The sequence below is a fragment of the Chenopodium album genome, chromosome 27 (assembly GCF_948465745.1).
Source record: "Chenopodium album chromosome 27, dcCheAlbu1.1, whole genome shotgun sequence".
NCBI classification, from domain to species: Eukaryota; Viridiplantae; Streptophyta; class Magnoliopsida; order Caryophyllales; family Amaranthaceae; genus Chenopodium; species Chenopodium album.
In genome coordinates, this window is record NC_137860.1 from 14313518 (window position 1) to 15466950 (window position 1153433).

The 1153433-nt window shown below is 32.4% G+C and overlaps 1 non-coding gene and 1 pseudogene across 1 annotated transcript; one reads left to right on the forward strand and one right to left on the reverse strand.

The window, feature by feature from the left end:
* The first annotated feature begins 53223 nt into the window (after nt 1-53223).
* LOC145621653 (small nucleolar RNA R71) lies at nt 53224-53329 on the forward strand. Its single transcript, XR_014108474.1, has one exon. It is a non-coding gene; the product is annotated as a small nucleolar RNA R71 (small nucleolar RNA).
* A 380367-nt stretch (nt 53330-433696) lies between these two features.
* On the reverse strand, nt 433697-433795 carry LOC145621669 (small nucleolar RNA R71; annotated as a pseudogene).
* Nucleotides 433796-1153433: the final 719638 nt, after the last annotated feature.

A 1153433-nucleotide genomic window follows, 5' to 3' on the forward strand; every position in this document is an offset into this window, starting at 1 on the left:
AACCTCAAAATTTCTCAAAAAGCGTGAATTATATAGCCTACAATTTTGAAAGTTTTTGACCTTTTTTCAGCCGAAAATTAAAATTTCCGAGAAGTTTACCATGGTTCCTAATACCCTCAGGGAGTCAAATTGAGTGGGAGGAATTATCCAATATGCCTTTAAACAGTCAATTTACCCGTTCCAAACTTGCACTGATATCGTGACCTCATGCCTACCATGGACATTTATGGAAACATATAAGGGTCATATATGGTTCCAACGTGATTATATTACCCTAAAATGTATCTCATAAGGTCTCAAGACTTTTCCCCACCGGGCCCCAGAACCTTAAAATTCATTAAAAATAGTGGATTATAGCCTTCAATTTTGGAATTTTTTGAACTTTATTCGCCCGGAAATAAAAATTGCCGAGATGTTTACCATGGTTCCTAATACCCACCGGGAGTCCAATGGAGTGGGTGGAACCATCCAATATGCCTTTAAACAGTCAATTTACCCGTTCCAAACTTGCACTTATATCATGACCTCAAGCCTACCACGAACATTTATGGCAACATGTAAGGGTCATATATGGTTCCAAACGTCATTATATGACCCTAATATGTATCCCCTAGGGTCTCAAGACTTTTCACCACCGGGCCCCGTAACCTCAAAATTCTCCAAAAAGCGTGGTATAGCCTTTAATTTTGGAATTTTTTGACCTTTTCTCACCCGGAAATAAAAATTGCCGAGATGTTTACCGTGGTTCCTAATACCCACCGGGAGTCCAATTGAGTGGGTGGAACCATCCAATATGCCTTTAAACAGTCAATTTACCCATTCCAAACTTGCACCGATATCGTCACCTCAAGCCTACCACGGACATTTATGGAAACATACAAGGGTCATATATGATGCCAAACGTCATTATATGACCCTAAATGTATCCCCTAGGGGTCTCAAGACTTTTCGCCACCGGGCCCCGTAACCTCAAAATTCCTCAAAAAGCGTGGATTATAGCCTTCAATTTTGAAATTTTTTTGCCTTTTTTTCGCCCGGAAATAAAAATTGCCGAGATTTTTACCATGGTTCTTAATATCCTCCGGGAGTCCAATTGAGTGGGTGGAACCATCCAATATGCCTTTAAACAGTCAATTTACCCATTCCAAACTTGCACCGATATCGTGACCTTAAGCCTACCACGGACTTTTATGTTAACATATAAGGGTCATATTTGGTTTCAAACGTCATTATATGACCCTAAGATGTATCCCCTAAAGTCTCAAGACTTTTTACCACCGGGCCCCGTAACCTTAAAATTTCTCAAAAAGCGTGGATTATAGTCTTCTATTTTGGAATTGTTTAACCTTTTTTCGCCCTGAAAAAAAATTTGCCGAGATGTTTACCATGGTTCCTAATACCCTCCGGGAGTCCAATTGAGTGGGTGGAACCATCCAAAATGCCTTTAAACAGTCAATTTACCCGTTCCAAACTTGCACCGATATCGTTACCTTAAGCCTACCGCGGACTTTTATGTTAACATACAAGGGACATATTTGGTTTCAAACGTCATTATATGACCCTAAGATGTATCCCCTAAAGTCTCAAGACTTTTTACCACCGGGCCCCGTAACCTCAAAATTTCTTAAAAAGCGTGGATTATAGTCTTCTATTTTGGAATTTTTTAGACCTTTTTTCGCCCGGAAATGAAAATTGCCGAAATGTTTACCATGGTTAATAATACCCTCCGGGTGTCCAATTGAGTGGGTGGAACCATCTAATATGCCTTTAAACAGTCAATTTATCCGTTCAAGACTTGCACCAATATCGTGACCTCAAGCCTACCACGGACACTTATGGCAACATATAAGGGTCATATATAGTTCCAAATGTCATAATATGACCCTAAGATGTATCCCCTAGGGTCTGAAGACTTTTCGCCACCAGGCCCCGTAACCTCAAAATTCCTCAAAAAGCGTGGATTATTGGAATTTTTTGACCTTTTTTCGCCCGATAATAAAAACTGCCGAGATGTTTACCATGGTTTCTAATACCCTCCGGGATTCCAATTGAGTGGGTGGAACCATCCAATATGCATTTAAACAGTCAATTTACCCATTCCAAACTTGCACCGATATCGTGACCTTAAGCCTACCACGGACTTTTATGGCAAAATACAAGGGTCATATTTGGTTTCAAACGTCATTATATGACCCTAAGATGTATCCCCTAAAGTCTCAAGACTTTTTACCTTCGGGCCCCGTAACCTTAAAATTTCTCAAAAAGCGTGGATTATAGTCTTCTATTTTGGAATTGTTTAACCTTTTTTCGCCCTGAAAAAAAATTTGCCGAGATGTTTACCATGGTTCCTAATACCCTCCGGGAGTCCAATTGAGTGGGTGGAACCATCCAAAATGCCTTTAAACAGTCAATTTACCCGTTCCAAACTTGCACCGATATCGTTACCTTAAGCCTACCGCGGACTTTTATGTTAACATACAAGGGACATATTTGGTTTCAAACGTCATTATATGACCCTAAGATGTATCCCCTAAAGTCTCAAGACTTTTTACCACCGGGCCCCGTAACCTCAAAATTTCTTAAAAAGCGTGGATTATAGTCTTCTATTTTGGAATTTTTTAGACCTTTTTTCGCCCGGAAATGAAAATTGCCGAAATGTTTACCATGGTAACTAATACCCTCCGGGTGTCCAATTGAGTGGGTGGAACCATCTAATATGCCTTTAAACAGTCAATTTACCCGTTCCAAACTTGCACTTATATCGTGACCTCAAGCCTACCACGAACATTTATGGCAACATATAAGGGGCATATATGGTTCCAAACGTCATTATATGACCTTAATATGTATCCCCTAGGGTCTCAAGACTTTTCACCACCGGGCCCTGTAACCTCAAAATTCTCCAAAAAGCGTGGTATAGCCTTCAATTTTGGAATTTTTTGACCTTTTTCACCCGGAAATAAAAATTGCCGAGATGTTTACCGTGGTTCCTAATACCCACCGGGAGTCCAATTTAGTGGGTGGAACCATCCAATATGCCTTTAAACAGTCAATTTACCCGTTCCAAACTTGCACCGATATCGTCACCTCAAGCCTACCACGGACATTTATGGAAACATACAAGGGTCATATATGGTGCCAAACGTCATTATATGACCCTAAATGTATCCCCTAGGGGTCTCAAGACTTTTCGCCACCGGGCCCCGTAACCTCAAAATTCCTCAAAAAGCGTGGATTATATAGCCTTCAATTTTGAAATTTTTTGACCTTTTTTCGCCCGGAAATAAAAATTGCCGAGATTTTTACCATGGTTCTTAATATCCTCCGGGAGTCCAATTGAGTGGGTGGAACCATCCAATATGCCTTTAAACAGTCAATTTACCCATTCCAAACTTGCACCGATATCGTGACCTTAAGCCTACCACGGACTTTTATGGCAAAATACAAGGGTCATATTTAGTTTCAAACGTCATTATATGACCCTAAGATGTATCCCCTAAAGTCTCTAGACTTTTTACCACCGAGCCCCGAAACCTCAAAATTTCTGAAAAAGCGTGGATTATTGTCTTCTATTTTAGAATTTTTTTGACCTTTTTTCGCCCGGAAATAAAAATTTCCGAGATGTTTTCCATGGTTACTAATACCCTCCAGGTGTACAATTGAGTGGGTGTAACCATCTAATATGCCTTTAAACAGTCAATTTACCCATTCCAAACTTGCATCGATATCGTGACCTCAAGACTATGGCAACATATAAAGGTTATATATGGTTCCAAACGTCGTTATATGACCCTTAGATGTATCCTCTAGGTTCTCAAGACTTTTCGCCACCGGGCCCCGTAACCTCAAAATTCTTCAAAAGGCGTGGATTATAGCCTTCAATTTTGGAATTTTTTTACCTTTTTTCGCTCAAAAATAAAAATTGCTGAGATGTTTACCATGTTTCCTAATACCCTCCGGGAGTCCAATTTATTGTGTGGAACCATCCAATATGCCTTTAAACAGTCAATTTACCCGTGCCAAACTTGCAACGATATCGTGACCTCATGCGTACCACGGACATTTATGGCAACATATAAGGGTCATATATGGTTTTAAACGTCTTTATATGAACCTAAGATGTATCCTCTAGGGTCTAAAGAATTTTCGCCACCAGGCCCCGTAACCTGAAAATTCCTCAAAAACCATGGATTATAAGCTTTCAATTTTGGAATTTTTTGATGTTTTTTCGCCCGGAAATAAAAATTGCCGAGATGTTTACAATGGTTCCTAATACCCTGCGGGAGTTCAATTGAGTGGGTGGAACCATCAATATGCCTTTAAACAGTCAATTTACCCGTTCCAAACTTGCACCGATATCGTGACCTCATGCCTACCCCGAGCCATTATGGAAATATATAAGGGTCATGTATGGTTCCAAACGTCATTATATGACACTAAGATGTATCCCCTAGGGTCTCAAGACTTTTCGCCACCAGGCCCCGTAACCTCAAAATTCCTCAAAAAGCGTGGATTATATAGCCTTCAATTTTGAAATTTTTTGACCTTTTTTCGGCGGGAAATTAAAATTGCCGAGAAGTTTACCATGGTTCCTAATACCCTGAAGGAGTCCAATTGAGTGGGTGGAACCATCCAATATACCTTTAAACAGTCAATTTACCTGTTCCAAACTTGCACTGATATCGTGACCTCATGCCTACCATGGACATTTATGGCAACATATAAGGGTGTTATATGGTTCCAACGTGATTATATAACCCTATGATGTATCCCATAAGGTCTCAAGACTTTTCGCCACCGGGCGCCGTAACCTCAAAATTCCGTAAAAATATTGGATTATAGCCTTCAATTTTGGAATTTTTTGACCTTTTTTCGCCCGGAAATAAAAAATGCCGAGATGTTTACCATGGTTCCACTACTACAAAAAGCGTGTTTTTTGGACGCTTTTTAGGCCTTTTTTCGACGCTAAAAAGCGTCGAAAAATTATTTCTCGACGCTGCAAAAAAGCGTCGCAAATCCATGAGTCGAAAATTTTTCGAGGACACTAAAAAGCGTCGAGATTCTCGACGCTTTTTATTGTCTAAACTAATATACGAAGCGTCGAAAATTACGTATTTCGCGCATTATCCCAAATGTATGTAGTTTTTTAGCGACGCTTTTTGCTGTCCACATAATCAAATTTAGCGACGCTTTTTGTTGTCTTGCGTTTATTCATGTCGGCCTATGGTATGGCGGGAAAGTCTTTGAAATTTGAAAATGTGCAATTATGTAGACATTAAAAAGCGTCTAGATTTATTTTTTAAGTTTTTTTTTTCTTTTATCAAATTATTATCATCATACATATATTATAATTATTTAAATTTATCATAAATTAAATTAATTAATAACATTAAAATAAAAATAAACAAAAATTCTATATAACTAGATTAAAAAAAACACTAACTAATCAACAATAAAAAGAGTACGTAGTTAATTACCAAATTTAGAAAAGAAAACATCAACACAGTACAATCATTAAAAAAAAATGGTCTCATATTATAGTATGAAGCTTGTCCCTAAATAAATACATCACTAATATAAGACTAAAAACCAAAATAGATAGATGATGGCCACATTGATCGATATAGTAGCTTGTTGATGCTCAAGTGTCCCGGCCTATTCTTTTGTTGCACCTACATTGCCTTTTCCAATCTTCAAAAAAAAAAAAAAAAATACAAAGTATAAATTAGTCTAAATCATTTTTTACCAAAGCAACCACCATTACACATATGAATAACTTGATCACAATCAGTTCATACTTCATATAGCTTAGATATATGTACATCAGCTTTGTTTGAATTAATTAATCTCACTTTCATTTTACTTTTCTTATTTATTCATCCATTTTTTATGAGAAATTTTGTATTTTTTTTTTGTAAAAATTAGAGCAAGTAAAATCATCAGACCTCAATAATCACATAACAAATTCAAAATGGGGGAGGTAACAACTCTAACAAACAGCAATAATAATAAAGCTCATTTTATCCCCAAACTTCAGCCATAATAAAGCTCAGAGTCAAATTTATGATAGCTAAAAGCAAACAGCAACAAAACTTAAGAACAACAAACATCAATGCATCATAGTTGAATGTAAGGTTATTTGTTAGGTTATTTGTGGGGTTGAATGTAAAGCATTATCAAAGGCAATAATGCAATAAGGCAATACTGCAACATATCGCTAATGTGAATATATAGCTGTGAGACAAAGCATCCCTTCTTCGAAAATAAACGAAGGTACACATTATAGGAGTCACCAACTTAGTCCACCTTTGTCTATGCATTTTTCATGAAATTTTCTGAGAAAAATCAAAGCTATAAGAAGCTCTACACAAGGGCAGAAAAGCAAGCAGAGATAAAAGGATTTTCTTACAACACCATGAAAACACTCAACAGTGAAGACATACAACACTACACACACACACGATAAATAAATTGATTTAACAAAGTCTGACCACGATGAATGTCCTTAAATCAACTTGTACCAAACCCGAGCACAATGGCCAAAGACAGAACACAATAACCAGAACAGAACAACACAGAAGATATCACAGCATGCTAAAAATTACAAACAACAAAACAATAACCAGAATTTGCAGCCATTCTAGCAGGTTGTGTTAGATCATTTTTCTGAATTCATTTTTTTTTTTTTTTGAAATGCAACTACTCTAATACATCCTCTGTTGCTGACTCAAACCCTGCGATTCTATGTGTTACATGGCTCAAATTAGTTGTTTGTATAGCTATTTTAGTGAATGTATGTGCTGCTATAAATATTAATCCGGTTTGTGTGGCTATTATAGTGAATGTACGTGTGGCTGTAGTTGCTCGTGGCTGGTGTTGCACTTTGCTGCTGCTGCTGCTGTTGTTGTTGTTGCTGCACTATGTTTTGGTTCCGCTGCTGCTGATGTCTGCTCTTGATACTCATTTTGCTCTGCTCCTGCTGATGTATCCTCCTGATGCTGATGTTGCTATGCCCCTACTATTGTGGTTATGCTCCCATTATAATTTTTTTTTTCCTTGCATGTTTTATTAAAGTGTAAAACATTATAGCTATTAATTAATGGAAATATCTGAGTTTTTATATGTGCAAGTCTTTGTATTAATTTAATGGAAAAAATGCAAAACTTATTTTATTTTTTGCCGTAAAAGGCACTAGTTTAGAGGCAAAACGGGTACCCTTTACTTCACTTCCATTACTCATCACCAAAGTTTGAGAATCTATTATCAATTGAACACCTTATTAATTCCATTACTCATCACCAAAGTTTGAGAATCAATATCCAATATCAGAAATTTGATATCCAATACATAACTCACAAGTCACACAACAACATATTGGTGCTATTATAAAAGCAGCAGGGGAGCAGGACAAGCAGTATAAAAGCAGCAGGGGAGCAGGACAAGCAGTAGCAGGGCACACACACACACACATCATAAGCAAGCAGGGGAGCAGGACAAGCAGTAGCAGGGGATCAGGGCACACACACACACACACACACATCACAAGCAAGCATTCACACAAGCTCTAAATGTATGTTACCTGATGTTTTGCCTTTCCTAAAAAAATTTAGAATTCCAGATTTGATGAATTCGAAGAGCATCTTTCAGTTTAACATAGATATTAAGGACAGAAACGAAAGATTAAGGGATGAAGAAGAACAATCAGATATATGGGTGTATGAGTGCTAAGCAATAAGAACCCTAAATTGAAGCAAACCACCCAAAATGTATTTCTCATAAAATCAAACTTAATACTAACTCCATTTTCGGCATTCGAATCTTGTAGTTGAGATAATCACAACCCTCCATTCATAAATTGTTACCCGTAATACATACTTACCTTAAGAATTATACCATTAAGTTATTATAGTATAAATGAAGCTAAAATCATCTTCCATTATCAATTAACCAAGACAAAAATAATTAAATTCAAGAAAACCTCCATTACCAATTCATCTAAACCGAAAATAAATAAAAGCAAGTAATCCTCCATTATAAATCAACCAAAACAGAAACAATTGTAAAATAAATTAGCAAGTAATTCTCCATTTTCACTTTTTTTTTAACAAACAACTCCATTTTCACTTAACCACGGTAGAAACTATTGATAGTAGGTAAGAGGACTTACGGCACATGTGGTGGCGATGATGTTGGTGCGGGTGCGAGTGCGAGTGCAGGAGGTGAGGGTGGCGGCAGTGCGGAACATAGAAAAATAAGCGACACCAACACAACAATTGAATTAATCAAGCAAGCCTTTGATTTGATACTAATAATGACCGAATATACACAATAACTAATAATTGAAGACAATTTCACCACAATAAATCAAAATAAAAACCTAATTTGAACAATAAATCTGCATAAAAGCAAGGAAATTTATGAGAACATTACCGGGAATTGAGAAAAATAACGAGGAATAATTTTCCACATTTTAAAGGCAAAATCTCTAAAATTCAAGGGCCATTAAGAGATGAGATTGTTTGAGAACTGAAGATTATGATGGATGATACGGAGCACATAAGTTAGGTTTTGGGATCTAGATCTATGGCGGCGAGTGGGAGCAAGAGGTTTTAATTTTTTATTGCGTATTTTTTTATAACCCTACTTTATTAAAATTACTCATAAACTTCTAATCTGATCTATCAGGCTGCTATTGAGTCACGTGCATATGATTTATCGACGCTTTTCACCGACCAGACACAATTTCGTCTTAGAAAAGCGTCACAAAAAAACGGAACCTTAAATTTTATGCTGACACCTTATGCTCAGCGTCGAGGCAAAAGCGTCGAGAAACTAAGGGATTTGTAGTAGTGTTCCTATTACCCTCCGGGAGTCCAATTGAGTAGGTGGAACCATCCAATATGCTTTTAAACAGTCAATTTACCCGCTCCAAACTTGCACCGATATCGTGACCTTTAGCATACCACGGACATTTATGGCAACATACAAGGGTCATATATGGTGCCAAACGTCATTATATGACCCTAAATGTATCCCCTAGGGGTCTCAAGACTTTTCTCCACCGGGCCCCGTAACCTCAAAATTTCTCAAAAAGCGTGGATTATAGTCTTCTATTTTGGAATTTTTTAACCTTTTTTCCCCCGGAAATAAAATTCTCCGAGATGTTTACCATGGTTCCTAATACCCTCCGGGAGTCTAATTGAGTGGGTGGAACCATCCAAAATGCCTTTAAACAGTCAATTTACCCGTTCCAAACTTGCACCGATATCGTGACCTCAAGCCTACCACGGACAATTATGGCAACATATAAGGGTCATATATGGTTCCAAACGTCATTATAGGACCCTAAGATTTATCCCCTAGGGTATCAAGACTTTTCGCCACCGGTCCCCGTAACCTCAAAATTTCTCAAAAAGCGTGGATTATAGCCTTCAATTTTGGAATTATTTGACCTTTTTTTTCGCTTGGAAATAAAACTTGCCGAGATGTTTACCATGGTTCCAAATACCCCCCGGGAGTCCAATTGAGTGGGTGGAACCATCCAATATGCCTTTAAACAGTCAATTTACCCGTTCCAGACTTGCACCGATATCGTGACCTCAAGCCTACCACGGACACTTATGGCAACATATAAGGGTCATATATGGTTCCAAATGTCATTATATGACCCTAAGATGTATCCCCTAGGGTCTGAAGACTTTTCGCCACCAGGCCCCTATAGGCGCCGTTCGAATTGCGCCTACGTTAAAGCATGGTGTGAATATGCTTGGCACTCATAGGAAATGGGAATTGACATAACGATTAGGGACACGATTAGGGACAAGAAAAGTAGGGAGCCGCCAACAAGTTTTTAAGGAACTTGTAAACCGTTCACGGATCATAAAAGGCAACCACGAAAAAAGGACAACGATAGGCAACAACGATTGACCCGTGAAGGTTACACCCCATTCATAATCCATGAGATTACTAACTCCATATGGTTCAGAACCACGAAAGGAGGATCGGGGATGATGGTACGAAGTGAGTCATGCAGTCATATTCGCCCGTATTGGCCTCTACTCGATTCTTATAGTGAAAAGTATTCCTGTGATCTCAAAGGCATACAAACAAAATATTCAATTCGCTCCAAACTATTATTATGCTAAATTGGTTGAATATTAATGCACATATAATGCTAAAATATTGGTGATCACTTGATTAATTAATAAGATTAAAGGAACCTAAACCGGTTGTCCAAATTATCTTGTTAAGCGTGATTTTCAATTACATATTCCCTTTAACATGAAATACGGTGATAAAAAATATAGAATAGACAAACATTAATATTGGTAGCAATATAGCAATAAATCCAACAATATAAAATCGTTAGAAAAATAATAGAAATAAAAGGAACATAATTTCTTACTTTGATTTTGTTTGCTTGCTACTATAAAAACAATAAACGTGTTAGTAACTTCAAGGAAAATAATTAAACAATAATTAAAATGGAATTAAATTAAATTAAATGAGAATTGATTTGGGGCCAAACCCTCAAACAGTTCTACCTTCCACACCGTGGCTTAAGGACAGAACCCCGGGTAAAGTATGGACTCCTTGGATTGCTTAAGGAAGGTATTTTGAAAGAGAGAAGGGTAGGCTAGTGTTTAGGCTAGAGCATAGAAGAGAAATGAGAGAATTATTTGATGCCCCCGTATATTAGAAATGAGGGGTTATTTATAGGAATAATGTGCTGAGGAAACACACGGAACCCTAAAATGATAGAAACCCTAAAACAGTATCCCGTGACACGGCAAAATGTACCGTGACACGGTAGACTCTACCGTCAGACGGGAGAATATCCCGTGACACGGTACTCTTTTGAGTGACGCGGGAGACTTTTAAACAAACGGGGGAAGAAAACGCGTTAGGGTTTACGCGGAAGGGACACAACCTGTACCGTGTCATATTAGGTCTCCCGTGACACGGGACACTTTGCCGTCAGACGGGAAAGTTTCCCGTGGCGCGGGATTCCTTGCCGTGACACGGGACAGTTTTGTCCTTTTTCCGTCTAAATTCACTTTTAACCCTAATTTTAATCAGCATTTTAGGTGCCGATTGATAATTTCGGGCCATTTTTCTGATTTATTAAAATCGGGCTAAAATAAGAAATAATTAAAAAGAGATAAATAAATGGTTTGGGCCAAAATAAATAATAGCACAATAAAAACGGTTTTGGGCTAAAAAACTATGCTTTTACCAAACATCAAGACTGACCCACGGGCTATTCAGGAATACGAATTTAATTAAATATGATTTTTAAGCACTCTCGGGATTAAATACTAAACTCGACCAAAAGTGGCGGTGAAAGGTTGTTCATCATCGGGTTTGGTTTTGGGGAGACATTTTTAGGTGTCTATAGCAGCCCCCACTTTGACTGAGTTTGTAGAAACGTAAGTTTCGAAAACGATAGTCAAAGTATTCGATAGGGACGGAGAATGATTTAAGACGTTCTGCGATCCTAAATCACTCTGTATACGCCGATACCTGCAGAAAAACATTAGTCTACAGATAAAAGTGTAAAGGGGTAGAATGCATATCTGACACCAGTGTATCGGTGAAAAATGATGCTTGGTATCTTCCTATGCTTGAAGGAATCTACCGGATGATATTTCGCTGAAATTCTTTCCATGCCTGAGGAAAGCCGAATGATGAATTTGGTAGCTTTCTATGCTTGAAGAAATCTACCGGATAACATTTTCCATGCTTGAGGAAAATCGACAGATGATTTTTGCGGTTTTCTATGCTTGAAGAAATCCACCGATAATGCTTTCCATGCTTGAGGAAAACCGACAGATAAATACTTTCCATGCTTGAGGAAAGTCGATGAATGAATACTTTCCATGCTTGAGGAAAGTCGATGAGTGAATACTTTCCATGCTTGTGGAAAGTTGATGTGATGAATGAAATAATCGTTGACTTCTTCGTGTTGAGAGGTGGCAACGACCGACAATTTTCCATGCTTGAGGAAAAATTTGTCTATTACAAGTCTCTATGTATCGAGAACCTTGTGCTGGAATAATAGTGGTTCGATTGTCCCCGAACGTGGGCCGTAGATGATTTACCTTCAAGCCGACTTTTCGGCCATATTAGGTGTTAGAAATATCGAAAAATAGATTTTGACACTTGCTAGGGGTAAAATAGTAATTTTGGTCCCCTTTAAATATCAGTTAGAACCTTCGGCGCTTTTTCCGTGAGAAAATAACTGTCCAAAAAAACTCGGAAAAACTGTTCAAACTGGTCAAAAATGCCAGGAATATTCGCTGATGGCATTGAAAAGTGTGCAGGACAGAAGCAGAGTCACCGTGTCACGTGGCGTCATGCCGTGACACGGTAACTAATCCCGTCAGACGGGAAAATACCCTGCGTCACGGGAAGATTCTGCTATTTTAAATTGGTCAACAGCGATTTTTGTGCTTTGACTGCTAGTGTTTACGTGCCATGTCAGCATATTACCGTTACACTGCAAAAATTACCGTGGCACGGTAAACGGGAAGTGTAACGGCTATTTTTTGCCTTTAAATTCGAACTTCTGATTAATCATTTTCGTCATTTCACCATTTTCCTTGTTCACCTCTTCTCTCTCTTTTCTCCATTTTCATTTTCATCTTCACAAAAAGTCCCGTACCTCGGTTTGTTTCACCGGCGCCACCGTGACACGGAAGTCAAAGACGTGACACGTCGGAGACCCAACTGCGTGTATAGCTGTTGCTACTGCTTGAGCTTCACTGCTGCTGCTGCCGGAGCTTCACCGCCGCCAGCATTTCTTCACCGTCACCTGTTCCTTATCACCGTGACACGGTTGTTAGCCACCGTGTCACGGTTTCGGTTTCCCGAGCCGCGGTGAGCAGGGGTTTTACCGGAGCTTTTTTCGAGTCTTTGCTGCTCCATTTTTCACCAAATTCACTCCATTTTTTTGCTATACTCCTTGTATTCGAACCTCCATCAAGGATCTATGTAAGTTCCTCTTACTTTGTCTCGAATTTGCCACTAATTTCAAGTGAAAACCTTGAAAAATCAAATTGAGGATTTTTAATTTTGAGGTTGTATGTTTCAAATATTGCCATGAATTTGCTTGTATATGTATGTATGTATGTGTGTTTGTGAGAAATTGGAGACAAAAATTGCATGATTTGGTGGAGAATTGAACAAAACACCATTTTTGGGTACTACTTCTTGTGAAATGACGTTCTTGTTGCTCATTTTGTTTCTTTGCACTTGAAATGATGAAATATTGGTGGTAGAATATGCCATGATATGTTGATCTATTGTTTTGTGCAATTTCGAAACATATTTTTGTGTATGTACTATATTGTCATGGAGAACATAGTATCATGCGGCTAGGAAAACTGTAGTATTAGTTTGTCATGGAGAAACTTAATACTAGGAATAATTCTATTATTTTGCTAATTTTTAGCCTTGAGGTAAAATTTAGCGTATAATAGAAAATGCAACCGGAGATAATTGATAAGCCATAAATAAATAAATAAATAACTTAGGAAATGATGCTAAGCCTTTAGATTTTTATTTTTGAAATAGCATGCCTAGACGGCGGGATTGCGATCTTTCCACACGTGGCCGACGTCAGGCTTTTCGGGAGGACACTCCCACAGTTCCTGAGGGTGCGGAGGACGACGCCCTAGATACCGAGCCGCGTGCTTCTTCAAGTAGGGGGAGATGGGTTCCACCTCCCTGGACACCCGATCAGTTGGTTTTCTGTCGTGAGAACCACGTTTCTCACCGTCCACTTGCCGGCATAGTCGATGGCACGCTTCGCCATCATGGATCCGAAGCTGGAGATTTGATTCCTTGTATGCACGAGATTATCACGGGGGATCTTGTTACGAATGCCTTGTGGATATCTGCTGGTTTAGTGGACTTCTATTCTGCGGTCGTAGGGTTTCGCAGCCCTCGGGGTTGCGGCCCGACAGTTGTTCGTGCATTGTTGGAGTATTTCTGGGATACTACCAACACTTTTCATTTTTCTTGGGGGGAGATGACAGTGAACCCTTTGGATTTCAGCATGATCACCGGTCTGCGCTTCACCGATCAGGCCGCACGACAGCTTCCTGACCTTAGTTGGGGGGCAGCTGAGGTAGCGGATTTGTTAGGTCCGGTCGTTCAATATATTAGGACTCGACCGTTATCTCGAGGTGGTCCGAGGAGCGGGCGATCGGAGCTGGCCTCCGGTCTGGCCCAGGGTTTTGACATTGAGGAGACGTCTTCTGAGCAGCGAGTGCGGATTTTCATTCTGATTCTGATTTCTATGACTCTTTCTCCTGATAAGAGTTCACGCGCGCTCGTCCGCTATCTTCCTTCTTTAGTTAGGATCAATGAGATAGGATCTCTTAACTGGGCTGGCATTGGATATGCGGATCTTCTCCTGTCATTGCGTCATGGCTCCAGGCAGCTGAATGACCAGTCCCCGGTGACTGTTTACGGCTTATGGAGAGTCGTGGAGGTAATGATCTTTCCTTTCCCTGTTTTGTTCGAATCTGTTTGATTCATGTGCTCAGAGATTACCTTTTTATTGCAGCTTTGGTTCTATGAGTATTTCCCAGGGTTGGCCCCTCGTCGACGTCGTGGAGCGGTTCACGACTTCCCTGTTGGTGATAGCTGGCGTGACCGAGGCGAGTCACGAGTGGAGTCTGTCTCCATGCTGCGCGGGTTGTTACGTCGAGGCACTACTTCTGTCGGTGTAAGAGTTAATTTTTGCAGCCTACCATTCTTTATCTTGACGTCATTTTCAGCATCTCACCGCGACTTTTTATGGTTTTCAGGTGGCTATTGACGTCCAGTATCGGCCTTGGGCTAGGATGACTGACCTTCCTGAGGCTCTGCATCTTTCAGCACGCCGTACTGTTTTTGTTGGTACTGGCCGCTTTGTTTGGTATCTTGGAGAGCGTGTCGTTCGCCAGCATAGTAATGATCGCTTCGTGGTGCCTTTGCCTCCACCAGAGTCGATGTTGGACTCACGTCTGCTCAGGGACTTGATAAACAGAGGAGAGCAGTTCACTTTCCCTTGGCAAGGTCTCGTGCACATGGGGGTGATTACTCGCGGGACGTGCTTCCCCTTTTGGCTCCTCCACCCCGTCTTCCCGAGGTATGATTTTCTTTTAAGAATTTTATCACTAGTCTCTGTTTAAATTGTCGAATAACCTGATTATTCGATCGTATTTTCAGACGACTGTTCGCCCTGTGGGGAGGATTGAGATACCACCTCAGTCTGTCCCTTACCCAGGGCCTATTGGTATTACTGAGGACCACATTGCTGACGCTCCAGAGGGTTACAGACAGGCGCAGGAGTCTTTGCCTGACGTGTTTGAGCCGGTAAGCTTTTGATATATTGTTCATCCTTTTTAAGACCTCTTGTTACTGATTTTCCTTTGCTTTGTTCTCAGCCTAACCACCCGGAGATGATGGGATTCATGAAGCTGATTGACGCCTTGAAGTATTGCATCATCAAGCTTCGGCGTGGCGCGAGTTGTCGAAGCGGTTCTAGTGATGTCCTTGAGGTATATTCACCTTTTTATTTTTGCCATTTGTTTTATCTTGCATCATTGACATCTTTGATTACATGTTTTTTCAAGAGCGACGGAGGTCCCGATCGCGCTCGAGGCACAGAGACTCGGACGAGGGGGAGCCTAGTCGTGGCAGACGATCTCCACAGGTTCGTCGGCATTCTCAGTCTCAGCGAGAGATGCCGCTTTCTCAGCCGTCTCGTGAGGCTCAGTGGCAGCAGCCTCAGCCTTCCCAGCCGTTTCAGCATTTCTAGGGTCAGTGGCAGCAGCATTCATTTTCACAGCCTTCACAGCCTAAGTTCACTCCAGTCATCACTCCTGTGGATCGGGGCTTATATTCAGCTCCGTTGTCAGGGGGGATACCTTCACCTATGCCTGGCTTGTTTTCAGTTCCACTGTCTAGGACGATGCCTTCACCGACGCTTCCTACTTCATGGAGTCACTCTTCGCCGTTTACCAGTTGGACGGGCCCTGCTCTGACCATGTCTTCTACTGGAGTTGTTGGGACTAGTAGGGACACTACTCCTCGTACTCGGATGATGGAGGGACTCTTTGGTTCTCAGCCCCCGTATACTCAGGATACTCAGGCTGGAGATGATACTGATAGTAGTTCTAGAGACTTTTGACCGAGGGTTTATATTTGTACTTTGCTTGATGACACTTGACACTATCTATGTACTATGACTTACTTTGTATATTTTATTCACACTCTATTTTTTATTTTATTTAATGTGTATGTTAGTGTGTGCTTGAGACTAATTGTGTGTGCTGTGTGTTTATTAACGACGCGAAAAAAATACCGTTATTTTTCGTAAGTGGAGGGTACCGACCTTCTCCCAAAAGAAAAAAACAAAAGAAACGAAAGAATACAAAGGCTAATTTTACAACTTTCCCAGAATAAAAATGGAGCGAGTTTAATAACTTTCCCAAAATAAAATGAAAAATAAAATGGAGCAAGTTTAGCAACATCCCCAAAAACAAGATAAAAAGAAAAGAGTAACTAAAATAAAACAAAGCAAATAAGAAAAGAAAAGATAAAAACCTCCCCAAAACAAACTAAAAAGGGGGGAAATTTTATTGGGAATAAAAACTCCCGAAATAAGAGCGGAAAATAAATGGTAAGCAAAGATATCGGAAAAATAGGTGAAGGATAAAAAAATGAAAAGCGTGTGCGCACCGTGACACGTAATATTGTACCGTGTCACGGTAAATTGTCCCGGGTCACGGTAGGGGTTTCCGTGTCACGGTGGAATCTCCCGTGTCACGGTGCACACTCCCGTGACACGGGGATAAAAGTACAGCCGCGTTTTATACGCGTGTAACTTGATAAGTTTTTACACGTTCCGTCCCTTTTTTGCCTATAAAATATGACTCATAATTCATGATATGCATAATTACAAAATACAAAATAATTAGAATTTTATATTTCAATAATAATGTCTCAGAATTTTGATAACATATTGCGTGATTGGTCGTATTCTTTGACTGCTGCTGACAAAAGAGAATTGGAGTTGTTTTATGTGAGAGGTTTATTAGCCCTGAGACATGTTGCGATTGAGCATGATTTTCTGAGGGCAGCCCTGGATTACTGGAGTCCAGAAACGCATTGCTTTAAGTTTGATTATGACGAACTCTGCCCTATGTCAGAGGAATTTGGTGCCATTTTTGGATTTCCTGCTAGGAATCTCGTTGCCATGCCTACTCTGCGCGAATACTATTATCAGGATTTTGAACGTCATCTGAATTTGAGAGATCCTGATTTGAATAGAATTGTGTGCGGCAATGAAGTAGATCTAGAAAAGCTTGCAAATTTATATTTTAATCGCCCTGTCTCTGAGTCATATCACGTATACCGTAGAAGGGCTTATATTTTTTGCATGTTTAGCAAGCTTTTATTTGCAAACGGTAGGGTAGGACATGCTTGTTTAGTGTCTGTGCTTGAACATGTTGAATATGGAAGATCCCCTATGCCTACTTGTCTTGGAGAAACTTTGCGCGGCCTTGACGAAGCAAAATCTGACCGGACATCCATCAGGAAGGGCTCTCTAGTACTGCTGCAGGTAAAGACGGCCTCTGATGAATTCCCGTGACACCTGGCAAGCACCGTGTCACGGTAAAGCTCTCCCGTGACGCGGTGCAATCTGCCGTGTCACGGTGGGAAATCTGCATTTTTTTTTTTTTTTTTTTACAGAACTGACTTCCCTTTTTTTTTTTTTTTTTTTTTTTTTGCAGATTTGGTTGATGGAGCGTTTAGAACTCTTTAAAGCCCCTGACGATATTGAAAAATATGGTCCCAATGATCTAATCCGAAGAAAGAAAAATTACTCTGCAAATATGTCGTATGATGATTGGAAGGTGTTCTTTGCAAAGAGAGAATTTTCCATTCGATGGGTGGTACCTTGGTGGAGACTTACTAGGATGGTTGGGACACATGATACACCGTATTGTCGTATTCCTAGTATATCAAAGCTGACTTTTTATTGTCCTTCTCGAGTGATGCGACAATATGGACTTGAACAAGTAATTCCGCGCTATAATGATAGTCCTCGTGAAGTATCATTGCATGAAAGTAATGTTCACAAGTACGAGCTCTATTGGATTGCAAGACCTATGTGGACCGTTTCTGCGAGTAATCAAGCTCCTCCCCCCTTATCTAGTGCATACAAGGCATGGTTGAATCCTCGAAGTACAAGGGAGAGGTTTGGATCACGCAAATTTGATATGAAGGAACGACTTGGAAATAAGAAAGCGCCCCCTAAGGATCGTCTCGGTCCGAGAACACAAGGAATTGAGTTTAAAACTCCTATAATGCCTAAGAAGAAGACTTATGTGAAAGGAAAGGGTAAAGAAAAGATGGTTTATAGGGAAAAGCAACCTAGGAACTATAAGAGGGATGAAAGGGAGGAGAGTTCGGCAAGGGGTGTGACGGTTCGGGCTACAAGGGACACACTAATGGTGAAGGCCGACTTGGTGGACAAGAAAGATGAAGCTTCGAAAGTGAAGAAGGATTAGATCAATATTGCTTTGCTGTTATGACTTTAATTTTTAAATAAGGCGTATGATGCCAATAATTGTAGTCACATTTATTTCAATAATGATAGCGTATTTATTTTCGCCTTAATTAAAAATTACAATGACTTTTTTTTTTATATATATATCCGAGTCTAGAAGTCGGACGCAATGGAAGAATAATAATAATTACCGAATATTCGAAAAAGTAACCTTGTCACAGTTTTAAATAATGTGTCCCGATGAAATGTGGTGTGTCGCGGGAGCAGTTTGAGAGGCGCAACATTAATAATCAAAGAACTGGTCTGCCGTGACGCGGCAGTTTCTGCCGTGACACGCTGACATCTGCCGTGTCGCGGTGGGTTCTGCCGTGTCACGGTGGATTTTACCGTGGCGCGGTGGCTTCTACCGTGTCACGGTTGATTTTCCTTCGTAATTTTGTTGCGTTTTTCTGCCTTATGTGCCATATTTAGTCAACGAAGAAGGGATTTTTGTTTTTAAAGTGGCCGGGCCCCCTTGAGGGGTTGCCTACGTATCCTTAAAAAGGAATCAGGCCAAACGTAGCTCTATTGGGTCATGAACCCGTGCAATTAGGCATAAAACTTCTTGAGTTGATCCAAATTGGTTAAGTTGTGGAACTCGTTACCATCCATGTCTACTAATTGTGCTGCTCCGCCAGACAAAATAGATTTAACGATGTATGGACCTGACCAGTTCGGTCTAAATTTTCCTCTTGGATCAAGCACGTTTTTGTGAAGCGCTTTTAGCACCAAATCACCTTTCTTGATATTCCTAGTCTTGACTTTTTTATTGAAATGTCGTGCCATACGTTGTTGGTAGGTTTGGACGTGATGCAAAGCTGCCAAGCGTTTTTCGTCAAGTAAGACTAGTTCGTCATATCTTGCTCTAATCCAGTCGACTTCATCTAATTGGCTTTCCAGTGCAATTCGTAGAGAGGGGATTTCAATCTCTATTGGTTGTACGGCTTCAACTCCGTAGACCAAAGAGAATGGGGTAGCCCCCGTTGATGTACGAACAGAAGTTCGATAACCCCAAAGGGCGAAATGTAGCTTGTTCGGCCAATCCTTATAATTTTCCGTCATCTTTTCGATGATAGTTTTCACGTTTTTGTTAGCCGATTCGACTGCACCATTTGTTTGTGGTCTGTAGGGTGATGATCTGTGATGTTTGATATGATATTTCTGTAGTAATTCTGCACACTCGGCTTGGAAGTGTGTCCCATTGTCACTGATCATTTCGTTAGGTACCCCATAGCGGCATATAATATTTTTCTCAATGAATTGAGCTACATGTTTTGCTGTTAACTTAGCATATGAGGCAGCTTCGACCCATTTAGTGAAATTATCGATTGCCACGAGGATGAATTCATGTCCTCCTTTCCCTGGTGGCGTTATTTTGCCAATGATGTCGATACCCCAAGTAGAGAAAGGCCATGGGGAAGTGTATGTGTAAAGAAGCGAAGGTGGAACGTGTTGTAGATTTGCGTAGACTTGACACTTCATACATTTCCTGACGTATTCGTGACAATCTCTCTCCATAGTAGTCCAATAATATCCTTGTCGTTGAATCTTTTGGACTAACATCTTAGCATTCATATGTGTTCCACATTCCAGCATGAAGGTTCTCCATGGCCTTATATGTTTCTTTCCCGGCTATGCACAAGAGATTTCTCCCTAGCGCAGTCTTTTTGTGGAGTTCTCCCCTGATGAGCACATACTGTGAGGCCAGGAGCCTCAAAGGACGGCGTGCCCTTTTATCAATATTAGGAGGATACTCACCCTTGGTCACATAGTTAAGGATATCCATATACCATGGTTCTTCATCTTCTTCTTGTGACTCTTGCTCATCATCAAGTGCATGAACATAGGCTGGCTCATATCTTCGCTCTATATCTAGCGGCATCCTAATTGTGTCCGTTGGAATGCGCACCATTGATGCTAACTTTGCCAGTGCGTCAGCAAATTGGTTTTCTTCTCTAGGCAAGTACGTATATTCCACTTCATCTAGTTGCTCCGTGAGAGTTTCCAGATGGGCTTGATACGTAGCGAGACTTTCACTTCTCACCTTCCATCTCTTAGAGATCTGGTTAATGATTAGTGATGAATCACCGTAAATTCTGAGCTTCTTAATTCCCAAGGCCACCGCTGTTTCTAATCCCAAAATGCATGCTTCATATTCTGCGGCATTGTTGGTGACATCAAAGTCGAGTTTCATGGAAATTGGGATGTGTTCTTCACTGGGTGATACCAACAAAACCCCTACACCACACCCTCTTTGGTTTGAAGCTCCATCGAAGTAGAGCGTCCATCTATCATCTTCAGTCATAAGTAGATCCTCGTCAGGGAAATCATACTCATCTTCTTCTTTCTCAACTTCTTCCAGTGGAAAGTCCGCTAGGAAGTCAGAAACCGCAGAACCTTTGATGGCCTTTTGTGGTACGAATTTTAAGTCAAACTGAGCAAGGTTGACTATCCATCTTGACAACCTACCATTGAGCGTTGCTTTTTCGAACAAATATTTGAGAGGATCCATCTTGGACACGACATGTACTGTATGAGTAAGCATATAATGTCTTAATTTCTGTGCAGCCCACATAAGTGCGAGGCACAACTTCTCAAGTAATGTGTATCGTGTCTCATATCCTTGAAGCTTCTTGCTCAAATAGTAGATTGCATTCTCCTTGCTTTCAATCTCTTGTGCTAGCATTGCCCCCATCGTTTCTCTTGTGACCGTAAGGTAGAGTCGAAGAGGAAAGTCAGGCATTGCTGGTGCTAGCACAGGTGGGTTTGACAGGTACTCTTTGATCTTGTCGAAAGCTTTTTGGCAATCATCATCCCATGTCACTGGAACATTCTTCTTGAGCTTTTTGAATATAGGTTCGCATATCGCTGTGAGTTTGGATATGAACCTACTTATGTATTGCAATCTTCCAATAAAGCCTCGAATCTCCTTCTCAGTCTTGGGTGGTGGCATGGCCATGATTGCTTTGATTTTCGTGGGATCTATTTCAATCCCTCGAGAACTGATCACATAGCCAAGCAATTTTCCTGATGTAACTCCGAATGCACACTTTGCTGGATTTAATCTCATATTGTACTTGCGAAGTCTTTCAAAGAACTTGCGAAGCGCAATGATGTGGCCTGGGCGATCTTTTGATTTGACGATCATATCATCAACATAGACTTCCACCACTTTATGCATCATATCATGTAACAATGTTGTGGCTGCTCTTTGGTAGATGGCACCCGCGTTTTTCAACCCGAATGGCATTACCGTATAGCAATATGTTCCCCACTGTGTGATGAATGTGGTTTTCTCCAAGTCTTCCTCGGCCATAAGTACTTGGTTATATCCAGCGTAACCATCCATGAAGGAAAGGAGTGCATGGTTTGCTGTGTTATCGACCAGAATGTCAATGTGAGGTAGAGGGAACCCATCTTTTGGACTTGCTTTGTTGAGATCCCTGTAATCAACACACATTCTGACCCTTCCATCCTTTTTTGGGACTGGAACCACGTTAGCTATCCATTCCGGATATTTGGACACTTTGATGAAACCTGCAGCTAGTTGCTTTCTGATTTCTTCTTTGATCTTGAGAGCTACGTCCGGATTTATACGACGCAACTTTTGCTTGACGGACTTCATACCTGGAATGAGTGGTATAGTATGTTGTGCAATATCCCTGTCAATACCTGGCATGTCTTGGTAAGACCAATCAAATACATCAACAAATTCACAAAGTAAGTTAATTAACTCTTTGCGTTCTTCTTGACTTAGTGTTAATCCAATTTTTACTTCTGTGGTAGTCGTATCATTGGAAATATTGATTGCTTCTGTATCTTCGATAATTGCTGTTTTATTATCATGTTCTTCCATTGCTTTTATTATTTCTTTGTCATTTTTATCATTAGCAAAGCAATATTGATCAGGGTTAGGGGAATGACACACATCGTAAGCAAAGGTACTCATTTAATTGAAATCATTGGTTATTACATCAAGGAGGGCAAGGTCAGCTGCGACCTCGCCAGACTCAACAAGAGGCTCAGCACTAGAGGGAACTACTGAAAAAGACTCGATAGCAGAAAGGGGGTCGGCCTTAGATCCTAAGGGTTCATTAACAGACTCAAACTCGAACTCGGACTCAGACGATTCAGGTTCATCAAACATGGGGCCTTCGCCAGCGGTTACTTCAAGTTTTTCTCCGTTTGGCATAGTGACCTTCACCGTCTTGCTCCATCCTTTCAGAGCACCATCAGCTGGGGCAATTAACTCCGAAGGATCAAAATCTTTGCTTGACATGAGCGCTTGAATGAGCGCAGAGTCGTCATTGTTGGTGGGCCTAGGTTCATTCTTTTCCAACCCGAAAAGAAGACTAATGCTCATATCATCGGAACCTGGGCTGGTTGGTTCTTCAGCTGTTGAGGAGACATCACCTTCGTCAATGAAGTCACAATCCATGAACACCTCAAAACCTGGTTCACGCTTCCCCTTGTAGACGAAAGGTTTAGGAAATTCATAGCACGGGAAGTTCTCTCCTTCCTTGACGAATTGACCATTGAGCGTAAGGGGATAGCGATTTATAGCCATCTCCTTATTCTCTTTTCGAGCTGCGTTCCGAGCAACCATCTTGATCACAGCTTGCTTTACATCTTCCTTTGTTGGTATGAATCCCAGGCCAAAGGTGTCCTTCTTTAACAAGCCTTGCTGGCCCCATAGTTCAGCTATCTTCTTCTTGATGCCAAGGGTCATTCCATGGAAGTGCCCTTGTTTCTTCATAATTGCATTGATATTATCTTTAGAATAGGGGTCAAACTCGAGGTGGCACTTCTCGTCTTCCTCGATCATAAGCACATCTTCTAAAGAAAATCCCCAGAGGTCCTCGTCTTCCTCATCATGCTCGACATGAACAATAGGGGTATCAATGACTTGGATACGCATGGGAGAAGCATCAATGGTGATTGGAACTCCTCCAACTATAGCCTTAACTTTCTGGTGCAGTGATGATGGGATCGCCTTCAACTCATGAAGCCAAGGGCGACCTAACAGTAAATTGAAGGAAGCCTTGATGTCCACCACCTGAAACTTGGTGCGACGTTCAATGGCTCCAGTAGTGATATTCAACATAATAGTACCCACGGCTTGACGGCGAGTATTATCATAAGCTCGGATTCCCTGAGTAGAGGGAATTCATTCTTCATCTTTTATGCCCAACTTCTTCGCAGTGCGCAACGGGCATACATTGATTGCTGAGCCATTATCAACTAGGCTCATGGGAATATTCATTTGCCTACACACCACAGTAAGGTGTAGGGCTTTATTATGTTGATCCCCTTCCGGGGGCAAATCCTTGTCAGAAAAGGAAATCAAGTTACTAGGACTTGGCAACTCAGTAGTGAGAAAGCTGACTAGTCCTTGAGGAGTCATGTCACTATCAACTCCTATCTTCACAAGAGCATTCATCACAGCCTTCCGATGCTCATGAGACGTAGCCAACAGCTTCCAAACATTCATTTCCACCTTGGTTTTCTGTAATTGTTTGATCACATCGTTGCTTACAGGGTCGATGGGATCAACTATTGGTTGTGATTGCGGTGGAGGTGTGGATGGGGTAGGTTGCTGTAACCTTCCAGTTCTAGTGAGAACCTTGACCTCAAGATCTCCCCAAACATCTTCGCTATCTTTCAGACTGACAACGCCAAGAGATGAACAAACTATGTCTTTGAGATAGACGTCCTCATCATCACTATCCCAAATTCCGTTAACTTCTTCACAGCTTGAAATATAAACAACTTTCGGTAAGGGTTCATCCACAAGTTGGAGGAGTGTTGACGGATCAAAGGAGACTTCATCTCCCATGATAGCCAAAGCATCAGAAAGAGGACCTGTTTGAATATTAGGCTTCTTGCCCCCTGGAGGGACAGGAAGTTGATTAGCATCAATCAAGTCCTAGATCGCATCCTTCAACTTCCAACACTTTTCAGTAGTATGACCTTTGCCTTGATGGAACTTGCAATGAGCATTGGGGTCATAGCTAGCGGTTCTGTTATCTTGTCGAGGTTCTGGAAAAGGTCCAATTGGCATAATCAATCCTTGACTATGCAAGCGATCAAAAGCCGCATCATAAGTCATTCCCAAAGGCGTGTAAACCCTCCTTGGCCTTTGGAATCTCTGAGGGGCAGCATTAAGAGCCAGCACATCATTGATGTTGACATTGTTGGTAGCATTATTGGGCTTGGAAGACGAAGAAGAAGGACTGTCGTTCTTCTTGTTTTTCCAAGTATTATTGTTGTTATTGTTGTTGCTACCAGCAGTCTTCATCAGTTCATCTTCGATATTGATTCCAATATCGTATACAGCTTCAAAAGTGTTCAGCGGCAGGAATTTCAAGTGTTGCTTATACTTATGAGTCAGATTTGCAATAAACAGGCGAACCATCTCTTTCACCTTGGGAGGATCTACCAAGAGTGCAGCTGTTTCCCTCCACCTACTTAAATAAGTAGTGAAGCCTTCATTCTCTTTCTGTTTGAGAATGGAAAGTTCACGTTCAGAAGTTTTGGTTTGGATGTTACGCTTGTAGCGGTTCATGAAACTTTCAGTAACGTCCTCCCAAGTTGCAACATGCTTGGATTCCAAAGAGTAGAACCATTGCTGACAGGCATGCTCCAGGGAGAGAGGGAACACAGTAGGGAAGAGTGTTACATCTAACCCCTTAAGAGCCATAGTTGCAGAAAAGGCCTTCAAGTGAAACATAGGGTTATCAGTAGGCTTGAACTTGGGAATGTCAGCAGTGGAAAACTTCTCAGGGAGCCTGTCCCTTATGTTCAGAGAAGTGGCAGGTTGTTCTACATAGGTGAACTCCTCAGAAATCTTACTCATTTGTTCTCTGATTTTGTCTATCGCAGCTGTAGCGGCATTGCATTGATTGTTCTGCTCTACCGTGTGAACCCTGGTAGTGAGTGCTTCCATCATAGCAGATAACCTGTCAATGGCATGGTTAAGGTTTTCCATATCTTCCTTAGTGGCCTTTGGTTGAAAGTAAATGGGAGATGGATTTCGTGGGGATGCTTGTGGTGGTTTTCTTGTACGCCTCTTAGGTTGTTGAGGTAGCGACTCAAACCGTAACAGTCTACCCCTGCTTCTTGACCAAGTGCTGTGACATTGAAATGAACGCACATTTAATGACTAGACTTATCCTTGACCCATCCGGAAAATAAAAAGGGAAAGAAAAAGAGTTTTAAAAACAAAGAAAGTATGTATGGGAGGATACCATCCGACTTACTCCTAAAAAAACGGAAAAAAGACGCAAGACTTTCCTAATCTACGGTCACGAACAAAATAGTGAAAGACTCGAGGAAAAAGTGTGTGAACTCGACACGACTTGTGAGTGATTATGTGAGGTTATGGACACGTGTTATGACCGTACAACTATACTTGATACCGAACTCGACACATACGTACGCACACAGAACCAAAAAAGGACAGACGAGACATTTTCCTGGGCACCGTGTCACGGTGCTGACTGTCGTGACACGGTACAACCCACCGTCAGACGGTAGAAAGTACCGTGTCACGGCACTGTTCACCGTGTCACGGCAGACTTGCTGTGACGCGGTGCTCAGTTCCAGGCCTTTTGTGACATTTTTCCAGATTTTAATTGATTTTATGGTCCGTTCTAATTACTAAGTGGAAATAAAAATCCTCGGTCATAGATTAGTCCAAAAACAAAATGAACAAACACATGTGGGTTAGTACCAAATAAACCACATAGCATTTAGTCACGATGATGCAAAAAACTTCTCAACCTAAAGTCAAGTTCTATGTTCGACTATGGTCAAGCTTTGGGTGTCAAAAGGGTACCATGGTTAAGAGTTTGGACGCGTTAGCAAGGCAGCCTCCCTTGAGGGTGTATGCCAACGGGCGGCTCCGCGAGTTCTTGATGAAATCGAACTCGACTCCATGGTTTGGGTGGATTTAATAACTCGGATGAACCCTTATTGCCATGAGCGTTTTTGGGTTGATAGAGCTGAAATCCCCCGGGGCTAAGACGTATGTAGAACACATACGGTTTTTCAGAAAAATCGAAGGAAGTCAACTGTGAGAAGAGAAAATAAGCCACCGGACTGATTTTAGGACTGCCGTGACGCGGCAGAAATTCCCGTGTCACGGTACAGTGCACCGTCAGACGGTACATTGTACCGTGACACGGCAGACTTTGTCGTGACACGGCAGTCAGAAAATCTGACTGGTGCCCTATTTTTCTTCGTACGCAATCAAGTTGTTCAATTTTTCCTACGGGACAGATCTATATTCGACGTTAAAACGTTGATGCTTATGCAAAAATGCCAAATTAATCACAGGAATATTTTTCAAGAATCTTTCAAGTCTCATCCACTCATCTCGATTAAATACCGATCACTCAAATCGATAAATAACCAAGAATCCTCCCCAGTGGAGTCGCCAAATTGTAGGCGTCGTTCGAAGTGCGCCTACGTTAAAGCATGGTGTGAATATGCTTGGCACTCATAGGAAGTGGGAATTGACATAACGATTAGGGACACGATTAGGGACAAGGAAAGTAGGGAGCCGCCAACAAGTTTTTAAGGAACTTGTAAACCGTTCACGGATCATAAAAGCAACCACGAAAAAGGGACAACGATAGGCAACAACGATTGACCCGTGAAGTTTACACCCCATTCATAATCCATGAGATTACTAACTCCATATGGTTCGGAACCACGAAAGGAGGATCGGGGATCATGGTACGAAGTGAGTCATGCAGTCACATTCGCCCGTATTGGCCTCTACTCGATTCTTATAGTGAAAAGTATTCCTGTGATCTCAAAGGCATACAAACAAAATATTCAATTCGCTTCAAACTATTATTATGCTAAATTGGTTGAATATTAATGCACATATAATTCTAAAATATTGGTGATCACTTGATTAAATAATAAGATTAAAGAAACCTAAACCGGTTGTCCAAATTATCTTATTAAGCGTGATTTTCAATTACATATTCCGTTTAACATGAAATATGGTGATCAAAATATAGAATAAACAAACATTAATATTGGAAGCAATATAGCAATAAATCCAACAATATAAAATCGTTAGAAAAATAATAGAAATAAAAGAAACATAATTCCTTACTTTGATTTTGTTTGCTTGCTACTACAAAAACAATAAACGTGTTAGTAACTTCAAGGAAAATAATTAAACAATAATTAAAATGGAATTAAATTAAATTAAATGAGAATTGATTTGGGGCCAAACCCTCAAACAGTTCTACCTTTCACACCGTGGCTTAAGGATAGAACCCCGGGTAAAGTATGGACTCCTTGGAGTGCTTAAGGAAGGTATTTTGAAAGAGAGAAGGGTAGGCTAGTGTTTAGGCTAGAGCATAGAAGAGAAATGAGAGAATTATTTGATGCCCCCGTATATCAGAAATGAGGTCTACCGTATATCAGAAATGAGGTATATCATTTTACGGAACCCTAAAATGATAGAAACCCTAAAACAGTATCCCGTGACACGGCAAAATGTACCGTGACACGATAGACTCTACCGTCAGACGGGAGAATATCCCGTGACACGGTACTCTTTTGAGTGACGCGGGAGACTTTTAAACAAACGGGGGAAGAAAACGCGTTAGGGTTTACGTGGAAGGGACACAACCTGTACCGTGTCACATCAGGTCTCCCGTGACACGGGACACTTTGCCGTCAGACGGGAAAGTTTCCTGTGGCTCGGGATTCCTTGTCGTGACACGGGACAGTTTTGTCCTTTTTTCCGTCTAAATTCACTTTTAACCCTAATTTTAATCAGCATTTTAGGTGCCGATTGATAATTTCGGGCCATTTTTCTGATTTATTAAAATCGGGCTAAAATAAGAAATAATTAAAAAGAGATAAATAAAAGGTTTGGGCCAAAATAAATAATAGCACAATAAAAACGATTTTGGGCTAAAAAACTATGCTTTTACCAAACATCAAGACTGGCCCACGGGCTATTCAGGAATACGAATTTAATTAGAAAAAATTAGTGAAAATAATCCCAACTTTAAGGCATTTACTTTTAATAATCCCAACTTTAGATTATTATTGAATAATCCCAACTTTAGGGGGTATTCACTTTTATTGGTCCCAACCGGTAAACCAACTTGTTATAACAGGTTATGGGACACGTGTCGCAACATAATTGGTAAAAAAATATATGATATATATTAAAAATTAAAAATTAAAAATAAAAAACCAAACAGCCTACACCGCCCACAATTCGCCTGCCCCCTTCCAACCGCCTACACTCCGGCAGCCCCCTCCCCACCGCCCACAATTCGACAGCCGCTTTCCCCAAGCCCCGCCAGTCGGAAACCCCCCTCCCCACCCCTTCCAACCACCAAAACAACCCCTCTTCCCTTGCACCGCCCTGATTCCCACCCCTACCCCCCAAAACCCTCCCAATAAACCATCCCCTCCCCTTTCCCCCACCCCAAAAACCACCCATTACCCTTTCCCCAACGCTAATAAACGTTGTTCGGGGCTAGGCAAGGGAGAAAGATGGTTTTCGGGGTGAAGGGAAGGGGATAGGTGGTTTTTTGGGATAGTTTTCGTGGGTGTGTTGTGGGAATCGGGGCAATTTAGGGGAAGGGGGGTTGTTTCGGTGGTTGGGAGGGGTGGGGAGGGGGTTTTTCGACAGGCTGGGTGTGGGGAGAAAGGTTGCCGGAGTGTGGGGGTTGGGGAGGGGGCTGCCGGAGCGGGGTTGGGGAGGGGTGGCGTGATGGTTTTTCTTTTTCAAAAAAAAAAAATCTTTTTTTTTTCTTCTTTTTTTTTAGCCTTTTTCAACCAATTAAGTGGTGCCATATTTATTTAAAACAAATAAATATATATATTACCTGTTTGACAGGTTACCGGTCACTTGGGACCAATAAAAGCGAATACCCACTAAAGTTGGGATTATTCAATAATAATCCAAAGTTGGGATTATTAAAAGTAAATGCCTCAAAGTTGGGATTATTTTTATCAATTTTTCCATTTAATTAAATATGATTTAAGCACTCTCGGGATTAAATACTAAACTCGACCAATAGTGGCGGTGAAAGGTTGTTCATCATCGGGTTTGGTTTTGGGGAGACATTTTTAGGTGTCTACAGCCCCGTAACCTCAAAATTCCTCAAAAAGCGTGGATTATTGGAATTTTTTGACCTTTTTTCGCCCGAAAATAAAAATTGCCGAGATGTTTACCATGGTTTCTAATACCCTCCGGGAGTCCAATTGAGTGGGTGGAACCATCCAATATGCCTTTAAACAGTCAATTTACCCGTTCTAAACTTGCACCGATATCGTGACCTCATGCCTACCACGGACATTTATGGCAACATATAAGGGTCATATATGGTTCCAAACGTCATTATATGACTCTAAGATGTATCCCCTAGGGTCTCAAGACTTTTCGCCACCTGGCTCCGTAACCTCAATTTTCCTCAAAAAGCGTGGATTATATAGCCTTCAATTTTGAAATTTTTTTACCTTTTTTTCGGCCGGAAATAAAAATTGCCGAGATGTTTACCATGGTTGCTAATACCCTCCGCTAGTCCAATTGAGTGGGTGGAACCATCCAATATGCCTTTAAACAGTCAATTTACCCGTTCCAAACTTGCATTGATATCGTGACCTCATGCCTAACACGGACATTTATGGCAACATATAAGGGTCACATATGGTTCTAAACGTGATTATATGACCCGAAGATGTATCCCCTAGGGTCTCAAGACTTTTCGCCACTGGGCACTGTAAACTCAAAATTCCTTAAAAAGTGTGGATTATAGCCTTCAATTTTTGAATTTTTTAACCTTTTTTCGCCCAGTAATACAAATTGCGGAGTTGTTTACCAGGGTTCCTAATACCCTCCGGGAGTCCAATTGAGTGGGTGGAACCATCCAATATGCCATTAAACAGTCAATTTACCCGCTCCAAATTTGCTCTGATATCTTGACCTCAAGCCTACCACGAACATTTATGGCAACATATAAGGGTCATATATGGTTCCAAACGTCATTATATGACCCTAATATGTATCCCCTAGGGTCTCAAGACTTTTCGCCACCGGGCCCCGTCACCTCAATATTCTTCAAAAAGCGTGGTATAGCCTTCAATTTTGGAATTTTTAAACCATTTTTCGCCCGGAAATAAAAATTGCCGAGATGTTTACCAGGGTTCCTAATACCCTCCGGGAGTCCAATTGAGTGGGTGGAACCATCCAATATGCCTTTAATTAGTCAATTTACCCGTTCCAAACTTGCACCGATATCGTGACCTCAAGCCTACCACGAACATTTATGGCAACATATAAGGGTCATATATGTTCCAAACGTCATTATATGCCCTAATATGTATCCCTTAGGGTCTCAAGACTTCGCCACCGGGCCCCATAACCTCAAAATTCTTCAAAAAGCGTGGTATAGCCTTCAATTTTGAAATTTTTTGACCTTTTTTCGCCCGGGAATAAAAATTGCCTAGATTTTTACCATGGTTCCTAATATCCTCCGGGAGTCCAATTGAGTGGGTGGAAACATCCAATATGCCTTTAAACAGTCAATTTACCCGTTCCAAACTTGCACCGATATCGTGACCTCAAGCCTACCACGGACATTTATGGCAACATACAAGGGTCATATATGGTTTCAAACGTCATTATATGACCCTAAGATGTATCCCCTAAAGTGTCAAGACTTTTTTCCACCGGGCCCCGTAACCTAAAAATTTCTCAAAAAGCGTGGATTATCGTCTTGTATTTTGGAATTTTTTAACCTTTTTTCGCCCGAAAATGAAAATTGCCGAGATGTTTACCATGGTTCCTAATACCTTCTGGGAGTCCAATTGAGTGGGTGGAACCATCCAATATTTCTTTAAACAGTCAATTTACCCGTTCTAAACTTGTACCGATATCGTGACCTCAAGTCTACCACGGACAGTTATGGCAAAATATAAGGGTCATATATGGTTCCAAACGTCATTATATGACTCTAAGATGTATCCCCTAGGGTCTGAAGACTTTTCGCCACCAGGCCCCGTAACCTCAAAATTCCTCAAAAAGTGTGGATTATTGGAATTTTTTGACCTTTTTTCGCCCGAAGATAAAAATTGCCGAGATGTTTACCATGGTTCCTAATACCTTCTGGGAGTCCAATTTAGTGGGTGGAACCATTCAATATGTCTTTAAACAGTCAATTTACCCGTTCCAAACTTGCACCGATATCGTGACCTCAAGCCCACCACGGACATTTATGGCAACATATAAGGGTCATATATGGTTCCAAATGTCATTATATGACTCTAAGATGTATCCCCTAGGGTCTCTAGACTTTTCGCCACCAGGCCCCTGTAGACACCCATTTGTGTCTCCCCAAAACCAAACCATGTGATGAATACCTTTCACGTCAAAACATAATCGAATGAGGTAAAAGTGTGAAAAGTCAAGTGTTGCGGTTAGTTTTTATTAAAATCCTTCTTTCTGTTTTCGAAAACCATTTCTATTTTATGAAAACGTCCAATTCAGTTTTTTTTGGTCCATGATAAGTGTCCAATAATGGTGTAGTTGGATGGGACTTTAAAAGACCTTTTCAACGATATATTATAAGCCCAATTCCGATGAATAATGAGGAAGTTATGGCCAAAATACTAAACAGGGCCCAAACCGGATTTTACCTACGACCCAATGATCATGAGGAGGGTCCAAAGGTTTAATCCTATTCCTAAACTAATTAGGATTGATTAGAATCTTTTATAAGTTTCTAAAATATCTTAATTATCCTTTTTTGAAAAGATAGGATCATGTAATTTGATTTAAATATAAACTTTCCTTTTTTAAAACTTTCCTAATTCTATTCAGATTTAAAGATGTTCAAAGATAGTCAGATATTATTTACGTCCCTCATATTTTTTATCCAATTTTATATGGTTGGATAGATCTTGAAATTATCTTTCCAATGATATATTATAATATTAAATCCGAGCTATAACGAAAAAGATATGAAAGAAATACGAAACTCTATCCAAAACTGACACCGTCCTACTATTTCGTCCATATATTTTTATCTACAAAATATTTTAATCTAATACTAATTGCATTAGAAATTAGACTTCAAGAGCTTTCCAACGACATATTATATGACTTTTTTGGACTTCTAGATCAAAAGATATGATAAAAACAAAATCCGCAAAAACTGTTTCTATCGCCAAACGACAGGTTTGTCGCCTCGCGACAGACTCTGTCGCCTGGCGACAAGATAAATCTTTGGTAACAAGGTCAGTTTGATTAGAGACAGAGTGGAGTTTTAATCCTTATCAAATTCTATGATTTTCCGGACTGTTTTCTTATAAATAGGGTCCGAACCTCTGTTTTTATTCATCAATTCTCTCAATCAACTATCAATTCTCTCTATTCTCTCTCTAAGCAATATAGCTTAATTCTTATTTTCTCTCTCTTTCTAAACCAACTAGCCTTTATAAATACAATTTCTCATTCACTTGACTTAGAATCTCTTAGCCAAGTTCGAAGTTGCCTTCGCCCTAGACGTGCAAGGTTTAATATTTTCTGAGGGTTTGGTCCAAAGCTAGTCAAAACTTTATTTAATTTGATTTCAATTTAATTCTTTAATTATTCTTTATTTATTTTCATTGAAGTTTACTAACTTGTGTATTTTGTTATTAGAAAGAGGTACGAGGCTTCAAAGTATGTAATCATATTAATCTCTTTCAATGTAGAAAGCATGCTTATTATTGATTAATTCCTAATATCATGTTAAGATGTTCAATTCTTAGTATCATGTTAGGATGTTATTTTATGCTTTCTAGAATCATGTTTAGAGTGCCTTTATTCTTTCTAATATCATGTTAGTACCATGTTGGGTTAAAGCTTTGATCTTTATTGTTTAGTGACATGCTAGGAATTGTTATTAATCTTGTTAGTATCATGCCTAGGATCTTGCTATTATTTTAAGCTTAATTATACCTTATCATAATTGTCATTATATTATGATTATTATTATCATGTTTATCATTATGCATATTATTTATTATCATGTTGCTTGATATTATATTGTTTTATTGTTATTGCTTGATCACACCTTTTATGATTGTTCATGGGAATTTGTACTTGAAATCACGAGATAATTAATAATTTTGTTTAGGCTAATGTGATTTTAACTCAAGTGATCGCCAATAATAGTATTATTTGTGCATTAATATTCAACCAACATAGATAAACAGGGTAGGTTTAATATAATGTTTGTATGTTATTCGAAAAGCGCACATGAATACGAGCAGAACAAAGTAGAGGCCTATTTTATAGGGCGGGTCCTTTCTTTTGTAGATTGGATTCGTACCCTCATCCCCGAACCCTGTTTGGTTCAAGACTTTATGGAGTAGTTGATGATCCTTTTGGATTGTCTTTTGGGTTTACAAGTTCCTAAAACTTGTTGGCGACTCTTTTTGCTCTTTTACTTTTCCTTTGGAACGCCACCGTACTTTAGTGTATGATCACTGTGGGGTTCAAGTTTGGGATCATAATGCTTGAAATATTCCCTACAGTTTTTGGCGACTCCACTGGGGAGGATTTCTATTTATATTCCTGAAATTTATTTAATTTTGGCAATTATTTAGAATGAGCGGATGACACTCGAAAAATTGTTAAGTATTTCATGTGCATGATTTGATTAACATTGTTGTCATATGCATTAAAAGGTCCTCATGGGAGCACCCCATGAGTCAATCCATAGGAATTTTACACGTAGGAAATTTGAGAAATATCTTTCATGACTAGAATCGAAAAGATGATGCGAAATCTGGAAAATTCGAAGAACACAGAAACTTGCCAAGGCATGTAGGAACTAGCGTCTAGAAAACAGGGCTTGTCGCCCGTAAAAAGTTTCTGTCGGCTGGAGACAGTTCTGTCGCTTGGCGACAGGAGCTTTTTTACGGCGACAGTCCCTGTAGTCTGGCGCCAAGTTCTTCCAATACCGAGCCAGGGGTCTGCCTTCTTGCTTTGACCATTTCTAGCATTGTTGGCTTGATTTTGCTTATTGATTGAGTCCTTTTCTCACTTTTCTGAACCCATATGTGTTTTACATATGGAAATAACCCTCTGGGGGTTCCTGCTTCATCTGCCCAATGGAATATCCCACTATCATGTGCAAAGTTCAGATTTGGGTACGTGCAAAGTTTGTGAATCCACCAAACCATGGAGTCGAGTTCGATTTCATCACGAACTCGCGGAATCCTGTCCATTCGCTCCAACCCTCACGGTAGGCTTGTGTGCAATGCATATGGATTCATAACTATGGACCTTTTTGACTTAACCCATATCCTTGAACTTTAGAGAACTAGAGCCATGGTTAGGTTGCAAACTCATCATATTGTGACTATGTGAACTACTTGTGCATTATTTGCTTGTGCATAGCTTATATGTGACTAAACAAACCGTTTGGTTTGACTTGTGTTTGTAAATAAGACTAAATAAACTAACCAATGACTAAAGGACTTTGTTTAATTAATTAATTTGAAATAATGAATAAGCCTTAAATCGAGTCAGACCCCTTTAAGTCAACCCGGTTTTTTTACTCCCGTATACTGCACATGCGTCAACTTGTTTTGGTCATATCCGGATTTCTAAGAGGAACTATGAGTCGTACAACCAATGGATCTGTAGCCCTGGGTTTTATCTTTAATATGGCGTTGGTTTCGTCCCAATCAGAGTCACAGATTAAAAGGTATGACTAAAATACCACAGCCTGTCCAGTTTAATGCATATACGTGAAATCTTAACTTAGTCTTTACTTGAATCTAGTCACATAGTCTAGCCACATGATCATGACACAAGTCTTAACGTGTCACCTTAACTCACTAGTCTTAGCACACACTTTGTACATGTCACTATGACCATGTCTTAGGTTCATGCATGAGTCGTTTTTCCGTCATTTGAGTTGGGGGTCCATTCTATTCCTAATTCTTCCATATTTCTTCGTCTACATCTTCTTCCTACTCTCCACATACTTTCTTCCATATTTCTTCATCAACATCATCTTCCCACTCTCCACATACTTTCTCTACACATATCATTCCCTTCATTCTTTCATGATCTTTTCCCCATCTATGCATGTTGAATCGAGTTTGAGTCTTGTGATTGACAATAAAAAAAGTAATGATGATATAAAATACAAGGCAAGCTTCTCACCAAGATTTCATGCTTTCTTCTTCTTTTTTCAAACCTTTCCCCAATAACTCTAGCATAGGCACCCTTTGTCTACCTTAGATTTATTGCATAGGTTTTTTTTTTTTTTATTATTTTGTTCCCCTTTAATAAAATGAGCATTTAATTTCTTGCATATGATCATTGCATTTCATTATTTAAAAATAAAAAAAAAAATAAAAAAAAATCGCCGAATTAAGCACAAGGTATACCAATGATTTGAGGCACCCCTTGTATCCATGTCATATCATCTTCACCCTTTAATTATATATAATCCTTTTTTTTGATAAACCACTTTGAGCCTCGTCTAACGATAGACCTTTCATTTTTCAACCCATATTTACCTAACCTTGGGATGGGATGGTGTGTAACTTATGCAAGTTCCAAATATGAAAGCTTGAGTGATCACAAAATAATAATATAAAAATAAATAAAAGTGTACAAAAGGGCAAGTGTTCCAATGTCTTGGATATAAAAATATCTTTGATAAGAACATGTCTTAGATTGCGTTTCTTATCGAGTGCTCGGTACCGTGCCTCAGAAACATGAATGCCAAGTGAGTGATAGACCGCATGATCGGGATTGCCCACACTTAAATGAAATAAAAAATGCAAAAGCAAAATAAATAGATCAGACAAAAATAAAAAAAATAAAACAGAGCTCAAAAATGAGAAAACTCAAGCATAAAAAAATAAAAAGATTCAAAAGCAAGGTTGCACACCTTGGGGGGCTTATTCAGGGTCTTGAGCCTTTATCCCCTTCTTCTCTAACCTTTAGCTTAACCATGTTACAACCCTTAAAAGACCTTTTTGAGGTATACATACACTTGTGCGAGGTTCGGCTAGAGCTACGTTTGGCCTGATTCCTAACAGATACGTAGGCAACCTCACAATGAGGTGCAGCCATAATAAAAATGCATTCATTTTCACATTCACACACTTACACCACGATCATATCAAGGGATCTCCAATGCTCATCCCTATTTACTTAGAGCTAGACTTGGGGGCTTGATCCTTACATCATTAGCTTACCAAGCCTAAGAGTCATCATTATTTGACTCTTATCAAATAATACTTTTCCACACCGTTAGCCTTTGCATCTTAACTTTAGTGTCACTTTCACACATATCACAGATACATGACCAAATAGACTTCCAATTAGGAACCCTTGGTCATGAAGTCTAAGCATAACGTTGAAGCATGCCTTGTCAAAATCACACATCACTCATCACTTATAATCATCATCGTATCAAAGTATGAAGTACTTAGCCTCCGTGCCTAAGTTACCTAAATACTTTCATCATCAAGTCAACTAAGATAGTTTAGGAGGAATTAATCCTTGCACCTTGAGGCACAGCATTGAACGCATATACTTGATTAAGCTCATTCAACATGCACCATCAAACACTTCGATTCTTTTTCGAGTCTTTCTTTTTCAGGAGAAAGTCGGTACCCTCCACAAAAATGACGGAAAATTTTTATTTTTGAGTCATGTACACATCAAGTCCAGTGCACACACGAGTCACACATAGTGAGTCATCATTAAGTCAAAGTTCACATCGAGTTGAGTCTAACACATGTGTCAAACGCTTTGAGTCGAGTCATGATAAGTCAATGAGTCAAGAAACACTAAGCCTTAGGTCAACCCTAAGATAATAAAAGATTAGCAAGGTCCTAAAAGTCCAAAATATAGATGCAGGTACATTCCAGCGAGCAAGAATATTCCCGGATTTTTTCGAAAAAAAACCGCGAATATAGATATATGAGATTCTTCCAAGATAAGAGAAGTTTGAGCAAAATTATGAAGAGCTTTAATTTCCAAAAGATTTGAGCAGATTTGGGATTTGGTCGTAAGGAAACGACTAAATTAAAAGTTTGGAGTGAAATCGAGCAATGAACAGCAGCAGCAGCGGTAGAAATGAAAAAGAAATTTTTCGCCAAACGACAAGGTTTGTCGCCTGGCGACAGAACGATATCGCGGCGACAGAAGGTTTTGGCTTGCGCTGGTGCGGCGACAGGTCACGTGGCTTCATGATGTGGTCAAATAGACCTGGCTCAGCAATTTTGGGTTCCTTGGTACGCCAATTGGCCCCTCTAAGCAATTTGAAATGATTAAATAGTCGGCTCGATTACAACTACAATAAGTGATCGACCTAACAAAAGATCCTCTCACTTAGCTTAAAGCGCCTAAGTATTGGCTCATCGCAAGCACCAAAGTAACGGTTCACAACGATTTCCTAGGATGGAAGAAGATTTGAAGATTCAAGATGACGAAGCCTTCAACAGGGGGCTTTAAGATTAAAAGGAGTCTATCACTTGGATTTGAGAAGGACGGTTCAAGATGAAGCGACCTTCAATAGCTTTCACTATGATTGGGGAGGTTATTATTTGAGAAGAACGATTCAAGATAAAGCGGTCTTTGATAGCTTTCGCTAAGATTGTGAAGGTTATCACTTGATTTGAGAAGATAGCACGAGATGAGCAATCTTCGACAACGCCCGCTAAGATTGTGGAAGTTGTCACCTAGATTTGAGAAGATAGCACAAGATGGGCAATCTTCGACAATGTCCGCTAAGATTGTGGAAGTTGTCACTTATATTTGAGAAGAGCGGTTCGTGATGAGGCGGTCTTCGACAACATTCGCTATGATTCTGGAGGTTGTCACCTAGATTTGAGAAGAGCGGTTTGTGATGAGGCAGTCTTCGACAATGCCCGCTAAAATTGTGGAAGTTGTCACCTATATTGGAGAGGAGCGGTTCGTGATGAGGCGGTCTTCGACGACATTCGCTATGATTGGGAAGGTTGTCACCATGATTCAAGGAAAAGCTCGAGATGTAGCAGCAATGATAGACAGCATTCCCTAGGATGTGGAGAGTTGTCACAAATTTTGAAGATGGCGAAGCAAGGTCACCTTCGACGGTCCCTCAAGGTAAAGAAGAGATTGTCTACAACAGCGATGCACTACCGTGGCGATGTACGGCCACAACCTAGAAGATGACGACATACAGTTATTTTCGACGATGTTCCCGAAATACTGTGGAGGATTGTCACCAAGAATATTAAAGACGACGACATATGGTTATCTTCAACGATGGCGTTCACGAGGCACTGTGGAGGTTTTCATAAACAACAAAAGAAGCAACAGCAAAATGGTTACGCTCAGAGACGTGTGCTCGACGGTGCAAGATACGCGTTTCTTAACTCTTTTATCTATTTTAACTAATGATTGGTTTGCAGGTATCGGCGTTATAAGAATGATTTGGAATCGCAGAACGTTTTGAATCATTCTCCGTCCCTATCGATACTTTGACTTTCGTTTTCGAAACATAAGTTTCTCTAAACTCAGTCAAAGTGGGGGCTTCTGTAGACACCCATTTGTGTCTCCCCAAAACCAAACCCAGTGATGAATACCTTTCACGTAAAAACATAATCGAATGAGGTAAAAGTGTGAAAAGTCAAGTGTTGCGGTTAGTTTTTATTAAAATCCTTCTTTCTGTTTTCGAAAACCATTTCTATTTTATAAAAACGTCCAATTCAGTTTATTTTGGTCCATGATAAGCGTCCAATAATGGTGTAGTTTGATGGGGCTTTAAAAGACCTTTCCAACGATATATTATAAGCCCAATTCTGATGAATAATGAGGAAGTTACGGCCAAAATACTAAACTGGGCCCAAACCGGATTTTACCTACGACCCAATGATCATGAAGAGGGTCCAAAGGTTTAATCCTATTCCTAAACTAATTAGGATTGATTAGAATATTTTATAAGTTTCTAAAATATATTAATTATCCTTTTTTGAAAAGATAAGATCATATAATTTGATTTAAATATAAACTTTCCTTTTTTAAAACTTTCCTAATTCTATTCGGATTTAAAGATGTTTAAAGATAGTCAGATATTATTTTTGTTCCTCATATTTTTTATCCAAATTTTATATGGTTGGATAGATCTTGAAATTATCTTTCCAATGATATATTATTATATTAAATCCGAGCTATAACGAAAAAGATATGAAAGAAATACGAAACTCTATCCAAAACTGACACCGTCCTACTATTTCGTCCATATATTTTTATCTACAAAATATTATATTCTAATTCTAATTGCTTTAGAAAGTAGACTTCAAGAGCTTTCCAACTACATATTATATGACTTATTTGGACTTCTAGATCAAAAGATATAATAAAAACAAAATCCGCAAAAACTGTTTCTGTCGCCAAACGACAGGTTTGTCGCCTCGCGACAGACTCTGTCGCCAAGCGACAAGATAAATCTTTGGCAACAAGTTCGGTTTGATTAGCGACAGAGTGGAGTTTTATTCCTTATCAAATTCTATGATTTTTCGGACTGTTTTCTTAAAAATAGGGTCCGAACCTCTGTTTTTATTCATCAATTCTCTCAATCAACTATCAATTCTCATCATCAACTCTCCTCATCAATTCTCTCTATTCTCTCTCTAAGCAATATAGCTTAATTCTTGTTTTCTCTCTCTTTATAAACCAACTAGCTTTTACAAATACAATTCCGCATTCACTAGACATAGAATCTCTTAGCCAAGTTCGAAGTTGCCTTCGCCCTAGACGTGCAAGGTTTAATATTTTCTGAGGGGTTGGTCCAAAGCTAGTCAAAACTTTATTTAATTTGATTTCATTTAATTCTTTAATTATTCTTTATTTATTTTCATTGAAGTTTACTAACTTGTGTATTTTGTTATTAGAAAGAGGTACGAGGCTTCAAAGTATGTAATCTTATTACTCTCTTTCAATGTAGAAAGCATACTTATTATTGATTAATTCCTAGTATCATGTTAGGATGTTCAATTCCTAGTATCATGTAAGGATGTTATTTTATGCTTTCTAGAATCATGTTTAGAGTGCCTTTATTCTTTCTAATATCATGTTAGTACCATGTTGGGTTAAAGCTTTGATCTTTATTGTTTAGTGACATGCTAGGAATTGTTATTAATCTTTTTAGTATCATGCCTAGGATCTTGCTATTATTTTAAGCTTAATTATACCTTATCATGATTGTCATTATATTATGATTATTATTATCATGTTTATGCTTATGCATATTATTTATTATCATGTTGCTTGATATTATATTGTTTTATTGTTATTGCTTGATCACACCTTTTATGATTGTTAAAGGGATTTTGTACTTGAAATCACGCTTAATAAGATAATTAATAATTTTGTTTAGGCTAATGTGATTTTAACTCAAGTGATCGTCAATAATAGTATTATTTGTTCATTAATATTCAACTAACATAGATAAACAGGGTAGGTTTGATATAATGTTTGTATGTTATTCGAAAAGCGCACATGAATACGAGCAGAACAAAGTAGAGGCCTATTTTATAGGGCGGGTCCTTTATTTTGAAGATTGGATTCGTACCCTCATCCCCGGACCCTGTTTTGTTCAAGACCTTATGGAGTAGTTGATGGTCCTTTTGGATTGTCTTTTGGGTTTACAAGTTCCTAAAACTTATTGGCGACTCTTTTTGCTCCTTTTCTTTTCCTTTAGAACGCCACCGTACTTTAGTGTATGATCACAGTGGGGTTCAAGCTTGGGATCATAATGCTTGAAATATTTCCTACAGCCCCGTAACCCCAAAGTTCCTCAAAAAGTGTGGATTATATAGCCTTCAATTTTGAAATTTTTGACCTTTTTTCGGCCGGAAATAAAAATTGCCGACATGTTTACCAGGGTTCCTAATACCCTCCGGGAGTCCAATTGAGTGGGTGGAACCATCCAATATGCTTTTAAACAGTCAATTTACCCGTTCCAAACTTGCACCGATATCGTGACCTCAAGCCTACCACGAACATTTATGGCAACATATAAGGGTCATATATGGTTCCAAATGTCATTATATGACCCTAATATGTATCCCCTAGGGTCTGAAGACTTTTCGCCACAGGGCCCCGTAATCTCAAAATTCTTCAAAAAGCGTGGTGTAGCCTTCAATTTTTGAATTTTTTGACCTTTTTTCTCCCAGAAATAAAAATTGCCGAGATTTTTACCATGGCTCCTAATATCCTCCGGGAGTCCAATTGAGTGAATGGAACCATCCAATATGCCTTTAAACAGTTAATTTACCCGTTCCAAACTTGCACCGATATCGTGACCTCAAGCCTACCACGGACATTTATGGCAACATACAAGGGTCATATATGGTTTCAAACGTCATTATATGACCCTAAGATGTATCCCCTAAAGTCTCAAGACTTTTTACCACCAGGCCCCGTAACCTCAAAATTTCTCAAAAAGCGTGGAATATAGTCTTCTATTTTGGAATATTTTGACCTTTTTTCGCCCGAAAATAAAAATTGCCGAGATATTTATGGTTCCTAATACCCTCCGGTAGTCCAATTGATTGGGTGGAACCATCCAATATGCCTTTAAACAGTCAATTTACCCGTTCCAAACTTGCACAGATATCGTGACCTCAAGCCCTCCACGGACATTTATCGCAACACATAAGGGTCATATATGGTTCCAAACGTCATTATATGACCTTAAGATGTATCCCTTAGGGTCTCAAGAATTTTCGCCACTGGGCCCAAAACCTCAACATTCCTCAAAAAGTGTGGATTATCGCCTTCAATTTTAGAATTTTTTGACTTTTTTTCGTCGGGAAAAAAAAATTTCTGAGGTTTTTACCATGGTTCCTAATACCCTCCGGAAGTCCAATTGAGTGGGTGGAACCATCCAATATGCCTATAAACAGTCAATTTACCCGTTCCAAACTTGCACCAATATCGTTACCGCAACATATAAGGGTCATATCGTTCCAAACTTGCACCAATATAATGACGTTCCAAACTTGCACCAATATCGTTACCGCACCAATATCGTTCCAAATTCAATTTTGGAATTTTTTGACCTTTTTTCGCCCGGAAATAAAACTTGCCGAGATGTTTACCACGGTTCCTAATACTCTCCGGGAGTCCAATTGAGTGGGTGGAACCATCCAATATGCCATTAAACAATCAATTTACCTGTTCCACACTTGCACCGATATCGTGACCTCAAGCCTACCAAGAACATTTATGGCAACATATAAGGGTCATATATGATTTTAAATGTCATTATATGACCCTAATATGTATCCCCTATGGTCTCAAGACTTTTTGCCACCGGGCCCCGTAATCTCAAAATTCTTCAAAAAGCGTGGTGTAGCCTTCAATTTTGGAATTTTTTGACCTTTTTTCACCCGGAAATAAAAATCGCCGAGTTTTTTTATCATGGCTCCTAATATCCTCTGGGAGTCCAATTGAGTGGGTGGAACCATCCAATATGCCTTTAAACAGTTAATTTACCCATTCCAAACTTGCACCGATATCGTGACCTCAAGCCTACCACGGACATTTATGGCAACATACAAGTGTCATATATGGTTTCAAACGTCATTATATGACCCTAAGATGTATCCCCTAAAGTCTCAAGACTTTTTATCACCAGGCCCCATAACCTCAAAATTGCACAAAATTGCCGAGATGTTTTGATGGGAAGGAGAACGGTAGGTCGTTGGGCTACCACCCCACCCAACCAAACAAAATTTGTAACTTAACAAACCCCTATTTAGTGTAGTGGTAAGTCAAGGTCAAACCCAAAGGAATGGAGGTCGAATGCACAATGCCTAAGTCAAGCTATTTCGAAGTCAAGTAAAAGGGGTTTATGAAGGAAATTAGAGCTAAAGCTAAATGATGCAAGGACATATATGAAATCAATCTAAAGACACTAGGGCAATGGATCCACATGTAATTGTAATGGAAAATGGTAATTTGGGAGGTCAAACCGACTAAGTCAAGTGATATGAAGGAAGATCAACATGTATCCAAAAGAGCATACTAAGATGGTTCACCTAGAGGTCTAACTAGCGTCAACTACGCTAAACACTACTTAGGGAACGTCACAAAGCACCTCAATCGTTAAATTGCAAGTTACTAATCAATGGTTCGTATCATAGCAAGCTCACAATGCAATCTAGTGCAATAATCAAAGATGGCCAAACCTCAATTAATCACACACATGCACATGAATTATCAACCAAATTTAATCATGTCATCAACTCCATCAATTATCCCCAAATTACTCTAATCCATTATTCAAACATGCTTCACCATTTCCCTAGCTAGGAAACTACTCACTAGCCATAGGAATCAAGATCAAAACTACAACAATCATCAATTTCATCATCAACATAATTGATATCAAAGATTAAACCAACAATCAATCAAAATCAATCAAAATTCAATTAAACTTCAATCAATCAACAATAACATGGAAAACAAATGAAATCAACCAAAATCAAACTTGTATTGAAATCAAGAAGAAGATCCTTACAAAACTTTGATCTAAAGATCAAATACAATGAGGAATTCTTGAGCAATCACCAAAAATCATGAGTTTCTCTCTCTAAAGTTCTTGAGTTTCTCTCTCTAAAATTCTCCCAAAACTAACTATCAAATTCAATCTAAAAACTTCTTTCTAAAAATAGGTAGAAATAAATATATATACAAAGAAGAGGTCGGTATTGACGCCCAAAAATAGACCCTCGTAGGTGCGGGCGCTCGGAGGAGGGAGAATGGTGCGCACGGGGCACACCCAGATTGGTGCGCCCGCACGCACCAGGTGTGCGGCCGCACCCGACCAATGTGCGACCGCACACCACCTTGGTGCGCCCGCACAAAACTGGGTCTTTCCCCTTTCTTCTCTTCGTCCTAGCTCAAGCGGTGCACACGTCCTAGATGATGATGATGGAGGACAAAGTAGGCAGAAACTTTCTTGAATTTCTTGAAAAGTAGAAGCCATGAAGAAGACATATACAAAGCCTTGAAGCTTGCCTCTTGGATCCACCCTTGACTTGAAGCTTCTTGCACCATCTCTAGGCATGAAAACAATGAAAGCTCATAGAGAGGAAAATCGGGAATTCTTGGACAATCAATTACCACCTACAAATAAATGATAAAAAGCAAGTAAAAGAGAAAAATAACAAGTAAACTAGAAAAAGCATGAAATAGAGAAACTAACTACAAAAAGCATAAAATGATGAAAACAAGAATAAAACTAAGGAAAACTAAAGAAAAGAGAGATAAAATGAAATAGAAATCATTCAAAAAGGAACCAAATGAGTGCCATGAATGTCACTCATCAAATTCCCCCAAGCTAAACTTTTGCTCGTCCTCGAGCAAAACAAAGCAAGAAAGAATGAGGATGAAAATTTTATTGAAAACGAAAAAGAAAGACTCAAGATAAGAATATACACTAAAACTCACTGTCGTAGGAATCACGGTTGTTTTTAGCTACAACAAGCCCTTTAAACCCCAAAGTCGCCTATGAGGACGAGTGAGGTCTCGTAAGGGTATCCTAAGAGTTTGACCCATAACTCTCCACCAAACATCAATGAGGCAAACCATAAAAAGGAAGGAAAATGAAATAAAAACAAACCTTTGCGAAATGAATCAACATAAAGACTATAATGCAAATGAATGACAATCTTTCTCAAGTAGTTAAGGTATGCACGTTTCAAGATATCCAAGGTTGATTGAAACATAGGGTATGCTAGGCATAGGAACTAGTTATCACAATTCACTTTCATCCCAAGCAATCTTACCGGGTTCTTCCCACTAGTCTCAAATCTCCCCTTAGTGAGTGTCCCAATGATTCCTCGAAGGAACCGGAAAAGAATTATTTTAAGGCTACTCGAAAATCTTGACTATGCATCCCCTTTCCTTTGGCAATGACCCATGATGCCCTCCCCCGAATAGTGACTCAACTATCTAGGTCGAAAGGTCTTTCCCCAAGGTTGTAACATAAGGCATAAAGGGTGAAGGTAGGCTAAAATTTAAAAATTTGGTGATTTTCCTAAAAAGTGAAGCAAAAGGGTGATCAATCCTTAACACCACAATCCAAAAATTACCAAACAAAAACAACACCCCCAAGCTTACTTGAAGCTATACTCACAAAAATATATACAAAAAGCGTACACGCTTCTCCCCCAATCTAAAATGAAGCATTGTCCTCAATGCTTAGAAGGAGAAAAGAATACATCAAAATATTTTTGAATTTTTTCACCTTTTTCAATTTTTTTTTTTTGTGTTTTTATATTGTATTTGCAAAGTCCTTGCCTTTTGCTTAATTCGGACGGCTTTTCCTAAATGCAAATTATTAGTCCATGCCTTTTGAGAAGTAGGACGGCTTTTCCACATATATTTGCCATTATTCACAAAGAAAATGAAATCACAAACTTGCTTACATAAAAACCAAAATTCCAACTTAACCACCACAAACTTCATCTCAAAAAATCATATTGCTTCACAAAAACCAAGAAAATATAGAAAATGAAACAAAAGGTCAAATAACTAAAGATGTGGCTTGAAAAGAAGGGATAAGGCTCAAATGGTTGCAAGAAGGCAAATGTAAGCCCAAAAATAAAGAAAATAACAAAATATAACAAAAATGAAAAATACCACCCCGAAAAATGTGCCTTTGTCCTTCCTAGATAGTTCGATCTCGTGTTTGAGAATCATACATCAAGCTTTATTAGATTAGGTTTGCATAGTCAAGGATCCACGCCGCTCATACAAGGAATGTTAAAGGCTAGAAAAACAAGTAACCTCACAAGGTTGTGGCAAAAACTCACTAGTGGTGTCAAATCAACTATAGGAAGCAACTACCAACATGCCACAAACAAGTAAAATCAGGCTTCATGATCCCCCTAGTTCAAACCAACTACCCTAGCATACACTATCCTATAGTCAACCGAACATAGTCTGAAACCGTGCATACCTTTACAACCTAGGAAGAAAATCATGCAAAAGACAAGTCCAATGTACAAGGCTCATTTCATAAGAAAAGAAATGAAAAACAATGCCTCAAAATCACATCAAAAATGAAAAGAAAAATAAAGGAAAGTTAGAGAAAAAGTAAAATAAAAGAGAGTAGAAGAAAAGAAACGGAGACATAGAAAAGGAAAACATAAGAGAAATAGCATGCAAAGGACTAGAAAGCAAGTTAAACACATAAAATTCCCAATCGACAAACAAGTGATCGATAGACAACAAAGTCACCGATCCCAAACACATTACGTGTTAACAAGCATCCATCCTCGAACCATTCAACTTCTCCTAAACTAATCCTATTCTATGCAACCAAGGAAAATAAAGAGAAAATAAGAAAGGTCTCACCGGGTTTCCAAGCTTAGCAAAAATAAAGAAGCGATTAGAAACCACTTCGTAGCATGCCATATCCATAAGCTCTTCAAGGAACCAAGTGAGAAAAAGAAATAAAAGAAACTATGAACAAAGAAAATGGTTAGTAACTTCAAAACAAATAAAAGAAAACAACAAATAAAAGGAAACTAAACGAAGCAAGAAGTATATACTACTAAAGGAAAGAAAAGCTAAACTAACCAAAGAATAGAAAGAATAGAAGAAATAAAGCTAAGTAAACAATAAAGTCTAAACTAACTAAAGAACTACTCTAAACTACAAGATTTGGATTTAAGGAATTTGGATCAAAGGGTTTTGGATTAAGGGATTTGGATATAAGGGATCATCAACAACAACATGCCAAGAAAAACATCACCACAAACAACAAGCATCCAAGCAAATCGGGCAAACAAGCTAGCTACAAGGAAAGTAGCCTAGAGATCAAGAAAATGAGGAAATCAAACAAGAGGAATGAAAATAAACATGCAAACAACTAAGGTATGTACACAACAACAAAATTGGTCACCGAGCAAGTTATTAGTTCCCCCAAGCTAGATAAAAATACATCTCAACATCCCAATCAAAACAAAACATGCATAAAAAATATAAGGGATGGAGGCAAAAAGCATGAGAAGCTAAAGGGAACTAATAACTACTACCATCACCACCATCACTCCCACTCGGCCCGGCCCCATCGGGGTCTCTGTTGCGCTCGGGGTCATCGAAGGGATGAGGGTAGGGCTCCCATCCTCCGGTGTACCCCTCGGGCCACCCATAATGCCCCTTGAAAAGATCTTGTTGCCAAGGAGCAAGAGGGGTGAAGTTATCGGGCAAAGTGAGTTCAAAGGAGTGGTTGGGATGGACATGTGGGTAGTTAGGATCACCCCTATAGTCACTACCACCCAAAGCCTTGTAATCATAGTTACCGTGCTCGTCCGGATAGTAGTGACGCTCGGTGTCGGGGTTAGAAGGCCCCGACCAATAAGGATGCCCAAACGAAGGTAGAGGACCTTGTTGGGGCGGAAAGTACGGATATTTAACCGGGGGAGTAATGTTCCCACGGTTAACCTCCGCCTCATAAATTTGTTGTTGTTGTATAAACATACCTTGTTGCATCTCTTGAATACCTCTTAGTTGCTCATAGATGGCCCCAAAGTCTTGATCATACATGCCATCCAAGTGGATTTTCAATCCACTCAATTGCTCACTAAGAGCCCTCAAATCCGCATTGGTGAAAGCATGTTGCCCTTGCTCTTGCTCTTGCTCTTGAGGAGCTTGTTGTTGTGGAGAATAATGTTGTTGTTGTTGATGTTGTTGTTCTTCTTCATCATCTTCTTCCTCATCCTCATCAGAGTCGAAGTTGGGATGCCGGAAGGACTTGGGAACATGCCACACATTGTTGGCGATCCGAGCCAAAGAAGTCAAGCTGGGGTTAGGCGAGTAGCACCAATGCTCGTTGCCCCTAAGCCACTCATATCTCCCTTCGCTATAGCCCTTGGAGATGAATTGGATTTGACCCAATTGTTGCATATTGAGGTAGATAGAAGTACTATCCCCGATCTCCTTACAAAATGGGAGATAAGCATCGAGGCGAAGGCGAGTCAATAGCCTAGTTACCATGCCCCCGCATGGGATCTCTCCCGTACTCCTCTTGCGAAGGTCCAAACAATATTGGGGAAAGATATACCCCAAGTTCAACCGGCCCACATACTCCGGGCGGGTAGACAACCAAAGGACCTTGAGCTCCAACTTACTCAACTTCCCCATTTCTTGTTTGGGGAACAAAACATAGCCCAAAAGACTAAGGCAAGGTTGGTACACCGCTGAGATCTTAGCCCGGTTGGTGATAAACTCAGTACCACCTGAGATGTCTTCCCACCATGAGTTTTGATCATACTCCGGGAAGATGTAATGTTCAATGTTGACAATATCCCCGTGGGGATCAAAATCTAGAGCGGCGTTGAACTCTTCCAATGATTGGTCGAAGATGTGGTTGAACAATTGGAGACGCACCCTATATACCCCTCCTACGGGTACAAGCTCTAAGGTAGCCAAGAACTCCAAAGTAGGCTCCTTATAGGTGCGGTAGGCATCGGTGATGAAATAACCCAATCGGAGATTTAGGAGCAACGACCGCACATCATTATCAATACCCAATTTCAGCATATCGGGTTGGAAGTAGTGGCGGGTTTGTTTTAGGATTCTTTATTCCTTTAAATTTTGGTAGAAGGTCTTTTGTTTGTCGGTGAAGTTTTTCTTTTTGGGAAGAGAGGTTGGGGGTCGTGTTTGAGTGGAGGAAGGGTTGGAAGTACTAGGCCTAGAGGAGGTACTTGGGCGAGGAGGTTCATCGATGCTAACATCGGTTTTCCGTTTCTTGGTGAACTTCTTGAGGTATTTAGACATGTTGAGAGGCTTAGAAAGATCACCAATATCCAACAAAGAGCAAAATCAATGAACCAAGAATACCACACCCAAATTCACCACTTACTACCAAAAATTGCCAAACTCCAAATTCACACTTCTTTTCAATCAAAACCAATTCCAAACCAATCAACAACACCAATAATCCAAGAAAAACTCCTTTTCAACAATCCAAGAACAACCACAAGACCAATACCACAATCACCACATACTACCCATATTCCAAAAATTCAACTCACAATATATCAACCGAAAATGAAGAGAATCACTACAAAATCAACAAACAATATAATGTTATGCAAAATCAATCAACAAACATCACCGAATCACAACCAATATCAAGATCAAGTATCAAAAATCACAAAATCAATACTACACTATTCATGCTCATACAAATTTTCAATCTATGCAAAATAATAATATAAATGGCAAAATTAAAGCAAGGATTAGTGATTATACCATAAAAGAAGCAAGATTAACCAACTTTGAGCAAACAATTTGAATCCACAAAGAAAGCCCCAATTTTCGGCCACCAAGAGTAGGAGAGAGAGTGAGTGAAATTTGGGTCAATTTGTGAGGAATTTGTAGTGTAGAAAGATTTGTGAGTGATTTTAATTGAAAATGGAGTGATTTTGGTGAGGATTTGAGTGATTTTTTATGATGAATGAAGGAGGAAATGGTGCGCACAAGAGGGTTTTGGAGAAGGGTTGTGCGTGAAGAAGGTAGAGGAAATGAGGAAATGAAGGGAAAAAGGAGGAAGAAGAGGAGTATATGCACGTTCAGCCAGCGTGCGGCCGCACAGAGCTGATGTGCGCCCGCACACGCAGGCTGTGCGCCCGCACATGCCTCGTGTGCGGCCGCACATCCCTGTGCGTGCTCAATTCTTCCTTTTTCTCAACAAATTGATACTTACTGCCTATTTTGGTGCGCACATGAATCATGATGGTGATGAGGAACAACATAGGCAGTACCTAAAATCATTTTCAAAGACCTCAAAGTTGAAAATTCATGTGCTCACCACAAAAATTCACTAAGTATCAATTTCCTCCATCTTTCAAAACATGAATTTCCTATCTTACCTCTCTAAAATTCTTACCCTTTTACCTCAAATTTCGATTAGAATCGAACAAAATGTGATTTGTGCCATGAACACCTTCCATTCATCATGCATACTTGTAGAATTCCAATCCCGCAAAAGGTCATCCTAAAAATCCAATCAAGTAGAAAAGTGAAAGAAAAGACAAAGTAATAAAAGAAACAAAAATAAGAAAATTCAAAAATCAAAGGGAAAAGTTAGAAACTCCGGGTTGCCTCCCGGGAAGCGCTTGCTTAAGGTTCTAAGCTCGACCCTTCCTCCAAATCATGGAGGGTCAAAGAACACCACCTTCTTCAAGGTAGTTGGTAGAGCAAAATTTTCTTCAATTTTGAGCAACTTCTCATCGTTGCTTAATGAAACCTTCACAAAATTCTTTTCAAATTCTTCCTTTCCTTTCTCAACTTCTTTCTTTTTCTTACTTTCTTCGAGTCACGGGCCTTTTTCTTTGGCTTGACTGCAACATCTTTAATCATGGAAGCTTTCTCTTCACCTTGAGAATTAAGCTTGAACCAATTTGGAATCTCAATTTCTTTCTCATCCCTTGGCTCTTGAATTACAAATTCTTCTTCACTAACATCATCAAGACTTGCACAAACATCATCAACAATCTCAAAAACATCGTTACTAGAAGAATCAATCATGCACATATCATCAATGGAACGAGAAAGACTAGCACATGTTATATCTTGCACACAAGATAAGGACTCATGCATTGGCTTCAACTTAAAACTCTCTTCCAATTTTCCACATCTCAAAGTGATTTGACCTCCCTTCACATCTATTATGGCTCCCGAGGTGGCTAAGAAAGGCCTCCCTAAAATGATTGGAATATGCTCATCCTCCTCAATCTCCAAAACAACAAAATCCACGGGAAAGACAAACTCTCCAATCTTTAAAGGAACATCATCAATTCTTCCCTTAGGAAGCTTAATAGAGCGATCGGCCAATTGAAGTGTTATATTAGATGGTTGAAGCTCACCTAGATCAAGCCTTTTGAAAACCGAAAAGGGCATAATACTCACACTGGCCCCTAGATCACACAAAGCATTCTCAAAAACCATTTTCTTGATTTGACAAGGGATTGAAAAATTCCCCGGATCTTCCATTTTCTCCGGAAGCTCACCATGGATAAAAGCACTAAAACACTTCCCTCCTTCCACCGAACTACCCTCATCAAAATCTTCCTTCTCCTCTAGTATCTTCTTAAGGAACTTGGAGTACTTAGGCATATCAGGAATTGGCTCGGTAGAGGGTGTGGAATCATGAACTTCCTTAAGAACTTCAAGGAACTTCCCAAATTGCTCATCCATTTTGAATATCAAATATTTTTGGGGATATGGTAGATCGGGAAATCTCTCTACCTCACTCATCTTTTCAACAACATATTCTTCTTTTTCCTCAACCTCACAATAAATTTCCTTGGACTCAACCCTCTCCACTTCATTTTCCATAGCACCACTCTCATCTCTTTCCTCTTTTGAACAAGAAACTCCCTCATTAAAATCATTTCCACCGCTTGTGGCAATAGAGTACACGGGTTTCTTTGGTTCAACACCTTGGGATGGCAAAGATGAAGGACTAGCAAAATCCTTAATAGTGCTTGCTAATTGGTTAATTTGAGTCTCAAGCATCTTATTGTGGGTCATCATCTCATTGAATTTCTTATCACTAACCGCCATATAGGTGTTAATGATCTTGGTTTGATTATCAATCAATTCCTCCAAAGTAGTCCTAGGAGAAGAAGGTTGTGAATAGGAATTTTCACCTTGAGTCTTTGGAACAAAACTGGGTGGGGGACCTCTTTGACCATTGTTTTGAAAATTTCCCCTTCCTTGATTATTCCAATTACCCCTATTTTGATTTGAACCATAACCTTGATTATGGTTACCACCACCATGATTATGGTTACCATTACCTTGGTTATGAATTACATAACCTTGGTTTTGATTACCATAATTTTGGTTTTGATTACCATAATTTTGGCTTTGATTTTGGCCACTATAACCTTGGTTATGGTTACCACGAGAACCTTGATTCCCTTGGTTCCTATAACCAACACTATGATTATAGTTGTCAAAATTGCCTTGGTTTTGGTAATTCCTATTCCATTGGCCTCTTTGATTATCAAACCTTTGAACATTGTTGTTTGACACAAAATTAACATGTTCACACTCATTGTTGTCAAACTCATCAACACATTCATTGTTGCAATTGCTAGAATCATGGTCATATGATCCACATACATCACAAAACAAACATCCCATAGGCATATTATGTGAAGTAGAAGGAGTTTGAGAGTTAGAAGAAGTACCTCTCCCCTTAATTTGGGAGGGAAGATTTGGAGCTTGGGAAGAGGAAGAAACACTCTCCAACTTGGCCTTGATCGCCGTCATCTCCTTTCCCAAGTTTGTCATTTGAGAGGAAAGATTGTTGATGGCATTAAGATGGTCCACCGAGTACAACGAAGATTGCTTGCTTGAAGAATCTCTTTCCCCATCTCGCCAATCTCTATAGTAAGTCACCACATCTTCTATTATGTCCACAACTTCTTCTTCGGTTTTGTTCATGATTGGACCACCGGCCCCTCCATCAAGGCATGCTTTGCCTTGAGGACTCAAACCACCGTAGAAGATTTGGATCAATTGATATGTTGGAATTCCGTGGTGAGGACATTCTCTTTGGTACTCCTTGAATCTCTCCCATGCCTCATAAAGACTCTCATTTGGCTTTTGCTTGAATCCTTGAATTAAAGCTCTTGCCTCCGCCGTTTTCTTTTGAGGATAGAAACGGGACAAGAAAGCTTTAGTGACATCGTCCCAAGTTCTCAATGAATTGGGCTTCACCTCTTTGTCTAGCCATTCCAAAGACCTTCCTATGAGGGAGAAAGGGAACAACTTAAGGCGGATGAATTCTTGAGACACTCCATTAACCTTGATCGTGTTGCAATATTTTTCGAACTCCTTAAGATGGTTCAATGGGCTCTCGTTCTTTGCCCCACTATATTGTCTCCTCTCAATTAGGGTGATCATTGCCGGCCGAATTTCAAAGTCGTTTGCCGGTGTTGTAGGTGGAGCTATGCCGCTATCGAACCTATATGCACTGGGTACTCCCAATTCTTTCAAGGCAACTCTTGGTTGTTCTCCCATGACTTGCTCTCGTTCAATCTCTTCTTCGCTTGAGGAACTATAATCCAAAGTCTTGTTTGCTACTCTCCTCCTTGAGAGAGTTCTTTCAATCTCCGGATCAAAGGGAACAAATGAGCGATCTCGGGACCTATGCATACAAAACTCTAAGAAATTATAAGTAGCACGGCTACAAGTGTAGCCTAAAGTGTAAAATCTTTTTGTATTTTGCAAATGAAATGAAATAGACTCAACAACAACATGCACTCAAAGCACCATTCCCCGGCAACGGCGTCATTTTGATGGGAAGGAGAATGGTAGGTCGTTGGGCTACCACCCCACCCAACCAAACAAAATTTGTAACTTAACAAACCCCTATTTAGTGTAGTGGTAAGTCAAGGTCGAACCCAAAGGAATGGAGTCGAATGCACAATGCCTAAGTCAAGCTATTTCGAAGTCAAGTAAAAGGGGTTTATGAAGGAAACTAGAGCTAGAGCTTAATGATGCAAGGACTTATATGAAATCAATCTAAAGACACTAGGGCAATGGTTCCACATGTAATTGTAATGGAAAATGGTAATTTGGGAGGTCAAACCGACTAAGTCAAGTGATATGAAGGAAGATCAACATGTATCCAAAAGAGCATAATAAGATGGTTCACCTAGAGGTCTAACTAGCGTATACTACGCTAAACACTACCTAGGGAACGTCACAAAGCACCTCAATCGTGAAATTGCAAGTTACTAATCAATGGTCCGTATCATAGCAAGCTCACAATGCAATCTAGTGCAATAATCAAAGATGGCCAAACCTCAATTAATCACACACATGCACATGAATTATCAACCAAATTTAATCATGTCATCAACTCCATCAATTATCCCCAAATTACTCTAATCCATTATTCAAACATGCTTCACCATTTCCCTAGCTAGGAAACTACTCACTAGCCATAGGAATCAAGATCAAAACTACAACAATCATCAATTTCATCATCAACATAATTGATATCAAAGATTAAACCAACAATCAATCAAAATCAATCAAAATTCAATTAAACTTCAATCAATCAACAATAACATGGAAAACAAATGAAATCAACCAAAATCAAACTTGTATTGAAATCAAGAAGAAGATCCTTACAAAACTTTGATCTAAAGATCAAATACAATGAGGAATTCTTGAGCAATCACCAAAAATCATGAGTTTCTCTCTCTAAAGTTCTTGAGTTTCTCTCTCTAAAATTCTCCCAAAACTAACTATCAAATTCAATCTAAAAACTTCTTTCTAAAAATAGGTAGAAATAAATATATATACAAAGAAGAGGTCGGTATTGACGCCCAAAAATAGACCCTCGTAGGTGCGGGCGCTCGGAGGAGGGAGAATGGTGCGCACGGGGCACACCCAGATTGGTGCGCCCGCACGCACCAGGTGTGCGGCCGCACCCGACCAATGTGCGACCGCACACCACCTTGGTGCGCCCGCACAAAACTGGGTCTTTCCCCTTTCTTCTCTTCGTCCTAGCTCAAGCGGTGCACACGTCCTAGATGATGATGATGGAGGACAAAGTAGGCAGAAACTTTCTTGAATTTCTTGAATAGTATAAGCCATGAAGAAGACATATACAAAGCCTTGAAGCTGGCCTCTTGGATCCACCCTTGACTTGAAGCTTCTTGCACCATCTCTAGGCATGAAAATAATGAAAGCTCATAGAGAGGAAACTCGGGAATTCTCGGACAATCAATTACCACCTACAAATAAATGATAAAAAGCAAGTAAAAGAGAAAAATAACAAGTAAACTAGAAAAAGCATGAAATAGAGAAACTAACTACAAAAAAGCATAAAATGAAGAAAACAAGAATAAAACTAAGGAAAACTAAAGAAAAGAGAGATAAAATGAAATAGAAATCATCCAAAAAGGAACCAAATGAGTTCCATAAATGTCACTCATCAAGGTCCAAAAATTCCAAAATTGAAGGCAATAATCCACGCTTTTTGAGGAATTTTTAGGTTACGGGGCCCAGTGGCGAAAAGTCTTGAGACCCTAGGGGATACATCTTAGGGTTATATAATGACGTTTGGAACCATATATGACCCTTATATGTTGCCATTAATGTCTGTGGTAGGGTTGAGGTCACGATATCGGTGAAAGTTTGGAACTGGTAAATTAACTGTTTAAAGGCATATTGGATGGTTCCACCCACTCAATTGGACTCCCGGAGGGTATTAGGATCAATGGTAAACATCTCGGCAATTTTAATTTTCGGGCGAAAAAAGGTCAAAAAATTCCAAAATTGAAGGCTATAATCCACGCTTTTAGAGGAATTTTGAGGTTACGGGGCCCGGTAGCGAAAAGACTTGAGACCTTAGGGGATACATCTTTGGGTCATATGATGACGTTTGGAACCATATATAACCCTTATATGTTGCCATTAATGTCCGTGGTAGGCTTGAGGTCACGATATCGGTGAAAGTTTGGAGCGAGTAAATTGACTGTTTAAAGGCATATTGGATGGTTCCACCCACTCAATTGGACTCCTAGAGGGTATTAGGAACCATGTTAAACATGTCGGCAATTTTTATTTCCGGGCAAAAAAAGGTGAAAAAATTCAAAAATTGAAGGATATAATCCACGCGTTTTGTGGAATTTTAAGGTTATGAGGCCCGGGGGCAAAAAGTCTTGAGACCCTAAGGGATACATCTTAGGGTCGTATAATGACGTTTGGAACCATATATGACCCTTATATATTGTCATAAATGTCTGTGGTAGGCTTGAGGTCTTGATATTAGTGAAAGTTTGGAACGGGTAAATTGACTATTTAAAGGTATATTGGATGGTTCCACCCACTCAATTGGACTCCCGGAGGGTATTAGGAACCATGGTAAATATCTCGGAAATTTTTATTTCCGGGCGAAAAAAAGGTCAAAAAATTCCAAAATTGAAAGCTATAATCCACTCTTTTTGAGGAATTTTGAGGTTACGAGGCCCAGTGGCGAAAATTCTTGAAACCCTAGGGGATACATCTTAGGGTCATATAATGACGTTTGGAACCATATATGACCCTTATATGTTATCATAAATGTCTGTGGTAGGCTTAAGGTCACGATATCGGTGCAAGTTTGGAACGGGTAAATTGACTGTTTAAAGGCATATTAGATGGTTCCACCCACTCAATTGGAGTCCTGGTGGGTATTAGGAACCATGGTAAACATCTCGGCAAATTTTATTTCGGGCGAAAAAAGGTCAAAAAATTCCAAAATTGAAGGCTATAATCCACGCTTTTAGAGGAATTTTGAGGTTACGAGTCCCGACGGCGAAAAGTCTTGAGACCCTAGGGGATACATCTTAGGGCATATAATGTCGTTTGGAACCTTATATGACCCTTATATGTTGCCATAAATGTCCGTGGTAGGCTTTAGGTCACGATATCGGCGAAAATTTGGAACGGGTAAATTGACTGTTTAAAGGCATATTGGATGGTTCTACCCACTCATTTAGACTCCCGGAGTGTAATAGGAACCATGGTAAACATCTCGATGAATTTTATTTTCGGGCAAAAAAAGGTCAAAAAATTCCAAAATTAAAGGCTATAATCCACGCTTTTTGAGGAATTTTGAGGTTATAGGGCCCGGTAGCGAAAAGTCTTGAGACCCTAGGAGATACATCTTAGGGTCATATAATGACGTTTGGAACCATATATGACCCTTATAGGTTGTCATAAATGTCCATGGTAGGCTTGAGGTCACGATATCGGTGAAAGTTTGGAACGGGTTAATTGACTGTTTAAAGGGATATTCGATGGTTCCATCCACTCAATTGGACTCCCGGAGGGTATTAGGAACCATGGTAAACATCTCGGCAATTTTTATTTCTGGGCGAAAAACGTCGAAAAATTCCCAAATTGAAGGCTATAATCCACGCTTTTAGAGGAATTTTGAGGTTACAGGGCCCGGTAGCAAAAAGTCTTGATACCGTAGGGGATATATCTTAGGGTCATATAATGACGTTTAGAACCATATATGACCCTTATATGATGTCATAAATGTCCATGGTAGGCTTGAGATCACGATATCGGTGAAAGTTTGGAACGGGTAAATTGACTGTTTAAAGGCATATTGGATGGTTCCATCCACTCAATTTGACTCCTGGAGGGTATAAGGAACCGTGGTAAACATCTCGGCAAATTTTATTTCCGGGCAAAAAAAGTTCAAAAAATTCCAAAATTGAAGGCGCTATAATCCACGCTTTTTGAGGAATTTTGAGGTTACGGGGCCCGGTGACGAAAAGTCTTGAGACGCTAGGGGATACATCTTAGGCTCATATAATGACGTTTGGAACTATATATGACCCTTATATGTTGCCATTAACGTCCATGGTAGGCTTGAGGTCACGATATTGGTGAAATTTTGGAACGGGTAAATTGACTGTTTAAAGGCATATTCGATGGTTCCATCCAGTCAATTGGACTCCCAGAGGGTAATTGGAACCATGGTAAACATCTCGGCAATTTTTATTTTCAAGCAAAAAAAGGTTAAAAAATTCCCAAATTGAAGGCTATAATCCATCCTTTTTTAGGAATTTTGAGGTTACTGGGCCCGGTAGTGTAGGGAATATTTCAAGCATTATGATCCCAAACTTAAACCCCACTGTGATCATACACTAAAGTACGGTGGCGTTCCAAAGGGAAAGACAAAGAGCAAAAAAAGTCGCCAACAAGTTTTTGGAACTTGTAAACCCAAAAGACAATCCAAAAGGACCATCAACTACTCCATAAGGTCTTGAACCAAACAGGGTCGGGGGATGAGGGTACGAATCCAATCTACAAAAGAAAGGACCCGCCGTATAAAATAGGCCTCTACTTTGTTCTTCTCGTATTCATGTGCGCTTTTCGAATAACATACAAACATTATATTAAACCTACCCTGTTTATCTATGTTGGTTGAAATTAATGCATAAATAATACTATTATTGGCGATCACTTGAGTTAAAATCACATTAGCCTAAACCAAATTAATAATTATCTTATTAAGCGTGATTTCAAGTACAAATTCCCTTTAAACCTGCATAAAAGGCGTGATCAAGCAATAACAATAAAATATATCAAGCAACATAATAATAAACAATAAATAATAATAACGATAATAGCATGATAAGGCATAATAAAGCTTAATAATAATAGCAAGATCCTAGGCATGATACTAACAATATTAATGACAACTCCTAGCATGTCACTAAACAGTAAAGATCGAAGCTTTAAACCTAACATGGTACTAACATGATATTAGAAAGAATAAAGGCACTCTAAACATGACACTAGAAAGCATAAAATAACATCCTAACATGATACTAGAAAGCATTAAAAGCATCCTAACATGATACTAGGAATTATAAACAATAATAAGCATGCAATCTACATTGTTAATAAAATAGGGAGAGTAAACTACTCTACTTACTTTGAAGGCTCGTACCTCTTTCTAATAACAAAATACACAAGTTAGTAAACTTCAATGAGAATAATAAAGAACAATTAAAGAATTAAATTGAAATCAAATTAAATAAAAATTAGACTAGTTTTGGACCAAACCCTTAGAAAATATCAACCTTTCACATCTAGGTCGAAGGCAACTTCGAACTTGGCTAAGAGATTCAAGATCTTGTGAATGCGGAATATTGTGTGTAAAAAGCTATTTTGGAAAAAGAGAGAGAAAGAAAGCAAATATTGCTCAAGAGGGAAAAGAGAGAATTAAGGAAGATTGATAGTGAATTGATAGAAAGATGATTGAGAGAATTGATTGTTGATTGATGAGAGTTGATGATTGATAGTTGAGAGAATTGATGAATAAAAACAGAGGTTCGGACCCTATTTATAAGAAAACAGTCCGGAAAATCATAGAATTTGATAAGGAATAAAACTCCACTCTGTCGCTAATCAAACCGACCTTGTCGCCAAAGATTTATCTTGTCGCCAGGCGACAGAGTCTCATTTTATTTTCGGAGTGTAATAGGAACCATGGTAAACATCTCGATGAATTTTATTTTCGGGCGAAAAAAGGTCAAAAAATTCCAAAATTGAAGGCTATAATCCACGCTTTTTAAGGAATTTTAAGGTTACGGGGCCCTGTGGCGAAAAGTCTTGAGACCCTAGGGGATACATCTTAGGGTCATATAATGACGTTTAGAACCATATATGACCCTTATATGTTGCCATAAATGTCCGTGGTAGGCTTGAGGTCACGATATCGGTGAGAGTTTGGAACGGGTAAATTGACTATTAAAAGGCATATTGGATTGTTCCACCCACTCAATTGGACTCCCGGAGGGTATTAGGAACCATGGTCAACATCTCGACAATTTTTATTTCCGGGAGAAAAAAGGTCAAAAAATTCCAAAAATAAAGGCTTTAATCCACGCTTTTTGAGGAATTTTGATGTTACGGGGCCCGGTGGCGAAAAGTCTTGCGACCCCTAGGGGATACATCTTAGGGTCATATAATGACGTTTGGAACCATATATGACCCTTATATGTTGCCATATATGTCTGTGGTAGGCTTGAGGTCACGATATCGGTGCAAGTATGGAACGGGTAAATGGACTGTTTAAAGGAATATTGGATGGTTCCACCCACTCAATTGGAATCCCGGAGGGTATTATGCACCATGGTAAACATCTCGACAATTTCTATTTCGGGGCGAAAAAAGGACAAAAAATTCCAAAATTGAAGACTATAATCCACGCTTTTTGAGGAATTTTGATGTTACAGGGCCCGGTGGCGAAAAGTCTTGCGACCCCTAGGGGATACATCTTAGGTTCACATAATGACGTTTGGAACGATATATGACCCTTATATGTTGCCATAAATGTCCGTGGTAAGCTTGAGGTCAAGATATTGGTGCAAGTTTGGAACGGGTTAATTGACTGTTTAAAGGCATATTGGATGGTTCCACCCACTCAATTAGACTCCCGGAGGGTATTAGGAACAATGGTAAACATCTCGGCAATTTTTATTTCCGGGCGAAAAAAGGTAAAAAAATTCCAAAATTGAAGGCTATATAATCCACGCTTTTTTAGGAATTTTGAGGTTACGGGGCCCGGTAGCGAAAAGTTTTGAGACCCTAGGGGATACATTTTAGGGTCATATAATGACGTTTTGAACCATATATGACCCTTATATGTTGCCATAAATGTCCATGGTAGGTTAGATGTCACGATATCGGTGCAAGTTTGGAACGGGTAAATTGACTGTTTAAAGGCATATTGGATGGTTCCACCCACTCAATTGGACTCCTGGACGGTATTAGGAACCATGGTAAACATCTCGGGAATTTTTATATCCGGGCGAAAAAAGGTAAAAAAATTCCAAAATTGAAGGCTATAATCAACGCTTTTTGAGGAATTTTGAGGTTACGGGTCCCGGTGCCGAAACGTCTTGAGACCCTAGGGGATACATCTTAGGGTCATATAATGACGTTTGGAACCATACATGACCCTTATATGTTGCCATAAATGTCCGTGGCATGCTTGAGATCACGATATCGGTACAAGTTTGGAACGAATAAATTGACTGTTAAAAGGCATATTGGATTGTTCCACCCACTCAATTGGACTCCCGGAGGGTATTAGGAACCATGGTAAAAATCTCGACAATTTTTATTTCGGGGCAAAAAAGGTCTAAAAATTCCAAAATTGAAGGCTTTAATCCACGCTTTTTGAGGAATTTTGATGTTATGGGGCCCGGTGGCGAAAAGTCTTGTGACCCCTAGGGGATACATCATAGGGTCATATAATGACGTTTGGAACCATATATGACCCTTATATGTTACCATAAATGTCCGTGGTAGGCTTGAGGTCACGATATCTGTGCAAGTATGGAACGGGTAAATGGACTGGTAATGGCATATTGGATGGTTCCACCCACTCAATTGGAATCCCGGAGGGTATTATGCACCATGGTAAACATCTCGACAATTTCTATTTCGGGGCGAAAAAAGGACAAAAAATTCCAAAATTGAAGACTATAATCCACGCTTTTTGAGGAATTTTGATGTTACAGGGCCCAGTGGCGAAAAGTCTTGCGACCCCTAGGGGATACATCTTAGGTTCACATAATGACGTTTGGAACGATATATGACCCTTATATGTTGCCATAAATGTCCGTGGTAAGCTTGAGGTCAAGATATTGGTGCAAGTTTGGAACGGGTTAATTGACTGTTTAAAGGCATATTGGATGGTTCCACCCACTCAATTAGACTCCCGGAGGGTATTAGGAACAATGGTAAACATCTCGGCAATTTTTATTTCCGGGCGAAAAAAGGTAAAAAAATTCCAAAATTGAAGGCTATATAATCCACGCTTTTTTAGGAATTTTGAGGTTACGGGGCCCGGTAGCGAAAAGTTTTGAGACCCTAGGGGATACATTTTAGGGTCATATAATGACGTTTTGAACCATATATGACCCTTATATGTTGCCATAAATGTCCGTGGTAGGTTAGATGTCACGATATCGGTGCAAGTTTGGAACGGGTAAATTGACTGTTTAAAGGCATATTGGATGGTTCCACCCACTCAATTGGACTCCTGGACGGTATTAGGAACCATGGTAAACATCTCGGGAATTTTTATATCCGGGCGAAAAAAGGTAAAAAAATTCCAAAATTGAAGGCTATAATCAACGCTTTTTGAGGAATTTTGAGGTTACGGGTCCCGGTGCCGAAACGTCTTGAGACCCTAGGGGATACATCTTAGGGTCATATAATGACGTTTGGAACCATACATGACCCTTATATGTTGCCATAAATGTCCGTGGCATGCTTGAGATCACGATATCGGTACAAGTTTGGAACGAATAAATTGACTGTTAAAAGGCATATTGGATTGTTCCACCCACTCAATTTGACTCCCGGAGGGTATTAGGAACCATGGTAAAAATCTCGACAATTTTTATTTCGGGGCAAAAAAGGTCTAAAAATTCCAAAATTGAAGGCTTTAATCCACGCTTTTTGAGGAATTTTGATGTTATGGGGCCCGGTGGCGAAAAGTCTTGTGACCCCTAGGGGATACATCTTAGGGTCATATAATGACGTATGGAACCATATATGACCCTTATATGTTACCATAAATGTCCGTGGTAGGCTTGAGGTCACGATATCTGTGCAAGTATGGAACGGGTAAATGGACTGGTAATGGCATATTGGATGGTTCCACCCACTCAATTGGACTCTTGGAGGGTATTAGGAACCATGGTAAACATCACGACAATTTTTATTTCCGGGCGAAAAAAGGTCAAAAAATTCCAAAATTGAAGGCTATAATCCACGCTTTTTAAGGAATTTTGAGGTTACGGGGCCCTGTGGCGAAAAGTCTTGAGACCCTAGGGGATTCATCTTAGGGTCATATAATGACGTTTGGAACCATATATGACCCTTATATGTTGCCATAAATGTCCGTGGTAGGCTTGAGGTCACGTTATCGGTGCAAGTTTGGAACGGGTAAATTGACTGTTAAAAGGCATATTGGATTGTTCCACCCACTCAATTGGACTCCCGGAGGGTATTAGGAACCATGGTAAAAATCTCGACAATTTTTATTTCGGGGCGAAAAAAGGACAAAAAATTCCATAATTGAAGGCTATAATCCACGCTTTTTGAGAAATTTTGATGTTACTGGGCCCGGTGGCGAAAATTCTTGCGACCTCTAGGGTATAAATCTTAGGTTCATATAATGACGTTTGGAACGATATATGACCCTTATATGTTGCCATAAATGTCCGTGGTAAGCTTGAGGTCACGATATTGGTGCAAGTTTGGAACGGGTTTATTGACTGTTTAAAGGCATATTGGATGGTTCCACCCACTCAATTGGACTCCCGGAGGGTATTTGGAACCATGGTAAAAATCTCGGCATTTTTTATTTCCGGGCGAAAAAAGGTCAAAAAATTCCAAAATAGAAGGCTATAATCCACGCTTTTTGAGGAATTTAGAGGTTACGGGGCCCGGTGGCGAAAAGTCTTGAGACCCCTAGGGGATACATCTTAGCGTCATATATTAACGTTTGGAACCATAAATGACCCTTATATGTTTCCATAAATGTCCGTGGTAAGCTTGAGGTCACGATATTGGTGCAAGTTTGGAACAGGTAAATTGTTTGTTTAAAGGCATATTGGATGGTTCCACCCACTCAATTGGACTCCCGGGGGGTATTTGGAACCATGGTAAACATCTCGACAATTTTTATTTCCGGGCGGCGTTTAAGGCTGGTCTACGCTTCCCCCTTCACTAGGCGGTGAAGGCAATCTTGAGAGGCTACGGCCTCGGAGTCTGGCAACTTACCCCCAATTCTTGGGAAAACATTCTAGGGTATATTGCCGCTTGTGAATTCCAAGGAATTCACCCCGGCTGGGAAGCTTTTGCTAAGATGCACTATCTTAAACGCAGCCAAGGCGGGTACAGAGGGTCATATACTTTGACAACGTTCCCTTAATACATAATGACCTTGGATAAGGTCACAAAATTTGATGGTGGAAGCACAGTTTCTACCTGCTGACGGCCTCGGCAAGGGGGGAGAACTGCGAGCTTCGCCAATACAATAAGAAGCCTGACCTTCTGGGTCGGAAATGCTGTCTTCCCCGGATCCCGGATGAGGACTTCGACAAAATAATTGAAGCTGACTTCTTCGGCCTCACAGACGCCACATTGTCAACCGGGGAGACAATAAAAGTCCTAGAAACTGGATCCCTAAGAGCGCCTTGCTCAGGGACAATAAATGTTCACCAGACGTAAGCACCTGAATACATTTCCGTCTGTAGTACTTTTGTATCGGAATCGCTTTTGATGATGGACTAATCAATTCCTTTTTTGTTTTTGCAGAAGAAGCTTTGAACATGCTGCCAGACGAGAACATCCCCAGACGGTCCTCAGCACAGATCCGCCGAGACTTGGCGGAAGCCCAGGCGAAAGAGCTCAGGGCCAAGGTAAAGTCTGACTCTTTTCTTGAGTTTGTTTTCAAAGTTTTCTTTCTTCGATTGCTGACATTAACTTGTTTATTTTCTCAGGGAGGAGAGGTGGACAAGACGTTTGAGAAAAAACCCAAACGGGCTAGGGAGGAGACCACCGCCTCTAACCCCAGCAAGTTCTCAAAAAAGGCTGCCTACACCGCAACTCCCAACGCCCCAGGCGGGAAGACTCAAATGCGGATAAGGGGAAGGACGGAGAGGGTGAGTGGCTCTCTAGACCTTGACCTGGCTAAACCCCTATCTGCAACCGGGGGGTTCACCATGCCTTCCACCGGCTCTCGCCTGGCTTGCTCTGCAGGTAAGAACCCTTTTGAATCCCCGCCTGAGCTAGGATGGCCGTTGCGAGTGAAATCACACTCCCAGCAGACGTTATCCTCAGACGGTCGGAACCAGATTGGTGCTGCTTTAGTTTCACACTCTAATGCTGATTGTGGTGCAGATCAATCACCCCAATGGCAAGACGTCTAGAAGCACGCCAAGGCCATGCTAGAGGCTGTCAGCAAACGGGATAAGGATGCTATCCCCGGGGCTTGAGACGTTCAATCTTGAACGTATCCTGTCCCTCCTAGCTGAGGTAAGACACTTGAATAATTTTGAATAACTTTTTCTCCAAGTTTTTCTCCGCCTGCAGTACTAACCCTGCTTGCTTTTGCAGGCTCTTCTGCAGGTAGACGGGCTCAGGAGTCCTTACACCCGCAAGCGGGATGAGGTAAGACGGGCCAAGTAGTCTGCCTCAAACGCCAATAATGTTGCTTTATACTCGTGTATCATTGACGATCTTGAAACTACAGTTACCCAAATTACACCGGCGGCCAAGATCCAAGAGCTGGAGGCGGACTTGCGGGCGGCCAAGCAGAGGGCTAATGATGCTGAGACGGCCCAGAAACAGGCGGAGGAGGACCTCCCCAAGCTCAGGGAGGACCTCAAGAAGGCTTAGGAGGATCTGGAGAAGCTTTAGTGTGTCTCGAAAGAGAACACTGATCTGACGGGGAAGGTTGCCAAATTGGAGAAGGAGGCGGCCAAAGCGACTCTGCAGGCGGATCAAAACCGCCTGGTAGTTGAGATGGCCGCTGATAGCGAGGTCATGATGAAGATCGCCTGGGCTGCCTTGTATCCAAACAAGGATTATGGCGTCTGGCCTCTGGCTCATAAATATGCTGAAGAGGTGATATACTTAAGAGAGAAAGGTGAGCCAGAGCCTGTGTCTTTCCTCGCCTGGGCCAACACTGAGAACCCCGACCCTGAAGCCCCCGAGATTGAAGAACAAGGGGAGAAGGGCCAGGAAGGACTATCTGTGGGGCAGTGAATTCAGCGGCTGTGTGCCAACTTCTTTTTTTTATTTTTTATTTTTTATTTTTTTTTAATTTTCATCTGTGGCAATATGCCAAACAACTTGCTTTTTCGGCCTGTGTGCCGAGTATACGTGTATCTTTACCTGCTACGGAGCCGTGTTTATCAAATAATTTCTCTTTCCCAGACGGGGTCCGGATAAAAATTAATCCATCACAGCCGTTTGGCTGGGTGGAAATTCAATGAATGCACCGACTGAGTCAGTTTTTATTACTTTGCGCTTGTGTTTGCACTTCAATTTTTGTATTTTCAATTTTTTCAATTTTTGCCTAACTTATCAAAAGCATGCGGCGATCTCTGCCTAACTTGTCAAAAGTATGCGGCTGTCATTGCCCCTGGACGGCTGTGTTGTTGGTTTCAAGTGGAGTTTGTTGATTGACTCGGGAACGTCTGATGCTACAAAGAGCATGATACGTTTGTAAGTCAATCAATCACAGTAGTGATTTCCCCAAACCAAGTACATAGCCGTACATTAACAGGCGTTCCAGTCACTAGCTAGACGGTGTTGACCGTCTAGGTAGAGATTACATAGCCATTGCACAACTATTTTGCCCCAAACGAGGATGTATGCAATTTAAAATGAAACTTCAATTGGTCGCCGACTGATGTCATTGGACATCCGGGTTCCGAAACTTGGTCGTTCCTTAGATGGTTCAGATCAGACGGCTATGGATGGCTGATTCAGCCATCCAATTGTGGCCGCCAGAATTGGTACGTAGAGTAAGCAGGTTGGCTTCTCTCTGCGACGATTGCACCCGGAGGGGTGTCGCCGGACGCCTTTGTCCATGTTTGGACAGACAAATTTAAGGGAAAAGCAGCCATCCGGCCATTGGCCTCTGGTCTTGTTTGAGACCGCTTGTATAGCCACTATGCGGTTTTGTGCTTAACTTAATAATTTGGCCATTGGCCTCTCGTCAGACAGACGTTAATTCAATTTCCTAGTGACAAACTTAGAGAAATAAACAAGTGACCCGTCTGAGCTTCAGACGGAGTACAAGACAAACAAAACAAAAGTGAAAACAAAAAGCAATTTCTCATTAATTTACTTCTTGTTTACAAAAATTACAAATCTCAGAAGTAGTACTTTTTCAAATTGTCTACATTCCAAGTTCTAGGCAGGCGCCTGCCGTCTGGAGTTTCCAGGCGATAAGTGCCGTCTCTTACTTCTTCATAAATCCGGTAGGGGCCTTCCCAATTTGGAGTTAGCTTTCCAAGTTCATTGGCCCTACCGGTTGCCTCCATTTTCCGTAACACTAGGTCGTCCACTTTCAAAGGACGCCTGTGTACCTTCTTGTTGTAGACTCTTGTCATTCTCAGACGGTAAATCTCATGACGCAAGGTGGCGTTGCTCCTGCATTCTGGGAGTGAGTCCAATGCTAGGCGCATGGCCTCCCAATTTGCCTCTTCATCATAAAGCATGACTCTGAGAGTCGGCTCATAGTGGTCAATGGGCAAGACGGCTTCAGCACCGTAAACAATGAGAAATGGGGTTTCACCGGTTGCCCCTTTTGCTGTTGTCCGGATGGCCCATAGGACATGGATTAATTCCTCAGCCCATAAGCCACCGGCTCTTTCAATTTTCTTCTTAATGCCGTCTGAGATCAGTTTGTTGAAGGCTTCAACTTGGCCGTTTGCTTGGGGTCGGCCGACTGATGCAAAACAACTTGAGATCCCTTGATCTCCCAACCAAGTTTTTAGCTGAGGCGTCTTAAACTGAGGACAATTATCAAACACCATGGACATAGGAACCCCATATCGGGTGATAACATTCTTCCAGATGAACGAGATGACGTCTGATGTCTTGATATTCTTTACCGCCTCAGCCTCTACCCACTTGGTAAAGTAATCCACAGCCACCAAGATGTAACGCTTTCCGCCTGGTGCAGGCGTGTAAGGTCCTAAGATGTCCATGCCCCATTATGCAAACGGGATTGGGCTGTGGATGGTCGTTAGATCAGTAGCCGAACGGTGAATAAGTTTGCCAAATTTCTGGCACTTGTCACATTTCTTCACCAACTCCTTAGCGTCTGCCTCTAGAGTGGGCCAAAAGTAATGTCGTCTGGCTTTGACGGCAAGGGATCTGTCACCTATGTGGGAGGCGCAGAATCCCGAGTGCAATTCTTTAAGAACTTATTTCCCCTTTTCTGGGTTTACACACTTCAAAAGAGGCTTAAGAAACGCCGCCTAGATGAGTTCTCCATTTCTCAATTCGAAGCTTGCGGCTCGCTTTTTCAGAACGGCTGTCTCCTGTGGCGAGTCAGGAAGTTTACCGTCTGAGAGGTATGCTCGGATGCCATCCATCCAGGTAGAGCTTCGGTCCAGGACTCCAATGGGATCTTCATAGATGCTTCTTTTTTCAAGAACTTCCCAAAAGACTGACCGAGGCGTATCAGGGCAGGCGGAGGATGCAAGTTTTGACAGTGCATCCGCCCGGTTGTTATCAGACCTGGGTACTTGATTCAAATGAAACTCCTCAAGTGACCCAGCCTCCTCTTTGACCGCCTGAAGATATTTGATCATAGCCGGGTGAGCTGCCTCAAATTTTCCCTCACATTAGCTAACGACCAACTGTGAATCAGAGTAGGCGTCAATTTTAGTTGCCCCTGCCGCCTTACACATGCGGATTCCGGCTAGCAGGGCTTCATATTCCGCCTCATTGTTTGAGGCCTGAAACTTGAACCGTAGTACATACTCATATCTGTCCCCCTCCTGAGACTCATAAATTACGCCTGCACCACAGACGTTCTTTGTAGAGCTCCCGTCTACAAACACTTTCCAAACCTGATCAAGATTATCTGGAGCCATCGGACGGGTCATTTCAACAATGAAGTCGGCAAACGCCTGATCTTTCACTGCCTTCATTGGTTCGTAAGTGATTTCAAGGCTTTGCATTTCCATAACCCATTTCAACATTCTGTCGGCTGACTCCAACGTAGACATTGGCCGCTTGAGTGGCTGGTCGGTGTAAATCACCACCGGATGAGCCAGGAAATAAGGCTTCAATTTTTTGAATGCCATGTACAAAGCGAGGCCAAAATTTTCAACCACGGGGTACCGGAGTTCAGCATTTTTTAGAACATGGCTAATGAAGTAAACCGGGAGCTGAACGTCGTCTCGCTCAGCAAGGAGAACGGCACTGAGAGCATGATCTAAGACGGCCAAATACATGTACAACGTCTCCCTAGGCAGAGGACTGACCAGCCTAGGCAGAGAATGCAAGTGCTCTTTTAGCTTCTGGAATGTCGTCTCAACATCGTCTCCCCATTCAAACCTGGTCTTCTTCTTGATTGCTTGTAAGAAGTAAAGGCATTTGTCGCCTGATCAGCTGAGGAACCTTCCCAAGGCGGCTAGGCAACCAGTTAGTCTCTGAACTTCCTTCACAGAACGGGGTGACTTCATGTCAATTACAGCCTGTATCTTTTCGGGGTTAGCCTCTATCCCCCTTTGATCAATCAGGAATCCGAGAAACTTCCCAGACTCAACACCAAAGACGCATATCTTGAGGTTTAACATGACCTTATGCCGCCTAAGGGTGGTGAATGATTCTCAGAGATTAGCAAGATGATCTGTCTGTTGTTTGGATTTGACTATCATGTCATCGATGTACACCTCCACATTCCTTCCAATTTGATTAATGAAGACCGTATTAATCATCCGTTGGAAGGTGGCGGGCGCATTCTTCAAGCCAAACAGCATCACAGTATAACAGAATAACCCCAAATCAGTGACGAAGGTCGTCTTCTCTTGATCTTTCTTCCAGAGGGGTATCTGATGGAAGCCGGAGTAGGCATCCATGATGCTCATCAAGGCGTGACCGGCTATTGAATCGACCAGACTGTCGATCTTTGGAAGCGGGTAACTATCCTTTAGACATGCCTTGTTGAGGTCTGTGTAATCAACACACATGCGCCAGGTCCCATTCGGTGTCTTAACCAGGAGCACATTGGCCACCCAGTCGGGGAAATTACAAGGCCGAATGAACCTGGCGTCTAGCAGCGTTTTGACTTCGGTAGCTGCCGCCTGACTTCTTTCCTCGCCATGGTTTCTTTTCTTTTGCCGGATGGGCTTCTTTTTAGGATCCACGGCGAGTTTGTGGAGAGCGAGATGCGGGCTGACGCCTGGCATCTCTTCCACTTCAAAGGCAAAGATGTCTTTGAATTCTTTCAGCAGAAGGTGCAAGCTTGCACCCAATGTAGCATAAGCAACCATCCCAACCTTTACAATACGCTCTGGACGGCTGTCGTCCAGAGCGAGATCAATGTTTTCATCAGCCGGTTAGGGACGGAGCTCGTCTGACCGTTCCCCGGTCAGTGATTGCTATTTTTTCTCTTTCTTCACCTCTACCAGCAGAGGTGCTTTTCTTTTCTTACCAACGGCTGGTGGGGCAAGATTGGCATCCTTGACATCGTCAAGGTCTATTTGTTCCTTCTCTTGGCCGTCTGAGGCCACAGTGTCTTTAACGGCTGAGAGGTAGCACTCCCGAGCCGTCTTCTGATCCCCGTTCAGGGAACCAACAGAGCCATAATCCCGCTCATACTTCTCAATGGACAGCCGGTCCTTTACCTTCATGAGGATGGAGTTGCAGCCTTTGTTAAACTTGTACTTGGGGACGTACGGTTTAAACTCTCTCTTTTTCTTCTAGGACGGCTGGTCAGAATCACTAACCGCCTGGACTTCTTTTCTCTTTTTTCTCTCTTCTTTTTTGTTACCCGGCTGAGCAGACCGGCTTTCTTTTTGTTTGTCAGACTTCTTAGAGTCTAACTGACTACTAGGCTTGCAGAGGTCGATAGCTTGAATGTAGCTCTCCGCTTCCCTCAGGGCCGCCGGTAGCGTAAATGCCCCCTTTCTGACAAGGTCGAAGTTAAAAGCCGACCCGTCTCTCAGACCCTTGAAAAAGTCTGTAAAAGCTACCTCGTTAGACAGTCCCTGGATCAGGATTCTGACCAGGTTGAACCACCTGACATATGAACGTAGCCCTTCCTTCTCACCCTACTTAACGGTGCTCAAATCGAGGCTCGTTTTCTTAGCAGGAATGTTCATTGAGAAGTTGGTGGAAAGCAAGAAGGCTAGCTTCTTGAAGCAATCAATTGAGCCGGCTGGCAAGTTGCCAAACCACTGTTATGCAATGCCCTTCAGTGTAGCCGGGAAACATCGACACCAGGTGGCATCGTCCCAACCCTGTAAGCACATGAGGTTGATGTATGCCATTAGGTGGTCTTCTGGGTTAGTGGTACCATCATAGGTGCCCACTAACACATTCTTAACCTTGGACGGCTGAGCCGCCTCGGTTATATTCTTGGCAAATGCAGAGGGTTGTTCACCAAGTTTGAGCAACCGGAGCTGCCAGTCCAGAGGCTGGACGGGGGTGTATGCCGCCTGTCCTCCAAAAGGAGGAGGCTGCATGAACTGTAGGCCATATTGCCCATACTGCGCTTGAGGCGCATATGGGACAGACCAAATCATCAGTTAAGGCTCGGTATTGACGGTTTTGCAGCCTGTCCGACTCTCAAGTAAGGACTGTGAGTTCCTTACAGAAGTTTCTTTGAAGCTGTCTAGAAAGCTCGAAGTAGAGACAGCTGCTGGTTTCTCCTCCGCTCGATGATGTGTCGAGCGTCGGAGGCTGTTTTCTTGCTGGTCCCCGGCTGTTCTTGCCGAGGCTGCCTCTAAGGATTAGTAGGCAGTAGAATTTTCGACCAGTCAAGTTTGGAGGCCATCCTCTCCTTCTCCCTTTCTTTGTCTTTGGGATGGGGAGTTGGACTCCTGTCCTTGACGGGCTTTTTCTTCCCAGGAGTGGGAGAGTTCTTAGCCGGCGGACTCTTGCTAGAGCCTGCCTTGTTTTTGTTGATCATGGCTTTGATTTCACCCTTGAAAGAGTTCATGAATTTCATGAGCTCATCCCGGGTGACTGGGGCTTGACCTCCGGCCTTTTGGGTTTCCCATTCTGGCCTCTTAGAGGGGCGCCTGCTTGGGCTCGCCTGGTCAAGGTTGCGCTCCAATTTATCTTTGGAACGCTTGTACTTGGACACGAAGGGCCCATCCTTTGTGATATAGGTTTCTACGTCATCATCATCTTCATCATAAGCTTCATCCTCAGTGACGACCTCAGGCGGAGGCTGAGGGAACGACTGAGGGATTCCCGAACCTCCCGGCTTAGATGCCGGTTGAGGGTTTTCTTGGTTCTCCGGTTGTATAACCGGTTGTAAGTTTGTAAGATCAGGAATGGGTACAGATTCTCCAACCATCTTCGAGGTACTCTCACCATAGACGGTGCCAAATGTTTTAGGTGTTTTTGTCCCTCGGGAGAGTTAAAGCTCGAAGACTGGTCCAGTGCGGCCTGTACCTGCAAGTCAAACGGAGACACTAGGTTGTAGGTGCTCCGCCTCCGACGGTCAAGTTAGTAACTTGAAAGGAGAGAAAAAAGGTGCGGAAATTTAGGTGGGTATCTGCTTGGATTCCAAGCTCGGTTGTCTCTATCAAAGGGACAGTTTGTAGTAAATGGAAAAACATGCCCTCCAAAAGAGGGGAATCTCCCTATTTATAGGGTCCTTGGGAATTGTGCCCCTGATTAGGTCATAGAACCCTAATCAGTGGTGGGCTGCGCCGTTTTATGGTTTTCTCGGGATTTGGGCCTGAAGGCCGTCATCCTCCAAATATCTAGGATGACACGTGTCAAGCAGGGAAAGGTCCACTTTAGACCACCCTGGGGGCTGCCACGTGTTACCCTCTGGTTGGTCCACATGGCGGGGTAAAATTACCCTAAACACCACCCACTCAATTGGACTCCCAGAGGGTATTAGGAACCATGGTAATCATCTCGGAAATTTTTATTTCCGGGCGAAAAAAGGTCAAAAAATTCCAAAATTGAAAGCTATAATACACGCTTTTTGTGGAATTTTGAGGTTTCGGGGCCTGGTGGCGAAAAGCGTTGAGACCCTACGGGATACATCCTAGGGTCATAAAATGACGTTTGGAACCATATATGACCCATATATGTTGTACAAAATAGCCGTCGTAGGCTTCAGGTTACAAAATCGGTGCAAATTTGGAACGGGTAAATTGACCGTTTTAAAGCATATTGGATGGTTCCAGCCACTCAATTGGACTCCCGGAGGGTATTAGGAACTATGATAAACATCTCAGCAATTTTTATTTCTGGGCGAAAAAAGGTCAAAAAATTCCAAAATTGAAGGCTATAATCCATGCCTTTTGAGGAATTTTGAGGTTACGGGGCCCAGTGGCGAAAAGGATTGAGACCCTAAGGGATCGTCTTGGCGTCATATAATGACGTTTGGAACCATATATGACCCTTATATGTTGTACAAAATAGCTGTGGTAGGGTTCAGTTTACGAAATCGTTGCAAATTTGGAACGGGTAAATTGATCATTTAAAGGTATATTGGATGGTTCCACCCGCTCAGGAGGGTATTAGATACCATGGTAAACATCTCTGCAATTTTTATTTCCGGGCGAAAAAAGGTCAAAAAATTCCAAAATTAAGGGCTATAATCCACGCTTTTTGAGGAATTTTGAGGTTACAGGGCCGGGTGGTGAAAAGTCTTGAGACCCTAGGTGATACATCTTAGAGTCATATAATGACGTTTGGAACTATATATGACCCTTATATGTAGCCATAAATGTCCGTGGTAGGCTTAAGGTCACGATATCGGTGCAAGTTTGGAATTGATAAATTGACAGTTTAAAGACATATTGGATGGTTCCACCCACTAAATTGTACTCCCGGAGGATATTAGGAACCATGGTAAACATCTTGGCAATTTTTATTTCCGGGCGAAAAAAGGTCAAAAAAATTCCAAAATTGAAGGCTATAATCCACGCTTTTTGAGGAATTTTGAGGTTACGGGGCCCGGTGGCGAAAAGTCTTGAGACCGTAGGGGATGCATCTTAGAGTCATATAATGACGTTTGGAACCATATATGACCCTTATATGTGGCCACAAATGTCCGTGGTAGGCTTTAGGTCACGATATCGGTGCAAGTTTGGAATTGGTAAATTGCCTGTTTAAAGGCACATTGGATGGTTCAACCCATTCAATTGTACTCCCGGAGGGTATTAGGAACCATGGTAAAATCTCGGCAATTTTTATTTCCGGGCGAAAAAAGGTCAAAATATTCCAAAATTGAAGGCTATAATCCACGCTTTTTGAGGAATTTTGAGGTTACGGGGCTCGGTGGCGAAAAGCGTTTAGACCCTAGGAGATACATCTTAGGGTCGTAAAATGACGTTTGGAACCATATATGACCCATATATGTTATACAAAATAGCCGTGGTAGGCTTAAGGTTACAAAATCGTTGCAAATTTGGAACGGGTAAATTGACTGTTTTAAGGTATATTGGATGGTTCCACCCACTTAATTGGACTCTCGGAGGGTATTTGGAACCATGGTAAACATCTCAGCAATTTTTATTTCTGGGCGAAAAAAGGTCAAAAAATTCCAAAATTGAAGGCTATAATCCACGCTTTTTGAGGAATTTTGAGGTTATGGGTCCCAGTGGCGAAAAGTCTTGAGACCCTAGGGGATACATCTTAGGGTCATATAATGACGTTTTGAACCATATATGACCCTTATGTGTTGCCATAAATGTCCGTGGTAGGCTAGAGGTCACGTTATCGGTGCAAGTTTGGAACGGGTAAATTGACTGTTTAAAGGCATATTTGATGGTTCCATCCACTCAATTGGACTCCCGGAGGGGTATTAGGAACCATTGTAAACATCTCGGAAATTTTTATTTCCGGGCGAAAAAAGGTCAAAAAATTTCAAAATTGAAGGATATAATCCACGCTTTTTTAGGAATTTTGAGGTTATGGGTCCCAGTGGCAAAAAGTCTTGAGACCATAGGGGATACATCTTAGGGTCATATAATGACGTTTGGAATCATATATGTTACTTATCTGTTGCCATAAATGTCCGTGGTGGGCTTGAGGTCACGATATCGGTGCAAGTTTGGAACGGGTAAATTGACTGTTTAAGGGCACATTGGATGGTTCCACCCACTCAATTGTACTCTCGAAGGGTATTAGGAACCATGGTAAATATCTCGGCAATTTTTATTTCCGGGCGAAAAAAGGTCAAAGTATTCCAAAATTGAAGGCTATAATCCACGCTTTTTAAGGAATTTTGAGATTACGGGGTTCGGTGGCGAAAAGCGTTTAGACCCTAGGGGATACATCTTAGGGTCATAAAATGACGTTTGGAACCATGTATGACCCATATATGTCGTACAAAATAGCCGTGGTAGGCTTCAGGTTACAAAATCGTTGCAAATTTGGAACGGGTAAATTGACCGTTTTAAGGCATATTGGATGGTTCCAGCCACTCAATTGGACTCCCAGAGGGTATTAGGAACTATGATAAACATCTAAGCAATTTTTATTTACGGGCGAAAAAAGGTCAAAAAATTCCAAAATTGAAGGCTATAATCCACGCCTTTTGAGGAATTTTGAGGTTACGAGGCCCGGTGGCGAAAAGTCTTGAGACCCTAGGGGATCGTCTTGGGGTCATATAATGACGTTTGGAACCATATATGACCCTTATATGTTGTACAAAATAGCTGTGGTAGGGTTCAGTTTACGAAATCGTTGCAAATTTGGAACAGGTAAATTGATTGTTTTAAGGTATATTGGATGGTTCCACCCGCTCAGGAGGGTATTAGGTACCATGGTAAACATCTCTGCAATTTTTATTTCCGGGCGAAAAAAGGTCAAAAAATTCCAAAATTGAAGGCTATAATCCACGCTTTTTGAGGAATTTTGAGGTTACAAGGCCCGGTGGTGAAAAGTCTTGAGACCCTAGGTGATACATCTTAGAGTCATATAATGACGTTTGGAACCATATACGACCCTTATATGTGGCCATAAATGTCCGTGGTAGGCTTGAAGTCACGATATCGGTGCAAGTTTGGAATGGGTAAATTGACTGTTTAAAGGCATATTGGATGGTTCCACCCACTCAATTGTACTCCCGGAGGGCATTAGGAACCATGGTAAACATCTCGGCAATTTTTATTTCCGGGCGAAAAAAGGTCAAAAAATTCCAAAATTGAAGGCTATAATCCACGCTTTTTGAGGAATTTTGAGGTTACGGGGCCCGGTGGCGAAAAGTCTTGAGACTGTAGGGGATACATCTTAGAGTCATATAATGACGTTTGAAACCATATATGACCCTTATATGTGGCCACAAATGTCCGTGGTAGGCTTGAGGTCACGATATCGGTGCAAGTTTGGAACGGGTAAATTGACTGTTTAAAGGCATATTGGATGGTTCCACCCACTCAATTGAACTCCCGAAGGGTATTAGGAACTATGGTAAACATCTCGGCAATTTTTATTTCCAGGCGAAAAAAGGTCAAAAAATTCCAAAATTGAAGGCTATAATCCACGCTTTTTGACGAATTTTGAGGATACGGGGACCGTTGGAGAAAAGTCTTGAGACCCTAGGGGATACATCTTAGGGTCATATAATAACGTTTGGAAGGATATATGACCATTATATGTTGCCATAAATGTCCGTCGAAGGCTTGAGGTCACGATATCGGTGCAAGTTTGGAACGGGTAAACTGACTGTTTAAAGGCATATTAGATGGTTCCGCCCACTCAATAGGACTCCCGGAGGGTATTGGGAACCATGGTAAACATATCAACAATTTTTATTTCCGGGCGCAAAAGGGTAAAAAAATTCCAAATTGAAAGCTATAATCCACGCTTTTTGAGGAATTTTGAGGTTGCGGGGCCCGGTGGCGAAAAGTCTTGAGACCCTAGGGGATACATCTTAGGGTCATATAATGACGTTTGGAATCATATATGACCCTTATATGTTGCCATAAATGTCCGTGGTAGGCTTGAGGTCAAGATATCGATGCAAGTTTGGAACGGGTAAATTGACTGTTTAAAGGCATATTGGATGGTTCCGCCCACTCAATAGGACTCCCGGAGGGTATTTGGAATCATGGTAAACATATCGGCAATTATTATTTCCGGGCGAAAAAAGGTAAAAAAATTCCAAATTGAAGGCTATAATCCACGCTTTTTGAGGAATTTTGAGGTTGCGGGGCCCGGTTTCGAAAATTCTTGAGACCCTAGGGGATACATCTTAGGGTCATATAATGACGTTTGGAACCATATATGACTCTTATATGTTGCCATAAACGTCCGTGGTAGGCTTGAGGTCACGATATCGGTGCAAGTTTGGAACGGGTAAATTGACTGTCTAAAGGCATATTGGATGGTTCCACCCACTCAATAGGACTCCCGGAGGGTATTAGGAACCATGGTAAACATATCGGCAATTTTTATTTCCGGGCGAAAAAAGGTCAAAAAATTCCAAAATTGAAAGCTATAATCCACGCTTTTTGAAGAATTTTGAGGTTATAGGGCCCGGTGGCAAAAAGTCATGAGACCCTTGGGGATACATCTTAGGGTCATATAATGACGTTTGGAACCATATATGACCCTTATATGTTGCCATAAATGTCCGTGGTAGGCTAGAAGTCACGTTATCGGTGCAAGTTTGGAACGGGTAAATTGACTGTTTAAAGGCATATTTGATGGTTCCATCCACTCAATTGGACTCCCGGAGGGGTATTAGGAACCATGGTAAACATCTCGGAAATTTTTATTTCCGGGCGAAAAAAGGTCAAAAAATTTCAAAATTGAAGGATATAATCCACGCTTTTTGAGGAATTTTGAGGTTACGGGGCCCAGTGGCAAAAAGTCTTGAGACCATAGGGGATACATCTTAGGGTCATATAATGACGTTTGGAACCATATATGTCCCTTATATGTTGCCATAAATGTCCGTGGTGGGCTTGAGGTCACGATATCGGTGCAAGTTTGGAACGGGTAAATTGACTGTTTAAGGGCACATTGGATGGTTCCACCCACTCAATTGTACTCTCGAAGGGTATTAGGAACCATGGTAAACATCTCGGAAATTTCATTTCAGGGCGAAAAAAGGTCAAAAAATTCCAAAATTGAAGGCCATAATCCACGCTTTTTGAGGAATTTTGAGGATACGGGGCCCGGTGGCGAAAAGTCTTGAGAGCCTAGGGGATCGTCATGAGGTCATATAATGACATTTGGAACCATATATGACCCTCATATGTTGTACAAAATAGTTGTGGTAGGCTTCAGTTTACGAAATCGTTGCAAATTTGGAAAGGGTAAATTGACCGTTTTAAGGTATATTAGATTGTTCCAGCCACTCAATTGGATCCCCGGAGGGTATTAGGAAGCATGGTAAACATCTCGGCAATTTTTATTTCCCGGATAAAAAAGGTCATAAAATTCCAAAATTGAAGGCTATAATCCACGCTTTTTGAAGAATTTTGAGGTTACGGGGCCCGGTGGCGAAAAGTCTTAAGACCCTAGGGGATACATCTTAGCGTCATATAATGAAGTTTGGAACTAGATCTAACCCTTATATGTTGTACAAAATATTTGTTGTAGGCTTCAGTTTACGAAATCAGTTCAAATTTGGAACGGGTAAATTGACCGTTTTATGGCATATTGGATGTTTTCAAGCACTCAATTGGACTCCCTGAGGGTATTAGTAACCATTGTAAACATCTCGGCAAATTGTATTTCCGGGCGAAAAAAGGTAAAAAAATTCCAAAATTGAAGGCTATAATCCACGCTTTTTGAGGAATTTTGAGGTTACGGGGCCCGGTGGCAAAAAGTCTTGAGACCCTAGGGGATACATCTTAGGGTCATATAATGACGTTTGGAATCATATATGACAATTATATGTTGCCATAAATGTACGTGGTAGGCTTGAGGTCACGATATCAGTGCAAGTTTGGAACGAGTAAATTGATAGTTTAAAGGCATATTGGATGGTTCCACCCACTCAATTGGACTACCGGACGGTATTAGGAACCATGGTAAACATCTCGACAATTTTTATTTCCAAGCGAAAAAAGGTCAAAAAATTCCAAAATTGAAGGCTATAATCCACGCTTTTTGTGGAATTTTGAGGTTACAAGGCCCGGTGGTGAAAAGTCTTGAGACCCTAGGTGATACATCTTAGAGTCATATAATGACGTTTGGAACCATATACGACCCTTATATGTGGCCATAAATGTCCGTGGTAGGCTTGAAGACCACGATATCGGTGTAAGTTTGGAATGGGTAAATTGACTGTTTAAAGGCATATTGGATGGTTCCACCCACTCAATTGTACTCCCGGAGGGCATTAGGAACCATGGTAAACATCTCGGCAATTTTTATTTCCGGGCGAAAAAAGGTCAAAAAATTCCAAAATTGAAGGCTATAATACACGCTTTTTGAGGAATTTTGAGGTTACGGGGCCCGGTGGCGAAAAGTCTTGAGACCGTAGGGGATACATCTTAGAGTCATATAATGACGTTTGAAACCATATATGACCCTTATATGTGGCCACAAATGTCCGTGGTAGGCTTGAGGTCACGATATCGGTGCAAGTTTGGAACGGGTAAATTGACTGTTTAAAGGCATATTGGATGGTTCCACCCACTTAATTGAACTCCCGGAGGGTATTAGGAACTATGGTAAACAACTCGGCAATTTTTATTTCCAGGCGAAAAAAGGTCAAAAAATTCCAAAATTGAAGGCTATAACCAACGCTTTTTGACGAATTCTCAAGATACGGGGACCGTTGGAGAAAAGTCTTGAGACCCTAGGGGATACATCTTAGGGTCATATAATAACGTTTGGAAGGATATATGACCATTATATGTTGCCATAAATGTCCGTCGAAGGCTTGAGGTCACGATATCGGTGCAAGTTTGGAACGGGTAAACTGACTGTTTAAAGGCATATTAGATGGTTCCGCCCACTCAATAGGACTCCTGGAGGGTATTGGGAACCATGGTAAACATATCAACAATTTTTATTTCCGGGCGCAAAAGGGTCAAAAAATTCCAAATTGAAAGCTATAATCCACGCTTTTTGAGGAATTTTGAGGTTGCGGGCCCGGTGGCGAAAAGTCTTGAGACCCTAGGGGATACATCTTAGGGTCATATAATGACGTTTGGAATCATATATGACCCTTATATGTTGCCATAAATGTCCGTGGTAGGCTTGAGGTCAAGATATCGATGCAAGTTTGGAACGGGTAAATTGACTGTTTAAAGGCATATTGGATGGTTCCGCCCACTCAATAGGACCCCCGGAGGGTATTTGGAATCATGGTAAACATATCGGCAATTATTATTTCCGGGCGAAAAAAGGTAAAAAAATTCCAAATTGAAGGCTATAATCCACGCTTTTTGTGGAATTTTGAGGTTGCGGGGCCCGGTTGCGAAAAGTCTTGAGACCCTAGGGGATACATCTTAGGGTCATATAATGACGTTTGGAACCATATATGACTCTTATATGTTGCCATAAACGTCCGTGGTAGGCTTGAGGTCACGATATCGGTGCAAGTTTGGAACGGGTAAATTGACTGTCTAAAGGCATATTGGATGGTTCCACCCACTCAATAGGACTCCCGGAGGGTATTAGGAACCATGGTAAACATATCGGCAATTTTTATTTCCGGGCGAAAAAAGGTCAAAAAATTCCAAAATTGAAGGCTATAATCCACGCTTTTTGAAGAATTTTGAGGTTATAGGGCCCGGTGGCAAAAAGTCATGAGACCCTTGGGGATACATCTTAGGGTCATATAATGACGTTTGGAACCATATATGACCCTTATATGTTGCCATAAATGTCCGTGGTAGGCTAGAGGTCACGTTATCGGTGTAAGTTTGGAACGGGTAAATTGACTGTTTAAAGGCATATTTGATGGTTCCATCCACTCAATTGGACTCCCGGAGGGGTATTAGGAACCATGGTAAACATCTCGGAAATTTTTATTTCCGGGCGAAAAAAGGTCAAAAAATTTCAAAATTGAAGGATATAATCCACGCTTTTTGAGGAATTTTGAGGTTACGGGGCCCAGTGGCAAAAAGTCTTGAGACCATAGGGGATACATCTTAGGGTCATATAATGACGTTTGGAACCATATATGTCCCTTATATGTTGCCATAAATGTCCGTGGTGGGCTTGAGGTCACGATATCGGTGCAAGTTTGGAACGGGTAAATTGACTGTTTAAGGGCACATTGGATGGTTCCACCCACTCAATTGTACTCTCGAAGGGTATTAGGAACCATGGTAAACATCTCGGAAATTTCATTTCAGGGCGAAAAAAGGTCAAAAAATTCCAAAATTGAAGGCCATAATCCACGCTTTTTGAGGAATTTTGAGGATACGGGGCCCGGTGGCGAAAAGTCTTGAGACCCTAGGGGATCGTCATGAGGTCATATAATGACGTTTGGAACCGTATATGACCCTCATATGTTGTACAAAATAGTTGTGGTAGGCTTCAGTTTACGAAATCGTTGCAAATTTGGAAAGGGTAAATTGACCGTTTTAAGGTATATTAGATTGTTCCAGCCACTCAATTGGATCCCCGGAGGGTATTAGGAAGCATGGTTAACATCTCGGCAATTTTTATTTCCCGGAGAAAAAAGGTCATAAAATTCCAAAATTGAAGGCTATAATCCACGCTTTCTGAAGAATTTTGAGGTTACGGGGCCCGGTGGCGAAAAGTCTTAAGACCCTAGGGGATACATCTTAGCGTCATATAATAAAGTTTGGAACTAGATCTAACCCTTATATGTTGTACAAAATATTTGTAGTAGGCTTCAGTTTACGAAATCAGTGCAAATTTGGAACGGGTAAATTGACCGTTTTATGGCATATTGGATGTTTTCAAGCACTCAATTGGACTCCCTGAGGGTATTAGTAACCATTGTAAACATCTCGGCAAATTGTATTTCCGGGCGAAAAAGGTAAAAAAATTCCAAAATTGAAGGCTATAATCCACGCTTTTTGAGGAATTTTGACGTTACGGGGCCCGGTGGCAAAAAGTCTTGAGACCCTAGGGGATACATCTTAGGGTCATATAATGACGTTTGGAATCATATATGACAATTATATGTTGCCATAAATATACGTGGTAGGCTTGAGGTCACGATATCAGTGCAAGTTTGGAACGGGTAAATTGACTGTTTCAAGGCATATTGGATGGTTCCACCCACTCAATTGGATTCCCGGAGGGTATCAGGAACCATGGTAAACATCTCAGCAGTTTTTATTTCCGGGCGAAACAACGTCAAAAAATTCCAAACTTGAAGGCTATAATCAACGCTTTTTGAGAAATTTTGAGGTTACGGGGCCCGGTGGCGAAAAGTCTTGAGACCCAAGCGGATACATCTTAGAGTCATATAATGACGTTTTGAACCATATATGACCCGTATATGTTGCCATAAATGTCCTTGGTAGGCTTGAGGTCACGATATCGGTGAAAGTTTGGAATGGGTAAATTGACTGTTTAAACCCATATTGGATGGTTCCACCCACTCAATTTGATTCCCGGAGGGTATTAGGTGCCATGGAAAACATCTCGGCGAATTTTATTTCCGGGCGAAAAAAGGTCAAAAAATTCCAAAATTGAAGGCTATAATCCACGCTTTTTGTGGAATTTTGAGGTTACAAGGCCCGGTGGTGATAAGTCTTGAGACCCTAGGTGATACATCTTAGAGTCATATAATGACGTTTGGAACCATATACGACCCTTATATGTGGCCATAAATGTCCGTGGTAGGCTTGAAGACCACGATATCGGTGCAAGTTTGGAATGGGTAAATTGACTGTTTAAAGGCATATTGGATGGTTCCACCCACTCAATTGTACTCCCGGAGGGCATTAGGAACCATGGTAAACATCTCGGCAATTTTTATTTCCGGGCGAAAAAAGGTCAAAAAATTCCAAAATTGAAGGCTATAATCCACGCTTTTTGAGGAATTTTGAGGTTACGGGGCCCGGTGGCAAAAAGTCTTGAGACCGTAGGGGATACATCTTAGAGTCATATAATGACGTTTGAAACCATATATGACCCTTATATGTGGCCACAAATGTCCGTGGTAGGCTTGAGGTCACGATATCGGTGCAAGTTTGGAACGTGTAAATTGACTTATTAAAGGCATATTGGATTGTTCTACCCACTCAATTGGACTCTCAATTCCAAAATTCCAAAATTGAAGGCTATATATAGTCAATTGAGTGGGTGGAACCATCCAATATGCCTTTAAACTGTCAATTTACCCGTTCCAAACTTGCACCGATATCGTGACCTCACGCCTACCACGGACATTTATGGAAACATATAAGAGTCATATATGGTTCCAAACGTCATTATATGACCTGTAAGATGTATCCCATAAGGTCTCAAGACTTTTCACCACCGGGCCCCGAAATCTCAAAATGGTTCCTAATACCCCTCCGGGAGTCCAATTGAGTGGATGGAACCATCAAATATGCCTTTAAACAGTCAATTTACCCGTTCCAAACTTGCACCGATAACGTGACCTCTAGCCTACCACGGACATTTATGGCAACATATAAGGGTCATATATGGTTCCAAACGTCATTATATGACCCTAAAATGTATCCCCTAGGGTCCAAAGACTTTTCGCCACTAGGCCCGTAACCTCAAAATTCCTCAAAAAGCGTGGATTATAGCCTTCAATTTTGCAATTTTTTGACCTATTTTTGCCCGGAAATAAAAATGGTCGTGATGTTTACCGTGGTTCCTAATACCCTCCGGAAATCCAATTGAGTGGGTGGAACCATCCATTATGCCATTACTAGTTAATTTACCCGTTCCAAACTTGCACCGATATCGTCACCTAAAGCCTACCACGGACATTTATGGCAACATATAAGGGTCATATATGGTTCCAAACGTCATTATATGACCCTAAGATGTATCCCTTAGGGGTCTCAAGACTTTTCGCCACCGAGCCCGGTAACCTCAAAATTGCTCAAAAAACGTGGATTATAGCCTTCAATTTTGGAATTTTTTAACTTTTTTCGCCCAGAAATAAAAATTTTCCAGATGTTTACCATGGTTCCTAATACCTTACGGGAATCGAATTGAGTGGATGGAACCATCCAATATGCCTTTAAACAGTCAATTTACCCTGTCCAAACTTGCACCGATATCGTGACTTCAAGCCTAACACGGACATTTATGGAAACATATAAGGGTCATATATGGTTCCAAACGTCATTATATGACCTAAGATGTATCCCTTAGGGTCTGAAGCCTTTTCGCCACCGGGCCCCGTATCCTCAAAATTCCTCCAAAAGTGTTGATTTTAGCCTTCAATTTTGGAATTTTTGACCTTTATTCGCCCGGAAATAAAATTCGCCGAGATGTTTTCCATGGCACCTAATACCCTCCGGGAATCAAATTGAGTGGGTGGAACCATCCAATATGGCTTTAAACAGTCAATTTACCCATTCCAAACTTTCACCGATATCGTGACCTCAAGCCTACCAAGGACATTTATGGCAACATATACGGGTCATATATGGTTCAAAACGTCATTATATGACTCTAAGATGTATCCCCTTGGGTCTCAAGACTTTTCGCCACCGGGCCCCGTAACCTCAAAATTTCTCAAAAAGCGTTGATTATAGCCTTCAAGTTTGGAATTTTTTGACCTTGTTTCGCCCGGAAATAAAAACTGCTGAGATGTTTACCATGGTTCCTGATACCCTCCGGGAATCCAATTGAGTGGGTGGAACCATCCAACATGCCTTGAAACAGTCAATTTACCCGTTCCAAACTTGAACCGATATCATGACCTCAAGCCTACCATGGACATTTATGACAACATATAAGGGTCATATATGGTTCCAAAGGTCATTATATGACCCCTAAGATTTATCCCCTAGGGTCTCAAGACTTTTCTTCACCGGGCCCCGTAACCTCAAAATTCCTCAAAAAGCGTGGATTATAGCCTTCAATTTTGGAATTTTTTGACCTTTTTCCGCCCGGAAATAAAAATTGCCGAGATGTTTACCACGGTTCCTAATACCCTCAGGGAGTCCAATTGAGTGGGTGGAACCATCTAATATGCCTTTAAACAGTCAATTTACCCGTTCCAACCTTTCACCGATATCGTGACCTCAAGCCTACCCTGGACATTTATGACAACATATAAGGGTCATATATGGTTCCAAACGTCATTATATGACCCTAAGATGTATCCCCTAGGGTCTCAAGACTTTTTGTCACTAGGCCCCGTAACCTCAAAATTCCTTAAAAAGCGTGGATTATAGCCTTCAATTTTTGAATTTTTTGACCTTTTTTCGCCTAGAAATAAAATTCGCCGAGATGTTTACCATGGTTCCTAATACCCTCCGGGAGTCCAATTGAGTGGGTGGAATCATCCAATATGCCTTTAAACAGTCAATTTACCCGTTCCAAACTTTCACCTATATCGTGACCTCAAGCCTACCACGGACATTTATGGCAACATATCAGGGTCCTATATGGTTCCAAACGTCATTATATGACTCTAAGATGTATCCCCTAGGGTCTTAAGACTTTTCGCCACCGGGCCCCGTAACCTTAAAATTCCTCAAAAAGCGTGGATTATAGCCTTCAATTTTGGAATTTTTTGACCTTTTTTCGCCCGGAAATAAAAATTGCCGAGATGTTTACCATGGTTCCTAATACCCTCCGGGAGTCCAATTGAGTGGGTGGAACCATCCAATATGCCTTTAAACAGTCAATTTATTCGTTCCAAACTGGCACCGATATCGTGACGTCAAGCCTACCACGGACATTTATGGCAACATACAGGGGTCATATATGGTTCCAAACGTCATTATATGTCCCTAAGATGTATCCCCTAGGGTTTCAAGACTTTTCGCCACCGGGCCCCATAACCACAAAATTCCTCAAAATGCGTGGATTATAGCCTTCAATTTTGGAATTTTTTTACCATTTTCCCCCGGAAATAAAATTTGCCGAGACGTTTACCGTGGTTCCTAATACCCTCCGGGATTCCAATTGAGTGTGTGGAACCATCTAACATGCCTTTAAACAGTCAATCTACCCGTTCCAAACTTGCACCGATATCGTGACCTCAAGCCTACCACGGACATTTATGGCAACATATAAGGGTCATATATAGTTCCAAACGTCATTATATGACCCTAAGATGTATCCCCTAGGGTCTAAAGACTTTTCTCCACCGCGCCTCGTAACCTCAAAATTCCTTAAAAAACGTGAATAATAGCCTTCAATTTTGGAGTTTTTGACCTTTTTTCGCCCGAAAATAAAAATTTCCGAGATGTTTAACATGATTCCTAATACCCTCCGGGAGTCGAATTGAGTGGGTGGAACCATCCAATATGCCTTTAAAGGGTCAATTTACCCGTTCCAAACTTGCACCTATATCGTTACCTCAAGCCTACCACGGACATTAATGGCAACATATAAGGGTCATATATAGTTCCAAACGTCATTATATGACCCTAAGATGTATCCCCTAGGTTAGCAAGACTTTTCGCTACCGGTCCCAGTAACCTCAAAATTCCTCAAAAAGCATGGATTATAGCCTTCAATTTGGGAATTTTTTAACCTTTTTTCGCCCGAAAATAAAAATTGCCAAGATGTTTACCATGATTCCTAATACCCTCCGGGAGTCCAATTCAGTGGATGGAACCATCGAATATGCCTTTAAACAGTCAATTTACCCGTTCCATACATTCACCAATATCGTGAGCTCAAGCCTACCATGGACCTTTATGACAACATATCAGGGTCATATATGGTTCCAAACGTCATTACATGACCCAAGGATGTATCCCCTAGGGTCTCAAGAATTTTCGTCACCGGGCCCCGTAACCTCAAAATTCCTCAAAAAGCGTGAATAATAGCCTTCAATTTTGTAATTTTTTGACCTGTTTTCGCCCGGAAATAAAAATTTCCAAGATGTTTAACATGGTTCCTAAAACCCTTCGGGAGTCAAATTGAGTGGGTGGAACCATCCAATATGCCTTTAAACAGTCAATTTACCAGTTCCAATCTTTCACCGATATCGTGACCTCAAGCCTACCACTGACATTTATTGCAACGTATAAGGGTCATATATGGTTCAAAACGTCATTATATGACTCTAAGATGTATCACCTAGAGTCTCAAGACTTTTCGCCACCAGGCCCCGTAACCTCAAAATTCCTCAAAAAGCGTTGATTATAGCCTTCAATTTGGGAATTTTTTGACCTTTTTTCGCCCGGAAATAAAATTTTCCGAGATGTTTACCATGGTTCCTAATACCCTCCGGGAGTCCAATTAAGTGGGTGGAACCATCCAATATGCCTTTAAACAGTCAATTTACCCGTTCCAAACTTGCACCGATATCATGACCTCAAGCCTACCATGGACATTTATGAAGACATATAAGGGTCATATAAGGTTCCAAACGTCATTATATGACCCTAAGATGTATCTCCTAGGGACTCTCAAGACTTTTCGTCACTGGGCCCCGTAACCTCAAAATTCCTCAAAAAGCGTGGATTATAGCTTTCAATTTTGGAATTTTTTGACCTTTTTTCGCTCGAAAATAAAAAATGCCGAGATGTTTACCGTGGTTCCTAATACCCTCTGGGAGTCCAATTGAGTGGGTGGAACCATCCAATATGCCTTTAAATAGTCAATTTACCCGTTCCAAACTTTCACTGATATCGTGACCTCAAGCGTACCATGGACATTTATGACAACATATAAGGGTCATATATGGTTCCAAACGTCATTATATGACCCTAAGATTTATCCCCTAGGGTCTCAAGACTTTTTATCACCGGGCCCCGTAACCTCAAAATTCCTCAAAAAGCGTGGATTATAGCCTTCAATTTTGGAATTTTTTGACCTTTTTTCGCCTGGAAATAAAATTTGCCGAAATGTTTACCATGGTTCCTAATACCCTCCGGGAGTCCAATTGAGTGTGTGGAACCATCCAATATTCCTTTAAATAGTCAATTTACCCGTTCCAAACTTTCACCGATATCGTGACCTCTAACCTACCACGGACATTTATGGCAATATATAAGGGTCCTATATGGTTCCAAACGTCATTATATGACTCTAAGATGTATCCCATAGGGTCTCAAGACTTTTCGCCACTAGGCCCCGTAACCTCAAAATTCTTGAAAAAGCGTTGATTATAGCCTTCAACTTTGGAATTTTTTTGGACCTTTTTTCGCCCGGAAATCAAAATTTTCCGAGATGTTTACTATGGTTCCTAATACCGTCCGGGAGTCCAATTGAGTGGGTGGAACCATCCAATATACCTTCAGACAGTCAATTTATTCGTTCCAAACTAGGACCGATATCGTGACGTCAAGCTTACCATGGACATTCATGGCAACATATAAGAGTCATATATGGTTCCGAACGTCATTATATGACCCTAAGATGTATCCCCTAGGGTCTCAAGACTTTTCTCCATCGGGCCCGTAACCTCAAAAATCCTCAAAATGCGTAGATTATAGCCTTCAATTTTGGAAACTTTTGAACTTTTTCCCTCGGAAATAAAATTTGCCGAGATGTTTACCATGGTTCCTAATACCCTCATGGATTCCAATTGAGTAGGTGGAACCATCTAATATGCCTTTAAACAGTCAATTTACCCGTTCCAAACTTGCACCGATATCGTGACCTCAAGCCTACCACGGACATATATGGCAACATATAAGGGTCATATATAGTTCCAAACGTCATTATATGACCCTAAGATGTATCCCCTAGGTTAGCAAGACTTTTCGCTACAGGGCCCAGTAACCTCAAAATTCCTCAAAAAGCATGGATTATAGCCTTCAATTTGGGAATTTTTTAACCTTTTTTCGCCCGAAAATAAAAATTGCCAAGATGTTTACCATGATTCCTAATACCCTCCGGGAGTCCAATTCAGTGGATGGAACCATCGAATATGCCTTTAAACAGTCAATTTACCCGTTCCATACATTCACCAATATCGTGACCTCAAGCCTACCATGGACCTTTATGACAACATATGAGGGTCATATATGGTTCCAAACGTCATTATATGACCCTAGGATGTATCCCCTAGGGTGTCAAGAATTTTCGTCACCGAGCCCCGTAACCTCAAAATTCCTCAAAAAGCGTGAATAAAAATTCCCCTAGGTTAGCAAGACTTTTCGCTACCGGGCCCAGTTCCAATCTTTCACCGATATCGTGACCTCAAGCCTACCACTGACATTTATTGCAACGTATAAGGGTCATATATGGTTCAAAACGTCATTATATGACTCTAAGATGTATCCCCTAGAGTCTCAAGACTTTTCGCCACCAGGCCCCGTAACCTCAAAATTCCTCAAAAAGCGTTGATTATAGCCTTCAATTTGGGAATTTTTTGACCTTTTTTCGCCCGGAAATAAAATTTTCCGAGATGTTTACCATGGTTCCTAATACCCTCCGGGAGTCCAATTAAGTGGGTGGAACCATCCAATATGCCTTTAAACAGTCAATTTACCCGTTCCAAACTTGCACCGATATCATGACCTCAAGCCTACCATGGACATTTATGACAACATATAAGGGTCATATAAGGTTCCAAACGTCATTATATGACCCTAAGATTTATCTCCTAGGGACTCTCAAGACTTTTCGTCACTGGGCCCCGTAACCTCAAAATTCCTCAAAAAGCGTGGATTATAACTTTCAATTTTGGAATTTTTTGACCTTTTTTCGCTCGAAAAAAAAAAATGCCGAGATGTTTACCGTGGTTCTCAATACCCTCTGGGAGTCCAATTGAGTGGGTGGAACCATCCAATATGCCTTTAAATAGTCAATTTACCCGTTCCAAACTTTCACTGATATCGTGACCTCAAGCGTACCATGGACATTTATGACAACATATAAGGGTAATATATGGTTCCAAACGTCATTATATGACCCTAAGATGTATCCCATAGGGTCTCAAGACTTTTCTCCACCGGGCCCGTAACCTCAAAATTCCTCAAAATGCGTAGATTATAGCCTTCAATTTTGGAAACTTTTGAACTTTTTCCGAAATAAAATTTGCCGAAATGTTTACCATGGTTCCTAATACCCTCCGGGAGTCCAATTGAGTGTGTGGAACCATCCAATATTCCTTTAAATAGTCAATTTGCCCGTTCCAAACTTTCACCGATATCGTGACCTCAAACCTACCACGGACATTTATGGCAATATATAAGGGTCCTATATGGTTCCAAACGTCATTATATGACTCTAAGATGTATCCCATAGGGTCTCAAGACTTTTCGCCACTAGGCCCCGTAACCTCAAAATTCCTCAAGAAGCGTTGATTATAGCCTTCAATTTTGGAATTTTTTTGGACCTTTTTTCGCCCGAAAATCAAAATTTTCCGAGATGTTTACTATGGTTCCTAATACCCTCCGGGAGTCCAATTGAGTGGGTGGAACCATCCAATATGCCTTTAGACAGTCAATTTATTCGTTCCAAACTAGGACCGATATCGTGACGTCAAGCTTACCATGGACATTCATGGCAACATATAAGAGTCATATATGGTTCCGAACGTCATTATATGACCCTAAGATGTATCCCCTAGGGTCTCAAGACTTTTCTCCACCGGGCCCGTAACCTCAAAATTCCTCAAAATGCGTAGATTATAGCCTTCAATTTTGGAAACTTTTGAACTTTTTCCCTCGGAAATAAAATTTGCCAAGATGTTTACCGTGGTTCCTAATACCCTCATGGATTCCAATTGAGTAGGTGGAACCATCTAATATGCCTTTAAACAGTAAATTTATCCGTTCCAAACTTTCACCGATATCGTGACCTCAAGCCTACCACGAACATTAATGGCAACATATCAGGGTCATATATGACTCCAAACGTCATTATATGACCCTAAGATGTATCCCCTTGGGTCTCAAGTCTTTTCGCCACCGGGCCCCGTAACCTCAAAATTCCTCTAAAAGCGTGGATTGTAGCATTCAATTTTGGAATTTTTTGACCTTTTTTTGCCCGGAAATTAAAATTGCCGAGCTGTTTACCATGGATCCTAATACCCTCAGGGAGTCCAATTGAGTGGGTGGAACCATCCAATATACCTTTAAATAGTCAATTTACCAGTTCCAAACTTTCACCGATATCGTGACCTCTAGCCTACCACAGATATTAATGCCAACATATAGGGTCATATATGGTTCCAACCGTCATTATATAACCCTAAGATGTATCCCTAGGGTCTCAACAGTTTTCGCCACCGGGCCTCGTAACCTCAAAATTCCTCAAAAAACGTGGATTATATAGCCTTCAATTTTGGAATTTTTTGACCTTTTTTCGCCCAGGAATAAAAATTGCTGAGATGTTTACCATGGTTCCTAATACCCTCTGGGATTCCAATTCAGTGGGTGGAACCATCTAATATGTATTTAAACAGTCAATTTACCCGTTCCAAACTTTCAACGATATCATGACCTCAAGCCTACCGCGGACATTTATGGCAACATATAAAGGTCATATATGGTTCCAAACGTAATTATATGACCTTAAGATGTATCCCATATGGTCTCAAGAATTATCGCCACCGGGCCCCATAACCTCAAAATACCTCAATATGCGTGGATTCTAGCCTTCAATTTTGGAATTTTTTGACCTTTTTTCGCCCGGAAATAAAATTTGCCGAGATGTTTACCATGTTTCCTAATACCCTTCGGGATTCCAATTGAGTGGGTGGAGCCATCTAATATGCCTTTAAATAGTCAATTTACCAGTTCCAAACTTGCACCGATATCGTGACCTCAAGCCTACCACGGACATTTATGGCAACATATAAGGGTCATATATAGTTCCAAACGTCATTATATGACCCTAAGATGTATCCCCTAGGGTCTCAAGACTTTTCGCCATCGGGTCCCGTAACCTCAAAATTCCTCTAAAAAGGTGGATTATAGCCTTCAATTTTGGAATTTTTGGACCTTGATTCGCCCGGAAATAAAAATTGACGAGATGTTTACCATGGTTCCTAATACCCTCAGGGAGTCCAATTGAGTGGGTGGAACCATCCAATATGCCTTTAAACAGTCAATTTACCAGTTCCAAACTTTCATCGATATCGTGACCTCAAGCCTACCACGGACATTAATGGCAACATATAAGGGTCATATATGGTTCCAAACGTCATTATATAACCCTAAGATGTATCCCCTACGGTTTCAAGACATTTCGCCACCGGGCCCCTTAACCTCAAAATTCCTCGAAAAAGCGTGGATTATAGCCTTCAATTTTGGAAGTTTTTGACCTTTTTTCGCCCTAGAATAAAAATTGCCGAGATGTTTGCCATGGTTCCTAATACCCACCGGGAGTCCAATTGAGTGGGTGGAACCATCTAATATGCCTTTAAACAGTCAATTTACCCGTTCAAAACTTTCACCGATATCGTGACCTCAAGCCTACCACGGACATTTAAGGCAACATATAAGGGTCATTTATGGTTCCAAACGTCATTATATGACCCTAAGATGTGTCCCCTATGGTCTCAAGAATTATTGCCACCGGGCCACATAACCTCAAAATTCCTCAAATAGCGTGGATTATGGCCTTCAATTTTGGAATTTTTTGACCTTTTTTCGCCCGGAAATAAAATTTGCCGAGTTGTGTACCATGTTTCCTAATACCCTTCGGGATTCCAATTGAGTGGGTTAAACCATCTAATATGCCTTTAAATAGTCAATTTACCAGTTCCAAACTTGCACCGATATCGTGACTTCAAGCCTACCACGGACATTTATGGCAACATATAAGGGTCATATATAGTTCCAAACGTCATTATATAGCCTTAAGATGTATCCCCAGGGTCTAAAGACTTTTCACCACTGGGCCCCGTTACCTCAAAATTCCACAAAAAGCGTGGATTACAGCCTTCAATTTTGGAATTTTTTGACCTTTTTTCGCCCGGAAATAAAATTTCTCGAGTTGTTTACCATGTTTCCTATTACCCTCCGGGATTCCAATTGAGTGGGTTAAACCATCTAATATGCCTTTAAATAGACAATTTACCCGTTCCAAACTAGCATCGATATCGTGACCTCAAGCCTACCACGGACATTTATGGCAACATATAAGGGTCATATATAGTTCCAAACGTCATTATATGACCCTAAGATGTATCCCATAGGGTCTCAAGACTTTTCGCCACCGTGCCCCGTAACCTCAAAATTCCTCTAAAAGCGTGGATTATAGCCTTCAATTTTGGAATATTTTGACCTTTTTTAGCCCGGAAATATAATTTGCCGAGATGTTACCATGTTTCTTAATACCCTTCGGGATTCCAATTGAGTGGGTGGAACCATCTAATATGCCTTTAAATAGTCAATTTACCAATTCCAAACTTGCACCGATACCATGACCTGAAGCCTACCACGGACATTTATGGCAACATATAAGGGTCATTTATGGTTCCAAACGTCATTATATGACCCTAAGATGTATCCCCTATGGTCTCAAGAATTATTGCCACCGGGCCACATAACCTCAAAATTCCTTAAATAGCGTGGATTATGGCCTTCAATTTTGGAATTTTTTGACCTTTTTTCGCCCGGAAATAAAATTTGCCGAGTTGTTTACCATGTTTCCTAATACCCTTCGGGATTCCAATTGAGTGGGTTAAACCATCTAATATGCCTTTAAATAGTCAATTTACCAGTTCCAAACTTGCACCGATATCGTGACTTCAAGCCTACCACGGACATTTATGGCAACATATAAGGGTCATATATAGTTCCAAACGTCATTATATAGCCTTAAGATGTATCCCCAGGGTCTAAAGACTTTTCGCCACTGGGCCCCGTTACCTCAAAATTCCACAAAAAGCGTGGATTAAAGCCTTCAATTTTGGAATTTTAGGACCTTGATTCGCCTGGAAATAAAAATAGCCGAGATGTTTACCATGGTTCCTAATACCCTCAGGGAGTCCAATTGAGTTGGTGGAACCATCCAATATGCTATTAAACAGTCAATTAACCCGCTCCAAACTTTCACCGATAGAGTGACCTCAACCCTACCACGGATATTTATGGAAACATATAAGGGTCATATATAGTTCCAAACGTCATTATATGACCCTAAGATGTATCCCCTAGGGTCATATATCCCCTAGGGTCTCAAGACTTTTAGCCACCGGGCCCCGTAACCTCAAAATTCCTCTAAAAGCGTAGATTATAGCCTTCAATTTTAGAATTTTTGGACCTTGATTCGCCCGGAAATAAAAATTGACGAGATATTTACCATGGTTCCTAAAACCCTAAGGGAGTCCAATTGAGTGGGTGGAACCATCTAATATGCCTTTAAATAGTCAATTTACCAGTTCCAAACTTGCACCGATATCACGACCTCAATCCTACCACGGACATTTATGGTAACATATAAGGGTCATATATAGTTCCAAAGGTCATTATATGACCCTAATATATATCTCCTAGGGTCTCAAGACTTTTCGCCACCAGGCCCCGTAACCTCAAAATTCCTCTAAAAGCGTGGATTATAGCCTTTAATTTTGGAATTTTTGGACCTTGATTCGCCCGGAAAAAAAAAATTGACGAGTTGTTTACCATGGTTCCTAATACCCTCAGGGAGTCCAATTGAGTAGGTGGAACCATCCAATATGCCTTTAAACAGTCAATTTACTGGTTCCAAAGTATCACCGATATCGTGACCACAAGCCTACCACGGACATTAATGGCAACATATAAGGGTCATATATGGTTCCAAACGTCATTATATAACCCTAAGATGTATCCCATATGGTCTCAAGAGTTTTCGCCACCGGGCCCCTTAACCTCAAAAATCCTCTATAAAGCGTGGATTATAGCCTTCAATTTAGGAATTTTTTGACCTTTTTCGCCTGGAAATAAAATTTGTCGACATGTTTACCATGGTTCCTAATACCCTCCGGAAGTCCAATTGAGTGGGTGGAACCATCCAATATGCCTTTAAACAGACAATTTACCCGTTCCAAACTTCCAACGATATCGTGACCTCAAGCCTATCGCGGACATTTATGGCAACATATAAGGGTCATATATGGGTCCAAATGTCATTATATGACCCTAAGATGTATCCCCTAGGGGTCACAAGACTTTTCGCCACCGGGCCCCGTAACATCAAAATTCCTCAAAAAGCGTGGATTAAAGCCTTCAATTTTAGAATTTTTTGACCCTTTTCGCCCCGAAATAAAAATTGTCGAGATGTTGACCATGGTTCCTAATACCCTCCGGGATTCCAATTGAGTGGGTGGAACCATCTAATATGCCTTTAAATAGTCAATTTACCAGTTCCAAACTTGCACGGATATCATGACCTCAAGCCTACCACGGACATTTATTGCAACATATAAGGGTCATATATAGTTCCAAACGTCATTATATGACCCTAAGATGTATCCCCAAGGGTCTCAAGACTTTTCGCCAAAGGGCCCCGTAACCTCAAAATTCCTCTAAAAGCGTGGATTATAGCCTTCAATTTTGGAATTTTTGGACCTTGATTCGCCCGGAAAAAAAAAATGACGAGATGTTTACCATGGTTCCTAATACCCTCAGGGAGTCCAATTGAGTGGGTGGAACCATCCACTTTGCCTTTAAACAGTCAATTTACCCGTTCCAAACTTGCACCTATATCGTGACCTCAAGCTTACCACAGACATTTATGGCAACATATAAGGGTCATATATGGTCATAAACGTCATTATATAACCCTAAGATGTATCCCCAAGTGTGTCAAGAATTTTCGCCACCGGGCCTTGTCACCTCGAAATTCCTCGAAAAGCGTGGATGATTGGAATTTTTTGACCTTTTTTCGCCCGGAAATAAAAATTGCCGAGATGTTAATCATGGTTCCTAATACCCTTCGGGAGTCCAATTGAGTGGGTGGAACCATCCAATATGCCTTTAAACAGTCAATTTACCCGTTCCAAATTTTCACCGATATCGTGACCTAAAGCCTACCACGGACATTTATGGCAACATATAAGGGTCATATATGGTTCCATACGTTATTATATGACCCTAAGATCTATCCCCTAGGGTCTCAAGGCTTTTCGCCACCGGGCCCCGTAACCTCAAAATTCCTCAAAAAGCGTGGATTAGCCTTCAATTTTGGAATTTTTCGACCTTTTTTTGCCTGGAAATAAAAATTGCCGAGATGTTAACCATGGTTCCTAATACCCCCCGACTGTCCAATTGAGTGGGTGGAACCATCCAATATGCCTTTAAACAATCAATTTACCCGTTCCAAACTTGCACCTATATCGTGACCTCAAGCCTACCATGGACATTTATGGCAACATATAAGGGTAATATATGGTCATAAATGTCATTATATGACCTTAAGACGTATCCCCTAGGGCCTCAAGACTTTTCGCCACCGGGCCCCGTAACCTCGAAATTCCTCAAAAAGCGTGGATTATTGGAATTTTTTGACCTTTTTTCGCTCGGAAATAAAAATTGCCGAGATGTTTACCATGGTTCCTAATACCCTTCGGGAGTCCAATTGAGTGGGTGGAACCATCAAATATGCGTTTAAACTGTCAATTTACCCGTTCCAAACTTGCACCGATATCGTGACCTCAAGCCTACCACGGACATTTATGGCAACATATAAGGGTCATATATGGTTCCAAACGTCATTATATGACCCTAAGATGTATCCCCTAGGGTCTCAAGACTTTTCGCCACCGGGCCCCGTAACCTCAAAATTTCTCAAAAAGTGTGGATGCCTTCATTTTTTGAATTTTTTGACCTTTTTTTGCCCGGAAATAAAAATTGCCGAGATGTTTACCATGGTTTCTAATACCCTTCTGGAGTCAAATTGAGTGGGTGGAACCATCCAATATGCCTTTAAACAGTCAATTTACCCGTTCCAAACTTGCAACGATATCGTGACCTCAAACCTACCACGGACATTTATGGCAACATATAAGGGTCATATATGGTTCCAAACGTCATTATATGACCCTATGATGTATCCCCTAGGGTCTCAAGACTTTTCACCACCGGGCTGGTAACCTCAAAATTCCTCAAAAAGCATGGATTATATTGAGTAAATCAACAAACATAGAAATCCTAGGTCCCTAATAATATTGAGTAAAACTTGCCGTTCCGAAACAACAATTACTAACCGGACGATGGTGATGGTAGGCTACGCCAAAGCGAGGTGCCATCACTTCTCTAAGGGGCATAAGGCACACCGGGTGTGCACGTTGGTTTTGGTTTAAGTCATCGGTATGAGTGAGGAGTTCTCACATACTGTGGCAAAAGAGATACATCGTCAAAGATGCATTAGATGCGACGATTGTCTAACCAAGAGTGGCTTAGAGCCATTAGCAAGGCATTGCTTACCCTAGAAGATTGAGTGTTTAAGACAAGCCAAATCATGCTTAACCACTCTTTGTTTCTTCGGATCTTGGAATCGCCTTATTTTCACAAAATAGGGACAATTTTTACGTGTAAATAAGACGTAAAATAAGTATTGAAAATTTGCATGAATAAAATTCAATCTTATTTAAGTATTTTTGAATGGTTTTTCATTAAAATTCTTTCAATTGTAGAATCATGTCTTCAACTAATGACAACAACCTTATGTACCCGGAACTTCCAAAGAAGTTACCATTTTTGCTCAATTTGGTGAACTTCAAGGAATGGGAAGATGAACTCCGAAAGACACTCAGAAATTGCTACCTAGAGCATATCTTGGACACTCCGTTCCCGAGTTTCTACTCAAAAGGAATCATGAGTGATGAAGCTCATGAAGAATGGAGTATAGATTGCAAGAGAGTTTCCAAACTCATGGCAAACTCCATCCCGGATCAATGGAGAGGGGTTTTATCCGGCTATTTTCCGGACATGATGCTCAAAGCTCTTGAGGATGTAGTCAATATGAGGGTCACCAAGAGTGCTAGGGGCAATTATAATGGTCATGTGGAGGATGTGACAAGGTCACTCTCCAAAATGAGGATCAAGCCACCACAAGAAGGTTGTCTCTCGAAAGAAATACAAGAGGTATGGGGAAAAGTCTATAATGCGAGACTTAGGCCCGGAATGCCACTTCATGTAATACCCCTAATTTTTAAACGAATTTAATTATTATTAATTATAATTATTAAGCATAAGTATGTCTTACTTCGGATCTTATAATCCCGTTTATAAAAATGGACGAATAATTTTCCTATACGCTTATAAAATATTTTCTTAAGATGTTTAGATTATTAAATTATTAATTTTTCCTATAAACATATTACAACTTTCAAGTGGATTTCTAATAAGAAATTGTACATAATTTCCTAAACTCTAATTATAAAATTATCATTTTAAATAGGAGCCTTATTTCATGAACATAGTTTGGGCAAGTAAGCCATTTATTCTAACCCATATGACTACTTACAAGCCCAATTGATATTTACAACCCAACTCATAATTTTAGCCAAAAAAAAAGGAAAAAGAAAATAAAATTTCATCCCCAATCACCATAAACTACGTTCATCTTCTCCATTCCTCCATGAAAGCTTCATCAAGTTAGCTTTTTCCAACTAACACCTCCCCCAACTATAATTTCTGACTACATTCACCCTCACCCTCCACATGTAACTCATCTACTCCATCACCATTATCAAACTTGCTCCAAACCATTAGATTTCACCTCCAAATTAACCAATTGATATTCAAAGTTTCACCTCCAAAAACAAACAATTGCAAATTAAAGTTACAATCTTTAATCTTATTTTAATCCCTAATTTTCCCTATAAATAGAGCAAGGATCTTGAACAAATTCATTAGCAAAGTATACTCCCAAATTTTCAGCAAATTGAAATACCCAAAACCCATTTTTTTCCCCTCTTTCTCTCTCCTCCGCGCCACCACCAAACGCACCACCACCCCTGGCCGCGCGCCACCAGCCGCGCCACCTCCACCTCGCCGGCGCACCGCTGCCACCTGCTGCCCAGCCAGCCGCACCACCCAACCCAACACCTCCTTAAAACCAACCTTCGTACTTCCTGTAAACACAAAAGAAAAAAAAAGTGTTAAGCTTTTGCTTTCTAATTTACTTGATATAAAACCCACCAAAAATAAATCTTAAAAGTAAGTGGGCTCCTAAACACTTCTATTTTGGGCTAATTGATTGAAAACAATTATTATTACTTATTATTATTACTTATATGCTACTATGTACTACTACTACTACTTCTTACTTATTACTACTACTACTACTATTATAATTATTATTATTATTATTATTATTACTATTATTATTATTGATTATTACTAAAGATTTATTTATAAAAGTATTAATTTTATAAAAAGGACGTAATTAATATTTAAGTTGTTCATGCACAACTAGATTAGAGTTTGTGTTCTATGTCTTTGGGTTTATTGTTGAAGAATTATTGAATAAGAGTTATTGGTTATTTTAGGGGGAATTTCAAGTTCGTAATTAGGAGTTTCGTACTTGTGTGAAAAGATCAAGGTACGTATTCGTGGCTAGATCTTTAACTAATGTGATTTTATTCATAAATGTGTTTTATGTTTTGAATGTTGAACAATGATTTATGAATGTTTATAAAATAAATCGTGTAAGCTTGTTTTAATAAAAATGATTGTTTGATATTTAAATGCTTTATAAGCTTGGTTGTAAGCTTACTTGGTTTACTAAATTGTTTAAAAAGGAAATGTTATCATTTTAATCATCCCATATATGGGAATTGGAAGATTGATTTATCAAAGATTTTTATTGGATTTTCTTGACTCCCACTATGCGGAGATAAATGATAAGACTATGAGCTTTGTATGATCTAGTCTTTCCTCGAGTATAGACTATGTAAATGAGTTACTAGCTTGAGGGGTGTGCACACTTAGGTTGGGAAAATTGTTTATGAAATGGTTGATTATCAAACCTTTATTGGAAAATACTTTAGAAAATTATAAATTTTGGATGTTTTCCAAAATATGAAATCTTGTCTATGGAAAGTTTGAATAACCATGTTTTCATGAGAATTATATATTTCGAAAGAAAATGTTAATCAACTAAATTAATTTACGTATTTAGCACTTATATGTACTTAGCATTTTGCTAACGCGTATTTCTCTTTTGTTTTGGCTTGGCCCTACTTATCATTTATGATGAGTAGATAGGTAATGACGACGAGTCAACGTGAGCTAAATGTTGCATCGGGGACGAAGGGCAAAATCACTTAGTCTAGATTCACTGTTATGAATTAGTATGAGTATCATGAAGATTTATGTTTCAAAAACTATTTCTATTTTCAATTAATTAATGAAAGCTAAGATGTATTTCTTCCGTTGCATGTCTCTGTTTTTAAAAGCCTTACGTTATCACGTGGCGGTAATGCTCCTAAACTACTCTCTTAATTATATTAGTATCATTATTATTGGAGAGTAATTTGGGGGTGTTACAAAGTGGTATCAGTTTTCGGGTCTTAAAAAGATTAAAATGGGAAAATAAAACTGATGGGTAGACCTAAGAAGGGCATATAGGATAGAGTTTCGCATTGTTTTATGTAAATACATACTAAGTATTTGAGTAAAAACTATTTTTTATTTTAATTTGAATAAAGATTAATAGTGGGGATTGTTGGATTGACAATGAGCTCTGTCTAGGCAGGATTTGGGCTGTGGGTGACGTTGACTCTAACCTCTCCCACCTGGGATCTCATTGGTCCAACTAATCCACATTATGAATCAATTATTCAACTTATAATTATATTATATTTTCGAAATTAAAAAGTTTGAAACGTATTCGAAAATGATTTCAATCCTTACGTGAATTATGTGCATATGGAGTCCAAACTATATAGATATATATATTTTAGACTAAAAGGATCAAAAAAAAAAAATTCAAAATATAGCAAGATTGATGGTTATTTGGGAATTTTTATATTCCAAGGTATATCGAAAGTTCATAAATTATACAAAAATTAAACCTAAATTGGAAATGGATTGAAAGGTGAATTATACTCTTATGTGAATTATGTGGTCAAGTATTTGTCGATTTGTGTCTCATAATTGTATGAAATTATGATGAAACTTGTGATAAATTTATTTCGAGATGTTACCTATATATTGATGCTTTTTAATGACAATTTTAGGCTTGAATAACGTTTAGTACTCAAGATATATTGTGAACAGTAAAGTTATCACAACTTTGAGTCTTTGTTGAACGGATGAATAATTTATTGTAAATTCATTATTCTTAATTACCACGTTATTCAGGACAATGTCGCTAAGGCAAGGAAACAAGAGAGGAAGTAGATCTAAAGTGAACTCGGTCATCAAAAGGCTAACTAAAATAACTGAAAACATATCCAATGTCGTTTCAAACCAAAGAAAAACCCACAACGATCTAGATAGTTTTGGGGAAGTTTTCAAAAGAGTTGCTGCAGCCAAACCACCCACCTACCTTGGCCAAGTAGACCCGGCTAGCCTAGAAAACTGGGTAAGAGAATTCGACAAACTTTTTGATGCTATCAATTGCCCCGAGGAATTAAGAGTTCACAATGCTGTCTATTACCTTAGAGAAGAAGCTGATTTATGGTGGAGTCAAAGGAAAAATGACTTGATGAGTAAACCCGACTTTGGGTGGATTGAACTTAAGGAAGCCTTGAGAGCAAAATTTTATCCTTCCTATTTAAGGAAACAAAAGTGTATGTAGTTTACTAACCTTAGAATGGGGAATATGACCATAAGTGAGTACTATAGTAAATTCATTGAATTAATGAGGTTTGCACCCGAAGTAGTACGAACTGAAGCCCTTAAAGCCCAAAGATTTGAACAGGGTTTGACTTTAACCCTTCAAGGGAAATTGGGGGGAGTAACCTTTGAAACCTTAGATGAAGTTTATGGGAGAGCAGCCCACCTTTATGGGATTAAGGGAAGAGAGTTGGAGGGGAACTATTCTGGTGAGAAAAGGAAGGTTAGTGGGAGCTTCCATGGGAATGAGAAAAAGCCTAAGACCAATGGGAATTTCAGTGGGGGTTTTAATGGAAGGAAGGATAATAGGGGTGACTTTGAAAGAGGAAATGGGAATCAAGGGATTGGAGACAAACCCAAAAGGTCCTATTTTTGTAAAAGGTGTAGGAAAGACCATCCCGGGAAAGATTGTGAAGGGAATCCAGTGAGTTGTCGTTATTGTCAAAAATTGGGTCATCGTGAGTATGAATGTTTCAAGAAAGCCTCTGATGTGCAGTCCGGTAAGACCCCTGATGTGAGGAACCAACCTAAGCCAACTCAAAACGCCGGTTTCACTCCTAAGCCTGGACCGAGTAACATTGGTGGATCTGCTTCTAAAGGTCGCGTGTTCGTGATGAATAGTCGTGAGGCCACAAACACTTCTGATGTGGTAATTGGCACTTTCTTTATCTGTTCTATATCTACTAAAGCCTTGTTTGATTCGGGGGCGTCTCATTCTTTTATTTCTAGAACTTTAGTAGATAAACTCATGTTAGAAAATTCGGTGTCTGTTTCCTTAGATATTGCTATCCCATCAGGGGAAGTAATGGGTTGCACTAAGATGCATCGGGGTGTACCACTTATCATTTCAAAGGTGGAATTCCCGTCAGACTTAATCGAGCTTGACTTACAATATCTCGATGTCATTTTGGGGATGGACTGGTTGGGAAAATACAAGGCCCAAATCGATTGCGAGGCCCAAAAGGTCACGTTGTTTGGCCTAAACAGAGTTAGGGTAACTTACCGAAGGGAAGGAAAGAAATCAGGGTTGAAGATCATATCTGCTTTGCAACTTAAGAAGTGTGTGGCAAAAGGGTATCCACTATATATGTGTAGTGTTCAGGAGATAGAAGATGGGGATAGAGGGGATGGAAAGAATATTCCAATAGTAAATGAATTTCTTGATATTTTTCCTGAGGAAATTCCAGGAATGCCACCTGTGAGGGATGTTGAATTTACCATAGATTTAGTACCAGGGACAGGACCTATTTCAAAGGCTCCATATAGAATGGCCACGGTAGAGATGAAAGAGTTGAAGACTCAATTAGATGAATTGTTGGAAAAGGGATACATTCGGCCCAGCTCATCACCATGGGGTGCACCTGTTTTGTTTGTAAAGAAGAAAGATGGAAGTTTGAGGTTATGTATAGATTATCGAGAATTAAACAACGTGACAGTCAAGAATAAGTATTCGCTGCCTAGGATCGATGACTTGTTCGACCAGTTGAAGGGAGCGGGAATATTTTCGAAGATTGATTTGAGGTCAGGATATCACCAGTTGAGGATAGCAGAGTCGGACATTGCAAAAAGTGCTTTTAGGACTCGTTATGGTCACTATGAATTCACTGTAATGCCATTTGGGTTAACCAATGCACCCGCAGTTTTCATGGATTTAATACACCGAATTTTTAGGCCATACTTGGACAAGTTTGTAGTGGTGTTTATCGATGATATTTTGGTGTATTCGAAGGATCGAGATGAGCATGAGGATCATTTGAGGGCGGTATTGTCAACCTTAAGAGAGCATCAATTGTAAGCTAAACTCTCAAAATGTGAGTTTTGGTTGGAGAAGGTAGCCTTCCTAGGTCATGTGATTTCCACGGAAGGGGTATCAGTTGACCCGGCAAAGGTAAAGGCGGTAAGCGAATGGCCAACCCCGAGGAGTGTGTCGGATGTTCGGAGTTTTCTTGGGTTAGCAGGTTATTATAGAAGATTTGTTAAAGATTTTTCAAGAATTGCAAGGCCTATGACGAATTTGATGAAGAAGGAATGTAAGTATGAGTGGACTCCAGAATGTGAGAAAGCCTTTCAGTTATTAAAAGAAAAGTTGACTACGGCTCCCGTGTTAGCCCTACCAGATGGAAGTGAACAATATGAAGTATATAGTGATGCATCAAAGTTTGGGCTAGGTTGTGTGTTGATGCAAAATCGGAAAGTAATTGCTTATGCCTCGAGACAACTAAAGCCCCATGAAGTGAATTACCCCACCCATGACTTAGAGTTAGCCGCAATTGTGTTTGCCTTGAAAATTTGGAGACACTATTTATATGGGGTGACATGTAAGATTTTTACCGACCATAAGAGTTTGAAGTACATATTCACTCAAAAGGAGCTGAACATGAGACAAAGACGATGGTTGGAGTTTATTAAGGATTTTGACTTCGATATCCAGTATCATGAAGGAAAGGCTAACGTGGTGGCCGATGCTTTAAGTAGGAAGTCAAGTCATGGAGTCAATGCAATGATTCTTCCGGATCAATTGTGTGTGGAGTTTCAAAAGATGAATTTGGAGGTAATGGAGCTAGGAGAAGTAAATAAATTGCTATGTGCTTTAACTGTCAAGCCATCAATTTATGATGAGATTCGAGATAGCCAACTAGGGGATGAGAAGTTGAAAAGGATTAGAGAAAAGATCAGGGAAGGGCAAATAATGGATTTTTCAATAGCTGACGATGGGAGTATGAGATTTAAAGGAAGATGGTGTGTACCACATATTCCAAGTGATTTGAAGCAAAGGTTAATGGAAGAGGCACATAATTCTCCTTATTCAATGCATCCCGGAGGGGATAAGTTGTATAAGGACATGAAGAAAACATTTTGGTGGCCTAATATGAAGAGAGAAGTAGCTGAATTTGTGGCTAGATGTTTGACTTGTCAAAAGTTCAAAATTGAGCATAAGAGACCGCAAGGGACGGTCCAATCCTTAGAAGTGCCTAGCTGGAAGTGGGATTCGATCTCTATGGATTTTGTAGGAGCGTTACCTAGAACAAGAGCAGGAAATGATACGATTTGGGTTATAGTAGATCGATTAACTAAGTCTGCAACATTCATTCCAATGAAGAGTACATGGACGATGGATCAATTGGGGAGAGCGTATGTGAAGTTTGTGGTTCGGTACCACGGGGTGCCAAAGGACATTATTTCAGATAGGGATTCGAGGTTTCTGTCTAACTTCTGGAAAGGTTTGCAAAAGGCGATGGGGACTAATTTGATGACCACCGCATTTCACCCTGCAACTGATGGTCAGACGGAGAGGACGATACAAACCTTGGAGGACATTTTGAGATCATGTGTAATGGAGTACCAAGGCTCTTGGGAAGATCATTTGGACTTAATAGAGTTCTCTTATAACAACAGTCATCATGCGAGTATTGGGATGGCACCATTTGAAGCATTGTATGGGCGAAAATGTAGGAGCCCCATATGTTGGAATGATATAAGTGAAACTGTTGTGCTTGGTCCAGAATTGATCGAGGAAACGATAAAACAAGTAAAAATGATCCGACAGAAAATCAAGGCTGCACAAGATCGCCAGAAGAGTTATGCAGACTTGAAAAGGAGAGATGTGGAATATGAAGTAGGTGAGAAAGTCTTGTTAAAGATATCTCCAATGAAGGGCGTAATGAGGTTCGGGAAAAAAGGGAAATTAAGCCCTAAATACATTGGCCCATACAAAATCATCCAAAAGATAGGAAGGGTAGCTTACAAGTTGGAATTGCCTAATGAGTTAGAAAGAGTCCACAATGTATTCCACGTAAGCCAAATCCGGAAGTACATACCAGATATTTCACACATCTTACAACCCGAAACCATTGAAATGGATGAAAACTTGCCCTACGAGGAAAGGCCTGTAAAGATTTTAGATAGCAAGGTGAGGAGCACAAGAAACAAAGATGTTAAGATAGTCAAGGTATTATGGTCAAACCATAAGTCGGAAGATGTTAAGATAGTCAAGGTATTATGGTCAAACCATAAGTCGGAAGAAGCTACTTGGGAAGAAGAAGCCGACATGAGGAAGAGGTACCCTGAGTTATTTCCCGAGGTTAGTAGTCGAGTTACGGGGGCGTAACTCCTATTAAGGGGGGTAGAATGCGATAGAGTTTCGCGCTTTTTGCTCTTTATGTAATTTTAAGTTGTTTATTAGCCCATTTTAGGTTGTGCATGAGTCAATTTAAATTAATTTAAGTCGTTATACAAATTTTTTTTAGTCAAGAGTTTCGAGGTCGAAACTTCTTTTAAGGGGGGTAGACTGTAATACCCCTAATTTTTAAACGAATTTAATTATTATTAATTATAATTATTAAGCATAAGTATGTCTTATTTCGGATCTTATAATCCCGTTTATAAAAATGGACGAATAATTTTCCTATACGCTTATAAAATATTTTCTTAAGATGCTTAGATTATTAAATTATTAATTTTTCCTATAAACATATTACAACTTTCAAGTGGATTTCTAATAAGAAATTGTACATAATTTCCTAATCTCTAATTATAAAATTATCATTTTAAATAGGAGCCTTATTTCATGAACATAGTTTGGGCAAGTAAGCCATAATTAATATTTACAACCCAACTCATAATTTTAGCCAAAAAAAAAAATGAAAAAGAAAATAAAATTTCATCCCCAATCACCACAAACTACGTTCATCTTCTCCATTCCTCCATGAAAGCTTCATCAAGTTAGCTTTTTCCAACTAACACCTCCCCCAACTATAATTTCTTACTACATTCACCCTCACCCTCCACATGTCACTCATCTACTCCATCACCATTATCAAACTTGCTCCTAACCATTAGATTTCACCTCCAAATTAACCAATTGATATTCAAAGTTTCACCTCCAAAAACAACCAATTGCAAATTAAAGTTACAATCTTTAATCTTATTTTAATCCCTAATTTTTCCTATAAATAGAGCAAGGATCTTGAACAAATTCATTAGCAAAGTATACTCCCAAATTTTCAGCAAATTGAAATACCCAAAACCCATTTTTTTCCCCTCTTTCTCTCTCCTCCGCGCCACCACCAAACGCACCACCACCCCTGGCCGCGCGCCACCAGCCGCGCCGCCTCCACCTCGCCGGCGCACCGCTGCCACCTGCTGCCCAGCCAGCCGCACCACCCAACCCAACACCTCCTTAAAACCAACCTTCGTACTTCCTGTAAACACAAAAGAAAAAAAAAGTGTTAAGCTTTTGCTTTCTAATTTTCTTGATATAAAACCCACCAAAAATAAATCTTAAAAGTAAGTGGGCTCCTAAACGCTTCTATTTTGGGCAAATTGATTGAAAACAATTATTATTACTTATTATTATTACTTATATGCTACTATGTACTACTACTACTACTTCTTACTTATTACTACTACTACTACTACTACTACTATTATTATTATTATTATTATTATTATTATTATTATTACTACTATTATTATTGATTATTACTAAAGATTTATTTATAAAAGTATTAATTTTATAAAATGGACGTAATTAATATTTAAGTTGTTCATGCACAACTAGATTAGAGTTTGTGTTCTATGTCTTTGGGTTTATTGTTGAAGAATTATTGAATAAGAGTTATTGGTTATTGTAGGGGGAATTTCAAGTTCGTAATTAGGAGTTTCGTACTTGGGTGAAAAGATCAAGGTACATATTCGTGGCTAGATCTTTAACTAATGTGATTTTATTCATAAATGTGTTTTATGTTTTGAATGTTGAACAATGATTTATGAATGTTTATAAAATAAATCGTGTAAGCTTGTTTTAATAAAAATGATTGTTTGATATTTAAATGCTTTATAAGCTTGGTTGTAAGCTTACTTGGTTTACTAAATTGTTTAAAAAGGAAATGTTATCATTTTAATCATCCCATATATGGGAATTGGAAGATTGATTTATCAAAGATTTTTATTGGATTTTCTTGACTCCCACTATGCGGAGATAAATGATAAGACTATGAGCTTTGTATGATCTAGTCTTTCCTCGAGTATAGACTATGTAAATGAGTTACTAGCTTGAGGGGTGTGCACACTTAGGTTGGGAAAATTGTTTATGAAATGGTTGATTATCAAACCTTTATTGGAAAATACTTTAGAGAATTATAAATTTTGGATGTTTTCCAAAATATGAAATCTTGTCTATGGAAAGTTTGAATAACCATGTTTTCATGAGAATTATATATTTCGAAAGAAAATGTTAATCAACTAAATTAATTTACGTATTTAGCACTTATATGTACTTAGCATTTTGCTAACGCGTATTTCTCTTTTGTTTTGGCTTGGCCTTACTTAAAATTTATGATGAGTAGATAGGTAATGACGACGAGTCAACGTGAGCTAAATGTTGCATCGGGGACGAAGGGCAAAATCACTTAGTCTAGATTCACTATTATGAATTAGTATGAGTATCATGAAGATTTATGTTTCAAAAACTATTTCTATTATCAATTAATTAATGAAAGTTAAGATGTATTTCTTCCGTTGCAAGTGTCTGTTTTTAAAAGCCTTACGTTATCACGTGGCGGTAATGCTCCTAAACTACTCTCTTAATTATATTAGTATCATTATTATTGGAGAGTAATTTGGGGGTGTTACACTTCAAGCTCATGTAATTAACATGACAAGGTTATTCAACCATCTGGAGCTAATTGGCAAACCAGTGGAAGACAAGCAAGCGGCTCACATGCTTCTTAGCTCTCTTCACTCAGGATAAGTGGGACTTAAGATGCGTCTCACCGCCAATAGGGATACCCTGTCCTTAAGGGAAGTCATCTAAGAGCTCCAAAAGACCTATTCTTGCTAGAAGGCTAACTTTGCCCTTCGACCAAGGAAGGAGTTCAAAGACAATAGGAAGATGCGCTGCTTCTATTGTGGTAATCCCGGACACTACAAAAGAGAATGTGGCATGTTTCTGGATGATGAGGCAAAAGGAAAAGTAACCTGAACTTCAGGTTTCATCTTATACACTTGAATATAAGCAATATTTGAAAGGTATTAGATACCGGAAAATTGACTCACAACGCACTCCTTTTTCAGGAACCAAGTGAGCGGTGCTTTTTCAAGAGGAATCGAGTTCACAAGTAGGATAGAAGTGATCTATCCAAGAGAAACTTGTAATCTCATGTTTTATCTAAAGAAGTAGAACTTATTTAGTTTTATCTACCATACTTTTGATGTATTTCCGACGTTGGACGTCATTTTCATCAAATCGAGACCTTTTGTTTTGATGTCTTGAACATATTTATGGAATGACACTTTCATGTGTTTTTAGACAAATGTTTGATACCAATACAAAGAAAGCTAAGACTACACAGTCTAGTCAAACTTACTTGTGGCATTGTCGCCTTGGCCACATTAACATCAAACGCATCAAGAAACTTCTACAAGAAGGTATTCTTGACTCATTTGATTTAGAATCCTTGGAGAATTGTGAAGGATGTTTATTAGGCAAGATGATAAAGCAACCGTTCTCCAAGTAAGGAGAAAGGGCCAGTGACTTGTTGGGATTTATACACACCGATGTACGTGGACCAATGAGTACACCCGCAAGAAGTGGTTATCGGTATTTCATAACCTTCACGGACGACTTTAGTAGATATGGTTATGTCTATCTAATGTCGCACAAATCTGAATCGGTTGATAAATTCAAAAAATTTCAGAAAGAAGTTGAAAACCAACTCGGCAAGAAAATCAAAGCATTTCGATCGGATCGAGGTGGCGAATATTTGAGCCAAGAGTCTGATGACCATTTGAAAGAACATGGAATACTTTAAGAGTTGACACCTCTGGGGACTCCTCAGTGGAATGGAGTATCTGAAAGGAGGAATCGAACCCTGTTAGACATGGTCCAATCGACAATGGGTCTTAGTGAACTTCCAATCTCTTTCTGGGGACATGCACTTTTAACTGTGGTACTCACACTGAATCGTGCTCCGTCAAAAGCAGTGGAAAAGACTCCATATGAATTATGGACTAATAAACCACCAAGGTTGTCTTTTCTCAAGATTTGGGGATGCGAAGCAGATGTCAAGAAACTCATTTCTGATAAACTTCATCCAAAATCTGATAAGGTTTACATTGTGGGTTATCCAAAAGAAACCAAAGGGTATTACTTCTACAACAAATCCGAGAACAAAGTGTTTGTTGCTCGTGATGGTGTCTTTTTGGAGAAGGAGCATCTCTCCAAAATGACAAGTGGGAGGAAAATCAAACTCGACGAAGTTCGAGAGGACGAGCAACAAGGACAAGTTGACAATCAAAGTGCTTACCAAGCAGCTGTTGACGTTGGTCAAAGTCAAAGTATGCAAAGTCAAACCGACAAAGCAAATGCTCAGTCCATTACCCTACGTAGGTCGACTAGGCCAAGATCTCAACCTGACATATATCTCGGTGTTGTATTAACCGAAGATCAGGACATCCTAGTAGTGGATGGATTTGAGCCAGCAACCTACAAGCAAGTTATGACGAGCCCTGACTCTGCAAAATGGCAAGAGGCCATGAAATCCGAAATGGACTCAATGTTTGAAAATCAAGTATGGGACTTGGTTGATTTACCCGCAGGTTACACACCTATCGGATGTAAATAGATTTTCAAGATGAAAACCGACAAAGATGGAAATGTATTTACAAAGCGAGGCTGGTAGCAAAAGGTTACAGGCAAATAACATTCCATTGCTAGAGTCTGTAAAGGCTTGGCTCGGGAAATGTTTTTCAATGAAAGACTTGGGAGAGGCTCAGTACATATTAGGCATCAAGATCTATAGGAATAGATCAAAAAGGATGATTGGAATAAGTCAAAGTACTTACATCGATAAGGTACTGGCTCAATTCCAAATGGAAGGAGCCAAGAGAGGGCACCTACCCATGTCACATGGCAAAACCTTAAGCAAGAAGCAGTGTCCAAAGACACCTGATGAGCGACAAAGGATGAGTCGAATTCCGTATGCTTCGCTTATTGGATCGATGATGTATGCCATGATATGTACTAGGTCGGATGTGTCGTGTGCCTTGAGTGCTACGAGCCGATACCAATCAGACCCAGGAGAGGCGCATTGGACTGTGGCAAGAATATTCTTAAGTACCTGAAAAGGAAGAAGGATAAATTCCTGGTCTATGGTGGTAAAGATGAATTAGTTGTTGAGGGATATACCGACGCAAGGTTCCAGACAGACAGAGACGACTTCAAGTCACAATCAAGATAGATATTCTGTCTCAATGGAGGAGCGTTTAGTTGGAAGAGTGCAAAGCAAAGCACAACCGCTGATTCTACAACTGAAGCCGAGTACTTGGCAGCATCTGAGGCAGCCAAGGAGGCAGTTTGGATTCGCAAGTTCATTGATGAACTTGGTGTTGTACCCTCGATCAAGGGTCTAATAGACCTCTATTGTGACAACAATGGAGCTATTGCTCAGGCTAGAGAGCCACGAGAACATCAGAAGGTCAAACATGTCCAGAGGCGATTTCATATGATTCGACAATGGAAGTTAGAAGGTGAAATCAGAATTTGCAAAGTTGGGATGGATGACAATGTAGCCGATCCACTAACTAAACCTCTGTCTCAAGTGAAGCACAACAAACACATTGAGGCAATAGTAATCAAGCATGTTGCGAACTGGCTTTGAATTCCATTTTATAGTGTTTTAATCAAATTTTGAACAATGTTAATGTAAAGCACCATGATGAACCATTCAGTTTTTGGAGTAATTAAAATTTTCATGCAATTCAAATCACTCTGTCTCTATTTGATTGTGGTTTAGAATTAAATAATGAGTCCATTCGATTTTAATAAATATTCAAAATAGGGTATCAAGTCAATGGCTTGGATAAAGAAACACCTATTAAGTGAACATTGAATATTTTAATTGAAAATTATCCCTAATCAAGGTCATATTTTATGGATGAATGATGACCATCAGAGATTAGTGTGTAGTATGATTTGTAGCACCATTTATTGTAGTATGAGGGAACAAATCATTTGCACAGGTATTAGGGATTATAAAGATAAATATCAGGCGGGTGAGTCCTCTTAGTAAGAGAAGCTACATTACAAGACTGGAATTGTCCCCGTACTAACAATAGGGAACATGTCTTGTTGTTTACAAGGCCTCTCAAAGAGCGAAACTGTGAAAAATGCATGGCCGTGCTCCGATGCATTTTAGAAATCATCTGCTTATTGACAGTCAAACTCGGATTTCGAGAAAAACTTCTGGACGTAACAGAGATGACTAGTAATCTTACTCTGTAGTTCATGAAGAGACATAGGATAAGGGCTATACACTAAATGCACACTTATCCGGAAGGACAAGTGGGAGATTGAAAGGAACGGTGTCCTTCGAACAAGTGTATTATTCTGATAGCGGGTTCAGAATTATTAGAAAGCTAAATATTCAGTAAGGTCAAGTGATCGGAATGCCTGGGTGGAGGCCGCTTCCGATTGGTAATATTAATATTATTAATATTACAGCTTAATCTTGACTAAACCCTTCGGTCACACCCAAGCAAATACATGCGAACCAACTCGACGAACTAATTCGACAGATATTAATTCGTCGCCTGAGTGTTAAATATTTAGACGTCGGTAATTCGACCTTAGAGCGTCAAAACCGAGCGTCGGAAATCAAGTCGAAAAATAGTGAAAGACGAGACGAGAAATACTAATAAATCAACAAAAGACCAAAATACCCCTAGCATCGGAATGCCCTAGCATGGTGGCTAGCATGCGCACCAAGCCGAGCCTAGGCTGGCTGGTGCGCGCTAGCACACCCATGCTAGCATCGCAAAGCTAGGCGCTGCCTAGTGCGTGCTAGCATGCTAGGCACGGCCTTGTGTGCACATTGGGTAGTAAGCCATGCCGCAACAAGCTGCAGTAGCTAGCACACTAGGCGCGCCAGCTAGCCACAGCTAGCAGCAGCATGGGGAGGGCCATTGCTTGCTAGCAGCGAGGCCAAGGCACAAAGCCACAGTAGCTCGCACGAGCATGCTGGGCGTGCTGGGCATCAGCGCCTAGCAGCCCGCATGCGAGTGCTGGGCCTACTGGGCTTGCGTGCTCGTGGGTGCCACGAACAGCAGCACATGGCAGCCCACCTAGGCTGCCTTGGTGCCCAAGGGTGGGTGCCATGTGGCTTGTGGTCCTTAAGTGTGTGTGGTGTGAGGTGGACGGCTAAGGGAGAGGGAGTGGGGAGCAAGTTTGGTCCCCCCCTCCTCCAAGTGGTCCTCACCTAACCACTCACATGAGCTTGCCACTTGTTGATTTATTACTAGCTTGATTATTTATTTTATTTTAGCTTTAAAATAAAATGGAAAAATCATACTATCCCACATTGATGGGAGAGTAAATGATACTCCCATCATTTCCTATAAATACCCAAGTATGGGCATTGGGAATGATGCTTGAGTAGGAGTTAAAAAGAGCATTCCATAATTTTTGGGAAAATTCTTAAACTCATATAAACCCCGGGTTTTGGTCGGACCTTGATAACCCTAAGGTAGTAGCCTTAAAGTTGTGTTCGCCCTTTTGTAGGTGGATACCGTCGGAGGCGCAGCGCTTGACGTGTCGTAGCTTTCAAGTAAGAGCCCCGGGTTTTGGGCGAAGCTAGCTTCGAGGATAAGATTCGTTATCTTTTCTTTGTGATTATTTATTTATGCTTTATGATTTTAATTATTGCGAGTGGTTCCTCGGGTGGGGCTGGTTCCGCGGTGAGTCGGAATCACCAAACCCCAACACATATATGGTTCCAAACGTAATTATATGACCCTAATATGTATCCCCTAGGGTCTCAAGACTTTTCGCCACCGGGCCCCGTAACCTCAAAATTCCTCAAAAAGCGTGGACTATAGCCTTCAATTTTGGTATTTTTTAACCTTTTTTCGCTCGGAAATCAAAATTGCCGAGATGTTTACCTTGGTTCCTAATACCCTACGGTAGTCCAATTGAGTGGGTGGAACCATCCAATATACCTTTAAACAGTCAATTTACTCGTTCCAAACTTGCACCGATACCGTGACCTCAAGCCTACCACGGACATTTATGGCAACATATAAGGGTCATATATGGTTCCAAACGTCATTATATGACCCTAAGATGTACACCCTAGGGTCTCAAGACTTTTTGTATTTTTCTACTAGAGGTAACCTCAAAATTCCTCAAAAAGCGTGGATTATAGCCATCAATTTTGGAATTTTTTGACATTTTTTCGCCCAGAAATAAAAATTGCCGAGATGTTTACCATGGTTCCAAATACCCTCTGAGAGTCCAATTGAGTGGGTGGAACTGTAGGCGTCGCTCGCAGTGGGCCTACGTTAAAGTATAGTGGTGAATATGCTTGGCACTCATAAGAAGTGGGAATTGACATATACGATTAGGGACACGATTAGGGACAAGGAAAGTAGGGAGCCGGCAACAAGTTTTTAAGGAACTTGTAAACCGTTCACGGATCATAAAAGACAACCACGATTAAGGGACAACGATAGGAAACAACGATTGACCCGTGAAGGTTACACCCCATTCATAATCCATGAGATTACTAACTCCATATGGTTCGGAACCACGAAAGGAGGATCGGGGATGATGGTACGAAGTGAGTCATGAAGTCACATTCGCCCGTATTGGCCTCTACTCGATTCTTATATTGAAAAGTATTCCTGTGATCTCAAAGGCATGCAAACAAAGATTCAATTTGCTCCAAACTATTATTATCCTAAATTGGTTGAATATTAATGCACACATAATTCTAAAATATTAGTGATCACTTGATTAAATAACAAGATTAAAAAGAAACCTAAACAAGTTGTCCAAATTATGTTATTAGTCGTGATTTTCAATTACATATTCCCTTTAAACATGCAATATGGTGATCATAAATAAAGAACAATAAACATTAATATTGGAAGCAATTCAACAATAATAGCGTTAGTCAAATCAAATAATAATCCTCATCATGATATTAGAAATAAGAAATAAAAATAAGAGTAATTAAGTGATTAATTACTCACTTTCCGCGTTTCCTTGAAATTGCTACATCATGAATAAATTGTTAGTAACTTCAATAAAAAATAAATCAAATGTAAATTAAATTAAATAAAAAGGTAGAGTTGATTTGGTCCAAACCCTCAGTTAATTCTACCTTTCACGCCTTGGTTTAAGTATAGAACTTCGGGTATTGTATGGACTCCTTGGAGTGCTTAAGGGATATAAAAAGAGAGAATAGGATGGCTAGAGTTTAGGATAGAGCAAGAGAATGATTTTTGGTGTAGAGAGAGAGGAGAGAATATTTTTGGTGTAGGGAGAGAGGATGATTTTTAGTGTAGAAGAGAGGAAGAGAGAATGATTAATTTGGTGATCAAGCTTGTTGATGATTGAAAAAGGGGAGATATGACCTTTATTTATAGGGAAAAAGGAGGGGGTCGAATCAAGAAAAGATAAGAATTCGAATCGGATAAAACTCTTGCGATAGACAACAGTTTTTGCGGTTTTTGTTTTTATCATATCTTTTGATCCAGAAATCGGAATAAGATGAATAAGATATCGTTGGAAATCTCTTGAAGTCTACTTTCTAACCCAATTAGAATCAGATTAAAATAGTTTTTAAAATAAAAGATATTGGCGAAATAGTGGGACGGTGTCAGTTTTGGATAGAGTTTCGTATTTCTTTCATATCTTTTTCGTTATAGCTCGGAATTAATATTATAATATATCATTGGAAAGATAATTTCAAGAGCTATCCAAAAATTTAAGAATCAGATAAAAACTATGAAGAACGAAAATAATATCTGTCAATCTTTGAACGTCTTTCAATTCGAATAGAATTAGGACTTTCAAAAAGAAAAGTTTTAATCAATTTCAAACTCTTTAATCTTATCTTTTCAAAAAGGATAATTAAGATCTTTAGAAACTTATAGAAGCTTCCAATTAATCCTAATTGGTTTAGGAATGAGATTAAATCCTTTGGACCCTCCACATGATCATTGGGTCGTAGGTAAGGTGGGCTTAAGTTCGGTTTAGACCCAGTTTAGTATTTTGGCCATAACTTATTCGTTATAACTCCGATTTGAGCTTATAATACATCGTTGGAAAGCTCTTTTCAAGCCCTATCCAAACATTTAACAATTGGACCCAGATTATGGACCAAAATAAATTGGATTAAATGTTTTTATAAAAAGGACACGAAATGAATGATTTTAATGGACACGAAATGAATTATTTGGGCTTAAAGGCACGAAAAGAGGAAAATAAGTTATGATTTGGGAAAATGGGCTATGAATTGGATTGGTTTATGAAATGTATTGAATGGAACATGGATTTAAGAACTCTAAAGATTAAATACTCAACCCGACCAATAATGGCGGTAAAAGGTTGTTCATCATCGGGTTTGGTTTTGGGGAGACATTTTTAGGTGTCTACAGGAACCATCACTTTGACTGAGTTTGTAGAAACGTCAGTTTCGAAAATGATAGTCAAAGTAGTCGATAGGGACGGAGAATGATTTAAGACGTTCTGCGATCCTAAATCACTCTGTATACACCGATACCTGCAGAAAAATGTTAGTTCCACAGATAAAAGAGTAAAGGGATAGAATGCGTATCTGACACCAGTGTATCGGTGACAAATGAGTTTGGTAGCTTCCTATACTTGAAGGAATCCACCGAATGATACTTTCCATGCTTGAGGAAAGTCGACAGATGATGTTGGCAGTTTTCTATGCTTGAAGAAACCCACCGGTTTAGATACCTTCCATGCTTGAAGAAAGTCGACAGATGACAATTTTCCATGCTTGAGGAAAAACTTGTCTGATGATAAAATTGCAAGTCTCTGTGTACCGAGAACCTTGCGCCGTAAAATGATGATGGTTCGATTGTCCCCGAACGTGGGCTGTAGTTGGTTCGCTAGTCCCCGAACGTGGGATGTAATTGGTTCGCTTGTCCCCGAATGTGGGCAGTAGATGGTCCGCTTGTCCCCGGACGTGGGCTGTAAATGGTTCGCTTGTCCCCGGACGTGGGCTGTAGTTGGTCCGCTTATCCCCGGACGTGGGTTGTAGATGGTCCGCTTGTCCCCGGACGTGGGCTGTAATTGAGACCTGTAAAATAAAAATTGCCAAGGGACTCGTATAGACCATAATTGACTCGACCAACTGACTTGACCAAGTTTGACTTGACACGACTTGACATGACATGTGTATGACTTGTGATTGTGTGTGTGTGTGTGTATATGTATGATTTGAGTGTGAGTGCAGACACAAGCAAACGAAGATGCAAAAGCAAAAAATTTCCGTCATTTTTGTCATGAGTGGAGGGTACCGACTTCCGATCAGTAATATTAATACAATTAATATTACAGCTTAATACATGCGAACCAACTCGACGAATTAATTCGAAAGGTATTAATTCGTCGACTGAGTGTTAAATATTTAGACGTCGGTAATTTGAGCTTAGAGCGTCAAAACCGAGCGTCGAAAATCGAGTCGAAAAATAGTGAAAGATGAGACGAGAAATAGTAATAAATCAACAAAAGACCAAAATACCCATACCATCGGAATGCCTTAGCATGGTGGCTAGCATGCGCACCAAGCCGAGCCTAGGCTGGTTGGTGCGTGCTAGCGCACCCATGCTAGCATCGCAAAGCTAGGCGCTGCCTAGTGCGTGCTAGCATGCTAGGCACGGCCTTGTGTGCACATTGGCTAGCAAGCCATGCCGCAACAAGCTGCAGTAGCTAGCACACTAGGCGCGCCAGCTAGCCATAGCTAGCAGCAGCATGGGGAGGGCCATTGCTTGCTAGCAGCGAGGCCAAGGCACAAAGCCACAGCAGCCCGCACAAGCATGCTGGGCGTGCTGGGCATCAGCGCCTAGCAGCCCGCATGCGAGTGCTGGGCCTGCTGGGCTTGCGTGCTCATGGGTGCCACGGACAGCATCACATGGCAGCCCACCTTGGCTGCCTTGGTGCCCAAGGGTGGGTGCCATGTGGCTTGTGGTCCTTAAGTGTGTGTGGTGTGAGGTGGACGGCTAAGGGAGAGGGAGTGGGGAGCAAGTTTGGTCCCCCCCCCCCCTCCAAGTGGTCCTCACCTAACCACTCACATGAGCTTGCCACTTGTTGATTTATTACTAGCTTGATTATTTATTTTATTTTAGCTTTAAAATAAAATGGAAAAATCATACTATCCCACATTGATGGGAGAGTAAATGATACTCCCATCATTTCCTATAAATACCCAAGTACGGGCATTGGGAACGATGCTTGAGTAGGAGTTAAAAAGAGCATTCCATAATTTTTGGGAAAACTCTTAAACTCAAATAACACTCGGATTTTGGTCGGACCTTGCTAACCCTAAGGTAGTAGACCTAAAAGTTATGTTCGCCCTTTTGTAGGTGGATACCGTCGGAGGCGCGGCGCTTGACGTGTCGTAGCTTTCAAGTAAGAGCCCCGGGTTTTGGGCGAAGCTCACTTCGAGGGTAAGATTCGTTATCTTTTCTTTGTGATTATTTATTTATGCTTTATAATTTTAATCATTGCGACTGGTTCCTTGGGTGGGGTTGGTTCCGCGGTGAGTCGGACTCACCAAACCCCAACACATATATGGTTCCAAACGTCATTATATGACCCTAATATGTATCCCCTAGCGTCTCAAGACTTTTCGCCACCGGGCCCCGTAACCTCAAAATTCCTCAAACAGCGTGGATTATAGCCTTCAATTTTGGTATTTTTTAACATTTTTTCGCTCGGAAATAAAAATTGCCGAGATGTTTACCGTGGTTCCTAATACCCTACGGTAGTCCAATTGAGTGGGTGGAACCATCCAATACACCTTTAAACAGTCAATTTACTCGTTCCAAACTTGCACCGATATCGTGACCTCAAGCCTACCACGTACATTTATGGCAACATATAAGGGTCATATATGGTTTCAAACGTCATTATATGACCCTAAGATGTATACCCTAGGGTCTCAAGACTTTTTGCCACCAGGCCCCGTAACCTCTAAATTCCTCAAAAAGCGTGGATATAGCCATCAATTTTGGAATTTTTTGACATTTTTTCGCCCAGAAATAAAAATTGCCGAGATGTTTACCATGGTTCCAAATACCCTCTGAGAGTCCAATTGATTGGGTGGAACCATCCAATATGCCTTTAAACAGTCAATTTACCCGTTACAAACTTGAACCGATATCATGACCTCAAGCATACCACGGACATTTATAGCAACATATAAGGGTCATATATGGTTCTAAACGTCATTATATGACCTTAAGATCTATCCCCTAGGGTCTCAAGAGTTTTTGCCTCCAGGCCCCGTAACCTGAAAATTCATAAAAAAACATGGATTATAGCCTTCAATTTTGGAATTTTTTGACCTTTTTTCGCTAGAAAATAAAAATTGCTGAGATGTTTACCATGGTACCTAATACCCTCCGGGAGTCCAATTAAGTGGGTGGAACCATCCAAAATGCCTTAGAACAGTCAATTTACCCGTTCCAAACTACACCGATATCGTGACCTCAAGCCTACCACGGAAAATTATGGCAACATATAAGGGTCATTTATGGTTCAAAACTTATTTATATCACCGGGCCCTGTAACCTCAAACTTCCTCAAAAAGCGTCGATTATAGCCTTCAATTTTGGTATTTTTTGACCTTTTTTCGCCCGGAAATAAAAATTGACGAGTTGTTTACCATGGTTACTAATACCCTCCGGGAGTCCAATTGAGTGGGTGGAACTATCCAATATGCCTTTAAACAGTCAATTTACCCGTTCCAAACTTGCGCCGATATCGTGACCTCAAGCCTACCACGTACATTTATGGCAACATATAAGGGTCATATACGGTTCCGAACGTCATTATATTACCTTAAGATGTATCCCCTAGGGTCTCAAGACTTTTTGCCACCGGGTCCCGGAACCTCAAAATTCCTAAACAAGCGTGGATTATAGCCTTCAATTTTGGAATTTTTTGACCTTTTTTCGCCCGGAAATAAAAATTGCCGATATGTTTACCATGGTTCCTAATACCCTACGGTAGTCCAATTGAGTGGGTGGAACCATCCAATACACCTTTAAACAGTCAATTTACTCGTTCCAAACTTGCACCGATATCGTGACCTCAAGCCTACCACGTACATTTATGGCAACATATAAGGGTCATATATTGTTTCAAACGTCATTATATGACCCTAAGATGTATACCCTAGGGTCTCAAGACTTTTTGCCACCAGGCCCCGTAACCTCTAAATTCCTCAAAAAGCGTGGATATAGCCATCAATTTTGGAATTTTTTGACATTTTTTCGCCCAGAAATAAAAATTGCCGAGATGTTTACCATGGTTCCAAATACCCTCTGAGAGTCCAATTGATTGGGTGGAACCATCCAATATGCCTTTAAACAGTCAATTCACCCGTTACAAACTTGAACCGATATCATGACCTCAAGCATACCACGGACATTTATAGCAACATATAAGGGTCATATATGGTTCTAAACGTCATTATATGACCTTAAGATCTATCCCCTAGGGTCTCAAGAGTTTTTGCCTCCAGGCCCCGTAACCTGAAAATTCATAAAAAAACATGGATTATAGCCTTCAATTTTGGAATTTTTTGACCTTTTTTTGCTAGAAAATAAAAATTGCTGAGATGTTTACCATGGTACCTAATACCCTCCGGGAGTCCAATTAAGTGGGTGGAACCATCCAAAATGCCTTAGAACAGTCAATTTACCCGTTCCAAACTACACCGATATCGTGACCTCAAGCCTACCACGGAAAATTATGGCAACATATAAGGGTCATTTATGGTTCAAAACTTCTTTATATCACCGGGCCCTGTAACCTCAAACTTCCTCAAAAAGCGTCGATTATAGCCTTCAATTTTGGTATTTTTTGACCTTTTTTCGCCCGGAAATAAAAATTGACGAGTTGTTTACCATGGTTACTAATACCCTCCGGGAGTCCAATTGAGTGGGTGGAACTATCCAATATGCCTTTAAACAGTCAATTTACCCGTTCCAAACTTGCGCCGATATCGTGACCTCAAGCCTACCACGGACATTTATGGCAACATATAAGGGTCATATACGGTTCCGAACGTCATTATATTACCTTAAGATGTATCCCCTAGGGTCTCAAGACTTTTTGCCACCGGGTCCCGGAACCTCAAAATTCCTAAACAAGCGTGGATTATAGCCTTCAATTTTGGAATTTTTAAACCTTTTTTCGCCCGGAAATAAAAATTGCCGAGATGTTTACCATGGTTCCTAATACCCTCCGGGCCTCCAATTGAGTGTGTGGAACCATCTGATATGCCTTTAAACAGTCAATTTACGCGTTCCAAACTTGCACCGATATCGTGACCTCAACCCTACCACGGATATTTATGCCAACATATAAGGGTCATATATGGTTCCAAACGTCATTATATGACCTTAAAATTTATCCCCTAGGGTCTCAAGACTTTTCACCACCGGGCCAGTAATCTCAAAATTCCTCAAAAAGCGTGGATTATAGCCTTCAATTATAGAATTTTTTGATCTTTTTTCGCTCGGAAATAATAATTGCCGAGATGTTTACCATGGTTCCTAATACCCTCCGGGTGTCAAATAAAGTGGGTGGAACCATCCAATATGCCTTTTAACGTTCAATTTAACCGTTCCAAACTTAAACCGATATCGTGACCTCAAGCATACCACGGACATTTATAGCAACATATAAGGGTCATATATGGTTCTAAACGTCATTATATGACCCTAAGATCTATCCCCTAGGGTCTCAAGAGTTTTTGCCTCCAGGCCCCGTAACCTGAAAATTCATAAAAAAACATGGATTATAGCCTTCAATTTTGGAATTTTTTGACCTTTTTTCGCGAGGAAATAAAAAATGCCGAAATGTTTACCATGGTACCTAATACCCTCCGGGAGTCCAATTAAGTGGGCGGAACCATCCAAAATGCCTTAGAACAGTCAATTTACCCGTTCCAAACTACACCGATATCGTGACCTCAAGCCTACCACGGAAAATTATGGCAACATATAAGGGTCATTTATGGTTCAAAACTTCTTTATATCACCGGGCCCTGTAACCTTAAACTTCCTCAAAAAGCGTCGATTATAGCCTTTAATTTTGGTATTTTTTGACCTTTTTTCGCCCGGAAATAAAAATTGACGAGTTGTTTACCATGGTGATGCAAGTCTAAGCATGGAGAACTTCGAAGATTTGCTTATCATGCATCAAGATAGTTTGTCCTTAAACATTGATTCAAGCCAAGCATTGCATGGACATTTTCTTGGATATCAAAGCAAAGCTACAGTTTGCTTAGTAGCGTTTCTTGGAGTCTAGTATACTTTCTTTACTTAGATTTTGCTTACAAGTTTTTACCTTTCACTTGAAAGGGTTTTTCTTGTTTTAAGCACATTAGGATTTATTTTTCTGTTATTTTAAGATTGGTTAGACGTCCTTAGTTATTAGGAAAGATATTAGTTTGTTAGAGTTTGTTTAGAACTAGGTTTTCTAGTAGTTTCGTAGCAGTTTTGAAGAGGTCCAAAGAACTGCAGAAACGGACTTGAAGCTCAAGGAAAACATATGTCGTATAATATGTTTTTGGAAACGCCAGGAAGTCAGCTAACCAATGAAGGTGGTTTCATGAGAATCGGAGTTCATTTGGTCAGTCAACGAAGACAAAAACTAAAACCGCGCAAAGCAGGTGGTAGGTCGGTTTGGTTAGTTTCCTTATCTAAGTCGGTTTAGTATTCCTATTCCACTTAGGTTACTTGGAGCTAAAGGCTAGGGATTTTTCCTAGTCCTATTAGGTTTCTAATACTTAGTTTAAGTCTATAAATAATCATGTAATTCGTGAGTTTTGGGACATAAAAATTAATATTCAGATTTACTTCTTAAGTTGCATACTTGAGTTTTTGTTGATTGCGATCAATTGCTGTTTTGCTTGTTTTAGTTAAAACATTCGTTTAGGGTTAATTAATTAGGTGGATTCTTAGTTAATTACTCTTAGTTTTTGTTTAATTCTTGGTGGATTTCCTGTATAGAATTAAGCTTAAACATATCTCATGTGTTTGTTGGTTTTCGGATCAATAATTCACATCATCTTGGTATCAGAGCCAGGTTCGGGGAAAAATTAAACTGGGAACAATTGGCTGGGAATTTTTACGTGATTCGTTTTGCATTGAACTCTAAAAACGTCCTTCTATCACCATATAAAATTTCATAATTTTTAGTTGAGTAACGCGTTCTACACAGCCTCAAACGTTTGGTGTTTGTGCACTGATTTGCGGTTGGGAGTCCGGTTTTTGTGTTGCCTAATTTTCCTTCAAGATTCGATCTTTTAATCAAGATTTTTGCATGAACTGACTTGTTTTGTGTAGGAATCATGAGTGACGTGGAGGTTCCACAGGTTCCAAGGGGATTAACCTTAGAACAGGCTCAAAATCTTAGAAGAGATAGGCGAATTGACGAGTTGGCAGCAAGGATGGATGAGATGTTAAAAAGGCTTGATACTCTTGCTGGAGATTCTTCAAGGAAAGGGAATTCTAACCCTAATTCTGGTTCAAGTGAGGAAGAACAACCAAGGAGGAACCCAAGGAGGCCACGAAATAATTATTCTTCAAGTGATGAATCACCAAGGCCTAGGAGAAGAGACCGACCAAAGGAAGATGATAGGAACCTTAGATTAGATCTTCCCGAATTCAATGGGAGTATGAATGAACCTGAAAAATACTTTGAGTGGATTAGAAGGGCCGAGACACTCTTTGATTACAAGGAGTATGATGAAAGGAAAAGATGCAAATTGGCTGAATTAAAACTGACCGGTTATGCTAGTCTTTGGTATGATAATCTAAAGAAGAAGAGGCATAAGGAGGGGCGTGAAAAGATCTCAACTTGGGAGCAACTCAAGAAGCACATGAAAAAAAGGTTCGTACCTAGTGATTATGTTCAAGATATTTACCTTAAGATGCAAACTTTTAAACAAAATTCTATGACTGTTGAGAATTACATTGTTGAATTTGAAAAGTTATGCATGCTATGTGGTTTAGAAGAGATTGTTGAGCATAAGATTGCTAGATTTATTTCGGGGTTGATTGATAATATTGCTGAAAAAGTTGAATTGCAACAATATTGGTCCTTTGAGGATGTTTGCAAGGTAGCTTTGAAAGTTGAAAAACAGATAAAGGGGAAGAAAGGGACGTACACTAAGTCCTTTGTAAAAGATTTCACTAAACCTTTTGAGAAGAATAGCTTGGAGAAAAGTGGTTCTAGTTCGAACTACAAGGAGACTAAATCAAAATTTGAAGCTCCTAAAAAGTTTGTTGAAGATAGGAAGTGCTTCAAGTGTGGTAGTGTTGGTCACATTGCAACTAATTGTCCATCAAAAAGAGTAATGACTGCTCAAGAGTGGGAACAAGAACAAGCTAAGTGTGAGCAAGGTAGTGACTATGAAGAAAAGAACGAAGAGGAAAACTTTGAAGAAGAGGAGGGGCATATTGACGAAATTGATCCCGAGACTCATGGTCAAAGTTTGGTTCTAAGAAGGGCACTACACTCTAAAACCGTACCTATGGAAAACAATCAAAGGGAGAAAATCTTTCTTACAAGGTGCAAGGTAGAAGATAGGTTGTGTGATATGATCATAGACACCGGGAGTTGCACTAATGTGGTATCTACTACTTTGGTAGACAAATTGAAGTGGCCAACTACTGAACATCCAAGCCCTTATAAGCTTCATTGGCTTAATAATTCGAGTGATGTTAAGGTAACTAAACAAGCCTTAATCTCCTTTTCAATTGGTAAATTTCATGATAAAGTTTTGTGTGATGTTTGTCCTATGGATGCTTGTCATATATTGTTAGGCCGTCCTTGGCAATATGATAGATTTGTGAAGTTTGATGGAAGGACTAATGTGTATGTTGTGAGAAAAGGAGAAAAAGAGAGACCGGTTGCTTTAAAACCTTTGATAAGCAACAAGCCTTCTAATGTTACCTCTAATTTGAAGAGTTCTTATTTGATTAGTGAGAGGGAATTAGAAAAAGAGATTTGCAGCAACAATGTGGTATATATACTTGTTTCTAATGAGATTCGAATTGATCAAAATAAGCAAGCAGAGAGGCCGTATGAATTGGAATCTGTTTTAGAAGAATTCAAGGATGTCTTTCCTAAGGAATTACCTCCGGGACTACCTCCTATTCGTGGGATAGAGCATCAAATTGACTTGATTCCGGGAGCACCATTACCTAATAAGGCAGCCTATAGAAGTAATCGAGATACAAAGTTCATGAGTTTCTTTTGGAAGTCTTTATGGAAGCTTGTGGGAACTAAATTGCTCTTTAGTACATCTTACCATCCACAAACTGATGGACAAACCGAGGTTACTAATCGTACTCTTGGTGCGCTTTTGCGTGGGTTAGTGAGTAAGACACAAAAGGATTGGGACATCAAGTTAGCTCATGCGGAGTTTGCTTATAATAGATCACCTACATATGCTACCAAACATAGTCCTTTTGAGGTAGTCTATGGAATCAATCCGAAACTTCCAATTGATCTTGTTCCATTGCCTAAAGGTGAGTTAATTCACAAAGATGCCGAGTCTAAGTTGAAAAGTATGCTGAAATTACATGCTCAAGTTCGAACAAGAATAGAGAAAGTAAATGACATGTACAAAGCTAGAGCAAACAAGCATAGAAAGCAACAAGGTTACAATGTTGGAGACCTGGTATGGTTACATTTAAGAAAGGAAAGATTTCCAGGAAAACGTAAGAATAAGTTGATGCCTAGAGGTGAAGGTCCTTTCAAGATTGTTGAGAAGATCAATGACAATGCTTATAAGTTGGAACTTCCGGGAGAGTATGGAGTTAGTGCTACATTCAATGTTGGTGATTTGGCTAAGTACATCCCTGATGAAGAACTTCGAGATTTGAGGACAAATTCTTTTGAAGAAGAGGAGGATGATGCAAGTCTAAGCATGGAGAACTTCGAAGATTTGCTTATCATGCATCAAGATAGTTTGTCCTTAAACATTGATTCAAGCCAAGCATTGCATGGACATTTTCTTGGATATCAAAGCAAAGCTACAGTTTGCTTAGTAGCGTTTCTTGGAGTCTAGTATACTTTCTTTACTTAGATTTTGCTTACAAGTTTTTACCTTTCACTTGAAAGGGTTTTTCTTGTTTTAAGAACATTAGGATTTATTTTTCTGTTATTTTAAGATTGGTTAGACGTCCTTAGTTATTAGGAAAGATATTAGTTTGTTAGAGTTTGTTTAGAACTAGGTTTTCTAGTAGTTTCGTAGCAGTTTTGAAGAGGTCCAAAGAACTGCAGAAACGGACTTGAAGCTCAAGGAAAACATATGTCGTATAATATGTTTTTGGAAACGCCAGGAAGTCAGCTAACCAATGAAGGTGGTTTCATGAGAATCGGAGTTCATTTGGTCAGTCAACGAAGACAAAAACTAAAACCGCGCAAAGCAGGTGGTAGGTCGGTTTGGTTAGTTTCCTTATCTAAGTCGGTTTAGTATTCCTATTCCACTTAGGTTACTTGGAGCTAAAGGCTAGGGATTTTTCCTAGTCCTATTAGGTTTCTAATACTTAGTTTAAGTCTATAAATAATCATGTAATTCGTGAGTTTTGGGACATAAAAATTAATATTCAGATTTACTTCTTAAGTTGCATACTTGAGTTTTTGTTGATTGCGATCAATTGCTGTTTTGCTTGTTTTAGTTAAAACATTCGTTTAGGGTTAATTAATTAGGTGGATTCTTAGTTAATTACTCTTAGTTTTTGTTTAATTCTTGGTGGATTTCCTGTATAGAATTAAGCTTAAACATATCTCATGTGTTTGTTGGTTTTCGGATCAATAATTCACATCACATGGTTCCTAATACCCTCCGGGAGTCCAATTGAGTGGGTGGAACTATCCAATATGCCTTTAAACAGTCAATTTACCCGTTCCAAACTTGCGCCGATATCGTGACCTCAAGCCTACCACGGACATTTATGGCAACATATAAGGGTCATATATGGTTCCGAATGTCATTATATTACCTTAAGATGTATCCCCTAGGGTCTCAAGACTTTTTGCCACCGGGTCCCGGAACCTCAAAATTCCTAAACAAGCGTGGATTATAGCCTTCAATTTTGGAATTTTTTGACCTTTTTTCGCCCGGAAATAAAAATTGCCGAGATGTTTACCATGGTTCCTAATACCCTCCGGGCCTCCAATTGAGTGTGTGGAACCATCTGATATGCCTTTAAACAGTCAATTTACCCGTTCCAAACTTGCACCGATATCGTGACCTCAAGCCTACCACGGACATTTATGGCAACATATAAGGGTCATATATGGTTCCAAATGTCATTATATGACCCTAAGATGTATCCCCTAGGGTCTCAAGACTGTTCGCCACCGGGCCCCGGAACCTCAAAATACCTAAAAAAGCGTGGATTATAGCCTTCAATTTTGGAATTTTTTGACCTTTTTCGCCCGAAAATAAAAATTGCCGAGATGTTTACCATGGTTCCTAATACCCTCCGCGAGTCCAATTGAGTGGGTGGAACCATCCAATATGTCTTTTAACAGTCAATTTACCCGTTCAAAACTTGCACCGATATCGTAACCTCAACCCTACCACGGATATTTATGCCAACATATAAGGGTCATATATGGTTCCAAACGTCATTATATGACCCTAAGATTTATCCCCTAGGGTCTCAAGACTTTTCACCACCGGGCCAGTAATCTCAAAATTCCTCAAAAAGCGTGGATTATAGCCTTCAATTATGGAATTTTTTGATCTTTTTTCGCTCGGAAATATTAATTGCCGAGATGTTTACCATGGTTCCTAATACCCTCCGGGAGTCAAATAGAGTAGGTGGAACCATCCAATATGCCTTTAAACGGTCAATTTAACCGTTCCAAACTTACACCGATATCGTGACCTCAAGCGTACCACGGACATTTATAGCAACATATAAGGGTCATATATGGTTCTAAACGTCATTATATGACCCTAAGATCTATCCCCTAGGGTCTCAAGAGTTTTTGCCTCCAGGCCCCGTAACCTCAAAATTCTTAAAAAAGCATGGATTATAGCCTTCAATTTTAGAATTTTTTGACCTTCTTTCTCCAGGAAATAAAAAATGCCGAGATGTTTACCATGGTACCTAATACCCTCCGGGAGTCCAATTAAGTGGGTGGAACCATCCAAAATGCCTTAGAACAGTCAATTTACCCGTTCCAAACTACACCGATATCGTGACCTCAAGCCTACCACGGAAAATTATGGCAACATATAAGGGTCATTTATGGTTCAAAACTTCTTTATATCACTGGGCCCTGTAACCTCAAACTTCCTCAAAAAGCGTGGATTATAGCCTTCAATTTTGGTATTTTTTGACCTTTTTTGCCCGGAAATAAAAATTGACGAGTTGTTTACCATGGTTCCTTATACCCTCCGGAAGTCCAATTGATTGGGTGGAACCATCCAATATGCCTTTAAACAGTCAATTTACCCGTTCCAAACTTGCGCCGATATCGTGACCTCAAGCCTACCACGGATATTTATGGCAACATATAAGGGTCATATACGGTTCCGAACGTCATTATATTACCTTAAGATGTATCCCCTAGGGTCTCAAGACTTTTTGCCACCAGGTCCCGGAACCTCAAAATTCCTAAAAAAGCGTGGATTATAGTCTTCAATTTTGGAATTTTTTGACCTTTTTTCGCCCGGAAATAAAAATTGCCGAGATGTTTACCATGGTTCCTAATACCCTCCGGGCCAACAATTGAGTGTGTGGAACCATCTGATATGCCTTTAAACAGTCAATTTACCCGTTCCAAACTTGCACCGATATCGTGACCTCAAGCCTACCACGGACATTTATGGCAACATATAATGGTCATATATGGTTCCAAATGTCATTATATGACCCTAAGATGTATCCCCTAGGGTCTCAAGACTTTTCGCCACCGGGCCCCGGAACCTCAAAATTCCTAAAAAAGCGTGGATTATAGCCTTTAATTTTGGAATTTTTTTGACCCTTTTTTCGCCCGAAAATAAAAATTGCCGGGATGTTTACCATGGTTCCTAATACCCTCCGCGAGTCCAATTGAGTGGGTGGAACCATCCAATATGCCATTTAACAGTCAATTTACCCGTTCAAAACTTGCACCGATATCATGACCTCAACCCTACCACGGATATTTATGCCAACATATAAGGGTCATATATGGTTCCAAACGTCATTATATGACCTTAAGATTTATCCCCTAGGGTCTCAAGACTTTTCACCACCGGGCCAGTAATCTCAAAATTCCTCAAAAAGCGTGGATTATAGCCTTCAATTATGGAATTTTTTGATCTTTTTTCGCTCGGAAATAATAATTGCCGAGATGTTTACCATGGTTCCTAATACCCTCCGGGAGTCAAATAGAGTAGGTGGAACCATCCAATATGCCTTTAAACGGTCAATTTAACCGTTCCAAACTTACACCGATATCGTGACCTCAAGCATACCACGGACATTTATAGCAGCATATAAGGGTCATATATGGTTCTAAACGTCATTATATGACCCTAAGATCTATCCCCTAGGGTCTCAAGAGTTTTTGCCTCCAGGCCCCGTAACCTCAAAATTCTTAAAAAAGCATGGATTATAGCCTTCAATTTTGGAATTTTTTGACCTTCTTTCTCCAGGAAATAAAAAATGCCGAGATGTTTACCATGGTACCTAATATCCTCCGGGAGTCCAATTAAGTGGGCGGAACCATCCAAAATGCCTTAGAACAGTCAATTTACCCGTTCCAAACTACACCGATATCGTGACCTCAAGCCTACCACGGAAAATTATGGCAACATATAAGGGTCATTTATGGTTCAAAACTTCTTTATATCACCGGGCCTTGTAACCTCAAACTTCCTCAAAAAGCGTCGATTATAGCCTTCAATTTTGGTATTTTTTGACCTTTTTTCGCCCGGAAATAAAAATTGACGAGTTGTTTACCATGGTTCCTTATACCCTCCGGAGTCCAATTGAGTGGGTGGAACCATCCAATATGCCTTTAAACAGTCAATTTACCCGTTCCAAACTTGCGCCGATATCGTGACCTCAAGCCTACCACGGACATTTATGGCAACATATCAGGGTCATATACGGTTCCGAACGTCATTATATTACCTTAAGATGTATCCCCTAGGGTCTCAAGACTTTTTGCCACCGGGTCGCGGAACCTCAAAATTCCTAAAAAAGCGTGGATTATAGCCTTCAATTTTGGAATTTTTTGACCTTTTTTCGCCCAGAAATAAAAATTGCCGAGATGTTTACCATGGTTCCTAATACCCCCCAGTCCTCCAATTGAGTGTGTGGAACCATCTGATATGCCTTTAAACAGTCAGTTTACCCGTTCCAAACTTGCACCGATATCGTGACCTCAAGCCTAACACGGACATTTATGGCAACATATAAGGGTCATATATGGTTCCAAATGTCATTATATGACCCTAAAATGTATCCCTAGGGTCTCAAGACTTTTCACCACCGGGCCCAGGAACCTCAAAATTCCTAAAAAAGCGTGGATTATAGCCTTCAATTTTGGAATTTTTTGACCTTTTTTCGCCCGTAAATAAAAATTGCCGAGTTGTTTACCATGGTTCCTAATAGCCTCCGCGAGTCCAATTGAGTGGGTGGAACCATCCAATATGTCTTTTAACAGTCAATTTACCCGTTCAAAACTTGCACCGATATCGTGACCTCAACCCTACCACGGATATTTATGCCAACATATAAGGGTCATATATGGTTCCAAACGTCATTATATGACCCTAAGATTTATCCCCTAGGGTCTCAAGACTTTTCACCACCGGGCTAGTAATCTCAAAATTCCTCAAAAAGCGTAGATTATAGCCTTCAATTATGGAATTTTTTGATCTTTTTTCGCTCGGAAATAATAATTGCCGAGATGTTTACCATGGTTCCTAATACCCTCCGGGAGTCAAATAGAGTGGGTGGAACCATCCAATATGCCTTTTAACGGTCAATTTAACCGTTCCAAACTTACACCGATATCGTGACCTCAAGCATACCACGGACATTTATAGCAACATATAAGGGTCATATATGGTTCTAAACGTCATTATATGACCCTAAGATCTATCCCCTAGGGTCTCAAGAGTTTTTACCTCCAGGCCCCGTAACCTCAAAATTCTTAAAAAAGCATGGATTATAGCCTTCAATTTTGGAATTTTTTGACCTTTTTTCGCCGGGAAATAAAAAATGCCGAGATGTTTTGATGTGTGTCATAAATGGCACACATTTGACGAGCATTTAGGTCCTTTCTATTCTCTTTGCATAGCGTTCATGCTTAATAAGTGCTTAGTTTTATGCTTTGTTGCTTAGTTTTACCTTTCTTCACTTATTTTGTAGCTTTTGTGCTTTTCGTTGGTTTTCTAGCCTTTTCTTCTTTATTTGCTCTGTTTTCGTGGTTGTAGGTATTGGACGAGGTTCGGGTCTTGATTTTGGTGATCCACTATGGTGGAAGAAGCTTTAGGATCAAGTTCATGGAGTTTGGGAAGCTCAAGATGCAAAGAAGTGGAAGTTCTGAGTCTTGGCTCTTCTCTTGTGTTTCCTTTCAAAGGAAGTGTGTGCCCTCAATATTAAGACTTAGCTACTGCCTACCTTGTCCTCCATCACCATCATAAATCATGTGTGCACCCCTTGAGCTTGAAGAGTTGAAGATTCGAAGAAACCCAGCTGAGTGCGGCCGCACGCGCAGAAGGTGCGGGCGCACACGAAGGATGTGCGGCCGCACACCATGGTGGTGCGGGCGCACATCATGGTGGTGCGGGCGCACATCCCCTGTTGTGTGGCCGCACCAACGTGGGTCTTTTCCGATCGGATTTCGACGATTTTCTCTCTCTTCTTATACCTATTTGAACCCATTTTTTGTAAGGAGTTTTTCATAATAGAATTAGATCATATTCTTAGCTTAGTTGAGAGCTTCTCTCTCTAGATTTAGGGGTTAGTTTTAGGAGTAGATTTTAGAGAGAGAAAGTGAAGAATTTCAATGGTGATTGAGAGATTGAAGATCCAATGGTGACAATTGTATTGGAGATCTACTCTATTATCAATGAGCATTTCTAAACTCTATCTCATTTATTGTTTTGTTTAGTATTCATGTTTAGATGGTTTGATTTTGATTGGAATTTTATGATTTGATGATTGATTTTGGATATTCATGTTTAAATTGGTAGAATTGATGATAATGTTCGAGTAGTTGTTTGGTTAGGGATTTGGTGAAGCTTATGATGTAATGAATTGATGTAAATTGGGGATAATTGATGGAGTTGATGATGTGATTAAACTTGGTTGATTGATCATGTGCATGTGTGTGATTAATTAGAGAGTAGCTAACTTTGATTATTGCACTAGATTGCATTGTAAGTTCACATTGATACGGACCATTGATTTGTGGCTTGCATTTACACGATTGAGGTGTCTTGTGATGTTTCCTAGCTAGAGTTTATCGTAGTTGACGCTAGTTAGACCTCTAGGAGAATAGCTTGACATGCTCTTTTGGTTGCATGACTGATTTTCCCTCACATTGCTTGACTTAGTCGACTTTCCATTCCAATTTGCATTGTTCATTGCTATTATAAGTGAATCCTAATCCCTAGCTCTTATATTTGTTTGGTTTCTTCGTTTTAGTAGTTGTTAGAGTAACCTTTTATCTCTTTTCTTCGACCTAGCTTAGGCATATAATTGGAAGCACTTAGGCATTACCGTTCCTTTGGGTTCGACCCTTGACTTACCTCTATACTTGTATTTAGGTTTGTTGAGTGTTTATAAATTTTGTTTGGCTTAGGGAGAATTAGCCCAACGACCTAGTTTTCCCCACGTCAAAATGGCGCCGTTGCCGGGGAACGGTGTCTATGTTTGAGTGTTTTTGATTGCTTGAGTCTAGGTCTTTGTGTATACTTTTCTTTTATTTGATTTTTGCTTGTTTTGTATAAAAATGGAAAATACCTCGTTTCCTCAATTTGAGAATGAGTCATTTTGGGTGTACTTTAATAGACTAGAGGACTTCGTTAGTTACCATGGTTATTATCTTTGGGAGGCTTGTGAGATTTGTTATCATAATTTGACTAAGCAAACTAGAGACATTGTTGAAAGCATGTTTAATGGTAGATTTCGGGCATTGTCAATTGATGATGCTTGGGATTTTTATGTATGGTTTGCTAGAGATAGTTATAATCGTGGTCATGGTTGTTCAAATGCTTCTATTGATGATTGTTATGGTCCATGTTCCATGAATAATGAATCTTGCATGCCTTCTTGTGCCCCCATCCCCCATGTTAATGATGCCACTCATAACTCTAGTGTTGATCCTCATCACATGCTTGCTCATAATTCTTTTCCTCATTATGCTCCTCAACTCTCTTCACCTTTGATAACCTTGGAGCCTAACATTGAGTCTTCTTATAATCAAATTGGTGGTTCTTTGAGAAAATTGGAGATGAATTCTAATTTGGAACCAAATGAGATGAGACATTTGGAGATTTTAAGAAGCCAAATGGAATTGTTGAAAAAGTTGGAAGAGAGCAATGAGGTTGTTTTTAGAAGGAATGAGGAGATGGAGAATCAATTGTCATCAATATTGAATGTAAATGAAGTTTCTAATACTTCGGTAGATGTGGAAGAAGATGATGATGATTGTTTTGAGAGGCCTAAGGTGTGTGAGGAGGACATTAGAGAGCCTATGAGTGAGGAAAAGGGTGTAGAGATGGATGTTCCAAAAGAGAGTTTGCATTTTGAACCTCCTTCCCAACTTGAATTTTGTTCCATTGACCCTTTAAATGGAGTTGAAGAGAAACTAAAATGGTTGACTTCTCTAAATTTTGAGGAAATATTAATTCAAGTTAAGAAGGATGGGACATTGCAATTTTTGAAGTGTGGAGAAGTTGTGAGGAGAGAGAGTGAGGATGAGAAGGATGAAGTAGTCTCCATGGGAGATTGGATGATTGAGGGTGATGAGGACCAAGAGGTTTTGAGTGTTGAAAAACCAATTGAAGAGTCCATTTCCCCACCCACCTCCCTTGATTGCAATTTCATCCCCCCATTCCTCAATTTTGAAGACCAACCTTCTTCCACCCCATCTCCTTTGCATGATGACCATGGTTTCTTTGAGGGTGAGGCCTTGAGCTTAGATGATTTTGACGAAGAAGAGGTTCCATGTGATAAGGTTGAGGAGGTAGAACCTACTTTAGATGATTGTGAAGATGAGAGTGAAGTGTTTGGTGAGGTTGAATCTCCAACTCCTATCTCAAATTTTCAACCATTGCCCTCCTCTTTCACCTTTGATGACCCTTTCTCTTCTACATTTTCCACCATTGAGATGGATGAGGCCTTTTTAGAGGGAGATTGTACTTCTCATGATTATTTTGAGCTACCTCCCAAGTTTAACCCTCAAACCTTTGATGAGCTTCCTTTGAACCTTGATCGTGATTTAAAGCTTTTGAGAGCTCTCTTAGGATGTGAAGTTTGTGAGGAGGATGTGATTGAGAATGAGCTTGATTTGAATGATGATGAATTGGAGGAGAGCCCTTTGGATGTGAGTTCATTGGATGAGAGAGCTTGTGTTTCAATGGATAGTGGTGTAAGTGAGCAACCAATTCCTATTCCTTCACCTTACACCTCATTTTCAAGAAAGCTCGATCTTTTTCCCTCCTATCCCATGTCATTACCTTCTTTTCTCGTGTTCCCACCTCTTGAAAAGCCTTTAGTCCCCCAAGTGCCTCATTTGATGACTTTTGAGGATGATGGGGGGATTTCCAACCAAAAATATTTTGTTGGGAAGAGTATGCCTTCTTCTTTTTCTTTAATTTCTCTTCCTTTTTCTTATATTCTTGTTTTTCCCTTCTCTCCTTCTTCTTCTTGGCATACTTCTTCTCAACCCCATAGGTGTGCACTATGCTTGTTGCATGCCTTATTTTTGTCATGTGCATACTTGCTCTCATATGAAATGTGTAGTAGTGCATTTGACAAGCTCTTGCGATCGTTGCAATATTATTTTACTATAGCGGTCAAGCTTGGACCTTAAGCAAGCCTTTCTCGGGAAGTAACCCGTGTATTAGATTAGATTTTCCTTTTCTTTTTAGAATAGATTTTCTCTCATGGAAATTTTTGTGTGCCTTTTGCTAGGTACATGACTTGATATACTTTGGTGCTTCGATTTGGATCAAGAATCAAGGAAGGTTGACTCCTATCTTTGCGAGCATATGGAGACAAGGTTTAATTCTTGAGAAATTAGCTTTGAAAGGTTTAAATTGGGTCATTTGCGGGTATTTACACCCACCTAATATCCGGTAATATCTTTCCTTGCTCTTTGTCTTGTGGATGATGACTTGTTGGACATATGTTGGTTTGTTGGATTAATCTCCTTGTTTTCCCCTCTCATGGATTATTTGATTTATGTTTGAGTGTATTGTCTCATTCAAGCTTGGGGGAGGGTATTCTATCATGTTTGGTGGAATGTTGATTCTTATGTGTTATGCACCTTTGTATATGCTTTTCCATGTTTCTTATATTTTAAAAAACTCCAAAAAGATTTTTGTTTCTATCAAGGCAAATTTGCAATGTGTTTTGTTTTGTTCTTGCTTTGGACATAATAACATTTGGACTTGTATAATTGAATGCTTTTCCTCCTAAATGGTAACGGTGTGCACGGTTTGAGAGTACGCTTGGTTGATTCTAGGATAAAGCATGCTAAGGTAGTTGGTTAGAACTAGTGGGAACATGAAGCCGGATTCTACTTGTTTGTGGCATGTTTGGTAGTTGCTTCCTATAGTCGATTTGACGTCAATAGTGAGTTTTTGCTACATCCGTGTGAGTTCTATGTTTTTCAAGCCTTCTACCTTATTTGTATGAGCGGCATGGATCCTTGACTTTTTGCAAACCTAATCTTGAAACTTGACTCATAGATCTTGAATCCGAGACCGAACCATTTAGGGAGGATAAAGGCACCTTTTTCGGGGTGGTATTTTTCATTTTTAGGATAGTTCGTTTCTTTCTTTATTTTTGGGTTTACATTTGCCTTCTTGCAACCATTTGAGCCTTATACCTTCTTTTCAAGCCACATCTTTAGATCTTTTTGCCTTTTGTTTCATTTTCTTTCTTTTCTTGGTTTTTGTGAAGCAATTGATCATTCTTGATGGAGTTTGTGGTGGAGATGTTGTAATGTTTGGTTCTTATGAAAGCAAGATTGTGTCTTTGTGAATAATGGCAAATGAGTATGAGTAAAAGACGTCCAATATTATAAAAGGCATGGACAAATAAGTGCAAAAGTTGTAAAAGCCGTCCAAAAGTTAAAAGAGGCGAGGACAAAGCACTATTAAAATAAAAAAAAAAGAAAAAAAGTGAAAAATAAAAAATTTAAAAAATATTTTGATGTGAGTTTTCTCCCTTTTTGAGCATTGAGGACAATGCTCCATTTAAGCTTGGGGGGAAGCGTTCTCACACTTTTTGTGTATATGTTTGTGGTTTATAGCTGTGAATAAGCTTGGGGGTGTGAGTATTTTTGTTTGGATTGGTGATTACTTGATTGTGTTTCTAAAGAAAGACGCCCTCTTTGCTTCACTTTTAGGAAAACCACCAAATTTCAAATTTTTAGCCTACCTTCACCCTTATTGCCTTACGTTACAACCTTGGGGAATGACCTTTTGACCTAAATGGTTGAGTCACTCATCGGTGGAGAGGAATGTGAGTTTTAGGAATAGGGAGAGGGGATGCAAAAGTCAAGATGTCGAGTAGCCTAAAAATTCTCTTTTTCCGGTTCCTTCGTGGAATCATTGGGATGCTCACTTGAGGTCGATTTGAAGCTATTAGGAAGAACGCGGTAAGATCGTTTGGGATGAAAGTGGATTGTGAAAGCTAGTTCCTATGCTTAGCATATTTATGTTTCAATCAACCTTGGGTATCTTGGAGCGTGCACTCCCTTACTTGTTTAGAAAGATTTGCATCCACTTGTGCTTGTACATTTGCAAAAGTCCTTTCATGAACATTTGTTTTCTTTTCTTGTATTTTGTTTTCTTTTTCATGCTTTGCCTTGTTTGTATTATTATGAGAGTTATGGGTAAACTCTTAGGATACCCTTACGAGAGCATCACTCATCCTCTAGGGCGATCTAGGGGTTTAAATGGCTTGTCATTAGTTGCTAAAATTGACCGTGATTCCTACGAAAGTGAGTTAGTGTATATTCTCATCTCGTCTCTTCTTTAGTTTGTTTTAATAAGTTCGTCATTTCCACTCACTTTGTTTTGTTTTGCCCGAGGACGAGCAAAAGGTAAGCTTGGGGGTATTTGATGTGTGTCATAAATGGCACACATTTGACGAGCATTTAGGTCCTTTCTATTCTCTTTTCATAACTTTCATGCTTGATAAGTGCTTAGTTTTATGCTTTGTTGCTTAGTTTTACCTTTCTTCTCTTATTTTGTAGCTTTTGTGCTTTTCGTTGGTTTTCTAGCCTTTTCTTCTTTATTTGCTCTATTTTCGTGGTTGTAGGTATTGGACGAGGTTCGGGTCTTGATTTTGGTGATCCACTATGGTGGAAGAAGCTTTAGGATCAAGTTCATGGAGTTTGGGAAGCTCAAGATGCAAAGAAGTGGAAGTTTTGAGTCTTGGCTCTTCTCTTGTGTTTCCTTTCAAAGGAAGTGTGTGCCCTAAATATTAAGCCTTAGCTACTGCCTACCTTGTCCTCCATCACCATCATAAATCATGTGTGCACCCCTTGAGCTTGAAGAGTTGAAGATTCGAAGAAACCCAGCTGAGTGCGGCCGCACGCGCAGAAGGTGCGGGCGCACACGAAGGATGTGCGGCCGCACACCATGGTGGTGCGGCCGCACATCATGGTGGTGCGGGCGCACATCCCCTGTTGTGTGGCCGCACCAACGTGGGTCTTTTCCGATCGGATTTCGACGATTTTCTCTCTCTTCTTATACCTATTTGAACCCATTTTTTGTAAGGAGTTTTTCATAATAGAATTAGATCATATTCTTAGCTTAGTTGAGAGCTTCTCTCTCTAGATTTAGGGGTTAGTTTTAGGAGTTGATTTTAGAGAGAGAAAGTGAAGAATTTCAATGGTGATTGAGAGATTGAAGATCCAATGGTGACAATTGTATTGGAGATCTACTCTATTATCAATGAGCATTTCTAAACTCCATCTCATTTATTGTTTTGTTTAGTATTCATGTTTAGATGGTTTGATTTTGATTGGAATTTTATGATTTGATGATTGATTTTGGATTTTCATGTTTAAATTGGTAGAATTGATGATAATGTTCGAGTAGTTGTTTGGTTAGGGATTTGGTGAAGCTTATGATGTAATGAATTGATGTAAATTGGGGATAATTGATGGAGTTGATGATGTGATTAAACTTGGTTGATTGATCATGTGCATGTGTGTGATTAATTAGAGAGTAGCTAACTTTGATTATTGCACTAGATTGCATTGTAAGTTCACATTGATACGGACCATTGATTTGTGGCTTGCATTTACACGATTGAGGTGTCTTGTGATGTTTCCTAGCTAGAGTTTATCGTAGTTGACGCTAGTTAGACCTCTAGGAGAATAGCTTGACATGCTCTTTTGGTTGCATGACTGATTTTCCCTCACATTGCTTGACTTAGTCGACTTTCCATTCCAATTTGCATTGTTCATTGCTATTATAAGTGAATCCTAATCCCTAGCTCTTATATTTGTTTGGTTTCTTCGTTTTAGTAGTTGTTAGAGTAACCTTTTATCTCTTTTCTTCGACCTAGCTTAGGCATATAATTGGAAGCACTTAGGCATTACCGTTCCTTTGGGTTCGACCCTTGACTTACCTCTATACTTGTATTTAGGTTTGTTGAGTGTTTATAAATTTTGTTTGGCTTAGGGAGAATTAGCCCAACGACCTAGTTTTCCCCACGTCATGTTTACCATGGTACCTAATACCCTCCGGGAGTCCAATTAAGTGGGTGGAACCATCCAAAATGCCTTAGAACAGTCAATTTACCCGTTCCAAACTACACCGATATCGTGACCTCAAGCTTACCACGGAAAATTATGGCAACATATAAGGGTCATTTATGGTTCCAAACTTCTTTATATCACCGGGCCCTGTAACCTCAAACTTCCTCAAAAAGCGTGGATTATAGCCTTCAATTTTGGTATTTTTTGACCTTTTTTCGCCCGGAAATAAAAATTGACGAGTTGTTTACCATAGTTCCTAATACCCTCCGGGAGTCCAATTGAGTGGGTGGAACCATCCAATATGCCTTTAAACAGTCAATTTACCCGTTCCAAACTTGCGCCGATATCGTGACCTCAAGCCTACCACGGACATTTATGGCAACATATAAGGGTCATATACGGTTTCGAACGTCATTATATTACCTTAAGATGTATCCCCTAGGGTCTCAAGACTTTTTGCCACCGGGTCCCGGAACCTCAAAATTCCTAAAAAAGCGTGGATTATAGCCTTCAATTTTGGAATTTTTTGACCTTTTTTCACCCGGAAATAAAAATTGCCGAGATGTTTACCATGGTTCCTAATACCCTCCGGGCCTCCAATTGAGTGTGTGGAACCATCTGATATGCCTTTAAACAGTCAATTTACCCGTTCCAAACTTGCACCGATATCGTGACCTCAAGCCTACCACGGACATTTATGGCAACATATAAGGGTCATATATGGTTCCAAATGTCATTATATGACCCTAAGATTTATCCCCTAGGGTCTCAAGACTTTTCACCACCGGACCAGTAATCTCAAAATTCCTCAAAAAGCGTGGATTATAGCCTTCAATTATGGAATTTTTTGATCTTTTTTCGCTCAGAAATAATAATTGCCGAGATGTTTACCATGGTTCCTAATCCCCTCCGGGAGTCAAATAGAGTGGGTGGAACCATCCAATTTGCCTTTTAACGGTCAATTTAACCGTTCCAAACTTACACCGATATCGTGACCTCAAGCCTACCACGGACATTTATGGAAACATATAAGGGTCATATATGGTTCCAAACGTCATTATATGATCCAAAGATATATGCCCTAGGGGCTCAAGACTTTTCATAACCGGGCCTCGTAACCTCAAAATTCCTCAAAAAGCGTGGATTATAACCTTCAATTTTGGAATTTTTTGACCTTTTTTCGCCCTGAAATAAAAATTGATGAGTTGTTTACCATGGTTCTTAATATCCTCCGGGAGTCCAATTGAGTGGGTGGAACCATTAAATATGCCTCTAAACAGTTAATTTATCCGTTTCAAATTTGCACCGATATCATGTCCTCATGCCTAACACGGATATTTATGGCAACATATTAGGGTCATATATTGTTCCAAACGTCATTATATGACCCTAAGATGTATCCCCTACGGTCTCAAGACTTTTTGCCACCGGGTCCCGGAACCTCAAAATTCCTAAAAAAGCGTGGATTATAGCCTTCAATTTTGGAATTTTTTGACCTTTTTTCGCCTGGAAATAAAAATTGCAGAGATTTTTACCATGGTTCCTAATACCCTCCGGGAGTCCAATTAAGTGGGTGGAACCATCCAATATTCCTTCAAACAGTTAATTTACCCGTTCCAAACTTGCACCGATATCGTGACCTTAAGCCTACCACGGACATTTATGGCAACATAAAAGGGTCATATATGGTTCCAAACGTCATTATATGACCCTAAGATTTATCCCGGCCCCTAGGGTCTCAAGACTTTTTGCCACCAGGCCCCATATCCTCAAAATTCCACAAAAAGTGTGGATTATAGCCTTCAATTTTTGAATTTTTTGACCTTTTTTCGCCTGGAAATAAAAATTGCCGACATGTTTACCATGATTCCTACTACCCTCCGGGAGTCTAATTAAGTGGGTGGAACCATCCAATATGCCTTTTAACAGCCAATTTACCCGTTCCAAACTTGCACCGATATCGTGACCTTAAGCCTACCACGGACATTTATGGCAACATATAAGTGTCATATATGGTTTCGAACATCATTATATGACCCTAAGATGTATCCCCTAGGGTCTTAAGACTTTTCGCCGCCGGGCCCCATAACCACAAAATTCCTTAAAAAGAGTGGATTAGTGGAATATTTTGACATTTTTTCGCCCGGAAATAAAAATTGCTGAGATGTTTACCATGGTTCTTAATACCCTCTGGGAGTCCAATTGAGTTGGTGGAACCATCCAATATGCCTTTTAACATTCAATTTACCCGTTCCAAACTTGCACCGTTATCGTGACCTCAACCATACCCTGGATATTTATGCCAACATATAAGGGTCATATATGGTTCCAAACGTCATTATATGACCCTAAGATGTATCCCCTAGGGTCTCAAGAATTTTCGCCACCTGGCCCCGTAACCTCAAAACTCCTCAAAAAGCGTGGATTATAGCCTTCAATTTTGGAATGTTTTGACATTTTTTCGCCCGGAAATAAAAATTGCTGAGATGTTTATCATGGTTCCAAATATCCTCTAGGAGACCAATTGAGTGGGTGGAACCATTCAATATGCCTTTTAACAGTCAATTTACCCGTTCCAAACTTGCACCGATATCGTGACCTCAAGCCTACCACGGTCATTTATGGCAACATATAAGGGCCATATATGGTTCCAAACGTCATTAAATTATCCTAAGATGTATCCCCTAGGGTCTCAAGACTTTTCGTAATCGGGCCCCGTAACCTCAAAATTCCTCAAAAAGCGTGGATTATAGCCTTCAATTTTGGAATTTTTTAACCTTTTTTCGCCCTGAAATAAAAATTGACGATTTGTTTACCATGGTTCCTAATACCCTCCGAGAGTCCAATTGAGTGGGTGGAACCATTAAATATGCCTCTAAACAGTCAATTTACCCGTTCGAAACTTGCACCGATATCATGACCTCATGCCTACCACGGATATTTATGGCAACATATAAGGGTCATATATTGTTCCAAACGTCATTATATGACCCTAAGATGTATCCCCTTGGGTCTCAAGACTTTTCGCCACCGGGCCCCATATCCTCAAAATTCCTCAAAGAGCGTGGATATAGCCTTCAACTGTGGAATTTTTAGACCTTTTTTCGCCTGGAAATAAAAATTGCCGAGATGTTTACCATGGTTCCTAATACCCTCCGGGAGTCCAATTAAGTGGGTGGAACCATCCAATATGCCTTTAAACAGTCAATTTACCCGTTCCAAACTTGCACCGATATCGTGACCTCAAGCCTACCACGGACATTTATGCTAACATATAAGGGTCATATATGGTTCCGAACGTCATTATATGACCCGAAGATGTATCCCCTAGGGTCTCAAGACTTTTCGCCACCTGGCCCCGTAACCTTAAAATTCCTCAAAAAGCTTGGATTATAGCCTTAATTTTTGTAATTTTTTGACCTTTTTTCGCCAGAAAATAAAAATTGCCGAGATATTTACTTTGGTTCCTAATACCCTCTGGGAGTCAAATTGACTGGGTGGAACCATCCAATATGCCTTTTAACAGTAAATTTACCCGTTCCAAACTTGCACCGATATCGTGACTTCAAGCCTACCACGGACATTTATGCCAATATATAAGGGTCATATATGGTACCAAACGTCATTATATGACCCTAAGATGTATCCCCTAGGGTCTCAAGACTTTTCGCCACCTGGCCATGTAACCTCAAAATTCCTCAAAAAGTGTGGATTATAGCCTTCAATTTTAGAATTTTTTGACCTTTTTTCGCCCGACAATAAAAATTGCCGAGATGTTTACCATGGTTTCTAATACCCTCTGGGAGTCCAATTGAGTGGGTTAAACCATCCAATATGCCTTTTAACAGTCAATTTACTCGTTCGAAACTTGCACCAACATCGTGACTTCAAGCCTACCACGAACATTTATGGCAACATAAAAGGGATATATACGGTTCCAAAAGTCATTATATGACCCTAACATGTATCCCCTAGGGTCTGAAGACTTTTCGCCACCGGGCCCGTAACATCAAAATTCCTCAAAAGCGTGGATTATAGCCTTCAATTTTTGAATTTTTTGACCTTTTTTCGCCAGGAAATAAAAATTGCCGAGATGTTTACCATATGTCCTAATACCCTCTGGGAGTCCAATTGAGTGGGTTGCACCATCCAACATGCCTTTAAACAGTCAATTTACCCGTTCCAAACTTGCACCGATATCGTGACCTCAAGCCTACCACGGACATTTATGACAACATATAAAGGTCATATATGGTTCCAAACGTCATTATATGACCCTAAGATGTATCTCCTAGGGTCTCAAGACTAATCGCCACCGGGCCCCGTAATCTCAAAATTCCTCAAAAAGCGTGGATATAGCATTTAATATTGTAATTTTTTAACCTTTTTTCCCCCGCAAATAAGAATTGCCGAGATGTTTACCATGATTCCTAATACCCTCCGGGGGTCAAATTGAGTGGGTGGAACCATCCAATATGCCATAAATTAATCAATTTACCCGTTCCAAACTTACACCGATATCGTTATCTCAAGCCTACCACGAACATTTATGGCAACATATAAGAGTCATATATGGTTCCAAACGTCATTATATGACCCTAAGATGTATCCACTAGGGTCTCAAGACTTTTCGCTACCGAACCCCGTAACCTAAAAATTCCTCAAAAAGCGTGGATTATACCTTCAATTTCGGAATTTTTTGACCTTTTTTCGTCCGGAAATAAAAATTGCCGAGATGTTTACCATGGTTCCTGATACCCTCCGGGAGTCCAATTGAGTGGGTGGAACCATTAAATATGCCTCTAAACAGTCAATTTACCCGTTCCAAACTTGCACCGATATCATGACCTCATGCCTACCACGGATATTTATGGCAACATATAACGGTCATATATTGTTCCAAACGTAATTATATGACTCTAAGATGTATCCCCTAGGGTCTCAAGACTTTTCTCCACCGGGCCCCAAAACCTCACCATTCCTCAAAAAGCGTGTCTTTTTTTCGTCCGGAAATGAAAATTACCGAGATGTTTACCATGGTTCCTAATACCCTCCGGGAGTCCAATTGAGTGGGTGGAACCATCTAATATGCCTTTAAACAGTCAATTTACCCTTTTCCAAACTTGCACCGATATCGTGACCTCAAGCCTACCACGGATTTTTATGGCAACATATAAGGGTCATATATGGTTCCAAACGTCATTATATGACCCTAAGATGTATCCCCTAGGGGTCTCAAGACTTTTTGCCACCGGGTCCCGTTACCTCAAAATTCCTCAAAAAGTGTGGATTATAGCCTTCAATTTTGGAATTTTTTGACCTTTTTTCGTCCGGAAATAAAAATTGCCGAGATGTTTATCATAGTTCCTAATACCCTTCGGGAGTCCAATTGTGTGGGAGGAACCATCCAATATGCCTTTAAACAGTCAATTTACCCGTCCCAAACTTGCACCGATATCGTGACCTCAAGCCTACCACGGATATTTATGGCAGCATAAAAGGGTCATATATGGTTCCAAACGTCATTATATGACCATAAGATGTATCTCCTTGGGGTCTCAATACTTTTCGCCACCGGGCCCCTAACATCAAAATTACTCAAAAAGCGTGGATTATAGCCTTCAATTTTGGAATTTTTTGACCTTTTTTCGTCCGGAAATAAAAATTGCCTAGATGTTTACCATGGATTCTAATATCCTCCGGGAGTCCATTTGAGTGGTGGAACCATCCAATATTCCTTTAAACAGTCAATTTACCTGTTCTAAACTTGCATCGATATCGTGCATCTATCCTACTATGGACATTTATGGCATCATATATGGGTCATATATGGTTCCAAACGTCATTATATGACCCTAAGATGTATTCCCTAAGGTCTCAAGACTTTTCGCCACCGGGCCCCGTAACCTCAAAGTTCCTCAAAAAGCGTGTATTATATAGCCTTCAATTTTGAAATTTTTTGACCTTTTTTCGGCCGGAAATAAATTATGCCGAGATGTTTACCATGGTTCCTAATACCCTCCGGGAGTCCAAATAAGTGGGTGGCACCATCCAATATGCCTTTAAACAGTCAATTTACCCGTTCCAAACTTGCACCGATATCATGACCTCAAGTCTACCACGGACATTTATGGCAACATATAAGGGTCATATATGGTTCCAACCGTCATTATATGACCGTAAGAGGTATCACCTAGGGTCTCAAGACTTTTCGCCACCAGGCCCCGTAACCTCAAAATTCCTAAAAAATCGTAAAATTATATAGCCTTCAATTTTGAAATTTTTTGACCTTTTTTTGGCCGAAAATTATAATTGCCGAGAAATTTACCATGGTTCCTAATAGCCTCAGGGAATCCAATTGAGTGGGTGGAACCATCCAATATGCCTTTAAATAGTCAATTTACCCGTTCCAAACTTGCAATGATATCGTGACCTCAAGCCTACCATGGACATTTATGGGAACATATAAGGGTCATATATGGTTCCAACGTGATATATGGCCCTAAGTTGTATCCCATAAGGTCTCAAGACTTTTCGCCACCGGGCCCCGTAAGCTCAAAATTCCTCAAATGTGTGGATTATAGCCTTTAATTTTGGAATTTTTTGAACTTTTTTCGCCCGGAAATAAAAATTGCCGAGATGTTTACCATGGTTCCTAATACCCTCTGGGATTCCAATTGAGTGGGTGGAACCATCAATATGCCTTTAAATAGTCAATTTACCCGTTCCAAACTTGCACCGATATCGTGACCTCATGCCTACCACGGACATTTATGGCAACATATAAGGGTCATATATGGTTCCAAACGTTATTATATGTTCCTAAGATGTATCCCCTAGGGTCTCAATAATTTTCGCCACCAGGCCCCGTAACCTCAAAATTCCTCAAAAAGCATGGATTATAGTCTTCAATTTTGGATTTATTCACCTTATTTCGCCCGGAAATAAAAATTGCCGAGATGTTTACCATGGTTCCTAATACCCACCGGGAACCCAATTGAGTGGGTGGAACCATCAATATGCCTTTTAACAGTCATTTTACCCGTTCGAAACTTGCACCGATATCGTGACCTCATGTCTACCACGGTCCTTTAAGGCAACATATAAGGGTCATATATGGTTCTAAACGTCATTATATGACCCTAAGATGTATTTCCTAGGGTCTCAAGACTTTTCTCCACCGGGCCCCAAAACCTCAAAATTCCTCAAAAAGCGTAGATTATATATAGCCTTCAATTTTGAAATTTTCTGACCTTTTTTCGGCCTTAAATTAAAATTGCCGAGAAGTTCACCATGGTTCCTAATAGCCTCAGGGAACCCAATTGAGTGGGTGGAACCATCCAATACGCCTTTAAATAGTCATTTTACATGTTCCAAACTTGCACTGATATCGTGACCTCAAGCCTACCATGGACATTTATGGGAACATATAAGGGTCATATATGGTTCCAACGTGATTATATGGCCCTAAGTTGTATCCCATAAGGTCTCAAGACTTTTCGCCACCGGGCCCCGTAAGCTCAAAATTCCTCAAATGCGTGGATTATAGCCTTCAATTTTGGAATTTTTTGAACTTTTTTCGCCTGGAAATAAAAATTGCCGAGATGTTTACCATGGTTCCTAATACCCTCTGGGAGTCCAATTGATTGGGGGAACCATCAATATGCCTTTAAACAGTCAATTTACCCGTTCCAAACTTGCACCGATATCGTGACCTCAAGCCTACCACGGACATTTATGGCAACATATAAGGGTCATATATGGTTCCAAACGTCATTATATGTTCCTAAGATATATCCCCTAGGGTCTCAAGACTTTTCGCCACCGGGCCCCGTAACCTCAAAATTACTCAAAAAGCGTGGATTATAGCCTTCAATTTTGGAATTTTTTAAACTTTTTTCGCCCGGAAATAAAAATTGCCGAGATTTTTACCATGATTCCTAATATCTTCCGAGAGTCCAATTGAGTAGGTGGAACCATCAATATGCCTTTAAACAGTCAATTTACCCGTTCCAAACTTGCACCGATATCGTGACCTCAATTCTACCACGGACATTTATGGCAACATATAAGGGTCATATATCGTTCCAAATGTCATTATATGACCCCAAGATGTATCCCCTAGGATGTCAAGACTTTTCGCCACCGAGCCCCGTATCCTCAAAATTCCTCAAAAAGTGTGGATTATAGCCTCAAAATTCCTCAAAAAGCGTGGATTATAGCCTCAAAATTCCTCAAAATAAAAATTTCCAAGATGTTTACCATGGTTCCTAATACCCTCCGGGACTCCAATTGAGTGGGTGGAACCATCCAATATTCCTTTAAACAGTCAATTTACCTGTTCTAAACTTGCACCGATATCGTGACCTCTATCCTACTATGGACATATATGGCAACATATAAGGGTCATATATAGTTCCAAGCGTCATTATATGACCCTAAGATGTATTCCCTAAGGTCTCAAGACTTTTCGCCACAGGGCCCCTTAACCTCAAAGTTCCTCAAAAAGCGTGTATTATATAGCCTTCAATTTTGAAATTTTTGACCTTTTTTCGGCCGGAAATAAAAATTTCCGAGATGTTTACCATGGTTCCTAATACCCTCCGGGAGTCCAAATAAGTGGGTGGCACCATCCAATATGCCTTTAAACAGTCAATTTACCCGTTCGAAACTTGCACCGATATCATGACCTCAAGTCTACCACGGACATTAATGGCAACATATAAGGGTCATATATGGTTCCAAACGTCATTATATGACCCTAAGAGGTATCTCCTAGGGTCTCAAGACTTTTCGCCACCAGGCCACGTAACCTCAAAATTCCTCAAAAAACGTGGATTATAGCCATCAATTTCGGAATTTTTTGACCTTTTTTTGCTTGGAAATAAAAATTGCCGGGATGTTTACCATGATTCTTAATACCCGCCGGGAGTCCAATTGAGTGGGTGGAACCATCCAATTTACCCGTTCCAAACTTGCATCGATATCGTGACCTCAAGCCTACCACGGACATTTTTGGCAACATATAAGGGTCATATATAGTTAGAAATGTCATTATATGACCCTAAGGTGTATCCCTTGGGGTCTCAAGACTTTTAGCCACCGTGCTCTGTAACCTCAAAATTCCTCAAAAAGCGTGGATTATAACCCTCAATTTTGGAATTTTTTTACCTTTTTTCGCCCTGAAATAAAACTTGCCGTGATGTTACCAGGGTTCCTAATACCCTTCGGGAGTCTTATTGAGTGGGTGGAACCATCCAATATGCTTTTAAACAGTCAATTTACCCGTTCTAAACTTACACCGATATCGTGACCTCAAGCCTACCACGGAAATTTATGGCAACATATATGGGTCATATATGGTTCCAAACGTCATTATATGTTCCTAAGATGTATCTCCTAGGGTCTCAAGACTTTTTGCCACCAAGCCCCGTAACCTCAAAATTCCTCAAAAATCATAGATTATATAGCCTTCAATTTTGAAAATTTTTGACCTTTTTTTGGCCGAAAATTAAAATTGCCGAGAAATTTACCATGGTTCCTAATAGCCTCAGGGAATCCAATTGAGTGGGTGGAACCATCCAATATGCCTTTAAATAGTCAATTTACCCGTTCCAAACTTGCACTGATATCGTGACCTCAAGCCTACCATGGACATTTATGGCAACGTATAAGGGTCATATATGGTTCCAACGTGATTATATGGCCCTAAGTTGTATCCCATAAGGTCTCAAGACATTTCGCCACCGGGCCCCGTAACCTCAAAATTCCTCAAAAGGCGTGGTTTATAGCCTTCAATTTTTGAATTTTTTGACCTTTTTTCGCCCGGAACTAAAAATTGCCGAGATGTTTACCATGGTTCGTAATATCCTCCGGGAGTCCAATTGAGTGGGTGGAACCATCCAATATGCCATTAAACAGTCATTTACCCGTTCCAAACTTGCACCGATATCGTGACCACAAGCCTACCACGGACATTTATGGCAACATACAAGGGTCATATATGGTGCCAAACGTCATTATACGACCCTAAATGTATCCCCTAGGGGTCTCAAGACTTTTCTCCACCAGGCCCCAAAACCTCAAAATTCCTCAAAAAGCGTGGATTATAGCCTTCAATTTTGGAATTTTTTGACCTTTTTTTGCCCGGAATAAAAATTGCCGAGATTTTCACCATGGTTCCTGATACCCTCCGGGAGTCCAATTGTGTGGGTGGAACCATCCAATATGCCTTTAAATAGTCAATTTACCCGTTCCAAACTTGCACCGATATAGTTACCTCAAGCCCACCACGGACATTTATGGCAACATATAAGGGTCATATATGGTTCCAAACGTCATTATATGACGCTAAGATGTATCTCCTAGGGTCTCAAGACTTTTCTCCACCGGGCCCCAAAACCTCACCATTCCTCAAAAAGCGTGTCTTTTTTCGTCCGGAAATGAAAATTGCCGAGGTTTTTACCATGGTTCCTAATACCCTCCGGGAGTCCAATTGAGTGGGTGGAACCATCGAATATGCCTTTAAATAGTCAATTTACCCATTCCAAATTTACACCGATATCGTGACCTCAAGCCTACCACGGACATTTATGGCAACATATAAGGGTCATATATGGTTCCAAACGTCATTATATGACCGTAAGATGTATCCCCTAGGGTCTCAAGACTTTTCGCGACCTGGCCCCGTAACCTCAAAATTCCTCAAAAAGCGTGGATTATAGCCTTCAATTTTGGAATTTTTTGACCTTTTTTCGCCAAGAAATAAAAAATGCCGAGATGGTTACCATGGACCCTAATACACCCTGCGATTCTATTTGGGTGGGTTCAACCATCCAATATGCCTTAAAACAGTCAGTTTACCCGTTCCAAACTTACACCGATATCGTGACCTCAAGCCTACCAGACATTTAAGGCAACATATAAGGGTCATATATAATTCCAAACGTCATTATATGACCTTTAGATGTATTCTCTAGGGTCTCAAGACTTTTCGACACCGGGCCCCGTAACCTCAAAATTCCTAAAAAAGCTAGCCTTAAATTTTGGAATATTTTGACCTTTTTTTGTCCGGAAATAAAAATTGCCGAGATGTTTACCATGGTTCCTAATACCCTCCGGGAGTCCAATTGAGTGGATGGAACCATCCAATATGCCTTTAAACAGTCAATTTACCCGTTCCAAACTTGCACCGATATCGTCACCACAACCATACCACAGACATTTATGGCAAAATATAAGGGTCATATATGGTTCTAAACGTCATTATATGACCCTAAGATATATCCCTTAGGGTCTCAAGACTATTCGCCACCGGGCTCCGTAATCTCAAAATTCCTCAAAAAGCGTGGATTATAGCTTTCAATTTTGGAATTTTTTGACCTTTTTTTACCCAGAAATAAAAATTGCCGAGATGTTTACCATGGCTCCTAATACCCTCCGGGAGTCCAAATGAATGGCTGGAACGATCCAATATGCCTTTAAATAGTCAATTTACCCCTTCCAAACTTCCACCGATATCGTGACCTCAAGCCTACCACGGACATTTATGGCAACATATAAAGGTCATATATGGATCCAAACGTCATTATATGACCCTAAGATGTATCCCCTAAGGTCTCAAGACTTTTCTCCACCGGGCCCCGTAACCTCAAAATTCCTCAAAAAGCGTGGATTATAACCTTCAATTTTGGAAGTTTTTGACCTTTTTTCGCCCGGAAATAAAAATTGTCGAGATGTTTACCATGGTTCCTAATACCCTACGAGAGTCCAATTGAGTGGGTGGAACCATCCAATATGCGTTTAAACATTCAATTTACCCGTCCAAAACTTGCACCGATTTCGTAACCTCAAGCCTACCACGGACATTTATGGCAACATATAAGGGTCATATACGGTTCTAAACGTCATTATATGACCCTAAGATGTATCCCCTAGGGTTTCAAGACAATTCGCCACCGGGCCCCGTAACCTCAAATTTTCTCAAAAAGCTTGGATTATTGGAATTTTTTTACCTTTTTTCGCCAGGAAATAAAAATTGCCGAGATGTTTACAGTGATTCCTAATATCCTCCGGGAGTCCAATTGTGTGGGTGGAACCATCCAATATGCCTTTAAACAGTCAATTACCCGTTCCAAACTTGTACCGATATCGTGACCTCAAGCCTATCACGGACATTTATGGAAACATATAAGGGTCATACATGGTTCCAAACGTCATTATATGACCCTAAGATGTATCCCCTAGGGTCTCAAGACTTTTCGCCACCAGGCCCCATAACCTCAAAATTCCTCAAAAAGCGTGGATTATAGCCTTCAATTTTGGAATATTTTGACCTTTTTTCGCCCAAAAATAAAATTACCGAGATGTTTACCATGGTTACTAATACCCTCCGGGAGACCAATTGAGTGGGTGGAACCATCCAATATGCCTTCAAACATTCAATTTACTCGTTCCAAACTTCTACCGATATCGTGACCTCAAGCCTACCATGGACATTTATGGAAACATATAAGGGTCATATATGGTTCCAAACGTCATTATATGACCTTAATATGTATCCCCTAGGATCTCAAGACTTTTCGCCACCGGGCCCCGTAATCTCAAAATTACTCAAAAAGCGTGGATTATATCCTTTAATTTTGGAATTTTTTGACCTTTTTTTGCCCGGAAATAAAAATTGCCGAGATGTTTACCATGGTTCCTAATACCCTCCGGGTGTCCAATTGAGTGGGTGGAACCATCTAATATGCCTTTAAATAGTCAATTTACCTGTTCTAAACTTGCACCGATATCGTGACCTCAAGCCTACCACGGACATTTATGGCAACATATAAGGGTCATATATGGTTCCAAATGTCATTATATGACCCTAAGAAGTATCCCCTTGGGTCTCAAGACTTTTCGCCAACGGGCCCCGTAACCTCAAAATTCCTCAAAAAGCGTGGATTATAGCCTTCAATTTTGGAATTTTTTGACCTTTTTTCGCCCGGAAATAAAAATTGCCGAGATGTTTACCATGGTTCTTAATACCCTCCGAGAGTCCAATTCTGTGGGTGGAACCATCCAATATGCCTTTAAACAGTTAATTTACCCGTTCCAAACTTGCACCGATGTCGTGACCTCAAGCCTGTAGGGTTTTAGGTACTTTAAGCGGAATTTCATTAATCTCATTCATACGCACAAATAAAGGATCACATAATAGTTTAGAATTAACTTTTGATGCGTGAATTCCCAAGCTTTCTTCTACCTTCTTGCGGAGATTAGAGCCCCAATTGTTGCTCCTCTAATATTGGTCCACAAGTGTAGATCGAACCTGCACCAATGCTAGTTGGACGGGAGAGATTAATCTCCTCTTCTATGGAGAACTTCTAACTGGTTGTAGAGAGAGAGGAAGGGAAAAATATTACGTTGTTTCTTTTTAAGAGATGAACGTCAGTTCAGTTTTTCCCCAAAGCCCTTTATTATATATAATCATATTATCTAATTAGGGCAAGACTTATTCCTATCATACTCCTTATGGCCAGTCATTCACTAAGCCCAACTTTTGGACTCAGTATTCATGTTCGACCTAAAACTGTAACGTGTGACCTCATAGGATCCATTTAGTTGGCATTGGTTTAATCCAATGATCAATATTGGTCTCTAGCAAGACATAAAGACGACCTAACTAAACGAACTTATTATCTCCATAATTCGATCCATATTATATTATCAATTGGGCGAGAGTCGAGGACACATTTCCTTTAATCTCCCACTTGTCTGAGACAAGCGTGCAATCTTCAAATTCCTTAAGTCTCTTAGTGTCTAATTTGATAGTATGATTACATCTCTATGTCATCCATACTAGCGTTCAAATAATTTCTTGAAATCCGAGTTCGAATTGCTAAACAAATGATTTTCTAGTAATCCATTTGAGCACGGCCATGCATTTCCAATTCATACTCTTCAAGAGGCCAAGACACCCATCCTATCTAACATAGGAGGACCTATTCAATCTTGTAGCAACCAAAACTCCCACTCAACTTTTAGTATAACCCGAATGTTGCCTTTATAGCCCCCTTTAACGAAATAGGGTTTGACAACATCAAAGTTACACTAATTGTTTTGGGTAAAAATACCCCAGGTACGTGGCCTAATCTCATAGTGACACGTGGCCCAGTAAAAAGGCGACACGTGGCCCTATGAGAGTGAGACACGTGTCCACCTGTCATGGTGACACCTGTCAGCTATCTCTAAATGCCCTAATGTAACAATCAGAGAGAGAAAAAGGCCCTGATGACCTCAGGCCCAAATCCCGAGAAATCCTTGAAAGCCCCTAAAACGGCGCCCCCCGCGACACGTGGCGACCTCTGATTGCGCAACCAATCATGTCACGAGATTCTAGGGCATAAACCCTAGGGGGCACATGTTCTCACCCCTATATGTACCCCAATCATTTATGATGGGATGGGTGGATTTTGATGTGACATTAATATAGAGCACTAAAAGCTCCAACTTCTCTCTACTTTCTCTCTGTAGCCTTTTCCGTTTCCGATCACTAACTTGATCGCCGGAGGCGAATATTCCGAAACATTTGGCGCCGTCTGTGGGGACACTCGTCCGTTATGGCAATAGATGGTCAGACACCTAATTCTGGTCCTCGTTCAGGCGAGGATGGATATGTAGAAGACATACGTACTACCATACACTCAAGCAATCCTTTGACTGCCTCATTTGAAGAGGCCGAACAACCTCCTGTTACCCCAGCTACTCTAATGGCCGAGCTGACCAAGCTCCGCAAGGAGTTGGCGGCTACCCAGCAAAAGGGGGGAAGAGGCACCTCCAAGAAAGCCAACAACAAGACCAATGCAACTGATGCTGGTAACATCCCCCTTCGTCGTCCGCACGGAAGGTCTCCCCGAGTCCCACGGACCAAATTCTCTAGCCTGCTGGTGAAAACACAGTCGGCTGGGGGGAGGGGCAGACAGCCAAAAAGGGTTGAGACTGAGCCGTCACAGCGTTTCAAGGATGCAAGGGACTACATTCGGCACAAGCAAAGGGAGAGGGTCGCCTACTCTGACCCGGCCTCTACCCCAACCATGCCGGATGAGGCCTCCAACCAATCTTTCTCCCAATACACCAACACGGCAGCTTCTAGCAAGAGTCATACTATCACTCCCCGTCCAATTCAGCCATTACAATATCAGCCCCCTCAAGTACTCAATGGGTTGATACAACCAACTCCCCAAGTCTTTGGGCAATATGGGCCGTATGGACAGATGTTCGGCCAGACTCCCTACCAGGCTGGAATGTCCGCTCAGCCTCAGACTATTGATTGGCAAATGCGTTTGTTGAATTTGGGAGATAAGCCGCCTCCGTTTTCGCAAGACATACTAGCGTCCCCTCAACCAGCAAAAGTGAAGAGTGTACTAGTGGGTGCCTATGATGGTACGGGCAACCCAGAGGAGCATGTTACCTCGTACAGAAACTTGATGTACTTGAAAAACGTAGATGATGCTACATGGTGTAGATGCTTCCCGGCCACTCTCAAAGGGGTGGCCCAGGATTGGTTTAACAGCCTTCCAGCCGGATGCATCAATTGCTTTACCACCCTCAGTTTGTTGTTTGTGGGAAACTTCTCATACAACATCCCACCAAGAAAGACAAGTCTCAACTTGGCTACAATTTTCCAAGGAAAGAATGAAGGATTACGCTCGTACGTCCAAAGGTTTAACCAAGAAAAAGCCCAAATTCAAAATCTTCCGGACGAAATGGCTTACTCAGAATTTCTCAGGGGATTAAGGCATAATGGTTTTAAGTTTGATTTGGTCAGAAAAAAGATTCGGTCATACGCAGGTGTATTGCGGGAAGCCGAAGCCTATATTGAGGCCGCGGAGTTTTGTTCGCTCACCAAATCAAAACAGCCAACCAAGGGGGCTGAGAAAAAGCAATCTTCTCAGCGCCGGTCGAAAGAAAGGAGGAAACAAAAGAAAAGAAATCTGGGTAGCTGATGACAAGCGAACCAAGTCAAAGAAAAATAAGACGTACGAGCCTCAATATGAGTTCAACAAGGATGGTTACTCCATTTTGATGGAGATAAAAGACAAGTTTGAGTTTGAGAAACCTCAGCCTTTGAGAGGCTCGGCTCAGTATAGAAACAAGAACAAGTATTGTCATTACCACAATGATGTGGGTCATGACACAAATGAGTGTATTAACCTGAAGAGGCTGTTGGATAAGTTGGCCGACAAGGGTCTGTTGAAACCCTATGTGACCAAGTCCAAATTCACCTTCAAGCGGACAGACAACACGTCCGAGAAAAAGCAACAAAGTGAAAAGAAGAATGACAAGGAAGATGATGGGAATAGCATTGATTCAGGTTTTGTGGCCGTGATATCAGGAGGCTTTGCTTCAGGAGGCCCTACCATGAAAGGAATCAAGCAAGACGCTCGAAATTTGTCAAATGTTATGCAAACGGACGTTGTTAAGGCTGAGCCATTTCCTGAAGTAATCATAAGTGAGGCTGACCGTGGAGAGGTCAGAGCTTTGCACACTAATCCCATGGTCTTTGTAATGAAGATAACAAATTTGAAGGTGGGACGGATATTGATTGATACGGGGAGTTCGGCCGATATCATCAGTCTCTCTGCCTTGAGGAATTTAAGCTTCCCACAAGATGCTCTCCAGGATATAACTCACCCCTTAGTAGGATTTGGGGGGAATATCATTCATCCAGTTGGACGGATCGACCTTCCCATCTGTTTCGGGCAGAAGGGTGAAGGAAGAGACATGGTCGTCCGTTTCCTTGTGGTAAAAGAGTTAACTGGATACAATGTCATCCTTGGCCGCCCAACTCTCAATGCAGCCAAGGCAGTCATAGTGCCCCACTTGATGTTGCTGAAGTTTGAAAGGTCGGACGGAAAAATTGAAACAATTCAAGGAAGTCAGAAAATGGCTAAGGAATGTAATCAGCTGGCCGTGAAGCCAACATCACGCGGCCCAAAATTGTCCGAGCCTAAGGAAGAAGGAACCTCACTCCCAGCATACCAGGTCGGCCAGAAGCGTAAGGCGACCAGGGCAGAAGAAGCCTAGCAATTAATGACTGTCGGCTGGCCAGATGAGTTGAGGCCCCAGCCGGCCGGCAGCCACCAGGATATAGTGCTTGACTCCAACCACCCAGAACGGACAGTTAGTGTCGGCACTATAGCCTTGGGATTGCTTGGGGATGAGTTGGTTAAGCTTTTAAGGGAATTCAAAGATGTGTTTGCATTTGAAGTTGGTGAAATGCCAGGAATAAGTCGTGATCTGGCCGTGCACAAGTTGGCCGTGAATCCTCTGATAAAGCCTGTCCGCCAGAAGAAGAGGAATCACGGAGAAGAGAGGAATCAGGCGGCCGCAGCAGAGGTAAAAAAGCTGTTGGACACCGGTTTCATTCGACAATGCTTTTACCTAGATTGGGTGGCCAATGTAGTTCTTGTGAAAAAGCCGAATGAGACTTGGAGGATGTGCGTGGATTACACGGACTTGAACAAGGCGTGTCCTAAGGATAGCTTCCCCTTGCCTAAGATTGACCGTTTGGTTGACTCTACGGCCGGACACGCCCTTATGAGTTTCATGGACGCATACTCAGGATTCCATCAAATTCCTTTGTGGGGAGAAGATCAAGAAAAAACAGCGTTTGTGACCGAGCAGGGGTTGTACTGTTACAAAGTTATGCCATTCGGCCTCAAGAATGCCCCTGCTACATTTCAGAGGTTTTTTAATACATTCTTTAGAGATCAGCTCGGCCGAAACATGGAGGCATACATTGATGACATGATTGTCAAGTCAAAAGAGCCGGCCGACCATCTCAAGGATCTACGAGAAACGTTCACTGAACTCAGGCGGCATAAGATGATGTTAAATCCAAAGAAGTGTGTATTTGGTGTTGAGTTCGGCAAGTTTCACGGATTTTTAATTGATCAACGTGAAATTCAGGCCAACCCTGAAAAAATTCAAGCCGTCCTTGACATGAAGTCTCCAAGAACAATCAAGGAGGTGCAAAGACTGACCGGCTGTTTAGCAGCCCTTGGAAGATTTTTGTCAAGATCAGGGGATAAGTGCCGTTACTTTTTTCAAACCATTAAGAAGAAAGCCATGTTTGAGTGGACAGAGGAGGCTGAGGAAGCATTCGTACAATTGAAAAGTCATTTGCATACATTGCCTCGCATCGTCAGTCCGCTCAGGAATGAGAAGCTATATATCTATCTTTCCATCTCCGAACATTCTCTAAGTGCCGTCCTTCTTGCTGAAAGGGACGGCCATCAGGTCCCGGTGTATTTTATCAGCCATGTACTTCACAATGCTGAGCTTAAGTACCCTCCAATTGAAAAATTTGGCCTGACCTTGTACATGGCATCAAAGAAGCTGCGGCCATACTTTTTAGCACATTCAATTGTGGTCTATACAGACCAACCCTTGAAGAAGCCGTTCTCAACATTAGAGGCAAGTGGCAGCATGCTCAAGTGGGCCTTGGAGCTCAGAGGTTTTGATCTTGTGTTTGAACCAAGGAAGGCAATCAAGGGGCAAGCCTTTGCGGATTTTTTGGCTGAAATGACACGACCTGATCTTCGGCCGGCCGGGGACCAAGTATGGAAAGTGTTTGTGGATGGTAGTGCAACATCTACCAAGTATGAGTACGCGTTGAGGTTTCAGTTCCAAGCGTTAAACAATGAAGCTGAGTACGAAGCATTGTTGGCCGGCCTAAGGATGTGTAAAGCGGCCGGGGCAACCAAAATAGAAGTATGCTCGGACTCCCGGCTAATAGTTCACCAAGTTAATGGTGGCTTCGAGGCCAGGGAGCCGGCCATGATGAAGTACATGCAGCTAGTTAAGGATGAGGCCGAGGGCCTAGAACATTTTTCTCTCAAGCAAGTTCCTCGTTTAGAGAATCATCAAGCGGACGCCCTCTCCAAATTGGCTTCCTCGGCATCGTGTGATACTCCAAGATCAGTATTTTGGGAAGTAAAGGAGAAAAGGAGCATTGATGCCGAGCCCGTTCAGATAATAGATAGAAGTTCGACCTGGATGGACGGAATTATTTCCTACTTAAGGGATGGAATACTTCAGGACGATCCAAAAGAGAGTTGGCTATTGAAGAGGAAGGCAGCCTGTTTCGAAATAAAGGATGGGGAGCTATTCAAAAGAGCCTTTGTGAAGCCTTACCTTAAGTGTATAACTCCTGAAAGAGGGCATGATGTGTTGGACGACCTTCATCAAGGGCATTGTGGCTCGCATATTGGAGGACGAGCCTTAGCTGAAAAAGCGACACATTTGGGATATTACTGGCCGAGCCTGAATTCGGACGCCATGAAAATGGTGAAAAAATGTGACAAGTGCCAGAGATTTTCCACCCTTATTCATCGTCTAGCAAATAGTCTATCAGCCATCAGTAGTCCGCTTCCCTTTGCCAAATAGGGCATGGATATTTTGGGGCCGTATACTCCTGCATCCGGCCAGAGACGATATGTACTAGTGGTAGTATACTACTTTACTAAATGGGTTGAAGCTGAGGTCGTCCGGGGCATTAAATGGACGGCTGTGTCAGCCTTCATTTGGAAGAGCATAATCACTCGGTATGGGGTACCTCAGTCAATGGTGTTCGACAATGGACCCCAGTTTGAGACGCGTCAACTCAAAGAATGGTTGGGAGACCAAGGCATTAGTCATTGCTTTGCCTCAGTCGGCCGACCACAAGCCAATGGTCAAGTTGAGGCCTATAACAAGTTGATTTCAAATGGGATCAAGCGCAAGCTTGAAAAAGCAGGCGGCCTATGGGCAGACGAGTTGGTCAATGTGCTATGGTCCATACGGACAACAGCAAAGAGTTCTACAGGGGAGACTCCATTCTTTTTGGTCTATGGAGTTGAGGCTGTACTCCCAATTGAAATGTATGAGCCCACTTTGCGAGTAATGCTTTATGATGAGTCGGCCAATTGGGAGGCCATGAAGATCGCCCTAAACTTCCTTCCAGAAGCTAGGGGCAATGCGGCGCTTAGGCATGAAATTTATCGCTTAAGGATGACAAGGGCATATAACTGCTGAGTGTCAAAGCGGCCGCTCAAAATGGGGATCTAGTGTTGAGAAAAATGGAAGCTGTTGGCCGTGCCAATGAGGACGGCAAGTTGACTCCAAACTGGGAGGGGCCGTACAGAATCAGGGAAGAAGTCCGAGACGGCACATATCGCCTTGAGGCAATTGATGGCCGTCAGATCCCACGGACATGGAACACTGATAACCTGAAGAAGTATCATGTTTAAGTTTTGTTTCTTTAAGTACTTAGCCAAAAAGCTGTTTATACAGCTAGGTCTATTGACCGAGCCTTGTAATTAAAGCCATACGGCCACAACAATGTACCTTTGACAAAAATTAATGAAAAGTCAGGCATTGTTGAACTATTTGTTGTTTTACTTGTATTTATTTGCTTGTTATTATTTATGATTAAAGGCCGAATGAAATGATTTACTAAGTTGCTTCCAATGTAGTAACACGGCTTATCATTCTTATCGAATGACCGAAGTAAAAAGGAAGCAAGGTTGCTCCCAATATAGCAATTCGGCCACACAAAAAAAAAAAAAAAAAAAAAAAAAAAAAAAAAAAAACACTGATTAAATTCAGAGAACAATGCGTCCGCCCAATTCTAGGCGGACGATTGAGGCAAGGTATTCCAAACTTGTGTGGAAAGCAAGTGTCCTTTACAAATAGGGCAAGGGCATACCTAGGCGTTTGGCCCAGCCGATCAAGGAATCTCTAAGTTGGGATAATACTTAGGATTTCTAGGGTGCGTCCGAGCGATAGATTCAACGGACTGCTCGTACAATGATAGCCGAACGACCAATTAAATTGATTCGGTGCTTCACCTAGTCCAAGGGCAATCATTACTATGATTTGATTAACTTGCTAGTCGTCATACCCTTTTAAGGTATAAAAACTACCAAGTTAATCAAACCACTTAGAGAATGGACTAGGCGAACACCGAATAAAGGGGCATATCCCTAGGAACGTACGAAAAGGCATAATCGTGAGACGTACGAAAATCATTCAAAAAACGCAAAATTGCAAAAAATTTCCAAGTATGAAACATAGGTGAAAGAACCGCGCAAAGGAGGACAAAATTTTCATTATTGAGACCGCACAAAGGCGGCCAAAATGTTTACAATACCGCTCTAACAGGCGGCTTCAAATTAGAAACAAAAAAAAAAGAGAAGTGGAAAATAAGCTAAGTACAAAATAAGCTGAAAAAGAAGGAAAGCTTGGAAGCCGAGCAGACGGCGGCTGGAGGACCTAAGCTCTACTTAGCCGTATTATCATTGGCAGGCTCCTCCGCACCTTTGGCGTCCGCAACCGGGGCAGCCTTGTCGTCCGCCTCCTCCTCCTCATCCCCGTCCTCTCCGGACTCGGGGGAAGTAACTACCAGCTCTGGAGGAGGCATGCCAGCCTTCTTTGCCTCTTCTCTAAGTCAGACGTACTGAAGCCGCTTCTTGAAGCGCTCCTCGTAATAGGCGGCTTCACCTTCGTCCACAATCAAGTCGAAGGCATCAAAGAAGTATGCCTTAAGTCTGTCTTCAGCATTTTGCTCAATGCGGACGACTTCTTCAACGCTGAGTGGCCGAGGAGTTTTAAGTTGCTCCTCATAGTCCGCAATGGACTTCTTTAAGGTCTCAACCTCGACCTTCAGCGCGTCCGCTTCATCTAGAGCAGACTTAAGGTTGGCTTGGGCCAACTTCAACTCACTCTTCAAGGCTTCAGACGCCTCGAAGCCCAACTTCCACTTCTCCTTCTCTAGGACGGCCTCGTCCCTCTCAACCCTCATGGCCTCCCTGGCCAAGGACTCCTGTTCAAGTGCCTTGCCCAGTTTGACCAGGTCCTCTGTTTGCCGCGCCGCTTTGTCGGACAGCGCGATTATTTGGGTCTCAAAGTGCACCCATTGGACGGCGGCCGTCCCAGTCACAGCATCCTCGGCCTTCCTAATCTCCAGCCAAGTGTTGGAAAGAAAAAGCACAATGAGAAAGAAATGTACCTCAGTGCTACAATTAAGCATAGGGCCGAGGAAGCCCTCATTGATCCCCCGCAGCTTGTCACGCTGCGCTTAGGGGACCGCGCGAACCATGGCCTCGCGGATGGCCTTCCTGTCCGCGCCAGTCAGTGACTGGCCGGGCATCCTCAATTGCATCTCCTCTGATATATCTGCGGACGACCGTGTAAGAAGAGTTAGCTAAAATTTACAAGTAAATAAAGGTGTACAAAAATTGAGAAAGAAGAAGGCTAACCAGTGGAGAAGCTTGGAGGAGAACGATTGGTGGGAGGAGGCGGCAAAGAGGCCTCCCTCTCGTTTTCTGGACGACTAGCATCAGAATTGCTTTGTGTTGACAATTTCGACCCCAGCAATCGTTCCGATTGTCCAGCGGCCGGTCATTTTTTCTAGGGTTGACTTATCCCCACCGTCCAAAGGGACGGACTCTTCATGGACCTGATCAGCTACAGGTTCCATGGGCTTGGAGGCCCCGCTTTGTGTCAGCCGGGGTTGTTCTCCTTTAGAATGCGTTGTAGCAGTCTGCGACTTTGCCGTGGCCGCGGTTTTTGAAGACGGCTTGGAAGCAACTGTCTTCCTCCTTTTGGATGCGTTCGCATCACGAGTGGACTTGGCCGGCTGCTTCCTCCTGGCCTTCGGAGTAGAGGAGGAGGTCTGCAAAAATACAACCAAAGATAGAAAAATTTTAAAAGTTAAAGTACATGATGGCGTCCATGTGATTTGGGAAAGGAGCTCCCTTCCAGCATGCCTGAACGGACGTAAAGCGTCCGTGCAAACTCAGGAAGTAGGTTCCTCCCAATATAGCAGAACGGACACAATGAGGAAGGAGAAATTCAAAAAATAAACTAAGTGTTTACCTCCTTGAGTTGCTCGTACATCTTAAAACGAGCCTTATATCTGGCCAAGTCCACCTCAGACATCTCCACCTCTCCTTTTTGGGCCGAGTCAAGTATCGCGTACTCCTCCGCTGCAAAGAGAAAAATCAAAAGTGTTAGAATATTTTTCTAAAAAACTCTACGTGCGTACAAAAAATTTATATATCTAAGTGTCCACCTTGGGGCATGTTTTGGTACAGGCCGTACGCAGACATGAAGATAGGGTCCCTAAGCCAATTGGCAAGAGGAACCCAATGGCTAGGGACCCGTTCAGTTTTGTTGCCCCGCTTGACTGGATTAACTTTTAAGTACTCGAGCTGGTGTTCGTGGCTTGGGTGGATGGGCGGCTTGTCAGGCTTATGGTCTCCGCGTCCAAGTTGAATAGGCTCTGGACGACACTTGTTCATGCGGAGGTTGAACTCCGCGTCCTGAGTTTTGACGCGGTAAAAGCGGTGCTTCCAGTCCCTCCATTTACTGACGCGGTCAACCATGACCATGTAATCCCTAGTTGCACTCAAGATGAGCCAACCATCCACATCTTTTTCCAGCCGAGTAAGTGAGTGCATCTCACAGAAGACCGTAAAGTCTGGCGTGAATTGTTTGGCGATGCACGTCACTAAGTACCCAAAAATGTTCATCCAACTGTTTGGCGTCAGTTGGAAGAGGCTGATGTCATACTCGTCCAGGACAGTCCGAACGAATGGATGAAGAGGGAAGCGGAGCTCCACGTCCAAGGCGGCCCTGTAAACGCAAAACGCCCGTTTGCGCGGCTTCTCCTCATCCCAGGTGGCCACAGCAATGGCCTTCCTCGGCACTTGTATTTCAAATCCCTCCCCCAAATGGAGGGACTCCTTGTACTTCTCGAAGTCTTTTTTCAAAAACTTGAGGGTTGTCTCCCCAACCGTACAGGCGTACGGGTCCCTGAAGTTATCTATGTTGGCGATAGTTTCTTCGGCCGCCACCTCACCTTCGGCCGTCTCACCCACGGCCTCTTTCTCAACTTCTTCTTCTTCCACTTGGTGAGAAGGGACACTCCCAAATTCTGAAGACAGCACTCTGTCCAAATCTGCTGCATCGGCCGAGCTTCGGCCCTTTGAGCTTGGAACGCCAATGGAAGAAGGAACGTCCTCCTCGACCATCGGACGCTTGCCCTTGTCTTTGGCAGCGTCCGCCTCATTTCCAGAAGGAGGGGCGTTGCGAATAGGCAGGACGGACGGTTCTCTGATTGAGATTCCTGTTAAGGGTCTGTCCGCCCCGCCCAATTGAGGCCAAGGTTGAGAAGAAGAGGGGACGGACAAACCAGAAGCGTCCGCCCCGGGATTGGAAGGGTTGTCTTTGCAGGCTACCAGCTCGGCCCCATCCATGACCGAGCTGGCGAATTGAGGGAATCTGAGTTCCGGAGCTAGAGCGGACGAGGCGCCTTCAGCTTGAAGGCGTTCCTCGAAGGAAGAAGTGACCTCCACGGCCAAGTGATGAGAGCCAGTGGAGGCGGTCGTTGTTTGAGTGGTGGAGTTAGTCGCCACCATAGTACTTGGGTTACTGGGTCAAAGGGGACCCTAGGATGAACCAGACTGTCGTCTGGGTTCCTGGCCGCATGACGCTCACGCGTTGGGGGTGAGTATGTTCACATCAGACATAGACTCACTCCAAGGAGGAGACAACTCTTCTCCGTCCACTCTAGATTCCTCAGTCCCAGGCGAACGGCCGGCCTCATGAGAAGAGTCGGACGAAGCCGAGTATGGATCCAGAATTGAAGTAAAAGAAAAAGAAAACAAGGAAAAATAAAAGAGGAAATGTAGACGGCCTACCTTTGTACGTTCTGAAAACTTTGAAGGTGGTGGTGAAGCTCTTGAACGTTGACCGGAAAACTCAAAAATGCCCGGAAAACTCAAAGAAAACTCAAACTCACGGCGGCGCTCTTGAAGATTAAGGGAAAAATAACTTTCTCTCACTAGAATGCTCTGCCTTCTCTCTAGAATTCACAATTGGGTAAAGTGTGAAAATGAGAATTCACTTCCCATATTTATAGAATGAATTTATGGGGGCAAAATGGTAAAATCATTTTTCCCGCCTAAACATTTAAACGGTAATTTCTTGAGAAATTACTCGAAGAAAGGGACAGGACGACGTTAGGGTTCTGTTAACTTGTGAAAAAGACCAGACGGACAATTAACGGCACGTTAAAGTGAATTGAAATGAGTTAAGTGACAAATTCAAAAATTTTACACCTTCAACACTTATTCTCGAAAACTCGAGAATATCTAAGAGGAAAAAACGTCCGCCCAGTTCTCAGACGTTTAGTCTAAAAGAAATTCAGACGTACGAAGCATGATTAAAAAGCCAGGAAGTACGTCTGAAATCATGGAAGCCCAGATTACCCTAAAGAAAATATGTGGCCGCTCTGGGTGGTTAGGAGATATGCTCCTCCCAGAATATCAGAACGTCCAGTCTCATTGCTGTGGCCGTTCTGGGTAGTTAGGAGATCAACTCCTCCTAGAGTATGAGGACGTCCAGCCTAAAGTAAGTGGACAACCACATGAATTCAGAGGTGAAGCCTCTCTCAGAGTACGAGAACGTCCAGTACAAAGTATGGACCTCTAGATAAGCAAGAAGCCAAGCTCATTCCAGACTACGAGGACGTCCAGAGCAGAATATATGGACGTCCACGTAGCAAAAAGAGACTTGAATCAAAAGTATATGGACGTCCAGGGCAGATGGGAGGCAAACCCAACCCAGAGTACCAGGACGTCCAGAATGTAAGATCAGAGGAGGCGGCTAGTAAGTGTACGAGCCACCCTCTCTGAGGGGCAAATGTTTAGGGTAAAAATACCCCAGGTACGTGGCCCAATCTCATAGTGACACGTGGCCCAGTAAAAAGGCGACACGTAGCCCTATGAGAGTGAGACACGTGTCCACCTGTCATGGTGACACCTGTCAGCCATCTCTAAATGCCCTAATGCAACAATCAGATAGAGAAAAAGGCCCTGATGACCTCAGGCTCAAATCCCGAGAAATCCTTGAAAGCCGTAAAACGGCGCCCCCCGCGACACGTGGCGACCTCTGATTGTGCAGCCAATCATGTCACGAGATTCTAGGGCATAAACCCTAGGGGGCATATTTTCTCACCCCTATATATACCCCAATCATTTATGATGGGAGGGGTGGATTTTGATGTGACATTAATATAGAGCACTAAAAGCTCCAACTTCTCTCTACTTTCTCTCTCTAGCCTTTTCCGTTTCCGATCACTAACTTGATCGTCGGAGGCGAATATTTAGATCACCGGAATATTCGTTATTTTGCAGGTGTCCGAGTCTCATTGTCAGCAAAGCGCGACCAGTGTCCGAGGGAATCACAAAAAACCCCGAAACACTAATCATTGAGCTAAGTAGTGCTCCACTCATGTCTTAGGAATCCACTAACATAATTGCAAAGTTTTTCAAAACTTCTAAGTAGGTCAGTTCGATCTATATCAACCATACAAATCCATATAATTGACTGAACATCTCTATGTTCCCATAGCCCATGAAACTGCGCTATCAACCAATCTTATATGCTAATCCTTTTCAATAAGTCGTTTATGTCCAGTTTAACGACTTGGATTAGGAACTTAAATATTCCATGAATTCAGTTCACTTATGGGGTTTCATTCATCAAATCACGCATTTGACAAACCCATTGAAATTCAAAAACTATATTGGACATTTTATTTAATACTAAACCATGATTAAATAAGTATGAAACTTTGTTTCACATTAATAAACATAGGGAGAACACAATTGATAGTTTTGCAACTGTGTCCAATACACAATCAAAGCCATCTAATATGTTCAATTTCTATTGAACCAAATATGACTTTCATATTTAGGCTTCTGAAATAGTTTAGCTAACAAATTTTGAGACATTCTCATCCATATGAACTTTGCGACCTTTTCTTTTATGATAGTTTATCTCAATATACTTAGACGTTGCCTTTTGTTCTTCTCCAAGTACTTCAGGAAACTCTTAATTCTATAATTTCCAATATCACATATCAGAATTCGATTGAAAATTGCATACATGCATCTAATGAGTATAATGCGTGGCTTTTATGACAAATCCCTTGCAAATGCACAAGGAATGTCACTCATTCGCTAAATCTCATCAGTCTTCGCTTTGCACTGAGTCTTGATAAGCAATGTGCTATGCCACATGGGAGTGAAACCTCCTTTGGAGTTTTCATGCTTGAACGTAGAGAGAACCTCATCTATATAAGTTTCTCAATCAAGTTCAATCCTCTTCAAGACCAATCTCAATAAATCTTGATTCCCAAGTTGTACTCATTTAACCCTTCAAGGTCTTTCTTACAATAACAATTCATTAGCCATTACTTGACATATTCAAGTATGGAAACATCGTATCTTGTAAGAAGTATGTCATCTACATACAAAACCAAGAAGACTACACAGCTCCCACTAAACTTCTTGTATGTACAGGCTTCTTCATTTATAAGACTATCAACCAATTTGATTAACTTAGTAAATCGAAGATTTTGCTCCATGATGCTTACTTCAATCCACTAATGGACTTATGAAACTCACATGCATTTCTAGGACTTCCTGGTTCTTCAAAACGTTAATGTGTGTATCTCATACACATTCCTTTTCATGAACAATTTCAGGAAAGTGTTTTGAACTCCATCAACCATATCACATAGAGTTGAAATCACTAGAAGAGTCTGAATAGATATAAGCAATATTAGCAACGAAAGATTTCATCATAGTCAATACTATGAATTCGTTAAATCCTTTAGTGACTAATCAATGCATGGAAAACATTTTTCCTTCCATGTCTACTCTTTGCATTCAATGGTTCTCTCCCAATTCATGCAAATCAGCCAAGTGTCTCACACTCAATTTTTCAGACATGGAAACCATTTCAGATTTTCATTAAACTAAGCTATTTTGTGACTCGTCAAATCTTACATTTAAAAATCAATTTTTTAGAATTTCTTAACCATCGAACTTATTTCTCTGGCTTAGATTTATTAGACTTAGCGGGTTTATGCGCAAGAAGTGAAAACTTATTTTCAATGAAGAACAACATAAGAAGGGTATACATGGAATGTGGCCCTTGACACATGGTTACGTATCTCATTACATTAATGAGATCACGTGTTGTTGTTTTTAACATGGTGTGAATCATGCTCATTTGTTGGTTCTGTCAAACACCTTCGAGACTTATACTCCCACTTGCCTTATCTCGAACACCTTCGAGACATATACTCCCACTTGCCTTATGAAAAAGGGCCAATTGGCATAGGTATGTTGCTCTTCTCGACCTTTTCGAGAATTAATCCCACTTGCCTTTTAGAAATGACACCTTTTTTCAAAAAGGCACCAATGTAGAGCAACAAACAATTTGTCCTCAAAACATTTTGTGGTTGTAGTACCCTCATACTAAGCTTTAGAATTCAACATTGCATTAAACAGTTTAATACAAGTTTCTTATTCTTAAATTTGTAGGAAAAAAAATAAGAACTTCTCTTATCCATATCTTATATGATGTCCTATCTACATTGTGATTTGACACAGTTTTAATTAGTGTAAAAAGCTCATTTTAAAAGTGTATCCTTAGAACTATTGTTTGGAAGATAGGTACAGTTCATCATGAATTATGCTATATCTTATATAGTTTAATTCCTCCATTTGAAAAACATTTTCTTTTAGTGGAGTAGGTTGTAAACTAATTTTACAATCCTTGGGATGATCATCAAGTTCTTGGCTCAAATGCTCATCACTACGATCACATCGTAAATGCTTTTGTATTCTTGCCAAGTTAACAATTTGACTCAAAAAGTAAACTGTTACGATCATATCGCAATGTTTGCCAAGTCTCTTTTATTCTTCTTTTGAACCTTATTGAACTCCTTCAAAATCTTCAGATTCATGCTTCATGTAAGCATGTGTGATCATATTCAAATGAAGTATCCATGTTCATCTCTAGCCTGTGATCCTTAGGTTTCTTAATTACATCGTTATGTATTCAACCATGGGTTCACGTCACCTTTTCTCCAAAAGATAAACTTTTCAATCATCAAACTACAATAGATTTGCATGCATCAATGGATTCATAATCTTATGATGTTAGAAGTCCATCCCTTCGGAGCTTCCGTATGCAATTCTATTCGTATTTTGATCAAATTGACATTTCTAGAAGTGATTCATACATAGAAATGGTTCATCTATATCTAACATATAGAACTCTTTAACCTATTTAGCATTTCAAAACATCCTTTGATTCAACTAAGCACAAAATAACATTTGTTCGATGCTTTGAATCTTTGACACTCAGTGATAACTGAAATGGAATGATGTTTTGATTATAGCAAGAATATAATAACGATTATTTATGTCAATGCTAAATTATATATAGTTAAGTGAAACGTAAAGTCAGACATGTGAAACAACATTTGTTTCTCATTGTAGATTTACGTTTCCCTTATCCAAGTTTCTACTCTTTAGCTCAACCTCATTCTTCAATAAGAGAGTTAATCTTGACATCACATGTCAAATAAGTAGATTTTTTTGCTAAATCAATTTCTATAAATACTTGATGTGGAAAATTTCCATTCTTTACCTTCCAACTGTACTTTATGGGGTAGTTTTCAATTTCTTGGAGCTAGTCCTCAATTTAAACATTTGCTATTCATAATAGCACTTGACATTTTAGTAGCCTTGTGATTAAGAATTGACAAATTATTTGTCTTTTCTTTATCCTTTAGCTTTTATTGTAGTCCCCATCCATCTTAACCCTTTCTCATTTGAACCATCTAGAACATTTCTGTCAAGCTCAAAATGATACTATGCTCAACTACTTTAAGCATCTTACATAATTTTGCCAAAACCATTCAACACAATTCATGTTGGAGTTTAATCTTGTATTTAACACCATATGCAATAAGTGATGAATGATGTCACTTAAATTAGTCAACATTTGACAGTATGAAAATCCAAGTCATTCACCATGTTCAATCATATTGATCAAAGAAAAATACTGGGTTCTTCATGTGAGTCGCACTCATGTTGTCTTTAGAGGTCTTGTACCTCTCCATCGAGTCCAATCACTTGAAACGTTTTTCAAAATGAGTCAATGGTGGAGCCATTCAATTATTCAAACTTTTCGAGTTCTTGGAAGCTATCATTAGACGTGACATTATTAAATAGGTTTTTAATACTCCTTTTAGTCTTTAAAACCCTTTTAGCAAAGCATGAATAATGGTTTACGGATACTCTTTTAGTCTTGAGAACGTTTCTCAATACTTCTTTCAATCGAGGAGATAACATATATAACACGAAAATTAATCAATAAAGACATTATTTGCAAACAAATACAAAATTCAACTATGTTTATCAAAGCAGTTTATGATTCAAACATTCTTTAAAATCATTTTAGCTACTTTACATTATATTCATTTTGTGTCCCTTTATGAATACTTGATTCCAAGATCCTATCCCTATGTAGCATCAAGCGGACGGAGGCCCTTCCTTAAGGCTACATTTTCAAGGTAAGTAAACTCCTTTACTAATTACATCTTCTTGTAATTCTTGGTTGGATAGATAACATCACATGTTCAACTATCCCCTTGCTTCAAAATCCAAAACGCTTTTGGTGATTTTGTTGAGGATGACCAAATTAAGTGTGCAAAATTCGCAATTTAACCTTACCTCCCAAGATTAACAATAATACCCTGCGGAGGCATGACCCATTACTATTAATCAAGGATTTAATAAGTACTTTATATTTGGAAAAGCGAGCCTCAATATTTGTGGGACTTAAGTTTATTATGTTGTTATAAATCAGTGAACTCTAGCGCATTGATAACATACATACAATAAACTTATAAGCATCTTAAGAATAATAATAAAATGCAAAATTAAATATGAGCTAGTATGGCCCCTAATCCTAAGAACTAAGCCTGAATGGGCACCTCCTTGGACTCTTCATGGATCTCCGTCCACCTTCATCATGGGCCTTCTCATCTGGGCTCTTCTTTGGATTAATTAATAATTTAAATAATTAAACTAATTCATAATTAAATAAAATTACAAAAATACTTAACGATACGCAGATCGTATTTAAATTACAAAAATACACAACGATACGCAGATCGTATTTTTTTTTAATTTAAACTTTGGGCCATACTAGTCATTTATAGCAATAATAATATATCGTACATAACATACAATTGCCACATAATAAATCACATAGCGTACTTTGCCCAAATTAAAATATCAGATATTCTTAATTAAGGCAACGTATATTACAAAATATCACATATTTTAGGACACGATTAGATAATATCTCCATATTATTCATTACCATAATCAAAATATCATATATTTAAATTAAGAATGAGATGAAATCAAATAAATATATAATCTAAGATTATAAATCACATTTATATTCTAGGATTATTTTAACCAATTTAAAATTTCATCCTAATCATTAGTCAACCATCTAATTTTAATTTGATTAAAAAATAAAATTGTGGATAATCACATAAACAAAGTCAAATAACCATAATTGGAATTGCTCATATATCTCCTTATAAAACAGATTTTTTAAACAATTATCCTTAATTAAATTTAAATCCATAATTTAAAATTAATTAAAATACTTTTTTTTTAATCTGAAACAGGGGACTGCGTGGCTGAACAAGCTGCCCAGCCACGTCACAGCCACCGCAGCAGCCAGGCCGGAGCCCAGTCACCGCAGCAGCCGCCCGCCGCAGCCAGGCAGCTGCGCAGCCACAACTGCACTGTCTGGCGCACCAGGCAGCAGTCCAGCACACCAACCAGCCCAAGCAGAGCTGAAACCGTGCAACAGTTGCACGTTCAGCTCTGCTCTGCCCAACACCGACTCCCCTGCTGCCCTTCCGCCATTTCCGACCACCGGAGCAGCCACCGTGGCCCACCATTAGGTGGTTCTGCCACCCAGCCGTGGCTGCTCCCCTTCAAGCTATTTAAATTTTTTTTTTGAGTTAAATTAATTTTACAACTTTTGCAAAATTAATTTTGGTGATCTAATTACAATTAAACACAAACTCCTTTATGCATAATTTCAGAAAAATTAATTAAAATCTCCATTTTAATTAATTTAGGGCTTTTCACATAAAATAATTCCCAATTCATATAAAACTAATTTTACATGAATTAATTAATCATATCTAAACAATTTTAAATATGAAAAATAGATTATAGTATATAAATTTAACAATTAAAATCGAAAATTAGGGTTCATAACCATCAAATTCGAAATTTTGGGGCTTTAGGGTTCTTAAAAAAATATATGGTTAGAGGCTATTTGAGCAATTAAATTCACAATTTAATCAATTCCAATCAATTAAAATCATATTTTAATCGGGTTATTTGATCCATAATTCAATTCCTCCCCTTAATCAAATTAAAATTAACATAAAATACATCAAAATAATCATATTATTGTGACCAATAAATTATATGCAAGGGGCTAACTGATACCACTGTAGGGTTTTAGGTACTCTAAGCGGAATTTCATGAATCTCATTCATACGCACCTAAACAGGATCTCATGCATATACAAATAAAGGATCACATAATAGTTTAGAATTAACCTTTGATGCATGAATTCCCAAGCTTTCTTCTACCTTCTTGCAGAGATTAGAGCCCCAATTGTTGCTCCTCTAATATTGGTCCATAAGTGTAGATCGAACCTCCACCAATGCTAGTTGGACGGGAGAGATTAATCTCCTCTTCTATGGAGAACTTCTAACCGGTTGTAGAGAGAGAGAGGAAGGGAAAAATATTACGTTGTTTCTTTTTGAGAGATGAACATCAATTCAGTTTTTCCCCAAAGCCCTTTATTATATATAATCATATTATCTAATTAGGGCAAGACTTATTCCTATCTTACTCCTTATGGCCAGTCATTCACTAAGCCCAACTTTTGGACTCAGTATTCATGTTCGACCTAACACTGTAACGTGTGACCTCATAGGATCCACTTAGTTGTCATTGGTTTAATCCAATGATCAATATTGGTCTCTAGCAAGACATAAAGACGACCCAACTAAACGAACTTATTATCTCCATAATTCGATCCATATTATATTAGTAATTGCACGAGAGTCGAGGACACATATCCTTCAAATCCTACCACGGACATTTATGGCAACAAATAATTAAGAATCATATATGGTTCCAAACGTCATTATATGACCCTAAGATGTATCCCCTAGGGTCTCAAGACTTTTCGCCACCGGGCCCCTGTAGGCGTCGTTTGATGTGCACCTACGTTAAAGCATGTGTGAATATGCTTGGCAGTCTTAGGAAGTGAGAATTTACATTACGATTAGGGACCACAATTAGGGACAAGGAAAGTAGGGAGCCGCCAACAAGTTTTAAAGGAACTTGTAAACCGTTCACGGATCATTATAAGGCAACCACGAAAAGGGACAACGAAAGGCAACAACGATTGACCCGTGAAGGTTACTTATTATGGTACGAAAGGAGGATCGGGGATGATGGTACGAAGTGAGTCATGGAGTCACATTCGCCCATATTGGCCTCTACTCGATACTTATTATGAAAAGTATTCCTGCGATCTCAAAGGCATGCAAACAAAGATTTCATTTGCTCCAAACTATTATTAAGCTAAATTGGTTAAATATTAATGCAACACGTTATTCTAAAATATTAGTGATCACTTGATTAAATAACAAGATTAAAGAAACCTGAACCAGTCGTCCAAATTATCTTATTAGGCATGATTTTAATTACATATTCCCTTTAAACATGCAATATGGTGATCATAATAAATATGAGAATAAACATTAATATTGGAAGCAATTTAACAATAATAGCGTTAGTCCAAATCAAATAAAAATAATCCTAATCATGCTACTAGAAATAAGAATATAAATTGTTAATTACTCACACTCCGCGTGCTCTTTTAAATTGCTACATCATGAATAAATTGTTAGTGACTTCAATAAAAATATAAATCAAATTGAAATAATTAAATTAAATTAAATAAAAGTAGAGTTGATTTGGTCCAAACCCTCAGTTAATTCTACCTTTCATGCCTTGGTTTAATTATAGAACTTCGGGTATTGTATGAACTCCTTAGAGTGATTAAGGGATATAAAATGAGAGAATAGGGTGGCTAGAGTTTAGGCTAGAGCAAGAGAGAGAGGAGAGAATATTTTTGGTGTAGGGAGAGAGGATGATTTTTAGTGTAGAAGAGAGGAAGAGAGAATGATTTGGTGATCAAGGTTGTTGTTGGTTGAAAAAGGGGTGATATGACCTCTATTTATAGGGAAATAAAAGGGTCGAATCAAGAAAAGATAAGAATTCGAATCGGATAAAATTCTTGCGATAGACAACAGTTTTTACGGTTTTTGTTTTTATCATATCTTTTGATCCACAAATGAAAATAAGATGAATAAGATATCATTAGAAAGCTCTTGAAGTCTACTTTTTAACCCAATTAGAATCCGATTAAAATATTTTGTATAATAAAAAATATGGCCGAAATAGGGAGACGGTGTCAGCTTTGGATAGAGTTTCGTATTTCTTTCATATCTTTTTCGTTATAGCTCGGAATTAATATTATAATATATCATTGCAAATAAAATTTCAAGAGCTATCCAACCATATAAGAATTAGATAAAAACAGTGAGGCACGAAAAAAATTTCTGACTATCTTTGAACGTCTTTCAATTCGAATCGAATTACTAGAGGAGTTTTATTCTATTTCAAACTCTTTAATCTTATCTTTTCAAAAAGGATAATCAAGATATTTTTGAAACTTATAGAAGCTTCTAATTAATCTTAATTGGATTAGGAAAGGGATTTAAGCCTTTGGATCCTCCACATGATCATTGGGTCGTAGGTAAGGTGGGCTTAGGTTCGATTTAGACTCAGTTTAGTATTTTGGCCATAACTTATTCGTTATAACTCGGATTTGGGCTTATGATATACCGTTGGAAAGCTCTTTTAAATCCCCATCCAAATATTTAATCATTGGACCTAGATTATGCATCAAAATAAACTGATCTAAACGTTTTTATAAAAAGAACACGAAATGAATGATTTTAAAGGACACGGAATGAATTATTTTTGGTTTAAAGGCACGAAAAGAGGAAAATAAGTTATGATTTGGAAAAATGGGTTAGGAATTGGGTTTGTTTATGAAATGTATTGGGAATATGGATTTAAGCACTCCAAGGTTAAATACTCAACCCGACCAATAATGGCGATGAAAGGTTGTTCATCATCGGGTTTGGTTTTGGGGAGACATTTTTAGGTGTCTACAGAAGCCCCCACTTTAACTAAGTTTGTAGAAACGATAGTTTTGAAAACGATAGTCAAATTAGTCGATTGGGACGGAGAATGATTTAATACGTACTGCGATCTCAAATCACTCTGTAGAATGCATATCTGACACCAGTGTATCGGTGACAAATGAGTTTGGTAGCTTCCTATGCTTGAAGGAATCCACCGAATGATACTTTCCATGCTTGAGGAAAGTTGACAGATGATGTTGGCAGTTTTTTATGCTTGAAGAAACCAACTGGTTGAGATACTTTCTGTTTAGGGTATTTTTACCCCGCCATGTGGCCTAATCGGAGGGCGACACGTGTCAGCCCAAGGATAGTCCAAAGTGGACCATTCCCCGCTTGACACGTGTCATCCCAGATATTTGGGAAAATGTCGGCCTTCAGGCCCAAATCCCGAGAAAGCCGTAGATCGGCGCAGCCCACCAATGATTAGGGTTTGATAACCTAATCAGGGGCACAATTCCCAATGACCCTATAAATAGGGAGATTCCCCTCTTTTGGAGGGTACGTTCACATTTTAAGGCATTCATTGAAAACCGTCCCTTTAATAGAGACAACTGAGCTTGGAATCCAGGCAGATCCCCACCTTAATTTCCGCACCTTTTACTCTACTTCAAGTTACTAACTTGAGCGTTGGAGGCGGAGCACCATCCAACCGGTGTCTCCGTTAATTTTGCAGGTACAGAGCCGGCAGGATCAGTCTTCGAGTTGTAACTCTCCCGAGGGACAAAAAACCCCAAAACATTTGGCGCCGTCTGTGGGGAGAGTACCTCAAGATGGTTCAAAACTCTGTACCGATTCTCAATTCTACCTCTCTACGTCCGGGTACCCAGACGGGTAACCTGGATGACTTGCAACCGGTTATTCAACCGGTCGGGTTCGAAATCCCCCAGCCTCCACCTCAGCCTCAGCCAGAGGTATTCACTGAGGAGGAGGATGAGGAGGAAGATAATGATGTTGAGACTTACATCTCTAGGGATGGATCTCTCATCTCTAAATCTATTCGTTCCAGGGATCAACTGGAGCGAAATGAAGACCAGGCGGGCCCAAGCAGGCGCCCACCTGGAAGGCCAGACGGGGAAACCTAGAAGGCCAAAGGTCAAGCCCCAGTCACCCGAGATGAGCTCATGAGATTCGTGACCTCTTTCAAAGGTGAAATAAAGGCTATGATCAACAAAAACAAGGCAGGCTCTAGCAAGAGTCAGCCGGCTAAAAAGACTCCCACTTCTGGAAAGAAGAAGAAGCCGGTCAAGGACAGGCAGCCAACTCCTCATCCAAAGGAGAAGGCAGCCGCAACACTTGACTGGTCTAAGATTCTGATGCCCCGGCGACCCCAGCCGGAGGCACAAAATGCGTCTACCTTCGATGCACGACAAGTCATCGATCGAAGGAGGCGGCAGCAGTCTGAGTCAGCTTCCACTTCGAGCTTTCCAGACAGCTTCAAGCAAGTTTCTGCAAGGAACTCTGTGTCCTTGCATGAGAGTCGGACAGGCGGTAAAACCGTCAACACCGAACCTCAGCTGATGATAGGGTCTATACCATACGCACCCCAGGCGCAGTATGGGCAATATGGCCTCCAGTTCATGCAGCCACCTCCTTTTGGAGGTCAGGCGGCATATCCTCCTGCCCAGCCTCTGGACTGGCAGCTTCGGCTAATGAGGCTAGGCGAACAGCCGTCTGCCTTTGCAGCCAATATAACCGAGGCGACTCAGCCGACCAAGGTTAAGAATGTTTTGGTGGGCACCTATGATGGTACCACCAACCCGGAAGACCACCTGATGGCATATACCAACCTCATGTGCTTACAGGGGTGGGACGATGCCACCTGGTGTCGTTGTTTCCCGGCTACACTGAAGGGCATTGCCCAGCAGTGGTTTGGCAACTTGCCAGCCGGTTCTGTTGATAGCTTCAAGAGGCTAGCCTTCTTGTTTGCCACCAACTTCTCAATGAACATTCCTGCCAAGAAAACGAGCCTTGATTTGAGCACCGTTAGGCAGGGTGAGAGAGAAGGGCTACGCGCCTATGTCAGGCGGTTCAACCTGGTTAGAATACAGATCCAGGGGCTGTCTGACGAGGTAGCATTCACAGATTTTTTCAAGGGTCTGAGAGACGGGTCGGCTTTTAAGTTCAACCTTGTTAGAAAAGGGGCATTTACGCTACAGGCGGCCCTGAGGGAGGCGGAAAGCTATATACAGGCTACCGACCTCTGCACGCCTGGTGGCCAGTCAGACTCCAAGAAGTCTGACAAACAGAGAGACAGCCGGCCAGCTCAGCCGGGTAATAAAAAAGAAAAGAGCGGAAAGAGAAAAGAAGTCTGGGCGGTCAGCGATACTGAGCAGCCGTCCCAAAAGAAAAAGAAAGAGGTTAAACCGTACTTCCCCAAGTACGAGTTTAACAAAGACCGCAACTCCATCCTCATGGAGGTAAAGGACCGGCTGTCCATTGAGAAGCCGAATCCAATGAAGAGCTCCGTCCAGTCACGGAACAAAAATAAATATTGCCAGTGTGGTGGCCCTACCATCCGGGGCACCAAGAGCCATCTTCGAAAGATGGACAAGGATGATGATGAGCAGGCGTCTGCCTCCTCCACCTTCCCAGACGTCCTCATAACTGAGAAGGACAGGGGCAGCGTCCGCCGTCCGCACGACGACCCGGTCGTCATTGAATGTAAGGTTGCCAACCAGCTGGTTGGACGGATCCTTATTGACACCGGCAGCTCGTCGGACATCATCAGCCTCCGGTGCCTGCAGAAGCTGAAGTACAACTCCAGCAGCATGCATCCGGTTTCCCACCCTTTGGTTGGTTTTGGGGGTGGGATAGTCTACCCAGCCGGCAGAATTGATCTGCCCATCCGGCTGGGAGAAAAAGGGCAGGGACGGCATGTTGTCGTCAGGTTCTTGGTCGTGGAGGAGTTGACCGCCTACAATATTATCCTTGGTAGGCCAACCCTCAACGAAACCAAGGCGGTGATCATCCCGTCTCTCATGCTTGTCAAGTATGAGCGGGATGATGGCTCTGTTGGTTCCCTGAATGGGGATCAGAAGACGGCTCGGGAGTGTTATCTCTCAGCCGTTAAAGATACTGTGGCCTCAGACGGCCAAGGGAAGGAACCAATAGACCTTGACGCTGTCAAGGATGCAAACCCTGCCCCACCAGCCGTTGGTAAGAAGAGAAAAGCGCCTCTGCTGGTGGAGGTGAAAAAAGAGAAAAAATAGCAATCACTGGCCGGCGAACGGTCAGACGAGCTCCGTCCCCAACCGGCTGGAGAACACATTGATCTCGTTCTGGACGACAGCCATCCAGAGCGGACGGTGAAGGTTGGGACGGCTGCTAATGCTGCTCTGGGTGCAGACTTGCACCTTCTGCTGAAAGAATTCAAAGACATCTTTGCCTTTGAAGTGGAAGAGATGCCAGGCGTCAGCCCGGATCTCGCTGTCCACAAACTCGCCGTGGATCCCAAAAAGAAGCCCATCCGGCAAAAGAAAAGAAACCACGGCGAGGAAAGAAGTCAGGCGGCAGCTGCCGAAATCAAAAAGCTGCTAGACGCCAGGTTCATTCGGCCCTGCAATTTCCCCGACTGGGTGGCCAATGTGGTCCTTGTTAAGAAACCGAATGGGACATGGCGCATGTGTGTTGATTACACAGACCTCAACAAGGCGTGTCCAAAGGACAGTTACCCGCTTCCAAAGATCGACAGTCTGGTCGACTCTACAGCCGGTCACGCCTTGATGAGCTTCATGGATGCCTACTCCGGCTTCCATCAGATACCCCTCTGGAAAAAAGATCAAGAGAAGACGGCCTTCGTCACTGATTTGGGGTTATTCTGTTATACTGTGATGCCGTTTGGCTTGAAGAATGCGCCTGCCACCTTCCAACGAATGATTAATACGGTCTTCATCAATCAACTTGGGAGGAATGTGGAGGCGTACATTGATGACATGATAGTCAAATCCAAGCAACAGGCGGATCACCTTGCTGATCTCCGAGAAACATTCACCACTCTCAGGCGGCATAAGGTCATGTTAAACCCCAAGAAATGCGTCTTTGGTGTTGAGTCTGGGAAGTTTCTCGGATTCCTGATTGATCAAAGGGGGATAGAGGCTAACCCCGAAAAGATACAGGCGGTAATTGACATGAAGTCACCCCGTTCTGTCAAGGAAGTTCAGAGACTAACTGGTTGCCTGGCCGCCTTGGGGAGGTTCCTCAGCCGGTCAGGTGACAAATGCCTTTACTTCTTCCAGGCAATCAGGAAGAAAACCAGGTTTGAATGGGGAGACGATGCTGAGACGGCATTCCAGAAGCTAAAAGAGCATTTGCACTCTCTGCCTAGGTTGGTCAGTCCTCTACCTAGGGAGACGTTGTATATGTATTTGGCCGTCTCAGACCATGCTCTCAGTGCCGTTCTCCTTGCTGAGCGAGACGGCGTTCAGCTCCCGGTTTACTTCATTAGCCATGTTCTTAAAAATGCTGAACTCCGGTACCTCCTGGTTGAAAAATTTGGCTTTGCTTTGTACATGGCATTCAAAAGATTGAAGCCTTACTTTCTGGCTCATCCGGTGGTAATTTACACCGACCAGCCACTCAAGCGGCCAATGTCTACCTTGGAGTCATCCGGAAGAATGCTAAAATGGGCTATTGAAATGCAAAGTCTTGAAATCATTTACGAACCAAGAAAGGCAGTGAAAGGTCAGGCGTTTGCCGACTTCATTGTGGAAATGACCCGTCCGGTGGCTCCGGATAATCTTGATCAGGTTTGGAAGGTGTATGTAGATGGGAGTTCTACGAAGAACGGCTGTGGTGCAGGTGTAATTTATGAGTCTCCTGAAGGGGACAGATATGAGTATGCACTACGGTTCAATTTTCAGTTCTCAAACAATGAGGCGGAATATGAAGCCCTGCTAGCCGGAATCCGTATGTGTAAGGCGGCAGGGGCAACAAAAATTGACGCCTATTCAGATTCGCAGTTGGTCGTTAGCCAGTATCAGGGAGCATATGAGGCAACTCACCCGGCTATGATCAAATATCTTCAGGCGGTCAAAGAAGAGGCTGGGTCACTTGAGGAGTTCCGGCTGAATCAAGTGCCCAGGTCTGACAATAACCAGGCGGATGCGCTATCGAAGCTTGCATCTTCCGCCTGCCATGATACGCCTCGGTCAGTCTTCTGGGAAGTACTTGAATAAAGAAGCATCTTTGAAGATCCTATTGGAGTCCTAGACCGAAGCTCCACCTGGATGGATGGCATCCGGGCGTACCTCTCAGACGGCATGCTCCCTGATTCGCCACAGGAGGCAGCCGTTCTGAAAAAGCGAGCTGCAAGCTTTGAGTTGAGAAATGGAGAACTCTTCAAGGCGGGGTTTCTTAAGCCTCTATTGAAGTGTGTAACCCCAGAGAAGGGGAAGGAAGTTCTCGAAGACTTGCACTCGGGGTTCTGCGCCTCCCACATAGGCGGCAGATCTCTAGCCGTCAGAGCCAGGCGGCAATACTTTTGGCCTACTCTAGAGGCAGACGCCAAGGAATTGGTGAGAAAATGTGACAAGTGCCAGAAATTTGGCAAACTTATTCACCGCCCGGCTACTGATCTGACGGTCATCCATAGCCCAATTCCGTTTGCAAAATGGGGCATGGACATTTTAGGTCCTTACACGCCTGCACCAGGCGGTAAGCGTTATATCTTGGTGGCTGTGGATTACTTCACCAAGTGGGTAGAGGCTGAGGCGGTAAAGAATATCAAGACATCAGACGTCATTTCCTTCATCTGGAAGAATGTCATCACCCGGTATGGGGTACCTATGTCCATGGTGTTTGATAATGGCCCTCAGTTTGAGACGCCTCAGCTAAAAACTTGGTTGGGAGATCAAGGGATCTCAACCTGTTTCGCATCAGTCGGCCGTCCCCAAGCAAATGGCCAAGTTGAAGCCTTCAACAAGCTGATCTCAGACGGCATAAAGAAGAAAATTGAAAGAGCCGGTGGCTTATGGGCTGAGGAATTAATCCATATCCTATGGGCCATCCGGACAACAGCAAAGGGGTCAACCGGAGAAACCCCATTTCTCATGGTTTACGGTGCTGAAGCCGTCTTGCCCATTGAACACTATGAGCAGACTCTCAGAGTCATGTTATATGATGAAGAGGCAAACTGGGAGGCAATGCGCCTGGCATTGGATTCACTTCCAGAACGTAGGGGCAACGCCGCCTTGCGTCATGAGATATACCGTCTGAGAATGACAAGAGCCTACAACAAGAGAGTACACAGGCGTCCCTTGAAAGTGGACGACCTAGTGTTACGGAAAATGGAGGCAACCGGTAGGGCTAATGAGCTTGGACAGCTAACTCCTAATTGGGAAGGCCCCTACCGGATTTATGAAGAAGTAAGAGACGGCACCTATCGCCTGGAAACTCCAGACGGCAGGCGCCTGCCTAGAACTTGGAATGTAGATAATTTGAAAAAATACTACTTCTGATATTTTGTAAATTTTGTAAACAAGAAGCACATTAATGAGAAGTTGCTTTCTGTTATCATATTTTGTTTCCCGTCTGAACCCAGACGGGTCACCTGTTTGTTTTTCTGAGTTTGACACTTGAAAATTGAATTAACGTCTGATTGGCGAAGAGGCCAATGGCCAGATAAGTAAGCTAAGCATAGAAACGCTTAGTGGCTATACAGCCGGTCTATAACAAGACCAGAGGCCAATGGCCGGATGGCTACTTCGACCTAAATTCGCCTGTCCCAACATGGGCAAAGGCGTCCGGCGACACCCCTCCGGGTGCAATCGTCGCAGAGAGAAGCCAACCTGCTTACTCTACGTACCTATGCAGGCGGCCACAATTGGATGGCTGAATCAGCCATCCATAGCCGTCTGACCAGAGCAATCTAAGGAACGATCAAGTTTCGACAACCGGATGTCCAATGGACATCAGCCGGTGACCGACTGAGGTTCCTACTTAGATTACTTTCGAAAATTATACAAGTCCTCCCAATGGGGCAAAAGGACATTGAATGTATAATTGGATTGCAAACACCCCAGGCGGGCATTTGCCTTCCTGCCCCATGAAGGGCCAGGCGGCCATTTGCCTTCCTGCTCCATGAAGGGCCAGGCGGCCATTTGCTTTCCTGCTCCATGAAGGACAGGCGGCATTTGCCTTCCTGCTCCATGAAGGGCAGGCCGCATTTGCCTTCCTGCCCCATGAAGGGTCAGGCGGCCATTTGCTTTCCTGCTCCATGAAGGACAGGCGGCATTTGCCTTCCTGCTCCATGAAGGGCAGGCGGCATTTGCCTTCCTGCCCCATGAAGGGTCAGGCGGCCTTTATGCCTCCTGGCCCCAGGTGGCTTTTGCCTTCCTGCTCTATCAATGCAGATGGCCACAATTGGACGGCTGAATCAGCCATCCATAGCCGTCTGACCTGAACTGTCTATGAAAAGAGCAAGTTCCGGAACCCGGATGTCTAAGGACATCAGGCGGGGACCGGCTGCATTTCTTACTTAGCGTTTTTATTTTTAAATTGTACACATCCTCATTTGGGGCAAAGGAGTTGTGCAACGGCTATTTAAATTCTGCTCAGACGGGCAACACCGTCTAGCTAGAAGCTGAAACGCCTGTGAATGTACGGCTGTGTACTTGGTTTGGGGCAATCACTACTGTGATTGATTGACTTACAAACGTATCATGCTCTTTGCAGCATCAGACGTTCCCAAGACAATCAACCAGCTTCACTTGAAACCAACCACACAGCCGTCCAGGGTCAAGACCAGCCGCATACTTTTGATAAGTTAGGCGGAGAAAATTGCAGCCGCATACTTTTGATAAGTTAGGCGGAGAAATTTGAAATGCAAAAATTTGAAAGCTCAAACACAAGCGTAAAGTAATAAAACCGACTCAGTCGGTGCATTCATAAAAGATTTCCGTCCAACCAAACGGCTGGATGGATCAATTGTTATCAAATATTGTTTGCAAGACCCGGCTCCTCAGCCGGTAAAAATACAAATATACTCGGCACGCAGGCCGGAAAAACAAAGTGTTTGGCATACTGCCGCGGAAAAACTAAGGCTTGGCGCACAGCCGCTGAAGCTACTGCCCTGCAGGCGGCCCTTCCTGGTTCCTCTCGCCCTCCTCAAGGATTTCAACGTCTGGAGCTTCTGGAGTTTCAGGCTCCGGTTGTTCCATCTCAGCCCAGGCGAGGAAGGACTCAGGCTCTGGCTCACCTCTCTCTCGCAAGTAGACGACTTCGTCAGCATACTTGTGAGCCAGGGCCCACACGCCGTAATCCTTTCCAGGATTCAAGGCATCCCAGGCGATCTTCATCATGGCCTCATTATCGGCGGCCATCTCAGCAACCAGACGGTCTTGCTCCGCCTGGAGGGTTGCTCGGAAGTTCTCCTGAGCTTTAGCTGCCGCCTCCTCCATCTGGGATATCTTCCTCTTCAGATCAGCATTCTCTGAAGAAGCTCCTTGAAGAGCCTGGAGGTTCTCTTGGGCCTTCTGGAGGTCCTCCTTCAGCTTAGGGAGATCCACCTCCGCCTGCTTCTGGGCCGCCTCTGCAGCCTCGGCCCTCTGGTTGGCCGTCTGCAGTGCCGCCTCCAGCTCTTGAATTTTGGCCGCCTGCGTCATTTCGGTTGCTTTAGTTTCAAGGTCGTTAATTATGGTTGAATGGAAAGCAACATCATTGGCAATGGAGGCGGACTCCTTGGCCCGTCTTACCTCATCCCGTTTGCGGGTGTAAGGGCGCTTGAGACCGTCTACCCGCAGCAAGGCCTACAAAAAATAAAGGTTAAGGATGCAGACGGGAAAGAGTGTAGAAATAGCCATTGAAAAAATTGGTTGTGTACTACCTCAGCCAGAAGGGTGACGATGCGTTCAAGATTGAACGTCTCAATCCCTGGGATAGCATCCTTATCCCGTTTGCCTACAGCGCCCAGCATGGCCCTGGCATGCTTCTGGACGTCTGGCCAGCGAGGCGATTGATCTGCATCACAATCAGCATCAGATTGGGTTACTAAAGCAGCGCCTATCTGGTTCCGACCGTCTGAGGATGACGTTTGCTGGGAGTGTGATTTCACTCGCAGCGGCCATCCCAACTCAGACGGGGATTCAAAGGGATTCTTACCTGCAGAGCCGGCCAGGCGGGAGCCGCTAGCAGCCGTTGAAAGCCCCCCGGTTGCAGGAAGAGGACGGGCCAAGTCTAGGCCAAGAGAGCCTGACACCTGCTCATTCCTTCCTCCTATTCTCATTTGCCTCCCAGGCGGGGCAGTAGGAGTAGCAGAGGAGGCGGCCTTTTTAGAGGACTTGCTTGGGTTAGAGACGGGGGTCTCCTCCCTAGCCCGTTTGAGATTCCTCTCAAACGTCTTGTCCACCTTGCCTCCCTGAAAATACAACAACTTAATGTCAGCAGACGACGTGAGGAAACTTTGAAAGTTAACTCAAAAAGCAGGTCAGGCGTTTACCTTGGCCCTGAGCTCACGCGCCTGGGCTTCCGCCAAATCTCGGCGGATCTGGGCAGAGGACCGTCTGGGCGTCTTCTCTTCGGGCAACATGTTTAATGCTTCTCCTGCAAGGTCAGACGGAAAACAGTTAGAACATTAACAAGAAATTCATTTCCGACACAAAAGTACCCCAGACGGAAATGATTCAGGCGCATACTTCTATCAAACATGTGCCCTAGCCCGCAGGCGGCTAGGAAGCACTCGTCCCTGAACCAGGCGCTCTTTGGGATCCAGTTCTTTGGAACCTTTATTACTTCCCCGGTTGACAGGGTTGCGTCTGTGAGGCCGAAGAGATCAGCCTCAATTATTTTGTCGAAGTCCTCATCCGGAATTCGAGGAAAACAGCACTTCCGACCCATAAGGTCAGGCTTCTTATTGTACAGACGGAGCTCGTAGTTCTCCCGTCTGGTGGGAGCCGTGCACAGGTAGAACCTGTGTTTCCAGCCGTCGAATTTGGAAACCTTATCCAAGGTCATCATGTATTGGGGGAGTGTGGACAGAGTATACCACGCTCTGAACCCGCCTGGGTTGCGGCTGAGATAGTGCATCTTGGCAAACGCTTCCCAGCCGGGGTGAACCCCTTGGAATTCACAGGCGGCAACGTACCCCAGAATGTTTGCCCAAGAATTGGGGGAAAGTTGCCAGACTCCGAGGCCGTAGCCTCTCAAAATTGCCTTCACCGCCTGGTGAAGGGGGAAGCGAAGACCTGCCCTGAACGCCGCCTCGTAACAGCCGAAGTAGCCGTTTGCGTTGCGTTCAGTGTCCTCCCAAGAAATGGTGCCGTCTAGGGGAGGCACCCTTATACTCCACCCGTCTCCCATTGGGTGGGCTTTCAGGAAATTTGGAAGATTTTTCTCCATCAGGTCAATGTCTTTTGAGGAGACGTGGATTTTGAAGGGATCATCTTTCTCCTTCCACGTCTTCCTCTCTTCTTCTTCACTATCCTCAAGCGGGGGAAGATCGTCACTGCTTTCAGAGGAAGAGACGTCAACAACCCTTCTCGTCTCCTCCCCTGATAAAGAAAGGGAAACTGAGGCGGCCTCTTCCCCGCCTTGGTCATTGTCCTCTTCCCCGCTTTGGTCGCATTCCTCCAAAAAGGAATCAGGAGGAGTTTGGGGGCCACGCGGAGGGGACCTTTCTGGAGCCGTCTGGTGTCCAGAGCCAGACGCCTCCCCCTCAGACGCTTGTGCGCCTGAGTCGTCGCTCCTATAATTTGGATCTCGTGCCGTCTGCATAGTCCGAGCCATTGTGTCCTGCACAGACGCGCAGATGGTCGGAATCCAAGCATGAGGGTGGTCCCAACACCCTGAGACGGCACTACCAGTCCTAGACTCAGCCGTCCCTGGTGAACGGCTGGATCCTACCCTAGGTTGTGCCGTGTGTGTTGGTGATGAATCCATTTATTGTAAGGAATATATACAAACGGAAAAATGAAAAAAGAGCTGAAAGAGTCAGAGACGGTACCTTTAGATTTGATATCTGAAGGTAGACGGTTCTGCCTGTGTTGGTGCGTCTGGGTTTCTTCAAATATGCGCCTGACTCAGACGGATGACTTCTGTTCTCTCTTTCAAGATTCTAAGTTTACTCTGAAATTTTTGTGAAGTGTGGCAAGATTCTGAGGGTAAACGGCTATATATAGAGGGTGAAAGGAGGGGCAACTCCGTAATTTACCCAAAAGTTAAACAGTAATTATTTGGCGGTAAATTTACCATTGTTCAGCGAGTGACATGTGTCACAGATGCCACGCGGATTGCCACGTCACATCTGTGAGGGGCAAATGTTTAGGGTATTTTTACCCCGCCATGTGGCCTAATCGGAGGGCGACACGTGTCAACCCAAGGATAGTCCAAAGTGGACCATTCCCCGCTTGACACGTGTCATCCCAGATATTTGGGAAAATGTCGGCCTTCAGGCCCAAATCCCGAGAAAGCCGTAGATCGGCGCAGCCCACCAATGATTAGGGTTTGATACCCTAATCAGGGGCATAATTCCCAATGACCCTATAAATAGGGAGATTCCCCTCTTTTGGAGGGTACGTTCACATTTTAAGGCATTCATTGAAAACCGTCCCTTTAATAGAGACAACTGAGCTTGGAATCCAGGCAGATCCCCACCTTAATTTCCGCACCTTTTACTCTACTTCAAGTTACTAACTTGAGCGTTGGAGGCGGAGCACCATCCAACCGGTGTCTCCGTTAATTTTGCAGGTACAGAGCCGGCAGGATCAGTCTTCGAGTTGTAACTCTCCCGAGGGACAAAAAACCCCAAAACACTTTCCATGCTTGAGGAAAGTCGAGAGAAGACAATTTTCCATGCTTGAGGAAAACCTTGTCTGATGATGAAATTGCAAGTCTCTGTGTATCGAGAACCTTGCGCCGTGAATCGTCTTCGCTTTGGAGATGATCAATAAAATGATGATGGTTTTATTGTCCCCGAACGTGGGCTGTAGTTGGTTTGCATGTCCCCGAACGTGGGCTGTAAAAGGTTCGCTTGTCCCCGATGTGGGCTGTAGATGATTCGCTTGTCCCCGGACGTGGGCTATAGATGATCCACTTGTCCCCGGACGTGGGCTGTAGTTGGTTCGCTTGTCCCCAAACGTGGGCTGGAGATGATCCGCTTGTCCCCGGACGTGGGCTGTAGTTGGTCCGCTTGTCCCCGGACGTGGGCTGTAAATGAGACCTGCAAAATAAAATTTGCTAAGAGACTCATCTAGAAGGGACTCGTATAGACTATGATTGACTCGACCAATGCACTTGACCAATGACTTGACCAAGCATAACATGACATGTGTATGACTTGTGATTTTGTGTATATGTGTATTGAGTGAGTGTCTGCACAGACACAAGCAACCGAAAATGCAAAAGAAAAAATTTTCCGTCATGAGATGAGTGGAGGGTACCGACTTTCTCCCGAAAAAGAAAGACGTGAAAAAAAAAGTTTATTTTCGAACTTCCCTTAAAAAAGAAATTTGAAAATGTTTTTGAATTTCCCGAAAAGAAAAGTTATGTAAAAAGGGAAAAAGTTTTGAACTTCTTCGTTGAGCAAGACGAAATGAATCGCATGAATTTTCTTCTTGTCAGATTTAACTGCTCGTCTTGAGCATATTGTATGCATGATGTATGTTCTTAGGCCAGAAGCCTACTAATAATTACATCATATGATACGATAGATGAATGAACTAGGTCATGGAGCTAAGCATCATGTATGGTGTAAAAAATGATCTTGAACGTTACTTAGGTCTGGAAGCTAAGCACGTATATACATGAAGTGATTATTGCATAATGAACGTTGCTTAGGTCAAGGAGCTAAATCATTGACATATAAATGTTGCTCAACGCATTATGCGATGTGTGAAACAATGAACATTGCTTAGGTCAGGAAGCTAGGCAAGTAAACAATGTTTCTTTTAAAGAATGTTGTCTCGAAAGATGATGACATGCATAGTGTTGAAACAAGATTTCATGATAAAGGGTTCTTAATCAAAGGGAAGGATGATATGGCTATGTATGTGTGAGTGAAGTGTGTGAAAGTGATACTAAGGTGAGGCTGCTGCAAAGGCTTTGGTGAGGGAAATAGAAGAGTCGAGATGGTGACTCTCGTTAGGTTGGGTAAGCTAAGTGATGTGGGTTCAAGCCCCCAAGTCTAGCTCTAAATTGGTAGGGGTAAGCATTGGATATTCTTTGACTCGATCATGCATGGATATGAATATGAATGCGGCCGCACCTCAATGTGAGGTTGCCTACGTATCCGTTAGGAATCAGGCCGAACGTAGCTCTAACCAAACTTTGCACAAGTGTATGTACACCTCAAAGAGGACTTTCAAGGATTGTAATGTGGTTAAGCTAATGGTTTAAGGAAGAAAGGGGTAAAAGGCTCAAGACCCGAGAGAAACCCCCCGAGATGTGTAATTGTGTATTTGAAAACTTTGCAAGTTTTATTTTTCACATATTTTTTTTTTTTGCTTTGAACTTCTTCTTTTTTTTTTGTTTTTTATTTTTTGTCATTTGAATCAATGTAGGCAATCCCGGATCATGCGGTCCTTCACTCACTTAGCATTCATGTTTCTCAGGCACGGTATCAAGCACTCGATGAGAAACGCAATTCGAGACGTGTTCATATCAAATACATTAGAACACTTACCTTTATACATTGTTTTTTTTTTATTTACTTACTCATTTTTTTTTAATTTGAACTTGCTTTTTGAATGTTACACAAATTGCACACCTTCCCATCCCAAGGTTATGTGAATGTGGGTTGTAGAAATAAAGGCCAAACGTTAGACGAAGCTCAAAGTGGTTGATGAAGAAATGGATATGTGATTGAAATGGTTTAAAGGGAATGACAGGGTTGCAAAGGTTCCTCTAATCATTGGTGTACCTTGTGTTTAGTTCGACAATTTTTTATTATTTTTTTTCCGAATGACATGATCAAGCAAAGGAAAGAAATGCTCATTGATGGAAAAGGTAAGAAACATGACAAATAGACAGTTCACATGGATAAGGGGAACCTATGCCAGACTCATTAGGGGAAAGGATTGAAACAAAACAAGAAAAAAAAAGTATGAAATCTTGTATGGGAAACTTGTCTTGTGCTTCGTCTTCATGGATGCTTATGAATTACTTGTTACCGCTAAGAGGGACAAGAAATTTGTTATTGTTGATGCTTTGATTATAAGAAAAGAAGGAAGGAATGACGTTCCCCTTATTCTTCCAACTCTTGCCTAGTGATTCTTGAACTCGAGTACTATATATGGAACAAAATGAGCTCACTTAATGCATTGAATCAATACTTAGATTGGAAAGGAAAAGTGTATGAAAGAATTTTCAAAACCAATGTGAAATACTCAACTCATTCCTATTACGGCGGAAAACGATGCATGCATGGTCCTTGTATACATTCACAAACAATATAGTGCATTACTCGAAGACAAAGTGTGTGTAACGACTCAACATGTATAATTAGGTGATTTTATTAAGACTTATGGTATGATCGCATGGCTAGACATGAGGACGTTACGAAGAACCTAAGGACCTAATAGCACGGAAGACTAAAAGACAAACTAACTTGATTAATTTTGTCCAATTTTAATGTTTATGCTATTTACTAGGTGAAAATGGTCCATTAGCAATCGTTAGTCATAAATAAGATCAACCACAATCAGCGACAAAGAACACATGTTAAGGTTAGCACAAAAAATCACAAGAAACTAGAAAGACGAGTGGAATTCTAGAAGAGTTAGGACTCATGGGTATAAATAAATAAAAATCTATAATACTATGTTATACGAGTTTACACCAATTAAAGGACTTGGCTAAGACTAGCTTGACACGAAAAGAAAAAATAAAAATAAAAGGTTGCACACTAAAAAGACACCTAAAGTGGACAGGCTGTAGTATATCGGTTTGAACTTTTGTTGTGTGACTCTAATTGTGGCGTAAAAAACGCCAAATAAAAGATAAAACTCGGGGCTACAGATCCATAGGTGGCACGACACGTAACTCTTTCTAGAATTCCGGCTATAACCAAAACAAGTTGACTCTTATGCAGGATACGGGAATAAAAATCCAGGTTGACTCAAAATAAATAAATAAAATCTATGACTTGACTCTAATAAAAAAAAAGGTTGATAAGAGGAAAAAAAAAGAGAAAAATAAAATAAAATAAAAATATGCACACATAAGCACATTGTCACGAATGATGCAATGAAGTTCGCAACCTAAAGTCAAGATCTATGTTCCTCTATGGTCAAGCTTATTTGGGTGTCAAAGGGTACCTTAGTTAAGAGTTTGGACGCGTTAGCAAGGCAGCCTCCCTTGAGGGTGTATGCCAACGGGCGGCTCCGCGAGTTTGTGATGAAATCGAACTCGACTCCATGGTTTGGATTTAAAAACTCGGATGAACCCTTATTGCCATGAGCGTTTTTGGGTTGATAGAGCTTAAATACCCCGGGCTAGCCACGTACGTAGAACACGTACTATTGTGGAAAAATAGGTAACCTAATATGCATATAAATATGTGACAATGCCAATTAAATTGCAGGAATACAATTCAAGAATCTTTCAAGTCTCATCCACTCATCTCAATTAAATACCGATCACTCAAATCGATAAATAACCAAGAATCCTTCCCAGTGGAGTCGCCAAATTGTAGGCGTCGCTTGAAGTGTGCCTACGTTAAAGCATGTGTGAATATGCTTGGCACTCTAAGGAAGTGAGAATTGACATTACGATTAAGGACAACGATTAGGGACAAGGAAAGTAGGGAGCCGCCAACAAGTTTTTAAGGAACTTGTAAGCCGTTCACGGATCATTATAAGGCAACCACGAAAAGGGACAACGAAAGGCAACAACGATTGACCCGTGAAGGTTACACCCAATTCATATTCCATGAGATTACTAACTCCATATGGTTCGGAACCACGAAAGGAGGATCGGTGATGATGGTACGAAGTGAGTCATGGAGTCACATTCGCCCATATTGGCCTCTACTCGATTCTTATTATGAAAAGTATTCATGCGATCTCAAAAGCATGCAAACAAAGATTTAATTTGCTGCAAACTATTATTAAGCTAAATTGGTTAAATATTAATGCAACACATTATTCTAAAATATTAGTGATCACTTGATTAATTAACAAGATTAAAGGAACCTGAACCAGTTGTCAAAATTATCTTATTAGGCGTGATTTTCAATTACATATTCCCTTTAAACATGCAATATGGTGATCATAATATCAAAATAAACATTAATATTGAAAGCAATTTAACAATAATAGCGTTAGTCCAAATCAAATAAAATTAATCCTAATCATGATACTAGAAATAAGAAAATAATATAAGTAATTAAATTAATTAATTACTCACACTCCGCGAACTCTTTTAAATTGCTACATCATGAATAAATTGTTAGTAACTTCAATAAAAATATAAATCAAATTGAAATAATTTAATTAAATAAAAGTAGAGTTGATTTGGTCCAAACCCTCAGTTAATTCTACCTTTTACGCCTTGGTTTAAGTATAGAACTTCGGGTATTGTATGGACTCCTTAGAGTGATTAAGGGATATAAAATGAGAGAATAGGGTGGCTAGAGTTTAGGCTAGAGCAAGAGAGAGAGGAGAGAATATTTTTGGTGTAGGGAAAGAGGATGATTTTTAGTGTAGAAGAGAGGAAGAGAGAATGATTTGGTGATCAAGCTTGTTGATGGTTGAAAAAGGGGTGATATGACCTCTATTTATAGGGAAAAAAAGCGATCGAATCAAGAAAAGATAAGAATTCGAATCTGATAAAACTCTTGCGATAGACAGCAGTTTCTACGGTTTTTGTTTTTATCATATCTTTTGATCTAGAAATCGAAATAAGATGAATAAGATATCATTAGAAATCTCTTGAAGTCTACTTTCTAACCCAATTAGAAACAGATAAAAATATTTTGAATAATAAAAGATATGTCCAAAATAGTGAGACGGTGTCAGTTTTGGATAGAGTTTCGTATTTCTTTCATATATTTTTCGTTATTGCTCGTTATTAATATTATAATATATAATTGGAAAGATAATTTCAAGAGCTATCCAACCATCTAAGAATTATATCCACCTATCTTTGAACGTCTTTCAATTCGAATCGAATTACTAGAGGAGTTTTATTCTATTTCAAACTCTTTAATCTTATCTTTACAAAAAGGATAATCAAGATATTTTAGAAACTTATAGAAGCTTCTAATTAATCTTAATTAGATTAGGAATGGGATTTATGCCTTTGGACCCTCCACATGATCATTGGGTCGTAGGTAAGGTGGGCTTAAGTTCGATTTAGACTCAGTTTAGTATTTTAGCCATAACTTATTCGTTATAACTCAAATTTGGGCTTATGATATACCGTTGGAAAACTCTTTTAAAACCCCATCCAAATATTAAATCATTGCACCCAGATTATGCATCAAAATAAACTGATCTAAACGTTTTTATAAAAAGAACACGAAATGAATGATTTTAAAGGACAAGAAATGAATTATTTTGGGTTTAAAGGCACGAAAAGAGGAAAATAAGTTATGATTTTGAAAGATGGGTTAGGAATTGGGTTGGTTTATGAAATGTATTGGGAATATGGGTTTAAGCACTCCAAGTTAAAATACTCAACCCTACCAACGATGGCGGTTAAAGGTTGTTCATCATCGGGTTTGGTTTTGGGGAGACATTTTTAGGTGTCTACACCCCCGTAATATCAAAATTCCTCAAAAAGCGTGGATTATAGCCTTCACTTTTGGAATTTTTTGACTTTTTTTCGCCCGGAAATAAAAATTGCTGAGATGTTTACCATGGTTCCTAATACCCTCCAGGAGTCCAATTGAGTGGGTGGAACCATCCAATATTCCTTTAAACAGTTAATTTACCCGTTCCAAACTTGCACCGATATCGTGACCTCAAGCCTACCACGGACATTTATGGCAACATATAAGGGACATATGTGGTTCCAAACGTCATTATATGACCCTAAAATGTATCCCCTAGGGTCTCAAGACTTTTCGCCACCGGGCTCAAAAACCTCAAAATTCCTAAAAAAGCGTGGATTATTGGAATTTTTTGACCTTTTTTCGCCGGGAAATAAAAATTGCCGAGATATTTACCATAATTCCTAATACCCTCCGAGAGTCCAATTGAGTGGGTGGAACCATCCAATATGCCTTTAAACAGTCAATTTACCCGTTCCAAACTTGGGCCGATATCGTGACCTCAAGCCTACCACGGACATTTATGGCAACTTATAAGGGTCATATATGGTTTCAAAAGTCATTTTATGACCCTATGATGTATCCCCTAGGGTCTCAATACTTTTCGCCACCGGGCCCCGTCACCTCAAAATTCCTCAAAAAGCGAGGATTATAGCCTTCAATTTTGGAATTTTTTTACCTTTTTTCGCCCGAAAATAAAAATTTCCGAGATGTTTACCATGGTTCCTAATACCCTCCGGGAGTCCAATTGAGTGGGTGGAACCAACCAATAATCCTATAAACAGTCAATTTACCCGTTCCAAACTTGCACCGATATCGTGACCTCAAGCCTACCACGGACATTAATGGCAACATATAAGGGTCATATATGGTTCCCAACGTTATTATATGACCCTAAGATGTATCCCCTGGGGTCTTAAGACTTTTCGCCACCGGGCCCCGTCACCTCAAAATTCCTCAAAAAGCGAGGATTATAGCCTTCAATTTTGGAATTTTTTGACCTTTTTTCGCCTGAAAATAAAAATTGCCGAGATGTTTACCATGGTTCCTAATACCCACCGGGAGTCCAATTGAGTGGGTGGAACCAACCAATATTCCTATAAAAAGTCAATTTACCCGTTCCAAACTTGCACCGATATCGTGACCTCAAGCCTACCACGGAAATTTATGGCAACATATAAGGGTCATATATGGTTCCCAACGTCATTATATGACCCTAAGATGTATCCCCTGGGGTCTTAACACTTTTCGCCACCGGCCCTGTAACCTCAAAATTCCTCAAAAAACGTGGATTATAGCCTTTAATTTTGGAATTTTTTGACCTTTTTTCACCCGGAAATAAAAATTGCCAAGATGATTACCATGGTTCCTAATACCATCCAATATTCCTATAAACAGTCAATTTACCCGTTCCAAACTTGCACCAATATCGTGACCTCAAGCCTACCATGAATATTTATGGCAACATATAAGGGTCATAAATGGTTCCAAGCGTCATTATATGACACTATGATGTATCCCCTAGGGTCTCAAGACTTTTCGCCACCAGGCCCCGTAACCTCAAAATTCCTCAAAAAGCGTGGATTATGGCCTTCAATTTTGGAATTTTTTGACCATTTTCGTCCGAAAATGAAAATTGCGGATATATATACCATGATTCCTAATACCCTCCGAGAGTCCAATTGAGTGGGTTGAACCATCCAAAATGCCTTTTAACAGTCAATTTACCCGTTGCAAACTTGCACCGATAACGTGACCTCAAGCCTACAACGGACATTTATAGCAACATATAGGGGTCATATATGGTTCTAAACGTCATTATCTGACCCTAAGATGTATCCCTAGGGTCTCAAGACTTTGCGACACATGGCCCGTAACCTCAAAATTCCTTAAAAAGCGTGGATATAGCCTTCAATTTTGGTACTTTTTGACATTTTTTCGCTCGGAAATAAAAATTGCCGAGATGTTTACCATGGTTTCTAATATCCTCCGGGAGTCCAAGTGAGTTGGTGGAACCATCCAATGCCTTTAAACAGTCAATTTACCCGTTCCAAACTTGCACCGATATCTTGACCTCAAGCCTACCACTAACATTTATGGAAACATATAAGGGTCGTATATGGTTCCAAACGTCATTATATGACCCTAAGATGTATCCCCTAGGGTCTAAAGACTTTTCTCCACCGGGCCCCGTAAAATCAAAATTCCTCAAAAAGCGTGGATTATAACCTTCAATTTTGGAATTTTTTGAACTTTTTTCGCCCGGAAATAAAAATTGTTGAGATGTTTACCATGGTTCCTAATACCCTCCGGTAGTCCAATTGAGTGGGTGGAACCATCCAATAATCCTTTAAACAGTCAATTTACCCGTTCCAAACTTGCACCGATATCGTGACCTCAAGCCTACCACGGACATTTATAGCAACATATCAGGGTCATATATGGTTCCAAACGTCATTATATGACCCTAAGATGTATCCCCTAGGGTCTCAAGACTTTTCGCCACCGGGCCCCGTCACCTCAAAATTCCTCAAAAAGCGAGGATTATAGCGTTCAATTTTGGAATTTTTTGACCTTTTTTCGCCAGAAAATAAAAATTGCAGAGACGTTTACCATGATTCCTAATACCCTCCGAGAGTCCAATTGAGTGGGTGGAACCATCCAATATGCCTTTAAACAGTCAATTTACCCGTTCCAAAGTTGCACTGATAACGTGACCTCATGCCAAACATGGACATTTATGGGAACATATAAGGGTCATATATGGTTCCTAACGTCATTATATGACCCTAAGATGTATCCCCTAGAGTCTAAAGACTTTTCGCCACCGGCCCCGTCACCTCAAAATTCCTCAAAAAGCGAGGATTATAGCCTCAAAAAGCCTTCAATTTTGGAATTTTTTGACCTTTTTTCGGCCGAAAATAAAAATTGCCGAGATGTTTACCATGGTTCCTAATACCCTCCGGGAGTCCAATCGAGTGGGTGGAACCATCCAATATTCCTTTAAACAGTCAATATACCCGTTCCAAACTTGCATCGATATCGTGTCCTCAAGCTGACCATGGACATTTATGGAAACATATAAGGGTCATATATGGTTCCTAACGTCATTATATGACCCTAAGATGTATCCCCTAGGGTCTAAAGACTTTTCGCCACCGGCCCCGTATCCTCAAAATTCCTTAAAAAGCGTGGATTATAGCCTTCAATTTTGGAATTTTTTTACCTTTCTTCGCCCGGAAATAAAAATTGCCGAGACGTTTACCATGGTTCCTAATACCCTCCGGTAGTCCAATTCAGTGGGTGGAACCATCCAATATATGATTAAACAGTCAATTTATCCGTTCCAAACTTGCACCGATATCGTTTCCTCGAGCCTACCACGGACATTTATGAAAACATATCATGGTCATATATGTTTCCAAACGTCATTATATGACCCTATGATGTATCCCCAAGGGTCTCAAGACTTTTTGCCACCGGGCCCCGTAACCTCAAAATTCCGCAAAAAGCATAGATAATAGCCTTCAATTTTGGACTTTTTTGACCTTTTTTGACCTTTTTTGACCTAAACCCCCTCCAGGAGTCCTATTGAGTGGGTGGAACCATCCAATATGCCTTTAAACAGTCAATTTACCCGTTCCACACTTGCAATGATATCGTGACCTCAAGCCTATTACAGTCATTTATGGCAGCATATAAGGGTCATACATGGTTCCAAACGTCATTATATCACCCTAAGATGTATCCCCTAGGGTCTCAAGACTTTTTTCCACCGGGCCCCGTAACCTCAAAATTCCTCAAAAAGCGTGGATTATAACCTTCAATTTTGGAATTATTTGAACTTTTTTTGCCCGGAAATAAAAATTGCCGAGATGTTTACCATGGTTCCTAATACCCTCCGGGATTCCAATTGAGTGGGTGGAACCATCCAATATTCCTTTAAACAGTCAGTTTACCCGTTCCAAACTTGCACCGATAACGTGACCTCAAGCCTACCACGGAAATTTATGGCAACATATAAGGGTCATATATGGTTCCAAAGGTCATTATTTGACCCTAAGATGTATCCCCTACAGTGTCAAGACTTTTCGCCACCGGGCCCGTAACCTCAAAATTCCTCAAACAGCGTGGATTATAGCCTTCAATTTTTGAATTTTTAGACCTTTTTTCGCTCGGAAATAAAAATTGCCGAGATGTTTACCATGGTTCCTAATACCCATCGGGAGTCCAATTGAGTGGGTGGAACCATCCAATATGCCTTTAAACAGTCAATTTACCCGTTCCAAACTTGCACCGATAACGTGACCTAAAGCCTACCACGGAAATTTATGGCAACATATAAGGGTCATATATGGTTCCAAAGGTCATTACTTGACCCTAAGATGTATACCCTACAGTCTCAAGACTTTTCGCCACCGGGCCCGTAACCTCAAAATTCCTCAAACAGCGTGGATTATAGCCTTCAATTTTTGAATTTTTAGACCTTTTTTCGCTCGGAAATGAAAATTGCCGAGATGTTTACCATGGTTCCTAATACCCATCGGGAGTCCAATTGAGTGGGTGGAACCATCCAATATGCCTTTAAACAGTCAATTTACCCGTTCCAAACTTGCACCGATAACGTGACCTAAAGCCTACCACGGAAATTTATGGCAACATATAAGGGTCATATATGGTTCCAAAGGTCATTATTTGACCCTAAGATGTATCCCCTACAGTCTCAAGACTTTTCGCCACCGGGCCCGTAACCTCAAAATTCCTCAAAAAGTGTGGATTATAGCCTTCAATTTTTGAATTTTTTGCCCTTTTTTCGCCCAGAAATAAAAATTGCCGAGATGTTTACCATGGTTCCTAATACCCTCCGGGAGTCCAATTGAGTGGGTGGAACCATCCAATGCCTTTAAACAGTCAATTTACCCGTTCCAAACTTGCACTAATATCTTGACCTCAAGCCTACCACTAACATTTATGCAAACGTATAAGGGTCATATATTGTTCCAAACGTCATTAAATGTATCTTCTAGGGTCTCAGGACTTTTCGCCACCGGGCCCCTGTAGACACCCATTTGTGTCTCCCCAAAACCAACCCCAGTGATGAATACCTTTTGCGTCGAACCATAATCGAATGAGGTAAAAGTGTGAAAAGTCAAGTATTACGGTTAGTTTTTATTAAAATGCTTCTTTTTGTTTTCGAAAACCATTTCTATTTTATGAAAACGTCCAATTCAGTTTATTTTTGTCCATGATCAGGGTCCAATAATGGTGTAGTTGGATGAATCTTGAAAAGACCTATCCAATGATATATTACAAGCCCAATTCCGATGAATAATGTGGAAGTTATGGCCAAAATACTAAACTGGGCCCAAACCAGATTTTACCTACGACCCAATGATCATGAGGAGGGTACAAAGGTTTAATCCTATTCAATTCCTAAACTAATTAGCATTTATTAGAATCTTCTATAAGTTTCTAAAATATCTAAATTATCCTTTTTTGAAAAGATAAGATCATGGAATTTGATTTAAATATAAACTTTCCTTTTTTAAAACTTTCCTAATTCTATTCGGATTTAAAGATGTACAAAGATAGTCAGATATTATTTTCGTGCCTCATATTTTTTATCCAAATTTTATATGGTTGGATAGATCTTGAAATTATCTTTCCAATGATATATTATAATAATAAATCCGAGCTATAACGAAAAAGATATTAAAGATATACGAAACTCTGTCCAAAACTGACACCCTTTCACTATTTTGTCCATATCTTTTTATCTACATAAGATTTTAATCTGATTCTAATTGCATTAGAAAGTAGACTTCAAGAGCTTTCCAACGACATATTGTATTACTTATTTGAATTCTAGATCAAAAGATATGATAAAAACAAAATTCGCAAAAACTGTCTCTGTCGCGAAACGATAGGCTTGTCGCCTGGCGATAGACTCTGTCGCCTGGCGACAAGATAAATTCCTGTCGACAAGGTCGGTTTGATTAGCGACAGAGTGGAGTTTTATTCCTTATCAAATTCTATGATTTTCCGGACTGTTTTCTTATAAATAGGGTCCGAACCTCTGTTTTTATTCATCAATTCTCTCAATCAATTCTAATCATCAACAATCATCAATTCCCATCAATTCTTCCTTAATTCTCTCTTTTCTCTCTTGAGAAATATAGCTTATTCTTTCTCTCTCTCTTTCTAAACTAGCTTTTTAAACACAATATTCCGCATTCGCAAGACTTAGAGTCTCTTAGCCAAGTTCGAAGTTGCCTTCGCCCTAGACGTGCAAGGTTGATATTTTCTGAGGGTTTTGTCCAAAACTAGTCAAAACTTTATTTCATTTGATTTCAATTTGATTCTTTAATTATTCTTTATTGATTTTCATTGAAGTTTACTAACTTGTGTATTTTGTTAGTAGAAATATATACGAGGCTTCAAAGTAAGTAGATTAGCTTACTCTCTATTTCTTTCACAATGTAGAAAGCATGCTTATCATTGTTTAATATTCCTAGTATCATGTTAGGATGTTATTTTATGCTTTCTAGAATCATGTTCAGGGTGCCTTTAATCTTTTCTAATATCATGTTAGTACCATGTTAGATTTAAAGCTTTGATCTTTAATGTTTAGTGACATGTTAGGATTTGTTATTAATGTTGTTGGTATCATGCCTAGGATCTTGCTATTATATTTGAGCTTTATTATGCAATATCATGCTATTATCATCATTATTATTATTCTTTATCCTTATGTTGCTTGATATATTTTATTGTTATTGCTTGATCACACCTTTTATGATTGTTAAAGGGAATTTGTACTTGAAATCACGCTTAATAAGATAATTAATAATTTGGTTTAGGTTAATGTGATTTTAACTCAAGTGATCGCCAATAATAGTTTTATTTGTGCATTAATATTCAACCAACATAGATAAACAGGGTAGGTTCAATATAATGTTTGTATGTTATTCGAAAAGCGCATGAATACGAGCAGAACAAAGTAGAGGCCTATTTTATAGGGCGGGTCCTTTCTTTTGTAGATTGGATTCGTACCCTCATCCCCGGACCCTGTTTGGTTCAAGACCTTATGGAGTAGTTGATGGTCCTTTTGGATTGTCTTTTGGGTTTACAAGTTCCTAAAACTTGTTGACGACTCTTTTTGCTCTTTGTCTTTCCCTTTGGAACGCCACCATACTTTAGTGTATGATCACAATGGGGTTCCAGTTTGGGATCATAATGCCTGAAATATTCCCTACAGCCCCGTAACCTCAAAATTCCTCAAAAAGCATGGATTATATTGAGTAAATCAATAAACATAGAAATCCTAGGTCCCTAATAATATTGAGTAAAACTTGCCTTTCCAAAACAACACTTACTAACCGGACGATGGTGATGGTAGGCTACGCCAAAGCGAGGTGCCATCACTTCTCTAAGGGGCATAAGGCACACCGGGTGTGCACGTTGGTTTTGATTTAACTCATCGGTATGAGTGAGGAGTCCTTACATACTGTGGCAAAAGAGATACATCGTCAAAGATGCATTAGATGCGACGATTGTCTAACCAAGAGTGGCTTAGAGCCATTAGCAAGGCATTGCTTACCCTAGAAGATTGAGTGTTTAAGACAAGCCAAAGCATGCTTAACCACTCTTTGTTTCTTCGGATCTTGGAATCGCCTTATTTTCACAAAATAGGGACAATTTTTACGTGTAAATAAGACGTAAAATAAGTATTGAAAATTTGCATGAATAAAATTCAATCTTATTTAAGTATTTTTGAATGGTTTTTCATTAAAATTCTTTCAATTGTAGAATCATGTCTTCAACTAATGACAACAACCTTATGTACCCGGAACTTCCCGAGAAGTTACCATTTTTGCTCAATTTGGTGAACTTCAAGGAATGGGAAGATGAACTCCGAAAGACACCTAGAAATTGCTACCTAGAGCATATCTTGGATCAATGGAGAGGGGTTTTCTCTGGCTATTTTCCGGACATGATGCTCGAAGCTCTTGAAGATGTAGTCAATATGAGGGTCGTCAAGAGTGCTAGGAGCAATTATGATGGTCATGTGGAGGATGTGACAAGGTCACTCTCCAAAATGAGGATCAAGCCACCGCAAGAGGGTGGTCTCTCGAAAGAAATACAAGAGGTATGGGGAAAAGTCTACAATGCGAGACTTAGGCCCGGAATGCCACTTCAAGCTCATGTAATTAACAGGACAAGGTTATTCAACCATCTAGAGCTAATTGGCAAACCAGTGGAAGACGAGCAAGCGGCTCACATGCTTCTTAGCTCTCTTCACTCAGGGTATGTGGGACTTAAGATGTGTCTCACCGCCAATAGGGATACACTGTCCTTAAGGGAAGTCATCCAAGAGCTCCAAAAGACCTATTCTTGCAAGAAGGATAACTTTGCCCTTAGACCAAGGAAGAAGGAGTTCAAAGACAAGAGGAAGATGCGATGCTTCTATTGTGGTAATCCCGGACACTACAAAAGAGAATGCGGCATGTATCTGGATGACGAGGCGAAAGGAAAAGTAACCTCAACCTCAGGTATCATCTTATACACTTGAATATAAGCAATTTTTGAAAGGTATTAGATACCGGAAAATTGACTCACAACACACTCCTTTTTCAGGAACCAAGTGAGCGGTGCTTTTTCAAGAGGAATCGAGTTTACAAGTAGGATGGAAGTGATCTATCCAAGAGAAACTTGTAATCTCATGTTTTGTCTAAAGAAGTAGAACTTATTTAGTTTTATCTACCATACTTTTGATGTATTTCCGACGTTGGACGTCATTTTCATCAAATCGAGACCTTTTGTTTTGATGTCTTGAACATATTATGGAATGACACTTTCATGTGTTTTTAGACAAATATTTGATACCAATACAAAGAAAGCTAAGACTACACAGTCTAGTCAAACTTACTTGTGGCATTGTCGCCTTGGCCACATTAACATCAAACGTATCAAGAAACTTCTACAAGAAGGTATTCTTGACTCGTTTGATTTAGAATCCTTTGAGAATTGCGAAGGAAGTTTATTAGGCAAGATGATAAAGCAACCGTTCTCCAAGTAAGGAGAAAGGGCTGGTGACTTGTTAGGACTTATACACACCGATGTATGTGGACCAATGAGTACACCCGCAAGAAGTGGTTATCGGTATTTCATAACCTTCACGGACGACTTTAGTAGATATGGTTATGTTGATCTAATGTCGCACAAATCCGAATCGGTTGATAAATTCAAAGAATTTCAGAAAGAAGTTGAAAACCAACTCGGCAAGAAAATCAAAGCACTTCGATCGGATCGAGGTGGCAAATATTTGAGCCAAGAGTCTGATGACCATCTGAAAGAACATGGAATACTTTCAGAGTTGACACCTCCGGGAACTCCTCAGTGGAATGGAGTATCTGAAAGGAGGAATCGAACCCTGTTAGACATGGTCCGATCGACAATGGGTCTTAGTGAACTTCCAATCTCTTTCTTGGGACATGCACTTTTAACTGCGGCACTCACACTGAATCGTGCTCCGTCAAAAGCAGTGGAAAAGACTCCATATGAATTATGGACTAATAAACCACCAAGGTTGTCTTTTCTCAAGATCTTTCGCCACCGGGTCCCGTAACCTCAAAATTCCTCAAAAAGCGTGGATTATAGCGCTTCAATTTTGGAATTTTTTGACCTTTCTTCGCCCGGAATTAAAAATTGCCGAGATATTTACCATGGTTCCTAATACTCTTCGGGAGTCCAATTGATTGGGTGGAACCATCCAATATGCCTTTAAACAGTTAATTTACCCGTTCCAAACTTGCACCGATATCGTGATCTCAAGCCTACCACGGACATTTATGGCAACATGTAAGGGTCATATATGGTTCCAAATGTCATAATATGACCCAAGATGTATCCCCTGGGGTCTCAAGACTTTTCGCCACCGGGTCCTGTAACCTCAAAAATCCTCAAAAAGCGTGGATTATAGCCTTTAATTTTGGAATTTTTTGACCTTTTTTCGCTCAGAAATAAATATTGCCGAGATGTTTACCATGGTTCCTAATACCCTCCGGGAGTCCAGATGAGTGGGTGGAACTATCCAATATGCCTTTAAACAATCAATTTAGCCGTTCCAAACTTGCACCGATATCGTGACCGTAAGCCTACCACGGACATTTATGGCAACATATAAGTATCATATATGGTTCCAAACATCATTATATGACCCCAAGAAGTATCCCCTAGGGACTCCATACTTTTCGCCACCGGGCCCCAAAACCTCAACATTCCTCAAAAAACGTGGATTTTAGCTTTCAATTTTGAAATTTTTTGACTTTTTTTCGTCCGGAAATAAAAATTGCCGAGGTTTTGACCATGGTTCCTAGTACCCTCCAGGATTCCAATTTATTGGGTGGAACCATCCAATATGCCTTTAAATACTCAATTTACCCGTTCCAAACATGCACCGATACCGTGACCTCAAGCCTACCACGAACATTTATGGAAACATAAAAGGGTCATATATGGCTCCTAACGTCATTATATGACCCTAAGATGTATCCCCTACGGTCTTAAGACTTTTCACCACCGGGCCCCGTAACCTCAAAATTCCTCAAAAAGCGTGGATTTATAGCCTTCAATTTTGGAATTTTTTGACATTTTTCGCCCGAAAATAAAAATTGCCGTGATGTTTACGATGGTTCCTAATACCCTCCAGGAGTCCAATTGAGTGGGTGGAACCATCCAATATGCCTTTAAATAGTCAATTTACCCGTTCCAAACTTGCACCGATATCCTAACCTCAAGCCTCCCACGGTCATTTATGGCAACATATAAGGGTCATATATGGTTCCAAACGTCATTATCTGACCCTGAGATGTATCCCCTTTGGTCTCAAGACTTTTCGCCACCAGACCCCGTAACCTCAAAATTCCTCAACGAGCGTGGATTATCGGAATTTTTGACCTATTTTCGCCCGGAAATAAAAATTGCCGAGATGTGTAACATGTTCCTAATACCCTCTGGGAGTCCAATTGAGTGGGTGGAATCATCCAATATGCCAATAAACAGTCAATTTTCCCTTTCCAAACTTGCACCGATATTGTGACCTCAAGCCTTCCACAGACATTTATGGCAACATATATGGATCATATACAGTTCCAAACGTCATTATATGATCCTAAGATGTATCCCCTAAAGTCTCAAGACTTTTCGCCACCGGGCCCCGTAACCTCAAAATTCCTCAAAAAGCGTGGATTATAGCCTTCAATTTTGGAATTTTTTGACTTTTTTTCGACCGGAAATAAAAATTGCCGATATTTTTACCATGGTCCCTAATACCCTCCGGGAGTCCAATTGAGTGGGTGGGACCATCCAATATGCCCTTAAACAGTCAATTTACCCGTTCCAAACTTGCAACGATATCGTGACTTCAAGCCTACTACGGACATTTATGGCAACATATAAGGGTCATATATGGTTCCAAACGTCAATATATGACCCTAAGATGTATCCCCTAGGGTCTCAAGACATTTCGACACCGGTCCCGTAACCTTAAAATTCCTCAAAAAGCGTGGATTATAGCCTTCAATTTTGGAATTTTTCGACCTTTTTACGCCCGGAAATAAAAATTGCCTTATGTTTACCATGGTTCCTAATACCCTCCGGAAGTCATATTGAGTGGGTGGAACCATCCAATATGCCTTTAAATAGTCAATTTACCCGTTCCAAACTTGCACCGATATCGTGACCCTATGGAAACATATAAGGGTCATATATGCTTCCAAACGTCCTTATATGACCCTAAGATGTATTCCTACCCTAAGGGTCTCAAGACTTTTTGCCACCGGTCCCCGTAATCTCAAAATTCCTCAAAAAGCGTGGATTATTGGAATTTTTTGATCTTTTTTCGCCCGAAAATAAAAATTGCAGAGATGTTTACGATGGTTCCTAATAGCCTTCGGGAGTCCAATTAAGTGGGTGGAAACATCCAATATGCCTTTAAATAGTCAATTTACCCGTTCCAAATTTGCACTGATATCCTGACCTCAATCCTCCCACATACATTTATGGCAACATATAAGGGTCATATATGGTTCCAAATGTCATTATCTGACCCTAAGATGTATCCCATAGGGTCTCAAGACTTTTCGCCACCAGACCCCGTAACCACAAAATTCCTCAAAAAGCGTGGATTATTGGAATATTTTGACCTTTTTTTGCCCGGAAATAAAAATTGCCGAGATGTGTGACATGGTTCCTAATACCCTCTGGGGTCCAATTGAGTGGGTGGAATCATCCAATATGCCTATAAACAGTCAATTTACCCTTCCAAACTTGCACCGATATCGTGACCTTAAGCCTTCTACGGACATTTATGGAAACATATATGGGTCGTATACGGTTCCAAACGTCATTATATGATCCTAAGATGTATCCCCTAAAGTCTCAAGACTTTTAGCCACCGGGCCCCGTAACCTCAAAATTCCTCAAAAAGCGTGGATTATAGCCTTCAATTTTGGAATTTTTTGACTTTTTTTCGCCCGGAAATAAAAATTGCCAATATGTTTACCATGGACCCTAATACCCTCCGGGAGTCCAATTGAGTGGGTGGAACCATCCAATATGCCTTTAAACAGTCAATTTACCCGTTCTAAACTTGCATCGATATCGTGACCTCAAGCCTACCACGGACATTTATGGCAACATATAAGGGTCTTATATGGTTCCAAACGTCATTATATGACCCTTAGATGTAACCCCTAGGGTCTCAATACTTTTCGCCACCCGGCCCCGTAACCTAAAAATTCCTCAAAAAGCGTGGATTAACAATTTTGGAATTTTTTGACCTTTTTTCGCACGAAAACAAAAATTGCTGAGATGTTTACCATGGTTCCTAATACCTTCCGGGTGTCCAATTGAGTGGGTGGAACCATCCAATATGGCATTGAACAGTCAATTTACACGTTCTAAACTTGCACCGATATCGTGACCTAAAGCCTACCACGGACGTTTATGGCAACATATAAGGGTCATATATAGTTCCAAACGTAATTATATGACCCGAAGATGTATCCCCTAGGGTCTCAAGACTTTTTGCCACCGAGGCCACGTAACCTAAAAATTCCTCAAAAAGTGTGGATTTATAGCCTTAAATTTTGGAATTTTTTGACCTTTTTTACCCCCCAAAATAAAAATTGTCAAGATGTTTGTCATGGTTCCTAATACCCTCCGGGAGTCCAATAGAGTGGGTGGAACCATCCAATATTCCTTTAAACAGTCAATTTACCCGTTCCAAACTTGAACCGATATCGTGACCTCAAGACTACCACGCACATTTATTGCAACATTTAATGGTCACATATGGTTCCAAACGTCATTATATGACCCTAACATGTATTCCCTAGGGTCTCAATACTTTTCGCCACCGGGCCCCGTAACCTCAAAATTCCTCAAAACGCGTGGATTATAGCCTTCAATTTTGAAATTTTTTGACCTTTTTTCTCCCGGAAATAAAAAATGCCTAGATGCTAACCATGGACCCTAATACACCCTGGGAGTCTATTTGGGTGGGTCCAACCATCCATTATGCCTTTAAACAGTCAATTTACCCGTTCCAAACTTGCACCGATATCGTGAACTCAAGCCTACTACGGACATTTATGGAAACATTTAATGGTCATATATGGTTCCAAACATCATTATATGACCCTAAGATGTATCCCCTAAGGTCTCAAGACTTTTCGCCACCGTCCCCGTAACCTCAAAATTCCTAAAAAGGCATGGATTATAGCCTTCAATTTTGGAATTTTTTGACCTTTTTTCGCCCGGAAATAAAAAATGCCGAGATGTTTAAAATAGTTCCTAATACCCTCGGGGATTCCAATTGAGTGGGTGGAACCATCCAATATGCCTTAAAACGGTCAAGCTACCCGTTCCAAATTTGCAACGATTTCGTAAACTGAAGCCTACCACGGCTATTTTGTACAACATATAAGGGTCATATATGGTTCCAAACATCATTATATTACCCTAAGATGTATCCCCTAAGGTCTCAAGACTTTTGTCCACCGGGCCCCGTAACCTCAAAATTCCCCAAAAAGCGTGGATTATAGCCTTCAATTTTGGAATTTTTTGACCTTTTTACGTCCGGAAATAATAAATGCCGAGATGCTTACTATGGACCCTAATACACCCTGGGAGTCTATTTTGGTAGGTTCAACCATCCAATATGCTTTTAAACAGTCAATTTACCCGTTCCAAACTTGCACCGATATCGTGACCTCAAGCCTTCCACGGACATTTATGGCAACATTTAATGGTCATATATGGTTCCAAACGTCATTATATGAACCTAAGATGTATCCCCTAGGGTCTCAAGACTTTTCTCCACCATGCCCCAAAACATCAAAATTCCTCAAAAAGCGTGGTTTATAGCCTTCAATTTTGGAATTGTTTGACCTTTTTTCGCCCGGATATAAAAATTTCCGAGATGTTTACCATGGTTCCTAATCAACTCCGGGAGTCCAATTGAATGGGTGGAACCATCCAATATGCCTTAGAACGGTAAATTTACGCGTTTCAAATTTGCACTGATTTCGTAAACTGAAGCCTACAACGGCTATTTTGTATAACGTATAAGGGTCATATATTGTTCCAAACGTCATTATATGACCCTAAGATGTATCCCCTAACGTCTCAAGACTTTTGGCCACCGGCCCCGTAACCTCAAAATTCCCTAAAAAGCATGGATTATAGCTAGGGGTGTTCAAATCCGGGTACCCGGGTTTTCGGGTACCCGAAAACCCGGGTACCCGAAGTTTCGGGTACTTGATAAGTTGTCCCATGTCCCGACCCGAATATCTCGGGTACCCGGATTACGGGTACCCGGATTATTCGGGTCGGGACATTAGGTACCCGGATCTCTTTTTTTATTAAATAATTTTTTACTTAATTTTATGTATTAATAGTTATATACCTGCTGTAATTTGATTTATTTTACTAAAAAAACTGATTTATATTAATAAAAAAAACTGATCTTATGCATTAATAGTTTAATACCTGTTGTAATTTTTGTAAAAATTCCATTAAAAACCTGCGTAAAATAGCATTACTCCAACTTGCGTAAAATAGCAAAAAAGCAAGACAAAGTAAATAAATCAACACGAAGCAAAATAGCAAGACCAAATAAATCAACTGCTAAACTTTCACAATTCATTATTTAAATTGATACAAACCGAAAACAATCGAATAATCAACTGCAAAAATTTAAAATCATACATTTTAAGATTTACATGAACCAAAATACAACCAATCAACAAAAAAAATCAAAAAAAATTAAAAAAAATTAGCTGAGAAGATCTGTGAGCTCAAGGAAGAAGGAAGGTAGATCTGTAGATGCGTGAAGAGAGAGCAGGAAGAGAGAGCATGAAGAAACTCGAGATAGAGGGAGGAAGAGTGAGAGCGGCGGAGAGAGAGGAGAGAGAGAGGAGAGAGAAAGATATTTCGTGAATGAGGAGTTGGGAACCCTAGTTTGGGGACTTTGGGCCTTTCTGAATTCTGACTTTGTGAATTGTGAGGGGCGAATTTTTTTTTTTAATATTTAATTTACTATCGGGTATTCGGGTACCCGATTATAAAAAAAAACGACCCATGTCCCGACCCGGATAGAAGGCAGTTTTTTCGGGTCGGGTACCCGACCCGGAAAAATAGTTTTTTCTCCAAAAATTCCCATCGGGTATTTACCGGGTCATCGGGAAATCGGGTCGGGACAATCGGGTCGGGTTTTTTTGAACACCCCTAATTATAGCCTTCAATTTTTGAATTTTTTGACCTCTTTTCGCTCGGAAATAAAAAATGCTGAGATGCTTACCATGGACCCTAATACACCCTGAGAGTCTATGTGCGTGGGTCCAACCATCCAATATGCCTTTAAACTGTCAATTTACCAGTTCCAAACTTGCACCGATATCGTGACCTAAAGCCTACCACGGACATTTATGGCAACATTTAATGGTCATATATGGTTCCAAACGTCATTATATGAACCTAAGATGTATCCCCTAGGTTCTCAAGACTTTTCTCAATCAAGCCCCAAAACATCAAAATTCCTCAAAAAGCGTGGTTTATAGCCTTCAATTTTGGAATTGTTTGACCTTTTTTCGCCCGGATATAAAAATTTCCGAGATGTTTACCATGGTTCCTAATCAACTCCGGGAGTCCAATTGAATGGGTGGAACCATCCAATATGCCTTAGAAAGGTCAATTTACGCGTTTCAAATTTGCACCGATTTCGTAAACTGAAGCCTACCACGGCTATTTTGTATAACGTATAAGGGTCATATATGGTTCCAAACGTCATTATATGACCCTAAGATGTATCCCCTAACGTCTCAAGACTTTTGGCCACCGGCCCCGTAACCTCAAAATTCCCTAAAAAGCATGGATTATAGACTTCAATTTTTGAATTTTTTGACCTCTTTTCGCTCGGAAATAAAAAATGCTGAGATGCTTACCATGGACCCTAATACACCCTGAGAGTCTATGTGCGTGGGTCCAACCATCCAATATGCCTTTAAACTGTCAATTTACCAGTTCCAAACTTGCACCGATATCGTGACCTAAAGCCTACCACGGACATTTATGGCAACATTTAATGGTCATATATGGTTCCAAACGTCATTATATGACCTTAAGATGTAACCCCTAGGGTCTCAAGACTTTTCGCCACCCGGCCCCATAACCTCAAAATTTCTCAAAAAGCGTGGATTATAGCCTTCAACTTTGGAATTTTTTGACCTTTTTTCGCTCGAATATAAAAATTGCCGAGATTTTTACCATGGTTCCTAATACCCTTCGGGAGTCCAATTGGGTAAGTGGAACCATCCAATATGCCTTAAAACAGTCAATTTACGCGTTTCAAATTTGCACTGATTTCGTAAACTGAAGCCTACCACGGCTATTTTGTACAACAAATAAGGGTCATATATGGTTCCAAACGTCATTATATGACCCCGAGATGTATCCCCTAAGGTCTCAAGACTTTTGGCCACCGGCCCCATAACCTCAAAATTCCCTAAAAAGCATGGATTATAGCCTTATATTTTGAAATTTTTTGATCTCTTTTCGCTCGAAAATAAAAAATGCCTAGATGCTTACCATGGACCCCAATACACCCTGGGAGTCTATTTGAGTGGGTCCAACCATGTAATATGCCTTTAAACAGTCAATTTACCCGTTCCAAACTTACACCGATATCGTGACCTCAAGCCTACTACGGACATTTATGGCAACATTTAATGGTCATATATGGTTCCAAACATCATTATATGACCCTAAGACGTATCCCCTAAGGTCTCAAGACTTTTCGCCACTGTCCCCGTAACCTCAAAATTCCTCAAAAAGCGTGGATTATAGCCTTCAATTTTGGAATTTTTTGACCTTTTTTCGCCCGGAAAATAAAAATGCCTAGATGCTAACCATGGACCCTAATAAACCCTGTGAGTATATTTGGGTGGGTCCAACCATCCAATATGCCTTTAAACAGTCAATTTACCTGTTCCAAACTTGCACCGATATCGTGATCTCAAGCCTACTACGGACATTTATGGCAACATTTAATGGTCATATATAGTTCCAAACATCATTATATGACCCTAAGATGTATCCCCTAAGGTCTCAAGACTTTTCGCCACCGTCCCCGTAACCTCAAAATTCCTCAAAAAGTGTGGATTATGGCCTTCAATTTTGGAATTTTTTAACCTTTTTTCGCCCAGAAAATAAAAATGCCTAGATGCTAACCATGGACCCTAATAAACCCTAGGAGTATATTTGGGTGGGTCCAACCATCCAATATACCATTAAACAGTCAATTTACCTGTTCCAAACTTGCACCGACATCGTGACCTCAAGTTTACCACGGACATTTATGGCAACATGTAATGGTCATATATGGTGCCGAACGTCATTGTATAACCCTAAGATGTATTCCATAGGGTCTCAATACTTTTTGCCACCGGGCCCCGTAACCTCAAAATTCCTCAAAAAGCGTGGATTATTGCCTTCAATTTTGGAATTTTTTTTACCATTTTTTGCCCGGAAATAAAAATTGCCGAGATATTTACCATGGTTCCTAATACCCTCCGGGAGTCCAATTGAAAGGGTGGAACCATCCAATATACCTTAAAACGTTCAATTTAAGCGTTTTAAATTTTCACTGATTTCGTAAACTAAAGCCTACCACGGCTATTTTGTACAACATATAAGGGTCATATATGGTTCCAAACGTCATTATATGACCCTAAGATGTATCCCCTAAAGTCTCAAAACTTTTGGCCACCGACCCCGTAACCACAAAATTCCCTAAAAAGCATGGATTATAGCCTTCAATTTTGGAATTTTTTGACCTTTTTTCGCCCGGAAATAAAAATTGCTGAGATGTTTATCATAGTTCCTAATACCCTCTGGGAGTCCAATTGAGTAAGTGGAAACATCCAATATGCCTTAAAACGGTCAATTTACCCGTTCCAAATTTGCACCGATTTTATAACCTGAACCCTACCACGGCTATTTTGTACAATATATATGGGTCATATATGGTTTCAAACGTCATTTTATGACCCTAAGATGTATCTCGTAGGGTCTCAACGCTTTTCGCCACCGAGCCTCGTAACCTCAAAATTCCTCAAAAAGCGTGGATTATAGCCTTCAATTTTGGAATTTTTTGACCTTTTTTCGCCCGGAAATAAAAATTTTCGAGATGTTTACTATGGTTCCTAATACCCTCCGGGAGCACAATTGAGTGGGTGGAACCATCCAATATGCCTTTAAACAGTCAATTTACCCGTTCCAAACTTGCACCGATATCGTGACCTCAAGTCTACCACGGACATTTATGGCCACATATAAGGGTCATATATGGTTCCAAACGTCATTATATGACTCTAAGATGTATCCCCTACGGTCTCAGTACTTTTCGCCACCTGGCCCGTAACCTCAAAATTCCTCAAAAAACGTGGATTACAGCCTTCAATTTTTGAATTTTTTGACCTTTTTTCGCTCGGAAAAAAAATTTGTTGAGATGTTTACCATGGTTCCTAATACCCTCCGGGAGTACAATCGAGTGGGTGGAACCATCCAATATGCCTTTAAACAGTCAATTTACCCGTTCTAAACTTGCACCGATATCTTGACCTCAAGCCTACCACGGACGTTTATGGCAACATATAAGGGTTATATATGGTTCCAAACGTCATTATATGACCCAAAGATGTATCCCCTAGGGTCTCTAGACTATTCGACACCAGGCTCTGTAACCACAAAATTCCTCAAAAAGCGTTGATTATAGCCTTCAATTTTGGAATTTTTTGATCTCTTTTCGCTCAGAAATAAAAAATGCTGAGATGCTTACCATAGACCCTAATACACCCTGAGAGTCTATGTGGGTGGGTCCAACCATCAAATATGCCTTTAAATAGTCAATTTACCAGTTCCAAACTTGCACCGATATCGTGACCTCAAGCCTATCACGGACATTTATGGCAACATTTAATGGTCATATATGGTTCCAAACGTCATTATATGACCCTAAGATGTATCCCCTAGGGTCTCAAGACTTTTCGCCACCGGGCCCCGTAACCTCAAAATTCCTCAAAAAGCGTGGATTATAGCCTTCAATTTTGGAATTTTTTGACCTTTTTTCGCCCGGAAATAAAAATTTCTGAGATGTTTATCATAGTTCCTAATACCCTCTGGGAGTCCAATTGAGTAAGTGGAAACATCCAATATGCCTTAAAACGGTCAATTTACCCGTTCCAAATTTGCACCGATTTTATAACCTGAACCCTACCACGGCTATTTTGTACAATATATATGGGTCATATATGGTTTCAAACGTCATTTTATGACCCTAAGATGTATCTCGTAGGGTCTCAACGCTTTTCGCCACCGAGCCTCGTAACCTCAAAATTCCTCAAAAAGCGTGGATTATAGCCTTCAATTTTGGAATTTTTTGACCTTTTTTCGCCCGGAAATAAAAATTTTCGAGATGTTTACTATGGTTCCTAATACCCTCCGGGAGCACAATTGAGTGGGTGGAACCATCCAATATGCCTTTAAACAGTCAATTTACCCGTTCCAAACTAGCACCGATATCGTGACCTCAAGTCTACCACGGACATTTATGGCCACATATAAGGGTCATATATGGTTCCAAACGTCATTATATGACTCTAAGATGTATCCCCTACGGTCTCAGTACTTTTCGCCACCTGGCCCGTAACCTCAAAATTCCTCAAAAAACGTGGATTACGGCCTTCAATTTTTGAATTTTTTGACCTTTTTTCGCTCGGAAAAAAAATTTGTTGAGATGTTTACCATGGTTCCTAATACCCTCCGGGAGTACAATCGAGTGGGTGGAACCATCCAATATGCCTTTAAACAGTCAATTTACCCGTTCTAAACTTGCACCGATATCTTGACCTCAAGCCTACCACGGACGTTTATGGCAACATATAAGGGTTATATATGGTTCCAAACGTCATTATATGACCCAAAGATGTATCCCCTAGGGTCTCTAGACTATTCGACACCAGGCTCTGTAACCACAAAATTCCTCAAAAAGCGTTTATTATAGCCTTCAATTTTGGAATTTTTTGACCTTTATTCGCCCGGAAATAAAAATAGCCGATATGTTTACCATGGTTCCTAAAACCCTCCGAAAGTCCTTTTGAACGGGTGGAACCATCCAATATGCCTTTAAACAGTCAATTTACCCGTTCCAAACTTGTACCGATATCGTGACCTCAAGCCTTCCACGTACATTTATGGCAACATATAATGGTCATATATCGTTCCAAACGTCATTATATGACCCTAAGATGCATCCCCTAGGGTCTCAAGACTTTTCGCCACCGAGCCCCATAACCTCAAAATTCCTCAAAATGCGTGGATTATAGCCTTCAATTTTGGAATTTTTTGACCTTTTTTCGCCCGGAAATAAAAATTGCTGAGACGTTTATCATAGTTCCTAATACCCTCCGGGAGTCCAGTTGAGTGGCAGGAACCATCCAATATGCCTTAAAACGGTCAATTTACCTGTTCCAAATTTGCACCGATTTTGTAACCTGATGCCTACCACGGCTATTTTGTACAACATATATGGGTCATATATGGTTCCAAACGTCATTTTATGACCCTAAGATCTATCCCCTAGGGTCTCAACGCTTTTCGCCACCGGCCCCGTAACCTCAAAATTCCTCAAAAAGCGTGGATTATTCAATTTTGGAATTTTTTGACCTTTTTTCGCCCGGAAATAAAAATTGCTGAGATGTTTACCATGGTTCCTAATACCCTCCGGGAGTCCAATTGAGTGGGTGGAACCATCCAATATGCCATTGAACAGTCAATTTACATGTTCCTAACTTGCACCGATATCGTGACTTCAAGCCTACCATGGACATTTATGAAACAAATAAGGGTCATATATGGTTCCAAACGTCATTAAATGACCCTATGATGTAACCCCTAGGGTCTCAAGACTTTTCGCCACCCGGCCCCTTAACCTCATAATTCTTCAAAAAGCGTGGATTATAGCCTTCAATTTTGGAATTTTTTGACCTTTTTTTTGCCCGCAAATAAAAATTTCCGAGATGTTTACCATAGTTCCTAATACCCTTCGGGAGTTTAATTGAGTGGGTGGAACCATCCAATATGCCTTAAAACGGTCAATTTACGCGTTCCAAATTTGCACCGATTTCGTAAACTGAAGCCTACCACGACTATTTAGTACAATATATAAGGGTCATATATGGTTCCAAACGTCATTATATTACCCTAAGATGTATCCCCTAAGGTCTCAAGACTTTTGGCCACCGGGCCCCGTAACCTCAAAATTTCCCAAAAAGCATGGATTTTAGCCTTCAATTTTGGAATTTTGTTGACCTTGTTTAGTCCGAAAATAAAAACTGCCGAGATGCTTATCATGGACCCTAATACACCCTGGGAATCTATTTGGGTGGGTCCAACCATCGATATCGTGACCTCAAGCTTACCACGGACATTTATGGCAACATGTAATGGTCATATATGGTTCCAAACGTCATTATATAACCCTAAGATGTATTCCATAGGGTCTCAAGACTTTTCGCCACCGGGCCCCGTAACCTCAAAATTCCTCAAAAAGCGTGAATTATAGCCTTCAATTTTGAAATTTCTTGACCTTTTTTCGCCAGGAAATAAGAAATGCCGAGATGTTTACCATGGTTCCAATAACCTTCAGGAGCCCAATTGAGTGGGTGGAACCATCCAATATGCCTTAAAACGATCAATTTACCCGTTCCAAATTTGCACTGATTTCGTAAACTGAAGCCTAACACGGCTATTTTGTACAACAAATAAGGGTCATATATGGTTCCAAACGTCATTATATGACCCTAAGATGTATTATCTAAGGTCTGCAAACTTTTGGCCACCGGTTCCTGTAACCTCAAAATTCCCCAAAAAGAATAGCATATAGCCTTCAATTTTGGAATTTTTTGACCTCTTTTCGCCCAGAAATGAAAAATTCCGAGATGCTTACCATGGACCCTAATAAACCCTTGGAATCTATTTGGGTTGGTCCAACCATCCAATTTGCCTTGAAACAGTCAATTTACCAGTTCCAAACTTGCATCGATATCGTGACCTCAAGCCTACCACGGACATTTATGGCAACATGTGATGGTCATATATGGTGCCAAACGTCATTGTATAACCCAAAGATGTATTCCATAGGGTCTCAAGACTTTTCTCCACCGGGGCCCGTAACCTCAAAATTCCTCAAAAAGCGTGGATTATAGCCTTCAATTTTGGAATTTTTTTACCATTTATTGCCCGGCAATAAAAATTGCCGAGATGTTTACCATGGTTCCTAATACCCTCCGCGAGTCCGATTGAATGGGTGGAACCATCCAATATGCCTTAAAACGGTCAATTTACGCGTTTCAAATTTGCACTGATTTCGTAAACTAAAGCCTACCACGACTATTTTGTACAACATATAAGGGTCATATATGGTTCCAAACGTCATTATATGGCCCTAAGATGTATCCCCTAAAGTCTCAAGACTTTTGGCCACCGGCCCCGTAACAACAAAATTCCCTAAAAAGCATGGATTATAGACTTCAATTTTCGAATTTTTTTACCTCTTTTAGCTCAGAAATAAAAAATGCTGAGATGCTTACCATGGACCCTAATACACCCTGAGAGTCTATGTGGGTGGGTCCAACCAACAAATATGCCTTTAAACAGTCAATTTACTAGTTCCAAACTTGCACCAATATCGTGACCTCAAGCCTATCACGGACATTTATGGCAACATTTAATGGTCTTATATGGTTCCAAACGTCATTATATGACCCTAAGATGTATCCGCTAGGGTCTCAAGACTTTTCGCCACCGGGCCCCGTAACCTTAAAATTCCTCAAAAAGCATGCATGCCTTCAATTTTGGAATTTTCGCCCGGAAATAAAAATTGCTGAGATGTTTATAATTGTTCCTAATACCCTCTGGGAGTCCAATTGAGTGAGTGGAACCATCCAATATGCCTTAAAACGGTCAATTTACCCGTTCCAAATTTGCAACGATTTTGTAACCTGAAGCCTACCACGACTATTTTGTACAACATATATGGGTCATATATGGTTCCAAACGTCATTTTATGACCCAAAGATGTATCCCCTAGGGTCTCAACGTTTTTCGCAACCGAGCCCCGTAACCTCAAAAATCCTCAAAAAGCGTGGATTATAGCATTCAATTTTGGAATGTTTTGACCTTTTTTCGCCCGGAAATAAACATTGTCGAGATGTTTATCATGGTTCCTAATACCCTCCGGGAGTACAATTGAGTGGGTTGAACCATCCAATATGCCTTTAAACAGTCAATTTACCCGTTCCAAACTTGCACCGATATCGTGACCTCAAGCCTACCACGGACATTTATGGCCACATATAAGGGTCATATATGGTTCCAAACGTCATTATATGACTCTAAGAGGTATCCCCTACGGTCTCAATACTTTTCGCCACCGGGCCCCGTAACCTCAAAATTCCTCAAAAAACGTGGATTATAGCCTTCAATTTTGGAATTTTTTGACCTTTTTTCGCCTGGAAAAAAAATTTGCCGAGATGTTTACCATGGTTCCTAATACCCTCCGGGAGTATAATCGAGTGGGTAGAACAATCCAATATGCCTTTAAACAGTCAATTTACCCGTTCCAAACTTGCACCGATATCTTGATCTCAAGCCTACCACGGATGTTTATGGCAACATATAAGGGTCATATATTGTTCCAAACGTCATTATATGACCCAAAAATGTATCCCCGAGGGTCTCTAGACTATTCGACACCGGGCTCCGTAACCACAAAATTCCTCAAAAAGCGTTGATTATAGCCTTCAATTTTGGAATTTTTTGACCTTTATTCGACCGGAAATAAAAATTGCCGATATGTTTACTATGGTTCCTAAAACCCTCCGAATGTCCTATTGAGTGGGTGGAACCATCCAATATGCCTTTAAACAGTCAATTTACCCGTTCCGAACTTGTACCGATATCGTGACCTTAAGCCTTCCACGGACATTTATGGCAACATATAATGGTCATATATCGTTCCAAACGTCATTATATGACCCTAAGATGCATCCCCTAGGGTCTCAATACTTTTCGCCACCTGGCCCCGTAACCTCAAAATTCCTCAAAAAGCGTGGATTAAAGCCTTCAATTTTGGAATTTTTTGACCTTTTTTCGCCCGAAATTAAAAATTGTCGAGATGTTTAACATGGATCCTAATACACTCCGGGAGTCCAATTGAGTGGGTGGAACCATCCAATATGCCTTTAAACAGTCAATTTACCCGTTCCAAACTTGCAACGATATCGTGACCTCAAGCCTACCATGGACATTTATGGCAACATATAAGGGACATATATGGTTTCAAACGTCATTATATGACCCTTAGATGTATCCCCTAGGGTCTCAAGACTTTTCGCCACCGGGCCCCGAAACCTCAAAATTCCACAAAAAGCGTGTATTATAGCCTTCAATTTTGGAATTTTTTGACCTTTTTTCGCCCGGAAATAAAAATTTCTGAGATGTTTACCATGGTTCCTAATACCCTCCGGGAGTCCAATTGAGTGGGTGGTGTTTAGGGTAATTTTACCCCGCCATGTGGACCAACTAGAGGGTAACACGTCTCAGCCCCAGGGTGGTCTAAAGTGGACCTATCCCTGCTTGACACGTGTCATCCTAGATATTTGGAGGATGACGGCCTTCAGGCCCAAATCCTGAGAAAACTATAAAACGACGCAGCCCACCACTGATTAGGGTTCTGTGACCTAATCAGGGGCACAATTCCCAAGGACCCTATAAATAGGGAGATTCCCCTCTTTTGGACGGCACGTTTTTCCATTTATTACAAACTGTCCCTTTGATAGAGACAACAGAGCTTGGAATCCGAGCAGATACCCACCTGTATTTCTTCACCTTTTTTTCTCTCCTTTAAAGTTACTAACTTGACCGTCGGAGGCGGAGCACCTACCAACTAGTGTCTCCGTTTGACTTGCAAGTACAGGCCGCACCGGATCAGTCTTCGAGCTTCAACTATCGCGAGGGACAAAAACACCCAAAACATTTGGCGCCGTCTATGGGGAGAGTACCTCGAAGATGGTTGGAGAGTCTGTACCCATTCCTGACCTTACACACTTACAACCGGTTATACAACCGGAGAACCAAGAAAACCCTCAACCGGCATCTCAGCCGGGAGGTTCTGGTATCCCTCAGTCGTTCCCTCGGCCTCTGCCTGAGGTCGTCACTGAGGATGAAGCTTATGATGAAGATGATGATGACGTAGAAACCTATATCACAAAGGATGGGTCCTTCGTGTCCAAGTACAAGCGTTCCAAAGATAAATTGGAGCGCAACCTTGACCAGGCGGGCCCAAGCAGGCACCCCTCTGAGAGGCCAGAGGGGAAACCCAAAAGGCCAGAGGTCAAACCCCAGTCACCCGGGATGAGCTCATGAAATTCATGAACTCTTTCAAGGGTGAAATTAAAGCCATGATCAACAAAAACAAGGCAGGCTCTAGCAAGAGTCCGCCGGCTAAGAAGTCTCCCACTCCTGGGAAGAAAAAGCCCGTCAAGGACAGGCGTCCAACACCCCATCCCAAAGACAAAGAAAGGGAGAAGGAGAGGATGGCCTCCAAACTTGACTGGTCGAAAATTCTACTGCCTACTGATCCTTAGAGGCAACCTCGGCAAGAACAGCCGGGGACCAGCAAGAAAACAGCCTCCGACGCTCGACATATCATCGAGCGGAGAAGAAACCAGCAGCTGTCTGAGTCAGCCTCTACTTCGAGCTTTCCAGACAGCTTCAAAGAAACTTCTATGAGGAACTCACAGTCCTTACTTGAGAGTCGGACAGGCGGCAAAACCGTCAATACCGAGCCTCAACTGATGATTTGGTCTGTCCCATATGCGCCTCAAGCGCAGTATGGGCAATATGACCTACAGTTCATGGAGCCTCCTCCTTTTGGAGGACAGGCGGCATACACCCCCGTCCAGCCTCTGGACTGGCAGCTCCGGCTGCACAAACTTGGTGAACAACCCTCTGCATTTGCCTAGAATATAACCGAGGCGGCTCAGCCGTCCAACGTTAAGAATGTGTTAGTGGGCACCTATGATAGTACCACCAACCCAGAAGACCACCTAATGGCATACACCAACCTCATGTGCTTACAGGGTGGGGACGATGCCACCTGGTGTCCATCTTTCCCGGCTACACTGAAGGGCATTGCCTAACAGTGGTTTGGCAACTTGCCAGCCGGCTCAATTGATTGCTTCAAGAAGCTAGCGTTCTTGTTTTCCACCAACTTCTCAATGAACATCCCTGCTAAGAAAACGAGCCTCGATTTGAGCTCCGTTAAGCAGGGTGAGAAGGAAGGGCTACGTTCATATGTTAGGTGGTTCAACCTGGTCAGAATCCTGATCCAGGGACTGTTTGACGAGGTAGCTTTTACAGACTTTTTCAAGGGTCTGAGAGACGGGTCGGCTTTTAAGTTCGACCTTGTCAGAAAGGGGGCATTTACGCTACCGGCGGCCCTGAGGGAGGCGAAGAGCTACATTCAAGCTACCGACCTCTGCACGCCTAGTAGTCAGTTAGACTCTAAGAAGTCTGACAAACAAAAACAAAGCCGCTCTGCTCAGCCGGGTAACAAAAAAGAAGAGAGCAAAAAGAGAAAAGAAGTCCAGGCAGTTAGTGATTCTGACCAGCCGTCCCAGAAGAAAAGAGAGAGTTTAAACCGTACGTCCTAAGTACAAGTTTAACAAAGGCTGCAACTCCATCCTCATGGAGGTAAAGGACCAACTGTCCATTGAGAAGCCGAATCCAATGAAGAGTTCCGTCCAGTCACGGAGCAAAAATAAATTTTGCCAGTTCCATGAGGAGGTTGGCCATGACACAAACGACTGCTTCAGTCTGCAATAGACGTTGGACCGTCTGGCTGACAAAGGGCTTCTAAAGTCCCCCAAGAATACCCAGCAGCCTACTAGTAGCTCGGATACCGACAAGGATCCGGTCTACACTATAGCAGGCGGATTTTCATGTGTTGGCCCTACTATCCGGGGCACCAAGAGCCATCTTCGAAAGATGGACAAGAATGATGATGAGCAGGCGTCTGCCAGGTCCACCTCCCCAGACGTCCTCACAACTGAGAAGGACAGGGGCAGCGTCCGCCGTCCGCATGACGACCCGGTCGTCATTGAATGTAAGGTTGCTAACCAGCAGGTTGGAAGGATCCTTATTGACACCGGCAGCTCGTCGGACATTATCAGCCTCCGGTGCCTGCAGAAGCAGAAATACAATGTCAGCTGCATGCATCCGGTCACCCACCCCTTGGTTGGTTTTGGGGGTGGAATGGTCTACCCAGCCGGAAGAATTGACTTGCCCATCCGGCTGGGAGAAAAAAGGCCAGGGACGACATATTGTCCTCAAATTCTTGGTCCTTGAGGAGTTGACCGCCTATAATATCATCCTTGGTAGGCCAACCCTTAACGAAGCCAAGGCGGTAATCATCCCGTCTCTCATGCTCATCAAGTATGAGCGGGATTATGGCTCTGTTGGTTCCCTGAACGGGGATCAGAAGACGGCTCGGGAGTGCTACCTTTCAGCCGTTAAAGACACTGTGGCCTCAGACGACCAAGAGAAGGAACAAATAGACCTTGACGATGTCAAGGATGCCAATCCTTTGGTAAGAAAATAAAAGCGCCTCTGCTGGTAGAGGTGAAGAAAGAGAAAAAATAGCAATCACTGACCGGGAAACGGTCAGACGAGCTCCGTCCCTAACTGGCTGGTGAAAACATTGATCTCGCTCTGGACGACAGCTGTCCAGAGCGTATTGTGAAGGTTTGGACGGTTGCTTATGCTACTTTAGGTGCAAGCTTGCACCTTCTGCTGAAAGAATTCAAAGATATCTTTGCCTTTGAAGTGGAAGAGATGTCAGGTGTCAGCCCAGATCTCGCTCTCCACAAACTCGCCGTGGATCCTAAAAAGAAGCCGATCCGGCAAAAGAAAAGAAACCATGGCGAGGAAAGAAGTCAGGCGGCAACTGCCGAAGTGAAAAACGCTGCTAGACGCCAGGTTCATTCGTCCTTGTAATTTCCCCGACTAGGTGGCCAATGTGCTCCTGGTTAAGACATCGAATGGGACCTGGCGCATGTGTGTTGATTACACAGACCTCAACAAGGCATGTCTAAAGGATAGTTACCCGCTTCCAAAGATCGAGAGTCTGGTCGATTCAACAGCCGGTCACGCCTTGATGAGCATCATGGATGCCTACTCCGGCTTCCATCAGATACCCCTCTGGAAGAAAGATCAAGAGAAGACGGCCTTCGTCACTGATTTGGGGTTATTCTGTTATACTGTGATGTCGTTTAGCTTGAAGAATGCGCCTGCCACATTCCAACGGATGATTAATACGGTCTTCATTAATCAAATTGGAAGAAATGTGGAGGTGTACATCGATGACATGATAGTTAAATCCAAGCAACAGACAGATCATCTTGCTAATCTCCGAGAAACATTCACCACCCTTAGGCGGCATAAGGTCATGTTAAACCCCAAGAAATGCGTCTTTGGTGTTGAGTCTGGGAAGTTTCTCGGATTCCTGATTGATCAAAGGGAGATAGAGGCTAACCCCGAAAAGATACAGGCTGTAATTGACATGAAGTCACCCCGTTCTGTGAAGGAAGTTCAGAGACTAACTGGTTGCCTAGCCGCCTTGGGAAGGTTCCTCAGCCGATCAGGCGACAAATGCCTTTACTTCTTACAAGCAATCAGGAAGAAGACCAGGTTTGAATGGGGAGACGATCCTGAGACGGCATTCCAGAAGCTAAAAGAGCACTTGCATTCTCTGCCTAGGCTGGTCAGTCCTCTGCCTAGGGAGACGTTGTACTTGTATTTGGCCGTCTTAGATCATGCTCTCAGTGCCGTTCTCCTAGCTGAGCGAGACGGCGTTCAGCTCTCGGTTTACTTCATTAGCCATGTTCTAAAAAATGCTGAACTCCGGTACCCCGTGGTTGAAAAATTTGGCCTCGCTTTGTACATGGCATTCAAAAAACTGAAGCCTTATTTTCTGGCTCATCCGGTGGTGATTTACACCGACCAGCCACTCAAGCGGCCAATGTCTACTTTGGAGTCAGCCGGCAGAATGTTGAAATGGGCTATGGAAATGCAAAGCCTTGAAATCACTTACGAACCAATGAAGGCAGTGAAAGATCAGGCGTTTGCCAACTTCATTGTTGAAATGACCCGTCCGGTGGCTTCGGATAATCTTGATCAGGTTTGGAAAGTGTTTGTAGACGGGAGCTCTACAAAGAACGTCTGTGGTGCAGGCGTAATTTATGAGTCTCATGAGGGGGACAGATATGAGTATGTACTACGGTTCAAGTTTCAGGCCTCAAACAATGAGGCGGAATATGAAGCTCTGCTAGCCGGAATCCGCATGTGTAAGGCGGCAGGGGCAATAAAAATTGACGCCTACTCTGATTCACAGTTAGTCGTTAGCTAATGTGAGGGAAAATTTGAGGCAGCTCACCCGGCTATGATCAAATATCTTCAGGCGGTCAAAGAGGAGGCTAGGTCACTTGAGGAGTTTCATTTGAATCAAGTACCCAGGTCTGATAACAACCGGGCGGATGCACTGTCAAAACTTGCATCCTCCGCCTGCCATGATACGCCTCGGTCAGTCTTTTGGGAAGTTCTTGAAAAAAAAACAATCTATGAAGATCCCATTGGAGTCCTGGACCGAAGCTCTACCTGGATGGATGGCATCCGGGCATACCTCTCAGACGGTAAACTTCCTGACTCGCCACAGGAGGTAGCCGTTCTGAAAAAGCGAGCCGCAAGCTTCGAATTGAGAAATGGAGAACTCTTCAAGGCGGGGTTTCTTAAGCCTCTTTTGAAGTGTGTAACCCCAGAAAAGTGGAAAGAAGTTCTTAAAGACTTGCACTCGGGATTCTGCGCCTCCCACATAGGCGGCATATCCCTTGCTGTCAGAGCCAGACGACATTACTTTTGGCCCACTCTAGAGGCAGACGCCAAGGAGTTGGTGAAGAAATGTGACAAGTGCCAGAAATTTTGCAAACTTATTCACCGTTCGGCTACTGATCTAACGACCATCCACAGCCCAATCCCGTTTGCAAAATGGGGCATGGACATCTTAGGACCTTACACGCCTGCACCAGGCGGAAAGCGTTACATCTTGGTGGCTGTGGATTACTTTACCAAGTGGGTAGAGGCTGAGGCGGTAAAGAATATCAAGACATCAGACGTCATCTCCTTCATCTGGAAGAATGTTATCACCCGATATGGGGTTCCTATGTCCATGGTGTTTGATAATGGTCCTCAGTTTGAGACGCCTCAGCTAAAAACTTGGTTGGGAGATCAAGGGATCTCAAGTTGTTTTGCATCAGTCAGCCGACCCCAAGCAAACGGCCAAGTTGAAGCCTTCAACAAACTGATCTCAGATGGCATTAAGAAGAAAATTGAAAGAGCCGGTGGCTTATGGGCTGAGGAATTAATCCATGTCCTATGGGCCATCCGGACAGCAGCAAAAGGGGCAACCGGTGAAACCCCATTTCTCATTGTTTACGGTGCTGAAGTCGTCTTGCCCATTGAGCACTATGAGCCGACTCTCAGAGTCATGCTTTATGATGAAGAGGCAAATTGGGAGGCCATGCACCTAGCATTGGACTAACTCTTAGAACGCAGGAGCAACGACACCTTGAGTCATGAGATTTACCGTCTGAGAATGACAAGAGCCTACAACAAGAAGGTACACAGGCGTCCTTTGAAAGTGGACGACCTAGTGTTACGGAAAATGGAGGCAACCGGTAGGGCCAATGAGCTTGGAAAGCTAACTCCAAATTGGGAAGGCCCCTACCGGATTTATGAAGAAGTAAGAGACGGCACTTACCGCCTGGAAACTCCAGACGGCAGGCGCCTACCTAGAACTTGGAATGTAGACAATTTGAAAAAGTACTACTTCTGAGATTTGTAATTTTTGTAAACAAGAAGTAAATTAATGAGAAATTGCTTTTTGTTTTCACTTTTGTTTTGTTTGTCTTGTACTCCGTCTAAAGCTCAGACAGGTCACTTGTTTATTTCTCTAAGTTTGTCACTTGGAAATTGAATTAACGTCTGTCTGACGAGAGGCCAATGGCCAGATTATTAAGTTAAGCACAAAACCGCTTAGTGGCTATACAAGCGGTCTCAAACAAGACCAGAGGCCAATGGCCGGATGGCTGCTTTTCCCTTAAACTTGCCTGTCCTAACATGGACCAAGGCGTCCGGCGACACCCCTCCGGGTGCAATCGTCGCAGAGAGAAGCCAACCTGCTTACTCTACGTACCAATTCAGGCGGCCACAATTGGACGGCTGAATCAGCCATCCATAGCCGTCTGACCTGAACCATCTAAGGAACGACCAAGTTTCGGAACCCGGATGTCCAATGACATCAGTCGGCGACCGACTGAAGTTCTTACTTAGCGATTTTTCGTTTTAAATTGCATACATCCTCGTTTGGGGCAAAATAGTTGTGCAATGGCTATGCAATCTCTACCTAGACGGTCAACACCGTCTAGCTAGTGATTGGAACGCCTGTTAATGTACGGCTATGTACTTGGTTTGGGGAAATCACTACTGTGATTGATTGACTTACAAACGTATCATGCTCTTTGCAGCATCAGACGTTCCCAAGTCAATCAACCAACTCCACTTGAAACCAACCACACAGCCGTCCAGGGGCAATGACAGCCGCATACTTTTGACAAATTAGGTAGAGATCGCCGCATGCTTTTGATAAGTTAGGCAAAAATTGAAAAAATTGAAAATACAAAAATTGAAGTGCAAACACAAGCGCAAAGTAATAAAAACTGACTCAGTCGGTGCATTCATTGAATTTCCACCCAGCCAAACGGCTGTGATGGATTAATTATTATCCGGACCCCGTCCGGGAAAGAGAAATTGTTTGATAAACACGGCTCCTTAGCCGGTAAAGATACACGTATACTCGGCACACAGGCCGAAAAAGCAAGTTGTTTGGCATACTGCCACAGATGAAAATAAAAAAAAAAATAAAAAAAAGAAGTTGGCACACAGCCGCTGAATTCACTGCCCCACAGACAGTCCTTCCTGGCCCTTCTCCCCTTGTTCTTCAATCTCGGGGGCTTCAGGCTCGGGGTGCTCAGTGTTGGCCCAGGCGAGGAAAGACACAGGCTCTGTGATAAGGGAATAATCGCGTCGTTAGACGACTACACCTAGATCAAATACAATTTATAACACTCTACTAACCTAATACAAGTATAGGGCAAATAGAGGGGTCGAACCACAAGGAACGATTAAACACCACCAAATGTTATCGACAATTAAGCTAGTCCGGAATAGGAGATAAATAAACTAAAGTCTAAATATGCTAAAACAAGAAATAAAACATTAAGGGAAATGGTTTAGGTATAGCATTCACTTGAACATAAACAAAGGCATAGATATTGAATTAATTATGAACTAAACATGCTCAAATATCGAAATAATAAAGAGTCCAATCTAGCCACCTTCCAGGGTCAATTGGCTTCTCCCAACATAGCCTCTATGTTTCCACATTAGAACCATATACTAGGAGGTACTATTAAACAACAATCGATAATAATGAACCTTAACTAAGTCAACTTCCGTTCCTTGTTAGCAAAGATTCACCTTTAATCAACCAACAATGTGCACTTGCAAGAAGATTAAAGAATATCAAGCATATAAAGACTTTAATCACAAATAAATCAACTCTAAACCTAGAACATGTTCAAGATCCAACTATACCACAACCATCCCCTCAATGGAGAAATTACTCACTAATCATGATAATAACAAGATTAATCAACAAATAATCAAGAATCAACATGATCAACAAGAAATACCAACAACAAAAATAATAATCAAAATAAAGCAATAAAAATAGAGGAGAGAGAGTTAGAGATTCTCATTGATTGAAAATGAAAGTCTACAAACAAGATGATCAATCTTCTTCTTCAAAATCCAAGCTCAACAATGGTGAAACCCTCACTTTCTCTCTCTAAACTACTCTAATCCTAAGCTAAACCTAGAGAGAGAAGCTCTCCTAAAACTAATTAGAGAATTAGAATAATAGCTAAAATGTTCTCTCCTCTAATTGCCCCCAAAAATGGGTATTTATTTACAAGTTTAAAAGGAAAATAAAAGAAAGTTAAAAGAAAAGGAAAAGAAAGTAAAATAAATAAGAAAGGAAAAGAAAGTAAAAGAAAAATAAAAATTAAAGGAAACTAAAAGAAATTAAAGGAAAGAAAAATTAAAAAAAAAACAAAACAAAAGTAAAAACAGGAAAACGAAGTTCAGACTTCGTATTTCGCTGCTCTTGTAAATGGGAAATAATCCCATGCTTCACACCATCACAAACATCAACCATCACCGTTAGATTGCCAAGATTAATCAACATCAACGACCCAATTTATACCCAGCTGTGCGCACGCACAAAGGGGTCTTCAAGCGCGCACCGAGAGTGAATTAGGCTGCTAGTCAGTGATGGCGGAAGTTGCTATTTGTGGGGCTGAACTGGAGGAATTGTTGCGGGACTGATGGCTGATTTGATGGTTGCTAGGTGTGGGTTGAGTGAGGGAGTGGCTGCGGTAGTGCTGGTGGCTGCGAACTAGTAGTTGGTGGTTGGTGATTGGTGCGGAGTGTGGGTTGGTTGTTGTTGCGGCTGGAGCAGGGGAAGGTGGTGTGAAGGTGGTGGTGAACGGTGATGGTTGATTGATTGGTGCGACAGTGATGGAAAATTGGTGGTTTCCGGTGACTAAGATTAATGCGGGCTGGTGGTGATTGGAGGTATATTGCGTGTTAATTGCAGGGGAAGTGCGTGTGGCTGCTGCCGAGTGTTTTGCTGCTGCTTTGTGTGAGCTGGTGGTATGAAGCGATGAGGCTTGTCTGCGCTCTCGAGCATCAAGCTCGTGTGGTGCCCACGAACAAGGCAGCCCAAATTTCTCAAATTTGCGTGTTTATCACCAAAATCAACGAGAGCGCAATCATGAGAGCGCAACACCTTGAACTTGAAATATGGACTTGAAATACATATCTTGACCTTGAACAAACACCTATACAAAACACCAAACAATCCGAGACAAATAAAATAAAATAAAATAAATAAAATAGAAATAAATAAAATAAAATAGAAAATAAGAAACATAAAACTAAACTAATAAAAATAAACAAAAACTATACAAGCAAAGAAAATAAAATTAAATAACAAAATAAACATAAAGCTAATAAAATAAAGGAAATAAACTAAAATGCTCCAAAATTACTAAAATAAACTAGAAACTTTATTAAAGACAAAACAAGAGAATAAAAGGAAAATAAGGGAAAATAAACACGGAAAAGACTCTAAAACTACTCCTTAGGAGTGACATAAATGTCACTCATCACTCTGGCTCACCTTTCTCTCTTAAGTATATCACCTCTTCAGCATATTTATGAGCCAGAGCTCAGACGCCATAATACTTGTTTGGATACAAGGCAGCCCAGGCGATCTTCATCATAGCCTCGCTGTCGGCGGCCATCTCAACTACCAGGCGGTTTTGATCCGCCTGCAGAGTCGCTCGGAAGTTATCATGAGCTTTGGCCGCCTCCTTCTCCAAGTTGGTAACCTTCCCCTTCAGATCAGTGTTCTGTTTCGAGACACACTGAAGCTTCTCCAGATCCTCCTGAGCCTTCTTGAGGTCCTCCCTAAGCTCGGGGAGGTCCTCCTCCGCCTGTTTCTGGGCCGTCTCAGCATCATCAGCCCTCTGCTTGGCCGCCCGCAAGTCCGCCTCCAGCTCTTGGATCTTGGCCGCCGGTGTCATTTGGGTTACTTTAGTTTCAAGATCGTCAATGATACACGAGTATAAAGCAACATTATTGGCGTTTGAGGCAGACTACTTGGCCCGTCTTACCTCATCCCGCTTGCGGGTGTAAGGACTCTTGAGCCCGTCTACCCGCAGAAGAGCCTGCAAAAGCAAGCAGGGTTAGTACTGTAGGCGGAGAAAAACTTGGAGAAAAAGTTATTCAAAATTATTCAAGTGTCTTACCTCAGCTAGGAGGGACAGGATACGTTCAAGATTGAACGTCTCAATCCCCGGGATAGCATCCTTATCCCGTTTGCTGACAGCCTCCAGCATGGCCTTGGCGTGCTTCTAGACGTCTGGCCAGCGGGGTGATTGATCTGCACCACAATCAGCATTAGAGTGTGAAACTAAAGCAGCACCAATCTAGTTCCGACCGTTTGAGGATGACGTCTGCTGGGAGTGTGATTTCACTCGCAACGGCCATCCCAGCTCAGGCGGGGATTCAAAAGGGTTCTTACCTGCAGAGCCGGCCAGGCAAGAGCCGCTGGAAGGCGTGGTGAACCCCCCGGTTGCAGATAGGGGGTTAGCCAGGTCAAGGCCTTGAGAGCCACTCACCCTCTCCGTCCTTCCCCCTATCCGCATTTGAGTCTTCCCGCCTGGGGCGTTGGGAGTTGCGGTGGTGGCAGCCTTTTTTGAGGACTTGCTGGGGTTAGAGGCGGTGGTCTCCTCCCTAGCCCGTTTGAGTTTTTTCTCAAACGTCTTGTCCACCTCTCCTCCCTGAGAAAATAAACAAGTTAATGTTAGCAGTCGAAGAAAGAAAACTTTGAAAACAAACTCAAGAAAGAGTCAGACGTTTACCTTGGCCCTGAGCTCTTTCGCCTGGGCTTCCGCCAAGTCTCGGCGGATCTGTGCTGAGGACCGTCTGGGGGTGTTCTCGTCTGGCAGCATGTTCAAAGCTTCTTCTGCAAAAACAAAAAAGGAATTGATTAGTCCATCATCAAAAACGATTCCGATACAGAAGTACTACAGACGGAAATGTATTCAGGTGCATACGTCTGGTGAACATGTGTCCTAGCCCGCAGGCGGCTAGGAAGCATTCGTCCCTGAGCCAGGCGCTCTTAAGGTTCCAGTTTCTAGGGACTTTTATTGTCTCCCCAGTTGACAATGTGGCGTCTGTGAGGCCGAAGAAGTCAGCCTCAATTATTTTGTCGAAGTCCTCATCCGGGATCCGGGGAAGACAATATTTCCGACCCAGAAGGTCAGGCTTCTTATTGTATTGGCGAAGCTCGCAGTTCTCCCGCCTGGTCGAGGCCGTCAGCGGGTAGAAACTATGCTTCCAGCCATCAAATTTTGTGACCTTATCCAAGGTCATTATGTATTGAGGGAACGTGGTCAAAGTATATGATGCTCTGTACCCACCTTGGCTGCGGCTAAGATAGTGCATCTTAGCAAAAGCTTCCCAGTCGGGGTGAATTCCTTGGAATTCACAAGCGGCAACATACCCTAGAATGCTTGCCCAAGAATTGGGGGTAAGCTGCCAGACTCCGAGGCCGTAGCCTCTCAAGATTGCCTTCACCGCCTGGTGAAGGGGGAAGCGCAGACCAGCCTTAAACGCCGCCTCGTAACAGCTTGGCGTTTTGTTCAGTATCTTCCCAAGAGATGGTGCCGTCTGGACTAGGAACTCTTATTTTCCAACCGTCTCCCATTGGGTGCACTTTCAAAAAAATTTCAAGGCCTCTTTCCATGAGGTCCCTGTCTTTGATGGAGACGTGGATCTTGTAGGGATCGTCCTTCTCGTTCCATTTCTTCCTCTCTTCTTCCTCGCTATCCTCAAGCGAGGGATGATCATCGCTGCTCTCAGAAGAGGAGACGGTAAATCCACTCCCCGTCACCTCTCCAGATTGGGAGACAGAAGCTGAGGCGGCCTCCTAACCGCCTTGGTCGCACTCGTCCAAAAACGAGTCTGGAGGAGTTGGGGGGCCACGCGGAGGGGATCTCAACGGAGCCGTCTAGTGTTCTGAGCCAAACGTCTCTCCCTCAGGCGTTTGGCCGCCTGAGCCTTCGCTCTTATAATTTGGATCCCGTGCCGTCTGCATAATCCGAGCCATTGTGTCCTGCACAGACGCGCAAATGGTCAAAATCCAAGCATGAGGGTGGTCCCAACACCCTGAGACGGCACTACCAGTCCTAGACTCTGTCGTCCCTGGTGAACGGCTGGATTCTAACCTAGGTTGTGCCATGTGTGTTGGTGATGAACCATTTATTACAAGAAATATGTACAAGCGGTAAAATGAAAGAGAGCTGAGAGAGTCAGAGACGGTACCTTTAGATTTGATATCTGAAGGTAGACAAGTCTGCCTGTGTTAAGAAGAAAGAGTTTTCTTAACTTGCGCTTGACTCAGACGGATGACTTCTGCTCTCTCTTTCAAGATTCTCTCTAAGTTTTCTCTGAAAATTTTTGTGAAACGTACAAAAATAATGAGGGTAAACCGCTATATAAAGAGGGTAAATTAAGGGGTATTCCTGTAATTTACTCATATGGTGAACTGTAAAGTTTTGGCGGTAAAATTACCACCAATCAGAGAGTGACGCGTGTCACAGATGCCACGTGGCGCGTGACGTCACATCTGTGAGGGGCAAATGTTTAAGGTAATTTTACCCCACCATGTGGACCAACCAGAGGGTAATGTGTCAGCCCCAGGGTGGTCCAAAGTGGACCTATCCCTGCTTGACACGTGTCATCCCAGATATTTGGAGGATGACGGCCTTCAGGCCCAAATCCCGAGAAAGCCATAAAACGGCGCAGCCCACCACTGATTAGGGATCTGTGACCTAATCAGGGGCACAATTCCCAAGGACCCTATAAATAGAGAGATTCCCCTCTTTTGGAGGGCACGTTTTTCCATTTAATACAAACTGTCCCTTTGATAGGGACAACAAAGCTTGGAATCCGAGCAGATCCCCACCTAAATTTCCGCCCCTTTTTTCTCTCCTTTCAAGTTACTAACTTGACCGTTGGAGGGGGAGCACCTACCAACTGGTGTCTCCGTTTGACTTGCAGGTACAGGCCGCACCGGACCATTCTTCAGGCTGTAACTCTCCCGAGGGAAAAAAACATCCAAAACAGGTGGAACCATCAAATATGCCTTTATACAGTCAATTATCCGTTCCAAACTTGCACCGATATCGTGACCTCAAGCCTACCACGGACATTTATGGCAACATATAAGTGTCATATATGGTTTCAAAAGTCATTATATGACCCTAAGATTTATCCCCTAGGGTCTCAAGACTTTTCGCCACCGGGCCCCGAAACCTCAAAATTCCTCAAAAAGCGTGTATTATAGCCTTCAATTTTGGAATTTTTTGACCTTTTTCGCCCAGAAATAAAAACTGCCGAGATGACGAGATGTTTACCATGGTTCCCAATACCCTCCGGGAGTCCAATTTAGTGGGTGGAACCATCCAATATGCCTTTAAACAGTCAATTTACCCGTTCCAAACTTGCACCGATATCGTGACATCTAGCCTACCACGGACATTTATGGCAACATATAAGGGTCATATATGGTTCCAAACGTCATTATATGACCCTAAGATGTATCCCCTAGGGTCTCAAGACATTTCGCCACCGGGCCCCGTAACCTCAAAATTTCTAAAAAAAGCGTGGATTATTATATAGCCTTCAATTTTGGAATTTTTTTACCTTTTTTCGCCCGGAAATAAAAATTGTCGAGATGTTTACCATGGTTCCTAATACCCTCCAGGAGTCTAATTGAGTGGATGGAACCATCCAATATGCCTTTAAAAAGTCAATTTACCCGTTCTAAACTTGCACCGATATCGTGTCCTCAAGCCTACCACGGATATTTATGACAACATATAAGGGTCATATATGGTTCCAAACATCATTATATGACCTTAAGATGTATCCTCTAGGGTCTACAGACTTTTCGGCACCGGGCCCCGAAACCTCAAAATTCCTCAAAAAGCGTGGATTATAGCCTTCGATTTTTTTATTTTTTGACCTTTTTTCGCCTGGAAATAAAAATTGCTGAGATGTTTACCATGGTTCCTAATACCCTCCGGGAGTCCAATTGAGTTGGTAGAACCATCTCATATGCCTTTAAACAGTCAATTTACCCGTTCCAAACTTGCACCGATATCGTGACCTCAATTCTACCACAGACATTTGTGGCAACATATAAGGGTCATATATAGTTTCAAATATCATTATATGACCCTAAGATGTAACCCCTAGGGTCTCAAGACTCTTCGAAACCGGGCCCCGTAACCTCAAAATTCCTCAAAAAGCGTGGATTATAGCCTTCAAAGATTGGAATTTTTTGACCTTTTTTCGCGCGGAAATAAAAATTGCCGAGATGTTTACCATGGTTCCAAATACCCTCAGGGAGTCAAATTAAGTGGGTGGAAACATCCAATATGCCTTTAAACAGTCAATTTACCCGTTCTAAACTTGCACCGATATCGTGACCTCAAGCCTACCACGGACATTTGTGGAAACATATAAGGGTCATTTATGGTTCCAAACGTTATTATATGACGCTAAGATGTATCCCCTAGGGGTCTCAAGACTTTTCGCCACCGGGCACCGCAACCTCTAAATTCCACAAAAAGCATGGATTATAGCCCTCTATTTTAGAATTTTTTGACCTTTTTTCGCCCGGAAATAAAAATTGCCGAGATGTTTACCATCATTCCAAATACCCTTCGGTAGTCCAATTGAGTGGGTGGAACCATCCAATATGCCTTTAAACATACAATTTACCTGTTCCAAACTTGCACTAATATCGTGACCTCAACCCTACCACGGACATTTATGGAAACATATAATGGTCATATATTCTTCTAAACGTCATTATATGACTCTAATATGTATCCCCTAAGGTCTCAAGACTTTTGGCCACCGGGCCCCGTAACCTCAAAATTCCTCAAAAAGTGTGGTTCCTCAAAAAGCCTTCAATTTTGGAATTTTTTGACCCGTTTTCGCCCGGAAATAAAAATTGCCGAGATGTTTACCATGGTTCCTAATACCCTCCGAGAGTATATTTGAGTGGGTGGAACAATCTAATATGCCTTTAAACAGTCAATTTACCCGTTCCAAACTTGCACCGGTAATGTGACCTTAGGCCTACCACGGACATTGTGGCAACATATAATGGTAATATACGAATCCAAACGTCATTATAAGACCCTAAGATGTATCCCTTACGGTCTCACGACTTTTAGCCTTGTGGCCCCGTAACCTCAAAATTTCTCAAAAAGCGTGGATTATAGCCTTCAATTTGGGAATTTTTGACCTTTTTTCGCCCAGAAATAAAAATTGCCGAGATATTTACCATGGTTCCTAATAACCTCCGGGAGTCCAATTGAGTGGATGCAACCATCGAATATGCCTTTAAACAGTCAATTAACCCGTTCCAAACTTTCATCGATATCGTGACCTCAAGCCTACCATGGACATTTATGACAACCTATAAGGGTCATATATAATTCCAAACGTCATTATATGACCCTAAGATGTATCCCCTAGGGTGTCAAGACTTTTCGTCACCGGGCCCCGTAACCTAAAAGTTCTTCAAAAAGCGTGGATTATAGCCTTCAATTTTGGAATTTTTTGACCTTTTTTCGCCCGGAAATAAAATTCGCCGAGATGTTTACCATGGTTCCTAATACCCTCTGGGAGTCCAGTTGATTGGGTGGAACCATCCAATATGCCTTTAAACAATCAATTTACCCGTTCCAAAATTCCACCGATATCGTGACCTCAAGCCTACCACGGACATTTATTTCAATATATAACGGTAATATATGGTTTCAAACGTCATTATATAACCCTAAGATGTATCCACTAGGGTCTCAAGACTTTTCGCCACCTGGCCCCGAAACCTCAAAATTCCTCAAAAATCGTGCATTATAGCCTCAATTGTGGAATTTTTTGACCTTTTTTCGCTCGGAAATAAAATTTGCCGAGATGTTTACCATGGTTCCTAATACCCTCCCGGATTCCAATTGAGTGGGTGGAACCATCTAATATGCCTTTCAACAGTCAATTTACCCGTTCCAAACTTGCACCGATTTCGTGACCTCAAGCCTACCACGGACATTTATGGCAACATACAAGGGTCATATATGGTTCCAAACGTCATTATATGAACTTAAGATGTATCCCTTAGGGTTTCAAGACTTTTCGCTACCGGGCCCCGTAACCTCAAAATACCTCAAAAAGCGTGGATTATAGCCTTCAATTTTGGAAATTTTTGACCTTTTTTCGCCCGAATATAATATTTGCCGAGATGTTTACCATGGGTCCTAATACCCTTCGGGACTCCAATTGAGTGGGTGGAACCATCCAATATGCCTTTAAACAGTCAATTTACCCGTTCCAAACTTGAACCGATATCGTGACCTCAAACCTACCACGGACATTTATGGAAACATATAAGGGTCATATTTGGTTCCAAACGTCATTACATGACCCTAAGATGTATCCCCTAGGGTCTCAAGACTTTTCACCACTGAGCCTCGTAACCCCAAAATTCCTCAAGAAGCGTGGATTATAGCCTTCAATTTTGGAATTTTTTGAAGTTTTTTCGCGCGGAAATAAAAATTGCCGATATGTTTACCATGGTTGCCAATACCCTTCGAGAGTGTAATTTAGTGGGTGGAACCCTGCAATATGCCTTTAAACAGTCAATTTACCCGTTTCTAAACTTGCACCGATATCGTGACCTCAAGCCTACCATGGACATGTATGACAACATATAATGGTCATTTATTGTTCTAAACATCATTATACGACCCTTATATGTATCCCCTAGGGTCTCAAGACTTTTCGCCATCGGGCCCGTAACCTCAAAATTCCTCAAAAAGCGTGGATTATAGCCTTCAATTTTGGAATTTTATAACCTTTTTTCGCCTGGAAATAAAAATTGGCGAAACGTTTACCATGGTTCCTAATACCCTTCGGGAGTCCAATTGAGTGGGTGGAACCATCCAATATGCTTTTAAATAGTCAATTTACCCGTTCTAAACTTACACCGATATCGTGACCTCAAGCCTACCACGGACATTTATTGCAACATATAAGGGTCATATATGGTTCCAAACGTCATTATATGACTAGGGATGGAAACGGGTCGGATCTGGACCGGGTCCGGATGGACCCGGATCCAGATCCGTTTTTGTATCTAAGATCTAGATCCGTTTTTGTATCTAAGGTTCGGATCCGGGTCCAATATATTTTGCCTAATTTTTTGCAATAAATGTAATGTTTGGGTCAAAAAATTTATTTTAAACTTCCGTTGGGGGTTATTAATTTCAACCTTAATTAATGTTATACACCTAATGTAAAAACACAAAATAACTAACTTATACACTTATATTTTGTAATAAAAATTATAAACAACGGAAAAAAGTACGATGCTACATATACGATGATATATTCAATATGAGCATCCCAAAATCATCTCTTGAAAGGGCTAATCTTTATCACTACTAACAACGTCAACATTTTAAATAATGACCCGTAACCTTAAAATTCCTCAAAAAGCGTGGATTATAGCCTTCAATTTTCAAATTTTTTGACCTTTTTTCGCCCAGAAATAAAAATTGCCGAGATGTTTACCATGGTTCCTAATACCCTCCAGGAGTCCAATTGAATGGGTGAAACCATCCACTTTGCCTTTAAACAGTCAATTTACCCGTTACAAACTTGCACCGATATCGTGACCTCAAGCCTACCACAAACATTTATGGCAACATATAATGCTCATATATGGTTCCAAACGTCATTATATGACCCTAAGATGTATCCCCTAGGGTCTCAAGACTTTTCGCCATCGGGCCCCGTAACCTCAAAATTCCTCAAAAAGCGTGGATTATAGGCTTCAATTTTGGAATTTTTTGACCTTTTTTCGCCCGGAAATATATATCGCCGAGACGTTTACCATGGTTCCTAATATTCTCCGGGAGTTCAATTGAGTGGGTGGAACCATCCAATATGCCTTTAAATAGTCAATTTACCCATTCCGAACTTGCACCGATATCGTGACCTCAAGCCGGCCACGGACATTTATTGCAACATATAAGGGTCATATATGGTTCCAAACGTCATTATATGACCCTATGATGTATCCCCTAGGGACACAAGACTTTTCGCCACCGGGCCCCGTAACCTCAAAATTCCTCAAAAAGCGTGGATTATAGGCTTCAATTTTGGAATTTTTTGACCTTTTTTCGCCCGGAAATATATATCGGCGAGACGTTTACCATGGTTCCTAATATTCTCCGGGAGTTCAATTGAGTGGGTGGAACCATCCAATATGACTTTAAATAGTCAATTTACCCATTCCGAACTTGCACCGATATCGTGACCTCAAGCCGGCCACAGACATTTATTGCAACATATAAGGGTCATATATGGTTCCAAACGTCATTATATGACCCTAAGATGTATCCCCTAGGGTCACAAGACTTTTCAACACCGGGCCCCGTAACCTCAAAATTCCTCAAATGCATGGATTATATATAGCCTTCGATTTTGGAATTTTTTGACCTTTTTTCGCCCGGTAATAAAAAATGCTGAGATGTTTACCATGGTTCCTAATACCCTCCGGGAGTTCAATTGAGTGGGTGGAACCATCCAATATGGCTTTAAATAGTCAATTTACCCGTTCCAAACTTGCACCGATATCGTGACCTCAAGCCTACCACGGACATTTATTTCAACATATCAGGGTCATATATGGTTCCAAATGTCATTATATGACCCTTAGATGTATCCCATAGGGTCTCAAGAATTTTCGCCACCAGGCCCCGTAACCTTAAAATTCCTCAAAAAGCGTGGATTATAGCCTTTAATTTTGGAATTTTTTGACCTTTTTTCGCCGAGATGTTTACCATGGTTCTTTATACCCTCCGGGAATTCAATTGAGTGGGCGGAACCATCCTATATGCCTTTAAACAGTCAATTTACCTGTTCCAACACTAGTGGAAAAAATCTCAATCGTAACAGGCTATTCGTAACGGGCAAAGCTATGCCCGTTACATTAAATATATTCGTAACAAACAAAATAGTGTCCGTTACGAATAATTAGTTATTCGTAACGGGCAAATTAGTGTCCATTACGAATACTTAATTATTCGTAACGGACACTATTTTGCCCGTTACGAATACTTATTTAGTTGTAACCGTCATCATTTGCCCGTTACGGATATTATATTACATGTAACGGGCATATTGAGCCCGATACAACTGGTTGAGCGTGGCCCAAATGATGAGAGGAGCCCATTTCTTGGCTTTGGCTTTTTATTAGGGCTTACCTAGCCGTCATACACCTCTTTTCTCTCATTTCACACTCAGTCACTCTCTCTCTCTCTCTCTCTCTCTCTCTTTCTCTCTCTCTCTCTCTCTTCCTCCTCATAGATCTGCTTCTTCAATGGCGAATTTTCTTTTACATCACTCTCCTTACCTCCATCTTCTCTCTCCTACAACCATTGTTGAAGCTCCCTTCATTTTCACCTCCAATTGCCGCTCTCTTGTGTACAGTTCTACGCCAAACTCCACGAAATTTTCATTAGAGAGCTTCGCTAATGGTGCTTAGCCGTATTTGGTAATTTCCCCTTTTTTGATTTTTGATTTGATTTAGTTCTTTTTTATTTTTTGAGCTTTTGCGATTTCATTTTAATTTTTTTTTATTTACTTATTTTTTATTGTTTGGAGTTGATTAAATCTTGTTGTGAGTATGCAATTTTGCCAAAATCTGGCAAATTGATACCAGAAATTCAAAGAAGTGCTGTAAATTATTTTCTGGGTTTTTGCCAAATGTTGTGTTTTTATGGGTTTTAATTAATTTTTCTAGGTTCATAATTTTGAGTACCTTTAATTAATTTTTCTTGGTTCATAATTGTTCCACTAGTATTGATTCATTTTTGGCATTTGGGGTGACTTTGGGTAGTTTTGATTTGCTTTATAGATCCAAGGGTTTATTAACGTGTTGTTGTGGGACGATGCCAGGAGATCGAACTTTCTGGTGGTCTTGTTAGGCAGAAGATGAAATCTTATGGCGTAATTAGCTTTAATTTTTGATTAATTTTGCTAGTATGATTGTAATTATTAAAAATTATGCTATGAATTACTTATGATTGTTGTTTCAGTATGTTACAGGAAGAGGGAATCAGCATTTTCTCTTCAGTACGTTATCTTCATGTGCTTCTGTAAGTTTATTCTTGTTCATATCATTAATTTCTTGGTATTATTGCTAATTTTTCTTAAGCAATTGAATTAAGGTTTAGTTGCAAATTTTGTGATTTAATTTGGGTAGTGATCAAAATGCCGATACTAGTAGCTGGTTGAATGTTTAGGTATTCTAGTTAAAATGCACCCAATTGAAAAGAGATAATGATTTGATAAGTGATTTAATCTCAAATATTTGTGTTTTTATGATTGAAACTGTGGCAATCAATCATACTCCCTTTGTTATTTTAAGTGCTTATTTACTACCAAGATATAAATTTGATGCTAAAGAGGGAATTTGGCTCGTCTTTCTTTTGAATTAACAATGAGTGTCTTAACTAGCAGAGGAAAATAAAAGAAAAAGATCAGAAGGGGGAAGACCTTTAAGGATCACCAAGCAATGTGAAAAATTGTTTTATTAAAGATTTTGTAAGCCTTGTGGATATTTTTAGTGATTTATGTAAATATATAGGGAATATCGAACCCTATTAACCAAAGTAAAAGATGATGTAGCTTCTAAGATCCACAAATGACATTCAAATCATAGAGCAAAAATTTCCATAAATAAAATCATTGCACCACAGTAGCTTTTTTCCCTAAACCCCCTCCCTGTCCCCAATGGCCAACATTGTATGAGATTTTCATTCCCCACTAATGCAGTTACTTTTCCTCTAATGTTGTTGTGACGGATATGATTGCTTGTTAGAGTAGATGGTTGAAACCTTATGTCGCCATGTATCTGATGACTCTGCAACTATAAGGCGGCTTTGTCTTAGAGGACTCGTTTAGATATCATAATAATTTTGATCCTCTTTGCTTATTTATATGTACATGTATTGTGTAGGAGAAGAATTACTGTCAAATGTCTGCCTTAGAGGACTTGACAAAACTGACATTGGTCTATTTTCACGCAAATATGATAATCAAACCTTATGAATAAACAATTCTTCCAAAAAAGAAAAAAAAAACCTTATGATTAAATAACTATCTGAGGGGAAATAAAACCTTGAGATGAAACTTGATCCTCACTGTATGCAACCAAAATGGATCTAAAATTCATTTTGAAGTTTCAATTCTATTACCTACTTTATATAGCTTCAGTTTTGATATTGCATTATTAATTTATTATCATCTGTCTGAGGATGGAAATAAAAATATTTAGGACTATTTTGAGTCTCGTGACAATTAAGCCAAATATTACTGATCTATTCTGAAAAAAAGGACAAAGCCTCAAACTTATCCTACATTAACCTGATAGTTTATTGCTCGATTCTGATTCAACTTGTATCTTATCCAACTTGCAAAATCTTAAACCTAAATTAAACATGAATGAGAATAAAATGTATTAAGTGTATAATATATACAATATCCCAACTTGGAACACCTAATGCCTAGGCTTCCTTGGTCCACGTGACTGTTACCAGAACTATTCTATTAAGTGTATAATATATACAATATCCCATGTCATAAAATAAGTAGCATGTAATTTAAGTAGGTCTTATTGCCAAGATTCTACCAACGAACATATAAACATGAATTAGCCAATAATCGGATCTTAGCATGAATTTTGGGTATCTGTTGGCTGAGTTTTAGATGCGGTTTTTGTGGATCTATTATAAAATTCATACATGATATTAGCAAGAAATGTGGATTAATTAATTGAATTATTGATTCAATTTGTTATATAGGACCATGCTGCTGCTGCTAATTGCTAGGGACAGTGCTGCAGTATTCGCTTGGAAGGTGGTGATTGATGTTTGGAGACAACCAGTAATCCATTGATGTTTGGAGACAACCAGTCACACAGATAATCCATTGATGTTTGGAGACAATCAGTCACTCAAATGAAAAACAAGGTGAAAACAAGGTGAAGATGAGTATACTGATACTTCTAAAGATGGAAACACTCGAGGAAGTTCAACTGCGCGATAATGTTTCAGAAGATGTGATATTGAGGCTTTCTTTGGTGATCATTATCACTTCTCGGAGCCTTTAATTGGGTGATAACACTTCAATTTTGTAGCTAAATTTCATGATATCTTTAATCAAATTCATGTTGTTCTAATGATGTCAAGTAGAACTTGCTGAGAATTTTAACAGGAAGTCATAAGTGTATATAGGAGAGTATAAAAAGCAAGTAGTAGTACAACGTGTAATACAGGATTTATCTAGCATTTACATGATATTTTACTGCAAATATGCAGGTGTTATTAGTATTGTTGTTTGTCAAAGAATAATAAGTCTTTTATAATATAATAATTTGGGTGGTAAATGGAAAGAAGAAAAGGGGTATTTGTAACTAGCACTTGAAATGCTAGTTACATATGCCCCTAATTTTTTGTCTTATTCAGAGATTATTCGTAACGGACGTTGTAATTACCCGTTACAAATAACCAGTTATTCGTAACGGGCACTTACAATGTCCGTTACGAATAACTACTTATTTGTAACGGGCACTTACAATGTCCATTACAAATAAGTACTTATTCGTAACGAGCACCTGAAACGCCCGTTACGAATAACTACTTATTCGTAACGGACATTGTAAGTGCCAACTACTTATTCGTAACGGACATTGTAAGTGCCCGTTACGAATAACTACTTATTCATAACGGACGGTGCCCGTTACGAATAATAATGGCCATCTGTAACGGCCTCATACGTAACGGACGTTGCCCGTTACGGATAGGCCCTTTTTGCTAGTTACGGATGGCCTTTTTTCCACTTGTGCAAACATGCACCGATATCGTGACCTGAAGACTACCACCGACATTTATGGCAAGATATAAGGGTCATATATGGTTTCAAACGTCATTATATAACCCTAAAATGTATCCCCTAGGGTCCCTATACTTTTCGCCACCGGGCCCCGTAATCTCAAAATTCCTAAAAAAGCGTGGATCTTCAATTTTGGAATTTTTTGACCTTTTTTCGCCCGGAAATAAAAATTGCCGAGATGTTGACCATGGTTCCTAATACCCTCCGGGAGTCCAATTGAGTGGGTGGAACCATCCAATATGCCTTTAAACAGTCAATTTACCCGTTCCAAACTTTCACCGATATCGTGACCGCAAGCCTACCGCAGACATTTATGGCAACATATAAGGGTCATATATGGTTCCAAACGTCATTATATAACCCTAAGATGTAGCCCCTAGGGGCTCTAGACTTTTCGCCACCGGGCCCCGTAACCTCAAAATTCCTCTAAAAGCGTGGATTATAGCCTTCAATTTTGGAATTTTTTGACCTTTTTTCGCCTGGAGATAAAAATTGCCGAGATGTTTACCATGGAACCTAATACCCTACGAGAGTCCAATCGAGTGGGTGCAATCATCCAATATGCCTTTAAACAGTCAATTTACCAGTTCCAAACTTTCACCAATATCGTGACCTCAAGCTTACAACAGACATTAATGGCAACATATAAGTGTCATATATGGTTCCAAACGTCATTATATAACCCTAAGATGTATCCCCTAGGGTCTCAAGACTTTTCGCCACTAGGCCCCGTAATCTCAAAATTCCTTAAAAAGCGTGGATTATAGCCTTCAATTTTGGAATTTTTGGACCTTGATTCGCCCGGAAATAAAAATTACCGAGACATTTACCATGGTTCCTAATACCCTCAGAGAGTCCAATTGAGTGGGTGGAACCATCCAATATGCCTTTAAACAGTCAATTTACCAGTTCCAAACTTTCACCGATATTGTGACCTCAAGCTTACCACAGACATTAATGGCAACATATAAGGGTCATATATGGTTCCAAACGTTATTATATAACCCTAAGATGTATCCCCTAGGGTCTCAAGACTTTTCGCCACTAGGCCCCGTAACCTCAAAATTCCTCAAAAAGCGTTGATTATAGTCTTCAATTTTTGAATTTTTGGACCTTGATTCGCCCGGAAATAAAAATTGACGAGATGTTAACCATGGTTCCTAATACCCTCAGGGAGTATAATTGAGTGGGTGGAACCATCCAATATGCCTTAAAACAGTCAATTTACCCGCTCCAAACTTTCACCGATATCGAGACCTCAAGCCTACCAAGGACATTTATGGCAACATATAAGGGTCATATAAAATTCCAAACGTCATTATGTGACCCTAAGATGTATCCCCTAGGGTCTCAAGACTTTTCGCCACCGGGACCTATAACCTCAAAATTCCTCAAAAAGCGTGGATTATAGCCTTCAATTTTGGAATTTTTTGACATTTTTTCGCCCGGAAATAAAAGTTGCCGAGATGTTTACCATGGTTCCTAATACCCTCCGGGGGTCCAATGGAGTGGGTGGAACCATCCAATATGCCTTTAAACAGTCAATTTACCCATTCCAAACTTTCACCGATATTGTGACCTCAAGCCTACCACGGACATTTATGGCAACATATAAGGGTCATATATGGTTCCAAACGTCATTATATGACCCTAAGATGTATCCCCTATGGTCTCAAGACATATCGCCACCGGGCCCCATAACCTTAAAATTCCTCAAAAAGCGTGGATTATGACCTTCAATTTTGGAATTTTTTGACCTTTTTTCGCCCGGAAATAAAATTTGCCTAGATGTTTACCATGTTTCCTAATACCCTCCGGGATTCCAATTGACTGGATAGAACCATCTAATTCGCCTTTAAATAGTCAATTTACCCACTCCAAACTTGCACCGATATCGAGACTTCAAGCCTACCACGGACATTTATGGCAACATATAAGGGTCATATATAGTTCCAAACGTCATTATATGACCCTAAGATGTATCCCCTAGGGTCTCAAGACTTTTCGCCACCGGGCCCCGTAACCTCAAAATTCCTCTAAAAGCGTGGATTATAGCCTTCAATTTTGGAATTTTTTGACCTTTTTTCGCCCGGAAATAAAAATTGCCGAGATGTTTACCATGGATCCTAATACCCTCCGGGAGTCCAATTGAGTGGGTGCAACCATCCAATATGCCTTTAAACAGTCAATTTACCAGTTCCAAACTTTCACCGATATCGTGACCTCAAGCCTACAACAGACATTAATGGCAACATATAAGGGTCATATATGGTTCCAAACGCCATTATATAACCCTAAGATGTATCCCCTAGGGTCTCAAGACTTTTCGCCACCGGGACTCGTAACCTCAAAATTCCTCAAAAAGCGTGGATTATAGCCTTCAATTTTGAAATTTTTTGACCTTTTTTCGCCCGGAAGCAAAATTAGCCGAGATGTTTACCATGGTTCCTAATACCCTCAAGGAATCCAATTGAGTGGATGGAACCATCCAACATTCTGTTAAGAAGTCAACTTACCCGTTCCAAAGTTACACCGATATCATGACCTTAAGCCTTCCACGGACATTTATGGCAACATATAAGGGTCATATATGGTTCCAAACGTCATTATATGACCTTAAGATGTATCCCCTAGGGTATCAAGACTTTTCGCCACCGGGCCCCATAACCTCAAAATTCCTCAAAAAGCGTGGATTATAGCCTTCAATTTGGGAATTATTTGACCTTTTTTTGCCCGGAAATAAAATTTTTCGAGACGTTTACCATGGTTCCTAATACCCTCCGGAAGTCCAATTAAGTGGGTGGAACCATCTAATATGCCTTTAAACAGTCAATTTACCCGTTCCAAACCTTCACCGATATCGTGACCTCAAGCCTACCACGGACATTTATGGCAACATATAAGGGTCATATATGGTTCCAAACGTCATTATATAACCCTATGATGTATCTCCTAGGGTCTCAAGACTTTTCACCACCGGGCCCCGTAACCTCAAAATTCCTCAAAAAGTGTGGATTATATCCTTCAATTTTGGAATTTTTTGACCTTTTTTCGCCCGGAAATAAAAATTGCCGAGCTTTTTACCGTGGTTCCTGATACCCTACGGGAGTCCAATTCAGTAGGTGGAACCATCCAATATGCCTTTAAACAGTCAATTTACCCGTTCCAAATTTGCACTGATATCTTGACCTGAAGCCTACCACGGCCATTTATGGCAACATATAAGGGTCATATATGGTTCCGATCGTCATTATATGACCCTAAGATGTATCCCCTAGGGTATCAAGACTTTTCTCCCCCGGCCTCTATACCCTAAAAATTCCTCAAAAAGCGTGGATTATAGCCTTCAATTTTGGAATTTCTTTACCTTTTTTCGCCCGGAAATGAAATTTTCTGAGATGTTTACCATGGTTCCTTATATCCTCCGGGAGTCCAATTGAGTGGGTGTAACCATCTAATATGCCGTTAAACAGTCAATTTACCCGTTACAAACTTTCACCGATATCGTGACCTCAAGCCTACCACGGAAATTTACGGCAACATATAAGGGTCATATATGGTTCCAAACGTCATTATATGACCCTAAGATGTATCCCCTAGGGTCTCAAGTCTTTTCGCCATCGGGCCCCGTAACCTCAAAATTCCTTAAAAAGCGTGGATTATAGCTTTAAATTTTGGAATTTTTTGACCTTTTTTCGTCCGAAAATAAAAATTGCCGAGATGTTTACCATGGTTCCTAATACCCTCTGGGAGTCCAATTGAGTGGGTGGAACCATCCAATATGCTTTAAAACAGTCAATTTACCCGTTCCAAACTTTCACCGATATCATGACCTCAAGCCTACCACGGACATTTATGGCAACATATAAGGGTCATATATGGTTCCAAAAGTCATTATATGACCCATAGATGTATCCCCTAGGGTATCAAGACTTTTCGCCCCAGGGCCCCATAACCTCAAAATTCCTCAAAAAGCGTGGATAGGCTTCAATTTTGGAATTTTTTGACCATTTTTGGCCCGGAAATAAAAATTGCCGAGATGTTTACCATGGTTCCTAATATCCTACGGGAGTCCATTTGAGTAGGTGGAACCATCTAATATGCCTTTAAACAGTCAATTTACCCGTTCCAAACTTGCACCGATATCATGACCTTAAGCCTACCACGGACAGTTATGGCAACATATAAGGGTCATATATGGTTCCAATCGTCATTATATGACCCTAAGATGTATCCCCTAGGGTATCAAGACTTTTCGCCACCGGGCCCCATAACCTCAAAATACCTCAAAAAGCGTGGATTATAGCCTTCAATTTTGGAATTTTTTTACCTTTTTTCGCCCGGAAATAAAATTTTTCGAGATGTTTACCATGGTTCCTAATACCCTCCGGGATTGCAATTGAGTGGGTGTAACCATCCAATATGCCGTTAAACAGTCAATTTACCCGTTATAAACTTTCACCGATATCGTGACCTCAAGACTACTACCGAAATTTATGGCATTATATATGGGTCATATATCGTTCCAAACGTCATTATATGACCCTAAGACGTATCCCCTAGGGTCTCAAGTCTTTTCGCCACCGGGCCCCGTAACCTCAAAATTCCTCAAAAAGCGTGGATTATAGCCTTCAATTTTGGAATTTTTTGAACTTTTTTCGTGCGGAAATAAAAATTGCCAAGATGTTTACCATGGTTCCCAATACCCTCCGGGAGTCCAATTGAGTAGGTTGAACCATCCAATATGCCTTTAAACAGTCACCGATATCGTGACCTCAAGCAGACCATGGACATTTATGGCAACATATATGGGTCATATATGGTTTAAAACGTCATTATATGACCCTAAGATGTATCTCCTAGGGTCTCAAAACTTTTTGTCACCGCGCTCCATAACCTCAAAATTCCAAAAAAAGCGTGGATTATTATAGCCTTCAATTTTGGAATATTTTGACCTTTTTTCGCCCGGAAATAAAATTTGCCGAGATGTTTACCATGGTTCCTAATACCCTCCGGGAGTCCTATTGAGTGGGTGGAATCATCCAATATGCCTTTAAACAATCAATTTACCCGTTCCAGACTTTCACCGATATCGTGACCTCAATCCTACTATGGACATTTATGGCAACATATAAGGGTCATATATGGTTCCAAACGTCATTATATGACTCTAAAATGTATCCCCTAGGGTCTCAAGACTTTTCGCCACCGGGCCCCGTAACCTCAAAATTCCTCAAAAAGCGTGGATGCCTTCAATTTTGGAATTTTATGACTATTTTTCGCCCGGAAATAAAAATTGCCGAGATGTTTACCATGGTTCCTAATGCCCTCCGGGATTCCAATGGAGTTGGTGGAACCATTCAATATGCGTTTAAATAGTCAATTTACCCGTTCTAATCTTACAACGATATCTTGACCTCAAGCCTACCACGGACATTTATGGCAACATATAAGTGTCATATATGGTTCCGAACATCATTATATGACCCTAAGATGTATCCACCTGGTCTCAAGACTTTTCGCCACCGGGCCCCGTAACCTCAAAATTCCTCTAAACCCGTGGATTTTAGCCTTCAATTTTGGAATTTTTTGACCTTTTTTGCCCGGAAATAAAAATTGCCGAGATTTTTACCATGGTTCCTAATACCCTCCGGGAGTCCGATTGAGTGGGTGGAACCATCCAATATGCCTTTAAACAGTAAATTTACCCGTTCCAAACTTTCACCAATATCGTGACCTCAAGCTTACCACGGACATTTATGGTAACATACAAGGGTCATATATAGTTCCAAACATCATTATATGACCCTAAGATGTATCCCTTGGGTCTCAAAACTTTTCACTACTGGGCCACGTAACCTCAAAATTCCTCAAAAAGCGTGGATTATAGCCTTCAATTTTGGAAATTTTTTGATCTTTTTTTGCCCGGAAATAAAAATTGCCGAGATGCTTATTATGGTTCCTAATACCCTCCGGGAGTCCAGTTGATTGGGTGGAACCATCCAATATGCCTTTATACAGTCAATTTACCCGTTCCAAGCTTGCACCGATATCGTGACCTCAAGCCTACCACGGACATTTATGGCAACATATAAGGGTGATATATGGTTCCAAACGTCATTATATGACCCTAAGATGTATCCCCTAGGGTCTCAAGAGTTTTAGCCACCGTGCCCCGTAACCTCAAAATTCCTCAAAAAGCGTGGATTAGCCTTCAATTTTGGAATATTTTGACCTTTTTTCGCCCGGAAATAAAATTTGCCGAGATTTATACCATGGTTCCTAATACTCTCCGGGAGTCCAATTGAGTGGGTGGAATCATCCAATATGCCTCTAAACACTCAATTTACCCGTTCTAGACTTTCACCGATATCGTGACCTCAAGCCTACCACGGAAATTAATGGCAATATATTAGGGTCATATATGGTTCCAAACGTCATTATATGACCCTAAGATGTATCCCCTATGGTCTCAAGACTTTTTCGCCACCGGGCCCCGTAACCTCAAAATTCCTCAAAAAGCGTGGATTATAGCCTTCAATTTTGAAATTTTACGGCCATTTTTCGCCCGAAAATAAAAATTGCCGAGATGTTTACCATGGTTCCTAATACCCTCCGAGATTCCAATTGAGTTGGTGGAACCATTCAATATGCCTTTAAATAGTCAATTTACCGGTTCTAAACTTACACCGATATCTTGACCTCAAGCCTACTTCGGACATTTATGACAACATATAAGGGTCATATATGGTTCCAAACGTCATTATACGACCCTAAGATGTATCCCCTAGGGTCTCAAGACTTTTCGCCACCAGGCCCCGTAATCTTAAAATTCCTCAAAAAGCGTGGATGTTACATTTTTTTTATTTATTTACTTATTCTTTTGTTTTTCTTTTCTTTTTTTTTAACTTACTTTTTGAATGTTACACAAATTGCACATCTTCCCATCCCATGGTTAGTTAAATGCGGGTTGAATAAATGAGGCGAAACGTTAGACGAGGCTCAAAGTGGTTGATGAATAAATGGATATGTGATCAAATGAAAGTGGTTTAAGGGGAATAATAGGGTTGCAAAGGTGCCTCAAATCATTGGTGTACCTTGTGTTTAGTTAGGAGGTTTTTTTTTTTTTTTTTTTTTTTTTTTTTTTTTTTTTTTGCGAATGACATTATCGAATGCAAAGGAAATAGATGCTTATTGATGGAACATGGCATAGAGACATAAGGATAAGGAGAACCTATGCTAGACTTATTAGGGAAAAAGGGTTGGAACAAAGAAAAAAAAGCATGAAATCTTGTATGGAAACTTGTCTTGTACTTCGTCTTCATGGATGCTTATGAATTACTTGTTACCGCCAGGAGGGACAAGAAATTTGCTATTGCTAATGCTTTGATTGGAAGAAAAGAAGGAAGGAATGACATTCCCCTTATTCTTCCAAATCTTGCCTAGTGAATCTTGAACTCGAGTACTATAGAACAAAATGAGCTCACTTAATGTATTGACTAAATAAATCGGATAGGAAAGGAAGAGTGTATGAAAAAAAATTTAAAACCAATATGAAATACTCTACTCATTCCTATTATGACGGAAAACGACGCATGCATGGTCCTAGTATACAATCATAAGCAATATAGTGCATTAATCGAAGAAACAGTGTGTGCAACGACTCAACATGTGTGATTAGGTGAGTTTAATAAGACTCGTGGTATGATCGCATGGCTAGACATGAAGACGTAGTGAAAAAACGAAGGACGCAAGGACCAAATAGCATGGAAGACTAAAAGACAAACTAATTTGATTAATTTTGTCCAATTTTAATGTTTATGCTATTTACTAGGTGAAAACGGTCCATTGGCAATCGTTAGTCATAAATAAAGATCAACAACAGTCAAAGACAAAGAACACATGTTAAGATTAGCACAATAATCACAAGAAACTAGGAAGACGAGTGGAATTCTAGAAGAGTTAAGACTCATGGATATAAATAAATAAATAAAAATCTATAATACCATGTTATACGAGTTGACACGGATAAAAGGACTTGGCTAAGACGATGCCGCGTCGTGGTAAACCACTGACCTAAAAGACGATTCCGCGCTACCCCGGTGCAGTAGACATCCAGGATAAGCATGGCGCCGGAATTTGTGTGCACTCACAAACCCGACTGGAACTCAGAATACTTGCCCAGAAAACAGAAATGATTAAACTCATGTTTAACAATTTTGAGAAGAGAGAAAGTGATGGTTATTATTTTTTTTTATGACTGATAATAGCAAGGGTATTTATAGGGAAAACAACTCATGGTAATCATATGAATGTGTCTAGGTTCATTCAGCCAGATGACTAGATACATCACAAACACAAAGGCGTCTAGGTTCATTTAGCCAAGTGACTGAATACGTTACAAACACAAAGGTGTCTACGTTCGTTCAACCAAGTGTCTAGGTTCTTTTAATGTGGGACATGTACCTCACCTCAATACCACTCTTTTCTTGTTTTTTCATCAAGAATTTCCAACAATCCCCCACAGATTCGAAGATAAGGAAAAATAAAAGAAGAAATTATGATTTCTGGGCAAAACAAAACAATTGCATAAGTGTCAATGTCTCGCGACTTGAATTAAATCATAGTGGACATCAAGCTATGATCCCTCACCTACCAAGTGACCTTCGTCTTGAACTTAATAGGGAGTTACGGACCCGTCACTTTGAGCCACACAATTAAACATGTATAATATTCTGAAATTCCGCGAATAAAGGTGACGCATTATACTGGCCATACGTCCAGCCTGGATGCTCATAGGTGCTCTAGAGTATTAGCCCACCTAATACTCATAGGAAGCGGCCACACTTCCACACCTAAGTAGGTGAATCCCATCAAGTGTGAGATACATCACACCACCAAAAATATGGATATGGGTTCATTAAGAGCCATTTTCTCATCCTCTTTCCATTTATAGCAAGCACACATCAAACATCTAGGGATGGACAAAAATAAAATTTTGTGCTTCCGAATTATTTCATAACGTTCCCCTTTGAACTCAAAATGAGTAGGAGTTGATTACTTATAATTCATACTTTGGGCTTTTAGTCCCATCCCTTCCGATGTTACCAAAACTAGTTTTGTACAAGGCCTTTAGTTAACGGATCCGTAACATTTCTTTTAGACTTTATGTAGTCTAGTGATATCACCCCATTCGACAAGTCATCTTTGACATCAACCATTATAGGAATGGTTCAATCAAAAGTAACCACGACTTGCAAATCACAAGGAATTCTCCTTCAATGGAACATTTGCAAGCACATGTGCTCATAAGAGCCATATACCCTTGACCATCTTGCCTCATAATCTGTCAATTCAAAAGCAATAAATTTAGATTATTCCAAAACAAACATAGCAAAACAAGGTTGGTTTGCACAATTTCCACAACATAACTCCACCACTTAGTGGAGTAGACATAACCGCTTGAGTTTGAACTCATCGTCGAACTCCAAGATACATGGAAACATGCATTTGTGCAAACTCTAATCTTGTGTACTTTTCAAGTATCTATGCAACCTCCTCACAACGATCTAATAATCATTGCTCGAGTTAAGAGTATACCTGCTTAATCCACTTACATAATAAGCAATCCCAGGAAAAAGATTGTAATATTCTACACATGGTTAGACATAATCTAACTAATATTCAATGACTTCTTCCATGGAAACAATCACTCATGATATTCCATTGATTTAAAGTAGATACTCTAAAGACATAGAGATACAAAAACAAATTTGTAAGGCAAACATCATCAAAAACCGTCTTTAGTACAATTAATCACTTTCAGGCTTTGCATTAAACAATAGAAAATTCCAACATTAATGCCTCTCATTCCTACTATATTCAAATATCCACCACTAACAAAAATAGAAAGAAAGACTTAATTAGTTTCCCATTGTGAATATCCAACCACTTGAAACATATTAGTAATTAACACTCAATTATACTCAAAGACAAATTATCCATATAAAGGATCAATCAGGCTCAGGATAAAATTACTCCAAGACTCGCATAAAAAGTTATGAACTAAAATGCAATTACCAAGCAAAAACTGAGCCTAGACTTTGAGTCCAACACTAATTCTTTATTACTTCCCCCACATTGGACAACAAAGTCCAATTCAGATCAAAGCCCTTAGCAGTGCGCCTAAAACCAACATTCTCAATGAATGAAACTCCCTCCAAAATTCATATGGGGTCTGTAATGACATAAACTCCTTATATAGAAATTTTATAAGTTCTAAAACTTATAACCCCCACATGGAAACACAAGGTCCAAATCCCAAAACAAAACATAGTCAAATACATGATTGAGGAAAAACTCATAACTATGTCATAGTACTTGGGTGTAATATATAAGGTGGACAGGGGAATAAATTAAAGATAGATCTTTGAAACATTAAATTAATCAAAGATATATAACAATTCAACAATACTTCAAAATATTAATTCTCATGCCAACATATGAAATTCAGTCATGCTTTATTCATAAAGAATTTATAACACAATAAAGAGTTATAGGCAATAACAATAAACCACCATAAAAAATTTGGAAAAAAAGTAGTCTAAATATATTCCCAAAATACTTTACTCGAAAATTCTCCAAAGAGAAAGTCATATAATATCCTTACAGAAAAATTATCACATAATTTCCCTTCACGAAACTCAACAAGTTTGAGAATTTATAAATTTCACACATGCATGTTAAACCGAGAATAATAAAGTAATGAAATCAATTATATTGAATTATGAACAAAGCTTCTCAATACGAGTATTGCATATCATGGATTCAAGAAATTGACATAATACATCTCAACTCCATACTCAACACATACATGAATCATGATAAAAGTAGTACTTTAATTGGAGTACATATATGCACTTCAAAAACATGTTAAAAAACATTGCTCAAAGCATCCTACTGAATAACTAGTTAATCCACAAAATGTAGATTCAACAAATTCAAGGTAACTGATTTTATGCAATATAATGTCATGCTCATAAAATATCGACATTATAACTTTTACTTTCTATTAATCATTCAACAAATAATTAATTGACAAAATCAACATTCAACATACTTTGTCAACAACTACAAAAGCATATTTCGCCAAGATGATTACTAGGAATGAATCCAAATGATAAACATAATATCATGAGACTTGGTTTAGAATGAACCTCCCTTAAATTAAATCAAGTAACATGTGTGAGACCTCTATGAGATGTCCAACCGTCTTCGTTGTAAATAAGGTCCTCAAGATGTCATCATAACTCACTAATTTGAGCAGCTAGTGAGAATCCAACCGTTGAAAAATAAGCCTCATGTGTCCCAAACATACTCCTAAAATTTCAGCCCAAACCGACCAAGGATGACCTTTGATCGGGGGTCATCTTTGGGACTGCTCCCGAAAATCCGCGAATAACAACAAGTCCTAAAAGCTCAAGAATATTTGCAAATGCATTAGAAAATATCAAGTTTATTGTTAAAACCTCTTGCATATCAAAACTTTGTTCACACTATAACCATATGTAAACAAAATCAATCCAACCACCAATCAATATGAAAAGATTAAGAAATATATGTAAAACATAGTTTGATAAATTGTACTACATATAATCAGTTCCTAGTTTATAGCATAGGATAACTCATTTCCTAGATCAAGTATCCAATAAGCAAAGGAAAGAATTCAAGTAAAAATTCTTTCAGAAAAGTGGAGACGGCAAAATCAAAACCAAACTTTTCATAACACATTCACATAATAGCCCTTCTCACAGTAAGGAACAACCATCAATTTAATGAATTAAAATACACATTATATAATAATCAAAATAATTACATTAGCCATTGGAAATTATATAATTAATCATACATAACATGAATATAACATAACTCATATATGCAATACTATCACAAACGTAATTGCTTAATAAACACTATTAATTACAAGAGCAATATACTCCATACATAATAAAACATTTGAAGATGGCATAAAAAACAACTCTCGGCTAGGAACACAAACGAATTGGACTATAAGCACTAACTGTACCACCAATTCCATAAAATTAATCATTCATTAAATTGGTAACAAGACCAATGACATACACAACATAAAAAAAAGCTCCAAGTATAAGAAAACATTCTAAATTCCACATGTTAATAATTAGATATTTAGAATCAATAAGTATCGTCTTTTAGATTGTTAGTAGATAAGCAAATTAAACGAAAATACTTATCTTAATGTTGTGTAGACCAATTGACAATTGCCGCGTCGTGGTAAACCACTGACCTAAAAGACGATTCCGCGCTACCCCGGTGCAGTAGACATCTAGCGGTCGCCCTCTAGGATAAGCACGACGCCGGAATTTGTGTGCACTCACAAACCCGACTGGAACTCAGAATACTTGCCCAGAAAGCAAAAATAATTAAACTCGTGTTTAACAATTTTGAGAAGAGAGAAAGTGATGGTTATTATTTTTTTTATGACTGATAAGAGCAAGGGTATTTATAGGGAAAACAACTCATGGTAATCATATAAATGTGTCTAGGTTCATTCAGCCAGATGACTAGATACATCACAAACACAAAGGCGTCTAGCTTCATTTAGCCAAGTGACTGAATACGTTACAAACACAAAGGTGTCTACGTTCATTCAACCAAGTGTCTAGGTTCTTTTAATGTGGGACATGTACCTCACATCAATACCACTCTTTTCTTATTTTTTCATCAAGAATTTTCAACACATATAAGGGTCATATATGGTTCCAAACGTCATTATATGACACCAAGATGTATCCCCTAGGGTCTCAAGACTTTTCGCCACTGGGCCCCGTAACCTCAAAATTCCTCAAAAAGCGTGGATTATAGCCTTCAATTTTGGAATTTTTTGACCATTTATCGCCCAGAAAGAAAAATTGCCGCGATGTTTACCATGGTTCCTAATACCCTCCGCGAGTCCAATTGAGTGGGTGGAACCATCCAATATGCCTAAAAACAGTCGATTTACCCGTTCTAAACTTACACCGATATCGTGACCTCAAGCCTACCATGGACATTTATGGCAACATATAAGGGGTCATATATGGTTCCACACGTCATTATATGACCCTAAGATGTATCCCCTAGGGTCTCAAGAGTTTTCGCCACCGGGCCCCGTAACCTCAAAATCCCTTAAAATGCGTGGATTATAGACTTCAATTTTGGAATTTTTTGACCTTTTTTTCGCCTGGAAATAAAAATTTTCGAGATGTTTACCATGGTTCCTAATACCCTCCGAGATTCCAATTGAGTGGATGGAACCATCCAATATGTCTTTAAACAGTCAATTTACCCGTTCCAAACTACCGATATCATGACCTCAAGCCTACCACGGACATTTGTGGCAACATATAAGGGTCATATATGGTTCCAAACGTCATTATATGACCGTAAGATATATCCCCTAGGGTCTCAAGACTTTTCGCCACCGGGCCCCGTAACCTAAAAATTCCTCAAAAAGCGTGGATTATGGCCTTCAATTTTGGAATTTTTTAACCTTTTTTCGCCCGGAAATAATAATTGCCAATATGTTTACCATGGTTCCTAGTACCCTCTGGGATTCCAATAGAGTGGGTGGAACCATCCAATATGCCTTTATACAGTCAATTTACCCGTTCCAAACTTGCACCGATATCGTGACCTCAAGCCTACCACGGACATTTATGGCAACATACAAGGGTCATATATAGTTCCAAACGTCATTATATGACCCTAAAATGTATCCCCTAGGTTCTCAAGACTTTTCGCCACCGGGCCCCGTAACCTCAAAATTCCTCAAAAAGCGTGGATTATGGCCTTCAATTTTGGAATTTTTTAACCTTTTTTCGCCCAAAAATAAAATTTGTCGAGATGTTTACCATGGTTCCTAATACCCTCCGGGTGTCCAATTGAGTGCGTGGAACCATCCAATATGTCTTTAAACAGTCAATTTACACGTTCCAAACTTGCACCGATATCGTGACCTCAAGCCTACTACGGATATTTTGTACAACATATAAGGGTCATATATTGTTTCAAACGTCATTATATGACCCTAAGATGTATCCCCTAGGGTCTCAAGACTTTTCGCCACTAGGCCCCGCAACCTCAAAATTCCTTAAAAAGCGTTGATTATAACTTGCAATTTTGAAATTTTTTGACCTTTTTTTGCCCGGAAATAAAAATTGCCGAGATGTTTACCATGGTTCCTAATACCCTTCGGGAGTCCAATTGAGTGGGTGGAGCCATCCAATATGCCTTTAAAAAGTCAATTTACCCGTTCTAAACTTGCACCGATATCGTGACCTCAAGCCTACCACGGACATTTTTGGCAACATGTGAGGGTCATATATGGTTCCAAACGTCATTATATGACCCTAAGATGTATCCCCTAGGGTCTTAAGACTTTTCGCCACCAGGCCCCATAACCTCAAAATTCCTCAAAAAGCGTGGATATTCAATTTTGGAATTTTTTGACCTTTTTTCGCCTGGAAATAAAAATTTCCGAGATGTTTACCATGGTTCCTAATACCCCTCCGGGATTCTAATTGAGTGGGTGGAACCATCCAATATGCCTTTTGACAGTCAATTTACCCGTTCTAAACTTGCACCGATATCGTGACCTCAAGCCTACCACGGACATTTATGGCAACATATCAAGGTCATATATGGTTCCAAACGTCATTATATGACCCTAAGATGTATCCCATAGGGTCTCAAGACTTTTCGCCACCGGGCCCCATAACCTCAAAATTCCTCAAAAAGCGTGGATGTTCAATTTTGGAATTTTTTGACCTTTTTTCGCTCGGAAATGAAAATTGCCGAGATGTTTACCATTGTTCCTAATACCCTCCGGGTGTCCAATTGGGTGGGTGGAACCATCAAATATGCCTTTAAACAATCAATTTACCCGTTCCAAACTTGCACCGATATAGTGACCTCAAGCGTACCTCGGACATTTATGGGAACATATAAGGGTCATATATGGTTCCAAACGTTATTATATGACCCTACGATGTATCCCCTAGGGTTTCAAGACTTTTCGCCACCGGGCCCTGTAACCTCAAAATTCCTCAAAAAGCGTGGATTATAGCCTTCAATTTGGGAATTTTTTGACCTTTTTTCGAACGGAAATAAAAATTACTATGATGTTTATCATGGTTCCGAATACCCTCTAGGAGTCCAATTGAGTTGGTGGAACCATCTAATATGCCTTTAAACAGTTAATTTACCCGTTCCAAACTTGCACCGATATCGTGACCTCAAGCCTACAACGGTTATTTATGGCAACATATAAGGGTCATATACGGTTCCAAACATCATTATATGAACCTAAGATGTATCCCCAAGGGTCTCTAGACTTTTCGCCACCAGGTCTCGTAACCTCAAAATTCCTCAAAAAGCGTGGATTATAGCCTTCAATTTTGGAATTTTTTGAATTTTTTTCGCCCGGAAAATAAAATTGCCGAGATGTTTACCAAGGCTCCTAATACCCTCCGGGATTCCAATTGAGTGGGTGGAACCATCCAATATGTCATAAAACGGTCAATTTACCCGTTCTAAATTTGCACTGATTTCGTAACATGAATCCTACCACGGCTTTTTTGTACAATATATAAGGATTATAAATGGTTTCAAACGTCATTATATGACCTTAAGATGTATCCCTAAGGTCTCAAGACTTTTCTCCACCAGGCCCCGTAACCTCCAAAATTCCTCTAAAAGCGTGGATTATAACCTTCAATTTTAGAATATTTTGACCTTTTTTCGTCCGAAAATAAAAAATACTAAATGTTTTTGACCCTATTACACGCTGGGAGTCTATTTGGGTGGGTCCAACCATCCAATATGCCTTTAAAAAGTCAATTTATCCGTTCCAAACTTGCACCGATATCGTGACTTCAAGTTTACCAAGGACATTTATGGCAACATATAATGTACATGTATTCTTCCAAACGTCATTATATGACCCTAATATGTATCCCCTAGGGTCTCAAGACTTTTCGCCACCGGGCCTCGTAACCTCAAAATTCCTCAAAAAGCGTGGATTATGGCCTTCAATTTTGGAATTTGACCTTTTTTGGCCTAGAAATAAAAATTGCCGAGATGTTTATCATGGACCCTAATACCCTTCGAGAATCCAATTGAGTGGGTGGATCCATCCAATATGCCTTAAAACGATCAACTTATCCGTTCCATATTTGCACCGATTTCGTAACCTGAAGCCTACCACGGCTATTTTGTACAACATATAAGGGTCATATATGGTTCCAAAAGTCATTATATGACCCTAAGATGTATCCCCTTGGGTCTCAAGACTTTTCGCCACCGGGCCCCGAAACCTCAAAATTTCTCAAAAAGCGTGGATTATAGCCTTCAATTTTGGAATTTTTTGACCTCTTTTCGCCCGGAAATAAAAATTGCCGAGATGTTTACCATGGTTCCTAATACACTCCGGGAGTCCACTTGATTGGGTGGAACCATCCAATATGCCTTAAAACACTCAATTTACCCGTTCCAAATTTGCACCGATTTCGTAAACTGAAGCCTACCACGGCTATTTTGTACATCATATAAGTATCGTATATGGTTCCAAACGTCATTCTATGACCCTAAGATATATCCCCTTGGGTTTCAAGACTTTTCGCCAACGGGCCCCGTAACCTCAAAATTCCTCAAAGCGTGGATTATAGTCTTCAATTTTGGAATTTTTTGAACTTTTTTCGCCCGAAAATAAAAATTTACAAGTTGTTTACCATGGTTCCTAATACCCTCCGGGAGTCCAATTGAGTGGTTGGCACCATCCAATATGCCTTTAAACAGTCAATTTACCCGTACCAAACTTTAACCAATATCGTGACCTCAAGCCTACCACGGACATTTATGGCAACATATAAGTGTCATATATGGTTCCAAAAAACATTATATGACACAAAGATGTATCCCCTAGGGTCTCAAGACTTTTCACAACCAGGTCCCGTAACCTCAAAATTCCTCAAAAAGCGTGGATTATAGCCTTTAATTTTGGAATTTTTTTACCTTTTTTCGCCCGGAAATAAAAATTGCCGAGATGTTTACCATGGTTCCTAATACCTTCGAGGAGTCTAATTGAGTGGGTGGAACCATCCAATGTGCCTTTAAACAGTCAATTTACCCGTTCCAAACTTGCACCGATATCGTGACCTCAAGCCTACCACGGACATTTATGGCCACATATAAGGGTCATATATGGTTCCAAACGTCATTGTATGACCCTAAGATGTATCCCTTAGGGTCTCAAGACTTTTCGCCACCAGGCCCCGTAACTTCAAAATTTCTCAAAAAGCGTGGATTATAGCCTTCAATTTTGGATTTTTTTGACCTTTTTTCGCCCGGAAATAAAAATTGCCGAGTTGTTTACCATGGTTCCTAATACCCTCCGGGAGTCCAATCGAGTGGGTGGATTCATCCAATATGCTTTTAAAATGTCAATTTACCCGTTCCAAAATTGCACCGTTATCCTGACCTCAAGCCTACCATGGACATTTATGGCAACATATAAGGGTCATATATGGTTCCAAACGTCATTATATGACCATAAGATGTATCCCCTAGGATCTCAAGACTTTTTGCCACCGGGCCCCAGTAACCTCAAAATTCCTCACAAAGCGTGGATTATAGACTTCAATTTTGTAATTTTTTATCTTTTTTCGCCCGGAAATAAAAATGGTCGAGATGTTTACCATGGGTCCTAATACCCTCCGGGAGTCCAATTGTGTGGGTGGAACCATCCAATATGCCTCTAAACAGTCAATTTAACCGTTCCAAATTTGCACCGATATCGTGACCTCAAGCCTACCACGGACATTTATGGCAACATATAAGGGTCATATATGGTTCCAAACGTTATTATATTACCCTAAGATGTATCCCCTAGGGTCTCAAGACTTTTCGCCACCGGGCCCCGTAACCTCAAAATTCCTCAAAAAGCGTGGATTAGCCTCCAATTTAAGAATTTTTCGACATTTTTTTGCCCGGAAATAAAAATTGCCGAGATGATTACCAAGGTCTCTAATACCCTCCGGGTGTCCAATTGAGTGCGTGGAACCATCCAATATGCCTTAAAACGGTCAATTTACCCGTTCTAAATTTGCATCGATTTCGTAAACTGAAGCCGACCACGGCTATTTTGTACAACATATAAGGGTCATATATGATTCCAAACGTCATTATATGACCCTAAGATGTATCCCCTAAGGTCTCAAGACTTTTCGCCACCGGGCCCCCGTAACCTCAAAATTCCTCATAAAGCGTGGATTATAGCCTTCAATTTCGGAATTTTTTGACCTTTTTTCGCCCGGAAATAACAATTGCCGAGTTGTTTACCATGGTTCCTAACACCTTCCGAGAGTCCAATTAAGTGGTTGGAACCATCCAATATGCTTAAACGGTCAATTTACCCGTTCCAAATTTGCACCGATATCGTAAACTAAAGCCTACCTTGGCTATTTTGTACAACATATAAGGGTCATATATGGTTCTAAACGTCATTATATGACCCTAAGATGTATCCCCTAGGGTCTCAAAACTTTTCGCCACCGAGCCCTGTAATCTCAAAATTCCTCAAAAAGAGTGGATTATAGCCTTCAATTTTGGAATTTTTTGACCTTTTTTCGCCCGGAAATAGAAATTTCCGAGTTGTTTACCATGGTTCCTAATACCCTGTGGGAGTCCAATTAAGTGGGTGGAACCATCCAGTATGCTATAACGGTCAATTTACCCGTTCCAAATTTGCACCGATTTCGTAAACTGAAGCCTACCACAGCTATTTTGTACAACATATAAGGGTCATATATGGTTCTAGACGTCATTATATGACCCTAAGATGTATCCCCTAAAGTCTCAAGACTATTCGCCTCCGGGCCCCGTAACCTCAAAATTTCTCAAAAAGCGTGGATTATAGCCTTCAATTTTTGAATTTTTTGACCATTTTACGCCCGAAAGTAAAAAATTCCTAGATGCTTACCATGGACCCTAATACACCCTGGGATTCTATTTGGTTGGGTCCAACCATCTAATATGCCTTTAAAAAGTCAATTTACCCGTTCCATACTTGCACCGATATCATGACCTTAAGCCTACCACGGACATTTATGGCAACATATAATGGTCATATATGGATCCAAACATCATTATATGACCCTAAGATGTATTCCCTAGGGTCTCATGAATTTTTCCACCAGGCCCCAAAACCTCAATATTTCTCAAAAAGCGTAAATTATAGCCTTTAATTTTGGAATTTTTTGACCTTTTTTCACCTAGAAATAAAAATTGCCGAGATGTTTACCATGGTTCCTTATACCCTCTGGAAGTCTAACTGAGTGGGTGGAACCATCCATTATGCCTTGAATTGGTCAATTTACCCGTTCCAAATTTGCACCAATTTCGTAAACTGAAGCCTGCCACGGCTATTTTGTAAAACATATAAGGGTCATATATGGTTCCAAATGTCATTATTATGACCCTAAGATGTATCCCCTAAGGTCTCAAGACTTTTTGCCAGCGGGCCCCGTAACCTCAAAATTCCTAAAAAATCGTGGATTATGGCCTTGAATTTTGGAATTTTTTTTACCTTTTTTCGCCCGGAAATAAAAATTGCCGAGATGTTTACCATGGTTCCTTATACCCTCTGAGAGTCCAATTGAGTGGGTGGAACCATCCAATATGCCTTAAAACGTTCAATTTACCCGTTCCTAATTTGCACTGATTTCGTAAACTGAATCCTACCACCACTTTTTTGTACAACATATAAGGGTCATATATGGTTCCAAACATCATTATATGACCCTAAGATGTATTCCCTAAGGTCTCAAGACTTTTCGCCACCGGGCCCCGTAACCTCAAAATTCCTCAAAAAGCGTGGATTATGGCCTTCAATTTTGGAATTTTTTGACCTTTTTTCGCCTGAAAATAAAAATTGCCGAGATGTTTACCATGGTTTCTAATACCCTCCGGGAGTTCAATTGAGTGGGTGGAACCATCCAATATGCCTTTAAACAGTCAATTTACCCGTTCCAAACTTGCACCGATATCGTGACCTCAAGCCTACCACGGACATTTATGGCAACATATAAGGGTCATATATGGTTCCAAACGTCATTATATGACCCTAAGATGTATCCCCTAGGGTCTCAAGACTTTTCGCCACCGGACCCCGTAACCTCAAAATTCCTCAAAAAGCGTGGATGTTACATTGTTTTTTATTTATCTACTTATTCTTTTGTTTTTCTTTTCGTTTTTTTTAACTTGCTTTTTGAATGTTACACAAATTGCACACTTTCCCATCCCATGGTTAGGTAAATTTGGGTTGAATAAATGAGGCTAAACGTTAGACGAGGCTCAAAGTGGTTGATGAATAAATGGTTATGTGATCGAATGAAAATGGTTTAAGGGGAATGATAGGGTTGCAAAGGTGCCTCAAATCATAGGTGTACCTTGTGTTTAAGGGGAATGATAGGGTTGCGAATGACATGATCGAATGCAAAGGAAATAGATGCTTATTGATGGAGGAACATGGCATAGAGACATAAGGATAAGGAGAACCTATGCTAGACTTATTAGGGAAAAAGGGTTGGAACAAAGAAAAAAAAGCATGAAATCTTGTATGGAAACTTGTCTTGTGCTTCGTCTTCATGGATGCTTATGAATTACTGATGCTTTGATTGGAAGAAAAGAAGGAAGGAATGACGTTCCCCTTATTCTTCCAACTCTTGCCTAGTGAATCTTGAACTCGAGTACTGTGGAGCAAAATGAGCTCACTTAATGCATTGACTCAATAATTCGGATTGGAAAGGAAGAGTGTATGAAAAAAAATTTAAAACCAATGTGAAATACTCTACTCATTCCTATTATGACGGAAAACGACGCATGCATGGTCCTAGTATACGATATTAAGCAATATAGTGCATTACTCGAAGAAAAAGTGTGTGCAACGAATCAACATGTGTGATTAGGTGAGTTTATTAAGTCTCGTGGTATGATCGCATGGCTAGACATGAAGACGTAGTGAAAAAATGAAGGACGAAAGGACCAAATAGCATGGAAGACTAAAAGACAAACTAAATTGATTAATTTTGTCCAATTTTAATGTTTATGCTGTTTACTAGGTGAAAACGGTCCATTGGCAATCGTTAGTCATAAATAAAGATCAACAACAATCAAAGACAAAGAACACATGTTAAGATTAGCACAATAATCACAAGAAACTAGGAAGACGAGTGGAATTCTAGAAGAGTTAAGACTCATGGGTATAAATAAATAAATAAAAATCTATAATACCATGTTATACGAGTTTACACGGATAAAAGGACTTGGCTAAGACTAGCTTGATACGAAAAAAAAATTAAAAAGAAAGAACGTTGACACTAAAAAGACACCTAAAACTGGACGAACTATAGTATATCGGTAATAACTTTTGTTTTGTGACTCTGATTGTGGCTAAACCAACGCCAAATAAAAGATAAAACTCGGGGCTACAGATCCATAGGTGGCACGACACGTAACTCTTTCTAGAACTCCGACTATGACCAAAACAAGTTGACTCGTATGTAGGATACGGGAATAAAAATCCGGGTTGACTTAAAATTAAAAATAAAAAAAAAAAAAAAAAACTATGACTCGACTCTAATAAAAAAAAAGGTTTGATAAGAGAAAAAAGAAGAGAAGAAAAAATAAAATAAAAAATATGCACACATAAGCACAATGTCATGAATGATGTAATGAAGTTCGCAACCTAAAGTTAAGATCTATGTTCTACTATGGTCAAGCTTATTGGGTGTCAAAGGGTACCATGGTTAAGAGTTTGGACGCGTTAGCAAGGCAACCTCCCTTAAGGGTGTATGCCAACGGGCGGCTCCGCGAGTTCGTGATGAAATTGAACTCGACTCCATGAGCGTTTTTGGGTTGATAGAGCTTAAATCTCCCGGGCTATCCACATACGTAAAACACGTACTATTGAGGAAAAATAGGTGACCTAAAATGCATATGCATATGTGACAATGCCAATTAAATCGCAGGAATACAATTCAAGAATCTTTCAAGTCTCATCCACTCATCTCAATTAAATAACGATCACTCAATTCGATAAATAACAAAGAATCCTCCCCAGCGGAGTCGCCAAATGTAGGCGTCGTTTGAAGTGCGCCCACGTAAAAGCATGTTGTGAATATGCTTGGTACTCTTAGGAAGTGGGAATTGACCTACGATTAGGGACAACGATTAGGGACAAAGCAAAGTAGGGAGCCGCCAACAAGTTATTAAGGAACTTGTAAACCATTCACGGATCATAAAAGGCAACCACGAAAAGGGACAACGAAAGGCAACAACGATTGACCCGTGAAAGTTACACCCCATTCATAATCCATGAGATTACTAACTCCATATGGTTCGGAACCACGAAAGGAGGATCGGGGATGATGGTGCGAAGTGAGTCATGGAGTCACATTCGCCCGTATTGGCCTCTACTCGATTCTTATTGTGAAAAAGTATTCCTATGATCTTAAAGGCATACAAACAAAATATTCAATTTGCTCCAAACTATTATTATGCTAAATTGGTTGAATATTAATGCAACATATAATTCTAAAATATTGTGATCAGTTGATTAAACAACAAGATTAAAAAGGAACCTAAACCGGTTGTTCAAATTATCTTATTGAGCATTATTTCAATTACATATTCCCTTTAAATAATAATAGAATCAACATTAATATTGGAAGCAATTCAACAATAATTGCGTTAGTCCAAATCAAATAATAATAAACCCTAATCATGATAACAGCAACAAGAAATAATAACAAGAGTAATTAAGTGATTAATTACTCACTTTCCGCATTTCCTTGTAATTACTACATCATGAATAAATTTTTAGTAACTTCAATAAAAATAGTAAATCAAATGTTAATTAAATTAAATAAAAAGTAGAGTTGATTTGGTCCAAACCCTCAGTTAATTCTACCTTTCACGCCTTGGTTTAAGTATAGAACTTCGGGTACTGTATGGACTCCTTAGAGTGCTTAAGGGATATAAAATGAGAGAATAGGGTGGCTATAATTTAGGCTAGAGCAAGAGAAAGAGGAGAGAATATTTTTGGTGTAGGGAGAGAGAATGACTTTTGGTGTAGAAGAGAGGAAGAGAGAACGATTTGATGATCAAGCTTGTTGATGATTGAAAAAGGGGAGATATGACCTCTATTTATAGGAAAAAAGAGGGGGTCGAATAAAAAAAAGATAAGAATTCGAATTCGAACTTTGGTTTTTGTTTTTATCATATCTTTTGATCCAGAAATTGGAATAAGATAAATAAGATGTCGTTGGAAAGCTATTGATGTCTACTTTCTAACCCAATTGGAATCAGATTAAAATAATTAGTAGAATAAAATATATAACCGAAATAGTGAGACGGTGTCAGTTTTGGATAGAGTTTCGTATTTCTTTTATATCTTTTTCATTATAGCTCGGAATTAATATTATAATATATCATTGGAAAGATAATTTCAAGAGCTATCAAAACATATAAAAATAAGATAAAAACTATGAAGCACAAAAATAATTTCTGACTATCTTTGAATGTCTTTCAATTCGAATCGAATTACTAGAGGAGTTTTATTCTATTTCAAACTCTTTAATCTTATCTTTTCAAAAAGAAAAATTAGGATCTTTTAGAAACTTATAGAAGCTTCCAATTAATCCTAATTGGATTAGGAATGAGATTAAATCCTTTGGACCCTCCACATGATCATTGGGTCGTAGGTAAGGTAGGCTTAGGTTCGGTTTAGATCCAGTTTAGTGTTTTGACCATAACTTATTCGTTACAACTCGGAGTTAGGCTTATGATATACCGTTGGAAAGCTCTTTTAAAGCCCCATCCAAATATTTAATCATTGGACCTAGATTATGGATAAAAATAAACTGATCTAAACGTTTTTATATAAAGAACACGAAATGAATGATTTTAAAAGACACGCACTAGGAGAAAATATGAATTGGCCACCGGTTCAAAACCCCCCTATGCCATCGGTTTTGAACCGGTGGCCATTTGGGGGGTGGCAATAATCTTTTTAAAAAGCCACCGGTTCAAAACCGGTGGCAAAAATAAATATTGCCACCGGTTAACCGATGGCAATAATGATTCCCGCGATTTTTTTTTATGATATTAACACCTATTGCCACCGGTTAACCGGTGGCAATAATGGCCATAAAAAACAAAAAAAAAAAAAAAATTTCCATTTATTTCACTTAAATTGTAGCAGAAACTATATATATATGTAAAATACATAAAAACACACATATTTTCACACTTTTTAAGAGTGAAAAAACTAAATTAATAACTACAACTCAATTACTTATACAACAATTCCAAGAACTAAATTAATCAAATTACACAAAACTAAAATTCCAACATTAAAATAAAAAAAAAATTACAACATTTAAATTAAAAAACAACCCATATAACACCTAAATCAATAATCCTGCATCTTTATTCTTCGATTTCACATCTACCTCTAAATCAATGTACCTACATAAAAAAAAATAGATTAAATAAAATAAAAGCTGCGAAAAAAAACACACAAAATAAACCCAGATCGGTTAATAAACCAAGAAAAACACACAACCCAGAAATCAAACAAAAAAACTCAGATGAATAACCCAGAAAAAAAAAAAAACAAACCTAGAAAAAAAAAAGACAAAATTCCGAGAAATAACCCAAAAAAATAAACTAGAAAAAAATAACCCAGAAAAAAAAATAATGAGATTTCCCAGAAATTAGTAAAAACCCAGAAAAACAAAAAAATAAAAAACAAACCCAGAAAAAAAAATAAACAATCAAACAATTAAATAAAAACCCAATCAAATTACCAGACCATACTCGATCGTGCAGTGATTAATAAACAAATAAATAAACAAAACTGCGTAAAATTATCTTATCATAACAAAAGAAAAAAATAGATCTAGAAAAAGGAAAACCCCAATTAAAATGAAGAAAAAATCAGAGAAAAAAGGGGGAAATTAAAAAGAGGGAAGATGAAATTACCTCATAAACAAGGCGTCGACAGATCGAAAGAAGTGAGCGAGTTTCTGAGTATTTTCGAAGCTGTGAAGAAGAGAGAGAAAGATGAAATCGAATAAAAAAAAACCTCAAAAAACTACAATAAAATCGAATAGAACCTAGAAGGAGATCGACTTAGAATCGATTAAAATCAATTAAAATCGATGAAAACACTCAAAAAATCCAAAATCGACTAATTAACAATTAATTAAACCCAACAAAATCCAAAAATCAATTAAAATCGATTAACTAAACACAAAATTAAACTTAACCTCTTGCATGTCTTCGTTGTTGTTGTTGCGGTGGTGGTTGAAATCACCGAGAAGGAGACGAGAAGGAGACGAGAAAGAGACGACCAGATCGAAGGAGAACGAAGATCGAAATGAAAGAAAGAGAAGGACGAGCAGATTAGACGGACGAGCAGGAAAGAAAGAGAACGACGATTGATGGTGGTTGAGACGGACGAGCAGGAAAGAGAAGAAAAGGAGATGAGATAAGATCGAATGAGGGAGATGAGCAGGAAAGAGGAAAGAGGAAAAAGGAAAGAGAGGAGGAGAGGAGAGAGAGAGAGTGAGGGAGGCTGATGAGTGTTTTGGGAGTAGGGTTTGGGGTATTTTATATGGTGCGTTTTTTTTTTATTTAATTGGATATTGCCACCGGTTCGAAATCAGTGGCCTTATAATTATTGCCACGGGTTTGGTTTGAACCGGTGGCAATACCGGTTTGGCTCATCCCGCCCATTAATTAAGCCACCGGTTTTCAAAAACCGGTGGCCAATTAGCGGTGCATTTTTCAATTTTTCTACTAGTGACGAAATGAATTATTTTGGGTTTAAAGGCACGAAATAAGGAAAATAAGTTATGGTTTGGTGAAATGGGTTAGGAATTGGGTAGGTTTATGAAATGTATTGGGAATGAACACGGATTTAAGCACTCTAAAGATTACATACTCAACCCGACCAATAATGGCAGTGAAAGGTTGTTCATCATCGGGTTTGGTTTTAGGGAGATATTTTTAGGTGTCTACAGCCACCAGGCCCCGTAACCTCAAAAATCCTCAAAAAGCGTGGATTATAGCCTTCAATTTTGGAATTTTTTGACCTTTTTTCACCTGGAAATAAAAATTGCGGAGATGTTTACCATGGTTCCTAATACCCTCCAGGAGTCCAATTGAGTCGGTGGAACAATCCAATATGCCATTAAACAGTCAATTTACCCGTTCCAAACTTGCACCGATATCGTGACCTCAAGCCTACCACGGACATTTATGGAAAAATATAAGGGTCATATATGGTTCCAAACATCATTATATGACCCTACGATGTATCCCCTAGGGTCTCAAGTCTTTTCGGCACTGGGCCCGGTAACCTTAAAATTCCTCAAAAAGCGTGGATTAAAGCCTTCAATTTTGGAATTTTTTAACCTTATTTCGCCCGGAAATAAAATTTGCCAAGATGTTTACCATGGTTCCTAATACCCTCCGGGAGTCCAATTGAGTGGGTGGAACCATCTAATATGCCTTTAAACAGTCAATTTACCCATTGCAAACTTGCACCGATATCGTGAGCTTAAGCCTACCACGGACATTTATGGCAACATATAAGGGTCATATATAGTTCCAAACGTCATTATATGACCCTAAGATGTATCCCCTAGGGTCTCAAGACTTTTGGCCACCGGGCCCCGTAACCTCAAAATTCCTCAAAAAGCATGGATTAAAGCCTTTAATTTTGGAATTTTTTGACCTTTTTCGCCTGGAAAAAAAAATTGCCGAGATATTTACCATGGTTGCTGATACCCTCCGGGATTCCATTTGATTGGGTGTAACCATCCAATATGCCTTTAAATAGTAAATTTACCCGTTCCAAACTTGCACTGATATCGTAACCTCAAGCCTACCACGGACATTTATGGCAACATATAAGGGTCATATATGGTTCCAAACATCGTTATATGACCCTAAGATGTAATCCCTAGGGTCTCAAGACTTTTCTCCACTGGGCCCCGTAACCTCAAAATTCCTCAAAAAGCGTGGATTATAGCCTTCAATATTGGAATTTTTTGACCTTTTTTCGCCCGGAAATAAAATTTCGCGAGATGTTTACCATTGTTCCTAATACCCTCCGGGAGTCCAATTGAGTGGGTGGAATCATCCAATATGCCTTTAAACAATCACTTTACCCGTTCCAAACTTTCACCGATATCATAACCTGAAGCCTACCACAGACATTTATGGCAACATATAAGGGTCATATATGGTTCTAAACGTCATTATATAACCCTAAGATGTATCCCCAAAGGTCTCAAGACTTTCCGCCACAGGGCCCCGTAACCTCAAAATTCCTCAAAACACGTGGATTATATTCTTCAATTTTGGAATTTTTTAACCTTATTTTCCTTGGAAATAAAAATTACCGAGATGTTTACCATGGTTCCTAATACCCTCCGGGAGTCCAATTGAGTGGGTGGAACCATCCAATATGCCTTTAAACAGTCAATTTACCCGTTGCAAACTTGCACCGATATCGTGAGCTTAAGCCTACCACAGACATTTATGGCAACAAATAAGGGTCATATATAGTTCCAAACGTCATTATATGACCATAAGATGTATCCCCTAGGGTCTCAAGAGTTTTCGCTACCGGGCCCCGTAACCTCAAAATTCCTCAAAAAGCGTGGATTAAAGCCTTCAACTTTGGAAATTTTTGACCTTTTTGCGCCAGGAAATAAAAATGGCCGAGATATTTACCATGGTTCCTAATACCCTCTGGGATTCCAATTGATTGGGTGGAACCATCCAATATGCATTTAAACAGTCAATTTAACCATTCCAAACTTGCACCGATATCGTGACCTCAAGCCTACCACGGACATTTATGGCAACATATAAGGGTCATAAATGGTTCATAACGTCGTTATATGACCCTAAGATGTATCCCCTAGGGTCTCAAGACTTTTCGCCACCGGGCCCCGTAACCTCAAAATTCCTCAAAAAGCGTGGATATAGCCATTAATTTTGGAATTTTTTTACCTTTTTTCGCCCGAAAATAAAAATTTCCGAGATGTTTACCATGGTTCCTAATACCCTCCGGGAGTCCAATTGAGTGGGCGGAACCAACCAATATTCCTATAAACAGTCAATTTACCCGTTCCAAACTTGCACCGATATCGCGACCTCAAGCCTACCACGGACATTTATGGCAACATATAAGGGTCATATATGGTTCCAAACATCGTTATATGACCCTAAGATTTATCCCCTAGGGTCTCAAGACTTTTCGCCACCGGGCCCCGTAACCACAAAATTCCTCAAAAAGCGTGGTTTAGCCTTCAATTTTGGAATTTTTTGAGCTTTTTTCGCCCGGAAATAAAATTTTCCGAGATATTTACCATGGTTCCTAATACCCTCCGGGAGTCCAATTAAGTGGGTAGAAACATCCAATATGCCTTTAAACAGTCATTTTACCCGTTCCAAACTTGCACCGATATCGTGACCTCAAGCCTACCACGAACATTTATGGCAACATATAAGGGTCATATATGGTTCCAAACGTCGTTATATGACCCTAAGATGTATCCCCCAAGGTCTCAAGACATTCCGGCACCGGGCCCCGTAACCTAATAATTCCTCAAAAAGCGTGGATTATAGCCTTCAATTTTAGAATTTTTTGACCTTTTTTCGCCCGAAAATAAAAATTTCCGAGATGTTTACCATGGTTCCTTATACCCTCCGGGAGTCCAATAGAGTGGGTGGAACCATCCAATATGCCTTTAAACAGTCAATTTACCCGTTCCAAACTTGCACCGATATCGTGACCTGAAGCTTACCATAGACATCTATAGCAACATATAAGGGTCATATATGGTTCCAAACGTCATTATATGACCCTAAGATGTATCCCCTAGGGTCTCAAGAGTTGTGGCCACCGGGCCCCGAAACCTAAAAATTCCTCAACAAGCGTGGATTAGTGCCTTCAATTTTGGAGATTTTTGACCTTTTTTCGCAGGAAATAAAAATTGCCGAGATGTTTACCGTGTTTCCTTATACCCTCCGGGAGTCCAATTGAGTGGGTGGAACCAACCAATATGCTTTTAAACAGTCAATTTACCCGTTCCAAACTTTCACCGATATCGTGACCTCAAGCCTACCACGGACATTTTAGGCGACATATAAGGGTCATATATGGTTCCAAACGTCATTATATGACCCTAAGATGTATCCCCTAGGGTCTCAAGACTTTTCGCCACTGAGCCCCGTAACCTCAAAATTTCTCAAAAAGCGTTGATTATAGCCTTCAATTTTGGAATTTTTCGACCTTTTTTCGCCCGGAAATAAAAATTGCCGAGATGTTTAACATGGTTCTTAATACCCTCCGGGAGTCCAATTGAGTCGGTGGATCCTTCTAATATACCTTTAAACAGTCAATTTACCCGTTTTAGACTTGCACATATATCGTGACCTGAAGCCTACCACGGACATTTATGGCAACATAAAAGGGTCATTTATGATTCCAAACGTCATTATATGACCATAAGATGTATCCCCTAGGGTCTCAACACTTTTCGCCACAAGGCCCCATAACCTCAAAATTCCTCAAAAAGCGTGGATTATAGCCTTCAATTTTAGAATTTTTTGACCTTTTTTTGCCCGAAAATAAAAATTTCCGAGATGTTTACCATGGTTCCTTATACCCTCCGGGAGTCCAATAGAGTGGGTGGAACCATCCAATATGCCTTTAAACAGTCAATTTACCCGTTCCAAACTTGCACCGATATCGTGACCTGAAGCTTACCATAGACATCTATAGCAACATATAAGGGTCATATATGGTTCCAAACGTCATTATATGACCCTAAGATGTATCCCCTAGGGTCTCAAGAGTTTTGGCCACCGGGCCCCGAAACCTCAAAATTCCTCAACAAGCGTGGATTAGTGCCTTCAATTTTGGAGATTATTGACCTTTTTTCGCAGGAAATAAAAATTGCCGAGATGTTTACCGTGTTTCCTTATACCCTCCGGGAGTCCAATTGAGTGGGTGGAACCAACCAATATGCTTTTAAACAGTCAATTTACCCGTTCCAAACTTTCACCGATATCGTGACCTCAAGCCTACCACGGACATTTTAGGCGACATATAAGGGTCATATATGGTTCCAAACGTCATTATATGACCCTAAGATGTATCCCCTAGGGTCTCAAGACTTTTCGCCACAAGGCCCCGTAACCTCAAAATTCCTCAAAAAGCGTGGATTATAGCCTTTAATTTTGGAATTTTTTGACCTTTTTTCGCCCGGAAATAAAATATGCCGAGATGTTTACCATGCTTCCTAATACCCTCCGGGAGTCCAATTTAGTGGGTGGAACCATCTAATATGCCTATAAACAGTCAATTTACCCGTTTCAAACTTTCACCGATATCGTGACCTCAAGCCTACCATGGACATTTGTGGCGACATATAAGGGTCATATATGGTTCCAAACGTCATTATATGACCCTAAGATGTATCCCCTAGGGTCTCAAGAGTTTTGGCCACCGGGCCCCGAAACCTCAAAATTCCTCAACAAGCGTGGATTAGTGCCTTCAATTTTAGAGATTTTTGACCTTTTTTCGCAGGAAATAAAAATTGCCGAGATGTTTACCGTGTTTCCTAATATCCTCCGGGAGTCCAATTGAGTGGGTGGAAACAACCAATATGCTTTTAAACAGTCAATTTACCCGTTCCAAACTTTCACCGATATCGTGACCTCAAGCCTACCACGGACATTTTAGGCGACATATAAGGGTCATATATGGTTCCAAACGTCATTATATGACCCTAAGATGTATCCCCTAGGGTCTCAAGACTTTTCGCCACTGAGCCCCGTAACCTCAAAATTTCTCAAAAAGCGTTGATTATAGCCTTCAATTTTGGAATTTTTCGACCTTTTTTCGCCCGGAAATAAAAATTGCCGAGATGTTTAACATGGTTCTTAATACCCTCCGGGAGTCCAATTGAGTCGGTGGATCCTTCTAATATACCTTTAAACAGTCAATTTACCCGTTTTAGACTTGCACATATATCGTGACCTGAAGCCTACCACGGACATTTATGGCAACATAAAAGGGTCATTTATGATTCCAAACGTCATTATATGACCATAAGATGTATCCCCTAGGGTCTCAACACTTTTCGCCACAAGGCCCCATAACCTCAAAATTCCTCAAAAAGCGTGGATTATAGCCTTCAATTTTAGAATTTTTTGACCTTTTTTCGCCCGAAAATAAAAATTTCCGAGATGTTTACCATGGTTCCTTATACCCTCCGGGAGTCCAATCGAGTGGGTGGAACCATCCAATATGCCTTTAAACAGTCAATTTACCCGTTCCAAACTTGCACCGATATCGTGACCTGAAGCTTACCATAGACATCTATAGCAACATATAAGGGTCATATATGGTTCCAAACGTCATTATATGACCCTAAGATGTATCCCCTAGCGTCTCAAGACTTTTGGCCACCGGGCCCCGTAACCTCAATATTCCTCAAAAAGCATGGATTATAGCCTTCAATTTTGGAGTTTTTTGACCTTTTTTCGCCGGAAATAAAAATTGCCGAGATGTCTACCATGGTTCCTAATACCCTCCGGGTGTCCAATTGAGTTGGTGGAACCATCCAATATGCCTTTAAAAAGTCAATTTATCAATTCCAAACTTACACCGATATCGTGACCCGAAGCCTACCACGGACATTTAAGGAAACATATAAGGGTCATATATGGTTCCAAACATCATTATATGACCCTAAGATGCATCCCCTAGGGTCTCGAGACTTTTCGCCACCGGGCCCCGTAACCTTAAAATTCTTCAAAAAGCGTGGATTATAGCGCCTTCAATTTTGGAATTTTCTGACCTTTTTTCGCCCGGAAATAAAAATTGCCGAGATGTTTACCATGGTTCCTAATACCCTTCGGGAGTCCAATTGTGTTGGTGGAAGCATCCAATATGACTTTCACAAGTCAATTTACCCGTTTCAAACTTGCACTGATATCGTGACCTGAAGCCTACCACGGACATTTATGGCAACATATAAGGGTCATATATGGTTCCAAACGTCATTATATGACCCTAAGATGTATCCCCTAGGGTCTCAAGACTTTTCGCCACAAGGCCCCGTAACCTCAAAATTCCTCAAAAAGCGTGGATTATAGCCTTCAATTTTGGAATTTTTTTACCTTTTTTCGCCCGGAATTAAAAATTTCCGAGATGTTTACCCTGGTTCCTTATACCCTCCGAGAGTCCAATTGAGTGGGTGGAACCATCTAATATGCCTTTAAACAGTCAATTTACCCGTTCCAAACTTGCACCGATATCGCGACCTGAAGCTTACCACAGACATCTATAGCAACATATAAGGGTCATATATGGTTCCAAACGTCATTATATGACCCTAAGATGTATCCCCTAGGGTCTCAAGACTTTTCGCCAACGGGCTACGTAACCTCTAAATTCCTCAAAAAGCGTGGATTATAGCCTTCAATTTTGGAATTTTTTGACCTTTTTTCGCCCGGAAATAAAAATTGCCGAGATGTTTACCATGGATCCTAATAGCCTCCGGGAGTCCAATTGAGTGGGTGGAACCATCAAATATGCCTTTAAACAGTCAATTTACCAGTTCCAAACTTTCACCGATCGATATCGTGACCTCAACCTACCACGGACATTTATGGCAACCTATAAGGGTCATATATAGTTCCAAACATCATTATATGACCCTAAGATTTATCCCCTAGGGTCTCAAGACATTTTCCCCACTTGGCCCCCTTAACCTCAAAATTCCTCAAAAAACGTGGATTATAGCCTTTAATTTTGGAATTTTTTGACCTTTTTTCGCCCGGAAATAAAAATTGCCGAGATGTTTACCATGGTTCCGAATACCCTCTGGGAGTCCAATTGGGTGAGTGGAACAATCCAATATGCCTTTAAAGAGTCAATTTCCCGTTCAAAACTTTCACTGATATCGTGACCTCAAGCCTACCATGGACATTTATGACAACATATAAGGGTCATATATGGTTCCAAACGTCATTATATGACCCTAAGATGTATCCCCTAGGGTCTCAAGACTATTCGCCACCGGGACCCGTAACCTCAAAATTCCTCAAAAAGCGTGGATTATAGCCTTCAATTTTGGAATTTTTTGACCTTTTTTCGCCCGGAAATAAAAATTGCCGAGATGTTTACCATGGATTCTAATACCCTCCGGGGGTCCAATTGAGTGGGTGGAACCATCCAATATGCCTTTAAACAGTCAATTTACCAGTTCCAAACTTTCACCGATATCGTGACCCCAAGCCTACCACGGATATTTATGGCAACATAAAAGGGTCATATATAGTTCCAAACGTCATTATATGACCCTAAGATGTAACCCTTGGGTCTCAAGACTTTTCGCTACCGGGCCCCGTAACCTCAAAATTAGAGCTGTCAATTCGGGTTTGAGTCGGGTTTGTGTGGGTCCGGTCATCTCGGGTCGGATCAATACGGGTTAATGTCAGGACCTATGTGGGTCGGGTTCGGGTTGGGTCATGCTTGAGTCGGGTCACGTCGGGTCATACATCTTTTCGGGTTCGGGTCGGGTTTAGGTCGGGTCAATAAAAGGTCGGGTTACATTCGGGTCGGGTGAAAAACAAGTCGGGTTTAATTCGGGTTTTTACGGGTTTAAATGAGTTAGGGTCGTGTTCGGGTTTGAGTCGGGTTTGGTTCAAGTCAATTATTTTTGGGTTATAATCAGGTCGGGTCATTATCGGGTTTGAGTCGGGTTCGGTTCAAGTCAATAATTTGCGGGTCATAATCAAGTCGGGTCATTATCGGGTTTGAGTCGGGTTTTATTCAAGTCAATAATTTGCGGGTTATAATTAAGTCGGGTCATTCTCGGGTTCGGTTCAAGTCAAGAACTTGTGGGATATAATCTGGTCATTTCCAAGTCGGGTCATTCTTGGGTTCAAGTCGGGTTTAGTTAATAATTTGCGGGTTACAATCAAGTCGGGTCATTTAAACTTGTCTGGTCATTCTCGAGTTCAAATTGGCAAGTCAATAATTTGCGGGTTATAATCATGTCAGGTCATTTCCAAGTCGGTCTCGGGTGTGGTTCAAGTCAAAAATTTTCGAGTTATAATTAGATTGGTCCTTTTCAAGTCTTTTTATCCCCGGGTTATAATAATCAAGTCGGGTCATGTTCGTATTCGGGTATCAAATATTGGATTAATAGCGTTTAAGTTTGATATCAGGTCGGGTCATATTGGGTCCTGTTACATTTTTTTTTAATTTATTTAAAACTCCAAATTAAATTACGTAATTTAAAACATTTTCTAAAAAAATAATATTAAATAGACATGTGAATAATATTTGAATTCCCTTTAAAAAAAAATAATAATAAAAAAGGCCACTTTTGTTTTTTTATTTTTTTTTTTTTTTTTTTTGGCTGCTGTCCAGTTTAGTTTTTCTTTGACGAGGATTATGTAAAAGATAAGTCAAGTAAGATGAGAAAGGCCACTTTTGTTTTATAATTAGAATCCATGTTAATAAATTGAAAAAAAGCCTGAAATTCAATAGTCAATACGGAGTACTCTTTTTATCCTAAAAATTCCCAAATCTTAAAATTCGGGTTAGTAATAGGTCGAGTTTAAATTCGGGTCGGGTCAATAACAAGTCGGGTTGAATTTTGGTCGGGTCAATAACAAGTCGGGTTGATTTTGGGTCGGGTTTGTAATAGGTCGGGTTTAAATTCGAGTCGGGTTAGGAATAGGTCGGGTTGAACTCGGGTCGGGTTAGTAACAAGTCGGGTTGAATTCGGGTTTTGACGAGTTAAATCGGGTTTGGGTCATTCTCGGGTTCGAGTCGGGTTCGGTTCAGGTCAATAATTTACGGGTCACATTCGGGTCGGGTCCTCTTTAGGTCGGTTCAAGGTCGGGTTCGGGTCTCAAATACTCGGGTCAACTCGGGTCTATGGTTGGTTTCAGGTCGGGTTAGGTCGGGTTCGGTTCACCATTTTTTTCGGGTTCAGACGGGTTAGGGTTAGGGTCGGGTTAGGGTCAGTATTTCGGGTCGGGTCAACTTTTGACAACTCTACTCAAAATTCCTCAAAAAGCTTGGATTATAGCCTTCAATTTTGGAATTTTTTGACCTTTTTTCGCCCGGAAATAAAAATTGCCGAGATGATTACCATGGTTCCTAATACCCTTCGGGAGTCCAATTGAGTAGGTGGAACCATCCAATATGCCTTTAAACAGCCAATTTACCCGTTCCAAACTTTCACCGATATCGTGACCTCAAGCCTACCACGGACATTTATGGCATCATATAAGGGTCATATATGGTTCCAAACTTCATTATATGACCCTAAGATGTATCCCTTAGGGTCTCAAGACTTCTCGCCACTAGGCCCCATAACCTCAAAATTCATCAAAAAGCGTGGATTATAGCCTTCAATTTTGAAATTTTTTGACCTTTTTTCGCCCGGAAATAAAAATTTCCGAGATGTTTACCATGATTCCTAATACCCTCCGGGAGTCCAATTGAGTGGGTAAGCTTTGTTTGAATTCGTTTAACCTTCATTTGACTCAATTAGCTTTATTGAATGTGTTTGACTTTCGTTTGACTCAATTAGCATTGTGGAATGAAGTTGACTTTCATTTGATTCAAAAAGCTTTGTTTGAATGTATTTGTCTTTCATTTGATTCTTAAAGCTTTGTTGAAAGTGTTTGACTACCATTTGACTCAACTAGCTTTGTTGAATGCATTTGACTTTCATTTGATTCAAAAAGCTTTGTTTGAATGTATTTGACTTTCATTTGATTGTTAAAGCTTTGTTGAAAGTCTTTGACTTTCATTTGACTCAACTAGCTTTGTTTAATGCATTTGACTTTTATTTGATTCAAAAAGCTTTGTTTGAATGTGTTTAACATTCATTTGACTCAATTAACTTTGTTGAATGTGTCTGGCTTTCATTTGACTCAATTACCATTGTGGAATGCAATTGACTTTCTTTTGATTCAAAAAGCTTTGTTTGAATGTATTTGACTTTCATTTGATTCTAAAAGCTTTGTTGAAAGTGTTTGACTTTCATTTGACTCAAATAGCTTTGTTGAATGCATTTGACTTTCATTTGATTCAATAAGCTTTGTTTGAATGTGTTTGACTTTCATTTGATTCAATTAGCTTTGTTGACTGTGTTTGACTTTCATTTGACTCAACTAGCTTTGTTGAATGCATTTGACTTTCATTTGATTCACAATGCTTTGTTTGAATGTGATTGACTTTCATTTGATTATAAAAGCTTGGTTAAAAGTGTTTGACTTTCATCTGACTCAATTAGCTTTGTTGAATGCATTTGACTTTCATTTGATTCAAAAAGCTTTGTTTGAATATGTTTGACTTTCATTTGACTCAATTAGCTTTGTTGAATGTGTTTGACTTTCATTTGACTCAATTATCATTGTTGAATGCAAATGAGTTTAAATGTGTTTGACTTTCATTTGACTTAATTAGCTTTGTTGCATGTGTTCGACTTTTATTTGACTCAATTCGCATTGTGGAATGCAATTGACTTTCATTTAATTCAAAAAGCTTTGTTTTAATGTATTTGACTTTCATTTAATTCTTAAAGCTTTGGTTGAAAGTGTTTGACTTTCATTTGACTCAATTAGCTTTGTTGAATGCATTTGACTTTCATTTGACTCAATTAGCATTGTTGAATGCAAATGACTTTCATTTGATTCAAAAAGCTTTGTTTGAATGTGTTTGATATTCAGTTGACTCAATTAGCTTTGTTGAATGTGTTTGACTTTCATTTGACTCAATTTGCATTGTGGAATGCAATTGACTTTCATTTGATTCAAAAAGCTTTGTTTGAATGTATTTCACTTTCATTTGATTCTTAAAGATTTGTTGAAAGTGTTTGACTTTTATTTGACTCAATTAGCTTTGTTTAATGCATTTGACTTTCATTTGAATCAAAAAGCTTTGTTTGAATGTGTTTGACATTCATTTGACTCAATTAGCTTAGTTGAATGTGTTTGACTTTCATTTGACTCAATTACCATTGTGGAATGCAATTGACTTTCATTTGATTTAAAAAGCTTTGTTTGAATGTATTTGCCTTTAATTTGATTCTAAAAGCTATGTTGAAAGTGTTTGACTTTCATTTGACTCAATTAGCTTTGTTGAATGCATTTGACTTTCATTTGATTCAAAAAGCTTTGTTTGAATGTGTTTGACTTTCATTTGACTCAATTAGCTTTGTCGAATGTGTTTGACTTTCATTTGACTTAATTAGCATTGTTGCATGGAAATGACTTTCATTTGATTTAAAAAACTTTGTTTGAATGTGTTTGACTTTCATTTGACTCAATTAGCTTTGTTGAATGTGTTTGACTTTCATTTGACTCAATTAGCATTGTGGAATGCAATTGACTTTCATTTGATTCAAAAAGCTTTGTTTGAATGTATTTGACTTTCATTTGATTCTTAAAGCTTTGGTTGAAAGTGTTTGACTTTCATTTGACTCAATTAGCTTTCTTGAATGCATTTGACTTTCATTTGATTCAAAAAGCTTTGTTTGAATGTGTTTGACTTTCATTTGACTTAATTAGCTTTGTTGAATGTGTTTGACTTTCATTTGATTCAATTAGCATTGTGGAATGCAATTGACTTTCATTTGATTCAAAAAGCTTTGTTTGAATGTATTTGACTTTCATTTGATTCTAAAAGCTTTGTTGAAAGTGTTTGACTTTCATTTGACTCAATTAGCTTTGTTGAATGCATTTGACTTTCATTTGATTCAAAAAGCTTTGTTTGAATGTGTTTGACTTTCATTTGACTCAATTAGCTATGTCGAATGTGTTTGACTTTCATTTGACTTAATTAGCATTGTTGCATGGAAATGACTTTCATTTGATTTAAAAAACTTTGTTTGAATGTGTTTGACTTTCATGTTACTCAATTAGCTTTGTTGAATGTGTTTGACTTTCATTTGACTCAATTAGCTTTGTTGAATGCATTTGACTTTCATTTGATTCAAAATGCTTTGTTTGAATGTGTTTGACTTTCATTTGATTCTAAAAGCTTTGTTTGAATGTGTTTGACATTCATTTGACTCACTTAGCTTTGTTGAATATGTTTGACTTTCATTTGACTCAATTACCATTATGGAATGCAATTGACTTTCATTTGATTCAAAAAGCTTTGTTTGAATATATTTGACTTTCATTTGATTCTAAAAGCTTTGTTGAAAGTGTTTTACTTTCATTTGACTCAATTAGCTTTGTTGAATGCATTTCACTTTCATTTGATTCAAAAAGCTTTGTTTGAATGTATTTGACTTTCATTTGATTCTTAAAGCTTTGGTTGAAAGTGTTTGACTTTCATTTGACTCAATTAGCTTTGTTGAATGCATTTGACTTTCATTTGATTCAAAAAGTTTTGGTTGAATGTGTTTGACTTTCATTTGACTCAATTAGCTTTGTTGAATGTGTTTGACTTTCATTTGACTCAATTAGCATTGTGGAATGCAATTGACTTCATTTGATTCAAAAACCTTTGTTTGAATGTATTTAACTTTCATTTGATTCTTAAATCTTTGTTGAAAGTGTTTGACTTTCTTTTGACTCACTTAGCTTTGTTGAATGCATTTGACTTTCATTTGATTCAAAAAGCTTTGTTTGAATGTGTTTGACTTTCATTTGCCTCAATTAGCTTTTTTGAATGTGTTTGACTTTCATTTGACTCATTTAGCATTGTGGAATGCAATTGACTATCATTTGATTAAAAAAGCTTTGTTTGAATGTATTTGACTTTCATTTGATTCTAAAAGCTTTGTTGAAAGTGTGTGACTTTCATTTGACTCAACTAGCTTTATTGAATGTATTTGACTTTCATTTGATTCAAAATGCTTTGTTTGAATGTGATTGACTTTGATTTGATTATAAAAGCTCGGTTAAAAGTGTTTGACTTTCCTCTGACTCAATTAGATTTGTTGAATGCATTTGACTTTCATTTGATTTAAAAAGCTTTATTTGAATATGTTTGACTTTCATTTGACTCAATTAGCTTTGTTGAATGTGTTTGACTTTCATTTGACTCAATTATCATTGTTGATTGCAAATGAGTTTGAATGTGTTTGACTTTCATTCGACTCAATTAGCTTTGTTGCATGTGTTTGACTTTTATTTGACTCAATTAGCATTGTGGAATGCAATTGACTTTCATTTAATTCAAAAAGCTTTGTTTTAATGTATTTGACTTTCATTTAATTCATAAAGCTTTGGTTGAAAGTGTTTGACTTTCATTTCACTCAATTAGCTTTGTTGAATGCATTTGACTTTCATTTGACTCAATTAGCATTGTTTTATGCAAATGACTTTCATTTGATTCAAAAAGCTTTGTTTGAATGTGTTTGATATTCAGTTGACTCAATTAGCTTTGTTAAATGTGTTTGACTTTCATTTGACTCAATTTGCATTGTGGAATGCAATTGACTTTCATTTGATTCAAAAAGCTTTGTTTGAATGTATTTCACTTTCATTTGTTTCTTAAAGCTTTGTTGAAAGTGTTTGACTTTTATTTGACTCAATTAGCTTTGTTTAATGCATTTGACTTTTATTTGAATGAAAAAGCTTTGTTTGAATGTGTTTGACATTCATTTGACTCAATTAGCTTTGTTGAATGTGTTTAACTTTCATTTGACTCAATTACCATTGTGGAATGCAATTGACTTTCATTTGATTTAAAAAGCTTTGTTTGAATGTATTTGACTTTAATTTGATTCTAAAAACTATGTTGAAATTATTTGACTTTCATTGGACTCAATTAGCTTTGTTGAATGCATTTTAATTTCATTTGATTCAAAAAGCTTTGTTTGAATGTGTTTGATTTTCATTTGACTCAATTAGCTTTGTTGAATGTGTTTGACTTTCATTTGATTCAATTAGTATTGTGGAATGCAATTGACTTTCATTTGATTCAAAAAGCTTTGTTTTAATGTATTTGACTTTCATTTGATTCTAAAAGCTTTGTTGAAAGTGTTTGACTTTCATTTGACTCAATTAGCTTTGTTGAATGCATTTGACTTTCATTTGATTCAAAAAGCTTTGCTTGAATGTTTTTGACTTTCATTTAAATCAATTAGCTTTGTTGAATGTGTTTAACTTTCTTTTGACTCAATTAGCATTGTGGAATGCAATTCACTTTCATTTGATTCAAAAAGCTTTGTTTGAATGTATTTGACTTTTATTTGATTCTAAAAGCTTTGTTGAAAGTGTTTGACTTTCATCTGACTCAGTTAGCTTTGTTGAATGCATTTGACTTTTATTTGATTCAAAAAGCTTTGTTTAAATGTGTTTGACTTTCTTTTGACTCAATTAGCTTTGTTGAATGTGTTTGACTTTCATTTGACTCAATTAGCATTGTTGAATGCAAATGACTTTCATTTGATTCAAAAAGCTTTGTTTGAATGTGTTTGATATTCAGTTGACTCAATTAGCTTTGTTGAATGTGTTTGACTTTCATTTGACTCAATTAGCATTGTGGAATGCAATTGACTTTCATTTAATTCAAAAAGCTTTGTTTGAATTGACGTGGGGAAAACTATGTCGTTGAACTAATCCTCTCTACGGTCAAACAAATTTATAATCACTCAACTACCTAAATACAAGTATAGAGGTAAGTCAAGGGTCGAACCAGTAGGAACGGTTATGTTCAAGTATTTATAATAAACGCCTAAGCTAGGTCGAAGTCTAAAGTGAAAGTTAACATTATTCTACTTCCTAAATCAAGAACCAAACAAATGAAACACTAGGGAGTGGGGATCAACATGCATTCATGATAATCAAGCTAATTAGGGAGTCAAGCAATCCAAGCAATGCAAAGACAAATAGTAGGAGCAATTAGGGGCATTAAACTAATCATCCTCACACTCTCTAACATAGATTTCTCTAGTGCTAAACAATATGAAGAAACATAATCAAATACTCAACTAATTATGATCAAACCGATATCAAGTGGTCATGTCAATCAATTCAATCATGCAATCAATGCTAGCAATCATGGTTAGCTACTGCAATCAAACTTATGCAACTTGCAAACCTCTATGAATTAATTTAATCACAACACAAGAACTACTCAAATTCCCAAATCAACCTCAATCCATCAACCACACATGTTTACCCACACCCTAGCAAGTAAACTACTCAAGAAACATCATCATCAAATCTACTATCAACTATAGAGAACAAGAATCAACAAAATATCAAGAACAATTACTCTAATCAAACATCAAATATCAAAATCAAACCAAACAAACATCAAATTAAACAAAGCAATTGAATAAGATAGAGTTTAGAAATGCTCACTGATAATTAGGAAGATCTCCAACACAATTGTCACACTTGCATCTTCAATCTCTCAATCACCATTGAAATTCTTCACTTTCTCTCTCTAAAACTACTCCTAAACTAGCCTAATCTAGAGAGAGAAGCTCTCAGCCTAAGAGAGAGAAAACTATTCTAAAACTAAAGAATTACATGAATGAAGAAAAAAGGAAACCAAAAACTATATAAACAAAAGGAGAAAAGAAGCTTAAAAATCGTAAAAGACCCGGAAACCCACGCCCGCGGAGGAAGACGGAAACACCGATAGCCGCGCCCGCGGCCCAAGCCCGCGCCCTCGGGGAGCCCTCGGGACAACCGCGGGTGCTTACTGCCCAAAAACGGCAATTTTGGAGCTGCAGCAACCCCGCGCCCGCGGGTACTGTAGCCCGCGCCCGCGGCAGAATTTCAGGGCTGACTTCAGAAGGCTGTAACTCTTAATCTGTGAATTTTATGAGGGCGTGCGACCTATAATTGGAAAGCTCTTTAAGTCTAGTTTCCAACCCAACTTGAATCACATCTATCCGAGTTGTAGAACTTGAGATATGGCCGAAACAATGAACAAAGGTCCTATTTGAAACTTTGCAATCCTTCGTTTTCCTTTGTTTCAAACTCAAATTCAATTCCGAAAAGTGCTTATTGATGCTAGTGGGTGCTATTTTCAATTTCCATGCATATAGCCCGCGACGTACCTACAAAACAACACAAAGAAACGGAGAAGCGAGAGAAATAGCCGAGAAATGAATAAAATGATAAGAAAACCATTAAAAGCATGCATTTCTCTAAACTAACACAAAATAACACAAATCGAGCATTATTCTCTATAAACACGACACAAACGAATAAAAACGAGCATAGAAATATAAAGAAAACATAGCCTAAAGGTGCCATAAATGGCACGGATCAAATTCCCCCAAGCTAAACTTTTGCTTGTCCTCGAGCAAAAAAAAATCCAACCCAAGGGAAAAATGATGACATTATTCAAGCAAAGAAAGAAACGAGAAAACTAGAGAAGATGGGAATATATACTAACTCACTTTCGTAGGAATCACAGTCCATTTTAGCAACTAAAGACAAGCCATTTATACCCCTAAATCGCCCTAGGGGACGAGTGATGCTCTCGTAAGGGTATCCTAAGAGTTTACCCATAACTCTCATAATAATACAAACAAGGCAAAGCATGAAAAAGAAAAAAAAATACAAGAAAAGCAAACAAATGTTCATGAGAGGACTTTTGCAAATGTACCACCACAAGTGAATGCAAATTTTTCTAAACAAGTAAGGGAGTGCACGCTATAAGATACCTAAGGTTGATTGAAACATAAATATGCTAAGCATATGAACTAGTTATCACACTCCACTTTCATCCCAAACGGTCTTACCGCGTTCCCCCTACTAATCTCATATCTCCCCTTAGTGAGCATCTCATAGATTCCGCGAAGGAACCGGAAAAAGATCAAAATTTTAGGCTACTCGACATCTTGACTTCGCATCCCCTTTCCTTAGGCAATGACCCATGATTCCCTCCCCCGAATAGTGACTCAACTTTCTAGGTCGAAAGGTCTTTCCCCAAGGTTGTAACGTAAGGCATAAAGAGTGAAGGTAGGCTAAAATTTTTAAAATTTGGCGGTTTTCCTAAAAAATGAAGCAAAAGGGTGATCAATCCTTAACAACACGATCAAGAAATCACCAAACAAAAGCAACACCCCCAAGCTTATTTGAAGCTATACTCACAAGAAATATATACAAAAAGCGTAAACGCTTCTCCCCCAAGCTTAAATGAAGCATTGTCCTCAATGCTTAGAAGGAGAAAAGATTACATCAAAATATTTTTGAATTTTAACTTTTTTCAATTTTTTTTACTTAAACTTGCAATGTCCTCGCCTTTTGCTAAATTTGGACGGCTTTTTCTATAATGCAATTTATTAGTCCATGCCTTTTATGATTAAGGACGACTTTTACTCAAACACTTGCCATTATTCACAAAGAAGACTTAATCACAAACTAGCACTCATAAAAACCAAATTTCCAACTTATCCACCACAAACTCCATCATACATGATCAATTTGCTTCACAAAAAACCAAGAATAGAAAGAAAATGAAACAAAAGGCCAAAGAACTAAAGATGTGGCTTGAAAAGACGGAAATAGGCTCAAATGGTTGCAAGAAGGCATATGGAAACTCAAAAACAAATATAAAACAAACTAACCTAAAAATGAATAATACCACCTCGAAAAAGGTGCCTTTGTCCTCCCTAGATAGCTCGGTCTCGGGTTTGAGAATCATACATCAAGCTTTATAGATTAGGCTTGCAAAGTCAAGGATCCATGCCGCTCATGCAAGAATATGATGAAAGCATGAACAAATATAAATCTCACATGGTTGTAGCAAAAACTCACTAAGGTTGTCAAATCAAAGATAGGGAGCAACTACCAAACATGCCACAAACAAGTAGAATCCGGCTTCATGATCCCCCTAGTTCTAAACAACTACCTTAGCATGCTTTATCCTAGAATCAACCAAATGTAATCTCAAACCGTGCACACCACTACCATTTAGGAAGAAAAGCATTCAATTATACAAGTCCAAATGTTATTATGTCCAAAGCAAGAACAAAACAAAACATATTGCAAATTTGCCTTGATAAAACAAAAATCTTGTTGGAGTTTTTTCAAAATATAAGAACATGGAAAAGCATATACAAAGGTGCATAGTATATATGAATCAACATCCCACCAAACATGATAGAATACCCTCCCCCAAGCTTGAATGAGACATTACATTCAAACATAAACCAAATAATCCAAGGGAGGGGAAAACAAGGAGATCAATCCAATCAAACCAACATATGTCCAACAAGTCATCATTCACTAGAGAGAGAGCAAGGAAGGATATTACCGGATATTAGGTGGGTGTAAATACCCGCAAATGACCCAATTTTACCCTTTCAAGGCTAACAACCTCTAGTATTGAATTTGCCTTTCTTATGCTAGCAAAAATAGGAGTCAACCTTCCTTGATTCTTGATCCATATTGAAGCACCAAAGTATATCAAGTCATGTACCTAGCAAAAGGCACACAAACATTTCCATGAGATAAAATCTATTCTAAAAAGAAAATAAAATGAAAGCAATAAACCACGGGTTACTTCCAGAGAAAGGCTTGCTTAAGGTCCAAGCTTGACCGCTCTAGAAAATAATAATTCAACGCGCGCAAGAGTTTGTCAAATGCACTACTACACATTTCATATGATATAAGGTAGGCAAATGACGGGATAAGGAAGTGCAACAAGATCGTTGCACGCAAGTGAGAAGGGAGATGCCAAAATAAAGAAGAAGAGGGATTAAAAGGAAAAACAAGAAAATAAGAAGAAGAAGAAGGGGGAATAAAAGAATGGAAAGAAAAAGAAAAAGGCAAATCCTCCTCACTAGAATATTTTTGGGTGACAATATCGCCCCTTTCCTCAATCGGGGACAAATGAGCCACATAAGAACCGTCATAGACAAGAGGGTCCCCAATAGGCTCATTAACAAAGGAAAGGAGGGACATAGGAGTGTAGGGGATATGGTTGAAATTCCTCGAAAAAGGGACATGTGAGGAGGGAATAGGAGCTATGGTCTCGCAAATGAACTCTTCCTCACCACCATGCCTCAAATCACCAATTAGAGCATAAAAATCCATCATAGAATCCTCAAAAGAAGAACACTCATGATCAACATCTCCCTCAAACATCCAACTTCCAAGGGGAACTACATAATCCCCTCCATCACAACCATGAACAACAACTCCCTCAACTTCCTTAAAGCCTAAAGTCTCAATGCCATGCATGAATGGATGTAAATTCATTTCAAACTCATCTCTCTCACATGAAGCATTCTTAATAAACTCACTCAAAAGGCTATGGGTTTTCATTTGACACTCAAAAAACATATTAGACATAACCTCAAGTGAATACAAATACTCATGGATAGAAGAATCACAATCATGCACTAGAGACTCGTCAAGATGGGAAAGAGGGGTAGGATTTTCAAAATCAACACTCTCCTCATTCTCAACTCCTTCACCACCACTCAAATGCTCACAAATGGGATCCTCACACTCTCTTGGTTGCTCAAAATCATCATCATCATCCTCAATACACACATTAAATTGGGATTTTTCACAAATAAGCATCAAGGATGACAATTGGCCTTCTAACTCTTCTTTTCTTCTCTTTCCCTCCTCAAGACGCTCCTCACTCTTTTTCATTATCTCTAATTGACCTCTCATAGAATTAAGAATCATCTCCTTACTAGGACCAAACTCATTATCAAGCTCAATGTGCCTAATTTGTGATTCAAATATATCAACAAGAGATTCAAAAGATGTAGAAGGTTGAGGCTCAACAAGAGGAGGAGAAATACAACCAAGATTGGAAGAATCAACATTAAGATCATGAGCATATACATCACATTGGGGAGTGGGGGCACAATCAAACACATGAGATTCATCATCAAGGGAACGAAGCACATCACGAGAAGGCGTGGTAAATAATGAAGAATATTGAAACACACCATTAGCATCAACTTGAGCATGTACTTCATCATTATGAACAAAAGGGGAAATAGAGTTGAAATCATGTGTTCTAGGTTCACTAATGGGATCATGTGACAAATCATGGGAAATCATGCTAATATTAGAAGAATCAACACATTGCATATCAATATTAGGATCATGATTACCCCTATTATAAACATCCCTAGCAAACCAAACATAGAAATCCCAAGCATCATCAATCGACAATGCTCTAAATTCAACATTATACATGCATTCAACTTCTTCCCTAGTTTGCTCATTCAAACCAAAATAACAAATCTCACAAGCTTCCCAAAGGCTACAACAATTACAGTCAAGAAATCCCTCTAGTCTATTAAAATATTCACAAAAGGGCTCATTGTCAAATTGAGGAAATGAGAGACATGCCATTTTTATAAAGCAAACAAAAAGAAATAAAAGAAAAGTATACACAAAGACCTAGACTCAAGCAATTAAAAACACTCAAACATAGACACCGTTCCCCGGCAACGGCGCCATTTTGACGTGGGCAAAACTATGTCGTTGAACTAATCCTCCCTACGGTCAAACAAATTTATAATCACTCAACTACCTAAATACAAGTATAGAGGTAAGTCAAGGGTCGAACCACTAGGAACGGTTATGTTCAAGTATTTCTAATTAACACCTAAGCTAGGTCGAAGTCTAAAGTGAAAGGTAACATTATTCTACTTCCTAAATCAAGAACCAAACAAATGAAACACTAGGGAGTGGGGATCAACATGCATTCATGATAATCAAGCTAATTAGGGAGTCAAGCAATCCAAGCAATGCAAAGACAAATAGTAGGAGCAATTAGGGGCATTAAACTAATCATCCTCACACTCTCTAACATTGATTTCTCTAGTGCTAAACAATATGAAGAAACATAATCAAATACTCAACTAATTATGATCAAACCGATATCAAGTGGTCATGTCAATCAATTCAATCATGCAATCAATGCTAGCAATCATGGTTAGCTACTCCAATCAAACTTATGCAACTTGCAAACCTCTATGAATTAATTTAATCACAACACAAGAACTACTCAAATTCCCAAATCAACCTCAATCCATCAACCACACATGTTTACCCACACCCTAGCAAGTAAACTACTCAAGAAACATCATCATCAAATCTACTATCAACTATAGAGAACAAGAATCAACAAAATATCAAGAACAATTACTCTAATCAAACATCAAATATCAAAATCAAACCAAACAAACATCAAATTAAACAAAGCAATTGAATAAGATAGAGTTTAGAAATGCTCACTGATAATTAGGAAGATCTCCAACACAATTGTCACACTTGCATCTTCAATCTCTCAATCACCATTGAAATTCTTCACTTTCTCTCTCTAAAACTACTCCTAAACTAGCCTAATCTAGAGAGAGAAGCTCTCAGCCTAAGAGAGAGAAAACTATTCTAAAACTAAAGAATTACATGAATGAAGAAAAAAGGAAACCAAAAACTATATAAACAAAAGGAGAAAAGAAGCTTAAAAATCGTAAAAGACCCGGAAACCCACGCCCGCGGAGGAAGACGGAAACACCGATAGCCGCGCCCGCGGCCCAAGCCCGCGCCCTCGGGGAGCCCTCGGGACAACCGCGGGTGCTTACTGCCCAAAAACGGCAATTTTGGAGCTGCAGCAACCCCGCGCCCGCGGGTACTGTAGCCCGCGCCCGCGGCAGAATTTCAGGGCTGACTTCAGAAGGCTGTAACTCTTAATCTGTGAATTTTATGAGGGCGTGCGACCTATCATTGGAAAGCTCTTTAAGTCTAGTTTCCAACCCAACTTGAATCACATCTATCCGAGTTGTAGAACTTGAGATATGGCCGAAACAATGAACAAAGGTCCTATTTGAAACTTTGCAATCCTTCGTTTTCCTTTGTTTCAAACTCAAATTCAATTCCGAAAAGTGCTTATTGATGCTAGTGGGTGCTATTTTCAATTTCCATGCATATAGCCCGCGACGTACCTACAAAACAACACAAAGAAACGGAGAAGCGAGAGAAATAGCCGAGAAATGAATAAAATGATAAGAAAACCATTAAAAGCATGCATTTCTCTAAACTAACACAAAATAACACAAATCGAGCATTATTCTCTATAAACACGACACAAACGAATAAAAACGAGCATAGAAATATAAAGAAAACATAGCCTAAAGGTGCCATAAATGGCACGGATCAAATTCCCCCAAGCTAAACTTTTGCTCGTCCTCGAGCAAAAAAAAATCCAACCCAAGGGAAAAATGATGACATTATTCAAGCAAAGAAAGAAACGAGAAAACTAGAGAAGATGGGAATATATACTAACTCACTTTCGTAGGAATCACGGTCCATTTTAGCAACTAAAGACAAGCCATTTATACCCCTAAATCGCCCTAGGGGACGAGTGATGCTCTCGTAAGGGTATCCTAAGAGTTTACCCATAACTCTCATAATAATACAAACAAGGCAAAGCATGAAAAAGAAAACAAAATACAAGAAAAGCAAACAAATGTTCATGAGAGGACTTTTGCAAATGTACCACCACAAGTGAATGCAAATTTTTCTAAACAAGTAAGGGAGTGCACGCTATAAGATACCTAAGGTTGATTGAAACATAAATATGCTAAGCATATGAACTAGTTATCACACTCCACTTTCATCCCAAACGGTCTTACCGCGTTCCCCCTACTAATCTCATATCTCCCCTTAGTGAGCATCTCATAGATTCCGCGAAGGAACCGGAAAAAGATCAAAATTTTAGGCTACTCGACATCTTGACTTCGCATCCCCTTTCCTTAGGCAATGACCCATGATTCCCTCCCCCGAATAGTGACTCAACTTTCTAGGTCGAAAGGTCTTTCCCCCAAGGTTGTAACGTAAGGCATAAAGAGTGAAGGTAGGCTAAAATTTTTAAAATTTGGCGGTTTTCCTAAAAAATGAAGCAAAAGGGTGATCAATCCTTAACAACACGATCAAGAAATCACCAAACAAAAGCAACACCCCCAAGCTTATTTGAAGCTATACTCACAAGAAATATATACAAAAAGCGTAAACGCTTCTCCCCCAAGCTTAAATGAAGCATTGTCCTCAATGCTTAGAAGGAGAAAAGATTACATCAAAATATTTTTGAATTTTAACTTTTTTCAATTTTTTTTACTTAAACTTGCAATGTCCTCGCCTTTTGCTAAATTTGGACGGCTTTTTCTATAATGCAATTTATTAGTCCATGCCTTTTATGATTAAGGACGACTTTTACTCAAACACTTGCCATTATTCACAAAGAAGACTTAATCACAAACTAGCACTCATAAAAACCAAATTTCCAACTTATCCACCACAAACTCCATCATACATGATCAATTTGCTTCACAAAAAACCAAGAATAGAAAGAAAATGAAACAAAAGGCCAAAGAACTAAAGATGTGGCTTGAAAAGACGGAAATAGGCTCAAATGGTTGCAAGAAGGCATATGGAAACTCAAAAACAAATATAAAACAAACTAACCTAAAAATGAATAATACCACCTCGAAAAAGGTGCCTTTTTCCTCCCTAGATAGCTCGGTCTCGGGTTTGAGAATCATACATCAAGCTTTATAGATTAGGCTTGCAAAGTCAAGGATCCATGCCGCTCATGCAAGAATATGATGAAAGCATGAACAAATATAAATCTCACATGGTTGTAGCAAAAACTCACTAAGGTTGTCAAATCAAAGATAGGGAGCAACTACCAAACATGCCACAAACAAGTAGAATCCGGCTTCATGATCCCCCTAGTTCTAGACAACTACCTTAGCATGCTTTATCCTAGAATCAACCAAATGTAATCTCAAACCGTGCACACCACTACCATTTAGGAAGAAAAGCATTCAATTATACAAGTCCAAATGTTATTATGTCCAAAGCAAGAACAAAACAAAACATATTGCAAATTTGCCTTGATAAAACAAAAATCTTTTTGGAGTTTTTTCAAAATATAAGAACATGGAAAAGCATATACAAAGGTGCATAGTATATATGAATCAACATCCCACCAAACATGATAGAATACCCTCCCCCAAGCTTGAATGAGACATTACACTCAAACATAAACCAAATAATCCAAGGGAGGGGAAAACAAGGAGATCAATCCAATCAAACCAACATATGTCCAACAAGTCATCATTCACTAGAGAGAGAGCAAGGAAGGATATTACCGGATATTAGGTGGGTGTAAATACCCGCAAATGACCCAATTTTACCCTTTCAAGGCTAACAACCTCTAGTATTGAATTTGCCTTTCTTATGCTAGCAAAAATAGTAGTCAACCTTCCTTGATTCTTGATCCATATTGAAGCACCAAAGTATATCAAGTCATGTACCTAGCAAAAGGCACACAAACATTTCCATGAGATAAAATCTATTCTAAAAAGAAAATAAAATGAAAGCAATAAACCACGGGTTACTTCCAGAGAAAGGCTTGCTTAAGGTCCAAGCTTGACCGCTCTAGAAAATAATAATTCAACGCACGCAAGAGCTTGTCAAATGCACTACTACACATTTCATATGATATAAGGTAGGCAAATGACAGGATAAGGAAGTGCAACAAGATCGTTGCACGCAAGTGAGAAGGGAGATGCCAAAAGAAAGAAGAAGAGGGATTAAAAGGAAAAATAAGAAAATAAGAAGAAGAAGAAGGGGGAATAAAAGAATGGAAAGAAAAAGAAAAAGGCAAATCCTCCTCACTAGAATATTTTTGGGTGACAATATCGCCCCTTTCCTCAATCGGGGACAAATGAGCCACATAAGAACCGTCATAGACAAGAGGGTCCCCAATAGGCTCATTAACAAAGGAAAGGAGGGACATAGGAGTGTAGGGGATATGGTTGAAATTCCTCGAAAAAGGGACATGTGAGGAGGGAATAGGAGCTATGGTCTCGCAAATGAACTCTTCCTCACCACCATGTCTCAAATCACCAATTAGAGCATAAAAATCAATAATAGAATCCTCAAAAGAAGAACACTCATGATCAACATCTCCCTCAAACATCCAACTTCCAAGGGGAACTACATAATCCCCTCCATCACAACCATGAACAACAACTCCCTCAACTTCCTTAAAGCCTAAAGTCTCAATGCCATGCATGAATGGATGTAAATTCATTTCAAACTCATCTCTCTCACATGAAGCATTCTTAATAAACTCACTCAAAAGGCTATGGGTTTTCATTTGACACTCAAAAAACATATTAGACATAACCTCAAGTGAATTCAAATACTCATGGATAGAAGAATCACAATCATGCACTAGAGACTCGTCAAGATGGGAAAGAGGGGTAGGATTTTCAAAATCAACACTCTCTTCATTCTCAACTCCTTCACCACCACTCAAATGCTCACAAATGGGATCCTCACACTCTCTTGGTTGCTCAAAATCATCATCGTCATCCTCAATACACGCATTAAATTGGGATTTTTCACAAATAAGCATCAAGGATGACAATTGGCCTTCTAACTCTTCTTTTCTTCTCTTTCCCTCCTCAAGACGCTCCTCACTCTTTTTCATTATCTCTAATTGACCTCTCATAGAATTAAGAATCATCTCCTTACTAGGACCAAACTCATTATCAAGCTCAATGTGCCTAATTTGAGATTCAAATATATCAACAAGAGATTCAAAAGATGTAGAAGGTTGAGGCTCAACAAGAGGAGGAGAAATACAACCAAGATTGGAAGAATCAACATTAAGATCATGAGCATATACATCACATTGGGGAGTGGGGGCACAATCAAACACATGAGATTCATCATCAAGGGAACGAAGCACATCACGAGAAGGCGTGGTAAATAATGAAGAATATTGAAACACACCATTAGCATCAACTTGAGCATGTACTTCATCATTATGAACAAAAGGGGAAATAGAGTTGAAATCATGTGTTCTAGGTTCACTAATGGGATCATGTGACAAATCATGGGAAATCATGCTAATATTAGAAGAATCAACACATTGCATATCAATATTAGGATCATGATTACCCCTATTATAAACATCCCTAGCAAACCAAACATAGAAATCCCAAGCATCATCAATCGACAATGCTCTAAATTCAACATTATACATGCATTCAACTTCTTCCCTAGTTTGCTCATTCAAACCAAAATAACAAATCTCACAAGCTTCCCAAAGGCTACAACAATTACAGTCAAGAAATCCCTCTAGTCTATTAAAATATTCACAAAAGGGCTCATTGTCAAATTGAGGAAATGAGAGACATGCCATTTTTATAAAGCAAACAAAAAGAAATAAAAGAAAAGTATACACAAAGACCTAGACTCAAGCAATTAAAAACACTCAAACATAGACACCGTTCCCCGGCAACGGCGCCATTTTGACGTGGGGAAAACTATGTCGTTGAACTAATCCTCCCTACGGTCAAACAAATTTATAATCACTCAACTACCTAAATACAAGTATAGAGGTAAGTCAAGGGTCGAACCACTAGGAACGGTTATGTTCAAGTATTTCTAATTAACACCTAAGCTAGGTCGAAGTCTAAAGTGAAAGGTAACATTATTCTATTTCCTAAATCAAGAACCAAACCAATGAAACACTAGGGAGTGGGGATCAACATGCATTCATGATAATCAAGCTAATTAGGGAGTCAAGCAATCCAAGCAATGCAAAGACAAATAGTAGGAGCAATTAGGGGCATTAAACTAATCATCCTCACACTCTCTAACATAGATTTCTCTAGTGCTAAACAATATGAAGAAACATAATCAAATACTCAACTAATTATGATCAAACCGATATCAAGTGGTCATGTCAATCAATTCAATCATGCAATCAATGCTAGCAATCATGGTTAGCTACTCCAATCAAACTTATGCAACTTGCAAACCTCTATGAATCAATTTAATCACAACACAAGAACTACTCAAATTCCCAAATCAACCTCAATCCATCAACCACACATGTTTACCCACACCCTAGCAAGTAAACTACTCAAGAAACATCATCATCAAATCTACTATCAACTATAGAGAACAAGAATCAACAAAATATCAAGAACAATTACTCTAATCAAACATCAAATATCAAAATCAAACCAAACAAACATCAAATTAAACAAAGCAATTGAATAAGATAGAGTTTAGAAATGCTCACTGATAATTAGGAAGATCTCCAACACAATTGTCACACTTGCATCTTCAATCTCTCAATCACCATTGAAATTCTTCACTTTCTCTCTCTAAAACTACTCCTAAACTAGCCTAATCTAGAGAGAGAAGCTCTGAACCTAAGAGAGAAAAAACTATTCTAAAACTAAAGAATTACATGAATGAAGAAAAAAGGAAACCAAAAACTATATAAACAAAAGGAGAAAAGAAGCTTAAAAATCGTAAAAGACCCGGAAACCCGCGCCCGCGGAGGAAGACGGAAACACCGATAGCCGCGCCCTCGGGGAGCCCTCGGGACAACCGCGGGTGCTTACTGCCCAAAAACGGCAATTTTGGAGCTGCAGCAACCCCGCGCCCGCGGGTACTGTAGCCCGCGCCCGCGGCAGAATTTCAGGGCTAACTTCGGAAGGCTGTAACTCTGAATCTATGAATTGTATGAGTGCGTGCGACCTATCATTGGAAAGATCTTTAAGTCTAGTTTCCAACCCAAGTTGAATCACATCAATCCAAGTTGTAAAATTTGAGATATGGCCGAAACAATGAACAAAGGTCCTATTTGAAACTTTGCAATCCTTCGTTTTCCTTTGTTTCAAACTCAAATTCAATTTCGAAAAGTGCTTATTGATGCTAGTGGGTGCTATTTTCAATTTCCATGCATATAGCCCGCGACGTACCTACAAAACAACACAAAGAAACGGAGAAGCGAGGGAAATAGCCGAGAAATGAATAAAATGATAAGAAAACCATTAAAAGCATGCATTTCTCAAAACTAACACAAAATAACACAAATCGAGCATTATTCTCTATAAACACGACAGAAACGAATAAAATCGAGCATAAAAATATAAAGAAAACATAGCCTAAAAGTGCCATAAATGGCACGGATCATGAATGTATTTGACTTTCATTTGATTCTTAAAGCTTTGTTGAAAGTGTTTGACTTTTATTTGACTCAATTAGCTTTGTTTAATGCATTTGACTTTCATTCGATTCAAAAAGCTTTGTTTGAATGTGTTTGACATTCATTTGACTCAATTAGCTTTATTGAATGTGTTTGACTTTCATTTGACTCAATTACCATTGTGGAATGCAATTGACTTTCATTTGATTCAAAAAGCTTTGTTTGAATGTATTGGACTTTAATTTGATTCTAAAAGCTATTTTGAAAGTGTTTGACTTTCATTTGACTCTATTAGCTTTGTTCAATGCATTTGACTTTCATGTGATTCAAAAAGCTTTGTTTGAATGTGTTTGACTTTCATTTGACTCAATTAGCTTTGTTGAATGTGTTTGACTTTCATTTGATTCAAAAAGCTTTCTTTGAATGTGTTTGACTTTCATTTGACTCAATTAGCTTTGTTGAATGTGAAGAGAAAGAGAAGAGAGAACAGAGAAGTGAGAACAGAGAACAGAGAAGTGAGAAGAGAGAAAGAGAAGAGAAGAGTAACAAGTTGGGTGACTTGTTCCTCAGGGTCTCAAGTTCATAGAGGAACTTGAGTTTGAGTCTTTAGCTTGTAATAGGATCATTTGCCCTATTCTAGTGAAGATTCTTTTCCCAAAATCCCAAGTGGTCGTGGTTTTTCTCCTTGTTAGGGCCAAGGAGTTTTCCACGTAAAATCTCTCTTGCATTCTTTAGTTCCTTCAGTTTATCTCTCAGTTCCTTTAGCTAACTTAATTTTAATTCCGCAAAAAGTTTGGCTAAACTCTTATACTACAATTCAACCCCCCCTTCTTGTAGTATTCATTGAAACAACAATTGGTATCAGAGCCTAACTTCTAAGAGAATCAGGAAACCCTGAAGAAGAAAGGTCTTGGAGAAAATGAATACTCACGAAAAGCTCGAGGAAGGATACTCAACTCAGAGACCTCCTATGTTCAACGGGAAGTTCTATACCTACTGGAAGAACCGTATGGAGATCTTTATCAAGGCGGAGAACTACCAAGTTTGGAGGGTCATTGAAGTTGGTGATTTCGAAGTCACCAAAACAAATGCTCAGAATGAGGTAATCCCTAAGCCTATGTCTGAATATGAAAAAGAGGATTTTGACAAAATGGAAATCAATGCTATGGCTGTGAAATTGCTCCATTGCGGGCTTGGACCTCATGAACACAATCGTGTTATGGGGTGCAAGAACGCAAAGGAAATCTGGGATTTGCTGCAGATTACTCATGAAGGAACTAATGAGGTTAAACGCTCAAAAATCGATCTACTTATGTCTAAGTATGAAAGATTCGAGATGCAACCTAAGGAAACCATCCAGGAGATGCTAACTCGTTTTACTAACATCATAAATGAGCTGGTTTCCCTTGGTAGACAGATTCCTACAGATGAGCAGGTTAGGAAGGTTCTCAGAAGTCTTCCACAGGACGAGAGATGGAGAGCTAAGGTGACAGCCCTACAGGAAACTAAGGACTTCACCAAGTTCAACATCGAGCAACTTGCTGGCTCTCTCATGACCCACGAGTTGCACCTTGGAGTCAACACTGAAACCATGAGGAACAAGGGGTTGGCTCTGAAAGCAGAGGAGGAGGAAGACTCAGAAGTGGACGAGGATGAAGCTGCCATGATCGTTCGAAGGTTCAAAAGGATATTCAAGAAAGGCCGCACCTCAAGGAACTTCGGGAAAAAGAACTCCAATGTCAAACCTGCCTACAGCTGCCACAGGTGTGGATCCCCAGATCACTTTATCAAGGACTGTCCCCTCTCGGAAAATGATAAAGGAAAAGGAAAGGGCAAGGAGCAAGGACAGGAAAAATTCAGCAAAGAAAACTTTCAAAAGTCGGACATGAGAAAAGCCATGATAGCAGCTTGGGGTGATTCTGACAGTGAAGAAGATGAGGATGACCAACCAGAAGAGGAGACAGCCAATTTGTGTCTGATGGCCAAATCAGATGATGAAAAGGCCTACCTTGAGGAACTCCACAAAGAGGTATTTCTTGATCCTAAACAGCTTAAAACTCTCTCTAAAGATGTCTTAATAGATTTGTGTCTAGAAGAAGAAGAATTCTTTAGAGAAACGTGTGTGAAACTGAATAAGTGTGAGAAGGCTCTTAAGGTTTGCAAGGAACATGGCACTTGGTTGGAAACAGCATATGCCAAGTCCCAAAGCAAATTGCAAGAGCTGAATATTAAGTATAAACACATAAAAGAGATAGCTGATAGAATCAAGAATGAAAGTATTCTTTTGAATGTTGAATTAACTCAGTATAAGCTCATAAATTCTGATATCAGTTCTAGCAGTTCCTCGAGTGATCAGTTGCTTAAATTCAATGTTGATTTTGAAAATCTGAAAAATGAACTTTCGACTTTAAGGAATAAAAAAGATCAACTTGAAAATGAAGTGAATGCTAGAAAGGATAGGAGTATTGACCCAAAAGTTGTACCCAAATGGATTGCTGAAGCTCAAGGAAAAAGAACAGAAGGACTTGGTTATATGACCAAGAGAAAAGGTAAACAAAAGAAATATGTTGAGCTTCCTAGCATGAAGATGTGTACCTTTTGTGGTAAGACTGGACATCTCTATGGTCAATGTTGGAATAGAGAAGAAGCTAATCAAAGGAATATGAAACAAGTGTGGGTCAAGAAAACTGATATTGCATCCACGTCAAAGGAACCCAAGGAAACCTGGGTTCCTGATTCTAATGCTTAGTTTTCTTGCAGGTTCTAGTGAGGGGGAACAACTCGTGGTATCTCGACAGCGGGTGTTCAAAGCATATGACAGGTGATAAATCAAAATTCCTCTCACTAGAAGACTACCCTGGAGGAACAGTAACCTTTGGGGATAACAAGAAGGGCGAGATCATTGGAAAAGGAAAAATTGGAAGATCAAAATCTCATTCCATTGATAATGTGTTCCTGGTCGAGGGCTTAATGCACAATTTGCTCAGTATATCACAATTTTGTGATAAGGGAAACTCTGTAAGTTTTACTTCTGATTCTTGCAACATCATCAACAACAAATCAGGAAAGGTTGTTCTAGAAGGAACAAGAAGAGGGAATACATATACTGTAGACCTCAACTTAATCCCAAGGAACAACCTTACATGTCTGAGTGTTGTTGAAGATGATCCACTGCTATGGTATAAACGTTTTGGACATGCTAGCTTTTCATTACTTAACAAACTAAGGTCAAGGGACTTGGTTGTGGGACTTCCTATTATCAAGTTCCTACAGAATAAAATTTGTGATGCATGTGTGAAAGGCAAGCATGTTCGTTCATCTTTTAAATTGAAGAAAATGGTGAGCACTACAAAGCCTTTGGAACTAATCCATATGGACTTGTGTGGTCCCATGAGAATTCAAAGCAGGAGTGGCAAGAAATATGTTTTGGTTATTGTTGATGATTATTCCAGATTCACTTGGGTTATTTTCCTTGCAAGTAAAGATGAAACTTTTGACGAGTTTGTTGCTTTTGCTAAGAAAATACAGAAAATCAGTGGTTACTCACTAGTCCATCTCAGATCAGATCACGGAACTGAATTTGAGAACTCAAGATTCGATGAGTTTTGCAGGGAAAATGGCATGAACCATAACTTCTCAGCTCCAAGAACCCCCCAACAGAATGGGGTCGTGGAAAGGAAGAATCGAACCCTTGAGGAAATGGCTAGAACCATGCTGATTGCAAGTGGATTGCCAAGGAACTTCTGGGCTGAAGCCGTGAATACAGCATGTTACATTCTTAACAGAGTAACAATCAGAAGCATCATCAACAAGACTCCCTATGAACTTTTCAGGGGAAGGAAACCAAACATATCTCATCTTAGGGCCTTTGGTTGTAAGTGCTTTGTGCATAATAATGGTAAGAAAAATCTAGGCAAATTTGATGAGAGAAGTGAAGAGGCTATATTTCTTGGATATGCCTCTGATAGCAAAGCTTATAGAGTTTACAATAAGAACTCAATGTGTGTTGAGGAAAGCATTCACATAATATTTGATGAAGTTAATCAGTTTGTGAGTGTACAGGAACAGGAAGAAGATAATGATTTTGAAATAGGATTGATCAGAGACAAAGATGAAGAAGAAGATCAAAAGCAAGCCAAAGAAAAGCATCCTGCAGCAGAAGAAGAACCTCAAGAGAATGAAGACGTTCCTCACCAAGATGAACAGGTGAATGAGGAACAAGCTGAAGAGGAACAAGCAGAGGGAACATGACAAGAAGCTCCTCAAATTGGAGTTCCAGCAAGGGAATTTCATCCCAAGCCATTTAGGTATAGAGGTTCCCATCCTACTGATCTCATAATCAGTGACATTGGGAAAGGAACTCAAACCAGATCACAAATGAGGAACTTCTGTGCGTTCCAAGCATTTCTATCCATCCTAGAGCCTCGAAATCATCAAGAAGCCTTGGGAGATGCTGACTGGATAGTAGCCATGCAAGAGGAACTAAATGAGTTCGAAAGGAACAAAGTCTGGCACCTTGAGCCAAAGCCTAAGGAAAAGAAGATCATTGGGCTCAAGTGGGTGTTCAGGAACAAACTGGATGAGCATGGTACCATTGTAAGAAACAAGGCAAGGTTGGTTGTGAAAGGCTATAATCAACAGGAAGGTATTGATTTCGATGAAACCTTTGCTCCAGTAGCTAGATTAGAAGCTATTAGAATTCTAGTAGCTTTTGCCTCTTTTATGGGCTTCAAACTCTATCAAATGGATGTGAAATGTGCTTTTCTAAATGGTTTCTTAAATGAGGAGGTGTTTGTAGAACAACCTCCAGGTTTCGAAAATCCTAAATTTCCAAATCATGTCTTCAAGCTTGATAAAGCTCTTTATGGGCTTAAGCAAGCACCAAGAGCCTGGTATGAAAGGCTCTCAAAGTTCCTCCTGAAAAATGATTTCAAAAGGGGAAAGGTTGATAAAACTCTTTTTCTTAAATCTAGAGGAACTGATTTGTTGGTAGTACAGATTTATGTTGATGATATTATATTTGGTGCTACTAACAATGGTTTGTGCAAGTACTTTGCTGAGCTAATGGGTGGTGAATTTGAGATGAGCATGATGGGTGAACTAAATTTCTTCCTTGGACTCCAAATAAAGCAAACAGCAGAAGGAATAATGATTCACCAGCAGAAGTACATCAAGGAACTTCTGAAGAAGTACAACATGGAGAATGCCAAGACAAATCACACACCTATGGGAACAGCAACGAGACTTGATGATGATCCACAAGGAACAAGTGTGGATCAAACGACCTATAGAGGTATGATTGGTTCATTGCTATATCTAACAGCCAGTAGGCCTGACATCTCTTTTAGTGTTGGATTGTGTGCTAGATTTCAGTCTAACCCTAAGGAATCTCATCTAACGGCTGTTAAGAGAATTTTGAGATACCTCAAAGGAACAGATAACCTGTGTCTGTTCTATCCTAGAAGTGATGACTTTATGCTTAGAGGATTTACTGATGCTGACTATGCTGGTGACTTAGTCAACAGGAAAAGCACCTCAGGTATGGTTCAGTTCCTTGGCTCTTGTCTAGTTTCTTGGGGTTCCAAGAAACAAAATACTGTTGCATTGTCTACTGCAGAGGCTGAGTATGTAGCAGCAGCTGCTTGTTGCTCTCAAGTCCTTTGGATCAAACAACAGTTGCGTGACTTTGGTATTAAATTCAATTGCATTACTATCTATTGTGATAACACTAGTGCAATTTGCATATCTAAAGATCCAGTCCATCATTCAAGAGTCAAGCATATTCATATAAGGCATCATTTCCTTAAGGATAATGTTGAAAAGGGTTTAATTAAGTTAGATTTCTGCCAAACTGACAATCAAATTGCAGATATATTAACTAAGCCCTTGAATAGAGAAAGGCATGAGAAGATGAGAATGGAACTTGGGATGATTAAGTTATACTAAGAGAAATGCATCAAGTTCCCTCAGTTATGAAACTCAAACTGACGTGCTTAAACTATTGTATACTGTGCACAAGTGTTATATGTTTAATTACATAGTTAAGGCAAGTTGTGAGCAGGAGTAACATTTACTAATGGGCATGTAAATTTGAAAGTCATAGATATTAGAAGTCCAAAATTGATTGCATGATCCTTATTGAATTGTTCCGTGTATCAAGTTGTATTTGCAAGCAATTTCATTGATTTCAAAAGATAAAATTGTTGTGTTTATCTGATCTTCAAAATTCCAAATTTTCTTATCTAAACACTAAATTCGGATGAATATATCAAAATTCATCATTATCTTTTGTTCAAAAGTTGCCCACATCCATTACTCTCTTGAAACACGGTTTACGTTTCCCTAAGCAATAAATAGGAGTGTCCAATCAACTAAATTCACCTCACCTCCCAAACGACACCTCACTCACTCAAGTTACCTCCACCATAAAAGATGTCAACCTCACACAAATTTACACCACACAAAAATTACCTTCTCTCTCATCACTCCGATCAAAACTATTCTCCAATGTCTACCTCTCCAAAAACCCAAATTGAAGCCGATCTCAACACTAACCAAATTCCAGAAATTACCATGGAAATCCCACCGGAAATTAACCCCATTGATAACCAAGAGCCTCCAAAAGTGGATTCAACCACCGAATCCCAATCTTCTCGAAAAAGAAAGTCCGGTGACATGCAAGAAGAAGAAGAAAGCGCTCCGGAACTAGGGGTCAATTACCGAGACAAGCCTGCAGCCATGAAACGGCAAGAGAAGATCAGTGATCACTTTGGCTATTAATCTTCCTTGGTGTAAGTCTGTTAAATTGTATGAACTGCTTGATTTGATTGAAGCTCAAAATTGGGTGAATTTGTTGAGTGAATGCTATAATCGGAGTATGTATGTTGATGCTATGAGGGATTTTTGTAAAAGTTTCAAATACTCTAAAGGTGTTATTCGCTGCTGTGTGTATGAAAAAGAAATTGAGTTTGATGCGATGTACTTGGCTGAGTTGTTTGATGTTCCTAATACTGGATATGACTTGTATTTTAAAAGCAATGTGATAAGGAACCCTCTTCCTGATGCAAACATTGATGAGATTGTGGAGTATCTAGGTGGAGACCCGGAGGAAACCTACATAAATCACAATGACCTAACCCCTCTTGACAAAATTCTGCTAAAATTTGTTTTCAATGACATTATTCCTCGAACCCAAAAGAGAGACAGTGCCAACAAGCTTGACTCTGTTCTCATCTATTGCCTTGCCAAAAGGATCCAAATTAACTTTCCCTCCATCATGATCCAACACCTTTCTCACTGTGTTCCAAAAGGATGGAAGGTGGGATATGGTAACCTACTTACCTATGTTTTCGAAAGCTTTGGCATCTCCTTTACTGATAAAGAACCTCTGCCCCTCAAAAATACCGAATACATGCAATCTATTTTCCTTGAAAATCATAAGATGAAGGTTGTGGATGGATGTTTTGAAGTTGTGCTGGAGGAAAAGGAGAAAAGGCCTAAGGAAGTAGGTGGACTAGCTGAGGGGGAAGAGGAGAGAGCTACTGGGATCATAGAGGGCGTAGTGCAGGATATTCAGGAGGAGGAAGAGGAAAAGGTGGTTGAGGAAGTGATTGAGACAGGGGGAAGGAAGAAAAGGAAGAGTTTGAGGTTGATGAAGAAAAAGGAGACCTCTGCCCCCATTTGCATTGATATCTCAGGGGTGCAAGAGGATTTGCAGAAAGTCACAAACTCTCCTACTTCGGGCAAGTATGCATCTACTTCAGGTTTTGCAGCATTCAGTTCCCCACCGAAAGTTCCCAGCGAAGATGTGAAGGAGATGAAGGAGATGCTCCAGAAGGTGCTGAAGGAACAAGAGCAGTCCACGGTGAAGATGGAGGAACTGAAGAAGAGTGTGCTCACTCTTGATGCTGAGCTGAAGAAACTGGTCAAGAGCTCAGAACAGGGGAGACTGTCCACAGTGAAGGACATTGTGTCTCAAATCAGCAAGAAGCTTGAGGATCTTGCTGTTGATGATGACCAGAGCACTGCTTCCTAACCTCTCTTTCCATGCAGCCTATCTATGTTGATTAAACTCTGTTTTTATTTGTTTTTGGGAAACAATTTTTATTTGGTCTGTAATATTTTGGGCACTTTATTTTCTTTTGGTAAACTTGCAAATTTGGTACATTGGCCGATGTTTTTAAATCGGTTTTGGATGATGAATGTCTATAATGCTTTTGCCTATATGCTTTGTGAATGTTTTCTCTATATATGCATGCTTCTTGTCTTAACACTAGACCACTTGATGGTGCTGTGTTATGGTATACTATGCTTGTATGTTGGTTTTTGATAATGCCAAAAGGGGGAAAAGATGCAAACTATCCAAGGAAACTTAATCATTCTATGGTCTCTGTTCGAAGTCCTCTCAGCAAGCCTACATCTCTACAGGCAGGTATATGTAAATACAAGTTTTTCCATTTTTGCAATTTTTCTTCTTTTTGTTTTCTGTCTTTATTTTTATTAAGTAGTTCCCTTTTTGCATTGCATTATATTTTTGCATTTTCCTTCTTTAGTTTAGGGTGGATTATCTTTGTTTCCTTGTAAGTAAGTTTGGATTGTTTGTCATCATCAAAAAGGGGGAATATTGTTGGACTTAATGATTTTGATGATGACACAACCTCACTTACTTACATACTAATAAAGGCTTGATTGTTTGAGTGTGTGATCAGTGCAAAGACTAGGAGAATTAAGTGTCGAGCAAAGATACCATGAGGAACAGGAAAGCCAGAAACGAAGCTATCCAAAAAGAAGAGTTCCCTCACAGGAACTGGCGCTTCAGAAATGAAGACCAGAGAAGAGAAGTTCCTTCCAAGGAACAGAAGCCTCGGAGTAGAAGCTTCATCAGAGAACATGAAGACTAAATATATTTTTATATTTTAGGATTTATGTAAGTATAAGATATTAAATGGCACTCGAAAAATCTGTGTGGAATTGGTCTAAGAAGATAAAATTGTGCATGCTAGTTTTTAGGAAAACGGTTGCAATCTAAAACGTTTATCTTTTGAAAGGGATTTTATTTCTTTCTGAATTTCGAAAATATCTTGTGCAAAAAGATTTTATTTTATTTTCTTATTTTCGAAATTATCTTCTGAAAAAATAAAATCACCTTGTTTTCCAAAACTTGCGGCCTACTCTCCCACGTTCTTCATCAAGTCGTGGTTCTGCAAAATTGAGGAGTTCATGGTTCCTTAAATTAAGGGACATGATCTTCTTAGTGGGCATGAGTAGTGGCGTAATGGGTTTGCAGCACAATGAAGTTTTTCCAAGGCGTTTTGTGATCTATAAATAGCTCTTGATTTCTGTTGGAAAAACTTGTCCTTGCTCACATAAGTTTTCAAGCTTTTAATTGAGTCAAGCGTCCAATTCCACATAAGTTGATTAGAGTGTTCTTAATGTTCTTATACTAGAGTTTGTTTTTCTTTCGAGTTGTAATTGGGGAATGGGGAAGTTCGAGTGAACATTTGTGTATGAGAAAGAGAAGAGAAAGAGAAAAGAGAAAGAGAAAAGAGAAAGAGAAGAGAAAGAGAAGAGAGAACAGAGAAGTGAGAAGAGAGAACAGAGAAGTGAGAAGAGAGAAAGAGAAGAGAAGAGTAACAAGTTGGGTGACTTGTTCCTCAGGGTCTCAAGTTCATAGAGGAACTTGAGTTTGAGTCTTTAGCTTGTAATAGGATCATTTGCCCTATTCTAGTGAAGATTCTTTTCCCAAAATCCCAAGTGGTCGTGGTTTTTCTCCTTGTTAGGGCCAAGGAGTTTTCCACGTAAAATCTCTCTTGCATTCTTTAGTTCCTTCAGTTTATCTCTCAGTTCCTTTAGCTAACTTAATTTTAATTCCGCAAAAAGTTTGGCTAAACTCTTATACTACAATTCAACCCCCCCCTTCTTGTAGTATTCATTGAAACAACAAAAGTGTTTGACTTTCATTTGACTCAATTAGCTTTGTTGAATGCATTTGACTTTCATTTGACTCAATTAGCTTTGTTGAATGCATTTGACTTTCATTTGACTCAATTAGCTTTGTTGAATGTGTTTGACTTTCATTTGACTCAATTAGCCTTGTTGAATGCATTTGACTTTCATTTAATTGAAAAAGCTTTGTTTGAATGTGTTTGATATTCAGTTGACTCAATTAGCTTTGTTGAATGTGTTTCACTTTCATTTGACTCAATTACCATTGTGGAATGCAATTGACTTTCATTTGATTCAAAAAGCTTTGTTTGAATGTATTTGACTTTCATTTGATTCTAAAAGCTTTGTTGAAAGTGTTTGACTTTCATTTGACTCAATTAGCTTTGTTGAATGCATTTGACTTTCATTTGATTCAAAAAGCTTTGTTTGAATGTGTTTGACTTTCATTTGACTCAATTAGCTTTGTTGAATGTGCTTGACTTTCATTTGACTTAATTAGCATTGTAGAATGCAATTGACTTTCATTTGATTCAAAAAGCTTTGTTTGAATGTATTTGACTTTCATTTGATTCTTAAAGCTTTGTTGAAGGTGTTTGACTTTCATTTGACTCAATTAGCTTTGTTGAATGCATTTGAATTTCATTTGATTCAAAATGCTTTGTTTGAATGTGTTTGACTTTCATTTGATTCTAAAAGCTTTGTTGAAAGTGTTTGACTTTCATTTTACTCAATTAGCTTTGTTGAATGCAATTGACATTAATTTGATTCAAAAAGCTTTGTTTAAATGTGTTTGACTTTCATTTCACTCAATTCACTTTGTTGAATATGTTTGATTTTGATTTGACTCAATTAGCATTGTTGAATGCAAATGACTTTCATTTGATTTAAAAAACTTTGTTTGAATGTGTTTGACTTTCATTTGACTCAATTAGCTTTTTTGAGTGTGTTTGACTTTAATTTGACTCAATTAGAATTGTGGAATGCAATTGACTTTCATTTTATTCAGAAAGCTTTGTTTGAATGTATTTGACTTTCATTTGATTCTTAAATCATTGTTGAAAGTGTTTGACTTTCATTTGACTCACTTAGCTTTGTTGAATGCATTTGACTTTCATTTGATTCAAAAAGCTTTGTTTGAATGTGTTTGATATTTAGTTGACTCAATTAGCTTTGTTGAATGTGTTTGACTTTCAATTGACTCAATTACCATTGTGGAATGCAATTGACTTTCATTTGATTCAAAAAGCTTTGTTTGAATGTGATTGACTTTCATTTTATTATAAAAGCTTTGTTGAAAGTGTTTGACTTTCATTTGACTCAATTAGCTTTGTTGAATGCATTTTACTTTCATTTAATTCAAAAAGCTTTGTTTGAATGTGTTTGACTTTCATTTGACTCAATTAGCATTGTTGAATGTAAATTACTTTAATTTGATTCAAAAAGCTTTGTTTGAATGTGTTTGATATTCAGTTGACTCAATTAGCTTTGTTGAATGTGTTTCACTTTCATTTGACACAATTACTATTGTGGAATGCAATTGACTTTCATTTGTTTTATAAAGCTTTGTTTGAATGTATTTGACTTTCATTTGATTTTAAAAGCTTTGTTTGAATGTGTTTGACTTTCATTTGACTCAATTAGCTTTGTTGAATGTGTTTGACTTTCATTTGACTCAATTAGCATTGTGGAATGCCATTGCCTTTCATTTGATTCAAAAAGCTTTGTTTGAATGTATTTGACTTTCATTTGATTCTAAATGCTTTGTTGAAAGTGTTTGACTTTCATTTAACTCAATTAGCTTTGTTGAATGCATTTGACTTTCATTTGATTCAAAATTCTATGTTTGAATGTGTTTGACTTTCATTTGGTTCTAAAGGCTTTGTTGAAAGTGTTTGACTTTCATTTGACTCAATTATCTTTGTTGAATGTATTTGAATTTCATTTGATTCAAAAAGCTTTGTTTAAATTTGTTTGACTATCATTTGACTCAATTACCTTTGTTGAATGTGTTTGACTTTCATTTGAGTCAATTAGCATTGTTGAATGCAAATGACTTTCATTTGATTTAAAAACACTTTGTTTGAATGTGTTTGACTTTAATTTGACTCAATTAGCTTTGTTGAATGTGTTTAACTTTAATTTGACTCAATTAGCATTGTGGAATCCAATTGACTTACATTTGATTCAAAAAGCTTTGCTTGAATGTATTTGAATTTCATTTGATTCTTAAATCTTTGATGAAAGTGTTTGCCTTTCATTTGACTCACTTAGCTTTGTTGAATGCATTTGACTTTCATTTGATTCAAAAAGCTTTGTTTGAATGTGTTTGACTTTCATTTGACTCAATTAGCTTTGTTGAATGTGTTTGACTTTCATTTGACTCAATTAGCATTTTTGAATGCAAATGACTTTCATTTGATTGAAAAAGCTTTGTTTGAATGTGTTTGATATTTAGTTGACTCAGTTAGATTTGTTGAATGTGTTTGACTTTCATTTGACTCAATTAGCATTGTGGAATGCAATTGTCTTTCATTTGATTCAAAAAGCTTTGTTTGAATGTATTTGACTTTCATTTGATTCTAACAGCTTTGTTGAAAGTGTTTGACTTTCATTTAACTTAATTAGCTTTGTTGAATGCATTTGAGTTTCATTTGATTCAAAATTCTATTTTTGAATGTGTTTGACTTTCATTTGGTTCTAAAAGCTTTGTTGAAAGTGTTTGACTTTCATTTGACTCAATTAGCTTTGTTGAATGCATTTGAATTTCATTTGATTTAAAAAGCTTTGTTTAAATTTGTTTAACTTTCATTTGTCTCAATTAGCTTTGTTGAATGTGTTTGACTTTCATTTGACTCAATTAGTATTGTTGAATGCAAATGACTTTCATTTGACTTAAAAAAACTTTGTTTGACTTTCATTTGACTTAATTAGCTTTGTTGAATGTGTTTGACTTTAACTTGACTCAATTAGCATTGTGGAATGCAATTGACTTACATTTGATTCAAAAAGCTTTGCTTGAATGTATTTGAATTTCATTTGATTCTTAAATCTTTGATGAAAGTGTTTGACTTTCATTTGACTCACTTAGCTTTGTTGAATGCATTTGACTTTCATTAGATTCAAAAAGCTTTGTTTGAATGTGTTTGACTTTCATTTGACTCAATTAGCTTTTTTGAATGTGTTTGACTTTCATTTGACTCAATTAGCATTGTGGAATGCAATTGACTTTCATTTGATTAAAAAAGCTTTGTTTGAATGTATCTGACTTTCAATTGATTCTAAAAGCTTTGTTGAAAGTGTTTGACTTTCATTTGACTCAATTAGTTTTGTTGAATGCATTTGACTTTCATTTGATTCAAAAAGCTTTGTTTGAATGTGTTTGACTTTCATTTGACTCAATTAGCTTTGTTGAATGTGTTTGACTTTCATTTGACTCAATTAGCATTTTTGAATGCAAATGACTTTCATTTGATTGAAAAAGCTTTGTTTGAATGTGTTTGATATTTAGTTGACTCAGTTAGATTTGTTGAATGTGTTTGACTTTCATTTGACTCAATTAGCATTGTGGAATGCAATTGACTTTCATTTGATTCAAAAAGCTTTGTTTGAATGTATTTGACTTTCATTTGATTATAACAGCTTTGTTGAAAGTGTTTGACTTTCATTTAACTCAATTAGCTTTGTTGAATGCATTTGATTTTCATTTTATTCAAAAAGCTTTGTTTGAATGTGTTTGACTTTCATTTGACTCAATTAGCTTTGTTGAATGTGTTTGACTTTCATTTGACTCAATTAACATAGTGGAATGCAATTGACTTTCATTTGATTCAAAAAGCTATGTTTGAATGTATTTGACTTTCATTTGATTCTAAAAGCTTTGTTAAAAGTGTTTGACTTTCATTTGACCCAATTAGCTTTGTTGAATGAATTTGACTTTCATTTGATTCAAAAAGCTTTCTTTGAATGTGTTTGACTTTCATTTGAATCAATTAGCTTTGTTGAATGTGTTTGACTTTCATTTGACTCAATTAGCATTGTTGAATGCAATTGACTTTCATTTGATTCAAAAGGCTTTGTTTGAATGTATTTGACTTTCATTGGATTCTTAAAGCTTTGTTGAAAGTGTTTAACTTTCATTTGACTTACTTAGCTTTGTTGAATGTGTTTGACTTTCATTTGACTCAATTTATATTGTGGAATGCAATTGACATTCATTTGATTCAAAAAGCTTTGTTTGAATGTGTTTGACTTTCATTTGATTCTAAAACCTTTGTTTAAAGCGTTTGACTTTCATATAACTCAATTAGCTTTGTTGAATGCATTTGACTTTCATTTTATTTAAAAAGCTTTGTTAAAATGGTTTTCGACTTTCTTTTGATTCTAAAAGCTTTGTTGAAAGTGTTTGACTTTCATTTGACTCAATTAGCTTTGTTGAATGAATTTGACTTTCATTTGCTTCAAAAAGCTTTGTCGAATGTATTTGACTTTCATTTGATTCTAAAAGCTTTGTTGAAAGTGTTTGACTTTCATTTGACTTAATTATCTTTGTTGAATGCATTTGACTTTCATTTGATTCAAAAAGCTTTGTTTGAATGTGTTTCACTTTCATTTGACTCAATTAGCTTTGTTGAATGTGTTTGACTTTCATTTGACTCAATTAGCATTGTGGAATGCAGTTGACTTTCATTTGATTCAAAAAGCTTTGTTTGAATGTATTTGACTTTCATTTGATTCTAAAAGCTTTGTTGAAAGTGCTTGATTTTCATTTAACTCAATTAGCTTTGTTGAATGCACTTGACTTTCATTTGATTCAAAATGCTATATTTGAATGTGTTTGACTTTCATTTGATTCTAAAAGCTTTGTTGAAAGTGTTTGACTTTCATTTGACTCAATTAGCTTTGTTGAATGCATTTGACTTTCATTTGCTTCAAAAAGCTTTGTCGAATGTATTTGACTTTCATTTGATTCTAAAAGCTTTGTTGAAAGTGTTTTACTTTCATTTGACTTAATTATCTTTGTTGAATGCATTTGACTTTCATTTGATTCAAAAAGCTTTGTTTGAATGTGTTTGACCTTCATTTGACTCAATTAGCTTTGTTTGAATGTGTTTGACTTTCATTTGACTCAATTAGCTTTGTTGAATGCATTTGACTTTCATTTGATTCAAAAAGCTTTGTTTGAATGTATTTGACTTTCATTTGACTCAATTAGCTTTGTTGAATGTGTTTAACATTCATTTGACTCAATTACCATTGTGGAATATAATTGACTTTCATTTGATTCAAAAAGCTTTGTTTGAATGTATTTGAGTTTCATTTGATTCTAAAAGTATTGTGGAAAGTGTTTGACTTTCATTTTACTCAATTAGCTTTGTTGAATCCATTTGACTTTGATTTGATTCAAAAAGCTTTGTTTGAATGTGCTTGACTTTCATTTGACTCAATTAGCTTTGTTGAATGTGTTTGACTTTCATTTGACTCAATTAGCATAGTGGAATGCAATTGACTTGAATTTGATTCAAAAAGCTTTGTTTGAATGTATTTGACTTTAATATGATTCTAAAAGCTTTGTTGAAAGTGTTTGACTTTATTTGTCAATTAGCTTTGTTGAATGCATTTGACTTTCATTTGATTCAAAAAGCTTTGCTTGAATGTGTTTGACTTTCATTTGACTCTATTAGCTTTGTTGAATGCATTTGACTTGCTTTTAATTCAAAAAGCTTTGTTTGAATGTGTTTGACTTTCATTTGATTCTAAAAACTATGTTGAAAGTGTTTGACTTTCATTTGTCTCAATTAGCTTTGTTGAATGCATTTGACTTTCATTTGATTCAAAAAGCTTTGTTTGAATGTGTTTGACTTTCATTTGACTCAATTAGCTTAGTTGAATGTGTTTGCCTTTCATTTAACTAAATTAGCATTGTTGAATGCAAATGACTTTCATTTTATTCACAAAGCTTTGTTTGAATGTGTTTGATTTTCATTTGACACAATTAGCTTTGTTAAATGTGTTTGACTTTCATTTGACTCAATTAGCATTGTGGAATGCAATCGACTTTCATTTGATTCAAAAAGCTTTGTTTGAATGTATTTGACTTTCATTTGATTCTAAAAGCTTTGTTGAAAGTGTTTGACCTTCATCTGACTCAATAAGCTTTGTTGAATGCATTTGACTTTCATTTGATTCAAAAAGCTTTGTTTGAATGTGTTTGACTTTCATTTGACTCAATTAGCTTTGTTGAATGTGTGTGACTTTCATTTGACTCAATTAGCATTGTAGAATGCAATTGACTCTCATTTGATTCAAAAAGCTTTGTTTGAATGTATTTGACTTTCATTTGATTCTAAAAGCTTTCTTGAAAGTGTTTGACCTTCATCTGACTCAATTAGCTTTGTTGAATGCATTTGACTTTCATTTGATTCAAAAAGCTTTGTTTGAATGTGTTTGACTTTCATTTGATTCTAAAACCTTTGTTGAAAGCGTTTGACTTTCATTAAACTGAATTAGCTTTGTTGAATGCAATTGACTTTCATTTGATTCAAAAAGCTTTGTTTAAATGTATTTAACTTTCATTTGACTCAATTAGCTTTGTTGAATTTGTTTAACATTCATTTGACTCAATTACCATTGTGGAATACAATTGACTTTCATTTGATTCAAAAAGCTTTGTTTGAATGTATTTGACTTTCATTTGATTCTAAAGGCTTTGTTGAAAGTGTTTGACTTTCATTTGACTCAATTAGCTTTGTTGAATCCATTTGACTTTCATTAGATTCAAAAATCTTTGTTTGAATGTATTTGACTTTCATTTGATTCTAAAAGCTTTGTTGAAAGTGTTTGACTTTCATTTGACTCAATTAGCTATGTTGAATGAATTTGACTTTCATTTGATTCAAAATGCTTTGTTTGAATGTGTTTGACTTTCATTTGATTCTAAAAGCTTTGTTGAAAGTGTTTGACTTTCATTTGAATCAATTAGCTTTGTTGAATGCACTTGACTTTCATTTGATTCAAAAAGCTTTGTTTGAATGTGTTTGACTTTCATTTGACTCAATTAGCTTAGTTGAATGTGTTTGCCTTTCATTTAACTCAATTAGCATTGTTGAATGCAAATGACTTTCATTTTATTCACAAAGCTTTGTTTGCATGTGTTTGATTTTCATTTGACTCAATTAGCTTTGTTGAATGTGTTTGACTTTCATTTGACTCAATTAGCATTGTGGAATGCAATCGACTTTCATTTGATTCAAAAAGCTTTGTTTGAATGTATTTGACTTTCATTTGATTCTAAAAGCTTTGTTGAAAGTGTTTGACCTTCATCTGACTCAATAAGCTTTGTTGAATGCATTTGACTTTCATTTGATTCAAAAAGCTTTGTTTGAATGTGTTTGACTTTTATTTGACTCAATTAGCTTTGTTGAATGTGTTTGACTTTCATTTGACTCAATTAGCATTGTAGAATGCAATTGACTTTCATTTGATTCAAAAAGCTTTTTTTGAATGTATTTGACATTCATTTGATTCGAAAAGCTTTGTTGAAAGTGTTTGACCTTCATCTGACTCAATTAGCTTTGTTGAATGCATTTGACTTTCATTTGATTCAAAAAGCTTTGTTTGAATGTGTTTGACTTTCATTTGATTCTAATACCTTTGTTGAAAGCGTTTGACTTTCATTTGACTCAATTAGCTTTGTTGAATGCAATTGACGTTCAATTGATTCAAAAAGCTTTGTTTGAATGTATTTGACTTTCATTTGATTCTTAAAGCTTTGTTAAAAGTGTTTGACTTGCATTTGACTCAATTAGCTTTGTTGAATGTGTTTGACTTTCATTTGAATCAATTTGTATTGTGGAATGCAATTGACTTTCATTTGATTCAAAAAGCTTTGTTTAAATGTGTTTGACTTTCATTTTAATCTAAAACCTTTGTTGAAAGCGTTTGCCTTTCATTTGACTCAATTAGCTTTGTTGAATGCATTTGACTTTCATTTTATTAAAAAAGCTTTGTTTGAATGTTTTTTACTTTCATTTGATTCTAAAAGCTTTGTTGAAAGTGTTTGACTTTCATTTGACTCAATTAGCTTTGTTGAATGAATTTGACTTTCATTTGATTCTAAAAGCTTTGTTGAAAGTGTTTGACTTTCATTTGACTCAATTAGCTTTGTTGAATGTGTTTGACTTTCATTTGACTCAATTAGCATTGTGGAATGCAATTAACTTTCATTTGATTCAAAAAGCTTTGTTTGAATGTATTTGAATTTCATTTGATTATAAAGGCTTTGTTGAAATTGTTTGACTTTCATTTGCACAATTAGATTTGTTTAATGCATTTGACTTTCATTTGATTCAAAAAGCTTTGTTTGAATGTGTTTGACATTCATTTGATTATAAAAGCTTTGTTGAAAGTGTTTGACCTTCATCTGACTCAATAAGCTTTGTTGAATGCATTTGACTTTCATTTGATTCAAAAAGCTTTGTTTGAATGTGTTTGACTTTCATTTGACTCAATTTGCTTTGTTGAATGTGTTTGACTTTCATTTGACTCAATTAGCATTGTAGAATGCAATTGACTTTCATTTGATTCAAAAAGCTTTGTTTGAATGTATTTGACTTTCATTTGATTCTAAAAGCTTTGTTGAAAGTGTTTGACCTTCATCTGACTCAATTAGCTTTGTTGAATGCATTTTACTTTCATTTGATTCAAAAAGCTTTGTTTGAATGTGTTTGACTTTCATTTGATTCTAAAACCTTTGTTGAAAGCGTTTGACTTTCATTTGACTCAATTAGCTTTGTTGAATGCAATTGACTTTCATTTGATTCAAAAAGCTTTGTTTGAATGTATTTGACTTTCATTTGATTCTTAAAGCTTTGTTGAAAGTGTTTAACTGGCATTTTACTCAATTAGCTTTGTTGATTGTGTTTGACTTTCATTTGAATCAATTTGTATTGTGGAAAGCAATTGACTTTCATTTGATTCAAAAATGCTTTGTTTGAATGTGTTTGACTTTCATTTTATTCTAAAACCTTTGTTGAAAGCGTTTGACTTTCATTTGACTCAATTAGCTTTGTTGAATGCATTTGAGTTTCATTTTATTAAAAAAGCTTTGTTTGAATGTTTTTTACTTTCATTTGATTCTAAAAGCTTTGTTGAAAGTGTTTGACTTTCATTTGACTCAATTAGCTTTGTTGAATGAATTTGACTTTCATTTGATTTAAAATGCTTTTTTTGAATATGTTTAACTTTCATTTGATTCTAAAAGCTTTGTTGAAATTGTTTGACTTTCATTTGACTCAATTAGCTTTGTTGAATGTGTTTGACTTTCATTTGACTCAATTAGCATTGTGGAATGCAATTAACTTTCATTTGATTCAAAAAGCATTGTTTGAATGTATTTGACTTTCATTTGATTCTAAAATCTTTGTTGAAATTGTTTGACTTTCATTTGACGCAATTAGATTTGTTTAATGCATTTGACTTTCATTTGATTCAAAAAGCTTTGTTTGAATGTGTTTGACATTCATTTGATTATAAAAGCTTTGTTGAAAGTGTTTGACCTTCAACTGACTTAATTAGCTTTGTTGAATGCATTTGACTTTCATTTGATTCAAAAAGCTTTAATTGAATGTATTTGAATTTCATTTGACTCAATTAGCTTTGTTTAATGTGTTTAACATTCATTTGACTCAATTACCATTGTGGAATACAATTGACTTTCATTTGATTCAAAAAGCTTTGTTTGAATGTATTTGACTTTCATTTGATTCTAAAAGCTTTGTTGAAAGTGTTTGACCTTCATCTGACTCAATAAGCTTTGTTGAATGCATTTGACTTTCATTTGATTCAAAAAGCTTTGTTTGAATGTGTTTGACTTTCATTTGACTCTATTAGCTTTGTTGAATGTGTTTGACTTTCATTTGACTCAATTAGCATTGTAGAATGCAATTGACTTTCATTTGATTCATAAAGCTTTGTTTGGATGTATTTGACTTTCATTTGATTCTAAAATCTTTGTTGAAATTGTTTGACTTTCATTTGACGCAATTAGATTTGTTGAATGTGTTTGACTTTCATTTGACTCAATTAGCATTGTGGAATGCAATTGACTTTCATTTGATTCAAAAAGCTTTGTTTGAATGTATTTGACTTTCATTTGATTCTAAAATCTTTGTTGAAATTGTTTGACTTTCATTTGACGCAATTAGATTTGTTTAATGCATTTGACTTTCATTTGATTCAAAAAGCTTTGTTTGAATGTGTTTGACATTCATTTGATTATAAAAGCTTTGTTGAAAGTGTTTGACCTTCAACTAACTTAATTAGCTTTGTTGAATGCATTTGACTTTCATTTGATTCAAAAAGCTTTAATTGAATGTATTTGAATTTCATTTGACTCAATTAGCTTTGTTTAATGTGTTTAACATTCATTTGACTCAATTACCATTGTGGAATACAATTGACTTTCATTTGATTCAAAAAGCTTTGTTTGAATGTATTTGACTTTCATTTGATTCTAAAAGCTTTGTTGAAAGTGTTTGACCTTCATCTGACTCAATAAGCTTTGTTGAATGCATTTGACTTTCATTTGATTCAAAAAGCTTTGTTTGAATGTGTTTGACTTTCATTTGACTCAATTAGCTTTGTTGAATGTGTTTGACTTTCATTTGACTCAATTAGCATTGTAGAATGCAATTGACTTTCATTTGATTCAAAAAGCTTTGTTTGGATGTATTTGACTTTCATTTGATTCTAAAAGCTTTGTTGAAAGTGTTTGACCTTCATCTGACTCAATTAGCTTTGTTGAATGCATTTGACTTTCATTTGATTCAAAAAGCTTTGTTTGAATGTGTTTGACTTTCATTTGATTCTAAAACCTTTGTTGAAAGCGTTTGACTTTCATTTGACTCAATTAGCTTTGTTGAATGCAATTGACTTTCATTTGATTCAAAAAGCTTTGTTTGAACGTATTTGACTTTCATTTGATTCTTAAAGCTTTGTTGAAAGTGTTTGACTTGCATTTGACTCAATTAGCTTTGTTGAATGTGTTTGACTTTCATTTGAATCAATTTGTATTGTGGAATGCAATTGACTTTCATTTGATTCAAAAAGCTTTGTTTGAATGTGTTTGACTTTCATTTTATTCTAAAACCTTTGTTGAAAGCGTTTGACTTTCATTTGACTCAATTAGCTTTGTTGAATGCATTTGACTTTCATTTTATTAAAAAAGCTTTGTTTGAATGTTTTTTACTTTCATTTGATTCTAAAAGCTTTGTTGAAAGTGTTTGACTTTCATTTCACTCAATTAGCTTTGTTGAATGAATTTGACTTTCATTTGATTTAAAATGCTTTGTTTAAATATGTTTGACTTTCATTTGATTCTAAAAGCTTTGTTGAAAGTGTTTGACTTTTATTTGAGTCAATTAGCTTTGTTGAATGTGTTTGACTTTCATTTGACTCAATTAGGATTGTGGACTGCAATTGACTTTCATTTGATTCAAAAAGCTTTGTTTGAATGTATTTGACTTTCATTTGATTCTAAAGGCTTTGTTGAAATTTTTTGACTTTCATTTGACGCAATTAGATTTGTTTAATGCATTTGACTTTCATTTGATTCAAAAAGCTTTGTTTGAATGTGATTGACATTCATTTGATTATAAAAGCTTTGTTGAAAGTGTTTGACCTTCATCTGACTCAATAAGCTTTGTTGAATGCATTTGACTTTCATTTGATTCAAAAAGCTTTGTTTGAATGTGTTTGACTTTCATTTGACTCAATTAGCTTTGTTGAATGTGTTTGACTTTCATTTGACTCAATTAGTATTGTAGAATGCAATTGACTTTCATTTGATTCTAAAACCTTTGTTGAAAGCGTTTGACTTTCATTTGACTCAATTAGCTTTGTTGAATGCAATTGACTTTCATTTGATTCAAAAAGGTTTGTTTGAATGTATTTGACTTTCATTTGATTCTTAAAGCTTTGTTGAAAGTGTTTAACTGGCATTTGACTCAATTAGCTTTGTTGAATGTGTTTGACTTTCATTTGAATCAATTTGTATTGTGGATTGCAATTGACTTTCATTTGATTCAAAAAGCTTTGTTTGAATGTGTTTGACTTTCATTTTATTCTAAAACCTTTGTTGAAAAAGTTTGACTTTCATTTGACTCAATTAGCTTTGTTGAATGCATTTGACTTTCATTTTATTAAAAAAGCTTTGTTTGAATGTTTTTTACTTTCATTTGATTCTAAAAGCTTTGTTGAAAGTGTTTGACTTTCATTTGACTCAATTAGCTTTGTTGAATGAATTTGACTTTCATTTGATTTAAAATGCTTTGTTTGAATATGTTTAACTTTCATTTGATTCTAAAAGCTTTGTTGAAAGTGTTTGACTTTCATTTGACTCAATTAGCTTTGTTGAATGTGTTTGACTTTCATTTGACTCAATTAGCATTGTAGAATGCAATTGACTCTCATTTGATTCAAAAAGCTTTGTTTGAATGTATTTGACTTTCATTTGATTCTAAAAGCTTTCTTGAAAGTGTTTGACCTTCATCTGACTCAATTAGCTTTGTTGAATGCATTTGACTTTCATTTGATTCAAAAAGCTTTGTTTGAATGTGTTTGACTTTCATTTGATTCTAAAACCTTTGTTGAAAGCGTTTGACTTTTATTAAACTGAATTAGCTTTGTTGAATGCAATTGACTTTCATTTGATTCAAAAAGCTTTGTTTAAATGTATTTAACTTCCATTTGACTCAATTAGCTTTGTTGAATTTGTTTAACATTCATTTGACTCAATTACCATTGTGGAATACAATTGACTTTCATTTGATTCAAAAAGCTTTGTTTGAATGTATTTGACTTTCATTTGATTCTAAAGGCTTTGTTGAAAGTGTTTGACTTTCATTTGACTCAATTAGCTTTGTTGAATCCATTTGACTTTCATTTGATTCAAAAAGCTTTGTTTGAATGTATTTGACTTTCATTTGATTCTAAAAGATTTGTTGAAAGTGTTTGACTTTCATTTGACTCAATTAGCTTTGTTGAATTAATTTGACTTTCATTTGATTCAAAATGCTTTGTTTGTATGTGTTTGACTTTCATTTGATTCAAAAAGCTTTGTTTGAATGTGTTCGACTTTCATATGATTCTTAAACCTTTGTTGAAAGCGTTTGATTTTCATTTGACTCGATTAGCTTTGTTGAATGCATTTGACTTTCATTTATTCAAATAGCTTTGTTAGAATGGTGTTTGACTTTCTTTTGATTCTAAAAGCTTTGTTGAAAGTGTTTGACTTTCATTTGACTCAATTAGCTTTGTTGAATGCATTTGACTTTCATTTGATTCAAAAAGATTTGTTTGAATGTGTTTGACTTTCATTTGACTCAATTAGCTTTGTTGAATGCAAATGACTTTATTTTGATTCAAAAAGATTTGTTTGAATGTGTTTGACTTTCATTTGAGTCAATTAGCTTTGTTGAATGTGTTTGACTTTTATTTAACTCAATTAGCATTGTGGAATGCAATTGACTTTCATTTGATTCAAAAAGCTTTATTTGAATGTATTTGACATTCATTTGATTTTTAAAGCTTTGGTTGAAAGTGTTTGAATTTCATTTGACTCAATTGGCTTTGTTGAATGCACTTGACTTTCATTTGATTCAAAAAGCTTTGTTTGAATGTGTTTGACTTTCATTTGACTCAATTAGCTTTGTTGAATGTGTTTGACTTTCATTTGACTCAATTAGCATTGTTGAATGCAAATTACTTTCATTTGATTGAAAAAGGTTTGTTTGAATGTGTTTGATATTCAGTTGACTCAATTAGCTTTGTTGAATGTCTTTCACTTTCATTTGACTCAATTACCATTGTGGAATGCAGTTGACTTTCATTTGATTCAAAAAGCTTTGTTTGAATGTATTTGACTTTCATTTGATTCTAAAAGCTTTGTTGAAAGTGTTTGACTTTCATTTGACTCAATTAGCTTTGTTGAATGCATTTGACTTTCATTTGATTCAAAAAGATTTGTTTGGATGTGTTTGACTTTCATTTGACTCAATTAGCTTTGTTGAATGTGTTTGACTTTCATTTGACTCAATTACCATTGTGGAATGCAATTGACTTTCATTTGATTCAAATAGCTTTGTTTGAATGTATTTGACTTTCATTTGATTCTAAAAGCTTTGTTGAAAGTGTTTGACTTTCATTTGACTCAATTAGCTTTGTTAAAAGCATTTGACTTCATTTGATTCAAAAAGATTTGTTTGAATGTGTTTGACTTTCATTTGACTCAATTAGCTTTGTTCAAGGTGTTTGACTATCATTTGACTCAAATAGCATTGTTGAATGCAATTGACTTTCATTTGATTCAAAAAGCTTTGTTTGAATGTATTTGACTTTCATTTGATTCTTAAAGCTTTGTCGAAAGTGTTTAACTTTCATTTGACTCAATTAGCTTTATCGAATGTGTTTGACTTTCATTTGGCTCAATTTGTATTGTGGAATGCAATTGACTTTCATTTGATTCAAAAAGCTTTGTTTGAATGTATTTGACTTTCATATGATTCTAAAAGCTTTGTTGAAAGTGTTTGACTTTATTTGTCAATTACCTTTGTTGAATGCATTTGACTTTCATTTGATTCAAAAAGCTTTGTTTGAATGTGTTTGACTTTCAACTGATTCTAGAAACTTTGTTGAAAGTGTTTGACTTTCATTTTACTTAATTAGCTTTGTTGAATGCATTTGACTTTCATTTGATTCAAAAAGCTTTGTTTGAATGTGTTTGACTTTCATTTGATTCTAAAAGCTTTGTTGAAAGTGTTTGACTTTCATTTGACTCAATTAGTTTTGTTGAATGCATTTGACTTTCATTTGATTCAAAAAGATTTGTTTGAATGTGTTTGACTTTCATTTGACTCAATTAACTTTGTTGAATGTGTTTGACTTTCATTTGACTCAATTACCATTCTGGAATGCAATTGACTTTCATTTGATTCAAATAGCTTTGTTTGAATGGATTTGACTTTCATTTGATTCTAAAATCTTTGTTGAAAGTGTTTGACTTTTGTTTGACTCAATTAGGTTTGTTGAATGCATTAGACTTTCATTTGATTCAAAAAGATTTGTTTGAATGTGTATGACTTTCATTTGACTCAATTAGCTTTGTTCAAGGTGTTTGACTTTCATTTAACTCAATTAGCATTGTTGAATGCAATTGACTTTCATTTGATTCAAAAAGATTTGTTTGAATGTATTTGACTTTCATTTGATTCTTATAGCTTTGTTGAAAGTGTTTAACTTTCATTTGACTCAATTAGCTTTGTCGAATGTGTTTGACTTTCATTTGACTCAATTTGTATTGTGGAATGCAATTGACTTTCATTTGATTCAAAAAGCTTTGTTTGAATGTATTTAACTTTCATATGATTCTAAAAGCCATGTTGAAAGTGTTTGACTTTATTTGTAAATTAGCTTTGTTGAATGCATTTGACTTTCATTTGATTCAAAAAGCTTTGTTTGAATGTGTTTGACTTTCAATTGATTCTAGAAACTTTGTTGAAAGTGTTTGACTTTCATTTGTCTCAATTAGCTTTGTTGAATGCATTTGACTTTCATTTGATTCAAAAAGCATTGTTTGAATGTGTTTGACTTTCATTTGATTCTAAAAGCTTTGTTGAAAGTGTTTGACCTTCATCTGGCTCAATAAGCTTTCTTGAATGCATTTGACTTTCATATGATTCAAAAAGCTTTGTTTAAATGTGTTTGACTTTCATTTGACTCAATTAGCTTTGTTGAATGTGTTTGACTTTCATTTGACTCAATTAGCTTTGTTGAATGCATTTGACTTTCATTTTATTAAAAAAGCTTTGTTTGAATGTTTTTTACTTTCATTTGATTCTAAAAGCTTTGTTGAAAGTGTTTGACTTTCATTTCACTCAATTAGCTTTGTTGAATGAATTTGACTTTCATTTGATTTAAAATGCTTTGTTTAAATATGTTTGACTTTCATTTGATTCTAAAAGCTTTGTTGAAAGTGTTTGACTTTTATTTGAGTCAATTAGCTTTGTTGAATGTGTTTGACTTTCATTTGACTCAATTAGGATTGTGGACTGCAATTGACTTTCATTTGATTCAAAAAGCTTTGTTTGAATGTATTTGACTTTCATTTGATTCTAAAGGCTTTGTTGAAATTTTTTGACTTTCATTTGACGCAATTAGATTTGTTTAATGCATTTGACTTTCATTTGATTCAAAAAGCTTTGTTTGAATGTGATTGACATTCATTTGATTATAAAAGCTTTGTTGAAAGTGTTTGACCTTCATCTGACTCAATAAGCTTTGTTGAATGCATTTGACTTTCATTTGATTCAAAAAGCTTTGTTTGAATGTGTTTGACTTTCATTTGACTCAATTAGCTTTGTTGAATGTGTTTGACTTTCATTTGACTCAATTAGTATTGTAGAATGCAATTGACTTTCATTTGATTCTAAAACCTTTGTTGAAAGCGTTTGACTTTCATTTGACTCAATTAGCTTTGTTGAATGCAATTGACTTTCATTTGATTCAAAAAGGTTTGTTTGAATGTATTTGACTTTCATTTGATTCTTAAAGCTTTGTTGAAAGTGTTTAACTGGCATTTGACTCAATTAGCTTTGTTGAATGTGTTTGACTTTCATTTGAATCAATTTGTATTGTGGATTGCAATTGACTTTCATTTGATTCAAAAAGCTTTGTTTGAATGTGTTTGACTTTCATTTTATTCTAAAACCTTTGTTGAAAAAGTTTGACTTTCATTTGACTCAATTAGCTTTGTTGAATGCATTTGACTTTCATTTTATTAAAAAAGCTTTGTTTGAATGTTTTTTACTTTCATTTGATTCTAAAAGCTTTGTTGAAAGTGTTTGACTTTCATTTGACTCAATTAGCTTTGTTGAATGAATTTGACTTTCATTTGATTTAAAATGCTTTGTTTGAATATGTTTAACTTTCATTTGATTCTAAAAGCTTTGTTGAAAGTGTTTGACTTTCATTTGACTCAATTAGCTTTGTTGAATGTGTTTGACTTTCATTTGACTCAATTAGCATTGTAGAATGCAATTGACTCTCATTTGATTCAAAAAGCTTTGTTTGAATGTATTTGACTTTCATTTGATTCTAAAAGCTTTCTTGAAAGTGTTTGACCTTCATCTGACTCAATTAGCTTTGTTGAATGCATTTGACTTTCATTTGATTCAAAAAGCTTTGTTTGAATGTGTTTGACTTTCATTTGATTCTAAAACCTTTGTTGAAAGCGTTTGACTTTTATTAAACTGAATTAGCTTTGTTGAATGCAATTGACTTTCATTTGATTCAAAAAGCTTTGTTTAAATGTATTTAACTTCCATTTGACTCAATTAGCTTTGTTGAATTTGTTTAACATTCATTTGACTCAATTACCATTGTGGAATACAATTGACTTTCATTTGATTCAAAAAGCTTTGTTTGAATGTATTTGACTTTCATTTGATTCTAAAGGCTTTGTTGAAAGTGTTTGACTTTCATTTGACTCAATTAGCTTTGTTGAATCCATTTGACTTTCATTTGATTCAAAAAGCTTTGTTTGAATGTATTTGACTTTCATTTGATTCTAAAAGATTTGTTGAAAGTGTTTGACTTTCATTTGACTCAATTAGCTTTGTTGAATTAATTTGACTTTCATTTGATTCAAAATGCTTTGTTTGTATGTGTTTGACTTTCATTTGATTCAAAAAGCTTTGTTTGAATGTGTTCGACTTTCATATGATTCTTAAACCTTTGTTGAAAGCGTTTGATTTTCATTTGACTCGATTAGCTTTGTTGAATGCATTTGACTTTCATTTATTCAAATAGCTTTGTTAGAATGGTGTTTGACTTTCTTTTGATTCTAAAAGCTTTGTTGAAAGTGTTTGACTTTCATTTGACTCAATTAGCTTTGTTGAATGCATTTGACTTTCATTTGATTCAAAAAGATTTGTTTGAATGTGTTTGACTTTCATTTGACTCAATTAGCTTTGTTGAATGCAAATGACTTTATTTTGATTCAAAAAGATTTGTTTGAATGTGTTTGACTTTCATTTGAGTCAATTAGCTTTGTTGAATGTGTTTGACTTTTATTTAACTCAATTAGCATTGTGGAATGCAATTGACTTTCATTTGATTCAAAAAGCTTTATTTGAATGTATTTGACATTCATTTGATTTTTAAAGCTTTGGTTGAAAGTGTTTGAATTTCATTTGACTCAATTGGCTTTGTTGAATGCACTTGACTTTCATTTGATTCAAAAAGCTTTGTTTGAATGTGTTTGACTTTCATTTGACTCAATTAGCTTTGTTGAATGTGTTTGACTTTCATTTGACTCAATTAGCATTGTTGAATGCAAATTACTTTCATTTGATTGAAAAAGGTTTGTTTGAATGTGTTTGATATTCAGTTGACTCAATTAGCTTTGTTGAATGTCTTTCACTTTCATTTGACTCAATTACCATTGTGGAATGCAGTTGACTTTCATTTGATTCAAAAAGCTTTGTTTGAATGTATTTGACTTTCATTTGATTCTAAAAGCTTTGTTGAAAGTGTTTGACTTTCATTTGACTCAATTAGCTTTGTTGAATGCATTTGACTTTCATTTGATTCAAAAAGATTTGTTTGGATGTGTTTGACTTTCATTTGACTCAATTAGCTTTGTTGAATGTGTTTGACTTTCATTTGACTCAATTACCATTGTGGAATGCAATTGACTTTCATTTGATTCAAATAGCTTTGTTTGAATGTATTTGACTTTCATTTGATTCTAAAAGCTTTGTTGAAAGTGTTTGACTTTCATTTGACTCAATTAGCTTTGTTAAAAGCATTTGACTTCATTTGATTCAAAAAGATTTGTTTGAATGTGTTTGACTTTCATTTGACTCAATTAGCTTTGTTCAAGGTGTTTGACTATCATTTGACTCAAATAGCATTGTTGAATGCAATTGACTTTCATTTGATTCAAAAAGCTTTGTTTGAATGTATTTGACTTTCATTTGATTCTTAAAGCTTTGTCGAAAGTGTTTAACTTTCATTTGACTCAATTAGCTTTATCGAATGTGTTTGACTTTCATTTGGCTCAATTTGTATTGTGGAATGCAATTGACTTTCATTTGATTCAAAAAGCTTTGTTTGAATGTATTTGACTTTCATATGATTCTAAAAGCTTTGTTGAAAGTGTTTGACTTTATTTGTCAATTACCTTTGTTGAATGCATTTGACTTTCATTTGATTCAAAAAGCTTTGTTTGAATGTGTTTGACTTTCAACTGATTCTAGAAACTTTGTTGAAAGTGTTTGACTTTCATTTTACTTAATTAGCTTTGTTGAATGCATTTGACTTTCATTTGATTCAAAAAGCTTTGTTTGAATGTGTTTGACTTTCATTTGATTCTAAAAGCTTTGTTGAAAGTGTTTGACTTTCATTTGACTCAATTAGTTTTGTTGAATGCATTTGACTTTCATTTGATTCAAAAAGATTTGTTTGAATGTGTTTGACTTTCATTTGACTCAATTAACTTTGTTGAATGTGTTTGACTTTCATTTGACTCAATTACCATTCTGGAATGCAATTGACTTTCATTTGATTCAAATAGCTTTGTTTGAATGGATTTGACTTTCATTTGATTCTAAAATCTTTGTTGAAAGTGTTTGACTTTTGTTTGACTCAATTAGGTTTGTTGAATGCATTAGACTTTCATTTGATTCAAAAAGATTTGTTTGAATGTGTATGACTTTCATTTGACTCAATTAGCTTTGTTCAAGGTGTTTGACTTTCATTTAACTCAATTAGCATTGTTGAATGCAATTGACTTTCATTTGATTCAAAAAGATTTGTTTGAATGTATTTGACTTTCATTTGATTCTTATAGCTTTGTTGAAAGTGTTTAACTTTCATTTGACTCAATTAGCTTTGTCGAATGTGTTTGACTTTCATTTGACTCAATTTGTATTGTGGAATGCAATTGACTTTCATTTGATTCAAAAAGCTTTGTTTGAATGTATTTAACTTTCATATGATTCTAAAAGCCATGTTGAAAGTGTTTGACTTTATTTGTAAATTAGCTTTGTTGAATGCATTTGACTTTCATTTGATTCAAAAAGCTTTGTTTGAATGTGTTTGACTTTCAATTGATTCTAGAAACTTTGTTGAAAGTGTTTGACTTTCATTTGTCTCAATTAGCTTTGTTGAATGCATTTGACTTTCATTTGATTCAAAAAGCATTGTTTGAATGTGTTTGACTTTCATTTGATTCTAAAAGCTTTGTTGAAAGTGTTTGACCTTCATCTGGCTCAATAAGCTTTCTTGAATGCATTTGACTTTCATATGATTCAAAAAGCTTTGTTTAAATGTGTTTGACTTTCATTTGACTCAATTAGCTTTGTTGAATGTGTTTGACTTTCATTTGACTCAATTAGCATTGTTGAATGCAATTGACTTTCATTTGATTCAAAAAGCTTTGTTTAAATGTATTTGACTTTCATTTGATTGTTAAAGCTTTGTTGAAAGTGTTTAACTTTCATTTGACTCAATAAGCTTTGTTGAATGTGTTTGACTTTCATGAAACTCAATTTGTATTGTGGAATGCAATTGACTTTCATTTGATTCAAAAAGCTTTGTTTGAATGTGTTTAACTTTCATATGATTCTTAAACCTTTGTTGAAAGCGTTTGACTTTCATTTGACTCGATTAGCTTTGTTGAATGCATTTGACTTTCATTTATTCAAATAGCTTTGTTAGAATGGTGTTTGACTTTCTTTTGATTCTAAAAGCTTTGTTGAAAGTGTTTGACTTTCATTTGACTCAATTAGCTTTGTTGAATGCATTTGACTTTCATTTGATTCAAAAAGATTTGTTTGAATGTGTTTGACTTTCATTTGACTCAATTAGCTTTGTTGAATGCAAATGACTTTATTTTGATTCAAAAAGATTTGTTTGAATGTGTTTGACTTTCATTTGAGTCAATTAGCTTTGTTGAATGTGTTTGACTTTTATTTGACTCAATTAGCATTGTGGAATGCAATTGACTTTCATTTGATTCAAAAAGCTTTATTAGAATGTATTTGACATTCATTTGATTTTTAAAGCTTTGGTTGAAAGTGTTTGACTTTCATTTGACTCAATTGGCTTTGTTGAATGCATTTGACTTTCATTTGATTCAAAAAGCTTTGTTTGAATGTGTTTGACTTTCATTTGACTCAATTAGCTTTGTTGAATGTGTTAGACTTTCATTTGACTCAATTAGCATTGTTGAATGCAAATTACTTTCATTTGATTGAAAAAGCTTTGTTTGAATGTGTTTGATATTCAGTTGACTCAATTAGCTTTGTTGAATGTGTTTCACATTCATTTGACTCAATTACCATTGTGTAATGCAATTGACTTTCATTTGATTCAAAAAGCTTTGTTTGAATGTATTTGAATTTCATTTGATTCTAAAAGCTTTGTTGAAAGTGTTTGACTTTCATTTGACTCAATTAGATTTGTTGAATGCATTTGACTTTCATTTGATTCAAAAAGATTTGTTTGGATGTGTTTGACTTTCATTTGACTCAATTATCTTTGTTGAATGTGTTTGACTTTCATTTGACTCAATTACCATTGTGGAATGCAATTGACTTTCATTTGATTCAAATAGCTTTGTTTGAATGTATTTGACTTTCATTTGATTCTAAAAGCTTTGTTGAAAGTGTTTGACTTTCATTTGACTCAATTAGCTTTGTTAAATGCTTTTGACTTCATTTGATTAAAAAAGATTTGTTTGAATGTGTTTGACTTTCATTTGACTCAAATAGCATTGTTGAATGCAATTGACTTTCATTTGATTCAAAAAGCTTTGTTTGAATGTATTTGACTTTCATTTGATTCTTAAAGCTTTGTCGAAAGTGTTTAACTTTCATTTGACTCAATTAGCTTTGTCGAATGTGTTTGACTTTCATTTGGCTCAATTTGTATTGTGGAATGCAATTGACTTTCATTTGATTCAAAAAGCTTTGTTTGAATGTATTTGACTTTCATATGATTCTAAGAGCTTTGTTGAAAGTGTTTGACTTTATTTGTCAATTACCTTTGTTGAATGCATTTGACTTTCATTTGATTCAAAAAGCTTTGTTTGAATGTGTTTGACTTTCAATTGATTCTAGAAACTTTGTTGAAAGTGTTTGACTTTCATTTTACTTAATTAGCTTTGTTGAATGCATTTGACTTTCATTTGATTCAAAAAGCTTTGTTTGAATGTGTTTAACTTTCATTTGATTCTAAAAGCTTTGTTGAAAGTGTTTGACTTTCATTTGACTCAATTAGCTTTGTTGAATGCATTTGACTTTCATTTGATTCAAAAAGCTTTGTTTGAATGGGTTTGACTTTCATTTGATTTTTAAAAGCTTTGTTGAAAGTGCTTGACTTTCATTTGACTCAATTAGCATTGTGGAATGCAATTGACTTTCATTTGATTCAAAAAGCTTTGTTTGAATGTATTTTACTTTCATTTGATTCTTAAAGCTTTGTTGAAAGTGTTTGACTTTCATTTGACTCAATTAGATTTGTTGAATGCATTTGACTTTCATTTGATTCAAAAAGCTTTGTTTGAATGTGTTTGACATTCATTTGATTATAAAAGCTTTGTTGAAAGTGTTTGACCTTCATCTGACTCAATTAGCTTTGTTGAATGTGTTTGAATTTCATTTGACTCAATTAGCATTGTTGAATGCAATTGACTTTCATTTGATTCAAAAAGCTTTGTTTGAATGTATTTGACTTTCATTTGATTCTTAAAGCTTTGTTAAAAGTGTTTAACTTTCATTTGACTCAATTAGCTTTGTTGAATGTGTTTGACTTTCATTAGACTCAATTTGTATTGTGGAATGAAATTGACTTTCATTTGATTCGAAAAGCTTTGTTTGAATGTGTTTGACTTTCATTTGATTCTAAAACCTTTGTTGAAAGTATTTGACTTTCATTGGACTCAATTGGCTTTGTTGAATGCATTTGACTTTCATTTTATTCAAAAGCTTTGTTAGAATGGTGTTTGGCTTTCATTTGATTCTAAAAGCTTTGTTGAAAGTGTTTGACTTTCATTAGACTCAATTAGCTTTGTTGAATGCATTTGACTTTAATTTGCTTCAAAAACCTTGTTTGAATGTGTTTAACTTTCATTTGACTCAATTAGCTTTGTTGAATGTGTTTGACTTTCATTTGACTCAATTAGCATTGTTGAATGTAATTGACTTTCATTTAATTCAAAAAGCTTTGTTTGAATGTATTTGACTTTCATTTGATTCTAAAAGCTTTGTTGAAAGTGTTTGACTTTCATTTGACTCAATTAGCTTTGTTGAAAGTGTTTGACTTTCATTTGACTCAATTAGCTTTGTTGAATGCATTTGACTTTTATTTGATTCAAAAAGCTTTGTTTGAATGTGTTTGACTTTCATTTGATTCTAAAAGCTTTGTTGAAAGTGTTTGACTTTCATTTGACTCAATTAGCTTTGTTGCATTCATTTGAATTTCATTTGATTCAATAAGCTTTGTTTGAATGTGTTTAATGTTCATTTGACTCAATTAGCTTTGTTGAATGTGTTTGACTTTCATTTGACTTAATTAGCATTGTGGAATGCAATGGACTTTCATTTGATTCAAAAAGCTTTGTTTCAATGTATTTGACTTTCATTTGACTCAATTAGCTTTGTTGAATGTGTTTGACTTTCATTTAACTTAATTAGCATTGTGGAATGCAATTGACTTTCATTTGATTGAAAAAGCTTTGTTTGAAAGTATTTGACTTTCATTTGATTCCTAAAGCTTTAATGAAAGTGTTTGACTTTCATTTGACTCAATTAACTTTGTTGATTGCATTTGACTTTATTTTGATCCAAAAAGCTTTGTTTGAATGTGTTTGACTTTCATTTGACTTAATTAGCTTTGTTAAATGTGTTTGACTTTGATTCTACTCAATAAGCATTGCGGAATACAATTGACTTTCATTTGATTCTAAAAGCTTTGTTGAAAGTGTTTGATTTTCATTTAACCCAATTAGCTTTGTTTAATACATTTGACTTTCATTTGATTCAAAAAGTTTGTTTGAATGTGTTTGACTTTCATTTTACTCAATTACCATCGAGGAATGCAATTGACTTTCATTTGATTCAAAAAGCTTTGTTATAATGTATTTGACTTTCATTTGATTCTAAAAACTTTGTTAAAAGTGTTTGACTTTCATTTAACTCAAATAACTTTGTTTAATTTATTTGACTTTCATTTGACTCAATTAGCTTTGTTGAATGTGTTGGACTTTTATTTGACTCAATTAGCATTGTGGAATGCAATTGACTTTCATTTGATTCAAAAAGATTTGTTTGAATGTATTTGACTTTCATTTGATTCTAAAAGCTTTGTTGAAAGTGTTTTACTTTCATTTTACTCAATTACCTTTGTTGAATGCATTTGACTTTCATTTGATTCAAAAACTTTGTTTGAATGTATTTGACTTTCATTTTATTCTAAAAGCTTTGTTGAAAGTGTTTGACTTTCATTTGACTCAATTAGAATTGTTGAATGTATTTGACTTTCATTTGATTCAAAAAGCTTTGTTTGAATGTGTTTGACTTTCCTTTGATTCTAAAAGCTTTGTTGAAAGTGTTTGACTTTCAATTGACTCAATTAGCATTGTTGAATGCGTTTGACTTTCATTTGATTCAAAAATCTTTGTTTGAATGTGTTTGACTTTCATTTGACTCAATTAGCTTTATTGAATGTGTTTGAATTTCATTTGACTCAATTAGCATAGTGGAATGCAATTGACATTCATTTGATTCAAAAAGCTTTGTTTGAATGTATTTGACTTTCATATGATTCTAAAAGCTTTGTTGAAAGTGTTTGACCTTAATTTGTCAATTAGCTTTGTTGAATGCTTTTGACTTTCATTTGATTTAAAAATCTTTGTTTGAATAAGTTTGACTTTCATTTCATTCTAGAAGCTTTGTTGAATGTGTTTGACTTTCATTTGACTCAATTAGCTTTGTTGAATGCAAATGACTTTCATTTGATTCAAAAAGCTTTGTTTGAATGTATTTGACTTTCATTTGATTATAAAAGCTTTGTTGAGAGTGTTTAACTTTCATTTGACTCAATTAGCTTTGTTGAATGCATTTGACATTAATTTGATTCAAAAAGCTTTGTTTGAATGTGTTTGATTTTCATTTGACTCAATTACCTTTGTTGAATGTGTTTGACTTTCTTTTGACTCAATTAGCATTGTGGAATGCAATTGACTTTCATTCGATTCAAAGAGCTTTTATTGAATGTATTTGACTTTCATTTGATTCTTAAAGCTTTGTTAACAGTGTTTGACTTTCATTTGACTCAATTAGCTTTGTTTAATGCATTTGACATTCATTTGATTCAAAAAGCTTTGTTTGAATGTGTTTGACTTTCATTTGACTCAATTAGCTTTGTTAAATGTGTTTCACTTTCATTTGACTCAATTAGCATTGTGGAATGCAATTGACTTTCATTTGATTCAAACATCTTTGTTTGAATGTATTTGACTTTCATTTGACTCAAATAGCTTTGTTGACTGTGTTTGACTTTCATTTAACTCAATTACCATTATGGAATACAATTGACTTTTATTTGATTCAAAAAGCTTTGTTTAAATGTATTTGACTTTCATTTGATTCTAAAATCTTTGTTTGAGTGTGTTTGACTTTCATTTGATTCTAGAAGCTTTGTTGAAAGTGTTTGACTTTCATTTGACTAAATTAGCTTTGTTGAATATATTTGACTTTCATTTTATTCAAAAAGCTTTGTTTGAATGTGTTTGACTTTCATTTGATTCTAAAAGCTTTGTTAAAAGTGTTTGACTTTCATTTGACTCAATTAGCTTTGTAGAATGCATTTGACTTTCATTGGAATCAAAAAGCTTTGTTTGAATGTGTTTGATTTTCATTTGACTCAATTAGCTTTGTTGAATGTGTTTGACTTTCATTTGACTCAATTAGCATTATGGAATGCAATTGACTTTCATTTGATTCAAAAAGCTTTGTTTGAATGTATTTGACTTTCATATGATGCTAAAAGCTTTGTTGAAAGTGTTTGACTTTAATTTGTCAATTAGCTTTGTTGAATGCTTTTGACTTTCATTTGATTTAAAAATCTTTGTTTGAATGTGTTTGACTTTCATTTCATTCTAAAAGCTTTGTTGAATGTGTTTGACTTTCATTTGACTCAATTAGCATTGTTGAATGCAAATGACTTTCATTTGATTCAAAAAGATTTGTTTGAATGTATTTGACTTTCATTTGATTCTAAAAGCTTTGTTGAAAGTGTTTGACTTTCATTTGACTCAATTAGCTTTGTTGAATGCATTTGACATTCATTTGATTCAAAAAGCTTTGTTTAAATGTGTTTGATTTTCATTTGACTCAATTACCTTTGTTGAATGTGTTTGACTTTCATTTGACTCAATTAGCATTGTGGAATGCAATTGACATTCATTTGATTCAAAAAGCTTTGTTTGAATGTATTTGACTTTCATTTGATTCTTAAAGCTTTGTTGACAGTGTTTGACTTTCATTTGACTCAATTAGCTTTATTTAATGCATTTGACATTCATTTGATTCATAAAGCTTTGTTTGAATGTGTTTGACTTTCATTTGACTCAATTAGCTTTGTTAAATGTGTTTGACTTTCATTTGACTCAATTAGCTTTGTTAAATGTGTTTCACTTTCATTTGACTCAATTAGCATTGTGGAATGCAATTGACTTTCATTTGATTCAAACAGCTTTGTTTAAATGTATTTGACTTTCATTTGACTCAATTAGCTTTGTTGAATATTTTAACTTTCATTTGACTCAATTACCATTGTGGAATACAATTGAAATTCATTTGATTCAAAAAGCTTTGTTTGAATGTATTTGACTTTCATTTGATTCTAAAAGCTTTGTTGAAAGTGTTTGAATTTCATTTGACTCAATTAGCTTTTTTGAATGTATTTGACTTTCATTTGATTCAAAAAGATTTGTTTAAATGTGTTTGACTTTCATTTGACTCAATTAGCTTTGTTGAATGTGTTTAACTTTCATTTGACTCAATTAGCATAGTGGAATGCAATTGACTTTCATATGATTCAAATAGCTTTGTTTGAATGTATTTGACTTTCATATGATTCTAAAAGCTTTGTTGAAAGTATTTAACTTTCATTTGACTCAATTAGCTTTGTTGAATGCATTTGACTTTCATTTGATTCAAAAAGCTTTGTTTGAATGTGTTTGACTTTCATTTGATTCTAAAAGCTTTGTTGAAACTGTTTGACTTTCATTTGACTCAATTAGCTTTGTTGAATGCATTTGACTTTCATTTGATTAAAAAAGCTTTGTTTGAATGTGTTTAACTTTCATTTGATTTTAAAAGCTTTGTGAAAAGTGTTTGACTTTCATTTGACTCAATTAGCTTTGTTTAATGCATTTGACTTTCATTTGAATCAAAAAGCTTGGTTTGAATGTGTTTGACTTTCATTTGACTCAATTAGCTTTGTTGAACGTGTTTGACTTTCATTTGACTCAATTAACATTGTGGAACGAACTTGACTTTCATTTGATTCGAAAAGCTTTGTTTGAATGTATTTGACTTTCATTTGATTCTAAAAGCTTGGTTGAAAGTGTTTGAATTTCATTTGACTCAATTAGCTTTGTTGAAAGCATTTGACTTTCATTTAATTCAAAAAGCTTTTTTTGAATGTGTTTGACTTTCATTTGATTTTAAAAGCTTTGTCGAAAGTGTTTGACTTTCCTTTGACTGATTTAGCTTTGTTGAATGCATTTGACTTTCATTTGATTAAAAAAACTTTGTTTGAATGTGTATGACTTTCATTTGATTCTAAAAGCTTTGTCAAAAGTGTTTGACTTTCATTTGACTCAATTCGCTTTGTTGAATGCATTTGTCTTTCATTTGAATCAAAAAGCTTTGTTTGAATGTGTTTGACTTTCATTTGATTCTAAAAGCTTTGTTGAAAGTGTTTGACTTTCATTTGACTCAATTAGCTTTGTTGAATGCATTTGACTTTCATTTGATTTAAAAAGCTTTGTTTGAATGTGTTTGACTTTCATTTGTCTCAATTAGCTTTGTTGAATGTATTTGACTTTCATTTAACTCAATTAGCATTGTGGAATGCAATTGACTTTCATTTTATTTGAAAAGCTTTGTTTGAATGTATTTGATTTTCATTTGATTCTAAAAGCTTTGTTGAAAGTGTTTGACTTTCATTTGACTCAATTAGCTTTGTTGAAAGCATTTGACTTTCATTTAATTCAAAAAGCTTTGTTTGAATGTGTTTGACTTTCATTTGATTTTAAAAGCTTTGTTGAAAGTGATTTACTTTCATTTGACTCAATTAGCTTTATTGAACGCATTTGACTTTCATTTGATTCAGAAAGCTTTGTTTGAATGTGTTTGACATTCATTTGACTCAATTAGCTTTGTTGAATGTGTTTAACTTTCATTTGACTCAATTAGCATTGTGGAATGCAATTGACTTTCTTTTGATTCAAAAAGCTTTGTTTCAATGTATTTAACTTTCATTTGACTCAATTAGCTTTGTTGAATGTGTTTGACTTTCATTTAACTTAATTAGCATTGTGGAATGCAATTGTCTTTCATTTGATTCGAAAAGATTTGTTTGAATGTATTTGACTTTCATTTGATTCCAAAAGCTTTAATGAAAGTGTTTGACTTTCATTTGACTCTATTAGCTTTGTTGATCGCATTTGACTTTATTTTAATCCAAAAAGCTTTGTTTGAATGTGTTTGACTTTCATTTGACTCAATTAGCTTTGTTAAATGTGTTTGACTTTGATTCGATTCAATTAGCATTGCGGAATACAATTGACTTTCGTTTGATTAAAAAAGCTTTGTTTGAATGTATTTGACTTTTATTTGATTCCAAAAGCTTTGTTGAAAGTGTTTGACTTTCATTTGACTCAATTAGCTTTGTTGAATGCATTTAACTTTCATTTGATTCAAAAAGCTTTGTTTGAATGTATTTGACTTTCATTTGATTCTAAAAGTTTTGTTGAAAGTGTTTGACTTTTACTTGACTCCATTAGCTTTGTTGAATGCATTTGACTTTAATTTAATTCAAAAAGATTTGTTTGAATGTATTAGACTTTCATTTGATTCTAAAAGCTTTGTTGAAAGTGTTTGACTTTCATTTGACTCAATTAGCATTGTTGAATGCATTTGACTTTCTTTTGATTCAAAAAGCTTTGTTTGAATGTATTTGACTTTCATTTGATTCAAAAAGCTTTGTTTGAATGTGTTTGACGTTCATTTGACTCAATTAGCTTTGTTGAATGAGTTTGACTTTCATTTCACTCCATTAGCATTGTGGAATGCGATTGACTTTCATTTGATTAAAAAAGCTTTTTTGAATTTTGTTTAGGGTATTTTTACCCCGCCATGTGGCCTAATCGGAGGGCGACACGTGTCAGCCCAAGGATAGTCCAAAGTGGACCATTCCCCGCTTGACACGTGTCATCCCAGATATTTGGGAAAATGTCGGCCTTCAGGCCCAAATCCCGAGAAAGCCGTAGATCGGCGCAGCCCACCGATGATTAGGGTTTGATACCCTAATCAGGGGCACAATTCCCAATGACCCTATAAATAGGGAGATTCCCCTCTTTTGGAGGGCACGTTCACATTTTAAGGTATTCATTGAAACCGTCCCTTTAATAGAGACAACTGAGCTTGGAATCCAAGCAGATCCCCACCTTAATTTCCGCACCTTTTACTCTACTTCAAGTTACTAACTTGAGCGTTGGAGGCGGAGCACCATCCAACCGGTGTCTCCATTAATTTTGCAGGTACAGAGCCGGCAGGATCAGTCTTCGAGTTGTAACTCTCCCGAGGGACAAAAAACCCCAAAACATTTGGCGCCGTCTGTGGGGAGAGTACCTCAAGATGGTTCAAAACTCTGTACCGATTCTCAATTCTACCTCTCTACGTCCGGGTACCCAGACGGGTAACTTGGATGACTTGCAACCGGTTATTCAACCGGTCGGGTTCGAAATCCCCCAGCCTCCACCTCAGCCTCAGCCAGAGGTATTCACTGAGGAGGAGGATGAGGAGGAAGATAATGATGTTGAGACTTACATCTCTAGGGATGGATCTCTCATCTCTAAATCTATTCGTTCCAGGGATCAACTGGAGCGAAATGAAGACCAGGCGGGCCCAAGCAGGCGCCCACCTGGAAGGCCAGACGGGGAAACCCAGAAGGCCAAAGGTCAAGCCCCAGTCACCCGAGATGAGCTCATGAGATTCATGACCTATTTCAAAGGTGAAATCAAGGCTATGATCAACAAAAACAAGGCAGGCTCTAGCAAGAGTCAGCCGGCTAAAAAGACTCCCACTTCTGGAAAGAAGAAGAAGCCGGTCAAGGACAGGCAGCCAACTCCTCATCCAAAGGAGAAGGCAGCCGCAACACTTGACTGGTCTAAGCCGCAACACTTGACTGGTCTAAGATTCTGATGCCCCGGCGACCCCAGCCGGAGGCACAAAATGCGTCTACCTTCGATGCACGACAAGTCATCGATCGAAGGAGGCGGCAGCAGTCTGAGTCAGCTTCCACTTCGAGCTTTCCAGACAGCTTCAAGCAAGTTTCTGCAAGGAACTCTGTGTCTTTGCATGAGAGTCGGACAGGCGGTAAAACCGTCAACACCAAACCTCAGCTGATGATAGGGTCTATACCATACGCACCCCAGGCGCAGTATGGGCAATATGGCCTCCAGTTCATGCAGCCACCTCCTTTTGGAGGTCAGGCGGCATATCCTCCTGCCCAGCCTCTGGACTGGCAGCTTCGGCTAATGAGGCTAGGCGAACAGCCGTCTGCCTTTGCAGCCAATATAACCGAGGCGACTCAGCCGACCAAGGTTAAGAATGTTTTGGTGGGCACCTATGATGGTACCACCAACCCGGAAGACCACCTGATGGCATATACCAACCTCATGTGCTTACAGGGGTGGGACGATGCCACCTGGTGTCGTTGTTTCCCGGCTACACTGAAGGGCATTGCCCAGCAGTGGTTTGGCAACTTGCCAGCCGGTTCTGTTGATAGCTTCAAGAGGCTAGCCTTCTTGTTTGCCACCAACTTCTCAATGAACATTCCTGCCAAGAAAACGAGCCTTGATTTGAGCACCGTTAGGCAGGGTGAGAGAGAAGGGCTACGCGCCTATGTCAGGCGGTTCAACCTGGTTAGAATACAGATCCAGGGGCTGTCTGACGAGGTAGCATTCACAGATTTTTTCAAGGGTCTGAGAGACGGGTCGGCTTTTAAGTTCGACCTTGTCAGAAAAGGGGCATTTACGCTACAAGCGGCCCTGAGGGAGGCGGAAAGCTATATACAGGCTACCGACCTCTGCACGCCTGGTGGCCAGTCAGACTCCAAGAAGTCTGACAAACAAAGAGACAGCCGGCCAGCTCAGCCGGGTAATAAAAAAGAAAAGAGCGGAAAGAGAAAAGAAGTCTGGGCGGTCAGCGATACTGAGCAGCCGTCCCAGAAGAAAAAGAAAGAGGTTAAACCGTACGTCCCCAAGTACGAGTTTAACAAAGACCGCAACTCCATCCTCATGGAGGTAAAGGACCGGCTGTCCATTGAGAAGCCGAATCCAATGAAGAGCTCCGTCCAGTCACGGAACAAAAATAAATATTGCCAGTTCCATGAGGAGGTTGGCCATGACACCAACGACTGCTTTAGTCTGCAGCGGACGTTGGACCGTCTGGCTGACAAAGGGCTTTTAAAGTCCTACATTTCTAAGTCCCCAGTCGGGGCAAAAAAGAAGAGCGAGGGTCAGTCCTCCAAGGCTACCCAGCCGGCTAGTAGTTCGGATACGGATAAGGATCCGGTCTACACTATAGCAGGCGGATTTTCATGTGGTGGCCCTACCATCCGGGGCACCAAGAGCCATCTTCGAAAGATGGACAAGGATGATGATGAGCAGGCGTCTGCCTCCTCCACCTTCCCAGACGTCCTCATAACTGAGAAGGACAGGGGCAGCGTCCGCCGTCCGCACGACGACCCGGTCGTCATTGAATGTAAGGTTGCCAACCAGCTGGTTGGACGGATCCTTATTGACACCGGCAGCTCGTCGGACATCATCAGCCTCCGGTGCCTGCAGAAGCTGAAGTACAACTCCAGCAGCATGCATCCGGTTTCCCACCCTTTGGTTGGTTTTGGGGGTGGGATAGTCTACCCAGCCGGCAGAATTGATCTGCCCATCCGGCTGGGAGAAAAAGGGCAGGGACGGCATGTTGTCGTCAGGTTCTTGGTCGTGGAGGAGTTGACCGCCTACAATATTATCCTTGGTAGGCCAACCCTCAACGAAACCAAGGCGGTGATCATCCCGTCTCTCATGCTTGTCAAGTATGAGCGGGATGATGGCTCTGTTGGTTCCCTGAATGGGGATCAGAAGACGGCTCGGGAGTGTTATCTCTCAGCCGTTAAAGATACTGTGGCCTCAGACGGCCAAGGGAAGGAACCAATAGACCTTGACGCTGTCAAGGATGCAAACCCTGCCCCACCAGCCGTTGGTAAGAAGAGAAAAGCGCCTCTGCTGGTGGAGGTGAAAAAAGAGAAAAAATAGCAATCACTGGCCGGCGAACGGTCAGACGAGCTCCGTCCCCAACCGGCTGGAGAACACATTGATCTCGTTCTGGACGACAGCCGTCCAGAGCGGACGGTGAAGGTTGGGACGGCTGCTAATGCTGCTCTGGGTGCAGACTTGCACCTTCTGCTGAAAGAATTCAAAGACATCTTTGCCTTTGAAGTGGAAGAGATGCCAGGCGTCAGCCCGGATCTCGCTGTCCACAAACTCGCCGTGGATCCCAAAAAGAAGCCCATCCGGCAAAAGAAAAGAAACCACGGCGAGGAAAGAAGTCAGGCGGCAGCTGCCGAAATCAAAAAGCTGCTAGACGCCAGGTTCATTCGGCCCTGCAATTTCCCCGACTGGGTGGCCAATGTGGTCCTTGTTAAGAAACCGAATGGGACATGGCGCATGTGTGTTGATTACACAGACCTCAATAAGGCGTGTCCAAAGGACAGTTACCCGCTTCCAAAGATCGATAGTCTGGTCGACTCTACAGCCGGTCACGCCTTGATGAGCTTCATGGATGCCTACTCCGGCTTCCATCAGATACCCCTCTGGAAAAAAGATCAAGAGAAGACGGCCTTCGTCACTGATTTGGGGTTATTCTGTTATACTGTGATGCCGTTTGGCTTGAAGAATGCGCCTGCCACCTTTCAACGAATGATTAATACGGTCTTCATCAATCAACTTGGGAGGAATGTGGAGGCGTACATTGATGACATGATAGTCAAATCCAAGCAACAGGCGGATCACCTTGCTGATCTCCGAGAAACATTCACCACTCTCAGGCGGCATAAGGTCATGTTAAACCCCAAGAAATGCGTCTTTGGTGTTGAGTCTGGGAAGTTTCTCGGATTCCTGATTGATCAAAGGGGGATAGAGGCTAACCCCGAAAAGATACAGGCGGTAATTGACATGAAGTCACCCCGTTCTGTCAAGGAAGTTCAGAGACTAACTGGTTGCCTGGCCGCCTTGGGGAGGTTCCTCAGCCGGTCAGGTGACAAATGCCTTTACTTCTTCCAGGCAATCAGGAAGAAAACCAGGTTTGAATGGGGAGACGATGCTGAGACGGCATTCCAGAAGCTAAAAGAGCATTTGCACTCTCTGCCTAGGTTGGTCAGTCCTCTACCTAGGGAGACGTTGTATATGTATTTGGCCGTCTCAGACCATGCTCTCAGTGCCGTTCTCCTTGCTGAGCGAGACGGCGTTCAGCTCCCGATTTACTTCATTAGCCATGTTCTTAAAAATGCTGAACTCCGGTACTCCCTGGTTGAAAAATTTGGCTTTGCTTTGTACATGGCATTCAAAAGATTGAAGCCTTACTTTCTGGCTCATCCGGTGGTAATTTACACCGACCAGCCACTCAAGCGGCCAATGTCTACCTTGGAGTCATCCGGAAGAATGCTAAAATGGGCTATTGAAATGCAAAGTCTTGAAATCATTTACGAACCAAGAAAGGCAGTGAAAGGTCAGGCGTTTGCCGACTTCATTGTGGAAATGACCCGTCCGGTGGCTCCGGATAATCTTGATCAGGTTTGGAAGGTGTATGTAGATGGGAGTTCTACGAAGAACGGCTGTGGTGCAGGTGTAATTTATGAGTCTCTTGAAGGGGACAGATATGAGTATGCACTACGGTTCAATTTTCAGGCCTCAAACAATGAGGCGGAATATGAAGCCCTGCTAGCCGGAATCCGTATGTGTAAGGCGGCAGGGGCAACAAAAATTGACGCCTACTCAGATTCGCAGTTGGTCGTTAGCCAGTATCAGGGAGCATATGAGGCAACTCACCCGGCTATGATCAAATATCTTCAGGCGGTCAAAGAAGAGGCTGGGTCACTTGAGGAGTTCCGGCTGAATCAAGTGCCCAGGTCTGACAATAACCAGGCGGATGCGCTATCGAAGCTTGCATCTTCCGCCTGCCATGATACGCCTCGGTCAGTCTTCTGGGAAGTACTTGAAAAAAGAAGCATCTTTGAAGATCCTATTGGAGTCCTAGACCGAAGCTCCACCTGGATGGATGGCATCCGGGCGTACCTCTCAGACGGCACGCTCCCTGATTCGCCACAGGAGGCAGCCGTTCTGAAAAAGAGAGCTGCAAGCTTTGAGTTGAGAAATGGAGAACTCTTCAAGGCGGGGTTTCTTAAGCCTCTATTGAAGTGTGTAACCCCAGAGAAGGGGAAGGAAGTTCTCGAAGACTTGCACTCGGGGTTCTGCGCCTCCCACATAGGCGGCAGATCTCTAGCCGTCAGAGCCAGGCGGCAATACTTTTGGCCTACTCTAGAGGCAGACGCCAAGGAATTGGTGAGAAAATGTGACAAGTGCCAGAAATTTGGCAAACTTATTCACCGCCCGGCTACTGATCTGACGGTCATCCATAGCCCAATTCCGTTTGCAAAATGGGGCATGGACATTTTAGGTCCTTACACGCCTGCACCAGGCGGTAAGCGTTATATCTTGGTGGCTGTGGATTACTTCACCAAGAATGTCATCACCCGGTATGGGGTACCTATGTCCATGGTGTTTGATAATGGCCCTCAGTTTGAGACGCCTCAGCTAAAAACTTGGTTGGGAGATCAAGGGATCTCAACCTGTTTCGCATCAGTCGGCCGTCCCCAAGCAAATGGCCAAGTTGAAGCCTTCAACAAGCTGATCTCAGACGGCATAAAGAAGAAAATTGAAAGAGCCGGTGGCTTATGGGCTGAGGAATTAATCCATGTCCTATGGGCCATCCGGACAACAGCAAAGGGGTCAACCGGAGAAACCCCATTTCTCATGGTTTACGGTGCTGAAGCCGTCTTGCCCATTGAACACTATGAGCAGACTCTCAGAGTCATGTTATATGATGAAGAGGCAAACTGGGAGGCAATGCGCCTGGCATTGGATTCACTTCCAGAACGTAGGGGCAACGCCGCCTTGCGTCATGAGATATACCGTCTGAGAATGACAAGAGCCTACAACAAGAGAGTACACAGGCGTCCCTTGAAAGTGGACGACCTAGTGTTACGGAAAATGGAGGCAACCGGTAGGGCTAATGAGCTTGGAAAGCTAACTCCTAATTGGGAAGGCCCCTACCGGATTTATGAAGAAGTAAGAGACGGCACCTATCGCCTGGAAACTCCAGACGGCAGGCGCCTGCCTAGAACTTGGAATGTAGATAATTTGAAAAAATACTACTTCTGAGATTTTGTAAATTTTGTAAACAAGAAGCACATTAATGAGAAGTTGCTTTCTGTTATCATATTTTGTTTCCCGTCTGAACCCAGACGGGTCACCTGTTTGTTTTTCTGAGTTTGACACTTGAAAATTGAATTAACGTCTGATTGGCGAAGAGGCCAATGGCCAGATAAGTAAGCTAAGCATAGAAACGCTTAGTGGCTATACAGCCGGTCTATAACAAGACCAGAGGCCAATGGCCGGATGGCTACTTCGACCTAAATTCGCCTGTCCCAACATGGACAAAGGCGTCCGGCAACACCCCTCCGGGTGCAATCGTCGCAGAGAGAAGCCAACCTGCTTACTCTACGTACCTATGCAGGCGGCCACAATTGGATGGCTGAATCAGCCATCCATAGCCGTCTGACCAGAGCAATCTAAGGAACGATCAAGTTTCGACAACCGGATGTCCAATGGACATCAGCCGGTGACCGACTGAGGTTCCTACTTAGATTACTTTCGAAAATTATACAAGTCCTCCCAATGGGGCAAAAGGACATTGAATGTATAATTGGATTGCAAACACCCCAGGCGGGCATTTGCCTTCCTGCCCCATGAAGGGCCAGGCGGCCATTTGCCTTCCTGCTCCATGAAGGGCCAGGCGGCCATTTGCTTTCCTGCTCCATGAAGGACAGGCGGCATTTGCCTTCCTGCTCCATGAAGGGCAGGCGGCATTTGCCTTCCTGCCCCATGAAGGGTCAGGCGGCCATTTGCTTTCCTGCTCCATGAAGGACAGGCGGCATTTGCCTTCCTGCTCCATGAAGGGCAGGCGGCATTTGCCTTCCTGCCCCATGAAGGGTCAGGCGGCCTTTATGCCTCCTGGCCCCAGGTGGCTTTTGCCTTCCTGCTCTATCAATGCAGATGGCCACAATTGGATGGCTGAATCAGCCATCCATAGCCGTCTGACCTGAACTGTCTATGGAAAGAGCAAGTTCCGGAACCCGGATGTCTAAGGACATCAGGCGGGGACCGGCTGCATTTCTTACTTAGCGTTTTTATTTTTAAATTGTACACATCCTCATTTGGGGCAAAGGAGTTGTGCAACGGCTATTTAAATTCTGCTCAGACGGGCAACACCGTCTAGCTAGAAGCTGAAACGCCTGTTAATGTACGGCTGTGTACTTGGTTTGGGGCAATCACTACTGTGATTGATTGACTTACAAACGTATCATGCTCTTTGCAGCATCAGACGTTCCCAAGACAATCAACCAGCTTCACTTGAAACCAACCACACAGCCGTCCAGGGTCAAGACCAGCCGCATACTTTTGATAAGTTAGGCGGAGAAAATTGCAGCCGCATACTTTTGATAAGTTAGGCAGAGAAAATTGCAGCCGCATACTTTTGATAAGTTAGGCGGAGAAATTTGAAATGCAAAAATTTGAAAGCTCAAACACAAGCGTAAAGTAATAAAACCGACTCAGTCGGTGCATTCATAAAAGATTTCCGTCCAACCAAACGGCTGGATGGATCAATTGTTATCAAATATTGTTTGCAAGACCCGGCTCCTCAGCCGGTAAAAATACAAATATACTCGGCACGCAGGCCGGAAAAACAAAGTGTTTGGCATACTGCCGCGGAAAAACTAAGGCTTGGCGCACAGCCGCTGAAGCTACTGCCCTGCAGGCGGCCCTTCCTGGTTCCTCTCGCCCTCCTCAAGGATTTCAACGTCTAGAGCTTCTGGAGTTTCAGGCTCCGGTTGTTCCGTCTCAGCCCAGGCGAGGAAGGACTCAGGCTCTGGCTCACCTCTCTCTCGCAAGTAGACGACTTCGTCAGCATACTTGTGAGCCAGGGCCCAGACGCCGTAATCCTTTCCAGGATTCAAGGCATCCCAGGCGATCTTCATCATGGCCTCATTATCGGCGGCCATCTCAGCAACCAGACGGTCTTGCTCCGCCTGGAGGGTTGCTCGGAAGTTCTCCTGAGCTTTAGCTGCCGCCTCCTCCATCTGGGATATCTTCCTCTTCAGATCAGCATTCTCTGAAGAAGCTCCTTGAAGAGCCTGGAGGTTCTCTTGGGCCTTCTGGAGGTCCTCCTTCAGCTTAGGGAGATCCACCTCCTCCTGCTTCTGGGCCGCCTCTGCAGCCTCGGCCCTCTGGTTGGCCGTCTGCAGTGCCGCCTCCAGCTCTTGAATTTTGGCCGCCTGCGTCATTTCGGTTGCTTTAGTTTCAAGGTCGTTAATTATGGTTGAATGGAAAGCAACATCATTGGCAATGGAGGCGGACTCCTTGGCCCGTCTTACCTCATCCCGTTTGCGGGTGTAAGGGCGCTTGAGACCGTCTACCCGCAGCAAGGCCTACAAAAAATAAAGGTTAAGGATGCAGACGGGAAAGAGTGTAGAAATAGCCATTGAAAAAATTGGTTGTGTACTACCTCAGCCAGAAGGGTGACGATGCGTTCAAGATTGAACGTCTCAATCCCTGGGATAGCATCCTTATCCCGTTTGCCTACAGCGCCCAGCATGGCCCTGGCATGCTTCTGGACGTCTGGCCAGCGAGGCGATTGATCTGCATCACAATCAGCATCAGATTGGGTTACTAAAGCAGCGCCTATCTGGTTCCGACCGTCTGAGGATGACGTTTGCTGGGAGTGTGATTTCACTCGCAGCGGCCATCCCAGCTCAGACGGGGATTCAAAGGGATTCTTACCTGCAGAGCCGGCCAGGCGGGAGCCGCTAGCAGCCGTTGAAAGCCCCCCGGTTGCAGGAAGAGGACGGGCCAAGTCTAGGCCAAGAGAGCCTGACACCTGCTCATTCCTCCCTCCTATTCTCATTTGCCTCCCAGGCGGGGCAGTAGGAGTAGCAGAGGAGGCGGCCTTTTTAGAGGACTTGCTTGGGTTAGAGACGGGGGTCTCCTCCCTAGCCCGTTTGAGATTCCTCTCAAACGTCTTGTCCACCTTGCCTCCCTGAAAATACAACAACTTAATGTCAGCAGACGACGTGAGGAAACTTTGAAAGTTAACTCAAAAAGCAGGTCAGGCGTTTACCTTGGCCCTGAGCTCACGCGCCTAGGCTTCCGCCAAATCTCGGCGGATCTGGGCAGAGGACCGTCTGGGTGTCTTCTCTTCGGGCAACATGTTTAATGCTTCTCCTGCAAGGTCAGACGGAAAACAGTTAGAACATTAACAAGAAATTCATTTCCGACACAAAAGTACCCCAGACGGAAATGATTCAGGCGCATACTTCTATCAAACATGTGCCCTAGCCCGCAGGCGGCTAGGAAGCACTCGTCCCTGAACCAGGCGCTCTTTGGGATCCAGTTCTTTGGAACCTTTATTACTTCCCCGGTTGACAGGGTTGCGTCTGTGAGGCCGAAGAGATCAGCCTCAATTATTTTGTCGAAGTCCTCATCCGGAATTCGAGGAAGACAGCACTTCCGACCCATAAGGTCAGGCTTCTTATTGTACAGACGGAGCTCGTAGTTCTCCCGTCTGGTGGGAGCCGTGCACAGGTAGAACCTGTGTTTCCAGCCGTCGAATTTGGAAACCTTATCCAAGGTCATCATGTATTGGGGGAGTGTGGACAGAGTATACCACGCTCTGAACCCGCCTGGGTTGCGGCTGAGATAGTGCATCTTGGCAAACGCTTCCCAGCCGGGGTGAACCCCTTGGAATTCACAGGCGGCAACGTACCCCAGAATGTTTGCCCAAGAATTGGGGGAAAGTTGCCAGACTCCGAGGCCGTAGCCTCTCAAAATTGCCTTCACCGCCTGGTGAAGGGGGAAGCGAAGACCTGCCCTGAACGCCGCCTCGTAACAGCCGAAGTAGCCGTTTGCGTTGCGTTCAGTGTCCTCCCAAGAAATGGTGCCGTCTGGGGGAGGCACCCTTATACTCCACCCGTCTCCCATTGGGTGGGCTTTCAGGAAATTTGGAAGATTTTTCTCCATCAGGTCAATGTCTTTTGAGGAGACGTGGATTTTGAAGGGATCATCTTTCTCCTTCCACGTCTTCCTCTCTTCTTCTTCACTATCCTCAAGTGGGGGAAGATCGTCACTGCTTTCAGAGGAAGAGACGTCAACAACCCTTCTCGTCTCCTCCCTTGATAAAGAAAGGGAAACTGAGGCGGCCTCTTCCCCGCCTTGGTCATTGTCCTCTTCCCCGCTTTGGTCGCATTCCTCCAAAAAGGAATCAGGAGGAGTTGGGGGGCCACGCGGAGGGGACCTTTCTGGAGCCGTCTGGTGTCCAGAGCCAGACGCCTCCCCCTCAGACGCTTGTGCGCCTGAGTCGTCGCTCCTATAATTTGGATCTCGTGCCGTCTGCATAGTCCGAGCCATTGTGTCCTGCACAGACGCGCAGATGGTCGGAATCCAAGCATGAGGGTGGTCCCAACACCCTGAGACGGCACTACCAGTCCTAGACTCAGCCGTCCCTGGTGAACGGCTGGATCCTACCCTAGGTTGTGCCGTGTGTGTTGGTGATGAATCCATTTATTGTAAGGAATATATACAAACGGAAAAATGAAAAAAGAGCTGAAAGAGTCAGAGACGGTACCTTTAGATTTGATATCTGAAGGTAGACGGTTCTGCCTGTGTTGGTGCGTCTGGGTTTCTTCAAATATGCGCCTGACTCAGACGGATGACTTCTGTTCTCTCTTTCAAGATTCTAAGTTTACTCTGAAATTTTTGTGAAGTGTGGCAAGATTCTGAGGGTAAACGGCTATATATAGAGGGTGAAAGGAGGGGCAACTCCGTAATTTACCCAAAAGTTAAACAGTAATTTTTTGGCGGTAAATTTACCATAGTTCAGCGAGTGACATGTGTCACAGATGCCACGCGGATTGCCACGTCACATCTGTGAGGGGCAAATGTTTAGGGTATTTTTACCCCGCCATGTGGCCTAATCGGAGGGCGACACGTGTCAGCCCAAGGATAGTCCAAAGTGGACCATTCCCCGCTTGACACGTGTCATCCCAGATATTTGGGAAAATGTCGGCCTTCAGGCCCAAATCCCGAGAAAGCCGTAGATCGGCGCAGCCCACCGATGATTAGGGTTTGATACCCTAATCAGGGGCACAATTCCCAATGACCCTATAAATAGGGAGATTCCCCTCTTTTGGAGGGCACGTTCACATTTTAAGGTATTCATTGAAAACCGTCCCTTTAATAGAGACAACTGAGCTTGGAATCCAAGCAGATCCCCACCTTAATTTCCGCACCTTTTACTCTACTTCAAGTTACTAACTTGAGCGTTGGAGGCGGAGCACCATCCAACCGGTGTCTCCGTTAATTTTGCAAGTACAGAGCCGGCAGGATCAGTCTTCGAGTTGTAACTCTCCCGAGGGACAAAAAACTCCAAAACAAATTTGTTTGACTTTCATTTGATTCTAAAAGCATTGTCAAAAGTGTTTGACTTTCATTTGACTCAATTAGCTTTGTTGAATGCATTTGACTTTCATTTGAATCAAAAAGCTTTGTTTAAATGTGTTTGACTTTCATTTGATTCTAAAAGCTTTGTTGAAAGTGTTTGACTTTCATTTGACTCAATTAGCTTTGTTGAATGCATTTGACTTTCATTTGAATAAAAAAAGCTTTGTTTTTATGTGTTTAACTTTCGTTTGATTCTAAAAGCTTTGTGAAAAGTGTATGACTTTCATTTGACTCAATTAGCTTTGTTGAATGCATTTGACTTTTATTTGAATCAAAAAGCTTGGTTTGAATGTTTTTGTCTTTCATTTGACTCAATTAGCTTTGTTGAATGTGTTTGACTTTCATTTTACTCTATTAGCATTGTGGAAAGAAATTGACTTTCATTTGATTCGAAAAGCTTTGTTTGAATGTATTTGACTTTCATTTGATTCTAAAAGCTTGGTTGAAATTGTTTGAATTTCATTTGACTCAATTAGCTTTGTAGAAAGCATTTGACTTTCATTAAATTCTAAAAGCTTTGTTTGAATGTGTTTGACTTTTAATTGATTTTAAAAGCTTTGTCGAAAGTGTTTGAGTTTCCTTTGACTCAATTAGCTTTGTTGAATGCATTTGACTTTCATTTGATTAAAAAAGCTTTGTTTGAATGTGTTTGACTTTCATTTGATTCTAAAAGCTTTGTCAAAAGTGTTTGACTTTCATTTGACTCAATTAGCTTTGTTGAATGCATTTGACTTTCATTTGAATCAAAAAGCTTTGTTTGAATGTGTTTAACTTTCGTTTGACTCAATTAGCTTTGTTGAATGTGTTTGACTTTCATTTGACTCAATTAGCATTGTGGAATGCAATTGACTTTCATTTTATTCGAAAAGCTTTGTTTGAATATATTTGACTTTCATTTGATTCTAAAAGCTTTGTTGAAAGTGTTTGACTTTCATTTGACTCAATTACCTTTGTTGAAAGCATTTGACTTTCATTTAATTCAAAAAGCTTTGTTTGAATGTGTTTGACTTTCATTTGATTTTAAAAGCTTTGTTGAAAGTGTTTTACTTTCATTTGACTCAATTAGCTTTGTTGAACGCATTTGACTTTCATTTAATTAAGAAAGCTTTGTTTGAATGTGTTTGACGTTCATTTGACTCAATTAGCTTTGTTGAATGTGTTTGACTTTCATTTGATTAAATTCGCATTGTGGAATGCAATTGACTTTCTTTTGATTCAAAAAGCTTTGTTTTAATGTATTTGACTTTCATTTGACTCAATTAGCTTTGTTGAATGTGTTTGACTTTCATTTAACTTAATTAGCATTTAGAATGCAATTGTCTTTCATTTGATTCGAAAAGATTTGTTTGAATGTATTTGACTTTCATTTGATTCCAAAAGCTTTGTTGAAAGTGTTTGACTTTCATTTGACTCAATTAGCTTTGTTGAATGCATTTGACTTTCATTTTATTCAAAAAGCTTTGTTTGAATGTATTTCACTTTCATTTGATTCAAAAAGCTTTGTTTGAATGTGTTTGACGTTCATTTGACTCAATTAGCTTTGTTAAATGTGTTTGACTTTCATTTCACTCTATTAGCATTGTGGAATGCGATTAAACTTCATTTGATTCAAAAAGCTTTGGTTGAATGTATTTGACTTTCATTTGATTATAAAAGCTTTGTTGGAAGAATTTGACTTTTATTTGACGCACTTAACTTTGTTGAATGCATTTGACTTCATTTGATTCAAAAAGCTTTGTTTGAATGTGATTGACTTTCATTTGATTCTAAAAGCTTTGATGAAAGTGTTTGACTTTCATTTGACTCAATTAGCTTTGTTGAATGCATTTGGCTTTCATTTGATTCAAAAAGCTTTGTTTGAACATGTTTAACTTTCATTTGATTCTAAAAGTTTTGTTGAAAGTGTCTGACTTTCATTTGACTCAATTAGCTTTGATGAATGCATTTGACTTTCATTTGATTCAAAAAGCTTTGTTTGAATGTGTTTGACTTTCATTTGACTCAATTAGCTTTGTTGAATGTGTTTGACTTTCATTTGACTCAATTTGCATAGTGGAATGCAATAGACGTTCATTTGATTCAAAAAGCTTTGTTTGAATGTGATTGACTTTCATTTGATTCTAAAAGCTTTGTTGAAAGTGTTTGACTTTAATTTGTCAATTAGCTTTGTTGAATGCTTTTGACTTTAATTTGATTCAAAAAGCTTTGTTTGAATGTGCTTGACTTTCATTTGATTCTAAAAGCTTTGTTGAAAGTGTTTGACTTTCATTTGACTAAATTAGCTTTGTTGAATGCAAACGACTTTCATTTGATTCAAAAAGCTTTGTTTGAATGTATTTGACTTTCATTTGATTCTAAAAGCTTTGTTGAAAGTGTTTTACTTTCATTTAACTCAATTAGCTTTGTTGAATGCATTTGACTTTCATTTGATTCAAAAAGCTTTGTTTCAATGTGTTTGATTTTCATTTGACTCAATTAGCTTTGTTGAATGTGTTTGACTTTCATTTGACTCAATTAGCATTGTGGAATGCAATTAACTTTCATTTGATTCAAAAAGCTTTGTTTGAATGTATTTGACTTTCATTTGATTCTTAAAGCTTTGTTGAAAGTGTTTGACTTTCATTTGACTCAATTAGCTTTGTCTAATGCATTTGACTTTCATTTGAAACAAAAAGCTTTGTTTGAATGTGTTTGACTTTCATTTGACTCAATTAGCTTTGTTGAATGTGTTTGATTTTCATTTGACTCAATTAGCATAGTGGAATGCAATTGACTTTTATTTGATTCAAAAAGCTTTGTTTGAATGTATTTGACTTTCATATGATTCTAAAAGCTTTGTTGAAAGTGTTTGACTTTAACTTGTCATTTAGCTTTGTTGAATGCTTTTGACTTTCACTTGATTCAAAAAGCTTTGTTTGAATGTGTTTGACTTTCATTTGACTTAATTAGCTTTGTTGAATGCAAATGACTTTCATTTGATTCAAAAAGCTTTGGTTGAATTTATTTGACTTTCATTTGATTTTAAAAGCTTTGTTGAAAGTGTTTGACTTTAATTTGTCAATTAGCTTTGTTGAATGCTTTTGACTTCAATTTGATTCAAAAAGCTTTGTTTGAATGTGATTGACTTTCATTTGATTCTAAAAGTTTTGTTGAAAGTGTTTAACTTTCATTTGACTCATTAGCTTTGTTGAATGTGTTGGACTTTTATTTGACTCAATTAGCTTTGTTGAATGCATTTGACTTTCATTTGATTCAAAAAGATTTGTTTGAATGTTTTGGACTTTCATTTGATTCTAAAAGCTTTGTTGAAAGTGTTTGACTTTCATTTGACTCAATTAGCTTTGTTGAATGCAAATGACTTTCATTTTATTCAAAAAGCTTTGTTTGAATGTTTTTGACTTTCATTTGATTCTAAAAGATTTGTTGCAAGTGTTTGACTTTCATTTGACTCAATTAGCTTTGTTGAATGCATTTGATTTCATTTGTTTCAAAAACCTTTGTTTGAATGCATTTGACTTTCATTTGATTCAAAAAGCTTTGTTTGAATGTGTTTGCCTTTTATTTGACACAATTAGCAATGTTTGAATGTGTTTGACTTTCATTTGACTCAATTAGCTTTGTTGAATGTGTTTGACTTTCATTTGACTCAATTAGCAATGTGGAATGCAATTGACTATCATTTGATTCTAAAAGCTTTGTTTGAATGTATTTGACTTTCATTTGATTCTAAAAGCTTTGTTGAATGTGTTTGACTTTCTTTTGACTCTATTAGCTTTGTTGAATGCATTCGACTTTAATTTGATTCAGAAAGCTTTGTTTGAATGTGTTTGACGTTCATTTACCTCAATTAGCTTTGTTGAATGTGTTTGACTTTCATTTCACTCTATTAGCATTGTGGAATGCGATTGACTTTCATTTGATTCAAAAAGCTTTGGTTGAATGTATTTGACTTTCATTTGATTATAAAAGCTTTGTTGAAAGAGTTTGACTTTTATTTGACGCACTTAACTTTGTTGAATGCATTTGACTTTCATTTGATTCAAAAAGCTTTGTTTGAATGTGTTTGACTTTCATTTGATTCTAAAAGCTTTGTTGAAAGTGTTTGACTTTCATTTGAATCAATTAGCTTTGTTGAATGCATTTGCCTTTCTTTTGATTCAAAAAGCTTTGTTTGAATGTGTTTAACTTTCATTTGATTCTAAAAGTTTTGTTGAAAGTGTTTGACTTTCATTTGACTCAATTAGCTTTGATGAATGCATTTGACTTTCATTTGATTCAAAAAGCTTTGTTTGAATGTGTTTGACTTTCATTTGACTCAATTAGCTTTGTTGAATGTGTTTGACTTTCATTTGACTCAATTAGCATAGTGGAATGCAATTGACTTTCATTTGATTCAAAAAGCTTTGCTTGAATGTATTTGACTTTCATATAATTCTAAAAGCTTTGTTGAAAGTGTTTGACTTTAATTTATCAATTAGTTTTGTTGAATGCTTTTGACTTTCATTTGATTCATAGAGCTTTGTTTGAATGTGTTTGACTTTCATTTGATTCAAAAAGCTTTGTTTGAATGTGTTTGATATTCATTTGATTATAAAAGCTTTGTTGAAAGTGTTTGACCTTCATCTGACTCAATAAGCTTTGTTGAATGCATTTGACTTTTATTTGATTCAAAAAGCTTTGTTTGAATGTGTTTGACTTTCATTTGACTCAATTAGCTTTGTTGAATGTGTTTGACTTTCATTTGACTCAATTAGCATAGTGGAATGCAATTGACTTTCATTTGATTCAAAAAGCTTTGCTTGAATGTATTTGACTTTCATATAATTCTAAAAGCTTTGTTGAAAGTGTTTGACTTTAATTTATCAATTAGTTTTGTTGAATGCTTTTGACTTTCATTTGATTCAAAGAGCTTTGTTTGAATGTGTTTGACTTTCATTTGATTCTAAAAGCTTTGTTGAAAGTGTTTGACTTTCATTTGACTCAATTAGCTTTGTTGAATGCAAATGACTTTCATTTGATTCAAAAAGCTTTGTTTGTATGTTTTTGACTTTCATTTGATTCTAAAAGATTTGTTGAAAGTGTTTGACTTTCATTTGACTCAATTAGCTTTGTTGAATGCATTTGATTTCATTTGATTCAAAAAGCTTTCTTTGAATGTGTTTGATTTTCATTTGACTCAATTAGCTTTGTTGAATGTGTTTGACTTTCATTTGACTCAATTAGCATTGTGGAATGCAATTAACTTCCATTTGATTCAAAAAGCATTGTTTGAATGTATTTTACTTTCATTTGATTCTTAAAGCTTTGTTGAAAGTGTTTGACTTTCATTTGACTCAATTAGCTTTGTTTAATGCATTTGAATATCATTTGATTCAAAAAGCTTTGTTTGAATGTGTTTGACTTTCATTTGACTCAATTAGCTTTGTTGAATGTGTTTGACTTTCATTTGACTCAATTATCTTTGTTGAATGCATTTGACTTTCATTTGATTCAAAAAGCTTTGTTTGATTGTGTTTGACTTTCATTTGACTCAATTAGCTTTGTTGAATGCATTTTACTTTCATTTGATTCAAAAAGCTTTGTTTGAATGTGTTTGACTTTCATTTGACTCAATTAGCTTTGTTGAATGTGTTTGACTTTCATTTGACTCAATTAGCTTTGTTGAATGTGTTTGACTTTCATTTGTCTCAATTAGCATAGTGGAATGCAATTGACTTTCATTTGATTCAAAAAGCTTTGTTTGAATGTATTTAACTTTCATATGATTCTAAAAGTTTTGCTGAAAGTGTTTGACTTTAATTTGTCAATTAGCTTTGTTGAATGCTTTTGACTTTCACTTGATTCAAAAAGCTTTGTTTGAATGTGTTTGACTTTCATTTGATTCTAAAAGCTTTGTTGAAAGTGTTTGACTTTCATTTGACTCAATTAGCTTTGTTGAATGCAAATGACTTTCATTTGATTCAAAAAGCTTTGTTTGAATGTGTTTGACTTTCATTTGATTCTAAAAGCTTTGTTGAAAGTGTTTGACTTTTATTTGACTCAATTAGCTTTGTTGAATGCAAATGACTTTCATTTGATTCAAAAAGCTTTGTTTGAATGTATTTGACTTTCATTTGATTCTAAAAGCTTTGTTGAAAGTGTTTGACTTTTATTTGACTCAATTAGCTTTGTTGAATGCAAATGACTTTCATTTGACTCAAAAAGCTTTGTTTGAATGTATTTGACTTTCATTTGATTCTAAAAGCTTTGTTGAAAGTGTTTGACTTTCATTTGACTCAATTAGCTTTGTTGAATGTATTTGACTTTCATTTCATTCTAAAAGCTTTGTTGAAAGTGTTTGACTTTCATTTGACTAAATTAGCTTTGTTGAATGTGTTTGACTTTCATTGGACTCAATTAGCATTGTGGAATGCAATTGACTATCATTTGATTCTAAAAGCTTTGTTTGAATGTATTTGACTTTCATTTGATTCTAAAAGCTTTGTTGAAAGTGTTTGACTTTCATTTGACTCTATTAGCTTTGTTGAATGCATATGACTTTAATTTGATTCAGAAAGCTTTGTTTGATTGTGTTTGACGTTCATTTGACTCAATTAGCTTTGTTGAATGTGTTTGACTTTCATTTCACTCTATTAGCATTGTGGAATGCGATTGACTTTCATTTGATTCAAAAAGCTTTGGTTGAATGTATTTGACTTTCATTTGATTATAAAAGCTTTGTTGAAAGAGTTTGACTTTTATTTGACGTACTTAACTTTGTTGAATGCATTTGACTTTCATTTGATTCAAAAAGCTTTATTTGAATGTGTTTGACTTTCATTTGATTATAAAAGCTTTGTTGAAAGAGTTTGACTTTTATTTGACGCACTTAACTTTGTTGAATGCATTTGACTTTCATTTGATTCAAAAAGCTTTGTTTGAATGTGTTTGACTTTCATTTGATTCTAAAAGCTTTGTTGAAAGTGTTTGACTTTCATTTGACTCAATTACCTTTGTTGAATGCATTTGGCTTTCTTTTGATTCAAAAAGCTTTGTTTGAATGTGTTTAACGTTCACTTGATTCTAAAAGTTTTGTTAAAAGTGTTTGACTTTCATTTGACTCAATGAGCTTTGATGAATGCATTTGACTTTCATTTGATTCAAAAAGCTTTGTTTGAATGTGTTTGATTTTCATTTGACTCAATTAGCTTTGTTGAATGTGTTTGACTTTCATTTGACTCAATTAACATTGTGGAATGCAATTAACTTTCATTTGATTCAAAAAGCTTTGTTTGAATGTATTTTACTTTCATTTGATTCTTAAAGCTTTGTTGAAAGTTTTTGACTTTCATTTGACTCAATTAGCTTTGTTTAATGCATTTGACTTTCATTTGATTCAAAAAGCTTTGTTTGAATGTGTTTGACTTTCATTTGACTCAATTTGCTTTGTTGAATGTGTTTGACTTTCATTTGTCTCAATTAGCATAGTGGAATGCAATTGACTTTCATTTGATTCAAAAAGCTTTGTTTGAATGTATTTAACTTTCATATGATTCTAAAAGCTTTGCTGAAAGTGTTTGACTTTAATTTGTCAATTAGCTTTGTTGAATGCTTTTGACTTTCACTTAATTCAAAAACCTTAGTTTGAATGTGTTTGACTTTCATTTGATTCTAAAAGCTTTGTATGAATGTGTTTGACTTTCATTTGACTCAATTAGCTTTGTTGAATGTGTTTGACTTTCATTGGACTCAATTAGCATTGTGGAATGCAATTGACTATCATTTGATTCTAAAAGCTTTGTTTGAATGTATTTGACTTTCATTTGATTCTAAAAGCTTTGTTGAAAGTGTTTGATTTCATTTGACTCTATTAGCTTTGTTGAATGCATATGACTTTAATTTGATTCAGAAAGCTTTGTTTGAATGTGTTTGACGTTCATTTGACTCAATTAGCTTTGTTGAATGTGTTTGACTTTCATTTCACTCTATTAGCATTGTGGAATGCGATTGACTTTCATTTGATTCAAAAAGCTTTGGTTGAATGTATTTGACTTTCATTTGATTATAAAAGCTTTGTTGAAAGAGTTTGACTTTTATTTGACGCACTTAACTTTGTTGAATGCATTTGACTTTCATTCGATTCAAAAAGCTTTGTTTGAATGTGTTTGACTTTCATTTGATTATAAAAGCTTTGTTGAAAGAGTTTGACTTTTATTTCACGCACTTAACTTTGTTGAATGCATTTGACTTTCATTTGATTCAAAAAGCTTTGTTTGAATGTGTTTGACTTTCATTTGATTCTAAAAGCTTTGTTGAAAGTGTTTGACTTTCATTTGACTCAATTAGCTTTGTTGAATGCATTTGGCTTTCTTTTGATTCAAAAAGCTTTGTTTGAATGTGTTTAACTTTCATTTGATTCTACAAGTTTTGTTGAAAGTGTTTGACTTTCATTTGACTTAATGAGCTTTGATGAATGCATTTGACTTTCATTTGATTCAAAAAGCTTTGTTTGAATGTGTTTGACTTTCATTTGACTCAATTAGCTTTGTTGAATGTGTTTGACTTTCATTTGACTCAATTAGCATAGTGGAATGCAATTGACTTTCATTTGATTCAAAAAGCTTTGCTTGAATGTATTTGACATTCATATGATTCTAAAAGCTTTGTTGAAAGTGTTTGACTTTAATTTGTCAATTAGCTTTGTTGAATGCTTTTGACTTTCATTTGATTCAAAAAGCTTTGTTTGAATGTGTTTGACTTTCATTTGATTCTAAAAGCTTTGTTGAAAGTGTTTGACTTTCGTTTGACTCAATTAGCTTTGTTGAATGCAAATGACTTTCATTTGATTCAAAAAGCTTTGTTTGAATGTTTTTGACTTTCATTTGATTCTAAAAGATTTGTTGAAAGTGTTTGACTTTCATTTGACTCAATTAGCTTTGTTGAATGTATTTGATTTCATTTGATTCAAAAAGCTTTGCTTGAATGTGTTTGATTTTCATTTGACTCAATTAGCTTTGTTGAATGTGTTTAATTTTCATTTGACTCAATTAGCATTGTGGAATGCAATTAACTTTCATTTGATTCAAAAAGCTTTGTTTGAATGTATTTTAATTTCATTTAATTCTTAAAGCTTTGTTTAAAGTGTTTGACTTTCATTCGACTCAATTAGCTTTGTTTAATGCATTTGACTTTTATTTGATTCAAAAAGCTTTTTTTGAATGTGTTTGACTTTCATTTGACTCAATTAGCTTTGTTGAATGTGTTTAACTTTCATTTGACTCAATTAGCATAGTGGAATGCAATTGACTTTCATTTGATTTAAAAAGCTTTGTTTGAATGTATTTAACTTTCATATGATTCTAAAAGCTTTGCTGAAAGTGTTTGACTTTAATTTGTCAATTATCTTTGTTGAATGCTTTTGACATTCACTTGATTCAAAAAGCTTTGTTTGAATGTGTTTGACTTTCATTTGATTCAAAAAGCTTTGTTTGATTGTGTTTGACTTTCATTTGACTCAATTTGCTTTGTTGAATGCATTTTACTTTCATTTAATTCAAAAAGCTTTGTTTGAATGTGTTTGATTTTCATTTGACTCGATTAGCTTTGTTGAATGTGTTTGACTTTCATTTGACTCAATTAGCATTGTGGAATGCAATTAACTTTCATTTGATTCAAAAAGCTTTGTTTGAATGTATTTTACTTTCATTTGATTCTTAAAGCTTTGTTGAAAGTGTTTGACTCTCATTTGACTCAATTAGCTTTGTTTAATGCATTTGACTTTCATTTGATTCAAAAAGATTTGTTTGAATGTGTTTGACTTTCATTTGACTCAATTAGCTTTGTTGAATGTGTTTAACTTTCATTTGACTCAATTAGCATAGTGGAACGCAATTGAATTTCATTTGATTCAAAAAGCTTTGTTTGAATGTATTTAACTTTCATATGATTCTAAAAGCTTTGCTTAAAGTGTTTGACTTTAATTTGTCAATTACCTTTGTTGAATGCTTTTGACTTTCACTTGATTCAAAAAGCTTTGTTTGAATGTGTTTGACTTTCATTAGATTCTAAAAGCTTTGTTGAAAGTGTTTGACTTTCATTTGATTCAAAAAGCTTTGTTTGAATGTATTTGACTTTCATTTGATTCAAAAAGCTTTTATTTGATTCAAAAAGCTTTGTTTGAATGTTTTTTGACTTTCATTTGACTCAATTAGCTTCGTTGAATGTGTTTAATTTTATTTGACTTCAATTAGCATAGTGGAATGCATTTGACTTTCATTTGATTCAAAAAGCTTTGGTTGAATGTATTTGACTTTCATATGATTCTAAAAGCTTTGTTGAAAGTGTTTGACTTTAATTAATCATTTAGGTTTGTTGAATGCTTTTGACTTTCACTTGATTCAAAAAGCTTTGTTTGAATTTGTTTGACTTTCATTTGATTCTAAAAGCTTTGTTGAAAGTGTTTGACTTTCATTTGACTCAATTAGATTTGTTGAATGCATTTGACTTTCATTTGATTCAAAAAGCTTTGTTTGAATGTGTTTGACTTTCATTTGACTCAATTAGCTTTGTTGAATGCATTTGACTTTCATTTGATTCAAAAAGCTTTGTTTGAATGTGTTTGATTTTCATTTGACTCAATTAGCTTTGTTGAATGTGTTTGACTTTCATTTGACTCAATTAGCATTGTGGAATGCAATTAATTTTCATTTGATTCAAAAAGCTTTGTTTGAATGTATTTTACTTTCATTTGATTCTTAAAGCTTTGTTGAAATTGTTTGACTTTCATTTGACTCAATTAGCTTTGTTTAATGCATTTGACTTTCATTTGATTCAAAAAGCTTTGTTTGAATGTGTTTGACTTTCATTTGACTCAATTAGCTTTGTTGAATGTGTTTGACTTTCATTTGACTAAAATTATCTTTGTTGAATGCATTTGACTTTCATTTGATTCAAAAAGCTTTGTTTGATTGTGTTTGACTTTCATTTGACTCAATTAGCTTTGTTGAATGCATTTGACTTTCATTTGATTCAAAAAGCTTTGTTTGAATGTGTTTGATTTTCATTTGACTCAATTAGCTTTGTTGAATGTGTTTGACTTTCATTTGACTCAATTAGCATTGTGGAATGCAATTAACTTTCATTTGATTCAAAAAGCTTTGTTTGAATGTATTTTACTTTCATTTGATTCTTAAAGCTTTGTTGAAAGTGTTTGACTTTCATTTGACTAAATTAGCTTTGTTTAATGCATTTGACTTTCATTTGATTCAAAAAGCTTTGTTTGAATGTGTTTGACTTTCATTTGACTCAATTAGCTTTGTTGAATGTGTTTGACTTTCATTTGTCTCAATTAGCATAGTGCAATGCAATTGACTTTCATTTGATTCAAAAAGCTTTGTTTGAATGTATTTAACTTTCATATGATTCTAAAAGCTTTGATGAAAGTGTTTGACTTTAATTTGTCAATTAGCTTTGTTGAATGTGTTTGACTTTCACTTGATTCAAAAAGCTTTGTTTGAATGTGTTTGACTTTCATTTGATTCTAAAAGCTTTGTTGAAAGTGTTTGACTTTTATTTGACTCAATTAGCTTTGTTGAATGCAAATGACTTTCATTTGATTCAAAAAGCTTTGTTTGAATGTATTTGACTTTCATTTGATTCTAAAAGCTTTGTTGAAAGTGTTTGACTTTCATTTGACTCAATTAGCTTTGTTGAATGTATTTGACTTTCATTTGATTCTAAAAGCTTTGTTGAAAGTGTTTGACTTTCATTTGACTCAATTAGCTTTGTTGAATGCATTTGACTTTCATTTGATTCAAAAAGCTTTGTTTGAATGTGTTTGACTTTCATTTGACTCAATTACCTTTGTTGGATGTGTTTGACTTTCATTTGACTCAATTAGCATTGTGGAATGCAATTGACTATCATTTGATTCTAAAAGCTTTGTTTGAATGTATTTGACTTTCATTTGATTCTAAAAGCTTTGTTGAAAGTGTTTGACTTTCATTTGACTCTATTAGCTTTGTTGAATGCATATGACTTTAATTTGATCCAGCTTTGTTTGAATGTGTTTGACGTTCATTTGACTCAATTAGCTTTGTTGAATGTGTTTGACTTTCATTTCACTCTATTAGCATTGTGGAATGCGATTGACTTTCATTTGATTCAAAAAGCTTTGGTTGAATGTATTTGACTTTCATTTGATTATAAAAGCTTTGTTGAAAGATTTAGACTTTTATTTGACGTACTTAACTTTGTTGAATGCTTTTGACTTTCATTTGATTCAAAAAGCTTTGTTTGAATGTGTTTGACTTTCATTTGATTATAAAAGCTTTGTTGAAAGAGTTTGACTTTTATTTGACGCACTTAACTTTGTTGAATGCATTTGACTTTCATTTGATTCAAAAAGCTTTGTTTGAATGTGTTTGACTTTCATTTGATTCTAAAAGCTTTGTTGAAAGTGTTTGACTTTCATTTGACTCAATTAGCTTTGTTGAATGCATTTGGCTTTCTTTTGATTCAAAAAGCTTTGTTTGAATTTGTTTAACTTTCATTTGAATCTACAAGTTTTGTTGAAAGTGTTTGACTTTCATTTGACTCAATGAGCTTTGATGAATGCATTTGACTTTCATTTGATTCAAAAAGCTTTGTTTGAATGTGTTTGACTTTCATTTGACTCAATTAGCTTTGTTGAATGTGTTTGACTTTCATTTGACTCAATTAGCAAAGTGGAATGCAATTGACTTTCATTTGATTCAAAAAGCTTTGCTTGAATGTATTTGACATTCATATGATTCTAAAAGCTTTGTTGAAAGTGTTTGACTTTAATTTGTCAATTAGCTTTGTTGAATGCTTTTGACTTTCATTTGATTCAAAGAGCTTTGTTTGAATGTGTTTGACTTTCATTTGATTCTAAAAGCTTTGTTGAAAGTGTTTGACTTTCATTTGACTCAATTAGCTTTGTTGAATGCAAATGACTTTCATTTGATTCAAAAAGCTTTGTTTGAATGTTTTTGACTTTCATTTGATTCTAAAAGATTTGTTGAAAGTGTTTGACTTTCATTTGACTCAATTAGCTTTGTTGAATGCATTTGATTTCATTTGATTCAAAAAGCTTTGTTTGAATGTGTTTGATTTTCATTTGACTCAATTAGCTTTGTTGAATGTGTTTAACTTTCATTTGACTCAATTAGCATTGTGGAATGCAATTAACTTTCATTTGATTCAAAAAGCTTTGTTTGAATGTATTTTACTTTCATTTGATTCTTAAAGCTTTGTTGAAAGTGTTTGACTTTAATTTGTCAATTACCTTTGTTGAATGCTTTTGACTTTCACTTGATTCAAAAAGCATTGTTTGAATGTGTTTGACTTTCATTTGATTCTAAAAGCTTTGTTGAAAGTGTTTGGCTTTTATTTGACTCAATTATCTTTGTTGAATGCAAATGACTTTCATTTGATTCAAAAAGCTTTGTTTGAATGTATTTGACTTTCATTTGATTCAAAAAGCTTTTATTTGATTCAAAAAGCTTTGTTTGAATGTGTTTGACTTTCATTTGACTCAATTAGCTTTGTTGAATGTGTTTAATTTTATTTGACTTCAATTAGCATAGTGGAATGCAATTGACTTTCATTTGATTCAAAAAGCTTTGTTTGAATGTATTTGACTTTCATATGATTCTAAAAGCTTTGTTAAAAGTGTTCGACTTTAATTTGTCATTTAGGTATGTTGAATGCTTTTGACTTTCACTTGATTCTAAAAGCATTGTTTGAATTTGTTTGACTTTCATTTGATTCTAAAAGCTTTGTTGAAAGTGTTTGACTTTCATTTGACTCAATTAGCTTTGTTGAATGCATTTGACTTTCATTTGATTCAAAAAGCTTTATTTGAATGTGTTTGACTTTCATTTGACTCAATTAGCTTTGTTGAATGCATTTGACTTTCATTTGATTCAAAAAGCTTTGTTTGAATGTGTTTGATTTTAATTTGACTCAATTAGCTTTGTTGAATGTGTTTGACTTTCATTTGACTCAATTAGCATTGTGGAATGCAATTAACTTTCATTTGATTCAAAAAGCTTTGTTTGAATGTATTTTACATTCATTTGATTCTTAAAGCTTTGTTGAAAGTGTTTGACTTTCATTTGACTCAATTAGCTTTGTTTAATGCATTTGACTTTCATTTGATTAAAAAAGCTTTGTTTGAATGTGTTTGACTTTCATTTGACTCAATTAGCTTTGTTTGAATGTGTTTGACTTTCATTTGACTCAATTAGCTTTGTTGAATGTGTTTAATTTTATTTGACTTCAATTAGCATAGTGGAATGCAATTGACTTTCATTTGATTCAAAAAGCTTTGTTTGAATGTATTTGACTTTCATATGATTCTAAAAGCTTTGTTAAAAGTGTTCGACTTTAATTTGTCATTTAGGTATGTTGAATGCTTTTGACTTTCACTTGATTCTAAAAGCATTGTTTGAATTTGTTTGACTTTCATTTGATTCTAAAAGCTTTGTTGAAAGTGTTTGACTTTCATTTGACTCAATTAGCTTTGTTGAATGCATTTGACTTTCATTTGATTCAAAAAGCTTTATTTGAATGTGTTTGACTTTCATTTGACTCAATTAGCTTTGTTGAATGCATTTGACTTTCGTTTGATTCAAAAAGCTTTGTTTGAATGTGTTTGATTTTAATTTGACTCAATTAGCTTTGTTGAATGTGTTTGACTTTCATTTGACTCAATTAGCATTGTGGAATGCAATTAACTTTCATTTGATTCAAAAAGCTTTGTTTGAATGTATTTTACTTTCATTTGATTCTTAAAGCTTTGTTGAAAGTGTTTGACTTTCATTTGACTCAATTAGCTTTGTTTAATGCATTTGACTTTCATTTGATTCAAAAAGCTTTGTTTGAATGTGTTTGACTTTCATTTGACTCAATTAGCTTTGTTGAATGTGTTTGACTTTCATTTGACTCAATTATCTTTGTTGAATGCATTTGACTTCCATTTGATTCAAAAAGCTTTGTTTGATTGTGTTTGACTTTCATTTGACTCAATTAGCTTTGTTGAATGCATTTGACTTTCATTTGATTCAAAAAGCTTTGTTTGAATGTGTTTGATTTTCATTTGACTCAATTAGCTTTGTTGAATGTGTTTGACTTTCATTTGACTCAATTAGCATTGTGGAATGCAAGTAACTTTCATTTGATTCAAAAAGCTTTGTTTGAATGTATTTTACTTTCATTTGATTCTTAAAGCTTTGTTGAAAGTGTTTGACTTTCATTTGACTCAATTAGCTTTGTTTAATGCATTTGACTTTCATTTGATTCAAAAAGCTTTGTTTGAATGTGTTTGACTTTCATTTGACACAATTAGCTTTGTTGAATGTGTTTGACTTTCATTTGTCTCAATTAGCATAGTGGAATGCAATTGACTTTCATTTGATTCAAAAAGCTTTGTTTGAATGTGTTTAACTTTCATATGATTCTAAAAGCTTTGCTGAAAGTGTTTGACTTTAATATGTCAATTAGCTTTGTTGAATGCTTTTGACTTTCACTTGATTCTAAAAGCTTTGTTTGAATGTGTTTGACTTTCATTTGATTCTAAAAGCTTTGTTGAATGTGTTTGACTTTTATTTGACTCAATTAGCTTTGTTGAATGCAAATGACTTTCATTTGATTCAAAAAGCTTTGTTTGAATGTATTTGACTTTCATTTGATTCTAAAAGATTTGTTGAAAGTGTTTGACTTTCATTTGACTCAATTAGCTTTGTTGAATGTATTTGACTTTCATTTGATTCTAAAAGCTTTGTTGAAAGTGTTTGACTTTCATTTGACTCAATTAGCTTTGTTGAATGCATTTGACTTTCATTTGATTCAAAAAGCTTTGTTTGAATGTGTTTGCCTTTTATTTGACACAATTAGCATTGTTTGAATGTGTTTGACTTTCATTTGACTCAATTACCTTTGTTGAATGTGTTTGACTTTCATTTGACTCAATTAGCATTGTGGAATGCATATGACTATCATTTGATTCTAAAAGCTTTGTTTGAATGTATTTGACTTTCATTTGATTCTAAAAGCTTTGTTGAAAGTGTTTGAATTTCATTTGACACTATTAGCTTTGTTGAATGCATATGACTTTAATTTGATTCAGAAAGCTTTGTTTGAATGTGTTTGACGTTCATTTGACTCAATTAGCTTTGTTGAATGTGTTTGACTTTCATTTCACTCTATTAGCATTGTGGAATGCAATTGACTTTCATTTGATTCAAAAAGCTTTGGTTGAATGTATTTGACTTTCATTTGATTATAAAAGCTTTGTTGAAAGAGTTTGACTTTTATTTGACGCACTTAACTCTGTTGAATGCATTTGACTTTCATTTGATTCAAAAAGCTTTGTTTGAATGTGTTTGACTTTCATTTGATTATAAAAGCTTTGTTGAAAGAGTTTGACTTTTATTTGACGCACTTAATTTTATTGAATGCATTTGACTTTCATTTGATTCAAAAAGCTTTGTTTGAATGTGTTTAACTTTCATTTGATTCTAAAAGTTTTGTTGAAAGTGTTTGACTTTCATTTGACTCAATGAGCTTTGATGAATGCATTTGACTTTCATTTGATTCAAAAAGCTTTGTTTGAATGTGTTTGACTTTCATTTGACTCAATTAGCTTTGTTGAATGTGTTTGACTTTCATTTGACTCAATTAGCATAGTGGAATGCAATTGACTTTCATTTGATTCAAAAAGCTTTGCTTGAATGTATTTGACTTTCATATGATTCAAAAAGCTTTGTTGAAAGTGTTTCACTTTAATTTGTCAATTAGCTTTGTTGAATGCTTTTGACTTTCATTTGATTCAAAGAGCTTTGTTTGAATGTGTTTGACTTTCATTTGATTCTAAAAGCTTTGTTGAAAGTGTTTGACTTTCATTTAACTCAATTAGCTTTGTTGAATGCAAATGACTTTCATTTGATTCAAAAAGCTTTGTTTGAATGTTTTTGACTTTCATTTGATTCTAAAAGATTTGTTGAAAGTGTTTGACTTTCATTTGAATCAATTAGCTTTGTTGAATGCATTTGATTTCATTTGATTCAAAAAGCTTTGTTTGAATGTGTTTGATTTTAATTTGACTCAATTAGCTTTGTTGAATGTGTTTGACTTTCATTTGACTCAATTAGCATTGTGGAATGCAATTAACTCTCATTTGATTCAAAAAGCTTTGTTTGAATGTATTTTACTTTCATTTGATTCTTAAAGCTTTGTTGAAAGTGTTTGACTTTCATTTGACTCAATTAGCTTTGTTTAATGCATTTGACTTTCATTTGATTCAAAAAGCTTTGTTTGAATGTGTTTGACTTTCATTTAACTCAATTAGCTTTGTTGAATGTGTTTGACTTTCATTTGACTCAATTATCTTTGTTGAATGCATTTGACTTTCATTTGATTCAAAAAGCTTTGTTTGAATGTATTTGACTTTCATTTAATTCTAAAAGCTTTGTTGAAAGTGTTTAACTTTCATTTGATTCAATTAGCTTTGTTGAATGCATTTGACTTTCATTTGATTTAAAAAGCTTTGTTTGAATGCATTTGACTTTCATTTGATTCAAAAAGCTTTGTTTGAATGTGTTTAAATTTCATTTGACTCAATTAGCTTTGTTGAATACATTTGATTTTCATTTCAATCAAAAAGCTTTGTTTGAATGTGTTTGACTTTTATTTAACTCAATTAGCTTTGTTGAATGCATTTGACTTTCATTTGATTCAAAAATCTTTGTTTAAATGTGTTTGACTTTCATTTGACTCAATTAGCTTTGTTTAATGTGTTTGATTTTCATTTGAGTCTTTTAGTATTGTGGAATGCAATTGACTTTCATTTGATTTAAAAAGCTTTGTTTGAATGTATTTGACATTCATTTAATTTTAAAAGCTTTGTTAAAAGTGTTTGACTTTCATTTGACTCAATTAGCTTTGTTGAATGCATTTGACTTTCATTTGATTCAAAAAGCTTTGTTTGAATGTGTTTGACTTTCATTTGACTCAATTAGCTTTGTTGAATGTGTTTGACTTTCATTTGACTCATTAAGCATTGTGGAATGCAATTGACTTTCATTTGATCAAAAAGCTTAGTGTGAATGTATTTGACTTTCATTTGATTCTAAAAGCTTTTTTTGAAAGTGTTTGACTTTCATTTGACTTAATTAGCATTGTGGAATGCAATTGACTTTCATTTGATTCAAAAAGCTTTTTTTGAATGTGTTTGACTTTCATTTAACTCAATAAGCTTTGTTAAATGTGTTTGACTTTTATTTGACTCAATTAGCATTTTAGAATGCAATTGACTTTCATTTTATTCAAAAAGCTTTGTTTGAATGTATTTGACTTTCATTAGATTCTAAAAGCTTTGTTGAAAGTGTTTAACTTTCATCTGGCTCAATTAGCTTTGTTGAATGCATTTGACTATCATTTGATTCAAAAAGCTTTGTTAGAATGTGTTTGACTTTCATTTAATTCTAAAAGCTTTCTTGAAAGTGTTTGACTTTCATTTGACTAAATTAGCTTTGTTGAATGCATTTGACTTTTATTGGAATCAAAAAGCTTTGTTTGAATCTGTTTAACTTTCATTTGACTCAATTAGCTTTGTTGAATGTGTTGGAATTTTATTTGACTCAATTAGCATTGTGGAATGCAATTGACTTTCATTTGATTCAAAAAGCTTTGTTGAAAGTGTTTAACTTTCATTTGACTCAATTAGCTTTTATTGTATGTGTTTGACTTTCATTCGATTCTAAAAGCTTTGTTGAAAGTGTTTGACTTTCATTTGACTGAATTAGCTTTGTTGAATGCATTTGACTTTCATTTGAATTAAAAAGCTTTGTTTGAATGTGTTTGACTTTTATTTGACTCAAATAGCTTTGTTGAATGTGTTGGACTTTTGTTTGACTCAATTAGCATTGTGGAATGCAATTGACTTTCATTTGATTCAAAAAGCTTTGTTTAAATGTATTTGACTTTCATTTGATTCTAAAAGCTTTGTTGAAAGTGTTTGACTTTCATTTGACTCCATTAGCTTTGTTGAATGCATTTGACTTTCATTTGATTCAAAAAGTTTTGTTTGAATGTGTTTGACTTTCATTTTATTCTAAAAGCTTTGTTGAAAGTGTTTGACTTTCATTTGACTCAATTAGCTTTGTTGAATGCATTTGACTTTCATTTGATTCAAAAAGCTTTTATTTTATGTGTTTGACTTTCATTTGATTCTAAAAGCTTTGTTGAAAGTGTTTGACTTTCATTTGACTCAATTAGCTTTGTTGAATGCATTTGACTTTCATTTGAATCAAAAAGCTTTGTTTGAATGTGTTTGACTTTCATTTCACTCAATTAGCTTTGTTGAATGTGTTGGACTTTTATTTGACTCAATTAGCATTGTGGAATGCAATTGACTTTCATTTGATTAAAAAAGCTTTGTTTGAATGTATTTGACTTTCATTTGTTTCTAAAAGCTTTGTTGAAAGTGTCTGACTTTCATTTTACTCAATTAGCTTTGTTGAATGCATTTGACTTTCATTTGATTCAAAAAGCTTTTTTTGAATGTGTTTAACTTTCATTTGACTCAATTAGCTTTGTTGAATGTGTTTGACTCTCATTTGACTCAATTAGCATTGTGGAATGCAATTGATTTTCATTTGATTCAAAAAGCTTTGTTTGAATGTATTTGACTTTCATTTGATTCTAAAAGCTTTGTTGAAAGTGTTTGACTTTCATTTAACTCAATTAGCTTTATTGAATGCATTTGACTTTCATTTGATTCTAAAAGCTTTGTTGAAAATGTTTGACTTTTATTTGTCTCAATTCGCTTTGTTGAATGCATTTGACTTGCATTTGATTCAAAAAGCTTTGTTTGAATGTGTTTGACTTTCATTTGACTCAATTAGCTTTGTTGAATGTGTTTAACTTTCATTTGACTCAATTAGCATTGTGGAATGCAATTGACTTTCATTTCATTCAAAAAGCTTTATTTGAATGTGTTTAACTTTTATTTGATTCTAAAAGCTTTGTTGAAAGTGTTTGACTTTCATTTGACTCAATTAGCTTTGTTGAATGCATTTGACTTTCATTTGATTTAGAAAGCTTTGTTTAAATGTGTTTGACGTTCATTTAACTCAATTAGCTTCGTTGAATGTGTTTGACTTACATTTGACTCAATTAGCTTTGTGGAATGCAATTAACTTTCATTTGATTCAAAAAGCTTTATTTGAATGTATTTGACTTTCATTTGAATCTAAAAGCTTTGTTGAAAGTGTTAGACTTTCATTTGACTCAATTAGCTTTGTTGAATGCATTTGACTTTCATTTGATTCAAATAGCTTTGTTTGAATGTGTTTGACTTTCATTTGACTCAATTAGCATTGTGGAATGCAATTGACTTTCATTTGATTCAAAAAGCTTTGTTTGAATGTGTTTGACTTTTATTTGACTCTATTAGCTTTTTTTAATGCATTTGACTTTCATTTGATTCAAATAGCTTTGTTTGTATATGTTTGACTTTCATTTGAACCGATTAGCTTTGTTGAATGTGTTTGACTTTTATTTGACTCAATTACCATTATGGAATGCAATTGACTTTTATTTGATCCAAAATGCTTTGTTTGAATGTATTTGACTTTCATTTGATTCTAAAAGCTTTGTTGAAAGTGTTTCTCTTTCATTTAACTCAATTAGCTTTATTGAATGCATTTGACTTTCATTTGCTTCAAAAACCTTTGTTTGAATGTATTTGACTTTCATTTGATTTTAAAAGCTTTGTTGAAAGTGTTTGACTTTCATTTGACTCAATTAGCTTTGTTGAATGCATTTCACTTTCATTTGATTCAAAAAGCTTTGTTTGAATATGTTTGATTTTCATTTGACTCAATTAGCTTTGTAGAATGTGTTTAACTTTCATTTGACTTATTAAGCATTGTGGAACGCAATTGACTTTCATTTGATCAAAAAGCTTAGTGTGAATGTATTTGACTTTCATTTGATTCTAAAAGCTTATTTTGAAAGTGTTTGATTTTCATTTGACTTAATTAGCATTGTGGATTGCATTTGACTTTCATTTGATTCAAAAAGCTTTTTTTGAATGTGTTTGACTTTCATTTGACTTAATTAGCTTTGTTGAATGTGTTTGACTTTCATTTGACTCAATTAGCATTCTGAAATGCAATTGACTTTCTTTTTATTCAAAAAGCTTTGTTTAAATGTATTTCACTTTCATTAGATTCTGAAAGCTTTGTTGAAAGAGTTTAACTTTCATCTGACTCAATTAGCTTTGTTGAATGCATTTGACTTTCATTTGATTCAAAAAGCTTTGTTTGAATGTATTTGACTTTCATTTGTTTCTAAAAGCTTTGTTGAAAGTGTTTGACTTTCATTTGACTCAATTAGCTTTGTTGAATGTGTTGGAATTTTATTTTAACGCAATTAGATTTTGGAATGCAATTGACTTTCATTTGATTCAAAAAGCTTTGTTTGAATGTATTTGACTTTCATTTGATTCTAAAAGTTTTGTTGAAAGTGTTTGACTTTCATTTGACTCAATTAGCTTTGTTGAATGCATTTGACTTTCATTTGATTCAAAAGCTTTGTTTGAATGTGTTTGACGTTCATTTGACTCAATTAGCTTTGTTGAATGTGTTTGACTTTCATTTGACTCAATTAGCTTTGTGAAATGCAATTGACTTTCATTTGATTTAAACAGCTTTGTTTGAATGTCTTTGACTTTAATTTGACTCAACTAGCTTTGTTGAATGTGTTTGACTTTCATTTGACTCAATTAGGATTCTGGAATGCAATTGACTTTCATTTGATTCAAATAGCTTTGTTTGAATGTATTTGACTTTCATTAGATTCTAAAAGCTTTGTTGAAAGTGTTTAAGTTTCATCTGACTCTATTAGCTTTGTTGAATGCATTTGACTTTCATTTGATTCAAAAAGCTTTGTTAGAATCTGTTTGACTTTCATTTGATTCTAAAAGCTTTCTTGAAAGTGTTTTACTTTCATTTGACTCAATTAGCTTCGTTGAATGCATTTGACTTTCATTTGACTCAAATAGCTTTGTTTGAATGTGTTTGACTTTGATTAGACTCAATTAGCATTGTGGAATGCATTTGACTTTCATTTGATTCAAAAAGCTTTGTTTGTATGCGTTTGACTTTCATTTGACTCGATTAGCTTTGTTGAATGTGTTTGACTTTTATTTGACTCAATTACCATTATGGAATGCAATTGACTTTTATTTGATCCAAAATGCTTTGTTTGAATGTATTTGACTTTCATTTGATTCTAAAAGCTTTGTTGAAAGTGTTTCTCTTTCATTTGACTCAATTAGCTTTATTGAATGCATTTGACTTTCATTTGCTTAAAAAACCTTTGTTTGAATGTATTTATCTTTCATTTGATTTTAAAAGCTTTGTTGAAACTGTTTGACTTTCATTTGACCCAATTAGCTTTGTTGAATGCATTTCACTTTCATTTGATTCAAAAAGCTTTTTTGAATGTGTTTGACTTTCATTTGATTCTAAAAGCTTTTTTTTAAAGTGTTTGACTTTCATTTGACTTAATTAGGATTGTGGAATGCAATTGACTTTCATTTGATTCAAAAAGCTTTTTTGAATGTGTTTGACTTTCATTTGACTCAATTAGCTTTGTTGAATGTGTTTGACTTTCATTTGACTCAATTAGCATTCTGGAATGTAATTGACTTTCATTTGATTCAAAAAGCTTTGTTTGAATGTATTTGACTTTCATTTGATTCTAAAAGCCTTGTTTAAAGTGTTTAACTTTCATTTGAGTCAATTAGCTTTGTTGAATGCATTTGACTTTCATTTGATTCAAAAAGCTTTTATTGTATGTGTTTGACTTTCATTTGATTTTAAAAGCTTTGTTGAAAGTGTTTGACTTTCATTTAACTCAATTAGCTTTGTTGAATGCATTTGACTATCATTTGATTCAAAAAGCTTTGTTTGAATGTGTTTGACTTTCATTTGACTCAATTAGCTTTGTTGAATGTGTTTGACTTTCATTTGACTCAATAAGCATTGTGGAATGCAATTCACTTTCATTTGATCAAAAAGCTTAGTGTGAATGTATTTGACTTTCATTTGATTCTAAAAGCTTTTTTTTAAAGTGTTTGACTTTCATTTGACTTAATTAGCATTGTGGAATGCAATTGACTTTCATTTGATTCTAAAAGCTTTGTTGAAAGTGTTTGACTTTCATTTGACTCAATTACCTTTATTGAATGCATTTGACTTTCATTTGATTCAAAAAGCTTTGTTTGAATGTGTTTGACTTTCATTTTATTCTAAAAGCTTTGTTGAAAGTGTTTGACTTTCATTTGACTCAATTAGCTTTGTTGAATGCATTTTACTTTCATTTGATTCAAAAACCTTTGTTTGAATGTGTTTGACTTTCATTTGACTGAATTAGCTTTGTTGAATGTGTTTTACTTTCATTTGATTCAATTAGCATTCTGGAATGCAATTGACTTTCATTTAATTCGAAAAGCTTTATTTGAATGTATTTGACTTTCATTTGATTCTAAAAGCTATGTTGAAAGTGTTTGACTTTCATTTGACTCTATTAGCTTTGTTGAATGCATTTGACTTTCATTTGATTCAAAAAGCTTTGTTTGAATGTGTTTGACTTACATTTGATTCAATTCGCTTTTTTGAATGTGTTTGACTTTCATTTGACTCAATTAGCTTTGCTGAATGTGTTTAAATTTCATTTGCCTCAATTAGCATTGTGGAATGCAATTGACTTTCATTTGATTCAAAAAGCTTTTTTTGAATGTATTTGACTTTCATTTGATTCTAAGAGCTTTGTTGAAAGTGTTTAACTTTCATTTGACTCAATTAGCTTTGTTGAATGCATTTGACTTTCATTTGATTCAAAAAGCTTTTATTGTACGTGTTTGACTTTCATTTGATTCTAAAAGCTTTGTTGAAAGTGTTTGACTTTCATTTGACTCAATTAGCTTTGTTGAATGTATTTGACTTTCATTTGAATTAAAAAGCTTTGTTTGAATGTGTTTGACTTTCATTTGACTCATTTAGCTTTGTTGAATGTGTTGGACTTTTATTTGACTCAATTAGCATTATGGAATACAATTGACTTTCATTTGATTCAAAAAGCTTTGTTTGAATGTATTTGACTTTCATTTGATTCTAAAAGCTTTGTTGAAAGTGTATGACTTTCATTTGACTTAATTAGCTTTGTTGAATGCATTTGACTTTCATTTGATTCAAGAACTTTGTTTAAATGTGTTTGACTTTCATTTGACTCAATTAGCTTTGTTGAATGTGTTTGACTTTCATTTGACTCAATTAGCATTGTGGAATGCAATTGACTTTCATTTGATTCAAAAAGCTTTATTTGAATGTGTTTGACTTTCATTTGATTCTAAAAGCTTTGTTGAATGTGTTTGACTTACATTTGACTCAATTAGCTTTCTAGAATGCAATTGACTTTCATTTAAATAAAAAAGCTTTGTTTGAATGTATTTGACTTTCATTTTATTCTAAAAGCTTTGTTGAAAGTGTTTGTCTTTCATTTGACTCAATTAGCTTTGTTGAATGCATTTGACTTTCATTTGATTCAAAAAGCTTTGTTTGAATGTGTTTGAGTTTCATTTTATTCTAAAAGCTTTGTTGAAAGTGTTTGACATTCATTTGATTCAATTAGCTTTGTTGAATACATTTGGCTTTCATTTGATTCAAAAATCTTTGTTTGAATGTGTTTGACTTTCATTTGACTCAATTACCTTTGTTGAATGTGTTTGACTTTCATTTGATTCAATTAGCTTTATGGAATGCAATTGACTTTCATTTGATTCAAAAAGCTTTGTTTGAATGTCTTTAATTTTCATTTGATTCTAAAAGCTTTGTTGAAAGTGTTTAACTTTCATTTGACTCAATTAGCTTTGTTGAATGCATTTGACTTTCATTTGATTTAAAAAGCTTTTATTGTATGTGTTTGACTTTCATTTGATTCTAAAAGCTTTGTTGAAAGTGTTTAACTTTCATTTGACTTAATTAGCTTTGTTGAATGCATTTGACTTTCATTTGAATTAAAAAGCTTTGTTAGAATGTGTTTGACTTTCATTTGACTCAATTAGCTTCGTTGAATGTGTTGGACTTTTATTTGACTCAATTAGTATTATGGAATACAATTGACTTTCATTTGATTCAAAAAGCTTTGTTTGAATGTATTTGACTTTCATTTGATTCTAAAAGCTTTTTTGAAAGTGTATGACTTTCATTTGACTCAATTAGCTTTGTTGAATGCATTTGACTTTCATTTGATTCAAAAAGCTTTGTTTGAATGTGTTTGACTTTCATTTGACTCAATTAGCTTTGTTGAATGTGGTTGACTTTCATTTGACTCAATTAGCATTGTGGAATGCAATTGACTTTCATTTGATTCAAAAAGCTTTTTTTGAATGTGTTTGACTTTCATTTGATTCTAAAAGCTTTGTTGAAAGTGTTTGACTTTCATTAGATTCTAAAAGCTTTGTTGAAAGTGTTTGACTTTCATTTGACTAAATTAGCTTTATTGAATGCATTTGACTTTCATTTGATTCAAAAACCTTTGTTTGACTGTGTTTGAATTTCATTTGATTCAATTAGCTTTGTTGAAAGTGTTTGACTTTCATTTAACTCAATTAGATTTATTGAATGCATTTGACTTTCATTTGAATCAAAAAGCTTTGTTTGAATGTGTTTGACTTTCATTTGACTCAATTAGCTTTGTTGAATGTGTTGGAATTTTATTTTGACTCAATTAGCATTTGGGAATGCAATTGACTTTCATTTGATTCAAAAAGCTTTGTTTGAATGTATTTGACTTTCATTTGATTCTAAAAGCTTTCTTGAAAGTGTTTGACTTTAGTTTGACTCAATTAGCTTTGTTGAATGCATTTGACTTTCATTTGATTCAAATAGCTTTGTTTGAATGTGTTTGACTTTCATTTGACTCAACTAGCTTTGTTGAAGGTGTTTGATTTTCATTTGACTCAATTAGCATTGTGGAATGCAATTGACTTTCATTTGATTCTAAAAGCTTTGTTGAAAGTATTTGACTTTCATTAGATTCTAAAAGCTTTGTTGAAAATGTTTGCCTTTTATTTGACTCAATTAGCTTTGTTGAATGCATTTGACTTTCATTTGATTCAAAAAGCTTTGTTTGAATGTGTTTGACTTTCATTTGACTCAATTAGCTTTGTTGAATGTGTTTGACTTTCATTTGACTCAATTAGCATTGTGGAATGGAATTGACTTTCATTTCATCCAAAAAGCTTTATTTGAATGTGTTTGACTTTCATTTGATTCTAAAAGCTTTGTTGAAAGTGTTTGACTTTCATTTGACTCAATTAGCTTTGTTGAATGCATTTGACTTTCACTTGATTTAGAAAGCTTTGTTTGAATGTATTTGACTTTCATTTGATTCCAAAAGCTTTGTTGAAACTTTTTTACTTTTATTTGACTCAATTAGCTTTGTTGAATGCATTTCACTTTCATTGATTCAAACACCTTTGTTAGAATGTGTTTGACTTTCATTTGACTCAATTAGCTTTGTTGAATGTGTTTGACTTTCATTTGATTCAAAAAGCTTTGTTTGAATGTATTTGATTTTCATTTGATTCTAAAAGCTTTGTTGAAAGTGTTTGACTTTCATTTGACTCTATTAGCTTTGTTGAATGCATTTGACTTTCATTTGATTTAAAAAGCTTTGTTTGAATGTAGTTGACTTTCATTAAACTCAATTACCATTGTTGAATGTGTTTGACTCTCATTTGACTCAATTACCTTTGTTGAATGTGTTTGACTTTCAATAAACTCAATTACCTTTGTTGAATGTGTTTGACTTTCATTTGACTCAATTAGACTTGTTGAATGCAATTGACTTTCATTTGATTCAAAAAGCTTTGTTTGAATGTATTTGACTTTCATTTGATTACAAAAGCTTTGTTAAAACTGTTTGACTTTCATTTGACTCAATTAGCTTTGTTGAATGCATTTGACTTTCATTTGATTCAAAAAGCTTTGTATGAATGTGTTTGACTTTCATTTGACTCAATTAGCTTTGTTGAATGTGTTTGACTTTTATTTGACTTAATTAGCATTGTGGAATGCAATTGACTTAAATTTTATTAAAAAAGCTTTGTTTGAATGTGTTTGACTTTCATTTGACTCAATTAGCTTTGTTGAATGTGAATGACTTTCATTTGACTCAATTAGCTTTATTAAATGCATTTGACTTTCATTTGATTCAAAAAGCTTTGTTGAATGTGTTTGACTTTCATTTTATTCTAAAAGCTTTGTTGAAAGTGTTTGATTTTCATTTGACTCAATTAGCTTTGTTGAATACACTTGGCTTTCATTTGATTCAAAAAGCTTTGTTTGAATGTGTTTGACTTTCATTTGACTCAAATAGCTTTGTTTACTGTGTTTGACTTTCATTTAACTTAATTAGCATTGTGGAATGCAATTGACTTTCATTTGATTTAAAAAGCTTTGTTTGAATGTGTTTGACTTTCATTTGACTCAATTAGGTTTGTTGAATGTGTTTGACTTTTTTTTGACTCAATTAGCATTGTGGAATGCAGTTGACTTTCATTTGATTCAAAAAGGTTTTTTTGAATGTATTTAACTTTCATTCGATTCTACAAGCTTTGTTGAAAGTGTTTGACTTTCATTTGACGCAATTAGCTTTGTTAAACGCATTTGACTTTCATTTGATTCAAAAAGCTTTGTTTCAATATGTTTTACTTTCATTTGATTCTAAAAGCTTTGTTGAAAGTGTTTGACTTTCATTTCATTCAATTAGCTTAGTTGAATGCATTTGGCTTTCATTTGATTCAAAAAGCTTTGTTTGAATGTGTTTGACTTTCATTTGACTCAATTAGCCTTGTTGAATGTGTTTCACTTTCATTTGACTCAATTAGCATTGTGGAATGCAATTGACTTTCATTTGATTTAAAAAGCTTTGTTTGAATGTATTTGACTTTCATTTGAATGTGTTTGACTTTCATTTAACTCAATTAGCTTTGTTTAATGCATTTGACTTTCATTTGATTCCAAAAGCTTTGTTTGAATGTGTTTGACTTTCATTTGACTCAATTAGCTTTGTTTACTGTGTTTGACTTTCATTTAACTTAATTAGCATTGTGGAATGCAATTGACTTTCATTTGATTTAAAAAGCTTTGTTTGAATGTGTTTGACTTTCATTTGACTCAATTAGGTTTGTTGAATGTGTTTGACTTTCATTTGACTCAATTAGCATTGTGGAATGCAGTTGACTTTCATTTGATTCAAAAAGGTTTCTTTGAATGTATTTAACTTTCATTCGATTCTACAAGCTTTGTTGAAAGTGTTTGACTTTCATTTGACTCAATTAGCTTTGTTAAACGCATTTGACTTCCATTAGATTCAAAAAGCTTTGTTTCAATATGTTTTAATTTCATTTGATTCTAAAAGCTTTGTTGAAAGTGTTTGACTTTCATTTGATTCAATTAGCTTTGTTGAATGCATTTGGCTTTCATTTGATTCAAAAAGCTTTGTTTGAATGTGTTTGACTTTCATTTGACTCAATTAGCCTTGTTGAATGTGTTTCACTTTCATTTGACTCAATTAGCATTGTGGAATGCAATTGACTTTCATTTGATTTAAAAAGCTTTGTTTGAATGTAATTGACTTTCATTTGAATGTGTTTGACTTTCATTTAACTCAATTAGCTTTGTTTAATGCATTTGACTTTCATTTGATTCCAAAAGCTTTGTTTGAATGTGTTTGACTTTGATTTGACTCAATTAGCTTTGTTGTATGTGTTTGACTTTCATTTGACTCAATTAGCTTTGTTGAATGCATTTGACTTTCATTGATTCAAAAGACTATGTTTAAATGTGTTTGACTTTCATTTGACTCAAGTAGCTTTGTTGAATGTGTTTGACTTTCATTTGATTCAAAAAGCTTTGTTTGAATATGTTTGATTTTCATTTGACTCGATTAGCTTTGTTGAATGTGTTTGACTTTCATTTGGACTCAATTACCATTGTGGAATGCAATTGACTTTCATTTGATTCAAAAAGCTTTGTTTGAATGTATTTGACTTTCATTTGATTCTAAAAGCTTTGTTGAAAGTGTTTCACATTCATTTGACTCAAATAGCTTTGTTGAATGCATTTGACTTTCATTTGATTTAAAAAGCTTTGTTTGAATGTATTTCACTTTCATTTGATTTTAAAAGCTTTGTTGAAAGTGTTTGACATTCATTTGACTCTATTAGCTTTATTGAATGCATTTGACTTTCATTTGATTCAAAAAGCTTTGTTTGAATGTAGTTGACTTTCATTAAACTCAATTACCATTATTGAATGTGTTTGACTCTCATTTGACTCAATTACCTTTGTTGAATGTGTTTGACTTTCATTAAACTCAATTACCTTTATTGAATGTGTTTGACTTTCATTTGACTCAATTAGACTTGTTGAATGCAATTGACTTTCATTTGATTCAAAAAGCTTTGTTTGAATGTATTTGACTTTCATTTGATTCCAAAAGCTTTGTTAAAACTGTTTGACTTTCATTGGACTCAATTAGCTTTGTTGAATGCATTTGACTTTCATTTGATTCAAAAAGCTTTGTATGAATGTGTTTGACTTTCATTTGACTCAATTAGCTTTGTTGAATGTGTTTGACTTTTATTTGACTTAATTAGCATTGTGGAATGCAATTGACTTAAATTTTATTAAAAAAGCTTTGTTTGAACGTGTTTGACTTTCATTTGACTCAATTAGCTTTGTTGAATGTGAATGACTTTCATTTGACTCAATTAGCTTTATTAAATGCATTTGACTTTCATTTGATTCAAAAAGCTTTGTTGAATGTGTTTGACTTTCATTTTATTCTAAAAGCTTTGTTGAAAGTGTTTGATTTTCATTTGACTCAATTAGCTTTGTTGAATACACTTGGCTTTCATTTGATTCAAAAAGCTTTGTTTGAATGTGTTTGACTTTCATTTGACTCAATTAGCTTTGTTTACTGTGTTTGACTTTCATTTAACTTAATTAGCATTGTGGAATGCAATTGACTTTCATTTGATTTAAAAAGCTTTGTTTGAATGTGTTTGACTTTCATTTGACTCAATTAGGTTTGTTGAATGTGTTTGACTTTCATTTGACTCAATTAGCATTGTGGAATGCAGTTGACTTTCATTTGATTTAAAAAGGTTTTTTTGAATGTATTTAACTTTCATTCGATTCTACAAGCTTTGTTGAAAGTGTTTGACTTTCATTTGACTCAATTAGCTTTGTTAAACGCATTTGACTTTCATTTGATTCAAAAAGCTTTGTTTCAATATGTTTTACTTTCATTTGATTCTAAAAGCTTTGTTGAAAGTGTTTGACTTTCATTTCATTCAATTAGCTTAGTTGAATGCATTTGGCTTTCATTTGATTCAAAAAGCTTTGTTTGAATGTGTTTGACTTTCATTTGACCCAATTAGCCTTGTTGAATGTGTTTCACTTTCATTTGACTCAATTAGCATTGTGGAATGCAATTGACTTTCATTTGATTTAAAAAGCTTTGTTTGAATGTATTTGACTTTCATTTGAATGTGTTTGACTTTCATTTAACTCAATTAGCTTTGTTTAATGCATTTGACTTTCATTTGATTCCAAAAGCTTTGTTTGAATGTGTTTGACTTTCATTTGACTCAATTAGCTTTGTTTACTGTGTTTGACTTTCATTTAACTTAATTAGCATTGTGGAATGCAATTGACTTTCATTTGATTTAAAAAGCTTTGTTTGAATGTGTTTGACTTTCATTTGACTCAATTAGGTTTGTTGAATGTGTTTGACTTTCATTTGACTCAATTAGCATTGTGGAATGCAGTTGACTTTCATTTGATTCAAAAAGGTTTGTTTGAATGTATTTAACTTTCATTCGATTCTACAAGCTTTGTTGAAAGTGTTTGACTTTCATTTGACTCAATTAGCTTTGTTAAACGCATTTGACTTTCATTAGATTCAAAAAGCTTTGTTTCAATATGTTTTACTTTCATTTGATTCTAAAAGCTTTGTTGAAAGTGTTTGACTTTCATTTGATTCAATTAGCTTTGTTGAATGCATTTGGCTTTCATTTGATTCAAAAAGCTTTGTTTGAATGTGTTTGACTTTCATTTGACTCAATTAGCCTTGTTGAATGTGTTTCACTTTCATTTGACTCAATTAGCATTGTGGAATGCAATTGATTTTCATTTGATTTAAAAAGCTTTGTTTGAATGTAATTGACTTTCATTTGAATGTGTTTGACTTTCATTTAACTCAATTAGCTTTGTTTAATGCATTTGACTTTCATTTGATTCCAAAAGCTTTGTTTGAATGTGTTTGACTTTCATTTGACTCAATTAGCTTTGTTGTATGTGTTTGACTTTCATTTGACTCAATTAACTTTGTTGAATGCATTTGACTTTCATTGATTCAAAAGGCTATGTTCAAATGTGTTTGACTTTCATTTGACTCAAGTAGCTTTGTTGAATGTGTTTGACTTTCATTTGATTCAAAAAGCTTTGTTTGAATATGTTTGATTTTCATTTGACTCGATTAGCTTTGTTGAATTTGTTTGATTTTCATTTGGACTCAATTACCATTGTGGAATGCAATTGACTTTCATTTGATTCAAAAAGCTTTGTTTGAATGTATTTGACTTTCATTTGATTCTAAAAGCTTTGTTGAAAGTGTTTCACATTCATTTGACTCAAATAGCTTTGTTGAATGCATTTGACTTTCATTTGATTCAAAAAGCTTTGTTTGAATGTATTTCACTTTCATTTGATTTTAAAACCTTTGTTGAAAGTGTTTAACTTTCATTTGACTCAATTAGCTTTGTTGAATGCATTTGACTTTCATTTGATTCAAAAAGCTTTGTTTGAATGTGTTTGACTTTCATTTGACTCAATTAGCTTTGTTGAATGTGCTTGACTTTATTTTAACTCAATTAGCATTGTGGAATGCAATTGACTTTCATTTGAATCAAAAAGCGTTGTTTGAATGAATTTGACTTTCATTTGATTCTAAAAGCTTTGTTGAAAGTGTTTGACTTTCATTTGACTCAATTAGCTTTGTTGAATGCATTGGACTTTCATTTGATTCAAAAAGCTTTGTTTGAATGTATTTAACTTTCATTTGACTCAATTAGCTTTGTTGAATGTGTTTGACTTTCATTTGACTCAATTAGTATTGTGGAATGCAATTGACTTTCATTTAATTCAAAAAGCTTTGTTTGAATGTATTTAACTTTCATTTGATTCTAAAAGCTTTGTTGAAAGTGTTTGACTTTCATTTTATTCAATCAGCTTTGTTTAATGCATTTAACTTTCATTTAATTAAAAAAGCTTTGTTTGAATGTGTTTGACTTTCATTGGACTCAATTAGCTTTGTTGAATGTGTTTGACTTTCATTTGACACAATTAGCTTTGTTGAATGCATTTGACTTTCATTTGATTCAAAAAGCTTTGTTTGAATGTATTTCACTTTCATTTGATTTTAAAAGCTTTGTTGAAAGTGTTTGACTTTCATTTGACTCAATTAGCTTTATTGAATACATTTGACTTTCATTTGATTCAAAAAGCTTTGTTTAAATGTTTTTGACTTTCATTTGACTCAATTAGCTTTGTTGAATGTGTTTGACTTTATTTTAACTCAATTAGCATTGTGGAATGCAATTGACTTTTATTTGATTCAAAACGCTTTGTTTGAATGAATTTGACTTTCATTTGATTCTAAAAGCTTTGTTGAAAGTGTTTGACTTTCATTTGCCTCGATTAGCTTTGTTGAATGCATTTGACTTTCATTTGATTCAAAAAGCTTTGTTTGAATGTATTTAACTTTCATTTGACTCAATTAGCTTTGTTGAATGTGTTTGACTTTCATTTGACTCAATTAGCATTGTGGAATGCAATTGACTTTCATTTAATTCTAAAAGCTTTGTTTGAATGTATTTGACTTTCATTTGATTCTAAAAGCTTTGTTGAAAGTGTTTGACTTTCATTTCATTCAATCAGCTTTGTTTAATGCATTTAACTTTCATTTAATTCAAAAAGCTTTGTTTGAATGTGTTTGACTTTCATTTGACTCAATAAGCTTTGTTGAATGTGTTTGACTTTCATTTGACTCAATTAGCTTTGTTGAATGCATTTCACTTTTATTGATTCAAAAACCTTTGTTAGAATGTGTTTGACTTTCATTTGACTCAATTAGCTTTGTTGAATGTGTTTGACTTTCATTTGATTCAAAAAGCATTGTTTGAATGTATTTGACTTTCATTTGATTCTAAAAGCTTTGTTGAATGTGTTTGAATTTCATTTGACTCAATTAGCTTTGTTTAATGCATTTTCATTTGATTCCAAAAGCTTTGTTTGAATGTGTTTGACTTTCATTTGACTCAATTAGCTTTGTTGTATGTGTTTGACTTTCATTTGACTCAATTAGCTTTGTTGAATGCATTTGACTTTCATTGATTCAAAAAGCTATGTTTAAATGTGTTTGACTTTCATTTGACTCAAGTAGCTTTGTTGAATGTGTTTGACTTTCATTTGATTCAAAAAGCTTTGTTTGAATATGTTTGATTTTCATTTGACTCGATTAGCTTTGTTGAATGTGTTTGACTTTCATTTGGAGTCAATTACCATTGTGGAATACAATTGACTTTCATTTGATTCAAAAAGCTTTGTTTGAATGTATTAGACTTTCATTTGATTCTAAAAGCTTTGTTGAAAGTGTTTCACATTCATTTGATTTAAAAACTTTGTTTAAATGTATTTGACTTTCATTTGATTCTAAAAGCTTTGTTGAAAGTGTTTGACTTTCATTTGGCTTAATTAGCTTTGTTTAATGCATTTGACTTTCATTTGATTCAAAAAGCTTTGTTTGAATGTGTTTGACTTTCATTTGACTCAATTAGCTTTGTTGAATGTGTTTGACTTTTATTTGACTCAATTAACTTTGTTGAATGCATTTGACTTTCATTTATTCAAAAAGCTTAGTTAGAATGTTTTTGACTTTCATTTGACTCAATTAGCTTTGTTGAATGTGTTTGACTTTCATTTGACTAAATTACCATTGTGGAATGCAATTGACTTTCAATTGATTCAAAAATTTTAGTTTGAATGTATTTGACTTTCATTCGATTCTAAATGCTTTGTTGAAAGTCTTTGACTTTCATATGACTAAATTAGCTTTGTAGAATGCATTTAACTTTCATTAGATTCAAAAAGCTTTGATTGAATGTGTTTGACTTTCATTTGATTCAATTAGCTTTGTTGAATGTGTTTGACTTTCATTTGACTTAAGTAGCATTGTGGAATGCAATGGACTTTCATTTAATTTAAAAAGCTTTGTTTGAATGTATTTGACTTCCATTTGATTCTAAAAGCTTTGTGGAAAGTGTTTGACTTTCATTTGACTCAATTAGCTTTGTTGACTGCATTTGACTTTCATTTAATTCAAAAAGCTTTTTTTGAATGTGTTTGACTTTCATTTGACTCAATAAGCTTTGTTCAATGTGTTTGACTTTTATTTGACTCAATTAGCATTGTGGAATGCATTGTGGAATGCAATTGACTTTCATTTGATTCAAAAAGCTTTGTTAGAATGTGTTTGACTTTCATTTGACTCAATTAGCTTCGTTGAATGTGTTTGACTTACATTTGACTTAAGTAGCATTGTGGAATGCAGTTGACTTTCATTTGATTCAAAAAGCTTTGTTTCAATGTATTTGACTTTCGTATGATTCTAAAAGCTTTGTTTCAATGTATTTGACTTTCATCTGATCCTAAAAGCTTTGTTGAAAGTGTTTGACTTTCATTTGGCTCAATTAGCTTTGTTTAATGCATTTGACTTTCATTTGATTCAAAAAGCTTTGTTTGAATGTGTTTGACTTTCATTTGACTCAATTAGCTTTGTTGAATGTGTTTGACTTTCATTTGACTCAATTAGCTTTGTTGAATGCATTTGACTTTCATTTATTCAAAAAGCTTAGTTAGAATGTGTTTGACTTTCATTTGACTCAATTAGCTTTGTTGAATGTGTTTGACTTTCATTTGACTAAATTACCATTGTGGAATGCAATTGACTTTCAATTGATTCAAAAATTTTTGTTTGAATGTATTTGACTTTCATTCGATTCTAAATGCTTTGTTGAAAGAGTTTGACTTTCATATGACTAAATTAGCTTTGTAGAATGCATTTAACTTTCATTAGATTCAAAAATCTTTGTTTGAATGTGTTTGACTTTCACTTGATTCATTTAGCTTTGTTGAATGTGTTTGACTTTCATTTGACTTAAGTAGCATTGTGGAATGCAATGGACTTTCATTTGATTTAAAAAGCTTTGTTTGAATGTCTTTGACTTCCATTTGATTTTAAAAGCTTTGTGGAAAGTGTTTGACTTTCATTTGACTCAATTAGCTTTGTTGACTGCATTTGACTTTCATTTGATTCAAAAAGCTTTTTTTGAATGTGTTTGACTTTCATTTGACTCAATAAGCTTTGTTGAATGTGTCTGACTTTTATTTGACTCAATTAGCATTGTGGAATGCATTGTGGAATGCAATTGACTTTCATTTGATTCAAAAAGCTTTGTTAGAATGTGTTTGACTTTCATTTCACTCAATTAGCTTTGTTGAATGTGTTTGACTTTCATTTGACTAAATTACCATTGTGGAATGCAATTGACTTTTATTTGATTAAAAAAGCTTTGTTTAATGTATTTGACTTTCATTTGATTCTAAAAGCTTTGTTGAAAGTGTTTGAATTTCATTTGACTCAATTAACTTTGTTGAATGCATTTGACTTTCATTTGATTCAATAAGCTTTGTTTGAATGTGTTTGACTTTCATTTGACTCAACTAGCTTTGTTGAATGTGTTTGACTTACATTTGACTTAAGTAGCATTGTGGAATGCAGTTGACTTTCATTTGATTCAAAAAGCTTTATTTCAATGTATTTGACTTTCGTTTGATTCTAAAAACTTTGTTTCAATGTATTTGACTTTCATCTGATTCTAAAAGCTTTGTTGAAAGTGTTTGACTTTCATTTAACTCAATTAGCTTTGTTGAAAGTGTTTGACTTTCATTTGATTCAAAAAGCTTTGTTTGAATGTGTTTGACTTTCATTTGATTCAATTAGCTTTGTTGAATGTGTTTGACTTTCATTTGACTCAATTAGAATTGCTGAATGCATTTGACTTTCATTGATTCAAAAAGCTTTTTTAGAATGTGTTTGACTTTCATTTGACTCAATTAGTTTTGTTGAATGTGTTTGACTTTCATTTGACTCAATTAGCATTATGGAATGCAATTGACTTTCATTTGATTCAAAAAGCTGTGTTCGAATGCATTTGACTTTTATTAGATTGTAAAAGCTTTGTTGAAAGTGTTTGACTTTCATTTCACTCAATTAGCTTTGTTAAATGCATTTGACTTTCATTTGATTCAAAAAGCATTGTTTGAATGTGTTTTAGTTTCATTTGATTCAAAAACTTTGTTGAAAGTGTTTGACTTTCATTTGACTCAATTAGCTTTGTTGAATGTGTTTGACTTTCATTTAACTCAATTAGCATTGTGGAATGCAATTGACTTTCATTTGATTCAAAAAGCTTTGTTTTAATGTATTTGACTTTCATTTGATTCTAAAAGCTTTGTTGAAAGTGTTTGACTTTCATTTGACTCAATTATCTTTGTTTAATGCATTTAACTTTTATTTGATTCAAAAAGCTTTGTTAAAATGTGTTTGACTTTAATTTGACTCAATTAGCTTTGTTAAATGTGTTTGACTTTCATTTGACTCAATTAGCTTTGTTGACTGCATTTGACTTTCATTTTATTCAAAAAGCTTTGTTTGAATGTGTTTGACTTTCATTTGACTCAATTAGCTTTGTTGAATGTGTTTGACTTTCATTTGACTCAATTAGCATTGTGGAATGCAATTGACTTTCATTTAATTCAAAAAGCTTTGTTTGAATGTATTTGACTTTCATTTGATTCTAAAAGCTTTGTTGAAAGTGTTTGACTTTCATTTTATTCAATCAGCTTTGTTTAATGCATTTAACTTTCATTTAATTAAAAAAGCTTTGTCTGAATGTGTTTGACTTTCATTGGACTCAATTAGCTTTGTTGAATGTGTTTGACTTTCATTTGATTCAAAAAGCTTTGTTTGAATGTATTTCACTTTCATTTGATTTTAAAAGCTTTGTTGAAAGTGTTTGACTTTCATTTGACTCCATTAGCTTTGTTGAGTACATTTGACTTTCATTTGATTCAAAAAGCTTTGTTTAAATGTGTTTGACTTTCATTTGACTCAAATAGCTTTGTTGAATGTGTTTGACTTTATTTTAACTCAATTAGCATTGTGGAATGCAATTGACTTTCATTTGATTCAAAACGCTTTGTTTGAATGAATTTGACTTTCATTTGATTCTAAAAGCTTTGTTGAAAGTGTTTGACTTTCATTTGACTCGATTAGCTTTGTTGAATGCATTTGACTTTCATTTGATTCAAAAAGCTTTGTTTGAATGTATTTAACTTTCATTTGACTCAATTAGCTTTGTTGAATGTGTTTGACTTTCATTTGACTCAATTAGCATTGTGGTATGCAATTGACTTTCATTTAATTCAATAAGCTTTGTTTGAATGTATTTGACTTTCATTTGATTCTAAAAGCTTTGTTGAAAGTGTTTGACTTTCATTTCATTCAATCAGCTTTGTTTAATGCATTTAACTTTCATTTAATTCAAAAAGCTTTGTTTGAATGTGTTTGACTTTCATTTGACTCAATTAGCTTTGTTGAATGTGTTTGACTTTCATTTGACTCAATTAGCTTTGTTGAATGCATTTCACTTTTATTGATTCAAAAACCTTTGTTAGAATGTGTTTGACTTTCATTTGACTCAATTAGCTTTGTTGAATGTGTTTGACTTTCATTTGATTCAAAAAGCTTTGTTTGAATGTATTTGACTTTCATTTGATTCTAAAAGCTTTGTTGAATGTGTTTGAATTTCATTTGACTCAATTAGCTTTGTTTAATGCATTTTCATTTGATTCCAAAAGCTTTGTTTGAATGTGTTTGACTTTCATTTGACTCAATTAGCTTTGTTGTATGTGTTTGACTTTCATTTGACTCAAGTAGCTTTGTTAAATGTGTTTGACTTTCATTTGATTCAAAAAGCTTTGTTTGAATATGTTTGATTTTCATTTGACTCGATTAGCTTTGTTGAATGTGTTTGACTTTCATTTGGAGTCAATTACCATTGTGGAATGCAATTGACTTTCATTTGATTCAAAAAGCTTTGTTTGAATGTATTAGACTTTCATTTGATTCTAAAAGCTTTGTTGAAAGTGTTTCACATTCATTTGATTTAAAAACTTTGTTTAAATGTATTTGACTTTCATTTGATTCTAAAAGCTTTGTTGAAAGTGTTTGACTTTCATTTGGCTTAATTAGCTTTGTTTAATGCATTTGACTTTCATTTGATTCAAAAAGCTTTGTTTGAATGTGTTTGACTTTCATTTGACTCAATTAGCTTTGTTGAATGTGTTTGACTTTTATTTGACTCAATTAACTTTGTTGAATGCATTTGACTTTCATTTATTCAAAAAGCTTAGTTAGAATGTTTTTGACTTTCATTTCACTTAATTAGCTTTGTTGAATGTGTTTGACTTTCATTTGACTAAATTACCATTGTGGAATGCAATTGACTTTCAATTGATTCAAAAATTTTAGTTTGAATGTATTTGACTTTCATTCGATTCTAAATGCTTTGTTGAAAGTCTTTGACTTTCATATGACTAAATTAGCTTTGTAGAATGCATTTAACTTTCATTAGATTCAAAAAGCTTTGATTGAATGTGTTTGACTTTCATTTGATTCAATTAGCTTTGTTGAATGTGTTTGACTTTCATTTGACTTAAGTAGCATTGTGGAATGCAATGGACTTTCATTTGATTTAAAAAGCTTTGTTTGAATGTATTTGACTTCCATTTGATTCTAAAAGCTTTGTGGAAAGTGTTTGACTTTCATTTGACTCAATTAGCTTTGTTGACTGCATTTGACTTTCATTTAATTCAAAAAGCTTTTTTTGAATGTGTTTGACTTTCATTTGACTCAATAAGCTTTGTTGAATGTGTTTGACTTTTATTTGACTCAATTAGCATTGTTGAATGTGTTTGACTTTCATTTGATTCAAAAAGCTGTGTTTGAATGTATTTGACTTTTATTAGATTGTAAAAGCTTTGTTGAAAGTGTTTGACTTTCATTTGACTCAATTAGCTTTGTTAAATGCATTTGACTTTCATTTGATTCAAAAAGCATTGTTTGAAAGTGTTTGAGTTTCATTTGATTCAAAAACTTTGTTGAAAGTGTTTGACTTTCATTTGACTCAATTAGCTTTGTTGAATGTGTTTGACTTTCATTTAACTCAATTAGCATTGTGGAATGCAATTGACTTTCATTTGATTCAAAAAGCTTTGTTTTAATTTATTTGACTTTCATTTGATTCTAAAAGCTTTGTTGAAAGTGTTTGACTTTCATTTGACTCAATTATCTTTGTTTAATGCATTTAACTTTTATTTTATTCAAAAAGCTTTGTTAAAATGTGTTTGACTTTAATTTGACTCAATTAGCTTTGTTAAATGTGTTTGACTTTCATTTGACTCAATTAGCTTTGTTGACTGCATTTGACTTTCATTTGATTCAAAAAGCTTTGTTTGAATGTGTTTGACTTTCATTTGACTCAATTAGCTTTGTTGAATGTGTTTGACTTTCATTTGACTCAATTAGCATTGTGGAATGCAATTGACTTTCATTTAATTCAAAAAGCTTTGTTTGAATGTATTTGACTTTCATTTGATTCTAAAAGCTTTGTTGAAAGTGTTTGACTTTCATTTTATTCAATCAGTTTTGTTTAATGCATTTAACTTTCATTTAATTAAAAAAGCTTTGTTTGAATGTGTTTGACTTTCATTGGACTCAATTAGCTTTGTTGAATGTGTTTGACTTTCATTTGACACAATTATCTTTGTTGAATGCATTTGACTTTCATTTGATTCAAAAAGCTTTGTTTGAATGTATTTAACTTTCATTTGACTCAATTAGCTTTGTTGAATGTGTTTGACTTTCATTTGACTCAATTAGCATTGTGGAATACAATTGGCTTTCATTTAATTCAAAAAGCTTTGTTTGAATGTATTTGACTTTCATTTGATTCTAAAAGCTTTGTTGAAAGTGTTTGACTTTCATTTCATTCAATCAGCTTTATTTAATGCATTTAACTTTCATTTAATTCAAAAAGCTTTGTTTGAATGTGTTTGACTTTCATTTGACTCAATTAGCTTTGTTGAATGTGTTTGACTTTCATTTGACTCAATTAGCTTTGTTGAATGCATTTCACTTTTATTGATTCAAAAACCTTTGTTAGAATGTGTTTGACTTTCATTTGACTCAATTAGCTTTGTTGAATGTGTTTGACTTTCATTTGATTCAAAAAGCTTTGTTTGAATGTATTTGACTTTCATTTGATTCTAAAAGCTTTGTTGAAAGTGTTTGACTTTCATTTGGCTCAATTAGCTTTGTTTAATGCATTTGACTTTCATTTGATTCAAAAAGCTTTGTTTAAATGTGTTTGACTTTCATTTGACTCAATTAGCTTTGTTGAATGTGTTTGACTTTCATTTGACTCAATTAGCTTTGTTGAATGCATTTGACTTTCATTTATTCAAAAAGCTTAGTTAGAATGTGTTTGACTTTCATTTGACTCAATTAGCTTTGTTGAATGTGTTTGACTTTCATTTGACTAAATTACCATTGTGGAATGCAATTGACTTTGAATTGATTCAAAAATTTTTGTTTGAATGTATTTGACTTTCATTCGATTCTAAATGCTTTGTTGAAAGAGTTTGACTTTCATTTAACTCAATTAGCTTTGTTGAAAGTGTTTGACTTTCATTTGATTCAAAAAGCTTTGTTTAAATGTGTTTGACTTTCATTTGATACAATTAGCTTTGTTGAATGTGTTTGACTTTCATTTAACTCAATTAGCATTGTGGAATGCAATTGACTTTCATTGATTCAAAAAGCTTTTTTAGAATGTGTTTGACTTTCATTTGACTCAATTAGTTTTGTTGAATGTGTTTGACTTTCATTTGACTCAATTAGCATTATGGAATGCAATTGACTTTCATTTGATTCAAAAAGCTGTGTTTGAATGTATTTCACTTTTATTAGATTGTAAAAGCTTTGTTGAAAGTGTTTGACTTTCATTTGACTCAATTAGCTTTGTTAAATGCATTTGACTTTCATTTGATTCAAAAAGCATTGTTTGAATGTGGTTGAGTTTCATTTGATTCAAAAACTTTGTTGAAAGTGTTTGGCTTTCATTTGACTCAATTAGCTTTGTTGAATGTGTTTGACTTTCATTTAACTCAATTAGCATTGTGGAATGCAATTGACTTTCATTTGATTCAAAAAGCTTTGTTTGAATGAATTTGACTTTCATTTGATTCTAAAAGCTTTGTTGAAAGTGTTTGACTTTCATTTGACTCGATTAGCTTTGTTGAATGCATTTGACTTTCATTTGATTCAAAAAGCTTTGTTTGAATGTATTTAACTTTCATTTGACTCAATTAGCTTTGTTGAATGTGTTTGACTTTCATTTGACTCAATTAGCATTGTGGAATGCAATTGACTTTCATTTAATTCAAAAAGCTTTGTTTGAATGTATTTGACTTTCATTTGATTCTAAAAGCTTTGTTGAAAGTGTTTGACTTTCATTTCATTCAATCAGCTTTGTTTAATGCATTTAACTTTCATTTAATTCAAAAAGCTTTGTTTGAATGTGTTTGACTTTCATTTGACTCAATTAGCTTTGTTGAATGTGTTTGACTTTCATTTGACTCAATTAGCTTTGTTGAATGCATTTCACTTTTATTGATTCAAAAACCTTTGTTAGAATGTGTTTGACTTTCATTTGACTCAATTAGCTTTGTTGAATGTGTTTGACTTTCATTTGATTCAAAAAGCTTTGTTTGAATGTATTTGACTTTCATTTGATTCTAAAAGCTTTGTTGAAAGTGTTTGACTTTCATTTGACTCGATTAGCTTTGTTGAATGCACTTGACTTTCATTTGATTCAAAAAGCTTTGTTTGAATGTATTTAACTTTCATTTGACTCAATTAGCTTTGTTGAATGTGTTTGACTTTCATTTGACTCAATTAGCATTGTGGAATGCAATTGACTTTCATTTAATTCAAAAAGCTTTGTTTGAATGTATTTGACTTTCATTTGATTCTAAAAGCTTTGTTGAAAGTGTTTGACTTTCATTTCATTCAATCAGCTTTGTTTAATGCATTTAACTTTCATTTAATTCAAAAAGCTTTGTTTGAATGTGTTTGACTTTCATTTGACTCAATTAGCTTTGTTGAATGTGTTTGACTTTCATTTGACTCAATTAGCTTTGTTGAATGCATTTCACTTTTATTGATTCAAAAACCTTTGTTAGAATGTGTTTGACTTTCATTTGACTCAATTAGCTTTGTTGAATGTGTTTGACTTTCATTTGATTCAAAAAGCTTTGTTTGAATGTATTTGACTTTCATTTGATTCTAAAAGCTTTGTTGAATGTGTTTGAATTTCATTTGACTCAATTAGCTTTGTTTAATGCATTTTCATTTGATTCCAAAAGCTTTGTTTGAATGTGTTTGACTTTCATTTGACTCAATTAGCTTTGTTGTATGTGTTTGACTTTCATTTGACTCAAGTAGCTTTGTTAAATGTGTTTGACTTTCATTTGATTCAAAAAGCTTTGTTTGAATATGTTTGATTTTCATTTGACTCGATTAGCTTTGTTGAATGTGTTTGACTTTCATTTGGAGTCAATTACCATTGTGGAATGCAATTGACTTTCATTTGATTCAAAAAGCTTTGTTTGAATGTATTAGACTTTCATTTGATTCTAAAAGCTTTGTTGAAAGTGTTTCACATTCATTTGATTTAAAAACTTTGTTTAAATGTATTTGACTTTCATTTGATTCTAAAAGCTTTGTTGAAAGTGTTTGACTTTCATTTGGCTTAATTAGCTTTGTTTAATGCATTTGACTTTCATTTGATTCAAAAAGCTTTGTTTGAATGTGTTTGACTTTCATTTGACTCAATTAGCTTTGTTGAATGTGTTTGACTTTTATTTGACTCAATTAACTTTGTTGAATGCATTTGACTTTCATTTATTCAAAAAGCTTAGTTAGAATGTTTTTGACTTTCATTTCACTTAATTAGCTTTGTTGAATGTGTTTGACTTTCATTTGACTAAATTACCATTGTGGAATGCAATTGACTTTCAATTGATTCAAAAATTTTAGTTTGAATGTATTTGACTTTCATTCGATTCTAAATGCTTTGTTGAAAGTCTTTGACTTTCATATGACTAAATTAGCTTTGTAGAATGCATTTAACTTTCATTAGATTCAAAAAGCTTTGATTGAATGTGTTTGACTTTCATTTGATTCAATTAGCTTTGTTGAATGTGTTTGACTTTCATTTGACTTAAGTAGCATTGTGGAATGCAATGGACTTTCATTTGATTTAAAAAGCTTTGTTTGAATGTATTTGACTTCCATTTGATTCTAAAAGCTTTGTGGAAAGTGTTTGACTTTCATTTGACTCAATTAGCTTTGTTGACTGCATTTGACTTTCATTTAATTCAAAAAGCTTTTTTTGAATGTGTTTGACTTTCATTTGACTCAATAAGCTTTGTTGAATGTGTTTGACTTTTATTTGACTCAATTAGCATTGTTGAATGTGTTTGACTTTCATTTGATTCAAAAAGCTGTGTTTGAATGTATTTGACTTTTATTAGATTGTAAAAGCTTTGTTGAAAGTGTTTGACTTTCATTTGACTCAATTAGCTTTGTTAAATGCATTTGACTTTCATTTGATTCAAAAAGCATTGTTTGAAAGTGTTTGAGTTTCATTTGATTCAAAAACTTTGTTGAAAGTGTTTGACTTTCATTTGACTCAATTAGCTTTGTTGAATGTGTTTGACTTTCATTTAACTCAATTAGCATTGTGGAATGCAATTGACTTTCATTTGATTCAAAAAGCTTTGTTTTAATTTATTTGACTTTCATTTGATTCTAAAAGCTTTGTTGAAAGTGTTTGACTTTCATTTGACTCAATTATCTTTGTTTAATGCATTTAACTTTTATTTTATTCAAAAAGCTTTGTTAAAATGTGTTTGACTTTAATTTGACTCAATTAGCTTTGTTAAATGTGTTTGACTTTCATTTGACTCAATTAGCTTTGTTGACTGCATTTGACTTTCATTTGATTCAAAAAGCTTTGTTTGAATGTGTTTGACTTTCATTTGACTCAATTAGCTTTGTTGAATGTGTTTGACTTTCATTTGACTCAATTAGCATTGTGGAATGCAATTGACTTTCATTTAATTCAAAAAGCTTTGTTTGAATGTATTTGACTTTCATTTGATTCTAAAAGCTTTGTTGAAAGTGTTTGACTTTCATTTTATTCAATCAGTTTTGTTTAATGCATTTAACTTTCATTTAATTAAAAAAGCTTTGTTTGAATGTGTTTGACTTTCATTGGACTCAATTAGCTTTGTTGAATGTGTTTGACTTTCATTTGACACAATTATCTTTGTTGAATGCATTTGACTTTCATTTGATTCAAAAAGCTTTGTTTGAATGTATTTAACTTTCATTTGACTCAATTAGCTTTGTTGAATGTGTTTGACTTTCATTTGACTCAATTAGCATTGTGGAATACAATTGGCTTTCATTTAATTCAAAAAGCTTTGTTTGAATGTATTTGACTTTCATTTGATTCTAAAAGCTTTGTTGAAAGTGTTTGACTTTCATTTCATTCAATCAGCTTTATTTAATGCATTTAACTTTCATTTAATTCAAAAAGCTTTGTTTGAATGTGTTTGACTTTCATTTGACTCAATTAGCTTTGTTGAATGTGTTTGACTTTCATTTGACTCAATTAGCTTTGTTGAATGCATTTCACTTTTATTGATTCAAAAACCTTTGTTAGAATGTGTTTGACTTTCATTTGACTCAATTAGCTTTGTTGAATGTGTTTGACTTTCATTTGATTCAAAAAGCTTTGTTTGAATGTATTTGACTTTCATTTGATTCTAAAAGCTTTGTTGAAAGTGTTTGACTTTCATTTGGCTCAATTAGCTTTGTTTAATGCATTTGACTTTCATTTGATTCAAAAAGCTTTGTTTAAATGTGTTTGACTTTCATTTGACTCAATTAGCTTTGTTGAATGTGTTTGACTTTCATTTGACTCAATTAGCTTTGTTGAATGCATTTGACTTTCATTTATTCAAAAAGCTTAGTTAGAATGTGTTTGACTTTCATTTGACTCAATTAGCTTTGTTGAATGTGTTTGACTTTCATTTGACTAAATTACCATTGTGGAATGCAATTGACTTTGAATTGATTCAAAAATTTTTGTTTGAATGTATTTGACTTTCATTCGATTCTAAATGCTTTGTTGAAAGAGTTTGACTTTCATTTAACTCAATTAGCTTTGTTGAAAGTGTTTGACTTTCATTTGATTCAAAAAGCTTTGTTTAAATGTGTTTGACTTTCATTTGATACAATTAGCTTTGTTGAATGTGTTTGACTTTCATTTAACTCAATTAGCATTGTGGAATGCAATTGACTTTCATTGATTCAAAAAGCTTTTTTAGAATGTGTTTGACTTTCATTTGACTCAATTAGTTTTGTTGAATGTGTTTGACTTTCATTTGACTCAATTAGCATTATGGAATGCAATTGACTTTCATTTGATTCAAAAAGCTGTGTTTGAATGTATTTCACTTTTATTAGATTGTAAAAGCTTTGTTGAAAGTGTTTGACTTTCATTTGACTCAATTAGCTTTGTTAAATGCATTTGACTTTCATTTGATTCAAAAAGCATTGTTTGAATGTGGTTGAGTTTCATTTGATTCAAAAACTTTGTTGAAAGTGTTTGGCTTTCATTTGACTCAATTAGCTTTGTTGAATGTGTTTGACTTTCATTTAACTCAATTAGCATTGTGGAATGCAATTGACTTTCATTTGATTCAAAAAGCTTTGTTTGAATGAATTTGACTTTCATTTGATTCTAAAAGCTTTGTTGAAAGTGTTTGACTTTCATTTGACTCGATTAGCTTTGTTGAATGCATTTGACTTTCATTTGATTCAAAAAGCTTTGTTTGAATGTATTTAACTTTCATTTGACTCAATTAGCTTTGTTGAATGTGTTTGACTTTCATTTGACTCAATTAGCATTGTGGAATGCAATTGACTTTCATTTAATTCAAAAAGCTTTGTTTGAATGTATTTGACTTTCATTTGATTCTAAAAGCTTTGTTGAAAGTGTTTGACTTTCATTTCATTCAATCAGCTTTGTTTAATGCATTTAACTTTCATTTAATTCAAAAAGCTTTGTTTGAATGTGTTTGACTTTCATTTGACTCAATTAGCTTTGTTGAATGTGTTTGACTTTCATTTGACTCAATTAGCTTTGTTGAATGCATTTCACTTTTATTGATTCAAAAACCTTTGTTAGAATGTGTTTGACTTTCATTTGACTCAATTAGCTTTGTTGAATGTGTTTGACTTTCATTTGATTCAAAAAGCTTTGTTTGAATGTATTTGACTTTCATTTGATTCTAAAAGCTTTGTTGAATGTGTTTGAATTTCATTTGACTCAATTAGCTTTGTTTAATGCATTTTCATTTGATTCCAAAAGCTTTGTTTGAATGTGTTTGACTTTCATTTGACTCAATTAGCTTTGTTGTATGTGTTTGACTTTCATTTGACTCAATTAGCTTTGTTGAATGCATTTGACTTTCATTGATTCAAAAAGCTATGTTTAAATGTGTTTGACTTTCATTTGACTCAAGTAGCTTTGTTGAATGTGTTTGACTTTCATTTGATTCAAAAAGCTTTGTTTGAATATGTTTGATTTTCATTTGACTCGATTAGCTTTGTTGAATGTGTTTGACTTTCATTTGGAGTCAATTACCATTGTGGAATGCAATTGACTTTCATTTGATTCAAAAAGCTTTGTTTGAATATATTAGACTTTCATTTGATTCTAAAAGCTTTGTTGAAAGTGTTTCACATTCATTTGATTTAAAAACTTTGTTTAAATGTATTTGACTTTCATTTGATTCTAAAAGCTTTGTTGAAAGTGTTTGACTTTCATTTGGCTTAATTAGCTTTGTTTAATGTATTTGACTTTCATTTGATTCAAAAAACTTTGTTTGAATGTGTTTGACTTTCATTTGACTCAATTAGCTTTGTTGAATGTGTTTGACTTTTATTTGACTCAATTAACTTTGTTGAATGCATTTGACTTTCATTTATTCATAAAGCTTAGTTAGAATGTTTTTGACTTTCATTTGACTCAATTAGCTTTGTTGAATGTGTTTGACTTTCATTTGACTAAATTACTATTGTGGAATGCAATTGACTTTCAATTGATTCAAAAATTTTAGTTTGAATGTATTTGACTTTCATTCGATTCTAAATGCTTTGTTGAAAGTCTTTGACTTTCATATGACTTAATTAGCTTTGTAGAATGCATTTAACTTTCATTAGATTCAAAAAGCTTTGATTGAATGTGTTTGACTTTCATTTGATTCAATTAGCTTTGTTGAATGTGTTTGACTTTCATTTGACTTAAGTAGCATTGTGGAATGCAATGGACTTTCATTTGATTTAAAAAGCTTTGTTTGAATGTATTTGACTTCCATTTGATTCTAAAAGCTTTGTGGAAAGTGTTTGACTTTCATTTGACTCAATTAGCTTTATTGACTGCATTTGACTTTCATTTAATTCAAAAAGCTTTTTTTGAATGTGTTTGACTTTCATTTGACTCAATAAGCTTTGTTGAATGTGTTTGACTTTTATTTGACTCAATTAGCATTGTGGAATGCAATTGACTTTCATTTGATTCAAAAAGCTTTGTTAGAATGTGTTTGACTTTCATTTGACTCAATTAGCTTTGTTGAATGTGTTTAACTTTCATTTGACTAAATTACCATTGTGGAATGCAATTGACTTTCATTTGATTAAAAAAGCTTTGTTTGAATGTATTTGACTTTCATTTGATTCTAAAAGCTTTGTTGAAAGTGTTTGATTTTCATTTGACTCAATTAGCTTTGTTGAATGTGTTTGACTTACATTTGACTTAAGTAGCATTATGGAATGCAGTTGACTTTCATTTGATTCAAAAAGCTTTGTTTCAATGTATTTGACTTTCGTATGATTCTAAAAGCTTTGTTTCAATGTATTTGACTTTCATCTGATTCTAAAAGCTTTGTTGAAAGTGTTTGACTTTCATTTGGCTCAATTAGCTTTGTTTAATGCATTTGACTTTCATTTGATTCAAAAAGCTTTGTTTGAATGTGTTTGACCTTCATTTGACTCAATTAGCTTTGTTGAATGTGTTTGACTTTCATTTGACTCAATTAGCTTTGTTGAATGCATTTGACTTTCATTTATTCAAAAAGCTTAGTTAGAATGTGTTTGACTTTCATTTGACTCAATTAGCTTTGTTGAATGTGTTTGACTTTCATTTGACTAAATTACCATTGTGGAATGCAATTGACTTTCAATTGATTCAAAAATTTTTGTTTGAATGTATTTGACTTTCATTCGATTCTAAATGCTTTGTTGAAAGAGTTTGACTTTCATATGACTAAATTAGCTTTGTAGAATGCATTTAACTTTCATTAGATTCAAAAAGCTTTGTTTGAATGTGTTTGACTTTCATTTGATTCAATTAGCTTTGTTGAATGTGTTTGACTTTCATTTGACTTAAGTAGCATTGTGGAATGCAATGGACTTTCATTTGATTTAAAAAGCTTTGTTTGAATGTCTTTGACTTCCATTTGATTCTAAAAGCTTTGTGGAAAGTGTTTGACTTTCATTTGACTCAATTAGCTTTGTTGACTGCATTTGACTTTCATTTGATTCAAAAAGCTTTTTTTGAATGTGTTTGACTTTCATTTGACTCAATAAGCTTTGTTGAATGTGTTTGACTTTTATTTGACTCAATTAGCATTGTGGAATGCAATTGACTTTCATTTGATTCAAAACGCTTTGTTTGAATGAATTTGACTTTCATTTGATTCTAAAAGCTTTGTTGAAAGTGTTTGACTTTCATTTGACTCGATTAGCTTTGTTGAATGCATTTGACTTTCATTTGATTCAAAAAGCTTTGTTTGAATGTATTTAACTTTCATTTGACTCAATTAGCTTTGTTGAATGTGTTTGACTTTCATTTGACTCAATTAGCATTGTGGAATGCAATTGACTTTCATTTAATTCAAAAAGCTTTGTTTGAATGTATTTGACTTTCATTTGATTCTAAAAGCTTTGTTGAAAGTGTTCGACTTTCATTTCATTCAATCAGCTTTGTTTAATGCATTTAACTTTCATTTAATTCAAAAAGCTTTGTTTGAATGTGTTTGACTTTCATTTGACTCAATTAGCTTTGTTGAATGTGTTTGACTTTCATTTGACTCAATTAGCTTTGTTGAATGCATTTCACTTTTATTGATTCAAAAACCTTTGTTAGAATGTGTTTGACTTTCATTTGACTCAATTAGCTTTGTTGAATGTGTTTGACTTTCATTTGACTCAATTAGCATTGTTGAATGCAATTGACTTTCATTTGATTCAAAAGGCTTTGTTTGAATGTATTTGACTTTCATTTGATTCTAAAAGCTTTGTTGAATGTGTTTGAATTTCATTTGACTCAATTATCTTTGTTTAATGCATTTTCATTTGATTCCAAAAGCTTTGTTTGAATGTGTTTGACTTTCATTTGACTCAATTAGCTTTGTTGTATGTGTTTGACTTTCATTTGACTCAATTAGCTTTGTTGAATGCATTTGACTTTCATTGATTCAAAAAGCTATGTTTAAATGTGTTTGACTTTCATTTGACTCAAGTAGCTTTGTTGAATGTGTTTGACTTTCATTTGATTCAAAAAGCTTTGTTTGAATATGTTTGATTTTCATTTGACTCGATTAGCTTTGTTGAATGTGTTTGACTTTCATTTGGAGTCAATTACCATTGTGGAATGCAATTGACTTTCATTTGATTCAAAAAGCTTTGTTTGAATGTATTAGACTTTCATTTGATTCTAAAAGCTTTGTTGAAAGTGTTTCACATTCATTTGATTTAAAAACTTTGTTTAAATGTATTTGACTTTCATTTGATTCTAAAAGCTTTGTTGAAAGTGTTTGACTTTCATTTGGCTTAATTAGCTTTGTTTAATGCATTTGACTTTCATTTGATTCAAAAAGCTTTGTTTGAATGTGTTTGACTTTCATTTGACTCAATTAGCTTTGTTGAATGTGTTTGACTTTTATTTGACTCAATTAACTTTGTTGAATGCATTTGACTTTCATTTATTCATAAAGCTTAGTTAGAATGTTTTTGACTTTCATTTGACTCAATTAGCTTTGTTGAATGTGTTTGACTTTCATTTGACTAAATTACCATTGTGGAATGCAATTGACTTTCAATTGATTCAAAAATTTTAGTTTGAATGTATTTGACTTTCATTCGATTCTAAATGCTTTGTTGAAAGTCTTTGACTTTCATATGACTAAATTAGCTTTGTAGAATGCATTTAACTTTCATTAGATTCAAAAAGCTTTGATTGAATGTGTTTGACTTTCATTTGATTCAATTAGCTTTGTTGAATGTGTTTGACTTTCATTTGACTTAAGTAGCATTGTGGAATGCAATGGACTTTCATTTGATTTAAAAAGCTTTGTTTGAATGTATTTGACTTCCATTTGATTCTAAAAGCTTTGTGGAAAGTGTTTGACTTTCATTTGACTCAATTAGCTTTGTTGACTGCATTTGACTTTCATTTAATTCAAAAAGCTTTTTTTGAATGTGTTTGACTTTCATTTGACTCAATAAGCTTTGTTGACTGTGTTTGACTTTTATTTGACTCAATTAGCATTGTGGAATGCAATTGACTTTCATTTGATTCAAAAAGCTTTGTTAGAATGTGTTTGACTTTCATTTGACTCAATTAGCTTTGTTGAATGTGTTTGACTTTCATTTGACTAAATTACCATTGTGGAATGCAATTGACTTTCATTTGATTAAAAAAGCTTTGTTTGAATGTATTTGACTTTCATTTGATTCTAAAAGCTTTGTTGAAAGTGTTTGAATTTCATTTGACTCAATTAACTTTGTTGAATGCATTTGACTTTCATTTGATTCAAAAAGCTTTGTTTGAATGTGTTTGACTTTCATTTGACTCAATTAGCTTTGTTGAATGTGTTTGACTTACATTTGACTTAAGTAGCATTGTGGAATGCAGTTGACTTTCATTTGATTCAAAAAGCTTTGTTTGAATGTATTTGACTTTCGTATGATTCAAAAAGCTTTGTTTCAATGTATTTGACTTTCATCTGATTCTAAAAGCTTTGTTGAAAGTGTTTGACTTTCATTTGGCTCAATTAGCTTTGTTTAATGCATTTGACTTTCATTTGATTCAAAAAGCTTTGTTTGAATGTGTTTGACTTTCATTTGACTCAATTAGCTTTGTTGAATGTGTTTGACTTTCATTTGACTCAATTAGCTTTGTTGAATGCATTTGACTTTCATTTATTCAAAAAGCTTAGTTAGAATGTGTTTGACTTTCATTTGACTCAATTAGCTTTGTTGAAATTGTTTGACTTTCATTTGACTAAATTACCATTGTGGAATGCAATTGACTTGCAATTGATTCAAAAATTTTTGTTTGAATGTATTTGACTTTCATTCGATTCTAAATGCTTTGTTGAAAGAGTTTGACTTTCATATGACTAAATTAGCTTTGTAGAATGCATTTAACTTTCATTAGATTCAAAAAGCTTTGTTTGAATGTGTTTGACTTTCATTTGATTCAATTAGCTTTGTTGAATGTGTTTGACTTTCATTTGACTTAAGTAGCATTGTGGAATGCAATGGACTTTCATTTGATTTAAAAAGCTTTGTTTGAATGCCTTTGACTTCCATTTGATTCTAAAAGCTTTGTGGAAAGTGTTTGACTTTCATTTGACTCAATTAGCTTTGTTGACTGCATTTGACTTTCATTTGCTTCAAAAAGCTTTTTTTGAATGTGTTTGACTTTCATTTGACTCAATAAGCTTTGTTGAATGTGTTTGACTTTTATTTGACTCAATTAGCATTGTGGAATGCATTGTGGAATGCAATTGACTTTCATTTGATTCAAAAAGCTTTGTTAGAATGTGTTTGACTTTCATTTGACTCAATTAGCTTTGTTGAATGTGTTTGACTTTCATTTGACTAAATTACCATTGTGGAATGCAATTGACTTTTATTTGATTAAAAAAGCTTTGTTTAATGTATTTGACTTTCATTTGATTCTAAAAGCTTTGTTGAAAGTGTTTGAATTTCATTTGACTCAATTAACTTTGTTGAATGCATTTGACTTTCATTTGATTCAATAAGCTTTGTTTGAATGTGTTTGACTTTCATTTGACTCAATTAGCTTTGTTGAATGTGTTTGACTTACATTTGACTTAAGTAGCATTGTGGAATGCAGTTGACTTTCATTTGATTCAAAAAGCTTTATTTCAATGTATTTGACTTTCGTTTGATTCTAAAAACTTTGTTGAAAGTGTTTGACTTTCATTTGACTCAATTATCTTTGTTTAATGCATTTAACTTTTATTTGATTCAAAAAGCATTGTTAAAATGTTTTTGACTTTAATTTGACTCAATTAGCTTTGTTAAATGTGTTTGACTTTCAAATGACTAAATTAGCTTTGTAGAATGCATTTCACTTTCATTAGATTCAAAAGGCTTTGTTTGAATGTATTTGACTTTCATTTGACTCAATTAGCTTTGTTGAATGCGTTTGACTTTCATTTGACTCAATTAGCATTGTGGAATGCAATTGACTTTCATTTCATTCAAAAAGCTTTGTTTGAATGTATTTGACTTTCATTTGATTCTAAAAGCTTTGTTGAAAGTGTTTGACTTTCATTTTATTCAATCAGCTTTGTTTAATACATTTAACTTTCATTTAATTAAAAAAGCTTTGTTTGAATGCGTTTGACTTTCATTGGACTCAATTAGCTTTGTTGAATGTGTTTGACTTTCATTTGACACAATTAGCTTTGTTGAATGCATTTGACTTTCATTTGATTCAAAAAGCTTTGTTTGAATGTATTTCACTTTCATTTGATTTTAAAAGCTTTGTTGAAAGTGTTTGACTTTCATTTGACTCCATTAGCTTTGTTGAATACATTTGACTTTCATTTGATTCAAAAAGCTTTGTTTAAATGTGTTTGACTTTCATTTGACTCAATTAGCTTTGTTGAATGTGTTTGACTTTATTTTAACTCAATTAGCATTGTGGAATGCAATTGACTTTCATTTGATTTAAAACGCTTTGTTTGAATGAATTTGACTTTCATTTGATTCTAAAAGCTTTGTTGAAAGTGTTTGACTTTCATTTGACTCGATTAGCTTTGTTGAATGCATTTGACTTTCATTTGATTCAAAAAGCTTTGTTTGAATGTATTTAACTTTCATTTGACTCAATTAGCTTTGTTGAATGTGTTTGACTTTCATTTGACTCAATTAGCATTGTGGAATGCAATTGACTTTCATTTAATTCAAAAAGCTTTGTTTGAATGTATTTGACTTTCATTTGATTCTAAAAGCTTTGTTGAAAGTGTTTGACTTTCATTTCATTCAATCAGCTTTGTTTAATGCATTTAACTTTCATTTAATTCAAAAAGCTTTGTTTGAATGTGTTTGACTTTCATTTGACTCAATTAGCTTTGTTGAATGTGTTTGACTTTCATTTGACTCAATTAGCTTTGTTGAATGCATTTCACTTTTATTGATTCAAAAACCTTTGTTAGAATGTGTTTGACTTTCATTTGACTCAATTAGCTTTGTTGAATGTGTTTGACTGTCATTTGATTCAAAAAGCTTTGTTTGAATGTATTTGACTTTCATTTGATTCTGAAAGCTTTGTTGAAAGTGTTTGACTTTCATTTGGCTCAATTAGCTTTGTTTAATGCATTTGACTTTCATTTGATTTAAAAAGCTTTGTTTGAATGTGTTTGACTTTCATTTGACTCAATTAGCTTTGTTGAATGTGTTTGACTTTCATTTGACTCAATTAGCTTTGTTGAATGCATTTGACTTTCATTTATTCAAAAAGCTTAGTTAGAATGTGTTTGACTTTCATTTGACTCAATTAGCTTTGTTGAATGTGTTTGACTTTCATTTGACTAAATTACCATTGTGGAATGCAATTGACTTTCAATTGATTCAAAATTTTTTGTTTGAATGTATTTGACTTTCATTCGATTCTAAATGCTTTGTTGAAAGAGTTTGACTTTCATATGACTAAATTAGCTTTGTAGAATGCATTTAACTTTCATTAGATTCAAAAAGCTTTGTTTGAATGTGTTTGACTTTCATTTGATTCAATTAGCTTTGTTGAATGTGTTTGACTTTCATTTGACTTAAGTAGCATTGTGGAATGCAATGGACTTTCATTTGATTTAAAAAGCTTTGTTTGAATGTATTTGACTTCCATTTGATTCTAAAAGCTTTGTGGAAAGTGTTTGACTTTCATTTGACTCAATTAGCTTTGTTGACTGCATTTGACTTTCATTTGATTCAAAAAGCTTTTTTTGAATGTGTTTGACTTTCATTTGACTCAATAAGCTTTGTTGAATGTGTTTGACTTTTATTTGACTCAACTAGCATTGTGGAATGCATTGTGGAATGCAATTGACTTTCATTTGATTCAAAAAGCTTTGTTAGAATGTGTTTGACTTTCATTTGACTCAATTAGCTTTGTTGAATGTGTTTGACTTTCATTTGACTAAATTACCATTGTGGAATGCAATTGACTTTTATTTGATTAAAAAAGCTTTGTTTAATGTATTTGACTTTCATTTGATTCTAAAAGCTTTGTTGAAAGTGTTTGAATTTCATTTGACTCAATTAAAATTGTTGAATGCATTTGACTTTCATTGATTCAAAAAGCTTTTTTAGAATGTGTTTGACTTTCATTTGACTCAATTAGTTTTGTTGAATGTGTTTGACTTTCATTTGACTCAATTAGCATTATGGAATGCAATTGACTTTAATTTGATTCAAAAAGCTGTGTTTAAATGTATTTGACTTTTATTAGATTGTAAAAGCTTTGTTGAAAGTGTTTGACTTTCATTTGACTCAATTAGCTTTGTTAAATGCATTTGACTTTCATTTGATTCAAAAAGCATTGTTTGAATGTGTTTGAGTTTCATTTGATTCAAAAACTTTGTTGAAAGTGTTTGACTTTCATTTGACTTAATAAGCTTTGTTGAATGTGTTTGACTTTCATTTGACTCAATTAGCATTGTGGAATGCAATTGACATTCATTTGATTCAAAAAGCTTTGTTTTAATGTTTTTGACTTTCATTTGATTCTAAAAGCTTTGTTGAAAGTGTTTGACTTTCATTTGACTCAATTATCTTTGTTTAATGCATTTAACTTTTATTTGATTCAAAAAGCTTTGTTAAAATGTGTTTGACTTTAATTTGACTCAATTAGCTTTGTTAAATGTGTTTGACTTTCATTTGACTCAATTAGCTTTGTTGAATGTGTTTGACTTTCATTTGACTCAATTACCATTGTGGAATGCAATTAACTTTCATTTGATTCAAAAAGCTTTATTTGAATGTGTTTGACTTTCATTTGACTCTATTAGCTTTGTTGAATGTGTTTGACTTACATTTGACTCCATTAGCATTGTGGAATGCAATTGACTTTCATTTGATTCAAAAAGCTTTGTTAGAATGTGTTTGACTTTCATTTGACTCAATTAGCTTTGTTGAATGTGTTTGACTTTCATTTGACTAAATTACCATTGTGGTATGCAATTGACTTTCATTTGATTAAAAAAGCTTTGTTTGAATGTATTTGACTTTCATTTGATTCTAAAAGCTTTGTTGAAATTGTTTGAATTTCATTTGACTCAATTAACTTTGTTTAATGCATTTAACTTTTACTTGATTCAAAAAGCTTTGTTAGAATGTGTTTGACTTTCATTTGACTCAATTAGCTTTGTTGAATGTGTTTGACTTTCATTTGACACAATTAGCTTTGTTGAATGCATTTGACTTTCATTGATTCAAAAAGCTTTGTTAGAATGTGTTTGACTTTCATTTGATTCTAAAAGCTTTGTAAAAAGTGTTTGACTTTCATTTGACTCAATTAGCTTTGTTGAATGCATTTGGCTTTCATTTGATTCAAAAAGCTTTGTTTGAATGTGTTTGACTTTCATTTGACTCAATTAGCTTTGTTGAATGTGTTTGACTTTCATTTGACTTAATAAGCATTGTGGAATGCAATTGACTTTCATTTGATTCAAAAAGCTTTGTTTGAATGTGTTTGACTTTCATTTGACTCAATTAGCTTTGTTGAATGTGTTTAACTTTCATTTGACTCAATTAGCATTGTGGAATGCCATTGACTTTCATTTGATTCAAAAACCTTTGTTTGAATGTATTTGACTTTCATTTGATTCTAAAAGCTTTGTTGAAAGTGTTTGACTTTCATTTGGCTCAATTAGCTTTGTTTAATGCATTTGACTTTCATTTGATTCAAAAAGCTCTGTTTGAATGTGTTTGACTTTCATTTGACTCAATTAGCTTTGTTGAATGTGTTTGACTTTCATTTGACTCAATTAGCTTTGTTGAATGTGTTTAACTTTCATTTGACTCAATTACCATTGTGGAATGCAATTAACTTTCATTTGATTCAAAAAGCTTTATTTGAATGTGTTTGACTTTCATTTGACTCTATTAGCTTTGTTGAATGTGTTTGACTTACATTTGACTCCATTAGCATTATGGAATGCAATTGACTTTCATTTGATTCAAAAAGCTTTGTTAGAATGTGTTTGACTTTCATTTGACTCAATTATCTTTGTTGAATGTGTTTGACTTTCATTTGACTAAATTACCATTGTGGTATGCAATTGACTTTCATTTGATTAAAAAAGCTTTGTTTGAATGTATTTGACTTTCATTTGATTCTAAAAGCTTTGTTGAAATTGTTTGAATTTCATTTGACTCAATTAACTTTGTTTAATGCATTTAACTTTTATTTGATTCAAAAAGCTTTGTTAGAATGTGTTTGACTTTCATTTGACTCAATTAGCTTTGTTGAATGTGTTTGACTTTCATTTGACACAATTAGCTTTGTTGAATGCATTTGACTTTCATTGATTCAAAAAGCTTTGTTAGAATGTGTTTGACTTTCATTTGATACTAAAAGCTTTGTAAAAAGTGTTTGACTTTCATTTGACTCAATTAGCTTTGTTGAATGCATTTGGCTTTCATTTGATTCAAAAAGCTTTGTTTGAATGTGTTTGACTTTCATTTGACTCAATTAGCTTTGTTGAATGTGTTTGACTTTCATTTGACTTAATAAGCATTGTGGAATGCAATTGACTTTCATTTGATTCAAAAAGCTTTGTTTGAATGTGTTTGACTTTCATTTGACTCAATTAGCTTTGTTGAATGTGTTTAACTTTCATTTGACTCAATTAGCATTGTGGAATGCCATTGACTTTCATTTGATTCAAAAACCTTTGTTTGAATGTATTTGACTTTCATTTGTTTCTAAAAGCTTTGTTGAAAGTGTTTGACTTTCATTAGGCTCAATTAGCTTTGTTTAATGCATTTGACTTTCATTTGATTCAAAAAGCTCTGTTTGAATGTGTTTGACTTTCATTTGACTCAATTAGCTTTGTTGAATGTGTTTGACTTTCATTTGACTCAATTAGCTTTGTTGAATGTGTTTAACTTTCATTTGACTCAATTACCATTGTGGAATGCAATTAACTTTCATTTGATTCAAAAAGCTTTATTTGAATGTGTTTGACTTTCATTTGACTCTATTAGCTTTGTTGAATGTGTTTGACTTACATTTGACTCCATTAGCATTATGGAATGCAATTGACTTTCATTTGATTCAAAAAGCTTTGTTAGAATGTGTTTGACTTTCATTTGACTCAATTAGCTTTGTTGAATGTGTTTGACTTTCATTTGACTAAATTACCATTGTGAAATGCAATTGACTTTCATTTGATTAAAAAAGCTTTGTTTGAATGTATTTGACTTTCTTTTGATTCTAATAGCTTTGTTGAAAGTGTTTGAATTTCATTTGACTCAATTAACTTTGTTGAATGCATTTGACTTTCATTTGATTCAAAAAGCTTTGTTTGAATGTGTTTGACTTTCATTTGACTCAATTAGCTTTGTTGAATGTGTTTGACTTACATTTGACTTAAGTAGCATTGTGGAATGCAGTTGACTTTCATTTGATTCAAAAAGCTATGTTTCAATGTATTTGACTTTCGTTTGATTCTAAAAGCTTTGTTTCATTGTATTTGACTTTCATCTGATTCTACAAGCTTTGTTGAAAGTGTTTGACTTTCATTTGACTCAATTAGCTTTGTTGAAAGTATTTGACTTTCATTTGATTCAAAAAGCTTTGTTTGAATGTGTTTGACTTTCATTTGATTCAATTAGCTTTGTTGAATGTGTTTGACTTTCATTTGATTCAATTAGCGTTGTTGAATGCATTTGACATTCATTGATTCAAAAAGCTTTGTTAGAATGTGTTTGACTTTCATTTGACTCAATTAGTTTTGTTGAATGTGTTTGACTTTTATTTGACTCAATTAGCATTATGGAATGCAATTGACTTTCATTTGATTCAAAAAGCTTTGTTTGAATGTATTTGACTTTTATTAGATTGTAAAAGCTTTGTTGAAAGTGTTTGACTTTCATTTGACTCAATTAGCTTTGTTAAATGCAATTGACTTTCATTTGATTTAAAAAGCATTGTTTGAATGTGTTTGAGTTTCATTTCATTCAAAAACTTTGTTGAAAGTGTTTAACTTTCATTTGACTCAATTAGCTTTGTTGTATGTGTTTGACTTTCATTTGACTCAATTAGCATTGTGGAATGCAATTGACTTTCATTTGATTCAAAAAGCTTTGTTTGAATGTATTTGACTTTCATTTGATTCTAAAAGCTTTGTTGAAAGTGTTTGACTTTCATTTGACTCAATTATCTTTGTTTAATGCATTTCACTTTTATTTGATTCAAAAAGCTTTGTTAGAATGTGTTTGACTTTCATTTGACTCAATTAGCTTTGTTGAATGTGTTTGACTTTCATTTGACTCAATTAGCTTTGTTGAATGCATTTGACTTTCATTGATTCAAAAAGCTTTGTTAGAATGTGTTTGACTTTCATTTGATTCTAAAAGCTTTGTAAAAAGTGTTTGACTTTCGTTTGACTCAATTAGCTTTATTGAATGCATTTGGCTTTCATTTGATTCAAAAAGCTTTGTTTGAATGTGTTTGACTTTCATTTGACTCAATTAGCTTTGTTGAATGTGTTTGACTTTCATTTGACTTAATAAGCATTGTGGAATGCAATTGACTTTCATTTGATTCAAAAAGCTTTGTTTGAATGTGTTTGACTTTCATTTGACTCAATTAGCTTTGTTGAATGTAAACTTTCATTTGACTCAATTAGCATTGTGGAATGCAATTGAATTTCATTTTATTCAAAAAGCTTTGTTTGAATATATTTGACTTTCATTTGATTCTAAAAGCTTTGTTGAAAGTGTTTGACTTTCATTTGGCTCAATTAGCTTTGTTTAATGCATTTGACTTTCATTTCATTCAAAAAGCTTTGTTTGAATGTGTTTGACTTTCATTTGACTCAATTAGCTTTGTTGAATGTGTTTGACTTTCATTTGACTCAATTAGCTTTGTTGAATGCATTTGACTTTCATTGATTCATAAAGCTTTGTTAGAATGTGTTTGACTTTCATTTGATTCTAAAAGCTTTGTAAAAAGTGTTTGACTTTCATTTGACTCAATTAGCTTTGTTGAATGCATTTGGCTTTCATTTGATTCAAAAAGCTTTGTTTGAATGAGTTTGACTTTCATTTGACTCAATTAGCTTTGTTGAATGTGTTTGACTTTCATTTGACTTAATAAGCATTGTGGAATGCAATTGACTTTCATTTGATTCAAAAAGCTTTGTTTGAATGTGTTTGACTTTCATTTGACTCAATTAGCTTTGTTGAATGTGTTTAACTTTCATTTAACTCAATTAGCATTGTGGAATGCAATTGAATTTCATTTGATTCAAAAAGCTTTGTTTGAATGTATTTGACTTTCATTTGATTCTAAAAGCTTTGTTGAAAGTGTTTGACTTTCATTTGGCTCAATTAGCTTTGTTTAATGCATTTGACTTTCATTTGATTCAAAAAGCTTTGTTTGAATGTGTTTGACTTTCATTTGACTCAATTAACTTTGTTGAATGTGTTTGACTTTCATTTGACTCAATTACCTTTGTTGAATGCATTTGACTTTCATTTATTCAAAAAGCTTTGTTAGAATGTGTTTGACTTTCATTTGACTCAATTAGCTTTGTTGAATGTATTTGACTTTCATTTGACTAAATTACCATTGTGGAATGCAATTGACTTTCATTTGATTCAAAAATTTTTGTTTGAATGTATTTGACTTTCATTCGATTCTAAATGTTTTGTTGAAAGTGTTTGACTTTTATATGACTCAATTAGCTTTGTTGAATGCATTTGACTTTCATTTGATTCAACAAGCTTTGTTTGAATGTGTTTGACTTTCATTTGATTCAATTAGCTTTGTTGAATGTGTTTGACTTTCATTTGACTTAAGTAGCATTGTGGAATGAAATTGACTTCCATTTGATTTAAAAAGCTTTGTTTGAATGTATTTGACTTTCATTTGATGCTAAAAGATTTGTTGAAACTGTTTGACTTTCATTTGACTAAATTAGCTTTGTTGACTGCATTTGACTTTTATTTGATTCAAAAAGCTTTTTTTGAATGTGTTTGACTTTTATTTGATTTAATTAGCTTTGTTGAATGTGTTTGACTTTCATTTGACTCAATTAGCATTGTTGAATGCAATTGACTTTCATTGGTTCAAAAAGCTTTGTTAGAATGTGTTTGACTTTCATTTGACTCAATTAGTTTTGTTGAATTTTTTTGACTTTCATTTGACTCAATTAGCATTATGGAATGCAATTGACTTTCATTTGATTAAAAAAAGCTTTGTTTGAATGTATTTGACTTTTATTAGATAATAAAAGCTTTGTTGAAAGTGTTTGACTTTCATTTGACTCAATTAGCTTTGTGAAATGCATTTGACTTTCATTTGATTCAAAAAGCATAGTTTGAATGTGTTTGAGTTTCATTTGATTCAAAAACTTAGTTAAAAGTGTTTGACTTTCATTTGACTCAATTAGCTTTGTTGAATGTGTTTGACTTTCATTTGAGTCAATTAGCATTGTGGAATGCAATTGACTTTCATTTGATTCAAAAAGCTTTGTTTGAATGTATTTAACTTTCATTTGATTCTAAAAGCTTTGTTGAAAGTGTTTGACTTTCATTTGACTCAAATATCTTTGTTTAATGCATTTAACTTTTATTTGATTCAAAAAGCTTTGTTAGAATGTTTTTGACTTTCATTTGACTCAATTAGCTTTGTTGAATGTGTTTGACTTTCATTTGACTCAATTAGCTTTGTTGAATGCATTTGACTTTCATTGATTCAAAAAGCTTTGTTAGAATGTGTTTGACTTTCATTTGACTTAATTAGCTTTGTTGAATGTGTTTAAATTTCATTTGACTAAATTACGATTATGGAATGCAATTGACTTTCATTTGATTAAAAAAGCTTTGTTTGAAAGTAGTTGAATTTCATTTGATTCAATTAGCTTTGTTGAATGTGTTTAACTTTCATTTGACTCAATTAGCATTGTGGAATGCAATTGACTTTCATTTGATTCAAAAAGCTTTGTTTGAATGTGTTTGACTTTCATTTGATTCTAAAAGCATTGTTGAAAGTGTTTGACTTTCATTTGACTCAATTAGCTTTGTTGAATGCATTTGGCTTTCATTTGATTCAAAAACCTTTGTTTGAATGTGTTTGACTTTCATTTGACTCAATTAGCTTTGTTGAATGTGTTTGACTTTCATTTGACTTAATTAGCATTGTGGAATGCAATTGACTTTCATTTGATTCAAAAAGCTTTGTTTGAATGTGTTTGACTTTCATTTGACTCAATTAGCTTTGTTGCATGTGTTTAACTTTCATTTGACTCAATTAGCATTGTGGAATGCAATTGACTTTTATTTGATTCAAAAAGCTTTGTTTGAATGTATTTGACTTTCATTTGATTCTAAAAGCTTTGTTGAAAGTGTTTGACTTTCATTTGAGTCAATTAGCTTTGTTGAAAGTGTTTGACTTTCATTTGACTCAATTAGCTTTGTTGAATGCATTTGACTTTCATTTGAATCAAAAAGCATTGTTTGAATGTGTTTGACTTTCATTTGACTCAATTAGCTTTGTTGATTGTGTTTAACTTTCATTTGACTCAATTAGCATTGTGGAATGCAATTGAGTTTCATTTGATTCAAAAAGCTTTGTTTGAATGTATTTAACTTTCATTTGATTCTAAAAGCTTTGTTGAAAGTTTTTCACTTTCATTTGACTCAATTAGCTTTGTTTAATGCATTTGACTTTCATTTGAATCAAAAAGCTTTGTTTGAATGTGTTTGACTTTCATTTGACTCAATTAGCTTTGTTGAATTTGTTTGACTTTCATTTGACTCAATTAGCATTGTGGAATGCAATTGACTTTCATTTGATTCAATAAGCTTTGTTTGAATGTATATGACTTTCATTTGACTCAATTAGCATTGTTGAATGTGTTTGACTTTCATTTGACTCAATTATCATTGTGGAATGCAATTGACTTTCATTTGATTCAAAAAGCTTTGTATGAATGTGTTTGACTTTCATTTGATTCTAAAAGCTTTGTTGAAAGTGTTTGACTTTCATTTGACTCAATTAGCTTTGTTGAATGCATTTGACTTTCATTGATTCAGAAAGCTATGCTAGAATGTGTATGACTTTCATTTGACTCAATTAGCTTTGTTGAATGTGTTTGACTTTCAATTGACTCAATTACCATTGTGGAATCCAATTAACTTTCATTTGATTCAAAAGGATTTGTTTGACTGTGTTTGACTTTCATTTGACTCAATTTGCTTTCTTGAATGCCTTTGACTTTTATTGATTCAAAAAGCTTTGTTAGAATGTGTTTGACTTTCATTCGACTCAATTAGCTTTGTTGAAAGTGTTTAACTTTCATTTGACTCAATTAGCATTGTGAAATGCAATTCACTTTCATTTAATTCAAAAAGCTTTGTTTGAATGTATTTGACTTTCATTTGATTCTAAAAGCTTTGTTGAAAGTGTTTGACTTTCATTTGGCTCAATTAGCTTTGTTGAATGCATTTGACTTTCATTTGAATCATAAAGCTTTGTTTGAATGTATTTGACTTTCATTTGACTCAATTAGCTTTGTTGAATGCGTTTGACATTCATTTGACTCAATTAGCATTGTGGACTGCAATTGACTTTCATTTGATTCAAAAAGCTTTGTTTGAATGTATTTGACTTTCATTTGATTGTAAAAGCTTTGTTGAAAGTGTTTGAATTTCATTTGACTCAATTAGCTTTGTTGAATGCATTTGGCTTTCATTTTATTCAAAAAGCTTTGTTTGAATGTGTTTGACTTACATTTGACTCAATAAGCTTTGTTGAATGAGTTAGACTTTTATTTGATTCAAAAAGCTTTGTTAGAATGTGTTTGACTTTCATTTGACTCAATTAGCTTTGTTGAATGTGTTTGACTTTCATTTGACTCAATTAGCTTTGTTGAATGCATTTGACTTTCATTGATTCAAAAAGCTTTGTTAGAATGTGTTTGACTTTCAATTGATTCTAAAAGCTTTGTAAAAAGTGTTTGACTTTCATTTGACTCAATTAGCTTTGTTGAATGCATTTAGCTTTCATTTGATTCAAAAACCTTTGTTTGAATGTGTTTGACTTTCATTTGACTCAATTAGCTTTGTTGAATGTGTTTGACTTTCATTTGACTTAATAAGCATTGTGGAATGCAATTGACTTTCATTTGATTCAAAAAGCTTTGTTTGAATGTGTTTGACTTTCATTTGACTCAATTAGCTTTGTTGAATGTGTTTAACTTTCATTTGACTCAATTAGCATTGTGGAATGCAATTGACTTTCATTTGATTCAAAAAGCTTTGTTTGAATGTATTTGACTTTCATTTGATTCTAAAAGCTTTGTTGAAAGTGTTTGACTTTCATTTGGCTCAATAAGCTTTGTTTAATGCATTTGACTTTCATTTGATTCAAAAAGCTTTGTTTGAATGTGTTTGACTTTCATTTGACTCAATTAGCTTTGTTGAATGTGTCTGACTTTCATTTGACTCAATTAGCTTTGTTGAATGTGTTTGACTTTCATTTGACTCAATTACCATTGTGGAATGCAATTAACTTTCATTTGATTCAAAAAGCTTTGATTGAATGTGTTTGACTTTCATTTGATTCTAAAAGCATTGTTGAAAGTGTTTGACATTCATTTGACTCAATTAGCTTTGTTGAATGCATTTCGCTTTCATTTGATTCAAAAACTTTTGTTTGAATTTGTTTGACTTTCATTTGACTCTATTAGCTTTGTTGAATGTGTTTGACTTACATTTGACTCCATTAGCATTATGGAATGCAATTGACTTTCATTTGATTCAAAAAGCTTTGTTTTAATGTATTTGACTTTCATTTGATTCTAAAAGCTTTGTTGAAAGTGTTTGACTTTCATTTGACTCAATTATCTTTGTTTAATGCATTTAACTTTTATTTGATTCAAAAAGCTTTGTTAAAATGTGTTTGACTTTAATTTGACTCAATTAGCTTTGTTAAATGTGTTTGACTTTCATTTGACTCAATTAGCTTTGTTGAATGTGTTTGACTTTCATTTGACTCAATTACCATTGTGGAATGTAATTAACTTTCATTTGATTCAAAAAGCTTTATTTGAATGTGTTTGACTTTCATTTGACTCTATTAGCTTTGTTGAATGTGTTTGACTTACATTTGACTCCATTAGCATTGTGGAATGCAATTGACTTTCATTTAATTCAAAAAGCTTTGTTAGAATGTGTTTGACTTTTATTTGACTCAATTAGCTTTGTTGAATGTGTTTGACTTTCATTTGACTAAATTACCATTGTGGAATGCAATTGACATTCATTTGATTAAAAAAGCTTTGTTTGAATGTATTTGACTTTCATTTGATTCTAAAAGCTTTGTTGAAATTGTTTGAATTTCATTTGACTCAATTAACTTTATTTAATGCATTTAACTTTTATTTGATTCAAAAAGCTTTGTTAGAATGTGTTTGACTTTCATTTGACTCAATTAGCTTTGTTGAATGTGTTTGACTTTCATTTGACTCAATTAGCTTTGTTGAATGCATTTGACTTTCATTGATTCAAAAAGCTTTGTTAGAATGTGTTTGACTTTCATTTGATTCTAAAAGCTTTATAAAAAGTGTTTGACTTTCATTTGACTCAATTAGCTTTGTTGAATGCATTTGGCTTTCATTTGATTCAAAAAGCTTTGTTTGAATGTGTTTGACTTTCATTTGACTCAATTAGCCTTGTTGAATGTGTTTGACTTTCATTTGACTTAATAAGCATTGTGGAATGCAATAGACTTTCATTTGATTCAAAAAGCTTTGTTTGAATGTGTTTGACTTTCATTTGACTCAATTAGCTTTGTTGAATGTGTTTAACTTTCATTTGACTCATTAAGCATTGTGGAATGCAATTGACTTTCATTTGATTCAAAAAGCTTTGTTTGAATGTATTTGACTTTCATTTGATTCTAAAAGATTTGTTGAAAGTGTTTGACTTTCATTAGACTCAATTAGCATTGTGGAATGCAATTGACTTTCATTTGATTCAAAAAGCTTTGTGTGAATGTGTTTGACTTTCATTTGATTCGAAAAGCATTGTTGAAAGTGTTTGACTTTCATTTGACTCAATTAGCTTTGTTGAATGCATTTGGCTTTCATTTGATTCAAAAACCTTTGTTTGAATGTGTTTGACTTTCATTTGACTCAATTAGCTTTGTTGAATGTGTTTGACTTTCATTTGACTTAATTAGCATTGTGGAATGCAATTGACTTTCATTTGATTCAAAAAGCTTTGTTTGAATGTGTTTGACTTTCATTTGACTCAATTAGCTTTGTTGAATGTGTTTAACTTTCATTTGACTCAATTAGCATTGTGGAATGCAATTGACTTTCATTTGATTCAAAAAGCTTTGTTTAAATGTATTTGACTTTCATTTGATTCTAAAAGCTTTGTTGAAAGTGTTTGACTTTCATTTGAGTCAATTAGCTTTGTTGAAAGTGTTTGACTTTCATTTGACTCAATTAGCTTTGTTGAATGCATTTGACTTTCATTTGAATCAAAAAGCATTGTTTGAATGTGTTTGACTTTCATTTGACTCAATTAGCTTTGTTGAATGTGTTTAACTTTCATTTGACTCAATTAGCATTGTGGAATGCAATTGAGTTTCATTTGATTCAAAAAGCTTTGTTTGAATGTATTTAACTTTCATTTGATTCTAAAAGCTTTGTTGAAAGTTTTTCACTTTCATTTGACTCAATTAGCTTTGTTTAATGCATTTGACTTTCATTTGAATCAAAAAGCTTTGTTTGAATGTGTTTGACTTTCATTTGACTCAATTAGCTTTGTTGAATGTGTTTGACTTTCATTTGACTCAATTAGCATTGTGGAATGCAATTGACTTTCATTTGATTCAATAAGCTTTGTTTGAATGTATATGACTTTCATTTGACTCAATTAGCATTGTTGAATGTGTTTGACTTTCATTTGACTCAATTATCATTGTGGAATGCAATTGACTTTCATTTGATTCAAAAAGCTTTGTTTGAATGTGTTTGACTTTCATTTGATTCTAAAAGCTTTGTTGAAAGTGTTTGACTTTCATTTGACTCAATTAGCTTTGTTGAATGCATTTGACTTTCATTGATTCAGAAAGCTATGCTAGAATGTGTATGACTTTCATTTGACTCAATTAGCTTTGTTGAATGTGTTTGACTTTCAATTGACTCAATTACCATTGTGGAATCCAATTGACTTTCATTTGATTCAAAAGGATTTGTTTGAATGTGTTTGACTTTCATTTGACTCAATTTGCTTTCTTGAATGCCTTTGACTTTTATTGATTCAAAAAGCTTTGTTAGAATGTGTTTGACTTTCATTCGACTCAATTAGCTTTGTTGAAAGTGTTTAACTTTCATTTGACTCAATTAGCATTGTGAAATGCAATTCACTTTCATTTAATTCAAAAAGCTTTGTTTGAATGTATTTGACTTTCATTTGATTCTAAAAGCTTTGTTGAAAGTGTTTGACTTTCATTTGGCTCAATTAGCTTTGTTGAATGCATTTGACTTTCATTTGAATCATAAAGCTTTGTTTGAATGTATTTGACTTTCATTTGACTGAAATAGCTTTGTTGAATGCGTTTGACTTTCATTTGACTCAATTAGCATTGTGGACTGCAATTGACTTTCATTTGATTCAAAAAGCTTTTTTGAATGTATTTGACTTTCATTTGATTGTAAAAGCTTTGTTGAAAGTGTTTGAATTTCATTTGACTCAATTAGCTTTGTTGAATGCATTTGGCTTTCATTTTATTCAAAAAGCTTTGTTTGAATGTGTTTGACTTACATTTGACTCAATAAGCTTTGTTAAATGTGTTTGACTTTCATTTGACTCAATTAGCATTCATTAATGTGTTTGACTTTCTTTTGACTCAATTAGCATTGTGGAATGCAATTGACTTTCATTTGATTCAAAAAGCTTTGTTTGAATGTATTTGACTTTCATTTGATTCTAAAACCTTTGTTGAAAGTGTTTGACTTTCATTTGGCTCAATTAGCTTTGTTTAATGCATTTGACTTTCATTTGATTCAAAAAGCTCTGTTTGAATGTGTTTGACTTTCATTTGACTCAATTAGCTTTGTTGAATGTGTTTGACTTTCATTTGACTCAATTAGCTTTGTTGAATGTGTTTGACTTTCATTTGACTCAATTACCATTGTGGAATGCAATTAACTTTCATTTGATTCAAAAAGATTTATTTGAATGTGTTTGACTTTCATTTGACTCTATTAGCTTTGTTGAATGTGTTTGACTTACATTTGACTCCATTAGCATTATGGAATGCAATTGACTTTCATTTGATTCAAAAAGCTTTGTTAGAATGTGTTTGACTTTCATTTGACTCAATTAGCTTTGTTGAATGTGTTTGACTTTCATTTGACTAAATTACCATTGTGGAATGCAATTGACTTTCATTTGATTAAAAAAGCTTTGTTTGAATGTATTTGACTTTCATTTGATTCTAAAAGCTTTGTTGAAAGTGTTTGAATTTCATTTGACTCAATTAACTTTGTTGAATGCATTTGACTTTCATTTGATTCAAAAAGCTTTGTTTGAATGTGTTTGACTTTCATTTGACTCAATTAGCTTTGTTGAATGTGTTTGACTTACATTTGACTTAAGTAGCATTGTGGAATGCAGTTGACTTTCATTTGATTCAAAAAGCTATGTTTCAATGTATTTGACTTTCGTTTGATTCTAAAAGCTTTGTTTCAATGTATTTGACTTTCATCTGATTCTACAAGCTTTGTTGAAAGTGTTTGACTTTCATTTGACTCAATTAGCTTTGTTGAAAGTATTTGACTTTCATTTGATTCAAAAAGCTTTGTTTGAATGTGTTTGACTTTCATTTGATTCAATTAGCTTTGTTGAATGTGTTTGACTTTCATTTGACTCAATTAGCATTGTTGAATGCATTTGACATTCATTGATTCAAAAAGCTTTGTTAGAATGTGTTTGACTTTCATTTGACTCAATTAGTTTTGTTGAATGTGTTTGACTTTCATTTGACTCAATTAGCATTATGGAATGCAATTGACTTTCATTTGATTCAAAAAGATTTGTTTTAATGTATTTGACTTTTATTAGATGGTAAAAGCTTTGTTGAAAGTGTTTGACTTTCATTTGACTCAATTAGCTTTGTTAAATGCAATTGACTTTCATTTGATTCAAAAAGCATTGTTTGAATGTGTTTGAGTTTCATTTGATTCAAAAACTTTGTTGAAAGTGTTTGACTTTAATTTGACTCAATTAGCTTTGTTGTATGTGTTTGACTTTCATTTGACACAATTAGCATTGTGGAATGCAATTGACTTTCATTTGATTTAAAAAGCTTTGTTTGAATGTATTTGACTTTCATTTGATTCTAAAAGCTTTGTTGAAAGTGTTTGACTTTCATTTGACTCAATTATCTTTGTTTAATGCATTTCACTTTTGTTTGATTCAAAAAGCTTTGTTAGAATGTGTTTGACTTTCATTTGACTCAATTAGCTTTGTTGAATGTGTTTGACTTTCATTTGACTCAATTAGCTTTGTTGAATGCATTTGACTTTCATTAATTCAAAAAGCTTTGTTAGAATGTGTTTGACTTTCATTTGATTCTAAAAGCTTTGTAAAAAGTGTTTGACTTTCATTTGACTCAATTAGCTTTGTTGAATGCATTTGGCTTTCATTTGATTCAAAAAGCATTGTTTGAATGTGTTTGACTTTCATTTGACTCAATTAGCTTTGTTGAATGTGTTTGACTTTCATTTGACTTAATAAGCATTGTGGAATGCAATTGACTTTCATTTGATTCAAAAAGCTTTGTTTGAATGTGTTTGACTTTCATTTGACTCAATTAGCTTTGTTGAATGTGTTTAACTTTCATTTGACTCAATTAGCATTGTGGAATGCAATTGAATTTCATTTGATTCAAAAAGCTTTGTTTGAATGTATTTGACTTTCATTTGATTCTAAAAGCTTTGTTGAAAGTGTTTGACTTTCATTTGGCTCAATTAGCTTTGTTTAATGCATTTGACTTTCATTTGATTCAAAAAGCTTTGTTTGAATGTGTTTGACTTTCATTTGACTCATTTAACTTTGTTGAATGTGTTTGACTTTCATTTGACTCAATTAGCTTTGTTGAATGCATTTGATTTTCATTTATTCAAAAAGCTTTGTTAGAATGTGTTTGACTTTCATTTGACTCAATTAGCTTTGTTGAATGTATTTGACTTTCATTTGACTAAATTACCATTGTGGAATGCAATTGACTTTCATTTGATTCAAAAATTTTTGTTTGAATGTATTTGACTTTCATTCGATTCTAAATGTTTTGTTGAAAGTGTTTGACTTTTATATGACTCAATTAGCTTTGTTAAATGCATTTGACTTTCATTTGATTCAACAAGCTTTGTTTGAATGTGTTTGACTTTCATTTGATTCAATTAGCTTTGTTGAATGTGTTTGACTTTCATTTGACTTAAGTAGCATTGTGGAATGAAATTGACTTCCATTTGATTTAAAAAGCTTTGTTTGAATGTATTTGACTTTCATTTGATGCTAAAAGCTTTGTTGAAAGTGTTTGACTTTCATTTGACTAAATTAGCTTTGTTGACTGCATTTGACTTTCATTTGATTCAAAAAGCTTTTTTTGAATGTGTTTGACTTTTATTTGATTTAATTAGCTTTGTTGAATGTGTTTGACTTTCATTTGACTCAATTAGCATTGTTGAATGCAATTGACTTTCATTGGTTCAAAAAGCTTTGTTAGAATGTGTTTGACTTTCATTTGACTCAATTAGTTTTGTTGAATTTGTTTGACTTTCATTTGACTCAATTAGCATTATGGAATACAATTGACTTTCATTTGATTAAAAAAAGCTTTGTTTGAATGTATTTGACTTTTATTAGATTCTAAAAGCTTTGTTGAAAGTGTTTGACTTTCATTTGACTCAATTAGCTTTGTGAAATGCATTTGACTTTCATTTGATTCAAAAAGCATTGTTTGAATGTGTTTGAGTTTCATTTGATTCAAAAACTTAGTTGAAAGTGTTTGACTTTCATTTGACTCAATTAGCTTTGTTTAATGTGTTTGACTTTCATTTGACTTAATTAGCATTGTGGAATGCAATTGACTTTCATTTGATTCAAAAAGCTTTGTTTGAATGTATTTAACTTTAATTTGATTCTAAAAGCTTTGTTGAAAGTGTTTGACTTTCATTTGACCCAAATATCTTTGTTTAATGCATTTAACTTTTATTTGATTCAAAAAGCTTTGTTAGAATGTTTTTGACTTTCATTTGACTCAATTAGCTTTGTTGAATGTGTTTGACTTTCATTTGACTCAATTAGCTTTGTTGAATGCATTTGACTTTCATTGATTAAAAAAGCTTTGTTAGAATGTGTTTGACTTTCATTTGACTTAATTAGTTTTGTTGAATGTGTTTAAATTTCATTTGACTAAATTACGATTATGGAATGCAATTGACTTTCATTTGATTTAAAAAGCTTTGTTTGAATGTAGTTGAATTTCATTTGATTCAATTAGCTTTGTTGAATGTGTTTAACTTTCATTTGACTCAATTAGCATTGTGGAATGCAATTGACTTTCATTTGATTCAAAAAGCTTTGTGTGAATGTGTTTGACTTTCATTTGATTCGAAAAGCATTGTTGAAAGTGTTTGACTTTCATTTGACTCAATTAGCTTTGTTGAATGCATTTGGCTTTCATTTGATTCAAAAACCTTTGTTTGAATGTGTTTGACTTTCATTTGACTCAATTAGCTTTGTTGAATGTGTTTGACTTTCATTTGACTTAATTAGCATTGTGGAATGCAATTGACTTTCATTTGATTCAAAAAGCTTTGTTTGAATGTGTTTGACTTTCATTTGACTCAATTAGCTTTGTTGAATGTGTTTGACTTTCATTTGACTCAATTAGCTTTGTTGAATGTGTTTGACTTTCATTTGACTCAATTACCATTGTGGAATGCAATTAACTTTCATTTGATTCAAAAAGATTTATTTGAATGTGTTTGACTTTCATTTGACTCTATTAGCTTTGTTGAATGTGTTTGACTTACATTTGACTCCATTAGCATTATGGAATGCAATTGACTTTCATTTGATTCAAAAAGCTTTGTTAGAATGTGTTTGACTTTCATTTGACTCAATTAGCTTTGTTGAATGTGTTTGACTTTCATTTGACTAAATTACCATTGTGGAATGCAATTGACTTTCATTTGATTAAAAAAGCTTTGTTTGAATGTATTTGACTTTCATTTGATTCTAAAAGCTTTGTTGAAAGTGTTTGAATTTCATTTGACTCAATTAACTTTGTTGAATGCATTTGACTTTCATTTGATTCAAAAAGCTTTGTTTGAATGTGTTTGACTTTCATTTGACTCAATTAGCTTTGTTGAATGTGTTTGACTTACATTTGACTTAAGTAGCATTGTGGAATGCAGTTGACTTTCATTTGATTCAAAAAGCTATGTTTCAATGTATTTGACTTTCGTTTGATTCTAAAAGCTTTGTTTCAATGTATTTGACTTTCATCTGATTCTACAAGCTTTGTTGAAAGTGTTTGACTTTCATTTGACTCAATTAGCTTTGTTGAAAGTATTTGACTTTCATTTGATTCAAAAAGCTTTGTTTGAATGTGTTTGACTTTCATTTGATTCAATTAGCTTTGTTGAATGTGTTTGACTTTCATTTGACTCAATTAGCATTGTTGAATGCATTTGACATTCATTGATTCAAAAAGCTTTGTTAGAATGTGTTTGACTTTCATTTGACTCAATTAGTTTTGTTGAATGTGTTTGACTTTCATTTGACTCAATTAGCATTATGGAATGCAATTGACTTTCATTTGATTCAAAAAGATTTGTTTTAATGTATTTGACTTTTATTAGATGGTAAAAGCTTTGTTGAAAGTGTTTGACTTTCATTTGACTCAATTAGCTTTGTTAAATGCAATTGACTTTCATTTGATTCAAAAAGCATTGTTTGAATGTGTTTGAGTTTCATTTGATTCAAAAACTTTGTTGAAAGTGTTTGACTTTAATTTGACTCAATTAGCTTTGTTGTATGTGTTTGACTTTCATTTGACACAATTAGCATTGTGGAATGCAATTGACTTTCATTTGATTTAAAAAGCTTTGTTTGAATGTATTTGACTTTCATTTGATTCTAAAAGCTTTGTTGAAAGTGTTTGACTTTCATTTGACTCAATTATCTTTGTTTAATGCATTTCACTTTTGTTTGATTCAAAAAGCTTTGTTAGAATGTGTTTGACTTTCATTTGACTCAATTAGCTTTGTTGAATGTGTTTGACTTTCATTTGACTCAATTAGCTTTGTTGAATGCATTTGACTTTCATTAATTCAAAAAGCTTTGTTAGAATGTGTTTGACTTTCATTTGATTCTAAAAGCTTTGTAAAAAGTGTTTGACTTTCATTTGACTCAATTAGCTTTGTTGAATGCATTTGGCTTTCATTTGATTCAAAAAGCATTGTTTGAATGTGTTTGACTTTCATTTGACTCAATTAGCTTTGTTGAATGTGTTTGACTTTCATTTGACTTAATAAGCATTGTGGAATGCAATTGACTTTCATTTGATTCAAAAAGCTTTGTTTGAATGTGTTTGACTTTCATTTGACTCAATTAGCTTTGTTGAATGTGTTTAACTTTCATTTGACTCAATTAGCATTGTGGAATGCAATTGAATTTCATTTGATTCAAAAAGCTTTGTTTGAATGTATTTGACTTTCATTTGATTCTAAAAGCTTTGTTGAAAGTGTTTGACTTTCATTTGGCTCAATTAGCTTTGTTTAATGCATTTGACTTTCATTTGATTCAAAAAGCTTTGTTTGAATGTGTTTGACTTTCATTTGACTCATTTAACTTTGTTGAATGTGTTTGACTTTCATTTGACTCAATTAGCTTTGTTGAATGCATTTGATTTTCATTTATTCAAAAAGCTTTGTTAGAATGTGTTTGACTTTCATTTGACTCAATTAGCTTTGTTGAATGTATTTGACTTTCATTTGACTAAATTACCATTGTGGAATGCAATTGACTTTCATTTGATTCAAAAATTTTTGTTTGAATGTATTTGACTTTCATTCGATTCTAAATGTTTTGTTGAAAGTGTTTGACTTTTATATGACTCAATTAGCTTTGTTAAATGCATTTGACTTTCATTTGATTCAACAAGCTTTGTTTGAATGTGTTTGACTTTCATTTGATTCAATTAGCTTTGTTGAATGTGTTTGACTTTCATTTGACTTAAGTAGCATTGTGGAATGAAATTGACTTCCATTTGATTTAAAAAGCTTTGTTTGAATGTATTTGACTTTCATTTGATGCTAAAAGCTTTGTTGAAAGTGTTTGACTTTCATTTGACTAAATTAGCTTTGTTGACTGCATTTGACTTTCATTTGATTCAAAAAGCTTTTTTTGAATGTGTTTGACTTTTATTTGATTTAATTAGCTTTGTTGAATGTGTTTGACTTTCATTTGACTCAATTAGCATTGTTGAATGCAATTGACTTTCATTGGTTCAAAAAGCTTTGTTAGAATGTGTTTGACTTTCATTTGACTCAATTAGTTTTGTTGAATTTGTTTGACTTTCATTTGACTCAATTAGCATTATGGAATACAATTGACTTTCATTTGATTAAAAAAAGCTTTGTTTGAATGTATTTGACTTTTATTAGATTCTAAAAGCTTTGTTGAAAGTGTTTGACTTTCATTTGACTCAATTAGCTTTGTGAAATGCATTTGACTTTCATTTGATTCAAAAAGCATTGTTTGAATGTGTTTGAGTTTCATTTGATTCAAAAACTTAGTTGAAAGTGTTTGACTTTCATTTGACTCAATTAGCTTTGTTTAATGTGTTTGACTTTCATTTGACTTAATTAGCATTGTGGAATGCAATTGACTTTCATTTGATTCAAAAAGCTTTGTTTGAATGTATTTAACTTTAATTTGATTCTAAAAGCTTTGTTGAAAGTGTTTGACTTTCATTTGACCCAAATATCTTTGTTTAATGCATTTAACTTTTATTTGATTCAAAAAGCTTTGTTAGAATGTTTTTGACTTTCATTTGACTCAATTAGCTTTGTTGAATGTGTTTGACTTTCATTTGACTCAATTAGCTTTGTTGAATGCATTTGACTTTCATTGATTAAAAAAGCTTTGTTAGAATGTGTTTGACTTTCATTTGACTTAATTAGTTTTGTTGAATGTGTTTAAATTTCATTTGACTAAATTACGATTATGGAATGCAATTGACTTTCATTTGATTTAAAAAGCTTTGTTTGAATGTAGTTGAATTTCATTTGATTCAATTAGCTTTGTTGAATGTGTTTAACTTTCATTTGACTCAATTAGCATTGTGGAATGCAATTGACTTTCATTTGATTCAAAAAGCTTTGTGTGAATGTGTTTGACTTTCATTTGATTCGAAAAGCATTGTTGAAAGTGTTTGACTTTCATTTGACTCAATTAGCTTTGTTGAATGCATTTGGCTTTCATTTGATTCAAAAACCTTTGTTTGAATGTGTTTGACTTTCATTTGACTCAATTAGCTTTGTTGAATGTGTTTGACTTTCATTTGACTTAATTAGCATTGTGGAATGCAATTGACTTTCATTTGATTCAAAAAGCTTTGTTTGAATGTGTTTGACTTTCATTTGACTCAATTAGCTTTGTTGAATGTGTTTAACTTTCATTTGACTCAATTAGCATTGTGGAATGCAATTGACTTTCATTTGATTCAAAAAGCTTTGTTTAAATGTATTTGACTTTCATTTGATTCTAAAAGCTTTGTTGAAAGTGTTTGACTTTCATTTGAGTCAATTAGCTTTGTTGAAAGTGTTTGACTTTCATTTGACTCAATTAGCTTTGTTGAATGCATTTGACTTTCATTTGAATCAAAAAGCATTGTTTGAATGTGTTTGACTTTCATTTGAATCAATTATCTTTGTTGAATGTGTTTAACTTTCATTTGACTCAATTAGCATTGTGGAATGCAATTGAGTTTCATTTGATTCAAAAAGCTTTGTTTGAATGTATTTAACTTTCATTTGATTCTAAAAGCTTTGTTGAAAGTTTTTCACTTTCATTTGACTCAATTAGCTTTGTTTAATGCATTTGACTTTCATTTGAATCAAAAAGCTTTGTTTGAATGTGTTTGACTTTCATTTGACTCAATTAGCTTTGTTGAATGTGTTTGACTTTCATTTGACTCAATTAGCATTGTGGAATGCAATTGACTTTCATTTGATTCAATAAGCTTTGTTTGAATGTATATGACTTTCATTTGACTCAATTAGCATTGTTGAATGTGTTTGACTTTCATTTGACTCAATTAGCATTGTTGAATGCATTTGACATTCATTGATTCAAAAAGCTTTGTTAGAATGTGTTTGACTTTCATTTGACTCAATTAGTTTTGTTGAATGTGTTTGACTTTCATTTGACTCAATTAGCATTATGGAATGCAATTGACTTTCATTTGATTCAAAAAGATTTGTTTTAATGTATTTGACTTTTATTAGATTGTAAAAGCTTTGTTGAAAGTGTTTGACTTTCATTTGACTCAATTAGCTTTGTTAAATGCAATTGACTTTCATTTGATTCAAAAAGCATTGTTTGAATGTGTTTGAGTTTCATTTGATTCAAAAACTTTGTTGAAAGTGTTTGACTTTAATTTGACTCAATTAGCTTTATTGTATGTGTTTGACTTTCATTTGACTCAATTAGCATTGTGGAATGCAATTGACTTTCATTTGATTTAAAAAGCTTTGTTTGAATGTATTTGACTTTCATTTGATTCTAAAAGCTTTGTTGAAAGTGTTTGACTTTCATTTGACTCAATTATCTTTGTTTAATGCATTTCACTTTTGTTTGATTCAAAAAGCTTTGTTAGAATGTGTTTGACTTTCATTTGACTCAATTAGCTTTGTTGAATGTGTTTGACTTTCATTTGACTCAATTAGCTTTGTTGAATGCATTTGACTTTCATTAATTCAAAAAGCTTTGTTAGAATGTGTTTGACTTTCATTTGAATCTAAAAGCTTTGTAAAAAGTGTTTGACTTTCATTTGACTCAATTAGCTTTGTTGAATGCATTTGGCTTTCATTTGATTCAAAAAGCTTTGTTTGAATGTGTTTGACTTTCATTTGACTCAATTAGCTTTGTTGAATGTGTTTGACTTTCATTTGACTTAATAAGCATTGTGGAATGCAATTGACTTTCATTTGATTCAAAAAGCTTTGTTTGAATGTGTTTGACTTTCATTTGACTCAATTAGCTTTGTTGAATGTGTTTAACTTTCATTTGACTCAATTAGCATTGTGGAATGCAATTGAATTTCATTTGATTCAAAAAGCTTTGTTTGAATGTATTTGACTTTCATTTGATTCTAAAAGCTTTGTTGAAAGTGTTTGACTTTCATTTGGCTCAATTAGCTTTGTTTAATGCATTTGACTTTCATTTGATTCAAAAAGCTTTGTTTGAATGTGTTTGACTTTCATTTGACTCATTTAACTTTGTTGAATGTGTTTGACTTTCATTTGACTCAATTAGCTTTGTTGAATGCATTTGACTTTCATTTATTCAAAAAGCTTTGTTAGAATGTGTTTGACTTTCATTTGACTCAATTAGCTTTGTTGAATGTATTTGACTTTCATTTGACTAAATTACCATTGTGGAATGCAATTGACTTTCATTTGATTCAAAAATTTTTGTTTGAATGTATTTGACTTTCATTCGATTCTAAATGTTTTGTTGAAAGTGTTTGACTTTTATATGACTTAATTAGCTTTGTTAAATGCATTTGACTTTCATTTGATTCAACAAGCTTTGTTTGAATGTGTTTGACTTTCATTTGATTCAATTAGCTTTGTTGAATGTGTTTGACTTTCATTTGACTTAAGTAGCATTGTGGAATGAAATTGACTTCCATTTGATTTAAAAAGCTTTGTTTGAATGTATTTGACTTTCATTTGATGCTAAAAGCTTTGTTGAAAGTGTTTGACTTTCATTTGACTAAATTAGCTTTGTTGACTGCATTTGACTTTCATTTGATTCAAAAAGCTTTTTTTGAATGTGTTTGACTTTTATTTGGTTTAATTAGCTTTGTTGAATGTGTTTGACTTTCATTTGACTCAATTAGCATTGTTGAATGCAATTGACTTTCATTGGTTCAAAAAGCTTTGTTAGAATGTGTTTGACTTTCATTTGACTCAATTAGTTTTGTTGAATTTGTTTGACTTTCATTTGACTCAATTAGCATTATGGAATGCAATTGACTTTCATTTGATTAAAAAAAGCTTTGTTTGAATGTATTTGACTTTTATTAGATTCTAAAAGCTTTGTTGAAAGTGTTTGACTTTCATTTGACTCAATTAGCTTTGTGAAATGCATTTGACTTTCATTTGATTCAAAAAGCATTGTTTGAATGTGTTTGAGTTTCATTTGATTCAAAAACTTAGTTGAAAGTGTTTGACTTTCATTTGACTCAATTAGCTTTGTTGAATGTGTTTGACTTTCATTTGACTCAATTAGCATTGTGGAATGCAATTGACTTTCATTTAATTCAAAAAGCTTTGTTTGAATGTATTTAACTTTAATTTGATTCTAAAAGCTTTGTTGAAAGTGTTTGACTTTCATTTGACCCAAATATCTTTGTTTAATGCATTTAACTTTTATTTGATTCAAAAAGCTTTGTTAGAATGTTTTTGACTTTCATTTGACTCAATTAGCTTTGTTGAATGTGTTTGACTTTCATTTGACTCAATTAGCTTTGTTGAATGCATTTGACTTTCATTGATTAAAAAAGCTTTGTTAGAATGTGTTTGACTTTCATTTGACTTAATTAGTTTTGTTGAATGTGTTTAAATTTCATTTGACTAAATTACGATTATGGAATGCAATTGACTTTCATTTGATTTAAAAAGCTTTGTTTGAATGTAGTTGAATTTCATTTGATTCAATTAGCTTTGTTGAATGTGTTTAACTTTCATTTGACTCAATTAGCATTGTGGAATGCAATTGACTTTCATTTGATTCAAAAAGCTTTGTGTGAATGTGTTTGACTTTCATTTGATTCGAAAAGCATTGTTGAAAGTGTTTGACTTTCATTTGACTCAATTAGCTTTGTTGAATGCATTTGGCTTTCATTTGATTCAAAAACCTTTGTTTGAATGTGTTTGACTTTCATTTGACTCAATTAGCTTTGTTGAATGTGTTTGACTTTCATTTGACTTAATTAGCATTGTGGAATGCAATTGACTTTCATTTGATTCAAAAAGCTTTGTTTGAATGTGTTTGACTTTCATTTGACTCAATTAGCTTTGTTGAATGTGTTTAACTTTCATTTGACTCAATTAGCATTGTGGAATGCAATTGACTTTCATTTGATTCAAAAAGCTTTGTTTAAATGTATTTGACTTTCATTTGATTCTAAAAGCTTTGTTGAAAGTGTTTGACTTTCATTTGAGTCAATTAGCTTTGTTGAAAGTGTTTGACTTTCATTTGACTCAATTAGCTTTGTTGAATGCATTTGACTTTCATTTGAATCAAAAAGCATTGTTTGAATGTGTTTGACTTTCATTTGAATCAATTATCTTTGTTGAATGTGTTTAACTTTCATTTGACTCAATTAGCATTGTGGAATGCAATTGAGTTTCATTTGATTCAAAAAGCTTTGTTTGAATGTATTTAACTTTCATTTGATTCTAAAAGCTTTGTTGAAAGTTTTTCACTTTCATTTGACTCAATTAGCTTTGTTTAATGCATTTGACTTTCATTTGAATCAAAAAGCTTTGTTTGAATGTGTTTGACTTTCATTTGACTCAATTAGCTTTGTTGAATGTGTTTGACTTTCATTTGACTCAATTAGCATTGTGGAATGCAATTGACTTTCATTTGATTCAATAAGCTTTGTTTGAATGTATATGACTTTCATTTGACTCAATTAGCATTGTTGAATGTGTTTGACTTTCATTTGACTCAATTATCATTGTGGAATGCAATTGACTTTCATTTGATTCAAAAAGCTTTGTTTGAATGTGTTTGACTTTCATTTGATTCTAAAAGCTTTGTTGAAAGTGTTTGACTTTCATTTGACTCAATTAGCTTTGTTGAATGCATTTGACTTTCATTGATTCAGAAAGCTATGCTAGAATGTGTATGACTTTCATTTGACTCAATTAGCTTTGTTGAATGTGTTTGACTTTCAATTGACTCAATTACCATTGTGGAATCCAATTGACTTTCATTTGATTCAAAAGGATTTGTTTGAATGTGTTTGACTTTCATTTGACTCAATTTGCTTTCTTGAATGCCTTTGACTTTTATTGATTCAAAAAGCTTTGTTAGAATGTGTTTGACTTTCATTCGACTCAATTAGCTTTGTTGAAAGTGTTTAACTTTCATTTGACTCAATTAGCATTGTGAAATGCAATTCACTTTCATTTAATTCAAAAAGCTTTGTTTGAATGTATTTGACTTTCATTTGATTCTAAAAGCTTTGTTGAAAGTGTTTGACTTTCATTTGGCTCAATTAGCTTTGTTGAATGCATTTGACTTTCATTTGAATCATAAAGCTTTGTTTGAATGTATTTGACTTTCATTTGACTCAAATAGCTTTGTTGAATGCGTTTGACTTTCATTTGACTCAATTAGCATTGTGGACTGCAATTGACTTTCATTTGATTCAAAAAGCTTTTTTGAATGTATTTGACTTTCATTTGATTGTAAAAGCTTTGTTGAAAGTGTTTGAATTTCATTTGACTCAATTAGCTTTGTTGAATGCATTTGGCTTTCATTTTATTCAAAAAGCTTTGTTTGAATGTGTTTGACTTACATTTGACTCAATAAGCTTTGTTAAATGTGTTTGACTTTCATTTGACTCAATTAGCATTCATTAATGTGTTTGACTTTCTTTTGACTCAATTAGCATTGTGGAATGCAATTGACTTTCATTTGATTCAAAAAGCTTTGTTTGAATGTATTTGACTTTCATTTGATTCTAAAACCTTTGTTGAAAGTGTTTGACTTTCATTTGAATCAATTAGCTTTGTAGAATGCATTTTACTTTCAATGGTTAAAAAGCTTTGTTGAATGTGTTTGACTTTCAATTGACTTAATTACCATTGTGGAATCCAATTGAGTTTCGTTTGATTCAAAAGGCTTTATTTGAATGTGTTTGACTTTCATTTGACTCAATTTGCTTTGTTGATGCCTTTGACTTTCATTGATTCAAAAAGCTTTGTTAGAATGTGTTTGACTTTCATTCGACTCAATTAGCTTTGTTGAAAGTGTTTAACTTTCGTTTGACTCAATTAGCATTGTGAAATGCAATTCACTTTCATTTAATTCAAAAAGCTTTGTTTGAATGTATTTGACTTTCATTTGATTCTAAAAGCTTTGTTGAAAGTGTTTGACTTTCATTTGGCTCAATTAGCTTTGTTGAATGCATTTGACTTTCATTTGAATCATAAAGCTTTGTTTGAATGTATTTGACTTTCATTTGACTCAATTAGCTTTGTTGAATGCGTTTGACTTTCATTTGACTCAATTAGCATTGTGGACTGCAATTGACTTTCGTTTGATTCAAAAAGCTTTGTTTGAATGTATTTGACTTTCATTTGATTGTAAAAGCTTTGTTGAAAGTGTTTGAATTTCATTTGACTCAATTAGCTTTGTTGAATGCATTTGGCTTTCATTTTATTCAAAAAGCTTTGTTTGAATGTGTTTGACTTTCATTTGACTTAAATAGCATTGTGGAATGCAATTGACTTTCATTTGATTCAAAAAGCTTTGTTTGAATGTGTTTGACTTTCATTTGACTCAATTCGCATTCATTAATGTGTTGACTTTCTTTTGACTCAATTAGCATTGTGGAATGCAATTGACTTTCATTTGATTCAAAAAGCTTTGTTTGAATGTATTTGACTTTCATTTGATTCTAAAACCTTTGTTGAAAGTGTTTGACTTTCATTTGAATCAATTAGCTTTGTAGAATGCATTTTACTTTCATTTGTTAAAAAGCTTTGTTTGAATGTGTTTGACTTTCATTTGACTCAATTAGCTTTGTTGAAAGTGTTTGACTTCCATCTGACTCAATTAGCTTTGTTGAATGCATTTTACTTTCATTTGAATCAAAAAGCATTGTTTGAATGTGTTTGACTTTCATTTGACTCAATTAGCTTTGTTGAATGTTTTTTCATTTGACTCAATTAGCATTGTGGAATGCAATTGACTTTCATTTTATTCAAAAAGCTTTGTTTGAATGTATTTGAGTTTCATTTGATTCTAAAAGCTTTGTTGAAAGTGTTTGACTTTCATTTGACTCAATTAGCTTTGTTGAATGCTTTTGACTTTCATTGATTCAGAAAGCTTTGTTAGAATGTGTTTCACTTTCATTTGACTCAATTAGCTTTGTTGAATGTGTTTGACTTTCATTTTATTCAAAAAGCTTTGTTTGAATGTGTTTGACTTACATTTGACTCAATAAAGCTTTGTTAAATGTGTTTGACTTTCATTTGACTCAACTAGCGTTGTGGACTGCAATTGACTTTCATTTGATTCAAAAAGCTTTGTTTGAATGTATTTGACTTTCATTTGATTGTAAAAGCTTTGTTGAAAGTGTTTGAATTTCATTTGACTCAATTAGCTTTGTTGAATGCATTTGGCTTTCATTTTATTCAAAAAGCTTTGTTTGAATGTGTTTGACTTACATTTGACTCAATAAGCTTTGTTGAATGAGTTTGACTTTCATTTGACTTAATTAGCATTGTGGAATGCAATTGACTTTCATTTGATTCAAAAAGCTTTGTTTGAATGTGTTTGACTTTCATTTGACTCAATTAGCATTCATTAATGTGTTTGACTTTCTTTTGACTCAATTAGCATTGTGTAATGCAATTGACTTTCATTTGATTCAAAAAGCTTTGTTTGAATGTATTTGACTTTTATTTGATTCTAAAACGTTTGTTGAAAGTGTTTGACTTTCATTTGAATCAATTAGCTTTTTAGAATGCATTTGACTTTCATTTGACTCAATTAGCTTTGTTGAAAGTGTTTGACTTTCATTTGACTCAATTAGCTTTGTTGAATGCATTTTACTTTCATTTGAATCAAAAAGCATTGTTTGAATGTGTTTGAATTTCATTTGACTCAATTAGCTTTGTTGAATGTGTTTGATTTTAATTTGACTCAATTAGCATTGTGGAATGCAATTGACTTTCATTTGATTCAAAAAGCTTTGTTTGAATGTATTTGAGTTTCATTTGATTCTAAATGCTTTGTTGAAAGTGTTTGACTTTCATTTGACTCAATTAGCTTTGTTGAATGCATTTGACTTTCATTGATTCAGAAAGCTTTGTTAGAATGTGTTTGACTTTCATTTGACTCAATTAGCTTTGTTGAATGTGTTTGACTTTCATTTGACTCAATTAGAATTGTGGAATGCAATTGACTTTCATTTGATTCAAAAAGCTTTGTGTGAATGTATTTGACTTTCAATTGATTGTAAAAGCTTTGTTGAATGTGTTTAAATTTCATTTGACTCAATTAGCTTTGTTGAATGCATTTAACTTTCATTGATTCAGAAAGCTTTGTTAGAATGTGTTTGACTTTCATTTGACTCAATTAGCTTTGTTGAATGTGTTTGACTTTCATTTGACTCAATTAGCATTGGGGAATGCAATTGACTTTCATTTGATTCAAAAAGCTTTGTTTGAATGTATTTGAGTTTCATTTGATTCTAAAAGCTTTGTTGAAAGTGTTTGACTTTCATTTAACTCAATTAGCTTTGTTGAATGCATTTGACTTTCATTGATTCAGAAAGCTTTGCTAGAATGTGTATGACTTTCATTTGACTCAATTAGCTTTGTTGAATGTGTTTGACTTTCAATTGACTCAATTACCATTGTGGAATCCAATTGACTTTCATTTGATTCAAAAGGATTTGTTTGAATGTGTTTGACTTTCATTTGACTCAATTTGCTTTCTTGAATGCCTTTGACTTTTATTGATTCAAAAAGCTTTGTTAGAATGTGTTTGACTTTCATTCGACTCAATTAGCTTTGTTGAAAGTGTTTAACTTTCATTTGACTCAATTAGCATTGTGAAATGCAATTCACTTTCATTTAATTCAAAAAGTTTTGTTTGAATTTATTTGACTTTCATTTGATTCTAAAAGCTTTGTTGAAAGTGTTTGACTTTCATTTGGCTCAATTAGCTTTGTTGAATGCATTTGACTTTCATTTGAATCATAAAGCTTTGTTTGAATGTATTTGACTTTCATTTGACTCAATTAGCTTTGTTGAATGCGTTTGACTTTCATTTGACTCAATTAGCATTGTGGACTGCAATTGACTTTCATTTGATTCAAAAAGCTTTGTTTGAATGTATTTGACTTTCATTTGATTGTAAAAGCTTTGTTGAAAGTGTTTGAATTTCATTTGACTCAATTAGCTTTGTTGAATGCATTTAGCTTTCATTTTATTCAAAAAGCTTTGTTTGAATGTGTTTGACTTTCATTTGACTTAAATAGCATTGTGGAATGCAATTGACTTTCATTTGATTCAAAAAGCTTTGTTTGAATGTGTTTGACTTTCATTTGACTCAATTCGCATTCATTAATGTGTTGACTTTCTTTTGACTCAATTAGCATTGTGGAATGCAATTGACTTTCATTTGATTCAAAAAGCTTTGTTAGAATGTATTTGACTTTCATTTGATTCTAAAACCTTTGTTGAAAGTGTTTGACTTTCATTTGAATCAATTAGCTTTGTAGAATGCATTTTACTTTCATTTGTTAAAAAGCTTTGTTTGAATGTGTTTGACTTTCATTTGACTCAATTAGCTTTGTTGAAAGTGTTTGACTTCCATCTGACTCAATTAGCTTTGTTGAATGCATTTTACTTTCATTTGAATCAAAAAGCATTGTTTGAATGTGTTTGACTTTCATTTGACTCAATTAGCTTTGTTGAATGTGTTTGACTTTCATTTGACTCAATTAGCATTGTGGAATGTAATTGACTTTCATTTGATTCAAAAAGCTTTGTTTGAATGTATATGACTTTCATTTGACTCAATTAGCTTTGTTGAATGTGTTTGACTTTCATTTGACTCAATTAGCATTGTGGAATGCAATTGACTTTCATTTGATTCAAAAAGCTTTGTTTGAATGTATTTGACTTTCATTTGATTTTAAAAGCTTTGTTGAAAGTGTTTGACTTTCATTTGACTCAATTAGCTTTGTTGAATGCATTTGACTTTCATTGATTCAGAAAGCTTTGCTAGAATGTGTATGACTTTCAATTGACTCAATTAGCTTTGTTGAAAGTGTTTGACTTTCAATTGACTCAATTACCATTGTGGAATCCAATTGACTTTCATTTGATTCAAAAGGCTTTGTTTGAATGTGTTTGACTTTCATTTGACTCAATTTGCTTTGTTGAATGCCTTTGACTTTCACTGATTCAAAAAGCTTTGTTAGAATGTGTTTGACTTTCATTCGACTCAATTAGCTTTGTTGAAAGTGTTTAACTTTCATTTGACTCAATTAGCATTGTGAAATGCAATTCACTTTCATTTAATTCAAAAGGCTTTGTTTGAATGTATTTGACTTTCATTTGATTCTAAAAGCTTTGTTGAAAGTGTTTGACTTTCATTTGGCTCAATTAGCTTTGTTGAATGCATTTGACTTTCATTTGAATCATAAAGCTTTGTTTGAATGTATTTGACTTTCATTTGACTCAATTAGCTTTGTTGAATGCGTTTGTGATGAGTGACATTTTTGGCACTCATTTGGTTCCTTTTTGGATGATTTTTATTTCATTTTATCTCTCTTTTCTTTAGTTTTCCTTAGTTTTATTCTTGTTTTCTTCATTTTATGCTTTTTGTAGTTATTTTCTCTTTTTCATGTCTTTTTCTAGTTTACTTGTTATTTTTCTCTTTTACTTGCTTTTTATCTTTTGTTTTTAGGTGGTAATTGATTGTCCAAGAATTCCCGAGCTTCCTCTCTACAAGTTTTTATTGCTTTTATGCCTAAAGAAGGTGCAAGAAGTTCCAAGTCAAAGGTGGATCCAAGGGGCAAGCTTCAAGGCTTTGTTTATGCCTTCCTCATGATGGTCTATACTCTTCAAGAAATTCAAGAAAGTTCCTGCCTACTTTGTCCTCCATCATCATCATCCTGGATGCGTGCACCACTTGAGCTAGGACGAAGAGAAGAAGGGGGAAAGACCCAGCAATGTGCGGGCGCACTAAGGGAGTGTGCGGCCGCACATTGGTCGTGTGCGGCCGCACACCAGGTGCGTGCGGGCGCACCAGTCTGGGTGTGTCCCGTGCGCGCCATTCTCTCTCCTCCGAGCGCCCGCACTTACGAGGGTCTATTTTTGGGCGTCATTACCGACCTCCTCTTTGTATATATAGTTATTTCTACCTATTTTTAGGAAGTAAGGTTTTAGATTGAATTGGATAGTTAGTTTTTTGGAGAATTTTAGAGAGAGAAACTCAAGAACTTAGAGAGAGAAACTAATGATTTTTGGTGATTGCTCAAGGATTCCTCATTGTATTTGATCTTTAGATCAAAGTTTTGTAAGGATCTTCTTCTTGATTTCAATACAAGTTTGATTTTAGTTGATTTCATTAGTTTTTCATGTTATTGATGATTGATTTGGTTATTGATTGAATTTTGATTGATTTTGATTGATTGTTGGTTTAATCTTTGATTTCAATTATGTTGATGATGAAATTGATGATTGTTGTAGTTTTGATCTTAATTCCTATGGCTAGTGAGTAGTTTCCTAGCTAGGGAAATGGTGAAGCATGTATGAATGATGGAATAGTGTAATTTGGGGATAATTGATGGAGTTGATGATATGATTAAATTTGGTTGATATTTCATGTGCATGTGTGTGATTAATTGAGGTTTGGCCATCTTTGATTAATACACTAGATTGCATTGTAAGCTTGCTATGATACGGACCATTGATTAGTAAACTTGCAATTTCACGATTGAGGTGCTTTGTGACGTTCCCTAGGTAGTGTTTAGCGTAGTTGACGCTAGTTAGACCTCTAGGTGAACCATCTTAGTATGCTCTTTTGGATACATGATGATTTTCCTTCATATCGCTTGACTTAGTCGGTTTAACCTCCCAAATTACCGTTTCCATTATGATTGCATGTGGATCCATTGCCCTAGTGTCTTAGATTGATTTCATATAAGTTTTGCATTACCTAGTTTAGCCTAAGTTCTACCTCAAACCCCTTCTTGACTTCGAAATAGCTTGATTTAGGCATCGTGCATTTGATCTCCATTCCCTTGGGTTCGACCTTGACTTACCACTACGCTAAATAGGGGTTAGTTAAGTTACAAATTTTGTTTGATAGGGTGGGGTGGTAGCCCAACGACCTATCGTTCTCCTTCCCATCAAAATGGCGCCGTTGCCGGGGAATCGTGCTTGAGTGCATGTTGTTGTTGAGTCTATTTCATTTTGATAAAATACAAAAAGATTTTGTTTCTTTAGGCTACACTTGTAGCCGTGCTACTAATATTTTTGTTTGAGTTTTGCATGCATAGAACCCGTGATCGTCCCCTTGTTCCCCTTGATCCGGAAATTGAGAGGACTCTTTCAAGAAGAAGAGTGGATAATAGATCCTTGGCTTATAGCTCTTCAAGTGAAGAAGAAATTCAAGAAGAGCAAGGAATGGGTGAAAATCCTAGAATAGCCTTGAAGGAGCTTGGAGTGCCCGGGGCATATAGGTTTGAGAGTGGAATAGCTCCACCTACTACCCCGGCAAATGACTTCGAAATCCGGCCGGCAATGATCACCTTGATTGAGAGAAGGCAATATAGTGGGGCTAAGAATGAGAGCCCATTGAACCATCTAAAAGAATTTGAAAAATATTGCAACACCATCAAAGTCAATGGGGTCTCTCAAGAATTCATCCGCCTCAAGTTGTTCCCTTTCTCTCTAATAGGAAGATCTTTGGAGTGGCTAGACAAAGAGGTGAAGCCCAACTCCTTGAGAACTTGGGATGATGTTACAAAGGCTTTCTTGTCCCGTTTCTATCCCCAAAAGAAGACGGCGGAGGCAAGAGCCTTGATTCAAGGGTTCAAGCAAAGGTCGAGTGAAAGCCTTTATGAAGCATGGGAGAGATTCAAGGAGTATCAAAGGGAGTGCCCTCACCACGGAATCCCCACATACCAAGTAATCCAAATCTTCAATGGCGGTTTAAGTCCCCAAGGCAAGTCATGCCTTGATGGAGGTGCCGGGGGCCCTATCATGAACAAAACCGAAGAAGAAGTTGTGGACATCATTGAGGACGTGGTGACATATTATAGGGATTGGCAAGATGGGGAGAGGGACTCTTCAAGCAAGCAATCTTCATTGTACTCGGTGGACCATCTAAATGCAATCAACAATCTTTCCTCCCAAATGACAAACTTAGGAAAGGAGGTCACCGCAATCAAAGCTAAGTTGGAGAGCACTTCTTCCTCTTCTCAAGCTTCTAATCTTCCCTCCCAATTTAAGGGGAGAGGTACTCCTTCTAACTCTCAACCCCCTCCCTCTTCACATAATATGCCTTTGGGTTGCTTGTTTTGTGATGCATGTGGATCGTATGATCATGACTCTAGTGTTTGTCCTAATGAATGTGTTGATGAATTTGACAACAATGAGTGTGAACATGTTAATTTTGTGTCAAACAACAATGTTCAAAGGTTTGATAATCAAAAAGGCCAATGGAATAGGAATTACCAAAACCAAGGCAATTTTGACAACTATAATCATAATGGTGGTTATAGGAACCAAGGGAATCAAGGTTCTCGTGGTAACCATAACCAAGGTTATAGTAGCCAAAATCAAAGCCAAAACTATGGTAATCGAAATCATAATTATGGTAATCAAAACCAAGGTTATGTAAATCATAACCAAGGTAATGGAAACCATAATCATGGTGGTGGTAACCATAATCAAGGTTATGGTTCAAATCAAAATAGGAGTAATTGGAACAATCAAGGAAGGGGAAATTTTCAAAACAATGCTCAAAGAGGTCCCCCACCCGGTTTTATTCCAAAGACTCAAGGTGAAAATTCCTATTCACAACCTTCTTCTCCTAGGACTACTTTGGAAGAGTTGATTGATAATCAAACCAAGATCATTAACACCTATATGGCGGTTAGTGATAAGAAATTTAATGAGATGATGACCCACAATAAGATGCTTGAGACTCAAATTACCCAATTAGCAAGCACTATTAAGGATTTTGCTAGTCCTTCATCTTTGCCTTCCCAAGGTGTTGAACCAAAGAAACCCGTGTACTCTATTGCCACAAGTGGTGGAAATGATTTTGATGAGGGAGTTTCTTGTTCAAAAGAGGGAAGAGATGAGAGTGGTGCTAAGGAGAATGAAGTGGAAAGGGTTGAGTCTAAGGAAATCTATTGTGAGGTTGACAAAAGAGAAGAGTGTGTTTGTGAAAAGATGAGTGAGATAGAGAGATTTCCCGATCTACCATATCCCCAAAAATATTTGAGATTCAAAATGGATGAGCAATTTGGGAAGTTCCTTGAAGTTCTTAAGGATGTTCATGATTCTACACCCCCTACTGAGCCAATTCCCGACATGCCTAAGTACTCCAAGTTTCTTAAGGAGATCTTAGAGGAGAAGGAGGATTTTAATGAGGGTAGTTCGGTGGAAGGAGGGAAGTGCTTTAGTGCTCTTATCCATGGTGAACTTCCGAAGAAGATGGAAGATCCGGGGAATTTTTCAATCCCTTGTCAAATTAAGAGAATGGTTTTTGAAAATGCTTTGTGTGATCTTGGGGCTAGTGTGAGTATTATGCCCTTTTCGGTCTTCAAAAGGCTTGATCTAGGTGAGCTTCAACCATCTAAGATAACACTTCAATTGGCCGATCGTTCTATTAAGCTTCCTAAGGGAAGAATTGATGATGTCCCTTTGAGGATTGGAGAATTTGTCTTTCCCGTGGATTTTGTTGTTTTAGAGATTGAGGAGGATGAACATATTCCAATCATTCTAGGGAGGCCTTTCTTAGCTACCTCGGGAGCTTAATAGATGTCAAAGGAGGTCAAATTACTTTGAGGTGTGGGAAATTAGAAGAGAGTTTTAAGTTGAAACCAATGCATGAGTTTTTATCTTGTGTGCAAGATATCGCATGTGCTAGTCTTTCTCGTTCCATTGATGGTATGTGCATGATTGATTCTTCTACTAACAATGTTTTTGAGATTGTTGATGATGTTTGTGCAAGTATTAATGATGTTAGTGAAGAGGAATTTGTGATTCAAAAGCCAAGGGATGAGAAAGATATTGGGTTTCCAAATTGGTTCAAGCTTAATTCTCATGAGGAAGAGAAAGCTTCCATGACTAAGGATGTTGAAGTCAAGCCGAAGAAAAAGGCCCGTGACTCGAAGAAAGCAAGGAAAAGGAAGAAGTTGAGAAGTGAAAAAGAAGAATTTGAAAAGAATTTTGTGAGAGTTTCATTAAGCAACGATGAGAAGTTGCCCAAGGTTGAAGAAGAATTTGCTCTATCAACCACCTTGAAGAAGGTGGTGTTCTTTGATCCTCCATGATTAGGAGGAAGGGTCGAGCTTAGGACCTTAAGCAAGCGCTTCCCGGGAGGCAACCCGGAGTTTCTAACCTTTCTCTTTGATTTTTGAATTTTCTCATTTTTGTTTCTTTTATTACTTTGTCTTTTCTTTTACTTTTCTACTTATTTGGATTTTTAGGATGTCCGTTTGCGGGATTGGAATTCAACAAGTATGCATGATGGATGGAAGGTGTTCATGGCACAAATCATATTTTGTTCGATTCTAGTCGAAATTTGAGGTAAAAGGGTAAGAATTTTAGAGAGGTAAGTTAGGAAATTCATATTTTGAAAGTTGGAGGAAATTGATAATTAGTGAATTTTTGTGGTGTGCACATGAATTTTCAACTTTGAGGACTTTGAAAATGATTTTAGCTACTGCCTATGTTGTTCCTCATCACCATCATGATTCATGTGCGCACCAAAATAGGCAGTAAGTATCAATTTTTCGAGAAAAAAAGAAGGAAGGGAGACGCACAGGGGTGTGCGGCCGCACACGAGGCTGGTGCGGGCGCACAGCCTGCGTGTGCGGGCGCACAGCCTGCGTGTGCGGGCGCACACCAGTTTTGTGCGGCCGCACATTGCTGGACGTGCACTATAACCTTCTTCCTCCTCTTTCCTCACTTCATTTCTACATTTCCCTCATCTTCAACCTCACGGCTTCCCCTTTCAAACCCTCTTGTGCGCACCTCTTCCTCCCTTATTCACCATCAAAAATCACTCAAATCCTCACTAAAATCACTCCATTTTCACTCAAAATCACTTACAAACCTTACTACACTACAAATTCCTTACAAATTGACCCAAATTTCACTCACTCTCTCTCCTACTCTTGGTGGCCGAAAATTGGGGCTTTTGTTAGGAGTTCAAATTGCTTGCTCGAAATTGGTTAATCTTGCTTCTTTTATGGTATAATCACTAATCCTTGCTTTATTTTTGCCAATTATATCATAAATTTGCATGAATTACAAATTTGTATGAGCATGAATAAGTGTAGTATTGATTTTGTGATTTTTGATGCTTGATCTTGATTTTGGTTGTGATTTGGTGATGTTTGTTGATTGATTTTGCATAACATTGTGTTGTTTGTTGATTTTGTAGTGTTTCTCATCAATTTTGGTTGAATTCTTGTGAGTTGAGTTTTTGGAACATTGGTAGTATATGGTGATTTTGGTATTGGTCTTGTGTTTGCTCTTGGATTGTTGAAAAGGAGTTTTTCTTGGATCATTGGTATTGTTGATTGGTTTGGAATTGGTTTGATTGAAAAGAATTGTGAATTTGGAGTTTGGTGATTTTGGTAGTAAGTGGTGAATTTGGGTGTGGTGCTCTTGGTTCATTGGTTTTGCTACTTGTTGGTTGTTGGTGATCTTCTTAGCCTCTCACAATGTCTAAATACCTCAAGAAACTCACCAAAAAGCGAAAAACCGATGTTAGCATCGATGAACCTCCTCGCCCAAGTACCTCCTCTAGGCCTAGTACATCTTCTAGGCCTAGTACTTCCAACCCTTCCTCCACTCAAACACGACCTCCAACCTCTCTTCCCAAAAAGAAAAATTTCACCGATAAACAAAAGACCTTTTACCAAAATCTGAAAGATGAAAGAACCCTAAAACAAACCCGCCACTACTTCCAACCCGATATGCTGAAGTTGGGTATTGATAATGATGTGCGGTCGTTGCTTTTAAATCTCAGATTGGGTTCTTTCATCGCCGATGCCTACCGCACCTATAAGGAGCCTACTTTGGAGTTCTTGGCTACCTTAGAGCTTGTACTCGTAGGAGGGGTATATAGGGTGCGTTTCCAGTTGTTCAACCACATCTTTGACCAATCTTTGGAAGAGTTCAACGCCGCTTTGGATTTTGATCCCCATGGGGATATTGTCAACGTTGAACACTTCATCTTCCCGGAGTATGATCAAAACACATGGTGGGAAGACATCTCCGGTGGTAATGAGTTTATCACCAACAGGGCTAAGATCTCAGACGTGTACCAACCTTGCCTTAGGGTTGTACACCGTCTTTTGGGCTATGTTTTGTTCCCCAAGCAAGAAATGGGGAAATTGAGTAAATTGGAGCTCAAGGTCCTTTGGTTATCTACTCGCCCGGAGTTTGTGGGCCGGTTGAACTTGGGTTATATCTTTGCCCAATATTGCTTGGAACTTCGCAAAAGGAGGACGGGAGAGATCCCATGTGGGGGTATGGTAACTAGGCTTTTGACTCGCCTTCGCCTCAATGATTATCTCCCATTTTGTAAGGAGATCGGGGATGCAGCTTCCATCTACCTCGATATGCAACAATTGGGTCAAATCCAATTTATCTCCAAGGGCTTTAGTGAAGGGAGATATGAGTGGCTTAGGGGCAACGAGCATTGGTGCTACTTGCCTAACCCTAGCTTGACTTCTTTGGCTAGGATTGTCGACAATGTGTGGCATGTTCCCAAGTCCTTCCGGCATCCCAACTTTGACTCCGAGGAGGATGAAGAAGAAGATGATGAAGAAGAACAACAAGATCAAGAACAACAACATCAACAACAACAACATTTTTCTCCACACCAACAAGCTCCTCATGAGCAAGAACAAGAGCAAGGGCAACATGCTTTCGCCAATGCAGATTTAAGGGCTCTTAGTGAGCAAATGAGTGGATTGAAAATCCACGTGGATGGCATGTACGATCAAGACTTTGGGGCCCTCTATGACCAAATAAGAGGTATTCAAGAGATGCAACAAGGTATGTTTATACAACAACAACAAATCTATGAGGCGGAAGTTAACCGTGGGAACATTACTCCCCCGGTTAACTATCCGTACTTCCCGCCCCAACAAGGTCCTCTACCTTTGTTTGGGCATCCTTATTGGTCGGGGCCTTCTAACCCCGACACCGAGCGTCACTATTACCCGGACGAGCATGGTAACTATGATTACAAGGCTCCGGGTGGTAGTGACTATAGGGGGGATCCTAACTACCCCCATGTCCATCCCAACCACCCCTTTGAACTCACTTTGCCCGATAACTTCACCCCTCTTGCTCCTTGGCAACAAGATCTTTTCAAGGGGCATTATAGGTGGCCCGAGGGGTACACCGGAGGATGGGAGCCTTACCCTCATCCCTTCGATGACCCCGAGCGCAACAAAGACCCCGATGGGGCCGGGCCAAGTGGGAGTGGTGGTGGTGATGGTAGTAGTTATTAGTTCCCTTTTAGCTTCTCATGCTTTTTACCTCCATCCCTTATATTTTTGATACTTGCTTTGTTTTGATCGGGATGTTGAGATGTATTTTCTATCTAGCTTGGGGGAACTAGTAACTTGCTCGGTGACCATGTTGTTGTTGTGTACATATCTTAGTTGCTTGCATGTTTATTTTCATTCCTCTTTTTGGTTTCCTCATTTTCTTGATCTCTAGGCTACTTTCCTTGTAGCTAGCTTGTTTGCCCGATTTGCTTGGATGTTTGTTGTTTGTGGCGATGTTTTGCTTGGCATGTTGTTGTTGATGATCCCTTATATCCAAATCCCTCAATCCAAATCCCTTAAATCCAAATCTTGTAATTTAGAGTAGTTCTTTAGTTAGTCTAGACTTTATTTCTTTTATTCTTTCTTTTCTTTGGTTCGTTTAGCTTTTCTTTCCTTTAGTTGTATATACTACTTGCTTTGTTTATTTTCTTTTATTTCTTGTTTTCTTTTATTTGTTTTGAAGTTACTAACCATTTTCTTTGTTCATAGTTTCTTTTATTTCTTTTTCTCACTTGGTTCCTTGAAGAGCTTATGGATATGGCATGCTACGAGGTGGTTTCTAATCGCCTTACTTATTTTTGCTAAGCTTGGAATCCCGGTGAGACCTTTCTTATTTTCTCTTTATTTTCCTTGGTTGCATAGGATAGGATTAGTTTAGGAGAAGTTGAATGGTTCGAGGATGGATGCTTGTTAACACGTAATGTGTTTGGGATCGGTGACTTTGTTGTCTATCGATCACTTGTTTGTCGATTGGGATTTTTATGTGTTTAACATGCTTTCTAGTCCTTTGCATGCTTTTCTCCTATGTTTTCCTTTTCTATGTCTCCGTTCCTTTTCTTTTATTCTCTTTTATTTTACCTTTTTCTCTTACTTTCCTTTATTTTTCTTTTTATTTTTGATGTGATTTTGAGGCATTGTTTTTCATTTCTTTTCTTTTGAGATGAACCTTGTACATTGGACTTGTTTTTTGCATGACTTTCTTCCTAGGTTGTAAAGGTATGCACGGTTTGAGATTATGTTCGGTTGACTCTAGGATAGTGTATGCTAGGGTAGTTGGTTTGAACTAGGAGGATCATGAAGCCGGATTCTACTTGTTTGTGGTATGTTGGTAGTTGCTTCCTATAGTTGATTTGGCACCATTGGTGAGTTTTTGCCACAACCTTGTGAGGTTACTTGTTTTTCTAGCCTTCAACATTCCGTGTATGAGCGGCGTGGATCCTTGACTATGCAAACCTAATCTAATAAAGCTTGATTTATGATTCTCAAACACGAGACCGAACTATCTAGGAAGGACAAAGGCACATTTTTCGGGGTGGTATTTTTCATTTTTGCTATATTTTGTTATTTTCTTTTATTTTGGGTTTACATTTGCCTTCTTGCAACCATTTGAGCCTTATCCCTTCTTTTCAAGCCACATCTTTAGTTATTTGACCTTTTGTTTCATTTTCTACCTTTCTTGATTTTTGTGAAGCAATATGATCATTTGAGACGAAGTTTGTGGTGGTTAAGTTGGAATTTTGGTTTTTATGAAAGCAAGTTTGTGATTTCATCCTTTTTGTGAATAATGGCAAATATATTTGGAAGAGCCGTCCTACTTCTCAAAAGGCATGGACTAATATATTGCATTTAGAAAAAGCCGTCCGAATTTAGCAAAAGGCAAGGACTTTGCAATTACAATATAAAAACACAAAAAAAAAAATGAAAAGTGAAAAATTCAAAAGTATTTTGATGTATTCTTTTCTCCTACTAAGCATTGAGGACAATGCTCCATTTTAGCTTGGGGGAGAAGCGTGTACGCTTTTTGTATATATTTTTGTGAGTATAGCTTCAAGTAAGCTTGGGGGTGTTGTTTTTGTTTGGTAATTTCTTGATTGTGGTGTTAAGGATTGATCACCCTTTTGCTTCACTTTTTAGGAAAATCACCAAATTTTTAATTTTAGCCTACCTTCACCCTTTATGCCTTACGTTACAACCTTGGGGAAAGACCTTTCGACCTAGATTGAGTCACTATTCGGGGGAGGGCATCATGGGTCATTGCCTAAGGAAAGGGGATGCATAGTCAAGATTGTCGAGTAGCCTTAAAATAATTCTTTTCCGGTTCCTTCGAGGAATCATTGGGACACTCACTAAGGGGAGATTTGAGACTAGTGGGAAGAACGCGGTAAGATTGTTTGGGATGAAAGTGAATTGTGATAACTAGTTCCTATGCCTAGCATACCCTATGTTTCAATCAACCTTAGATATCTTGAAACGTGCATACCTTAACTACTTGAGAAAGATTGTCATTCACTTGCATTATAGTCTTTATGTTGATTCATTTCGCAAAGGTTTGTTTTTATTTCATTTTCTTTCTTTTAATTTTATGGTTTGCCTCATTGATGTTTGGTGGAGAGTTATGGGTCAAGCTCTTAGGATACCCTTACGAGACCTCACTCGTCCTCATAGGCGACTTTGGGGTTTAAAGGGCTTGTTGTAGCTAAAAACAACCGTGATTCCTACGACAATGAGTTTTAGTGTATATTCTTATCTTGAGTCTTTCTTTTTTATTTTCAATAAAATTTTCATTCGACTCAATTAGCTTTGTTGAAAGTGTTTAACTTTCATTTGACTCAATTAGCATTGTGAAATGCAATTCACTTTCATTTAATTCAAAAGGCTTTGTTTGAATGTATTTGACTTTCATTTGATTCTAAAAGCTTTGTTGAAAGTGTTTGACTTTCATTTGGCTCAATTAGCTTTGTTGAATGCATTTGACTTTCATTTGAATCATAAAGCTTTGTTTGAATGTATTTGACTTTCATTTGACTCAATTAGCTTTGTTGAATGCGTTTGTGATGAGTGACATTTTTGGCACTCATTTGGTTCCTTTTTGGATGATTTTTATTTCATTTTATCTCTCTTTTCTTTAGTTTTCCTTAGTTTTATTCTTGTTTTCTTCATTTTATGCTTTTTGTAGTTATTTTCTCTTTTTCATGTCTTTTTCTAGTTTACTTGTTATTTTTCTCTTTTACTTGCTTTTTATCTTTTGTTTTTAGGTGGTAATTGATTGTCCAAGAATTCCCGAGCTTCCTCTCTACAAGTTTTTATTGCTTTTATGCCTAAAGAAGGTGCAAGAAGTTCCAAGTCAAAGGTGGATCCAAGGGGCAAGCTTCAAGGCTTTGTTTATGCCTTCCTCATGGTCTATACTCTTCAAGAAATTCAAGAAAGTTCCTGCCTACTTTGTCCTCCATCATCATCATCCTGGATGCGTGCACCACTTGAGCTAGGACGAAGAGAAGAAGGGGGAAAGACCCAGCAATGTGCGGGCGCACTAAGGGAGTGTGCGGCCGCACATTGGTCGTGTGCGGCCGCACACCAGGTGCGTGCGGGCGCACCAGTCTGGGTGTGTCCCGTGCGCGCCATTCTCTCTCCTCCGAGCGCCCGCACTTACGAGGGTCTATTTTTGGGCGTCATTACCGACCTCCTCTTTGTATATATAGTTATTTCTACCTATTTTTAGGAAGTAAGGTTTTAGATTGAATTGGATAGTTAGTTTTTTGGAGAATTTTAGAGAGAGAAACTCAAGAACTTAGAGAGAGAAACTAATGATTTTTGGTGATTGCTCAAGGATTCCTCATTGTATTTGATCTTTAGATCAAAGTTTTGTAAGGATCTTCTTCTTGATTTCAATACAAGTTTGATTTTAGTTGATTTCATTAGTTTTTCATGTTATTGATGATTGATTTGGTTATTGATTGAATTTTGATTGATTTTGATTGATTGTTGGTTTAATCTTTGATTTCAATTATGTTGATGATGAAATTGATGATTGTTGTAGTTTTGATCTTAATTCCTATGGCTAGTGAGTAGTTTCCTAGCTAGGGAAATGGTGAAGCATGTATGAATGATGGAATAGTGTAATTTGGGGATAATTGATGGAGTTGATGATATGATTAAATTTGGTTGATATTTCATGTGCATGTGTGTGATTAATTGAGGTTTGGCCATCTTTGATTAATACACTAGATTGCATTGTAAGCTTGCTATGATACGGACCATTGATTAGTAAACTTGCAATTTCACGATTGAGGTGCTTTGTGACGTTCCCTAGGTAGTGTTTAGCGTAGTTGACGCTAGTTAGACCTCTAGGTGAACCATCTTAGTATGCTCTTTTGGATACATGATGATTTTCCTTCATATCGCTTGACTTAGTCGGTTTAACCTCCCAAATTACCGTTTCCATTATGATTGCATGTGGATCCATTGCCCTAGTGTCTTAGATTGATTTCATATAAGTTTTGCATTACCTAGTTTAGCCTAAGTTCTACCTCAAACCCCTTCTTGACTTCGAAATAGCTTGATTTAGGCATCGTGCATTTGATCTCCATTCCCTTGGGTTCGACCTTGACTTACCACTACGCTAAATAGGGGTTAGTTAAGTTACAAATTTTGTTTGATAGGGTGGGGTGGTAGCCCAACGACCTACCGTTCTCCTTTCCATCAGTTTGACTTTCATTTGACTCAATTAGCATTGTGGACTGCAATTGACTTTCATTTGATTTAAAAAGCTTTGTTTGAATGTATTTGACTTTCATTTGATTGTAAAAGCTTTGTTGAAAGTTTTTGAATTTCATTTGATTCAATTAGCTTTGTTGAATGCATTTGGCTTTCATTTTATTCAAAAAGCTTTGTTTGAATGTGTTTGACTTACATTTGACTCAATAAGCTTTGTTAAATGTGTTTGACTTTCATTTGACTTAATTAGCATTGTGGAATGCAATTGACTTTCATTTGATTCAAAAAGCTTTGTTTGAATGTGTTTGACTTTCATTTGACTCAATTAGCATTCATTAATGTGTTTGACTTTCTTTTGACTCAATTAGCATTGTGGAATGCAATTGACTTTCATTTGATTCTAAAACCTTTGTTGAATGTGTTTGATTTTCATTTGACTCAATTAGCTTTGTTGAATCACATGAAAGTCAAACACATTGAAACAAAGCTAATTGAGTCACATGAAAGTCAAACACATTGAAACAAAGCTTTTTGAATCAAATGAAAGTCAATTGCATTTCCCAATGTTATTTGAGTTAAATGAAAGGCAAATACATTCCACAAAGCTAATTGAGTCAAATAAATGACAAATACATTCAAACAAAGCTTTATGAATGAAATTAAAGTCAAATGATAGTCAAAACACTTTTAACAAAGCTTTTAGAATCAAATGATAGTCAAAACACTTTTAACAAAGCTTTTAGAATCAAATGAAAGACAAATACATTCAAACAAAGCTTTTTGAAACAAATGAAAGTCCATTGCATTTCACACCGCTATTTGAGTCAAATGAAAGTCAAACACATTAAAACAATGCTTTTAGAATCAAATGAAAGTCAAATGCATTCAACAAAGCTAATTGATTCAAATGAAATTCAAACACTTTCAACAAAGTTTTTAGAATCAAATGAAAGTCAAATACATCCAAACAAAGATTTTTAAATCAAATGAAAGTCAGTTGCTTTCCACAATGCTAATTGAGTCAAATGAAAGTCAAACACATTCAACAAAGCTAATTGAGTCAACTAGAAGTAAAACACATTTTAACAAATCTTTTTGAATCAAATGAAAGTCAAATGCATTCAACAGAACTAATTGAGTAAAATGAAAGTCAAACACATTAAACGAAACTTTTAGAATCAAATGAAATTCAAATACATTCAAATAAAGCTTTTTTAATCAAATGAAAGTCAAACACATTCAAAGAAAGCTTTTTGAATCAAATGAAAGGCAATTGCATTTCACAATGTTAATTAAGTTTTATGAAAGTCAAACACATACCACAAAACTAATTGAGTCAAATGAAAGGCAAACACATTCAAACAAAGCTTTTTGAATCAAATGAAAGTCAAATGCATTCAACAAAGCTAATTGAGTCAAATGAAAGTCAAACACTTTTAACGAAGCTTTTAGAATCAAATAAAAGTCAAATACATTCAAAAAAAGCTTTTTGAATAAAATGAAAATCAATTGCATTCCACAATGCTATTTGACTCAAATGAATGTCAAACACATTCAACAAAGCTAATTGAGTCAAATGTAAGTCAAACACATTGAAACAAATCTCTTTGAATGAAATGACAATCAAATGCATTCAACAGAGTTAATTGATTTAGGCATCGTGCATTTGATCTCCATTCCCTTGGGTTCGACCTTGACTTACCACTACGCTAAATAGGGGTTAGTTAAGTTACAAATTTTTTTTGATAGGGTGGGGTGGTAGCCCAACGACCTACCGTTCTCCTTCCCATCAGTTTGACTTTCATTTGACTCAATTAGCATTGTGGACTACAATTGACTTTCATTTGATTTAAAAAGCTTTGTTTGAATGTATTTGACTTTCATTTGATTGTAAAAGCTTTGTTGAAAGTTTTTGAATTTCATTTGATTCAATTAGCTTTGTTGAATGCATTTGGCTTTCATTTTATTCAAAAAGCTTTGTTTGAATGTGTTTGACTTACATTTGACTCAATAAGCTTTGTTAAATGTGTTTGAATTTCATTTGACTTAATTAGCATTGTGGAATGCAATTGACTTTCATTTGATTCAAAAAGCTTTGTTTGAATGTGTTTGACTTTCATTTGACTCAATTAGCATTCATTAATGTGTTTGACTTTCTTTTGACTCAATTAGCATTGTGGAATGCAATTGACTTTCATTTGATTCTAAAACCTTTGTTGAATGTGTTTGATTTTCATTTGACTCAATTAGCTTTGTTGAATCACATGAAAGTCAAACACATTCAACAAAGCTAATTGAGTCACATGAAAGTCAAACACATTGAAACAAAGCTTTTTGAATCAAATGAAAGTCAATTGCATTTCCCAATGATATTTGAGTTAAATGAAAGGCAAATACATTCCACAAAGCTAATTGAGTCAAATAAATGACAAATACATTCAAACAAAGCTTTATGAATGAAATTAAAGTCAAATGATAGTCAAAACACTTTTAACAAAGCTTTTAGAATCAAATGATAGTCAAAACACTTTTAACAAAGCTTTTAGAATCAAATGAAAGACAAATACATTCAAACAAAGCTTTTTGAAACAAATGAAAGTCCATTGCATTCCACACCGCTATTTGAGTCAAATGAAAGTCAAACACATTAAAACAATGCTTTTAGAATCAAATGAAAGTCAAATGCATTTAACAAAGCTAATTGATTCAAATGAAATTCAAACACTTTCAACAAAGTTTTTAGAATCAAATGAAAGTCAAATACATCCAAACAAAGCTTTTTGAATCAAATGAAAGTCAGTTGCTTTCCACAATGCTAATTGAGTCAAATGAAAGTCAAACACATTCAACAAAGCTAATTGAGTCAACTAGAAGTAAAACACATTTTAACAAATCTTTTTGAATCAAATGAAAGTCAAATGCATTCAACAGAAGTAATTGAGTAAAATGAAAGTCAAACACATTCAACGAAACTTTTAGAATCAAATGAAATTCAAATACATTCAAATAAAGCTTTTTTAATCAAATGAAAGTCAAACACATTCAAAGAAAGCTTTATGAATCAAATGAAAGGCAATTGCATTTCACAATGTTAATTAAGTCATATGAAAGTCAAACACATACCACAAAACTAATTGAGTCAAATGAAAGTCAAACACATTCAAACAAAGCTTTTTGAATCTAATGAAAGTCAAATGCATTCAACAAAGCTAATCGAGTCAAATGAAAGTCAAACACTTTTAACGAAGCTTTTAGAATCAAATGAAAGTCATATACATTCAAACAAAGCTTTTTGAATCAAATGAAAGTCAATTGCATTCCACAATGCTATTTGACTCAAATGAAAGTCAAACACATTCAACAAAGCTAATTGAGTCAAATGTAAGTCAAACACATTGAAACAAATCTCTTTGAATGAAATGACAGTCAAATGCATTCAACAGAGTTAAATGAGAAAAATGAAAGTCAAACACATTCAACTAAGCTAATTGAGTCAAAGGAAAATCAAATTTATTCAAACAAAGATTTTTGAATCAAATGAAAATGAATTGCATTCCACAATGCTAATTGAGTCAAATGAAAGTCAAACACAAACAACAAAGCTAATTGAGTCAAATGAAAGTTAAACACATTCAAACAAAGCTTTTTAAATCAAAGGAAAGTCAAATGCATTCAACAAAGCTAATTGAGTTAAATGAAAGTCAAACACTTTCAACAAAGCTTTTAGAATCAAATGAAAGTCAAATACATTAAAAAACAAAGCTTTTTGAATCAAATGAAAGTCAATTACATTCCACAATGCTAATTGAGTCAAATAAAAGTCAAACACATTCAACAAAGCTAATTGAGTCAAACGAAAGTCAAACACATTCAAACAAAGCTTTTTGAATCAAATGAAAGTGAAATGCATTCAACAAAGCTAATTGAGTTGAATAAAAGTCAAACACTTTCAACAAAGCTTTTAGAATCAAATGAAAGTCAAATACATTCAAACAAAGCTTTTTGAATCAAAGGAAAGTCAATTGCATTCCACAATGCTAATTGAGTCAAATGAAAGTCAAATACATTTAAACAATGCTAATTGAGTCAAATGAAAGTCAAACACATTCAAAAAAGCTAATTGAGTCAAAGGAAAGTCAAAGAAATTCAAACAAAGCTTTTTGAATCAAATGAAAGTCAAATGCATTCAACAACGCTAATTGAGTCAAATGATAGTCAAAACACATTTAACAAAGCTTTTAGAATCAAATGAAAGTCAAATACATTCAAACAAAGCTTTTTGAAACAAATGAAAGTGAATTGCATTCCATAATGCTAATTGAGTAAAATGAAAGATAAACACATTCAACAAAGGTGATTGAGTCAAATGAAAGTCAAACACATTCAAACAAAACTTTTTGAATCAAATAAAAGTCAAATGCATTCAACAAAGCTAATTAAGTAAAATGAAAGTCAAACACTTTCAACAAAGCTTTAAGAATCAAATGAAAGTCAAAAACATTCAAACAAAGCTTTTTGAATAAAATGAAAGTCAATTGCATTCCATAATGCTAATTGAGTCAAATGAAAGTCAAATCCATTCAACAAAGCTAATTGAGTCAAATGAAAGTCAAACACATTCAACAAAGCTAATTGAGTCAACTAGAAGTAAAACACATTCAAACAAATCTTTTTGAATAAAATGAAAGTCAAATGCATTCAACAGAACTAATTGAGTAAAATGAAAGTCAAACACATTCAACGAAACTTTTAGAATCAAATGAAAGTCAAATACATTCAAACAAAGCTTTTTTAATCAAATGAAAGTCAAACACATTCAAACAAAGCTTTTTCAATCAAATGACAGACAATTGCATTTCACAATGTTAATTAAGTCATATGAAAGTCAAACACATTCCACAAAACTAATTGAGTCAAATGAAAGTCAAACACATTCAAACAAAACTTTTTGAATCTAATGAAAGTCAAATGCATTCAACAAAGCTAATTGAGTCAAATGAAAGTCAAACACTTTCAACGAAGCTTTTAGAATCAGATAAAAGTCAAATACATTCAAAAAAAGCTTTTTGAATAAAATGAAAATCAATTGCATTCCACAATGCTATTTGACTCAAATGAAAGTCAAACACATTCAACAAAGCTTATTGAGTCAAATGAAAGTCAAACACATTGAAACAAATCTCTTTGAATGAAATGACAGTCAAATGCATTCAACAGAGTTAATTGAGTAAAATGAAAATTAAACACATTCAACAAAGCTAATTTAGTCAAATGAAAGTCAAACACATTCAAACAAAGCTTTTTGAATCAAAGGAAAGTCAATTGCATTGCACAAAACTAATTGAGTCAAATGATAGTCAAACACATTCAACAAAGCTAATTGAGTCAAATGAAAGTCAAACACATTCAAACAAAGCTTTTTGAATCAAATGAAAGTCAAATGCATTCAACAAAGCTAATTGAGTCAAATGAAAGTTAAACACTGTCAACAAAGCTTTTTGAATCAAATGAAAGTCAATTGCATTCCACAATGCTAATTGAGTCAAATAAAAGTCAAACACATCCAACAAAGCTAATTGAGTCAAACGAAAGTCAAACACATTCAAACAAAGCTTTTTGAATCAAATGAAAGTCAAATGCATTCAACAAAGCAAATTTAATCGAATGAAAGACAAACACTTTCAACAAAGCTTTTAAATCAAATGAAAGTCAAGTACATTCAAACAAAGCTTTTTGAATCAAAGGAAAGTCAATTGCATTCCACAATGCTAATTGAGTCAAATGAAAGTCAAAAACATTTGAACAATGCTAATTGAGTCAAATGAAAGTCAAACACATTCAAAAAAGCTAATTGAGTCAAATGAAAAGTCAAACACATTCAATCAAAGCGTTTTGAATAAAATAAAAGTCAAATGTATTAAACAAAGCTAATTGAGTCAAATGAAAGTCAAACAGTTTCAATGAAGCTTTTAGAATCAAATGAAAGTCAAATACATTCAAATAAAGCTTTTTGAATCAAATGAAAGTCAAGTGCATTCCATAATGCTGATTGAGTCAAATGAAAGTCAAATGCATTAAACAAAGCTAATTGAGTAAAATGAAAGTCAAACACATTCAAACAAAGCTTTTTGAATCAAATGAAAGTCAAATGCATTCAACAAAGCTAATTGAGTCAAACGAAATTCAAACACTTTGAACAAAGCTTTTAGAATCAAATGAAAGTCAAATACATTAAAACAAAGCTTTTTGAATCAAAAGAAAGTCAATTGCATTGCACAATGCTAATTGAATCAAATGATAGTCAAACACATTCAACAAAGCTAATTGAGTCAAATGAAAGTCAAACACATTCAAACAAAGCTTTTTGAATCAAATGAAAGTCAAATGCATTCAACAAACCTAATTGAGTCAAATGAAAGTCAAACACTTTGAACAAAGCTAATTGAATCAAATGAAAGTCAAATACATTCAAACAAAGCTTTTTTAATCAAAGGAAAGTCAATTACATTCCACAATGCTAATTGAGTCAAATGAAAGTCAAATACATTTAAACAATGGTAATTGAGTCAAATGAAAGTCAAACACATTCAACAAAGCTAATTGAGTCAAATGAAAGTCAAACACATTCAAATAAATCTTTTTGAATCAAATGAAAGTCAATTGCATTCCACAATGCTAATTGAGTCAAATGAAAGTCAAACACATTAGCTTTTTGAATCAAATGAAAGTCAAAGGCATTCATCAAAGCTAAATGAGTCAAATGAAAGTAAAAGGCTTTCAACAAAGCTTTTATAATCAAATGAAAGTCAAATACCTTCAAACAATGCTTTTTGAATCATATGAAAGTCAATTGCATTCCACAATGCTAATTGAGTCAACTGAAAGTTAAACACATTCAATAAAGCTATTTGAGTCAAATGAAAGTCTAACACATTCAAACGAAGCTTTTTGAATCAAATGAAAGTCAAATGCATTCAACAAAGCTAATTGAGTCAAATGAAAGTCAAACACTTTCAACAAAGCTTTTAGAATCAAATGAAAGTCAAATACATTCAAACAAAGCTTTTTGAATCAAATGAAAGTCAAATACATTCAAACAAAGCTTTTTGAATCAAATAAATGTCAATTGCATTCCACAATGCTAATTGAGTCAAATGAAAGTCAAACACATTCAAAAAAGCTAATTGAGTCAAATGAAAGTCAAACACATTCAAACAAAGCTTTTTGAATCAAATGAAAGTCAAATACATTCAACAAAGCTAATTGAGTCAAATGATAGTCAAAACACTTTTAACAAAGCTTTTAGAATCAAATGAAAGTCAAATACATTCAAACAAAGCTTTTTGAATCAAATGAAAGTGAATTGCATTCCACAATGCTAATTGAGTAAAATGAAAGTCAAACACATTCAACAAAGGTGATTGAGTCAAATGAAAGTCAAACACATTCAAACAAAACTTTTTGAATCAAATAAAAGTCAAATGCATTCAACAAAGCTAATTAAGTAAAATGAATGTCAAACCCTTTCATCAAAGCTTTTATAATCTAATGAAAGTCAAATACATTCAAACAAAGCTTTTTAATCAAAGGAAAGTCAAATACATTCAACTAATGCTAATTGAGTCAAATGAAAGTCAAACGCATTAAACAAAGCTTTTTGAATCAAATGAAAGTCAAATGCAGTCAACAAAGCTAATTGAGTCAAATGATAGGCAAAACACTTTTAACAAAGCTTTTAGAATCAAATGAATGTCAAATATATTCAAACAAAGCTTTTTGACTGAAATGAGAATGAATTGCATTCCACAATGCTTAGTGAGACAAATGAAAGACAAACACATTAAACAAAGCTAATTGAGTCAAATGAAAGTCAAACACATTCAAACAAGCTTTTTGAATCAAATGAAAGTCAAATGCATTCAACAAAGCTAATCGAGTTAAATGAAAGTCAAACACTTTCAACAAAGCTTTTAGAATCAAATGAAAGTCAAATACATTCAAACAAAGCTTTTTGAATCAAATGAAAGTCAATTGCATTCCACAATGCTAATTGAGTCAAATGAAAGTCAAACACATTCAACAAAGCTAATTGAGTCAAATGAAAGTTAAACACATTCAAACAAAGCTTTTTGAATCAAATGAAAGTCAAATGCAGTCAAAAAAGCTAATTGAGTCAAATGATAGTCAAAACACTTTGAACAAAGATTTTAGAATCAAATGAATGTCAAATATATTCAAAAAAGCTTTTTAAATTAAATGAAAATGAATTGCATTCCACAATGCTAATTGAGTCAAATGAAAGTCAAACACATTAAACAAAGCTAATTGAGTCAAATGAAAGTCAAACACATTCAAACAATGCTTTTTGAATCAAATGAAAGTCAAATGCATTCAACAAAGCTAATTCAGTCAAATGAAAGTCAAACACTTTCAACAAGGCTTTTTGAATCAAATGAAAGTCAAATGCATTCAACAAAGCTAATTGAGTCAAATGAAAGTAAAAGACTTTCAACACAGCTTTTATATTCAAATGAAAGTCAAATACATGCAAACAAAGCTTTTTAATCAAATGAAAGTCAAATACATTCAAACAATGCTAATTGAGTCAAATGAAAGTCAAACACATTCAACAAAGCTAATTGAGTCAAATGAAAGTCAAACACATTCAAACAAAGCTTTTTGAATCAAATGAAAGTCAAATGCATTCAACAAAGGTAATTGAGTTAAATGAAAGTCAAATACTTTCAACAAAGCTTTTAGAATCAAATGAAAGTCAAATAAATTCAAACAAAGCTTTTTGAATCAAATGAAAGTCAATTGCATTCCACATTGCTAATTGAGTCAAATGAAAGTCAAACACATTCAACAAAGCTAATTGAGTCAAATGAAAGTCAAACACATTAAAACAAAGCTTTTTGAATCAAATGAAAGTCAAATGCATTCAACAAATGTAATTGAGTTAAATGAAAGTCAAATACTTTCAACAAAGCTTTTAGAATCAAATGAAAGTCAAATAAATTCAAACAAAGCTTTTTTAATCAAATGAAAGTCAATTGCATTCCACAATGCTAATTGAGTCAAATGAAAGTCAAACACATTCAACAAAGCTAATTGAGTCAAATGAAAGTCAAACACATTCAAACAAAGCTTTTTGAATCAAATGAAAGTCAAATGCATTCAACAAAGGTAATTGAGTTAAATGAAAGTCAAATACTTTCAACAAAGCTTTTAGAATCAAATGAAAGTCAAATAAATTCAAACAAAGCTTTTTGAATCAAATGAAAGTCAATTGCATTCCACATTGCTAATTGAGTCAAATGAAAGTCAAACACATTCAACAAAGCTAATTGAGTCAAATGAAAGTCAAACACATTCAAACAAAGCTTTATGACACAAATGAAAGTCAAATGCAGTCATCAAAGCTAATTGAGTCATATGATAGTCAAAACACTTTTAACAAAGCTTTTAGAATCAAATGAATGTCAAATATATTCAAAAAAGCTTTTTGAATCAAATGAAAATGAATTGCATTCCACAATGCTAATTGAGTCAAATCAAAGTCAAACACATTAAACAAAAGCTAATTGAGTCAAATGAAAGTCAAACACATTCAAACAAAGCTTTTTGAATCAAATGAAAGTCAAATGCATTCAACAAAGCTAATCGAGTCAAATTAAAGTCAAACACTTTCAACAAAGCTTTTAGAATTAAATGAAAGTCAAATACATTCAAACAAAGCTTTTTGAATCAAATGAAAGTCAATTGCATTCCACAATGCTAATTGAGTCAAATGAAAGTCATACACTTTCAACAAAGCTAATTGAGTCAAATTAAAGTCAAACACTTTCAACAAAGCTTTTAGAATCAAATGAAAGTCAAATACATTCAAACAAAAATTTTTGAATCAAATGAAAGTCAATTGCATTCCACAATGCTAATTGAGTCAAATGAAAGTCAAACACATTCAACAAATCTAATTGAGTCAAATGAAAGTCAAACACATTCAAACAAAGCTTTTTGAATCAAATGAAAGTCAAATGCAGTCAATAAAGCTAATTGAGTCAAATGATAGTCAAAACACTTTTAACAAAGCTTTTAGAATCAAATGAATGTCAAATATATTCAAAAAAGCTTTTTGAATCAAATGAAAATGAATTGCATTCCACAATGCTAATTGAGTCAAATGAAAGTCAAACACATTAAATAAAAGCTAATTGAGTCAAATGAAAGTCAAACACATTCAAACAAAGCTTTTTGAATCAAATGAAAGTCAAATGCATTCAAAAAAGCTAATCGAGTCAAATTAAAGTCAAACACTTTCAACAAAGCTTTTAGAATTAAATGAAAGTCAAATACATTCAAACAAAGCTTTTTGAATCAAATGAAAGTCAATTGCATTCCACAATGCTAATTGAGTCAAATGAAAGTCATACACTTTCAACAAAGCTAATTGAGTCAAATTAAAGTCAAACACTTTCAACAAAGCTTTTAGAATCAAATGAAAGTCAAATACATTCAAACAAAAATTTTTGAATCAAATGAAAGTCAATTGCATTCCACAATGCTAATTGAGTCAAATGAAAGTCAAACACATTCAACAAATCTAATTGAGTCAAATGAAAGTCAAACACATTCAAACAAAGCTTTTTGAATCAAATGAAAGTCAAATGCAGTCAACAAAGCTAATTGAGTCAAATGATAGTCAAAACACTTTTAACAAAGCTTTTAGAATCAAATGAATGTCAAATATATTCAAAAAAGCTTTTTGAATCAAATGAAAATGAATTGCATTCCACAATGCTAATTGAGTCAAATGAAAGTCAAACACATTAAATAAAAGCTAATTGAGTCAAATGAAAGTCAAACACATTCAAACAAAGCTTTTTGAATCAAATGAAAGTCAAATGCATTCAACAAAGCTAATCGAGTCAAATTAAAGTCAAACACTTTCAACAAAGCTTTTAGAATTAAATGAAAGTCAAATACATTCAAACAAAGCTTTTTGAATCAAATGAAAGTCAATTGCATTCCACAATGCTAATTGAGTAAAATGAAAGTCATACACTTTCAACAAAGCTAATTGAGTCAAATTAAAGTCAAACACTTTCAACAAAGCTTTTAGAATCAAATGAAAGTCAAATACATTCAAACAAAGCTTTTTGAATCAAATGAAAGTCAATTGCATTCCACAATGCTAATTGAGTCAAATGAAAGTCAAACACATTCAACAAATCTAATTGAGTCAAATGAAAGTCAAACACATTCAAACAAAGCTTTTTGAATCAAATGAAAGTCAAATGCAGTCAACAAAGCTAATTGAGTCAAATGATAGTCAAAACACTTTTAACAAAGCTTTTAGAATCAAATGAATGTCAAATATATTCAAAAAAGCTTTTTGAATCAAATGAAAATGAATTGCATTCCACAATGCTAATTGAGTCAAATGAAAGTCAAACACATTAAACAAAAGCTAATTGAGTCAAATGAAAGTCAAACACATTCAAACAAAGCTTTTTGAATCAAATGAAAGTCAAATGCATTAAACATAGCTAATCGAGTCAAATTAAAGTCAAACACTTTCAACAAAGCTTTTAGAATCAAATGAAAGTCATATACATTCAAACAAAGCTTTTTGAATCAAATGAAAGTCAATTGCATTCCACAATGCTAATTGAGTCAAATGAAAGTCATACACTTTCAACAAAGCTAATTGAGTCAAATAAAAGTCAAAAACTTTCAACAAAGCTTTTTGAATCAAATGAAAGTCAAATGCATTCAACAAAGCTAATTGAGTCAAATGAAAGTAAAAGACTTTCAACAAAGCTTTTAAAATCAAATGAAAGTCAAATACATTCAAACAAAGCTTTTTGAATCAAATGAAAGTCAATTGCATTCCACAATGCTAATTGACTCAAATGAAAGTAAAACACATTCAACAAAGCTAATTGAGTTAAATGAAAGTCAAACACATTCAATCAAAGCTTTTTGAATCAAATGAAAGTCAAATGCAGTCAACAAAGCTAATTACGTCAAATGATAGTCAAAACACTTTTAACAAAGCTTTTAGAATCAAATGAAAGTCAAATATATTCAAACAAAGATTTTTGAATCAAATGAAAATGAATTGCATTCCAAAATGCTAATTAAGTCAACTGAAAGTCAAACACATTCAACAAAGCTAATAGAGTCAAATGAAAGTCAAACACATTCAAACAAAGCTTTTTGAATCACATGAAAGTCAAATGCATTCAATAAAGCTAATTGAGTTAAATGAAAGTCAAACACTTTCAACAAAGCTTTTAGAATCAAATGAAAGTCAAATACATTCAAACAAAGCTTTTTGAATCAAATGAAAGTCTATTGCATTTCACAATGCTAATTGAGTCAAATGAAAGTCAAACACATTCAACAAACTATTTGAGTCAAATGAAAGTCAAACACATTCAAACAAAGCTTTTTGAATCAAATGAAAGTCAAATGCAGTCAAAAAAGCTAATTGAGTAAAATGATAGTCAAAACACTTTGAACAAAGCTTTTAGAATCAAATGAATGTCAAATATATTCAAAAAAGCTTTTTAAATTAAATGAAAATGAATTGCATTCCACAATGCTAATTGAGTCAAATGAAAGTCAAACACATTAAACAAAGCTAATTGAGTCAATGAAAGTCAAACACATTCAAACAAAGCTTTTTGAATCAAATGAAAGTCAAATGCATTCAACAAAGCTAATTCAGTCAAATGAAAGTCAAACACTTTCAACAAGGCTTTTTGAACAAATGAAAGTCAAATGCATTCAACAAAGCTAATTGAGTCAAATGAAAGTAAAAGACTTTCAACAAAGCTTTTATAATCAAATGAAAGTCAAATACATTTAAACAAAGCTTTTTAATCAAATGAAAGTCAAATACATTCAAACAATGCAAATTGAGTCAAATGAAAGTCAAACACATTCAACAAATCTAATTGAGTCAAATAAAAGTCAAACACATTCAAACAAAGCTTTTTGAATCAAATGAAAGTCAAATGCATTCAACAAAGCTAATTGAATTAAATGAAAGTCAAATACTTTCAACAAAGCTTTTAGAATCAAATGAAAGTCAAATACATTCAAACAAAGCTTTAAGAATCAAATGAAAGTCAAATAAATTCAAAGAAAGCTTTTTGAATCAAATAAAAGTCAATTGCATTCCACAATGCTAATTGAGTCAAATGAAAGTCAAACACATTCAACAAAGCTAATTGAGTCAAATGAAAGTCAAACACATTCAAACAAAGCTTTTTGAATCAAATGAAAGTCAAATGCAGTCAACAAAGCTAATTAAGTCAAATGATAGTCAAAACACTTTTAACAAAGCTTTTAGAAATCAAATGAATGTCAAATATATTCAAAAAAGCTTTTTGAATCAAATGAAAATGAATTGCATTCCACAATGCTAATTGAGTCAAATGAAAGTCAAACACATTAAACAAAAGCTAATTGATTCAAATAAAAGTCAAACACATTCAAACAAAGCTTTTTGAATCAAATGAAAGTCAAATGCATTCAACAAAGCTAATCGAGTCAAATTAAAGTCAAACACTTTCAACAAAGCATTTAGAATCAAATGAAAGTCATATATATTCAAACAAAGCTTTTTGAATCAAATGAAAGTCAATTGCATTCCACAATGCTAATTGAGTCAAATGAAAGTCATACACTTTCAACAAAGCTAATTGAGTCAAATTAAAGTCAAAAACTTTCAACAAAGCATTTTGAATCAAATGAAAGTCAAATGCATTCAACAAAGCTAATTGAGTCAAATGAAAGTAAAAGACTTTCAACAAAGCTTTTAAAATCAAATGAAAGTCAAATACATTCAAACAAAGCTTTTTGAATCAAATGAAAGTCAATTGCATTCCACAATGCTAATTGACTCAGATGAAAGTAAAACACATTCAACAAAGCAAATTGAGTTAAATGAAAGTCAAACACATTCAATCAAAGCTTTTTGAATCAAATGAAAGTCAAATGCAGTCAACAAAGCTAATTACGTCAAATGATAGTCAAAACACTTTTAACAAAGCTTTTAGAATCAAATGAAAGTCAAATATATTCAAACAAAGATTTTTGAATCAAATGAAAATGAATTGCATTCCAAAATGCTAATTAAGTCAACTGAAAGTCAAACACATTCAACAAAGCTAATAGAGTCAAATGAAAGTCAAACACATTCAAACAAAGCTTTTTGAATCAAATGAAAGTCAAATGCATTCAATAAAGCTAATTGAATTAAATGAAAGTCAAACACTTTCAACAAAGCTTTTAGAATCAAATGAAAGTCAAATACATTCAAACAAAGCTTTTTGAATCAAATGAAAGTCTATTGCATTTCACAATGCTAATTGAGTCAAATGAAAGTCAAACACATTCAACAAACTATTTGAGTCAAATGAAAGTCAAACACATTCAAACAAAGCTTTTTGAATCAAATGAAAGTCAAATGCAGTCAAAAAAGCTAATTGAGTAAAATGATAGTCAAAACACTTTGAACAAAGCTTTTAGAATCAAATGAATGTCAAATATATTCAAAAAAGCTTTTTAAATTAAATGAAAATGAATTGCATTCCACAATGCTAATTGAGTCAAATGAAAGTCAAACACATTAAACAAAGCTAATTGAGTCAATGAAAGTCAAACACATTCAAACAAAGCTTTTTGAATCAAATAAAAGTCAAATGCATTCAACAAAGCTAATTCAGTCAAATGAAAGTCAAACACTTTCAACAAGGCTTTTTAAACAAATGAAAGTCAAATGCATTCAACAAAGCTAATTGAGTCAAATGAAAGTAAAAGACTTTCAACAAAGCTTTTATAATCAAAAGAAAGTCAAATACATTTAAACAAAGCTTTTTAATCAAATGAAAGTCAAATACATTCAAACAATGCTAATTGAGTCAAATGAAAGTCAAACACATTCAACAAATCTAATTGAGTCAAATAAAAGTCAAACACATTCAAACAAAGCTTTTTGAATCAAATGAAAGTCAAATGCATTCAACAAAGCTAATTGAGTTAAATGAAAGTCAAATACTTTCAACAAAGCTTTTAGAATCAAATGAAAGTCAAATAAATTCAAACAAAGCTTTTTGAATCAAATGAATGTCAATTGCATTCCACAATGCTAATTGAGTCAAATGAAAGTCAAACACATTCAACAAAGCTAATTGAGTCAAATGAAAGTCAAACACATTCAAACAAAGCTTTTTGAATCAAATGAAAGTCAAATGCAGTCAACAAAGCTAATTGAGTCAAATGATAGTCAAAACACTTTTAACAAAGCTTTTAGAATCAAATGAATGTAAAATATATTCAAAAAAGCTTTTTGAATCAAATGAACATGAATTTCATTCCACAATGCTAATTGAGTCAAATGAAAGTCAAACACATTAAACAAAGCTAATTGAGTCAAATGAAAGTCAAACACATTCAAACAAAGCTTTTTGAATCAAATGAAAGTCAAATGCATTCAACAAAGCTAATCGAGTCAAATTAAAGTCAAACTCTTTCAACAAAGCTTTTAGAATCAAATGAAAGTCATATACATTCAAACAAAGCTTTTTGAATCAAATGAAAGTCAATTGCATTCCACAATGCTAATTGAGTCAAATGAAAGTCATACACTTTCAACAAATCTAATTGAGTCAAATTAAAGTCAAAAACTTTCAACAAAGCTTTTTAAATCAAATGAAAGTCAAATGCATTCAACAAAGCTAATTGAGTTAAATGAAAGTAAAAGACTTTCAACAAAGCTTTTAAAATCAAATGAAAGTCAAATACATTCAAACAAAGCTTTTTGAATCAAATGAAAGTCAATTGCATTCCACAATGCTAATTTACTCAAATGAAAGTAAAACACATTCAACAAAGCTAATTGAGTCAAATGAAAGTCAAACACATTCAATCAAAGCTTTTTGAATCAAATGAAAGTCAAATGCAGTCAACAAAGCTAATTACGTCAAATGATAGTCAAAACACTTTTAACAAAGCTTTTAGAATCAAATGAAAGTCAAATATATTCAAACAAAGATTTTTGAATCAAATGAAAATGAATTGCATTCCAAAATGCTAATTAAGTCAAATGAAAGTCAAACACATTCAACAAAGCTAATAGAGTCAAATGAAAGTCAAACACATTCAAACAAAGCTTTTTGAATCACATGAAAGTCAAATGCATTCAATAAAGCTAATTGAGTTAAATGAAAGTCAAACATTTTCAACAAAGCTTTTAGAATCAAATGAAAGTCAAATACATTCAAACAAAGCTTTTTGAATCAAATGAAAGTCTATTGCATTCCACGATGCTAATTGAGTCAAATGAAAGTCAAACACATTCAACAAACTATTTAAGTCAAATGAAAGTCAAACACCTTCAAACAAAGCTTTTTGAATCAAATGAAAGTCAAATGCAGTCTAAAAAGCTAATTGAGTCAAATGATAGTTAAAACACTTTGAACAAAGCTTTTAGAGTCAAATGAATGTCAAATATATTCAAAAAAGCTTTTTAAATTAAATGAAAATGAATTGCATTCCACAATGCTAATTGAGTTAAATGAAAGTCAAACACATTGAACAAAGCTAATTGAGTCAAATGAAAGTCAAACACATTCAAACAAAGCTTTTTGAATCAAACGAAAGTCAAATGCATTCAACAAAGCTAATTCAGTCAAATGAAAGTCAAACACTTTCAACAAGGCTTTTTGAATCAAATGAAAGTCAAATGCATTCAACAAAGTTAATTGAGTCAAATGAAAGTAAAAGACTTTCAACAAAGCTTTTAAAATCAAATGAAAGTCAAATACATTTAAACAAAGCTTTTTAATCAAATGAAAGTCAAATACATTCAAACAATGCTAATTGAGTCAAATGAAAGTCAAACACATTCAACAAATCTTATTGAGTCAAATAAAAGTCAAACACATTCAAACAAAGCTTTTTGAATCAAATGAAAGTCAAATGCATTCAACAAAGCTAATTGAGTTAAATGAAAGTCAAATACTTTCAACAAAGCTTTTAGAATCAAATGAAAGTCAAATAAATTCAAACAAAGCTTTTTGAATCAAATGTAAGTCAATTGCGTTCCACAATGCTAATTGAGTCAAATGAAAGTCAAACACATTCAACAAAGCTAATTGAGTCAAATGAAAGTCAAACACATTCAAACAAAGCTTTTTGAATCACATGAAAGTCAAATGCATTCAATAAAGCTAATTGAGTTAAATGAAAGTCAAACACTTTCAACAAAGCTTTTAGAATCAAATGAAAGTCAAATACATTCAAACAAAGCTTTTTGAATCAAATGAAAGTCTATTGCATTTCACAATGCTAATTGAGTCAAATGAAAGTCAAACACATTCAACAAACTATTTGAGTCAAATGAAAGTCAAACACATTCAAACAAAGCTTTTTGAATCAAATGAAAGTCAAATGCAGTCAAAAAAGCTAATTGAGTAAAATGATAGTCAAAACACTTTGAACAAAGCTTTTAGAATCAAATGAATGTCAAATATATTCAAAAAAGCTTTTTAAATTAAATGAAAATGAATTGCATTCCACAATGCTAATTGAGTCAAATGAAAGTCAAACACATTAAACAAAGCTAATTGAGTCAATGAAAGTCAAACACATTCAAACAAAGCTTTTTGAATCAAATGAAAGTCAAATGCATTCAACAAAGCTAATTCAGTCAAATGAAAGTCAAACACTTTCAACAAGGCTTTTTGAACAAATGAAAGTCAAATGCATTCAACAAAGCTAATTGAGTCAAATGAAAGTAAAAGACTTTCAACAAAGCTTTTATAATCAAATGAAAGTCAAATACATTTAAACAAAGCTTTTTAATCAAATGAAAGTCAAATACATTCAAACAATGCAAATTGAGTCAAATGAAAGTCAAACACATTCAACAAATCTTATTGAGTCAAATAAAAGTCAAACACATTCAAACAAAGCTTTTTGAATCAAATGAAAGTCAAATGCATTCAACAAAGCTAATTGAATTAAATGAAAGTCAAATACTTTCAACAAAGCTTTTAGAATCAAATGAAAGTCAAATACATTCAAACAAAGCTTTTAGAATCAAATGAAAGTCAAATAAATTCAAAGAAAGCTTTTTGAATCAAATAAAAGTCAATTGCATTCCACAATGCTAATTGAGTCAAATGAAAGTCAAACACATTCAACAAAGCTAATTGAGTCAAATGAAAGTTAAACACATTCAAACAAAGCTTTTTGAATCAAATGAAAGTCAAATGCAGTCAACAAAGCTAATTAAGTCAAATGATAGTCAAAACACTTTTAACAAAGCTTTTAGAAATCAAATGAATGTCAAATATATTCAAAAAAGCTTTTTGAATCAAATGAAAATGAATTGCATTCCACAATGCTAATTGAGTCAAATGAAAGTCAAACACATTAAACAAAAGCTAATTGATTCAAATGAAAGTCAAACACATTTAAACAAAGCTTTTTGAATCAAATGAAAGTCAAATGCATTCAACAAAGCTAATCGAGTCAAATTAAAGTCAAACACTTTCAACAAAGCTTTTAGAATCAAATGAAAGTCATATACATTCAAACAAAGCTTTTTGAATCAAATGAAAGTCAATTGCATTCCACAATGCTAATTGAGTCAAATGAAAGTCATACACTTTCAACAAAGCTAATTGAGTCAAATTAAAGTCAAAAACTTTCAACAAAGCATTTTGAATCAAATGAAAGTCAAATGCATTCAACAAAGCTAATTGAGTCAAATGAAAGTAAAAGACTTTCAACAAAGCTTTTAAAATCAAATGAAAGTCAAATACATTCAAACAAAGCTTTTTGAATCAAATGAAAGTCAATTGCATTCCACAATGCTAATTGACTCAGATGAAAGTAAAACACATTCAACAAAGCAAATTGAGTTAAATGAAAGTCAAACACATTCAATCAAAGCTTTTTGAATCAAATGAAAGTCAAATGCAGTCAACAAAGCTAATTACGTCAAATGATAGTCAAAACACTTTTAACAAAGCTTTTAGAATCAAATGAAAGTCAAATATATTCAAACAAAGATTTTTGAATCAAATGAAAATGAATTGCATTCCAAAATGCTAATTAAGTCAACTGAAAGTCAAACACATTCAACAAAGCTAATAGAGTCAAATGAAAGTCAAACACATTCAAACAAAGCTTTTTGAATCAAATGAAAGTCAAATGCATTCAATAAAGCTAATTGAGTTAAATGAAAGTCAAACACTTTCAACAAAGCTTTTAGAATCAAATGAAAGTCAAATACATTCAAACAAAGCTTTTTGAATCAAATGAAAGTCTATTGCATTTCACAATGCTAATTGAGTCAAATGAAAGTCAAACACATTCAACAAACTATTTGAGTCAAATGAAAGTCAAACACATTCAAACAAAGCTTTTTGAATCAAATGAAAGTCAAATGCAGTCAAAAAAGCTAATTGAGTAAAATGATAGTCAAAACACTTTGAACAAAGCTTTTAGAATCAAATGAATGTCAAATATATTCAAAAAAGCTTTTTAAATTAAATGAAAATGAATTGCATTCCACAATGCTAATTGAGTTAAATGAAAGTCAAACACATTGAACAAAGCTAATTGAGTCAAATGAAAGTCAAACACATTCAAACAAAGCTTTTTGAATCAAACGAAAGTCAAATGCATTCAACAAAGCTAATTCAGTCAAATGAAAGTCAAACACTTTCAACAAGGCTTTTTGAATCAAATGAAAGTCAAATGCATTCAACAAAGTTAATTGAGTCAAATGAAAGTAAAAGACTTTCAACAAAGCTTTTAAAATCAAATGAAAGTCAAATACATTTAAACAAAGCTTTTTAATCAAATGAAAGTCAAATACATTCAAACAATGCTAATTGAGTCAAATGAAAGTCAAACACATTCAACAAATCTTATTGAGTCAAATAAAATTCAAACACATTCAAACAAAGCTTTTTGAATCAAATGAAAGTCAAATGCATTCAACAAAGCTAATTGAGTTAAATGAAAGTCAAATACTTTCAACAAAGCTTTTAGAATCAAATGAAAGTCAAATAAATTCAAACAAAGCTTTTTGAATCAAATGAAAGTCAATTGCATTCCACAATGCTAATTGAGTCAAATGAAAGTCAAACACATTCAACAAAGCTAATTGAGTCAAATGAAAGTTAAACACATTCAAACAAAGCTTTTTGAATCAAATGAAAGTCAAATGCAGTCAATAAAGCTAATTGAGTCAAATGATAGTCAAAACACTTTTAACAAAGCTTTTAGAATCAAATGAATGTCAAATATATTCAAAAAAGCTTTTTGAATCAAATGAAAATGAATTGCATTCCACAATGCTAATTGAGTCAAATGAAAGTCAAACACATTAAACAAAGCTAATTGAGTCAAATGAAAGTCAAACACATTCAAACAAAGCTTTTTGAATCAAATGAAAGTTAAATGCATTCAACAAAGCTAATCGAGTCAAATTAAAGTCAAACACTTTCAACAAAGCTTTTAGAATCAAATGAAAGTCAAATACATTCAAACAAAGCTTTTTGAATCAAATGAAAGTCAATTGCATTCCACAATGCTAATTGAGTCAAATGAAAGTCATACACTTTCAACAAAGCTAATTGAGTCAAATTAAAGTCAAACACTTTCAACAAAGCTTTTTGAATCAAATGAAAGTCAAATGCGTTCAACAAAGCTAATTGAGTCAAATGAATGTAAAAGACTTTCAACAAAGCTTTTATAATCAAATGAAAGTCAAATACATTCAAACAAAGCTTTTTAATCAAATGATATTCAAATACATTGAAACAATGCTAATTGAGTCAAATGAAAGTCAAACGCATTCAACAAAGCTAATTGAGTCAAATGAAAGTCAATCACATTCAACAAAGCTAATTGAGTCAAATGAAAGTCAATTACATTCAAACAAAGCTTTTTGAATCAAATGAAAGTCAAATGCATTCAACAAAGCTAATTGAGTGAAATGAAAGTCAAACACTTTTAACAAAGCTTTTTCAATCAAATGAAAGTCAAATGCATTCAACAAAGCTAATTGAGTCAAATGAAAGTAAAAGACTTTCAACAAAGCTTTTATAATCAAATGAAAGTCAAATACATTCAAACAAAGTTTTTTGAATCAAATGAAAGTCAATTGCATTCCACAATGCTAATTGAGGTAAATGAAAGTCAAACACATTCAACAAAGCTTATTGAGTCAAAAGAAAGTCAAACACATTCAATCAAAGCTTTTTGAATCAAATGAAAGTCAAATGCAGTCAACAAAGCTAATTGAATCAAATGATACTTAAAACACTTTTAACAAAGCTTTTAGAATCAAATGAAAATCAAATTTATTCAAACAAAGCTTTTTGAATCAAATGAAAATGAATTGCATTCCACAATGCTAATTGAGTCAAATGAAAGTCAAACACATTAAACAAAGCTAATTGAGTCAAATGAAAGTCAAACACATTCAAACAAAGCTTTTTGAATCAACTGAAAGTCAAATGCATTCAACAAAGTTAATCGAGTCAAATTAAATTCAAACACTTTCAAAAAAGCTTTTAGAATTAAATGAAAGTCAAATACATTCAAACAAAGCTTTTTGAATCAAATGAAAGTCAATTGCATTCCACAATGCTAATTGAGTCAAATGAAAGTCATACACTTTCAACAAAGCTAATTGAGTTAAATTAAAGTCAAACACTTTCAACAAAGCTTTTTGAATCAAATGAAAGTCAAATGCATTCCACAATGCTAATTGAGTCAAATGAAAGTCAAACACTTTCAACAAAGCTTTTAGAATCAAATGAAAGTCAATTGCATTCCACAATGCTAATTGTGTCAAATGAAAATGAAACACATTCAACCAAAGCTTTTTGAATCAAATGAAACTCAAATGCAGTCAACAAAGCTAATTCATTCAAATGAAAGTCAAACACTTTCAACAAGGCTTTTTGAATCAAATGAAAGTCAAATGCATTACACAAAGCTAATTGAGTCAAATGAAAGTAAAAGACTTTCATCAAAGCTTTTATAATCAAATGAAAGTCAAATACATTCTAACAAAGCATTTTGAATCAAATGAAAGTCAATTGCATTCCACAATAATAATTGAGTCAAATGAAAGTCAAACACATTCAACAAAGCTAATTGAGTCAAATGAAAGTAAAACACATTCAAACAAAGCTTTTTGAATCAAATGAAAGTCAATTGCATTCCACAATGCTAATTGAGTCAAATGAAAGTCAAACACATTCAACAAAGCTAATTGAGTCAAATGAAAGTCAAACACATTCAAACAAAGCTTTTTAAATCAAATGAAAGTCAAATGCAGTCAACAAAGCTAATTGAGTCAAATGATAGTCAAAACACTTTTAACAAAGCTTTTAGAATCAAATGAATGTCAAATATATTCAGAAAAGCTTTTTGAATCAAATGAAAATGAATTGCATTCCACAATGCTAATTGAGTCAAATGAAAGTCAAACACATTAAACAAAAGCTAATTGAGTTAAATGAAAGTCAAACACATTCAAACAAAGCTTTTTGAATCAAATGAAAGTCAAATGCATTCAACAAAGCTAATCGAGTCAAATTAAAGTCAAACACTTTCAACAAAGCTTTTAGAATCAAATGAAAGTCATATACATTCAAACAAAGCTTTTTGAATCAAATGAAAGTCAAATGCATTCAACAAAGCTAATTCAGTCAAATGAAAGTAAAAGACTTTCAACAAAGCTTTTAAAATCAAATGAAAGTCAAATACATTCAAACAAAGCTTTTTGAATCAAATGAAAGTCAATTGCATTCCACAATGCTAATTGACTCAAATGAAAGTAAAACACATTCAACAAAGCTAATTGAGTTAAATGAAAGTCAAACACATTCAATCAAAGCTTTTTGAATCAAATGAAAGTCAAATGCAGTCAACAAAGCTAATTACGTCAAATGATAGTCAAAACACTTTTAACAAAGCTTTTAGAATCAAATGAAAGTCAAATATATTCAAACAAAGATTTTTGAATCAAATGAAAATGAATTGCATTCCAAAATGCTAATTAAGTCAACTGAAAGTCAAACACATTCAACAAAGCTAATAGAGTCAAATGAAAGTCAAACACACTCAAACAAAGCTTTTTGAATCACATGAAAGTCAAATGCATTCAATAAAGCTAATTGAGTTAAATGAAAGTAAAACACTTTCAAGAAAGCTTTTAGAATCAAATGAAAGTCAAATACATTCAAACAAAGCTTTTTGAATCAAATGAAAGTCTATTGCATTTCACAATGCTAATTGAGTCAAATGAAAGTCAAACACATTCAACAAACTATTTGAGTCAAATGAAAGTCAAACACATTCAAACAAAGCTTTTTGATTCAAATGAAAGTCAAATGCAGTCAAAAAAGCTAATTGAGTAAAATGATAGTCAAAACACTTTGAACAAAGCTTTTAGAATCAAATGAATGTCAAATATATTCAAAAAAGCTTTTTAAATTAAATGAAAATGAATTGCATTCCACAATGCTAATTGAGTCAAATGAAAGTCAAACACATTAAACAAAGCTAATTGAGTCAATGAAAGTCAAACACATTCAAACAAAGCTTTTTGAATCAAATGAAAGTCAATTGCATTCCACAATGCTAATTGAGTCAAATGAAAGTCATACACTTTCAACAAAGCCAATTGAGTCAAATGAAAGTCAAACACATTCAAACAAAGCTTTTTGAATCAAATGAAAGTCAAATGCAGTCAACAAAGCTAATTGAGTCAAATGATAGTCAAAACACTTTTAACAAAGCTTTTAGAATCAAATGAATGTCAAATATATTCAAAAAAGCTTTTTGAATCAAATAAAAATGAATTGCATTCCACAATGCTAATTGAGTCAAAAGAAAGTCAAACACATTCAAACAAAGCTTTTTGAATCAAATGAAAGTCAATTGCATTCCACAATGCAAATTGAGTCAAATGAAAGTCATACACTTTCAACAAAGCTAATTGAGTCAAATTAAAGTCAAACACTTTCAACAAAGCTTTTTGAATCAAATGAAAGTCAAATGCATTCAACAAAGCTAATTGAGTCAAATGAATGTAAAAGACTTTCAACAAAGCTTTTATAATCAAATGAAAGTCAAATACATTCAAACAAAGCTTTTTAATCAAATGAAATTCAAATACATTGAAACAATGCTAATTGAGTCAAATGAAAGTCAAACGCATTCTACAAAGCTAATTGAGTCAAATGAAAGTCAATCACATTCAACAAAGGTGATTGAGTCAAATGAAAGTCAATTACATTCAAACAAAGCTTTTTGAATCAAATGAAAGTCAAATGCATTCAACAAAGCTAATTGAGTGAAATGAAAGTCAAACACTTTCAACAAAGCTTTTTGAATCAAATGAAAGTCAAATGCATTCAACAAAGCTAATTGAGTCAAATGAAAGTAAAAGACTTTCAACAAAGCTTTTATAATCAAATGAAAGTCAAATACATTCAAACAAAGCTTTTTGAATCAAATGAAAATCAATTGCATTCCACAATGCTAATTGAGGTAAATGAAAGTCAAACACATTCAACAATGCTAATTGAGTCAAATGAAAGTCAAACACATTCAACAAAGCTAATTGAGTCAAATGAAAGTTAAACACATTCAAACAAAGCTTATTGAATCAAATGAAAGTCAAATGCATTCAACAAAGCTAATTAAGTTAAATGTAAGTCAAACACTTTCAACAAAGCTTTTAGAATCAAATGAAAGTAAAATACATTCAAACAAAGCTTTTTGAATCAAATGAAAGTAAATTGCATTCCACAATGCTAATTGAGTCAAATGAAAGTCATACACTTTCAACAAAGCTAATTGAGTCAAATTAAAGTCAAACACTTTCAAACAAAGCTTTTTGAATCAAATGAAGGTCAAATGCATTCAACAAATCTAATTTAGTCAAATGAAAGTAGAACACATTCAACAAAGCTAATCGAGTCAAATGAAAATCAAACACATTCAAACAAAGCTTTTTGAATCAAACGAAAGTCAAATGCATTCAACAAAGCTAATAGAGTCAAATGAAAGTCAAACACTTTCAACCAAACTTTTAGAATCAAATGAAAGTCAAATACATTCAAACAAAGCTTTTTGAATCAAATGAAAGTCAATTGCATACCACAATGCTAATTGAGTCAAATGATAGTCAAACACATTAAACAAAGCTAATTGAGTCAAATGAAAGCCAAACACAGTCAAACAATGCTTTTTGATTCAAATGAAAGTCAAATGCATTCAACAAAGCTAATTGAGTCAAATGAAAGTCAAACACTTTCATCAAAGCTTTTATAATCAAATGAAAGTCAAATACATTCAAACAAAGATTTTTGAATCAAATGAAAGTCAATTGCATTCCACAATGCTAATTGAGTCAAATGAAAGTCATACACTTTCAGCAATGCTAATTGATTCAAATTAAAGTCAAACACTTTCAAACAAAGCTTTTTGTATCAAATGAAAGTCAAATGCATTCAACAAAAATAATTGAGTCAAATGAAAGTCAAACACTTTCTAAAAAGCTTTTAGAATCAAAAGAAATTCAAATACATTCAAACAAAGCTTTTTGAATCAAATGAAAGTCAATTGAATTCCACAATGCTAATAGAGTCAAATGAAAGTCAAACACATTCAACAAAGCTAATTGAGTCAAATGAAAGCCAATCACATTCAAACAAATCTTTTTGAGTTAATTAAAAGTCAAATGCATTCAACAAAGCTAATTGAGTCAGATGAAAGTAAAAAGACTTTCAACAAAGCTTTTATAATCAAATGAAAGTCAAATACAGTCTAATAAAGCTTTTTGAATCAAATGAAAGTCAATTGCATTTCACAATACTAATTGACTCAAATGAAAGTCAAACAAATTCAACAAAGCTAATTGAGTCAACTGAAAGTCAAACACATTCTAACAAAACTTTTTTAATCAAATGAAAGTCAAATGCATTCAACAAAGCTGATTGAGTCAAATGAAAGTAAAATACTTTAAACAAAGCTTTTAGAATCAAATGAAAGTCAAATACATTCAAACAAAGCTTTTTGGATCAAATGAAAGTCAATTGCATTCCACAACGCTACTTGAGTCAAACGAAAGTCAAATGTATTCAACAAACCTAATTGAGTCAAATGAAAGTCAAACACATTCAAACAAAGCTTTTTGAATCAAATGAAAGTCAAATGCATTCAACAAAGCTAATTGAGTCAAATGAAAGTGAAAAACTTTCAACAAAGCTTTTAGAATAAAATGAAAGTCAAATACATTCAAACAAAGCTTTTTGAATCAAATGAAAGTCAATTGCATTCCACAATGCTAATTGAGTCAAATGAAAGTCTAACCCATTCATCAAAGCTAATTGAGTCTAATGAAAGTCAAACTGATTCAAACAAAACTTTTTGAATCAAATGAAAGTCGAATGCATTCAACAAAGGTAATTGATTCAAATGAAAGTCAAACACATTCAACAAAGCTAATCGAGTCAAATTAAAGTCAAACACATTCAAACAAAGCTTTTTAAATCAAACGAAAGTCAAATGCATTCAACAAAGCTAATTGAGTCAAATGAAAGTAAAATACTTTCAACAAAGCTTTTAGAATCAAATGAAAGTCAAACACATTTAAACAAAGCTTTTTGAATCAAATGAAAGTCAATTGCATTCCACAATGTTAATGGATTCTAATGAAAGTCAAACACATTCAACAAAGCTAATTGAGTCAAATGAAAGCCAATCACATTCAAACAAAGCTTTTTGAATCAAATGAAAGTCAAATGGATTCAACAAAGCTAATTGAGTCAAATGAAAGTCAAACACTTTCAACAAAGCTTTTAGAATCAAATAAATGTCAAATACATTCAAACAAAGCTTTTTGAATCAAATGAAAGTCAATTGCATTCCACAATGCTAATTGAGTCAAATGAAAGTCATACACTTTCAAAAAAGCTAATTGAGTCAAATTAAAGCCAAACATTTTCAAACAAAGCTTTTTGAATCAAATGAAAATCAAATGCATTCAACAAAGCTAATTGAGTCAAATGAAAGTCAAACACTTTCAACAAAGCTTTTAGAATCAAATGAAAGTCAAATACATTCAAACAAATCTTTTTGAATCAAATGAAAGTCAATTGCATTCCACAATGCTAATTGTGTCAAATGAAAGTAAAACAGATTCAAAAAAAGCTTTTTGAATCACATGAAAGTCAAAGGCATTCAACAAAGCTAATTCAGTCAAATGAAAGTCAAACACTTTCAACATGGCTTTTTGAATCAAATGAAAGTCAAATGCATTCAACAAAGCTAATTGAGTCAAATGAAAGTAAAAGACTTTCAACAAAGCTTTTATAATCAAATGAAAGTCAAATACATTCAAACAAAGCTTTTTAAATAAAATGAAAGTCATTTGCATTCCACAATGCTAATTGAGTCAAATGAAAGTCAAACACATTCAACAAAGCTTATTGAGTCAAATGAAAGTCAAACACATTCAAACAAAGCTTTTTGAATCAAATGAAAGTCAAATGGATTCAACAAAGCTAATTGAGTTAAATGAAAGTCAAACACTTTCAACAAAGCTTTTAGAATCAAATGAAAGTCAAATACATTCAAATAAAGCTTTTTGAACCAAATGAAAGTCAATTGCATTCCACAATGCTAATGGAGTCAAATGAAAGTCAAATACATTCAACAAAGCTAATTGAGTCAAATGAAAGCCAATCACATTCAAACAAAGCTTTTTTGAGTTAATTGAAAGTCAAATGCATTCAACAAAGATAAATGAGTCAGATGAAAGTAAAACACTTTCAACAAACCTTTTATAATCAAATGAAAGTCAAATACATTCAAACAAAGCTTTTTAAATCAAATGAAAGTCAATTGCATTCCAAAATGCTTATTAAGTCAAATGAAAGTCTAACACATTCCACAAAGCTAATTGAGTCAACTGAAAGTCAAACACATTCTAACAAAACTTTTTGAATCAGATGAAAGTCAAATGCATTCAACAAAGCTGATTGAGTCAAATGAAAGTAAAATACTTTAAACAAAGCTTTTAAAATCAAATGAAAGTCAAATACATTCAAACAAAGCTTTTTGAACAAATGAAAGTCAATTGCATTCCACAATGCTAATTGAGTCAAATGAAAGTCAAATGCATTCAACAAACCTAATTGAGTCAAATGAAAGTTAAACACATTCAAACAAAGCTTTTTGAATCAAATGAAAGTCAAATGCATTCAACAAAGCTAATTTAGTCAAATGAAAGTCAAACACTTTCAACAAAGCTTATTGAGTCTAATGATAGTCAAACTGAATTAAACAAAGCTTTTTGAATCAAATGAAAGTCAAACACATTCAACAAAGCTAATTGAGTCAACTGAAAGTCAAACACATTCTAACAGAACTTTTTGAATCAAATGAAAGTCAAATGCATTCAACAAAGCTGATTGAGTGAAATGAAAGTAAAATATTTTAAACAAAGCTTTTAGAATCAAGGGAAAGTCAAATACATTCAAACAAAGCTTTTTGAATCAAATGAAAGTCAATTGCATTCCACAATGCTAATTGAGTCAAATGAAAGTCAAATGCATTCAACAAACTAATTGAGTCAAATGAAAGTCAAACACATTCAAACAATGCTTTTTGAATCAAATAAAAGTCAAATGCATTAAACAAAGCTAATTGAGTCAAATGAAAGTGAAAAACTTTCAGCAAAGCTTTTAGAATCAAATGAAAGTCAAATACATTCAAACAAAGCTTTTTGAATCAAATGAAAGTCAATTGCATTCCACAATGCTAATTGAGTCAAATGAAAGTCTAACCCATTCATCAAAGCTAATTGAGTCAAATGAAAGTCAAACTGATTCAAACAAAGCTTTTTGAATCAAATGAAAGTCGAATGCATTCAACAAAGGTAATTGAGTCAAATGAAAGTCAAACACATTCAACAAAGCTAATCGAGTCAAATGAAAGTCAAACACATTCAAACAAAGCTTTTTAAATCAAACGAAAGTCAAATGCATTCAACAAAGCTAATTGAGTCAAATGAAAGTAAAATACTTTCAACAAAGCTTTTAGAATCAAATGAAATTCAAACACATTCAAACAAAGCTTTTTGAATAAAATGAAAGTCAATTGCATTCCACAATGCTAATGGAGTCAAATGAAAGTCAAACACATTCAACAAAGCTAATTGAGTCAAATGAAAGCCAATCACATTCAAACAAAGCTTTTTGAGTTAATTAAAAGTCAAATGCATTCAACAAAGCTAATTGAGTCAGATGAAAGTAAAAGACTTTTATCAAAGCTTTTATAATCAAATGAAAGTCAAATACAGTCAAATAAAGCTTTTTGAATCAAATGAAAGTCAATTGCATTCCACAATGCTAATTGAGTCAAATGAAAGTCAAACACATTCAACAAAGCTAATTGAGTCAACTGAAACTTAAACACATTCTAACAAAACTTTTTGAATCAAATAAAAGTCAAATGCATTCAACAAAGCTGATTGAGTCAAATGAAAGTAAAATACTTTAAACAAAGCTTTTAGAATCAAATGAAACTCAAATACATTCAAACAAAGTTTTTTGAATCAAATGAAAGTCAATTGCATTCCACAATGCTAATTGAGTCAAATGAAAGTCTAACACATTCAACAAAGCTTATTGAGTCTAATGATAGTCAAACTGAATTAAACAAAGCTTTTTGAATCAAATGAAAGTCGAATGCATTCAACAAAGGTAATTGAGTCAAATGAAAGTCAAACACTTTCAACAAAGCTTTTAGAATCAACTGAAAGTCAAATACATTCAAACAAAGCTTTTTGAATCAAATGAAAGTCTATTGCATTCCACAATGCTAATTGAGTCAAATGAAAGTCTAACCTATTCAACAAAGCTAATTGAGTCTAATGAAAGTCAAACTGATTCAAACAAAGCTTTTTGAATCAAATGAAAGTCGAATGCATTCAACAAAGGTAATTGAGTCAAATGAAAGTCAAGCACATTCAACAAAGCTAATCGAGTCAAATGAAAGTCAAACACATTCAAACAATGCTTTTTGAATCAAACGAAAGTCAAATGCATTCAACAAAGCTAATTGAGTCAAATGAAAGTAAAATACGTTCAACAAAGTTTTTAGTATCAAATGAAAGTCAAACACGTTCAAACAAAGCTTTTTGATTCAAATAAAAGTCAATTGCATTCCACAATGCTAATGGAGTCAAATGAAAGTCAAACACATTCAACAAAGCTAATTGAGTCAAATGAAAGCCAATCACATTCAAACAAAGCTTTTTGAGTTAATTGAAAGTCAAATGCATTCAACAAAGCTAATTGAGTCAGAAGAAAGTAAAAGACTTTCAACGAAGCTTTTAAAATCAAATGAAAGTCAAATACAGTCAAATAAAGCTTTTTGAATCAAATGAAAGTAAATTGCATTCCACAATGCTAATTGAGTCAAATGAAAGTCAAACGAATTCAACAAAGCTAACTAAGTCAAATGAAAGTCAAACACATTCAAACAAAGCTTTTTAAATCAAATGAAAGTCAAATGCATTCAACAAAGCTAATTGAGTCAAATGAAAGTCAAACACTTTCAACAAAGCTTTTAGAATCAAATGAAAGTCAAATACATTCAAACAAAGCTTTTTGAATCAAATGAAAGTCAATTGCATTCCACAATGCTAATGAGTCAAATGAAAGTTATACACTTTCAACAAAGTTAATTGAGTCAAATTAAAGTCAAACACTTTCAAACAAAGCTTTTTGAATCAAATGAAAGTCCAATGCATTCAACAAAGCTAATTGAGTCAAATGAAAGTCAAACACTTTCAACAAAGCTTTTAGAATCAAATGAAAGTCAAATACATTCAAACAAAGCTTTTTGAATCAAATGAAAGTCAATTTCATTCCACAATGCTAATTGAGTCAAATGAAAGTCAAACACATTCAACAAAGCTAATTGAGTCAAATGAAAGCCAAACACATTTAAACAAAGTTGTTTGAGTTAATTGAAAGTCAAATGCATTCAACAAAGCTAATTGAGTCAGATGAAAGTAAAAGACTTTCAACAAAGCTTTTATAATCAAATGAAAGTCAAATAAAGTTAAATAAAGCTTTTTGAATGAAATGAAAGTCAATTGCATTCCAAAATGCTAATTGAGTCAAATGAAAGTCAAACCCATTCAACAAAGCTAATTGAGTCAACTGAAATTCAAACACATTCTAAAAAAACTTTTTGAATCAAATGAAAGTCAAATGCATTCAACAAAGCTGATTGAGTCAAATGAAAGTAAAATACTTTAAACAAAGCTTTTAGAATCAAATGAAAGTCAAATACATTCAAACAAAGCTTTTTGAATCTAATGAAAGACAACTGCGTTCCACAAAGCTAATTGAGTCAAATGAAAGTCAAACACATTCAAACAAAGCTTTTTAAATCAAATGAAAGTCAAATGCATTCAACAAAGCTAATTGAGTCAAATGAAAGTCAAACAATTTTAAAAAATCTTTTGGAATCAAATGAAAGTCAAATACATTCAAACAAAGCTTTTTTAATCAAATGTAAGTCAATTGCATTCCACAATACTAATTGTGTCAAATGAAAGTCAATTGCATTCCACAATGCTAATTGAGTCAAATGAAAGTCAAATGCATTTAACAAACCTAATTGAGTCAAATGAAAGTTTAACACATTCAAACAAAGCTTGTTGAATCAAATGAAAGTCAAATACATTCAACAAAGCTAATTCAGTCAAAAGAAAGTCAAACACTTTCAACAAAGCTTTTAGAATCAAATGAAAGTCAAATACATTCAAACAAAGCTTTTTGAATCAAATGAAAGTCAATTGCATTCCAAAATGCTAATTGAGTCAAATGAAAGTCATACACTTTCAACAAAGCTAATTGAGTCAAATTAAGGTCAAATGCATTCAACTACGCTAATAGAGTAAAATGAAAGTCAAACACTTTCAACAAAGCTTTTAGAATCAAATGAAAGTCAAATACATTCAGACAAAGCTTTTTGAATCAATTAAAAGTTAATTGCATTCCACAATGCTAATTGAGTCAAATGAAAGTCAAACAAATTCAACAAAGCTAATTGAGTCAAATGAAAGTCAAACACGTTCAAACAAAGCTTTTTAAATCAAATGAAATTCAAATGCATTCAACAAAGCTATTTGAGGCAAATGAAAGTCAAACACTTTCAACAAAGCTTTTATAATCAAATGAAAGTCAAATACATTCAAACAAAGCTTTTTAAATCAAATGAAAGTCATTTGCATTCCACAATGCTAATTAAGTCAAATGAAAGTCAAACACATTCAACAAAGCTTATTGAGTCAAATGAAAGTCAAACACATTCAAACAAAGCTTTTTGAATCAAATGAAAGTCAAATGCATTCAACAAACCTAATTGAGTCAAATGAAAGTCAAACACTTTCAACAAAGCTTTTAGAATAAAATGAAAGTCAAATACATTCAAACAAAGCTTTTTGAATCAAACGAAAGTCAATTGCATTCCACAATACTAATTGTGTCAATTGAAAGTCAATTGCATTCCACAATGCTAATTGAGTCAAATGAAAGTCAAACACATTCTAACAAAACTTTTTGAATCAAATGAAAAACAAATGTATTCAACAAAGCTGACTGAGTCAAATGAAAGTAAAATACTTTAAACAAAGCTTTTAGAATCAAATAAAAGTCAAATACATTCAAACAAAGCTTTTTGAATCAAATGAAAGTGAAATGCATTCCACAATGCTAATTGAGTCAAATGAAAGTCTAACCCATTCAACAAAGCTTATTAAGTCTAATGATAGTCAAACTGAATTAAACAAAGCTTTTTGAATCAAATGAAAGTCGAATGCATTCAACAAAGGTAATTGAGTCAAATGAAAGTCAAACAGTTTTAACAAAGCTTTTAGAATCAAATGAAAGTCAAATACATTCAAACAAAGCTTTTTGAATCAAATGAAAGTAAATTGCATTCCACAATGCTAATTGAGTCAATTGAAAGTCAAACAAATTCAACAAAGCTAATTGAGTCAAATGAAAGTCAAACACGTTCAAACAAAGCTTTTTAAATCAAATGAAAGTCAAATGAATTCAACAAAGCTATTTGAGTCAAATGAAAGTCAAACACTTTCAACAAAGCTTTTATAATCAAATGAAAGTCAAATACATTCAAACAAAGCTTTTTGAATCAATTGAAAGTTAATTGCATCCCAAAATGCTAATTAAGTCAAATGAAAGTGAAACAAATTCAACAAAGCTAATTGAGTCAAATGAAAGTCAAACACATTCAAACAAAGCTTTTTAAATCAAATGAAAGTCAAGTGCATTTAACAAAGCTAATTGAGTCAAATGAAAGTCAAACACTATCAACAAAGCTTTTAGAATCAAATGAAAGTCAAATACATTCAAACAAAGCTTTTTTGAATCAAATGAAAGTCAATTGCATTCCACAATGCTAATGAGTCAAATGAAAGTCATACACTTTCAACAAAACTAATTGAGTCAAATTAAAGTCAAACACTTTCAAACAAAGCTTTTTGAATCAAATGAAAGTCAAATGCATTCAACAAAGCTAATTGAGTCAAATGAAAGTCAAACACTTTCAACAAAGCTTTTAGAATCAAATGAAAGTCAAATACATTCAAACAAAGAGTTTTGAATCAAATGAAAGTCAATTGCATTCCACAATGCTAATTGACTCAAATGAAAGTCAAAGACATTCAACAAAGCTAATTGAGTCAAATGAAAGCCAAATACATTTAAACAAAGCTTTTTGAGTTAATTGAAACTCAAATGCATTCAACAAAGCTAATTGAGTTAGATGAAAGTAAAAGACTTTCAACAAAGCTTTTATAATCAAATGAAAGTCAAATAAAGTTAAATAAAGCTTTTTGAATGAAATGAAAGTCAATTGCATTCCAAAATGCTAATTGAGTCAAATGAAAGTCAAACACATTCAACAAAGCTAATCGAGTCAAATGAAAGTCGAACACATTCTAAAAAAACTTTTTAAATCAAATGAAAGTCAAATGTATTCAACAAAGCTGATTGAATCAAATGAAAGTAAAATACTTTCAACAAAGCTTTTAGAATCAAATGAAAGTCAAATACATTCAAACAAAGCTTTTTGAATCAAATGAAAGTCAATTGCATTCCACAAAGCTAATTGAGTCAAATGAAAGTCAAACATATTCAAACAAAGCTTTTTAAATCAAATGAAAGTCAAATGCATTCAACAAAGCTAATTGAGTCAAATGAAAGTCAAACAATTTCAACAAAGCTTTTAAAATCAAATGAAAGTCAAATACATTCAAACAAAGCTTTTTGAATCAAATGAAAGTCAATTGCATTCCACAATACTAATTGTGTCAAATGAAAGTCAATTGCATTCCACAATGCTAATTGAGTCAAATGAAAGTCAAATGCATTTAACAAACCTAATCGAGTCAAATGAAAGTCAAACACATTCAAACAAAGCTTTTTGAATCAAATGAAAGTCAAATACATTCAACAAAGCTAATTCAGTCAAATGAAAGTCAAACACTTTTAACAAAGCTTGTAGAATCAAATGAAAGTCAAATACATTCAAACAAAGCTTTTTGAATCAAATAAAAGTCAATTGCATTCCACAATGCTAATTGAGTCTAATGAAAGTCATACACTTTCAACAAAGCTAATTGAGTCAAATTAAAGTCAAATAAATTCAACTACGCTAACAGAGTAAAATGAAAGTCAAACACTTTCAACAAAGCTTTTAGAATCAAATGAAAGTCAAATAGATTCAGACAAAGATTTTTGAATCAATTGAAAGTAAATTGCATTCCACAATGCTAATTGAGTCAATTGAAAGTCAAACAAATTCAACAAAGCTAATTGAGTCAAATGAAAGTCAAACACGTTCAAACAAAGCTTTTTAAATCAAATGAAAGTCAAATGCATTCAACAAAGCTATTTGAGTCAAATGAAAGTCAAACACTTTCAACAAAGCTTTTATAATCAAATGAAAGTCAAATACATTAAAACAAATCTTTTTTAATCAAGTGAAAGTCAATTGCATTCCACAATGCTAATTGAGTCAAATGAAAGTCAAACACATTCAACAAAGCTAATCGAGTCAAATGAAAGTCAAACACATTCAAAGAAAGCTTTTTAAATCAAACGAAAGTCAAATGCATTCAACAAATCTAATTGAGTCAAATGAAAGCAAAATACTTTCAACAAAGCTTTTAGAATCAAATGAAAGTCAAACACATTCAAACAAAGCTTTTTGAATAAAATGAAAGTCAATTGCATTCCACAATGCTAATGGAGTCAAATGAAGGTCAAACACATTCAACAAAGCAAATTGAGTTAAATGAAAGCCAATCACATTCAAACAAAGCTTTTTGAGTTAATTGAAAGTCAAATGCATTCAACAAAGCTAATTGAGTCAGATGAAAGTAAAAGACTTTCAACAAAGCTTTTATAATCAAATGAAAGTCAAATACAGTCAAATAAAGCCTTTTGAATTAAATTAAAGTCAATTGCATTCCACAATGCTAATTGAGTCAAATGAAAGTCAAACACATTCAACAAAGCTAATTGAGTCAACTGAAAGTCAAACACATTCTAACAAAACTTTTTGAATCAAATGAAAAACAAATGCATTCAACAAAGCTGACTGAGTCAAATGAAAGTAAAATACTTTAAACAAAGCTTTTAGAATCAAATAAAAGTCAAATACATTCAAACAAAGCTTTTTGAATCAAATGAAAGTGAAATGCATTCCACAATGCTAATTGAGTCAAATGAAAGTCTAACCCATTCAACAAAGCTTATTAAGTCTAATGATAGTCAAACTGAATTAAACAAAGCTTTTTGAATCAAATGAAAGTCGAATGCATTCAACAAAGGTAATTGAGTCAAATGAAAGTCAAACAGTTTTAACAAAGCTTTTAGAATCAAATGAAAGTCAAATACATTGAAACAAAGCTTTTTGAATCAAATGAAAGTAAATTGCATTCCACAATGCTAATTGAGTCAATTGAAAGTCAAACAAATTCAACAAAGCTAATTGAGTCAAATGAAAGTCAAACACGTTCAAACAAAGCTTTTTAATTCAAATGAAAGTCAAATGAATTCAACAAAGCTATTTGAGTCAAATGAAAGTCAAACACTTTCAACAAAGCTTTTATAATCAAATGAAAGTCAAATACATTCAAACAAAGCTTTTTGAATCAATTGAAAGTTAATTGCATCCCAAAATGCTAATTAAGTCAAATGAAAGTCAAACAAATTCAACAAAGCTAATTGAGTCAAATGAAAGTCAAACACATTCAAACAAAGCTTTTTAAATCAAATGAAAGTCAAGTGCATTTAACAAAGCTAATTGAGTCAAATGAAAGTCAAACACTATCAACAAAGCTTTTAGAATCAAATGAAAGTCAAATACATTCAAACAAAGCTTTTTGAATCAAATGAAAGTCAATTGCATTCCACAATGCTAATGAGTCAAATGAAAGTCATACACTTTCAACAAAACTAATTGAGTCAAATTAAAGTCAAACACTTTCAAACAAAGCTTTTTGAATCAAATGAAAGTCAAATGCATTCAACAAAGCTAATTGAGTCAAATGAAAGTCAAACACTTTCAACAAAGCTTTTAGAATCAAATGAAAGTCAAATACATTCAAACAAAGCTTTTTGAATCAAATGAAAGTCAATTGCATTCCACAATGCTAATTGACTCAAATGAAAGTCAAAGACATTCAACAAAGCTAATTGAGTCAAATGAAAGCCAAATACATTTAAACAAAGCTTTTTGAGTTAATTGAAAGTCAAATGCATTCAACAAAGCTAATTGAGTCAGATGAAAGTAAAAGACTTTAAACAAAGCTTTTATAATCAAATGAAAGTCAAATAAAGTTAAATAAAGCTTTTTGAATGAAATGAAAGTCAATTGCATTCCAAAATGCTAATTGAGTCAAATGAAAGTCAAACACATTCAACAAAGCTAATTGAGTCAACTGAAATTCAAACACATTCTAAAAAAACTTTTTGAATCAAATGAAAGTCAAATGTATTCAACAAAGCTGATTGAGTCAAATGAAAGTAAAATACTTTAAACAAAGCTTTTAGAATCAAATGAAAGTCAAATACATTCAACAAAGCTTTTTGAATCAAATGAAAGTCAATTGCATTCCACAAAGCTAATTGAGTCAAATGAAAGTCAAACATATTCAAACAAAGCTTTTTAAATCAAATGAAAGTCAAATGCATTCAACAAAGCTAATTGAGTCAAATGAAAGTCAAACAATTTCAACAAAGCTTTTAAAATCAAATGAAAGTCAAATACATTCAAACAAAGCTTTTTGAATCAAATGAAAGTCAATTGCATTCCACAATACTAATTGTGTCAAATGAAAGTCAATTGCATTCCACAATGTTAATTGAGTCAAATGAAAGTCAAATGCATTTAACAAACCTAATCGAGTCAAATGAAAGTCAAACACATTCAAACAAAGCTTTTTGAATCAAATGAAAGTCAAATACATTCAACAAAGCTAATTCAGTCAAATGAAAGTCAAACACTTTTAACAAAGCTTTTAGAATCAAATGAAAGTCAAATACATTCAAACAAAGCTTTTTGAATCAAATGAAAGTCAATTGCATTCCACAATGCTAATTAAGTCTAATGAAAGTCATACACTTTCAACAAAGCTAATTGAGTCAAATTAAAGTCAAATAAATTCAACTACGCTAACAGAGTAAAATGAAAGTCAAACACTTTCAACAAAGCTTTTAGAATCAAATGAAAGTCAAATACATTCAGACAAAGCTTTTTGAATCAATTGAAAGTAAATTGCATTCCACAATGCTAATTGAGTCAATTGAAAGTCAAACAAATTCAACAAAGCTAATTGAGTCAAATGAAAGTCAAACACGTTCAAACAAAGCTTTTTAAATCAAATGAAAGTCAAATGCATTCAACAAAGCTATTTGAGTTAAATGAAAGTCAAACACTTTCAACAAAGCTTTTATAATCAAATGAAAGTTAAATACATTAAAACAAAGCTTTTTTAATCAAGTGAAAGTCAATTGCATTCCACAATGCTAATTGAGTCAAATGAAAGTCAAACACATTCAACAAAGCTAATCGAGTCAAATGAAAGTCGAACACATTCAAAGAAAGCTTTTTAAATCAAACGAAAGTCAAATGCATTCAACAAATCTAATTGAGTCAAATGAAAGTAAAATACTTTCAACAAAGCTTTTAGAATCAAATGAAAGTCAAACACATTCAAACAAAGCTTTTTGAATAAAATGAAAGTCAATTTCATTCCACAATGCTAATGGAGTCAAATGAAGGTCAAACACATTCAACAAAGCAAATTGAGTCAAATGAAAGCCAATCACATTCAAACAAAGCTTTTTGAGTTAATTGAAAGTCAAATGCGTTCAACAAAGCTAATTGAGTCAGATGAAAGTAAAAGACTTTCAACAAAGCTTTTATAATCAAATGAAAGTCAAATACAGTAAAATAAAGCCTTTTGAATCAAAGGAAAGTCAATTGCATTCCACAATGGTAATTGAGTCAAATGAAAGTCAAACACATTCAACAAATCTAATTGAGTCAACTGAAAGTCAAACACATTCTAACAAAACTTTTTGAATCAAATGAAAGTCAAATGCATTCAACAAAGCTGATTGAGTCAAATGAAAGTAAAATACTTTAAACAAAGCTTTTAGAATCAAATAAAAGTCAAATACATTCAAACAAAGCTTTTTGAATCAAATGAAAGTGAAATGCATTCCACAATGCTAATTGAGTCAAATGAAAGTCTAACCCATTCAACAAAGCTTATTAAGTCTAATGATAGTCAAACTGAATTAAACAAAGCTTTTTGAATCAAATGAAAGTCGAATGCATTCAACAAAGGTAATTGAGTCAAATGAAAGTCAAACACTTTTAACAAAGCTTTTAGAATCAAATGAAAGTCAAATACATTCAAACAAAGCTTTTTGAATCAAATGAAAGTCTATTGCATTCCACAATGCTAATTGAGTCAAATGAAAGTCTAACCTATTCAACAAAGCTAATTGAGTCTAATGAAAGTCAAACTGATTCTAACAAAGCTTTTTGAATCAAATGAAAGTCGAATGCATTCAACAAAGGTAATTGAGTCAAATGAAAGTCAAACACATTCAACAAACCTAATCGAGTCAAATGAAAGTTAAACACATTCAAACAAAGCTTTTTGAATCAAACGAAAGTCAAATGCATTCAACAAAGCTAATTGAGTGAAATGAAAGTAAAATACTTTAAACAAAGCGTTTAGAATCAAATGAAAGTCAAACACATTCAAACAAAGCTTTTTGAATCAAATTAAAGTCAATTGCATTCCACAATGCTAATGGCGTCAAATGAAAGTCAAATGCATTCAACAAAACTAATTGAGTAAAATGAAAGTTAAACACATTCAAACAAAGCTTTTTGAGTCAAATGAAAGTCAAATGCATTCAACTACGCTAATTGAATAAAATGAAAGTCAAACACTTTCAACAAAGCTTTTAGAATCAAATGAAAGTCAAATACATTCAGACAAAGCTTTTTGAATCAATTGAAAGTTAATTGCATTCCACAATGCTAATTGAGTCAAATGAAAGTCAAACACATTCAAACAAAGCTTTTTAAATCAAATGAAAGTCAAATGTATTCAACAAAGCTAATCGAGTCAAATGAAAGTCAAACACTTTCAACAAAGCTTTTAGAATCAAATGAAAGTCAAATACATTCAAACAAAGCTTTTTGAATCAAATGAAAGTGAATTGCATTCCACAATGCTAATTGAGTCAAATGAAAGTCTAATCCATTCAACAAGCTAATTGAGTGTAATGAAAGTCAAACTGATTCAATCAAAGCTTTTTGAATCAAATGAAAGTCGAATGATTTCAACAAAGGTAATTGAGTCAAATGAAAGTCAAACACATTCAACAAAGCTAATCGAGTCAAATGAAAGTCAAACACATTCAAACAAAGCTTTTTGAATCAAACAAAAGTCAAATGCATTCAACAAAGCTAATTGAGTCAAATGAAAGTAAAATACTTTCAACAAAGCTTTTACAATCAAATGAAAGTCAAACACATTCAAACAAAGCTTTTTGATTCAAATGAAATCAATTGCATTCCACAATGCTAATGGAGTCAAATGAAAGTCAAACAAATTCAACAAAGCTAATTAAGTCAAATCAAAGTCAAACACGTTCAAACAATGCTTTTTAAATCAAATGAAAATCAAATGCATTCAACAAAGCTATTTGAGTCAAATGAAAGTCAAACACTTTCAACAAAGCTTTTAGAATCAAATGAAAGTCAAATACATTCAGACAAAGCTTTTTGAATCAATTGAAAGTTAATTGCATCCCACAATGCTAATTGAGTCAAATGAAAGTCAAACAAATTCAAGAAAGCTAATTGAGTCAAATGAAAGTCAAACACATTCAAACAAAGCTTTTTAAATCAAATGAAAGTCAAATGCATTCCACAAAGCTAATTGAGTCAAATGAAAGTTAAACACTTTCAACAAAGCTTTTAGAATCAAATGAAATTCAAATACATTTAAACAAAGCTTTTTGAATCAAATGAAAGTCAATTGCATTCCACAATGCTTATGAGTCAAATGAAAGTCATACACTTTCAACAAAACTAATTGAGTCAAATTAAAGTCAAACACTTTCAAACAAAGCTTTTTGAATCAAATGAAAGTCAAATGCATTCCACAATGCTAATTGACTCAAATGAAAGTCAAACACATTCAACAAAGCTAATTGAGTCAAATGAAAGCCAAATACATTTAAACAAAGCTTTTAGAGTTAATTGAAAGTCAAATGCATTCAACAAAGCTATTTGAATCAGATGAAAGTAAAAGACTTTCAACAAAGCTTTTATAATCAAATGAAAGTCAAATACAGTCATATAAAGCTTTTTGAATTAAATGAAAGTCAATTGCATTCCAAAATGCTAATTGAGTCAAATGAAAGTCAAACACATTCAACAAAGCTAATTGAGTCAACTGAAAGTCAAACACATTCTAAAAAAACTTTTTGAATCAAATGAAAGTCAAATGCATTCAACAAAGGTGATTGAGTCAAATGAAAGAAAAATACTTTAAACAAAGCTTTTAGAATCAAATGAAAGTCAAATACATTCAAACAAAGCTTTTTGAATCAAATGAAAGTCAATTGCATTCCACAATGCTAATTGATTCAAATGAAAGTCATACACTTTCAACAAAGCTAATTGAGTCAAATTAAAGTCAAATGCATTCAACTACGCTAACAGAGTAAAATGAAAGTCAAACACTTTCAACAAAGCTTCTAGAATCAAATGAAAGTCAAATACATTCAGACAAAGCTTTTTGAATCAATTGAAAGTAAATTGCATTCCACAATGCTATTTGAGTAAAATGAAAGTCAAACAAATTCAACAAAGCTAATTAAGTCAAATGAAAGTCAAACACGTTCAAACAAAGCTATTTGAGTCAAATGAAAGTCAAACACTTTCAACAAAGCTTTTAGAATCAAATGAAAGTCAAATACATTCAGACAACGCTTTTTGAATCAATTGAAAGTTAATTGCATCCCACAATGCTAATTGAGTCAAATGAAAGTCAAACAAATTCAACAAAGCTAATTGAGTCAAATGAAAGTCAAACACATTCAAACAAAGCTTTTTAAATCAAATGAAAGTCAAATGCATTCAACAAAGCTAATTGAGTCAAATGAAAGTCAAACACTTTCAACAAAGCTTTTAGAATCAAATGAAAGTCAAATACATTCAAACAAAGCTTTTTGAATCAAATGAAAGTCAATTGCATTCCACAATGCTAATGAGTCAAATGAAAGTCATACACTTTCAACAAAACTAATTGAGTCAAATTACAGTCAAAGACTTTCAAACAAAGCTTTTTGAATCAAATGAAAGTCAAATGCATTCAATAAAGCTAATTGAGTCAAATGAAATTCAAACACTTTCAACAAAGCTTTTAGAATCAAATGAAAGTCAAATACATTCAAACAAAGCTTTTTGAATCAAATGAAAGTCAATTGCATACCACAATGCTAATGAGTCAAATGAAAGTCATACACTTTCAACAAAGCTAATTGAGTCAAATTAAAGTCAAACACTTTCAAACAAAGCTTTTTGAATCAAATGAAAGTCAAATGCATTCAACAAAGCTTATTGAGTCAAATGAAAGTCAAACACTTTTAACAAAGCTTTTAGAATCAAATGAAAGTCAAATACATTCAAACAAAGCTTTTTGAATCAAATGAAATTCAATTGCATTCCACAATGCTAATTGAGTCAAATGAAAGTCAAACACATTCAACAAAGCTAATTGAGTCAAATGAAAGCCAAACACATTTAAACAAAGCTTTTTGAGTTAATTGAAAGTCAAATGAAATCAATAAAGCTAATTGAGTCAGATAAAAGTAAAAGACTTTCAACAAAGCTTTTGTAATCAAATGAAAGTCAAATATAGTCAAATAAAGCTTTTTGAATCAAATGAAAGTCAATTGCATTCCAAAATGCTAATTGAGTCAAATGAAAGTCATACACTTTCAACAAAGCTAATTGAGTCAACTGAAAGTTAAACACATTCTAAAAAAACTTTTTGAATCAAATAAAAGTCAAATGCATTCAACAAAGCTGATTGAGTCAAATGAAAGTAAAATACTTTAAACAAAGCTTTTAGAATCAAATGAAAGTCAAATACATTCAAACAAAGCTTTTTGAATCAAATGAAAGTCAATTGTATTCCACAATGCTAATTGAGTCAAATGAAAGTCATACACTTTCAACAAAGCTAATTGAGTCAAATTAAAGTCAATTGCATTCCACAATGCTATTTGAGTCAAATGAAAATCAAACACTTTCAACAAAGCTTTTAGAATCAAATGAAAGTTAAAAACATTCAAACAACGCTTTTTGAATCAAATGAAATTCAATTGCATTCCACAATGCTAATTAAGTCAAATGAAAGTCAAACACATACAACAAAGCTAATTGAGTCAAATGAAAGTCAAACACATTCAAACAAAGCTTTTTGAATCAATTAAAAGTCAAATGCGTTCAACAAAGCTAATTGAGTCAAATGAAAATCAAACACTTTCAACAAAGCTTTTAGAAACAAATGAAAGTCAAATACAATCAAACAAAGCTTTTTGAATCAAATGAAAGTCAATTGCATTTCACAATGCTAATTGAGTCAGATGAAATTCAAACACATTCAACAAAGCTAATTGAGTCAAATGAAAGTCAAACACATTCAAACAAAGCTTTTGAGTCAAATGAAAGTCAAATACATTCAAACAAAGCTTTTTGAATCAAATGAAAGTCAAATGCATTCAACAAAGCCAATTGAGTCAAATGAAAGTCAAACACATTCAAATAAAGCTTCTTGATTCAAATGAAAGTGAACTGCATTCAACAAAGCTAATTAAGTCAAATGAAAGTTAAACACTTTCAACAAAGCTAATTGAGTCAAATGAAAGTCAAACACATTGCAACAAAGCTTTTTGAATCAAATGAAAGTTAAATGAATTCAACAAAGCTAATTGAGTCAAATGAAAGTCAAACACTTTCAACAAAGCTTTTAGAATCAAATGAAAGTTAAATACATTCAAACAAAGTTTTTTGAATCAAATGAAAGTCAATTGTATTCCACAATGCTAATTGAGTCAAATGAAAGTTAAACACATTCAACAAAGTTAATTGAGTCAAATGAAAGTCAAATACATTCAAACAAAGCTTTTTGAATGAAATGAATGTCAAATGCATTCAACAAAGCTAATTCAGTCAAATGAAAGTCAAATGATTTCAACAAAGCTTTTAGATTCAAATGAAAGTCAAACACATTCAAACAAAGCTTTTTGAATGAAATGAAAGTCAAATGCATTCAACAAAGTTAATTGAGTCAAATGAAAGTCAAACACATTCAAACAAAGCTTGTTGATTCAAATGAAAGTCAAATGCATTCAACAAAGCTAATTAAGTCAAATGAAAGTCAAACACTTTCAACAAAGCTTTTAAAATCAAATGAAAGTCAAACACATTCAAACAAAGCTTTTTGAATCAAATGAAAGTCAAATGCATTGGACAAAGCTAATTGAGTCAAATGAAAGTCAAACACTTTCGACAAAGCTTTTAGAATCAAATAAAAGTCAAATACATTAAACTAAGCTTTTTGATCAAATGAAAGTCTATTGCATTCCACAATGCTAATTGAGTCAAATGAAAGTCAAACACATTCAACGAAGCTGATTGAGTCAAATGAAAGTCAAACACATTCAAACAAAGCTTTTTGAATCAAATGAAAGTCAAATGCATTCAAGAAAGCCAATTGAGTCAAATGAAAGTCAAACACATTCAAACAAAGCTTCTTGATTCAAATGAAAGTCAAATGCATTCAACAAAGCTAATTGAGTCAAATGAAAGTCAAACACCTTCAACATAGCTTTTAGAATCAAATGAAAGTCAAACACATTCAAATAAAGCTAATTGAGTCAAATGAAAGTCAAACACTTTCAACAAAGCTAATTGAGTCAAATGAAAGTCAAACACATTCAAATAAAGCTTTTTGAATCAAATGAAAGTCAAATGCGTTCAACAAAGCTAATTGAGTCAAATGAAAATCAAACACTTTCAACAAAGCGTTTAGAAACAAATGAAAGTCAAATACAATCAAACAAAGCTTTTTGAATCAAATGAAAGTCAATTGCATTCCACAATGCTAATTGAGTCAGATGAAATTCAATCACATTCAACAAAGCTAATTGAGTCAAATGAAAGTCAAACACATTCAAACAAAGCTTTTTGAGTCTAATGAAAGTCAAATACATTCAAACAAAGCTTATTGAATCAAATGAAAGTCAAATGCATTCCACAATGCTATTTGAGTTAAATGAAAATCAAACACTTTCAACAAAGCTTTTTGAATCAAATGAAAGTTAAATACATTCAAACAACGCTTTTTGAATCAAATCAAATTCAATTGCATTCCACAATGCTAATTTAGTCAAATGAAAGTCAAACACATTCAACAAAGCTAATTGAGTCAAATGAAAGTCAAACACATTCAAACAAAGCTTTTTGAATCAAATGAAAATCAAATGAATTCAACAAAGCTAATTGTGTCAAATGAAAGTCAAACACTTTCATCAAAGCTTTTAGAATAAAATGAAAGTCAAATACATTCAAACAAAGTTTTTTGTATCAAATGAAAGTCAAATGCATTCAACAAAGCTAATTGAGTCAAATGAAAGTCAAACACTTTCAACAAAGCTAAATGAGTCAAATGAAAGTCAAACACATTCAAACAAAGCTTTTTGATTCAAATAAAAGTCAAATGCATTCAACAAAGCTAATTGAGTCAAATGAAAGTCAAACACTTTCAACTAAGGTTTTAGAATCAAATGAAAGTCAAACACATTCAAACAAAGCTTTTTGAATCAAACGAAAATCAAATGAATTCAACAAAGCTAATTGAGTCAAATGAAAGTCAAACACTTTCATCAAAGCTTTTAGAATCAAATGAAAGTCAAATACATTCAAACAAAGCTTTTTGAATCAAATGGAAGTCAATTGCATTCCACAATGCTTATTGAGTCAAATGAAAGTCAAACACATTCAACGAAGCTAATTGAGTCAAATGAAAGTCAAACACATTCAAACAAAGCTTTTTGAATCAAATGAAAGTCAAATGCATTCAACAAAGCCAATTGAGTCAAATGAAAGTCAAACACTTTCAACAAAACTTTTTAAATCAAATGAAAGTCAAATGCATTCAACAAAGCTATTTGAGTCAAACGAAAGTCAAACACTTTCAACAAAGCTTTTAGAATCAAATGAAAGTCAAATACATTCAGACAAAGCTTTTTGAATCAATTGAAATTTAATTGCATCCCACAATGCTAATTGAGTCAAATGAAAGTCAAACAAATTCAACAAAGCTAATTGAGTCAAATGAAAGTCAAACACATTCAAACAAAGCTTTTTAAATCAAATGAAAGTCAAATGCATTCCACAAAGCTATTTGAGTCAAATGAAAGTCAAACACTTTCATCAAAGCTTTTAGAATCAAATGAAAGTCAAATACATTCAAACAAAGCTTTTTGAATCAAATGGAAGTCAATTGCATTCCACAATGCTTATTGAGTCAAATGAAAGTCAAACACATTCAACGAAGCTAATTGAGTCAAATGAAAGTCAAACACATTCAAACAAAGCTTTTTGAATCAAATGAAAGTCAAATGCATTCAACAAAGCCAATTGAGTCAAATGAAAGTCAAACACATTCAACAAAGCTTTTTAAATCAAATGAAAGTCAAATGCATTCAACAAAGCTATTTGAGTCAAATGAAAGTCAAACACTTTCAACAAAGCTAAATGAGTCAAATGAAAGTCAAACACATTCAAACAAAGCTTTTTGATTCAAATAAAAGTCAAATGCATTCAACAAAGCTAATTGAGTCAAATGAAAGTCAAACACTTTCAACTAAGGTTTTAGAATCAAATGAAAGTCAAACACATTCAAACAAAGCTTTTTGAATCAAACGAAAATCAAATGAATTCAACAAAGCTAATTGAGTCAAATGAAAGTCAAACACTTTCATCAAAGCTTTTAGAATCAAATGAAAGTCAAATACATTCAAACAAAGCTTTTTGAATCAAATGGAAGTCAATTGCATTCCACAATGCTTATTGAGTCAAATGAAAGTCAAACACATTCAACGAAGCTAATTGAGTCAAATGAAAGTCAAACACATTCAAACAAAGCTTTTTGAATCAAATGAAAGTCAAATGCATTCAACAAAGCCAATTGAGTCAAATGAAAGTCAAACACTTTCAACAAAACTTTTTAAATCAAATGAAAGTCAAATGCATTCAACAAAGCTATTTGAGTCAAATGAAAGTCAAACACATTCAACAAAGCTTTTTAAATCAAATGAAAGTCAAATGCATTCAACAAAGCTAATTGAGTCAAATGAAAGTCAAACACATTCAAACAAAGTTTTTTGATTCAAATGAAAGTCAAATGCATTCAACAAAGCTAATTGAGTCAAATGAAAGTCAAACACTTTCAACAAAGGTTTTTGAATCAAATGAAAGTCAAACACATTCAAACAAAGCTTTTTGAATCAAACGAAAATCAAATGAATTCAACAAAGAAAATTGAATCAAATGAAAGTTAAACACTTTCATCAGAGCTTTTAGAATCAAATAAAAGTTAAATACATTCAAACAAAGCTTTTTGAATCAAATGGAGGTCCATTGCATTCCACAATGCTAATTGAGTCAAATGAAAGTCAAACACATTCAACGAAGCTAATTGAGTCAAATGAAAGTCAAACACATTCAAACAAAGCTTTTTGAATCAAATGAAAGTCAAATGCATTCAACAAAGCCAATTGAGTCAAATGAAAGTCAAACACATTCAAATAAAGCTTCTTGATTCAAATGAAAGTCAAATGCATTCAACAAAGCTAATTGTGTCAAATGAAAGTCAAACACTTTCAACAAAGCTTTTAGAATCAAATGAAAGTCAAACACATTCAAACAAAGCTTTTTGAATCAAATGAATGTCAAATGCATTCAACAAAGCTAATTGAGTCAAATGAAAGTCAAACACTTTCAACAAAGCTTTTAGAATCAAATGAAAGTCAAACACATTCAAACAAGGCTTTTTGAATCAAATGAAAATCAAATGAATTCAACAAAGCTAATTGTGTCAAATGAAAGTCAAACACTTTCATCAAAGCTTTTAGAATAAAATGAAAGTCAAATACATTCAAACAAAGCTTTTTGTATCAAATGAAAGTCAAATGCATTCAACAAAGCTAATTGAGTCAAATGAAAGTCAAACACTTTCAACAAAGCTAATTGAGTCAAATGAAAGTCAAACACATTGAAACAAAGCTTTTTGATTCAAATGAAAGTCAAATGAATTCAACAAAGCTAGTTGAGTCAAATGAAAGTCAAACACTTTCAACAAAGCTTTTAGAATCAAATGAAAGTCAAACACATTCAAACAAAGCTTTTTGAATCAAATGAAAATCAAATGAATTCAACAAAGCTAATTGTGTCAAATGAAAGTCAAACACTTTCAACAAAGCTAAGTGAATCAAATGAAAGTCAAACACATTCAAACAAAGCTTTTTGAATCAAATGAAAGCCAAATGCATTCAACAAAGCTTATTGAGTCAAATGAATGTCAAACACTTTCACCAAAGCTTTTAGAATCAAATGAAAGTCAAACACATTCAAACAAAGCTTTTTGAATCAAATGAAAGTCAAATGCATTCAACAAAGCCAATTGAGTCAAATGAAAGTCAAACACATTCAAACAAAGCTTTTTGATTCAAATGAAAGTCAAATGCATTCAACAAAGCTAATTGAGTCAAATGAAAGTCAAACACTTTCAACAATGGTTTTAGAATCAAATCAAAGTCAAACATATTCAAACAAAGCTTTTTGAATCAAACGAAAATCAAATGAATTCAACAAAGCTAATTGAGTCAAATGAAAGTCAAACACTTTCATCAAAGCTTTTAGAATCAAATGAAAGTCAAATACATTCAAACAAAGCTTTTTGAATCAAATGGAAGTCAATTTCATTCCACAATGCTAATTGAGTCAAATGAAAGTCAAACACATTCAACGAAGCTAATTGAGTCAAATGAAAGTCAAACACATTCAAACAAAGCTTTTTGAATCAAATGAAAGTCAAATGCATTCAACAAAGCCAATTGAGTCAAATGAAAGTCAAACACATTCAAATAAAGCTTCTTGATTCAAATGAAAGTCAAATGCATTCAACAAAGCTAATTGAGTCAAATGAAAGTCAAACACTTTCAACAAAGCCTTTAGAATCAAATGAAAGTCAAACACATTCAAACATAGCTTTTTGAATCAAATGAAAGTCAAATGCATTCAACAAAGCTAATTTAGTTAAATGAAAGTCAAACACTTTCAACAAAACTTTTAGAATCAAATGAAAGTCAAATACATTAAACTTAGCGTTTTGATCAAATGAAAGTCTATTGCATTCCACAATGGTAATTGAGTCAAACGAAAGTCAAACACATTCAACAAAGCTAATTGAGTCAAAAGAAAGTCAAACACATTCAAACAAAGCTTTTTGAATCAAATGAAAGTAAAATGCAATCAACAAAGCTAATTGAGTCAAATGAAAGTCAAACACTTTCAACAAAGCTAATTGAGTCAAATGAAAGTCAAACACTTTCAACAAAGCTTTTAGAATCAAATGAAAGTCAAACACATTCAAACAAAGCTTTTTGAATCAAATGAATGTCAAATGCATTCAAGAAAGCTAATTGAGTCAAATGAAAGTCAAACACTTTCAACAAAGCTTTTAGAATCAAATGAAAGTCAAATACATTAAACTAAGCTTTTTTGTCAAATGAAAGTCTATTGCATTCCACAATGGTAATTGAGTCAAATGAAAGTAAAACACATTTAACAAAGCTAATTGAGTCAAATGAAAGTCAAACACATTCAAACAAAGCTTTTTGAATCAAATGAAAGCCAAATGCATTCAACAAAGCTAATTGAGTTAAATGAATGTCAAACACTTTCAACAAAGCTTTTGGAATCAAATGAAAGTCAAACACATTCAAACAATGCTTTTTGAATCAAATGAAAGTCAAATGCATTCAACAAAGCTAATTGAGTCAAATGAAAGTCAAACACTTTCAACAAAGCGTTTAGAATCAGATGAAAGTCAAATACATTCAATCAAAGCTTTTTGAATCAAATGAAAGTCAATTGCATTTTCACAATGCTAATTGAGTCAAATGAAAGTCAAACACATTCAACAAAGCTAATTGAGTCAAAAGAAATACAAACACATTCAAACAAAGCTTTTTGAATCAAATGAAAGTAAAATGCATTCAACAAAGCTAATTGTGTCAAATGAAAGTCAAACACTTTCAACAAAGCTAAGTGAGTCAAATGAAAGTCAAACACATTCAAACAAAGCTTTTTGATTCAAATGAAAGTCAAATGCATTCAACAAAGCTAATTGAGTCAAATGAAAGTTAAACACTTTCAACAAAGCTTTTAGAATCAAATGAAAGTCAAACACATTCAAACAAAGCTTTTTGAATCAAATGAAAATCAAATGAATTCAACAAAGCTAATTGAATCAAATGAAAGTCAAACACTTTCATCAAAGCTTTTAGAATCAAATGAAAGTCAAATACATTCAAACAAAGCTTTTTGAATCAAATGAAAGTCAATTGCATTCCACAATGCTAATTGAGTCAAATGAAAGTCAAACACATTCAACGAAGCTAATTGAGTCAAATGCAAGTCAAAAACATTCGAACAAAGTTTTTGAATCAAATGAAAGTCAAATGCATTCAACAAAGACAATTGAGTCAAATGAAAGTCAAACACATTCAAACAAAGCTTCTTGATTCAAATGAAAGTCAAATGCATTCAACAAAGCTAATTAGGTCAAATGAAAGTCAAACACTTTCAACAAAGCTTTTAGAATCAAATGAAAGTCAAACACATTCAAATAAAGCTTTTTGAATCAAATGAATGTCATATGCATTCAACAAAGCTAATTGAGTCATATGAATGTCAAACACTTTCAACACAGCTTTTAGAATCAAATGAAAGTCAAATATATTAAACTAAGCTTTTTGATCAAATGAAAGTCTATTGCATTCCAAAATGGTAATTGAGTCGAAAGTCAAACACATTCAACAAAGCTAATTGAGTCAAATGAAAGTCAAACACATTCAAACAAGGCTTTTTGAATCAAATGAAAGCCAAATGCATTCAACAAAGCTAATTGAGTCAAATGAATGTCAAACACTTTCAACAAAGCTTTTTGAATCAAATGAAAGTCAAATGCATTCAACAAAGCTAATTGAGTCAAATGAAAGTCAAACATTTTCAACAAAGCTAATTGAGTCAATTGAAAGTCAAACACATTCAAACAAAGCTTTTTGATTCAAATGAAAGTCAAATGCATTCAAGAAAGCTAATTGAGTCAAATGAAAGTTAAACACTTTCAACAAAGCTTTTAGAATCAAATGAAAGTCAAACACATTCAAACAAAGCTTTTTGAATCAAACGAAAATCAAATGAATTCATCAAATCTAATTGAGTCAAATGAAAGTCAAACACTTTCATCAAAGCTTTTAGAATCAAATGAAAGTCAAATACATTCTAACAAAGCTTTTTGAATCAAATGGAAGTCAATTGCATTCCACAATGCTAAATGACTCAAATGAAAGTCAAACATATTCAACGAAGCTAATTGAGTCAAATGAAAATCAAACACATTCAAACTAAGGTTTTTGAATCAAATGAAAGTCAAATGCATTCTACAAAGCTAATTGAGTCAAATGAAAGTCAAACACTTTCAACAAAGTTTTTAAAATCAAATGAAAGTCAAACACATTCAAACAAAGCTTTTTGAATCAAATGAAATTCAAATGCATTCAACAAAGCTAATTGAGTCAAATGAAAGTCAAACACTTTCAACAAAGCTTTTAGAATCAAATGAAAGTCAAATACATTAAACTTAGCTTTTTGATCAAATGAAAGTCTATTGCATTCCACAATGATAATTGAGTCAAATGAAAGTCAAACACATTCAACAAAGCTAATTGAGTCAAATGAAAGTCAAACACATTTAAACAAAGCTTTTTGAATCAAATGAAAGCCAAATGCATTCAACAAAGCTTATTGAGTCAAATGAATGTCAAACACTTTCACCAAAGCTTTTAGAATCAAATGAAAGTCAAACACATTCAAACAAAGCTTTTTGAATCAAATGAAAGTCAAATGCATTCAACAAAGCTAATTGAGTCAAATGAAAGTCAAAAACTTTCAACAAAGCGTTTAAAATCAAATGAAAGTCAAATAAATTCAAACAAAGATCTTTGAATCAAATGAAAGTCAATTGCATCCCACAATGCTAATTGAGTCAAATGAAAGTCAAACAAATATAACAAAGCTAATTGAGTCAAAAGAAAGTAAACACATTCAAACAAAGCTTTTTGAATCAAATGAAAGTTAAATGCATTCAACAAAGCTAATTGAGTCAAATGAAAGTCAAACTCTTTCAACAAAGCTAATTGAGTCAAATGAAAGTCAAACACATTCAAACAAAGCTTTTGATTCAAATGAAAGTCAAATGCATTCAACAAAACTAATTGAGTCAAATGAAAGTCAAACAATTTCAACAAAGCTTTTAGAATCAAATGAAAGTCAAACGCATTCAAACACAGCTTTTTGAATCAAATGAAAATCAAATGAATTCAACAAAGCTAATTAAGTCAAATGAAAGTCAAACACTTTCATCAAAGCTTTTAGAATTAAATGAAAGTCAAATACATTCTGACAAAGCTTTTTGAATAAAATGGAAGTCAATTGCATTCCACAATGCTAAATGACTCAAATGAAAGTCAAACACATTCAACGAAGCTAATTGAGTCAAATGAAAATCAAACACATTCAAACTAAGGTTTTTGAATTAAATGAAAGTCAAATGCATTCTACATAGCAAATTGAGTCAAATGAAAGTCAAACACATTCAAACAAAGCTTCTTGATTCAAATGAAAGTCAAATGCATTCAACAAAGCTAATTGAGTCAAATCAAAGTCAAACACTTTCAACAAAGCTTTTAGAATCAAATGAAAGTCAAACACATTCAAACAAAGCTTTTTGAATCAAATCAAAGTCAAATGCATTCAACAAAGCTAATTGAGTCAAATGAAAGTCAAATGCATTCAACAAAGCTAATTGAGTCAAATGAAAGTCAAACACTTTCAACAAAGCGTTTAGAATCAAATGAAAGTCAAATAAATTCAAACAAAGCTCTTTGAATCAAATGAAAGTCAATTGCATTCCACAATGCTAATTAAGTCAAATGAAAGTCAAACAAATACAACAAAGCTAATTGAGTCAAAAGAAAGTAAACACATTCAAACAAAGCTTTTTGAATCAAATGAAAGTCAAATGCATTCAACAAAGCTAATTGAGTCAAATGAAAGTCAAACACTTTCAACAAAGCTTTTAGAATCAAATGAAAGTCAAATACATTCTAACAAAGCTTTTTGAATCAAATGGAAGTCAATTGCATTCCACAATGCTAAATGACTCAAATGAAAGTCAAACACATTCAACGAAGCTAATTGAGTCAAATGAAAATCAAACACATTCAAACTAAGGTTTTTGAATCAAATGAAAGTCAAATGCATTCTACAAAGCTAATTGAGTCAAATGAAAGTCAAACACTTTCAACAAAGTTTTTAAAATCAAATGAAAGTCAAACACATTCAAACAAAGCTTTTTGAATCAAATGAAATTCAAATGCATTCAACAAAGCTAATTGAGTCAAATGAAAGTCAAACACTTTGAACAAAGATTTTAGAATCAAATGAAAGTCAAATACATTAAACTTAGCTTTTTGAACAAATGAAAGTCTATTGCATTCCACAATGATAATTGAGTCAAATGAAAGTCAAACGCATTCAACAAAGCTAATTGAGTCAAATGAAAGTCAAACACATTTAAACAAAGCTTTTTTAATCAAATGAAAGCCAAATGCATTCAACAAAGCTTATTGAGTCAAATGAATGTCAAACACTTTCACCAAAGCTTTTAGAATCAAATGAAAGTCAAACACATTCAAACAAAGCTTTTTGAATCAAATGAAAGTCAAATGCATTCAACAAAGCTAATTGAGTCAAATGAAAGTCAAACACTTTCAACAAAGCGTTTAGAATCAAATGAAAGTCAAATACATTTAAACAAAGCTCTTTGAATCAAATGAAAGTCAATCGCATCCCACAATGCTAATTGAGTCAAATGAAAGTCAAACACATATAACAAAGCTAATTGAGTCAAAAGAAAGTAAACACATTCAAACAAAGCTTTTTGAATCAAATGAAAGTCAAATGCATTCAACAAAGCTAATTAAGTCAAATGAAAGTCAAACACTTTCAACAAAGCTAATTGAGTCAAATGAAAGTCAAACACATTCAAACAAAGCTTTTGATTCAAATGAAAGTCAAATGCATTCAACAAAGCTAATTGAGTCAAATGAAAGTCAAACAATTTCAACAAAGCTTTTAGAATCAAATGAAAGTCAAACGCATTCAAACAAAGCTTTTTGAATCAAATGAAAATCAAATGAATTCAACAAAGCTAATTGAGTCAAATGAAAGTCAAACACTTTCATCAAAGCTTTTAGAATCAAATGAAAGTCAAATACATTATAACAAAGCTTTTTGAATCAAATGGAAGACAATTGCTTTCCACAATGCTAAATGACTCAAATGAAAGTCAAACACATTCAACGAAGCTAATTGAGTCAAATGAAAATCAAACACATTCAAACTAAGGTTTTTGAATCAAATGAAAGTCAAATGCATTCTACATAGCAAATTGAGTCAAATGAAAGTCAAACACATTCAAACAAAGCTTCTTGATTCAAATGAAAGTCAAATGCATTCAACAAAGCTAATTGAGTCAAATGAAAGTCAAACACTTTCAACAAAGCTTTTAGAATCAAATGAAAGTCAAACACATTCAAACAAAGCTTTTTAAATCAAATCAAAGTCAAATGCATTCAACAAAGCTAATTGAGTCAAATGAAAGTCAAACACTTTCAACAAAGCCTTTAGAATCAAATGAAAGTCAAATACATTCAAACAAAGCTCTTTGAATCAAATGAAAGTCAATTGCATTCCACAATGCTAATTAAGTCAAATGAAAGTCAAACACATACAACAAAGCTAAGTGAGTCAAATGAAAGTCAAACACATTCAAACAAAGTTTTTTGATTCAAATGAAAGTCAAATGCATTCAACAAAGCTAATTGAGTCAAATGAAAGTCAAACACTTTCAACAAAGCTTTTAGAATCAAATGAAAGTCAAACACATTCAAACAAAGCTTTTTGAATCAAATGAAAATCAAATGAATTCAACAAAGCTAATTGAATCAAATGAAAGTCAAACACTTTCATCAAAGCTTTTAGAATCAAATGAAAGTCAAATACATTCAAACAAAGCTTTTTGAATCAAATGAAAGTCAATTGCATTCCACAATGCTAATTGAGTCAAATGAAAGTCAAACACATTCAACAAAGCTAATTGAGTCAAATGCAAGTCAAACACATTCGAACAAAGTTTTTGAATCAAATGAAAGTTAAATGCATTCAACAAAGACAATTGAGTCAAATGAAAGTCAAACACATTCAAACAAAGCTTCTTGATTCAAATGAAAGTCAAATGCATTCAACAAAGCTAATTAGGTCAAATGAAAGTCAAACACTTTCAACAAAGCTTTTAGAATCAAATGAAAGTCAAACACATTCAAATAAAGCTTTTTGAATCAAATGAATGTCATATGCATTCAACAAAGCTAATTGAGTCATATGAATGTCAAACACTTTCAACACAGCTTTTAGAATCAAATGAAAGTCAAATATATTAAACTAAGCTTTTTGATCAAATGAAAGTCTATTGCATTCCAAAATGGTAATTGAGTCAAATGAAAGTCAAACACATTCAACAAAGCTAATTGAGTCAAATGAAAGTCAAACACATTCAAACAAGGCTTTTTGAATCAAATGAAAGCCAAATGCATTCAACAAAGCTAATTGAGTCAAATGAATGTCAAACACTTTCAACAAAGCTTTTTGAATCAAATGAAAGTCAAATGCATTCAACAAAGCTAATTGAGTCAAATGAAAGTCAAACATTTTCAACAAAGCTAATTGAGTCAATTGAAAGTCAAACACATTCAAACAAAGCTTTTTGATTCAAATGAAAGTCAAATGCATTCAAGAAAGCTAATTGAGTCAAATGAAAGTTAAACACTTTCAACAAAGCTTTTAGAATCAAATGAAAGTCAAACACATTCAAACAAAGCTTTTTGAATCAAACGAAAATCAAATGAATTCATCAAATCTAATTGAGTCAAATGAAAGTCAAACACTTTCATCAAAGCTTTTAGAATCAAATGAAAGTCAAATACATTCTAACAAAGCTTTTTGAATCAAATGGAAGTCAATTGCATTCCACAATGCTAAATGACTCAAATGAAAGTCAAACATATTCAACGAAGCTAATTGAGTCAAATGAAAATCAAACACATTCAAACTAAGGTTTTTGAATCAAATGAAAGTCAAATGCATTCTACAAAGCTAATTGAGTCAAATGAAAGTCAAACACTTTCAACAAAGTTTTTAAAATCAAATGAAAGTCAAACACATTTAAACAAAGCTTTTTGAATCAAATGAAATTCAAATGCATTCAACAAAGCTAATTGAGTCAAATGAAAGTCAAACACTTTCAACAAAGCTTTTAGAATCAAATGAAAGTCAAATACATTAAACTTAGCTTTTTGATCAAATGAAAGTCTATTGCATTCCACAATGATAATTGAGTCAAATGAAAGTCAAACGCATTCAACAAAGCTAATTGAGTCAAATGAAAGTCAAACACATTTAAACAAAGGTTTTTGAATCAAATGAAAGTCAAATGCATTCAACAAAGCTTATTGAGTCAAATGAATGTCAAACACTTTCACCAAAGCTTTTAGAATCAAATGAAAGTCAAACACATTCAAACAAAGCTTTTTGAATCAAATGAAAGTCAAATGCATTCAACAAAGCTAATTGAGTCAAATGAAAGTAAAAAACTTTCAACAAAGCGTTTAAAATCAAATGAAAGTCAAATACATTCAAACAAAGATCTTTGAATCAAATGCAAGTCAATTGCATCCCACAATGCTAATTGAGTCAAATGAAAGTCAAACAAATATAACAAAGCTAATTGAGTCAAAAGAAAGTAAACACATTCAAACAAAGCTTTTTGAATCAAATGAAAGTTAAATGCATTCAACAAAGCAAATTGAGTCAAATGAAAGTCAAACACTTTCAACAAAGCTTTTAGAATCAAATGAAAGTCAAACACATTCAAACAAAGCTTTTTGAATCAAATCAAAGTCAAATGCATTCAACAAAGCTAATTGAGTCAAATGAAAGTCAAATGCATTCAACAAAGCTAATTGAGTCAAATGAAAGTAAAACACTTTCAACAAAGCGTTTAGAATCAAATGAAAGTCAAATACATTCAAACAAAGCTCTTTGAATCAAATGAAAGTCAATTGCATTCCACAATGCTAATTAAGTCAAATGAAAGTCAAATGCATTCAACAAAGCTAATTGAGTCAAATGAAAGTCAAACACTTTCAACAAAGCGTTTAGAATCAAATGAAAGTCAATTGCATTCCACAATGCTAATTAAGTCAAATGAAAGTCAAACAAATACAACAAAGCTAATTGAGTCAAAAGAAAGTAAACACATTCAAACAAAGCTTTTTGAATCAAATGAAAGTCAAATGCATTCAACAAAGCTAATTGAGTCAAATGAAAGTCAAACACTTTCAACAAAGCTTTTAGAATCAAATGAAAGTCAAATACATTCTAACAAAGCTTTTTGAATCAAATGGAAGTCAATTGCATTCCACAATGCTAAATGACTCAAATGAAAGTCAAACACATTCAACGAAGCTAATTGAGTAAAATGAAAATCAAACACATTCAAACTAAGGTTTTTGAATCAAATGAAAGTCAAATGCATTCTACAAAGCTAATTGAGTCAAATGAAAGTCAAACACTTTCAACAAAGTTTTTAAAATCAAATGAAAGTCAAACACATTCAAACAAAGCTTTTTGAATCAAATGAAATTCAAATGCATTCAACAAAGCTAATTAAGTCAAATGAAAGTTAAACACTTTCAACAAAGCTAATTGAGTCAAATGAAAGTCAAACACATTTAAACAAAGCTTTTTGAATCAAATGAAAGCCAAATGCATTCAACAAAGCTTATTGAGTCAAATGAATGTCAAATACTTTCACCAAAGCTTTTAGAATCAAATGAAAGTCAAACACATTCAAACAAAGCTTTTTGAATCAAATGAAAGTCAAATGCATTTAACAAAGCTAATTGAGTCAAATGAAAGTCAAACACTTTCAACAAAGCGTTTAGAATCAAATGAAAGTCAAATACATTTAAACAAAGCTTTTTGAATCAAATGAAAGTCAATCGCATCCCACAATGCTAATTGAGTCAAATGAAAGTCAAACACAGATAACAAAGCTAATTGAGTCAAAAGAAAGTAAACACATTCAAACAAAGCTTTTTGAATCAAATGAAAGTCAAATGCATTCAACAAAGCTAATTAAGTCAAATGAAAGTCAAACACTTTCAACAAAGCTAATTGAGTCAAATGAAAGTCAAACACATTCAAACAAAGCTTTTGATTCAAATGAAAGTCAAATGCATTCAACAAAGCTAATTGAGTCAAATGAAAGTCAAACAATTTCAACAAAGCTTTTAGAATCAAATGAAAGTCAAACGCATTCAAACAAAGCTTTTTGAATCAAAAGAAAATCAAATGAATTCAACAAAGCTAATTGAGTCAAATGAAAGTCAAACACTTTCATCAAAGCTTTTAGAATCAAATGAAAGTCAAATACATTATAACAAAGCTTTTTGAATCAAATGGAAGACAATTGCTTTCCACAATGCTAAATGACTCAAATGAAAGTCAAACACATTCAACGAAGCTAATTGAGTCAAATGAAAATCAAACACATTCAAACTAAGGTTTTTGAATCAAATGAAAGTCAAATGCATTCTACATAGCAAATTGAGTCAAATGAAAGTCAAACACATTCAAACAAAGCTTCTTGATTCAAATGAAAGTCAAATGCATTCAACAAAGCTAATTGAGTCAAATGAAAGTCAAACACTTTCAACAAAGCTTTTAGAATCAAATGAAAGTCAAACACATTCAAACAAAGCTTTTTAAATCAAATCAAAGTCAAATGCATTCAACAAAGCTAATTGAGTCAAATGAAAGTCAAACACTTTCAACAAAGCCTTTAGAATCAAATGAAAGTCAAATACATTCAAACAAAGCTCTTTGAATCAAATGAAAGTCAATTGCATTCCACAATGCTAATTAAGTCAAATGAAAGTCAAACACATACAACAAAGCTAAGTGAGTCAAATGAAAGTCAAACACATTCAAACAAAGCTTTTTGATTCAAATGAAAGTCAAATGCATTCAACAAAGCTAATTGAGTCAAATGAAAGTCAAACACTTTCAACAAAGCTTTTAGAATCAAATGAAAGTCAAACACATTCAAACAAAGCTTTTTGAATCAAATGAAAATCAAATGAATTCAACAAAGCTAATTGAATCAAATGAAAGTCAAACACTTTCATCAAAGCTTTTAGAATCAAATGAAAGTCAAATACATTCAAACAAAGCTTTTTGAATCAAATGAAAGTCAATTGCATTCCACAATGCTAATTGAGTCAAATGAAAGTCAAACACATTCAACAAAGCTAATTGAGTCAAATGCAAGTCAAACACATTCGAACAAAGTTTTTGAATCAAATGAAAGTCAAATGCATTCAACAAAGACAATTGAGTCAAATGAAAGTCAAACACATTCAAACAAAGCTTCTTGATTCAAATGAAAGTCAAATGCATTCAACAAAGCTAATTAGGTCAAATGAAAGTCAAACACTTTCAACAAAGCTTTTAGAATCAAATGAAAGTCAAACACATTCAAATAAAGCTTTTTGAATCAAATGAATGTCATATGCATTCAACAAAGCTAATTGAGTCATATGAATGTCAAACACTTTCAACACAGCTTTTAGAATCAAATGAAAGTCAAATATATTAAACTAAGCTTTTTGATCAAATGAAAGTCTATTGCATTCCAAAATGGTAATTGAGTCAAATGAAAGTCAAACACATTCAACAAAGCTAATTGAGTCAAATGAAAGTCAAACACATTCAAACAAGGCTTTTTGAATCAAATGAAAGCCAAATGCATTCAACAAAGCTAATTGAGTCAAATGAATGTCAAACACTTTCAACAAAGCTTTTTGAATCAAATGAAAGTCAAATGCATTCAACAAAGCTAATTGAGTCAAATGAAAGTCAAACATTGTCAACAAAGCTAATTGAGTCAATTGAAAGTCAAACACATTCAAACAAAGCTTTTTGATTCAAATGAAAGTCAAATGCATTCAAGAAAGCTAATTGAGTCAAATGAAAGTTAAACACTTTCAACAAAGCTTTTAGAATCAAATGAAAGTCAAACACATTCAAACAAAGCTTTTTGAATCAAACGAAAATCAAATGAATTCATCAAATCTAATTGAGTCAAATCAAAGTCAAACACTTTCATCAAAGCTTTTAGAATCAAATGAAAGTCAAATACATTCTAACAAAGCTTTTTGAATCAAATGGAAGTCAATTGCATTCCACAATGCTAAATGACTCAAATGAAAGTCAAACATATTCAACGAAGCTAATTGAGTCAAATGAAAATCAAACACATTCAAACTAAGGTTTTTGAATCAAATGAAAGTCAAATGCATTCTACAAAGCTAATTGAGTCAAATGAAAGTCAAACACTTTCAACAAAGTTTTTAAAATCAAATGAAAGTCAAACACATTCAAACAAAGCTTTTTGACTCAAATGAAATTCAAATGCATTCAACAAAGCTAATTGAGTCAAATGAAAGTCAAACACTTTCAACAAAGCTTTTAGAATCAAATGAAAGTCAAATACATTAAACTTAGCTTTTTGATCAAATGAAAGTCTATTGCATTCCACAATGATAATTGAGTCAAATGAAAGTCAAACGCATTCAACAAAGCTAATTGAGTCAAATGAAAGTCAAACACATTTAAACAAAGCTTTTTGAATCAAATGAAAGCCAAATGCATTCAACAAAGCTTATTGAGTCAAATGAATGTCAAACACTTTCACCAAAGCTTTTAGAATCTAAATGAAAGTCAAACACATTCAAACAAAGCTTTTTGAATCAAATGAAAGTCAAATGCATTCAACAAAGCTAATTGAGTCAAATGAAAGTCAAAAACTTTCAACAAAGCGTTTAAAATCAAATGAAAGTCAAATACATTCAAACAAAGATCTTTGAATCAAATGCAAGTCAATTGCATCCCACAATGCTAATTGAGTCAAATGAAAGTCAAACAAATATAACAAAGCTAATTGAGTCAAAAGAAAGTAAACACATTCAAACAAAGCTTTTTGAATCAAATGAAAGTTAAATGCATTCAACAAAGCAAATTGAGTCAAATGAAAGTCAAACACTTTCAACAAAGCTTTTAGAATCAAATGAAAGTCAAACACATTCAAACAAAGCTTTTTGAATCAAATCAAAGTCAAATGCATTCAACAAAGCTAATTGAGTCAAATGAAAGTCAAATGCATTCAACAAAGCTAATTGAGTCAAATGAAAGTCAAACACTTTCAACAAAGCGTTTAGAATCAAATGAAAGTCAAATACATTCAAACAAAGCTCTTTGAATCAAATGAAAGTCAATTGCATTCCACAATGCTAATTAAGTCAAATGAAAGTCAAATGCATTCAACAAAGCTAGTTGAGTCAAATGAAAGTCAAACACTTTCAACAAAGCGTTTAGAATCAAATGAAAGTCGAATACATTCAAACAAAGCTCTTTGAATCAAATGAAAGTCAATTGCATTCCACAATGCTAATTAAGTCAAATGAAAGTCAAACAAATACAACAAAGCTAATTGAGTCAAAAGAAAGTAAACACATTCAAACAAAGCTTTTTGAATCAAATGAAAGTCAAATGCATTCAACAAAGCTAATTGAGTCAAATGAAAGTCAAACACTTTCAACAAAGCTTTTAGAATCAAATGAAAGTCAAATACATTCTAACAAAGTTTTTTGAATCAAATGGAAGTCAATTGCATTCCACAATGCTAAATGACTCAAATGAAAGTCAAACACATTCAACGAAGCTAATTGAGTCAAATGAAAATCAAACACATTCAAACTAAGGTTTTTGAATCAAATGAAAGTCAAATGCATTCTACAAAGCTAATTGAGTCAAATGAAAGTCAAACACTTTCAACAAAGTTTTTAAAATCAAATGAAAGTCAAACACATTCAAACAAAGCTTTTTGAATCAAATGAAATTCAAATGCATTCAACAAAGCTAATTAAGTCAAATGAAAGTCAAACACTTTCAACAAAGATTTTAGAATCAAATGAAAGTCAAATACATTAAACTTAGCTTTTTGATCAAATGAAAGTCTATTGCATTCCACAATGATAATTGAGTCAAATGAAAGTCAAACGCATTCAACAAAGCTAATTGAGTCAAATGAAAGTCAAACACATTTAAACAAAGCTTTTTGAATCAAATGAAAGCCAAATGCATTCAACAAAGCTTATTGAGTCAAATGAATGTCAAACACTTTCACCAAAGCTTTTAGAATCAAATGAAAGTCAAACACATTCAAACAAAGCTTTTTGAATCAAATGAAAGTCAAATGCATTTAACAAAGCTAATTGAGTCAAATGAAAGTCAAACACTTTCAACAAAGCGTTTAGAATCAAATGAAAGTCAAATACATTTAAACAAAGCTCTTTGAATCAAATGAAAGTCAATCGCATCCCACAATGCTAATTGAGTCAAATGAAAGTCAAACACAAATAACAAAGCTAATTGAGTCAAAAGAAAGTAAACACATTCAAACAAAGCTTTTTGAATCAAATGAAAGTCAAATGCATTCAACAAAGCTAATTAAGTCAAATGAAAGTCAAACACTTTCAACAAAGCTAATTGAGTCAAATGAAAGTCAAACACATTCAAACAAAGCTTTTGATTCAAATGAAAGTCAAATGCATTCAACAAAGCTAATTGAGTCAAATGAAAGTCAAACAATTTCAACAAAGCTTTTAGAATCAAATGAAAGTCAAACGCATTCAAACAAAGCTTTTTGAATCAAATGAAAATCAAATGAATTCAACAAAGCTAATTGAGTCAAATGAAAGTCAAACACTTTCATCAAAGCTTTTAGAATCAAATGAAAGTCAAATACATTATAACAAAGCTTTTTGATTCAAATGGAAGACAATTGCTTTCCACAATGCTAAATGACTTGAATGAAAGTCAAACACATTCAACGAAGCTAATTGAGTCAAATGAAAATCAAACACATTCAAACTAAGGTTTTTGAATCAAATGAAAGTCAAATGCATTCTACATAGCAAATTGAGTCAAATGAAAGTCAAACACATTCAAACAAAGCTGCTTGATTCAAATGAAAGTCAAATGCATTCAACAAAGCTAATTGAGTCAAATGAAAGTCGAACACTTTCAACAAAGCTTTTAGAATCAAATGAAAGTCAAACACATTCAAACAAAGCTTTTTAAATCAAATCAAAGTCAAATGCATTCAACAAAGCTAATTGAGTCAAATAAAAGTCAAACACTTTCAACAAAGCCTTTAGAATCAAATGAAAGTCAAATACATTCAAACAAAGCTCTTTGAATCAAATGAAAGTCAATTGCATTCCACAATGCTAATTAAGTCAAATGAAAGTCAAACACATACAGCAAAGCTAATTGAGTCAAAAGAAAGTAAACACATTCAAACAAAGCTTTTTGAATCAAATGAAAGTCAAATGCATTCAACAAAGCTAATTGAGTCAAATGAAAGTCAAACACTTTCATCAAAGCTTTTAGAATCAAATGAAAGTCAAATACATTCAAACAAAGCTTTTTGAATCAAATAAAAGTCAATTGCATTCCACAATGCTAATTGAGTCAAATGAAAGTGAAACACATTCAACGAAGCTGATTGAGTCAAATGAAAGTCAAACACATTCAAACAAAGCTTCTTGATTCAAATGAAAGTCAAATGCATTCAACAAAGCTAATTGAGTCAAATGAAAGTCAAACACTTTCAACAAAGCTTTTAGAATCAAATGAAAGTCAAACACATTTAAACAAAGCTTTCTGAATCAAATAAATGTCAAATGCATTCAACAAAGCTAATTGAGTCAAATGAAAGTCAAACACTTTCAACAAAGCTTTTAGAATCAAATGAAAGTCAAACACATTCAAACAAAGCTTTTTAAATCAAATGAATGTCAAATGCATTCAAGAAGGCTAATTCAGTCAAATGAAAGTCAAACACTTTCAACAAAGCTTTTAGAATCAAATGAAAGTCAAATACATTAAACTAAGCTTTTTTATCAAATGAAAGTCTATTGCATTCCACAATGGTAATTGAGTCAAATGAAAGTCAAACACATTCAACAAAGCTAATAGAGTCAAACGAAAGTCAAACGCATTCAAACAAAGCTTTTTGATTCAAATGAAAGCCAAATGCATTTAACAAAGCTAATTGAGTTAAATGAATGTCAAACACTTTCAACAAAGCTTTTAGAATCAAATGAAAGTCAAACACATTCAAACAAAGCTTTTTGAATCAAATGAAAGTCAAATGCATTCAACAAAGCTAATTGAATCAAATGAAAGTCAAACACTTTCAACAAAGCGTTTAGAATCAGATGAAAGTCATATACATTCAATCAAAGCTTTTTGAATCAAATGAAAGTCAATTGCATTCCACAATGCTAATTGAGTCAAATGAAAGTCAAACACATTCAACAAAGCTAATTGAGTCAAAAGAAAGTCAAACACATTCAAATAAAGCTTTTTGAATCAAATGAAAGTCAAATGCGTTCAATAAAGCTAATTGAGTCAAATGAAAGTCAAACACTTTCAACAAAGCTAATTGAGTCAAATGAAAGTCAAACACATTCAAACAAAGCTTTTTGATTCAAATGAAAGTCAAATGCATTCAAGACAGCTAATTGAGTCAAATGAAAGTCAAACACTTTCAACAAAGCTTTTAGAATCAAATAAAAGTCAAATACATTCAAACAAAGCTTTTTGAATCAAATGGAAGTCAATTGCATTTCACAATGCTAATTGAGTCAATTGAAAGTCAAACACATTCAACGAAGCTAATTGAGTCAAATGAAAGTCAAACACATGCAAATTAATCTTTTTGAATCAAATGAAAGTCAAATGCATTCAACAAAGCCAATTGAGTCAAATGAAAGTCAAACACTTTCAACAAAGCTTTTAGAATCAAATGAAAGTCAAATACATTAAACTAAGCTTTTTGATCAAATGAAAGTCTATTGCATTCCACAATGATAATTGAGTCAAATGAAAGTCAAACACATTCAACAAAGCTAATTGAGTCAAATGAAAGTCAAACACATTCAAACAAAGCTTTTTGAATAAAATGAAAGCCAAATGCATTCAACAAAGCTAATTGAGTCAAATGAATGTCAAACACTTTCACCAAAGCTTTTAGAATCAAATGAAAGTCAAACACATTCAAACAAAGCTTATTGAATCAAATGAAAGCCAAACACATTCAACAAAGCTAATTGAGTCAAAAGAAAGTCAAACACATTCAAACAAAGCTTTTTGAATCAAATGAAAGTCAAATGCATTCAACAAAGCCAATTGAGTCAAATGAAAGTCAAACACATTCAAATAAAGCTTCTTGATTCAAATGAAAGTCAAATGCATTCAACAAAGCTAATTGAGTCAAATGAAAGTTAAACACTTTCAACAAAGCTAATTGAGTCAAATGAAAGTCAAACACATTACAACAAAGCTTTTTGAATCAAATGAATGTCAAATGCATTCAACAAAGCTAATTGAGTCAAATGAAAGTCAAACACTTTCAACAAAGCTAATTGAGTCAAATGAAAGTCAAACACATTCAAACAAAGCTTTTTGATTCAAATGAAAGTCAAATGCATTCATCAAAGCTAATTGACTCAAATGAAAGTCAAACACTTTCAACAAAGCTTTTAGAATCAAATGAAAGTCAAATACATTCAAACAAAGCTTTTTGAATCAAATGAAAGTCAATTGCATTCCACAATGATAATTGAGTCAAATGAAAGTCAATCACATTCAACAAACCTAATTGAGTCAAATGAAAGTCAAACACTTTCAACAAAGCTTTTGAATCAAATAAAACTCAAACACATTCAAACAATGCTTTTTGAATCAAATGAAAGTCAAATGCATTTAACAAAGCTAATTGAGTCAAATGAAAGTCAAACACTTTCAACAATGCTTTTAGAATCAAATGAAAGTCAAATACATTCAAACAGAGCTTTTTGAATCAAATGAAAGTCAATTGCATTCAACAATGCTAATTGAGTCAAATGAAAGTGAAACACTTTCAACAAAGCTTTTTGAATCAAATGAAAGTCAAATACACTCAAACAAAGCTAATTGAGTCAAATGAAAGTCAAACACATTCAACAAAGCTAATTGAGTCAAATGAAAGTCAAACACATTCAACAAAGCTAATTGAGTCAAATGAAAGGCAAACACATTCTAACAAAGCTTTATGAATCAATGAAATTCAAATGCATTCAACAAAGCTAATTGAGTCAAATGAAATTCAAACACATTCAACAAAGCTAATTGAGTCAAATGAAAGTCAAATACATTCAAACAAAGCTTTTTGAATCAAATGAAAGTCGAATGCATTCAACAAAGCTAATTGAGTCAAATGAAAGTCACACACATTCAAACAAAGCTTTTTAAATCAAATGAAAGTCAAATGCAGTCAACATAGCTAATTGAGTCAAATAAAAGTCAAACACTTTCAACAAAGCTTTTAAAATCAAATGAAAGTCAAATACATTCAAACAAAGCTTTTTGAATCAAATGAAAGTCAAATGCATTCAACAAAGCTAATTGAGTCAAATGAAAGTGAAACACTTTCAACAAAGCTTTTTGAATCAAATGAAAGTCAAATACACTCAAACAAAGCTTTTTGAATCAAATGAAAGTCAAATACACTCAAACAAAGCTTTTTGAATCAAATGAAAGTCAAATGCATTCAACAAAGCTATTTGAGTCAAATGAAAGTCAAACACATTCAAACAAAGCTTTTGAATCAAATAAAAGTCAAATGCATTCAACAAAGCTAATTGAGTCAAATGAAAATCAAAAACTTTCAACAAAGCTTTTAGAATCAACTGAAAGTCAAATACATTCAAACAATGCTTTTTAAATTAAATGAAAGTCAATTGCATTCCAAAATGCTACTTATGACAAATGTAAGTCAAACACATTCAACAAAGCTAATTGAGTCAAATGAAAGTCAAACACATTCAAACAAAGCTTTTTGAATCAAATGAAAGTCAAATGCATTCAACAAAGCTAATTGAGTTAAATGAAAGTCAAACACTTTCAACAAAGCTTTTAGAATCAAATGAAAGTCAAATACATTCAAACAGAGCTTTTTTAATCTAATGAAAGTCAATAGAATTCAACAATGCTAATTGAGTTAAATGAAAGTCAAACACATTCAATAAAGCTAATTAAGTCAAATGAAACTCAAACACATTCAAACAAAGCTTTTTGAATCAAATGAAAGTCAAATGCATTCAACAAAGCTAATTGAGTTAAATGAAAGTAAAACACTTTCAACAAAGCTTTTAGAATCAAATGAAAGTCAAATACATTCAAACAGAGCTTTTTTAATCAAATGAAAGTCAATTGAATTCAACAATGCTAATTGAGTTAAATGAAAGTTAAACACATTCAATAAAGCTAATTAAGTCAAATGAAACTCAAACACATTCAAACAATGCTTTTTGAATCAAATGAAAGTCAAATGCATTCAACAAAGCTAATTGAGTCAAATGAAAGTCAAACACATTCAACAAAGCTTATAAAATCAAATGAAAGTCAAATTCAATCAAACAAAGCTTTTTGAATCAAATGAAAGTCAATTGCATTTCACAATGCTAATTGAGTCAAATGAAAGTCAAACACATGCAACAAAGCTAATTGAGTCAAATGAAAGTCAAACGCATTCTAACAAAGCTTTTTGAATCAATGAAAGTCAAATGCATTTAACAAAGCTAATTGAGTCAAATGAAAGTCAAACACATTCAACAAAGCTAATTGAGTCAAATGAAAGTCAAACACATTCAAACAAAGCTTTTTGAATCAAATGAAAGTAAAATGCATTCAACAAAGCTAATTGAGTCAAATGAAAGTCACACACTTTCAACAAAGCTTTTAGAATCAAATGAATGTATTTGACTTTCATTTGATTCTAAAAGCTTTGTTGAAAGTGTTTGACTTTCATTTAACTCAATTAGCTTTGTTGAATGCATTTGACTTTCATTTGATTCAAAAAGCTTTGTTTGAATGTGTTTGACTTTCATTTGACTAAATTAGCTTTGTTGAATGTGTTTGACTTTCATTTGACTAAATTACCATTGTAGAATGCAATTGACTTTCATTTGATTCAAAAAGCTTTGTTTGAATGTATTTGACTTTCATTTGATTCTAAAAGCTTTGTTGAAAGTGTGTGACTTTCATTTGACTCAATTAGCTTTGTTGAATGCATTTTACTTTCATTTGATTCAAAAAGCTTTGTTTGAATGTGTTTGACTTTCATTTGACTCAATTAGCTTTGTAGAATGTGTTTGACTTTCATTTGACTCAATTAGCTTTGTTGAATGCATTTGACTTTCATTTGATTCAAAAAGCTTTGTTTGAATGTATTTGACTTTCATTTGACTCAATTAGCTTTGTTGTATGTGTTTGACTTTCATTTTACTCAATTAGCTTTGTTGAATGCGTTTGACTTTCATTGATTCAAAAAAGCTTTGTTAGAATGTGTTTGACTTTCATTTGACTTAATTAGCTTTATTGAATGTGTTTGACTTTCATTTAACTCAATTAGCATTGTTGAATGCAATTGACTTTCATTTGATTCAAAAAGCTCTGTTTGAATGTATTTGACTTTCATTTGACTCAATTAGCTTTGTTGAATGCATTTGACTTTCATTTGATTCAAAAAGCTTTGTTTGAATGTATTTGACTTTCATTTGACTCAATTAGCTTTGTTGTATGTGTTTGACTTTCATTTTACTCAATTAGCTTTGTTGAATGCGTTTGACTTTCATTGATTCAAAAAGCTTTGTTAGAATGTGTTTGACTTTCATTTGACTTAATTAGCTTTATTGAATGTAAACGACTTTCATTTTACTCAATTAGCTTTGTTGAATGCGTTTGACTTTCATTGAATCAAAAAGCTTTGTTAGAATGTGTTTGACTTTCATTTGACTTAATTAGCTTTATTGAATGTAAACGACTTTCATTTGACTCAATTAGCTTTGTTGAATGCATTTCACTTTCATTTGATTCAAAAAGCTTTGTTTGAATGTATTTGACTTTCATTTGACTCAATTAGCTTTGTTGTATGTGTTTGACTTTCATTTTACTCAATTAGCTTTGTTGAATGCGTTTGACTTTCATTGATTCAAAAAGCTTTGTTAGAATGTGTTTGACTTTCATTTGACTCAATTAGCTTTGTTGAATGCATTTGACTTTCATTTGATTCAAAAAGCTTTGTTTGAATGCATTTGACTTTCATTTGATTCAAAAAGCTTTGTTTGAATGTATTTGACTTTCATTTGACTCAATTAGCTTTGTTGTATGTGTTTGACTTTCATTTTACTCAATTAGCTTTGTTGAATGCGTTTGACTTTCATTGATTCAAAAAAGCTTTGTTAGAATGTGTTTGACTTTCATTTGACTTAATTAGCTTTATTGAATGTGTTTGACTTTCATTTAACTCAATTAGCATTGTTGAATGCAATTGACTTTCATTTGATTCAAAAAGCTCTGTTTGAATGTGTTTGACTTTCATTTGACTCAATTAGCTTTGTTGAATGCATTTGACTTTCATTTGATTCAAAAAGCTTTGTTTGAATGTATTTGACTTTCATTTGACTCAATTAGCTTTGTTGTATGTGTTTGACTTTCATTTTACTCAATTAGCTTTGTTGAATGCGTTTGACTTTCATTGATTCAAAAAGCTTTGTTAGAATGTGTTTGACTTTCATTTGACTTAATTAGCTTTATTGAATGTAAACGACTTTCATTTAACTCAATTAGCATTGTTGAATGCAATTGACTTTCATTTGATTCAAAAAGCTCTGTTTGAATGTATTTGACTTTCATTTGATTCAAATACATTCAAACAAAGCTTTTTGAATCAAATGAAAGTCAAATGCATTCAACAAAGCTAATTGAGTCAAATGAAAGTCAAATACATTCAAACAGAGCTTTTTGAATCAAATGAAAGTCAATTGCATTCAACAATGCTAATTGAGTTAAATGAAAGTCAAACACATTCAATAAAGCTAATTAAGTCAAATGAAAGTCAAACACATTCTAACAAAGCTTTTTTGAATCAATGAAAGTCAAACGCATTCAACAAAGCTAATTGAGTAAAATGAAAGTCAAACACATACAACAAAGCTAATTGAGTCAAATGAAAGTCAAATACATTCAAACAAAGCTTTTTGAATCAAATGAAAGTCAAATGCATTCAACAAAGCTAATTGAGTCAAATGAAAGTCAAACACATTCTACAAAGCTAATTGAGTCAAATGAAATTCAAACACATTCAAACAAAGCTTTTTTGAATCAAATGAAAGTAAAATGCATTCAACAAAGCTAATTGAGTCAAATGAAAGTCACACACTTTCAACAAAGCTTTTAGAATCAAATGAAAGTCAAATACATTCAAACAAAGCTTTTTGAATCAAATGAAAGTCAATTGCATTCTACAATGGTAATTTAGTCAAATGTAAGTCAAACACATTCAACAAAGCTAATTTAGTCAAATGAAAGTCAAACACATTCAAACAAAGCTTTTTGAATCAAATGAAAGTCAAATGCATTCAACAAAGCTAATTGAGTTAAATGAAAGTCAAACACTTTCAACAAAGCTTTTAGAATCAAATGAAAGTCAAATACATTCAAACAGAGCTTTTTGAATCAAATGAAAGTCAATTGAATTCAACAATGCTAATTGAGTTAAATGAAAGTCAAACACATTCAATAAAGCTAATTAAGTCAAATGAAACTCAAACACATTCAAACAATGCTTTTTGAATCAAATGAAAGTCAAATGCATTTAACAAAGCTAATTAAGTCAAATGAAACTTAAACACATTCAAACAATGCTTTTTGAATCAAATGAAAGTCAAATGCATTCAACAAAGCTAATTGAGTCAAATGAAAGTCAAACACATTCAACAAAGCTTATAAAATCAAATGAAAGTCAAATTCATTCAAACAAAGCTTTTTGAATCAAATGAAAGTCAAACACATGCAACAAAGCTAATTGAGTCAAATGAAAGTCAAACGCATTCTAATAAAGCTTTTTGAATCAATGAAAGTCAAATGCATTTAACAAAGCTAATTGAGTCAAATGAAAGTCAAACACATTCAACAAAGCTAATTGAGTCAAATGAAAGTCAAACACATTCAAACAAAGCTTTTTGAATCAAATGAAAGTAAAATGCATTCAACAAAGCTAATTGAGTCAAATGAAAGTCACACACTTTCAACAAAGCTTTTAGAATCAAATGAAAGTTAAATACATTCAAACAAAGCTTTTTGAATCAAATGAAAGTCAATTGCATTCCACAATGGTAATTTAGTCAAATGAAAGTCAAACACATTCAACAAAGCTAATTGAGTCAAATGAAAGTCAAACACATTTTAACAAAGCTTTTTGAATCAATGAAAGTCAAATGCATTCAACAAAGCTAATTGAGTCAAATGAAAGTCAAACACATTCAACAAAGCTAATTGAGTGAAATGAAAGGCAAACACATTCAAACAAAGCTTTTTGAATCAAATGAAAGTCAAATGCATTAAACAAAGCTAAATGAGTCAAATGAAAATCAAACACTTTCAACAAAGCTTTTAGAATCAAATGAAAGTCAAATACATTCAAACAAAGCTTTTTGAATCAAATGAAAGTCAATTGCATTCCACAATGCTAATTGAGTCAAATGAAAGTCAATCACATTCAACAAAGCTAATTGAGTCAAATGAAAGTCAAACACTTTCAACAAAGCTTTTGAATCAAATAAAACTCAAACACATTTAAACAATGCTTTTTGAATCAAATGAAAGTCAAATGCATTGAACAAAGCTAATTGAGTCAAATGAAAGTCAAACACTTTCAACAAAGCTTTTAGAATCAAATGAAAGTCAAATACATTCAAACAGAGCTTTTTGAATCAAATGAAAGTCAATTGCATTCAACAATGCTAATTGAGTTAAATGAAAGTCAAACACATTCAATAAAGCTAATTAAGTCAAATGAAAGTCAAACACATTCTAACAAAGCTTTTTGAATCAATGAAACTCAAACGCATTCAACAAAGCTAATTGAGTAAAATGAAAGTCAAACACATACAACAAAGCTAATTGAGTCAAATGAAAGTCAAATACATTCAACCAAAGCTTTTTGAATCAAATGAAAGTCAAATGCATTCAACAAAGCTAATTGAGTCAAATGAAAGTCAAACACATTCAAACAAAGCTTTTTGAATCAAATGAAAGTCAAATGCAGTCAACAAAGCTAATTGAGTCAAATGAAAGTCAAACACATTCTAACAAAGCTTTTTGAATCATTGAAAGTCAAATGCATTTAACAAAGCTAATTGAGTCAAATGAAAGTCAAACACATTCAACAAAGCTAATTGAGTCAAATGAAATTCAAACACATTCAAACAAAGCTTTTTTGAATCAAATGAAAGTAAAATGTATTCAACAAAGCTAATTGAGTCAAATGAAAGTCACACACTTTCAACAAAGCTTTTAAAATCAAATGAAAGTCAAATACATTCAAACAAAGCTTTTTGAATCAAATGAAAGTCAATTGCATTCAACAATGCTAATTGAGTTAAATGAAAGTCAAACACATTCAATAAAGCTAATTAAGTCAAATGAAAGTCAAACACATTCTAACAAAGCTTTTTGAATCAATGAAAGTCAAACGCATTCAACAAAGCTAATTGAGTCAAATGAAAGTCAAACACATTCAACAAAGCTAATTGAGTCAAATGAAAGGCAAACACATTCAAACAAAGCTTTTTGAATCAAATGAAAGTCAAATGCATTAAACAAAGCTAAATGAGTCAAATGAAAATCAAACACTTTCAACAAAGCTTTTAGAATCAAATGAAAGTCAAATACATTCAAACAAAGCTTTTTGAATCAAATGAAAGTCAATTGCATTCCACAATGCTAATTGAGTCAAATGAAAGTCAATCACATTCAACAAAGCTAATTGAGTCAAATGAAAGTCAAACACTTTCAACAAAGCTTTTGAATCAAATAAAACTCAAACACATTTAAACAATGCTTTTTGAATCAAATGAAAGTCAAATGCATTGAACAAAGCTAATTGAGTCAAATGAAAGTCAAACACTTTCAACAAAGCTTTTAGAATCAAATGAAAGTCAAATACATTCAAACAGAGCTTTTTGAATCAAATGAAAGTCAATTGCATTTAACAATGCTAATTGAGTTAAATGAAAGTCAATACATTCAATAAAGCTAATTAAGTCAAATGAAAGTCAAACACATTCTAACAAAGCGTTTTGAATCAATGAAACTCAAACGCATTCAACAAAGCTAATTGAGTAAAATGAAAGTCAAACACATACAACAAAGCTAATTGAGTCAAATGAAAGTCAAATACATTCAACCAAAGCTTTTTGAATCAAATGAAAGTCAAATGCATTCAACAAAGCTAATTGAGTCAAATGAAAGTCAAACACATTCAAACAAAGCTTTTTGAATCAAATGAAAGTCAAATGCATTCAACCAAGCTAATTGAGTCAAATGAAAGTCAAACACATTCTAACAAAGCTTTTTGAATCATTGAAAGTCAAATGCATTTAACAAAGCTAATTGAGTCAAATGAAAGTCAAACACATTCTACAAAGCTAATTGAGTCAAATGAAATTCAAACACATTCAAACAAAGCTTTTTTGAATCAAATGAAAGTAAAATGCATTCAACAAAGCTAATTGAGTCAAATGAAAGTCACACACTTTCAACAAAGCTTTTAGAATCAAATGAAAGTCAAATACATTCAAACAAAGCTTTTTGAATCAAATGAAAGTCAATTGCATTCTACAATGGTAATTTAGTCAAATGAAAGTCAAACACATTCAACAAAGCTAATTTAGTCAAATGAAAGTCAAACACATTCAAACAAAGCTTTTTGAATCAAATGAAAGTCAAATGCATTCAACAAAGCTAATTGAGTGAAATGAAAGTCAAACACTTTCAACAAAGCTTTTAGAACCAAATGAAAGTCAAATACATTCAAACAGAGCTTTTTGAATCAAATGAAAGTCAATTGAATTCAACAATGCTAATTGAGTTAAATGAAAGTCAAACACATTCAATAAAGCTAATTAAGTCAAATGAAACTCAAACACATTCAAACAATGCTTTTTGAATCAAATGAAAGTCAAATGCATTTAACAAAGCTAATTAAGTCAAATGAAACTTAAACACATTCAAACAATGCTTTTTGAATCAAATGAAAGTCAAATGCATTCAACAAAGCTAATTGAGTCAAATGAAAGTCAAACACATTCAACAAAGCTTATAAAATCAAATGAAAGTCAAATTCATTCAAACAAAGCTTTTTGAATCAAATGAAAGTCAATTGCATTTCACAATGCTAATTGAGTCAAATGAAAGTCAAACACATGCAACAAAGCTAATTGAGTCAAATGAAAGTCAAACGCATTCTAATAAAGCTTTTTGAATCAATGAAAGTCAAATGCATTTAACAAAGCTAATTAAGTCAAATGAAAGTCAAACACATTCAACAAAGCTAATTGAGTCAAATGAAAGTCAAACACATTCAAACAAAGCTTTTTGAATCAAATGAAAGTAAAATGCATTCAACAAAGCTAATTGAGTCAGATGAAAGTCACACACTTTCAACAAAGCTTTTAGAATCAAATGAAAGTTAAATACATTCAAACAAAGCTTTTTGAATCAAATGAAAGTCAATTGCATTCCACAATGGTAATTTAGTCAAATGAAAGTCAAACACATTCAACAAAGCTAATTGAGTCAAATGAAAGTCAAACACATTCTAACAAAGCTTTTTGAATCAATGAAAGTCAAATGCATTCAACAAAGCTAATTGAGTCAAATGAAAGTCAAACACATTCAACAAAGCTAATTGAGTGAAATGAAAGGCAAACACATTCAAACAAAGCTTTTTGTATCAAATGAAAGTCAAATGCATTAAACAAAGCTAAATGAGTCAAATGAAAATCAAACACTTTCAACAAAGCTTTTAGAATCAAATGAAAGTCAAATACATTCAAACAAAGCTTTTTGAATCAAATGAAAGTCAATTGCATTCCACAATGCTAATTGAGTCAAATGAAAGTCAATCACATTCAACAAAGCTAATTGAGTCAAATGAAAGTCAAACACTTTCAACAAAGCTTTTGAATCAAATAAAACTCAAACACATTTAAACAATGCTTTTTGAATCAAATGAAAGTCAAATGCATTGAACAAAGCTAATTGAGTCAAATGAAAGTCAAACACTTTCAACAAAGCTTTTAGAATCAAATGAAAGTCAAATACATTCAAACAGAGCTTTTTGAATCAAATGAAAGTCAATTGCATTCAACAATGCTAATTGAGTTAAATGAAAGTCAAACACATTCAATAAAGCTAATTAAGTCAAATGAAAGTCAAACACATTCTAACAAAGCTTTTTGAATCAATGAAACTCAAACGCATTCAACAAAGCTAATTGAGTAAAATGAAAGTCAAACACATACAACAAAGCTAATTGAGTCAAATGAAAGTCAAATACATTCAACCAAAGCTTTTTGAATCAAATGAAAGTCAAATGCATTCAACAAAGCTAATTGAGTCAAATGAAAGTCAAACACATTCAAACAAAGCTTTTTGAATCAAATGAAAGTCAAATGCATTCAACAAAGCTAATTGAGTCAAATGAAAGTCAAACACATTCTAACAAAGCTTTTTGAATCATTGAAAGTCAAATGCATTTAACAAAGCTAATTGAGTCAAATGAAAGTCAAACACATTCAACAAAGCTAATTGAGTCAAATGAAATTCAAACACATTCAAACAAAGCTTTTTTGAATCAAATGAAAGTAAAATGCATTCAACAAAGCTAATTGAGTCAAATGAAAGTCACTCACTTTCAACAAAGCTTTTAGAATCAAATGAAAGTCAAATACATTCAAACAAAGCTTTTTGAATCAAATGAAAGTCAATTGCATTCAACAATGCTAATTGAGTTAAATGAAAGTCAAACACATTCAATAAAGCTAATTAAGTCAAATGAAAGTCAAACACATTCTAACAAAGCTTTTTGAATCAATGAAAGTCAAACGCATTCAACAAAGCTAATTGAGTAAAATGAAAGTCAAACACATACAACAAAGCTAATTGAGTCAAATGAAAGTCAAATACATTCAAACAAAGCTTTTTGAATCAAATGAAAGTCAAATGCATTCAACAAAGCTAATTGAGTCAAATGAAAGTCAAACACATTCAACAAAGCTAATTGAGTCAAATGAAAGTCAAACACATACAACAAAGCTAATTGAGTCAAATGAAAGTCAAATACATTCAAACAAAGCTTTTTGAATCAAATGAAAGTCAAATGCATTCAACAAAGCTAATTGAGTCAAATGAAAGTCAAACACATTCTAACAAAGCTTTTTGAATCATTGAAAGTCAAATGCATTTAACAAAGCTAATTGAGTCAAATGAAAGTCAAACACATTCAACAAAGCTAATAGAGTCAAATGAAATTCAAACACATTCAAACAAAGCTTTTTTGAATCAAATGAAAGTAAAATGCATTCAACAAAGCTAATTGAGTCAAATGAAAGTCACACACTTTCAACAAAGCTTTTAGAATCAAATGAAAGTCAAATACATTCAAACAAAGCTTTTTGAATCAAATGAAAGTCAATTGCATTCCACAATGGTAATTTAGTCAAATGAAAGTCAAACACATTCAACAAAGCTAATTTAGTCAAATGAAAGTCAAACACATTCTAACAAAGCTTTTTGAATCAATGAAAGTCAAAAGCATTCAACAAAGCTAATTGAGTCAAATGAAAGTCAAACACATTCAACAAAGCTAATTGAGTGAAATGAAAGTCAAACACATTCAAACAAAGCTTTTTGAATCAAATGAAAGTCAAATGCATTTAAGAAAGCTAATTGAGTCTAATGAAAGTCAAACACATTCAACAAAGCTAATTGAGTGAAATGAAAGTCAAACACATTCAAACAAAGCTTTTTGAATCAAATTAAAGTCAAATGCATTAAACAAAGCTAATTGAGTCAAATGCTAGTCAAACACTTTCAACAAAGCTTTTAGAATCAAATGAAAGTTAAATACATTCAAACAAAGCTTTTTGAATCAAATGAAAGTCAAATGCATTCAACAAAGCTAATTGAGTCAAATGAAAGTCAAACACTTTCAACAAAGCTTTTAGAATCAAATGAAAGTCAAATACACTCAAACAAAGCTTTTTGAATAAAATGAAAGTCAAATGCATTCAACAAAGCTATTTGAGTCAAATGAAAGTCAAACACATTCAAACAATGCTTTTGAATCAAATGAAAGTCAAATGCATTCAACAAAGCTAATTGAGTCAACTGAAAGTCAAAAACTTTCAACAAAGCTTTTAGAATCAACTGAAAGTCAAATATATTCAAACAAAGCTTTTTAAATAAAATGAAAGTCAATTGCATTCCACAATGCTACTTAAGTCAAATGTAAGTCAAACACATTCAACAAAGCTAATTGAGTCAAATGAAAGTCAAACACATTCAAACAAAGCTTTATGAATCAAATGAAATTCAAATGCATTCAACAAAGCTAATTGATTTAAATGAAAGTCAAACACTTTCAACAAAGCTTTTAGAATCAAATGAAAGTCAAATACATTCAAACAGAGCTTTTTGAATCAAATGAAAGTCAATTGCATTCAACAATGCTAATTGAGTTAAATGAAAGTCAAACACATTCAATAAAGCTAATTAAGTCAAATGAAACTCAAACACATTCAAACAATGCTTTTTGAATCAAATGAAAGTCAAATGCATTTAAAAAAGCTAATTAAGTCAAATGAAACACAAACACATTCAAACAATGCTTTTTGAATCAAATGAAAGTCACATGCATTCAACAAAGCTAATTGAGTCAAATGAAAGTCAAACACATTCAACAAAGTTTATAAAATCAAAAGAAAGTCAAATTCATTCAAACAAAGCTTTTTGAATCAAATGAAAGTCAGTTGCATGTCACAATGCTAATTGAGTCAAATGAAAGTCAAACACATGCAACAAAGCAAATTGAGTCAAATGATAGTCAAACGCATTCTAACAAAGCTTTTTGAATCAATGAAAGTCAAATGTATTTAACAAAGCTAATTGAGTCAAATGAAAGTCAAACACATTCAACAAAGCTAATTGAGTCAAATGAAAGTCAAACACATTCAAACAAAGCTTTTTGAATCAAATGAAAGTAAAATGCATTCAACAAAGCTAATTGAGTCAAATGAATGTCACACACTTTCAACAAAGCTTTTAGAATCAAATGAAAGTCAAATACATTCAAACAAAGCTTTTTGAATCAAATGAAAGTCAATTGCATTCCACAATGGTAATTTACTCAAATGAAAGTCAAACACATTCAACAAAGCTAATTTAGTCAAATGAAAGTCAAACACATTCTAACAAAGCTTTTTGAATCAATGAAAGTCAAATGCATTCAACAAAGCTAATTGAGTCAAATGAAAGTCAAACTCATTCAACAAAGCTAATTGAGCCAAATGAAAGTAAAACACATTCAAAAAAAGCTTTTTAAATAAAATTAAAGTCAAATGCATTAAACAAAGCTAATTGAGTCAAATGCTAGTCAAACACTTTCAACAAAGCTTTTAGAATCAAATGAAAGTTAAATACATTCAAACAAAGCTTTTTGAATCAAATGAAAGTCAAATGCATTCAACAAAGCTAATTGAGTCAAATGAAAGTCAAACACTTTCAACAAAGCTTTTAGAATCAAATGAAAGTCAAATACATTCAAACAAAGCATTTTGAATCAAATGAAAGTCAATTGCATTCCACAATGGTAATTTAGTCAAATGAAAGTCAAACACATTCAACAAAGCTAATTTAGTCAAATGAAAGTCAAACACATTCTAACAAAACTTTTTGAATCAATGAAAATCAAATGCATTCAACAAAGCTAATTGAGTCAAATGAAAGTCAAACACATTCAACAAAGCTAATTGAGTCAAATGAAAGTCAAACACATTCAAACAAAGCTTTTTGAATCAAATTAAAGTCAAATGCATTAAACAAAGCTAATTGAGTCCAATGCTAGTCAAACACTTTCAACAAAGCTTTTAGAATCAAATGAAAGCCAAATACATTCAAACAAAGCTTTTTGAATCAAATGAAAGTCGAATGCATTCAACAAAGCTAATTGAGTCAAATGAAAGTCAAAAACTTTCAACAAAGCTTTTAGAATCAACTGAAAGTCAAATACATTCAAACAAAGCTTTTTAAATCAAATGAAAGTCAATTACATTCCACAATGCTACTTAAGTCAAATGTAAGTCAAACACATTCGACAAAGCTAATTGAGTCAAATGAAAGTCAAACACATTCAAACAAAGCTTTTTGAATCAAATGAAAGTCAAATGCATTCAACAAAGCTAATTGAGTTAAATGAAAGTCAAACACTTTCAACAAAGCTTTTAGAATCAAATGAAAGTCAAATACATTCAAACAGAGCTTTTTGAATCAAATAAAAGTCAATTGCATTCAACAATGCTAATTGAGTTAAATGAAAGTCAAACACATTCAATAAAGAAAATTAAGTCAAATGAAACTCAAACACATTCAAACAATGCTTTTTGAATCAAATGAAAGTCAAATGCATTTAACAAAGCTAATTAAGTCAAATGAAACTCAAACACATTCAAACAATGCTTTTTGAATCAAATGAAAGTCAAATGCATTCAACAAAGCTAATTGAGTCAAATGAAAGTCAAACACATTCAACAAAGCTTATAAAATCAAATGAAAGTCAAATTCATTCAAACAAAGCTTTTTGAATCAAATGAAAGTCAATTGCATGTCATAATGCTAATTGAGTCAAATGAAAGTCAAACACATGCAACAAAGCTAATTGAGTCAAATGAAAGTCAAACGCATTCTAAAAAAGCTTTTTGAATCAATGAAAGTCAAATGTATTTAACAAAGCTAATTGAGTCAAATGAAAGTCAAACACATTCAACAAAGCTAATTGAGTCAAATGAAAGTCAAACACATTCAAACAAAGCTTTTTGAATCAAATGAAAGTAAAATGCATTCAACAAAGCTAATTGAGTCAAATGAAAGTCACACACTTTCAACAAAGCTTTTAGAATCAAATGAAAGTCAAATATATTCAAACAAAGCTTTTTGAATCAAATGAAAGTCAATTGCATTCCACAATGGTAATTTAGTCAAATGAAAGTCAAACACATTCAACAAAGCTAATTTAGTCAAATGAAAGTCAAACACATTCTAACATAGCTTTTTGAATCAATGAAAGTCAAATGCATTCAACAAAGCTAAATGAGTCAAATGAAAGTCAAACTCATTCAACAAAGCTAATTGAGTCCAATGCTAGTCAAACACTTTCAACAAAGCTTTTAAAATCAAATGAAAGTCAAATACATTCAACCAAAGCTTTTTGAATCAAATGAAAGTCAAATGCATTCAACAAAGCTAATTGAGTCAAATGAAAGTCAAACACATTCAAACAAAGCTTTTTGAATCAAATGAAAGTCAAATGCAGTCAACAAAGCTAATTGAGTCAAATGAAAGTCAAACACATTCTAACAAAGCTTTTTGAATCATTGAAAGTCAAATGCATTTAACAAAGCTAATTGAGTCAAATGAAAGTCAAACACATTCAACAAAGCTAATTGAGTCAAATGAAATTCAAACACATTCAAACAAAGCTTTTTTGAATCAAATGAAAGTAAAATGTATTCAACAAAGCTAATTGAGTCAAATGAAAGTCACACACTTTCAACAAAGCTTTTAGAATCAAATGAAAGTCAAATACATTCAAACAAAGCTTTTTGAATCAAATGAAAGTCAATTGCATTCAACAATGCTAATTGAGTTAAATGAAAGTCAAACACATTCAATAAAGCTAATTAAGTCAAATGAAAGTCAAACACATTCTAACAAAGCTTTTTGAATCAATGAAAGTCAAACGCATTCAACAAAGCTAATTGAGTCAAATGAAAGTCAAACACATTCAACAAAGCTAATTGAGTCAAATGAAAGGCAAACACATTCAAACAAAGCTTTTTGAATCAAATGAAAGTCAAATGCATTAAACAAAGCTAAATGAGTCAAATGAAAATCAAACACTTTCAACAAAGCTTTTAGAATCAAATGAAAGTCAAATACATTCAAACAAAGCTTTTTGAATCAAATGAAAGTCAATTGCATTCCACAATGCTAATTGAGTCAAATGAAAGTCAATCACATTCAACAAAGCTAATTGAGTCAAATGAAAGTCAAACACTTTCAACAAAGCTTTTGAATCAAATAAAACTCAAACACATTTAAACAATGCTTTTTGAATCAAATGAAAGTCAAATGCATTGAACAAAGCTAATTGAGTCAAATGAAAGTCAAACACTTTCAACAAAGCTTTTAGAATCAAATGAAAGTCAAATACATTCAAACAGAGCTTTTTGAATCAAATGAAAGTCAATTGCATTTAACAATGCTAATTGAGTTAAATGAAAGTCAATACATTCAATAAAGCTAATTAAGTCAAATGAAAGTCAAACACATTCTAACAAAGCGTTTTGAATCAATGAAACTCAAACGCATTCAACAAAGCTAATTGAGTAAAATGAAAGTCAAACACATACAACAAAGCTAATTGAGTCAAATGAAAGTCAAATACATTCAACCAAAGCTTTTTGAATCAAATGAAAGTCAAATGCATTCAACAAAGCTAATTGAGTCAAATGAAAGTCAAACACATTCAAACAAAGCTTTTTGAATCAAATGAAAGTCAAATGCATTCAACCAAGCTAATTGAGTCAAATGAAAGTCAAACACATTCTAACAAAGCTTTTTGAATCATTGAAAGTCAAATGCATTTAACAAAGCTAATTGAGTCAAATGAAAGTCAAACACATTCTACAAAGCTAATTGAGTCAAATGAAATTCAAACACATTCAAACAAAGCTTTTTTGAATCAAATGAAAGTAAAATGCATTCAACAAAGCTAATTGAGTCAAATGAAAGTCACACACTTTCAACAAAGCTTTTAGAATCAAATGAAAGTCAAATACATTCAAACAAAGCTTTTTGAATCAAATGAAAGTCAATTGCATTCTACAATGGTAATTTAGTCAAATGAAAGTCAAACACATTCAACAAAGCTAATTTAGTCAAATGAAAGTCAAACACATTCAAACAAAGCTTTTTGAATCAAATGAAAGTCAAATGCATTCAACAAAGCTAATTGAGTGAAATGAAAGTCAAACACTTTCAACAAAGCTTTTAGAACCAAATGAAAGTCAAATACATTCAAACAGAGCTTTTTGAATCAAATGAAAGTCAATTGAATTCAACAATGCTAATTGAGTTAAATGAAAGTCAAACACATTCAATAAAGCTAATTAAGTCAAATGAAACTCAAACACATTCAAACAATGCTTTTTGAATCAAATGAAAGTCAAATGCATTTAACAAAGCTAATTAAGTCAAATGAAACTTAAACACATTCAAACAATGCTTTTTGAATCAAATGAAAGTCAAATGCATTCAACAAAGCTAATTGAGTCAAATGAAAGTCAAACACATTCAACAAAGCTTATAAAATCAAATGAAAGTCAAATTCATTCAAACAAAGCTTTTTGAATCAAATGAAAGTCAATTGCATTTCACAATGCTAATTGAGTCAAATGAAAGTCAAACACATGCAACAAAGCTAATTGAGTCAAATGAAAGTCAAACGCATTCTAATAAAGCTTTTTGAATCAATGAAAGTCAAATGCATTTAACAAAGCTAATTAAGTCAAATGAAAGTCAAACACATTCAACAAAGCTAATTGAGTCAAATGAAAGTCAAACACATTCAAACAAAGCTTTTTGAATCAAATGAAAGTAAAATGCATTCAACAAAGCTAATTGAGTCAAATGAAAGTCACACACTTTCAACAAAGCTTTTAGAATCAAATGAAAGTTAAATACATTCAAACAAAGCTTTTTGAATCAAATGAAAGTCAATTGCATTCCACAATGGTAATTTAGTCAAATGAAAGTCAAACACATTCAACAAAGCTAATTGAGTCAAATGAAAGTCAAACACATTCTAACAAAGCTTTTTGAATCAATGAAAGTCAAATGCATTCAACAAAGCTAATTGAGTCAAATGAAAGTCAAACACATTCAACAAAGCTAATTGAGTGAAATGAAAGGCAAACACATTCAAACAAAGCTTTTTGTATCAAATGAAAGTCAAATGCATTAAACAAAGCTAAATGAGTCAAATGAAAATCAAACACTTTCAACAAAGCTTTTAGAATCAAATGAAAGTCAAATACATTCAAACAAAGCTTTTTGAATCAAATGAAAGTCAATTGCATTCCACAATGCTAATTGAGTCAAATGAAAGTCAATCACATTCAACAAAGCTAATTGAGTCAAATGAAAGTCAAACACTTTCAACAAAGCTTTTGAATCAAATAAAACTCAAACACATTTAAACAATGCATTTTGAATCAAATGAAAGTCAAATGCATTGAACAAAGCTAATTGAGTCAAATGAAAGTCAAACACTTTCAACAAAGCTTTTAGAATCAAATGAAAGTCAAATACATTCAAACAGAGCTTTTTGAATCAAATGAAAGTCAATTGCATTCAACAATGCTAATTGAGTTAAATGAAAGTCAAACACATTCAATAAAGCTAATTAAGTCAAATGAAAGTCAAACACATTCTAACAAAGCTTTTTGAATCAATGAAACTCAAACGCATTCAACAAAGCTAATTGAGTAAAATGAAAGTCAAACACATACAACAAAGCTAATTGAGTCAAATGAAAGTCAAATACATTCAACCAAAGCTTTTTGAATCAAATGAAAGTCAAATGCATTCAACAAAGCTAATTGAGTCAAATGAAAGTCAAACACATTCAAACAAAGCTTTTTGAATCAAATGAAAGTCAAATGCATTCAACAAAGCTAATTGAGTCAAATGAAAGTCAAACACATTCTAACAAAGCTTTTTGAATCATTGAAAGTCAAATGCATTTAACAAAGCTAATTGAGTCAAATGAAAGTCAAACACATTCAACAAAGCTAATTGAGTCAAATGAAATTCAAACACATTCAAACAAAGCTTTTTTGAATCAAATGAAAGTAAAATGCATTCAACAAAGCTAATTGAGTCAAATGAAAGTCACACACTTTCAACAAAGCTTTTAGAATCAAATGAAAGTCAAATACATTCAAACAAAGCTTTTTGAATCAAATGAAAGTCAATTGCATTCAACAATGCTAATTGAGTTAAATGAAAGTCAAACACATTCAATAAAGCTAATTAAGTCAAATGAAAGTCAAACACATTCTAACAAAGCTTTTTGAATCAATGAAAGTCAAACGCATTCAACAAAGCTAATTGAGTAAAATGAAAGTCAAACACATACAACAAAGCTAATTGAGTCAAATGAAAGTCAAATACATTCAAACAAAGCTTTTTGAATCAAATGAAAGTCAAATGCATTCAACAAAGCTAATTGAGTCAAATGAAAGTCAAACACATTCAACAAAGCTAATTGAGTCAAATGAAAGTCAAACACATACAACAAAGCTAATTGAGTCAAATGAAAGTCAAATACATTCAAACAAAGCTTTTTGAATCAAATGAAAGTCAAATGCATTCAACAAAGCTAATTGAGTCAAATGAAAGTCAAACACATTCTAACAAAGCTTTTTGAATCATTGAAAGTCAAATGCATTTAACAAAGCTAATTGAGTCAAATGAAAGTCAAACACATTCAACAAAGCTAATAGAGTCAAATGAAATTCAAACACATTCAAACAAAGCTTTTTTGAATCAAATGAAAGTAAAATGCATTCAACAAAGCTAATTGAGTCAAATGAAAGTCACACACTTTCAACAAAGCTTTTAGAATCAAATGAAAGTCAAATACATTCAAACAAAGCTTTTTGAATCAAATGAAAGTCAATTGCATTCCACAATGGTAATTTAGTCAAATGAAAGTCAAACACATTCAACAAAGCTAATTTAGTCAAATGAAAGTCAAACACATTCTAACAAAGCTTTTTGAATCAATGAAAGTGAAAAGCATTCAACAAAGCTAATTGAGTCAAATGAAAGTCAAACACATTCAACAAAGCTAATTGAGTGAAATGAAAGTCAAACACATTCAAACAAAGCTTTTTGAATCAAATGAAAGTCAAATGCATTTAAGAAAGCTAATTGAGTCTAATGAAAGTCAAACACATTCAACAAAGCTAATTGAGTGAAATGAAAGTCAAACACATTCAAACAAAGCTTTTTGAATCAAATTAAAGTCAAATGCATTAAACAAAGCTAATTGAGTCAAATGCTAGTCAAACACTTTCAACAAAGCTTTTAGAATCAAATGAAAGTTAAATACATTCAAACAAAGCTTTTTGAATCAAATGAAAGTCAAATGCATTCAACAAAGCTAATTGAGTCAAATGAAAGTCAAACACTTTCAACAAAGCTTTTAGAATCAAATGAAAGTCAAATACACTCAAACAAAGCTTTTTGAATAAAATGAAAGTCAAATGCATTCAACAAAGCTATTTGAGTCAAATGAAAGTCAAACACATTCAAACAATGCTTTTGAATCAAATGAAAGTCAAATGCATTCAACAAAGCTAATTGAGTCAACTGAAAGTCAAAAACTTTCAACAAAGCTTTTAGAATCAACTGAAAGTCAAATACATTCAAACAAAGCTTTTTAAATAAAATGAAAGTCAATTGCATTCCACAATGCTACTTAAGTCAAATGTAAGTCAAACACATTCAACAAAGCTAATTGAGTCAAATGAAAGTCAAACACATTCAAACAAAGCTTTATGAATCAAATGAAATTCAAATGCATTCAACAAAGCTAATTGATTTAAATGAAAGTCAAACACTTTCAACAAAGCTTTTAGAATCAAATGAAAGTCAAATACATTCAAACAGAGCTTTTTGAATCAAATGAAAGTCAATTGCATTCAACAATGCTAATTGAGTTAAATGAAAGTCAAACACATTCAATAAAGCTAATTAAGTCAAATGAAACTCAAACACATTCAAACAATGCTTTTTGAATCAAATGAAAGTCAAATGCATTTAAAAAAGCTAATTAAGTCAAATGAAACACAAACACATTCAAACAATGCTTTTTGAATCAAATGAAAGTCACATGCATTCAACAAAGCTAATTGAGTCAAATGAAAGTCAAACACATTCAACAAAGTTTATAAAATCAAAAGAAAGTCAAATTCATTCAAACAAAGCTTTTTGAATCAAATGAAAGTCAGTTGCATGTCACAATGCTAATTGAGTCAAATGAAAGTCAAACACATGCAACAAAGCAAATTGAGTCAAATGATAGTCAAACGCATTCTAACAAAGCTTTTTGAATCAATGAAAGTCAAATGTATTTAACAAAGCTAATTGAGTCAAATGAAAGTCAAACACATTCAACAAAGCTAATTGAGTCAAATGAAAGTCAAACACATTCAAACAAAGCTTTTTGAATCAAATGAAAGTAAAATGCATTCAACAAAGCTAATTGAGTCAAATGAATGTCACACACTTTCAACAAAGCTTTTAGAATCAAATGAAAGTCAAATACATTCAAACAAAGCTTTTTGAATCAAATGAAAGTCAATTGCATTCCACAATGGTAATTTACTCAAATGAAAGTCAAACACATTCAACAAAGCTAATTTAGTCAAATGAAAGTCAAACACATTCTAACAAAGCTTTTTGAATCAATGAAAGTCAAATGCATTCAACAAAGCTAATTGAGTCAAATGAAAGTCAAACTCATTCAACAAAGCTAATTGAGCCAAATGAAAGTAAAACACATTCAAAAAAAGCTTTTTAAATAAAATTAAAGTCAAATGCATTAAACAAAGCTAATTGAGTCAAATGCTAGTCAAACACTTTCAACAAAGCTTTTAGAATCAAATGAAAGTTAAATACATTCAAACAAAGCTTTTTGAATCAAATGAAAGTCAAATGCATTCAACAAAGCTAATTGAGTCAAATGAAAGTCAAACACTTTCAACAAAGCTTTTAGAATCAAATGAAAGTCAAATACATTCAAACAAAGCATTTTGAATCAAATGAAAGTCAATTGCATTCCACAATGGTAATTTAGTCAAATGAAAGTCAAACACATTCAACAAAGCTAATTTAGTCAAATGAAAGTCAAACACATTCTAACAAAACTTTTTGAATCAATGAAAATCAAATGCATTCAACAAAGCTAATTGAGTCAAATGAAAGTCAAACACATTCAACAAAGCTAATTGAGTCAAATGAAAGTCAAACACATTCAAACAAAGCTTTTTGAATCAAATTAAAGTCAAATGCATTAAACAAAGCTAATTGAGTCCAATGCTAGTCAAACACTTTCAACAAAGCTTTTAGAATCAAATGAAAGCCAAATACATTCAAACAAAGCTTTTTGAATCAAATGAAAGTCGAATGCATTCAACAAAGCTAATTGAGTCAAATGAAAGTCAAAAACTTTCAACAAAGCTTTTAGAATCAACTGAAAGTCAAATACATTCAAACAAAGCTTTTTAAATCAAATGAAAGTCAATTACATTCCACAATGCTACTTAAGTCAAATGTAAGTCAAACACATTCGACAAAGCTAATTGAGTCAAATGAAAGTCAAACACATTCAAACAAAGCTTTTTGAATCAAATGAAAGTCAAATGCATTCAACAAAGCTAATTGAGTTAAATGAAAGTCAAACACTTTCAACAAAGCTTTTAGAATCAAATGAAAGTCAAATACATTCAAACAGAGCTTTTTGAATCAAATAAAAGTCAATTGCATTCAACAATGCTAATTGAGTTAAATGAAAGTCAAACACATTCAATAAAGAAAATTAAGTCAAATGAAACTCAAACACATTCAAACAATGCTTTTTGAATCAAATGAAAGTCAAATGCATTTAACAAAGCTAATTAAGTCAAATGAAACTCAAACACATTCAAACAATGCTTTTTGAATCAAATGAAAGTCAAATGCATTCAACAAAGCTAATTGAGTCAAATGAAAGTCAAACACATTCAACAAAGCTTATAAAATCAAATGAAAGTCAAATTCATTCAAACAAAGCTTTTTGAATCAAATGAAAGTCAATTGCATGTCACAATGCTAATTGAGTCAAATGAAAGTCAAACACATGCAACAAAGCTAATTGAGTCAAATGAAAGTCAAACGCATTCTAAAAAAGCTTTTTGAATCAATGAAAGTCAAATGTATTTAACAAAGCTAATTGAGTCAAATGAAAGTCAAACACATTCAACAAAGCTAATTGAGTCAAATGAAAGTCAAACACATTCAAACAAAGCTTTTTGAATCAAATGAAAGTAAAATGCATTCAACAAAGCTAATTGAGTCAAATGAAAGTCACACACTTTCAACAAAGCTTTTAGAATAAAATGAAAGTCAAATATATTCAAACAAAGCTTTTTGAATCAAATGAAAGTCAATTGCATTCCACAATGGTAATTTAGTCAAATGAAAGTCAAACACATTCAACAAAGCTAATTTAGTCAAATGAAAGTCAAACACATTCTAACATAGCTTTTTGAATCAATGAAAGTCAAATGCATTCAACAAAGCTAAATGAGTCAAATGAAAGTCAAACTCATTCAACAAAGCTAATTGAGTCCAATGCTAGTCAAACACTTTCAACAAAGCTTTTAAAATCAAATGAAAGTCAAATACATTCAAACAAAGCTTTTTGAATCAAATGAAAGTCAAATGCATTCAACAAAGCTAATTGAGTCAAATGAAAGTGAAACACTTTCAACAAAGCTTTTAGAATCAAATGAAAGTCAAATACACTCAAACAAAGCTTTTTGAATCAAATGAAAGTCAAATGCATTCAACAAAGCTAATTGAGTCAAATGAAAGTCAAACACATTCAAACAAAGCTTTTTGAATCAAAAGAAAGTCAAATGCATTCAACAAAGCTAATTGAGTCAAATGAAAGTCAAAAACTTTCAACAAAGCTTTTAGAATCAACTGAAAGTCAAATACATTCAAACAAAGCTTTTTAAATCAAATGAAAATCAATTGCACTCCACAATGCTACTTAAGTCAAATGTAAGTCAAACACATTCAACAAAGCTAATTGAGTCAAATGAAAGTCAAACACATTCAAACAAAGCTTTTTGAATCAAATGAAAGGCAAATGCCTTCAACAAAGCTAATTGAGTCAAATGAAAGTCACACACTTTCAACAAAGATTTAAGAATCAATTGAAAGTCAAATACATTCAAACAAAGCTTTTTGAATCAAATGAAAGTCAATTGCATTCCACAATGGTAATTTAGTCAAATGAAAGTCAAACACATTCAACAAAGCTAATTCAGTCAAATGAAAGTCAAACACTTTCAACAAAGCTTTTGAATCAAATAAAACTCAAACACATTCAAACAATGCTTTTTGAATCAAATGAAAGTCAAATGCATTTAACAAAGCTAATTGAGTCAAATGAAAGTCAAACACTTTCAACAAAGCTTTTAGAATCAAATGAAAGTCAAATACATTCAAACAGAGGTTTTTGAATCAAATGAAAGTCAATTGCATTCAACAATGCTAATTGAGTTAAATGAAAGTCAAACACATTCAATAAAGCTAATTAAGTCAAATGAAAGTCACTAACAAAGCTTTTTGAATCAATGAAAGTCAAATGCATTCAACAAAGCTAATTGAGTAAAATGAAAGTCAAACACATTCAACAAAGCTAATTGAGTCAAATGAAAGTCAAATACATTCAAACAAAGCTTTTTGAATCAAATGAAAGTCAAATGCATTCAACAAAGCTAATTAAGTCAAATGAAAGTCACACACTTTCCACAAAGCTTTTAGAATCAAATGAAAGTCAAATACATTCAAACAAAGCTTTTTGAATCAAATGAAAGTCAATTGCATTCCACAATGGTAATTTAGTCAAATGAAAGTCAAACACATTCAACAAAGCTAATTTAGTCAAACGAAAGTCAAACACATTCTAACAAAGCTTTTTGAATCAATGAAAGTCAAATGCTTTCAACAAAGCTAATTAAGTCAAATGAAAGTCAAACACATTCAACAAACCTAATTGAGTCAAATGAAAGTCAAACACATTCAAACAAAGCTTTTTGAATCAAATTAAAGTCAAATGCATTAAACAAAGCTAATTGAGTCAAATGCTAGTCAAACACTTTCAACAAAGCTTTTAGAATCAAATGAAAGTCAAATACATTAAAACAAAGCTTTTTGAATCAAATGAAAGTCAAATGCATTCAACAAAGCTAATTGAGTAAAATGAAAGTCAAACACTTTCAACAAAGCTTTTAAAATCAAATGAAAGTCAAAAACATTAAAACAAAGCTTTTAAAATCAAATGAAAGACAAACACAAGCAACAAAGCTAATTGAGTCAAATGAAAGTCAAACGCATTCTAATAAAGCTTTTTGAATCAATGAAAGTCAAATGCATTTAACAAAGCTAATTGAGTCAAATGAAAGTCAAACACATTCAACAAAGCTAATTGAGTCAAATGAAAGTCAAACACATTCAAACAAAGCTTTTTGAATCAAATGAAAGTAAAATGCATTCAACAAGGCTAATTGAGTCAAATGAAAGTCACACACTTTCAACAAAGCTTTTAGAATCAAATGAAAGTCAAATACATTCAAACAAAGCTTTTTGAATCAAGTGAAAGTCAATTGCATTCCACAAAGGTAATTTAGTCAAATGAAAGTCAAACACATTCAACAAAGCTAATTTAGTCAAATGAAAGTCAAACACATTCTAACAAAGCTTTTTGAATCAATGAAAGTCAAATGCATTCAACAAAGCTAAATGAGTCAAATGAAAGTCAAACACATTCAACAAACCTAATTGAGTCAAATGAAAGTCAAACACATTCAAACAAAGCTTTTTGAATCAAATTAAAGTCAAATGCATTAAACAAAGCTGATTGAGTCAAATGCTAGTCAAACACTTTCAACAAAGCTTTTAGAATCAAATGAAAGTCAAATACATTAAAACAAAGCTTTTTGAATCAAATGAAAGTCAAATGCATTCAACAAAGCTAATTGAGTAAAATGAAAGTCAAACACTTTCAACAAAGCTTTTAAAATCAAATGAAAGTCAAAAACATTAAAACAAAGCTTTTAAAATCAAATGAAAGTCAAACACAAGCAACAAAGCTAATTGAGTCAAATGAAAGTCAAACGCATTCTAATAAAGCCTTTTGAATCAATGAAAGTCAAATGCATTTAACAAAGCTAATTGAGTCAAATGAAAGTCAAACACATTCAACAAAGCTAATTGAGTCAAATGAAAGTCAAACACATTCAAACAATGCTTTTGAATCAAATGAAAGTCAAATGCATTCAACAAAGCTAATTGAGTCAAATGAAAGTCAAAAACTTTCAACAAAGCTTTTAGAATCAACTGAAAGTCAAATACATTCAAACAAAGCTTTTTAAATCAAATGAAAGTCAATTGCATTCCACAATGCTACTTAAGTCAAATGTAAGTCAAACACATTCAACAAAGCTAATTGAGTCAAATGAAAGTCAAACACATTCAAACAAAGCTTTATGAATCAAATGAAAGTCAAATGCATTCAACAAAGCTAATTGATTTAAATGAAAGTCAAACACTTTCAACAAAGCTTTTAGAATCAAATGAAAGTCAAATACATTCAAACAGAGCTTTTTGAATCAAATGAAAGTCAATTGCATTCAACAATGCTAATTGAGTTAAATGAAAGTCAAACACATTCAATAAAGCTAATTAAGTCAAATGAAACTCAAACACATTCAAACAATGCTTTTTGAATCAAATGAAAGTCAAATGCATTTAAAAAAGCTAATTAAGTCAAATGAAACACAAACACATTCAAACAATGCTTTTTGAATCAAATGAAAGTCACATGCATTCAACAAAGCTAATTGAGTCAAATGAAAGTCTAACACATTCAACAAAGCTTATAAAATCAAAAGAAAGTCAAATTCATTCAAACAAAGCTTTTTGAATCAAATGAAAGTCAATTGCATGTCACAATGCTAATTGAGTCAAATGAAAGTCAAACACATGCAACAAAGCTAATTGAGTCAAATGATAGTCAAACGCATTCTAACAAAGCTTTTTAAATCAATGAAAGTCAAATGTATTTAACAAAGCTAATTGAGTCAAATGAAAGTCAAACACATTCAACAAAGCTAATTGAGTCAAATGAAAGTCAAACACATTCAAACAAAGCTTTTTGAATCAAATGAAAGTAAAATGCATTCAACAAAGCTAATTGAGTCAAATGAAAGTCACACACTTTCAACAAAGCTTTTAGAATCAAATGAAAGTCAAATACATTCAAACAAAGCTTTTTGAATCAAATGAAAGTCAATTGCATTCCACAATGGTAATTTACTCAAATGAAAGTCAAACACATTCAACAAAGCTAATTTAGTCAAATGAAAGTCAAACACATTCTAACAAAGCTTTTTGAATCAATGAAAGTCAAATGCATTCAACAAAGCTAATTGAGTCAAATGAAAGTCAAACTCATTCAACAAAGCTAATTGAGCCAAATGAAAGTAAAACACATTCAAAAAAAGCTTTTTGAATAAAATTAAAGTCAAATGCATTAAACAAAGCTAATTGAGTCAAATGCTAGTCAAACACTTTCAACAAAGCTTTTAGAATCAAATGAAAGTTAAATACATTCAAACAAAGCTTTTTGAATCAAATGAAAGTCAAATGCATTCAACAAAGCTAATTGAGTCAAATGAAAGTCAAACACTTTCAACAAAGCTTTTAGAATCAAATGAAAGTCAAATACATTCAAACAAAGCATTTTGAATCAAATGAAAGTCAATTGCATTCCACAATGGTAATTTAGTCAAATGAAAGTCAAACACATTCAACAAAGCTAATTTAGTCAAATGAAAGTCAAACACATTCTAACAAAGCTTTTTGAATCAATGAAAGTCAAATGCATTCAACAAAGCTAATTGAGTCAAATCAAAGTCAAACACATTCAAAAAAGCTAATTGAGTCAAATGAAAGTCAAACACATTCAAACAAAGCTTTTTGAATCAAATTAAAGTCAAATGCATTAAACAAAACTAATTGAGTCCAATGCTAGTCAAACACTTTCAACAAAGCTTTTAGAATCAAATGAAAGCCAAATACATTCAAACAAAGCTTTTTGAATCAAATGAAAGTCGAATGCATTCAACAAAGCTAATTGAGTCAAATGAAAGTCAAAAACTTTCAACAAAGCTTTTAGAATCAACTGAAAGTCAAATACATTCAAACAAAGCTTTTTAAATCAAATGAAAGTCAATTGCGTTCCACAATGCTACTTAAGTCAAATGTAAGTCAAACACATTCGACAAAGCTAATTGAGTCAAATGAAAGTCAAACACATTCAAACAAAGCTTTTTGAATCAAATGAAAGTCAATTGCATTCCACAATGGTAATTTACTCAAATGAAAGTCAAACACATTCAACAAAGCTAATTTAGTCAAATGAAAGTCAAACACATTCTAACAAAGCTTTTTGAATCAATGAAAGTCAAATGCATTCAACAAAGCTAATTGAGTCAAATGAAAGTCAAACTCATTCAACAAAGCTAATTGAGCCAAATGAAAGTAAAACACATTCAAAAAAAGCTTTTTGAATAAAATTAAAGTCAAATGCATTAAACAAAGCTAATTGAGTCAAATGCTAGTCAAACACTTTCAACAAAGCTTTTAGAATCAAATGAAAGTTAAATACATTCAAACAAAGCTTTTTGAATCAAATGAAAGTCAAATGCATTCAACAAAGCTAATTGAGTCAAATGAAAGTCAAACACTTTCAACAAAGCTTTTAGAATCAAATGAAAGTCAAATACATTCAAACAAAGCATTTTGAATCAAATGAAAGTCAATTGCATTCCACAATGGTAATTTAGTCAAATGAAAGTCAAACACATTCAACAAAGCTAATTTAGTCAAATGAAAGTCAAACACATTCTAACAAAGCTTTTTGTATCAATGAAAGTCAAATGCATTCAACAAAGCTAATTGAGTCAAATCAAAGTCAAACACATTCAACAAAGCTAATTGAGTCAAATGAAAGTCAAACACATTCAAACAAAGCTTTTTGAATCAAATTAAAGTCAAATGCATTAAACAAAACTAATTGAGTCCAATGCTAGTCAAACACTTTCAACAAAGCTTTTAGAATCAAATGAAAGCCAAATACATTCAAACAAAGCTTTTTGAATCAAATGAAAGTCGAATGCATTCAACAAAGCTAATTGAGTCAAATGAAAGTCAAAAACTTTCAACAAAGCTTTTAGAATCAACTGAAAGTCAAATACATTCAAACAAAGCTTTTTAAATCAAATGAAAGTCAATTGCGTTCCACAATGCTACTTAAGTCAAATGTAAGTCAAACACATTCGACAAAGCTAATTGAGTCAAATGAAAGTCAAACACATTCAAACAAAGCTTTTTGAATCAAATGAAAGTCAAATGCATTCAACAAAGCTAATTGAGTTAAATGAAAGTCAAACACATTCAACAAAGCTTATAAAATCAAATGAAAGTCAAATTCATTCAAACAAAGCTTTTTGAATCAAATGAAAGTCAATTGCATGTCACAATGCTAATTGAGTCAAATGAAAGTCAAACACATGCAACAAAGCTAATTGAGTCAAATGAAAGTCAAACGCATTCTAAAAAAGCTTTTTGAATCAATGAAAGTCAAATGTATTTAACAAAGCTAATTGAGTCAAATGAAAGTCAAACACATTCAACAAAGCTAATTGAGTCAAATGAAAGTCAAACACATTCAAACAAAGCTTTTTGAATCAAATGAAAGTAAAATGCATTCAACAAAGCTAATTGAGTCAAATGAAAGTCACACACTTTCAACAAAGCTTTTAGAATCAAATGAAAGTCAAATATATTCAAACAAAGCTTTTTGAATCAAATGAAAGTCAATTGCATTCAACAATGCTAATTGAGTTAAATGAAAGTCAAACACATTCAATAAAGAAAATAAAGTCAAATGAAACTCAAACACATTCAAACAATGCTTTTTGAATCAAATGAAAGTCAAATGCATTTAACAAAGCTAATTAAGTCAAATGAAACTCAAACACATTCAAACAATGCTTTTTGAATCAAATGAAAGTCAAATGCATTCAACAAAGCTAATTGAGTCAAATGAAAGTCAAACACATTCAACAAAGCTTATAAAATCAAATGAAAGTCAAATTCATTCAAACAAAGCTTTTTGAATCAAATGAAAGTCAATTGCATGTCACAATGCTAATTGAGTCAAATGAAAGTCAAACACATGCAACAAAGCTAATTGAGTCAAATGAAAGTCAAACACATTCAAACAAAGCTTTTTGAATCAAATGAAAGGCAAATGCATTCAACAAAGCTAATTGAGTCAAATGAAAGTCACACACTTTCAACAAAGATTTAAGAATCAATTGAAAGTCAAATACATTCAAACAAAGCTTTTTGAATCAAATGAAAGTCAATTGCATTCCACAATGGTAATTTAGTCAAATGAAAGTCAAACATATTCAACAAAGCTAATTGAGTCAAATGAAAGTCAAACACATTCAAACAAAGCTTTTTGAATCAAATGAAAGGCAAATGCATTCAACAAAGCTAATTGAGTCAAATGAAAGTCACACACTTTCAACAAAGATTTAAGAATCAATTGAAAGTCAAATACATTCAAACAAAGCTTTTTGAATCAAATGAAAGTCAATTGCATTCCACAATGGTAATTTAGTCAAATGAAAGTCAAACACATTCAACAAAGCTAATTGAGTCAAATGAAAGTCAAACACTTTCAACAAAGCTTTTGAATCAAATAAAACTCAAACACATTCAAACAATGCTTTTTGAATCAAATGAAAGTCAAATGCATTTAACAAAGCTAATTGAGTCAAATGAAAGTCAAACACTTTCAACAAAGCTTTTAGAATCAAATGAAAGTCAAATACATTCAAACAGAGGTTTTTGAATCAAATGAAAGTCAATTGCATTCAACAATGCTAATTGAGTTAAATGAAAGTCAAACACATTCTAACAAAGCTTTTTGAATCAATGAAAGTCAAATGCATTCAACAAAGCTAATTGAGTAAAATGAAAGTCAAACACATTCAACAAAGCTAATTGAGTCAAATGAAAGTCAAATACATTCAAACAAAGCTTTTTGAATCAAATGAAAGTCAAATGCATTCAACAAAGCTAATTAAGTCAAATGAAAGTCACACACTTTCCACAAAGCTTTTAGAATCAAATGAAAGTCAAATACATTCAAACAAAGCTTTTTGAATCAAATGAAAGTCAATTGCATTCCACAATTGATGTGAATTATTGATCCGAAAACCAACAAACACATGAGATATGTTTAAGCTTAATTCTATACGGGAAATCCACCAAGAATTAAACAAAAACTAAGAGTAATTAACTAAGAATCCACCTAATTAATTAACCCTAAACGAATGTTTTAACTAAAACAAGCAAAACAGCAATTGATCGCAATCAACAAAAACTCAAGTATGCAACTTAAGAAGTAAATCTGAATATTAATTTTTTATGTCCCAAAACTCACGAATTACATGATTATTTATAGACTTAAACTAAGTATTAGAAACCTAATAGGACTAGGAAAAATCCCTAGCCTTTAGCTCCAAGTAACCTAAGTGGAATAGGAATACTAAACCGACTTAGATAAGGAAACTAACCAAACCGACCTACCCCCAGTTTTGCGCGGTTTTAGTTTTTGTTTTCTTTCACTGACCAAATGAACTCCGATTCTCATGACACCACCTTCATTGGTTAGCTGACTTCCTGGCGTTTCCAAAAACATATTATACGACATATGTTTTCCTTGAGCTTCAAGTCCGTTTCTGCAGTTCTTTGGACCTCTTCAAAACTGCTACGAAACTACTAGAAAACCTAGTTCTAAACAAACTCTAACAAACTAATATCTTTCCTAATAACTAAGGACGTCTAACCAATCTTAAAATAACAGAAAAATAAATCCTAATGTGCTTAAAACAAGAAAAACCCTTTCAAGTGAAAGGTAAAAACTTGTAAGCAAAATCTAAGTAAAGAAAGTATACTAGACTCCAAGAAACGCTACTAAGCAAACTGTAGCTTTGCTTTGATATCCAAGAAAATGTCCATGCAATGCTTGGCTTGAATCAATGTTTAAGGACAAACTATCTTGATGCATGATAAGCAAATCTTCGAAGTTCTCCATGCTTAGACTTGCATCATCCTCCTCTTCTTCAAAAGAATTTGTCCTCAAATCTCGAAGTTCTTCATCAGGGATGTACTTAGCCAAATCACCAACATTGAATGTAGCACTAACTCCATACTCTCCCGGAAGTTCCAACTTATAAGCATTGTCATTGATCTTCTCAACAATCTTGAAAGGACCTTCACCTCTAGGCATCAACTTCATGAAAGTGCTAGGTGCATTAGTGAGTCCAAACGGCATCACCAACCATTCATACAACCCTAACTTAGTCTTGAATGCTGTTTTCCACTCATCTCCTTCTCTCATTCGAATTTGATGATAACCACTCATAAGATCAATCTTAGAAAACAACTTTGAACCATGTAGTTCATCAAGTAGATCATCTAATCTTGGAATAGGAAATCGGTATTTGATAGTGATGTTAATCACACTCCTACTATCAATACACATGCGCCAACTCCCATCTTTCTTTGGGACAAGTAAAGTAGGCACGGCACAAGGGCTCATACTTCCCTCACGTATCCTCTAGTCATAAGCTCTTCAATTTGCCTTTGCATCTCCTTTGTTTCTTCCGGATTACTTCTATAGGCTGCCTTATTAGGTAATGGTGCTCCCGGAATCAAGTCAATTTGATGCTCTATCCCGCGAATAGGAGGTAGTCCCGGAGGTAATTCCTTAGGAAAGACATTCTTGAATTCTTCTAAAACAGATTCCAATTCATACGGCCTCTTTGCTTGCTTATTTTGATCAATTCGAATCTCATTCGAAACAAGTATATATACCACATTGTTGCTGCAAATCTCTTTTTCTAATTCCCTCTCACTAATCAAATAAGAACTCTTCGAATTAGAGGTAACATTAGAAGGCTTGTTGCTTATCAAAGGTTTTAAAGCAACCGGTCTCTCTTTTTCTCCTTTTCTCACAACATACACATTAGTCCTTCCATCAAACTTCACAAATCTATCATATTGCCAAGGACGGCCTAATAGTATATGACAAGCATCCATAGGACAAACATCACACAAAACTTTATCATGAAATTTACCAATTGAAAAGGAGATTAAAGCTTGTTTAGTTACCTTAACATCACTCGAATTATTAAGCCAATGAAGCTTATAAGGGCTTGGATGTTCAGTAGTTGGCCACTTCAATTTGTCTACCAAAGTAGTAGATACCACATTAGTGCAACTCCCGGTGTCTATGATCATATCACACAACCTATCTTCTACCTTGCACCTTGTAAGAAAGTTTTTCTCCCTTTGATTGTTTTCCATAGGTACGGTTTTAGAGTGTAGTGCCCTTCTTAGAACCAAACTTTGACCATGAGTCTCGGGATCAATTTCGTCAATATGCCCCTCCTCTTCTTCAAAGTTTTCCTCTTCGTTCTTTTCTTCATAGTCACTACCTTGCTCACACTTAGCTTGTTCTTGTTCCCACTCTTGAGCAGTCATTACTCTTTTTGATGGACAATTAGTTGCAATGTGACCAACACTACCACACTTTAAGCACTTCCTATCTTCAACAAACTTTTTAGGAGCTTCAAATTTTGATTTAGTCTCCTTGTAGTTCGAACTAGAACCACTTTTCTCCAAGCTATTCTTCTCAAAAGGTTTAGTGAAATCTTTTACAAAGGACTTAGTGTACGTCCCTTTCTTCCCCTTTATCTGTTTTTCAACTTTCAAAGCTACCTTGCAAACATCCTCAAAGGACCAATATTGTTGCAATTCAACTTTTTCAGCAATATTATCAATCAACCCCGAAATAAATCTAGCAATCTTATGCTCAACAATCTCTTCTAAACCACATAGCATGCATAACTTTTCAAATTCAACAATGTAATTCTCAACAGTCATAGAATTTTGTTTAAAAGTTTGCATCTTAAGGTAAATATCTTGAACATAATCACTAGGTACGAACCTTTTTTTCATGTGCTTCTTGAGTTGCTCCCAAGTTGAGATCTTTTCACGCCCCTCCTTATGCCTCTTCTTCTTTAGATTATCATACCAAAGACTAGCATAACCGGTCAGTTTTAATTCAGCCAATTTGCATCTTTTCCTTTCATCATACTCCTTGTAATCAAAGAGTGTCTCGGCCCTTCTAATCCACTCAAAGTATTTTTCAGGTTCATTCATACTCCCATTGAATTCGGGAAGATCTAATCTAAGGTTCCTATCATCTTCCTTTGGTCGGTCTCTTCTCCTAGGCCTTGGTGATTCATCACTTGAAGAGTAATTATTTCGTGGCCTCCTTGGGTTCCTCCTTGGTTGTTCTTCCTCACTTGAACCAGAATTAGGGTTAGAATTCCCTTTCCTTGAAGAATCTCCAGCAAGAGTATCAAGCCTTTTTAACATCTCATCCATCCTTGCTGCCAACTCGTCAATTCGCCTATCTCTTCTAAGATTTTGAGCCTGTTCTAAGGTTAATCCCCTTGGAACCTGTGGAACCTCCTCGTCACTCATGATTCCTACACAAAACAAGTCAGTTCATGCAAAAATCTTGATTAAAAGATCGAATCTTGAAGGAAAATTAGGCAACACAAAAACCGGACTCCCAACCGCAAATCAGTGCACAAACACCAAACGTTTGAGGCTGTGTAGAACGCGTTACTCAACTAAAAATTATGAAATTTTATATGGTGATAGCAGGACGTTTTTAGAGTTCAATGAAAAAAGAATCACGTAAAAATTCCCAGCCAATTGTTCCCAGTTTAATTTTTCCCGAACCTGGCTCTGATACCAAGATGATGTGAATTATTGATCCGAAAACCAACAAACACATGAGATATGTTTAAGCTTAATTCTATACAGGAAATCCACCAAGAATTAAACAAAAACTAAGAGTAATTAACTAAGAATCCACCTAATTAATTAACCCTAAACGAATGTTTTAACTAAAACAAGCAAAACAGCAATTGATCGCAATCAACAAAAACTCAAGTATGCAACTTAAGAAGTAAATCTGAATATTAATTTTTTATGTCCCAAAACTCACGAATTACATGATTATTTATAGACTTAAACTAAGTATTAGAAACCTAATAGGACTAGGAAAAATCCCTAGCCTTTAGCTCCAAGTAACCTAAGTGGAATAGGAATACTAAACCGACTTAGATAAGGAAACTAACCAAACCGACCTACCCCCAGTTTTGCGCGGTTTTAGTTTTTGTCTTCGTTCACTGACCAAATGAACTCCGATTCTCATGACACCACCTTCATTGGTTAGCTGACTTCCTGGCGTTTCCAAAAACATATTATACGACATATGTTTTCCTTGAGCTTCAAGTCCGTTTCTGCAGTTCTTTGGACCTCTTCAAAACTGCTACGAAACTACTAGAAAACCTAGTTCTAAACAAACTCTAACAAACTAATATCTTTCCTAATAACTAAGGACGTCTAACCAATCTTAAAATAACAGAAAAATAAATCCTAATGTGCTTAAAACAAGAAAAACCCTTTCAAGTGAAAGGTAAAAACTAGTAAGCAAAATCTAAGTAAAGAAAGTATACTAGACTCCAAGAAACGCTACTAAGCAAACTGTAGCTTTGCTTTGATATCCAAGAAAATGTCCATGCAATGCTTGGCTTGAATCAATGTTTAAGGACAAACTATCTTGATGCATGATAAGCAAATCTTCGAAGTTCTCCATGCTTAGACTTGCATCAACAATGGTAATTTAGTCAAATGAAAGTCAAACACATTCAACAAAGCTAATTTAGTCAAATGAAAGTCAAACACATTCTAACAAAGCTTTTTGAATCAATGAAAGTCAAATGCATTCAACAAAGCTAATTAAGTCAAATGAAAGTCAAACACATTCAACAAACCTAATTGAGTCAAATGAAAGTCAAACACATTCAAACAAAGCTTTTTGAATCAAATTAAAGTCAAATGCATTAAACAAAGCTAATTGAGTCAAATGCTAGTCAAACACTTTCAACAAAGCTTTTAGAATCAAATGAAAGTCAAATACATTAAAACAAAGCTTTTTGAATCAAATGAAAGTCAAATGCATTCAACAAAGCTAATTGAGTAAAATGAAAGTCAAACACTTTCAACAAAGCTTTTAAAATCAAATGAAAGTCAAAAACATTAAAACAAAGCTTTTAAAATCAAATGAAAGTCAAACACAAGCAACAAAGCTAATTGAGTCAAATGAAAGTCAAACGCATTCTAATAAAGCTTTTTGAATCAATGAAAGTCAAATGCATTTAACAAAGCTAATTGAGTCAAATGAAAGTCAAACACATTCAACAAAGCTAATTGAGTCAAATGAAAGTCAAACACATTCAAACAAAGCTTTTTGAATCAAATGAAAGTAAAATGAATTCAACAAAGCTAATTGAGTCAAATGAAAGTCACACACTTTCAACAAAGCTTTTAGAATCAAATGAAAGTCAAATACATTCAAACAAAGCTTTTTGAATCAAATGAAAGTCAATTGCATTCCACAATGGTAATTTAGTCAAATGAAAGTCAAACACATTCAACAAAGCTAATTTAGTCAAATGAAAGTCAAACACATTCTAACAAAGCTTTTTGAATCAATGAAAGTCAAATGCATTCAACAAAGCTAAATGAGTCAAATGAAAGTCAAACTCATTCAACAAAGCTAATTGAGTCCAATGCTAGTCAAACACTTTCAACAAAGCTTTTAAAATCAAATAAAAGTCAAATACATTCAAACAAAGCTTTTTGAATCAAATGAAAGTCAAATGCATTCAACAAAGCTAATTGAGTCAAATGAAAGTGAAACACTTTCAACAAATCTTTTAGAATCAAATGAAAGTCAAATACACTCAAACAAAGTTTTTTGAATCAAATGAAAGTCAAATGCATTCAACAAAGCTAATTGAGTCAAATGAAAGTCAAACACATTCAAACAAAGCTTTTTGAATCAAACGAAAGTCAAATGCATTCAACAAAGCTAATTGAGTCAAATGAAAGTCAAAAACCTTCAACAAAGCTTTTAGAATCAACTGAAAGTCAAATACATTCAAACAAAGCTTTTTAAATCTAATGAAAGTCAATTGCATTCCACAATGCTACTTAAGTCAAATGTAAGTCAAACACATTCAACAAAGCTAATTGAGTCAAATGAAAGTCAAACACATTCTAACAAAGCTTTTTGAATCAAATGAAAGGCAAATGCATTCAACAAAGCTAATTGATTCAAATGAAAGTCAAACACTTTCAACAAAGATTTAAGAATCAATTGAAAGTCAAATACATTCAAACAAAGCTTTTGGAATCAAATGAAAGTCAATTGCATTCCACAATGGAAATTTAGTCAAATGAAAGTCAAACACATTCAACAAAGCTAATTGAGTCAAATGAAAGTCAAACACTTTCAACAAAGCTTTTGAATCAAATAAAACTCAAACACATTCAAACAATGCTTTTTGAATCAAATGAAAGTCAAATGCATTTAACAAAGCTAATTGAGTCAAATGAAAGTCAAACACTTTCAACAAAGCTTTTAGAATCAAATGAAAGTCAAATACATTCAAACAGAGGTTTTTGAATCAAATGAAAGTCATTTGCATTCAACAATGCTAATTGAGTTAAATGAAAGTCAAACACATTCAATAAAGCTAATTAAGTCAAATGAAAGTCAAACACATTCTAACAAAGCTTTTTGAATCAATGAAAGTCAAATGCATTCAACAAAGCTAATTGAGTAAAATGAAAGTCAAACACATTCAACAAAGCTAATTGAGTCAAATGAAAGTCAAATACATTCAAACAAAGCTTTTTGAATCAAATGAAAGTCAAATGCATTCAACAAAGCTAATTGAGTCAAATGAAAGTCACACACTTTCCACAAAGCTTTAAGAATCAAATGAAAGTCAAATACATTCAAACAAAGCTTTTTGAATCAAATGAAAGTCAATTGCATTCCACAATGGTAATTTAGTCAAATGAAAGTCAAACACATTCAACAAAGCTAATTTAGTCAAATGAAAGTCAAACACATTCTAACAAAGCTTTTTGAATCAATGAAAGTCAAATGCATTCAACAAAGCTAATTAAGTCAAATGAAAGTCAAACACATTCAACAAACCTAATTGAGTCAAATGAAAGTCAAACACATTCAAACAAAGCTTTTTGAATCAAATTAAAGTCAAATGCATTAAACAAAGCTAATTGAGTCAAATGCTAGTCAAACACTTTCAACAAAGCTTTTAGAATCAAATGAAAGTCAAATACATTAAAACAAAGCTTTTTGAATCAAATGAAAGTTAAATGCATTCAACAAAGCTAATTGAGTCAAATGAAAGTCAAAGACTTTCAACAAAGCTTTTAAAATCAAATGAAAGTCAAATACATTAAAACAAAGCTTTTAAAATCAAATGAAAGTCAAACACAAGCAACAAAGCTAATTGAGTCAAATGAAAGTCAAACGCATTCTAATAAAGCTTTTTGAATCAATGAAAGTCAAATGCATTTAACAAAGCTAATTGAGTCAAATGAAAGTCAAACACATTCAACAAAGCTAATTGAGTCAAATGAAAGTCAAGCACATTCAAACAAAGTTTTTTGAATCAAATGAAAGTAAAATGCATTCAACAAAGCTAATTGAGTCAAATGAAAGTCACACACTTTCAACAAAGCTTTTAGAATCAAATGAAAGTCAAATACATTCAAACAAAGCTTTTTGAATCAAATGAAAGTCAATTGCATTCCACAATAGTAATTTAGTCAAATGAAAGTCAAACACATTCAACAAAGCTAATTTAGTCAAATGAAAGTCAAACACATTCTAATAAAGCTTTTTGAATCAATGAAAGTCAAATGCATTCAACAAAGCTAAATGAGTCAAATGAAAGTCAAACTCATTCAACAAAGCTAATTGAGTCCAATGCTAGTCAAACACTTTCAACAAAGCTTTTAAAATCAAATGAAAGTCAAATACATTCAAACAAAGCTTTTTGAATCAAATGAAAGTCAAATGCATTCAACAAAGCTAATTGAGTCAAATGAAAGTGAAACACTTTCAACAAAGCTTTTAGAATCAAATGAAATTCAAATACACTCAAACAAAGCTTTTTGAATCAAATGAAAGTCAAATGCATTCAACAAAGCTAATTGAGTCAAATGAAAGTCAAACACATTCAAACAAAGCTTTTTGAATGAAACGAAAGTCAAATGCATTCAACAAAGCTAATTGAGTCAAATGAAAGTCAAAAACTTTCAACAAAGCTTTTAGAATCAACTGAAAGTCAAATACATTCAAACAAAGCTTTTTAAATCAAATGAAAGTCAATTGCACTCCACAATGCTACTTAAGTCAAATGTAAGTCAAACACATTCAACAAAGCTAATTGAGTCAAATGAAAGTCAAACACATTCAAACAAAGCTTTTTGAATCAAATGAAAGGCAAATGCATTCAACAAAGCTAATTGAGTCAAATGAAAGTCACACACTTTCAACAAAGATTTAAGAATCAATTGAAAGTCAAATACATTCAAACAAAGCTTTTTGAATCAAATGAAAGTCAATTGCATTCCACAATGGTAATTTAGTCAAATGAAAGTCAAACACATTCAACAAAGCTAATTGAGTCAAATGAAAGTCAAACACTTTCAACAAAGCTTTTGAATCAAATAAAACTCAAACACATTCAAACAATGCTTTTTGAATCAAATGAAAGTCAAATGCATTTAACAAAGCTAATTGAGTCAAATGAAAGTCAAACACTTTCAACAAAGCTTTTAGAATCAAATGAAAGTCAAATACATTAAAACAAAGCTTTTTGAATCAAAAGAAAGTCAAATGCATTCAACAAAGCTAATTGAGTCAAATGAAAGTTAAACACATTCAACAAAGCTTTTAAAATCAAATGAAAGTCAAATACATTCAAACAAAGCTTTTTGAATCAAATGAAAGTCAAACACATTCAAACAAAGCTTTTTGAATCAAATGAAAGTCAATTGCATTTAAGAAATCTAATTGAGTCAAATGAAAGTCAAACACATTCAACAAAGCTAATTGAGTCAAATGAAAGTCAAACACATTCAACAAAGCTAATTGAGTCAAATGAAAGGCAAACACATTCTAACAAAGCTTTATGAATCAATGAAAGTCAAATGCATTCAACAAAGCTAATTGAGTAAAATGAAAGTCAAACACATTCTACAAAGCTAATTAAGTCAAATGAAAGTCAAATACATTCAAACAAAGCTTTTTGAATCAAATGAAAGTCAAATGCATTCAACAAAGCTAATTGAGTCAAATGAAAGTCAAACACTTTCAACAAAGCTTTCAGAATCAAATGAAAGTTAAATACATTCAAACAAAGCTTTTTGAATCAAATGAAAGTCAATTGCATTCCACAATGTTAATTTAGTCAAATGAAAGTCAAACACATTCAACAAAGCTTTTAGAATCAAATGAAAGTCAAACACATTCTAACAAAGCTTTTTGAATCAATGAAAGTCAAATGCATTCAACAAAGCTAATTGAGTCAAATAAAAGTCAAACACATTCAACAAAGCTAATTGAGTCAAATGAAAGTCAAACACATTCAAACAAAGCTTTTTGAATCAAATTAAAGTCAAATGCATTCAACAAAGCTAATTAAGTCAAATGAAAGTGAAACACTTTCAACAAAGCTTTTAGAATCATATGAAAGTCAAATACACTCAAACAAAGCTTTTTGAATCGAATAAAAGTCAAATGCATTCAACAAAGCTATTTGAGTCAAATGAAAGTCAAACACATTCAAACGAAGCTTTTGAATTAAATGAAAGTCAAACACATTCAAACAAAGCTAATTGAGTCAAATGAAAGTCAAAAACTTTCAACAAAGCTTTTAGAATCAACTGAAAGTCAAATACATTCAAACAAAGCTTTTTAAATCAAATGAAAGTCAATTGCATTCCACAATGCTACTTAAGTCAAATGTAAGTCAAACGCATTCAACAAAGCTAATTGAGTCAAATGAAAGCCAAACACATTCAAACAAAGCTTTTTGAATCAAATGAAAGTCAAATGCATTCAACAAAGCTAATTGAGTTAAATGAAAGTCAAACACTTTCAACAAAGCTTTTAGAATCAAATGAAAGTCAAATACATTCAAATAGAGCTTTTTGAATGAAATGAAAGTCAATTGCATTCAACGATGCTAATTGAGTTAAATGAAAGTCAAAAACATTCAATAAAGCTAATAAAGTCAAATGAAACTCAAACACATTCAAACAAATCTTTTTGAATCAAATGAAAGTCAATTGCATTTCACAATGCTAATTGAGTCAAATGAAAGTCAAACACATGCAACAAAGCTAATTGAGTCAAATGAAAGTCAAACGCATTCTAACAAAGGTTTTTGAATCAATGAAAGTCAAATGCATTTAACAAAGCTAATTGAGTCAAATGAAAGTCAAACACATTCAACAAAGCTAATTGAGTCAAATGAAAGTCAAACACATCAAACAAAACTTTTTGAATGAAATGAAAGTAAAATGCATTCAACAAAGCTAATTGAGTCAAATGAAAGTCAATTACATTCTAACAAAGCTTTTTGAATGAAATGAAAGTCAAATGCATTCAACAAAGCTAATTGAGTCAAATGAAAGTCAATTACATTCTAACAAAGCTTTTTGAATCAAATGAAAGTCAAATGCATTCAACAAAGCTAATTGAGTTAAATGAAAGTCAAACACATTCTAACAAAGCTTTTTGAATCAATGAAAGACAAATGCATTCAACAAAGCTAATTGAGTCAAATGAAAGTCAAACTCATTCAACAAAGCTAATTGAGCCAAATGAAAGTCAAACACATTCAAAAAAAGCTTTTTGAATAAAATTAAAGTCAAATGCATTAAACAAAGCTAATTGAGTCAAATGCTAGTCAAACACTTTCAACAAAGCTTTTAGAATCAAATGAAAGTTCAAACAAAGCTTTTTGAATCAAATGAAAGTCAAATGCATTCAACAAAGCTAATTGAGTCAAATGAAAGTCAAACACTTTCAACAAAGCTTTTAGAATCAAATGAAAGTCAAATACATTCAAACAAAGTTTTTTGAATCAAATGAAAGTCAATTGCATTCCACAATGGTAATTTAGTCAAATGAAAGTCAAACACATTCAACAAAGCTAATTTAGTCAAATGAAAGTCAAACACATTCTAACAAAGCTTTTTGAATCAATGAAAGTCAAATGCATTCAACAAAGCTAATTGAGTCAAATGAAAGTCAAACACATTCAACAAAGCTAATTGAGTCAAATGAAAGTCAAACACATTTAAACAAAGCTTTTTGAATCAAATTAAAGTCAAATGCATTAAACAAAGCTAATTGAGTCCAATGCTAGTCAAACACTTTCAACAAAGCTTTTAGAATCAAATGAAAGCCAAATACATTCACACAAAGCTTTTTGAATCAAATGAAAGTCGAATGCATTCAACAAAGCTAATTGAGTCAAATGATAATCAAACATATTCAACAATGCTAATTGAGTCAAATGAAAGTCGAATACATTCAAACAAAGCTTCTTGAATCAAATGAAAGTCAAATGCATTCAACAAAGCTAATTGAGTCAAATGAAAGTGAAACACTTTCAACAAAGCTTTTAGAATCAAATGAAAGTCAAATACACTCAAACAAAGCTTTTTGAATCAAATGAAAGTCAAATGCATTCAACAAAGCTATTTGAGTCAAATGAAAGTCAAACACATTCAAACAAAGCTTTTGAATCAAATGAAAGTCAAATGCATTCAACAAAGCTAATTGAGTCAAATGAAAGTCAAAAACTTTCAACAAAGCTTTTGAATCAAATAAAACTCAAACACATTCAAACAATGCTTTTTGAATAAAATGAAAGTCAAATGCATTTAACAAAGCTAATTGAGTCAAATGAAAGTCAAACACTTTCAACAAAGCTTTTAGAATCAAATGAAAGTCAAATACACTCAAACAGAGCTTTTTGAATCAAATTAAAGTCAATTGCATTCAACAATGCTAATTGAGTTAAATGAAAATCAAACACATTTAATAAAGCTAATTAAGTCAAATGAAAGTCAAACACATTCTAAAACAAAGCTTTTTGAATCAATGAAAGTCAAATGCATTCAACAAAGCTAATTGAGTAAAATGAAAGTCAAACACATTCAACAAAGCTAATTGAGTCAAATGAAAGTCAAATACATTCAAACAAAGCTTTTTGAATCAAATGAAAGTCAAATGCATTCAACAAAGCTAATTGAGTCAAATGAAAGTCAAACACTTTCAACAAAGCTTTTAGAATCAAATGAAAGTTAAATACATTCAAACAAAGCTTTTTGAATCAAATGAAAGTCAATTGCATTCCACAATGTTAATTTAGTCAAATGAAAGTCAAACACATTCAACAAAGCTAATTTAGTCAAATGAAAGTCAAACACATTCTAACAAAGCTTTTTGAATCAATGAAAGTCAAATGCATTCAACAAAGCTAATTGAGTCAAATGAAAGTCAAACACATTCAACAAAGCTAATTGAGTCAAATGAAAGTCAAACACATTCAAACAAAGCTTTTTGAATCAAATTAAAGTCAAATGCATTAAACAAAGCTAATTGAGTCAAATGCTAGTCAAACACTTTCAACAAAGCTTTTAGAATCAAATGAAAGCCAAATACATTCAAACAAAGCTTTTTGAATCAAATGAAAGTCAAATGCATTCAACAAAGCTAATTGAGTCAAATGATAGTCAAACATATTCAATAATGCTAATTGAGTCAAATGCTAGTCAAACACTTTCAACAAAGCATTTAGAATTAAACGAAAGCCAAATACATTCAAACAAAGCTTTTTGAATCAAATGAAAGTCAAATGCATTCAACAAAGCTAATTGAGTCAAATGATAGTCAAACATATTCAACAATGCTAATTGAGTCAAATGCAAGTCAAATACATTCAAACAAAACTTCTTGAATCAAGTGAAAGTCAAATGCATTCAACAAAGCTGATTGAGTCAAATTAAAGTGAAACACTTTCAACAAAGCTTGTAGAATTAAATGAAAGTGCAATACATTCAAACAAAGCTTTTAGAATCAAATGAAAGTCAATTGCATTCCCAATGCTAATTGAGTCAAATGAAAGTCAAACACATTCAACAAAACTAGTTGAGTCAAATGAAAGTCAAACACATTCAAACAAAGCTTTTTGAATCAAATGAAAGTCAAATGCATTCAACAAAGCTAATTGAGTCAAATGAAAGTCAAACACTTTCAATAAAGCTTTTAGAATCAAATGAAAGTCAAATACATTCAAACAAAGCTTTTTGAAACAAATGAAAGTCAATTGCATTCCACAATGGTAATAGAGTCAAATGAAATTCAAACACATTCAACAAAGCTAATTGCGTCAAATGAAAGTCAAACACATTCAAACAAAGCTTTTTGATTCAAATGAAAGTCAAATGCATTCAACAAAGCTAATTGAGTCAAATGAAAGTTAAACACTTTCAACAAAGCTTTTAGAATCAAATGAAAGTCAAATACATTCAACAAAGCTAATTGAGTCAAATGATAGTCAAACATATTCAACAATGCTAATTGAGTCAAATGCAAGTCAAATACATTCAAACAAAACTTCTTGAATCAAATGAAAGTCAAATGCATTCAACAAAGCTAATTGAGTCAAATTAAAGTGAAACACTTTCAACAAAGCTTGTAGAATCAAATGAAAGTGCAATACATTCAAACAAAGCTTTTAGAATCAAATGAAAGTCAATTGCATTCCCAATGCTAATTGAGTCAAATGAAAGTCAAACACATTCAACAAAGCTAGTTGAGTCAAATGAAAGTCAAACACATTCAAACAAAGCTTTTTGAATCAAATGAAAGTCAAATGCATTCAACAAAGCTAATTGAGTCAAATGAAAATCAAACACTTTCAACAAAGCTTTTAGAATCAATGAAAGTCAAATGCATTGAACAAAGCTAATTGAGTCAAATGAAAGTCAAACACATTCAAACAAAGTTTTTTTAATCAAATGAAAGTCAAATGGATTCAACAAAGCTAATTGAGTCAAATGAAAGTCAAACACTTTCAAAAAAGCTTTTAAAATCAAATGAAAGTCAATTACATTCAAACAAAGCTTTTTGAATAAAATGAAAGCCAAATGCATTTAACAAACCTAATTGAGCCAAATGAAAGTGAAACACTTTCAACAAAGCTTTTAGAATCAAATGAAAGTCAAATACACTCAAACAAAGCTTTTTGAATCAAATGAAAGTCAATTGCATTCCACAATGGTAATTTAGTCAAATGAATGTCAAACACATTCAACAAAGCTAATTGAGTCAAATGAAAGTCAAACACATTCTAACAAAGCTTTTTGAATCAATGAAAGTCAAATGCATTCAACAAAGCTAATTGAGTCAAATGAAAGTCAAACACTTTCAACAAAGCTTTTAGAATCAAATGAAAGTCAAATACATTCAAACAAAGCTTTTTGAATCAAATGAAAGTCAATTGCATTCCACAATGCTAATTGAGTCAAATGAGAGTTAAACACATTCAACAAAGCTAATTGAGTCAAATGAAAGTCAAACACTTTCAACAAAGCTTTTAGAATCAAATGAAAGTCAAATACATTCAAACAAAGCTTTTTGAATCAAATGAAAGTCAATTGCATTCCACAATGGTAATTTAGTCAAATGAATGTCAAACACATTCAACAAAGCTAATTGAGTCAAATGAAAGTCAAATGCATTCAACAAAGCTAATTGGGTCAAATGAAAGTCAAATACATTCAAACAAAGCTTTTTGAATCAAATGAAAGTCAAATGCATTCAACAAAGTTAATTGAGTCAAATGAAAGTTAAACACTTTCAACAAAGCTTTTAGAATCAAATGAAAGTCAAATACATTCAAACAAAGCTTTTTGAATCAAATGAAAGTCGATTGCATTTCACAATGCTAATAGAGTCAAGTGAAAGTCAAACACATTCAACAAAGCTAATTGAGTCAAATGAAATTCAAACACATTCAAACAAAGCTTTTTTTAATCATATGAAAGTCAATTGCATTCCACAATGCTAATTAAGTCAAATGAAAGTCAAACACATTCAACAAAGCTAATTTAGTTAAATGAAAGTCAAACACATTCAAACAAAGCTTTTTGATTCAAATGAAAATCAAATGCATTCAACAAAGCTAATTGAGTCAAATGAAAGTCAAACACTTTAAACAAAGCTTTTAAAATCAAATGAAAGTCAAATACATTCAAACCTAGCTTTTTCAATCAAATGAAAGTCAATTGCATTCCACAATGCTAATTGAGTCAAATGGAAGTCAAACACATTCAACAAAGCTAATTGAGTCAAATGAAAGTCAAACACATTCTAAGAAAGCTTTTTGAATCAATGGAAGTCAAATGCATTCAACAATGCTAATTGAGTCAAATGAAAGTCAAACACATTCAACAAAGCTAATTGAGTCAAATAAAAGTCAAATACATTCAAACAAAGCTTTTTGAATCAAATGAAAGTCAAATGCATTCAACAAAGCTAATTGAGTCAAATGAAAGTCAAACACATTCAACAAAGCTAATTGAGTCAAATGAAAGTCAAACACATTCAAACAATGCTTTTGATTCAAATGAAAGTCAAATGCATTCAACAAAGCTAATTGAGTCAAATGAAATTCTAACACTTTCAACAAAGCTTTTAGAATCAAATGAAAGTCAAATACATTCAAACAAAGCTTTTTGAATCAAATGAAAGTCAATTGCATTCCACAATGCTAATTGAGTCAAATGAAAGTAAAACACATTCAACAAAGCTAATTGAGTCAAATGAAAGTCAAACACATTCTAACAAAGCTTTTTGAATCAATGAAAGTCAAATGCATTCAACAAAGCTAATTGAGTCAAATGAAAGTCAAACACAATCAACAAAGCTAATTGAGTCAAATGAAAGTCAAATACATTCAAACAAAGCTTTTTCAATAAAATGAAACTCAAATGCATTCAACAAAGCTAATTGAGTCAAATGAAAGTGAAACACTTTCAACAAAGCTTTTAGAATCAAATGAAAGTCAAATACACTCACACAAAGCTTTTTGAATCAAATGAAAGTCAATTGCATTCCACAATGGTAATTGAGTACAAATGAAAGTCAAATACATTCAACAAAGCTAATTGAGTCAAATGAAAGTCAAATACATTCAAACAAAGCTTTTTGAATCAAATGAAAGTCAATTGTATTCCACAATGGTAATTTAGTCAAATGAAAGTCAAATACATTTAACAAAGCTAATAAAGTCAAATGAAAGTCAAACGCATTCTAACAAAGCTTTTTGAATCAATGAAAGTCAAATGCATTCAACAAAGCTAATTGAGTCAAATGAAAGTCAAACACATTCAACAAAGCTAATTGAGTCAAATGAAAGTCAAACATATTCAAACAATGCTTTTTGAATCAAATGAAAGTCAAATGCATTCAACAAAGCTAATTGAGTCAAATGAAAGTCATACACTTTCAACAAAGCTTTTAGAATCAAATGAAAGTCAAATATATTCAAACAAAGCTTTTTGAATCAAATGAAAGTCAATTGCATTCCACAATGCTAATTGAGTCAAATGAAAGTCAAATACATTCATACAAAGCTTTTTGAATCAGATGAAAGTCAATTGCATTCCACAATGCTAATTGAGTCAAATGAAAGTCAAACGCATTCAACAAAGCTAATTGAGTCAAATGAATATCAAGCACATTCTAACAAAGCTTTTTGAATCAATGAAAGTCAAATGCATTCAACAAAGCTAATTGAGTCAAATAAAAGTCAAACACATTCAACAAAGCTAATGGAGTCAAATGAAAGTTAAATACATTCAAACAAAGCTTTTAGAATCAAATGAAAGTCAAATGCATTCAATAAAGCTAATTGAGTCAAATGAAAGTTAAACACTTTCAACAAAGCTAATTGAGTCAAATGAATATCAAGCACATTCTAACAAAGCTTTTTGAATCAATGAAAGTCAAATGCATTCAACAAAGCTAATTGAGTCAAATAAAAGTCAAACACATTCAACAAAGCTAATTGAGTCAAATGAAAGTCAAACACATTCAACCAAGCTAATTGAGTCAAATGAAAGTGAAATACGTTCAAACAAAGCTTTTTGAATCAAATGAAAGTCAAATGCATTCAACAATGCTAATTGAGTCAAATGAAAGTCAAACAATTTCAACAAAGCTTTTAGAATCAAATGAAAGTAAAATACATTCAAACAAAGCTTTTTGAATCAAATAAAAGTCAATTGCATTCCACAATGCTAATGGAGTCAAATGAAAGTCAAACACATTCAACAAAGCTAATTGAGTCAAATGAAAGTCAAACACATTCAACAAAGCTAATTGAGTCAAATGAAAGTCAAACACATTCAACAAAGCTAATTGAGTCAAATGAAAGTCAAACACATTCAACAAAGCTAATTGAGTCACATGAAAGTCAAACACATTTTAACAAAGCTTTTTGAATCACTGAAAGTCAAATGCATTCAACAAAGCTAATTGAGTCAAATAAAAGTCAAACACATTCAACAAAGCTAATTGAGTCAAATGCAAGTCAAATACATTCAAACAAAGCTTTTTGAATCAAATGAAAGTTAAATGCATCAACAAAGCTAATTGAGTCAAATGAAAGTTAAACACTTTCAACTAAGCTTTTAGAATCAAATGAAAGTTAAATAAATTCAAACAAAGCTTTTTGAATCAAATGAAAGTCAATTGCATTCCACAATGCTAATATAGTCAAATGAAAGTCAAACACATTCAACAAAGCTAATTGAGTCAAATGAAAGTCAAACACATTCAAATAAAGCTTTTTTATTCAAATGAAAGTCAAAAGCATTCAACAAAGCTAATTAAGTGAAATGAAAGTCAAACACTTTCAACAAAGCTTTTAGAATCAAATGAAAGTAAAACACATTCAAACAAAGCTTTTTGAATCAAATGAAAGTCAATTGCATTCCACAATGCTAATTGAGTCAAATCAAAGTCAAAGACATTCAACAAAGCTAATTGAGTCAAATGAAAGTGAAACACGTTCTAACAAAGGTTTTTGAATGAATAAAAGTCAAATGCATTCAACAAAGCTAATTGAGTCAAATGAAAGTCAAACACATTCAACAAAGCTAAGTGAGTAAAATAAAAGTCAAATACATTCAAACAAAGCTTTTTGAATCAAATAAAAGTCAAATGCATTCAACAAAGCTAATTGAGTCAAATGAAAGTCAAACACTTTCAACAAAGCTTTTAGAATCAAATGAAAGTCAAATACATTCAAACAAAGCTTTTTGAATCAAATGAAAGTCAATTGCATTCCACAATGCTAATTGAGTCAAATGAAAGTCAAACACATTCAACAAAGCTAATTGAGTCAAATGAATATCAAGCACATTATAACAAAGCTTTTTGAATCAATGAAAGTCAAATGCATTCAACAAAGCTAATTGAGTCAAATAAAAGTCAAACACATTCAACAAAGCTAATGGAGTCAAATGAAAGTTAAATACATTCAAACAAAGCTTTTTGAATCAAATGAAAGTCAAATGCATTCAACAAAGCTAATTGAGTCAAATGAAAGTTAAACACTTTCAACAAAGCTAATTGAGTCAAATGAATATCAAGCACATTCTAACAAAGCTTTTTGAATCAATGAAAGTCAAATGCATTCAACAAAGCTAATTGAGTCAAATAAAAGTCAAACACATTCAACAAAGCTAATTGAGTCAAATGAAAGTTAAATACATTCAAACAAAGCTTTTTGAATCAAATGACAGTCAAATGCATTCAACAAAGCTAATTGAGTCAAATGAAAGTTAAACACTTTCAACTAAGCTTTTAGAATCAAATTAAAGTTAAATGAATTCAAACAAAGCTTTTTGAATCAAATGAAAGTCAATTGCATTCCACAATGCTAATATAGTCAAATGAAAGTCAAACACATTCAACAAAGCTAACTGAGTCGAATGAAAGTCTAACACATTCAAACAAAGCTTTTTGAATCAAATGAAAGTTAAATGCATTCAACAAAGCTAATTGAGTCAAAATAAAGTCAAACACTTTGAACAAAGCTTTTTGAATCAAATGAAAGTCAAATACATTCAAACAAAGCTTTTTGAATCAAATGAAAGTTAAATGCATTCAACAAAGCTAATTGAGTCAAATGAAAGTCAAACACTTTCAACAAAGCTTTTAGAATCAAATGAAAGTCAAATATATTGAAACAAAGCTTTTTGAATCAAAGGAAAGTCAATTGCATTCCACAATGGTAATTGAGTCAAATGAAAGTCAAACACATTCAACAAAGCTAACTGAGTCAAATGAAAGTCTAACACATTCAAACAAAGCTTTTTGAATCAAATGAAAGTCAAATGCATTCAACAAAGCTAATTGAGTCAAATGAAAGTCAAACACTTTGAACAAAGCTTTTTGAATCAAATGAAAGTCAAATACATTCAAACAAAGCTTTCTGAATCAAATGAAAGTTAAATGCATTCAACAAAGCTAATTGAGTCAAATGAAAGTCAAACACTTTCAACAAAGCTTTTAGAATCAAATGAAAGTCAAATATATTGAAACAAAGCTTTTTGAATCAAATGAAAGTCAATTGCATTCCACAATGGTAACTGAGTCAAATGAAAGTCAAACACATTCAACAAAGCTAACTGAGTCAAATGAAAGTCTAACACATTCAAACAAAGCTTTTTGAATCAAATGAAAGTCAAATGCATTCAACAAAGCTAATTGAGTCAAATGAAAGTCAAACACTTTGAACAAAGCTTTTTGAATCAAATGAAAGTCAAATACATTCAAACAAAGCTTTCTGAATCAAATGAAAGTTAAATGCATTCAACAAAGCTAATTGAGTCAAATGAAAGTCAAACACTTTCAACAAAGCTTTTAGAATCAAATGAAAGTCAAATATATTAAAACAAAGCTTTTTGAATCAAATGAAAGTCAATTGCATTCCACAATGGTAATTGAGTCAAATGAAAGTCAAACACATTTAACAAAGCTAATTGAGTCAAATGAAAGTCAAACACATTCAAACAATGCTTTTAGATTGAAATGAAAGTCAAATGCATTCAACAAAGCTAATTGAGTCAAATGAAAGTCAAACACTTTCAACAAAGTTTTTAGAATCAAATGAAAGTCAAATACATTCAAACAAAGCTTTTTGAATCAAATGAAGGTCAATTGCATTCCACAATGCTAATTGAGTCAAATGAAAGTCAAACACATTCAACAAAGCTAATTGAGTCAAATGAAAGTCAAACACATTCAAACAATGCTTTTAGATTCAAATGAAAGTCAAATGTATTCAACAAAGCTAATTGAGTCAAATGAAAGTCAAACACTTTCAACAAAGCTTTTAGAATCAAATGAAAGTCAAATACATTCAAACAAAGCTTTTTGAATCAAATGAAAGTCAATTGCATTCCACAATGCTAATTGAGTCAAATGAAAGTCAAACACATTCAACAAAGCTAATTGAGTCAAATGAATATCAAGCACATTATAACAAAGCTTTTTGAATCAATGAAAGTCAAATGCATTCAACAAAGCTAATTGAGTCAAATAAAAGTCAAACACATTCAACAAAGCTAATGGAGTCAAATGAAAGTTAAATACATTCAAACAAAGCTTTTTGAATCAAATGAAAGTCAAATGCATTCAACAAAGCTAATTGAGTCAAATGAAAGTTAAACACTTTCAACAAAGCTAATTGAGTCAAATGAATATCAAGCACATTCTAACAAAGCTTTTTGAATCAATGAAAGTCAAATGCATTCAACAAAGCTAATGAGTCAAATAAAACTCAAACACATTCAACAAAGCTAATTGAGTCAAATGAAAGTTAAATACATTCAAACAAAGCTTTTTGAATCAAATGACAGTCAAATGCATTCAATAAAGCTAATTGAGTCAAATGAAAGTTAAACACTTTCAACTAAGCTTTTAGAATCAAATTAAAGTTAAATGAATTCAAACAAAGCTTTTTGAATCAAAGGAAAGTCAATTGCATTCCACAATGGTAATTGAGTCAAATGAAAGTCAAACACATTCAACAAAGCTAACTGAGTCAAATGAAAGTCTAACACATTCAAACAAAGCTTTTTGAATCAAATGAAAGTCAAATGCATTCAACAAAGCTAATTGAGTCAAATGAAAGTCAAACACTTTGAACAAAGCTTTTTGAATCAAATGAAAGTCAAATACATTCAAACAAAGCTTTCTGAATCAAATGAAAGTTAAATGCATTCAACAAAGCTAATTGAGTCAAATGAAAGTCAAACACTTTCAACAAAGCTTTTAGAATCAAATGAAAGTCAAATATATTGAAACAAAGCTTTTTGAATCAAATGAAAGTCAATTGCATTCCACAATGGTAATTGAGTCAAATGAAAGTCAAACACATTCAACAAAGCTAACTGAGTCAAATGAAAGTCTAACACATTCAAACAAAGCTTTTTGAATCAAATGAAAGTCAAATGCATTCAACAAAGCTAATTGAGTCAAATGAAAGTCAAACACTTTGAACAAAGCTTTTTGAATCAAATGAAAGTCAAATACATTCAAACAAAGCTTTCTGAATCAAATGAAAGTTAAATGCATTCAACAAAGCTAATTGAGTCAAATGAAAGTCAAACACTTTCAACAAAGCTTTTAGAATCAAATGAAAGTCAAATATATTCAAACAAAGCTTTTTGAATCAAATGAAAGTCAATTGCATTCCACAATGGTAATTGAGTCAAATGAAAGTCAAACACATTTAACAAAGCTAATTAAGTCAAATGAAAGTCAAACACATTCAAACAATGCTTTTAGATTGAAATGAAAGTCAAATGCATTCAACAAAGCTAATTGAGTCAAATGAAAGTCAAACACTTTCAACAAAGTTTTTAGAATCAAATGAAAGTCAAATACATTCAAACAAAGCTTTTTGAATCAAATGAAGGTCAATTGCATTCCACAATGCTAATTGAGTCAAATGAAAGTCAAACAAATTCAACAAAGCTAATTGAGTCAAATGAAAGTCAAACACATTCAAACAATGCTTTTAGATTCAAATGAAAGTCAAATGTATTCAACAAAGCTAATTGAGTCAAATGAAAGTCAAACACTTTCAACAAAGCTTTTAGAATCAAATGAAAGTCAAATACATTCAAACAAAGCTTTTTGAATCAAATGAAAGTCAATTGCATTCCACAATGCTAATTGAGTCAAATGAAAGTCAAACACATTCAACAAAGCTAATTGAGTCAAATGAATATCAAGCACATTATAACAAAGCTTTTTGAATCAATGAAAGTCAAATGCATTCAACAAAGCTAATTGTGTCAAATAAAAGTCAAACACATTCAACAAAGCTAATGGAGTCAAATGAAAGTTAAATACATTCAAACAAAGCTTTTTGTATCAAATGAAAGTCAAATGCATTCAACAAAGCTAATTGAGTCAAATGAAAGTTAAACACTTTCAACAAAGCTAATTGAGTCAAATGAATATCAAGCACATTCTAACAAAGCTTTTTGAATCAATGAAAGTCAAATGCATTCAAAAAAGCTAATTGAGTCAAATAAAAGTCAAACACATTCCACACAGCTAATTGAGTCAAATGAAAGTTAAATACATTCAAACAAAGCTTTTTGAATCAAATGACAGTCAAATGCATTTAACAAAGCTAATTGAGTCAAATGAAAGTTAAACACTTTCAACTAAGCTTTTAGAATCAAATGAAAGTTAAATGAATTCAAACAAAGATTTTTGAATCAAATGAAAGTCAATTGCATTCCACAATGCTAATATAGTCAAATGAAAGTCAAACACATTCAACAAAGCTAACTGAGTCAAATGAAAGTCTAACACATTCAAACAAAGCTTTTTGAATCAAATGAAAGTTAAATGCATTCAACAAAGCTAATTGAGTCAAATGAAAGTCAAACACTTTGAACAAAGCTTTTTGAATCAAATGAAAGTCTAATACATTCAAACAAAGCTTTTTGAATCAAATGAAAGTCAAATGCATTCAACACCGCTAATTGAGTCAAATGAAAGTCAAACACTTTCAACAAAGCTTTTTGAATCAAATGAAAGTCAAATACATTCAAACAAAGCTTTTAGAATAAAATGAAAGTTAAATGCATTCAACAAAGCTAATTGAGTCTAATGAAAGTCAAACACTTTCAACAAAGCTTTTAGAATCAAATGAAAGTCAAATACATTCAAACAAAGCTTTTTGAATCAAATGAAAGTGAATTGCATTCCACAATGCTAATTGAGTCAAATGAAAGTCAAACACATTCAACAAACCTAATTGAGTCAAATGAAAGTCAAACACATTCAAATAAAGCTTTTTTATTCAAATGAAAGTCAAAAGCATTCAACAAAGCTAATTGAGTCAAATGAAAGTGAAACACTTTCCACAAAGCTTTTAGAATCAAATGAAAGTCAAATACATTCAAACAAAGCTTTTTGAATCAAATGAAAGTCAATTGCATTCCACAATGCTACTTAACTCAAATGTAAGTCAAACACATTCAACAAAGCTTTTTGAATCAAATGAAAGTCAAATACATTCAAACAAAGCTTTTTGAATCAAATGAAAGTTAAATGCATTCAACAAAGCTAATTGAGTCAAATGAAAGTCAAACACTTTCAACAAAGCTTTTAGAATCAAATGAAAGTCAAATATATTGAAACAAAGCTTTTTGAATCAAAGGAAAGTCAATTGCATTCCACAATGGTAATTGAGTCAAATGAAAGTCAAACACATTCAACAAAGCTAACTGAGTCAAATGAAAGTCTAACACATTCAAACAAAGCTTTTTGAATCAAATGAAAGTCAAATGCATTCAACAAAGCTAATTGAGTCAAATGAAAGTCAAACACTTTGAACAAAGCTTTTTGAATCAAATGAAAGTCAAATACATTCAAACAAAGCTTTCTGAATCAAATGAAAGTTAAATGCATTCAACAAAGCTAATTGAGTCAAATGAAAGTCAAACACTTTCAACAAAGCTTTTAGAATCAAATGAAAGTCAAATATATTGAAACAAAGCTTTTTGAATCAAATGAAAGTCAATTGCATTCCACAATGGTAATTGAGTCAAATGAAAGTCAAACACATTCAACAAAGCTAACTGAGTCAAATGAAAGTCTAACACATTCAAACAAAGCTTTTTGAATCAAATGAAAGTCAAATGCATTCAACAAAGCTAATTGAGTCAAATGAAAGTCAAACACTTTGAACAAAGCTTTTTGAATCAAATGAAAGTCAAATACATTCAAACAAAGCTTTCTGAATCAAATGAAAGTTAAATGCATTCAACAAAGCTAATTGAGTCAAATGAAAGTCAAACACTTTCAACAAAGCTTTTAGAATCAAATGAAAGTCAAATATATTCAAACAAAGCTTTTTGAATCAAATGAAAGTCAATTGCATTCCACAATGGTAATTGAGTCAAATGAAAGTCAAACACATTTAACAAAGCTAATTGAGTCAAATGAAAGTCAAACACATTCAAACAATGCTTTTAGATTGAAATGAAAGTCAAATGCATTCAACAAAGCTAATTGAGTCAAATGAAAGTCAAACACTTTCAACAAAGTTTTTAGAATCAAATGAAAGTCAAATACATTCAAACAAAGCTTTTTGAATCAAATGAAGGTCAATTGCATTCCACAATGCTAATTGAGTCAAATGAAAGTCAAACAAATTCAACAAAGCTAATTGAGTCAAATGAAAGTCAAACACATTCAAACAATGCTTTTAGATTCAAATGAAAGTCAAATGTATTCAACAAAGCTAATTGAGTCAAATGAAAGTCAAACACTTTCAACAAAGCTTTTAGAATCAAATGAAAGTCAAATACATTCAAACAAAGCTTTTTGAATCAAATGAAAGTCAATTGCATTCCACAATGCTAATTGAGTCAAATGAAAGTCAAACACATTTAACAAAGCTAATTGAGTCAAATGAATATCAAGCACATTATAACAAAGCTTTTTGAATCAATGAAAGTCAAATGCATTCAACAAAGCTAATTGTGTCAAATAAAAGTCAAACACATTCAACAAAGCTAATGGAGTCAAATGAAAGTTAAATACATTCAAACAAAGCTTTTTGTATCAAATGAAAGTCAAATGCATTCAACAAAGCTAATTGAGTCAAATGAAAGTTAAACACTTTCAACAAAGCTAATTGAGTCAAATGAATATCAAGCACATTCTAACAAAGCTTTTTGAATCAATGAAAGTCAAATGCATTCAACAAAGCTAATTGAGTCAAATAAAAGTCAAACACATTCCACACAGCTAATTGAGTCAAATGAAAGTTAAATACATTCAAACAAAGCTTTTTGAATCAAATGACAGTCAAATGCATTTAACAAAGCTAATTGAGTCAAATGAAAGTTAAACACTTTCAACTAAGCTTTTAGAATCAAATGAAAGTTAAATGAATTCAAACAAAGATTTTTGAATCAAATGAAAGTCAATTGCATTCCACAATGCTAATATAGTCAAATGAAAGTCAAACACATTCAACAAAGCTAACTGAGTCAAATGAAAGTCTAACACATTCAAACAAAGCTTTTTGAATCAAATGAAAGTTAAATGCATTCAACAAAGCTAATTGAGTCAAATGAAAGTCAAACACTTTGAACAAAGCTTTTTGAATCAAATGAAAGTCTAACACATTCAAACAAAGCTTTTTGAATCAAATGAAAGTTAAATGCATTCAACAAAGCTAATTGAGTCAAATGAAAGTCAAACACTTTGAACAAAGCTTTTTGAATCAAATGAAAGTCTAATACATTCAAACAAAGCTTTTTGAATCAATGAAAGTCAAATGCATTCAACAATGCTAATTGAGTCAAATGAAAGTTAAACACTTTCAACAAAGCTTTTGAATCAAATGAAACTCAAACACATTCAAACAATGCTTTTTGAATCAAATGAAAGTCAAATGCATTTAACAAAGCTAATTGAGTCAAATGAAAGTCAAACACTTTCAACAAAGCTTTTAGAATCAAATGAAAGTCAAATACATTCAAACAAAGCTTTTTAAATCAAATGAAAGTCAATTGCATTCCACAATGCTAATTGAGTCAAATCACAGTCAAAGACATTCAACAAAGCTAATTGAGTCAAATGAAAGTCAAACGCATTCTAACAAAGCTTTTTGAATCAATGAAAGTCAAATGCATTCAACAAAGCTAATTGAGTCAAATGAAAGTCAAACACATTCAACAAGGCTAATTGAGTCAAATGAAAGTCAAAACATTCAAACAAAGCTTTTTGAATCAAATTTAAGTCAAATGCATTAAACAAAGCTAATTGAGTCAAATGTTAGTCAAACACTTTCAACAAAGCTTTTAGAATCAAATGAAAGTCAAATACATTCATACAAAGCTTTTTGAATCAAATGAAAGTCAATTGCATTCCACAATGCTAATTGAGTCAAATGAAAGTCAAACACATTCAACAAAGCTAATTGAGTCAAATGAAAGTTAAACACTTTCAACAAAGCTTTTGAATCAAATGAAACTCAAACACATTCAAACAATGCTTTTTGAATCAAATGAAAGTCAAATGCATTTACCAAAGCTAATTGAGTCAAATGAAAGTCAACCACTTTCAAAAAAGCTTTTAGAATCAAATGAAAGTCAAATACATTCAAACAAAGCTTTTTAAATCAAATGAAAGTCAATTGCATTCCACAATGCTAATTGAGTCAAATCACAGTCAAAGACATTCAACAAAGCTAATTGAGTCAAATGAAAGTCAAACGCATTCTAACAAAGCTTTTTGAATCAATGAAAGTCAAATGCATTCAACAAAGCTAATTGAGTCAAATGAAAGTCAAACACATTCAACAAGGCTAATTGAGTCAAATAAAAGTCAAAACATTCAAACAAAGCTTTTTGAATCAAATTTAAGTCAAATGCATTAAACAAAGCTAATTGAGTCAAATGTTTGTCAAACACTTTCAACAAAGCTTTTAGAATCAAATGAAAGTCAAATACATTCAAACAAAGCTTTTTGAATCAAATGAAAGTCAATTGCATTCCACAATAGTAATTGAGTCAAATGAAAGTCAAACACATTCAACAAAGCTATTTGAGTCAAATGAAAGTCAAACACATTCAAACAATGCTTTTAGATTCAAATGAAAGTCAAATGCATTCAACAAAGCTAATTGAGTCAAATGAAAGTCAAACATTTTCAACAAAGCTTTTAGATTCAAATGAAAGTCAAATACATTCATACAAAGCTTTTTGAATCAAATGAAAGTCAATTGCATTCCACAATGCTAATTGAGTCAAATGAAAATCAAACACATTCAACAAAGCTAATTGAGTCAAATGAAAGTTAAACACTTTCAACAAAGCTTTTGAATCAAATGAAACTCAAACACATTAAAAAAATGCTTTTTGAATCAAATGAAAGTCAAATGCATTTAACAAAGCTAATTGAGTCAAATGAAAGTCAAACACTTTCAACAAAGCTTTTAGAATCAAATGAAAGTCAAATACATTCAAACAAAGCTTTTTGAATCAAATGAAAGTCAAATGCATTTAACAAAGCTAATTGAGTCAAATGAAAGTCAAACACTTTCAACAAAGCTTTTGGAATCAAATGAAAGTCAAATACATTCAAACAAAGCTTTTAGAATCAAATGAATGTCAATTGCATTCCACAATGGTTATTGAGTCAAATGAAAGTCAAACACTTTCAACAAAGCTTTGTTTAAATTCAAAGCTTTGTTCAAATTCAAAGCTTTGTTTAAATTCAAAGCTTTGTTTAAATTCAAAGCTTTGTTTAAATGGTAATTTAAGCTTTGTTTAAATTCAAAGTTTTTTGAATCAAATGAAAGTCAAACACTTTCAACAAAGCTTTTAGAATCAAATGAAAGTCAAATATATTCAAACAAAGCTTTTTGAATCAAATGAAAGTCAATTGCATTCCACAATGGTAATTTAGTCAAATGAAAGTCAAACACATTCAACAAAGCTAATTGAGTCAAATGAAAGTCAAACGCATTCTAACAAAGCTTTTTGAATCAATGACAGTCAAATGCATTCAACAAAGCAAATTGAGTCAAATGAAAGTCAAACACATTCAACAAAGCTAATTGAGTCAAATGAAAGTCAAATACATTCAAACAAAGCTTTTTGAATCAAATTAAAGTCAAATGGATTAAACAAAGCTAATTGAGTCAAATGTTAGTCAAACACTTTCAACAAAGCTTTTAGAATCAAATGAAAGTCAAATACATTCATACAAAGCTTTTTGAATCAAATGAAAGTCAATTGCATTCCACAATGCTAATTGAGTCAAATGAAAGTCAAACACATTCAACAAAGCTAATTGAGTCAAATGAAAGTTAAACACTTTCAACAAAGCTTTTGAATCAAATGAAACTCAAACACATTCAAACAATGCTTTTTGAATCAAATGAAAGTCAAATGCATTTAACAAAGCTAATTGAGTCAATTGAAAGTCAAACACTTTCAACAAAGCTTTTAGAATCAAATGAAAGTCAAATACATTCAAACAAAGCTTTTTAAATCAAATGAAAGTCAATTGCATTCCACAATGCTAATTGAGTAAAATAAAGTCAAAGACATTCAACAAATCTAATTGAGTCAAATGAAAGTCAAACGCATTCTAACAAAGCTTTTTGAATCAATGAAAGTCAAATGCATTCAACAAAGCTAATTGAGTCAAATGAAAGTCAAACACATTCAACAAAGCTAATCGAGTCAAATGAAAGTCAAACACATTCAAACAAAGCTTTTTGAATCAAATTAAAGTCAAATGCATTAAACAAAGCTAATTGAGTCAAATGTTAGTCAAACACTTTCAACAAAGCTTTTAGAATCAAATGAAAGTCAAATACATTCAAACAAAGCTTTTTGAATCAAATGAAAGTCAATTGCATTCCACAATAGTAATTGAGTCAAATGAAAGTCAAACACATTCAACAAAGCTATTTGAGTCAAATGAAAGTCAAACACATTCAAACAATGCTTTTAGATTCAAATGAAAGTCAAATGCATTCAACAAAGCTAATTGAGTCAAATGAAAGTCAAACACTTTCAACAAAGCTTTTAGATTCAAATGAAAGTCAAATACATTCATACAAAGCTTTTTGAATCAAATGAAAGTCAATTGCATTCCACAATGCTAATTGAGTCAAATGAAAGTCAAACACATTCAACAAAGCTAATTGAGTCAAATGAAAGTTAAACACTTTCAACAAAGCTTTTGAATCAAATGAAACTCAAACACATTAAAAAAATGCTTTTTGAATCAAATGAAAGTCAAATGCATTTAACAAAGCTAATTGAGTCAAATGAAAGTCAAACACTTTCAACAAAGCTTTTAGAATCAAATGAAAGTCAAATACATTCAAACAAAGCTTTTTGAATCAAATGAAAGTCAAATGCATTTAATAAAACTAATTGAGTCAAATGAAAGTCAAACACTTTCAACAAAGCTTTTGGAATCAAATGAAAGTCAAATACATTCAAACAAAGCTTTTAGAATCAAATGAATGTCAATTGCATTCCACAATGGTTTTTGAGTCAAATGAAAGTCAAACACTTTCAACAAAGCTTTGTTTAAATTCAAAGCTTTGTTCAAATTCAAAGCTTTGTTTAAATTCAAAGCTTTGTTTAAATTCAAAGCTTTGTTTAAATGGTAATTTAAGCTTTGTTTAAATTCAAAGTTTTTTGAATCAAATGAAAGTCAAACACTTTCAACAAAGCTTTTAGAATCAAATGAAAGTCAAATATATTCAAACAAAGCTTTTTGAATCAAATGAAAGTCAATTGCATTCCACAATGGTAATTTAGTCAAATGAAAGTCAAACACATTCAACAAAGCTAATTGAGTCAAATGAAAGTCAAACGCATTCTAACAAAGCTTTTTGAATCAATGACAGTCAAATGCATTCAACAAAGCTAATTGAGTCAAATGAAAGTCAAACACATTCAACAAAGCTAATTGAGTCAAATGAAAGTCAAATACATTCAAACAAAGCTTTTTGAATCAAATTAAAGTCAAATGCATTAAACAAAGCTAATTGAGTCAAATGTTAGTCAAACACTTTCAATAAAGCTTTTAGAATCAAATGAAAGTCAAATACATTCATACAAAGCTTTTTGAATCAAATGAAAGTCAATTGCATTCCACAATGCTAATTGAGTCAATTGAAAGTCAAACAAATTCAACAAAGCTAATTGAGTCAAATGAAAGTTAAACAATTTCAACAAAGCTTTTGAATCAAATGAAACTCAAACACATTCAAACAATGCTTTTTGAATCAAATGAAAATCAAATGCATTCAACAAAGCTAATTGAGTCAAATGAAAGCCAAACACTTTCAACAAAGCTTTTTGAATCAAATGAAAGTCAAATACATTCAAACAAAGCTTTTTGAATCAAATGAAAGTCAAATGCATTCAACAAAGCTAATTGAGTCAAATGAAAGTCAAACACTTTCAACAAAGCTTTTAGAATCAAATGAAAGTCAAATATATTCAAACAAAGCTTTTTGAATCAAATGAAAGTCAATTGCATTCCACAATGGTAATTGAGTCAAATGAAATTCAAACACATTCAACAAAGTTAATTGAGTCAAATGAAAATCAAACACATTCAAACAATGCTTTTAGATTCAAATGAAAGTCAAATGCATTCAACAAAGCTTATTGAGTCAAATGAAAGTCAATCACTTTCAATAAAGCTTTTAGAATCAAATGAAAGTCAAATACATTCAAACAAAGCTTTTTGAATCAAATGAAAGTCAATTGCATTCCAAAATTCTAATTGAGTCAAATGAAAGTCAAACACATTCAACAAAGCTAATTGAGTCAAATGAAAGTCAAACACATTCAAATAAAGCTTTTTTATTCAAATGAAAGTCAAAAGCATTCAACAAAGCTAATTGAGTCAAATGAAAGTCAAACACTTTCAACAAATCTTTAAGAATCAAATGAAAGTCAAATACATTCAAAAAAATCTTTTTGAATCAAATGAAAGTCAATTGCATTCCACAATGGTAATTTAGTCAAATGAAAGTAAAACACATTCAACAAAGCTAATTGAGTCAAATGAAAGTCAAACACATTCAACAAACCTAATTGAGTCAAATGAAAGTCAAACACATTCAAATAAAGCTTTTTTATTCAAATGAAAGTCAAAAGCATTCAACAAAGCTAATTGAGTCAAATGAAAGTGAAACACTTTCCACAAAGCTTTTAGAATCAAATGAAAGTCAAATACATTCAAACAAAGCTTTTTGAATCAAATGAAAGTCAATTGCATTCCACAATGCTACTTAACTCAAATGTAAGTCAAACACATTCAACAAAGCTTTTTGAATCAAATGAAAGTCAAATACATTCAAACAAAGCTTTTTGAATCAAATGAAAGTTAAATGCATTCAACAAAGCTAATTGAGTCAAATGAAAGTCAAACACTTTCAACAAAGCTTTTAGAATCAAATGAAAGTCAAATATATTGAAACAAAGCTTTTTGAATCAAAGGAAAGTCAATTGCATTCCACAATGGTAATTGAGTCAAATGAAAGTCAAACACATTCAACAAAGCTAACTGAGTCAAATGAAAGTCTAACACATTCAAACAAAGCTTTTTGAATCAAATGAAAGTCAAATGCATTCAACAAAGCTAATTGAGTCAAATGAAAGTCAAACACTTTGAACAAAGCTTTTTGAATCAAATGAAAGTCAAATACATTCAAACAAAGCTTTCTGAATCAAATGAAAGTTAAATGCATTCAACAAAGCTAATTGAGTCAAATGAAAGTCAAACACTTTCAACAAAGCTTTTAGAATCAAATGAAAGTCAAATATATTCAAACAAAGCTTTTTGAATCAAATGAAAGTCAATTGCATTCCACAATGGTAATTGAGTCAAATGAAAGTCAAACACATTTAACAAAGCTAATTGAGTCAAATGAAAGTCAAACACATTCAAACAATGCTTTTAGATTGAAATGAAAGTCAAATGCATTCAACAAAGCTAATTGAGTCAAATGAAAGTCAAACACTTTCAACAAAGTTTTTAGAATCAAATGAAAGTCAAATACATTCAAACAAAGCTTTTTGAATCAAATGAAGGTCAATTGCATTCCACAATGCTAATTGAGTCAAATGAAAGTCAAACAAATTCAACAAAGCTAATTGAGTCAAATGAAAGTCAAACACATTCAAACAATGCTTTTAGATTCAAATGAAAGTCAAATGTATTCAACAAAGCTAATTGAGTCAAATGAAAGTCAAACACTTTCAACAAAGCTTTTAGAATCAAATGAAAGTCAAATACATTCAAACAAAGCTTTTTGAATCAAATGAAAGTCAATTGCATTCCACAATGCTAATTGAGTCAAATGAAAGTCAAACACATTTAACAAAGCTAATTGAGTCAAATGAATATCAAGCACATTATAACAAAGCTTTTTGAATCAATGAAAGTCAAATGCATTCAACAAAGCTAATTGTGTCAAATAAAAGTCAAACACATTCAACAAAGCTAATGGAGTCAAATGAAAGTTAAATACATTCAAACAAAGCTTTTTGTATCAAATGAAAGTCAAATGCATTCAACAAAGCTAATTGAGTCAAATGAAAGTTAAACACTTTCAACAAAGCTAATTGAGTCAAATGAATATCAAGCACATTCTAACAAAGCTTTTTGAATCAATGAAAGTCAAATGCATTCAACAAAGCTAATTGAGTCAAATAAAAGTCAAACACATTCCACACAGCTAATTGAGTCAAATGAAAGTTAAATACATTCAAACAAAGCTTTTTGAATCAAATGACAGTCAAATGCATTTAACAAAGCTAATTGAGTCAAATGAAAGTTAAACACTTTCAACTAAGCTTTTAGAATCAAATGAAAGTTAAATGAATTCAAACAAAGATTTTTGAATCAAATGAAAGTCAATTGCATTCCACAATGCTAATATAGTCAAATGAAAGTCAAACACATTCAACAAAGCTAACTGAGTCAAATGAAAGTCTAACACATTCAAACAAAGCTTTTTGAATCAAATGAAAGTTAAATGCATTCAACAAAGCTAATTGAGTCAAATGAAAGTCAAACACTTTGAACAAAGCTTTTTGAATCAAATGAAAGTCTAACACATTCAAACAAAGCTTTTTGAATCAAATGAAAGTTAAATGCATTCAACAAAGCTAATTGAGTCAAATGAAAGTCAAACACTTTGAACAAAGCTTTTTGAATCAAATGAAAGTCTAATACATTCAAACAAAGCTTTTTGAATCAATGAAAGTCAAATGCATTCAACAATGCTAATTGAGTCAAATGAAAGTTAAACACTTTCAACAAAGCTTTTGAATCAAATGAAACTCAAACACATTCAAACAATGCTTTTTGAATCAAATGAAAGTCAAATGCATTTAACAAAGCTAATTGAGTCAAATGAAAGTCAAACACTTTCAACAAAGCTTTTAGAATCAAATGAAAGTCAAATACATTCAAACAAAGCTTTTTAAATCAAATGAAAGTCAATTGCATTCCACAATGCTAATTGAGTCAAATCACAGTCAAAGACATTCAACAAAGCTAATTGAGTCAAATGAAAGTCAAACGCATTCTAACAAAGCTTTTTGAATCAATGAAAGTCAAATGCATTCAACAAAGCTAATTGAGTCAAATGAAAGTCAAACACATTCAACAAGGCTAATTGAGTCAAATGAAAGTCAAAACATTCAAACAAAGCTTTTTGAATCAAATTTAAGTCAAATGCATTAAACAAAGCTAATTGAGTCAAATGTTAGTCAAACACTTTCAACAAAGCTTTTAGAATCAAATGAAAGTCAAATACATTCATACAAAGCTTTTTGAATCAAATGAAAGTCAATTGCATTCCACAATGCTAATTGAGTCAAATGAAAGTCAAACACATTCAACAAAGCTAATTGAGTCAAATGAAAGTTAAACACTTTCAACAAAGCTTTTGAATCAAATGAAACTCAAACACATTCAAACAATGCTTTTTGAATCAAATGAAAGTCAAATGCATTTACCAAAGCTAATTGAGTCAAATGAAAGTCAACCACTTTCAAAAAAGCTTTTAGAATCAAATGAAAGTCAAATACATTCAAACAAAGCTTTTTAAATCAAATGAAAGTCAATTGCATTCCACAATGCTAATTGAGTCAAATCACAGTCAAAGACATTCAACAAAGCTAATTGAGTCAAATGAAAGTCAAACGCATTCTAACAAAGCTTTTTGAATCAATGAAAGTCAAATGCATTCAACAAAGCTAATTGAGTCAAATGAAAGTCAAACACATTCAACAAGGCTAATTGAGTCAAATAAAAGTCAAAACATTCAAACAAAGCTTTTTGAATCAAATTTAAGTCAAATGCATTAAACAAAGCTAATTGAGTCAAATGTTTGTCAAACACTTTCAACAAAGCTTTTAGAATCAAATGAAAGTCAAATACATTCAAACAAAGCTTTTTGAATCAAATGAAAGTCAATTGCATTCCACAATAGTAATTGAGTCAAATGAAAGTCAAACACATTCAACAAAGCTATTTGAGTCAAATGAAAGTCAAACACATTCAAACAATGCTTTTAGATTCAAATGAAAGTCAAATGCATTCAACAAAGCTAATTGAGTCAAATGAAAGTCAAACATTTTCAACAAAGCTTTTAGATTCAAATGAAAGTCAAATACATTCATACAAAGCTTTTTGAATCAAATGAAAGTCAATTGCATTCCACAATGCTAATTGAGTCAAATGAAAATCAAACACATTCAACAAAGCTAATTGAGTCAAATGAAAGTTAAACACTTTCAACAAAGCTTTTGAATCAAATGAAACTCAAACACATTAAAAAAATGCTTTTTGAATCAAATGAAAGTCAAATGCATTTAACAAAGCTAATTGAGTCAAATGAAAGTCAAACACTTTCAACAAAGCTTTTAGAATCAAATGAAAGTCAAATACATTCAAACAAAGCTTTTTGAATCAAATGAAAGTCAAATGCATTTAACAAAGCTAATTGAGTCAAATGAAAGTCAAACACTTTCAACAAAGCTTTTGGAATCAAATGAAAGTCAAATACATTCAAACAAAGCTTTTAGAATCAAATGAATGTCAATTGCATTCCACAATGGTTATTGAGTCAAATGAAAGTCAAACACTTTCAACAAAGCTTTGTTTAAATTCAAAGCTTTGTTCAAATTCAAAGCTTTGTTTAAATTCAAAGCTTTGTTTAAATTCAAAGCTTTGTTTAAATGGTAATTTAAGCTTTGTTTAAATTCAAAGTTTTTTGAATCAAATGAAAGTCAAACACTTTCAACAAAGCTTTTAGAATCAAATGAAAGTCAAATATATTCAAACAAAGCTTTTTGAATCAAATGAAAGTCAATTGCATTCCACAATGGTAATTTAGTCAAATGAAAGTCAAACACATTCAACAAAGCTAATTGAGTCAAATGAAAGTCAAACGCATTCTAACAAAGCTTTTTGAATCAATGACAGTCAAATGCATTCAACAAAGCAAATTGAGTCAAATGAAAGTCAAACACATTCAACAAAGCTAATTGAGTCAAATGAAAGTCAAATACATTCAAACAAAGCTAATTGAGTCAAATGAAAGTCAAACGCATTCTAACAAAGCTTTTTGAATCAATGACAGTCAAATGCATTCAACAAAGCTAATTGAGTCAAATGAAAGTCAAACACATTCAACAAAGCTAATTGAGTCAAATGAAAGTCAAATACATTCAAACAAAGCTTTTTGAATCAAATTAAAGTCAAATGCATTAAACAAAGCTAATTGAGTCAAATGTTAGTCAAACACTTTCAATAAAGCTTTTAGAATCAAATGAAAGTCAAATACATTCATACAAAGCTTTTTGAATCAAATGAAAGTCAATTGCATTCCACAATGCTAATTGAGTCAATTGAAAGTCAAACAAATTCAACAAAGCTAATTGAGTCAAATGAAAGTTAAACAATTTCAACAAAGCTTTTGAATCAAATGAAACTCAAACACATTCAAACAATGCTTTTTGAATCAAATGAAAATCAAATGCATTCAACAAAGCTAATTGAGTCAAATGAAAGCCAAACACTTTCAACAAAGCTTTTTGAATCAAATGAAAGTCAAATACATTCAAACAAAGCTTTTTGAATCAAATGAAAGTCAAATGCATTCAACAAAGCTAATTGAGTCAAATGAAAGTCAAACACTTTCAACAAAGCTTTTAGAATCAAATGAAAGTCAAATATATTCAAACAAAGCTTTTTGAATCAAATGAAAGTCAATTGCATTCCACAATGGTAATTGAGTCAAATGAAATTCAAACACATTCAACAAAGTTAATTGAGTCAAATGAAAATCAAACACATTCAAACAATGCTTTTAGATTCAAATGAAAGTCAAATGCATTCAACAAAGCTTATTGAGTCAAATGAAAGTCAATCACTTTCAATAAAGCTTTTAGAATCAAATGAAAGTCAAATACATTCAAACAAAGCTTTTTGAATCAAATGAAAGTCAATTGCATTCCAAAATTCTAATTGAGTCAAATGAAAGTCAAACACATTCAACAAAGCTAATTGAGTCAAATGAAAGTCAAACACATTCAAATAAAGCTTTTTTATTCAAATGAAAGTCAAAAGCATTCAACAAAGCTAATTGAGTCAAATGAAAGTCAAACACTTTCAACAAATCTTTAAGAATCAAATGAAAGTCAAATACATTCAAAAAAATCTTTTTGAATCAAATGAAAGTCAATTGCATTCCACAATGGTAATTTAGTCAAATGAAAGTAAAACACATTCAACAAAGCTAATTGAGTCAAATGAAAGTCAAACACATTCAAACAATGCTTTTAGATTCAAATGAAAGTCAAATGCATTCAACAAAGCTAATTGAGTCAAATGAAAGTCAAACACTTTCAACAAAGCTTTTAGATTCAAATGAAAGTCAAATACATTCATACAAAGCTTTTTGAATCAAATGAAAGTCAATTGCATTCCACAATGCTAATTGAGTCAAATGAAAGTCAAACACATTCAACAAAGCTAATTGAGTCAAATGAAAGTTAAACACTTTCAACAAAGCTTTTGAATCAAATGAAACTCAAACACATTAAAAAAATGCTTTTTGAATCAAATGAAAGTCAAATGCATTTAACAAAGCTAATTGAGTCAAATGAAAGTCAAACACTTTCAACAAAGCTTTTAGAATCAAATGAAAGTCAAATACATTCAAACAAAGCTTTTTGAATCAAATGAAAGTCAAATGCATTTAATAAAACTAATTGAGTCAAATGAAAGTCAAACACTTTCAACAAAGCTTTTGGAATCAAATGAAAGTCAAATACATTCAAACAAAGCTTTTAGAATCAAATGAATGTCAATTGCATTCCACAATGGTTTTTGAGTCAAATGAAAGTCAAACACTTTCAACAAAGCTTTGTTTAAATTCAAAGCTTTGTTCAAATTCAAAGCTTTGTTTAAATTCAAAGCTTTGTTTAAATTCAAAGCTTTGTTTAAATGGTAATTTAAGCTTTGTTTAAATTCAAAGTTTTTTGAATCAAATGAAAGTCAAACACTTTCAACAAAGCTTTTAGAATCAAATGAAAGTCAAATATATTCAAACAAAGCTTTTTGAATCAAATGAAAGTCAATTGCATTCCACAATGGTAATTTAGTCAAATGAAAGTCAAACACATTCAACAAAGCTAATTGAGTCAAATGAAAGTCAAACGCATTCTAACAAAGCTTTTTGAATCAATGACAGTCAAATGCATTCAACAAAGCTAATTGAGTCAAATGAAAGTCAAACACATTCAACAAAGCTAATTGAGTCAAATGAAAGTCAAATACATTCAAACAAAGCTTTTTGAATCAAATTAAAGTCAAATGCATTAAACAAAGCTAATTGAGTCAAATGTTAGTCAAACACTTTCAATAAAGCTTTTAGAATCAAATGAAAGTCAAATACATTCATACAAAGCTTTTTAAATCAAATGAAAGTCAATTGCATTCCACAATGCTAATTGAGTAAAATAAAGTCAAAGACATTCAACAAATCTAATTGAGTCAAATGAAAGTCAAACGCATTCTAACAAAGCTTTTTGAATCAATGAAAGTCAAATGCATTCAACAAAGCTAATTGAGTCAAATGAAAGTCAAACACATTCAACAAAGCTAATCGAGTCAAATGAAAGTCAAACACATTCAAACAAAGCTTTTTGAATCAAATTAAAGTCAAATGCATTAAACAAAGCTAATTGAGTCAAATGAAAGTCTAATACATTCAAACAAAGCTTTTAGAATCAAATGAAAGTCTAATACATTCAAACAAAGCTTTTTGAATCAATGAAAGTCAAATGCATTCAACAATGCTAATTGAGTCAAATGAAAGTTAAACACTTTCAACAAAGCTTTTGAATCAAATGAAACTCAAACACATTCAAACAATGCTTTTTGAATCAAATGAAAGTCAAATGCATTTAACAAAGCTAATTGAGTCAAATGAAAGTCAAACACTTTCAACAAAGCTTTTAGAATCAAATGAAAGTCAAATACATTCAAACAAAGCTTTTTAAATCAAATGAAAGTCAATTGCATTCCACAATGCTAATTGAGTCAAATCACAGTCAAAGACATTCAACAAAGCTAATTGAGTCAAATGAAAGTCAAACGCATTCTAACAAAGCTTTTTGAATCAATGAAAGTCAAATGCATTCAACAAAGCTAATTGAGTCAAATGAAAGTCAAACACATTCAACAAGGCTAATTGAGTCAAATGAAAGTCAAAACATTCAAACAAAGCTTTTTGAATCAAATTTAAGTCAAATACATTCAAACAAAGCTTTTTGAATCAAATGAAAGTCAAATGCATTTAATAAAACTAATTGAGTCAAATGAAAGTCAAACACTTTCAACAAAGCTTTTGGAATCAAATGAAAGTCAAATACATTCAAACAAAGCTTTTAGAATCAAATGAATGTCAATTGCATTCCACAATGGTTTTTGAGTCAAATGAAAGTCAAACACTTTCAACAAAGCTTTGTTTAAATTCAAAGCTTTGTTCAAATTCAAAGCTTTGTTTAAATTCAAAGCTTTGTTTAAATTCAAAGCTTTGTTTAAATGGTAATTTAAGCTTTGTTTAAATTCAAAGTTTTTTGAATCAAATGAAAGTCAAACACTTTCAACAAAGCTTTTAGAATCAAATGAAAGTCAAATATATTCAAACAAAGCTTTTTGAATCAAATGAAAGTCAATTGCATTCCACAATGGTAATTTAGTCAAATGAAAGTCAAACACATTCAACAAAGCTAATTGAGTCAAATGAAAGTCAAACGCATTCTAACAAAGCTTTTTGAATCAATGACAGTCAAATGCATTCAACAAAGCTAATTGAGTCAAATGAAAGTCAAACACATTCAACAAAGCTAATTGAGTCAAATGAAAGTCAAATACATTCAAACAAAGCTTTTTGAATCAAATTAAAGTCAAATGCATTAAACAAAGCTAATTGAGTCAAATGTTAGTCAAACACTTTCAATAAAGCTTTTAGAATCAAATGAAAGTCAAATACATTCATACAAAGCTTTTTGAATCAAATGAAAGTCAATTGCATTCCACAATGCTAATTGAGTCAATTGAAAGTCAAACAAATTCAACAAAGCTAATTGAGTCAAATGAAAGTTAAACAATTTCAACAAAGCTTTTGAATCAAATGAAACTCAAACACATTCAAACAATGCTTTTTGAATCAAATGAAAATCAAATGCATTCAACAAAGCTAATTGAGTCAAATGAAAGCCAAACACTTTCAACAAAGCTTTTTGAATCAAATGAAAGTCAAATACATTCAAACAAAGCTTTTTGAATCAAATGAAAGTCAAATGCATTCAACAAAGCTAATTGAGTCAAATGAAAGTCAAACACTTTCAACAAAGCTTTTAGAATCAAATGAAAGTCAAATATATTCAAACAAAGCTTTTTGAATCAAATGAAAGTCAATTGCATTCCACAATGGTAATTGAGTCAAATGAAATTCAAACACATTCAACAAAGTTAATTGAGTCAAATGAAAATCAAACACATTCAAACAATGCTTTTAGATTCAAATGAAAGTCAAATGCATTCAACAAAGCTTATTGAGTCAAATGAAAGTCAATCACTTTCAATAAAGCTTTTAGAATCAAATGAAAGTCAAATACATTCAAACAAAGCTTTTTGAATCAAATGAAAGTCAATTGCATTCCAAAATTCTAATTGAGTCAAATGAAAGTCAAACACATTCAACAAAGCTAATTGAGTCAAATGAAAGTCAAACACATTCAAATAAAGCTTTTTTATTCAAATGAAAGTCAAAAGCATTCAACAAAGCTAATTGAGTCAAATGAAAGTCAAACACTTTCAACAAATCTTTAAGAATCAAATGAAAGTCAAATACATTCAAAAAAATCTTTTTGAATCAAATGAAAGTCAATTGCATTCCACAATGGTAATTTAGTCAAATGAAAGTAAAACACATTCAACAAAGCTAATTGAGTCAAATGAAAGTCAAACGAATTCTAACAAAGCTTTTTGAATCAATAAAAGTTAAATGCATTCAACAAAGCTAATTGAGTCAAATAAAAGTCTAACACATTCAACAAAGCTAATTGAGTCAAATGAAAGTCAAACACATTTAAACAAAGCTTTTTGAATCAAATTAAAGTCAAATGCATTTAACAAAGCTAATTGAGTCAAATGTTAGTCAAACACTTTCAACAATGCTTTTAGAATCAAATGAAAGTCAAATACATTCATACAAAGCTTTTTGAATAAAATGAAAGTCAATTGCATTCCACAATGCTAATTGAGTCAAATGAAAGTCAAACACATTCAACAAAGCTAATTGAGTCAAATGAAAGTTAAACACTTTCAACAAAGCTTTTGAATCAAATGAAACTCAAACACATTCAAACAATGCTTTTTGAATCAAATGAAAGTCAAATGCATTTAACAAAGGTAATTGAGTCAAATGAAAGTCAAACACTTTCAACAAAGCTTTTAGAATCAAATGAAAGTCAAATACATTCAAAGAAAGCTTTTTGAATCAAATGAAAGTCAATTGCATTCCACAATGCTGATTGAGTCAAATCAAAGTCAAAGACATTTAACAAAGCTAATTGAGTCAAATGAAAGTCAAACGCATTCTAACAAAGCTTTTTGAATCAATGAAAGTCAAATGTATTCAACAAAGCTAATTGAGTCAAATGAAAGTCAAACACATTCAACAAAGCTAATTGAGTCAAATGAAAGTGAAACACATTCAAACAAAGCTTTTTGAATCAAATTAAAGTCAAATGCATTAAACAAAGCTAAATGAGTCAAATGTTAGTCAAACACTTTCAACAAAGCTTTTAGAATCAAATGAAAGTCAAATATATTCATACAAAGCTTTTTGAATCAAATGAAAGTCAATTGCATTCCACAATGCTAATTGAGTCAAATGAAAGTCAAACACATTCAACAAAGCTAATTGAGTCAAATGAAAGTTAAACACTTTAAAGAAAGCTTTTGAATCAAATGAAACTCAAACACATTCAAACAATGCTTTTTGAATCAAATGAAAGTCAAATGCATTTAACAAAGCTAATTGAGTCAAATGAAAGTCAAACACTTTCAACAAAGCTTTTTGAATCAAATGAAAGTCAATTGCATTCCACAATGCTAATTGAGTCAAATGAAAGTCAAACACATTCAACAAAGCTAATTGAGTCAAATAAAAGTGAAACACATTCTAACAAAGCTTTTTGAATCAAATGAAAGTCAATTGCATTCCAAAATTCTAATTGAGTCAAATGAAAGTCAAACACATTCAACAAAGCTAATTGAGTCAAATGAAAGTCAAACACATTCAAATAAAGCTTTTTTATTCAAATGAAAGTCAAAAGCATTCAACAAAGCTAATTGAGTCAAATGAAAGTCAAACACTTTCAACAAATCTTTAAGAATCAAATGAAAGTCAAATACATTCAAAAAAAGCTTTTTGAATCAAATGAAAGTCAATTGCATTCCACAATGGTAATTTAGTCAAATGAAAGTAAAACACATTCAACAAAGCTAATTGAGTCAAATGAAAGTCAAACGAATTCTAACAAAGCTTTTTGAATCAATAAAAGTTAAATGCATTCAACAAAGCTAATTGAGTCAAATAAAAGTCTAACACATTCAACAAAGCTAATTGAGTCAAATGAAAGTCAAACACATTTAAACAAAGCTTTTTGAATCAAATTAAAGTCAAATGCATTTAACAAAGCTAATTGAGTCAAATGTTAGTCAAACACTTTCAACAATGCTTTTAGAATCAAATGAAAGTCAAATACATTCATACAAAGCTTTTTTAATAAAATGAAAGTCAATTGCATTCCACAATGCTAATTGAGTCAAATGAAAGTCAAACACATTCAACAAAGCTAATTGAGTCAAATGAAAGTTAAACACTTTCAACAAAGCTTTTGAATCAAATGAAACTCAAACACATTCAAACAATGCTTTTTGAATCAAATGAAAGTCAAATGCATTTAACAAAGGTAATTGAGTCAAATGAAAGTCAAACACTTTCAACAAAGCTTTTAGAATCAAATGAAAGTCAAATACATTCAAAGAAAGCTTTTTGAATCAAATGAAAGTCAATTGCATTCCACAATGCTGATTGAGTCAAATCAAAGTCAAAGACATTTAACAAAGCTAATTGAGTCAAATGAAAGTCAAACGCATTCTAACAAAGCTTTTTGAATCAATGAAAGTCAAATGTATTCAACAAAGCTAATTGAGTCAAATGAAAGTCAAACACATTCAACAAAGCTAATTGAGTCAAATGAAAGTGAAACACATTCAAACAAAGCTTTTTGAATCAAATTAAAGTCAAATGCATTAAACAAAGCTAAATGAGTCAAATGTTAGTCAAACACTTTCAACAAAGCTTTTAGAATCAAATGAAAGTCAAATATATTCATACAAAGCTTTTTGAATCAAATGAAAGTCAATTGCATTCCACAATGCTAATTGAGTCAAATGAAAGTCAAACACATTCACAAAGCTAATTGAGTCAAATGAAAGTTAAACACTTTAAAGAAAGCTTTTGAATCAAATGAAACTCAAACACATTCAAACAATGCTTTTTGAATCAAATGAAAGTCAAATGCATTTAACAAAGCTAATTGAGTCAAATGTTAGTCAAACACTTTCAACAATGCTTTTAGAATCAAATGAAAGTCAAATACATTCATACAAAGCTTTTTTAATAAAATGAAAGTCAATTGCATTCCACAATGCTAATTGAGTCAAATGAAAGTCAAACACATTCAACAAAGCTAATTGAGTCAAATGAAAGTTAAACACTTTCAACAAAGCTTTTGAATCAAATGAAACTCAAACACATTCAAACAATGCTTTTTGAATCAAATGAAAGTCAAATGCATTTAACAAAGGTAATTGAGTCAAATGAAAGTCAAACACTTTCAACAAAGCTTTTAGAATCAAATGAAAGTCAAATACATTCAAAGAAAGCTTTTTGAATCAAATGAAAGTCAATTGCATTCCACAATGCTGATTGAGTCAAATCAAAGTCAAAGACATTTAACAAAGCTAATTGAGTCAAATGAAAGTCAAACGCATTCTAACAAAGCTTTTTGAATCAATGAAAGTCAAATGTATTCAACAAAGCTAATTGAGTCAAATGAAAGTCAAACACATTCAACAAAGCTAATTGAGTCAAATGAAAGTGAAACACATTCAAACAAAGCTTTTTGAATCAAATTAAAGTCAAATGCATTAAACAAAGCTAAATGAGTCAAATGTTAGTCAAACACTTTCAACAAAGCTTTTAGAATCAAATGAAAGTCAAATATATTCATACAAAGCTTTTTGAATCAAATGAAAGTCAATTGCATTCCACAATGCTAATTGAGTCAAATGAAAGTCAAACACATTCACAAAGCTAATTGAGTCAAATGAAAGTTAAACACTTTAAAGAAAGCTTTTGAATCAAATGAAACTCAAACACATTCAAACAATGCTTTTTGAGTCAAATGAAAGTCAAACACTTTCAACAAAGCTTTTTGAATCAAATGAAAGTCAATTGCATTCCACAATGCTAATCGAGTCAAATGAAAGTCAAACACATTCAACAAAGCTAATTGAGTCAAATAAAAGTGAAACACATTCTAACAAAGCTTTTTGAATCAATGAAAGTCAAATGCATTCAACAAAGCTAACTGAGTCAAATGAAAGTCAAACACTTTCAACAAAGCTTTTAGAATCAAATGAAAGTCAAATACATTCAAACAAAGCTTTTTGAATCAAATGAAAGTCAATTGCATTCCACAATGCTAATTGAGTCAAATCAAAGTCAAAGACATTTAACAAAGCTAATTGAGTCAAATGAAAGTCAAACGCATTCTAACAAAGCTTTTTGAATCAATGAAAGTCAAATGCATTCAACAAAGCTAATTGAGTCAAATGAAAGTCAAACACATTCAACAAAGCTAATTGAGTCAAATGAAAGTCAAACACATTCAAACAAAGCTTTTGAATCAAATGAAAGTCAAATGCATTCAACAAAGCTAATGAGTCAAATGAAAGTCAAACACTTTCAACAAAGCTTTTAGAATCAAATGAAAGTCAAATACATTCAAACAAAGCTTTTTGAATCAAATGAAAGTCAAATGAATTCCACAATGCTAACTGAGTCAAATGAAAGTCAAACACATTCAACAAAGCTAATTGAGTCAAATGAAAGTCAAACACATTCTAACAAAGCTTTTTGAATCAATGAAAGTCAAATGCATTCAACAAAGCTAATTGAGTCAAATAAAAGTCAAACACATTCAAGAATGCTAATTGAGTCAAATGAAAGTCAAACACATTCTAACAAAGCTTTTTGAATCAATGAAAGTCAAATGCATTCAACAAAGCTAATTGAGTCAAATGAAAGTCAAACAAATTCAACAAAGCTAATTGAGTCAAATGAAAGTTAAACACATTCAAACAAAGCTTTTTGAATCAAATGAAAGTCAAATGCATTCAACAAAGCTAATTGAGTCAAATGAAAGTCAAACACTTTCAACAAAGCTTTTTGAATCAAATGAAAGTGAAATACATTCAAACAAAGCTTTTTGAATCAAATGAAAGTCAAATGCATTCAAAAAAGCTAATTGAGTCAAATGAAAGTCAAACACTTTCAACAAAGCTTTTAGAATCAAATGAAATTCAAATACATTTAAACAAAGCTTTTTGAATCAAATGAAAGTCAATTGCATTCCACAATGGTAATTTAGTCAAATGAAAGTCAAACACATTCAACAAAGCTAATTGAGTCAAATGAAAGTCAAACGCATTCTAACAAAGCTTTTTGAATCAATGAAAGTCAAATGCATTCAACAAAGCTAATTGAGTCAAATGAAAGTCAAACACATTCAACGAAGCTAATTGAGTCAAATGAAAGTCAAACACATTCAAACAAAGCTTTTTGAATCAAATTAAAGTCAAATGCATTAAACAAAGCTAATTGAGTCAAATGTTAGTCAAACACTTTCAACAAAGCTTTTAGAATCAAATGAAAGTCAAATACATTCATACAAAGCTTTTTGAATCAAATGAAAGTCAATTGCATTCCACAATGCTAATTGAGTCAAATGAAAGTCAAACAAATTCAACAAAGCTAATTGAGTCAAATGAAAGTTAAACACTTTCAACAAAGCTTTTGAATCAATTGAAACTCAAACACATTCAAACAATGCTTTTTGAATCAAATGAAAGTCAAATGCATTCAACAAAGCTAATTTAGTCAAATGAAAGTCAAACACTTTCAACAAAGCTTTTTGAATCAAATGAAAGTCAAATACATTCAAACAAAGCTTTTTGAATCAAATGAAAGTCAATTGCATTCCACAATGCTATTGAGTCAAATGAAAGTCAAACACATTCAACAAAGCTAATTGAGTCAAATGAAAGTTAAACACTTTCAACAAAGCTTTTGAATCAAATGAAACTCAAACACATTCAAACAATGCTTTTTGAATCAAATGAAAGTCAAATGCATTTAACAATGCTAATTGAGTCATATGAAAGTCAAACACTTTCAACAAAGCTTTTAGAATCAAATGAAAGTCAAATACATTCAAACAAAGCAAATTAAGTCAAATGAAAGTCAAACACTGTCAACAAAGCTTTTAGAATCAAATGAAAGTCAAATACATTCAAACAAAGCTTTTTGAATCAAATGAAGGTCAATTGCATTTCACAATGCTAATTGAGTCAAATGAAAGTCAAACACATTCAACAAAGCTAATTGAGTCAAATGAAAGTTAAACACCTTCTAACAAAGCTTTTTGAATCAATGAAAGTCAAATGCATTCAACAAAGCTAATTGAGTCAAATGAAAGTCAAACACTTTCAACAAAGCTTTTAGAATCAAATGAAAGTCAAATACATTCAAACAAAGCTTTTTGAATCAAATGAAAGTCAATTGCATTCCAAAATGCTAATTGAGTCAAATCAAAGTCAAAGACATTCAACAAAGCTAATTGAGTCAAATGAAAGTGAAACACATTCTAACAAAGGTTTTTGAATCAATAAAAGTCAAATGCATTCAACAAAGCTAATTGAGTAAAATGAAAGTCAAACACATTCAACAAAGCTAAGTGAGTCAAATAAAAGTCAAATACATTCAAACAAAGCTTTTTGAATCAAATGAAAGTCAAAGGCATTCAACAAAGCTAATTGAGTCAAATGAAAGTCAAACACTTTCAACAAAGCTTTTAGAATCAAATGAAAGTCAAATACATTCAAACAAAGATTTTTGAATCAAAAGAAAGTCAATTGCATTCCAAAATGCTAATTGAGTCAAATGAAAGTCAAACACTTTCAACAAAGCTTTTAGAATCAAATGAAAGTCAAATACATTCAAACAAAGCTTTTTGAATCAAATGAAGGTCAATTGCATTTCACAATGCTAATTGAGTCAAATGAAAGTCAAACACATTCAACAAAGCTAATTGAGTCAAATGAAAGTTAAACACCTTCTAACAAAGCTTTTTGAATCAATGAAAGTCAAATGCATTCAACAAAGCTAATTGAGTCAAATGAAAGTCAAACACTTTCAACAAAGCTTTTAGAATCAAATGAAAGTCAAATACATTCAAACAAAGCTTTTTGAATCAAATGAAGGTCAATTGCATTTCAGAATGCTAATTGAGTCAAATGAAAGTCAAACACATTCAACAAAGCTAATTGAGTCAAATGAAAGTTAAACACCTTCTAACAAAGCTTTTTGAATCAATGAAAGTCAAATGCATTCAACAAAGCTAATTGAGTCAAATGAAAGTCAAACACTTTCAACAAAGCTTTTAGAATCAAATGAAAGTCAAATACATTTAAACAAAGCTTTTTAAATCAAATGAAGGTCAATTGCATTCCACAATGCTAATTTAGTCAAATGAAAGTCAAACACATTCAACAAAGCTAATTGAGTCAAATGAAAGTCAAACACATTCAAACAAAGCTTTTTGAATCAAATGAAAGTCAAATGCATTCAACAAAGCTAATGAGTCAAATGAAAGTCAAACACTTTCAACAAAGCTATTAGAATCAAATGAAAGTCAAATACATTCAAACAAAGCTTTTTGAATCAAATGAAAGTCAATGGCATTCCACATTGCAAATTGAGTCAAATGAAAGTCAAACACATTCAACAAAGCTAATTGAGTCAAATGAATGTCAAACACATTCTAACAAAGCTTTTTGAATCAATGAAAGTCAAATGCATTCAACAAAGCTAATTGAGTCAAATAAAAGTCAAACACATTCAACAAAGCTAATTGAGTCAAATGAAAGTTAAATACATTCAAACAAAGCTTTTTGAATCAAATGAAAGTCAAATGCATTCAACAAAGCTAATTGAGTCAAATGAAAGTTAAACACTTTCAACAAAGCTTTTAGAATCAAATGAAAGTCAAATACATTCAAACAAAGCTTTTTGAATCAAATGAAAGTCAATTGCATTCCACAATGGTAATTGAGTCAAATGAAAGACAAACACATTCAACAAAGCTAAGTGAGTCAAATGAAAGTCAAACTCATTCAAACAATGCTTTTAGATTCAAATGAAAGTCAAATGCATTCAACAAAGCTAATTGAGTCAAATGAAAGTCAAACACTTTCAACAAAGCTTTTAGAATCAAATGAAAGTCAAATACATTAAAACAAAGCTTTTTGAATCAAATGAAAGTCAATTGCATTCCACAATGCTAATTGAGTCAAATGAAAGTCAAACACATTCAACAAAGCTAATTGAGTCAAATGAAAGTTAAACACTTTCAACAAAGCTTTTGAATCAAATGAAACTCAAACACATTCAAACAATGCTTTTTGAATCAAATGAAAGTCAAATGCATTTAACAATGCTAATTGAGTCATATGAAAGTCAAACACTTTCAACAAAGCTTTTAGAATCAAATGAAACTCAAACACATTCAAACAATGCTTTTTGAATCAAATGAAAGTCAAATGCATTTAACAATGCTAATTGAGTCATATGAAAGTCAAACACTTTCAACAAAGCTTTTAGAATCAAATGAAAGTCAAATACATTCAAACAAAGCAAATTAAGTCAAATGAAAGTCAAACACTGTCAACAAAGCTTTTAGAATCAAATGAAAGTCAAATACATTCAAACAAAGCTTTTTGAATCAAATGAAGGTCAATTGCATTTCACAATGCTAATTAAGTCAAATGAAAGTCAAACACATTCAACAAAGCTAATTGAGTCAAATGAAAGTTAAACACCTTCTAACAAAGCTTTTTGAATCAATGAAAGTCAAATGCATTCAACAAAGCTAATTGAGTCAAATGAAAGTCAAACACTTTCAACAAAGCTTTTAGAATCAAATGAAAGTCAAATACATTCAAACAAAGCTTTTTGAATCAAATGAAAGTCAATTGCATTCCAAAATGCTAATTGAGTCAAATCAAAGTCAAAGACATTCAACAAAGCTAATTGAGTCAAATGAAAGTGAAACACATTCTAACAAAGGTTTTTGAATCAATAAAAGTCAAATGCATTCAACAAAGCTAATTGAGTCAAATGAAAGTCAAACACATTCAACAAAGCTAAGTGAGTCAAATAAAAGTCAAATACATTCAAACAAAGCTTTTTGAATCAAATGAAAGTCAAATGCATTCAACAAAGCTAATTGAGTCAAATGAAAGTCAAACACTTTCAACAAAGCTTTTAGAATCAAATGAAAGTCAAATACATTCAAACAAAGCTTTTTGAATCAAAAGAAAGTCAATTGCATTCCAAAATGCTAATTGAGTCAAATCAAAGTCAAAGACATTCAACAAAGCTAATTGAGTTAAATGAAAGTGAAACACATTCTAACAAAGGTTTTTGAATCAATAAAAGTCAAATGCATTCAACAAAGCTAATTGAGTCAAACGAAAGTCAAACACTTTCAACAAAGCTTTTAGAATCAAATGAAAGTCAAATACATTCAAACAAAGCTTTTTGAATCAAATGAAAGTCAATTGCATTCAACAATGCTAATTGAGTCAAATCAAAGTCAAAGACATTCAACAAAGCTAATTGAGTCAAATGAAAGTGAAACACATTCTAACAAAGGTTTTTGAATCAATAAAACTCAAATGCATTCAACAAAGCTAATTGAGTCAAATGAAAGTCAAACACATTCAACAAAGCTTAGTGAGTCAAATAAAAGTCAAATACATTCAAACAAAGCTTTTTGAATCAAATGAAAGTCAAATGCATTCAACAAAGCTAATTGAGTCAAATGAAAGTCAAACACTTTCAACAAAGCTTTTAGAATCAAATGAAAGTCAAATACATTCAAACAAAGCTTTTTGAATCAAATGAAGGTCAATTGCATTTCACAATGCTAATTGAGTCAAATGAAAGTCAAACACATTCAACAAAGCTAATTGAGTCAAACGAAAGTTAAACACCTTCTAACAAAGCTTTTTGAATCAATGAAAGTCAAATGCATTCAACAAAGCTAATTGAGTCAAATGAAAGTCAAACACTTTCAACAAAGCTTTTAGAATCAAATGAAAGTCAAATACATTCAAACAAAGCTTTTTGAATCAAATGAAGGTCAATTGCATTTCAGAATGCTAATTGAGTCAAATGTAAGTCAAACACATTCAACAAAGCTAATTGAGTCAAATGAAAGTTAAACACCTTCTAACAAAGCTTTTTGAATCAATGAAAGTCAAATGCATTCAACAAAGCTAATTGAGTCAAATGAAAGTCAAACACTTTCAACAAAGCTTTTAGAATCAAATGAAAGTCAAATACATTTAAACAAAGCTTTTTAAATCAAATGAAGGTCAATTGCATTCCACAATGCTAATTTAGTCAAATGAAAGTCAAACACATTCAACAAAGCTAATTGAGTCAAATGAAAGTCAAACACATTCAAACAAAGCTTTTTGAATCAAATGAAAGTCAAATGCATTCAACAAAGCTAATGAGTCAAATGAAAGTCAAACACTTTCAACAAAGCTATTAGAATCAAATGAAAGTCAAATACATTCAAACAAAGCTTTTTGAATCAAATGAAAGTCAATGGCATTCCACATTGCAAATTGAGTCAAATGAAAGTCAAACACATTCAACAAAGCTAATTGAGTCAAATGAATGTCAAACACATTCTAACAAAGCTTTTTGAATCAATGAAAGTCAAATGCATTCAACAAAGCTAATTGAGTCAAATAAAAGTCAAACACATTCAACAAAGCTAATTGAGTCAAATGAAAGTTAAATACATTCAAACAAAGCTTTTTGAATCAAATGAAAGTCAAATGCATTCAACAAAGCTAATTGAGTTAAATGAAAGTTAAACACTTTCAACAAAGCTTTTAGAATCAAATGAAAGTTAAATACATTCAAACAAAGCTTTTTGAATCAAATGAAAGTCAATTGCATTCCACAATGGTAATTGAGTCAAATGAAAGACAAACACATTCAACAAAGCTAAGTGAGTCAAATGAAAGTCAAACTCATTCAAACAATGCTTTTAGATTCAAATGAAAGTCAAATGCATTCAACAAAGCTAAATGAGTCAAATGAAAGTTAAACACTTTCAACAAAGCTTTTGAATCAAATGAAACTCAAACACATTCAAACAATGCTTTTTGAATCAAATGAAAGTCAAATGCATTTAACAATGCTAATTGAGTCATATGAAAGTCAAACACTTTCAACAAAGCTTTTAGAATCAAATGAAACTCAAACACATTCAAACAATGCTTTTTGAATCAAATGAAAGTCAAATGCATTTAACAATGCTAATTGAGTCATATGAAAGTCAAACACTTTCAACAAAGCTTTTAGAATCAAATGAAACTCAAACACATTCAAACAATGCTTTTTGAATCAAATGAAAGTCAAATGCATTTAACAATGCTAATTGAGTCATATGAAAGTCAAACACTTTCAACAAAGCTTTTAGAATCAAATGAAAGTCAAAAACATTCAAACAAAGCAAATTAAGTCAAATGAAAGTCAAACACTGTCAACAAAGCTTTTAGAATCAAATGAAAGTCAAATACATTCAAACAAAGCTTTTTTAATCAAATGAAGGTCAATTGCATTTCACAATGCTAATTGAGTCAAATGAAAGTCAAACACATTCAACAAAGCTAATTGAGTCAAATGAAAGTTAAACACCTTCTAACAAAGCTTTTTGAATCAATGAAAGTCAAATGCATTCAACAAAGCTAATTGAGTCAAATGAAAGTCAAACACTTTCAACAAAGCTTTTAGAATCAAATGAAAGTCAAATACATTCAAACAAAGCTTTTTGAATCAAATGAAAGTCAATTGCATTCCAAAATGCTAATTGAGTCAAATCAAAGTCAAAGACATTCAACAAAGCTAATTGAGTCAAATGAAAGTGAAACACATTCTAACAAAGGTTTTTGAATCAATAAAAGTCAAATGCATTCAACAAAGCTAATTGAGTCAAATGAAAGTCAAACACATTCAACAAAGCTAAGTGAGTCAAATAAAAGTCAAATACATTCAAACAAAGCTTTTTGAATCAAATGAAAGTCAAATGCATTCAACAAAGCTAATTGAGTCAAATGAAAGTCAAACACTTTCAACAAAGCTTTTAGAATCAAATGAAAGTCAAATACATTCAAACAAAGCTTTTTGAATCAAAAGAAAGTCAATTGCATTCCAAAATGCTAATTGAGTCAAATCAAAGTCAAAGACATTCAACAAAGCTAATTGAGTTAAATGAAAGTGAAACACATTCTAACAAAGGTTTTTGAATCAATAAAAGTCAAATGCATTCAACAAAGCTAATTGAGTCAAACGAAAGTCAAACACTTTCCACAAAGCTTTTAGAATCAAATGAAAGTCAAATACATTCAAACAAAGCTTTTTGAATCAAATGAAGGTCAATTGCATTCCACAATGCTAATTGAGTCAAATGAAAGTCAAACACATTCAACAAAGCTAATTGAGTCAAATGAAAGTCAAACACATTCAAACAAAGTTTTTTAAATCAAATGAAAGTCAAATGCATTCAACAAAGCTAATGAGTCAAATGAAAGTCAAACACTTTCAACAAAGCTATTAGAATCAAATGAAAGTCAAATACATTCAAACAAAGCTTTTTGAATCAAGTGAAAGTCAATGGCATTCCACAATGCAAATTGAGTCAAATGAAAGTCAAACACATTCAACAAAGCTAATTGAGTCAAATGAATGTCAAACACATTCTAACAAAGCTTTTTGAATCAATGAAAGTCAAATGCATTCAACAAAGCTAATTGAGTCAAATAAAAGTCAAACACATTCAACAAAGCTAATTGAGTCAAATGAAAGTTAAATACATTCAAACAAAGCTTTTTGAATCAAATGAAAGTCAAATGCATTCAACAAAGCTAATTGAGTCAAATGAAAGTTAAACACTTTCAACAAAGCTTTTAGAATCAAATGAAAGTCAAATACATTCAAACAAAGCTTTTTGAATCAAATGAAAGTCAATTGCCTTCCACAATGGTAATTGAGTCAAATGAAAGACAAACACATTCAACAAAGCTAATTGAGTCAAATGAAAGTCAAACTCATTCAAACAATGCTTTTAGATTCAAATGAAAGTCAAATGCATTCAACAAAGCTAATTGAGTCAAATGAAAGTCAAACACTTTCAACAAAGCTTTTAGAATCAAATGAAAGTCAAATACATTCAAACAAAGCTTTTTGAATCAAATGAAAGTCAATTGCATTCCACAATGCTAATTGAGTCAAATGAAAGTCAAACACATTCAACAAAGCTAATTGAGTCAAATAAAAGTCAAACACATTCAAACAAAGCTTTTTGAATCAAATGAAAGTCAAAAGCATTCAACAAAGCTAATTGACACAAATGAAAGTCAAACACTTTCCACAAAGCTTTTAGAATCAAATGAAAGTCAAATACATTCAAACAAAGCTTTTTGAATCAAATGAAAGTCAATTGCCTTCCACAAAGCTAATTGAGTCAAATGAAAGACAAACACATTCAACAAAGCTAATTGAGTCAAATGAAAGTCAAACTCATTCAAACAATGCTTTTAGATTCAAATGAAAGTCAAATGCATTCAACAAAGCTAATTGAGTCAAATGAAAGTCAAACACTTTCAACAAAGCTTTTAGAATCAAATGAAAGTCAAATACATTCAAACAAAGCTTTTTGAATCAAATGAAACTCAATTGCATTCCACAATGCTAATTGAGTCAAATGAAAGTCAAACACATTCAACAAAGCTAATTGAGTCAAATGAAAGTCAAACACATTCAAATAAAGCTTTTTTATTCAAATGAAAGTCAAAAGCATTCAACAAAGCTAATTGACTCAAATGAAAGTCAAACACTTTCCACAAAGCTTTTAAAATCAAATGAAAGTCAAATACATTCAAACAAAGCTTTTTGAATCAAATGAAAGTCAATTGCATTCAACAAAGCTAATTGAGTCAAATGAAAGTCAAACACATTCAACAAAGCTAATTGAGTCAAATGAAAGTTAAACACTTTCAACAAAGCTTTTGAATCAAATGAAACTTAAACACATTCAAAAAATGCTTTTTGAATCAAATGAAAGTCAAATGCGTTTAACAAAGCTAATTGAGTCAAATGAAAGTCAAACACTTTCAACAAAGCTTTTTGAATCAAATGAAAGTCAAATACATTCAAACAAAGCTTTTTGAATCAAATGAAAGTCAATTGCATTCCACAATGCTAATTGAGTCAAATCAAAGTCAAAGACATTCAACAAAGCTAATTGAGTCAAATGAACGTGAAACACATTCTAACAAAGGTTTTTGAATCAATAAAAGTCAAATGCATTCAACAAAGATAATTGAGTCAAATGAAAGTCAAACACATTCAACAAAGCTAAGTGAGTCAAATTAAAGTCAAATACATTCAAACAAAGCTTTTTGAATCAAATGAAAGTCAAATGCATTCAACAAAGCTAATTGAGTCAAATGAAAGTTAAACACTTTCAACAAAGCTTTTGAATCAAATGAAACTCAAACACATTCAAAAAATGCTTTTTGAATCAAATTAAAGTCAAATGCATTAAACAAAGCTAATTGAGTCAAATGTTAGTCAAACACTTTCAACAAAGCTTTTAGAATCAAATGAAAGTCAAATACATTCAAACAAAGCTTTTTGAATCAAAAGAAAGTCAATTGCATTCCAAAATGCTAATTGAGTCAAATCAAAGTCAAAGACATTCAACAAAGCTAATTGAGTTAAATGAAAGTGAAACACATTCTAACAAAGGTTTTTGAATCAATAAAAGTCAAATGCATTCAACAAAGCTAATTGAGTCAAATGAAAGTCAAACACTTTCAACAAAGCTTTTAGAATCAAATGAAAATCAAATACATTCAAACAAAGCTTTTTGAATCAAATGAAAGTCAATTGCATTCCACAATGCTAATTGAGTCAAATCAAAGTCAAAGACATTCAACAAAGCTAATTGAGTCAAATGAAAGTGAAACACATTCTAACAAAGGTTTTTGAATCAATAAAACTCAAATGCATTCAACAAAGCTAATTGAGTCAAATGAAAGTCAAACACATTCAACAAAGCTTAGTGAGTCAAATAAAAGTCAAATACATTCAAACAAAGCTTTTTGAATCAAATGAAAGTCAAATGCATTCAACAAAGCTAATTGAGTCAAATGAAAGTCAAACAGTTTCAACAAAGCTTTTAGAATCAAATGAAAGTCAAATACATTCAAACAAAGCTTTTTGAATCAAATGAAGGTCAATTGCATTTCACAATGCTAATTGAGTCAAATGAAAGCCAAACACATTCAACAAAGCTAATTGAGTCAAATGAAAGTTAAACACCTTCTAACAAAGCTTTTTGAATCAATGAAAGTCAAATGCATTCAACAAAGCTAATTGAGTCAAATGAAAGTCAAACACTTTCAACAAAGCTTTTAGAATCAAATGAAAGTCAAATACATTCAAACAAAGCTTTTTAAATCAAATGAAGGTCAATTGCATTCCACAATGCTAATTGAGTCAAATGAAAGTCAAACACATTCAACAAAGCTAATTGAGTCAAATGAAAGTCAAACACATTCAAACAAAGCTTTTTGAATCAAATGAAAGTCAAATGCATTCAACAAAGCTAATGAGTCAAATGAAAGTCAAACACTTTCAACAAAGCTATTAGAATCAAATGAAAGTCAAATACATTCAAACAAAGCTTTTTGAATCAAGTGAAAGTCAATGGCATTCCACAATGCAAATTGAGTCAAATGAAAGTCAAACACATTCAACAAAGCTAATTGAGTAAAATGAATGTCAAACACATTCTAACAAAGCTTTTTGAATCAATGAAAGTCAAATGCATTCAACAAAGCTAATTGAGTCAAATAAAAGTCAAACACATTCAACAAAGCTAATTGAGTCAAATGAAAGTTAAATACATTCAAACAAAGCTTTTTGAATCAAATGAAAGTCAAATGCATTCAACAAAGCTAATTGAGTCAAATGAAAGTTAAACACTTTCAACAAAGCTTTTAGAATCAAATGAAAGTCAAATACATTCAAACAAAGCTTTTTGAATCAAATGAAAGTCAATTGCATTCCACAATGGTAATTGAGTCAAATGAAAGACAAACACATTCAACAAAGCTAATTGAGTCAAATGAAAGTCAAACTCATTCAAACAATGCTTTTAGATTCAAATGAAAGTCAAATGCATTCAACAAAGCTAATTGAGTCAAATGAAAGTCAAACACTTTCAACAAAGCTTAGTGAGTCAAAAAAAAGTCAAATACATTCAAACAAAGCTTTTTGAATCAAATGAAAGTCAAATGCATTCAACAAAGCTAATTGAGTCAAATGAAAGTCAAACACTTTCAACAAAGCTTTTAGAATCAAATGAAAGTCAAATACATTCAAACAAAGCTTTTTGAATCAAATGAAGGTCAATTGCATTTCACAATGCTAATTGAGTCAAATGAAAGTCAAACACATTCAACAAAGCTAATTGAGTCAAATGAAAGTTAAACACCTTCTAACAAAGCTTTTTGAATCAATGAAAGTCAAATGCATTCAACAAAGCTAATTGAGTCAAATGAAAGTCAAACACTTTCAACAAAGCGTTTAGAATCAAATGAAAGTCAAATACATTCAAACAAAGCTTTTTAAATCAAATGAAGGTCAATTGCATTCCACAATGCTAATTGAGTCAAATGAAAGTCAAACACATTCAACAAAGCTAATTGAGTCAAATGAAAGTCAAACACATTCAAACAAAGCTTTTTGAATCAAATGAAAGTCAAATGCATTCAACAAAGCTAATGAGTCAAATGAATGTCAAACACTTTCAACAAAGCTATTAGAATCAAATGAAAGTCAAATACATTCAAACAAAGCTTTTTGAATCAAATGAAAGTCAATGGCATTCCACATTGCAAATTGAGTCAAATGAAAGTCAAACACATTCAACAAAGCTAATTGAGTCAAATGAATGTCAAACACATTCTAACAAAGCTTTTTGAATCAATGAAAGTCAAATGCATTCAACAAAGCTAATTGAGTCAAATAAAAGTCAAACACATTCAACAAAGCTAATTGAGTCAAATGAAAGTTAAATACATTCAAACAAAGCTTTTTGAATCAAATGAAAGTCAAATGCATTCAACAAAGCTAATTGAGTTAAATGAAAGTTAAACACTTTCAACAAAGCTTTTAGAATCAAATGAAAGTCAAATACATTCAAACAAAGCTTTTTGAATCAAATGAAAGTCAATTGCATTCCACAATGGTAATTGAGTCAAATGAAAGACAAACACATTCAACAAAGCTAAGTGAGTCAAATGAAAGTCAAACTCATTCAAACAATGCTTTTAGATTCAAATGAAAGTCAAATGCATTCAACAAAGCTAAATGAGTCAAATGAAAGTTAAACACTTTCAACAAAGCTTTTGAATCAAATGAAACTCAAACACATTCAAACAATGCTTTTTGAATCAAATGAAAGTCAAATGCATTTAACAATGCTAATTGAGTCATATGAAAGTCAAACACTTTCAACAAAGCTTTTAGAATCAAATGAAACTCAAACACATTCAAACAATGCTTTTTGAATCAAATGAAAGTCAAATGCATTTAACAATGCTAATTGAGTCATATGAAAGTCAAACACTTTCAACAAAGCTTTTAGAATCAAATGAAACTCAAACACATTCAAACAATGCTTTTTGAATCAAATGAAAGTCAAATGCATTTAACAATGCTAATTGAGTCATATGAAAGTCAAACACTTTCAACAAAGCTTTTAGAATCAAATGAAAGTCAAAAACATTCAAACAAAGCAAATTAAGTCAAATGAAAGTCAAACACTGTCAACAAAGCTTTTAGAATCAAATGAAAGTCAAATACATTCAAACAAAGCTTTTTTAATCAAATGAAGGTCAATTGCATTTCACAATGCTAATTGAGTCAAATGAAAGTCAAACACATTCAACAAAGCTAATTGAGTCAAATGAAAGTTAAACACCTTCTAACAAAGCTTTTTGAATCAATGAAAGTCAAATGCATTCAACAAAGCTAATTGAGTCAAATGAAAGTCAAACACTTTCAACAAAGCTTTTAGAATCAAATGAAAGTCAAATACATTCAAACAAAGCTTTTTGAATCAAATGAAAGTCAATTGCATTCCAAAATGCTAATTGAGTCAAATCAAAGTCAAAGACATTCAACAAAGCTAATTGAGTCAAATGAAAGTGAAACACATTCTAACAAAGGTTTTTGAATCAATAAAAGTCAAATGCATTCAACAAAGCTAATTGAGTCAAATGAAAGTCAAACACATTCAACAAAGCTAAGTGAGTCAAATAAAAGTCAAATACATTCAAACAAAGCTTTTTGAATCAAATGAAAGTCAAATGCATTCAACAAAGCTAATTGAGTCAAATGAAAGTCAAACACTTTCAATAAAGCTTTTAGAATCAAATGAAAGTCAAATACATTCAAACAAAGCTTTTTGAATCAAAAGAAAGTCAATTGCATTCCAAAATGCTAATTGAGTCAAATCAAAGTCAAAGACATTCAACAAAGCTAATTGAGTTAAATGAAAGTGAAACACATTCTAACAAAGGTTTTTGAATCAATAAAAGTCAAATGCATTCAACAAAGCTAATTGAGTCAAACGAAAGTCAAACACTTTCCACAAAGCTTTTAGAATCAAATGAAAGTCAAATACATTCAAACAAAGCTTTTTGAATCAAATGAAGGTCAATTGCATTCCACAATGCTAATTGAGTCAAATGAAAGTCAAACACATTCAACAAAGCTAATTGAGTCCAATGAAAGTCAAACACATTCAAACAAAGTTTTTTAAATCAAATGAAAGTCAAATGCATTCAACAAAGCTAATGAGTCAAATGAAAGTCAAACACTTTCAACAAAGCTATTAGAATCAAATGAAAGTCAAATACATTCAAACAAAGCTTTTTGAATCAAGTGAAAGTCAATGGCATTCCACAATGCAAATTAAGTCAAATGAAAGTCAAACACATTCAACAAAGCTAATTGAGTCAAATGAATGTCAAACACATTCTAACAAAGCTTTTTGAATCAATGAAAGTCAAATGCATTCAACAAAGCTAATTGAGTCAAATAAAAGTCAAACACATTCAACAAAGCTAATTGAGTCAAATGAAAGTTAAATACATTCAAACAAAGCTTTTTGAATCAAATGAAAGTCAAATGCATTCAACAAAGCTAATTGAGTCAAATGAAAGTTAAACACTTTCAACAAAGCTTTTAGAATCAAATGAAAGTCAAATACATTCAAACAAAGCTTTTTGAATCAAATGAAAGTCAATTGCCTTCCACAATGGTAATTGAGTCAAATGAAAGACAAACACATTCAACAAAGCTAATTGAGTCAAATGAAAGTCAAACTCATTCAAACAATGCTTTTAGATTCAAATGAAAGTCAAATGCATTCAACAAAGCTAATTGAGTCAAACGAAAGTCAAACACTTTCAACAAAGCTTTTAGAATCAAATGAAAGTCAAATACATTCAAACAAAGCTTTTTGAATCAAATGAAAGTCAATTGCATTCCACAATGCTAATTGAGTCAAATGAAAGTCAAACACATTCAACAAAGCTAATTGAGTCAAATAAAAGTCAAACACATTCAAACAAAGCTTTTTGAATCAAATGAAAGTCAAAAGCATTCAACAAAGCTAATTGACTCAAATGAAAGTCAAACACTTTCCACAAAGCTTTTAGAATCAAATGAAAGTCAAATACATTCAAACAAAGCTTTTTGAATCAAATGAAAGTCAATTGCCTTCCACAAAGCTAATTGAGTCAAATGAAAGACAAACACATTCAACAAAGCTAATTGAGTCAAATGAAAGTCAAACTCATTCAAACAATGCTTTTAGATTCAAATGAAAGTCAAATGCATTCAACAAAGCTAATTGAGTCAAATGAAAGTCAAACACTTTCAACAAAGCTTTTAGAATCAAATGAAAGTCAAATACATTCAAACAAAGCTTTTTGAATCAAATGAAACTCAATTGCATTCCACAATGCTAATTGAGTCAAATGAAAGTCAAACACATTCAACAAAGCTAATTGAGTCAAATGAAAGTCAAACACATTCAAATAAAGCTTTTTTATTCAAATGAAAGTCAAAAGCATTCAACAAAGCTAATTGACTCAAATGAAAGTCAAACACTTTCCACAAAGCTTTTAAAATCAAATGAAAGTCAAATACATTCAAACAAAGCTTTTTGAATCAAATGAAAGTCAATTGCATTCAACAAAGCTAATTGAGTCAAATGAAAGTCAAACACATTCAACAAAGCTAATTGAGTCAAATGAAAGTTAAACACTTTCAACAAAGCTTTTGAATCAAATGAAACTTAAACACATTCAAAAAATGCTTTTTGAATCAAATGAAAGTCAAATGCGTTTAACAAAGCTAATTGAGTCAAATGAAAGTCAAACACTTTCAACAAAGCTTTTTGAATCAAATGAAAGTCAAATACATTCAAACAAAGCTTTTTGAATCAAATGAAAGTCAATTGCATTCCACAATGCTAATTGAGTCAAATCAAAGTCAAAGACATTCAACAAAGCTAATTGAGTCAAATGAACGTGAAACACATTCTAACAAAGGTTTTTGAATCAATAAAAGTCAAATGCATTCAACAAAGATAATTGAGTCAAATGAAAGTCAAACACATTCAACAAAGCTAAGTGAGTCAAATTAAAGTCAAATACATTCAAACAAAGCTTTTTGAATCAAATGAAAGTCAAATGCATTCAACAAAGCTAATTGAGTCAAATGAAAGTTAAACACTTTCAACAAAGCTTTTGAATCAAATGAAACTCAAACACATTCAAAAAATGCTTTTTGAATCAAATTAAAGTCAAATGCATTAAACAAAGCTAATTGAGTCAAATGTTAGTCAAACACTTTCAACAAAGCTTTTAGAATCAAATGAAAGTCAAATACATTCAAACAAAGCTTTTTGAATCAAAAGAAAGTCAATTGCATTCCAAAATGCTAATTGAGTCAAATCAAAGTCAAAGACATTCAACAAAGCTAATTGAGTTAAATGAAAGTGAAACACATTCTAACAAAGGTTTTTGAATCAATAAAAGTCAAATGCATTCAACAAAGCTAATTGAGTCAAATGAAAGTCAAACACTTTCAACAAAGCTTTTAGAATCAAATGAAAATCAAATACATTCAAACAAAGCTTTTTGAATCAAATGAAAGTCAATTGCATTCCACAATGCTAATTGAGTCAAATCAAAGTCAAAGACATTCAACAAAGCTAATTGAGTCAAATGAAAGTGAAACACATTCTAACAAAGGTTTTTGAATCAATAAAACTCAAATGCATTCAACAAAGCTAATTGAGTCAAATGAAAGTCAAACACATTCAACAAAGCTTAGTGAGTCAAATAAAAGTCAAATACATTCAAACAAAGCTTTTTGAATCAAATGAAAGTCAAATGCATTCAACAAAGCTAATTGAGTCAAATGAAAGTCAAACAGTTTCAACAAAGCTTTTAGAATCAAATGAAAGTCAAATACATTCAAACAAAGCTTTTTGAATCAAATGAAGGTCAATTGCATTTCACAATGCTAATTGAGTCAAATGAAAGCCAAACACATTCAACAAAGCTAATTGAGTCAAATGAAAGTTAAACACCTTCTAACAAAGCTTTTTGAATCAATGAAAGTCAAATGCATTCAACAAAGCTAATTGAGTCAAATGAAAGTCAAACACTTTCAACAAAGCTTTTAGAATCAAATGAAAGTCAAATACATTCAAACAAAGCTTTTTAAATCAAATGAAGGTCAATTGCATTCCACAATGCTAATTGAGTCAAATGAAAGTCAAACACATTCAACAAAGCTAATTGAGTCAAATGAAAGTCAAACACATTCAAACAAAGCTTTTTGAATCAAATGAAAGTCAAATGCATTCAACAAAGCTAATGAGTCAAATGAAAGTCAAACACTTTCAACAAAGCTATTAGAATCAAATGAAAGTCAAATACATTCAAACAAAGCTTTTTGAATCAAGTGAAAGTCAATGGCATTCCACAATGCAAATTGAGTCAAATGAAAGTCAAACACATTCAACAAAGCTAATTGAGTAAAATGAATGTCAAACACATTCTAACAAAGCTTTTTGAATCAATGAAAGTCAAATGCATTCAACAAAGCTAATTGAGTCAAATAAAAGTCAAACACATTCAACAAAGCTAATTGAGTCAAATGAAAGTTAAATACATTCAAACAAAGCTTTTTGAATCAAATGAAAGTCAAATGCATTCAACAAAGCTAATTGAGTCAAATGAAAGTTAAACACTTTCAACAAAGCTTTTAGAATCAAATGAAAGTCAACTACATTCAAACAAAGCTTTTTGAATCAAATGAAAGTCAATTGCATTCCACAATGGTAATTGAGTCAAATGAAAGACAAACACATTCAACAAAGCTAATTGAGTCAAATGAAAGTCAAACTCATTCAAACAATGCTTTTAGATTCAAATGAAAGTCAAATGCATTCAACAAAGCTAATTGAGTCAAATGAAAGTCAAACACTTTCAACAAAGCTTAGTGAGTCAAAAAAAAGTCAAATACATTCAAACAAAGCTTTTTGAATCAAATGAAAGTCAAATGCATTCAACAAAGCTAGTTGAGTCAAATGAAAGTCAAACACTTTCAACAAAGCTTTTAGAATCAAATGAAAGTCAAATACATTCAAACAAAGCTTTTTGAATCAAATGAAGGTCAATTGCATTTCACAATGCTAATTGAGTCAAATGAAAGTCAAACACATTCAACAAAGCTAATTGAGTCAAATGAAAGTTAAACACCTTCTAACAAAGCTTTTTGAATCAATGAAAGTCAAATGCATTCAACAAAGCTAATTGAGTCAAATGAAAGTCAAACACTTTCAACAAAGCGTTTAGAATCAAATGAAAGTCAAATACATTCAAACAAAGCTTTTTAAATCAAATGAAGGTCAATTGCATTCCACAATGCTAATTGAGTCAAATGAAAGTCAAACACATTCAACAAAGCTAATTGAGTCAAATGAAAGTCAAACACATTCAAACAAAGCTTTTTGAATCAAATGAAAGTCAAATGCATTCAACAAAGCTAATGAGTCAAATGAATGTCAAACACTTTCAACAAAGCTATTAGAATCAAATGAAAGTCAAATACATTCAAACAAAGCTTTTTGAATCAAATGAAAGTCAATGGCATTCCACATTGCAAATTGAGTCAAATGAAAGTCAAACACATTCAACAAAGCTAATTGAGTCAAATGAATGTCAAACACATTCTAACAAAGCTTTTTGAATCAATGAAAGTCAAATGCATTCAACAAAGCTAATTGAGTCAAATAAAAGTCAAACACATTCAACAAAGCTAATTGAGTCAAATGAAAGTTAAATACATTCAAACAAAGCTTTTTGAATCAAATGAAAGTCAAATGCATTCAACAAAGCTAATTGAGTTAAATGAAAGTTAAACACTTTCAACAAAGCTTTTAGAATCAAATGAAAGTCAAATACATTCAAACAAAGCTTTTTGAATAAAATGAAAGTCAATTGCATTCCACAATGGTAATTGAGTCAAATGAAAGACAAACACATTCAACAAAGCTAAGTGAGTCAAATGAAAGTCAAACTCATTCAAACAATGCTTTTAGATTCAAATGAAAGTCAAATGCATTCAACAAAGCTAATTGAGTCAAATGAAAGTCAAACACTTTCAACAAAGCTTTTAGAATCAAATGAAAGTCAAATACATTCAAACAAAGCTTTTTGAATCAAATGAAAGTCAATTGCATTCCACAATGCTAATTGAGTCAAATGAAAGTCAAACACATTCAACAAAGCTAATTGCGTCAAATGAAAGTCAAACACATTCAAATAAAGCTTTTTTATTCAAATGAAAGTCAAACACATTCAACAAAGCTAATTGACTCAAATGAAAGTCAAACACTTTCCACAAAGCTTTTAGAATCAAACGAAAGTCAAATACATTCAAACAAAGCTTTTTGAATCAAATGAAAGTCAATTGCATTCCACGATGCTACTTAACTCAAATGTAAGTCAAACACATTCAACAAAGCTAATTGAGTCAAATGAAAGTCAAACACATTCAAACAAAGCTTTTTGAATCAAATGAAAGTCAAATGCATACAACAAAGCTAATTGAGTCAAATGAAAGTCAAATACATTCAAATAAAGCTTTTTGAATCAAATGAAATTCAATTGCATTCCACAATGGTAATTTAGTCAAAGGAAAGTCAAACACATTCAACAAAGCTAATTTAGTCAAATGAAAGTCAAACACATTCAAATAAAGCTTTTTTATTCAAATGAAAGTCAAAAGCATTCAACAAAGCTAATTGACTCAAATGAAAGTCAAACACTTTCCACAAAGCTTTTAAAATCAAATGAAAGTCAAATACATTCAAACAAAGCTTTTTGAATCAAATGAAAGTCAATTGCATTCCACAATGCTAATTGAGTCAAATGAAAGTCAAACACATTCAACAAAGCTAATTGAGTCAAATGAAAGTTAAACACTTTCAACAAAGCTTTTGAATCAAATGAAACTCAAACACATTCAAAAAATGCTTTTTGAATCAAATGAAAGTCAAATGCATTTAACAAAGCTAATTGAGCCAAATGAAAGTCAAACACTTTCAACAAAGCTTTTAGAATCAAATGAAAGTCAAATACATTCAAACAAAGCTTTTTGAATCAAATGAAAGTCAATTGCATTCCACAATGCTAATTGAGTCAAATGAAAGTCAAACACATTCAACAAAGCTAATTGAGTCAAATGAAAGTCAAACACATTCAAATAAAGCTTTTTTATTCAAATGAAAGTCAAAAGCATTCAACAAAACTAATTGACTCAAATGAAAGTCAAACACTTTCCACAAAGCTTTTAGAATCAAATGAAAGTCAAATACATTCAAACAAAGCTTTTTGAATCAAATGAAAGTCAATTGCATTCCACAATGCTAATTGAGTCAAATCAAAGTCAAAGACATTCAACAAAGCTAATTGAGTCAAATGAACGTGAAACACATTCTAACAAAGGTTTTTGAATCAATAAAAGTCAAATGCATTCAACAAAGATAATTGAGTCAAATGAAAGTCAAACACATTCAACAAAGCTAAGTGAGTCAAATTAAAGTCAAATACATTCAAACAAAGCTTTTTGAATCAAATGAAAGTCAAATGCATTCAACAAAGCTAATTGAGTCAAATGAAAGTTAAACACTTTCAACAAAGCTTTTGAATCAAATGAAACTCAAACACATTCAAAAAATGCTTTTTGAATCAAATTAAAGTCAAATGCATTAAACAAAGCTAATTGAGTCAAATGTTAGTCAAACACTTTCAACAAAGCTTTTAGAATCAAATGAAAGTCAAATACATTCAAACAAAGCTTTTTGAATCAAAAGAAAGTCAATTGCATTCCAAAATGCTAATTGAGTCAAATCAAAGTCAAAGACATTCAACAAAGCTAATTGAGTTAAATGAAAGTGAAACACATTCTAACAAAGGTTTTTGAATCAATAAAAGTCAAATGCATTCAACAAAGCTAATTGAGTCAAATGAAAGTCAAACACTTTCAACAAAGCTTTTAGAATCAAATGAAAATCAAATACATTCAAACAAAGCTTTTTGAATCAAATGAAAGTCAATTGCATTCCACAATGCTAATTGAGTCAAATCAAAGTCAAAGACATTCAACAAAGCTAATTGAGTCAAATGAAAGTGAAACACATTCTAACAAAGGTTTTTGAATCAATAAAACTCAAATGCATTCAACAAAGCTAATTGAGTCAAATGAAAGTCAAACACATTCAACAAAGCTTAGTGAGTCAAATAAAAGTCAAATACATTCAAACAAAGCTTTTTGAATCAAATGAAAGTCAAATGCATTCAACAAAGCTAATTGAGTCAAATGAAAGTCAAACAGTTTCACCAAAGCTTTTAGAATCAAATGAAAGTCAAATACATTCAAACAAAGCTTTTTGAATCAAATGAAGGTCAATTGCATTTCACAATGCTAATTGAGTCAAATGAAAGTCAAACACATTCAACAAAGCTAATTGAGTCAAATGAAAGTTAAACACCTTCTAACAAAGCTTTTTGAATCAATGAAAGTCAAATGCATTCAACAAAGCTAATTGAGTCAAATGAAAGTCAAACACTTTCAACAAAGCTTTTAGAATCAAATGAAAGTCAAATACATTCAAACAAAGCTTTTTAAATCAAATGAAGGTCAATTGCATTCCACAATGCTAATTGAGTCAAATGAAAGTCAAACACATTCAACAAAGCTAATTGAGTCAAATGAAAGTCAAACACATTCAAACAAAGCTTTTTGAATAAAATGAAAGTCAAATGCATTCAACAAAGCTAATGAGTCAAATGAAAGTCAAACACTTTCAACAAAGCTATTAGAATCAAATGAAAGTCAAATACATTCAAACAAAGCTTTTTGAATCAAGTGAAAGTCAATGGCATTCCACAATGCAAATTGAGTCAAATGAAAGTCAAACACATTCAACAAAGCTAATTGAGTAAAATGAATGTCAAACACATTCTAACAAAGCTTTTTGAATCAATGAAAGTCAAATGCATTCAACAAAGCTAATTGAGTCAAATAAAAGTCAAACACATTCAACAAAGCTAATTGAGTCAAATGAAAGTTAAATACATTCAAACAAAGCTTTTTGAATCAAATGAAAGTCAAATGCATTCAACAAAGCTAATTGAGTCAAATGAAAGTTAAACACTTTCAACAAAGCTTTTAGAATCAAATGAAAGTCAAATACATTCAAACAAAGCTTTTTGAATCAAATGAAAGTCAATTGCATTCCACAATGGTAATTGAGTCAAATGAAAGACAAACACATTCAACAAAGCTAATTGAGTCAAATGAAAGTCAAACTCATTCAAACAATGCTTTTAGATTCAAATGAAAGTCAAATGCATTCAACAAAGCTAATTGAGTCAAATGAAAGTCAAACACTTTCAACAAAGCTTAGTGAGTCAAATAAAAGTCAAATACATTCAAACAAAGCTTTTTGAATCAAATGAAAGTCAAATGCATTCAACAAAGCTAATTGAGTCAAATGAAAGTCAAACACTTTCAACAAAGCTTTTAGAATCAAATGAAAGTCAAATACATTCAAACAAAGCTTTTTGAATCAAATGAAGGTCAATTGCATTTCACAATGCTAATTGAGTCAAATGAAAGTCAAACACATTCAACAAAGCTAATTGAGTCAAATGAAAGTTAAACACCTTCTAACAAAGCTTTTTGAATCAATGAAAGTCAAATGCATTCACCAAAGCTAATTGAGTCAAATGAAAGTCAAACACTTTCAACAAAGCGTTTAGAATCAAATGAAAGTCAAATACATTCAAACAAAGCTTTTTAAATCAAATGAAGGTCAATTGCATTCCACAATGCTAATTGAGTCAAATGAAAGTCAAACACATTCAACAAAGCTAATTGAGTCAAATGAAAGTCAAACACATTCAAACAAAGCTTTTTGAATCAAATGAAAGTCAAATGCATTCAACAAAGCTAATGAGTCAAATGAATGTCAAACACTTTCAACAAAGCTATTAGAATCAAATGAAAGTCAAATACATTCAAACAAAGCTTTTTGAATCAAATGAAAGTCAATGGCATTCCACATTGCAAATTGAGTCAAATGAAAGTCAAACACATTCAACAAAGCTAATTGAGTCAAATGAATGTCAAACACATTCTAACAAAGCTTTTTGAATCAATGAAAGTCAAATGCATTCAACAAAGCTAATTGAGTCAAATAAAAGTCAAACACATTCAACAAAGCTAATTGAGTCAAATGAAAGTTAAATACATTCAAACAAAGCTTTTTGAATCAAATGAAAGTCAAATGCATTCAACAAAGCTAATTGAGTTAAATGAAAGTTAAACACTTTCAACAAAGCTTTTAGAATCAAATGAAAGTCAAATACATTCAAACAAAGCTTTTTGAATCAAATGAAAGTCAATTGCATTCCACAATGGTAATTGAGTCAAATGAAAGACAAACACATTCAACAAAGCTAAGTGAGTCAAATGAAAGTCAAACTTATTCAAACAATGCTTTTAGATTCAAATGAAAGTCAAATGCATTCAACAAAGCTAATTGAGTCAAATGAAAGTCAAACACTTTCAACAAAGCTTTTAGAATCAAATGAAAGTCAAATACATTCAAGCAAAGCTTTTTGAATCAAATGAAAGTCAATTGCATTCCACAATGCTAATTGAGTCAAATGAAAGTCAAACACATTCAACAAAGCTAATTGCGTCAAATGAAAGTCAAACACATTCAAATAAAGCTTTTTTATTCAAATGAAAGTCAAACACATTCAACAAAGCTAATTGACTCAAATGAAAGTCAAACACTTTCCACAAAGCTTTTAGAATCAAACGAAAGTCAAATACATTCAAACAAAGCTTTTTGAATCAAATGAAAGTCAATTGCATTCCACGATGCTACTTAACTCAAATGTAAGTCAAACACATTCAACAAAGCTAATTGAGTCAAATGAAAGTCAAACACATTCAAACAAAGCTTTTTGAATCAAATGAAAGTCAAATGCATTCAACAAAGCTAATTGAGTCAAATGAAAGTCAAACACTTTCAACAAATCTTTAAGAATCAAATGAAAGTCAAATACATTCAAATAAAGCTTTTTGAATCAAATGAAAGTTAATTGCATTCCACAATGGTAATTTAGTCAAATGAAAGTCAAACACATTCAACAAAGCTAATTTAGTCAAATGAAAGTCAAACACATTCAAATAAATTTTTTTTATTCAAATGAAAGTCAAAAGCATTCAACAAAGCTAATTGACTCAAATGAAAGTCAAACACTTTCCACAAAGCTTTTAAAATCAAATGAAAGTCAAATACATTCAAACAAAGCTTTTTGAATCAAATGAAAGTCAATTGCATTCCACAATGCTAATTGAGTCAAATGAAAGTCAAACACATTCAACAAAGCTAATTGAGTCAAATGAAAGTTAAACACTTTCAACAAAGCTTTTGAATCAAATGAAACTCAAACACATTCAAAAAATGCTTTTTGAATCAAATGAAAGTCAAATGCATTTAACAAAGCTAATTGAGCCAAATGAAAGTCAAACACTTTCAACAAAGCTTTTAGAATCAAATGAAAGTCAAATACATTCAAACAAAGCTTTTTGAATCAAATGAAAGTCAATTGCATTCCACAATGCTAATTGAGTCAAATGAAAGTCAAACACATTCAACAAAGCTAATTGAGTCAAATGAAAGTCAAACACATTCAAATAAAGCTTTTTTATTCAAATGAAAGTCAAAAGCATTCAACAAAACTAATTGACTCAAATGAAAGTCAAACACTTTCCACAAAGCTTTTAGAATCAAATGAAAGTCAAATACATTCAAACAAAGCTTTTTGAATCAAATGAAAGTCAATTGCATTCCACAATGCTAATTGAGTCAAATGAAAGTTAAACACTTTCAACAAAGCTTTTGAATCAAATGAAACTCAAACACATTCAAAAAATGCTTTTTGAATCAAATGAAAGTCAAATGCATTTAACAAAGCTAATTGAGTCAAATGAAAGTCAAACACTTTCAACAAAGCTTTTTGAATCAAATGAAAGTCAAATACATTCAAACAAAGCTTTTTGAATCAAATGAAAGTCAATTGCATTCCACAATGCTAATTGAGTCAAATCAAAGTCAAAGACATTCAACAAAGCTAATTGAGTCAAATGAACGTGAAACACATTCTAACAAAGGTTTTTGAATCAATAAAAGTCAAATGCATTCAACAAAGATAATTGAGTCAAATAAAAGTCAAACACATTCAACAAAGCTAAGTGAGTCAAATAAAAGTCAAATACATTCAAACAAAGCTTTTTGAATCAAATGAAAGTCAAATGCATTCAACAAAGCTAATTGAGTCAAATGAAAGTCAAACACTTTCAACAAAGCTTTTAGAATCAAATGAAAGTCAAATACATTCAAACAAAGCTTTTTGAATCAAATGAAAGTCAATTGCATTCCACAATGCTAATTGAGTCAAATCAAAGTCAAAGACATTCAACAAAGCTAGTTGAAGCAAATGAAAGTGAAACACATTCTAACAAAGGTTTTTGAATCAAATAAAACTCAAATGCATTCAACAAAGCTAATTGAGTCAAATGAAAGTCAAACACATTCTACAAAGCATAGTGAGTCAAATAAAAGTCAAATACATTCAAACATAGCTTTTTGAATCAAATGAAAGTCAATTGCATTCCACAATGCTAAATAAGTCAAATGAAAGTCAAACACATTCAACAAAGCTAATTGAGTCAAATGAAAGTCAAACACATTCAAACAAAGCTTATTGAATCAAATGAAAGTAAAATGCATTCAACAAAGCTAATGCGTCAAATGAAAGTCAAACACTTTCAACAAAGCTATTAGAATCAAATGAAAGTCAAATACATTCAAACAAAGCTTTTTGAATCAAATGAAAGTCAATTGCATTCCACAATGCAAATTGAGTCAAATGAAAGTCAAACGCATTCAACAAAGCTAATTGAGTCAAATGAATGTCAAACACATATTCTAACAAAGCTTTTTAAATCAATGAAAGTCAAATGCATTCAACAAAGCTAATTGAGTCAAATAAAAGTCAAACACATTCAACAAAGCTAATTGAGTCAAATGAAAGTTAAATACATTCAAACAAAGCTTTTTGAATTAAATGAAAGTCAAATGCATTCAACAAAGCTAATTGATTCAAATGAAAGTTAAACACTTTCAATAAGCTTTTAGAATCAAATAAATGTTAAATAAATTCAAACAAAGCTTTTTGAATCAAATGAAAGTCAATTGCATTCCACAATGCTAATATAGTCAAATGAAAGTCAAACACATTCAACAAAGCTAACTGAGTCAAATGAAAGTCTAACACATTCAAACAAAGCTTGTTGAATCAAATGAAAGTCAAATGCATTCAACAAAGCTTTTTGAGTCAAATGAAAGTCAAACACTTTCAACAAAGCTTTTTGAATCAAATGAAAGTCAAATACATTCAAACAAAGCTTTTTGAATCAAATGAAAGTTAAATGCATTCAACAAAGCTAATTGAGTCAAATGAATGTCAAACACTTTCAACAAAGCTTTTAGAATCAAATGAAAGTCAAATACATTCAAACAAAGCTTTTTGAATCAAATAAAATTCAATTGCATTCCACAATGCAAATTGAGTCAAATGAAAGTCAAACACATTCAACAAAGCTAATTGAGTCAAATGAATGTCAAACACATTCCAACAAAGCTTTTTCTATCAATGAAAGTCAAATGCATTCAACAAAGCTAATTGAGTCAAATAAAAGTCAAACACATTCAACAAAGCTAATTGAGTCAAATGAAAATTAAATACATTCAAACAAAGCTTTTTGAATCAAATGAAAGTCAAATGCATTCAACAAAGCTAATTGAGTCAAATGAAAGTTAAACACTTTCAACTAAGCTTTTAGAAACAAATAAATGTTAAATAAATTCAAACAAAGCTTTTTGAATCAAATGAAAGTCAATTGCATTCCACAATGCTAATATAGTCAAATGAAAGTCAAACACATTCAACAAAGCTAACTGAGTCAAATGAAAGTCTAACACATTCAAACAAAGCTTGTTGAATCAAATTAAAGTCAAATGCATTCAACAAAGCTAATTGAGTCAAATGAAAGTCAAACACTTTCAACAAAGCTTTTTGAATCAAATGAAAGTCAAATACATTCAAACAAAGCTTTTTGAATCAAATGAAAGTTAAATGCATTCAACAAAGCTAATTGAGTCAAATGAATGTCAAACACTTTCAACAAAGCTTTTAGAATCAAATGAAAGTCAAATATATTCAAACAAAGCTTTTTGAATAAATGAAAGTCAATTGCATTCCACAATACTAATTGAGTCAAATCAAAGTCAAAGACATTCAACAAAGCTAGTTGAGTCAAATGAAAGTGAAACACATTCTAACAAAGGTTTTTGAATCAAATAAAACTCAAATGCATTCCACAAAGCTAATTGAGTCAAATGAAAGTCAAACACATTCAACAAAGCTTAGTGAGTCAAATAAAAGTCAAATACATTCAAACAAAACTTTTTAAATCAAATGAAAGTCAAATGCATTCAACAAAGCTAATTGAGTCAAATGAAAGTCAAACACTTTCAACAAAGCTTTTAGAATCAAATGAAAGTCAAATACATTCAAACAATGCTTTTTGAATCAAATGAAGGTCAATTGCATTTCACAATGCTAATTGAGTCAAATGAAAGTCAAACACATTCAACAAAGCTAATTGAGTCAAATGAAAGTTAAACACCTTCTAACAAAGCTTTTTGAATCAATGAAAGTCAAATGCATTCAACAAAGCTAAGTGAGTCAAATGAAAGTCAAACACTTTTAACAAATCTTTTAGAATGAAATGAAAGTCAAATACATTCAAACAAAGCTTTTTAAATCAAATGAAGGTCAATTGCATTCCACAATGCTAATTGAGTCAAATGAAAGTCAAACACATTCAACAAAGCTAATTGATTCAAATGAAAGTCAAACACATTCAAACAAAGCTTTTTGAATCAAATGAAAGTCAAATGCATTCAACAAAGCTAATGAGTCAAATGAAAGTCAAACACTTTCAACAAAGCTATTAGAATCAAATGAAAGTCAAATACATTCAAACAAAGCTTTTTGAATCAAATAAAAGTCAATTGCATTCCACAATGCAAATTGAGTCAAATGAAAGTCAAACGCATTCAACAAAGCTAATTGAGTCAAATGAATGTCAAACACATTCTAACAAAGCTTTTTAAATCAATGAAAGTCAAATGCATTCAACAAAGCTAATTGAGTCAAATAAAAGTCAAACACATTCAACAAAGCTAATTGAGTCAAATGAAAGTTAAATACATTCAAACAAAGCTTTTTGAATCAAATGAAAGTCAAATGCATTCAACAAAGCTAATTGAGTCAAATGAAAGTTAAACACTTTCAACTAAGCTTTTAGAATCAAATAAATGTTTAATAAATTCAAACAAAGCTTTTTGTATCAAATGAAAGTCAATTGCATTCCACAATGCTAATATAGTCAAATGAAAGTCAAACACATTCAACAAAGCTAACTGAGTCAAATGAAAGTCTAACACATTCAAACAAAGCTTGTTGAATCAAATGAAAGTCAAATGCATTCAACAAAGCTTTTTGAGTCAAATGAAAGTCAAACACTTTCAACAAAGCTTTTTGAATCAAATGAAAGTCAAATACATTCAAACAAAGCTTTTTGAATCAAATGAAAGTTAAATGCATTCAACAAAGCTAATTGAGTCAAATGAATGTCAAACACTTTCAAAAAAGCTTTTAGAATCAAATGAAAGTCAAATACATTCAAACAAAGCTTTTTGAATCAAATAAAAGTCAATTGCATTCCACAATGCAAATTGAGTCAAATGAAAGTCAAACACATTCAACAAAGCTAATTGAGTCAAATGAATGTCAAACACATTCTAACAAAGCTTTTTCTATCAATGAAAGTCAAATGCATTCAACAAAGCTAATTGAGTCAAATAAAAGTCAAACACATTCAACAAAGCTAATTGAGTCAAATGAAAATTAAATACATTCAAACAAAGCTTTTTGAATCAAATGAAAGTCAAATGCATTCAACAAAGCTAATTGAGTCAAATGAAAGTTAAACACTTTCAACTAAGCTTTTAGAATCAAATAAATGTTAAATAAATTCAAACAAAGCTTTTTGAATCAAATGAAAGTCAATTGCATTCCACAATGCTAATATAGTCAAATGAAAGTCAAACACATTCAACAAAGCTAACTGAGTCAAATGAAAGTCTAACACATTCAAACAAAGCTTGTTGAATCAAATTAAAGTCAAATGCATTCAACAAAGCTAATTGAGTCAAATGAAAGTCAAACACTTTCAACAAAGCTTTTTGAATCAAATGAAAGTCAAATACATTCAAACAAAGCTTTTTGAATCAAATGAAAGTTAAATGCATTCAACAAAGCTAATTGAGTCAAATGAATGTCAAACACTTTCAACAAAGCTTTTAGAATCAAATGAAAGTCAAATATATTCAAACAACGCTTTTTGAATCAAATGAAAGTCAATTGCATTCCACAATGCTAATTGAGCAAATCAAAGTCAAAGACATTCAACAAAGCTAATTGAGTCAAATGAAAGTGAAACACATTCTAACAAAGGTTTTTGAATCAATAAAAGTCAAATGCATTCAACAAAGCTAATTGAGTCAAATGAAAGTCAAACACATTCAACAAAGCTAAGTGAGTCAAATAAAAGTCAAATACATTCAAACAAAGCTTTTTGAATCAAATGAAAGTCAAATGCATTCAACAAAGCTAATTGAGTCAAATGAAATTGAAACACTTTCAACAAAGCTTTTAGAATCAAATGAAAGTCAAATACATTCAAACAAAGCTTTTTGAATCAAATGAAAGTCAATTGCATTCCACAATGCTAATTGAGTCAAATGAAAGTCAAACACATTCAACAAAGCTAATTGAGTCAAATGAAAATTAAACACCTTCTAACAAAGCTTTTTGAATCAATGAAAGTCAAATGCATTCAACAAAGCTAATGAGTCAAATGAAAGTCAAACACTTTCAACAAAGCTATTAGAATCAAATGAAAGTCAAATACATTCAAACAAAGCTTTTTGAATCAAATGAAAGTCAATTGCATTCCACAATGCTAATTGAGTCAAATAAAGTCAAACACATTCAACAAAGCTAATTGAGTCAAATGAAAGTTAAACACCTTCTGACAAAGCTTTTTGAATCAATGAAAGTCCAATGCATTCAACAAAGCTAGTTGAGTCAAATGAAAGTCAAACACTTTCAACAAAGCTTTTAGAATCAAATGAAAGTCAAATACATTCAAACAAAGCTTTTTGAATCAAATGAAAGACAATTGCATTCCACAATGCTAATTGAGTCAAATGAAAGTCAAACACATTCAACAAAGCTAATTAAGTCAAATGAAAGTTAAACACCTTCTAACAAAGCTTTTTGAATCAATGAAAGTCAAATGCATTCAACAAAGCTAATTAAGTCAAATGAAAGTCAAAAACTTTCAACAAAGCTTTTAGAATCAAATGAAAGTCAAATACATTCAAACAAAGCTTTTTGAATCAAATGAAAGTCAATTGCATTCCACAATGCTAATTGAGTCAAATGAAAGTCAAACACATTCAACAAAGCTAATTGAGTCAAATGAAAGTCAAACACATTCAAACAAAGCTTTTTGAATCAAATGAAAGTCAAATGCATTCAACAAAGCTAATGAGTCAAATGAAAGTCAAACACTTTCAACAAAGCTATTAGAATCAAATGAAAGTCAAATACATTCAAACAAAGCTTTTTGAATCAAATGAAAGTCAATTGCATTCCACAATGCTAATTGAGTCACATGAAAGTCAAAACATTCAACAAAGCTAATTGAGTCAAAAGAATGTCAAACACATTCTAACAAAGCTTTTTGAATCAATGAAAGTCAAATGCATTCAACAAAGTTAATTGAGTCAAATGAAAGTTAAATACATTCAAACAAAGCTTTTTGAATCAAATGAAAGTTAAATGCATTCAACAAAGCTAATTGAGTCAAATGAAAGTCAAACACTTTCAACAAAGCTTTTTGAATCAAATGAAAGTCAAATACATTCAAACAAAGTTTTTTGAATCAAATGAAAGTTAAATGCATTCAACTAAGCTAATTGAATCAAATGAAAGTCAAACACTTTCAACAAATCTTTTTGAATCAAATGAAAGTCAAATACATTCAAACAAAGCTTTTTGAATCAAATGAAAGTCAAATGCATTCAACAAAGCTAATTGAGTCAAATGAAAGTCAAACACAATCAACAAAGCTAATTGAGTCAAATGAAAGTCAAATACATTCAAACAAAGCTTTTTGAATCAAATGAAAGTCAAAAGCATTCAACAATGCTAATTGAGTCAAATGAAAGTCAAACACTTTCAAAAAAGCTTTTTGAATCAAATGAAAGTCAAATACATTCAAACGAAGCTTTTTGAATCAAATGAAAGTTAAATGCATTCAACAAAGCTAATTGAGTCAAATGAAAGTCAAACACTTTCAACAAAGCTTTTAGAATCAAATGAAAGTCAAATACATTCAAACAAAGCTTTTTGAATCAAATGAAAGTCAATTGCATTCCACAATGTTAATTGAGTCAAATCAAAGTCAAAGACATTCAACAAAGCTAATTGAGTCAAATGAAAGTGAAACACATTCTAACAAAGGTTTTTGAATCAATAAAAGTCAAATGCATTCAACAAAGCTAATTGAGTCAAATGAAAGTCAAACACATTCAACAAAGCTAATTGATTCAAATGAAAGTCAAACACATTCAAACAAAGCTTTTTGAATCAAATGAAAGTCAAATGCATTCAACAAAGCTAATGAGTCAAATGAAAGTCAAACACTTTCAACAAAGCTATTAGAATCAAATGAAAGTCAAATACATTCAAACAAAGCTTTTTGAATCAAATGAAAGTCAATTGCATTCCACAATGCAAATTGAGTCAAATGAAAGTCAAACACATTCAACAAAGCTAATTGAGTCAAATGTATGTCAAACACATTCTAACAAAGCTTTTTAAATCAATGAAAGTCAAATGCATTCAACAAAGCTAATTGAGTCAAATAAAAGTCAAACACATTCAACAAAGCTAATTGAGTCAAATGAAAGATAAATACATTCAAACAAAGCTTTTTGAATCAAATGAAAGTCAAATGCATTCAACAAAGCTAATTGAGTCAAATGAAAGTTAAACACTTTCAACTAAGCTTTTAGAATCAAATAAATGTTAAATAAATTCAAACAAAGCTTTTTGAATCAAATGAAAGTCAATTGCATTCCACAATGCTAATATAGTCAAATGAAAGTCAAACACATTCAACAAAGCTAACTGAGTCAAATGAAAGTCTAACACATTCAAACAAAGCTTGTTGAATCAAATGAAAATCAAATGCATTCAACAAAGCTAATTGAGTCAAATGAAAGTCAAACACTTTCAACAAAGCTTTTAGAATCAAATGAAAGTCTAATATATTCAAACAAAGCTTTTTGAATCAAATGAAAGTCAATTGCATTCCACAATGCTAATTGAGTCAAATGAAAGTCAAACACATTGAACAAAGCTAAGTGAGTCAAATGAAAGTCAAACACATTCAAACAATGCTTTTAGATTCAAATGAAAGTCAAATGCATTCAACAAAGCTAATTGAGTCAAATGAAAGTCAAACACTTTCAACAAAGCTTTTAGAATCAAATGAAAGTCAAATACATTCAAACAAAGCTTTTTGAATCAAATGAAAGTCAATTGCATTCCACAATGCTAATTGAGTCAAATGAATGTCAAACGCATTCAACAAAGCTAATTGAGTCAAATGAAAGTTAAACACCTTCTAACAAAGCTTTTTGAATCAATGAAAGTCAAATGCATTCAACAAAGCTAATTGAGTCAAATGAAAGTCAAACACTTTCAACAAAGCTTTTAGAATCAAATGAAAGTCAAATACATTCAAACAAAGCTTTTTGAATCAAATGAAAGTCAATTGCATTCCACAATGCTAATTGAGTCAAATGAAAGTCAAACACATTCAACAAAGCTAATTGAGTCAAATGAAAGTCAAACACATTCAAACAAAGCTTTTTGAATCAAATGAAAGTCAAATGCATTCAACAAAGCTAATGAGTCAAATGAAAGTCAAACACTTTCAACAAAGCTATTAGAATCAAATGAAAGTCAAATACATTCAAACAAAGCTTTTTGAATCAAATGAAAGTCAATTGCATTCCACAATGCTAATTGAGTCAAATGAAAGTCAAACACATTCAACAAAGCTAATTGAGTCAAATGAAAGTCAAACACATTCAACAAAGCTTTTAGAATCAAATGAAAGTCCAATACATTCAAACAAAGCTTTTTGAATCAAATGAAAGTCAATTGCATTCCACAATGCTAATTGAGTCAAATGAAAGTCAAACACTTTCAACAAAGCTTTTTAAATCAAATGAAAGTCAAATACATTCAAACAAAGCTTTTTGAATCAAATGAAAGTTAAATGCATTCAACAAAGCTAATTGAGTCAAATGAAAGTCAAACACTTTCAACAAAGCTTTTAGAATCAAATGAAAGTCAAATATATTCAAACAAAGCTTTTTGAATCAAATGAAAGTCAATTGCATTCCACAATGGTATTTGAGTCAAATGAAAGTCAAATACATTCAACAAAGCTTATTGAGTCAAATGAAAGTCAAACACATTCAAACAATGCTTTTAGATTCAAATGAAAGTCAAATGCATTCAACAAAGCTAATTGAGTCAAATGAAAGTCAAACACCTTCAACAAAGCTTTTAGAATCAAATGAAAGTCAAATACATTTAAACAAAGCTTTTTGAATCAAATGAAAGTCAATTGCATTCCACAATGCTAATTGAGTCAAATGAAAGTCAAACACATTCAACACAGCTAATTGAGTCAAATGAAAGTCAAACAAATTCAAATAAAGCTTTTTTATTCAAATGAAAGTCAAAAGCATTCAACAAAGCTAATTGAGTCAAATGAAAGTCAAACACTTTCCACAAAGCTTTTAAAATCAAATGAAAGTCAAATACATTCAAACAAAGCTTTTTGAATCAAATGAAAGTCAATTGCATTCAACAAAGCTAATTGAGTCAAATGAAAGTCAAACACCTTCAACAAAGCTTTTAGAATCAAATGAAAGTCAAATACATTCAAACAAAGCTTTTTGAATCAAATGAAAATCAATTGCATTCCACAATGCTAATTGAGTCAAATGAAAGTCAAACACATTCAACAAAGCTAATTGAGTCAAATGAAAGTCAAACACCTTCAACAAAGCTTTTAGAATCAAATGAAAGTCAAATACATTCAAACAAAGCTTTTTGAATCAAATGAAAGTCAATTGCATTCCACAATGCTAATTGAGTCAAATGAAAGTCAAACACATTCAACAAAGCTAATTACGTCAAATGAAAGTCAAACACATTCAACAAAGCTTTTAGAATCAAATGAAAGTCAAACACATTCAAACAAAGCTTTTTGAATCAAATGAAAGTGAATTGCATTCCACAATGCTAATTGAGTCAAATTAAAGTCAAACACATTCAACAAAGCTAATTGAGTCAAATGAAAGTTAAACACCTTCTAACAAAGCTTTTTGAATCAATGAAAGTCAAATGCATTCAACAAAGCTAATTGAGTCAAATGAAAGTCAAACACTTTCAACAAAGCTTTTAGAATCAAATGAAAGTCAAATACATTCAAATAAAGCTTTTTGAATCTAATGAAAGTCAATTGCATTCCACAATGCTAATTGAGTCAAATGAAAGTCAAACACATTCAACAAAGCTAATTGAGTCAAATGAAAGTCAAACACATTCAACAAAGCTTTTAGAATCAAATGAAAGTCAAATGCATTCAACAAAGCTAATGAGTCAAATGAAAGTCAAACACTTTCAACAAAGCTATTAGAATCAAATGAAAGTCAAATACATTCAAACAAAGCTCTTTGAATCAAATGAAAGTCAATTGCATTGCACAATGCTAATTGAGTCAAATGAAAGTCAAACACATTCAAACAAAGCTTTTTGAATCAAATGAAAGTCAAATGCATTCAACAAAGCTAATGAGTCAAATGAAACTCAAACACTTTCAACAAAGCTATTAGAATCAAATGAAAGTCAAATACATTCAAACAAAGCTCTTTGAATCAAATGAAAGTCAATTGCATTGCACAATGCTAATTGAGTCAAATGAAAGTCAAACACATTCAAACAAAGCTTTTTGAATCAAATGAAAGTCAAATGCATTCAACAAAGCTAATGAGTCAAATGAAACTCAAACACTTTCAACAAAGCTATTAGAATCAAATGAAAGTCAAATACATTCAAACAAAGCTCTTTGAATCAAATGAAAGTCAATTGCATTGCACAACGCTAATTGAGTCAAATGAATGCCAAACACATTCTAACAAAGCTTTTTGAATCAATGAAAGTCAAATGCATTCAACAAAGCTAATTGAGTCAAATAAAATTCAAACACATTCAACAAAGCTAATTGAGTCAAATGAAAGTTAAATACATTCAAACAAAGCTTTTTGAATCAAATGAAAGTCAAATGCATTCAACAAAGCTAATTGAGTCAAATGAAAGTTAAACACTTTCAACTAAACTTTTAGAATCAAATGAAAGTAAAATAAATTCAAACAAAGCTTTTTGAATCAAATGAAAGTCAATTGCATTCCACAATGCTAATATAGTCAAATGAAAGTCAAACACATTCAACAAAGCTAATTGCGTCAAATGAAAGTCAAACACATTCAACAAAGCTTTTAGAATCAAATGAAAGTCAAATACATTCAAACAAAGCTTTTTGAATCAAATGAAAGTGAATTGCATTCCACAATGCTAATTGAGTCAAATTAAAGTCAAACACATTCAACAAAGCTAATTGAGTCAAATGAAAGTTAAACACCTTCTAACAAAGCTTTTTGAATCAATGAAAGTCAAATGCATTCAACAAAGCTAATTGAGTCAAATGAAAGTCAAACACTTTCAACAAAGCTTTTAGAATCAAATGAAAGTCAAATACATTCAAATAAAGCTTTTTGAATCTAATGAAAGTCGATTGCATTCCACAATGCTAATTGAGTCAAATGAAAGTCAAACACATTCAACAAAGCTATTTGAGTCAAATGAAAGTCAAACACATTCAACAAAGCTTTTAGAATCAAATGAAAGACAAATACATTCAAACAAAGTTTTTTGAATCAAATGAAAGTCAATTGCATTCCACAATGCTAATTGAGTCAAATGAAAGTCAAACACATTCAACAAAGCTAATTGAGTCAAATGAAAGTCAAACACATTCAAACAAAGCTTTTTGAATCAAATGAAAGTCAAATGCATTCAACAAAGCTAATGAGTCAAATGAAAGTCAAACACTTTCAACAAAGCTATTAGAATCAAATGAAAGTCAAATACATTCAAACAAAGCTCTTTGAATCAAATGAAAGTCAATTGCATTGCACAATGCTAATTGAGTCAAATGAAAGTCAAACACATTCAAACAAAGCTTTTTGAATCAAATGAAAGTCAAATGCATTCAACAAAGCTAATGAGTCAAATGAAACTCAAACACTTTCAACAAAGCTATTAGAATCAAATGAAAGTCAAATACATTCAAACAAAGCTCTTTGAATCAAATGAAAGTCAATTGCATTGCACAATGCTAATTGAGTCAAATGAAAGTCAAACACATTCAAACAAAGCTTTTTGAATCAAATGAAAGTCAAATGCATTCAACAAAGCTAATGAGTCAAATGAAAGTCAAACACTTTCAACAAAGCTATTAGAATCAAATGAAAGTCAAAAACATTCAAACAAAGCTCTTTGAATCAAATGAAAGTCAATTGCATTGCACAATGCTAATTGAGTCAAATGAATGCCAAACACATTCTAACAAAGCTTTTTGAATCAATGAAAGTCAAATGCATTCAACAAAGCTAATTGAGTCAAATAAAATTCAAACACATTCAACAAAGCTAATTGAGTCAAATGAAAGTTAAATACATTCAAACAAAGCTTTTTGAATCAAATGAAAGTCAAATGCATTCAACAAAGCTAATTGAGTCAAATGAAAGTTAAACACTTTCAACTAAACTTTTAGAATCAAATGAAAGTAAAATAAATTCAAACAAAGCTTTTTGAATCAAATGAAAGTCAATTGCATTCCACAATGCTAATATAGTCAAATGAAAGTCAAACACATTCAACAAAGCTAACTGAGTCAAATGAAAGTCTAATACATTCAAACAAAGCTTTTTGAATCAAATGAAAGTCAAATGCATTCAACAAAGCTAATTGAGTCAATTGAAAGTCAAACACTTTCAACAAAGCTTTTTAAATCAAATGAAAGTCAAATACATTCAAACAAAGCTTTTTGAATCAAATGAAAGTTAAATGCATTCAACAAAGCTAATTGAGTCAAATGAAAGTCAAACACTTTCAACAAAGCTTTTAGAATCAAATGAAAGTCAAATATATTCAAACAAAGCTTTTTGAATCAAATGAAAGTCAATTGCATTCCACAATGGTATTTGAGTCAAATGAAAGTCAAACACATTCAACAAAGCTAATTGAGTCAAATGAAAGTCAAACACATTCAAACAATGCTTTTAGATTCAAATGAAAGTCAAATGCATTCAACAAAGCTAATTGAGTCAAATGAAAGTCAAACACCTTTAACAAAGCTTTTAGAATCAAATGAAATTCAAATACATTCAAACAAAGCTTTTTGAATCAAATGAAAGTCAATTGCATTCCACAATACTAATTGAGTCAAATGAAAGTCAAACACATTCAACAAAGCTAATTGAGTCAAATGAAAGTCAAACACATTCAAATAAAGCTTTTTTATTCAAATGAAAGTCAAAAGCATTCAACAAAGCTAATTGAGTCAAATGAAAGTCAAACACTTTCCACAAAGCTTTTAAAATCAAATGAAAGTCAAATACATTCAAACAAAGCTTTTTGAATCAATTGAAAGTCAATTGCATTCCACAATGCTAATTGAGTCAAATGAAAGTCAAACACATTCAACAAAGCTAATTGAGTCAAATGAAAGTCAAACACATTCAACAAAGCTTTTAGAATCAAATGAAAGTCCAATACATTCAAACAAAGCTTTTTGAATCAAATGAAAGTCAATTGCATTCCACAATGCTAATTGAGTCAAATGAAAGTCAAACACATTCAACAAAGCTAATTGAGTCAAATGAAAGTTAAACACCTTCTAACAAAGCTTTTTGAATCAATGAAAGTCAAATGCATTCAACAAAGCTAATTGAGTCAAATGAAAGTCAAACACTTTCAACAAAGCTTTTAGAATAAAATGAAAGTCAAATACATTCAAACAAAGCTTTTTGAATCAAATGAAAGTCAATTGCATTCCACAATGCTAATTGAGTCAAATGAAAGTCAAAGACATTCAACAAAGCTAATTGAGTCAAATGAAAGTTAAACACCTTCTAACAAAGCTTTTTGAATCAATGAAAGTTAAATGCATTCAACAAAGCTAATTGAGTCAAATGAAAGTCAAACACTTTCAACAAAGCTTTTAGAATCAAATGAAAGTCAAATACATTCAAACAAAGCTTTTTGAATCTAATGAAAGTCAATTGCATTCCACAATGCTAATTGAGTCAAATGAAAGTCAAACACATTCAACAAAGCTAATTGAGTCAAATGAAAGTCAAACACATTCAAACAAAGCTTTTTGAATCAAATGAAAGTCAAATGCATTCAACAAAGCTAATGAGTCAAATGAAAGTCAAACACTTTCAACAAAGCTATTAGAATCAAATGAAAGTCAAATACATTCAAACAAAGCTCTTTAAATCAAATGAAAGTCAATTGCATTGCACAATGCTAATTGAGTCAAATGAAAGTCAAACACATTCAACAAATCTAATTGAGTCAAATGAATGTCAAACACATTCTAACAAAGCTTTTTGAATCAATGAAAGTCAAATGCATTCAACAAAGCTAATTGAGTCAAATAAAAGTCAAACACATTCAACAAAGCTAATTGAGTCAAATGAAAGTTAAATACATTCAAACAAAGCTTTTTGAATCAAATGAAAGTCAAATGCATTCAACAAAGCTAATTGAGTCAAATGAAAGTTAAACACTTTCAACTAAACTTTTAGAATCAAATGAAAGTAAAATAAATTCAAACAAAGCTTTTTGAATCAAATGAAAGTCAATTGCATTCCACAATGCTAATATAGTCAAATGAAAGTCAAACACTTTCAACAAAGCTAACTGAGTCAAATGAAAGTCTAATACATTCAAACAAAGCTTTTTGAATCAAATGAAAGTCAAATGCATTCAACAAAGCTAATTGAGTCAAATGAAAGTCAAACACTTTCAACAAAGCTTTTTAAATCAAATGAAAGTCAAATACATTCAAACAAAGCTTTTTGAATCAAATGAAAGTTAAATGCATTCAACAAAGCTAATTGAGTCAAATGAAAGTCAAACACTTTCAACAAAGCTTTTAGAATCAAATGAAAGTCAAATATATTCAAACAAAGCTTTTTGAATCAAATGAAAGTCAATTGCATTCCACAATGGTATTTGAGTCAAATGAAAGTCAAACACATTCAACAAAGCTAATTGAGTCAAATGAAAGTCAAACACATTCAAACAATGCTTTTAGATTCAAATGAAAGTCAAATGCATTCAACAAAGCTAATTGAGTCAAATGAAAGTCAAACACCTTTAACAAAGCTTTTAGAATCAAATGAAATTCAAATACATTCAAACAAAGCTTTTTGAATCAAATGAAAGTCAATTGCATTCCACAATACTAATTGAGTCAAATGAAAGTCAAACACATTCAACAAAGCTAATTGAGTCAAATGAAAGTCAAACACATTCAAATAAAGCTTTTTTATTCAAATGAAAGTCAAAAGCATTCAACAAAGCTAATTGAGTCAAATGAAAGTCAAACACTTTCCACAAAGCTTTTAAAATCAAATGAAAGTCAAATACATTCAAACAAAGCTTTTTGAATCAATTGAAAGTCAATTGCATTCCACAATGCTAATTGAGTCAAATGAAAGTCAAACACATTCAACAAAGCTAATTGAGTCAAATGAAAGTCAAACACATTCAACAAAGCTTTTAGAATCAAATGAAAGTCCAATACATTCAAACAAAGCTTTTTGAATCAAATGAAAGTCAATTGCATTCCACAATGCTAATTGAGTCAAATGAAAGTCAAACACATTCAACAAAGCTAATTGAGTCAAATGAAAGTTAAACACCTTCTAACAAAGCTTTTTGAATCAATGAAAGTCAAATGCATTCAACAAAGCTAATTGAGTCAAATGAAAGTCAAACACTTTCAACAAAGCTTTTAGAATAAAATGAAAGTCAAATACATTCAAACAAAGCTTTTTGAATCAAATGAAAGTCAATTGCATTCCACAATGCTAATTGAGTCAAATGAAAGTCAAAGACATTCAACAAAGCTAATTGAGTCAAATGAAAGTTAAACACCTTCTAACAAAGCTTTTTGAATCAATGAAAGTTAAATGCATTCAACAAAGCTAATTGAGTCAAATGAAAGTCAAACACTTTCAACAAAGCTTTTAGAATCAAATGAAAGTCAAATACATTCAAACAAAGCTTTTTGAATCTAATGAAAGTCAATTGCATTCCACAATGCTAATTGAGTCAAATGAAAGTCAAACACATTCAACAAAGCTAATTGAGTCAAATGAAAGTCAAACACATTCAAACAAAGCTTTTTGAATCAAATGAAAGTCAAATGCATTCAACAAAGCTAATGAGTCAAATGAAAGTCAAACACTTTCAACAAAGCTATTAGAATCAAATGAAAGTCAAATACATTCAAACAAAGCTCTTTAAATCAAATGAAAGTCAATTGCATTGCACAATGCTAATTGAGTCAAATGAAAGTCAAACATATTCAACAAATCTAATTGAGTCAAATGAATGTCAAACACATTCTAACAAAGCTTTTTGAATCAATGAAAGTCAAATGCATTCAACAAAGCTAATTGAGTCAAATAAAAGTCAAACACATTCAACAAAGCTAATTGAGTCAAATGAAAGTTAAATACATTCAAACAAAGCTTTTTGAATCAAATGAAAGTCAAATGCATTCAACAAAGCTAATTGAGTCAAATGAAAGTTAAACACTTTCAACTAAACTTTTAGAATCAAATGAAAGTAAAATAAATTCAAACAAAGCTTTTTGAATCAAATGAAAGTCAATTGCATTCCACAATGCTAATATAGTCAAATGAAAGTCAAACACTTTCAACAAAGCTAACTGAGTCAAATGAAAGTCTAATACATTCAAACAAAGCTTTTTGAATCAAATGAAAGTCAAATGCATTCAACAAAGCTAATTGAGTCAAATGAAAGTCAAACACTTTCAACAAAGCTTTTTAAATCAAATGAAAGTCAAATACATTCAAACAAAGCTTTTTGAATCAAATGAAAGTTAAATGCATTCAACAAAGCTAATTGAGTCAAATGAAAGTCAAACACTTTCAACAAAGCTTTTAGAATCAAATGAAAGTCAAATATATTCAAACAAAGCTTTTTGAATCAAATGAAAGTCAATTGCATTCCACAATGGTATTTGAGTCAAATGAAAGTCAAACACATTCAACAAAGCTAATTGAGTCAAATGAAAGTCAAACACATTCAAACAATGCTTTTAGATTCAAATGAAAGTCAAATGCATTCAACAAAGCTAATTGAGTCAAATGAAAGTCAAACACCTTTAACAAAGCTTTTAGAATCAAATGAAATTCAAATACATTCAAACAAAGCTTTTTGAATCAAATGAAAGTCAATTGCATTCCACAATACTAATTGAGTCAAATGAAAGTCAAACACATTCAACAAAGCTAATTGAGTCAAATGAAAGTCAAACACATTCAAATAAAGCTTTTTTATTCAAATGAAAGTCAAAAGCATTCAACAAAGCTAATTGAGTCAAATGAAAGTCAAACACTTTCCACAAAGCTTTTAAAATCAAATGAAAGTCAAATACATTCAAACAAAGCTTTTTGAATCAATTGAAAGTCAATTGCATTCCACAATGCTAATTGAGTCAAATGAAAGTCAAACACATTCAACAAAGCTAATTGAGTCAAATGAAAGTCAAACACATTCAACAAAGCTTTTAGAATCAAATGAAAGTCCAATACATTCAAACAAAGCTTTTTGAATCAAATGAAAGTCAATTGCATTCCACAATGCTAATTGAGTCAAATGAAAGTCAAACACATTCAACAAAGCTAATTGAGTCAAATGAAAGTTAAACACCTTCTAACAAAGCTTTTTGAATCAATGAAAGTCAAATGCATTCAACAAAGCTAATTGAGTCAAATGAAAGTCAAACACTTTCAACAAAGCTTTTAGAATAAAATGAAAGTCAAATACATTCAAACAAAGCTTTTTGAATCAAATGAAAGTCAATTGCATTCCACAATGCTAATTGAGTCAAATGAAAGTCAAAGACATTCAACAAAGCTAATTGAGTCAAATGAAAGTTAAACACCTTCTAACAAAGCTTTTTGAATCAATGAAAGTTAAATGCATTCAACAAAGCTAATTGAGTCAAATGAAAGTCAAACACTTTCAACAAAGCTTTTAGAATCAAATGAAAGTCAAATACATTCAAACAAAGCTTTTTGAATCTAATGAAAGTCAATTGCATTCCACAATGCTAATTGAGTCAAATGAAAGTCAAACACATTCAACAAAGCTAATTGAGTCAAATGAAAGTCAAACACATTCAAACAAAGCTTTTTGAATCAAATGAAAGTCAAATGCATTCAACAAAGCTAATGAGTCAAATGAAAGTCAAACACTTTCAACAAAGCTATTAGAATCAAATGAAAGTCAAATACATTCAAACAAAGCTCTTTAAATCAAATGAAAGTCAATTGCATTGCACAATGCTAATTGAGTCAAATGAAAGTCAAACACATTCAACAAATCTAATTGAGTCAAATGAATGTCAAACACATTCTAACAAAGCTTTTTGAATCAATGAAAGTCAAATGCATTCAACAAAGCTAATTGAGTCAAATAAAAGTCAAACACATTCAACAAAGCTAATTGAGTCAAATGAAAGTTAAATACATTCAAACAAAGCTTTTTGAATCAAATGAAAGTCAAATGCATTCAACAAAGCTAATTGAGTCAAATGAAAGTTAAACACTTTCAACTAAACTTTTAGAATCAAATGAAAGTAAAATAAATTCAAACAAAGCTTTTTGAATCAAATGAAAGTCAATTGCATTCCACAATGCTAATATAGTCAAATGAAAGTCAAACACTTTCAACAAAGCTAACTGAGTCAAATGAAAGTCTAATACATTCAAACAAAGCTTTTTGAATCAAATGAAAGTCAAATGCATTCAACAAAGCTAATTGAGTCAAATGAAAGTCAAACACTTTCAACAAAGCTTTTTAAATCAAATGAAAGTCAAATACATTCAAACAAAGCTTTTTGAATCAAATGAAAGTTAAATGCATTCAACAAAGCTAATTGAGTCAAATGAAAGTCAAACACTTTCAACAAAGCTTTTAGAATCAAATGAAAGTCAAATATATTCAAACAAAGCTTTTTGAATCAAATGAAAGTCAATTGCATTCCACAATGGTATTTGAGTCAAATGAAAGTCAAACACATTCAACAAAGCTAATTGAGTCAAATGAAAGTCAAACACATTCAAACAATGCTTTTAGATTCAAATGAAAGTCAAATGCATTCAACAAAGCTAATTGAGTCAAATGAAAGTCAAACACCTTTAACAAAGCTTTTAGAATCAAATGAAATTCAAATACATTCAAACAAAGCTTTTTGAATCAAATGAAAGTCAATTGCATTCCACAATACTAATTGAGTCAAATGAAAGTCAAACACATTCAACAAAGCTAATTGAGTCAAATGAAAGTCAAACACATTCAAATAAAGCTTTTTTATTCAAATGAAAGTCAAAAGCATTCAACAAAGCTAATTGAGTCAAATGAAAGTCAAACACTTTCCACAAAGCTTTTAAAATCAAATGAAAGTCAAATACATTCAAACAAAGCTTTTTGAATCAATTGAAAGTCAATTGCATTCCACAATGCTAATTGAGTCAAATGAAAGTCAAACACATTCAACAAAGCTAATTGAGTCAAATGAAAGTCAAACACATTCAACAAAGCTTTTAGAATCAAATGAAAGTCCAATACATTCAAACAAAGCTTTTTGAATCAAATGAAAGTCAATTGCATTCCACAATGCTAATTGAGTCAAATGAAAGTCAAACACATTCAACAAAGCTAATTGAGTCAAATGAAAGTTAAACACCTTCTAACAAAGCTTTTTGAATCAATGAAAGTCAAATGCATTCAACAAAGCTAATTGAGTCAAATGAAAGTCAAACACTTTCAACAAAGCTTTTAGAATAAAATGAAAGTCAAATACATTCAAACAAAGCTTTTTGAATCAAATGAAAGTCAATTGCATTCCACAATGCTAATTGAGTCAAATGAAAGTCAAAGACATTCAACAAAGCTAATTGAGTCAAATGAAAGTTAAACACCTTCTAACAAAGCTTTTTGAATCAATGAAAGTTAAATGCATTCAACAAAGCTAATTGAGTCAAATGAAAGTCAAACACTTTCAACAAAGCTTTTAGAATCAAATGAAAGTCAAATACATTCAAACAAAGCTTTTTGAATCTATTGAAAGTCAATTGCATTCCACAATGCTAATTGAGTCAAATGAAAGTCAAACACATTCAACAAAGCTAATTGAGTCAAATGAAAGTCAAACACATTCAAACAAAGCTTTTTGAATCAAATGAAAGTCAAATGCATTCAACAAAGCTAATGAGTCAAATGAAAGTCAAACACTTTCAACAAAGCTATTAGAATCAAATGAAAGTCAAATACATTCAAACAAAGCTCTTTAAATCAAATGAAAGTCAATTGCATTGCACAATGCTAATTGAGTCAAATGAAAGTCAAACACATTCATCAAATCTAATTGAGTCAAATGAATGTCAAACACATTCTAACAAAGCTTTTTGAATCAATGAAAGTCAAATGCATTCAACAAAGCTAATTGAGTCAAATAAAAGTCAAACACATTCAACAAAGCTAATTGAGTCAAATGAAAGTTAAATACATTCAAACAAAGCTTTTTGAATCAAATGAAAGTCAAATGCATTCAACAAAGCTAATTGAGTCAAATGAAAGTTAAACACTTTCAACTAAACTTTTAGAATCAAATGAAAGTAAAATAAATTCAAACAAAGCTTTTTGAATCAAATGAAAGTCAATTGCATTCCACAATGCTAATATAGTCAAATGAAAGTCAAACACTTTCAACAAAGCTAACTGAGTCAAATGAAAGTCTAATACATTCAAACAAAGCTTTTTGAATCAAATGAAAGTCAAATGCATTCAACAAAGCTAATTGAGTCAAATGAAAGTCAAACACTTTCAACAAAGCTTTTTAAATCAAATGAAAGTCAAATACATTCAAACAAAGCTTTTTGAATCAAATGAAAGTTAAATGCATTCAACAAAGCTAATTGAGTCAAATGAAAGTCAAACACTTTCAACAAAGCTTTTAGAATCAAATGAAAGTCAAATATATTCAAACAAAGCTTTTTGAATCAAATGAAAGTCAATTGCATTCCACAATGGTATTTGAGTCAAATGAAAGTCAAACACATTCAACAAAGCTAATTGAGTCAAATGAAAGTCAAACACATTCAAACAATGCTTTTAGATTCAAATGAAAGTCAAATGCATTCAACAAAGCTAATTGAGTCAAATGAAAGTCAAATACATTTAAACAAAGCTTTTTGAATCAAATGAAAGTCAATTGCATTCCACAATGCTAATTGAGTCAAATGAAAGTCAAACACATTCAACACAGCTAATTGAGTCAAATGAAAGTCAAACACATTCAAATAAAGCTTTTTTATTCAAATGAAAGTCAAAAGCATTCAACAAAGCTAATTGAGTCAAATGAAAGTCAAACACTTTCCACAAAGCTTTTAAAATCAAATGAAAGTCAAATACATTCAAACAAAGCTTTTTGAATCAAATGAAAGTCAATTGCATTCAACAAAGCTAATTGAGTCAAATGAAAGTCAAACACCTTCAACAAAGCTTTTAGAATCAAATGAAAGTCAAATACATTCAAACAAAGCTTTTTGAATCAAATGAAAGTCAATTGCATTCCACAATGCTAATTAAGTCAAATGAAAGTCAAACACATTCAACAAAGCTAATTGCGTCAAATGAAAGTCAAACACATTCAACAAAGCTTTTAGAATCAAATGAAAGTCAAATACATTCAAACAAAGCTTTTTGAATCAAATGAAAGTGAATTGCATTCCACAATGCTAATTGAGTCAAATTAAAGTCAAACACATTCAACAAAGCTAATTGAGTCAAATGAAAGTTAAACACCTTCTAACAAAGCTTTTTGAATCAATGAAAGTCAAATGCATTCAACAAAGCTAATTGAGTCAAATGAAAGTCAAACACTTTCAACAAAGCTTTTAGAATCAAATGAAAGTCAAATACATTCAAATAAAGCTTTTTGAATCTAATGAAAGTCAATTGCATTCCACAATGCTAATTGAGTCAAATGAAAGTCAAACACATTCAACAAATCTAATTGAGTCAAATGAAAGTCAAACACATTCAACAAAGCTTTTAAAATCAAATGAAAGTCAAATACATTCAAACAAAGTTTTTTGAATCAAATGAAAGTCAATTGCATTCCACAATGCTAATTGAGTCAAATGAAAGTCAAACACATTCAACAAAGCTAATTGAGTAAAATGAAAGTCAAACACATTCAAACAAAGCTTTTTGAATCAAATGAAAGTCAAATGCATTCAACAAAGCTAATGAGTCAAATGAAAGTCAAACACTTTCAACAAAGCTATTAGAATCAAATGAAAGTCAAATACATTCAAACAAAGCTCTTTGAATCAAATGAAAGTCAATTGCATTGCACAATGCTAATTGAGTCAAATGAAAGTCAAACACATTCAAACAAAGCTTTTTGAATCAAATGAAAGTCAAATGCATTCAACAAAGCTAATGAGTCAAATGAAACTCAAACACTTTCAACAAAGCTATTAGAATCAAATGAAAGTCAAATACATTCAAACAAAGCTCTTTGAATCAAATAAAAGTCAATTGCATTGCACAATGCTAATTGAGTCAAATGAAAGTCAAACACATTCAAACAAAGCTTTTTGAATCAAATGAAAGTCAAATGCATTCAACAAAGCTAATGAGTCAAATGAAAGTCAAACACTTTCAACAAAGCTATTAGAATCAAATGAAAGTCAAATACATTCAAACAAAGCTCTTTGAATCAAATGAAAGTCAATTGCATTGCACAATGCTAATTGAGTCAAATGAATGCCAAACACATTCTAACAAAGCTTTTTGAATCAATGAAAGTCAAATGCATTCAACAAAGCTAATTGAGTCAAATAAAATTCAAACACATTCAACAAAGCTAATTGAGTCAAATGAAAGTTAAATACATTCAAACAAAGCTTTTTGAATCAAATGAAAGTCAAATGCATTCAACAAAGCTAATTGAGTCAAATGAAAGTTAAACACTTTCAACTAAACTTTTAGAATCAAATGAAAGTAAAATAAATTCAGACAAAGCTTTTTGAATCAAATGAAAGTCAATTGCATTCCACAATGCTAATATAGTCAAATGAAAGTCAAACACATTCAACAAAGCTAACTGAGTCAAATGAAAGTCTAATACATTCAAACAAAGCTTTTTGAATCAAATGAAAGTCAAATGCATTCAACAAAGCTAATTGAGTCAAATGAAAGTCAAACACTTTCAACAAAGCTTTTTAAATCAAATGAAAGTCAAATACATTCAAACAAAGCTTTTTGAATCAAATGAAAGTTAAATGCATTCAACAAAGCTAATTGAGTCAAATGAAAGTCAAACACTTTCAACAAAGCTTTTAGAATCAAATGAAAGTCAAATATATTCAAACAAAGCTTTTTGAATCAAATGAAAGTCAATTGCATTCCACAATGGTATTTGAGTCAAATGAAAGTCAAACACATTCAACAAAGCTAATTGAGTCAAATGAAAGTCAAACACATTCAAACAATGCTTTTAGATTCAAATGAAAGTCAAATGCATTCAACAAAGCTAATTAAGTCAAATGAAAGTCAAACACCTTTAACAAAGCTTTTAGAATCAAATGAAATTCAAATACATTCAAACAAAGCTTTTTGAATCAAATGAAAGTCAATTGCATTCCACAATACTAATTGAGTCAAATGAAAGTCAAACACATTCAACAAAGCTAATTGAGTCAAATGAAAGTCAAACACATTCAAATAAAGCTTTTTTATTCAAATGAAAGTCAAAAGCATTCAACAAAGCTAATTGAGTCAAATGAAAGTCAAACACTTTCCACAAAGCTTTTAAAATCAAATGAAAGTCAAATACATTCAAACAAAGCTTTTTGAATCAAATGAAAGTCAATTGCATTCCACAATGCTAATTGAGTCAAATGAAAGTTAAACACATTCAACAAAGCTAATTGAGTCAAATGAAAGTCAAACACATTCAACAAAGCTTTTAGAATCAAATGAAAGTCCAATACATTCAAACAAAGCTTTTTGAATCAAATGAAAGTCAATTGCATTCCACAATGCTAATTGAGTCAAATGAAAGTCAAACACATTTAACAAAGCTAATTGAGTCAAATGAAAGTTAAACACCTTCTAACAAAGCTTTTTGAATCAATGAAAGTCAAATGTATTCAACAAAGCTAATTGAGTCAAATGAAAGTCAAACACTTTCAACAAAGCTTTTAGAATCAAATGAAAGTCAAATACATTCAAACAAAGCTTTTTGAATCAAATGAAAGTCAATTGCATTCCACAATGCTAATTGAGTCAAATGAAAGTCAAACACATTCAACAAAGCTAATTGAGTCAAATGAAAGTTAAACACCTTCTAACAAAGCTTTTTGAATCAATGAAAGTTAAATGCATTCAACAAAGCTAATTGAGTCAAATGAAAGTCAAACACTTTCAACAAAGCTTTTAGAATCAAATGAAAGTCAAATACATTCAAACAAAGCTTTTTGAATCTAATGAAAGTCAATTGCATTCCACAATGCTAATTGAGTCAAATGAAAGTCAAACACATTCAACAAAGCTAATTGAGTCAAATGAAAGTCAAACACATTCAAACAAAGCTTTTTGAATCAAATGAAAGTCAAATGCATTCAACAAAGCTAATGAGTCTAATGAAAGTCAAACACTTTCAACAAAGCTATTAGAATCAAATGAAAGTCAAATACATTCAAACAAAGCTCTTTAAATCAAATGAAAGTCAATTGCATTGCACAATGCTAATTGAGTCAAATGAAAGTCAAACACATTCAACAAATCTAATTGAGTCAAATGAATGTCAAACACATTCTAACAAAGCTTTTTGAATCAATGAAAGTCAAATGCATTCAACAAAGCTAATTGAGTCAAATAAAAGTCAAACACATTCAACAAAGCTAATTGAGTCAAATGAAAGTTAAATACATTCAAACAAAGCTTTTTGAATCAAATGAAAGTCAAATGCATTCAACAAAGCTAATTGAGTCAAATGAAAGTTAAACACTTTCAACTAAACTTTTAGAATCAAATGAAAGTAAAATAAATTCAAACAAAGCTTTTTGAATCAAATGAAAGTCAATTGCATTCCACAATGCTAATATAGTCAAATGAAAGTCAAACACTTTCAACAAAGCTAACTGAGTCAAATGAAAGTCTAATACATTCAAACAAAGCTTTTTGAATCAAATGAAAGTCAAATGCATTCAACAAAGCAAATTGAGTCAAATGAAAGTCAAACACTTTCAACAAAGCTTTTTAAATCAAATGAAAGTCAAATACATTCAAACAAAGCTTTTTGAATCAAATGAAAGTTAAATGCATTCAACAAAGCTAATTGAGTCAAATGAAAGTCAAACACTTTCAACAAAGCTTTTAGAATCAAATGAAAGTCAAATATATTCAAACAAAGCTTTTTGAATCAAATGAAAGTCAATTGCATTCCACAATGGTATTTGAGTCAAATGAAAGTCAAACACATTCAACAAAGCTAATTGAGTCAAATGAAAGTCAAACACATTCAAACAATGCTTTTAGATTCAAATGAAAGTCAAATGCATTCAACAAAGCTAATTGAGTCAAATGAAAGTCAAACACCTTCAACAAAGCTTTTAGAATCAAATGAAAGTCAAATACATTTAAACAAAGCTTTTTGAATCAAATGAAAGTCAATTGCATTCCACAATGCTAATTGAGTCAAATGAAAGTCAAACACATTCAACAAAGCTAATTGAGTCAAATGAAAGTCAAACACATTCAAATAAAGCTTTTTTATTCAAATGAAAGTCAAAAGCATTCAACAAAGCTAATTGAGTCAAATGAAAGTCAAACACTTTCCACAAAGCTTTTAAAATCAAATGAAAGTCAAATACATTCAAACAAAGCTTTTTGAATCAAATGAAAGTCAATTGCATTCCACAATGCTAATTGAGTCAAATGAAAGTCAAACACATTCAACAAAGCTAATTGAGTCAAATGAAAGTCAAACACATTCAACAAAGCTTTTAGAATCAAATGAAAGTCCAATACGTTCAAACAAAGCTTTTTGAATCAAATGAAAGTCAATTGCATTCCACAATGCTAATTGAGTCAAATGAAAGTCAAACACATTCAACAAAGCTAATTGCGTCAAATGAAAGTCAAACACATTCAACAAAGCTTTTAGAATCAAATGAAAGTCAAATACATTCAAACAAAGCTTTTTGAATCAAATGAAAGTCAATTGCATTCCACAATGCTAATTGAGTCAAATTAAAGTCAAACACATTCAACAAAGCTAATTGAGTCAAATGAAAGTTAAACACCTTCTAACAAAGCTTTTTGAATCAATGAAAGTCAAATGCATTCAACAAAGCTAATTGAGTCAAAAGAAAGTCAAACACTTTCAACAAAGCTTTTAGAATCATATGAAAGTCAAATACATTCTGATGCAAGTCTAAGCATGGAGAACTTCGAAGATTTGCTTATCATGCATCAAGATAGCTTGTCCCTAAACATTGATTCAAGCCAAGCATTGCATGGACACTTTCTTGGATATCAAAGCAAAGCCACGGTTTGCTTAGTGGTTTTTCTTGGAGTCTAGTTCACTTTCTTGAACTTTCTTGAATTTTCTTTACTTAGATTTTGCTTACAAGTTTTTACCTTTCACTTGAAAGGGTTTTTCTTGGTTCAAGCATTAGGATCTTTAATCTTTATTTAGTTCTTTAATTTTTTATTTATTTATTTAGTTGTTGTAAAAATCAGTTAGTTAGCAAAATAAATCAGTTTAGGCGTGTGCTTGTTCTCCAAGGAGTTTGGTGTATGCTTGTGCGCCAAGGTGCTTGCTCTTCAAGCAAGTTAGAATTCTAGTTTAATTAGGATTGAATTAGGGACTTGTCCTAATCTTCCTAGGTAAACTAAGTCTTATAAATAGGGCTGTAAACACACAAATAAATATACATAGATTAATATTCAGATTTATTTCTTAAGTTGCATACTTGAGTTTTGGTTGATTGCGATCAATTGCTGTTTTGCTTGTTTTAGTTAAAACATTCGTTTGGATTGATTAATTAGGTGGATTCTTAATTGATTAATCTTAGTTTTTGTTTAATTCTTGGTGGATTTCCTGTATAGAATTAGACTTAAACATATCCCTTGTGTTTTGTTGATTTTCGGATCAATAATTCACATCATCTTTGGTATCAGAGCAGGTTTGCGCAACTTCGGAAAAAATTAAACTGGGAACAATTGGCTGGGAATTTTTGCGTGATTCTTTTTGCATTGAACTCTAAAAACGTCCAGCTATCACCATATAAAATTTCATAATTTTTAGTTGAGTAACGCGTTCTACACAGCCTCAAACATTTGGTGTTTGTGCACTGATTTGCGGTTGGGAGTCCGGTTTTTGTGTTGCCTAGTTTTCCTTCAAGATTCGATCTTTTAATCAAGATTTTTGCATAAACTGACTTGGTTTGTGTAGGAATCATGAGTGACGAGGAGGTTCCACAAGTTCCAAGGGGATTAACCTTAGAACAGGCTCAAAATCTTAGAAGAGATAGGCGAATTGACGAGTTGGCAGCAAGGATGGATGAGATATTAAAAAGGCTTGATACTCTTGCTGGAGATTCTTCAAGGAAAGGGAATTCTAACCCTAATTCTGGTTCAAGTGAGGAAGAACAACCAAGGAGGAACCCAAGGAGGCCACGAAATAATTATTCCTCAAGTGATGAATCACCAAGGCCTAGGAGGAGAGATCGACCAAAGGATGATGATAGGAACCTTAGATTAGATCTTCCCGAATTCAATGGGAGTATGAATGAACCTGAAAAATACCTTGAGTGGATTAGAAGGGCCGAGACACTATTTGATTACAAGGAGTATGATGAAAGGAAAAGATGCAAATTGGCTGAATTGAAACTGACCGGTTATGCTAGTCTTTGGTATGATAATCTAAAGAAGAAGAGGCATAAGGAGGGGCGTGCAAGAATCTCAACTTGGGAACAACTCAAGAAGCACATGAAAAAAAGGTTCGTACCTAGTGATTATATTCAAGATGTTTATCTTAAGATGCAACTTTTTAAACAAAATTCTATGACTGTTGAGAATTATATTGGTGAATTTGAAAAGTTATGCATGCTATGTGGCTTAGAAGAGATTGTTGAGCATAAGATTGCTAGATTTATTTCGGGGTTGAATGATAATATTGCTGAAAAAGTTGAATTGCAACAATATTGGTCCTTTGAGGATGTTTGTAAGGTAGCTTTGAAAGTTGAAAAACAGATAAAGGGGAAGAAAGGGACGTACACTAAGCCCTTTGTAAAAGGTTTCACTAAACCTTTTGAGAAGAACAGCTTGGAGAAAAGTGGTTCTAGTTCGAACTACAAGGAGACTAAATCAAAATTTGAAGCTCCTAAAAAGCTTGTTGAAGATAGGAAGTGCTTCAAGTGTGGTAGTGTTGGTCACATTGCAACTAATTGTCCATCAAAAAGAGTAATGACTGCTCAAGAGTGGGAACAAGAACAAGCTAAGTGTGAGCAGGGTAGTGACTATGAAGAAAAGAACGAAGAGGAAAACTTTGAAGAAGAGGAGGGGCATGTTGACGAAATTGATCCCGAGACTCATGGTCAAAGTTTGGTTCTAAGAAGGGCGCTACACTCTAAAACCGTACCTATGGAAAACAATCAAAGGGAGAAAATCTTTCTTACAAGGTGCAAGGTAGAAGATAGGTTGTGTGACATGATCATAGACACGGGGAGTTGCACTAATGTGGTATCTACTACTTTGGTAGACAAATTGAAGTGGCCAACTACTGAACATCCAAGCCCTTATAAGCTTCATTGGCTTAATAATTCGAGTGATGTTAAGGTAACTAAACAAGCCTTAATCTCCTTTTCAATTGGTAAATTTCATGATAAAGTTTTGTGTGATGTTTGTCCTATGGATGCTTGTCATATACTATTAGGCCGTCCTTGGCAATATGATAGATTTGTGAAGTTTGATGGAAGGACTAATGTGTATGTTGTGAGAAAAGGAGAAAAAGAGAGACCGGTTGCTTTAAAACCTTTAATATGCAACAAGTCTTCTAATGTTACCTCTAATTCGAAAATTTCTTATTTGATTAGTGAGAGGGAATTAGAAAAAGAAATTTGCAGCAACAAGGTGGTATATATACTTGTTTCTAATGAGATTCGAATTGATCAAGATAAACAAGCAAAGAGGCCGTATGAATTGGAATCTGTTTTAGAAGAATTCAAGGATGTCTTTCCTAAGGAATTACCTCCGGGACTACCTCCTATTCGTGGGATAGAGCATCAAATTGACTTGATTCCGGGAGCACCCTTACCTAATAAGGCAGCCTATAGAAGTAATCCGGAAGAAACAAAGGAGATGCAAAGGCAAATTGAAGAGCTTATGACTAGAGGATACGTGAGGGAAAGTATGAGCCCTTGTGCCGTGCCTACTTTACTTGTCCCAAAGAAAGATGGGAGTTGGCGCATGTGTATTGATAGTAGGAGTGTGAATAACATCACTATCAAATACCGATTTCCTATTCCAAGGTTAGATGATCTACTTGATGAACTACATGGTTCAAAGTTGTTTTCTAAGATTGATCTTATGAGTGGTTATCATCAAATTCGAATGAGAGAAGGAGATGAGTGGAAAACAGCATTCAAGACTAAGTTAGGGTTGTATGAATGGTTGGTGATGCCGTTTGGACTCACTAATGCACCTAGCACTTTCATGAGGTTGATGCATGAGGTACTTAAACCTTTCCTTGGCAAGTTTGTTGTTGTTTATTTAGATGATATTCTGATATACTCTAAAAATTTGCATGATCATCTAAATCATCTAACAAGTGTGTTTGAAGTGTTAAGAGAGAAGAAACTCTATGCTAAGCTTGAAAAATGCTACTTCTTAGTGCCTAGTGTTACTTTTCTTGGTTATGTTGTATCAAAGGATGGAGTTTCAGTTGATCATTCAAAAGTAGAGGCTATTAAAACTTGGCCTATTCCTACTAATATGAGTGAAGTAAGGTCTTTTCATGGTCTAGCTTCGTTCTATAGAAGATTTGTCAAGAATTTCTCAAGTATTGTGGCGCCTATGACCGAATGTTTGAAGAAGGACAAGGGTAAATTCGAATGGACTAAAGAAGCTCAAAGTGCGTTTGGGTTGGTAAAAAAGAAGTTATGTGAAGCACCTATACTTGCGTTACCAGATTTCTCAAGTCCTTTTGAAGTTGAAACCGATGCTAGTGGAGTTGGAATTGGAGCAGTTTTACTCCAAAAGAAGAGGCCTATTGCATATTTCAGTGAGAAATTGGGAGGAGCTCGATTGAACTATTCTACTTATGATAAAGAGTTCTATGCCATTGTTAGAGCTTTAGATCATTGGAGTCATTATCTCCGACCTAATCACTTTGTGTTGCATTCTGATCATGAAGCATTGAAGTACATACATGGACAACAAAAGCTCAATCCTAGACATGCTACATGGGTTGAATTTTTACAATCATTTAATTTTTCTTCAAGGTACAAAGAAGGGAAATCGAATGTTGTGGCTGATGCATTATCTAGAAGATACACTTTAATTGGAATTCTAAATAGCAAGCTACTTGGTTTTGAATTGATCAAAGAATACTACAAAGGTGATGATGATTTTGCTACATTGATTGAAGAGTGTTCTAAAGGAGCCGTGGGTTCTTATTTGCTGCAAGATGGTTTTCTTTTCAAAGGAAATCGACTTTGTCTTCCTAAGTGTTCTATTAGAGAGCTAGTTGTTAGAGAAGCTCATGGGGGAGGAATTGCTGGTCACTTTGGCATTACAAAGACCTTGAGTATGTTACAAGAACACTTCTATTGGCCTAAGATGCTCACGGATGTGCAACTAGTTATTTCTAGGTGTGCAACTTGTCAAAAAGCGAAGGCTACTTTTCATCAAGGCTTGTATACTCCTTTACCTGTTCCAGATTCACCTTGGGAAGATATTTCTATGGATTTTATTGTGGGATTGCCGAGAACACAACGGGGGAAAGACTCTATTATGGTTGTTGTGGATAGGTTCTCTAAGATGGCTCATTTTGTTCCTTGTCACAAAGTGGATGATGCTATGAAAGTGGCGGAATTATACTTCAAAGAGATTGTTAGATTGCATGGAATTCCAAAAACTATTGTGAGTGATCGAGATACAAAGTTCATGAGTTTCTTTTGGAAGTCTCTATGGAAGCTTGTGGGAACTAAATTGCTCTTTAGTACATCTTACCATCCACAAACTGATGGACAAACCGAGGTTACTAATCGTACTCTTGGTGCGCTTTTGCGTGGGTTAGTGAGTAAGACACAAAAGGATTGGGACATCAAGTTAGCTCATGCGGAGTTTGCTTATAATAGATCACCTACATATGCTACCAAACATAGTCCCTTTGAGGTAGTTTATGGAGTCAATCCGAAACTTCCAATTGATCTTGTTCCATTGCCTAAGGGTGAGTTAATTCACAAAGATGCCGAGTCTAAGTTGAAGAGTATGCTGAAATTACATGCTCAAGTTCGAACAAGAATAGAGAAAGTAAATGACATGTACAAAGCTAGAGCAAACAAGCATAGAAAGCAACAAGGTTACAATGTTGGAGACTTGGTATGGTTACATTTGAGAAAGGAAAGATTTCCAGGAAAACGCAAGAATAAGTTGATGCCTAGAAGTGAAGGTCCTTTCAAGATTATTGAGAAGATCAATGACAATGCTTATAAGTTAGAACTTCCGGGAGAATATGGAGTTAGTGCTACATTCAATGTTGGCGATTTGGCTAAGTATATTCCTGATGAAGAACTTCGAGATTTGAGGACAAATTCTTTCGAAGAAGAGGAGGATGATGCAAGTCTAAGCATGGAGAACTTCGAAGATTTGCTTATCATGCATCAAGATAGCTTGTCCCTAAACATTGATTCAAGCCAAGCATTGCATGGACACTTTCTTGGATATCAAAGCAAAGCCACGGTTTGCTTAGTGGTTTTTCTTGGAGTCTAGTTCACTTTCTTGAACTTTCTTGAATTTTCTTTACTTAGATTTTGCTTACAAGTTTTTACCTTTCACTTGAAAGGGTTTTTCTTGGTTCAAGCATTAGGATCTTTAATCTTTATTTAGTTCTTTAATTTTTTATTTATTTATTTAGTTGTTGTAAAAATCAGTTAGTTAGCAAAATAAATCAGTTTAGGCGTGTGCTTGTTCTCCAAGGAGTTTGGTGTATGCTTGTGCGCCAAGGTGCTTGCTCTTCAAGCAAGTTAGAATTCTAGTTTAATTAGGATTGAATTAGGGACTTGTCCTAATCTTCCTAGGTAAACTAAGTCTTATAAATAGGGCTGTAAACACACAAATAAATATACATAGATTAATATTCAGATTTATTTCTTAAGTTGCATACTTGAGTTTTGGTTGATTGCGATCAATTGCTGTTTTGCTTGTTTTAGTTAAAACATTCGTTTGGATTGATTAATTAGGTGGATTCTTAATTGATTAATCTTAGTTTTTGTTTAATTCTTGGTGGATTTCCTGTATAGAATTAGACTTAAACATATCCCTTGTGTTTTGTTGATTTTCGGATCAATAATTCACATCACATTCAAACAAAGCTTTTTGAATCTAATGAAAGTCAATTGCATTCCACAATGCTAATTGAGTCAAATGAAAGTCAAACACATTCAACAAAGCTAATTGAGTCAAATGAAAGTCAAACACATTCAACAAAGCTAATTGAGTCAAATGAAAGTTAAACACCTTCTAACAAAGCTTTTTGAATCAATGAAAGTCAAATGTATTCAACAAAGCTAATTGAGTCAAATGAAAGTCAAACACTTTCAACAAAGCTTTTAGAATCAAATGAAAGTCAAATACATTCAAACAAAGCTTTTTGAATCAAATGAAAGTCAATTGCATTCCACAATGCTAATTGAGTCAAATGAAAGTCAAACACATTCAACAAAGCTAATTGAGTCAAATGAAAGTTAAACACCTTCTAACAAAGCTTTTTGAATCAATGAAAGTTAAATGCATTCAACAAAGCTAATTGAGTCAAATGAAAGTCAAACACTTTCAACAAAGCTTTTAGAATCAAATGAAAGTCAAATACATTCAAACAAAGCTTTTTGAATCTAATGAAAGTCAATTGCATTCCACAATGCTAATTGAGTCAAATGAAAGTCAAACACATTCAACAAAGCTAATTGAGTCAAATGAAAGTCAAACACATTCAAACAAAGCTTTTTGAATCAAATGAAAGTCAAATGCATTCAACAAAGCTAATGAGTCAAATGAAAGTCAAACACTTTCAACAAAGCTATTAGAATCAAATGAAAGTCAAATACATTCAAACAAAGCTCTTTAAATCAAATGAAAGTCAATTGCATTGCACAATGCTAATTGAGTCAAATGAAAGTCAAACACATTCAACAAATCTAATTGAGTCAAATGAATGTCAAACACATTCTAACAAAGCTTTTTGAATCAATGAAAGTCAAATGCATTCAACAAAGCTAATTGAGTCAAATAAAAGTCAAACACATTCAACAAAGCTAATTGAGTCAAATGAAAGTTAAATACATTCAAACAAAGCTTTTTGAATCAAATGAAAGTCAAATGCATTCAACAAAGCTAATTGAGTCAAATGAAAGTTAAACACTTTCAACTAAACTTTTAGAATCAAATGAAAGTAAAATAAATTCAAACAAAGCTTTTTGAATCAAATGAAAGTCAATTGCATTCCACAATGCTAATATAGTCAAATGAAAGTCAAACACTTTCAACAAAGCTAACTGAGTCAAATGAAAGTCTAATACATTCAAACAAAGCTTTTTGAATCAAATGAAAGTCAAATGCATTCAACAAAGCAAATTGAGTCAAATGAAAGTCAAACACTTTCAACAAAGCTTTTTAAATCAAATGAAAGTCAAATACATTCAAACAAAGCTTTTTGAATCAAATGAAAGTTAAATGCATTCAACAAAGCTAATTGAGTCAAATGAAAGTCAAACACTTTCAACAAAGCTTTTAGAATCAAATGAAAGTCAAATATATTCAAACAAAGCTTTTTGAATCAAATGAAAGTCAATTGCATTCCACAATGGTATTTGAGTCAAATGAAAGTCAAACACATTCAACAAAGCTAATTGAGTCAAATGAAAGTCAAACACATTCAAACAATGCTTTTAGATTCAAATGAAAGTCAAATGCATTCAACAAAGCTAATTGAGTCAAATGAAAGTCAAACACCTTCAACAAAGCTTTTAGAATCAAATGAAAGTCAAATACATTTAAACAAAGCTTTTTGAATCAAATGAAAGTCAATTGCATTCCACAATGCTAATTGAGTCAAATTAAAGTCAAACACATTCAACAAAGCTAATTGAGTCAAATGAAAGTTAAACACCTTCTAACAAAGCTTTTTGAATCAATGAAAGTCAAATGCATTCAACAAAGCTAATTGAGTCAAAAGAAAGTCAAACACTTTCAACAAAGCTTTTAGAATCATATGAAAGTCAAATACATTCAAACAAAGCTTTTTGAATCTAATGAAAGTCAATTGCATTCCACAATGCTAATTGAGTCAAATGAAAGTCAAACACATTCAACAAAGCTAATTGAGTCAAATGAAAGTCAAACACATTCAACAAAGCTAATTGAGTCAAATGAAAGTCAAACACATTCAACAAAGCTAATTGATTCAAATGAAAGTCAAACACATTCAAACAAAGCTTTTTGAATCAAATGAAAGTCAAATACATTCAACAAAGATAATGAGTCAAATGAAAGTCAAACACTTTCAACAAAGCTATTAGAATCAAATGAAAGTCAAATACATTCAAACAAAGCTCTTTGAATCAAATGAAAGTCAATTGCATTGCACAATGCTAATTGAGTCAAATGAAAGTCAAACACATTCAACAAATCTAATTGAGTCAAATGAATGTCAAACACATTCTAACAAAGCTTTTTGAATCAATGAAAGTCAAATGCATTCAACAAAGCTAATTGAGTCAAATAAAAGTCAAACACATTCAACAAAGCTAATTGAGTCAAATGAAAGTTAAATACATTCAAACAAAGCTTTTTGAATCAAATGAAAGTCAAATGCATTCAACAAAGCTAATTGAGTCAAATGAAAGTTAAACACTTTCAACTAAGCTTTTAGAATCAAATGAAAGTTAAATAAATTCAAAAAAAGCTTTTTGAATCAAATGAAAGTCAATTGCATTCCACAATGCTAATATAGTCAAATGAAAGTCAAACACATTCAACAAAGCTAACTGAGTCAAATGAAAGTCTAATACATTCAAACAAAGCTTTTTGAATCAAATGAAAGTCAAATGCATTCAACAAAGCTAATTGAGTCAAATGAAAGTCAAACACTTTCAACAAAGCTTTTTAAATCAAATGAAAGTCAAATACATTCAAACAAAGCTTTTTGAATCAAATGAAAGTTAAATGCATTCAACAAAGCTAATTGAGTCAAATGAAAGTCAAACACTTTCAACAAAGCTTTTAGAATCAAATAAAAGTCAAATATATTCAAACAAAGCTTTTTGAATCAAATGAAAGTCAATTGCATTCCTTAATGGTATTTGAGTCAAATGAAAGTCAAACACATTCAACAAAGCTAATTGAGTCAAATGAAAGTCAAACACATTCAAACAATGCTTTTAGATTCAAATGAAAGTCAAATGCATTCAACAAAGCTAATTGAGTCAAATGAAAGTCAAACACCTTTAACAAAGCTTTTAGAATCAAATGAAAGTCAAATACATTCAAACAAAGCTTTTTGAATCAAATGAAAGTCAATTGCATTCCACAATGCTAATTGAGTCAAATGAAAGTCAAACACATTCAACAAAGCTAATTGAGTGAAATGAAAGTCAAACACATTCAAATAAAGCTTTTTTATTCAAATGAAAGTCAAAAGCATTCAACAAAGCTAATTGAGTCAAATGAAAGTCAAACACTTTCCACAAAGCTTTTAAAATCAAATGAAAGTCAAATACATTCAAACAAAGCTTTTTGAATCAAATGAAAGTCAATTGCATTCCACAATGCTAATTGAGTCAAATGAAAGTCAAACACATTCAACAAAGCTAATTGAGTCAAATGAAAGTCAAACACATTCAACAAAGCTTTTAGAATCAAATGAAAGTCCAATACATTCAAACAAAGCTTTTTGAATCAAATGAAAGTCAATTACATTCCACAATGCTAATTGAGTCAAATGAAAGTCAAACACATTCAACAAAGCTAATTGAGTCAAATGAAAGTTAAACACCTTCTAACAAAGCTTTTTGAATCAATGAAAGTTAAATGCATTCAACAAAGCTAATTGAGTCAAATGAAAGTCAAACACTTTCAACAAAGCTTTTAGAATCAAATGAAAGTCAAATACATTCAAACAAAGCTTTTTGAATCTAATGAAAGTCAATTGCATTCCACAATGCTAATTGAGTCAAATGAAAGTCAAACACATTCAACAAAGCTAATTGAGTCAAATGAAAGTTAAACACCTTCTAACAAAGCTTTTTGAATCAATGAAAGTCAAATGCATTCAACAAAGCTAATTGAGTCAAATGAAAGTCAAACACTTTCAACAAAGCTTTTAGAATCAAATGAAAGTCAAATACATTCAAACAAAGCTTTTTGAATCAAATGAAAGTCAATTGCATTCCACAATGCTAATTGAGTCAAATGAAAGTCAAACACATTCAACAAAGCTAATTGAGTCAAATGAAAGTTAAACACCTTCTAACAAAGCTTTTTGAATCAATGAAAGTTAAATGCATTCAACAAAGCTAATTGAGTCAAATGAAAGTCAAACACTTTCAACAAAGCTTTTAGAATCAAATGAAAGTCAAATACATTCAAACAAAGCTTTTTTAATCTAATGAAAGTCAATTGCATTCCACAATGCTAATTGAGTCAAATGAAAGTCAAACACATTCAACAAAGCTAATTGAGTCAAATGAAAGTCAAACACCTTTAACAAAGCTTTTAGAATCAAATGAAAGTCAAATACCTTCAAACAAAGCTTTTTGAATCAAATGAAAGTCAATTGCATTCCACAATGCTAATTGAGTCAAATGAAAGTCAAACACATTCAACAAAGCTAATTGAGTCAAATGAAAGTCAAACACATTCAAATAAAGCTTTTTTATTCAAATGAAAGTCAAAAGCATTCAACAAAGCTAATTGAGTCAAATGAAAGTCAAACACTTTCCACAAAGCTTTTAAAATCAAATGAAAGTCAAATACATTCAAACAAAGCTTTTTGAATCAAATGAAAGTCAATTGCATTCCACAATGCTAATTGAGTCAAATGAAAGTCAAACACATTCAACAAAGCTAATTGAGTCAAATGAAAGTCAAACACTTTCCACAAAGCTTTTAAAATCAAATGAAAGTCAAATACATTCAAACAAAGCTTTTTGAATCAAATGAAAGTCAATTGCATTCCACAATGCTAATTGAGTCAAATGAAAGTCAAACACATTCAACAAAGCTAATTGAGTCAAATGAAAGTCAAACACATTCAAATAAAGCTTTTTTATTCAAATGAAAGTCAAAAGCATTCAACAAAGCTAATTGAGTCAAATGAAAGTCAAACACTTTCCACAAAGCTTTTAAAATCAAATGAAAGTCAAATACATTCAAACAAAGCTTTTTGAATCAAATGAAAGTCAATTGCATTCCACAATGCTAATTGAGTCAAATGAAAGTCAAACACATTCAATAAAGCTTATTGAGTCAAATGAAAGTCAAACACATTCAAATAAAGCTTTTTTTATTCAAATGAAAGTCAAAAGAATTCAACAAAGCTAATTGAGTCAAATGAAAGTCAAACACTTTCCACAAAGCTTTTAGAATCAAATGAAAGTCAAATACATTCAAAGAAAGCTTTTTGAATCTAATGACAGTCAATTGCATTCCACAATGCTAATTGAGTCAAATGAAAGTCAAACACATTCAACAAAGCTAATTGAGTCAAATGAAAGTCAAACACCTTTAACAAAGCTTTTAGAATCAAATGAAAGTCAAATACATTCAAACAAAGCTTTTTGAATCAAATGAAAGTCAATTGCATTCCACAATGTTAATTGAGTCAAATGAAAGTCAAACACATTCAACAAAGCTAATTGAGTCAAATGAAAGTCAAACACATTCAAATAAAGCTTTTTTATTCAAATGAAAGTCAAAAGCATTCAACAAAGCTAATTGAGTCAAATGAAAGTCAAACACTTTCCACAAAGCTTTTAAAATCAAATGAAAGTCAAATACATTCAAACAAAGCTTTTTGAATCAAATGAAAGTCAATTGCATTCCACAATGCTAATTGAGTCAAATGAAAGTCAAACACATTCAATAAAGCTTATTGAGTCAAATGAAAGTCAAACACATTCAAATAAAGCTTTTTTATTCAAATGAAAGTCAAAAGCATTCAAAAAAGCTAATTGAGTCAAATGAAAGTCAAACACTTTCCACAAAGCTTTTAAAATCAAATGAAAGTCAAATACATTCAAACAAAGCTTTTTGAATCAAATGAAAGTCAATTGCATTCCACAATGCTAATTGAGTCAAATGAAAGTCAAACACATTCAACAAAGCTAATTGAGTCAAATGAAAGTCAAACACTTTCCACAAAGCTTTTAAAATCAAATGAAAGTCAATTGCATTCCACAATGCTAATTGAGTCAAATGAAAGTCAAACACATTCAACAAAGCTAATTGAGTCAAATGAAAGTTAAACACCTTCTAACAAAGCTTTTTGAATCAATGAAAGTCAAATGCATTCAACAAAGCTAATTGAGTCAAATGAAAGTCAAACACTTTCAACAAAGCTTTTAGAATCAAATGAAAGTCAAATACATTCAAACAAAGCTTTTTGAATAAAATGAAAGTCAATTGCATTCCACAATGCTAATTGAGTCAAATGAAAGTCAAACACATTCAACAAAGCTAATTGAGTCAAATGAAAGTTAAACACCTTCTAACAAAGCTTTTTGAATCAATGAAAGTTAAATGCATTCAACAAAGCTAATTGAGTCAAATGAAAGTCAAACACTTTCAACAAAGCTTTTAGAATCAAATGAAAGTCAAATACATTCAAACAAAGCTTTTTGAATCTAATGACAGTCAATTGCATTCCACAATGCTAATTGAGTCAAATGAAAGTCAAACACATTCAACAAAGCTAATTGAGTCAAATGAAAGTCAAACACCTTTAACAAAGCTTTTAGAATCAAATGAAAGTCAAATACATTCAAACAAAGCTTTTTGAATCAAATGAAAGTCAATTGCATTCCACAATGCTAATTGAGTCAAATGAAAGTCAAACACATTCAACAAAGCTAATTGAGTCAAATGAAAGTCAAACACATTCAAATAAAGCTTTTTTATTCAAATGAAAGTCAAAAGCATTCAACAAAGCTAATTGAGTCAAATGAAAGTCAAACACTTTCCACAAAGCTTTTAAAATCAAATGAAAGTCAAATACATTCAAACAAAGCTTTTTGAATCAAATGAAAGTCAATTGCATTCCACAATGCTAATTGAGTCAAATGAAAGTCAAACACATTCAATAAAGCTTATTGAGTCAAATGAAAGTCAAACACATTCAAATAAAGCTTTTTTTATTCAAATGAAAGTCAAAAGAATTCAACAAAGCTAATTGAGTCAAATGAAAGTCAAACACTTTCCACAAAGCTTTTAGAATCAAATGAAAGTCAAATACATTCAAAGAAAGCTTTTTGAATCAAATGAAAGTCAATTGCATTCAACAAAGCTAATTGAGTCAAATGAAAGTCAAACACCTTCAACAAAGCTTTTAGAATCAAATGAAAGTCAAATACATTCAAACAAAGCTTTTTGAATCAAATGAAAGTCAATTGCATTCCACAATGCTAATTGAGTCAAATGAAAGTCAAACACATTCAACAAAGCTAATTGAGTCAAATGAAAGTCAAACACATTCAACAACGCTTTTAGAATCAAATGAAAGTCAAATACATTCAAACAAAGCTTTTTGAATCAAATGAAAGTCAATTGCATTCCACGATGCTAATTGAGTCAAATGAAAGTCAAACACATTCAACAAAGCTAATTGAGTCAAATGAAAGTTAAACACCTTCTAACAAAGCTTTTTGAATCAATGAAAGTCAAATGCATTCAACAAAGCTAATTGAGTCAAATGAAAGTCAAACACTTTCAACAAAGCTTTTAGAATCAAATGAAAGTCAAATACATTCAAACAAAGCTTTTTGAATCAAATGAAAGTCAATTGCATTCCACAATGCTAATTGAGTCAAATGAAAGTCAAACACATTCAACAAAGCTAATTGAGTCAAATGAAGTTAAACACCTTCTAACAAAGCTTTTTGAATCAATGAAAGTTAAATGCATTCAACAAAGCTAATTGAGTCAAATGAAAGTCAAACACTTTCAACAAAGCTTTTAGAATCAAATGAAAGTCAAATACATTCAAACAAAGCTTTTTGAATCTAATGAAAGTCAATTGCATTCCACAATGCTAATTGAGTCAAATGAAAGTCAAACACATTCAACAAAGCTAATTGAGTCAAATGAAAGTCAAACACATTCAAACAAAGCTTTTTGAATCAAATGAAAGTCAAATGCATTCAACAAAGCTAATGAGTCAAATGAAAGTCAAACACTTTCAACAAAGCTATTAGAATCAAATGAAAGTCAAATACATTCAAACAAAGCTCTTTAAATCAAATGAAAGTCAATTGCATTGCACAATGCTAATTGAGTCAAATGAAAGTCAAACACATTCAACAAATCTAATTGAGTCAAATGAATGTCAAACACATTCTAACAAAGCTTTTTGAATCAATGAAAGTCAAATGCATTCAACAAAGCTAATTGAGTCAAATAAAAGTCAAACACATTCAACAAAGCTAATTGAGTCAAATGAAAGTTAAATACATTCAAACAAAGCTTTTTGAATCAAATGAAAGTCAAATGCATTCAACAAAGCTAATTGAGTCAAATGAAAGTTAAACACTTTCAACTAAACTTTTAGAATCAAATGAAAGTAAAATAAATTCAAACAAAGCTTTTTGAATCAAATGAAAGTCAATTGCATTCCACAATGCTAATATAGTCAAATGAAAGTCAAACACATTCAACAAAGCTAACTGAGTCAAATGAAAGTCTAATACATTCAAACAAAGCTTTTTGAATCAAATGAAAGTCAAATGCATTCAACAAAGTTAATTGAGTCAAATGAAAGTCAAACACTTTCAACAAAGCTTTTTAAATCAAATGAAAGTCAAATACATTCAAACAAAGCTTTTTGAATCAAATGAAAGTTAAATGCATTCAACAAAGCTAATTGAGTCAAATGAAAGTCAAACACTTTCAACAAAGCTTTTAGAATCAAATGAAAGTCAAATATATTCAAACAAAGCTTTTTGAATCAAATGAAAGTCAATTGCATTCCACAATGGTATTTGAGTCAAATGAAAGTCAAACACATTCAACAAAGCTAATTGAGTCAAATGAAAGTCAAACACATTCAAACAATGCTTTTAGATTCAAATGAAAGTCAAATGCATTCAACAAAGCTAATTGAGTCAAATGAAAGTCAAACACCTTCAACAAAGCTTTTAGAATCAAATGAAAGTCAAATACATTTAAACAAAGCTTTTTGAATCAAATGAAAGTCAATTGCATTCCACAATGCTAATTGAGTCAAATGAAAGTCAAACACATTCAACACAGCTAATTGAGTCAAATGAAAGTCAAACACATTCAAATAAAGCTTTTTTATTCAAATGAAAGTCAAAAGCATTCAACAAAGCTAATTGAGTCAAATGAAAGTGAAACACTTTCCACAAAGCTTTTAAAATCAAATGAAAGTCAAATACATTCAAACAAAGCTTTTTGAATCAAATGAAAGTCAATTGCATTCAACAAAGCTAATTGAGTCAAATGAAAGTCAAACACCTTCAACAAAGCTTTTAGAATCAAATGAAAGTCAAATACATTCAAACAAAGCTTTTTGAATCAAATGAAAGTCAATTGCATTCCACAATGCTAATTGAGTCAAATGAAAGTCAAACACATTCAACAAAGCTAATTGCGTCAAATGAAAGTCAAACACATTCAACAAAGCTTTTAGAATCAAATGAAAGTCAAATACATTCAAACAAAGCTTTTTGAATCAAATGAAAGTCAATTGCATTCCACAATGCTAATTGAGTCAAATAAAAGTCAAACACATTCAACAAAGCTAATTGAGTCAAATGAAAGTTAAACACCTTCTAACAAAGCTTTTTGAATCAAAGAAAGTCAAATGCATTCAACAAAGCTAATTGAGTCAAATGAAAGTCAAACACTTTCAACAAAGCTTTTAGAATCAAATGAAAGTCAAATACATTCAAACAAAGCTTTTTGAATCTAATGAAAGTCAATTGCATTCCACAATGCTAATTGAGTCAAATGAAAGTCAAACACATTCAACAAAGCTAATTGAGTCAAATGAAAGTCAAACACATTCAAACAAAGCTTTTTGAATCAAATGAAAGTCAAATGCATTCAACAAAGATAATGAGTCAAATGAAAGTCAAACACTTTCAACAAAGCTATTAGAATCAAATGAAAGTCAAATACATTCAAACAAAGCTCTTTGAATCAAATGAAAGTTAATTGCATTGCACAATGCTAATTGAGTCAAATGAAAGTCAAACACATTCAACAAATCTAATTGAGTCAAATGAATGTCAAACACATTCTAACAAAGCTTTTTGAATCAATGAAAGTCAAATGCATTCAACAAAGCTAATTGAGTCAAATAAAAGTCAAACACATTCAACAAAGCTAATTGAGTCAAATGAAAGGTAAATACATTCAAACAAAGCTTTTTGAATCAAATGAAAGTCAAATGCATTCAACAAAGCTAATTGAGTCAAATGAAAGTTAAACACTTTCAACTAAGCTTTTAGAATCAAATGAAAGTTAAATAAATTCAAAAAAAGCTTTTTGAATCAAATGAAAGTCAATTGCATTCCACAATGCTAATATAGTCAAATGAAAGTCAAACACATTCAACAAAGCTAACTGAGTCAAATGAAAGTCTAATACATTCAAACAAAGCTTTTTGAATCAAATGAAAGTCAAATGCATTCAACAAAGCTAATTGAGTCAAATGAAAGTCAAACACTTTCAACAAAGCTTTTTAAATCAAATGAAAGTCAAATACATTCAAACAAAGCTTTTTGAATCAAATGAAAGTCAAAAGCATTCAACAAAGCTAATTGAGTCAAATGAAAGTCAAACACTTTCCACAGAGCTTTTAAAATCAAATGAAAGTCAAATACATTCAAACAAAGCTTTTTGAATCAAATGAAAGTCAATTGCATTCCACAATGCTAATTGAGTCAAATGAAAGTCAAACACATTCAATAAAGCTTATTGAGTCAAATGAAAGTCAAACACATTCAAATAAAGCTTTTTTTATTCAAATGAAAGTCAAAAGAATTCAACAAAGCTAATTGAGTCAAATGAAAGTCAAACACTTTCCACAAAGCTTTTAGAATCAAATGAAAGTCAAATACATTCAAAGAAAGCTTTTTGAATCTAATGACAGTCAATTGCATTCCACAATGCTAATTGAGTCAAATGAAAGTCAAACACATTCAACAAAGCTAATTGAGTCAAATGAAAGTCAAACACCTTTAACAAAGCTTTTAGAATCAAATGAAAGTCAAATACATTCAAACAAAGCTTTTTGAATCAAATGAAAGTCAATTGCATTCCACAATGCTAATTGAGTCAAATGAAAGTCAAACACATTCAACAAAGCTAATTGAGTCAAATGAAAGTCAAACACATTCAAATAAAGCTTTTTTATTCAAATGAAAGTCAAAAGCATTCAACAAAGCTAATTGAGTCAAATGAAAGTCAAACACTTTCCACAAAGCTTTTAAAATCAAATGAAAGTCAAATACATTCAAACAAAGCTTTTTGAATCAAATGAAAGTCAATTGCATTCCACAATGCTAATTGAGTCAAATGAAAGTCAAACACATTCAATAAAGCTTATTGAGTCAAATGAAAGTCAAACACATTCAAATAAAGCTTTTTTATTCAAATGAAAGTCAAAAGAATTCAACAAAGCTAATTGAGTCAAATGAAAATCAAACACTTTCCACAAAGCTTTTAGAATCAAATGAAAGTCAAATACATTCAAAGAAAGCTTTTTGAATCAAATGAAAGTCAATTGCATTCAACAAAGCTAATTGAGTCAAATGAAAGTCAAACACCTTCAACAAAGCTTTTAGAATCAAATGAAAGTCAAATACATTCAAACAAAGCTTTTTGAATCAAATGAAAGTCAATTGCATTCCACAATGCTAATTGAGTCAAATGAAAGTCAAACACATTCAACAAAGCTAATTGAGTCAAATGAAAGTCAAACACATTCAACAAAGCTAATTGAGTCAAATGAAAGTTAAACACCTTCTAACAAAGCTTTTTGAATCAATGAAAGTCAAATGCATTCAACAAAGCTAATTGAGTCAAATGAAAGTCAAACACTTTCAACAAAGCTTTTAGAATCAAATGAAAGTCAAATACATTCAAACAAAGCTTTTTGAATAAAATGAAAGTCAATTGCATTCCACAATGCTAATTGAGTCAAATGAAAGTCAAACACATTCAACAAAGCTAATTGAGTCAAATGAAGTTAAACACCTTCTAACAAAGCTTTTTGAATCAATGAAAGTTAAATGCATTCAACAAAGCTAATTGAGTCAAATGAAAGTCAAACACTTTCAACAAAGCTTTTAGAATCAAATGAAAGTCAAATACATTCAAACAAAGCTTTTTGAATCTAATGAAAGTCAATTGCATTCCACAATGCTAATTGAGTCAAATGAAAGTCAAACACATTCAACAAAGCTAATTGAGTCAAATGAAAGTCAAACACATTCAACAAAGCTTTTAGAATCAAATGAAAGTCCAATACATTCAAACAAAGCTTTTTGAATCAAATGAAAGTGAATTGCATTCCACAATGCTAATTGAGTCAAATGAAAGTCAAACACATTCAACAAAGCTAATTGAGTCAAATGAAAGTTAAACACCTTCTAACAAAGCTTTTTGAATCAATGAAAGTCAAATGCATTCAACAAAGCTAATTGAGTCAAATGAAAGTCAAAAACTTTCAACAAAGCTTTTAGAATCAAATGAAAGTCAAATAAATTCAAACAAAGCTTTTTGAATAAAATGAAAGTCAATTGCATTCCACAATGCTAATTGAGTCAAATGAAAGTCAAACACATTCAACAAAGCTAATTGAGTCAAATGAAAGTTAAACACCTTCTAACAAAGCTTTTTGAATCAATGAAAGTTAAATGCATTCAACAAAGCTAATTGAGTCAAATGAAAGTCAAACACTTTCAACAAAGCTTTTAGAATCAAATGAAAGTCAAATACATTCAAACAAAGCTTTTTGAATCTAATGACAGTCAATTGCATTCCACAATGCTAATTGAGTCAAATGAAAGTCAAACACATTCAACAAAGCTAATTGAGTCAAATGAAAGTCAAACACCTTTAACAAAGCTTTTAGAATCAAATGAAAGTCAAATACATTCAAACAAAGCTTTTTGAATCAAATGAAAGTCAATTGCATTCCACAATGCTAATTGAGTCAAATGAAAGTCAAACACATTCAACAAAGCTAATTGAGTCAAATGAAAGTCAAACACATTCAAATAAAGCTTTTTTATTCAAATGAAAGTCAAAAGCATTCAACAAAGCTAATTGAGTCAAATGAAAGTCAAACACTTTCCACAAAGCTTTTAAAATCAAATGAAAGTCAAATACATTCAAACAAAGCTTTTTGAATCAAATGAAAGTCAATTGCATTCCACAATGCTAATTGAGTCAAATGAAAGTCAAACACATTCAATAAAGCTTATTGAGTCAAATGAAAGTCAAACACATTCAAATAAAGCTTTTTTTATTCAAATGAAAGTCAAAAGAATTCAACAAAGCTAATTGAGTCAAATGAAAGTCAAACACTTTCCACAAAGCTTTTAGAATCAAATGAAAGTCAAATACATTCAAAGAAAGCTTTTTGAATCAAATGAAAGTCAATTGCATTCAACAAAGCTAATTGAGTCAAATGAAAGTCAAACACCTTCAACAAAGCTTTTAGAATCAAATGAAAGTCAAATACATTCAAACAAAGCTTTTTGAATCAAATGAAAGTCAATTGCATTCCACAATGCTAATTGAGTCAAATGAAAGTCAAACACATTCAACAAAGCTAATTGAGTCAAATGAAAGTCAAACACATTCAACAACGCTTTTAGAATCAAATGAAAGTCAAATACATTCAAACAAAGCTTTTTGAATCAAATGAAAGTCAATTGCATTCCACGATGCTAATTGAGTCAAATGAAAGTCAAACACATTCAACAAAGCTAATTGAGTCAAATGAAAGTTAAACACCTTCTAACAAAGCTTTTTGAATCAATGAAAGTCAAATGCATTCAACAAAGCTAATTGAGTCAAATGAAAGTCAAACACTTTCAACAAAGCTTTTAGAATCAAATGAAAGTCAAATACATTCAAACAAAGCTTTTTGAATCAAATGAAAGTCAATTGCATTCCACAATGCTAATTGAGTCAAATGAAAGTCAAACACATTCAACAAAGCTAATTGAGTCAAATGAAGTTAAACACCTTCTAACAAAGCTTTTTGAATCAATGAAAGTTAAATGCATTCAACAAAGCTAATTGAGTCAAATGAAAGTCAAACACTTTCAACAAAGCTTTTAGAATCAAATGAAAGTCAAATACATTCAAACAAAGCTTTTTGAATCTAATGAAAGTCAATTGCATTCCACAATGCTAATTGAGTCAAATGAAAGTCAAACACATTCAACAAAGCTAATTGAGTCAAATGAAAGTCAAACACATTCAAACAAAGCTTTTTGAATCAAATGAAAGTCAAATGCATTCAACAAAGCTAATGAGTCAAATGAAAGTCAAACACTTTCAACAAAGCTATTAGAATCAAATGAAAGTCAAATACATTCAAACAAAGCTCTTTAAATCAAATGAAAGTCAATTGCATTGCACAATGCTAATTGAGTCAAATGAAAGTCAAACACATTCAACAAATCTAATTGAGTCAAATGAATGTCAAACACATTCTAACAAAGCTTTTTGAATCAATGAAAGTCAAATGCATTCAACAAAGCTAATTGAGTCAAATAAAAGTCAAACACATTCAACAAAGCTAATTGAGTCAAATGAAAGTTAAATACATTCAAACAAAGCTTTTTGAATCAAATGAAAGTCAAATGCATTCAACAAAGCTAATTGAGTCAAATGAAAGTTAAACACTTTCAACTAAACTTTTAGAATCAAATGAAAGTAAAATAAATTCAAACAAAGCTTTTTGAATCAAATGAAAGTCAATTGCATTCCACAATGCTAATATAGTCAAATGAAAGTCAAACACATTCAACAAAGCTAACTGAGTCAAATGAAAGTCTAATACATTCAAACAAAGCTTTTTGAATCAAATGAAAGTCAAATGCATTCAACAAAGTTAATTGAGTCAAATGAAAGTCAAACACTTTCAACAAAGCTTTTTAAATCAAATGAAAGTCAAATACATTCAAACAAAGCTTTTTGAATCAAATGAAAGTTAAATGCATTCAACAAAGCTAATTGAGTCAAATGAAAGTCAAACACTTTCAACAAAGCTTTTAGAATCAAATGAAAGTCAAATATATTCAAACAAAGCTTTTTGAATCAAATGAAAGTCAATTGCATTCCACAATGGTATTTGAGTCAAATGAAAGTCAAACACATTCAACAAAGCTAATTGAGTCAAATGAAAGTCAAACACATTCAAACAATGCTTTTAGATTCAAATGAAAGTCAAATGCATTCAACAAAGCTAATTGAGTCAAATGAAAGTCAAACACCTTCAACAAAGCTTTTAGAATCAAATGAAAGTCAAATACATTTAAACAAAGCTTTTTGAATCAAATGAAAGTCAATTGCATTCCACAATGCTAATTGAGTCAAATGAAAGTCAAACACATTCAACACAGCTAATTGAGTCAAATGAAAGTCAAACACATTCAAATAAAGCTTTTTTATTCAAATGAAAGTCAAAAGCATTCAACAAAGCTAATTGAGTCAAATGAAAGTGAAACACTTTCCACAAAGCTTTTAAAATCAAATGAAAGTCAAATACATTCAAACAAAGCTTTTTGAATCAAATGAAAGTCAATTGCATTCAACAAAGCTAATTGAGTCAAATGAAAGTCAAACACCTTCAACAAAGCTTTTAGAATCAAATGAAAGTCAAATACATTCAAACAAAGCTTTTTGAATCAAATGAAAGTCAATTGCATTCCACAATGCTAATTGAGTCAAATGAAAGTCAAACACATTCAACAAAGCTAATTGCGTCAAATGAAAGTCAAACACATTCAACAAAGCTTTTAGAATCAAATGAAAGTCAAATACATTCAAACAAAGCTTTTTGAATCAAATGAAAGTCAATTGCATTCCACAATGCTAATTGAGTCAAATAAAAGTCAAACACATTCAACAAAGCTAATTGAGTCAAATGAAAGTTAAACACCTTCTAACAAAGCTTTTTGAATCAATGAAAGTCAAATGCATTCAACAAAGCTAATTGAGTCAAATGAAAGTCAAACACTTTCAACAAAGCTTTTAGAATCAAATGAAAGTCAAATACATTCAAACAAAGCTTTTTGAATCTAATGAAAGTCAATTGCATTCCACAATGCTAATTGAGTCAAATGAAAGTCAAACACATTCAACAAAGCTAATTGAGTCAAATGAAAGTCAAACACATTCAAACAAAGCTTTTTGAATCAAATGAAAGTCAAATGCATTCAACAAAGATAATGAGTCAAATGAAAGTCAAACACTTTCAACAAAGCTATTAGAATCAAATGAAAGTCAAATACATTCAAACAAAGCTCTTTGAATCAAATGAAAGTTAATTGCATTGCACAATGCTAATTGAGTCAAATGAAAGTCAAACACATTCAACAAATCTAATTGAGTCAAATGAATGTCAAACACATTCTAACAAAGCTTTTTGAATCAATGAAAGTCAAATGCATTCAACAAAGCTAATTGAGTCAAATAAAAGTCAAACACATTCAACAAAGCTAATTGAGTCAAATGAAAGGTAAATACATTCAAACAAAGCTTTTTGAATCAAATGAAAGTCAAATGCATTCAACAAAGCTAATTGAGTCAAATGAAAGTTAAACACTTTCAACTAAGCTTTTAGAATCAAATGAAAGTTAAATAAATTCAAAAAAAGCTTTTTGAATCAAATGAAAGTCAATTGCATTCCACAATGCTAATATAGTCAAATGAAAGTCAAACACATTCAACAAAGCTAACTGAGTCAAATGAAAGTCTAATACATTCAAACAAAGCTTTTTGAATCAAATGAAAGTCAAATGCATTCAACAAAGCTAATTGAGTCAAATGAAAGTCAAACACTTTCAACAAAGCTTTTTAAATCAAATGAAAGTCAAATACATTCAAACAAAGCTTTTTGAATCAAATGAAAGTCAAAAGCATTCAACAAAGCTAATTGAGTCAAATGAAAGTCAAACACTTTCCACAAAGCTTTTAAAATCAAATGAAAGTCAAATACATTCAAACAAAGCTTTTTGAATCAAATGAAAGTCAATTGCATTCCACAATGCTAATTGAGTCAAATGAAAGTCAAACACATTCAATAAAGCTTATTGAGTCAAATGAAAGTCAAACACATTCAAATAAAGCTTTTTTTATTCAAATGAAAGTCAAAAGAATTCAACAAAGCTAATTGAGTCAAATGAAAGTCAAACACTTTCCACAAAGCTTTTAGAATCAAATGAAAGTCAAATACATTCAAAGAAAGCTTTTTGAATCTAATGACAGTCAATTGCATTCCACAATGCTAATTGAGTCAAATGAAAGTCAAACACATTCAACAAAGCTAATTGAGTCAAATGAAAGTCAAACACCTTTAACAAAGCTTTTAGAATCAAATGAAAGTCAAATACATTCAAACAAAGCTTTTTGAATCAAATGAAAGTCAATTGCATTCCACAATGCTAATTGAGTCAAATGAAAGTCAAACACATTCAACAAAGCTAATTGAGTCAAATGAAAGTCAAACACATTCAAATAAAGCTTTTTTATTCAAATGAAAGTCAAAAGCATTCAACAAAGCTAATTGAGTCAAATGAAAGTCAAACACTTTCCACAAAGCTTTTAAAATCAAATGAAAGTCAAATACATTCAAACAAAGCTTTTTGAATCAAATGAAAGTCAATTGCATTCCACAATGCTAATTGAGTCAAATGAAAGTCAAACACATTCAATAAAGCTTATTGAGTCAAATGAAAGTCAAACACATTCAAATAAAGCTTTTTTATTCAAATGAAAGTCAAAAGAATTCAACAAAGCTAATTGAGTCAAATGAAAATCAAACACTTTCCACAAAGCTTTTAGAATCAAATGAAAGTCAAATACATTCAAAGAAAGCTTTTTGAATCAAATGAAAGTCAATTGCATTCAACAAAGCTAATTGAGTCAAATGAAAGTCAAACACCTTCAACAAAGCTTTTAGAATCAAATGAAAGTCAAATACATTCAAACAAAGCTTTTTGAATCAAATGAAAGTCAATTGCATTCCACAATGCTAATTGAGTCAAATGAAAGTCAAACACATTCAACAAAGCTAATTGAGTCAAATGAAAGTCAAACACATTCAACAAAGCTAATTGAGTCAAATGAAAGTTAAACACCTTCTAACAAAGCTTTTTGAATCAATGAAAGTCAAATGCATTCAACAAAGCTAATTGAGTCAAATGAAAGTCAAACACTTTCAACAAAGCTTTTAGAATCAAATGAAAGTCAAATACATTCAAACAAAGCTTTTTGAATAAAATGAAAGTCAATTGCATTCCACAATGCTAATTGAGTCAAATGAAAGTCAAACACATTCAACAAAGCTAATTGAGTCAAATGAAGTTAAACACCTTCTAACAAAGCTTTTTGAATCAATGAAAGTTAAATGCATTCAACAAAGCTAATTGAGTCAAATGAAAGTCAAACACTTTCAACAAAGCTTTTAGAATCAAATGAAAGTCAAATACATTCAAACAAAGCTTTTTGAATCTAATGAAAGTCAATTGCATTCCACAATGCTAATTGAGTCAAATGAAAGTCAAACACATTCAACAAAGCTAATTGAGTCAAATGAAAGTCAAACACATTCAACAAAGCTTTTAGAATCAAATGAAAGTCCAATACATTCAAACAAAGCTTTTTGAATCAAATGAAAGTCAATTGCATTCCACAATGCTAATTGAGTCAAATGAAAGTCAAACACATTCAACAAAGCTAATTGAGTCAAATGAAAGTTAAACACCTTCTAACAAAGCTTTTTGAATCAATGAAAGTCAAATGCATTCAACAAAGCTAATTGAGTCAAATGAAAGTCAAAAACTTTCAACAAAGCTTTTAGAATCAAATGAAAGTCAAATAAATTCAAACAAAGCTTTTTGAATAAAATGAAAGTCAATTGCATTCCACAATGCTAATTGAGTCAAATGAAAGTCAAACACATTCAACAAAGCTAATTGAGTCAAATGAAGTTAAACACCTTCTAACAAAGCTTTTTGAATCAATGAAAGTTAAATGCATTCAACAAAGCTAATTGAGTCAAATGAAAGTCAAACACTTTCAACAAAGCTTTTAGAATCAAATGAAAGTCAAATACATTCAAACAAAGCTTTTTGAATCTAATGAAAGTCAATTGCATTCCACAATGCTAATTGAGTCAAATGAAAGTCAAACACATTCAACAAAGCTAATTGAGTCAAATGAAAGTCAAACACATTCAACAAAGCTTTTAGAATCAAATGAAAGTCAAATACATTCAAACAAAGCTTTTTGAATCTAATGAAAGTCAATTGCATTCCACAATGCTAATTGAGTCAAATGAAAGTCAAACACATTCAACAAAGCTAATTGAGTCAAATGAAAGTCAAACACATTCAACAACGCTTTTAGAATCAAATAAAAGTCAAATACATTTAAACAAAGCTTTTTGAATCAAATGAAAGTCAATTGCATTCCACAATGCTAATTGAGTCAAATGAAAGTTAAACACATTCAACAAAGCTAATTGAGTCAAATGAAAGTTAAACACCTTCTAACAAAGCTTTTTGAATCAATGAAAGTCAAATGCATTCAACAAAGCTAATTGAGTCAAATGAAAGTCAAACACTTTCAACAAAGCTTTTAGAATCAAATGGAAGTCAAATACATTCAAACAAAGCTTTTTGAATAAAATGAAAGTCAATTGCATTCCACAATGCTAATTGAGTCAAATGAAAGTCAAACACATTCAACAAAGCTAATTGAGTCAAATGAAAGGTAAATACATTCAAACAAAGCTTTTTGAATCAAATGAAAGTCAAATGCATTCAACAAAGCTAATTGAGTCAAATGAAAGTTAAACACTTTCAACTAAGCTTTTAGAATCAAATGAAAGTTAAATAAATTCAAAAAAAGCTTTTTGAATCAAATGAAAGTCAATTGCATTCCACAATGCTAATATAGTCAAATGAAAGTCAAACACATTCAACAAAGCTAACTGAGTCAAATGAAAGTCTAATACATTCAAACAAAGCTTTTTGAATCAAATGAAAGTCAAATGCATTCAACAAAGCTAATTGAGTCAAATGAAAGTCAAACACTTTCAACAAAGCTTTTTAAATCAAATGAAAGTCAAATACATTCAAACAAAGCTTTTTGAATCAAATGAAAGTCAAAAGCATTCAACAAAGCTAATTGAGTCAAATGAAAGTCAAACACTTTCCACAAAGCTTTTAAAATCAAATGAAAGTCAAATACATTCAAACAAAGCTTTTTGAATCAAATGAAAGTCAATTGCATTCCACAATGCTAATTGAGTCAAATGAAAGTCAAACACATTCAATAAAGCTTATTGAGTCAAATGAAAGTCAAACACATTCAAATAAAGCTTTTTTTATTCAAATGAAAGTCAAAAGAATTCAACAAAGCTAATTGAGTCAAATGAAAGTCAAACACTTTCCACAAAGCTTTTAGAATCAAATGAAAGTCAAATACATTCAAAGAAAGCTTTTTGAATCTAATGACAGTCAATTGCATTCCACAATGCTAATTGAGTCAAATGAAAGTCAAACACATTCAACAAAGCTAATTGAGTCAAATGAAAGTCAAACACCTTTAACAAAGCTTTTAGAATCAAATGAAAGTCAAATACATTCAAACAAAGCTTTTTGAATCAAATGAAAGTCAATTGCATTCCACAATGCTAATTGAGTCAAATGAAAGTCAAACACATTCAACAAAGCTAATTGAGTCAAATGAAAGTCAAACACATTCAAATAAAGCTTTTTTATTCAAATGAAAGTCAAAAGCATTCAACAAAGCTAATTGAGTCAAATGAAAGTCAAACACTTTCCACAAAGCTTTTAAAATCAAATGAAAGTCAAATACATTCAAACAAAGCTTTTTGAATCAAATGAAAGTCAATTGCATTCCACAATGCTAATTGAGTCAAATGAAAGTCAAACACATTCAATAAAGCTTATTGAGTCAAATGAAAGTCAAACACATTCAAATAAAGCTTTTTTATTCAAATGAAAGTCAAAAGAATTCAACAAAGCTAATTGAGTCAAATGAAAATCAAACACTTTCCACAAAGCTTTTAGAATCAAATGAAAGTCAAATACATTCAAAGAAAGCTTTTTGAATCAAATGAAAGTCAATTGCATTCAACAAAGCTAATTGAGTCAAATGAAAGTCAAACACCTTCAACAAAGCTTTTAGAATCAAATGAAAGTCAAATACATTCAAACAAAGCTTTTTGAATCAAATGAAAGTCAATTGCATTCCACAATGCTAATTGAGTCAAATGAAAGTCAAACACATTCAACAAAGCTAATTGAGTCAAATGAAAGTCAAACACATTCAACAAAGCTAATTGAGTCAAATGAAAGTTAAACACCTTCTAACAAAGCTTTTTGAATCAATGAAAGTCAAATGCATTCAACAAAGCTAATTGAGTCAAATGAAAGTCAAACACTTTCAACAAAGCTTTTAGAATCAAATGAAAGTCAAATACATTCAAACAAAGCTTTTTGAATAAAATGAAAGTCAATTGCATTCCACAATGCTAATTGAGTCAAATGAAAGTCAAACACATTCAACAAAGCTAATTGAGTCAAATGAAGTTAAACACCTTCTAACAAAGCTTTTTGAATCAATGAAAGTTAAATGCATTCAACAAAGCTAATTGAGTCAAATGAAAGTCAAACACTTTCAACAAAGCTTTTAGAATCAAATGAAAGTCAAATACATTCAAACAAAGCTTTTTGAATCTAATGAAAGTCAATTGCATTCCACAATGCTAATTGAGTCAAATGAAAGTCAAACACATTCAACAAAGCTAATTGAGTCAAATGAAAGTCAAACACATTCAACAAAGCTTTTAGAATCAAATGAAAGTCCAATACATTCAAACAAAGCTTTTTGAATCAAATGAAAGTCAATTGCATTCCACAATGCTAATTGAGTCAAATGAAAGTCAAACACATTCAACAAAGCTAATTGAGTCAAATGAAAGTTAAACACCTTCTAACAAAGCTTTTTGAATCAATGAAAGTAAAATGCATTCAACAAAGCTAATTGAGTCAAATGAAAGTCAAAAACTTTCAACAAAGCTTTTAGAATCAAATGAAAGTCAAATAAATTCAAACAAAGCTTTTTGAATAAAATGAAAGTCAATTGCATTCCACAATGCTAATTGAGTCAAATGAAAGTCAAACACATTCAACAAAGCTAATTGAGTCAAATGAAGTTAAACACCTTCTAACAAAGCTTTTTGAATCAATGAAAGTTAAATGCATTCAACAAAGCTAATTGAGTCAAATGAAAGTCAAACACTTTCAACAAAGCTTTTAGAATCAAATGAAAGTCAAATACATTCAAACAAAGCTTTTTGAATCTAATGAAAGTCAATTGCATTCCACAATGCTAATTGAGTCAAATGAAAGTCAAACACATTCAACAAAGCTAATTGAGTCAAATGAAAGTCAAACACATTCAACAAAGCTTTTAGAATCAAATGAAAGTCAAATACATTCAAACAAAGCTTTTTGAATCTAATGAAAGTCAATTGCATTCCACAATGCTAATTGAGTCAAATGAAAGTCAAACACATTCAACAAAGCTAATTGAGTCAAATGAAAGTCAAACACATTCAACAACGCTTTTAGAATCAAATGAAAGTCAAATACATTTAAACAAAGCTTTTTGAATCAAATGAAAGTCAATTGCATTCCACAATGCTAATTGAGTCAAATGAAAGTTAAACACATTCAACAAAGCTAATTGAGTCAAATGAAAGTTAAACACCTTCTAACAAAGCTTTTTGAATCAATGAAAGTCAAATGCATTCAACAAAGCTAATTGAGTCAAATGAAAGTCAAACACTTTCAACAAAGCTTTTAGAATCAAATGGAAGTCAAATACATTCAAACAAAGCTTTTTGAATAAAATGAAAGTCAATTGCATTCCACAATGCTAATTGAGTCAAATGAAAGTCAAACACATTCAACAAAGCTAATTGAGTCAAATGAAGTTAAACACCTTCTAACAAAGCTTTTTGAATCAATGAAAGTTAAATGCATTCAACAAAGCTAATTGAGTCAAATGAAAGTCAAACACTTTCAACAAAGCTTTTAGAATCAAATGAAAGTCAAATACATTCAAACAAAGCTTTTTGAATCTAATGAAAGTCAATTGCATTCCACAATGCTAATTGAGTCAAATGAAAGTCAAACACATTCAACAAAGCTAATTGAGTCAAATGAAAGTCAAACACATTCAAACAAAGCTTTTTGAATCAAATGAAAGTCAAATGCATTCAACAAAGCTAATGAGTCAAATGAAAGTCAAACACTTTCAACAAAGCTATTAGAATCAAATGAAAGTCAAATACATTCAAACAAAGCTCTTTGAATCAAATGAAAGTCAATTGCATTGCACAATGCTAATTGAGTCAAATGAAAGTCAAACACATTCAACAAATCTAATTGAGTCAAATGAATGTTAAACACATTCTAACAAAGCTTTTTGAATCAATGAAAGTCAAATGCATTCAACAAAGCTAATTGAGTCAAATAAAAGTCAAACACATTCAACAAAGCTAATTGAGTCAAATGAAAGTTAAATACATTCAAACAAAGCTTTTTGAATCAAATGAAAGTCAAATGCATTCAACAAAGCTAATTGAGTCAAATGAAAGTTAAACACTTTCAACTAAGCTTTTAGAATCAAATGAAAGTTAAATAAATTCAAACAAAGCTTTTTGAATCAAATGAAAGTCAATTGCATTCCACAATGCTAATATAGTCAAATGAAAGTCAAACACATTCAACAAAGCTAACTGAGTCAAATGAAAGTCTAATACATTCAAACAAAGCTTTTTGAATCAAATGAAAGTCAAATGCATTCAACAAAGCTAATTGAGTCAAATGAAAGTCAAACACTTTCAACAAAGCTTTTTAAATCAAATGAAAGTCAAATACATTCAAACAAAGCTTTTTGAATCAAATGAAAGTTAAATGCATTAAACAAAGCTAATTGAGTCAAATGAAAGTCAAACACTTTCAACAAAGCTTTTAGAATCAAATGAAAATCAAATATATTCAAACAAAGCTTTTTGAATCAAATGAAAGTCAATTGCATTCCACAATGGTATTTGAGTCAAATGAAAGTCAAACACATTCAACAAAGCTAATTGAGTCAAATGAAAGTCAAACACATTCAAACAATGCTTTTAGATTCAAATGAAAGTCAAATGCATTCAACAAAGGTAATTGAGTCAAATGAAAGTCAAACACCTTCAACAAAGCTTTTAGAATCAAATGAAAGTCAAATACATTCAAACAAAGCTTTTTGAATCAAATGAAAGTCAATTGCATTCCACAATGCTAATTGAGTCAAATGAAAGTCAAACACATTCAACAAAGCTAATTGAGTAAAATGAAAGTCAAACACATTCAAACAATGCTTTTAGATTCAAATGAAAGTCAAATGCATTCAACAAAGCTAATTGGGTAAAATGAAAGTCAAACACTTCCAATAAAGCTTTTAGAATCAAATGAAAGTCAAATACATTCAAACAAAGCTTTTTGAATCAAATGAAAGTCAATTTCATTCCACAATGCTAATTGAGTCAAATGAAAGTCAAACACAATCAACAAAGCTTATTGAGTCAAATGAATGTCAAACACATTCTAACAAAGCTTTTTGAATCAAATGAAAGTCAATTGCATTCAACAATGCTAATTGAGTCAAATGAAAGTCAAACACATTCAACAAAGCTAATTGAGTCAAATGAAAGTCAAACACATTCAAATAAAGCTTTTTTCTTCACATGAAAGTCAAAAGCATTCAACAAAGCTAATTGAGTCAAATGAAAGTCAAAAACTTTCCACAAAGCTTTTAGAATCAAATGAAAGTCAAATACATTTAACCAAAGCTTTTTGAATCAAATGAAAGTCAATTGCATTCCACAATGCTACTTAACTCAAATGTAAGTCAAACACATTCAACGAAGCTAATTGAGTCAAATGAAAGTCAAACACATTCAAACAAAGCTTTTTGAATCAAGTGAAAGTCAAATGCATTCAACAAAGCTAATTGAGTCAAATGAAAGTCAAACACTTTCAACAAATCTTTAAGAATCAAATGAAAGTCAAATACATTCAAACAAAGGTTTTTAAATCAAATGAAAGTCAATTGCATTCCACAAAGCTAATTGAGTAAAATGAAAGTCAAACAAATTCAACAAAGCTAATTGAGTCAAATGAAAGTCAAACGCATTCTAACAAAGCTTTTTGAATCAATGAAAGTCAAATGCATTCAACAAAGCTAATTGAGTCAAATGAAAGTCAAACACTTTCAACAAAGCTAATTAAGTCAAATGAAAGTCAAACACATTCAAACAATGCTTTTAGATTCAACTGAAAGTCAAATGCATTCAACAAAGCTAATTGAGTCAAATGAAAGTCAAACACTTTCAACAAAGCTTATAGAATCAAATGAAAGTCAAATACATTCAAAGAAAGTTTTTTGAATCAAATGAAAGTCAATTGCATTCCACAATGCTAATTGAGTCAAATGAAAGTCAAACACATTCAACAAAGCTAATTGAGTCAAATGAATGTCAAACACATTCTAACAAAGATTTTTGAATCAATAAAAGTCAAATGCATTCAACAAAGCTAATTGAGTAGAATGAAAGTCAAACACATTCAACACAACTAAGTGAGTCAAATAAAAGTCAAATACATTCAAACAAAGCTTTTTGAATCAAATGAAAGTCAAATGCATTCAACAAAGCTAATTGAGTCAAATGAAAGTCAAACACATTCAACTAAGCTTTTAGAATCAAATGAAAGTTAAATAAATACAAACAAAGCTTTTTGAATCAAATGAAAGTCAATTGCATTCCACAATGCTAATTTAGTCAAATGAAAGTCAAACACATTCAACAAAGCTAACAGAGTCAAATGAAAGTCTAACACATTCAAACAAAGCTTTTTGAATCAAATGAAAGTCAAATGCATTCAACAAAGCTAATTGAGTCAAATGAAAGTCAAACACTTTCAACAAAGCAAATTGAGTCAAATGAAAGTCAAACACATTCAAACAATGCTTTTAGATTCAAATGAAAGTCAAATGCATTCAACAAAGCTAATTGAGTCGAATGAAAGTCAAACACATTCAACAAAGCTAATTGAGTCAAATGAAAGTCAAACACATTCAAACAAAGCTTTTTGAATCAATGAAAGTAAAATGCATTCAACAAAGCTAATTGAGTCAAATGAAAGTCAAACAATTTCAACAAAGCTTTTGAATCAAATGAAACTCAAACACATTCAAACAATGCTTTTTGAATCAAATGAAAGTCAAATGCATTTAACAAAGCTAATTGAGTCAAATGAAAGTCAAACACTTTCAAAAAAGCTTTTAGAATCAAATGAAAGTCAAATACATTCAAACAAAGCTTTTTGAATCAAATGAAAGTCAATTGCATTCCACAATGCTAATTCAGTCAAATGAAAGTCAAACACATTCAACAAAGCTAATTGAGTCAAATGAAAGTTAAAAAATTTCAACAAAGCTTTTGAATCAAATGAAACTCAAACACATTCAAACAATGCTTTTTGAATCAAATGAAAGTCAAATGCATTTAACAAAGCTAATTGAGTCAAATGAAAGTCAAACACTTTCAACAAAGCTTTTAGAATCAAATGAAAGTCAAACACATTCAAACAATGCTTTTAGATTCAAATGAAAGTCAAATGCATTCAACAAAGCTAATTGAGTTAAATGAAAGTTAAACACTTTCAACTAAGCTTTTAGAATCAAATGAAAGTTAAATAAATTCAAACAAAGCTTTTTGAATCAAATGAAAGTCAATTGCATTCCACAATGCTAATATAGTCAAATGAAAGTCAAACACATTCAACAAAGCTAATTGAGTCAAATGAAAGTCAAACGCATTCTAACAAAGCTTTTTGAATCAATGAAAGTCAAATGCATTCAACAAAGCTAATTGAGTCAAATGAAAGTCAAACACTTTCAACAAAGCTAATTAAGTCAAATGAAAGTCAAACACATTCAAACAATGCTTTTAGATTCAAATGAAAGTCAAATGCATTCAACAAAGCTAATTGAGTCAAATGAAAGTCAAACACTTTCAACAAAGCTTATAGAATCAAATGAAAGTCAAATACATTCAAAGAAAGTTTTTTGAATCAAATGAAAGTCAATTGCATTCCACAATGCTAATTGAGTCAAATGAAAGTCAAACACATTCAACAAAGCTAATTGAGTCAAATGAATGTCAAACACATTCTAACAAAGATTTTTGAATCAATAAAAGTCAAATGCATTCAACAAAGCTAATTGAGTAGAATGAAAGTCAAACACATTCAACACAACTAAGTGAGTCAAATAAAAGTCAAATACATTCAAACAAAGCTTTTTGAATCAAATGAAAGTCAAATGCATTCAACAAAGCTAATTGAGTCAAATGAAAGTCAAACACATTCAACTAAGCTTTTAGAATCAAATGAAAGTTAAATAAATACAAACAAAGCTTTTTGAATCAAATGAAAGTCAATTGCATTCCACAATGCTAATTTAGTCAAATGAAAGTCAAACACATTCAACAAAGCTAATTGAGTCAAATGAAAGTCAAACACATTTAAATAAATCTTTTTTATTCAAATGAAAGTCAAAAGCATTCAACAAAGCTAATTGAGTCAAATGAAAGTCAAACACTTTCCACAAAGCTTTTAGAATCAAGTGAAAGTCAAATACATTCAAACAAAGCTTTTTGAATCAAATGAAAGTCAATTGCATTCCACAATGCTAATTGAGTCAAATGAAAGTCAAACACATTCAACAAAGCTAATTGAGTCAAATGAAAGTTAAACACATTCTAACAAAGCCTTTTGAATCAATGAAAGTCAAATGCATTCAACAAAGCTAATTGAGTCAAATGAAAGTCAAACAATTTCAACAAAGCTTTTGAATCAAATGAAACTCAAACACATTCAAACAATGCTTTTTGAATCAAATGAAAGTCAAATGCATTTAACAAAGCTAATTGAGTCAAATGAAAGTCAAACACTTTCAAAAAAGCTTTTAGAATCAAATGAAAGTCAAATACATTCAAACAAAGCTTTTTGAATCAAATGAAAGTCAATTGCATTCCACAATGCTAATTGAGTCAAATGAAAGTCAAACACATTCAACAAAGCTAATTGAGTCAAATGAAAGTCAAACACATTCAAATAAAGCTTTTTTCTTCACATGAAAGTCAAAAGCATTCAACAAAGCTAATTGAGTCAAATGAAAGTCAAAAACTTTCCACAAAGCTTTTAGAATCAAATGAAAGTCAAATACATTTAACCAAAGCTTTTTGAATCAAATGAAAGTCAATTGCATTCCACAATGCTACTTAACTCAAATGTAAGTCAAACACATTCAACGAAGCTAATTGAGTCAAATGAAAGTCAAACACATTCAAACAAAGCTTTTTGAATCAAGTGAAAGTCAAATGCATTCAACAAAGCTAATTGAGTCAAATGAAAGTCAAACACTTTCAACAAATCTTTAAGAATCAAATGAAAGTCAAATACATTCAAACAAAGGTTTTTAAATCAAATGAAAGTCAATTGCATTCCACAAAGCTAATTGAGTAAAATGAAAGTCAAACAAATTCAACAAAGCTAATTGAGTCAAATGAAAGTCAAACGCATTCTAACAAAGCTTTTTGAATCAATGAAAGTCAAATGCATTCAACAAAGCTAATTGAGTCAAATGAAAGTCAAACACTTTCAACAAAGCTAATTAAGTCAAATGAAAGTCAAACACATTCAAACAATGCTTTTAGATTCAAATGAAAGTCAAATGCATTCAACAAAGCTAATTGAGTCAAATGAAAGTCAAACACTTTCAACAAAGCTTATAGAATCAAATGAAAGTCAAATACATTCAAAGAAAGTTTTTTGAATCAAATGAAAGTCAATTGCATTCCACAATGCTAATTGAGTCAAATGAAAGTCAAACACATTCAACAAAGCTAATTGAGTCAAATGAATGTCAAACACATTCTAACAAAGATTTTTGAATCAATAAAAGTCAAATGCATTCAACAAAGCTAATTGAGTAGAATGAAAGTCAAACACATTCAACACAACTAAGTGAGTCAAATAAAAGTCAAATACATTCAAACAAAGCTTTTTGAATCAAATGAAAGTCAAATGCATTCAACAAAGCTAATTGAGTCAAATGAAAGTCAAACACATTCAACTAAGCTTTTAGAATCAAATGAAAGTTAAATAAATACAAACAAAGCTTTTTGAATCAAATGAAAGTCAATTGCATTCCACAATGCTAATTTAGTCAAATGAAAGTCAAACACATTCAACAAAGCTAACGGAGTCAAATGAAAGTCTAACACATTCAAACAAAGCTTTTTGAATCAAATGAAAGTCAAATGCATTCAACAAAGCTAATTGAGTCAAATGAAAGTCAAACACTTTCAACAAAGCAAATTGAGTCAAATGAAAGTCAAACACATTCAAACAATGCTTTTAGATTCAAATGAAAGTCAAATGCATTCAACAAAGCTAATTGAGTCGAATGAAAGTCAAACACATTCAACAAAGCTAATTGAGTCAAATGAAAGTCAAACACATTCAAACAAAGCTTTTTGAATCAATGAAAGTCAAATGCATTCAACAAAGCTAATTGAGTCAAATGAAAGTCAAACAATTTCAACAAAGCTTTTGAATCAAATGAAACTCAAACACATTCAAACAATGCTTTTTGAATCAAATGAAAGTCAAATGCATTTAACAAAGCTAATTGAGTCAAATGAAAGTCAAACACTTTCAAAAAAGCTTTTAGAATCAAATGAAAGTCAAATACATTCAAACAAAGCTTTTTGAATCAAATGAAAGTCAATTGCATTCCACAATGCTACTTAACTCAAATGTAAGTCAAACACATTCAACGAAGCTAATTGAGTCAAATGAAAGTCAAACACATTCAAACAAAGCTTTTTGAATCAAGTGAAAGTCAAATGCATTCAACAAAGCTAATTGAGTCAAATGAAAGTCAAACACTTTCAACAAATCTTTAAGAATCAAATGAAAGTCAAATACATTCAAACAAAGGTTTTTAAATCAAATGAAAGTCAATTGCATTCCACAAAGCTAATTGAGTAAAATGAAAGTCAAACAAATTCAACAAAGCTAATTGAGTCAAATGAAAGTCAAACGCATTCTAACAAAGCTTTTTGAATCAATGAAAGTCAAATGCATTCAACAAAGCTAATTGAGTCAAATGAAAGTCAAACACTTTCAACAAAGCTAATTAAGTCAAATGAAAGTCAAACACATTCAAACAATGCTTTTAGATTCAAATGAAAGTCAAATGCATTCAACAAAGCTAATTGAGTCAAATGAAAGTCAAACACTTTCAACAAAGCTTATAGAATCAAATGAAAGTCAAATACATTCAAAGAAAGTTTTTTGAATCAAATGAAAGTCAATTGCATTCCACAATGCTAATTGAGTCAAATGAAAGTCAAACACATTCAACAAAGCTAATTGAGTCAAATGAATGTCAAACACATTCTAACAAAGATTTTTGAATCAATAAAAGTCAAATGCATTCAACAAAGCTAATTGAGTAGAATGAAAGTCAAACACATTCAACACAACTAAGTGAGTCAAATAAAAGTCAAATACATTCAAACAAAGCTTTTTGAATCAAATGAAAGTCAAATGCATTCAACAAAGCTAATTGAGTCAAATGAAAGTCAAACACATTCAACTAAGCTTTTAGAATCAAATGAAAGTTAAATAAATACAAACAAAGCTTTTTGAATCAAATGAAAGTCAATTGCATTCCACAATGCTAATTTAGTCAAATGAAAGTCAAACACATTCAACAAAGCTAATTGAGTCAAATGAAAGTCAAACACATTTAAATAAATCTTTTTTATTCAAATGAAAGTCAAAAGCATTCAACAAAGCTAATTGAGTCAAATGAAAGTCAAACACTTTCCACAAAGCTTTTAGAATCAAGTGAAAGTCAAATACATTCAAACAAAGCTTTTTGAATCAAATGAAAGTCAATTGCATTCCACAATGCTAATTGAGTCAAATGAAAGTCAAACACATTCAACAAAGCTAATTGAGTCAAATGAAAGTTAAACACATTCTAACAAAGCCTTTTGAATCAATGAAAGTCAAATGCATTCAACAAAGCTAATTGAGTCAAATGAAAGTCAAACAATTTCAACAAAGCTTTTGAATCAAATGAAACTCAAACACATTCAAACAATGCTTTTTGAATCAAATGAAAGTCAAATGCATTTAACAAAGCTAATTGAGTCAAATGAAAGTCAAACACTTTCAAAAAAGCTTTTAGAATCAAATGAAAGTCAAATACATTCAAACAAAGCTTTTTGAATCAAATGAAAGTCAATTGCATTCCACAATGCTAATTGAGTCAAATGAAAGTCAAACACATTCAACAAAGCTAATTGAGTCAAATGAAAGTTAAAAAATTTCAACAAAGCTTTTGAATCAAATGAAACTCAAACACATTCAAACAATGCTTTTTGAATCAAATGAAAGTCAAATGCATTTAACAAAGCTAATTGAGTCAAATGAAAGTCAAACACTTTCAACAAAGCTTTTAGAATCAAATGAAAGTCAAACACATTCAAACAATGCTTTTAGATTCAAATGAAAGTCAAATGCATTCAACAAAGCTAATTGAGTTAAATGAAAGTTAAACACTTTCAACTAAGCTTTTAGAATCAAATGAAAGTTAAATAAATTCAAACAAAGCTTTTTGAATCAAATGAAAGTCAATTGCATTCCACAATGCTAATATAGTCAAATGAAAGTCAAACACATTCAACAAAGCTAACTGAGTCAAATGAAAGTCTAACACATTCAAACAAAGCTTTTTGAATCAAATGAAAGTCAAATGCATTCAACAAAGCTAATTGAGTCAAATGAAAGTCAAACACTTTCAACAAAGCTTTTTGAATCAAATGAAAGTCAAATACATTCAAACAAAGCTTTTCGAATCAAATGAAAGTTAAATGCATTCAACAAAGCTAATTGAGTCAAATGAAAGTCAAACACTTTCAACAAAGCTTTTAGAATCAAATGAAAGTCAAATATACTCAAACAAAGCTTTTTGAATCAAATGAAAGTCAATTGCATTCCACAATAATAATTGAGTCAAATGAAAGTCAAACACATTCAACAAAGCTAATTGAGTCAAATGAAAGTCAAACACATTCAAACAATGCTTTCAGATTCAAATGAAAGGCAAACGCATTCAACAAAGCTAATTGAGTGAAATGAAAGTCAAACACTTTCAACAAAGCTTTTAGACTCAAATCAAAGTCAAATACATTCAAACAAAGCTTTTTGAATCAAATGAATGTCAATTGCATTCCACAATGCTAATTGAGTCAAATGAAAGTCAAACACATTCAACAAAGCTAATTGAGTCAAATGAAAGTCAAACACATTCAAATAAAGATTTTTTATTTAAATGAAAGTCAAAAGCATTCAACAAAGCTAATTGAGTCAAATGAAAGTCAAACACTTTCCACAAAGCTTTTAGAATCAAATGAAAGTCAAATACATTCAAACAAAGCTTTTTGAATCAAATGAAAGTCAATTGCATTCCATAATGCTACTTAACTCAAATGTAAGTCAAACACATTTAACAAAGCTAATTGAGTCAAATGAAAGTCAAACACATTCAAACAAAGCTTTTTGAATCAAATGAAAGTCAAATGCATTCAACAAAGCTAATTGAGTCAAATGAAAGTCAAACACTTTCAACAAATCTTTAAGAATCAAATGAAAGTCAAATACATTCAAACAAAGGTTTTTGAATCAAATGAAAGTCAATTGCATTCCACAATGGTAATTTAGTCAAAGGAAAGTCAAATACATTCAACAAAGCTAATTGAGTCAAATGAAAGTCAAATGCATTCAACAAAGCTAATTGAGTCAAATGAAAGTAGAACACATTCAAACAAAGCTTTTTTTAACAAAATGAAAGTCAAATGCATTCAACAAAGCTAATTGAGTCAAATGAAAGTCAAACACTTTCAACAAAGCTTTTTGAATCAAATGAAAGTCAATTGCATTCCACAATGCTAATTGAGTCAAATGAAAGTCAAACACATTTAACAAAGCTAATTGAGTCAAATGAAAGTCAAACACATTCAAACAAAGCTTTTTGAATCAAATGAAAGTCAAATGCATTCAACAAAGCTAATTGAGTCAAATGTTATCAAGCACTTTCAACAAAGCTTTTAGAATCAAATGAAACTCAAATACATTCATACAAAGCTTTTTGAATCAAATGAAAGTCAATTGCATTCCACAATACTAATTGAGTCAAATGAAAGTCAAACACATTCAACAAAGCTAATTGAATCAAATGAAAGTTAAACACTTTCAACAAAGCTTTTGAATCAAATGAAACTCAAACACATTCAAACAATGCTTTTTGAATCAAATGAAAGTCAAATGCATTTAACAAAGCTAATTGAGTCAAATGAAAGTTAAACACTTTTTACAAAGCTTTTAGAATCAAATGAAAGTCAAATACATTCAAACAAAGCTTTTTGAATCAAATGAAAGTCAATTACATTCCACAATGCTAATTGAGTCAAATCAAAGTCAAAGACATTCAACAAAGCTAATTGAGTCAAATGAAAGTGAAACACATTCAAACAAAGCTTTTTGAATCAAATGAAAGTCAAATGCATTCAACAAAGCTAATTGAGTCAAATGAAAGTCAAACACATTCAACTAAGCTTTTAGAATCAAATGAAAGTTAAATAAATACAAACAAAGCTTTTTGAATCAAATGAAAGTCAATTGCATTCCACAATGCTAATTTAGTCAAATGAAAGTCAAACACATTCAACAAAGCTAACGGAGTCAAATGAAAGTCTAACACATTCAAACAAAGCTTTTTGAATCAAATGAAAGTCAAATGCATTCAACAAAGCTAATTGAGTCAAATGAAAGTCAAACACTTTCAACAAAGCAAATTGAGTCAAATGAAAGTCAAACACATTCAAACAATGCTTTTAGATTCAAATGAAAGTCAAATGCATTCAACAAAGCTAATTGAGTCGAATGAAAGTCAAACACATTCAACAAAGCTAATTGAGTCAAATGAAAGTCAAACACATTCAAACAAAGCTTTTTGAATCAAATTAAACTGAAATGCATTAAACAAAGCTAATTGAGTCAAATGTTAGTGTTGCACTTTCAACAAAGCTTTTAGAATTAAATGAAAGTCAAATACATTCATACAAAGCTTTATGAATCAAATGAAAGTCAATTGCATTCCACAATGCTAATTGAGTCAAATGAAAGTCAAACACATTCAACAAAGCTAATTGAGTCAAATGAAAGTTAAACAATTTCAACAAAGCTTTTGAATCAAATGAAACTCAAACACATTCAAACAATGCTTTTTGAATCAAATGAAAGTCAAATGCATTTAACAAAGCTAATTGAGTCAAATGAAAGTCAAACACTTTCAAAAAAGCTTTTAGAATCAAATGAAAGTCAAATACATTCAAACAAAGCTTTTTGAATCAAATGAAAGTCAATTGCATTCCACAATGCTAATTGAGTCAAATGAAAGTCAAACACATTCAACAAAGCTAATTGAGTCAAATGAAAGTTAAAAAATTTCAACAAAGCTTTTGAATCAAATGAAACTCAAACACATTCAAACAATGCTTTTTGAATCAAATGAAAGTCAAATGCATTTAACAAAGCTAATTGAGTCAAATGAAAGTCAAACACTTTCAACAAAGCTTTTAGAATCAAATGAAAGTCAAATACATTCAAACAAAGCTTTTTGAATCAAATGAAAGTCAATTGCATTCCACAATGCTAATTGAGTCAAATGAAAGTCAAACACATTCAACAAAGCTAATTGAGTCAAATGAAAGTTAAAAAATTTCAACAAAGCTTTTGAATCAAATGAAACTCAAACACATTCAAACAATGCTTTTTGAATCAAATGAAAGTCAAATGCATTTAACAAAGTTAATTGAGTCAAATGAAAGTCAAACACTTTCAACAAAGCTTTTAGAATCAAATGAAAGTCAAATACATTCAAACAAAGCTTTTTGAATCAAATGAAAGTCAATTGCATTCCACAATGCTAATTGAGTCAAATGAAAGTCAAACACATTCAACAAAGCTAATTGAGTCAAATGAAAGTGAAACACATTCTAACAAAGGTTTTTGAATCAATAAAAGTCAAATGCATTCAACAAAGCTAATTGAGTAGAATGAAAGTCAAACACATTCAACACAACTAAGTGAGTCAAATAAAAGTCAAATACATTCAAACAAAGCTTTTTGAATCAAATGAAAGTCAAATGCATTCAACAAAGCTAATTGAGTCAAATGAAAGTCAAACACTTTCAACAAAGCTAATTGAGTCAAATGAAAGTCAAACACATTTAAATAAATCTTTTTTATTCAAATGAAAGTCAAAAGCATTCAACAAAGCTAATTGAGTCAAATGAAAGTCAAACACATTTAAATAAATCTTTTTTATTCAAATGAAAGTCAAAAGCATTCAACAAAGCTAATTGAGTCAAATGAAAGTCAAACACTTTCCACAAAGCTTTTAGAATCAAGTGAAAGTCAAATACATTCAAACAAAGCTTTTTGAATCAAATGAAAGTCAATTGCATTCCACAATGCTAATTGAGTCAAATGAAAGTCAAACACATTCAACAAAGCTAATTGAGTCAAATGAAAGTTAAACACATTCTAACAAAGCCTTTTGAATCAATGAAAGTCAAATGCATTCAACAAAGCTAATTGAGTCAAATGAAAGTCAAACATTTTCAACAAAGCTTTTAGAATCAAATGAAAGTCAAATACATTCAAACAAAGCTTTTTGAAACAAATGAAAGTCAATTGCATTCCACAATGCTAATTGAGTCAAATGAAAGTCAAACACATTCAACAAAGCTAATTGAGTCAAATGAATGTCAAACACATTCAACACAGCTAATTGAGTCAAATAAAAGTCAAACACATTCAACAAAGCTAATTGAGTCAAATTTAAGTTAAATACATTCAAACAAAGCTTTTTGAATCAAATGAAAGTCAAATGCATTCAACAAAGCTAATTGAGTTAAATGAAAGTTAAACACTTTCAACTAAGCTTTTAGAATCAAATGAAAGTTAAATAAATTCAAACAAAGCTTTTTGAATCAAATGAAAGTCAATTGCATTCCACAATGCTAATATAGTCAAATGAAAGTCAAACACATTCAACAAAGCTAACTGAGTCAAATGAAAGTCTAACACATTCAAACAAAGCTTTTTGAATCAAATGAAAGTCAAATGCATTCAACAAAGCTAATTGAGTCAAATGAAAGTCAAACACTTTCAACAAAGCTTTTTGAATCAAATGAAAGTCAAATACATTCAAACAAAGCTTTTTGAATCAAATGAAAGTTAAATGCATTCAACAAAGCTAATTGAGTCAAATGAAAGTCAAACACTTTCAACAAAGCTTTTAGAATCAAATGAAAGTCAAATATATTCAAACAAAGCTTTTTGAATCAAATGAAAGTCAATTGCATTCCACAATAATAATTGAGTCAAATGAAAGTCAAACACATTCAACAAAGCTAATTGAGTCAAATGAAAGTCAAACACATTCAAACAATGCTTTTAGATTCAAATGAAAGGCAAACGCATTCAACAAAGCTAATTGAGTGAAATGAAAGTCAAACACTTTCAACAAAGCTTTTAGACTCAAATCAAAGTCAAATACATTCAAACAAAGCTTTTTGAATCAAATGAATGTCAATTGCATTCCACAATGCTAATTGAGTCAAATGAAAGTCAAACACATTCAACAAAGCTAATTGAGTCAAATGAAAGTCAAACACATTCAAATAAAGATTTTTTATTTAAATGAAAGTCAAAAGCATTCAACAAAGCTAATTGAGTCAAATGAAAGTCAAACACTTTCCACAAAGCTTTTAGAATCAAATGAAAGTCAAATACATTCAAACAAAGCTTTTTGAATCAAATGAAAGTCAATTGCATTCCATAATGCTACTTAACTCAAATGTAAGTCAAACACATTCAACAAAGCTAATTGAGTCAAATGAAAGTCAAACACATTCAAACAAAGCTTTTTGAATCAAATGAAAGTCAAATGCATTCAACAAAGCTAATTGAGTCAAATGAAAGTCAAACACTTTCAACAAATCTTTAAGAATCAAATGAAAGTCAAATACATTCAAACAAAGGTTTTTGAATCAAATGAAAGTCAATTGCATTCCACAATGGTAATTTAGTCAAAGGAAAGTCAAACACATTCAACAAAGCTAATTGAGTCAAATGAAAGTCAAATGCATTCAACAAAGCTAATTGAGTCAAATGAAAGTAGAACACATTCAAACAAAGCTTTTTTTAACAAAATGAAAGTCAAATGCATTCAACAAAGCTAATTGAGTCAAATGAAAGTCAAACACTTTCAACAAAGCTTTTTGAATCAAATGAAAGTCAATTGCATTCCACAATGCTAATTGAGTCAAATGAAAGTCAAACACATTTAACAAAGCTAATTGAGTCAAATGAAAGTCAAACACATTCAAACAAAGCTTTTTGAATCAAATGAAAGTCAAATGCATTCAACAAAGCTAATTGAGTCAAATGTTATCAAGCACTTTCAACAAAGCTTTTAGAATCAAATGAAACTCAAATACATTCATACAAAGCTTTTTGAATCAAATGAAAGTCAATTGCATTCCACAATACTAATTGAGTCAAATGAAAGTCAAACACATTCAACAAAGCTAATTGAATCAAATGAAAGTTAAACACTTTCAACAAAGCTTTTGAATCAAATGAAACTCAAACACATTCAAACAATGCTTTTTGAATCAAATGAAAGTCAAATGCATTTAACAAAGCTAATTGAGTCAAATGAAAGTTAAACACTTTTTACAAAGCTTTTAGAATCAAATGAAAGTCAAATACATTCAAACAAAGCTTTTTGAATCAAATGAAAGTCAATTACATTCCACAATGCTAATTGAGTCAAATCAAAGTCAAAGACATTCAACAAAGCTAATTGAGTCAAATGAAAGTGAAACACATTCAAACAAAGCTTTTTGAATCAAATGAAAGTCAAATGCATTCAACAAAGCTAATTGAGTCAAATGAAAGTCAAACACTTTCCACAAAGCTTTTAGAATCAAGTGAAAGTCAAATACATTCAAACAAAGCTTTTTGAATCAAATGAAAGTCAATTGCATTCCACAATGCTAATTGAGTCAAATGAAAGTCAAACACATTCAACAAAGCTAATTGAGTCAAATGAAAGTTAAACACATTCTAACAAAGCCTTTTGAATCAATGAAAGTCAAATGCATTCAACAAAGCTAATTGAGTCAAATGAAAGTCAAACATTTTCAACAAAGCTTTTAGAATCAAATGAAAGTCAAATACATTCAAACAAAGCTTTTTGAAACAAATGAAAGTCAATTGCATTCCACAATGCTAATTGAGTCAAATGAAAGTCAAACACATTCAACAAAGCTAATTGAGTCAAATGAATGTCAAACACATTCAACAAAGCTAATTGAGTCAAATAAAAGTCAAACACATTCAACAAAGCTAATTGAGTCAAATTTAAGTTAAATACATTCAAACAAAGCTTTTTGAATCAAATGAAAGTCAAATGCATTCAACAAAGCTAATTGAGTTAAATGAAAGTTAAACACTTTCAACTAAGCTTTTAGAATCAAATGAAAGTTAAATAAATTCAAACAAAGCTTTTTGAATCAAATGAAAGTCAATTGCATTCCACAATGCTAATATAGTCAAATGAAAGTTAAACACATTCAACAAAGCTAACTGAGTCAAATGAAAGTCTAACACATTCAAACAAAGCTTTTTGAATCAAATGAAAGTCAAATGCATTCAACAAAGCTAATTGAGTCAAATGAAAGTCAAACACTTTCAACAAAGCTTTTTGAATCAAATGAAAGTCAAATACATTCAAACAAAGCTTTTTGAATCAAATGAAAGTTAAATGCATTCAACAAAGCTAATTGAGTCAAATGAAAGTCAAACACTTTCAACAAAGCTTTTAGAATCAAATGAAAGTCAAATATATTCAAACAAAGCTTTTTGAATCAAATGAAAGTCAATTGCATTCCACAATAATAATTGAGTCAAATGAAAGTCAAACACATTCAACAAAGCTAATTGAGTCAAATGAAAGTCAAACACATTCAAACAATGCTTTTAGATTCAAATGAAAGGCAAACGCATTCAACAAAGCTAATTGAGTGAAATGAAAGTCAAACACTTTCAACAAAGCTTTTAGACTCAAATCAAAGTCAAATACATTCAAACAAAGCTTTTTGAATCAAATGAATGTCAATTGCATTCCACAATGCTAATTGAGTCAAATGAAAGTCAAACACATTCAACAAAGCTAATTGAGTCAAATGAAAGTCAAACACATTCAAATAAAGATTTTTTATTTAAATGAAAGTCAAAAGCATTCAACAAAGCTAATTGAGTCAAATGAAAGTCAAACACTTTCCACAAAGCTTTTAGAATCAAATGAAAGTCAAATACATTCAAACAAAGCTTTTTGAATCAAATGAAAGTCAATTGCATTCCATAATGCTACTTAACTCAAATGTAAGTCAAACACATTCAACAAAGCTAATTGAGTCAAATGAAAGTCAAACACATTCAAACAAAGCTTTTTGAATCAAATGAAAGTCAAATGCATTCAACAAAGCTAATTGAGTCAAATGAAAGTCAAACACTTTCAACAAATCTTTAAGAATCAAATGAAAGTCAAATACATTCAAACAAAGGTTTTTGAATCAAATGAAAGTCAATTGCATTCCACAATGGTAATTTAGTCAAAGGAAAGTCAAACACATTCAACAAAGCTAATTGAGTCAAATGAAAGTCAAATGCATTCAACAAAGCTAATTGAGTCAAATGAAAGTAGAACACATTCAAACAAAGCTTTTTTTAACAAAATGAAAGTCAAATGCATTCAACAAAGCTAATTGAGTCAAATGAAAGTCAAACACTTTCAACAAAGCTTTTTGAATCAAATGAAAGTCAATTGCATTCCACAATGCTAATTGAGTCAAATGAAAGTCAAACACATTTAACAAAGCTAATTGAGTCAAATGAAAGTCAAACACATTCAAACAAAGCTTTTTGAATCAAATGAAAGTCAAATGCATTCAACAAAGCTAATTGAGTCAAATGTTATCAAGCACTTTCAACAAAGCTTTTAGAATCAAATGAAACTCAAATACATTCATACAAAGCTTTTTGAATCAAATGAAAGTCAATTGCATTCCACAATACTAATTGAGTCAAATGAAAGTCAAACACATTCAACAAAGCTAATTGAATCAAATGAAAGTTAAACACTTTCAACAAAGCTTTTGAATCAAATGAAACTCAAACACATTCAAACAATGCTTTTTGAATCAAATGAAAGTCAAATGCATTTAACAAAGCTAATTGAGTCAAATGAAAGTTAAACACTTTTTACAAAGCTTTTAGAATCAAATGAAAGTCAAATACATTCAAACAAAGCTTTTTGAATCAAATGAAAGTCAATTACATTCCACAATGCTAATTGAGTCAAATCAAAGTCAAAGACATTCAACAAAGCTAATTGAGTCAAATGAAAGTGAAACACATTCAAACAAAGCTTTTTGAATCAAATGAAAGTCAAATGCATTCAACAAAGCTAATTGAGTCAAATGAAAGTCAAACACTTTCAACAAATCTTTAAGAATCAAATGAAAGTCAAATACATTCAAACAAAGCTTTTTGAATCAAATGAAAGTCAATTGCATTCCACAATGCTAATTTAGTCAAATGAAAGTCAAACACATTCAACAAAGCTAATTGAGTCAAATGAAAGTCAAACGCATTCTAACTAAGCTTTTTGAATCAATGAAAGTCAAATGCATTCAACAAAGCTAATTGAGTCAAATGAAAGTCAAACACATTCAACAAAGCTAAGTGAGTCAAATAAAAGTCAAATACATTCAAACAAAGCTTTTTGAATCAAATGAAAGTCCAATGCATTCAACAAAGCTAATTGAGTAAAATGAAAGTCAAACACTTTCAACAAAGCTTTTAGAATCAAATGAAAGTCAAATACATTCAAACAAAGCTTTTTGAATCAAATGAAAGTCAATTGCATTCCACAATGCTAATTGAGTCAAATCAAAGTCAAAGAAATTCAACAAAGCTAATTGAGTCAAATCAAAGTGAAACACATTTTAACAAAGGTTTTTGAATCAATAAAAGTCAAATGCATTCAACAAAGCTAATTGAGTCAAATAAAAGTCAAACACATTCAACAAAGCTAAGTGAGTCAAATAAAAGTCAAATACATTCAAACAAAGCTTTTTGAATCAATGAAAGTCAAATGCATTCAACAAAGCTAATTGAGTCAAATGAAAGTCAAACACATTCAAACAATGCTTTGTGAATCAATGAAAGTCAAATGCATTCAACAAAGCTAATTGAGTCAAATGAAAGACAAACACTTTCCACAAAGCTTTTAGAATCAAATGAAAGTCAAATACATTCAAACAAAGCTTTTTGAATCAAATGAACGTCAATTGCATTCCACAATGCTACTTAACTCAAATGTAAGTCAAACACATTCAACAAAGCTAATTGAGTCAAATGAAAGTCAAACACATTCAAACAAAGCTTTTTGAATCAAATGAAAGTCAAATGCATTCAACAAAGCTAATTGAGTCAAATGAAAGTCAAACACTTTCAACAAATCTTTAAGAACCAAATGAAAGTCAAATACATTCAAACAAAGGTTTTTGAATCAAATGAAAGTCAATTGCATTCCACAATGGTAATTTAGTCAAATGAAAGTCAACCACATTCAACAAAGCTAATTGAGTCAAATGAAAGTCAAACGCATTCTAACAAAGCTTTTTGAATCAATGAAAGTCAAATGCATTCAACAAAGCTAATTGAGTCAAAGGAAAGTCAAACACATTCAACAAAGCTAATTGAGTCAAATGAAAGTCAAACACATTCAAACAAAGCTTTTTGAATCAAATTAAAGTCAAATGCATTAAACAAAGCTAATTGAGTCAAATGTTAGTCAAGCACTTTCAACAAAGCTTTTAGAATCAAATGAAAGTCAAATACATTCATACAAAGCTTTTTGAATCAAATGAAAGTCAATTGCATTCCACAATACTAATTGAGTCAAATGAAAGTCAAACACATTCAACAAAGCTAATTGAATCAAATGAAAGTTAAACACTTTCAACAAAGCTTTTGAATCAAATGAAACTCAAACACATTCAAACAATGCTTTTTGAATCAAATGAAAGTCAAATGCATTTAACAAAGCTAATTGAGTCAAATGAAAGTTAAACACTTTCTACAAAGCTTTTAGAATCAAATGAAAGTCAAATACATTCAAACAAAGCTTTTTGAATCAAATGAAAGTCAATTACATTCCACAATGCTAATTGAGTCAAATCAAAGTCAAAGACATTCAACAAAGCTAATTGAGTCAAATGAAAGTGAAACACATTCTAACAAAGGTTTTTGAATCAATAAAAGTCAAATGCATTCAACAAAGCTAATTGAGTCAAATGAAAGTCAAACACATTCAACAAAGCTAAGTGAGTCAAATAAAAAAGTCAAATACATTCAAACAAAGCTTTTTGAATCAAATGAAAGTCAAATGCGTTCAACAAAGCTAATTGAGTCAAATGAAAGTCAAACACTTTCAACAAAGCTTTTAGAATCAAATGCAAGTAAAATACATTCAAACAAAGCTTTTTGAATCAAATAAAAGTCAATTGCATTCCACAATGCTAATTGAGTCAAATGAAAGTCAAAGACATTCAACAAAGCTAATTGAGTCTAATGTAAGTGAAACACATTCTAACAAAGGTTTTTAAATCAATAAAAAACAAATGAATTCAAGAAAGCTAATTGAGTCAAATGAAAGTCAAACACATTCAACAAAGCTAAGTGAGTCAAATAAAAGTCAAATACATTCAAACACAGCTTTTTGAATCAAATGAAAGTCAAATGCATTCAACAAAGCTAATTGAGTCAAATGAAAGTCAAACACTTTCAACAAAGCTTTTAAAATCAAATGAAAGTCAAATACATTCAAACAAAGCTTTTTGAATCAAATGAAAGTCAATTGCATTCCACAATGCTAATTTAGTCAAATGAAAGTCAAACACATTCAACAAAGCTAATTGAGTCAAATGAAAGTTAAACACATTCTAACAAAGCTTTTTGAATCAATGAAAGTCAAATGCATTCAACAAAGCTAATTGAGTCAAATGAAAGTCAAACACTTTCAACAAAGCTTTTAGAATCAAATGAAAGTCAAATACATTCAAACAAAGCTTTTTGAATCAAATGAAAGTCAATTGCATTCCACAATGCTAATTGAGTCAAATGAAAGTCAAACACATTCAACAAAGCTAATTGAGTCAAATGAAAGTCAAACACATTCAAAAAAGCTTTTTGAATCAAATGAAAGTCAAATGCATTCAACAAAGCTAATGAGTCAAATGAAAGTCAAACACTTTCAACAAAGCTTTTAGAATCAAATGAAAGTCAAATACATTCAAAAAAAGCTTTTTGAATCAAATGAAAGTCAATTGCATTCCACAATGCTAATTGAGTCAAATGAAAGTCATACACATTCAACAAAGCTAATTGAGTCAAATGAATGTCAAACACATTCTAACAAAGCTTTTTGAATCAATGAAAGTCAAATGCATTCAACAAAGCTAATTGAGTCAAATAAAAGTCAAACACATTCAACAAAGCTAATTGAGTCAAATGAAAGTTAAATACATTCAAACAAAGCTTTTTGAATCAAATGAAAGTCAAATGCATTTAACAAAGCTAATTGAGTCAAATGAAAGTTAAACACTTTCAACTAAGCTTTTAGAATCAAATGAAAGTTAAATAAATTCAAAAAAGCTTTTTGAATCAAATGAAAGTCAATTGCATTCCACAATGCTAATATAGTCAAATGAAAGTCAAACACATTCAACAAAGCTAACTGAATCAAATGAAAGTCTAACACATTCAAACAAAGCTTTTTGAATCAAATAAAAGTCAAATGCATTCAACAAAGCTAATTGAGTCAAATGAATGTCAAACACTTTCAACAAAGCTAAGTGAGTCAAATAAAAGTCAAATACATTCAAACAAAGCTTTTTAAATCAAATGAAAGTCAAATGCATTCAACAAAGCTAATTGAGTCAAATGAAAGTCAAACACTTTCAACAAAGCTTTTGGAATCAAATGAAAGTCAAATACATTCAAACAAAGCTTTTTGAATCAAATGAAAGTCAATTGCATTCCACAATGCTAATTGAGTCAAATGAAAGTCAAACACATTCAACAAAGCTAATTGAGTCAAATGAAAGTTAAACACATTCTAACAAAGCTTTTTGAATCAATGAAAGTCAAATGCATTCAACAAAGCTAATTGAGTCAAATGAAAGTCAAACACTTTCAACAAAGCTTTTAGAATCAAATGAAAGTCAAATACATTCAAACAAAGCTTTTTGAATCAAATGAAAGTCAATTCCATTCCACAATGCTAATTGAGTCAAATGAAAGTCAAACACATTCAACAAAGCTAATTGAGTCAAATGAAAGTCAAACACATTTAAATAAAGCTTTTTTTATTCAAATGAAAGTCAAAAGCATTCTACAAAGCTAATTGAGTCAAATGAAAGTCAAACACTTTCCAATAAGCTTTTAGAATCAAGTGAAAGTCAAATACATTCAAACAAAGCTTTTTGAATCAAATGAAAGTCAATTGCATTCCACAATGCTAATTGAGTCAAATGAAAGTCAAACACATTCAACAAAGCTAATTAAGTCAAATGAAAGTCAAACACATTTAAATAAAGCTTTTTTATTCAAATGAAAGTCAAAAGCATTCAACAAAGCTAATTGAGTCAAATGAAAGTCAAACACTTTCCACAAAGCTTTTAGAATCAAGTGAAAGTCAAATACATTCAAACAAAGCTTTTTGAATCAAATGAAAGTCAATTGCATTCCACAATGCTAATTGAGTCAAATGAAAGTCAAACACATTCAACAAAGCTTTTAGAATCAAATGAAAGTCAAATATATTCAAACAAAGCTTTTTGAATCAAATGAAAGTCAATTGCATTCCACAATGGTAATTGAGTCAAATGAAAGTCAAACACATTCAACAAAGCTAATTGAGTCAAATGAAAGTCAAACACATTCAAACAATGCTTTTAGATTCAAATGAAAGTCAAATGCATTCAACAAAGCTAATTGAGTCATATGAAAGTCAAACACTTTCCACAAAGCTTTTAAAATCAAACAAAAGTCAAATACATTCAAACAAAGCTTTTTGAATCAAATGAAAGTCAATTGCATTCCACAATGCTAATTGAGTCAAATGAAAGTCAAACACATTCAACAAAGCTAATTGAGTCAAATGAAAGTCAAACACATTCAAATAAAGCTTTTTCATTCAAATGAAAGTCAAAAGCATTCAACAAAGCTAATTGAGTCTAATGAAAGTCAAACACTTTCCACAAAGCTATTAGAATCAAATGAAAGTCAAATACATTCAAACAAAGCTTTTTGAATCAAATGAAAGTCAATTGCATTCCACAATGCTACTTAACTCAAATGTAAGTCAAACACATTCAACAAAGCTAATTAAGTCAAATGAAAGTCAAACACATTCAAACAAAGCTTTTTGAATCAAATGAAAGTCAATTGCATTCCACAATGGTAATTTAGTCAAATGAAAGTCAAACACATTCAACAAAGCTAATTGAGTCAAATGAAAGTCAAATGCATTCTAACAAAGCTTTTTGAATCAATGAAAGTCAAATGCATTCAACAAAGCTAATTGAGTCAAATGAAAGTCAAACACATTCAAACAATGCTTTTTGAATCAATGAAAGTCAAATGCATTCAACAAAGCTAATTGAGTCAAATGAAAGTCAAACACTTTCGACAAAGCTTTTAGAATCAAATGAAAGTCAAATATATTCAAACAAAGCTTTTTGAATCAAATGAAAGTCAATTGCATTCCAAAATGGTAATTGAGTCAAATGAAAGTCAAACACATTCAACAAAGCTAATTGAGTCAAATGAAAGTCAAACACATTCAAACAATGCTTTTAGATTCAAATGAAAGTCAAATGCATTCAACAAAGCTAATTGAATCAAATGAAAGTCAAACACTTTCCACAAAGCTTTTAGAATCAAATAAAAGTCAAATACATTCAAACAAAGCTTTTTGAATCAAATGAAAGTCAATTGCATTCCACAATGCTAATTGAGTCAAATGAAAGTCAAACACATTCAACAAAGCTAATTGAGTCAAATGAAAGTCAAACACATTTAAATAAAGCTTTTTTATTCAAATGAAAGTCAAAAGCATTCAACAAAGCTAATTGAGTCAAATGAAAGTCAAACACTTTCCACAAAGCTTTTAGAATCAAGTGAAAGTCAAATACATTCAAACAAAGCTTTTTGAATCAAATGAAAGTCAATTGCATTCCACAATGCTAATTGAGTCAAATGAAAGTCAAACACATTCAACAAAGCTTTTAGAATCAAATGAAAGTCAAATATATTCAAACAAAGCTTTTTGAATCAAATGAAAGTCAATTGCATTCCAAAATGGTAATTGAGTCAAATGAAAGTCAAACACATTCAACAAAGCTAATTGAGTCAAATGAAAGTCAAACACATTCAAACAATGCTTTTAGATTCAAATGAAAGTCAAATGCATTCAACAAAGCTAATTGAGTCAAATGAAAGTCAAACACTTTCCACAAAGCTTTTAGAATCAAATAATAGTCAAATACATTCAAACAAAGCTTTTTGAATCAAATGAAAGTCAATTGCATTCCACAATGCTAATTGAGTCAAATGAAAGTCAAACACATTCAACAAAGCTAATTGAGTCAAATGAAAGTCAAACACATTCAAATAAAGCTTTTTCATTCAAATGAAAGTCAAAAGCATTCAACAAAGCTAATTGAGTCTAATGAAAGTCAAACACTTTCCACAAAGCTATTAGAATCAAATGAAAGTCAAATACATTCAAACAAAGCTTTTTGAATCAAATGAAAGTCAATTGCATTCCACAATGCTACTTAACTCAAATGTAAGTCAAACACATTCAACAAAGCTAATTGAGTCAAATGAAAGTCAAACACATTCAAACAAAGCTTTTTGAATCAAATGAAAGTCAATTGCATTCCACAATGGTAATTTAGTCAAATGAAAGTCAAACACATTCAACAAAGCTAATTGAGTCAAATGAAAGTCAAATGCATACTAACAAAGCTTTTTGAATCAATGAAAGTCAAATGCATTCATTAAAGCTAATTGAGTCAAATGAAAGTCAAACACATTCAACAAAGCTTTTTGAATCAAATTAAAGTCAAATGCATTAAACAAAGCTAATTGAGTCAAATGTTAGTCAAACACTTTCAACAAAGCTTTTAGAATCAAATGAAAGTCAAATACATTCATACAAAGCTTTTTGAATCAAATGAAAGCCAATTGCATTCCACAATGCTAATTGAGTCAAATCAAAGTCAAACACATTCAACAAAGCTAATTGAGTCAAATGAAAGTTAAACATATTCTAACAAAGCTTTTTGAATCAATGAAAGTCAAATGCATTCAACAAAGCTAATTGAGTCAAATGAAAGTCAAACACTTTCAACAAAGCTTTTAGAATCAAATAAAAGTCAAATACATTCAAACAAAGCTTTTTGAATCAAATGAAAGTCAATTGCATTCCACAATGCTAATTGAGTCAAATGAAAGTCAAACACATTAAACAAAGCTAATTCAGTCAAATGAAAGTCAAACACATTTAAATAAAGCTTTTTTATTCAAATGAAAGTCAAAATCATTCAACAAAGCTAATTGAGTCAAATGAAAGTCAAACACTTTCCACAAAGCTTTTAGAATCAAGTGAAAGTCAAATACATTCAAACAAAGCTTTTTGAATCAAATGAAAGTCAATTGCATTCCAGAATGCTAATTGAGTCAAATGAAAGTCAAACACATTCAACAAAGCTTTTAGAATCAAATGAAAGTCAAATATATTCAAACAAAGCTTTTTAAATCAAATGAAAGTCAATTGCATTCCACAATGGTAATTGAGTCAAATGAAAGTCAAACACATTCAACAAAGCTAATTGAGTCAAATGAAAGTCAAACACATTCAAACAATGCTTTTAATTCAAATGAAAGTCAAATGCATTCAACAAAGCTAATTGAGTCAAATGAAAGTCAAACACTTTCCACAAAGCTTTTAGAATCAAGTGAAAGTCAAATACATTCAAACAAAGCTTTTTGAATCAAATGAAAGTCAATTGCATTCCACAATGCTAATTGAGTCAAATGAAAGTCAAACACATTCAACAAACCTAATTGAGTCAAATGAAAGTCAAACACATTCAAATAAAGCTTTTTTATTCAAATGAAAGTCAAAAGCATTCAACAAAGCTAATTGAGTCAAATGAAAGACAAACACTTTCCACAAAGCTTTTAGAATCAAATGAAAGTCAAATACATTCAAACAAAGCTTTTTGAATCAAATGAAAGTCAATTGCATTCCACAATGCTACTTAACTCAAATGTAAGTCAAACACATTCAACAAAGCTAATTAAGTCAAATGAAAGTCAAAACACATTCAAACAAATCTTTTTGAATCAAATGAAAGTCAAATGCATTCAACAAAGCTAATTGAGTCAAATGAAAGTAAAACACTTTCAACAAATCTTTAAGAATCAAATGAAAGTCAAATACATTCAAACAAAGCTTTTTGAGTCAAATAAAAGTCAATTGCATTCCACAATGGTAATTTAGTCAAATGAAAGTCAAACATATTTAACAAAGCTAATTGAGTCAAATGAAAGTCAAACGCATTCTAACAAAGCTTTTTGAATCAATGAAAGTCAAATGCATTCAACAAAGCTAATTGAGTCAAATGAAAGTCAAACACTTTCAACAAAGCTTTTAGAATCAAATGAAAGTTAAATAATTCAAACAAAGCTTTTTGAATCCAATGAAAGTCAATCGCATTCCACAATGCTAATTGAGTCAAATCAAAGTCAAAGACATTCAACAAAGCTAATTGAGTCAAATGAAAGTGAAACACATTCTAAAAAAGGTTTTTGAATCAATAAAAGTCAAATGAATTCAAGAAAGCTAATTGAGTCAAATGAAAGTCAAACACATTCAACAAAGCTAAGTGAGTCAAATAAAAGTCAAATACATTCAAACACAGCTTTTTGAATCAAATGAAAGTCAAAGGCATTCAACAAAGCTAATTGAGTCAAATGAAAGTCAAATACTTTCAACAAAGCTAATTGAGTCAAATGAAAGTTAAACACTTTCAACTAAGCTTTTAGAATCAAATGAAATTTAAATAAATTCAAACAAAGCTTTTTGAATCAAATGAAAGTCAATTGCATTCCACAATGCTAATATAGTTAAATAAAAGTCAAACACATTCAACAAAGCTAACTGAATCAAATGAAAGTCTCACACATTCAAACAAAGCTTTTTTAATCTAATGAAAGTCAAATGCATTCAACAAAGCTAATTGAGTCAAATGAAAGTCAAACACATTCAACAAAGCTAAGTGAGTCAAAATAAAAGTCAAATACATTCAAACAAAGCTTCTTGAATCAAATGAAAGTCAAATGCATTCAACAAAGCTAATTGAGTCAAATAAAAGTCAAACACTTTCAACAAAGCTTTTAGAATCAAATGAAAGTCAAATACATTCAAACAAAGCTTTTTGAATCAAATGAAAGTCAATTGCATTCCACAATGCTAATTGAGTCAAATGAAAGTCAAACACATTCAACAAAGCTAATTGAGTCAAATGAAAGTTAAACACATTCAAACAAAGCTTTTTGAATCAATGAAAGTCAAATGCATTCAACAAAGCTAATTGAGTCAAATGAAAGTCAAACACTTTCAACAAAGCTTTTAGAATCAAATGAAAGTCAAATACATTCAAACAAAGCTTTTTGAATCAAATGAAAGTAAATTGCATTCCACAATGCTAATTGAGTCAAATGAAAGTCAAACACATTCAACAAAGCTAATTGAGTCAAATGAAAGTCAAACACATTCAAATAAAGCTTTTTTATTCAAATGAAAGTCAAAAGCATTCAACAAAGCTAATTGAGTCAAATGAAAGTCAAACACTTTCCACAAAGCTTTTAGAATCAAATGAAAGTCAAATACATTCAAACAAAGCTTTTTGAATCAAATGAAAGTATATTGCATTCCACAATGCTACTTAACTCAAATATAAGTCAAACACATTCAACAAAGCTAATTGAGTCAAATGAAAGTCAAACACATTCAAACAAATCTTTTTGAATCAAATGAAAGTCAAATGCATTCAACAAAGCTAATTGAGTCAAATGAAAGTAAAACACTTTCAACAAATCTTTAAGAATCAAATGAAAGTCAAATACATTCAAACAAAGCTTTTTGAATCAAATGAAAGTCAATTGCATTCCACAATGGTAATTTAGTCAAATGAAAGTCAAACACATTCAACAAAGCTAATTGAGTCAAATGAAAGTCAAACGCATTCTAACAAAGCTTTTTGAATCAATGAAAGTCAAATGCATTCATACAAAGCTAATTGAGTCAAATGAAAGTCAAACACATTCAAACAAAGCTTTTTGAATCAAATTAAAGTCAAATGTATTAAACAAAGCTAATTGAGTCAAATGTTAGTCAAACACTTTCAACAAAGCTTTTAGAATCAAATGAAAGTCAAATACATTCATACAAAGCTTTTTTAATCAAATGAAAGCAAATGCATTCCACAATGCTAATTGAGTCAAATGAAAGTCAAACACATTCAACAAAGCTAATTGAGTCAAATGAAAGTTAAACACATTCTAACAAAGCTTTTTGAATCAATGAAAGTCAAATGCATTCAACAAAGCTAATTGAGTCAAATGAAAGTCAAACACTTTCAACAAAGCTTTTAGAATCAAATGAAAGTCAAATACATTCAAACAAAGCTTTTTGAATCAAATGAAAGTCAATTGCATTCCACAATGCTAATTAAGTCAAATTAAAGTCAAACACATTCAACAAAGCTAACTGAGTCAAATGAAAGTCTAACACATTCAAACAAAGCTTTTTGAATCAAATGAAAGTCAAATGCATTCAACAAAGCTAATTGAGTCAAATGAAAGTCAAACACATTCAACAAAGCTAATTGAGTCAAATGAAAGTCAAACACATTCAAACAAAGCTTTTTGAATCAAATGAAAGTCAAATGCATTCAACAAAGCTAATTGAGTCAAATGAAAGTCAAACACTTTCAACAAAGCTTTTAGAATCAAATGAAAGTCAAATACATTCAAACAAAGCTTTTTGAATCAAATGAAAGTCAATTGCATTCCACAATGCTAATTGAGTCAAATGAAAGTCAAACACATTCAACAAAGCTAATTGAGTCAAATGAAAGTCAAACACATTCAAACAAAGCTTTTTGAATCAAATTAAAGTCAAATGCATTAAACAAAGCTAATTGAGTCAAATGAAAGTCAAACACTTTCAACAAAGCTTTTAGAATCAAATGAAAGTCAAATACATTCAAACAAAGCTTTTTGAATCAAATGAAAGTAAATCGCATTCCACAATGCTAATTGAGTCAAATGAAAGTCAAACACATTCAACAAAGCTAATTGAGTCAAATGAAAGTCAAACACATTCAAATAAAGCTTTTTTATTTAAATGAAAGTCAAAAGCATTCAACAAAGCTAATTGAGTCAAATGAAAGTCAAACACTTTCCACAAAGCTTTTAGAATCAAATGAAAGTCAAATACATTCAAACAAAGCTTTTTGAATCAAATGAAAGTATATTGCATTCCACAATGCTACTTAACTCAAATATAAGTCAAACACATTCAACAAAGCTAATTGAGTCAAATGAAAGTCAAACACATTCAAACAAATCTTTTTGAATCAAATGAAAGTCAAATGCATTCAACAAAGCTAATTGAGTCAAATGAAAGTAAAACACTTTCAACAAATCTTTAAGAATCAAATGAAAGTCAAATACATTCAAACAAAGCTTTTTGAATCAAATGAAAGTCAATTGCATTCCACAATGGTAATTTAGTCAAATGAAAGTCAAACACATTCAACAAAGCTAATTGAGTCAAATGAAAGTCAAACGCATTCTAACAAAGCTTTTTGAATCAATGAAAGTCAAATGCATTCATACAAAGCTAATTGAGTCAAATGAAAGTCAAACACATTCAAACAAAGCTTTTTGAATCAAATTAAAGTCAAATGTATTAAACAAAGCTAATTGAGTCAAATGTTAGTCAAACACTTTCAACAAAGCTTTTAGAATCAAATGAAAGTCAAATACATTCATACAAAGCTTTTTGAATCAAATGAAAGCAAATGCATTCCACAATGCTAATTGAGTCAAATGAAAGTCAAACACATTCAACAAAGCTAATTGAGTCAAATGAAAGTTAAACACATTCTAACAAAGCTTTTTGAATCAATGAAAGTCAAATGCATTCAACAAAGCTAATTGAGTCAAATGAAAGTCAAACACTTTCAACAAAGCTTTTAGAATCAAATGAAAGTCAAATACATTCAAACAAAGCTTTTTGAATCAAATGAAAGTCAATTGCATTCCACAATGCTAATTAAGTCAAATTAAAGTCAAACACATTCAACAAAGCTAACTGAGTCAAATGAAAGTCTAACACATTCAAACAAAGCTTTTTGAATCAAATGAAAGTCAAATGCATTCAACAAAGCTAATTGAGTCAAATGAAAGTCAAACACATTCAACAAAGCTAATTGAGTCAAATGAAAGTCAAACACATTCAAACAAAGCTTTTTGAATCAAATGAAAGTCAAATGCATTCAACAAAGCTAATTGAGTCAAATGAAAGTCAAACACTTTCAACAAAGCTTTTAGAATCAAATGAAAGTCAAATACATTCAAACAAAGCTTTTTGAATCAAATGAAAGTCAATTGCATTCCACAATGCTAATTGAGTCAAATGAAAGTCAAACACATTCAACAAAGCTAATTGAGTCAAATGAAAGTCAAACACATTCAAACAAAGCTTTTTGAATCAAATTAAAGTCAAATGCATTAAACAAAGCTAATTGAGTCAAATGAAAGTCAAACACTTTCAACAAAGCTTTTAAAATCAAATGAAAGTCAAATACATTCGAACAAAGCTTTTTGAATCAAATGAAAGTCAATTGCATTCCACAATGCTAATTGAGTCAAATGAAAGTCAAACACATTCAACAAAGCGAATTGAGTCAAATGAAAGTCAAACACATTCAAACAATGCTTTTAGATTCAAATGAAAGTCAAATGCATTCAACAAAGCTAATTGAGTCAAATGAAAGTCAAACACTTTCCACAAAGCTTTTAGAATCAAATGAAAGTCAAATATATTCTAACAAAGCTTTTTGAATCAAATGAAAGTCAAATGCATTCCACAATGCTAATTGAGTCAAATGAAAGTCAAACACATTCAACAAAGCTAATTGAGTCAAATGAAAGTTAAACACATTCTAACAAAGCTTTTTGAATCAAATGAAAGTCAAATGCATTCAACAAAGCTAATTGAGTCAAATGAAAGTAAAACACTTTCAACAAATCTTTAAGAATCAAATGAAAGTCAAATACATTCAAACAAAGCTTTTTGAATCAAATGAAAGTCAATTGCATTCCACAATGGTAATTTAGTCAAATGAAAGTCAAACACATTCAACAAAGCTAATTGAGTCAAATGAAAATCAAACGCATTCTAACAAAGCTTTTTGAATCAATGAAAGTCAAATGCATTCAACAAAGCTAATTTAGTCAAATGAAAGTCAAACACTTTCAACAAAGCTTTTAGAATCAAATGAAAGTCAAATACATTCTTACAAAGCTAATTGAGTCAAATGAAAGTCAAACACATTCAAACAAAGCTTTTTGAATCAAATTAAAGTCAAATGTATTAAACAAAGCTAATTGAGTCAAATGTTAGTCAAACACTTTCAACAAAGCTTTTAGAATCAAATGAAAGTCAAATACATTCATACAAAGCTTTTTGAATCAAATGAAAGTCAAATGCATTCCACAATGCTAATTGAGTCAAATGAAAGTCAAACACATTCAACAAAGCTAATTGAGTCAAATGAAAGTTAAACACATTCTAACAAAGCTTTTTAAATCAATGAAAGTCAAATGCATTCAACAAAGCTAATTGAGTCAAATGAAAGTCAAACACTTTCAACAAAGCTTTTAGAATCAAATGAAAGTCAAATACATTCAAACAAAGCTTTTTGAATCAAATGAAAGTCAATTGCATTCCACAATGCTAATTAAGTCAAATGAAAGGCAAACACATTCAACAAAGCTAACTGAGTCAAATGAAAGTCTAACACATTCAAACAAAGCTTTTTGAATCAAATGAATGTCAAATGCATTCAACAAAGCTAATTGAGTCAAATGAAAGTCAAACACATTCAACAAAGCTAATTGAGTCAAATGAAAGTCAAACACATTCAAACAAAGCTTTTTGAATCAAATTAAAGTCAAATGCATTAAACAAAGCTAATTGATTCAAATGAAAGTCAAACACTTTCAACAAAGCTTTTAGAATCAAATGAAAGTCAAATACATTCAAACAAAGCTTTTTGAATCAAATGAAAGTCAATTGCATTCCACAATGCTAATTGAGTCAAATGAAAGTCAAACACATTTAACAAAGCTAATTGAGTCAAATGAAAGTCAAACACATTTAAATAAAGCTTTTTTATTCAAATGAAAGTCAAAAGCATTCAACAAAGCTAATTGAGTCAAATGAAAGTCAAACACTTTCCACAAAGCTTTTAGAATCAAGTGAAAGTCAAATACATTCAAACAAAGCTTTTTGAATCAAATGAAAGTCAATTGCATTCCACAATGCTAATTGAGTCAAATGAAAGTCAAACACATTTAACAAAGCTAATTGAGTCAAATGAAAGTCAAACACATTCAAATAAAGCTTTTTTATTCAAATGAAAGTCAAAAGCATTCAACAAAGCTAATTGAGTCAAATGAAAGTCAAACACTTTCCACAAAGCTTTTAGAATCAAATGAAAGTCAAATACATTCAAACAAAGCTTTTTGAATCAAATGAAAGTCAATTGCATTCCACAATGCTACTTAACTCAAATATAAGTCAAACAAATTCAACAAAGCTAATTGAGTCAAATGAAAGTCTAACACATTCAAACAAATCTTTTTGAATCAAATGAAAGTCAAATGCATTCAACAAAGCTAATTGAGTCAAATGAAAGTAAAACACTTTCAACAAATCTTTAAGAATCAAATGAAAGTCAAATACATTCAAACAAAGCTTTTTGAATCAAATGAAAGTCAATTGCATTCCACAATGCTAATTGAGTCAAATGAAAGTCAAACACATTCAACAAAGCTAATTGAGTCAAATGAAAGTTAAACACATTCTAACAAAGCTTTTTGAATCAATGAAAGTCAAATGCATTCAACAAAGCTAATTGAGTCAAATGAAAGTCAAACACTTTCAACAAAGCTTTTAGAATCAAATGAAAGTCAAATACATTCAAACAATGCTTTTTGAATCAAATGAAAGTCAGTTGCATTCCACAATGCTAATTAAGTCAAATGAAAGTCAAACACATTCAAAAAAGCTAATTGAGTCAAATGAAAATCAAACACATTCAAACAAAGCTTTTTGAATCAAATGAAAGTAAAATGCATTCAACAAAGCTAATGAGTCAAATGAAAGTTAAACACTTTCAACAAAGCTTTTATAATCAAATGAAAGTCAAATAAATTCAAACAAAGCTTTTTGAATCAAATGAAAGTAAATTGCATTCCACAATGCTAATTGAGTCAAATGAAAGTCAAACACATTCAACAAAGCTAATTGAGTCAAATGAAAGTTAAACACTTTCAACAAAGCTTTTGAATCAAATGAAACTCAAACACATACAAACAATGCTTTTTGAATCAAATGAAAGTCAAATGCATTTAACAAAGCTAGTTGAGTCAAATGAAAGTCAAACACTTTCAACAAAGCTTTTAGAATCAAATGAAAGTCAAATACATTCAAACAAAGCTTTTTGAATCAAATGAAAGTCAATTGCATTCCACAATTCTAACTGAGTCAAATCAAAGTCAAAGACATTCAACAAAGCTAATTGAGTCAAATGAAAGTGAAACACATTCTAACAAAGGTTTTTGAATCAATAAAAGTCAAATGCATTCAACAAAGCTAATTGAGTCAAATAAAAGTCAAACACATTCAACAAAGCTAATTGAGTCAAATGAAAGTTAAATACATTCAAACAAAGCTTTTTGAATCAAATGAAAGTCAAATGCATTCAACAAAGCTAATTGAGTTAAATGAAAGTTAAACACATTCAACAAAGCTAAGTGAGTCAAATAAAAGTCAAATACATTCAAACAAAGATTTTTGAATCAAATGAAAGTCAAATGCATTCAACAAAGCTAATTAAGTCAAATGAAAGTCAAACACTTTCAACAAAGCTTTTAGAATCAAATGAAAGTCAAATTCATTCAAACAAAGCTTTTTGAATCAAATGAAAGTCAATTGCATTCCACAATGCTAATTGAGTCAAATGAAAGTCAAACACATTCAACAAAGCTAATTGAGTCAAATGAAAGTCAAACACATTCAAATAAAGCCTTTTTATTCAAATGAAAGTCAAAAGCATTCAACAAAGCTAATTGAGTCAAATGAAAGTCAAACACTTTCAACAAATCTTTAAGAATCAAACGAAAGTCAAATACATTCAAACAAAGCTTTTTGAATCAAATGAAAGTCAATTGCATTCCACAATGGTAATTTAGTCAAATGAAAGTCAAACACATTCAACAAAGCTAATTGAGTCAAATGAAAGTCAAACACATTCAAACAATGCTTTTAGATTCAAATGAAAGTCAAATGCATTCAACAAAGCTAATTGTGTCAAATGAAAGTCAAACACTTTCCACAAAGCTTTTAGAATCAAATGAAAGTCAAATATATTCTAACAAAGCTTTTTGAATCAAATGAAAGTCAAATGCATTCCACAATGCTAATTGAGTCAAATGAAAGTCAAACACATTCAACAAAGCTAATTGAGTCAAATGAAAGTTAAACACATTCTAACAAAGCTTTTTGAATCAAATGAAAGTCAAATGCATTCAACAAAGCTAATTGAGTCAAATGAAAGTAAAACACTTTCAACAAATCTTTAAGAATCAAATAAAAGTCAAATACATTCAAACAAAGCTTTTTGAATCAAATGAAAGTCAATTGCATTCCACAATGGTAATTTAGTCAAATGAAAGTCAAACACATTCAACAAAGCTAATTGAGTCAAATGAAAATCAAACGCATTCTAACAAAGCTTTTTGAATCAATGAAAGTCAAATGCATTCAACAAAGCTAATTTAGTCAAATGAAAGTCAAACACTTTCAACAAAGCTTTTAGAATCAAATGAAAGTCAAATACATTCTTACAAAGCTAATTGAGTCAAATGAAAGTCAAACACATTCAAACAAAGCTTTTTGAATCAAATTAAAGTCAAATGTATTAAACAAAGCTAATTGAGTCAAATGTTAGTCAAACACTTCCAACAAAGCTTTTAGAATCAAATGAAAGTCAAATACATTCATACAAAGCTTTTTGAATCAAATGAAAGTCAAATGCATTCCACAATGCTAATTGAGTCAAATGAAAGTCAAACACATTCAACAAAGCTAATTGAGTCAAATGAAAGTTAAACACATTCTAACAAAGCTTTTTAAATCAATGAAAGTCAAATGCATTCAACAAAGCTAATTGAGTCAAATGAAAGTCAAACACTTTCAACAAAGCTTTTAGAATCAAATGAAAGTCAAATACATTCAAACAAAGCTTTTTGAATCAAATGAAAGTCAATTGCATTCCACAATGCTAATTAAGTCAAATGAAAGTCAAACACATTCAACAAAGCTAACTGAGTCAAATGAAAGTCTAACACATTCAAACAAAGCTTTTTGAATCAAATGAAAGTCAAATGCATTCAACAAAGCTAATTGAGTCAAATGAAAGTCAAACACATTCAACAAAGCTAATTGAGTCAAATGAAAGTCAAACACATTCAAACAAAGCTTTTTGAATCAAATTAAAGTCAAATGCATTAAACAAAGCTAATTGAGTAAAATGAAAATCAAACACTTTCAACAAAGCTTTTAGAATCAAATGAAAGTCAAATACATTCAAACAAAGCTTTTTGAATCAAATGAAAGTAATTCGCATTCCACAATGCTAATTGAGTCAAATGAAAGTCAAACACATTCAACAAAGCTAATTGAGTCAAATGAAAGTTAAACACTTTCAACAAAGCTTTTGAATCAAATGAAACTCAAACACATTCAAACAATGCTTTTTGAATCAAATGAAAGTCAAATGCATTTAACAAAGCTAGTTGAATCAAATGAAAGTCAAACACTTTCAACAAAGCTTTTAGAATCAAATGAAAGTCAAATACATTCAAACAAAGCTTTTTGAATCAAATGAAAGTCAATTGCATTCCACAATGCTAATTGAGTCAAATCAAAGTCAAAGACATTCAACAAAGCTAATTGAGTCAAATGAAAGTGAAACACATTCTAACAAAGCTTTTTGAATCAATGAAAGTCAAATGCATTCAACAAAGCTAATTGAGTCAAATAAAAGTCAAACACATTCAACAAAGCTAATTGAGTCAAATGAAAGTCAAACAAATTCAAACAAAGCTTTTTGAATCAAATTAAAGTCAAATGTATTAAACAAAGCTAATTGAGTCAAATGAAAGTCAAACACTTTCAACAAAGCTTTTAGAATCAAATGAAAGTCAAATACATTCAAACAAAGCTTTTTGAATCAAATGAAAGTCAATTGCATTCCACTATGCTAATTGAGTCAAATGAAAGTCAAACACATTCAACAAAGCTAATTGAGTCAAATGAAAGTTAAACACATTCTAACAAAGCTTTTTGAATCAATGAAAGTCAAATGCATTCAACAAAGCTAATTGAGTCAAATGAAAGTCGAACACTTTCAATAAAGCAATTAGAATCAAATGAAAGTCAAATACATTCAAACAAAGCTTTTTGAATCAAATGAAAGTCAATTGCATTCCACAACGCTAATTGAGTCAAATCAAAGTCAAAGACATTCAACAAAGCTAATTGAGTCAAATGAAAGTGAAACACATTCTAACTAAGGTTTTTGAATCAATAAAAGTCAAATGCATTCAACAAAGCTAATTGAGTCAAATGAAAGTCAAACACTTTCAACAAAGCTTTTAGAATCAAATGAAAGTCAAATACATTCAAACAAAGCTTTTTGAATCAAATGAAAGTCAATTGCATTCCACAATGCTAATTAAGTCAAATGAAAGTCAAACACATTCAAAAAAGCTAATTGAGTCAAATGAAAATCAAACACATTCAAACAAAGCTTTTTGAATCAAATGAAAGTAAAATGCATTCAACAAAGCTAATGAGTCAAATGAAAGTTAAACACTTTCAACAAAGCTTTTAGAATCAAATGAAAGTCAAATAAATTCAAACAAAGCTTTTTGAATCAAATGAAAGTAAATTGCATTCCACAATGCTAATTGAGTCAAATTAAAGTCAAACACATTCAACAAAGCTAATTGAGTCAAATGAAAGTTAAACACTTTCAACAAAGCTTTTAAATCTAATGAAACTCAAACACATACAAACAATGCTTTTTGAATCAAATGAAAGTCAAATGCATTTAACAAAGCTAGTTGAGTCAAATGAAAGTCAAACACTTTCAACAAAGCTTTTAGAATCAAATGAAAGTCAAATACATTCAAACAAAGCTTTTTGAATCAAATGAAAGTCAATTGCATTCCACAATTCTAACTGAGTCAAATGAAAGTCAAAGACATTCAACAAAGCTAATTGAGTCAAATGAAAGTGAAACACATTCTAACAAAGGTTTTTGAAACAATAAAAGTCAAATGCATTCAACAAAGCTAATTGAGTCAAATAAAAGTCAAACACATTCAACAAAGCTAATTGAGTCAAATGAAAGTTAAATACATTCAAACAAAGCTTTTTGAATCAAATGAAAGTCAAATGCATTCAACAAAGCTAATTGAGTTAAATGAAAGTTAAACACATTCAACAAAGCTAAGTGAGTCACATAAAAGTCAAATACATTCAAACCAAGATTTTTGAATCAAATGAAAGTCAAATGCATTCAACAAAGCTAATTAAGTCAAATGAAAGTCAAACACTTTCAACAAAGCTTTTAGAATCAAATGAAAGTCAAATACATTCAAACAAAGCTTTTTGAATCAAATGAAAGTCAATTGCATTCCACAATGCTAATTGAGTCAAATGAAAGTCAAACACATTCAACAAAGCTAATTGAGTCAAATGAAAGTCAAACACATTCAAATAAAGCCTTTTTATTCAAATGAAAGTCAAAAGCATTCAACAAAGCTAATTGAGTCAAATGAAAGTCAAACACTTTCCACAAAGCTTTTAGAATCAAATGAAAGTCAAATACATTCAAACAAAGCTTTTTGAATCAAATGAAAGTCAATTGCATTCCACAATGCTACTTAACTCAAATGTAAGTCAAACACATTCAACAAAGCTAATTGAGTCAAATGAAAGTCAAACACATTCAAACAAAGCTTTTCGAATCAAATGAAAGTCAAATGCATTCAACAAAGCTAATTGAGTCAAATGAAAGTCAAACACTTTCAACAAATCTTTAAGAATCAATCGAAAGTCAAATACATTCAAACAAAGCTTTTTGAATCAAATGAAAGTCAATTGCATTCCACAATGGTAATTTAGTCAAATGAAAGTCAAACACATTCAACAAAGCTAATTGAGTCAAATGAAAGTCAAACACATTCAAACAATGCTTTTAGATTCAAATTAAAGTCAAATGCATTCAACAAAGCTAATTGTGTCAATTGAAAGTCAAACACTTTCCACAAAGCTTTTAGAATCAAATGAAAGTCAAATATATTCAAACAAAGCTTTTTGAATCAAATGAAAGTCAATTGCATTCCACAATGCTAATTGAGTCAAATGAAAGTCAAACACATTCAACAAAGCTAATTGAGTCAAATGAAAGTCAAACACATTCAAATAAAGCTTTTTTATTCAAATGAAAGTCAAAAGCATTCAACAAAGCTAATTGAGTCAAATGAAAGTCAAACACTTTCCACAAAGCTTTTAGAATCAAATGAAAGTCAAATACATTCAAACAAATCTTTTTGAATCAAATGAAAGTTAAATGCATTCAACAAAGCTAATTGAGTCAAATTAAAGTCAAACACTTTCAACAAAGCTTTTAGAATCAAATGAAAGACAAATATATTCAAACAAAGCTTTTTGAATCAAATGAAAGTCAATTGCATTCCACAATGGTAATTGAGTCAAATGAAAGTCAAACACATTCAACAAAGCTAATTGAGTCAAATGAAAGTCAAACACATTCAAACAATGCTTTTAGATTCAAATGAAAGTCAAATGCATTCAACAAAGCTAATTGAGTCAAATGAAAGTCAAACACTTTCCACAAAGCTTTTAGAATCAAATGAAAGTCAAATATATTCAAACAAATCTTTTTGAATCAAATGAAAGTCAATTGCATTCCACGATGCTAATTTAGTCAAATGAAAGTCAAACACATTCAACAAAGCTAATTGAGTCAAATGAAAGTCAAACACATTCAAATAAAGCTTTTTTATTCAAATGAAAGTCAAAAGCATTCAACAAAGCTAATTGAGTCAAATGAAAGTCAAACACTTTCCACAAAGCTTTTAGAATCAAATGAAAGTCAAATACATTCAAACAAAGCTTTTTGAATCAAATGAAAGTCAATTGCATTCCACAATGCTACTTAACTCAAATGTAAGTCAAACACATTCAACAAAGCTAATTGAGTCAAATGAAAGTCAAACACATTCAAACAAATCTTTTTGTATCAAATGAAAGTCAAATGCATTCAACAAAGCTAATTGAGTCAAATGAAAGTAAAACACTTTCAACAAATCTTTAAGAATCAAATGAAAGTCAAATACATTCAAACAAAGCTTTTTGAATCAAATGAAAGTCAATTGCATTCCACAATGGTAATTTAGTCAAATGAAAGTCAAACACATTCAACAAAGCTAATTGAGTCAAATGAAAGTCAAACGCATTCTAACAAAGCTTTTTGAATCAATGAAAGTCAAATGCATTCAACAAAGCTAATTGAGTCAAATAAAAGTAAAACACATTCAACAAAGCTAATTGAGTCAAATGAAAGTCAAACACATTCAAACAAAGCTTTTTGAATCAAATTAAAGTCAAATGTATTAAACAAAGCTAATTGAGTCAAATGTTAGTCAAACACTTTCAACAAAGCTTTTAGAATCAAATGAAAGTCAAATACATTCATACAAAGCTTTTTGAATCAAATGAAAGTAAATTGCATTCCAAAATGCTAATTGAGTCAAATTAAAGTCAAACACATTCAACAAAGCTAATTGAGTCAAATGAAAGTTAAACACTTTCAACAAAGCTTTTGAATCAAATGAAACTCAAACACATTCAAACAATGCTTTTTGAATCAAATGAAAGTCAAATGCATTTAACAAAGCTAGTTGAGTCAAATGAAAGTCAAACACTTTCAACAAAGCTTTTAGAATCAAATGAAAGTCAAATACATTCAAACAAAGCTTTTTGAATCAAATGAAAGTCAATTGCATTCCACAATGCTAATTGAGTCAAATCAAAGTCAAAGACATTCAACAAAGCTAATTGAGTCAAATGAAAGTGAAACACATTCTAACAAAGCTTTTTGAATCAATGAAAGTCAAATGCATTTAACAAAGCTAATTGAGTTAAATAAAAGTCAAACACATTCAACAAAGCTAATTGAGTCAAATGAAAGTCAAACACATTCAAACAAAGCTTTTTGAATCAAATTAAAGTCAAATGTATTAAACAAAGCTAATTGAGTCAAATGAAAGTCAAACACTTTCAACAAAGCTTTTAGAATCAAATGAAAGTCAAATACATTCAAACAAAGCTTTTTGAATCAAATGAAAGTCAATTGCATTCCACTATGCTAATTGAGTCAAATGAAAGTCAAACACATTCAACAAAGCTAATTGAGTCAAATGAAAGTTAAACACATTCTAACAAAGCTTTTTGAATCAATGAAAGTCAAATGCATTCAACAAAGCTAATTGAGACAAATGAAAGTCAAACACTTTCAATAAAGCAATTAGAATCAAATGAAAGTCAAATACATTCAAACAAAGCTTTTTGAATCAAATGAAAGTCAATTGCATTCCACAACGCTAATTGAGTCAAATCAAAGTCAAAGACATTCAACAAAGCTAATTGAGTCAAATGAAAGTGAAACACATTCTAACTAAGGTTTTTGAATCAATAAAAGTCAAATGCATTCAACAAAGCTAATTGAGTAAAATGAAAGTCAAACACTTTCAACAAAGCTTTTAGAATCAAATGAAAGTCAAATACATTCAAACAAAGCTTTTTGAATCAAATGAAAGTCAATTGCATTCCACAATGCTAATTAAGTCAAATGAAAGTCAAACACATTCAAAAAAGCTAATTGAGTCAAATGAAAATCAAACACATTCAAACAAAGCTTTTTGAATCAAATGAAAGTAAAATGCATTAAACAAAGCTAATGAGTCAAATGAAAGTTAAACACTTTCAACAAAGCTTTTAGAATCAAATGAAAGTCAAATAAATTCAAACAAAGCTTTTTGAATCAAATGAAAGTAAATTGCATTCCACAATGCTAATTGAGTCAAATTAAAGTCAAACACATTCAACAAAGCTAATTGAGTCAAATGAAAGTTAAACACTTTCAACAAAGCTTTTGAATCAAATGAAACTCAAACACATACAAACAATGCTTTTTGAATCAAATGAAAGTCAAATGCATTTAACAAAGCTAGTTGAGTCAAATGAAAGTCAAACACTTTCAACAAAGCTTTTAGAATCAAAAGAAAGTCAAATACATTCAAACAAAGCTTTTTGAATCAAATGAAAGTCAATTGCATTCCACAATGCTAATTGAGTCAAATGAAAGTCAAACACATTCAACAAAGCTAATTGAGTCAAATGAAAGTCAAACACATTCAAATAAAGCCTTTTTATTCAAATGAAAGTCAAAAGCATTCAACAAAGCTAATTGAGTCAAATGAAAGTCAAACACTTTCCACAAAGCTTTTAGAATCAAATGAAAGTCAAATACATTCAAACAAAGCTTTTTGAATCAAATGAAAGTCAATTGCATTCCACAATGCTACTTAACTCAAATGTAAGTCAAACACATTCAACAAAGCTAATTGAGTCAAATGAAAGTCAAACACATTCAAACAAAGCTTTTCGAATCAAATGAAAGTCAAATGCATTCAACAAAGCTAATTGAGTCAAATGAAAGTCAAACACTTTCAACAAATCTTTAAGAATCAAACGAAAGTCAAATACATTCAAACAAAGCTTTTTGAATCAAATGAAAGTCAATTGCATTCCACAATGGTAATTTAGTCAAATGAAAGTCAAACACATTCAACAAAGCTAATTGAGTCAAATGAAAGTCAAACACATTCAAACAATGCTTTTAGATTCAAATTAAAGTCAAATGCATTCAACAAAGCTAATTGTGTCAATTGAAAGTCAAACACTTTCCACAAAGCTTTTAGAATCAAATGAAAGTCAAATATATTCAAACAAAGCTTTTTGAATCAAATGAAAGTCAATTGCATTCCACAATGCTAATTGAGTCAAATGAAAGTCAAACACATTCAACAAAGCTAATTGAGTCAAATGAAAGTCAAACACATTCAAATAAAGCTTTTTTATTCAAATGAAAGTCAAAAGCATTCAACAAAGCTAATTGAGTCAAATGAAAGTCAAACACTTTCCACAAAGCTTTTAGAATCAAATGAAAGTCAAATACATTCAAACAAATCTTTTTGAATCAAATGAAAGTTAAATGCATTCAACAAAGCTAATTGAGTCAAATTAAAGTCAAACACTTTCAACAAAGCTTTTAGAATCAAATGAAAGACAAATATATTCAAACAAAGCTTTTTGAATCAAATGAAAGTCAATTGCATTCCACAATGGTAATTGAGTCAAATGAAAGTCAAACACATTCAACAAAGCTAATTGAGTCAAATGAAAGTCAAACACATTCAAACAATGCTTTTAGATTCAAATGAAAGTCAAATGCATTCAACAAAGCTAATTGAGTCAAATGAAAGTCAAACACTTTCCACAAAGCTTTTAGAATCAAATGAAAGTCAAATATATTCAAACAAATCTTTTTGAATCAAATGAAAGTCAATTGCATTCCACGATGCTAATTTAGTCAAATGAAAGTCAAACACATTCAACAAAGCTAATTGAGTCAAATGAAAGTCAAACACATTCAAATAAAGCTTTTTTATTCAAATGAAAGTCAAAAGCATTCAACAAAGCTAATTGAGTCAAATGAAAGTCAAACACTTTCCACAAAGCTTTTAGAATCAAATGAAAGTCAAATACATTCAAACAAAGCTTTTTGAATCAAATGAAAGTCAATTGCATTCCACAATGCTACTTAACTCAAATGTAAGTCAAACACATTCAACAAAGCTAATTGAGTCAAATGAAAGTCAAACACATTCAAACAAATCTTTTTGTATCAAATGAAAGTCAAATGCATTCAACAAAGCTAATTGAGTCAAATGAAAGTAAAACACTTTCAACAAATCTTTAAGAATCAAATGAAAGTCAAATACATTCAAACAAAGCTTTTTGAATCAAATGAAAGTCAATTGCATTCCACAATGGTAATTTAGTCAAATGAAAGTCAAACACATTCAACAAAGCTAATTGAGTCAAATGAAAGTCAAACGCATTCTAACAAAGCTTTTTGAATCAATGAAAGTCAAATGCATTCAACAAAGCTAATTGAGTCAAATAAAAGTAAAACACATTCAACAAAGCTAATTGAGTCAAATGAAAGTCAAACACATTCAAACAAAGCTTTTTGAATCAAATTAAAGTCAAATGTATTAAACAAAGCTAATTGAGTCAAATGTTAGTCAAACACTTTCAACAAAGCTTTTAGAATCAAATGAAAGTCAAATACATTCATACAAAGCTTTTTGAATCAAATGAAAGTAAATTGCATTCCAAAATGCTAATTGAGTCAAATTAAAGTCAAACACATTCAACAAAGCTAATTGAGTCAAATGAAAGTTAAACACTTTCAACAAAGCTTTTGAATCAAATGAAACTCAAACACATTCAAACAATGCTTTTTGAATCAAATGAAAGTCAAATGCATTTAACAAAGCTAGTTGAGTCAAATGAAAGTCAAACACTTTCAACAAAGCTTTTAGAATCAAATGAAAGTCAAATACATTCAAACAAAGCTTTTTGAATCAAATGAAAGTCAATTGCATTCCACAATGCTAATTGAGTCAAATCAAAGTCAAAGACATTCAACAAAGCTAATTGAGTCAAATGAAAGTGAAACACATTCTAACAAAGCTTTTTGAATCAATGAAAGTCAAATGCATTCAACAAAGCTAATTGAGTTAAATAAAAGTCAAACACATTCAACAAAGCTAATTGAGTCAAATGAAAGTCAAACACATTCAAACAAAGCTTTTTGAATCAAATTAAAGTCAAATGTATTAAACAAAGCTAATTGAGTCAAATGAAAGTCAAACACTTTCAACAAAGCTTTTAGAATCAAATGAAAGTCAAATACATTCAAACAAAGCTTTTTGAATCAAATGAAAGTCAATTGCATTCCACTATGCTAATTGAGTCAAATGAAAGTCAAACACATTCAACAAAGCTAATTGAGTCAAATGAAAGTTAAACACATTCTAACAAAGCTTTTTGAATCAATGAAAGTCAAATGCATTCAACAAAGCTAATTGAGACAAATGAAAGTCAAACACTTTCAATAAAGCAATTAGAATCAAATGAAAGTCAAATACATTCAAACAAAGCTTTTTGAATCAAATGAAAGTCAATTGCATTCCACAACGCTAATTGAGTCAAATCAAAGTCAAAGACATTCAACAAAGCTAATTGAGTCAAATGAAAGTGAAACACATTCTAACTAAGGTTTTTGAATCAATAAAAGTCAAATGCATTCAACAAAGCTAATTGAGTAAAATGAAAGTCAAACACTTTCAACAAAGCTTTTAGAATCAAATGAAAGTCAAATACATTCAAACAAAGCTTTTTGAATCAAATGAAAGTCAATTGCATTCCACAATGCTAATTAAGTCAAATGAAAGTCAAACACATTCAAAAAAGCTAATTGAGTCAAATGAAAATCAAACACATTCAAACAAAGCTTTTTGAATCAAATGAAAGTAAAATGCATTAAACAAAGCTAATGAGTCAAATGAAAGTTAAACACTTTCAACAAAGCTTTTAGAATCAAATGAAAGTCAAATAAATTCAAACAAAGCTTTTTGAATCAAATGAAAGTAAATTGCATTCCACAATGCTAATTGAGTCAAATTAAAGTCAAACACATTCAACAAAGCTAATTGAGTCAAATGAAAGTTAAACACTTTCAACAAAGCTTTTGAATCAAATGAAACTCAAACACATACAAACAATGCTTTTTGAATCAAATGAAAGTCAAATGCATTTAACAAAGCTAGTTGAGTCAAATGAAAGTCAAACACTTTCAACAAAGCTTTTAGAATCAAAAGAAAGTCAAATACATTCAAACAAAGCTTTTTGAATCAAATGAAAGTCAATTGCATTCCACAATGCTAATTGAGTCAAATGAAAGTCAAACACATTCAACAAAGCTAATTGAGTCAAATGAAAGTCAAACACATTCAAATAAAGCCTTTTTATTCAAATGAAAGTCAAAAGCATTCAACAAAGCTAATTGAGTCAAATGAAAGTCAAACACTTTCCACAAAGCTTTTAGAATCAAATGAAAGTCAAATACATTCAAACAAAGCTTTTTGAATCAAATGAAAGTCAATTGCATTCCACAATGCTACTTAACTCAAATGTAAGTCAAACACATTCAACAAAGCTAATTGAGTCAAATGAAAGTCAAACACATTCAAACAAAGCTTTTCGAATCAAATGAAAGTCAAATGCATTCAACAAAGCTAATTGAGTCAAATGAAAGTCAAACACTTTCAACAAATCTTTAAGAATCAAACGAAAGTCAAATACATTCAAACAAAGCTTTTTGAATCAAATGAAAGTCAATTGCATTCCACAATGGTAATTTAGTCAAATGAAAGTCAAACACATTCAACAAAGCTAATTGAGTCAAATGAAAGTCAAACACATTCAAACAATGCTTTTAGATTCAAATTAAAGTCAAATGCATTCAACAAAGCTAATTGTGTCAATTGAAAGTCAAACACTTTCCACAAAGCTTTTAGAATCAAATGAAAGTCAAATATATTCAAACAAAGCTTTTTGAATCAAATGAAAGTCAATTGCATTCCACAATGCTAATTGAGTCAAATGAAAGTCAAACACATTCAACAAAGCTAATTGAGTCAAATGAAAGTCAAACACATTCAAATAAAGCTTTTTTATTCAAATGAAAGTCAAAAGCATTCAACAAAGCTAATTGAGTCAAATGAAAGTCAAACACTTTCCACAATGCTTTTAGAATCAAATGAAAGTCAAATACATTCAAACAAATCTTTTTGAATCAAATGAAAGTTAAATGACTTCAACAAAGCTAATTGAGTCAAATTAAAGTCAAACACTTTCAACAAAGCTTTTAGAATCAAATGAAAGACAAATATATTCAAACAAAGCTTTTTGAATCAAATGAAAGTCAATTGCATTCCACAATGGTAATTGAGTCAAATGAAAGTCAAACACATTCAACAAAGCTAATTGAGTCAAATGAAAGTCAAACACATTCAAACAATGCTTTTAGATTCAAATGAAAGTCAAATGCATTCAACAAAGCTAATTGAGTCAAATGAAAGTCAAACACTTTCCACAAAGCTTTTAGAATCAAATAAAAGTCAAATATATTCAAACAAATCTTTTTGAATCAAATGAAAGTCAATTGCATTCCACGATGCTAATTGAGTCAAATGAAAGTCAAACACATTCAACAAAGCTAATTGAGTCAAATGAAAGTCAAACACATTCAAATAAAGCTTTTTTATTCAAATGAAAGTCAAAAGCATTCAACAAAGCTAATTGAGTCAAATGAAAGTCAAACACTTTCCACAAAGCTTTTAGAATCAAATGAAAGTCAAATACATTCAAACAAAGCTTTTTGAATCAAATGAAAGTCAATTGCATTCCACAATGCTACTTAACTCAAATGTAAGTCAAACACATTCAACAAAGCTAATTGAGTCAAATGAAAGTCAAACACATTCAAACAAATCTTTTTGTATCAAATGAAAGTCAAATGCATTCAACAAAGCTAATTGAGTCAAATGAAAGTAAAACACTTTCAACAAATCTTTAAGAATCAAATGAAAGTCAAATACATTCAAACAAAGCTTTTTGAATCAAATGAAAGTCAATTGCATTCCACAATGGTAATTTAGTCAAATGAAAGTCAAACACATTCAACAAAGCTAATTGAGTCAAATGAAAGTCAAACGCATTCTAACAAAGCTTTTTGAATCAATGAAAGTCAAATGCATTCAACAAAGCTAATTGAGTCAAATAAAAGTCAAACACATTCAACAAAGCTAATTGAGTCAAATGAAAGTCAAACACATTCAAACAAAGCTTTTTGAATCAAATTAAAGTCAAATGTATTAAACAAAGCTAATTGAGTCAAATGTTAGTCAAACACTTTCAACAAAGCTTTTAGAATCAAATGAAAGTCAAATACATTCATACAAAGCTTTTTGAATCAAATGAAAGTAAATTGCATTCCACAATGCTAATTGAGTCAAATTAAAGTCAAACACATTCAACAAAGCTAATTGAGTCAAATGAAAGTTAAACACTTTCAACAAAGCTTTTGAATCAAATGAAACTCAAACACATACAAACAATGCTTTTTGAATCAAATGAAAGTCAAATGCATTTAACAAAGCGAGTTGAGTCAAATGAAAGTCAAACACTTTCAACAAAGCTTTTAGAATCAAATGAAAGTCAAATACATTCAAACAAAGCTTTTTGAATCAAATGAAAGTCAATTGCATTCCACAATTCTAATTGAGTCAAATCAAAGTCAAAGACATTCAACAAAGCTAATTGAGTCAAATGAAAGTGAAACACATTCTAACAAAGGTTTTTGAATCAATAAAAGTCAAATGCATTCAACAAAGCTTATTGAGTCAAATGAAAGTCAAACACATTCAACAAAGCTAAGTGAGTCAAATGAAAGTCAAATACATTCAAACAAAGCTTTTTGAATCAAATGAAAGTCAAATGCATTCAACAAAGCTAATTGAGTCAAATGAAAGTCAAACACTTTCAACAAAGCTTTTAGAATCAAATGAAAGTCAAATACATTCAAACAAAGCTTTTTGAATCAAATGAAAGTCAATTGCATTCCACAATGCTAATTGAGTCAAATGAAAGTCAAACACATTCAACAAAGCTAATTGAGTCAAATGAAAGTTAAACACATTCTAACAAAGCTTTTTGAATCAATGAAAGTCAAATGCATTCAACAAAGCTAATTGAGTCAAATGAAAGTCAAACACTTTCAACAAAGCTTTTAGAATCAAATGAAAGTCAAATACATTCAAACAAAGCTTTTTGAATCAAATGAAAGTCAATTGCATTCCACAATGCTAATTGAGTCAAATGAAAGTCAAACATATTCAACAAAGCTAATTGAGTCAAATGAAAGTTAAACACATTCTAACAAAGCTTTTTGAATCAATGAAAGTCAAATGCATTCAACAAAGCTAATTGAGTCAAATGAAAGTCAAACACTTTCAACAAAGCTTTTAGAATCAAATGAAAGTCAAATACATTCAAACAAAGCTTTTTGAATCAAATGAAAGTCAATTGCATTCCACAATGGTAATTGAGTCAAATGAAATTCAAACACATTCAACAAAGCTAATTGAGTCAAATGAAAGTCAAACACATTCAAACAATGGTTTTAGATTCAAATGAAAGTCAAATGCAATCAACAAAGCTAATTAAGTCAAATGAAAGTCAAACACTTTCAACAAAGCTTTTAGAATCAAATGAAAGTCAAATACATTCAAACAAAGCTTTTTGAATCAAATGAAAGTCAATTGCATTCCACAGTGCTAATTGAGTCAAATGAAAGTCAAACACATTCAACAAAGCTAATTGAGTCAAATGAAAGTCAAACACTTTCAACAAAGCTTTTGAATCAAATGAAACTCAAACTCATTCGAACAATGCTAATTGAGTCAAATGAAAGTCAAATGCATTTAACAAAGCTAATTGAGTCAAATGAAAGTCAAACACTTTCAATAAAGCTTTTAGAATCAAATGAAAGTCAAATACATTCAAACAAAGCTTTTTGAATCAAATGAAAGTCAATTGCATTCCACAATGCTAATTGAGTCAAATCAAAGTCAAAGACATTCAACAAAGCTAATTGAGTCAAATGAAAGTGAAACACATTCTAACAAAGGTTTTTGAATCAATAAAAGTCAAATGCATTCAACAAAGCTAATTGAGTCAAATGAAAGTCAAAAACATTCAACAAAGCTTTAAGAATCAAATGAAAGTCAAATACATTCAAACAAAGCTTTTTGAATCAAATAAAATTCAATTGCATTCCATAATGCTAATTAAGTCAAATGAATGTCAAACACATTCAACAAAGCTAATTGAGTCAAATGAAAGTGAAACACATTTTAACAAAGGTTTTTGAATCAATAAAAGTCAAATGCATTCAACAAAGCTAATTGAGTCAAATGAAAGTCAAACACATTCAACAAAGTTAAGTGAGTCAAATGAAAGTCAAACACTTTCAACAAAGCTTTTAGAATCAAATGAAAGTCAAATACATTCAAACAAAGCTTTTTGAATCAAATGAAAGTCAATTGCATTCCACAATGCTAATTGAGTCAAATCAAAGATAAAGACATTCAACAAAGCTAATTGAGTCAAATGAAAGTGAAACACATTTTAACAAAGGTTTTTAAATCAATAAAAGTCAAATGCATTCAACAAAGCTAATTGAGTCAAATGAAAGTCAAACACATTCAACAAAGTTAAGTGAGTCAAATAAAAGTCAAATACATTCAAACAAAGCTTTTTGAATCAAATGAAAGTCAAATGCATTCAACAAAGCTAATTGAGTCAAATGAAAGTCAAACACTTTCAACAAAGCTTTTAGAATCAAATGAAAGTCAAATACATTCAAACAAAGCTTTTTGAATCAAATGAAAGTCAATTGCATTCCACAATGCTAATTAAGTCAAATGAAAGTCAAACACATTCAACAAAGCTATTTAAGTCAAATGAAAGCCTAACACATTCAAACAAAGCTTTTTTAATCAAATGAAAGTCAAATGCATTCAACAAAGCTAATAGAGTCAAATGAAAGTCAAACACATTCAACAAAGCTAATTGAGTCAAATGAAAGTCAAACACATTCAAACAAAGCTTTTTGAATCAAATTAAAGTCAAATGCATTAAACAAAGCTAATTGAGTCAAATGTTAGTCAAACACTTTCAACAAAACTTTTAGAATCAAATGAAAGTCAAATACATTCATACAAAGCTTTTTGAATCAAATGAAAGTCAAATGCATTCAACAAAGCTAATTGAGTCAAATGAAAGTGAAACACTTTCAACAAAGCTTTTAGAATCAAATGAAAGTCAAATACATTCAAACAAAGCTTTTTGAATCAAATGAAAGTCAATTGCATTCCACAATGCTAATTAAGTCAAATGAAAGTCAAACACATTCAACAAAGCTAATTGAGTCAAATGAAAGTCAAACACATTCAAACAAAGCTTTTTGAATCAAATGAAAGTAAAATGCATTCAACAAAGCTAATGAGTCAAATGAAAGTCAAAAACTTTCAACAAAGCTTTTAGAATCAAATGAAAGTCAAATACATTCAAACAAAGCTTTTTGAATCAAATGAAAGTCAATTGCATTCCACAATGCTGATTGAGTCAAATCAAAGTCAAAGACATTCAACAAAGCTAATTGAGTCAAATGAAAGTGAAACACATTCTAACAAAGGTTTTTGAATCAATAAAATTCAAATGCATTCAACAAAGCAAATTGAGTCAAATGAAATTCAAACACATTCAACAAAGCTAATTGAGTCAAATAAAAGTCAAATACATTCAAACAAAGCTTTTTGAATCAAATGAAAGTCAAATGCATTCAACAAAGCTAATTGAGTCAAATGAAAGTCAAACACTTTCAACAAAGCTTTTAGAATCAAATGAAAGTCAAATACATTCAAACAAAGCTTTTTGAATCAAATGAAAGTCAATTGCATTCCACAATGCTAATTGAGTCAAATGAAAGTCAAACACATTCAACAAAGCTAATTGAGTCAAATGAAAGTTAAACACATTCTAACAAAGCTTTTTGAATCAATGAAAGTCAAATGCATTCAACAAAGCTAATTGAGTCAAATGAAAGTCAAACACTTTCAACAAAGCTTTTAGAATCAAATGAAAGTCAAATACATTCAAACAAAGCTTTTTGAATCAAATGAAAGTCAATTGCATTCCACAATGCTAATTGAGTCAAATGAAAGTCAAACATATTCAACAAAGCTAATTGAGTCAAATGAAAGTTAAACACATTCTAACAAAGCTTTTTGAATCAATGAAAGTCAAATGCATTCAACAAAGCTAATTGAGTCAAATGAAAGTCAAACACTTTCAACAAAGCTTTTAGAATCAAATGAAAGTCAAATACATTCAAACAAAGCTTTTTGAATCAAATGAAAGTCAATTGCATTCCACAATGGTAATTGAGTCAAATGAAATTCAAACACATTCAACAAAGCTAATTGAGTCAAATGAAAGTCAAACACATTCAAACAATGGTTTTAGATTCAAATGAAAGTCAAATGCAATCAACAAAGCTAATTAAGTCAAATGAAAGTCAAACACTTTCAACAAAGCTTTTAGAATCAAATGAAAGTCAAATACATTCAAACAAAGCTTTTTGAATCAAATGAAAGTCAATTGCATTCCACAGTGCTAATTGAGTCAAATGAAAGTCAAACACATTCAACAAAGCTAATTGAGTCAAATGAAAGTCAAACACTTTCAACAAAGCTTTTGAATCAAATGAAACTCAAACTCATTCGAACAATGCTAATTGAGTCAAATGAAAGTCAAATGCATTTAACAAAGCTAATTGAGTCAAATGAAAGTCAAACACTTTCAATAAAGCTTTTAGAATCAAATGAAAGTCAAATACATTCAAACAAAGCTTTTTGAATCAAATGAAAGTCAATTGCATTCCACAATGCTAATTGAGTCAAATCAAAGTCAAAGACATTCAACAAAGCTAATTGAGTCAAATGAAAGTGAAACACATTCTAACAAAGGTTTTTGAATCAATAAAAGTCAAATGCATTCAACAAAGCTAATTGAGTCAAATGAAAGTCAAAAACATTCAACAAAGCTTTAAGAATCAAATGAAAGTCAAATACATTCAAACAAAGCTTTTTGAATCAAATAAAATTCAATTGCATTCCATAATGCTAATTAAGTCAAATGAATGTCAAACACATTCAACAAAGCTAATTGAGTCAAATGAAAGTGAAACACATTTTAACAAAGGTTTTTGAATCAATAAAAGTCAAATGCATTCAACAAAGCTAATTGAGTCAAATGAAAGTCAAACACATTCAACAAAGTTAAGTGAGTCAAATGAAAGTCAAACACTTTCAACAAAGCTTTTAGAATCAAATGAAAGTCAAATACATTCAAACAAAGCTTTTTGAATCAAATGAAAGTCAATTGCATTCCACAATGCTAATTGAGTCAAATCAAAGATAAAGACATTCAACAAAGCTAATTGAGTCAAATGAAAGTGAAACACATTTTAACAAAGGTTTTTAAATCAATAAAAGTCAAATGCATTCAACAAAGCTAATTGAGTCAAATGAAAGTCAAACACATTCAACAAAGTTAAGTGAGTCAAATAAAAGTCAAATACATTCAAACAAAGCTTTTTGAATCAAATGAAAGTCAAATGCATTCAACAAAGCTAATTGAGTCAAATGAAAGTCAAACACTTTCAACAAAGCTTTTAGAATCAAATGAAAGTCAAATACATTCAAACAAAGCTTTTTGAATCAAATGAAAGTCAATTGCATTCCACAATGCTAATTAAGTCAAATGAAAGTCAAACACATTCAACAAAGCTAACTAAGTCAAATGAAAGCCTAACACATTCAAACAAAGCTTTTTTAATCAAATGAAAGTCAAATGCATTCAACAAAGCTAATAGAGTCAAATGAAAGTCAAACACATTCAACAAAGCTAATTGAGTCAAATGAAAGTCAAACACATTCAAACAAAGCTTTTTGAATCAAATTAAAGTCAAATGCATTAAACAAAGCTAATTGAGTCAAATGTTAGTCAAACACTTTCAACAAAACTTTTAGAATCAAATGAAAGTCAAATACATTCATACAAAGCTTTTTGAATCAAATGAAAGTCAAATGCATTCAACAAAGCTAATTGAGTCAAATGAAAGTGAAACACTTTCAACAAAGCTTTTAGAATCAAATGAAAGTCAAATACATTCAAACAAAGCTTTTTGAATCAAATGAAAGTCAATTGCATTCCACAATGCTAATTAAGTCAAATGAAAGTCAAACACATTCAACAAAGCTAATTGAGTCAAATGAAAGTCAAACACATTCAAACAAAGCTTTTTGAATCAAATGAAAGTAAAATGCATTCAACAAAGCTAATGAGTCAAATGAAAGTCAAAAACTTTCAACAAAGCTTTTAGAATCAAATGAAAGTCAAATACATTCAAACAAAGCTTTTTGAATCAAATGAAAGTCAATTGCATTCCACAATGCTGATTGAGTCAAATCAAAGTCAAAGACATTCAACAAAGCTAATTGAGTCAAATGAAAGTGAAACACATTCTAACAAAGGTTTTTGAATCAATAAAATTCAAATGCATTCAACAAAGCAAATTGAGTCAAATGAAATTCAAACACATTCAACAAAGCTAATTGAGTCAAATAAAAGTCAAATACATTCAAACAAAGCTTTTTGAATCAAATGAAAGTCAAATGCATTCAACAAAGCTAATTGAGTCAAATGAAAGTCAAACACTTTCAACAAAGCTTTTAGAATCAAATGAAAGTCAAATACATTCAAACAAAGCTTTTTGAATCAAATGAAAGTCAATTGCATTCCACAATGCTAATTGAGTCAAATGAAAGTCAAACACATTCAACAAAGCTAATTGAGTCAAATGAAAGTTAAACACATTCTAACAAAGCTTTTTGAATCAATGAAAGTCAAATGCATTCAACAAAGCTAATTGAGTCAAATGAAAGTCAAACACTTTCAACAAAGCTTTTAGAATCAAATGAAAGTCAAATACATTCAAACAAAGCTTTTTGAATCAAATGAAAGTCAAATGCATTCAACAAAGCTAATTGAGTCAAATGAAAGTCAAACACTTTCAACAAAGCTTTTAGAATCAAATGAAAGTCAAATACATTCAAACAAAGCTTTTTGAATCAAATGAAAGTCAATTGCATTCCACAATGCTAATTGAGTCAAATGAAAGTCAAACACATTCAACAAAGTTAATTGAGTCAAATGAAAGTTAAACACATTCTAACAAAGCTTTTTGAATCAATGAAAGTCAAATGCATTCAACAAAGCTAATTGAGTCAAATGAAAGTCAAACACTTTCAACAAAGCTTTTAGAATCAAATGAAAGTCAAATACATTCAAACAAAGCTTTTTGAATCAAATGAAAGTCAATTGCATTCCACAATGCTAATTGAGTCAAATGAAAGTCAAACACATTCAACAAAGCTAATTGAGTCAAATAAAAGTTAAACAGATTCTAACAAAGCTTTTTGAATCAATGAAAGTCAAATGCATTCAACAAAGCTTATTGAGTCAAATGAAAGTCAAACACTTTCAAAAAAGCTTTTAGAATCAAATGAAAGTCAAATACATTCAAACAAAGCTTTTTGAATCAAATGAAAGTCAATTGCATTCCACAATGCTAAATAAGTCTAATGAAAGTCAAACACATTCAACAAAGCTAATTGAGTCAAATGAAAGTCAAACACATTCAAACAAAGCTTATTGAATCAAATGAAAGTAAAATGCATTCAACAAAGCTAATGCGTCAAATGAAAGTCAAACACTTTCAACAAGGCTTTTAGAATCAAATGAAAGTCAAATACATTCAAACAAAGCTTTTTGAATCAAATGAAAGTCAATTGCATTCCACAATGCTAATATAGTCAAATGAAAGTCAAACACATTCAACAAAGCTAACTGAGTCAAATGAAAGTCTAACACATTCAAACAAAGCTTTTTGAATCAAATGAAAGTCAAATGCATTCAACAAAGCTAATTGAGTCAAATTAAAGTCAAACACATTTAACAAAGCTAATTGAGTCAAATGAAAGTCAAACACATTCAAACAAAGCTTTTTGAATCAAATGAAAGTAAAATGCATTCAACAAAGCTAATGAGTCAAATGAAAGTCAAACACTTTCAACAAAGCTTTTAGAATCAAATGAAAGTCAAATACATTCATTCAAAGCTTTTTTTATCAAATGAAAGTCAATTCCATTCCACAATGCTAATTTAGTCAAATGAAAGTCAAACACATTCAACAAAGCTAATTGAGTCAAATGAAAGTTAAACACTTTAAACAAAGCTTTTGAATCAAATGAAACTCAAACATATTCAAACAATGCTTTTTGAATCAAATGAAAGTCAAATGCATTTAACAAAGCTAATTGAGTCAAATGAAAGTCAAACACTTTCAATAAAGCTTTTAGAATCAAATGAAAGTCAAATACATTCAAACAAAGCTTTTTGAATCAAATGAAAGTCAATTGCATTCCACAATGCTAATTGAGTCAAATGAAAGTCAAAGACATTCAACAAAGCTAATTGAGTCAAATGAAAGTGAAACACATTCTAACAAAGATTTTTGAATCAATAAAAGTCAAATGCATTCAACAAAGCTTATTGAGTCAAATGAAAGTCAAAAACATTCAACAAAGCTAAGTGAGTCAAATAAAAGTCATATACATTCAAACAAAGCTTTTTGAATCAAATGAAAGTCAAATGCATTCAACAAAGCTAATTGAGTCAAATGAAAGTCAAACACTTTCAACAAAGCTTTTAGAATCAAATGAAAGTTAAATACATTCAAACAAAGCTTTTTGAATCAAATGAAAGTCAATTGCATTCCACAATGCTAATTGAGTCAAATGAAAGTCAAACACATTCAACAAAGCTAATTGAGTCAAATGAAAGTCTAACACATTCAAATAAAGCTTTTTTATTCAAATGAAAGTCAAAAGCATTCAACAAAGCTAATTGAGTCAAATTAAAGTCAAACACTTTCCACAAAGCTTTTAGAATCAAATGAAAGTCAAATACATTCAAACAAAATCTTTTTGAATCAAATGAAAGTCAATTGCATTCCACAAAGCTAATTGAGTCAAATGAAAATCAAACAAATTTAAACAAAGCTTTTTGAATAAAATGAAAGTCAAATGCATTCAACAAAGCTAATTGAGTCAAATGAAAGTCAAACACTTTCAACAAATCTTTAAGAATCAAATGAAAGTCAAATACATTCAAACAAAGCTTTTTGAATCAAATGAAAGTCAATTGCATTCCACAATGGTAATTTAGTCAAATGAAAGTCAAACACATTCAACAAAGCTAATTGAGTCAAATGAAAGTCAAACGCATTCTAACAAAGCTTTTTGAATCAATGAAAGTCAAATGCATTCAACAAAGCTAATTGAGTCAAATGAAAGTCAAACACATTCAGCAAAGCTAATTAAGTCAAATGAAAATCAAACACATTCAAACAAAGCTTTTTGAATCAAATTAAAGTCAAATGCATTAAACAAAGCTAATTGAGTCAAATGTTAGTCAAACACTTTCAACAAAGCTTTTAGAATCAAATGAAAGTCAAATACATTCATACAAAGCTTTTTGAATCAAATGAAGTCAATTACATTCCACAATTCTAATTGAGTCAAATGAAAGTCAAACACATTCAACAAAGCTAATTGAGTCAAATGAAAGTTAAACACTTTCAACAAAGCTTTTGAATCAAATGAAACTCAAACACATTCAAACAATGCTTTTTGAATCAAATGAAAGTCAAATGCATTTAACAAAGCTAATTAAGTCAAATGAAAGTCAAACACTTTCAACAAAGCTTTTAGAATCAAATGAAAGTCAAATACATTCAAACAAAGCTTTTTGAATCAAATGAAAGTCAATTGCATTCCACAATGGTAATTGAGTCAAATGAAAGTCAAACACATTCAACAAAACTAATTGAGTCAAATGAAAGTCAAACACATTCAAACAAAGCTTTTTGATTCAAATAAAAGTCAAATGCATTTAACAAAGCTAATTGAGTCAAATGTTAGTCAAACACTTTCCACAAAGCTTTTAGAATCAAATGAAAGTCAAATACATTCAAACAGAGCTTTTTGAATCAAATGAAAATCAATTGCATTCCACAATGGTAATTGAGTCAAATGAAAGTCAAACACATTCAAACAAAGCTTTTTGAATCAAATGAAAGTCAATTGCATTCCACAATGGTAATTGAGTCAAATGAAAGTCAAACACATTCAACAAAGCAAATTGAGTCAAATGAAAGTCAAACACATTCAAACAATGCTTTTTAATTCAAATGAAAGTCAAATGCATTTAACAAAGCTAATTGAGTCAAATGAAAGTTAAACAATTTCAACAAAGCTTTTAGAATCAAATGAAAGTCAAATACATTCAAACAAAGCTTTTTGAATCAAATGAAAGTCAATTGCATTCCACAATGCTAATGTAGTCAAATGAAATTCAAACACATTCAACAAAGATAATTGAGTCAAATGAAAGTCAAACACATTCTAACAAAGCTTTTTGAATCAATGAAAGTCAAATGCATTCAACAAAGCTAATTGAGTCAAATAAAAGTCAAACACATTCAACAAAGCTAATTGACTCAAATGAAGGCAAATACATTCAAACAAAGCTTTTTGAATTAAATGAAAGTCAAATGCATTCAACAAAGCTAATTGAGTCAAATGAAAGTTAAACACTTTCAACAAAGCTTTTAGAATCAAATGAAAGTCAAATACATTTAAACAAAGCTTTTTGAATCAAATGAAAGTCAATTGCATTCCACAATGATAATATAGTCAAATGAAAGTCAAACACATTCAACAAAGCTAACTGAGTCAAATGAAAGTCTAACACATTCAAACAAAGCTTTTTGAATCAAATGAAAGTCAAATGCATTCAACAAAGCTAATTGAGTCAAATGAAAGTGAAACACATTCAACAAAGCTAATTGACTCAAATGAAGGCAAATACATTCAAACAAAGCTTTTTGAATCAAATGAAAGTCAAATGCATTCAACAAAGCTAATGAGTCAAATGAAAGTCAAACACTTTCAACAAAGCTTTTAGAATCAAATGAAAGTCAAATACACTCATACAAAGCTTTTTGAATCAAATGAAAGTCAATTGCATTTCACAATGCTAATTGAGTCAAATGAAAGTCAAACACATTCAACAATGGTAATTGAGTCAAATGAAAGTTAAACACTTTCAACAGAGCTTTTGAATCAAATGAAACTCAAACACATTCAAACAATGCTATTTGAATAAAATGAAAGTCAAATGCATTTAACAAAGCTAGTTGAGTCAAATGAAAGTCAAACACTTTCAACAAAGCTTTTAGAATCAAATGAAAGTCAAATACATTCAAACAAAGCTTTTTGAATCAAATGAAAGTCAATTGCATTCCACAATGCTAATTGAGTCAAATCAAAGTCAAAGACATTCAACAAAGCTAATTGAGTCAAATGAAAGTGAAACACATTCTTACAGAGGTTTTTGAATCAATAAAAGTCAAATGCATTCAACAAAGCTAATTAAGTCAAATGAAAGTCAAACCCATTCAACAAAGCTAAGTGAGTCAAATAAAAGTCAAATACATTCAAACAAAGCTTTTTGAATCAAATGAAAGTCAAATGCATTCAACAAAGCTAATTGAGTCAAATGAAAGTCAAACACTTTCAACAAAGCTTTTAGAATCAAATGAAAATCAAATACATTTAAACAAAGCTTTTTGAATCAAATGAAAGTCAATTGCATTCCACAATGCTAATAGTCAAATGAAAGTCTAACACATTCAAACAAAGCTTTTTGAATCAAATGAAAGTCAAATGCATTCAACAAAGCTAATTGAGTCAAATGAAAGTCAAACACATTCAACAAAGCTAATTGAGTCAAATGAAAGTCAAACACATTCAAACAATGCTTTTTGAATCAAATTAAAGTCAAATGCATTAAACAAAGCTAATTGAGTCAAATGTTAGTCAAACACTTTCAACAAAGCTTTTAGAATCAAATGAAAGTCAAATACATTCATACAAAGCTTTTTGAATCAAATGGAAGTCAATTGCATTCCACAATGCTAATTGATTGAAATGAAAGTCAAACACATTCAACAAAGCTAATTGAGTCAAATGAAAGTTAAACACTTTCAACAAAGCTTTTGAATCAAATGAAACTCAAACACATTCAAACAATGCTTTATGAATCAAATGAAAGTCAAATGCATTTAACAAAGCTAGTTGAGTCAAATGAAAGTCAAACACTTTCAACAAAGCTTTCATAATTAAATGAAAGTCAAATACATTCAAACAAAGCTTTTTGAATCAAATGAACGTCAATTGCATTCCACAATGCTAATTGAGTCAAATCAAAGTCAAAGACATTCAACAAAGCTAATTGAGTCAAATGAAAGTGAAACACATTCTAACAAAGGTTTTTGAATCAATAAAAGTCAAATGCATTCAACAAAGCTAGTTGAGTCAAATGAAAGTCAAACACATTCAACAAAGCTAATTGAGTCAAATGAAAGTCTAACACATTCACACAAAGCTTTTTGAATCAAATTAAAGTCAAATGCATTAAACAAACCTAATTGAGTCAAATGTTAGTCAAACACTTTCAACAAAGCTTTTAGAATCAAATGAAAGTCAAATACATTCACACAAAGCTTTTTGAATCAAATGAAAGTCAATTGCATTCCACAATGCTAATTGAGTCAAATGAAAGTCAAACACATTCAACAAAGCTAATTAAGTCAAATGAAAGTTAAACACTTTCAACAAAGCTTTTGAATCAAATGAAACTCAAACACATTCAAACAATGCTTTTAGAATCAAATGAAAGTCAAATGCATTTAACAAAGCTAATTGAGTCAAATGAAAGTCAAACACTTTAAACAAAGCTTTTAGAATCAAATGAAAGTCAAATACATTCAAACAAAGCTTTTTGAATCAAATGAAAGTCAATTGCATTCCACAATGCTAATTGAGTCAAATCAAAGTCAAAGACATTCAACAAAGCTAATTGAGTCAAATGAAAGTGAAACACATTCTAACAAAGGTTTTTGAATCAATAAAAGTCAAATGCATTCAACAAAGCTAATTGAGTCAAATGAAAGTCAAACACATTCAACAAAGCTAATTGAGTCAAATGAAAGTCTAACACATTCACACAAAGCTTTTTGAATCAAATTAAAGTCAAATGCATTAAACAAACCTAATTGAGTCAAATGTTAGTCAAACACTTTCAACAAAGCTTTTAGAATCAAATGAAAGTCAAATACATTCACACAAAGCTTTTTGAATCAAATGAAAGTCAATTGCATTCCACAATGCTAATTGAGTCAAATGAAAGTCAAACACATTCAACAAAGCTAATTAAGTCAAATGAAAGTTAAACACTTTCAACAAAGCTTTTGAATCAAATGAAACTCAAACACATTCAAACAATGCTTTTTGAATCAAATGAAAGTCAAATTCATTTAACAAAGCTAATTGAGTCAAATGAAAGTCAAACACTTTCAACAAAGCTTTAAGAATCAATTGAAAGTCAAATACATTCAAACAAAGCTTTTTGAATCAAATGAAAGTCAATTGCATTCCACAATGCTAATTGAGTCAAATCAAAGTCAAAGACATTCAACAAAGCTAATTGAGTCAAATGAAAGTGAAACACATTCTTACAGAGGTTTTTGAATCAATAAAAGTCAAATGCATTCAACAAAGCTAATTGAGTCAAATGAAAGTCAAACCCATTCAACAAAGCTAAGTGAGTCAAATAAAAGTCAAATACATTCAAACAAAGCTTTTTGAATCAAATGAAAGTCAAATGCATTCAACAAAGCTAATTGAGTCAAATGAAAGTCAAACACTTTCAACAAAGCTTTTAGAATCAAATGAAAGTCAAATACATTCAAACAAAGCTAATTAAGTCAAACACATTCAAACAAAGCTTTTTTAATCAAATGAAAGTCAATTGCATTCCACAATGGTAATTGAGTCAAATGAAAGTCAAACACATTCAACAAAGCTAATTGAGTCAAATAAAAGTCAAACACATTCAAACAAAGCTTTTTGATTCAAATGAAAGTCAAATGCATTCCACAATGCTAATTGAGTCAAATGAAAGTCAAACACATTCAACGAAGCTAATTGAGTCAAATGAAAGTCAAACACATTCAAACAAAGCTTTTTTAATCAAATGAAAGTCAATTGCATTCCACAATGGTAATTGAGTCAAATGAAAGTCAAACACATTCAACAAAGCTAATTGAGTCAAATAAAAGTCAAACACATTCAAACAAAGCTTTTTGATTCAAATGAAAGTCAAATGCATTCAACAAAGCTAATTGAGTCAAATGTTTGTCAAACACTTTCCACAAAGCTTTTAGAATCAAATGAAAGTCAAATACATTCAAACAAAGCTTTTTGAATCAAATGAAAATAAATTGCATTCCACAATGGTAATTGAGTCAAATGAAAGTCAAACACATTCAAACAAAGCTTTTTTAAGCAAAAGAAAGTCAATTGCATTCCACAATGGTAATTGAGTCAAATGAATGTCAAACACATTCAACAAAGCTAATTGAGTCAAATGAAAGTCAAACACATTCAAACAAAGCTTTTTGAATCAAATGAAAGTCTAATGCATTTAACAAAGCTAATTGAGTCAAATGAAAGTCAAACACTTTCAACAAAGCTTTTAGAATCAAATCAAAAGTCAAATACATTCAAACAAAGCTTTTTGAGTCAAATTAAAGTCAATTGCATTCCACAATGGTAATTGAGTCAAATGAAAGTCAAACACATTCAAACAAAGCTAATTGAGTCAAATGAAAGTCAAACACATTCTAACAAAGGTTTTTGAATCAATAAAAGTCAAATACATTCAACAAAGCAAATTGAGTCAAACGAAAGTCAAACACATTCAACAAAGCTAAGTGAGTCAAATGAAAGTCAAATACATTCAAACAAAGCTTTTTGAATCAAATGAAAGTCAAATGCATTCAACAAAGCAAATTGAGTCAAATGAAAGTCAAACACTTTCAACAAAGCGTTTAGAATCAAATGAAAGTCAAATACATTCAAACAAAGATTTTTGAATCAAATGAAAGTCAATTGCATTCCACAATGCTAATTGAGCCAAATTAAAGTCAAACACATTCAACAAAGCTAATTGAGTCAAAAGAAAGTCAAACACATTTAAACAAAGCTTTTTGAATCAAATGAAAGTAAAATGCATTCAACAAAGCTAATTGAGTCAAATGAAAGTCAAACACTTTCAACAAAGCTAATTGAGTCAAATGAAAGTCAAACACATTCAAACAAAGCTTTTTGATTCAAATGAAAGTCAAATGCATTCAACAAAGCTAATTGAGTCAAATGAAAGTCAAACACTTTCAACAAAGCTTTTAGAATCAAATGAAAGTCAAACACATTCAAACAAAGCTTTTTGAATCAAATGAAAATCAAATGAATTCAACAAAGCTAATTGAGTCAAATGAAAGTCAAACAGTTTCATCAAAGCTTTAAGAATCAAATGAAAGTCAAATACATTCAAACAAAGCTTTTTGAATCAAATGAAAGTCAATTGCATTCCACAATGCTAATTGAGTCAAATGAAAGTCAAACAAATGCAACGAAGCTAATTGAGTCAAATGAAAGTCAAACACATTCAAACAAAGCTTTTTGAATCAAATGAAAGTCAAATGCATTCAACAAAGCCAATTGAGTCAAATGAATGTGAAACACATTCAAACAAAGCTTCTTTATTCAAATGAAAGTCAAATGCATTCAACAAAGCTAATTGAGTCAAATGAAAGTCAAACACATTCAACGAAGCTAATTGAGTCAAATGAAAGTCAAACACATTCAAACAAAGCTTTTTTAATCAAATGAAAGTCTATTGCATTCCACAATGGTAATTGAGTCAAATGAAAGTCAAACACATTCAACAAAGCTAATTGAGTCAAATGAAAGTCAAACACATTCTAACAAAGCTTTTTGATTCAAATGAAAGTCAAATGCATTCAACAAAGCTAATTGAGCCAAATGTTTGTCAAACACTTTCCACAAAGCTTTTAGAATCAAATGAAAGTCAAATACATTCAAACAAAGCTTTTTGAATCAAATGAAAATCAATTGCATTCCACAATGGTAATTGAGTCAAATGAAAGTCAAACACATTCAAACAAAGCTTTTTTAATCAAAAGAAAGTCAATTGCATTCCACAATGGTAATTGAGTCAAATGAAAGTCAAACACATTCAACAAAGCTAATTGAGTCAAATGAAAGTCAAACACATTCAAACAAAGCTTTTTGAATCAAATGAAAGTCAAATGCATTTAACAAAGCTAATTGAGTCAAATGAAAGTCAAATACTTTCAACAAAGCTTTTAGAATCAAATCAAAAGTCAAATACATTCAAACAAAGCTTTTTGAGTCAAATTAAAGTCAATTGCATTCCACAATGGTAATTGAGTCAAATGAAAGTCAAACACATTCAAACAAAGCTAATTGAGTCAAATGAAAGTCAAACACATTCTAACAAAGGTTTTTGAATCAATAAAAGTCAAATACATTCAACAAAGCAAATTGAGTCAAACGAAAGTCAAACGCATTCAACAAAGCTAAGTGAGTCAAATGAAAGTCAAATACATTCAAACAAAGCTTTTTGAATCAAATGAAAGTCAAATGCATTCAACAAAGCAAATTGAGTCAAATGAAAGTCAAACACTTTCAACAAAGCGTTTAGAATCAAATGAAAGTCAAATACATTCAATCAAAGCTTTTTGAATCAAATGAAAGTCAATTGCATTCCACAATGCTAATTGAGCCAAATTAAAGTCAAACACATTCAACAAAGCTAATTGAGTCAAAAGAAAGTCAAACACATTCAAACAAAGCTTTTTGAATCAAACGAAAGTAAAATGCATTCAACAAAGCTAATTGAGTCAAATGAAAGTCAAACACTTTCAACAAAGCTAATTGAGTCAAATGAAAGTCAAACACATTCAAACAAAGCTTTTTGATTCAAATGAAAGTCAAATGCATTCAACAAAGCTAATTGAGTCAAATGAAAGTCAAACACTTTCAACAAAGCTTTTAGAATCAACTGAAAGTCAAACACATTCAAACAAAGCTTTTTGAATCAAATGAAAATCAAATGAATTCAACAAAGCTAATTGAGTCAAATGAAAGTCAAACACTTTCATCAAAGCTTTTAGAATCAAATGAAAGTCAATTACATTCAAACAAAGCTTTTTGAATCAAATGAAAGTCAATTGCATTCCACAATGCTAATTGAGTCAAATGAAAGTCAAACAAATGCAACGAAGCTAATTGAGTCAAATGAAAGTCAAACACATTCAAACAAAGCTTTTTGAATCAAATGAAAGTCAAATGCATTCAACAAAGCCAATTGAGTCAAATGAAAGTGAAACACATTCAAACATAGCTTCTTTATTCAAATGAAAGTCAAATGCATTCAACAAAGCTAATTGAGTCAAATGAAAGTCAAACAATTTCAACAAAGCTAATTGAGTCAAATGAAAGTCAAACACATTCAAACAAAGCTTTTTGAATCAAATGAAAGTCAAATGCGTTCAACAAAGCTTATTGAGTCAAATGAAAGTCAAACACATTCAAACAAAGCTTTTTGATTCAAATGAAAGTCAAATGCATTCAACAAAGCTAATTGAGTCAAATGAAAGTCAAACACTTTCATCAAAGCTTTTAGAATAAAATGAAAGTCAAATACATTCAAACAAAGCTTTTTGAACCAAATGAAAGTCAATTGCATTCCACAATGCTAATTGAGTCAAATGAAAGTTAAACACATTCAACGAAGCTGATTGAGTCAAATGAAAGTCAAACATATTCATACAAAGCTTTTTTAATCAAATGAAAGTCAATTGCATTCCACAATGGTAATTGAGTCAAATAAAGTCAAACACATTCAACAAAGCTAATTGAGTCAAATGAAAGTCAAACACATTCAAACAAAGCTTTTTGATTCAAATGAAAGTCAAATGCATTCAACAAAGCTAATTGAGTCAAATGTTTGTCAAACACTTTCCACAAAGCTTTTAGAATCAAATGAAAGTCAAATACATTCAAACAAAGCTTTTTGAATCAAATGAAAATCAATTGCATTCCACAATGCTAATTGAGTCAAATGAAAGTCAGACACATTCAAACAAAGCTTTTTTAATCAAAAGAAAGTCAATTGCATTCCACAATGGTAATTGAGTCAAATGAAAGTCAAACACATTCAACAAAGCTAATTGAGTCAAATGAAAGTCAAACACATTCAAACAAAGCTTTTTGAATCAAATGAAAGTCAAATGCATTTAACAAAGCTAATTGAGTCAAATGAAAGTCAAACACTTTCAACAAAGCTTTTAGAATCAAATCAAAAGTCAAATACATTCAAACAAAGCTTTTTGAGTCAAATTAAAGTCAATTGCATTCCACAATGGTAATTGAGTCAAATGAAAGTCAAACACATTCAAACAAAGCTAATTGACTCAAATGAAAGTCAAACAAATTCTACCAAAGGTTTTTGAATCAATAAAAGTCAAGTACATTAAACAAAGCAAATTGAGTCAAACGAAAGTCAAACACATTCAACAAAGCTAAGTGAGTCAAATGAAAGTCAAATACATTCAAACAAAGCTTTTTGAATCAAATGAAAGTCAAACGCATTCAACAAAGCAAATTGAGTCAAATGAAAGTCAAACACTTTCAACAAAGCGTTTAGAATCAAATGAAAGTCAAATACATTCAATCAAAGCTTTTTGAATCAAATGAAAGTCAATTGCATTCCACAATGCTAATTGAGCCAAATTAAAGTCAAACACATTCAACAAAGCTAATTGAGTCAAATGAAAGTCTAACACATTCAAACAAAGCTTTTTGAATCAAATGAAAGTCAAATGCATTCAACAAAGCTAATTGAGTCAAATGAAAGTGACACACTTTCAACAAAGCTTTTGAATCAAATGAAAGTCAAATACATTCAAACAAAGCTTTTTGAATCAAATGAAAGTCAATTGCATTCCACAATGGTAATTTAGTCAAATGAAAGTCAAACACATTCAACAAAGCAAATTGAGTCAAATGAAAGTCAAACACATTCAAACAATGCTTTTTGATTCAAATGAAAGTCAAATGCATTCAACAAAGCTAATTGAGTCAAATGAAAGTCAAACACTTTCAACAAAGCTTTTAGAATCAAATGAAAGTCAAATACATTCAAACAAAGCTTTTTGAATCAAATGAAAGTCAATTGCATTTCACAATGCTACTTAAGTCAAATGTAAGTCAAACACATTCAACAAAGCTAATTGAGTCAAATGAAAGTCAAACACATACAAACAAAGCTTTTAAAATCAAATGAAAGTCAAATGCATTCAACAAAGTTAATTGAGTCAAATGAAAGTCAAACACTTTCAACAAAGCTTTTAGAATCAAATGAAAGTCAAACACATTCAAACAAAGCTTTTTGAATCAAATGAAAATCAAATGAATTCAACAAAGCTAATTGAGAAAAATGAAAGTCAAACACTTTCATCAAAGCTTTAAGAATCAAATGAAAGTCAAATACATTCAAACAAAGCTTTTTGAATCAAATGAAAGTCAATTGCATTCCACAATGCTAATTGAGTGAAATGAAAGTCAAACAAATGCAACGAAGCTAATTGAGTCAAATGAAAGTCAAACACATTTAAACAAAGCTTTTTGAATCAAATGAAAGTCAAATGCATTCAACAAAGCCAATTGAGTCAAATCAAAGTGAAACACATTCAAACAAAGCTTCTTTATTCAAATGAAAGCCAAATGCATTCAACAAAGCTAATTGAGTCAAATGAAAGTCAAACAATTTCAACAAAGCTAATTGAGTCAAATGAAAGTCAAACACATTCAAACAAAGCTTTTTGAATCAAATGAAAGTCAAATGCATTCAACAAATCTAATTGAGTCAAATGAAAGTCAAACACATTCATACAAAGCTTTTTGATTCAAATGAAAGTCAAATGCATTCAACAAATCTAATTGAGTCAAATGAAAGTCAAACACTTTCATCAATTGCATTCCAACAATGCTTTTAGAATCAATTGAAAGTTAAATACATTCAAACAAAGCTTTTTGAATCAAATGAAAGTCAAATGCATTCAACAAAGCTAATTGAGTCAAATGAAAGTCAAACACATTCAAACAAAGCTTTTTGATTCAAATGAAAGTGAAATGCATTCAACAAAGCTAATTGAGTCAAATGAAAGTCAAACACTTTCAACAAAGCTTTTAGAATCAAATGAAAGTCAAACACATTCAAACAATGCTTTTTTATTCAAATGAAAGTGAAATGCATTCAACAAAGCTAATTGAGTTAAATGAAAGTCAAACACTTTCATCAAAGCTTTAAGAATCAAATGAAAGTCAAATACATTCAAACAAAGCTTTTTGAATCAAATGAAAGTGAAATGCATTCAACAAAGCTAATTGAGTAAAATGAAAGTCAATCACTTTCAACAAAGCTTTTAAATCAAATGAAACTCAAACACATTCAAACAATGCTTTTTGAATCAAATGAAAGTCAAATGCATTTAACAAAGCTAATTGAGTCAAATGAAAGTCAAACACTTTCAACAAAGCTTTTAAAATCAAATGAAAGTCAAATACATTCAAACAAAGCTTTTTGAGTCAAAATAAAGTCAATTGCATTCCAGAATGGTAATTGAGTCAAATGAAAGTCAAACACATTCAACAAAGCTAATTGAGTCAAATGAAAGTCAAACACATTCTAACAAAGCTTTTTGAATCAATGAAAGTCAAATGCATTCAACAAAGCTAATTGAGTCAAATTAAAGTCAAACACATTCAACAAAGCTAATTGAGTCAAATGAAAGTCAAACACATTCTAACAAAGGTTTTTGAATCAATAAAAGTCAAATGCATTCAACAAAGCTAATTGAGTCAAATGAAAGTCTAACACATTCAACAAAGCTAAGTGAGTCAAATGAAAGTCAAATACATTCTAACAAAGCTTTTTGAATCAAATGAAAGTCAAATGCATTCAAGAAAGCTAATTGAGTCAAATGAAAGTCAAACACTATCAACAAAGCTTTTAGAATCAAATGAAAGTCAAATACATTCAAACAAATCTTTTTGAATCAAATGAAAGTCAATTGCATTCCACAATGCTAATTGAGTCAAATGAAAGTCAAACACATTTAACGAAGCTAATTGAGTCAAATGAAAGTCAAACACATTCAAACAAAGCTTTTTGAATCAAATGAAAGTCAAATGCATTCAACAAAGCCAATTGAGTTAAATGAAAGTGAAACACATTCAAACAAAGCTTCTTTATTCAAATGAAAGTCAAATACATTCTAACAAAGCTTTTTGAATCAAATGAAAGTCAAATGCATTCAACAAAGCTAATTGAGTCAAATGAGAGTCAAACACTTTCAACAAAGCTTTAAGAATCAAATAAAAGTCAAATACATTCAAAAAAAGCTTTTTGAATCAAATGAAAATCAATTGTATTCCACAATGGTAATTTAGTCAAATGAAAGTCAAACACATTCAACAAAGCTAATTGAGTCAAATGAATGTCAAACACATTCAAATAAAGCTTTTTCATTCAAATGAAAGTCAAAAGCATTCAACAAAGCTAATTGAGTCTAATGAAAGTCAAACACTTTCCACAAAGCTATTAGAATCAAATGAAAGTCAAATGCATTCAACAAAGCTAATTGAGTCAAATGAGAGTCAAACACTTTCAAAAAAGCTTTAAGAATCAAATGAAAGTCAAATACATTCAAAAAAAGCTTTTTGAATCAAATGAAAGTCAATTGTATTCCACAATGGTAATTTAGTCAAATGAAAGTCAAACACATTCAACAAAGATAATTGAGTCAAATGAAAGTCAAACGCATTCTAACAAAGCTTTTTGAATCAATGAAAGTCAAATGCATTCAACAAAGCTAATTGAGTCAAATGAAAGTCAAACACATTCAAACAAAGCTTTTTGAATCAAATGAATGTCAAATGCATTCAACAAAGCTAATTGAGTCAAATGAAAGTCAAACACATTCAACAAAGCTAATTGAGTTAAATGAAAGTCAAACACATTCAAACAATGCTTTTTTATTCAAATGAAAGTGAAATGCATTCAACAAAGATAATTGAGTCAAATGAAAGTTAAACACATTCAACAAAGCTAATTGAGTCAAATGAAAGTCAAACACATTCAAACAATGCTTTTTTATTCAAATGAAAGTGAAATGCATTCAACAAAGCTAATTGAGTCAAATGAAAGTTAAACACTTTCAACAAAGCTTTTAGAATCAAATGAAAGTCAAATACATTCAAACAAATCTTTTTGAATCAAATGAAAGTCAATTGCATTCCACAATGCTAATTGAGTCAAATGAAAGTCAAACACATTCAACAAAGCTAATTGAGTCAAATGAAAGTCAAACACATTCTAACAAAGCTTTTTGAATCAATGAAAGTCAAATGCATTCAACATAGCTAATTGAGTCAAATTAAAGTCAAACACATTCAACAAAGCTAATTGAGTCAAATGAAAGTCAAATACATTCAAACAAAGCTTTTTGAATCAAATGAAAGTCAAATGCATTCAACAAAGCTAATTGAGTCAAATGAAAGTTAAACACTTTCAACTAAGCTTTTAGAATAAAATGAAAGTTAAATAAATTCAAACAAAGCTTTTTGAATCAAATGAAAGTCAATTGCATTCCACAATGCTAATATAGTCAAATGAAAGTCAAACACATTCAACAAAGCTAATTGAGTCAAATGAAAGTCTAACACATTCCAATAAAGCTTTTTGAATCAAATGAAAGTCAAATGCATTCAACAAAGCTAATTGAGTCAAATGAAAGTTTAACAATTTCAACAAAGCTTTTTGAATCAAATGAAAGTTAAATACATTCAAACAAAGCTTTTTGAATCAAATGAAAGTCAAATGCATTTAACAAAGCTAATTGAGTCAAATGAAAGTCAAACACTTTCAACAAAGCGTTTAGAATCAAATGAAAGTCAAATACATTCAATCAAAGCTTTTTGAATCAAATGAAAGTCAATTGCATTCCACAATGCTAATTGAGTCAAATGAAAGTCAAACACATTCAAACAATGCTTTTTGATTCAAATGAAAGTCAAATGCATTCAACAAAGCTAATTGAGTCAAATGAAAGTCAAACACTTTCGACAAAGCTTTTAGAATCAAATGAAAGTCAAATACATTCAAACAAAGCTTTTTGAATCAAATGAAAGTCAATTGCATTACACAATGCTAATTGAGTCAAATGAAAGTCAAACACTTTCAACAAAGCTAATTGAATCAAATGAAAGTCAAACACATTCAAACAAAGCTTTTTGATTCAAATGAAAGTCAATTGCATTCCACAATGCTAATTGAGTCAAATCAAAGTCAAAGACATTCAACAAAGCTAATTGAGTCAAATGAAAGTGAAACACATTCTAACAAAGGTTTTTGAATCAATAAAAGTCAAATGCATTCAACAAAGCTAATTGAGGCAAATGAAAGTCAAACACATTCAACAAAGCTAAGTGAGTCAAATAAAAGTCAAATACATTCAAAAAAAGCTTTTTGAATCAAATGAAAGTCAAATGCATTCAACAAAGCTAATTGAGTCAAATGAAAGTCAAACACTTTCAACAAAGCTTTTAGAACCAAATGAAAGTCAAATACATTCAAACAAAGCTTTTTGAATCAAATGAAAGCCAATTGCATTCCACAATGCTAATTGAGTCAAATGAAAGTCAAACACATTCAACAAAGCTAATTGAGTCAAATGAAAGTCAAACACATTCAAACAATGCTTTTTGAGTCAAATGAAAGTCAAATGCATTCAACAAAGCTAATTGAGTCAAATGAAAGTCAAACACTTTCGACAAAGCTTTTAGAATCAAATGAAAGTCAAATACATTCAAACAAAGCTTTTTGAATCAAATGAAAGTCAATTGCATTCCACAATGCTAATTGAGTCAAATGAAAGTCAAACACATTCAAACAAAGCTAATTGAGTCAAATGAAAGTCAAACACATTCTAACAAAGCTTTTTGAATCAAATGAAAGTCAAATGCATTCAACAAAGCTAATTGAGTCAAATGAAAGTGACACACTTTTAACAAAGCTTTTGAATCAAATGAAAGTCAAATACATTCAAACAAAGCTTTTTGAATCAAATGAAAGTCAATTGCATTCCACAATGGTAATTTAGTCAAATGAAAGTCAAACACATTCAACAAAGCAAATTGAGTCAAATGAAAGTCAAACACATTCAAACAATGCTTTTTGATTCAAATGAAAGTCAAATGCATTCAACAAAGCTAATTGAGTCAAATGAAAGTCAAACACTTTCAACAAAGCTTTTAGAATCAAATGAAAGTCAAATACATTCAAACAAAGCTTTTTGAGTCAAAATAAAGTCAATTGCATTCCAGAATGTTAATTGAGTCAAATGAAAGTCAAACACATTCAAACAAAGCTAATTGAGTCAAATGAAAGTCAAACACATTCTAACAAAGGTTTTTGAATCAATAAAAGTCAAATGCATTCAACAAAGCTAATTGAGTCAAATGAAAGTCAAACACATTCAACAAAGCTAAGTGAGTCAAATGAAAGTCAAATACATTCTAACAAAGCTTTTTGAATCAAATGAAAGTCAAATGCATTCAACAAAGCTAATTGAGTCAAATGAATGTCAAACACTATCAACAAAGCTTTTAGAATCAAATGAAGGTCAAATACATTCAAACAAATCTTTTTGAATCAAATGAAAGTCAATTGCATTCCACAATGCTACTTAAGTCAAATGTAAGTCAAACACATTCAACAAAGCTAATTGAGTCAAATGAAAGTCAAACACTTTCAACAAAGCTTTTAGAATCAAATCAAAGTCAAACACATTCAAACAAAGCTTTTTGAATCAAATGAAAGTCAAATGCATTCAACAAAGCTAATTGAGTCAAATGAAAGTCATACACTTTCAACAAAGCGTTTAGAATCAAATGAAAGTCAAATACATTCAATCAAAGCTTTTTGAGTCAAATGAAAGTCAATTGCATTCCACAATGCTAATTGAATCAAATTAAAGTCAAACACATTCAACAAAGCTAATTGAGTCAAAAGAAAGTCAAACACATTCAAACAAAGGTTTTTGAATCAAATGAAAGTAAAAATTCATTCAACAAAGCTAATTGAGTCAAATGAAAGTAAAACACTTTCAACAAAGCTAATTGAGTCAAATGAAAGTCAAACACATTCAAACAAAGCTTTTTGATTCAAATGAAAGTCAATTGCATTCCACAATGTTAATTGAGTCAAATCAAAGTCACAGACATTCAACAAAGCAAATTGAGTCAAATGAAAGTGAAACACATTCTAACAAAGGTTTTTGAATCAATAAAAGTCAAATGCATTCAACAAAGCTAATTGAGGCAAATGAAAGTCAAACACATTCAAAAAAAGCTTTTTGAATCAAATGAAAGTCAAATGCATTCAACAAAGCTAATTGAGTCAAATGAAAGTCAAACACTTTCAACAAAGCTTTTAGAATCAAATGAAAGTCAAATACATTCAAACAAAGCTTTTTGAATCAAATGAAAGCCAATTGCATTCCACAATGCTAATTGAGTCAAATGAAAGTCAAACACATTCAACAAAACTAATTGAGTCAAATGAAAGTTAAACACATTCTAACAAAGCTTTTTGAATCAATGAAAGTCAAATGTATTCAACAAAGCTAATTGAGTCAAATGAAAGTCAAACACTTTCAACAAAGCTTTTAGAATCAAATGAAAGTCAAATACATTCAAACAAAGCTTTTTGAATCAAATGAAAGTCAATTGCATTCCACAATGCTAATTGAGTCAAATGAAAGTCAAACACATTAAACAAAGCTAATTGAATCAAATGAAAGTCTAACACATTCAAACAAAGCTTTTTGAATCAAATGAAAGTCAAATGCTTTCAACAAAGCTAATTGAGTCAAATGAAAGTGACACACTTTCAACAAAGCTTTTAGAATCAAATGAAAGTCAAATACATTCAAACAAAGCTTTTTGAATCAAATGAAAGTCAATTGCATTCCACAATGGTAATTTAGTCAAATGAAAGTCAAACACATTCAACAAAGCTAATTGAGTCAAATGAAAGTCAAACGCATTCTAACAAAGCATTTGAATCAATGAAAGTCAAATGCATTCAATAAAGCTAATTGAGTCAAATGAAAGTCAAACACATTCAACAAAGCTAATTGAGTCAAATGAAAGTCAAACACATTCAAACAAAGCTTTTTGATTCAAATGAAAGTCAATTGCATTCCACAATGTTAATTGAGTCAAATCAAAGTCACAGACATTCAACAAAGCAAATTGAGTCAAATGAAAGTGAAACACATTCTAACAAAGGTTTTTGAATCAATAAAAGTTAAATGCATTCAACAAAGCTAATTGAGGCAAATGAAAGTCAAACACATTCAAAAAAAGCTTTTTGAATCAAATGAAAGTCAAATGCATTCAACAAAGCTAATTGAGTCAAATGAAAGTCAAACACTTTCAACAAAGCTTTTAGAATAAAATGAAAGTCAAATACATTCAAACAAAGCTTTTTGAATCAAATGAAAGCCAATTGCATTCCACAATGCTAATTGAGTCAAATGAAAGTCAAACACATTCAACAAAGCTAATTGAGTCAAATGAAAGTTAAACACATTCTAACAAGGCTTTTTGAATCAATGAAAGTCAAATGTATTCAACAAAGCTAATTGAGTCAAATGAAAGTCAAACACTTTCAACAAAGCTTTTAGAATCAAATGAAAGTCAATTGCATTCCACAATGCTAATTGAGTCAAATGAAAGTCAAACACATTAAACAAAGCTAATTGAATCAAATGAAAGTCTAACACATTCAAACAAAGCTTTTTGAATCAAATGAAAGTCAAATGCATTCAACAAAGCTAATTGAGTCAAATGAAAGTGACACACTTTCAACAAAGCTTTTAGAATCAAAAGAAAGTCAAATACATTCAAACAAAGCTTTTTGAATCAAATGAAAGTCAATTGCATTCCACAATGGTAATTTAGTCAAATGAAAGTCAAACACATTCAACAAAGATAATTGAGTCAAATGAAAGTCAAACGCATTCTAACAAAGCATTTGAATCAATGAAAGTCAAATGCATTCAATAAAGCTAATTGAGTCAAATGAAAGTCAAACACATTCAACAAAGCTAATTGAGTCAAATGAAAGTCAAACACATTCAAACAATGCTTTTTGATTCAAATGAAAGTCAAATGCATTCAACAAAGCTAATTGAGTCAAATGAAAGTCAAACACTTTCAACAAAGCTTTTAGAATCAAATGAAAGTCAAATACATTCAAACAAAGCTTTTTGAATCAAATGAAAGTCAATTGCATTCCACAATGCTACTTAAGTCAAATGTAAGTCAAACACATTCAACAAAGCTAATTGAGTCAAATGAAAGTCAAACACATTCAAACAAAGCTTTTTGAATCAAATGAAAGTCAAATGCATTCAACAAAGCTAAATGAGTCAAATGAAAGTGAAACACATTCAAACAAAGCTTTTTGAATCAAATGAAAATCAAATGAATTCAACAAAGCTAATTGAGTCAAATGAAAGACAAACACTTTCATCAAAGCTTTTAGAATCAAATGAAAGTCAATTACATTCAAACAAAGCTTTTTGAATCAAATGAAAGTCAAATGCATTCAACAAAGCTAATTGAGTCAAATGAAAGTCAAACACTTTCAACAAAGCGTTTAGAATCAAATGAAAGTCAAATACATTCAATCAAAGCTTTTTGAATCAAATGAAAGTCAATTGCATTCCACAATGCTAATTGAGTCAAAAGAAAGTCAAACACATTCAAACAAAGCTTTTTGAATCAAATGAAAGTAAAATTCATTCAACAAAGCTAATTGAGTCAAATGAAAGTCAAACACTTTCATAAAAGCTAATTGAGTCAAAGAAAGTCAAACACATTCAAACAAAGCTTTTTGAATCAAATGAAAGTAAAATTCATTCAACAAAGCTAATTGAGTCAAATGAAAGTCAAACACTTTCAACAAAGCTAATTGAGTCAAATGAAAGTCAAACACATTCAAACAAAGCTTTTTGAATCAAATGAAAGTCAAATGCATTCAACAAAGCTAAATGAGTCAAATGAAAGTGAAACACTTTCAACAAAGCGTTTAGTATCAAATGAAAGTCAAATACATTAAAACAAAGCTTTAGAATCAAATGAAAGTCAATTGCATTCCACAATGGTAATTTAATCAAATGAAAGTCAAACACATTCAACAAATCTAATTAAGTCCAATGAAAGTCAAACACATTCAAACAATGCTTTTTGATTCAAATGAAAGTCAAATGCATTCAACAAAGCTAATTGAGTCAAATGAAAGTCAAACGCATTCTAAAAAAGCTTTTTGAATCGATGAAAGTCAAATGCATTCAACAAAGCTAATTAAGTCAAATGAAAGGCAAACACATTCAACAAAGCTAATTGAGTCAAATGAAAGTCAAACACATTCATACAAAGCTTTTGGAATCAAATTAAAGTCAAATACATTAAACAAAGCTAATTGAGTCAAATGTTAGTCAAACACTTTCTACAAAGCTTTTAGAATCAAATGAAAGTCAAATACATTCAAACAAAGCTTTTTGAATCAAATGAAGTCAATTGCATTCCACAATGGTAATTGAGTCAAATGAAAGTCAAACACATCCAAACAAAGCTTTTTTAATCAAATGAAAGTCAATTGCATTCCACAATGGTAATTGAGTCAAATGAAAGTCAAACACATTCAACAAAGCTAATTGAGTCAAATGAAAGTCAAACACATTCAAACAAAGCTTTTTTATTCAAATGAAAGTCAAATGTATTTAACAAAGCTAATTGAGTCAAATGAAAGTCAAACACTTTCAACAAAGCTTTTAGAATCAAATGAGAGTCAAATACATTCAAACAAAGCTCTTTGAATCAAATGAAAGTCAAATGCATTCAACAATGCTAATTGAGTCAAATGAAAGTCAAACACTTTCAACAAAGCTTTTAGAATCAAATGAAAGTCAAACACATTCAAACAAAGCTCTTTGAATCAAATGAAAGTCAAATGCATTCAACAATGCTAATTGAGTCAAATGAAAGTCAAACACTTTCAACAAAGCTTTTAGAATAAAATGAAAGTCAAATACATTAAACTTAGCTTTTTGATCAAATGAAAGTCAATTGCATTCCACAATGGTGATTGAGTCAAATGAAAGTCAAATACATTCAACAAAGCTAATTGAGTCAAATGAAAGTCAAACACATTCAAACAAAGCTTTTTGAATCAAATAAAAGCCAAATGCATTCAACGAAGCTAATTGAGTCAAATGAATGTCAAACACTTTCAACAAAGCTTTTAGAATTAAATGAAAGTCAAACACATTCAAACAAAGCTTTTTGAATCAAATGAAAGTCAAATGCATTCAACAAAGCTAATTGAGTCAAATGAAAGTCAAACACATTCAACAAAGCTAATTGAGTAAAAAGAAAGTCAAACACATTCAAACAAAGCTTTTTGAATCAAATGAAAGTAAAATGCGTTCAACAAAGCTAATTGAGTCAAATGAAAGTCAAACACTTTCAACAAAGCTAATTGAGTCAAATGAAAGTCAAACACATTCAAACAAAGCTTTGTGATTCAAATAAAAGTCAAATGCATTCAACAAAGCTAATTGAGTCAAATGAAAGTCAAACACTTTCAACAAAGCTTTTAGAATCAAATGAAAGTCAAACACATTCAAACAAAGCTTTTTGAATCAAATGAATATCAAATGAATTCAACAAAGCCAATTGAGTCAAATGAAAGTCAAACACATTCAAACAAAGCTTTTTGAATCAAATGAAAGTCAAATGCATTCAACAAAGCTAATTGAGTCAAATGAAAGTCAAACACTTTCAACAAAGCGTTTAGAATCAAATGAAAGACAAATACATTCAATCAAAGCTTTTTGAATCAAATGAAAGTCAATTGCATTCCACAAAGCTAATTAAGTCAAATGAAAGTCAAACACATTCAACAAAGCTAATTGAGTCGAATGAAAGTCAAACACATTCAAACAAAGCTTTTTGAAACAAATGAAAGTCAAATGCATTCAACAAATCTAATTGAGTTAAATGAAAGTCAAACACTTTCAACAAAGCTTTTAGAATCAAATGAAAATCAAACACATTCAAACAAAGCTTTTTGAATCAAATGAAAATCAAATGAATTCATCAAAGCTAATTGAGTCAAATGAAAGTCAAACACTTTCAACAAAGCTAATTGAGTCAAATGAAAGTCAAACACTTTCAACAAAGCTAATTGAGTCAAATGAAAGTCAAACACATTCAAACAAAACTTTTTGATTCAAATGAAAGTCAAATGCATTCAACGAAACTGATTGAGTCAAATGAAAGTCAAACACTTTCAACAAAGCTTTTAGAATCAAATGAAAGTCAAACACATTCAAACAAGCTTTTTGAATCAAACGAAAATAAAATGAATTCAACAAAGCTAATTGAGTCAAATGAAAGTCAAACACTTTCATCAAAGCTTTTAGAATCAAATGAAAGTCAAACACATTCAAACAAGCTTTTTGAATCAAACGAAAATAAAATGAATTCTACAAAGCAAATTGAGTCAAATGAAAGTCAAACACTTTCAACAAAGCGTTTAGAATCAAATGAAAGTTAAATACATTAAATCAAATCTTTTTGGATCAAATGAAAGTCAATTGCATTCCACAATGCTAATTAAGTCAAATGAAAGGCAAACACATTCAACAAAGCAAATTGAGTCAAAAGAAAGTCAAACACATTCAACAAAGCTAATTGAGTCAAATGAAAGTCAAACACATTCAAACAAAACTTTTTGAATCAAATGAAAGTCAAATGCATTCAACAAAGCTAATTGAGTCAAATGAAAGTCAAACACTTTCAACAAAGCTTTTAGAATCAAATGAAAATCAAACACATTCAAACAAAGCTTTTTGAATCAAATGAAAATCAAATGAATTCATCAAAGCTAATTGAGTCAAATGAAAGTCAAACACTTTCAACAAAGCTAATTGAGTCAAATGAAAGTCAAACACTTTCAACAAAGCTAATTGAGTCAAATGAAAGTCAAACATATTCAAACAAAACTTTTTGATTCAAATGAAAGTCAAATGCATTCAACGAAACTGATTGAGTCAAATGAAAGTCAAACACTTTCAACAAAGCTTTTAGAATCAAATGAAAGTCAAACACATTCAAACAAGCTTTTTGAATCAAACGAAAATAAAATGAATTCAACAAAGCTAATTGAGTCAAATGAAAGTCAAACACTTTCATCAAAGCTTTTAGAATCAAATGAAAGTCAAACACATTCAAACAAGCTTTTTGAATCAAACGAAAATAAAATGAATTCAACAAAGCTAATTGAGTCAAATGAAAGTCAAACACTTTCAACAAAGCGTTTAGAATCAAATGAAAGTCAAATACATTCAATCAAAGCTTTTTGAATTAAATGAAAGTCAATTGCATTCCACAACGCTAATTGAGTCAAATGAAAGTCAAACACATTGAACAAAGCTAATTGAGTAAAAAGAAAGTCAAACACATTCAAACAAAGCTTTTTGAATCAAATGAAAGTAAAATGCGTTCAACAAAGCTAATTGAGTCAAATGAAAGTCAAATACTTTCAACAAAGCTAATTGAGTCAAATGAAAGTCAAACACATTCAAACAAAGCTTTGTGATTCAAATAAAAGTCAAATGCATTCAACAAAGCTAATTGAGTGAAATGAAAGTCAAACACTTTCAACAAAGCTTTTAGAATCAAATGAAAGTCAAACACATTCAAACAAAGCTTTTTGAATAAAACGAAAATCAAATGAATTCATCAAAGCTAATTGAGTCAAATGAAAGTCAAACATTTTCATCAAAGCTTTTAGAATCAAATGAAAGTCAAATACATTCAAAAAAAGCTTTTTGAATCAAATGGAAGTCAATTGCATTCCACACTGCTAATTGAGTCAAATAAAAGTCAAACACTTTCAACGAAGCTAATTGAGTCAAATGAAAGTCAAACACATTCAAACAAAGCTTTTTGAATCTAATGAAAGTCAAATGCATTCAACAAAGCTAATTGAGTTAAATGAAAGTCAAACACATTCAAATAAATCTTCTTGATTCAAATGAAAGTCAAACGCGTTCAACAAAGCTAATTGTGTCAAATGAAAGTCAAACACTTTCAACAAAGTGTTTAGAATCAAATGAAAGTCAAATACATTCAATCAAAGCTTTTTGAATCAAATGAAAAACAATTGCATTCCACAATGCTAATTGAGTTAAATGAAAGTCAAACACATTCAACAAAGCTAATAGAGTAAAAAGAAAGTCAAACACATTCAAACAAAGCTTTTTGAATCAAATGAAAGTAAAATGCATTCAACAAAGTTAATTGAGTCAAATGAAAGTCAAACACTTTCAACAAAGCTAATTGAGTCAAATGAAAGTGAAACACATTCAAACAAAGCTTTGTGATTCAAATAAAAGTCAAATGCATTCAACAAAGCTAATTGAGTCAAATGAAAGTCAAACACTTTCAACAAAGCGTTTAGAATCAAATGAAAGTCAAATACATTCCATCAAAGCTTTTTGAATCAAATGAAAGTCAATTGCATTCCACAATGCTAATTAAGTCAAATGAAAGTCAAACACATTCAACAAAGCAAATTGAGTCAAAAGAAAGTCAAACACATTTAAACAAAGCTTTTTGAATCAAATGAAAGTCAAATGCATTCAACAAAGCTAATTGAGTCAAATGAAAGTCAAACACTTTCAACAAAAGCTAATTGAGTCAAATGAAAGTCAAACACATTCAAACAAAGCTTTTTGAATCAAATGAAAGTCAAATGCATTCAACAAAGCTAATTGAGTCAAATGAAAGTCAAACACTTTCAACAAAGCTAATTGAGTCAAATGAAAGTCAAACACATTCAAACAAAACTTTTTGATTCATATGAAAGTCAAATGCATTCAACAAAGCTAATTGAGTCAAATGAAAGTCAAACAATTTCAACAAAGCTTTTAGAATCAAATGAAAGTCAAACACATTCAAACAAGCTTTTTGAATCAAACGAAAGTAAAATGAATTCAACAAAGCTAATTGAGTCAAATGAAAGTCAAACACTTTCAACAAAGCGTTTAGGATCAAATGAAAGTCAAATACATTCAATCAAAGCTTTTTGATTCAAATGAAAGTCAATTGAATTCAACAAAGCTAATTGAGTCAAATGAAAGTCAAACACTTTCAACAAAGCTAATTGAGTCAAATGAATGTCAAACATTTTCAACAAAGCTTTTAGAATCAAATGAAAGTCAAAAACATTCAAACAAAGCTTTTTGAATCAAATGAAAGTCAAATGCATTCAACAAAGCTAATTGAGTCAAATGAAAGTCAAACACTTTCAACAAAGCGTTTAGAATCAAATGAAAGTCAAATACATTCAATCAAAATTTTTTGAATCAAATGAAAGTCAATTGCATTCCACAATGCTAATTAAGTCAAATGAAAGTCAAACACATTCAACAAAGCAAATTGAGTCAAAAGAAAGTCAAACACATTCAAACAAAACTTTTTGAATCAAATGAAAGTCAAATGCATTCATCAAAGCTAATTGAGTCAAATGAAAGTCAAACACTTTCAACAAAGATAATTGAGTCAAATGAAAGTCAAACACATTCAAACAAAACTTTTTGATTCAAATGAATGTCAAATGCATTCAACAAAACTGATTGAGTCAAATGAAAGTCAAACACTTTCAACAAAGCTTTTAGAATCAAATGAAAGTCAAACACATTCAAACAAGCTTTTTGAATCAAACGAAAATAAAATGAATTCAACAAAGCTTATTGAGTCAAATGAAAGTCAAACACTTTCATCAAAGCTTTTAGAATCAAATGAAAGTCAAACACATTCAAACAAGATTTTTGAATCAAACGAAAATAAAATGAATTCAACAAAGCTAATTGAGTCAAATGAAAGTCAAACACTTTCAACAAAGCGTTTAGAATCAAATGAAAGTCAAATACATTCAATCAAAGCTTTTTGAATCAAATGAAAGTCAATTGCATTCCACAATGCTAATTAAGTCAAATGAAAGTCATACACATTCAACAAAAAAAATTGAGTCAAAAGAAAGTCAAATACATTCAAACAAAGCTTTTTGAATCAAATGAAAGTCAAATGCATTCAACAAAGCTAATTGAGTCAAATGAAAGTCAAACACTTTCAACAAAGCTAATTGAGTCAAATGAAAGTCAAACACATTCAAACAAAGCTTTTTAAATCAAATGAAAGTCAAATGCATTCAACAAAGCTAATTGAGTCAAATGAAAGTCAAACACTTTCCACAAAGCTAATTGAGTCAAATGAAAGTCAAACACATTCAAACAAAACTTTTTGATTCAAATGAAAGTCAAATGCATTCAACAAAGCTAATTGAGTCAAATGAAAGTCAAACAATTTCAACAAAGCTTTTAGAATCAAATGAAAGTCAAACACATTCAAACAAGCTTTTTGAATCAAACGAAAATAAAATGAATTCAACAAAGCTAAATGAGTCAAATGAAAGTCAAACACTTTCATCAAAGCTTTTTGAATCAAATAGAAGTCAAACACATTCAAACAAGCTTTTTGAATCAAACAAAAACAAAATGAATTCAACAAAGCTAATTGAGTCAAATGAAAGTCAAACACTTTCAACAAAGCGTTTAGAATCAAATGAAAGTCAAATACATTCAATCAAAGCTTTTTGAATCAAATGAAAGTCAATTGCATTCCACAATGCTAATTAAGTCAAATGAAAGTCAAACACATTCAACAAAGCAAATTGAGTCAAAAGAAAGTCAAACACATTCTAACAAAGCTTTTTGAATCAAATGAAAGTCAAATGCATTCAACAAAGCTAATTGAGTCAAATGAAAGTCAAACACGTTCAAACAAAACTTTTTGATTCAAATGAAAGTCAAATGCATTCAACAAAGCTATTTGAGTCAAATGAAAGTCAAACAATTTCAACAAAGCTTTTAGAATCAAATGAAAGTCAAACACATTCAAACAAGCTTTTTGAATCAAACGAAAATAAAATGAATTCAACAAAGCTAATTGAGTCAAATGAAAGTCAAACACTTTCATCAAAGCTTTTAGAATGAAATGAAAGTCAAACACATTCAAACAAAGCTTTTTGAATCAAATGAAAATCAAATGAATTCAACAAAGCTAATTGAGTTAAATGAAAGTCAAACACATTCAACACAGCTAATTGAGTCAAATGAAAGTCAAACACTTTCAACAAAGCTTTTAGAATCAAATGAAAGTCAAACACATTCAAACAAGCTTTTTGAATCAAACGAAAATAAAATGAATTCAACAAAGCTAATTGAGTCAAATGAAAGTCAAACACTTTCATCAAAGCTTTTAAAATCAAATGAAAGTCAAACACATTCAAACAAGCTTTTTGAATCAAACGAAAATAAAATGAATTCAACAAAGCTAATTGAGTCAAATGAAAGTCAAACACTTTCAACAAAGCGTTTAGAATCAAATGAAAGTCAAATACATTCAATGAAATCTTTTTGAATCAAATGAAAGTCAATTGCATTCCACAATGCTAATTAAATCAAATGAAAGTCAAACACATTCAACAAAGCAATTTGAGTCAAAAGAAAGTCAAACACATTCAAACAAAACTTTTTGAATCAAATGAAAGTCAAATGCATTCAACAAAGCTAATTGAGTCAAATGAAAGTCAAACACTTTCACCAAAGCTAATTGAGTCAAATGAAAGTCAAACACATTCAAACAAAACTTTTTGATTCAAATGAAAGTCAAATGCATTCAACAAAGCTAATTGAGTCAAATAAAAGTCAAACACTTTCAACAAAGCTTTTAGAATCAAATGAAAGTCAGACACATTCAAACAAGCTTTTTGAATCAAACGAAAATAAAATGAATTCAACAAAGCTAATTAAGTGATGTGAATTATTGATCCGAAAACCAACAAACACATGAGATATGTTTAAGCTTAATTCTATACAGGAAATCCACCAAGAATTAAACAAAAACTAAGAGTAATTAACTAAGAATCCACCTAATTAATTAACCCTAAACGAATGTTTTAACTAAAACAAGCAAAACAGCAATTGATCGCAATCAACAAAAACTCAAGTATGCAACTTAAGAAGTAAATCTGAATATTAATTTTTTATGTATGTTTATTCGTGTGTTTACAGCCCTATTTATAAGACTTAGTTTACCTAGGAAGATTAGGACAAGTCACTAATTCAATCCTAATTAAACTAGAATTCTAACTTGCTTGAAGAGCAAGCACCTTGGCGCACAAGCATACACCAAACTGATTTATTTTGCTAACTAACTGATTTTTAAAGCAACTAAATAAATAAATAAAAATTAAAGAACTAAATAAAGATTAAAGATCCTAATGCTTGAACCAAGAAAAACCCTTTCAAGTGAAAGGTAAAAACTTGTAAGCAAAATCTAAGTAAAGAAAATTCAAGAAAGTTCAAGAAAGTGAACTAGACTCCAAGAAAAACCACTAAGCAAACCGTGAATTTGCTTTGATATCCAAGAAAGTGTCCATGCAATGCTTGGCTTGAATCAATGTTTAGGGACAAGCTATCTTGATGCATGATAAGCAAATCTTCGAAGTTCTCCATGCTTAGACTTGCATCATCCTCCTCTTCTTCAAAAGAATTTGTCCTCAAATCTCGAAGTTCTTCATCAGGGATGTACTTAGCCAAATCACCAACATTGAATGTAGCACTAACTCCATACTCTCCCGGAAGTTCTAACTTATAAGCATTGTCATTGATCTTCTCAATAATCTTGAAAGGACCTTCACTTCTAGGCATCAACTTATTCTTGACAAATCTTCTATAGAACGAAGCTAGACCATGAAAAGACCTTACTTCACTCATATTAGTAGGAATAGGCCAAGTTTTAATAGCCTCTACTTTCGAATGATCAACTGAAACACCATCCTTTAATACAACATAACCAAGAAAAGTAACACTAGGCACTAAGAAGTAGCATTTTTCAAGCTTAGCATAGAGTTTCTTCTCTCTTAACACTTCAAACACACTTGTTAGATGATTTAAATGATCATGCAAATTTTTAGAGTATATCAGAATATCATCTAAATAAACAACAACAAACTTGCCAAGGAAAGGTTTAAGTACCTCATGCATCAACCTCATGAAAGTGCTTGGTGCATTAGTGAGTCCAAACGGCATCACCAACCATTCATACAACCCTAACTTAGTCTTGAATGCTGTTTTCCACTCATCTCCTTCTCTCATTCGAATTTGATGATAACCACTCATAAGATCAATCTTAGAAAACAACTGTGAACCATGTAGATCATCAAGTAGATCATCTAATCTTGGAATAGGAAATCGGTATTTGATAGTGATGTTATTCACACTCCTACTATCAATACACATGCGCCAACTCCCATCTTTCTTTGGGACAAGTAAAGTAGGCACAACACAAGGGCTCATACTTTCCCTCACGTATCCTCTAGTCATAAGCTCTTCAATTTGCCTTTGCATCTCCTTTGTTTCTTCCGGATTACTTCTATAGGCTGCCTTATTAGGTAATGGTGCTCCCGGAATCAAGTCAATTTGATGCTCTATCCCACGAATAGGAGGTAGTCCCGGAGGTAATTCCTTAGGAAAGACATCCTTGAATTCTTCTAAAACAGATTCCAATTCATACGGCCTCTTTGCTTGTTTATCTTGATCAATTCGAATCTCATTAGAAACAAGTATATATACCACATTGTTGCTGCAAATCTCTTTTTCTAATTCCCTCTCACTAATCAAATAAGAACTCTTCGAATTAGAGGTAACATTAGAAGGCTTGTTGCTTATCAAAGGTTTTAAAGCAACCGGTCTCTCCTTTTCTCCTTTTCTCACAACATACACATTAGTCCTTCCATCAAACTTCACAAATCTATCATATTGCCAAGGACGGCCTAACAGTATATGACAAGCATCCATAGGACAAACATCACACAAAACTTTATCATGAAATTTACCAATTGAAAAGGAGATTAAGGCTTGTTTAGTTACCTTAACATCACTCGAATTATTAAGCCAATGAAGCTTATAAGGGCTTGGATGTTCAGTAGTTGGCCACTTCAATTTGTCTACCAAAGTAGTAGATACCACATTAGTGCAACTCCCGGTGTCTATGATCATATCACACAACCTATCTTCTACCTTGCACCTTGTAAGAAAGATTTTCTCCCTTTGATTGTTTTCCATAGGTACGGTTTTAGAGTGTAGTGCCCTTCTTAGAACCAAACTTTGACCATGAGTCTCGGGATCAATTTCGTCAATATGCCCCTCCTCTTCTTCAAAGTTTTCCTCTTCGTTCTTTTCTTCATAGTCACTACCTTGCTCACACTTAGCTTGTTCTTGTTCCCACTCTTGAGCAGTCATTACTCTTTTTGATGGACAATTAGTTGCAATGTGACCAACACTACCACACTTGAAGCACTTCCTATCTTCAACAAACTTTTTAGGAGCTTCAAATTTTGATTTAGTCTCCTTGTAGTTCGAACTAGAACCACTTTTCTCCAAGCTATTCTTCTCAAAAGGTTTAGTGAAATCTTTTACAAAGGACTTAGTGTACGTCCCTTTCTTCCCCTTTATCTGTTTTTCAACTTTCAAAGCTACCTTGCAAACATCCTCAAAGGACCAATATTGTTGCAATTCAACTTTTTCAGCAATATTATCAATCAACCCCGAAATAAATCTAGCAATCTTATGCTCAACAATCTCTTCTAAACCACATAGCATGCATAACTTTTCAAATTCAACAATGTAATTCTCAACAGTCATAGAATTTTGTTTAAAAGTTTGCATCTTAAGGTAAATATCTTGAACATAATCACTAGGTACGAACCTTTTTTTCATGTGCTTCTTGAGTTGCTCCCAAGTTGAGATCTTTTCACGCCCCTCCTTATGCCTCTTCTTCTTTAGATTATCATACCAAAGACTAGCATAACCGGTCAGTTTTAATTCAGCCAATTTGCATCTTTTCCTTTCATCATACTCCTTGTAATCAAAGAGTGTCTCGGCCCTTCTAATCCACTCAAAGTATTTTTCAGGTTCATTCATACTCCCATTGAATTCGGGAAGATCTAATCTAAGGTTCCTATCATCTTCCTTTGGTCGGTCTCTTCTCCTAGGCCTTGGTGATTCATCACTTGAAGAATAATTATTTCGTGGCCTCCTTGGGTTCCTCCTTGGTTGTTCTTCCTCACTTGAACCAGAATTAGGGTTAGAATTCCCTTTCCTTGAAGAATCTCCAGCAAGAGTATCAAGCCTTTTTAACATCTCATCCATCCTTGCTGCCAACTCGTCAATTCGCCTATCTCTTCTAAGATTTTGAGCCTGTTCTAAGGTTAATCCCCTTGGAACCTGTGGAACCTCCTCGTCACTCATGATTCCTACACAAAACAAGTCAGTTCATGCAAAAATCTTGATTAAAAGATCGAATCTTGAAGGAAAATTAGGCAACACAAAAACCGGACTCCCAACCGCAAATCAGTGCACAAACACCAAACGTTTGAGGCTGTGTAGAACGCGTTACTCAACTAAAAATTATGAAATTTTATATGGTGATAGAAGGACGTTTTTAAAGTTCAATGCAAAAAGAATCACGTAAAAATTCCCAGCCAATTGTTCCCAGTTTAATTTTTTCCCGAACCTCGCTCTGATACCAAGATGATGTGAATTATTGATCCGAAAACCAACAAACACATGAGATATGTTTAAGCTTAATTCTATACAGGAAATCCACCAAGAATTAAACAAAAACTAAGAGTAATTAACTAAGAATCCACCTAATTAATTAACCCTAAACGAATGTTTTAACTAAAACAAGCAAAACAGCAATTGATCGCAATCAACAAAAACTCAAGTATGCAACTTAAGAAGTAAATCTGAATATTAATTTTTTATGTATGTTTATTCGTGTGTTTACAGCCCTATTTATAAGACTTAGTTTACCTAGGAAGATTAGGACAAGTCACTAATTCAATCCTAATTAAACTAGAATTCTAACTTGCTTGAAGAGCAAGCACCTTGGCGCACAAGCATACACCAAACTGATTTATTTTGCTAACTAACTGATTTTTAAAGCAACTAAATAAATAAATAAAAATTAAAGAACTAAATAAAGATTAAAGATCCTAATGCTTGAACCAAGAAAAACCCTTTCAAGTGAAAGGTAAAAACTTGTAAGCAAAATCTAAGTAAAGAAAATTCAAGAAAGTTCAAGAAAGTGAACTAGACTCCAAGAAAAACCACTAAGCAAACCGTGAATTTGCTTTGATATCCAAGAAAGTGTCCATGCAATGCTTGGCTTGAATCAATGTTTAGGGACAAGCTATCTTGATGCATGATAAGCAAATCTTCGAAGTTCTCCATGCTTAGACTTGCATCATTAAGTCAAATGAAAGTCATACACTTTCATCAAAGCTTTTAGATTCAAATGAAAGTCAAAGACATTCAAACAAAGCTTTTTGAATCAAATGAAAATCAAATGAATTCAACGAAGCTAATTAAGTCAAATGAAAGTCAAACACTTTCAACAAAGCTAATTGAGTCAAATGAAAGTCAAACACTTTCAACAAAGCTAATTGAGTCAAATGAAAGTCAAACACATTCAAAAAAAACTTTTTGATTCAAATGAAAGTCAAATGCATTAAACAAAGCTAATTGAGTCAAATGAAAGTCAAACACTTTCAACAAAGCTTTTAGAATCAAATGAAAGTCAAACACATTCAAACATGCTTTTTGAATCAAACGAAAATAAAATGAATTCAACAAAGCTAATTGAGTCAAATGAAAGTCAAACACTTTCATCAAAGCTTTAAGAATCAAATGAAAGTCAAACACATTCAAACAAAGGTTTTTGAATCAAATGAAAATCAAATGAATTCAACAAAGCTAATTGAGTCAAAGGAAAGTCAAACACTTTCAACAAAGCTTTTAGAATCCAATGAAAGTCAAATACATTCAAACAAAGCTTTTTGAATCAAATGAAAGTCAATTGCATTCCACAATACTAATTGAGTCAAATGAAAGTCAAACACATTCAACGAAGCTAATTGAGTCAAATGAAAGTCAAACACATTCAAACAAAGCTTTTTGAATCAAATGAAAGCCAAATGCATTCAACAAAGCCAATTGAGTCAAATGAAAGTCAAACACATTCAAACAAAGCTTTTTGATTCAAATGAAAGTCAAATGCATTCAACAAAGCTAATTGAGTCAAATGAAAGTCAAACACTTTCAAAAAAGCTTTTAGAATCAAATGAAAGTCAAACACATTCAAACAAAGCTTTTTGAATCAAATGAAAATCAAATGAATTCAACAAAGCTAATTGAGTCAAATGAAAGTCAAACACTTATATCAAAGCTTTTAGAATCAAATGAAAGTCAAATACATTCAAAAAAAGCTTTTTGAATCAAATGAAAGTCAATTGCATCCCACAATGCTAATTGAGTCAAATGAAAGTCAAACTCATTCAACGATTTTAATTGAGTCAAATGAAAGTCAAACACATTCAAACAAAGCTTTTTGAATCAATGAAAGTCAAATGCATTCAACAAAACCAATTGAGTCAAATGAAAGTCAAACACATTCAAACAAAGCTTCTTGATTCAAATGAAAGTCAAATGCATTCAACAAAACTAATTGAGTCAAATGAAAGTAAAACACTTTCAACAAAGCTTTTAGAATCAAATGAAAGTCAAACACATTCAAACAAGCTTTTTGAATCAAACGAAAATAAAATGAATTCAACAAAGCTAATTGAGTCAAATGAAAGTCAAACACTTTCATCAAAGCTTTTAGAATCAAATGAAAGTCAAACACATTCAAACAAGCTTTTTGAAACAAACGAAAATAAAATGAATTCAACAAAGCAAATTGAGTCAAATAAAAGTCAAACACTTTCAACAAAGCGTTTAGAATCAAATGAAAGTCAAATACATTCAATCAAATCTTTTTGAATCAAATGAAAGTCAATTGCATTCCACAATGCTAATTAAGTCCAATGAAAGTCAAACACATTCAACAAAGCAAATTGAGTCAAAAGAAAGTCAAACACATTCAACAAAGCTAATTGAGTCAAAGGAAAGTCAAACACTTTCAACAAAGCTTTTAGAATCCAATGAAAGTCAAATACATTCAAACAAAGCTTTTTGAATCAAATGAAAGTCAATTGCATTCCACAATACTAATTGAGTCAAATGAAAGTCAAACACATTCAACGAAGCTAATTAAGTCAAATGAAAGTCAAACACATTCAAACAAAGCTTTTTGAATCAATGAAAGTCAAATGCATTCAACAAAACCAATTGAGTCAAATGAAAGTCAAACACATTCAAACAAAGCTTCTTGATTCAAATGAAACTCAAATGCATTCAACAAAGATAATTGAGTCAAATGAAAGTCAAACACTTTCAAAAAAGCTTTTAGAATCAAATGAAAATCAAACACATTCAAACAAAGCTTTTTGAATTAAATGAAAATCAAATGAATTCAACAAAGCTAATTGAGTCAAATGAAAGTCAAACACTTTCATCAAAGCTTTTAGAATCAAATGAAAGTCAAATACATTCAAACAAAGCTTTTTGAATCAAATGAAAGTCAATTGCATCCCACAATGCTAATTGAGTCAAATGAAAGTAAAACACATTCAACGAAGCTAATTGAGTCAAATGAAAGTCAAACACATTCAAACAAAGCTTTTTGAATCAATGAAAGTCAAATGCATTCAACAAAACCAATTGAGTCAAATGAAAGTCAAACAAATTCAAACAAAGCTTCTTGATTCAAATGAAAGTCAAATGCATTCAACTAAACTAATTGAGTCAAATGAAAGTAAAACACTTTCAACAAAGCTTTTAGAATCAAATGAAAGTCAAACACATTCAAACAAGCTTTTTGAATCAAACGAAAATAAAATGAATTCAACAAAGCTAATTGAGTCAAATGAAAGTCAAACACTTTCATCAAAGGTTTTAGAATCAAATGAAAGTCAAACACATTCAAACAAGCTTTTTGAATCAAACGAAAATAAAATGAATTCAACAAAGCTAATTGAGTCAAATGAAAGTCAAACACTTTCAACAAAGCGTTTAGAATCAAATGAAAGTCAAATACATTCAATGAAATCTTTTTGGATCAAATGAAAATCAATTGCATTCCACAATGCTAATTAAGTCAAATGAAAGTCAAACACATTCAACAAAGCAAATTGAGTCAAAAGAAAGTCAAACACATTCAACAAAGCTAATTGAGTCAAATGAAAGTCAAACACATTCAAACAAAACTTTTTGAATCAAATGAAAGTCAAATGCATTCAACAAAGCTAATTGAGTCAAAAGAAAGCCAAACACTTTCAACAAAGCTAATTGAGTCAAATGAAAGTCAAACACATTCAAATAAAACTTTTTGAATCAAATGAAAGTCAAACACATTCAAACAAAACTTTTTGAGTCAAATGAAAGTTAAACACATTCAAACAAAGCTTTTTGAATCAATGAAAGTCAAATGCATTCAACAAAACCAATTGAGTCAAATGAAAGTCAAACACATTCAAACAAAGCTTCTTGATTCAAATGAAAGTCAAATGCATTCAACTAAACTAATTGAGTCAAATGAAAGTAAAACACTTTCAACAAAGCTTTTAGAATCTGATGCAAGTCTAAGCATGGAGAACTTCGAAGATTTGCTTATCATGCATCAAGATAGTTTGTCCTTAAACATTGATTCAAGCCAAGCATTGCATGGACATTTTCTTGGATATCAAAGCAAAGCTACAGTTTGCTTAGTAGCGTTTCTTGGAGTCTAGTATACTTTCTTTACTTAGATTTTGCTTACAAGTTTTTACCTTTCACTTGAAAGGGTTTTTCTTGTTTTAAGCACATTAGGATTTATTTTTCTGTTATTTTAAGATTGGTTAGACGTCCTTAGTTATTAGGAAAGATATTAGTTTGTTAGAGTTTGTTTAGAACTAGGTTTTCTAGTAGTTTCGTAGCAGTTTTGAAGAGGTCCAAAGAACTGCAGAAACGGACTTGAAGCTCAAGGAAAACATATATCGTATAATATGTTTTTGGAAACGCCAGGAAGTCAGCTAACCAATGAAGGTGGTGTCATGAGAATCGGAGTTCATTTGGTCAGTCAACGAAGACAAAAACTAAAACCGCGCAAAGCTGGAGGTAGGTCGGTTTGGTTAGTTTCCTTATCTAAGTCGGTTTAGTATTCCTATTCCACTTAGGTTACTTGGAGCTAAAGGCTAGGGATTTTTCCTAGTCCTATTAGGTTTCTAATACTTAGTTTAAGTCTATAAATAATCATGTAATTCGTGAGTTTTGGGTCATAAAAAATTAATATTCAGATTTACTTCTTAAGTTGCATACTTGAGTTTTTGTTGATTGCGATCAATTGCTGTTTTGCTTGTTTTAGTTAAAACATTCGTTTAGGGTTAATTAATTAGGTGGATTATTAGTTAATTACTCTTAGTTTTTGTTTAATTCTTGGTGGATTTCCTGTATAGAATTAAGCTTAAACATATCTCATGTGTTTGTTGGTTTTCGGATCAATAATTCACATCATCTTGGTATCAGAACGAGGTTCGGGAAAAATTAAACTGGGAACAATTGGCTGGGAATTTTTACGCTATTCTTTTTGCATTGAACTCTAAAAACGTCCTGCTATCACCATATAAAATTTCATAATTTTTAGTTGAGTAACGCGTTCTACACAGCCTCAAACGTTTGGTGTTTGTGCACTGATTTGCGGTTGGGAGTCCGGTTTTTGTGTTGCCTAATTTTCCTTCAAGATTCGATCTTTTAATCAAGATTTTTGCATGAACTGACTTGTTTTGTGTAGGAATCATGAGTGACGAGGAGGTTCCACAGGTTCCAAGGGGATTAACCTTAGAACAGGCTCAAAATCTTAGAAGAGATAGGCGAATTGACGAGTTGGCAGCAAGGATGGATGAGATGTTAAAAAGGCTTGATACTCTTGCTGGAGATTCTTCAAGGAAAGGGAATTCTAACCCTAATTCTGGTTCAAGTGAGGAAGAACAACCAAGGAGGAACCCAAGGAGGCCACGAAATAATTATTCTTCAAGTGATGAATCACCAAGGCCTAGGAGAAGAGACTGACCAAAGGAAGATGATAGGAACCTTAGATTAGATCTTCCCGAATTCAATGGGAGTATGAATGAACCTGAAAAATACTTTGAGTGGATTAGAAGGGCCGAGACACTCTTTGATTACAAGGAGTATGATGAAAGGAAAAGATGCAAATTGGCTGAATTAAAACTGACCGGTTATGCTAGTCTTTGGTATGATAATCTAAAGAAGAAGAGGCATAAGGAGGGGCGTGAAAAGATCTCAACTTGGGAGCAACTCAAGAAGCACATGAAAAAAAGGTTCGTACCTAGTGATTATGTTCAAGATATTTACCTTAAGATGCAAACTTTTAAACAAAATTCTATGACTGTTGAGAATTACATTGTTGAATTTGAAAAGTTATGCATGCTATGTGGTTTAGAAGAGATTGTTGAGCATAAGATTGCTAGATTTATTTCGGGGTTGATTGATAATATTGCTGAAAAAGTTGAATTGCAACAATATTGGTCCTTTGAGGATGTTTGCAAGGTAGCTTTGAAAGTTGAAAAACAGATAAAGGGGAAGAAAGGGACGTACACTAAGTCCTTTGTAAAAGATTTCACTAAACCTTTTGAGAAGAATAGCTTGGAGAAAAGTGGTTCTAGTTCGAACTACAAGGAGACTAAATCAAAATTTGAAGCTCCTAAAAAGTTTGTTGAAGATAGGAAGTGCTTCAAGTGTGGTAGTGTTGGTCACATTGCAACTAATTGTCCATCAAAAAGAGTAATGACTGCTCAAGAGTGGGAACAAGAACAAGCTAAGTGTGAGCAAGGTAGTGACTATGAAGAAAAGAACGAAGAGGAAAACTTTGAAGAAGAGGAGGGGCATATTGACGAAATTGATCCCGAGACTCATGGTCAAAGTTTGGTTCTAAGAAGGGCACTACACTCTAAAACCGTACCTATGGAAAACAATCAAAGGGAGAAAATCTTTCTTACAAGGTGCAAGGTAGAAGATAGGTTGTGTGATATGATCATAGACACCGGGAGTTGCACTAATGTGGTATCTACTACTTTGGTAGACAAATTGAAGTGGCCAACTACTGAACATCCAAGCCCTTATAAGCTTCATTGGCTTAATAATTCGAGTGATGTTAAGGTAACTAAACAAGCTTTAATCTCCTTTTCAATTGGTAAATTTCATGATAAAGTTTTGTGTGATGTTTGTCCTATGGATGCTTGTCATATACTGTTAGGCCGTCCTTGGCAATATGATAGATTTGTGAAGTTTGATGGAAGGACTAATGTGTATGTTGTGAGAAAAGGAGAAAAAGAGAGACCGGTTGCTTTAAAACCTTTGATAAGCAACAAGCCTTCTAATGTTACCTCTAATTCGAAGAGTTCTTATTTGATTAGTGAGAAGGAATTAGAAAAAGAGATTTGCAGCAACAATGTGGTATATATACTTGTTTCTAATGAGATTCGAATTGATCAAAATAAGCAAGCAAAGAGGCCGTATGAATTGGAATCTGTTTTAGAAGAATTCAAGGATGTCTTTCCTAAGGAATTACCTCCGGGACTACCTCCTATTCGTGGGATAGAGCATCAAATTGACTTGATTCCGTGAGCACCATTACCTAATAAGGCAGCCTATAGAAGTAATCCGGAAGAAACAAAGGAGATGCAAAGGCAAATTGAAGAGCTTATGACTAGAGGATACGTGAGGGAAAGTATGAGCCCTTGTGCCGTGCCTACTTTACTTGTCCCAAAAAAAGATGGGAGTTGGCGCATGTGTATTGATAGTAGGAGTGTGAATAACATCACTATCAAATACCGATTTCCTATTCCAAGATTAGATGATCTACTTGATGAACTACATGGTTCAAAGTTGTTTTCTAAGATTGATCTTATGAGTGGTTATCATCAAATTCGAATGAGAGAAGGAGATGAGTGGAAAACAGCATTCAAGACTAAGTTAGGGTTGTATGAATGGTTGGTGATGCCGTTTGGACTCACTAATGCACCTAGCACTTTCATGAGGTTGATGCATGAGGTACTTAAACCTTTCCTTGGCAAGTTTGTTGTTGTTTATTTAGATGATATTCTGATATACTCTAAAAATTTGCATGATCATTTAAATCATCTAACAAGTGTGTTTGAAGTGTTAAGAGAGAAGAAACTCTATGCTAAGCATGAAAAATGCTACTTCTTAGTGCCTAGTGTTACTTTTCTTGGTTATGTTGTGTCAAAAGATGGAGTTTCAGTTGATCATTCGAAAGTAGAGGCTATTAAAACTTGGCCTATTCCTACTAATATGAGTGACGTAAGGTCTTTTCATGGTCTAGCTTCGTTCTATAGAAGATTTGTCAAGAATTTCTCAAGTATTGTGGCGCCTATGACCGAATGTTTGAAGAAGGACAAGGGTAAATTCGAATGGACTAAAGAAGCTCAAAGTGCGTTTGAGTTGGTTAAAAAGAAGCTATGTGAAGCACCTATACTGGCGTTACCAGATTTCTCAAGTCCTTTTGAAGTTGAAACCGATGCTAGTGGAGTTGGAATTGGAGCAATTTTACTCCAAAAGAAGAGGCCTATTGCATATTTCAGTGAGAAATTGGGAGGAGCTCGATTGAACTATTCTACTTATGATAAAGAGTTCTATGCCATTGTTTGAGCTTTAGATCATTGGAGTCATTATCTCCGACCTAATCACTTTGTGTTGCATTCTGATCATGAAGCATTGAAGTACATACATGGACAACAAAAGCTCAATCCTAGACATGCTACGTGGGTTGAATTTTTACAATCATTTAACTTTTCTTCAAGGTACAAAGAAGGTAAATCGAATGTTGTGGCTGATGCATTATCTAGAAGATACACTTTGATTGGAATTCTAAATAGCAAGCTACTTGGTTTTGAATTGATCAAAGAATACTACAAAGGTGATGATGATTTTGCTACATTGATTGAAGAGTGTTCTAAAGGAGCCGTTGGTTCTTATTTGCTGCAAGATGGTTTTCTTTTCAAAGGAAATCGACTTTGTCTTCCTAAGTGTTCTATTAGAGAGCTAGTTGTTAGAGAAGCTCATGGGGGAGGAATTGCTGGTCACTTTGGCATTACAAAGATCTTGAGTATGTTACAAGAACACTTCTATTGGCCTAAGATGCTCACGGATGTGCAACTAGTTATTTCTAGGTGTGCAACTTGTCAAAAAGCGAAGGCTACTTTTCATCAAGGCTTATATACTCCTTTACCTGTTCCAGATTCACCTTGGGAAGATATTTCTATGGATTTTATTGTGGGATTGCCGAGAACACAACGGGGGAAAGACTCTATTATGGTGGTTGTGGATAGGTTCTCTAAGATGGCTCATTTTGTTCCTTGTCACAAAGTGGATGATGCTATGAAAGTGGCGGAATTATACTTCAAAGAGATTGTTAGATTGCATGGAATTCCGAAAACTATTGTGAGTGATCGAGATACAAAGTTCATGAGTTTCTTTTGGAAGTCTTTATGGAAGCTTGTGGGAACTAAATTGCTCTTTAGTACATCTTACCATCCACAAACTGATGGACAAACCGAGGTTACTAATCGTACTCTTGGTGCGCTTTTGCGTGGGTTAGTGAGTAAGACACAAAAGGATTGGGACATCAAGTTAGCTCATGCGGAGTTTGCTTATAATAGATCACCTACATATGCTACCAAACATAGTCCTTTTGAGGTAGTCTATGGAATCAATCCGAAACTTCCAATTGATCTTGTTCCATTGCCTAAAGGTGAGTTAATTCACAAAGATGCCGAGTCTAAGTTGAAAAGTATGCTGAAATTACATGCTCAAGTTCGAACAAGAATAGAGAAAGTAAATGACATGTACAAAGCTAGAGCAAACAAGCATAGAAAGCAACAAGGTTACAATGTTGGAGACTTGGTATGGTTACATTTAAGAAAGGAAAGATTTCTAGGAAAACGCAAGAATAAGTTGATGCCTAGAGGTGAAGGTCCTTTCAAGATTGTTGAGAAGATCAATGACAATGCTTATAAGTTGGAACTTCCGGGAGAGTATGGAGTTAGTGCTACATTCAATGTTGGTGATTTGGCTAAGTACATCCCTGATGAAGAACTTCGAGATTTGAGGACAAATTCTTTTGAAGAAGAGGAGGATGATGCAAGTCTAAGCATGGAGAACTTCGAAGATTTGCTTATCATGCATCAAGATAGTTTGTCCTTAAACATTGATTCAAGCCAAGCATTGCATGGACATTTTCTTGGATATCAAAGCAAAGCTACAGTTTGCTTAGTAGCGTTTCTTGGAGTCTAGTATACTTTCTTTACTTAGATTTTGCTTACAAGTTTTTACCTTTCACTTGAAAGGGTTTTTCTTGTTTTAAGCACATTAGGATTTATTTTTTCTGTTATTTTAAGATTGGTTAGACGTCCTTAGTTATTAGGAAAGATATTAGTTTGTTAGAGTTTGTTTAGAACTAGGTTTTCTAGTAGTTTCGTAGCAGTTTTGAAGAGGTCCAAAGAACTGCAGAAACGGACTTGAAGCTCAAGGAAACCATATGTCGTATAATATGTTTTTGGAAACGCCAGGAAGTCAGCTAACCAATGAAGGTGGTGTCATGAGAATCGGAGTTCATTTGGTCAGTCAACGAAGACAAAAACTAAAACCGCGCAAAGCTGGAGGTAGGTCGGTTTGGTTAGTTTCCTTATCTAAGTCGGTTTAGTATTCCTATTCCACTTAGGTTACTTGGAGCTAAAGGCTAGGGATTTTTCCTAGTCCTATTAGGTTTCTAATACTTAGTTTAAGTCTATAAATAATCATGTAATTCGTGAGTTTTGGGTCATAAAAAATTAATATTCAGATTTACTTCTTAAGTTGCATACTTGAGTTTTTGTTGATTGCGATCAATTGCTGTTTTGCTTGTTTTAGTTAAAACATTCGTTTAGGGTTAATTAATTAGGTGGATTCTTAGTTAATTACTCTTAGTTTTTGTTTAATTCTTGGTGGATTTCCTGTATAGAATTAAGCTTAAACATATCTCATGTGTTTGTTGGTTTTCGGATCAATAATTCACATCAGAATCAAATGAAAGTCAAACACATTCAAACAAGCTTTTAGAATCAAACGAAAATAAAATGAATTCAACAAAGCTAATTGAGTCAAATGAAAGTCAAACACTTTCATCAAAGCTTTTAGAATCAAATGAAAGTCAAACACATTCAAACAAGCTTTTTGAATCAAACGAAAATAAAATGAATTCAACAAAGCAAATTGAGTCAAATGAAAGTCAAACACTTTCAACAAAGCGTTTAGAATCAAATGAAAGTCAAATACATTCAATCAAATCTTTTTGAATCAAATGAAAGTCAATTGCATTCCACAATGCTAATTAAGTCAAATAAAAGTCAAACACATTCAACAAAGCAAATTGAGTCAAAAGAAAGTCAAACACATTCAACAAAGCTAATTGAGTCAAATAAAAGTCAAACACATTCAAACAAAACTTTTTGAATCAAATGAAAGTCAAATGCATTCAACAAAGCTAATTGAGTCAAAAGAAAGTCAAACACTTTCAACAAAGCTAATTGAGTCAAATGAAAGTCAAACACATTCAAACAAAACTTTTTGAATCAAATGAAAGTTAAATGCATTCAACAAAGCTAATTGAGTCAAATGAAAGTCAAACACTTTTAACAAAGCTAATTGAGTCAAATAAAAGTCAAACACATTCAAACAAAACTTTTTGATTCAAATGAAAGTCAAATGCATTCAACAAAGCTAATTGAGTCAAATGAAAGTCAAACACTTTCAACAAAGCTTTTAGAATCAAATGAAAGTCAAACACATTCAAACAAGCTTTTTGAATCAAACGAAAATAAAATGAATCCAACAAAGCTAATTGAGTCAAATGAAAGTCAAACATTTTCATCAAAGCTTTTAGAATCAAATGAAAGTCAAACACATTCAAACAAAACTTTTTGAATCAAATGAAAATCAAATGAATTCAACAAAGCTAATTGAGTCAAATGAAAGTCAAACACTTTCAACAAAGCTAATTGAGTCAAATGAAAGTCAAACACTTTCAACAAAGCTGATTGAGTCAAATGAAAGTCAAACACATTCAAACAAAACTTTTTGATTCAAATGAAAGTTAAATGCATTCAACAAAGCTAATTGAGTCAAATGAAAGTCAAACACTTTTAACAAAGCTTTTAGAATCAAATGAAAGTCAAACACATTCAAACAAGCTTTTTGAATCAAACGAAAATAAAATTAATTCAAAAAGCTAATTGAGTCCAATGAAAGTCAAACACTTTCATCAAAGCTTTTAGAATCAAATGAAAGTCAAACACATTCAAACAAAGCTTTTTGAATCAAATGAAAATCAAATGAATTCAACAATGCTAATTGAATCAAATGAAAGTCAAACACTTTCAACAAAGCTAATTGAGTCAAATGAATGTCAAACACTTTCAACAAAGCTTTTATAATCAAATGAAAGTCAAACACATTCAAACAAAGCTTTTTGAATCAAATGAAAGTCAAATGCATTCAACAAAGCTAATTGAGTCAAATGAAAGTCAAACACTTTCAACAAAGCGTTTAGAATCAAATGAAAGTCAAATACATTCAATCAAAGTTTTTTGAATCAAATGAAAGTCAATTGCATTCCACAATGCTAATTAAGTCAAACGAAAGTCAAACACTTTCAACAAAGCTAATTGAGTCAAATGAAAGTCAAACACATTCAAACAAAGCTTTTTGAATCAAATGAAAGTCAAATGCATTCAAGAAAGCTAATTGAGTCAAATGAAAGTCAAACACTTTCAACAAAGCTAATTGAGTCAAATGAAAGTCAAACACATTCAAACAAAACTTTTTGATTCAAATGAAAGTCAAATGCATTCAACAAAGCTAATTGAGTCAAATGAAAGTCAAACACTTTCAACAAAGCTTTTAGAATCAAATGAAAGTCAAACACATTCAAACAAGCTTTTTGAATCAAACGAAAATAAAATTAATTCAACAAAGCTAATTGAGTCAAATGAAAGTCAAACACTTTCATCAAAGCTTTTAGAATCAAATGAAAGTCAAACACATTCAAACAAAGCTTTTTGAATCAAATGAAAATCAAATGAAATCAACCAAGCTAATTGAATCAAATGAAAGTCAAACACTTTCAACAAAGCTAATTGAGTCAAATGAAAGTCAAACACTTTCAACAAAGCTAATTGAGTCAAATGAAAGTCAAACACATTCAAACAAAACTTTTTGATTCAAATGAAAGTCAAATGCATTCAACAAAGCTAATTGAGTCAAATGAAAGTCAAACACTTTCAATAAAGCTTTTAGAATCAAATGAAATTCAAACACATTCAAACAAGCTTTTTGAATCAAATGAAAGTCAATTGCATTCCACAATGCTAATTAAGTCAAATGAAAGTCAAACACATTCAACAAAGCAAATTGAGTCAAAAGAGAGTCAAACACATTCAAACAAAGCTTTTTGAATCAAATGAAAGTCTAATGCATTCAACAAAGCTAATTGAGTCAAATGAAAGTCAAACACTTTCAACAAAGCTAATTGAGTCAAATGAAAGTCAAACACATTCAAACAAAACTTTTTGATTCAAATGAAAGTCAAATGCATTCAACGAAGCTAATTGAGTCAAATGAAAGTCAAACACTTTCAACAAAGCTTTTAGAATCAAATGAAAATCAAACACATTCAAACAAGCTTTTTGAATCAAACGAAAATAAAATTAATTCAACAAAGCTAATTTAGTCAAATGAAAGTCAAACACTTTCATCAAAGCTTTTAGAATCAAATGAAAGTCAAACACATTCAAACAAAGCTTTTTGAATCAAATGAAAGTCAAATGCATTCAACAAAGCTAATTGAGTCAAATGAAAGTCAAACACTTTCAACAAAGCTAATTGAGTCAAATGAAAGTCAAACACATTCAAACAAAACTTTTTGATTCAAATGAAAGTCAAATGCATTTAACAAAGCTAATTGAGTCAAATGAAAGTCAAACACTTTCAACAAAGCTTTTATAATCAAATGAAATTCAAACACATTCAAACAAGCTTTTTGAATCAAATGAAAGTCAATTGCATTCCACAATGCTAATTAAGTCAAATGAAAGTCAAACACATTCAACAAAGCAAATTGAGTCAAAAGAAAGTCAAACACATTCAAACAAAGCTTTTTGAATCAAATGAAAGTCAAATGCATTCAACAAAGCTAATTGAGTCAAATGAAAGTCAAACACTTTCAACAAAGCTAATTGAGTCAAATGAAAGTCAAACACATTCAAACAAAACTTTTTGATTCAAATGAAAGTCAAATGCATTCAACAAAGCTAATTGAGTCAAATGAAAGTCAAACACTTTCAACAAAGCTTTTAGAATCAAATGAAAGTCAAACACATTCAAACAAGCTTTTTGAATCAAACGAAAATAAAATTAATTCAACAATGCTAATTTAGTCAAATGAAAGTCAAACACTTTCATCAAAGCTTTTAGAATCAAATGAAAGTCAAACACATTCAAACAAGCTTTTTGAATCAAACGAAAATAAAATGAATTCAACAAAGCTAATTGAGTCAAATGAAAGTCAAACACTTTCAACAAAGCGTTTAGAATCAAATGAAAGTCAAATACATTCAATCAAATCTTTTTGAATCAAATGAAAGTCAATTGCATTTCACAATGCTAATTAAGTCAAATGAAAGTCAAACACATTCAACAAAGCAATTTGAGTCAAAAGCAAGTCAAACACAATCAAACAAAACTTTTTGATTCAAATGAAAGTCAAATGCATTCAACAAAGCTAATTGAGTCAAATAAAAGTCAAACACTTTCAACAAAGCTTTTAGAATCAAATGAAAGTCAAACACATTCAAACAAGCTTTTTGAATCAAACAAAGCTAATTGAGTCAAATGAAAGTCAAACACATTCAACAAAGCTAAGTGAGTCAAATAAAAGTCAAATACATTCAAACAAAGCTTTTCGAATCAAATGAAAGTCAAATGCATTCAACAAAGCTAATTGAGTCAAATGAAAGTCAAACACTTTCAACAAAGCTTTTAGAATCAAATGAAAGTCAAATACATTCAAACAAAGCTTTTTGAATCAAATGAAAGTCAATTGCATTCCACAATGCTAATTGAGTCAAATGAAAGTCAAACACATTCAACAAAGCTAATTGAGTCAAATGAAAGTTAAACACATTCTAACAAAGCTTTTTGAATCAATGAAAGTCAAATGCATTCAACAAAGCTAATTGAGTCAAATGAAAGTCAAACACTTTCAACAAAGCTTTTAGAATCAAATGAAAGTCAAATACATTCAAACAAAGCTTTTTGAATCAAATGAAAGTCAATTGCATTCCACAATGCTAATTGAGTCAAATGAAAGTCAAACACATTCAACAAAGCTAATTGAGTCAAATGAATGTCAAACACATTTAAATAAAGCTTTTTTATTCAAATGAAAGTCAAAAGCATTCAACAAAGCTAATTGAGTCAAATGAAAGTCAAAAACTTTCCACAAAGCTTTTAGAATCAAGTGAAAGTCAAATACATTCAAACAAAGCTTTTTGAATCAAATGAAAGTCAATTGCATTCCACAATGCTAATTGAGTCAAATGAAAGTCAAACACATTCAACAAAGCTTTTAGAATCAAATGAAAGTCAAATATATTCAAACAAAGCTTTTTGAATCAAATGAAAGTCAATTGCATTCCACAATGGTAATTGAGTCAAATGAAAGTCAAACACATTCAACAAAGCTAATTGAGTCAAATGAAAGTCAAACATATTCAAACAATGCTTTTAGATTGAAATGAAAGTCAAATGCATTCAACAAAGCTAATTGAGTCAAATGAAAGTCAAACACTTTCCACAAAGCTTTTAGAATCAAATGAAAGTCAAATACATTCAAACAAAGCTTTTTGAATCAAATGAAAGTCAATTGCATTCCACAATGCTAATTGAGTCAAATGAAAGTCAAACACATTCGACAAAGCTAATTGAGTCAAATGAAAGTCAAACACATTCAAACAAAGCTTTTTGAATCAAATGAAAGTCAATTACATTCCACAATGCTAATTGAGTCAAATCAAAGTCAAAGACATTCAACAAAGCTAATTGAGTCAAATGAAAGTGAAACACATTCTAACAAAGGTTTTTGAATCAATAAAAGTCAAATGCATTCAACAAAGCTAATTGAGTCAAATGAAAGTCAAACACATTCAACAAAGCTAAGTGAGTCAAATAAAAGTTAAATACATTCAAACAAAGCTTTTTGAATCTAATGAAAGTCAAATGCATTCAACAAAGCTAATTGAGTCAAATGAAAGTCAAACACTTTCAACAAAGCTTTTAGAATCAAATGAAAGTAAAATACATTCAAACAAAGCTTTTTGAATCAAATGAAAGTCAATTGCATTCCACAATGCTAATTGAGTCAAATGAAAGTCAAAGACATTCAACAAAGCTAATTGAGTCTAATGAAAGTGAAACACATTCTAACAAAGGTTTTTGAATCAATAAAAAACAAATGAATTCAAGAAAGCTAATTGAGTCAAATGAAAGGCAAACACATTCAACAAAGCTAAGTGAGTTAAATAAAAGTCAAATACATTCAAACACAGCTTTTTGAATCAAATGAAAGTCAAATGCATTCAACAAAGCTAATTGAGTCAAATGAAAGTCAAACACTTTCAACAAAGCTTTTAAAATCAAATGAAAGTCAAATACATTCAAACAAAGCTTTTTGAATCAAATGAAAGTCAATTGCATTCCACAATGCTAATTGAGTCAAATGAAAGTCAAACACATTCAACAAAGCTAATTGAGTCAAATGAAAGTTAAACACATTCTAACAAAGCTTTTTGATTCAAAAAAAGTCAAATGCATTCAACAAAGCTAATTGAGTCAAATGAAAGTCAAACACTTTCAACAAAGCTTTTAGAATCAAATGAAAGTCAAATACATTCAAACAAAGCTTTTTGAATCAAATGAAAGTCAATTGCATTCCACAATGCTAATTGAGTCAAATGAAAGTCAAACACATTCAACAAAGCTAATTGAGTCAAATGAAAGTTAAACACATTCTAACAAAGCTTTTTGAATCAATGAAAGTCAAATGCATTCAACAAAGCTAATTGAGTCAAATGAAAGTCAAACACTTTCCACAAAGCTTTTAGATTCAAATGAAAGTCAAATACATTCAAACAAAGCTTTTTGAATCAAATGAAAGTCAATTGCATTCCACAATGCTAATTGAGTCAAATGAAAGTCAAACACATTCGACAAAGCTAATTGAGTCAAATGAAAGTCAAACACATTCAAATAAAGCTTTTTTATTCAAATGAAAGTCAAAAGCATTCAACAAAGCTAATTGAGTCAAATCAAAGTCAAACACTTTCCACAAAGCTTTTAGAATCAAATGAAAGTCAAATACATTCAAACAAAGCTTTTTGAGTCAAATGAAAGTCAAATGCATTCAACAAAGCTAATTAAGTCAAATGAAAGTCAAACACTTTCAACAAAGCTTTTAGAATCAAATGAAAGTCAAATACATTCAAACAAAGCTTTTTGAATCAAATGAAAGTCAATTGCATTCCACAATGCTACTTAACTCAAATGTAAGTCAAAGACATTCAACAAAGCTAAATGAGTCAAATGAAAGTGAAACACATTCTAACAAAGGTTTTTGAATCAATAAAAGTCAAATGCATTTTACAAAGCTAATTGAGTCAAATGAGAGTCAATCACATTCAACAAAGCTAAGTGAGTCAAATAAAAGTCAAATACATTCAAACAAAGCTTTTTGAATCAAATGAAAGTCAAATGCATTCAACAAAGCTAATTGAGTCAAATGAAAGTCAAACACTTTCAATAAAGCTTTTAGAATCAAATGAAAGTAAAATACATTCAAACAAAGCTTTTTGAATCAAATGAAAGTCAAATGCATTCAACAAAGCTAATTGAGTCAAATAAAAGTCAAACACATTCAACAAAGCTAATTGAGTCAAATGAAAGTTAAATACATTCAAACAAAGCTTTTTGAATCAAATGAAAGTCAAATGCATTCAACAAAGCTAATTGAGTCAAATGAAAGTTAAACACTTTCAACTAAGCTTTTAGAATCAAATGAAAGTTAAATAAATTCAAACAAAGCTTTTTGAATCAAATGAAAGTCAATTGCATTCCACAATGCTAATATAGTCAAATGAAAGTCAAACACATTCAACAAAGCTAACTGAATCAAATGAAAGTCTAACACATTCAAACAAAGCTTTTTGAATCAAATGAAAGTCAAATGCATTCAACAAAGCTAATTGAGTCAAATGAAAGTCAAACACATTCAACAAAGCTAAGTGAGTCAAATGAAAGTCAAATACATTCAAACAAAGCCTTTTGAATTAAATGAAAGTCAAATGCATTCAACAAAGCTAATTGAGTCAAATGAAAGTCAAACACTTTCAACAAAGCTTTTAGAATCAAATGAAAGTCAAATACATTCAAACAAAGCTTTTTGAATCAAATGAAAGTCAATTGCATTCCACAATGCTAATTGAGTCAAATGAAAGTCAAACACATTCAACAAAGCTAATTGAGTCAAATGAAAGTTAAACACATTCTAACAAAGCTTTTTGAATCAATGAAAGTCAAATGCATTCAACAAAGCTAATTGAGTCAAATGAAAGTCAAACACTTTCAACAAAGCTTTTAGAATCAAATGAAAGTCAAATACATTCAAACAAAGCTTTTTGAATCAAATGAAAATCAATTGCAATCCACAATGCTAATTGAGTCAAATGAAAGTCAAACATATTCAACAAAGCTAATTGAGTCAAATGAAAGTCAAACACATTTAAATAAAGCTTTTTTATTCCAATGAAAGTCAAAAGCATTCAACAAAGCTAATTGAGTCAAATGAAAATCAAACACTTTCCACAAAGCTTTTAGAATCAAGTGAAAGTCAAATACATTCAAACAAAGCTTTTTGAATCAAATGATAGTCAATTGCATTCCACATTGCTAATTGAGTCAAATGAAAGTCAAACACATTCAACAAAGCTAATTGAGTCAAATGAAAGTCAAACACATTCAAATAAAGCTTTTTTATTCAAATGAAAGTCAAAAGCATTCAACAAAGCTAATTGAGTCAAATGAAAGTCAAACACTTTCCACAAAGCTTTTAGAATCAAATGAAAGTCAAATACATTCAAACAAAGCTTTTTGAATCAAATGAAAGTCGATTGCATTCCACAATGCTAATTGAGTCAAATGAAAGTCAAACACATTCAACAAAGCTAATTGAGTCAAATGAAAGTCAAACACATTCAAACAAAGCTTTTTGAATCAAATGAAAGTCAAATGCATTCAACAAAGCTAATGAGTCAAATGCAAGTCAAACACTTTCAACAAAGCTTTTAGAATCAAATGAAAGTCAAATACATTCAAACAAAGATTTTTGAATCAAATGAAAGTCAATTGCATTCCACAATGCTAATTGAGTCAAATGATAGTCATACACATTCAACAAAGCTAATTGAGTCAAATGAATGTCAAACACATTCTAACAAAGCTTTTTGAATCAATGAAAGTCAAATGCATTCAACAAAGCTAATTGAGTCAAATAAAAGTCAAACACATTCAACAAAGCTAATTGAGTCAAATGAAAGTTAAATACATTCAAACAAAGCTTTTTGAATCAAATGAAAGTCAAATGCATTCAACAAAGCTAATTGAGTCAAATGAAAGTTAAACACTTTCAACTAAGCTTTTAGAATCAAATGAAAGTTAAATAAATTCAAACAAAGCTTTTTGAATCAAATGAAAGTCAATTGCATTCCACAATGCTAATATAGTTAAATGAAAGTCAAACACAATCAACAAAGCTAACTGAATCAAATGAAAGTCTAACACATTCAAACAAAGCTTTTTGAATCAAATGAAATTCAAATGCATTCAACAAAGCTAATTGAGTCAAATGAAAGTCAAACACTTTCAACAAAGCTAAGTGAGTCAAAATAAAAGTCAAATACATTCAAACAAAGCTTTTTGAATCAAATGAAAGTCAAATGCATTCAACAAAGCTAATTGAGTCAAATGAAAGTCAAACACTTTCAACAAAGCTTTTAGAATCAAATGAAACTCAAATACTTTCAAACAAAGCTTTTTGAATCAAATGAAAGTCAATTGCATTCCACAATGCTAATTGAGTCAAATGAAAGTCAAACACATTCAACAAAGCTAATTGAGTCAAATGAAAGTCAAACACATTCAAATAAAGCTTTTTTATTCAAATGAAAGTCAAAAGCATTCAACAAAGCTAATTGAGTCAAATGAAAGTCAAACACTTTCCACAAAGCTTTTAGAATCAAATGAAAGTCAAATACATTCAAACAAAGCTTTTTGAATTAAATGAAAGTTAATTGCATTCCACAATGCTACTTAACTCAAATGTAAGTCAAACACATTCAACAAAGCTAATTGAGTCAAATGAATTTAAACACATTCAAACAAATCTTTTTGAATCAAATGAAAGTCAAATGCATTCAACAAAGCTAATTGAGTCAAATGAAAGTAAAACACTTTCAACAAATCTTTAAGAATCAAATGAAAGTCAAATACATTCAAACAAAGCTTTTTGAATCAAATGAAAGTCAATTGCACTCCACAATGGTAATTTAGTCAAATGAAAGTCAAACACATTCAACAAAGCTAATTGCGTCAAATGAAAGTCAAACGCATTCTAACAAAGCTTTTTGAATCAATGAAAGTCAAATGCATTCAACAAAGCTAATTTAGTCAAATGAAAGTCAAACACTTTCAACAAAGCTTTTAGAATCAAATGAAAGTCAAATACATTCATAAAAAGCTAATTGAGTCAAATGAAAGTCAAACACATTCAAACAAAGCTTTTTGAATCAAATTAAAGTCAAATGTATTAAACAAAGCTAATTGAGTCAAATGTTAGTCAAACACTTTCAACAAAGCTTTTAGAATCAAATGAAAGTCAAATACATTCATACAAAGCTTTTTGAATCAAATGAAAGTCAAATGCATTCCACAATGCTAATTGAGTCAAATGAAAGTCAAACACATTCAACAAAGCTAATTGAGTCAAATGAAAGTTAAACACATTCTAACAAAGCTTTTTGAATCAATGAAAGTCAAATGCATTCAACAAAGCTAATTGAGTCAAATGAAAGTCAAACACTTTCAACAAAGCTTTTAGAATCAAATGAAAGTCAAACACATTCAAACAAAGCTTTTTGAATCAAATGAAAGTCAATTGCATTCCACAATGCTAATTAAGTCAAATGAAAGTCAAACACATTCAACAAAGCTAACTGAGTCAAATGAAAGTCTAACACATTCAAACAAAGCTTTTTGAATCAAATGAAAGTCAAATGCATTCAACAAAGCTAATTGAGTCAAATGAAAGTGAAACACATTCAAACAAAGCTTTTTGAATCAAATTAAAGTCAAATGCATTAAACAAAGCTAATTGAGTCAAATGAAAGTCAAACACTTTCAACAAAGCTTTTAGAATCAAATGAAAGTCAAATACATTCAAACAAAGCTTTTTGAATCAAATGAAAGTAAATCGCATTCCACAATGCTAATTGAGTCAAATGAAAGTCAAACACATTCAACAAAGCTAATTGAGTCAAATGCAAGTTAAACACTTTCAACAAAGCTTTTGAATCAAATGAAACTCAAACACATTCAAACAATGCTTTTTGAATCAAATGAAAGTCAAATGCATTTAACAAAGCTAGTTGAGTCAAATGAAAGTCAAACACTTTCAACAAAGCTTTTAAAATCAAATGAAAGTCAAATACATTCAAACAAAGCTTTTTGAATCAAATGAAAGTCAATTGCATTCCACAATGCTAATTGAGTCAAATCAAAGTCAAAGACATTCAACAAAGCTAATTGAGTCAAATGAAAGTGAAACACATTCTAACAAAGCTTTTTGAATCAATGAAAGTCAAATGCATTCAACAAAGCAAATTGAGTCAAATAAAAGTCAAACACATTCAACAAAGCTAATTGACTCAAATAACAGTCAAACACATTCAAACAAAGCTTTTTGAATCAAATTAAAGTCAAATGTATTAAACAAAGCTAATTGAGTCAAATGAAAGTCAAACACTTTCAACAAAGCTTTTAGAATCAAATGAAAGTCAAATACATTCAAACAAAGCTTTTTGAATCAAATGAAAGTCAATTGCATTCCACAATGCTAATTGAGTCAATTGAAAGTCAAACACATTCAACAAAGCTAATTGAGTCAAATGAAAGTTAAACACATTCTAACAAAGCTTTTTGAATCAATGAAAGTCAAATGCATTCAACAAAGCTAATTGAGTCAAATGAAAGTCAAACACTTTCAACAAAGCTTTTAGAATCAAATGAAAGTCAAATACATTCAAACAAAGTTTTTTGAATCAAATGAAAGTCAATTGCATTCCACAATGCTAATTAAGTCAAATGAAAGTCAAACACATTCAAAAAAGCTAATTGAGTCAAATGAAAGTCAAACACATTCAAACAAAGCTTTTTGAATCAAATGAAAGTAAAATGCATTCAACAAAGCTAATGAGTCAAATGAAAGTTAAACACTTTCAACAAAGCTTTTAAAATCAAATGAAAGTCAAATACATTCAAACAAAGCTTTTTGAATCAAATGAAAGTAAATTGCATTCCACAATGCTAATTGAGTCAAATGAAAATCAAACACATTCAACAAAGCTAATTGAATCAAATGAAAGTTAAACACTTTCAACAAAGCTTTTGAATCAAATGAAACTCAAACACATACAAACAATGCTTTTTGAATCAAATGAAAGTCAAATGCATTTAACAAAGCTAGTTGAGTCAAATGAAAGTCAAACACTTTCAACAAAGCTTTTAGAATCAAATGAAAGTCAAATACATTCAAACAAAGCTTTTTGAATCAAATGAAAGTCAATTGCATTCCACAATTCTAATTGAGTCAAATCAAAGTCAAACACATTCAACAAAGCTAATTGAGTCAAATCAAAGTCAAACGCATTCTAACAAAGCTTTTTGAATCAATGAAAGTCAAATGCATTCAACAAAGCTAATTGAGTCAAATGAAAGTCAAACACATTCTACAAAGCTAATTGAGTCAAATGAAAGTCAAACACATTCAAACAAAGCTTTTTGAATCAAATTAAAGTCAAATGCATTAAACAAAGCTAATTGAGTCAAATGAATGTCAAACACATTCTAACAAAGATTTTTGAATTAATGAAAGTCAAATGTATTCAACAAAGCTAATTGAGTAAAATAAAAGTCAAACACATTCAACAAAGCTAATTGAGTCAAATGAAAGTTAAACACATTCTAACAAAGCTTTTTGAAACAATGAAAGTCAAATGCATTCAACAAAGCTAATTGAGTCAAATGAAAGTCAAACACATTCAACAAAGCTAATTGAGTCAAATGAAAGTCAAACACATTCAAACAAAGCTTTTTGAATCAAATGAAAGTCAAATGCATTCAACAAAGCTAATGAGTCAAATGCAAGTCAAACACTTTCAACAAAGCTTTTAGAATCAAATGAAAGTCAAATACATTCAAACAAAGCTTTTTGAATCAAATGAAAGTCAATTGCATTCCACAATGCTAATTGAGTCAAATGAAAGTCAAACACATTCAACAAAGCTAATTGAGTCAAATGAAAGTTAAACACATTCTAACAAAGCTTTTTGAATCAATGAAAGTCAAATGCATTCAACAAAGCTAATTGAGTCAAATGAAAGTCAAACACTTTCAACAAAGCTTTTAGAATCAAATGAAAGTCAAATACATTCAAACAAAGCTTTTTGAATCAAATGAAAGTCAATTGCATTCCACAATGCTAATTGAGTCAAATGAAAGTCAAACACATTCAACAAAGCTAATTGAGTCAAATGAAAGTCAAACACATTTAAATAAAGCTTTTTTATTCAAATGAAAGTCAAAAGCATTCAACAAAGCTAATTGAGTCAAATGAAAGTCAAACACTTTCCACAAAGCTTTTAGAATCAAGTGAAAGTCAAATACATTCAAACAAAGTTTTTTGAATCAAATGAAAGTCAACTGCATTCCACAATGCTAATTGAGTCAAATGAAAGTCAAACACATTCAACAAAGCTAATTGAGTCAAATGAAAGTCAAACACATTCAAATAAAGCTTTTTTATTCAAATGAAAGTCAAAAGCATTCAACAAAGCTAATTGAGTCAAATGAAAGTCAAACACTTTCAACAAAGCTTTTAGAATCAAATGAAAGTCAAATACATTCAAACAAAGCTTTTTGAATCAAATGAAAGTCAATTGCATTCCACAATGCTAATTGAGTCAAATGAAAGTCAAACAAATTCAACAAAGCTAATTGAGTCAAATGAAAGTTAAACACATTCTAACAAAGCTTTTTGAATCAATGAAAGTCAAATGCATTCAACAAAGCTAATTGAGTCAAATCAAAGTCAAACACTTTCAACAAAGCTTTTAGAATCAAATGAAAGTCAAATACATTCAAACAAAGCTTTTTGAATCAAATGAAAGTCAGTTGCATTCCACAATGCTAATTAAGTCAAATGAAAGTCAAACACATTCAACAAAGCTAATTGAGTCAAATGAAAGTCAAATACATTCAAACAAAGCTTTTTGAATCAAATGAAAGTCAAATGCATTCAACAAAGCTAATGAGTCAAATGCAAGTCAAACACTTTCAACAAAGCTTTTAGAATCAAATGAAAGTCAAATACATTCAAACAAAGCTTTTTGAATCAAATGAAAGTCAATTGCATTCCACAATGCTAATTGAGTCAAATGAAAGTCATACACATTCAACAAAGCTAATTGAGTCAAATGAATGTCAAACACATTCTAACAAAGCTTTTTGAATCAATGAAAGTCAAATGCATTCAACAAAGCTAATTGAGTCAAATAAAAGTCAAACACATTCAATAAAGCTAATTGAGTCAAATGAAAGTTAAATACATTCAAACAAAGCTTTTTGAATCAAATGAAAGTCAAATACATTCAACAAAGCTAATTGAGTCAAATGAAAGTTAAACACTTTCAACTAAGCTTTTAGAATCAAATGAAAGTTAAATAAATTCAAACAAAGCTTTTTGAATCAAATGAAAGTCAATTGCATTCCACAATGCTAATATAGTTAAATGAAAGTCAAACACATTCAACAAAGCTAACTGAATCAAATGAAAGTCTAACACATTCAAACAAAGCTTTTTGAATCAAATGAAAGTCAAATGCATTCAACAATGCTAATTGAGTCAAATGAAAGTCAAACACATTCAACAAAGCTAAGTGAGTCAAAATAAAAGTCAAATACATTCAAACAAAGCTTTTTGAATCAAATGAAAGTCAAATGCATTCAACAAAGCTAATTGAGTCAAATGAAAGTCAAACACATTCAACAAAGCTAATTGAGTCAAATGAAAGTCAAACACATTCAAACAAAGCTTTTTGAATCAAATTAAAGTCAAATGCATTAAACAAAGCTAATTGAGTCAAAGGAAAGTCAAACACTTTCAACAAAGCTTTTAGAATCAAATGAAAGTCAAATACATTCAAACAAAGCTTTTTGAATCAAATGAAAGTAAATCGCATTCCACAATGCTAATTGAGTCAAATGAAAGTCAAACACATTCAACAAAGCTAATTGAGTCAAATGAAAGTTAAACACTTTCAACAGAGCTTTTGAATCAAATGAAAGTCAAATACATTCAAACAAAGCTTTTTGAATCAAATGAAAGTCAATTGCATTCCACAATGCTAATTGAGTCAAATGAAAGTCAAACACATTCAACAAAGCTAATTGAGTCAAATGAAAGTCAAACACATTTAAATAAAGCTTTTTTATTCAAATGAAAGTCAAAAGCATTCAACAAAGCTAATTGAGTCAAATGAAAGTCAAACACTTTCCACAAAGCTTTTAGAATCAAGTGAAAGTCAAATACATTCAAACAAAGTTTTTTGAATCAAATGAAAGTCAACTGCATTCCACAATGCTAATTGAGTCAAATGAAAGTCAAACACATTCAACAAAGCTAATTGAGTCAAATGAAAGTCAAACACATTCAAATAAAGCTTTTTTATTCAAATGAAAGTCAAAAGCATTCAACAAAGCTAATTGAGTCAAATGAAAGTCAAACACTTTCCACAAAGCTTTTAGAATCAAATGAAAGTCAAATACATTCAAACAATGCTTTTTGAATCAAATGAAAGTCAATTGCATTCCACAATGCTACTTAACTCAAATGTAAGTCAAACACATTCAACAAAGCTAATTGAGTCAAATGAAAGTCAAACACATTCAAACAAATCTTTTTGAATCAAATGAAAGTCAAATGCATTCAACAAAGCTAATTGAGTCAAATGAAAGTAAAACACTTTCAACAAATCTTTAAGAATCAAATGAAAGTCAAACACATTCAAACAAAGCTTTTTGAATCAAATGAAAGTCAAATGCATTCAACAAAGCTAATTGAGTCAAATGAAAGTCAAACACATTCAACAAAGCTAATTGAGTCAAATGAAAGTCAAACACATTCAAACAAAGCTTTTTGAATCAAATTAAAGTCAAATGCATTAAACAAAGCTAATTGAGTCAAAGGAAAGTCAAACACTTTCAACAAAGCTTTTAGAATCAAATGAAAGTCAAATACATTCAAACAAAGCTTTTTGAATCAAATGAAAGTAAATCGCATTCCACAATGCTAATTGAGTCAAATGAAAGTCAAACACATTCAACAAAGCTAATTGAGTCAAATGAAAGTTAAACACTTTCAACAGAGCTTTTGAATCAAATGAAACTAAAACACATTTAAACAATGCTTTTTGAATCAAATGAAAGTAAAATGCATTTAACAAAGCTAGTTGAGTCAAATGAAAGTCAAACACTTTCAACAAAGCTTTTAGAATCAAATGAAAGTCAAATACATTCAAACAAAGCTTTTTGAATCAAATGAAAGTCAATTGCATTCCACAATGATAATTGAGTCAAATCAAAGTCAAAGACATTCAACAAAGCTAATTGAGTCAAATGAAAGTGAAACACATTCTAACAAAGCTTTTTGAATCAATGAAAGTCAAATGCATTCAACAAAGCTAATTGAGTCAAATAAAAGTCAAACACATTCAACAAAGCTAATTGAGTCAAATGAAAGTCAAACACATTTAAACAAAGCTTTTTGAATCAAATTAAAGTCAAATGTATTAAACAAAGCTAATTGAGTCAAATGAAAGTCAAACACTTTCAACAAAGCTTTTAGAATCAAATGAAAGTCAAATACATTCAAACAAAGCTTTTTGAATCAAATGAAAGTCAATTGCATTCCACAATCCTAATTGAGTCAAATGAAAGTCAAACACATTCAACAAAGCTAATTGAGTCAAATGAAAGTTAAACACATTCTAACAAAGCTTTTTGAATCAATGATAGTCAAATGCATTCAACAAAGCTAATTGAGTCAAATGAAAGTCAAACACTTTCCACAAAGCTTTTAGAATCAAGTGAAAGTCAAATACATTCAAACAAAGCTTTTTGAATCAAATGAAAGTCAATTGCATTCCACAATGCTAATTAAGTCAAATAAAAGTCAAACACATTAAAAAAAGCTAATTGAGTCAAATGAAAGTCAAACACATTCAAACAAAGCTTTTTGAATCAAATAAAAGTAAAATGCATTCAACAAAGCTAATGAGTCAAATGAAAGTTAAACACTTTCAACAAAGCTTTTAGAATCAAATGAAAGTCAAATACATTCAAACAAAGCTTTTTGAATCAAATGAAAGTAAATTGCATTCCACAATGCTAATTGAGTCAAATGAAAGTCAAACACATTCAACAAAGCTAATTGAGTCAAATGAAAGTTAAACACTTTCAACAAAGCTTTTGAATCAAATGAAACTCAAACACATACAAACAATGCTTTTTGAATCAAATGAAAGTCAAATGCATTTAACAATGCTAATTGAGTCAAATGAAAGTCAAACACATTCAACAAAGCTAATTGAGTCAAATGAAAGTTAAACACATTCAACAAAGCTAATTGAGTCAAATGAAAGTCAAACACATTCAAACAAAGCTTTTTGAATCAAATGAAAGTCAAATGCATTCAACAAAGCTAATTCAGTCAAATGAAAGTCAAACACTTTCAACAAATCTTTAAGAATCAAACGAAAATCAAATACATTCAAACAAAGCTTTTTGAATCAAATGAAAGTCAATTGCATTCCACAATGGTAATATAGTCAAATGAAAGTCAAACACATTCAACAAAGCTAATTGAGTCAAATGAAAGTCAAACACATTCAAACAATGCTTTTAGATTCAAATGAAAGTCAAATGCATTCAACAAAGCTAATTGTGTCAAATGAAAGTCAAACACTTTCCACAAAGCTTTTAGAATCAAATGAAAGTCAAATATATTCAAACAAAGCTTTTTGAATCAAATGAAAGTCAATTGCATTCCACAATGCTAATTGAGTCAAATGAAAGTCAAACACATTCAACAAAGCTAATTAAGTCAAATCAAAGTCAAACACATTCAAATAAAGCTTTTTTATTCAAATGAAAGTCAAAAGCATTCAACAAAGCTAATTGAGTCAAATGAAAGTCAAACACTTTCCACAAAGCTTTTAGAATCAAATGAAAGTCAAATACATTCAAACAAATCTTTTTGAATCAAATGAAAGTCAATTGCATTCCACAATGCTAATTAAGTCAAATGAAAGTCAAACACATTCAACAAAGCTAACTGAGTCAAATGAAAGTCTAACACATTCAAACAAAGCTTTTTGAATCAAATGAAAGTCAAATGCATTCAACAAAACTAATTGAGTCAAATGAAAGTCAAACACATCAACAAAGCTAATTGAGTCAAATGAAAGTCAAACACATTCAAACAAAGCTTTTTGAATCAAATTAAAGTCAAATGCATTAAACAAAGCTAATTGAGTCAAATGAAAGTCAAACACTTTCAATAAAGCTTTTAGAATCAAATGAAAGTCAAATACATTCAAACAAAGCTTTTTGAATCAAATGAAAGTCAATTGCATTCCACAATGCTAATTGAGTCAAATCAAAGTCAAAGACATTCAACAAAGCTAATTGAGTCAAATGAAAGTGAAACACATTCTACCAAAGGTTTTTGAATTAATAAAAGTCAAATGCATTCAACAAAGCTAATTGAGTCAAATGAAAGTTAAACACATTCAACAAAGCTAAGTGAGTCAAATAAAAGTCAAATACATTAAACAAAGCTTTTTGAATCAAATGAAAGTCAAATGCATTCAACAAAGCTAATTGAGTCAAATGAAAGTCAAACACTTTCAACAAAGCTTTTAGAATCAAATAAAAGTCAAATACATTCAAACAAAGCTTTTTGAATCAAATGAAAGTCAATTGCATTCCACAATGCTAATTGAGTCAAATGAAATTCAACACATTCAACAAAGCTAATTGAGTCAAATAAAAGTTAAACACATTCTAACAAAGCTTTTTGAATCAATGAAAGTCAAATGCATTCAACAAAGCTAATTGAGTCAAATGAAAGTCAAACACTTTCAACAAAGCTTTTAGAATCAAATGAAAGTCAAATACATTCAAACAAAGCTTTTTGAATCAAATGAAAGTCAATTGTATTCCACAATGCTAATTAAGTCAAATGAAAGTCAAACACATTCAACAAAGCTAATTGAGTCAAATGAAAATCAAACACATTCAAACAAAGCTTTTTGAATCAAATGAAAGTAAAATGCATTCAACAAAGCTAATGAGTCAAATGAAAGTCAAACACTTTCAACAAAGTTTTTAGAATCAAATGAAAGTCAAATACATTCAAACAAAGCTTTTTGAATCAAATGAAAGTCAATTGCATTCCACAGTGCTAATTGAGTCAAATGAAAGTCAAACAAATTCAACAAAGCTAATTGAGTCAAATGAAAGTCAAACACTTTCAACAAAGCTTTAGAATCAAATGAAACTTAAACACATTCGAACAATGCTTTTTGAATCAAATGAAAGTCAAATGCATTTAACAAAGCTAATTGAGTCAAATGAAAGTCAAACACTTTCAACAAAGCTTTTAGAATCAAATGAAAGTCAAATACATTCAAACAAAGCTTTTTGAACCAAATGAAAGTCAATTGCATTCCACAATGCTAATTAAGTCAAATGAAAGTGAAACACATTCAACAAAGCTAACTGAGTCAAATGAAAGTCTAACACTTTCAAACAAAGCTTTTTAAATAAAATGAAAGTCAAATGCATTCGACAAAGCCAATTGAGTCAAATGAAAGTCAAACACATTCAACAAAGCTAATTGAGTCAAATGAAAGTCAAACACATTCAAAAAAAGCTTTTTGAATCAAATTAAAGTCAAATGCATTAAACAAAGCTAATTGAGTCAAATGTTAGTCAAACACTTTCAACAAAGCTTTTAGAATCAAATGAAAGTCAAATACATTCATACAAAGCTTTTTGAATCAAATGAAAGTCAATTGCATTCCACAATGCTAATTGAGTCAAATGAAAGTCAAACACATTCAACAAAGCTAATTGAGTCAAATGAAAGTTAAACACTTTCAACAAAGCTTTTGAATCAAATGAAACTCAAACACATTCAAACAATGCTTTTTGAATCAAATGAAAGTCAAATGCATTTAACAAAGCTAGTTGTGTCAAATGAAAGTCAAACACTTTCAACAAAGCTTTTAGAATCAAATGAAAGTCAAATACATTCAAACAAAGCTTTTTGAATCAAATGAAAGTCAATTGCATTCCACAATGCTAATTAAGTCAAACGAAAGTCAAACACATTCGACAAAGCTAATTGAGTCAAATGAAAGTCAAATACATTTAAATAAAGCTTTTTTATTCAAATGAAAGTCAAAAGCATTCAACAAAGCTAATTGAGTCAAATGAAAGTCAAACACTTTCCACAAAGCTTTTAGAATCAAGTGAAAGTCAAATACATTCAAACAAAGCTTTTTGAATCAAATGAAAGTCAATTGCATTCCACAATGCTAATTGAGTCAAATGAAAGTCAAACACATTCAACAAAGCTAATTGAGTCAAATGAAAGTCAAACACATTCAAACAAAGCTTTTTGAATCAAATGAAAGTCAAATGCATTCAACAAAGCTAATGAGTCAAATGCAAGTCAAACACTTTCAACAAAGCTTTTAGAATCAAATGAAAGTCAAATACATTCAAACAAAGCTTTTTGAATCAAATGGAAGTCAATTGCATTCCACAATGCTAATTAAGTCAAATGAAAGTCAAACACATTCGACAAAGCTAATTGAGTCAAATGAAAGTCAAACACATTTAAATAAAGCTTTTTTATTCAAATGAAAGTCAAAAGCATTCAACAAAGCTAATTGAGTCAAATGAAAGTCAAACACTTTCCACAAAGCTTTTAGAATCAAGTGAAAGTCAAATACATTCAAACAAAGCTTTTTGAATCAAATGAAAGTCAATTGCATTCCACAATGCTAATTGAGTCAAATGAAAGTCAAACACATTCAACAAAGCTAATTGAGTCAAATGTAAGTCAAACTAATTCAAATAAAGCTTTTTTATTCAAATGAAAGTCAAAAGCATTCAACAAAGCTAATTGAGTCAAATGAAAGTCAAACACTTTCCACAAAGCTTTTAGAATCAAATGAAAGTCAAATACATTCAAACAAAGCTTTTTGAATCAAATGAAAGTCAATTGCATTCCACAATGCTACTTAACTCAAATGTAAGTCAAAACATTCAACAAAGCTAATTGAGTCAAATGAAAGTCAAACACATTCAAACAAAGCTTTTTGAATCAAATGAAAGTCAAATGCATTCAACAAAGCTAATTGAGTCAAATGAAAGTCAAACACTTTCAACAAATCTTTAAGAATCAACTGAAAGTCAAATACATTCAAACAAAGCTTTTTGAATCAAATGAATGTCATTTGCATTCCACAATGGTAATTTAGTCAAATGAAAGTCAAACACATTCAACAAAGCTAATTGAGTCAAATGAAAGTCAAACGCATTCTAACAAAGCTTTTTGAATCAATGAAACTCAAATGCATTCAACAAAGCTAATTGAGTCAAATGAAAGTCAAACACATTCAACAAAGCTAATTGAGTCAAATGAAAGTCAAACACATTCAAACAAAGCTTTTTGAATCAAATTAAAGTCAAATGCATTAAACAAAGCTAATTGAGTCAAATGAATGTCAAACACATTCTAACAAAGATTTTTGAATTAATGAAAGTCAAATGTATTCAACAAAGCTAATTGAGTCAAATAAAAGTCAAACACATTCAACAAAGCTAATTGAGTCAAATGAAAGTTAAACACATTCTAACAAAGCTTTTTGAATCAATGAAAGTCAAATGCATTCAACAAAGCTAATTGAGTCAAATGAAAGTCAAACACTTTCAACAAAGCTTTTAGAATCAAATGAAAGTCAAATACATTCAAACAAAGCTTTTTGAATCAAATGAAAGTCAATTGCATTCCACAATACTAATTGAGTCAAATGAAAGTCAAACACATTCAACAAAGCTAATTGAGTCAAATGAAAGTTAAACACTTTCAACAAAGCTTTTGAATCAAATGAAACTCAAACACATTCAAACAATGCTTTTTGAATCAAATGAAAGTCAAATGCATTTAACAAAGCTAATTGAGTCAAATGAAAGTCAAACACTTTCAACAAAGCAATTAGAATCAAATGAAAGTCAAATACATTCAAACAAAGCTTTTTGAATCAAATGAAACTCAAACACATTCAAACAATGCTTTTTGAATCAAATGAAAGTCAAATGCATTTAACAAAGCTAATTGAGTCAAATGAAAGTCAAACACTTTCTAACTAAGGTTTTTGAATCAATAAAAGTCAAATGCATTCAACAAAACTAATTGAGTCAAATGAAAGTCAAACACATTCAACAAAGCTAAGTGAATCAAATAAAAGTCAAATACATTCAAACAAAGCTTTTTGAATCAAATGAAAGTCAAATGCATTCAACAAAGCTAATTGAGTCAAATGAAAGTCAAACACTTTCAACAAAGCTTTTAGAATCAAATGAAAGTTAAATAATTCAAACAAAGCTTTTTGAATCAAATGAAAGTCAATTGCATTCCACAATGCTAATTGAGTCAAATCAAAGTCAAAGACATTCAACAAAGCTAATTGAGTCAAATGAAAGTGAAACACATTCTAACAAAGGTTTTTGAATCAATAAAAGTCAAATGAATTCAAGAAAGCTAATTGAGTCAAATGAAAGTCAAACACATTCAACAAAGCTAAGTGAGTCAAATAAAAGTCAAATACATTCAAACACAGCTTTTTGAATCAAATGAAAGTCAAAGGCATTCAACAAAGCTAATTGAGTTAAATGAAAGTCAAACACTTTCAACAAAGCTTTTAAAATCAAATGAAAGTCAAATACATTCAAACAAAGCTTTTTGAATCAAATGAAAGTCAATTGCATTCCACAATGCTAATTGAGTCAAATGAAAGTCAAACACATTCAACAAAGCTAATTGAGTCAAATGAAAGTCAAACACATTCAAACAAAGCTTTTTGAATCAAATGAAAGTCAAATGCATTCAACAAAGCTAATGAGTCAAATGCAAGTCAAACACTTTCAACAAAGCTTTTAGAATCAAATGAAAGTCAAATACATTCAAACAAAGCTTTTTGAACCAAATGAAAGTCAATTGCATTCCACAATGCTAATTGAGTCAAATGAAAGTCATACACATTCAACAAAGCTAATTGAGTCAAATGAATGTCAAACACATTCTAACAAAGCTTTTTGAATCAATGAAAGTCAAATGCATTCAACAAAGCTAATTGAGTCAAATAAAAGTCAAACACATTCAACAAAGCTAATTGAGTCAAATGAAAGTTAAATACATTCAAACAAAGCTTTTTGAATCAAATGAAAGTCAAATGCATTCAACAAAGCTAATTAAGTCAAATGAAAGTTAAACACTTTCAACTAAGCTTTTAGAATCAAATGAAAGTTAAATAAATTCAAACAAAGCTTTTTGAATCAAATGAAAGTCAATTGCATTCCACAATGCTAATATAGTTAAATGAAAGTCAAACACATTCAACAAAGCTAACTGAATCAAATGAAAGTCTAACACATTCAAACAAAGCTTTTTTAATCAAATGAAAGTCAAATGCATTCAACAAAGCTAATTGAGTCAAATGAAAGTCAAACACATTCAACAAAGCTAAGTGAGTCAAAATAAAAGTCAAATACATTCAAACAAAGCTTTTTGAATCAAATGAAAGTCAAATGCATTCAACAAAGCTAATTGAGTCAAATGAAAGTCAAACACTTTCAACAAAGCTTTTAAAATCAAATGAAAGTCAAATACATTCAAACAAAGCTTTTTGAATCAAATGAAAGTCAATTGCATTCCACAATGCTAATTGAGTCAAATGAAAGTCAAACACATTCAACAAAGCTAATTGAGTCAAATGAAAGTTAAACACATTCTAACAAAGCTTTTTGAATCAATAAAAGTCAAATGCATTCAACAAAGCTAATTGAGTCAAATGAAAGTCAAACACTTTCAACAAAGCTTTTAGAATCAAATGAAAGTCAAATACATTCAAACAAAGCTTTTTGAATCAAATGAAAGTCAATTGCATTCCACAATGCTAATATAGTCAAATGAAAGTCAAACACATTCAACAAAGCTGATTGAGTCAAATGAAAATCTAACACATTCAAACAAAGCTTTTTGAATCAAATGAAAGTCAAATGCATTCAACAAAGCCAATTGAGTCAAATGAAAGTCAAACACATTCAACAAAGCTAATTGAGTCAAATGAAAGTCAAACACATTCAAACAAAGCTTTTTGAATTAAATTAAAGTCAAATGCATTAAACAAAGCTAATTGAGTCAAATGTTAGTCAAACACTTTCAACAAAGCTTTTAGAATCATATGAAAGTCAAATACATTCATTCAAAGCTTTTTGAATCAAATGAAAGTCAATTGCATTCCACAATGCTAATTGAGTCAAATGAATGTCAAACACATTCAACAAAGCTAATTGAGTCAAATGAAAGTTAAACACTTTCAACAAAGCTTTTGAATCAAATGAAACTCAAACACAATCAAACAATGCTTTTTGAATCAAATGAAAGTCAAATGCATTTAACAAAGCTAATTGAGTCAAATGAAAGTCAAACACTTTCAACAAAGCTTTTTGAATCAAATGAAAGTCAATTGCATTCCACAGTGCTAATTGAGTCAAATGAAAGTCAAACACATTCAACAAAGCTATTTGAGTCAAATAAAAGTCAAACGTTTTCAACAAAGCTTTTAGAATCAAATGAAAGTTAAATACATTCAAACAAAGCTTTTTGAATCAAATGAAAGTCAAATGCATTCAACAAAGCTAATTGAGTCAAATGAAAGTTAAACACTTTCAACTACGCTTTTAGAATCAAATGAAAGTTAAATAAATTCAAACAAAGCTTTTTGAATCAAATGAAAGTCAATTGCATTCCACAATGCTAATATAGTTAAATGAAAGTCAAACACATTCAACAAAGCTAACTGAATCAAATGAAAGTCTAACACATTCAAACAAAGCTTTTTTAATCAAATGAAAGTCAAATGCATTCAACAAAGCTAATTGAGTCAAATGAAAGTCAAACACATTCAACAAAGCTAAGTGAGTCAAAATAAAAGTCAAATACATTCAAACAAAGCTTTTTGAATCAAATGAAAGTCAAATGCATTCAACAAAGCTAATTGAGTCAAATGAAAGTCAAACACTTTCAACAAAGCTTTTAAAATCAAATGAAAGTCAAATACATTCAAACAAAGCTTTTTGAATCAAATGAAAGTCAATTGCATTCCACAATGCTAATTAAGTCAAATGAAAGTCAAACACATTCAACAAAGCTAATTGAGTCAAAAGAAAGTGAAACACATTTTAACAAAGGTTTTTGAATCAATAAAAGTCAAATGCATTCAACAAAGCTAATTGAGTCAAATGAAAGTCAAACACATTCAACAAAGCTAAGTGAGTCAAATGAAAGTCAAACACTTTCAACAAAACTTTTAGAATCAAATGAAAGTCAAATACATTCATACAAAGCTTTTTGAATCAAATGAAAGTCAAATGCATTCAACAAAGCTAATTGAGTCAAATGAAAGTGAAACACTTTCAACAAAGCTTTTAGAATCAAATGAAAGTCAAATACATTCAAACAAAGCTTTTTGAATCAAATGAAAGTCAATTGCATTCCACAATGCTAATTAAGTCAAATGAAAGTCAAACACATTCAACAAAGCTAATTGAGTCAAATGAAAGTCAAACACATTCAAACAAAGCTTTTTGAATCAAATGAAAGTAAAATGCATTCAACAAAGATAATGAGTCAAATGAAAGTGAAAAACTTTCAACAAAGCTTTTAGAATCAAATGAAAGTCAAATACATTCAAACAAAGCTTTTTGAATCAAATAAAAGTCAATTGCATTCCACAATGCTAATTGAGTCAAATCAAAGTCAAACACATTCAACAAAGCTAATTGAGTCAAATGAAAGTTAAACACATTCTAACAAAGATTTTTGAATCAATGAAAGTCAAATGCATTCAACAAAGCTAATTGAGTCAAATGAAAGTCAAACACTTTCAACAAAGCTTTTAGAATCAAATGAAAGTCAAATACATTCAAACAAAGCTTTTTGAATCAAATGAAAGTCAATTGCATTCCACAATGCTAATTGAGTCAAATGAAAGTCAAACACATTCAACAAAGCTAATTGAGTCAAATGAAAGTCAAACACATTTAAATAAAGCTTTTTTATTCAAATGAAAGTCAAAAGCATTCAACAAAGCTAATTGAGTCAAATGAAAGTCAAACACATTCAACAAAGCTAAGTGAGTCAAAATAAAAGTCAAATACATTCAAACAAAGCTTTTTGAATCAAATGAAAGTCAAATGCATTCAACAAAGCTAATTGAGTCAAATGAAAGTCAAACACATTCAACAAAGCTAAGTGAGTCAAAATAAAAGTCAAATACATTCAAACAAAGCTTTTTGAATCAAATGAAAGTCAAATGCATTCAACAAAGCTAATTGAGTCAAATGAAAGTCAATTACTTTCAACAAAGCTTTTAGAATCAAATGAAAGTCAAATACATTCAAACAAAGCTTTTTGAATCAAATGAAAGTCAATTGCATTCCACAATGCTAATTGAGTCAAATGAAAGTCAAACACATTCAACAAAGCTAATTGAGTCAAATGAAAGTTAAACACTTTCAACAAAGCTTTTGAATCAAATGAAACTCAAACACATTCAAACAATGCTTTTTGAATCAAATGAAAGTCAAATGCATTTAACAAAGCTAGTTGAGTCAAATGAAAGTCAAACACTTTCAACAAAGCTTTTAGAATCAAATGAAAGTCAAATACATTCAAACTAAGCTTTTTGAATCAAATGAAAGTCAATTGCATTCCACAATGCTAATTGAGTCAAATCAAAGTCAAAGACATTCAACATAGCTAATTGAGTCAAATGAAAGTGAAACACATTCTAACAAAGGTTTTTGAATCAATAAAAGTCAAATGCATTCAACAAAGCTAATTGAGTTAAATGAAAGTCAAACACATTCAACAAAGCTAAGTGAGTCAAATAAAAGTCAAATACATTCAAACAAAGCTTTTTGAATCAAATGAAAGCCAAATGCATTCAACAAAGCTAATTGAGTCAAATGAAAGTCAAATACTTTAAACAAAGCTTTTAGAATCAAATGAAAGTCAAATACATTCAAACAAAGCTTTTTGAATCAAATGAAAGTCAATTGCATTCCACAATGCTAATTGAGTCAAATGAAAGTCAAACACATTCAACAAAGCTAATTGAGTCAAATGAAAGTTAAACACATTCTAACAAAGCTTTTTGAATCAATGAAAGTCAAATGCGTTCAACAAAGCTAATTGAGTCAAATGAAAGTCAAACACTTTCAACAAAGCTTTTAGAATTAAATGAAAGTCAAATACATTCAAACAAAGCTTTTTGAATCAAATGAAAGTCAATTGCATTCCACAATGCTAATTAAGTCAAATGAAAGTCTAACACATTCAACAAAGCTATTTGAGTCAAATGAAAGTCAAACACTTTCAACAAAGCTTTTAGAATCAAATGAAAGTCAAATAAATTCAAACAAAACTTTTTGAATTAAATGAAAGTCAATTGCATTCCACAATGGTAATTGAGTCAAATGAAAGTCAAACACATTCACCAAAGCTAATTGAGTCAAATGAAAGTCAAACACGTTCAAACAATGCTTTTAGATTCAAATGAAAGTCAAATGCATTCAACAAAACTAATTAAGTCAAATGAAAGTCAAACACTTTCAACAAAGCTTTAAGAATCAATGAAAGTCAAATACATTCAAACAAAGCTTTTTGAATCAAATGAAAGTCAATTGCATTCCACAATGCTAATTGAGTCAAATGAAAGTCAAACACATTCAACAAAGCTAATTGAGTCAAATGAAAGTTAAACACTTTCAACAAAGCTTTTGAATCAAATGAAACTCAAACACATTCAAACAATGCTTTTTGAATCAAATGAAAGTCAAATGCATTTAACAAAGCTAGTTGAGGCAAATGAAAGTCAAACACTTTCAACAAAGCTTTTAGAATCAAATGAAAGTCAAATACATTCAAACTAAGCTTTTTGAATCAAATGAAAGTCAATTGCATTCCACATTGCTAATTGAGTCAAATCAAAGTCAAAGACATTCAACAAAGCTAATTGAGTCAAATGAAAGTGAAACACATTCTAACAAAGGTTTTTGAATCAATAAAAGTCAAATGCATTCAACAAAGCTAATTGAGTTAAATGAAAGTCAAACACATTCAACAAAGCTAAGTGAGTCAAATAAAAGTCAAATACATTCAAACAAAGCTTTTTGAATCAAATGAAAGCCAAATGCATTCAACAAAGCTAATTGAGTTAAATGAAAGTCAAACACTTTCAACAAAGCTTTTAGAATCAAATGAAAGTCAAATACATTCAAACAAAGCTTTTTGAATCAAATGAAAGTCAATTGCATTCCACAATGCTAATTGAGTCAAATGAAAGTCAAACACATTCAACAAAGCTAATTGAGTCAAATGAAAGTTAAACACTTTCAACAAAGCTTTTGAATCAAATGAAACTAAAACACATTCAAACAATGCTTTTTGAATCAAATGAAAGTCAAATGCATTTAACAAAGCTAGTTGAGGCAAATGAAAGTCAAACACTTTCAACAAAGCTTTTAGAATCAAATGAAAGTCAAATACATTCAAACTAAGCTTTTTGAATCAAATGAAAGTCAATTGCATTCCACATTGCTAATTGAGTCAAATCAAAGTCAAAGACATTCAACAAAGCTAATTGAGTCAAATGAAAGTGAAACACATTCTAACAAAGGTTTTTGAATCAATAAAAGTCAAATGCATTCAACAAAGCTAATTGAGTTAAATGAAAGTCAAACACATTCAACAAAGCTAAGTGAGTCAAATAAAAGTCAAATACATTCAAACAAAGCTTTTTGAATCAAATGAAAGCCAAATGCATTCAACAAAGCTAATTGAGTCAAATGAAAGTCAAATACTTTAAACAAAGCTTTTAGAATCAAATGAAAGTCAAATACATTCAAACAAAGCTTTTTGAATCAAATGAAAGTCAATTGCATTCCACAATACTAATTGAGTCAAATGAAAGTCAAACACATTCAACAAAGCTAATTGAGTCAAATGAAAGTTAAACACATTCTAACAAAGCTTTTGAATCAAATGAAACTCAAACACATTCAAACAATGCTTTTTGAATCAAATGAAAGTCAAATGCATTTAACAAAGCTAGTTGAGTCAAATGAAAGTCAAACACTTTCAACAAAGCTTTTAGAATCAAATGAAAGTCAAATACATTCAAACTAAGCTTTTTGAATCAAATGAAAGTCAATTGCATTCCACAATGCTAATTGAGTCAAATCAAAGTCAAAGACATTCAACATAGCTAATTGAGTCAAATGAAAGTGAAACACATTCTAACAAAGGTTTTTGAATCAATAAAAGTCAAATGCATTCAACAAAGCTAATTGAGTTAAATGAAAGTCAAACACATTCAACAAAGCTAAGTGAGTCAAATAAAAGTCAAATACATTCAAACAAAGCTTTTTGAATCAAATGAAAGCCAAATGCATTCAACAAAGCTAATTGAGTCAAATGAAAGTCAAACACTTTCAACAAAGCTTTTAGAATCAAATGAAAGTCAAATACATTCAAACAAAGCTTTTTGAATCAAATGAAAGTCAATTGCATTCCACAATGCTAATTGAGTCAAATGAAAGTCAAACACATTCAACAAAGCTAATTGAGTCAAATGAAAGTTAAACACTTTCAACAAAGCTTTTGAATCAAATGAAACTAAAACACATTCAAACAATGCTTTTTGAATCAAATGAAAGTCAAATGCATTTAACAAAGCTAGTTGAGGCAAATGAAAGTCAAACACTTTCAACAAAGCTTTTAGAATCAAATGAAAGTCAAATACATTCAAACTAAGCTTTTTGAATCAAATGAAAGTCAATTGCATTCCACATTGCTAATTGAGTCAAATCAAAGTCAAAGACATTCAACAAAGCTAATTGAGTCAAATGAAACTGAAACACATTCTAACAAAGGTTTTTGAATCAATAAAAGTCAAAAGCATTCAACAAAGCTAATTGAGTTAAATGAAAGTCAAACACATTCAACAAAGCTAAGTGAGTCAAATAAAAGTCAAATACATTCAAACAAAGCTTTTTGAATCAAATGAAAGCCAAATGCATTCAACAAAGCTAATTGAGTCAAATGAAAGTCAAATACTTTAAACAAAGCTTTTAGAATCAAATGAAAGTCAAATACATTCAAACAAAGCTTTTTGAATCAAATGAAAGTCAATTGCATTCCACAATGCTAATTGAGTCAAATGAAAGTCAAACACATTCAACAAAGCTAATTGAGTCAAATGAAAGTTAAACACATTCTAACAAAGCTTTTTGAATCAATGAAAGTCAAATGCGTTCAACAAAGCTAATTGAGTCAAATGAAAGTCAAACACTTTCAACAAAGCTTTTAGAATTAAATGAAAGTCAAATACATTCAAACAAAGCTTTTTGAATCAAATGAAAGTCAATTGCATTCCACAATGCTAATTAAGTCAAATGAAAGTCTAACACATTCAACAAAGCTATTTGAGTCAAATGAAAGTCAAACACTTTCAACAAAGCTTTTAGAATCAAATGAAAGTCAAATACATTCAAACAAAACTTTTTGAATTAAATGAAAGTCAATTGCATTCCACAATGGTAATTGAGTCAAATGAAAGTCAAACACATTCACCAAAGCTAATTGAGTCAAATGAAAGTCAAACACGTTTAAACAATGCTTTTAGATTCAAATGAAAGTCAAATGCATTCAACAAAGCTAATTAAGTCAAATGAAAGTCAAACACTTTCAACAAAGCTTTAAGAATCAAATGAAAGTCAAATACATTCAAACAAAGCTTTTTGAATCAAATGAAAGTCAATTGCATTCCACAATGCTAATTGAGTCAAATGAAAGTCAAACACATTCAACAAAGCTAATTGAGTCAAATGAAAGTTAAACACTTTCAACAAAGCTTTTGAATCAAATGAAACTCAAACACATTCAAACAATGCTTTTTGAATCAAATGAAAGTCAAAAGCATTTAACAAAGCTAGTTGAGGCAAATGAAAGTCAAACACTTTCAACAAAGCTTTTAGAATCAAATGAAAGTCAAATACATTCAAACTAAGCTTTTTGAATCAAATGAAAGTCAATTGCATTCCACATTGCTAATTGAGTCAAATCAAAGTCAAAGACATTCAACAAAGCTAATTGAGTCAAATGAAAGTGAAACACATTCTAACAAAGGTTTTTGAATCAATAAAAGTCAAATGCATTCAACAAAGCTAATTGAGTTAACTGAAAGTCAAACACATTCAACAAAGCTAAGTGAGTCAAATAAAAGTCAAATACATTCAAACAAAGCTTTTTGAATCAAATGAAAGCCAAATGCATTCAACAAAGCTAATTGAGTCAAATGAAAGTCAAACACTTTCAACAAAGCTTTTAGAATCAAATGAAAGTCAAATACATTCAAACAAAGCTTTTTGAATCAAATGAAAGTCAATTGCATTCCACAATGCTAATTGAGTCAAATGAAAGTCAAACACATTCAACAAAGCTAATTGAGTCAAATGAAAGTTAAACACTTTCAACAAAGCTTTTGAATCAAATGAAACTAAAACACATTCAAACAATGCTTTTTGAATCAAATGAAAGTCAAATGCATTTAACAAAGCTAGTTGAGGCAAATGAAAGTCAAACACTTTCAACAAAGCTTTTAGAATCAAATGAAAGTCAAATACATTCAAACTAAGCTTTTTGAATCAAATGAAAGTCAATTGCATTCCACATTGCTAATTGAGTCAATTCAAAGTCAAAGACATTCAACAAAGCTAATTGAGTCAAATGAAAGTGAAACACATTCTAACAAAGGTTTTTGAATCAATAAAAGTCAAATGCATTCAACAAAGCTAATTGAGTTAAATGAAAGTCAAACACATTCAACAAAGCTAAGTGAGTCAAATAAAAGTCAAATACATTCAAACAAAGCTTTTTGAATCAAATGAAAGCCAAATGCATTCAACAAAGCTAATTGAGTCAAACGAAAGTCAAATACTTTAAACAAAGCTTTTAGAATCAAATGAAAGTCAAATACATTCAAACAAAGCTTTTTGAATCAAATGAAAGTCAATTGCATTCCACAATGCTAATTGAGTCAAATGAAAGTCAAACACATTCAACAAAGCTAATTGAGTCAAATGAAAGTTAAACACATTCTAACAAAGCTTTTTGAATCAATGAAAGTCAAATGCGTTCAACAAAGCTAATTGAGTCAAATGAAAGTCAAACACTTTCAACAAAGCTTTTAGAATTAAATGAAAGTCAAATACATTCAAACAAAGCTTTTTGAATCAAATGAAAGTCAATTGCATTCCACAATGCTAATTAAGTCAAATGAAAGTCTAACACATTCAACAAAGCTATTTGAGTCAAATGAAAGTCAAACACTTTCAACAAAGCTTTTAGAATAAAATGAAAGTCAAATACATTCAAACAAAACTTTTTGAATTAAATGAAAGTCAATTGCATTCCACAATGGTAATTGAGTCAAATGAAAGTCAAACACATTCACCAAAGCTAATTGAGTCAAATGAAAGTCAAACACGTTCAAACAATGCTTTTAGATTCAAATGAAAGTCAAATGCATTCAACAAAGCTAATTAAGTCAAATGAAAGTCAAACACTTTCAACAAAGCTTTAAGAATCAAATGAAAGTCAAATACATTCAAACAAAGCTTTTTGAATCAAATGAAATCAATTGCATTCCACAATGCTAATTGAGTCAAATGAAAGTCAAACACATTCAACAAAGCTAATTGAGTCAAATGAAAGTTAAACACTTTCAACAAAGCTTTTGAATCAAATGAAACTCAAACACATTCAAACAATGCTTTTTGAATCAAATGAAAGTCAAATGCATTTAACAAAGCTAGTTGAGGCAAATGAAAGTCAAACACTTTCAACAAAGCTTTTAGAATCAAATGAAAGTCAAATACATTCAAACTAAGCTTTTTGAATCAAATGAAAGTCAATTGCATTCCACATTGCTAATTGAGTCAAATCAAAGTCAAAGACATTCAACAAAGCTAATTGAGTCAAATGAAAGTGAAACACATTCTAACAAAGGTTTTTGAATCAATAAAAGTCAAATGCATTCAACAAAGCTAATTGAGTTAACTGAAAGTCAAACACATTCAACAAAGCTAAGTGAGTCAAATAAAAGTCAAATACATTCAAACAAAGCTTTTTGAATCAAATGAAAGCCAAATGCATTCAACAAAGCTAATTGAGTCAAATGAAAGTCAAACACTTTCAACAAAGCTTTTAGAATCAAATGAAAGTCAAATACATTCAAACAAAGCTTTTTGAATCAAATGAAAGTCAATTGCATTCCACAATGCTAATTGAGTCAAATGAAAGTCAAACACATTCAACAAAGCTAATTGAGTCAAATGAAAGTTAAACACATTCTAACAAAGCTTTTTGAATCAATGAAAGTCAAATGCATTCAACAAAGCTAATTGAGTCAAATGAAAGTCAAACACTTTCAACAAAGCTTTTAGAATCAAATGAAAGTCAAATACATTCAAACAAAGCTTTTTGAATCAAATGAAAGTCAATTGCATTCCACAATGCTAATTAAGTCAAATGAAAGTCTAACACATTCAACAAAGCTATTTGAGTCAAATGAAAGTCAAACACTTTCAACAAAGCTTTTAGAATCAAATGATAGCCAAATACATTCAAACAAAGCTTTTTGAATTAAATGAAAGTCAATTGCATTACACAATGGTAATTGAGTCAAATGAAAGTCAAACACATTCAAACAAAGCTTTTTTAATCAAATGAAAGTCAATTGCATTCCACAATGGTAATTGAGTCAAATGAAAGACAAACACATTCAAACAAAGCTTTTTGATTCAAATGAAAGTCAAATGCATTCAACAAAGCTAATTGAGTCAAATGTTAGTCAAACACTTTCCAGAAAGCTTTTAGAATCAAATGAAAGTCGAATACATTCAAACAAAGCTTTTTGAATCAAATGAAAATCAATTGCATTCCACAATGGTAATTGAGTCAAATGAAAGTCAAACACGTTCAAACAAAGCTTTTTGAATCAAATGAAAGTCAGTTGCATTCCACAATGGTAATTGAGTCAAATGAAAGTCAAACACATTCAACAAAGCAAATTGAGTCAAATGAAAGTCAAACACATTCAAACAATGCTTTTTGATTCAAATGAAAGTCAAATGCATTCAACAAAGCTAATTGAGTCAAATAAAAGTCAAACACTTTCAACAAAGCTTTTAGAATCAAATGAAAGTTAAATACATTCAAACAAAGCTTTTTGAATCAAATGAACGTCAATTGCATTCCACAATGCTAATTGATTCAAATGAAAGTCAAACACATTCAACAAAGCTAATTGAGTCAAATGAAAGTCAAACACATTCTAACAAAGCTTTTTGAATCAATGAAAGTCAAATGCATTCAACAAAGCTAATTGAGTCAAATAAAAGTCAAACACATTCAACAAAGCTAATTGACTCAAATGAAGGCAAATACATTCAAACAAAGCTTTTTGAATCAAATGAAAGTCAAATGCATTCAACAAAGCTAATTGAGTCAAATGAAAGTTAAACACTTTCAACAAAGCTTTTAGAATCAAATGAAAGTCAAATACATTCAAACAAAGCTTTTTGAATCAAATGAAAGTCAATTGCATTTCACAATGCTAATATAGTCAAATGAATTTCAAACACATTCAACAAAGCTAATTGAGTCAAATGAAAGTCAAACACATTCAAACAAAGCTTTTTGAATCAAATGAAAGTCAAATGCATTCAACAAAGCTAATTGAGTCAAATAAAAGACAAACACTTTCAACAAAGCTTTTAGAATCAAATGAAAGTCAAATACATTCAAACAAAGCTTTTTGAATCAAATGAAAGTCAATTGCATTCCACAATGCTACTTAAGTCAAATGTAAGTCAAACACATTCAACAAAGCTTTTAGAATCAACTGAAAGTCAAATACATTCAAACAAAGCTTTTTGAATCAAATGAAAGTCAATTGCATTCCACAATGCTACTTAAGTCAAATGTAAGTCAAACACATTCAACAAAGCTAATTGAGTCAAATGAAAGTCTAACACATTCAAACAAAGCTTTTTGAATCAAATGAAATTCAAATGAATTCAACAAAGCTAATTGAGTCAAATGAAAGTGAAACACTTTCAACAAAGCTTTAAGAATCAAATGAAGTCAAATAAATTCAAACAAAGCTTTTTGAATCAAATGAAAGTCAATTGCATTCCACAATGGTAATTTAGTCAAATGAAAGTCAAACACATTCAACAAAAGCTAATTGACTCAAATGAAAGTCAAACGCATTCTAACAAAGCTTTTGAATCAATGAAAGTCAAATGCATTCAACAAAGCTAATTGAGTCAAATGAAAGTCAAACACATTCAACAAAGCTAATTGAGTCAAATGAAAGTTAAACACATTAAAACAATGCTTTTTGATTCAAATGAAAGTCAAATGCATTCAACAAAGCTAATTGAGTCAAATGAAAGTCAAACACTTTCAACAAAGCTTTTAGAATCAAATGAAAGTCAAATACATTCAAACAAAACTTTTTGAGTCAAATGAAAGTCAATTGCATTCCACAACGCTAATTGAGTCAAATGTAAGTCAAACACATTCAACAAAGCTAAGTGAGTCAAATGAAAGTCAAACACATTCAAACAAAGCTTTTTGAATCAAGTGAAAGTCAAATGCATTCAACAAAGCTAATTGAGTCAAATGAAAGTCAAACACATTCAAACAAAGCTTTTTGAATCAAATGAAATTCAAATGAATTCAACAAAGCTAATTGAGTCAAATGAAAGTGAAACACTTTCAACAAAGCTTTTAGAATCAAATGAAGTCAAATACATTCAAACAAAGCTTTTTGAATCAAATGAAAGTCAATTGCATTCCACAATGGTAATTTAGTCAAATGAAAGTCAAACACATTCAACAAAGCTAAGTGAGTCAAATGAAAGTCAAACGCATTCAAACAAAGCTTTTTGAATCAATGAAAGTCAAATGCATTCAACAAAGCTAATTGAGTCAAATAAAAGTCAAACACATTCAACAAAGCTAATTGAGTCAAATGAAAGTCAAACACATTCAAACAAAGCTTTTTGAATCAAATTAAAGTCAAATGCATTAAACAAAGATAATTGAGTCAAATGTTAGTCAAACACTTTCCAAAAAGCTTTTAGAATCAAATGAAAGTCAAATACATTCAAACAAAGCTTTTTGAATCAAATGAAAATCAATTGCCTTTCACAATGGTAATTGAGTCAAATAAAAGTCAAACTCATTCAAACAAAGCTTTTTTAATCAAATGAAAGTCAATTGCATTCCACAATGGTTATTGAGTCAAATGAAAGTCAAACACATTCAAAAAAGCTAATTGAGTAAAATGAAAGTCAAACACATTCAAACAAAGCGTTTTGATTCAAATGAAAGTCAAATGCATTTAACAAAGCTAATTGAGTCAAATGAAAGTCAAACACTTTAAACAAAGCTTTTAGAATCAAATGAAAGTCAAATACATTCAAACAAAGCTTTCTGAGTCAAATGAAAGTCAATTGCATTCTACAACGCTAATTGAGTCAAATGTAAGTCAAACACATTCAACAAAGCTAAGTGAGTCAAATGAAAGTCAAACACATTCAAACAAAGCTTTTTAAATCAAATGAAAGTCAAATGCATTCAACAAAGCTAATTGACTCATATGAAAGTCAAACACTTTCAACAAAGCTTTTAGAATCAAAAGAAAGTCAAATACATTCAAACAAAGATTTTTGAATCAAATGAAAGTCAATTGCATTCCAAAATGCTAATTGAGTCAAATGAAAGTCAAACACATTCAACAAAGCTAATTGAGTCAAATAAAAGTCAAACACATTCAAACAATGCTTTTTGATTCAAATGAAAGTCATATGCATTCAACAAAGCTAATTGAGTCAAATGAAAGCCAAACACTTTCAACAAAGCTTTTAGAATCAAATGAAAGTCAAACACATTCAAACAAAGCTTTTTGAATCAAATGAAAGTCAATTGCATTCCACAATGCTACTTATGTCAAATGTATGTCAAACACATTCAACATAGCTAATTGAGTCAAATGAGAGTCAAACACATTCAAACAAAGCTTTTTGAATCAAATGAAAGTCAAATGCATTCAACAAAACTAAATGAGTCAAATGAAAGTGAAACACTTTCAACAAAGCGTTTAGTATCAAATGAAAGTCAAATACATCCGAACAAAGCTTTTTGAATCAAATGAAAGTCAAATGCATTCAACAAAGCTATTTGAGTCAAATGAAAGGCAAACACATTCAACAAAGCTAATTGAGTGAAATAAAAGTCAAACACATTCAAACAAAGCTTTTTGAATCAAATTAAAGTCAAATGCATTAGACAAAGCTAATTGAGTCAAAAGTTAGTCAAACACTTTCCACAAAGCTTTTAGAATCAAATGAAAGTCAAATACATTCAAACAAAGCTTTTTGAATCAAATGAAATTCAATTGCATTCCACAATGGTAATTGAGTCAAATGAAAGTCAAACACATTCAAACAAAGCTTTTTGAATCAAATGAAAGTCAATTGCATTCCACAATGGTAACTGAGTCAAATGAAAGTCAAACACATTCAACAAAGCAAATTGAGTCAAATGAAAGTCAAACACATTCAAACAATGCTTTTTGATTCAAATGAAAGTCAAATGCATTCAACAAAGCTAATTGAGTCAAATGAAAGTTAAACACTTTCAACAAAGCTTTTAGAATCAAATGAAAGTCAAATACATTCAAACAAAGCTTTTTGAATCAAATGAAAGTTAATTGCATTGCACAATGCTAATTGATTCAAATGAAAGTCAAACACATTCAACAAAGCTAATTGAGTCAAATGAAAGTCAAACACATTCTAACAAAGCTTTTTGAATCAATGAAAGTCAAATGCATTCAACAAAGCTAATTGAGTCAAATAAAAGTCAAACACATTCAACAAAGCTAATTGAGTCAAATGAAAGTTAAACACTTTCAACAAAGCTTTTGAATCAAATGAAACTCAAACACATTCAAACAATGCTTTTTAAATCAAATGAAAGTCAAATGCATTTAACAAAGCTAGTTGAGTCAAATGAAAGTCAAACACTTTCAACAAAGCTTTTAGAATTAAATGAAAGTCAAATACATTCAAACAAAGCTTTTTGAATCAAATGAAAGTCAATTGCATTCCACAATGCTAATTAAGTTAAATGAAAGTCTAACACATTCAACAAAGCTATTTAAGTCAAATGAAAGTCAAACACTTTCAACAAAGCTTTTAGAATCAAATGAAAGTCAAATACATTCAAACAAAACTTTTTGAATTAAATGAAAGTCAATTGCATTCCACAATGGTAATTGAGTCAAATGAAAGTCAAACACATTCACCAAAGCAAATTGAGTCAAATGAAAGTCAAACACGTTCAAACAATGCTTTTAGATTCAAATGAAAGTCAAATGCATTCAACAAAGCTAATGAAGTCAAATGAAAGTCAAACACTTTCAACAAAGCTTTAAGAATCAAATGAAAGTCAAATACATTCAAACAAAGCTTTTTGAATCAAATGAAAGTCAATTGCATTCCACAATGCTAATTGAGTCAAATGAAAGTCAAACACATTCAACAAAGCTAATTGAGTCAAATGAAAGTTAAACACTTTCAACAAAGCTTTTGAATCAAATGAAACTCAAACACATTCAAACAATGCTTTTTGAATCAAATGAAAGTCAAATGCATTTAACAAAGCTAGTTGAGGCAAATGAAAGTCAAACACTTTCAACAAAGCTTTTAGAATCAAATAAAAGTCAAATACATTCAAACTAAGCTTTTTGAATCAAATGAAAGTCAATTGCATTCCACATTGCTAATTGAGTCAAATCAAAGTCAAAGACATTCAACAAAGCTAATTGAGTCAAATGAAAGTGAAACACATTCTAACAAAGGTTTTTGAATCAATAAAAGTCAAATGCATTCAACAAAGCTAATTGAGTTAACTGAAAGTCAAACACATTCAACAAAGCTAAGTGAGTCAAATAAAAGTCAAATACATTCAAACAAAGCTTTTTGAATCAAATGAAAGCCAAATGCATTCAACAAAGCTAATTGAGTCAAATGAAAGTCAAACACTTTCAACAAAGCTTTTAGAATCAAATGAAAGTCAAATACATTCAAACAAAGCTTTTTGAATCAAATGAAAGTCAATTGCATTCCACAATGCTAATTGAGTCAAATGAAAGTCAAACACATTCAACAAAGCTAATTAAGTCAAATGAAAGTTAAACACATTCTAACAAAGCTTTTTGAATCAATGAAAGTCAAATGCATTCAACAAAGCTAATTGAGTCAAATGAAAGTCAAACACTTTCAACAAAGCTTTTAGAATCAAATGAAAGTCAAATACATTCAAACAAAGCTTTTTGAATCAAATGAAAGTCAATTGCATTCCACAATGCTAATTAAGTCAAATGAAAGTCTAACACATTCAACAAAGCTATTTGAGTCAAATGAAAGTCAAACACTTTCAACAAAGCTTTTAGAATCAAATGAAAGTCAAATACATTCAAACAAAGCTTTTTGAATTAAATGAAAGTCAATTGCATTACACAATGGTAATTGAGTCAAATGAAAGTCAAACACATTCAAACAAAGCTATTTTAATCAAATGAAAGTCAATTGCATTCCACAATGGTAATTGAGTCAAATGAAAGTCAAACACATTCAACAAAGCTAATTAAGTCAAATGAAAGACAAACACATTCAAACAAAGCTTTTTGATTCAAATGAAAGTCAAATGCATTCAACAAAGCTAATTGAGTCAAATGTTAGTCAAACACTTTCCAGAAAGCTTTTAGAATCAAATGAAAGTCGAATACATTCAAACAAAGCTTTTTGAATCAAATGAAAATCAATTGCATTCCACAATGGTAATTGAGTCAAATGAAAGTCAAACACATTCAAACAAAGCTTTTTGAATCAAATGAAAGTCAGTTGCATTCCACAATGGTAATTGAGTCAAATGAAAGTCAAACACATTCAACAAAGCAAATTGAGTCAAATGAAAGTCAAACACATTCAAACAATGCTTTTTGATTCAAATGAAAGTCAAATGCATTCAACAAAGCTAATTGAGTCAAATGAAAGTCAAACACTTTCAACAAAGCTTTTAGAATCAAATGAAAGTCAAATACATTCAAACAAAGCTTTTTGAATCAAATGAAAGTCAATTGCATTCCACAATGCTAATTGATTCAAATGAAAGTCAAACACATTCAACAAAGCTAATTGAGTCAAATGAAAGTCAAACACATTCTAACAAAGCTTTTTGAATCAATGAAAGTCAAATGCATTCAACAAAGCTAATTGAGTCAAATAAAAGTCAAACACATTCAACAAAGCTAATTGACTCAAATGAAGGCAAATACATTCAAACAAAGCTTTTTGAATCAAATGAAAGTCAAATGCATTCAAAAAAGCTAATTGAGTCAAATGAAAGTTAAACACTTTCAACAAAGCTTTTAGAATCAAATGAAAGTCAAATACATTCAAACAAAGCTTTTTGAATCAAATGAAAGTCAATTGCATTTCACAATGCTAATATAGTCAAATGAATTTCAAACACATTCAACAAAGCTAATTGAGTCAAATGAAAGTCAAACACATTCAAACAAAGCTTTTTGAATCAAATGAAAGTCAAATGCATTCAGCAAAGCTAATTGAGTCAAATAAAAGTCAAACACTTTCAACAAAGCTTTTAGAATCAAATGAAAGTCAAATACATTCAAACAAAGCTTTTTGAATCAAATGAAAGTCAGTTGCATTCCACAATGCTACTTAAGTCAAATGTAAGTCAAACACATTCAACAAAGCTTTTAGAATCAAATGAAAGTCAAATACATTCAAACAAAGCTTTTTGAATCAAATGAAAGTCAATTGCATTCCACAATGCTACTTAAGTCAAATGTAAGTCAAACACATTCAACAAAGCTAATTGAGTCAAATGAAAGTGAAACACATTCTAACAAAGGTTTTTGAATCAATAAAAGTCAAATGCATTCAACAAAGCTAATTGAGTTAACTGAAAGTCAAACACATTCAACAAAGCTAAGTGAGTCAAATAAAAGTCAAATACATTCAAACAAAGCTTTTTGAATCAAATGAAAGCCAAATGCATTCAACAAAGCTAATTGAGTCAAATGAAAGTCAAACACTTTCAACAAAGCTTTTAGAATCAAATGAAAGTCAAATACATTCAAACAAAGCTTTTTGAATCAAATGAAAGTCAATTGCATTCCACAATGCTAATTGAGTCAAATGAAAGTCAAACACATTCAACAAAGCTAATTAAGTCAAATGAAAGTTAAACACATTCTAACAAAGCTTTTTGAATCAATGAAAGTCAAATGCATTCAACAAAGCTAATTGAGTCAAATGAAAGTCAAACACTTTCAACAAAGCTTTTAGAATCAAATGAAAGTCAAATACATTCAAACAAAGCTTTTTGAATCAAATGAAAGTCAATTGCATTCCACAATGCTAATTAAGTCAAATGAAAGTCTAACACATTCAACAAAGCTATTTGAGTCAAATGAAAGTCAAACACTTTCAACAAAGCTTTTAGAATCAAATGAAAGTCAAATACATTCAAACAAAGCTTTTTGAATCAAATGAAAGTCAGTTGCATTCCACAATGCTACTTAAGTCAAATGTAAGTCAAACACATTCAACAAAGCTTTTAGAGTCAAATGAAAGTCAAATACATTCAAACAAAGCTTTTTGAATCAAATGAAAGTCAATTGCATTCCACAATGCTACTTAAGTCAAATGTAAGTCAAACACATTCAACAAAGCAAATTGAGTCAAATGAAAGTCAAACACATTCAAACAATGCTTTTTGATTCAAATGAAAGTCAAATGCATTCAACAAAGCTAATTGAGTCAAATGAAAGTCAAACACTTTCAACAAAGCTTTTAGAATCAAATGAAAGTCAAATACATTCAAACAAAGCTTTTTGAATCAAATGAAAGTCAATTGCATTCCACAATGGTAATTTAGTCAAATGAAAGTCAAACACATTCAACAAAAGCTAATTGAGTCAAATGAAAGTCAAACGCATTCTAACAAAGCTTTTGAATCAATGAAAGTCAAATGCATTCAACAAAGCTAATTGAGTCAAATGAAAGTCAAACACATTCAACAAAGCTAATTGAGTCAAATGAAAGTTAAACACATTAAAACAATGCTTTTTGATTCAAATGAAAGTCAAATGCATTCAACAAAGCTAATTGAGTCAAATGAAAGTCAAACACTTTCAACAAAGCTTTTAGAATCAAATGAAAGTCAAATACATTCAAACAAAGCTTTTTAAGTCAAATGAAAGTCAATTGCATTCCACAACGCTAATTGAGTCAAATGTAAGTCAAACACATTCAACAAAGCTAAGTGAGTCAAATGAAAGTCAAACACATTCAAACAAAGCTTTTTGAATCAAATGAAAGTCAAATGCATTCAACAAAGCTAATTGAGTCAAATGAAAGTCAAACACATTCAAACAAAGCTTTTTGAATCAAATGAAATTCAAACACATTCAACAAAGCTAATTGAGTCAAATGAAAGTTAAACACATTCAAACAATGCTTTTTGATTCAAATGAAAGTCAAATGCATTCAACAAAGCTAATTTAGTCAAATGAAAGTCAAACACTTTCAACAAAGCTTTTAGAATCAAATGAAAGTCAAATACATTCAAACAAAGCTTTTTGAGTCAAATGAAAATCAATTGCATTCCACAACGCTAATTGAGTCAAATGTAAGTCAAACACATTCAACAAAGTTAAGTGAGTCAAATGAAAGTCAAACACATTCAAACAAAGCTTTTTGAATCAATGAAAGTCAAATGCATTCAACAAAGCTAATTGAGTCAAATAAAAGTCAAACACATTCAACAAAGCTAATTGAGTCAAATGAAAGTCAAACACATTCAAACAAAGCTTTTTGAATCAAATTAAAGTCAAATGCATTACACAAAGATAATTGAGTCAAATGTTAGTCAAACACTTTCCAAAAAGCTTTTAGAATCAAATGAAAGTCAAATACATTCAAACAAAGCTTTTTGAATCAAATGAAAATCAATTGCCTTTCACAATGGTAATTGAGTCAAATAAAAGTCAAACTCATTCAAACAAAGCTTTATTAATCAAATGAAAGTCAATTGTATTCCACAATGGTTATTGAGTCAAATGAAAGTCAAACACATTCAACAAAGCTAATTGAGTAAAATGAAAGTCAAACACATTCAAACAAAGCGTTTTGATTCAAATGAAAGTCAAATGCATTTAACAAAGCTAATTGAGTCAAATGAAAGTCAAACACTTTAAACAAAGCTTTTAGAATCAAATGAAAGTCAAATCCATTCAAACAAAGCTTTCTGAGTCAAATGAAAGTCAATTGCATTCCACAACGCTAATTGAGTCAAATGTAAGTCAAACACATTCAACAAAGCTAAGTGAGTCAAATGAAAGTCAAACACATTCAAACAAAGCTTTTTGAATCAAATGAAAGTCAAATGCATTCAACAAAGCTAATTGAGTCAAATGAAAGTCAAACACTTTCAACAAAGCTTTTAGAATCAAAAGAAAGTCAAATACATTCAAACAAAGATTTTTGAATCAAATGAAAGTCAATTGCATTCCAAAATGCTAATTGAGTCAAATGAAAGTCAAACACATTCAACAAAGCTAATTGAGTCAAATAAAAGTCAAACACATTCAAACAATGCTTTTTGATTCAAATGAAAGTCATATGCATTCAACAAAGCTAATTGAGTCAAATGAAAGCCAAACACTTTCAACAAAGCTTTTAGAATCAAATGAAAGTCAAACACATTCAAACAAAGCTTTTTGAATCAAATGAAAGTCAATTGCATTCCACAATGCTACTTATGTCAAATGTATGTCAAACACATTCAACATAGCTAATTGAGTCAAATGAAAGTCAAACACATTCAAACAAAGCTTTTTGAATCAAATGAAAGTCAAATGCATTCAACAAAACTAAATGAGTCAAATGAAAGTGAAACACTTTCAACAAAGCGTTTAGTATCAAATGAAAGTCAAATACATCCGAACAAAGCTTTTTGAATCAAATGAAAGTCAAATGCATTCAACAAAGCTATTTGAGTCAAATGAAAGGCAAACACATTCAACAAAGCTAATTGAGTCAAATGAAAGTCAAACACATTCGACAAAAGCTAATTGAGTCAAATGAAAGTCAAACGCATTCTAACAAAGCTTTTGAATCAATGAAAGTCAAATGCATTCAACAAAGCTAATTGAGTCAAATGAAAGTCAAACACATTCAACAAAGCTAATTGAGTCAAATGAAAGTTAAACACATTCAAACAATGCTTTTTGATTCAAATGAAAGTCAAATGCATTCAACAAAGCTAATTTAGTCAAATGAAAGTCAAACACTTTCAACAAAGCTTTTAGAATCAAATGAAAGTCAAATACATTCAAACAAAGCTTTTTGAGTCAAATGAAAATCAATTGCATTCCACAACGCTAATTGAGTCAAATGTAAGTCAAACACATTCAACAAAGTTAAGTGAGTCAAATGAAAGTCAAACACATTCAAACAAAGCTTTTTGAATCAATGAAAGTCAAATGCATTCAACAAAGCTAATTGAGTCAAATAAAAGTCAAACACATTCAACAAAGCTAATTGAGTCAAATGAAAGTCAAACACATTCAAACAAAGCTTTTTGAATCAAATTAAAGTCAAATGCATTAAACAAAGATAATTGAGTCAAATGTTAGTCAAACACTTTCCAAAAAGCTTTTAGAATCAAATGAAAGTCAAATACATTCAAACAAAGCTTTTTGAATCAAATGAAAATCAATTGCCTTTCACAATGGTAATTGAGTCAAATAAAAGTCAAACTCATTCAAACAAAGCTTTTTTAATCAAATGAAAGTCAATTGCATTCCACAATGGTTATTGAGTCAAATGAAAGTCAAACACATTCAACAAAGCTAATTGAGTAAAATGAAAGTCAAACACATTCAAACAAAGCGTTTTGATTCAAATGAAAGTCAAATGCATTTAACAAAGCTAATTGAGTCAAATGAAAGTCAAACACTTTAAACAAAGCTTTTAGAATCAAATGAAAGTCAAATACATTCAAACAAAGCTTTCTGAGTCAAATGAAAGTCAATTGCATTCCACAACGCTAATTGAGTCAAATGTAAGTCAAACACATTCAACAAAGCTAAGTGAGTCAAATGAAAGTCAAACACATTCAAACAAAGCTTTTTGAATCAAATGAAAGTCAAATGCATTCAACAAAGCTAATTGAGTCAAATGAAAGTCAAACACTTTCAACAAAGCTTTTAGAATCAAAAGAAAGTCAAATACATTCAAACAAAGATTTTTGAATCAAATGAAAGTCAATTGCATTCCAAAATGCTAATTGAGTCAAATGAAAGTCAAACACATTCAACAAAGCTAATTGAGTCAAATAAAAGTCAAACACATTCAAACAATGCTTTTTGATTCAAATGAAAGTCATATGCATTCAACAAAGCTAATTGAGTCAAATGAAAGCTAAACACTTTCAACAAAGCTTTTAGAATCAAATGAAAGTCAAACACATTCAAACAAAGCTTTTTGAATCAAATGAAAGTCAATTGCATTCCACAATGCTACTTATGTCAAATGTATGTCAAACACATTCAACATAGCTAATTGAGTCAAATGAAAGTCAAACACATTCAAACAAAGCTTTTTGAATCAAATGAAAGTCAAATGCATTCAACAAAACTAAATGAGTCAAATGAAAGTGAAACACTTTCAACAAAGCGTTTAGTATCAAATGAAAGTCAAATACATCCGAACAAAGCTTTTTGAATCAAATGAAAGTCAAATGCATTCAACAAAGCTATTTGAGTCAAATGAAAGGCAAACACATTCAACAAAGCTAATTGAGTCAAATGAAAGTCAAACACATTCAAACAAAGCTTTTTGAATCAAATTAAAGTCAAATGCATTAGACAAAGCTAATTGAGTCAAAAGTTAGTCAAACACTTTCCACAAAGCTTTTAGAATCAAATGAAAGTCAAATACATTCAAACAAAGCTTTTTGAATAAAATGAAATTCAATTGCATTCCACAATGGTAATTGAGTCAAATGAAAGTCAAACACATTCAAACAAAGCTTTTTGAATCAAATGAAAGTCAATTGCATTCCACAATGGTAACTGAGTCAAATGAAAGTCAAACACATTCAACAAAGCAAATTGAGTCAAATGAAAGTCAAACACATTCAAACAATGCTTTTTGATTCAAATGAAAGTCAAATGCATTCAACAAAGCTAATTGAGTCAAATGAAAGTCAAACACTTTCAACAAAGCTTTTAGAATCAAATGAAAGTCAAATACATTCAAACAAAGCTTTTTGAATCAAATGAAAGTTAATTGCATTGCACAATGCTAATTGATTCAAATGAAAGTCAAACACATTCAACAAAGCTAATTGAGTCAAATGAAAGTCAAACACATTCTAACAAAGCTTTTTGAATCAATGAAAGTCAAATGCATTCAACAAAGCTAATTGAGTCAAATAAAAGTTAAACACATTCAACAAAGCTAATTGAGTCAAATGAAAGTTAAACACTTTCAACAAAGCTTTTGAATCAAATGAAACTCAAACACATTCAAACAATGCTTTTTGAATCAAATGAAAGTCAAATGCATTTAACAAAGCTAGTTCAGTCAAATGAAAGTCAAACACTTTCAACAAAGCTTTTAGAATCAAATGAAAGTCAAATACATTCAAACTAAGCTTTTTGAATCAAATGAAAGTCAATTGCATTCCACAATGCTAATTGAGTCAAATCAAAGTCAAAGACATTCAACAAAGCTAATTGAGTCAAATGAAAGTGAAACACATTCTAACAAAGGTTTTTGAATCAATAAAAGTCAAATGCATTCAACAAAGCTAATTGAGTCAAATGAAAGTCAAACACATTCAACAAAGCTAATTGAGTTAAATGAAAGTCTAACACATTCACACAAAGCTTTTTGAATCAAATTAAAGTCAAATGCATTAAACAAACCTAATTGAGTCAAATGTTAGTCAAACACTTTCAACAAAGCTTTTAGAATCAAATGAAAGTCAAATACATTCACACAAAGCTTTTTGAATCAAATGAAAGTCAATTGCATTCCACAATGCTAATTGAGTCAAATGAAAGTCAAACATTCAACAAAGCTAATTAAGTCAAATGAAAGTTAAACACTTTCAACAAAGCTTTTGAATCAAATGAAACTCAAACACATTCAAACAATGCTTTTTGAATCAAATGAAAGTCAAATTCATTTAACAAAGCTAATTGAGTCAAATGAAAGTCAAACACTTTCAACAAAGCTTTTAGAATCAAATGAAAGTCAAATACATTCAAACAAAGCTTTTTGAATCAAATGAAAGTCAATTGCATTCCACAATGCTAATTGAGTCAAATCAAAGTCAAAGACATTCAACAAAGCTAATTGAGTCAAATGAAAGTGAAACACATTCTTACAAAGGTTTTTGAATCAATAAAAGTCAAATGCATTCAACAAAGCTAATTGAGTCAAATGAAAGTCAAACCCATTCAACAAAGCTAAGTGAGTCAAATAAAAGTCAAATACATTCAAACAAAGCTTTTTGAATCAAATGAAAGTCAAATGCATTCAACAAAGCTAATTGAGTCAAATGAAAGTCAAACACTTTCAACAAAGCTTTTAGAATCAAATGAAAGTCAAATACATTCAAACAAAGCTTTTTGAATCAAATGAAAGTCAATTGCATTCCACAATGCTAATATAGTCAAATGAAAGTCAAACACATTCAACAAAGCTAACTGAGTCAGATGAAAGTCTAACACATTCAAACAAAGCTTTTTGAATCAAATGAAAGTCAAATGCATTCAACAAAGCTAATTGAGTCAAATGAAAGTCAAACACATTCAACAAAGCTAATTGAGTCAAATGAAAGTCAAACACATTCAAACAAAGCTTTTTGAATCAAATTAAAGTCAAATGCATTAAACAAAGCTAATTGAGTCAAATGTTAGTCAAACACTTTCAACAAAGGTTTTAGAATCAAATGAAAGTCAAATACATTCATACAAAGCTTTTTGAATCAAATGAAAGTCAATTGCATTCCACAATGCTAATTGAGTCAAATGAAAGTCAAACACATTCAACAAAGCTAATTGAGTCAAATGAAAGTTAAACACTTTCAACAAAGCTTTTGAATCAAATGAAACTCAAACACATTCAAACAATGCTTTTTGAATCAAATGAAAGTCAAATGCATTTAACAAAGCTAGTTGAGTCAAATGAAAGTCAAACACTTTCAAAAAAGCTTTTAGAATCAAATGAAAGTCAAATACATTCAAACAAAGCTTTTTGAATCAAATGAACGTCAATTGCATTCCACAATGCTATTTGAGTCAAATCAAAGTCAAAGACATTCAACAAAGCTAATTGAGTCAAATGAAAGTGAAACACATTCTAACAAAGGTTTTTGAATCAATAAAAGTCAAATGCATTCAACAAAGCTAATTGAGTCAAATGAAAGTCAAACACATTCAACAAAGCTAATTGAGTCAAATGAAAGTCTAACACATTCACACAAAGCTTTTTGAATCAAATTAAAGTCAAATGCATTAAACAAACCTAATTGAGTCAAATGTTAGTCAAACACTTTCAACAAAGCTTTTAGAATCAAATGAAAGTCAAATACATTCACTCAAAGCTTTTTGAATCAAATGAAAGTCAATTGCATTCCACAATGCTAATTGAGTCAAATGAAAGTCAAACACATTCAACAAAGCTAATTAAGTCAAATGAAAGTTAAACACTTTCTACAAAGCTTTTGAATCAAATGAAACTCAAACACATTCAAACAATGCTTTTTGAATCAAATGAAAGTCAAATGCATTTAACAAAGCTAATTGAGTCAAATGAAAGTCAAACACTTTCAACAAAGCTTTTAGAATCAAATGAAAGTCAAATACATTCAAACAAAGCTTTTTGAATCAAATGAAAGTCAATTGCATTCCACAATGCTAATTGAGTCAAATCAAAGTCAAAGACATTCAACAAAGCTAATTGAGTCAAATGAAAGTGAAACACATTCTTACAAAGGTTTTTGAATCAATAAAAGTAAAATGTATTCAACAAAGCTAATTGAGTCAAATGAAAGTCAAACCCATTCAACAAAGCTAAGTGAGTCACATAAAAGTCAAATACATTCAAACAAAGCTTTTTGAATCAAATGAAAGTCAAATGCATTCAACAAAGCTAATTGAGTCAAATGAAAGTCAAACACTTTCAACAAAGCTTTTAGAATCAAATGAAAGTCAAATACATTCATACAAAGCTTTTTGAACCAAATGAAAGTCAATTGCATTCCACAATGCTAATATAGTCAAATGAAAGTCAAACACATTCAACAAAGCTAACTGAGTCAGATGAAAGTCTAACACATTCAAACAAAGCTTTTTGAATCAAATGAAAGTCAAATGCATTAAACAAAGCTAATTGAGTCAAATGAAAGTCAAACACATTCAACAAAGCTAATTGAGTCAAATGAAAGTAAAACACATTCAAACAAAGCTTTTTGAATCAAATTAAAGTCAAATGCATTAAACAAAGCTAATTGAGTCAAATGTTAGTCAAACACTTTCAACAAAGCTTTTAGAATCAAATGAAAGTCAAATACATTCATACAAAGCTTTTTGAATCAAATGAAAGTCAATTGCATTCCACAATGCTAATTGAGTCAAATGAAAATCAAACACATTCAACAAAGCTAATTGAGTCAAATTAAAGTTAAACACTTTCAACAAAGCTTTTGAATCAAATGAAACTCAAACACATTCAAACAATGCATTTTGAATCAAATGAAAGTCAAATGCATTTAACAAAGCTAGTTGAGTCAAATGAAAGTCAAACACTTTCAACAAAGCTTTTAGAATCAAATGAAAGTCAAATACATTCAAACAAAGCTTTTTGAATCAAATGAACGTCAATTGCATTCCACAATGCTAATTGAGTCAAATCAAAGTCAAAGACATTCAACAAAGCTAATTGAGTCAAATGAAAGTGAAACACATTCTAACAAAGGTTTTTGAATCAATAAAAGTCAAATGCATTCAACAAAGCTAATTGAGTCAAATGAAAGTCAAACACATTCAACAAAGCTAATTGAGTCAAATGAAAGTCTAACACATTCACACAAAGCTTTTTGAATCAAATTAAAGTCAAATGCATTAAACAAACCTAATTGAGTGAAATGTTAGTCAAACACTTTCAACAAAGCTTTTAGAATCAAATGAAAGTCAAATACATTCACGCAAAGCTTTTTGAATCAAATGAAAGTCAATTGCATTCCACAATGCTAATTGAGTCAAATGAAAGTCAAACACATTCAACAAAGCTAATTGAGTCAAATGAAAGTCTAACACATTCTAACAAAGCTTTTTGAATCAAATGAAAGTCAAATGTATTTAACAAAGCTAATTGAGTCAAATGAAAGTTAAACATTTTCAACAAAGCTTTTGAATCAAATGAAACTCAAACACATTCAAACAATGCTTTTTGAATCAAATGAAAGTCAAATGCATTTAACAAAGCTAATTGAGTCAAATGAAAGTCAAACACTTTCAACAAAGCTTTTAGAATCAAATGAAAGTCAAATACATTCAAACAAAGCTTTTTGAATCAAATGAAAGTCAATTGCATTCCACAATGCTAATTGAGTCAAATCAAAGTCAAAGACATTCAACAAAGCTAATTGAGTCAAATGAAAGTGAAAGACATTCTAACAAAGGTTTTTGAATTAATAAAAGTCAAATGCATTCAACAAAGCTAATTGAGTCAAATGAAAGTCTAACACATTCACACAAAGCTTTTTGAATCAAATTAAAGTCAAATGCATTAAACAAACCTAATTGAGTGAAATGTTAGTCAAACACTTTCAACAAAGCTTTTAGAATCAAATGAAAGTCAAATACATTCACGCAAAGCTTTTTGAATCAAATGAAAGTCAATTGCATTCCACAATGCTAATTGAGTCAAATGAAAGTCAAACACATTCAACAAAGCTAATTGAGTCAAATGAAAGTCTAACACATTCTAACAAAGCTTTTTGAATCAAATGAAAGTCAAATGTATTTAACAAAGCTAATTGAGTCAAATGAAAGTTAAACATTTTCAACAAAGCTTTTGAATCAAATGAAACTCAAACACATTCAAACAATGCTTTTTGAATCAAATGAAAGTCAAATGCATTTAACAAAGCTAATTGAGTCAAATGAAAGTCAAACACTTTCAACAAAGCTTTTAGAATCAAATGAAAGTCAAATACATTCAAACAAAGCTTTTTGAATCAAATGAAAGTCAATTGCATTCCACAATGCTAATTGAGTCAAATCAAAGTCAAAGACATTCAACAAAGCTAATTGAGTCAAATGAAAGTGAAAGACATTCTAACAAAGGTTTTTGAATTAATAAAAGTCAAATGCATTCAACAAAGCTAATTGAGTCAAATGAAAGTCAAACACATTCAAACAAAGCTTTTTGAATCAAATGAAAGTCAAATGCATTCAACAAAGCTAATTGAGTCAAATGAAAGTCAAACACTTTCAACAAAGCTTTTAGAATCAAATGAAAGTCAAATACATTCAAACAAAGCTTTTTGAATCAAATGAAATTCAAATGCATTCAACAAAGCTAATTGAGTCAAATGAAAGTCAAACACTTTCAACAAAGCTAATTGAGTCAAATGAAAGTCAAACACATTCAAACAAAGCTTTTTGATTCAAATGAAAGTCAAATGCATTCAACAAAGCTAATTGAGTCAAATGAAAGTCAAACACTTTCAACAAAGCTTTTAGAATCAACTGAAAGTCAAACACATTCAAACAAAGCTTTTTGAATCAAATGAAAATCAAATGAATTCAACAAAGCTAATTGAGTCAAATGAAAGTCAAACACTTTCATCAAAGCTTTTAGAATCAAATGAAATCAATTACATTCAAACAAAGCTTTTTGAATCAAATGAAAGTCAATTGCATTCGACAATGCTAATAAAGTCAAATGAAAGTCAAACAAATGCAACGAAGCTAATTGAGTCAAATGAAAGTCAAACACATTCAAACAAAGCTTTTTGAATCAAATGAAAGTCAAATGCATTCAACAAAGCCAATTGAGTCAAATGAAAGTGAAACACATTCAAACAAAGCTTCTTTATTCAAATGAAAGTCAAATGCATTCAACAAAGCTAATTGAGTCAAATGAAAGTCAAACAATTTCAACAAAGCTAATTGAGTCAAATGAAAGTCAAACACATTCAAACAAAGCTTTTTGTATCAAATGACAGTCAAATGCGTTCAACAAAGCTTATTGAGTCAAATGAAAGTCAAACACATTCAAACAAAGCTTTTTGATTCAAATGAAAGTCAAATGCATTCAACAAAGCTAATTGATTCAAATGAAAGTCAAACACTTTCATCAAAGGTTTTAGAATCAAATGAAAGTCAAATACATTCAAACAAAGCTTTTTGAACCAAATGAAAGTCAATTGCATTCCACAATGCTAATTGAGTCAAATGAAAGTCAAACACATTCAACGAAGCCAATTGAGTCAAATGAAAGTCAAACACATTCAAACAAAGCTTTTTGATTCAAATGAAAGTCAAATGCATTCAACAAAGCTAATTGAGTCAAATGTTTGTCAAACACTTTCCACAAAGCTTTTAGAATCAAATTAAAGTCAAATACATTCAAACAAAGCTTTTTGAATCAAATGAAAGTCAATTGCATTCCACAATGCTACTTAAGTCAAATGTAAGTCAAACACATTCAACAAAGCTAATTGAGTCAAATGAAAGTCAAACACATTCAAACAAAGATTTTTGAATCAAATGAAAGTCAAATGCATTCAACAAAGCTAAATGAGTCAAATGAAAGTGAAACACATTCAAACAAAGCTTTTTGAATCAAATGAAAATCAAATGAATTCAACAAAGCTAATTGAGTCAAATGAAAGACAAACACTTTCATCAAAGCTTTTAGAATCAAATGAAAGTCAATTACATTCAAACAAAGCTTTTTGAATCAAATGAAAGTCAAATGCATTCAACAAAGCTAATTGAGTCAAATGAAAGTCAAACACTTTCAACAAAGCGTTTAGAATCAAATGAAAGTCAAATACATTCAACAAAGCTAATTGAGTCAAATGAAATTCAAACGCATTCTAACAAAGCTTTTTGAATCGATGAAAGTCAAATGCATTCAACAAAGCTAATTAAGTCAAATGAAAGGCAAACACATTCAACAAAGCTAATTGAGTCAAATGAAAGTCAAACACATTCAAACAAAGCTTTTGGAATCAAATTAAAGTCAAATGCATTTAACAAAGCTAATTGAGTCAAATGTTAGTCAAACACTTTCTACAAAGCTTTTAGAATCAAATGAAAGTCAAATACATTCAAACAAAGCTTTTTGAATCAAATGAAGTCAATTGCATTCCACAATGGTAATTGAGTCAAATGAAAGTCGAACACATCCAAACAAAGCTTTTTTAATCAAATGAAAGTCAATTGCATTCCACAATGGTAATTGAGTCAAATGAAAGTCAAACACATTCAACAAAGCTAATTGAGTCAAATGAAAGTCAAACACATTCAAACAAAGCTTTTTGATTCAAATGAAAGTCAAATGTATTTAACAAAGCTAATTGAGTCAAATGAAAGTCAAACACTTTCAACAAAGCTTTTAGAATCAAATCAAAGTCAAATACATTCAAACAAAGCTATTTGAATCAAATGAAAGTCAATTGCAATCCACAATGGTAATTGAGTCAAATGAAAGTCAAACACATTCAACAGAGCTAATTGAATCAAATGAAAGGCAAACACATTCAAACAAAGCTTTTTGATTCAAATGAAAGTCAATAGCATTCAACAAAGCTAAGTGAGTCAAATGAAAGTGAAACACATTCAACAAAGCTTTTAGAATCAAATGAAAGTCAAGTACATTCAAACAATGCATTTTAAATCAAATGAAAGTAAATTGCATTCCACAATGCTAATTGAGTCAAATGAAAGTCAAACACATTCAACAAAGCTAATTGAGTCAAATGAAAGTCAAACACATTCAAACAAAGTTTTTTTAATCAAATGAAAGTCAATTGCATTCCACAATGCTAATTAAGTCAAATGAAAGTCAAACACATTCAACAAAGCTAATTAAGTCAACTGAAAGTCAAACACATTCAAACAAAGCTTTTTGAATCAAATGAACGTCAATTGCATTCCACAATGCTAATTGAGTCAAATCAAAGTCAAAGACATTCAACAAAGCTAATTGAGTCAAATGAAAGTGAAACACATTCTAACAAAGGTTTTTGAATCAATAAAAGTCAAATGCATTCAACAAAGCTAATTGAGTCAAATGAAAGTCAAACACATTCAACAAAGCTAATTGAGTCAAATGAAAGTCTAACACATTCACACAAAGCTTTTTGAATCAAATTAAAGTCAAATGCATTAAACAAACCTAATTGAGTGAAATGTTAGTCAAACACTTTCAACAAAGCTTTTAGAATCAAATGAAAGTCAAATACATTCACGCAAAGCTTTTTGAATCAAATGAAAGTCAATTGCATTCCACAATGCTAATTGAGTCAAATGAAAGTCAAACACATTCAACAAAGCTAATTGAGTCAAATGAAAGTCTAACACATTCTAACAAAGCTTTTTGAATCAAATGAAAGTCAAATGTATTTAACAAAGCTAATTGAGTCAAATGAAAGTTAAACATTTTCAACAAAGCTTTTGAATCAAATGAAACTCAAACACATTCAAACAATGCTTTTTGAATCAAATGAAAGTCAAATGCATTTAACAAAGCTAATTGAGTCAAATGAAAGTCAAACACTTTCAACAAAGCTTTTAGAATCAAATGAAAGTCAAATACATTCAAACAAAGCTTTTTGAATCAAATGAAAGTCAATTGCATTCCACAATGCTAATTGAGTCAAATCAAAGTCAAAGACATTCAACAAAGCTAATTGAGTCAAATGAAAGTGAAAGACATTCTAACAAAGGTTTTTGAATTAATAAAAGTCAAATGCATTCAACAAAGCTAATTGAGTCAAATGAAAGTCAAACACATTCAAACAAAGCTTTTTGAATCAAATGAAAGTCAAATGCATTCAACAAAGCTAATTGAGTCAAATGAAAGTCAAACACTTTCAACAAAGCTTTTAGAATCAAATGAAAGTCAAATACATTCAAACAAAGCTTTTTGAATCAAATGAAATTCAAATGCATTCAACAAAGCTAATTGAGTCAAATGAAAGTCAAACACTTTCAACAAAGCTAATTGAGTCAAATGAAAGTCAAACACATTCAAACAAAGCTTTTTGATTCAAATGAAAGTCAAATGCATTCAACAAAGCTAATTGAGTCAAATGAAAGTCAAACACTTTCAACAAAGCTTTTAGAATCAACTGAAAGTCAAACACATTCAAACAAAGCTTTTTGAATCAAATGAAAATCAAATGAATTCAACAAAGCTAATTGAGTCAAATGAAAGTCAAACACTTTCATCAAAGCTTTTAGAATCAAATGAAATCAATTACATTCAAACAAAGCTTTTTGAATCAAATGAAAGTCAATTGCATTCGACAATGCTAATAAAGTCAAATGAAAGTCAAACAAATGCAACGAAGCTAATTGAGTCAAATGAAAGTCAAACACATTCAAACAAAGCTTTTTGAATCAAATGAAAGTCAAATGCATTCAACAAAGCCAATTGAGTCAAATGAAAGTGAAACACATTCAAACAAAGCTTCTTTATTCAAATGAAAGTCAAATGCATTCAACAAAGCTAATTGAGTCAAATGAAAGTCAAACAATTTCAACAAAGCTAATTGAGTCAAATGAAAGTCAAACACATTCAAACAAAGCTTTTTGTATCAAATGACAGTCAAATGCGTTCAACAAAGCTTATTGAGTCAAATGAAAGTCAAACACATTCAAACAAAGCTTTTTGATTCAAATGAAAGTCAAATGCATTCAACAAAGCTAATTGATTCAAATGAAAGTCAAACACTTTCATCAAAGGTTTTAGAATCAAATGAAAGTCAAATACATTCAAACAAAGCTTTTTGAACCAAATGAAAGTCAATTGCATTCCACAATGCTAATTGAGTCAAATGAAAGTCAAACACATTCAACGAAGCCAATTGAGTCAAATGAAAGTCAAACACATTCAAACAAAGCTTTTTGATTCAAATGAAAGTCAAATGCATTCAACAAAGCTAATTGAGTCAAATGTTTGTCAAACACTTTCCACAAAGCTTTTAGAATCAAATTAAAGTCAAATACATTCAAACAAAGCTTTTTGAATCAAATGAAAGTCAATTGCATTCCACAATGCTACTTAAGTCAAATGTAAGTCAAACACATTCAACAAAGCTAATTGAGTCAAATGAAAGTCAAACACATTCAAACAAAGATTTTTGAATCAAATGAAAGTCAAATGCATTCAACAAAGCTAAATGAGTCAAATGAAAGTGAAACACATTCAAACAAAGCTTTTTGAATCAAATGAAAATCAAATGAATTCAACAAAGCTAATTGAGTCAAATGAAAGACAAACACTTTCATCAAAGCTTTTAGAATCAAATGAAAGTCAATTACATTCAAACAAAGCTTTTTGAATCAAATGAAAGTCAAATGCATTCAACAAAGCTAATTGAGTCAAATGAAAGTCAAACACTTTCAACAAAGCGTTTAGAATCAAATGAAAGTCAAATACATTCAACAAAGCTAATTGAGTCAAATGAAATTCAAACGCATTCTAACAAAGCTTTTTGAATCGATGAAAGTCAAATGCATTCAACAAAGCTAATTAAGTCAAATGAAAGGCAAACACATTCAACAAAGCTAATTGAGTCAAATGAAAGTCAAACACATTCAAACAAAGCTTTTGGAATCAAATTAAAGTCAAATGCATTAAACAAAGCTAATTGAGTCAAATGTTAGTCAAACACTTTCTACAAAGCTTTTAGAATCAAATGAAAGTCAAATACATTCAAACAAAGCTTTTTGAATCAAATGAAGTCAATTGCATTCCACAATGGTAATTGAGTCAAATGAAAGTCGAACACATCCAAACAAAGCTTTTTTAATCAAATGAAAGTCAATTGCATTCCACAATGGTAATTGAGTCAAATGAAAGTCAAACACATTCAACAAAGCTAATTGAGTCAAATGAAAGTCAAACACATTCAAACAAAGCTTTTTGATTCAAATGAAAGTCAAATGTATTTAACAAAGCTAATTGAGTCAAATGAAAGTCAAACACTTTCAACAAAGCTTTTAGAATCAAATCAAAGTCAAATACATTCAAACAAAGCTATTTGAATCAAATGAAAGTCAATTGCAATCCACAATGGTAATTGAGTCAAATGAAAGTCAAACACATTCAACAGAGCTAATTGAATCAAATGAAAGGCAAACACATTCAAACAAAGCTTTTTGATTCAAATGAAAGTCAATAGCATTCAACAAAGCTAAGTGAGTCAAATGAAAGTGAAACACATTCAACAAAGCTTTTAGAATCAAATGAAAGTCAAGTACATTCAAACAATGCATTTTAAATCAAATGAAAGTAAATTGCATTCCACAATGCTAATTGAGTCAAATGAAAGTCAAACACATTCAACAAAGCTAATTGAGTCAAATGAAAGTCAAACACATTCAAACAAAGTTTTTTTAATCAAATGAAAGTCAATTGCATTCCACAATGCTAATTAAGTCAAATGAAAGTCAAACACATTCAACAAAGCTAATTAAGTCAACTGAAAGTCAAACACATTCAAACAAAGCTTTTTGAATCAAATGAACGTCAATTGCATTCCACAATGCTAATTGAGTCAAATCAAAGTCAAAGACATTCAACAAAGCTAATTGAGTCAAATGAAAGTGAAACACATTCTAACAAAGGTTTTTGAATCAATAAAAGTCAAATGCATTCAACAAAGCTAATTGAGTCAAATGAAAGTCAAACACATTCAACAAAGCTAATTGAGTCAAATGAAAGTCTAACACATTCACACAAAGCTTTTTGAATCAAATTAAAGTCAAATGCATTAAACAAACCTAATTGAGTGAAATGTTAGTCAAACACTTTCAACAAAGCTTTTAGAATCAAATGAAAGTCAAATACATTCACGCAAAGCTTTTTGAATCAAATGAAAGTCAATTGCATTCCACAATGCTAATTGAGTCAAATGAAAGTCAAACACATTCAACAAAGCTAATTGAGTCAAATGAAAGTCTAACACATTCTAACAAAGCTTTTTGAATCAAATGAAAGTCAAATGTATTTAACAAAGCTAATTGAGTCAAATGAAAGTTAAACATTTTCAACAAAGCTTTTGAATCAAATGAAACTCAAACACATTCAAACAATGCTTTTTGAATCAAATGAAAGTCAAATGCATTTAACAAAGCTAATTGAGTCAAATGAAAGTCAAACACTTTCAACAAAGCTTTTAGAATCAAATGAAAGTCAAATACATTCAAACAAAGCTTTTTGAATCAAATGAAAGTCAATTGCATTCCACAATGCTAATTGAGTCAAATCAAAGTCAAAGACATTCAACAAAGCTAATTGAGTCAAATGAAAGTGAAAGACATTCTAACAAAGGTTTTTGAATTAATAAAAGTCAAATGCATTCAACAAAGCTAATTGAGTCAAATGAAAGTCAAACACATTCAAACAAAGCTTTTTGAATCAAATGAAAGTCAAATGCATTCAACAAAGCTAATTGAGTCAAATGAAAGTCAAACACTTTCAACAAAGCTTTTAGAATCAAATGAAAGTCAAATACATTCAAACAAAGCTTTTTGAATCAAATGAAAGTCAAATGCATTCAACAAAGCTAATTGAGTCAAATGAAAGTCAAACACTTTCAACAAAGCTAATTGAGTCAAATGAAAGTCAAACACATTCAAACAAAGCTTTTTTATTCAAATGAAAGTGAAATGCATTCAACAAAGCTAATTGAGTCAAATGAAAGTCAAACACTTTCAACAAAGCTTTTAGAATCAACTGAAAGTCAAACACATTCAAACAAAGCTTTTTGAATCAAATGAAAATCAAATGAAAATCAAATGAATTCAACAAAGCTAATTGAGTCAAATGAAAGTCAAACACTTTCATCAAAGCTTTTAGAATCAAATGAAATCAATTACATTCAAACAAAGCTTTTTGAATCAAATGAAAGTCAATTGCATTCGACAATGCTAATAAAGTCAAATGAAAGTCAAACAAATGCAACGAAGCTAATTGAGTCAAATGAAAGTCAAACACATTCAAACAAAGCTTTTTGAATCAAATGAAAGTCAAATGCATTCAACAAAGCCAATTGAGTCAAATGAAAGTGAAACACATTCAAACAAAGCTTCTTTATTCAAATGAAAGTCAAATGCATTCAACAAAGCTAATTGAGTCAAATGAAAGTCAAACACATTCAAACAAAGCTTTTTGTATCAAATGACAGTCAAATGCGTTCAACAAAGCTTATTGAGTCAAATGAAAGTCAAACACATTCAAACAAAGCTTTTTGATTCAAATGAAAGTCAAATGCATTCAACAAAGCTAATTGAGTCAAATGAAAGTCAAACACTTTCATCAAAGGTTTTAGAATCAAATGAAAGTCAAATACATTCAAACAAAGCTTTTTGAACCAAATGAAAGTCAATTGCATTCCACAATGCTAATTGAGTCAAATGAAAGTCAAACACATTCAACGAAGCCAATTGAGTCAAATGAAAGTCAAACACATTCAAACAAAGCTTTTTGATTCAAATGAAAGTCAAATGCATTCAACAAAGCTAATTGAGTCAAATGTTTGTCAAACACTTTCCACAAAGCTTTTAGAATCAAATTAAAGTCAAATACATTCAAACAAAGCTTTTTGAATCAAATGAAAGTCAATTGCATTCCACAATGCTACTTAAGTCAAATGTAAGTCAAACACATTCAACAAAGCTAATTGAGTCAAATGAAAGTCAAACACATTCAAACAAAGATTTTTGAATCAAATGAAAGTCAAATGCATTCAACAAAGCTAAATGAGTCAAATGAAAGTGAAACACATTCAAACAAAGCTTTTTGAATCAAATGAAAATCAAATGAATTCAACAAAGCTAATTGAGTCAAATGAAAGACAAACACTTTCATCAAAGCTTTTAGAATCAAATGAAAGTCAATTACATTCAAACAAAGCTTTTTGAATCAAATGAAAGTCAAATGCATTCAACAAAGCTAATTGAGTCAAATGAAAGTCAAACACTTTCAACAAAGCGTTTAGAATCAAATGAAAGTCAAATACATTCAACAAAGCTAATTGAGTCAAATGAAATTCAAACGCATTCTAACAAAGCTTTTTGAATCGATGAAAGTCAAATGCATTCAACAAAGCTAATTAAGTCAAATGAAAGGCAAACACATTCAACAAAGCTAATTGAGTCAAATGAAAGTCAAACACATTCAAACAAAGCTTTTGGAATCAAATTAAAGTCAAATGCATTAAACAAAGCTAATTGAGTCAAATGTTAGTCAAACACTTTCTACAAAGCTTTTAGAATCAAATGAAAGTCAAATACATTCAAACAAAGCCAATTGAGTCAAATGAAAGTGAAACACATTCAAACAAAGCTTCTTTATTCAAATGAAAGTCAAATGCATTCAACAAAGCTAATTGAGTCAAATGAAAGTCAAACACATTCAAACAAAGCTTTTTGTATCAAATGACAGTCAAATGCGTTCAACAAAGCTAATTGAGTCAAATGAAAGTCAAACACATTCAAACAAAGCTTTTTGATTCAAATGAAAGTCAAATGCATTCAACAAAGCTAATTGAGTCAAATGAAAGTCAAACACTTTCATCAAAGGTTTTAGAATCAAATGAAAGTCAAATACATTCAAACAAAGCTTTTTGAACCAAATGAAAGTCAATTGCATTCCACAATGCTAATTGAGTCAAATGAAAGTCAAACACATTCAACGAAGCCAATTGAGTCAAATGAAAGTCAAACACATTCAAACAAAGCTTTTTGATTCAAATGAAAGTCAAATGCATTCAACAAAGCTAATTGAGTCAAATGTTTGTCAAACACTTTCCACAAAGCTTTTAGAATCAAATTAAAGTCAAATACATTCAAACAAAGCTTTTTGAATCAAATGAAAGTCAATTGCATTCCACAATGCTACTTAAGTCAAATGTAAGTCAAACACATTCAACAAAGCTAATTGAGTCAAATGAAAGTCAAACACATTCAAACAAAGATTTTTGAATCAAATGAAAGTCAAATGCATTCAACAAAGCTAAATGAGTCAAATGAAAGTGAAACACATTCAAACAAAGCTTTTTGAATCAAATGAAAATCAAATGAATTCAACAAAGCTAATTGAGTCAAATGAAAGACAAACACTTTCATCAAAGCTTTTAGAATCAAATGAAAGTCAATTACATTCAAACAAAGCTTTTTGAATCAAATGAAAGTCAAATGCATTCAACAAAGCTAATTGAGTCAAATGAAAGTCAAACACTTTCAACAAAGCGTTTAGAATCAAATGAAAGTCAAATACATTCAACAAAGCTAATTGAGTCAAATGAAATTCAAACGCATTCTAACAAAGCTTTTTGAATCGATGAAAGTCAAATGCATTCAACAAAGCTAATTAAGTCAAATGAAAGGCAAACACATTCAACAAAGCTAATTGAGTCAAATGAAAGTCAAACACATTCAAACAAAGCTTTTGGAATCAAATTAAAGTCAAATGCATTAAACAAAGCTAATTGAGTCAAATGTTAGTCAAACACTTTCTACAAAGCTTTTAGAATCAAATGAAAGTCAAATACATTCAAACAAAGCTTTTTGAATCAAATGAAGTCAATTGCATTCCACAATGGTAATTGAGTCAAATGAAAGTCGAACACATCCAAACAAAGCTTTTTTAATCAAATGAAAGTCAATTGCATTCCACAATGGTAATTGAGTCAAATGAAAGTCAAACACATTCAACAAAGCTAATTGAGTCAAATGAAAGTCAAACACATTCAAACAAAGCTTTTTGATTCAAATGAAAGTCAAATGTATTTAACAAAGCTAATTGAGTCAAATGAAAGTCAAACACTTTCAACAAAGCTTTTAGAATCAAATCAAAGTCAAATACATTCAAACAAAGCTATTTGAATCAAATGAAAGTCAATTGCAATCCACAATGGTAATTGAGTCAAATGAAAGTCAAACACATTCAACAAAGCTAATTGAATCAAATGAAAGGCAAACACATTCAAACAAAGCTTTTTGATTCAAATGAAAGTCAATAGCATTCAACAAAGCTAAGTGAGTCAAATGAAAGTGAAACACATTCAACAAAGCTTTTAGAATCAAATGAAAGTCAAGTACATTCAAACAATGCATTTTAAATCAAATGAAAGTAAATTGCATTCCACAATGCTAATTGAGTCAAATGAAAGTCAAACACATTCAACAAAGCTAATTGAGTCAAATGAAAGTCAAACACATTCAAACAAAGTTTTTTTAATCAAATGAAAGTCAATTGCATTCCACAATGCTAATTAAGTCAAATGAAAGTCAAACACATTCAACAAAGCTAATTAAGTCAACTGAAAGTCAAACACATTCAAACAAAGCTTTTGAATCAAATGAAAGTCAAATGCATTCAACAAAGCTAATTGAGTCAAATGAAAGTCAAACACGTTCAACAAAGCTTTTAGAATCAAATGAGAGTCAAATACATTCAAACAAAGCTTTTTGAATCAAATGAAAGTCAATTGCATTCCACAATGCTAATTGAGTCAAATGAAAGTCAAACACATTCAACAAAGCTAATTGAGTCAAATGAAAGTCAAACACATTCAAACAAAGATTTTTGATTCAAATGAAAGTCAAATGCATTCAACAAAGCTAATTAAGTCAAATGAAAGTCAAACACTTTCAACAAAGCTTTTAGAATCAAATGAAAGTCAAACACATTCAAACAAAGCTTTTTGAATCAAATGAAAGTCAAATGCATTTAACAAAGCTAATTGAGTCAAATGAAAGTCAAACACTTTCAACAAAGCTTTTAGAATCAAATGAAAGTCAAATACATTCAAACAAAGCTTTTTGAGTCAAATTAAAGTCAATTGCATTCCACAATGATAATTGAGGCAAATGAAAGTCAAACACATACAAACAAAGCTAATTGAGTCAAATGAAAGTAAAACACATTCTAACAAAGGTTTTTGAATCAATAAAAGTCTAATGCATTCAACAAAGCTAATTGAGTCAAATGAAAGTCAAACACATTCAACAAAGCTAAGTGAGTCCAATGAAAGTCAAATACATTCTAACAAAGCTTTTTGAATCAAATGAAAGTCAAATGCATTCAACAAAGCTAATTGAGTCAAATGAAAGTCAAACACTATCAACAAAGCTTTTAGAATCAAATGAAAGTCAAATACATTCAAACAAATCTTTTTGAATCAAATGAAAGTCAATTGCATTCCACAATGCTACTTAAGTCAAATGTAAGTCAAACACATTCAACAAAGCTAATTAAGTCAAATGAAAGTCAAACTCTTTCAACAAAGCTTTTAGAATAAAATCAAAGTCAAACACATTCAAACAAAGCTTTTTGAATTAAATGAAAGTCAAATGCATTCAACAAAGCTAATTGAGTCAAATGAAAGTCAAACACTTTCAACAAAGCGTTTAGAATCAAATGAAAGTCAAATACATTCAATTAAAGCTTTTTGAATCAAATGAAAGTCAATTGCATTCCACAATGCTAATTGAGTCAAATGAAAGTCAAACACATTCAACAAAGCTAATTGAGTCAAATGAAAGTCAAACACATTCAAACAAAGCTTTTTGATTCAAATGAAAGTCAAATGCATTCAACAAAGCTAATTGAGTCAAATGAAAGTCAAACACTTTCATTAAAGCTTTTAGAATAAAATGAAAGTCAAATACATTCAAACAAAGCTTTTTGAATCAAATGGAAGTCAATTGCATTCCACAATGCTAATTGAGTCAAATGAAAGTCAAACACATTCAACGAAGCTAATTGAGTCAAATGAAAGTCAAACACATTCAAACAAAGCTTTTTGAATCAAATGAAAGTCAAATGCATTCAACAAAGCCAATTGAGTCAAATGAAAGTCAAACACATTCAAATAAAGCTTCTTGATTCAAATGAAAGTCAAATGCATTCAACAAAGCTAATTGTGTCAAATGAAAGTCAAACACTTTCAACAAAGCTTTTAGAATCAAATCAAAGTCAAATACATTCAAACAAAGCTTTTTGAATCAAATGGCAGTCAATTGCATTCCACAATGCTAATTGAGTCAAATGAAAGTCAAACACATTCAACGAAGCTAATTGAGTGAAATGAATGTCAAACACATTCAAACAAAGCTTTTTGAATCTAATGAAAGGCAAATGCATTCAACAAAGTTAATTGAGTCAAATGAAAGTCAAACATTTTCAACAAAGCGTTTAGAATCAAATGAAAGTCAAATACATTCAATCAAAGCTTTTTAAATCAAATGAAAGTCAATTGCATTCCACAATGCTAATTAAGTCAAATGAAAGTCAAACACATTCAACAAAGCTAATTGAGTCAAAAGAAAGTCAAACACATTCAAACAAAGCTTTTTGAATCAAATGAAAGTAAAATGCATTCAACAAAGCTAATTGAGTCAAATGAAAGTCAAACACATTCAAACAGAGCTTTTTGATTCAAATGAAAGTCAAATGCATTCAACAAAGCTAATTGAGTCAAATGATAGTCAAACACTTTCAACAAAGCTTTTAGAATCAAATGAAAATCAAACACATTCAAACAAAGCTTTTTGAATCAAATGAAAATCAAATGAATTCATCAAAGCTAATTGAGTCAAATGAAAGTCAAACACTTTCAACAAAGCTTTTAGAATCCAATGAAAGTCAAATACATTCAAACAAAGCTTTTTGAATCAAATGAAAGTCAATTGCATTCCACAATGCTAATTGAGTCAAATGAAAGTCAAACACATTCAACGAAGCTAATTGAGTCAAATGAAAGTCAAACACATTCAAACAAATCTTTTTGAATCAAATGAAAGTCAAATGCATTCAACAAAGCCAATTGAGTCAAATGAAAGTCAAACACATTCAAACAGAGCTTCTTGATTCAAATGAAAGTCAAATGCATTCAACAAAGCTAATTGAGTCAAATGAAAGTCAAATACATTCAACAAAGCTAATTAAGTCAAAAGAAAGTCAAACACATTCAAACAAAGCTTTTTGAATCAAATGAAAGTCAAATGCATTCAACAAAGCCAATTGAGTCAAATGAAAGTCAAACACATTCAAATAAAGCTTCTTAATTCAAATGAAAGTCAAATTCATTCAACAAAGCTAATTGAGTCAAATGAAATTCAAACACTTTCAACAAAGCGTTTAGAATCAAATGAAAGTCAAATACATTTAATCAAAGCTTGTTGAATCAAATGAAAGTCAATTGCATTCCACAATGCTAATTGAGTCAAATGAAAGTCAAACACATTCAACAAAGCTAATTGAGTCAAAAGAAAGTCAAACACATTCAAACAACGCTTTTTGAATCAAATGAAAGTCAAATGCATTCAACAAAGCCAATTGAGTCAAATGAAAGTCAAACACTTTCAACAAAGCTAATTGAGTCAAATGAAAGTCAAACACATTCAAACAAAGCTTTTTGATTCAAATGAAAGTCAAATGCATTCAACAAAGCTAATTGAGTCAAATGAAAGTCAAACACTTTCAACAAAGCTTTTAGAATCAAATGAAAGTCAAACACATTCAAACAAAGCTTTTTGAATCAAATGAAAATAAAATGAATTCAACAAACCTAATTGAGTCAAATGAAAGTCAAACACATTCAAACAAAGCTTTTTGAATCAAATGAAAGTCAAATGCATTCAACAAAGCTAATTGAGTCAAATGAAAGTCAAACACTTTCAACAAAGCGTTTAGAATCAAATGAAAGACAAATACATTCAATCAAAGCTTTTTGAATCAAATGAAAGTCAATTGCATTCCACAATGCTAATTATGTCAAATGAAAGTCACACACATTCAACAAAGCTAATTGAGTCGAATGAAAGTCAAACACATTCAAACAAAGCTTTTTGAAACAAATGAAAGTCAAATGCATTCAACAAAGCTAATTGAGTCAAATGAAAGTCAAACACTTTCAACAAAGGTTTTAGAATTAAATGAAAATCAAACACATTCAAACAAAGCTTTTTCAATCAAATGAAAATCAAATGAATTCATCAAAGCTAATTGAGTCAAATGAAAGTCAAACACTTTCAACAAAGCTTTTAGAATCCAATGAAAGTAAAATACATTCAAACAAAGCTTTTTGAATCAAATGACAGTCAATTGCATTCCACAATGCTAATTGAGTCAAATGAAAGTCAAACACATTCAACGAAGCTAATTGAGTCAAATGAAAGTCAAAAACATTCAAGCAAAGCTTTTTGATTCAAATGAAAGTCAAATGCATTCAACAAAGCTAATTAAGTCAAATGAAAGTCAAACACTTTAAACAAAGCTTTTAGAATCAAATGAAAGTCAAACACATTCAAACAAAGCTTTTTGAATCAAACGAAAATCAAATGAATTCAACAAAGCTAATTGAGTCAAATGAAAGTCAAACACTTTCATCAAAACTTTTAGAATCAAATGAAAGTCAAATACATTCAAACAAAGCTTTTTGAATCTAATGGAAGTCAATTGCATTCCACAATGCTAATTGAGTCAAATGATAGTCAAACACATTCAACGAAGCTAATTGAGTCAAATGAAAGTCAAACACATTCAAACAAAGCTTTTTGAATCTAATGAAAGTCAAATGCATTCAACAATGCTAATTGAGTTAAATGAAAGTCAAACACATTCAAATAAAGCTTCTTGATTCAAATGAAAGTCAAACGCATTCAACAAAGCTAATTGCGTCAAATGAAAGTCAAACACTTTCAACAAAGCGTTTAGAATCAAATGAAAGTCAAATACATTCAATCAAGGCTTTTTGAATCAAATGAAAGTCAATTGCATTCGACAATGCTAATTGAGTCAAATGAAAGTCAAACACATTGAACAAAGCTAATTGTGTAAAAAGAAAGTCAAACACATTCAAACAAAGCTTTTAGAATCAAATGAAAGTAAAACACATTCAAACAAAGCTTTTTGAATCAAATGAATGTCAAATGCATTCAACAAAGCTAATTGAGTCAAATGAAAGTAAAATACATTCAACAAAGCTAATTAAGTCAAAACAAAATCAAACACATTCAAACAAAGCTTTTTGAATCAAATGAATGTCAAATGCATTTAACAAAGCCAATTGAGTCAAATGAAAGTCAAACACATTCAAATAAAGCTTCTTGATTCAAATGAAAGTCAAATGCATTCAACAAAGCTAATTGTGTCAAATGAAAGTCAAACACTTTCAACAAAGCTTTTAGAATCAAATGAAAGTTAAACACATTCAAACAAAGCTTTTTGAATCAAATGAAAGTCAAATGCATTCAACAAAGCTAATTGAGTCAAATGAATGTCAAACACTTTCAACAAAGCTTTTAGAATCAAATGAAAGTAAAAGACATTCAAACAAAGCTTTTTGAATCAAATGATTGTCAAATGCATTCAACAAAGCTAATTGAGTCAAATGAAAGTCAAATACATTCAACAAAGCTAATTGAGTCAAAACAAAATCAAACACATTCAAACAAAGCATTTTGAATCAAATGAAAGTCAAATGCATTCAACAAAGCCAATTGAGTCAAATGAAAGTCAAATGCATTCAACAAAGCTAATTGTGTCAAATGAAAGTCAAACACTTTCAACAAAGCTTTTAGAATCAAATGAAAGTCAAACACATTCAAACAAAGCTCTTTGAATCAAATGAAAGTCAAATGCATTCAACAAAGCTAATTGAGTCAATTGAAAGTCAAACACATTCAACAAAGCTTTTAGAATCAAATGAAAGTCAAATACATTAAACTTAGCTTTTTGATCAAATGAAAGTCAATTGCATTCCACAATGGTGATTGAGTCAAATGAAAGTCAAATACATTCAACAAAGCTAATTGAGTCAAATGAAAGTCAAACACATTCAAACAAAGCTTTTTGAATCAAATAAAAGCCAAATGCATTCAACAAAGCTAATTGAGTCAAATGAATGTCAAACACTTTCAACAAAGCTTTTAGAATCAAATGAAAGTAAAACACATTTAAACAAAGCCTTTTGAATCAAATGAATGTCAAATGCATTCAACAAAGCTAATTGAGTCAAATGAAAGTCAAATACATTCAACAAAGCTAATTAAGTCAAAAGAAAGTCAAACACATTCAAACAAAGCTTTTTGAATCAAATGAAAGTCAAATACATTCAAACAAAGCTTTTTGAATCTAATGGAAGTCAATTGCATTCCACAATGCTAATTGAGTCAAATGATAGTCAAACACATTCAACGAAGCTAATTGAGTCAAATGAAAGTCAAACACATTCAAACAAAGCTTTTTGAATCTAATGAAAGTCAAATGCATTCAACAAAGCCAATTGACTCAAATGAAAGTCAAACACATGCAAATAAAGGTTCTTGATTCAAATGAAAGTCAAACGCATTCAACAAAGCTAATTGTGTCAAATGAAAGTCAAACACTTTCAACAAAGCGTTTAGAATCAAATGAAAGTCAAATACATTCAATCAAAGCTTTTTGAATCAAATGAAAGTCAATTGCATTCCACAATGCTAATTGAGTCAAATGAAAGTCAAACACATTCAACAAAGCTAATTGAGTCAAAAGAAAGTCAAACACATTCAAACAAAGCTTTTTGAATCAAATGAAAGTCAAATGCATTCAACAAAGCCAATTGAGTCAAATGAAAGTCAAACACTTTCAACAAAGCTAATTGAGTCAAATGAAAGTTAAACACATTCAAACAAAGGTTTTTGATTCAAATGAAAGTCAAATGCATTTAACAAAGCTAATAGAGTCAAATGAACGTCAAACACTTTCAACAAAGCTTTTAGAATCAAATGAAAGTCAAACACATTCAAACAAAGCTTTTTGAATCAAATGAAAATCAAATGCATTGAACAAAGCTTTGAGTCAAATGAACGTCAAACACTTTCAACAAAGCTTTTAGAATCAAATGAAAGTCAAACACATTCAAACAATGTTTTTGAATCAAATGAAAATCAAATGAATTCAACAAAGCTAATTGAGTCAAATGAAAGTCAAATACTTTCATCAAAGCTTTTAGAATAAAATGAAAGTCAAATACATTCAAACAAAGCTTTTTGAATCAAATGAAAGTCAATTGCATTCCACAATGCTAATTGAGTCAAATGAAAGTCAAACACATTCAACGAAGCTAATTGAGTCAAATGAAAGTCAAATATATTCAACAAAGCTAATTAAGTCAAAAGAAAGTCAAACACATTCAAACAAACCTTTTTGAATCAAATGAAAGTCAAATGCATTCAACAAAGCCAATTGAGTCAAATGAAAGTCAAACACATTCAAATAAAGCTTCTTAATTCAAATGAAAGTCAAATTCATTCAACAAAGCTAATTGAGTCAAATGAAATTCAAACACTTTCAACAAAGCGTTTAGAATCAAATGAAAGTCAAATACATTCAATCAAAGCTTTTTGAATCAAATGAAAGTCAATTGCATTCCACAATGCTAATTGAGTCAAATGAAAGTCAAACACATTCAACAAAGCTAATTAAGTCAAAAGAAAGTCAAACACATTCAACAAAGCTAATTAAGTCAAAAGAAAGTCAAACACATTCAAACAACACTTTTTGAATCAAATGAAAGTCAAATGCATTCAACAAAGCCAATTGAGTCAAATGAAAGTCAAACACTTTCAACAAAGATAATTGAGTCAAATGAAAGTCAAACACATTCAAACAAAGCTTTTTGATTCAAATGAAAGTCAAATGCATTCAACAAAGATAATTGAGTCAAATGAAAGTCAAACACTTTCAACAAAGCTTTTAGAATCAAATGAAAGTCAAACACATTCAAACAAAGCTTTGTGAATCAAACGAAAATCAAATGAATTCAACAAAGCTAATTGAGTCAAATGAAAGTCAAACACTTTCATCAAAGCTTTTAGAATCAAATGAAAGTCAAATACATTCAAACAAAGCTTTTTGAATCAAATGGCAGTCAATTGCATTCCACAATGCTAATTGAGTCAAATGAAAGTCAAACACATTCAACGAAGCTAATTGAGTGAAATGAATGTCAAACACATTCAAACAAAGCTTTTTGAATCTAATGAAAGTCAAATGCATTCAACAAAGCTAATTGAGTTAAATGAAAGTCAAACACATTCAAATAAAGCTTCTTGATTCAAATGAAAGTCAAACGCATTCAAGAAAGCTAATTGTGTCAAATGAAAGTCAAACACTTTCAACAAAGCGTTTAGAATCAAATGAAAGTCAAATACATTCAATCAAAGCTTTTTGAATCAAATGAAAGTCAATTGCATTCCACAATGCTAATTGAGTCAAATGAAAGTCAAACACATTCAACAAAGCTAATTGAGTAAAAATAAAGTCAAACACATTCAAACAAAGCTTTTTGAATCAAATGAAAGTAAAATGCGTTCAACAAAGCTAATTGAGTCAAATGAAAGTCAAACACTTTCAACAAAGCTAATTGAGTCAAATGAAAGTCAAACACATTCAAACAAAGCTTTGTGATTCAAATAAAAGTCAAATGCATTCAATAAAGCTAATTGAGTCAAATGAAAGTCAAACACTTTCAACAAAGCTTTTAGAATCAAATGAAAGTCAAACACATTCAAACAAAGCTTTTTGAATCAAATGAAAATCAAATGAATTCAACAAAGCTAATTGAGTCAAATAAAAGTCAAACACATTCAAACAAAGCTTTTTGAATCAAATGAAAGTCAAATGCATTCAACAAAGCTAATTGAGTCAAATGAAAGTCAAACACTTTCAACAAAGCGTTTAGAATCAAATGAAAGACAAATACATTCAATCAAAGCTTTTTGAATCAAATGAAAGTCAATTGCATTTTACAATGCTAATTAAGTCAAATGAAAGTCAAACACATTCAACAAAGCTAATTGAGTCGAATGAAAGTCAAACACATTCAAACAAAGCTTTATGAAACAAATGAAAGTCAAATGCATTCAACAAAGCTAATTGAGTCAAATGAAAGTCAAACACTTTCAACAAAGCTTTTAGAATCAAATGAAAATCAAACACATTCAAACAAAGCTTTTTGAATCAAATGAATTCATCAAAGCTAATTGAGTCAAATGAAAGTCAAACACTTTCAACAAAGCTAATTGAGTCAAATGAAAGTCAAACACTTTCAACAAAGCTAATTGAGTCAAATGAAAGTCAAACACATTCAAACAAAACTTTTTGATTCAAATGAAAGTCAAATGCATTCAACGAAACTGATTGAGTCAAATGAAAGTCAAACACTTTCAACAAAGCTTTTAGAATCAAATGAAAGTCAAACACATTCAAACAAGCTTTTTGAATCAAACGAAAATAAAATGAATTCAACAAAGCTAATTGAGTCAAATGAAAGTCAAACACTTTCATCAAAGCTTTTAGAATCAAATGAAAGTCAAACACATTCAAACAAGCTTTTTGAATCAAACGAAAATAAAATGAATTCAACAATGCAAATTGAGTCAAATGAAAGTCAAACACTTTCAACAAAGCGTTTAGAATCAAATGAAAGTCAAATACATTCAATCAAATCTTTTTGGATCAAATGAAAGTCAATTGCATTCCACAATGCTAATTAAGTCAAATGAAAGTCAAACACATTCAACAAAGCAAATTGAGTCAAAAGAAAGTCAAACACATTCAACAAAGCTAATTGAGTCAAATGAAAGTCAAACACATTCAAACAAAACTTTTTGAGTCAAATGAAAGTCAAATGCATTCAACAAAGCTAATTGAGTCAAATGAAAGTCAAATACTATCAACAAAGCTTTTAGAATCAAATGAAAGTCAAATACATTCAAACAAATCTTTTTGAATCAAATGAAAGTCAATTGCATTCCACAATGCTACTTAAGTCAAATGTAAGTCAAACACATTCAACAAAGCTAATTAAGTCAAATGAAAGTCAAACTCTTTCAACAAAGCTTTTAGAATAAAATCAAAGTCAAACACATTCAAACAAAGCTTTTTGAATTAAATGAAAGTCAAATGCATTCAACAAAGCTAATTGAGTCAAATGAAAGTCAAACACTTTCAACAAAGCGTTTAGAATCAAATGAAAGTCAAATACATTCAATTAAAGCTTTTTGAATCAAATGAAAGTCAATTGCATTCCACAATGCTAATTGAGTCAAATGAAAGTCAAACACATTCAACAAAGCTAATTGAGTCAAATGAAAGTCAAACACATTCAAACAAAGCTTTTTGATTCAAATGAAAGTCAAATGCATTCAACAAAGCTAATTGAGTCAAATGAAAGTCAAACACTTTCAACAAAGGTTTTAGAATCAAATGAAAGTCAAACACATTCAAACAAAGCTTTTTGAATCAAACGAAAATCAAATGAATTCAACTAAGCTAATTGAGTCAAATGAAAGTCAAACACTTTCATTAAAGCTTTTAGAATAAAATGAAAGTCAAATACATTCAAACAAAGCTTTTTGAATCAAATGGAAGTCAATTGCATTCCACAATGCTAATTGAGTCAAATGAAAGTCAAACACATTCAACGAAGCTAATTGAGTCAAATGAAAGTCAAACACATTCAAACAAAGCTTTTTGAATCAAATGAAAGTCAAATGCATTCAACAAAGCCAATTGAGTCAAATGAAAGTCAAACACATTCAAATAAAGCTTCTTGATTCAAATGAAAGTCAAATGCATTCAACAAAGCTAATTGTGTCAAATGAAAGTCAAACACTTTCAACAAAGCTTTTAGAATCAAATCAAAGTCAAATACATTCAAACAAAGCTTTTTGAATCAAATGAATGTCAATTGCATTCCACAATGCTAATTGAGTCAAATGAAAGTCAAACACATTCAACAAAGCTAATTGATTCAAAAGAAAGTCAAACACATTCAAACAAAGCTTTTAGAATCAAATGAAAGGCAAATGCATTCAACAAAGTTAATTGAGTCAAATGAAAGTCAAACATTTTCAACAAAGCGTTTAGAATCAAATGAAAGTCAAATACATTCAATCAAAGCTTTTTAAATCAAATGAAAGTCAATTGCATTCCACAATGCTAATTAAGTCAAATGAAAGTCAAACACATTCAACAAAGCTAATTGAGTCAAAAGAAAGTCAAACACATTCAAACAAAGCTTTTTGAATCAAATGAAAGTAAAATGCATTCAACAAAGCTAATTGAGTCAAATGAAAGTCAAACACATTCAAACAGAGCTTTTTGATTCAAATGAAAGTCAAATGCATTCAACAAAGCTAATTGAGTCAAATGAAAGTCAAACACTTTCAACAAAGCTTTTAGAATCAAATGAAAATCAAACACATTCAAACAAAGCTTTTTGAATCAAATGAATTCATCAAAGCTAATTGAGTCAAATGAAAGTCAAACACTTTCAACAAAGCTAATTGAGTCAAATGAAAGTCAAACACTTTCAACAAAGCTAATTGAGTCAAATGAAAGTCAAACACATTCAAACAAAACTTTTTGATTCAAATGAAAGTCAAATGCATTCAACGAAACTGATTGAGTCAAATGAAAGTCAAACACTTTCAACAAAGCTTTTAGAATCAAATGAAAGTCAAACACATTCAAACAAGCTTTTTGAATCAAACGAAAATAAAATGAATTCAACAAAGCTAATTGAGTCAAATGAAAGTCAAACACTTTCATCAAAGCTTTTAGAATCAAATGAAAGTCAAACACATTCAAACAAGCTTTTTGAATCAAACGAAAATAAAATGAATTCAACAATGCAAATTGAGTCAAATGAAAGTCAAACACTTTCAACAAAGCGTTTAGAATCAAATGAAAGTCAAATACATTCAATCAAATCTTTTTGGATCAAATGAAAGTCAATTGCATTCCACAATGCTAATTAAGTCAAATGAAAGTCAAACACATTCAACAAAGCAAATTGAGTCAAAAGAAAGTCAAACACATTCAACAAAGCTAATTGAGTCAAATGAAAGTCAAACACATTCAAACAAAACTTTTTGAGTCAAATGAAAGTCAAATGCATTCAACAAAGCTAATTGAGTCAAATGAAAGTCAAATACTATCAACAAAGCTTTTAGAATCAAATGAAAGTCAAATACATTCAAACAAATCTTTTTGAATCAAATGAAAGTCAATTGCATTCCACAATGCTACTTAAGTCAAATGTAAGTCAAACACATTCAACAAAGCTAATTAAGTCAAATGAAAGTCAAACTCTTTCAACAAAGCTTTTAGAATAAAATCAAAGTCAAACACATTCAAACAAAGCTTTTTGAATTAAATGAAAGTCAAATGCATTCAACAAAGCTAATTGAGTCAAATGAAAGTCAAACACTTTCAACAAAGCGTTTAGAATCAAATGAAAGTCAAATACATTCAATTAAAGCTTTTTGAATCAAATGAAAGTCAATTGCATTCCACAATGCTAATTGAGTCAAATGAAAGTCAAACACATTCAACAAAGCTAATTGAGTCAAATGAAAGTCAAACACATTCAAACAAAGCTTTTTGATTCAAATGAAAGTCAAATGCATTCAACAAAGCTAATTGAGTCAAATGAAAGTCAAACACTTTCAACAAAGGTTTTAGAATCAAATGAAAGTCAAACACATTCAAACAAAGCTTTTTGAATCAAACGAAAATCAAATGAATTCAACTAAGCTAATTGAGTCAAATGAAAGTCAAACACTTTCATTAAAGCTTTTAGAATAAAATGAAAGTCAAATACATTCAAACAAAGCTTTTTGAATCAAATGGAAGTCAATTGCATTCCACAATGCTAATTGAGTCAAATGAAAGTCAAACACATTCAACGAAGCTAATTGAGTCAAATGAAAGTCAAACACATTCAAACAAAGCTTTTTGAATCAAATGAAAGTCAAATGCATTCAACAAAGCCAATTGAGTCAAATGAAAGTCAAACACATTCAAATAAAGCTTCTTGATTCAAATGAAAGTCAAATGCATTCAACAAAGCTAATTGTGTCAAATGAAAGTCAAACACTTTCAACAAAGCTTTTAGAATCAAATCAAAGTCAAATACATTCAAACAAAGCTTTTTGAATCAAATGAATGTCAATTGCATTCCACAATGCTAATTGAGTCAAATGAAAGTCAAACACATTCAACAAAGCTAATTGATTCAAAAGAAAGTCAAACACATTCAAACAAAGCTTTTAGAATCAAATGAAAGGCAAATGCATTCAACAAAGTTAATTGAGTCAAATGAAAGTCAAACATTTTCAACAAAGCGTTTAGAATCAAATGAAAGTCAAATACATTCAATCAAAGCTTTTTAAATCAAATGAAAGTCAATTGCATTCCACAATGCTAATTAAGTCAAATGAAAGTCAAACACATTCAACAAAGCTAATTGAGTCAAAAGAAAGTCAAACACATTCAAACAAAGCTTTTTGAATCAAATGAAAGTAAAATGCATTCAACAAAGCTAATTGAGTCAAATGAAAGTCAAACACATTCAAACAGAGCTTTTTGATTCAAATGAAAGTCAAATGCATTCAACAAAGCTAATTGAGTCAAATGATAGTCAAACACTTTCAACAAAGCTTTTAGAATCAAATGAAAATCAAACACATTCAAACAAAGCTTTTTGAATCAAATGAAAATCAAATGAATTCATCAAAGCTAATTGAGTCAAATGAAAGTCAAACACTTTCAACAAAGCTTTTAGAATCCAATGAAAGTCAAATACATTCAAACAAAGCTTTTTGAATCAAATGAAAGTCAATTGCATTCCACAATGCTAATTGAGTCAAATGAAAGTCAAACACATTCAACGAAGCTAATTGAGTCAAATGAAAGTCAAACACTTTCATCAAAGCTTTTAGAATCAAATGAAAGTCAAACACATTCAAACAAGCTTTTTGAATCAAACGAAAATAAAATGAATTCAACAATGCAAATTGAGTCAAATGAAAGTCAAACACTTTCAACAAAGCGTTTAGAATCAAATGAAAGTCAAATACATTCAATCAAATCTTTTTGGATCAAATGAAAGTCAATTGCATTCCACAATGCTAATTAAGTCAAATGAAAGTCAAACACATTCAACAAAGCAAATTGAGTCAAAAGAAAGTCAAACACATTCAACAAAGCTAATTGAGTCAAATGAAAGTCAAACACATTCAAACAAAACTTTTTGAGTCAAATGAAAGTCAAATGCATTCAACAAAGCTAATTGAGTCAAATGAAAGTCAAACACTTTCAACAAAGCTTTTAGAATCAAATGAAAATCAAACACATTCAAACAAAGCTTTTTGAATCAAATGAAAATCAAATGAATTCATCAAAGCTAATTGAGTCAAATGAAAGTCAAACACTTTCAACAAAGCTAATTGAGTCAAATGAAAGTCAAACACTTTCAACAAAGCTAATTTAGTCAAATGAAAGTCAAACACATTCAAACAAAAATTTTTGATTCAAATGAAAGTCAAATGCATTCAACAAAACTGATTGAGTCAAATGAAAGTCAAACACTTTCAACAAAGCTTTTAGAATCAAATGAAAGTCAAACACATTCAAACAAGCTTTTTGAATCAAACGAAAATAAAATGAATTCAACAAAGCTAATTGAGTCAAATGAAAGTCAAACACTTTCATCAAAGCTTTTAGAATCAAATGAAAGTCAAACACATTCAAACAAGCTTTTTGAATCAAACGAAAAATAAAATGAATTCAACAAAGCTAATTGAGTCAAATGAAAGTCAAACACTTTCAACAAAGCGTTTAGAATCAAATGAAAGTCAAATACATTCAATCAAAGCTTTTTGAATCAAATGAAAGTCAATTGCATTCCACAATGCTAATTGAGTCAAATGAAAGTCAAACACATTGAACAAAGCTAATTGAGTAAAAAGAAAGTCAAACACATTCAAACAAAGCTTTTTGAATCAAATGAATGTAAAATGCGTTCAACAAAGCTAATTGAGTCAAATGAAAGTCAAATACTTTCAACAAAGCTAATTGAGTCAAATGAAAGTCAAACACATTCAAACAAAGCTTTGTGATTCAAATAAAAGTAAAATGCATTCAACAAAGCTAATTGAGTCAAATGAAAGTCAAACACTTTCAACAAAGCTTTTGGAATCAAATGAAAGTCAAACACATTCAAACAAAGCTTTTTGAATCAAACGAAAATCAAATGAATTCAACAAAGCTAATTGAGTCAAATGAAAGTCAAACACTTTCATCAAAGCTTTTAGAATCAAATGAAATTCAAATACATTCAAAAAAAGCTTTTTGAATCAAATGGAAGTCAATTGCATTCCACAATGCTAATTGAGTCAAATAAAAGTCAAAGACTATCAACGAAGCCAATTGAGTCAAATGAAAGTCAAACACATTCAAACAAAGCTTTTTGAATCTAATGAAAGTCAAATGCATTCAACAAAGCTAATTGAGTTAAATGAAAGTCAAACACATTCAAATAAAGCTTCTTGATTCAAATGAAAGTCAAACGCGTTCAACAAAGCTAATTGTGTCAAATAAAAGTCAAACACTTTCAACAAAGCATTTAGAATCAAATGAAAGTCAAATACATTCAATCAAAGCTTTTTGAATCAAATGAAAGTCAATTGCATTCCACAATGCTAATTGAGTCAAATGAAAGTCAAACACATTCAACAAAGCTAATTGAGTAAAAAGAAAGTCAAACACATTCAAACAAAGCTTTTGGAATCAAATGAAAGTAAAATGCATTCAACAAAGCTAATTGAGTCAAATGAAAGTCAAACACTTTCAACAAAGCGTTTAGAATCAAATGAAAGTCAAATATATTCCATCAAAGCTTTTTGAATCAAATCAAAGTCAATTGCATTCAACAAAGCTAATTGAGTCAAATGAAAGTTAAACACTTTCAACAAAGCTAATTGAGTCAAATGAAAGTCAAACACATTCAAACAAAGCTTTTTGAATCAAATGAAAGTCAAATGCATTCAACAAAGCTAATTGAGTCAAATGAAAGTCAAACACTTTCAACAAAGCTAATTGAGTCAAATGAAAGTCAAACACATTCAAACAAAACTTTTTGATTCATATGAAAGTCAAACGCATTCAACAAAGCTAATTGAGTCAAATGAAAGTCAAACAATTTCAACAAAGCTTTTAGAATCAAATGAAAGTCAAACACATTCAAACAAGCTTTTTGAATCAAACGAAAGTAAAATGAATTCAACAAAGCTAATTGAGTCAAATGAAAGTCAAACACTTTCAACAAAGCGTTTAGGATCAAATGAAAGTCAAATACATTCAATCAAAGCTTTTTGATTCAAATGAAAGTCAATTGAATTCAACAAAGCTAATTGAGTCAAATGAAAGTCAAACACTTTCAACAAAGCTAATTGAGTCAAATGAATGTCAAACACATTCAAACAAAGCTTTTTGAATCAAATGAAAGTCAAATGCATTCAACAAAGCTAATTGAATCAAATGAAAGTCAAACACTTTCAACAAAGCGTTTAGAATCAAATGAAAGTCAAATACATTCAATCAAAGTTTTTTGAATCAAATGAAAGTCAATTGCATTCCACAATGCTAATTAAGTCAAATGAAAGTCAAACACATTCAACAAAGCAAATTGAGTCAAAAGACAGTCAAACACATTCAAACAAAACTTTTTGAATCAAATGAAAGTCAAATGCATTCATCAAAGCTAATTGAGTCAAATGAAAGTCAAACACTTTCAATAAAGATAATTGAGTCTAATGAAAGTCAAACACATTCAAACAAAACTTTTTGATTCAAATAAATGTCAAATGCATTCAACAAAACTGATTGAGTCAAATGAAAGTCAAACACTTTCAACAAAGCTTTTAGAATCAAATGAAAGTCAAACACATTCAAACAAGCTTTTTGAATCAAACGAAAATAAAATGAATTCAACAAAGCTAATTGAGTCAAATGAAAGTCAAACACTTTCAACAAAACGTTTAGAATCAAATGAAAGTCAAATACATTCAATCAAAGCTTTTTGAATCAAATGAAAGTCAATTGCATTCCACAATGCTAATTAAGTCAAATGAAAGTCATACACATTCTCCAAAGAAAATTGAGTCAAAAGAAAGTCAAACACATTCAAACAAAGCTTTTTGAATCAAATGAAAGTCAAATGCATTCAACAAAGCTAATTGAGTCAAGTGAAAGTCAAACACTTTCAACAAAGCTAATTGAGTCAAATGAAAGTCAAACACATTCAAACAAAGCTTTTTAAATCAAAAGAAAGTCAAATGCATTCAACAAAGCTAATTGAGTCAAATGAAAGTCAAACACTTTCAACAAAGCTAATTAAGTCAAATGAAAGTCAAACACATTCAAACAAAACTTTTTGATTCAAATGAAAGTCAAATGCATTCAACAAAGCTAATTGAGTCAAATGAAAGTCAAACAATTTCAACAAAGCTTTTAGAATCAAATGAAAGTCAAACACATTCAAACAAGCTTTTTGAATCAAACGAAAATAAAATGAATTCAACAAAGCTAAATGAGTCAAATGAAAGTCAAACACTTTCATCAAAGCTTTTTGAATCAAATAGAAGTCAAACACATTCAAACAAGCTTTTTGAATCAAACAAAAATAAAAGGAATTCAACAAAGCTAATTGAGTCAAATGAAAGTCAAACACTTTCAACAAAGCGTTTAGAATCAAATGAAAGTCAAATACATTCACTCAAAGCTTTTTGAATCAAATGAAAGTCAATTGCATTCCACAATGCTAATTAAGTCAAATGAAAGTCAAACACATTCAACAAAGCAAATTGAGTCAAAAGAAAGTCAAACACATTCAAACAAAGCTTTTTGAATCAAATGAAAGTCAAATGCATTCAACAAAGCTAATTGAGTCAAATGAAAGTCAAACACGTTCAAACAAAACTTTTTGATTCAAATGAAAGTCAAATGCATTCAACAAAGCTATTTGAGTCAAATGAAAGTCAAACAATTTCAACAAAGCTTTTAGAATCAAATGAAAGTCAAACACATTCAAACAAGCTTTTTGAATCAAACGAAAATAAAATGAATTCAACAAAGCTAATTGAGTCAAATGAAAGTCAAACACTTTCATCAAAGCTTTTAGAATCAAATGAAAGTCAAACACATTCAAACAAAGCTTTTTGAATCAAATGAAAATCAAATGAATTCAACAAAGCTAATTGAGTCAAAGGAAAGTCAAACACTTTCATCAAAGCTTTTAGAATCAAATGAAAGTCAAACACATTCAAACAAAGCTTTTTGAATCAAATTAAAATCAAATGAATTCAACAAAGCTAATTGAGTTAAATGAAAGTCAAACACATTCAACAAAGCTAATAGAGTCAAATGAAAGTCAAACACTTTCAACAAAGCTTTTAGAATCAAATGAAAGTCAAACACATTCAAACAAGCTTTTTGAATCAAACGAAAATAAAATGAATTCAACAAAGCTAATTGAGTCAAATGAAAGTCAAACACTTTCATCAAAGCTTTTAAAATCAAATGAAAGTCAAACACATTCAAACAAGCTTTTTGAATCAAACGAAAATAAAATGAATTCAACAAAGCTAATTGAGTCAAATGAAAGTCAAACACTTTCATCAAAGCTTTTAGAATCAAATGAAAGTCAAACACATTCAAACAAAGCTTTTTGAATCAAATGAAAATCAAATGAATTCAACAAAGCTAATTGAGTCAAATGAAAGTCAAACACTTTCAACAAAGCTAATTGAGTCAAATGAAAGTCAAACACTTTCAACAAAGGTAATTGAGTCAAATGAAAGTCAAACACATTCAAACAAAACTTTTTGATTCAGATGAAAGTCAAATGCATTCAACAAAGCTAATTGAGTCAAATGAAAGTCAAACGCATTCAAACAAGCTTTTTGAATCAAACGAAAATAAAATGAAATCAACAAAGTTAATTAAGTCAAATGAAAGTCAAATACTTTCATCAAAGCTTTTAGAATCAAATGAAAATCAAACACATTCAAACAAAGCTTTTTGAATCAAATGAAAATCAAATGAATTCAACAAAGCTAATTGAGTCAAAGGAAAGTCAAACACTTTCATCAAAGCTTTTAGAATCAAATGAAAGTCAAACACATTCAAACAAAGCTTTTTGAATCAAATTAAAATCAAATGAATTCAACAAAGATAATTGAGTTAAATGAAAGTCAAACACATTCAACAAAGCTAATTGAGTCAAATGAAAGTCAAACACTTTCAACAAAGCTTTTAGAATCAAATGAAAGTCAAACACATTCAAACAAGCTTTTTGAATCAAACGAAAATAAAATGAATTCAACAAAGCTAATTGAGTCAAATGAAAGTCAAACACTTTCAACAAAGCGTTTAGAATCAAATGAAAGTCAAATACATTCAATCAAATCTTTTTGAATCAAATGAAAGTCAATTGCATTCCACAATGCTAATTAAGTCAAATGAAAGTCAAACACATTCAACAAAGCAATTTGAGTCAAAAGAAAGTCAAACACATTCTAACAAAACTTTTTGAATCAAATGAAAGTCAAATGCATTCAACAAAGCTAATTGAGTCAAATGAAAGTCAAACACTTTCAACAAAGCTAATTGAGTTTAATGAAAGTCAAACACATTCAAACAAAACTTTTTGATTCAAATGAAAGTCAAATGCATTCAACAAAGCTAATTGAGTCAAATAAAAGTCAAACACTTTCAACAAAGCTTTTAGAATCAAATGAAAGTCAAACACATTCAAACAAGCTTTTTGAATCAAACGAAAATAAAATGAATTCAACAAAGCTAATTGAGTCAAATGAAAGTCAAACACTTTCATCAAAGCTTTTAGAATCAAATGAAAGTCAAACACATTCAAACAAGCTTTTTGAATCAAACGAAAATAAAATGAATTCAACAAAGCAAATTGAGTCAAATGAAAGTCAAACACTTTCAACAAAGCGTTTAGAATCAAATAAAAGTCAAATACATTCAATCAAATCTTTTTGAATCAAATGAAAGTCAATTGCATTCCACAATGCTAATTAAGTCCAATGAAAGTCAAACACATTCAACAAAGCAAATTGAGTCAAAAGAAAGTCAAACACATTCAACAAAGCTAATTGAGTCAAATGAAAGTCAAACACATTCAAACAAAACTATTTGAATCAAATGAAAGTCAAATGCATTCAACAAAGCTAATTGAGTCAAAAGAAAGTCAAACACTTTCAACAAAGCTAATTGAGTCAAATGAAAGTCAAACACATTCAAACAAAACTTTTTGAATCAAATGAAAGTCAAATGCATTCAACAAAGCTAATTGAGTCAAATGAAAGTCAAACACTTTCAACAAAGCTAATTGAGTCAAATGAAAGTCAAACACATGCAAACAAAACTTTTTGATTCAAATGAAAGTCAAATGCATTCAACAAAGCTAATTGAGTCAAATAAAAGTCAAACACTTTCAACAAAGCTTTTAGAATCAAATGAAAGTCAAACACATTCAAACAAGCTTTTTGAATCAAAAGAAAATAAAATGAATTCAACAAAGCTAATTAAGTCAAATGAAAGTCATACACTTTCATCAAAGCTTTTAGAATCAAATGAAAGTCAAAGACATTCAAACAAAGCTTTTTGAATCAAATGAAAATCAAATGAATTCAACGAAGCTAATTAAGTCAAATGAAAGTCAAACACTTTCAACAAAGCTAATTGAGTCAAATGAAAGTCAAACACTTTCAACAAAGCTAATTGAGTCAAATGAAAGTCAAACACATTCAAACAAAACTTTTTGATTCAAATGAAAGTCAAATGCATTCAACAAAGCTAATTGAGTCAAATGAAAGTCAAACACTTTCAACAAAGCTTTTAGAATCAAATGAAAGTCAAACACATTCAAACATGCTTTTTGAATCAAACGAAAATAAAATGAAGTCAACAAAGCTAATTGAGTCAAATGAAAGTCAAACACTTTCATCAATGCTTTAAGAATCAAATGAAAGTCAAACACATTCAAACAAAGGTTTTTGAATCAAATGAAAATCAAATAAATTCAACAAAGCTAATTGAGTCAAAGGAAAGTCAAACACTTTCAACAAAGCTTTTACAATCCAATGAAAGTCATATACATTCAAACAAAGCTTTTTGAATCAAATGAAAGTCAATTGCATTCCACAATACTAATTGAGTCAAATGAAAGTCAAACACAATCAACGAAGCTAATTGAGTCAAATGAAAGTCAAACACATTCAAACAAAGCTTGATGAATTAAATGAAAGCCAAATGCATTCAACAAAGCCAATTGAGTCAAATTAAAGTCAAACACATTCAAACAAAGCTTCTTGATTCAAATGAAAGTCAAATGCATTCAACAAAGCTAATTGAGTCAAATGAAAGTCAAACACTTTCAAAAAAGCTTTTAGAATTAAATGAAAGTCAAACACATTCAAACAAAGGTTTTTGAATCAAATGAAAATCAAATGAATTCAACAAAGCTAATTGAGTCAAATGAAAGTCAAACACTTATATCAAAGCTTTTAGAATCAAATGAAAGTCAAATACATTCAAAAAAAGCTTTTTGAATCAAATGAAAGTCAATTGTATCCCACAATACTAATTGAGTCAAATGAAAGTCAAACACATTCAACGACGCTAATTGAGTCAAATGAAAGTCAAACACATTCAAACAAAGCTTTTTGAATCAATGAAAGTCAAATGCATACAACAAAACCAATTGAGTTAAATGAAAGTCAAACACATTCAAACAAAGCTTCTTGATTCAAATGAAAGTGAAATGCATTCAACAAAACTAATTGAGTCAAATGAAAGTAAAACACTTTCAACAAAGCTTTTAGAATCAAATGAAAGTCAAACACATTCAAACAAGCTTTTTGAATCAAACGAAAATAAAATGAATTCAACAAAGCTAATTGAGTCAAATGAAAGTCAAACACTTTCATCAAAGGTTTTAGAATCAAATGAAAGTCAAACACATTCAAACAAGCTTTTTGAATCAAACGAAAATAAAATGAATTCAACAAAGCAAATTGAGTCAAATGAAAGTCAAACACTTTCAACTAAGCGTTTAGAATCAAATGAAAGTCAAATACATTCAATCAAATCTTTTTGGATCAAATGAAAGTCAATTGCATTCCACAATGCTAATTAAGTCAATTGAAAGTCAAACACATTCAACAAAGCAAATTGAGTCAAAAGAAAGTCAAACACATTCAACAAAGCTAATTGAGTCAAATGAAAGTCAAACACATTCAAACAAAACTTTTTGAATCAAATGAAAGTCAAATGCATACAACAAAGCTAATTGAGTCAAAAGAAAGTCAAACACTTTCAACAAAGCTAATTGAGTCAAATGAAAGTCAAACACATTCAAACAAAACTTTTTGAATCAAATGAAAGTCAAACACATTCAAACAAAACTTTTTGAGTCAAATGAAAGTCAAACACATTCAAACAAAGCTTTTTGAATCAATGAAAGTCAAATGCATTCAAAAAAACCAATTGAGTCAAATGAAAGTCAAATACATTTAAACAAAGCTTCTTGATTCAAATGAAAGTCAAATGCATTCAACAAAAGTAATTGAGTCAAATGAAAGTAAAACACTTTCAAAAAAGCTTTTAGAATCAAATGAAAGTCAAACACATTCAAACAAGCTTTTTGAATCAAACGAAAATAAAATGAATTCAACAAAGCTAATTGAGTCAAATGAAAGTCAAACACTTTCATCAAAGCTTTTAGAATCAAATGAAAGTCAAACACATTCAAACAAGCTTTTTGAATCAAACGAAAATAAAATGAATTCAACAAAGCAAATTTAGTCAAATTAAAGTCAAACACTTTCAACAAAGCGTTTAGAATCAAATGAAAGTCAAATACATTCAATCAAATCTTTTTGAATCAAATGAAAGTCAATTGCATTCCACAATGCTAATTAAGTCTAATGAAAGTCAAACACATTCAACAAAGCAAATTGAGTCAAAACAAAGTCAAACACATTCAACAAAGCTAATTGAGTCAAATGAAAGTCAAACACATTCAAACAAAACTTTTTGAATCAAATGAAAGTCAAATGCATTCAACAAAGCTAATTGAGTCAAAAGAAAGTCAAACACTTTCAACAAAGCTAATTGAGTCAAATGAAAGTCAAACACATTCAAACAAAACTTTTTGAATCAAATGAAAGTTAAATGCATTCAACAAAGCTAATTGAGTCAAATGAAAGTCAAACACTTTCAACAAAGCTAATTGAGTCAAATGAAAGTCAAACACATTCAAACAAAACTTTTTGATTCAAATGAAAGTCAAATGCATTCAACAAAGCTAATTGAGTTAAATGAAAGTCAAACACTTTCAACAAAGCTTTAAGAATCAAATGAAAGTCAAACACATTCAAACAAGGTTTTTGAATCAAACGAAAATAAAATGAATTCAACAAAGCTAATTGAGTCAAATGAAAGTCAAACACTTTCATCAAAGCTTTTAGAATCAAATGAAAATCAAACACATTCAAACAAAGCTTTTTGAATCAAATGAAAATCAAATGAATTCAACAAAGCTAATTGAGTCAAATGAAAGTCAAACACTTTCAACAAAGCTAATTGAGTCAAATGAAAGTCAAACACTTTCAACAAAGCTAATTGAGTCAAATGAAAGTCAAACACATTCAAACAAAACTTTTTGATTCAAATGAAAGTTAAATGCATTCAACAAAGCTAATTGAGTCAAATGAAAGTCAAACACTTTCAACAAAGCTTTTAGAATCAAATGAACGTCAAACACATTCAAACAAGCTTTATGAATCAAACGAAAATAAAATGAATTCAACAAAGCTAATTGAGTCAAATGAAAGTCAAACACTTTCATCAAAGCTTTTAGAATCAAATGAAAGTCAAACACATTCAAACAAAGCTTATTGAATCAAATGAAAATCAAATGAATTCAACAAAGCTAATTGAGTCAAATGAAAGTCAAACACTTTCAACAAAGCTAATTGAGTCAAATGAAAGTCAAACACTTTCAACAAAGCTAATTGAGTCAAATGAAAGTCAAACACATTCAAACAAAACTTTTTGATTCAAATGAAAGTCAAATGCATTCAACAAAGCTAATTGAGTCAAATGAAAGTCAAACACTTTCATCAAAGCTTTTAGAATCAAATGAAAATCAAACACATTCAAACAAAGCTTTTTGAATCAAATGAAAATAAAATGAATTCAACAAAGCTAATTGAGTCAAATGAAAGTCAAACACTTTCATCAAAGCTTTTAGAATCAAATGAAAATCAAACACATTCAAACAAAGCTTTTTGAATCAAATGAAAATCAAATGAATTCAACAAAGCTAATTGAGTCAAATGAAAGTCAAACACTTTCAACAAAGCTAATTGAGTCAAATGAAAGTCAAACACTTTCAACAAAGCTAATTGAGTCAAATGAAAGTCAAACACATTCAAACAAAACTTTTTGATTCAAATGAAAGTTAAATGCATTCAACAAAGCTAATTGAGTCAAATGAAAGTCAAACACTTTCAACAAAGCTTTTAGAATCAAATGAACGTCAAACACATTCAAACAAGCTTTATGAACCAAACGAAAATAAAATGAATTCAACAAAGCTAATTGAGTCAAATGAAAGTCAAACACTTTCATCAAAGCTTTTAGAATCAAATGAAAGTCAAACACATTCAAACAAAGCTTTTTGAATCAAATTAAAATCAAATGAATTCAACAAAGATAATTGAGTTAAATGAAAGTCAAACACATTCAACAAAGCTAATTGAGTCAAATGAAAGTCAAACACTTTCAACAAAGCTTTTAGAATCAAATGAAAGTCAAACACATTCAAACAAGCTTTTTGAATCAAACGAAAATAAAATGAATTCAACAAAGCTAATTGAGTCAAATGAAAGTCAAACACTTTCAACAAAGCGTTTAGAATCAAATGAAAGTCAAATACATTCAATCAAATCTTTTTGAATCAAATGAAAGTCAATTGCATTCCACAATGCTAATTAAGTCAAATGAAAGTCAAACACATTCAACAAAGCAATTTGAGTCAAAAGAAAGTCAAACACATTCTAACAAAACTTTTTGAATCAAATGAAAGTCAAATGCATTCAACAAAGCTAATTGAGTCAAATGAAAGTCAAACACTTTCAACAAAGCTAATTGAGTTTAATGAAAGTCAAACACATTCAAACAAAACTTTTTGATTCAAATGAAAGTCAAATGCATTCAACAAAGCTAATTGAGTCAAATAAAAGTCAAACACTTTCAACAAAGCTTTTAGAATCAAATGAAAGTCAAACACATTCAAACAAGCTTTTTGAATCAAACGAAAATAAAATGAATTCAACAAAGCTAATTGAGTCAAATGAAAGTCAAACACTTTCATCAAAGCTTTTAGAATCAAATGAAAGTCAAACACATTCAAACAAGCTTTTTGAATCAAACGAAAATAAAATGAATTCAACAAAGCAAATTGAGTCAAATGAAAGTCAAACACTTTCAACAAAGCGTTTAGAATCAAATAAAAGTCAAATACATTCAATCAAATCTTTTTGAATCAAATGAAAGTCAATTGCATTCCACAATGCTAATTAAGTCCAATGAAAGTCAAACACATTCAACAAAGCAAATTGAGTCAAAAGAAAGTCAAACACATTCAACAAAGCTAATTGAGTCAAATGAAAGTCAAACACATTCAAACAAAACTATTTGAATCAAATGAAAGTCAAATGCATTCAACAAAGCTAATTGAGTCAAAAGAAAGTCAAACACTTTCAACAAAGCTAATTGAGTCAAATGAAAGTCAAACACATTCAAACAAAACTTTTTGAATCAAATGAAAGTCAAATGCATTCAACAAAGCTAATTGAGTCAAATGAAAGTCAAACACTTTCAACAAAGCTAATTGAGTCAAATGAAAGTCAAACACATGCAAACAAAACTTTTTGATTCAAATGAAAGTCAAATGCATTCAACAAAGCTAATTGAGTCAAATAAAAGTCAAACACTTTCAACAAAGCTTTTAGAATCAAATGAAAGTCAAACACATTCAAACAAGCTTTTTGAATCAAAAGAAAATAAAATGAATTCAACAAAGCTAATTAAGTCAAATGAAAGTCATACACTTTCATCAAAGCTTTTAGAATCAAATGAAAGTCAAAGACATTCAAACAAAGCTTTTTGAATCAAATGAAAATCAAATGAATTCAACGAAGCTAATTAAGTCAAATGAAAGTCAAACACTTTCAACAAAGCTAATTGAGTCAAATGAAAGTCAAACACTTTCAACAAAGCTAATTGAGTCAAATGAAAGTCAAACACATTCAAACAAAACTTTTTGATTCAAATGAAAGTCAAATGCATTCAACAAAGCTAATTGAGTCAAATGAAAGTCAAACACTTTCAACAAAGCTTTTAGAATCAAATGAAAGTCAAACACATTCAAACATGCTTTTTGAATCAAACGAAAATAAAATGAAGTCAACAAAGCTAATTGAGTCAAATGAAAGTCAAACACTTTCATCAACGCTTTAAGAATCAAATGAAAGTCAAACACATTCAAACAAAGGTTTTTGAATCAAATGAAAATCAAATAAATTCAACAAAGCTAATTGAGTCAAAGGAAAGTCAAACACTTTCAACAAAGCTTTTACAATCCAATGAAAGTCATATACATTCAAACAAAGCTTTTTGAATCAAATGAAAGTCAATTGCATTCCACAATACTAATTGAGTCAAATGAAAGTCAAACACAATCAACGAAGCTAATTGAGTCAAATGAAAGTCAAACACATTCAAACAAAGCTTGATGAATTAAATGAAAGCCAAATGCATTCAACAAAGCCAATTGAGTCAAATTAAAGTCAAACACATTCAAACAAAGCTTCTTGATTCAAATGAAAGTCAAATGCATTCAACAAAGCTAATTGAGTCAAATGAAAGTCAAACACTTTCAAAAAAGCTTTTAGAATTAAATGAAAGTCAAACACATTCAAACAAAGGTTTTTGAATCAAATGAAAATCAAATGAATTCAACAAAGCTAATTGAGTCAAATGAAAGTCAAACACTTATATCAAAGCTTTTAGAATCAAATGAAAGTCAAATACATTCAAAAAAAGCTTTTTGAATCAAATGAAAGTCAATTGTATCCCACAATACTAATTGAGTCAAATGAAAGTCAAACACATTCAACGACGCTAATTGAGTCAAATGAAAGTCAAACACATTCAAACAAAGCTTTTTGAATCAATGAAAGTCAAATGCATACAACAAAACCAATTGAGTTAAATGAAAGTCAAACACATTCAAACAAAGCTTCTTGATTCAAATGAAAGTCAAATGCATTCAACAAAACTAATTGAGTCAAATGAAAGTAAAACACTTTCAACAAAGCTTTTAGAATCAAATGAAAGTCAAACACATTCAAACAAGCTTTTTGAATCAAACGAAAATAAAATGAATTCAACAAAGCTAATTGAGTCAAATGAAAGTCAAACACTTTCATCAAAGGTTTTAGAATCAAATGAAAGTCAAACACATTCAAACAAGCTTTTTGAATCAAACGAAAATAAAATGAATTCAACAAAGCAAATTGAGTCAAATGAAAGTCAAACACTTTCAACTAAGCGTTTAGAATCAAATGAAAGTCAAATACATTCAATCAAATCTTTTTGGATCAAATGAAAGTCAATTGCATTCCACAATGCTAATTAAGTCAATTGAAAGTCAAACACATTCAACAAAGCAAATTGAGTCAAAAGAAAGTCAAACACATTCAACAAAGCTAATTGAGTCAAATGAAAGTCAAACACATTCAAACAAAACTTTTTGAATCAAATGAAAGTCAAATGCATACAACAAAGCTAATTGAGTCAAAAGAAAGTCAAACACTTTCAACAAAGCTAATTGAGTCAAATGAAAGTCAAACACATTCAAACAAAACTTTTTGAATCAAATGAAAGTCAAACACATTCAAACAAAACTTTTTGAGTCAAATGAAAGTCAAACACATTCAAACAAAGCTTTTTGAATCAATGAAAGTCAAATGCATTCAAAAAAACCAATTGAGTCAAATGAAAGTCAAATACATTTAAACAAAGCTTCTTGATTCAAATGAAAGTCAAATGCATTCAACAAAAGTAATTGAGTCAAATGAAAGTAAAACACTTTCAAAAAAGCTTTTAGAATCAAATGAAAGTCAAACACATTCAAACAAGCTTTTTGAATCAAACGAAAATAAAATGAATTCAACAAAGCTAATTGAGTCAAATGAAAGTCAAACACTTTCATCAAAGCTTTTAGAATCAAATGAAAGTCAAACACATTCAAACAAGCTTTTTGAATCAAACGAAAATAAAATGAATTCAACAAAGCAAATTTAGTCAAATTAAAGTCAAACACTTTCAACAAAGCGTTTAGAATCAAATGAAAGTCAAATACATTCAATCAAATCTTTTTGAATCAAATGAAAGTCAATTGCATTCCACAATGCTAATTAAGTCTAATGAAAGTCAAACACATTCAACAAAGCAAATTGAGTCAAAACAAAGTCAAACACATTCAACAAAGCTAATTGAGTCAAATGAAAGTCAAACACATTCAAACAAAACTTTTTGAATCAAATGAAAGTCAAATGCATTCAACAAAGCTAATTGAGTCAAAAGAAAGTCAAACACTTTCAACAAAGCTAATTGAGTCAAATGAAAGTCAAACACATTCAAACAAAACTTTTTGAATCAAATGAAAGTTAAATGCATTCAACAAAGCTAATTGAGTCAAATGAAAGTCAAACACTTTCAACAAAGCTAATTGAGTCAAATGAAAGTCAAACACATTCAAACAAAACTTTTTGATTCAAATGAAAGTCAAATGCATTCAACAAAGCTAATTGAGTTAAATGAAAGTCAAACACTTTCAACAAAGCTTTAAGAATCAAATGAAAGTCAAACACATTCAAACAAGGTTTTTGAATCAAACGAAAATAAAATGAATTCAACAAAGCTAATTGAGTCAAATGAAAGTCAAACACTTTCATCAAAGCTTTTAGAATCAAATGAAAATCAAACACATTCAAACAAAGCTTTTTGAATCAAATGAAAATCAAATGAATTCAACAAAGCTAATTGAGTCAAATGAAAGTCAAACACTTTCAACAAAGCTAATTGAGTCAAATGAAAGTCAAACACTTTCAACAAAGCTAATTGAGTCAAATGAAAGTCAAACACATTCAAACAAAACTTTTTGATTCAAATGAAAGTTAAATGCATTCAACAAAGCTAATTGAGTCAAATGAAAGTCAAACACTTTCAACAAAGCTTTTAGAATCAAATGAACGTCAAACACATTCAAACAAGCTTTATGAATCAAACGAAAATAAAATGAATTCAACAAAGCTAATTGAGTCAAATGAAAGTCAAACACTTTCATCAAAGCTTTTAGAATCAAATGAAAGTCAAACACATTCAAACAAAGCTTATTGAATCAAATGAAAATCAAATGAATTCAACAAAGCTAATTGAGTCAAATGAAAGTCAAACACTTTCAACAAAGCTAATTGAGTCAAATGAAAGTCAAACACTTTCAACAAAGCTAATTGAGTCAAATGAAAGTCAAACACATTCAAACAAAACTTTTTGATTCAAATGAAAGTCAAATGCATTCAACAAAGCTAATTGAGTCAAATGAAAGTCAAACACTTTTAACAAAGCTTTTTGAATCAAATGAAAGTCAAACACATTCAAACAAGCTTTTTGAATCAAACGAAATTAAAATGAATTCAACAAAGCTAATTAAGTCAAATGAAAGTCAAACACTTTCATCAAAGCTTATAGAATCCAATGAAAGTCAAATACATTCAAACAAAGCTTTTTTAATCAAATGAAAGTCAATTGCATTCCACAATACTAATTGAGTCAAATGAAAGTCAAACACATTCAACAAAGCTAATTGAGTCAAATGAAAGTCAAACACATTCAAACAAAGCTTTTTGAATCATATGAAAGCCAAATGCATTCAACAAAGCCAATTGAGTCAAATGAAAGTCAAACACATTAAAACAAAGCTTCTTGATTCAAATGAAAGTCAAATGCATTCAACAAAGCTAATTGAGTCAAATGAAAGTCAAACACTTTCAAAAAAGCTTTTAGAATCAAATGAATGTCAAACACATTCAAACAAAGCTTTTTGAATCAAATGAAAATCAAATGAATTCAACAAAGCTAATTGAGTCAAATGAAAGTCAAACACTTATATCAAAGCTTTTAGAATCAAATGAAAGTCAAATACATTCAAAAAAAGCTTTTTGAATCAAATGAAAGTCAATTGCATCCCACAATGCTAATTGAGTCAAATGAAAGTCAAACACATTCAACGAAGCTAATTGAGTCAAATGAAAGTCAAACACATTCAAACAAAGCTTTTTGAATCAATGAAAGTCAAATGCATTCAACAAAACCAATTGAGTCAAATGAAAGTCAAACACATTCAAACAAAGCTTCTTTATTCAAATGAAAGTCAAATGCATTCAACAAAACTAATTGAGTCAAATGAAAGTAAAACACTTTCAACAAAGCTTTTAGAATCAAATGAAAGTCAAACACATTCAAACAAGCTTTCTGAATCAAACGAAAATAAAATGAATTCAACAAAGCTAATTGAGTCAAATGAAAGTCAAACACTTTCATCAAAGCTTTTAGAATCAAATGAAAGTCAAACACATTCAAACAAGCTTTTTGAATCAAACGAAAATAAAATGAATTCAACAAAGCAAATTGAGTCAAATGAAAGTCAAACACTTTCAACAAAGCGATTAGAATCAAATGAAAGTCAAATACATTCAATCAAATCTTTTTGAATCAAATGAAAGTCAATTGCATTCCACGATGCTAATTAAGTCCAATGAAAGTCAAACACATTCAACAAAGCAAATTGAGTCAAAAGAAAGTCAAACACATTCAACAAAGCTAATTGAGTCAAATGAAAGTCAAACACATTCAAACAAAACTTTTTGAATCAAATGAAAGTCAAATGCATTCAACAAAGCTAATTGAGTCAAAAGAAAGTCAAACACTTTCAACAAAGCTAATTGAGTCAAATGAAAGTCAAACACTTTCATCAAAGCTTTTAAAATCAAATGAAAGTTAAATACATTCAACAAAGCTAATTGAGTCAAATGAAAGTCAAACACTTTCAACAAAGGTAATTGAGTCAAATGAAAGTCAAACACATTCAAACAAAACTTTTTGATTCAAATGAAAGTCAAATGCATTCAACAAAGCTAATTGAGTTAAATGAAAGTCAAACACTTTCAACAAAGCTTTAAGAATCAAATGAAAGTCAAAAACATTCAAACAAGCTTTTTGAATCAAAAGAAAATAAAATGAATTCAACAAAGCTAATTGAGTCAAATGAAAGTCAAACACTTTCATCAAAGCTTTTAGAATCAAATGAAAATCAAACACATTCAAACAAAGCTTTTTGAATCAAATGAAAATCAAATGAATTCAACAAAGCTAATTGAGTCAAATGAAAGTCAAACACTTTCAACAAAGCTAATTGAGTCAAATGAAAGTCAAACACTTTCAACAAAGCTAATTGAGTCAAATGAAAGTCAAACACTTTCAACAAAGCTAATTGAGTCAAATGAAAGTCAAACACATTCAAACAAAACTTTTTGATTCAAATGAAAGTCAAATGCATTCAACAAAGCTAATTGAGTCAAATGAAAGTCAAACACTTTCAACAAAGCTTTTAGAATCAAATGAAAGTCAAACACATTCAAACAAGCTTTTTGAATCAAACCAAAATAAAATTAATTCAACAAAGCTAATTTAGTCAAATGAAAGTCAAACACTTTCATCAAAGCTTTTAGAATCAAATGAAAGTCAAACACATTCAAACAAGCTTTCTGAATCAAACGAAAATAAAATTAATTCAACAAAGCTAATTGAGTCAAATGAAAGTCAAACACTTTCAACAAAGCGTTTAGAATCAAATGAAAGTCAAATACATTCAATCAAATCTTTTTGAATCAAATGAAAGTCAATTGCATTCCACAATGCTAATTAAGTCAAATGAAAGTCAAACACATTCAACAAAGCAATTTGAGTCAAAAGAAAGTCAAACATATTCAAACAAAACTTTTTGATTCAAATGAAAGTCAAATGCATTCAACAAAGCTAATTGAGTCAAATAAAAGTCAAACACTTTCAACAAAGCTTTTAGAATCAAATGAAAGTCAAACACATTCAAACAAGCTTTTTGAATCAAACGAAAATAAAATGAATTCAACAAAGCTAATTGAGTCAAATGAAAGTCATACACTTTCATCAAAGCTTTTAGAATCAAATGAAAGTCAAACACATTCAAACAAAGCTTTTTGAATCAAATGTAAATCAAATGAATTCAACAAAGCTAATTGAGTCAAATGAAAGTCAAACACTTTCAACAAAGCTAATTGAGTCAAATGAAAGTCAAACACTTTCAACAAAGCTAATTGAGTCAAATGAAAGTCAAACACTTTCAACAAAGCTAATTGAGTCAAATGAAAGTCAAACACATTCAAACAAAACTTTTTGATTCAAATGAAAGTCAAATGCATTCAACAAAGCTAATTGAGTCAAATGAAAGTCAAACTCTTTCAACAAAGCTTTTAGAATCAAATGAAAGTCAAACACATTCAAACAAGCTTTTTGAATCAAACGAAAATTAAATGAATTCAACAAAGCTAATTGATTCAAATGAAAGTCAAACACTTTCATCAAAGCTTTTAGAATCAAATGAAAGTCAAACATATTCAAACAAAGGTTTTTGAATCAAATGAAAATCAAATGAATTCAACAAAGCTAATTGAGTCAAAGGAAAGTCAAACACATTCAAACAAAGCTTTTTGAATCAATGAAAGTCAAATGCATTCAACAAAACCAATTGAGTCAAATGAAAGTCAAACACATTCAAACAAAGCTTCTTGATTCAAATGAAAGTCAAATGCATTCAACAAAACTAATTGAGTCAAATGAAAGTAAAACACTTTCAACAAAGCTTTTAGAATCAAATGAAAGTCAAACACATTCAAACAAGCTTTTTGAATCAAACGAAAATAAAATGAATTCAACAAAGCTAAGTGAGTCAAATAAAAGTCAAACACTTTCATCAAAGCTTTTAGAATCAAATGAAAGTCAAACACATTCAAACAAGCTTTTTGAATCAAACGAAAATAAAATGAATTCAACAAAGCAAATTGAGTCAAATGAAAGTCAAACACTTTCAACAAAGCGTTTAGAATCAAATGAAAGTCAAATACATTCAATCAAATCTTTTTGAATCAAATGAAAGTCAATTGCATTCGACAATGCTAATTAAGTCAAATGAAAGTCAAACACATTCAACAAAGCAAATTGAGTCAAAAGAAAGTCAAATACATTCAACAAAGCTAATTGAGTCAAATGAAAGTCAAACACATTCAAACAAAACTTTTTGAATCAAATGAAAGTCAAATGCATTCAACAAAGCTAATTGAGTCAAAAGAAAGTCAAACACTTTCAACAAAGCTAATTGAGTCAAATGAAAGTCAAACACATTCAAACAAAACTTTTTGAATCAAATGAAAGTTAAATGCATTCAACAAAGCTAATTGAGTCGAATGAAAGTCAAACACTTTCAACAAAGCTAATTGAGTCAAATGAAAGTCAAACACATTCAAACAAAACTTTTTGATTCAAATGAAAGTCAAATGCATTCAACAAAGCTAATTGAGTCAAATGAAAGTCAAACACTTTCAACAAAGCTTTTAGAATCAAATGAAAGTCAAACACATTCAAACAAGCTTTTTGAATCAAACGAAAATAAAATGAATTCAACAAAGCTAATTGAGTCAAATGACAGTCAAACACTTTCATCAAAGCTTTTCGAATCAAATGAAAGTCAAACACATTCAAACAAAGCTTTTTGAATCAAATGAAAATCAAATGAATTCAACAAAGGTAATTGAGTCAAATGAAAGTCAAACACTTTCAACAAAGCTAATAGAGTCAAATGAAAGTCAAACACTTTCAACAAAGCTAATTGAGTCAAATGAAAGTCAAACACATTCAAACAAAACTTTTTGATTCAAATGAAAGTCAAATGCATTCAACAAAGCTAATGGAGTCAAATGAAAGTCAAACACTTTCAACAAAGCTTTTAGAATCAAATGAAAGTCAAACACATTCAAACAAGCTTTTTGAATCAAACGAAAATAAAATGAATTCAACAAAGCTAATTAAGTCAAATGAAAGTCAAACACTTTCATCAAAGCTTTTAGAATCAAATGAAAGTCAAACACATTCAAACAAGCTTTTTGAATCAAACGAAAATAAAATGAATTTAACAAAGCTAATGGAGTCAAATGAAAGTCAAACACTTTCAACAAAGCGTTTAGAATCAAATGAAAGTCAATTGCATTCCACAATGCTAATTAAGTCAAATGAATGTCAAACACATTCAACAAAGCAAATTGAGTCAAAAGAAAGTCAAACACATTCAAACAAAGCTTTTTGAATCAAATGAAAGTCAAATGCATTCAACAAAGCTAATTGAGTCAAATGAAAGTCAAACACTTTCAACAAAGCTAATTGAGTCAAATGAAAGTCAAACACATTCAAACAAAACTTTTTTATTCAAATGAAAGTCAAATGCATTCAACAAAGCTAATTGAGTCAAATGAAAGTCAAACACGTTCAACAAAGCTTTTAGAATCAAATGAAAGCCAAACACATTCAAACAAGCTTTTTGAATCAAACGTAAATAAAATGAATTCAACAAAGCTAATTGAGTTAAATGAAAGTCAAACACTTTCATCAAAGCTTTTAGAATCAAATGAAAGTCAAACACATTCAAACAAAGCTTTTTGAATCAAATGAAAATCAAATGAATTCAACAAAGCTAATTGAGTCAAATGAAAGTCAAACACTTTCAACAAAGCTAATTGAGTCAAATGAAAGTCAAACACTTTCAACAAAGCTAATTGAGTCAAATGAAAGTCAAACACATTCAAACAAAGGTTTTTGAATCAAATGAAAATCAAATGAATTCAACAAAGCTAATTGAGTCAAATGAAAGTCAAACACTTATATCAAAGCTTTTAGAATCAAATGAAAGTCAAATACATTGAAAAAAAGCTTTTTGAATCAAATGAAAGTCAATTGTATCCCACAATGCTAATTGAGTCAAATGAAAGTCAAACACATTCAACGACGCTAATTGAGTCAAATGAAAGTCAAACACATTCAAACAAAGCTTTTTGAATCAATGAAAGTCAAATGCATTCAACAAAACCAATTGAGTTAAATGAAAGTCAAACACATTCAAACAAAGCTTCTTGATTCAAATGAAAGTCAAATGCATTCAACAAAACTAATTGAGTCAAATGAAAGTAAAACACTTTCAACAAAGCTTTTAGAATCAAATGAAAGTCAAACACATTCAAACAAGCTTTTTGAATCAAACGAAAATAAAATGAATTCAACAAAGCTAATTGAGTCAAATGAAAGTCAAACACTTTCATCAAAGGTTTTAGAATCAAATGAAAGTCAAACACATTCAAACAAGCTTTTTGAATCAAACGAAAATAAAATGAATTCAACAAAGCAAATTGAGTCAAATGAAAGTCAAACACTTTCAACTAAGCGTTTAGAATTAAATGAAAGTCAAATACATTCAATCAAATCTTTTTGGATCAAATGAAAGTCAATTGCATTCCACAATGCTAATTAAGTCAATTGAAAGTCAAACACATTCAACAAAGCAAATTGAGTCAAAAGAAAGTCAAACACATTCAACAAAGCTAATTGAGTCAAATGAAAGTCAAACACATTCAAACAAAACTTTTTGAATCAAATGAAAGTCAAATGCATACAACAAAGCTAATTGAGTCAAAAGAAAGTCAAACACTTTCAACAAAGCTAATTGAGTCAAATGAAAGTCAAACACATTCAAACAAAACTTTTTGAATCAAATGAAAGTCAAACACATTCAAACAAAACTTTTTGAGTCAAATAAAAGTCAAACACATTCAAACAAAGCTTTTTGAATCAATGAAAGTCAAATGCATTCAAAAAAACCAATTGAGTCAAATGAAAGTCAAATACATTTAAACAAAGCTTCTTGATTCAAATGAAAGTCAAATGCATTCAACAAAACTAATTGAGTCAAATGAAAGTAAAACACTTTCAAAAAAGCTTTTAGAATCAAATGAAAGTCAAACACATTCAAACAAGCTTTTTGAATCAAACGAAAATAAAATGAATTCAACAAAGCTAATTGAGTCAAATGAAAGTCAAACACTTTCATCAAAGTTTTTAGAATCAAATGAAAGTCAAACACATTCAAACAAGCTTTTTGAATCAAACGAAAATAAAATGAATTCAACAAAGCAAATTTAGTCAAATTAAAGTCAAACACTTTCAACAAAGCGTTTAGAATCAAATGAAAGTCATATACATTCAATCAAATCTTTTTGAATCAAATGAAAGTCAATTGCATTCCACAATGCTAATTAAGTCCAATGAAAGTCAAACACATTCAACAAAGCAAATTGAGTCAAAACAAAGTCAAACACATTCAACAAAGCTAATTGAGTCAAATGAAAGTCAAACACATTCAAACAAAACTTTTTGAATCAAATGAAAGTCAAATGCATTCAACAAAGCTAATTGAGTCAAAAGAAAGTCAAACACTTTCAACAAAGCTAATTGAGTCAAATGAAAGTCAAACACATTCAAACAAAACTTTTTGAATCAAATGAAAGTTAAATGCATTCAACAAAGCTAATTGAGTCAAATGAAAGTCAAACACTTTCAACAAAGCTAATTGAGTCAAATGAAAGTCAAACACATTCAAACAAAACTTTTTGATTCAAATGAAAGTCAAATGCATTCAACAAAGCTAATTGAGTTAAATGAAAGTCAAACACTTTCAACAAAGCTTTAAGAATCAAATGAAAGTCAAACACATTCAAACAAGGTTTTTGAATCAAACGAAAATAAAATGAATTCAACAAAGCTAATTGAGTCAAATGAAAGTCAAACACTTTCATCAAAGCTTTTAGAATCAAATGAAAATCAAACACATTCAAACAAAGCTTTTTGAATCAAATGAAAATCAAATGAATTCAACAAAGCTAATTGAGTCAAATGAAAGTCAAACACTTTCAACAAAGCTAATTGAGTCAAATGAAAGTCAAACACTTTCAACAAAGCTAATTGAGTCAAATGAAAGTCAAACACATTCAAACAAAACTTTTTGATTCAAATGAAAGTTAAATGCATTCAACAAAGCTAATTGAGTCAAATGAAAGTCAAACACTTTCAACAAAGCTTTTAGAATCAAATGAACGTCAAACACATTCAAACAAGCTTTATGAATCAAACGAAAATAAAATGAATTCAACAAAGCTAATTGAGTCAAATGAAAGTCAAACACTTTCATCAAAGCTTTTAGAATCAAATGAAAGTCAAACACATTCAAACAAAGCTTTTTGAATCAAATGAAAATCAAATGAATTCAACAAAGCTAATTGAGTCAAATGAAAGTCAAACACTTTCAACAAAGCTAATTGAGTCAAATGAAAGTCAAACACTTTCAACAAAGCTAATTGAGTCAAATGAAAGTCAAACACATTCAAACAAAACTTTTTGATTCAAATGAAAGTCAAATGCATTCAACAAAGCTAATTGAGTCAAATGAAAGTCAAACACTTTTAACAAAGCTTTTTGAATCAAACGAAAGTCAAACACATTCAAACAAGCTTTTTGAATCAAACGAAAATAAAATGAATTCAACAAAGCTAATTAAGTCAAATGAAAGTCAAACACTTTCATCAAAGCTTTTAGAATCAAATGAAAATCAAACACATTCGAACAAAGCTTTATGAATCAAATGAAAATCAAATGAATTCAACAAAGCTAATTGAGTCAAAGGAAAGTCAAACACTTTCAACAAAGCTTATAGAATCCAATGAAAGTCAAATACATTCAAACAAAGCTTTTTGAATCAAATGAAAGTCAATTGCATTCCACAATACTAATTGAGTCAAATGAAAGTCAAACACATTCAACAAAGCTAATTGAGTCAAATGAAAGTCAAACACATTCAAACAAAGCTTTTTGAATCATATGAAAGCCAAATGCATTCAACAAAGCCAATTGAGTCAAATGAAAGTCAAACACATTCAAACAAAGCTTCTTGATTCAAATGAAAGTCAAATGCATTCAACAAAGCTAATTGAGTCAAATGAAAGTCAAACACTTTCAAAAAAGCTTTTAGAATCAAATGAATGTCAAACACATTCAAACAAAGCTTTTTGAATCAAATGAAAATCAACTGAATTCAACAAAGCTAATTGAGTCAAATGAAAGTCAAACACTTATATCAAAGCTTTTAGAATCAAATGAAAGTCAAATACATTCAAAAAAAGCTTTTTGAATCAAATGAAAGTCAATTGCATCCCACAATGCTAATTGAGTCAAATGAAAGTCAAACACATTCAACGAAGCTAATTGAGTCAAATGAAAGTCAAACACATTCAAACAAAGCTTTTTGAATCAATGAAAGTCAAATGCATTCAACAAAACCAATTGAGTCAAATGAAAGTCAAACACATTCAAACAAAGCTTCTTTATTCAAATGAAAGTCAAATGCATTCAACAAAACTAATTGAGTCAAATGAAAGTAAAACACTTTCAACAAAGCTTTTAGAATCAAATGAAAGTCAAACACATTCAAACAAGCTTTTTGAATCAAACGAAAATAAAATGAATTCAACAAAGCTAATTGAGTCAAATGAAAGTCAAACACTTTCATCAAAGCTTTTAGAATCAAATGAAAGTCAAACACATTCAAACAAGCTTTTTGAATCAAACGAAAATAAAATGAATTCAACAAAGCAAATTGAGTCAAATGAAAGTCAAACACTTTCAACAAAGCGTTTAGAATCAAATGAAAGTCAAATACATTCAATCAAATCTTTTTGAATCAAATGAAAGTCAATTGCATTCCACGATGCTAATTAAGTCCAATGAAAGTCAAACACATTCAACAAAGCAAATTGAGTCAAAAGAAAGTCAAACACATTTAACAAAGCTAATTGAGTCAAATGAAAGTCAAACACATTCAAACAAAACTTTTTGAATCAAATGAAAGTCAAATGCATTCAACAAAGCTAATTGAGTCAAAAGAAAGTCAAACACTTTCAACAAAGCTAATTGAGTCAAATGAAAGTCAAACACTTTCATCAAAGCTTTTAAAATCAAATGAAAGTTAAATACATTCAACAAAGCTAATTGAGTCAAATGAAAGTCAAACACTTTCAACAAAGGTAATTGAGTCAAATGAAAGTCAAACACATTCAAACAAAACTTTTTGATTCAAATGAAAGTCAAATGCATTCAACAAAGCTAATTGAGTTAAATGAAAGTCAAACACTTTCAACAAAGCTTTAAGAATCAAATGAAAGTCAAAAACATTCAAACAAGCTTTTTGAATCAAAAGAAAATAAAATGAAGTCAACAAAGCTAATTGAGTCAAATGAAAGTCAAACACTTTCATCAAAGCTTTTAGAATCAAATGAAAATCAAACACATTCAAACAAAGCTTTTTGAATCAAATGAAAATCAAATGAATTCAACAAAGCTAATTGAGTCAAATGAAAGTCAAACACTTTCAACAAAGCTAATTGAGTCAAATGAAAGTCAAACACTTTCAACAAAGCTAATTGAGTCAAATGAAAGTCAAACACTTTCAACAAAGCTAATTGAGTCAAATGAAAGTCAAACACATTCAAACAAAACTTTTTGATTCAAATGAAAGTCAAATGCATTCAACAAAGCTAATTGAGTCAAATGAAAGTCAAACACTTTCAACAAAGCTTTTAGAATCAAATGAAAGTCAAACACATTCAAACAAGCTTTTTGAATCAAACCAAAATAAAATTAATTCAACAAAGCTAATTTAGTCAAATGAAAGTCAAACACTTTCATCAAAGCTTTTAGAATCAAATGAAAGTCAAACACATTCAAACAAGCTTTCTGAATCAAACGAAAATAAAATTAATTCAACAAAGCTAATTGAGTCAAATGAAAGTCAAACACTTTCAACAAAGCGTTTAGAATCAAATGAAAGTCAAATACATTCAATCAAATCTTTTTGAATCAAATGAAAGTCAATTGCATTCCACAATGCTAATTAAGTCAAATGAAAGTCAAACACATTCAACAAAGCAATTTGAGTCAAAAGAAAGTCAAACACATTCAAACAAAACTTTTTGATTCAAATGAAAGTCAAATGCATTCAACAAAGCTAATTGAGTCAAATAAAAGTCAAACACTTTCAACAAAGCTTTTAGAATCAAATGAAAGTCAAACAAATTCAAACAAGCTTTTTGAATCAAACGAAAATAAAATGAATTCAACAAAGCTAATTGAGTCAAATGAAAGTCATACACTTTCATCAAAGCTTTTAGAATCAAATGAAAGTCAAACACATTCAAACAAAGCTTTTTGAATCAAATGTAAATCAAATGAATTCAACAAAGCTAATTGAGTCAAATGAAAGTCAAACACTTTCAACAAAGCTAATTGAGTCAAATGAAAGTCAAACACTTTCAACAAAGCTAATTGAGTCAAATGAAAGTCAAACACTTTCAACAAAGCTAATTGAGTCAAATGAAAGTCAAACACATTCAAACAAAACTTTTTGATTCAAATGAAAGTCAAATGCATTCAACAAAGCTAATTGAGTCAAATGAAAGTCAAACACTTTCAACAAAGCTTTTAGAATCAAATGAAAGTCAAACACATTCAAACAAGCTTTTTGAATCAAACGAAAATTAAATGAATTCAACAAAGCTAATTGATTCAAATGAAAGTCAAACACTTTCATCAAAGCTTTTAGAATCAAATGAAAGTCAAACATATTCAAAAAAAGGTTTTTGAATCAAATGAAAATCAAATGAATTCAACAAAGTTAATTGAGTCAAAGGAAAGTCAAACACATTCAAACAAAGCTTTTTGAATCAATGAAAGTCAAATGCATTCAACAAAACCAATTGAGTCAAATGAAAGTCAAACACATTCAAACAAAGCTTCTTGATTCAAATGAAAGTCAAATACATTCAACAAAACTAATTGAGTCAAATGAAAGTAAAACACTTTCAACAAAGCTTTTAGAATCAAATGAAAGTCAAACACATTCAAACAAGCTTTTTGAATCAAACGAAAATAAAATGAATTCAACAAAGCTAAGTGAGTCAAATAAAAGTCAAACACTTTCATCAAAGCTTTTAGAATCAAATGAAAGTCAAACACATTCAAACAAGCTTTTTGAATCAAACGAAAATAAAATGAATTCAACAAAGCAAATTGAGTCAAATGAAAGTCAAACACTTTCAACAAAGCGTTTAGAATCAAATGAAAGTCAAATACATTCAATCAAATCTTTTTGAATCAAATGAAAGTCAATTGCATACGACAATGCTAATTAAGTCAAATGAAAGTCAAACACATTCAACAAAGCAAATTGAGTCAAAAGAAAGTCAAATACATTCAACAAAGCTAATTGAGTCAAATGAAAGTCAAACACATTCAAACAAAACTTTTTGAATCAAATGAAAGTCAAATGCATTCAACAAAGCTAATTGAGTCAAAAGAAAGTCAAACACTTTCAACAAAGCAAATTGAGTCAAAAGAAAGTCAAATACATTCAACAAAGCTAATTGAGTCAAATGAAAGTCAAACACATTCAAACAAAACTTTTTGAATCAAATGAAAGTCAAATGCATTCAACAAAGCTAATTGAGTCAAATGAAAGTCAAACACATTCAAACAAAACTTTTTGATTCAAATGAAAGTCAAATGCATTCAACAAAGCTAATTGAGTCAAATGAAAGTCAAACACTTTCAACAAAGCTTTTAGAATCAAATGAAAGTCAAACACATTCAAACAAGCTTTTTGAATCAAACGAAAATAAAATGAATTCAACAAAGCTAATTGAGTCAAATGACAGTCAAACACTTTCATCAAAGCTTTTCGAATCAAATGAAAGTCAAACACATTCAAACAAAGCTTTTTGAATCAAATGAAAATCAAATGAATTCAACAAAGGTAATTGAGTCAAATGAAAGTCAAACACTTTCAACAAAGCTAATAGAGTCAAATGAAAGTCAAACACTTTCAACAAAGCTAATTGAGTCAAATGAAAGTCAAACACATTCAAACAAAACTTTTTGATTCAAATGAAAGTCAAATGCATTCAACAAAGCTAATGGAGTCAAATGAAAGTCAAACACTTTCAACAAAGCTTTTAGAATCAAATGAAAGTCAAACACATTCAAACAAGCTTTTTGAATCAAACGAAAATAAAATGAATTCAACAAAGCTAATTGAGTCAAATGAAAGTCATACACTTTCATCAAAGCTTTTAGAATCAAATGAAAGTCAAACACATTCAAACAAAGCTTTTTGAATCAAATGTAAATCAAATGAATTCAACAAAGCTAATTGAGTCAAATGAAAGTCAAACACTTTCAACAAAGCTAATTGAGTCAAATGAAAGTCAAACACTTTCAACAAAGCTAATTGAGTCAAATGAAAGTCAAACACTTTCAACAAAGCTAATTGAGTCAAATGAAAGTCAAACACATTCAAACAAAACTTTTTGATTCAAATGAAAGTCAAATGCATTCAACAAAGCTAATTGAGTCAAATGAAAGTCAAACACTTTCAACAAAGCTTTTAGAATCAAATGAAAGTCAAACACATTCAAACAAGCTTTTTGAATCAAACGAAAATTAAATGAATTCAACAAAGCTAATTGATTCAAATGAAAGTCAAACACTTTCATCAAAGCTTTTAGAATCAAATGAAAGTCAAACATATTCAAACAAAGGTTTTTGAATCAAATGAAAATCAAATGAATTCAACAAAGCTAATTGAGTCAAAGGAAAGTCAAACACATTCAAACAAAGCTTTTTGAATCAATGAAAGTCAAATGCATTCAACAAAACCAATTGAGTCAAATGAAAGTCAAACACATTCAAACAAAGCTTCTTGATTCAAATGAAAGTCAAATGCATTCAACAAAACTAATTGAGTCAAATGAAAGTAAAACACTTTCAACAAAGCTTTTAGAATCAAATGAAAGTCAAACACATTCAAACAAGCTTTTTGAATCAAACGAAAATAAAATGAATTCAACAAAGCTAAGTGAGTCAAATAAAAGTCAAACACTTTCATCAAAGCTTTTAGAATCAAATGAAAGTCAAACACATTCAAACAAGCTTTTTGAATCAAACGAAAATAAAATGAATTCAACAAAGCAAATTGAGTCAAATGAAAGTCAAACACTTTCAACAAAGCGTTTAGAATCAAATGAAAGTCAAATACATTCAATCAAATCTTTTTGAATCAAATGAAAGTCAATTGCATTCGACAATGCTAATTAAGTCAAATGAAAGTCAAACACATTCAACAAAGCAAATTGAGTCAAAAGAAAGTCAAATACATTCAACAAAGCTAATTGAGTCAAATGAAAGTCAAACACATTCAAACAAAACTTTTTGAATCAAATGAAAGTCAAATGCATTCAACAAAGCTAATTGAGTCAAAAGAAAGTCAAACACTTTCAACAAAGCTAATTGAGTCAAATGAAAGTCAAACACATTCAAACAAAACTTTTTGAATCAAATGAAAGTTAAATGCATTCAACAAAGCTAATTGAGTCGAATGAAAGTCAAACACTTTCAACAAAGCTAATTGAGTCAAATGAAAGTCAAACACATTCAAACAAAACTTTTTGATTCAAATGAAAGTCAAATGCATTCAACAAAGCTAATTGAGTCAAATGAAAGTCAAACACTTTCAACAAAGCTTTTAGAATCAAATGAAAGTCAAACACATTCAAACAAGCTTTTTGAATCAAACGAAAATAAAATGAATTCAACAAAGCTAATTGAGTCAAATGACAGTCAAACACTTTCATCAAAGCTTTTCGAATCAAATGAAAGTCAAACACATTCAAACAAAGCTTTTTGAATCAAATGAAAATCAAATGAATTCAACAAAGGTAATTGAGTCAAATGAAAGTCAAACACTTTCAACAAAGCTAATAGAGTCAAATGAAAGTCAAACACTTTCAACAAAGCTAATTGAGTCAAATGAAAGTCAAACACATTCAAACAAAACTTTTTGATTCAAATGAAAGTCAAATGCATTCAACAAAGCTAATGGAGTCAAATGAAAGTCAAACACTTTCAACAAAGCTTTTAGAATCAAATGAAAGTCAAACACATTCAAACAAGCTTTTTGAATCAAACGAAAATAAAATGAATTCAACAAAGCTAATTAAGTCAAATGAAAGTCAAACACTTTCATCAAAGCTTTTAGAATCAAATGAAAGTCAAACACATTCAAACAAGCTTTTTGAATCAAACGAAAATAAAATGAATTTAACAAAGCTAATTGAGTCAAATGAAAGTCAAACACTTTCAACAAAGCGTTTAGAATCAAATGAAAGTCAATTGCATTCCACAATGCTAATTAAGTCAAATGAATGTCAAACACATTCAACAAAGCAAATTGAGTCAAAAGAAAGTCAAACACATTCAAACAAAGCATTTTGAATCAAATGAAAGTCAAATGCATTCAACAAAGCTAATTGAGTCAAATGAAAGTCAAACACTTTCAACAAAGCTAATTGAGTCAAATGAAAGTCAAACACATTCAAACAAAACTTTTTTATTCAAATGAAAGTCAAATGCATTCAACAAAGCTAATTGAGTCAAATGAAAGTCAAACACGTTCAACAAAGCTTTTAGAATCAAATGAAAGCCAAACACATTCAAACAAGCTTTTTGAATCAAACGTAAATAAAATGAATTCAACAAAGCTAATTGAGTTAAATGAAAGTCAAACACTTTCATCAAAGCTTTTAGAATCAAATGAAAGTCAAACACATTCAAACAAAGCTTTTTGAATCAAATGAAAATCAAATGAATTCAACAAAGCTAATTGAGTCAAATGAAAGTCAAACACTTTCAACAAAGCTAATTGAGTCAAATGAAAGTCAAACACTTTCAACAAAGCTAATTGAGTCAAATGAAAGTCAAACACATTCAAACAAAACTTTTTGATTCAAATGAAAGTCAAATGCATTCAACAAAGCTAATTGAGTCAAATGAAAGTCAAACACTTTCAACAAAGCTTTTAGAATCAAATGAAAGTCAAACACATTCAAACAAGCTTTTTCAATCAAACGAAAATAAAATGAATTCAACAAAGCTAATTGAGTCAAATGAAAGTCAAACACTTTCATCAAAGCTTTTAGAATCAAATGAAAGTCAAACACATTCAAACAAAGCTTTTTGAATCAAATGAAAATCAAATGAATTCGACAAAGCTAATTGTATCAAATGAAAGTCAAACACTTTCAACAAAGCTAATTGAGTCAAATGAAAGTCAAACACTTTCAACAAAGCTTTTAGAATCAAATGAAAGTCAAACACATTCAAACAAGCTTTTTGAATCAAACGAAAATAAAATGAATTCAACAAAGCAAATTGAGTCAAATGAAAGTCAAACACTTTCAACAAAGCGTTTACAATCAAATGAAAGTCAAATACATTCAATCAAAGCTTTTTGAATCAAATGAAAGTCAATTGCATTCCACAATGCTAATTGAGTCAAATGAAAGTCAAACACATTCAACAAAGCTAATTGAGTCAAAAGAAAGTCATACACATTCAAACAAAGCTTTTAGTATCAAATGAAAGGCAAATGCATTCAACAAAGTTAATTGAGTCAAGTAAAAGTCAAACATTTTCAACAAAGCGTTTAGAATCAAATGAAAGTCAAATACATTCAAACAAAGCTTTTTGATTCAAATGAATGTCAAATGCATTCAACAAAGCTAATTGAGTCAAATGAAAGTCAAACACTTTCAACAAAGCTTTTAGAATCAAATGAAAATCAAACACATTTAAACAAAGCTTTTTGAATCAAATGAAAGTCAAATGAATTCATCAAAGCTAATTGAGTCAAATGAAAGTCAAACACTTTCAACAAAGCTTTTAGAATCCAATGAAAGTCAAATACATTCAAACAAAGCTTTTTGAATCAAATGAAAGTCAATTGCATTCCACAATGCTAATTGAGTCAAATGAAAGTCAAACACATTCAACAAAGCTAATTGAGTCAAAAGAAAGTCAAACACATTCAAACAAAGCTTTTAGAATCAAATGAAAGGCAAATGCATTCAACAAAGTTAATTGAGTCAAATAAAAGTCAAACATTTTCAACAAAGCGTTTAGAATGAAATGAAAGTCAAATACATTCAATCAAAGCTTTTTGAATCAAATGAAAGTAAATTGCATTCCACAATGCTAATTAAGTCAAATGAAAGTCAAACACATTCAACAAAGCTAAGTGAGTCAAAAGAAAGTCAAACAAATTCATACAAAGCTTTTTGAATCAAATGAAAGTAAAATGCATTCAACAAAGCTAATTGAGTCAAATGAAAGTCAAACACGTTCAACAAAGCTAATTGAGTCAAATGAAAGTCAAACACATTCAAACAAAGCTTTTTGATTCAAATGAATGTCAAATGCATTCAACAAAGCTAATTGAGTCAAATGAAAGTCAAACACTTTCTACAAAGGTTTTAGAATCAAATGAAAATCAAACACATTCAAACAAAGCTTTTTGAAACTAATGAAAATCAAATGAATTCATCAAAGCTAATTGAGTAAAATGAAAGTTAAACACTTTCATCAAAGCTTTTAGAATAAAATGAAAGTCAAATACATTCAAACAAAGCTTTTTGAATGAAATGGAAATCAATTGCATTCCACAATGCTAATTGAGTCAAATGAAAGTCAAACACATTCAACGAAGCCAATTGAGTCAATTGAAAGTCAAACACATTCAAACAAAGCTTTTTGAATCAAATGAAAGTCAAATGAATTCAACAAAGCGTTTAGAATCAAATGAAAGTCAAATACATTCAATCAAAGCTTTTTGAATCAAATGAAAGTCAATCGCATTCCACAATGCTAATTGAGTCAAATGAAAGTCAAACACATTCAACAAAGCTAATTGAGTCAAAAGAAAGTCAAACACATTCAAATAAAGCTTCTAGATTCAAATGAAAGTCAAATGCATTCAACAAAGCTAATTGTGTCAAATGAAAGTCAAACACATTTAAACAAAGCTTTTTGAATCAAATGAAAGTCAAATGCATTCAACAAAGCTAATTGAGTCAAATGAATGTCAAATACTTTCAACAAAGCTTTTAGAATCAAATGAAAGTAAAACACATTCAAACAAAGCTTTTTGAATCAAATGAATGTCAAATGCATTCAACAAAGCTAATTGAGTCAAATGAAAGTCAAATACATTCAACAAAGCTAATTAAGTCAAAAGAAAGTCAAACACATTCAAACAAAGCTTTTTAAATCAAATGAAAGTCAAATGCATTCAACAAAGCCAATTGAGTCAAATGAAAGTCAAACACATTCAAATAAAGCTTCTTAATTCAAATGAAAGTCAAATTCATTCAGCAAAGCTAATTGAGTCAAATGAAAGTCAAACACTTTCAACAAAGCGTTTAGAATCAAATGAAAGTCAAATACATTCAATCAAAGCTTTTTGAATCAAATGAAAGTCAAACACATTCAAACAAAGCTTTTTGAATCAAATGAAAGTCAAATGCATTCAACAAAGCTAATTGAGTCAAATGAAAGTCAAACACATTCAAATAAAGCTTCTTGATTCAAATGAGAGTCAAATGCATTCAACAAAGCTAATTGTGTCAAATAAAAGTCAAACACATTCAAACAAAGCTTTTTGAATCAAATGAAAGTCAAATGCATTCAACAAAGCTAATTGAGTCAAATGAATGTCAAACACATTCAACAAAGCTTTAGAATCAAATGAAAGTAAAACACATTCAAACAAAGCTTTTTGAATCAAATGAATGTCAAATGCATTCAACAAAGCTAATTGAGTAAAATGAAAGTCAAATACATTCAACAAAGCTAATTAAGTCAAAAGAAAGTCAAACACATTCAAACAAAGCTTTTTAAATCAAATGAAAGTCAAATGCCTTCAACAAAGCCAATTGAGTCAAATGAAAGTCAAACACATTCAAATAAAGCTTCTTAATTCAAATGAAAGTCAAATTCATTCAACAAAGCTAATTGAGTCAAATGAAAGTCAAACACTTTCAACAAAGCGTGTAGAATCAAATGAAAGTCAAATACATTCAATCAAAGCTTTTTGAATCAAATGAAAGTCAAACACATTCAAACAAAACTTTTTAAATCAAATGAAAGTCAAATGCATTCAACAAAGCTAATTGAGTTTAATGAAAGTCAAACACATTCAAATAAAGCTTCTTGATTCAAATGAAAGTCAAATGCATTCAACAAAGCTAATTGTGTCAAATTAAAGTCAAACACATTCAAACAAAGCTTTTTGAATCAAATGAAAGTCAAATGCATTCAACAAAGCTAATTGAGTCAAATGAATGTCAAACACTTTCAACAAAGCTTTTAGAATCAAATAAAAGTAAAACACATTCAAACAAAGCTTTTTGAATCAAATGAATGTCAAATGCATTCAACAAAGCTAATTGAGTCAAATGAAAGTCAAATACATTCAACAAAGCTAATTAAGTCAAAACAAAATCAAACACATTCAAACAAAGCTTTTTGAATCAAATGAATGTCAAATGCATTCAACAAAGCCAATTGAGTCAAATGAAAGTCAAACACATTCAAATAAAGCTTCTTGATTCAAATGAAAGTCAAATGCATTCAACAAAGCTAATTGTGTCAAATGAAAGTCAAACACTTTCAACAAAGCTTTTAGAATCAAATGAAAGTCAAACACATTCAAACAAAGCTTTTTGAATCAAATGAAAGTCAAAAGCATTCAACAAAGCTAATTGAGTCAAATGAATGTCAAACACTTTCAACAAAGCTTTTAGAATCAAATGAAAGTAAAACAAATTCAAACAAAGCTTTTTGAATCAAATGAATGTCAAATGCATTCAACAAAGCTAATTGAGTCAAATGAAAGTCAAATACATTCAACAAAGCTAATTAAGTCAAAACAAAATCAAACACATTCAAACAAAGCTTTTTGAATCAAATGAAAGTCAAATGCATTCAACAAAGCCAATTGAGTCAAATGAAAGTCAAACATATTCAAATAAAGCTTCTTGATTCAAATGAAAGTCAAATGCATTCAACAAAGCTAATAGTGTCAAATGAAAGTCAAACACTTTCAACAAAGCTTTTAGAATCAAATGAAAGTAAAACACATTCAAACAAAGCTTTTTGAATCAAATGAAAGTCAAATGCATTCATAAAAGCTAATTGAGTCAAATGAAAGTCAAACACATTCAAATAAAGCTTCTTGATTCAAATGAAAGTCAAATGCATTCAACAAAGCTAATTGTGTCAAATGAAAGTCAAACACATTCAAACAAAGCTTTTTGAATCATATGAAAGTCAAATGCATTCAACAAAGCTAATTGAGTCAAATGAATGTCAAACACTTTCAACAAAGCTTTTAGAATCAAATGAAAGTAAAACACATTCAAACAAAGCTTTTTGAATCAAATGAATGTCAAATGCATTCAACAAAGCTAATTGAGTCAAATGAAAGTCAAATACATTCAACAAAGCTAATTAAGTCAAAACAAAATCAAACACATTCAAACAAAGCTTTTTGAATCAAATGAATGTCAAATGCATTCAACAAAGCCAATTGAGGTAAATGAAAGTCAAACACATTCAAATAAAGCTTCTTAATTCAAATGAAAGTCAAATTCATTCAACAAAGCTAATTGAATCAAATGAAAGTCAAACACTTTCAACAAAGCTTTTAGAATCAAATGAAAGTCACATACATTAAACTTAGCTTTTTGATCAAATGAAAGTCAATTGCATTTCACAATGGTAATTGAGTCAAATGAAAGGCAAACACATTAAACAAAGCTAATTGAGTCAAATGAAAGTCAAACACATTCAAACAAAGCTTTTTGAATCAAATAAAAGGCAAATGCATTCAACAAAGCTAATTGAGTCAAATGAATGTCAAACACTTTCAACAAAGCTTTTAGAATTAAATGAAAGTCAAACACATTCAAACAAAGCTTTTTGAATCAAATGAAAGTCAAATGCATTCAACAAAGCTAATTGAGTCGAATGAAAGTCAAACACTTTCAACAAAGCGTTTAGAATCAAATCAAAGTCAAATACATTCAAACAAAGCTTTTTGAATCAAATGAATGTCAATTGCATTCCACAATGCTAATTGAGTCAAATGAAAGTCAAACACATTCAACAAAGCTAATTGAGTCAAAAGAAAGTCAAACACATTCAAACAAAGCTTTTAGAATCAAATGAAAGGCAAATGCATTCAACAAAGTTAATTGAGTCAAATGAAAGTCAAACATTTTCAACAAAGCGTTTAGAATCAAATGAAAGTCAAATACATTCAATCAAAGCTTTTTAAATCAAATGAAAGTCAATTGCATTCCACAATGCTAATTAAGTCAAATGAAAGTCAAACACATTCAACAAAGCTAATTGAGTCAAAAGAAAGTCAAACACATTCAAACAAAGCTTTTTGAATCAAATGAAAGTAAAATGCATTCAACAAAGCTAATTGAGTCAAATGAAAGTCAAATACATTCAAACAGAGCTTTTTGATTCAAATGAAAGTCAAATGCATTCAACAAAGCTAATTGAGTCAAATGATAGTCAAACACTTTCAACAAAGCTTTTAGAATCAAATGAAAATCAAACACCTTTAAACAAAGCTTTTTGAATCAAATGAAAATCAAAAGAATTCATCAAAGCTAATTGAGTCAAATGAAAGTCAAACACTTTCAACAAAGCTTTTAGAATCCAATGAAAGTCAAATACATTCAAACAAAGCTTTTTGAATCAAATGAAAGTCAATTGCATTCCACAATGCTAATTGAGTCAAATGAAAGTCAAACACATTCAACGAAGCTAATTGAGTCAAATGAAAGTCAAACACATTCAAACAAATCTTTTTGAATCAATTGAAAGTCAAATGCATTCAACATAGCCAATTGAGTCAAATGAAAGTCAAACACATTCAAACAGAGCTTCTTGATTCAAATGAAAGTCAAATGCATTCAACAAAGCTAATTGAGTCAAATGAAAGTTAAACACTTTCAACAAAGCTTTTAGAATCAAATGAAAGTAAAACACATTCAAACAAAGCTTTTTAAATCAAATGAATGTCAAATGCATTCAACAAAGCTAATTGAGTCAAATGAAAGTCAAATACATTCAACAAAGCTAATTAAGTCAAAAGAAAGTCAAACACATTCAAATAAAGCTTTTTGAATCAAATGAAAGTCAAATGCATTCAACAAAGCCAATTGAGTCAAATGAAAGTCAAACACATTCAAATAAAGCTTCTTAATTCAAATGAAAGTCAAATTCATTCAACAAAGCTAATTGAGTCAAATGAAATTCAAACACTTTCAACAAAGCGTTTAGAATCAAATGAAAGTCAAATACATTCAATCAAAGCTTGTTGAATCAAATGAAAGTCAATTGCATTCCACAATGCTAATTGAGTCAAATGAAAGTCAAACACATTCAACAAAGCTAATTGAGTCAAAAGAAAGTCAAACACATTCAAACAACGCTTTTTGAATCAAATGAAAGTCAAATGCATTCAACAAAGCCAATGAGTCAAATGAAAGTCAAACACTTTCAACAAAGCTAATTGAGTCAAATGAAAGTCAAACACATTCAAACAAAGCTTTTTGATTCAAATGAAAGTCAAATGCATTCAACAAAGCTAATTGAGTCAAATGAAAGTCAAACACTTTCAACAAAGCTTTTAGAATCAAATGAAAGTCAAACACATTCAAACAAAGCTTTGTGAATCAAACGAAAATCAAATGAATTCAACAAAGCTAATTGAGTCAAATGAAAGTCAAACACTTTCATCAAAGCTTTTAGAATCAAATGAAAGTCAAATACATTCAAACAAAGCTTTTTGAATCAAATGGCAGTCAATTGCATTCCACAATGCTAATTGAGTCAAATGAAAGTCAAACACATTCAACGAAGCTAATTGAGTCAAATGAAAGTCAAACACATTCAAACAAAGCTTTTTGAATCTAATGAAAGTCAAATGCATTCAACAAAGCTAATTGAGTTAAATGAAAGTCAAACACATTCAAATAAAGCTTCTTGATTCAAATGAAAGTCAAACGCATTCAAGAAAGCTAATTGTGTCAAATATAAGTCAGACACATTCAAACAAAGCTTTTTGAATCAAATGAAAGTCAAATGCGTTCAACAAAGCTAATTGAGTCAAATGAAAGTCAAACACTTTCAACAAAGCTAATTGAGTCAAATGAAAGTCAAACATATTCAAACAGAGCTTTCTGATTCAAATAAAAGTCAAATGCATTCAACAAAGCTAATTGAGTCAAATGAAAGTCAAACACTTTCAACAAAGCTTTTAGAATCAAATAAAAGTCAAATACATTCAAACAAAGCTTTTTGAATCAAATGAAAGTCAATTGCATTCCACAATGCTAATTGAGTCAAATGAAATTCAACACATTCAACAAAGCTAATTGAGTCAAATAAAAGTTAAACACATTCTAACAAAGCTTTTTGAATCAATGAAAGTCAAATGCATTCAACAAAGCTAATTGAGTCAAATGAAAGTCAAACACTTTCAACAAAGCGTTTAGAATCAAATGAAAGACAAATACATTCAATCAAAGCTTTTTGAATCAAATGAAAGTCAATTGCATTCCACAATGCTAATTATGTCAAATGAAAGTCACACACATTCAACAAAGCTAATTGAGTCGAATGAAAGTCAAACACATTCAAACAAAGCTTTTTGAAACAAATGAAAGTCAAATGCATTCAACAAAGCTAATTGAGTCAAATGAAAGTCAAACACTTTCAACAAAGGTTTTAGAATTAAATGAAAATCAAACACATTCAAACAAAGCTTTTTGAATCAAATGAAAATCAAATGAATTCATCAAAGCTAATTGAGTCAAATGAAAGTCAAATACTTTCAACAAAGCTTTTAGAATCCAATGAAAGTAAAATACATTCAAACAAAGCTTTTTGAATCAAATGACAGTCAATTGCATTCCACAATGCTAATTGAGTCAAATGAAAGTCAAACACTTTCAACGAAGCTAATTGAGTCAAATGAAAGTCAAAAACATTCAAGCAAAGCTTTTTGATTCAAATGAAAGTCAAATGCATTCAACAAAGCTAATTGAGTCAAATGAAAGTCAAACACTTTAAACAAAGCTTTTAGAATCAAATGAAAGTCAAACACATTCAAACAAAGCTTTTTGAATCAAACGAAAATCAAATGAATTCAACAAAGCTAATTGAGTCAAATGAAAGTCAAACACTTTCATCAAAGCTTTTAGAATCAAATGAAAGTCAAATACATTCAAACAAAGCTTTTTGAATCTAATGGAAGTCAATTGCATTCCACAATGCTAATTGTGTCAAATGATAGTCAAACACATTCAACGAAGCTAATTGAGTCAAATGAAAGTCAAACACATTCAAACAAAGCTTTTTGAATCTAATGAAAGTCAAATGCATTCAACAATGCTAATTGAGTTAAATGAAAGTCAAACACATTCAAATAAAGCTTCTTGATTCAAATGAAAGTCAAACGCATTCAACAAAGCTAATTGCGTCAAATGAAAGTCAAACACTTTCAACAAAGCTTTTAGAATCAAATGAAAGTCAAACACATTCAAACAAAGCTCTTTGAATCAAATGAAAGTCAAATGCATTCAACAAAGCTAATTGAGTCAAATGAAAGTCAAACACATTCAACAAAGCTTTTAGAATCAAATGAAAGTCAAATACATTAAACTTAGCTTTTTGATCAAATGAAAGTCAATTGCATTCCACAATGGTGATTGAGTCCAATGAAAGTCAAATACATTCAACAAAGCTAATTGAGTCAAATGAAAGTCAAACACATTCAAACAAAGCTTTTTGAATCAAATAAAAGCCAAATGCATTCAACAAAGCTAATTGAGTCAAATGAATGTCAAACACTTTCAACAAAGCTTTTAGAATTAAATGAAAGTCAAACACATTCAAACAAAGCTTTTTGAATCAAATGAAAGTCAAATGCATTCAACAAAGCTAATTGAGTCAAATGAAAGTCAAACACTTTCAACAAAGCGTTTAGAATCAAATCAAAGTCAAATACATTCAAACAAAGCTTTTTGAATCAAATGAAAGTCAATTGCATTCCACAACGCTAATTGAGTCAAATGAAAGTTAAACACATTCTAACAAAGCTTTTTGAATCAATGAAAGTCAAATGCATTCAACAAAGCTAATTGAGTCAAATGAAAGTAAAACACTTTCAACAAAGCTTTTAGAATCAAATGAAAGTCAAATACATTCAAACAAAGCTTTTTGAATCAAATGAAAGTCAATTGCATTCCACAATGCTAATTGAGTCAAATGAAAGTCAAACACATTCAACAAAGCTAATTGAGTCAAAAGAAAGTCAAACACATTCAAACAAAGCTTTTTGAATCAAATGAAAGTAAAATGCATTCAACAAAGCTAATTAAGTCAAATGAAAGTCAAACATGTTTTGGGGTTTTTTGTCCCTCGGGAGAGTTACAACTCGAAGACTGATCCTGCCGGCTCTGTACCTGCAAAATTAACGGAGACACCGGTTGGATGGTGCTCCGCCTCCAACGCTCAAGTTAGTAACTTGAAGTAGAGTAAAAGGTGCGGAAATTAAGGTGGGGATCTGCTTGGATTCCAAGCTCAGTTGTCTCTATTAAAGGGACGGTTTTCAATGAATACCTTAAAATGTGAACGTGCCCTCCAAAAGAGGGGAATCTCCCTATTTATAGGGTCATTGGGAATTGTGCCCCTGATTAGGGTATCAAACCCTAATCATCGGTGGGCTGCGCCGATCTACGGCTTTCTCGGGATTTGGGCCTGAAGGCCGACATTTTCCCAAATATCTGGGATGACACGTGTCAAGCGGGGAATGGTCCACTTTGGACTATCCTTGGGCTGACACGTGTCGCCCTCCGATTAGGCCACATGGCGGGGTAAAAATACCCTAAACATTTGCCCCTCACAGATGTGACGTGGCAATCCGCGTGGCATCTGTGACACATGTCACTCGCTGAACTATGGTAAATTTACCGCCAAAAAATTACTGTTTAACTTTTGGGTAAATTACGGAGTTGCCCCTCCTTTCACCCTCTATATATAGCCGTTTACCCTCAGAATCTTGCCACACTTCACAAAAATTTCAGAGTAAACTTAGAATCTTGAAAGAGAGAACAGAAGTCATCCGTCTGAGTCAGGCGCATATTTGAAGAAACCCAGACGCACCAACACAGGCAGAACCGTCTACCTTCAGATATCAAATCTAAAGGTACCGTCTCTGACTCTTTCAGCTCTTTTTTCATTTTTCCGTTTGTATATATTCCTTACAATAAATGGATTCATCACCAACACACACGGCACAACCTAGGGTAGGATCCAGCCGTTCACCAGGGACGGCTGAGTCTAGGACTGGTAGTGCCGTCTCAGGGTGTTGGGACCACCCTCATGCTTGGATTCCGACCATCTGCGCGTCTGTGCAGGACACAATGGCTCGGACTATGCAGACGGCACGAGATCCAAATTATAGGAGCGACGACTCAGGCGCACAAGCGTCTGAGGGGGAGGCGTCTGGCTCTGGACACCAGACGGCTCCAGAAAGGTCCCCTCCGCGTGGCCCCCCAACTCCTCCTGATTCCTTTTTGGAGGAATGCGACCAAAGCGGGGAAGAGGACAATGACCAAGGCGGGGAAGAGGCCGCCTCAGTTTCCCTTTCTTTATCAGGGGAGGAGACGAGAAGGGTTGTTGACGTCTCTTCCTCTGAAAGCAGTGACGATCTTCCCCCGCTTGAGGATAGTGAAGAAGAAGAGAGGAAGACGTGGAAGGAGAAAGATGATCCCTTCAAAATCCACGTCTCCTCAAAAGACATTGACCTGATGGAGAAAAATCTTCCAAATTTCCTGAAAGCCCACCCAATGGGAGACGGGTGGAGTATAAGGGTGCCTCCCCCAGACGGCACCATTTCTTGGGAGGACACTGAACGCAACGCAAACGGCTACTTCGGCTGTTACGAGGCGGCGTTCAGGGCAGGTCTTCGCTTCCCCCTTCACCAGGCGGTGAAGGCAATTTTGAGAGGCTACGGCCTCGGAGTCTGGCAACTTTCCCCCAATTCTTGGGCAAACATTCTGGGGTACGTTGCCGCCTGTGAATTCCAAGGGGTTCACCCCGGCTGGGAAGCGTTTGCCAAGATGCACTATCTCAGCCGCAACCCAGGCGGGTTCAGAGCGTGGTATACTCTGTCCACACTCCCCCAATACATGATGACCTTGGATAAGGTTTCCAAATTCGACGGCTGGAAACACAGGTTCTACCTGTGCACGGCTCCCACCAGACGGGAGAACTACGAGCTCCGTCTGTACAATAAGAAGCCTGACCTTATGGGTCGGAAGTGCTGTCTTCCTCGAATTCCGGATGAGGACTTCGACAAAATAATTGAGGTTGATCTCTTCGGCCTCACAGACGCAACCCTGTCAACCGGGGAAGTAATAAAGGTTCCAAAGAACTGGATCCCAAAGAGCGCCTGGTTCAGGGACGAGTGCTTCCTAGCCGCCTGCGGGCTAGGGCACATGTTTGATAGAAGTATGCGCCTGAATCATTTCCGTCTGGGGTACTTTTGTGTCGGAAATGAATTTCTTGTTAATGTTCTAACTGTTTTCCGTCTGACCTTGCAGGAGAAGCATTAAACATGTTGCCCGAAGAGAAGACACCCAGACGGTCCTCTGCCCAGATCCGCCGAGATTTGGCGGAAGCCCAGGCGCGTGAGCTCAGGGCCAAGGTAAACGCCTGACCTGCTTTTTGAGTTAACTTTCAAAGTTTCCTCACGTCGTCTGCTGACATTAAGTTGTTGTATTTTCAGGGAGGCAAGGTGGACAAGACGTTTGAGAGGAATCTCAAACGGGCTAGGGAGGAGACCCCCGTCTCTAACCCAAGCAAGTCCTCTAAAAAGGCCGCCTCCTCTGCTACTCCTACTGCCCCGCCTTGGAGGCAAATGAGAATAGGAGGGAGGAATGAGCAGGTGTCAGGCTCTCTTGGCCTAGACTTGGCCCGTCCTCTTCCTGCAACCGGGGGGCTTTCAACGGCTGCTAGCGGCTCCCGCCTGGCCGGCTCTGCAGGTAAGAATCCCTTTGAATCCCTGTCTGAGCTGGGATGGCCGCTGCGAGTGAAATCACACTCCCAGCAAACGTCATCCTCAGACGGTCGGAACCAGATAGGCGCTGCTTTAGTAACCCAATCTGATTTTGATTGTGATGCAGATCAATCGCCTCGCTGGCCAGACGTCCAGAAGCATGCCAGGGCCATGCTGGGCGCTGTAGGCAAACGGGATAAGGATGCTATCCCAGGGATTGAGACGTTCAATCTTGAACGCATCGTCACCCTTCTGGCTGAGGTAGTACACAACCAATTTTTTCAATGGCTATTTCTACACTCTTTCCCGTCTGCATCCTTAACCTTTATTTTTTGTAGGCCTTGCTGCGGGTAGACGGTCTCAAGCGCCCTTACACCCGCAAACGGGATGAGGTAAGACGGGCCAAGGAGTCTGCCTCCATTGCCAATGATGTTGCTTTCCATTCAACCATAATTAACGACCTTGAAACTAAAGCAACCGAAATGACGCAGGCGGCCAAAATTCAAGAGCTGGAGGCGGCACTGCAGACGGCCAACCAGAGGGCCGAGGCTGCAGAGGCGGCCCAGAAGCAGGCGGAGGTGGATCTCCCTAAGCTGAAGGAGGACCTCCAGAAGGCCCAAGAGAACCTCCAGGCTCTTCAAGGAGCTTCTTCAGAGAATGCTGATCTGAAGAGGAAGATATCCCAGATGGAGGAGGCGGCAGCTAAAGCTCAGGAGAACTTCCGAGCAACCCTCCAGGCGGAGCAAGACCGTCTGGTTGCTGAGATGGCCGCCGATAATGAGGCCATGATGAAGATCGCCTGGGATGCCTTGAATCCTGGAAAGGATTACGGCGTCTGGGCCCTGGCTCACAAGTATGCTGACGAAGTCGTCTACTTGCGAGAGAGAGGTGAGCCAGAGCCTGAGTCCTTCCTCGCCTGGGCTGAGACGGAACAACCGGAGCCTGAAACTCCAGAAGCTCCAGACGTTGAAATCCTTGAGGAGGGCGAGAGGAACCAGGAAGGGCCGCCTGCAGGGCAGTAGCTTCAGCGGCTGTGCGCCAAGCCTTAGTTTTTCCGCGGCAGTATGCCAAACACTTTGTTTTTCCGGCTTGCGTGCCGAGTATATTTGTATTTTTACCGGCTGAGGAGCCGGGTCTTGCAAACAATATTTGATAACAATTGATCCATCCAGCCGTTTGGTTGGACGGAAATCTTTTATGAATGCACCGACTGAGTCGGTTTTATTACTTTACGCTTGTGTTTGAGCTTTCAAATTTTTGCATTTCAAATTTCTCCGCCTAACTTATCAAAAGTATGCGGCTGCAATTTTCTCCGCTTAACTTATCAAAAGTATGCGGCTGGTCTTGACCCTGGACGGCTGTGTGGTTGGTTTCAAGTGAAGCTGGTTGATTGTCTTGGGAACGTCTGATGCTGCAAAGAGCATGATACGTTTGTAAGTCAATCAATCACAGTAGTGATTGCCCCAAACCAAGTACACAGCCGTACATTAACAGGCGTTTCAGCTTCTAGCTAGACGGTGTTGCCCGTCTGAGCAGAATTTAAATAGCCGTTGCACAACTCCTTTGCCCCAAATGAGGATGTGTACAATTTAAAAATAAAAACGCTAAGTAAGAAATGCAGCCGGTCCCCGCCTGATGTCCTTAGACATCCGGGTTCCGGAACTTGCTCTTTCCATAGACAGTTCAGGTCAGACGGCTATGGATGGCTGATTCAGCCGTCCAATTGTGGCCATCTGCATTGATAGAGCAGGAAGGCAAAAGCCACCTGGGGCCAGGAGGCATAAAGGCCGCCTGACCCTTCATGGGGCAGGAAGGCAAATGCCGCCTGCCCTTCATGGAGCAAGAAGGCAAATGCCGCCTGTCCTTCATGGAGCAGGAAAGCAAATGGCCGCCTGGCCCTTCATGGAGCAGGAAGGCAAATGGCCGCCTGGCCCTTCATGGGGCAGGAAGGCAAATGCCCGCCTGGGGTGTTTGCAATCCAATTATACATTCAATGTCCTTTTGCCCCATTGGGAGGACTTGTATAATTTTCGAAAGTAATCTAAGTAGGAACCTCAGTCGGTCACCGGCTGATGTCCATTGGACATCCGGTTGTCGAAACTTGATCGTTCCTTAGATTGCTCTGGTCAGACGGCTATGGATGGCTGATTCAGCCATCCAATTGTGGCCGCCTGCATAGGTACGTAGAGTAAGCAGGTTGGCTTCTCTCTGCGACGATTGCACCCGGAGGGGTGTCGCCGGACGCCTTTGTCCATGTTGGGACAGGCGAATTTAGGTCGAAGTAGCCATCCGGCCATTGGCCTCTGGTCTTGTTATAGACCGGCTGTATAGCCACTAAGCGTTTCTATGCTTAGCTTACTTATCTGGCCATTGGCCTCTTCGCCAATCAGACGTTAATTCAATTTTCAAGTGTCAAACTCAGAAAAACAAACAGGTGACCCGTCTGGGTTCAGACGGGAAACAAAATATGATAACAGAAAGCAACTTCTCATTAATGTGCTTCTTGTTTACAAAATTTACAAAATCTCAGAAGTAGTATTTTTTCAAATTATCTACATTCCAAGTTCTAGGCAGGCGCCTGCCGTCTGGAGTTTCCAGGCGATAGGTGCCGTCTCTTACTTCTTCATAAATCCGGTAGGGGCCTTCCCAATTAGGAGTTAGCTTTCCAAGCTCATTAGCCCTACCGGTTGCCTCCATTTTCCGTAACACTAGGTCGTCCACTTTCAAGGGACGCCTGTGTACTCTCTTGTTGTAGGCTCTTGTCATTCTCAGACGGTATATCTCATGACGCAAGGCGGCGTTGCCCCTACGTTCTGGAAGTGAATCCAATGACAGGCGCATTGCCTCCCAGTTTGCCTCTTCATCATATAACATGACTCTGAGAGTCTGCTCATAGTGTTCAATGGGCAAGACGGCTTCAGCACCGTAAACCATGAGAAATGGGGTTTCTCCGGTTGACCCCTTTGCTGTTGTCCGGATGGCCCATAGAACATGGATTAATTCCTCAGCCCATAAGCCACCGGCTCTTTCAATTTTCTTCTTTATGCCGTCTGAGATCAGCTTGTTGAAGGCTTCAACTTGGCCATTTGCTTGGGGACGGCCGACTGATGCGAAACAGGTTGAGATCCCTTGATCTCCCAACCAAGTTTTTAGCTGAGGCGTCTCAAACTGAGGGCCATTATCAAACACCATGGACATAGGTACCCCATACCGGGTGATGACATTCTTCCAGATGAAGGAAATGACGTCTGATGTCTTGATATTCTTTACCGCCTCAGCCTCTACCCACTTGGTGAAGTAATCCACAGCCACCAAGATATAACGCTTACCGCCTGGTGCAGGCGTGTAAGGACCTAAAATGTCCATGCCCCATTTTGCAAACGGAATTGGGCTATGGATGACCGTCAGATCAGTAGCCGGGCGGTGAATAAGTTTGCCAAATTTCTGGCACTTGTCACATTTTCTCACCAATTCCTTGGTGTCTGCCTCTAGAGTAGGCCAAAAGTATTGCCGCCTGGCTCTGACGGCTAGAGATCTGCCGCCTATGTGGGAGGCGCAGAACCCCGAGTGCAAGTCTTCGAGAACTTCCTTCCCCTTCTCTGGGGTTACACACTTCAATAGAGGCTTAAGAAACCCCGCCTTGAAGAGTTCTCCATTTCTCAACTCAAAGCTTGCAGCTCGCTTTTTCAGAACGGCTGCCTCCTGTGGCGAATTAGGGAGCGTGCCGTCTGAGAGGTACGCCCGGATGCCATCCATCCAGGTGGAGCTTCGGTCTAGGACTCCAATAGGATCTTCAAAGATGCTTCTTTTTTCAAGTACTTCCCAGAAGACTGACCGAGGCGTATCATGGCAGGCGGAAGATGCAAGCTTCGATGGCGCATCCGCCTGGTTATTGTCAGACCTGGGCACTTGATTCAGCCGGAAATCCTCAAGTGACCCAGCCTCTTCTTTGACCGCCTGAAGATATTTGATCATAGCCGGGTGAGTTGCCTCATATGCTCCCTGATACTGGCTAACGACCAACTGCGAATCTGAGTAGGCGTCAATTTTTGTTGCCCCTGCCGCCTTACACATACGGATTCCGGCTAGCAGGGCTTCATATTCCGCCTCATTGTTTGAGGCCTGAAAATTGAACCGTAGTGCATACCCATATCTGTCCCCTTCAGGAGACTCATAAATTACGCCTGCACCACAGCCGTTCTTCGTAGAACTCCCGTCTACATACACTTTCCAAACCTGATCAAGATTATCCGGAGCCACCGGACGGGTCATTTCCACAATGAAGTCGGCAAACGCCTGACCTTTCACTGCCTTTCTTGGTTCGAAAGTGATTTCAAGACTTTGCATTTCAATAGCCCATTTTAGCATTCTTCCGGATGACTCCAAGGTAGTCATTGGCCGCTTGAGTGGCTGGTCGGTGTAAATTACCACCGGATGAGCCAGGAAGTAAGGCTTCAATTTTTTGAATGCCATGTACAAAGCAAGGCCAAATTTTTCAACCAGGGGGTACCGGAGTTCAGCATTTTTAAGAACATGGCTAATGAAGTAAACCGGGAGCTGAACGCCGTCTCGCTCAGTAAGGAGAACGGCACTGAGAGCATGGTCTGAGACGGCCAAATACATATACAACATCTCCCTAGGTAGAGGACTGACCAACCTAGGCAGAGAGTGCAAATGCTCTTTTAGCTTCTGGAATGCCGTCTCAGCATCGTCTCCCCATTCAAACCTGGTCTTCTTCCTGATTGCTTGGAAGAAGTAAAGGCATTTGTCACCTGACCGGCTGAGGAACCTCCCCAAGGCGGCCAGGCAACCAGTCAGCCTCTGGACTTCCTTGACAGAACGGGGTGACTTCATGTCAATTACCGCCTGTATCTTTTCGGGGTTAGCCTCTATCCCCCTTTGATCAATCAGGAATCCGAGAAACTTCCCAGACTCAACACCAAAGACGCATTTCTTGGGGTTTAACATGACCTTATGCCGCCTGAGGGTGGTGAATGTTTCTCGGAGATCAGCAAGGTGATCCGCCTGTTGCTTGGATTTGACTATCATGTCATCAATGTACGCCTCCACATTCCTCCCAAGTTGATTGATGAAGACCGTATTAATCATTCGTTGGAAGGTGGCAGGCGCATTCTTCAAGCCAAACGGCATCACAGTATAACAGAATAACCCCAAATCAGTGACGAAGGCCGTCTTCTCTTGATCTTTTTTCCAGAGGGGTATCTGATGGAAGCCGGAGTAGGCATCCATGAAGCTCATCAAGGCGTGACCGGCTGTAGAGTCGACCAGACTGTCGATCTTTGGAAGCGGGTAACTGTCCTTTGGACACGCCTTGTTGAGGTCTGTGTAATCAACACACATGCGCCAGGTCCCATTCGGTTTCTTAACAAGGACCACATTGGCCACCCAGTCGGGGAAATTGCAGGGCCGAATGAACCTGGCGTCTAGCAGCTTTTTGATTTCGGCAGCTGCCGCCTGACTTCTTTCCTCGCCATGATTTCTTTTCTTTTGCCGGATGGGCTTCTTTTTGGGATCCACAGCGAGTTTGTGGACAGCGAGATCCGGGCTGACGCCTGGCATCTCTTACACTTCAAAGGCAAAGATGTCTTTGAATTCTTTCAGCAGAAGGTGCAAGTCTGCACCCAGAGCAGCACTAGCAGCCGTCCCAACCTTCACCGTCCGCTCTGGACGGCTGTCGTCCAGAACGAGATCAATGTGTTCTCCAGCCGGTTGGGGACGGAGCTCGTCTGACCGTTCGCCGGCCAGTGATTGCTATTTTTTCTCTTTTTTCACCTCCACCAGCAGAGGCGCTTTTCTCTTCCTACCAACGGCTGGTGGGGCAGGGTTGGCATCCTTGACAGCGTCAAGGTCTATTGGTTCCTTCCCTTGGCCGTCTGAGGCCACATTATCTTTAACGGCTGAGAGATAACACTCCCGAGCCGTCTTCTGATCCCCGTTCAGGGAACCAACAGAGCCATCATCCCGCTCATACTTGACAAGCATGAGAGACGGGATGATCACCGCCTTGGTTTCGTTGAGGGTTGGCCTACCAAGGATAATATTGTAGGCGGTCAACTCCTCCACGACCAAGAACCTGACGACAACATGCCGTCCCTGGCCTTTTTCTCCCAGCCGGATGGGCAAATCAATTCTGCCGGCTGGGTAGACCATCCCACCCCCAAAACCAACCAAGGGGTGGGTAACCGGATGCATGCTGCTGGAGTTGTACTTCAGCTTCTGCAGGCACCGGAGGCTGATGATGTCCGACGAGCTGCCGGTGTCAATAAGGATCCGTCCAACCAGCTGGTTGGCAACCTTACATTCAATGACGACCGGGTCGTCATGCGGACGGCGGACGCTGCCCCTGTCCTTCTCAGTTATGAGGACGTCTGGGAAGGTGGAGGAGGCAGACGCCTGCTCATCATCATCCTTGTCCATCTTTCGAAGATGGCTCTTGGTGCCCCGGATGGTAGGGCCACCACATGAAAATCCGCCTGCTATAGTGTAGACCGGATCCTTATCTGTATCCGAACTACTAGCCGGCTGGGTAGCCTTGGAGGACTGACCCTTGCTCTTCTTTGTTGCCCCGGCTGGGGACTTAGAAATGTAGGACTTTAAAAGCCCTTTGTCAGCCAGACGGTCCAACGTCCGCTGCAAACTAAAGCAGTCGTTGGTGTCATGGCCAACCTCCTCATGGAACTGGCAATATTTATTTTCGTTCCGTGACTGGACGGAGCTCTTCATTGGATTCGGCTTCTCAATGGACAGCCGGTCCTTTACCTCCATGAGGATGGAGTTGCGGTCTTTGTTAAACTCGTACTTGGGGACGTACGGTTTAAACTCTTTCTTCTTCTTCTGGGACGGCTGCTCAGAATCGCTGACCGCCCAGACTTCTTTTCTCTTTCCGCTCTTTTCTTTTTTATTACCCGGCTGAGCTGGCCGGCTGTCTCTCTGTTTGTCAGACTTCTTGGAGTCTGACTGGCTACCAGGCGTGCAGAGGTCGGTAGCCTGTATATAGCTTTCCGCCTCCCTCAGGGCCGCCTGTAGCGTAAATGCCCCTTTTCTGACAAGGTCGAACTTAAAAGCCGACCCGTCTCTCAGACCCTTGAAAAAGTCTGTGAATGCTACCTCGTCAGACAGCCCCTGGATCTGTATTCTAACCAGGTTGAACCGCCTGACATAGGCGCGTAGCCCTTCTCTCTCACCCTGCCTAACGGTGCTCAAATCAAGGCTCGTTTTCTTGGCAGGAATGTTCATTGAGAAGTTGGTAGCAAACAAGAAGGCTAGCCTCTTGAAGCTATCAACAGAACCGGCTGGCAAGTTGCCAAACCACTGCTGGGCAATGCCCTTCAGTGTAGCCGGGAAACAACGACACCAGGTGGCATCGTCCCACCCCTGTAAGCACATGAGGTTGGTATATGCCATCAGGTGGTCTTCTGGGTTGGTGGTACCATCATAGGTGCCCACCAACACATTCTTAACCTTGGACGGCTGTGCCGCCCCGGTTATATTGGCTGCAAAGGCAGACGGTTGCTCGCCTAGCCTCATTAGCCGAAGCTGCCAGTCCAAAGGCTGGGCAGGAATATATGTCGCCTAACCTCCAAAAGGAGGTGGCTGCATGAACTGGAGGCCAAATTGCCCATACTGCGCCTGAGGTGCGTATGGCATTGAACCTATCATCAGCTGAGGTTCGGTATTGACGGTTTTACCGCCTGTCCGACTCTCATACAAGGACATAGAATTCCTTGCAGAAGCTTCCTTGAAACTGTCTGGAAAGCTTGAGGTAGAGGCTGACTCAGACTGCTGCTGCCTCCTTCGATTGATGACTTGTCTCGCATCGAAGGTAGACGCATTCTGAGCCTCCGGCTGGGGTCGCCGAGGCATCAGAATTTTGGTCCAATCAAGTGTTGCGGCTGCCTTCTCCTTTGGATGGGGAGTTGGCTGCCTGTCCTTGACCGGCTTCTTCTTCTTCCCATCATTGGGAGTCTTTTTAGCCGGCTGACTCTTGCTAGAGCCTGCCTTGTTTTTGCTGATCATAGCCTTGATTTCACCCTTGAAAGAGGTCATGAATCTCATGAGCTCATCCCGGGTGACTGGGGCTTGACCCTTGGCCTTCTGGGTTTCCCCTTCTGGCCTTCCAGATGGGCGCCTGCTTGGGCCCGCCTGGTCTTCATTTCGCTCCAGTTGATCCCTGGAACGAATGGATTTAGAGATGAGAGAGCCATCCTTAGATGTGTAAGTCTCAACATCATTGTCTTCCTCCTCATCCTCCTCCTCAGTGAATACCTCTGGCTGAGGCTGAGGTGGAGGCTGGGGGATTTCGAACCCGACCGGTTGAATAACCGGTTGCAAGTCATCCAAGTTACCCGTCTGGGTACCCGGACGTAGAGAGGTAGAATTGAGAATCGGTACAGAGTTTTGAACCATCTTGAGGTACTCTCCCCACAGACGGCGCCAAATGTTTTGGGGTTTTTTGTCCCTCGGGAGAGTTACAACTCGAAGACTGATCCTGCCGGCTCTGTACCTGCAAAATTAACGGAGACACCGGTTGGATGGTGCTCCGCCTCCAACGCTCAAGTTAGTAACTTGAAGTAGAGTAAAAGGTGCGGAAATTAAGGTGGGGATCTGCTTGGATTCCAAGCTCAGTTGTCTCTATTAAAGGGACGGTTTTCAATGAATACCTTAAAATGTGAACGTGCCCTCCAAAAGAGGGGAATCTCCCTATTTATAGGGTCATTGGGAATTGTGCCCCTGATTAGGGTATCAAACCCTAATCATCGGTGGGCTGCGCCGATCTACGGCTTTCTCGGGATTTGAGCCTGAAGGCCGACATTTTCCCAAATATCTGGGATGACACGTGTCAAGCAGGGAATGGTCCACTTTGGACTATCCTTGGGCTGACACGTGTCGCCCTCCGATTAGGCCACATGGCGGGGTAAAAATACCCTAAACAAAACACATTCAAACAGAGCTTTTTGATTCAAATGAAAGTCAAATGCATTCAACAAAGCTAATTGAGTCAAATGATAGTCAAACACTTTCAACAAAGCTTTTAGAATCAAATGAAAATCAAACACATTCAAACAAAGCTTTTTGAATCAAATGAAAATCAAATGAATTCATCAAAGCTAATTGAGTCAAATGAAAGTCAAACACTTTCACCAAAGCTTTTAGGATCCAATGAAAGTCAAATACATTCAAACAAAGCTTTTTGAATCAAATGAAAGTCAATTGCATTCCACAATGCTAATTGAGTCAAATGAAAGTCAAACACATTCAACGAAGCTAATTGAGTCAAATGAAAGTCAAACACATTCAAACAAAGCTTTTTGAATCAAATGAAAGTCAAATGCATTCAACAAAGCCAATTGAGTCAAATGAAAGTCAAACACATTCAAACAAAGCTTCTTGATTCAAATGAAAGTCAAATGCATTCAATAAAGCTAATTGAGTCAAATGAAAGTCAAACACTTTCAACAAAGCTTTTAGAATCAAATGAAAGTAAAACACATTCAAACAAAGCTTTTTGAATCAAATGAATGTCAAATGCATTCAACAAAGCTAATTGAGTCAAATGAAAGTCAAATACATTCAACAAAGCTAATTAAGTCAAAAAAAAGTCAAACACATTCAAACAAAGCTTTTTAAATCAAATGAAAGTCAAATGCATTCAACAAAGCCAATTGACTCAAATGAAAGTCAAACACATTCAAATAAAGGTTCTTGATTCAAATGAAAGTCAAACGCATTCAACAAAGCTAATTGTGTCAAATGAAAGTCAAACACTTTCAACAAAGCGTTTAGAATCAAATGAAAGTCAAATACATTCAATCAAAGCTTTTTGAATCAAATGAAAGTCAATTGCATTCCACAATGCTAATTGAGTCAAATGAAAGTCAAACACATTCAACAAAGCTAATTGAGTCAAAAGAAAGTCAAACACATTCAAACAAAGCTTTTTGAATCAAATGAAAATCAAATGCATTCAACAAAGCCAATTGAGTCAAATGAAAGTCAAACACTTTCAACAAAGCTAATTGAGTCAAATGAAAGTTAAACACATTCAAACAAAGGTTTTTGATTCAAATGAAAGTCAAATGCATTCAACAAAGCTAATTGAGTCAAATGAACGTCAAACACTTTCAACAAAGCTTTTAGAATCAAATGAAAGTCAAACACATTCAAACAAAGCTTTTTGAATCAAATGAAAATCAAATGCATTGAACAAAGCTTTGAGTCAAATGAACGTCAAACACTTTCAACAAAGCTTTTAGAATCAAATGAAAGTCAAACACATTCAAACAATGTTTTTGAATCAAATGAAAATCAAATGAATTCAACAAAGCTAATTGAGTCAAATGAAAGTCAAATACTTTCATCAAAGCTTTTAGAATCAAATGAAAGTCAAATACATTCAAACAAAGCTTTTTGAATCAAATGAAAGTCAATTGCATTCAACAATGCTAATTGAGTCAAATGAAAGTCAAACACATTCAACGAAGCTAATTGAGTCAAATGAAAGTCAAATATATTCAACAAAGCTAATTAAGTCAAAAGAAAGTCAAACACATTCAAACAAACCTTTTTGAATCAAATGAAAGTCAAATGCATTCAACAAAGCCAATTGAGTCAAATGAAAGTCAAACACATTCAAATAAAGCTTCTTAATTCAAATGAAAGTCAAATTCATTCAACAAAGCTAATTGAGTCAAATGAAATTCAAACACTTTCAACAAAGCGTTTAGAATCAAATGAAAGTCAAATACATTCAATCAAAGCTTTTTGAATCAAATGAAAGTCAATTGCATTCCACAATGCTAATTGAGTCAAATGAAAGTCAAACACATTCAACAAAGCTAATTAAGTCAAAAGAAAGTCAAACACATTCAAACAACGCTTTTTGAATCAAATGAAAGTCAAATGCATTCAAAAAAGCCAATTGAGTCAAATGAAAGTCAAACACTTTCAACAAAGATAATTGAGTCAAATGAAAGTCAAACACATTCAAACAAAGCTTTTTGATTCAAATGAAAGTCAAATGCATTCAACAAAGCTAATTGAGTCAAATGAAAGTCAAACACTTTCAACAAAGCTTTTAGAATCAAATGAAAGTCAAACACATTCAAACAAAGCTTTGTGAATCAAACGAAAATCAAATGAATTCAACAAAGCTAATTGAGTCAAATGAAAGTCAAACACTTTCATCAAAGCTTTTAGAATCAAATGAAAGTCAAATACATTCAAACAAAGCTTTTTGAATCAAATGGCAGTCAATTGCATTCCACAATGCTAATTGAGTCAAATGAAAGTCAAACACATTCAATGAAGCTAATTGAGTCAAATGAATGTCAAACACATTCAAACAAAGCTTTTTGAATCTAATGAAAGTTAAATGCATTCAACAAAGCTAATTGAGTTAAATGAAAGTCAAACACATTCAAATAAAGCTTCTTGATTCAAATGAAAGTCAAACGCATTCAAGAAAGCTAATTGTGTCAAATGAAAGTCAAACACTTTCAACAAAGCGTTTAGAATCAAATGAAAGTCAAATACATTCAATCAAAGCTTTTTGAATCAAATGAAAGTCAATTGCATTCCACAATGCTAATTGAGTCAAATGAAAGTCAAACACATTCAACAAAGCTAATTGAGTAAAAAGAAAGTCAAACACATTCAAACAAAGCTTTTTGAATCAAATGAAAGTAAAATGCGTTCAACAAAGCTAATTGAGTCAAATGAAAGTCAAACACTTTCAACAAAGCTAATTGAGTCAAATGAAAGTCAAACACATTCAAACAAAGCTTTGTGATTCAAATAAAAGTCAAATGCATTCAACAAAGCTAATTGAGTCAAATGATAGTCAAACACTTTCAACAAAGCTTTTAGAATCAAATGAAAGTCAAACACATTCAAACAAAGCTTTTTGAATCAAATGAAAATCAAATGAATTCAACAAAGCTAATTGAGTCAAATAAAAGTCAAACACATTCAAACAAAGCTTTTTGAATCAAGTGAAAGTCAAATGCATTCAACAAAGCTAATTGAGTCAAATGAAAGTCAAACACTTTCAACAAAGCGTTTAGAATCAAATGAAAGACAAATACATTCAATCAAAGCTTTTTGAATCAAATGAAAGTCAATTGCATTCCACAATGCTAATTAAGTCAAATGAAAGTCAAACACATTCAACAAAGCTAATTGAGTCGAATGAAAGTCAAACACATTCAAACAAAGCTTTTTGAAACAAATGAAAGTCAAATGCATTCAACAAAGCTAATTGAGTCAAATGAAAGTCAAACACTTTCAACAAAGCTTTTAGAATCAAATGAAAATCAAACACATTCAAACAAAGCTTTTTGAATCAAATGAAAATCAAATGAATTCATCAAAGCTAATTGAGTCAAATGAAAGTCAAACACTTTCAACAAAGCTAATTGAGTCAAATGAAAGTCAAACACTTTCAACAAAGCTAATTGAGTCAAATGAAAGTCAAACACATTCAAACAAAACTTTTTGATTCAAATGAAAGTCAAATGCATTCATCGAAACTGATTGAGTCAAATGAAAGTCAAACACTTTCAACAAAGCTTTTAGAATCAAATGAAAGTCAAACACATTCAAACAAGCTTTTTGAATCAAACGAAAATAAAATGAATTCAACAAAGCTAATTGAGTCAAATGAAAGTCAAACACTTTCAACAAAGCGTTTAGAATCAAATGAAAGTCAAATACATTCAATCAAATCTTTTTGAATCAAATGAAAGTCAATTGCATTCCACAATGCTAATTAAGTCAAATGAAAGTCAAACACATTCAACAAAGCAATTTGAGTCAAAAGAAAGTCAAACACATTCAAACAAAACTTTTTGAATCAAATGGAAGTCAAATGCATTCAACAAAGCTAATTGAGTCAAATGAAAGTCAAAAACTTTCAACAAAGCTTTTAGAATCAAATGAATGTCAAACACATTCAAACAAAGCTTTTTGAATCAAATGAAAATCAAATGAATTCAACAAAGCTAATTGAGTCAAATGAAAGTCAAACACTTATATCAAAGCTTTTAGAATCAAATGAAAGTCAAATACATTCAAAAAAAGCTTTTTGAATCAAATGAAAGTCAATTGCATCCCACAATGCTAATTGAGTCAAATGAAAGTCAAACACATTCAACGAAGCTAATTGAGTCAAATGAAAGTCAAACACATTCAAACAAAGCTTTTTGAATCAATGAAAGTCAAATGCATTCAACAAAACCAATTGAGTGAAATGAAAGTCAAACACATTCAAACAAAGCTTCTTGATTCAAATGAAAGTCAAATGCATTCAACAAAACTAATTGAGTCAAATGAAAGTAAAACACTTTCAACAAAGCTTTTAGAATCAAATGAAAGTCAAACACATTCAAACAAGCTTTTTGAATCAAACGAAAATAAAATGAATTCAACAAAGCTAATTGAGTCAAATGAAAGTCAAACACTTTCATCAAAGCTTTTAGAATCAAATGAAAGTCAAACACATTCAAACAAGCTTTTTGAATCAAACGAAAATAAAATGAATTCAACAAAGCAAATTGAGTCAAATGAAAGTCAAACACTTTCAACAAAGCGTTTAGAATCAATTGAAAGTCAAATACATTCAAATAAATCTTTTTGAATCAAATGAAAGTCAATTGCATTCCACGATGCTAATTAAGTCCAATGAAAGTCAAACACATTCAACAAAGCAAATTGAGTCAAAAGAAAGTCAAACACATTCAACAAAGCTAATTGAGTCAAATGAAAGTCAAACACATTCAAACAAAACTTTTTGAATCAAATGAAAGTCAAATGCATTCAACAAAGCTAATTGAGTCAAAAGAAAGTCAAACACTTTCAACAAAGCTAATTGAGTCAAATGAAAGTCAAACACATTCAAACAAAACTTTTTGAATCAAATGAAAGTTAAATACATTCAACAAAGCTAATTGAGTCAAATGAAAGTCAAACACTTTCAACAAAGGTAATTGAGTCAAATGAAAGTCAAACACATTCAAACAAAACTTTTTGATTCAAATGAAAGTCAAATGCATTCAACAAAGCTAATTGAGTTAAATGAAAGTCAAACACTTTCAACAAAGCTTTAAGAATCAAATGAAAGTCAAAAACATTCAAACAAGCTTTTTGAATCAAAAGAAAATAAAATGAATTCAACAAAGCTAATTGAGTCAAATGAAAGTCAAACACTTTCATCAAAGCTTTTAGAATCAAATGAAAATCAAACACATTCAAACAAAGCTTTTTGAATCAAATGAAAATCAAATGAATTCAACAAAGCTAATTGAGTCAAATGAAAGTCAAACACTTTCAACAAAGCTAATTGAGTCAAATGAAAGTCAAACACTTTCAACAAAGCTAATTGAGTCAAATGAAAGTCAAACACTTTCAACAAAGCTAATTGAGTCAAATGAAAGTCAAACACATTCAAACAAAACTTTTTGATTCAAATGAAAGTTAAATGCATTCAACAAAGCTAATTGAGTCAAATGAAAGTCAAACACTTTCAACAAAGCTTTTAGAATCAAATGAAAGTCAAACACATTCAAACAAGCTTTTTGAATCAAACGAAAATAGAATGAATTCAACAAAGCTAATTGAGTCAAATGAAAGTCAAACACTTTCATCAAAGCTTTTAGAATCAAATGAAAGTCAAACACATTCAAACAAAGCTTTTTGAATCAAATGAAAATCAAATGAATTCAACAAAGCTAATTGAGTCAAATGAAAGTCAAACACTTATATCAAAGCTTTTAGAATCAAATGAAAGTCAAATACATTCAAAAAAAGCTTTTTGAATCAAATGAAAGTCAATTGCATCCCACAATGCTAATTGAGTCAAATGAAAGTCAAACACATTCAACGAAGCTAATTGAGTCTAATGAAAGTCAAACACATTCAAACAAAGCTTTTTGAATCAATGAAAGTCAAATGCATTCAACAAAACCAATTGAGTCAAATGAAAGTCAAACACATTCAAACAAAGCTTCTTGATTCAAATGAAAGTCAAATGCATTCAACAAAGCTAGTTGAGTCAAATGAAAGTCAAACACTTTCAAAAAAGCTTTTAGAATCAAATGAATGTCAAACACATTCAAACAAAGCTTTTTGAATCAAATGAAAATCAAATGAATTCAACAAAGCTAATTGAGTCAAATGAAAGTCAAACACTTATATCAAAGCTTTTAGAATCAAATGAAAGTCAAATACATTCAAAAAAAGCTTTTTGAATCAAATGAAAGTCAATTGCATCCCACAATGCTAATTGAGTCAAATGAAAGTCAAACACATTCAACGAAGCTAATTGAGTCAAATGAAAGTCAAACACATTCAAACAAAGCTTTTTGAATCAATGAAAGTCAAATGCATTCAACAAAACCAATTGAGTGAAATGAAAGTCAAACACATTCAAACAAAGCTTCTTGATTCAAATGAAAGTCAAATGCATTCAACAAAACTAATTGAGTCAAATGAAAGTAAAACACTTTCAACAAAGCTTTTAGAATCAAATGAAAGTCAAACACATTCAAACAAGCTTTTTGAATCAAACGAAAATAAAATGAATTCAACAAAGCTAATTGAGTCAAATGAAAGTCAAACACTTTCATCAAAGCTTTTAGAATCAAATGAAAGTCAAACACATTCAAACAAGCTTTTTGAATCAAACGAAAATAAAATGAATTCAACAAAGCAAATTGAGTCAAATGAAAGTCAAACACTTTCAACAAAGCGTTTAGAATCAATTGAAAGTCAAATACATTCAAATAAATCTTTTTGAATCAAATGAAAGTCAATTGCATTCCACGATGCTAATTAAGTCCAATGAAAGTCAAACACATTCAACAAAGCAAATTGAGTCAAAAGAAAGTCAAACACATTCAACAAAGCTAATTGAGTCAAATGAAAGTCAAACACATTCAAACAAAACTTTTTGAATCAAATGAAAGTCAAATGCATTCAACAAAGCTAATTGAGTCAAAAGAAAGTCAAACACTTTCAACAAAGCTAATTGAGTCAAATGAAAGTCAAACACATTCAAACAAAACTTTTTGAATCAAATGAAAGTTAAATACATTCAACAAAGCTAATTGAGTCAAATGAAAGTCAAACACTTTCAACAAAGGTAATTGAGTCAAATGAAAGTCAAACACATTCAAACAAAACTTTTTGATTCAAATGAAAGTCAAATGCATTCAACAAAGCTAATTGAGTTAAATGAAAGTCAAACACTTTCAACAAAGCTTTAAGAATCAAATGAAAGTCAAAAACATTCAAACAAGCTTTTTGAATCAAAAGAAAATAAAATGAATTCAACAAAGCTAATTGAGTCAAATGAAAGTCAAACACTTTCATCAAAGCTTTTAGAATCAAATGAAAATCAAACACATTCAAACAAAGCTTTTTGAATCAAATGAAAATCAAATGAATTCAACAAAGCTAATTGAGTCAAATGAAAGTCAAACACTTTCAACAAAGCTAATTGAGTCAAATGAAAGTCAAACACTTTCAACAAAGCTAATTGAGTCAAATGAAAGTCAAACACTTTCAACAAAGCTAATTGAGTCAAATGAAAGTCAAACACATTCAAACAAAACTTTTTGATTCAAATGAAAGTTAAATGCATTCAACAAAGCTAATTGAGTCAAATGAAAGTCAAACACTTTCAACAAAGCTTTTAGAATCAAATGAAAGTCAAACACATTCAAACAAGCTTTTTGAATCAAACGAAAATAGAATGAATTCAACAAAGCTAATTGAGTCAAATGAAAGTCAAACACTTTCATCAAAGCTTTTAGAATCAAATGAAAGTCAAACACATTCAAACAAAGCTTTTTGAATCAAATGAAAATCAAATGAATTCAACAAAGCTAATTGAGTCAAATGAAAGTCAAACACTTATATCAAAGCTTTTAGAATCAAATGAAAGTCAAATACATTCAAAAAAAGCTTTTTGAATCAAATGAAAGTCAATTGCATCCCACAATGCTAATTGAGTCAAATGAAAGTCAAACACATTCAACGAAGCTAATTGAGTCTAATGAAAGTCAAACACATTCAAACAAAGCTTTTTGAATCAATGAAAGTCAAATGCATTCAACAAAACCAATTGAGTCAAATGAAAGTCAAACACATTCAAACAAAGCTTCTTGATTCAAATGAAAGTCAAATGCATTCAACAAAGCTAGTTGAGTCAAATGAAAGTCAAACACTTTCAAAAAAGCTTTTAGAATCAAATGAATGTCAAACACATTCAAACAAAGCTTTTTGAATCAAATGAAAATCAAATGAATTCAACAAAGCTAATTGAGTCAAATGAAAGTCAAACACTTATATCAAAGCTTTTAGAATCAAATGAAAGTCAAATACATTCAAAAAAAGCTTTTTGAATCAAATGAAAGTCAATTGCATCCCACAATGCTAATTGAGTCAAATGAAAGTCAAACACATTCAACGAAGCTAATTGAGTCAAATGAAAGTCAAACACATTCAAACAAAGCTTTTTGAATCAATGAAAGTCAAATGCATTCAACAAAACCAATTGAGTCAAATGAAAGTCAAACACATTCAAACAAAGCTTCTTGATTCAAATGAAAGTCAAATGCATTCAACAAAACTAATTGAGTCAAATGAAAGTAAAACACTTTCAACAAAGCTTTTAGAATCAAATGAAAGTCAAACACATTCAAACAAGCTTTTTGAATCAAACGAAAATAAAATGAATTCAACAAAGCTAATTGAGTCAAATGAAAGTCAAACACTTTCATCAAAGCTTTTAGAATCAAATGAAAGTCAAACACATTCAAACAAGCTTTTTGAATCAAACGAAAATAAAATGAATTCAACAAAGCAAATTGAGTCAAATGAAAGTCAAACACTTTCAACAAAGCGTTTAGAATCAAATGAAAGTCAAATACATTCAATCAAATCTTTTTGAATCAAATGAAAGTCAATTGCATTCCACGATGCTAATTAAGTCCAATGAAAGTCAAAGACATTCAACAAAGCAAATTGAGTCAAAAGAAAGTCAAACACATTCAACAAAGCTAATTGAGTCAAATGAAAGTCAAACACATTCAAACAAAACTTTTTGAATCAAATGAAAGTCAAATGCATTCAACAAAGCTAATTGAGTCAAAAGAAAGTCAAACACTTTCAACAAAGCTAATTGAGTCAAATGAAAGTCAAACACATTCAAACAAAACTTTTTGAATCAAATGAAAGTTAAATACATTCAACAAAGCTAATTGAGTCAAATGAAAGTCAAACACTTTCAACAAAGGTAATTGAGTCAAATGAAAGTCAAACACATTCAAACAAAACTTTTTGATTCAAATGAAAGTCAAATGCATTCAACAAAGCTAATTGAGTTAAATGAAAGTCAAACACTTTCAACAAAGCTTTAAGAATCAAATGAAAGTCAAAAACATTCAAACAAGCTTTTTGAATCAAAAGAAAATAAAATGAATTCAACAAAGCTAATTGAGTCAAATGAAAGTCAAACACTTTCATCAAAGCTTTTAGAATCAAATGAAAATCAAACACATTCAAACAAAGCTTTTTGAATCAAATGAAAATCAAATGAATTCAACAAAGCTAATTGAGTCAAATGAAAGTCAAACACTTTCAACAAAGCTAATTGAGTCAAATGAAAGTCAAACACTTTCAACAAAGCTAATTGAGTCAAATGAAAGTCAAACACTTTCAACAAAGCTAATTGAGTCAAATGAAAGTCAAACACATTCAAACAAAACTTTTTGATTCAAATGAAAGTTAAATGCATTCAACAAAGCTAATTGAGTCAAATGAAAGTCAAACACTTTCAACAAAGCTTTTAGAATCAAATGAAAGTCAAACACATTCAAACAAGCTTTTTGAATCAAACGAAAATAGAATGAATTCAACAAAGCTAATTGAGTCAAATGAAAGTCAAACAGTTTCATCAAAGCTTTTAGAATCAAATGAAAGTCAAACACATTCAAACAAAGCTTTTTGAATCAAATGAAAATCAAATGAATTCAACAAAGCTAATTGAGTCAAATGAAAGTCAAACACTTTCAACAAAGCTAATTGAGTCAAATGAAAGTCAAACACTTTCAACAAAGCTAATTGAGTCAAATGAAAGTCAAACACATTCAAACAAAACTTTTTGATTCAAATGAAAGTCAAATGCATTCAACAAAGCTAATTGAGTCAAATGAAAGTCAAACACTTTCAACAAAGCTTTTAGAATCAAATGAAAGTCAAACACATTCAAACAAGCTTTTTGAATCAAACCAAAATAAAATTAATTCAACAAAGCTAATTTAGTCAAATGAAAGTCAAACACTTTCATCAAAGCTTTTAGAATCAAATGAAAGTCAAACACATTCAAACAAGCTTTTTGAATCAAACGAAAATAAAATTAATTCAACAAAGCTAATTGAGTCAAATGAAAGTCAAACACTTTCAACAAAGCTAATTGAATCAAATGAAAGTCAAACACATTCAAACAAAACTTTTTGATTCAAATGAAAGTTAAATGCATTCAACAAAGCTAATTGAGTCAAATGAAAGTCAAACACTTTCAACAAAGCTTTTAGAATCAAATGAAAGTCAAACACATTCAAACAAGCTTTTTGAATCAAACGAAAATAAAATGAATTCAACAAAGCTAATTGAGTCAAATGAAAGTCAAACACTTTCATCAAAGCTTTTAGAATCAAATGAAAGTCAAACACATTCAAACAAAGCTTTTTGAATCAAATGAAAATCAAATGAATTCAACAAAGCTAATTGAGTCAAATGAAAGTCAAACACTTTCAACAAAGCTAATTGAGTCAAATGAAAGTCAAACACTTTCAAAAAAGCTAATTGAGTCAAATGAAAGTCAAACACATTCAAACAAAACTTTTAGATTCAAATGAAAGTCAAATGCATTCAACAAAGCTAATTGAGTCAAATGAAAGTCAAACACTTTCAACAAAGCTTTTAGAATCAAATGAAAGTCAAACACATTCAAACAAGCTTTTTGAATCAAACCAAAATAAAATTAATTCAACAAAGCTAATTTAGTCAAATGAAAGTCAAACACTTTCATCAAAGCTTTTAGAATCAAATGAAAGTCAAACACATTCAAACAAGCTTTTTGAATCAAACGAAAATAAAATTAATTCAACAAAGCTAATTGAGTCAAATGAAAGTCAAACACTTTCAACAAAGCGTTTAGAATCAAATGAAAGTCAAATACATTCAATCAAATCTTTTTGAATCAAATGAAAGTCAATTGCATTCCACAATGCTAATTAAGTCAAATGAAAGTCAAACACATTCAACAAAGCAATTTGAGTCAAAAGAAAGTCAAACACATTCAAACAAAACTTTTTGATTCAAATGAAAGTCAAATGCATTCAACAAAGCTAATTGAGTCAAATAAAAGTCAAACACTTTCAACAAAGCTTTTAGAATCAAATGAAAGTCAAACACATTCAAACAAGCTTTTTGAATCAAACGAAAATAAAATGAATTCAACAAAGCTAATTGAGTCAAATGAAAGTCATACACTTTCATCAAAGCTTTTAGAATCAAATGAAAGTCAAACACATTCAAACAAAGCTTTTTAAATCAAATGTAAATCAAATGAATTCAACAAAGCTAATTGAGTCAAATGAAAGTCAAACACTTTCAACAAAGCTAATTGAGTCAAATGAAAGTCAATCACTTTCAACAAAGCTAATTGAGTCAAATGAAAGTCAAACACTTTCAACAAAGCTAATTGAGTCAAATGAAAGTCAAACACATTCAAACAAAACTTTTTGATTCAAATAAAAGTCAAATGCATTCAACAAAGCTAATTGAGTCAAATGAAAGTCAAACACTTTCAACAAAGCTTTTAGAATCAAATGAAAGTCAAACACATTCAAACAAGCTTTTTGAATCAAACGAAAATAGAATGAATTCAACAAAGCTAATTGAGTCAAATGAAAGTCAAACACTTTCATCAAAGCTTTTAGAATCAAATGAAAGTCAAACACATTCAAACAAAGCTTTTTGAATCAAATGAAAATCAAATGAATTCAACAAAGCTAATTGAGTCAAATGAAAGTCAAACACTTATATCAAAGCTTTTAGAATCAAATGAAAGTCAAATACATTCAAAAAAAGCTTTTTGAATCAAATGAAAGTCAATTGCATCCCACAATGCTAATTGAGTCAAATGAAAGTCAAACACATTCAACGAAGCTAATTGAGTCTAATGAAAGTCAAACACATTCAAACAAAGCTTTTTGAATCAATGAAAGTCAAATGCATTCAACAAAACCAATTGAGTCAAATGAAAGTCAAACACATTCAAACAAAGCTTCTTGATTCAAATGAAAGTCAAATGCATTCAACAAAGCTAGTTGAGTCAAATGAAAGTCAAACACTTTCAAAAAAGCTTTTAGAATCAAATGAATGTCAAACACATTCAAACAAAGCTTTTTGAATCAAATGAAAATCAAATGAATTCAACAAAGCTAATTGAGTCAAATGAAAGTCAAACACTTATATCAAAGCTTTTAGAATCAAATGAAAGTCAAATACATTCAAAAAAAGCTTTTTGAATCAAATGAAAGTCAATTGCATCCCACAATGCTAATTGAGTCAAATGAAAGTCAAACACATTCAACGAAGCTAATTGAGTCAAATGAAAGTCAAACACATTCAAACAAAGCTTTTTGAATCAATGAAAGTCAAATGCATTCAACAAAACCAATTGAGTCAAATGAAAGTCAAACACATTCAAACAAAGCTTCTTGATTCAAATGAAAGTCAAATGCATTCAACAAAACTAATTGAGTCAAATGAAAGTAAAACACTTTCAACAAAGCTTTTAGAATCAAATGAAAGTCAAACACAGTCAAACAAGCTTTTTGAATCAAACGAAAATAAAATGAATTCAACAAAGCTAATTGAGTCAAATGAAAGTCAAACACTTTCATCAAAGCTTTTAGAATCAAATGAAAGTCAAACACATTCAAACAAGCTTTTTGAATCAAACGAAAATAAAATGAATTCAACAAAGCAAATTGAGTCAAATGAAAGTCAAACACTTTCAACAAAGCGTTTAGAATCAAATGAAAGTCAAATACATTCAATCAAATCTTTTTGAATCAAATGAAAGTCAATTGCATTCCACGATGCTAATTAAGTCCAATGAAAGTCAAACACATTCAACAAAGCAAATTGAGTCAAAAGAAAGTCAAACACATTCAACAAAGCTAATTGAGTCAAATGAAAGTCAAACACATTCAAACAAAACTTTTTGAATCAAATGAAAGTCAAATGCATTCAACAAAGCTAATTGAGTCAAAAGAAAGTCAAACACTTTCAACAAAGCTAATTGAGTCGAATGAAAGTCAAACACATTCAAACAAAACTTTTTGAATCAAATGAAAGTTAAATACATTCAACAAAGCTAATTGAGTCAAATGAAAGTCAAACACTTTCAACAAAGGTAATTGAGTCAAATGAAAGTCAAACACATTCAAACAAAACTTTTTGATTCAAATGAAAGTCAAATGCATTCAACAAAGCTAATTGAGTTAAATGAAAGTCAAACACTTTCAACAAAGCTTTAAGAATCAAATGAAAGTCAAAAACATTCAAACAAGCTTTTTGAATCAAAAGAAAATAAAATGAATTCAACAAAGCTAATTGAGTCAAATGAAAGTCAAACACTTTCATCAAAGCTTTTAGAATCAAATGAAAATCAAACACATTCAAACAAAGCTTTTTGAATCAAATGAAAATCAAATGAATTCAACAAAGCTAATTGAGTCAAATGAAAGTCAAACACTTATATCAAAGCTTTTAGAATCAAATGAAAGTCAAATACATTCAAAAAAAGCTTTTTGAATCAAATGAAAGTCAATTGCATCCCACAATGCTAATTGAGTCAAATGAAAGTCAAACACATTCAACGAAGCTAATTGAGTCTAATGAAAGTCAAACACATTCAAACAAAGCTTTTTGAATCAATGAAAGTCAAACACATTCAAACAAAGCTAATTGAGTCAAATGAAAGTCAAACACTTTCAACAAAGCTAATTGAGTCAAATGAAAGTCAAACACTTTCAACAAAGCTAATTGAGTCAAATGAAAGTCAAACACATTCAAACAAAACTTTTTGATTCAAATGAAAGTTAAATGCATTCAACAAAGCTAATTGAGTCAAATGAAAGTCAAACACTTTCAACAAAGCTTTTAGAATCAAATGAAAGTCAAACACATTCAAACAAGCTTTTTGAATCAAACGAAAATAGAATGAATTCAACAAAGCTAATTGAGTCAAATGAAAGTCAAACAGTTTCATCAAAGCTTTTAGAATCAAATGAAAGTCAAACACATTCAAACAAAGCTTTTTGAATCAAATGAAAATCAAATGAATTCAACAAAGCTAATTGAGTCAAATGAAAGTCAAACACTTTCAACAAAGCTAATTGAGTCAAATGAAAGTCAAACACTTTCAACAAAGCTAATTGAGTCAAATGAAAGTCAAACACATTCAAACAAAACTTTTTGATTCAAATGAAAGTCAAATGCATTCAACAAAGCTAATTGAGTCAAATGAAAGTCAAACACTTTCAACAAAGCTTTTAGAATCAAATGAAAGTCAAACACATTCAAACAAGCTTTTTGAATCAAACCAAAATAAAATTAATTCAACAAAGCTAATTTAGTCAAATGAAAGTCAAACACTTTCATCAAAGCTTTTAGAATCAAATGAAAGTCAAACACATTCAAACAAGCTTTTTGAATCAAACGAAAATAAAATTAATTCAACAAAGCTAATTGAGTCAAATGAAAGTCAAACACTTTCAACAAAGCTAATTGAATCAAATGAAAGTCAAACACATTCAAACAAAACTTTTTGATTCAAATGAAAGTTAAATGCATTCAACAAAGCTAATTGAGTCAAATGAAAGTCAAAAACTTTCAACAAAGCTTTTAGAATCAAATGAAAGTCAAACACATTCAAACAAGCTTTTTGAATCAAACGAAAATAAAATGAATTCAACAAAGCTAATTGAGTCAAATGAAAGTCAAACACTTTCATCAAAGCTTTTAGAATCAAATGAAAGTCAAACACATTCAAACAAAGCTTTTTGAATCAAATGAAAATCAAATGAATTCAACAAAGCTAATTGAGTCAAATGAAAGTCAAACACTTTCAACAAAGCTAATTGAGTCAAATGAAAGTCAAACACTTTCAAAAAAGCTAATTGAGTCAAATGAAAGTCAAACACATTCAAACAAAACTTTTAGATTCAAATGAAAGTCAAATGCATTCAACAAAGCTAATTGAGTCAAATGAAAGTCAAACACTTTCAACAAAGCTTTTAGAATCAAATGAAAGTCAAACACATTCAAACAAGCTTTTTGAATCAAACCAAAATAAAATTAATTCAACAAAGCTAATTTAGTCAAATGAAAGTCAAACACTTTCATCAAAGCTTTTAGAATCAAATGAAAGTCAAACACATTCAAACAAGCTTTTTGAATCAAACGAAAATAAAATTAATTCAACAAAGCTAATTGAGTCAAATGAAAGTCAAACACTTTCAACAAAGCGTTTAGAATCAAATGAAAGTCAAATACATTCAATCAAATCTTTTTGAATCAAATGAAAGTCAATTGCATTCCACAATGCTAATTAAGTCAAATGAAAGTCAAACACATTCAACAAAGCAATTTGAGTCAAAAGAAAGTCAAACACATTCAAACAAAACTTTTTGATTCAAATGAAAGTCAAATGCATTCAACAAAGCTAATTGAGTCAAATAAAAGTCAAACACTTTCAACAAAGCTTTTAGAATCAAATGAAAGTCAAACACATTCAAACAAGCTTTTTGAATCAAACGAAAATAAAATGAATTCAACAAAGCTAATTGAGTCAAATGAAAGTCATACACTTTCATCAAAGCTTTTAGAATCAAATGAAAGTCAAACACATTCAAACAAAGCTTTTTAAATCAAATGTAAATCAAATGAATTCAACAAAGCTAATTGAGTCAAATGAAAGTCAAACACTTTCAACAAAGCTAATTGAGTCAAATGAAAGTCAATCACTTTCAACAAAGCTAATTGAGTCAAATGAAAGTCAAACACTTTCAACAAAGCTAATTGAGTCAAATGAAAGTCAAACACATTCAAACAAAACTTTTTGATTCAAATAAAAGTCAAATGCATTCAACAAAGCTAATTGAGTCAAATGAAAGTCAAACACTTTCAACAAAGCTTTTAGAATCAAATGAAAGTCAAACACATTCAAACAAGCTTTTTGAATCAAACGAAAATAGAATGAATTCAACAAAGCTAATTGAGTCAAATGAAAGTCAAACACTTTCATCAAAGCTTTTAGAATCAAATGAAAGTCAAACACATTCAAACAAAGCTTTTTGAATCAAATGAAAATCAAATGAATTCAACAAAGCTAATTGAGTCAAATGAAAGTCAAACACTTATATCAAAGCTTTTAGAATCAAATGAAAGTCAAATACATTCAAAAAAAGCTTTTTGAATCAAATGAAAGTCAATTGCATCCCACAATGCTAATTGAGTCAAATGAAAGTCAAACACATTCAACGAAGCTAATTGAGTCTAATGAAAGTCAAACACATTCAAACAAAGCTTTTTGAATCAATGAAAGTCAAATGCATTCAACAAAACCAATTGAGTCAAATGAAAGTCAAACACATTCAAACAAAGCTTCTTGATTCAAATGAAAGTCAAATGCATTCAACAAAGCTAGTTGAGTCAAATGAAAGTCAAACACTTTCAAAACAGCTTTTAGAATCAAATGAATGTCAAACACATTCAAACAAAGCTTTTTGAATCAAATGAAAATCAAATGAATTCAACAAAGCTAATTGAGTCAAATGAAAGTCAAACACTTATATCAAAGCTTTTAGAATCAAATGAAAGTCAAATACATTCAAAAAAAGCTTTTTGAATCAAATGAAAGTCAATTGCATCCCACAATGCTAATTGAGTCAAATGAAAGTCAAACACATTCAACGAAGCTAATTGAGTCAAATGAAAGTCAAACACATTCAAACAAAGCTTTTTGAATCAATGAAAGTCAAATGCATTCAACAAAACCAATTGAGTCAAATGAAAGTCAAACACATTCAAACAAAGCTTCTTGATTCAAATGAAAGTCAAATGCATTCAACAAAACTAATTGAGTCAAATGAAAGTAAAACACTTTCAACAAAGCTTTTAGAATCAAATGAAAGTCAAACACATTCAAACAAGCTTTTTGAATCAAACGAAAATAAAATGAATTCAACAAAGCTAATTGAGTCAAATGAAAGTCAAACACTTTCATCAAAGCTTTTAGAATCAAATGAAAGTCAAACACATTCAAACAAGCTTTTTGAATCAAACGAAAATAAAATGAATTCAACAAAGCAAATTGAGTCAAATGAAAGTCAAACACTTTCAACAAAGCGTTTAGAATCAAATGAAAGTCAAATACATTCAATCAAATCTTTTTGAATCAAATGAAAGTCAATTGCATTCCACGATGCTAATTAAGTCCAATGAAAGTCAAACACATTCAACAAAGCAAATTGAGTCAAAAGAAAGTCAAACACATTCAACAAAGCTAATTGAGTCAAATGAAAGTCAAACACATTCAAACAAAACTTTTTGAATCAAATGAAAGTCAAATGCATTCAACAAAGCTAATTGAGTCAAAAGAAAGTCAAACACTTTCAACAAAGCTAATTGAGTCAAATGAAAGTCAAACACATTCAAACAAAACTTTTTGAATCAAATGAAAGTTAAATACATTCAACAAAGCTAATTGAGTCAAATGAAAGTCAAACACTTTCAACAAAGGTAATTGAGTCAAATGAAAGTCAAACACATTCAAACAAAACTTTTTGATTCAAATGAAAGTCAAATGCATTCAACAAAGCTAATTGAGTTAAATGAAAGTCAAACACTTTCAACAAAGCTTTAAGAATCAAATGAAAGTCAAAAACATTCAAACAAGCTTTTTGAATCAAAAGAAAATAAAATGAATTCAACAAAGCTAATTGAGTCAAATGAAAGTCAAACACTTTCATCAAAGCTTTTAGAATCAAATGAAAATCAAACACATTCAAACAAAGCTTTTTGAATCAAATGAAAATCAAATGAATTCAACAAAGCTAATTGAGTCAAATGAAAGTCAAACACTTTCAACAAAGCTAATTGAGTCAAATGAAAGTCAAACACTTTCAACAAAGCTAATTGAGTCAAATGAAAGTCAAACACTTTCAACAAAGCTAATTGAGTCAAATGAAAGTCAAACACATTCAAACAAAACTTTTTGATTCAAATGAAAGTTAAATGCATTCAACAAAGCTAATTGAGTCAAATGAAAGTCAAACACTTTCAACAAAGCTTTTAGAATCAAATGAAAGTCAAACACATTCAAACAAGCTTTTTGAATCAAACGAAAATAGAATGAATTCAACAAAGCTAATTGAGTCAAATGAAAGTCAAACAGTTTCATCAAAGCTTTTAGAATCAAATGAAAGTCAAACACATTCAAACAAAGCTTTTTGAATCAAATGAAAATCAAATGAATTCAACAAAGCTAATTGAGTCAAATGAAAGTCAAACACTTTCAACAAAGCTAATTGAGTCAAATGAAAGTCAAACACTTTCAACAAAGCTAATTGAGTCAAATGAAAGTCAAACACATTCAAACAAAACTTTTTGATTCAAATGAAAGTCAAATGCATTCAACAAAGCTAATTGAGTCAAATGAAAGTCAAACACTTTCAACAAAGCTTTTAGAATCAAATGAAAGTCAAACACATTCAAACAAGCTTTTTGAATCAAACCAAAATAAAATTAATTCAACAAAGCTAATTTAGTCAAATGAAAGTCAAACACTTTCATCAAAGCTTTTAGAATCAAATGAAAGTCAAACACATTCAAACAAGCTTTTTGAATCAAACGAAAATAAAATTAATTCAACAAAGCTAATTGAGTCAAATGAAAGTCAAACACTTTCAACAAAGCTAATTGAATCAAATGAAAGTCAAACACATTCAAACAAAACTTTTTGATTCAAATGAAAGTTAAATGCATTCAACAAAGCTAATTGAGTCAAATGAAAGTCAAACACTTTCAACAAAGCTTTTAGAATCAAATGAAAGTCAAACACATTCAAACAAGCTTTTTGAATCAAACGAAAATAAAATGAATTCAACAAAGCTAATTGAGTCAAATGAAAGTCAAACACTTTCATCAAAGCTTTTAGAATCAAATGAAAGTCAAACACATTCAAACAAAGCTTTTTGAATCAAATGAAAATCAAATGAATTCAACAAAGCTAATTGAGTCAAATGAAAGTCAAACACTTTCAACAAAGCTAATTGAGTCAAATGAAAGTCAAACACTTTCAAAAAAGCTAATTGAGTCAAATGAAAGTCAAACACATTCAAACAAAACTTTTAGATTCAAATGAAAGTCAAATGCATTCAACAAAGCTAATTGAGTCAAATGAAAGTCAAACACTTTCAACAAAGCTTTTAGAATCAAATGAAAGTCAAACACATTCAAACAAGCTTTTTGAATCAAACCAAAATAAAATTAATTCAACAAAGCTAATTTAGTCAAATGAAAGTCAAACACTTTCATCAAAGCTTTTAGAATCAAATGAAAGTCAAACACATTCAAACAAGCTTTTTGAATCAAACGAAAATAAAATTAATTCAACAAAGCTAATTGAGTCAAATGAAAGTCAAACACTTTCAACAAAGCGTTTAGAATCAAATGAAAGTCAAATACATTCAATCAAATCTTTTTGAATCAAATGAAAGTCAATTGCATTCCACAATGCTAATTAAGTCAAATGAAAGTCAAACACATTCAACAAAGCAATTTGAGTCAAAAGAAAGTCAAACACATTCAAACAAAACTTTTTGATTCAAATGAAAGTCAAATGCATTCAACAAAGCTAATTGAGTCAAATAAAAGTCAAACACTTTCAACAAAGCTTTTAGAATCAAATGAAAGTCAAACACATTCAAACAAGCTTTTTGAATCAAACGAAAATAAAATGAATTCAACAAAGCTAATTGAGTCAAATGAAAGTCATACACTTTCATCAAAGCTTTTAGAATCAAATGAAAGTCAAACACATTCAAACAAAGCTTTTTAAATCAAATGTAAATCAAATGAATTCAACAAAGCTAATTGAGTCAAATGAAAGTCAAACACTTTCAACAAAGCTAATTGAGTCAAATGAAAGTCAATCACTTTCAACAAAGCTAATTGAGTCAAATGAAAGTCAAACACTTTCAACAAAGCTAATTGAGTCAAATGAAAGTCAAACACATTCAAACAAAACTTTTTGATTCAAATAAAAGTCAAATGCATTCAACAAAGCTAATTGAGTCAAATGAAAGTCAAACACTTTCAACAAAGCTTTTAGAATCAAATGAAAGTCAAACACATTCAAACAAGCTTTTTGAATCAAACGAAAATTAAATGAATTCAACAAAGCTAATTGATTCAAATGAAAGTCAAACACTTTCATCAAAGCTTTTAGAATCAAATGAAAGTCAAACATATTCAAACAAGGGTTTTTAAATCAAATGAAAATCAAATGAATTCAACAAAGCTAATTGAGTCAAAGGAAAGTCAAACACTTTCAACAAAGCTTTTAGAATCCAATGAAAGTCAAATACATTCAAACAAAGCTTTTTGAATCAAATGAAAGTCAATTGCATTCCACAATGCTAATTGAGTCAAATGAAAGTCAAACACATTCAACGAAGCTAATTAAGTCACATGAAAGTCAAACACATTCAAACAAAGCTTTTTGAATCAAATGAAAGCCAAATGCATTCAACAAAGCCAATTGAGTCAAATGAAAGTCAAACACATTCAAACAAAGCTTCTTGATTCAAATGAAAGTCAAATGCATTCAACAAAGCTAATTGAGTCAAATGAAAGTTAAACACTTTCAAAAAAGATTTAGAATAAAATGAAAGTCAACCACATTCAAACAAAGCTTTTTGAATCAAATGAAAATCAAATGAATTCAACAAAGCTATTTGAGTCTAATGAAAGTAAAACACTTTCAGCAAAGCTTTTAGAATCAAATGAAAGTCAAATACATTCAAACAAAGCTTTTTGAATCAAATGAAAGTCAATTGCATCCCACAATGCTAATTGAGTCAAATGAAAGTCAAACACATTCAACGAAGCTAATTGAGTCAAATAAAAGTCAAACACATTCAAACAAAGCTTTTTGAATCAATGAAAGTCAAATGCATTAAACAAAACCAATTGAGTCAAATGAAAGTCAAACACATTCAAACAAAGCTTCTTGATTCAAATGAAAGTCAAATGCATTCAACAAAACTAATTGAGTCAAATGAAAGTAAAACACTTTCAACAAAGCTTTTAGAATCAAATGAAAGTCAAACACATTCAAACAAGCTTTTTGAATCAAACGAAAATAAAATGAATTCAACAAAGCAAATTGAGTCAAATGAAAGTCAAACACTTTCAACAAAGCGTTTAGAATCAAATGAAAGTCAAATACATTCAATCAAATCTTTTTGAATCAAATGAAAGTCAATTGCATTCCACAATGCTAATTAAGTCAAATGAAAGTCAAACACATTCAACAAAGCAATTTGAGTCAAAAGAAAGTCAAACACATTCAAACAAAACTTTTTGATTCAAATGAAAGTCAAATGCATTCAACAAAGCTAATTGAGTCAAATAAAAGTCAAACACTTTCAACAAAGCTTTTAGAATCAAATGAAAGTCAAACACATTCAAACAAGCTTTTTGAATCAAACGAAAATAAAATGAATTCAACAAAGCTAATTGAGTCAAATGAAAGTCATACACTTTGATCAAAGCTTTTAGAATCAAATGAAAGTCAAACACATTCAAACAAAGCTTTTTAAATCAAATGTAAATCAAATGAATTCAACAAAGCTAATTGAGTCAAATGAAAGTCAAACACTTTCAACAAAGCTAATTGAGTCAAATGAAAGTCAATTACTTTCAACAAAGCTAATTGAGTCAAATGAAAGTCAAACACTTTCAACAAAGCTAATTGAGTCAAATGAAAGTCAAACACATTCAAACTAAACTTTTTGATTCAAATAAAAGTCAAATGCATTCAACAAAGCTAATTGAGTCAAATGAAAGTCAAACACTTTCAACAAAGCTTTTAGAATCAAATGAAAGTCAAACACATTCAAACAAGCTTTTTGAATCAAACGAAAATTAAATGAATTCAACAAAGCTAATTAATTCAAATGAAAGTCAAACACTTTCATCAAAGCTTTTAGAATCAAATGAAAGTCAAACATATTCAAACAAGGGTTTTTGAATCAAATGAAAATCAAATGAATTCAACAAAGCTAATTGAGTCAAAGGAAAGTCAAACACTTTCAACAAAGCTTTTAGAATCCAATGAAAGTCAAATACATTCAAACAAAGCTTTTTGAATCAAATGAAAGTCAATTGCATTCCACAATGCTAATTGAGTCAAATGAAAGTCAAACACATTCAACGAAGCTAATTAAGTCACATGAAAGTCAAACACATTCAAACAAAGCTTTTTGAATCAAATGAAAGCCAAATGCATTCAACAAAGCCAATTGAGTCAAATGAAAGTCAAACACATTCAAACAAAGCTTCTTGATTCAAATGAAAGTCAAATGCATTCAACAAAGCTAATTGAGTCAAATGAAAGTTAAACACTTTCAAAAAAGATTTAGAATAAAATGAAAGTCAACCACATTCAAACAAAGCTTTTTGAATCAAATGAAAATCAAATGAATTCAACAAAGCTATTTGAGTCAAATGAAAGTCAAACACTTTCATCAAAGCTTTTAGAATCAAATGAAAGTCAAATACATTCAAACAAAGCTTTTTGAATCAAATGAAAGTCAATTGCATCCCACAATGCTAATTGAGTCAAATGAAAGTCAAACACATTCAACGAAGCTAATTGAGTCAAATAAAAGTCAAACACATTCAAACAAAGCTTTTTGAATCAATGAAAGTCAAATGCATTAAACAAAACCAATTGAGTCAAATGAAAGTCAAACACATTCAAACAAAGCTTCTTGATTCAAATGAAAGTCAAATGCATTCAACAAAACTAATTGAGTCAAATGAAAGTAAAACACTTTCAACAAAGCTTTTAGAATCAAATGAAAGTCAAACACATTCAAACAAGCTTTTTGAATCAAACGAAAATAAAATGAATTCAACAAAGCAAATTGAGTCAAATGAAAGTCAAACACTTTCAACAAAGCGTTTAGAATCAAATGAAAGTCAAATACATTCAATCAAATCTTTTTGAATCAAATGAAAGTCAATTGCATTCCACAATGCTAATTAAGTCAAATGAAAGTCAAACACATTCAACAAAGCAAATTGAGTAAAAAGAATGTCAAACACATTCAACAAAGCTAATTGAGTCAAATGAAAGTCAAACACATTCAAACAAAACTTTTTTAATCAAATGAAAGTCAAATGCATTCAACAAAGCTAATTGAGTCAAAAGAAAGTCAAACACTTTCAACAAAGCTAATTGAGTCAAATGAAAGTCAAACACATTCAAACAAAACTTTTTGAATCAAATGAAAGTCAAACACTTTCAACAAAGCTAATTGAGTCAAATGAAAGTCAAACACTTTCAACAAAGCTAATTGAGTCAAATGAAAGTCAAACACTTTCAATAAAGCTAATTGAGTCAAATGAAAGTCAAACACATTCAAACAAAACTTTTTGATTCAAATGAAAGTCAAATGCATTCAACAAAGCTAATTGAGTCAAATGAAAGTCAAACACTTTCAACAAAGCTTTTAGAATCAAATGAAAGTCAAACACATTCAAACAAGCTTTTTGAATCAAACGAAAATAAAATTAATTCAACAAAGCTAATTTAGTCAAATGAAAGTCAAACACTTTCATCAAAGCTTTTAGAATCAAATGAAAGTCAAACACATTCAAACAAAGCTTTTTGAATCAAATGAAAATCAAATGAATTCAACAAAGGTAATTGAGTCAAATGAAAGTCAAACACTTTCAACAAAGCTAATTGAGTCAAATGAAAGTCAAACACTTTCAACAAAGCTAATTGAGTCAAATGAAAGTCAAACACATTCAAACAAAACTTTTTGATTCAAATGAAAGTCAAATGCATTCAACAAAGCTAATTGAGTCAAATGAAAGTCAAACACTTTCAAAAAAGCTTTTAGAATCAAATGAAAGTCAAACACATTCAAACAAGCTTTTTGAATCAAACGAAAATAGAATGAATTCAACAAAGCTAATTGAGTCAAATGAAAGTCAAACACTTTCATCAAAGCTTTTAGAATCAAATGAAAGTCAAACACATTCAAACAAATCTTTTTGAATCAAATGAAAATCAAATGAATTCAACAAAGCTAATTGAGTCAAATGAAAGTCAAACACTTTCAACAAAGCTAATTGAGTCAAATGAAAGTCAAACACTTTCAACAAAGCTAATTGAGTCAAATGAAAGTCAAACACATTCAAACAAAACTTTTTAATACAAATGAAAGTCAAATGCATTCAACAAAGCTAATTGAGTCAAATGAAAGTCAAACACTTTCAACAAAGCTTTTAGAATCAAATGAAAGTCAAACACATTCAAACAAGCTTTTTGAATCAAACGAAAATAAAATGAATTCAACACAGCTAATTGAGTCAAATGAAAGTCAAACACTTTCATCAAAGCTTTTAGAATCAAATGAAAGTCAAACACATTCAAACAAAGCTTTTTGAATCAAATGAAAATCAAATGAATTCAACAAAGCTAATTGTATCAAATGAAAGTCAAACATTTTCAACAAAGCTAATTGAGTCAAATGAAAGTCAAACACTTTCAACAAAGCTTTTAGAATCAAATGAAAGTCAAACACATTTAAACAAGCTTTTTGAATCAAACGAAAATAAAATGAATTCAACAAAGCAAATTGAGTCAAATGAAAGTCAAACACTTTCAACAAAGCGTTTAGAATCAAATGAAAGTCAAATGCATTCAATCAAAGCTTTTTGAATCAAATGAAAGTCAATTGCATCCCACAATGCTAATTGAGTCAAATGAAAGTCAAACACATTCAACGAAGCTAATTGAGTCAAATGAAAGTCAAACACATTCAAACAAAGCTTCTTGATTCAAATGAAAGTCAAATGCATTCAACTAAACTAATTGAGTCAAATGAAAGTAAAACACTTTCAACAAAGCTTTTAGAATCAAATGAAAGTCAAACACATTCAAACAAGCTTTTTGAATCAAACGAAAATAAAATGAATTCAACAAAGCTAATTGAGTCAAATGAAAGTCAAACACTTTCATCAAAGCTTTTAGAATCAAATGAAAGTCAAACACATTCAAACAAGCTTTTTGAATCAAACGAAAATAAAATGAATTCAACAAAGCAAATTGAGTCAAATGAAAGTCAAACACTTTCAACAAAGCGTTTAGAATCAAATGAAAGTCAAATACATTCAATCAAATCTTTTTGAATCAAATGAAAGTCAATTGCATTCCACAATGCTAATTAAGTCAAATGAAAGTCAAACACATTCAACAAAGCAAATTGAGTCAAAAGAAAGTCAAACACATTCAACAAAGCTAATTGAGTCAAATGAAAGTCATACACATTCAAACAAAACTTTTTGAATCAAATGAAAGTCAAATGCATTCAACAAAGCTATTTGAGTCAAAAGAAAGTCAAACACGTTCAACAAAGCTAATTGAGTCAAATGAAAGTCAAACGCATTCAAACAAAACTTTTTAAATCAAATGAAAGTCAAACACATTCAAACAAAACTTTTTGAGTCAAATGAAAGTCAAACACATTCAAACAAAGCTTTTTGAATCAATGAAAGTCAAATGCATTCAACAAAACCAATTGAGTCAAATGAAAGTCAAACACATTCAAACAAAGCTTCTTGATTCAAATGAAAGTCAAATGCATTCAACTAAACTAATTGAGTCAAATGAAAGTAAAACACTTTCAACAAAGCTTTTAGAATCAAATGAAAGTCAAACACATTCAAACAAGCTTTTTGAATCAAACGAAAATAAAATGAATTCAACAAAGCTAATTGAGTCAAATAAAAGTCAAACACTTTCATCAAAGCTTTTAGAATCAAATGAAAGTCAAACACATTCAAACAAGCTTTTTGAATCAAACGAAAATAAAATGAATTCAACAAAGCAAATTGAGTCAAATGAAAGTCAAACACTTTCAACAAAGCGTTTAGAATCAAATGAAAGTCAAATACATTCAATCAAATCTTTTTGAATCAAATGAAAGTTAATTGCATTCGACAATGCTAATTAAGTCAAATGAAAGTCAAACACATTCAACAAAGCAAATTGAGTCAAAAGAAAGTCAAACACATTCAACAAAGCTAATTGAGTCAAATGAAAGTCAAACACATTCAAACAAAACTTTTTGAATCAAATGAAAGTCAAATGCATTCAACAAAGCTAATTGAGTCAAAAGAAAGTCAAACACTTTCAACAAAGCTAATTGAGTCAAATGAAAGTCAAACACATTCAAACAAAACTTTTTGAATCAAATGAAAGTTAAATGCATTCAACAAAGCTAATTGAGTCGAATGAAAGTCAAACACTTTCAACAAAGCTAATTGAGTCAAATGAAAGTCAAACACATTCAAACAAAACTTTTTGATTCAAATGAAAGTCAAATGCATTCAACAAAGCTAATTGAGTCAAATGAAAGTCAAACACTTTCAACAAAGCTTTTAGAATCAAATGAAAGTCAAACACATTCAAACAAGCTTTTTGAATCAAACGAAAATAAAATGAATTCAACAAAGCTAATTGAGTCAAATGACAGTCAAACACTTTCATCAAAGCTTTTCGAATCAAATGAAAGTCAAACACATTCAAACAAAGCTTTTTGAATCAAATGAAAATCAAATGAATTCAACAAAGGTAATTGAGTCAAATGAAAGTCAAACACTTTCAACAAAGCTAATAGAGTCAAATGAAAGTCAAACAATTTCAACAAAGCTAATTGAGTCAAATGAAAGTCAAACACATTCAAACAAAACTTTTTGATTCAAATGAAAGTCAAATGCATTCAACAAAGCTAATGGAGTCAAATGAAAGTCAAACACTTTCAACAAAGCTTTTAGAATCAAATGAAAGTCAAACACATTCAAACAAGCTTTTTGAATCAAACGAAAATAAAATGAATTCAACAAAGCTAATTTTGTCAAATGAAAGTCAAACACTTTCATCAAAGATTTTAGAATCAAATGAAAGTCAAACACATTCAAACAAGCTTTTTGAATCAAACGAAAATAAAATGATTTTAACAAAGCTAATTGAGTCAAATGAAAGTCAAACACTTTCAACAAAGCGTTTAGAATCAAATGAAAGTCAACTGCATTCCACAATGCTAATTAAGTCAAATGAATGTCAAACACATTCAACAAAGCAAATTGAGTCAAAAGAAAGTCAAACACATTCAAACAAAGCTTTTTGAATCAAATGAAAGTCAAATGCATTCAACAAAGCTAATTGAGTCAAATATAAGTCAAACACTTTCAACAAAGCTAATTGAGTCAAATGAAAGTCAAACACATTCAAACAAAACTTTTTTATTCAAATGAAAGTCAAATGCATTCAACAAAGCTAATTGAGTCAAATGAAAGTCAAACACTTTCAACAAAGCTTTTAGAATCAAATGAAAGCCAAACACATTCAAACAAGCTTTTTGAATCAAACGTAAATAAAATGAATTCAACAAAGCTAATTGAGTTAAATGAAAGTCAAACACTTTCATCAAAGCTTTTAGAATCAAATGAAAGTCAAACACATTCAAACAAAGCTTTTTGAATCAAATGAAAATCAAATGAATTCAACAAAGCTAATTGAGTCAAATGAAAGTCAAACACTTTCAACAAAGCTAATTGAGTCAAATGAAAGTCAAACACTTTCAACAAAGCTAATTGAGTCAAATGAAAGTCAAACACATTCAAACAAAACTTTTTGATTCAAATGAAAGTCAAATGCATTCAACAAAGCTAATTGAGTCAAATGAAAGTCAAACACTTTCAACAAAGCGTTTAGAATCAAATGAAAGTCAAATACATTCAATCAAAGCGTTTTGAATCAAATGAAAGTCAATTGCATTCCACAATGCTAATTAAGTCAAATGAAAGTCAAACACATTCAACAAAGCAAATTGAGTCAAAAGAAAGTCAAACACATTCAAACAAAGCTTTTTGAATCAAATGAAAGTCAAATGCATTCAACAAAGCTAATTGAGTCAAATGAAAGTCAAACACTTTCAACAAAACTAATTGAGTCAAATGAAAGTCAAACACATTCAAACAAAACTTTTTTATTCAAATGAAAGTCAAATGCATTCAACAAAGCTAATTGAGTCAAATGAAAGTCAAACACTTTCAACAAAGCTTTTAGAATCAAATGAAAGCCTAACACATTCAAACAAGCTTTTTGAATCAAACGAAAAGAAAATGAATTCTACAAAGCTAATTGAGTTAAATGAAAGTCAAACACTTTCATCAAAGCTTTTAGATTCAAATGAAAGTCAAACACATTCAAACAAAGCTTTTTGAATCAAATGAAAATCAAATGAATTCAACAAAGCTAATTGAGTCAAATGAAAGTCAAACACTTTCAACAAAGCTAATTGAGTCAAATGAAAGTCAAACACATTCAAACAAAACATTTTGATTCAAATGAAAGTCAAATTCATTCAACAAAGCTAATTGAGTCAAATGAAAGTCAAACACTTTTAACAAAGCTTTTAGAATCAAATGAAAGTCAAACACATTCAAACAAGCTTTTTGAATCAAACGAAAATAAAATGAATTCAACAAAGCTAATTGAGTCAAATGAAAGTCAACACTTTCAACAAAGCTAATTGAGTCAAATGAAAGTCAAACACTTTCAACAAAGCTAATTGAGTCAAATGAAAGTCAAACACATTCAAACAAAACTTTTTGATTCAAATGAAAGTCAAATGCATTCAACAAAGCTAATTGAGTGAAATGAAAGTCAAACACTTTCAACAAAGCTTTTAGAATCAAATGAAAGTCAAACACATTCAAACAAGCTTTTTGAATCAAACGAAAATAAAATGAATTCAACAAAGCTAATTAAGTCAAATGAAAGTCAAACACTTTCATCAAAGCTTTTAGAATCAAATGAAAGTCAAACACATTCAAACAAAGCTTTTTGAATCAAATGAAAATCAAATGAATTCAACAAAGCTAATTGAGTCAAATGAAAGTCAAACACTTTCAACAAAGCTAATTGAGTCAAATGAAAGTCTAACACTTTCAACAAAGCTTTTAGAATCAAATGAAAGTCAAACACATTCAAACAAAGCATTTTGAATCAAATGAAAGTCAAATGCATTCTACAAAGCTAATTGAGTCAAATGAAAGTCAAACACTTTCAACAAAGCGTTTAGAATCAAATGAAAGTCAAATACATTCAATCAAAGCGTTTTGAATCAAATGAAAGTCAATTGCATTCCACAATGCTAATTAAGTCAAATGAAAGTCAAACACATTCAACAAAGCAAATTGAGTCAAAAGAAAGTCAAACACATTCAACCAAAGCTTTTTGAATCAAATGAAAGTCAAATGCATTCAACAAAGCTAATTGAGTCAAATGAAAGTCAAACACTTTCAACAAAGCTAATTGAGTCAAATGAAAGTCAAACACATTCAAACAAAACTTTTTGATTCAAATGAAAGTCAAATGCATTCAACAAAGCTAATTGAGTCAAATGAAAGTCAAACACTTTCAACAAAGCTTTTAGAATCAAATGAAAGTCAAACACATTCAAACAAGCTTTTTGAATCAAACGAAATAAAATGAATTCAACAAAGCTAATTGAGTCAAATGAAAGTCAAACACTTTCATCAAAGCTTTTTGAATCAAACGAAAATAAAATGAATTCAACAAAGCGTTTAGAATCAAATGAAAGTCAAATACATTCAATCAAAGCTTTTTGAATCAAATGAAAGTCAATTGCATTCCACAATTCTAATTAAGTCAAATGAAAGTCAAACACATTCAACAAAGCAAATTGAGTCAAAAGAAAGTCAAACACATTCAAACAAAGCTTTTTGAATCAAACGAAAATAAAATGAATTCAACAAAGCTAATTGAGTCAAATGAAAGTCAAACACTTTCAACAAAGCGTTTAGAATCAAATGAAAGTCAAATACATTCAATCAAAGCTTTTTGAATGAAATGAAAGTCAATTGCATTCCACAATGCTAATTAAGTCAAATGAAAGTCAAACACATTCAACAAAGCAAATTGAGTCAAAAGAAAGTCAAACACATTCAAACAAAGCTTTTTGAATCAAATGAAAGTCAAATGCATTCAACATAGCTAATTGAGTCAAATGAAAGTCAAACACTTTCAACAAAGCTAATTGAGTCAAATGAAAGTCAAACACATTCAAACAAAACTTTTTGATTCAAATGAAAGTCAAATGCATTCAACAAAGCTAATTGAGTCAAATGAAAGTCAAACACTTTCAACAAAGCTTTTAGAAGCAAATGAAAGTCAAACACATTCAAACAAGCTTTTTGAATCAAACGAAATAAAATGAATTCAACAAAGCTAATTGAGTCAAATGAAAGTCAAACACTTTCATCAAAGCTTTTTGAATCAAACGAAAATAAAATGAATTCAACAAAGCTAATTGAGTCAAATGAAAGTCAAACACTTTCAACAAAGCGTTTAGAATCAAATGAAAGTCAAATACATTCAATCAAAGCTTTTTGAATGAAATGAAAGTCAATTGCATTCCACAATGCTAATTAAGTCAAATGAAAGTCAAACTCATTCAACAAAGCAAATTGAGTCAAAAGAAAGTCAAACACATTCAAACAAAGCTTTTTGAATCAAATGAAAGTCAAATGCATTCAACAAAGCTAATTGAGTCAAATGACAGTCAAACACTTTCAACAAAGCTAATTGAGTCAAATGAAAGTCAAACACATTCAAACAAAACTTTTTGATTCAAATGAAAGTCAAATGCATTTAACAAAGCTAATTGAGTCAAATGAAAGTCAAACACTTTCAACAAAGCTTTTAGAATCAAATGAAAGTCAAACACATTCAAACAAGCTTTTTGAATCAAACGAAAATAAAATGAATTCAACAAAGCTAATTGAGTCAAATGATAGTCAAACACTTTCATTAAAGCTTTTAGAATCAAATGAAAGTCAAACACATTCAAACAAAGCTTTTTGAATCAAATGAAAATCAAATGAATTAAACAAAGCTAATTGAGTCAAATGAAAGTCAAACACTTTCAACAAAGCTAATTGAGTCAAATGAATGTCAAACACTTTCAACAAAGCTTTTAGAATCAAATGAAAGTCAAACACATTGAAACAAAGTTTTTTGAATCAAATGAAAGTCAAATGCATTCAACAAAGCTAATTGAGTCAAATGAAAGTCAAACACTTTCAACAAAGCGTTTAGAATCAAATGAAAGTCAAATACATTCAATCAAAGCTTTTTGAATCAAATGAAAGTCAAATGAATTCAAAAAAGCCAATTGAGTCAAATGAAAGTCAAACACATTCAAATAAAGCTTCTTGATTCAAATGAAAGTCAAATGCATTCAGCAAAGCTAATTGAGTCAAATGAAAGTCAAACACTTTCAACAAAGCGTTTAGAATCAAATGAAAGTCAAATACATTCAATCAAAGCTTTTTGAATCAAATGAAAGTCAATTGCATTCCACAATGCTAATTAAGTCAAATGAAAGTCAAACACATTCAACAAAGCAAATTGAGTCAAAAGAAAGTCAAACACATTCAAACAAAGCTTTTTGAATCAAATGAAAGTCAAATGCATTCAACAAAGCTAATTGAGTCAAATGAAAGTCAAACACTTTCAACAAAGCTAATTGAGTCAAATGAAAGTCAAACACATTCAAACAAAACTTTTTGATTCAAATGAATGTCAAATGCATTCAACAAAGCTAATTGAGTCAAATGAAAGTCAAACACTTTCAACAAAGCTTTTAGAATCAGATGAAAGTCAAACACTTTCAACAAAGCTTTTAGAATCAAATGAAAGTCAAACACATTCAAACAAGCTTTTTGAATCAAACGAAATAAAATGAATTCAACAAAGCTAATTGAGTCAAATGAAAGTCAAACACTTTCATCAAAGCTTTTTGAATCAAACGAAAATAAAATGAATTCAACAAAGCTAATTGAGTTAAATGAAAGTCAAACATATTCAACAAAGCGTTTAGAATCAAATGAAAGTCAAATACATTCAATCAAAGCTTTTTGAATCAAATGAAAGTCAATTGCATTCCACATTGCTTATTAAGTCAAATGAAAGTCAAACACATTCAACAAAGCAAATTGAGTCAAAAGAAAGTCAAACACATTCAAACAAAGCTTTTTGAATCAAATGAAAGTCAAATGCATTCAACAAAGCTAATTGAGTCAAATGAAAGTCAAACACTTTCAACAAAACTAATTGAGTCAAATGAAAGTCAAACACATTCAAACAAAACTTTTTGATTCAAATGAATGTCAAATGCATTCAACAAAGCTAATTGAGTCAAATGAAAGTCAAACACTTTCAACAAAGCTTTTAGAATCAAATGAAAGTCAAACACATTCAAACAAGCTTTTTGAATCAAACGAAAATAAAATGAATTCAACAAAGCTAATTGAGTCAAATGAAAGTCAAACACTTTCAACAAAGCGTTTAGAATCAAATGAAAGTCAAATACATTCAATCAAAGCTTTTTGAATCAAATGAAAGTCAATTGCATTCCACAATGCTAATTAAGTCAAATGAAAGTCAAACACTTTCAACAAAACAAATTGAGTCAAAAGAAAGTCAAACACATTCAAACAAAGCTTTTTGAATCAAATGAAAGTCAAATGCATTCAACAAAGCTAATTGAGTCAAATGAAAGTCAAACACTTTCAACAAAACTAATTGAGTCTAATGAAAGTCAAACACATTCAAACAAAACTTTTTGATTCAAATGAATGTCAAATGCATTCAACAAAGCTAATTGAATCAAATGAAAGTCAAACACTTTCAACAAAATTAATTGAGTCAAATGAAAGTCAAACACATTCAAACAAGCTTTTTGAATCAAACGAAATAAAATGAATTCAACAAAGCTAATTGAGTCAAATGAAAGTCAAACACTTTCATCAAAGCTTTTAGAATCAAATGAAAGTCAAACACATTCAAACAAGCTTTTTGAATCAAACGAAAATAAAATGAATTCAACAAAGCTAATTGAGTCAAATGAAAGTCAAACACTTTCAACAAAGTGTTTAGAATCCAATGGAAGTCAAATACATTCAAACAAAGCTTTTTGAATCAAATGAAAGTCAATTGCATTCCACAATGCTAATTGAGTCAAATGAAAGTCAAACACATTCAACGAAGCTAATTGAGTCAAATGAAAGTCAAACACATTCAAACAAAGCTTTTTGAATCAAATGAAATCCAAATGCATTCAACAAAGCCAATTGAGTCAAATGAAAGTCAAACACATTCAAACAAAGCTTCTTGATTCAAATGAAAGTCAAATGCATTCAACAAACCTAATTGAGTCAAATGAAAGTCAAACACTTTCAAAAAAGCTTTTAGAATCAAATGAAAGTCAAACACATTCAAACAAAGTTTTTGAATCAAAAGAAAATCAAATGAATTCAACAAAGCTAATTGAGTCAAATGAAAGTGAAACACTTTCATCAAAGCTTTTAGAATCAAATGAAAGTCAAATACATTCAAACAAAGCTTTTTGAATCAAATGAATGTCAATTGCATTCCACAATGCTAATTGAGTCAAATGAAAGTCAAACACATTCAACAAAGCTAATTGAGTCAAATGAAAGTCAAACACATTCAAACAAAGCTTTTTGAATCAATGAAAGTCAAATGCATTCAACAAAGCCAATTGAGTTAAATGAAAGTCAAACACATTCAAACAAAGCTTCTTGATTCAAATGAAAGTCAAATGCATTCAACAAAACTAATTGTGTCAAATGAAAGTAAAACACTTTCAACAAAGCTTTTAGAATCAAATGAAAGTCAAACACATTCAAACAAAGCTTTTTGAATTAAATGAAAATCAAAAGAATTCAACAAAGCTAATTGAGTCAAATGAAAGTCAAACACTTTCATCAAAGCTTTTAGAATCAAATGAAAGTGAAACACATTCAAACAAAGCTTTTTGAATCAAATGAATGTCAAATGCATTCAACAAAGCTAATTGAGTCAAATGAAAGTCAAAAATTTCATCAAAGCTTTTAGAATCAAATGAAAGTCAAATACATTAAACTAAGCTTTTTGATCAAATGAAAGTATATTGCATTCCAGAATGGTAATTGAGTCAAATGAAAGACAAACACATTCAACAAAGCTAATTGAGTCAAATGAAAGTCAAACACATTCAAACAAAGCTTTTTGAATCAAATCAAAGCCAAATGCATTCAACAAAGCTAATTGAGTCAAATGAATGTCAAACGCTTTCAACAAAGCTTTTAGAATCAAATGAAAGTCAAACACATTGAAACAAAGTTTTTTGAATCAAATGAAAGTCAAATGCATTCAACAAAGCTAATTGAGTCAAATGAAAGTCAAACACTTTCAACAAAGCGTTTAGAATCAAATGAAAGTCAAATACATTCAATCAAAGCTTTTTGAATCAAATGAAAGTCAAATGAATTCAAAAAAGCGAATTGAGTCAAATGAAAGTCAAACACATTCAAATAAAGCTTCTTGATTCAAATGAAAGTCAAATGCATTCAGCAAAGCTGATTGAGTCAAATGAAAGTCAAACACTTTCAACAAAGCTTTTAGAATCCAATGAAAGTCAAATACATTCAAACAAAGCTTTTTGAATGAAATGAAAGTCAATTGCATTCCACAATTCTAATTGAGTCAAATGAAAGTCAAACACATTCAACGAAGCTAATTAAGTCAAATGAAAGTCAAACACATTCAAACAAAGCTTTTTGAATCAAATGAAAGCCAAATGTATTCAACAAAGCCAGTTAGACAAATGAAAGTCAAACACATTCAAACAAAGCTTCTTTATTCAAATGAAAGTCAAAGGCATTCAACAAAGCTAATTGAGTCAAATGTAAGTCAAACACTTTCAAAAAACCTTTTAGAATCAAATGAAAGTCAAACACATTCAAACAAAGCTTTTTGAATTAAATGAAAATCAAAAGAATTCAACAAAGCTAATTGAGTCAAATGAAAGTGAAACACTTTCATCAAAGCTTTTAGAATAAAATGAAAGTCAAATACATTCAAACAAAGCTTTTTGAATTAAATGAAAGAAAAATGCATTCAACAAACCTAATTGAGTCAAATGAAAGTCAAACACTTTCAACAAAGCTAATTAAGTCAAATGAAAGTCAAACACATTCAAACAAAGCTTTTTGATTCAAATGAAAGTCAAATGCATTCAACAAAGCTAATTGAGTCAAATGAAAGTCAAACACTTTCAAAAAAGCTTTTAGAATCAAATGAAAGTCAAACACATTCAAACAAAGCTTTTTGAATCAAATGAATTCAACAAAGCTAATTGAGTTAAATGAAAGTCAAACACTTTCAACAAAGCTTTTAGAATCCAATGAAAGTCAAATACATTCAAACAAACCTTTTTGAATCAAATGAAAGTCAATTGCATTCCACAATGCTAATTAAGTCAAAAGATAGTCAAACACATTCAACGAAGCTAATTGAGTCAAATGAAAGTCAAACACATTCAAACAAAGCTTTTTGAATCAAATGAAAGTCAAATGCATTCAAAAAAGCCAATTGAGTCAAATGAAAGCCAAACACATTCAAATAAAGCTTCTTGATTCAAATGAAAGTCAAATGCATTCAACAAAGCTAATTGAGTCAAATGAAAGTCAAACACTTTCAGCAAAGCTTTTAGAATCAAATGAAAGTCAAACACATTCAAACAAAGCTTTTAGAATCAAATGAAAGTCAAACACATTCAAACAAAGCTTCTTGATTCAAATGAAAGTCAAATGCATTCAACAAAGCTAATTGAGTCAAATGAAAGTTAAACACTTTCAACGAAGCTAATTGAGTCAAATGAATGTCAAACACATTCAAACAAAGATTTTTGAATCAAATGAAAGTCAATTGCATTCCACAACGCTAATTGAGTCAAATGAAAGTCAAACACATTCAACAAAGCTTATTGAGTCAAATGAAAGTCAAACACATTCAAACAAAGCTTTTTGAATCAAATGAAAGCCAAATGCATTCAACAAAGCCAGTTGAGTCAAATGAAAGTCAAACACATTCAAACAAAGCTTCTTGATTCAAATGAAAGTCAAATTCATTCAACAAAGCTAATTGAGTCAAATGAAAGTCAAACACTTTCCAAAAAGCTTTTAGAATTAAATGAAAGTCAAACACATTCAAACAAAGATTTTTGAATCAAATGAAAATCAAATGAATTCAACAAAGCTAATTGAGTCAAATGAAAGTCAAACACTTTCATCAAAGCTTTTAGAATAAAATGAAAGTCAAATACATTCAAACAAAGCTTTTTGAATCAAATGATAGTAAAATGCATTCAACAAAGCTAATTGAGACAAATGAAAGTCAAACACTTTCAACAAAGCTAATTGAGTCAAATGAAAGTCAAACACATTCAAACAAAGCTTTTTGATTCAAATGAAAGTCAAATGCATTCAACAAAGCTAATTGAGTCAAATGAAAGTCAAACACTTTCAACAAAACTAATTGAGTCTAATGAAAGTCAAACACATTCAAACAAAACTTTTTGAATCAAATAAAAATCAAATGAATTCAACAAAGCTAATTGAGTCAAATGAAAGTCAAACACAATCATCAAAGCTTTTAGAATAAAACGAAAGTCAAATACATTCAAACAAAGCTTTTTGAATCAAATGAAAGTCAATTGCATTCTACAATGCTAATTGAGTCAAATGAAAGTCAAACACATTCAACGAAGCTAATTGAGTCAAATGAAAGTCAAACACATTCAAACAAAGCTTTTTGAATCAAATGAAAGTCAAATGCATTCAACAAAGCTAATTGAGTCAAATGAAAGTCAAACACTTTCATCAAATCTTTTAGAATAAAATGAAAGTCAAATACATTCAAACAAAGCTTTTTGAATCAAATGAAAGTAAAATGCATTCAACAAAGCTAATTGAGTCAAATGAAAGTCAAACACATTCAAACAAAGCTTTTTGATTCAAATGAAAGTCAAATGCATTCAACAAAGCTAATTGAGTCAAATGAAAGTCAAACACTTTCAACAAAGCTTTTAGAATCAAATGAAAGTCAAACACATTCAAACAAAGCTTTTTGAATCAAATGAAAATCAAATGAATTCAACAAAGCTAATTGAGTCAAATGAAAGTCAAACACTTTCATCAAAGCTTTTAGAATAAAACGAAAGTCAAATACATTCAAACAAAGCTTTTTGAATCAAATGAAAATCAAATGAATTCAACAATGCTAATTGAGTCAAATGAAAGTCAAACACATTCAAACAAAGCTTTTTGATTCAAATGAAAGTCAAATGAATTCAACAATGCTAATTGAGTCAAATGAAAGTCAAACACATTCAAACAAAGCTTTTTGATTCAAATGAAAGTCAAATGCATTCAACAAAGCTAATTGAGTCAAATGAAAGTCAAACACTTTCAACAAAGCTTTTAGAATCCAATGAAAGTCAAACACATTCAAACAAAGCTTTTTGAATCAAATGAAAATCAAATGAATTCAACAATGCTAATTGAGTCAAATGAAAGTCAAACACATTCAAACAAAGCTTTTTGATTCAAATGAAAGTCAAATGAATTCAACAATGCTAATTGAGTCAAATGAAAGTCAAACACATTCAAACAAAGCTTTTGGATTCAAATGAAAGTCAAATGCATTCAACAAAGCTAATTGAGTCAAATGAAAGTCAAACACTTTCAAACAAAGCTTTTTGATTCAAATGAAAGTCAAATGAATTCAACAATGCTAATTGAGTCAAATGAAAGTCAAACACATTCAAACAAAGCTTTTTGATTCAAATGAAAGTCAAATGCATTCAACAAAGCTAATTGAGTCAAATGAAAGTCAAACACTTTCAACAAAGCTTTTAGAATCCAATGAAAGTCAAACACATTCAAACAAAGCTTTTTGAATCAAATGAAAATCAAATGAATTCAACAATGCTAATTGAGTCAAATGAAAGTCAAACACATTCAAACAAAGCTTTTTGATTCAAATGATAGTCAAATGAATTCAACAATGCTAATTGAGTCAAATGAAAGTCAAACACATTCAAACAAAGCTTTTGGATTCAAATGAAAGTCAAATGCATTCAACAAAGCTAATTGAGTCAAATGAAAGTCAAACACTTTCAACAAAGCTTTTAGAATCCAATGAAAGTCAAATACATTCAAACAAAGCTTTTTGAATCAAATGAAAGTCAATTGCATTCCATAATGCTAATTGAGTCAATTGAAAGTCAAACACATTCAACGAAACTAATTGAGTCAAATGAAAGTCAAACACATTCAAACAAAGCTTTTTGAATAAAATGAAAGTCAAATGCATTCAAAAAAGCCAATTGAGTCAAATGAAAGTGAAACACATTCAAATAAAGCTTCTTGATTCAAATGAAAGTCAAATGCATTTAACAAAGCTAATTGAGTCAAATGAAAGTCAAACACTTTCAGCAAAGCTTTTAGAATCAAATGAAAGTCAAACACATTCAAACAAAGCTTCTTGAATCAAATGAAAGTCAAATGCATTCAACAAAGCTAATTGAGTCAAATGAAAGTCAAACACTTTCAACAAAGCTTTTAGAATCCAATGAAAGTCAAATACATTCAAACAAAGCTTTTTGAATCAAATGAAAGTCAATTGCATTCCACAATGCTAATTGAGTCAAATGAAAGTCAAACACATTCAACGAAGCTAATTGAGTCCAATAAAAGTCAAACACATTCAAACAAAGCTTTTTGAATCAAATGAAAGCTAAATGCATTCAACAAAGCCAGTTGAGTCAAATGAAAGTCAAACACATTCAAACAAAGCTTCTTGATTCAAATGAAAGTCAAATGCATTCAACAAAGCTAATTGAGTCAAATGAAAGTCAAACACTTTCAAAAAAGCTTTTAGAATCAAATGAAAATCAAACACATTCAAACAAAGCTTTTTGAATTAAATGAAAATCAAAAGAATTCAACAAAGCTAATTGAGTCAAATGAAAGTCAAACACTTTCATCAAAGCTTTTAGAATAAAATGAAATTCAAATACATTCAAACAAAGCTTTTTGAATCAAATGAAAGTAAAATGCATTCAACAAAGCTAATTGAGTCAAATGAAAGTCAAACACTTTCAACAAAGCTAATTGAGTCAAATGAAAGTCAAACACATTCAAACAAAGCTTTTTAATTTAAATGAAAGTCAAATGCATTCAACAAAGCTAATTGAGTCAAATGAAAGTCAAACACTTTCAAAAAAGCTTTTAGAATCAAATGAAAGTCAAACACATTCAAACAAAGCTTTTTGAATCAAATGAAAATGAAATGAATTCAACAAAGCTAATTGAGTCAAATGAAAGTCAAACACTTTCATCAAAGCTTTTAGAATCAAATGAAAGTCAAACACATTCAAAGCAAGCTTTTTGTATCAAATGAAAGTCAATTGCATTCCACAATGCTAATTGACTCAAATGAAAGTCAAACACATTCAACGAAGCTAATTGAGTCAAATGAAAGTCAAACACATTCAAACAAAGCTTTTTGAATCAAATGAAAGTCAAATGCATTCAACAAAGCTAATTGAGTCAAATGAAAGTCAAACACTTTCATCAAATCTTTTAGAATAAAATGAAAGTCAAATACATTCAAACAAAGCTTTTTGAATCAAATGAAAGTAAAATGCATTCAACAAAGCTAATTGAGTCAAATGAAAGTCAAACACATTCAAACAAAGCTTTTTGATTCAAATGAAAGTCAAATGCATTCAACAAAGCTAATTGAGTCAAATGAAAGTCAAACACTTTCAACAAAGCTTTTAGAATCAAATGAAAGTCAAACACATTCAAACAAAGCTTTTTGAATCAAATGAAAATCAAATGAATTCAACAAAGCTAATTGAGTCAAATGAAAGTCAAACACTTTCATCAAAGCTTTTAGAATAAAACGAAAGTCAAATACATTCAAACAAAGCTTTTTGAATCAAATGAAAATCAAATGAATTCAACAATGCTAATTGAGTCAAATGAAAGTCAAACACATTCAAACAAAGCTTTTTGATTCAAATGAAAGTCAAATGCATTCAACAAAGCTAATTGAGTCAAATGAAAGTCAAACACTTTCAAACAAAGCTTTTTGATTCAAATGAAAGTCAAATGAATTCAACAATGCTAATTGAGTCAAATGAAAGTCAAACACATTCAAACAAAGCTTTTTGATTCAAATGAAAGTCAAATGCATTCAACAAAGCTAATTGAGTCAAATGAAAGTCAAACACTTTCAACAAAGCTTTTAGAATCCAATGAAAGTCAAACACATTCAAACAAAGCTTTTTGAATCAAATGAAAATCAAATGAATTCAACAATGCTAATTGAGTCAAATGAAAGTTAAACACATTCAAACAAAGCTTTTTGATTCAAATGAAAGTCAAATGAATTCAACAATGCTAATTGAGTCAAATGAAAGTCAAACACATTCAAACAAAGCTTTTGGATTCAAATGAAAGTCAAATGCATTCAACAAAGCTAATTGAGTCAAATGAAAGTCAAACACTTTCAACAAAGCTTTTAGAATCCAATGAAAGTCAAATACATTCAAACAAAGCTTTTTGAATCAAATGAAAGTCAATTGCATTCCATAATGCTAATTGAGTCAATTGAAAGTCAAACACATTCAACGACACTATTTGAGTCAAATGAAAGTCAAACACATTCAAACAAAGCTTTTTGAATAAATTGAAAGTCAAATGCATTCAAAAAAGTCAATTGAGTCAAATGAAAGTCAAACACATTCAAATAAAGCTTCTTGATTCAAATGAAAGTCAAATGCATTCAACAAAGCTAATTGAGTCAAATGAAAGTCAAACACTTTCAGCAAAGCTTTTAGAATCAAATGAAAGTCAAACACATTCAAACAAAGCTTTTTGAATCAAATGAAAGTCAAATGCATTCAACAAAGCTAATTGAGTCAAATGAAAGTCAAACACTTTCAACAAAGCTTTTTGAATCCAATGAAAGTCAAATACATTCAAACAAAGCTTTTTGAATCAAATGAAAGTCAATTGCATTCCACAATGCTAATTGAGTCAAATGAAAGTCAAACACATTCAACGAAGCTAATTGAGTCAAATAAAAGTCAAACACATTCAAACAAAGCTTTTTGAATCAAATGAAAGCCAAATGCATTCAACAAAGCCAGTTGAGTCAAATGAAAGTCAAACACATTCAAACAAAGCTTCTTGATTCAAATGAAATTCAAATGCATTCAACAAAGCTAATTGAGTCAAATGAAAGTCAAACACTTTCAAAAAAGCTTTTAGAATCAAATGAAAGTCAAACACATTCAAACAAAGCTTTTTGAATTAAATGAAAATCAAAAGAATTCAACAAAGCTAATTGAGTCAAATGAAAGTCAAACACTTTCATCAAAGCATTTAGAATAAAATGAAATTCAAATACATTCAAACAAAGCTTTTTGAATAAAATGAAAGTAAAATGCATTCAACAAAGCTAATTGAGTCAAATGAAAGTCAAACACTTTCAACAAAGCTAATTGAGTCAAATGAAAGTCAAACACATTCAAACAAAGCTTTTTAATTTAAATGAAAGTCAAATGCATTCAACAAAGCTAATTGAGTCAAATGAAAGTCAAACACTTTCAAAAAAGCTTTTAGAATCAAATGAAAGTCAAACACATTCAAACAAAGCTTTTTGAATCAAATGAAAATGAAATGAATTCAACAAAGCTAATTGAGTCAAATGAAAGTCAAACACTTTCATCAAAGCTTTTAGAATCAAATGAAAGTCAAACACATTCAAAGCAAGCTTTTTGTATCAAATGAAAGTCAATTGCATTCCACAATGCTAATTGACTCAAATGAAAGTCAAACACATTCAACGAAGCTAATTGAGTCAAATGAAAGTCAAACACATTCAAACAAAGCTTTTTGAATCAATGAAAGTCTAATGCATTCAACAAAGCCAATTGAGTCAAATGAAAGTCAAACACATTCAAACAAAGCTTCTTGATTCAAATGAAAGTCAAATGCATTCAACAAAACTAATTGAGTCAAATGAAAGTCAAACACTTTCAACAAAGCTTTTAGAATCAAATGAAAGTCAAACACATTCAAACAAAGCTTTTTGAATCAAATGAATGTCAAATGTATTCAACAAAGCTAATTGTGTCAAATGAAAGTTAAACACTTTCATCAAAGCTTTTAGAATCAAATAAAAGTTAAACACATTCAAACAAAGCTTTTTGAATCAAATGAATGTTAAATGCATTCAACAAAGCTAATTGAGTCAAATGAAAGTCAAACATTTTCAACAAAGCTTTTAGAATCAAATGAAAGTCAAATACATTAAACTAAGCTTTTTGATCAAATGAAAGTCTATTGCATTCCACAATGGTAATTGAGTCAAATGAAAGTCAAACACATTCAACAAAGCTAATTGAGTCAAATGAAAGTCAAACACATTCAAACAAAGCTTTTTGAATCAAATCAAAGCCAAATGCATTCAACAAAGCTAATTGAGTCAAATGAATGTCAAACACTTTCAACAAAGCTTTTAGAATCAAATGAAAGTTAAACACATTCAAACAAAGCTTTTTGAATCAAATGAAAGTCAAATGCATTCAACAAAGCTAATTGAGTCAAATGATAGTCAAACACTTTGAAGAAAGCGTTTAGAATCAAATGAAAGTCAAATACATTCAATCAAAGCTTTTTGAATCAAATGAAAGTCAATTGCATTCCACAATGCTAATTAAGTCAAATGAAAGTCAAACACATTCAACAAAGCAAATTGAGTCAAAAGAAAGTCAAACACATTCAAACAAAGCTTTTTGAATCAAATGAAAGTCAAATGCATTCAACAAAGCTAATTGAGTCAAATGAAAGTCAAAACTTTCAACAAAGCTAATTTAGTCAAATGAAAGTCAAACACATTCAAACAAAACTTTTTGATTCAAATGAAAGTCAAATGCATTCAACAAAGCTAATTGAGTCAAATGAAAGTCAAACACTTTCAACAAAGCTTTTAGAATCAAATGAAAGTCAAACACATTCAAACAAGCTTTTTGAATCAAACGAAAATAAAATAAATTCAACAAAGCTAATTGAGTCAAATGAAAGTCAAACACTTTCAACAAAGCTTTTAGAATCAAATGAAAGTCAAATACATTCAAACAAAGCTTTTTGAATCAAATGGAAGTCAATTGCATTCCACAATGCTAATTGAGTCAAATGAAAGTCAAACACATTCAACGAAGCTAATGGAGTCAAATGAAAGTCAAACACATTCAAACAAAGCTTTTTGAATCAAATGAAAGTCAAATGCATTCAAAAAAACCAATTGAGTCAAATGAAAGTCAAACACATTCTAATTAAGCTTCTTTATTCAAATGAAAGTCAAATGCATTCAATAAAGCTAATTAAGTCAAATGAAAGTCAAACACTTTCAGCAAAGCTTTTAGAATCAAATGAAAGTCAAACACATTCAAACAAAGCTTTTTGAATCAAATGAAAGTCAAATGCATTCAACAAAGCTAATTGAGTCAAATGAAAGTCAAATACATTCAAACAAAGCTTTTTGAATCAAATGAAAGTCTATTGCATTCCACAATGCTAATTGAGTCAAATGAAAGTCAAACACATTCAACGAAGCTAATTGAGTCAAATGAAAGTCAAATACATTCAAACAAAGCTTTTTGAATCAAATGAAAGTCAAATGCATTCAAAAAAGCCAATTGAGTCAAATGAAAGTCAAACACATTCAAATAAAGCTTCTTGATTCAAATGAAAGTCAAATGCATTCAACAAAGCTTTTTGAATTAAATGAAAATCAAAAGAATTCAACAAAGCTAATTGAGTCAAATGAAAGTCAAACACTTTCATTAAAGCTTTTAGAATAAAATGAAAGTCAAATACATTCAAACAAAGCTTTTTGAATCAAATGAAAGTAAAATGCATTCAACAAAGCTAATTGAGTTAAATGAAAGTCAAACACTTTCAACAAAGCTAATTGAGTCAAATGAAAGTCAAACACATTCAAACAAAGCTTTTTGATTCAAATGAAAGTCAAATGCATTCAACAAAGCTAATTGAGTCAAATGAAAGTCAAACACTTTCAAAAAAGCTTTTAGAATCAAATGAAAGTCAAACACATTCAAACAAAGCTTTTTGAATCAAATAAAAATGAAATGAATTCAACAAAGCTAATTGAGTCAAATGAAAGTCAAACACTTTCATCAAAGCTTTTAGAATCAAATGAAAGTCAAACACATTCAAACAATGCTTTTTGAATCAAAAGAAAATCAAATGAATTCAACAGAGCTAATTGAGTCAAATGAAAGTCAAACACTTTCTTCAAAGCTTTTAGAAAGTAAAATACATTCAAACAAAGATTTTTGAATCAAATGAAAGTCAATTGCATTCCACAATGCTAATTGAGTCAAATGAAAGTCAAATACATTCAAACAAAGCTTTTTGAATCAAATGAAAGTCAAATGCATTCAAAAAAGCCAATTGAGTCAAATGAAAGTCAAACACATTCTAATTAAGCTTCTTTATTCAAATGAAAGTCAAATGCATTCAATAAAGCTAATTAAGTCAAATGAAAGTCAAACACTTTCAGCAAAGCTTTCAGAATCAAATGAAAGTCAAACACATTCAAACAAAGCTTTATGAATCAAATGAAAGTCAAATGCATTCAACAAAGCTAATTGAGTCAAATGAAAGTCAAACACTTTCAACAAAACTTTTAGAATCCAATGAAAGTCAAATACATTCAAACAAAGCTTTTTGAATCAAATGAGAGTCTATTGCATTCCACAATGCTAATTGAGTCAAATGAAAGTCAAACACATTCAACGAAGCTAATTGAGTCAAATGAAAGTCAAACACATTCAAACAAAGCTTTTTGAAACAAATGAAAGCCAAATGCATTCAACAAGGCCAGTTGAGTCAAATGAAAGTCAAACACATTCAAACAAAGCTTCTTGATTCAAATGAAAGTCAAATGCATTCAACAAACCTAATTGAGTCAAATGAAAGTCAAACACTTTCAAAAAAGCTTTTAGAATCAAATGAAAGTCAAACACATTCAAACAAAGCTTTTTGAATTAAATGAAAATCAAAAGAATTCAACAAAGCTAATTGAGTCAAATGAAAGTCAAACACTTTCATCAAAGCTTTTAGAATAAACTGAAAGTCAAATACATTCAAACAAAGCTTTTTGAATCAAATGCAAGAAAAATGCATTCAACAAAGCAAATTGAGTCAAATGAAAGTCAAACACTTTCAACAAAGCTAATTGAGTCAAATGAAAGTCAAACACATTCAAACAAAGCTTTTTGATTCAAATGAAAGTCAAATGCATTCAACAAAGCTAATTGAGTCAAATGAAAGTCAAACACTTTCAAAAAAGCTTTTAGAATCAAATGAAAGTCAAACACATTCAAACAAAGCTTTTTGAATCAAATGAAAATCAAATGAATTCAACAAAGCTAATTGAGTCAAATGAAAGTCAAACACTTTCATCAAAGCTTTTTGAATCAAATAAAAGTCAAACACATTCAAACAAAGCTTTTTGAATCAAATGAAAGTCAATTGCATTCCACAATGCTAATTGAGTCCAATGAAAGTCAAACACATTCAACGAAGCTAATTGAATCAAATGAAAGTCAAACACATTCAAACGAAGCTTTTTGAATCAATGAAAGTCAAATGCATTCAACAAAGCCAATTGAGTCAAATGAAAGTCAAACACATTCAAACAATGCTTCTTGATTCAAATGAAAGTCAAATGCATTCAACAAAACTAATTGAGTCAAATGAAAGTCAAACACTTTCAACAAAGCTTTTAGAATCAAATGAAAGTCAAACACATTCAAACAAAGCTTTTTGAATCAAATGAATGTCAAATGCATTCAACAAAGCTAATTGAGTCAAATGAAAGTTAAACACTTTCATCAAAGCTTTTAGAATCAAATGAAAGTCAAACACATTCAAACAAAGCTTTTTGAATCAAATGAATGTCAAATGCATTCAACAAAGCTAATTGAGTCAAATGAATGTCAAACACTTTCAACAAAGCTTTTAGAATCAAATAAAAGTCAAACACATTAAAACCAAGCTTTTTGAATCAAATGAAAGTCAAATGCATTCAACAAAGCTAATTGAGTCAAATGAAAGTCAAACACTTTCAACAAAGCGTTTAGAATCAAATGAAAGTCAAATACATTCAATCAAAGCTTTTTGAATCAAATGAAAGTCAATTGCAATCCATAATGCTAATTAAGTCAAATGAAAGTCAAACACATTCAACAAAGCAAATTGAGTCAAAAGAAAGTCAAACACATTCAAACAAAGCTTTTTGAATCAAATGAAAGTCAAATGCATTCAACAAAGCTAATTGAGTCAAATGAAAGTCAAACACTTTCAACAAAGCTAATTGAGTCAAATGAAAGTCAAACACATTCAAACAAAACTTTTTGATTCAAATGAAAGTCAAATGCATTCAACAAAGCTAATTGAGTCAAATGAAAATCAAACACTTTCAACAAAGCGTTTTGAATCAAATGAAAGTCAAACACATTCAAACAAAGCTTTTTGAATCAAATGAAAGTCAATTGCATTCCACAATGCTAATTGAGTCAAATGAAAGTCAAACACATTCAACGAAGCTAATTGAGTCAAATGAAAGTCAAACACATTCAAACAAAGCCTTTTGAGTCAAATGAAAGTCAAATGCATTCAACAAAGCTAATTGAGTCAAATGAAAGTCAAACACTTTCAACAAAGCTAATTGAGTCAAATGAAAGTCAAACACATTCAAACAAAACTTTTTGATTCAAATGAAAGTCAAATGCATTCAACAAAGCTAATTGAGTCAAAAGAAAATCAAACACTTTCAAGAAAGCGTTTTGAATCAAATGAAAGTCAAACACATTCAAACAAGCTTTTTGAATCAAACGAAAATAAAATAAATTCAACAAAGCTAATTGAGTCAAATGAAAGTCAAACACTTTCATCAAAGCTTTTAGAATCAAATGAAAGTCAAATACATTCAAACAAAGCTTTTTGAATCAAATGGAAGTCAATTGCATTCCACAATGCTAATTGAGTCAAATGAAAGTCAAACACATTCAACGAAGCTAATTGAGTCAAATGAAAGTCAATCACATTCAAACAAAGCTTTTTGAATCAAATGAAAGTCAAATGCATTCAACCAAGCCAATTGAGTCAAATGAAAGTCAAACACTTTCAACAAAGCTTTTAGAATCAAATGAAAGTCAAACACATTCAAACAAAGCTTTTTGAATCAAAAGAAAATCAAATGAATTCAACAGAGCTAATTGAGTCAAATGAAAGTCAAACACTTTCATCAAAGCTTTTAGAATAAAACGAAAGTAAAATACATTCAAACAAAGCTTTTTGAATCAAATGAAAGTCAATTGCATTCCACAATGCTAATTGAGTCAAATGAAAGTCAAACACATTCAACGAAGCTAATTGAGTCTAATGAAAGTCAAATACATTCAAACAAAGCTTTTTGAATCAAATGAAAGTCAAATGCATTCAAAAAAGCCAATTGAGTCAAATGTAAGTCAAACACTTTCAACAAAGCTTTTAGAATCCAAAGAAAGTCAAATACATTCAAACAAAGCTTTTTGAATCAAATGAAAGTCTATTGCATTCCACAATGTTAATTGAGTCAAATGAAAGTCAAACACATTCAACGAAGCTAATTGAGTCAAATGAAAGTCAAACACATTCAAACAAAGCTTTTTGAATCAAATGAAAGCCAAATGCATTCAACAAAGCAAGTTGAGTCAAATGAAAGTCAAACACATTCAAACAAAGCTTCTTGATTCAAATGAAAACCAAATGCATTCAACAAAGCTAATTGAGTCAAATGAAAGTCAAACACTTTCAAAAAAGCTTTTAGAATCAAATGAAAGTCAAACACATTCAAACAAAGCTTTTTGAATTAAATGAAAATCAAAAGAATTCAACAAAGCTAATTGAGTCAAATGAAAGTCAAACACTTTCATCAAAGCTTTTAGAATAAAATGAAAGTCAAATACATTCAAACAAAGCTTTTTGAATCAAATGAAAGTATAATGCATTCAACAAAGCTAATTGAGTCAAATGAAAGTCAAACACTTTCAACAAAGCTAATTGAGTCAAATGAAAGTCAAACACATTCAAACAAAGCTTTTTGATTCAAATGAAAGTCAAATGCATTCAACAAAGCTAATTGAGTCAAATGAAAGTCAAACACTTTCAAAAAAGCTTTTAGAATCAAATGAAAGTCAAACACATTCAAACAAAGCTTTTAAAATCAAATTAAAATCATATGAATTCAACAAATCTAATTGAGTCAAATGAAAGTCAAACACTTTCATCAAAGCTTTTTGAATCAAATGAAAGTCAAACACATTCAAACAAAGCTTCTTGATTCAAATGAAAGTCAAATGCATTCAACAAAACTAATTGAGTCAAATGAAAGTCAAACATTTTCAACAAAGCTAATTGAGTCAAATGAAAGTCAAACACATTCAAACAAAGCTTTTTTATTCAAATGAAAGTCAAATGCATTCAACAAAGCTAATTGAGTCAAATGAAAGTCAAACACTTTCAACAAAGCTTTTAGAATCAAATGAAAGTCAAACAAATTCAAACAAAGCTTTTTGAATCAAATGAAAATCAAATGAATTCAACAAAGCTAATTGAGTCAAATGAAAGTCAAACACTTTCAACAAAGCTTTTAGAATCAAATGAAAGTCAAACACATTCAAACAAAGCTTTTTGAACAAATGAAAGTCAAATGCATTCAACAAAGCCAATTGAGTCAAATGAAAGTCAAACACTTTCAACAAAGCTTTTTGAATCAAATGAAAGTCAAATACATTAAACTTAGCTTTTTGATCAAATGAAAGTCTATTGCTTTCCACAATGGTAATTGAGTCAAATGAAAGTCAAACACATTCAACAAAGCTAATTGAGTCAAATGAAAGTCAAACACATTCAAACAAAGCTTTTTGAATCAAATGAAAGCCAAATGCATTCAACAAAGCTAATTGAGTCAAATGAATGTCAAACACTTTCACCAAAGCTTTTAGAATCAAATGAAGTCAAACGCATTCAAACAAAGCTTTTTGAATCAAATTAAAGTCAAATACATTCAACAAAGCTAATTGAGTCAAATGAAAGTCAAACACTTTCAACAAAGTGTTTAGAATCAAATGAAAGTCAAAGACATTCAAACGCAGCTCTTTGAATCAAATGAAAGTCAATTGCATTCACAATGCTAATTGAGTTAAATGAAAGTCAAACACATACAACAAAGCTAATTGAGAAAAAAGAAAGTCAAACACATTCCAACAAAGCTTTTTGAATCAAATGAAAGGCAAATGCATTCAACAAAGCTAATTGAGTAAAATGAAAGTCAAACACTTTCAACAAAGCTAATTGTGTCAAATGAAAGTCAAACACATTCAAACAAAGCTTTTGATTCAAATGAAAGTCAAAGGCATTCAACAAAGCTAATTGAGTCAAATGAAAGTCAAACACTTTCAACAAAGCTAATTGAGTCAAAAGAGAGTCAAACACTTTCAACAAAGCTTTTAGAATCAAATAAAAGTCAAATACATTCAAACAAAGCTTTTTGAATCAAATGAAAGTCAATTACATTCCATAATGCTAATTGAGTCAAATGAAAGTCAAACACATTCAACAAAGGTAACTGAGTCAAAAGAAAGTCAAACACATTCAAACAAAGCTTTTTGAATTAAATGAAAGTCAAATGCATTCAACAAAGCCAATTGAGTCAAATGAAAGTTAAACACTTTCAACAAATCTAATTGAGTCAAATTAAAGTCAAACACATTCAAACAAAGCTTTTTTATTCAAATGAAAGTCAAATGCATTCAACAAAGCTAATTGAGTCAAATGAAAGTCAAACACTTTCAAGAAAGCTTTTAGAATCAAATGAAAGTGAAACACATTCAAACAAAGCTTTTTGAATCAAATGAAAATCAAATGAATTCAACAAAGCTAATTGAGTCAAATGAAAGTCAAACACTTTCATCAAAGCTTTAACAATCAAATGAAAGTCAAATACATTCAAACAAAGCTTTTTGAATCAAATGAAAGTCAATTGCATTCCACAATGCTAATTGAGTCAAATGAAAGTCAAACACATTCAACAAAGCTAATTGAGTCAAAAGAAAGTCAAACACATTCAAACAAAGCTTTTAGAATCAAATGAAAGGCAAATGCATTCAACAAAGTTAATTGAGTCAAATGAAAGTTAACACACTTTCAACAAAGCTAATTGAGTCAAATGAAAGTCAAACACATTCAAACAAAGCTTTTTGATTCAAATAAAAGTCAAATGCATTCAACAAAGCTAATTGAGTCAAATGAAAGTCAAACACTTTCAACAAAGCTTTTAGAATCAGATGAAAGTCAAACACATTCAAACAAAGCTTTTTGAATCAAATGAATTCAACAAAGCTAATTAAGTCAAATGAAAGTCAAACACATTCATCAAAGCTTTTAGAATCAAATGAAAGTCAAATACATTCAAATAAAGCTTTTTGAATCAAATGGAAGTCAATTGCATTCCACAATGCTAATTGAGTCAAATGAAAGTCAAAAACATTCAAACAAAGCTTTTTGAATCAAATGAAAGTCAAATGCATTCAACAAAGCCAATTAGGTCAAATGAAAGTCAAACACATTCAAACAAAGCTTCTTGATTCAAATGAAAGTCAAATGCATTCAACAAAGCTAATTGAGTCAAATGAAAGTCAAACACTTTCAACAAAGCTTTTAGAATGAAATGAAAGTCAAATGCTTACAACAAAGCTAAAAGCTAATTGAGTCAAATTCAAGTTAAACACTTTCAACAAAGCTAATTGAGTCAAATGAAAGTCAAACACTTTCAAACAAAGCTTTTTGATTCGAATGAAAGTCAAATGCATTCAACAAAGCTAATTGAGTCAAATGAAAGTCAAACACTTTCAACAAAGCTTTTAGAATCAAATGAAAGTCAAACACATTCAAACAAAGCTTTTTGAATCAAATGAAAATCAAATGAATTCAACAAAGCTAATTAAGTCAAATGAAAGTCAAACACATTCATCAAAGCTTTTAGAATCAAATGAAAGTCAAATACATTCAAACAAAGCTTTTTGAATCAAATGGAAGATAATTGCATTCAGCAATGCTAATTAAGTGAAATGAAAGTCAAACACATTCAAACAAAGCTTTTTGAATCAAATGAAAGTCAAATGCATTCAACAAAGCCAATTGAGTCAAACGAAAGTCAAACACATTCAAACAAAGCTTCTTGATTCAAATGAAAGTCAAATGCATTCAACAAAGCTAATTGAGTCAAATGAAAGTCAAACACTTTCAACAAAGCGTTTAGAATCAAATGAAAGTCAAATACATTGAATCAAAGCTTTTTGAATCAAATGAAAGTCAATTGCATTCCACAATGCTAATTAAGTCAAATGAAAGTCAAACACATTCAACAAAGATAATTGAGTCAAATGAAAGTTAAACACATTCAAACAAAGCTTCTTGATTCAAGTGAAAGTCAAATGCATTCAACAAAGCTAATTGAGTCAAATGAAAGTCAAACACTTTCAACAAAGCTTTTGGAATCTAATGAAAGTCAAACACATTAAAACAAAGCTTTTTGAATCAAATGAACGTCAAATGCATTCGACAAAGCTAATTAAGTCAAATGAAAGTCAAACACTTTCAACAAAACTAATTAAGTTAAATGAACGTCAAACACATTTAAACAAAGCTTTCTAAATCAAATGAAAGTCAAATGCATTCAACAAAGCTAATTGAGTCAAATGAAAGTCAAACACTTACAACAAAGCGTTTAGAATCAAATGAAAGTCAAATACTTTCAAACAAAGCTTTGTGAATCAAATGAAAGTCAATTGCATTCCACAATGCTAATTAAGTCAAATGAAAGTCAAACACATTCAACAAAGATAATTGAGTTAAAAGAAAGTCAAACACATTCAAACAAAGCTTTTTAAATCAAATGAAAGTAAAATACATTCAACAAAGCTAATAGAGTCAAATGAAAGTTAAACACTTTCAACAAAGCTAATTGAGTCAAATGAAAGTCAAACACATTCAAACAAAGCTTTTTGAATCAAATGAAAGCCAAATGCATTCAACAAAGCTAATTGAGTCAAATGAATGTCAAACACTTTCACCAAAGCTTTTAGAATCAAATGAAGTCAAACACATTCAAACAAAGCTTTTTGAATCAAATTAAAGTCAAATGCATTCAACAAAGCTAATTGAGTCAAATGAAAGTCAAACACTTTCAACGAAGTGTTTAGAATCAAATGAAAGTCAAACACATTCAAACAAAGCTTCTTGATTCAAATGAAAGTCAAATGCATTCAACAAAGCTAACTGAGTCAAATGAAAGTCAAATACTTTCAACAAAGCTTTTAGAATGAAATGAAAGTCAAACAGAATCAAACAAAGCTTTTTGAATCAAATGAAGGTCAATTGCATTCAACAAAGCTAATTGAGTCAAATGAAAGTCAAACACTTTCAACAAAGCTTTTAGAATCAAATAAAAGTCAAATACATTCAAACAAAGCTTTTTGAATCAAATGATAGTCAATTGCATTCCACAAAGCTAATTGAGTCAAATGAAAGTTAAACACTTTCAACAAAGCTAATTGAGTCAAATGAAAGTCAAACACATTCAAACAAAGCTTTTTGATTCAAATGAAAGTCAAATGCATTCAACAAAGCTAATTGAGTCAAATGAAAGTCAAACACTTTCAACAAAGCTAATTAAGTTAAATGAACGTCAAACACATTTAAACAAAGCTTTCTAAATCAAATGAAAGTCAAATGCATTCAACAAAGCTAATTGAGTCAAATGAAAGTCAAACACTTACAACAAAGCGTTTAGAATCAAATGAAAGTCAAATACTTTCAAACAAAGCTTTGTGAATCAAATGAAAGTCAATTGCATTCCACAATGCTAATTAAGTCAAATGAAAGTCAAACACATTCAACAAAGATAATTGAGTTAAAAGAAAGTCAAACACATTCAATCAAAGCTTTTTAAATCAAATGAAAGTAAAATACATTCAACAAAGCTAATAGAGTCAAATGAAAGTTAAACACTTTCAACAAAGCTAATTGAGTCAAATGAAAGTCAAACACATTCAAACAAAGCTTTTTGAATCAAATGAAAGCCAAATGCATTTAACAAAGCTAATTGAGTCAAATGAATGTCAAACACTTTCAACAAAGCTTTTAGAATCAAATGAAAGTCAAACAAAGCTTTTTGAATCAAATGAAAATCAAATGAATTCAACAAATCTAATTGAGTTAAATGAAAGTCAAACACTTTCAACAAAGCTTTTAGAATCAAATGAAAGTCAAACACATTCAAACAAAGCTTTTTGAACAAATGAAAGTCAAATGCATTCAACAAAGCCAATTGAGTCAAACGAAAGTCAAACACTTTCAACAAAGCTTTTTGAATCAAATGAAAGTCAAATACATTAAACTTTGCTTTTTGATCAAATGAAAGTCTATTGCATTCCACAATGGTTATTGAGTCAAATGAAAGTCAAACACATTCAACAAAGCTAATTGAGTCAAATGAAAGTCAAACACATTCAAACAAAGCTTTTTGAATCAAATGAAAGCCAAATGCATTCAACAAAGCTAATTGAGTCAAATGAATGTCAAACACTTTCACCAAAGCTTTTAGAATCAAATGAAGTCAAACACATTCAAACAAAGCTTTTTGAATCAAATTAAAGTCAAATGCATTCAACAAAGCTAATTGAGTCAAATGAAAGTCAAACACTTTCAACAAAGTGTTTAGAATCAAATGAAAGTCAAACACATTCAAACAAAGCTTCTTGATTCAAATGAAAGTCAAATGCATTCAACAAAGCTAACTGAGTCAAATGAAAGTCAAATACTTTTAACAAAGCTTTTAGAATGAAATGAAAGTCAAACAGAATCAAACAAAGCTTTTTGAATCAAATGAAGGTCAATTGCATTCAACAAAGCTAATTGAGTCAAATGAAAGTCAAACACTTTCAACAAAGCTTTTAGAATCAAATAAAAGTCAAATACATTCAAACAAAGCTTTTTGAATCAAATGATAGTCAATTGCATTCCACAATGTTAAATGAGTCAAATGAAAGTCAAACACATTCAACAAAGCTAATTGAGTCAAATGAAAGTTAAACACATTCAAACAAAGTTTCTTGATTTAAGTGAAAGTCAAATGCATTCGACAAAGCTAATTGAGTCAAATGAAAGTCAAACACTTTCAACAAAGCTTTTAGAATCTAATGAAAGTCAAACACATTAAAACAAAGCTTTTTGAATCAAATGAAAGTAAAATGTATTCGACAAAGCTAATTGAGTCAAATGAAAGTCAAACACTTTCAACAAAGCTAATTGAGTTAAATGAACGTCAAACACATTAAAACAAAGCTTTCTAAATCAAATGAAAGTCAAATGCATTCAACAAAGCTAATTGAGTCAAATGAAAGTCAAACACTTACAACAAAGCGTTTAGAATCGAATGAAAGTCAAATACATTCAATCAAAGCTTTGTGAATCAAATGAAAGTTAATTGCATTCCACAATGCTAATTAAGTCAAATGAAAGTCAAACACATTCAACAAAGCTAATTGAGTCAAAAGAAAGTCAAACACATTCAAACAAAGCTTTTTGAATCAAATGAAAGTAAAATGCATTCAACAAAGCTAATTGAGTCAAATGAAAGTTAAACACTTTCAACAAAGCTAATTGAGTCAAATGAAAGTCAAACACATTCAAACAAAGCTTTTTGATTCAAATGAAAGTCAAATGCATTCAACAAAGTTAATTGAGTCAAATGAAAGTCAAACACTTTCAACAAAGCTTTTAGAATCAAATGAAAGTCAAACAAAGCTTTTTGAATCAAATGAAAATCAAATGAATTCAACAAATCTAATTGAGTTAAATGAAAGTCAAACACTTTCAACAAAGCTTTTAGAATCAAATGAAAGTCAAACACATTCAAACAAAGCTTTTTGAACAAATGAAAGTCAAATGCATTCAACAAAGCCAATTGAGTCAAATGAAAGTCAAAGACTTTCAACAAAGCTTTTTGAATCAAATGAAAGTCAAATACATTAAACTTAGCTTTTTGATCAAATGAAAGTCTATTGCATTCCACAATGGTAATTGAGTCAAATGAAAGTCAAACACATTCAACAAAGCTAATTGAGTCAAATGAAAGTCCAACACATTCAAACAAAGCTTTTTGAATCAAATGAAAGCCAAATGCATTCAACAAAGCTAATTGAGTCAAATGAATGTCAAACACTTTCACCAAAGCTTTTAGAATCAAATGAAGTCAAACACATTCAAACAAAGCATTTTGAATCAAATTAAAGTCAAATGCATTCAACAAAGCTAATTGAGTCAAATGAAAGTCAAACACTTACAACAAAGCGTTTAGAATCAAATGAAAGTCAAATACTTTCAAACAAAGCTTTGTGAATCAAATGAAAGTCAATTGCATTCCACAATGCTAATTAAGTCAAATGAAAGTCAAACACATTCAACATAGATAATTGAGTCAAAAGAAAGTCAAACACATTCAAACAAAGCTTTTTAAATCAAATGAAAGTAAAATACATTCAACAAAGCTAATTGAGTCAAATGAAAGTTAAACACTTTCAACAAAGCTAATTGAGTCAAATGAAAGTCAAACACATTCAAACAAAGCTTTTTGAATCAAATGAAAGCCAAATGCATTCAACAAAGCTAATTGAGTCAAATGAATGTCAAACACTTTCACCAAAGCTTTTAGAATCAAATGAAGTCAAACACATTCAAACAAAGCTTTTTGAATCAAATTAAAGTCAAATGCATTCAACAAAGCTAATTGAGTCAAATGAAAGTCAAACCCTTTCAACAAAGCTTTTAGAATCTAATGAAAGTCAAACACATTCAACAAAGCTAATTGAGTCAAATGAATGTCAAACACTTTCACCAAAGCTTTTAGAATCAAATGAAGTCAAACACATTCAAACAAAGCTTTTTGAATCAAATTAAAGTCAAATGCATTCAACAAAGCTAATTGAGTCAAATGAAAGTCAAACACTTTCAACAAAGTGTTTAGAATCAAATGAAAGTCAAATACATTCAAACAAAGCTTTTTGAATCAAATGACAGTCAATTGCATTCCACAATGCTAATTGAGTTAAATGAAAGTCAAACACATACAACAAAGCTAATTGAGAAAAAAGAAAGTCAAACACATTCCAGCTTTTTGAATCAAATGAAAGGCAAATGCATTCAACAAAGCTAATTGAGTCAAATGAAAGTCAAACACTTTCAACAAAGCTTATTGTGTCAAATGAAAGTCAAACACATTCAAACAAAGCTTTTGATTCAAATGAAAGTCAAATGCATTCAACAAAGCTAATTGAGTCAAATGAAAGTTTAACACTTTCAACAAAGCTAATTGATTCAAATGAATGTCAAACACTTTCAACAAAGCTTTTAAAATCAAAAGAAAGTCAAATGCATTCAACAAAGCTAATTGAGTCAAATAAAAGTCAAACACATTCAACAAAGCTAATTGAGTCAAATGAAAGTCAAACACTTTCAACAAAGCTTTTAGAATGAAATGAAAGTCAAATACATTCAAACAAAGCTTTTTGAATCAAATGGAAGTCAATTGCATTCCACAATGCTAATTGAGTCAAATGAAAGTCAAACACATTCAACGAAGCTAATTGAGTCAAATGAAAGTCAAACACATTCAAACAAAGCTTTTTGAATCAAATGAAAGTCAAATGCATTCAACAAAGCCAATTGAGTCAAATGAAAGTCAAATACATTCAAACAAAGCTTCTTGAATCAAATGAAATTCAAATGCATTCAACAAAGCTAATTTAGTCAAATTCAAGTCAAACACTTTCAACAAAGCTTTTAGAATCAAATGAAAGTCAAACACATTCAAACAAAGCTTTTCGAATCAAATGAAGGTCAATTGCATTCAACAAAGCTAATTGAGTCAAATGAAAGTCAAACACTTTCAACAAAGCTTTTAGAATCAAATAAAAGTCAAATGTATTCAAACAAAGCTTTTCGAATCAAATGAAAGTCAATTGCATTCCACAATGTTAATTGAGTCAAATGAAAGTCAAACACATTCAACAAAGCTAATTGTATCAAATGAAAGTTAAACACATTCAAACAAAGCTTTTTGATTTAAGTGAATGTTAAATGCATTCAACAAAGCTAATAGAGTCAAGTGAAAGTCAAACACTTTCAACAAAGCTGTTAGAATCTAATGAAAGTCAAACACATTAAAACAAAGCTTTTTGAATCAAATGAAAGTCAAATGCATTCAACAAAGCTAATTGAGTCAAATGAAAGTCAAACACTTTCAATAAAGCTTTTAGAATCAAATGAAAGTCAAATACATTAAACTTAGCTTTTTGATCAAATGAAAGTCAATTGCATTCCACAATGCTAATTGAGTCAAATTAAAGTCAAACACATTCAACAAAGCTAATTGAGTCAAATGAAAGTCAAATGCTTTCAAAAAAGCTTTTAGAATCAAATGAAAGTCAAATACATTCAAATAAAGCTTTTTGAATCAAATGAAAGTCAAATGAATTCAACAAAGCTAATTGAGTCAAATGAAAGTCAAACACTTTCATCAAAGCTTTTAGAATCAAATGAAAGTCAAACACATTCAAAGCAAGCTTTTTGTATCAAATGAAAGTCAATTGCATTCCACAATGCTAATTGACTCAAATGAAAGTCAAACACATTCAACGAAGCTAATTGAGTCAAATGAAAGTCAAACACATTCAAACAAAGCTTTTTGAATCAATGAAAGTCTAATGCATTCAACAAAGCCAATTGACTCAAATGAAAGTCAAACACATTCAAACAAAGCTTCTTGATTCAAATGAAAGTCAAATGCATTCAACAAAACTAATTGAGTCAAATGAAAGTCAAACACTTTCAACAAAGCTTTTAGAATCAAATGAAAGTCAAACACATTCAAACAAAGCTTTTTGAATCAAATGAATGTCAAATGCATTCAACAAAGCTAATTGAGTCAAATGAAAGTTAAACACTTTCATCAAAGCTTTTAGAATCAAATAAAAGTAAAACACATTCAAACAAAGCTTTTTGAATCAAATGAATGTCAAATGCATTCAACAAAGCTAATTGAGTCAAATGAAAGTCAAACATTTTCAACAAAGCTTTTAGAATCAAATGAAAGTCAAATACATTAAACTAAGCTTTTTGATCAAATGAAAGTCTATTGCATTCCACAATGGTAATTGAGTCAAATGAAAGTCAAACACATTCAACAAAGCTAATTGAGTCAAATGAAAGTCAAACACATTCAAACAAAGCTTTTTGAATCAAATCAAAGCCAAATGCATTCAACAAAGCTAATTGAGTCAAATGAATGTCAAACACTTTCAACAAAGCTTTTAGAATCAAATGAAAGTCAAACACATTCAAACAAAGCTTTTTGAATCAAATGAAAGTCAAATGCATTCAACAAAGCTAATTGAGTCAAATGATAGTCAAACACTTTGAAGAAAGCGTTTAGAATCAAATGAAAGTCAAATACATTCAATCAAAGCTTTTTGAATCAAATGAAAGTCAATTGCATTCCACAATGCTAATTAAGTCAAATGAAAGTCAAACACATTCAACAAAGCAAATTGAGTCAAAAGAAAGTCAAACACATTCAAACAAAGCTTTTTGAATCAAATGAAAGTCAAATGCATTCAACAAAGCTAATTGAGTCAAATGAAAGTCAAACACTTTCAACAAAGCTAATTGAGTCAAATGAAAGTCAAACACATTCAAACAAAACTTTTTGATTCAAATGAAAGTCAAATGCATTCAACAAAGCTAATTGAGTCAAATGAAAGTCAAACACTTTCAACAAAGCTTTTAGAATCAAATGAAAGTCAAACACATTCAAACAAGCTTTTTGAATCAAACGAAAATAAAATAAATTCAACAAAGCTAATTGAGTCAAATGAAAGTCAAACACTTTAATCAAAGCTTTTAGAATCAAATGAAAGTCAAATACATTCAAACAAAGCTTTTTGAATCAAATGGAAGTCAATTGCATTCCACAATGCTAATTGAGTCAAATGAAAGTCAAACACATTCAACGAAGCTAATTGAGTCAAATGAAAGTCAAACACATTCAAACAAAGCTTTTTGAATCAAATGAAAGTCAAATGCATTCAAAAAAGCCAATTGAGTCAAATGAAAGTCAAACACATTCTAATTAAGCTTCTTTATTCAAATGAAAGGAAAATGCATTCAATAAAGCTAATTAAGTCAAATGAAAATCAAACACTTTCAGCAAAGCTTTTAGAATCAAATGAAAGTCAAACACATTCAAACAAAGCTTTTTGAATCAAATGAAAGTCAAATGCATTCAACAAAGCTAATTGAGTCAAATGAAAGTCAAACACTTTCAACAAAGCTTTTAGAATCCAATGAAAGACAAATACATTCAAACAAAGCTTTTTGAATCAAATGAAAGTCTATTGCATTCCACAATGCTAATTGAGTCAAATGAAAGTCAAACACATTCAACGAAGCTAATTGAGTCAAATGAAAGTCAAATACATTCAAACAAAGCTTTTTGAATCAAATGAAAGTCAAATGCATTCAAAAAAGCCAATTGAGTCAAATGAAAGTCAAACACATTCAAATAAAGCTTCTTGATTCAAATGAAAGTCAAATGCATTCAACAAAGCTAATTAAGTCAAATGAAAGTCAAACACTTTCAAAAAAGCTTTTAGAATCAAATGAAAGTCAAACACATTCAAACAAAGCATTTTGAATTAAATGAAAATCAAAAGAATTCAACAAAGCTAATTGAGTCAAATGAAAGTCAAACACTTTCATTAAAGCTTTTAGAATAAAATGAAAGTCAAATACAATCAAACAAAGCTTTTTGAATCAAATGAAAGTAAAATGCATTCAACAAAGCTAATTGAGTCAAATGAAAGTCAAACACTTTCAACAAAGCTAATTGAGTCAAATGAAAGTCAAACACATTCAAACAAAGCTTTTTGATTCAAATGAAAGTCAAATGCATTCAACAAAGCTAATTGAGTCAAATGAAAGTCAAACACATTCAAACAAAGCTTTTTGAATCAAATAAAAATGAAATGAATTCAACAAAGCTAATTGAGTCAAATGAAAGTCAAACACTTTCATCAAAGCTTTTAGAATCAAATGAAAGTCAAATACATTCAATCAAAGCTTTTTGAATCAAATGAAAGTCAATTGCATTCCATAATGCTAATTAAGTCAAATAAAAGTCAAACACATTCAACAAAGCAAATTGAGTCAAAAGAAAGTCAAACACATTCAAACAAAGCTTTTTGAAACAAATAAAAGCCAAATGCATTCAACAAGGCCAGTTGAGTCAAATGAAAGTCAAACACATTTAAACAAAGCTTCTTGATTCAAATGAAAGTCAAATGCATTCAACAAACCTAATTGAGTCAAATGAAAGTCAAACACTTTCAAAAAAGCTTTTAGAATCAAATGAAAGTCAAACACATTCAAACAAAGCTTTTTGAATTAAATGAAAATCAAAAGAATTCAACAAAGCTAATTGAGTCAAATGAAAGTCAAACACTTTCATCAAAGCTTTTAGAATAAACTGAAAGTCAAATACATTCAAACAAAGCTTTTTGAATCAAATGAAAGAAAAATGCATTCAACAAAGCAAATTGAGTCAAATGAAAGTCAAACACTTTCAACAAAGCTAATTGAGTCAAATGAAAGTCAAACACATTCAAACAAAGCTTTTTGATTCAAATGAAAGTCAAATGCATTCAACAAAGCTAATTGAGTCAAATGAAAGTCAAACACTTTCAAAAAAGCTTTTAGAATCAAATGAAAGTCAAACACATTCAAACAAAGCTTTTTGAATCAAATGAAAATCAAATGAATTCAACAAAGCTAATTGAGTCAAATGAAAGTCAAACACTTTCATCAAAGCTTTTTGAATCAAATAAAAGTCAAACACATTCAAACAAAGCTTTTTGAATCAAATGAAAGTCAATTGCATTCCACAATGCTAATTGAGTCAAATGAAAGTCAAACACATTCAACGAAGCTAATTGAGTCAAATGAAAGTCAAACACATTCAAACGAAGCTTTTTGAATCAATGAAAGTCAAATGCATTCAACAAAGCCAATTGAGTCAAATGAAAGTCAAACACATTCAAACAATGCTTCTTGATTCAAATGAAAGTCAAATGCATTCAACAAAACTAATTGAGTCAAATGAAAGTCAAACACTTTCAACAAAGCTTTTAGAATCAAATGAAAGTCAAACACATTCAAACAAAGCTTTTTGAATCAAATGAATGTCAAATGCATTCAACAAAGCTAATTGAGTCAAATGAAAGTTAAACACTTTCATCAAAGCTTTTAGAATCAAATGAAAGTCAAACACATTCAAACAAAGCTTTTTGAATCAAATGAATGTCAAATGCATTCAACAAAGCTAATTGAGTCAAATGAAAGTCAAACACTTTCAACAAAGCTTTTAGAATTAAATAAAAGTCAAATACATTAAACTAAGCTGTTTGATCAAATGAAAGTCTATTGCATTCCACAATGGTAATTGAGTCAAATGAAAGTCAAACACATTCAAACAAAGCTTTTTGAATCAAATCAAAGCCAAATGCATTCAACAAAGCTAATTGAGTCAAATGAATGTCAAACACTTTCAACAAAGCTTTTAGAATCAAATGAAAGTCAAACACATTAAAACAAAGCTTTTTGAATTAAATGAAAGTCAAATGCATTCAACAAAGCTAATTGAGTCAAATGAAAGTCAAACACATTCAAACAAAGCTTTTTGAATCAAATGAAAGTCAAATACATTCAAACAAAGCTTTTTGAATCAAATGAAAGTCAATTGCATTCCACAATGCTAATTAAGTCAAATGAAAGTCAAACACATTCAACAAAGCTAATTGAGTAAAATGAAAGTCAAACACATTCAAACAAAGGTTTTTGAATCAAATGAAAGTCAAATGCATTCAACAAAGCCAATTGAGTTTAATGAAAGTTAAACACTTTCAACAAATCTAATTGAGTCAAATGAAAGTAAAACACATTCAAACAAAGATTTTTGATTCAAATGAAAGTCAAATGCATTCAACAAAGCTAATTGAGTCAAATGAAAGTCAAACACTTTCAACAAAGCTTTTAGAATCAAATGAAAGTGAAACACATTCAAACAAAGCTTTTTGAATCAAATGAAAGTCAAATGCATTCAACAAAGCTAATTGAGTCAAATGAAAGTCAAACACTTTCAACAAAGCGTTTAGAATCAAATGAAAGTCAAATACATTTAATCAAAGCTTTTTGAATCAAATGAAAGTCAATTGCATTCCATAATGCTAATTAAGTCAAATGAAAGTCAAACACATTCAACAAAGCAAATTGAGTCAAAAGAAAGTCAAACACATTCAAACAAAGCTAATTGAGTCAAATGAAAGTCAAACATTTTCAACAAAGCTTTTAGAATCAAATGAAAGTCAAATACATTAAACTAAGCTTTTTGATCAAATGAAAGTCTATTGCATTCCACAATGGTAATTGAGTCAAATGAAAGTCAAACACATTCAACAAAGCTAATTGAGTCAAATGAAAGTCAAACACATTCAAACAAAGCTTTTTGAATCAAATCAAAGCCAAATGCATTCAACAAAGCTAATTGAGTCAAATGAATGTCAAACACTTTCAACAAAGCTTTTAGAATCAAATGAAAGTCAAACACATTAAAACAAAGCTTTTTGAATCAAATGAAAGTCAAATGCATTCAACAAAGCTAATTGAGTCAAATGAAAGTCAAACACTTTCAACAAAGCGTTTAGAATCAAATGAAAGTCAAATACATTCAATCAAAGCTTTTTGAATCAAATGAAAGTCAATTGCATTCCATAATGCTAATTAAGTCAAATGAAAGTCAAACACATTCAACAAAGCAAATTGAGTCAAAAGAAAGTCAAACACATTCAAACAAAGCTAATTGAGTCAAATGAAAGTCAAACATTTTCAACAAAGCTTTTAGAATCAAATGAAAGTCAAATACATTAAACTAAGCTTTTTGATCAAATGAAAGTCTATTGCATTCCACAATGGTAATTGAGTCAAATGAAAGTCAAACACATTCAACAAAGCTAATTGAGTCAAATGAAAGTCAAACACATTCAAACAAAGCTTTTTGAATCAAATCAAAGCCAAATGCATTCAACAAAGCTAATTGAGTCAAATGAATGTCAAACACTTTCAACAAAGCTTTTAGAATCAAATGAAAGTCAAACACCTTCAAACAAAGCTTTTTGAATCAAATGAAAGTCAAATGCATTCAACAAAGCTAATTGAGTCAAATGATAGTCAAACACTTTGAAGAAAGCGTTTAGAATCAAATGAAAGTCAAATACATTCAATCAAAGCTTTTTGAATCAAATGAAAGTCAATTGCATTCCACAATGTTAATTAAGTCAAATGAAAGTCAAACACATTCAACAAAGCAAATTGAGTCAAAAGAAAGTCAAACACATTCAAACAAAGCTTTTTGAATCAAATGAAAGTCAAATGCATTCAACAAAGCTAATTGAGTCAAATGAAAGTCAAACACTTTCAACAAAGCTAATTGAGTCAAATGAAAGTCAAACACATTCAAACAAAACTTTTTGATTCAAATGAAAGTCAAATGCATTCAACAAAGCTAATTGAGTCAAATGAAAATCAAACACTTTCAACAAAGCGTTTTGAATTAAATGAAAGTCAAACACATTCAAACAAAGCTTTTTGAATCAAATGAAAGTCAATTGCATTCCACAATGCTAATTGAGTCAAATGAAAGTCAAACACATTCAACGAAGCTAATTGAGTCAAATGAAAGTCAAACACATTCAAACAAAGCTTTTTGATTCAAATGAAAGTCAAATGCATTCAACAAAGCTAATTGAGTCAAAAGAAAATCAAACACTTTCAAGAAAGCGTTTTGAATCAAATGAAAGTCAAACACATTCAAACAAGCTTTTTGAATCAAACGAAAATAAAATAAATTCAACAAAGCTAATTGAGTCAAATGAAAGTCAAACACTTTCATCAAAGCTTTTAGAATCTAATGAAAGTCAAATACATTCAAACAAATTTTGAATCAAATGGAAGTCAATTGCATTCCACAATGCTAATTGAGTCAAATGAAAGTCAAACACATTCAACGAAGCTAATTGAGTCAAATGAAAGTCAATCACATTCAAACAAAGCTTTTTGAATCAAATGAAAGTCAAATGCATTCAACAAAGCCAATTGATTCAAATGAAAGTCAAACACATTCAAACAAAGCTTCTTGATTCAAATGAAAGTCAAATGCATTCAACAAAACTAATTGAGTCAAATGAAAGTCAAACACTTTCAACAAAGCTTTTAGAATCAAATGAAAGTCAAACACATTTTAACAAAGCTTTTTGAATCTAAAGAAAATCAAATGAATTCAATAGAGCTAATTGAGTCAAATGAAAGTCAAACACTTTCATCAAAGCTTTTAGAATAAAACGAAAGTAAAATACATTCAAACAAAGCTTTTTGAATTAAATGAAAGTCAATTGCATTCCACAATGCTAATTGAGTCAAATGAAAGTCAAACACATTCAACGAAGCTAATTGAGTCTAATGAAAGTCAAATACATTCAAACAAAGCTTTTTGAATCAAATGAAAGTCAAATGCATTCAAAAAAGCCAATTGAGTCAAATGTAAGTCAAACACTTTCAACAAAGCTTTTAGAATCCAAAGAAAGTCAAATACATTCAAACAAAGCTTTTTGAATCAAATGAAAGTCTATTGCATTCCACAATGTTAATTGAGTCAAATGAAAGTCAAACACATTCAACGAAGCTAATTGAGTCAAATGAAAGTCAAACACATTCAAACAAAGCTTTTTGAATCAAATGAAAGCCAAATGCATTCAACAAAGCAAGTTGAGTCAAATGAAAGTCAAACACATTCAAACAAAGCTTCTTGATTCAAATGAAAACCAAATGCATTCAACAAAGCTAATTGAGTTAAATAAAAGTCAAACACTTTCAAAAAAGCTTTTAGAATCAAATGAAAGTCAAACACATTCAAACAACGCTTTTTGAATTAAATGAAAATCAAAAGAATTCAACAAAGCTAATTGAGTCAAATGAAAGTCAAACACTTTCATCAAAGCTTTTAGAATAAAATGAAAGTCAAATACATTCAAACAAAGCTTTTTGAATCAAATGAAAGTAAAATGCATTCAACAAAGCTAATTGAGTCAAATGAAAGTCAAACACTTTCAACAAAGCTAATTGAGTCAAATGAAAGTCAAACACATTCAAACAAAGCTTTTTGATTCAAATGAAAGTCAAATGCATTCAACAAAGCTAATTGAGTCAAATGAAAGTCAAACACTTTCAAAAAAGCTTTTAGAATCAAATGAAAGTCAAACACATTCAAACAAAGCTTTTAAAATCAAATTAAAATCAAATGAATTCAACAAATCTAATTGAGTCAAATGAAAGTCAAATACTTTCATCAAAGCTTTTTGAATCAAATGAAAGTCAAACACATTCAAACAAAGCTTCTTGATTCAAATGAAGGTCAAATGCATTCAACAAAACTAATTGAGTCAAATGAAAGTCAAACACTTTCAACAAAGCTAATTGAGTCAAATGAAAGTCAAACACATTCAAACAAAGCTTTTTTATTCAAATGAAAGTCAAATGCATTCAACAAAGCTAATTGAGTCAAATGAAAGTCAAACACTTTCAACAAAGCTTTTAGAATCAAATGAAAGTCAAACAAATTCAAACAAAGCTTTTTGAATCAAATGAAAATCAAATGAATTCAACAAAGCTAATTGTGTCAAATGAAAGTCAAACACTTTCAACAAAGCTTTTAGAATCAAATGAAAGTCAAACACATTCAAACCAAGCTTTTTGAACAAATGAAAGTCAAATGCATTCAACAAAGCCAATTGAGTCAAATGAAAGTCAAACACTTTCAACAAAGCTTTTTGAATCAAATGAAAGTCAAATACATTAAACTTAGCTTTTTGATCAAATGAAAGTCTATTGCATTCCACAATGGTAATTGAGTCAAATTAAAGTCAAACACATTCAACAAAGCTAATTGAGTCAAATGAAAGTCAAACACATTCAAACAAAGCTTTTTGAATCAAATGAAAGCCAAATGCATTCAACAAAGCTAATTGAGTCAAATGAATGTCAAACACTTTCACCAAAGCTTTTAGAATCAAATGAAGTCAAACGCATTCAAACAAAGCTTTTTGAATCAAATTAAAGTCAAATACATTCAACAAAGTTAATTGAGTCAAATGAAAGTCAAACACTTTCAACAAAGTGTTTAGAATCAAATGAATGTCAAAGACATTCAAACACAGCTCTTTGAATCAAATGAAAGTCAATTGCATTCACAATGCTAATTGACTTAAATGAAAGTCAAACACATACAACAAAGCTAATTGAGAAAAAAGAAAGTCAAACACATTCCAACAAAGCTTTTTGAATCAAATGAAAGGCAAATGCATTCAACAAAGCTAATTGAGTCAAATGAAAGTCAAACACTTTCAACAAAGCTAATTGTGTCAAATGAAAGTCAAACACATTCAAACAAAGCTTTTGATTCAAATGAAAGTCAAATGCATTCAACAAAGCTAATTGAGTCAAATGAAAGTCAAACACTTTCAACAAAGCTAATTGAGTCAAAAGAGAGTCAAACACTTTCAACAAAGCTTTTAGAATCAAATAAAAGTCAAATACATTCAAACAAAGCTTTTTGAATCAAATGAAAGTCAATTGCATTCCATAATGCTAATTGAGTCAAATGAAAGTCAAACACATTCAACAAAGGTAACTGAGTCAAAAGAAAGTCAAACACATTCAAACAAAGCTTTTTGAATTAAATGAAAGTCAAATGCATTCAACAAAGCCAATTGAGTCAAATGAAAGTTAAACACTTTCAACAAATCTAATTGAGTCAAATTAAAGTCAAACACATTCAAACAAAGCTTTTTGATTCAAATGAAAGTCAAATGCATTCAACAAAGCTAATTGAGTCAAATGAAAGTCAAACACTTTCAAGAAAGCTTTTAGAATCAAATGAAAGTGAAACACATTCAAACAAAGCTTTTTGAATCAAATGAAAATCAAATGAATTCAACAAAGCTAATTGAGTCAAATGAAAGTCAAACACTTTCATCAAAGCTTTAACAATCAAATGAAAGTCAAATACATTCAAACAAAGCTTTTTGAATTAAATGAAAGTCAATTGCATTCCACAATGCTAATTGAGTCAAATGAAAGTCAAACACATTCAACAAAGCTAATTGAGTCAAAAGAAAGTCAAACATATTCAAACAAAGTTTTTAGAATCAAATGAAAGGCAAATGCATTCAACAAAGTTAATTGAGTCAAATGAAAGTTAACACACTTTCAACAAAGCTAATTGAGTCAAATGAAAGTCAAACACATTCAAACAAAGCTTTTTGATTCAAATAAAAGTCAAATGCATTCAACAAAGCTAATTGAGTCAAATGAAAGTCAAACACTTTCAACAAAGCTTTTAGAATCAGATGAAAGTCAAACACATTCAAACAAAGCTTTTTGAATCAAATGAATTCAACAAAGCTAATTGAGTCAAATGAAAGTCAAACACATTCATCAAAGCTTTTAGAATCAAATGAAAGTCAAATACATTCAAATAAAGCTTTTTGAATCAAATGGAAGTCAATTGCATTCCACAATGCTAATTGAGTCAAATGAAAGTCAAAAACATTCAAACAAAGCTTTTTGAATCAAATGAAAGTCAAATGCATTCAACAAAGCCAATTAGGTCAAATGAAAGTCAAACACATTCAAACAAAGCTTCTTGATTCAAATGAAAGTCAAATGCATTCAACAAAGCTAATTGAGTCAAATGAAAGTCAAACACTTTCAACAAAGCTTTTAGAATGAAATGAAAGTCAAATGCGTACAACAAAGCTAAAAGCTAATTGAGTCAAATTCAAGTCAAACACTTTCAACAAAGCTAATTGAGTCAAATGAAAGTCAAACACTTTCAAACAAAGCTTTTTGATTCGAATGAAAGTCAAATGCATTCAACAAAGCTAATTGAGTCAAATGAAAGTCAAACACTTTCAACAAAGCTTTTAGAATCAAATGAAAGTCAAACACATTCAAACAAAGCTTTTTGAATCAAATGAAAATCAAATGAATTCAACAAAGCCAATTAAGTCAAATGAAAGTCAAACACATTCATCAAAGCTTTTAGAATCAAATGAAAGTCAAATACATTCAAACAAAGCTTTTTGAATCAAATGGAAGATAATTGCATTCAGCAATGCTAATTAAGTCAAATGAAAGTCAAACACATTCAAACAAAGCTTTTTGAATCAAATGAAAGTCAAATGCATTCAACAAAGCCAATTGAGTCAAATGAAAGTCAAACACATTCAAACAAAGCTTCTTGATTCAAATGAAAGTCAAATGCATTCAACAAAGCTAATTGAGTCAAATGAAAGTCAAACACTTTCAACAAAGCGTTTAGAATCAAATGAAAGTCAAATACATTGAATCAAAACTTTTTGAATCAAATGAAAGTCAATTGCATTCCATAATGCTAATTAAGTCAAATGAAAGTCAAACACATTCAACAAAGCAAATTAAGTCAAAAGAAAGTCAAACACATTCAAACAAAGCTATTTGAATCAAATGAAAGTCAAATGCATTCAACAAAGCTAATTGAGTCAAATGAAAGTCAAACACTTTCAACAAAGCTTTTAGAATCAAATAAAAGTCAAATACATTCAAACAAAGCTTTTTGAATCAAATGATAGTCAATTGCATTCCACAATGTTAATTGAGTCAAATGAAAGTCAAACACATTCAACAAAGCTAATTGAGTCAAATGAAAGTTAAACACATTCAAACAAAGCTTCTTGATTCAAGTGAAAGTCAAATGCATTCAACAAAGCTAATTGAGTCAAATGAAAGTCAAACATTTTCAACAAAGCTTTTAGAATCTAATGAAAGTCAAACACATTAAAACAAAGCTTTTTGAATCAAATGAACGTCAAATGCATTCGACAAAGCTAATTGAGTCAAATGAAAGTCAAACACTTTCAACAAAGCTAATTAAGTTAAATGAAAGTCAAACACATTTAAACAAAGCTTTCTAAATCAAATGAAAGTCAAATGCATTCAACAAAGCTAATTGAGTCAAATGAAAGTCAAACACTTACAACAAAGCGTTTAGAATCAAATGAAAGTCAAATACTTTCAAACAAAGCTTTGTGAATCAAATGAAAGTCAATTGCATTCCACAATGCTAATTAAGTCAAATGAAAGTCAAACACATTCAACAAAGATAATTGAGTCAAAAGAAAGTCAAACACATTCAAACAAAGCTTTTTAAATCAAATGAAAGTAAAATACATTCAACAAAGCTAATTGAGTCAAATGAAAGTTAAACACTTTCAACAAAGCTAATTGAGTCAAATGAAAGTCAAACACATTCAAACAAAGCTTTTTGAATCAAATGAAAATCAAATGCATTCAACAAAGCTAATTGAGTCAAATGAATGTCAAACACTTTCACCAAAGCTTTTAGAATCAAATGAAGTCAAACACATTCAAACAAAGCTTTTTGAATCAAATTAAAGTCAAATGCATTCAACAAAGCTAATTGAGTCAAATGAAAGTCAAACACTTTCAACGAAGTGTTTAGAATCAAATGAAAGTCAAACACATTCAAACAAAGCTTCTTGATTCAAATGAAAGTCAAATGCATTCAACAAAGCTAACTGAGTCAAATGAAAGTCAAATACTTTCAACAAAGCTTTTAGAATGAAATGAAAGTCAAACAGAATCAAACAAAGCTTTTTGAATCAAATGAAGGTCAATTGCATTCAACAAAGCTAATTGAGTCAAATGAAAGTCAAACACTTTCAACAAAGCTTTTAGAATCAAATAAAAGTCAAATACATTCAAACAAAGCTTTTTGAATCAAATGATAGTCAATTGCATTCCACAATGTTAAATGAGTCAAATGAAAGTCAAACACATTCAACAAAGCTAATTGAGTCAAATGAAATTTAAACACATTCAAACAAAGTTTCTTGATTTAAGTGAAAGTCAAATGCATTCAACAAAGCTAATTGAGTCAAATGAAAGTCAAACACGTTTAACAAAGCTTTTAGAATCTAATGAAAGTCAAACACATTAAAACAAAGCTTTTTGAATCAAATGAAAGTAAAATGTATTCGACAAAGCTAATTGAGTCAAATGAAAGTCAAATACATTCAATCAAAGCTTTGTGAATCAAATGAAAGTCAATTGCATTCCACAATGTTAATTGAGTCAAATGAAAGTCAAACACATTCAACAAAGCTAATTGAGTCAAATGAAAGTCCAACACATTCAAACAAAGCTTTTTGAATCAAATGAAAGCCAAATGCATTCAACAAAGCTAATTGAGTCAAATGAATGTCAAACACTTTCACCAAAGCTTTTAGAATCAAATGAAGTCAAACACATTCAAACAAAGCTTTTTGGATCAAATTAAAGTCAAATGCATTCAACAAAGCTAATTGAGTCAAATGAAAGTCAAACACATTCAAACAAAGCTTTTTGAATCAAATGACAGTCAATTGCATTCCACAATGCTAATTGAGTTAAATGAAAGTCAAACACTTTTAACAAAGCTAATTAAGTTAAATGAACGTCAAACACATTTAAACAAAACTTTCTAAATCAAATGAAAGTCAAATGCATTCAACAAAGCTAATTGAGTCAAATGAAAGTCAAACACTTACAACAAAGCGTTTAGAATCAAATGAAAGTCAAATACTTTCAAACAAAGCTTTGTGAATCAAATGAAAGTCAATTGCATTCCACAATGCTAATTAAGTCAAATGAAAGTCAAACACATTCAACATAGATAATTGAGTCAAAAGAAAGTCAAACACATTCAAACAAAGCTTTTTAAATCAAATGAAAGTAAAATACATTCAACAAAGCTAATTGAGTCAAATGAAAGTTAAACACTTTCAACAAAGCTAATTGAGTCAAATGAAAGTCAAACACATTCAAACAAAGCTTTTTGAATCAAATGAAAGCCAAATGCATTCAACAAAGCTAATTGAGTCAAATGAATGTCAAACACTTTCACCAAAGCTTTTAGAATCAAATGAAGTCAAACACATTTAAACAAAGCTTTTTGAATCAAATTAAAGTCAAATGCATTCAACAAAGCTAATTGAGTCAAATGAAAGTCAAACCCTTTCAACAAAGCTTTTAGAATCTAATGAAAGTCAAACACATTCAACAAAGCTAATTGAGTCAAATGAATGTCAAACACTTTCACCAAAGCTTTTAGAATCAAATGAAGTCAAACACATTCAAACAAAGCTTTTTGAATCAAATTAAAGTCAAATGCATTCAACAAAGCTAATTGAGTCAAATGAAAGTCAAACACTTTCAACAAAGTGTTTAGAATCAAATGAAAGTCAAATACATTCAAACAAAGCTTTTTGAATCAAATGACAGTCAATTGCATTCCACAATGCTAATTGAGTTAAATGAAAGTCAAACACATACAACAAAGCTAATTGAGAAAAAAGAAAGTCAAACACATTCCAGCTTTTTGAATCAAATGAAAGGCAAATGCATTCAACAAAGCTAATTGAGTCAAATGAAAGTCAAACACTTTCAACAAAGCTTATTGTGTCAAATGAAAGTCAAACACATTCAAACAAAGCTTTTGATTCAAATGAAAGTCAGATGCATTCAACAAAGCTAATTGAGTCAAATGAAAGTTTAACACTTTCAACAAAGCTAATTGATTCAAATGAATGTCAAACACTTTCAACAAAGCTTTTAGAATCAAAAGAAAGTTAAATGCATTCAACAAAGCTAATTGAGTCAAATAAAAGTCAAACACATTCAACAAAGCTAATTGAGTCAAATGAAAGTCAAACACTTTCAACAAAGCTTTTAGAATGAAATGAAAGTCAAATACATTCAAACAAAGCTTTTTGAATCAAATGGAAGTCAATTGCATTCCACAATGCTAATTGAGTCAAATGAAAGTCAAACACATTCAACGAAGCTAATTGAGTCAAATGAAAGTCAAACACATTCAAACAAAGCTTTTTTAATCAAATGAAAGTCAAATGCATTCAACAAAGCCAATTGAGTCAAATGAAAGTCAAATACATTCAAACAAAGCTTCTTGAATCAAATGAAATTCAAATGCATTAAACAAAGCTAATTTAGTCAAATTCAAGTCAAACACTTTCAACAAAGCTTTTAGAATCAAATGAAAGTCAAACACATTCAAACAAAGCTTTTCGAATCAAATGAAGGTCAATTGCATTCAACAAAGCTAATTGAGTCAAATGAAAGTCAAACACTTTCAACAAAGCTTTTAGAATCAAATAAAAGTAAAATGTATTCAAACAAAGCTTTTCGAATCAAATGAAAGTCAATTGCATTCCACAATGTTAATTGAGTCAAATGAAAGTCAAACACATTCAACAAAGCTAATTGTATCAAATGAAAGTTAAACACATTAAAACAAAGCTTCTTGATTCAAGTGAATGTTAAATGCATTCAACAAAGCTAATAGAGTCAAGTGAAAGTCAAACACTTTCAACAAAGCTGTTAGAATCTAATGAAAGTCAAACACATTAAAACAAAGCTTTTTGAATCAAATGAAAGTCAAATGCATTCAACAAAGCTAATTGAGTCAAATGAAAGTCAAACACTTTCAATAAAGCTTTTAGAATCAAATGAAAGTCAAATACATTAAACTAAGCTTTTTGATCAAATGAAAGTCAATTGCATTCCACAATGCTAATTGAGTCAAATTAAAGACAAACACATTCAACAAAGCTAATTGAGTCAAATGAAAGTCAAATGCTTTCAAAAAAGCTTTTAGAATCAAATGAAAGTCAAATACATTCAAACAAAGCTTTTTGAATCAAATGAAAGTCAAGTGCATTCCACAATGCTACTTTAGTCAAATAAAAGTCAAACACATTGAACAAAGCTAATTGAGTTAAAAGAAAGTCAAACACATTCAAACAAAGCTTTTTGAATCAAATGAAAGTCAAATGCATTCAACAAAGCTAATTGAGTCAAATGAAAGTCAAACACTTTCAACAAAGCTTTTAGAATCAAATGAAAGTCAAATACATTCAAACAAAGCTTTTTGAATCAAATGGAAGTCAATTGCATTCAGCAATGCTAATTGAGTCAAATGAAAGTCAAACACATTCAAACAAAGCTTTTTGAATCAAATGAAAGTCAAATGCATTCAACAAAGCCAATTGAGTCGAATGAAAGTCAAACACATTTTAACAAAGCTTCTTGATTCAAATGAAAGTCAAATGCATTCAACAAAGCTAATTGAGTCAAATGAAAGTCAAACACTTTCAACAAAGCTTTTAGAATGAAATGAAAGTCAAACACATTCAAACAACGCTTTTTGAATCAAATGAAGGTCAATTGCATTCAACAATGCTAATTGAGTCAAATGAAAGTCAAACACTTTCAACAAATTTTTTAGAATGAAATGAAAGTCAAACACATTCAAACAACGCTTTTTGAATCAAATGAAGGTCAATTGCATTCAACAATGCTAATTGAGTCAAATGAAAGTCAAACACATTCAACAAAGCTAATTGAGTCAAATGAAAGTTAAACACATTCAAACAAAGCTTCTTGATTCAAGTGAAAGTCAAATGCATTCAACAAAGCTAATTGAGTCAAATGAAAGTCAAACACTTTCAACAAAGCTTTTAGAATCTAATGAAAGTCAAACACATTCAAACAAAGCTTTTTGAATCAAATAAAAGTCAAATGCATTCAACAAAGCTTATAAAGTGAAATGAAAGTCAAACACTTTCAACAAAGCTTTTAGAATCAAATGAAAGTAAAATACATTAAACTAACCTTTTTGATCAAATGAAATTCAATTGCATTCCACAATGCTAATTGAGTCAAATGAAAGCCAAACACATTCAACAAAGCTAATTGAATCAAATGAAAGTCAAACACTTTCAACAAAGCTTTTAGAATCAAATGACAGTCAAATACATTCAAACAAAGCTTTTTGAATCAAATGAAAGTCAATTGCATTCCACAATACTAATTAAGTCAAATGAAAGTCAAACACATTCAACAAAGCTAATTGAGTCAAAATAAAGTCAAACACATTCAAGCAAAGCTTTCTGAATCAAATTAAAGTCAAATGCATTCAACAAAGCCAATTGAGTTAAATGAAAGTTAAACACATTTAAACAAAGCTAATTGAGTCAAATGAAAGTCAAACACATTCAACAAAGCTAATTGAGTCAAATGAAAGTCAAACACATTCAACAAAGCTAATTGAGTCAAATGAAAGTCAAACACATTCAACAAAGCTAATTGAGTCAAATGAAAGTCAAACAATTTCAACAAAGCTTGTAGAATCAAATGAAAGTCAAATACATTCAAACAAAGCTTTTTGAATCAAATGAAAGTCAAATGCATTCAACAAAGCTAATTGAGTCAAATGAAAGTAAAACACTTTCAACAAAGCTTTTAGAATCAAATGAAAGTCAAACACATTCAATCAAAGCTTTTTGAATCAAATGAAAATCAAATGAATTCAACAAAGCTAATTGAGTCAAATGAAATTCAAACACTTTCATCAAAGCTTTTAGAATCAAATGAAAGTCAAAAACATTCAAACAAAAATTTTTGAATCAAATGGAAGTCAGTTGCATTCCACAATGCTAATTGAGTCAAATGAAAGTCAAACACATTCAACGAAGCTAATTGAGTTAGATGAAAGTCAAATGCATTCAACAAAGCCAATTGAGTCAAATGAAAGTCAAACACATTCAAACAAAGCTTCTTGATTCAAATGAAAGTCAAATGCATTCAACAAAGCTAATTGAGTCAAATGAAAGTCAAACACTTTCAACAAAGCTTTTAGAATCAAATGAAAGTCAAACACATTCAATCAAAGCTTTTTGAATCAAATGAAAGTCAAATGCATTCAACAAAGCCAATTGAGTCAAATGAAAGTCAAACACATTCAAACAAAGCTTCTTGATTCAAATGAAAGTCAAATGCATTCAACAAAGCTTTTTGAATCAAATGAAAGTCAAATGCATTCAACAAAGCTTTTTGAATCAAATGAAAGTCAAATGCATTCAACAAAGCCAATTGAGTCAAATGAAAGTCAAACACATTCAAACAAAACTTCTTGATTCAAATGAAAGTCAAATGCATTCAACAAAGCTAATTGAGTCAAATGAAAGTCAAACACATTCAACAAAGCGTTTAGAATCAAATGAAAGTCAAATACATTCAAACAAAGCTTTTTGAATCAAATGAAAGTCAATTGCATTCCATAATGCTAATTGATTCAAATGAAAGTCAAACACATTCAACAAAGCTAATTGAGTCAAAAGAAAGTCAAACACATTGAAACAAATATTTTTGATTCAAATGAAAGTTAAATGCATTCAACAAAGCTAATTGAGTCAAATGAAAGTCAAACACTTTCAACAAAGCTTTTAGAATCAAATGAAAGTCAAACACATTCAAACAAAGCTTTTTGAATCAAATGAAAATCAAATAAATTCAACAAAGCTAATTGAGTCAAATGAAAGTCAAGCACATTCATCAAAGCTTTTAGAATCAAATGAAAGTCAAATACATTCAAACAAAGCTTTTTGAATTAAACGGAAATCAATTGCATTCCACAATGCTAATTGAGTCAAACGAAAGTCAAACACATTCAACGAAGCTAATTGAGTCAAATGAAAGTCAAACGCATTCAACAAAGCTGTTAGAATCTAATGAAAGTCAAACACATTAAAACAAAGCTTTTTGATCAAATGAAAGTCAAATGCATTCAACAAAGCTAATTGAGTCAAATGAAAGTCAAACACTTTCAACAAAGCTTTTAAAATGAAATAAAAGTCAAACACATTCAAACAACGCTTTTTGAATCAAATGAAGGTCAATTGCATTCAACAATGCTAATTGAGTCAAATGAAAGTCAAACACTTTCAACAAATCTTTTAGAATCAAATAAAAGTCAAATACATTCAAACAAAGCTTTTTGAATCAAATGAAAGTCAATTGCATTCCACAATGTTAATTGAGTCAAATGAAAGTCAAACACATTCAACAAAGCTAATTGAGTCAAATGAAATTTAAACACATTCAAACAACGCTTTTTGAATCAAATGAAAATCAAATGAATTCAACAAAGCTAATTGAGTCAAATGAAAGTCAAACAATTTCATCAAAGCTTTTAGAATCAAATGAAAGTCAAATACATTCAAACAAACCTTTTTGAATCAAATGGAAGTAAATTGCATTCCACAATGCTAATTGAGTCAAATGAAAGTCAAACACATTTAACGAAGCTAATTGAGTCAAATGAAAGTCAAACGCATTCAACAAAGCTGTTAGAATCTAATGAAAGTCAAACACAGTAAAACAAAGCTTTTTTATTCAAATGAAAGTCAAATGCATTCAACAAAGCTAATTGAGTCAAATGAAAGTCAAACACTTTCAATAAAGCTTTTAGAATCAAATGAAAGTCAAATACATTAAACTAAGCTTTTTGATCAAATGAAAGTCAATTGCATTCCACAATGCTAATTGAGTCAAATTAAAGTCAAACACATTCAACAAAGCTAATTGAGTCAAATGAAAGTCAAATACTTTCAACAAAGCTTTTAGAATCAAATGAAAGTCAAATACATTCAAACAAAGCTTTTTGAATCAAATGAAAGTCAATTGCATTCCACAATGCTACTTTAGTCAAATAAAAGTCAAACACATTCAACAAAGCTAATTGAGTTAAAAGAAAGTCAAACACATTCAAACAAAGCTTTTTGAATCAAATGAAAATCAAATGCATTCAACAAAGCTAATTGAGTCAAATGAAAGTCAAATACTTTCAACAAAGCTTTTAGAATCAAATGAAAGTCAAATACATTAAACTAAGCTTTTTGATCAAATGAAAGTCAATTGCATTCCACAATTCTAATTGAGTCAAATGAAAGTCAATCACATTCAACAAAGCTAATTGAGTAAAATGAAAGTCAAACACATTCAAACAAAGGTTTTTGAATCAAATGAAAGTCAAATGCATTCAACAAAGCCAATTGAGTTAAATGAAAGTTAAACACTTTCAACAAATCTAATTGAGTCAAATGAAAGTAAAACACATTCAAACAAAGCTTTTTGATTCAAATGAAAGTCAAATGCATTCAACAAAGCTAATTGAGTCAAATGAAAGTCAAACACTTTCAACAAAGCTTTTAGAATCAAATGAAAGTGAAACACATTCAAACAAAGCTTTTTTAATCAAATGAAAATCAAATGAATTCAACAAAGCTAATTGAGTCAAATGAAAGTCAAACACTTTCATCAAAGCTTTTAGAATCAAATGAAAGTGAAATACATTCAAACAAAGCTTTTTGAATCAAATGATAGTCAATTGCATTCCACAATGTTAAATGAGTCAAATGAAAGTCAAACACATTCAACAAAGCTAATTGATTCTAAAGAAAGTCAAACATATTCAAACAAATCTTTTTGAATCAAATGAAAATCAAATGCATTCAACAAAGCTAATTGAGTCAAATGAAAGTCAAACACTTTCAACAAAGTTAATTGAGTCAAATGAAAGTCAAACAAATTCAAACAAAGCTTTTTGATTCAAATGAAAGTCAAATGCGTTCAACAAAGCTAATTGAGTCAAATGAAAGTCAAACACTTTCAACAAAGCTTTTAGAATCAAATGAAAGTCAAACACATTCAATCAAAGCTTTTTGAATCAAATGAAAGTCAAATGCATTCAACAAAGCTAATTGAGTCAAATGAAAGTCAAACACATTCAACAAAACGTTTAGAATCAAATGAAAGTCAAATACATTCAAACAAAGCTTTTTGAATCAAATGAAAGTCAATTGCATTCCATAATGCTAATTGATTCAAATGAAAGTCAAACACATTTAACAAAGCTAATTGAGTCAAAAGAAAGTCAAACACATTGAAACAAATATTTTTGATTCAAATGAAAGTTAAATGCATTCAATAAAGCTAATTGAGTCAAATGAAAGTCAAACACTTTCAACAAAGCTTTTAGAATCAAATGAAAGTCAAACACATTCAAACAAAGCTTTTTGAATCAAATGAAAATCAAATAAATTCAACAAATCTAATTGAGTCAAATGCAAGTCAAACATATTCATCAAAGCTTTTAGAATCAAATGAAAGTCAAATACATTCAAACAAAGCTTTTTAAATTAAATGGAAGTCAATTGCATTCAACAAAGCCAATTAGGTCAAATGAAAGTCAAAAACATTCAAACAAAGCTTCTTGATTCAAATGAAAGTCAAATGCATTCAACAAAGCCAATTAGGTCAAATTTGTGTCAAACACATTCAACAAAGCTTTCAGAATGAAATGAAAGTCAAATGCATTCAACAAAGCTAATTGAGTCAAATGAAAGTCAAACACTTTCAACAAAGCTAATTGAGTCAAATGAAAGTCAAACACATTCAAACAAAGCTTTTTGATTCAAATGAAAGTCAAATGCATTCAACAAAGCTAATTGAGTCAAATGAAAGTCAAACACTTTTAACAAAGCTTTTAGAATCAAATGAAAGTCAAACACATTCAAACAAAGCTTTTTGAATCAAATGAAAATGAAATGAATTCAACAAAGCTAATTGAGTCAAATGAAAGTCAAACACATTCATCAAAGCTTTTAGAATCAAATGAAAGTCAAATACATTCAAACAAAGCTTTTTGAATAAAATGGAAGTCTATTGCTTTCCACAATGATAATTGAGTCAAATGAAAGTCAAACACATTCAACAAAGTTAATTGAGTCAAATCAAAGTCAAATACATTCAAACAAAGCTTTTTGAATCAAATGAAAATTAATTGCATTCCACAATGCTAATTGAGTCAAATGAAAGTCAAACACATTCAACAAAGCTAATTGAGTCAAAAGAAAGTCAAACACATTCAAACAAAGCTTTTTGAATCAAATGAAAATCAAATGCATTTAACAAAGCTAATTGAGTCAAATGAAAGTCAAACATTTTCAACAAAGCTAATTGAGTCAAATGAAAGTCAAACACATTCAAACAAAGCTTTTTAATTCAAATGAAAATCAAATACATTCAACAAAGCTAATTGAGTCAAATGAAATTCAAACACTTTCAACAAAGCTTTTAAAATAAAATGAAAGTCAAACACATTCAAACAAAGCTTTTTGAATCAAATGAAAATCAAATGAATTCAACAAAGCTAATTGAGTCAAATGAAAGTCAAACACTTTCATCAAAGCTTTTAGAATCAAAGGAAAGTCAAATACATTCAAACAAAGCTTTTTGAATCAAATGTAAGTCAATTGCATTCCACAATGCTAATTGAGTCAAATGAAAGTCAAACACTTTCAAACAAAGCTTTTTGAATCAAATGAAAGTCAATTGCATTCAACAAAGCCAATTAGGTCAAATCAAAATCAAACACATTCAAACAAAGCTTCTTGATTGAAATGAAAGTCAAATGCATTGAACAAAGCCAATTAGGTCAAATGAAAGTCAAACACATTCAACAAAGCTTTTAGAATGAAATGAAAGTCAAATGCATTCAACAAAGCTAATTGAGTCAAATGAAAGTCAAACACATTCAAACAAAGCTTTTTGATTCAAATAAAAGTCAAATGCATTCAACAAAGCTAATTGAGTCAAATGAAAGTCAAACACTTTCAACAAAGCTTTTAGAATCAAATGAAAGTCAAACACATTCAAACAAAGCTTTTGGAATCAAATGAAAATCAAATGAATTCAACAAAGCTAATTGAGTCAAATGAAAGTCTAATACATTCATCAAAGCTTTTAGAATCAAATGAAAGTCAAATACATTCAAACAAAGCTTTTTGAATCAAATGGAAGTCAATTGCATTCAGCAATGCTAATTCAGTCAAATGAAAGTCAAACACATTCAAACAAAGCTTATTGAATCAAATGAAAGTCAAATGCATTCAACAAAGCCAATTGAGTCAAATGAAAGTCAAGCACATTTTAATAAAGCTTCTTGATTCAAATGAAAGTCAAATGCATTCAACAAAGCTAATTGATTTAAATGAAAGTCAAACACTTTCAACAAAGCTTTTAAAATGAAATGAAAGTCAAACACATTCAAACAACGCTTTTTGAATCAAATGAAGGTCAATTGCATTCAACAATGCTAATTGAGTCAAATGAAAGTCAAACACTTTCAACAAATCTTTTAGAATCAAATAAAAGTCAAATACATTCAAACAAAGCTTTTTGAATCAAATGAAAGTCAATTACATTCCACAATGTTAATTGAGTCAAATGAAAGTCAAACACATTCAACAAAGCTAATTGAGTCAAATGAAAGTTAAACACATTCAAACAAAGCTTCTTGATTCAAGTGAAAGTCAAATGCATTCGACAAAGCTAATTAAGTCAAATGAAAGTCAAACACTTTCAACAAAGCTTTTAGAATCTAATGAAAGTCAAACACATTCAAACAAAGCTTTTTGAATCAAATGAAAGTCAAACGCATTCAACAAAGCTAATAAAGTCAATTGAAAGTCAAACACTTTCAACAAAGCTTTTAGAATCAAATGAAAGTCAAATACATTAAACTAACCTTTTTGATCAAATGAAAGTCAATTGCATTCCACAATGCTAATTGAGTCAAATGAAAGCCAAACACATTCAACAAAGCTAATTGAATCAAATGAAAGTCAAACACTTTCAACAAAGCTCTTAGAATCAAATGACAGTCAAATACATTCAAACAAAGCTTTTTGACTCAAATGAAAGTCAATTGCATTCCACAATACTAATTGAGTCAAATGAAAGTCAAACACATTCAACAAAGCTAATTGAGACAAAAGAAAGTCAAACACATTCAAGCAAAGCTTTCTGAATCAAATGAAAGTCAAATGCATTCAACAAAGCCAATTGAGTTAAATGAAAGTTAAACACTTTCAACAAATCTAATTGAGTCAAATGAAAGTCAAACACATTCAAACAAAGCTAATTGAGTCAAATGAAAGTCAAACACATTCAACAAAGCCAATTGAGTCAAATGAAAGTCAAACACTTTCAACAAAGCTAATTTAGTCAAATGAAAGTCAAACACATTCAACAAAGCTAATTGAGTCAAATGAAAGTCAAACACTTTCAACAAAGCTTTTAGAATCAAATGAAAGTCAAATACATTCAAACAAAGCTTTTTGAATCAAATGAAAGTAAATAGCATTCCACAATGCTAATTGAGTTAAATGAAAGTCAAACACATTCAACAAAGATAAATGAGTCAAATGAAAGTCAAACACATACAATAAAAGCTTTTTGAATCAAATGAAAGTCAAATGCTTTCAACAAAGCTAAATGAGTCAAAGGAAAGTCAAACACTTTCAACAAAGCTTTTAGAATCAAATGAAAGTCAAATACATTCAACAAAGCTTTTTGAATCAAATGAAAGTCAAATGCATTCAACAAAGCTAATTGAGTCAAATGAAAGTCAAACACTTTCAACAAAGCTTTTAGAATCAAATGAAAGTCAAACACATTCAAACAAAGCTTTTTGAATCAAATGAATATCAAATGAATTCAACAAAGCTAATTGAGTCAAATGAAAGTCTAACACATTCATCAAAGCTTTTAGAATCAAATGAAAGTCAAATACATTCAAACAAAGCTTTTTGAATCAAATGGAAGTCAATTGCATTCAGCAATGCTAATTGAGTCAAATGAAAGTCAAACACATTCAAACAAAGCTTTTTGAATCAAATGAAAGTCAAATGCATTCAACAAAGCCAATTGAGTCGAATGAAAGTCAAACACATTTTAACAAAGCTTCTTGATTCAAATGAAAGTCAAATGCATTCAACAAAGCTAATTGAGTCAAATGAAAGTTAAACACTTTCAACAAAGCTTTTAGAATAAAATGAAAGTCAAACACATTCAAACAACGCTTTTTGAATCAAATGAAGGTCAATTGCATTCAACAATGCTAATTGAGTCAAATGAAAGTCAAACACATTCAACAAAGCTAATTGAGTCAAATGAAAATTAAACACATTCAAACAAAGCTTCTTGATTCAAGTGAAAGTCAAATGCATTCAACAAAGCTAATTCAGTCAAATGAAAGTCAAACACTTTCAACAAAGCTTTTAGAATCTAATGAAAGTCAAACACATTCAAACAAAGCTTTTTGAATCAAATGAAAGTCAAATGCATTCAACAAAGCTAATAAAGTCAAATGAAAGTCAAACACTTTCAACAAAGCTTTTAGAATCAAATGAAAGTCAAATACATTAAACTAACCTTTTTGATCAAATAAAAGTCAATTGCATTCCACAATGCTAATTGAGTCAAATGAAAGCCAAACACATTCAACAAAGCTAATTGAATCAAATGAAAGTCAAACACTTTCAACAAAGCTTTTAGAATCAAATGACAGTCAAATACATTCAAACAAAGCTTTTTGAATCAAATGAAAATCAAATGCATTTAACAAAGCTAATTGAGTCAAATGAAAGTCAAACATTTTCAACAAAGCTAATTGAGTCAAATGAAAGTCAAACACATTCAAACAAAGCTTTTTAATTCAAATGAAAATCAAATACATTCAACAAAGCTAATTGAGTCAAATGAAATTCAAACACTTTCAACAAAGCTTTTAAAATAAAATGAAAGTCAAACACATTCAAACAAAGCTTTTTGAATCAAATGAAAATCAAATGAATTCAACAAAGCTAATTGAGTCAAATGAAAGTCAAACACTTTCATCAAAGCTTTTAGAATCAAAGGAAAGTCAAATACATTCAAACAAAGCTTTTTGAATCAAATGTAAGTCAATTGCATTCCACAATGCTAATTGAGTCAAATGAAAGTCAAACACTTTCAAACAAAGCTTTTTGAATCAAATGAAAGTCAATTGCATTCAACAAAGCCAATTAGGTCAAATCAAAATCAAACACATTCAAACAAAGCTTCTTGATTGAAATGAAAGTCAAATGCATTGAACAAAGCCAATTAGGTCAAATGAAAGTCAAACACATTCAACAAAGCTTTTAGAATGAAATGAAAGTCAAATGCATTCAACAAAGCTAATTGAGTCAAATGAAAGTCAAACACATTCAAACAAAGCTTTTTGATTCAAATAAAAGTCAAATGCATTCAACAAAGCTAATTGAGTCAAATGAAAGTCAAACACTTTCAACAAAGCTTTTAGAATCAAATGAAAGTCAAACACATTCAAACAAAGCTTTTGGAATCAAATGAAAATCAAATGAATTCAACAAAGCTAATTGAGTCAAATGAAAGTCTAATACATTCATCAAAGCTTTTAGAATCAAATGAAAGTCAAATACATTCAAACAAAGCTTTTTGAATCAAATGGAAGTCAATTGCATTCAGCAATGCTAATTCAGTCAAATGAAAGTCAAACACATTCAAACAAAGCTTATTGAATCAAATGAAAGTCAAATGCATTCAACAAAGCCAATTGAGTCAAATGAAAGTCAAGCACATTTTAATAAAGCTTCTTGATTCAAATGAAAGTCAAATGCATTCAACAAAGCTAATTGATTTAAATGAAAGTCAAACACTTTCAACAAAGCTTTTAAAATGAAATGAAAGTCAAACACATTCAAACAACGCTTTTTGAATCAAATGAAGGTCAATTGCATTCAACAATGCTAATTGAGTCAAATGAAAGTCAAACACTTTCAACAAATCTTTTAGAATCAAATAAAAGTCAAATACATTCAAACAAAGCTTTTTGAATCAAATGAAAGTCAATTACATTCCACAATGTTAATTGAGTCAAATGAAAGTCAAACACATTCAACAAAGCTAATTGAGTCAAATGAAAGTTAAACACATTCAAACAAAGCTTCTTGATTCAAGTGAAAGTCAAATGCATTCGACAAAGCTAATTAAGTCAAATGAAAGTCAAACACTTTCAACAAAGCTTTTAGAATCTAATGAAAGTCAAACACATTCAAACAAAGCTTTTTGAATCAAATGAAAGTCAAACGCATTCAACAAAGCTAATAAAGTCAATTGAAAGTCAAACACTTTCAACAAAGCTTTTAGAATCAAATGAAAGTCAAATACATTAAACTAACCTTTTTGATCAAATGAAAGTCAATTGCATTCCACAATGCTAATTGAGTCAAATGAAAGCCAAACACATTCAACAAAGCTAATTGAATCAAATGAAAGTCAAACACTTTCAACAAAGCTCTTAGAATCAAATGACAGTCAAATACATTCAAACAAAGCTTTTTGACTCAAATGAAAGTCAATTGCATTCCACAATACTAATTGAGTCAAATGAAAGTCAAACACATTCAACAAAGCTAATTGAGACAAAAGAAAGTCAAACACATTCAAGCAAAGCTTTCTGAATCAAATGAAAGTCAAATGCATTCAACAAAGCCAATTGAGTTAAATGAAAGTTAAACACTTTCAACAAATCTAATTGAGTCAAATGAAAGTCAAACACATTCAAACAAAGCTAATTGAGTCAAATGAAAGTCAAACACATTCAACAAAGCCAATTGAGTCAAATGAAAGTCAAACACTTTCAACAAAGCTAATTTAGTCAAATGAAAGTCAAACACATTCAACAAAGCTAATTGAGTCAAATGAAAGTCAAACACTTTCAACAAAGCTTTTAGAATCAAATGAAAGTCAAATACATTCAAACAAAGCTTTTTGAATCAAATGAAAGTAAATAGCATTCCACAATGCTAATTGAGTTAAATGAAAGTCAAACACATTCAACAAAGATAAATGAGTCAAATGAAAGTCAAACACATACAATAAAAGCTTTTTGAATCAAATGAAAGTCAAATGCTTTCAACAAAGCTAAATGAGTCAAAGGAAAGTCAAACACTTTCAACAAAGCTTTTAGAATCAAATGAAAGTCAAATACATTCAACAAAGCTTTTTGAATCAAATGAAAGTCAAATGCATTCAACAAAGCTAATTGAGTCAAATGAAAGTCAAACACTTTCAACAAAGCTTTTAGAATCAAATGAAAGTCAAACACATTCAAACAAAGCTTTTTGAATCAAATGAATATCAAATGAATTCAACAAAGCTAATTGAGTCAAATGAAAGTCTAACACATTCATCAAAGCTTTTAGAATCAAATGAAAGTCAAATACATTCAAACAAAGCTTTTTGAATCAAATGGAAGTCAATTGCATTCAGCAATGCTAATTGAGTCAAATGAAAGTCAAACACATTCAAACAAAGCTTTTTGAATCAAATGAAAGTCAAATGCATTCAACAAAGCCAATTGAGTCGAATGAAAGTCAAACACATTTTAACAAAGCTTCTTGATTCAAATGAAAGTCAAATGCATTCAACAAAGCTAATTGAGTCAAATGAAAGTTAAACACTTTCAACAAAGCTTTTAGAATAAAATGAAAGTCAAACACATTCAAACAACGCTTTTTGAATCAAATGAAGGTCAATTGCATTCAACAATGCTAATTGAGTCAAATGAAAGTCAAACACATTCAACAAAGCTAATTGAGTCAAATGAAAATTAAACACATTCAAACAAAGCTTCTTGATTCAAGTGAAAGTCAAATGCATTCAACAAAGCTAATTCAGTCAAATGAAAGTCAAACACTTTCAACAAAGCTTTTAGAATCTAATGAAAGTCAAACACATTCAAACAAAGCTTTTTGAATCAAATGAAAGTCAAATGCATTCAACAAAGCTAATAAAGTCAAATGAAAGTCAAACACTTTCAACAAAGCTTTTAGAATCAAATGAAAGTCAAATACATTAAACTAACCTTTTTGATCAAATAAAAGTCAATTGCATTCCACAATGCTAATTGAGTCAAATGAAAGCCAAACACATTCAACAAAGCTAATTGAATCAAATGAAAGTCAAACACTTTCAACAAAGCTTTTAGAATCAAATGACAGTCAAATACATTCAAACAAAGCTTTTTGAATCAAATGAAAGTAAATTGCATTCCACAATACTAATTGAGTCAAATGAAAGTCAAACACATTCAACAAAGCTAATTGAGTCAAAATAAAGTCAAACACATTCAAGCAAAGCTTTCTGAATCAAATTAAAGTCAAATGCATTCAACAAAGCCAATTGAGTTAAATGAAAGTTAAACACATTCAAACAAAGCTAATTGAGTCAAATGAAAGTCAAACATATTCAACAAAGCTAATTGAGTCAAATGAAAGTCAAACACATTTAACAAAGCTAATTGAGTCAAATGAAAATCAAATGAATTCAACATAGCTAATTGAGTCAAATGAAATTCAAACACTTTAATCAAAGCTTTAAGAATCAAATGAAAGTCAAATACATTCAAACAAAGATTTTTGAATCAAATGGAAGTCAGTTGCATTCCACAATGCTAATTGAGTCAAATGAAAGTCAAACACATTCAACGAAGCTAGTTGAGTTAGATGAAAGTCAAATGCATTCAACAAAGCCAATTGAGTCAAATGAAAGTCAAACACATTCAAACAAAGCTTCTTGATTCAAATGAAAGTCAAAAGCATTCAACAAAGCTAATTGAGTCAAATGAAAGTCAAACACTTTCAACAAAGCTTTTAGAATCAAATGAAAGTCAAACACATTCAATCAAAGCTTTTTGAATCAAATGAAAGTCAAATGCATTCAACAAAGCTAATTGAGTCAAATGAAAGTCAAACACATTCAACAAAACGTTTAGAATCAAATGAAAGTCAAATACATTCAAACAAAGCTTTTTGAATCAAATGAAAGTCAATTGCATTCCATAATGCTAATTGATTCAAATGAAAGTCAAACACATTTAACAAAGCTAATTGAGTCAAAAGAAAGTCAAACACATTGAAACAAATATTTTTGATTCAAATGAAAGTTAAATGCATTCAATAAAGCTAATTGAGTCAAATGAAAGTCAAACACTTTCAACAAAGCTTTTAGAATCAAATGAAAGTCAAACACATTCAAACAAAGCTTTTTGAATCAAATGAAAATCAAATAAATTCAACAAAGCTAATTGAGTCAAATGAAAGTCAAACACATTCATCAAAGCTTTTAGAATCAAATGAAAGTCAAATACATTCAAACATAGCTTTTTGAATCAAATGAAAATCAATTGCATTCCACAATGCTAATTGAGTCAAATGAAACTCAAACACATTCAACGAAGCTAATTGAGTCAAATGAAAGTCAAACACATTCAAACAAAGCTTCTTGATTCAAATGAAAGTCAAATGCATTCAACAAAGCTAATTGAGTCAAAAGAAAGTCAAACACTTTTAACAAAGCTTTTAGAATGAAATGAAAGTCAAACACATTCAAACAAAGCTTTTTGACTCAAATGAAGGTCTATTGCATTCAACAAAGCTAATTGAGTCAAATGAAAGTCAAACAATTTCAACCAAGCTTTTAGAATCAAATAAAAGTGAAATATATTCAAACAAAGCTTTTTGAATCTAATGAAAGTCAATTGCATTCCACAATGCTAATTGAGTCAAATGAAAGTCAAACGCATTCAACAAAGCCAATTGAGTCAAATGAAAGTCAAACACATTTAAACAAAGCTTTTTGAATCAAATGAAAGCCAAATGCATTCAACAAAGCTAATTGAGTCAAATGAAAGTCAACCACTTTCAATAAAGCTTTTAGAATCAAATGAAAGTCAAACACATTCAAACAAAGCTTTTTGAATCAAATGAAAATCAAATAAATTCAACAAAGCTAATTGAGTCAAATGAAAGTCAAGCACATTCATCAAAGCTTTTAGAATCAAATGAAAGTCAAATACATTCAAACAAAGCATTTTGAATTAAATGGAAATCAATTGCATTCCACAATGCTAATTGAGTCAAACGAAAGTCAAACACATTCAACGAAGCTAATTGAGTCAAATGAAAGTCGAACACATTCAAACAATGCTTTTTGAATCAAATGAAAGTCATATGCATTCAACAAAGCCAATTGAGTCAAATGAAAGTCAAACACATTCAAACAAAGCTTCTTGATTCAAATGAAAGTCAAATGCATTCAACAAAGCTAATTGAGTCAAATGAACGACAAACACTTTCAACAAAGCTTTTAGAATGAAATGAAAGTCAAACACATTCAAACAAAGCTTTTTGAATCAAATGAAGGTCAATTGCATTCAACAAAGCTAATTAAGTCAAATAAAAGTCAAACACTTTCAACAAAGCTATTTGAATCAAATGAAAGTCAATTGCATTCCACAATGTTAATTGAGTAAAATGAAAGTCAAACACATTCAACAAAGTTAATTAAGTCAAATGAAAGTTAAACACATTCAAACAAAGCTTCTTGATTCAAGTGAAAGTGAAATGCATTCAACAAAGCTAATTGAGTCAAATGAAAGTTAAACACTTTCAACAAAGCTTTTAGAATCTACTGAAAGTCAAACACATTAAAACAAAGCTTTTTGAATCAAATGAAAGTGAAATGAATTCAACAAAGCTAATTGAGTAAAATGAAAGTCAAACACTTTCAACGAAGCTTTTAGAATCAAATGAAAGTTAAACACATTAAACTAAGCTTTTTGATCAAATGAAAGTCAATTGCATTCCACAATGCTAATTTAGTCAAATGAAATTCAAACACATTCAACAAAGATAATTGAGTCTAATGAAAGTCAAACACTTTCAACAAAGCTTTTAGAATCAAATGAAAGTCAAATACATTCAAACAAAGCTTTTTGAATCAAATGAAAGTCAAATGCATTCAACAAAGCCAATTGAGTCAAATGATAGTTATACACTTTCAACAAATCTAATTGAGTCAAATGAAAGTCAAACACAATCAAATAAAGCTTTTAGATTCAAATGAAAGAAAAATGCATTCAACAAAGCAAATTGAGTCAAATGAAAGTCAAACACTTTCAACAAAGCTTTTAGAATGAAATGAAAGTCAAACACATTCTAACAAAGCTTTTTGAATCAAATGAAAATCAAATGAATTCAACAAAGCTAATTGAGTCAAATGAAAGTCAAACACTTTCATCAAAGCTTTTAGAATCAAATGAAAGTTAAATACATTCAAACAAAGCTTTTTGAATCAAATGGAAGTCAATTGCATTCCACAATGCTAATTGAGTCAAATGTAAGTCAAACACATTCAACGAAGCTAATTGAGTCAAATGAAAGTCAAACGCATTCAAACAAAGCTTTTTGAATCAAATGAAAGTCAAATGCATTCAACAAAGCCAATTGAGTCAAATGAAAGTCAAACACATTCAAACAAAGCTTTTTGAATCAAATGAAAGCCAAATGCATTCAACAAAGCTAATTGAGTCAAATGAAAGTCAAACACTTTCAACAAAGCTTTTAGAATCAAATGAAAGTCAAACACATTCAAACGAAGCTTTTTGAATCAAATGAAATTCAATTGCATTCAACAAAGATAATTGAGTCAAATGAAAGTCAAACACTTTCAACGAAGCTTTTAGAATCAAATGAAAGTTAAATACATTAAACTAAGCTTTTTGATCAAATGAAAGTCAATTGCATTCCACAATGCTAATTAAGTCAAATGAAATTCAAACACATTCAACAAAGATAATTGAGTCAAATGAAAGTCAAACACTTTCATCAAAGCTTTTAGAATCAAATGAAAGTCAAATACATTCAAACAAATCTTTTTGAATGAAATGGAAGTCAATTGCATTCCACAATGCTAATTAAGTCAAATGAAAGTCAAACACATTCAACGAAGCTAATTGAGTCAAATGAAAGTCAAACGCATTCAAACAAAGCTTTTTGAATCAAATGAAAGCCAAATGCATTCAACAAAGCTAATTGAGTCAAATGAAAGTTAAACACTTTCAACAAATCTAATTGAGTCAAATGAAAGTCAAACACAATCAAATAAAGCTTTTAGATTCAAATGAAAGAAAAATGCATTCAACAAAGCAAATTGAGTCAAATGAAAGTCAAACACTTTCAACAAAACTTTTAGAATGAAATGAAAGTCAAACACATTCTAACAAAGCTTTTTGAATCAAATGAAAATCAAATGAATTCAACAAAGCTAATTGAGTCAAATGAAAGTCAAACACTTTCATCAAAGCTTTTAGAATCAAATGAAAGTCAAATACATTCAAACAAAGCTTTTTGAATCAAATGGAAGTCAATTGCATTCCACAATGCTAATTGAGTCAAATGAAAGTCAAACACATTCAACGAAGCTAATTGAGTCAAATGAAAGTCAAACGCATTCAAACAAAACTTTTTGAATCAAATGTAAGTCAAATGCATTCAACAAAGCCAATTGAGTCAAATGAAAGTCAAACACATTCAAACAAAGCTTTTTGAATCAAATGAAAGCCAAATGCATTCAACAAAGCTAATTGAGTCAAATGAAAGTCAAACACTTTCAACAAAGCTTTTAGAATCAAATGAAAGTCAAACACATTCAAACGAAGCTTTTTGAATCAAATGAAATTCAATTGCATTCAACAAAGATAATTGAGTCAAATGAAAGTCAAACACTTTCAACCTAGCTTTTAGAATCAAATGAAAGTCAAATACATTCAAACAAAGCTTTTTGAATCAAATGAAAGTCAATTGCATTCCACAATGCTAATTGAGTCAAATGAAAGTATAACACTTTCAACAAAGCTTTTAGAATCAAATGAAAGTCAAACACATTCAATCAAAGCTTTTTGAATTAAATGAAAATCAAATGAATTCAACAAAGCTAATTGAGTCAAATGAAATTCAAACACTTTCATCAAAGCTTTTAGAATGAAATGAAAGTCAAATACATTCAAACAAAGATTTTTGAATCAAATGGAAGTCAGTTGCATTCCACAATGCTAATTGAGTCAAATGAAAGTCAAACACATTCAACAAAACTAATTGAGTCAAATGAAAGTCAAACACATTCAAACAAAGCTTCTTGATTCAAATGAAAGTCAAATGCATTCAACAAAGCCAATTGAGTCTAATGGAAGTCAAACACTTTCAACAAAGCTTTTAGAATTAAATGAAAGTCAAACACATTCAAACAAAGCTTTTAGAAACAAATGAAAGTCAAATGCATTCAACAAAGCTAATTGCGTTAGATGAAAGTCAAATACATTAAACTAAGCTTTTTGATCAAATGAAAGTCAATTGCATTCCACAATTCTAATTAAGTCAATTGAAAGTCAATCACATTCAACACAACTAATTGAGTAAAATGAAAGTCAAACACATTCAAACAAAGGTTTTTGAATTAAATGAAAGCCAAATGCATTCAACAAAGCTAATTGAGTCAAATGAATGTCAAACAGTTTCAACAAAGCTTTTAGAATCAAATGAAAGTAAAACACATTCAAACAAAGCTTTTTGAATCAAATGAAAGCCAAATGCATTCAACAAAGCTAATTGAGTCAAATGAAAGTCAAACACTTTCAACGAAGCTTTTAGAATCAAATGAAATTCAAATACATTCAAACAAAGCGTTTAGAATCAAATGAAAGTCAATTGCATTCCACAATGCTAATTGAGTCAAATGAAAGTAAAACACATTCAACAAAGCTAATTGAGTCAAAAGAAAGTCAAACACATTCAAACAAAGCTTTTTTAATCAAACGAAAGTCAAATGCATTCAATAAAGCTAATTGAGTCAAATGAAAGTCAAACACTTTCAACAAAGCTAATTGAGTCAAATGAAAGTCAAACACATTCAAACAAAGCTTTTAGATTCAAATGAAAGTCAAATACATTCAAACAAAGCTTTTTGAATCAAATGAAAGTCAATTGCATTCCACAATGCTAATTGAGTCAAATGAAAGTCAAACACTTTTAACAAAGCTTTTAGAATGAAATGAAAGTCAAACACATTCAAACAAAGCTTTTTGACTCAAATGAAGGTCTATTGCACTCAACAAAGCTAATTGAGTCAAATGAAAGTCAAACAATTTCAACCAAGCTTTTAGAATCAAATAAAAGTGAAATACATTCAAACAAAGCTTTTTGAATCTAATGAAAGTCAATTGCATTCCACAATGCTAATTGAGTCAAATGAAAGTCAAACGCATTCAACAAAGCCAATTGAGTCAAATGAAAGTCAAACACATTTAAACAAAGCTTTTTGAATCAAATGAAAGCCAAATGCATTCAACAAAGCTAATTGAGTCAAATGAAAGTCAACCACTTTCAACAAAGCTTTTAGAATCAAATGAAAGTCAAACACATTCAAACAAAGCTTTTTGAATCAAATGAAAATCAAATAAATTCAACAAAGCTAATTGAGTCAAATGAAAGTCAAGCACATTCATCAAAGCTTTTAGAATCAAATGAAAGTCAAATACATTCAAACAAAGCATTTTGAATTAAATGGAAATCAATTGCATTCCACAATGCTAATTGAGTCAAACGAAAGTCAAACACATTCAACGAAGCTAATTGAGTCAAATGAAAGTCAAACACATTCAAACAATGCTTTTTCAATCAAATGAAAGTCATATGCATTCAACAAAGCCAATTGAGTCAAATGAAAGTCAAACACATTCAAACAAAGCTTCTTGATTCAAATGAAAGTCAAATGCATTCAACAAAGCTAATTAAGTCAAATGAACGTCAAACACTTTCAACAAAGCTTTTAGAATGAAATGAAAGTCAAACACATTCAAACAAAGCTTTTTGAATCAAATGAAGGTCAATTGCATTCAACAAAGCTAATTAAGTCAAATAAAAGTCAAACACTTTCAACAAAGCTTTTTGAATCAAATGAAAGTCAATTGCATTCCACAATGTTAATTGAGTAAAATGAAAGTCAAACACATTCAACAAAGTTAATTAAGTCAAATGAAAGTTAAACACATTCAAACAAAGCTTCTTGATTCAAGTGAAAGTGAAATGCATTCAACAAAGCTAATTGAGTCAAATGAAAGTTAAACACTTTCAACAAAGCTTTTAAAATCTACTGAAAGTCAAACACATTAAAACAAAGCTTTTTGAATCAAATGAAAGTGAAATGAATTCAACAAAGCTAATTGAGTAAAATGAAAGTCAAACACTTTCAACGAAGCTTTTAGAATCAAATGAAAGTTAAACACATTAAACTAAGCTTTTTGATCAAATGAAAGTCAATTGCATTCCACAATGCTAATTTAGTCAAATGAAATTCAAACACATTCAACAAAGATAATTGAGTCTAATGAAAGTCAAACACTTTCAACAAAGCTTTTAGAATCAAATGAAAGTCAAATACATTCAAACAAAGCTTTTTGAATCAAATGAAAGTCAAATGCATTCAACAAAGCCAATTGAGTCAAATGAAAGTTATACACTTTCAACAAATCTAATTGAGTCAAATGAAAGTCAAACACAATCAAATAAAGCTTTTAGATTCAAATGAAAGAAAAATGCATTCAACAAAGCAAATTGAGTCAAATGAAAGTCAAACACTTTCAACAAAGCTTTTAGAATGAAATGAAAGTCAAACACATTCTAACAAAGCTTTTTGAATCAAATGAAAATCAAATGAATTCAACAAAGCTAATTGAGTCAAATGAAAGTCAAACACTTTCATCAAAGCTTTTAGAATCAAATGAAAGTTAAATACATTCAAACAAAGCTTTTTGAATCAAATGGAAGTCAATTGCATTCCACAATGCTAATTGAGTCAAATGAAAGTCAAACACATTCAACGAAGCTAATTGAGTCAAATGAAAGTCAAACGCATTCAAACAAAGCTTTTTGAATCAAATGAAAGTCAAATGCATTCAACAAAGCCAATTGAGTCAAATGAAAGTCAAACACATTCAAACAAAGCTTTTTGAATCAAATGAAAGCCAAATGCATTCAACAAAGCTAATTGAGTCAAATGATAGTCAAACACTTTCAACAAAGCTTTTAGAATCAAATGAAAGTCAAACACATTCAAACGAAGCTTTTTGAATCAAATGAAATTCAATTGCATTCAACAAAGATAATTGAGTCAAATGAAAGTCAAACACTTTCAACGAAGCTTTTAGAATCAAATGAAAGTTAAATACATTAAACTAAGCTTTTTGATCAAATGAAAGTCAATTGCATTCCACAATGCTAATTAAGTCAAATGAAATTCAAACACATTCAACAAAGATAATTGAGTCAAATGAAAATCAAACACTTGCAACAAAGCTTTTAGAATCAAATGAAAGTCAAACACATTCAAACAAAGCTTTTTGAATCAAATGAAAGTCAATTGCATTCCACAATGCTAATTGAGTCAAATGAAAGTCAAACACATTCAACAAAGCTAATTGAGTCAAAAGAAAGACAAACACATTCAAACAAAGCTTTTTGAATCAAATGAAAGTCAAATGCATTCAACAAAGCCAATTGAGTCAAATGAAAGTTAAACACTTTCAACAAATCTAATTGAGTCAAATGAAAGTCAAACACAATCAAATAAAGCTTTTAGATTCAAATGAAAGAAAAATGCATTCAACAAAGCAAATTGAGTCAAATGAAAGTCAAACACTTTCAACAAAACTTTTAGAATGAAATGAAAGTCAAACACATTCTAACAAAGCTTTTTGAATCAAATGAAAATCAAATGAATTCAACAAAGCTAATTGAGTCAAATGAAAGTCAAACACTTTCATCAAAGCTTTTAGAATCAAATGAAAGTCAAATACATTCAAACAAAGCTTTTTGAATCAAATGGAAGTCAATTGCATTCCACAATGCTAATTGAGTCAAATGAAAGTCAAACACATTAAACGAAGCTAATTGAGTCAAATGAAAGTCAAACGCATTCAAACAAAACTTTTTGAATCAAATGTAAGTCAAATGCATTCAACAAAGCCAATTGAGTCAAATGAAAGTCAAACACATTCAAACAAAGCTTTTTGAATCAAATGAAAGCCAAATGCATTCAACAAAGCTAATTGAGTCAAATGAAAGTCAAACACTTTCAACAAAGCTTTTAGAATCAAATGAAAGTCAAACACATTCAAACGAAGCTTTTTGAATCAAATGAAATTCAATTGCATTCAACAAAGATAATTGAGTCAAATGAAAGTCAAACACTTTCAACCTAGCTTTTAGAATCAAATGAAAGTCAAATACATTCAAACAAAGCTTTTTGAATCAAATGAAAGTCAATTGCATTCCACAATGCTAATTGAGTCAAATGAAAGTATAACACTTTCAACAAAGCTTTTAGAATCAAATGAAAGTCAAACACATTCAATCAAAGCTTTTTGAATTAAATGAAAATCAAATGAATTCAACAAAGCTAATTGAGTCAAATGAAATTCAAACACTTTCATCAAAGCTTTTAGAATCAAATGAAAGTCAAATACATTCAAACAAAGATTTTTGAATCAAATGGAAGTCAGTTGCATTCCACAATGCTAATTGAGTCAAATGAAAGTCAAACACATTCAACAAAACTAATTGAGTCAAATGAAAGTCAAACACATTCAAACAAAGCTTCTTGATTCAAATGAAAGTCAAATGCATTCAACAAAGCCAATTGAGTCTAATGAAAGTCAAACACTTTCAACAAAGCTTTTAGAATTAAATGAAAGTCAAACACATTCAAACAAAGCTTTTAGAAACAAATGAAAGTCAAATGCATTCAACAAAGCTAATTGCGTTAGATGAAAGTCAAATACATTAAACTAAGCTTTTTGATCAAATGAAAGTCAATTGCATTCCACAATTCTAATTAAGTCAATTGAAAGTCAATCACATTCAACACAACTAATTGAGTAAAATGAAAGTCAAACACATTCAAACAAAGGTTTTTGAATTTTATGAAAGCCAAATGCATTCAACAAAGCTAATTGAGTCAAATGAATGTCAAACAGTTTCAACAAAGCTTTTAGAATCAAATTAAAGTAAAACACATTCAAACAAAGCTTTTTGAATCAAATGAAAGCCAAATGCATTCAACAAAGCTAATTGAGTCAAATGAAAGTCAAACACTTTCAACGAAGCTTTTAGAATCAAATGAAATTCAAATACATTCAAACAAAGCGTTTAGAATCAAATGAAAGTCAATTGCATTCCACAATGCTAATTGAGTCAAATGAAAGTAAAACACATTCAACAAAGCTAATTGAGTCAAAAGAAAGTCAAACACATTCAAACAAAGCTTTTTTAATCAAACGAAAGTCAAATGCATTCAATAAAGCTAATTGAGTCAAATGAAAGTCAAACACTTTCAACAAAGCTAATTGAGTCTAATGAAAGTCAAACACATTCAAACAAAGCTTTTTGATTCAAATGAAAGTCAAATACATTCAAACAAAGCTTTTTGAATCAAATGAAAGTCAATTGCATTCCACAATGCTAATTGAGTCAAATGAAAGTCAAACACATTCAACAAAGCTAATTGAGTCAAAAGAAAGTCAAACACATTCAAACAAAGCTTTTTGAATCAAAAGAAAGTCAAATGCATTCAACAAAGCCAATTGAGTCAAATGAAAGTTAAACACTTTCAACAAATCTAATTGAGTCAAATGAAAGTCAAACACAATCAAATAAAGCTTTTAGATTCAAATGAAAGAAAAATGCATTCAACAAAGCAAATTGAGTCAAATGAAAGTCAAACACTTTCAACAAAGCTTTTAGAATGAAATGAAAGTCAAACACGTTCAAACAAAGCTTTTTGAATCAAATGAAAATCAAATGAATTCAACAAAGCTAATTGAGTCAAATGAAAGTCAAACACTTTCATCAAAGCTTTTAGAATCAAATGAAAGTCAAATACATTCAAACAAATCTTTTTGAATGAAATGGAAGTCAATTGCATTCCACAATGCTAATTAAGTCAAATGAAAGTCAAACACATTCAACGAAGCTAATTGAGTCAAATGAAAGTCAAACGCATTCAAACAAAGCTTTTTGAATCAAATGAAAGCCAAATGCATTCAACAAAGCTAATTGAGTCAAATGAAAGTTAAACACTTTCAACAAATCTAATTGAGTCAAATGAAAGTCAAACACAATCAAATAAAGCTTTTAGATTCAAATGAAAGAAAAATGCATTCAACAAAGCAAATTGAGTCAAATGAAAGTCAAACACTTTCAACAAAACTTTTAGAATGAAATGAAAGTCAAACACATTCTAACAAAGCTTTTTGAATCAAATGAAAATCAAATGAATTCAACAAAGCTAATTGAGTCAAATGAAAGTCAAACACTTTCATCAAAGCTTTTAGAATCAAATGAAAGTCAAATACATTCAAACAAAGCTTTTTGAATCAAATGGAAGTCAATTGCATTCCACAATGCTAATTGAGTCAAATGAAAGTCAAACACATTCAACGAAGCTAATTGAGTCAAATGAAAGTCAAACGCATTCAAACAAAACTTTTTGAATCAAATGTAAGTCAAATGCATTCAACAAAGCCAATTGAGTCAAATGAAAGTCAAACACATTCAAACAAAGCTTTTTGAATCAAATGAAAGCCAAATGCATTCAACAAAGCTAATTGAGTCAAATGAAAGTCAAACACTTTCAACAAAGCTTTTAGAATCAAATGAAAGTCAAACACATTCAAACGAAGCTTTTTGAATCAAATGAAATTCAATTGCATTCAACAAAGATAATTGAGTCAAATGAAAGTCAAACACTTTCAACCTAGCTTTTAGAATCAAATGAAAGTCAAATACATTCAAACAAAGCTTTTTGAATCAAATGAAAGTCAATTGCATTCCACAATGCTAATTGAGTCAAATGAAAGTATAACACTTTCAACAAAGCTTTTAGAATCAAATGAAAGTCAAACACATTCAATCAAAGCTTTTTGAATTAAATGAAAATCAAATGAATTCAACAAAGCAAATTGAGTCAAATGAAATTCAAACACTTTCATCAAAGCTTTTAGAATCAAATGAAAGTCAAATACATTCAAACAAAGATTTTTGAATCAAATGGAAGTCAGTTGCATTCCACAATGCTAATTGAGTCAAATGAAAGTCAAACACATTCAACAAAACTAATTGAGTCAAATGAAAGTCAAACACATTCAAACAAAGCTTCTTGATTCAAATGAAAGTCAAATGCATTCAACAAAGCCAATTGAGTCTAATGAAAGTCAAACACTTTCAACAAAGCTTTTAGAATTAAATGAAAGTCAAACACATTCAAACAAAGCTTTTAGAAACAAATGAAAGTCAAATGCATTCAACAAAGCTAATTGCGTTAGATGAAAGTCAAATACATTAAACTAAGCTTTTTGATCAAATGAAAGTCAATTGCATTCCACAATTCTAATTAAGTCAATTGAAAGTCAATCACATTCAACACAACTAATTGAGTAAAATGAAAGTCAAACACATTCAAACAAAGGTTTTTGAATTAAATGAAAGCCAAATGCATTCAACAAAGCTAATTGAGTCAAATGAATGTCAAACAGTTTCAACAAAGCTTTTAGAATCAAATGAAAGTAAAACACATTCAAACAAAGCTTTTTGAATCAAATGAAAGCCAAATGCATTCAACAAAGCTAATTGAGTCAAATGAAAGTCAAACACTTTCAACGAAGCTTTTAGAATCAAATGAAATTCAAATACATTCAAACAAAGCGTTTAGAATCAAATGAAAGTCAATTGCATTCCACAATGCTAATTGAGTCAAATGAAAGTAAAACACATTCAACAAAGCTAATTGAGTCAAAAGAAAGTCAAACACATTCAAACAAAGCTTTTTTAATCAAACGAAAGTCAAATGCATTCAATAAAGCTAATTGAGTCAAATGAAAGTCAAACACTTTCAACAAAGCTAATTGAGTCAAATGAAAGTCAAACACATTCAAACAAAGCTTTTTGATTCAAATGAAAGTCAAATACATTCAAACAAAGCTTTATGAATCAAATGAAAGTCAATTGCATTCCACAATGCTAATTGAGTCAAATGAAAGTCAAACACATTCAACAAAGCTAATTGAGTCAAAAGAAAGTCAAACACATTCAAACAAAGCTTTTTGAATCAAAAGAAAGTCAAATGCATTCAACAAAGCCAATTGAGTCAAATGAAAGTTAAACACTTTCAACAAATCTAATTGAGTCAAATGAAAGTCAAACACAATCAAATAAAGCTTTTAGATTCAAATGAAAGAAAAATGCATTCAACAAAGCAAATTGAGTCAAATGAAAGTCAAATACTTTCAACAAAGCTTTTAGAATGAAATGAAAGTCAAACACGTTCAAACAAAGCTTTTTGAATCAAATGAAAATCAAATGAATTCAACAAAGCTAATTGAGTCAAATGAAAGTCAAACACTTTCATCAAAGCTTTTAGAATCAAATGAAAGTCAAATACATTCAAACAAATCTTTTTGAATGAAATGGAAGTCAATTGCATTCCACAATGCTAATTAAGTCAAATGAAAGTCAAACACATTCAACGAAGCTAATTGAGTCAAATGAAAGTCAAACGCATTCAAACAAAGCTTTTTGAATCAAATGAAAGCCAAATGCATTCAACAAAGCTAATTGAGTCAAATGAAAGTCAAACACTTTCAACGAAGCTTTTAGAATCAAATGAAAGTTAAATACGTTAAACTAAGCTTTTTGATCAAATGAAAGTCAATTGCATTCCACAATGCTAATTTAGTCAAATGAAATTCAAACACATTCAACAAAGATAATTGAGTCAAATGAAAGTCAAACACTTTCAACAAAGCTTTTAGAATCAAATGAAATTCAAATACATTCAAACAAAGCGTTTAGAATCAAATAAAAGTCAATTGCATTCCACAATGCTAATTGAGTCAAATGAAAGTAAAACACATTCAACAAAGCTAATTGAGTCAAAAGAAAGTCAAACACATTCAAACAAAGCTTTTTGAATCAAACGAAAGTCAAATGCATTCAACAAAGCTAATTGAGTCAAATGAAAGTCAAACACTTTCAACAAAGCTTATTGAGTCAAATGAAAGTCAAACACATTCAAACAAAGCTTTTTGATTCAAATGAAAGTCAAATACATTCAAACAAAGCTTTTTGAATCAAATGAAAGTCAATTGCATTCCACAATGCTAATTGAGTCAAATGAAAGTCAAACACATTCAACAAAGCTAATTGAGTCAAAAGAAAGTCAAACACATTCAAACAAAGCTTTTTGAATCAAATGAAAGTCAAATGCATTCAACAAAGCCAATTGAGTCAAATGAAAGTTAAACACTTTCAACAAATCTAATTAAGTCAAATGAAAGTCAAACACAATCAAATAAAGCTTTTAGATTCAAATGAAAGAAAAATGCATTCAACAAATCAAATTGAGTCAAATGAAAGTCAAACACTTTCAACAAAGCTTTTAGAATGAAATGAAAGTCAAACACATTCAAACAAAGCTTTTTGAATCAAATGAAAATCAAATGAATTCAACAAAGCAAATGGAGTCAAATGAAAGTCAAACACTTTCAACAAAGCTTTTTGAATCAAATGAAAGTCAAATGCATTCAACATAGCCAATTGAGTCAAATGAAAGTCAAACACTTTCAACAAAGCTTTTAGAATCAAATAAAAGTCAAATACATTCAACAAATGAAAGTCAAATGCATTCAACAAAGCTAATTGAGTCAAATGAAAGTCAAACACTTTCAACAAAGCTTTTAGAATCAAATGAAAGTCAAACACATTCAAACAAATCTTTTGAATCAAATGAAAGTCAATTGCATTCAGCAAAGCTAATTGAGTCAAATGAAAGTCTAACACTTTCAACAAAGCTTTTAGAATCAAATGAAAGTCAAATACATTCAAACAAAGCTTTTTGAATCAAATGAAAGTCATTGCATTCCACAATGCTAATTGAGTCAAATGAAAGTCAAACACATTCAAACAAAGCTTCTTGATTCAAATGAAAGTCAAATGCATTCAACAAAGCTAATTGAGTCAAATGAAAGTCAAACACTTTCAACAAAGCTTTTAGAATTAAATGAAAGTCAAACACATTCAAACAAAGCTTCTTGATTCAAATGAAAGTCAAATGCATTCAACAAAGCTAATTGAGTCAAATGAAAGTCAAACACTTTCAACAAAGCTTTTAGAATCAAATGAAAGTCAAATACATTCAAACAAAGCTTTTTTAATCAAATGAAAGTAAAATGCATTCAACAAAGCTAATTGAGTCAAATGAAAGTTAAACACTTTCAACAAAACTAATTGAGTCAAATGAAAGTCAAACACATTCAAACAAAGCTTTTTGATTCAAATGAAAGTCAAATACATTCAAACAAAGCTTTTTGAATCAAATGAAAGTCAATTGCATTCCACAATGCTAATTGAGTCAAATGAAAGTCAAACACATTCAACAAAGCTAATTGTGTCAAAAGAAAGTCAAACACATTCAAACAAAGCTTTTTGAATCAAATGAAAGTCAAATGCATTCAACAAAGCCAATTGAGTCAAATGAAAGTTAAACACTTTCAACAAATCTAATTAAGTCAAATGAAAGTCAAACACAATCAAATAAAGCTTTTAGATTCAAATGAAAGAAAAATGCATTCAACAAATCATATTGAGTCAAATGAAAGTCAAACACTTTCAACAAAGCTTTTAGAATGAAATGAAAGTCAAGCACATTCAAACAAAGCTTTTTGAATCAAATGAAAATCAAATGAATTCAACAAAGCTAATTGAGTCAAATGAAAGTCAAACACTTTCATCAAAGCTTTTTGAATCAAATGAAAGTCAAATACATTCAAACAAATCTTTTTGAATCAAATGGAAGTCAATTGCATTCCACAATGCTAATTGAGTCAAATGAAAGTCAAACACATTCAACGAAGCTAATTGAGCCAAATGAAAGTCAAACGCATTCAAACAAAGCTTTTTGAATCAAATGAAAGCCAAATGCATTCAACAAAGCTAATTGAGTCAAATGAAAGTCAAACACTTTCAACGAAGCTTTTAGAATCAAATGAAAGTTAAATACATTAAACTAAGCTTTTTGATCAAATGAAAGTCAATTGCATTCCACAATGCTAATTTAGTCAAATGGAATTCAAACACATTCAACAAAGATAATTGAGTCAAATGAAAGTCAAACACTTTCAACAAAGCTTTTAGAATCAAATGAAATTCAAATACATTCAAACAAAGCGTTTAGAATCAAATGAAAGTCAATTGCATTCCACAATTCTAATTGAGTCAAATGAAAGTAAAACACATTCAACAAAGCTAATTGAGTCAAAAGAAAGTCAAACACATTCAAACAAAGCTTTTTGAATCAAACGAAAGTCAAATGCATTCAACAAAGCTAATTGAGTCAAATGAAAGTCAAACACTTTCAACAAAGCTAATTGAGTCAAATGAAAGTCAAACACATTCAAACAAAGCTTTTTGATTCAAATGAAAGTCAAATACATTCAAACAAAGCTTTTTGAATCAAATGAAAGTCAATTGCATTCCACAATGCTAATTGAGTCAAATGAAAGTCAAACACATTCAACAAAGCTAATTGAGTCAAAAGAAAGTCAAACACATTCAAACAAAGCTTTTTGAATCAAATGAAAGTCAGATGCATTCAACAAAGCCAATTGAGTCAAATGAAAGTTAAACACTTTCAACAAATCTAATTAAGTCAAATGAAAGTCAAACACAATCAAATAAAGCTTTGAGATTCAAATGAAAGAAAAATGCATTCAACAAAGCAAATTGAGTCAAATGAAAGTCAAACACTTTCAACAAAGCTTTTAGAATGAAATGAAAGTCAAACACATTCAAACAAAGCTTTTTGAATCAAATGAAAATCAAATGAATTCAACAAAGCAAATTGAGTCAAATGAAAGTCAAACACTTTCAACAAAGCTTTTTGAATCAAATGAATGTCAAATGCATTCAACATAGCCAATTGAGTCAAATGAAAGTCAAACACTTTCAACAAAGCTTTTAGAATCAAATAAAAGTCAAATACATTCAACAAATGAAAGTCAAATGCATTCAACAAAGCTAATTGAGTCAAATGAAAGTCAAACACTTTCAACAAAGCTTTTAGAATCAAATGAAAGTTAAACACATTCAAACAAATCTTTTGAATCAAATGAAAGTTAATTGCATTCAGCAAAGCTAATTGAGTCAAATGAAAGTCTAACACTTTCAACAAAGCTTTTTGAATCAAATGAAAGTCAAACGCATTCAAACAAAGCTTTTTGAATCAAATGAAAGTCATTGCATTCCACAATGCTAATTGAGTCAAATGAAAGTAAAACACATTCAAACAAAGCTTCTTGATTCAAATGAAAGTCAAATGCATTCAACAAAGCTAATTGAGTCAAATGAAAGTCAAACACTTTCAACAAAGCTTTTAGAATTAAATGAAATTCAAACACATTCAAACAAAGCTTCTTGATTCAAATGAAAGTCAAATGCATTCAACAAAGCTAATTGAGTCAAATGAAAGTCAAACACTTTCAACAAAGCTTTTAGAATTAAATGAAAGTCAAACACATTCAAACAAAGCTTTTTGAATCATATGAAAGTCAAATGCATTCAACAAAGCTAATTGAGTTAAATGAAAGTCAAACACTTTCAACAAATGCTAGTTGTGTCAAATGAAAGTCAAACACATTCAACAAAGATAATTGAGTCAAATGAAAGTCAAACACATTCAAACAAAGCTTTTTGAATCAAATGAAAGTCAAATGCATTCAACAAAGCTAATTGAGTCAAATGAAAGTCAAACACTTTTAACAAAGCTTTTAGAATCAAATGAAAGTCTAACACATTCAAATTAAGCATTTTGAATCAAATGAAAGTCAAATGCATTCAACAAAGCTAATTGAGTCAAATGAAAGTCAAACACTTTCAACAAAGCTTTTAGAATAAAATGAAAGTCAAACACATTCAAACAAAGCTTTTTGAATCAAATGAAAGTAAAATGCATTCAACAAAGCTAATTGAGTCAAATGAAAGTCAAACACTTTCAACAAAGCTAATTGAGTCAAATGAAAGTCAAACACATTCAAACAAAGCTTTTTGATTCAAATGAAAGTCAAATGCATTCAACAAAGCTAATTGAGTCAAATGAAAGTCAAACACTTTCAACAAAGCTTTTAGAATCAAATGAAAGTCATGGCATTCCACAATGCTAATTGAGTCAAATGAAAGTCAAACACATTCAAACAAAGCTTCTTGATTCAAATGAAAGTCAAATGCATTCAACAAAGCTAATTGAGTCAAATGAAAGTCAAACACTTTCAATAAAGCTTTTAAAATTAAATGAAAGTCAATCACATTCAAACAAAGCTTTTTGAAACATATGAAAGTCAAATGCATTCAACAAAGCTAATTGAGTCAAATGAAAGTCAAACACTTTCAACAAATGCTAATTGAGTCAAATGAAAGTCTAACACATTCAACAAAGGTAATTGAGTCAAATAAAAGTCAAACACATTCAAACAAAGCTTTTTGAATCAAATAAAAGTCAAATGCATTCAACAAAGCTAATTGAGTCAAATGAAAGTCAAACACTTTTAACAAAGCTTTTAGAATCAAATGAAAGTCAAACACATTCAAACAAAGCTTTTTGAATCAAATGAAAGTCAATTGCATTCAGCAAAGCTAATTGAGTCAAATGAAAGTCTAACACTTTCAACAAAGCTTTTAGAATCAAATGAAAGTCTAACACATTCAAATTAAGCTTTTTGAATCAAATGAAAGTCAAATGCATTCAACAAAGCTAATTGAGTCAAATGAAAGTCAAACACTTTCAACAAAGCTTTTAGAATGAAATGAAAGTCAAATACATTTAAACAAAGCTTTTTGAATCAAATGAAAGTAAAATGCATTCAACAAAGCTAATTGAGTCAAATGAAAGTTAAACACTTTCAACAAAACTAATTGAGTCAAATGAAAGTCAAACACATTCAAACAAAGCTTTTTGATTCAAATGAAAATCAAATACATTCAAACAAAGATTTTTGAATCAAATGAAAGTCAATTGCATTCCACAATGCTAATTGAGTCAAATGAAAGTCAAACACATTCAACAAAGCTAATTGAGTCAAAAGAAAGTCAAACACATTCAAACAAAGCTTTTTGAATCAAATGAAAGTCAAATGCATTCAACAAAGCCAATTGAGTCAAATGAAAGTTAAACACTTTCAACAAATCTAATTAAGTCAAATGAAAGTCAAACACAATCAAATAAAGCTTTTAGATTCAAATGAAAGAAAAATGCATTCAACAAATCAAATTGAGTCAAATGAAAGTCAAACACTTTCAACAAAGCTTTTAGAATAAAATGAAAGTCAAACACATTCAAACAAAGCTTTTTGAATCAAATGAAAATCAAATGAATTCAACAATACTAATTGAGTCAAATTAAAGTCAAACACTTTCATCAAAGCTTTTTGAATCAAATGAAAGTCAAATACATTCAAAAAAATCTTTTTGAATCAAATGGAAGTCAATTGCATTCCACAATGCTAATTGAGTCAAATGAAAGTCAAACACATTCAACGAAGCTAATTGAGCCAAATGAAAGTCAAACGCATTCAAACAAAGCTTTTTGAATCAAATGAAAGCCAAATGCATTCAACAAAGCTAATTGAGTCAAATGAAAGTCAAACACTTTCAACGAAGCTTTTAGAATCAAATGAAAGTTATTACATTAAACTAAGCTTTTTGATCAAATGAAAGTCAATTGCATTCCACAATGCTAATTTAGTCAAATGAAATTCAAACACATTCAACAAAGATAATTGAGTCAAATGAAAGTCAAACACTTTCAACAAAGCTTTTAGAATCAAATGAAATTCAAATACATTCAAACAAAGCGTTTAGAATCAAATGAAAGTCAATTGCATTCCACAATTCTAATTGAGTCAAATGAAAGTAAAACACATTCAACAAAGCTAATTGAGTCAAAAGAAAGTCAAACACATTCAAACAAAGCTTTTTGAATCAAACGAAAGTCAAATGCATTCAACAAAGCTAATTGAGTCAAATGAAAGTCAAACACTTTCAACAAAGCTAATTGAGTCAAATGAAAGTCAAACACATTCAAACAAAGCTTTTTGATTCAAATGAAAGTCAAATACATTCAAACAAAGCTTTTTGAATCAAATGAAAGTCAATTGCATTCCACAATGCTAATTGAGTCAAATGAAAGTCAAACACATTCAACAAAGCTAATTGAGTCAAAAGAAAGTAAAACACATTCAAACAAAGCTTTTTGAATCAAATGAAAGTCAGATGCATTCAACAAAGCCAATTGAGTCAAATGAAAGTTAAACACTTTCAACAAATCTAATTAAGTCAAATGAAAGTCAAACACAATCAAATAAAGCTTTTAGATTCAAATGAAAGAAAAATGCATTCAACAAAGCAAATTGAGTCAAATGAAAGTCAAACACTTTCAACAAAGCTTTTAGAATGAAATGAAAGTCAAACACATTCAAACAAAGCTTTTTGAACCAAATGAAAATCAAATGAATTCAACAAAGCAAATTGAGTCAAATGAAAGTCAAACACTTTCAACAAAGCTTTTTGAATCAAATGAATGTCAAATGCATTCAACAAAGCCAATTGAGTCAAATGAAAGTCAAACACTTTCAACAAAGCTTTTAGAATCAAATAAAAGTCAAATACATTCAACAAATGAAAGTCAAATGCATTCAACAAAGCTAATTGAGTCAAATGAAAGTCAAACACTTTCAACAAAGCTTTTAGAATCAAATGAAAGTCAAACACATTCAAACAAATCTTTTGAATCAAATGAAAGTCAATTGCATTCAGCAAAGCTAATTGAGTCAAATGAAAGTCTAACACTTTCAACAAAGCTTTTAGAATCAAATGAAAGTCAAACGCATTCAAACAAAGCTTTTTGAATCAAATGAAAGTCATTGCATTCCACAATGCTAATTGAGTCAAATGAAAGTCAAACACATTCAAACAAAGCTTCTTGATTCAAATGAAAGTCAAATGCATTCAACAAAGCTAATTGAGTCAAATGAAAGTCAAACACTTTCAACAAAGCTTTTAGAATTAAATGAAAGTCAAACACATTCAAACAAAGCTTCTTGATTCAAATGAAAGTCAAATGCATTCAACGAAGCTAATTGAGTCAAATGAAAGTCAAACACTTTCAACAAAGCTTTTAGAATTAAATGAAAGTCAAACACATTCAAACAAAGCTTTTTGAATCATATGAAAGTCAAATGCATTTAACAAAGCTAATTGAGTTAAATGAAAGTCAAACACTTTCAACAAATGCTAGTTGTGTCAAATGAAAGTCAAACACATTCAACAAAGATAATTGAGTCAAATGAAAGTCAAACACATTCAAACAAAGCTTTTTGAATCAAATGAAAGTCAAATGCATTCAACAAAGCTAATTGAGTCAAATGAAAGTCAAACACTTTTAACAAAGCTTTTAGAATCAAATGAAAGTCTAACACATTCAAATTAAGCTTTTTGAATCAAATGAAAGTCAAATGCATTCAACAAAGCTAATTGAGTCAAATGAAAGTCAAACACTTTCAACAAAGCTTTTAGAATAAAATGAAAGTCAAATACATTCAAACAAAGCTTTTTGAATCAAATGAAAGTAAAATGCATTCAACAAAGCTAATTGAGTCAAATGAAAGTCAAACACTTTCAACAAAGCTAATTGAGTCAAATGAAAGTCAAACACATTCAAACAAAGCTTTTTGATTCAAATGAAAGTCAAATGCATTTAACAAAGCTAATTGAGTCAAATGAAAGTCAAACACTTTCAACAAAGCTTTTAGAATCAAATGAAAGTCATGGCATTCCACAATGCTAATTGAGTCAAATGAAAGTCAAACACATTCAAACAAAGCTTCTTGATTCAAATGAAAGTCAAATGCATTCAACAAAGCTAATTGAGTCAAATGAAAGTCAAACACTTTCAATAAAGCTTTTAGAATTAAATGAAAGTCAATCACATTCAAACAAAGCTTTTTGAAACATATGAAAGTCAAATGCATTCAACAAAGCTAATTGAGTCAAATGAAAGTCAAACACTTTCAACAAATGCTAATTGAGTCAAATGAAAGTCTAACACATTCAATAAAGGTAATTGAGTCAAATAAAAGTCAAACACATTCAAACAAAGCTTTTTGAATCAAATAAAAGTCAAATGCATTCAACAAAGCTAATTGAGTCAAATGAAAGTCAAACACTTTTAACAAAGCTTTTAGAATCAAATGAAAGTTAAATGCATTCAACAAAGCTAATCGAGTCAAATGAAAGTCAAACACTTTCAACAAAGCTTTTAGAATCAAAGGAAAGTCAAATACATTCAAACAAAGCTTTTCGAATCAAATGAAAGTCAAACACATTCAACAAAACTAATGGAATCAAATGAAAGTCAAACACATTATTCAAAGCTAATTGAGTCAAATGAAAGTTAAACACTTTAAACAAAGCTTTTAGAATAAAATGAAAGTTAAATACATTAAACTAAGCTTTTTGATCAAATGAAAGACAATTGCATTCCACAATGCTAATTGAGTCAAATGAAAGTCAAACACATTCAACAAAGCTAATTGAGTCAAATGAAAGTCAAACACATTCAAACAAAGCTTTTTGAATCAAATGAAAGCGAAATGCATTCAACAAAACTAATTGAGTCAAATGAATGTCAAACACTTTCAACAAAGCTTTTAGAATCAAATGAAAGTCAAACACATTTAAACAAAGCATTTTGAATTAAATGAAAGTCAAATGCAATCAACAAAGCTAATTGAGTCAAATGAAAGTCGAACACTTTCAACAAAGCTTTTAGAATCAAATGAAAGTCAAATACATTAAACTAAGCTTTTTGATCAAATGAAAATCAATTGCATTCCACAATGCTAATTGAGTAAAATGAAAGTCAAACACATTCAACAAAGCTAATTGAGTCAAATGAAAGTCAAACACATTCAAACAAAGCTTTTTGAATCAAATGAAAGCCAAATGCATTCAACAAAGCTAATTGAGTCAAATGAATGTCAAACACTTTCAACCAAGCTTTTAGAATCAAATGAAAGTCAAATGCATTGAACAAAGCTAATTGAGTCAAATGAAAGTCAAACACATTCAACAAAGCTAATTGAGTCAAATGAAAGTCAAACACTTTCCACAAAGCTTTTAGAATTAAATGAAAGTCAAATACATTCAAACAAAGCTTTTTGAATCAAATGAAAGTCAGTTGCTTTCCACAAAGCTCATTGAGTCAAATGAAAGTCAAACACATTCAACAAAGCTAATTGAGTCAAATGAACGTCAAATACATTCAAAAAAAGATTTGCGAATAAAATGAAAGTCAAATGCTATCAACAAAGCTAAGTGAGTCTAATGAAAGTCAAAAACTTTTAACAAAGCTTTTAGAATCAAATGAAAGTCTAACACATTCAAACAAATCTTTTTGAATCAAATGAAAGCCTAATGCATTAAACAAAGCTAATTGAGTCAAATGAATGTCAAACACTTTCAACAAAGCTTTTAGAATCAAATGTAAGTCAAACACATTCAAACAAAGCTTTTTGAATCAAATGAAAGTCAAATGCATTCAACAAAGCTAATTGAGGCAAATGAAAGTCAAACACTTTCAACAAATGCTAGTTGAGTAAAATGAAAGTCAAACACATTCAACAAAGATAATTGAGTCCAATGAAAGTCAAACACATTCAAACAAAGCTTTTTGAATTAAATGAAAGTCAAATGCATTCAACAAAGCTAATTGACTCAAATGAAAGTCAAACACTTTTAACAATGCTTTTGAAATCAAATGAAAGTCTAACACATTCAAATTAAGCTTTTTGAATCAAATGAAAGTCAAATGCATTCAACAAAGCTAATTGAGTCAAATGAATGTCAAACACTTTTAACAAAGCTTTTAGAATCAAATGAAAGTCAAATACATTCAAACAAAGCTTTTTGAATCAAATGAAAGTCAATTGCATTCCACAATGCTAATTGAGTCAAATGAAAGTCAAACACATTCAACAAAGCTAGTTGAGTCAAATGAAAGTCAAACACTTTCAACAAAGCTTTTAGAATCAAATGAAAGTCAAATACTTTCAAACAAAGCTTTTTGAATCAAATGAAAGTCATTGCATTCCACAAAGCTAATTGAGTCAAATCAACGTCAAATACATTCAAACAAAGCTTTCCGAATCAAATGAAAGTCAAATGCTATCAACAAAGCTAAGTGAGTCAAATGAAAGTCAAACACATTCAAACAAAGCTTCTTGATTCAAATGAAAGTCAAATGCATTCAACAAAGCTAATTGAGTCAAATGAAAGTCAAACACTTTCAACAAAGCTTTTAGAATTAAATGAAAGTCAAACACATTCAAACAAAGCTTTTTGAATCATATGAAAGTCAGATGCATTCAACAAAGCTAATTGAGTCAAATGAAAGTCAAACACATTCAACAAAGCTAGTTGAGTCAAATGAAAGTCAAACACTTTCAACAAAGCTTTTAGAATCAAATGAAAGTCAAATACTTTCAAACAAAGCTTTTTGAATCAAATGAAAGTCATTGCATTCCACAATGCTAATTGAGTCAAATGAAAGTCAAACACATTCAAACAAAGCTTCTTGATTCAAATGCAAGTCAAATGCATTCAACAAAGCTAATTGAGTCAAATGAAAGTCAAACACTTTCAACAAAGCTTTTAGAATTAAATGAAAGTCAATCACATTCAAACAAAGCTTTTTGAATCATATGAAAGTCAAATGCATTCAACAAAGCTAATTGAGTCAAGTGAAAGTCAAACACTTTCAACAAATGCTAATTGAGTCAAATGAAAGTCAAACACATTCAACAAAGGTAATTGAGTCAAACAAAAGTCAAACACATTCAAATAAAGCTTTTTGAATCAAATGAAAGCCAAATGCATTCAACAAAGCTAATTGAGTCAAATGAAAGTCAAAAACTTCAACAAAGCTTTTAGAATCAAATGAAAGTCAAACACATTCAAACAAAGCTTTCTGAATCAGATGAAAATCAAATGAATTTAACAAAGCTAATTAAGTCAAATGAAAGTCAAACACTTTCATCAAAGCTTTTAGAATCAAATGAAAGTCAAATACATTCAAACAAAGCTTTTTGAATCAAATGAAAGTCAATTGCATTCCACAATGCTAATTGAGTCAAATGAAAGTCAAATACATTCAACGAAGCTAATTGAGTCAAATGAAAGTCAAACACAGTGAAACAAAGCTTTTTGAATAAAATGAAAGTCAAATGCATTCAACAAAGCCAATTGAGTCAAATGAAAGTCAAACACATTCAAACAAAGCTTCTTGATTCAAATGAAAGTCAAATGCATTCAACAAAGCTAATTGAGTCAAATGAAAGTCAAACACTTTCAACAAAGCTTTTAGAATCAAATGAAAGTCAAACACATTCAAACAAAGCTTTTTGAATCAAATGAATGTCAAATGCATTCAACAAAGCTAATTGAGTCAAATGAAAGTCAAACACTTTCAACAAAGCTTTTAGAATCAAATGAAAGTCAAACACATTCAAACAAAGCTTTTTGAATCAAATGAATGTCAAATGCATTTAAGAAAGCTAATTGAGTCAAATGAAAGTCAAACACTTTCAACAAAGCTTTTAAAATCAAATGAAAGTCAAATACATTAAACTAAGCTTTTTTATCAAATGAAAGTCTATTGCATTCCACAATGGTAATTGAGTCAAATGAAAGTCAAACACATTCAACAAATCTAATTGAGTCAAATGAAAGTCAAACACATTCAAACAAAGCTTTATGAATCAAATGAAAGCCAAATGCATTCAACAAAGCTAATTGAGTTAAATGAATGTCAAACACTTTCAACAAAGCTTTTAGAATCAAATGAAAGTCAAATACATTAACTAAGCTTTTTGATCAAATGAAAGTCTATTGCATTCCACAATGGTAATTGAGTCAAATGAAAGTCAAACACATTCAACAAAGCTAATTGAGTCAAATGAAAGTTAAACACATTCAAACAAAGCTTTTTGAATCAAATGAAAGCCAAATGCATTCAACAAAGCTAATTGAGTCAAATGAAAGTCAAACACTTTCAACAAAGCGTTTAGAATCAGATGAAAATCAAATACATTCAATCAAAGCTTTTTGAATCAAATAAAAGTCAATTGCATTCCACAATGCTAATTGAGTCAAATGAAAGTCAAACACATTCAACAAAGCTAATTGAGTGAAAAGAAAGTCAAACACATTCAAACAAAGCTTTTTGAATCAAATGAAAGTAAAATGCATTCAACAAAGCTAATTGAGTCAAATGAAAGTCAAACACTTTCAACAAAGCTAAGTGAGTCAAATGAAAGTCAAACACATTCAAACAAAGCTTTTTGATTCAAATGAAAGTCAAATACATTCAACAAAGCTAATTGATTCAAATGAAAGTCAAACACTTTCAACAAAGCTTTTAGAATCAAGTGAAAGTCAAAAACATTCAAACAAAGCAATTTGAATCAAATGAAAATCAAATGAATTCAACAAAGCTAATTGAGTCAAATGAAAGTCAAACACTTTCATCAAAGCTTTTAGAATCAAATGAAAGTCAAATACATTCTAACAAAGCTTTTTGAATCAAATGGAAGTCAATTGCATTCCACAATGCTAATTAAATCAAATGAAAGTTAAACACATTCAACGAAGCTAATTGAGTCAAATGAAAGTCAAACACATTCAAACCAAGGTTTTAGAATCAAATGAAAGTCAAATGCATTCTACAAAGCCAATTGAGTCAAATGAAAGTCAAACACATTCAAACAAAGCTTTTTGAATCAAATGAAAGTCAAATGCATTCAACAAAGCTAATTGAGTCAAATGAAAGTCAAACACTTTCAACAAAGCTTTTAGAATCAAATGAAAGTCAAATACATTAAACTAAGCTTTTTGATCAAATGAAAGTCTATTGCATTCCACAATGGTAATTGCATTCCACAATGGTAATTGAGTCAAATGAAAGTCAAACACATTCAACAAAGCTAATTGAGTCAAATGAAAGTCAAGCACATTCAAACAAAGCTTTTTGAATCAAATGAAAGCCAAATGCATTCAACAAAGCTAATTAAGTCAAATGAATGTCAAACACTTTCAATAAAGCTTTTAAAATCAAATGAAAGTCAAACGCATTCAAACAAAGCTTTTTGAATCAAATGAAAATCAAATGAATTCAACAAAGCTAATGGAGTCAAATGAAAGTCAAACACTTTCATCAAAGCTTTTAGAATCAAATGAAAGTCAAATACATTCTAACAAAGCTTTTTGTATCAAATGGAAGTCAATTGCATTCCACAATGCTAATTGAGTCAAATGAAAGTCAAACACATTCAACGAAGCTAATTGAGTCAAATGAAAGTCAAACACATTCAAACCAAGGTTTCTTAATCAAATGAAAGTCAAATGCATTCTACAAAACCAATTGAATCAAATGAAAGTCAAACACATTCAAACAAAGCTTCTTGATTCAAATGAAAGTCAAATGCATTCAACAAAGCTAATTGAGTCAAATGAAAGTCAAACACTTTCAACAAAGCTTTTAGAATCAAATGAAAGTCAAACACATTCAAACAAAGCTTTTTGAATCAAATGAAAGTCAAATGCATTCAACAAAGCTAATTGAGTCAAATGAAAGTCAAACACTTTCATCAAAGCTTTTAGAATTAAATTAAAGTCAAATACATTCAAACAAAGCTGTTCGAATCAAATGAAAGTCAATTGCATTCCACAATGCTAATTGAGTCAAATGAAAGTCAAACACATTCCACAAAGCTAATTGAGTCAAAAGAAAGTCAAACACATTCAAACAAAGCTTTTTGAATCAAATGAAAGTTAAATGCATTCAACAAAGCTAATTGAGTAAAATGAAAGTCAAACACTTTTAACAAAGCTAATTGAGTTAAATGAAAGTCAAACACATTCAAACATAGCTTTTTGATTCAAATGAAAGTCAAATGCATTCAACAAAGCTTTTAGAATCAAATGAAAGTCAAACACTTTCAACAAAGCTTTTAGAATCAAATGAAAGTCAAACACATTCAAACAAAGCTTTTTAAATCAAATGAAAATCAAATGAATTCAACAAATCTAATTGAGTCAAATGAAAGTCAATCACATTCATCAAAGCTTTTAGAATCAAATGAAAGTCAAATACTTTCAAATAAAACTTTTTGAATCAAATGGAAGTCAATTGCATTCCACAATGCTAATTGAGTCAAATGAAAGTCAAACGCATTCAAACAAAGCTTTTTGAATCAAATGAAAGTCAAATGCATTTAACAAAGCCAATTGAGTCAAATGAAAGTCAAAGACATTCAAACAAAGCTTCTTGATTCAAATGAAAGTCAAATGCATTCAACAAAGCTAATTGAATCAAATGAAAGTCAAACACTTTCAACAAAGCTTTTAGAATCAAATGAAAGTCAAACACATTCAAACAAAACTTTTTGAATCAAATGAAAGTCAAATGCATTCAACAAAGCTAATTGAGTCAAATGACAGTTAAACACTTTCGACAAAGCTTTTAGAATCAAATGAAAGTCAAGTACATTAAACTAAGCTTTTTGATCAAATGAAAGTCTATTGCATTCCATAATGGTAGTTGAGTCAAATGAAAGTCAAACACATTCAAACAAAGCTTTTTGAATCAAATGAAAGCCAAATGCATTCAACAAAGCTAATTGAGTCAAATGAATGTCAAACACTTTCAACAAAGCTTTTAGAATCAAATGAAAGTCAAACACATTCAAACGAAGCTTTTTGAATCAAATGAAAGTCAAATGCATTCAACAAAGCTAATTGAGTCAAATGAAAGTCAAACACTTGCAACAAAGCGTTTAGAATCAAATGAAAGTCAAATTCATTCAATCAAAGCTTTTTGAATCAAATGAAAGTCAATTGCATTCCACAATGCTAATTGAGTCAAATGAAAGTCAAACACATTCAACAAAGCTAATTGAGTCAAAAGAAAGTCAAACACATTCAACCAAAGCTTTTTGAATCAAATGAAATTCAAATGCATTCAACAAAGCCAATTGAGTTAAATGAAAGTCTATTGCATTCCACAATGCTAATTGAGTCAAATGAAAGTCAAACGCATTCAAACAAAGCTTTTTGAATTAAATGAAAGTCAAATGCATTTAACAAAGCCAATTGAGTCAAATGAAAGTCAAAGACATTCAAACAAAGCTTCTTGATTCAAATGAAAGTCAATTGCATTCAACAATGCTAATTGAGTCAAATGAAAGTCAAACACTTGCAACAAAGCGTTTAGAATCAAATGAAAGTCAAATTCATTCAATCAAAGCTTTTTGAATCAAATGAAAGTCAATTGCATTCTACAATACTAATTGAGTCAAATGAAAGTCAAACACATTCAACAAAGCTAATTGAGTCAAATGAAAGTCAAACACATTCAAACAAAGCTTTTTGAATCAAATGAAAGCCAAATGCATTCAAGAAAGCTAATTGAGTCAAATGAATGTCAAACACTTTCACCAAAGCTTTTAGAATCAAATGAAAGTCAAACACATTCAAACAAAGCTTTTTGAATCAAATGAAAGTCAAATGCTTTCAACAAAGCTAATTGAGTCAAATGAAAGTCAAACACTTGCAACAAAGCGTTTAGAATCAAATGAAAGTCAAATTCATTCAATCAAAGCTTTTTGAATCAAATGAAAGTCAATTGCATTCCACAATGATAATTGAGTCAAATGAAAGTCAAACATATTCAACAAAGCTAATTGAGTCAAATGAAAGTCAAACACTTTCAACAAAGCTTTTAGAATCAAATGAAAGTCAAATGCATTCAAGAAAGCTAATTGAGTCAAATGAAAGTCAAACACTTTCAACTAAGCTTTTAGAATCAATTGAAAGTCAAACACACTCAAACAAAGCTTTTTGAATCAAACGAAAAGCAAATGAATTCAACAAAGCTAATTAAGTCAAATAAAGTCAAACACTTTCATGAAAGCTTTTAGAATCAAATTAAAGTCAAATACATTCAAACAAAGCTTTTTGAATCAAACGGAAGTCAAATGCATTTCACAATGCTAATTGAGTCAAATGAAAGTCAAACACATTCAAACAAAGCTTTTTGAATCAAATGAAAGTCAAATGCATTCAACAAAGCCAATTGAGTCAAATGAAAGTCAAACACATTCAAATAAAGCTTCTTGATTCAAATGAAAGTCAAATGCATTCAACAAAGCTAATTGAGTCAAATGAAAGTCAAACACTTTCAACAAAGCTTTTAGAATCAAATGAAAGTCAACCACATTCAAACAAACCTTTTTGAATCAAATGAAAGTCAAATGCATTCAACAAAGCTAATTGAGTCAAATGAAAGTCAAACACTTTCAACAAAGCTTTTAGAATTAAATGAAAGTCAAACACATTCAAACAAAGCTTTTTGAATCATATGAAAGTCAGATGCATTCAACAAAGCTAATTGAGTCAAATGAAAGTCAAACACATTCAACAAAGCTAGTTGAGTCAAATGAAAGTCAAACACTTTCAACAAAGCTTTTAGAATCAAATGAAAGTCAAATACTTTCAAACAAAGCTTTTTGAATCAAATGAAAGTCATTGCATTCCACAATGCTAATTGAGTCAAATGAAAGTCAAACACATTCAAACAAAGCTTCTTGATTCAAATGCAAGTCAAATGCATTCAACAAAGCTAATTGAGTCAAATGAAAGTCAAACACTTTCAACAAAGCTTTTAGAATTAAATGAAAGTCAATCACATTCAAACAAAGCTTTTTGAATCATATGAAAGTCAAATGCATTCAACAAAGCTAATTGAGTCAAGTGAAAGTCAAACACTTTCAACAAATGCTAATTGAGTCAAATGAAAGTCAAACACATTCAACAAAGGTAATTGAGTCAAACAAAAGTCAAACACATTCAAATAAAGCTTTTTGAATCAAATGAAAGCCAAATGCATTCAACAAAGCTAATTGAGTCAAATGAAAGTCAAAAACTTCAACAAAGCTTTTAGAATCAAATGAAAGTCAAACACATTCAAACAAAGCTTTCTGAATCAGATGAAAATCAAATGAATTTAACAAAGCTAATTAAGTCAAATGAAAGTCAAACACTTTCATCAAAGCTTTTAGAATCAAATGAAAGTCAAATACATTCAAACAAAGCTTTTTGAATCAAATGAAAGTCAATTGCATTCCACAATGCTAATTGAGTCAAATGAAAGTCAAATACATTCAACGAAGCTAATTGAGTCAAATGAAAGTCAAACACAGTGAAACAAAGCTTTTTGAATAAAATGAAAGTCAAATGCATTCAACAAAGCCAATTGAGTCAAATGAAAGTCAAACACATTCAAACAAAGCTTCTTGATTCAAATGAAAGTCAAATGCATTCAACAAAGCTAATTGAGTCAAATGAAAGTCAAACACTTTCAACAAAGCTTTTAGAATCAAATGAAAGTCAAACACATTCAAACAAAGCTTTTTGAATCAAATGAATGTCAAATGCATTCAACAAAGCTAATTGAGTCAAATGAAAGTCAAACACTTTCAACAAAGCTTTTAGAATCAAATGAAAGTCAAACACATTCAAACAAAGCTTTTTGAATCAAATGAATGTCAAATGCATTTAAGAAAGCTAATTGAGTCAAATGAAAGTCAAACACTTTCAACAAAGCTTTTAAAATCAAATGAAAGTCAAATACATTAAACTAAGCTTTTTTATCAAATGAAAGTCTATTGCATTCCACAATGGTAATTGAGTCAAATGAAAGTCAAACACATTCAACAAATCTAATTGAGTCAAATGAAAGTCAAACACATTCAAACAAAGCTTTATGAATCAAATGAAAGCCAAATGCATTCAACAAAGCTAATTGAGTTAAATGAATGTCAAACACTTTCAACAAAGCTTTTAGAATCAAATGAAAGTCAAATACATTAACTAAGCTTTTTGATCAAATGAAAGTCTATTGCATTCCACAATGGTAATTGAGTCAAATGAAAGTCAAACACATTCAACAAAGCTAATTGAGTCAAATGAAAGTTAAACACATTCAAACAAAGCTTTTTGAATCAAATGAAAGCCAAATGCATTCAACAAAGCTAATTGAGTCAAATGAAAGTCAAACACTTTCAACAAAGCGTTTAGAATCAGATGAAAATCAAATACATTCAATCAAAGCTTTTTGAATCAAATAAAAGTCAATTGCATTCCACAATGCTAATTGAGTCAAATGAAAGTCAAACACATTCAACAAAGCTAATTGAGTGAAAAGAAAGTCAAACACATTCAAACAAAGCTTTTTGAATCAAATGAAAGTAAAATGCATTCAACAAAGCTAATTGAGTCAAATGAAAGTCAAACACTTTCAACAAAGCTAAGTGAGTCAAATGAAAGTCAAACACATTCAAACAAAGCTTTTTGATTCAAATGAAAGTCAAATACATTCAACAAAGCTAATTGATTTAAATGAAAGTCAAACACTTTCAACAAAGCTTTTAGAATCAAATGAAAGTCAAAAACATTCAAACAAAGCAATTTGAATCAAATGAAAATCAAATGAATTCAACAAAGCTAATTGAGTCAAATGAAAGTCAAACACTTTCATCAAAGCTTTTAGAATCAAATGAAAGTCAAATACATTCTAACAAAGCTTTTTGAATCAAATGGAAGTCAATTGCATTCCACAATGCTAATTAAATCAAATGAAAGTTAAACACATTCAACGAAGCTAATTGAGTCAAATGAAAGTCAAACACATTCAAACCAAGGTTTTAGAATCAAATGAAAGTCAAATGCATTCTACAAAGCCAATTGAGTCAAATGAAAGTCAAACACATTCAAACAAAGCTTTTTGAATCAAATGAAAGTCAAATGCATTCAACAAAGCTAATTGAGTCAAATGAAAGTCAAACACTTTCAACAAAGCTTTTAGAATCAAATGAAAGTCAAATACATTAAACTAAGCTTTTTGATCAAATGAAAGTCTATTGCATTCCACAATGGTAATTGCATTCCACAATGGTAATTGAGTCAAATGAAAGTCAAACACATTCAACAAAGCTAATTGAGTCAAATGAAAGTCAAGCACATTCAAACAAAGCTTTTTGAATCAAATGAAAGCCAAATGCATTCAACAAAGCTAATTAAGTCAAATGAATGTCAAACACTTTCAATAAAGCTTTTAAAATCAAATGAAAGTCAAACGCATTCAAACAAAGCTTTTTGAATCAAATGAAAATCAAATGAATTCAACAAAGCTAATGGAGTCAAATGAAAGTCAAACACTTTCATCAAAGCTTTTAGAATCAAATGAAAGTCAAATACATTCTAACAAAGCTTTTTGTATCAAATGGAAGTCAATTGCATTCCACAATGCTAATTGAGTCAAATGAAAGTCAAACACATTCAACGAAGCTAATTGAGTCAAATGAAAGTCAAACACATTCAAACCAAGGTTTCTTAATCAAATGAAAGTCAAATGCATTCTACAAAACCAATTGAATCAAATGAAAGTCAAACACATTCAAACAAAGCTTCTTGATTCAAATGAAAGTCAAATGCATTCAACAAAGCTAATTGAGTCAAATGAAAGTCAAACACTTTCAACAAAGCTTTTAGAATCAAATGAAAGTCAAACACATTCAAACAAAGCTTTTTGAATCAAATGAAAGTCAAATGCATTCAACAAAGCTAATTGAGTCAAATGAAAGTCAAACACTTTCATCAAAGCTTTTAGAATTAAATTAAAGTCAAATACATTCAAACAAAGCTGTTCGAATCAAATGAAAGTCAATTGCATTCCACAATGCTAATTGAGTCAAATGAAAGTCAAACACATTCCACAAAGCTAATTGAGTCAAAAGAAAGTCAAACACATTCAAACAAAGCTTTTTGAATCAAATGAAAGTTAAATGCATTCAACAAAGCTAATTGAGTAAAATGAAAGTCAAACACTTTTAACAAAGCTAATTGAGTTAAATGAAAGTCAAACACATTCAAACATAGCTTTTTGATTCAAATGAAAGTCAAATGCATTCAACAAAGCTTTTAGAATCAAATGAAAGTCAAACACTTTCAACAAAGCTTTTAGAATCAAATGAAAGTCAAACACATTCAAACAAAGCTTTTTAAATCAAATGAAAATCAAATGAATTCAACAAATCTAATTGAGTCAAATGAAAGTCAAACACATTCATCAAAGCTTCTAGAATCAAATGAAAGTCAAATACTTTCAAATAAAACTTTTTGAATCAAATGGAAGTCAATTGCATTCCACAATGCTAATTGAGTCAAATGAAAGTCAAACGCATTCAAACAAAGCTTTTTGAATCAAATGAAAGTCAAATGCATTTAACAAAGCCAATTGAGTCAAATGAAAGTCAAAGACATTCAAACAAAGCTTCTTGATTCAAATGAAAGTCAAATGCATTCAACAAAGCTAATTGAATCAAATGAAAGTCAAACACTTTCAACAAAGCTTTTAGAATCAAATGAAAGTCAAACACATTCAAACAAAACTTTTTGAATCAAATGAAAGTCAAATGCATTCAACAAAGCTAATTGAGTCAAATGACAGTTAAACACTTTCGACAAAGCTTTTAGAATCAAATGAAAGTCAAGTACATTAAACTAAGCTTTTTGATCAAATGAAAGTCTATTGCATTCCATAATGGTAGTTGAGTCAAATGAAAGTCAAACACATTCAAACAAAGCTTTTTGAATCAAATGAAAGCCAAATGCATTCAACAAAGCTAATTGAGTCAAATGAATGTCAAACACTTTCAACAAAGCTTTTAGAATCAAATGAAAGTCAAACACATTCAAACGAAGCTTTTTGAATCAAATGAAAGTCAAATTCATTCAACAAAGCTAATTGAGTCAAATGAAAGTCAAACACTTGCAACAAAGCGTTTAGAATCAAATGAAAGTCAAATTCATTCAATCAAAGCTTTTTGATCAAATGAAAGTCAATTGCATTCTACAATGCTAATTGAGTCAAATGAAAGTCAAACACATTCAACAAAGCTAATTGAGTCAAATGAAAGTCAAACACATTCAAACAAAGCTTTTTGAATCAAATGAAAGCCAAATGCATTCAAGAAAGCTAATTGAGTCAAATGAATGTCAAACACTTTCACCAAAGCTTTTAGAATCAAATGAAAGTCAATTGCATTCCACAATGCTAATTGAGTCAAATGAAAGTCAAACACATTCAACAAAGCTAATTGAGTCAAAAGAAAGTCAAACACATTCAACCAAAGCTTTTTGAATCAAATGAAATTCAAATGCATTCAACAAAGCCAATTGAGTTAAATGAAAGTCTATTGCATTCCACAATGCTAATTGAGTCAAATGAAAGTCAAACGCATTCAAACAAAGCTTTTTGAATTAAATGAAAGTCAAATGCATTTAACAAAGCCAATTGAGTCAAATGAAAGTCAAAGACATTCAAACAAAGCTTCTTGATTCAAATGAAAGTCAATTGCATTCAACAATGCTAATTGAGTCAAATGAAAGTCAAACACTTGCAACAAAGCGTTTAGAATCAAATGAAAGTCAAATTCATTCAATCAAAGCTTTTTGAATCAAATGAAAGTCAATTGCATTCTACAATGCTAATTGAGTCAAATGAAAGTCAAACACATTCAACAAAGCTAATTGAGTCAAATGAAAGTCAAACACATTCAAACAAAGCTTTTTGAATCAAATGAAAGCCAAATGCATTCAAGAAAGCTAATTGAGTCAAATGAATGTCAAACACTTTCACCAAAGCTTTTAGAATCAAATGAAAGTCAAACACATTCAAACAAAGCTTTTTGAATCAAATGAAAGTCAAATGCTTTCAACAAAGCTAATTGAGTCAAATGAAAGTCAAACACTTGCAACAAAGCGTTTAGAATCAAATGAAAGTCAAATTCATTCAATCAAAGCTTTTTGAATCAAATGAAAGTCAATTGCATTCCACAATGATAATTGAGTCAAATGAAAGTCAAACATATTCAACAAAGCTAATTGAGTCAAATGAAAGTCAAACACTTTCAACAAAGCTTTTAGAATCAAATGAAAGTCAAATGCATTCAAGAAAGCTAATTGAGTCAAATGAAAGTCAAACACTTTCAACTAAGCTTTTAGAATCAATTGAAAGTCAAACACACTCAAACAAAGCTTTTTGAATCAAACGAAAAGCAAATGAATTCAACAAAGCTAATTGAGTCAAATAAAGTCAAACACTTTCATGAAAGCTTTTAGAATCAAATTAAAGTCAAATACATTCAAACAAAGCTTTTTGAATCAAACGGAAGTCAAATGCATTTCACAATGCTAATTGAGTCAAATGAAAGTCAAACACATTCAAACAAAGCTTTTTGAATCAAATGAAAGTCAAATGCATTCAACAAAGCCAATTGAGTCAAATGAAAGTCAAACACATTCAAATAAAGCTTCTTGATTCAAATGAAAGTCAAATGCATTCAACAAAGCTAATTGAGTCAAATGAAAGTCAAACACTTTCAACAAAGCTTTTAGAATCAAATGAAAGTCAAACACATTCAAACAAACCTTTTTGAATCAAATGAAAGTCAAATGCATTCAACAAAGCTAATTGAGTCAAATGAAAGTCAAACACTTTCAACAAAGCTTTTAGAATCAAATGAAAGTCAAATACATTAAACTAAGCTTTTTGATCAAATGAAAGTCTATTGCATTCCACAATGGTAATTGAGTCAAATGAAAGTCAAACACATTCAACAAAGCTAATTGAGTCAAATGAAAGTCAAACACATTCAAACAAAGCTTTTTGAATCAAATGAAAGCCAAATGCATTCAACAAAGCTAATTGAGTCAAATGAATGTCAAACACTTTCAATAAAGCTTTTAGAGTCAAATGAAAGTCAAACGCATTCAAACAAAGCTTTTTGAATAAAATGAAAATCAAATGAATTCAACAAAGCTAATGAAGTCAAATGAAAGTCAAACACTTTCATCAAAGCTTTTAGAATCAAATGAAAGTCAAATACATTCTAACAAAGCTTTTTGTATCAAATGGAAGTCAATTGCATTCCACAATGCTAATTGAGTCAAATGAAAGTCAAACACATTCAACGAAGCTAATTGAGTCAAATGAAAGTCAAACACATTCAAACCAAGGTTTCTTAATCAAATGAAAGTCAAATGCATTCTACAAAACCAATTGAGTCAAATGAAAGTCAAACACATTCAAACAAAGCTTCTTGATTCAAATGAAAGTCAAATGCATTCAACAAAGCTAATTGAGTCAAATGAAAGTCAAACACTTTCAACAAAGCTTTTAGAATCAAATGAAAGTCAAACACATTCAAACAAAGCTTTTTGAATCAAATGAAAGTCAAATGCATTCAACAAAGCTAATTGAGTAAAATGAAAGTCAAACACTTTCAACAAAGCTTTTAGAATCAAATGAAAGTCAAATACATTAAGCTTAGCTTTTTGATCAAATGAAAGTCTATTGCATTCCACAATGATAATTGAGTCAAATGAAAGTCAAACATATTCAACAAAGCTAATTGAGTCAAATGAAAGTCAAACACATTCAAACAAAGCTTTTTGATTCAAATGAAAGTCAAATGCATTCAAGAAAGCTAATTGAGTCAAATGAAAGTCAAACACTTTCAACTAAGCTTTTAGAATCAATTGAAAGTCAAACACACTCAAACAAAGCATTTTGAATCAAACGAAAAGCAAATGAATTCAACAAAGCTAATTGAGTCAAATAGAGTCAAACACTTTCATCAAAGCTTTTAGAATCAAATAAAAGTCAAATACATTCAAACAAAGCTTTTTGAATCAAACGGAAGTCAATTGCATTTCACAATGCTAATTGAGTCAAATGAAAGTCAAACACATTCAACGAAGCTAATTGAGTCAAATGAAAGTCAAACACATTCAAACAAAGCTTTTTGAATCAAATGAAAGTCAAATGCATTCAACAAAGCCAATTGAGTCAAATGAAAGTCAAACACATTCAAATAAAGCTTCTTAATTCAAATGAAAGTCAAATGCATTCAACAAAGCTAATTGAGTCAAATGAAAGTCAAACACTTTCAACAAAGCTTTTAGCATCAAATGAAAGTCAAACACATTCAAACAAACCTTTTTGAATCAAATGAAAGTCAAATGCATTCAACAAAGCTAATTGAGTCAAATGAAAGTCAAACACTTTCAACAAAGCTTTTAGAATCAAATGAATGTCAAATACATTAAGCTTAGCTTTTTGATCAAATGAAAGTCTATTGCATTCCACAATGATAATTGAGTCAAATGAAAGTCAAACATATTCAACAAAGCTAATTGAGTCAAATGAAAGTCAAACACATTCAAATAAAGCTTTTTGAATCAAATGAAAGCCAAATGCATTCAACAAAGCTAATTGAGTCAAATGAATGTCAAACACTTTCACCAAAGCTTTTAGAATCAAATGAAAGTCAAACACATTCAAACAAAGCTTTTTGAATCAATTGAAAGTCAAATGCATTCAACAAAGCTAATTTAGTCAAATGAAAGTCAAACACTTTCAACAAAGCGTTTAGAATCAAATGAAAGTCAAATACATTCAAACAAAGCTCTTTGAATCAAATGAAAGTCAATTGCATTCCACAATGCTAATTGAGTCAAATGAAAGTCAAACACATACAACAAAGCTAATTGAGTCAAAAGAAAGTAAACACATTCAAACAAAGCTTTGTGAATCAAATGAAAGTCAAATGCATTCAACAAAGCTAATTGAGTCAAATGAAAGTCAAACACTTTCAACAAAGCTAATTGAGTCAAATGAAAGTCAAACACTTTGAAATAAAGCCTTTGATTCAAATCAAAGTCAAATGCATTCAACAAAGCTATTTGAGTCAAATGAAAGTCAAACACATTCAACAAAGCTTTTAGAATCAAATGAAAGTCAAATACATTCTAACAAAGCTTTTTGAATCAAATGGAAGTCAATTGCATTCCACAATGCTAATTGAGTCAAATGAAAGTCAAACACATTCAACGAAGCTAATTGAGTGAAATGAAAGTCAAACACATTCAAACAAAGCTTTTAGAATCAAATGAAAGTCAAATGCATTCAACAAAGCTAATTGAGTCAAATGAAAGTCAAACCTTTTCAACAAAGCTTTTAGAATCAAACGAAAGTCAAATACATTAAACTAAGCTTTTTGATCAAATGAAAGTCTATTGCATTCTACAATGGTAAATGAGTCAAATGAAAGTCAAACACATTCAACAAAACTAATTGAGTCAAATGAAAGTCAAACACATTCAAACAAAGCTTTTTGAATCAAATGAAAGCCAAATGCATTCAACAAAGCTAATTGAGTCAAATGAATGTCAAACACTTTCAACAAAGCTTTTAGAATCAAATGAAAGTGAAACACATTCAAATAAAGCTTTTTGAATCAAATGAAAATCAATGAATTCAACAAAGCTAATTGAGTCAAAAGAAAGTCAAAGACTTTTATCAAAGCTTTTAGAATCAAATTAAAGTCAAATACATTCAAACAAAGCTTTTTGAATCAAATGAAAGTCAATTGCATTCCAATATGCTAATTGAGTCAAATGAAAGTCAAACACATTCAACAAAGCTAATTGAGTCAAAAGAAAGTCAAACACATTCAAATAAAGCTTTTTGAATCAAATGAAAGTCAAATGCATTCAACAAAGCCAATTGAGTCAAATGAAAGTTAAACATTTTCAAGAAATCTAATTGTGTCAAATGAAAGTCAAACACATTCAAACAAAGCTTTTTGATTCAAATGAAAGTTAACTGCATTCAACAAAGCTAATTGAGTCAAATGAAAGTCAAACACTTTCAACAAAGCTTTTAGAATCAAATGAAAGTGAAACACATTCAAACAAAGCTTTTTGAATCAAATAAAAATCAAATGAATTCAACAAAGCTAATTGAGTCAAATGAAAGTCAAACACTTTCATCAAAGCTTTTAGAATTAAATTAAAGTCAAATACATTCAAACAAAGTTGTTTGAATCAAATGAAAGTCAATTGCATTCCACAATGCTAATTGAGTCAAATGAAAGTCAAACACATTCCACAAAGCTAATTGAGTCAAAAGAAAGTCAAACACATTCAAACAAAGCTTTTTGAATCAAATGAAAGTTAAATGCATTCAACAAAGCTAATTGAGTAAAATGAAAGTCAAACACTTTTAACAAAGCTAATTGAGTTAAATGAAAGTCAAACACATTCAAACATAGCTTTTTGATTCAAATAAAAGTCAAATGCATTCAACAAAGCTTTTAGAATCAAATGAAAGTCAAACACTTTCAACAAAGCTTTTAGAATCAAATGGAAGTCAAACACATTCAAACAAAGCTTTTTGAATCAAATGAAAATCAAATGAATTCAACAAATCTAATTGAGTCAAATGAAAGTCAAACACATTCATCAAAGCTTTTAGAATCAAATGAAAGTCAAATACTTTCAAATAAAACTTTTTGAATCAAATGGAAGTCAATTGCATTCCACAATGCTAATTGAGTCAAATGAAAGTCAAACGCATTCAAACAAAGCTTTTTGAATCAAATGAAAGTCAAATGCATTTAACAAAGCCAATTGAGTCAAATGAAAGTCAAAGACATTCAAACAAAGCTTCTTGATTCAAATGAAAGTCAAATGCATTCAACAAAGCTAATTGAATCAAATGAAAGTCAAACACTTTCAACAAAACTTTTTGAATCAAATGAAAGTCAAACACATTCAAACAAAACTTTTTGAATCAAATGAAAGTCAAATGCATTCAACAAAGCTAATTGAGTCAAATGACAGTCAAACACTTTCGACAAAGCTTTTAGAATCAAATGAAAGTCAAGTACATTAAACTAAGCTTTTTGATCAAATGAAAGTCTATTGCATTCCACAATGGTAGTTGAGTCAAATGAAAGTCAAACACATTCAAACAAAGCTTTTTGAATCAAATGAAAGCCAAATGCATTCAACAAAGCTAATTGAGTCAAATGAATGTCAAACACTTTCAACAAAGCTTTTAGAATCAAATGAAAGTCAAACACATTCAAACGAAGCTTTTTGAATCAAATGAAAGTCAAATGCATTCAACAAAGCTAATTGAGTCAAATGAAAGTCAAACACTTGCAACAAAGCGTTTAGAATCAAATGAAAGTCAAATTCATTCAATCAAAGCTTTTTGAATCAAATGAAAGTCAATTGCATTCCACAATGCTAATTGAGTCAAATGAAAGTCAAACACATTCAACAAAGCTAATTGAGTCAAAAGAAAGTCAAACACATTCAACCAAAGCTTTTTGAATCAAATGAAATTCAAATGCATTCAACAAAGCCAATTGAGTTAAATGAAAGTCTATTGCATTCCACAATGATAATTGAGTCAAATGAAAGTCAAACACATTCAACAAAGCTAATTGAGTCAAATGAAAGTCAAACACATTCAAACAAAGCTTTTTGAATCAAATGAAAGCCAAATGCATTCAAGAAAGCTAATTGAGTCAAATGAATGTCAAACACTTTCACCAAAGCTTTTAGAATCAAATGAAAGTCAAACACATTCAAACAAAGCTTTTTGAATCAATTGAAAGTCAAATGCATTCAACAAAGCTAATTGAGTCAAATGAAAGTCAAACACTTTCAACAAAGCGTTTAGAATCAAATGAAAGTCAAATACATTCAATCAAAGCTCTTTGAATCAAATGAAAGTCAATTGCATTCCACAATGCTAATTGAGTCAAATGAAAGTCAAACACATACAACAAAGCTAATTGAGTCAAAAGAAAGTAAACACATTCAAAAAAAGCTTTTTGATTCAAATGAAAGTCAAATGCATTCAACAAAGCTAATTGAGTCAAATGAAAGTCAAACACTTTCAACAAAGCTAATTGAGTCAAATGAAAGTCAAACACTTTCAACAAAGCTAATTGAGTCAAATGAAAGTCAAACACTTTTAAACAAAGCCTTTGATTCAAATCAAAGTCAAATGCATTCAACAAAGCTATTTGAGTCAAATGAAAGTCAAACCCTTTCAACAAAACTTTTAGAATCAAATGAAAGTCAAACGCATTCAAACAAAGCTTTTTGAATCAAATGAAGATCAAATGAATTCAACAAAGCTAATTGAGTCAAATGAAAGTCAAACACTTTCATCAAAGCTTTTAGAATGAAATGAAAGTCAAATACATTCTAACAAAGCTTTTTGAATCAAATGGAAGTCAATTGCATTCCACAATGCTAATTGAGTCAAATGAAAGTCAAACACATTCAACGAAGCTAATTGAGTGAAATGAAAGTCAAACACATTCAAACAAAGCTTTTTGAATCAAATGAAAGTCAAATGCATTCAACAAAGCTAATTGAGTCAAATGAAAGTCAAACACTTTCAACAAAGCTTTTAGAATCAAATGAAAGTCAAATACATTAAACTAAGCTTTTTGATCAAATGAAAGTCTATTGCATTCCACAATGGTAAATGAGTCAAATGAAAGTCAAACACATTCAACAAAGCAAATTGAGTCAAATGAAAGTCAAACACATTCAAACAAAGCTTTTTGATTCAAATGAAAGTTAAATGCATTCAACAAAGCTAATTGAGTCAAATGAAAATCAAACACTTTCAACAAAGCTTTTAGAATTAAATGAAAGTCAAACACATTCAAACAAAGCTTTTTGAATCAAACGAAAATCAAATGAATTCAACAAAGCTAATTGAGTCAAATGAAAGTCAAACACTTTCATCAAAGCTTTTAGAATCAAATGAAAGTCAAATACATTCAAACAAAGCTTTTTGAATCAAATGGAAGTCAATTGCATTCCACAATGCTTATTGAGTCAAATGAAAGTCAAACACATTCAACGAAGCTAATTGAGTCAAATGAAAGTCAAACACATTCAAACAAAGCTTTTTGAATCAAATGAAAGTCAAATGCATTCAACAAAGCCAATTGAGTCAAATGAAAGTTAAACACTTTCAACAAATCTAATTGAGTCAAATGAAAGTCAAACACATTCAAACAAAGCTTTTTGATTCAAATGAAAGTCAACTGCATTCAACAAAGCTAATTGAGTCAAATGAAAGTCAAACACATTCAACAAAGCTAGTTGAGTCAAATAAAAGTCAAACACATTCAAACAAAGCTTTTTGAATCAAATGAAAGTCAAATGCATTCAACAAAGCTAATTGAGTCAAATGAAAATCAAACACTTTCAACAAACCTAATTGAGTCAAATGAAAGTCAAACACTTTCATCAAAGCTTTTAGAATAAAATGAAAGTCAAATACATTCAAACAAAGCTTTTTGATTCAAATGAAAGTCAATTGCATTCCACAATGCTAATTGAGTCAAATGAAAGTCAAACACATTCAACGAAGCTAATTGAGTCAAATGAAAGTCAAACACATTCAAACAAAGCTTTTTTAATCAAATGAAAGTCAAATGCATTCAACAAAGCCAATTGAGTCAAATGAAAGTCAAACACAATTAAACAAAGCTTCTTGATTCAAATGAAAGTCAAATGCATTCAACAAAGCGAATTGAGTCAAATGAAAGTCAAACACTTTCAACAAAGCTTTTAGAATCAAATGAAAGTCAAACACATTCAAACAAAGCTTTTTGAATCAATTGAAAGTCAAATGCATTCAACAAAGCTAATTGAGTCAAATGAAAGTCAAACACTTTCAACAAAGCGTTTAGAATCAAATGAAAGTCAAATACATTCAATCAAAGCTCTTTGAATCAAATGAAAGTCAATTGCATTCCACAATGCTAATTGAGTCAAATGAAAGTCAAACACATACAACAAAGCTAATTGAGTCAAAAGAAAGTAAACACATTCAAAAAAAGCTTTTTGATTCAAATGAAAGTCAAATGCATTCAACAAAGCTAATTGAGTCAAATGAAAGTCAAACACTTTCAACAAAGCTAATTGAGTCAAATGAAAGTCAAACACTTTCAACAAAGCTAATTGAGTCAAATGAAAGTCAAACACTTTTAAACAAAGCCTTTGATTCAAATCAAAGTCAAATGCATTCAACAAAGCTATTTGAGTCAAATGAAAGTCAAACCCTTTCAACAAAACTTTTAGAATCAAATGAAAGTCAAACGCATTCAAACAAAGCTTTTTGAATCAAATGAAGATCAAATGAATTCAACAAAGCTAATTGAGTCAAATGAAAGTCAAACACTTTCATCAAAGCTTTTAGAATGAAATGAAAGTCAAATACATTCTAACAAAGCTTTTTGAATCAAATGGAAGTCAATTGCATTCCACAATGCTAATTGAGTCAAATGAAAGTCAAACACATTCAACGAAGCTAATTGAGTGAAATGAAAGTCAAACACATTCAAACAAAGCTTTTTGAATCAAATGAAAGTCAAATGCATTCAACAAAGCTAATTGAGTCAAATGAAAGTCAAACACTTTCAACAAAGCTTTTAGAATCAAATGAAAGTCAAATACATTAAACTAAGCTTTTTGATCAAATGAAAGTCTATTGCATTCCACAATGGTAAATGAGTCAAATGAAAGTCAAACACATTCAACAAAGCAAATTGAGTCAAATGAAAGTCAAACACATTCAAACAAAGCTTTTTGATTCAAATGAAAGTTAAATGCATTCAACAAAGCTAATTGAGTCAAATGAAAATCAAACACTTTCAACAAAGCTTTTAGAATTAAATGAAAGTCAAACACATTCAAACAAAGCTTTTTGAATCAAACGAAAATCAAATGAATTCAACAAAGCTAATTGAGTCAAATGAAAGTCAAACACTTTCATCAAAGCTTTTAGAATCAAATGAAAGTCAAATACATTCAAACAAAGCTTTTTGAATCAAATGGAAGTCAATTGCATTCCACAATGCTTATTGAGTCAAATGAAAGTCAAACACATTCAACGAAGCTAATTGAGTCAAATGAAAGTCAAACACATTCAAACAAAGCTTTTTGAATCAAATGAAAGTCAAATGCATTCAACAAAGCCAATTGAGTCAAATGAAAGTTAAACACTTTCAACAAATCTAATTGAGTCAAATGAAAGTCAAACACATTCAAACAAAGCTTTTTGATTCAAATGAAAGTCAACTGCATTCAACAAAGCTAATTGAGTCAAATGAAAGTCAAACACATTCAACAAAGCTAGTTGAGTCAAATAAAAGTCAAACACATTCAAACAAAGCTTTTTGAATCAAATGAAAGTCAAATGCATTCAACAAAGCTAATTGAGTCAAATGAAAATCAAACACTTTCAACAAACCTAATTGAGTCAAATGAAAGTCAAACACTTTCATCAAAGCTTTTAGAATAAAATGAAAGTCAAATACATTCAAACAAAGCTTTTTGATTCAAATGAAAGTCAATTGCATTCCACAATGCTAATTGAGTCAAATGAAAGTCAAACACATTCAACGAAGCTAATTGAGTCAAATGAAAGTCAAACACATTCAAACAAAGCTTTTTTAATCAAATGAAAGTCAAATGCATTCAACAAAGCCAATTGAGTCAAATGAAAGTCAAACACAATTAAACAAAGCTTCTTGATTCAAATGAAAGTCAAATGCATTCAACAAAGCGAATTGAGTCAAATGAAAGTCAAACACTTTCAACAAAGCTTTTAGAATCAAATGAAAGTCAAACACATTCAAACAAAGCTTTTTGAATCAAATGAAAGTCAAATGCATTCAACAAAGCTAATTGAGTCAAATGAAAGTCAAACACTTTCAACAAAGCATTTAGAATCAAATGAAAGTCAAATACATTCAATCAAAGCTTTTTGAATCAAATGAAAGTCAATTGCATTCCACAATGCTTATTAAGTCAAATGAAAGTCAAACACATTCAACAAAGCTAATTAAGTCAAAAGAAAGTCAAACGCAATCAATCAAAGCTTTTTGAATCAAATGAAAGTCAAATGCATCCAACAAAGCTAATTGAGTCAAATGAAAGTCAAACACTTTCAACAAAGCTAATTGAGTCAAATGAAAGTCAAACACATTCAAACAAAGCTTTTTGAACCAAATAAAAGTCAAATGCATTCAACAAAGCTTATTGAGTCAAATGAAAGTCAAACACTTTCAACAAAGCTTTTAGAATCAAATAAAAGTCAAATACATTCAAACAAAGATTTTTGAATCAAATGAAAGTCAATTGCATTCCACAATGCTACTTAAGTCAAATAAAAGTCAAACTCATTCAACAAAGCTAATTGAGTCAAATGAAAGTCAAACACATTCAAACAAAGCTTTTTGAATCAAATGAAAGTCAAATGCATTCAACAAAGCTAATTGAGTCAAATGAAAGTCAAACACTTTCAGCAAAGCTAATTAAGTCAAATAAAAGTCAAACACATTCAAACAAAGCTTTTTGAATCAAATGAAAGCCAAATGAATTCAACAAAGCTAAGTGAGTCAAATGAAAGTCAAACACTTTCAGTAAAGCTTTTAGATTCAAATGAAAGTCAAACACATTCAAACAAAGCTTTTTGAATCAAATGAAAGTCAAATGCATTTAACAAAGCTAATTGAGTCAAATGAAAGTTAAACAGTTTCAACAAAGCTTTTAGAATCAAATGAAAGGTCAAATACATTCAAACAAAGCTTTTTGAGTCAAATGAAAGTCAATTGCATTCCACAATGCTAATTGAGTCAAATGAAAGTCAAACACATTCAAACTAAGCTTTTTAAATATAATGAAAGCCAAATGTAGTAACAAAGCAAATTGAGTCACATTCAACAAAGCTAATTGAGTCAAATAAAAGTCAAACACATTCAAACAAAGCTTTTTGAATCAAATGAACGTCAAATGCATTCAACAAAGCTAATTGAGTCAAATGAATGTCAAACACTTTCAACAAAGCTTTTAGAATCAAATGAAAGTCAAATACATTCAAACAAAGCTTTTTAAATCAAATGAAAGTCTAACACATTCAACAAAGCTAATGGAGTCAAATGAAAGTCAAATACATTCAAACAAAACTTTTTGAATCAAATGAAAGTCAAATGCATTCAACAAAGATAATTGAGTCAAATGAAAGTCAAAACTTTCAACAAAGCTTTTAGAATCAAATGAAAGTCAATTACATTCAAACAAAGATTTTTGAATCAAATTAAAGTCAATTGCATTCCATAATGCTACTTGAGTCAAATAAAAGTCAAACTCATTCAACAAAGCTAATTGAGTCAAATGAAAGTCAAACACATTCAACAAAGCTTTTAAAATCAAATGAAAGTCAAATACATTCAAAAAAAGCTTTTTGAATTAAATGAAAGTCAAATGCATTCAACAAAGCTAATTGAGTCAAATGAAAGTAAAACACTTTCAACAAAGCTTTTAGAATCAAATGAAAGTCAAATACACTCAAACAACGCTTTTTGAATCAAATGAAAGTCAAATGCATTCAACAAAGCTATTTGAGTCAAATGAAAGTCAAACACATTCAAACAAAGCTTTTTGAATCAAATGAAAGTCAAATGCATTCAACAAAGCTAATTGAGTCAAATGAAAGTCAAAAACTTTCAACAAAGCTTTTAGAATCAACTGAAAGTCAAATACATTCAAACAAAGCTTTTTAAATCAAATGAAAATCAATTGCATTCCACAATGCTACTTAAGTCAAATGTAAGTCAAACACATTCAACAAAGCTAATTGAGTCAAATGAAAGTCAAACACATTCAACAAAGCTAATTGAGTCAAATGAAAGTCAAATGCATTCAACAAAGCTAATTGAGTTAAATGAAAGTCAAACACTTTCAACAAAGCTTTTAGAATCAAATGAAAGTCAAATACATTCAAATAGAGCTTTTTGAATCAAATGAAAGTCAATAGCATTCAACAATGCTAATTGAGTTAAATGAAACTCAAACACATTCAATAAAGCTAATTAAATCAAATGAAACTCAAACACATTCAAACAATGCTTTTTGAATCAAATGACAGTCAAATGCATTTAACAAAGCTAATTAAGTCAAATGAAACTCAAACACATTCAAACAATGCTTTTTGAATCAAATGAAAGTCAAATGCATTCAACAAAGCTAATTGAGTTAAGTGAAAGTTAAACACATTCAACAAAGCTTATAAAATCAAATGAAAGTCAAATTCATTCGAACAAAGCTTCTTGAATCAAATGAAAGTCAATTGCATTTCACAATGCTAATTGAGTCAAATGAAAGTCAAACACATGCAACAAAGCTAATTGAGTCAAATGAAAGTCAAACGCATTCTAATAAAGCTTTTTGAATCAATGAAAGTCAAATGCATTGAACAAAGCTAATTGGGTCAAATGAAAGTCAAACACATTCCACAAAGATAAGTGAGTCAAATAAAAGTCAAATACATTCAAACAAAGCTTTTTGAATCAAATGAAAGTCAAATGCATTCAACAAAGCTAATTGAGTCAAATGAAAGTCAAACACTTTCAACAAAGCTTTTAGAATCAAATGAAAGTAAAATACATTCAAACAAAGCTTTTTGAATCAAATGAAAGTCAATTGCAATCCACGGTGCTAATTGAGTCAAATGAAAGTCAAAGACATTCAACAAAGCTAATTGAGTCTAATGAAAGTGAAACACATTCTAACAAAGGTTTTTGAATCAATAAAAAACAAATGAATTCAAGAAAGCTAATTGAGTCAAATGAAAGTCAAACACATTCAACAAAGCTAAGTGAGTCAAATAAAAGTCAAATACATTCAAACACAGCTTTTTGAATCAAATGAAAGTCAAATGCATTCAACAAAGCTAATTGAGTCAAATGAAAGTCAAACACTTTCAACAAAGCTTTTAAAATCAAATGAAAGTCAAATACATTCAAACAAAGCTTTTTGAATCAAATGAAAGTCAATTGGATTCCACAATGCTAATTGAGTCAAATGAAAGTCAAACACATTCAACAAAGCTAATTGAGTCAAATGAAAGTTAAACACATTCTAACAAAGCTTTTTGAATCAATAAAAGTCAAATGCATTCAACAAAGCTAATTGAGTCAAATGAAAGTCAAACACTTTCAACAAAGCTTTTAGAATCAAATGAAAGTCAAATACATTCAAACAAAGCTTTTTGAATCAAATGAAAGTCAATTGCATTCCACAATGCTAATTGAGTCAAATGAAAGTCAAACACATTCAACAAAGCTAATTGAGTGAAATGAAAGTTAAACACATTCTAACAAAGCTTTTTGAATCAATGAAAGTCAAATGCATTCAACAAAGCTAATTGAGTCAAATGAAAGTCAAACACTTTCCACAAAGCTTTTAGAATCAAATAAAAGTCAAATACATTCAAACAAAGCTTTTTGAATCAAATGAAAGACAATTGCATTCCACAATGCTAATTGAGTCAAATGAAAGTCAAACACATTCGATAAAGCTAATTGAGTCAAATGAAAGTCAAACACATTCAAATAAAGCTTTTTTATTCAAATGAAAGTCAAAAGCATTCAACAAACCTAATTGAGTCAAATGAAAGTCAAACACTTTCCACAAAGCTTTTAGAATCAAATGAAAGTCAAATACATTCAAACAAAGCTTTTTGAATCAAATGAAAGTCAATTGCATTCCACAATGCTACTTAACTCAAATGTAAGTCAAAGACATTCAACAAAGCTAAATGAGTCAAATGAAAGTGAAACACATTCTAACAAAGGTTTTTGAATCAATAAAAGTCAAATGCATTCAACAAAGCTAATTGAGTCAAATGAAAGTCAAACACATTCAACAAAGCTTTTAGAATCAAGTGAAAGTCAAATACATTCAAACAAAGCTTTTTGAATCAAATGAAAGTCAATTGCATTCCACAATGCTAATTGAGTCAAATGAAAGTCAAACACATTCAAAAAAGCTTTTAGAATCAAATGAAAGTCAAATATATTCAAACAAAGCTTTTTGAATCAAATGAAAGTCAATTGCATTCCACAATGGTAATTGAGTCAAATGAAAGTCAAACACATTCAACAAAGCTAATTGAGTCAAATGAAAGTTACACACATTCTAACAAAGCTTTTTTAATCAATGAAAGTCAAATGCATTCAACAAAGCTAATTGAGTCAAATGAAAGTCAAACACTTTCAACAAAGCTTTTAGAATCAAATGAAAGTCAAATACATTCAAACAAAGCTAATTGAGTCAAATGAAAGTCAAACATATTCAAACAATGCTTTTAGATTCAAATGAAAGTCAAATGCATTCAACAAAGCTAATTGAGTCAAATGAAAATCAAACACTTTCCACAAAGCTTTTAGAATCAAATAAAGTCAAATACATTCAAACAATGCTTTTTGAATCAAATGAAAGTCAATTGCATTCCACAATGCTAATTGAGTCAAATGAAAGTCAAACACATTCGACAAAGCTAATTGAGTCAAATGAAAGTCAAACACATTCAAATAAAGCTTTTTTATTCAAATGAAAGTCAAAAGCATTCAACAAAGCTAATTGAGTCAAATGAAAGTCAAACACTTTCCACAAAGCTTTAAGAATCAAATGAAAGTCAAATACATTCAAACAAAGCTTTTTGAATCAAATGAAAGTCAATTGCATTCCACAATGGTAATTTAGTCAAATGAAAGTCAAATGCATTCAACAAAGCTAATTGAGTCAAATGAAAGTCAAACACATTCTACAAAGCTAATTGAGTCAAATGAAAGTCAAACACATTCAAACAAAGCTTTTTGAATCAAATTAAAGTCAAATGCATTAAACAAAGCTAATTGAGTCAAATGAATGTCAAACACATTATAACAAAGATTTTTGAATTAATGAAAGTCAAATGTATTCAACAAAGCTAATTGAGTCAAATAAAAGTCAAACACATTCAACAAAGCTAATTGAGTCAAATGAAAGTCAAATGCATTCAACAAAGCTTTTTGAATCAAATTAATGTCAAATGCAATAAACAAACCTAATTGAGTCAAATGTTAGTCAAACACTTTCAACAAAGCTTTTAGAAGCAAATGAAAGTCAAATACATTCACACAAAGCTTTTTGAATCAAATGAAAGTCAATTGCATTCCACAATGCTAATTGAGTCAAATGAAAGTCAAACACATTCAACAAAGCTAATTGAGTCAAATGAAAGTTAAACACTTTCAACAAAGCTTTTGAATCAAATGAATATCAAACACATTCAAACAATGCATTTTGAATCAAATGAAAGTCAAATGCATTTAACAAAGCTAGTTGAGTCAAATGAAAGTCAAACACTTTCAACAAAGCTTTTAGAATCAAATGAAAGTCAAATACATTCAAACAAAGCTTTTTGAATCAAATGAACGTCAATTGCATTCCACAATGCTAATTGAGTCAAATCAAAGTCAAAGACATTCAACAAAGCTAAGTGAGTCAAATGAAAGTGAAACACATTCTAACAAAGGTTTTTGAATCAATAAAAGTCAAATGCATTCAACAAAGCTAATTGAGTCAAATGAAAGTCAAACCCATTCAATAAAGCTAAGTGAGTCAAATAAAAGTCAAATACATTCAAACAAAGCTTTTTGAATCAAATGAAAGTCAATGCATTCAACAAAGCTAATTGAGTCAAATGAAAGTCAAACACTTTCAACAAAGCTTTTAGAATCAAATGAAAGTCAAATACATTCAAACAAAGCTTTTTGAATCAAATGAAAGTCAATTGCATTCCACAATGCTACTTAAGTCAAATGTAAGTCAAACACATTCAACAAAGCTAATTGAGTCAAATGAAAGTCTAACACTTTCAACAAAGGTTTTGAATCAAATGAAACTCAAACACATTCAAACAATGCTTTTTGAATCAAATGAAAGTCAAATGCATTTAACAAAGCTAGTTGAGTCAAATGAAAGTCAAACACTTTCAACAAAGCTTTTAGAATCAAATGAAAGTCAAATACGTTCAAACAAAGCTTTTTGAATCAAATGAACGCCAATTGCATTCCACAATGCTAATTGAGTCAAATCAAAGTCAAAGACATTCAACAAAGCTAATTGAGTCAAATGAAAGTGAAACACATTCTAACAAAGGTTTTTGAATCAATAAAAGTCAAATGCATTCAACAAAGCTAATTGAGTCAAATGAAAGTCAAACACATTCAACAAAGCTAATTGAGTCAAATGAAAGTCTAACACATTCACACAAAGCTTTTTGAATCAAATTAAAGTCAAATGCATTAAACAAACCTAATTGAGTCAAATGTTAGTCAAACACTTTCAACAAAGCTTTTAGAAGCAAATGAAAGTCAAATACATTCACACAAAGCTTTTTGAATCAAATGAAAGTCAATTGCATTCCACAATGCTAATTGAGTCAAATGAAAGTCAAACACATTCAACAAAGCTAATTGAGTCAAATGAAAGTTAAACACTTTCAACAAAGCTTTTGAATCAAATGAATATCAAACACATTCAAACAATGCATTTTGAATCAAATGAAAGTCAAATGCATTTAACAAAGCTAGTTGAGTCAAATGAAAGTCAAACACTTTCAACAAAGCTTTTAGAATCAAATGAAAGTCAAATACATTCAAACAAAGCTTTTTGAATCAAATGAACGTCAATTGCATTCCACAATGCTAATTGAGTCAAATCAAAGTCAAAGACATTCAACAAAGCTAATTGAGTCAAATGAAAGTGAAACACAAGTCAAATGAAAGTCTAACACATTCACACAAAGCTTTTTGAATCAAATTAAAGTCAAATGCATTAAACAAACCTAATTGAGTCAAATGTTAGTCAAACACTTTCAACAAAGCTTTTAGAATCAAATGAAAGTCAAATACATTCACACAAAGCTTTTTGAATCAAATGAAAGTCAATTGCATTCCACAATGCTAATTGAGTCAAATGAAAGTCAAACACATTTAACAAAGTTAATTAAGTCAAATGAAAGTTAAACATTTTCAACAAAGCTTTTGAATCAAATGAAACTCAAACACATTCAAACAATGCTTTTTGAATCAAATGAAAGTCAAATGCATTTAACAAAGCTAATTGAGTCAAATGAAAGTCAAACACTTTCAAGAAAGCTTTTAGAATCAAATGAAAGTCAAATACATTCAAACAAAGCTTTTTGAATCAAATGAAAGTCAATTGCATTCCACAATGCTAATTGAGTCAAATCAAAGTCAAAGACATTCAACAAAGCTAATTGAGTCAAATGAAAGTGAAACACATTCTTACAAAGGTTTTTGAATCAATAAAAGTCAAAAGCATTCAACTAAGCTAATTGAGTCAAATGAAAGTCAAACCCATTCAACAAAGCTAAGTGAGTCAAATAAAAGTCAAATACATTCAAACAAAGCTTTTTGAATCAAATGAAAGTCAAATGCATTCAACAAAGCTAATTGAGTCAAATGAAAGTCAAACACTTTCAACAAAGCTTTTAGAATCAAATGAAAGTCAAATACATTCAAACAAAGCTTTTTGAATCAAATGAAAGTCAATTGCATTCCACAATGCTACTTATGTCAAATGTAAGTCAAACACATTCAACAAAGCTAATTGAGTCAAATGAAAGTCTAACACATTCAAACAAAGCTTTTAGAATCAAATGAAAGTCAAATGCATTCAACAAAGCTAATTGAGTCAAATGAAAGTGAAACACTTTCAAAAGCTTTTAGAATCAAATGAAAGTCAAATACATTCAAACAAAGCTTTTTGAATCAAATGAAAGTTAATTGCATTCCACAATGGTAATTTAGTCAAATGAAAGTCAAACACATTCAACAAAGCTAATTGAGTCAAATGATAGTCAAACACATTCAACAAAGCTAATTGAGTCAAATGAAAGTCTAACACATTCAAACAAAGCTTTTTGAATCAAATTAAAGTCAAATGCATTAAACAAATCTAATTGAGTCAAAGGTTAGTCAAACACTTTCAACAAAGCTTTTAGAATCAAATGAAAGTCAAATACATTCACACAAAGCTTTTTGAATCAAATGAAAGTCAATTGCATTCCACAATGCTAATTGAGTCAAATGAAAGTCAAACACATTCAACAAAGCTAATTAAGTCAAATGAAAGTTAAACACTTTCAACAAAGCTTTTGAATCAAATGAAATTCAAACACATTCAAACAACGCTTTTTGAATCAAATGAAAGTTAAATGCATTTAACAAAGCTAATTGAGTCAAATGAAAGTCAAACACTTTCAACAAAGCTTTTAGAATCAAATGAAAGTCAAATACATTCAAACAAAGCTTTTTGAATCAAATGAAAGTCAATTGCATTCCACAATGCTAATTGAGTCAAATCAAAGTCAAAGACATTCAACAAAGCTAATTGAGTCAAATGAAAGTGAAACACATTCTAACAAAGGTTTTTGAATCAATAAAAGTCAAATGCATTCAACAAAGCTAATTGAGTCAAATGAAAGTCAAACCCATTCAATAAAGCTAAGTGAGTCAAATAAAAGTCAAATACATTCAAACAAAGCTTTTTGAATCAAATGAAAGTCAATGCATTCAACAAAGCTAATTGAGTCAAATGAAAGTCAAACACTTTCAACAAAGCTTTTAGAATCAAATGAAAGTCAAATACATTCAAACAAAGCTTTTTGAATCAAATGAAAGTCAATTGCATTCCACAATGCTACTTAAGTCAAATGTAAGTCAAACACATTCAACAAAGCTAATTGAGTCAAATGAAAGTCTAACACTTTCAACAAAGCTTTTGAATCAAATGAAACTCAAACACATTCAAACAATGCTTTTTGAATCAAATGAAAGTCAAATGCATTTAACAAAGCTAGTTGAGTCAAATGAAAGTCAAACACTTTCAACAAAGCTTTTAGAATCAAATGAAAGTCAAATACGTTCAAACAAAGCTTTTTGAATCAAATGAACGTCAATTGCATTCCACAATGCTAATTGAGTCAAATCAAAGTCAAAGACATTCAACAAAGCTAATTGAGTCAAATGAAAGTGAAACACATTCTAACAAAGGTTTTTGAATCAATAAAAGTCAAATGCATTCAACAAAGCTAATTGAGTCAAATGAAAGTCAAACACATTCAACAAAGCTAATTGAGTCAAATGATAGTCTAACACATTCACACAAAGCTTTTTGAATCAAATTAAAGTCAAATGCATTAAACAAACCTAATTGAGTCAAATGTTAGTCAAACACTTTCAACAAAGCTTTTAGAAGCAAATGAAAGTCAAATACATTCACACAAAGCTTTTTGAATCAAATGAAAGTCAATTGCATTCCACAATGCTAATTGAGTCAAATGAAAGTCAAACACATTCAACAAAGCTAATTGAGTCAAATGAAAGTTAAACACTTTCAACAAAGCTTTTGAATCAAATGAAACTCAAACACATTCAAACAATGCATTTTGAATCAAATGAAAGTCAAATGCATTTAACAAAGCTAGTTGAGTCAAATGAAAGTCAAACACTTTCAACAAAGCTTTTAGAATCAAATGAAAGTCAAATACATTCAAACAAAGCTTTTTGAATCAAATGAACGTCAATTGCATTCCACAATGCTAATTGAGTCAAATCAAAGTCAAAGACATTCAACAAAGCTAATTGAGTCAAATGAAAGTGAAACACAAGTCAAATGAAAGTCTAACACATTCACACAAAGCTTTTTGAATCAAATTAAAGTCAAATGCATTAAACAAACCTAATTGAGTCAAATGTTAGTCAAACACTTTCAACAAAGCTTTTAGAATCAAATGAAAGTCAAATACATTCACACAAAGCTTTTTGAATCAAAAGAAAGTCAATTGCATTCCACAATGCTAATTGAGTCAAATGAAAGTCAAACACATTTACAAAGCTAATTAAGTCAAATGAAAGTTAAACATTTTCAACAAAGCTTTTGAATCAAATGAAACTCAAACACATTCAAACAATGCTTTTTGAATCAAATGAAAGTCAAATGCATTTAACAAAGCTAATTGAGTCAAATGAAAGTCAAACACTTTCAACAAAGCTTTTAGAATCAAATGAAAGTCAAATACATTCAAACAAAGCTTTTTGAATCAAATGAAAGTCAATTGCATTCCACAATGCTAATTGAGTCAAATCAAAGTCAAAGACATTCAACAAAGCTAATTGAGTCAAATGAAAGTGAAAGACATTCTTACAAAGGTTTTTGAATCAATAAAAGTCAAAAGCATTCAACTAAGCTAATTGAGTCAAATGAAAGTCAAACACTTTCAACAAAGCTTTTAGAATCAAATGAAAGTCAAATACATTCAAACAAAGCTTTTTGAATCAAATGAAAGTCAATTGCATTCCACAATGCTACTTATGTCAAATGTAAGTCAAACACATTCAACAAAGCTAATTGAGTAAAATGAAAGTCTAACACATTCAAACAAAGCTTTTAGAATCAAATGAAAGTCAAATGCATTCAACAAAGCTAATTGAGTCAAATGAAAGTGAAACACTTTCAAAAGCTTTTAGAATCAAATGAAAGTCAAATACATTCAAACAAAGCTTTTTGAATCAAATGAAAGTTAATTGCATTCCACAATGGTAATTTAGTCAAATGAAAGTCAAACACATTCAACAAAGCTAATTGAGTCAAATGAAAGTCAAAAGCAATCAACAAAGCTAATTGAGTCAAATGAAAGTCACACTCTTTCCACAAAGCTTTTAGAATCAAATGAAAGTCAAATACATTCAAACAAAGCTTTTTGAATCAAATGAAAGCCAAAAGCATTCAACAAAGCTAATTGAGTCAAATGAAAGTCACACTCTTTCCACAAAGCTTTTAGAATCAAATGAAAGTCAAATACATTCAAACAAAGCTTTTTGAATCAAATGAAAGTCAATTGCATTCCACAATGCTAATTGAGTCAAATGTAAGTCAAACACATTCAACAAAGCTAAGTGAGTCAAATGAAAGTCAAACACATTCAAACAAAGCTTTTTGAATCAAATGAAAGTCAAATGCATTCAACAAAGGTAATTGAGTCAAATGAAAGTCAAACACTTTCAACAAAGCTTTTAGAATCAAAAGAAAGTCAAATACATTCAAACAAAGATTTTTGAATCAAATGAAAGTCAATTGCATTCAAGAAAGCTAATTGAGTCAAATAAAAGTCAAACACATTCAAACAATGCTTTTTGATTCAAATGAAAGTCAAATGCATTCAACAAAGCTAATTAAGTCAAATGAAAGCTAAACACTTTCAACAAAGCTTTTAGAATCAAATGAAATTCAAATACATTCAAACAAAGCTTTTTGAATCAAATGAAAGTCAATTGCATTCCACAATGCTACTTAAGTCAAATGTAAGTCAAACACATTCAACAAAGCTAATTGAGTCAAATGAAAGTCAAACACATTCAAACAAAGCTTTTTAAATCAAATGAAAGTCAAATGCATTCAACAAAGCTAAATGAGTCAAATGAAAGTGAAACACTTTCAACAAAGCGTTTAGTATCAAATGAAAGTCAAATACATTCAAACAAAGCTTTTTGAATAAAATGAAAGTCAATTGCATTCCACAATGGTAATTTAGTCAAATGAAAGTCAAACACATTCAACAAAGCTAATTGAGTCAAATGAAAGTCAAACACATTCAAACAATGCTTTTTGATTCAAATGAAAGTCAAATGCATTCAACAAAGCTAATTGAGTAAAATGAAAGGCAAACACATTCAATAAAGCTAATTGAGTCAAATGAAAATCAAACACATTCAAACAAAGCTTTTTGAATCAAACTAAAGTCAAATGCATTAAACAAAGCTAATTGAGTCAAATGTTAATCAAACACTTTCCACAAAGCTTTTAGAATCAAATGAAAGTCAAATACATTCAAACAAAGCTTTTTGAATCAAATGAAAATCAATTGCATTCCACAATGGTAATTGAGTCAAATGAAAGTCAAACACATTCAACAAAGCTAATTGAGTCAAATGAAAGTCAAACACATTCAAACAAAGCTTTTTGATTCAAATGAAAGTCAAATGCATTCAACAAAGCTAATTGAGTCAAATGAAAGTCAAACACTTTCAACAAAGCTTTTAGAATCAACTGAAAGTCAAACACATTCAAACAAAGCTTTTTGAATCAAATGAATATCAAATGAATTCAACAAAGCTAATTGAGTCAAGTGAAAGTCAAACACTTTCATCAAAGCTTTTAGAATCAAATGAAAGTCAATTACATTCAAACAAAGCTTTTTGAATCAAATGAAAGTCAATTGCATTCCACTATGCTAATTGAGTCAAATGAAAGTCAAACAAATGCAATGAAACTAATTGAGTCAAATGAAAGTCAAAGACATTCAAACAAAGCTTTTTGAATCAAATGAAAGTCAAATGCATTCAACAAAGCCAATTGAGTCAAATGAAAGTGAAACACATTCAAACAAAGCTTCTTTATTCAAATGAAAGTCAAATGCATTCAACAAAGCTAATTGAGTCAAATGAAAGTCAAACAATTTCAACAAAGCTAATTGAGTCAAATGAAAGTCAAACACATTCAAACAAAGCTTTTTGAATCAAATGAAAGTCAAATGCGTTCAACAAAGCTAATTGAGTCAAATGAAAGTCAAACACATTCAAACAAAGCTTTTTGATTCAAATGAAAGTCAAATGCATTCAACAAAGCTAATTGAGTCAAATGAAAGTCAAACACTTTCATCAAAGCTTTTAGAATCAAATGAAAGTCAAATACATTCAAACAAATCTTTTTGAACCAAATGAAAGTCAATTGCATTCCACAATGCTAATTGAGTCAGATGAAAGTCAAACACATTCAACGAAGCTAATTGAGTCAAATGAAAGTCGAACACATTCAAACAAAGCTTTTTTAATCAAATGAAAGTCAATTGCATTCCACAATGGTAATTGAGTCAAATGAAAGTCAAACACATTCAACAAAGCTAATTGAGTCAAATGAAAGTCAAACACATTCAAACAAAGCTTTTTGATTCAAATGAAAGTCAAATGCATTCAACAAAGCTAATTGAGTCAAATGTTTGTCAAACACTTTCCACAAAGCTTTTAGAATCAAATGAAAGTCAAATACATTCAAACAAAGCTATTTGAATCAAATGAAAATCAATTGCATTCCACAATGGTAATTGAGTCAAATGAAAGTCAGACACATTCAAACAAAGCTTTTTTAATCAAAAGAAAGTCAATTGCATTCCACAATGGTAATTGAGTCAAATGAAAGTCAAACACATTCAACAAAGCTAATTGAGTCAAATGAAAGTCAAACACATTCAAACAAAGCTTTTTGAATCAAATGAAAGTCAAATGCATTTAACAAAGCTAATTGAGTCAAATGAAAGTCAAACACTTTCAACAAAGCTTTTAGAATCAAATCAAAAGTCAAATACATTCAAACAAAGCTTTTTGAGTCAAATTAAAGTCAATTGCATTCCACAATGGTAATTGAGTCAAATGAAAGTCAAACAAATTCAAACAAAGCTAATTGAGTCAAATGAAAGTCAAACACATTCTAACAAAGGTTTTTGAATCAATAAAAGTCAAATACATTCAACAAAGCAAATTGAGTCAAACGAAAGTCAAACACATTCAACAAAGCTAAGTGAGTCAAATGAAAGTCAAATACATTCAAACAAAGCTTTTTGAATCAAATGAAAGTCAAATGCATTCAACAAAGCAAATTGAGTCAAATGAAAGTCAAACACTTTCAACAAAGCGTTTAGAATCAAATGAAAGTCAAATACATTCAATCAAAGCTTTTTGAATCAAATGAAAGTCAATTGCATTCCACAATGCTAATTGAGCCAAATTAAAGTCAAACACATTCAACAAAGCTAATTGAGTCAAAAGAAAGTCAAACACATTCAAACAAAGCTTTTTGATTCAAATGAAAGTCAAATGCATTCAACAAAGCTAATTGAGTCAAAATGAAAGTCAAACACTTTCAACAAAGCTTTTAGAATCAACTGAAAGTCAAACACATTCAAACAAAGCTTTTTTAATCAAATGAAAATCAAATGAATTCAACAAAGCTAATTGAGTCAAATGAAAGTCAAACACTTTCATCAAAGCTTTTAGAATCAAATGAAAGTCAATTACATTCAAACAAAGCTTTTTGAATCAAATTAAAGTCAATTGCATTCCACTATGCTAATTGAGTCAAATGAAAGTCAAACAAATGCAATGAAACTAATTGAGTCAAATGAAAGTCAAAGACATTCAAACAAAGCTTTTTGAATCAAATGAAAGTCAAATGCATTCAACAAAGCCAATTGAGTCAAATGAAAGTGAAACACATTCAAACAAAGCTTCTTTATTCAAATGAAAGTCAAATGCATTCAACAAAGCTAATTGAGTCAAATGAAAGTCAAACAATTTCAACAAAGCTAATTGAGTCAAATGAAAGTCAAACACATTCAAACAAAGCTTTTTGAATAAAATGAAAGTCAAATGCGTTCAACAAAGCTAATTGAGTCAAATGAAAGTCAAACACATTCAAACAAAGCTTTTTGATTCAAATGAAAGTCAAATGCATTCAACAAAGCTAATTGAGTCAAATGAAAGTCAAACACTTTCATCAAAGCTTTTAGAATCAAATGAAAGTCAAATACATTCAAACAAAGCTTTTTGAACCAAATGAAAGTCAATTGCATTCCACAATGCTAATTGAGTCAGATGAAAGTCAAACACATTCAACGAAGCTAATTGAGTCAAATGAAAGTCAAACACATTCAAACAAAGCTTTTTTAATCAAATGAAAGTCAATTGCATTCCACAATGGTAATTGAGTCAAATGAAAGTCAAACACATTCAACAAAGCTAATTGAGTCAAATGAAAGTCAAACACATTCAAACAAAGCTTTTTGATTCAAATGAAAGTCAAATGCATTCAACAAAGCTAATTGAGTCAAATGTTTGTCAAACACTTTCCACAAAGCTTTTAGAATCAAATGAAAGTCAAATACATTCAAACAAAGCTTTTTGAATCAAATGAAAATCAATTGCATTCCACAATGGTAATTGAGTCAAATGAAAGTCAGACACATTCAAACAAAGCTTTTTTAATCAAAAGAAAGTCAATTGCATTCCACAATGGTAATTGAGTCAAATGAAAGTCAAACACATTCAACAAAGCTAATTGAGTCAAATGAAAGTCAAACACATTCAAACAAAGCTTTTTGAATCAAATGAAAGTCAAATGCATTTAACAAAGCTAATTGAGTCAAATGAAAGTCAAACACTTTCAACAAAGCTTTTATAATCAAATCAAAAGTCAAATACATTCAAACAAAGCTTTTTGAGTCAAATTAAAGTCAATTGCATTCCACAATGGTAATTGAGTCAAATGAAAGTCAAACAAATTCAAACAAAGCTAATTGAGTCAAATGAAAGTCAAACACATTCTAACAAAGGTTTTTGAATCAATAAAAGTCAAATACATTCAACAAAGCAAATTGAGTCAAACGAAAGTCAAACACATTCAACAAAGCTAAGTGAGTCAAATGAAAGTCAAATACATTCAAACAAAGCTTTTTGAATCAAATGAAAGTCAAATGCATTCAACAAAGCAAATTGAGTCAAATGAAAGTCAAACACTTTCAACAAAGCGTTTAGAATCAAATGAAAGTCAAATACATTCAATCAAAGCTTTTTGAATCAAATGAAAGTCAATTGCATTCCACAATGCTAATTGAGCCAAATTAAAGTCAAACACATTCAACAAAGCTAATTGAGTCAAAAGAAAGTCAAACACATTCAAACAAAGCTTTTTGAATCAAATGAAAGTAAAATGCATTCAACAAAGCTAATTGAGTCAAATGAAAGTCAAACACTTTCAACAAAGCTAATTGAGTCAAATGAAAGTCAAACACATTCAAACAAAGCTTTTTGATTCAAATGAAAGTCAAATGCATTCAACAAAGCTAATTGAGTCAAAATGAAAGTCAAACACTTTCAACAAAGCTTTTAGAATCAACTGAAAGTCAAACACATTCAAACAAAGCTTTTTGAATCAAATGAAAATCAAATGAATTCAACAAAGCTAATTGAGTCAAATGAAAGTCAAACACTTTCATCAAAGCTTTTAGAATCAAATGAAAGTCAATTACATTCAAACAAAGCTTTTTGAATCAAATGAAAGTCAATTGCATTCCACTATGCTAATTGAGTCAAATGAAAGTCAAACAAATGCAACGAAGCTAATTGAGTCAAATGAAAGTCAAAGACATTCAAACAAAGCTTTTTGAATCAAATGAAAGTCAAATGCATTTAACAAAGCCAATTGAGTCAAATGAAAGTGAAACACATTCAAACAAAGCTTCTTTATTCAAATGAAAGTCAAATGCATTCAACAAAGCTAATTGAGTCAAATGAAAGTCAAACAATTTCAACAAAGCTAATTGAGTCAAATGAAAGTCAAACACATTCAAACAAAGCTTTTTGAATCAAATGAAAGTCAAATGCGTTCAACAAAGCTAATTGAGTCAAATGAAAGTCAAACACATTCAAACAAAGCTTTTTGATTCAAATGAAAGTCAAATGCATTCAACAAAGCTAATTGAGTCAAATGAAAGTCAAACACTTTCATCAAAGCTTTTAGAATCAAATGAAAGTCAAATACATTCAAACAAAGCTTTTTGAACCAAATGAAAGTCAATTGCATTCCACAATGCTAATTGAGTCAAATGATAGTCAAACACATTCAACGAAGCTAATTGAGTCAAATGAAAGTCAAACACATTCAAACAAAGCTTTTTTAATCAAATGAAAGTCAATTGCATTCCACAATGGTAATTGAGTCAAATGAAAGTCAAACACATTCAACAAAGCTAATTGAGTCAAATGAAAGTCAAACACATTCAAACAAAGCTTTTTGATTCAAATGAAAGTCAAATGCATTCAACAAAGCTAATTGAGTCAAATGTTTGTCAAACACTTTCCACAAAGCTTTTAGAATCAAATGAAAGTCAAATACATTCAAACAAAGCATTTTGAATCAAATGAAAGTCAATTGCATTCCACAATGGTAATTGAGTCAAATGAAAGTCAAACACATTCAACAAAGCTAATTGAGTCAAATGAAAGTCAAACACATTCAAACAAAGCTTTTTGATTCAAATGAAAGTCAAATGCATTCAACAAAGCTAATTGAGTCAAATGTTTGTCAAACACTTTCCACAAAGCTTTTAGAATCAAATGAAAGTCAAATACATTCAAACAAAGCTTTTTAAATCAAATGAAAATCAATTGCATTCCACAATGGTAATTGAGTCAAATGAAAGTCAGACACATTCAAACAAAGCTTTTTTAATCAAAAGAAAGTCAATTGCATTCCACAATGGTAATTGAGTCAAATGAAAGTCAAACACATTCAACAAAGCTAATTGAGTCAAATGAAAGTCAAACACATTCAAACAAAACTTTTTGAATCAAATGAAAGTCAAATGCATTTAACAAAGCTAATTGAGTCAAATGAAAGTCAAACACTTTCAACAAAGCTTTTAGAATCAAATCAAAAGTCAAATACATTCAAACAAAGCTTTTTGAGTCAAATAAAAGTCAATTGCGTTCCACAATGGTAATTGAGTCAAATGAAAGTCAAACACATTCAAACAAAGCTAATTGACTCAAATGAAAGTCAAACAAATTCTACCAAAGGTTTTTGAATCAATAAAAGTCAAATACATTAAACAAAGCAAATTGAGTCAAACGAAAGTCTAACACATTCAAATTGAGTCAAATGAAAGTCAAATACAGTCAAACAAAGCTTTTTGAATCAAATGAAAGTCAAATGCATTCAACAAAGCAAATTGAGTCAAATGAAAGTCAAACACTTTCAACAAAGCGTTTAGAATCAAATGAAAGTCAAATACATTCAATCAAAGCTTTTTGAATCAAATGAAAGTCAATTGCATTCCACAATGCTAATTGAGCCAAATTGAAGTCAAACACATTCAACAAAGCTAATTCAGTCAAAAGAAAGTCAAACACATTCAAACAAAGCTTTTTGAATCAAATGAAAGTAAAATGCATTCAACAAAGCTAATTGAGTCAAATGAAAGTCAAACACTTTCAACAAAGCTAATTGAGTCAAATGAAAGTCAAACACATTCAAACAAAGCTTTTTGATTCAAATGAAAGTCAAATGCATTCAACAAAGCTAATTGAGTCAAATGAAAGTCAAACACTTTCAACAAAGCTTTTAGAATCAACTGAAAGTCAAACACATTCAAACAAAGCTTTTTGAATCAAATGAAAGTCAAATGCATTCAACAAAGCTAATTGAGTCAAATGAAAGTCAAACACTTTCATCAAAGCTTTTAGAATCAAATGAAAGTCAATTACATTCAAACAAAGCTTTTTGAATCAAATGAAAGTCAATTGCATTCCACTATGCTAATTGAGTCAAACGAAAGTCAAACAAATGCAACGAAGCTAATTGAGTCAAATGAAAGTCAAAGACATTCAAACAAAGCTTTTTGAATCAAATGAAATTCAAATGCATTCAACAAAGCCAATTGAGTCAAATGAAAGTGAAACACATTCAAACAAAGCTTCTTTATTCAAATGAAAGTCAAATGCATTCAACAAAGCTAATTGAGTCAAATGAAAGTCAAACAATTTCAACAAAGCTAATTGAGTCAAATAAAAGTCAAACACATTCAAACAAAGCTTTTTGAATCAAATGAAAGTCAAATGCGTTCAACAAAGCTAATTGAGTCAAATGAAAGTCAAACACATTCAAACAAAGCTTTTTGATTCAAATGAAAGTCAAATGCATTCAACAAAGCTAATTGAGTCAAATGAAAGTCAAACACTTTCATCAAAGCTTTTAGAATCAAATGAAAGTCAAATACATTCAAACAAAGCTTTTTGAACCAAATGAAAGTCAATTGCATTCCACAATGCTAATTGAGTCAAATGAAAGTCAAACACATTCAACGAAGCTAATTGAGTCAAATGAAAGTCAAACACATTCAAACAAAGCTTTTTTAATCAAATGAAAGTCAATTGCATTCCACAATGGTAATTGAATCAAATGAAAGTCAAACACATTCAACAAAGCTAATTGAGTCAAATGAAAGTCAAACACATTCAAACAAAGCTTTTTGATTCAAATGAAAGTCAAATGCATTCAACAAAGCTAATTGAGTCAAATGTTTGTCAAACACTTTCCACAAAGCTTTTAGAATCAAATGAAAGTCAAATACATTCAAACAAAGCTTTTTGAATCAAATGAAAGTCAATTGCATTCCACAATGGTAATTGAGTCAAATGAAAGTCAAACACATTCAACAAAGCTAATTGAGTCAAATGAAAGTCAAACACATTCAAACAAAGCTTTTTGATTCAAATGAAAGTCAAATGCATTCAACAAAGCTAATTGAGTCAAATGTTTGTCAAACACTTTCCACAAAGCTTTTAGAATCAAATGAAAGTCAAATACATTCAAACAAAGCTTTTTAAATCAAATGAAAATCAATTGCATTCCACAATGGTAATTGAGTCAAATGAAAGTCAGACACATTCAAACAAAGCTTTTTTAATCAAAAGAAAGTCAATTGCATTCCACAATGGTAATTGAGTCAAATGAAAGTCAAACACATTCAACAAAGCTAATTGAGTCAAATGAAAGTAAAACACATTCAAACAAAACTTTTTGAATCAAATGAAAGTCAAATGCATTTAACAAAGCTAATTGAGTCAAATGAAAGTCAAACACTTTCAACAAAGCTTTTAGAATCAAATCAAAAGTCAAATACATTCAAACAAAGCTTTTTGAGTCAAATAAAAGTCAATTGCGTTCCACAATGGTAATTGAGTCAAATGAAAGTCAAACACATTCAAACAAAGCTAATTGACTCAAATGAAAGTCAAACAAATTCTACCAAAGGTTTTTGAATCAAATGAAAGTCAAATGAATTCAACAAAGCTAATTGAGTCAAATGAGAGTCAAACACTTTCAACAAAGCTTTAAGAATCAAATGAAAGTCAAATACATTCAAAAAAAGCTTTTTGAATCAAATGAAAGTCAATTGTATTCCACAATGGTAATTTAGTCAAATGAAAGTCAAACACATTCAACAAAGCTAATTGAGTCAAATGAAAGTCAAACGCATTCTAACAAAGCTTTTTGAATCAATGAAAGTCAAATGCATTCAACAAAGCTAATTGAGTCAAATAAAAGTCAAACACATTCAAACAAAGCTTTTTGAATCAAATGAATGTCAAATGCATTCAACAAAGATAATTGAGTCAAATGAAAGTTAAACACATTCAACAAAGCTAATTGAGTCAAATGAAAGTCAAACACATTCAAATAATGCTTTTTTATTCAAATGAAAGTGAAATGCATTCAACAAAGATAATTGAGTCAAATGAAAGTTAAACACAATCAACAAAGCTAATTGAGTCAAATGAAAGTCAAACACATTCAAACAATGCTTTTTTATTCAAATGAAAGTGAAATGCATTCAACAAAGCTAATTGAGTCAAATGAAAGTTAAACACTTTCAACAAAGCTTTTAGAATTAAATGAATGTCAAATACATTCAAACAAAGCTTTTTGAATCAAATGAAAGTCAAATGCATTCAACAAAGCTAATTGAGTCAAATGAAAGTCATACACTTTCAACAAAGCGTTTAGAATCAAATGAAAGTCAAATACATTCAATCAAAGCTTTTTGAGTCAAATGAAAGTCAATTGCATTTCACAATGCTAATTGAGTCAAATTAAAGTCAAACACATTCAACAAAGCTAATTGAGTCAAAAGAAAGTCAAACACATTCAAACAAAGCTTTTTGAATCAAATGAAAGTAAAAATTCATTCAACAAAGCTAATTGAGTCAAATGAAAGTAAAACACTTTCAACAAAGCTAATTGAGTCAAATGAAAGTCAAACACATTCAAACAAAGCTTTTTGATTCAAATGAAAGTCAATTGCATTCCACAATGTTAATTGAATCAAATCAAAGTCAAAGACATTCAACAAAGCTAATTGAGTCAAATGAAAGTCAAACACATTGAACAAAGCTAATGGAGTCAAATGAAAGTCTAACACATTCAAACAAAGCTTTTTGAATCAAATGAAAGTCAAATGCATTCAACAAAGCTAATTGAGTCAAATGAAAGTCAAACACTTTCAACAAAGCTTTTAGAATCAAATGAAATTCAAATACATTCAAACAAAGCTTTTTGAATCAAATGAAAGCCAATTGCATTCCACAATGCTAATTGAGTCAAATGAAAGTCAAACACATTAAACAAAGCTAATTGAGTCAAATGAAAGTCTAACACATTCAAACAAAGCTTTTTGAATCAAATGAAAGTCAAATGCATTCAACAAAGCTAATTGAGTCAAATGAAAGTGACACACTTTCAACAAAGCTAATTGAGTCAAATGAAAGTCAAACACATTCAACGAAGCTAATTGAGTCAAATGAAAGTCAAATACATTCAACAAAGCTAATTAAGTCAAAAGAAAGTCAAACACATTCAAACAAAGCTTTTTGAATCAAATGAAAGTCAAATGCATTCAACAAAGCCAATTGAGTCAAATGAAAGTCAAACACATTCAAATAAAGCTTCTTAATTCAAATGAAAGTCAAATTCATTCAACAAAGCTAATTGAGTCAAATGAAATTCAAACACTTTCAACAAAGCGTTTAGAATCAAATGAAAGTCAAATACATTCAATCAAAGCTTTTTGAATCAAATGAAAGTCAATTGCATTCCACAATGCTAATTGAGTCAAATGAAAGTCAAACACATTCAACAAAGCTAATTGAGTCAAAAGAAAGTCAAACACATTCAAACAACGCTTTTTGAATCAAATGAAAGTCAAATGCATTCAACAAAGCCAATTGAGTCAAATGAAAGTCAAACACTTTCAACAAAGATAAATGAGTCAAATGAAAGTCAAACTCATTCAAACAAAGCTTTTTGATTCAAATGAAAGTCAAATGCATTCAACAAAGCTAATTGAGTCAAATGAAAGTCAAACACTTTCAACAAAGCTTTTAGAATCAAATGAAAGTCAAACACATTCAAACAAAGCTTTATGAATCAAACGAAAATCAAATGAATTCAACAAAGCTAATTGAGTCAAATGAAAGTCAAACACTTTCATCAAAGCTTTTAGAATCAAATGAAAGTCAAATACATTCAAACAAAGCTTTTTTAATCAAATGGCAGTCAATTGCATTCCACAATGCTAATTGAGTCAAATAAAAGTCAAACACTTTCAACGAAGCTAATTGAGTCAAATGAAAGTCAAACACATTCAAACAAAGCTTTTTGAATCTAATGAAAGTCAAATGCATTCAACAAAGCTAATTGAGATAAATGAAAGTCATACACATTCAAATAAAGCTTCTTGATTCAAATGAAAGTCAAACGCATTCAAGAAAGCTAATTGTGTCAAATGAAAGTCAAACACTTTTAACAAAGCGTTTAGAATCAAATGAAAGTCAAATACATTCAATGAAAGCTTTTTGAATCAAATGAAAGTCAATTGCATTCCACAATGCTAATTGAGTCAAATGAAAGTCAAACACATTCAACAAAGCTAATTGAGTAAAAAGAAAGTCAAACACATTCAAACAAAGCTTTTTGAATCAAATGAAAGTAAAATGCGTTCAACAAAGCTAATTGAGTCAAATGAAAGTCAAACACTTTCAACAAAGCTAATTGAGTCAAATGAAAGTCAAACACATTCAAACAAAGCTTTGTGATTCAAATAAAAGTCAAATGCATTCAACAAAGCTAATTGAGTCAAATGAAAGTCAAACACTTTCAACAAAGCTTTTAGAATCAAATGAAAGTCAAACACATTCAAACAAAGCTTTTTGAATCAAATGAAAATCAAATGAATTCAACAAAGCTAATTGAGTCAAATGAAAGTCAAACACATTCAAACAAAGCTTTTTGAATCAAATGAAAGTCAAATGCATTCAACAAAGCTAATTGAGTCAAATGAAAGTCAAACACTTTCAACAAAGCGTTTAGAATCAAATGAAAGACAAATACATTCAATCAAAGCTTTTTGAATCAAATGAAAGTCAATTGCATTCCACAATGCTAATTAAATCAAATGAAAGTCAAAAACATTCAACAAAGTTAATTGAGTCGAATGAAAGTCAAACACATTCAAACAAAGCTTTTTGAAACAAATGAGAGTCAAATGCATTCAACGAAGCTAATTGAGTCAAATGAAAGTCAAACACTTTCAACAAAGCTTTTAGAATCAAATGAAAATCAAACACATTCAAACAAAGCTTTTTGAATCAAATGAAAATCAAATGAATTCATCAAAGCTAATTGAGTCAAATGAAAGTCAAACACTTTCAACAAAGCTAATTGAGTCAAATGAAAGTTAAACACTTTCAACAAAGCTAATTGAGTCAAATGAAAGTCAAACACATTCAAACAAAACTTTTTGATTCAAATGAAAGTCAAATGCATTCAACGAAACTGATTGAGTCAAATGAAAGTCAAACACTTTCAACAAAGCTTTTAGAATCAAATGAAAGTCAAACACATTCAAACAAGCTTTTTGAATCAAACGAAAATAAAATGAATTCAACAAAGCTAATTGAGTCAAATGAAAGTCAAACACTTTCATCAAAGCTTTTAGAATCAAATGAAAGTCAAACACATTCAAACAAGCTTTTTGAATCAAACGAAAATAAAATGAATTCAACAAAGCAAATTGAGTCAAATGAAAGTCAAACACTTTCAACAAAGCGTTTAGAATCAAATGAAAGTCAAATACATTAAATCAAATCTTTTTGGATCAAATGAAAGTCAATTGCATTCCACAATGCTAATTAAGTCAAATGAAAGTCAAACACATTCAACAAAGCAAATTGAGTCAAAAGAAAGTCAAACACATTCAACAAAGCTAATTGAGTCAAATGAAAGTCAAACACATTCAAACAAAACTTTTTGAATCAAGTGAAAGTCAAATGCATTCAACAAAGCTAATTGAGTTAAATGAAAGTCAAACACTTTTAACAAAGCTTTTAGAATCAAATGAAAATCAAACACATTCAAACAAAGCTTTTTGAATCAAATGAATATCAAATGAATTCATCAAAGCTAATTGAGTCAAATGAAAGTCAAACACTTTCAACAAAGCTAATTGAGTCAAATGAAAGTCAAACACTTTCAACAAAGCTAATTGAGTCAAATGAAAGTCAAACACATTCAAACAAAACTTTTTGATTCAAATGAAAGTTAAATGCATTCAACGAAACTGATTGAGTCAAATGAAAGTCAAACACTTTCAACAAAGCTTTTAGAATCAAATGAAAGTCAAACACATTCAAACAAGCTTTTTGAATCAAACGAAAATAAAATGAATTAAACAAAGCTAATTGAGTCAAATGAAAGTCAAACACTTTCATCAAAGCTTTTAGAATCAAATGAAAGTCAAACACATTCAAACAAGCTTTTTGAATCAAACGAAAATAAAATGAATTCAACAAAGCTAATTGAGTCAAATGAAAGTCAAACACTTTCAACAAAGCGTTTAGAATCAAATGAAAGTCAAATACATTCAATCAAAGCTTTTTGAATCAAATGAAAGTCAATTGCATTCCACAATGCTAATTGAGTCAAATGAAAGTCAAACACATTAAACAAAGCTAATTGAGTAAAAAGAAAGTCAAACACATTCAAACAAAGCTTTTTGAATCAAATGAAAGTAAAATGCGTTCAACAAAGCTAATTGAGTCAAATGAAAGTCAAATACTTTCAACAAAGCTAATTGAGTCAAATGAAAGTCAAACACATTCAAACAAAGCTTTGTGATTCAAATAAAATTCAAATGCATTCAACAAAGCTAATTAAGTCAAATGAAAGTCAAACACTTTCAACAAAGCTTTTAGAATCAATTGAAAGTCAAACACATTCAAACAAAGCTTTTTGAATCAAACGAAAATCAAATGAATTCAACAAAGCTAATTGAGTCAAAAGAAAGTCAAACACTTTCATCAAAGCTTTTAGAATCAAATGAAAGTCAAATACATACAAAAAAAGCTTTTTGAATCAAATGGAAGTCAATTGCATTCCACAATGCTAATTGAGTCAAATAAAAGTCAAACACTTTCAACGAAGCTAATTGAGTCAAATGAAAGTCAAACACATTCAAACAAAGCTTTTTGAATCTAATGAAAGTCAAATGCATTCAACAAAGCTAATTGAGTTAAATGAAAGTCAAACACATTCAAATAAAGCTTCTTGATTCAAATGAAAGTCAAACGCGTTCAACAAAGCTAATTGTGTCAAATGAAAGTCAAACACTTTCAACAAAGCGTTTAAAATCAAATGAAAGTCAAATACATTCAATCAAAGCTTTTTGAATCAAATGAAAGTCAATTGCATTCCACAATGCTAATTGAGTCAAATGAAAGTCAAACACATTCAACAAAGCTAATTGAGTAAAAAGAAAGTCAAACACATTCAAACAAAGCTTTTTGAATCAAATGAAAGTAAAATGCATTCAACAAAGATAATTGAGTCAAATGAAAGTCAAACACTTTTAACAAAGCGTTTAGAATCAAATGAAAGTCAAATACATTCAATCAAAGCTTTTTGAATCAAATGAAAGTCAATCGCATTCCACAATGCTAATTAAGTCAAATGATAGTCATACACATTCAACAAAGAAAATTGAGTCAAAAGAAAGTCAAACACATTCAAACAAAGCTTTTTGAATCAAATGAAAGTCAAACACATTCAACAAAGCAAATTGAGTCAAAAGAAAGTCAAACACATTTAACAAAGCTAATTGAGTCAAATGAAAGTCAAACACATTCAAACAAAACTTTTTGAATCAAATGAAAGTCAAATGCATACAACAAAGCTAATTGAGTCAAAAGAAAGTCAAACACTTTCAACAAAGCTAATTGAGTCAAATGAAAGTCAAACACATTCAAACAAAACTTTTTGACTCAAATGAAAGTCAAACACATTCAAACAAAACTTTTTGAGTCAAATGAAAGTCAAACACATTCAAACAAAGCTTTTTGAATCAATGAAAGTCAAATGCATTCAACAAAACCAATTGAGTCAAATGAAAGTCAAATACATTTAAACAAAGCTTCTTGATTCAAATGAAAGTCAAATGCATTCAACAAAACTAATTGAGTCAAATGAATGTAAAACACTTTCAACAAAGCTTTTAGAATCAAATGAAAGTCAAACACATTCAAACAAAGTTTTTGAATCAAACGAAAATAAAATGAATTCAACAAAGCTAATTGAGTCAAATGAAAGTCAAACACTTTCATCAAAGGTTTTAGAATCAAATGAAAGTCAAACACATTCAAACAAAGCTTTTTGAATCAAATGAAAATCAAATGAATTCAACAAAGCTAATTGAGTCAAATGAAAGTCAAACACTTTCAACAAAGCTAATTGAGTCAAATGAAAGTCAAACACTTTCAACAAAGCTGATTGAGTTAAATGAAAGTCAAACACATTTAAACATAATTTTTTGATTCAAATGAAAGTCAAATGCATTCAACAAAGCTAATTGAGTCAAATGAAAGTCAAACACTTTTAACAAAGCTTTTTGAATCAAATGAAAGTCAAACACATTCAAACAAGCTTTTTGAATCAAACGAAAATAAAATGAATTCAACAAAGCTAATTAAGTCAAATGAAAGTCAAACACTTTCATCAAAGCTTTTAGAATCAAATGAAAATCAAACACATTCAAACAAAGCTTTTTGAATCAAATAAAAATCAAATGAATTCAACAAAGCTAATTGAGTCAAAGGAAAGTCAAACACTTTCAACAAAGCTTTTAGAATCCAATGAAAGTCAAATACATTCAAACAAAGCTTTTTGAATCAAATGAAAGTCAATTGCATTCCACAATACTAATTGAGTCAAATGAAAGTCAAACACATTCAACGAAGCTAATTAAGTCAAATGAAAGTCAAACACATTCAACGACGCTAATTAAGTCAAATGAAAGTCAAACACATTCAAACAAAGCTTTTGGAATCAAATGAAAGCCAAATGCATTCAACAAAGCCAATTCAGTCAAATGAAAGTCAAACACATTCAAACAAAGCTTCTTGATTTAAATGAAAGTCAAATGCATTCAACAAAGCTAATTGAGTCAAATGAAAGTCAAACACTTTCAAAAAAGCTTTTAGAATCAAATGAAAGTCAAACACATTCAAACAAAGCTTTTTGAATCAAATGAAAATCAAATGAATTCAACAAAGCTAATTGAGTCAAATGAAAGTCAAACACTTTCATCAAAGCTTTTAGAATAAAATGAAAGTCAAATACATTCAAACAAAGCTTTTTGAATCAAATGAAAGTCAATTGCATCCCACAATGCTAATCGAGTCAAATGAAAGTCAAACACATTCAACGAAGCTAATTGAGTCAAATGAAAGTCAAACACATTCAAACAAAGCTTTTTGAATCAATGAAAGTCAAATGCATTCGACAAAACCAATTGAGTCAAATGAAAGTCAAACACATTCAAACAAAGCTTCCTGATTCAAATGAAAGTCAAATGCATTCAACTAAACTAATTGAGTCAAATGAAAGTAAAATACTTTCAACAAAGCTTTTAGAATCAAATGAAAGTCAAACACATTCAAACAAGCTTTTTGAATCAAACGAAAATAAAATGAATTCAACAAAGCTAATTGAGTCAAATGAAAGTCAAACACTTTCATCAAAGGTTTTAGAATCAAATGAAAGTCAAACACATTCAAACAAGCTTTTTGAATCAAACGAAAATAAAATGAATTCAACAAAGCAAATTGAGTCAAATGAAAGTCAAACACTTTCAACTAAGCGTTTAGAATCAAATGAAAGTCAAATACATTCAATCAAATCTTTTTGGATCAAATGAAAGTCAATTGCATTCCACAATGCTAATTAAGCCAAATGAAAGTCAAACACATTCAACAAAGCAAATTGAGTCAAAAGAAAGTCAAACACATTCAACAAAGCTAATTGAGTCAAATGAAAGTCAAACACATTCAAACAAAACTTTTTGGATCAAATGACAGTCAATTGCATTCCACAATGCTAATTAAGTCAAATGAAAGTCAAACACATTCAACAAAGCAAATTGAGTCAAAAGAAAGTCAAACACATTCAACAAAGCTAATTGAGTCAAATGAAAGTCAAACACATTCAAACAAAACTTTTTGAATCAAATGAAAGTAAAATGCATACAACAAAGCTAATTGAGTCAAAAGAAAGTCAAACACTTTCAACAAAGCTAATTGAGTCAAATGAAAGTCAAACACATTCAAACAAAACTTTTTGAGTCAAATGAAAGTCAAACACATTCAAACAAAGCTTTTTGAATCAATGAAAGTCAAATGCATTCAACAAAACCAATTGAGTCAAATGAAAGTCAAATACATTCAAACAAAGCTTCTTGATTCAAATGAAAGTCAAATGCATTCAACAAAACTAATTGAGTCAAATGAATGTAAAACACTTTCAACAAAGCTTTTAGAATCAAATGAAAGTCAAACACATTCAAACAAAGTTTTTGAATCAAACGAAAATAAAATGAATTCAACAAAGCTAATTGAGTCAAATGAAAGTCAAACACTTTCATCAAAGGTTTAAGAATCAAATGAAAGTCAAACACATTCAAACAAGCTTTTTGAATCAATGAAAGTCAAATGCATTCAACAAAACCAATTGAGTCAAATGAAAGTCAAATACATTCAAACAAAGCTTCTTGATTCAAATGAAAGTCAAATGCATTCAACAAAACTAATTGAGTCAAATGAAAGTAAAACACTTTCAAAAAAGCTTTTAGAATCAAATGAAAGTCAAACACATTCAAACAAGCTTTTTGAATCAAACGAAAATAAAATGAATTCAACAAAGCTAATTGAGTCGAATGAAAGTCAAACACTTTCATCAAAGGTTTAAGAATCAAATGAAAGTCAAACACATTCAAACAAGCTTTTTGAATCAAACGAAAATAAAATGAATTCAACAAAGCAAATTGAGTCAAATGAAAGTCAAACACTTTCAACAAAGCGTTTAGAATCAAATGAAAGTCAAATACATTCAATCAAATCTTTTTGGATCAAATGAAAGTCAATTGCATTCCACAATGCTAATTAAGTCAAATGAAAGTCAAACACATTCAACAAAGCAAATTGAGTTAAAAGAAAGTCAAACACATTCAACAAAGCTAATTGAGTCAAATAAAAGTCAAACACATTCAAACAAAACTTTTTGAATCAAATGAAAGTCAAATGCATTCAACAAAGCTAATTGAGTCAAAAGAAAGTCAAACACTTTCAACAAAGCTAATTGAGTCAAATGAAAGTCAAACACATTCAAACAAAACTTTTTGAATCAAATGAAAGTTAAATGCATTCAACAAAGCTAATTGAGTCAAATGAAAGTCAAACACTTTTAACAAAGCTAATTGAGTTAAATAAAAGTCAAACACATTCAAACAAAACTTTTTGAATCAAATGAAAGTCAAATGCATTCAACAAAGCTAATTGAGTCAAAAGAAAGTCAAACACTTTCAACAAAGCTAATTGAGTCAAATGAAAGTCAAACACATTCAAACAAAACTTTTTGAATCAAATGAAAGTCAAACACATTCAAACAAAACTTTTTGAGTCAAATGAAAGTCAAACACATTCAAACAAAGCTTTTTGAATCACTGAAAGTCAAATGCATTCAACAAAACCAATTGAGTCAAATGAAAGTCAAACACATTCAAACAAAGCTTCTTAATTCAAATGAAAGTCAAATGCATTCAACTAAACTAATTGAGTCAAATGAAAGTAAAACACTTTCAACAAAGCTTTCAGAATCAAATGAAAGTCAAACACATTCAAACAAGCTTTTTGAATCAAACGAAAATAAAATGAATTCAACAAAGCTAATTGAGTCAAATGAAAGTCAAACACTTTCATCAAAGCTTTCAGAATCAAATGAAAGTCAAACACATTCAAACAAGCTTTTTGAATCAAACGAAAATAAAATGAATTCAACAAAGCTAATTGAGTCGAATGAAAGTCAAACACTTTCATCAAAGGTTTAAGAATCAAATGAAAGTCAAACACATTCAAACAAGCTTTTTGAATCAAACGAAAATAAAATGAATTCAACAAAGCAAATTGAGTCAAATGAAAGTCAAACACTTTCAACAAAGCGTTTAGAATCAAATGAAAGTCAAATACATTCAATCAAATCTTTTTGGATCAAATGAAAGTCAATTGCATTCCACAATGCTAATTAAGTCAAATGAAAGTCAAATACATTCAACAAAGCAAATTGAGTTAAAAGAAAGTCAAACACATTCAACAAAGCTAATTGAGTCAAATAAAAGTAAAACACATTCAAACAAAACTTTTTGAATCAAATGAAAGTCAAATGCATTCAACAAAGCTAATTGAGTCAAAAGAAAGTCAAACACTTTCAACAAAGCTAATTGAGTCAAATGAAAATCAAACACATTCAAACAAAACTTTTTGAATCAAATGAAAGTTAAATGCATTCAACAAAGCTAATTGAGTCAAATGAAAGTCAAACACTTTTAACAAAGCTAATTGAGTTAAATAAAAGTCAAACACATTCAAACAAAACTTTTTGAATCAAATGAAAGTCAAATGCATTCAACAAAGCTAATTGAGTCAAAAGAAAGTCAAACACTTTCAACAAAGCTAATTGAGTCAAATGAAAGTCAAACACATTCAAACAAAACTTTTTGAATCAAATGAAAGTCAAACACATTCAAACAAAACTTTTTGAGTCAAATGAAAGTCAAACACATTCAAACAAAGCTTTTTGAATCACTGAAAGTCAAATGCATTCAACAAAACCAATTGAGTCAAATGAAAGTCAAACACATTCAAACAAAGCTTCTTGATTCAAATGAAAGTCAAATGCATTCAACTAAACTAATTGAGTCAAATGAAAGTAAAACACATTCAAACAAAGCGTTTAGAATCAAATGAAAGTCAAATACATTCAATCAAATCTTTTTGAATCAAATGAAAGTCAATTGTATTCCACAATGCTAATTAAGTCAAATGAAAGTCAAACACATTCAACAAAGCAAATTGAGTCAAAAGAAAGTCAAACACATTCAACAAAGCTAATTGAGTCAAATGAAAGTCAAACAATTCAAACAAAACTTTTTGAATCAAATGAAAGTCAAATGCATTCAAAAAAGCTAATTGAGTCAAAAGAAAGTCAAACACTTTCAACAAAGCTAATTGAGTCAAATGAAAGTCAAACACATTCAAACAAAACTTTTTGAATCAAATGAAAGTCAAACACATTCAAACAAAACTTTTTAAGTCAAATGAAAGTCAAACACATTCAAACAAAGCTTTTTGAATCAATGAAAGTCAAATGCATTCAACAAAACCAATTGAGTCAAATGAAAGTCAAACACATTCAAACAAAGCTTCTTGATTCAAATGAAAGTCAAATGCATTCAACTAAACTAATTGAGTCAAATGAAAGTAAAACACTTTCAACAAAGCTTTTAGAATCAAATGAAAGTCAAACACTTTCAACAAAGCTTTTAGAATCAAATAACAGTCAAACACATTCAAACAAGCTTTTTGAATCAAACGAAAATAAAATGAATTCAACAAAGCTAATTGAGTCAAATGAAAGTCAAACATTTTCATCAAAGCTTTTAGAATCAAATGAAAGTCAAACACATTCAAACAAAACTTTTTGAATCAAATGAAAGTTAAACACATTCAAACAAAACTTTTTAAGTCAAATGAAAGTCAAACACATTCAAACAAAGCTTTTTGAATCAATGAAAGTCAAATGCATTCAACAAAACCAATTGAGTCAAATGAAAGTCAAACACATTCAAACAAAGCTTCTTGATTCAAATGAAAGTCAAATGCATTCAACTAAACTAATTGAGTCAAATGAAAGTAAAACACTTTCAACAAAGCTTTTAGAGTCAAATGAAAGTAAAACACTTTCAACAAAGCTTTTAGAATCAAATGAAAGTCAAACACATTCAACCAAGCTTTTTAAATCAAACGAAAATAAAATTAATTCAACAAAGCTAATTGAGTCAAATGAAAGTCAAACATTTTCATCAAAGCTTTTAGAATCAAATGAAAGTCAAACACATTCAAACAAGCTTTTTGAATCAAACGAAAATAAAATGAATTCAACAAAGCAAATTGAGTCAAATGAAAGTCAAACACTTTCAACAAAGCGTTTAGAATCAAATGAAAGTCAAATACATTCAATCAAATCTTTTTGAATCAAATGAAAGTCAATTGCATTCCCCAATGCTAATTAAGTCAAATGAAAGTCAAACACATTCAACAAAGCAAATTGAGTCAAAAGAAAGTCAAACACATTCAACAAAGCTAATTGAGTCAAATGAAAGTCAAACACATTCAAACAAAACTTTTTGAATCAAATGAAAGTCAAATGCATTCAACAAAGCTAATTGAGTCAAAAGAATGTCAAACACTTTCAACAAAGCTAATTGAGTCAAATGAAAGTCAAACACATTCAAACAAAACTTTTTGAATCAAATGAAAGTTAAATGCATTCAACAAAGCTAATTGAGTCAAATGAAAGTCAAACACTTTTAACAAAGCTAATTGAGTTAAATAAAAGTCAAACACATTCAAACAAAACTTTTTGAATCAAATGAAAGTCAAATGCATTCAACAAAGCTAATTGAGTCAAAAGAAAGTCAAACACTTTCAACAAAGCTAATTGAGTCAAATGAAAGTCAAACACATTCAAACAAAACTTTTTGAATCAAATGAAAGTCAAACACATTCAAACAAAACTTTTTGAGTCAAATGAAAGTCAAACACATTCAAACAAAGCTTTTTGAATCACTGAAAGTCAAATGCATTCAACAAAACCAATTGAGTCAAATGAAAGTCAAACACATTCAAACAAAGCTTCTTGATTCAAATGAAAGTCAAATGCATTCAACTAAACTAATTGAGTCAAATGAAAGTAAAACACATTCAAACAAAGCGTTTAGAATCAAATGAAAGTCAAATACATTCAATCAAATCTTTTTGAATCAAATGAAAGTCAATTGTATTCCACAATGCTAATTAAGTCAAATGAAAGTCAAACACATTCAACAAAGCAAATTGAGTCAAAAGAAAGTCAAACACATTCAACAAAGCTAATTGAGTCAAATGAAAGTCAAACAATTCAAACAAAACTTTTTGAATCAAATGAAAGTCAAATGCATTCAAAAAAGCTAATTGAGTCAAAAGAAAGTCAAACACTTTCAACAAAGCTAATTGAGTCAAATGAAAGTCAAACACATTCAAACAAAACTTTTTGAATCAAATGAAAGTCAAACACATTCAAACAAAACTTTTTAAGTCAAATGAAAGTCAAACACATTCAAACAAAGCTTTTTGAATCAATGAAAGTCAAATGCATTCAACAAAACCAATTGAGTCAAATGAAAGTCAAACACATTCAAACAAAGCTTCTTGATTCAAATGAAAGTCAAATGCATTCAACTAAACTAATTGAGTCAAATGAAAGTAAAACACTTTCAACAAAGCTTTTAGAATCAAATGAAAGTCAAACACTTTCAACAAAGCTTTTAGAATCAAATAACAGTCAAACACATTCAAACAAGCTTTTTGAATCAAACGAAAATAAAATGAATTCAACAAAGCTAATTGAGTCAAATGAAAGTCAAACATTTTCATCAAAGCTTTTAGAATCAAATGAAAGTCAAACACATTCAAACAAAACTTTTTGAATCAAATGAAAGTTAAACACATTCAAACAAAACTTTTTAAGTCAAATGAAAGTCAAACACATTCAAACAAAGCTTTTTGAATCAATGAAAGTCAAATGCATTCAACAAAACCAATTGAGTCAAATGAAAGTCAAACACATTCAAACAAAGCTTCTTGATTCAAATGAAAGTCAAATGCATTCAACTAAACTAATTGAGTCAAATGAAAGTAAAACACTTTCAACAAAGCTTTTAGAGTCAAATGAAAGTAAAACACTTTCAACAAAGCTTTTAGAATCAAATGAAAGTCAAACACATTCAACCAAGCTTTTTAAATCAAACGAAAATAAAATTAATTCAACAAAGCTAATTGAGTCAAATGAAAGTCAAACATTTTCATCAAAGCTTTTAGAATCAAATGAAAGTCAAACACATTCAAACAAGCTTTTTGAATCAAACGAAAATAAAATGAATTCAACAAAGCAAATTGAGTCAAATGAAAGTCAAACACTTTCAACAAAGCGTTTAGAATCAAATGAAAGTCAAATACATTCAATCAAATCTTTTTGAATCAAATGAAAGTCAATTGCATTCCCCAATGCTAATTAAGTCAAATGAAAGTCAAACACATTCAACAAAGCAAATTGAGTCAAAAGAAAGTCAAACACATTCAACAAAGCTAATTGAGTCAAATGAAAGTCAAACACATTCAAACAAAACTTTTTGAATCAAATGAAAGTCAAATGCATTCAACAAAGCTAATTGAGTCAAAAGAATGTCAAACACTTTCAACAAAGCTAATTGAGTCAAATGAAAGTCAAACACATTCAAACAAAACTTTTTGAATCAAATGAAAGTTAAATGCATTCAACAAAGCTAATTGAGTCAAATGAAAGTCAAACACTTTTAACAAAGCTAATTGAGTTAAATAAAAGTCAAACACATTCAAACAAAACTTTTTGAATCAAATGAAAGTCAAATGCATTCAACAAAGCTAATTGAGTCAAAAGAAAGTCAAACACTTTCAACAAAGCTAATTGAGTCAAATGAAAGTCAAACACATTCAAACAAAACTTTTTGAATCAAATGAAAGTCAAACACATTCAAACAAAACTTTTTGAGTCAAATGAAAGTCAAACACATTCAAACAAAGCTTTTTGAATCACTGAAAGTCAAATGCATTCAACAAAACCAATTGAGTCAAATGAAAGTCAAACACATTCAAACAAAGCTTCTTGATTCAAATGAAAGTCAAATGCATTCAACTAAACTAATTGAGTCAAATGAAAGTAAAACACATTCAAACAAAGCGTTTAGAATCAAATGAAAGTCAAATACATTCAATCAAATCTTTTTGAATCAAATGAAAGTCAATTGTATTCCACAATGCTAATTAAGTCAAATGAAAGTCAAACACATTCAACAAAGCAAATTGAGTCAAAAGAAAGTCAAACACATTCAACAAAGCTAATTGAGTCAAATGAAAGTCAAACAATTCAAACAAAACTTTTTGAATCAAATGAAAGTCAAATGCATTCAAAAAAGCTAATTGAGTCAAAAGAAAGTCAAACACTTTCAACAAAGCTAATTGAGTCAAATGAAAGTCAAACACATTCAAACAAAACTTTTTGAATCAAATGAAAGTCAAACACATTCAAACAAAACTTTTTAAGTCAAATGAAAGTCAAACACATTCAAACAAAGCTTTTTGAATCAATGAAAGTCAAATGCATTCAACAAAACCAATTGAGTCAAATGAAAGTCAAACACATTCAAACAAAGCTTCTTGATTCAAATGAAAGTCAAATGCATTCAACTAAACTAATTGAGTCAAATGAAAGTAAAACACTTTCAACAAAGCTTTTAGAATCAAATGAAAGTCAAACACTTTCAACAAAGCTTTTAGAATCAAATAACAGTCAAACACATTCAAACAAGCTTTTTGAATCAAACGAAAATAAAATGAATTCAACAAAGCTAATTGAGTCAAATGAAAGTCAAACATTTTCATCAAAGCTTTTAGAATCAAATGAAAGTCAAACACATTCAAACAAAACTTTTTGAATCAAATGAAAGTTAAACACATTCAAACAAAACTTTTTAAGTCAAATGAAAGTCAAACACATTCAAACAAAGCTTTTTGAATCAATGAAAGTCAAATGCATTCAACAAAACCAATTGAGTCAAATGAAAGTCAAACACATTCAAACAAAGCTTCTTGATTCAAATGAAAGTCAAATGCATTCAACTAAACTAATTGAGTCAAATGAAAGTAAAACACTTTCAACAAAGCTTTTAGAGTCAAATGAAAGTAAAACACTTTCAACAAAGCTTTTAGAATCAAATGAAAGTCAAACACATTCAACCAAGCTTTTTAAATCAAACGAAAATAAAATTAATTCAACAAAGCTAATTGAGTCAAATGAAAGTCAAACATTTTCATCAAAGCTTTTAGAATCAAATGAAAGTCAAACACATTCAAACAAGCTTTTTGAATCAAACGAAAATAAAATGAATTCAACAAAGCAAATTGAGTCAAATGAAAGTCAAACCCTTTCAACAAAGCGTTTAGAATCAAATGAAAGTCAAATACATTCAATCAAATCTTTTTGAATCAAATGAAAGTCAATTGCATTCCCCAATGCTAATTAAGTCAAATGAAAGTCAAACACATTCAACAAAGCAAATTGAGTCAAAAGAAAGTCAAACACATTCAACAAAGCTAATTGAGTCAAATGAAAGTCAAACACATTCAAACAAAACTTTTTGAATCAAATGAAAGTCAAATGCATTCAACAAAGCTAATTGAGTCAAAAGAATGTCAAACACTTTCAACAAAGCTAATTGAGTCAAATGAAAGTCAAACACATTCAAACAAAACTTTTTGAATCAAATGAAAGTTAAATGCATTCAACAAAGCTAATTGAGTCAAATGAAAGTCAAACACTTTTAACAAAGCTAATTGAGTTAAATAAAAGTCAAACACATTCAAACAAAACTTTTTGAATCAAATGAAAGTCAAATGCATTCAACAAAGCTAATTGAGTCAAAAGAAAGTCAAACACTTTCAACAAAGCTAATTGAGTCAAATGAAAGTCAAACACATTCAAACAAAACTTTTTGAATCAAATGAAAGTCAAACACATTCAAACAAAACTTTTTGAGTCAAATGAAAGTCAAACACATTCAAACAAAGCTTTTTGAATCACTGAAAGTCAAATGCATTCAACAAAACCAATTGAGTCAAATGAAAGTCAAACACATTCAAACAAAGCTTCTTGATTCAAATGAAAGTCAAATGCATTCAACTAAACTAATTGAGTCAAATGAAAGTAAAACACATTCAAACAAAGCGTTTAGAATCAAATGAAAGTCAAATACATTCAATCAAATCTTTTTGAATCAAATGAAAGTCAATTGTATTCCACAATGCTAATTAAGTCAAATGAAAGTCAAACACATTCAACAAAGCAAATTGAGTCAAAAGAAAGTCAAACACATTCAACAAAGCTAATTGAGTCAAATGAAAGTCAAACAATTCAAACAAAACTTTTTGAATCAAATGAAAGTCAAATGCATTCAAAAAAGCTAATTGAGTCAAAAGAAAGTCAAACACTTTCAACAAAGCTAATTGAGTCAAATGAAAGTCAAACACATTCAAACAAAACTTTTTGAATCAAATGAAAGTCAAACACATTCAAACAAAACTTTTTAAGTCAAATGAAAGTCAAACACATTCAAACAAAGCTTTTTGAATCAATGAAAGTCAAATGCATTCAACAAAACCAATTGAGTCAAATGAAAGTCAAACACATTCAAACAAAGCTTCTTGATTCAAATGAAAGTCAAATGCATTCAACTAAACTAATTGAGTCAAATGAAAGTAAAACACTTTCAACAAAGCTTTTAGAATCAAATGAAAGTCAAACACTTTCAACAAAGCTTTTAGAATCAAATAACAGTCAAACACATTCAAACAAGCTTTTTGAATCAAACGAAAATAAAATGAATTCAACAAAGCTAATTGAGTCAAATGAAAGTCAAACATTTTCATCAAAGCTTTTAGAATCAAATGAAAGTCAAACACATTCAAACAAAACTTTTTGAATCAAATGAAAGTCAAACACATTCAAACAAAACTTTTTAAGTCAAATGAAAGTCAAACACATTCAAACAAAGCTTTTTGAATCAATGAAAGTCAAATGCATTCAACAAAACCAATTGAGTCAAATGAAAGTCAAACACATTCAAACAAAGCTTCTTGATTCAAATGAAAGTCAAATGCATTCAACTAAACTAATTGAGTCAAATGAAAGTAAAACACTTTCAACAAAGCTTTTAGAGTCAAATGAAAGTAAAACACTTTCAACAAAGCTTTTAGAATCAAATGAAAGTCAAACACATTCAACCAAGCTTTTTGAATCAAACGAAAATAAAATTAATTCAACAAAGCTAATTGAGTCAAATGAAAGTCAAACATTTTCATCAAAGCTTTTAGAATCAAATGAAAGTCAAACACATTCAAACAAGCTTTTTGAATCAAACGAAAATAAAATGAATTCAACAAAGCAAATTGAGTCAAATGAAAGTCAAACACTTTCAACAAAGCGTTTAGAATCAAATGAAAGTCAAATACATTCAATCAAATCTTTTTGAATCAAATGAAAGTCAATTGCATTCCCCAATGCTAATTAAGTCAAATGAAAGTCAAACACATTCAACAAAGCAAATTGAGTCAAAAGAAAGTCAAACACATTCAACAAAGCTAATTGAGTCAAATGAAAGTCAAACACATTCAAACAAAACTTTTTGAATCAAATGAAAGTCAAATGCATTCAACAAAGCTAATTGAGTCAAAAGAATGTCAAACACTTTCAACAAAGCTAATTGAGTCAAATGAAAGTCAAACACATTCAAACAAAACTTTTTGAATCAAATGAAAGTTAAATGCATTCAACAAAGCTAATTGAGTCAAATGAAAGTCAAACACTTTCAACAAAGCTAATTGAGTCAAATGAAAGTCAAACACATTCAAACAAAACTTTTTGATTCAAATGAAAGTCAAATGCATTCAACAAAGCTAATTGAGTCAAATGAAAGTCAAACACTTTCAACAAAGCTTTTAGAATCAAATGAAAGTCAAACACATTCAAACAAGCTTTTTGAATCAAACGAAAATAAAATTAATTCAACAAAGCTAATTGAGTTAAATGAAAGTCAAACACTTTCATCAAAGCTTTTAGAATCAAATGAAAGTCAAACACATTCAAACAAAGCTTTTTGAATCAAATGAAAATCAAATGAATTCAACAAAGCTAATTGAGTCAAATGAAAGTCAAACACTTTCAACAAAGCTAATTGAGTCAAATGAAAGTCAAACACATTCAAACAAAACTTTTTGATTCAAATGAAAGTCAAATGCATTCAACAAAGCTAATTGAGTCAAATGAAAGTCAAACACTTTCAACAAAGCGTTTAGAATCAAATGAAAGTCAAATATATTCAAACAAAGCTCTTTGAATCAAATGAAAGTCAATTGCATTCCACAATGCTAATTGAGTTAAATGAAAGTCAAACACATACAACAAAGCTAATTGAGAAAAAAGAAAGTCAAACACATTCCAACAAAGCTTTTTGAATCAAATGATAGGCAAATGCATTCAACAAAGCTAATTGAGTCAAATGAAAGTCAAACACTTTCAACAAAGCTAATTGTGTCAAAGGAAAGTCAAACACATTCAAACAAAGCTTTTGATTCAAATGAAAGTAAAATGCATTCAACAAAGCTAATTGAGTCAAATGAAAGTCAAACACTTTCAACAAAGCTAATTGAGTCAAATGAAAGTCAAACACATTCAAACAAAGCTTTTTGATTTAATTAAAAGTCAAATGCATTCAACAAAGCTAATTGAGTCAAATGAAAGTCAAACACTTTCAACAAAGCTTTTAGAATCAAATGAAAGTCAAACACATTCAAACAAAGCTTTTTGAATCAAATGAAAATCAAATGAATTCAACAAAGCTAATTGAGTCAAATGAAAGTCAAACACTTTCATCAAAGCTTTTAGAATAAAACGAAAGTCAAATACATTCAAACAAAGCTTTTTGAATCAAATGAAAGTCAATTGCATTCCACAATGCTAATTGAGTCAAATGAAAGTCAAACACATTCAACGAAGCTAATTGAGTCAAATGAAAGTCAAACACATTCAAACAAAACTTTTTGAATCAAATGAAAGTCAAATGCATTCAAAAAATCCAATTGAGTCAAATGAAAGTCAAACACATTCAAATAAAGCTTCTTGATTCAAATGAAAGTCAAATGCATTCAACATAGCTAATTAAGTCAAATGAAAGTGAAACACATTCAGCAAAGCTTTTAGAATCAAATGAAAGACAAACACATTCAAACAAAGCTTTTTGAATCAAATGAAAGTCAAATGCATTCAACAAAGCTAATTGAGTCAAATGAAAGTCAAACACTTTCAACAAAGCTAATTGAGTCAAATGAAAGTCAAACATATTCAAACAAAACTTTTTGATTCAAATGAAAGTCAAATGCATTCAAAAAAGCTAATTGAGTCAAATGAAAGTCAAACACTTTCAACAAAGCTAATTGAGTCAAATGCATTCAACAAAGCTAATTGAGTCAAATGAATGTCAAACACTTTCAACAAAGCTTTTAGAATCAAATGAAAGTCAAACACATTAAAACAAAGCTTTTTGAATCAAATGAAAGTCAAATGCATTCAACAAAGCTAATTGAGTCAAATGAAAGTCAAACACTTTCAACAAAGCTAATTGAGTCAAATGAAAGTCAAACACATTCAAACAAAACTTTTTGATTCAAATGAAAGTCAAATGCATTCAAGAAAGCTAATTGAGTCAAATGAAAGTCAAACACTTTCAACAAAGCGTTTTGAATCAAATGAAAGTCAAACACATTCAAACAAAGCTTTTTGAATCAAATGAAAGTCAATTGCATTCCACAATGCTAATTGAGTCAAATGAAAGTCAAACACATTCAACGAAGCTAATTGAGTCAAATGAAAGTCAAACACATTCAAACAAAGCTTTTTGAGTCAAATGAAAGTCAAATGCATTTAACAAAGCTAATTGAGTCAAATGAAAGTCAAACACTTTCAACAAAGCTAATTGAGTCAAATGAAAGTCAAACACATTCAAACAAAACTTTTTGATTCAAATGAAAGTCAAATGCATTCAACAAAGCTAATTGAGTCAAATGAAAATCAAACACTTTCAACAAAGCGTTTTGAATCAAATGAAAGTCAAACACATTCAAACAAGCTTTTTGAATCAAACGAAAATAAAATAAATTCAACAAAGCTAATTGAGTCAAATGAAAGTCAAACACTTTCATCAAAGCTTTAAGAATCAAATGAAAGTCAAATACATTCAAACAAAGCTTTTTGAATCAAATGGAAGTCAATTGCATTCCACAATGCTAATTGAGTCAAATGAAAGTCAAACACATTCAACGAAGCTAATTGAGTCAAATGAAAGTCAATCACATTCAAACAAAGCTTTTTGAATCAAATGAAAGTCAAATGCATTCAACAAAGCCAATTGAGTCAAATGAAAGTCAAACACATTCAAACAAAGCTTCTTGATTCAAATGAAAGTCAAATGCATTCAACAAAACTAATTGAGTCAAATGAAAGTCAAACACTTTCAACAAAGCTAATTGAGTCAAATGAAAGTCAAACACATTCAAACAAAGCTTTTTTATTCAAATGAAAGTCAAATGCATTCAACAAAGCTAATTGAGTCAAATGAAAGTCAAACACTTTCAAACAAGGCTTATAGAATCAAATGAAAGTCAAACATATTCAAACAAAGCTTCTTGAATCAAACGAAAATCAAATGAATTCAACAAAGCTAATTGAGTCAAATGAAAGTCAAACACTTTCATCAAAGCTTTTAAAATCAAATGAAAGTCAAATACATTCAAACAAAGCTTTTTGAATCAAATGGAAGTCAATTGCATTCCACAATGCTAATTGAGTCAAATGAAAGTCAAACACATTCAACGAAGCTAATTGAGTCAAATGAAAGTCAAACACATTCAAACAAAGCTTTTTGAATCAATGAAAGTCTAATGCATTCAACAAAGCCAATTGAGTCAAATGAAAGTCAAACACATTCAAACAAAGCTTCTTGATTCAAATGAAAGTCAAATGCATTCAACAAAACTAATTGAGTCAAATGAAAGTCAAACACTTTCATTAAAGCTTTTAGAATCAAATGAAAGTCAAACACATTCAAACAAAGCTTTTTGAATCAAATGAATGTCAAATGCATTCAACAAAGCTAATTGAGTCAAATGAAAGTTAAACACTTTCATCAAAGCTTTTAGAATCAAATGAAAGTCAAACACATTCAAACAAAGCTTTTTGAATCAAATGAATGTCAAATGCATTCAACAAAGCTAATTGAGTCAAATGAAAGTCAAACATTTTCAACAAAGCTTTTAGAATCAAATGAAAGCCAAATACATTAAACTAAGCTTTTTGATCAAATGAAAGTCTATTGTATTCCACAATGGTAATTGAGTCAAATGAAAGTCAAACACATTCAACAAAGCTAATTGAGTCAAATGAAAGTCAAACACATTCAAACAAAGCTTTTTGAATCAAATCAAAGCCAAATGCATTCAACAAAGTTAATTGAGTCAAATGAATGACAAACACTTTCAACAAAGCTTTTAGAATCAAATGAAAGTCAAACACATTCAAACAAAGCTTTTTGAATCAAATGAAAGTCAAATGCATTCAACAAAGCTAATTGAGTCAAATGAAAGTCAAACACTTTCAACAAAGCGTTTAGAATCAAATGAAAGTCAAATACATTCAATCAAAGCTTTTTGAATCAAATGAAAGTCAATTGCATTCCACAATGCTAATTAAGTCAAATGAAAGTCAAACACATTCAACAAAGCAAATTGAGTCAAAAGAAAGTCAAACACATTCAAACAAAGCTTTTTGAATCAAATGAAAGTCAAATGCATTCAACAAAGCTAATTGAGTCAAATGAAAGTCAAACACCTTCAACGAAGCTAATTGTGTCAAATGAAAGTCAAACACATTCAAACAAAACTTTTTGATTCAAATGAAAGTCAAATGCATTCAACAAAGCTAATTGAGTCAAATGAAAGTAAAACACTTTCATCAAAGCTTTTAGAATCTGATGCAAGTCTAAGCATGGAGAACTTCGAAGATTTGCTTATCATGCATCAAGATAGTTTGTCCTTAAACATTGATTCAAGCCAAGCATTGCATGGACATTTTCTTGGATATCAAAGCAAAGCTACAGTTTGCTTAGTAGCGTTTCTTGGAGTCTAGTATACTTTCTTTACTTAGATTTTGCTTACAAGTTTTTACCTTTCACTTGAAAGGGTTTTTCTTGTTTTAAGCACATTAGGATTTATTTTTCTGTTATTTTAAGATTGGTTAGACGTCCTTAGTTATTAGGAAAGATATTAGTTTGTTAGAGTTTGTTTAGAACTAGGTTTTCTAGTAGTTTCGTAGCAGTTTTGAAGAGGTCCAAAGAACTGCAGAAACGGACTTGAAGCTCAAGGAAAACATATGTCGTATAATAGATTTTTGGAAACGCCAGGAAGTCAGCTAACCAATGAAGGTGGTGTCATGAGAATCGGAGTTCATTTGGTCAGTCAACGAAGACAAAAACTAAAACCGCGCAAAGCTGGAGGTAGGTCGGTTTGGTTAGTTTCCTTATCTAAGTCGGTTTAGTATTCCTATTCCACTTAGGTTACTTGGAGCTAAAGGCTAGGGATTTTTCCTAGTCCTATTAGGTTTCTAATACTTAGTTTAAGTCTATAAATAATCATGTAATTCGTGAGTTTTGGGTCATAAAAATTAATATTCAGATTTACTTCTTAAGTTGCATACTTGAGTTTTTGTTGATTGCGATCAATTGCTGTTTTGCTTGTTTTAGTTAAAACATTCGTTTAGGGTTAATTAATTAGGTGGATTCTTAGTTAATTACTCTTAGTTTTTGTTTAATTCTTGGTGGATTTCCTGTATAGAATTAAGCTTAAACATATCTCATGTGTTTGTTGGTTTTCGGATCAATAATTCACATCATCTTGGTATCAGAGCGAGGTTCGGGAAAAATTAAACTGGGAACAATTGGCTGGGAATTTTTACGTGATTCTTTTTGCATTGAACTCTAAAAACGTCCTGCTATCACCATATAAAATTTCATAATTTTTAGTTGAGTAACGCGTTCTACACAGCCTCAAACGTTTGGTGTTTGTGCACTGATTTGCGGTTGGGAGTCCGGTTTTTGTGTTGCCTAATTTTCCTTCAAGATTCGATCTTTTAATCAAGATTTTTGCATGAACTGACTTGTTTTGTGTAGGAATCATGAGTGACGAGGAGGTTCCACAGGTTCCAAGGGGATTAACCTTAGAACAGGCTCAAAATCTTAGAAGAGATAGGCGAATTGACGAGTTGGCAGCAAGGATGGATGAGATGTAAAAAAGGCTTGATACTCTTGCTGGAGATTCTTCAAGGAAAGGGAATTCTAACCCTAATTCTGATTCAAGTGAGGAAGAACAACCAAGGAGGAACCCAAGGAGGCCACGAAATAATTATTCTTCAAGTGATGAATCACCAAGGCCTAGGAGAAGAGACCGACCAAAGGAAGATGATAGGAACCTTAGATTAGATCTTCCCGAATTCAATGGGAGTATGAATGAACCTGAAAAATACTTTGAGTGGATTAGAAGGGCCGAGACACTCTTTGATTACAAGGAGTATGATGAAAGGAAAAGATGCAAATTGGCTGAATTAAAACTGACCGGTTATGCTAGTCTTTGGTATGATAATCTAAAGAAGAAGAGGCATAAGGAGGGGCGTGAAAAGATCTCAACTTGGGAGCAACTCAAGAAGCACATGAAAAAAAGGTTCGTACCTAGTGATTATGTTCAAGATATTTACCTTAAGATGCAAACTTTTAAACAAAATTCTATGACTGTTGAGAATTACATTGTTGAATTTGAAAAGTTATGCATGCTATGTGGTTTAGAAGAGATTGTTGAGCATAAGATTGCTTGATTTATTTCGGGGTTGATTGATAATATTGCTGAAAAAGTTGAATTGCAACAATATTGGTCCTTTGAGGATGTTTGCAAGGTAGCTTTGAAAGTTGAAAAACAGATAAAGGGGAAGAAAGGGACGTACACTAAGTCCTTTGTAAAAGATTTCACTAAACCTTTTGAGAAGAATAGCTTGGAGAAAAGTGGTTCTAGTTCGAACTACAAGGAGACTAAATCAAAATTTGAAGCTCCTAAAAAGTTTGTTGAAGATAGGAAGTGCTTCAAGTGTGGTAGTGTTGGTCACATTGCAACTAATTGTCCATCAAAAAGAGTAATGACTGCTCAAGAGTGGGAATAAGAACAAGCTAAGTGTGAGCAAGGTAGTGACTATGAAGAAAAGAACGAAGAGGAAAACTTTGAAGAAGAGGAGGGGCATATTGACGAAATTGATCCCGAGACTCATGGTCAAAGTTTGGTTCTAAGAAGGGCACTACACTCTAAAACCGTACCTATGGAAAACAATCAAAGGGAGAAAATCTTTCTTACAAGGTGCAAGGTAGAAGATAGGTTGTGTGATATGATCATAGACACCGGGAGTTGCACTAATGTGGTATCTACTACTTTGGTAGACAAATTGAAGTGGCCAACTACTGAACATCCAAGCCCTTATAAGCTTCATTGGCTTAATAATTCGAGTGATGTTAAGGTAACTAAACAAGCTTTAATCTCCTTTTCAATTGGTAAATTTCATGATAAAGTTTTGTGTGATGTTTGTCCTATGGATGCTTGTCATATACTGTTAGGCCGTCCTTGGCAATATGATAGATTTGTGAAGTTTGATGGAAGGACTAATGTGTATGTTGTGAGAAAAGGAGAAAAAGAGAGACCGGTTGCTTTAAAACCTTTGATAAGCAACAAGCCTTCTAATGTTACCTCTAATTCGAAGAGTTCTTATTTGATTAGTGAGAGGGAATTAGAAAAAGAGATTTGCAGCAACAATGTGGTATATATACTTGTTTCTAATGAGATTCGAATTGATCAAAATAAGCAAGCAAAGAGGCCGTATGAATTGGAATCTGTTTTAGAAGAATTCAAGGATGTCTTTCCTAAGGAATTACCTCCGGGACTACCTCCTATTCGTGGGATAGAGCATCAAATTGACTTGATTCCGGGAGCACCATTACCTAATAAGGCAGCCTATAGAAGTAATCCGGAAGAAACAAAGGAGATGCAAAGGCAAATTGAAGAGCTTATGACTAGAGGATACGTGAGGGAAAGTATGAGCCCTTGTGCCGTGCCTACTTTACTTGTCCCAAAAAAAGATGGGAGTTGGCGCATGTGTATTGATAGTAGGAGTGTGAATAACATCACTATCAAATACCGATTTCCTATTCCAAGATTAGATGATCTACTTGATGAACTACATGGTTCAAAGTTGTTTTCTAAGATTGATCTTATGAGTGGTTATCATCAAATTCGAATGAGAGAAGGAGATGAGTGGAAAACAGCATTCAAGACTAAGTTAGGGTTGTATGAATGGTTGGTGATGCCGTTTGGACTCACTAATGCACCTAGCACTTTCATGAGGTTGATGCATGAGGTACTTAAACCTTTCCTTGGCAAGTTTGTTGTTGTTTATTTAGATGATATTCTGATATACTCTAAAAATTTGCATGATCATTTAAATCATCTAACAAGTGTGTTTGAAGTGTTAAGAGAGAAGAAACTCTATGCTAAGCATGAAAAATGCTACTTCTTAGTGCCTAGTGTTACTTTTCTTGGTTATGTTGTGTCAAAAGATGGAGTTTCAGTTGATCATTCGAAAGTAGAGGCTATTAAAACTTGGCCTATTCCTACTAATATGAGTGACGTAAGGTCTTTTCATGGTCTAGCTTCGTTCTATAGAAGATTTGTCAAGAATTTCTCAAGTATTGTGGCGCCTATGACCGAATGTTTGAAGAAGGACAAGGGTAAATTCGAATGGACTAAAGAAGCTCAAAGTGCGTTTGAGTTGGTTAAAAAGAAGCTATGTGAAGCACCTATACTGGCGTTACCAGATTTCTCAAGTCCTTTTGAAGTTGAAACCGATGCTAGTGGAGTTGGAATTGGAGCAGTTTTACTCCAAAAGAAGAGGCCTATTGCATATTTCAGTGAGAAATTGGGAGGAGCTCGATTGAACTATTCTACTTATGATAAAGAGTTCTATGCCATTGTTAGAGCTTTAGATCATTGGAGTCATTATCTCCGACCTAATCACTTTGTGTTGCATTCTGATCATGAAGCATTGAAGTACATACATGGACAACAAAAGCTCAATCCTAGACATGCTACGTGGGTTGAATTTTTACAATCATTTAACTTTTCTTCAAGGTACAAAGAAGGTAAATCGAATGTTGTGGCTGATGCATTATCTAGAAGATACACTTTGATTGGAATTCTAAATAGCAAGCTACTTGGTTTTGAATTGATCAAAGAATACTACAAAGGTGATGATGATTTTGCTACATTGATTGAAGAGTGTTCTAAAGGAGCCGTTGGTTCTTATTTGCTGCAAGATGGTTTTCTTTTCAAAGGAAATCGACTTTGTCTTCCTAAGTGTTCTATTAGAGAGCTAGTTGTTAGAGAAGCTCATGGGGGAGGAATTGCTGGTCACTTTGGCATTACAAAGACCTTGAGTATGTTACAAGAACACTTCTATTGGCCTAAGATGCTCACGGATGTGCAACTAGTTATTTCTAGGTGTGCAACTTGTCAAAAAGCGAAGGCTACTTTTCATCAAGGCTTGTATACTCCTTTACCTGTTCCAGATTCACCTTGGGAAGATATTTCTATGGATTTTATTGTGGGATTGCCGAGAACACAACGGGGGAAAGACTCTATTATGGTTGTTGTGGATAGGTTCTCTAAGATGGCTCATTTTGTTCCTTGTCACAAAGTGGATGATGCTATGAAAGTGGCGGAATTATACTTCAAAGAGATTGTTAGATTGCATGGAATTCCGAAAACTATTGTGAGTGATCGAGATACAAAGTTCATGAGTTTCTTTTGGAAGTCTTTATGGAAGCTTGTGGGAACTAAATTGCTCTTTAGTACATCTTACCATCCACAAACTGATGGACAAACCGAGGTTACTAATCGTACTCTTGGTGCGCTTTTGCGTGGGTTAGTGAGTAAGACACAAAAGGATTGGGACATCAAGTTAGCTCATGCGGAGTTTGCTTATAATAGATCACCTACATATGCTACCAAACATAGTCCTTTTGAGGTAGTCTATGGAATCAATCCGAAACTTCCAATTGATCTTGTTCCATTGCCTAAAGGTGAGTTAATTCACAAAGATGCCGAGTCTAAGTTGAAAAGTATGCTGAAATTACATGCTCAAGTTCGAACAAGAATAGAGAAAGTAAATGACATGTACAAAGCTAGAGCAAACAAGCATAGAAAGCAACAAGGTTACAATGTTGGAGACTTGGTATGGTTACATTTAAGAAAGGAAAGATTTCCAGGAAAACGCAAGAATAAGTTGATGCCTAGAGGTGAAGGTCCTTTCAAGATTGTTGAGAAGATCAATGACAATGCTTATAAGTTGGAACTTCCGGGAGAGTATGGAGTTAGTGCTACATTCAATGTTGGTGATTTGGCTAAGTACATCCCTGATGAAGAACTTCGAGATTTGAGGACAAATTCTTTTGAAGAAGAGGAGGATGATGCAAGTCTAAGCATGGAGAACTTCGAAGATTTTCTTATCATGCATCAAGATAGTTTGTCCTTAAACATTGATTCAAGCCAAGCATTGCATGGACATTTTCTTGGATATCAAAGCAAAGCTACAGTTTGCTTAGTAGCGTTTCTTGGAGTCTAGTATACTTTCTTTACTTAGATTTTGCTTACAAGTTTTTACCTTTCACTTGAAAGGGTTTTTCTTGTTTTAAGCACATTAGGATTTATTTTTCTGTTATTTTAAGATTGGTTAGACGTCCTTAGTTATTAGGAAAGATATTAGTTTGTTAGAGTTTGTTTAGAACTAGGTTTTCTAGTAGTTTCGTAGCAGTTTTGAAGAGGTCCAAAGAACTGCAGAAACGGACTTGAAGCTCAAGGAAAACATATGTCGTATAATATGTTTTTGGAAACGCCAGGAAGTCAGCTAACCAATGAAGGTGGTGTCATGAGAATCGGAGTTCATTTGGTCAGTCAACGAAGACAAAAACTAAAACCGCGCAAAGCTGGAGGTAGGTCGGTTTGGTTAGTTTCCTTATCTAAGTCGGTTTAGTATTCCTATTCCACTTAGGTTACTTGGAGCTAAAGGCTAGGGATTTTTCCTAGTCCTATTAGGTTTCTAATACTTAGTTTAAGTCTATAAATAATCATGTAATTCGTGAGTTTTGGGTCATAAAAATTAATATTCAGATTTACTTCTTAAGTTGCATACTTGAGTTTTTGTTGATTGCGATCAATTGCTGTTTTGCTTGTTTTAGTTAAAACATTCGTTTAGGGTTAATTAATTAGGTGGATTCTTAGTTAATTACTCTTAGTTTTTGTTTAATTCTTGGTGGATTTCCTGTATAGAATTAAGCTTAAACATATCTCATGTGTTTGTTGGTTTTCGGATCAATAATTCACATCAAAGTCAAACACTTTCAACAAAGCTGTTAGAATCTAATGAAAGTCAAACACATTAAAACAAAGCTTTTTGAATCAAATGAAAGTCAAATGCATTCAACAAAGCTAATTGAGTCAAATGAAAGTCAAACACTTTCAATAAAGCTTTTAGAATCAAATGAAAGTCAAATACATTAAACTAAGCTTTTTGATCAAATGAAAGTCAATTGCATTCCACAATGCTAATTGAGTCAAATTAAAGTCAAACACATTCAACAAAGCTAATTGAGTCAAATGAAAGTCAAATGCTTTCAACAAAGCTTTTAGAATCAAATGAAAGTCAAATACATTCAAACAAACCTTTTTGAATCAAATGAAAGTCAAATGCATTCCACAATGCTACTTTAGTCAAATAAAAGTCAAACACATTGAACAAAGCTAATTGAGTTAAAAGAAAGTCAAACACATTCAAACAAAGCTTTTTGAATCAAATGAAAGTCAAATGCATTCAACAAAGCTAATTGAGTCAAATGAAAGTCAAAGACTTTCAACAAAGCTTTTAGAATCAAATGAAAGTCAAATACATTAAACTAAGCTTTTTGATCAAATGAAAGTCAATTGCATTCCACAATTCTAATTGAGTCAAATGAAAGTCAATCACATTCAACAAAGCTAATTGAGTAAAATGAAAGTCAAACACATTCAAACAAAGGTTTTTGAATCAAATGAAAGTCAAATGCATTCAACAAAGCCAATTGAGTCAAATGAAAGTTAAACACTTTCAACAAATCTAATTGAGTCAAATGAAAGTAAAACACATTCAAACAAAGATTTTTGATTCAAATGAAAGTCAAATGCATTCAACAAAGCTAATTGAGTCAAATGAAAGTCAAACACTTTCAACAAAGCTTTTAGAATCAAATATAAGTGAAACACATTCAAACAAAGCTTTTTGAATCAAATGAAAATCAAATGAATTCAACAAAGCAAATTGAGTCAAATGAAAGTCAAACACTTTCATCAAAGCTTTTAGAATCAAATGAAAGTCAAATACATTCAAACAAAGCTTTTTGAATCAAATTAAAGTCAATTGCATTCCACAATGCTAATTGAGTCAAATGAAAGTCAAACACATTCAACAAAGCTAATTGATTCTAAAGAAAGTCAAACACATTCAAACAAATCTTTTTGAATCAAATGAAAATCAAATGCATTCAACAAAGCTAATTGAGTCAAATGAAAGTCAAACACTATCAACAAAGTTAATTGAGTCAAATGAAAGTCAAACAAATTCAAACAACGCTTTTTGATTCAAATGAAAGTCAAATGCGTTCAACAAAGCTAATTGAGTCAAATGAAAGTCAAACACTTTCAACAAAGCTTTTAGAACCAAATGAAAGTCAAACACAATCAAACAAAGCTTTTTGAATCAAATGAAAATAAAATGAATTCAACAAATCTAATTGAGTCAAATGTAAGTCAAACACATTCATCAAAGCTTTTAGAATCAAATGAAAGTCAAATACATTCAAACAAAGCTTTTTGAATTAAATGGAAGTCAATTGCATTCAACAAAGCCAATTAGGTCAAATGAAAGTCAAAAACATTCAAACAAAGCTTCTTGATTCAAATGAAAGTCAAATGCATTCAACAAAGCCAATTAGGTCAAATGTGTGTCAAACACATTCAACAAAGCTTTTAGAATGAAATGAAAGTCAAATGCATTCAACAAAGCTAATTGAGTCAAATGAAAGTCAAACACTTTCAACAAAGCTAATTGAGTCAAATGAAAGTCAAACACTTTCATCAAAGCTTTTAGAATAAAATGAAAGTCAAATACATTCAAACAAAGGTTTTTGAATCAAATGAAAGTAAAATGCATTCAACAAAGCTAATTGAGTCAAATGAAAGTCAAACACTTTCAACAAAGCTAATTGAGTCAAATGAAAGTCAAACACATTCAAACAAAGCTTTTTGATTCAAATGAAAGTCAAATGCATTCAACAAAGCTAATTGAGTCAAATGAAAGTCAAACACTTTCAACAAAGCTTTTAGAATCAAATGAAAGTCAAACACATTCAAACAAAGCTTTTTGAATCAAATGAAAATGAAATGAATTCAACAAAGCTAATTGAGTCAAATGAAAGTCAAACACATTCATCAAAGCTTTTAGAATCAAATGAAAGTCAAATACATTCAAACAAAGCTTTTTGAATCAAATGGAAGTCTATTGCTTTCCACAATGATAATTGAGTCAAATGAAAGTCAAACACATTCAACAAAGTTAATTGAGTCAAATCAAAGTCAAATACATTCAAACAAAGCTTTTTGAATCAAATGAAAATTAATTGCATTCCACAATGTTAATTGAGTAAAATGAAAGTCAAACACATTCACAAAGCTAATTGAGTCAAAAGAAAGTCAAACACATTCAAACAAAGCTTTTTGAATCAAATGAAAATCAAATGCATTTAACAAAGCTAATTGAGTCAAATGAAAGTCAAACACTTTCAACAAAGCTAATTGAGTCAAATGAAAGTCAAATACATTCAAACAAAGCATTTTGATTCAAATGAAAATCAAATGCATTCAACAAAGCTAATTGAGTCAAATGAAAGTCAAACACTTTCAACAAAGCTTTTAAAATAAAATGAAAGTCAAACACATTCAAACAAAGCTTTTTGAATCAAATGAAAATCAAATGAATTCAACAAATCTAATTGAGTAAAATGAAAGTCAAACACTTTCATCAAAGCTTTTAGAATCAAAGGAAAGTCAAATACATTCAAACAAAGCTTTTTGAATCAAATGGAAGTCAATTGCATTCCACAATGCTAATTGAGTCAAATGAAAGTCAAACACATTCAAACAAAGCTTTTTGAATCAAATGAAAGTCAAATGCATTCATCAAAGCTAATTAGGTCAAATCAAAATCAAACACATTCAAACAAAGCTTCTTGATTCAAATGAAAGTCAAATGCATTGAACAAAGCCAATTAGGTCAAATGAAAGTCAAACACATTCAACAAAGCTTTTAGAATGAAATGAAAGTCAAATGCATTCAACAAAGCTAATTGAGTCAAATGAAAGTCAAACACATTCAAACAAAGCTTTTTGATTCAAATAAAAGTCAAATACATTCAACAAAGCTAATTGAGTCAAATTAAAGTTAAACACTTTCAACAAAGCTTTTAGAATCAAATGAAAGTCAAACACATTCAAACAAAGCTTTTTGAATCAAATGAAAATCAAATGAATTCAACAAAGCTAATTGAGTCAAATGAAAGTCTAACACATTCATCAAAGCTTTTAGAATCAAATGAAAGTCAAATACATTCAAACAAAGCTTTTTTAATCAAATGGAAGTCAATTGCATTCAGCAATGCTAATTGAGTCAAATGAAAGTCAAACACATTTTAACAAAGCTTCTTGATTCAAATGAAAGTCAAATGCTTTCAACAAAGCTAATTGAGTCAAATGAAAGTCAAACACTTTCAAAAAAGCTTTTAAAATGAAATGAAAGTCAAACACATTCAAACAACGCTTTTTGAATCAAATGAAGGTCAATTGCATTCAACAATGCCAATTGAGTCAAATGAAAGTCAAACACTTTCAACAAATCTTTTAGAATCAAAAAAAAGTCAAATACATTCAAACAAAGCTTTTTGAATCAAATGAAAGTCCATTGCATTCCACAATGTTAATTGAGTCAAATGAAAGTCAAACACATTCAACAAAGCTAATTGAGTCAAATGAAAGTTTAACACATTCAAACAAAGCTTCTTGATTCAAGTGAAAGTCAAATGCATTCAACAAAGCTAATTGAGTCAAATGAAAGTCAAACACTTTCAACAAAGCTTTTAGAATCTAATGAAACTCAAACACATTCAAACAAAGCTTTTTGAATCAAATGAAAGTCAAACGCATTCAACAAAGCTAATAAAGTCAAATGAAAGTCAAACACTTTCAACAAAGCTTTTAGAATCAAATGAAAGTCAAATACATTAAACTAACCTTTTTGATCAAATGAAAGTCAATTGCATTCCATAATGCTAATTGAGTCAAATGAAAGCCAAACACATTCAACAAAGCTAATTGAATCAAATGAAAGTCAAACACTTTCAACAAAGCTTTTAGAATCAAATGACAGTCAAATACATTCAAACAAAGCTTTTTGAATCAAATGAAAGTCAATTGCATTCCACAATACTAATTGAGTCAAATGAAAGTCAAACACATTCAACAAAGCTAATTGAGTCAAAAGAAAGTCAAACACATTCAAGCAAAGCTTTCTGAATCAAATGAAAGTCAAATGCATTCAACAAAGCCAATTGAGTTAAATGAAAGTTAAACACTTTCAACAAATCTAATTGAGTCAAATGAAAGTCAAACACATTCAAACAAAGCTAATTGAGTCAAATAAAAGTCAAACACATTCAACAAAGCTAATTGAGTCAAATGAAAGTCAAACACTTTCAACAAAGCTAATTGAGTCAAATGAAAGTCAGACACATTCAACAAAGCTAATTGAGTCAAATGAAAGTCAAACACTTTCAACAAAGCTTTTAGAATCAAATGAAAGTCAAATACATTCAAACAAAGCTTTTTGAATCAAATGAAAGTAAATTGCATTCCACAATGCTAATTGAGTTAAATGAAAGTCAAACACATTCAACAAAGATAAATGAGTCAAATGAAAGTCAAACACATACAATAAAAGCTTTTTGAATCAAATGAAAGTCAAATGCATTCAACAAAGCTAATTGAGTCAAATGAATGTCAAACACTTTCGACAAAGTTAATTGAGTCAAATGAAAGTCAAACAAATTCAAACAAAGCTTTTTGATTCAAATGAAAGTCAAATGCGTTCAACAAAGCTAATTGAGTCAAATGAAAGTCAAACACTTTCAACAAAGCTTTTAGAACCAAATGAAAGTCAAACACAATCAAACAAAGCTTTTTGAATCAAATGAAAATCAAATGAATTCAACAAATCTAATTGAGTCAAATGAAAGTCAAACACATTCATCAAAGCTTTTAGAATCAAATGAAAGTCAAATACATTCAAACAAAGCTTTTTGAATTAAATGGAAGTCAATTGCATTCAACAAAGCCAATTAGGTCAAATGAAAGTCAAAAACATTCAAACAAAGCTTCTTGATTCAAATGAAAGTCAAATGCATTCAACAAAGCCAATTAGGTCAAATGTGTGTCAAACACATTCAACAAAGCTTTTAGAATGAAATGAAAGTCAAATGCATTCAACAAAGCTAATTGAGTCAAATGAAAGTCAAACACTTTCAACAAAGCTAATCGAGTCAAATGAAAGTCAAACACTTTCATCAAAGCTTTTAGAATAAAATGAAAGTCAAATACATTCAAACAAAGCTTTTTGAATCAAATGAAAGTAAAATGCATTCAACAAAGCTAATTGAGTCAAATGAAAGTCAAACACTTTCAACAAAGCTAATTGAGTCAAATGAAAGTCAAACACATTCAAACAAAGCTTTTTGATTCAAATGAAAGTCAAATGCATTCAACAAAGCTAATTGAGTCAAATGAAAGTCAAACACTTTCAACAAAGCTTTTAGAATCAAATGAAAGTCAAACACATTCAAACAAAGCTTTTTGAATCAAATGAAAATGAAATGAATTCAACAAAGCTAATTGAGTCAAATGAAAGTCAAACACATTCATCAAAGCTTTTAGAATCAAATGAAAGTCAAATACATTCAAACAAAGCTTTTTGAATCAAATGGAAGTCTAATGCTTTCCACAATGATAATTGAGTCAAATGAAAGTCAAACACATTCAACAAAGTTAATTGAGTCAAATTAAAGTCAAATACATTCAAACATAGCTTTTTGAATCAAATGAAAATTAATTGCATTCCACAATGCTAATTGAGTCAAATGAAAGTCAAACACATTCAACAAAGCTAATTGAGTCAAAAGAAAGTCAAACACATTCAAACAAAGCTTTTTGAATCAAATGAAAATCAAATGCATTTAACAAAGCTAATTGAGTCAAATCAAAGTCAAACACTTTCAACAAAGCTAATTGAACCAAATGAAAGTGAAACACATTCAAACAAAGCATTTTGATTCAAATCAAAATCAAATGCATTCAATAAAGCTAATTGAGTCAAATGAAAGTCAAACACTTTCAACAAAGCTTTTAAAATAAAATGAAAGTCAAACACATTCAAACAAAGCTTTTTGAATCAAATGAAAATCAAATGAATTCAACAAAGCTAATTGAGTCAAATGACAGTCAAACACTTTCATCAAAGCTATTAGAATCAAAGGAAAGTCAAATACATTCAAACAAAGCTTTTTGAATCAAATGGAAGTCAATTGCATTCCACAATGCTAATTGAGTCAAATGAAAGTCAAACACATTCAAACAAAGCTTTTTGAATCAAATGAAAGTCAAATGCATTTAACAAAGCCAATTGTGTCGAATGAAAGTCAAACACATTTTAACAAAGCTTCTTGATTCAAATGAAAGTCAAATGCATTCAACAAAGCTAATTGAGTCAAATGAAAGTCAAACACTTTCAACAAAGCTTTTAGAATGAAATGAAAGTCAAACACATTCAAACAACGCTTTGAATCAAATGAAGGTCAATTGCATTCAACAATGCTAATTGAGTCAAATGAAAGTCAAACACTTTCAACAAATCTTTTAGAATCAAATAAAAGTCAAATACATTCAAACAAAGCTTTTTAAATCAAATGAAAGTCAATTGCATTCCACAATGTTAATTGAGTCAAATGAAAGTCAAATGCATTTAACAAAGCTAATTGAGTCAAATGAAAGTCATACACTTTCAACAAAGCTTTTAGAATCTAATGAAAGTCAAACACATTCAAACAAAGCTTTTTGAATCAAATGAAAGTCAAATGCATTCAACAAAGCTAATAAAGTCAAATGAAAGTCAAACACTTTCAACAAAGCTTTTAGAATCAAATGAAAGTCAAATACATTAAACTAACCTTTTTGATCAAATGAAAGTCAATTGCATTCCACAATGCTAATTGAGTCAAATGAAAGCCAAACACATTCAACAAAGCTAATTGAATCAAATGAAAGTCAAACACTTTCAACAAAGCTTTTAGAATCAAATGACAGTCAAATACATTCAAACAAAGCTTTTTGAATCAAATGAAAGTCAATTGCATTCCACAATACTAATTGAGTCAAATGAAAGTCAAACACATTCAACAAAGCTAATTGAGTCAAAATAAAGTCAAACACATTCAAGCAAAGCTTTCTGAATCAAATTAAAGTCAAATGCATTCAATTAAGCCACTTGAGTTAAATGAAAGTTAAACACATTCAAACAAAGCTAATTGAGTCAAATGAAAGTCAAACACATTCAACAAAGCTAATTGAGTCAAATGAAAGTCAAACACATTCAACAAAGCTAATTGAGTCAAATGAATGTCAAACACATTCAAACAAAGCTTCTTGATTCAAATGAAAGTCAAATACATTCAACAAAGCTAATTGAGTCAAATGAACGTCAAACACTTTCAACAAAGCTTTTAGAATGAAATGAAAGTCAAACAAAGCCAATTGAGTCAAATGAAAGTCAAACACATTCAAACAAAGCTTCTTGATTCAAATGAAAGTCAAATGCATTCAACAAAGCCAATTGAGTCAAATGAAAGTCAAACACATTCAAACAAAGCTTCTTGATTCAAATGAAAGTCAAATGCATTCAACAAAGCTAATTGAGTCAAATGAACGTCAAACACTTTCAACAAAGCTTTTAGAATGAAATGAAAGTCAAACACATTCAAACAAAGCTTTTTGAATCAAATGAAGGTCAATTGCATTCAACAAAGCTAATTAAGTCAAATAAAAGTCAAACACTTTCAACAAAGCTTTTTGAATCAAATGAAAGTCAATTGCATTCCACAATGTTAATTGAGTCAAATGAAAGTCAAACACATTCAACGAAGCTAATTGAGTCAAATGAAAGTCAAACACATTCAAACAAAGCTTTTTCAATCAAATGAAAGTCAAATGCATTCAACAAAGCCAATTGAGTCAAATGAAAGTCAAACACATTCAAACAAAGCTTCTTGATTCAAATGAAAGTCAAATGCATTCAACAAAGCTAATTGAGTCAAAAGAAAGTCAAACACTTTTAACAAAGCTTTTAGAATGAAATGAAAGTCAAACACATTCAAACAAAGCTTTTTGACTCAAATGAAGGTCTATTGCATTCAACAAAGCTAACTGAGTCAAATGAAAGTCAAACAATTTCATTCAAGCTTTTAGAATCAAATAAAAGTGAAATACATTCAAACAAAGCTTTTTGAATCTAATGAAAGTCAATTGCATTCCACAATGCTAATTGAGCCAAATGAAAGTCAAATGCATTCAACAAAGCCAATTGAGTCAAATGAAAGTCAAACACATTTAAACAAAGCTTTTTGAATCAAATGAAAGCCAAATGCATTCAACAAAGCTAATTGAGTCAAATGAAAGTCAACCACTTTCAACAAAGCTTTTAGAATCAAATGAAAGTCAAACACATTTAAACAAAGCTTTTTGAATCAAATGAAAATCAAATAAATTCAACAAAGCTAATTGAGTCAAATGAAAGTCAAGCACATTCATCAAAGCTTTTAGAATCAAATGAAAGTCAAACACATTCAAACAAAGCTTTTTGAATTAAATGGAAATCAATTGCATTCCACAATGCTAATTGAGTCAAACGAAAGTCAAACACATTCAACGAAGCTAATTGAGTCAAATGAAAGTCAAACACATTCAAACAATGCTTTTTGAATCAAATGAAAGTCATATGCATTCAACAAAGCCAATTGAGTCAAATGAAAGTCAAACACATTCAAACAAAGCTTCTTGATTCAAATGAAAGTCAAATGCATTCAACAAAGCTAATTGAGTTTAATGAACGTCAAACACTTTCAACAAAGCTTTTAGAATGAAATGAAAGTCAAACACATTCAAACAAAGCTTTTTGAATCAAATGAAGGTCAATTGCATTCAACAAAGCTAATTAAGTCAAATAAAAGTCAAACACTTTCAACAAAGCTTTTTGAATCAAATGAAAGTCAATTGCATTCCATAATGTTAATTGAGTCAAATGAAAGTCAAACACATTCAACAAAGTTAATTAAGTCAAATGAAAGTTAAACACATTCAAACAAAGCTTCTTGATTCAAGTGAAAGTGAAATGCATTCAACAAAGCTAATTGAGTCAAATGAAAGTTAAACACTTTCAACAAAGCTTTTAGAATCAACTGAAAGTCAAACACATTAAAACAAAGCTTTTTGAATCAAATGAAAGTCAAATGCATTCAACAAAGCTAATTGAGTCAAATGAAAGTCAAACACTTTCAACGAAGCTTTTAGAATCAAATGAAAGTTAAATACATTAAACTAAACTTTTTGATCAAATGAAAGTCAATTGCATTCCACAATGCTAATTTAGTCAAATGAAATTCAAACGCATTCAACAAAGATAATTGAGTCTAATGAAAGTCAAACACTTTCAACAAAGCTTTTAGAATCAAATGAAAGTCAAATACATTCAAACAAAGCTTTTTGAATCAAATGAAAGTCAATTGCATTCCACAATGCTAATTGAGTCAAATGAAAGTCAAACACATTCAACAAACCTAATTGAGTCAAAAGAAAGTCAAACACATTCAAACAAAGCTTTTTGAATCAAATGAAAGTCAAATGCATTCAACAAAGCCAATTGAGTCAAATGAAAGTGAAACATTTTCAACAAATCTAATTGAGTTAAATGAAAGTCAAACACAATCAAATAAAGCTTTTAGATTCAAATGAAAGAAAAATGCATTCAACAAAGCAAATTGAGTCAAATGAAAGACAAACACTTTCAACAAAGCTTTTAGAATGAAATGAAAGTCAAACACATTCTAACAAAGCTTTTTGAATCAAATGAAAATCAAATGAATTCAACAAAGCTAATTGAGTCAAATGAAAGTCAAACACTTTCATCAAAGCTTTTAGAATCAAATGAAAGTCAAATACATTCAAACAAAGCTTTTTGAATCAAATGGAAGTCAATTGCATTCCACAATGCTAATTGAGTTAGATGAAAGTCAAACACATTCAACGAAGCTAATTGAGTCAAATGAAAGTCAAACGCATTCAACAAAGCTGTTAGAATCTAATGAAATTCAAACACATTAAAACAAAGCTTTTTGATAAAATGAAAGTCAAATGCATTCAACAAAGCTAATTGAGTCAAATGAAAGTCAAACACTTTCAACAAAGCTTTTAAAATGAAATGAAAGTCAAACACATTCAAACAACGATTTTTGAATCAAATGAAGGTCAATTGCATTCAACAATGCTAATTGAGTCAAATGAAAGTCAAACACTTTCAACAAATCTTTTAGAATCAAATAAAAGTCAAATACATTCAAACAAAGCTTTTTGAATCAAATGAAAGTCAATTGCATTCCACAATGTTAATTGAGTCAAATGAAAGTCAAACACATTCAACAAAGCTAATTGAGTCAAATGAAAGTTAAACACATTCAAACAACGCTTTTTGAATCAAATGAAAATCAAATGAATTCAACAAAGCTAATTGAGTCAAATGAAAGTCAAACACTTTCATCAAAGCTTTTAGAATCAAATGAAAGTCAAATACATTCAAACAAAGCTTTTTGAATCAAATGGAAGTCAATTGCATTCCACAATGCTAATTGAGTCAAATGAAACTCAAACACATTCAACGAAGCTAATTGAGTCAAATGAAAGTCAAACGCATTCAACAAAGCTGTTAGAATCTAATGAAAGTCAAACACATTAAAACAAAGCTTTTTGAATCAAATGAAAGTCAAATGCATTCAACAAATCTAATTGAGTTAAATGAAAGTCAAACACAATCAAATAAAGCTTTTAGATTCAAATGAAAGAAAAATGCATTCAACAAAGCAAATTGAGTCAAATGAAAGACAAACACTTTCAACAAAGCTTTTAGAATGAAATGAAAGTCAAACACATTCTAACAAAGCTTTTTGAATCAAATGAAAATCAAATGAATTCAACAAAGCTAATTGAGTCAAATGAAAGTCAAACACTTTCAATAAAGCTTTTAGAATCAAATGAAAGTCAAATACATTAAACTAAGCTTTTTGATCAAATGAAAGTCAATTGCATTCCACAATGCTAATTGAGTCAAATTAAAGTCAAACACATTCAACAAAGCTAATTGAGTCAAATGAAAGTCAAATACTTTCAACAAAGCTTTTAGAATCAAATGAAAGTCAAATACATTCAAACAAAGCTTTTTGAATCAAATGAAAGTCAATTGCATTCCACAATGCTACTTTAGTCAAATAAAAGTCAAACACATTCAACAAAGCTAATTGAGTTAAAAGAAAGTCAAACACATTCAAACAAAGATTTTTGAATCAAATGAAAGTCAAATGCATTCAACAAAGCTAATTGAGTCAAATGAAAGTCAAACACTTTCAACAAAGCTTTTAGAATCAAATGAAAGTGAAACACATTCAAACAAAGCTTTTTGAATCAAATGAAAATCAAATGAATTCAACAAAGCTAATTGAGTCAAATGAATGTCAAACACTTTCATCAAAGCTTTTAGAATCAAATGAAAGTCAAATACATTCAAACAAAGCTTTTTGAATCAAATTAAAGTCAATTGCATTCCACAATGCTAATTGAGTCAAATGAAAGTCAAACACATTCAACAAAGCTAATTGATTCTAAAGAAAGTCAAACATATTCAAACAAATCTTTTTGAATCAAATGAAAATCAAATGCATTCAACAAAGCTAATTGAGTCAAATGAAAGTCAAACACTTTCAACAAAGTTAATTGAGTCAAATGAAAGTCAAACAAATTCAAACAATGCTTTTTGATTCAAATGAAAGTCAAATGCGTTCAACAAAGCTAATTGAGTCAAATGAAAGTCAAACACTTTCAACAAAGCTTTTAGAACCAAATGAAAGTCAAGCACAATCAAACAAAGCTTTTTGAATCAAATGAAAATCAAATGAATTCAACAAATCTAATTGAGTCAAATGAAAGTCAAACACATTCATCAAAGCTTTTAGAATCAAATGAAAGTCAAATACATTCAAACAAAGCTTTTTGAATTAAATGGAAGTCAATTGCATTCAACAAAGCCAATTAGGTCAAATGAAAGTCAAAAACATTCAAACAAAGCTTTTAGAATCAAATGAAAGTCAAATACATTCAAACAAAGCTTTTTGAATCAAATGAAAGTCAATTGCATTCCACAATGCTACTTTAGTCAAATAAAAGTCAAACACATTCAACAAAGCTAATTGAGTTAAAAGAAAGTCAAACACATTCAACAAAGCTTTTAGAATGAAATGAAAGTCAAATGCATTCAACAAAGCTAATTGAGTCAAATGAAAGTCAAACACATTCAAACAAATCTTTTTGATTCAAATGAAAGTCAAATGCATTCAACAAAGCTAATTGAGTCAAATGAAAGTCAAACACTTTCAACAAAGCTTTTAGAATCAAATGAAAGTGAAACACATTCAAACAAAGCTTTTTGAATCAAATGAAAATCAAATGAATTCAACAAAGCTAATAAAGTCAAATGAAAGTCAAACACTTTCAACAAAGCTTTTAGAATCAAATGAAAGTCAAATACATTAAACTAACCTTTTTGATCAAATGAAAGTCAATTGCATTCCACAATGCTAATTGAGTCAAATGAAAGCCAAACACATTCAACAAAGCTAATTGAATCAAATGAAAGTCAAACACTTTCAACAAAGCTTTTAGAATCAAATGACAGTCAAATACATTCAAACAAAGGTTTTTGAATCAAATGAAAGTCAATTGCATTCCACAATACTAATTGAGTCAAATGAAAGTCAAACACATTCAACAAAGCTAATTGAGTCAAAAGAAAGTCAAACACATTCAACAAAGCTAATTGAGTCAAATGAAAGTCAAACACATTCATCAAAGCTTTTAAAATCAAATGAAAGTCAAATACATTCAAACAAAGCTTTTTGAATCAAATGGAAGTCTATTGCTTTCCACAATGATAATTGAGTCAAATGAAAGTCAAACACATTCAACAAAGTTAATTGAGTCAAATCAAAGTCAAATACATTCTAACAAAGCTTTTTGAATCAAATGAAAATTAATTGCATTCCACAATGCTAATTGAGTCAAATGAAAGTCAAACACATTCAACAAAGCTAATTGAGTCAACAGAAAGTCAAACACATTCAAACAAAGCTTTTTGAATCAAATGAAAGTCAATTGCATTCCACAATGTTAATTGAGTCAAATGAAAGTCAAACACTTTCAACAAAGCTTTTAAAATAAAATGAAAGTCAAACACATTCAAACAAAGCTTTTTGAATCAAATGAAAATCAAATGAATTCAACAAAGCTAATTGAGTCAAATGAAAGTCAAACACTTTCATCAAAGCTTTTAGAATCAAAGGAAAGTCAAATACATTCAAACAAAGCTTTTTGAATCAAATGGAAGTCAATTGCATTCCACAATGCTAATTGAGTCAAATGAAAGTCAAACACATTCAAACAAAGCTTTTTGAATCAAATGAAAGTCAAATGCATTCAACAAAGCCAATTAGGTCAAATCAAAATCAAACACATTCAAACAAAGCTTCTTGATTCAAATGAAAGTCAAATGCATTGAACAAAGCCAATTAGGTCAAATGAAAGTCAAACACATTCAACACAGCTTTTAGAATGAAATGAAAGTCAAATGCATTCAACAAAGCTAATTGAGTCAAATGAAAGTCAAACACATTCAAACAAAGCTTTTTGATTCAAATAAAAGTCAAATGCATTCAACAAAGCTAATTGAGTCAAATTAAAGTCAAACACTTTCAACAAAGCTTTTAGAATCAAATGAAAGTCAAACACATTTAAACAAAGCTTTTTGAATCAAATGAAAATCAAATGAATTCAACAAAGCTAATTGAGTCAAATGAAAGTCTAACACATTCATCAAAGCTTTTAGAATCAAATGAAAGTCAAATACATTCAAACAAAGCTTTTTGAATCAAATGGAAGTCAATTGCATTCAGCAATGCTAATTCAGTCAAATGAAAGTCAAACACATTCAAACAAAGCTTTTTGAATCAAATGAAAGTCAAATGCATTCAACAAAGCCAATTGAGTCAAATGAAAGTCAAACACATTTTAACAAAGCTTCTTCATTCAAATGAAAGTCAAATGCATTCAACAAAGCTAATTGAGTCAAATGAAAGTCAAACACTTTCAACAAAGCTTTTAAAATGAAATGAAAGTCAAACACATTCAAACAACGCTTTTTGAATCAAATGAAGGTCAATTGCATTCAACAATGCTAATTGAGTCAAATGAAAGTCAAACACTTTCAACAAATCTTTTAGAATCAAATAAAAGTCAAATACATTCAAACAAAGCTTTTTGAATCAAATGAAAGTCAATTGCATTCCACAATGTTAATTGAGTCAAATGAAAGTCAAACACATTCAACAAAGCTAATTGAGTCAAATGAAAGTTAAACACATTCAAACAAAGCTTCTTGATTCAAGTGAAAGTCAAATGCATTCAACAAAGCTAATTAAGTCAAATGAAAGTCAAACACTTTTAACAAAGCTTTTAGAATCTAATGAAAGTCAAACACATTCAAACAAAGCTTTTTGAATCAAATGAAAGTCAAACGCATTCAACAAAGCTAATAAAGTCAAATGAAAGTCAAACACTTTCAACAAAGCTTTTAGAATCAAATGAAAGTCAAATACATTAAACTAACCTTTTTGATCAAATGAAAGTCAATTGCATTCCACAATGCTAATTGAGTCAAATGAAAGCCAAACACATTCAACAAAGCTAATTGAATCAAATGAAAGTCAAACACTTTCAACAAAGCTTTTAGAATCAAATGATAGTCAAATACATTCAAACAAAGGTTTTTGAATCAAATGAAAGTCAATTGCATTCCACAATACTAATTGAGTCAAATGAAAGTCAAACACATTCAACAAAGCTAATTGAGTCAAAAGAAAGTCAAACACATTCAAGCAAAGCTTTCTGAATCAAATGAAAGTCAAATGCATTCAACAAAGCCAATTGAGTTAAATGAAAGTTAAACACTTTCAACAAATCTAATTGAGTCAAATGAAAGTCAAACACATTCAAACAAAGCTAATTGAGTCAAATGAAAGTCAAACACATTCATCAAAGCTAATTGAGTCAAATGAAAGTCAAACACTTTCAACAAAGCTAATTGAGTCAAATGAAAGTCAAACACATTCAACAAAGCTAATTGAGTCAAATGAAAGTCAAACACTTTCAACAAAACTTTTAGAATCAAATGAAAGTCAAATACATTCAAACAAAGCTTTTGGAATCAAATGAAAGTAAATTGCATTCCACAATGCTAATTGAGTTAAATGAAAGTCGAACACATTCAACAAAGATAAATGAGTCAAATGAAAGTCAAACACATACAATAAAAGCTCGTTGAATCAAATGAAATTCAAATGCATTCAACAAAGCTAATTGAGTCAAATGAAAGTCAAACACTTTCAACAAAGCTTTTAGAATCAAATGAAAGTCAAATACATTCAACAAAGCTTTTTGAATCAAATGAAAGTTCAATGCATTCAACAAAGCTAATTGAGTCAAATGAAAGTCAAACACTTTCAACAAAGCTTTTAGAATCAAATGAAAGTCAAACACATTCAAACAAAGCTTTTTGAATCAAATGAAAATCAAATGAATTCAACAAAGCTAATTGAGCCAAATGAAAGTCTAACACATTCATCAAAGCTTTTAGAATCAAATGAAAGTCAAATACATTCAAACAAAGCTTTTTGAATCAAATGGAAGTCAATTGCATTCAGCAATGCTAATTGAGTCAAATGAAAGTCAAACACATTCAAACAAAGCTTTTTGAATCAAATGAAAGTCAAATGCATTCAACAAAGCCAATTGAGTCGAATGAAAGTCAAACACATTTTAACAAAGCTTCTTGATTCAAATGAAAGTCAAATGCATTCAACAAAGCTAATTGAGTCAAATGAAAGTCAAACACTTTCAACAAAGCTTTTAGAATGAAATGAAAGTCAAACACATTCAAACAACGCTTTTTGAATCAAATGAAGGTCAATTGCATTCAACAATGCTAATTGAGTCAAATGAAAGTCAAACACTTTCAACAAATCTTTTAGAATCAAATAAAAGTCAAATACATTCAAACAAAGCTTTTTGAATCAAATGAAAGTCAATTGCATTCCACAATATTAATTGAGTCAAATGAAAGTCAAACACATTCAACAAAGCTAATTGAGTCAAATGAAAGTTAAACACATTCAAACAAAGCTTCTTGATTCAAGTGAAAGTCAAATGCATTCAACAAAGCTAATTGAGTCAAATGAAAGTCAAACACTTTCAACAAAGCTTTTAGAATCTAATAAAAGTCAAACACATTCAAACAAAGCTTTTTGAATCAAATGAAAGTCAAACGCATTCAACAAAGCTAATAAAGTCAAATGAAAGTCAAACACTTTCAACAAAGCTTTTAGAATCAAATGAAAGTCAAATACATTAAACTAACCTTTTTGATCAAATGAAAGTCAATTGCATTCCACAATGCTAATTGAGTCAAATGAAAGCCAAACACATTCAACAAAGCTAATTGAATCAAATGAAAGTCAAACACTTTCAACAAAGCTTTGAGAATCAAATGACAGTCAAATACATTCAAACAAAGGTTTTTGAATCAAATGAAAGTCAATTGCATTCCACAATACTAATTGAGTCAAATGAAAGTCAAACACATTCAACAAAGCTAATTGAGTCAAAAGAAAGTCAAACACATTCAAGCAAAGCTTTCTGAATCAAATGAAAGTCAAATGCATTCAACAAAGCCAATTGAGTTAAATGAAAGTTAAACACTTTCGACAAATCTAATTGAGTCAAATGAAAGTCAAACACATTCAAACAAAGCTAATTGAGTCAAATGAAAGTCAAACACATTCATCAAAGCTAATTGAGTCAAATGAAAGTCAAACACTTTCAACAAAGCTAATTGAGTCAAATGAAAGTCAAACACATTCAACAAAGCTAATTGAGTCAAATGAAAGTCAAACACTTTCAACAAAACTTTTAGAATCAAATGAAAGTCAAATACATTCAAACAAAGCTTTTGGAATCAAATGAAAGTAAATTGCATTCCACAATGCTAATTGAGTTAAATGAAAGTCGAACACATTCAACAAAGATAAATGAGTCAAATGAAAGTCAAACACATACAATAAAAGCTCGTTGAATCAAATGAAATTCAAATGCATTCAACAAAGCTAATTGAGTCAAATGAAAGTCAAACACTTTCAACAAAGCTTTTAGAATCAAATGAAAGTCAAATACATTCAACAAAGCTTTTTGAATCAAATGAAAGTTCAATGCATTCAACAAAGCTAATTGAGTCAAATGAAAGTCAAACACTTTCAACAAAGCTTTTAGAATCAAATGAAAGTCAAACACATTCAAACAAAGCTTTTTGAATCAAATGAAAATCAAATGAATTCAACAAAGCTAATTAAGCCAAATGAAAGTCTAACACATTCATCAAAGCTTTTAGAATCAAATGAAAGTCAAATACATTCAAACAAAGCTTTTTGAATCAAATGGAAGTCAATTGCATTCAGCAATGCTAATTGAGTCAAATGAAAGTCAAACACATTCAAACAAAGCTTTTTGAATCAAATGAAAGTCAAATGCATTCAACAAAGCCAATTGAGTCGAATGAAAGTCAAACACATTTTAACAAAGCTTCTTGATTCAAATGAAAGTCAAATGCATTCAACAAAGCTAATTGAGTCAAATGAAAGTCAAACACTTTCAACAAAGCTTTTAGAATGAAATGAAAGTCAAACACATTCAAACAACGCTTTTTGAATCAAATGAAGGTCAATTGCATTCAACAATGCTAATTGAGTCAAATGAAAGTCAAACACTTTCAACAAATCTTTTAGAATCAAATAAAAGTCAAATACATTCAACCAAAGCTTTTTGAATCAAATGAAAGTCAATTGCATTCCACAATGTTGATTGAGTCAAATGAAAGTCAAACACATTCAACAAAGCTAATTGAGTCAAATGAAAGTTAAACACATTCAAACAAAGCTTCTTGATTCAAGTGAAAGTCAAATGCATTCAACAAAGCTAATTGAGTCAAATGAAAGTCAAACACTTTCAACAAAGCTTTTAGAATCTAATAAAAGTCAAACACATTCAAACAAAGCTTTTTGAATAAAATGAAAGTCAAACGCATTCAACAAATCTAATAAAGTCAAATGAAAGTCAAACACTTTCAACAAAGCTTTTAGAATCAAATGAAAGTCAAATACATTAAACTAACCTTTTTGATCAAATGAAAGTCAATTGCATTCCACAATGCTAATTGAGTCAAATGAAAGCCAAACACATTCAACAAAGCTAATTGAATCAAATGAAAGTCAAACACTTTCAACAAAGCTTTTAGAATCAAATGACAGTCAAATACATTCAAACAAAGGTTTTTGAATCAAATGAAAGTCAATTGCATTCCACAATACTAATTGAGTCAAATGAAAGTCAAACACATTCAACAAAGCTAATTGAGTCAAAAGAAAGTCAAACACATTCAAGCAAAGCTTTCTGAATCAAATGAAAGTCAAATGCATTCAACAAAGCCAATTGAGTTAAATGAAAGTTAAACACTTTCAACAAATCTAATTGAGTCAAATGAAAGTCAAACACATTCAAACAAAGCTAATTGAGTCAAATGAAAGTCAAACACATTCATCAAAGCTAATTGAGTCAAATGAAAGTCAAACACTTTCAACAAAGCTAATTGAGTCAAATGAAAGTCAAACACATTCAACAAAGCTAATTGAGTCAAATGAAAGTCAAACACTTTCAACAAAACTTTTAGAATCAAATGAAAGTCAAATACATTCAAACAAAGCTTTTGGAATCAAATGAAAGTAAATTGCATTCCACAATGCTAATTGAGTTAAATGAAAGTCGAACACATTCAACAAAGATAAATGAGTCAAATGAAAGTCAAACACATACAATAAAAGCTCGTTGAATCAAATGAAATTCAAATGCATTCAACAAAGCTAATTGAGTCAAATGAAAGTCAAACACTTTCAACAAAGCTTTTAGAGTCAAATGAAAGTCAAATACATTCAACAAAGCTTTTTGAATCAAATGAAAGTTCAATGCATTCAACAAAGCTAATTGAGTCAAATGAAAGTCAAACACTTTCAACAAAGCTTTTAGAATCAAATGAAAGTCAAACACATTCAAACAAAGCTTTTTGAATCAAATGAAAATCAAATGAATTCAACAAAGCTAATTGAGCCAAATGAAAGTCTAACACATTCATCAAAGCTTTTAGAATCAAATGAAAGTCAAATACATTCAAACAAAGCTTTTTGAATCAAATGGAAGTCAATTGCATTCAGCAATGCTAATTGAGTCAAATGAAAGTCAAACACATTCAAACAAAGCTTTTTGAATCAAATGAAAGTCAAATGCATTCAACAAAGCCAATTGAGTCGAATGAAAGTCAAACACATTTTAACAAAGCTTCTTGATTCAAATGAAAGTCAAATGCATTCAACAAAGCTAATTGAGTCAAATGAAAGTCAAACACTTTCAACAAAGCTTTTAGAATCAAATGAAAGTGAAACACATTCAAACAAAGCTTTTTGAATCAAATGAAAATCAAATGAATTCAACAAAGCTAATTGAGTCAAATGAATGTCAAACACTTTCATCAAAGCTTTTAGAATCAAATGAAAGTTAAATACATTCAAACAAAGCTTTTTGAATCAAATTAAAGTCAATTGCATTCCACAATGCTAATTGAGTCAAATGAAAGTCAAACACATTCAACAAAGCTAATTGATTCTAAAGAAAGTCAAACATATTCAAACAAATCTTTTTGAATCAAATGAAAATCAAATGCATTCAACAAAGCTAATTGAGTCAAATGAAAGTCAAACACTTTCAACAAAGTTAATTGAGTCAAATGAAAGTCAAACAAATTCAAACAATGCTTTTTGATTCAAATGAAAGTCAAATGCGTTCAACAAAGCTAATTGAGTCAAATGAAAGTCAAACACTTTCAACAAAGCTTTTAGAACCAAATGAAAGTCAAGCACAATCAAACAAAGCTTTTCGAATCAAATGAAAATCAAATGAATTCAACAAATCTAATTGAGTCAAATGAAAGTCAAACACATTCATCAAAGCTTTTAGAATCAAATGAAAGTCAAATACATTCAAACAAAGCTTTTTGAATTAAATGGAAGTCAATTGCATTCAACAAAGCCAATTAGGTCAAATGAAAGTCAAAAACATTCAAACAAAGCTTTTAGAATCAAATGAAAGTCAAATACATTCAAACAAAGCTTTTTGAATCAAATGAAAGTCAATTGCATTCCACAATGCTACTTTAGTCAAATAAAAGTCAAACACATTCAACAAAGCTAATTGAGTTAAAAGAAAGTCAAACACATTCAACAAAGCTTTTAGAATGAAATGAAAGTCAAATGCATTCAACAAAGCTAATTGAGTCAAATGAAAGTCAAACACATTCAAACAAATCTTTTTGATTCAAATGAAAGTCAAATGCATTCAACAAAGCTAATTGAGTCAAATGAAAGTCAAACACTTTCAACAAAGCTTTTAGAATCAAATGAAAGTCAAACACATTCAAACAAAGCTTTTTGAATCAAATGAAAATGAAATGAATTCAACAAAGCTAATTGAGTCAAATGAAAGTCAAACACATTCATCAAAGCTTTTAAAATCAAATGAAAGTCAAATACATTCAAACAAAGCTTTTTGAATAAAATGGAAGTCTATTGCTTTCCACAATGATAATTGAGTCAAATGAAAGTCAAACACATTCAACAAAGTTAATTGAGTCAAATCAAAGTCAAATACATTCTAACAAAACTTTTTGAATCAAATGAAAATTAATTGCATTCCACAATGCTAATTGAGTCAAATGAAAGTCAAACACATTCAACAAAGCTAATTGAGTCAACAGAAAGTCAAACACATTCAAACAAAGCTTTTTGAATCAAATGAAAGTCAATTGCATTCCACAATGTTAATTGAGTCAAATGAAAGTCAAACACTTTCAACAAAGCTTTTAAAATAAAATGAAAGTCAAACACATTCAAACAAAGCTTTTTGAATCAAATGAAAATCAAATGAATTCAACAAAGCTAATTGAGTCAAATGAAAGTCAAAAACTTTCATCAAAGCTTTTAGAATCAAAGGAAAGTCAAATACATTCAAACAAAGCTTTTTGAATCAAATGGAAGTCAATTGCATTCCACAATGCTAATTGAGTCAAATGAAAGTCAAACACATTCAAACAAAGCTTTTTGAATCAAATGAAAGTCAAATGCATTCAACAAAGCCAATTAGGTCAAATCAAAATCAAACACATTCAAACAAAGCTTCTTGATTCAAATGAAAGTCAAATGCATTGAACAAAGCCAATTAGGTCAAATGAAAGTCAAACACATTCAACACAGCTTTTAGAATGAAATGAAAGTCAAATGCATTCAACAAAGCTAATTGAGTCAAATGAAAGTCAAACACATTCAAACAAAGCTTTTTGATTCAAATAAAAGTCAAATGCATTCAACAAAGCTAATTGAGTCAAATTAAAGTCAAACACTTTCAACAAAGCTTTTAGAATCAAATGAAAGTCAAACACATTTAAACAAAGCTTTTTGAATCAAATGAAAATCAAATGAATTCAACAAAGCTAATTGAGTCAAATGAAAGTCTAACACATTCATCAAAGCTTTTAGAATCAAATGAAAGTCAAATACATTCAAACAAAGCTTTTTGAATCAAATGGAAGTCAATTGCATTCAGCAATGCTAATTCAGTCAAATGAAAGTCAAACACATTCAAACAAAGCTTTTTGAATCAAATGAAAGTCAAATGCATTCAACAAAGCCAATTGAGTCAAATGAAAGTCAAACACATTTTAACAAAGCTTCTTGATTCAAATGAAAGTCAAATGCATTCAACAAAGCTAATTGAGTCAAATGAAAGTCAAACACTTTCAACAAAGCTTTTAAAATGAAATGAAAGTCAAACACATTCAAACAACGCTTTTTGAATCAAATGAAGGTCAATTGCATTCAACAATGCTAATTGAGTCAAATGAAAGTCAAACACTTTCAACAAATCTTTTAGAATCAAATAAAAGTCAAATACATTCAAACAAAGCTTTTTGAATCAAATGAAAGTCAATTGCATTCCACAATGTTAATTGAGTCAAATGAAAGTCAAACACATTCAACAAAGCTAATTGAGTCAAATGAAAGTTAAACACATTCAAACAAAGCTTCTTGATTCAAGTGAAAGTCAAATGCATTCAACAAAGCTAATTAAGTCAAATGAAAGTCAAACACTTTTAACAAAGCTTTTAGAATCTAATGAAAGTCAAACACATTCAAACAAAGCTTTTTGAATCAAATGAAAGTCAAACGCATTCAACAAAGCTAATAAAGTCAAATGAAAGTCAAACACTTTCAACAAAGCTTTTAGAATCAAATGAAAGTCAAATACATTAAACTAACCTTTTTGATCAAATGAAAGTCAATTGCATTCCACAATGCTAATTGAGTCAAATGAAAGCCAAACACATTCAACAAAGCTAATTGAATCAAATGAAAGTCAAACACTTTCAACAAAGCTTTTAGAATCAAATGACAGTCAAATACATTCAAACAAAGGTTTTTGAATCAAATGAAAGTCAATTGCATTCCACAATTCTAATTGAGTCAAATGAAAGTCAAACACATTCAACAAAGCTAATTGAGTCAAAAGAAAGTCAAACACATTCAAGCAAAGCTTTCTGAATCAAATGAAAGTCAAATGCATTCAACAAAGCCAATTGAGTTAAATGAAAGTTAAACACTTTCAACAAATCTAATTGAGTCAAATGAAAGTCAAACACATTCAAACAAAGCTAATTGAGTCAAATGAAAGTCAAACACATTCATCAAAGCTAATTGAGTCAAATGAAAGTCAAACACTTTCAACAAAGCTAATTGAGTCAAATGAAAGTCAAACACATTCAACAAAGCTAATTGAGTCAAATGAAAGTCAAACACTTTCAACAAAACTTTTAGAATCAAATGAAAGTCAAATACATTCAAACAAAGCTTTTGGAATCAAATGAAAATAAATTGCATTCCACAGTGCTAATTGAGTTAAATGAAAGTCGAACACATTCAACAAAGATAAATGAGTCAAATGAAAGTCAAACACATACAATAAAAGCTTTTTGAATCAAATGAAATTCAAATGCATTCAACAAAGCTAATTGAGTCAAATGAAAGTCAAACACTTTCAACAAAGCTTTTATAATCAAATGAAAGTCAAATACATTCAACAAAGCTTTTTGAATCAAATGAAAGTTCAATGCATTCAACAAAGCTAATTGAGTCAAATGAAAGTCAAACACTTTCAACAAAGCTTTTAGAATCAAATGAAAGTCAAACACATTCAAACAAAGCTTTTTGAATCAAATGAAAATCAAATGAATTCAACAAAGCTAATTGAGCCAAATGAAAGTCTAACACATTCATCAAAGCTTTTAGAATCAAATGAAAGTCAAATACATTCAAACAAAGCTTTTTGAATCAAATGGAAGTCAATTGCATTCAGCAATGCTAATTGAGTCAAATGAAAGTCAAACACATTCAAACAAAGCTTTTTGAATCAAATGAAAGTCAAATGCATTCAACAAAGCCAATTGAGTCGAATGAAAGTCAAACACATTTTAACAAAGCTTCTTGATTCAAATGAAAGTCAAATGCATTCAACAAAGCTAATTGAGTCAAATGAAAGTCAAACACTTTCAACAAAGCTTTTAGAATGAAATGAAAGTCAAACACATTCAAACAACGCTTTTTGAATCAAATGAAGGTCAATTGCATTCAACAATGCTAATTGAGTCAAATGAAAGTCAAACACTTTCAACAAATCTTTTAGAATCAAATAAAAGTCAAATACATTCAAACAAAGCTTTTTGAATCAAATGAAAGTCAATTGCATTCCACAATGTTAATTGAGTCAAATGAAAGTCAAACACATTCAACAAAGCTAATTGAGTCAAATGAAAGTTAAACACATTCAAACAAAGCTTCTTGATTCAAGTGAAAGTCAAATGCATTCAACAAAGCTAATTGAGTCAAATGAAAGTCAAACACTTTCAACAAAGCTTTTAGAATCTAATGAAAGTCAAACACATTCAAACAAAGCTTTTTGAATCAAATGAAAGTCAAATGCATTCAACAAAGCTAATAACGTCAAATGAAAGTCAAACACTTTCAACAAAACTTTTAGAATCAAATGAAAGTCAAATACATTAAACTAACCTTTTTGATCAAATGAAAGTCAATTGCATTCCACAATGCTAATTGAGTCAAATGAAAGCCAAACACATTCAACAAAGCTAATTGAATCAAATGAAAGTCAAACACTTTCAACAAAGCTTTTAGAATCAAATGACAGTCAAATACATTCAAACAAAGCTTTTTGAATCAAATGAAAGTCAATTGCATTCCACAATACTAATTGAGTCAAATGAAAGTCAAACACATTCAACAAAGCTAATTGAGTCAAAAGAAAGTCAAACACATTCAAGCAAAGCTTTCTGAATCAAATGAAAGTCAAATGCATTCAACAAAGCCAATTGAGTTAAATGAAAGTTAAACACTTTCAACAAATCTAATTGAGTCAAATGAAAGTCAAACACATTCAAACAAAGCTAATTGAGTCAAATGAAAGTCAAACACATTCAACAAAGCTAATTGAGTCAAATGAAAGTCAAACACTTTCAACAAAGCTAATTGAGTCAAATGAAAGTCAAACACATTCAACAAAGCTAATTGAGTCAAATGAAAGTCAAACACTTTCAACAAAGCTTTTAGAATCAAATGAAAGTCAAATACATTCAAACAAAGCTTTTTGAATCAAATGAAAGTAAATTGCATTCCACAATGCTAATTGAGTTAAATGAAAGTCAAACACATTCAACAAAGATAAATGAGTCAAATGAAAGTCAAACACATACAATAAAAGCTTTTTGAATCAAATGAAAGTCAAATGCATTCAACAAAGCTAATTGAGTCAAATGAAAGTCAAACACTTTCAACAAAGCTTTTAGAATCCAATGAAAGTCAAATACATTCAACAAAGCTTTTTGAATCAAATGAAAGTCAAATGCATTCAACAAAGCTAATTGAGTCAAATGAAAGTCAAACACTTTCAACAAAGCTTTTAGAATCAAATGAAAGTCAAACAAATTCAAACAAAGCTTTTTGAATCAAATGAAAATCAAATGAATTCAACAAAGCTAATTGAGTCAAACGAAAGTCTAACACATTCATCAAAGCTTTTAGAATCAAATGAAAGTCAAATACATTCAAACAAAGCTTTTTGAATCAAATGGAAGTCAATTGCATTCAGCAATGCTAATTGAGTCAAATGAAAGTCAAACACATTCAAACAAAGCTTTTTGAATCAAATGAAAGTCAAATGCATTCAACAAAGCTAATAAATTCAAATGAAAGTCAAACACTTTCAACAAAGCTTTTAGAATCAAATGAATGTCAAATACATTAAACTAACCTTTTTGATCAAATGAAAGTCAATTGCATTCCACAATGCTAATTGAGTCAAATGAAAGCCAAACACATTCAACAAAGCTAATTGAATCAAATGAAAGTCAAACACTTTCAACAAAGCTTTTAGAATCAAATGACAGTCAAATACATTCAAACAAAGCTTTTTGAATCAAATGAAAGTCAATTGCATTCCACAATACTAATTGAGTCAAATGAAAGTCAAACACATTCAACAAAGCTAATTGAGTCAAAATAAAGTCAAACACATTCAAGCAAAGCTTTCTGAATCAAATTAAAGTCAAATGCATTCAACAAAGCCAATTGAGTTAAATGAAAGTTAAACACATTCAAACAAAGCTAATTGAGTCAAATGAAAGTCAAACACATTCAACAAAGCTAATTGAGTCAAATGAAAGTCAAACACATTCAACAAAGCTAATTGAGTCAAATGAAAGTCAAACACATTCAACAAAGCTAATTGAGTCAAATGAAAGTCAAACAATTTCAACAAAGCTTTTAGAATCAAATGAAAGTCAAATACATTCAAACAAAGCTTTTTGAATCAAATGAAAGTCAAATGCATTCAACAAAGCTAATTGAGTCAAATGAAAGTAAAACACTTTCAACAAAGCTTTTAGAATCAAATGAAAGTCAAACACATTCAAACAAAGCTTTTTGAATCAAATGAAAATCAAATGAATTCAACAAAGCTAATTGAGTCAAATGAAATTCAAACACTTTCATCAAAGCTTTTAGAATCAAATGAAAGTCAAATACATTCAAACAAAGATTTTGAATCAAATGGATGTCAGTTGCATTCCACAATGCTAATTGAGTCAAATGAAAGTCAAACACATTCAACGAAGCTAGTTGAGTTAGATGAAAGTGAAATGCATTCAACAAAGCCAATTGAGTCAAATGAAAGTCAAACACATTCAAACAAAGCTTCTTGATTCAAATGAAAGTCAAATGCATTCAACAAAGCTAATTGAGTCAAATGAAAGTCAAACACTTTCAACAAAGCTTTTAGAATCAAATGAAAGTCGTTCATTCAATCAAAGCTTTTTGAATCAAATGAAAGTCAAATGCATTCAACAAAGCTAATTGAGTCAAATGAAAGTCAAACACATTCAACAAAGCGTTTAGAATCAAATGAAAGTCAAATACATTCAAACAAAGCTTTTTGAATCAAATGAAAGTCAATTGCATTCCATAATGCTAATTGATTCAAATGAAAGTCAAACACATTCAACAAAGCTAATTGAGTCAAAAGAAAGTCAAACACATTGAAACAAATATTTTTGATTCAAATGAAAGTTAAATGCATTCAACAAAGCTAATTGAGTCAAATGAAAGTCAAACACTTTCAACAAAGCTTTTAGAATCAAATGAAAGTCAAACACATTCAAACAAAGCTTTTTGAATCAAATGAAAATCAAATAAATTCAACAAAGCTAATTGAGTCAAATGAAAGTCAAACACATTCATCAAAGCTTTTAGAATCAAATGAAAGTCAAATACATTCAAACAAAGCTTTTTGAATCAAATGAAAATCAATTGCATTCCACAATGCTAATTGAGCCAAATGAAACTCAAACACATTCAACGAAGCTAATTGAGTCAAATGAAAGTCAAACACATTCAAACAAAGCTTTTTGAATCAAATGAAATTCAAATGCATTCAACAAAGCCAATTGAGTCAAATGAAAGTCAAACACATTCAAACAAAGTTTCTTGATTCAAATGAAAGTCAAATGCATTCAACAAAGCTAATTGAGTCAAAAGAAAGTCAAACACTTTTAACAAAGCTTTTAGAATGAAATGAAAGTCAAACACATTCAAACAAAGCTTTTTGACTCAAATGAAGGTCTATTGCATTCAACAAAGCTAATTGAGTCAAATGAAAGTCAAACAATTTCAACCAAGCTTTTAGAATCAAATAAAAGTGAAATACATTCAAACAAAGCTTTTTGAATCTAATGAAAGTCAATTGCATTCCACAATGCTAATTGAGTCAAATGAAAGTCAAATGCATTCAACAAAGCCAATTGAGTCAAATGAAAGTCAAACACATTTAAACAAAGCTTTTTGAATCAAATGAAAGCCAAATGCATTCAACAAAGCTAATTGAGTCAAATGAAAGTCAACCACTTTCAACAAAGCTTTTAGAATCAAATGAAAGTCAAACACATTCAAACAAAGCTTTTTGAATCAAATGAAAATCAAATAAATTCAACAAAGCTAATTGAGTCAAATGAAAGTCCAGCACATTCATCAAAGCTTTTAGAATCAAATGAAAGTCAAATACATTCAAACAAAGCTTTTTGAATTAAATGGAAATCAATTGCATTCCACAATGCTAATTGAGTCAAACGAAAGTCAAACACATTCAACGAAGCTAATTGAGTCAAATGAAAGTCAAACACATTCAAACAATGCTTTTTGAATCAAATGAAAGTCATATGCATTCAACAAAGACAATTGAGTCAAATGAAAGTCAAACACATTCAAACAAAGCTTCTTGATTCAAATGAAAGTCAAATGCATTCAACAAAGCTAATTGAGTCAAATGAACGTCAAACACTTTCAACAAAGCTTTTAGAATGAAATGAAATTCAAACACATTCAAACAAAGCTTTTTGAATCAAATGAAGGTCAATTGCATTCAACAAAGCTAATTAAGTCAAATAAAAGTCAAACACTTTCAACAAAGCTTTTTGAATCAAATGAAAGTCAATTGCATTCCACAATGTTAATTGAGTCAAATGAAAGTCAAACACATTCAACAAAGTTAATTAAGTCAAATCAAAGTTAAACACATTCAAACAAAGCTTCTTGATTCAAGTGAAAGTGAAATGCATTCAACAAAGCTAATTGAGTCAAATGAAAGTCAAACACTTTCATCAAAGGTTTTAGAATCAAATGAAAGTCAAACACTTTCAACAAAGCTTTTAGAATCTACTGAAAGTCAAACACATTAAAACAAAGCTTTTTGAATCAAATGAAAGTCAAATGCATTCAACAAAGCTAATTGAGTCAAATGAAAGTCAAACACTTTCAACGAAGCTTTTAGAATCAAATGAAAGTTAAACACATTAAACTAAGCTTTTTGATCAAATGAAAGTCAATTGCATTCCACAATGCTAATTTAGTCAAATGAAATTCAAACACATTCAACAAAGATAATTGAGTCTAATGAAAGTCAAACACTTTCAACAAAGCTTTTAGAATCAAATGAAAGTTAAATACATTCAAACAAAGCTTTTTGAATCAAATGAAAGTCAATTGCATTCCACAATGCTAATTGAGTCAAATGAAAGTACAACACATTCAACAAAGCTAATTGAGTCAAAAGAAAGTCAAACATATTCAAACAAAGCTTTTTGAATCAAACGAAAGTCAAATGCATTCAACAAAGCTAATTGAGTCAAATGAAAGTCAAACACTTTCATCAAAGCTTTTAGAATCAAATGAAAGTCAAATACATTCAAACAAATCTTTTTGAATCAAATGGAAGTCAATTGCATTCCACAATGCTAATTGAGTCAAATGAAAGTCAAACACATTCAACGAAGCTAATTGAGTTAAATGAAAGTCAAACGCATTCAAACAAAGCTTTTTGAATCAAATGAAAGCCAAATGCATTCAACAAAGCTAATTGAGTCAAATGAAAGTCAAACACTTTAAACGAAGCTTTTAGAATCAAATGAAAGTTAAATACATTAAACTAAGGTTTTTGATCAAATGAAAGTCAATTGCATTCCACAATGCTAATTTAGTCAAATGAAATTCAAACACATTCAACAAAGATAATTGAGTCAAATGAAAGTCAAACACTTTCAACAAAGCTTTTAGAATCAAATGAAATTCAAATACATTCAAACAAAGCGTTTGGAATCAAATGAAAGTCAATTGCATTCCACAATGCTAATTGAGTCAAATGAAAATAAAACACATTCAACAAAGCTAATTGAGTCAAAAGAAAGTCAAACACATTCAAACAAAGCTTTTTGAATCAAAAGAAAGTCAAATGCATTCAACAAAGCTAATTGAGTCAAATAAAAGTCAAACACATTCAACAAAGCTAATTGAGTCAAATGAAAGTCAAACACTTTCAACAAAGCTTTTAGAATTAAAGGAAAGTCAAATACATTCAAACAAAGCTTTTTGAATTAAATGAAAGTCAATTGCATTCCACAAAGCTCATTGAGTCAAATGAAAGTTAAACACATTCAACAAAGCTAATTGAGTCAAATGAACGTCAAATACATTCAAACAAAGCTTTCCGAATCAAATGAAAGTCAAATGCTATCAACAAAGCTAAGTGAGTCAAATGAAAGTCAAACACATTCAAACAAAGCTTCTTGATTCAAATGAAAGTCAAATGCATTCAACAAAGCTAAGTGAGTCAAATGAAAGTCAAACACTTTCAACAAAGCTTTTAGAATTAAATGAAAGTCAAACACATTCAAACAAAGCTTTTTGAATCATATGAAAGTCAGATGCATTCAACAAAGCTAATTGAGTCAAATGAAAGTCAAACACTTTCAACAAATGCTAGTTGAGTCAAATGAAAGTCAAACACATTCAACAAAGATAATTGAATCAAATGAAAGTCTAACACATTCAAACAAAGCTTTTTGAATCAAATGAAAGCCTAATGCATTAAACAAAGCTAATTGAGTCAAATGAATGTCAAACACTTTCAACAAAGCTTTTAGAATCAAATGTAAGTCAAACACAATCAAACAAAGCTTTTTGAATCAAATGAAAGTCAAATGCATTCAACAAAGCTAATTGAGGCAAATGAAAGTTAAACACTTTCAACAAAGCTTTTAGAATCAAATGAAAGTCAAATACATTCAAACAAAGCTTTTTGAATCAAGTGAAAGTCAATTGCATTCCACAAAGCTAATTGAGTCAAATGAAAGTCAAACACATTCAACAAAGCTAATTGAGTCAAATCAACGTCAAATACATTCAAACAAAGCTTTCCGAATCAAATGAAAGTCAAATGCTATCAACAAAGCTAAGTGAGTCAAATGAAAGTCAAACACATTCAAACAAAGATTCTTGATTCAAATGAAAGTCAAATGCATTCAACAAAGCTAATTGAGTCAAATGAAAGTCAAACACTTTCAACAAAGCTTTTAGAATTAAATGAAAGTCAAACACATTCAAACAAAGCTTTTTGAATCATATGAAAGTCAGATGCATTCAACAAAGCTAATTGAGTCAAATGAAAGTCAAACACATTCAACAAAGCTAATGGAGTCAAATGAAAGTCAAACACATTATTCAAAGCTAATTGAGTCAAATGAAAGTTAAACACTTTAAACAAAGCTTTTAGAATCAAATGAAAGTCAAATACATTAAACTAAGCTTTTTGATCAAATGAAAGTCAATTGCATTTCACAATGCTAATTGAGTCAAATGAAAGTCAAACACATTCAACAAAGCTAATTGAGTCAAATGAAAGTCAAACACATTCAAACATAGCTTTTTGAATCAAATGAAAGCCAAATGCATTCAACAAAGTTAATTGAGTCAAATGAATGTCAAACACTTTCAACAAAGCTTTTAGAATCAAAAGAAAGTCAAATGCATTCAACAAAGCTAATTGAGTCAAATAAAAGTCAAACACATTCAACAAAGCTAATTGAGTCAAATGAAAGTCAAACACTTTCAACAAAGCTTTTAGAATTAAAGGAAAGTCAAATACATTCAAACAAAGCTTTTTGAATCAAATGAAAGTCAATTGCATTCCACAAAGCTCATTGAGTCAAATGAAAGTTAAACACATTCAACAAAGCTAATTGAGTCAAATGAACGTCAAATACATTCAAACAAAGCTTTCCGAATCAAATGAAAGTCAAATGCTATCAACAAAGCTAAGTGAGTCAAATGAAAGTCAAACACATTCAAACAAAGCTTCTTGATTCAAATGAAAGTCAAATGCATTCAACAAAGCTAATTGAGTCAAATGAAAGTCAAACACTTTCAACAAAGCTTTTAGAATTAAATGAAAGTCAATCACATTCAAACAAAGCTTTTTGAATCATATGAAAGTCAAATGCATTCAACAAAGCTAATTGAGTCAAGTGAAAGTCAAACACTTTCAACAAATGCTAATTGAGTCAAATGAAAGTCAAACACATTCAACAAAGGTAATTGAGTCAAATAAAAGTCAAACACATTCAAATAAAGCTTTTTGAATCAAATGAAAGTCAAATGCATTCAACAAAGCTAATTGATTCAAATGAAAGTCAAACACTATTAACGAAGCTTTTAGAATCAAATGAAAGTCAAATACATGCAAACAATGATTTTTGGATCAAATGAAAGTCAAATGCATTCAACAAAGCTAAGTGAGTTAAATGAAAGTCAAACACTTTCAACAAAGCTTTTAGAATCAAATGAAAGTCAAATACATTCAAACGAAGCTTTTTGAATCAAATGAAAGTCAATTGCATTCCACAATGCAAATTGAGGCAAATGAAAGTCAAACACATTCAACAAAGCTAATTAAGTCAAATGAAAGTCAAACACATTCAACAAAGCTAATTGAGTCAAATGAAAGTCAAACACTTTCAACAAAGCTTTTAGAATCAAATGAAAGTCAAATACTTTAAAAAAAACATTTTTGAATCAAATGAAAGTCATTGCATTCCACAATGCTAATTGAGTCAAATGAAAGTCAAACACATTCAAACAAAGCTTCTTGATTCAAATGAAAGTCAAATGCATTCAACAAAGCTAATTGAGTCAAATGAAAGTCAAACACTTTCAACAAAGCTTTTAGAATTAAATGAAAGTCAATCATATTCAAACAAAGCTTTTTGAATCATATGAAAGTCAAATGCATTCAACAAAGCTAATTGAGTCAAGTGAAAGTCAAACACTTTCAACAAATGCTAATTGAGTCAAATGAAAGTCAAACACATTCAACAAAGGTAATTGAGTCAAATAAAAGTCAAACACATTCAAATAAAGCTTTTTGAATCAAATGAAAGTCAAATGCATTCAACAAAGCTAATTGATTCAAATGAAAGTCAAACACTATTAACAAAGCTTTTAGAATCAAATGAAAGTCAAATACATGCAAACAATGATTTTTGGATCAAATGAATGTCAAATGCATTCAACAAAGCTAATTGAGTCAAATGAAAGTCAAACACTATTAACAAAGCTTTTAGAATCAAATGAAAGTCAAATACATGCAAACAATGATTTTTGGATCAAATGAAAGTCAAATGCATTCAACAAAGCTAAGTGAGTTAAATCAAAGTCAAACACTTTCAACAAAGCTTTTAGAATCAAATGAAAGTCAAATACATTCAAACGAAACTTTTTGAATCAAATGAAAGTCAATTGCATTCCACAATGCAAATTGAGGCAAATGAAAGTCAAACACATTCAACAAAGCTAATTAAGTCAAATGAAAGTCAAACACATTCAAACAAAGCTTTTTGAATCAAATGAAAATCAAATGAATTCAACAAAGCTAATTGAGTCAAATGAAAGTCAAAAACTTCAACAAAGCTTTTAGAATCAAATGAAAGTCAAACACATTCAAACAAAGCTTTCTGAATCAGATGAAAATCAAATGAATTTAACAAAGCTAATTAAGTCAAATGAAAGTCAAACACTTTCATCAAAGCTTTTAGAATCAAATGAAAGTCAAATACATTCAAATAAAGCTTTTTGAATCAAATGAAAGTCAATTACATTCCACAATGCTAATTGAGTCAAATGAAAGTCAAATACATTCAACGAAGCTAATTGAGTCAAATGAAAGTCAAACACAGTGAAACAAAGCTTTTTGAATAAAATGAAAGTCAAATGCATTCAACAAAGCCAATTGAGTTAAATGAAAGTCAAACACATTCAAACAAAGCTTCTTGATTCAAATGAAAGTCAAATGCATTCAACAAAGCTAATTGAGTCAAATGAAAGTCAAACACTTTCAACAAAGCTTTTAGAATCAAATGAAAGTCAAACACATTCAAACAAAGCTTTTTGAATCAAATGAAAGTCAAATGCATTCAACAAAGCTAATTGAGTCAAATGAAAGTCAAACACTTTCAACAAAGCTTTTAGAATCAAATGAAAGTCAAATACATTAAACTAAGCTTTTTGATCAAATGAAAGTCTATTGCATTCCATAATGGTAATTGAGTCAAATGAAAGTCAAACACATTCAACAAAGCTAATTGAGTCAAATGAAAGTCAAACACATTCAAACAAAGCTTTTTGATTCAAATGAAAGTCAAATGCATTCAAGAAAGCTAATTGAGTCAAATGAAAGTCAAACACTTTCAACTAAGCTTTTAGAATCAATTGAAAGTCAAACACACTCAAACAAAGCTTTTTGAATCAAACGAAAAGCAAATGAATTCAACAAAGCTAATTGAGTCAAATAGAGTCAAACAATTTCATCAAAGCTTTTAGAATTAAATAAAAGTCAAATACATTCAAACAAAGCTTTTTGAATCAAACGGAAGTCAATTGCATTTCACAATGCTAATTGAGTCAAATGAAAGTCAAACACATTCAACGAAGCTAATTGAGTCAAATGAAAGTCAAACACATTCAAACAAAGCTTTTTGAATCAAATGAAAGTCAAATGCATTCAACAAAGCCAATTGAGTCAAATGAAAGTCAAACACATTCAAATAAAGCTTCTTGATTCAAATGAAAGTCAAATGCATTCAACAAAGCTAATTGAGTCAAATGAAAGTCAAACACGTTCAACAAAGCTTTTAGTATCAAATGAAAGTCAAACATATTCAAACAAACCTTTTTGAATCAAATGAAAGTCAAATGCATTCAACAAAGCTAATTGAGTCATATGAAAGTCAAACACTTTCAACAAAGCTTTTAGAATCAAATGAAAGTCAAATACATTAAACTTAGCTTTTTGATCAAATGAAAGTCTATTGCATTCCACAATGATAATTGAGTCAAATGAAAGTCAAACATATTCAACAAAGCTAATTAAGTCAAATGAAAGTCAAACACATTCAAACAAAGCTTTTTGAATCAAATGAAAGCCAAATGAATTTAACAAAGCTAATTGAGTCAAATGAAAGTCAAACACTTTCCACAATGCTTTTAGAATCAAATGAAAGTCAAACACATTCAAACAAAGCTTTTTGAATCAAATGAAAGTCAAATGCATTCAACAAAGCCTATTGAGTCAAATGAAAGTCAAACACATTCAAATAAAGCTTCTTGATTCAAATGAAAGTCAAATGCATTCAACAAAGCTAATTGAGTCAAATGAAAGTCAAAAACTTCAACAAAGCTTTTAGAATCAAATGAAAGTCAAACACATTCAAACAAAGCTTTCTGAATCAGATGAAAATCAAATGAATTTAACAAAGCTAATTAAGTCAAATGAAAGTCAAACACTTTCATCAAAGCTTTTAGAATCAAATGAAAGTCAAATACATTCAAATAAAGCTTTTTGAATCAAATGAAAGTCAAATGCATTCAACAAAGCTAATTGATTCAAATGAAAGTCAAACACTATTAACAAAGCTTTTAGAATCAAATGAAAGTCAAATACATGCAAACAATGATTTTTGGATCAAATGAAAGTCAAATGCATTCAACAAAGCTAAGTGAGTTAAATGAAAGTCAAACACTTTCAACAAAGCTTTTAGAATCAAATGAAAGTCAAATACATTCAAACGAAGCTTTTTGAATCAAATGAAAGTCAATTGCATTCCACAATGCAAATTGAGGGAAATGAAAGTCAAACACATTCAACAAAGCTAATTAAGTCAAATGAAAGTCAAACACATTCAACAAAGCTAATTGAGTCAAATGAAAGTCAAACACTTTCAACAAAGCTTTTAGAATCAAATGAAAGTCAAATACTTTAAAAAAAACATTTTTGAATCAAATGAAAGTCATTGCATTCCACAATGCTAATTGAGTCAAATGAAAGTCAAACACATTCAAACAAAGCTTCTTGATTCAAATGAAAGTCAAATGCATTCAACAAAGCTAATTGAGTCAAATGAAAGTCAAACACTTTCAACAAAGCTTTTAGAATTAAATGAAAGTCAATCATATTCAAACAAAGCTTTTTGAATCATATGAAAGTCAAATGCATTCAACAAAGCTAATTGAGTCAAGTGAAAGTCAAACACTTTCAACAAATGCTAATTGAGTCAAATGAAAGTCAAACACATTCAACAAAGGTAATTGAGTCAAATAAAAGTCAAACACATTCAAATAAAGCTTTTTGAATCAAATGAAAGTCAAATGCATTCAACAAAGCTAATTGATTCAAATGAAAGTCAAACACTATTAACAAAGCTTTTAGAATCAAATGAAAGTCAAATACATGCAAACAATGATTTTTGGATCAAATGAATGTCAAATGCATTCAACAAAGCTAATTGAGTCAAATGAAAGTCAAACACTATTAACAAAGCTTTTAGAATCAAATGAAAGTCAAATACATGCAAACAATGATTTTTGGATCAAATGAAAGTCAAATGCATTCAACAAAGCTAAGTGAGTTAAATCAAAGTCAAACACTTTCAACAAAGCTTTTAGAATCAAATGAAAGTCAAATACATTCAAACGAAGCTTTTTGAATCAAATGAAAGTCAATTGCATTCCACAATGCAAATTGAGGCAAATGAAAGTCAAACACATTCAACAAAGCTAATTAAGTCAAATGAAAGTCAAACACATTCAAACAAAGCTTTTTGAATCAAATGAAAGCCAAATGAATTTAACAAAGCTAATTGAGTCAAATGAAAGTCAAACACTTTCCACAATGCTTTTAGAATCAAATGAAAGTCAAACACATTCAAACAAAGCTTTTTGAATCAAATGAAAGTCAAATGCATTCAACAAAGCCTATTGAGTCAAATGAAAGTCAAACACATTCAAATAAAGCTTCTTGATTCAAATGAAAGTCAAATGCATTCAACAAAGCTAATTGAGTCAAATGAAAGTCAAAAACTTCAACAAAGCTTTTAGAATCAAATGAAAGTCAAACACATTCAAACAAAGCTTTCTGAATCAGATGAAAATCAAATGAATTTAACAAAGCTAATTAAGTCAAATGAAAGTCAAACACTTTCATCAAAGCTTTTAGAATCAAATGAAAGTCAAATACATTCAAATAAAGCTTTTTGAATCAAATGAAAGTCAATTACATTCCACAATGCTAATTGAGTCAAATGAAAGTCAAATACATTCAACGAAGCTAATTGAGTCAAATGAAAGTCAAACACAGTGAAACAAAGCTTTTTGAATAAAATGAAAGTCAAATGCATTCAACAAAGCCAATTGAGTTAAATGAAAGTCAAACACATTCAAACAAAGCTTCTTGATTCAAATGAAAGTCAAATGCATTCAACAAAGCTAATTGAGTCAAATGAAAGTCAAACACTTTCAACAAAGCTTTTAGAATCAAATGAAAGTCAAACACATTCAAACAAAGCTTTTTGAATCAAATGAAAGTCAAATGCATTCAACAAAGCTAATTGAGTCAAATGAAAGTCAAACACTTTCAACAAAGCTTTTAGAATCAAATGAAAGTCAAATACATTAAACTAAGCTTTTTGATCAAATGAAAGTCTATTGCATTCCATAATGGTAATTGAGTCAAATGAAAGTCAAACACATTCAACAAAGCTAATTGAGTCAAATGAAAGTCAAACACATTCAAACAAAGCTTTTTGATTCAAATGAAAGTCAAATGCATTCAAGAAAGCTAATTGAGTCAAATGAAAGTCAAACACTTTCAACTAAGCTTTTAGAATCAATTGAAAGTCAAACACACTCAAACAAAGCTTTTTGAATCAAACGAAAAGCAAATGAATTCAACAAAGCTAATTGAGTCAAATAGAGTCAAACAATTTCATCAAAGCTTTTAGAATTAAATAAAAGTCAAATACATTCAAACAAAGCTTTTTGAATCAAACGGAAGTCAATTGCATTTCACAATGCTAATTGAGTCAAATGAAAGTCAAACACATTCAACGAAGCTAATTGAGTCAAATGAAAGTCAAACACATTCAAACAAAGCTTTTTGAATCAAATGAAAGTCAAATGCATTCAACAAAGCCAATTGAGTCAAATGAAAGTCAAACACATTCAAATAAAGCTTCTTGATTCAAATGAAAGTCAAATGCATTCAACAAAGCTAATTGAGTCAAATGAAAGTCAAACACGTTCAACAAAGCTTTTAGTATCAAATGAAAGTCAAACATATTCAAACAAACCTTTTTGAATCAAATGAAAGTCAAATGCATTCAACAAAGCTAATTGAGTCATATGAAAGTCAAACACTTTCAACAAAGCTTTTAGAATCAAATGAAAGTCAAATACATTAAACTTAGCTTTTTGATCAAATGAAAGTCTATTGCATTCCACAATGATAATTGAGTCAAATGAAAGTCAAACATATTCAACAAAGCTAATTGAGTCAAATGAAAGTCAAACACATTCAAATAAAGCTTCTTGAATCAAATGAAAGCCAAATGCATTCAACAAAGCCAATTGAGTCAAATGAATGTCAAACACTTTCACCAAAGCTTTTAGAATCAAATGAAAGTCAAACACATTCAAACAAACCTTTTTGAATCAATTGAAAGTCAAATGCATTCAACAAAGCTAATTTAGTCAAATGAAAGTCAAACACTTTCAACAATGCGTTTAGAATCAAATGAAAGTCAAATACATTCAAACAAAGCTCTTTGAATCAAATGAAAGTCAATTGCATTCGACAATGCTAATTGAGTCAAATGAAAGTCAAACACATACAACAAAGCTAATTGAGTAAAAAGAAAGTAAACACATTCAAACAAAGCTTTGTGAATCAAATGAAAGTCAAATGCATTCAACAAAGCTAATTGAGTCAAATGAAAGTCAAACACTTTCAACAAAGCTAATTGAGTCAAATGAAAGTTAAACACTTTCAAACAAAGCCTTTGATTCAAATCAAAGTCAAATGCATTCAACAAAGCTATTTGAGTCAAATGAAAGTCAAACACTTTCAACAAAGCTTTTATAATCAAATGAAAGTCAAATACATTCTAACAAAGCTTTTTGAATCAAATGGAAGTCAATTGCATTCCACAATGCTAATTGAGTCAAATGAAAGTCAAACACATTCAACGAAGCTAATTGAGTGAAATGAAAGTCAAACACATTCAAACAAAGCTTTTAGAATCAAATAAAAGTCAAATGCATTCAACAAAGCTAATTGAGTCAAATGAAAGTCAAACCTTTTCAACAAAGCTTTTAGAATCAAATGAAAGTCAAATACATTAAACTAAGCTTTTTGATCAAATGAAAGTCTATTGCATTCTACAATGGTAAATGAGTCAAATGAAAGTCAAACACATTCAACAAAGCTAATTGAGTCAAATGAAAGTCAAACACATTCAAACAAAGCTTTTTGAATCAAATGAAAATCAAATGAATTCAACAAAGCTAATCGAGTCAAAAGAAAGTCAAAGACTTTTATCAAAGCTTTTAGAATCAAATTAAAGTCAAATACATTCAAACAAAGCTTTTTGAATCAAATGAAAGTCAATTGCATTCCAATATGCTAATTGAGTCAAATGAAAGTCAAACACATTCAACAAAGCTAATTGAGTCAAAAGAAAGTCAAACACATTCAAATAAAGCTTTTTGAATCAAATGAAAGTCAAATGCATTCAACAAAGCCAATTGAGTCAAATGAAAGTTAAACATTTTCAAGAAATCTAATTGTGTCAAATGAAAGTCAAACACATTCAAACAAAGCTTTTTGATTCAAATGAAAGTTAACTGCATTCAACAAAGCTAATTGAGTCAAATGAAAGTCAAACACTTTCAACAAAGCTTTTAGAATCAAATGAAAGTGAAACACATTCAAACAAAGCTTTTTGAATCAAATGAAAATCAAATGAATTCAACAAAGCTAATTGAGTCAAATGAAAGTCAAACAATTTCATCAAAGCTTTTAGAATCAAATTAAAGTCAAATACATTCAAACAAAGCTGTTTGAATCAAATGAAAGTCAATTGCATTCCACAATGCTAATTGAGTCAAATGAAAGTCAAACACATTCAACAAAGCTAATTGAGTCAAATGAAAGTCAAACACATTCAAATAAAGCTTTTTGAATCAAATGAAAATCAAATGCATTCAACAAAGCTAATGGAGTCAAATGACAGTCAAACACTTTCGACAAAGCTTTTAGAATCAAATGAAAGTCACGTACATTAAACTAAGCTTTTTGATCAAATGAAAGTCTATTGCATTCCACAATGGTAGTTGAGTCAAATGAAAGTCAAACACATTCAAACAAAGCTTTTTGAATCAAATGAAAGCCAAATGCATTCAACAAAGCTAATTGAGTCAAATGAATGTCAAACACTTTCAACAAAGCTTTTAGAATCAAATGAAAGTCAAACACATTCGAACGAAGCTTTTTGAATCAAATGAAAGTCAAATGCATTCAACAAAGCTAATTGAGTCAAATGAAAGTCAAACACTTGCAACAAAGCGTTTAGAATCAAATGAAAGTCAAATTCATTCAATCAAAGCTTTTTGAATCAAATGAAAGTCAATTGCATTCCACAATGCTAATTGAGTCAAATGAAAGTCAAACACATTCAACAAAGCTAATTCAGTCAAAAGAAAGTCAAACACATTCAACCAAAGCTTTTTGAATCAAATGAAATTCAAATGCATTCAACAAAGCCAATTGAGTTAAATAAAAGTCTATTGCATTCCACAATGATAATTGAGTCAAATGAAAGTCAAACACATTCAACAAAGCTAATTGAGTCAAATGAAAGTCAAACACATTCAAACAAAGCTTTTTGAATCAAATGAAAGCCAAATGCATTCAAGAAAGCTAATTGAGTCAAATGAATGTCAAACACTTTCACCAAAGCTTTTAGAATCAAATGAAAGTCAAACACATTCAAACAAAGCTTTTTGAATCAATTGAAAGTCAAATGCATTCAACAAAGCTAATTGAGTCAAATGAAAGTCAAACACTTTCAACAAAGCGTTTAGAATTAAATGAAAGTCAAATACATTCAAACAAAGCTCTTTGAATCAAATGAAAGTCAATTGCATTCCACAATGCTAATTGAGTCAAATGAAAGTCAAACACATACAACAAAGCTAATTGAGTCAAAAGAAAGTAAACACATTCAAAAAAAGCTTTTTGAATCAAATGAAAGTCAAATGCATTCAACAAAGCTAATTGAGTCAAATGAAAGTCAAACACTTTCAACAAAGCTAATTGAGTCAAATGAAAGTCAAACACTTTCAAACAAAGCCTTTGACTCAAATCAAAGTCAAATGCATTCAACAAAGCTATTTGAGTCAAATGAAAGTCAAACCCTTTCAACAAAGCTTTTAGAATCAAATGAAAGTCAAACGCATTCAAACAAAGCTTTTAGAATCAAATGAAAATCAAATGAATTCAACAAAGCTAATTGAGTCAAATGAAAGTCAAACACTTTCATCAAAGCTTTTAGAATAAAATGAAAGTCAAATACATTCTAACAAAGCTTTTTGAATCAAATGGAAGTCAATTGCATTCCACAATGCTAATTGAGTCAAATGAAAGTCAAACACATTCAACGAAGCTAATTGAGTGAAATGAAAGTCAAACACATTCAAACAAAGCTTTTTAAATCAAATGAAAGTCAAATGCATTCAACAAAGCTAATTGAGTCAAATGAAAGTCAAACACTTTCAACAAAGCTTTTAGAATCAAATGAAAGTCAAATACATTAAACTAAGCTTTTTGATCAAATGAAAGTCTATTGCATTCCACAATGGTAATTGAGTCAAATGAAAGTCAAACACATACAACAAAGCTAATTGAGTCAAAAGAAAGTAAACACATTCAAAAAAAGCTTTTTGAATCAAATGAAAGTCAAATGCATTCAACAAAGCTAATTGAGTCAAATGAAAGTCAAACACTTTCAACAAAGCTAATTGAGTCAAATGAAAGTCAAACACTTTCAAACAAAGCCTTTGACTCAAATCAAAGTCAAATGCATTCAACAAAGCTATTTGAGTCAAATGAAAGTCAAACCCTTTCAACAAAGCTTTTAGAATCAAATGAAAGTCAAACGCATTCAAACAAAGCTTTTAGAATCAAATGAAAATCAAATGAATTCAACAAAGCTAATTGAGTCAAATGAAAGTCTAACACTTTCATCAAAGCTTTTAGAATCAAATGAAAGTCAAATACATTCTAACAAAGCTTTTTGAATCAAATGGAAGTCAATTGCATTCCACAATGCTAATTGAGTCAAATGAAAGTCAAACACATTCAACGAAGCTAATTGAGTGAAATGAAAGTCAAACACATTCAAACAAAGCTTTTTGAATCAAATGAAAGCCAAATGCATTCAACAAAGCTAATTGAGTCAAATGAATGTCAAACACTTTCAACAAAGCTTTTAGAATCGAATGAAAGTGAAACACATTCAAACAAAGCTTTTTGAATCAAATGAATTCAACAAAGCTAATTGAGTCAAAAGAAAGTCAAAGACTTTCATCAAAGCTTTTAGAATCAAATTAAAGTCAAATACATTCAAACAAAGCTTTTTGAATCAAATGAAAGTCAATTGCATTCCACAATGCTAATTGAGTCAAATGAAAGTCAAACACATTCAACAAAGCTAATTGAGTCAAAAGAAAGTCAAACACATTCAAACAAAGCTTTTTGAATCAAATGAAAGTCAAATGCATTCAACAAAGCCAATTGAGTTAAATGAAAGTTAAACACTTTCAACAAATCTAATTGAGTCAAATGAAAGTCAAACACATTCTAACAAAGCTTTTTGATTCAAATGAAAGTCAACTGCATTCAACAAAGCTAATTGAGTCAAATGAAAGTCAAACACTTTCAACAAAGCTTTTAGAATCAAATGAAAGTGAAACACATTCAAACCAAGCTTTTTGAATCAAATGAAAATCAAATGAATTCAACAAAGCTAATTGAGTCAAATGAAAGTCAAACAATTTCATCAAAGCTTTTAGAATCAAATTAAAGTCAAATACAGTCAAACAAAGCTTTTTGAATCAAATGAAAGTCAATTGCATTCCACAATGCTAATTGAGTCAAATGAAAGTCAAACACATTCCAAAAAGCTAATTGAGTCAAAAGAAAGTCAAACACATTCAAACAAAGCTTTTTGAATCAAATGAAAGTCAAATGCATTCAACAAAGCTCATTGAGTCAAATGAAAGTCAAACACTTTCAGCAAAGCTAATTGAGTCAAATGAAAATCAAACACATTCAAACAAAGCTTTTTGATTCAAATGAAAGTTAAATGCATTCAACAAAGCTAATTGAGTCAAATGAAAATCAAACACTTTCAACAAAGCTTTTAGAATCAAATGAAAGTCAAACACATTCAAACAAAGCTTTTTGAATCAAACGAAAATCAAATGAATTCAACAAAGCTAATTGAGTCAAATGAAAGCCAAACACTTTCATCAAAGCTTTTAGAATCAAATGAAAGTCAAATACATTCAAACAAAGCTTTTTGAATCAAATGGAAGTCAATTGCATTCCACAATGCTAATTGAGTCAAATGAAAGTCAAACACATTCAACGAAGCTAATTGAGTCAAATGAAAGTCAAACACATTCAAACAAAGCTTTTTGAATCAAATGAAAGTCAAATGCATTCAACAAAGCCAATTGAGTCAAATAAAAGTTAAACACTTTCAACAAATCTAATTGAGTCAAATGAAAGTCAAACATATTTTAACAAAGCTTTTTGATTCAAATGAAAGTAATATGCATTCAACAAAGCTAATTGAGTCAAATGAAAGTCAAACACTTTCAACAAAGCTTTTAGAATCAAATGAAAGTCAAACACATTCAAACAAATCTTTTTGAATCAAATGAAAGTCAAATGCATTCAACAAAGCTAATTGAGTCAAATGAATGTCAAACGTATTCAACAAAGCTAATTTAGTCAAAAGAAAGTCAAACACATTCAAACAAAGCTTTTTGAATCAAATGAATGTCAAATGCATTCAACAAAGCCAATTGAGTCAAATGAAAGTCAAACACATTCAAATAAAGCTTCTTAGTTCAAATGAAAGTCAAATGCATTCAACAAAGCTAATTGAGTCAAATGAAAGTCAAACACTTTCAACAAAAGCGTTTAGAATCAAATGAAAGTCAAATACATTCAATCAAAGCTTTTTGAATCAAATGAAAGTCCATTGCATTCCACAATGCTAATAAAGTCAAATGAAAGTCAAACACATTCAACAAAGCTAATTGAGTCAAAAGAAAGTCAAACACATTCAAACAAAGCTTTTTGAATCAAATGAAAGTCAAATGCATTCAACAAAGCTAATTGAGTCAAATGAAAGTCAAACACTTTCAGCAAAGCTAATTGAGTCAAATGAAAATCAAACACATTCAAACAAAGCATTTTGATTCAAATGAAAGTCAAATGCATTCAACAAAGCTAATTGAGTCAAATGAAAATCAAACACTTTCAACAAAGCTTTTAGAATCAAATGAAAGATAAACACATTCAAACAAAGCTTTTTGAATCAAACGAAAATCAATTGAATTCAACAAAGCTAATTGAGTCAAATAAAAGTCAAACACTTTCATCAAAGCTTTTAGAATCAAATGAAAGTCAAATACATTCAAACAAAGCTTTTTGAATCAAATGGAAGTCAATTGCATTCCACAATGCTAATTGAGTCAAATGAAAGTCAAACACATTCAACGAAGCTAATTCAGTCAAATGAAAGTCAAACACATTCAAACAAAGCTTTTTGAATCAAATGAAAGTCAAATGCATTCGACAAAGCCAATTGAGTAAAATGAAAGTCAAACACTTTCAACAAAGCTAATTGAGTCAAATGAAAGTCAAACACTTTCAATAAAGCTTTTAGAATCAAATGAAAATCAAACACATTCAAACAAAGCTTTTTGAATCAAATGAAAATCAAGTGAATTCAACAAAGCTAGTTGAGTCAAATGAAAGTATAACACTTTCAACAAACTTTTAGAATCAAATGAAAGTCAAACACATTCAAACAAAGCTTTTTGAATCAAATGAAAGTCAAATGCATTCAACAAAGCTAATTGAGTCAAATGAAAGTCAAACACTTTCAACAAAGCTTTTAGAATCAATTGAAAGTCAATTACATTAAACTTAGCTTTTTGATCAAATGAAAGTCTATTGCATTCCACAATGGTAATTGATTCAAATGAAAGTCAAACACATTCAACAAAGCTAATTGAGTCAAAAAAAAGTCAAACACATTCAAACAAAGCTTTTTGAATCAAATGAAAGTAAAATGCAATCAACAAAGCTAATTAAGTAAAATGAAAGTCAAACACTTTCAACAAAGCTAATTGAGTCAAATGAAAGTCAAACACTTTCAATAAAGCTTTTAGAATCAAATGAAAATCAAACACATTCAAACAAAGCTTTTTGAATCAAATGAAAATCAAGTGAATTCAACAAAGCTAGTTGAGTCAAATGAAAGTATAACACTTTCAACAAACTTTTAGAATCAAATGAAAGTCAAATACATTCAAACAAAGCTTTTTGAATCAAATGAAAGTCAATTGCATTCCACAATGCTAATTGAGTCAAATGAAAGTCAAACACATTCAACGAAGCTAATTGAGTCAAATGAAAGTCAAACACATTCAAACGTAGCTTTTTGAATCAAATGAAAGTCAAATGCATTCAACAAAGCCAATTGAGTCAAATGCAAGTCAAACACTTTCAACAAAGGTTTTAGAATCAAATGAAAGTCAAACATATTCAAACAAAGCTTTTTGAATCAAACGAAAATCAAATGAATTCAACAAAGCTAATTGTGTCAAATGAAAGTCAAACACTTTCATTAAAGCTTTTAGAATCAAATGAAAGTCAAATACATTCAAACAAAGCTTTTTGAATCAAATAGAAGTCAATTGCATTCCACAATGCTAATTGAGTCAAATGAAAGTCAAACACATTCAAACAAAGCTTTTTGATTCAAATGAAAGTCAAATGCATTCAACAAAGCTAATTGAGTCAAATGAAAGTCAAACACTTTCAACAAAGCTTTTAGAATCAAATGAAAGTCAAACACATTCAAACAAAGCTTTTTGAATCAAATGAAAATCAAATGAATTCAACAAAGCTAATTGAGTCAAATGGAAGTCAAACACTTTCATAAAAGCTTTTAGAATAAAATGAAAGTCAAATACATTCAAACAAAGCTTTTTGTATCAAATGAAAGTCAAATGCATTCAACAAAGCTAATTGAATCAAATGAAAGTCAAACACTTTCAACAAAGCTAATTGAGTCAAATGAAATTCAAACACATTCAAACAAAGCTTTTTGATTCAAATGAAAGTCAAATGCATTCAACAAAGCCAATTGAGTCAAATGAAAGTCAAACACATTCTTATAAAGCTTATTGATTCAAATGAAAGTCAAATGCATTCAACAAAGCTAATTGTGTCAAATGAAAGTGAAACACTTTCAACAAAGCTTTTAGAATCAAATGAAAGTCAAACACATTCAAACAAAGCTTTTTGAATCAAATGAAAGTCAAATGCATTCAACAAAGCTAATTGAGTCAAATGAAAGTCAAACACTTTCAACAAAGCTTTTAGAATCAATTGAAAGTCAATTACATTAAACTTAGCTTTTTGATCAAATGAAAGTCTATTGCATTCCACAATGGTAATTGAGTCAAATGAAAGTCAAACACATTCAACAAAGCTAATTGAGTCAAAAAAAAGTCAAACACATTCAAACAAAGCTTTTTGAATCAAATGAAAGTAAAATGCAATCAACAAAGCTAATTGAGTAAAATGAAAGTCAAACACTTTCAACAAAGCTAATTGAGTCAAATGAAAGTCAAACACTTTCAATAAAGCTTTTAGAATCAAATGAAAATCAAACACATTCAAACAAAGCTTTTTGAATCAAATGAAAATCAAATGAATTCAACAAAGCTAGTTGAGTCAAATGAAAGTATAACACTTTCAACAAAGCTTTTAGAATCAAATGAAAGTCAAATACATTCAAACAAAGCTTTTTAAATCAAATGAAAGTCAATTGCATTCCAAAATGCTAATTGAGTCATATGAAAGTCAAACACATTCAACGAAGCTAATTGAGTCAAATGAAAGTCAAACACATTCAAACGTAGCTTTTTGAATCAAATGAAAGTCAAATGCATTCAACAAAGCTAATTGAGTCAAATGAAAGTCAAACACATTCAAACAAAGCTTTTTGATTCAAATGAAAGTCAAATGCATTCAACAAAGCTAATTGAGTCTAATGAAAGTCAAACACTTTCAACAAAGGTTTTAGAATCAATTGAAAGTCAAACATATTCAAACAAAGCTTTTTGAATCAAACGAAAATCAAATGAATTCAACAAAGCTAATTTTGTCAAATGAAAGTTAAACACTTTCATCAAAGGTTTTAGAATCACATGAAAGTCAAATACATTCAAACAAAGCGTTTTGAATCAAATAGAAGTCAATTGCATTCCACAATGCTAATTGAGTCAAATGAAAGTTAAACACATTCAACGAAGCTAATTGAGTCAAATGAAAGTCAAACACATTCAAATAAAGCTTTTTGAATCAAATGAAAGTCAAATGCATTCAACAAAGCCTATTGAGTCAAATGAAAGTCAAACACATTCAAATAAAGCTTCTTGATTCAAATGAAAGTCAAATGCATTCAACAAAGCTAATTGTGTCAAATGAAAGTCAAACACTTTCAACAAAGCTTTTAGAATCAAATGAAAGTCAAACACATTCAAACAAAGCTTTTTGAATCAAATGAAAGTCAAATGCATTCAACAAAGCTAATTGAGTCAAAAGAAAGTCAAACACATTCAAACAAAGCTTTTTGAATCAAATGAAAGTAAAATGCAATCAACAAAGCTAATTGAGTCAAATGAAAGTCAAACACTTTCAACAAAGCTAATTGAGTCAAATGAAAGTCAAACACATTCAAACAAAGCTTTTTGATTCAAATGAAAGTCAAATGAATTCAACAAAGCTAATTGAGTCAAATGAAAGTCAAACACTTTCAACAAAGCTTTTAGAATCAAATGAAAGTCAAACACATTCAAACAAAGCTTTTTGAATCAAATGAAAGTCAAATGCATTCAACAAAGCCAATTGAGTCAAATGAAAGTCAAACACATTTTAACAAAGCTTCTTGATTCAAATGAAAGTCAAATGCATTCAACAAAGCTAATTGAGTCAAATGAAAGTCAAATACTTTCAACAAAGCTTTTAAAATGAAATGAAAGTCAAACACATTCAAACAACGCTTTTTGAATCAAATGAAGGTCAATTGCATTCAACAATGCTAATTGAGTCAAATGAAAGTCAAACACTTTCAACAAAGCTTTTAGAATCAAATGAAAGTCAAATACATTCAAACAAAGCTTTTTGAATCAAATGAAAGTCAATTGCATTCCACAATGCTAATTGAGTCAAATGAAAGTGAAACACATTCAACGAAGCTAATTGAGTGAAATGAAAGTCAAACACATTCAAACAAAGCTTTTTGAATCAAATGAAAGTCAAATGCATTCAACAAAGCCAATTGAGTCAAATGAAAGTCAAACACATTCAAATAAAGCTTCTTGATTCAAATGAATTCAACTAAGCTAATTGAGTCAAATGAAAATAAAAAACTTTCAACAAAGCTTTTAGAATCAAATGAAAGTCAGATACATTAAACTAAGCTTTTTGAACAAATGAAAGTCTATTGCATTCCAGAATGGTAATTGAGTCAAATGAAAGTCAAACACATTCAACAAAGCTAATTGAGTCAAATGAAAGTCAAACACATTCAAACAAGGCTTTTTGAATCAAATGAAAGCCAAATGCATTCAACAAAGCTAATTGAGTCAAATGAATGTCAAAAACATTCAACAAAGCTTGTAAAATCAAATGAAAGTCATACACATTCAAACAAAGCTTTTTGAATCAAATGAAAGTCAAATGCATTCAACAAAGCTAATTGAGTCAAATGAAAGTCAAACATTTTCAACAAAGCGTTTAGAATCAAATGAAAGTCAAATACATTTAATCAAAGCTTTTTGAATCAAATGAAAGTCAATTGCATTCCACAATTCTAATTAAGTCAAATGAAAGTCAAACACATTCAACAAAGCAAATTGAGTCAAAAGAAAGTCAAACACATTCAAATAAAGCTTTTTGAATCAAATGAAAATCAAATGCGTTCAACAAAGCTAATTGAGTCAAATGAAAGTTAAACACTTTCAACAAAGCTAATTGAGTCAAATGAAAGTCAAACACATTCAAACAAAGCTTTTTGATTCAAATGAAAGTCAAATGCATTCAAGAAAGCTAATTGAGTCAAATGAAAGTTAAACACTTTTAACAAAGCTTTTAGAATCAAATGAAAGTCAAACACATTCAAACAAAGCTTTTTGAATCAAACGAAAATCAAATGAATTCAACCAAGCTAATTGAGTCAAATGAAAGTCAAACACTTTCATCAAAGCTTTTAGAATCAAATAAAAGTCAAATACATTCAAACAAAGTTTTTTGAATCAAATGGAAGTCAATTGCATTTCACAATGCTAATTGAGTCAAATGAAAGTCAAACACATTCAACGAAGCTTATTGAGTCAAATGAAAGTCAAACACATGCAAATAAAGCTTTTTGAATCAAATGAAAGTCAAATACATTCAACAAAGCTAATTGAGTCAAATGAAACTCAAACACTTACAACAAAGCTTTTAGAATCAAATGAAAGTCAAACGCATTCAAACAAAGCTTTTTGAATCAAATGAAAGTCAAATGCATTCAACAAAGCTAATTGAGTCAAATGAAAATCAAACACTTTCAACAAAGCTTTTAGAATCACATGAAAGTCAAGTACATTAAACTTAGCTTTTTTATCAAATGAAAGTCTATTGCATTCCACAATGATAATTGAGTCAAATGAAAGTCAAACACATTCAACAAAGCTAATTGAGTCAAATGAAAGTCAAACACATTCAAACAAAGCTTTTTGAATCAAATGAAAGCCAAATGCATTCAACAAAGCTAATTGAGTCAAATGAATGTCAAACACTTTCCCCAAAGCTTTTAGAATCAAATGAAAGTCAAACACATTCAAACAAAGCTTTTTGAATCAAATGAAAGTCAAATGCATTCAACAAAGCTAATTGAGTCAAATGAAAGTCAAACACTTTCAACAAAGCGTTTAGAATCAAATGAAAGTCAAATACATTCAAACAAAGCTCTTTGAATCAAATGAAAGTCAATTGCATTCCACAATGCTAATTGAGTCAAATGAAAGTCAAACACATACAACAAAGTTAATTGAGTCAAAAGAAAGTAAACACATTCAAACAAAGCTTTTTGAATCAAATGAAAGTCAAATGCATTCAACAAAGCTAATTGAGTCAAATGAAAGTCAAACACATTCAACAAAGCTAATTGAGTCAAATGAAAGTCAAACACTTTCAAACAAAGCCTTTGATTCAAATCAAAGTCAAATGCATTCAACAAAGCTATTTGAGTCAAATGAAAGTCAAACACTTTCAACAAAGCTTTTAGAATCAAATGAAAGTCAAACGCATTCAAACAAAACTTTTTGAATCAAATGACAATCAAATGAATTCAACAAAGCTAATTGAGTCAAATGAAAGTCAAACACTTTCAACAAAGCTTTTAGAATCAAATGAAAGTCAAATACATTAAACTTAGCTTTTTGATCAAATGAAAGTCTATTGCATTCCACAATGATAATTGAGTCAAATGAAAGTCAAACATATTCAACAAAGCTAATTGAGTCAAATGAAAGTCAAACACATTCAAATAAAGCTTTATGAATCAAATGAAAGCCAAAGGCATTCAACAAAGCTAATTGAGTCAAATGAATGTCAAATACTTTCACCAAAGCTTTTAGAATCAAATGAAAGTCAAACACATTTAAATAAAGCTTTTTGAATCAATTGAAAGTCAAATGCATTCAACAAAGCTAATTAAGTCAAATGAAAGTCGAACACTTTCAACAAAGCGTTTAGAATCAAATGAAAGTCAAATACATTCAAACAAAGCTCTTTGAAGCAAATGAAAGTCAATTGCATTCCACAATGCTAGTTGTGTCAAATGAAAGTCAAACACATACAACAAAGCTAATTGAGTCAAAAGAAAGTAAACACATTCAAACAAAGCTTTTTGAATCAATTGAAAGTCAAATGCATTCAACAAAGCTAATTGAGTCAAATAAAAGTCAAACACTTTCAACAAAGCTAATTGAGTCAAATGAAAGTCAAACACTTTCAAACAAAGCCTTTGATTCAAATCAAAGTCAAATGCATTCAACAAAGCTAATTGAGTCAAATGAAAGTCAAACACTTTCAACAAAGCTTTTAGAATCAAATGAAAGTCAAACGCATTCAAACAAAGCTTTTTGAATCAAATGAAAATCAAATGAATTCAACAAAGTTAATTGAGTCAAATGAAAGTCAAACACTTTCATCAAAGCTTTTAGAATCAAATGAAAGTCAAATACATTCTAACAAAGCTTTTTGAATCAAATGGAAGTCAAATGCATTCCACAATGCTAATTGAGTCAAATGAAAGTCAAACACATTCAACGAAGCTAATTGAGTCAAATGAAAGTCAAACACTTTCAAACAAAGCTTTTGAATCAAATGAAAGTCAAATGCATTCAACAAAGCTAATTGAGTCAAATGAAAGTCAAACACTTAAAACAAAGCTTTTAGAATCAAATGAAAGTCAAATACATTAAACTAAACTTTTTGATCAAATGAAAGTCTATTGCATTCCACAATGGTAAATGAGTCAAATGAAAGTCAAAGACATTCAACAAAGCTAATTGAGTCAAATGAAAGTCAAACACATTCAAACAAAGCTTTATGAATCAAATGAAAGCCAAATGCATTCAACAAAGCTAATTGAGTCAAATGAATGTCAAACACTTTCAACAAAGCTTTTAGAATCAAATGAAAGTGAAACACATTCAAAGAAAGCTTTTTGAACCAAATGAAAATCAAATGAATTCAACAAAGCTAATTGAGTCAAAAGAAAGTCAAAGACTTTTATCAAATCTTTTAGAATCAAATTAAAGTCAAATACATTCAAACAAAGCTTTTTGAATCAAATGAAAGTCAAATGCATTCAACAAAGCTAATTGAGTCAAATGAAAGTCAAACACTTACAATAAAGCTCTTAGAATCAAATGAAAGTCAAATACATTAAACTAAACTTTTTGATCAAATGAAAGTCTATTGCATTCCACAATGGTAAATGAGTCAAATGAAAGTCAAACACATTCAACAAAGCTAATTGAGTCAAATGATAGTCAAACACATTCAAACAAAGCTTTATGAATCAAATGAAAGCCAAATGCATTCAACAAAGCTAATTGAGTCAAATGAATGTCAAACACTTTCAACAAAGCTTTTAGAATCAAATGAAAGTGAAACACATTCAAAGAAAGCTTTTTGAACCAAATGAAAATCAAATGAATTCAACAAAGCTAATTGAGTCAAATGAAAGTCAAACACTTTCATCAAAGCTTTTAGAATCAAATTAAAGTCAAATACATTCAATCAAATCTTTTTGAATCAAATGAAAGTCAATTGCATTCCACAATGCTAATTGAGTCAAATAAAAGTCAAACACATTCCACAAAGCTAATTGAGTCAAAAGAAAGTCAAACACATTCAAACAAAGCTTATTGAATCAAATGAAAGTCAAATGCATTCGACAAAGCTAATTGAGTCAAATGAAAGTCAAACACTTTTAACAAAGCTAATTGAGTCAAATGAAAGTCAAACACATTTAAACATAGCTTTTTGATTCAAATGAAAGTCAAATGCATTCAACAAAGCTTTTAGAATCAAATGAAAGTCAAACACTTTCAACAAAGCTTTTAGAATCAAATGAAAGTCAAAGACATTCAAACAAAGTTTTTTGAATCAAATGAAAATCAAATGAATTCAACAAATCAAATTGAGTCAAATGAAAGTCAAACACATTCATCAAATCTTTTAGAATCAAATGGAAGTCAATTGCATTCCACAATGCTAATTGAGTCAAATGAAAGTCAAACACATTCAACGAAGCTAATCGAGTCAAATGAAAGTCAAACGCATTCAAACAAAGCTTTTTGAATCAAATGAAAGTCAAATGCATTTAACAAAGCCAATTGAGTCAAATGAAAGTCAAAAACATTCAAACAAAGCTTCTTAATTCAAATAAAAGTCAAATGCATTCAACAAAGCTAATTCAATCAAATGAAAGTCAAACACTTTCAACAAAGCTTTTAGAATCAAATGAAAGTCATACATATTCAAACAAAACTTTTTGAATCAAATAAAAGTCAAATGCATTCAACATAGCTAATTGAGTCAAATGACTGTCAAACACTTTCGACAAAGCTTTTAGAATCAAATGAAAGTCAAATACATTAAACTAAGCTTTTTGATTAAATGAAAGTCTATTGCATTCCACAATGGTAGTTGAGTCAAATGAAAGTCAAACACATTCAAACAAAGCTTTTTGAATCAAATGAAAGCCAAATGCATTCAACAAAGCTAATTGAGTCAAATGAATGTCAAACACTTTCAACAAAGCTTTTAGAATCAAATGAAAGTCAAAAACATTCAAACAAAGCTTTTTGAATCAAATGAAAGTCAAATGCATTCAACAAAGCTAATTGAGTCAAATGAAAGTCAAACACTTGCAACAAAGCGTTTAGAATCAAATGAAAGTCAAATACATTCAATCAAAGCTTTTGCATCAAATGAAAGTCAATTGCATTCCACAATGCTAATTGAGTCAAATGAAAGTCAAACACATTCAACAAAGCTAATTGAGTCAAAAGAAAGTCAAACACATTCAACCAAAGCTTTTTGAATCAAATGAAATTCAAATGCATTCAACAAAGCCAATTGAGTTAAATGAAAGTCTATTGCATTCCACAATGATAATTGAGTCAAATGAAAGTCAAACACATTCAACAAAGCAAATTGAGTTAAATGAAAGTCAAACACATTCAAACAAAGCTTTTTCAAATCAAATGAAAGCCAAATGCATTCAACAAAGTTAATTGAGTCAAATGAATGTCAAACACTTTCACCAAAGCTTTTAGAATCAAATGAAAGTCAAACACATTCAAACAAAGTTTTTGAATCAATTGAAAGTCAAATGCATTCAACAAAGCTAATTGAGTCAAATGAAAGGCAAACACTTTCAACAAAGGTTTAGAATCAAATGAAAGTCAAATACATTCAAACAAAGCTCTTTGAATCAAATGAAAGTCAATTGCATTCCACAATGCTAATTGAGTCAAATGAAAGTCAAACACATACAACAAAGCTAATTGAGTCAAAAGAAAGTAAACACATTCAAACAAAGCTTTTTGAATCAAATAAAAGTCAAATGCATTCAACAAAGCTAATTGGGTCAAATGAAAGTCAAACACTTTCAACAAAGCTAATTGAGTCAAATGAAAGTCAAACACTTTCAAACAAAGCCTTTGATTCAAATCAAAGTCAAATGCATTCAACAAAGCTAATTAAGTCAAATGAAAGTCAAACACTTTCAACAAAGCTTTTAGAATCAAATGAAAGTCAAACGCATTCAAACAAAGCTTTTTGAATCAAATGAAAATCAAATGAATTCAACAAAGCTAATTGAGTCAAATGAAAGTCAAACACTTTCATCAAAGCTTTTAGAATCAAATGAAAGTCAAATACATTCTAACAAAGCTTTTTGAATCAAATGGAAGTCAATTGCATTCCACAATGCTAATTGAGTCAAATGAAAGTCAAACACATTCAACGAAGCTAATTGAGTCAAATGAAAGTCAAACACATTCAAACAAAGCTTTTTGAATCTAATGAAAGTCAAATGCTTCAACAAAGCTAATTGAGTCAAATGAAAGTCAAACACTTTCAACAAACCTTTTAGAATCAAATAATAGTCAAATACATTAAACTAAACTTTTTGATCAAATGAAAGTCTATTGCATTCCACAATGGGAAATGAGTCAAATGAAAGTCAAACTCATTCAACAAAGCTAATTGAGTCAAATGAAAGTCAAACACATTCAAAAAAAGCTTTTTGAATCAAATGAAAGCCAAATGCATTCAACAAAGCTAATTGAGTCAAATGAATGTCAAACACTTTCAACAAAGCTTTTAGAATCAAATGAAAGTGAAACACATTCAAAGAAAGCTTTTTGAACCAAATGAAAATAAAATGAATTCAACAAAGCTAATTGAGTCAAATGAAAGTCAAACACTTTCATCAAAGCTTTTAGAATCAAATTAAAGTCAAATACATTCAATCAAAGCTTTTTGAATCAAATGAAAGTCAATTGCATTCCACAATGCTAATTGAGTCAAATAAAAGTAAACACATTCCACAAAGCTAATTGAGTCAAAAGAAAGTCAAACACATTTGATGCAAGTCTAAGCATGGAGAACTTCGAAGATTTGCTTATCATGCATCAAGATATCTTGTCCTTAAACATTGATTCAAGCCAAGCATTGCATGGACATTTTCTTGGATATCAAAGCAAAGCTACGGTTTGCTTAGTAGCGTTTCTTGGAGTCTAGTCTACTTTCTTTACTTAGATTTTGCTTACAAGTTTTTACCTTTCACTTGAAAGGGTTTTTCTTGTTTTAAGCACATTAGGATTTATTTTTCTGTTATTTTATGATTGGTTAGACGTCCTTAGTTATTAGGAAAGATATTAGTTTGTTAGAGTTTGTTTAGAACTAGGTTTTCTAGTAGTTTCGTAGCAGTTTTGAAGAGGTCCAAATAACTGCAGAAACGGACTTGAAGCTCAAGGAAAACATATGTCTTATAATATGTTTTTGGAAACGCCAGGAAGTCAGCTAGCCAATGAAGGTGGTTTCATGAGAATCGGAGTTCATTTGGTCAGTCAACGAAGACAAAAACTAAAACCGCGCAAAGCTGGAAGTAGGTCGGTTTGGTTAGTTTCCTTATCTAAGTCGGTTTAGTATTCCTATTCCACTTAGGTTACTTCGAGCTAAAGGCTAGGGATTTTTCCTAGTCCTATTAGGTTTCTAATACTTAGTTTAAGTCTATAAATAATCATGTAATTCGTGAGTTTTGAGAGATATATACAGATTATTAGTCAGATTTATTTCTTAAGTTGCATACTTGAGTTTTTTTGTTGATTGCGATCAATTGCTGTTTTGCTTGTCTTAGTTAAGACATTCGTTTGGATTGATTAATTAGGTGGATTCTTAATTGATTAATCTTAGTTTTTTGTTTAATTCTTGGTGGATTTCCTGTATAGAATTAGACTCAAACATATCCCTTGTGTTTGTTGATTTTCAGATCAATAATTCACATCAACATTCAAACAAAGCTTATTGAATCAAATGAAAGTCAAATGCATTCAACAAAGCTAATTGAGTCAAATGAAAGTCAAACACTTTTAACAAAGCTAATTGAGTCAAATGAAAGTCAAACACATTTAAACATAGCTTTTTGATTCAAATGAAAGTCAAATGCATTCAACAAAGCTTTTAGAATCAAATGAAAGTCAAACACTTTCAACAAAGCTTTTAGAATCAAATGAAAGTCAAAGACATTCAAACAAAGCTTTTTGAATCAAATGAAAATCAAATGAATTCAACAAATCAAATTGAGTCAAATGAAAGTCAAACACATTCATCAAATCTTTTAGAATCAAATGGAAGTCAATTGCATTCCACAATGCTAATTGAGTCAAATGAAAGTCAAACACATTCAACGAAGCTAATTGAGTCAAATGAAAGTCAAACGCATTCAAACAAAGCTTTTTGAATCAAATGAAAGTCAAATGCATTCAACATAGCTAATTGAGTCAAATGACAGTCAAACACTTTCGACAAAGCTTTTAGAATCAAATAAAAGTCAAATGCATTCAACAAAGCTAATTGAGTCAAATGAAAGTCAAACACTTTCAACAAAGCTAATTGAGTCAGATGAAAGTCAAACACTTTCAAACAAAGCCTTTGATTCAAATCAAAGTCAAATGCATTCAACAAAGCTAATTAAGTCAAATGAAAGTCAAACACTTTCAACAAAGCTTTTAGAATCAAATGAAAGTCAAACGCATTCAAACAAAGCTTTTAGAATCAAATGAAAATCAAATGAATTCAACAAAGCTAATTGAGTCAAATGAAAGTCAAACACTTTCATCAAAGCTTTTAGAATCAAATGAAAGTCAAATACATTCTAACAAAGCTTTTTGAATCAAATGGAAGTCAATTGCATTCCACAATGCTAATTGAGTCAAATGAAAGTCAAACACATTCAACGAAGCTAATTGAGTCAAATGAAAGTCAAACACATTCAAACAAAGCTTTTTGAATCTAATGAAAGTCAAATGCTTCAACAAAGCTAATTGAGTCAAATGAAAGTCAAACACTTTCAACAAAGCTTTTAGAATCAAATGAAAGTCAAATACATTAAACTAAACTTTTTGATCAAATGAAAGTCTATTGCATTCCACAATGGGAAATGAGTCAAATGAAAGTCAAACACATTCAACAAAGCTAATTGAGTCAAATGAAAGTCAAACACATTCAAACAAAGCTTTTTGAATCAAATGAAAGCCAAATGCATTCAACAAAGCTAATTGAGTCAAATGAATGTCAAACACTTTCTACAAAGCTTTTAGAATCAAATGAAAGTGAAACACATTCAAATAAAGCTTTTTGAATCGAATGAAAGTCAATTGCATTCCACAATTCTAATTAAGTTAAATGGAAGTCAAACACATTCAACAAAGCAAATTGAGTTAAAAGAAAGTCAAACACATTCAAATAAAGCTTTTTGAATCAAATGAAAGTCAAATGAGTTCAACAAAGCTAATTGAGTCAAATGAAAGTCAAACACTTTCAGCAAAGCTAATTGAGTCAAATGAAAGTCAAACACATTCAAACAAAGCTTTTTGATTCAAATGAAAGTCAAATGCATTCAACAAAGCTAATTGAATCAAATGAAAGTCAAACACTTTCAACAAAGCTTTTAGAATCAAATGAAAGTCAAAGACATTCAAACAAAGTTTTTTGAATCAAATGAAAATCAAATGAATTCAACAAATCAAATTGAGTCAAATGAAAGTCAAACACATTCATCAAATCTTTTAGAATCAAATGGAAGTCAATTGCATTCCACAATGCTAATTGAGTCAAATGAAAGTCAAACACATTCAACGAAGCTAATTGAGTCAAATGAAAGTCAAACGCATTCAAACAAAGCTTTTTGAATCAAATGAAAGTCAAATGCATTTAACAAAGCCAATTGAGTCAAATGAAAGTCAAAAACATTCAAACAAAGCTTCTTAATTCAAATAAAAGTCAAATGCATTCAACAAAGCTAATTCAATCAAATGAAAGTCAAACACTTTCAACAAAGCTTTTAGAATCAAATGAAAGTCAAACATATTCAAACAAAACTTTTTGAATCAAATAAAAGTCAAATGCATTCAACATAGCTAATTGAGTCAAATGACTGTCAAACACTTTCGACAAAGCTTTTAGAATCAAATGAAAGTCAAATACATTAAACTAAGCTTTTTGATTAAATGAAAGTCTATTGCATTCCACAATGGTAGTTGAGTCAAATGAAAGTCAAACACATTCAAACAAAGCTTTTTGAATCAAATGAAAGCCAAATGCATTCAACAAAGCTAATTGAGTCAAATGAATGTCAAACACTTTCAACAAAGCTTTTAGAATCAAATGAAAGTCAAAAACATTCAAACAAAGCTTTTTGAATCAAATGAAAGTCAAATGCATTCAAAAAAGCTAATTGAGTCAAATGAAAGTCAAACACTTGCAACAAAGCGTTTAGAATCAAATGAAAGTCAAATACATTCAATCAAAGCTTTTGCATCAAATGAAAGTCAATTGCATTCCACAATGCTAATTGAGTCAAATGAAAGTCAAACACATTCAACAAAGCTAATTGAGTCAAAAGAAAGTCAAACACATTCAACCAAAGCTTTTTGAATCAAATGAAATTCAAATGCATTCAACAAAGCCAATTGAGTTAAATGAAAGTCTATTGCATTCCACAATGATAATTGAGTCAAATGAAAGTCAAACACATTCAACAAAGCAAATTGAGTTAAATGAAAGTCAAACACATTCAAACAAAGCTTTTTCAAATCAAATGAAAGCCAAATGCATTCAACAAAGTTAATTGAGTCAAATGAATGTCAAACACTTTCACCAAAGCTTTTAGAATCAAATGAAAGTCAAACACATTCAAACAAAGTTTTTGAATCAATTGAAAGTCAAATGCATTCAACAAAGCTAATTGAGTCAAATGAAAGGCAAACACTTTCAACAAAGGTTTAGAATCAAATGAAAGTCAAATACATTCAAACAAAGCTCTTTGAATCAAATGAAAGTCAATTGCATTCCACAATGCTAATTAAGTCAAATGAAAGTCAAACACATACAACAAAGCTAATTGAGTCAAAAGAAAGTAAACACATTCAAACAAAGCTTTTTGAATCAAATAAAAGTCAAATGCATTCAACAAAGCTAATTGGGTCAAATGAAAGTCAAACACTTTCAACAAAGCTAATTGAGTCAAATGAAAGTCAAACACTTTCAAACAAAGCCTTTGATTCAAATCAAAGTCAAATGCATTCAACAAAGCTAATTAAGTCAAATGAAAGTCAAACACTTTCAACAAAGCTTTTAGAATCAAATGAAAGTCAAACGCATTCAAACAAAGCTTTTTGAATCAAATGAAAATCAAATGAATTCAACAAAGCTAATTGAGTCAAATGAAAGTCAAACACTTTCATCAAAGCTTTTAGAATCAAATGAAAGTCAAATACATTCTAACAAAGCTTTTTGAATCAAATGGAAGTCAATTGCATTCCACAATGCTAATTGAGTCAAATGAAAGTCAAACACATTCAACGAAGCTAATTGAGTCAAATGAAAGTCAAACACATTCAAACAAAGCTTTTTGAATCTAATGAAAGTCAAATGCTTCAACAAAGCTAATTGAGTCAAATGAAAGTCAAACACTTTCAACAAACCTTTTAGAATCAAATGATAGTCAAATACATTAAACTAAACTTTTTGATCAAATGAAAGTCTATTGCATTCCACAATGGGAAATGAGTCAAATGAAAGTCAAACTCATTCAACAAAGCTAATTGAGTCAAATGAAAGTCAAACACATTCAAAAAAAGCTTTTTGAATCAAATGAAAGCCAAATGCATTCAACAAAGCTAATTGAGTCAAATGAATGTCAAACACTTTCAACAAAGCTTTTAGAATCAAATGAAAGTGAAACACATTCAAAGAAAGCTTTTTGAACCAAATGAAAATAAAATGAATTCAACAAAGCTAATTGAGTCAAATGAAAGTCAAACACTTTCATCAAAGCTTTTATAATCAAATTAAAGTCAAATACATTCAATCAAAGCTTTTTGAATCAAATGAAAGTCAATTGCATTCCACAATGCTAATTGAGTCAAATAAAAGTAAACACATTCCACAAAGCTAATTGAGTCAAAAGAAAGTCAAACACATTTGATGCAAGTCTAAGCATGGAGAACTTCGAAGATTTGCTTATCATGCATCAAGATATCTTGTCCTTAAACATTGATTCAAGCCAAGCATTGCATGGACATTTTCTTGGATATCAAAGCAAAGCTACGGTTTGCTTAGTAGCGTTTCTTGGAGTCTAGTCTACTTTCTTTACTTAGATTTTGCTTACAAGTTTTTACCTTTCACTTGAAAGGGTTTTTCTTGTTTTAAGCACATTAGGATTTATTTTTCTGTTATTTTATGATTGGTTAGACGTCCTTAGTTATTAGGAAAGATATTAGTTTGTTAGAGTTTGTTTAGAACTAGGTTTTCTAGTAGTTTCGTAGCAGTTTTGAAGAGGTCCAAAGAACTGCAGAAACGGACTTGAAGCTCAAGGAAAACATATGTCTTATAATATGTTTTTGGAAACGCCAGGAAGTCAGCTAGCCAATGAAGGTGGTTTCATGAGAATCGGAGTTCATTTGGTCAGTCAACGAAGACAAAAACTAAAACCGCGCAAAGCTGGAAGTAGGTCGGTTTGGTTAGTTTCCTTATCTAAGTCGGTTTAGTATTCCTATTCCACTTAGGTTACTTCGAGCTAAAGGCTAGGGATTTTTCCTAGTCCTATTAGGTTTCTAATACTTAGTTTAAGTCTATAAATAATCATGTAATTCGTGAGTTTTGAGAGATATATACAGATTATTAGTCAGATTTATTTCTTAAGTTGCATACTTGAGTTTTTTTGTTGATTGCGATCAATTGCTGTTTTGCTTGTCTTAGTTAAGACATTCGTTTGGATTGATTAATTAGGTGGATTCTTAATTGATTAATCTTAGTTTTTTGTTTAATTCTTGGTGGATTTCCTGTATAGAATTAGACTCAAACATATCCCTTGTGTTTGTTGATTTTCGGATCAATAATTCACATCAACATTCAAACAAAGCTTATTGAATCAAATGAAAGTCAAATGCATTCAACAAAGCTAATTGAGTCAAATGAAAGTCAAACACTTTTAACAAAGCTAATTGAGTCAAATGAAAGTCAAACACATTTAAACATAGCTTTTTGATTCAAATGAAAGTCAAATGCATTCAACAAAGCTTTTAGAATCAAATGAAAGTCAAACACTTTCAACAAAGCTTTTAGAATCAAATGAAAGTCAAAGACATTCAAACAAAGCTTTTTGAATCAAATGAAAATCAAATGAATTCAACAAATCAAATTGAGTCAAATGAAAGTCAAACACATTCATCAAATCTTTTAGAATCAAATGGAAGTCAATTGCATTCCACAATGCTAATTGAGTCAAATGAAAGTCAAACACATTCAACGAAGCTAATTGAGTCAAATGAAAGTCAAACGCATTCAAACAAAGCTTTTTGAATCAAATGAAAGTCAAATGCATTCAACATAGCTAATTGAGTCAAATGACAGTCAAACACTTTCGACAAAGCTTTTAGAATCAAATGAAAGTCAAATACATTAAACTAAGCTTTTTGATTAAATGAAAGTCTATTGCATTCCACAATGGTAGTTGAGTCAAATGAAAGTCAAACACATTCAAACAAAGCTTTTTAAATCCAATGAAAGCCAAATGCATTCAACAAAGCTAATTGAGTCAAATGAATGTCAAACACTTTCAACAAAGCTTTTAGAATCAAATGAAAGTCAAACACATTCAAACAAAGCTTTTTGAATCAAATGAAAGTCAAATGCATTCAACAAAGCTAATTGAGTCAAATGAAAGTCAAACACTTGCAACAAAGCGTTTAGAATCAAATGAAAGTCAAATACATTCAAACAAAGCTTTTACATCAAATGAAAGTCAATTGCATTCCAAAATGCTAATTGAGTCAAATGAAAGTCAAACACATTCAACAAAGCTAATTGAGTCAAAAGAAAGTCAAACACATTCAACCAAAGCTTTTTGAATCAAATGAAATTCAAATGCATTCAACAAAGCCAATTGAGTTAAATGAAAGTCTATTGCATTCCACAATGATAATTGAGTCAAATGAAAGTCAAACACATTCAACAAAGCTAATTGAGTCAAATGAAAGTCAAACACATTCAAACAAAGCTTTTTCAAATCAAATGAAAGCCAAATGCATTCAACAAAGTTAATTGAGTCAAATGAATGTCAAACACTTTCACCAAAGCTTTTAGAATCAAATGAAAGTCAAACACATTCAAACAAAGTTTTTGAATCAATTGAAAGTCAAATGCATTCAACAAAGCTAATTGAGTCAAATGAAAGGCAAACACTTTCAACAAAGGTTTAGAATCAAATGAAAGTCAAATACATTCAAACAAAGCTCTTTGAATCAAATGAAAGTCAATTGCATTCCACAATGCTAATTGAGTCAAATGAAAGTCAAACACATACAACAAAGCTAATTGAGTCAAAAGAAAGTAAACACATTCAAATAAAGCTTTTTGAATCAAATAAAAGTCAAATGCATTCAACAAAGCTAATTGAGTCAAATGAAAGTCAAACACTTTCAACAAAGCTAATTGAGTAAAATGAAAGTCAAACACTTTCAAACTAAGCCTTTGATTCAAATCAAAGTCAAATGCATTCAACAAAGCTTATTGAGTCAAATGAAAGTTAAACACTTTCAAAAAAGCTTTTAGAATCAAATGAAAGTCAAACGCATTCAAACAAAGCTTTTTGAATCAAATGAAAATCAAATGAATTCAACAAAGCTAATTGAGTCAAATGAAAGTCAAACACTTTCATTAAAGCTTTTAGAATCAAATGAAAGTCAAATACATTCTAACAAAGCTTTTTGAATCAAATGGAAGTCAATTGCATTCCACAATGCTAATTGAGTCAAATGAAAGTCAAACACATTCAACGAAGCTAATTGAGTCAAATGAAAGTCAAACACATTCAAACAAAGCTTTTTGAATCAAATGAAAGTCAAATGCATTCAACAAAGCTAATTGAGTCAAATTAAAGTCAAACACTTTCAACAAAGCTTTTAGAATCAAATGAAAGTCAAATACATTAAACTAAACTTTTTGATCAAATGAAAGTCTATTCCTTTCCACAATGGTAAATGAGTCAAATGAAAGTCAAACACATTCAACAAAGCTAATTGAGTCAAATGAAAGTCAAACACATTCAAACAAAGCTTTTTGAATCAAATGAAAGCCAAATGCATTCAACAAAGCTAATTGAGTTAAATGAATGTCAAACACTTTCAACAAAGCTTTTAGAATCAAATGAAAGTGAAACACATTCAAATAAAGCTTTTTGAATCAAATGAATATCAAATGAATTCAACAAAGCTAATTGAGTCAAAAGAAAGTCAAAGACTTTTATCAAAGCTTTTAGAATCAAATTAAAGTCAAATACATTCAAACAAAGCTTTTTGAATCAAATGAAAGTCAATTGCATTCCACAATGCTAATTGAGTCAATTGAAAGTCAAACACATTCAACAAAGCTAATTGAGTCAAAATAAAGTCAAACACATTCAAACAAAGTGTTTTGAATCAAACGAAAGTCAAATGCATTCAACTAAGCCAATTGAGTCAAATGAAAGTTAAACACTTTCAACAAATCTAATTGTGTCAAATGAAAGTCAAACATGTTCAAACAAAGCTTTTTGAATCAAATGAAAGTCAAATGCATTCAACAAAGCTAATTGAGTCAAATGACAGTAAAACACTTTCGACAAAGCTTTTAGAATCAAATGAAAGTCAAATACATTAAACTAAGCTTTTTGATCAAATGAAAGTCTATTGCATTCCACAATGGTAGTTCAGTCAAATGAAAGTCAAACACATTCAAACAAAGCTTTTTGAATCAAATGAAAGCCAAATGCATTCAACAAAGCTAATTGAGTCAAATGAATGTCAAACACTTTCAACAAAGCTTTTAGAATCAAATGAAAGTCAAACACATTCAAACAAAGCTTTTTGAATCAAATGAAAGTCAAATGCATTCAACAAAGCTAATAAAGTCAAATGAAAGTCAAACACTTGCAACAAAGCGTTTAGAATCAAATGAAAGTCAAATATATTCAATCAAAGCTTTTTGAATCAAATGAAAGTCAATTGCATTCCAAAATGCTAATTGAGTCAAATGAAAGTCAAACACATTCAACAAAGCTAATTGAGTCAAAAGAAAGTCAAACACATTCAACCAAAGCTTTTTGAATCAAATGAAATTCAAATGCATTCAACAAAGCCAATTGAGTTAAATGAAAGTCTATTGCATTCCACAATGATAATTGAGTCAAATGAAAGTCAAACACATTCAACAAAGCTAATTGAGTCAATTGAAAGTCAAACACATTCAAACAAAGCTTTTTGAATCAAATGAAAGCCAAATGCATTCAACAAAGCTAATTGAGTCAAATGAATGTCAAACACTTTCACCAAAGCTTTTAGAATCAAATGAAAGTCAAACACATTCAAACAAAGCTTTTTGAATCAAATGAAAGTCAAATGCATTCAACAAAGCTAATTGAGTCAAATGAAAGTCAAACACTTTTAACAAAGCTAATTGAGTCAAATGAAAGTCAAACACATTCAAACATAGCTTTTTGATTCAAATGAAAGTCAAATGCATTCAACAAAGCTTTTAGAATCAAATGAAAGTCAAACACTTTCAACAAAGCTTTTAGAATCAAATGAAAGTCAAACACATTCAAACAAAGCTTTTTGAATCAAATGAAAATCAAATGAATTCAACAAATCTAATTGAGTCAAATGAAAGTCAAACACATTCATCAAATCTTTTAGAATCAAATGGAAGTCAATTGCATTCCACAATGCTAATTGAGTCAAATGAAAGTCAAACACATTCAAAGAAGCTAATTGAGTCAAATGAAAGTCAAACGCATTCAACGAAGCTAATTGAGTCAAATGAAAGTCAAACGCATTCAAACAAAGCTTTTTTAATCAAAAGAAAGTCAAATGCATTTAACAAAGCCAATTGAGTCAAATGAAAGTCAAAAACATTCAAACAAAGCTTCTTGATTCAAATGAAAGTCAAATGCATTCAACAAAGCTAATTGAATCAAATGAAAGTCAAACACTTTCAACAAAGCTTTTAGAATCAATTTGAAAGTCAAACACATTCAAACAAAGCTTTTTGATTCAAATGAAAGTCAAATGCATTCAACAACGCTAATTGATAAAATGAAAGGCAAACACATTTAACAAAGCTAATTGAGTCAAATGGAAGTCAAACACATTCAAACAAAGCTTTTTGAATCAAATGAAAGTAAAATGCATTCAACAAAGCTAATTGAGTCAAATGAAAGTCAAACACTTTCAACAAAGCTAATTGAGTCAAATGAAAGCAAACACATTCAAACAAAGCTTTTTGAATCAAATGAAAGTCAAATGCATTCAACAAAGCTAATTGAGTCAAATGAAAGTCAAACACATTCAACAAAGCTAATTGAGTCAAATGAAAGTCAAACACATTCAAACAAAGCTTTTTGAATCAAATGAAAGTCAAATGCATTCAACAAAGCTAATTGAGTCAAATGAAAGTCAAACACTTTCAACAAAGCTTTTAGAATCGAATGAAAGTGAAACACATTCAAACAAAGCTTTTTGAATCAAATGAAAATCAAATGAATTCAACAAAGCTAATTGAGTCAAAAGAAAGTCAAAGACTTTCATCAAAGCTTTTAGTATCAAATTAAAGTCAAATACATTCAAACAAAGCTTTTTGAATCAAATGAAAGTCAATTGCATTCCACAATGCTAATTGAGTCAAATGAAAGTCAAACACATTCAACGAAGTTCATTGAGTCAAATGAAAGTCAAACACATTCAAACAAAAATTTTTGAATCAAATGAAAGTCAAATGCATTCAACAAAGCCAATTGAGTCAAATGAAAGTCAAACACTTTCAACAAAGCTTTTAGAATCAAAAGAAAGTAAAACACATTCAAACAAAGCTTTTTGAATCAAATGCATGTCAAATGTATTCAACAAAGCTAATTGAGTCAAATGAAAGTCAAACACATTCAACAAAGCTCTTAGAATCAAATGAAAGTGAAACACATTCAAACAAAGCTTTTTGAATCAAATGAATGTCAACTGCATTCAACAAAGCTAATTGAGTCAAATGAAAGTCAAACACTTTCAACAAAGCTAATTGAGTCAAATGAAAGTCAAACACTTTCAAACAAAGCCTTTGATTCAAATCAAAGTCAAATGCATTCAACAAAGCTATTTGAGTTAAATGAAAGTCAAAAACTTTCAACAAAGCTTTTAGAATCAAATGAAAGTCAAACGCATTCAAACAAAGCTTTTTAAATCAAATGAAAGTCAATTGCATTCCACAATGCTAATTAAGTCAAATGAAAGTCAAACACATTCAACAAAGCTAATTGAGTCAAAAGAAAGTCAAACACATTCAAATAAAGCTTCTAGATTCAAATGAAAGTCAAATGCATTCAACAAAGCTAATTGAGTCAAATGAAAGTCAAACACTTTCAACAAAGCTAATTGAGTCAAATGAAAGTCAAACACATTCAAACAAAGCTTTTTGATTCAAATGAAAGTCAAATGCATTCAACAAAGCTAATTGAGTCAAATGAAAGTCAAACACTTTCAACAAAGCTTTTAGAATCAAATGAAAGTCAAACACATTCAAACAAAGCTTTTTGAATCAAACGAAAATCAAATGAATTCAATAAAGCTAATTGAGTCAAATGAAAGTCAAACACATTCATCAAAGCTTTTAAAATCAAATGAAAGTCAAATACATTCAAACAAAGCTTTTTGAATCAAATGGAAGTCAATTGCATTCCACAATGCTAATTGAGTCAAATGAAAGTCAAACACATTCAACAAAGCTAATTGAGTCAAATGAAAGTCAAACACATTCAAACAAAGCTTTTTGAATCAAATGAAAGTCAAATGCATTCAAAAAAGACAATTGAGTCAAATGAAAGTCAAACACATTCAAATAAAGCTTCTAGATTCAAATGAAAGTCAAATGCATTCAACAAAGCTAATTGTGTCAAATGAAAGTAAAACACTTTCAACAAAGCTTTTAGAATCAAATGAAAGTCAAACACATTCAAACACAGCTTTTTGAATCAGATGAAAGTCAAATGCATTCAACAAAGCTAATTGAGTCAAATGAAAGTCAAACACTTTCAACAAAGCTAATTGAGTCAAAAGAAAGTCAAACACATTCAAACAAAGCTTTTTGAATCAAATGAAAGTCAAATGCATTCAACAAAGCCAATTGAGTCAAATGAAAGTCAAACACATTCAATATAAAGCTTCTTGATTCAAATGAAAGTCAAATGCATTCAACAAAGCTAATTGAGTCAAATGAAAGTTAAACACTTTCAACAAAGCTAATTGAGTCAAATGAAAGTTAAACACATTACAACAAAGCTTTTTGAATCAAATGAAAGTCAAATGCATTCAACAAAGCTAATTGAGCCAAATGAAAGTCAAACACTTTCAACAAAGCGTTTAGAATGACATGAAAGTCAAATACATTCAATCAAAGCTTTTTGAATCAAATGAAAGTCAATTGCATTCCACAATGCTAATTAAGTCAAATGAAAGTCAAACACATTCAACAAAGATAATTGAGTCAAAAGAAAGTCAAACACATTCAAACAAAGCTTTTTGAATCAAATGAAAGTCAAATGCATTCAAAAAAGACAATTGAGTCAAATGAAAGTCAAACACATTCAAATAAAGCTTCTAGATTCAAATGAAAGTCAAATGCATTCAACAAAGCTAATTGTGTCAAATGAAAGTAAAACACTTTCAACAAAGCTTTTAGAATCAAATGAAAGTCAAACACATTCAAACAAAGCTTTTTGAATCAGATGAAAGTCAAATGCATTCAACAAAGCTAATTGAGTCAAATGAAAGTCAAACACTTTCAACAAAGCTAATTGAGTCAAATGAAAGTCAAACACATTCAAACAAAGCTTTTTGATTCAAATGAAAGTCAAATGCATTCAACAAAGCTAATTGAGTCAAATGAAAGTCAAACACTTTCAACAAAGCTTTTAGAATCAAATAAAAGTCAAACACATTCAAACAAAGCTTTTTGAATCAAATAAAAATCAAATGAATTCAACAAAGCTAATTGAGTCAAATGAAAGTCAAACACTTTCATCAAAGCTTTTAGAATCAAATGAAAGTCAAATACATTCAACAAAGCTTTTTGAATCAAATGAAAGTCAATTGCATTCGACAATGCTAATTGAGTCAAATGAAAGTCAAACACATTCAACGAAGCTAATTGAGTCAAATGAAAGTCAAACACATTTAAACAAAGCTTTTTGAATCATATGAAAGTCAAATGCATTCAACAAAGCCAATTGAGTCAAATGAAAGTCAAACACATTCAAACAAAGCTTCTTGATTCAAATGAAAGTCAAATGCATTCAACAAAGCTAATTGAGTCAAATGAAAGTCAAACACTTTCAACAAAGCTTTTAGAATCAAATGAAAGTAAAACACATTCAAACAAAGCTTCTTGATTCAAATGAAAGTCAAATGCATTCAACAAAGCTAATTGAGTCAAATGAAAGTCATACACTTTCAACAAAGCTTTTAGAATCAAATGAAAGTAAAACACATTCAAACAAAGCTTTTTGAATCAAATGAATGTCAAATGCATTCAACAAAGCCAATTGAGTCAAATGAAAGTCAAACACATTCAACAAAGCTAATTGAGTCAAAAGAAAGTCAAACACATTCAAACAAAGCTTCTTGATTCAAATGAAAGTCAAATGCATTCAACAAAGCTAATTGAGTCAAATGAAAGTCAAACACTTTCAACAAAGCTTTTAGAATCAAATGAAAGTAAAACACATTCAAACAAAGCTTTTTGAATCAAATGAATGTCAAATGCATTCAACAAAGCCAATTGAGTCAAATGAAAGTCAAACACATTCAACAAAGCTAATTGAGTCAAAAGAAAGTCAAACACATTCAAACAAATCTTTTTGATTCAAATCAAAATCAAATACATTCAACAAAGCTAATTGAGTCAAATGAAAGTCAAACACTTTCAACAAAGCTTTTAGAATCAAATGAAAGTCAAACACATTCAAACAAAGCTTTTTGAATCAGATGAAAGTCCAATGCATTCAACAAAGCTAATTGAGTCAAATGAAAGTCAAACACTTTCAACAAAGCTAATTGAGTCAAATGAAAGTCAAACACATTCAAACAAAGCTTTTTGATTCAAATGAAAGTCAAATGCATTCAACAAAGCTAATTGAGTCAAATGAAAGTCAAACACTTTCAACAAAGCTTTTAGAATCAAATAAAAGTCAAACACATTCAAACAAAGCTTTTTGAATCAAATGAAAATCAAATGAATTCAACAAAGCTAATTGAGTCAAATGAAAGTCAAACACTTTCATCAAAGCTTTTAGAATCAAATAAAAGTCAAATACATTCAAACAAAGCCTTTTGAATCAAATGAAAGTCAATTGCATTCCACAATGCTAATTGAGTCAAATGAAAGTCAAACACATTCAACGAAGCTAATTGAGTCAAATGAAAGTCAAACACATTTAAACAAAGCTTTTTGAATCATATGAAAGTCAAATGCATTCAACAAAGCCAATTAAATCAAATGAAAGTCAAACACATTCAAACAAAGCTTCTTGATTCAAATGAAAGTCAAATGCATTCAACAAAGCTAATTGAGTCAAATGAAAGTCAAACACTTTCAACAAAGCTTTTAGAATCAAATGAAAGTAAAACACATTCAAACAAAGCTTTTTGAATCAAATGAATGTCAAATGCATTTAACAAAGCCAATTGAGTCAAATGAAAGTCAAACACATTCAACAAAGCTAATTGAGTCAAAAGAAAGTCAAACACATTCAAACAAATCTTTTTGATTCAAATCAAAGTTAAATACATTCAACAAAGCTAATTGAGTCAAATGAAAGTCAAACACTTTCAACAAAGCTTTTAGAATCAAATGAAAGTCAAACACATTCAAACAAAGCTTTTTGAATCAAACGAAAATCAAATGAAAGTCAAACACATTCAACAAAGCTAATTAAGTCAAATGAAAGTTAAACACATTCAAACAAAGCTTTTTGAATCAAACGAAAATCAAATGAATTCAACAAAGCTAATTGAGTCAAATGAAAGTCAAACACTTTCATCAAAGCTTTTAGAATCAAATTAAAGTCAAATACATTCAAACAAAGCTTTTTGAATCAAATGAAAGTCAATTGCATTCCACAATGCTAATTGAGTCAAATGAAAGTCAAACACATTTAACAATGTTAATTGAGTCAAATGAAAGTCAAACACATTCAAACAAAGCTTCTTAAATCAAATGAAAGCCAAATGCATTCAACAAAGCCAATTGAGTCAAATGAAAGTCAAACACATTCAAACAAAGTTTTATGAATCAAATGAAAATCAAATGCATTCAACAAAGCTAATTGAGTGAAATGAAAGTCAAACACTTTTAACAAATCTTTTAGAATCAAATGAAAGTCAAACACATTCAAACAAAGCTTCTTGATTCAAATGAAAGTCAAATGCATTCAACAAAGCTAATTGAGTCAAATGAAAGTCATACACTTTCAACAAAGCTTTTAGAATCAAATGAAAGTAAAACACATTCAAACAAAGCTTTTTGAATCAAATGAATGTCAAATGCATTCAACAAAGCCAATTGAGTCAAATGAAAGTCAAACACATTCAACAAAGCTAATTGAGTCAAAAGAAAGTCAAACACATTCAAACAAAGCTTCTTGATTCAAATGAAAGTCAAATGCATTCAACAAAGCTAATTGAGTCAAATGAAAGTCAAACACTTTCAACAAAGCTTTTAGAATCAAATGAAAGTAAAACACATTCAAACAAAGCTTTTTGAATCAAATGAATGTCAAATGCATTCAACAAAGCCAATTGAGTCAAATGAAAGTCAAACACATTCAACAAAGCTAATTGAGTCAAAAGAAAGTCAAACACATTCAAACAAAGCTTCTTGATTCAAATGAAAGTCAAATGCATTCAACAAAGCTAATTGAGTCAAATGAAAGTCAAACACTTTCAACAAAGCTTTTAGAATCAAATGAAAGTAAAACACATTCAAACAAAGCTTTTTGAATCAAATGAATGTCAAATGCATTCAACAAAGCCAATTGAGTCAAATGAAAGTCAAACACATTCAACAAAGCTAATTGAGTCAAAAGAAAGTCAAACACATTCAAACAAATCTTTTTGATTCAAATCAAAGTCAAATACATTCCACAAAGCTAATTGAGTCAAATGAAAGTCAAACACTTTCAACAAAGCTTTTAGAATCAAATGAAAGTCAAACACATTCAAACAAAGCTTTTTGAATCAGATGAAAGTCCAATGCATTCAACAAAGCTAATTGAGTCAAATGAAAGTCAAACACTTTCAACAAAGCTAATTGAGTCAAATGAAAGTCAAACACATTCAAACAAAGCTTTTTGATTCAAATGAAAGTCAAATGCATTCAACAAAGCTAATTGAGTCAAATGAAAGTCAAACACTTTCAACAAAGCTTTTAGAATCAAATAAAAGTCAAACACATTCAAACAAAGCTTTTTGAATCAAATGAAAATCAAATGAATTCAACAAAGCTAATTGAGTCAAATGAAAGTCAAACACTTTCATCAAAGCTTTTAGAATCAAATAAAAGTCAAATACATTCAAACAAAGCCTTTTGAATCAAATGAAAGTCAATTGCATTCCACAATGCTAATTGAGTCAAATGAAAGTCAAACACATTCAACGAAGCTAATTGAGTAAAATGAAAGTCAAACACATTTAAACAAAGCTTTTTGAATCATATGAAAGTCAAATGCATTCAACAAAGCCAATTGAATCAAATGAAAGTCAAACACATTCAAACAAAGCTTCTTGATTCAAATGAAAGTCAAATGCATTCAACAAAGCTAATTGAGTCAAATGAAAGTCAAACACTTTCAACAAAGCTTTTAGAATCAAATGAAAGTAAAACACATTCAAACAAAGCTTTTTGAATCAAATGAATGTCAAATGCATTCAACAAAGCCAATTGAGTCAAATGAAAGTCAAACACATTCAACAAAGCTAATTGAGTCAAAAGAAAGTCAAACACATTCAAACAAATCTTTTTGATTCAAATCAAAGTCCAATACATTCAACAAAGCTAATTGAGTCAAATGAAAGTCAAACACTTTCAACAAAGCTTTTAGAATCAAATGAAAGTCAAACACATTCAAACAAAGCTTTTTGAATCAAACGAAAATCAAATGAATTCAACAAAGCTAATTGAGTCAAATGAAAGTCAAACACTTTCATCAAAGCTTTTAGAATCAGATGAAAGTCAAATACATTCAAACAAAGCTTTTTGAATCAAATGGAAGTCAATTGCATTCCACAATGCTAATTGAGTCAAATGAAAGTCAAACACATTCAACAAAGCTAATTGAGTCAAATGAAAGTCAAACACATTCAAACAAAGCTTTTTGAATCAAATGAAAGTCAAATGCATTCAACAAAGCCAATTGAGTCAAATGAAAGTCAAACACATTCAAATAAAGCTTCTTGATTCAAATGAAAGTCAAATGCATTCAACAAAGCTAATTGTGTCAAATGAAAGTCAGACACTTTCAACAAAGCTAATTGAGTCAAATGAAAGTCAAACACATTCAAACAAAGCTTTTTGATTCAAATGAAAGTCAAATGCATTCAACAAAGCTAATTGAGTCAAATGAAAGGCAAACACTTTGAACAAAGCTTTTAGAATCAAATGAAAGTCAAATACATTCAAACAAAGCTTTTTGAATCAAATGAAAGTCAAATGCATTCAACAAAGCTAATTGAGTCATATGAAAGTCAAACACTTTCAGCAAAGCTAATTGAGTCAAATGAAAATCAAACACATTCAAACAAAGCTTTTTGATTCAAATGAAAGTCAAATGCATTCAACAAAGCTAATTGAGTCAAATGAAAGTCAAACACTTTCAACAAAGCTTTTAGAATCAAATGAAAGTAAAACACATTCAAACAAAGCTTTTTGAATCAAATGAATGTCAAATGCATTCAACAAAGCCAATTGAGTCAAATGAAAGTCAAACACATTCAACAAAGCTAATTGAGTCAAAAGAAAGTCAAACACATTCAAACAAATCTTTTTGATTCAAATCAAAGTCAAATACATTCAACAAAGCTAATTGAGTCAAATGAAAGTCGAACACTTTCAACAAAGCTTTTAGAATCAAATGAAAGTCAAACACATTCAAACAAAGCTTTTTGAATCAAACGAAAATCAAATGAATTCAACAAAGCTAATTGAGTCAAATGAAAGTCAAACACTTTCATCAAAGCTTTTAGAATCAGATGAAAGTCAAATACATTCAAACAAAGCTTTTTGAATCAAATGGAAGTCAATTGCATTCCACAATGCTAATTGAGTCAAATGAAAGTTAAACACATTCAACGAAGCTAATTGAGTCAAATGAAAGTCAAACACATTCAAACAAAGCTTTTTGAATCAAATGAAAGTCAAATGCATTCAACAAAGCCAATTGAGTCAAATGAAAGTCAAACACATTCAAATAAAGCTTCTTGATTCAAATGAAAGTCAAATGCATTCAACAAAGCTAATTGTGTTAAATGAAAGTCAGACACTTTCAACAAAGCTAATTGAGTCAAATGAAAGTCAAACACATTCAAACAAAGCTTTTTGATTCAAATGAAAGTCAAATGCATTCAACAAAGCTAATTGAGTCAAATGAAAGGCAAACACTTTGAACAAAGCTTTTAGAATCAAATGAAAGTCAAATACATTCAAACAAAGCTTTTTGAATCAAACGATAATCAAATGAATTCAACAAAGCTAATTGAGTCAAATGAAAGTCAAACACTTTCATCAAAGCTTTTAGAATCAAATGAAAGTCAAATACATTCAAACAAAGCTTTTTGAATCAAATGGAAGTCAATTGCATTCCACAATGCTAATTGAGTCAAATGAAAGTCAAACACATTCAACGAAGCTAATTGAGTCAAATGAAAGTCAAACACATTCAAACAAAGCTTTTTGAATCAAATGAAAGTCAAATGCAATCAACAAAGCCAATTGAGTCAAATGAAAGTCAAACACATTCAAATAAAGCTTCTTGATTCAAACGAAAGTCAAATGCATTCAACAAAGCTAATTGTGTCAAATGAAAGTAAAACACTTTCAACAAAGCTTTTAGAATAAAATGAAAGTCAAACACATTCAAACAAAGCTTTTTGAATCAAATGAAAGTCAAATGCATTCAACAAAGCTAATTGAGTCAAATGAAAGTCAAACACTTTCAACAAAGCTAACTGAGTCAAATGAAAGTCAAACACATTCAAACAAAGCTTTTTGATTCAAATGAAAGTCAAATGCATTCAACAAAGCTAATTGAGTCAAATAAAAGTCAAACACTTTGATCAAAGCTTTTAGAATCAAATGAAAGTCAAATACATTCAAACAAAGCTTTTTGAATCAAACGATAATCAAATGAATTCAACAAAGCTAATTGAGTCAAATGAAAGTCAAACACTTTCATCAAAGCTTTTAGAATCAAATGAAAGTCATTTACATTCAAACAAAGCTTTTTGAATCAAATGGAAGTCAATTGCATTCCACAATGCTAATTGAGTCAAATGAAAGTCAAACACATTCAACGAAGCTAATTGAGTCAAATGAAAGTCAAACACATTCAAACAAAGCTTTTTGAATCAAATGAAATTCAAATGCATTCAACAAAGCCAATTGAGTCAAATGAAAGTCAAACACATTCAAATAAAGCTTCTTGATTCAAATGAAAGTCAAATGCATTCAACAAAGCTAATTGTGTCAAATGAAAGTCAAACACTTTTTACAAAGCTTTTAGAATCAAATGAAAGTCAAACACATTCAAACAAAGCTTTTTGAATCAAATGAAAGTAAAACGCATTCAACAAAGCTAATTGAGTCAAATGAAGGTCAAATACATTCAATCAAAGCTTTTTGAATCAAATGAAAGTCAATTGCATTCCACAATGAAAGTCAAATGCATTCAACAAAGCTAATTGAGTCAAATGAAAGTCAAACACTTTCAACAAAGCTAATTGAGTCAAATAAAAGTCAAATACATTCAATCAAAGCTTTTTGAATCAAATGAAAGTCAATTGCATTCCACAATGCTAATTAAGTCAAATGAAAGTCAAACACATTCAACAAAGCTAATTGAGTCAAAAGAAAGTCAAACACATTCAAACAAAGCTTTTTGAATCAAATGAAAGTCAAATGCATTCAACATTGCCAATTGAGTCAAATGAAAGTCAAACACATTCAAACAAAGCTTTTTGAATCAAATGAAAGTCAAATGCATTCAACAAAGCCAATTGAGTCAAATGAAAGTCAAACACATTCAAATAAAGCTTCTTGATTCAAATGAAAGTCAAATGCATTCAACAAAGCTAATTGTGTCAAATGAAAGTCAAACACTTTTTACAAAGCTTTTAGAATCAAATGAAAGTCAAACACATTCAAACAAAGCTTTTTGAATCAAATGAAAGTCAAACGCATTCAACAAAGCTAATTGAGTCAAATGAAAGTCAAATACATTCAATCATAGCTTATTGAATCAAATGAAAGTCAATTGCATTCCACAATGAAAGTCAAATGCATTCAACAAAGCTAATTGAGTCAAATGAAAGTCAAACACTTTTAACAAAGCTAATTGAGTCAAATGAAAGTCAAATACATTCAATCAAAGCTTTTTGAATCAAATGAAAGTCAATTGCATTCCACAATGCTAATTAAGTCAAATGAAAGTCAAACACATTCAACAAAGCTAATTGAGTCAAAAGAAAGTCAAACACATTCAAACAAAGCTTTTTGAATCAAATGAAAGTCAAATGCATTCAACAAAGCTAATTGAGTCAAATGAAAGTCAAACACTTTCAGCAAAGCTAATTGAGTCAAATGAAAATCAAACACATTCAAACAAAGCTTTTTGATTCAAATGAAAGTCAAATACATTCAACAAAGCTAATTGAGTCAAATGAAAATCAAACACTTTCAACAAAGCTTTTAGAATCAAATGAAAGTCAAACACATTCAAACAAAGCTTTCTGTATCAAATGAAAGTCAAATGCATTCAACAAAGCCAATTGAGTCAAATGAAAGTCAAACACATTCAAATAAAGCTTCTTGATTCAAATGAAAGTCAAATGCATTCAACAAAGCTAATTGTGTCAAATGAAAGTCAAACACTTTCAACAAAGCTAATTGAGTCAAATGAAAGTCAAACACATTCAAACAAAGCTTTTTGATTCAAATGAAAGTCAAATGCATTCAATAAAGCTAATTGAGTCAAATGAAAGGCAATCACTTTGAACAAAGCTTTTAGAATCAAATGAAAGTCAAATACATTCAAGCAAAGCTTTTTGAATCATACGATAATCAAATGAATTCAACAAAGCTAATTGAGTCAAATGAAAGTCAAACACTTTCATCAAAGCTTTTAGAATCAAATGAAAGTCAAATACATTCAAACAAAGCTTTTTGAATCAAATGGAAGTCAATTGCATTCCACAATGCTAATTGAGTCAAATGAAAGTCAAACACATTCAACGAAGCTAATTGAGTCAAATGAAAGTCAAACACATTCAAACAAAGCTTTTAAAATCAAATGAAAGTCAAATGCATTCAACAAAGCCAATTGAGTCAAATGAAAGTCAAACACATTCAAATAAAGCTTCTTGATTCAAATGAAAGTCAAATGCATTCAACAAAGCTAATTGTGTCAAATGAAAGTCAAACACTTTTTACAAAGCTTTTAGAATCAAATGAAAGTCAAACACATTCAAATAAAGCTTTTTGAATCAAATGAAAGTCAAATGCATTCAACAAAGCTAATTGAGTCAAATGAAAGTCAAATACATTCAATCAAAGCTTTTTGAATAAAATGAAAGTCAATGGCATTCCACAATGAAAGTCAAATGCATTCAACAAAGCTAATTGAGTCAAATGAAAGTCAAACACTTTCAACAAAGCTAATTGAGTCAAATGAAAGTCAAATACATTCAATCAAAGCTTTTTGAATCAAATGAAAGTCAATTGCATTCCACAATGCTAATTAAGTCAAATGAAAGTCAAACACATTCAACAAAGCTAATTGAGTCAAAGGAAAGTCAAACACATTCAAACAAAGCTTTTTGAATCAAATGAAAGTCAAATGCATTCAACAAAGCTAATTGAGTCAAATGAAAGTCAAACACTTTCAGCAAAGCTAATTGAGTCAAATGAAAGTCAAACACATTCAAACAAAGCTTTTTGATTCAAATGAAAGTCAAATGCATTCAACAAAGCTAATTGAGTCAAATGAAAATCAAACACTTTCAACAAAGCTTTTAGAATCAAATGAAAGTCAAACACATTCAAACAAAGCTTTTTGAATCAAACGAAAATCAAATGAATTCAACACAGCTAATTGAGTCAAATGAAAGTCAAACACTTTCATCAAAGCTTTTAGAATCAAATGAAAGTCTAATACATTCAAACAAAGCTTTTTAAATCAAATGGAAGTCAATTGCATTCCACAATGCTAATTGAGTCAAATGAAAGTCAAACACATTCAACGAAGCTAATTGAGTCAAATGAAAGTCAAACACATTCAAACAAAGCTTTTTGAATCAAATGAAAGTCAAATGCATTCAACAAAGCCAATTGAGTCAAATGAAAGTCAAACACATTCAAATAGCTTCTTAATTCAAATCAAAGTCAAATGCATTCAACAAAGCTAATTGTGTCAAATGAAAGTCAAACACTTTCAACAAAGCTTTTCGAATAAAATGAAAGTCAAACACATTCAAACAAAGCTTTTTGAATCAAATGAAAGTCAAATGAATTCAACAAAGCTAATTGAGTCAAATGAAAGTCAAACACTTTCAACAAAGCTAATTGAGTCAAATGAAAGTCAAAAACATTCAAACAAAGCTTTTTGATTCAAATAAAAGTCAAATGCATTCAACAAAGCTAATTGAGTCAAATGAAAGTCAAACACTTTGATCAAAGCTTTTAGAATCAAATGGAAGTCAAATACATTCAAACAAAGCTTTTTGAATCAAACGATAATCAAATGAATTCAACAAAGCTAATTGAGTCAAATGAAAGTCAAACACTTTCATCAAAGCTTTTAGAATCAAATGAAAGTCAAATACAATCAAACAAAGCTTTTTGAATCAAATGGAAGTCAATTGCATTCCACAATGCTAATTGAGTCAAATGAAAGTCAAACACATTCAACGAAGCTAATTGAGTCAAATGAAAGTCAAACACATTCAAACAAAGCTTTTTGAATCAAATGAAAGTCAAATGCATTCAACAAAGCCAATTGAGTCAAATGAAAGTCAAACACATTCAAATAAAGCTTCTTGATTCAAACGAAAGTCAAATGCATTCAACAAAGCTAATTGTGTCAAATGAAAGTAAAACACTTTCAACAAAGCTTTTAGAATAAAATGAAAATCAAACACATTCAAACAAAGCTTTTTGAATCAAATGAAAGTCAAATGCGTTCAACAAAGCTAATTGAGTCAAATGAAAGTCAAACACTTTCAACAAAGCTAATTGAGTCAAATGAAAGTCAAAAACATTCAAACAAAGCTTTTTGATTCAAATGAAAGTCAAATGCATTCAACAAAGCTAATTGAGTCAAATGAAAGTCAAACACTTTGAACAAAGCTCTTAGAATCAAATGAAAGTCAAATACATTCAAACAAAGCTTTTTGAATCAAACGATAATCAAAAGAATTCAACAAAACTAATTGAGTCAAATGAAAGTCAAACACTTTCATCAAAGCTTTTAGAATCAAATGAAAGTCTAATACATTCAAACAAAGCTTTTTGAATAAAATGAAAGTCAATGGCATTCCACAATGAAAGTCAAATGCATTCAACAAAGCTAATTGAGTCAAATGAAAGTCAAACACTTTCAACAAAGCTAATTGAGTCAAATGAAAGTCAAATACATTCAATCAAAGCTTTTTGAATCAAATGAAAGTCAATTGCATTCCACAATGCTAATTAAGTCAAATGAAAGTCAAACACATTCAACAAAGCTAATTGAGTCAAAAGAAAGTCAAACACATTCAAACAAATCTTTTTGAATCAAATGAAAGTCAAATGCATTCAACAAAGCTAATTGAGTCAAATGAAAGTCAAACACTTTCAGCAAAGCTAATTGAGTCAAATGAAAGTCAAACACATTCAAACAAAGCTTTTTGATTCAAATGAAAGTCAAATGCATTCAACAAAGCTAATTGAGTCAAATGAAAATCAAACACTTTCAACAAAGCTTTTAGAATCAAATGAAAGTCAAACACATTCAAACAAAGCTTTTTGAATCAAACGAAAATCAAATGAATTCAACACAGCTAATTGAGTCAAATGAAAGTCAAACACTTTCATCAAAGCTTTTAGAATCAAATGAAAGTCTAATACATTCAAACAAAGCTTTTTAAATCAAATGGAAGTCAATTGCATTCCACAATGCTAATTGAGTCAAATGAAAGTCAAACACATTCAACGAAGCTAATTGAGTCAAATGAAAGTCAAACACATTCAAACAAAGCTTTTTGAATCAAATGAAAGTCAAATGCATTC